The sequence below is a fragment of the Pseudophryne corroboree genome, chromosome 6, assembly GCF_028390025.1.
Source record: "Pseudophryne corroboree isolate aPseCor3 chromosome 6, aPseCor3.hap2, whole genome shotgun sequence".
In the NCBI taxonomy this organism is placed as follows: Eukaryota; Metazoa; Chordata; class Amphibia; order Anura; family Myobatrachidae; genus Pseudophryne; species Pseudophryne corroboree.
The window spans coordinates 357,520,745-358,674,177 of record NC_086449.1 but is presented as its reverse complement, the minus strand read 5'-3'; the positions used below and the strand labels follow the sequence as shown (position 1 = coordinate 358,674,177).

Genomic DNA, 1,153,433 nt, shown 5'->3' with positions numbered 1-1,153,433 from the left:
GCCGTAGAGGCAGGAGCCAGCACACACTCTCAAACTCTTAAAGTGTCAATGGCTCCTGGTGGACCCGTCTATACCCCATGGTACTAATATGGATCCCAGCATCCTCTACGGACTACGAGAAAAGGATTTACCGGTAGGTAACCAAAATCCTATTTTCTCTTACGTCCTAGAGGATGCTGGGGTCCACATCAGTACCATAGGGATGTACCCTATTGCTCTTTATTCACATTAGACGACACAGTAGTGCCCTTTCTATATGTAACGCCACATAGTAGAGAACCTTATACACATAATGCCACGTATTAGCAATGCATTTATACACATAATTCCACACAGTAATACCCCTTACACATATGAGACACCTTATTTATGTGCCTTACACATTATGACTATCTTTATTAATGCCCTTTTACACATAATGACACACATAGTGCCACCTACACATTTGCTGCACATTATTAGTGCCCCTTTACACATAATGACACACATACAGTAGTACCCTGTTACACATATGCCGCACATTAAAGCCCTTATACACATAATGACACACATAGTGCCCCTTACACATATGTTGCACATTATTAATGCATTTTTACATGACACACATAATGCTCCTTACACATATTCCGAACACTACTGCACAACCAACCCACTCACATGCACACAGCACTCACACTGCCACTATCACTGTGACCTCTGCCTCTGCTTGGATACAGATGTGTCCTCATAAATCTTGCCTCAATGCTAACGTCGGGCACCTTTTTATGAAAATGCATCTTATTTGCATTGCAATGTGGCTAGGATGCACAAGCAGATTCTGCTGATTAAAATGATATGCAGCATGCCTATATATTGTGTGAGACTGTGGCTGTATCTGCATAAGAAATGCTACACACAGAATATAGGCATGCCGCATATCATTTTAATCAGCAGAAGCTGCTGATGCCCCTAGGCATGTCAAATGCCCTAGGCAATTGCCTAGTTTGCCTATGCCTATGGCCGGCTCTGCTTGGGGGCAGAGCTGCACACTGACCAGGCGGTGGTGATACTGCGAGCTGGGACGGTGGATCCGGAGCTCACTTAACCAGGCACTATTTGAAGTGTCTATATACGGTTCACATCACCTTCGGTAAAGGTGATCAATTCTGATCCTCTGTGGATAGATGCTGTATAAAGAGACTTTTAAAAATAAGTTTTATGCTATAATGGGAATGCCCAAACCGTTTAACTGTTTGTGATATGTGTTATTAAAAAAACTTAGTTCACTATATACACTCATCTCCTTTCTATTGAGCCGAAGCCTATCGTGCAGGATTATTTCAACTATTAACATAAGCGCCGACAAGGTTCTGTTTCACTTTTCTTATGCACTGTAGTTGGTGAAGGTGTGAGGGAACCTTCGTGTGGAACATAGAGCCAGGGTTGGCAGCTGTATTGCGCACACTTGTAATCTCCTATCTTGTATACATTCAGCTGCGTGTATAAGGTATATATGAAACATAAATGAATTGTGTGAATGTACACACATTTTGTTTAATGTACAAAGCTATTAAAAATATTGGCTAAAATTACCTTCAGGCTGTATGTATAAGGTGTAAATGATACATAAATGCATTCTGTGCTTAGACTTAGGTCCCATCTAGTAGCGGATCTTGCCACGGGCAAGCAGGACTTTTGCCCAGGGCGCCGGCGCCATCCTGAGGGCACCGCACCATGGCAAGATCCGCTACTGTGCCCCCCGCTGTGTCCCGCTGTGTACCCCGCAGTGAAGGGAACTAGACGCTACGCGTCTAGTTTCCCTTCCTGGAGAGGACCTTTGCTGTGCGGTGCGCGATGGCGTCATCGCGCACCGCACAGCATTGTGGGACTGACAGACGCTAGGGGTCATATTTGACCTCTAGTGTCTGTGTATGCTGTACTATGGGAGAGACATCATGACGTCTCTCCCATAGATCCGAGGAGAGGAGCGGCGCCGGCAGAGGTCTGCAGCGGTCAGGAGCGGGGATTGTAAGTATTATTTTTTTTGTGTGTGTGTGTGTGTGTGTGCAAGCGGCGCTACGCTACAGGGGGCACAAATGGGGGCACAACTCTACAAGGGGCGTAACTGACCACGCCCCCTGTATGAAGCCACACCCCTATTCTCCGCCCGGGGCGCCAAAATACCTAGAACCAGCCCTTGTCCCATCGCCATGATCTCATTACAGTATGCAATTATTCCAAAATACGGAAAAATCCGATATCCAAAATATTTCTTTTCCTAAGCATTTTGACTAAGGGATACTCAACGTGTACTGTGAAAAGCTGCTGTCATATTTCATCTTTAACATTGCTGAGTGTCCAGAAATATTAAGTGCGCATTCGAAAAAGTAAAAGTAAAACTCTTACACCTTTCCTTGGTTTTATGTTTACTGTGTCTAAAGGTCGGAAGTCCTTTCCTCTCTGTTGTGGTATGGAGAAGTGGAATAACTAGTGCAGGTTGTTATCATAGCTAGAGGCTGATTCCTCATATTCTGTGTCAAACAGGTAACATTGGCCAGTGTTATCCATAATAACTCTAACAATTATAAATATAGTTGATATCATGATTTGCCACAGTGTGCTGCTGCTGCTGCTGGATTGTCACTGCATGCTGCTACTGATGTTCTGTGCCACTGCATGCTGCCCAGTTCACACATGCTGCTGCATTGACTTGAAAGAGTGCCAGCCCAGCAGCCACATACACCAAAATATATCTGCTCTACATGTGTGTACCATGTCACTGCTGTGAGTGGCTGACAGTCACACACAAATCCCAACCACAGAAACACACTGACAATCTTGCACTCAGGGTTAGTGCTAGGGTGTACTGCTCCCCCCTGCAGACTGTAAATGTGTGCCCTCACCTACTTTACAAAGGGAATGTGCATGCAGGGTCGGACTGGCCCACAGGGGAAACCACTGGTGGGCACCACTGCCTGTGGGCCCACCTCCTCCTCTAGGGATTAGGTCTTACTTGCCGATATTCTGGCTGCTCTCTGCGGGAGAGAGCAGCCAGGTCGGCTCAGCAGGGGGGCAGGGACAGGCTGTGACGTGGGGAGGAGGCGGACCGGAGGCGGGGCGGGGTGGAGCAGGGGCGGACCGGGGGCGGAGTTACCATGTCACACCATTTAAGCCACGCCCCCCGCTCTGTAATGCCGCGATCCCCGGCATTACACTGCAGGGGGCGTGGCTATGATGACGCGATTCAGCAAGAATCGCTTCATCAACTGCCCGGACCGCCCACTTTACACAGTAAGTGGGGCGGACGGGCAGGGTGACTGCTGGTTCCGGGAGACTTGCCTGCTCTTCCGTGGGACCGGGAGGGTCACCCGATTTTCGGGAGCCTCCCGGCCATTCCGGGAGAGTAGGCAAGTATGGATTAGGTTTCAGGCTGTATCCTAGTGCACTTTAATTATACATTATACATATGTTACCCATTGGCGTTTCTATAATGGGTGCAGTGCACACAGGCCCCTGGGTCCAGAGGGGGCCCACACCGCACCCATTGCACCCATTTTAATACTTACCTTTCCGGAGTCCAGCGCCATGAGCTGTGATCGCGCCGGAAATCGCAGCCAAAATGGCCACAGCGCATGCGCGGTAGCCAAAGTAGTCTCCGGATCATGGCGGGCACCATGTTTCCGGAGACCTGCACATGTGCAGTAGACTCCGGCACAGTGCCGGAGTCTACAGCGGTGTGCAGAGGAGGGGGCCCACCCGGAGGTGTACACGGGCCCCCTCCTCTGTAGAAATGCCCCTGAAGTTACCTTATACGGCACAGGACTATGGGACCAGCCCATGCACTCTCTTACGGTTAGGTGGGCCTCTGTGGTGGTTGGCCACACCACCACTACTGCCTGGCCACATCCTTAAGCATGGGCCCCTACCACTGCATTTCCTCGGTGGGCCTTTCTTGCCCAGTCCGACTCTGTGCATGCCCTTGGCGTGCATCAAGAAAAGGGGTGTTGTCTCACAAGGAAGGGGCGTGGACACAAAATATTGCCCCTATTTTAAATTATGCCACACAGTGGCACAATCTTATTCATAGCACACTGCACATAGTAGTGCTGCTTATACACATAATGCCCCCAGTAGTAGTGCCACCTATACACATAATGCTCCACAGTAGTAGTGCTGCTTATACACATCATTCCCCCAGCAGTGGATGTACTTGAAACACGGACCGTTGGAGTCCCTTGAGGACTGCGTTTGAAAACCTCTGCTCTAGGCAACCATACATAAAAAATTTTTATATATATATATTTATTGAGAAATATAAAGGAAAACATAAGTACATTATAATTCAAGGCAGGTACATACAGAACAACAGGTAAAAAGATTCAATCTATAGTTATAGAGTACAATCCGGTAAGCCCAACCTGGCACAATTAAATAAAGACCTTATCAAAATAGAGGAGTCCCATTTTCCAGTACATACATCTTATACCATGTGGTCAATCGAACATGTTACCTGATGTTATCTTTTTCTGTAGTGGTCAAAGTAGTGATGTATGGCAGCTATATATCAAAAAACTTTGATGCTCTTGATTTGACATCTAATGTACATTCCACCCAGTCCATATAATACACATAAACTAGCCTAGGCAACATACACAACATGGAGATGTGGTCGGAATGTATCCATTTGCACTTTTATATTTTTAAAGAAAATCTTGACTATATGAGGTTCACATATACCTATTTCACATACACTTATGTGCCCTACACACTGGGCGATAAAACTGAAAGATATGGACGTTCTCGTTCATTAATGAACGAGATACCGTTCATATCTTTCAGTGTGTAGGCACCAACGATGAACGATGCGCGGCCCCGCGCTCGTTCATCGTTGCTGCCCCGTCGCTTGTGCATGCAGGCCAATATGGACAATCTCGTCCATATTTGCTAGCACTGCTATGGAGCCGGGTGACGGGGGAGTAAAGAAACTTTACTCCCCCCGTCACTGCCCCCCCCCCCCACCCCATTCCCCCGCCGCCGAGTCGCCCGTCGGCCTTATCCGCCGTAGGGCAGCTCGGCGGTGGATCGCAAGTGTGTAGGGCCCATAAGGCTGTCATATATTTATTTATTTAACTTTATCTTATTCAGCTACACTTATGCATTTATTTTATTTAATAAACTTTAAATTAAAAAGTAAAATTTTACTGTATAGGTCAAGGCGTGTAATTATGTTGCACCTTAAAAACAATGTGTACCTTTATACAGTATGTACCATAATCTTCAAACTTACGGACACTCTAAATAAAATGACACAAGCATTTGTAGCACACAGAACATAGGGGGTAATTCAGACCTGATCGCTGCTGTGCATTTTCCACAGTGTGCGATCAGATCTGTACTGCGCATGCGTGTGAGCCGCAATGCACCAGTGTCGCACAACGGCACTAGGCATCGTGTCTAGCGACGGGATGGTGCAAAAAATCAGAATGCACAGGCGTTCGCAAGAAGATTGACAGGAAGAGGCCATTGGTGGATGACAATTGACCGTTTTCCATGAGTGTCTGGAAAAACGCAGGCGGTCTCAGGCGTTTTCAGGGAGGGTGTCTGACGTCAGCTCCGGCCCTGATCAGCAGGATACAATCGCAGCGGCTGAGTAAATCCTGGGCTGTGCAGAGACTGCACAAACTGATTTTTATGCAGCTCTGCTAACGAAGTGATTGCACACTTGCACAGCGTTTTCCCCTCCCCCTGTAGGTGGCGACTATATGATCGCAGGGCAGCAAAAAACGCAACCCAGCGATCAGATCTGAATTACCCCATTGTTTTGGAATATTACTAAATAGCTTTTACAACATATGTACTTTTTTCATTCTGTGAATAGATCACAAACATCACCCTTAACATAAGTGTTCATGCACAAAAGCATAATATTGTTAAAATAACCCCAAGCTAACTAAATTAAATATACCTGAAAAGACCCTTTATTTTGCAGCATAATTTTACATAAGCCTAAACAATATCAATCACAAATAATAAGACATATACAACATTTTGTCAAAATAAAAAATATTTATTACGTGTACAATTTTGGACCTAAATTAAAAAAAAAGAGTCTTTCTCACCCACTCCAAATGCAATAAAACCAGAAACCAGCACTATGGTTAACATAAATGAACAGGAGACTCCAGAGCCAATCCACCTGACAACTCCTGGGCCAAGTCGGGCCATGGGTCCATCAATTCGAAGGACATCAGTTCAAGGAATAGCTAAAATTTTAAACAAAATGACAACATTACACTGACCTTATTAGATATATTAGTTACACTCCCTGCGCCAAATAAATGTGCCCCCCCCCACACTTTTGTGCCCTCTGTACTTGTGTTCAGCAGGGGAGAGTCCGGGGAGCCAGCTTCACTGCAGCGTGCTGTGGAGAAAATGGCGCTGGTTAGTGCTGGAGGATCAAGCTCCGCCCCCTCAACGGCGGGCTTCGGTCCCGCTCAAATCTTTATACTGGCGGGGGTTTGTGTAATATACTGCCTCCGCAGTATATGTATATATATATATATATATATATATATCTATATATCTATGCCAGTGTCCCTAGAGGTTAATTTTGCTTCCCAGGGCACCCCCTCCCTTGCGCCCTGCACCCTTACAGTGCCGTCAGTGTGTGAATGTGTGGGAGCAATGGCGCGGTACCTCTGTGAAGATCAGAAGTCTTCTGCCGCCTTTGAAGTCTTCTTTCTTCTTATACTCACCCGGCTTCTATATTCCGGCTCTGTGAGGAGGACGGTGGCGCGGCTCCGGGACGAACAACGTGGGTGAGACCTGTGTTCCGACCCTCTGGAGCTAATGGTGTCCAGTAGCCTAAGAAGCAGGGCCTATCATTTAAGTAGGTCTGCTTCTCTCTCCAGAGCCGGCCATAGGCATAGGCAAACTAGGCAATTGCCTAGGGCATTTGATATGCCTAGGGGCATCAGCAGCTTCTGCTGAATAAAATGATATGCAGCATGCCTATATTCTGTGTAGCATTTCATATGCAGATACAGCCACAGTCTCACACAGTATATAGGCATGCTGCATATCAGTTTAATCAGCAGGAGCTGCTTGTTCATCCTAGCCACATAGCAATGCAAATAAGATGCATTTTCATTAAAAAAAGGTGCCCGAAGTTAGCATTGAGGCAGGATTTAGGAGGACACATCTGTATCCAAGCAGAGGCAGAGGTCACAGTGTTAGTGGCAGTGTGAGTGCTGTGTGCATGTGAGTGGGTTGGTTGTGCAGTAGTGTTCGGAATATGTGTAAGGAGCATTATGTGTGTCATGTAAAAATGCATTAATAATGTGCAACATATGTGTAAGGGGCACTATGTGTGTCATTATGTGTATAAGGGCTTTAATGTGCGGCATATGTGTAACAGGGTACTACTGTATGTGTGTCATTATGTGTAAAGGGGCACTAATAATGTGCAGCAAATGTGTAGGTGGCACTATGTGTGTCATTATGTGTAAAAGGGCATTAATAAAGATAGTCATAATGTGTAAGGCACATAAATAAGGTGTCTCATATGTGTAAGGGGTATTACTGTGTGGAATTATGTGTATAAATGCATTGCTAATACGTGGCATTATGTGTATAAGGTTCTCTACTATGTGGCGTTACATATAGAAAGGGCACTACTGTGTCGTCTAATGTGAATAAAGAGCAATAGGGTGTGGTGTAATGTGAATAAGGAGCAATTCAGTGTGGTATAATGTGAATAAGGGGCTCTACTGTGAGGAGTAACGTTTAGAAGGTAAAGTTATACTACTGTGGGATGTAATATGAATTATAGACACTATCGCATGATCAAATGTGAATAAAGTTGCAGTACTGTCACTGTGTGGCGTAATTGGAATTGGGGTTACTATTTTGTGGCCATGCCCCTTGCCAGCAAAAACACACCCATTTTTGGGCTGGGCGCCAAATGTGCGAGCTGTTCCTATTTAAAGTATAGGGGGTACAAACACCAAAATAAGGACTGCTATGGGTGAGGGGTGATGGTGCTGGGAAAGAGGTGCAAGGTCAGAGGCGGAACCAGCGGTGGTGCTAGGGAGCACCAGCCAAAATCTTGCCTAGGGCATCATATTGGTTAGGGCCGGCTCTGTCTCTCTCCTCAGTCCCACGATGCAGGGAGCCTGTTGCCAGCAGTGCTCCCTGAAAATAAAAAACCTAACAGAAGTCTTTTCAGAGAAACTCAGTAGAGCTCCCCTGCAGTGCATCCAGTCTCCACTGGGTACAGGATCTAACTGAGGTCTGGAGGAGGGGCATAGAGGGAGGAGCCAGTGCACACCCATCTAAAGTCTTTAGAGTGCCCATGTCTCCTGCAGAGCCCGTCTATACCCCATGGTCCTTACGGAGTCCCCAGCATCCTCTACGGACTAGGAGAAAAAGATTTACCGGTAGGTTTAAAATGTTATTATTTCTCAGATTTCAAATAGGGTTGCACAAAATGAATCTGCAACTCAGGCTTTACAGAACTCTATGGCAGTCTGGCCCAGTTCTGGTACACAAGGGCTCCCCGCTGTATATTCACATAAACGTGCTCTTGCTCAGATCATGCAGGATGATACCGATACCGATTCTGATACTGCAAACGGTGACAGAGATGTGTTGCGGGGGGCTGCATCTTTTGCAAAATGGGTGCAGTTGATGATAGAGGCTATTAGGGTTGTGTTGAATATTGCTAATACAAAAATTGTTAGGGTCTCCTGCCCTGTGCTGCCACGTCGTCATGGCAACCGGGAGACAAGTGCTAGCGGAGTAACCTGAGCGCAGCTGATACTCCGGTTCGGGTCTTTTGCTGTGCAGTGGTTACAGGCAGGGGATCCGGTGCTGGTTTTTGTGCTCACAGTCTGTGAGGTCTGAGGGGGGCGTGGACAGCACCTGCTTTATAAGGCCTCTTCTCAGGTTAAGCAGATGCTGCTGAATCTTTGTTGGTTAGTCAGTTCCTGAAAGTTAGCCAGTACTGTGTAGCTTTGTATTTGTTGTTGCTTACTGCAAATAGGCCTGAGGATTTGGTACTACACTCTGCCAATCCAGACCTAGCAGTAAGACTGGAGTCAGTCGTTTAGCCTGCTGAGGTTCTTTTGATATTCTGTGAACCCAGCAGGTTTGTGGCTGTACTTTCAGACCTGCCTGCTTAATCCTCTCTCACTGTGCAGGGTGTCCATGTGTCAGTTTAGTGGCAGTAAGCTGTACCTGGGCCCTGCAAGTGAGAATTAGGATTGTGGAGACTCTCCTTGTGTCTATTATTCCATCTCTGACCAAGGAGTTTATTGCCACACCCGTTGGTAACCCTTTAGGGTTTTGCTGTTGCCCTTAGCAACAGCATTTCGGGTTCTCTACGTATTAAAACACAACATCTTGCTTTTTCCATCTGAGCATTTCTAATACTAGGGAGACACCCAGTTTCTTAGCCTCTGGGCTTCTCTGTTCACTCTGTGTTGGTTTTGTTACCCTATCACCTTCTGTGTACGTTATGTCATATTTCCCAGTCTGTCTGTGAGTTCATTTGTTTTGCATCCCTCTCTGTTCAGACACCAGTACATTCCTGCAGGCACTGGTGTGCATAACAGTTCAAACACCAGTACATTCCTGCAGGCACTAGTGTGCATAACATATTCAGCAGCCCAATACTCCTGTTGAAATTTTGTGGGAATATGGAGCATACCCCTCAAAATACGTTGCAACAGGTGGTCGATCAGGTGCAGGTCCTGACTCGTCAATTTAATGATTTGTCCATTAAAATGCACACCTCCCAGGCCGCTGGTGGAGCTCCCGCAGCAGCAGCACCTTCAGGGGTTAAGGAGCCGAAAGTAAATCTTCCGGATCGTTTTTCTGGAGATCGCTCGCAGTTCTTTTGTTTCAAGGAGAGCTGCAAGTTATATTTCCAGCTTAGGCCTCAGTCTTCTGGGTCAGAGATTTAGCGGGTGGGCATAGTGATTTCCTTGCTACAAGGAGACCCACAGGTCTGGGCACATGGGTTGCAGCCTGACTGTCCGTCGCTTAAAAGTGTTGATGCTTTTTTTACGGCACTGGGCATGTTGTATGATGACCCTGACAAGACGGCCTCAGCCGAGGCTCAGATTTCGATCCTTAAGCAAGGGCGAAGGCCAGTTGAGGTTTACTGTACGGAGTTTCGGAGGTTGGCCCATGATACCCAGTGGAATGACCCAGCCCTGAGACACCAGTACCGAAGAGGTCTTTCTAACCAGATAAAAGACCAACTGGTACAATATCCCTTGCCTGATAGCTTGGATCAGCTCATGCAGTTATCCATCCGGGTGGATAGACGGCTGAGAGAGCGTAGGCTTGAAAGGGAGACCGAGGTTTCCTTCTTTCCCAAGGGAACCTCAGACTCTGAGGAATTTTCCGAGGAGCCTATGCAGATTGGGGCTACCCGCCTCTCCTCGCGTGAGAAGACGCGGAGGAGACAGCAGGGGTTGTGTTTGTACTGTGGGAATAAGGGTCATGTGGTAGTATCATGCCCAGAAAAGCCGGAAAACTTCAGGGCCTGAGGGTGATGGGAAATATCCTGTCAGGCCAGAAGTCAGAATTTCCCAAGAAGACTTTTATCATTCCGGTGACCTTGAAGATCCTCGGTCAAACTGTCAAGACTGGGGCCTTTGTGGACAGTGGGGCCGACGGGGTTTTATGGACCGCCAATTCGCCCTGAAACACTCTGTTTTCTTAGTACCCTTGGCGTCGGAAATTGAGATTTGTGGGTTAAACGGGGAACCATTATCCCAGGGTAAAATTACCTCTTGCACTAGCCAGATTTCTTTGTTTATTGGAGCCACACACTCTGAAAAATTGTCCTTTTATGTGACTGTCTGTACTTTTGCCCCATTGGTGTTGGGGTTACCCTGGTTAAGGGCCCACAATCCTCAATTTGACTGGGTCTCTGGGGAGATTCTTAGTTGGGGTACTGATTGTTTCAGGAGTTGCTTGAGCCTTCCAGTCAGGCTCTCGCAGCTAAGTTTGCCAGGATTGCCAGGGTGTTATGCAGATTTTGCGGACGTGTTCTCCAAAAAAGTTGCAGAGGTACTACCTCCCCATCGCCCCTATGACTGTGCCATTGATTTGTTGCCGAATGCTAAGCTTCCCAAGAGCAGGTTGTACTCCCTGTCACGTCCTGAGACTCAGGCTATGGCAGAGTACATTCAGGAGAACTTGGCTAAAGGATTTATCAGACCTTCACGGTCTCCAGTTGGGTCGGGGTTCTTCTTCGTGGGTAAAAAGGACGGTTCATTGCGACCCTGCATCGACTTCAGGGAATTGAACCGTATCACGATTAAAAACTCATACCCACTGCCTCTCATTTCGGTCTTGTTTGACCAGCTTCGTACTGCCACCATTTTTTCTAAGATTGACCTACGCGGTGCGTACAATCTAATCCGAATAAGAGAGGGGGATGAATGGAAGACTGCCTTTAATACCCACTCAGGGCATTATGAATATTTGGTGATGCCTTTTGGGCTCTGTTATGCCCCGGCAGTCTTCCAGGATTTCATGAACGATGTGCTCAGGGAATATTTGGATAGATTCTTAGTTGTATACTTAGATGACATCCTAATCTTCTCCCATTCCCTGGAGGAACATCGGAAGCATGTACGCTTAGTCCTCCAGAAACTCAGAGACCACCGGCTTGGAGCGAAGCTGGAGAAGTGCGAATTTGAAGTTCAGCAAATCGCATTTCTAGGATATATTATCTCCCCAGAAGGTTTCCAAATGGAGGGTTCCAAGGTACAGGCAGTCCTGGATTGGGTGCAGCCCACTAGTTTGAAGGCGCTTCAGCGTTTCCTGGGCTTTGCAAATTTTTATAGACGATTTATCGCTGGATTTTCGTCTATAGTGGCGCCTTTGGTGGCACTCACTAAGAAAGGGGCGGATGTTGCTCACTGGTCTCGTGAGGCCAAAGCGGCTTTTGCCCGTCTCAAAAGGGCATTTGTCTCGGCCAAGGTGCTGCGACACCCAGATCCAGAGCGTCCTTTTGTGGTGGAGGTGGATGCCTCTGAGATGGGTATTGGGGCAGTGCTCTCTCAGATGGGAGTGTCTGATAATCGCCTTCATCCCTGTGCTTACTTTTCCCGTAAATTTTCGCCTGCCGAGATGAATTATGACGTGGGTAACTGGGAATTGTTGGCTATTAAGGATGCACTCGAGGAGTGGAGACACTGGCTTGAGGGGGCTAAGTTTGTGGTCTCAATTCTCACCGACCATAAGAATTTGGCATATTTAGAGTCAGCGAAGCGTCTCAATGCCAGGCAGGCACGATGGGCTTTGTTTTTTGCTCGCTTTAATTTTTTGATAACATATCGCCCTGGGTCAAAAAACATCAAGACTGATGCGCTCTCGCGGAGTTTTGCTCCAATCCAGGAGACCACCGAGGAGCCGTTGCCCATTGTGTCCCCATCATGTATTAAAGTGGGCATTACCCAGGACCTCTTGTCATTAGTCCTTAGAGCACAGGAGCAGGTTCCTCCAGACCTTCCGGTAGGTCTTTTGTTTGTGCCTCCTAGGTTAAGACAGCGAGTGTTCCTGGAATTCCATGCCAAGAAGTCGGCAGGTCACCCGGGTATTGCCAGAACTCGGGAGTTGCTATCTAGGGCGGTGTGGTGGCCCTCGGTGGCTAAGGATGTGGATCAGTGGGTTCGGGCATGTGACATCTGTGCCCGAAATAAGACTCCTAGAGGGGTTCCTGTTGGCCCATTACATCCACTCTCTATTCCATCTAAGCCATGGACCCACATTTCAATGGATTTTGTTGTGGACTTGCCCAAATCCTCGGGGATGACAGCCATCTGGGTTGTCGTTGACAGGTTTTCGAAGATGGCGCACTTCGTTCCACTGGTTGGGCTGCCATCGGCCAGACGCCTGTCTGAATTATTTATGCTGCATGTTGTGCGTCTCCACGGGTTGCCACTTGATGTGGTCTCTGACCGCGGATCCCAGTTTGTGGCCAAATTCTGGAGGGCATTTTGTTCCGATCTCCAGATTTCTGTCAGCTTGTCGTCAGGCTACCATCCGCAGTCTAATGGGCAGACTGAAAGGGTGAACCAGTCCTTGGAGCAGTTCCTCAGGTGTTATGTCTCCAAGTGTCAGACTGACTGGGTTGCTCATCTGTCAATGGCGGAGTTTGCCTATAACAACGCGGCTCACTCTGCTACAGGGATCTCTCCCTTCCTTTGTGTGTATGGGCATCATCCTAAGGACAATTCTTTTGACCCCTTGGACTCCACGCCTGGTGGTTCCTCTGTCGTTTCGGTCCTTAGAGGTATTTGGAGGAAAGTGAAGAAAGCCCTTGTGTCTGTGTCATTAGTGACCAAAAGGGTTTTTGATAAGCGGAAAAGACCCTGCAGCTTCAAATTAGGAGACTTCGTCTGGTTGTCTACCAAGAATTTGAAGTTGAGACAGCCATCTCATAAGTTAGGCCCCCGGTTCATCGGCCCTTATAAGATCACCAGGGTTATCAATCCGGTGGCATTTCAGTTAGATCTGCCCCGTTCTTTGGGTATCAATAAAACATTTCATTGTTCCCTTTTAAAACGGGCGATTAGTAATCCTTCTTCCAGAGGAAGACCTTCCCCTCTTCTGATACGTGGCCAGAGGGAGTTTGTTGTTGAAAGGATTCTTGACTCCAAGATGGTTCGGGGTCGGCTGTCATTTTTGGTGCACTGGAAGGGGTATGGCCCGGAGGAGCGGTCGTGGGTGCGCAGTTGTGATCTTCATGCCCCCAGACTGATACGCTCTTTCTTCTCGCAGTTCCCCGATAAACCCGGTGGTAGGGGTTCTTTGACCCCTCGTCAGAGGGGGGGTACTGTTAGGGTCTCCTGCCCTGTGCTGCCACGTCGTCATGGCAACCGGGAGACAAGTGCTAGCGGAGTAACCTGAGCGCAGCTGATACTCCGGTTCGGGTCTTTTGCTGTGCAGTGGTTACAGGCAGGGGATCCGGTGCTGGTTTTTGTGCTCACAGTCTGTGAGGTCTGAGGGGGGCGTGGACAGCACCTGCTTTATAAGGCCTCTTCTCAGGTTAAGCAGATGCTGCTGAATCTTTGTTGGTTAGTCAGTTCCTGAAAGTTAGCCAGTACTGTGTAGCTTTGTATTTGTTGTTGCTTACTGCAAATAGGCCTGGGGATTTGGTACTACACTCTGCCAATCCAGACCTAGCAGTAAGACTGGAGTCAGTCGTTTAGCCTGCTGAGGTTCTTTTGATATTCTGTGAACCCAGCAGGTTTGTGGCTGTACTTTCAGACCTGCCTGCTTAATCCTCTCTCACTGTGCAGGGTGTCCATGTGTCAGTTTAGTGGCAGTAAGCTGTACCTGGGCCCTGCAAGTGAGAATTAGGATTGTGGAGACTCTCCTTGTGTCTATTATTCCATCTCTGACCAAGGAGTTTACTGCCACACCCGTTGGTAACCCTTTAGGGTTTTGCTGTTGCCCTTAGCAACAGCATTTCGGGTTCTCTACGTATTAAAACACAACATCTTGCTTTTTCCATCTGAGCATTTCTAATACTAGGGAGACACCCAGTTTCTTAGCCTCTGGGCTTCTCTGTTCACTCTGTGTTGGTTTTGTTACCCTATCACCTTCTGTGTACGTTATGTCATATTTCCCAGTCTGTCTGTGAGTTCATTTGTTTTGCATCCCTCTCTGTTCAGACACCAGTACATTCCTGCAGGCACTGGTGTGCAGAACAGTTCAAACACCAGTACATTCCTGCAGGCACTGGTGTGCATAACAAAAATCCAAGCAGGTTGAGGAGGATTATTTCACAGAAAATAAGAAAGCCTCACTAACCTTCCCTGCGTCAAAGGAATTAAATGCTATATTTGAAAAGGCTTGGGAAAACCCGGATAAAAAATTCCAGACACCTAAAAGGGTTCTGGTAGCATTTCCTTTCCCGGTAGAGGATAGGAAAAAATGGGAAAACCCGCCTATTGTTGACACGTCAGTATCCAGATTCTCAAAAAAGGTGGTTTTACCTGTTCCAGGATCTACCGCCTTGAAAAAGCCGGCTGATCGTAAAATTGATAATACATTCAAATCCATGTACACGGCTTCTGGGGCAATCCTACGTCCCACTATTGCCAGTGCTTGGATTGCCAAAGCTATAGTAAGTGGTCAGGCACGTTACTTGAGGACTTGGATACTATGGAGAAATGTGATGTTGAATTGCTTTTACGTAACATTCAGGATTCGGCAGGATTTCTGGTAGAATCCATGAAAAACCTGGGTTCCATGGCTGCAGAGAATTCCTCCATGTCAGTATCAGCTCGTCGAGGACTGTGGTTGTGCCAGTGGTCTGCCGACACGGAATCCAGGAGAAGTGTGGAGACCCTAGCCTAAACAGGTCAGGCTCTATTTGGGGAAGCGTTAGATGCGTAGATCTCCACGGCTACGGCTGGTAAGTCACCTTTTCTTCCCTCAGCTACACCTGCTCCGAAGAAACCCTTTTCTTCAGATACATTACAGCCCTTTCGGTCTAACAAGTCCAGAAAGGCCAAGCCATCTAACACCTTCTTTCGGGGAGGTCGGCCAAAGTTCAAGAAACCTGCGGCTGCAGGTTCCCAGGAACAGAAACCTGCTTCAGGTACACCAAAGTCCTCCGCATGACGGTGGACTGCACGCCCCAGAGGTGGGGCCGGTGGGAGCGAGACTCAGACATTTCAGTCATGTCTGGGTGTCCTCTGGCCTGAACCCGTGGGTGCAAGATATTGTGTCCCAGGGGTACAGGCTGGAATTTCAAATTCTCCCTCCTCACCGATTTTTCAGATCAGGCTTTCCAGCTCTGCTGGCAAACAGGACTGTCCTGCAAGAAGCCGTCCAGAAGTTGGTGGAGCCACAAGTTATTGTGCCAGTACCTCCTCATAAACAAAGGTTACTATTCAAACCTTTTTTGTAGTACCGAAACCGGATGGTTTGGTCAGGCCCATTCTGAACTTAAAATCACTAAACCCCTTTCTGAGGGAGTTCAAGTTCAAAATGGAGTCTCTAAGGGCAGTGATATCAGGTCTGGAGGATGGGGAATTCCTAGTATCCCTGGATATCAAGGATGCGTACCTCCACATTCCGATTTAACTGCCGCATCAAGCTTATCTTCAATTCGCATTGTTGGACTGTCACTTTCAGTTCCAGGCCCTCCCATTAGGGCTCTCCACAGCACCGAGGGTATTCACCAGGATGATGACGGAAATGATGATTCTCCTCCACAGGGGGTGAACATAATTCCGTACCTGGACGATCTGCTGATGAAGGCATCGTCCAAGGAGAAGCTATTACGGTCCATAACAATCACGACCCAGCTTCTCAGGGAACATGGTTGGATCCTGAATCTTCCAAAATCACAATTGGAAGCAACCAGGAGGTTGTCCTTTCTCGGAATGATCCTCGACACGGAGGTGTAGAGGGTGTTTCTCCCAGAGGAAAAAGCGTTGGTGATTTAAACGATGATCCAGGATGTCCTGAAGCCAGCCCGGGTGTCAGTTCATCAGTGCATTCGCCTTCTGGGAAGATGGTGGCCTCCTACGAGACTCTGCAGTATGGGAGGTTTTACGCTCTGTCTTTCCAACTAGATCTCCTGGACAAGTGGTCGGGATCCCATCTACACATGCACCAGAGAATAAGTCTGTCACCAAAGGCCAGGATTTCCCTCCTCTGGTGGCTGCAATTACCTCACCTTCTGGAGGGACGCAGGTTTGGGATTCAGGACTGGATCCTTCTAACTGTGGATGCAAGTCTCCGGGGCTGGGGCGCAGTCACTCAAGGGGAAACCTTCCAAGGAAGATGGTCAAGTCTGGAAGCCGGCCTGCCGATAAACATTCTGGAACTAAGAGCCGTCTACAACGGTCTTCTCAAAGCGGCCCATCTTCTGAGAAATCGGGCCATTCAAGTGCAGTCGGACAATGTGACAACGGTGGCTTACATAAATCGACAGGGCGGAACGAAGAGCAGAGCTGCAATGGCAGAGGTAACAAGAATCATCCTCTGGGCAGAAAAGCATGCATTGGCGCTGTCAGCAATCATCATTCCGGGAGTAGACAACTGGGAAGCGGACTTCCCCAGCAAACACGATCTCCATCCAGGGGAGTGGGGTCTCCATCCGGAGGTGTTCAAGGAGGTAACAGATCTTTGGGGTGTACCGCAGATCGATATGATGGCCTCTCGTCTCAACAAGAAGCTTTGGTGGTATTGTTCCAGGTCGAAGGACCCGCAAGCAGTGGCGGTGGACGCCCTAGTGACTCTGTGGGTGTTCCAGTTGGTGTACGTGTTTCCTCCACTTCCACTCATCCCAAGAGCTTTAAGAGTTCTAAAGCTCATAAAGAGAACAAAGGTTCAAGCGATCCTCATTGCTCCAGACTGGCCAAGAAGGGCTTGATACGCGGATCTTCTGGATCTACTGCTAGAAGAGGTGAAGCCTCTTCTTCTTCGGGAGGACCTGCTGCAGCAGGGGCCGTTCGCCTATCAAGACTTATTGCAGCTACGTTTGACGGCATGGAGGTTGAAGGGCATGCCGAACAAGGTTATTCCTACCCTGATACAGGCTAGGAAAGGAGTAATGTCTAAACATTACCATTAAATTTGGAAAAAATATGTCTCTTGGTGTGAGTCCAAGAAATTTCCTGCGGTGGAGTTTCAACTGGGACGGTTTCTCCTCTTCCTACAAGCTGGTGTGGATATGGGCCTGAGGTTCGGATCTGTGAAGGTCCTATGCATTTTCTTCCAAAAACAATTGGCTGCCCTCCCTGAGGTTCAGACCTTTTTGAAGGGATTTCTGCACATCCAACCTCCCTTTGTACCACCTACAGAGCCTTGGGACCTTAATGCGGTGTTACAGTTCCTCCAATCGGACTGGTTCGAGCCTCTACAGGAGGTTGAGGTAAAATTTCTTAGGTGGAAGGCTGTCACGTTGTTGGCTTTAGCTTCTGCTAGATGTGTGTCGGAGTTGGGGGCTTTGTCCTGTAAAAGCCCCTACTTAATCTTCCACGAAGATAGAGCTGAGCTCCGGACACGGCAGCAATTTCTTCCGAAGGTTGGGTCATTATTTCATATATACCAACCTATTGTGGTGCTAGTGGCTACTGACTCCTCAATTTCAGTCTTTGGATGTTGTAAGGGCTATGAAAATATATGTGAAGAGGACTGCTTGTCACAGGAAATCGGACTCTCTGTCCTGTATGATCCCAAGAAAATTGGGTGTCCTGTTTCTAAGCAGACAATATCTTGCTGGATCAGGTTCACTATCCAGCATGCGTATTCTACGGCAGCCTTGCCGTGCCCTACATCTGTCAAGGCCCATTCTACTCGTAAGGTGGGGTCTTCCTGGGCAGCTGCCCAGGGTATCTCGGCATTACAACTTTGCCGAGCTGCAACTTGGTCTGGGTCGAACACATTTGCAAAGTTCTACAAGTCCGATACTTTGACCTCTGATGATCTGAAGTTCAGTCAATCAGTTTTGCAGGGCCTCCGCGCTCTCCCTCCTGTTCTGGGAGCTTTGGTACATCCCCATGGTACTGATGTGGACCCCAGCATCCTCTAGGACGTAAGAGAAAATAGGATTTTGGTTACCTACCGGTAAATCCTTTTCTCGTAGTCCGTGGAGGATGCTGGGCGCCCGCCCAGCGCTTCGTTTAACTGCAATTGTTATCTGATTCAGTACAACTTTGTTTTTAATTAAGTACTACATTGTTACTTGGTAAATAATGTGTTCAGCGGTTGCTAAGTTACAAGCTAAGTTAGCATTATGTGCCTTGTATGTGTGAGCTGGTATGAATCTCGCCACTATCTGTGTTAAATCCTTCTCTCAAAGATGTCTGTCTCCTCCGGTACAGCTTCTAGACTGAGTCTGGTAGGAGGGCCGTAGAGGCAGGAGCCAGCACACACTCTCAAACTCTTAAAGTGCCAATGGCTCCTGGTGGACCCGTCTATACCCCATGGTACTAATATGGATCCCAGCATCCTCTACGGACTACGAGAAAAGGATTTACCGGTAGGTAACAAAAATCCTATTTTTTGCCTTCAGGCATTTGGTATTAACTTACGCCCCTGAATAGAAACGCCGCGGTCATCATAGGAGCCAGTGCCGCACCTTCCTCTGCCAACCACAGCCTCCTCCCCCGTTGCACCGCCGCCGCCCTCAGCCGTGGAGCCCACAGCCTCCTCCGCCCCGCACCAACCACAGCCTCCTCATGCACCGCCGACCACAGCCTCCTCATGCACCGCAGACCACAGCCTCCTCATGCACCGCAGCAGCTAAATAGGTAATCTTTCCTGCTGCCTTTCTCTTTCCCTAGTCCCTGCTGTATGCCCTTGCTGTCCCTATCTCTGTTACTCTCCCTGTCCCCATGTCCCTGCTGTCACTTTCCCTGTCAGACTCCCTGAATTTTGTCTCATTCCATGTGGCATAATGTGAATTTCGGCTCATACCGTGTGCTATAATGTGAATTTAGGCTCATACTGTGTGGTATAATGTGAAAGGGGCACCAGTACTAGATAGTACTAATATTGTGGTGCAAAATGTGTATGAGGGGTGGTAAACTACACCGAAGGGCACGCCCACTTTTGAGTGACCACGCCCTCTTTTCTGGAGGCGCGCACATAATTACAACCTTCACTTTTCCATACCCACACTTTCAAATTTCCACCTCGACCACTGCTTCTGCCACACCATGGTCCTACTACCCTACCACTACCACTTAGCCCAACTCACTCCCTCCTTTCTCTATGACTTCACCTCAACTCCATTTGCATCACACTGCACTCCCTCCCTGCTGTACTCCTGCAGTTTCCCCTCCTAACATAGAAGCCCACACCAACACTATGCCCGCTTTATCCCTGCCATCCAAAGCAATCTCAGCTCGACGCTACAGCAACCCTGATAATCTCATTTCCACCTCTCCCACAAACTCACGCCACCTATCCTGTGCCTTGTGGAATGCCAGATCTGTTTGTAACAAACTGGTCCCCACGCATGACCTTTTTATCTCCAACTCCCTGCATCTCCTTGCCATTACAGAAACCTGGATTACCTCCTCTGACACCCCTTCTCTTGCTGCTCTCTCTACTGGGGGCCTCACATTCTCACCCACACCCCGACTCGGGGGTTGCCATGGCAGTGGGGTCCTACTACCCTCTATTTACTCCTATAACTTCATAGCCACAGAATAATCCCTCTACATTTGCAATCCATGCTATCCGCCTCCTTGCAGCCTGTCCATCTTAGAGTAGCTGTCATTTACCCCCTCCCCCCACCTGGCATTCCCTCCAAATTTCTTGACAACTTTGCTTCCTGGCTTCCTCACTTCCTATCTCCTGACATTCCCTCCATTATCTTAGGTGATTTCAATATCCGAATCTATATCCACACCAAATCACCTGCCTCTAAACTCCTTAACCTTACATCTTCATTCTGTCTCTCCCAGTGGACCTCCTCCCCCTCTTATGTGAATGGGAGCTCACTGGATCTGGTCTTCACTCACTACTGTGATATTTTTTATTTCTCCAACTCCCCATTTCCTCTCTCTGACTACAACTGCTCCCCTTTAACTTATCTCTCTCTTTCTGCTACGTCATCTCTACCTCCTAAGGCTACCATCACTAAACGAAAAATTGAGGCTATCAACACCACTTTCGTATCCTACCTGCTTGGCTCACTTCTCTCTCCTATACTGTCACTCTCATGTCCTGAACAAGACACTTCCCTATACAATTCTTCCCTTACTTCTGCTCTTAACTCTGTCGCTCCACCGACCACTATTCACTCTCGCAGATCAACACCTCAACCCTGGCACACCAAATGCACTAGATATCTGCAGAAATGCTAACATACTGCCGAGCTACAGTGGCAGACTCCTTCCATTTCAAACTTATGCTCTCATCCTTCAGTGTTGCACTTATCCTTGCTAAACAGTCATACTTCAAAAACCTCACCTCCTCCCAGTCATCAAACCCCCGGCGCCTCTTTGCGACTCTCAACTTCCCCTGACCACCCCAATCTCGTCTCCCGTCCACACTCTCTGCTCTTGACTTTGGAACTTACTTCACTTCCAAAATTGACTCCATACGTCAGGACATCACATCTAGCTAAACCATCAGCAACCAGCCACCTCCTGTCTATACCTACAGTGTACTGTAAGTGGTGTAAGGGGTAGTCAGATGTACACTATACGTCTGTATGTATAATCTGTACCCGCAGTATATAATAGAGTGAGGTGTGTGTGTCTGTGCGTGTATATATATATATATATATATATATATATATATATATATATTACAGTGCTTCAAATGGGGAGGTATGCACCAAGTCAGGGCCTAGAACGATTCAGTCGCGACTCACGGACAGGTGGCTGACTTCGACAGCAGTAGTAGCTGCTTGTCCTCTGGCTGCAGCCCAGATAAGAGCCCGGACACAGGGACAGTAGGAGGCAGTGCCACAGGCCCCGGAGTGCAGTCAGTGGAGCTTTTCAGGAGACTTGTCTGTGTCTCTTCCTTATCAGTCCAGTGTTAGAGCACTTCTTGGTAATGCTGTTTCATTTCTCTGTTACTCTGGTCATGTGTGGTCATTCCAAGTTGATCGCAGCCAGCAACTTTTTGCTGATGCTGCGATCAACTAGTACACACCTATGGGGGAGTGTATTTTAGCTTAGCAGGGCTGCGATCGCTTGTGCATGCGCATTCTGGACCCGTTCGCACCGCAGCGATAAACCGCTGCTTGCGAACGGGTCAGAATGACCCCCATAATGCGCAACCGGCACTACTACTGGTGGCATAATGTAATGGGCACTGCTAAACTTTTTGTATAATGTGTAAGGAGCGCTTATCCTGTGTGAACATAATGGGGGGAATTCAAATGTTTGAAAAGTCGGTTGGGTGTCTGTTTTTTCCTGTCTATTAGATAGATGTGAGAAATTGATGTTACAATAGTGCGCTGTTAACAGACAGTGTATTGCAGCGGAAGAACACACAAAGAGTAATCACCCAATACTCCACAAAAGCAAACAAAAGAAAGGAGTGTGCTCAGTCACCGCGCACAACTGTTTGAAACATGTATACCCTTCACCTCGATACAAGGTCACAAATAAATGCAGTATACTAAGCTTTAAATGTCCAACTTCTTTTGTCAGATTGTTCACAATGGTGAATTTTTTGGAAGTTTTCTCAATTTCCAAAGGATAACGGTTCTGCAAAATTGTGTTCCAGACCAGTGCTTGATAACAGCGGAATGGGAAACACAAGAAATACAAACAATGATAGTGCAGTAGTAAAAACAAGGCTAATGTTTTAATTACAAGTTGCACTTACAAAAAGATAGAATTTGAATCGCATGTAGGAACCCAGTAGCACATAAGGGCACAGCAAGACAGCTCACAGACGTCTACAGATGGTCTCCAAGAGGTAGCGACAGCCTCAAAGCACAAGAAATGAAAATTTCTTGTGTTTCCCATTCCGCTGTTATCAAGCACTGGTCTGGAACACAATTTTGCAGAACCGTTATCCTTTGGAAATTGAGAAAACTTCCAAAAAATTCACCATTGTGAACAATCTGACAAAAGAAGTTGGACATTTAAAGCTTAGTATACTGCATTTATTTGTGACCTTGTATCGAGGTGAAGGGTATACATGTTTCAAACAGTTGTGCGCGGTGACTGAGCACACTCCTTTCTTTTGTTTGCTGTCTATTAGATAGGAAAAATCAGACACCCGACTAACTTTTCAAACAATTGAATATCCCCCAATGTGTAAGGGGAACTACTACATGGTGCATAATGTAAGGGGCAATGCTACTGTGTGGGAGTAATGTGTAAGGGTACTACTGTGTGGCGTAATGTAAATAACTGCCTATGTGTGTGTGTTTTATCGGTGCCTATGTATGTGTGTGTTTTATTCTGTCGGTGCCTATGTGTATGGTACAGACCAGTGGTGGCTCCAGAGGTGGGGCTGCAGCGCAGTCCAAAATTCAAATAGAGCTGCAACACCAACTGCTAGTGAGTCCCGGAAGGCGATGTTTGGGGTGACAGTTGGTTTGACTCCCCTATTTGATTTTTGGACTGCGCTGCAGCCTCACATGTGGAGCTGCCACTGGTACAGACCATAACCTACATGCACACGGCATCTGCTCACACTGTGGCCACGTCCCCTTTTCCAATGCTGGTGCGCACATGAGTACAGCATTGAGTGAACACATAGCACCTCTATGGCAAAGTATACAGCACTTTGGGACTAACTGAGACACAGTGGCGATGTTGGATGCAGTAAAGTGAAGTTTTTCTGTGCATGTGTATGAGTTGCACCGCGCATGCATCCGGTGGTGTTAGTACAGAGTGGCGGTATATATTCAGATACACGCACAGAGAAGTGTATTAGAAATGTGTTGGGCATTCCTGGGCGGGTACAGCGGGCTGGCCAATCACACACAGATGTAGCATAGTACTGGAGAGACACAGGCATGTTACTGATAGTGGCTGTGTAGAGATACACTGAGGCTCACACTGGAGGCCATACTTAGGCAGATGATCTGCACCTAGCATAGGGCTGGTGACAGTGTCAGTGGTGCGACCGATAGTGGACAAAGCATGACTGCAGCTCCTGCAGTTACTGACAGTGAGAGTCTCAGTCATTGTACAATCAGGCACATGGATGTACACCATAGAAGGGCTTTGTAGCAGCATTCGCATAAAGTTGCAACTGCAGCAAAAGATACAAGGAGCTATGTCCAACTCAGCATCAGGCCCTATGTGGAGGGATGCTGCCCCCCTCCACAAACTCTGCTACCTCAACAGACCCCGCACCCATTAAGGCTGCTTCTACAAATTTCCCAGTTGGTTTTCCATCCCAATCCGCCCCTGTCTCTGACCTTATCTCCCTTTACACTCCCACTCTTCCTCTTCAGTCCACTAATGCAGACCGCCTCTCCTCCCACTCTTACCTCCAAGATTTTGCATGTGCTGCTCCCTTTTTCTGGAGTTCTCACCTCTCCCCCTCAGACTCTCCACCTCTCTACAAAGCTTCAAACAGGCTCTCAAGACACATTTCTTTACCAAACCCAGCCGCCTCTCTGTCACGATCCTGACTGTAGTTCTCATATTTGGTGACTTAACTCTTCCATCTGTCCTGGATCTTGTATCTTTTCTGCTCAGTGGGATAAACAGCTTGCCAGTACCATGAGTTTCCCGAGTCCTGAGAGGTAACGAGCTCCACCAGTGTTTATTAACCTTCTGTCTGAACATTGAATTCAGCAAGTCTCTCTATGCTGTGCCTACACAGCAGTCATTATTGTCATTATACTATATGCCTCTCTGACTCCAGTGGCCACCAGATACATTCTCCACTGTAGTCAGTTCTCTGATGTTTGGGCCTAAAAGCCAGCATCCTCTGTTTATATTAGGAGTTTAGGCTTCAGTGTTTTTCCGGCCTGCTAGGCCTCACTCCACATCAGAGCCTAACCTGGAGTATTGACATGACAGGGTCTGATCACCTGACCTGGAGCTATCCAATCTGCCAGCCTGAGACACTCTGAATCACCTGACTCTGTTCACTGAGGACCAGGAAGTATAAGTAACGAGACTTGTGTTACAGAAGCGGCCAGCTCCTTGTGTCACACAGCTCTGTGTGAGCTTTGAAGTTGAGCTCCCTAAAAGGTAACACTTTTACTTTGGTTCCTGTAAAACTCTGTTCTTTTGCTACCCAGTCTGTATTACAGTTGTGTTACCAGTTATATCCAGTATCACTCACATCTTAAAGCCACATCCGCAGTATTCATCAGTCTCGTCTTAGAGCCACAGCCGCAGTACTCTTCAGTCTCGTCTTAAAGCCACAACCGCAGTATTCATCAATCTCATCTTCAAGACACAGCCGCAGTATTCTTCAGTCTCATCTTAAAGACACAGCTACAGTCTTCAGTTCTTCTTCAGCCTTGTCTTAAAGTCACAGCCACAGTCATTGTTCTACATACAGTTGCGTTTCCAGTTATATCCAGTACCAGCCTGGATTACAGTCACGTTCCAGTTATACCGGAACCCAGCCCAGTTCACAGTGCGGTTCTCCATTTCACTGGTAACCAGCCCAGTTCTCAGCATCACCAGTAACCAGTCCGGTTCAACGTCTTCAGCTCTCCTTCCAGTTCTGCGCAACTCCAGAGAACCTATTTCATAGTAACCTCGAGTACACAAAACCCACTCCTGTGACAGTATATACAGTTCATTCTCACCAATACATTCACCATCCTGCTATCAACACCAAGTTCCTGGTGATCCAGTGGTCAGGATACGGCCCCCTCTGCCGAGGCCCGGGTTCGATCCCCAGTCAGGGATTGATCCTTACTACTTCATCTAAATGATTCCCACAGACCAGCCAAATATACACATAGTCCTCCAATTACCCGCACGGACTTCACATACACGCCAGGTTCACAAAAACCACAGTCATGACACTCCCATCCTAGCCCTCTGTCCCACACTCACTTTCTACCCCATCTGTGTCACCCCTGTCTGCCCTTCCCCTTTAGAATGTAAGTTTTCAGGCCCCCATCCAATAGTTTTATCTCAGCAATAAGTTGATCCATATTTCCTGCAATCTGGCTGGTAGCTTTCTGGGAGCCCTGTGATTGCAATTTGCTACTTGAGTGTATTTTTATATGTGATTTATCTCATGCAATATAACATTATTAAACCTATTTCTGTGCAATTGAGATAAATATAACGGGCAGCCCGTGTGATCTGCGATTGCGATAGGAGACACACGGGAGCGTGTCTCCCATCACAATCGCATGAAAAGGACATGCAGTGTGACACTTTTCATGCAATCCATCTCAGCAATTCGTCTCAATCGCATAAAAACAGGCCATATAGCACTAGTGGATGGGGGCCTTTACTTAACCTATCTTCTATTCAATACTCCCTTTGACAGCACCTAATCCCTCGGTATTCTGCCACCCTGAAACCTATTTCAGTGTCACCTGCTGACACAGCTATGTTTATATACCCTGTACTTGTCCTGTATTGTCTGTAAGTCACTGTTTTGATGTTTTGCTTATTTGTTTATGTACTCTAAAAATTGGGCGCTGTGGATACCATGTGGTGCCATATAAATAAAGGATAATAATAATAACAATAACAACTTATTTTCCACATTTTGAATGGAGAAAAACAACATCAGGTCATTAAATTTATGTATCACTAAATATAAATATGACATTAAAGCGTTAATGTTTAGTGGTCTGTGTCCATATGAATTTATCAAATATTGGGAAATGTATTACTTAAGACCCCATATGATAAATATTAACCTAAGATAAACAGTTTATGGTAAAAAAAAAAAAAAAAAGTAAAGAATATAGCTGCATTCGGCAATTGCCTTCTCTGCATCCACAGTTATTTCACCATCAAAGCAACGGGCCAAGTCACAATCTGCTGTGAATCTGCTGCTTTCCTCTCATTCTTCAGCAACTGATGTCTCCCCAGAGCTAGACACTGCTAACAACGATTGAAGTGTCAGGAGGCAGCTATCCTCAGATCATGCAATATGGGGTTATTTCGGGCACGTATCCAGTCTGACATACAACATGTTTGTCATTGTGTTACATTTTTCAGTTGGTTCAATACATTTCATATTTGTTTTAACAATTTAAACTATGATGATGATGACAATCAAGAAGAATATTCCTCATTTAATACACCTACTATTAGTTTGTTCATTGTCATTAGACCTGTGACATGTGGGTAGAGTCATGTGATAATAAGGTTATAGCATTTGCTTTGCACTGAAGCTATCAGCATATGAGGTTCAGCATTATACTACTTAAAGCATAGTTGAGGAAGTCCATAGCTCCCAGTATTGGTTGAGAGTAATTTAAGATAAGAAGCTCTGCTTTGGCATGACGGATGGCCATGGTTTTCCCTCCAACAGTTCATACTGCCCCTTAGTATGTATGCTCTCACAGGTAGGACCCTCTCTCCTCATGATTGACCTATAAAACTCCATGCCAATAGTGCTCCTTTTTTCTTGTGTCCTAGTCCCATTCATTGGCTCTGTATGCTTGCCATTGGGTACAGACTCATTCGGTGCCTACCCTCACTACAGAGGCTTGACTAGCCATTAGTGAGTGCATATAGTAAATACTGTAGTGCATACAGGGGCGGATTGGGATGGAAAACCAGCCCGGGGAATTTATAGAAGCAACCCTAATGGGGGCGGGGTCTGTTGAGGGGGTGGGGTCTGTTGGGGGCAGGATCCCTCCTTACAGGGACTGATTCTGAGTTGGACACAGTTGCAGCCCTCCTTGCATCTTTCGCTGCAGTTGCGTCTGTGACTTCAAGCTAATGCCACTGCAATACCCTTTCCTGCTGTACATCCATGCATCAGAATATGCATGGACGCCCACTGTCAGTGTTTACAAATGCTGCAGTCATGCTTTGTGCATCTTTAGAAGCCACCATCTGCCGCACCATTGAAACTTTCATCCGTCTTATCCTAGGTGCAGATCATCCTTCTGAGTACGGACTCCAATGTGAGCAACTCAGCATCTCTATATACATCCACTTTCAGCAACATGCCCATACTACGATATATCTGTGTTTGATAAGCCAACCCTTTATAACCACCTGGGAGCACCCAATATATTTCTAATAAACTTCTTGGTGCATTTTAATCTGTCTTGCAACTCCGTATGAGCACCATGTGCGGTGCAACTCAAGCACACACTTTGGATAGCTAGGATTACTGGAGGAGTACTGTGTGTAGGGGGCCAGAGAGCAGGGTGGGGAAGGTATGTCCCTGGGGCCAGGGGGTGGAGGTGGTAGCGCTGGGAGTGTATGCCCCTGCTGGCTTGGAGGGGTGGTTACTGAATGGGAGAAGTAGAAGTGTGGAGAAGGGGGTAGCATGGGAGTAGAAGTTGTACGGAGCAGTGGTGAAACTGGGGCATGCAGGGAGTAGTAGTGTGGAACGGTGAGGGGGGGAACAGGCTGGGAGTAGTGGTGGGGACCAGGGAGCAGATAAAGTAGTAGTGGTGGAGAGCAGGAGAGCAGACGGCAGGCTGTGAGGAGCAGGTGGCAGGATGGAAGTAGTAGTGGGAAGTGGGGAGGCAGGATGGGAGTAGCAGCAGTGCAGAGTAGTGGTGGCAGAAAGGCAGTAATAGAAGGGGAGGCAGGATGGGAGTAGTGGTGGGAAAAAGTGGGCAGGATGGGAGTGGAAGGGATTCAGTGGGCATAAATTAGAATAAACTGAACAAGGATCTCACCTGCTCTTTGCAGCTCATGGGGTCTGGCCGACGTGGACAGCCTGAGTGTAAGTGAAGCATCCCGCACCTCCAGCAGCTCATACCTGTCTCTTCCCTGCGTGGTCTGTCCAGGGGTGCTTGGACACTGGGGAAGACATGGCCTGCGCATGGGGGGGGGAGGGAGGGAGTACCGCACTTCTGCACCAGCGCACATAGGCCCCTCCGAGCTTGCATGCCTGGCTGCCTGCCCCATCACAGGTGCAGACCAGTGTTTACAATACAGGCTGCACTGGTTCAGCGGCTCAGCCCACAGACATTTAATGTACCTACTGCTGCTGGCGGCCTTTTTGGCAGTAGCTCGGCCACTTATACCCTTTTCAGACAGAAAAGTCTGAATGTCCCGGTAATTACCCATCATTTCAGTGTCGGGTCGTTTTGCCGGGGCCTGCCTGACCCCCCCTTCACACAGACATGCAAATTTCGACCCGGTAATTTGCAGATCAACACGGGTATTTTGTCTGTGTGAAAGGGTCAACCCGTGTCATAATTCCCGTGTCTCCGACCCTACTAAATCCTGGGTCGAAGTCCCGGGAATTACAACACGGTTTGACCCTTTCACACAGAAAAAGGACCCGTGTGTTTCATGAAATACCGGGTGGAACTGCTTCAACCAGTAATTTCATGTTCTGTCTGAAAGAGGTATAAGTAAAGGACTGGGCCCCGCCCACCAGCAATCCATCCCAGGATCCCGCTGGGCAAATCCGCCCCTGAGTGCATGCATGTACAGGATTAATAATAGCAATGCACTGTAGAAAATACGGAACTCCAGCAGTAACTTAGTATATACAGAAAAATCAGGGCTTTATCAGAGATCTGAGTCACTTGTAGGAGCTGGGCTCTTTTTAATCAAAAAGAGGTGTTCTTTGACCCCGCAATGCTTACCGGGGATTAAATTACATTATTATAAGGATTGAATCCTATTTCCTTTAATCTCTGAACTCTTTCACCAAATAAGAGGGGTCAGAGTCTTCACTAAATTAGACCTGCCAGATGCCAACAATTTAATAAGGATTACATCTTAAGCCGAATGGGAAACAGTGTTCAATAACCATCATTATCAGGGGCAAATAAAGGATTTATGAAGAGGGTTTCCAAATGTTTTATTTTATAGCAACTGTTGCCAGCCCATGCAAATTGCATAATTATCATATCAAGCTATAATCTGCACCAAACAAAGGGGGTAATTCCAAATTGATCGCAGCAGGATTTTTGATAGCAATTGGGCAAAACCATGTGCACTGCAGGGGAGGCAGATATAACATGTGCAGAGAGAGTTAGATTTGGGTGGGTTATTTTATTTCTGTGCAGGGTAAATACTGGCTGCTTTATTTTTACACTGCAAATTAGATTGCAGATTGAACACACCCCACCCAAATCTAACTCTTTCTGCACATGTTATATCTGCCTCCCCTGCAGTGCACATTGTTTTGCCCAATTGCTATCAAAAATCCTGCTGCGATCAACTTGGAATTACCCCCAAAGTGCACTTTATGTAACACAATGTAATACAGGGCCTAATTCAGATTTTATCGTGGATGTGCTAAATTTAGCACATCTACAATCAGTTTTCGCAGACATGCAGGGGGACGCCCAGCACAGGGCTAGTCCGCCCCGCATGTCTGGCTCGAAACACCCCCCCCCCCCCCCTCCCCCCGGGACAGGTACAAAAGGGTGTAGTAGGTTATGCCGGCGGCCGGGCTCCCGACGACCAGCATACCGGCGCCGGAATCTCGACCGCCGGCATACCAACAGCTCGGCTAGCGCAAATTAGCCCCTTGCAGGCACGGTGGCACGCTACGCTATCTATTCTCTCTCCAGGGGGGTCGTGGACCCCCAAGAGGGAGAAAAGATGTTGGTATGCCGGCACCAGTATGCTGGTCGTCGGGAGCCCGGCCGCTGGCAAACAGAAAACCACCCGTACAAAAGCATCGCATGGCAGCGATGCTTTTGTACCTGAAGAGTAGCTCCCTACAAGCGCAGCTCCTGCGCGCTGGCAGGAAGCTACTCGTCGCTTCCTGGGTTGCAGCGGCTGCGTGTGACATCATGCATCCACCGTGGCCCGCCCCCTGCATGGTCCGGCCACGCCTGTTTTGCCGGGACTGCGCCCCCAAAATGGCGGCCAAGTGCTGCCGGCCCGCCCCCTCCCGCCCAGCGACCGCCTCTGCCTGTCAATCAGGCAGAGGCAATCGCTGGGCAGAGATGCTGATCGCATCTCTGGCATGCGCCGGTGCACTGTGACGCCGACCCATGCGCAGTTCAGACCTGATCGCCCGCTGGGGGAAATCGCACAGCACCGATCAGGTCTGAATTAGGTCCACAGTACATAAATTGTTTTATTCATGTGGGGGCTGGGGCATGACAGTTTTATATTTTTATTGATCAACTCAATCCCCAATCCTGGGATTGAAAAAATTATGTGGCATTGATTCAGAGATGGACGCTAATGCAATTACAAGTGCTATTATTTTGCAGCTTCGCAGCTTCTGATATCACAAGTGAAACTGATGCCCAGAAATGAAAAGAGATGCCCACTGTAACTATCGCAACTCAGTGACATTTGTGTACACATTTACAGCCTATACGCAAACACAAGGACCATCAGGCTTAAGGGTAGACCTATTGATATAGGCATATTGGACCCAGAGGTAGCCACGCAGGCACCATGTTTCTTTCTGTATGTAAGAGCTTGCATATGATGTCGGATACACGCCTCAAAAATGGCCATGACATGCCTACGTTTTTGCAACCACTCATAGTTACCTCCCCCAAATAGTCCCTTCCTGCAAGGACTTCTATAGGTAACTGTGTACGTTAGGTAGCCCATAACAACCAGTTCAATAACCTTTTCTTTATCGTTTCCTGCTAATTAGTTTTTGTTATGTACCATAATATATTCCTTGCAGTACAATAGACAGGGATTTCTTATCTCATCATTAACTAGGGCACATTAAAATATGTAAATAAATATTTTAGTGTTATTGCTCCCACATGTCACATCAATATTTTTAAATTGACTAATGGTAATTAATACAGCTTGCCAATGACCTAAAACACTGGATCATAACATTGAAGCGTGGGTTTAAAAATACTTAAATTTCCATCATAGGAGACAATTGCCTAAGTTGTAGCACTTTTTCTGGTGACCTAGTTCTACGTCTGTCTGCTTCTGACATAGCTACCCTTGCCTTTGATACAGTTTGACTCTTTCTTACTGTACAGGCTCCACTGGGATCTATGGGAATATCTGTCTTGTTAGTTTGTTACATCAACCAATGAACTTGTGTTTTCTGCATTTACAGATATCATGCTGTGGGTCAGAAGCTGTTGTGAGCAGATTCTCCTGAGAACAGTTATGTTTGATGTATCATAGCCACAGCTCAATAGTAGTTACTGCACTAGCATGTTGAGGTCAGTGAATCTGCATGGTTACTTTATATTGTAGAAAGTAACACAGTGGTCCCTCTTTGTAAAGGCAGTTTAAAAATACAGGATTTAAAGCATGGTCAGTTGCAGGATGTGCAGAGCTGGATTATACAAAACGTGCGTAACAGTCAGGAGCGGGACTTGGTGCAGGCAAGCAGTGCCGCGCCCGGGGGCGTGGCCGCAGTCACCCCGCAGGCCCCACCACATACCTGCACCCCGCTCCCTGGCTGCAGCAGACGCCGTGGGCTGTGTGGGCGTCCGCTGCAGCCGGCTCCAGGGACAGACACTAGAGGTCATTATTGACCTCTAGTGTCTGTGCGGCATTGCTATGGGAGAGACGTAATGACATCTCTCCCATAGAGAGGAGCCGCGGCAGTCAGACGGAGCAGCATCAGCAGCGGTCGGGAAGCAGGAGCAGGGCAGTGGTAAGTATTGTTTTTTATTTTTGTGTGTGTTTGTAAGCGGCTACAAAGGGGCACAGCAACAGGGGGCACAACTACTTGGGGCACAGCGACAGGGTGCACAACTACTGGGGGCAAAGCAACAGGGGGCACAACTACTGGGAGCACAGCGACAGGGGGCAAATCTACTGGGGGTATAGCTAAAGGGGGCAAATCTACTGGGGGCACAGCTACAGGGGGTAAATCTACTGGGGGCACAACTACTTGGGGCAAATCTGGGGGCACAGCTACTGGGGGCATAACTGTGGCCACGCCCCTCCCCTATGAAGCCAAGCCTCTATTTTTTTACGTGCTCATTTGGCGCGCACTAACTGTTTTGCCAGGGGGGGGGGCGCCAGTGGAATCTTTCGCTCTGGGCGCCACAAGGTGTAGAACCGGCCCTGGTAACAGTCTTACTATAAAGGACATACAGCTCCAATTACAGATTGGATCTATAATACTAAATTAGTGGGGAGGGAGATACAACAATATATGTAGTTTAAATAAAGTTTTAATTCAATAAAAGTCATTATTTTCCCAATAAGGCCCAGATTTATCAAGCCTTGGAGAGTGATAAATTGCATGGAGATAAAGTACCAACCAACTAGCTCCTAACTGTCATTTATCAAACACGGGCTGTACCATGTCAGTTTGGAGCTGATTGGATGGTACTTTTACCATGCAATTTATCACTCTCCAAGGCTTGATAAATCTGGGCATACATTTGAATTGTGGCATCTTATGTAAGATGGGATGGCTGAGCCAGTATCTCCAAGTTTAATTTTTATTAGTAGCCAGTGTATGAGTCCCAGCTCGAATCAATCCGACTTCTGAGTAGCTTACAAGAGAAATAGGGAGCTGATTAAGAGTCACCCGTTACATTAACAAATGGCCATGCTCCACTTTATAGCTGTTCAATATTCCCATATTATCTACTGTTCCACTGAGATGACTAATCAATCAAAGCACCAACAAGCATTCTAAATGGATTGTTTTCTCAAACATTTAATAGTGTTTGTTAAAAAGAATAAAACAACAGTGATGAAATGTTGGCATGCCCAGCATTCATCTTAAACTGCTTTCTCCAGGTCTATTACATACAGCATGTGGATCATGTCAAATGCATGACAAATTCCTTGTCCCTTTTTATAAACCTATCATTAAGCTAGGTATTTTTATTTGAATAAATGAACCTGCTTTCAGCCAGGTCCTAATGGGTATTTTGGCATTGCATTTGCGTACAAACATGAATTAGGCTGTATGTCTTGTTTAGCCACACACGCATGTAACATACACATGGTGTAACCTGGTCTGTTCACTGAGGTCAGAAGATGACACACATACGCAGGGGATATTGGTCATTTTCTGGCCTTATTTACCAACTTGACTGATAATGATACAGTATATTTTGATCTATTGAGTATTGTAGCCATGAAGGCGTCAGTTATTTTTAATGCTGTGTACACTGCACAGTTGGCGAGTTTGTTAGTACCTCTGCAGACATTACAAACGTTTAGAATAATCTGTACAGGAAAAATAAATCATATACAAAAATCATCATAGCTCCACATTCACATAATCCACATAGAAAATATCTTATTCTTTATGGGTGGTGCTCCCCAGGCTATCCGTTTGATAGATAGACAGTGTCTAGTTAGACAGTCAATAGATAGACACCATATATTAGACAGACATTAGGTCGACAGGGTCAAAAGGTCGACAGGGTCAAAAGGTCGACAGGTCAAAAGGTCGACATGGTCAAAAGGTCGACATGAAAATTGTCGACATAAAAAAGAAACAATTTTTTTTTTTTTTTTTTTACTGTAACATGTTTTTGGATTATTTCATACTTTCTCTATCCATGTCGGCATAGAGTTGGTTATAAACCTTGTGGCGAGCACAGCGAGCCACCGTGCCCGAAGCGTGGCGAGCAAAGCGAGCCCCACGAGGGTATGCCTTTCTACAATTGGGGGTCCCAGATGACAAAACTATCCACACAAACCACAAAAATGCAAAAAACATGGTGTCTACCTTTTTCATGTCGACCATTTTCATGTCGACCTTTTGACCCTGTCAACCTTTTGCCCTGTCGACCTTTTGACTTGTCGACCTTTTCCATGTCGACCTTTTGACCCTGTCGACCTTTTGACCCTGTCGACCTAATGTCCATCTAACATATGATGTCTATCTATTGACTGTCTAACTAGACACTATCTATCTTTCATATTGGAACCGCTCCCCAGAATAGGTCATATTAACACTAGAAGGATTCTATATTAGGAACCAGCGAGCCAGCTTGCCAGATGTGACCCAGCATATGTTTCACAATGGAAATGCTTTGCCAAAAGAGGTCCTAGGTCTTTATTCTCAGGTTCATTTTGAATGAAGTAGAATTCAGATAGGAAGTTATGGGTTTACTTACTAAAGGTTGATTTTCATCGACTTTTATCTATTACAAATCAATGTTGGGTTTCAGAGGCTCAAACACAAATTTACTAACATGATTTTTTAATATTCATTTTGAAATGTTAGTAAATGTGTTTTACCCTGGATGTAAAACATAGAGTTAGAGCGATTTTTATCGATTTGAAATGTGCATGCTTTTGCTATTCTTCTGATCTGCAGGCTTAGGGGGTATCCAATTAGCCATGATAAATGACCGCAGCTAATAGTTTCCCCGGTGGCTATCCTATTAGCCCTGACAAGCCGGCACTTATTGGGGACTATCATAGGCAAACGCAAGTGGTGGTGGTGGGGGGGGGGGGGGTTGGGGTACCGGTTGCCTGAAAACCCACCTTCTGTTGGTAAGTGGCTCAAATTATGACAACAGTAGTAATGATTTATTCAAATTACTAGAGCTGCCACCACATCATGCAGTTTAAGGGACAGAGCACAGCTGCTGCACATTGCCAGTGGTAGTAGCTTCTTCTACCATGCTTGCCGTGTGTGGATCTGAAACCTCATACAGTGCACTGGACCAGAGAGTAGCTACTAGGAAGAAGAGACAGGAGTCTTACCACGAGGTGGGACAATGTGTGCTTAGAAAGTGCAGGACTGGTTCCATTATGTTTGTGTATTTATTATGGTATGTTTAATCTTTTTCCTCACCACTTATTTATATTATTAAAAGTTTTGATACAGCCTGTACTATAGACCATCTATAGTGTTAAATATTAATATTGTATTCCCTACAGTATACATTAATGTTCAGGGTCATTACTAGGTTCTTCTACCGCTCCCCCAGACTCCAGCACTTGCTCCAATGTTCCGCAGAGTGGGAGTTTGTGTACTGTATTTGGAAACCCCCCTCTAGAAATCCTGCATTTGCCACTGACTATGCATCACATTACTCAGGCACGCAAAGCAAAAGCATTGCTTGCACAGCTCTAGCCCATAATAACTAGAGATGTGCACCGGAAATTTCTCGGGGTTTGTGTTTTGGTTTTGGATTCGGTTCCGCGGCCGTGTTTTGGATTCGGGCGCGTTTTTGCAAAACCTCCCTGAAAATTTTTTGTCGGATTCGGGTGTTTTTTTTTCAAAAACCCCTCAAAAACAGCTTAAATCATAGAATTTGGAGGTAATTTTGATCCCATAGTATTATTACCCTCAATAACCATAATTTCCACTCATTTCCAGTCTATTGTGAACACCTCACACCTCACAATATTATTTTTAGTCCTAAAATTTGCACCGAGGTTGGTGGATGACTAAGCTAAGCGACCCAAGTGGGCGGCACAAACACCTGGCCCATCTAGAAGTGGCACTGCAGTGTGAGACAGGATGGCACTTAAAAAAAATAGTCCTCAAACAGCACATGATGCAAAGAAAAAAAGAGGTGCACCAAGGTCGCTGGATGGCTAAGCTAAGCGACCCAAGTGGCCGGCACAAACACCTGGCCCATCTAGGAGTGGCACTGCAGTGTCAGACAGGATGGCACTTAAAAAAAAATAGTCCCCAAACAGCACATGATGCAAAGAAAAAAAGAGGTGCACCAAGGTCGCTGGATGGCTAAGCTAAGCGACCCAAGTGGCCGCCACAAACACCTGGCCCATCTAGGAGTAGCACTACAGTGACAGATAGGATGGCACTTAAAAAAATAGTCCCCAAACAGCACATTATGCAAAGAAAAAAAGAGGTGCACCAAGATCGCTGGATGGCTAAGCTAAGCGACCCAAGTGGCCGGCACAAACACCTGGCCCATCTAGGAGTGGCACTGCAGTATCAGACAGGATGGTACTTAAAAAAATAGTCCCCAAACAGCACATGATGCAAAGAAAAGAGAAAAAGAGGTGCACTGTGGTTGCTGGACAACTAAGCTAAGCGACACAAACACCTCAATATCACAGGAATTATTTGTTCTAATCAATGGTATTATTGGTCCAAATCACTGGAAGAAAATGACAAAATCACAGGAATTATTCGTTCTAATCAATGGTATTATTGGTCCAAATTACTGGAAGGAAATGACAAAATCACAGGAATTATTCGTTCTAATCAATGGTATTATTGGTCCAAATCACTGGAAGAAAATGACAAAATCACTGGAATTATTTGTAAACATTTGTAGAAAGTCGCTGCTTTCTGATTACAGAAATGCTCAGATATTGCTGCGAATCCACAATCCCTTCCCAGAGGAAAAAGAAATTGAGAAACCGTTGTTTGAGAACGTTTGTTCTCTTTCCCTTACAAAGGAACAAACCACTTTCCAAGAAGACTGACGTTTTTGGGATTATGGAGACAACGAGTTTTATGGTAAGAACTTACCCTTGTTAAAACTCTTTCTGCGAGGTACACTGGGCTCCACAAGTCTGGACAATGGGGTGTAGAGTAGGATCTTGATCCGAGGCACCAACAGGCTCAAAGCTTTGACTGTTCCCAGAATGCACAGCGCCGCCTCCTCTATAACCCCGCCTCCCAGCACAGGAGCTCAGTTTAGTTAACCAGCCCAATGCAGTAGCAGGAAAAGAGACGATAACGGTTAGTAGCCACATACACCACACTCTCACGACAAGAGAAGTGTCAGCGGCTAATGCCATACCAACCCAAAGAAGCTAAGTGCGTCAGTGTGGGCGCCTTGTGGAGCCCAGTGTACCTCACAGAAAGAGTTTTAACAACGGTAAGTTCTTACCATAAAACTCGTTTTCTGCTGCGGGGTACACTGCGCTCCACAAGTATGGACAATGGGGATGTCCTAAAGCAGTTCCTTATGGGAGGGGACGCACTGTAGTGGGCACAAGAACCCGGCGTCCAAAGGAAGCATCCTGGGAAGCGGCAGTATCGAAGGCATAGAACCTTATGAACGTGTTCCCGGAGGACCACGTAGCCGCCTTGCACAATTGGTCAAGGGTTGCACCACGTTGGGCCGCCCAAGAAGGTCCAACAGACCGAGTAGAATGGGCCGTAATGTGAACAGGAGCTGACAGACCAGCCTTTACATAAGCATGCGCAATCACCATTCTAATCCACCTGGCCAGGGTCTGCTTGTGAGCAGGCCAGCCACGTTGTGAAATCCAAACAAAACAAAGAGAGAATTAGACTTTCGAATAGAAGCAGTTCTCTTCACATAGATATGGAGAGCTCGTACCACATCCAAAGACCGCTCTTTGGGAGACAAATCAGGAGAAACAAAAGCTGGAACCACAATCTCCTGATTAAGGTTGAACGAAGAAACCACCTTAGGTAAATATCCGGGACGAGTCCTAAGAACCGCCCGGTCACGGTGAAAAATCAGACATGGGGAACTACAAGACAAGGCACCCAAATCCGACACTCTTCTAGCAGAGGCAATAGCCAGCAAGAACACCACCTTAAGGGAAAGCCACTTAAGGTCAGCTTGAACCAAGAGGTGCAAATGGAGGCTCCTGCAACGCCTCCAAAACCACCGACAAGTCCCAAGGAGCTACAGGCGGGACATAGGGAGGTTGTATACGCAACACACCCTGAGTGAAAGTATGAATATCAGGTAAAGTCGCAATTTTTCTCTGAAACCACACCAACAAGGCAAAAATAGGAACCTCGAGGGAGGCCAGACGCAGGCCTAAATCTAGGCCCTGCTGTAGAAAAGCCAAAGGTTTGGCTGTACTAAACTTGGAAGCGTCATAATGGTTAGATGCACACCAAACAAAGTAGGAATGCCAGACCCGATGGTAAATCCGAGCAGAGGCCGGTTTCCGGGCCCGCAACATAGTTTTAATGACCTCTTCAGAAAAACCCTTAGCTCTTAAGACGGCAGCTTCAAGAGCCACGCCGTCAAAGACAGCCGGGCTAGGTCCTGGTAGACACAGGGGCCCTGAACGAGGAGGTCTGGGCGTTCTGGAAGTAGAAGTGGATGCTCTGACGATAGGCCTTGCAGGTCTGAGAACCAGTGCCATCTGGGCCACGCCAGAGCTATGAGAAGCAGATTTCCTTTTTCTTGCTTGAACTTCCGAATTACCCTGGGCAGGAGTGACACCGGAGGGAACACGTACGGCAGCCGAAACCTCCACAACACTGCCAGCGCATCCACGAATGCTGCTTGAGGATCCCTTGTCCTTGCTCCGAAGACCGGAACCTTGTGATGGTGTCGAGACGCCATCAGATCCACATCTGGAAGACCCCACCTTTCCACGAGGAGTTGAAACACTTCTGGATGGAGGCCCCACTCGCCGGCATGCACGTCCTGACGACTGAGAAAGTCCGCTTCCCAATTCAGGACTCCCGGAATGAATATTGCCAATATTGCCGGTAGATGGCGTTCTGCCCAACGTAGAATCCGTGAGGCTTCCTTCATTGCCAAACGGTTTCGAGTGCCGCCTTGATGATTTATGTAAGCCACTGTGGTGGCGTTGTCCGACTGCACTTGAACAGGACGGTTCTGAATCAAATGCTGGGCTAGGTTCAACGTATTGAAGACCGCCCGCAATTCCAGAATGTTGATCGAGAGGAGAGAGTCCTCCTTGGTCCACCGACCCTGCAAGGAGTGCTGCTCCAGCACCGCGCCCCAACCTCTTAGACTGGCATCTGTTGTCAACAGGACCCAGTTGGATATCCAGAAGGGACGGCCTCTGCACAATTGTCGGTCCAGGAGCCACCAGAGCAGCGACAGACGGACCTCCGGAGTCAAAGAGATCATGTGAGACCTGATCCGGTGAAGCAGGCTGTCCCACTTGGCTAGAATCAGCTTCTGGAGGGGGCGAGAATGGAATTGAGCATACTTCACCATGTTGAATGCTGACACCATGAGGCCCAGCACCTGCATTGCGGACGAGAAAGGAAGCAACGAATCCTGTCCTGAAGTTTCAGGACTTTCTCCTGAGACAAGAACAACCTCTGGTTGTGAGTGTCCAACAGCGCTCCCAGATGCACCATGCTCTGAGCAGGGACCAGGGAGGATTTCTTCCAGTTGATGAGCCACCCGTGGGCTTGTAGAAACCAGACCGTCATATCCAGATGACGCAGGAGAAGATCTGGGGAATTTGCCAGGATTAACAAGTCGTCCAGATACGGCAGTATCCTGACCCCTTGACGGCGGAGTACCACCGTCATCACTGCCATAACTTTGGTGAAGACTCGCGGAGCCGTTGTTAAACCAAAAGGTAACGACTGAAACTGGTAATGGAGGTTGCCAATAGCGAACCTCAGGTATTGTTGATGTGACACTGCTATAGGAATATGCAGATAAGCATCCTGTATGTCCAGGGAGACCATGTAGTCCCCAGGTTCCAAGGCCAGAACTATAGAGCGAAGGGTTTCCATATGGAACTTGGAAACCTTCACAAATTTGTTCAGTGCCTTGAGGTTGAGAATGGGCCGGGAGGACCCATTCGGTTTCGGGACTAGAAACAGCGGAGAATAGTACCCCCGGCCCCTCTGAGCAAGAGGCACCTGTACTACGACTCCTGTATCCAGGAGGGTCTGTACCACCGAATGCAGAGTGTTTGCCTTTGTCTGGTCCGACGGGACATCTGTCTGGCAAAATCAATGAGGGGGTCAGTTTTTGAAGGCTATGGCGTAATCTCGAGTGACGACTTCCCATACCCAGGCATCTGAAGTGGTCTTCAACCATTCCTGGGTATACCCTAGAAGCCAGCCCCCCACCATGGGATCCCCCAGGGGGAGGCCCGCCCCGTCATGCGGCAGGCTTATCTGTCTTAGCTGCTGGCTGACGGGCAGCCCAGGCTCTTTTGGGCTTCGGCTTACCAGGTTTGGAAGTGCGGGACTGCTTATGGTACGCCTGACCTTTTGCTTTACCTGAAGGACGAAAGGGGCGAAAGGACGCGCCTTTAGCCTTCGACACAGAAGCAGCTGTATTAGGCAGACATGCAGTTTTGGCAGTAGCCAAGTCAGCCACTATCTTATGTAAGTCCTCCCCAAACAGAATATCCCCCTTGAAAGGGAGTACCTCCAGGGTTTTTCTAGAGTCCAGATCCACAGACCAGGATCTCAGCCACAATATCCTGCAAGCCAGGACTGACGTAGTAGAGGCCTTGGCTGCTAGGATGCCGGCATCAGAAGCCGCCTCTTTAATATAGCGAGAAGCTGTGACAGTATATGACAAGCATTGTCTAGCATGGTCAGAGGCGATTTCAGCCTCTAACTCCAAGGCCCATGCTTCAATAGCCTCTGCCGCCCATGTAGCTGCAATAGTGGGCCTTTGTGCAGCACCCGTGAGGGTGTAAATCGCTTTTAGACAACCCTCGACACGTTTATCCGTAGGCTCTTTTAGAGACGTGACGGTAGTGACAGGTAGAGCTGAGGAAACCACCATCTTAGCCACATGTTAGTCTACTGGAGGAGGCGTTTTTCAATTCTTAGACAGCTCTGGCGCGAGGGGATAGCGAGCCAGCATCTTCTTTTGATGCACACACTTCGTACCCGGGCTTTCCCAGGGTTCCTGACGTATATCCACTAGGTGGTCAGAGTGAGGTAAAACGTGTTTAATCACCTTCTGACGCTTGACCCTATCTGGTTTCTTAGGAGGAACGGATGGCTCGGGATCATCCGTAATCTGCAGAATTAACTTAATAGCCTCCAAAAGATCAGGAACATCCACATGTGAACTACCCTCCCCATCAGCCGTATCTGAGTCAGAACCTGTGGGGTCAGTGTATGTGCTGTCTTCATCAGACGAGGTGTCAGTGACAGCAGTGGATTGTGAGGAGACGAGCGCTCGCTTAGAAGACCTCTTGGACCTAGGCGAGCGTTGGTCAGACTTTTTAGTAGTTAGGGACTGGTTCAACTTCTTTAATTTAGCAGATAAATCGTCCGCCGACGGCGGGTTAGCTGCAGGGACCACATACGGTTGTACCGGCATTGGGGGTCCCATAGGGGGTGTTAGTGTATGAACTAGCGTATGCAGAAGCGTGGAAAAAGCGGACCACGGAGGGTCAGTATGTGCCTCCGTTGCCACAGTCCCACTGGGGGGCAAGGAGCCTCCAGCTGCTATATTCTCCCCATATATGCCTGTGGCTTCAGCAACACCAGCTGTGTGTTCCGCTCCAGAACCGTTACCCTCAGAAGCAGACATGATATAACTTGCAGTATGAGGTAACACAGTACAATTATTAGCAGCACTATATCCCTAAACCCAAACCCCTGCGCAGTGTAGTCAGCACCAGCAGAGATAAAGGAGAGATATGGTGACTAAATCACAGAGAAAAATACGTAATACAGTATATCTTTGTGAAAATCTTATATTAAATAACACCTGACGCACCAAGCCCCCTCAGGTTATAGAATATAGGGATAGCAAGTTGAGTGAAAGACACGAGATGGACACCACTCAGCTATCAATGCACACACATAAAGTCACAGTTTGTACAATGCAGAGGTTATTACAGACAATAATACTGCACTGGACTAGCTTACACAGCTATATAGTCAATAGATATAACAGTACACAGTAAGAAACTGGATGTATATCACAGGGTAATTGTACTATAAACCCCTGACTAAATGCTCTCTTTCTTACTAACACTGACTAAAAAGGCAGGTAGAATACTTAAGTGTCATGTAAAATCACAGCACTGACAACAGGCGGCTTTACATAGGAGGATTTGCCCAAGCAGTCCCAGGAACAGTGAGCTGAGGAGTAATGGCGCCGCAGACACTGACAGGGAGTGAGGAAAGACAGAGATGCAGCTCCAGGGCAGGAACACTTGCTGGAAATGGTGCCCTGGGGCTGGGGGAGGGGCTTCAGGTCTAAGCCTTATCCCCCTTGCTGGCAAAACCACCGGGTATTGTGGGCGATATTAAAATCGGTTTTAAGAGAAAACCTGACCTGCGCCCATGCCCTGGTGATCTAGTGGAATAGCCTGTATCCACAGTGTCCACCACCAGCGCGCGCGGCCTGCCTCCCACTGACCGCGCCAGATCGCGATAAAGACCGGGTCCCGCGAGCGGGACCCACTTACCACCTCTCGAAGCGCGGCCACGCGATCCTGGAGAGCCCCAGCCGTAAAGTAAACCAGAGCCTCCGCTGTAGGTACCCGGCAACCAGGGCTCGGGAGTGTACAGCGCCGCTGGGGAGAGCTGGAGCTGCAGCAGAGAATGTCAGAAGACATTTACCCCTGCTGCTGCCCTTGAAGTCTTCACTTTTTACCTCATAAAAAGCTTTTCTTAGGGCTGCCTGGAGCAGCCCCTCTGTTAAGTGCCTGCTTACTACAGCACCAACTGACAAACTGAGCTCCTGTGCTGGGAGGTGGGGCTATAGAGGAGGCTGCGCTGTGCATTCTGGGAACAGTCAAAGCTTTGAGCCTGTTGGTGCCTCGGATCAAGATCCTACTCTACACCCCATTGTCCAGACTTGTGGAGCCCAGTGTACCCCGCAGCAGAAATAATGTTTTTGAATATAAATCCTAAAGCAGGTGGTGTATTAGAGCAAAAGAGTGCAAGAGACCAGCCATGCAGTTTCTGAAATATTATGACAAAATGTTACTGTATTTCATAAGCACTCATTCCTAACTCTGCTAAGTACTCATAGGTGTGCGCAGGGGGGGGGGGGGGTGCCTGGTGCGCACAGGCACCCCCTAATGTCTGGCACCCCTATCTTACATGCCTGATGCAGCGATCGCTGAGCAGGCTGATTACTGTCCCCTCTGCGCTGCACCCTGTCAGGACTGCATTACCGATCGGTCACCTGGGTTAATCAAGGGTGCCACTGACATCTGCTTTCAAATTCCCAGCTCCTCCTCCATGTACAACAACAGTGTGATGTGACGTTATTACGTCATGCTGCACGCATGCCCACCCGTCACACACGCCACATGTCCACCTCTCTCCTTCTATGCTATGCCAATGCCAGCCACTGATAAGGAGCAGCATGCAACCAGCGTTCCTCTTAGGAAGACAAATTCAATACAGGCAGGCAGTCGGCAGCAACATTGACACGTCACTTGTTTTTCCAGCAGCGGCAATACTAGTCTGCGACTGTCAGTGTCAGTGAGTGACTGACTTGTAAGTAAGCTGCTGCAGCTTGCAGGGGAAAGAGAGGGGGAGCCAGACCAGGCTGAGGAGGAGCACTGTAATTGCAGTGAGTGCCATCAGGGGTGTTTGTTTGGTGCACACCACAACATCTGACAATGTATCTGCTTTATTAGGATTGGTACAAGGGTGGATATTTTATATGCGTTGACCATCAACAGATGGTGCTAGACACGCCCAAAAGGTGGTGCTAGACACACCCATCCGACGGTGCACCCCCTAATAAAATGTGCTGTGCACGCCAGTGTAAGTACTGATTGGTATACTGTATCTGGCTTCCATGAGGTAGCTGTCCATTATTTCAGCTTCCATTGACCTTTTTGAAAGCGGTAGAAGTTATCGATTCTTTTTTTTTATTTTTATTTTCCCCTATTTTTAATTTTCTCCTATATAGCCCAGTAAAATGTTGCAATGTTAAGTATTGACTTGTGCCTTCTGGGGGTCCACTTCTTCACTAAATCCAGCCAAATCTCATCCTAACCCTCTGTTCCACGTTCTCTATGTACCCCATCTGTGTAACCCATGTCTGTCTACCCCTCCCCTTTAGATTGTAAGATCTCACGAGCAGGGCCCTCTTCACTCATGTGCTTATCCTTTGCCTTACTTTAATAATCTTTAACTGTACCACATCCAGCAGTCTTTTGCCACCTGATACTTATTCCAGTGTCATCTGCTGATGTAACTATGTTTATTTACCATGTACTTGTCCTATACTGTCATCAACTGTAAGTTGCTGTTTTCCTGTTTGATTATTTATGTACTCTGTAATTAGGCGCTGCGGAACCCTTGTGGCGCCATATAAATAAAGAATAATAATAATAATAATATAGGGTGTATAATCCCAAGGTGTATCTCACACATGGCTCAGTACAGATTACAGGATGTATAAAATCACCAGGTGTATAACACACGTCGCACAGTACAGTATACATACTGGTCACAATAATGCAGCACAGAGATAGTTTACTTGACACAGAGCTGCAAGATACACAGCAATGGCCTACTGTACTGTACTATATATGTATACTGCTGGTCACCAAAATGCTGCACTGTCCTACTATATACTGGTCACAATAATGCAGCACAAAGATAGTATACTTGACACAGAGCTGCAAGATACACAGCAATGGCCTACTGTACTGTACTATATATGTATACTGCTGGTCACCAAAATGCTGCACTGTCCTACTATATACTGCTCACAATAGTGCAGCACAGAGATAGTATACTTGACACAGAGCTGCAAAATACACAGCAATGGCCTACTGTACTGTACTACTATAATACTGGTGGTCCACAATCCCCACAATGCAGCACACTGAGCACAGATATGGAGCGTTTTCAGGCAGAGAACATAGATATTTTCAGCACACTGAGCACAGATATTTGCAGCACACTGAGCACAGATATGGAGCGTTTTCAGGCAGAGAACGTAGATATTTTCAGCACACTGAGCACAGATATTTGCAGCACACTGAGCACAGATTATGGAGCTTTTCAGGGAGAGAACGCAGCCACGTCCTCTCCGTTCAATCTCCAATGCACGAGTGGAAAATGGCGGCGACGCGTGGCTCTTTATATAGAATACAAATCTCACGAGAATCCGACAGCAGGATGATGACGTTCGGGCGCGTTCGGGTTAACCGAGCAAAGCAGGAAGATCCGAGGCTGCCTCGGAACCGTGTAAAATAGGTGAAGTTCGGGGGGGGGTTCGTATCTTGACGAATCGAACCCGCTCATCTCTAATAATAACCAACCCATAACCTACTATTAGATACCCGTTTTCCATGATGACAAATGGGTCCGGGAACTTACCGAACAGTGAAATGGCTATAATTGGATAGACTGATAATGACCATAGGTCAAAATGGCACTAAAAGCCAGTTTTCTTTTTCATCCACTAGGGGTCACTGGAGTACTCTTGGGATATGGACGGTTCCACTGGAACTAGGCACTGAACAGTTAAACTTTGACTATATCTCCCCTCCATATCCCAGAGTACCTCAGTGTTTTTTTCGGTGCTCACAGAGCAACTAGGCTTGTGGAAGTGGATCCACAATTATTGATTTTTTCTTTGATTATTTTTTAAAAACATCCCTTTCCCCCTTCCAAGAAGGCGAGGGTTTGGGATAGTGAAAGCTGCTGTTGCAGCTGTGGGTGTCGGACCTCTCTAAAAAGAGCTCCCTCACTTCCACGTGCAGGACACCTGCAGTAAAAGGCTGACAGAGAACCCCCGTCATTGCCCTCACCACAGGGTCCAGGTATGTTGTTTGGGGCGGTCAGCTCATGCTGCCGCCCCGCTGTGTGGGATTACTGTGTGTGTATTTGTGCCGCGGCGCTGCCCGCAGCCGCCCGCCGCCGCTTCCAGCGCCGCTGTGTTAATGTCTCTTCCGCTGCACTGAGCCACGCTGGTCTTTGGAGGCCGCTCCACGCGGCATATCGTCTGCTCCGATGCACTTCCGGAGGGCGCACAAGGCCGGTCTCCGTGTACAGAGTAGCAGTACACGGAGCACGGGGGAGAGGGGGAGGCACACTTCTTTGAAAGTATGTATGACCTAACACAGAGCCAGCAGCGCTGTATAGATAAGTAACAGGAATATATGCATTTAAGTATAATCTGCTACATAGATTAATGTTTGCACTTTGTGATATTCTGTGAGCATGGGGACATATATAAACCATGCTTCCTGTTTTTCCTGTTTCTTTTCAGAATTTCCTGTACACATCTCTCCACCATTGAAGGCGCTGGGGTGTTAGGGGGATTTTGGGATCAGACATATTACTGGCACATTTGGCCAGAGATATAGAGACACCTTAGTGCTATTTACTGAGTCGCACAGGTTCTTTGTCTTTGTATTTGTATTGTTTTTTGGTTTTTTTGGCATAATGAGTAAGACACCAGCAAAGTCCAAGAAGCAGGTTTATTGCAATGTCTGTAAGGGTGTATTACCTGATGGATTTACCACATGTAAAGTATGTGTTGTAAATTCTGAAACAAATACAATTCCTGCTCCGGTTTCAAATCCCATTTCAACCCCGGACCCGCCATGGGCTATATTAGCAGATGTTTTAGCTGGATTGCAATCAGAGTTGGCCGCCTCTCGGCAGGAGCGAGTGGCGGCAAGATCTGAATCTAGGGTGAGACCGCTAGAACTTCCTGAGGGGTCTCAGCCTTACCAAAGGTCCAGATCTTCTTTGACTAAAGGGGATAAGTTTCATTTTTCCTATAAGCTACCGGCTGCTATGTTAATGTCTGATGATTCTTCGCCAGACCTCACTTTACAAGATATGGGTGAGGAGGGTGAAGTAGACCAGCAGTCAGAGGGTGACGATTTTGACAGGCCAGGTATTGATAATCTCATCAGAGCAGTGCGTCAGTCTCTGAATTTTACAGAAACTGAGGAGCCTCTGACAAATGATGAGGTCGTTTTTACTAAACGACAAAGAACTCCAGTTTGTTTTCCTGTGTCAGAATCTCTTAATAAAATGTTACTAGAAACGAGGAAGAATCCGGATAAACGGTTTTCTGTACCTCACAGAGTTAGGTCTAGCTATCCGTTTCCAGAGTCTATGACAGCTACATGGGAGAATCCGCCGTTGGTGGATTCATCTGTGTCTAAACTTACAAAGAAATTAACCATACCAGCAGGGGCGGATCCAGAAAAAAATTACAGGGGGGGCACCATAAGGGACGTGGCTTCGTTGGAATGGGCGTGGCTTCGTTGGAATGGGCGTGGTATTGCAGGAAAAGACTACCTTATACCCCAGTTTTGCAACCTGCACGCCCAGACGTTGGCCACCACAGAAAAGAAAAATAATCCTGATTCATGCCCCTTACATTATTTGTCATTTTTCCTCCTTATAGTAATGCCCAGTATACATTATTCCACATACTGCAATGGCCCTTAGACATTATTCCACACACAATAATGCACATGACACAATATGCACACACTGTAATGCCCCAGACACATTATGCCACACACCGTAATGCCTGTGACACATTATGACAGGAATCGCAATGCCCGTTATACATTATGCTACACACTGCACTGCCCCTGATACATTATAGCACATACAATGTCTGGGACACATTATGCCACACACTGCAATGACCTTGAGACATTATACCACAATGCCCGTGATATAGTATACCATACACCGTAATGCCTGTGACACATACCGCAATGCCCGTTATACCCTATGCCACACACCGCAATGCCCGTTATATATTATGCCACACTGTAATAACCCTGAGACATTATACCACATACCACAATGCCCGTGATATAGTATACCACACACCGTAATGCCTGACACATTATGACACACACCGCAATGTCCGTGATACATTATGCCACACACTGCAATGACCCTGAGACATTATACCACATATCACAATGCCAGCGATAGAGTATACCATACACCGTAATGCCTGCGACACATTATGACACACACCGCAATGTCCGTGATACATTATGCCACACACCGTAATGCCCATTACACATTAAGTCCTACAGTAAGGCTTCTAATTACTTTTCAAATACCTGCTCGTTGTCAGGGGTTTCATGCACTGGGTGTCATGCTCGTTGCCAGGGGTTTCATGCTCTTGGTTCCATGCACGGTGCCAGAGGTTTTCATGCTCAGGGTGTCATGCTCGTTGCCAGGGGTTTCATGCACTGGGTGTCATGCTCGTTGCCAGGGGTTTCATGCTCTTGGTTCCATGCACGGTGCCAGAGGTTTTCATGCTCAGGGTGTCATGCTCGTTGCCAGGGGTTTCATGCACTGGGTGTCATGCTCGTTGCCAGGGGTTTCATGCACTGGGTGTCATGCTCGTTGCCAGGGGTTTCATGCACTGGGTGTCATGCTCGTTGCTAGGAGGTAGTCCTTGTTGCTAGGGCTGTGCTCCCAGTGCCACATATGTCCCCAGTGCCAGATATTCCCCCACGGTGCCAGGTACTCACATGCCCCCAGTGCCAAATATAGCCCCCCCATGTGCCAGGTACACATATACCCCCAGTGCCAGATATTCCCCGACAGTGCCACATATGCCCCCAGTGCTATATATGCCCCCATTGCCACATATGCCCCAGTGCCAGATATTCCCCCCCCCAGTGCCACATATGCCCCCAGTGCCAGACAATGCCCCAGTGCCAGATATCCCTTCCCTGCCAGTTATTCCCCCCAGTGCCAGATATCCCCCCCCAGTGCCACATATGCCCCCAGTGCCAGATATCCCCCCCCCAGTGCCAGATATGCCCCCAGTGCCAGATATTCCCCCCAGTGCCATATATGTCCCCAGTGCCAGATATTCGCCCCCCCCCCCCCTCCCTGCAAATATGCCCCCAGTGCCAGATATTCCCCCCCAGTGCGTCCCCCGTCCCCCCCCTTCCTCCGCCGCCGCCGCCGCTGCTCCCCTGCTGTTAGGAGGGACACGGAGGGCACAGTGCACGCCTCCCTGTGTCCCTCCTGGGTCTCCGGCGGCCGCGGGTCACTGTAATAAAGGAAGTGCTCACGAACGACACTTCCTTTATGAGACCAGCGGCCGCCGGAGACACAGGAGGGACACAGGAGAGGCGTGCACTGTGCCCTCCGTGTCCCTCCTAACAGCAGGGGACGAAACGAGACCGCAGACTGACATGCGGACACTCGTCCGCATGTCAGTCTGCACTAAAAATGACAGGGGGGGCACGTGCCTTGGTGCCCCCCCCCTAAATCCGCCACTGCATACCAGTACCAGCTGCAACTACACTCAAGGACCCTTCGGACCGTAAAATAGAAGTTATGCTGAAGTCCATGTATACAGCGGCAGGAGTGCTGCTTAGACCTGGGTTGAGTGGCATTTGGGTAAAATGGATTTCTGAGGCCACGGGAGGAAAGTTGGTTTTCTTACCCTTTCCTCCAACAGTGCCTAGAAAAAGATATTCTGGACCGGCGTTCAAATCTTTTACACCTCAGTCCTTTCGCGGGCGTGGCAGGGGAACGGCCACACCAGGTAGACGAGGTCGGGGACGTAGTTTCCAACGAGCCAATACCACTCGTCAGGATACTAAAGTCACCGGTAAGCCAGTGGCATGACGGGCTCCCAGCCCATCTCGGATCTCCTATTGTAGGAGCACGTCTTCAGTCATTCCAGTTGGCGTGGCTTCAGACGTCCACAGATGGGTGGATCCGCAATCTAGTTTTAACAGGTTACAAAATAGAGTTCGACTGTCTCCCGCCAATGCGGTTTTTCAGGACAGGACTGCCTCGGTCGGACGACAAGAGGGCGATTCTGCAGACTGCCATTCAGTCTTTGCTGGACGCAGCAGTTTTGGTTCCGGTCCCTGTGCACCAACAGGGTCAGGGTTATTATTCCAGTCTGTTTGTAGTACCGAAGCCGAATGGCTCGGTCAGGCCAATATTGAACTTAAAGGGCCTCAACCAGTACGTCACTTACTACAGATTCAAGATGGAATCTCTACGATCAGTAATTGCAGGTCTAGAGCCACAGGAGTTTATGATTGCGCTGGATCTCAAGGATGCGTACTTACACATTACGATTTGGCCTCCTCATCAAAGGTTTTTGCGGTTTGCAATACGACAGAACCATTATCAGTTTCAGGCTCTACCGTTTGGCCTCTCGTCAGCACCTCGGGTATTCACCAAGGTGATGTCTGTGTTGATAGCTCATCTCAGATCTCTAGGAGTGATAATAGTTCCATACTTGGACGATCTGCTCATCAAAGCTCCGTCTCAACAAATACTCCTTCAACAGGCATTGCTGACATACAATGTTCTGGTTCACCACGGTTGGATGGTCAACTTCAAGAAGTCATATCTAGTTCCGTCCCAACGACTTCAATTCCTAGGTATGATTCTCGATACGGTAGACCAAAGGATTTACCTATCCGAACAGAAAGTACGGGTTATTCGTCATCTGGTACAATTAGTGCTCAAGCCACGCACAGTCTCGGTTCATTTGTGCATTCGCCTCTTAGGCACGATGGTGGCGGCTTTCGAAGCACTTCAGTTCGGGAGATTTCACTCACGTCCTTTTCAACTGGATGTGCTCGCACAGTGGTCGGGCTCACACTTACAGATTCACCACAGGGTAAGGTTGTCTCCAAGGACCAGAGTGTCTCTACTCTGGTGGCTCAGGGTACAGAATCTAACCGCAGGGAAACAGTGCGGCACCTGGAATTGGATAATTCTCACGGCAGACGCAAGTCTCAGAGGTTGGGGAGCTGTAGTTCAGAATCTTCAGCTCCAGGGTCTCTGGGCGGATCACGAAAGATTGCTGTCCATAAATGTCCTGGAACTCCGGGCAATTTACAATGCATTGCGACAGGCAGTGCACATCCTGCAGGCGCAGGCGGTTCAGGTGCAATCAGACAATGCGACGGCGGTCGCAAACATCAACAAACAAGGCGGAACGAGAAGCCGCATGGCAATGCGGGAAGTAGCTCGAATCCTCAATTGGGCAGAATACCACCAGGTCATATTGTCGGCAGTGTTCATTCCGGGAGTGGACAACTGGGAGGCGGATTATCTCAGTCGTCGGGATTTCCATCCAGGAGAATGGGCATTAAATCCAGAAGTATTTCTCATGCTGGTCCAGAGGTGGGGTTACCCGCAGGTGGACTTGATGGCATCTCGCCACAATCATCAAATGCCCCAGTATGTATCCAGAACGAGAGATCCAGAGGCAGTGGCGGTGGATGCTCTCACAGTCCGGTGGCCATACAGTCTAGTGTATCTGTTTCCACCGTTTCCGCTGCTTCCGCTATTGCTAAAACGGATCAAAAGAGAGTTCGTCACAGTCATACTAGTGGCGCCTCATTGGCCACGGAGAGCTTGGTTCTCGGATCTTCGCGGATTACTCGCAGACGATCCTTGGCCGCTCCCACTACGTCTGGACCTGTTACAACGGGGTCCGTTTCTTTACCCCGATTTAGCGCGGCTGCGTTTGACGGGGTGGCTGTTGAGACCGCCCTCTTAAGAAGAGAGGGCATTCCAGAATCAGTCATTCCAACCATGTTACGAGCTAGAAAGCCGGTTACGGCAGCTCATTATTACAGAATTTGGCGTGCCTATATAGGTTGGTGTGAAGCTCGCAAATTTCCGACATCTTCTTTCAAGTTATCCCGTCTTTTGTTATTTCTACAGACGGGGTTAGATGGAGGTCTACGTCTATCCACACTAAAAGTGCAGATATCTGCTTTGTCAATTTACTTTCAAAGACGATTGGCTCTTTTGCCATCAGTACACACCTTTATGCAGGGTGTCCTCAGAGTACAGCCTCCATTCATTCCACCTACAGCGCCATGGGACTTGAATCTGGTTTTAGATTTCTTACAGTCTTTTCATTTTGAACCCTTACAAGTGGATATTAAATTTCTCACTTGGAAAACAACTTTTCTTCTAGCCTTGGCTTCGGCAAGGCGGGTTTCAGATTTGGGTGCCTTGTCATGCAAGCCGCCATATTTGGTATTTTATGATGACAGAGCGGAACTTCGGACGAATTCCGCTTTCTTACCAAAGGTAGTGTCATCTTTTCACATCAACCAACCAATAGTAGTTCCTGTGTTATCAGGACATTCTGAAACTCTGGATGTGGTACGCGCTTTACGCGTTTATGTGTCTCGAACGTCCACGGTTCGTAAGACGGATACGTTGTTTGTTCTCTATGATGCTGCCAAGAGGGGTTGGCCAGCCTCTAAGCAGACCTTATCCAGATGGATAAAACTGACCATACGTCAGGCTTATCTTCAGGCTAGATTACAGCCGCCTACTTCGGTAACAGCTCATTCCACACGTTCTGTGGGAACTTCATGGGCAGCTGGTCGGGGAGTTTCTACGACACAGCTTTGCCGGGCGGCTACATGGTCGTCAGTGCACACGTTTGTGCGCTTTTATAAGTTTGATACTTTTGCGGCATCAGCATCTAGCTTTGGCCGTTTAGTGTTACAGGTGCCAAATAGCTCTCCCGCCCACGGGGGAAACTTTGGTACGTCCCAAGAGTACTCCAGTGACCCCTAGTGGATGAAAAAGAAAATAGGATTTTGGTACTTACCAGATAAATCCTTTTCTTTGAATCCATAGGGGGCACTGGACGCCCACCCAGAGCAGTTGTTACCTGGTTGTGGTAAGTACAGGGAATATTATGGTAACACACTCTTACCGACTGTTTCAAATTAGAAATTCTGTCGGGTTGGTGTCAACTGTTAGTTGTCATTTTTTTGTTTGTGTCAACTTTATTGTTGTCCATTTTTTTTGTTATATGTATGTCTCCATTGTCAACCTCTATAGCTCCAGTTCGGCTCAGTAAAAAAACACTGAGGTACTCTGGGATATGGAGGGGAGATATAGTCAAAGTTTAACTGTTCAGTGCCTAGTTCCAGTGGAACCGTCCATATCCCAAGAGTACTCCAGTGCCCCCTATGGATTCAAAGAAAAGGATTTATCTGGTAAGTACCAAAATCCTATTTTTGCTATGCAGTATATTACAGCTGGTAATAGGATACCCCCCTTAGGGTGCTGCATTGGAAAGTCTTGGGTAACTCAATCACCCTGTTTTTCCTGCATATGTTTGTGGACCAAAAATGGACATTCATTAAACTCTAAATGAGCCTCCTAATTTTCCATTTAGGAAAAAATGCTGGTTCTTTTGTGTAATAAGCCATGTGTAGAAGTGACACTTAAGGGCCATACACACTGAGCGCTTTTCCCTGCTTCCCAGTGATGTCAGCGGGTGTGAGCGGCTTTCCATAGCAGGACGCTACGGAAAGCCGCTCACCCTGCCGTTCATCTACTGGTAATACCTGTAGATGAACGGCGGCTGCCAGTGATGAAGCGGGAGCGCGCATCAGCGCTCACCGCTCATCGTTTGGCCATACTCACTGGGCAGCTTTGAGCTGAAAGCAGCTCACCACACCAAAAGTGACCTGCTTTCATCTCAAAATCGCCCAGTGTGTATGGGCCTTATCTGTACTAAGTTACTAGTAAATATTTCACTAACATGTTAAGCAAACTGTATAAGTAACAAAGATCTACTTATTTTATTTGAAAAAATATTTGATAACATTTTTTAAGCAAGAATCTTACAAATATATATACTCATTTATTTTTAAGGTAACTAAAGGCAGCATAGGCCTGATGTTAGTTACCTGTTAGTGATTGACAGATGTTAGGACATAATTAGTGGCCTCTCACATGCCTGTTTAGGAAAAGGGAAACAGTGAGCACTTCCTCTTTGTCAGAAAAATTCCCCGTCCATCCCTACCCAATTTGTTGTGTTTGTGTTTCTAATTACAGTAATTTTGGTGTTCATCAACTTTTGCTTTTTAGTTTAGACATAGGCCCTCATTCCGAGTTGATCGCTCGCTAGCTACTTTTAGCCGCCGTGCAAACGCACTGTCGCAGCCCACGGGGGAGTGTATTTTCACTTTGCAGAAGTGCGAACGCCTGTGCAGCCGCGCGGTAGCAAACACTTTTTGTGCAGAACAAGACCAGCCCTGTAGTTACTTATTCTGTGCGATGATTGCTGCGACGAGTGACACGGTAATGATGTCAGATGCCCGCCCAGCAAACACCCGGCCACGCCTGCGTTTTTCCAAACACTCCCAGAAAACGGCCAGTTGTCACCCAGAAACTCCCCCTTCCTGTCAATCCCCTTGCGTTCGGCTGTGCAATTGGAATCGTCGCTAGAAACAGTGCGAAACCACAAAGGACTTCGTACCTGTACGACACGCGTGCACATTTCAGTGCAAGCGCAGATTAGCCATTTTTTACACTGATCGCTATGCAGCGAACAACGGCAGGTAACAATCAACTTGGAATGACCCCCATAGTCAAATAGGAAAGCATTGCTTCTCCCGACCTTCCTTTCACAGGGCAAGTTGTCTCTACCCTAAACCGGGACCTGGGCTTCTTCCCAGAGGTTTGGCCCAGTAGATTAAGAGGTCTATTTACTAAGCCGTGGATGGAGATAAAGTCGCAGGAGATAAAGTACCAGCCAATCGGCTCCTATCTGACATGCCACAGGCTGTGTTTGAAAAATGACAGTTAGGAGCCGATTGGCTTAAGGGGGGTACTCACGGAGCGATCGCTGCTTAAAATCTAAGCAATCTGACTAGATTGCTTAGATTGTAAGCAGCGATCATTCTGTGTGTACCCCTCACAGCGATAGCGATGCGCAGGTGCTAGATTGGCCAATCCAGCAGGTCGCTCACTTCGTCTCCCCCCACACGCTCAGCACACATCGCGCTGTGCTGAGCGGGGGGAGAGATGTGTGCTGAGAGGTTCGCTCAGCACACATCTCTCCCCAAATCGGCCCGTGAATATGGCCCTTTAGTAAGTAGTCCCCTTAAGCCAGTAAATGAGGTTATTGCTTCACAACTCAGGTTGTGTTGGAGACCTTCAGGTAGCCTCAATTTAGTAGTCTCATCATGGGCTAGAGCTGTGCAAGCAATGCCTTCTAGTCCACCGACACTTTACAAATAAATAAAAGCTATGACATCTTGGTTCCACTCCTGTTGTAAGTGTCATTATTTCAGTTAAAAAAAAAAATACAGTATTACAGTAAATTGATTTTACACATCTTATTATAGGGGGCTTATTTATTACCAATTGTAAAATGTAGCAACAGGATGAATTCATTTACATGGAGAAGCGAGGGTTTAGAATGTCATTAATGTGCATGTGATTCCAAACTGCCTGAAGTTAAGCAACTGCCTGTCTTGTATCTCCATTAGGGAAGGGTGGCATTGGATTTCCATCAGATTCCCAAGTAATAAAATAAAAATGGATGCACAGGAAAGCCACTTTAAAGGCATTACACAATTGCATGAACACTTTTCAAAATACATAATTAAATTAGTGATTAGAAATTCAAGGAAAGGTAAAATAGCAAGAGAATGCAAGTGGAGGCAGAACAATGAAAAACATGCAGTCATGTCCATAAAGAGATGCCAAATGCAAGTTCCCTGAGAGATGTAGGACTTGCAGTTGATCCCATTAAGACAAACAATTTGAGGCACAATGAATGTAGCAGCTGAGGCTTAATACACGACATCTTCCATCTGACAGTGGCAGCAGCTTGGCTTAGGAGTGCATCTGGGTTGCCGCATGCCCTCAATGTAGGGTCCTTGCCTTTGTTAATTTATCTTTCTGCATAAATCATATGCTTGTTTAACTGTTCACGCTCATTCTGGATTTCAGTTAAAATAGGCTCCAGATCTTCAGGGACTCCTGACTTTAAGTAGTAATTCTCTGCAGGGTCCGTGTGAAGGTCAAACAGCAGAGGTGGATTATGTTCTGTGAGTAGTGCAGTCTCATGGTCGGCTGGATCTGGCATTGTCTCACTGGCAGTTGTTCTTTTGGGAACATAAAAGCAAGTCAGGAGTTATAATTTCAATGTGGGCTCCAGTGTTGGACTGGGGCATGAAGGTCCCACTGGGGGACTGCAGTCGTGGTGTGGGCCTGTACTTAAGGGAAGTTACCAGCCACCACACTGGATTTGCTAACCACTAGAGAAGACCTAGCCTGCAGACAACATGGGTAACTACAGTGCATGGTCTGGGCCCCTTTAGAAATATAGACAGTCAATACTACAATACTGACCCTTAGAATCAGTGCTGTAACTAAACATTTTGGTGCCCTGTGCCAGAAAGATAATTGATGTTCCATCCCCCCACAATAAAAATAGGGACAGTGCGCACCATAAAACTAGGGGAGTGGCTTCATGGAGAAGGGGTGTGGCCACAGAATAGTACCAATTCACATTACACTACACAATAGTGTCCATTAGTCACATTACACTTCACAGTAGAGCCGCTTCACAGTAGAGCCCCTTATAAAAATTACACCACAGTAGTACTCCTTATACACATTACACCACACAGCAGAACCTCTTATACACATTACACCACAGCAGTACCCCTTATACACATTACACTTCACAGTAGAGCCGCTTCACAGTAGAGCCCCTTATAAAAATTACACCACAGTAGTACTCCTTATACACATTACACCACACAGCAGAACCTCTTATACACATTACACCACAGCAGTACCCCTTATACACATTACACCACACAGCAAAGCCTCTTATACCTGTTACACCACAGTCTGTCCCCTTTAACATGTTACGCTACAGAAGAGTCCCTTATACACATTATGCTAGGTAGAACCTCTATAGCTCATTCCTCCTTATTATTCCTCTCCCCCTGTAGTGTCAGTGAAAAGTGTGTGGGGAAGGGGTGTGTGTGTCTGTCTGTGTATATCTGTTTCCGTCCATCCCCACCTGTCAGAGGCGCAATAGTTCACTTACATTACTGCTGCCAGCACCGAAACCCAGAAGTCCACCTTCCCAAGAGCAGGATGGGGGCTGGACGCATGGGAAATACACTCTTCCTCATCAGTGCTGCAGCTGTCTACACATACAAAGGAGGCCAATTGGGGTGGCTGCAGACGGTGTGCACTGCACCATCTAAACCACCCTAGTTACGGCCCTGGCTGTCAGTAATACTGTATATTCACATATTTAAATAATGAATCATGACATCCTTGGGGGTAGTTATTAAGGAAGTTCATGTTATAAAGGTAAGCGAGGCATGGGGAGTGGATTATATCCCCCCCCCCCCCAAACCCCCTCTCTATGCCTCACTCTGTAAATTTATAATAACCTTACCTGACCATTAATAACCCCTCAAGCCTCATTCCTTTGCTTCTTTTATTTATAACCTAACCTTTCTTGATAATTTAACTCTCCTCCCATCCCCTCCAATCAAATCACTGCACTTACAGTATTACAGGGTGGGGGTACAGACCGGAAGTCTGACTGGACAGAGCCACGCTGTGATGCCGGTGCCAGTGCCAGCGCTGAGCTCACACACGCTGCCAGTTGAGACTGGACTGCCCACTTTCCCCCTTCCCACCCAAACACAGTGGCATGGCACTGTGGGAGTGGGCTAGACTGGGAGAGATGTCACACGCCTCTCCCTGGAGATGCTGCAGGCATTTGCGGCCGGAAAAAGGGTAAGCTGGGAGGGGGTGGAGCATACAGGGGCTAGCTGCAGCGCTGCCCTCTGTCTTGTATATAGTGGAGTCGAGTGCACCACTACATACATTACAGCGGATAGCGCTGCAGATAGCGGCAGCGGTGGTGAGCGACCCTGACGGTGCACCCACAGAGCATATTTGCTGGATTTGCGCTGTGTGCAAGGCACCTCAGGCACACACCTAGTTACAGCCCTGCTCATAATATAATAATGTAATACTTACCTACTCTCCCTAAACGTCTGGGAGATTCACAAACCTTGTGTGGCCCAACATCCAGAAATGTAAGCAAGCCGCCTGGAGGGTGCCCATTGTCACATGGACATCATTTGTGCTGAATGATGGCCTTGCCCCTTATTTTTAAAAGCCAGGAATCATGGCATTTTAGCATTGTATAGCAGGGGTCAAGGCCGCAATGATGCCATTGAGGGATGACCTAAACCCCCCACTCCGCACCAACCTGCTGGCGGCTCCATGTGCCCCAGGGGAGGCCATGATACCAGCAAGTATGTTTAAAATCAATTTAAAGAGATGCGTAATAAGGAGTCATAACATCTAAATAATTGTGTGTTGTTATTATTGAGAAATAATGAGATTTATGGTAAGAACTTACTATTGTTAAATCTCTTTCTGCGAGGTACACTGGGCTCCACAAGGAATAACATCGGGTGTATAGTAGGATCTTGATCTGAGGCACCAACAGGCTCAAAGCTTTGACTGTTCCCAAGATGCATAGTGCCGCCTCCTCTATAACCCCGCCTCCGTGCACAGGAGTTCAGTTTTCGTTAACCAGTCCAATGCAGTAGCAGGTAAAAGAGACGACAGTCGTTAGAAGCCACACACACCACACACTCACGACAGGAGAGGGTGTCAGCGGCTAATGCCATACCAACCCAAAGAAACAAAGTGCGTCAGGGTGGGCGCCTTGTGGAGCCCAGTGTACCGCGCAGAAAGAGATTTAACAATGGTAAGTTCTTACCATAAATCTCATTTTCTGCTGCGGGGTACACTGGGCTCCACAAGGAATAACATTGGGGATGTCCTAAAGCAGTTCCTTATGGGAGGGGACACACTGTAGCGGGCACAAAAACCCGGCGTCCAAAGGAAGCATCCTGGAAGGGCGGAAGTATTGAAGGCACAGAACCTTATGAACATGTTCACTGAGGACCACGTAGCCGCCTTGCACAATTGTTCAAGGGTCGCCCCACGGCGGGCCACCCAAGAAGGTCCATCAGACTGAGTAGAATGGGCTTTGATGGTAGCAGGAGCTGGAAGACCAGCCTGTACATAAGCATGTGCAATCACCATTCCAATCCATCTGGCCAAGGTCTGCTTGTTAGCAGGCCAGCCACGTTTGTGAAAACCAAACAGTACAAAGAGAGAATCAGACTTCCTAATGGAGACATTTCTCTTCACATAGATACGGAGAGCCCGTACCACATCGAAAGACCGCTCTTTGGAGGACAACTCAGGAGAACTAAAGGCCGGAACCACAATCTCCTGGTTAAGGTGGAAAGAAGACACCACCTTAGGCAAATAACCAGGGTGCGTTCTAAGAACTGCCCGTTCATGGTGAAAAATCAGATAGGCGGACTTACAGGATAAGGCACCTAAGTCCGAGACCCTTCGAGCAGAGGCAATAGCCAGCAAAAACAAAACCTTGAGGGAAAGCCACTTAAGGTCTGCAGATGCAAGAGGTTCAAACGGACACTCTTGCAAGGCCTCCAGAACCACTGACAAATCCCAAGGGGCCACTGGTGGTACATAAGGAGGTTGAATCCGTAACACCCCTTGAGTGAAAGTATGAACATCAGGCAGGGTAGCAATCTTTCTCTGAAACCATACCGACAAGGCAGAAATGTGAACTTTGAAACTTGAGGGATGCCAGACGAAGGCCTAAGTCCAGGCCTTGTTGTAGGAAGGCCAAAAGTCTGGCCTTACTAAACTTGTAAGCGTCATGATTGTTAGATGCGCACCAAGCAAGTAAGAATTCCAGACCCTATGGTAAACCCGAGCAGAAGCTGGCTTATGGGCCTTCAACATAGTATGAATGACCGCCTCAGAAAAACCAAGACGGAAGCTTCAAGAGCCACGCCGTCAAAGCCAGTCGGGCCAAATCCTGGTATACACAAGGGCCCTGAACGAGGAGGTCTGGTCGTTGTGGAACTAGAAGAGGACGCTTTATCAAGAGACCCTGTATATATGAGAACCAGTGCCGTCTGGGCCACGCCAGAGCGATCAGAAGCAGGGTTCCTCCTTCTTGTTTGAACTTCCTTAGTACTCTGGGCAGGAGTGACACTGGAGGGAACACATATGGTAGCTGAAAGCTCTAAGGGATTGCCAGTGCATCTACGAACGCTGCTTGAGGATCCCTTGTCCTTGCTCCAAAGACCAGAACCTTGTGATTGTGTCGAGACGCCATCAAGTCCACATCTGGAAGGCCCCACCTGTCCATGAGGAGTTGAAATACTTCTGGATGGAGGCTCCACTCTTCAGCGTGTACGTCCTGACGACTGAGAAAGTCCGCTTCCCAGTTGAGGACCCCTGGAATGAACACTGCCGATATGGCTGGCAGATGGGGTTCTGCCCATTGAAGAATCCTTGATACTTCCCTCATCGCCATGCAGCTTCGAGTGCCGCCCTGATGATTTATGTATGCCACCGTGGTGGCATTGTCTGATTGTACATGAACAGGTCTGTTCTGTATCAAATGCTGGGCCAGGTTCAGTGCATTGAACACCGCCCGCAGTTCCAGAATGTTTATCGGAAGGAGAGACTCCTCCTTGGTCCACCGGCCCTGAAGGGAGTGTTGCTACAACACTGCACCCCAACCCCTCAGACTGGCATCCGTCGTCAGAAGGACCCAGTTGGAGGTCCAGAAGGGACAACCTCCGCTCAATCGGTGGTCCTGAAGCCACCAGCTCATGATTTGAGACCTGATCCCGTGAGGCAGGCCGTCACACTTGGCCAGAATCAACTTCTGTTGAGGGCGGGAATGGAATTGAGTGTACTCCACCATGTCGAAGGCAACACCATGAGACCCAGCACTTGCATTGCTGAATCTATCGACACTTGCAGACAACAGAGGAAGCATTGAATCTTGTCCTGAAGTTTCTGGACCTTCTCCTGAGACAAGAACAACTGCTGGTTGTGAGTGTCCAACAATGCCCCCAGGTGTACCATGCTCTGAGCAGGGACTAGGGAAGATTTCTTCCAGTTGATGAGCCTCCCTTTAGTTTGCATAAACTGGATTGTTACATCCAAATGGCGTAGGAGAATTTCTGGGGAGTTTGCCAGGATCAGAAAGTTGTCTAGATACGGGAAGATCCTGATCCCTGACAGCGTAGCACAGCCGTCATTACCGCCATGACTTTGGTGAATACCCGTGGAGCCATGGCCAAACCAAAAGGTAACACCTGAAACTGGTAATGAAGGTTGCCAATCGCAAACCTCAGGTACTGCTGATGTGACATTGCAATAGGAATATGCAGGTAGGCATCCCGTATGTCCAGGGAGACCATATAGTCCCCAGGCTCCAAGGCCAGAACAATAGAGCGTAGAGTTTCCATACGAAACTTAGAGACCCTCACATACTTGTTCAAAGACTTGAGATTGAGAATGGGCCGCGAGGACCCGTTCAGTTTCGGGACTAGAAACAGCGGTGAATAGTACCCCTTGCCTCTCTGAGCCAGGGGCACCTGTACTACCACTCCTGTGTCCATTAGGGACTGTACCACCGAATGAAGAGTTGTTGCCTTCACCGGATCCGAAGGGACATCTGTCAGGCAAAATCGATGAGGGGGACGATTCTTGAAGGATACAGCGTAACCTCAAGTGACGACTTCCCACACCCAGGCATCGGAAGTGGTCTTCAACCATTCCTGGGTAAATCCTAGAAGTCGGCCCCCCACCCTGGGATCTCACAGAGGGAGGCCCGTCCCGTCATGCGACAGGCTTGTCTGTTTTGAAAGCAGGCTGACGGGCAGCCCATGCCCGCTTGGGTCTGGGCTTAGCAGGTTTGGAAGTACGAGCTTGTTTCGGGTACGCCTGACCTTTTGCCTTTCCTGGAGGACGAAAAGAGCGAGAGAAGGTACTTTTAGCCTTTGGCGCCGAAGGTGCCGTACACAGAAGGCAAGCCGTTTTAGCAGAAGTTAAGTCAGCCACGATCTTATTGAAGTTTTCTCCGAAAAGAATATCTCCCTTAAAAGGATGTACCTCTAGGGTTTTCTTAGAATCCAGATCCACAGACCAGGATCTCAACCAAAAGCTACGTCGAGCTAAGACGCCCGTAGTCGCAGCCTTGACCACCAGCACCCCGCCATCGGAAGCCATCTCCTTAAGATAATGAGAAGCCGTGGTAATATATGAGAGACATTGTCTAGCATGATCAGAAGCTTTGGAAGGTAGCTCCGCCTCCAGCTCCTGAGCCCATGCTTCAACAGCTTCAGCAGCCCATGTTGCTGCAATGGTTGGCCTATGCACAGTCCATGTTAGGGTGTACAGATGGGTCCACGGTTATCTTGGCTAGTTTGCTGCGCCTAGGCACAACATGGTTTATTAGCATAAACCTTTCATCTATTGTTTTCAGCTGCAGTACAATACAGAGAACAATACAGCAGGGGATTAAGTCATTACAGCAGGGGATTAAGTCCGACTGGCCAGTCTCAGTTAATCCTATTAAATGTCAAGATAAATGTGGACCCATCTGTAAATCGCCTTTAAACAACCCTCCACACGTCTATCCGTCGGTTCCTTCAGAGAGGTGACGGTAGTCACTGGCAGAGCTGAGGAAACTACCATTCGTGCAACATGGGAATCTACAGGCGGAGGAGTTTCCCTATTTTCCGCAGAGAGAGGATAGTGAACAACATTTTCTTATGCGGCGTGAACTTTGTTCCTGGATTTTCCCAGGAACTCTGACGTATGTCAGCCAGGTGTTGAGAATGAGGCAAAACTTGTTTAACCACTTTCTTACGTTTAAATCTGTCCGGATTTTTAGACACAGGCTCAGGTTCCAGTTCATCAGAAATTTGAAGAATCAGCCTGATAGCCTCAATCAAATCAGGGACATCCACCTGTAACCATCCCTCCCCATCTGAAGCATCAGAGTCAGTGTCTGTGGGGTCAGTGTATGCGCCATCCTCATCAGAGGAAGTGTCTGGAACAGTGGTGGATTGTGAGGAAGTAGCGGCCCGTTTAGAAGACGCCTCAGTCTTAGGCGGGCGAGAGTTAGACTTCTTTTTAGTCAGTGATTGGTTCAAGTGCTGTAACTGTGATGAGATCTGATCCGCCCATGGCGGATTGACTGCAGGTACCATAAACTGCTGTACTGGCATAGGCGGTCCCACAGGGGGCGTAAGTTTAGTTACCAGCGTATTTAATAACGTGGAGAAGGTAGCCCAGGGCGGGTCATTGTGGACCCCAGTTGCTACAAATCCACTGGGGGGCAAAGAACCCCCAGAACCTGAACTCTCTGCTGCCATTTTTTCCTCAAATGTGTCTGCAGCGGCACCACCACTCAATGTGGGATCAGCCCCAGGTCCGTTGCCCCTTGCAGCTGACATAATGAAAAGCTCAATATCATGCAACCTAATACAATATTAGCAGCACTATATCTAGCAAGAACTCCCAGTGAAGTTTTATAAGCACAAGCCAGGCACCCAAGAGACCAGAAATCACAGAGAAAAATACACAGTAAGTATATCTTGTGAAACACCTATATAGTCTAATAAACTTGATGCACTTAGCCCCCTCAGGTTACAGTATATAGGGGTAGCAGGCTGAGCTAACACGAAATGGCAGCCACTCAGCAGCTACATGCACGCACACACACACACACACACACACACACACACACACACACACACACACACACACACACACACACACACACAGACACACACACACACACACACACACACACACACACACACACACGTCACACTGTACTATGCAGAAGTTATATCATACAATAAGACTGCACTGGACTAGCAATACAAAGTAATTCTCAGTATAGATATATATATATATATATATATATATATATATACAGGGGCGGATCCAGAAGAAAATGATAGGGGGGCACCATGGAAGGGGCAAGTACATTTGCGTGCGGCTTCGGTGCATGTGAGGTGGCACTTCTTATACAATGCCCACAGTTGTAGCACTCATTATGCAATGTCCACTGTACTGGTAGTGCCCCTTATATAGACCCCATAGTAGTGGTGCCCCTTATGCAATGCTCGTATTGCCCCCAGTAGTAATGTTGCCTGTAGTAATGCCCCCAGTCATTTGGCGCCCTAGTAGCTATGCCCCCAGTGGTAATGCCCCTGCAGTTATGACCCCAGTAGTTTACCCCCCCCCCCTTTAGTTTAGCCTCCCAGTGGTAGTGCCCCCCAGTAGTTTGCCTGCTTGTAGTTTAGCCACCAATAGTAATGCCCCCTGTAGTTTGCCCCATTGTAGTTTAGCCCCTGTAGCTATGCCCCCCTTGTAGTTTAGCCCCCAGTAGTACTGCCCCCAGTAGTTTGGCCCCTGTAGTTATCCTCCAGTAGTTTGGCCCCTGTAGTTTAGCCCCCAAGTAGTAATGCCCCTGTAGTTAAGCCGCCAGTAGTAATGCCCTCCTGTAGTATGCCCCCAGTAGTTAGCCCCTTTGTAGTTGGCCCCCAGTAATAATGTCCCCCAGTAGTTTGCCCCCAATAGATGCCCCCAGTAATAATGTCCCCCAGTAGTTTGCCCCCAGTAATAATGTCCTCCAGTAGTTTGCTCCCAGTAGTAATGCCCCCTAGGAGGTTGCCCCCAATAGATGACTCCCCAGTAGTAATGCCCCCAGTAGATGCTCCCCCAGTAATAATGCCCCCCCCCCACACAGTAGTAATGTCCCTTGTTGATGCCCCCAGTAGTAATGCCCCTTGTTGATGCCCCCCAGTAGTAATGCCCCCAGTAATAATGCCCCCAGTAGTAATGCCCCCCCACCCAGTAGTAATGTCCCTTGTTGATGCCCCCAGTAGTAATGCCCCTTGTTGATGCCCCCCAGTAGTAATGCCCCCAGTAGATGCTCCCCCAGTAATAATGCCCCCAGTAGTAAAGCCCCCCACCCAGTAGTAATGTCCCTTGTTGATGCCCCCCAGTAGTAATGACCCCAGTAGATGCTCCCCCAGTAATAACGCCCCCCCCAGTAGTAATGCCCCTTGTTGATGCCCCCAGTAGTAATGCCCCCAGTAGATGCTCCCCCAGTAATAATGCCCCCAGTAGTAATGCCCCCCCACCCAGTAGTAATGCCCCTTGTTGATGCCCCCCAGTAGTAATGCCCCCAGTAGATGCTCCCCCAGTAATAATGCCCCCAGTATTAAAGCCCCCCCACCCAGTAGTAATGTCCCTTGTTGATGCCCCCCAGTAGTAATGACCCCAGTAGATGCTCCCCCAGTAATAATGCCCCCCCAGTAGTAATGCCCCTTGTTAATGCCCCCCAGTAGTAATGCTCCCAGTAGATGCTTCCCCAGTAATAATGCCCCCAGTAGTAATGCCCCCCCACCCAGTAGTAATGTCCCTTGTTGATGCCCCCAGTAGTAATGCCCCTTGTTGATGCCCCCCAGTAGTAATGCCCCCAGTAGATGCTCCCCCAGTAATAATGCCCCCAGTAGTAATGCCCCTTGTTGATGCCCCCAGTAGTAATGTCCCTCCCGTAGTTTGCCCCCAGTAGATGCCCCCGCTGCACCGAAGAAGACAAAACACAACATACTCACCAAGCCCCGTTCCCGCTTCCAGATCTCTGCTGCAGTCCTCCTTCTCTCTTGGCGTCCTCTCCTTAGCACTATGAGAGAGACGTCATGACTGACGTCTCTCCCATAGCGCACGCCGCACAGTGACAGCGTCGGAAGCCGGAGCTCAGTACTGAGCTCCGGCCTCCGGCTACCGCTGTGCAGGGAGACGGGCGCCCGCTGGTAACACAATCTCAGCGGGCGCCCGTCATCTCCCTGTGCGGCGCCGGGGGGACGACGACGGAGGGACGGGGAACGACGACGGAGGGACGGGGACGGACGGGGGACGGAGGCCACAAACGACAGGGGGGCACGGGCCCGAGTGCCCCCCCCCCTGGATCCGCCACTGTATATATATATATATATATATATATATATATATATATAATAGTAGATATAGCAAAACACAGCAAATACTGGATGTATATCACAGGGTGTTGGTACTACACAACCCCGACTGTATACACTCTTTCTTAACTAACATTGTCCACTGACAGGTAGAATACTTAAGTGTCCTGTAAAATGCACAGCGCTGATATGCAGGCGGCTTTACAGAGGAGGATTTGCCCAAGCACAGCGCAGCTCCATGTAATGGCGGCTGACAGGTAGTGAGGGAGAGATATGCAGCTCCAGGGCGGGAACATTTGCCTAAATGGCGCCCTGGGGCTGGGGGGAGGGGCTACAGGTCAGGCCTTATCGCCCGTACTGGCATCGCCACCAGGTGCTGCGGGCTGTCAAACAAATGGTTTTATGGAGAAAACCGACCTGTGCCCAGTGCCCTGGTGGCTAGTGGAGCCCCTGCCCCTTACAGTGTCCACGCCAGCTCGCGCGCGGCCCGCCCCCCACCGGCCGCGCCGGTTCGCGATAACAGCGGGCCAAAGAGACCCCCTTACCTCCCCCTGTATGCGGCCACGTGATCCGGGAGGACAGCGGCGAGTGTGTGTGACTAGAAGAACACCGAAGCCTCCGCTGTAATTACCCGGCAACCAGGGCGCGGAAGTATACAGCGCCGCCGGTGGAGTGATGGAGCTGCAGCAGGGGATGTCTGACTGACATCCAGACACTGCCGCAGCCCTTGAAGTCTTCAGATTTTCTTTTCTACTGAAATAGCTATTTCTTTAGGGCTGCATGAGCAGCCCCCTTGTTGACTGCCTGATTACTTCAAGGCACCAAATACAAAGCTGAGCTCCTGTGCACGGAGGCAGGGTTATAGAGGAGGCGGCGCTATGCATCTTGGGAACAGTCAAAGCTTTGAGCCTGTTGGTGCCTCGGATCAAGATCCTACTCTACACCCCGATGTTATTCCTTGTGGAGCCCAGTGTACCCCGCAGCAGAAACATAATTTCTGATGGCATTACTTACTACAATCAATCTATTTCTACATAGTGTAGCAAAAGCTATAGTTAAAGTAACCCACAATATAGAAGTGGATGGATACCCATGTTACACAGAAATCAGTATTCGCCTTCAGTTTAGAAATAGGCCTTGTATTTCCACAGTCCCAGGGGATGTGAATACCTCAGTTGTGATAGATAAATAAATGATGGATAATAGTAAACAATGTTCCTTGGACTCTAAAAGATACAAAGGTTTCAGTAGTAAACGAATGTATGCATGTTACATGAAGCCAACAATAAGGCAACATAGCCTTAGGTATGTGTGTATATCTAAATATATACAGAAAGAAAGAGAAAGGAACTACAGCTAATAACAGGTGCAGTGTTAAAATCATAAAACTGAATGTTCTGAATGTAAAAGTTGAAAAAGTTAAGATTTTATAAAGAAACAAACCCAAAAACTTGTGTCACCTGACTGGCAGTGGAGGGACCAGGCCCGGCAACAGGGTGATACCAGGGGGACATTTGTACCGGGAAAGAGGGGGGTGGGGTACTGAGATTCAACCAAAACAACCAGTGGTAGCCAGTGTGGGTGATGGGGTATTATTAATGTGCCGACGATAGCTGGAACAACATAATGAGGAGAGACTTTGGGGTCTATTTATTTACTAAGCCTTGGATGGAGATAAAGTGGACGGAGATAAAGTACCAGCCAACCAACTCCTTTTCAAACCCAGCTTGTGACTAGAGATGAGCGCCTGAAATTTTTCGGGTTTTGTGTTTTGGTTTTGGGTTCGGTTCCGCGGCCGTGTTTTGGGTTCGAACGCGTTTTGGCAAAACCTCACCGAATTTTTTTTGTCGGATTCGGGTGTGTTTTGGATTCGGGTGTTTTTTTCCAAAAACACTAAAAAACAGCTTAAATCATAGAATTTGGGGGTCATTTTGATCCCAAAGTATTATTAACCTCAAAAACCATAATTTACACTCATTTTCAGTCTATTCTGAATACCTCACACCTCACAATATTATTTTTAGTCCTAAAATTTGCACCGAGGTCGCTGTGTGAGTAAGATAAGCGACCCTAGTGGCCGACACAAACACCGGGCCCATCTAGGAGTGGCACTGCAGTGTCACGCAGGATGTCCCTTCCAAAAAACCCTCCCCAAACAGCACATGACGCAAAGAAAAAAAGAGGCGCAATGAGGTAGCTGTGTGAGTAAGATTAGCGACCCTAGTGGCCGACACAAACACCGGGCCCATCTAGGAGTGGCACTGCAGTGTCACGCAGGATGTCCCTTCCAAAAAACCCTCCCCAAACAGCACATGACGCAAAGAAAAAAAGAGGCGCAATGAGGTAGCTGACTGTGTGAGTAAGATTAGCGACCCTAGTGGCCGACACAAACACCGGGCCCATCTAGGAGTGGCACTGCAGTGTCACGCAGGATGTCCCTTCCAAAAAACCCTCCCCAATCAGCACATGATGCAAAGAAAAAGAAAAGAAAAAAGAGGTGCAAGATGGAATTGTCCTTGGGCCCTCCCACCCACCCTTATGTTGTATAAACAAAACAGGACATGCACACTTTAACCAACCCATCATTTCAGTGACAGGGTCTGCCACACGACTGTGACTGATATGACGGGTTGGTTTGGACCCCCCCCAAAAAAGAAGCAATTAATCTCTCCTTGCACAAACTGGCTCTACAGAGGCAAGATGTCCACCTCATCTTCACCCTCCGATATATCACCGTGTACATCCCCCTCCTCACAGATTATCAATTCGTCCCCACTGGAATCCACCATCTCAGCTCCCTGTGTACTTTGTGGAGGCAATTGCTGCTGGTCAATGTCTCCGCGGAGGAATTGATTATAATTCATTTTAATGAACATCATCTTCTCCACATTTTCTGGATGTAACCTCGTACGCCGATTGCTGACAAGGTGAGCGGCGGCACTAAACACTCTTTCGGAGTACACACTTGTGGGAGGGCAACTTAGGTAGAATAAAGCCAGTTTGTGCAAGGGCCTCCAAATTGCCTCTTTTTCCTGCCAGTATAAGTACGGACTGTGTGACGTGCCTACTTGGATGCGGTCACTCATATAATCCTCCACCATTCTATCAATGTTGAGAGAATCATATGCAGTGACAGTAGACGACATGTCCGTAATCGTTGTCAGGTCCTTCAGTCCGGACCAGATGTCAGCATCAGCAGTCGCTCCAGACTGCCCTGCATCACCGCCAGCGGGTGGGCTCGGAATTCTGAGCCTTTTCCTCGCACCCCCAGTTGCGGGAGAATGTGAAGGAGGAGATGTTGACAGGTCGCGTTCCGCTTGACTTGACAATTTTGTCACCAGCAGGTCTTTCAACCCCAGCAGACCTGTGTCTGCCGGAAAGAGAGATCCAAGGTAGGCTTTAAATCTAGGATCGAGCACGGTGGCCAAAATGTAGTGCTCTGATTTCAACAGATTGACCACCCGTGAATCCTTGTTAAGCGAATTAAGGGCTGCATCCACAAGTCCCACATGCCTAGCGGAATCGCTCCGTGTTAGCTCCTCCTTCAATGCCTCCAGCTTCTTCTGCAAAAGCCTGATGAGGGGAATGACCTGACTCAGGCTGGCAGTGTCTGAACTGACTTCACGTGTGGCAAGTTCAAAGGGCATCAGAACCTTGCACAACGTTGAAATCATTCTCCACTGCACTTGAGACAGGTGCATTCCACCTACTATATCGTGCTCAATTGTATAGGCTTGAATGGCCTTTTGCTGCTCCTCCAACCTCTGAAGCATATAGAGGGTTGAATTCCACCTCGTTACCACTTCTTGCTTCAGATGATGGCAGGGCAGGTTCAGTAGTTTTTGGTGGTGCTCCAGTTTTCTGTACGTGGTGCCTGTACGCCGAAAGTGTCCCGCAATTCTTCTGGCCACCGACAGCATCTCTTGCACGCCCCTGTCGTTTTTTAAAAAATTCTGCACCACCAAATTCAAGGTATGTGCAAAACATGGGACGTGCTGGAATTGGCCCAGATTTAATGCACACACAATATTGCTGGCGTTGTCCGATGCCACAAATCCACAGGAGAGTCCAATTGGGGTAAGCCATTCCGCGATGATCTTCCTCAGTTGCCGTAAGAGGTTTTCAGCTGTGTGCGTATTCTGGAAAGCGGTGATACAAAGCGTAGCCTGCCTAGGAAAGAGTTGGCGTTTGCGAGATGCTGCTACTGGTGCCGCCGCTGCTGTTCTTGCGGCGGGAGTCCATACATCTACCCAGTGGGCTGTCACAGTCATATAGTCCTGACCCTGCCCTGCTCCACTTGTCCACATGTCCGTGGTTAAGTGGACATTGGGTACAGCTGCATTTTTTAGGACACTGGTGACTCTTTTTCTGAGGTCTGTGTACATTTTCGGTATCGCCTGCCTAGAGAAATGGAACCTAGATGGTATTTGGTACCGGGGACACAGTACCTCCAACAAGTCTCTAGTTGGCTCTGCAGTAATGATGGATACCGGAACCACGTTTCTCACCACCCAGGATGCCAAGGCCTCAGTTATCCGCTTTGCAGTAGGATGACTGCTGTGATATTTCATCTTCCTCGCAAAGGACTGTTGAACAGTCAATTGCTTACTGGAAGTAGTACAAGTGGGCTTACGACTTCCCCTCTGGGATGACCATCGACTCCCAGCGGCAACAACAGCAGCGCCAGCAGCAGTAGGCGTTACACGCAAGGATGCATCGGAGGAATCCCAGGCAGGAGAGGACTCGTCAGAATTGCCAGTGACATGGCCTGCAGGACTATTGGCATTCCTGGGGAAGGAGGAAATTGACACTGAGGGAGTTGGTGGGGTGGTTTGCGTGAGCTTGGTTACAAGAGGAAGGTATTTACTGGTCAGTGGACTGCTTCCGCTGTCACCCAAAGTTTTTGAACTTGTCACTGACTTATTATGAATGCGCTGCAGGTGACGTATAAGGGAGGATGTTCCGAGGTGGTTAACGTCCTTACCCCTACTTATTACAGCTTGACAAAGGGAACACACGGCTTGACACCTGTTGTCCGCCCATTCTGGTGAAATACCTCCACACCGAAGAGCTGATTTTTTTGGTATTTTCACCTGGCATGTCAACGGCCATATTCCTCCCACGGACAACAGGTGTCTCCCCGGGTGCCTGACTTAAACAAACCACCTCACCATCAGAATCCTCCTGGTCAATTTCCTCCCCAGCGCCAGCAACACCCATATCCTCCTCATCCTGGTGTACTTCAACACTGACATCTTCAATCTGACTATCAGGAACTGGACTGCGGGTGCTCCTTCCAGCACTTGCAGGGGGCGTGCAAATGGTGGAAGGCGCATGCTCTTCACGTCCAGTGTTGGGAAGGTCAGGCATCGCAACCGACACAATTGGACTCTCCTTGTGGATTTGGGATTTCAAAGAACGCACAGTTCTTTGCGGTGCTTTTGCCAGCTTGAGTCTTTTCAGTTTTCTAGCGAGAGGCTGAGTGCTTCCATCCTCATGTGAAGCTGAACCACTAGCCATGAACATAGGCCAGGGCCTCAGCCGTTCCTTGCCACTCCGTGTGGTAAATGGCATATTGGCAAGTTTACGCTTCTCCTCCGACAATTTTATTTTAGGTTTTGGAGTCCTTTTTTTACTGATATTTGGTGTTTTGGTTTTGACATGCTCTGTACTATGCCATTGGGCATCGGCCTTGGCAGACGACGTTGCTGGCATTTCATCGTCTCGGCCATGACTAGTGGCAGCAGCTTCAGCACGAGGTGGAAGTGGATCTTGATCTTTCCCTAATTTTGGAACCTCAACATTTTTGTTCTCCATATTTTAATAGGCACAACTAAAAGGCACCTCAGGTAAACAATGGAGATGGATGGATTGGATACTAGTATACAATTATGGACGGGCTGCCGAGTGCCGACACAGAGGTAGCCACAGCCGTGAACTACCGCACTGTACTGTGTCTGCTGCTAATATATAGACTGGTTGATAAAGAGATAGTATACTCGTAACTAGTATGTATGTATAAAGAAAGAAAAAAAAACCACGGTTAGGTGGTATATACAATTATGGACGGGCTGCCGAGTGCCGACACAGAGGTAGCCACAGCCGTGAACTACCGCACTGTACTGTGTCTGCTGCTAATATATAGACTGGTTGATAAAGAGATAGTATACTCGTAACTAGTATGTATGTATAAAGAAAGAAAAAAAAACCACGGTTAGGTGGTATATACAATTATGGACGGGCTGCCGAGTGCCGACACAGAGGTAGCCACAGCCGTGAACTACCGCACTGTACTGTGTCTGCTGCTAATATATAGACTGGTTGATAAAGAGATAGTATACTCGTAACTAGTATGTATGTATAAAGAAAGAAAAAAAAACCACGGTTAGGTGGTATATACAATTATGGACGGGCTGCCGAGTGCCGACACAGAGGTAGCCACAGCCGTGAACTACCGCACTGTACTGTGTCTGCTGCTAATATATAGACTGGTTGATAAAGAGATAGTATACTCGTAACTAGTATGTATGTATAAAGAAAGAAGAAAAAACCACGGTTAGGTGGTATATACAATTATGGACGGGCTGCCGAGTGCCGACACAGAGGTAGCCACAGCCGTGAACTACCGCACTGTACTGTGTCTGCTGCTAATATATAGACTGGTTGATAAAGAGATAGTATACTCGTAACTAGTATGTATGTATAAAGAAAGAAAAAAAAACCACGGTTAGGTGGTATATACAATTATGGACGGGCTGCCGAGTGCCGACACAGAGGTAGCCACAGCCGTGAACTACCGCACTGTACTGTGTCTGCTGCTAATATATAGACTGGTTGATAAAGAGATAGTATACTCGTAACTAGTATGTATGTATAAAGAAAGAAAAAAAAAACACGGTTAGGTCACTAGTATATACAATTATGGACGGGCTGCCGAGTGCCGACACAGAGGTAGCCACAGCCGTGAACTACCGCACTGTACTGTGTCTGCTGCTAATATATAGACTGGTTGATAAAGAGATAGTATACTCGTAACTAGTATGTATGTATAAAGAAAGAAAAAAAAACCACGGTTAGGTGGTATATACAATTATGGACGGGCTGCCGAGTGCCGACACAGAGGTAGCCACAGCCGTGAACTACCGCACTGTACTGTGTCTGCTGCTAATATATAGACTGGTTGATAAAGAGATAGTATACTCGTAACTAGTATGTATGTATAAAGAAAGAAAAAAAAACCACGGTTAGGTCACTGGTATATACAATTATGGACGGGCTGCCGAGTGCCGACACAGAGGTAGCCACAGCCGTGAACTACCGCACTGTACTGTGTCTGCTGCTAATATATAGACTGGTTGATAAAGAGATAGTATACTCGTAACTAGTATGTATGTATAAAGAAAGAAAAAAAAAACACGGTTAGGTGGTATATACAATTATGGACGGGCTGCCGAGTGCCGACACAGAGGTAGCCACAGCCGTGAACTACCGCACTGTACTGTGTCTGCTGCTAATATATAGACTGGTTGATAAAGAGATAGTATACTCGTAACTAGTATGTATGTATAAAGAAAGAAAAAAAAACCACGGTTAGGTCACTGGTATATACAATTATGGACGGGCTGCCGAGTGCCGACACAGAGGTAGCCACAGCCGTGAACTACCGCACTGTACTGTGTCTGCTGCTAATATAGACTGGTTGATAAAGAGATAGTATACTACTAATATTATATACTGGTGGTCTGGTCACTAGTCACACTGGCAGTGGCACTCCTGCAGCAAAAGTGTGCACTGTTTAATTTTAATATAATATTATGTACTCCTGGCTCCTGCTATAACCTATAACTGGCACTGCAGTAGTGCTCCCCAGTCTCCCCCACAATTATAAGCTGTGTGAGCTGAGCAGTCAGACAGATATATAATATATATAGATGATGCAGCACACTGGCCTGAGCCTGAGCAGTGCACACAGATATGGTATGTGACTGAGTCACTGTGTGCTGTGTATCGCTTTTTTCAGGCAGAGAACGGATTATAAATAAAAGTGGTGGTCACTGGTCACTATCAGCAAAACTCTGCACTGTACACTACTGAGTACTCCTAATGCTCCCCAAAATTAGTAAATCAAGTGTCTCTCTAATCTATTCTAATTCTAAACGGAGAGGACGCCAGCCACGTCCTCTCCCTATCAATCTCAATGCACGTGTGAAAATGGCGGCGACGCGCGGCTCCTTATATAGAATCCGAGTCTCGCGATAGAATCCGAGCCTCGCGAGAATCCGACAGCGTCATGATGACGTTCGGGCGCGCTCGGGTTAACCGAGCAAGGCGGGAAGATCCGAGTCGCTCGGACCCGTGAAAAAAAACATGAAGTTCTGGCGGGTTCGGATTCAGAGAAACCGAACCCGCTCATCTCTACTTGTGACATGGCACTTAGGAGCTGATTGGCTGATGCGTTATCTCCATCCACTTTATCTCCACCCAAGGCTTAGTAAATAGACCCCTTTGACATGACAGCGGGTCCGTCCGTTACTAAAACCCCCCTGGATACTCCTGCTCACCCCTCCACTGTTCAACCATCCTACTCCATGGCCCTGTAGTGTGTCTGTGCGACTCGTGATGATGACAGTGCAGGATTTCACTTGGGATGCAGGAGCATGATCTTGCCGCAGACTGCATCACACCTGTACACCAGGCACTGTACACAGTAGTACACTGTGAGTATGGTGACCTGGCAAGCGTGAGTCCTGGACAGTGGCCAGCCCATTATGTAAATTGCATAGATTTGGCACATTTTATGATGATGATCTGCCAGTGTGTACAGAGGAACGAGTAATTGGCCAATGTTCTCAACAACAGATATATCTGCAGATGGCGGGGGTGGTTGGTCAGTGTATACCATCTACAGATATATCTGCAGCAGTGACGTGCGGTGGGGTGAGGCTGGTGAGGCAGAGCCTTTCCTGTCATACTAATGTTTGTGCCAGAGTTTTGGCTGTATAAAGTATATGAAAAATACAAAGAATATGTTTGAAATATGTTATTTGCATTATTCTAATAATTTTTATAGCCAAAAAGTATAAGGTCTGTGGCAGGTGAGGCACTGCCTAACTTTTACACTCCTCTCTGATTAAATTAAAACTAACCAAATTTCCAGAAGTTTATACTACTGCACCTGTGTATAATGCCCAGACAGTAGCGGATCTTGCCACGGGCAAGCAGGACTTTTGCCCGGGGCGCCGCCATTCCGGAGGGCGCCGCACCAGGGCAAGATCCGCTGCTGCTGTGCCCCCCGGTGCCCGTTGCCCCCTGCTGCCGCTGTGAAGAGAAACTAGACGCGTATGACGCGTATGACGTCATCGTGCACCGCACAGCAAAGGTCCTCTCCACGAATGGAACTAGACGCTACGTGTCTAGTTTCCCTTCGTGGAGAGGACCTTTGCTGTGCGGTGCGCGGTGACGTTATCGCGCACCGCACATAATTTCAGTCTGTACAGGAGGCGTAAATGACCACGCCTCCTGTATGTAGCCACGCCCCCTATTGTCGCCCGGGGCGCACAGCGCCCAAGAACCGGCCCTGTGCACAGATGTACTCTTTGGGTCATATATTGCTTGTAAATCTGGCTCTGGTGCTAGCCAGTGCCTCCTGAGCCATTTAGCTCACCGCACGTCCCTGATCTGCAAATCGGTTGACTGCAGATATATCTTTAACATAAATGAATTGCACCTTACACATACTTACCTACATCGTAAGTCTCCTCTCCGGGAGAGGAGACTGTGACATCACTAAGCCCCGCCCCCGCATTGGGAAATGCCGTGATTCACGGGTCCGCGGGAAGGGGGCGGGGCTAAAATGACGCGATTTGCGTCATTTTAACCCCTTCTCCACCCGACGGACCCGCGAATGCGGGAGGTTATCTCTCCATCCTGCTTGCATCACTAGGGTGCGAGCAGGATGTGGGAGACCTGCCCACTCTTCCGGGGGTGCGTGGGGCTACCCCAAAAAACGGGAGCCTCCCGCAGCTTCCGGGAGAGTAGGTAAGTATGATTTTACAGTGTTTAATTTGTCCTTACTTTAAAATCAGTTTGCATAATTTGTTAATAATTGTTAGGCTAAGGTCACTATATAAGCTTTGGGCCTTTTCTCGCCATCACGTCTCCCATCGCTTATTGCAGGCGTAGATTACGAAACAAGTGACATCTGATGACACGCAGTGAAAAACAGTGTAAGTTCATCCAAAGCAGCATTCTTCTATGTGCAGCAAGGAGCATCAAGAAATAGCAGTTGCCATGGAAACACAACTTCTTACTAGCCTGCGATGTTAAATTGTCCAGCTACTACATATATGCACACATGGGGGGGGGGGGGGGGAGTCTAATTATCCCCCATGGTTAATTGATTTCACCCCTATGTGTGCATGTATGTAAAAGCTGGAGAATTTAACATTGTAGGCTAGTAAAGAAGTTACATTTCCCCTCACCAGCAGATCCAATTAGTGGGGTTTACCCCACTCGTCAAGACTCAGCTTCAGGAGCAGCGCGGAAAAGACCATGATAAAGGGCACCCTCTGGGGTTTAACGCTTAGGGAAACCCATTGTTTACACGGAATTAATGTGTTAGCAAGCATTAACCTAGGGCTTACTGGGAAAAGGCAGTTTTAAATAATATCTTCGTGTGTTTTTCCCCACATTGCAATACCCATGGCTAATTGAATGCCCCCCATAAGACCTATTTCTGAATCGCACGCAATGACAATATTCACACAAATGGTCAATATTTTTCAACTGTGTATGTGTGTAAGTCACATACGGACGCGCTGCATGCAGAAACCCTCCCAAGCACAGGCTTTTACACGGCGTAGGACACAGTAGAGCTGGCGACTTCCGCAAGTGTACTCTGCATCAGAGCGGCAGAGGCACTTCCAGGGCATCTGTCATGGAGACTTCGATGCAGTCAGCGTGGTGTGGGCTGTGGCATCCCTGCCTAGCATATGTACCTCTCCCTCCAGCTGGGAGCCGAGGGGGTTGCAGTGATGAGGGGAGTGCTGGGACCGGGTAAAAGCCGCCATCTTGCTGTGACTGCCATCATGCATGTTGCCCTGCTGCCATGTGGCCACCATCTTGCCCCTTGCGTCCCCCCCCCCCCCCCCCACTTCCCTGACCAGCTGCTTTCCTGCTTAGGGGCCACTGCTTCTGCCCAGACATTGGCGGACCCTTTCTCCATCTGTGTTCAGACACCCTCCACCCCCATGCCTTTGGGCCTTCACTAATATCTCCCTTTTCAACAACTAAAAGGTGTATAAGAGACCATTTACTGCTCCCTACTTGCCACTGCATATCCTGGCTGCCTCAGTTCATCGCTGACTCTGTGCTCCACAAGCATACCTCAAATTTGTTACCTATTGTAAACACTCTCTCTCTCTCACCCTCTGATGCTCCCCTACGTCAGTATCTACCCATATCCCCGTCTCTCCTGTCACCCACTGCCTCTCCAAGGCATCATCTTCTCCCTGTCACCCACTGCCTCTCTCCATCACATTCTCCCCCATTGCCTTTCTCTGTCACCTGTTCCCTCTCCATCTCCCTCTATCTCTCTCCATCACCTCTCTCTCCTATCACCCACTGCCTCTCCCTATCATCCTTTACATCACCCACATTCTCCCCTTGACATCACCCACTTTCTCACCCATTCCCTGGCGTCACCCACCTCCTCCCCCTGTCAGCCATTCACTGGCATCACCCACTGCCTCTTCATGTCACCCATGATCTCTCCCCATCACCCCTTTCCCCCCTTTCCTGTCATGGTGCCTCTCCTGTCATTTTGTTCTGGATCTGCCCCTGGCTGCCTCCATGGCCCGCTGCTACCCCCTTCACCTCCCCCCTCACAGAGAGACTCCCTGACACACACTCACTCTTTCTCAGAGACTGTCTCTCTCTCTCCCTGATACTGTCCTTCTCTCTCTCCCTGACAGACTCTCTCTCTATGACATTATCCCTCTCTCTCTCTCCCTGATACTGTCCCCCCCCTCTCTCTCCCTGACACTGTCTCTCTCCCTCTGACACTCTCTCTCTAATACTGTCCCCCTCTCTCCCTGACACTGCCTCTCTCTCTCTCTCCCCCTGACACTTTAACTCTCTAGAACACTGTGTCTCTCTCTCTCTCTCTCTCTCTACTGACACTATCACTCTCTCTTCCTCTCTGACTCTGTCTCTTTCTCTCTCCTCTATGACACTTTCTATCTCTCTCCCTGACCCTCTCTCTCGCTCTCCCTCTCTTTCTCTCCCTCTCTCCCTGACACTCTCGCTTGCTTCCCTCCCTCTCTCTCTTCCTCCTCCCCATTCTCTCTCTCTATAACACCCTATCTCTCCCTGATGCCCTCCCCCCCTCATCCCTTTCTCCCTGACATCCTTTCTCATGCTCCTGTCTCTCTTTTCCCCATTCCCTCTCTCTTCCTCTCTTTCTTGCTGCTCTCTCTTTTTCTCTCCCCTGACACCCCTTATGTGTATATCTTTCTCACTCCCCCCACTCTCTCTCTCTCCTGCTCCTATAAGGGGCTTTGTAGTACAATGGCGGATTGCAATTTCAAAATTTTTGCTATGGGTCCCCCAAAGTTCTAGTTACGCCCCTGTCTCTTACTTGACCCATCTTCTTTTTAATACTCTCTTTGACGGCACCAAATCCCTCGGTTGTCTGCCACCCTGATACTTATGGTATCCGGTCAATAGGTCGACCACACTTAGGTTGACAATGTCTAGGTCGACCACTATTTGTCGACAGTAAGTAGGTCGACATGGTCACTAGGTCGACATGGTCTCTAGGTCGACATGGTCTAAGCTGACCTGACAGAAGGTCGACATGAGTTTTTCACATTTTTTTTCTTTCATTTTTTGAACTTTTTCATGCTTTACGATCCACGTGGCCTACAATTGGGAACGGTAAACTGTGCCGAGCACAGCAAGGCACCTTGCCCGAAGCATGGCGAGCGAAGCGAGCCATGCGAGGGGACACGGTGCACTAACTGGGGTTCCCGGTCACTCTACAGAGAAAACGATATCCCAAAAAATAAAAAAACTCATGTCGACCTTGTACATGTCGACCTAGAGACCATGAACAATATAATAGAGGAAAGAAGACTATTGTTCATGTACAGTTTTCTCTGACTCTGGGAGCACCACCAATTTGGACACGACAATAGCGACATATGTCCAGTATATTGTCCATGTTTGGTATCACCAATTCTTTAGAATTATTTCTCTGGTGCCGAGTCGCCCCGTTTGGTTGTACTGACCTTGAGACCATGTCGACCTACTTACTGTTGACCAATAGTGGTCGACCTAAACACTGTCGACCTAAGTGTGGTCTCTACCCTATGATCCACACCCATTACTTGCATAGTAACAGTTAATGAGGTTGAAAAAAGACAACTTGCTTATCGAGTTCAACCTGTATTATAATTCTTACACTAGTCTGTATTTAGCTAACGTTTACTATAGTGTCCCAGCTGAATTAATGTTTTAAGACTAACAACTATAATTTGTGCTCTTCCTAAAATATAATTATTTTAAATGCTATATCCTTGGATATCTTTTTCAGTTAGAAATTTATGTAAACCATTTTTAAATATATTTACCATGTCCACCATTACTACCTTCTCTGGTAGAGAGTTACAAATCCTTACGGCCATTACTATGAAGAACCCTTTCCTTGGTTGAGTTCGAAATTTTCTCTCTTCTAGCTTCAGAGGGTGACTGCGTGTCCTGTGCAGAGTCTTTCAATAAACAAATCACCTAAGGTAGTGAATGATTTGGTCACTGCTAAATCTAAAGGACATTTCTCTCTACTTATTCTCCTTGATCTCTCTGCTGCTTTTGACACTGTTGACCACTCTCTTCTCATACAAACACTACAATCCCTAGGTATTCAGGACACAGCCCTTTCTTGGTTCTCATCCTACCTATCTAATCGCTCCTTCAGTGTTCGTTTCTCTGATTCCACCTCTCCTTCGCTACCTCTCTCAGTTGGAGTACCGCAAGGCTCAGTCCTAGGTCCTCTGCTTTTCTCTATCTATACCACATCTCTTGGCAAACTAATCAACTCTTTCGGATTTCAGTACCATCTGTATGCAGATGATACTCAAATCTACCTATCCTCCCCTGATTTGTCACCATCTGTATTGGGCCGTGTCACTGAATGCCTTTCTGCCATTTCATCTTGGATGACATCTCGCCACCTCAAACTTAATATTTCCAAAACAGAATTAATTATATTTCCACCTGCCAATAGTAGTTTCCAACCTGATATATCTATCACTGTTGAGAACTCAGCAATCACCCCTACCCCACAAGCTCGCTGCCTAGGTGTCATTCTTGACTCTGAACTGTCCTTTGTTACCCACATTCAATCTGTCTCAAGATCATGTTACATACATCTAAGAAACACATCCAAAATACGCCCTTATCTTACACAAGACACAGCAAAAACTCTAATCCATGCTCTCATTATCTCCCGCATTGATTATTGTAATAGTCTCCTGACCGGTCTTCCCAAACATAAGCTCTCACCACTACAATCCATTTTGAATGCAGCTGCGAGGCTAATCTTCCTTGCCAGGCGTTCATCGTCTGCAGATCCGCTCTGTCAGTCCCTCCATTGGTTACCGGTATTCTACCGTATTAAATATAAAATACTTTTACTCACATACAAGGCTATTAACCAAACTGCACCAACATACATCTCTTCACTCATCTCAAAATATCTCCCTACCCGACCTCTCCGCTCTGCACAAGACCTACGCCTCTCATCCACACGCATTACTTGTTCACACTCAAAATTACAGGACTTTATCCGGGCTTCACCCACTCTGTGGAATGCCCTCCCACGCACAGTAAGACTCGCCTCTAGTCTCCAAACCTTTAAATGTTCCCTGAAAACTCACCTCTTCAGACAAGCCTACCAAATTCCAGACCCACCCACATAACCTTCAGTGCTTCCCTATCTAATTACATCCTCTGTAGAGTATACATAACATCACTTATCATGTCTTTCTTTAGTCTCACACCCTCCTGACACTTGGATAACTTTGTGGGGTATCATCATACAACCCATTAAGAACCTAGCAATCTGGTGGACCATTATGCAATAGGTAGCATCAATCCTTGTGTATCTATGCCTATTTCCCTATAGATTGTAAGCTTGCGAGCAGGGCCTTCATACCTCTCTGTCTGTTTTTACCCAGTTTTGTTCTATTACTGTTGTTCCAATTGTAAAGCGCAACGGAATATGCTGCGCTATATAAGAAACTGTTAATAAATAAATAAATAAATAATAGCTCCTTGTAATGTCCCTTTATATAATTGAAGATATTAATAATGTCTCCTCTTGGACCAGGGGTCATGGAACTTTTTTACCTTTTACCTCAAAATATATTTAAATACACTGACGTTACCCCCTTGATTTGAAAGGAAGGAAATCATATATTATTGTGCATACTGGTTATCACTGTTTATATGGCATTTCTGAGATAGTGAGTGTGTGTGTGTGTGTGTGTGTGTGTGTGTGTGTGTGTGTGTGTGTGTGTGTGTGTGTGTGTGTATATAAAATATACACACACACATTTATTTTTATTACTATCGCCAATTATTTTTTTGTCAATGAATGGGTTAAATAACACTTTCTCCCAAAAACACCAGACTGAATGTAAGAAAAATGGATGAGGGGGGAAGGGGGAACACGACTTTTAGGAGACAGATGGTCACATCCTCACCTCAGTAATGTCAGTGTGAGTTTCCCACTGTTATGTGGACCACTGTCTGATCCTGCAGAACTCCATCAGTGGTCAGCCAAAGAATATAGAACACTTCAAGTTCTGTGTGTGGGATGGCGGGCCGTGGGCGGGAGAACAGGACAGCGCAGGATGGGCGGGCGTGAGGGAGCACAGTGTGATGTCAGCACGTCACACCGCGGCCAGGAGCACAGCGCAGGGTGGGCAGGGGGGAGCGCGGTGTGACGTCAGCATGTCACATCGCGAGCCGGTCGGTGCTGGGCGGGGCTGTTTCTCAGCAGCGCGACCGTCCATTACCCCCAGGAATTTTTACCCATTTGGGGTAATTTACCCCTGTTCCGTGACCACTGTCTTAGACGCCTCTTTTCTAATGTATATGTGTGGGATGGCGGGCCGTGGGCGGGAGGACAGGACAGCACGGGACAGGTGGGCGTGAGGGAGCACAGTGTGATGTCAGCACATCACACCGCGGCCAGGAGCACAGCGCAGGGTGGGCAGGAGGGAGCGCAATGTGATGTCAGCATGTCACATCGCGAGCCGGTCGGTGCTGTGCGGGGCTGTTTCTCAGCAGCGCGACCGTCCATTACCCCCAGGAATTTAATTTTTACCCATTTGGGGTAATTTACCCCTGTTCCGTGACCACTGTCTTAGACGCCTCTTTTCTAATGTATACATATTCAACCTAGTAAGCCTTTCCTCGTAATCCAGTGCCTCTAACCCCTTAACCAATTTTGTAGCTCGCCTTTGAACTCTTTCGAGTTGCAAGATATCTTTTTTTATAATGCGGTGCCCAGACCTGTACACAATATTCCAGATGCGGCCGTACCAATGATTTGTACAGTGGCAGTGTTATGTCAATGTTGTCTGCTGACGTAGCTATGTTTATACACCCCGTACTTGTATTGAATTGTTTGTCACTGTCTTCTTGTTCTTGCTCATTTGTTTATGTACTCTGTAATTTGGCGCTGCAGATCCTATGTGGCGCCATATAAAAAAAGGATAATAATAATAATGGTCCGCCTTATTGGCAAGATATAGTAGTATCATGGGCCTGTTGCTGAACTTTTTGCATACTAGACATTTAATTGATCACATTGGAGGCCATATCCTGACGGAGAATCTGTGCTAGTTTCAATGGTGCAACCAATGATTACATATGAAGATACACCAAAGTGGGCATCTCAGTAATTGCAATGACTACGCAGTGTGTGGGAAGAGGAAGAGGATCATCACTGTAATATGCCCTATGTATATTGTGTCATTCATGCAATTTGTGTAAATTCTGATATACACCCATTTTACATAATATGCACAGCTGTGCATATAACACAAACTGCATTCTTCTTTTTAAAATACAATTTATACCTAAGTTTTTGTATTCAACGCTATGTCAGCCCATTTGTGTCTAAGTTCACTTTCCTAAAGCAATGAGCCAGATATAAAAAGATCCCAACATGATGAATTGGTACTATCCAGTGGTGTAAGTAGAATTTTTTTCTTAGTGGTACTGAGAGTAAAAATGGGTGTGGTCACGTGTCATGAGGAGGCCTGGTCACATGAAACTAGGGGAGTGGCTACATGACAATAGGGGCATGGTCATATTATGCCAAACACTGTAATGCCCATTACACATTATGCCACACACCATAATGCTTATTACATATTATGCCACACACCTTTGTCAAAGTCGAAAAATATCATGATGCATATGCCTTGTACTAACCCCTCATGCACATGCCCGCTGCACGTTCGCACACTCTGCCGTGCGTGCACATATCCGCAATTTGCGTAAAGATCGCTCCGGCGATCACGCGCGTGGTATGCGCATTTACGGTAGAGTTTGTAAGCGTCTAGCGTGCGACTCGATCGTAGCATATTTAACCCATATAGTGTGTTTTGTAGTAAATATTCCCCTAGACAATGTCAGCGAGTATGTTTAGTTTAAACTGTTCCTGGACAGAGGGATTCCTCTTTACATGATAGGAAGGGTCAGACAAAGGTTGAAAGGTGGTGTCTAGTATAAAGCTGTAGGGTATTTTAAGGGTAACATTCCGATGCTAGTTAGGAAAGGATCGCTCGCTCCTGCGTATAGTTATGTACAAATGTAGTTTATGAACATTAACAGTATTTGCTGTAAATTACACATGCGGCGGGAATCCTGAGGATACCTCCCACCAGAGCAGTTGGGGAAAGACACAGCCCACCTGTTCAAATCCACCTATGACCTTTGCTATAATGTGGAGACACATTCCTGTGTCCAATGAACAATGAGATTACAAGGTACCATTGTATTGTGAATGTATGTTGTGCTATATAAAGACCACCATTGCCTGGCCAGTCTCACTCTCTCTGAAGGCTTTCTCCCTGAATGCTGAGGACTGGATCCAGGTCGCGCATGCGAATCATCCCCACGTATGTATTATTCTCTGTAGCCATTTTGTTCGCCATTTATGTTCTCATTTTGTTCGCTCTTGTTTGCAATTGTTTGCCATTGTTCACATTATTTTCTGTTTTTCTGTTTAGATTTCTATGTTAGTTTGTAGTGTATAACTTGTATTGTGTTTCCCTTTTTCTCTAAACCATCCACGGCGGTGTTAGAGCTGCTGTGGTTTTTAAATCCAAACCAGGTCTTGTGTTTTCACTGTTTACTGCAAAGGGCTTTTCTTAGCGTCTCAATCGCTCAAACAGCATACACATTGTTAAGGTTTTTAAGCGTTACATCATTGTGGTATCTGACTACTAAGGTTTAGAGTATAAGTATATTCTTACTGTGTTTTATTAATAAGGTTTACTGGATATAATTCTGTGAGCGTCTGCGCCGCTCGTGTCTCACTCTCACGGCGCAGCGTCTGCTACGCTAAGTGCGTACCCCTACGGCACTCAGTGCGCAAATAGCGTACTCAGTCCGTAATAGTGTATAGCTTTATGTTTAAAGATAATAATTGACATTATCAATTGGGGGCAATCGTCCGGGTCTCCTCATATCCGCAGCCTAGCAGGACAAGGAAGACTTTTATCTATCAGCAAAGGTCGGGAAGGTAGTATCCCCTGTTAGCCGTTTTGTGGTCGGGGATACACTGGTGCTGATTAGATAAGCGTCTGCTCCGCTGGTTTGAAGGGATGCTGGTGCGATCCGGAAGGTAAGAATGTAAAGCTATTTTTAAAGTCTGTGAATTTCTGAATACAAGCATACACCTGTACTCTGCATATCTGATTATATTGTTGCAAAAACAAGGTTCAAATGAGTCATATTGTGTTTGATTCAGATTGGATTGCTTATCTGTTTAAGTAGGTTTAAAAGTATATTTAAAAGTTGCTGCAAAAGCCTTGATATAGTATTGTTTTTTTTTAACTCAGGCCTAAAATAACTTCAGGGGCTTGCATGGTGATTTTTTTTGTGACAAAGGAAGCCGCATGGTCTGTCCTCCATTTTGTGTAACCCTCATGGATGTGGAAGGGGGAGGAGCAGCGGCCATTTTGGGAAGGTCATTTTTTTCTAAATGGCTGATTTTCAGTCTGCTCAGGAATAATCAGCCGTCCTTGGTCAAAAAGAAATCACCATTTATGAGTTACCAATGCATTTATTTAACCCATGCCATAGTCAATTACAAATAGATTCAGATGGGGCTTAATAAAAGTTAATAGTAAGATGAATACGTGATGTAAGAACCACATACAGATAAACAAAGTTGTTGTTTTTTCTTTACCTCTAGGATTCAGTTAAACTCTGCTTGTTGTAAGAAAGCCATTGAAATGCAAATTAACCTGTGCAACTGCTTTTTCCTAGCAGTGGAAAAAACCACCTTCACAGACAGTCAAAAGCACATTCATATGCAAATTAGAAGCACTTAATGAGTAAATGAGTCTCAGGAGACCAGTGAATAGTACATAGATATAATATTATAATTATGTGTGTGTGTTTATATCAATGTATGTTCTGCAAGATAGCTATTCAATATGAATCATACTATTGGAAGCATTGATTACTAGATTCATTCAGACCTGTATTTTGTGTATTCTGCATATCTACTCACTTGTTGCCATTAGCATTGATCACGTGCTGAGAAATTTGTTGCTATTTAGTTAAAAGTAAAAAAGTAATATTTAAGGGAGTAATTGTAAAACACACACGCAGCCTGACCCAGTTATAAAGGTTTATACAGGAGATACTGTGTGGTGCTTGGTAAGCGATTATAGTTAAATATCGTTTACATTTATAGAAGCGTGTTATTTGTGTTACTGCGGGAGTATCCGGCCTTTGTACACGTGTCTCGGACAGCGTGCGGGACTGCGTATGCAACGCAAAGGCCTACACACGTGGCGTATATTACGCAACGTGCATACAGATACGCCCACTAAATACAAATCACACGATAGCTGTTAGGCGCCGGGGTCCGCTCGTCTGCGCGGCCCGGCGCCTAGCAACTAGAGACGCCGTGCGCGTACAGCCGCCGGCTCCCTAGCAACGCTAGACGCCGGGCGCGCTGAGCCGCACGGACCCTAGCAACGGGGACGCCACTGGCGGACCGCGTTCCCCGTTGCTAGGCTGAAGGGGTTAAGTTATTCACCTGCTCTCTGGCCATGCAGCAAGGCAGCTGCACGGCATTTACCCCAATCAGCCTTTTTGCAGCTGATTGGAGGACTTCTTGTTAAATACATTCCCAGGGCTTCTCACAGACGCCGGTAATAGCTTCCTGCATGCTGCCTTTGTTTGCTGAGAGTCTGTTTCCAGTCCTGCTGTATCCGGTCATTCCAGTCCTCTGAAGTCCTGTACTCGGGAGTTATCATCTCGTCCCTGGAGTCCTGACTGATCACCGTTTAACATCCAGTGGTGTTCGTGAGTCGCGGCTCTGCCGTGTGTAGCGGCTCGGCCGCTTTACCCTTTATGTTTTGTGTTTTGGAGCATTTGCGGAGGGTTCCGCTTCCACAGGTCCACTCTGGTATTCGGCGGTGCCGGGTAGGAGTATTGGACAAGTGGATTTTGGTTGTCCTTTTCCCTGGCGGTTTCTCCGCACATACTTTAGGTTTTGTAGTTAGCTCATAGCCCCTGGCCTGTTTGTTTAGTTAGAGGGCCTCTTGTCATCATCCTGTCTCGGATTTCCCTTTGTCTCTCACTAAGACCGGGGGGCATCGGAGTTGGGCAGACATAATCCGCCCCTCAAACGCGGCTGCCAAGGGCTCAAGAAACCATAGTTTCGCAGGGGATTTCTGACAGCACGGGTGAGACAACGGAGTTAGGGCGCCGGGGGCTATTGTTCTTTCCTGCTCCCTTCCCCAGCATTCCGTTCCAGCGCTCCGGTCCTTGCTATAGGATCTCCTCTGACCAGGAGTGCTGGAATCATAACATTATTACCGGCCATACCAAAACTTAAAATTAAACGGGGTTTAATTTTTTCTCATTCAGTTTTGTGAAATTTTATCGGCCTCATGAATCCGACAGGTTTAGGGCCAAATCCCGGTCAGTTCTTAGTCAGCCAGATGCAAGAACTTACTCAGATGTTTCAGGATCTTTCTCTTCGGGTGAGATCGCAGGAAGATCTTTTGCGAGCCTCCCCGAAGGTAGTCCCTGAACCAAAGATGCATTTGCCAGACCGTTTTTCTGGCGACAGAAAAGAATTTTTTAATTTCAAGGAATCCTGTAAACTATATTTCCGTTTAAGACCTACTTCCTCTGGTACTGAATCTCAGCGGGTTGGGATAATTATTTCTTTACTCCAGGGGGATCCTCAGACCTGGGCATTCAGTTTAAGGGCAGAGGATCTTGCGTTGTTGTCAGTAGATGTTTTGTTTGAGTCTTTAGGGCTTTTGTATGATGACCCTGATAGAGAGGCGTCCGCTGAAAGTCAGCTGCGCGCTCTCAAACAAGGTAGAAATCCTGCGGAGGTTTATTGTACGGAGTTTCGCCGCTGGTCGAACGACTGTGGCTGGAATGACCCAGCCCTGCGCAGCCAGTTTCGCCTCGGCTTATCAGAGTCTATAAAAGACAGTCTCCTCCAGTACCCCGCTCCTGAGACTCTCGATAGACTCATGGAGCTTTCTATTAAGATTGATCGTTGTCTTAGAGAGCGGAGGACTGAAAGAGGAGCACCTATAAGGTCAAGTCCGTGTGTATATTCCATTCCTGAAGACATAGAGGAGCCCATGCAGATGGGTCTCTCCCGGCTGTCCCCTGAGGAAAGAGCCAGAAGGCAAAAATCCAGTCTTTGTCTGTACTGTGGGGGTAAGGGACATTTTGCTAGAAACTGTCCGAACAAGTCGAGGAACGCTTTTGACCAGGTGAATTGTGAGGGGGTTCACCTAGGTCTGCAGCTTATCTCCTCGAATAACTCCCTTTTAGTCCCAGTTAAGGTTTCCTCTGGCAGCCTCAGTTCTTTGGTGTCGGCTTTTGTCGACAGTGGAGCTGCAGGAAACTTTATGGATTTAACTTGGGCTAAGGCATTCCTCAGTTACCTTTGGGTAGGTGTGTCACCATGCATGGCTTAGATGGGAGTCCGCTGTCCAATGGGGTTATTTCTCTCCGTACACCCCCTGTACTACTTACAGTAGGAGCTCTACATTCCGAAAAGATCGAGTTCTATCTTACACATTGCCCAGCAGTTCCAGTTGTTCTGGGTCACCCTTGGCTGGCCTTTCATAATCCCACCATTGATTGGCGGTCAGGGGAGATTTCACAATGGGGTACTTTTTGTGCTAAGGAATGTATTACGTTTCCCATCAGAGTAGCAGCTATCATTCCAGAACTCATCCCTGTGGAATACCGGGAGTTTGCTGATGTTTTCTCCAAAGGCAATGCGGACATTCTACCTCCCCATCGGCCTTATGATTGTGCTATTGAGCTAATTCCTGGTGCCGCTTTGCCAAAGGGAAGATTATATGCATTATCCGGGCCAGAAACTGCGGCTATGAATGATTATGTTAAGGAGAGCCTAGAGAAAGGATTTATTAGACCATCAAAATCTCCTTTAAGTGCAGGCTTCTTCTTTGTGGAGAAAAAGGATGGCTCGCTTAGACCTTGCATTGACTTTAGAGCCCTGAATAAGATCTCAGTTAAAAACACTTATCCTTTGCCGCTGATTTCTGTACTCTTTGACCAGTTACGTTCGGCTGTGATTTTTTTCTAAAATTGACCTTAGAGGAGCGTACAACCTCATCCGAATTAAATCTGGAGATGAGTGGAAGACGGCCTTCAGTACTCAGTCGGGTCACTACAAGTACCTGGTGATGCCGTTCGGCTTGTCTAATGCTCCAGCAGTTTTTCAAGACCTCATTAACGATGTGCTCCGTGACTTCCTAGGGAAATTCGTGGTCGTTTACTTAGACGACATCCTGATTTATTCTGAATCAATGGAACAACATGTTACCCAGGTGCGTCTGGTTCTTCAAAAGTTACGTGAAAATCATCTATATGCCAAGCTGGAGAAGTGTGAGTTCCATGTCAGGGAAGTATCTTTTTTAGGGTACATTATTTCCCCTCGGGTATTTTCCATGGAACCAAAGAAGCTCCAGGCCATCCTTAGTTGGGCGCAACCCACCAATTTAAAAGCAATTCAGCGCTTTTTAGGGTTTGCGAATTATTATAGGAGGTTCATTCATTCTTTTTCTGACCTGGTTGCTCCCATTGTAGCTCTGACAAAGAAAGGAGCGGATCCTACCAACTGGTCGCGTGAAGCTGAGTTGTCCTTCCGGGCCTTGAAACAAGCCTTTGTCTCGGCTCCAGTCCTCAAACATCCCAATCCGGAATTGCCCTTTGTTGTGGAGGTTGATGCCTCGGAGGTTGGAGTGGGGGCTATCCTTTCTCAAAAGGATCCGGAGTCTCTGGACCTACACCCTTGTGCCTTTATGTCCAGGAAATTCTCCTCCGCTGAATCCAACTATGACGTTGGTAATCGGGAGTTACTGGCGGTAAAGTGGGCTTTCGAGGAGTGGAGGCATTGGCTGGAGGGAGCAAAACATACTATTTCAGTATTGACTGACCATAAGAACCTGCAATACATCGAATCGGCTAAGCGGCTTAATGCCCGGCAGGCACGTTGGGCTTTATTTTTTACTCGTTTCAAATTTATAATCACTTTCAGGCCTGGTTCCAAGAATACTAAGGCTGATGCCCTGTCACACAGCTTTCTTCCGGTTCACAATAACAGTCCTGTTACTCCCATACTTCCATCTTCGGTCATCTGGGCAGGCCTCACACAAGATTTATTTACCCAGTTAAAACAGCTTCAACATCAAGCTCCTGGAAATACTCCTGCTGGTCGTCTTTACGTCCCTGAGTTTTTGAGAGCTACTGTTTTAACGGAATTCCATGATAACAAAGTTTCCGGGCATCCGGGAATCTCTAAGACTTTGGAGTTAGTCTCTCGCTCAGTATGGTGGCCTGGTCTTTCTAAAGACGTTAAGGAGTTTGTTTATTCATGTCAGGCTTGTGCACAGCATAAGGTTCCCCGTTCCTTGCCTATCGGGCAACTTATGCCCTTAAATGTTCCTCTCAGGCCATGGTCTCATATCTCCATGGATTTTGTGGTTGACCTTCCCCTTTCAGCCGGATTCCGAGTCATATGGGTGGTAGTGGACCGTTTTAGCAAGATGGCTAATTTTATTGCTCTTCCCCGATTGCCTTCTGCCCAAGGGTTGGCAGTTTTGTTTCTCCGCCATGTTTTCAGACTTCATGGGTTGCCTACTGACATTGTTTCTGATCGGGGTCCACAATTCATCGCACAATTCTGGAAATGTTTTTGTGCCTCGTTAAAGATGAAGTTGTCGTTAACATCCGGTTACCACCCACAATCCAACGGGCAAACCGAACGAGTTAACCAATCATTGAAACAGTATTTGCGTTTGTATTCAGCCAAACTCCAGAATGATTGGTCCGAGTTTCTTCCGTTGGCGGAGTTTGCTTACAACAATTCTTGTCATTCCTCCACGAAAGAGTCTCCATTCTTTTCAGTTTTTGGTTTCCACCCCAGAGCTAATTCTTTTTTTCATCATTCCTCAGTCTCCGCGCTAACCTTAACCTCCCATCTCAGAGCCATTTGGAAAAAGGTGCACCTTGCTCTCAGAAAAGCGGCCTTTCGTGAGAAGAAATTTTCTGACAGGCTCCGACGTCCTTGCACTTTTAAGGTGGGAGATAGGGTGTGGTTGTCGACTCGCAACATCAGGCTTCGACAATCCTCAGCTAGACTGGGACCCAAATTTATTGGGCCATTTCTTATTATTAAAAGAGTCAACCCAGTTGCCTTTCGGTTACGTTTACCAAGATCTCTCAGGATTGGAAATACGTTTCATTGTTCCCTGTTGAAACAATACGTTTCTTCCAGTAGATTTCCTCGGAAGATCTCTCAGGGTAGATCTCCAGTGGATGTACAGGGACAACAGGAGTTCTTGGTAGAGAAGGTTCTCGATTCCAAATTGTCCCGGGGTCGGCTGTATTTTCTAGTTCACTGGAAAGGCTATGGTCCGGAGGAAAGGTCTTGGGTCCTGGATAAGGATCTTCATGCTCCGAGGCTCAAGAGGGCATTTTTTTGGGAGTTTCCTAAGAAACCTGGCTTTAGGGGTTCCTTGACCCCTCCACAAGGGGGGGGGTACTGTTAGGCGCCGGGGTCCGCTCGTCTGCGCGGCCCGGCGCCTAGCAACTAGAGACGCCGTGCGCGTACAGCCGCCGGCTCCCTAGCAACGCTAGACGCCGGGCGCGCTGAGCCGCACGGACCCTAGCAACGGGGACGCCACTGGCGGACCGCGTTCCCCGTTGCTAGGCTGAAGGGGTTAAGTTATTCACCTGCTCTCTGGCCGTGCAGCAAGGCAGCTGCACGGCATTTACCCCAATCAGCCTGTTAGCAGCTGATTGGAGGACTTCTTGTTAAATACATTCCCAGGGCTTCTCACAGACGCCGGTAATAGCTTCCTGCATGCTGCCTTTGTTTGCTGAGAGTCTGTTTCCAGTCCTGCTGTATCCGGTCATTCCAGTCCTCTGAAGTCCTGTACTCGGGAGTTATCATCTCGTCCCTGGAGTCCTGACTGATCACCGTTTAACATCCAGTGGTGTTCGTGAGTCGCGGCTCTGCCGTGTGTAGCGGCTCGGCCGCTTTACCCTTTATGTTTTGTGTTTTGGAGCATTTGCGGAGGGTTCCGCTTCCACAGGTCCACTCTGGTATTCGGCGGTGCCGGGTAGGAGTATTGGACAAGTGGATTTTGGTTGTCCTTTTCCCTGGCGGTTTCTCCGCACATACTTTAGGTTTTGTAGTTAGCTCATAGCCCCTGGCCTGTTTGTTTAGTTAGAGGGCCTCTTGTCATCATCCTGTCTCGGATTTCCCTTTGTCTCTCACTAAGACCGGGGGGCATCGGAGTTGGGCAGACATAATCCGCCCTTCAAACGCGGCTGCCAAGGGCTCAAGAAACCATAGTCTCGCAGGGGATTTCTGACAGCACGGGTGAGACAACGGAGTTAGGGCGCCAGGGGCTATTGTTCTTTCCTGCTCCCTTCCCCAGCATTCCGTTCCAGCGCTCCGGTCCTTGCCATAGGATCTCCTTTGACCAGGAGTGCTGGAATCATAACAATAGCATTGTTTTAGTTTAGGCGATACGGTAGCCACGCGATAATAGCACAAATTGATCAGTATCCAATATTTAGTTTAAAAACACTTTTTTTCTGTATTACCTCTGGGGGAAGCTATCAGTTAACAGGAAATGATTTTTCTGATCAGAAAACTATAGAATGATAGTGTGGGCTGAAAAAGGTATGAGTGTATTGAACCCCGCTTGGTGGTCTTGGTGGTCTTGGTGATCTTGGTGAGCTTGGTGAAACTTGGTGAAGCTTGGTGAAGCACGGTCTAGGTGAAAACGTGCGAGCACGGTCCAGGTGTACACGTGCGACGGAGTGTGATAAAAGTTTTTGTTGTATTACGCTCCGGCTGTTGTGGAGCACAGTAGGGAGACTCCAATGATCCTACCATTTATAGATAACAAGTGTCTATAAGTGGTACGATTGGACCGCACGGTTGTATGTGTAAACAATTGACGCAACATGATATGAGGTTGCATATTCGTGCGTAAATCTTATCCTCATACGCGTTGTAGTGAGCACATGCAAGCGTGATTTGTGTAAAATAGAGGTAGGGCCTGCAACGGCTACACGAGTCTGCTAGAAGGCGGACCGGGGATACCCGGAGCAGAAGAAGTTCAGTGGAAGAGCTTTAAGGATTTCCACCGTAGACTACTGTGTTTGGTGCATTTTAGGAAGTTTTTCTGTGTTAAAAAGGTCCACAATGGAAGCCAAGTGCACAGCACAGGGACGTTTAGCAGTCAGGGTTCAGACTGCAGAGTTCAGACCCCGGGGGTCTGCCCGGTTAGTAACGTGGGGGAAGTATGGTCCCCACACTGAGACCTTTTGTGATGAATGGACACGAATGACTGTGGGGGATAAAGCACCATTTCCTGGGATAGGTAGTTTTGACTCAGAGGTATTACATAATCTAAGGCTTAGGATCTGTCTCATAAAATCCCCAAAACAGAGGATCAGACACACAAACTGTTTACTTTTATGGCAACAAGAGAGTGATATACAGAGGGAATTAGCTTACACAGCTGGTTCTAACCCTAGCAGGAAACTGATGGCAACTGGAGAGACAATGGCTACAGAGAATGGCATACTGGGATATGATGATAATAGTGCACTTAATAAATGTATTAATGACAATAAGAGTAAACGTAATAAACGTGTTAATGACGATAGGAGTAAAACTGATAAATGTACAAATTCTAACCCGTGCAAGTTGCACCCCATGTTAAACTTCCCTCAGGATTACAAGCAAGAAAGTGAGCCCAGCACGATGTCGGCATTTTTTTCAGCAGCCACCATACAAGACACCCAGGTGGGCATGGCCCAATCGGTAAAGGCAGTAGTAAAGCCCCCTAACGGAGGGTCAGGTGAGGTCGTGTCCACAGGTAAGTACGGTATTGTACATTATGCACAGACAATTGCACCTCACATTGTAGAGTCAACACAAGATGGTGTAATTGAACTAAATCCTGTCAGGGTGATCACAGTCCCCAATGGGAGGACTGACGCTCAGGGAGTCACTCCCGTCAGAGACATTGCTATGCATTGTCCCTGGTCCCGGACAGAATTGAGGACAATTATGTCTGAATTTCCCGATCCCAGGAGAGATTTAGCCGCATGCCAAAGGTTCATTAAAGAACTAGGTAACGCCGCCGAACCCACTAACAAAGATTGGCGGACAGTACTGCGGGCATGTTTGCCCTCTACTATTGACCCTTTGAAATTCATTTCTGATTGTAAGTTAGACGCAGAAGTACCTCTCACTGAGGAATACAATCAGGAGAATGTTAAACAGATCAACCTGCAATTAGGAGTATATTTCCCAACTGTTGTCAAGTGGAACAAAATTTCCTCCATTAGACAAAAAGAAGGTGAAACTGCTTCTGATTATTTCCATCGAGCATTAGAGGAAATGGATAGATACACTGGGATCGCGGACATTGAGGAAAGTGTACATCATAGAGAGGTAGCAGTGTCCGTATTAATGGAAGGTTTAAAAGAAGTGTTGAGAACAAGGGTACAGACCACTCAACCTAACTGGAGAGGTATCTCGGTGGCTGCATTAAGAGAGTCCGCTATCGAGCATGACCGCAATATCCAAAGAACCAGGGAAGCACAGGGAGAGCGGTTGATGGTGATGAGCATCCAAGCACTAGAAGAGGCATCAAATCGACCAAAACCCCCAGCCCCTGGCACATGGAGGAAGCCAAGGGTTTGTTATCTGTGTGAAAGGGAAGGGCATTATGCCAGCAACTGTAAATGCACACATAAAGTCAGACCTCCTAGACAAGAACACGAGCAAAGTTATGACACACTGTATGACACACGTAATTGTAATCAGGGATCATATAGGAAAAATTTTGGGCCGCACCTATAGTCTGCAGCCAGTGAAGTTGATTGTTAGCCTTGATAGTAAGCCTGAGGTTACAGTCAGTGTAATTGGTAGGTCATTCCGTGTAGACACAGGGGCGGCCAGGTAAACTCTGTGATTTATCTTTAAATGTTTCCTCTTCATCTCTGATGTTCACCAGCAGAACTACAGCTCAAACGTCACATGTCTACTTGGTCTTTTCAGAGGTCTGCCCAACCCCATCATCTTACCAGCATCATTGTGCTTGGCCACGCACAGAGGGTGGAGAGTGGAAATACTGGTGGGGGAGACTGTGCAGAGATACCGATAGACATATTGGTGTGACAGCCTGATGGTGAACGGAAATCTGACAATTTTTCTCTTTTTCTATTATTCTCTCTCTTTTTGTTCTTTCATGTTTTACGGATGGTATGCCACACAACAGTTAAACAAATGGTAATGCAAGATTTATGCTCCTTACAGAAAGGTCGCTGATTCGGAAAGAATATAGTATCACTGGAGTGTTCGTTTTGGGAAGACTGAGAGGCAGCACTGTTGAGACGGCATCTGAGCAAGAAGAACAACGAAACTAGAGGACAATTATCGTAACAATTTTCTTTCCCTTCTAAGTATTTTCTCTACCCCCATTACCACTCTTTCTTTCTCCTCCTGCAAGATGGACTTGCCCCAAGAGACTGCATTCCGTGTTTTCCTGTTGACCCTGTTGTTGACCAGAGCAGTCTGTTTCGGTGAGAGTACCAGAGAGGTCGAGAAAGGATCTGGAATGGGTTCTGATGACAAGGATGGATTCGTAGAATTCCAAGAGCAACACAATCACCGAGCAAAGGCGAGTATCAGAAAACGATCTGGTAGTCATGACACTAAGAGACATTGCGAAGGATTGTTAGCTGAAGAGAATTGTATCTGTAGGAATTGTGAAAACATAGTTGAGGACGGGTGCATCCAGAGATGTCAGTCCAGCCTTAATATCAACATGGACAGTCATCCATTGAGTGACTATCACTCATTAGTGGATAAGGTTTTAAACCAAACGGAATGCTGGGTGTGCTCACAAGTACCTCAAGGTCATAGAAAGTCAGGACTATTGCCATACCCTTTAACAATAGATGAGGTACTTGAATTAAGGGGTGGGAGACCGGTGGACAAGAAATTTTATATTTCTAAGCCTCCTAGTTTGAAGCTCCACCAATATCATGTGGATAGGTCCTTAATATTTTTTAACATTTCCAATCCTCGAAAGCCGGGAAATTGGGAAGTGACATGGAACAACCAAACCATGACATTCTCACACAGAGCCGATAGAATGCCCATAGACTCAGAGCTTATACGCCAAATAGCCAACGGTGGGAGATATTTTCAGTATAGGTACACTCTAGGAAGTAGGACCATGCGAGTTGGAGAAGTATCACCAGGATACTGTGCGCATATCATACAGCCTGATACGTGCACTAGACAAATGAGAGAGTTAGGGATAGGATTTTTCACCTGGAAGGTTTGTAATATGGTGATGTCATATTCTGTCCCATATGTACTCCCCGATGATGCATATTTCATATGTGGGAGGAAGGCGTATAAGTGGCTTGCCCCAAACTCAGAGGGATTGTGTTACATTGGAAGAGTGTTGCCAGAAGTAATGACCATTACCCATGATAAAATGAAAGACGTTCACCGCAATGCTCAAGCTCCTTACACTCACACTCACTACGAACACATTGTTAAGAGACACCTTATAGATAAAACAGAGCATGCAGCCTCTGATTTGATCCACAAATCCACCGGGATTCAATTCCTACTCGCGCTAGATATCACCTGTACCGCCAGAGGAGTTATAAATTTTAGGTATATAACTGCGCTAGCGAACCTGATAGACAATATCACCGAGATGTATGATGACACCTTCAGGTATACTGGGAGAGAATTGCAAGCTTACAAAACGGAACTGATCCAGCACAGGATGGTTCTCAATTACCTCACAGCAATGACAGGCGGGTATTGTGTCACCCTAGCAACTCAGTATGGCGTGAAGTGCTGTACATATATCACAAACAGCACCGATGACCCAACCGAGGTCATAGATCAAAAGATGGACGATATCTTGCAATTGAAGTGGGAGTTCCGAAGGAGGCACAACCTTACCCTTACTTCTGTGAGTAATGAACTGACCGGCTGGGTAGCATGGTTGAACCCACGCAACTGGTTCTCAGGTTTAGGAGAATGGCCTCAAAATGTTATCGTTAATGTAGGGAAATTTCTCTTATGTATCCTAGGAGTTGTCATAATGATTGGTTTGATATTTAGATGTGTTCGGATTTTAATGAATTGCAAGCGCAGTACCAAATTGATGAGTTTAAGGAGCGAGGGCATTGTTACAACAACTGGTTTAATTTATGACCCATCAATCGAGACAATGTTGTGATAAGATGTGATTCCACGGTCCGTTTCTTTCACCCGTTTCTCCTTTGTTTTTCTCCAAGGTAAAAAGACATCCACTCGGAAGAAGATTTTGATGCACATTCATACAGACCATTGATGAACTTTTTCACAGACATTTGATGAACTTTTAGAGACTTTAACTTTCTATGGACACTTGAAAAACTTTGCTTGCCACTTACAGCAAAGATACAGCAACCCGGACAAGACATCAACAAGACATCCATGGACAATTACACACATTACCATATGAATGCATTTATAACGCATGTTTCTTATCTTCATTTCTACGATCTTCAAGTAGTGACACACATAGTCGACAGGTAATATAGGTACATATATTAGCACTCACATATTTTTCCCCTTCATGTATCATCAACTAATGTGCACCCCATTTGTTGGAACTAAAAGCCGAAAAGAGCTCGGTAGAGTTTGTTAGCCCACTTACAGACCCTTAATACGGGATAAGAAGGATTCAATGTATACTTTGCAATACCTCAAAGCTTGTACGGCACAATGATACATGACCCCTCAGACATGAATTTCATACATACATTCTTTTACTATCCCACTAGGTCATACATTTCCCACCTTCTCCTCTCCTCCCTACACCCAATCATATATAGGTATTTCACGGTATTATATATTTTTCTGCTTAAATTGTTTAGGTAGTGGCAGTTATTGTTGACTGCCAAAGGGTGGACTGTCAAAGTCGAAAAATATCATGATGCATATGCCTTGTACTAACCCCTCATGCACATGCCCGCTGCGCGTTCGCACACTCTGCCGTGCGTGCACATATCCGCAATTTGCGTAAAGATCGCTCCGGCGGTACAGTTTGTAAGCGTCTAGCGTGCGACTCGATCGTAGCATATTTAACCCATATAGTGTGTTTTGTAGTAAATATTCCCCTAGACAATGTCAGCGAGTATGTTTAGTTTAAACTGTTCCTGGACAGAGGGATTCCTCTTTACATGATAGGAAGGGTCAGACAAAGGTTGAAAGGTGGTGTCTAGTATCCAGCTGTAGGGTATTTCAAGGGTAACATTCCGATGCTAGTTAGGAAAGGATCGCTCGCTCCTGCGTATAGTTATGTACAAATGTAGTTTATGAACATTAACAGTATTTGCTGTAAATTACACATGCGGCGGGAATCCTGAGGATACCTCCCACCTGAGCAGTTGGGGAAAGACACAGCCCACCTGTTCAAATCCACCTATGACCTTTGCTATAATGTGGAGACACATTCCTGTGTCCAATGAACAATGAGATTACAAGGTACCATTGTATTGTGAATGTATGTTGTGCTATATAAAGACCACCATTGCCTGGCCAGTCTCACTCTCTCTGAAGGCTTTCTCCCTGAATGCTGAGGACTGGATCCAGGTCGCGCATGCGAATCATCCCCACGTATGTATTATTCTCTGTAGCCATTTTGTTCGCCATTTATGTTCTCATTTTGTTCGCTCTTGTTTGCAATTGTTCGCCATTGTTCACATTATTTTCTGTTTTTCTGTTTAGATTTCTATGTTAGTTTGTAGTGTATAACTTGTATTGTGTTTCCCTTTTTCTCTAAACCATCCACGGCGGTGTTAGAGCTGCTGTGGTTTATAAATCCAAACTATGTCTTGTGTATTCACTGTTTACTGCAAAGGGCTTTTCTTAGCGTCTCAATCGCTCAAACAGCATACACATTGTTAAGGTTTTTAAGCGTTACATCATTGTGGTATCTGACTACTAAGGTTTAGAGTATAAGAATATTCTTACTGTGTTTTATTAATAAGGTTTACTGTATATCATTCTGTGAGCGTCTGCGCCGCTCGTGTCTCACTCTCACGGCGCAGCGTCTGCTACGCTAAGTGCGTACCCCTACGGCACTCAGTGTGCAAATAGCGTACTCAGTCCGTAATAGTGTATAGCTTTATGTTTAAAGATAATAATTGACATTATCACCTTAATGCCTATTCCATATTATACCACACACCGTAATTCCCATTACATATTATGCCACACACAGTTATGCCACTGACACCACTTTATGTCCCAAACACAAAAATTCAGCTTATAAATTATGCCTCACAGTAAGGCTTCTATTTACTTGCTGCCAGGGGTTTCATGGCAAAAGATGCAGCTTTCTGCATCTTCTCTTGGCGGTGCCAGCGTTCCCGGCACTTCTAGGTAATGCTATACATGCAGTGGCGTATATATACATTTTGCACCACCCCATGGCATTTTAGTGCTGCTTACACGCATAATGCTCCCTGCAGTGCTGCTTACATGCATAATGCCCCCCTGTAGTGCCACTTACACACCACAATGTTCCCAGCTGTGCTGCCTACACGCATAATGCCCTACTAGTGTCGCTTACACACATAACGCCCCCTGCAGTGCCGCTTACACACATAATGCCTCTTGTAGGACTTACCGCCCTACATGCTCGTTGCCAGGGGTTTCTTGCTCGTTGCCAGGTTTTACATGCTCATTGTCAGGGGTTTCTTGCTTGTTGCCAGGGATTGCAAGCTCATTGTGGACAGAGACCCTGCGGCACTGGCGGTGGGCTGGTGGTGAGCTGGTACCATATTTCTTAATGGTACTACATACCACCTTGTACCACCCTACTTTCAGCACTGGTACTATCAAACAATTAGGCAGGAATGGTGAATAAATGGTGTTAATCTGAATCAATATCAACTGGCCCCTTTCAAACTGATTTGCTGCAGGTTCACGTGCAATAACCCGGGTTATTGCTGGCAGTCTGAAAGGGGTATAAGTGAGTGGTTTGATTTCACGTGCCTAATAAAAAGATAAAATAGAATATTTCTACATGTCCCTTTAATGCCATCATACTGCTCATATGTCCAATATAACTTCTGTTTTACATAAGATTTTATGTACTGCAATGGTCATCATATATAATTCTACAGATGTGTCGCATACATATTATAAACTTCATGACTCCTGTTTAAGTTACCCTTTTATACATACATATTAAAATTACTCACTTTGTCACCATTAAGAATACGTGACCATCCATAAAGTCATTGGGAAGACGGTCTCCTGCCACAACCGCTAATGTGGGAATGATGTCCAGCTTACAGGTCACTCCTAGACATCATTACAGAAGAAGAAAGTATACAATAGGAAGTGTACAATAACCATAATCTTTGAAAAATGTAGACAACAGTTAAAAAAAAAAGAAGTTAGAATCAAATGAAAATTCATAGATATAACACAAGCATTATATGATCTCTAGGTAGAAATTCAGTAACTTTTCTGTACTGCCTACACAAATAAAGCCACCAAGGCAGGGGCGTTTTAAGAGGAAAGGGAACCTGCGTGCAGCCTCCGTCGTGGGCCCCCTCCTCTCCAGCTGCAGTAGACTGTGGCATAATGCCAGAGTCTACTGCGCATGCACAGGTCTCCGGGAACATGGCGCACGCGCATTGTTCCCAGGGACATCTCCAGTGCGCATGCACAATCACTCGGAAATGGCTGCGGCGACCATTTTCCAAGTGATTTCTGTCTGCAAAGCAGTGCCGCTGTCCCCGGACTAAGGAGCGGTAAGTATAATATATGGGCGCAGTGTGTGCGGAGCAGGCCCCCCTGGACCCATTATAGAAACACATATGCACCAAGGGAACTGTTAATCCCTATGCCGAGCTATGTAGAGCAGTCATTTATTTTATTAATTATAATGGATAGCAAATATAAAATCAAAAGTTAAATATTATACAGATTGAGTAGCCCTTATTCGAAATTCTTGGGACCAGAAGTGTTTTGGATTTTGGATTTAAAAAAAAAAAAATCATATACATAAAGACATATCTTGTGGATGGGACCCAAGTCTAAACCCAAAATTATTTTTATTACACACATAGCCTGAAGTTAAATTGTATACAATGGGGGTCATTCCGAGTTGTTCGCTCGGTAAAAATCTTCGCATCGCTGCGATTTTCCGCTTAATGCGCATGCGCAATGTCCGCACTGCGACTGCGCCAAGTAAATTTGCTAAGCAGTTAGGTTTTTTACTCACGGCTTTTTCATCGTTCTGGCGATCGTAATGTGATTGACAGGAAATGGGTGTTACTGGGCGAAAACAGGCCGTTTTATGGGCGTGTGGGAAAAAACGCTACCGTTTCCGGAAAAAAACGCGGGAGTGGCCGGAGAAACGGAGGAGTGTCTGGGCGAACGCTGGGAGTGTTTGTGACGTCAAACCAGGAACGACAAGCAGTGAAATGATCGCAGATGCCGAGTAAGTCTGGAGCTACTCAGAAACTGCTAAGAGAGGTGTGTAATCGCAATATTGCGAATACATCGTTCGCAATTTTAAGATGCTAAGATTCACTCCCAGTAGGCGGCGGCTTAGCATGAGCAAATCTGCTAAAATCCGCTTGCGAGCGAACAACTTGGAATGACCCCCTATATGTTTAATAATTTTGAGCATGAAACAATGTTTGTGTACAGTGCAACATAGCAAAGGTGTCACTATCTCAGTCGGTGGATAAAAGGTTTTGGGTTTCCGTGCATAAAGCATATGTCTCCATTTGCAAAGGTATCTAAGGGTAACATACTGTGTATGCTTAGTTCTCTGGTCTATAAATGTATACCATGATTACTAAGATACAATTTGACAAGAACTTTGTGCAAATACATTGTTATTGGGGGTCATTCCGACCTGATCGCACGCTGCCGTTTTTCGCAGCGCAGCGATCAGGTCACTACTGCGCATGCGTATGCACCGCAATGCGTACGCGTGTCGTACGGGAACAAAGCGGATCGTTGCTGAGCGATGGATTTAAAGAAGAATCCAGTCGCACAGCCGATAGCAAGAAGATTGACAGGAAGAAGGCGTTTCTGGGTGTCAACTCACCGTTTTCTGGGAGTGTATGGAAAAACGCAGGCGTGTCCAAGCATTTGCAGGGCGGGTGTCTGAAGTCAATTCCGGGACCAGACAGGCTGAAGTGATCGCAAGGGCTGAGTAAGTTCAGACCTACTCAGAAACTGCACAAAATGTTTTTGCAGAGCTTGGCTGCATAGGTGTTCGCACACTTGCAAAGCTAAAATACACTCCCCTTTAGGCGGCGAATATCTGATCGCAGCACTGCAAAAACGAGATTTATGGTAAGAACTTACCGTTAAATCTCTTTCTGCGAGGTACACTGGGCTCCACAGGGAATAACATCAGGGTGTAGAGTAGGATCTTGATCTGAGGCACCAACAGGCTCAAAGCTTTGACCTTCTTCCCAGAAGGCCTAGCACCGCCTCCTCTATAACCCTGCCTCCGTGCACAGGAACTCAGTTTTTGTTAACCAGTCCAATGCAGTAGCAGGTAAAAGAGATGTCAATCCCTAGTAGCCACATACACCACACACTCACGACAGGAGAGGGTGTCAGCGGCTAATGCCATACCAACCCAAAGAAGCTAAGTGCACCAGGGTGGGCGCCCTGTGGAGCCCAGTGTACCTCGCAGAAAAAGATTTAACAACGGTAAGTTTTTACCATAAATCTCGTTTTCTGCTGCAGGGTACACTGGGCTCCGCAAGGAATAACATCAGGGATGTCCTAAAGCAGTTCCTAATGGGAGGGGACGCACTGTAGCGGCACAAGAACCTGGCGTCCAAAGGAAGCATCCTTGGAGGCGGAAGTATGAACGTGTTCACTGAGGACCACGTAGTCGCCTTGCCACTGCGGGCCGCCCAAGAAGGTCCAACAGGCCGAGTAGAATGGGCCTTAATGGTAGCAGGAGCTGGAAGACCAGCCTGTACATAAGCATGTGCAATCACCATTCTAATCCATCTGGCCAAGGTCTGCTTATTAACAGGACAGCCACGTTTGTGAAAAACAAACAGTACAAAGAGAGAATCAGACTTCCTGATAGGAGCTGTCCTCTTCACATAGATACAGAGAGCCCGTGCCACATCCAAAGACCGCTCTTTGGAAGACAATTCAGGAGAGACAAAGGCCGGAACCACAATCTCCTGATTAAGGTGGAAAGAAGACACGACCTTAGGTAAGTACTCGGGACGTGTTCTAAGAACCGCCCGGTCACGGTGAAAAATCAGAAATGGTGACTTACAGGACAAGGCACCCAAATCCGACACCCGTCTGGCAGAGGCAATAGCCAGCAGAAACAACACCTTAAGAGAAAGCCACTTAAGGTCTGCCATTTCAAGAGGCTTAAACGGAGACCCTTGCAACGCCTCCAGAACCACCGACAAGTCCAAACCGCAACATACCCTGAGTGAAAGTATGAACATCAGGTAAAGTTGCAATTTTTCTCTGGAACCAAACCGACAAGGCAGAAATATGAACCTTGATGGAGGCCAGACGAAGGCCCAAGTCCAGGCCTTGTTGTAGAAAGGCCAAAAGTTTGGCTGTACTAAACTTGTAAGCATCATGATTGTTAGATGAGCACCAAGCAAAGTAAGAATTCCAGACCCTATGATAAATCCAAGCAGAAGTCGGTTTCCGGGCCTTCAACATGGTTTGAATGACCGCCTCAGAAAATCCTTTGGCCCTTAAGACGGAAGCTTCAAGAGCCACTCCGTCAAGGCCAATCAGGTTAAAACCTGATATACACAGGTGCCCTGAACGAGGAGATCTGGGCGCTGCGGAAGTAGAAGGGGACGCTCTATCGAGAGACCCTGAAGGTCTGAGAACCAATGCTGTCTGGGCCGCGCTGGAGGGGTCAGAAGTAGGATTCCTCCATCTTGCTTGAACTTCCTTATTACTCTGGGCAGGAGTGACACTGGAGGGAACACGTATGGCAACCGAAAGTTCCATGGAATTGCCAGTGCGTCCACGAACGCTGCTTGAGGATCCCTTGTCCTTGCTCCAAAGACCGAGGTAAAGAGTGATTGTGAGGTAGGAGTGAGGTAAAACTTGCTTAACCACTTTCTTACGTTTGAACCTGTCCGGTTTCTTAGGAACGACAGAAGGCTCTGCGTCATCAGTGATCTGAAGAATCATCCTGATCGCCTCCAACAAGTCAGGAACATCTACCTGCGAACCAGCCTCCCCATCAGAACTATCAGGATCAGTATCTGAGGGGTCAGTATAAACACCATCCTCAGCAGATGAGGTGTCTGGGACAGTGTTAGACTGTGAGGAACTAATGGCCCGTTTAGAAGACCCCTTAGGCGGGCGAGAGTCAGATTTCATTTTAGTCAGTGACTGGTTTAATTGCTGTAACTGATTTGAGATTTGATCTGCCCAGGGCAGATTAATTGCAGTGACCATAATCTGTTGTACCGGCACAGGAGGTCCCATAGGGGGCGTAAGTTTAGTTACAAGCGTAGTCAATATAGAGGAAAAATGTAGCCCAAGGTGGGTCCTTTTGAACCCCCGTTGCCACTATTCCACTGGGGGGTAGGGAACCCCCAGAACCTGAACTCACTGCTGCTAAGTTTTCCTCAAACATGTCTGCAGCGTCACCTCCACACAATGTGGGATCAGCTCCAGCTCTGTTGCCCCCTGTAGCTGACATATCTGAAAGCACAATCTCAGGCAACACAGTACAATGGTGGTCATTCCGAGTTGATCGCTTGCTAGCAGGTTTTAGCAGCCGTGCAAATGCTATGCCGCCACCCACTGGGAGTGTATTTTAGCTTAGCAGAAGTGCGAACGAAAGGATCGCAGAGCGGCTACAAAGTTTTTTTGTGCAGTTTCTGAGTAGCTCAAAACCTACTCAGTGCTTGCGATCACTTCAGACTATTCAGTTCCTGTTTTGACGTCACAAACACGCCCTGCGTTCGCCCAGCCACACCTGCGTTTTTCCTGGCACGCCTGCGTTTTTCCGAACACTCCCTGAAAATGGTCAGTTGACACCCAGAAACGCCCACTTCATGTCAATCACTCTGCGGCCAGCAGTGCGACTGAAAAGCTTCGCTAGACCATGTGTGAAACTACAACGGCCGTTGCAACAGTTTGTCGCGCGTACGCATTGCGCTGCATACGCATGCGCAGAAGTGCCGTTTTTTTGCCTCATCGCTGCACAGCGAACGAATGCAGCTAGCGATCAACTCGGAATGACCCCCAATATCAGCAGCAATATACCTGACAAGCACCCCCTATGCAGTTTATATACTCCGCAAACAGGGGATTCAAGAGGTATATGGTGACTAGTCAAAGAAAAGTGTATGGTTCTTGTATAGTACAGGAGCCAAAAAAGAAAAAAAGAAAGACTATGGTGTAAATTTACTAAGATTCGTGTTTTCCCGTTTGAGGTCAAAGTTCAATCACGAATGACATCGAAAGTGTAAATATGCAACTTTTTGAATTTAGTATGACTAATTTACTAAGCTGCCGTATTCTGCATTTTCGGGTTTTCCGATGTCGATGTCATTCGTTTTTTTAGGCAGTGTTTTACGTGAGTGACTTGTAAAACACTGCCGACTTTAATACAATGAATCTCGGCCGGATCTGAGAGATCCGTGCTGGGCTTCATTGTGCACTTTGTTAATAAAAAAAATAAAGTTTAAATGTTAAAAAAAAATTGCGTGGGGTCCCCCCTCCTAAGCATAACCAGCCTCGGGCTCTTTGAGCCGATCCTGGTTGCAGAAATATGGGGAAAAAATTGACAGGGGTTCCCCCATATTTAAGCAACCAGCATCGGGCTCTGCGCCTGGTCCTGGTTCCAAAAATACGGGGGACAAAAAGAGTAGGGGTCCCCCGTATTTTTAAAACCAGCACCGGGCTCCACTAGCTGGACAGATAATGCCACAGCCGGGGGTAACTTTTATATAGTGCCCTGCGGCCGTGGCATCAAAAATCCAACTAGTCACCCCTGGCCGGGGTACCCTGGGGGAGTGGGGACCCCTTCAATCAAGGGGTCCCCCCCCCCAGCCACCCAAGGGCCAGGGGTGAAGCCCGAGGCTGTCCCCCCCATCCAATTGGCTGCGGATGGGGGGCTGATAGCCTTTTTTGAAAATGACAATATATTGTTTTTAGTAGCAGTACTACAAGGCCCAGCAAGCCTCCCCCGCATGCTGGTACTTGGAGAACCACAAGTACCAGCATGCGGAGGAAAAACGGGCCCGCTGGTACCTGTAGTACTATTACTAAAAAAATACCCAAAAAAAGACAAGACACACACACCGTGAAAGTAAAGATTTATTACATACATGCACACAAACATACATACATACTTACCTTATGTTCACACGCAGGTCGGTCCTCTTCTCCAGTAGAATCCAAGGGGTACCTGTTGAATAAATTCTACTCACCAGATCCAGGGTCCCAGGGTCCTCGGGGCAACCATTTGTAATCCAGGTACTTGAATAAAATAACAAAACGGATACCCGAGCCACGAACTGAAAGGGGCCCCATGTTTTCACATGGGACTCCTTTCCCCGAATGCCAGAAACCCACTCTGACTTCTGTCTAAGTGGGTTTCTTCAGCCAATCAGGGAGCGCCACGTTGTAGCACTCTCCTGATCGGCTGTGTGCTCCTGTACTGAGTGACAGGCGGCACACGGCAGTGTTACAATGTAGCGCCTATGCGCTCCATTGTAACCAATGGTGGGAACTTTCTGCCCTGCGGTTGACCTAAAGTGACGTCACCTGTATTGATTTACATGGTTCCTTAAAGGTTCAGTTCTGTTTTTTTTTGTTTTTTGGTTATTATAATTCCTACAAGAACATTGATTACATATCTCTCTTGGATAGTGACTTGTGACTTTTTTGACATACTGTAATAACTTAAACCGAATTTCCAACACCACAAAAAAAACGCCTCCCCTCTTTTTTGCTGACTGTATTACCCTGACCTGATTCTGATGAGGTTATATGCTCCTCTAAGATCAATCTTAGAAAAAATAACAGCCGAACGTAGCTGATCAAAGAGGACAGAGATCAGCGGCAGAGGGTAAGTATTCTTTACTGAGATTTTATTCAAAGCTCTAAAGTCAATGCAGGGTCTGAGTGAACCATCCTTCTTCTCTACGAAGAAGAAACCTGCACTTAAAGGGGATTTAGATGGCCTGATAAACCCTTTCCCAAGGCTTTCTTTCACATACTCATTCATGGCCACAGTTTCAGGACCAGACAATGCATATAACCTTCCTTTAGGCAACGTGGCACCAGGAATTAACTCAATGGCACAATCATAAGGCCTATGGGGAGGCAAAATATCCGCATTGCCCTTGGAAAACACATCAACAAAATCCTGGTATTCCCCAGGAATATGTGCGGAACTGGCGGCAGCTACTCGGATAGGAAGCGTAATACATTCTTTATCACAGATGGTACCCCATTGTAGGATCTCCCCAGACTGCCAATCAATGACGGGATTATGAAAGGCCAGCCAAGGATGACCCAGAACCACAGGAACTGCTGGACAATGGGTAAGGAAAAACTCAATTTTTTCAGAATGCAGAGCTCCCACCGAGAGCAAAACAGGAGGTGTACATAGAGAAATAACCCCATTGGATAAAGGACTCCCATCTAAACCATGCATGGTGATACACCTACCTAAGGTTAGCTGAGGAATACCTAAGGCCTTGGCCCATGTTAAATCCATAAAGTTTCCTGCAGCTCCACTGTCCACAAAAGCAGAGACCGAGGAACAGAGGCTGCCATAGGAAACTTTAGCAGGAACCAACAGTGAATTATTTGAGGAGATGAGCTGCAGACCAAAGTGAACCCCCTCACAATTCACTTGGTCAGGAAGTTTCCCAACTTGTTTGGACAACTACGGGCAAAATGTCCCTTACCTCCGCAGTATAAACACAGACCATAATTTTGCCTCCTGGTTCTTTCTTCCGGAGACAATTTGGAGAGACCAATCTGCATAGGCTCCTCTATGTCTACAGGAATGGAAGGAACCCAGGGAGAGGACCCGACAGATGCCCCTTTTTCAGCCCTCCGCTCTCTGAGCCGACGATCTATTTTAATAGATAGCTCCATGAGGTTATCGAGGGTCTCAGGAGCGGGATACTGGAGGAGACTGTCTTTTATAGATTCCGATAAGCCGAGGCGAAACTGACTGCGCAGGGCTGGGTCATTCCAGCCACAGTCGTTCGACCAACGGCGAAACTCCGTACAATAATTCTCTGCGGGATTCCTACCCTGTCTAAGAGCACGCAACTGACTTTCTGCGGACGCCTCTCTATCAGGGTCGTCATACAATAGCCCTAAAGATTTTAAAAAGGCGTCTACAGACGATAAGGCCGGATCGTCTGTCTTTAAACCAAAAGCCCAGGTCTGAGGATCCCCCTGAAGTAGAGAAATAATAATCCCAACCCGCTGAGCCTCTGTACCTGAGGTAACTGGTCTTAAACGAAAATACAGTTTGCAAGATTCTTTAAAATTAAAAAACTGTTTAATTTCTATCCCCAGAAAAACGGTCAGGCAGATGCATTTTTGGTTCAGGGATGACCCTCGGGGAAGTCCGTAACAGATCTTCCTGTGACCTCACCCGGAGGGACAGATCCTGAACCATCTGAGTAAGTTCCTGAATCTGACTAACAAGAAGCTGGCCAGGGTTTGGCCCAACACCGGTGGGATTCATAAGGCCGACAAAAATCTCCCAACTAAAAAGTGAAAAAATTTACTGTAAGTTAAATCTTTTCTTTTGTAGGCCGGTGATAATGTTATGATTCCTGTACTCCAGACCGGAGGAGATCTTATGGCAGGGATCTGAGTACAGGAAAATAAGCTGGTTGTGGGAGCTGGATAGCCTAGTAACCCCTGGCGCCCTAACTCCGTTGTCTCGCCCGTGTTATCAGAAATCCCCTGCGAGACTATGGTAGCTTGAGCCCATGGCAGCCGCGTTCGAAGGGCGGATTATGTCTGCCCAACCCCGATGCCCCCGCAGGTCTTAATGGGAGACAAGGGGAAGTCCGAGACAGGGTGATAACAAGGGGCCCTCTGACTAAGCAACCAGGCCAGGGGTTACAAGCTAACTAACTAAATCAAAAGGTATGTGCGGACTAGCCGCCAGGAAAAAGGACAACCAAGGATCCACTGATCCGACACTCCTATCCGGCACCGCCGGACACCAGAGTGGATCTGTGGAAGCGGAATCCTCCGCAAAGCTCCAGAACACAATTAAACAAAATAATAAACAGAAGCGGACAAGCCGCAACACACGGCTGCGCCGCGACTCACGAACACCACCAGATGTTAAAGGTGCTCGGTCAGACTCCAGGAACAGATGGTAACTTCCGAGTACAGGATCTCTGAGGACAGGAACAACCGAAAAGACCGGGACTGGGAACTCTCTGCAGCAGGCACAGGCAAACAGGAAGCTATCACCGGCGTCTGTAAGAAGTCCTGAGGGTGCCTTTATTCAGGCACCCTCCAATCAGGATCCAGACAGGACAATCAAATAGAAATGCCGTGCAGCTTGCATGCTGCACGGCCAGCACATAATCAGGGTAATGAGAATAGACCCAGCAACGGGGAACGCGGCTGAACGTGGCGTCCCCGTTGCTAAGGTCAGAGCGGCTCCGTGCGCCCGGCATCTTAGCGTTGCCAGGGAGCCGGCGGCTGAACGCGCACGGCGTCCCTGGTTGCTAGGCGCCGGGCCGAGCGGACCCCGGCGCCTAACAGTACCCCCCCTTGAGGAGGGGTCAAGGAACCCCTAAAGCCAGGTTTCCGAGGAAATTCACGAAAAAATGCCCTTTTGAGCTTTGGGGCATGAAGGTCTTCATCCAGGACCCACGACCTTTCCTCTGGCCCATAACCTCTCCAATGCACCAAAAAATAAAGCCGACCCCGGGACAACTTGGAATCGAGAACCTTCTCAACCAAGAACTCTTGCTGACCCTGTACATTAACTGGTGATCTCCCCTGAGATTTTTTACGAGGAAATCTGCTGGACGAAACATATGGTTTAAGCAATGAGCAATGGAAGGTATTTCCGATCCGTAAAGTTTTTGGTAAACGTAACCGGAAAGCAACTGGATTGACTTTTTTGATAATGAGAAATGGTCCAATATATCTAGGACCCAATCTGGCTGAGGTTTGTCGAAGTTTGATGTTGCGAGTCGACAACCACACCCTGTCTCCTACTTTAAAAGTGCACGGCCGCCGGAGCCTGTCAGAAAAATTTTTTTCCCGGAAAGCTGCTTTTCTGAGAGCCAGGTGCACTTTTTTCCAAATAAGTTTAAGATGAGAGGTCAGGGCCAGAGAGGAGACAGAGGAATGTTGAAAAAATGAATTAGCTCTGGGGTGGAAACCAAAAACTGCAAAAAATGGAGACACATTGGTGGAGGAATGACAGGCATTATTATAAGCAAACTCCGCCAATGGAAGAAACTCAGACCAGTCATTTTGGAGTTTGGCCGAGTACAAACGCAAATATTGTTTTAGAGATTGGTTAACTCGCTCAGTCTGTCCATTGGATTGTGGATGATAGCCGGAGGTTAATGATAATTTCATCTTTAATGAAGCACAAAAAGACTTCCAAAATTGCGCAATGAATTGTAGACCCCTGTCAGAAACAATATCAGTGGGTAACCCATGGAGTCTGAAAACATGACGGAGGAACAAGACTGCCAATCCCTGGGCAGATGGCAATCGGGGAAGAGCAATAAAATGGGCCATCTTGCTAAAACGGTCCACTACCACCCATATGACTCGGCATCCGGCTGACAGAGGGAGATCCACCACAAAATCCATGGAGATATGCGACCATGGCCTAAGAGGAACTTTCAAGGGCATAAGTTGACCAATAGGCAAAGAACGGGGAATTTTATGCTGTGCACAGACCTGACACGAAAAAACAAACTCTTTAATGTCTTTGGAAAGACCAGGCCACCATACTGAGCGGGATACTAATTCCAAAGTCTTAGCGATTCCCGGATGCCCTGCAACTTTGCTATCATGAAATTCCGCCAAAACAGTTGCTCTCAAAAACTCAGGAACAAAAAGACGACTAGCAGGAGTATTTCCCGGAGCTTGATGTTGAAGCAGCTTTAATTGGGAAAATACATCCTGTGTGAGACCTGCCTGAATGACTGAAGGCGGAAGTATGGGAGTAACAGGACTGTTGTCTTGAACCGGAAGGAAACTGCGTGACAGGGCATCTGCCTTGGTATTCTTGGAACCTGGTCTGAAGGTGATAATGAATTTGAAACGAGTAAAAAATAAAGCCCAACGAGCCTGTCGGGCATTCAGTCGTTTAGCCGATTCAATGTATTGAAGATTTTTGTGATCAGTCAAAACTGAAATGGTGTGGGTAGCTCCTTCAAGCCAATGTCTCCACTCCTCGAAAGCCCATTTAATAGCCAGCAATTCCCGGTTACCAACATCGTAGTTGGATTCTGCAGATGAGAATTTCCTGGACATAAAGGCACAAGGATGTAACTCAAGGGAATCTGGATCCTTCTGAGAAAGGATAGCCCCTACTCCAACCTCCGAGGCATCCACCTCAATAATGAAAGGTAATTCTGGGTTGGGATGTCTAAGGACAGGGGCTGAGACAAAGGCTTGTTTTAAGGCCTGAAAAGATAACTCCGCTTCACATGACCAATTGGTAGGATCTGCTCCCTTCTTAGTAAGTGCCACAATGGGAGCAACTAGGTCAGAGAAAGAGTGAATAAATCTTCTATAGTAGTTTGCAAACCCTAAAAAGCGCTGAATTGCTTTTAAATTGGTGGGTTGCGCCCAACTAAGGATGGCTTGGAGCTTTTTTGGTTCCATTCGGAATCCCCGAGGTGAAATAATGTACCCTAAAAAGGATACTTCCGTGACATGAAATTCACACTTCTCCAGCTTGGCATATAAGTGATTTTCACGTAATCTCTTTAGCACCTGACGCACCTGGGTAACATGTTGTTCCACGGAGTCAGAATATATCAAAATATTGTCTAAATAGACCACGACGAATCTTCCCAGAAACTCACGGAGCACATCATTAATGAGATCCTGGAAAACTGCCGGAGCGTTAGATAGGCCGAATGGCATGACCAGATACTCATAGTGGCCCGACTGAGTACTAAATGCCGTTTTCCACTCATCCCCTGACCTGATTCTGATGAGGTTATATGCTCCTCTAAGATCAATCTTAGAAAAAATAACAGCCGAACGTAGCTGATCAAAGAGGACAGAGATCAGCGGCAGAGGGTAAGTATTCTTTACTGAGATTTTATTCAAAGCTCTAAAGTCAATGCAGGGTCTGAGTGAACCATCCTTCTTCTCTACGAAGAAGAAACCTGCACTTAAAGGGGATTTAGATGGCCTGATAAACCCTTTCCCAAGGCTTTCTTTCACATACTCATTCATGGCCACAGTTTCAGGACCAGACAATGCATATAACCTTCCTTTAGGCAACGTGGCACCAGGAATTAACTCAATGGCACAATCATAAGGCCTATGGGGAGGCAAAATATCCGCATTGCCCTTGGAAAACACATCAACAAAATCCTGGTATTCCCCAGGAATATGTGCGGAACTGGCGGCAGCTACTCGGATAGGAAGCGTAATACATTCTTTATCACAGATGGTACCCCATTGTAGGATCTCCCCAGACTGCCAATCAATGACGGGATTATGAAAGGCCAGCCAAGGATGACCCAGAACCACAGGAACTGCTGGACAATGGGTAAGGAAAAACTCAATTTTTTCAGAATGCAGAGCTCCCACCGAGAGCAAAACAGGAGGTGTACATAGAGAAATAACCCCATTGGATAAAGGACTCCCATCTAAACCATGCATGGTGATACACCTACCTAAGGTTAGCTGAGGAATACCTAAGGCCTTGGCCCATGTTAAATCCATAAAGTTTCCTGCAGCTCCACTGTCCACAAAAGCAGAGACCGAGGAACAGAGGCTGCCATAGGAAACTTTAGCAGGAACCAACAGTGAATTATTTGAGGAGATGAGCTGCAGACCAAAGTGAACCCCCTCACAATTCACTTGGTCAGGAAGTTTCCCAACTTGTTTGGACAACTACGGGCAAAATGTCCCTTACCTCCGCAGTATAAACACAGACCATAATTTTGCCTCCTGGTTCTTTCTTCCGGAGACAATTTGGAGAGACCAATCTGCATAGGCTCCTCTATGTCTACAGGAATGGAAGGAACCCAGGGAGAGGACCCGACAGATGCCCCTTTTTCAGCCCTCCGCTCTCTGAGCCGACGATCTATTTTAATAGATAGCTCCATGAGGTTATCGAGGGTCTCAGGAGCGGGATACTGGAGGAGACTGTCTTTTATAGATTCCGATAAGCCGAGGCGAAACTGACTGCGCAGGGCTGGGTCATTCCAGCCACAGTCGTTCGACCAACGGCGAAACTCCGTACAATAATTCTCTGCGGGATTCCTACCCTGTCTAAGAGCACACAACTGACTTTCTGCGGACGCCTCTCTATCAGGGTCGTCATACAATAGCCCTAAAGATTTTAAAAAGGCGTCTACAGACGATAAGGCCGGATCGTCTGTCTTTAAACCAAAAGCCCAGGTCTGAGGATCCCCCTGAAGTAGAGAAATAATAATCCCAACCCGCTGAGCCTCTGTACCTGAGGTAACTGGTCTTAAACGAAAATACAGTTTGCAAGATTCTTTAAAATTAAAAAACTGTTTTCTATCCCCAGAAAAACGGTCAGGCAGATGCATTTTTGGTTCAGGGATGACCCTCGGGGAAGTCCGTAACAGATCTTCCTGTGACCTCACCCGGAGGGACAGATCCTGAACCATCTGAGTAAGTTCCTGAATCTGACTAACAAGAAGCTGGCCAGGGTTTGGCCCAACACCGGTGGGATTCATAAGGCCGACAAAAATCTCCCAACTAAAAAGTGAAAAAATTTACTGTAAGTTAAATCTTTTCTTTTGTAGGCCGGTGATAATGTTATGATTCCTGTACTCCAGACCGGAGGAGATCTTATGGCAGGGATCTGAGTACAGGAAAATAAGCTGGTTGTGGGAGCTGGATAGCCTAGTAACCCCTGGCGCCCTAACTCCGTTGTCTCGCCCGTGTTATCAGAAATCCCCTGCGAGACTATGGTTGCTTGAGCCCATGGCAGCCGCGTTCGAAGGGCGGATTATGTCTGCCCAACCCCGATGCCCCCGCAGGTCTTAATGGGAGACAAGGGGAAGTCCGAGACAGGGTGATAACAAGGGGCCCTCTGACTAAGCAACCAGGCCAGGGGTTACAAGCTAACTAACTAAATCAAAAGGTATGTGCGGACTAGCCGCCAGGAAAAAGGACAACCAAGGATCCACTGATCCGACACTCCTATCCGGCACCGCCGGACACCAGAGTGGATCTGTGGAAGCGGAATCCTCCGCAAAGCTCCAGAACACAATTAAACAAAATAATAAACAGAAGCGGACAAGCCGCAACACACGGCTGCGCCGCGACTCACGAACACCACCAGATGTTAAAGGTGCTCGGTCAGACTCCAGGAACAGATGGTAACTTCCGAGTACAGGATCTCTGAGGACAGGAACAACCGAAAAGACCGGGACTGGGAACTCTCTGCAGCAGGCACAGGCAAACAGGAAGCTATCACCGGCGTCTGTAAGAAGTCCTGAGGGTGCCTTTATTCAGGCACCCTCCAATCAGGATCCAGACAGGACAATCAAATAGAAATGCCGTGCAGCTTGCATGCTGCACGGCCAGCACATAATCAGGGTAATGAGAATAGACCCAGCAACGGGGAACGCGGCTGAACGTGGCGTCCCCGTTGCTAAGGTCAGAGCGGCTCCGTGCGCCCGGCGTCTTAGCGTTGCCAGGGAGCCGGCGGCTGAACGCGCACGGCGTCCCTGGTTGCTAGGCGCCGGGCCGCACGGCCGAGCGGACCCCGGCGCCTAACACCGCCAACCCAGTGCCAAACACTAATTATTTGTTCACTATATGGCCATATGTTGGTTTATTTTAGAGCTATAGCTTTAACTTATATCATTTAAAGTACCAAGCATTTAGACCGAGTGATCCTGTGCAGACTCCACCAACCCCCTTCTAGTATATGGTGACTAAACATCACAAAGAAAAATACACAATGAGTATATCTTGTGAAACACCTATATCAGATAATAAACCTGGCGCACTGAGCCCCCTCAGGTCATAGAATATAGGGATAGCAATCTGAGTGAGAGACACGAAATGGAGATCACACAGAAGACAGAAGCTACATGCACACACATATACAGAGCCGGCCCTAGCCAATTTGATGCCCTAGGCAAAATTTTGTCTGGTGCCCCCTAGTACCGCCGCTAGTTCTGCATCGACCCAGCAACATTTAGGCAGTGGGGCCCACCGGGGTCCGGGGGGTTACCCCGTGTGCCAGTTCAACCCTGCATAATGGCACACAGTAATGCCCATAATACACTGAATTCCACACAGTGATGCACCTGACACATATGCCCCACATTAGTAATGCTAGTAGCTTTTTTTATAAAACTTTATTTTGCTTGCTGGTGTGCTTGCTGTCTGCCCATGCAGCTCCCTGGATCCGTGACTGCATTTTGGGAGATGGGGGTGCTTGCGCTCGCACCCGTTAAAGGGGCACCCGTACAAGGAATGTGACCTCACAGGGTATGCGATCCTGGCAGGGGAATTTTACGGCATGGACTGAGTAGGAAATAAAGTGTGAGGAGAACACTGCCCATGTTATATCCCTGCAGACACCTGGGGTTTGCACAGGGATAACGGACACACACAGGATAGCAGCAGGGTCCCCTTCTCCCATGTGCACAAGCAGTATAGGTCATGTCAGATTTATGTGAAGCAGTCTTCCAAATAAACATGTGGTATCATAAGGAGCCATCCAGTAATAACCTTATATAGTCAGTGAAAATGTCAAAGGTCTAGGAATTGCAGTTACTGGGCTTCTGCTGTCTGTCTGAGGTCTCACAAGTCAGGGGCATTCAAGCATGTCGGAGGGAGTTTAAAGAACTTTAAGGGAGAATGTGCATTTTATTTGACAAATGTAAACAGCAGTGTATACCAGTACTGATTGAATACCTTTGGAAAGTCACAGTTAGTTTGCAGACTGTCCCTCCCAGCATGAGATACTGCAGGGACATGCTTGGATGCCCCTTGACATGCTTGGATGCCCTAGGCAAATGCCTAGCCTGCCTATAGCTAAGGCCGGCTCTGCACATATAGTCACAATGGCCCTCATTCCGAGTTGTTCGCTCGCTAGCTACTTTTAGCAGCATTGCAAACGCTAGGCCGCCGCCCTCTGGGAGTGTATCTTAGCTTAGCAGAATAGCGAACGAAAGAGTAGCAGAACTGCTACTAAATATTTTCTTGCAGTTTCTGAGTAGCTCCAGACCTACTCCTAGATTGCGATCACCTCGGTTCGTTTAGTTCCTGGTATGACGTCACAAACATGCCCTGCGTTCGGCCAGCCACTCCCCCATTTCTCCAGACACTCCCGCGTTTTTCCTGACACGCCTGCGTTTTTTAGCACACTCCCGGAAAACGCTCAGTTACCACCCAGAAACGCCCCTTTCCTGTCAATCACTCACCGATCAGCAGTGTGACTGAAAAGCGCCGCACGAACACCAGCAAATCTACTAAGTTTTTAGTTAAATAACTAAGCGCATGCGCTCTGCGTACCATGAGCATTTAGCAACAAATCGCAGCATAGCGAAAATCGCCAACGAGCGAACAACTCGGAATGACCACCAATGCACAATGCAGAAATTATGACATGCAATAAAACTGCACTGGACTAGCAATGCAAAGTAATACTCAGTATAGCTATATAATAAGTAGATATATCAATGCACAGTAAAGACTGGATGTATATCACAGGGTACTTGTACTACATTACTCTGACCAAATGCACTGTTCCTTAACTAACACTGTCAATAGACATGTAAAGTACTTAAGTGTCTTGTAATAGCACAGCGCTGACGTGCAGGCAGCTTTACAAAGGAGGATTTGCCCAAACAGTCCCAGGAACAGTGCTGCTCTGTGTAATGGCGCCCAAACACTGACTGGGAGTGAGGGAGAGAGATATATGCAGCTCCATGGCGTGAACATTACTGTAAATGGTGCACTTGGGGAGGGGCTACATGTCCAAGCCTTATCTCCCTGCTGGACCTCACCACTGGTACTATGGGCTGTAATAAAAACGTTTTTAATGAGGTAAAAACCGACCTGTGCTCTTGCCCTGGTGGTTTAGTGGAGGCCCTGCTCGACCATACTGTCCATGCCAGCGCGCGTGGCCCGCCTCCCACCGGCCGCGCCGGACCGCGATTTCAGCGGGACCTAGGGGACCCACTTACCTCCTCCCTGAGTGTGTCCACACGATCCAGGAGAACTTCGGCAAGTGTGTGACTAATGGGGAGCAATGACTCCGCTGTAAGTACCCGGTAACCAGGGCGCGGGAATATCCAGCGCCGCTGGGGGAGGTGATGGAGCTGCAGCAGGAGATGTCAGACTGACATCTATCACTGCTGTAGCCCTTGAAGTTTTCTATCTTCGCTTAAAAAGCTCTTCTCAGGGCTGCTGTAGCAGCTCACCTGTTGTATGCCTGCTTACTGCATGGCACCAACTACAAAGTTGAGTTCTTGTGCACGGAGGCGGGGTTATAGAGGAGGCGGCGCTAGGCATTCTGGGAAGAAGGTCAAAGCTTTAAGCCTGTTGGTGCCTCGGATCAAGATCCTACTATACACCCTGATGTTATTCCCTGTGGAGCCCAGTTTACCTTGCAGAAAGAGATTTAACAACGGTAAGTTCTTACCATAAATCTCGTTTTTGCAGTGCTGTGATCAGATAGTCGCCGCCTAAGTATGAGCGATCAACTCGGAATGACCCCCATTACCTGGTTGGTATCTTTCCTTCCAAGTACATTATCGCAGGTACATGTAGGCCTCCTTTGTAAGTTGTACTTCTGCCACATTTCAGGAGTCCAGAGCTACCACCTCTCTTCTCTTGTCTCAGGCCTGGTATTGAGAAAATCCAATCATTAAAATCATGTAATTTCATACTGCACTTAAAAAAAAAAAAGAAGTTTAATTAAAACTAAGTCTGGGGGACCATTACTATTACTAATGATTGTGTTCTCTCTCCAGATGCTAAGCACTTGCATCTCCACGGCTCAACAGCCAGTGCTGGATTCCCACTAGGCACATGAGGCACATGCCTAGGGGCTCCAATAGCTGGAGGCGGCACAACAGTCACCCTCCATCAGAGCTTCCAGCTTTGGGCACAGAACAAAGAGTGCACCCCCCTTAATGCATCAGGGGGAGTCTCACGAGCATTTGCATATGCTATCCTGGAGCCCGTAAGATAAAGTTCTTAGCCTACAAAAGGCCAAAAAACAGGTAGCTTGAGTGGGTGAAGTTTTGCCAGAATCCTGGGGGAGAGCTGATGCCCACTACTATTATACCTAAAGGAGGACAACCTGGTTTTCCTCATTTGTTTCTAGAACGGTTATTTAATAAACAGTGCAAACTGTGATGTAACACATAGCAACCAATACATGGCCAGTTGTAATTTTAGTGCAGCTTGTAACATAAAAGTAATGTGAACAACTGGGGTGTTCTACGTTATACTGACGCTTGGGATCCCGCTGTCCAGCATACCGGCACCAGGATTCCGACCGCCGGAATGCTGGCAGCGGGGTGAGCGCAAAAGAGCCCCTTGCGTTTTTGTTGTGGACACCCCAAGAGAGGGAATAGTTGTCGGTATCCCGGCAGACGGAATCCCGGCGCTGGTATGCAGAGTGCCGGGATCCCGACAGCTGGGATATCGAGTGCCTCCCGAACAATTGCTATGGTTTACAACCCAGTCCCGCATATATACTGTACATTTTATTTTATTTTATTTTTAAACCCTATTATTCAATTACTACTTAATTTTTTGGCAATAAAATATAATATTATTATTATTTACAATATTTCATTTCTATGCACCACAAGGTGTCTGCAGATTTACTCAGAGATTATATAATATATTATAGGGTAATATAGGATTATATAACACCTACATAGGGTAACATAGGATAATAATCTACATAATGATATATCCAAAGGCAGGCTGGAGTATGTAGTTATGATAAACCATGTAGAGGGAGTGAATCAGCACTCATTGACTTGTATTCAACATTTGGGCAGACAGACATGATCCAAGTTAAAAGTGACAGACTGGGGAAGGAGAAAGAAGGCGCATTGGTGGCAGGGATAGTGCAAGACGGAGAAAACGAAAGAAGAGGGCTTACAGTAGAAGAAGCAGGGTTGTAGTTGGGCGGTGAGCTGGTACAGTAGGTGGACTGAGTGTCTAAGTAATGAGTTATGAAGAGGTAAGTCTTAATGACTCACTTGAAGGTGCAGAAGCAGGGATACCCTTGTGTCAGAGAGCTGCAGATAGGAGAAACTGGAGCTTGGTTTTTTGTCGAAGCTGGGGCTCAAACTGGTGTACAGGATACATTTTTTGTATGGGGCACAAGCCGGTGTGTACACTTCTGTGAGGGCAAGTGTCTGTGTTATGATTTTTTCTGTGGCCATGAACTAGTGCAGTGTTTTCTTGTTGGGTCACAGTATACAGCATTTTTGAGAGGGTTGGTACTTATGTGGATACAATATAATATTCTCAATCTTAGCTTACAAACAGTGGCAGCCCGTGTGGTCACGAATGGAGCCTTCACCAAACCCCTAGGTGTGACAATATAATAACAAGAAGTGGCCACTCGTGGCGCTACCGAAAAAACCCTTTGTTAAAAAGGCTTACGCAAACATAGATCAATCGGAGAGTATTCACCCTTAGATTTCACATACACAATCCACTTTCACATTGGATGTCTATTCTGAAACTCAGAAAGAACAACACAATAGTGCAAATAAATGATGGCAACCATAAAGAAGAGATGTTTTATTAGTCCAACTCACATAGCAACAGATGAATCAGCGCTTATCACCCTGTAACACTGTAAGGGTACAAGGTGCCGTTTCCTGGGATAAATGGCAGCCTGCAGCAGCTGAGGAACCACACAAGTCCAGTTTCCGGTACAACTGGCCCCAGCCAGTTTTATTATACAGAAAATAAAACAAACAGCAAAAGAAAATACCTTGCCTGTCCGGCACTAACTAAACACAAGATGTTCCTAACTGTCACTAAACAAAAAAACACAGAGTTCTCCAGTACACTGTATAGCTCACTTGTATCAGGAAGCGTGTTTCTCTCACAGAGATCCTGCAGTCTTCCCAGGCAGTCTGCACACCCTAATCAGGCCAGCAGCTCTATAACACTCTTACACAGCTGAAAGCCTGATTAGCCTTGTGTGAGGCCAAAGACCCGAACTGGGCCCAATGTCTGGAACTTTCCCCATCTCTCTTTCAGGGCCCTTACCCAGCTTTTCCAACAAACTGAAAAGGTTCTAACAAAACAAAACATATTCCTAGAAGTTTTCATTTTTCTAATACATGTTAGACAAGAACCTGGGACAAACATACCTGCCCTCAAACACTATCCCAGTGTTCTTGTCACATATCCCCCTCCCCTGTTTCGACCTAGGGGCCGGAACACTTGTAGCCCCCAAACAGAAGATACGGGACAATGCATCTGCGTTGGCCAATTGTGTACCCGGTCTTTGTTCGACAGTAAACTTAAAATCCTGCAACGCTAGAAACCATCTAGTTACACGAGCATTCTTGCCTCTATTTACATACATCCATTTTAAAGGGGCATGATCCGTCACTAGTCTGAATTGTCTACCCAAGAGGTAATATCTCAAGGTATCTAGTGCCCGCTTAATGGCCAAAGCCTCCTTTTCCACAATGTCATACCTTTTTTCATGCTCATTGAGTTTCCTACTCAAATAAATGATAGGGTATTCGTCCCCATCTCTGGTTTGGGACAGCACAGCGCCTATCCCTACCTCTGAGGCATCTGTCTGTACCACAAATTCTTTTGAAAAATCTGGTGTTATCAACACCGGTTGTGAACACAAAGCCACTTTTAACGCTTGGAACGCTTTTTCTGCATCAGGGTTCCACTTCACCATATTTGACTGCTTCCCTTTGGTAAGGTCTGACAACGGCACTACTGTGGTCGCAAAATTGGGAATAAACCGTCTATAGTACCCAGTTATTCCCAAAAAAGCCCTTACCTGTTTTTTATTCACTGGACGAGGCCAGTTTTGAATAGCATCAATTTTATTCAATTGGGGCCTAATCAGACCTCTACCTATGGTGAAGCCCAAGTATTTGACCTCCTCCATTGCGAGGCAGCACTTCTTTGGGTTAGCAGTTAACCCTGCCTCTCTGATTGAGTCCAGTACTGCTTGTACTTTAACCAAATGGGACCCCCAGTCGGTACTGTGAATTACCACATCATCCAAATAGGCAGCTGCATATTTTCTATGGGGCCTCAAAATTTTATCCATCGCCCGTTGAAAGGTTGCTGGAGCCCCATGCAACCCAAAGGGTAACATCTTATACTGGTACAGCCCCTCCGGAACCGAAAAGGCTGTTTTTTCTTTTGCGCTATCAGATAAAGGTATTTGCCAGTAACCTTTGGTCAGGTCCAACGTGGTGAGAAACCTGGCTGTTCCCAGCCTTTTTATAAGCTCATCCACACGGGGCATGGGGTATGCGTCAAACTTGGAAACCTCATTTAACTTACGAAAGTCATTACAGAAGCGTATGCTACCGTCGGGCTTCGGGATGAGCACTATGGGACTGGACCACTCACTGTTAGATTCCTCTATGACTCCAAGTTCTAACAGGGTTTTAACTTCTTTAGAAACAGCTTCTTGCTGAGCTTCAGGAATCCTATATGGCTTTAAATGAACCCTGACCCCTGGTTCTGTGACAATGTCATGTTTTATTATGGTCGTTCGGCCAGGCAGCTCTGAAAATATCTCCCTATTTTGGATGAGAAATTCTTTAACCTGATTGTTCTGATCAGCTGATAATGTCTCTGACACCTTTACTGCGGGAAGCAACCGAGGTGAAGACACCGAAGGGCAAGGCTCCGCTGACAGAGACAACCTATCTTTCCAGGGTTTGATTAAGTTAACATGGTAGATTTGTTCGGGTTTTCTCTTTCCCGGCTGGTATACTTTGTAATTAACCTCATTCACTTTTTCCCTAATCTCAAATGGACCTTGCCATTTAGCTAGGAATTTGCTTTCCACAGTGGGTACCAAAACAAGAACTCTATCTCCAGGAGCAAATTCCCGTATCTTGGCACTCCGGTTATAGACCCTCTGTTGAGCACTTTGGGCCTGTTCCATGTGCTCTCTGACAACAGGTACCACGGCTGCAATCCTATCCTGCATTTGTGTTACATGTTCAATAACGCTTCTATAAGGAGTGGGGTGTCCTTCCCACGTCTCTTTGGCAATGTCCAACAGCCCTCTGGGGTGTCTACCATACAACAAATCAAATGGAGAAAACCCCGTAGAGGACTGAGGAACTTCTCTGATGGCCATTAACAAGTAGGGCAACAAACAATCCCAGTTTTTCCCATCTCTCTCAACAACCTTTTTTAACATACTTTTTAATGTTTTATTAAACCTTTCCACCAACCCGTCAGTTTGGGGATGGTAGATGGACGTCCTGAGGTGAGTGACCTTAAATAATTTGCACAATTCTTTCATGATCCTTGACATAAATGGAGTACCTTGGTCAGTCAAAATTTCTTTTGGTATTCCCACTCTACTAAAAACCTGCACCAGCTCCCTAGCTATCGCCTTGGTTGTGATAGTGCGTAAAGGGACAGCCTCAGGATATCGAGTGGCATAGTCCATAATTACCAGGATATACTGATGGCCCCGAGCAGACTTTAGCAAGGGCCCCACGAGATCCATGGCTATTCTGTCAAACGGGACCTCTATAATAGGTATGGGAACTAGTGGGCTCCTGAAATGGGGTCTAGGGGCATGATACTGGCATTCAGGATAGGAAGAACAATATTCAGACACTTCTTTATAAACCCCTGGCCAAAAGAACCTTTGTAAAACTCTTTCAGTGTTTTTTTCTGCCCCTAAATGTCCTGCGATACGTGACTATGAGCTAAATCTAGTACCGTTCTCCGATAAGGCTGGGGAACTACCAGCTGTTCCACCACATCCTCACCCCTTTTGACAATGTGGTACAAGAGCTCATTACAGATGGCCATGTGGGGATACGTAACCCTGTCACCTGGTACCACAGGTTCCCCATTAACAACCTTAACATTCTCTCTAGCCTTTATTAAGGTAGGATCCTTTAACTGTTCAGATGCAAACAGATCCTTCTTTACCTCCAGGTCAGGCACGCTTTCAGTTCTAACTACTATGTCTCTGTTCCCAGCAAGAGGGTCCTCACTGGACTGCCCATCTGTCACTTCCCCAGCCAAACTAGCAAAAGGCAAAGGGTCAGAAAGTTCCGAAGACACACGTACATCAATAAAATCACCGGTATTATCAACTGGCTCTTTACTTCTCACATCTGTTGATAACCGTGATTCCCACAGTTTCCAAAAATGAGGAAAATCCCTCCCTATTATGACCTCATGCACCAAGGTGGGGACCAGTCCTACTTTAACAATTGCTGACCCACAACAAGTTTCTATATTCACTTCAGCAGTGACATAATGTTGGGTATCCCCATGTATGCAAGTTACCCCAATAGGTATTTGCTGGACCTTTAAGGGGTTCACTAACCCAGCTTTCACGAGGGTAACTAAATTTCCTGAATCTAGCAAGGCCTCTACCCGGTTACCCTCTAAGAACACATCACACATTTGTTTTTCCAGCTCAGGTGAAGGTACCACAGTACAGGCTAACCTAGCAAAGAAAGACATTCTGCGACATTCAAAGGCAGCATCACATTGCATGGGTTCTTGCGTGACTGGGCAATTGGCAATAACATAACCTGGCATACCACACCTAAAACATTTAATCACACGATTATCAACCCATTTGGGCAGCATAGACCGTTCTAGCCCCATTGGCCTGTCTCCAGGGCCAGTATTTACAGTCTCTCCAGCCTTGCGTTCTCTTAACCGCCCAGCAACGTTTTCCCACGGAACAGTCTTACCAGTCTTTACTGAAGGGCGCTGTCGAGGATCTATGGGTTTCTGGGTGGTCATCAGTAGTTCCTCTGCTGCCAAATACCTCTCTACCATGTCCACTAATTGGTCAGCAGTACCCGGGTTCCCATGGCTCACCCACTTGCGTAGGACCATGGGCAAAGATCTCAAGTAGCGGTCCATGACGACTCTTTCAACCATCTGGGGACCAGTTAATGTCTCTGGCTGTAACCATTTTTTTGTTAGCTGAATAAGGTCGTGCATCTGGGAGCGAGGAGGCTTCTCCATGGCGTACACCCAACGTTGCACCCGTTGTGCTCGTACTGACAGCGTGACTCCCAGGCTGGTCGGGATCTCAGTCTTTAGTTTATCATAGTCCCGAGCCTCAGCAGGGCTTAAATCAAAGTACGCTTTTTGGGGCTCACCTGACAGAAAAGGTGCCAGCAGACTGGCCCACTGTGCTTTCGGCCAGTTCTCACGCTCGGCAGTCCTTTCAAACATGGTCAAGTAGGCCTCCACATCATCAGCCTCTGTCATTTTCTGCAGGAAGTGACTGGCCCGTATAGAACTAGAGCTGGTCATAGCACTGACGGCCATATCTCCAATCCGGGCTGCAAGGCTCTGCATCACTTCTGTTAAGGCCTCTCGCTGTAGTCTCCAATTTTCCTCCATTGCCACCTGCTGCTGTCTGTTGGCCTCCTGCTGAGCCGCTGTAGCTTGCAGCAAGGCTTTGAGCAGTTCCTCCATGTCGACAGACTTTTCAGGCGGCTTTGTAGCTGCTTTCACCTCTGTCTAAAAGGTCAACTCTTTCACGGGTTTCTAGGAGGGAATCTTTATCATTACCTTTTTCTAAAAAGCGATTCATCATGTCACTCGTCTCCTTATTATATACCTCTGTCTCAGTACAATTGCATTTAGAGCGCACCACCACAACATGGCAGTAACAAAGAGGGAGGAGGAGGTGGTCCCCTCCATTCCCCTTATTTAATTTATTAGCAGTTTCTTATATAGCGCAGCATATTCTGTTGCACTTTACAATTAGAACAACAATTATAGAACAAAACTGGGCAAAGATAGACAGACAGACAGAGGTAGGAAGGCCCTGCTCGCAAGCTTACAATCTGTAGGGAAATAGGCATTGATACACAAGGATAGATGCTACCTGTTACATAATGGTTCCCCAGGTTGCTAGGTTCTTAATGGGTTGTATATTGTCAGAATCCGTTTGGATTTCCCATTTTGAGAACATATTAGCAGGGACTGATGTTCACAGTATAATAGTAAGTTTAATAAAGCAGTGTACAACTGTAAACAATAAATATCAACCAGGAATAACTAGAGAACACAAAAAGAAAGGGAGAACTGAGGGGACATGGGATGCCAGGAGACTGAGTACTTGAAAACGGTGTAGATTGTGGAAATACTAGAGACACTGTGGACTGTGAAGGCACTTTGCAATAGGATTGTTCAGTAGTGGATATTGCACCATAGCAGGATGCACTGTAGTTGGATCACAGGATAGCACTGGTAGAATATGCACTGTAGCAGGATGACAGGATTGCACTGTGGTAGAGTATGCACGTACCAGGATTGCACTGTAGCTGGATCACAGGATAGCACTGGTAGAATATGCACTGTAACAGGATGACAGGATTGCACTGTGGTAGAGTAGGCATGTACCAGGATTGCACTGTAGCTGGATCACAGAATAGCACTGGTAGAATATGCACTGTAGCAGGATGACAGGATTGCACTGTGGTAGAGTATGCACGTACCAGGATTGCACTGTAGCTGGATTACAGGATAGCACTGGTAGAATATGCACTGTAGCAGGATGACAGGATTGCACTGTGGTAGAGTATGCACGTACCAGGATTGCACTGTAGCTGGATCACAGGATAGCACTGGTAGAATATGCACTGTAGCAGGATGACAGGATTGCACTGTGGTAGAGTATGCACGTACCAGGATTGCACTGTAGCTGGATCATAGAATAGCACTGGTAGAATATGCACTGTAGCAGGATGACAGGATTGCACTGTGGTAGAGTATGCACGTACCAGGATTGCACTGCAGCTGAATCACAGAATAGCATTGGTAGAATATACACTGTAGCAGGATGACAGGATTGCACTGTGGTAGAGTATGCACGTACCAGGATTGCACTGTAGCTGGATCACAGGATAGCACTGGTAGAATATGCACTGTAGCAGGATGACAGGATTGCACTGTGGTAGAGTATGCACGTACCAGGATTGCACTGTAGCAGGATGACAGGATTGCACTGTGGTAGAGTCTGGCAGTTCTATGGACGATTTAGTAGTAGAGACCAGCATAACCAGGACCAGGAGCTGAAACAACTTTGACACGATGAACTGGCAACAGGGAGCCTGTGTGGCTGGCCTAAGTAGTGAGTTCAGGTGCTGCTCACAGCTGTGGTAACAGCTAATTACCAAGCTGCAGATACAGAGCAGAGAGTGCTGAGCACCAGAGCAGAGAGCGCCACCGCAGGCATGGAGGAGAAACTGCATGGATTGTGACATATATGATATGATCACCCAGCAATGTTGGAAGACAAAATGTGAGTTTATGTGGACTGTGCAGAGGGGATGTAACTTGATAGGGAAGCTGTGAAGGTTATGTGTGTGGGTCTGAAATTTGGTAGGCTTGTCTGAAGAGATGAGTTTTCAGAGAACGTTTAAAGGTTTGGAGACTAGAAGAGAGTCTTATTGTGCGTGGGAGTGCATTCCACAGAGTGGTTGAAGCCCGGGTAAAGTCCTGTAATTTTGAGTGGGAACAGGTAATACATGTGGATGAGAGACGCAGATCTTGTGCAGAGCGGAGAGGTCTGGTAGGAAGATATTTTGAGATGAGCGAGGAGATGTATGATGGTGCAGTTTGGTTAATAGCCTTGTATGTAAGTAAAAGTATTTTATATTTGACACGGTAGAATACCGGTAACCAATGGAGGGACTGACAGAGCGGATCAGCAGATGAATAACATCTGGCGAGGAAGATTAGCCTCGCAGCTGCATTTAAAATGGATTGAAGTGGTGATAGCTTATGTTTGGGAAGACCAGTAAGGAGACTATTACAATAATCAATGCGGGAGATGATGAGTGCATGGATTAGAGTTTTTGCAGTGTCTTGTGTAAGATAAGGGCGTATTTTGGATATGTTTTTTAAGGTGCATGTAACATGATTTAGAGACAGATTGAATGTGTGGAACAAAGGACAGTTCAGAGTCAAGGGTGACACCTAGGCAACGAGCTTGTGGGGTGGGGTGGATAGTTGCATTGTCAACAGTTATAGAGATATCAGGTTGGTAACTACTCTTAGCTGGTGGGAAAATAATTAATTCGGTTTTGGAAATGTTGAGTTTGAGGTGGCGAGATGACATCCAAGATGAAATGGCAGACAGGCATCAGCTCCTCCTCTCTGCATTCTCACTGAGGCAGACCTGCTCCTCTTGTTGCCGCCAGGGATCTAATGTTTTGGTGTGAAAATCAGGGTGGAGAGGAGCCATCCTGTCTGCACATGCCAGCCTTACCTCCCCAACTGCCATGGTAAAGAACATGAACACATAAGAGGCAATAATGTGACATAATGTGAATAAGGGGCACCACTGTGACGTAGATAAGGGACACTACTGTATGGCATAATGTGAATAAGGAGCACTACAGTGAGGCTTAATGTGAATAAGTGGCACCACTGTGGCATAATGTGACTAAGAGGCACTACTGTTGCATAATGTGAATAAGGGGCACTACTGTGTGGCATAATGTGAAAAAGGGGAACTACTGTGTTGCTAAAGTGAACAAGGGGTTCGACTGTAGGGCATAATAGGAAAAAGGGAAACTATTGTGTGGCATAATGTGAATAAAAGACACTACTGTGTGGCATAATATGAATAAGTGGCACTACTCTATGGCATAACATGAATAAGAGGCACTACTGTGTGACACAACATGAATAATGGGCACTATTGTGTTGCATAATGTGAATAAGGAGCACCAATATGTGGCATAACAGGAATTGTGCGTGAGAGAAACCTCAGCATCGATTTAGTTAAAAAGGGGCTGGTGTATTTTATATGTTAAAGTGCATATCTACGCAACTTTCAACCACTATAATAGGAACTTAAAACACTCGACAATTACATTACCATTCCCATAATTAAAATACATAACTGAGCTTTAACTAAAAAGAACTTTTTTAAATAAAACTGAAAGCTCGAAATGATTGAAGCTTTTGGGGGTAATTCTGAGTTGATCGCAGCAGGAATTTTATTAGCAGTTGGGCAAAACCATGGAGGTCATTCCGAGTTGTTCGCTCGCAAGGCGATTTTAGCAGAGTTGCTCACGCTAAGCCGCCGCCTACTGGGAGTGAATCTTAGCATCTTAAAATTGCGAACGAAGTAATCGCAATATTGCGATTACACACCTCGCAGCAGTTTCTGAGTAGCTTCAGACTTACTCGGCATCTGCGATCAGTTCAGTGCTTGTCGTTCCTGGTTTGACGTCACAAACACACCCAGCGTTCGCCCAGACACTCCTCCGTTTCTCCGGCCACTCCTGCGTTTTTTCCGGAAACGGTAGCGTTTTTTCCCACACGCCCATAAAACGGCCTGTTTCCGCCCAGTAACACCCATTTCCTGTCAATCACATTACGATCGCCAGAACGATGAAAAAGCCGTGAGTAAAATTACTAAGTGCATAGCAAATTTACTTGGCGCAGTCGCAGTGCGGACATTGCGCATTAAGCGGAAAATCGCAGCGATGCGAAGATTTTTACCGAGCGAACAACTCGGAATGACCCCCATTGTGCACTGCAGGGGAGGAAGATATAACATGTGCAGAGAGAGTTAGATTTGGGTGTGGTGTGTTCAATCTGCAATCTAAATTGCAGTGTAAAAATAAAGCAGCCAGTATTTACCCTGCACAGAAACAAAATAACCCACCCAAATCTAACTCTCTCTGCAAATGTTATATCTGCCTCCCCTGCAGTGCACATGGTTTTGCCCAACTGCTAACAAAATTCCTGCTGCGATCAACTCAGAATTACCCCCTTTGTTTTATCATTACAGCAGCATGGCCACTGGGGATGCGGTTAAGATACTGGTTGTTGGGATCCCGATAGTCGGAATCCCGACACCCATTAAAATGCCGATGTCGGAATCCCGACCGTAAGTATAGCAAACAGTTTAGGGTTTGAGCCGGGGGGAGGGGGGGCTCGCTGCTTTATTTTTACACTGCAATTTAGATTTCAGTTTGAACACACCCCACCCAAATCTAACTCTCTCTGCACATGTTATATCTGCCCCCCCTGTAGTGCACATTGGGGGTCATTCTGACCCGTTCGCTCGCAGCGGTTTATCGCTGCGGTGCGAACGGGTACGGAAAGCACATGCGCGGCAGCACCATTGCGCGTGCGCGACGTTGCTCTGTCGCCGGGTTACGTCGCGGCTAACAAAGGAAGCGGTCGCAGAGCCAACCGCAAAGAAGATTGACAGGAAGAAGGCATTCCAGGGCGGATCCGGACTGTTGGCTGCCGTTTTCGGGGAGCGGTGAGGAAAACGCAGGCGTGTCCAGGAGAACGGAGGGCGGGTGTCTGACGTCAAAGCAGGCTCCAGCATCGCAGGGACCGTCGCACAGGGTAAGTAGGTATAGGTCTAGTCTTCTTTTGCTTGAAATTTTTTTAGCTTAGCAGGGCTGCCCTGCTAAGCTAAAATACACTCCCCCATAGGCGTGTACTAGTTGATCGCAGCAGCAGCAAAAAGTTGCTGGCTGCGATCAACTCGGAATGACCACCATGGTTTTTCCCAACTGCTAACAAATTTGCTGCTGCTATCAACTCTCAATTAGGCCCCAGATATATATGTGACTGATGCTGATGTTTACAGTTGTGTTTGGTTACAGATGGTAATGTGACAGTTGGAAGCAGGTCAAGTGTATGTGGTTACAGTGGGAAGTGTGCAGTCGTAGGGAAATAATGCAGTTTCGATCTTTCTATGGTGTCCACTCATGTTGTGAGTTTTATATCTTCTTCTTTTGTAGTATATTTATATAGCAAGCATCACTATGGCATAGTATACAACATTATAGGCCTGATTCTGAACCTGATCAGTGGCGATGTTGAATGCAGTACAGTGATGTTTTTCATCTGAGTTGCGCCGCGGATAAATCATGTTGATGGTCGTACAGATGTACAGTACAGATTAACACACACACAAAGAAGTGCATTACAAAATGTGTTGGGCGTTTCTGTGTGGTTAGAGGAGGTTGGCTAATGAGACTCAGATGTGGCATAGTATGGGAGTTTTGCGGGTGTGTTGCTGATAGGGGCTGCGTGCAGCAACGCTACATCGCTCACATCGGAGGCCATATTCAGATGGATGACCTGCACCTAGCAGATGGTGCAACTGATAGTGGCATCTGAAGACGCACCAAGCTGTACTGTAGACACTGACGGTGGGTGTCTCAGTCTTTGCACATTTGGATGTTGGCTGTACACCAAGGAAGAGCAATGTAGCGGCATTAGAATGAAGTTGCGCAGAGCCGGCCTTAGGTATAGGCAAACTAGGCAAATGCCTAGGGCATTTGGTATGCTTAGGGGCACCAGCAGCTTCTGCTGATTAAAATGATATGCGGCATGCCTATATTCTGTGCGTGACTGTGGCTGTATCTGCATACGAAATGCTACGTTGCAGTGTATTCCTGGAAATCACTGCAATGTAGCATTTAGTATGCAGATACAGCCGCAGTCGCACACAGAATATAGGCATGCTGCATATCATTTTAATCAGCAGAAGCTGCTTGTGCATCCTAGCCACATAGTAATGCAAATAAGATGCATTTTCATAAACAAAATGCACCCGATGTTAGCAGAGCTGCCAGCTGACTCATGCTAGGCATCTCCTGCAGAACTAGCGGCGGTGCTAGGGGGCACCAGCCAAAATCTTGCCTAGTGCATCATATTGGTTAGGGCCGGCACTGAAGTTGCGTGCACAACTGCAGCGAAAGACGCAAGGAAGGCCGCATCAGGCTCTATGACGAGGGACTATCCTCAACATATGACGAGTACACCTCGACAGACCCCATCACTCAATAGACTCCGCCTCCAAAGGGCTGCTTCCAGAAGCTTCCCGGGACGGTTTTCCATCCCAATCCACCCCTGATAGATGATCACAATTGATGGTGCATTTAGTGATTTACACAGATCGATGAGCATTATAAGATTCAGTTGCAGTTGGTCAGTCAATCAGTCAAGGAAAGGTGGAGGGGGGGGACGCAAGAGTTAATTGATGTATCAGGGGCCAATCACTAAAGTGAGCGGGGCTAAGCTGCACAACAGGGGGCGGAGCTGTGCACCTTTCGTCCTGCACTGTGGGAAAATGTACCTCACCAGCTGCTCTACCATCGATGGTGAAAAACATTCGAATTTGTGTACAGGATCTGTGCCAAAAATTGTAAAACCATCGACCATTTAAAGGCAACCCATCAATGATTGCTCACCATCGATGGTCGATGGCCATCTTTCATTGCAGTGAAAAATAATGCTGCACAGCCAGTATTAACAATGTGGTATCGCACTATAGATCTACTAGGTCTAGGTTGACAGTCAATAGGTCTACACCATATGGTCGACATGCATTAGGTCGACATTAACAAAAGGTCATTAACAAAAGGTTGACATGTGAAAGGTCGACACTGGAAAGGTTGACAGGTACAAAAGTTTGACAGAGTCAAATGGTCAACATGGCAGTGGTTGACACAAATATGGTCAATGCTTTTTTTGTTTTCTACATGTTTTCTTACTTTTTTCTATCCCTGACTACCCATGTCACAAATCATAACCTTAGTAATGCAAGCCCGTGAGGGGACTCATGTCTACAAATGGTGGTCGCAGATGAAAAAGCTGTCAACACTATCCATTTCCATGTTGACCATTTCCATGTTGACCATTTGTACCTGTCAACCTTAAGTGTTTCCTTGTGTGGGGAACGCAGACTTGCTTCCTTTTCTCTTCTCTTCCCAATAGAAAGAAGTCTAAGCGCTCAGAGAGAAGGAACCACACTGCTGTGATAATACAAAGTTAGACATTTTTAGGTAGTGTAAGTGTATCCCAGTAACCAAGGCATAGAGGAGACAACAAACTAATGGGCATATATGAGAGCACAGCAGCAACAGTGTAATAAGGAAGATAATAGAACAGCAGCTGATGGTAACACTACGGCAGACAGAGAGGTGGCAGTATGACAACAGTGATTGCTTCCAGTCACTGTGTATAGATCAATGGTCCAGCATCATTCCTAACAAACAGCGTGCATTGTGTCACAGGAGCCTGTCTATATAACTATCGATATTGTAATTCCCTGTATCATATACATGCCCTCACATTATTATTATTATTGGCCCTCATTCCGAGTTGTTCTCTCGTTCTTTTTCATCGCATCGCAGTGAAAATCCGCTTAGTACGCATGCGCAAAGTTCGCACTGCGACTGCGCCAAGTAACTTTACTATGAAGAAAGTATTTTTACTCACGGCTTTTTCTTCGCTCCGGCGATCGTAATGTGATTGACAGGAAATGGGTGTTACTGGGCGGAAACACGGCGTTTCAGGGGCGTGTGGCTGAAAACGCTACCGTTTCCGGAAAAAACGCAGGAGTGGCCGGAGAAACGGTGGGAGTGCCTGGGCGAACGCTGGGTGTGTTTGTGACGTCAACCAGGAACGACAAGCACTGAACTGATCGCACAGGCAGAGTAAGTCTGGAGCTACTCTGAAACTGCTAAGTAGTTAGTAATCGCAATATTGCGAATACATCGGTCGCAATTTTAAGAAGCTAAGATTCACTCCCAGTAGGCGGCGGCTTAGCGTGTGTAACTCTGCTAAATTCGCCTTGCGACCGATCAACTCGGAATGAGGGCCATTATTATTATTATTATTACTACTACTATTTTACCTCAGTTGTCTTCTCATCCGCACGGCAGATCACAAAGCATACATGGAGTTGTAGTATTCTTTAATAAGGTACCGTCAGGAATCCCAACAATCGTTGATGTCCTCGCCCTCTGCTCCAGGTTCCCAATCACTTTTTCATTTAGCTCATGTGATTTTTGCTTCCTGTCTGTGAGATGTAAGTGACTAATTACCATGCCCTGATCTCCTCCTCTCGCCATAATAATTATGTAGAGATGAGTGTCTGTGGAGTGTGTGTGCAGCCTTAGTGTTTCTCTCCCCTCGGGGAGTAGTTATGGAAGCTCTGAGAGGAGGCTGCTGCTGTGCACACATGATCAATGTGTGCAATTACACCGCTACAGCAACCGCTGTAGCAATGGCACTGACTGGGGGGAGGGTGCAGTGTGCTGCTTGTTTTATTACAAGAGGGGACAATCCAGGACTATATTTTGATGGGTCAGCTAAATCATGACGCTACACATACATTACATCCTGTAAGCCATTTTACATCAATTGTGATGGATATTTGCTGCCTGCCAGCATGTCCAAACATTGGTGTTCTGGGACCTGTGATAGTTTAAGAGCAGCTGCAGTGACACCAATCAGGGCTACCTTCAGCTGTTCTGGGGTCCAATGCAAATAAAACAAGACCCTGTGGGCGCAAAGGTGTAGCGTTCAACCCCAATGTCAGGAGTGTTGGGAATTTAAAGTGGTCCTGGAAAATATTCTGAAAGTGGCCTGGTGTAGTAGATGTAGATAAACTGTCAGTGAGCAGGGTCAAATCAACAGGAGACACGCTGCCAGTGTGGATGCAATTATGCAGCTGAATGTCAGAGCAACCAGCACACAGTAAGTGGTGCTAGTATACCTCCCAGCTACTTGTAAGTTCAAATCAAGACCCTGCCAAGCCACGCCCCCATTTTTGGCACTGTTGGGGTATGCCCAGTGCACTGGTAGCTGCTGCCCATGCCCCCAGTCCCCCTCTCAATGGAATAGATGCCGTTCGCATGTGCACAGCATCTACAGTATTTACCACTGCTCAGCAGATCAGCAAGTGAGAGGGGGACTCTCAAAGCTCCCTCCATCGCGGGGCAATGCGGCCCACGGGTGGTATGGCAGGACAGTGTCCAAAAACACTGTCCTGGCAAATCAGGACAGTTGGGAGGTATGGTGTTAGGCTATTATCCAATTATGGCGTCTACAAGCACACTGGCAACACTGCATGCACCACTGTAGGTGCATGTGGTTCCCCTTCATGCAGAGCAGTGTTTAGAGGGACATACTGTACCACTCAACTTTACCTTTGTTTGAGACAAAGGTCTGAGTGCAAAAAAGTCGCCCAAAACCAAGACAGTTAGCGGAAAGTCTCTCTCCCACCTTTATGTTCTTTACAGCTTTCACTATTTGCTGGCATATTAAGCTTAGTTGCTTGGCTGAATCCAGGAATGTTGGAGTTCAGTTTGGAAAAGGGATACTATTCACCTTCTGGAAAGCAACTAATAAACACTCCACCCACCTCCAACATTAAATCAATAGCATCCGCATTTATTAAATACAGTTGGTCCAATTCTTGTAATGACTATCAAGATAATTAGCACACCCTTTACATCAAAAGACTCTACAAACACACACAGACTACAAGAAATCCCCCCCATATTTCATGAATCAGCAATACCCTCTAATTATAGCAATACTCTGTCCCGCCCATTACAGATATAACCTTCCTCACTCCACATTACTGGTTATATGGCTTCAACATTATAGCAATACCATCTAGCAATACCTGTAAAGTAAACTGGGTGCAAATTATCACTGGACTCTGGGGAGCTGTAAAAGTGTGAATCTACAAGCAAAAGGTCTACAGTCAATAGATCGACCCGACAGGGTCAAAAGGTTGACATGATGATTAAGTCGACATGAGAAAAGTAGACTTTAGAAAAGGTTGACAGGGTCAAACGGCAGACACATGAACAGGTCGACATGACAAAAGGTAGACACAACATTTTTAAGTTTTTTAAGTGTTATCTTCAGCGTAACAGCACAGGGAACCCCAATTAGTGTACTGCGATTGCTTGCCATGCTTCGGGCAAAGTGTCTTGCTCCGCCAATGCTGCTCTCTGCACAGCTTACTATTCCCAGTCAAAGTCCACATGTATGGTAAAGTATGAAGGTGAATAAAATAAAATAAAAAAATAAAGAAAGAAAGCTCATGTCGATCATACAGTATGTATGTCGACTCTATGCATGTCGGCCATTTGAACCTGTCAACCTTTTGTACCTGTCAACCATAAGCATTGTCAAACTAATGACCATGTCAAGCTTTTGACCATGTTGACCTAATGCATGTCAACCATTTGGTGTTGACCTATTGATTGTCTATCTAGACCAGGCATTCCCAACCGCAGTCCTCAAGGCAAACCAACAATGCAGGTTTTAGTGATATCCAGGCTTCAGCACAGATGGTTACATCAAAATAACTGAGGTACTAATTAAGTCACCTGTGTTCAAGCCTGGATATCACTAAAACCTGCACTGTTGGTGTGCCTTGAGGACCGAGGTTGGGAATGCCAGATCTAGACACTGTAGATCTATAGACCAGATACCGAGTGATAGCAAGTAAAAGCAAGTACAGGTATAATCTCTCTCACTCCACATTTCCGTATCCGGTCATACAGCTTCCGTATTATAGCAATACCTGTAAAGTGGTCTGTATGCAAATAGCCACAGGATTCTGGAGAGCTGAAGAAGTGTGCCTTTACTCACTGTAGTCATGCTGAACTCAAGCTACAGAGTCGCCTTCTGTATAACAAACACTTTCTGTCATTAAAAACTTGTGTAAAGAACATTTGGAAAAAAAAAAGAAATGTATATGGTAATACTTTACTGGACCTGTTCACATTCATTTCATGAATGTCAATAGGTATAAGACTTTTGCTTGTAACAAGGGTTAGGGCATCGCATGGCTGATTCTAACATAAGCTCTGTAGAAGAGAAGTTAGTGTTAGAACTGCTAATGGGAACATTATGATGCAATGGTTCCTGGATATGTTTGTGTAATTAGTTTTGCCAGCTTTTATTATGTGTTTTATATGAAAGACTTGCTGAAGGCTTAGGCGTCACACAGAGATGCCCTCCTCTGCTCTTCCCTGTTTTGTGAATTGAGGCAGCGGTGGGAATCCAGGAGTGGGCTGTATATACAATGATATTCTTATTTTATGTCCTTATTGTTCATTGTTCTCAGAGTTGTGAGCAACCCCTCGTGAGATCACATTTTTACATTCATTAATTCTGGTCCATTTATAACCTTTGTGTTTCTGTTTCAATATACAGTATGTCGTAGCTTCAATGTTGTAAAGCAGTGGTACCGATTATATTATCTTACAATATATCTTACATATATTGTGATATAAGCACATTGGGGATAGTTCTGAAAACCTTCAGACAGATCTGTTATGCAAAGCTTGGGCATCAGAGGCTATACAGTGTAGCAGGGCAGTAGGGAGGATTATGCCCTGCTGCTACACTGGGCATAAACGTTATGGCAATGACTGTGTAACAAAGCAGCACACAGATTGATAAATAATGTCCCATGCAGAAGATTGTGGCCCAATCACATGTGATAACAAGTTAAATAAACACAGCAAAGCAAACAGAAATAGCACTATCGCTACAATAGCAATTAATTGCATTGATAGGGTTTAATAAATAGGCCCTATGAAACTTTTAGTTCTCTAATAATTATTTAAAAAATATATAAAACAAACTATGGAAAATGGCTGACTCATAATGCGAGCCTGATGCTGACGACTCACTTATGTCACAAGGACCCTTGTTTCTAATCCTGTTCCATGATATATGCACATAGGGAGTCATTCATTAGTGATATCGCACAGTGTGTATACCCATAGTCGGGCGGAGGGTAAACACTAGGTGACTTCACTCATTGACCACATTGCCTAGTGTGCAATGATCGTATAACTCACGTAAACACACTAGTGGCTAAATTTGAATCAGGTTTTTCAAAGCCCTTCCAACTAACACCAAATGCTGATAATATTGCATGCAAGGATCTTCTGCAATCTTGCATACACACAGTGAGATCCTTGCTATGCCCGATTTTGACTATGTGATTTCCCTTGAACTCCCCCAGATCCCAAATGCACCGATTTTGACTTTCTTTACTTTCGATTTTGACTATGTACAATTTCGACTAAGTGCCAATTTTGACTATACTTTATACTAGATCAGAGGTTCCCAAACGCGGACCTCAACGCACCCCATTGGTCAAGGTTTTAAATGTATCCATGCATTGCCATAGGTGACTTAATTAGCACCTTAGTCAATTTATTTTAACCATCTGTGCTGAGCCATGGATATACCTAAATTCTGGACTGTTGGGGTGCCGTGAGTACCGCATTTGGGAACCTTTGTACTAGATGGTCAAGATTGACTTGCCTGCACAGCCTACCTAGCCATACGATACTGACCCCGTGGGGCCGCTCATCAGGTTCAAATCTGTATCGCAAGCGGCATAACACCTCCCGATTTGCACTGACTTTCCTTCCGATTTTGACTATACTGTATAGTCAAAATCAAAAGGATTTATCTCACCGTGTGTACACACCTTTAGATACACTTCAAGCTTGCATCAATGTCTTTCAAGATGAGAAGTTCATTGTTGCAAAATGAAGGGATTTTCTGGTTAATTAATTAATCTGCTTGCAGAACTAAAAAATGGGAATTGTTTGAATTAGAATCTGGCTTTTGTACTAGAACCAGAAGTTGTTGATGAAAGTCTAGTTCTAGTGAGAGAGTTCTGCAGGGAATCATTAGACAGAGGCCATTGGCGTTTCTATCATGGGTGCAATGTGTGCGGTGCAGACGGGCCCCTGGGTCCAGGGAGGGCCCACACTGCACACATTGCACCCATATTTTCATACTTACCTCTCCGAAGTCCACCACCAGGCGCTGCAGCGGTAACCGTCACGGCAAAAAAACATAGCAAAAATGTCCACAGGGCATGCGCAGTACGATTTTTGTCACCGAAACATGGCGGGCACCATGTTTTGGGAGACCTGTGCATGCGCAGTAGACTTCGGCATATTGCAGGAGTCTACGGCGCCGTGGAGAGGAGGGGGCCCACCTGGAGTGTGCACATGGGCCCCCTCCTCTCTTAAGACGCCCCTGCTCCAAAGAACTGGGCTCTACTTCTTTCTTAATCTAAGAACATGTTGTAAAGATGAAAAATCCATTAAAAATCCTCATGTGAAAATGATTCACAGTCACTTTTATTGGCTATCCAGTAGGAGGGAGTCCAGGGGAATCTATGGGAATCGAACTTAAATCATGTATACCCCTTTTACACTCGCAAAAAATATCCCAGGATATTGCACATGAACGCACATCATCCCGGGATTTTTCTCAGTGTGAAAGGGTACAGGAACAATTTCCCGGGACGAGCATCCCGGGATTTCATCCCAGGTCTCGACCAGGGTTGAATCCGGGACCGTCCCGGGAAGCTGTGTAGTGTGAAAGGGCCCGTCCCAGGATTGGCTGAGGCTCCAAACAGGAACTCCTCACTCCCTGCAGAGTCCCTAGTAGTTGCTAGGCAACATCGACCAGCTGCTGTGGGCGTCAGTCAGGAGGCTTGTGCAGGCGCACCAGTCACGGTCGCCTAAAGGACTACATGTCCCGTCCATCCTTTCGTGGAGTTCTTGAACGTTACAGCGTCGCGACTCGCGCCTGTCTCGCTCACACAGTCACAGAAAGAAAGAAAAAGAATGCCCGGGAAGTTGAGGAGGCTGTTAGCCAGGGCGGCCCGGGGTGTAAGAGCTGCTGCGTGTCGCAAGGCATTGTCTGGGACAGACCTAGCTTATGGGAAATATTGGTTATATATCAGGTAAATCGAAGAGTTTACAGTTGCCATAGGATTACATAAAGCATTATGTAAGGGGGGGGGGGGGGGGAGAGTATATGAGTGACATGCATTTGCAGGGATATCCCGGGATCAGTGTAAATGGGGCTGTCCCGGGTCGATCCCAGATCTTAGTGCAGTGTGAAAGGGGTCAGTCCCGGGAATGCATCCCAGGACGCATCCCAGGAAGCATCCCGGGAGTGACCCGGGTGTGCGAGTGTAAAAGGGGTATTAATGGTGGTCAGTAAAAGTGTGCTGTGTTTTTTTTTTTTTTTGCTGTGGTTTGTTTTTCTAGAGGATGCCATTAAATGTGTAAGGCAAGAACCAATATCTGTGGTGTAAATATGTATTTGCAAAGTAAAGTGGGTATTTGCGCTTTGCATATGACCACTGGCTTTTTTATGTTGAACCATATGCTTAGTCTAATGCCAATTTATTCAGCATTCATAGCAATATCATTTAGATTTTACTTGGGGTTTGTGCTATATTTTCAATAAATGTAAAACAGAAACCATATCTATATATTATTTCATTCAGAAGCCAGTTCGTATATCACCCAGTAATTTTCTTCTGGATAAATTATATTAAACATTTTTAATATCAGTTATTTATTTACATCCTTTTTTATTTACTGAAGGACAGGTGCATAAGTAAGAGCAGACCACTTTATTCATACAGGGATGCAATCGGCCAAATGTAATAGCTTCCAATTTACTAAAAGTGGAGGTGGATTTTGCCTTTACAAAGATCACTGCTTTAAATCCAGCTGCAACATTTCTGACAGCTCACCACTTTTAGGAAATCAGAAGTTATTACATTTTGCTCATTATGTCAGTTCTGCAAACTTGCTGCAAAAAAAGACATTTTACATAGTAACATAGGGAGTCATTCTGACCCGTTCGCTCGCTGCGTTTTAATGCAGCAGAGCGAACGGGTCCCTGCTGCGCATGCACCAGCGCCGTAGTGCGCCAGTGCATGCAAGATGGCCGAAGGCCATAGCAGGGATGCGATCGCTTCTGCCTGATTGACAGGCAGAGGCGATTGCTGGGCAGGAGGGGGCGGAACGGTGGCGTTCTGCCGCCGTTTCATGGGTTTGGTCCGGCCAACGCAGTCGTGGCTGGACCGTACGGGGGCGGGCCGCAGCGGCTGCGTGACGTCACACGCAGCCGCTGCGGGCCGGGGAGCGATGAGTAGCTCCCGGCCAGCACTCTAAAGCTGCACTGGCCGGGAGCTACTCTTGTAGTGCAAAGGCATCGCCGCTGTGCGATGCCTTTGCACTTCTGCAAGGGGGGGCCGGACTGACATGCGGGGCGGGCTAGCCCTGTGCTGGGCGTCCCCCCGCATGCCAGGGAAGAAGATCGTAGCTGTGCTAAATGTAGCACAGCTACGATCAGCTCGGAATAACCCCCATAGTTAATACATAGTAACATTGGCCCTCATTCCGAGTTGTTCGCTCGCTAGCTGCTTTTAGCAGCATTGCACACGCTAAGCCGCCGCCCTCTGGGAGTGTATCTTAGCATAGCAGAATTGCGAACGAAAGATTAGCAGAATTGCGAATAGAAATTTCTTAGCAGTTTCTGAGTAGCTCGAGACTTACTCAGCCATTGTGATCAGTTCAATCAGTTTCGTTCCTGGTTTGACGTCACAAACACACCCAGCGTTCGCCCAGACACTCCCCCGTTTCTTCACACACTCCCGCGTTTTTCCCAGAAATGCCAGCGTTTTTCGCACACGCCCAGAAAACGCCAAGTTTCCGCCCAGAAACACCCACTTCCTGTCAATCACAGTACGATCACCAGAACGATGAAAAAAACTCGTTATGCCGTGAGTAAAATACCTAACTTTTGTGTAAAATAACTAAGCGCATGCGCTCTGCGAATCTTGCGCATGCGCAGTAAGCGACTAATCGCAATATAGCGAAAATCGGCAACGAGCGAACAACTCGGAATGACCCCCATAGTTAAGGAGGTTGAAAAGAGGCAAAATGCCCATCGGGTTCAACCTACGCTCTGTATCTACGATGCACCATCTGAAGCAATGGTTTTGTACCAATTGACAACTATATTTCTTACCACTCCCAGTTACTTAATCTCAGTGTATTAAATGCTATAGCCTTGGATACTTTTATCAGCCTGAAAACTGTCTAAACTGTTTTTAAATGCACTTACAGAGTCCGTCATTATTACCTTTTCCGGCAGGGAGTTCCAAATCCTTATTGCCCTTACGGTGAAGAACCCTTTCCTACATTTGGGGGGTCATTCCGAGTTGTTCGCTCGCTAGCAGATTATAGCAGCATTGCACACGCTAGGCCGCCGCCCTCTGGGAGTGTATCTTAGCTTAGCAGAATTGCGAACGAAAGATTAGCAGAATTGCGAATAGAGAATTCTTAGCAGTGTCTGAGTAGCTCGAGACTTACTCCTACACTGCGATCAGCTCAGCCCTCTTCGTTCCTGGTTTGACGTCACAAACACGCCCTCCGTTCGGCCAGTCACTCCCCCGTTTCTCCAGACACTCCCGCGTTTTATTCTGGCACGCCTGCGTTTTTCCGCACACTCCCAGAAAACGGTCAGTTTCCGCCCAGAAACACCCACTTCCTGTCAATCACACTCCGATCACTTCAACGATGGAAATTCTTCGGTCGGACGTGAGTAAATCTACAAAGTTTTGAGCTAAAATACTTAGCGCATGCGCACTGCATACCATGCGCATGCGCATTTTCGCCTTAATCGCTCCGTTGCGAAAATCGGCAACGAGCGAACAACTTGGAATGACCCCCTTTGTACGGAATTTTCTCTCCTCTAGCCTCAGTGAGTGCCCACGTGTCCTATACAGGTTCTATTAATAAACAAATACCCTGCTAACCCTTTATATTGACCCTTTACATATTTGAAGATAATAATAATGTCTCCTCTTAGACGCTTCTTTTCAAGGAAATAAATATTTAACCTTCTAAGCCTTTCCTCATACTCCAGTGTCTCTAACCCTTTAATTAGTTTAGTAGCTCGCCTTTCAACTGTTTTGAGTAGAGATGTGCACCGGAAATTTTTCGTGTTTTGTGTTTTGGTTTTGGATTCGGTTCCGCGGCCGTGTTTTGAATTCGGACGCGTTTTGGCAAAACCTCCCTGAAAAATTTTTGTCGGATTCGGGTGTGTTTTGGATTCGGGTGTTTTTTTTCAAAAAACCCTCAAAAACAGCTTAAATCATAATTTGGGGGTAATTTTGATCGGTTCCGGTATGAATGGTCGACCATGTTATGGTCAACAGTCATTAGGTCGACCACTATTGGTCAACATTGACATGGTCGACATGAACACATGGTCGACACATGAAAGGTCGACACATGAAAAGGTAGACATGAGTTATGTTACTTTTTTTGGTGTCGTTTTTTGCGTAAAGTGACGGGGTACCCCAATTAGTGCACCACGTCCCCTCGCATGGCTCGCTTCGCTCACCATGCTTTACAGATTACCGTTCCCAATCGTAGTCCACGTGGATCGTAAAATATGGAAAAGTTCCACAAAAGATTTTTTTTTTTTAAACACTCACGTCGACATTTTCATGTGTCGACCTTTCACGTGCCGACCATTTTCATGTGTCGACCATGTGTCCATGTCGACCATGTCAACGTTGACCAATAGTGGTCGACCTAATGACTGTCGACCATAACATGGTCGACCATCTGAACGGATACCATTTTGATCCTATAGTATTATTAACCTCAATAACCATAATTTCCACTCATTTCCAGTCTATTCTGAACACCTCACACCTCACAATATTATTTTTAGTCCTAAAATTTGCACCGAGGTCGCTGGATGACTAAGCTAAGTGACTCAAGTGGGCGGCACAAACACCTGGCCCATCTAGGAGTGGCACTGCAGTGTCAGACAGGATGGCACTTAAAAAAAATTGGCCCCAAACATCACATGATGCAAAGATTTAAAAAAAAGAGGTGAAAGATGGAATTCTCCTTGGGCCCTCCCACCCACCCTTATGTTGTATAAACAGGACATGCACACTTTAACAAACCCATCATTTCAGTGACAGGGTCTGCCACACGACTGTGGCTGAAATGCCTGGTTGGTTTGGGCCCCCCCAAAAAAAGAAGCAATCAATCTCTCCTTGCTCAGACTGGCTCTACAGAGGCAAGATGTCCACCTCATCATCATCCTCCGATTCCTCACCCCTTTCACTGTGTACATCCCCCTCCTCACAGAGTATTGATTCGGCCCCACTGGAATCCACCATCTCAGGTCCCTGTGTACTTTCTGGAGGCAATTGATGGTGAATGTCTCCACGGAGGAATTGATTATAATTAATTTTGATGAACATCATCTTCTCCACATTTTGTGGAAGTAACTTCGTACGCCGATCGCTGACAATGTGACCGGCTGCACTAAACACTCTTTCGGAGTACACACTGGAGGGGGGGCAACTTAGGTAAAATAAAGCCAGTTTGTGCAAGGGCCTCCAAATTGCCTCTTTTTCCTGCCAGTATACGTACTGACTGTCTGACGTGCTTACTTGGATGCGGTCACTCATATAATCCTCCACCATTCTTTCAATGGTGACAGAATCATATGCAGTGACAGTCGACGACATGTCAGTAATCATTGGCAGGTCCTTCAGTCCGGACCAGATGTCAGCACTCGCTCCAGACTGCCCTGCATCACTGCCAGCGGGTGGGCTCGGAATTCTTAGCCTTTTCCTCGCAGCCCCAGTTGCAGGAGAATGCGAAGGAGGAGCTGTTGACGGGTCACGTTCCGCTTGAGTTGACAAGTGTCTCACCAGCAGGTCTTTGAACGTGTGCAGACTTGTGTCTGCCGGAAAGAGAGATACAACGTAGGCTTTAAACCTAGGATCGAGCACGGTGGCCAAAATGTAGTGCTCTGATTTCAACAGATTGACCACCCGTGAATCCTGGTTAACCGAATGAAGGGCTCCATCCACAAGTCCCACATGCCTAGCGGAATAGCTCAGTTTTAGCTCCTCCTTCAATCTCTCCAGCTTCTTCTGCAAAAGCCTGATGAGGGGAATGACCTGACTCAGGCTGGCAGTGTCTGAACTGACTTCACGTGTGGCAAGTTCAAAAGGTTGCAGAACCTTGCACAACATTGAAATCATTCTCCACTGCGCTTGAGTCAGGTGCATTCCCCCTCCTTTGCCTATATTGTAGGCAGATGTATAGGCTTGAATGGCCTTTTGCTGCTCCTCCATCCTCTGAAGCATATAGAGGGTTGAATTCCACCTCGTTACCACCTCTTGCTTCAGATGAAAGCGGGGCAGGTTCAGGAGTGTTTGCTGGTGCTCCAGTCTTCAGCACGCGGTGGCTGAATGCCGAAAGTGGCCCGCAATTCTTCGGGACACCGACAGCATCTCTTGCACGCTCCTGTCGTTTTTTTAAAAATTCTGCACCACCAAATTCAATGTATGTGCAAAACATGGGACGTGCTGGAATTTGCCCACATGTAATGCACGCACAATATTGGTGGCGTTGTCCGATGTCACAAATCCCCAGGAGAGTACAATTGGGGTAAGCCATTCTGCGATGATGTTCCTCAGTTTCCGTAAGAGGTTGTCAGCTGTGTGCCTCTTATGGAAAGCGGTGATACAAAGCGTAGCCTGCCTAGGAACGAGTTGGCATTTGCGAGATGTTGCTACTGGTGCCGCCGCTGCTGTTCTTGCTGCGGGAGGCAATACATCTACCCAGTGGGCTGTCACAGTCATATAGTCCTGAGTCTGCCCTACTCCACTTGTCCACAGGCAATAGAAAGGAGAGAGACCCAGTGGCGCAAGATAGGGTAAAACAAAAGGAAATGATACAATACAATTCCCTTTAAAAGGGATAATAAGTTTGTTCCAGGTCTTTCGTATTCCTTCTAAGGATTCCACACCAAAGAAATACCTCGAGCAGGGAAGAAAAAATATCCTTAGTGCAACACTGTTATAACTGAATATGTCACGCTTTTAACATATGATGTTGCACTTCCATTTTAGAAATATTATATGTGCTCATCATCCTCCACATATGTATTTTCTTCCTTCACCACAGTATATGAAACTCAAGAAGGAAAATTTATTTAGTGCAACACTGTTTCTTAAAAGCAGAAAAGGTTTATTACAGAATTACACTCACAATAGTTAAAAAGAAACAAAGCATGTAGAACCCCCTCAGGGGATAATATTGACTCTCACGACAGAGGGATTCGGAACCAGCCGGTCCAACCGCCAAAAGCGTCAACGTCCCCACGATATTCCAGGAGGAAGTCCAAAAGTCCATAACAAGGTCAACTTGCTATAAGAAATAAGAACAGAAACATCCTTAGTATTCCGTAGCATCACTTCCGGCATTTCCGGAAGTGGAACATGCGTTTCACAGCGTTCCACTTGATAGTCTTCAGAACGGAATACTAAGGATGTTTCTGTTCTTATTTCTTATACTATTGGCTGTTGTGATTTGGGCCCATTCTCAGGTGGGGTGGGGGTGGTCTTATTTGATTGTTTTGGGCATAAAAATCCCTATGGACTTCACTCCACCATGCTTCTGACGAAGGACCTTAGAGTCCGAAAAGCGTTAAGCAGGTGGACCTTTTATCCACTTGTCCACATGCCCATGGTTAAGTGGACATTGGGTACAACTGCATTTTTTAGGACACTGGTGAGTCTTTTTCTGACATCTGTGTACATTCTTGGTATCGCCTGCCTAAAGAAGTGATGGTATTTGGTACCGGGGACACAATACCTCAAGCAATTCCCTAAGTCCCTGTGAACTAACGGAGGATACCGGACACACCAACACAGCTGCCAAGGCCTGAATTATCCGCTTTGCAGCAGGATGACTGCTGTGATATTTCATCTTCCTCGCAAAGGACTGTTGGACAGTCAGTTGCTTACTGGAAGTAGTACAAGTGGTCTTCCAACTTCCCCTCTGGGATGACGATCGACTCCCAGCAGCAACAACAGCAGCGCCAGCAGCAGTAGGCATTACACTCAATGTTGCATCAGAGGAATCCCAGTCAGGAGAGGACTATTGGCGTTCCTGTCTAAGGAGGAAATTGACACTGAGGGAGTTGGTGGTGTGGTTTGCAGGAGCTTGGGTACAAGAGGAAGGGATTTAGTTGTCAGTGGACTGCTTCCGCTGTCACCCAAAGTTTTTGAACTTGTCAATGACTTCTGATGAATGCGCTCCAGGTGACGTATAAGGGCGGATGTTCCTAGGTGGTTAACGTCCTTACCCCTACTAATTACAGCTTGACAAAGGCAACACACGGCTTGACACCTGTGGTCTGCATTTCTGTTAAAATAATTCCACACCGAAGAGGTGATTTTTTTTTGTAATTTGGCCAAGCATGTCAATGGCCATATTCATCCCACGGACAACAGGTGTCTCCCCGGGTGCCTGACTTAAACAAACCACCTCACCATCAGAATCCTCCTTGTCAATTTCCACCTCAGCGCCAGCAACACCCATATCCTCATCCTGGTGTACTTCAACAGTGACATCTTCAATTTGACTATCAGGAACTGGACTGTGGGTGCTCCTTCCAGCACTTGTAGGGGGCGTGCAAATGGTGGAAGGCGCCACCTCTTCCCGTCCAGTGTTGGGAGGGTCAGGCATCGCAACCGACACAATTGGACTCTCCTTGGGGATTTGTGATTTAGAAGAATGCACAGTTCTTTGCTGTGCTTTTGCCAGCTTAAGTATTTTCATTTTTCTAGCGGGAGGATGAGTGCTTCCATCCTTATGTGAAGTTGAACCACTAGCCATGAACATAGGCCAGGGTCTCAGCCGTTCCTTGCCACTCTGTGTCATAAATGGCATATTGGCAAGTTTACGCTTCTCCTCAGACGCTTTTAATGGGTCATTTTACTGAACTTTAGTTTTTTGGATTTTACATGCTCTCTACTATGACATTGGGCATCGGCCTTGGCAGACGACGTTGATGGCATTTCATCGTCTCGGCCATGACGAGTGGCAGCAGCTTCAGCACGAGGTGGAAGTGGATCTTGATCTTTCCCTTTTTTACCCTCCACATTTTTGTTCTCCATTTTTTTAATGTGTGGAATTATATGCCAGTAATATATCAATAGCAATCGCCTACTGTACTGTACTATATGTATACTGCTGGTCACCAAAATGCTGCACTGTACTACTATATACTGCTCACAATAATGCAGCACAGATATGGATAGTATACTTGACACAGAGCTGCAAGATACAGCAATGGCCTACTGTACTGTACTATATTTATACTGCTGGTCACCAAAATGCTGCACTGTCCTACTATATACTGCTCACAATAATGCAGCACAAATATGGATAGTATACTTGACACAGTGCTGCAAGATACAGCAATGGCCTACTGTACTGTACTATATGTATTCTGCTGGTCACCAAAATGCTGCACTGTCCTACTATATACTGCTCACAATAATGCAGCACAGATATGGATAGTATACTTGACACAGAGCTGCAAGATACAGCAATGGCCTACTGTACTGTACTATATGTATTCTGCTGGTCACCAAAATGCTGCACTTTCCTACTATATACTGCTCACAATAATGCAGCACAGATATGGATAGTATACTTGACACAGAGCTGCAAGATACAGCAATGGCCTACTGTACTGTACTATATGTATACTGCTGGTCACCAAAATGCTGCACTGTCCTACTATATACTGCTCACAATAATGCAGCACAGATATGGATAGTATACTTGACACAGAACTGCAAGATACAGCAATGGCCTACTGTACTGTACTACTATAATTATAAACTGGTGGTCCCCACAATGCAGCACACTGAGCACAGATATTTGCAGCACACTGAGCACAGATATGGAGCGTTTTTAGGCAGAGAACGTAGATATTTTCAGCACACTGAGCACAGATATTTGCAACACACTGAGCACAGATATTTGTAGCACACTGAGCACAGATACAGAGCTTTTCAGGGAGAGAATGCAGCCACGTCCTCTACGTTCAATCTCCAATGCACGAGTGAAAATGGCGGCGATGCACGGCTCTTTATATAGAATACAAATCTCGCGAGAATCCGACAGTGGGATGATGACGTTCGGGCACGTTCGGGTTAACCAAGCAAGGCAGGAAGATCCGAGGCTGCCTCAGAACCGTTTAAAATAGGTGAAGTTTGGGGGGGTTCGGATCTCGGTGAACCGAACCCGCTCATCTCTAGTTTTGAGCTCCCCTATATCTTTTTTTAGAATATGGTGCCCACAACTGAACACAATATTCCAGGTGCAGTCGCACCAATGACTTGTACAGAGGCAAGAGTACATCCTCGTCCCTTGTCTCAAAACCCCGTTTTATGCACACAAGGACTTTACTTGCCTTCTTTGCTGCATTTTGACATTGTATACTGTTATTAAACCTATTATCTATGCGCACCCCCAAATCTTTTTCCAGTACTGTTACCCCTAAATTTTCCTCATTAAGTGTGTAGGATGCAAGTTTATTTTTAATCCCAAAGTGCATAACTTTGCATTTTTCAATATTGAGCCTCATTCCCCATTTAGACGCCCACGTTTCAAGTTTAAGTAAGTAATTCTGTAGAGACTCCACATCGATTTCCAAATTAATTACCTTACACAGTTTAGTATCATCTGCAAAGATTGACACTGTGCTTCCCAGGCCTATTCCTAGATCATTAATAAATACAGGTTGAGTATCCCTTATCCAAAATGCTTGGGACCAGAAGCATTTTGGATATCGGATTTTTCCGTATTTTGGAATAATTGCATAACATAATGAGATATCATGGCGATGGGACCTAAGTCTAAGCACAGAATACGTTTATGTTTCATATACACCTTATACACACAGCCTGAAGGTCATTTAATATAATATTTTTAATAACTTTGTGTATTAAACAAAGTTTGTGTACATTGAGCCATCAGAAAACAAAGGTTTCATTATCTCACTCTCACTCAGACAATGCCGTATTTTGGAATATTCCGTATTTCAGAATATTTGGATATGGGATACTCAACCTGTATATTGAACAGTAGTGGGCCAAGTACGGACCCTTGCGGTATTCTGCTGACTACTGGTGCTAAGCTGGAGAACATCCCATTGACCACTACTCATTGTACCCTGTTATCCAGCCAATTACCTATCCATGTACAAATAGTATTTCCTAGGCCCAGTTCCCTTAATTTGATGATCAGTCTCCTGTGAGGCACTGTATCAAAGGCTATTGCAAAATCTAAATAGACAACATCCACTGCTTTGCCCTGGTCAAGATTATCGCTCACTTCCTCGTAGAAGCTAATTAAGTTAGTTTGACATGATCTGTCCCTCACAAACCCATGCTGACTTTTGCTAATAATATTAGTATTCCACAGATAATCATCTATGTTATCCCTCAAAATTCCTTCCAATATTTTACCCACTATAGAGGTTATACTAACTGGTCTATAGATCCCATGAAGATTTTTAGAACCCTTCTTAAATAATGGCACTACCTCAGCTATACGCCAATCCCTCAGTACCATACCTGTTCTAATTGAACTATAGAAAATCAAGTATAAGGGCCTTGCTAGCTGTGCCCTAAGTTCCATAATAACCCTCGGGTGAAAACCATCTGGGCCCGGAGATTTATTAATCTTTAAATTGCTTAGATCTCTCCAGGACAAATTCCTCTCTTAAACAAGCATCTAGCCAACAATCATTACCTTCACTGTCATTTTGCATTACTATCACCTTCTGATCCTCCCTGGTGAATACTGATGAAAAAAAATTGTTCAGTATATCCGCTTTTATTTTGTCATCGTTTATCAAGGCTCCCAGTTCATCTTTTAAAGGGTATACGTTCTCCTTTTAAAACCTTTTTACTGTTCATGTATTTATAAAACTTTTTTGGATTAGCTTTACTCTCTATACCAATTTGCTTTTCGTTCACAATTTTAGCTGCTGTTATTACTTTTTTGCATCTTTTATTGCATTCCTTGTAATACTGGAATAACTCCTCCCCTCCAATTGATTTAAATGCTTTGAAAGCACGCCTCTTTTTAGCCATTTCTTTTTTGACCTCTTTATTAAACCACATTGGATTGTGTTTTGTACTCCTGCATTTACTGCCCATGGGAATGAATTTGTGAATATTGCTATCCAGCAACCCTTTTAAAGCATCCCACATTTCTGATGTGTCCTTACCATGAAACAAAACTTCCCAGTCAATATCATTTAGTGGTACTCTGAACTTCCACTTCACCTATCTAAAACCTTCAGTCCCTGTTTTAAAAAAAAAAAAAAGAAACTGGACTCTAGCAAATATTACATTCCATGGATGAAAATAAATTAGAATTAGCAGCAAATAATTATAATTTTTTGCAATTATCAATATTGATAAGAGCTCTAAAAGCAGCCTCCCTCTCACACTGTAGCAGATGTTCCCAAACGCGATCCTCAAGGCACCCCAACGGTCCAGGTTTTAGGTATATCCATGGCTCAGCACAGATGGTTGAATCAAATTGACTGAGGTGCTAATTAAGCCACCTGTGTCCAAGCATGGATACATTTAAAACCACGACCATTGGGGTGCCTTTAGGACCGCGTCTGGGAACCTCTGCACTATAGACAGCTTTGAATCAGTCCCGTCTGCTAACTTGATCTGAAACAGAGAAAACAGTCTGTTGTAAATGTGGCAACTTCTAGACTCAGACACCTATATTCAATTAAGTGCTGCACTAATTCAATGTTGGATATTCAATAGCTGGCGATTCTTCACTTTTTTTTTCGAATCAGCATGGGCGAAAACGGACCCATAAACAGGCAAAAAAACTCAACAAAATGGGTTTTCGCCCGTGCCGGATTTTTAGACAAGTCGAAAAATAGGGCACAAGCATTGAATAGGGCGAAATTGTATTGTTTTTCAACTAGTCCTAAAATCAGCAATAATTGAATACCACCCACAGTCAACTATATCTATTGAAAAATCATAGTTTGATTTTCTACTACTTAAAAGCAAATATTTCTGTTATACGACACTCTCTGCATTTGGCAGAACAGCTTTTACAAAAGAAGAATGTCTTGATATAGAGGCAGAGAAGTACACCCCAAATACAGTGGTCCTTGACAACAGACCTATGCTATTCTGCCAAATGGGTATAGGCAGGCTTACTATACTATCCAGGACACTCATGTATTACACAGGTTCTCTAGCTGATTAAAACCAAGTGAAATGCAGACTTGAAGTCAGCCAGTAACAAAACCTGTATACTTCAAGAGTGTCCTGGTTTAAAGGGATAGTATGGTAAGCCTAGTATAGGGGACTATAGGGGGCTAATTCAGACCTGATCGCTGCTGTGCGTGTTCGCTGTCATAGCCCTGCGATTGCCTCTGCCTGATTGACAGGCAGAGATGGTCACTGGCTGCCGTTTAGGGGGCGTGTCCGGGCAATGCAGGCATGTCCGGACCGTTGGGGGGACAGGCGCGGCAGCTGCGTGACGTCACACGCAGCCGCTGCTACCCGGACAGCGACGAGTAGCTCCCTGCCAGCGCGCAGGAGCTGCGCTGGCTGGGAGCTACTGTACTCCTACAGTACAAAAGTACTGTGCGATGCTTTTGTACTTGTATGACGGGGTAGGGCCTGACATGCGGGGCGGACTAGCCCTGTGCTGGGCGTCCCTCCGCATGTCAGGGAAGCTGATCGTAGATGTGCTAAATTTAGCACATCTACGATCAGGTCTGAATCCCCCCCTAGGTGTACATCACTATTCACTTTGAAAACATGTCTATTCAAAGATTAACTTATTGTGAATTAATACTTTGGGCCAAATGTAATAGAGTGAGAGCTTCAAAAAGTGAGAGATTTGGTAAGGTTTTGCCATTTTTTTTTAAATGGCAATCATTTGCACTGCAAGATCAACCTGGTTTTGCAGTGTAAATGATTGCCACTTTAAAAAATACTGAAAAATCGTACCAAATGTTTCACTTTCTGAAACTCTCACTCTATTACATTTGTGTGAGTGAACAAACTACTATATTTGGTTCAATGTGGGTCATTCCGAGTTGATCGTAGCTGTGCTAAATTAAGCACAGCTATGATCATTCACACTGACATGTGGGGGGACGCCCAGCACAGGGTTAGTCCGCCCCGCATGTCAGTGCCGCCCCTCACTGCAGAAGTGCAAAGGCATTGCACAGCGGCGATACCTTTGCACTTCAAGAGTAGCTCCCGACCAGCACAGCTTTAGCGTGCTGGCCGGGAGATACTCATCGCTCCCCGTCCCACAGCGGCTGCGTGTGTCGTCACGCAGCCGCCGCGGCCTGCCCCCCCCCAACGGTCCGGCCACGTCAGTGTTGGCCGGACCGTGCCCCCTAAATGGTGGCTTAACGCCGCCGTCCACCCCCTCCCACCCAGCGACCGCCTCTGCCTCACAGGCGATCGCTAGGCAACGACAGCTGGCATGCGCCGACGCCGCAGTGCCAGAAATTGCAGCGAGCGATCAGGTCGGAATGACCCCCAATGTCACTATAATTCTGTAGTGCTATCACTGCACTCATTTTCTATTGCAGAAGAGCCCAATCCAAAATTTCAGATTTAGGCCCAAACACTGCCTTTAGCATGACAGTTATGAGCTGATTGGCTGGTACTTTCTCCAAGGCTTGATAAATCTAGGCCTTAGCTTTGGGTTGAGCGAAAAATGATAAACTTTCACAAGGCCGTTGGGTCCCCATGTACCATTAACTCTGACTCATATACAGGATCGGCTACTGTCAGAATCACGTAAGCCAGTATGTAGCATCAATTTATAATGTATAACTGTCACCTAACTGGAGTGTTTTTAGTTATAGTTTTTAGTTTCATTTGAATCTTTTCACAGAGAAAAAAACAGACTCACTAAATCAGACTTTTTGTTTTGTTATTTTTGTTGTATTTTCCCTGCCTATCTGAGAGATGTCACCAAACAACTCACAGATCATTTCTGACTCTTATCTCCTTTGATCTGTGATTTTACACTTGGTTTTGGATTATAATCATTTTATTATCCTAATATCAGACAGCATAAGAAGAAAACACTGAAGTTACCAAATAAATCAGAAAATACATGACTTCATGCTGGGTTTCCACAGGATTAAAAATTATGCCTCAGAGTACAATAACTGGAGAGAAATATGAAATAAAAGTATGTTGATTGCTGTTCAAGGAATGTTGTGTTCCAGGCAACCTATGTGTGCCAGACACTGTACACCGGTAGAGCTGCTGTGCGAGAACATTTAGAACCCTAAGGCCAGTCTAAATTGTACTCCTAAAATTTGAAAGGACTTTTATGGCAAACCAGTAAGGACTTATCTAAACACAAAGGTAATATCTCCTAATATATTTCAGTAGTAACCCCATCACCCTGTCGTGGAGAGGAGGAGCTACAAATAATTCTGTCAGTCAACTACTGTATATTAATTACACAATTGCTTTTTGTGATGATAGCTGAGTCCACAAGCAGAAGCATGGTCATTGGGGAACCTTCTGTATGACCTGAAAACAGTACCCAGGTCAGTGACCTTTCAATTTTCAGTTCTGGGTAATTATCCTTAAATTTAAAGAAGATGATAAATTCTACAAATGTATTTATAATAGGGAAAAAAAGAATAAAATAATTTTGTCATCATCTATGGATATTTACTCTTTAAAGGCTTTTCCATCTTGACTTTTTTGTTTTACTCACCTGACACTATTATTATCTACACAGGGGTGGCGCAATTCATTAGGGTTGCTCTACTTACTGGTGACCTTTGCTCCACAACCTCCATTGATTGTAAGCTTGCAAGCAGAGCCTTCCTACTTCTATAGCAAGAAGACCTGGCTCCCAGGTAAGTGCGCAAAACAATAAGGAGCAGCCTATATCCAAAACACAACAGGGGTGTTCCCTCCGCCCCCAAAAATAGTACAAGAAGAGAAAAGTGAGTGAATTGGACAATGGCGCCCTTCTATCTCCACATATACGTAGATGTAATCTCAGTAAATATAAGAGAATAGATCAGCAATATACGTTCCTGTATGTAGCTTGTATCATCAGCATGTGATAGATCAATCTCCCCGTTTTCCACACAGTATTCTTCCTTTTGTTCCGTTTCCTCTCCAAATACCCATAAAATAGAGGGAAATGGGCAGACAATAGTATAACACCGTTTTATTTTTTGATAAACATAAAAACTTCAATCCAAATGTTTAAAAAATGACACACAAGTGACAAGGAAAATCCCAGAGAATAGAGGTAATGTAATTACCGGATGGTAAGAGAACCTGAATAAGTTCTCAAACTCGCATGGATGTAACAGCAATCTCAGGCAGCCACCCGGGTTAACAGCTCCCTGGAACCGGTAATCACTTTCGCCCACAGTCGTCTGGACACCTATATTCAATTAAGTGCTGCACTAATTCAATGTTGGATATTCAATAGCTGGCGATTCTTCACTTTTTTTTTCGAATCAGCATGGGCGAAAACGGACCCATAAACAGGCAAAAAAACTCAACAAAATGGGTTTTCGCCCGTGCCGGATTTTTAGACAAGTCGAAAAATAGGGCACAAGCATTGAATAGGGCGAAATTGTATTGTTTTTCAACTAGTCCTAAAATCAGCAATAATTGAATACCACCCACAGTCAACTATATCTATTGAAAAATCATAGTTTGATTTTCTACTACTTAAAAGCAAATATTTCTGTTATACGACACTCTCTGCATTTGGCAGAACAGCTTTTACAAAAGAAGAATGTCTTGATATAGAGGCAGAGAAGTACACCCCAAATACAGTGGTCCTTGACAACAGACCTATGCTATTCTGCCAAATGGGTATAGGCAGGCTTACTATACTATCCAGGACACTCATGTATTACACAGGTTCTCTAGCTGATTAAAACCAAGTGAAATGCAGACTTGAAGTCAGCCAGTAACAAAACCTGTATACTTCAAGAGTGTCCTGGTTTAAAGGGATAGTATGGTAAGCCTAGTATAGGGGACTATAGGGGGCTAATTCAGACCTGATCGCTGCTGTGCGTGTTCGCTGTCATAGCCCTGCGATTGCCTCTGCCTGATTGACAGGCAGAGATGGTCACTGGCTGCCGTTTAGGGGGCGTGTCCGGGCAATGCAGGCATGTCCGGACCGTTGGGGGGACAGGCGCGGCAGCTGCGTGACGTCACACGCAGCCGCTGCTACCCGGACAGCGACGAGTAGCTCCCTGCCAGCGCGCAGGAGCTGCGCTGGCTGGGAGCTACTGTACTCCTACAGTACAAAAGTACTGTGCGATGCTTTTGTACTTGTATGACGGGGTAGGGCCTGACATGCGGGGCGGACTAGCCCTGTGCTGGGCGTCCCTCCGCATGTCAGGGAAGCTGATCGTAGATGTGCTAAATTTAGCACATCTACGATCAGGTCTGAATCCCCCCCTAGGTGTACATCACTATTCACTTTGAAAACATGTCTATTCAAAGATTAACTTATTGTGAATTAATACTTTGGGCCAAATGTAATAGAGTGAGAGCTTCAAAAAGTGAGAGATTTGGTAAGGTTTTGCCATTTTTTTTTAAATGGCAATCATTTGCACTGCAAGATCAACCTGGTTTTGCAGTGTAAATGATTGCCACTTTAAAAAATACTGAAAAATCGTACCAAATGTTTCACTTTCTGAAACTCTCACTCTATTACATTTGTGTGAGTGAACAAACTACTATATTTGGTTCAATGTGGGTCATTCCGAGTTGATCGTAGCTGTGCTAAATTAAGCACAGCTATGATCATTCACACTGACATGTGGGGGGACGCCCAGCACAGGGTTAGTCCGCCCCGCATGTCAGTGCCGCCCCTCACTGCAGAAGTGCAAAGGCATTGCACAGCGGCGATACCTTTGCACTTCAAGAGTAGCTCCCGACCAGCACAGCTTTAGCGTGCTGGCCGGGAGATACTCATCGCTCCCCGTCCCACAGCGGCTGCGTGTGTCGTCACGCAGCCGCCGCGGCCTGCCCCCCCCCAACGGTCCGGCCACGTCAGTGTTGGCCGGACCGTGCCCCCTAAATGGTGGCTTAACGCCGCCGTCCACCCCCTCCCACCCAGCGACCGCCTCTGCCTCACAGGCGATCGCTAGGCAACGACAGCTGGCATGCGCCGACGCCGCAGTGCCAGAAATTGCAGCGAGCGATCAGGTCGGAATGACCCCCAATGTCACTATAATTCTGTAGTGCTATCACTGCACTCATTTTCTATTGCAGAAGAGCCCAATCCAAAATTTCAGATTTAGGCCCAAACACTGCCTTTAGCATGACAGTTATGAGCTGATTGGCTGGTACTTTCTCCAAGGCTTGATAAATCTAGGCCTTAGCTTTGGGTTGAGCGAAAAATGATAAACTTTCACAAGGCCGTTGGGTCCCCATGTACCATTAACTCTGACTCATATACAGGATCGGCTACTGTCAGAATCACGTAAGCCAGTATGTAGCATCAATTTATAATGTATAACTGTCACCTAACTGGAGTGTTTTTAGTTATAGTTTTTAGTTTCATTTGAATCTTTTCACAGAGAAAAAAACAGACTCACTAAATCAGACTTTTTGTTTTGTTATTTTTGTTGTATTTTCCCTGCCTATCTGAGAGATGTCACCAAACAACTCACAGATCATTTCTGACTCTTATCTCCTTTGATCTGTGATTTTACACTTGGTTTTGGATTATAATCATTTTATTATCCTAATATCAGACAGCATAAGAAGAAAACACTGAAGTTACCAAATAAATCAGAAAATACATGACTTCATGCTGGGTTTCCACAGGATTAAAAATTATGCCTCAGAGTACAATAACTGGAGAGAAATATGAAATAAAAGTATGTTGATTGCTGTTCAAGGAATGTTGTGTTCCAGGCAACCTATGTGTGCCAGACACTGTACACCGGTAGAGCTGCTGTGCGAGAACATTTAGAACCCTAAGGCCAGTCTAAATTGTACTCCTAAAATTTGAAAGGACTTTTATGGCAAACCAGTAAGGACTTATCTAAACACAAAGGTAATATCTCCTAATATATTTCAGTAGTAACCCCATCACCCTGTCGTGGAGAGGAGGAGCTACAAATAATTCTGTCAGTCAACTACTGTATATTAATTACACAATTGCTTTTTGTGATGATAGCTGAGTCCACAAGCAGAAGCATGGTCATTGGGGAACCTTCTGTATGACCTGAAAACAGTACCCAGGTCAGTGACCTTTCAATTTTCAGTTCTGGGTAATTATCCTTAAATTTAAAGAAGATGATAAATTCTACAAATGTATTTATAATAGGGAAAAAAAGAATAAAATAATTTTGTCATCATCTATGGATATTTACTCTTTAAAGGCTTTTCCATCTTGACTTTTTTGTTTTACTCACCTGACACTATTATTATCTACACAGGGGTGGCGCAATTCATTAGGGTTGCTCTACTTACTGGTGACCTTTGCTCCACAACCTCCATTGATTGTAAGCTTGCAAGCAGAGCCTTCCTACTTCTATAGCAAGAAGACCTGGCTCCCAGGTAAGTGCGCAAAACAATAAGGAGCAGCCTATATCCAAAACACAACAGGGGTGTTCCCTCCGCCCCCAAAAATAGTACAAGAAGAGAAAAGTGAGTGAATTGGACAATGGCGCCCTTCTATCTCCACATATACGTAGATGTAATCTCAGTAAATATAAGAGAATAGATCAGCAATATACGTTCCTGTATGTAGCTTGTATCATCAGCATGTGATAGATCAATCTCCCCGTTTTCCACACAGTATTCTTCCTTTTGTTCCGTTTCCTCTCCAAATACCCATAAAATAGAGGGAAATGGGCAGACAATAGTATAACACCGTTTTATTTTTTGATAAACATAAAAACTTCAATCCAAATGTTTAAAAAATGACACACAAGTGACAAGGAAAATCCCAGAGAATAGAGGTAATGTAATTACCGGATGGTAAGAGAACCTGAATAAGTTCTCAAACTCGCATGGATGTAACAGCAATCTCAGGCAGCCACCCGGGTTAACAGCTCCCTGGAACCGGTAATCACTTTCGCCCACAGTCGTCTGGATGATCCCTCTCACAGCACCGACGCGTTTCAGGTCTATTCCAGACCCTTTTTCAAGGTAAGTGTGTCAGTATCTGTTCAACCTGCCTATTTATATGAACATCCTCCAATCAGAAAAAATATACAAATTCCTAAAAGATAACACCTGTTGTAAAATGGCAGCTTCCATACAGTTTATTTCTGTAACCCTGGTAACCTTCTCTATCCACCTATCATATGGTGCCACATATTTAGTCACATGACATTAAATCATGTGACTACCATAGTTGTAATCCCAACACCAGTACTGTAGAGTGGGCACTTCCGCCCTTAATTGACGTCACATCCACCCTCAAAACATCAAAATAAACCCACAGTCTTAGCTGCTGCTTAGGAGACCTCTCCATGTATCAACAGTCCCCCATCTGTGGCGGCCAGTCACCTGCGATTTCAATATAACACTGTCCCAATCACGGCAGTTCACTGGCACTTCCGCCCTTACTCGACGGCAGTCCGTACATCATATCCGGTCCCAGTTATCAACCTGTGTAGTCCATTTACGGCGGAGGACTGGCACTTCCGCCCTTACTTCTTTTAGGCGAGTGTGTCATATCCGCCCACATTCTTCTCTTGATCATGTAGTGACGGCGGGTTCGTACTTCCGCCCTCACTGAATCCTACTGTGTGTGTCATATCCGCCCTGAGTTGATTGTTAAAACATCCTGATATCTTGACAGGGTAAAATCATAGCAGCTTTCATATCTATTTGGGTAGTCCTTTCTATCCCACATGATGTTTCATAGGTTCATCAAAAGTCCCCATTCTGATGTTGATATATCATATTTCTTCATGGTTAATACAGCTAAAATTGAAGAATAAAATACCTTAAAAATGTGATAACAATTTCCGCACAGTCCCAATTTAATGGGGATCAAAACATATGTACGGAACACTGCATCATGTATAAAACACAGATCATAAAATAAAAATTAAATTAAAAAGATGGGACACAGAAGTAAATATAGAAGGGAGGTGGTAGGTATATCTAATATCGATGGTACAGTGTAAAAAATCCCTACAAAAACCACTTCAACTCAAAATCCGAGTTTAATCCATGGGGTATCAATGTATTGTATTTATATATTAATTCCATCTCAGTTTTAGCCAGGCACCTAGCAAGATCTTTATGTCGACGGCCGCTCTCCACCCTCTTAATACCCACAAATCTAATGATTTGTTTAGGGTCACAATTGTGACACTTTTTGAAGTGACTAGATAATGCATGAGTGTCTAGCCCCCTTCTGATATTCCTAAGGTGCTCTCCTACCCGTATCTTAACCTGTCTCGAGGTTCGTCCAATATAGAACAGGTGGCATGAACACTCAATGGCGTAAACCACATTTTTCACATTACACGTAATAAAGTCTCGTATTTCATGAATGACCCCATTGATGTCGAGATTTTCTAATTTTTTCCCACTATCTGTGGTAATTTCTCTGCATCCCACACAGGATCCACATCTGTGAAATCCTTTAGTGCTTCTCATACCTTCCTTTTTAATTGGGGGCAAATCACTTCTCACCAGGGCATTCCTCAAATGTGGGGCTTTTTTATAGATAAACAACGGTTGTTCTGGTAATATGCCCTTCAAAATGGGGTCTTTCTTAAGTACCCCCCAGTGTTTTTTAAAAGATTTTTCTAACATTTTATGTTGGACATTATACTGTGTAATAAAAGCATATTCAAACTTATTTGATGTTTCTGTCTTATTTTTATCCTCAAGAAGAGTTTTACGTTCCAGATGGGTGACATTGTCCTTAACCTCTTTTAGTGAGGCTGCTTCATATCCACTACTTTTAAATCTATCTTTCAACTGTTTTAATTGTTCACTACAGACGGCTTCATCCGAACAGTTCCGTTTAACTCGTTTGAATTGGCTGTTGGGGATGGAATTGAGCCAATTTCTGTGATGGCAACTATTTCTGTCAATATAAGTCTGTGAATCAGTGGGTTTTGTAAATGTCTTAGTGCATAGAGTGCCATCCTTTATATATAGGCTAATGTCTAAGAAATTAACCTCAATGTTACTCACATTAAAAGTGAATTCAATATGACAGGGATTATCATTAAGATAAATACAGAATTTCTCAAGATCTTCCCTCTCTCCCTTCCACAGAAAGAGGACATCGTCTATATAGCGCTTCCAGGACACCAGGTTCGCCCCAAATGGGTGGGAGCCCCATATAAAGTCGGTTTCCCATTTACCCATAAAAATATGGGAAGATCTTGAGAAATTCTGTATTTATCTTAATGATAATCCCTGTCATATTGAATTCACTTTTAATGTGAGTAACATTGAGGTTAATTTCTTAGACATTAGCCTATATATAAAGGATGGCACTCTATGCACTAAGACATTTACAAAACCCACTGATTCACAGACTTATATTGACAGAAATAGTTGCCATCACAGAAATTGGCTCAATTCCATCCCCAACAGCCAATTCAAACGAGTTAAACGGAACTGTTCGGATGAAGCCGTCTGTAGTGAACAATTAAAACAGTTGGAAGATAGATTTAAAAGTAGTGGATATGAAGCAGCCTCACTAAAAGAGGTTAAGGACAATGTCACCCATCTGGAACGTAAAACTCTTCTTGAGGATAAAAATAAGACAGAAACATCAAATAAGTTTGAATATGCTTTTATTGCACAGTATAATGTCCAACATAAAATGTTAGAAAAATCTTTTAAAAAACACTGGGGGGTACTTAAGAAAGACCCCATTTTGAAGGGCATATTACCAGAACAACCGTTGTTTATCTATAAAAAAGCCCCAAATTTGAGGAATGCCCTGGTGAGAAGTGATTTGCCCCCAATTAAAAAGGAAGGTATGAGAAGCACTAAAGGATTTCACAGATGTGGATCCTGTGTGGGATGCAGAGAAATTACCACAGATAGTGGGAAAAAATTAGAAAATCTCGACATCAATGGGGTCATTCATGAAATACGAGACTTTATTACGTGTAATGTGAAAAATGTGGTTTACGCCATTGAGTGTTCATGCCACCTGTTCTATATTGGACGAACCTCGAGACAGGTTAAGATACGGGTAGGAGAGCACCTTAGGAATATCAGAAGGGGGCTAGACACTCATGCATTATCTAGTCACTTCAAAAAGTGTCACAATTGTGACCCTAAACAAATCATTAGATTTGTGGGTATTAAGAGGGTGGAGAGCGGCCGTCGACATAAAGATCTTGCTAGGTGCCTGGCTAAAACTGAGATGGAATTAATATATAAATACAATACATTGATACCCCATGGATTAAACTCGGATTTTGAGTTGAAGTGGTTTTTGTAGGGATTTTTTACACTGTACCATCGATATTAGATATACCTACCACCTCCCTTCTATATTTACTTCTGTGTCCCATCTTTTTAATTTAATTTTTATTTTATGATCTGTGTTTTATACATGATGCAGTGTTCCGTACATATGTTTTGATCCCCATTAAATTGGGACTGTGCGGAAATTGTTATCACATTTTTAAGGTATTTTATTCTTCAATTTTAGCTGTATTAACCATGAAGAAATATGATATATCAACATCAGAATGGGGACTTTTGATGAACCTATGAAACATCATGTGGGATAGAAAGGACTACCCAAATAGATATGAAAGCTGCTATGATTTTACCCTGTCAAGATATCAGGATGTTTTAACAATCAACTCAGGGCGGATATGACACACACAGTAGGATTCAGTGAGGGCGGAAGTACGAACCCGCCGTCACTACATGATCAAGAGAAGAATGTGGGCGGATATGACACACTCGCCTAAAAGAAGTAAGGGCGGAAGTGCCAGTCCTCCGCCGTAAATGGACTACACAGGTTGATAACTGGGACCGGATATGATGTACGGACCGCCGTCGAGTAAGGGCGGAAGTGCCAGTGAACTGCCGTGATTGGGACAGTGTTATATTGAAATCGCAGGTGACTGGCCGCCACAGAGGGGGGACTGTTGATACATGGAGAGGTCTCCTAAGCAGCAGCTAAGACTGTGGGTTTATTTTGATGTTTTGAGGGTGGATGTGACGTCAATTAAGGGCAGAAGTGCCCACTCTACAGTACTGGTGTTGGGATTACAACTATGGTAGTCACATGATTTAATGTCATGTGACTAAATATGTGGCACCATATGATAGGTGGATAGAGAAGGTTACCAGGGTTACAGAAATAAACTGTATGGAAGCTGCCATTTTACAACAGGTGTTATCTTTTAGGAATTTGTATATTTTTTCTGATTGGAGGATGTTCATATAAATAGGCAGGTTGAACAGATACTGACACACTTACCTTGAAAAAGGGTCTGGAATAGACCTGAAACGCGTCGGTGCTGTGAGAGGGATCATCCAGACGACTGTGGGCGAAAGTGATTACCGGTTCCAGGGAGCTGTTAACCCGTGTGGCTGCCTGAGATTGCTGTTACATCCATGCGAGTTTGAGAACTTATTCAGGTTCTCTTACCATCCGGTAATTACATTACCTCTATTCTCTGGGATTTTCCTTGTCACTTGTGTGTCATTTTTTAAACATTTGGATTGAAGTTTTTATGTTTGTCAAAAAATAAAACGGTGTTATACTATTGTCTGCCCATTTCCCTCTATTTTATGGGTATTTGGAGAGGAAACGGAACAAAAGAAAGAATACTGTGTGGAAAACGGGGAGATTGATCTATCACATGCTGATGATACAAGCTACATACAGGAACGTATATTGCTGATCTATTCTCTTATATTTACTGAGATTACATCTACGTATATGTGGAGATAGAAGGACGCCATTGTCCAATTCACTCACTTTTCTCTTCCTTCCTACTTCTATGACTGTTTCTTAGTACCCAGTTTTGTCTTATCATTGTGTCCAGTTGTAAAGCGCAATAGAATTTGCTGTGCTATATAAGAAACTGGGGAAATTATTCTAAATCGCACAGCCTCTAGTAATGAAAGGTGCTATGCTGCTGAGAATAAAGTAGTATACACAGACAAAGGGGGTGCCGATGCACTAAACGATCATTACAATATAATAAAATATAATATATCATAAGAGGTTGTTGGTATATCGTTGGCCAATGATATCGGCCTGCCCACCAATAGTCCAGGTCACCTCTTGTCGAGCAGGTCCCTAACATTATGGGGCCAACATCTGGAATGCAGGGAACCCCGAAACATGATCCAGCAAAGGACCCCCCAGGGCTGAAAATTTGGGGTTGGCATTTGGACATGGGGTCACCCGGGCTGTTCTGGCTGGGCTGTCTCAGGGCATCACCATTTAAATACACAGTCACTTTTCATATCATGTTTGTTTATTATTTATGTATGCACATTTTTTTCACATACTCTCTACCTTTCAACACATAGTAGGGACCTTCACATACCTACACCTTATATTACTTTACTATCACTATTCGTTAGTGTGATGCCCTGGGGGGGTATTTTTCTGGATCATGTTTCGGGGTTCCTTGCGTTCCAGATGTTAGCCCCATAGTGTTAGGGACCTGCTTGACAAGAGGTGACCTGGACGATTGGTGGCCAGGCCGATATCATTTGCCAACGATATACCAACAACCTCTTATGATATATTATATTTTATTATATTGTAATGATCGTTTAGTACATCTGCACCCCCTTTGTCTGTGTATACTACAGTATATAAGAAACTGTTAATAAATACATATGTGTACCAGAATAAGAGGTAATCCCAGTCATTGGTAAAATTTGGATCTGGCTCTTATGTTGCAAAGTGCCAATCTAGTCATGAGATTTAAAAACATAGTTAACAGAATCCCCAGGCTTAAAAAAAACAACACTTTATTGGGCTGCTAAAAATGGTTATGCAAGTCTTGGTGGTAGCCCCATACAGCCTATACCAAGCTGTGACATCTCCCTTGGGATGTGAAACTGATAGTAGCCTGACTAGCAGGACCCGATTAAAATTTGTGGGAGCCTCAGAACCACTAGATTGTGCCCCCCCCCCCCCACCCCCTACAGTCATTGCAGCGTATCAGTTCCTCAGTGCTAAGATTGGATACTAGGTAGAAACTTACTTAATGAGTGATCCAGCTTTGGTTATAAGGTAAGTGCCCCCAGAGGGTTGTGATAAATGTATGGTTGAGGCAGGTTGCCATGTTACTCTTGAAACTCAATTGGGCAGTTTGACAAGCACTTTGAGCGGGTGCGCTCTTTATATACTGTGTACAGTTCTGGCAATGTAAAATATACCCTAAGAAATCCTGTTATCTTCTGTAGGCCTTACTATGCCCCACTAACCTTAATGACAATCCAGAAACCTTTTTCTTAAATGTTTATCCCTACCTCTGACAGTTGGACCCTGTTGTCCCTTTTGAGTAAAATATGGTATGACGTGTGGATGCTATAGGCAAATATGTGTATTTATTTGATCACTTGATTTGGAAAGTTTCTCTCTCATGATCTGTTCAGAAGCAAAGGTCTGCTAGAGATGTAAGTGCTGCTTAACTCAGGCAACAGTTCACAGTTTATGACTAGTGTCATCTCTCCATGCCTCCAAACTTCTCTAACCTCCTCTCTTGGCCTCTCCTAATGGACTGACTCCACTACTCATCAGGAGGGCCACTGTCTTGATCTTGTATTCACCAGACTATGCTCTGTTTCTGAACTCACTAACACTCCTTTCCCTCTCAGATCACAACCTTATCACCTGCATGCTCTCCTCCATTACTTCAAACTCAATGTTCCTGAAGCCTACTAAGCCTCTTCTAACCTGCAGAAATATTAACGCTATTAATTTTCAACAACTATCTACCTCTCTGCAACCACTGCTCTCACAAATTTCTACATTCACCTCTCCTGAGACTGCTGTATCACACCTTAACCAAACTCTAGAAACAGCACTCGATGAAGTGGCTCCAGCTACCCATCGCACTCCACGTGGACTTATATGTCAACCGTGGCACTCTAAATACACTAGACACCTACAAAAACTCTCACGTAAAGTAGAACGTCAGTGGCGTAGATATCGTAGTTCAAGTGACTCTCACACATATAAGACCATTTACCACTCTTATTGTAATGATCTGGGCACTGCCAAACAAATATATTTCCAATCTCTCATCTCTGCTCAAGCCTCTAACCCCAAGTGACTTTTTAATACATTTAAATTACTTCTTATCCCTCTCTCACCAATCCCACCAGCCACTCTAAGTGCACAAGATCTTGCTTCCTATTTTAGGCCAAGATTGATAAGATCCAAAATGAAATGGTATGCTCTTCCACAGCCAGTAGCCTGCTCAATTCCCTTCCTGAACCCTCTAACATCTTCTCTTCACTTGATCCCACAAATGAAGATAAAGTAGCTGCACTCTTCTCATCTGCCTATTCTACTACCTCTCCTCTTGATTCTATACCCTCACAAATTAGTAAAGCTCTGTATCCTGTTCTCATCCCAGCCTTAACCAGGGGTGTAGTAAGGGTGGCTCCGGTGGAGCGCAAGCTCCAGGCGCTGAAAAAGTTAGAGGGCGCACTAGCAGAAGACACTGACAGCTGACACATGCCTCAGCTCTCTTTCACCTAGCTGCTACAATTTTGGGGCATTGTTTTTGAGTTTGGGGGTTTCAAGTCAGGGGGGGTGTCACATTTGATGCACTATTTTCATTGAGGAGGTGGGGGGTTGTGAGGTCAGGTCAGTCGGGGCATAGGTAGTGTTTTCAATTTATTTGAATTAAACAAGTAAATAGTTAAATAGAACTACTTCCGTAGCAGCTCTAGTATGGTGTAATGTTTATAAGGGGCTCAACTATAGTGTAACATGTATTATAAGGGGCTCTACTGTGTGGTGTAATTTGAATAATGGACATTACTGTGCGGTGTAATGGGAATTGGTACTATTCTGTGGCCACGCACCTTTCCAATGAAGCCATAATTTATTTATTATTACCAGTTATTTATATAGTGCACACATATTGTTTCTTTTCAAATGTAACATGCCACCACATGGCAGTACAGGGAAGGGGAGGGGGGCGCCAAAACATTCCCTTGCTCCGGGCAACATGGCGCCTAGCTACACCTCTGGCCTTAACTAAAACCTTCTCTGTACAAGCATACAGTGATTACTCCAATTCTGAAAAAAACAAAATTCTGACCCTAACTCTCTCTCAAATTACTGTCCCTTTTCTCAGCTGCCCCTCCAAGCTACTTGAGAATTTTGCCTACACTCACACTTTAACTCACACATCTTACTGGACCCACTTCAGTCAGGATTTCGTGCTCAACACTCCACAGGGACAGCACTGACTAAGGTAGTGAATGATCTGGTCACTGATAAATCTAAAGGCTATTACTCACTTCTTATTCCCTTTGATCTCTCTGCTGATTTTGACACCGTTGACCACTCTCTTCTCATACAAACACTACAATCCCTAGGTCTTCAAGACACAGCCCTTTCTTGGTTCTATCCTACTTTTCTAATCGCTCCTTCAGTGTTTGTTTCTCTAATTCCACCTCCTCTTCACTACCTCTCTCAGTTGGAGTACTGCAAGGCACAGTCCTAGGTCCTCTGCTTTTCTCAATCTATACCAGATCTCTTGGCAAACTATCAGCTCTTTCGGATTTCAGTATCATCCGTATGTGGACGATACTCAAATCTACCTATCCTCTCCAGATTTATCACCGTGAGTATTGGGCCATGTCACTGAATGACTTTCTGCCATTTTATCTTGGATGACATATCGCCACCTAAAACTTTATATTTGCAAAACAGAATTCATTATATTTCCACCGGCCAATAGTAGTTACCAACCTGATATCTCTATCACTGTTGATAACTCGGCAATCATCCCTACCCCACAAGCTCACTGCCTAGGTGTCACTTTTGACTCTAAACTGTCCTTTGTTCTCCACATTTAATCTGTCTCAAAATCATGTTACATACATCTAAGAAACATATCCAAAATACGACCATATCTTACACAAGACACAGCAAAAACTCTAATCCATGCTCTCATTATCTCCCGCATTTATTATTGTAATAGTCTCCTGATTGGTCTTCCCAAACATAGGCTCTCACCACTACAATCTATTTTGAATACAGCTGTGAGGCTAATCTTCCTCGCTAGAGATTCTGCAGATTCACTCTGTCAGTCCCTGCATTGGTTATCGGTATTCTACCGTAGTAAATATAAAATACTTTTACTTACAGTACATAAAAGGCTATTAACCAAACTGCACCAACATACAATCTCTTCACTCATCTCAAAATATCTCCCTACCCGACCTCTCTGCAAAATTACAGGGCTTTATCCGGGCTTCACCCACTCTGTGGAATGCACCCCCATGCACAATAAGACTCACCTCTAGTCTGCAAACCTTTAAACCAGCGGTCGCCAACCCGTTGCTCGCGAGCGACGGGTAGCTCGGCACCGCTTCCTAGGTAGCTCTCAGCGGCGATGAGAAGAGTCCACTGGCAGGCAGCCACAGCGAGTCTCCTCGCTCTGAAGTACCCACGGCGGTGCTACTGACATCTCCGACCGCGCATCGCGTGGCCATTTGAAATACGGTGTGGACAATCAGCCACGGCTCCCAATTGGCTGGCGGTCCGCACTATATTGCAAATGGCCATGCAGCGCGCGGTTGGAGATGTCAGCAGCACCGCCGCGGGTACTTACTTCAGAGCGAGGAGACGCTCCTCATCTCCTCCCCTGAAACACAGCGGCGGATGTGGGGGGCAACAATTGTGAGCACTGCTGGGGGGGAGGCATTATTTGTGTATCTTGCACTGCTGGGGGGGGGGGGGGAGGCATTATTTGTATATCTGGCAATGCTGGGAGGCACTAATTGCATATGTGACACTGCTGGGGGGCATTATTTGTGTATCTGGCACTGCTGGGGGGCACTAATTGTGTATCTGGCACTGCTGGGGACATTATTTGTGTATCTGGCACTGCTAGGGGCACTAATTGTGTATCTGGCACTGCTGGGGGGGCATTATTTGTGTACCTGGCACTGCTGGGGGGCATGATTTGTGTATCTGGCACTGCTGGGAGACACTAATTGTATATGTGGCACTGCTGGGGGACACTAATTGTGTATCTGGCACTGCTGAGGGGCATGATTTGTGTATCTGGTACTGCTGATGGGCATGATTTGTGTATCTGGCACTGTGGAGGAGCATTATTTGTGTATCTGGCACTGCTTGGGGGGCATTATTTGTGTATCTGGCACTGCTGAGGAGCATTATTTGTGTATCTAGCACTGCTGAGGGGCATTATTTGTGTATCTGGCACTGCTGAGGAGCATTATTTGTGTATCTAGCACTGCTGAGGGGCATTATTTGTGTATCTGGCACTGCTGCAAGGCATTATTTGTGTATCTGGCACTGCTGGGGGGCATGATTTGTGTATCTGGCATTGCTGGGGGGCATGATTTGTGTATCTGGCACTGCTGGGAGGCATTATTTGTGTATCTGGCACTTCTGAGGGGCATTATTTGTGACGCTCCTCATCTCCTCCCCTGAAACACAGCGGCGGATGTGGGGGGCAACAATTGTGAGCACTGCTGTGGGGGAGGCATTATTTGTGTATCTTGCACTGCTGGGGGGGGAGGCATTATTTGTATATCTGGCAATGCTGGGAGGCACTAATTGTATATGTGACACTGCTGGGGGGCATTATTTGTGTATCTGGCACTGCTGGGGGGCACTAATTGTGTATCTGGCACTGCTGGGGACATTATTTGTGTATCTGGCACTGCTAGGGGCACTAATTGTGTATCTGGCACTGCTGGGTGGGCATTATTTGTGTACCTGGCACTGCTGGGGGGCATGATTTGTGTATCGGGCACTGCTGGGAGACACTAATTGTATATGTGGCACTGCTGGGGGGCACTAATTGTGTATCTGGCACTGCTGAGGGGCATGATTTGTGTATCTGGCACTGCTGATGGGCATGATTTGTGTATCTGGCACTGTGGAGGAGCATTATTTGTGTATCTGGCACTGCTTGGGGGGCATTATTTGTGTATCTGGCACTGCTGAGGAGCATTATTTGTGTATCTAGCACTGCTGAGGGGCATTATTTGTGTATCTGGCACTGCTGAGGAGCATTATTTGTGTATCTAGCACTGCTGAGGGGCATTATTTGTGTATCTGGCACTGCTGAGGAGCATTATTTGTGTATCTAGCACTGCTGAGGGGCATTATTTGTGTATCTGGCACTGCTGCAAGGCATTATTTGTGTATCTGGCACTGCTGGGGGGCATGATTTGTGTATCTGGCACTGCTGATGGGCATGATTTGTGTATCTGGCACTGTGGAGGAGCATTATTTGTGTATCTGGCACTGCTTGGGGGGCATTATTTGTGTATCTGGCACTGCTGAGGAGCATTATTTGTGTATCTAGCACTGCTGAGGGGCATTATTTGTGTATCTGGCACTGCTGAGGAGCATTATTTGTGTATCTAGCACTGCTGAGGGGCATTATTTGTGTATCTGGCACTGCTGCAAGGCATTATTTGTGTATCTGGCACTGCTGGGGGGCATGATTTGTGTATCTGGCATTGCTGGGGGGCATGATTTGTGTATCTGGCACTGCTGGGAGGCATTATTTGTGTATCTGGCACTTCTGAGGGGCATTATTTGTGTATCTGGCACTGCTGTGAGGCATGATTTGTGTATCTGGCACTGCTGAGGGGCATTACTTGTGTATCTGGCACTGTGGGGGGCATTACTTGTGTATCTGGCACTATGCAGGGGGGCATTACTGTTGCAAGGCCACACTCACTTTTGTGAGACCGCGCCCACTTTTGTGGGCCCACACCCACTTTCACAGGAATGCGCGCACATTGGGGGGAGGGGGTAGCTCTTCCAGAGGTTTTTTTTTCCGAAAGTAGCTCACACCCCAATTAAGGTTGGAGACCACTGCTTTAAACGTTCCCTGAAAACTCACCTCTTCAGACAGACTGTCAAATTCCAGACCCACCCACATAACCTTCAGTGCTTCCCTATCTAATCACATACTCTCTGTACAGTACACATAACATCACATATTTTGTCTTTCTTTACTCTCATACCCTCCTGACCCTTGGCCAACATTGCTGGGTGACCATATCATACAACCCATTAAGAACCTAGCAATCTGGTGGACCATTATGCAATAGATAGCATATATCTATCTAACTTGCGAGCAGGTCCTTACTTACAACCTCTATGTATGTCTGTTTTTGCCCAGTTTTGTTCAATTACTGTTGTTCTAATTGTAAAGCGCTATATAATAAACTGTTAATAAATAAATAAAATAATAGTGTAGTAAATACTTGGCTTATAACTCTGACTACTAATATGACAATTTAGAAATGACATGTTAATCCACTGTTACAACTGAAGGATCCTCTTCTTAAAAAGTTTATGTCGTCCGGGGGGTCTTCTGGGCAGTGTCTCCCGGGTTGAGACTCATAGATCTTGTGAGCATGTCTTCTAGCCTATAATAGGCACTTTTCACTTAAGGCGTGATATGCCTACCGGTACTGGGATGCCACCAGGACTTACGCCACTGACGGTAGTACGAGCTCAACTTGGAGTGAGCTGAATCAATGCTGGTGAGGAGGAGAACATAACAGCAGAGGGGAGTAACCTGAAGGAAAAGTTAAGAGAGCAACACAACAAGGTCAGGGAAAATAAGAAGGATAAAGAAGTTTAGACAGAAGGGTCTCAGAAAGGAGCAAATTGGATGAATACAATAACTAAAGAGTTTAGAATGACAGGGAACGCATACAACGCTGGTGACTCAGAACCTATTGGTGGAGTTATAGGATACAGAGGTGAGAAAGAAATGCAGGAGGGTATAAACGTGGGAGAAATACATATAAACGTAACAAGCTCACAAGAAATAAACTGACAAAAATAACAAAGACACACGTGACAGATTATGCAGCTGATACGGAGCTGGACACAGGAAACCTGCAGCTAACTATATCAGATAGTCAAACTAGTAATTCACAGACCAAGATAGTACTAAGAGACAAGGGCTCCCACTGCAGCCTGGAACTATGACCAGCAAAGAGTGAGGGAAAGACCAGGAATATAAAGGGAGAAAGCACCAATCAGGAAGTTTAGTGAAAGTAACCTCCCCTGATTACAATCTAGTTCAGCTGCCCTGCTGCACGTCTGCCAGTCTGTGAACGCTTGGTGTCCCTGTCTCCTAGCAACCGCTTCCGCCGCATCAGCTCGGCGTCCAGGCTGCCATGGAGCCGGCAGCCCGGGGAGCAAAAGGATGCAAGCATCCTGGTCTCCTAGCAATGACCAGGCGCTTGCTGAGGACGAGTGCTGCGGCCTGCGACATCCACATATCAAATTCCGTGAAGATCTCTGAAATTTCACAATCCCTTGTCATATGCAGAAGACCATTGCAGCTAGGATAAATTCCCTTTTGGAGAGATGAATAAATAAGGTAGTATTTAACTATTGAAGACGTTATAATGTATTCATGCCTATTTATTTGTTCACAATGAGATGCTCTATTACAGTAGTTGAACCTAAAATGATTCTTCTCTGGTGTACATTGTATGTTTGAAGTGTTCCTGAATCAAGACGTTATTTTAAACAAAGAGTCATAAACCCTTATTTGCATGTACACAAGAACTACTGTACAATCCAGCTATGAATGATACACTAGAAGAGGCTCCTATTTCTGATGTATCTATTCTACCTACATTGGTTAGGTATGATATTAATGATTATAGCAGCATCAGCTGGAGTATTATGAATGGGCGGCAGTGGCACAGCTTTCTGCTTTCAGATGCATGGACCCTGACATTGGCTGAACGGAGTCTTGCATTAGCACAAGGTAGTAAATTAAGTTTCTGTGGCTTCCCGCAGCTACAGCTACTTTATATGTGACTCACAATCCGCACAAAATGCTATTGCCTTTAATATCTTTGTATGTAATTTTATTGTTGTTGTACTTCCCTTAACCATTGTGACTATTTTCTCATATTAAACTTTATTTAATATGCTTGGTCTCTGTCATTTGTCTGAGAATTTAACTAATCAATACTACATATCTCTACTACAGGATATTATTTGGGTAATGAACTGTGATTTACTTAGGATGCGTACACACTGGCCGATATATTGGCCGTTCTATTGAATGGGCGATATATCGCAGGTCCGTCGACCAGTGTGTACGAGAGAGCGATATGTCTATGAACGCCGTCGTTCACAGACATATCGCGTTGGCCCTGCAGCACAGCCAACGACCAATATATCTAATGATATATTGGCGCATCGTGCTGTGTGTACAGGCAGTTAGCACAACACACTGCCCGGTCCGTCTGTAGATATATCTGCAGATCAATTGATCTGCAGATATATCTACAAGTGTGTACCCAGCGTTAGTTTTGTAGGGAGCACTGAAGACTGAGTAGCTTCTGAAACAACCTTTGCAGGGACTGGAATTGTGAATTAATAGTCAATGGGGCAGATGTATTAAGCCTGGAGAAGGGATAAAGAAGTGATAAAGCAGTGTTCTGACATGACTTTGGTGTCTGCACTCTTTAACAATAATTTACTTCTCAAGGAAGCCTCAAGGTGCCAGGCCAGGGTTCTCCATGGGTTGCATGGCTCTGAAGCTCAGCCAATAAGCAATCAGAATGAGTCCAGCTCTCAATTATGCAGAAAGTACATAAAGGGCATGTATCCAGCATGTACAGCTATACAGGGGTGAAAGGCAATTGCAGAGTCGGATATGTCCCAAGCACAATGACATTCCAATGTTTGGCTCCTGATTATCTCTGCTCTCTCTCATTCTGGCTAAGAGCAATCAGGGGGCAACATTTATTTATTTATTTATTAGTAAGAATTAATAATTGCAGGCTCCATACGTCCCAGCTGCAGTTCTTTCAAATATTGCTGTATAGACTTGTGTACATTTCTTTGCAGACTTTTAAGTTACAGTATGTCAATGAAATTTTCACAGAGACTCTAAATCGTTGGGTGAACCCTTTCCATAATAATGATTTCACTTATTTGTAGGGTAGAACAATAAACATCTATTTATCCCATCTTGTCTTACTGGTGTTTGCACCCGTTGCAAGTTAATGAATGGAACGTTAGTTTTCACCAACTAGTATATCAACCAAACAGTAAAAATACATGTTTACCTAAATTTCTTGTTCCAAAGACTGTGGTTCATTGTGAAACACTCTGCAAAAATAGTTCTGTGATCTGTTCCTTCCTTCTATGGACTGCATCTACATCTTTGGATGATGCATGCTTATAATCCTGACACTAGGGGATGCACCCATAGATTTATACACAGGAGACAGGTACAGAGAGCACCATGGGGGGTCATTCCGAGTTGATCGTAGCTGTGCTAAATTTAGCACCGCTACGATCATGTTCCCAGACATGCAGGGGGATGCCCAGCACAGGGCTAGCCCACCCCGCATGTCTGTCCGACCCCCCCCCCCCCTGCACAAGTACAAGCGCATCGCCACAGTGGCGATGCTTTTGTACTTGTTGAGCATCTCCTGGCCAGCGCAGCTCCTGCGGCTGACCGGGAGTTGCTCGTTGCTGCCCCTGGTCACAGTGGCTGTGTGTGATGTCACGCAGGCGCTGCGTCCGCCCCCACACCACCCCCCCAAAACAGCGGCAAAACGCCGCGTGCTGCCCCCTCCCGCCCAGCGACCACCTCTGCCTGTCAATCAGGCAGAGGCGATCACTAGGGAATGACGGCCTTCAGCCATCCGGCATGTGCAGAAGCACTGCGGCGCCGGTGCATGCGCAGTTCCGACACAGTCGTTGCGAATAACTGCAGCGAGCGATCGGGTCAGAATGACCCCCCCATATCCTAATATTAATCACATTATTGACAGGAAACTGCAAAGTACTGTACTTAAGAAAAAAAACATATTTCCTCAGGTACAGCATTATCTGGAATTGCAATTGCTTGAGTGTCAAGAGTTTTCTGACTCTGAGGAGAAACTCTCCAGACAGATATCCAGGAGAAAGTAAATAAGCAATATTCACTGAATAGTCTTGGTATTATATAGACAGAAATTGTATTTTTATGTGAAGCCTCAGTGGATACTGTGGCTTCTTCAGCGTTATGGCATCATCAATACTAGCCAGAAGAGCTCTCAGGTTGCGTCCATGGATGGTGACTATAGCCTGATTATCCTTTGTTGCTTCTGAGCAGTTATATGGTCCCCATTTTACCTTCAGTGATTACTAATTAAGGCTTCACATTGGCACAGTGCCTACTTCACTTTTTCTAGGTATTTTGATCATTAGAGCATTCAGCTCACCTTCTGTAGACAGTTCTGCGCCACCCTTAGGAAACACTATAAAGGTGCGTTGATGATTATTGGGGATTTTAATATGGTTCCTTATCCTATGATGGATATGTCTAGATTCGTATCCTCTCAGTCACAGCAATCTCAGGAATATGTCAAGGGCTTCTGTAACTTATTGACTAAATGTGAGCTGTCTTGTTTCTGGAGAACCAAACATTCTAGTGAACATGACTAGACATTTTTCTCACATGTCTACAGCTCATATACCAGAATAGATCTGGTTGTGTCCGATAAACGAACTTTGTCAGAATTAGTAAAATTTATATCTTGCCAATTTCTTAGTTGGACCACTCGCCACTCTTTTTATCATGGGATGTAGGCACTAGGAGGGAAGATCCGGGTTCCTGGAGGTTGGGTAGTCTTATCTTAAAGCAGCCCAAAGTCAAGCTATCCAGCAATCTTCAGCCATGTTTTTAGCTACCAATAAGAGGACACATCAATATTTCTGGTGCTCCTTGAAGGGAGTTGTTAGCTATCCAAGTTGCGAGCATGCTTATCAACAGGCTGAGACTGAAGCAGCTACATTAGATAACTCATAAAGCTGAGCTACATGTGTTGTCACATGCGGCTGCTGCGAACAGGAAAATGGGCAGGCTGTGGAGACAGGAGGGCTTCCTTTAATCCGCGATACGATCTCAATTGATTTGCAATTGCATTGCTGGCTGCCATTAGCATGCTGGACGGCCTTGCCTTGTACTGGGCGGCCCCCTGCATGCGATTGTAGCCAGTTGCAGTTTTGGTAATTTAGCCATGGAGACATGTGGACGTTCTTATGCTCCAAGCAGGGATACTGACCTAACTGTTTTGCAGCCTCCTACCCGTGAGTCTGATATGGATGCCTGCTGTGTCATTCTCTGACTTGTACTTACCAGTATGTGCCTTAAGTAAGTTTTGTCTGACGTGCAATGTAATGCTGGACCTTTATTTCTCCCTTATGTAACCCGTTTTTCATTTCCTTTTCTCCTTTTTCGGTACACCCATTTACTTTGTATCGAAAACAATAAAATGATTGTGGAAAGTGAGAGTAAGGAGCTGATTGTTTGGTAGTTTATCTCTCTCTCTCTACTATATCACTTTCCGAGGCTTAGTACATCAGCCCCCAAGTCTGTTATAATTGCAACAATTTGCCATTTCCTCCCTTTACTAACTGAACACTATTTTATTCTAATTTCATTTCTTTTTAATGCAAACCAGTATTACAAGATGATCCATACTTATCTATTCTGCAAGATGATTTAGTTGCTGTTTTCCTCTATTGTGACAGTATACTTATTTTAATTACAAGGAGACTAATATTTTTTTATATATTGAAGAGAATGTGTTTCACCTTTTCACATTCATTTTCTTGTGGCTGGAAAGATTATTTGCTGAAACGCTGTGTCTTTATGATTAGAACATTATTAAACCTCCTGAGTGGTATGATTGACTTCAGTGCAGTGAATGCCAGCTTAAGCCATCTGGCAGGTTATTGTCTATGGACAATAGATTAGGTTTGTACATTTTTTGTTTGTTATTACTGTGACTGAAGTGTGTTCTGCACTTTGAATACCATCTTGTATGGCGTCCTGAAACAACTATGCTTGAAGGAGATTTTCCTTGAATGTTTTAAGTACTGTATATAGTATACTAGTAAATGGAATTTTTTTTTTTTTACTAAATTTCATACCTATACTAGATAATACCTTCCTCTGGAGATCCTCTTACTTGCCACCCAGCTTTATCTCAGTACTCTTTTTCTCAGAATACAGTGGGTGATCACACAGAGAGGTGGACCTGTACAAAAATGTTTAGTGTGGAGCTGCAGACATAGGGGGTCATTCCGAATTCATCAGACATGATGAAGAAAACAGTGGTTTCTTATTCAATATGGTCGAGAATTCAACTATAGTTTGTAAGGAGAGGTCTGGGAATGAATTTCTCCACTTGGCCATACCTATAGATAGAATAGCAAGATCAATTTTCTTCCTAACCTGTTCATATAAATACGAGGTAGGAAAGGGAGTACCTATACCAATTTTTATCAAAGAGTCAAACATCATGGGATGATTTTAGATTTTCAAATCTAGTAATAACTTCGCTGCAAAGCTACGGGCCTGGAAATATGCAAAAAGGGGTACTTGGATATCTGGGAACAATTCCCTGAGCTGTGTTAAGGTGTGGGTGGAGGAGAGATCCTCCTCCAACAGATGATATACTAGACGTAATCTATGGAGATGCCAAGTTCGGAATATTGTGTGAGGCCTACCGCTCTGAAAAGCATTATTATGTAATAGCGGCAAAACAATTGTGTGAGTATATGACAATCCTAGTCGTTTACGGGTGACATGCCAGGCCACACATGGGTTATATTGTAGTGGCTTTGACTTGACTAATAAGGACATAGAAATTGGAGGAGTGTGAAGAATGGAAATTAAAGAGCAGTCAGTAAGGAAGCTTCGTTCAATATCTAAATTAACAAAAGTGGAGGCCTCTCCAATCCAGTCTAGAGCATATCGTAGGTTAGATGCAATCGCATAGTCCCGTATGTTGGGAAGGTTTATACCCCCTAGCAAGACTGGTTGTTGTAATTTGAAAAGTGAGATTCGAGGGCGCTTACCTGCCCAAATTAATTTGGATAAGGCCTTGTTAATAGAGGCTGTATCTTTGTCATTCAATATAAAAGGTAGCATCTGGACTGGATATAGCAACCTTGGGAAAGAGATCATTTTAAATAAATGGCCCCTCTCAATATATGATAGTGGAAGGTGTCTCCACCTCTCAAAATCTTTCAACATTGCTTCCAAGAAATAAGAATAATTAATAGTGTATAATGTGGTTAAATCGCTAAGGAACAGCAGACCCAAATATAATAAATGATTCTGGGCCCAGCGAAAGGGAAAGGAAGAGCGCCAGTCAAGTTTGGCAGTGGGATGTAGATCTAAAGCTTCTGTTTTTTTTAAAGTTAACTATAAAACCAGATATCTGCCGAAAATCATTCAATATATTTTGAATGAAAGGGAGAGCCTGTTCTGGATTACTAAAATATAACAGGAGATCATCTGCGAAAGCCGACACTTAGATTTCCGTAACACCAAATTTAACTCCCTGCCACAACGTATCTTTACCAAATACTCGAATTAAGGGGTCGAGCGCTAAATTAAATAACAATGGCCAAAGGGGGCAGCCTTGGCGGGTGCCCCGGGACAATGTGAAAGATTTTGTGTTTAGTCCATTAACAGTTAAATAAGCAGCTGGGTGTGAATATAACATGTCAAAAATCCCCATAAATTTTGAACCAAATTGTTGGGCCTGAAGTATGCGTGAAATATGAGACCAGGAAACTCTGTCAAATGCCTTATCAGCATCGCAGCTAACTATAATGGCATTACTGTTGTCATTTTGGTGATAGCGGTGCAATGCCGCTACAAGCATGCGTACATTATGAACCGAGGTTCGGCCTTTTACAAAACCATTCTGAGCTGGATGTAATATCCTGGGGATATTAGTAAAGAGTTTCAAATCCTGATTTAATAAGGATATGGGCCTATATGACTGGACCAATGTAGGGTCTTTGCCGGGTTTCGGAAAAACTACAATCCTCGCCTCCGTGAATTGCGAAGGGTGTTGACCACCCACAAGCAAAGAATTAAATAAGGTAGTTAGGAGTGGTAATAAACGGTGTAAGAGGAGTTGATAGTATTCTGCTCCAAAGCCATCTGGGCCTGGAGATTTGCCCTTGGCTAATGATTTAATCAAAGAGGTCAACTCTGCATCAGTTACAGGCGCAGTCAGTAGATCTCTTTCCTCTTCCGTCAAAACAGGTAAATCAGCCCTATCGAGGAAACGTGTACCATCGGACGGATTATCCGGTGGAGACATATAAAGCGATTGCTAATACTCCCTAAAACAGTCAGATATGGTTGTTGAATCGACAAGTGGAGGGCCCGTTGTCGGGTTAATTTGTAATATATGAGAAGGGGCATTGTGAGAGCGTACTAGGTTAGCAAGCAATCTTCCCGATTGATTACATCCATAAAAATATTTACTACGTTGCATGTCATGGGCAAATTGAGCACGCTCCGTACATAGAGTATCATAAGCGTGTTTAGAGTCCAGGTATTGCTGATGAGACGTTACAGAGTCAGAAAGTAACATAGCATTATAGGCTAAATACAGCAATTTGCTGTGTTCTTCAATTATTTTTGAAAGCTTCTTTCTTTTCCTGGCCACATATTCCATCACCTGACCTCTAACTACCGGTTTTGTTGCCGCCCAGAATAGCTGAATATCATCAAGATGGCCTGCATTATCTTGTTCGTAATTACAAAATGCTGTTTCCAAATGTTTACAAAAATCAGTAGATTGAGCTAGATAGGCCGGGAATCGCCAATTATATGAAGTAAGTAGGGAATCTTTAATAGAAAGTGTTACCCAGACCGGTGAATGGTCTGAAAGAGCGATAAGGCCGATGCCTGAGTCAACTACTCTATTATATAATGTATCTGAGAGTAACCAGAAATCAATCCTAGAAGAGGTGTAATGGGGATGGGAGTAGAATGTATATTCCCGTGAGACTGGGTGTTGGCCGGTCCATGGATCGCAGAGCTTCAATGAGTCAATCAATAAGGCCAATGAGGACACATCACTCTCCACCCCCTGACCTGAGGAGCGATCAAGTCCCTTGGATACAACACAATTAAAATCACCGCCCAGTAAAATTTCCCCATCTGCCCAATCTTGCAGTTTAGCATAAAGAGCCGTGAATAATGGTCTGGTCGAACCTGTTGGTGCATATATCGCTGCTTAAGTGTATAGGAAGCCAAATATGGAAAGCTTTATAAATAAAAAGTGTCCATCCGAATCGGCCCATGTATCAGTGATTGTGTAAGGTAAATGCTTCCTGAATAGTATCAGAACCCCCCTACGTTTAGTGGTAAATGAGGCCGTTCTAATTTCTCCCACCCATGGTCCATTAAGTGTATTCGGGTCCTTTATGTCTCAATGGGTCTCTTGTAAAAAGGCAATGTCCGGTTTAAGACGTTTCAGATGTGTTAATATTTTGCGTCTCTTAATAGGGGAGTTAAGCCCCTCCACATTCCAAAAGAAGAATTTGAGAGAGGATTGAGTCTTGGTGGAGCTAGCAGCCGGGATAGTCATTTTATCCTATACCTACTCTAGGCCAAAAAATAAGCAAAAGAATAGAATAAGATCTTGTCCAACCCGTCCCAGCGACCAGGTGGGGCCTGTAAATAAGAACCCAGAGTATTGTGTTAGACCTGCATACATATGCCACAAATTCAAAACCATAAACCAAATGTTCAAACTTCGTAATAACTTATAACTTTTCTGAACCCAAGCATGCAATATATAAGATTGCCAGAATCTACAACAGTTGCCGTAGGGCCAAGGGGGATGGGCAGGGAAAACATGGGGATATCATGGAATAACATAACATTGTCAGTAAAACGATATTGAAATAGAAAAATAGCAAAAACAGCATATAACCGTATATATAGTCGATGCAATAAAAGTGCAATTTGTACAAAACATAGCTCAAGTACATCATAATTAGCGTAAAATTTCTCAAACAGCCACAATAGTGCGGTCTAAAAAATACAGGATATAACAGAGGCCTTAATGGCCAATAGCGATTTTAGGGACCTGAATGTGAAAAAAAAAGAAAGACTATAATGCAAATAATGTTACTCATCCTCAGTCCTCGTCTGATTCGGGTGCCATGGAATCTGAAGATAATGAGTCCACAAAGTTCTTGGCCGCCTGAGGTGATTCAAGAAAGTGGGGTTTGCCATTATAAAAGACCGAAATTTAGCCGGATATAATAACGAGAATCGGCATCCCATTTCAAACAATTTCTTGCACATTGGGGCAAATTCACGCCGTTTCATGGCCACCAGGTATGAGAAATCTTGGAATAGCAAAGGCTTTGCACCTTGATATCGTAGGTCGGTACTTTTGCGGTAAGCTTCTAGCAGATGTACTTTGTCGGTATAGTTCAGGATCCGTAATATCACTGGGCGAGGGCGATCTCTTGTTGTTTGTCTGTCCAGGCCTACACGATGCACCCTCTCCGCTAATAATGAGCTACCAGTTGTAATGCATCCTAATTCCTGCGGCAGCCATTGAGAGACCAGTGGCATCAGATCTGCATATTTGACTGATTCGGGGAGGCCAATGATGCGGACATTGTTTCTACGATTTCTATTCTCTAAATCTTCTAATTTGTCTGCCATGATCGCCACCGATTTCTCCTGGTCAGATAAAGTGGCCCTGGCCGTAGTGAGTTCGTCTTCCAAATCTGATATGCGCTGTTCCACCTCAGAGAGACGTTGATCGTGTTTTGTAAGCTGGGTCAGTGCAGAATCAATGGAATCCTTTAGTGGCGCCAATTTCTGATCGAGTAGTGAGGTTAGAGAGCCAGTGACAGTAGGAGGATTTGTGCCGTAGTCCAATTCTCTATCCACCTCTCCCCTCCTAACATTCTGAGACTACAGTGAAGCTGTCGACGGAGTGTCGCTGCCACATCCCCTGCCAGACTTGCCGCCTTTTGCGCCTCTGTTGGACCGTGCCACATATTTATCCATAATTACTGTAATACTGGAGAGTCGTTGAGATCAAACAAAAGAAAACGTGGTAATTCCAAGCAGTGAGATGTCAGACAACCTGGCCTGCCAACAGTTATCAGCATCTAATGCAATGATGCGGTGAGGAGACGTTTCCAATCCCCTATTCCCAGGCCCCACAAACCACAAATGTGAGTGTAAAATAGATCATAAGTATGGGGTAAGGGTGTCCTGTGTCCAGGGGCAGTATGATCACAGTGATGTGGGGGATATGAAACAGCTTACCCCAGAAGGCACCACAGGTGGGAGAGCAGGGTGGTGTTATGCAGCACCAGGAGCACAGCAGCCCTTTTACTGGAAGCAGGTGATGGTGTTCAGCGTAATGTAGGGCCCTCAGCCGAGGACCCCGCTGCCCAAGGTTAGTTTGAGCCCCCGGAGTCCCCTGTGAGTTTTGGGGATGCCTTGGGGCTGTGGAGGACGTCAGCCGGCGTGGAGATGCGGAGGCCTGGACCGGAGCTCTGTACCCAAGGCCGCGGCTTCGCATCAGGAAGTAGCCCGCGGAGCTCTCCGGCTCCATGCTTGCTCGTCCTAGGTCCCCCTGTGTTGTTGGCCTGTGGAGGTAAGCGGGTGATGTGCCTAGAACGCTGAAGCTCCGCTCCCAAGATGGTTTAAGGGAGTCAGGCACCGGAGCTCAGCAGCGGCACGTCCTCTCACTATGCCTGCTAGGTCACGCACCCATGATGCAAATTTTAAGAAAAGTTTGCTATGCTACACCGCTCGGCAGTGATCACTTGTGGCGGGCGTCTAGCAGCACATGGCATATTGAGGCTTGGTGAATGAGGACACATCTGTAAATATCTCCAGCCTCCCTCCGAAAAGGCATTATATTGCAGACATCTTGCTAGCATCCTGGAGAAGAGCTGCTGCTGTTGAGGTTCCTACAGTCAATAATCATTATAGAAGTAATATAGAAGAAATGTTTTATACCACAAGTGTAGCCAGTTTCAATATAGATTTTATTACTGTGTACATTTGACTTAGGCAATCCCCCAGTGACATAAAAAAAAACTATAGGGGAAGATGTATGAAGCAGTGATAAGTGTGGAGAAGTGTGCCATGGCTACGTCTAATGTTATAGAATGCACTAGATAAATGTTACTTCAAAGCTAATTGGTTACCATGGCACACTTCTCCACTGGCACACTTCACTCTTCTCACTGCTTCATACATCTACCCCCCTATATGTGTTACTCCTTATTTTAGTCTATTTAAAGTAGTTTGTTCCCAGCATGTTGGTTTATTGTACAGTATATGGACACTAGACACTTTTTATTATTTTGATAGTGTACCCAAACCTGGTTGGGTGAAAACAGCTGCACGCAGAACATTGAGATTGTAGTCACTTAGGCAGCAGCAATGGGATAGACATTGGGCCTGATCAGGACGCTGCAGCCAGATTTGGATCCATATGTTAATATGATTATATGAATTGATTCTTGCATATAATCACACCCCTACTGTTTTTCCATCTATAGCTGCAATCATTAGTATAGACACTTGCACCTACAAGATACTGGGTACAAAAGATCCATCTGAAACAGGTGTCCCATAGAAACACCCCTACATATTCCGCAGCGCTTTACAGAGAATATTTGACCATTCACATTACTGCCTGCCCTAGTGGAGCTTACAATTTATTTTCCCTACCACATGTACACACACATTCATGCTAGAGTTAATTTTGTTGGGATCCAGATAACCTACCAGCATATTTTTGGATTGTTGGAGAAAACCGGAGCACCCAGAGGTAACCCACGCAAGCACAGGGAGAATATACAAACTAGCATGGAACTCTGCCTACGTGACCTGACACTCCCCCCAAATGGTTCTCTGGCATGTGTACTTACAGCCCATGATTGTGGCTTTTGTTGCTAGAAAATTCCCAACATTGATTACTATTTTCATTCATCACAGCTTACCCAATAAAATCCCTTCCCATCTTGGCTCTGTAACATCCTGGAGATAAAGTAGATCTATGTGCTGAATGCAGATTTCCAGTAAAAAAAAAAACATTTCTATAACCCAAAGAAACTTGAGTATGGGCTACACAAACACATACAGGTCAGATTACCAAATCATACTGTTCTGTCTATCATTTGCTTCCTTTTGTTTACAGTAAGAGTACATAGAATACATTTTACCCTGAAAGAAGTAGTATGAGAAGGCTGTAGTTGACTAACAGGAGATTACAATATATACAGCAAAATAATGATCATAAAATAATAAGTAAAAATAGGATTTTAATTACCTACCGGTAAATCTTTTTCTTGTAGTCCGTAGAAGATGCTGGGGTCCACATTAGTACCATGGGGAATAGACAGGTCCACTAGGAGCCATGGGCACTTTAAGAGTTTATTAGTGTGGGCTGGCTCCTCCCTCTATGCCCCTCCTACCAGACTCAGTCTAGAAACTGTGCCCGAGGAGACGGACATACTTTGAGAGAAGGAAATACACAGATAGTGGCGAGATTCACACCAGCTCACACATACAAGGCAAACCAAGCAAACCAAGCTAAGATCTGGCATTCAACCTCCATGCCGTGGTTCAACCTCCGTGCTGTGGTTCAACCTCCATGCCGTAGCCCTGGTAAGTCTTGATAAGCGAACGGCCCCTGTTGTAGAAGGCCCTCTCGAAGAGGAAGAGGCCTCGGATCTTCCTGCAGTAACTCTAGAAGATCCGCGTACCAAGCCCTTCTTGGCCAGTCCGGAGCAATGGGGATATCCTGAACTCTTGTTCTTTTGATAATTTTGAGAGTCCATGGGATGAGTGGAAGTGGAGGAAACACATACACTGACTTGAACACCCACGGAGTTACCAGGGCGTCCACCGCCACTGCCTGCGGGTCCCTCGACCTGGAACAATACCTCCAAAGCTTCTAGTTGAAGCGTGAGGCCATCATGTCTATTTGAGGTACGCCCCAAAGACTTATCACCTCTGCGAACACCTCTGGGTGGAGGCCCCACTCTCCTGGATGTAGATCGTATCTGCTGACGAAGTCCGCTTCCCAGTTGTCCACTCCCGGAATAAAGATTGCTGACAGCGCCACCGCGTGTTTTTCTGCCCAGGGGATGATTCTTGTTACCTCTGACATTGCAGCTCTGCTCTTCGTTCCGCCTTGTCGGTTTTATGTAGGCCACTGTCGTTACATTGTCCGACTGAACTTGAATGGCTTGATCTTTTAGAAGATGTGCCACCTGTAGAAGACCGTTGTACACGGCTCTTTGTTCCAGAATGATTATTGGAAGGATGGATTCCAGACTTGACCACCTTCCTTGGAAGTTTTCCCCTTGAGTGACTGCTCCCCAACCTCTGAGACTTGCATCCGTGGTTAGAAGGAACCAATTCTGAATCCTGAACCTGCGGCCCTCCAGTAGGTGAGAAGTCTGCAGCCACCAGAGGAGCGAGATTCTGGCTTTCGGCGACAGACGTATCCTCTGGTGCATATGAAGATGAGATCCTGACCATTTGTCCAGGAGATCCAGCTGGAAAGACTGTGCATGAAACCTTCCGCACTGTAGAGCCTCGTAGGAGGCAACCATCTTCCCCACAAAGGAGAATGCACTGATGAACCGATACTTGGGCTGGCGTCAGGACATCCCAGACCATTGATTGGATCACCAATGATTTTTCCACTGGTAGAAACACCCTCTGCACGTCCGTGTCGACAATCATTCCCAGGAAGGACAGTCTTCTCGTCGGCTCCAAATGAGACTTTGGAAGATTCAGGATCCATCCATGAGCCCGGAGCAGTCGAGTCGTGAGAGCAATGGACTGCAACAACTTCTCCCTGGACGATGCTTTTATCAGCAGATCGTCCAGATATGGAATTATGTGCATACCCTGCTTGCGGAGCAGATGCATCATCTCTGCCATTACCTTGGTGAACACCCTTGGTGCAGTGGATAGGCCGAATGGCAGCGCCTGGAACTGATAGTGACAGTCCAACAGCACAAACCTGAGATAAGCCTGGTCTGGCAGCCAAATAGGAATGTGAAGGTATGTATCCTTGATATCCAAGGATACCAGGAATTCCTCCTCCTCCAGACCTGAGATCACCGCTCTCAGAGATTCCATCTTGAATTTGAATTCCCTCAAATATGGATTTAACGATTTGAGGTTCAATACTGGTCTGACCGAACCGTCTGGCTTCGGCACCACAAAAAGGTTTGAGTAGTAATCCTTGTTTTCCAGGTGAGATGGAACTGGAATAATGACATTTGCCTTTTCCAATTTTTGAATGGCGTCTTGTAAAGGGCCGTATTCACGGGCCGATTTGGGGAGAGATGTGTGCTGAGCTCTTCGCTCAGCACACATCTCTCCCCCCGCTCAGCACAGCGTGATGTGTGCTGAGCATGCGGGGGGAGACAGGGGGGCCGCTCATTTCACTCAGCGGGTGAAGTGAGCGACCTGCTAGATTGGCCTGCATGCAAGCCAATCTAGCACCAGCGATAGCGATGCGTGGGGCTGCGCATTGCTATCGCTGTGAGGGGTACACACGGAGTGATCGCTGCTTAAAATCTAAGCAATCTGGTCAGATTGCTTAGATTTTAAGCAGCGGTCGCTCCGTGAGTACCCCCCTTAAGATAGCCCTTTCTGTCAGCAATGATGGTAAGCCCGATTTGAAAAATCTGTGAGGTGGGAGCTCTTGAAACTCTAGTCTGTACCCCTGAGTTACGATTTCTTGTACCCAAGGGTCAAGGCCTGAGGAAGCCCAGACCTGACTGAAATTTCTTAGACGTGCTCCCACCTGCCCGACCCCTAGGCTGGGTGGTCCACTGTCATACTGAGGATTTTGAGGAAACAGAACCCGCTTTCTGTTCCTGAGAACCTGCCGGTGCAGGTTTTCTGGATTTTCGCCGACCACCTCTAAAGAAGGTGGAAGGGGACTTTGACTTCCTAACCTTTGCGGTCCGAAAGGACTGCATTGTAGACGCAGAGAAGGATTTATTTGGCGTCGGAGGGGCTGAGGGAAGAAAGGTGGACTTACCCGCAGTTGCTGTGGAGATCCACGAATCCAAAGCTTCCCCAAAGATAGCCTGACCTGTGAAGGGGAGGTTCTCCACACTCTTCTTGAATTCTGCATACGCAGACCACGGGCACAGCTAGAGACCCCTGCGTGCAGAAACAGCAATGGAAGACGTCCGTGCAGTCAGATTACTAAGGTCCTTCATGGCCTCCACCATGAAACCCGCAGAATCCTATATGTGACGTAAAAACATTTCAATGTCACTTCTATCCATAGTATCTAATTCCTCTATTAAAGTGCCTGACCACTTTATTATGGCTTTAGAAATCCATGCACAAGCAAAAGTGGGCCTAAGCACCACGCCTGAAGCAGTGTATATGGATTTGAGCGTAGTCTCAATCTTGCGGTCTGCCGGTTCTTTCAAAGCTGTAGACCCAGGGACAAGTAAAACCACCTTTTTAGACAATCTACAAACAGATGCGTCTACTATAGGAGGGTTTTCCCACTCTTTCCTATCCTCTTCAGGGAAAGGAAAAGCAACCAGAACTCTCTTTGGGATCTGGAATTTTTTCTTTGGGTTTTCCCAGGATTTTTCAAATATTGCGTTTAATTCCCTAGATGCAGGAAAGGTAAGGGGGACTTTCTTATTGTCTGTAAAGAAAGCCTCCTTGACCTGTTCAGGTACCTTGTCAGTAATGTGTAAAACATCCCTAATGGCCTCAATCATTAGCTGCACCCCTTTAGCAAGGGATGCCTCCCCTCGCAGAATGTCCCCATCACATCACCCGTATCAGAGTTGTATCCGTGTCGACTTGCATTACCTGGTCAAGAGCACGCTTTTGGGGGCATATACCAGGAGAATTAGATGAAGTAGTGGGGGATGAATACCTCCACATATTGTTTTAAAACCTGTGTTTCAGTCTCATAATGAGCTATCCTAGATGAAATCTGGGATATCATCCCCTTAATAGAAGCCACCCACTTGGGTTCGGGTTCAGAGGGCTGAGACAGTGTATTGCATTCCTGAGTACATGGAATGGACTCTTCTGGAGAAGATACATACTTTGCAGCACAAGATACAGAGTCCCTAGACATGGTAATGTGAGATATATAGCACACACACACACACACACACACACACACACACACACACACAGAAAAATGTCAGACACAGTTTCCCCCATGTATCTTCAGAGAGACACAGCGTTATGGTACCAGCCCACACAGCGCCCCAGTAGACAGTTATAAAATAATTGTCTGGCACTGACTGTGCAACCTTAATAGACTACACAGTAATGTACATTCTCTCCCCCCTTCTATAATCCCCTGGTACCGCACAGGATAGCTGGAGTTGTGGGGAGGGTCAGCGCTCCCTGTCAGAGTCTTTGTATGTGATCTGCAGGGAGCAAATGGCACTGGTGAGCTGCTGGATCTGCTGAGGAGAAGCTCCGCCCCTAAAATGGCACGTCTTCCCACACTTTTAAAGATTATACTGGCCTGAGGTAATCAATGCTAGCAGCAGTACAGTGTCCCTGATAGCTTTTGTGACCAGTGTAAGGGTATCTGCGCTGGCCCAGAGCGCCCCTCACAGCGCCGCCTCTCTGTGCCTCTGAGCCCTTCGGAGCACAGCCGCAGCTCTGCGCTCCCACTCTGATGCCACAATTCTCACCGGATCCCCGCTTGTCGGGTCACCGATGTCCAACTCACCACCGACGTCTTCTGGCTCTGCTAGGGGGCGGCGGCAGTGCTGCGGGAGCGAGCGATCGCATCGGGGGCTTGCGATCGACACCCTCAGGAGCTGTGTCCTGTCAGCGGAGATAGTGGCCATTAACCTCAGAGGGTTGGACACTACTCCCCCCCCTAAGTCCCACAAAGCAGGGAGGCTGTTGCCAGAAGTCTCCCTGTACCTAACACATCTAGGAGTGGCACTGCAGTGTCAGACACTTAAAAAAAAAAAACTAGGCCCGAAACAGCACATCATGCAAAGAAGTAAAAGAGGTGCAATGAGGTAGCTGTATGACTAAGCTAAGTGATACAAGTGTGTGGCACAAACACCTGGCCCATCTAGGGTTGGCACTGCAGTCCCACTGCACTAATGGCGGATACCGGACGCACGTCTAACACCAACATAGCTGTCAAGGCCTCAGTTATCCGCTTTGCAACAGGATGACTGCTGTCATATTTCATCTTCCTCGCAAAGGACTGTAGGACAGTCATTTGCTTAGTTGAAGTAGTACAAGTGGTTTTCCGACTTCCCCTCTGGGATGACGATCGACTCCCAGCAGCAACAACAGCAGTGGCAGCAGCAGCAGTAAGAGGAAGTGGTCCTTGATCTTTCCCTATTTTATCCTCCAAATTTTTGTTCTCCATTATTTTTCTAGAGTTATACAACAAAATGCAGCAAAAGAGAACGTACCTCTACACCACACAGGAAAAACCTTGTAAAAATTATTTGGATTAAATATTAATAACCCCTTTATTTGGAGCAAATAATATACGGCACAGGACAGCACCACTGAATTTATATGGCAGCACCACTGGACTGGACTTATACGGTAGTACCACTGGACTGGATTTATATGTCAGTACCACTGGATTTATATGGCAGTACCACTGGACATATACGGCAGTATCACTGGACTGGATTTATACGGTAGTACCACTGGACATATATGGCAGTACCACTGGAATTATACGGCAGTACCACTGGAATTATACGGCAGTATCACTGGAATTATACGGCAGTATCACTGGAATTATACCCCAGTACCACTGGAATTATACGGCAGTATCACTGGATTTATATGGCAGTATCACTGGAATTATAGGGCAGCACCACAGGACTTATACGGCAGTACCACTGGACTGGATTTATATGCCAGTACCACTGGATTTATATGGCAGTACCACTGGACATATACAGCAGTATCACTGGACTGGATTTATACGCCAGTACCACTGGACATATATGGCAGTATCACTGGAATTATAGGGCCGCACCACAGGATTTATACGGCAGTACCGCTGGACTGGATTTATATGCCAGTACCACTGGATTTATATGGCAGTACCACTGGACATATACGGCAGTATCACTGGACTGGATTTATACGGTAGTACCACTGGACATATATGGCAGTACCACTGGAATTATACGGTAGTATCACTGGAATTATACCCCAGTACCACTGGAATTATACGGCAGTATCACTGGACTTATATAGCAGTATCACTGGAATTATATGGCAGTATCACTGGAATTATATGGCAGTACCACTGAACATATACGGCAGTATCACTGGACTGGATTTATACGGTAGTACCACTGGACATATATGGCAGTACCACTGGAATTATACGGTAGTATCACTGGAATTGTACGGCAGTATCACTGGAATTATACCCCAGTACCACTGGAATTATACGGCAGTATCACTGGACTTATATAGCAGTATCACTGGAATTATACGGCAGTATCACTGGAATTATATGGCAGTACCACTGAACATATACGGCAGTATCACTGGACTGGATTTATACGCCAGTACCACTGGACATATATGGCAGTATCACTGGAATTATAGGGCAGCACCACAGGACTTATACGGCAGTACCACTGGACTGGATTTATATGGCAGTATCACTGGATTTATATGGCAGTACCACTGGACATATACGGCAGTACCACTGGACATATATGGCAGTATCACTGGAATTATATGACAGTACCACTGAACATATATGGCAGTATAACTGGATTTATACGACAGTACCGCTGGACATATACGGCAGCATCACTGGACATATATACGGCAGTATCACTAGACATATACGACAGTACCACTGGACTTATACAGCAGCAAAGGGACACCACCACTGGACTGATGCAGGACAACAAAGCACCACTGCAATGGACTGGACTTATACTGCAGCACTGGACATATGGTAGCAGAGGACACCACCACTGTGACTGGACTGATGCAGCACAAGACACCACCACTGGACTGACGCAGCACAACACAGCACCACTGGACTGGACTTATACAGCAGCACTGGACATATGGCAGCAGAGGACACCACCACTGTGACTGGACTGATGCGGCACTAGACACTAACACTGTACTGATGCAGGACAACACAGCACCACTGCACTGGACTTATACAGCTACACTGGACATATGGCAGGAGAGGACACCACCACTGTGACTGGACTGATGCAGCATAAGATACTACACTGGACTGAGCAGCACCCCTCGAGAATCCGACAGCGGGATGATGACATTTTGCCTCGTTCTGGTTTCCAAAGTCAGGCGGGAAAACCCGAGCCGGACTAGGATCCGGGCTCGGGTAGTAAAGTTCGGGGGGGTTCAGTTCTCAGGGAACCGAACCCGCTCATCTATAATTATATGTATGTCTGCTCAGACTCTTTAATTTTTCATATATGCTTGTTGAGAGAACATATTTATATGGTATCTTCACATTAGTCAGATAGACACCACACTCAATGATTTTCATTATCATTATCAATACAGAGAAGTCAACCAAATTTTTTTCAACTTTGAGTTTATCTCTTAAGTAGAGATGAGCGGGTTCGGTTTCTCTGAATCCGAACCCGCCCGAACTTCATGTTTTTTTACACGGGTCCGAGCGACTCGGATCTTCCCGCCTTGCTCGATTAACCCGAGCGCGCCCGAACGTCATCATCACGCTGTCGGATTCTCGCGAGGCTCGGATTCTATCGCGAGACTCGGATTCTATATAAGGAGCCGCGCGTCGCGGCCATTTTCACACGTGCATTGAGATTGATAGGGAGAGGACGTGGCTGGCGTCCTCTCCGTTTAGAAATTAAAATAGATAGGAGAGTGAGAGTGAGACACTTCATTTACTTACTGGAGCTTAGGAGGAGTTATACTAGTGACTGATGACCAGTGACCTGACCACCAGTGCAGTTTTATAATTTATTATTATTTAATAATCCGTTCTGTTCTTGTTCTCTGCCTGAAAAAAACGATACACAGTGACTCAGTCACACTCACATACCATGTATTATACATAGATGTGCTGCATCATCTATGTATAATATCTGACTGTGCTCACACAGCTTAATTGTGGGGGAGACTGGGGAGCAGTTATAGGTTATAGCAGGAGCCAGGAGTACATATTAAACACTGCACACTTTTGCTGCCAGAGTGCCACTGCCAGTGTGACTGACCACTGACCACTGTGACCAGTGACCTGACCACACTGACCACCAGTATAGTATATTGTGATTGAATGTCTGCCTGAAAAAGTACACTCGTCGTGTGACTTGTGTGGTGTTTTTTTATTCTATAAAAATTAAAAAACTCATTCTGCTGACAGACAGTGTCCACTCCAGCAGGTCCGTCATTATATAATATATACCTGTCCGGCTGCAGTAGTGATATATATATATTTTTTATATCATTATTTATCATCCAGTCTACTAGCAGCAGACACAGTACGGTAGTTCACGGCTGTAGCTACCTCTGTGTCGGCACTCGGCAGTCCATCCATAATTGTATACCACCTACCCGTGGTTTTTTTTTTCTTTCTTCTTTATACATACTACATCTCATTATCATCCAGTCTATATTAGCAGCAGACACAGTACAGTACGGTAGTCCACGGCTGTAGCTACCTCTGTGTCGGCACTCGGCAGTCCATCCATAATTGTATACCACCTACCCGTGGGTTTTTTTTTCTTTCTTCTTTATACATACTACATCTCATTATCATCCAGTCTATATTAGCAGCAGACACAGTACAGTACGGTAGTCCACGGCTGTAGCTACCTCTGTGTCGGCACTCGGCAGTCCATCCATAATTGTATACCACCTACCCGTGGTTTTTTTTTCTTTCTTCTTTATACATACTACATCTCATTATCAACCAGTCTATATTAGCAGCAGACACAGTACGGTAGTTCACGGCTGTAGCTACCTCTGTGTCGGCACTCGGCAGTCCATCCATAATTGTATACCACCTACCCGTGGGTTTTTTTTTCTTTCTTCTTTATACATACATACTACATCTCATTATCATCCAGTCTATATTAGCAGCAGACACAGTACAGTACGGTAGTCCACGGCTGTAGCTACCTCTGTGTCGGCACTCGGCAGTCCATCCATAATTGTATACCACCTACCCGTGGTTTTTTTTTTTCTTTCTTCTTTATACATACTACATCTCATTATCATCCAGTCTATATTAGCAGCAGACACAGTACAGTACGGTAGTCCACGGCTGTAGCTACCTCTGTGTCGGCACTCAGCAGTCCATCCATAATTGTATACCACCTACCCGTGTTTTTTTTTTTCTTTCTTCTTTATACATACTACATCTCATTATCATCCAGTCTATATTAGCAGCAGACACAGTACAGTACGGTAGTCCACGGCTGTAGCTACCTCTGTGTCGGCACTCGGCAGTCCATCCATAAGTATACTAGTATCCATCCATCTCCATTGTTTACCTGAGGTGCCTTTTAGTTGTGCCTATTAAAATATGGAGAACAAAAATGTTGAGGTTCCAAAATTAGGGAAAGATCAAGATCCACTTCCACCTCGTGCTGAAGCTGCTGCCACTAGTCATGGCCGAGACGATGAAATGCCAGCAACGTCGTCTGCCAAGGCCGATGCCCAATGTCATAGTACAGAGCATGTCAAATCCAAAACACCAAATATCAGTAAAAAAAGGACTCCAAAACCTAAAATAAAATTGTCGGAGGAGAAGCGTAAACTTGCCAATATGCCATTTACCACACGGAGTGGCAAGGAACGGCTGAGGCCCTGGCCTATGTTCATGGCTAGTGGTTCAGCTTCACATGAGGATGGAAGCACTCAGCCTCTCGCTAGAAAACTGAAAAGACTCAAGCTGGCAAAAGCACCGCAAAGAACTGTGCGTTCTTCGAAATCCCAAATCCACAAGGAGAGTCCAATTGTGTCGGTTGCGATGCCTGACCTTCCCAACACTGGACGTGAAGAGCATGCGCCTTCCACCATTTGCACGCCCCCTGCAAGTGCTGGAAGGAGCACCCGCAGTCCAGTTCCTGATAGTCAGATTGAAGATGTCAGTGTTGAAGTACACCAGGATGAGGAGGATATGGGTGTTGCTGGCGCTGGGGAGGAAATTGACCAGGAGGATTCTGATGGTGAGGTGGTTTGTTTAAGTCAGGCACCCGGGGAGACACCTGTTGTCCGTGGGAGGAATATGGCCGTTGACATGCCTGGTGAAAATACCAAAAAAATCAGCTCTTCAGTGTGGAGGTATTTCAACAGAAAAGCGGACAACAGGTGTCAAGCCGTGTGTTGCCTTTGTCAAGCTGTAATAAGTAGGGGTAAGGACGTTAACCACCTCGGAACATCCTCCCTTATACGTCACCTGCAGCGCATTCATAATAAGTCAGTGACAAGTTCAAAAACTTTGGGCGACAGCGGAAGCAGTCCACTGACCAGTAAATCCCTTCCTCTTGTAACCAAGCTCACGCAAACCACCCCACCAACTCCCTCAGTGTCAATTTCCTCCTTCCCCAGGAATGCCAATAGTCCTGCAGGCCATGTCACTGGCAATTCTGACGAGTCCTCTCCTGCCTGGGATTCCTCCGATGCATCCTTGCGTGTAACGCCTACTGCTGCTGGCGCTGCTGTTGTTGCTGCTGGGAGTCGATGGTCATCCCAGAGGGGAAGTCGTAAGCCCACTTGTACTACTTCCAGTAAGCAATTGACTGTCCAACAGTCCTTTGCGAGGAAGATGAAATATCACAGCAGTCATCCTGCTGCAAAGCGGATAACTGAGGCCTTGACAACTATGTTGGTGTTAGACGTGCGTCCGGTATCCGCCGTTAGTTCACAGGGAACTAGACAATTTATTGAGGCAGTGTGCCCCCGTTACCAAATACCATCTAGGTTCCACTTCTCTAGGCAGGCGATACCGAGAATGTACACGGACGTCAGAAAAAGACTCACCAGTGTCCTAAAAAATGCAGTTGTACCCAATGTCCACTTAACCACGGACATGTGGACAAGTGGAGCAGGGCAGGGTCAGGACTATATGACTGTGACAGCCCACTGGGTAGATGTATGGACTCCCGCCGCAAGAACAGCAGCGGCGGCACCAGTAGCAGCATCTCGCAAACGCCAACTCTTTCCTAGGCAGGCTACGCTTTGTATCACCGGTTTCCAGAATACGCACACAGCTGAAAACCTCTTACGGCAACTGAGGAAGATCATCGCGGAATGGCTTACCCCAATTGGACTCTCCTGTGGATTTGTGGCATCGGACAACGCCAGCAATATTGTGTGTGCATTAAATATGGGCAAATTCCAGCACGTCCCATGTTTTGCACATACCTTGAATTTGGTGGTGCAGAATTTTTTAAAAAACGACAGGGGCGTGCAAGAGATGCTGTCGGTGGCCAGAAGAATTGCGGGACACTTTCGGCATACAGGCACCACGTACAGAAGACTGGAGCACCACCAAAAACTACTGAACCTGCCCTGCCATCATCTGAAGCAAGAAGTGGTAACGAGGTGGAATTCAACCCTCTATATGCTTCAGAGGTTGGAGGAGCAGCAAAAGGCCATTCAAGCCTATACAATTGAGCACGATATAGGAGGTGGAATGCACCTGTCTCAAGTGCAGTGGAGAATGATTTCAACGTTGTGCAAGGTTCTGATGCCCTTTGAACTTGCCACACGTGAAGTCAGTTCAGACACTGCCAGCCTGAGTCAGGTCATTCCCCTCATCAGGCTTTTGCAGAAGAAGCTGGAGACATTGAAGGAGGAGCTAACACGGAGCGATTCCGCTAGGCATGTGGGACTTGTGGATGGAGCCCTTAATTCGCTTAACAAGGATTCACGGGTGGTCAATCTGTTGAAATCAGAGCACTACATTTTGGCCACCGTGCTCGATCCTAGATTTAAAGCCTACCTTGGATCTCTCTTTCCGGCAGACACAAGTCTGCTGGGGTTGAAAGACCTGCTGGTGAGAAAATTGTCAAGTCAAGCGGAACGCGACCTGTCAACATCTCCTCCTTCACATTCTCCCGCAACTGGGGGTGCGAGGAAAAGGCTCAGAATTCCGAGCCCACCCGCTGGCGGTGATGCAGGGCAGTCTGGAGCGACTGCTGATGCTGACATCTGGTCCGGACTGAAGGACCTGACAACGATTACGGACATGTCGTCTACTGTCACTGCATATGATTCTCTCACCATTGAAAGAATGGTGGAGGATTATATGAGTGACCGCATCCAAGTAGGCACGTCACACAGTCCGTACTTATACTGGCAGGAAAAAGAGGCAATTTGGAGGCCCTTGCACAAACTGGCTTTATTCTACCTAAGTTGCCCTCCCACAAGTGTGTACTCCGAAAGAGTGTTTAGTGCCGCCGCTCACCTTGTCAGCAATCGGCGTACGAGGTTACATCCAGAAAATGTGGAGAAGATGATGTTCATTAAAATGAATTATAATCAATTCCTCCGTGGAGACATTGACCAGCAGCAATTGCCTCCACAAAGTACACAGGGAGCTGAGATGGTGGATTCCAGTGGGGACGAATTGATAATCTGTGAGGAGGGGGATGTACACGGTGATATATCGGAGGATGATGATGAGGTGGACATCTTGCCTCTGTAGAGCCAGTTTGTGCAAGGAGAGATTAATTGCTTCTTTTTTGGTGGGGGTCCAAACCAACCCGTCATTTCAGTCACAGTCGTGTGGCAGACCCTGTCACTGAAATGATGGGTTGGTTAAAGTGTGCATGTCCTGTTTATACAACATAAGGGTGGGTGGGAGGGCCCAAGGACAATTCCATCTTGCACCTCTTTTTTCTTTAATTTTTCTTTGCGTCATGTGCTATTTGGGGAGGGTTTTTTGGAAGGGACATCCTGCGTGACACTGCAGTGCCACTCCTAGATGGGCCCGGTGTTTGTGTCGGCCACTAGGGTCGCTTATCTTACTCACACAGCTACCTCATTGCGCCTCTTTTTTTCTTTGCGTCATGTGCTGTTTGGGGAGGGTTTTTTGGAAGGGACATCCTGCGTGACACTGCAGTGCCACTCCTAGATGGGCCCGGTGTTTGTGTCGGCCACTAGGGTCGCTTATCTTACTCACACAGCTACCTCATTGCGCCTCTTTTTTCTTTGCGTCATGTGCTGTTTGGGGAGGGTTTTTTGGAAGGGACATCCTGCGTGACACTGCAGTGCCACTCCTAGATGGGCCCGGTGTTTGTGTCGGCCACTAGGGTCGCTTATCTTACTCACACAGCTACCTCATTGCGCCTCTTTTTTTCTTTGCGTCATGTGCTGTTTGGGGGGGGTTTTTTTGGAAGGGACATCCTGCGTGACACTGCAGTGCCACTCCTAGATGGGCCCGGTGTTTGTGTCGGCCACTAGGGTCGCTTAGCTTAGTCATCCAGCGACCTAGGTGCAAATTTTAGGACTAAAAATAATATTGTGAGGTGTGAGGTATTCAGAATAGACTGAAAATGAGTGTAAATTATGGTTTTTGAGGATAATAATACTTTGGGATCAAAATGACCCCCAAATTCTATGATTTAAGCTGTTTTTTAGTGTTTTTAAAAAAAAAACACCCGAATCCAAAACACACCCGAATCCGACAAAAAAAATTCGGTGAGGTTTTGCCAAAACGCGGTCGAACCCAAAACACGGCCGCGGAACCGAACCCAAAACCAAAACACAACCCGAAAAATTTCCGGCGCTCATCTCTACTCTTAAGGTGTGTACACACGGTGTGATATGCACTTAACAGTTCTTACGATTTTGACTATATAGTCAAAATTGTAAGGAAAGTTAGTGCATATTGCACCGTGTGTACGTGCGGGATCGGCATCGCAAGCAAAAATAGACTGTGCAGGCAAGTTCATTTTGACTCTCGTGTAAAAGATAGTCAAAATCGTCACTGAGTCAAAATCAGTATCACAAGCACAGTCATCTTCGCTTGTGATACCGACCACAGTCCATGTCGCATAGAGAGAATTTCACCGTGTGTATGGACCTTTACTCAGTGACCAACAGAAATTCCCACTACCACTTCTCTTTATATAACAATAACCAGGTTATGAATCATTTGTATTATGAAGTCTCCTTATATTTAAGTTGTTATAAGACTTTCTAACATTTTCTATTGCCATTAGTATATGTAATACAACATTTGCTTTCTATTTATGGATATAATATGATTACACATCACGATATATATGTGATTGTGATATAAAATGTGGGCTGATGACATCTTGTGTTTTATTATGGTAACCTGTGCAGCAACAACAATGATTCATAACAACCTGTATCTGTATTACTGCCAGCCTGCTTGTAACTACATATTAATAGCTCCATGCAATATACTTTTCTTATTTTAGACTATACTTTATGCCTGCATAGCATTTTCATGTAATATGCACATCTGTGATGCTGTACAAATATAACTATATACATGTAATGAATTAGATTGACAGCACTTATATACATGTAATGAATTAGATTGACAGCACTTAAGAATAAATAGAAGTTTAGCTAGTAGGACTGGCACTCTAACTTTACAATCTGATGGCACACTGGGCACTTTCAGGAGAGCGAAATGACTGCATAGGAATAGAGAGAGTTAAACCTCCTGTGAGGGGTGGACCTAACTGTGAGGAAAAGTACAGCCCATGCTAGAGAGGGGAGGGTTCAGTATATATAGGGACTGCTAGGCCAGCTTGGTCTCTCTTGCTGCTGAATTGCCTCTGGTGAGTGCTGCATTGCAGAGTCACTAGAATTGTTGCTAGTTTATTGCTTTAGCATTGGTCACTGTGTTCTCTTTTGCCCCACTTCCATTCCACACTCTGCTTGAGATGGCCGCCTCTCACCCACGCCGTGCCGCCGGGACCCCAGCTCGCTACCGCTCATCAGGCGGTGGGGCTGGGCCCGAGGATGGGCTGGCTGGCCCTGCTGCTGGCTACCCGTCTTCCGGGGCCGGTGCAGCGGTGGCTCGGCGGACTCGGTCCTCCTTGCCGCTGGTTTCCGGTCCGGTGTTACCGGCCGGGCGCGGGCGGCGGGGAGGGCTGGGGGCACAGGCAAGACGCACGGAGGTGGCCGGGCATCGGCCCTCACCTCCGGGGTGCAGAGTTTGCGGCTCCGGTGCTGGGTTCAGGCGCCCGCGGGCGCACGCATGCGCGCCAAGTTGGGCGGCCGACGGAGGCTGCTAGTTCGTCTCCCCTCTCTTCCCCCTTGTCGCGGGCGCGAGGTGGTGCCGGGCGAGGGGGGCGGAGCGTGCGGACGGCGGCGAGTCGGACAAGGCCTGTCACGGGGTCTCGTCCGGCGGTCCTCTCAGCTGGGCCCAGTGGTGGAGGGATAGTGGCGGGAAGCGGCGGGCCGTGCGGCGCCACTGGTGTCCTCATCTCCCCTGCTGCCTCCCTTGCAGCCGGAGTCCGGCGGGGAGCGGCGGCGGGGGGGATGTACCGGGGGCGAGCAAGGCAGCATGGAGTCCCACCAAGGCGCCCTCCCTGCGGGCGGAGGGAGCTCCGGCCTGCGGGAGGAGGGCGCGCGCGGGGGCCGATAGCGGCAGGAGCAGCGCTGGCGAGGGACAGCAGGCACAAGTTGGGGGCGGTGACTGGTGGGGGACCGCGACGCTTGTGGTCAGGGGCGCCAGCAGTTCCCCGGCGGGCCAGTCGCAGCTTCGGCCATCGGGCCCCCTGTTGACTACTGCCGGGCGCCGGGCAGGGAGGCGCGCGCCGGCATCTGCGGGGGCCCCCGCGGGTGCTGGCAGTGACTTTTGGGGAGGGCAGGACCCCTCCGGAGAGTTGGCGTCGGCCCTGTCGATGGTGGTGGTGACATTGGGCCCGCTGGCCGCTGCCACATCCCCGGGGGCGGCAAGGCGTACTGGCACGCGCGCGCTAGCGAGCGTGTCCGGCGCGCGGCTGGGGTCGGCGGCTCAGCGTATTGCTCACGCTTGCCGTAATCTGGGGGCGGACGCGGCGCAGCTGGGACACCGTCCCGTGCGGGATGAGCGGGGGCGCAAGGTGGGTACACCTTCGCCCCGGAGTGCTAGGCATGCGCCACGAGTGGTTTCTGGGTCCTTTGCTCCGTCTTCTTCTTCAGGTGATCGCGGTGAAGTTGAGGTGGTTGGGAGCGACGAGGAGGATTTCACAGCTTCCACACCGGAGGATTCCCAGTCCAAGCAGTCAACAGCATCAGGTGAGGTTGAGCAGTCGGCGTCTGGCTCCAGCACGCGCTCCAGTTCTCTCAGTTCTTCCTCTTCTTCTTCCCTGTCGTCGCCGGCGTCCGAAGTCAGTAGCACAACTAGGGCGAAAAAGCGCGCGACTAAATACACTAAGAGGGCGGCGGGGCAGCAGGAGAGGCGGAAGAGACGTAAGCGGCTTAGCGAGGACGCTCGCAGGGCCAAAAAGCGCTGCGATTTGCCCGGGGTAGTCCACTGCGATTACACGGCCGTGCTGCGGGGGTTGCGGGATAGCTGCCGTAGGAAGATCTGCAGGGGCAATTACGTTGATATATTCGTCCTGACGAAGGACGCAAAGAAGGACTATAAGTCAGCGGCAGCTAAGAAGGGCATCAGAGCTGAGGCTTTCCGTACTTTCGACAACTGGCTGGCCGGTTTTTGCGTCTTTGCGGCTTGTTACCTAGAAGATAGGCCTGGCGAACATATGAACGTCATACGATACCTGCACTTAATACACGATATGCAGCGCACATCGTCAGGCATCGAATGGCGGATGTATGACGAGAAATTCCGGGAGAAACAGGACTGCTTGCAGGTGATTGACTTTGGTTGCAAGGACGTGGAAGTCTGGCTCCAGGTCACCCGGACTTCTCAACCCACTAGGGAGCCCCGGAATCCGGGGGCGGACGGGCACCACGCAGGGTCGTCCGCCCAAGGGACCGGCGCGGATGGAGGATCGGGTAAGACAGGTCGATTGGCCGTCCGAGGGGGGGCAGGCCGCCGCGAAAGGGAAGTGCTTCGCATTTAACAATGCGTCCTGTTCCTTCGGCAAGCAGTGTCGGTTTCGACATTTGTGCTTGCAATGTGGCGGCTCCCACCCAGCCTCTACCTGTTTTAAAGGCAGTCGCCAGGGTGCGCGGGGTAAGCAAAGTTACGCAAGACCCGGCACGTGCGGTAGCGCTCCGCAGGGAACCAACGCCAATTAATTTGGATACAATGGCCAAATGATTGGACTGGTATCCAAATAGTGCAGACGCTCAGTTTTTGTTTCAGGGTTTTCAGTTTGGTTTTCGCTTGCCTGTTGCGAGCGAGGTATTGGTCCGTGCTCACCGGAACCTCCAGTCTGCTCGCGCCTTGCCGTCGGTTCTGCGAGAGAAAGTTGATAAGGAGTTACGGCTGGGTAGGATGGAGGGACCGTTTAGCTCACCCCCGGTGGATGACTTGGTCATCTCCCCAGTGGGGGTAGTTCCCAAGAAGACTCCAGGTGCTTTTCGGCTCATTCAGCATCTTTCTTACCCGTCGGGGTCATCGGTCAACGACGCGATACCACCAGCTCATTGCTTGGTGGTGTACCAGTCGTTTGATGAGGCGCTTGAGTTGGTCCGTAGTTACGGCCCTGGGGCCCTGATGGCTAAGATCGATGTGGAATCCGCGTTTCGGTTGCTACCGTTGCATCCGGACTCATTCCGTTTAATGGGTTTTCGGATCGGAGTGGAGTATTTCATCGACAAATGTTTGCCGATGGGATGTTCCGTTTCCTGCTCGTTTTTTGAACGTTTTAGCACATTTTTACATTGGTGCGTGGAGTCTTCGTCAGGGGGTCATGGAGTTGCACATTACCTCGATGACTTCCTGTGTGTGGGTCCGGCGAATTCGCCACGCTGCGGCGACTTGCTGTTCAGCATCCGAGCTCTGTTTTCTCACTTTGGCGTTCCTGTGGCCGAGGATAAAACAGAGGGGCCGGTTTCCTGTTTGTCATTCTTGGGGATTGAAATCGACACGGTAGCGGGATCGTGTCGCCTGCCTCAGGCCAAGGTTGCGAAGCTCCGCGAAGCTATCTGCCAGTTCGTTAGGTCGCGCAAAGTCACGCTGCGGCAGGCGCAGTCCTTGCTGGGCCTTTTGAACTTTGCTTGTCGGGTAATCCCGATGGGCAGGGTTTTCTGCCGGAAACTGGAGAGGGCGACTGCGGGGTGTGCCAGGCCGCATCATTTCATCCGCTTGTCCTCCGAGATTAAGAGGGATTTGGCCGTATGGGCCTCGTTCCTGGGGGACTTCAACGGGGTGCGTATCTGGCAGGCCCCAACGGTTGACAGCGCTCGGCTGCAGCTGTTTACTGACGCGGCGGGTTCCTCTGGGTTCGGTTGCTACCTTGAGGGATCTTGGTGCGTGGCCTCGTGGCCGGAGGAATGGCATCGCGAGGGTTTAACTTAGGACCTTTTGCTGCTGGAGCTTTTCCCCATTATGGTGGCGCCGGAGGTTTGGGGCGATCATCTGGCTCACCGCAGCATCTTGTTTAGATGTGACAATCTGGGCGTGGTGCATGCGATCAATAACCAGAGGGCGAAGTCGCTGGTGGTCCTGCGGTTGCTGGGGCGGTTGCTGCTGACATGCTTGCGTGAGAATGTATGGTTCCGCGCGCAGCATGTGCCTGGGCTGGAGAACGGAATTGCCGACGCGTTGTCCCGAGGTCAGTGGGGGAGATTTCGTTTGTTGGCACCCGAGGCCGATGAGCAGGGGTTTCAATGTCTCGGTTATGTCTGGCAGGTGATCGGGCCGGACTGGAGGGTCTAGCGATGCGGTCAGTGGCTCCGAACACGCTCAAGGCTTACAGACAAGCTTGGAGCGAGTGGGAGGAGTTTGTCCGAGGACGAAGTCAAGAAGGTAAGAGCGGGCATCGGATGATGCTTTCTTTTATTTGGCAGCTGTTTGTTACGGGTAGGTCCAGAGCGATGGTGTCCCGGTACTTAGCTGGAATTTCGTTCTTTAATAAAATCAAGGGGGTCCCTGACGTGACAAAGAGCGCGCTTCTGCTTAAGGCGATGAAGTGGTGGGCACGCGTGGTGCCAACGCCGCCTGATAGGTGGCGGCCCATCGATGCGGCCTTGCTACCGGCTGTCATCAGGGCGGTTGGCGGTATTGCGTCGTCTATTTTTGGGTCGCTTCTGTTCCGGTTGGCGTTCCCATGGCTTACCACGGAGCCTTTCGGGTTTTGGAGCTGGTAGCGCCATCTAAGCGGGCAGATTCGCGCATGCTTCTCGAGGACGTGGTGGTGGGTGAGAGGTCCTTGCTGTGCAGATTGCGTCGCTCTAAGACGGACCAAGTAGGTAGAGGTCGATGGGTCACCTTGGTTTCGTCGCTGGAGTAGAGCATTTGCCCGGTGAGGTTGGCATCGAAATATGCGGCAGTTCGGCCCGGTGGGCGGGGGTCGTGGTTGCTGCATTATGACAGTTTACCCTTGACGAAATATCAGTTTCGTTGGATGCTGGGTCGCTGTCTGGCGAGCTTGGGCCTTCCACCCGCTGCTTTCGGGACGCATTCCTTCCGCATCGGGGCTGCGACGTCGGCTGCGTTGGCAGGGTTTTCCGTGGCGGAAATCCAGGCAGTGGGGCGATGGAAGTCGTCGAGTTACAGACGATATATTCGCCCCGTTGCATGATTTGTTTTTTTGACTAACGGTTCTGTTTATTCGTAGTTGTATAAGTTCATGTTATGAAGTTCAGTACGTCCTTGTGTAGTGTGTCTGTTTGTCTCCCCTGTTTATCCTACTCAGGGATTAGCTACTCGCCGCTGCTGGCAGCGGGGGTCTGGAGTTCTTTTGCGATTTTTTGCCTGACTTGACGGACTGAATTCTAATCTACAATTCGGCTGATCAGTTCTAATCAAAGTCCCTCAGCAGGTTTTTACGCTTTCACCTCCAGCTGAGTTCTTACATGTTTTTTCCCTTTTTATACCCCCCCCCCCCCCCCCGTTTATTTTCCTTATATTATTTTGATTTTTCCCGTTGTGTGTTTATGTTCTGCTTCAATTGGCTGGAAGCTTGTGCAGTTCGGCTAGGCCGTGGCAGATCCTTCAGGTTAATGCGTTTAATAAACTCTGCTTTAGATTCTTATTAACCAAATTTTTACCCCTTTCCTTCTCTTCAGGTTGGGTAGAAGATGATTTGGGAATCTGGGTGGTTGGCCACTCTTATGTGTACTGGGCAGCCAGGTTTTTGGCCTCGGAGGGGGCACAGATGTTTCCTAGGGCTCATGGCGTTCGTTGGCTTGGTTGGCGGGGGATGATGTGGAAAGATCTGAGGAGTAGATTGGTCAGTCAGGTCAGCGAGCATGGAGTCCCTAGGGTGCTGGTTGTCCATTTAGGTGGCAACGACCTGGGGAAGAGGACATCTTTGGAGCTGCGGTGGGCCATGATGAAGGATCTGGCCAGTGTGGCCGCAGCATGGACCAATTGTGTCTTGGTGTTCTCTATGATGGTGCCAAGGTTGAGTTGGCGAGGTGTGGCGGACGGTCGCCTGATTGATGAGGCCAGGCAAAAGGTGAATGGGGCGGTGGCGAAGTGGGTGTTGGCCCACGGAGGCAAAGTGGTTCGCCACCCTAGGATTCGGTTTCGTGACAGTCACCTTTTTCGGCCTGATGGTGTGCATCTGTCCAAGGAGGGGATGGTGCTTTTCCTGGAGGATCTGTTTCTGGTGCTGCAGGAGTTAGGTTGAGGGTATGGTGGCGGTGCGAAGACTCTGGGGAGGAGTCTTTCGCTGTTGGCGGAAAAGAACGGCAGGTTGTAGTTTGTCTTGTTAGTTGCAGTGATTTACAGTTTTGGTGTGGTTTAGGTGCACTCACCTCCATTGACTTTTAAGGCCGCTTGACCACCCGTCCGGGGGCAGCGTCATCACCCATCAGGGTGGGTAGTCACCGTGGGGTCTGAGTCGGGCACCTATTACCAATTTTATAGTTTGTGTTAAATTAGGATCGTTTGGAAAATTAATGTTTTGAGGTTATCGTCAGTTGATATATAGCCGTTCTTTTTTCTGCCACCATATGCGGGCTGAATCGACATGTTAACTAAAATTTTCATTTTACAGGTTTTCTAATGGTTAGGGTACAATAAATAGCTAACAATTTTCTGCCAAATTCAAGTCTCCGTGTCATTATTTCTTGGTATTAAAGGTACTGAATGCTTTACTTTTGAATAAGGGGTCCACACATTATCATTAGGAGGTTTAGGAGAGCGAAATGACTGCATAGGAATAGAGAGAGTTAAACCTCCTGTGAGGGGTGGACCTAACTGTGAGGAAAAGTACAGCCCATGTTAGAGAGGGGAGGGTTCAGTATATATAGGGACTGCTAGGCCAGCTTGGTCTCTCTTGCTGCTGAATTGCCTTCCCGCCCCAGTGGCGCACCCAGGGGGGGTTTCCGAGCACCCAGAAACCCCCCTCCACTAAAAAAAAAAAATTATTATTTTTTTTAGCTGCATGAGTATTATTAATGGCTGTCTAGCGTCCTCTGCAGCCTGCTGTCTTCCTAGTGGCACTTGTAAGTGCAATAAAAGTTTACTTTATTTTAATTATAGTACATATATATATCCATGTGCATACATATATACACATGTATATACATACATACATATAAACACACACACACACTTGATATATATATATATACATGTGTATATATATATACAGTATGTACTGTATGTGTGTATACACACATATATATATATATATATATATATGCATGTTTAATATGCTATGTGTGTGTGTGTGTGTGTGTGTGTGTGTGTGTGTGTGTGTGTGTGTGTGTGTGTGTGTGTATGTATATATATATATAGATATATGTATATATATATATATATATATATATATACACACAGACACACTAGTTTTACGGACCCAGCATATACTGGGTCACCTCAGTCCCCACCCCCGTGATTGGCTCCGCCCAGTTCTGGAAACCCCCCCATGCAAATCCTGCGTTTGCCACTGCGCCCTCCCACCCTGTTTGGTAGAGGTTCTGGCACGGAGTGCCTTGGCTTTGAATTGTTAGTGTGGTTTTATCGTTGGCTATTTGTTGGCGGAAAAGAACGGCAGGTTGTAGTTTGTCTTGTTAGTTGCAGTGATTTACAGTTTTGGTGTGGTTTAGGTGCACTCACCTCCATTGACTTTTAAGGCCGCTTGACCACCCGTCCGGGGGCAGCGTCATCACCCATCAGGGTGGGTAGTCACCGTGTGGGTCTGAGTCGGGCACCTATTACCAATTTTATAGTTTGTGTTAAATTAGGATCGTTTGGAAATTTAATGTTTTGAGGTTATCGTCAGTTGATATATAGCCGTTCTTTTTTCTGCCACCATATGCCGGCTGAATCAGCATGTTAACTAAAATTTTCATTTTACAGGTTTTCTAATCGTTAGGGTACAATAAATAGCTAACAATTTTCTGCCAAATTCAAGTCTCCGTGTCATTATTTCTTGGTATTAAAGGTACTGAATGCTTTACTTTTGAATAAGGGGTCCACACATTATCATTAGGAGGTTTTGAATGTCAGAGATACAAATTCATTGTAGTATGTATACATTTTTTACTTATGTTATCTCTTTATTAGTATTACATTAACACCTACACCTAATAATATAACACTGAATAATTTCATCTCGTTTGACACATCTGCATTCAAGCACTGAATCGGGCACTGTATTTCATGTAACTGAAAGCTTGGATGTTTACTATATAATGAATGATGCAAAAAGAGAACATTACATATTATGCATCTGCTATCTCCATACATTGTTACTGAAAGTCTCATTAATCACCAACCTGTTCCTCCACACGTTCTCATAAACATCGGCTACGCCAGTCCTCAGAGTTCTCTGTAAAGTAGTTGCTGCTTCAAGGTGGTGTTAAATCAATAAGCACAATGCAGATTTAGTATATACTGTACTGTATGAAATAGAATCATAGCGTATACAATGAAGTTAACCCTGTGCAAAACGACATCGTTCGTTGTGCCTGTACGTCGTGCATGCACATACGCATGCACAGAACTGCCGTTTTTTAGCCTGACCGCTGCGCTGCGAACAAATTCAGCTAGCGATCAACTCAGAATGACCCCCAATGTCTCTGAAAACGACATCCTTATTTTACATGGCATCGGCGGCTGCAGATATATCAGCCTGCTATACCCAAACCCACTGTGAGCCATCACCCCAAACTGGTCTGTCTATGACACCAGGGCTCACTGACTTCCACTGTGATACCAGTACGGACGCCCTCCCCCAGCTCACCTCTCCTTCTCTCTCTTCCAATTTTCATTTGGGAAAGCATGACTTAGATGCAGGGCTGAGAAACCAAGAATAAAAGGTTTGTTTATTTTTGTAAATGTACTGTATTATCTATGTTTTACACTATAATATATATATATATATATATATATATATATATATATATACACACACACACAGAGGTTAGACAAAAATATGGAAGCTGCATGCCGACAGCATGCGTGAACTAGACGTGCATTTTTACATCAAACCGTACGTGGCGCCACAGTAGTTTGTGTTTCTTGAATGAGGGAAAACCTGTCAAGCCAGTTGAAGTCTCAGTTGCTCTGTTGACCTTGTTCTGTGCAGGTGTTAGTGAATCACGTCTGAGCTTACAGACTTTCAGAGAAGGCAAATTGTTGATGCCCACCTAGTGACCGCAGTAGCCAGTTTATTTGGGATATCGCAAGGCACTGTATCAAAGACAATGATGGCATATACCGGATCCAGAAAAAAATAGGATTTTAATTAACTACCAGTAAATCCTTTTCTCTTAGTCCTTAGAGGATGCTGGGGTCCACATTAGACCCATGGGGTATAGACGGGTCCACCTGGAGCCATAGGCACTATAAGAGTTTGAGAGTGTGGACTGGCTCCTCCCTCTATGCCCCTCCTACCAGACTCAGTCTAGAAACTGTGCCCAAGGAGACGGACATACTTTGAGAGAAGGATTTAACAAAGATAGTGGCGAGATTCATACCAGCTCACACATACAAGGCAAACCAAGCTAACTAGCTTGAACTCAGCAACGGCTGAAAAACATTACTTAACCAAGTAACAAGGCAGTACTTAACTAAGAACAAAGTCGTACTGAACCAGATAACCACTGCAGGGTAACAAAGCGTTGGGCGCACGCCCAGCATCCTCTACGGACTACGAGAAAAGGATTTACCGGTAGGTAATTAAAATCCTATTTTCTCTTACGTCCTAGAGGATGCTGGGGTCCACATTAGTAACATGGGGATGTACCAAAGCATCCAGAACGGGAGGGAGAGCTCGGAGGCTCCAGCAGAACTGATTGACCAAACTTTAGGTCCTCAGAGGCCAAAGTATCGAACTTGTAGAACTTAGCAAACATGTTCGACCCTGACCAAGTAGCTGCTCGGCAAAGCTGTAAAGCCGAGACACCCCGGGCAGCTGCCCAGGAAGAACCCACCTTACGAGTAGAGTAGGCCTTAACAGATTTTGGACACGGCAATCCTGCCGTAGAATATGCATGCTGGATAGTGAACCTGATCCAGCGAGAGATCGTCTGCTTAGAAGCAGGACACCCAATTTTCTTGGGATCATACAGGACAAACAGAGAGTCCGATTTTCTGTGACGAGCAGTCCTCTTCACATAGATTTTCAGAGCCCTTACAACATCTAAGAACTTTGAGAGTCAGTAGCAACTGGCACCACAATAGGTTGGTTGATATGAAAAGCCGACACAACCTTTGGAACTGCTGACGTGTCCGGAGCTCAGCTCTATCTTCATGGAAGATCAAGTAGGGACTTTTGCAAGACAAAGCCCCCAACTCCGACACACGTCTAGCAGAAGCTAAGGCCAACAAAGTGACAGCCTTCCACGTGAGAAACTTGAGCTCAACCTCCTGTAGAGGCTCAAACCAATCCGACTGGAGGAACTGTAACACCACGTTAAGATCCGAGGGTGCCGTAGGCGGCACAAAGGGAGGCTGTATGTGCAGAACCCCTTTCAAGAAAGTCTGAACCTCAGGGAGAGCAGCCAATTGTTTCTGGAAGAAAATGGATAATGCCGAAATCTGGACCTTTACGGATCCCACCCTCAGGCCCATATCCACACCTGCTTGCAGGAAGAGGAGAAACTGTCCCAGTTGAAACTCAACCGTAGGAAACTTCTTGGATTCACACCAAGAAACATACTTTTTCCAAATGCGATGGTAATGTTTAGACGTTACTCCTTTCCTAGCCTGTATCAGGGTAGGAATGACTTTGTTCGGAATGCCCTTCCGAGCTAATATTTGGTGTTCAACCTCCATGCCGTCAAATGTAGCTGCGGTAAGTCTTGATAAGCGAATGGCCCCTGTTGCAGAAGTTCCTCGCGAAGAGGCCTCGGATCTTCCAGCAGTAAGTCCAGAAGATCCGTGTACCAAGCTCGCCTTGGCCAGTCCGGAGCAATGAGAATGGCCTGAACCCTTGTTCTCTTTATGAGCTTTAGAATTCTTGGAATGAGTGGAATTGGAGGGAACACATACACTGACTTGAACACCCACGGGCGTTACCAGGGCATCCACCGCCACTGCTTGTGGGTCTCTCGACCTGGAACAGTACCTCCAAAGTTTCTTGTTGCGACGTGAGGCCATCGTGTCTATTTGAGGCACGCCCGAACGACTCATCACGTCCGTGAACACCTCCGGATGGAGGCCCCATTCTCCTGGATGGAGATCATGTCTGCTGAGGAAGTTCGCTTCCCAGTTGTCCACTCCTGGAGGGAAGATCGCTGACAGCGCCAACTCGTGCCTTTCTGCCCAGAGGAGGATTCTTGTCACCTCTGACATTGTAGCTCTGCTCTTTGTTCCTCCCTGTCGGTTTATGTAGGCAACCATCGTTACATTGTCCGACTGAACTTGAATGGCCCGATCTTGTAGAAGATGTGTTGCCTGGAGAAGACCGTTGTACACAGCTCTTAAGGGGGGTACTCACGGGAGAGATGTGTGCTGAGCGATCTTAACACAGACCACTCAGCACACATCTCTCTCCCCGCTCAGCACAGCGCGATGTGCTGAGCGAGGGGGAAAGGCTGACGGGCGGCCGCTCACTTCACACAACGGTGAAGTGAGCGACCCGCTAGATTGAACCTGCATGCCGGCTCAATCTAGCACCGGCGATAGCGATGCGCGGGGCCGCGCATCGCTATCGCTGGGGGGCATACACACGGCAGATCCGTGCTTAAAATCTAAGCAATCTAGCAAAATTGCTTAGATTTTAAGCACGGATCTCTCAGTGTGTACCCCCCTTTAGTTCCAGAATGTTTATTGGAAGAACGGCTTCCAGAGCTGACCATCTTCCTTGGAAGGTTTCCCCTTGGGTGACCGCTCCCCAACCTCTGAGAATTGCATCCGTGTTTAGAAGGATCCAATCCTGAACTCCAAACCTGCAGCCTTCTAGAAGGTGAGGTATTTGCAGCCACCAGAGGAGCGAAATCCTTGCTTTTGGTGAGAGATGTATCCTCAGGTACATGTGCAGATGAGATCCTGACCATTTGTCTAGAAGATCCAGCTGGAAGGATCGCGCATTGAATCTTCCATGCGGTAGAGCCTCATAGGAGGCAACCATCTTCCCCAGAAGGCGAATGCACTGATGAACCGATACCCGGGCATGTTTCAAGACTTCCCCGACTATTGATTGTATCACCAATGCTTTCTCCACTGGGAGGAATACCCTCTGCAATTCCATGTATAGGATCATCCCCAGGAATGACAATCTCCTTGTTGGTTCCAAATGTGACTTTGGAAGGTTCAGAATCCAACCGTGATCCCTGAGCAGTCCAGTCATGAGAGCAATGGACTGCAACAACTCCCTGGACACTGCCTTTATCAGCAGATCATTCAGGCATGGAATTATGTTCACTCCCTGCTTGCGGAGAAGAACCATCATCTCTGCCATCACCTTGGTGAACACCCTCGGTGCCGTGGAGAGGTCGAATGGCAGTGCCTGCAACTGATAGTGACAGTCTAACAGTGCGTATTGAAGATAAGCCTGACGTGGTGGCCAAATCGGAATGTGGAGGTACGCATCCTTGATATCCAGGGATACCAGAAACTCCCCCTCCTCCAGACCTGAAATCACTGCTCTCAGGGATTCCATTTTGAATTTGAACTCCCTCAGATAGGGGTTTAATGATTTCAAATTCAAAATTGGCCTGACCGAACCATCCGGTTTCGGTACCACGAAAAGGTTCGAATAGTAACCCTTGTTGTGCATATGAGGTAGAACTGGGACAATGACCTGTGACCCCTCTAATTTTTGGATGGCTTCCTGTAGGATAGCCCTGTCTGCCAGCAAAGCAGGCAAGCCTGATTTGAAGAATCGGTGAGGCGGGAGCTTCTGAAATTCCAGCCTGTACCCCTGGGACACAATATTTTGCACCCAGGGCTCAAGGCCCAACGCCACCCAAACGTGACTACACATTCTGAGTCTCGCCCCCACCAGTCCTTCTTCCAGGCCGTGCGGTCACTGTCATGCTGAGGATATTGATGTACCAGAAGCAGGCTTCTGGTTCTGGAAGCCTGCAGTAGCAGGTTTTTTGGATTTTACCCGCTCTCCTCTAAAGAAGGTGTTATGCGGTTTGCTCTTTCTTGATTTAGGAGTCCGAAAGGGCTGTGACATTAGCTGAATAAAAGGGTTTCTTCGTAGCAGGCGCAGCAGAAGGAAGAAAAGGTGACTTACCCGCAGTTGCTGTGGAAATCCATGCATCTAGCGTTTCCCCAAATAGAGCCTGACCTGTGTAGGGTAGGTTCTCCACGCCTCTCCTGGATTCCGTGTTGGCAGACCATTGGCGCAGCCAGAGTCGTCTATGAGCCGAGACCGACATGGAAGATATCCCTGCAGCCATCGAACCCAGGTCTTTCATGGATTCCACCGTAAATTCCGCAGAATCCTGTATGTTACGTAAGAACAATTCAACGTCACTTTTGTATCTTCCAATGTATCCAATTCCTCAAGTAACGTGCCAGACCACTTTACTATAGATTTAGAAATCCATGCACAGGCAATAGTAGGCCGTAATATCGCCCCCGAAGAAGTGTATATGGATTTGAGCGTAGTGTCAATTTTGCGATCAGCCGGTTCTTTCAACGCGGCAGATCCCTGGACAGGTAAAACCACCTTTTTTGACAGTCTGGACACAGATGCGACAACTATGGGTGGGTTTTCCCATTTCTTTCTATCCTCCTCAGGGAAGGGGAATGCAACCAGAACCTTTCTTGGGATCTGGAATTTTTTTTCTGGGTTTTCCCAGGATTTTTCAAATATAGCATTTAACTCTTTTGATGCAGGAAAGGTTAGCGAGGCTTTCTTATTTTCTGTGAAGTAAGCCTCCTCAACCTGTTTAGGTATTGTGTCAGCAATACTTAACACATCTCTAATGGCTTCAATCATCAACTGCACCCCTTTTGCAAGAGATGCCGCCCCCCGCAGCACGTCCCCGTCACCGTCTACCGTGTGAGAGTCGGTATCCGTGTCGTCTTGCATTATCTGGGCAAGAGCACGTTTTTGAGAGTGAGTGCCAGGGAGCCCTGAAGGTGCCGACCAAGACCAAACAGCCATAGAGTTCTGCAAAACCTGAGTTGCAGTTTCATTTTGTGCTACCCTAGTAGAAATCTGCAAAATCATACTTTTAATAGAGGATAACCACTCCGGTTCTCTTATAGGAATCTGTGCTAAAACAGTGCAATCCTTATGACATGGAATGTAATCCTCCTGAGAGGACATATCCTCTGCAGCATATGACGCAGAGTCCCTAGACATGGTTCATTTTGTGAGCTAACAAGCACACACACACACACACACACACAAGGAAATGCAGACAGAGTTTCCCCCCTAAGCATGCCAAGAGACAGAGGTGTAGCTAGGCGCCATGGTGCCTGAAGCAAGTGTATGTTGTGGCGCCCCCCATCCCCTGTACTGAATTGGGGGCATAGCCAACATGTGGTGGCATGATACATTTAGAAAGAAACAATATTTAAAAATCCTAAATTGGCCAGTTCTAGACCTTGTGGAGCTCAGGGTGAAAGTTTCCTTTGGGTGCCCCCCATGTTTAAAATAGGGTCAGCGCTTGTTGAAGGCTTGAAACATCAATATAGGGGTTTGGCTTCATTAGGAAGGTGTGTGGCCACAGTACAGTACCAATTCACATTACACTGCAGAGTATTGTCCGTTATTCATGTTACGCCACACAGTAGAGCCCCTTATACATATTATGCCACACAGTAGAGTCCATTATACACGTTACACTATGGTTGAGCCCCTTATACACATTACACTATGGTAGAGCCCCTTGTACACATTACATCATGGTAGAGCCACTATGGAAGTAGCTGTATTTAACTATTTACTTGTTTAATTCAAATAAATTAAAAACACTATATACTGTATATTTCCCGACAGACCTGACCTCACAACCCCCCAATTCCTCAATGAAAATAAAGCCCTAAATGTGATCCCCCACAGACCTGAAACTCCCCAAACCGCCAATGAAAATAATGCACCAAAATTTCCCCCCTCCCCGACTTGATAATCCCCCAAAGCCCCAATGAAAATAATACTCTAGAACTGCCGTCTCAGACCTGATAATCCTGCTATGCTTCAATAAAAATGTCACAGAATTGCCTGACGGGCAGAGAGAGGTGCTGCAGCATCAATGTAGAGAGAAGTGCTGAAGCATCCGGGGCAGAGAGAGGCAGAAAGCCTCTTCCTGAAGCAGCCGGGGCAGAAAGAGTTGCTGCAGCAGCTGCTGCAGAGAGAGGTGCTGCAGCAGCCGAGGCAGATAGTGGTGTTGCAGGACAGAAGTAACCCTGTTGCACAGTCTCCGAGTCTGAGTCAGTGTGTGCCACATCTACTTCTCCTCCTCCTGCTCTGCAGCTGCCAGTACAGTGGCGCGCAGGAAGGGAGGAAGGTAGTGACTGGCAGATCGCCCTTTAACTTTTTTGGCGCCCGGAGCTCGCGCTCCACTGGAGCCACCCTCGCTACACCCCTGCCAAGAGCGACACAGAGTTTGGAGCCAACCCACACACAGTGCTTCCAAAGATAAAGGACACCCTTTGCCAGCGCCAACTGTGTACCTAAATAGGTTACACAGTCTATTACACCCCCCCCCCCCCCCTCCGTTTACAACCCCCTGGTACCGTACAGATAGCTGGAGTTGAAGTGAGGGACAGCTCTCCCCTGTCAGCGGCTCTTCTGTCAGAGACAGAAGGGCATTGAGGAAGATTGTGGCCAAGAATAAGAAGACAACCACTGCAAATGTGACAGCTGAGCTGAATTCCCATGTTTCACACCAAGGGTCAAATGTAATAGAGTGAGAGTTTCAAAAAGTGAGAGATTTGGTAAGGTTTTGCAAGTTTTTTTTTTTTTAAGTGGCAATCATTTACACAGCAAGATCAACCTGGTTTTGCAGTATAAATGATTGCCACTTTAAAAAAAAAAAAAAAAAAAACCTTACCAAATATCTCACTTTCTGAAACTCTCACTCTGGGGGAGATGTATCAACCTGTATAAGGCATAAGGAAGTGATAAACCAGTGATAAAGCAGTGTTAACTGCAAGGTGATAATGCACCAGCCAATCAGCTCCTAACTGTTAATTTACATATGGGAGCTGATTGGCTGGTGCCTTTATCACCTTGCACATATCACTGGTTTATCACTTCCTTATGCCTTTTCCAGGTTAATACATCTGCCCCTCTGTTACATTTGGCCCCCTTGTGTCTACAAGAACAGTGAGGAGGGAACTCCACAAGTACAGTATGTTAGTCATGCAGGGTCGGACTGGCCTACAGGGGAACAGGGTAAACCACCGGTGGGCCCCACTGTCTGTGGGCCCACCTCCTCCTCTAGGGATTAGGTTCCAAACTGTATCCTAGTGCACTTATACTATACATTATACATATGTTCCCTTATACTGCATAGGACTACGGGCCCAGCCAATGCACTCTCTTACAGTTAGCCGGGCCTCTGTGGTGGTTGGCCACACCTCTACTATTGCCTTGCCACACCCTTATGCATGGGCCCCTACCACTGCATTACCCCGGTGGGCCCTTCTTGCCCCAGTCTGACACTGTAGTCATGGATGAGCTGCAGTTGCCAAGGAGGGGAAGGGCTGTGACCAGAGCAGTGTGGGTGTGGCCAGTGCCATGTGGGTGTGACCAGTGCTATATGGGTATAACCAGAGCCATGTCGGTATGCACACCCCCTATATAGGCCCAATGTCTCCCTCAATACATAAAAATAGAAAACTAGAAAAACAAGTTCAATACTTATGATTTATGGGCGACTGTATGACCAGCTGGGCTGCTAGTCATTATGGGCCTATTTTTATGTGGAGGCCTGAAGCTGTAGCTTCATCAGCCCCATTGTTAATCTAGCCCTGGGTGCAGAAGTCTATGATTTGGGCAGCCATATTATGGTATTCTGCTGGCCCCATTATCACCATGCATGGTTCAGTCACTGCCAAGGACTATGTAGAGATTCTGGTCGACCAGGTCTATCCCATGGTGCAGACATTGTTTCCGACAGGTGACGCCTGGTACCAAGATCATCAGGCACCGATTCATACAGCTTGTGCCATCCAATCGTGGTTTTCTGAGCATGCAGATTAGGTGACTCATCTTCCCTGATCCCCCCACTCCGAATCGCTGGACCTCAATATCAAAAAGCCACTGTGGACAGTTTTGAAGAACAGGGTTCGGTCACATTATCCGCCTTCAACATCACTCCGGGTATTTGAACAAGTTTTGCATGAAGAATGTTCTAAGATTCCATTGTTGACCATTTGGACTTATGTTTGACCATTGCAAGGAGAATTCAGGCTGTCTTGCATGCCAAAGGCGGAAGGCTTAATAATGCCCTGGGTATGACCTACAATGTCACAATACTTGTATGAAACTTGGGTATGACCTTCAGCGTCACTATATGTGTATCAATATTAATCTTTTAGATTGTAAACTCGCAAGAGCAGGGCCTTTTCCGCTCATGTGCCTTTCCTTCTCTTACTTACACTAACTTATACTCAATACTCCTTTTGATGGCACCTAACCCCTGGTTTTCTGTATATACCTTGTACTTGTCCTGTATTGTCTCAAAGCTGTTTTTTTTTTTTCTTGTTTTGCTAATTTGTACTCTGTAATGGGCACTGCAGACCCCTTGTGGCATCATATAAATAAAAGATAATAGTAATAAGCTGCAGTTCAACATGCAGCGTCATAATACTTGTACGAATATTACACTGCAGTACGACTTGCAGCATCACAATATTTTTATAAAATTGGGGTACAATCTACAGCGTCACAATACGTGTATGAAGTCTTTCTTCTCTTTTCATGTTGAATTAACCCTCTTGGATGACATCTTCCTACATGGTCAGCATTTTGTGGTACCTTATGCCTTTCAAGGTTTTAATGCTCAGCAGGCCCACCAGGGGCTCCATGGATACAAAGCCCCCATACGGCTAGCTAAGGATGCCCTGTTTTGGCCCTTCATGGCTGCTGGCATTGAGCAGGTTGTCTCTTCCTGTGTCCCCTGCAATGCTTTATGGGCCCATCATTTCAAGAAACCGCTCACTCTCCCTTAGGTTCCTGATATCCCTTGGTCCATTGTTGCTGCAGTTTCTTTGAATGGAGCTGGAAAGAGCACCTTGTGTTAGTGGATTCATATTGCAGTAGGTTCGCGATAGATTATCTCCCAAACTGACAAGTGCCACAGTCATCAACATCATTCCCACCACCAAGTTCAAATTTAGGGCCTAATTCAGACCTGATCGCAGCAGCAAAAATTTTCTCTAATGGGCAAAACCATGTGCACTGCAGGGGGGTCAGATATAACATGTGCAGAGAGAGTTAGATTTGGGTGGGGTATGTTCAAACTGAAATCTAAATTGCAGTGTAAAAATAAAGCAGCCAGTATTTACCTTACACAGAAACAATATAACCCACCCAAATATAACTCACACTGCACATGTTATATCTGTGTCCCCCCCACAGTGCCAATGTTATATCTGCCCCCCCTCCCCCCGCAGTGCACATGGTTTTGCCCATTAGAGAGCAATTTTGCTGCTGCGATCAGGTCTAAATTAGGCCCTTTGACCACAAGTCGAGAATGGCGTGCAAGATGTTCTGCAGAACTCTAGGTTGTGACTCAAAGATACTCAAAGCTAAAGATTCTCATTGTTTAAAGGGCCCCATACACTTCAACCAACATGTCGCAGGCGATCACCCCGGCAGCCTCCCGGGTGGCAGGATCGCCCAAGATACTTTGTATGCTGTCCTTTTGCATACAATATATCTTGGGCGATCCCAGCCATGCCTGCAGGGTCGGACATGATCGCTAGTGCAGCATGTTCAATCTGGAGGATCCGATCTGATAGCCACGGGAACGCGCATCGGATCGGAAACACCTCCAAAATGCCCGATTTCACCCGATATATCGGGCCGAACGCCCGAAATTAGATGAAATCGGGCATTATTGTTCTAGTGTATGGGGCCCTTAAGACAGTTGGTCCCATGGGCAGTCCGTCTAAATCCGGACTCCTATTGTGTTTGACAAAGTCAGGACAGTGCAGGTATGTGGTGCAATATGATGCTTTTGGTATGATTGCAAAAGGCACCACCTGAGTCCTCCACCTCACCTGACACCAGCTGAGGGTGTCTGAGCACCTATCATGATGGACAATGAATCCCCTAAAGAAGCACCTATTGGGGTGCAGGACAGTCCCATGCCTTTGTTTTTGTTATTACAGGAAGTGCTGCTACTATCAATGTTCAATATAACTTGTACTTAGTTAAGTCACACTTCTGCAAGTGTCCTGAGGGGATTTTGACCATTTTACAGGTGATGCATTCAAAATATTTCAAACCCTATCCTGATGCAGTCTGTAAATTTGCAGATGGCACACATTGTGATATAAGTTGGAAATGACGTGTGTGCTGTTGTTGATATTGCAGAGTTATATAGGCACAGGCCAGCGGATGACACAATGAACAGTCCTGTTACTTAACCAGTGGTGATTGTTTACTGAAACATAGCAGTTACAGCTGTACTCATAGTTACACACTGGTTTTCAAGTGCAGCTTGAGATGAGTGGTGTTTCATACAGCTTACCAGCCAGTGACTGTATGTAGGAACCTGGTAGTGGTGTAGGAAAGCTGGAATTGTTGTGGAGTACAGGTAATCGCTGGTCTCTCTGGAGCTAAATGGAAGACATGTGTCTTGTCTTCCACTGTGATGCTTTAGCACAGTTTCAAGATGTCAATCTCAAGATGGTCCCTGCACTTGCTCAGTAGTGATTTTGGCGGCCAGCTTGGAATAGGGCTTGAAGCATCCCCGGAGAATAGGAAGACTGGACTTTGTGCAATAGTGCACTTCTTTTTCAATATTGCCTTCCCTCCCCCACTCCTACACACACACACACACACATACAATACAAGCTTCTACTTGTTACACAGACATTACATTTCAGCTTTTCTGTAGCCTGTACATTTTCTTGGAAGATATATTAGTGATAGTTCCTTATTGACAGCATAGGCCATGACAACAGTCTCTGGACTCATAAACTTGAGACAGCTGATTCCCATGATTATCATGACTCTTGATGCTTTTAACACTTGTGGTTTTTAAATCTTGTAAAATCCTTTTCCCTATCTTTGACTTCCATTCAAACCAATCGGATCTTTATTTTGCCTTCTAATATACTGAGGCTCACTGAATGCGATGTTTATAAATTCCTCATTGTCACGATCCGGGTATCTGGACGCCATTACTTACCCTTCAGATGCCTCCTAAGGCTGGCTCAGCGTTCCAGGACCGGATCCCATCTGTTATACTGATATCCACATTCCTGCCTCCTCTCCTGTCACTCTGAGACGCGGTCACCGCGGCGCCATGTTACATCCGGAATGGCGTCTCCCGCGGCCTCCGCCGCTGTCCCTGAGTTTCTGCATGCAGAGTGTCAGAGTGGCGATTACGTCAGCCGCGGCCTCCGCTGTGCCCGCGTGGTTTAGATGTGCACTTATCAGTCTGGCGTCTCCTGTCTCCTGTGGCCGGCGCCGCCATTGCTGTTTTAATTCCCACATGGATTACAAACCAAACTTCCCTCCAAGTGTCTGCATGGGCGCAGCCATCTTGGATTCTGTCATCTGTTCATTTCCACCAATCTGCTGTCTGCATTGTTAATCTGCATAATTGCCTAGCCAATCCCTTCCTTGCTGCAGGTATAAATATTCTGTGCCTGAGCAAGGAAGGCGTCAGTGCTTTGGTTGTCAAACCTAGTTCCAGTTTGTCTCTCTCCTGTGGTTGTTTTCCAGGTTCCAGTTCCTATCTCCAAACCTCCACTAAAGAGACCCGCACCAGCATTCCACCTGCGGTGTAGCCTGACTCTCCTATCCATTTGGATTCATCTGCTTCCAGCTACAGATCCACCTGCTTTCAGCATCCAGCTTCCAGCAGAGGTCAGCTCTTCTTAAAGTGCCGGTATCCTTTTCTGCAGATTATCATTTATCACCGGCATTATTATTTCACCGCTCTCAAGCTCCAAACATCACTTCATATTTCATCGCTCTCAAGCTACATTTATTATTTAACTGGTTCCAGCCAGTATTCACTCCGTGTCAACATCAGTCTGGTTTCAGCCAGTATCCACAGCAGCCGTTTTACCCACAGCAGCCCAGCCTTTCCTGGAACACCAGCTGGTACGATCCTGGGCTATTTCCATTGCTACAGTCGGGCCTGGTAAGGACTTTCCACCTAGAAGATTATTAAGAACTATCTCATACTACCAGAGCCCTGTGGTCCTTGCCACCCTGTAGTACCCAGGAACTGTAATATTTCCCTGCTGAGTTTTATGTTTTCTTATTTGCTGCTGTGTTACGGAGTATGTCATAATAAACATCATTGACTTTTATCCTGGTTGTCGTGGTCACGCCTTCGGGCAGTTATTCTACATGTTACTTACATGTCTAGGGGTCTGATACAACCTCCCAGGTTCCGTTACATCTCAGCCCCTACAACTGAGGCTGCCTCCCGTCAGCTCAGGCCCTCAGTTGTGACACTCATCATACATACCTCCCAACATGACCCTCTCCAGGAGGGACACAACGCTCTGCTTCTGGACTTTTCTCTTCTTTTATGATTGCGGGCACCTGTTTTGAACAGGTTCATGGATGAGAAAGGTGTTTCAGCACAGGTGATTGTAATTATAAAGTAAGAGGGAAGTCCAGGAGCAGAGCATTCTGTCCCTCCTGGAGAGGGTCATGGTGGGAGGTATGATCATACCTCTTAGGTGGCTTGCTGAAATTTGATCTTACAGAATACCTTATTTGTGGCTGACGTTCCACGTTGATAGTCTCTGACTCAGATACAGCTATATCTTCAGCTGCTGGAATGTCCTGTGACACAAACTAGTCCTCAGGGGCTGGCTGGCCACTTTCAGCCTGGGGGGTACACTCAAACTAGTGACCCAGATTTTCTGTCAGCACATCCAATAAATTTGTAAGCGGAACATGAAATAAACACACAGGAAAAACATATTAATCCTGACAAAAAAATGTTTCAATACACTGAAATATTGCTCTTTTTGCTGTTTTCCATATGATGGGCCTGATTCTGAGTCAGACGCAGTCACCTCTGCGACTTTAAACTAAATACATTACAAAGCCCTTCCCTGGTATACAACCATGCGTAAGGACTGGGACGCCCACTGTTAGTGGGGGTTATTCAGAGTTGTTAGCAAACCAAAAAAGTTAGCAATTGGGTAAAACCATATTGACTACAGATGGGGCAGAGGTAACATGTGCAGAGAGATTTAGATTTGGGTCGGTAATATTGTTTCTGTGCATGTTAAATACTGGCTGCTTTATTTTTACACTGCAATTTAGATTTCAGATTGAACACACCCCACCCAAATCTAACTCTCTCTGCACATGTTATATCTTCCCCACCTGCAGTGCAACATGGTTTTTGCCCAACTGCTAATTTTATTTGTGACCCTGATGGCTTCGCCCCCCCCCCCTCAAACTCCACCATCTGTGGCCAAACTGTGGCTGTGCGTGTGTATTATCATGAGGGTATCCCTGAAGCACTCTCTGGAAGTCTCCCAGATGCACATGTGGACCTTGCCTGTGGCCCTAAACAGCAATATTCTGCTAGCCGAGGGGTAGATGGCAACCTGCTCCCCAACCCAGCCCGCCACTGCTAGTTCTGCATATCAACTTCCAGCTTTTCTTCAACTTGTGCTGTTTCTTTGAAGGCAACATCTCAACTTAAATAGCTTTTTGGTATTTGTATTCCATAATCTGTAGCCTTTGTTTCATGACAATAGCCAAGCACTATGCACTTTACTGATTTTGAATCCGCCTTGTGTCTTCTTTCTTTCGGTATATGCACATAAGCTGAGTTCCCAAGAGTTGTAAGATGTCGTACACTGGATTTTCTCTTTGACCACACTTCAATAGTTGTTATGTCCTTTTTGGCAATTGTAAGAGAATGTTTCTTGAGATAAACTGCTGTGGACATAGCTTCTGACCAAAACTGTTTGTCTAGGCCTACGTCATTTACCATGCGCATCTTGCTCTTTCCACTAATGTACTGTTTTCTCATTCACTGACAACATTTTGCTCAGTATAGGTAATGGTCAATTTATGCTCTATTCCATATTTGTTCAAGAATTGTTCCACCTCTGTGTTGAGATATTCTCCTCCATAATCAGATCTCAGAGTCCTGAATCTGTGACCAATTTGATTCTTTACAAGCCTTTTGTAGTCTGCAATTTTCTTTGCTACTCCAGATTTCTCTCTGATGAAGTACAGTATACATGTGTCATTCTTATGAAGTCATCTATGAATGTCATGAGGCATCTGTCTCCCCTTACTGACTCCTGTTGGGCCACACCCATCTCAATGTACTATCTCTAGTATGGGTTTTTCTAATATGCAGCTCTCACGTACAGGTTTCTTATGTGTTATTCACTGATATTCCTGTCTATCACGTTACTTAACCAGGGGGGTTGTTTTATTGATAGATAAAGCAGGTACTGGTTTAATCACTGTTATGCATACCAGAGCTTGAGGGAAGAGGGATGTCACATGCTCAGTAGGGATCTCCATGGCCATCTTGGAATAGGGTATAAAGCCTCCCTGAAGGACAGAAAGACTGGAATTTGCACAGTAGTGCACTCCTCCTTCAAAAATAGAGATGTGCTAACAGGGCTAATGCAGATACAGTCTGTATACTTCGGTTCGAAATGCTGGCGGTCAGAAGACTGAGTGCGGCGTCCCGACAGTGAGAATCCCGACAGGGGGAAGGTAAGTATACTTACCTTTTCCCAATGGCCCCTTAATCCTAACTCCCCCTTCCCGCAGCCTAAACCTAACCCTCCCCGGGGATTCCTAAACCTAACCCCCTTCCCCGCAGCCTAAACCTAACCTTCCCCACTCCGCCAAAACCTACTTCCCCACCCCCGTGGCTTTCCTCTCTGGTGGCCCGGCAGTGTCTCATTTGTGATACTGGGTGTTGGGATGCTGGGATTGTGATCCCAGTCTGGATGCCGGCGCCAGCATTCCGAACTGTGTCGGCATTCCAGCGTCGGTATACCTTCTTGCTCACATTTTGGTATCCTGATGCTTTGGCCAGTGAAACGGTTTAGGTTACAAGTAGAACAGAGAAAGCACATATTGTTTTGCCAGTCATTCAACACTGCTACTTCCATTACCACATAAAATTATTTTAGTATAATTAGCTGCTCCATATCATTCTCAAACAAGTGTTTAGTTCATTTGAATTTCCAATACAGCATGCACTGAGGCTTGTAACAGGTGTAATGCCAGAACTGACAAAGGTACTGCTGACAGCCTGGCCTCCTTCTCCTCACAGAATTTGCATCTGTCCGCCCACAAGGAAGATGATGTCACGAAAAATCATAGTAAATATGGTCACATATATTTTGCAGTTTTTTCTGGCAAGTCTGGGTGATCAGATATTTAACAAAAGGAGCATTTCTGTCTGTTTTAGACTTTATCAGCGTTTTACCAAAACGCCCATGCCTACACACTACACAGTAAAACAGGACGATCACCCGATAATTGGCAAATCAGACCAATTGTTGTATAGTGTGTACCTAGCTTTACCTAAAAATAAATAAATATCCAGTATTACATTAAAAAAAAATTAAAAAAATGCAGTATCACGTTTGGCCACCAGGTGCTGACACAGAGTCGTTCAGTGTTATACTAAATCAGTGGTTTCCAAATTTTTTAGAATCACGGCACCCTAGAATATCAGAATTTTTTTCACGGCACCCCTAGGCCAAAAATTTCTTATTGAGAAATTTAGAAAGAAATATTACATTAAGTAGATCGCGTTTATATGTCATCCTTAGGGTCAGTTGTGTGGTGAGGGACAAGATTTGCTTCTGTTTAGCCACATATTTTATGACTGGCAGCCACCATCACTGGTTTTGCCTATTATACTGACCATGAATAATTGGAATTGGTCCTGGACCACCAACCCAGGGCACCCCTGCAAGTGTCCCGAGGCACCCCAGGGAGCCACGGCACACAGTTTGGGAACCTCTGTACTAAATAGTACTGTATATTTATTGTACAATATTGTGTGTAGATCATACTATTTTACTATTGTAGCTTTATATAAGGAAAAAGTGACTTAACAAAAAATGAGGGTGTTGTATTGGACTCTGTGGGTCAGTGATGAGGAAATAAGCAGGTTTCATGTTTCTGCATCTTTTTGCAGACATGTAGAATCACACCGCATCTGCAGTTGCACAGCAATCAGGGTGACATCAAACAGGTGCAAAACAAACACATCTCCAAGTACATTTTATGGTAATAGATGTTTTTTAATTCCGGCCTAGTTAGCAGTATGGTGGTTTATGTTTATCAAGCTAATTCTGCTGTAAAAACATGCAGAAACTGTGGCAAGACAGAATTAAGCATCAGGTTCACTCACAGCCGGGTGCACAAATAAAGCAACTTAATCCTTCCACGTCTTTAACAGTTTAACGTGGTATACAGTATTTATTTTCTGTTTCTAATTACAGCGTAATCTTGTAATTTACTTTTCTTACTATACATATGACTTTTAAGGGGCTCAGCCATTTGGACAACAATTTGATTAAATCCCTTGACTAGGCCATAAGTCAGTGTAGAGGTACATTTAATAGTAAATGACATGTAATATTGTTTGTAATGTGTAATTGCTTATACTATATATGTTATATTAATGCATTAGTGAGGGACCCTGCTAAAGAGGCAGAGTAATGTGGACTGTGATTAACATTGCGAGAGCCAGGAGCTGGGACTCGCACGCGGGGATCCCGTGCGGGAGAGACCCGTGAACGGGACATTAGAGAGGTGCCCGGATTGGGAGGTTGAACGAGAAGTCGGGAGGCCAGTATAAAGGGGTCTATTCATGAAGCAGTGAAAAGTGTGGAGAAGTGAGCCAGTGGAGAAGCTGCCCATGGCAACCAATCAGCATTGAAATAACATTTATAATTTGCATACTATACAATTGTACGGAGCAGATGATTGGTTGCCATGGGCAACTTCTCCACAGGCTCACTTCCCCACGCTTTTCACTGCTTCATGAATAGACCCCAAAGAGAGGAGCAAGTGCGCCAGTGGCGGCGGTTGAACGGGAAGACGGAGGACAGTGGAGGTGAGCAGCTACATTGAGAGCGCGGATACGGCGTACCTGAGAGCCGGGGGAGAAGAGTATGTGAGCCGCAAGCAGCCTCACTGGAAGCGGTGTGGCTGTGAATGAGTCACCGCCCCGTCCCCATCAAAGGCAGTCAGATTGGACAGACGATCACTCGGGAGCCTCCTACTGTGGGAGGGTTGACTGCAAAGGGACCGCCTTAGGAGGTACAGACCGAGCCTCCATAACAAAGCTGCTGCTGTGGGCAGGATCGCCTAGCTGGAGGAGGCGTGCACTTCAGGGGACAACTCTCCAGAGCACATCTTCACAGCTGTGCCGACAGCACGCACAGTAAGTGACACGCCGCCACACCTTTGCACAGGTTCAGTGAGACAGATACAAAACACCGCAGAGATAGTATCCACCACTACATGTAGTAGTGTACCATATTGTATGTAGCTCAATATTATAACAGCATCACACAGACTCTGAGTACAGTAAGCCGGGGAGGATTTCTGGACGCAAACGCACACTTACCTGTTAATCCACTGCAGATATCTTAAGACTTAGGGGTCTATTCATGTAGAAAACTAAAACATAATTGCTACTTATCACTATACATCGCATCTCTTCGATGCGATGTATAGCTGTGATAAATAGCAATTCATGTATACTCACCCTTCCGACGATGCGCTGCGGTGTCTGGGGCTCCTGCGGTGAGGTCTTCTCCAGCGGTGCCGCCCTGCGATGCGCGGAGTCCAGCGGCGGGTCCCTTTGCGCATGCGCAGCTTGATGACCTCCCGGCAGGCCGCAGTGGTTGCTGGGAGGTCGGGGGGCGGAGCCAGCGCGAGGTGCAGAGCAGCGATCAGGGAAGCATTGGGCTTCCCTGACGTCTCTGCACTACAGTTCAGGTTACGCCGTCCTGAGATGGCGAACCTGAACTCCATGGAGAAGCGGAAAGCAGAGCTTTCCGCACCTTCATGAATTGCACTCACCATACAAAGGTATGGTGATGCGATTCAGGCACAGAGCGGGGGTACCGCTGGAGAAGTCAGAGACTTCTCCACGGTAACCGGCTCTGTGAATTGCGGTAAGCAGTGAAAAGCCCTGTTTAACGCAAAACAGGGCTTTTCACTGCTGCATGAATAGACCCCTTAGAGAGGAAATCCAGCTACCCTAAAATAAAGAAGGACAATGTGTCACTACGCCAATAAGGCATCCTGTTTTCAGGAGTTATAAAATACTGATAATAAGAGGACTACTAGACAATATATATATATTGGTGAATGACACTCCTATCTGAATTTAATTGGCCATACGCCCTGATGGAACACTTCTCACTGTCACCACGCAACCCAGAATAGTGCATACTATAAAGGATACTGGGTTATACACCCACTACCGAGATACCAGCGTCAGTTGAAGGGAGTTAGGGAACAGAAACTTATACTGGCTAGCACTCCCATAAAGGCTTCTTATTTACCGACTGGAGTCACCACAGGTCGTAACTATTTGATATTTGCTACTTTTGAGTATCCGGAGTACTACCCTGTTTATACTATGGCTAGTGGATTATCGTAGAGACAGAGGATTAACTCACTGGTTGAGCAACATAATCTAGTAAAGATACTGCTAAATACACTGTACTTGCGGGAAATCCTACTCTAGGGTCCAGACTCAGTGCACTGAACTATTTATATATATATATATATATATATATATATATATATATATATATATACAAACAGAGAACCCAGCACTCACCAAAGTAAACTCACTTATCCTCAACAATTCAATAAATAAATGATGGGGGTTTAGTTGGTGGATTGGCCAATGCACGGAAGCCTGTATACCGATTCAAGGTACCCCACCTTCATACAGGTCCTACACTATCACAGAGTCTTAAAACCTGACTACCACACTGCTGCATCATCTGCCTGCTAGATGTAATGTGTACCTGCCACAGACTATATGGCTTTTAAAGGCACACTAGTCACCTATTGCACTGGCTCAAAGATGATTGCTAAAAAACAGCTGAGACAGGTTCAGGATAATGAAGTCCACACAGGGGTGCATGAGAAAGCTAGTGGCCACGGTTAATAAGAGCTAACCATAGATTAACCCCTTCATATACACACAGAGTAAAAACCACAGCACTCACCGCACCAGAAGCGGGGCACAGCTATGCACTTACCACTCACAGGGTGGGGTGCATGTAACACTGCACTCTCCACCACAGAAGCGGGGTACACAGCTGTACTTACCACTCACAGGGCGGGGTGCATGTAGCCCATGACCACATCGCTCTAATAAATACAAACAGAGAACCCAGCACTCACCAAAGTAAACTCACTTATCCTCAACAATTCAATAAATAAATGATGGGGGTTTAGTTGGTGGATTGGCCAATGCACGGAAGCCTGTATACCGATTCAAGGTACCCCACCTTCATACAGGTCCTACACTATCACAGAGTCTTAAAACCTGACTACCACACTGCTGCATCATCTGCCTGCTAGATGTAATGTGTACCTGCCACAGACTATATGGCTTTTAAAGGCACACTAGTCACCTATTGCACTGGCTCAAAGATGATTGCTAAAAAACAGCTGAGACAGGTTCAGGATAATGAAGTCCACACAGGGGTGCATGAGAAAGCTAGTGGCCACGGTTAATAAGAGCTAACCATAGATTAACCCCTTCATATACACACAGAGTAAAAACCACAGCACTCACCGCACCAGAAGCGGGGCACAGCTATGCACTTACCACTCACAGGGTGGGGTGCATGTAACACTGCACTCTCCACCACAGAAGCGGGGTACACAGCTGTACTTACCACTCACAGGGCGGGGTGCATGTAGCCCATGACCACATCGCTCTAATAAATACAAACAGAGAACCCAGCACTCACCAAAGTAAACTCACTTATCCTCAACAATTCAATAAATAAATAAATGATGGGGGTTTAGTTGGTGGATTGGCCAATGCACGGAAGCCTGTATACCGATTCAAGGTACCCCACCTTCATACAGGTCCTACACTATCACAGAGTCTTAAAACCTGACTACCACACTGCTGCATCATCTGCCTGCTAGATGTAATGTGTACCTGCCACAGACTATATGGCTTTTAAAGGCACACTAGTCACCTATTGCACTGGCTCAAAGATGATTGCTAAAAAACAGCTGAGACAGGTTCAGGATAATGAAGTCCACACAGGGGTGCATGAGAAAGCTAGTGGCCACGGTTAATAAGAGCTAACCATAGATTAACCCCTTCATATACACACAGAGTAAAAACCACAGCACTCACCGCACCAGAAGCGGGGCACAGCTATGCACTTACCACTCACAGGGTGGGGTGCATGTAACACTGCACTCTCCACCACAGAAGCGGGGTACACAGCTGTACTTACCACTCACAGGGCGGGGTGCATGTAGCCCATGACCACATCGCTCTAATAAATACAAACAGAGAACCCAGCACTCACCAAAGTAAACTCACTTATCCTCAACAATTCAATAAATAAATGATGGGGGTTTAGTTGGTGGATTGGCCAATGCACGGAAGCCTGTATACCGATTCAAGGTACCCCACCTTCATACAGGTCCTACACTATCACAGAGTCTTAAAACCTGACTACCACACTGCTGCATCATCTGCCTGCTAGATGTAATGTGTACCTGCCACAGACTATATGGCTTTTAAAGGCACACTAGTCACCTATTGCACTGGCTCAAAGATGATTGCTAAAAAACAGCTGAGACAGGTTCAGGATAATGAAGTCCACACAGGGGTGCATGAGAAAGCTAGTGGCCACGGTTAATAAGAGCTAACCATAGATTAACCCCTTCATATACACACAGAGTAAAAACCACAGCACTCACCGCACCAGAAGCGGGGCACAGCTATGCACTTACCACTCACAGGGTGGGGTGCATGTAACACTGCACTCTCCACCACAGAAGCGGGGTACACAGCTGTACTTACCACTCACAGGGCGGGGTGCATGTAGCCCATGACCACATCGCTCTAATAAATACAAACAGAGAACCCAGCACTCACCAAAGTAAACTCACTTATCCTCAACAATTCAATAAATAAATGATGGGGGTTTAGTTGGTGGATTGGCCAATGCACGGAAGCCTGTATACCGATTCAAGGTACCCCACCTTCATACAGGTCCTACACTATCACAGAGTCTTAAAACCTGACTACCACACTGCTGCATCATCTGCCTGCTAGATGTAATGTGTACCTGCCACAGACTATATGGCTTTTAAAGGCACACTAGCTGTCTCAGCTGTTTTTTAGCAATCATCTTTGAGCCAGTGCAATAGGTGACTAGTGTGCCTTTAAAAGCCATATAGTCTGTGGCAGGTACACATTACATCTAGCAGGCAGATGATGCAGCAGTGTGGTAGTCAGGTTTTAAGACTCTGTGATAGTGTAGGACCTGTATGAAGGTGGGGTACCTTGAATCGGTATACAGGCTTCCGTGCATTGGCCAATCCACCAACTAAACCCCCATCATTTATTTATTGAATTGTTGAGGATAAGTGAGTTTACTTTGGTGAGTGCTGGGTTCTCTGTTTGTATTTATTAGAGCGATGTGGTCATGGGCTACATGCACCCCGCCCTGTGAGTGGTAAGTACAGCTGTGTACCCCGCTTCTGTGGTGGAGAGTGCAGTGTTACATGCACCCCACCCTGTGAGTGGTAAGTGCATAGCTGTGCCCCGCTTCTGGTGCGGTGAGTGCTGTGGTTTTTACTCTGTGTGTATGTATATATATATATATATATATATATTTGCAAATATATAACGAGAAGGGGAAAGGGGTTATACCGGGAGAATAGGGCTATAGAAGTAGTAAGATTGTATCATATACGGTGTAATGTTTCATAAATACACGTTAACTGTTTAATGTTTGCTGCCTTCATATAACAGTAACAATAGTAAAAGTAAAGTTGTGAATCGTATTCGATATTGTCATGTCATTGCTTACTCCTCGATTCGACGGAAGCACTGAAGGCTCTTTGGAACCACACTATAAATCCAGTAAGTGTTAGAGTGTTAAGGTGTAAAATTTGGGAGAATACAATTCCCATAGTGGGTTTTAATTTATGGCGCACTAAAGGGGTTTCTCAGACTTCCCCAGTCTGCCAATAGTCATTAGCAGATCAAAGGTCTGAGTGGAGGCACTGATACTATAGGGAGAGTCATCTGGTGGTAAACTAAGGCCTACATCAGTAAGTGAATGATAAACAGACGTCCTAAGCAAACTTTCCAGAGCAAGCAATAAGAAATAAACACTATACAGTTATTGGGTTAATCAGACGATAATTATGATGTATGATCGGCCTGATAATTGTACAGTGCATAAGCAGGACCGCTGGCTGATAAATGGCTGCAAACTCTCCTGCTTGATCTATCTTATCTCATTCCTGGCCTCCCAACCCGGGTACTCAGACCAGGCGTGGTATGTTAGATAGAATAGACTTAGGTCGACAGTGTCTAGGTCAACCACTATTGGTCGACATGGTTTCTATGTCTGATGAAGCTAGGTGACCGAGCCTAGGGAAACGCGTTAAGTGTAAAAGCTGCTACTACTACTACTACAAGTGTTTCACGTTCTAAAGGATCCAGATATGGACTTATAAAAACCTGCCTTGGAAAACCTGCCTTGGAACTTTCTCTGTGGGACTTTGATTTTACAGCACCGATTGGAGAGACCCAGTTTCTGCACAAATGGCACAGCTTGCTTGCTGTTAATTTTCAAGCCTCTGGAAGTCTCCGTCGTCACGGGTAACACCAGCTGTACTAATTTTCTTTCCCCAGGGAACTTTGCCCATTGTTATAGTCCGGGATCCCCTGTGGACACTCATTAGCAGCCATTCTCAATTTATTCATAGCTCCATTTATGCCCTAAATTTTATGTGTATATGTGAATTTTTATTCATGGTTTTAGTACGTGATGTTTAGTTAATAAACTAAACTGTGATTTTACATTCATCCACAGTTATTCAATTATTTATTATTGGAGAAACACCTAGCGCCAGCTTTATTGTTTTTCTTTGTTAAAAATTTCCTTGGGACTGACAATCCCTTGCTGGCAGCTGTGACAGCGCGTCTGGACCTGCTTTCTTTCTATGGTTTCTATGTCGACTGGGCTCTAGGTCGACATGAAAAACCGTTTACATGAGTTTTTTACATATTTTTGGTGTTGTTTTCTTCGTAGAGTGACTGGGAACCCCAATTAGTGCACCGTATACCCTCGCATCCGCTACCACTGCGCTCGGCACAGGTTACCATTCCCAATTGTAGTCCACGTGGATCGTAAAGTATGAAAAAGTTTAAAAATTAAAAAAGTGTATACTCATGTCGACCTTTTGTCATGTCGACCTAGTACATGTCGACCTAGAGTCCCTGTCGACCTAGAAACCATGTTGACCTACTTACTATCGACCAACAGTGGTCGACCTAGAGACTGTCGACCTAAGTTTTGTCGACCTAGAGACTGGATCCCACTCAGACCTTCTTACCACACTCTGTGCTGGCTAGTCATCTCAGGATGCACCTGTTGCTGCAATCCGGCATGCCATGGGTGCTGCCATTTGACTGAGGTCAGCTGATGCTAATACAGCCAATCACAGTGGGGTATATTTATTAACATTCGTAATTCTCCCGATTTGGTGGGAGAATAATCACGAATGATATCGAAAGTGTAAAACTGCAACTTTTTGAATTTATTACGACTAATTTACTAAGCTGTCGTATTCTGCATTTTCTTTTGTTCCGATGTCGATGTCATTCGTGTTTTTTTTTTAGTTTTTTACGGCAGTGATTAGCAAAACACTGACGACTTTTTCTAAATGAATCTCGGCCGGATCTGTGTGATCCGTGCTGGGGTTCCTTTTTTTTTTTTTTTTTAAATAAGCACTGTAAAACTGTAAAAAAAATGGCGTGGGGTCCCCCCTCCTAAGCATAACCAGCCTCGGGCTCTTTGAGCCGATCCTGGTTGCAGAAATATGGGGGAAAAAATGACAGGGGTTCCCCCATATTTAAGCAACCAGCATCGGGCTCTGCGCCTGGTCCTGGTTCCAAAAATACGGGGGACAAAAAGCGTAGGGGTCCCCCGTATTTTTAAAACCAGCACCGGGCTCCACTAGCTGGACAGATAATGCCACAGCCGGGGGTCACTTTTATATAGTGCCCTGCGGCCGTGGCATCAAATATCCAACTAGTCACCCCTGGATGGGGTACCCTGGGGGAGTGGGGACCCCTTCAATCAAGGGGTCCCCCCCAGCCACCCAAGGGCCAGGGGTGAAGCCCGAGGCTGTCCCCCCCATCCAATGGGCTGCGGATGGGGGGCTGATAGCCTTTTTGTAAAAGTGTAAGATATTGTTTTTAGTAGCAGTACTACAAGGCCCAGCAAGCCTCCCCCGCATGCTGGTACTTGGAGAACCACAAGTACCAGCATGCGGCGGAAAAACGGGCCCGCTGGTACCTATAGTACTACTACTAAAAAAATACCCAAAAAAAGACAATACACACACACCTTGAAAGTAAAGTTTTATTACATCCATCCACACAAACATACATACATACTTACCTTATGTTCACACGCAGGTCGGTCCTCTTGTCCAGTAGAATCCATGGGGTACCTGTTGAATAAATTATACTCACCAGATCCAGGGTACCAGGCTCCTCGGATAATCCTTTTGTAATCCACGTACTTGATTAAAAAAATAAAACGGAGACCCGAGCCACGCACTGAAAGGGGCCCCATGTTTTCACATGGGTCCCCTTTCCCCGAATGCCAGAAACCCACTCTGACTTCTGTCTAAGTGGGTTTCTTCAGCCAATCAGGGAGCGCCACGTTGTGGCACCCTCCTGATCGGCTGTGTGCTCCTGTACTGACTGACAGGCGGCACACGGCAGTGTTACAATGTAGCGCCTGTGCGCTCCATTGTAACCAATGGTGGGAACTTTCAGGTCAGCGGTGAGGTCACTTTCGGTCAACCGCTGACCTGAAAGTTCCCACCATTGGTTACAATGGAGCGCATAGGCGCTACATTGTAACACTGCCGTGTGCCGCCTATCAGACAGTACAGGAGCACACAGCCGATCAGGAGGGTGCTACAACGTGGCGCTCCCTGATTGGCTGAAGAAACCCACTTAGACATCAGTCAGAGTGGGTTTCTGGCATTCGGGGAAAGGGGTCCCATGTGAAAACATGGGTCCCCTTTCAGTTCGTGGTCGGGTATCCGTTTTTTTATTTTTTCAAGTACGTGGATTACAAAAGGAGTTACCGAGGAGCCGAAAACACTGGATTATGTGAGTATAATTTTTTCTACAGGTACACCATGGATTCTACTGGAGAAGAGGAGCGACCTGCGTGGGAACATAAGGTAAGTATGTGTATATGGAGGTGTGGATGGATGTATTAAAGTTATACTTTCAAGGTGTGTGTGTGTTGTCTTTATTGGGGTATTTTTTTAGTAGTAGTACTACAGGTACCAGCGGGCCCGTTTTTCCGCCGCATGCTGGTACTTGTGGTTTTCCAAGTACCAGCTTGGGGGGGAGGCTTGCTGGGCCTTGTAGTACTGCTACTAAAAACAATATCAATCACTTTTCACAAAGGCTATCAGCCCCCCATCCGCAGCCTATTGGATGGGGGGGGACAGCCTCGGGCTTCACCCCTGGCCCTTGGGTGGCTGGGGGGGGGGACCCCTTGATTGAAGGGGTCCCCACTCCCCCAGGGTACCCCGGCCAGGGGTGACTAGTTGGATATTTGATGCCACGGCCGCAGGGCACTATATAAAAGTGACCCCCGGCTGTGGCATTATCTGTCCAGCTAGTGGAGCCCGGTGCTGGTTTTAAAAATACGGGGGAACCCTACGCTTTTTGTCCCCCGTATTTTTGGAACCAGGACCAGGCGCAGAGCCCGATGCTGGTTGCTTAAATATGGGGGAACCCCTGTCATTTTCTTTCCCATATTTCTGCAACCAGGATCGGCTCAAAGAGCCCGAGGCTGGTTATGCTTAGGAGGGGGAACCCCACGCAATTTTTTTCCAAAAAATTAACACTTTCCCACCTTTTCCCACTGATATACATGCACGGATCTCATGGATCCGTGCATGCCTATCCAATCACGGCTCAAAAAAGCAGGTCTGTTTTTTTTTAGCACTTTTTTACGAGTTGTATTTTTTCACGGCAGTGTTTTTTTTTTTTTGGCTTTGCACTTCTTAGTAAATGACCGAGATTCATACTTAAACAGCCGCGTTTTGACCGATGGTGTATTCATTCGTATTTTTTTTGTTGGACTTCAAAAAAAATACGAATGCCCTCATCACTGCCGAGATTTGAGTTTAGTAAATGACCGAGATGACACTTTGAAGAAAAAACGGCATCTCGGTCAAAATCGGGACCTTAGTAAATATACCCCCAGTGTCTCTACTCCTCACATGACTCCAGTGTCCAATCCTGGTAGAGAGCACCCTGTTAAACAGTTCTCTGACACCTACTCATGACCAACTTTTCTTCAAGCTACTCCTGGACCCTGAAGTCAGAAGCGGGTGTCTATCTCCTGAGCTGCCTGCATCTCTTCCAGTCGGGTGTTATTCAGAGTGCTCCTATTACAGCTACTTCTATTCAGTCCTGTCTTAAGTGTTTTTCATTTTGCAGCAAGAATTCAACTCCAGTTCTCCATGTTGTAATCAGTGCTCATCCTACAAAAGTTTGCGGTCTGGTACCTGCATTACTACCTGTGCTTCCAGTAACAGTCTACTGTTCTACTGCACATGTGCACCACTGTTTAGTGCATCTGCAGCATTTTTTGGGACATGTACTAAGCAGTGATAAAAGTGGAGAAGTGAGCCAGTGGAGAAGTTGCCCATGCAAACCAATCAGCTGCTCTGTATACTTTTAGAGTATGCAAATTATAAATGTTACGTCAATGCTGATTGGTTGCCATGGACAACTTTTATCACTGCTTAGTACATCTCCTCCTTAGTCCTAGATGCAGACTTGTACGGACAAGCCTCATATGTAAACTTTACATGTACTTCTTATATGTTCATGGTGCACGTGTACAGCGTTCTCTATGTGTACTGAATGCTGTATATCCTTTGTGTCCAATTGTTATGGATGAGTACCTGGAACTCAGGGGAGTATGCGACAACTGGGAAGTTCTAGTACTCACAGGTAAAGCTGCAGCTAGAGTTGATGTCTGCAGCAACTCGTGCTCTACCCCTGACTCCGTTACCCCTCTTAGTGGTTGGATGGTGCCTGTGGTGCTAGTGTTCTTCTGCCCACGGCAGCCGCGTTTGAATGGGCGAATTAGGTCCGCCCAAACTCCGATGCCCCCGGTCTTATTAAGTGACAAGGCACCACCCGAGACTGCGAGTGAGTAAGGGGGAACCTAACTAACCCTGCAACACCAATGCACAAGTGATAATGAGAACAACAATGGTCTTAGATGTTATAAGCAAATGAATAGTGAGAGCAACAATGCTCAGGAATGTTAAAGATATAAATATAAACAAAGAACTGTTAGCGTGGATACTCCACAAAAACCAGAACACCGGCTGGCAAGATCTGGTCAAGAATCGATCAGTCAAAGTCTCCAGGTCACAGCACAACACAGGCAGGATCTCCAACGAGTTGACAGGTTCACACAGAAGTAAGAACTATCACCAGCGTCTTTGGAGTGACCAGGAAGAGAATATAAATGGTGCTACACCTGTCACAGAAGGAGAGAGTATTGACTGTATAGGAGAGGAAAGAGTTAAACATCTGGGGAGGGGTGGACCTAGCTGTGAGGAAAGTACAGCCTTCTTTAGGGGGAGGGTTTGATATATATAGGGAAGGTGAGGCCATCTTAGTTCTCTTGGTGGATTTGCTTTCCCGCCCTCCCGCCCTGGTAGTAAGAAATTCTGGCACGTGGTGCTTTGGCGTTAAGTTGTTGGCTGTTATCGTTGGCTATTTATGGGCGGAAAAGAACGGCAGTTTTGTATGGTAGAGAAAACTGTAGTGTTTTACAGTTTGTTGTGGTTTAGGTGCACTCACCTCCATCGACTTATGGCCGCTTGACCACCCGTCCGGGAAGGCAGCGGCAGGGCACCCAGGAGTGGTGGGTAGTCACTGTGGGGGTTGAGTTGTCACCTATTACCGGTTTATGATAAGTTTTAGTAAATTTATAGGGTTAGTTATTTAAGGTTAATTTAGGTTAATTGAGCCGTTCTTTTGGGCCGCCACCATATGCCGGCTGGAGCGGCATATTTAATTAATTTCTTTATTACAGGTTTCCTAATGGATAGGGACAAATAAATAGCTAGCAATTTTCTGCCAAAATTCAAGTTTCCGTGTCGTTATTTCTGGTTTTAGGTTATGAATGCTTTACTTTCAAAGAAAGGGGTCCACCAAATATCACTAAGATGTTTAGAAACTCCTTAATTGCAAATATCATGCAGCTGTCGTGCTGCACGTCCTTGTACACAGCTGGGTACTTATTTACCCAGCAACAGGGAACACCGTCTGCCTCTGGCGTCCCCGTTGCTAGGGATATGGCAGCTCACAGCGCCCGGCGTCTGCCTGTTGCTAGGCGCCAGGCGGGGACCAAGAGACTTTGCGTCTGGCGTCTGCCTGTTGCTAGGCGCTGGGCTGGGACCAGAAAACCTTGCGCCCGGCGTCCGCCTGTTGCTAGGCGCTGGGCGGGGGTCAGCGGGAGGTGCGGCGTCCCGGCTCCACGGCAACGGCCGGGACACGCGTCTCCCGGCGCTAACAGCAATAAAAACTTTCCTGGTTCACTATTCCCATGTGGACTAACATCCATGTCGCATACCTCTCAACATTTAATTCAATGAAAGAGGGACACTTTAGTCACGCGCGCCTGCGCCGAAAAGGGTGTGGCTTCGCGGTCGCTGGTCATGCTCCCATTTTTCGTCACTAAGGGGGCATGTCAGAGCAGTGATTGACAGGTGCCTCCCAACTGCCCTACCCCCCCACCCCACCATGGGACACTGCGGCCCACGGGTGGGACAGCGGGACAGTCCCCAAAAAAACGTGACTGTCCCGCGAAAATCGGGACAGTTGGGAGGTATGATATCGCCACCTGCATAACTCTACCTCAATAGGTTATTCTGCATTATGTTCCTCCTAGCACACTTTAAGATGCACGCTGACTCTCCACTCTTGAGAGACACTTCCCAAATTGGAAGTTTACCTACAATAAGTGTACAGACTGCAGATGGCTGAGAAACTGCCCAACTCTACCATTTCATTATCACATATTCAGTATCATTTCAAATATTTATCTTTCTTCTGGTAACCTAATCTGTGGCTTAATTTAATCAAAGTGAGGGTACATCGGGACTGTTTTTATTACATTTTGACAATTATTATTACATTGGTACAAGTGCATATAGAAATGCATTTCTCTGTACAAGTGCAACATGGAGGAACAAAAACCTCAAGCTATGACCCCTTACAAAATTCAGGTTATAGAGTGCACATATGGTAGCTCTGTGCCCTTCTGCAAAGCAAGTGGCATCCCTAAAAATGCCTTCTCACCGCACACTACCTCATTTTCATAATCTTACATTGCAAGTGAAATTCTCATGTTTGCAGTGCTCCGCAACAGTAACTGCCATTCTGGCCAACTACTCCCTTTAGCCTGTCCCGCTCCTCTGCCAAACTCCCATTTTGTTCTGCAAATCCATGTACCTTAGTAGAAAGTCAAAGCAAATTGGGGGGCTCAATAGCAGGGGTGTCCCTATGCCCTGTGACACCCGATGCGGCACTGCCAGCAAATGGGGTGTGGCCTCACATGGAGAGGCATGGCCTCATGGCCCACCCCCCTTTTTTATCACTCCGGGGGTTCAGGAGGTGCAGACTCAGCCACTGAGAGGGGAGGGAGGGGCGGGTACTAATTACCTGGGACCGTGCCTGATGGAGGGACCCGTGTCTGCAGCCTCCCTTCCCCACCTGTCAGCAGCAGAAGATTAGTTCTTCGCCAGCCCATGCTGCTGTGCGCTGGGCTGTGGTGGTGCAGGAAGGCTTCTGTCACTTAGCAGCAACAGCAGCAGCCTCTTCTGCCTGTGCGGGGCATTCATTTGTATAAGGGGGCATTGCCATGCCTCCCACAATTAGACTAAACCCCTGAAAATGTACCTGGGCCTGCCACAGCTCTCAACACCCCTGGACGCTGGCCTGCCCACAGACACTGCTGTGGCTACTCTGCCTGCTCCTACACTGTTACACTGTTAAGTTCTCCACATAATGTTACAGTGCAACACAAGCTCCTGTCACTGAGAAGAAGCTTGCATTTAGGTGTCACCCCTCAGAGGGTGACACCCGGGAGCGGCCAGCAGTCCCCTAGTGACGCCACTGCTCAATTGTACTAAAGATAATTCACAGCAGATACAGTACGTTACCCTTTATTATTTTATTTTAGGCAATTTATAATACACAACTCTAGAGTTCATTTATTTACTCAGGGCCGGTGCTAGGGTGTTCGGCGCCCCCCTGCAAACTATAAATTTGCGCCCTCCCATACTTCACAAAGGGTCAGCGCGCACCTTCGGCGTGTCAGAAAAAGGGGTGTAGTCTCACAAGGAAGGGGCGTGGTCACACAATAGTACCCCCATTTGAATTTTCGCACACCGTATCTTATTCACATTACACCGCACGTAGTAGTGCTGCTCATTCACATAATGCCCCCCAGTAGCAGCGTCATTATACATAATACCCGCCAGTAGTAGCGTCCTTATCCGTAATGTCCGCCAGTAGTAGCGTCCTTATTCGTACTGCCCGCCAGTAGTAGCGTCCTTATTCGTAATGCCCGCCAGTAGTAGCGTCCTTATTCGTAATGCCCACCAGTAGTAGCGTCCTTATCCGTAATGCCCGTCAGTAGTAGTGTCCTTATTCATAATGCCCGTCAGTAGTAGCGTCCTTATACGTAATGCCCGTCAGTAGTAGCATCTTTATCTGTAATGCCCGCCAGTAGTAGTGTCCTTATCCGTAATGCCCGTCAGTAGTAGCGTCCTTATTCGTAATGCCCGCCAGTAGTAGCGTCCTTATCCGTAATGCCCATCAGTAGTAGCATCCTTATCTGTAATGCCCGCTAGTAGTAGCGTCCTTATCCATAATGCCAGTCAGTAGTAGCGTCCTTATCTGTAATGCCCGCCAGTAGTAGCGTCCTTATCCGTAATGCTCGTCAGTAGCAGCATCCTTATCTGTAATGCCCACCAGTAGTAGCGTCCTTATCCATAATGCCCGTCAGTAGTAGCGTCCTTATCTGTAATGCCCGCCACTAGTAGCGTCCTTATAAGTAATGCCCGCCAGTAGTAGCGTCCTTCTCCGTACTGCCCGTCAGTAGTAGCGTCCTTCTCCGTAATGCCCACCAGTAGTAGCGTCCTTATCCGTACTGTCCGTCAGTAGTAGCGTCCTTATCCGTAATGCCCGCCAGTAGTAGCGTCCTTATCCGTACTGCCCACCAGTAGTAGCGTCCTTATCCGTACTGCGTGTCAGTAGTAGCGTCCTTATCCGTACTGCCCATCAGTAGTAGCGTCCTTATCTGTAATGCCCGCCACTAGTAGTGTCCTTATAAGTAATGCCCGCCAGTAGTAGTGTCCTTATCCGTACTGCCCGTCAGTAGTAGTGTCCTTATCTGTACTGCCCATCAGTAGTAGCGTCCTTATCCGTACTGCCCGTCAGTAGTAGCGTCCTCACTTATCCGTACTGCCCATCAGTAGTAGTGTCCTTATCCGTACTCCCCGTCAGTAGCAGCGTTCTTATCTGTAATGCCCGCCAGTAGTAGTGTGCTTATCTGTAATGCCTGCCACTAGTAGCGTCCTTATAAGTAATGCCCCCCAGTAGTAGCGTCCTTATAAGTAATGCCCCCCACTAGTAGCATCCTTATAAGTAATGCCCCTCACTAGTAGCTTCCTTATAAGTAATGCCCCCCAGTAGTAGCATCTATAATGCGCGCACACATACACACACACACACACCATACACACACACCCACCATACACTCCCCACACACAGATATACGCACACCCACCATACACTCCACACACATACAAACCCCCACCATACACTCCACACACATTTCTCTTTCACCCTCTACTTACCAAGTGTGCCAGGCCACCACCGTCGACGCTCCCCCTGTACAGCAGCCTGGTCCCGTGTAGCTCTGCCCACTCCATGACGTGTAGCCCCGCCCCTTGCGACGGGTAGCCCCGCCCGCTTTCCGGGACCCACTGCACATAGCCCCAGCCGCTTCACAGGGAGGAGGAGGCTACAAGCTGCCGGTACCTCTGCCAGTCATGCAGTGACAGGCACAGCAGCCGGCAGCAGGGGACATGCGGCAGGCGCAGCAGCGGGGATGCAGGGCATGTAGAGCGCCTCTCCTGCCTGGCGCTTACCTGCTTTGCATCCCTTCGCTGAGCGGGTAGCGCTAGGCCTGTATTTGCTCTTTGGAATTATTTTCTAAATACAATGACATTTAAAATTATTGTCATCATTGGACTGATCAAGCTGGGGCCTACTTTTAGCAAGTGTCATCTTTGTCAAGGTCAGCTCCAAATAAATTAAAACAAAAACAATGGGATGTTCCTCAACAATAATCTTTAATATAATTGCAATCCACTGTGAGGAAATGTAGAAAATAGCGCAGACTGAGAATAGAATAAATCAGAGGAGGCTGCAGGAAAGCCAGTTGGCCAGGAAGTTGTATGAGCAGAAGGAAGACAAAGCTGGTGATTGCTTCAGGAAATGTACAGACATATACTATAATGTGAGTACAATGTAAATACCACACTCTGCTTATTAAATCTACAGGCACAGCTCTCTGTAAATAATCACTGAAATGTGCTACTTGTTCTGTATGATCATTGCACATTTTCTATTACAATTGTACATTATTATATTATTTAGCTGGCTACATGTATATTATTATGTCTGTCTGTACGTATGTATCCAGATTAGTGATGTGCACAGGAAATTTTTCGGGTTTTGTGTTTTGGTTTTGGATTCGGTTCCGCCGTGTTTTGGAATCGGACGCGTTTTGGCAAAACCTCCCTGAAAAATTTTTGTCGGATTCGGGTGTGTTTTGGATTTGGGTGTTTTTTTACAAAAAACCCTCAAAAACAGCTTAAATCATAGAATTTGGGGGTCATTTTGATCCCATAGTATTATTAACCTCAATAACCATAATTTACACTCATTTTCAGTCTATTCTAATCTAAACACCTCAAACCTCACAATTTTATTTTTAGTCCTAAAATTTGCACCGAGGTCGCTGGATGGCTAAGCTAAGCGACACAAGTGGCCGACACAAACACCTGGCCCATCTAGGAGTGGCACTGCAGTGTCAGACAGGATGGCACTTCAAAAAAATAGTCCCCAAACAGCACATGATGCAAAGAAAAAAAGAGGTGCACCAAGGTCGCTGGATGGCTAAGCTAAGCGACCCAAGTGGCCGACACAAACACCTGGCCCATCTAGGAGTGGCACTGCAGTGTCAGACAGGATGGCACTTCAAAAAAATAGTCCCCAAACAGCACATGATGCAAAGAAAAAAAGAGGTGCACCAAGGTCGCTGGAAGGCTAAGCTAAGCGACCCAAGTGGCCGACACAAACACCTGGCCCATCTAGGAGTGGCACTGCAGAGTCAGACAGGATGGCACTTCAAAAATATTGTCCCCAAACAGCAAATGATGCAAAGAAAAATTAAAAGAAAAAAGAGGTGCAAGATGGAATTGTCCTTGGGCCCTCCCACCCACCCTTATGTTGTATAAACAGGACATGCACACTTTAACGAACCCATCATTTCAGCGACAGGGTCTGCCACACGACTGTGACTGAAATGACTGCTTCTTTTTTGGTGGGGGCCCAAACCAACCAATCAATCTCTCCTTGCACAAACTGGCTCTACAGAGGCAAGATGTCCACCTCATCATCATCCTCCGATTCCTCGCCCCTTTCACTGTGTACATCCCCCTCCTCACAGATTATTAATTCGTCCCCACTGGAATCCACCATCTCAGGTCCATATTACTTTCTGGAGGCAATTGCTGGTGAATGTCTCCACGGAGGAATTGTTTATAATTAATTTTGATGAACATCATCTTCTCCACATTTTCTGGAAGTAACCTCATACGCCGATTGCTGACAAGGTGAGCGGCTGCACTAAACACTCTTTCGGAGTACACACTGGAGAGAGGGCAACTTAGGTAGAATAAAGCCAGTTTGTGCAAGGGCCTCCAAATTGCCTCTTTTTCCTGCCAGTATACGTACGGACTGTCTGACGTGCCTACTTGGATGCGGTCACTCATATAATCCTCCACCATTCTTTCAATGGTGACAGAATCATATGCAGTGACAGTAGACGACATGTCAGTAACCGTTGCCAGGTCCTTCAGTCCGGACCAGATGTCAGCACTCGCTCCAGACTGCCCTGCATCACCGCCAGCGGGTGGGCTCGGAATTCTTAGCCTTTTCCTCGCGCCCCCAGTTGCGGGAGAATGTGAAGGAGGAGCTGTTGACGGGTCACGTTCCGCTTGACTTGACAATTTTCTCACCAGCAGGTCTTTGAACCTCTGCAGACTTGTGTCTGCCGGAAAGAGAGATACAACGTAGGTTTTAAATCTAGGATCGAGCACGGTGGCCAAAATGTAGTGCTCTGATTTCAACAGATTGACCACCCGTGAATCCTGGTTAAGCGAATTAAGGGCTCCATCCACAAGTCCCACATGCCTAGCGGAATCGCTCTGTTTTAGCTCCTCCTTCAATGTCTCCAGCTTCTTCTGCAAAAGCCTGATGAGGGGAATGACCTGACTCAGGCTGGCAGTGTCTGAACTGACTTCACGTGTGGCAAGTTCAAAGGGTTGCAGAACCTTGCACAACGTTAAAATCATTCTCCACTGCGCTTGAGTCAGGTGCATTCCCCCTCCTTTGCCTATATCGTGGGCAGATGTATAGGCTTGAATGGCCTTTTGCTGCTCCTCCATCCTCTGAAGCATATAGAGGGTTGAATTCCACCTCGTTACCACCTCTTGCTTCAGATGATGGCAGGGCAGGTTCAGGAATGTTTGGTGGTGCTCCAGTCTTCGGCACGCGGTGGCTGAATGCCGAAAGTGACCTGCAATTCTTCGGGCCACCGACAGCATCTCTTGCATGCCCCTGTCGTTTTTTAAATAATTCTGCACCACCAAATTCAATGTATGTGCAAAACATGGGACGTGCTGGAATTTGCCCAGATGTAATGCATGCACAATATTGGTGGCGTTGTCCGATGTCACAAATCCCCAGGAGAGTCCAATTGGGGTAAGCCATTCTGCGATGATGTTCCTCAGTTTCCGTAAGAGGTTGTCAGCTGTGTGCCTCTTATGGAAAGCGGTGATACAAAGCGTAGCCTGCCTAGGAACGAGTTGGCGTTTGCGAGATGCTGCTACTGGTGCCGCCGCTGCTGTTCTTGCTGCGGGAGGCAATACATCTACCCAGTGGGCTGTCACAGTCATATAGTCCTGAGTCTGCCCTGCTCCACTTGTCCACATGTCCGTGGTTAAGTGGACATTGGGTACAACTGCATTTTTTAGGACACTGGTGACTCTTTTTCTGACGTCTGTGTACATTTTCGGTATCGCCTGCCTAGAGAAATGGAACCTAGATGGTATTTGGTACCGGGGACACAGTACCTCAATCAAGTCTCTAGTTGCCTCTGAATTAACGATGGATACCGGAACCACGTTTCTCACCACCCAGGCTGACAAGACCTGAGTTATCCGCTTTGCAGCAGAATGACTGCTGTGATATTTCATCTTCCTCGCAAAGGACTGTTGGACAGTCAATTGCTTACTGGAAGTAGTACAAGTGGTCTTCCGACTTCCCCTCTGGGATGACGATCGACTCCCAGCAGCAACAACAGCAGCGCCAGCAGCAGTAGGCGTTACACTCAAGGATGCATCGGAGGAATCCCAGGCAGGAGAGGACTCGTCAGACTTGCCAGTGACATGGCCTGCAGGACTATTGGCTTTCCTGTGTAAGGTGGAAATTGACACTGAGGGAGTTGGTGGTGTGGTTTGCAGGAGCTTGGTTACAAGAGGAAGGGATTTAGTGGTCAGTGGACTGCTTCCGCTGTCATCCAAAGTTTTTGAACTTGTCACTGACTTATGATGAATGCGCTGCAGGTGACGTATAAGGGAGGATGTTCTGAGGTGGTTAATGTCCTTACCCCTACTTATTACAGCTTGACAAAGGCAACACACGGCTTGACACCTGTTGTCTGCATTTGTGTTGAAATAATTCCACACCGAAGAGCTGATTTTTTTTTGTATTTTGACCAGGCATGTCAATGGCCATATTCGTCCCACGGACAACAGGTGTCTCCCCAGGTGCCTGACTTAAACAAACCACCTCACCATCAGAATCCTCCTTGTCAATTTCCTCCCCAGCGCCAGCAACACCCATATCCTCATCCTGGTGTACTTTAACAGTGACATCTTCAATTTGACTATCTGGAACTGGACTGCGGGTGCTCCTTCCAGCACTTGCAGGGGGTGTGCAAATGGTGGAAGGCGCAAGCTCTTCCCGTCCAGTGTTGGGAAGGTCAGGCATCGCAACCAACACAATTGGACTCTCCTTGGGGATTTGTGATTTAGAAGAACGCACAGTTCTTTGCTGTGCTTTTGCCAGCTTAAGTCTTTTCATTTTTCTAGCGAGAGGATGAGTGCTTCCATCCTCATGTGAATCTGAACCACTAGCCATGAACATAGGCCAGGGCCTCAGCCGTTCCTTGCCACTCCATGTCGTAAATGGCATATTGGCAAGTTTACGCTTCTCATCAGACGCTTTCAATTTTGATTTTTGGGTCATTTTACTGAACTTTTGTTTTTTGGATTTTACATGCTCTCTACTATGACATTGGGCATCGGCCTTGGCAGACGACGTTGATGGCATTTCATCGTCTCGGCCATGACTAGTGGCAGCAGCTTCAGCACGAGGTGGAAGTGGATCTTGATCTTTCCCTATTTTAACCTCCACATTTTTGTTCTCCATTTTTTAATGTGTGGAATTATATGCCAGTATCAATAGCAATGGCCTACTACTATATATACTGCGCACAACTGAAATGCACCACAGGTATGGATGGATAGTATACTTGACGACACAGAGGTAGGTAGAGCAGTGGCCTACTGTACCGTACTGCTATATATATATATATATATATATATATATATATCTCAAACACTGAGCAACATCCCCAAACAGGTAATTTCAACTTTAAACTTGTCATTTATTTTGTACAGTCTGGACATGGCTACCAATAACAAATGCACAGACAAAATTCTTAAAGTCTCTGTGGTACCACATTCGATGTATGTCCAGAGCGGGGGAGAGCGCTTTGTGAGAAGATGAACACAGCGGTATGCTACGACCCCTTTTAAAGGCTCCTTCCCAGCCGTAGTATGAATTGCTGGATACTCACGGCCACCGCGGCTCCTATTACACGGGGAGCGGGCCTCCTTTGCAGGGCCTCCCCTCAGGGCACTTCTGACTGATCCCGTTGCCTTCAGTTTCTACATTTCATCTTGTGACCTGTGGCAGGCCGGCGAGCCGTTTGACCGGGGATACAGCTGAAGCGGGACCTGGCAAAGGAGGCCCGCTCCCCGTGTAATAGGAGCCGCGGTGGCCGTGAGTATCCAGCAATTCATACTACGGCTGGGAAGGAGCCTTTAAAAGGGGTCGTAGCATACCGCTGTGTTCATCTTCTCACACAGCGCTCTCCCCCGCTCTGGACATACATCTAATGTGGTACCACAGAGACTGTGAAAATTTGCACTAAAGGGACCAGTGTGTCCATATAATATACAGCTGATACAAATTGGTCACAAGCAGACCTATGGATTGTTACTAAGGGAAACCTTAATGGACGGCTATTTGAAATAAAGGCATGGGATTGAAGCAATTGCACATTTTATAACTTTATAATTTTATCTTTGTGCTTTATGTGGAGTGTATTTAAATAAATTGATTAAAATTCCATTTGATTGTATATCTTTGTTTTAGTGCTCCTTTATAAGTTATTTTATATCTCTGGTAATTAGTGGGTGGAACAGTACCACCAGTAGGAGCTGCAGAAACTTGATATCAATTAAAACAGTTAATGCTAATAGATTTTTTGGTGGTTATATAAGTGCTGTGTGTTTATGTATTAATATTGTAAAATTCTTAAAGCTATGTGTGCAAATGCTAGGAGCTTAGGAGACAAGATTCCAGAGCTTATTGCGATAATGACAAGGATAACCTGGATTTTTTGGCAATTACAGAGTCATGGTGCAATGAAAATCATGACTGGGACATAGCTATACCAGGATACAATTTATTTAGGAACGATAGAATAGGAAGAATAGGAGGAGGGGTAGCAATGTATGTGAAAAAAAAGCATAAATGCTACTTTAATACAAAATATTGAAGACAAAACTGAGGCCCTTTGGGTCACCATAGAAACCGGGGAGAAGGATGTTATTCGCATTGGGGTGATCTATAGACCACCAGGCCAGGGGCAGGATTTGGACAGAAACCTATTGTTGGACATCACTAAAATGGCTTTAAAGGGAGAAGTCATAATCATGGGAGACTTTAATTTACCTGATGTAAATTGGGAGGGGTCTTTTGCAAATTCAGCTACAAGTGGCAAATTTCTACATTCCTTACAGGGAGCATCTCTCAAGCAATTGGTGACGGAGCCCACTCGCAAAGATTCAATATTAGATTTAATTCTTACAAATGGTGATAGGATATCCGACATATATGTGGGTGAGCACCTGGGATCCAGTGATCATCAAGCAGTATGGTTTAGTATAAAGACAGGATCCAACTCCTGTCACACAAAAACAAAGGTGTTGGATTTTAGAAATGCTGATTTTGCAAAAATGGGGAGATGTTTAAGTGATTCATTGGAGGACTGGTGGAACTTGGAAGGAGTGCAGGAGAGGTGGGAAAAACTGAAAAGTGCAATACTAAGTGCAACTGATCTTTGCATCAAAAGGGTTAGGAAAAGCACCAGGAAAAGGAAGCCAGTGTGGTCCACAAAAGAAGTATCAACTAGTGTGAAAGCAAAAAAGATGGCTTTTAGGAAATACAAACAGACTCAAAATAATGACAAAGAGGTGTATCTTGACAGACGGAAGGATGCTAAGAAAGCGATCAGACGTGCATAGGCAGAAGCTGAGGAAAAAATGGCCCAGTCAGTAGATAAAGGGGGCAAAACTTTTTTTAAGTATATAAGTGAAAGGAGAAAATCAAATGGAGGAATAATAAGACTTAAGACAGAGAGTGAGAATTTGGTGGAGGGAGACAAGGCAATAGCAGATCACCTAAATAATTATTTTTGCTCAGTATTTACTACAGAAGAAGGGATGGGGCCACAGTTAAGTTGCAAGGACATTCATAAAAATAAGGTAGATGAAAATACATTTACAGAGGAGAAGGTCCTAACAGAACTTTCACAACTAAAAGTGGATAAATCAATGGGACCAGATGGGATGCACCCAAGGATACTCAAAGAGCTAAAAGATGTGCTGGTTACACCGTTAACAGAATTATTTAACCAGTCACTAAATACAGGTGCCATTCCAGAGGACTGGAAAAGAGCAAATGTAGTTCCACTGCACAAAAGTGGAAGCAAGGAAGAAGCAAGTAACTACAGACCAGTACGCCTTACATCAGTAGTGGGGAAAGTAATGGAAAAACTATTAAAAGAAAGAGTTGTGGAATATCTTAAATCAAACCACTTACAGGATCCAAAACAGCATGGATTTACTGGTGGGAGATCATGCCAAACAAATCTTATTGACTTTTTTGACTCTGTGACGAAAATAATAGATCAAGGGGGAGCTGTAGATGTAGCATATCTAGACTTTAGTAAGGCATTTGACACTGTCCCACATCGCAGACTGCTAAATAAACTTGAAAGCGTGGGGGTGGATTATAAAACAGTTAAATGGATAAGAACCTTGTTGCAGGATAGTAAACAGACAGTTGTAGTTAATGGAGTGCAATCTATGGAGGGAAATGTTACCAGTGGAGTACCCCAGGGATCTGTACTTGGTCCAGTTCTCTTTAATATCTTTGTTGGTGACACTGCAGGTGGTATTGAAGGGAAGGTATGCCTTTTTGCAGATGATACAAAGATATGCAACAGGGTAGACACACCGGGAGGGGTAAAACAAATGATTGATGACCTAGCTAGGCTTGAGAAATGGTCAAGAACGTGGCAACTACAGTTTAATGCTAAAAAATGCAAAATCATGCACTTGGGTCTCAAAAACCCAAAGGCTAAATATAGTATCAAGGGTACTATAATGGAAACTACTGAGGAGGAAAGGGATTAAGGAGTCACTATTTCAAGTGACTTGAAGGCAGGAAAGCAATGCATCAAAGCAATGAGAAAGGCAAGTCAGATGCTTGGTTGCATAGGGAGAGGAATCAGTAGCAGGAAAAAAGAAGTGATAATGCCACTGTATAGGTCAATGGTGCGGCCCCATCTGGAATACTGTGTCCAGTTCTGGAGACCATATCTCCAGAAGGATATAAATACATTAGAGAGTATACAAAGAAGGGCAACTAAAATGGTGCATGGCCTACATCACAAAACGTACCCGGAAAGGCTAAAAGATCTTAACATGTATAGTTTGGAGGAGAGAAGGGAAAGGGGAGACATGATAGAAACTTTCAAATATATCAAGGGTCTTAACAAAGTTCAGGAGGGAAACATTCTTCAAAGGAAGAGAAGTATTAGAACTCGAGGACATACACTGAGACTGGAGGGGGGTAGGTTCAGGGGAAATTTAAGGAAAAATTACTTCACAGAAAGGGTAGTGGATAAGTGGAATAGTCTCCCATCAGAGGTGGTAGAGGCTAAGACTGTAGAGCAATTTAAACATGCTTGGGATAGGCATATGAATATCCTTACAAAGAATTAAGGTTCAAAAAGGGTTGAGATTACCTAAAGGATAAAAAAAAAGGGGCAGACTAGATGGGCCAAGTGGTTCTTATCTGCCGTCAAATTCTATGTTTCTATATTATATACTGGTGGTCAGCAAACTGTGCAAAACTGAAATGCACCACAGGTATGGATGGATAGTATACTTGACGACACAGAGGTAGGTACAGCAGTGGCCTACTGTACCGTAATGCTATATATTATATACTGGTGGTCAGCAAACTGTGCAAAACTGAAATGCACCACAGGTATGGATGGATAGTATACTTGACGACACAGAGGTAGGTACAGCAGTGGCCTACTGTACCGTACTCCTATATATTATATACTGGTGGTCAGCAAAATTATGCACTGTACTCCTACTATATACTGTCTACAATGCAGCACAGATATGGAGTGTTTTTCAGGCAGACAACGTATACTGGTGGTCACTGGTCAGCAAAACTCTGCACTGTACTCCTCCTATATAATATTATACTGGTGGTCCCCAGTCCCCACAATAAAGCAGCACACTGAGCACAGATATGGAGTGTTTTTCAGGCAGACAACGTATACTGGTGGTCACTGTCAGCAAAACTCTGCACTGTACTCCTGCTATATAATACAGCTGCTCCCCAGTCCCCACAATTAAGCAGTGTGAGCACAGATATATGCAGCACACTGAGCAAAGATATGGAGCGTTTTTCAGGCAGAGAACGGATAAAACTGGTGGTCACTGATCAGCAAAACTTTGCACTGTACTCCTCCTATATTAATATACAGCTGCTCCCCAGTCCCCACAATTAAGATATAAGCAAGCACAAATATTTGCATCAACAATGAATAAACGGAGAGGACGCCAGCCACGTCCTCTCCCTAACATTTCCAATGCACGAGTGAAAATGGCGGCGACGCGCGGCTGCTTATATAGAATCCGAATCTCGCGAGAATCCGACAGCGGGATGGTGACGTTCGGGCGCGCTCGGGTTAACCGAGCCATACGGGAGAATCCGAGTATGCCTCGGACCCGTGTAAAATGGGTGAAGTTTGGGGGGGTTCGGTTTCCAAGGAACCGAACCCGCTCATCACTAATCCAGATGGCTATAGATTCTATTTTTCAATATAGTTTGGAACAAATAATTAAAAAGGAGCGTATAGTGGGCCTAATTCAGATCTGATCGCACTTTTTGCTGCTGCTGCGATCAATAGTCCACGCCTATGAGGAGTTGTATTGTAGCTTAGCAGGGCTGCGATCGCTTGTGCAGCCCTGCTAAGCTAAAAAAATGTCAAGCAAATGTAGACTAGCCCTGGACATACTTACCCTGTGCGATGGATCCAGCGATAATGGGCCCGGCTTTGACGTCACACCTCCGCCCTCCGTTCTGCTGGACACGCCTGCGTTACACTCACCACTCCCCGAAAATGGCTACAAACGGTCCGGATCCACTCTGTCGCGCCTCTTTCCTGTCAATCTTCTTTGCGGTCCGCTCTGCGACCGCTTCCATCTCAAGACGCGACGTAACCCGGTGACCCCTGTCGCCGGACAACATCGCGCGCACCCACTGCAGCTGCCGCACATGCGCATTCCGCACCCGTTCGCACCGCAACGAAAGGCCATTGCGTGCGAACGGGTCGGAATGACCCCCCCCATGTGCACTGCAGGGGGGAGGAAGATATAACGTGCATAAACGAGATTTGGGTGGGTTATTTTGTTTCTGTGCAGGGTAAATATTGGCTGCTTTATTTTTACACTGCAATTTAGATTTCAGTTTGAACACACCCCACCCAAATCTAACTCTCTCTGCACATGTTATATCTGCCCCCCTGCAGTGCACATGGGGGGTAATTCTGAGTTGATCGCAGCAGGAATTTTGTTAGCAGTTGGGCAAAACCATGTGCACTGCAGGGGAGGCAGATGTAACATGTGCAGAGAGAGTTAGATTTGGGTGTGGTGTGTTCAATCTGCAATCTAAATTGCAGTGTAGAAATAAAGCAGCCAGTATTTACCCTGCACAGAAACAAAATAACCCACCCAAATCTAACTCTCTCTGCACATGTTATATCTGCCACACCTTCAGTGCACATGGTTTTGCCCAACTGCTAACAAAATTCCTGCTGCGATCAACTCAGAATTACCCCCATGGTTTTGCCCAACTGCTAACAAATGTTACACACACAACCCACACATATACGCTTTACAAGGAACTTGCAGTAAGGGCACACCCATATGGACACACAAGTTGTCGGATACACAACAATAGTGTGTGGAATCATCTCCGGGAAACAGGAAGAGCGGCCACTTCCTACAAAGGAAATGTGGGGAGGCTGGACGCATTTCTCTCATACACAACTCTGTAACACCACACTTTTGTTATAGCATATACCACTAATGTAATAACACATTCTTAGTTAGCTGTCCAAGGACAAGGACACATTAAGCACTGCCTGAAGTATACAAGGATCTTCAGAATTCCTAACCAGGGATGTGAGGTGAGGTTATGTGTTGGGATGAAAATAATTTTTTTGTATATGTGCAAGGACATCATGTTTAGTCACAAAATCGGTATGTAGTTACTGATTGTGTATTATATAATACATTTCACTTTTTGTCCTAGGATAAATATTTTGGGCTTTGTACATTGTCAGTGGGCTATCAGTGCTGTGTTATGGAGTGGTAATACAGTTTTGGATATGAAGGCGTTTGATGCATGATCTCAGGAATATATAGTCTGTATAACGGGGTCATCGTGTATAAAGTGCTGTATAGTTCTTGTGGGACATTATGTTCTGTGCACTGTGTATTATATAAGCTGATTTTCATCACGTACCTAGATTAGGATATGATTGCAAAAAAAGCTATGTTTTTTTTTCTGATAGGACTAGGTACAATAGTATGTTATTTTGTGATATGCCTACAGCACAGTTAGGTCCTGTTACCAGGGTCCACGGCATGTGATGGAACCTACTGTATATGTTATGTAATCTGTGAGTCACAGTGAATTTGGTACATAGATAGGACCATGGGGGTAATTCCAAGTTGATCGCAGCAGGAAATTTTTTAGCAGTTGGGCAAAACCATGTGCACTGCAGGGGAGGCAGATATAACATGTGCAGAAAGAGTTAGATTTGGGTGGGTTATTTTATTTCTGTGCAGGGTAAATACTGGCTGCTTTATTTGTACACTGCAAATTAGATTGCAGATTGAACACACCCCACCAAAATCTAACTCTCTCTGCACATGTTATATCTGCCTCCCCTGCAGTGCACATGGTTTTGCCCAATTGCTATCTAAAATTCTGCTGCAATCAACTTGGAATTACCCCCCATATTCTGAATTGGGAGTAAAGGAGACAAGAGCAAGTTACTGTACACCTTGGCAAAACCATGTTGCTCTGCAGGTGGGGCAGATGAAAAATGTGCTGAGATATTTACATCATTAGGCACCACCCCCACCATGGAAAAATGCAGCAATTCACAGATCTGTGGACTAGGGCCAGGGATAAATTGTGCAAATCAAGTCATTTAGCCCCTCCTCCTCTACATGGTGCTGTATATCAGTGTTTTTCTCTCCATCCTATCCACTTCACTAGGAAGCTAGTGGGATGCGGGAGATCTGCCTTCTCTTCTGGGGGTTTAGGGGACTCGCCGAAAAATCGGGAGCAGTGTAAAAATATACCTGCATAATATTTGTGGGCTTCATGCAAAAGAAGACAGTATATACCCCACATGCAAAACAAACACATGTATTTGCACCCATTACATTGCAGCATGGTTTGTCCATGGTTTGTTCAGATGCACAGTTCAAAAAATTTTTACTCCAAATTCAAAATCAGGACCACTTGAAAATGCAACAACATAACTAATGTACTCTTACAATAGCAATGACAATATAGGAAAATAGACTAATGTACTGTACAGAATGAACTGTGCACGGGTTATGAAAGGAAAGAATATTAACAAGTGAGAATAATGAAGAAACAGTCTGTCAATAAATAGTAATTAAGGTAATAAATGGCTATACCAACTCATTATACTTACATCATCCCTATTCATTGTGGTAGCACTGTGCCCCCATTGATGATAAAAGTATTGCTACGGGGGATATTTAATAAACATGATTATCTCCCAAAATCAAGAAAAGAGATAAATATCTATTTTCCAGTGGCAGTTGCAGCACAGTCCAAAATTCAATAGGGAAGCCACACCAACTGCCAGTGAGTCCCAGCCAGCAATGTTTGGCAGTGTGTGGGGTGGCAGTTCTTGTGGCTCCCTTATTTAAATTTTGGACTGTGCTGCTACTGCCACTGGAAAATAGATATTTATCTCTTCTTTTTTTACATAATTATGTTTATTAAATATTCCCCTGTGTCTTCAATGTTTATAACAGCACAGGGCCCAACTGATTGTATCATACCTCCCTACATCTCAAGTGGCCAGGTTAGGATGGGGGACATGTGGCCACAGCAAAGGGGGCGTGGCTTCATGCGAATGCAATGAACACGAGCCATGCCTCCCTTTTTCCTCTTTATGTGGGTATGCCCAGCGCTCTGTGAGCTGCTGGCCATGCCCCCAGTCCCTCTGTCTCCCATGAATAGATGCTATTCACTGCTGCTCTGCAGCAGAACAGCGAGTGACAGGGAGCCTCCCCACCACAGCGGGACAGTGCCAAAAAACTCATTTGTATTTCATTATCACATCTATGCTAATTATATGCAAATGAACTTATCCTCTCCTTACTGACCTGCATTACTATCTGCCATTTTAGCTTGGATGTCCTCTTATCATCTCACACTCAATATTTGAAAAACAGATGTACAGTATATTCCCACCAGTCAATAGACATTACACACCTGACATCTCAATATCTGCTGACAAAGCAACAATCAGTCTGTCCCCAAGCTTGTAATCTAGGTACTGTATCATCCTTGACTTGGAACTGCCCAGTCCACCCCACCATCAATCAGTTTCCGTAACCTGTTACATTTATTTAAGAAATAATTCCAGGATACGCACATATCTCACACAAGACACTGCAAACACTTTCATTCATGCGCATGTTGGGCCTGATTCAGCTGCCTGAAGTTCGGTACTTTGCTCACGTGCAGCAGTGACGCGCGGTGGAGTGAGGCAGGTGAGGCAGAGCATTTCCTGTCACACTAACATTTGTGCCAGAGTTTTGACTGTTTAAAGTATATAAATAATACAATTAATTTGTTTGAAATATCTTCTTTGTATTATTCTTATAATTTTTATAACCAAATCTCTGGAGTAAAGAGTCTATGGCAGTGCCTCCCCAGCCTATCTTCTCCGCACATCTCTCATCAAAACTCACCAGATTTCCAGGAGTTTATACTGCTGCACCTGTGTATAATACCCAGATGTACCCTTTGACTTATATACTGCATGTAAATCTGGCTCTGGTGCTAGCCAGTGCCTCCTGAGCAATTTACTTTACCACACGTCCCTGATGTGCAGTACCCATTCTGCACATTCATAAACTGGTCCTGTGACACAGGACCCAGAGATAGCATTAGACTGCCAGTGATTGACAGTCTGATGCCATTTGGGGGAAGGGAGTGAGTAGCAACGGCCTACGTTTGTGAAAAACGGAGGCGTGTTGCCACTGTTTAGGGGGAGGGAAGAGGCCAGGGATCTCCGTTGCACGGCTTTCATGTCCCTATGGGAAGATTCGATACCGCATCCTGGGATGCAGTTTGGATCAGTAATGCAGCAGGATGCGTGATGCCTTCTGCTGCATTACCATATCACTGCTATTGCTGCTGCTTCTATATAAGCAGCAGCCAAAGCAACTCCAACCATATCTGAATCAGGCTCATTATCTACTGCATTGATTTGCTGGTCTTACCCTACATAGACTTCATCCCTACAACTTATTTCGAGTGCACTGATTAGTCTGATTTTTTTATAACATTCTTCTGTTTCTCTGCTCTGTCAGTTTTTTTTTTAAACACATTTTATTGGGTGGATCACAGAGTTGTTACAGAAAAAAAAAAAACATACCAGGCAAAGCAGGTAGGCAAAGTACAGATGTAACTGCAATGAATTGTAACATCAACAGGTTGGATCCAATTTTGAAATTTAAGGTAATTTAAAGGGTTACTCTCGGCAACGGAGTGGCAGTCCGTCAAAGAGAGCTGGTAGTAGAGATTAGAAGAAAGAGTAGTAATCGAAGAGAAAATAGAAGGAGGCAGGGAAACGGGAGAAAGAACAAGTCAAGTCAGAATAATAGAAAAGGAGGAGAGAGAAGTGGAGGGGTGGCCTCCAAAGACAAGAGGTTGGGGGAGCAGCAATGTAGGGTATCAAGTTACAAATGGGGAGGAAGCCTGTTGAGAGGCTAGCCAGGGAGACCATATTTTATCAAATTGTTTAGAGGAGTTACGAATAACAGCAGTCATGTATTCCATTTTATGTACATACCAAATTCAGGAGATTATCACCGGCATGGGGGAGGGAGTCGGGCTCTTCCAGTCCATGGCTATTTGGCATGTCATAGCCGAAACTACATGTCAAAATAGCTTGTTTTGGTGTCAATTAAGAGTAGGGAGAGTCATAGGGAGCAGAAAGTATTGGGGGTCAGGAGAAATGGAGGTTTCAAATAGGCGCGAGAGCTGGACAATAAGCTAACCCCAGATTTTAACAATTTTTGGGCAGGTCCACCAGATGTGTATAAACGAGCCTACATCTGCACAACCCCTCCAGCATCTATCCGAGGTGTCGGGGAACATAGTATGTAAGCGGGAAGGGACATAATACCAGCGGTAGAGCAATTTGTAAATATTTTCTTTAATTTTAACACGGAACTGGAAGTTGCATTATCCCAGATATCTACCCAGTCTTCATTGTCTATTGTAAATCCCAGCTCCTTTTCCCACGCCAATTCGTGAGGAGCCCGGGGTGAAGTAGATTTGTCGCTAAACAAAGCATAAATATCAGAAATGAGGCCCTTAGTGTTGGTGCGTTTCCAGCTAATGTATTCGAAGGGGGATAGTTTTCTATTGAGAAGGGTGGTGGTAATGGTGGAGTGGAAGTGTCTAATTTGCAGATAGCGAAAGAAGTCTGAAACAGGAATTACTGTTCCGTCTCGGATATCTGCAAATTGAGGGAAGGAAGCGTCAAGAGTAATGTCATTAATATACAATATGTCGCACGGGCGCCAGGTTGCGTACGAGGATCTACACGTACCTGGGGGGAAGGCTGGGTTATGGAACAATGGAATCAGAGAAGACGGGTGTGGGGCCAAAGTAGAGGTCTTGATAAAGGTTATTCACCGAAACGCGTTGACACAGGAGTGTGAGTAGCTTCATACTATCCAACAGATGCTTTTTATTCTTTTTTACTTTTTCTAGATGTGTTTTTGTTTGGATGTTGGTCCAACTTTTTATCTTTATCTTTGTATGTAAATCTGGTATTATAACTCTTTTTATGGAGTTTTTTATGGATTTTCTAATCCAATAAATATTGTCTTTTGTTCACTGCTATTACGGCTTTTGAGTGCTTTGGCCCTTTTATGAAAAGAAATTCTTCCAGCCATATAAAGATACCTTTATGGGAACAACCACATATCACAAACTGTGAGTTAGGGTACGCTATATATTGGACAGAACACATGTTTAAAAGATACCTTGATGTGCTTTCCCTCCTCTTGCTGTGAGTGTTGGGTACGCTTTTCTGATAATGTAAGCTACACATTCATTGATAACACCACTCAGAGCCGCAACTAGGGGGGGGCTAGGGGGTCGCATGCCCCGGGCGCTGGATTTGAGGGGCGCTGAAACGCACAACCTCCAACATGGTCACCATCAGGGTGTCCGCTTCGGCTGGAACTAGACGCCATCCATCCGGTGTATTGCACCAGTACCCGCCGCAGAGCAGAGACCCGCAGCATTCGGCACTATGAGTCAGTCTGACTCATTAAATGCTGTAGATGTTGTGCAGGCCGCGGGTCCTACCAGCCACAGCTCTTCCCCTGGTTTCGGAAATGGGCTGGTCACATCAGCATCATCACTGACGAATCTGACATCACTGTGCAGCAAGGCTGGCTCCGGGTCGCGTCCCCTGCTGTCTCAGTGTCTCCTTCCTTTCAATCTCCAAGCCAGACTCAGGGAAGCAAGCTCCGTCTCCCAGATGAGACGAGGAGCTGGCCTGGGCTGAGAGCTGCATGCTGTGAGGGAGAGTCAGGCATCTTGGCTGGGCTCGTGTGACTGGTGGTAAGTGCTGCTGTGACTTGTGTCAGAGGTTAGCTGACAGTTTGTGTCCCTGATCGCTCCTTCCTTCAGTCATTCCACTGGAGGCTGAAATAGATGACTGAGGGCTGCATGGTCTCAAACAGACATATTTATACGGTTTCTGTGCCCCTCCTGTGTCTTCTTGCAGCTACTGTATAAAAAGTGTTATATGCTTAATTGCATGTTTCTGTGTTACCATTCTGATGCATTTATTGGTACAGTATATACAGTATATAGAAGGTTAGTGGGACAGCAGAACAGTGTGTAAACAACATTGTGTTGTACAGTGTTGTTCTGGTTTAAATCTATAAATGATTCTGACGTTTACCAGTATGTGTTTATGGGAGTGTGTTTTCCAGTGTTAACGCAATAGGATTCAGTATGTTTTACTGGTGGACGGGATGCCGGCTGTCAATATCCTGACAGCAGGATCCCGCCCGCCAGAATGCCGGCAAAAGGGTGAGCGCAAGAGTCCTCTTTCGGGCTCGCGGCACCTGCCACAGGATCTATTCCTACTGTATGGGTGTTTGGACATCCAAGAATGGGAATAGCCCTGGTGAGCTGGAATTCTGGCTGTCAGCATTGTCGGCTGTCAGGATTCCGGTGTAAGTATCCTGACCACTGGGATCCCACAGCCGGCAAATTAAACGCATCCCACACAATTCATTTTGGGCACAGGGGACCTTAATTCCCCACTACGCCAGTGTCACTCACTGCTTACAAGTTGGTTTCCCACTCATTGCCCAGGAATTGAGTTGCTAATGTCCTGCTGTTTTCTACATTCATAGGTGGGTACTGGAGATTATTAGAAGTGGAGACAAACAGAGGCATATTTGCTTATGCAGTTGCAAGGTCATAATTAAGCCCCAGCTTGCAATATAGTAATGTAAATGACTGCTTGCATGTATCATTGCAGTAGACAATGCCGTCTGGGTGATACATGTTCCATGGCTGCTCCTTTTACCCCACGTTCCAGGAAAGTTTGTGTGTGTGGTAATAATCTGCATAGTGTGACCAACTTGTGACTACATCTATTTTGCTTCTTAGCCTAGCGTCACCATTTGCATGTCACTGGTTAGGCAAGTCGTTTCCATATGTATGTATCAAAGCACTTTTGTCAGGCCTTGCAAGCAAAAAAGCTCAATAGAGTGACATACTGTAGCTAGCACGGGTTATAAGTCTGGCCATAGACATACAAAATGCGGTGTGGTATAGTCGTAGAGGTGCGGTGTTATTAGGTATTTGTGTGGTGTAGTCATTGGGGTCAATTCAATTCGGCAACTTATGAATAGCGCCGGGAATTAGCTCCCGACGCTATTCAATTCAGCTGCTAGTTACCCGCAATTGTCAGGAATTCTTCTCTCATCCCCGGGGATGAGAGAAGAAACCCGACAAAAGTGCTTCCTCGCAGCCGGCGCGAGGCTGATTCTGTCGGGAATCAGCCTCGCGCCGGGGAGTTAAGTCGGAGAATGCCCGTTCTCCCGACAATTCAACCTGTTTAGTCGGCGAGAACGGGACATCGCCGACTTAACTGGAGCTGAATTGAATAGCGTCGGGAGCTAATTCCCGGCGCTATTCATAAGTTGCCGAATTGAATTGACCCCATTGAGTATAAGTGTGATACTCTTAGAGGTGCAATGTTATAAAGGTATGCTTTGTGCGATAGTCCTAGAGGTGCAATGATATTATAGAGGTATGCTTTGTGCGATAGTCTTAGAAGTGTAGTGATATTATAGAGGTATGCTTTGTGCGATAGTCCTAGAGGTACTGTGTTAATAGGTATATGTGTTGCAGAGACACGGGGGTGGGGGCGCCAAATTACTCCCTTGCCCCGGGTGACAAAAATCCTATTTTCGGCCCTGACACCACTAGACGGGTTTGCACTTCAGAGAATGAAAGACACTAGATCGGACTCTAAAGGGAGCAGGGCACTATTTGGTCAAAAGATACCTTGATGAGTGTACTCCCCCTATCCTCTGTGTGAGTGGGGTACGCCTTTGAACAACCCTTTTTAAATATCTACAGCATATACCCTCGATTATTAAGGATATACTACACATTGCACTGTTTATTATTGTTTTTTCATATTGGGGTATACGTCCCGGATGCATACCATGAGTGGAAGGACTGAGAACAACGCCTCATAAAAAAGAAACCTTGATGTGCTTGTTTTCATTCCTCTTGCTGTGAGTGTTGCGGTACGCTCTCCTAAATATTGCAAGCTGTTTATCTTGTGGGAATATCACCAGATTAGTTTGCACCCAGAGAGTGAAAGACACCGGTTCAGACTCTAAAAAGGATTAAGGGCACCATCGGTTAAAGATACCTTGATGTGTATATCTCTTCTATCCCTTGTGTGAGTGGGGTACGCCCGTGAACAGCTTCTAGAAGTTTGCACGGTTATTCATCATTGTCATAAGAACATACTACACATTGTATTATTTATTGTAATTTTTTTTCTATATTGGGACACATGCTCTGGACATACTGTAGAACGTCAAAAGATGGATCCACAGTATGAAAAATCTCCTACCACTTCTCCTAATAAGGGATGTATTAGTTTCTTTTTCTTTAAGTGCACTGTGTGTTATACAGGTTCAATAACTGTTTTTTGTCTATGTGGGGCCAAAGTAAACCGTCTATTTGCCAAGTCCCATGTCGATAATGAAAGACATACTACGGGATGTGAAAGGACCGCACAGGGGCGCTGGTTCCGGCGAAGCCATAGTAGGGAGGATTGTGTAGCTAGACCCATCTCTTCTGCCTCAGTCCTCACCCAAACCTTCCCCGCCCCGCCCTCATTTCACCATTGTGCACACTGAGAGAGCTGCGCAGCATAAAAGTATTTTCTAAAGTCTGGGATACCCAGCCCTCCCTCTCTGGAAGGGCGCTGAAGTAGTTTAATCATCTTTGATTTTCTGCAATAAGCGGGGATAATTTGCCTGGAAAAGTTGGTGGTGATGGTGGGTCAAGTACGTACCGAGGTATTTGATTTTCTTTTTATGCCAGTTACAGGGCAGCATAGTTTTCAAATCATGTTTGAGTGCTGCCGGGATATGAAAGTCAAGGACCTCCGTTTTGTCAACGTTAATTTTATAACCGGAGAATTGAGAATACGAACGGATCTCGGATAAAAGAGAGGGAAGGGATCGGGCTGGATCCGTAAGAGAAATCAGGACATCATCAGCGTATAACGCAATCTTGTGCTCGGTTAAGCCCGTAGACACCCCGTGGATAGTAATGTTATTACGAATCTTTGCTGCCAGAGGCTCCATGACTAGTGCAAAAATTAGAGGAGAAAGTGGGCACCCCTGCCTGGTGCCATTGGCAATCCCAAAACTAGCGGATGAAACACCGTTAACCAAAACCTGGGCCGATGGGTAGCGGTAAAGTGCTTTGATCCCCTCTAAAAATTTACCAGAGAATCCCATTTTGCCAAGGACTGCAAAGGCAAATGACCACGAAATGCGGTCGAAGGCCTTCTCCGCATCGAGAGCTAGAATAAGGGAAGGAGACTTCCGCTTTTGGATGGAGTAGATTAGGTCTATGGCCCTTCTAGTGTTGTCTGACGCCTGGCGTCCAAGGATGAACCCGACCTGATCCAGGTGAATCAGACCAGGCAGCAGATGAGCCAGACGGTTGGCTAATATTTTCGCATATATCTTCAGGTCAACGTTCAGTAGCGAAATTGGTCTATAATTTGAGCATCTAGTTGGGTCTTTATCAGGTTTTGGGATTACCACGATATCGGCCCCGTTCGTCTCAGGCAGAAAGGAGGCTCCCTCAAGAATATAATTGAATAAAGAGGAGAGGTGCGGGGCTAGCTCTTTCGCAAACAATTTATAATATTGGGCCGTGAAACCGGCTGACGTACGCATAGAATGTATAGCAGCTATTGTCTCCTCATCCGAAATCCGACTATTAAGGCTATCTAACTGGGTGTCAGATAGGGCTGGAAGGGGGGTATCAGACAAGTATGAGTGCACTCCCCCAACTCCGTCAGGAGACAGAGGGGGCGAATCAGACAGGTTATAGAGGGAACTATAAAACATTCAGAAATCTTCGGTCATCACCTCAGGGTCATATGTATAGGTTCCCCTCTGTGGTGAGTACAACTTATCTATTGCGCATAGCGCCTGTTTACGGCGTAGTTTATTGGCCAGTAGGGAGTCTATTTTATCAATTTTATCGTAAAAACGTTGCCGGAGTTTCCGGAGAATTAGGTGGGTATTAAGTTGGCCCCAGAGAGAGTCGATTTGAGAGAGCAGAGAAGCATCGGGAGATGTTTTATGTTGAGTTAGTAAAGTGGCTATTTCTGATTCGAGTGAGCGGATCTCCAGCGCAGCTATTGTGCCTAACTGCATTCCCCTCTGCACAGTGCAAATCCATGCTCAAAAAACACACAGGCTAACATTGCTGCCAACATCGCTATATAACCATACAGCCCACTAAGCACTTTCTATATGTAGCACTTTAATATCCACTTTCAAATTCCTACTTCCCTACACAGTATAAGCTTGTGCACAGGTCCCGCTTACCTGTTTGTTTGTTTGTTTGTCTGTCTATTATTTATTACCCATTCTTGTTTTATTACTGTTTCATTCCTAATTATAAAGGACAGCAGATTATTCTGACCGCTACGTAAATAAAGGTAATAAATAAATAAGTAATTTTAATTACAATATTTAGCAGTTCCCAAACCTATGAAGAGCTAGCTGCGTAAGAATGGGAATATTTATGGGTTTGCTTAATAATCCAAAAGTTGAATCTGCACAACAAATCAATGGGATGTAGTTGTGTGACCAGCAGTCAGGAGACTGCCAGTCACAATACCGACACCGGGATCCCGCTCCCTAACAGTCCCGATAGTCAGCATGCGACTAACAGGGACTATTCCCACTTGAGTGGGAATAGAACCTTTGGCGAGCACAGCTCACCACCGAGTCCACAAGGGTCTACGTTGCGCTCGCCCCCCCTGACCCCCATCTTGAAGCCAGGATCCCGGCGTCGGTATGGTGACCATCGGTCTCCTGACCACCGGTCACACATTGTCAACCCCAAATCAACAGGCGACATGTATTTCTTATATTTGTATTTAAATGTGCGGCTATTTGTAAGTAGGTGTTGGAAACAGGGTCCCTGTGGACCTTAAACACAATATACAGGATGTTCACCAGTGTGACTGCAAAGAACTGGAATGTCACAGAGAAACAAATCTGTTGTAATATTTTCCCCTGCTTGTTAGATCACTTTGAAAATATCACATGGCTTTTGTATTGTTATTTTTGGCTCAGATTTATCAACACTATTACTTATAAATAAATGCCTTCTGGTATGTTTCAATGCACACCACTTATATAATTCAATTCGCAAGAAAGAACTCTTCTAACCGTTCATAAAAATTGAATTCGTTCCCCTGTTTACAGTAGAATGCTTGCTTGTAATATCACTTGCTTGGTCCAAATATGCTGTAATCTTCCCTTTTAATAATAAAGGATACAACAAAACAATACTGCTGTATACAATGTATAGAACACATGTGCATAACTAACATTTTGTGGGCCCCAGAGCAACATTTTGGCTCCTGCCCCTATACTCCTAGAAACACTTGTCTCTGCAGCATTGTATGACTCAAAGAAAGTTAATTTTCTGCCCCAGAGCAGTGTCCTATTTTATTTTATACACCGCCATAGTTCCTTAGTTTGTTTTATGCCCGAATAGTAGTGGCCTAGGGCATGTTATGTCCTATGGTAGATCCATAATTCACATTATTCCTCAGAGTCTCCAGTTCCCATTATGCCACGTTGTAGTGCCCCCAGTTCACATTATGCCACATTGTAGTTCCCCCAGTTCACATTAAGCCACATTGTAATTCCCCCAGTTCAATTATGCCACATTGTAGTGCCCCCAGTTCACATATATTCTGACAGCCAGCGAGAGCGCTGTGTGTACCAGTGTCAGCCTGAGCTGGTCAAATCAAAAGTTGCACAATTTGGAACACTCAGTGCCACTAACCGCACATACATTTTGAAACCAGATTGGCACCATATCAAGGTGGGATGGCTCAGCACTGCATGAGGGAAGTGGGAAATGCATGAAGTGTGGTGTGGTGGCTAAGCTTACTGACCTGGACTGTTCTCTGTGTCTCTTCCCCCTAATAAGGTAATGTGCCAATGTGAGCTGGGTGCCCTGAAGGTGCCCTCTCTCATGGGGTCTCCTACGCTAATATCCTCCACCCCCCTCCATGCAGCCACCATAGGTGCACCACTAACAGAGAGTATAACTTTGTAGCATTCTGGACAAGTTTCTTTCTGTTTGTACCTATCATGCAATTTAAAAAATCTATCAATAATCAAACAGCCTAATTGCTTAAGTGCAATCAGTGGCGCACAGTGGGGGCGAAGAGGGTACTAATTAGTAATTACCTGGGCCCAAGTCTGATGGAGGGGCCCTGTGGGGCCCCTGGGCCCTTCCCCCTTACCTGGCAGCAGCAGTTGCAGCTCTTCTCAGTCCAGAGAACACTGCTGTGTACTGGGCTGCAGTGTGACCATGGAGGTGCTTAAAATACTATTTTGTAACATTTTTTTCATAAGGGTGCATGGCCACGCTTCCTGCAAAGTACCCGGGCCCAGCCAGGCTCTCTACTGCCCTGTGCAATGTACAGTGAGTCATTTTACAGGGAAAGACATATATTTGCTTCTCCCTACCACTTGTAATTCCTCTTAATATATCTAAACATTATTTCAATTAACTGTGGGCTATCTTGTGAGCTGCAGATCCTGGGGCACTAATCTTATTATATAAAGCCAATATGCTGAAGCCAGGCAAACTTCCTACAGCTAGATTCTGGGGGAGATGTACTAAGCCTGAAAAGTGATAAATATCACTGTGATAAAGCACCAGCCAATCGGCTCCTAACTGCCATGTTACAGGCTGTGTTTGAAAAATGACAGTTAGGAACCGATTGGCTGGTACTTTATCACTGTGATATTTATCACTTTTCAGGCTTAGTACATCTGGCCCAATATAACAGGCATTTCTCAGGAGTGAGCAGGCTATTGCCAGTACACAGGATACTCTCCCTCTGATTAAAAATATGTATATCTACCCAGAAGATGGTTAACTTCATATGTGTGCATAAAAAATGGACTATAGAAGACAATTTATTAAATGTGACACACAGTTAATGTAACATGTTTAGTTAAGAAAAGTCAGTTCTGTATAATAATATACAGGTGTCTGCAGGCATCGGGTTCTCTTTAACTTCTATATAATACTTTCATGCAAAATACTGCGATTAATATTTTCCAGCACATCCAGAGACATCTGCCTGTAGTGACAGATGCTGTCATTTCAGGCGGTGATCCTACTGACTGGTCCTGACTATGCTAAAGACTATGGGGGTCATTCAGGCCCTGCCGACATTGCTGGCCGCAGTTCAGTTTGCCGAATTGCGGCTGTGTGGGCAGAGACATTGTGGTCTCATCCCTGATGGATGCGACCGCAATGGGATTGCCGGCAGCGACGCAGCATTGGCGGGGTGGAGCAGGGCGAACGGGGGCGGGGCAGGAAGTTTTCGGGGCAGCTGCGTGACATCACATGTGCAGAGATGAACAGAGATCCAGCTGCGTATGCAGCGATCTGCGTTCATCTCCGAATAACCCCCTGTGTTCATAACATATATGAAACAATGATGACGCAAGTATGCAGCAAGGAAACTATCAATTTTCTGTCACAAATTAACCTGTTTGGAAAAAGGTGGGTTATAGCAAACTGGTGTAACTCAGTGTTATCAAATGTGTGTGACATGTTCCAATAGCTGCAGCTGCTTGAGTCTCTGTCACCACAATATTACATTAATTACTATAAAAAAGTTAATTATAGCTCCACTTTAAAATGTCACCATTCTGTCATTTTATTTTACATGTGCATCTTTACAAAATGTGGATTTTTCACCTTGTCAAACATAGCCAACCCATATTAATGCTCTACCTGTCTTATCTATAAAGGCACCCTCTAACCATTACTTTATAATTTTCCTCAATCCAGCTGTGAATCTCATGAACACACATCTGCACTTTGGGAATCAGCAACACTGAACGCTAAACACGTCATCTGTTAGGCTGGCTCTCATGGAAATCTGCTGTAATGTCCAGCTTTTTATTATAGAGAAGCCATAGCATATAGCAATGACATGCAGGTTCTAATCTAAATAGAGAGATGTCACCAGTGCCGTAACTAGGGGGGGGGGGGGGGGGGGGCTAAGGGGGCATGTGCCCCGGGTGCAGGATTTGAGGGGGCACCAAGGAGTTACAGAGGAGCAGGGGTTTTTTTCTACCGGCAGTGCTTTGCTGCTCAAGTGAGACAGCAGACAGCTCCCAGGGCAATGTATCTGACCCACCTGTCTGCTCGCAGCTGGCTCCGATGCTGTGCGAGTGAGCTCCAGTACCTGGGATCGCGCAAAATTACTGCCTTGCCCCGGGTGACGAAAATCCTAGTTTCGGCCCTGATGTCACTGATACATGCATGAGCAATAGTCCTGTATTATCAGTACCATCCTTAAACCTGTTCTGTCTATTACAACTTCCCTGCATAGTTTCCTAAAACAGAACAGCACACTCTGATCCCTCCAACCCCGTCTATCAATTCAGAGAAATCCTGAGAAAAACATCCATGCATTGCCTTCCTACCAGCACACGTAGAAATACACCCACTGATCACACGCCCCTTTCTAATCATTTCCTCCACCACTATTTCTTCTCCAGCTCACTCTTTTTCTCTTGTGGGTGTCTCTTTTACCATCTTTCCCTTTTCTGTGCTCCGCTACCCCCATCCTTTCCGTCACTTCTGCTCACACTTTTCACATTCTCTCTCGCTCCTTCTCTAACAATCCTCACAACCTTATTACCATGGTGATGTCGCTCTGAGCTCTCTTTCTGAAACTGAAGAGAAGGTAAAAAGAGAGAAGAGAATGAGAGAGAGGTAAGAAGAAAGTGCCAGAGCCCAGGCTTAGAAAGTGTACAGGAGACGATGGAATAAGCAAGACAGGTGAAATGAGTGATAGAAGACAGCAGGTGGGAGTGAGGGTAAGGGGCTGGGAGAGACAGGGGTAGTGTGGTCAGGGTGTGATAATGCAAGACAGGTGAGCACATAGCTAGGGACAGAGTGATGTAGGCAGAAAGGCTGATGATTGTAAGATACTGATCAGTAAAGATACATTTATATTAGTAGCACAATACAATGCTGGAGAAATTGAGATTAAAAACCTATGGCATCATGAGGGACGAGCCATCTGAAGGGTCTTTATAACGTCCGCTCTGCCACGTTCTGCAGCCTCTGTTCCCCTTGCCAATCACACTGTGGGAAGTCTCACATACATACTTGTATCGCTTTGTGTCTCCTGTGGTCATTTTCTGATTTGTATAACTGATAATGTGTCTTATAGCATCACTGTGCATCATTGTAACTGTGGATGTTAATGCAGTAGAATGAGTGGGAAGGTAAGTGCGTGGGGCATGCATGTGTGTGAATGTGTAGGTGTGCAGTATACAGTATGTACGCATATAAACGTACGTCATTGTTAATGCTAATTGTGTGATTGCGAGTGTAGGTATGTGATGTCATTTTTTTTGTTTGCTGATAGAGTGCTTATTAGATTGAGCTAAAATAGCATATTAACAAAGGTGAGAAAGGTGGCTGTCTCGTGGAAGGCTTGTGAGCAGAGATAATCATCATTTTAGGTTCATTTCAAGCTGTGATAACAATTCCGTCTACACTAAAGCAGTTAGATTGCACTGAGAAAGTTAAAGTGCACAAATACCATTTATTGCTCTACAAGAACTGGATGCCTTAAATGTAAGATAGGTGGCTAGGTTTAAAGGATTTGAGATAAGATATCATTAAGGGCCAAAGCCCTCACAGTGCTGCTCCTTCTATGAGGAAGGATTATGTAATACACATGTGGCCCTGAGAGTCTGTACGTGCTCTTTAGTTTGACACTGACATTCTGGCTTTCAAGCAGCGAGGGAATACAAAGTATATAATTCATGGCAGTGTATCCACAGTGGCCGTGCAAACTTTTACACACCTGAAAAAAAGTAATTCTATACAAAGAACACAATGTGGAAACAATACACACAATATAACCATACCATACATGACAGTTCCAGACTGCAATGTATAACTGTACCCAAAACCACATGATCACCTCCGAGTGGATCTCCTTAAGTTATAAATTAGCACATAATATTGCTTGCTAGGGATCTCAAGTTCTACACCATCCGGCAGTTTCTTTGGCCATGCTGTTCCTTGACCGTACTCTCCCCATCCCTTTCTCAACGTGTTGTCCATCAATAACGTGCTGTGTGTATGACAAAAAGCCAACAAAGTCAGGAGTATGCAGAGCAATGCTGAAATGCAGTAGACATGGGGAAGGGTGTAATAGGATAGGTGCAATGCACTGCAGAACCCCAAATAATATTGTGTTGTGATTATATAACTTGTGAAGCTCTATACAAAATTAAACTGTTGAAATTATTTTTAATTAGTTTTAATTCCTAACCATATTGTCCATCTAAGTCTCAGCTTTAAAGAATGGTCAGTATAACACAGCTTCCCACATGTGGGGTTTCCCCATTTGTAGTACTCTATGGCTTTGTGAAGTTGTTTGTGTTCTGACCCTAATTTTGCCCCATTGGAATGACAGCCATATCTTGTGCAGCTTCATAGGAACTCCATGATATTCTTCCCTCCAAATCTGTCACAGGAATTACCATAGCGGGGAAGGCTCTACATTGTCATGAGCCTGAATATCACCTTCTTTGATACACTGTCACAGGTGGTGCAGATATAACACTACCCAGGTGCACAGCCTGATTTTCCTGAGGCCTATCTCCAGTGTCGGACGGGGACATGAAGGGCCCACTGGGGCATGCAATCGTTGGAGGCCCATGATTAGTGGTGTGACCAGTCTCTAGAGGAGATGAGGCCAGCTGACACAGAGGCTTGGCTAGCCATTAGAGAGTGTTTGGTTTGGAACCTGACCCCCTGAGAAGGGGTACATGCAGTGTACCCCTGTACCCCTATGGGCCAGTCCAACCCTGCCTATCTCCTCTTACAGGACTTTACTCCTGACACTCTCTCTCTCTCTCTCTCTCTCTCTCTCTCTCTTTCGATTGCTGACACATAGTAAACTCCTCTCCTGGTATTCACACATGCCAGCTATTATACATGTGCTGATCTAACTAGGAAGAGGTCCCAGCATTGAGCGGTGACTGTATGTGACATGCTTGTGACACACAGAAGCCACCTTTGGTTATTATGAAGCTAGTGATAGTGAAGTCTAGGTATACATATAAAAGTAAAATGTATGATAAAGTACAGTTTACCTCCAGGACAGATATTTTGAGTCAGAATTATTATTTCTTGTGCTAAAAAGGTTAACAAATTGGTATAGGTGTGAACTTGTGACCTAGATATTTCAATGGCATTAACTTGCCAAGAGGAGGAAAGGATTAACATGAAAGTACTGTAATTAACAGTATTCGGCATCTGCCTGTCAGGATTACTCCTGCCCCCAAACTGGCTGCTGTTTTACTTTTATGTCACTCATTGCCACTGATCAGCAAGTATAATACTCAATTTTCAAGATGAATTGTGTCTGCAAATAGGTGTGGCCTGTATACATACCCTCCAATGGTACCTTTTTGGCAGGTACAGTACCTTTTTTTATGGTCTATACCTGCCAAAAGGGCTTTGTACCGATTTTTGACACACCAAATTTACCTGTGTCCATGCCCCCTTTCCAAATTTGTACCGGTTTTTATGTGTAAAATGTTGGAGGCTATGCTGTATATTCATAGTTGCCTGCCCTCCCTCATTCTGCAGGAGACTCCCTGAAATAGTAGCAATCTCCCCGACTCCCTGAATAGTCCAGCAATCTCCCTGATTGTACTTTACCCCCGTTATATAGATGTTACATTTTTTGGGGGGGGAATAAATCAGAGATACAGCCATTCAAAAGGGATCATCAGTACCATTTCCCTGTATTGGTTATAAGGAACAATGATCCGTATGGCTACATGCATTTTAAATAAGGTTTCTTATGGTCACTTGCAGTATATGTGTGTACAGTATACAAATTTTGGGGCTCATTTACGTTTGGATGTAAAGTCGTTTTCATAACACGCCTCTCAGATGTAGCAGTACATGTGCACGCTGATAGGTGTTACTTTCACAATCTCCCAGAAATGCTTTTTCAAAAGTAGGCAAGTATGTGTATATTTAATAGGTGCAGACAGACGGATGTTACTGGCAGTGGACAGAAAACAAACAAATTATGAAAGTCCTAGCAATCTGTGATGATGCACTTGAGCAATATTGTATTATAGTTGAAGAACTTATACTGTTTCTGTGGATATGACTTACGTGAATAACATCTATGCTCTCACATTTAAATAGAAAAACTCCCAGGTGGCATGATGTTTTCTGATTTGCAGCGTCGTGTTGATTTGATTTGGCACTCCCAGTGTGAGGTGTGATTTATTTTCTCATATTTAATGGAGCTGAGGAACAGGCTATAGAAAATCTGGTGGTGATGTTATTCATTTATATTTCATACCGTATGTAACACAACTGCAGTCACTCAGTTTTAGAACAATTGCAGCCACCTAGTATGATTCTTTGCACTGGAGATTTGCTGCTATAAGTTTCTTAATAAGGTTATTCATTTCACTTGATAAAGCTGGATTCCTTTATCGTATAAACAACCCTTTATGAGGTCTAAGAACACTGTACGCTGTTTACTTAAGAAGTACCGTAAGGGTACGCTAGTTGCGTAACGATCGCTTAGCCGTAGGCGAGACGCTCAAGCGTCACGTTCGCTCACGGCCCAGAGATCACAGGCAGGCACGCTATTGGCTGTTGACTAACGTAATGATTCGCTATGGCGTAGCAGACGCTCGAGACCACGAGGAGATCACCAGCGGCGCAGACGCTCACAACGCTATACCTTTATATCTATATTTTTAACAATGAAATACACAGTATACCTTAGTGTTGAGACAGGGTGTAAGTGCAACCTGGTGTAACCTGATTAACTACAAAGCTGCTTGAGAGTCACCGACGCTCAAGTGAACACTTAACACTATAAGAAATACACAGATACTTGTTTAGGGTCCAAAGCCTATTATATGTATTATAACTAATATACTTGCAAAAAGGAATCACAGTACAAATGATACACTACAATATAACAGAGACTTCCTAACCAAAATAGCTACACTAGAAATACAATACAATACCAATCTAATACAATACAATACAATACTAGTCAAGGGGAGATATGGGAGAAAAGAGAAGGGAGAGAGAGAGAGAGACGGAGAGAGAGAGAGAGAGAGATAGGGAGAGAGATGAGAGAAATGGCTCACAGAAAGACAATGATTACGGAGAGAAACTTACGCACAAGGGTAACGATCGCAAGCGCTTCTGGACAGCCAGCTTCCCGATTATCAGCAATGAGAACCGTTTGATGAGAAGTGCCAGCTGGATGCCACAGGCCCGTCTTTTATGCTACTCACACAATGCAATCCAATGGTCCCTACAATCTCATTGTCCATTGGACGCAGGAATTCGGCTTCGCATTATAACAAAGGTCATAGGTTGAGTCATACAGGTGGGCTGTCTTGTATCAGTGGCCTTGGTTATGCAACACAATGGGTGATGACCAACACATTCCTGTCTTCTGGAGAGCTATTGTTTGGCGAATACAAAACAGAATCCTGTCTGGGTTTTGTTCTATATTCATGATGTCCACTTTCAGTCGAGACAATGACATCTCAGCCCTCATTCTCCTGGATACAAACCCTAATCCATTCGAAAACACAGGTGTTGGCCCTCCTCATTGAGTCTCAAAGCTCAGTGTAATTAAAGACTATTGTACTCCGTCTGCGGGAAAGATACTGATTTGGAGTACAATTGATCTTCAATTACTATTCCGGTGCTTACCTTATGCATGTAAAGATATGAGGCCCTCCCAACATGCAAACTATTGTTTGGGGGATCTCTGAGGTCAAAGAGCCATTTGAGACCCACTGATACCTGTCTACAACTGTTCAGGTGCATGACTAAGTAAGAACAAATAATAATAAATGGACATAACTTCTTATGTCCATAACTATTCGCACGAGCGATTAATCCGCTCCAAACCAACACCGGAATATTGCTATTTAAATACTCTTCCGATGGGTACCAAACACCACTGTATGACTCCTGTTAGACCCTTCGCACAATACAAAGAGGGATTCCTCCGTTCAGGGACATTCTATATTAACCAAACTTTCAGAATCTATCAAAGGGACCATGATCTATAAAATACATTATTAATGAAAATATGTAACGATTGAGTCGCACGCTATGATTACATAAACTCTACCGTAAATACGCATACCGTGCGCCTGCGGGTGCCCGCGGCTGTGAGTATGTGCACGTACGGGAGAGCGTACGCATGCGCAGCGTGGACATGAATGAGGTGCAAATATGGCAGTGTGCATAGAGATATTTTTCTGACTTTGACAGTCTACCCTTTGGCAGTCAATAATAACTGCCACCTTCTAAAACATTTCAAAAGGAGAAAAATATAGGTCAGGGGTTAATTCATTTCCATGGTTGGGTAGGGGAGGAGAGAGGAGTAGGTGTGAAGAGGGTATGACCTAGTGAGATAGCAGAAGCGTGTGTGTATGAGTCCATGTTTGGGGGGTCATGTATCATCGTGCCGTACGTGTTGTAAATCAAGCTTCGAGGTATTGCGAAGTATACATTTGAATTCCTTCTTATCCCGTGGTACAGGTCTGTGGATGGGCTGTCAAACTTTACCGAGCTCTTTTTTCGGATTTTGAACAAAATGGGGAGCACATTTTAGTTGATGATACATGAATGGGGGAATATGTGATTGCTGATATCTGTGCCTGTATTCCCTATACTATGTGTGTCATTACCTGAGGGTTGTAGAAATGAAGAAAAGACATAATTACGGTAAATGCGGTGGTATTCTATGTCAGGGAAATGTACATCTGTTGTTGAAGTTTTGTTCGGTATCTGTTGAGAGTCGTCTTCTTTGCGCTGTATTGCTCCTTAGGCATGAGCAATAAGCTTTGTCAGTGCCATTAGATTTACAAAAAATGTTGGGCTAGCGTGAGTTTAAAAATACTAGGGAAACTGGGGATCCATGGCAAAGTTCATCAAATGTCCATTTCTCAAGTGGTCAAAACTCCGTCTTTGGTCCATCCGTTGTCTGTATACATATCGTCTCGTCAGCTTCCTCGTCCAAGGGGGTCTTTGTATCTTGGAGAAAGGCAGAAAAACAGGTGAAAGAAGCGGACCGTATAATCGCATTTTCATCACATCCTGGTTTCTATCATTGGGTCATAAATCAAATCCAGGTTAATTACAGTTTCCTCGCTCCTCAAGCTCATCACTCTTGTACTTTGTTGGCACCTCATTAAAGCCTGCCCGCATCTAAATATCAATCCAATAAATATAACAACACCTAAGATACATAGTAGAAACTTTCCAACATCCATTATGACTCCTTGAGCCCAGTCTCCCAAACCGGAGAACCAATTTCGCGGGTTCAACCATGACACTCAACCAGTCAGCTCATTACCTACAGCAGCAAGGGTGAGATTGTGTTTTCGGCGAAATTCCCACTTTAATTGGAGAATATCGTCCATCTTTTGGTCTATGACCTCTACCGGATCCTCGGTGCTATTTGTGATATACGTGCAACACTTTATACCGTACTGTGTTGCCAATGTAACACAATATCCGCCTGTCACTGCTGTGAGGTAATTAAGAACCATTCTATGCTGAACTAGTTCTGTTTTATAAGCTTGAAGTTCTCTTCCAGTGTATCTAAACGTGTCATCATACATTTCAGTGATATTATCTAACAAATTGGCGAGTGCGGAAATGTATCTATAATTCATCACTCCTCGAGCGGTGCGAGTGAAATCTAACGCTACCAGAACCTGAATCCCGGTGGATTCATGGATAAGATCAGAGGCCGGATGCTCTAACCTTTCTGACAGTTGTCTTTTAACTCGGTGCTCGTAATGAGTGTGAGTATAAGGAGCTTGGGCACCACGGTGTATGTCTTTCATTTTGTCATGTGTTACAGTCATCACTTCAGGCAATACTTTTCCAATATAACACAATCCTTCAGAGTTTGGGGCAAGCCACTTGTACGCCTTTCTCCCGCATATGAAATATGCATCATCGGGGAGAACATGAGGGACGGAGAAGGACATGACCATGTTACAAACCTTCCAGGTGAAATCTCCTGACCCTAATTCTTCCATCTGCTTAATGCACGTATCAGACTGTACGATATGTGCACAGTATCCTGGTGATACTTCTCCAACTCTAGTAATTCTATTTCCTAGGGTGTATCTATACCGGAAAGATTTTCCTCTACTGGCTATGTGGCGTACAAGCTCTGTATCTGTAGGCATTCTATCTGCTCTATGCGAGAAGGTCATGGTTAAGTTGCTCCATGACACTTCCCAATTTCCCGGCTTTCGGGGATTGGAGATGTTGAAACATAAGAGGGACCTATCCACATGGTATTGGTGGAGCTTCAAACTAGGAGGGCTGGAGATATTAAACCTCCTGTCCACCGGTCTCCCACCATTTAGCTCAAGTACCTCCCCTACCGTTAAAGGAAATGGTACTAGCCCTGATTTACTATGACCCTGAGGTACTTGAGAGCATACCCAACAATCTGTTTTATTTAACACACTACCCACTAAGGAGTGATAGTCACTCAATGGATGCCGGTCCATATGGATATTAAAACTGGATTGGCATTTTTGTTACAGAGCCTACAGATACAGTTTTCTTTTTAACTAACAATCCTTCAAAGAAAATGTTTACAGATAACATGGTTGTTAGATCGTGCCCGGTACTCGCCTTTGCTTGGTGATTGGGTTGCTATTGGAAATTTACACCTCCGTCTCAGTCATCAGGACCTTTCTGGATCCTTTCTCGACCTCACTGGTACTCTCACCGAAACAGACTGCTCTGGTCAACATCATGGTTAACGGGAAAATCCATATCACAGTCTCTTGGGGCAAGTCCATCTTACAGGAGGAGAAAAGAAGAAATTTGTAAAGGGGGTATAAGAAAACAGTTTGAGGGGGAGAGAACTTGTTACGATAATAAGTTCTCTCGTCTTGTTGTTCTTCTTGTTCTGCTGTCCTCTCAAAGGTGCTGTCTCTCAGTCTTCCAAACGAACATTCTGGTGATGCAATATTCCTTCCTAGCCGGCGATCTTTCTGTAAGGAGCAAAAATCTGGCATTACCATTGGTCCAACTGAGGGGTGACATACCATCTTTAAACCATGAAAACATGAGTGAGAAGAGAGAGAAAAAAAACAAAAAACAAAAGAGATAGAGAACAATTCATATACATATATACATTACATAACTCGACAATAACCATCAATAAGAAAAGAGAAACAAAACATTTTTAAACATTGTCAACATTAAGAAAACATTGTTAGCATTAGAAAAACATTGTCAGACTTATTAGGCTGTCATATCTATGTGTCTAATGGTCTCCTTGAGCAGTCCCTCCCCACCAGCACCTGCATTACTCCACTGTCTGTATCTGGCCAGAAATACATTGTGGCGGAGGTCATGCTGGGGTTTGGTAGACTTCTGCAAGGACCAAGTGGATATGCAATGTGTGAATTCTTACCACTACTCGTCAGAGATGGGGATAGAGAGAGAGAGAAAAAAAAAAACATTTTTCACAAATACATTTACAACTTTTCACCTGGTCATTCCTGTGTCTTCAGTGAATGACCTCCCACTTTGTTAACCGTTACCTCAGGCTTACCATCCGTCGTATGCTCATCTTTCTTGACTACCTATCATGGGTGTGGCTCAAAATTTCCTCCTATCTGATCTCTGATTATAATGGTGTGTGTTGTAATTTTGCTCATTTCTTGGTCTAGGGGGTCTAACTTTATGTGGGTTATTACAGTTGTTGGCATAATGCCCTTCTCTTCTACAATGGTAACAGATCCTTGGCTTTCTCCAAGTGTCAGTGAACTGGGGTCTTGGCTGATTTGATGCCTCCTCAAACGCTTGGATGCTCATCACCATCAACCGCTTTCCCTGTACCTACCTGATTCCTTGGATACCATGATTATGTCGTTGTCTAGGGGGTTCATATACCTTCTGTGAATCTTTGATCATACAGTTAGATCTTTCCTAGGATCTGGGTAATCAGACATGATTGATCTCAATTCTGTCCGGGACCAGGGATGGCGCATTGCACTGTCCTTGACGGGAATGGTTCCCTGATCGTCAGTCTTCCCATTGGGGACTGTGATCACCCTGACAGGACTAAACTCAATTACATCACCTTGTTTTGGTCTTACAATATGGGGTACATTTGTTTGTGCGTGATATAAAACATTGTACGTACCTGTGGACACGACCTCACCTGACCCTCCGTTAGGGGGTTTGATTATTGCCTTTACCGATTTGATCGTGTCCACCTGGATGTCTTGTAGGATGGCTTCTGGAAGAGGTGCCGACATTGTTCTGGGCTCACTTTCTTGTTTGTATTCCTGGGGAAAGTTTGACATGGGGTGCAACTTGCATAGGTTAATAGTTGTACATTCAACAACATTACAATAATCATTGTTACATTTATTACACTTATTCTTATGATCTATACTACAGTTGCTAAGAGCGTTTTTATTGTTCAACCTTGTGCTTTTCTCCGCAACCACAATCCTCCCTGATGCCATGTCTCTCCTCTCAAGATAAGAGTCAGAAAAGTCAATTGACTCTCTTTGTAATTCACCTTCCTGTTGCCATAACTGCAAATAATCATAATGTTTACTTCGTCTCTTTGTTGGTTCAATGAGACATATCCTCCTCCTTAAATTTTGTAACACTTTTGGGCTAAAGCTGTCTATATTTGGGAACTTCTCCCCATCATGTACAGTCATTCTTTCCCATTCATCACATAAAACTTCTGTGTGACTTCCATGTTTCTCACACATTATGTACCTGGCCGATCCTACTGGACGGTCTTCTGAATCAACCCGAACCGAGGTTGATCGCCCCCTACCTGAACAACTGGCCCCCATAATCTGCAGGTGTTGCTTACTACTCCTTTGATCTTTATATCACGGTCTTCAGCGAACCCTTACAGCAAACCAAATTATTCAAAATAGGCCGGCGGTGGCGGTTTACCGAGTACCCCACTCACTCGCCCACCTCGACCAATACGACCTGATCACACCGATATGGTGCTGGCGTACTCGATACAGGGCCCTACCAAAAACCTTCTGTTTACTGGAACATACGAGGGTTACCCGAAGGACACTTACTCTTTCCAGTAAAGGTGGGGTTGTTAGATAGTTCCTGAGTGACCAGCGAACTTCCCTTCCAAAAATAAAAAATTACACAAATCACGTCAGAATGTACAAATAGCGTTTGTGACCACTTTACTCTAATGGTATTAGGTCAGATTACTAACTACTGCACACAATTACGTGCGGTACAATCGTTCAGTACATAAGCACTACTTGTTATGTACTGAGAGATCAATGGAATCGAAAATTGCGGCTGCGAATTCCTTCAGCCAGAGCTTCCAATGGCCTATATGGGTTTTAGCACCAACCCCCGGGGTTGTGCTTCTTGTACCTTTATAGCGGACCTTCTTGTACCTTATGACCTCCTGGTCTTGTTACCTTGTGACCTCCTGGCCTTGTTACCTTGTGATCCGCTATACTCTAATGCTCAAATATTATTTAACCAGGGATGCCTCCCTAGCCACCGTATATGTCACTTACACGTATGTCCTTTACGAGTACCCGATTTCTTTTTGGTTCAACCTCTAAGTTATATAAACTTATGTATACAAAAACACACTCACTCAACACATGTACACTTTTGCTTCCACTTCTATTTCTGCGCAGAAATTTTTTTCCTTTAGCCCAGCTGTGTTACCAATTAGGAGCAGGATCTGTTAAACTAAATTTCAAATTTTCCAAAAATAGATTTGCGTTATTTACCGCTGTGCGTTACTTACCGCTTTGCGCTAATTATCGCTTATCGTGACTTGAGCTACGTGGGCGTAACCGGACGCTACGTTGCGTAATGAACGCTGCGTGCGTCGGCCTTTGGATTGCGTACGCTAGTCTTTGTTAGAGACACGTGTACGCAAAACAAAGATCCACCGTAACACAATATACTTTTATCAATGTAAATGATCCCTGATCATCTACCGCGTACCCCACTGGCTTTGCCTTATCTCCCAGGCAAACCTGTGTGTTTGTCTACACTTTTAACTATTACCTCTATTCTTAAACTATGAAATAACAGCAAGTCTCTTTTAGCACTTTTCTTTCAACTATAAAACTGGCAAACAGGATAGTGATATACGAAAAATGAAATACACAGATGGAAAAGAAATGCAGATATATATATGTATGCGTGCGTATATACGCAAGACAGAAGAAAAATAAACAGTTTTAAAAAAAACACAAGCGTTTTGTTCTTACCTCCGGTTCCCGGGTTCCTTCAGCACTCTTTATCTAAGCGAAGCAGACGCTTATCCCATCAGCACTGCGAGACAACCTCCCGCCCTTTGCTGAGGGATAATGTCTGCTGATCTACCTAGTGCAGATATGTGAAGGACTGGACGGCCCCCAATTGATAAAGCTGGATTCCTTTATCGTATAAACAACCCTTTATGAGGTCTAAGAACACTGTACGCTGTTTACTTAAGAAGTACCGTAAGGGTACGCTAGTTGCGTAACGATCGCTTAGCCGTAGGCGAGACGCTCAAGCGTCACGTTCGCTCACGGCCCAGAGATCACAGGCAGGCACGCTATTGGCTGTTGACTAACGTAATGATTCGCTATGGCGTAGCAGACGCTCGAGACCACGAGGAGATCACCAGCGGCGCAGACGCTCACAACGCTATACCTTTATATCTATATTTTTAACAATGAAATACACAGTATACCTTAGTGTTGAGACAGGGTGTAAGTGCAACCTGGTGTAACCTGATTAACTACAAAGCTGCTTGAGAGTCACCGACGCTCAAGTGAACACTTAACACTATAAGAAATACACAGATACTTGTTTAGGGTCCAAAGCCTATTATATGTATTATAACTAATATACTTGCAAAAAGGAATCACAGTACAAATGATACACTACAATATAACAGAGACTTCCTAACCAAAATAGCTACACTAGAAATACAATACAATACCAATCTAATACAATACAATACAATACTAGTCAAGGGGAGATATGGGAGAAAAGAGAAGGGAGAGAGAGAGAGAGACGGAGAGAGAGAGAGAGAGATAGGGAGAGAGAGATGAGAGAAATGGCTCACAGAAAGACAATGATTACGGAGAGAAACTTACGCACAAGGGTAACGATCGCAAGCGCTTCTGGACAGCCAGCTTCCCGATTATCAGCAATGAGAACCGTTTGATGAGAAGTGCCAGCTGGATGCCACAGGCCCGTCTTTTATGCTACTCACACAATGCAATCCAATGGTCCCTACAATCTCATTGTCCATTGGACGCAGGAATTCGGCTTCGCATTATAACAAAGGTCATAGGTTGAGTCATACAGGTGGGCTGTCTTGTATCAGTGGCCTTGGTTATGCAACACAATGGGTGATGACCAACACATTCCTGTCTTCTGGAGAGCTATTGTTTGGCGAATACAAAACAGAATCCTGTCTGGGTTTTGTTCTATATTCATGATGTCCACTTTCAGTCGAGACAATGACATCTCAGCCCTCATTCTCCTGGATACAAACCCTAATCCATTCGAAAACACAGGTGTTGGCCCTCCTCATTGAGTCTCAAAGCTCAGTGTAATTGAAGACTATTGTACTCCGTCTGCGGGAAAGATACTGATTTGGAGTACAATTGATCTTCAATTACTATTCCGGTGCTTACCTTATGCATGTAAAGATATGAGGCCCTCCCAACATGCAAACTATTGTTTGGGGGATCTCTGAGGTCAAAGAGCCATTTGAGACCCACTGATACCTGTCTACAACTGTTCAGGTGCATGACTAAGTAAGAACAAATAATAATAAATGGACATAACTTCTTATGTCCATAACTATTCGCACGAGCGATTAATCCGCTCCAAACCAACACCGGAATATTGCTATTTAAATACTCTTCCGATGGGTACCAAACACCACTGTATGACTCCTGTTAGACCCTTCGCACAATACAAAGAGGGATTCCTCCGTTCAGGGACATTCTATATTAACCAAACTTTCAGAATCTATCAAAGGGACCATGATCTATAAAATACATTATTAATGAAAATATGTAACGATTGAGTCGCACGCTATGATTACATAAACTCTACCGTAAATACGCATACCGTGCGCCTGCGGGTGCCCGCGGCTGTGAGTATGTGCACGTACGGGAGAGCGTACGCATGCGCAGCGTGGACATGAATGAGGTGCAAATATGGCAGTGTGCATAGAGATATTTTTCTGACTTTGACACACTAGAAGATCGTGACGAGGATTCGGTATGATATCCCGGCTGACGTGATGCCGGCTGTCAGGATCCTGACAACGGCATCCCGCCATCCAGAATACCAGCATCGAGCGCAGCGAGTCCCACTTCGCTCGCCACACTATTCTATTCCCCTCTAGGGTGGTGGCAGACCCACCACCCGAGTTGGAATACAATGGAGCGGTCGGTATTCCAACCCCCAGGCATTTTACTGGCTGTTGGGATTCTGAACGCTGGGATCCTAACTTCATCCCCTTGCTGATAAGTCTTCTCAGCTTGCATCTGTAGCTTATTGTATTGTTTGTTTCTTTCCAGTTTCTGATTAGAGTCACTGATCAAAATGATTATAGTATGGGAATAATAAAATCATTTTCATGGTCTTCCTAAGTGACTATTCTAGCATGTCATCAATTTTATTTTTACTATCCACAACTTCCTAAACTCCTATCTCTTGTAACTAAACTCCTCAGAGCCGGCCGTAAGCATAGGCAGTATAGGTCTAGAAAAACTTAGTGGCATCTGTAAAGCTATGGCCATCTGGGCAGGCTGGACATCTAAGCTCTGCCACCCCGACTCTAGATTTCAGAATTCCCGGCTGAAAGGGGCTTTTCTCCGATGGGATGTATAGGCTTTCCGACACTGCTGCAACATTGCCTGTCGTATTAAATGAAAGGCAGCAAAGCAGCAGCAGCAGCAGAAAAGTCTGTACAGCCCAACGCGTATCATACAGCTCAAGCAGCTTTCATAATTGTGACACTGGTTTGACCTAAGGTCATGCCAGCATCATTCACAGCAGAGAGTGCGCCATGGGGGACAGAAGCAGAGGGGAGACAGTAAATGTAAGTCAATTATGAGAGCTTGTTAAAGAGATAGGTTGGGAATTGGATTGCTGAAGACAAACAAAGGGGAGCGATTTGATTGCTGGAGACACACAAGGGGGAGAGATTTGATTGCTGGAAACACAGAAGAGGACACTAAAATGTAGGCTCCTCCTCAGTGGCAGGAGACAGGTACTACACCGTAACATTGCAGTGTAGAAGATGGCACTGCAGACACACTCCGGGGGCTGCCCAGCATCTCCGTGACCCACAGAGTCATGAAAACATGGGTTGGCACATGAGGCCATGCCCCCTTCCCATGAGGCCATGCCCCTTGTTTAGCGGATTGGGTATTTCACCGATACTGGGTGTCACCAAGCATAGTGACATCCCTGATCGTAGCATTGTTACACCCAGTAGCCAGGGCTAGTGGAAGTTTTCTATGCACCCTAGGCAAAGTTTCACCCTACCACTGCACCTCCCCAATACCCTCTTGCTAGCTCCTCACACACAAACAAATACACACACTCACAAACACTCAGAACCGGTGTAACAGGCAAGTATGGTGTAGTGTTGTTTGCGAGTGCAGGTGTCGGTTGACGTACCTAGATTCTTCGTCCGGTATCACCTCCTGGACCAGATCTTCTGCTGGAACCCTAAGCAGATAGGCGAGGAACCCCAACCCCAGAGGACCCAACACAAAGTCACTACACGTTAGGACGGTAACATAAAGATTTATTAGTCCGGAGGAACTGGTCACCGCTATGGAATTAATAGGGTACAAAGCAAATACAATTCCACACCTAGGACAATAGTGCAAATAAGAATGTACAATAAAATGACAAACAAAAAAACGAGAATGAAAAATCACAATGTATTTGTATGGTACCTCTCTCTATTTTAACGGTACTGACCGCCCTAGGCACATAGTAATGGTAGAATCTCTGCTGTCACTTTAATCTCCTTTTAATGTAAAGCAAGTACTCGGTTCACCGCTATTCTAAGTGGTTAAGAAGTCCCTTTAGTCTCTTTGAGGTGTGCACACTTTACAGATTGCAATTTAAGAGATAGCAGTTAAAGCTGGTAATTGAAAGTCAGTAGCAAAGCATATAGCACAGTTCCATAGCATGTAACAGCAGAAGGTAGCACAGTTCTATAGAGCTGAATAACATACAGATTCCTCTCACAGTTCGGTCAATGAAGACATGCAAAGCGGTCAAGCTTAACAGTAGTTCAAACATGCAGGAAAAAGAGTGCTATTACAATGTAATGGAGAACAGTCTCGGACAGACAGAGAATGGAGGCAAAGCAATTTATAGCGGAAGCCCTCTACAAGCAGGAGCAGTAACTATTAGAAGGATCATACAGCAGCAGTGGCGGCAGAGTAGTCTCTATGATGAATGAGCAGATTTTGTAATTTAAAAAAAACAGAATTGTTACTGAACTATAAAGGAGTCTCTCCTTAATACGGAGGATAGGAAGGACTTCTGCAGTGCCCTCTGTCTGCAGCAACTCAGTCTCTAGCCTGCTACTAGTGGGTACTGGCTCCTTTTGTCAAGAGGCTGAGGTTACACTGATAAATAATCACAAACTCTTTTACCAAGTCTGTGATGCTAATGGTACAATTTCAGTCTGACAGGTTATCTTTCCTCTGCTGACTGGGTAAACTATACTTAGTGCTTTACACCCGTGGGGTTAGTGTGGCGGACTATTCCTCCCTCCCTCTCTGTATCTGGAACAAGGCTGCTTACTCTAAGTAGCTCCAATACCGTCTCTGACTGGGCTGGTGGCATATGAAGCGGTGGGGTATGGCTACCTGCCAGTCGCTGCCTGCCCCTGGCTCACCCATTCTTGTCCCTGTACCTCTGGCTGGTCACACTCTGTCTCTAAGATCCCTTCAGCGGCGGATCGGCTGGCGATCTCACAGCTCCCTTCAGCTACTCGGCTCTCAGCAGTGTGGCTCTGTCCCCAGTGGCGCTTCTGCCCCCAGCGGCTCCTTTTCAAACCCCGGCTCCCATCAGTAAGGTGTGTGTTGGCAGTGATGCTCGGCCTCCGGTCACCTCAGCGTGGCTTTCCTCAGTGTGTCACCTCAGGGGGAGCATACCGCCTCACAGTCTCTGGCAGTTCTTCTCAGCGGTCTCCTCAGTGGCAGCCCCGCCCTCCACATCGCCTCTCCTCACACAGCCTCCCAGCACGCGAACCCCGCCTCCTCTCTATTCCCGCTCTGCCAAGTCCAATCAATGTTCTCTCAACCTTCCCGCTCTGGTCAGCACTGCAGGGGCACTCAGGGTCCTAGTGTCCATAGGATTCCTGCCGTGGTGCTGCTGACGTCTCCCAGGCAGCCACAGGATGGATTGTTAACCCCTTCAGTGTGACTGGGCCAGCTAGTGAAAAGGGCTCATTTAGGGGTCTCAGTCAATGAGTGAGGGTGCCTGCAGTTAAATACATTCTCCATACGTCCAGATCACAAGGGGTCCTTTTCAGATTGTCACACCGACACTACTCACCTAGCAGAGTATGAAAAGCAGGGAGGTGGCGGGCTTGAGAGGTGCTTGCCCCGCCCTGCTAACCTGTCGCTTTCCGCTGATGCTGCTGCCTGCCGCTGCACCTGTCAAACTGTATGACAGGCACAGCTTCACAGCAGCAGCCCCAGCAGTGTCCCAGGGCAGGCCGACAAATGGAAAACCTGCGATGGGGGAAATGCAGTCACACAAGCTAGCCGAGGTGGGAGAGACAGCAGCTACATTCATGCCTGCAGCCTGGGCCGGCTCTACCTTGCAGCTTTAGGCAGCTGCCTAGGGGAGCCGGCCCATGGAGGCTGCCACTGAATTCATCTTCCAAAAAACTGAAGGATGTCTCTGTACAGTATGCAGCCTCCTCCATTTACACTGTGCTGGCTGCTGCTGCAGGTTTAATCAGGTGCAGCCGCTTCTATCAGGCTGGTCCATATAATGCATACCCTCCAACTGTACCTTTTTGGCAGGTACAGTACCATTTTTTATGGTCTGTACCGATTTTTGGCTCTAAACACTTCCATTGAAAGTATAGGAAAAGGGGTGTGACCACGCCCCCTTTCCTAATTTGTACCGATTTTTATGTGTAAAATGTTGGAGGGTATGTATAATGTCTCAGCGATTCCTCCGTGCTGACATGTGTACCATCAAGTCATGTGGAGGCACATAGGAGGCGGATGTAACTATGGCTCCTGAGGGACCCACCATACGGCCACTCCTCATAGCTCTGATGCATCTCCTCCAGGCCCCTGGATCCTGGCTCTCCAGCAGCAAGCAGCACCTGAATACATGTCTGCACCCAGCAGCATCTCTGTACTGCTGCTGCCGCCTGTAAGAGGAACCATGCCAATTATTATGGAAAACAAGGAAACAACTTTTAGGTAAGTAACCCATGGGGGCAGGGGTATAGACGGAACTTTGTGGGCCCCATAGCAACATTGTGAAGGGGCCCCTGTCTCAATGCTCCTCGAGTGATACCTCTCCGCATCAGGTGTTAATTTTAAGTCACATAATAGTTAGAGATGAGCGGGTTCGGTTTCTCTGAATCCGAACCCGCCAGAACTTCATGTTTTTTTTCACGGGTCCGAGCGACTCGGATCTTCCCGCCTTGCTCGGTTAACCCGAGCGCGCCCGAACGTCATCATGACGCTGTCGGATTCTCGCGAGGCTCGGATTCTATCGCGAGACTCGGATTCTATATAAGGAGCCGCGCGTCGCCGCCATTTTCACACGTGCATTGAGATTGATAGGGAGAGGACGTGGCTGGCGTCCTCTCCGTTTAGAATTAGAATAGATTAGAGAGACACTTGATTTACTAATTTTGGGGAGCATTAGGAGTACTCAGTAGTGTACAGTGCAGAGTTTTGCTGATAGTGACCAGTGACCACCACTTTTATTTATAATCCGTTCTCTGCCTGAAAAAAGCGATACACAGCACACAGTGACTCAGTCACATACCATATCTGTGTGCACTGCTCAGGCTCAGGCCAGTGTGCTGCATCATCTATTATCTATATATAATATTATATATATCTGTCTGACTGCTCAGCTCACACAGCTTATAATTGTGGGGGAGACTGGGGAGCACTACTGCAGTGCCAGTTATAGGTTATAGCAGGAGCCAGGAGTACATAATATAATCCGTTCTCTGCCTGAAAAAAGCGATACACAGCACACAGTGACTCAGTCACATACCATATCTGTGTGCACTGCTCAGGCTCAGGCCAGTGTGCTGCATCATCTATTATCTATATATAATATTATATATATCTGTCTGACTGCTCAGCTCACACAGCTTATAATTGTGGGGGAGACTGGGGAGCACTACTGCAGTGCCAGTTATAGGTTATAGCAGGAGCCAGGAGTACATAATATATTATATAGTGAGTGACCACCAGACACACAGTGCAGTTTATTTAATATATCCGTTCTCTGCCTGAAAAAAGCGATACACACAGTGACTCAGTCAGTCACATACCATATCTGTGTGCACTGCTCAGGCTCAGGCCAGTGTGCTGCATCATCTATATATATTATATATCTGTCTGACTGCTCAGCTCACACAGCTTATAATTGTGGGGGAGACTGGGGAGCACTACTGCAGTGCCAGTTATAGGTTATAGCAGGAGCCAGGAGTACATAATATTATATTAAAATTAAACAGTGCACACTTTTGCTGCAGGAGTGCCACTGCCAGTGTGACTAGTGACCAGTGACCTGACCACCAGTATATAATATTAGTAGTATACTATCTCTTTATCAACCAGTCTATATTAGCAGCAGACACAGTACAGTGCGGTAGTTCACGGCTGTGGCTACCTCTGTGTCGGCACTCGGCAGCCCGTCCATAATTGTATATACCACCTAACCGTGGTTTTTTTTTCTTTCTTTATACATACATACTAGTTACGAGTATACTATCTCTTTATCAACCAGTCTATATTAGCAGCAGACACAGTACAGTGCGGTAGTTCACGGCTGTGGCTACCTCTGTGTCGGCACTCGGCAGCCCGTCCATAATTGTATATACCACCTAACCGTGGTTTTTTTTTCATTCTTTATACATACATACTAGTTACGAGTATACTATCTCTTTATCAACCAGTCTATATTAGCAGCAGACACAGTACAGTGCGGTAGTTCACGGCTGTGGCTACCTCTGTGTCGGCACTCGGCAGCCCGTCCATAATTGTATATACCACCTAACCGTGGTTTTTTTTTCTTTCTTTATACATACATACTAGTTACGAGTATACTATCTCTTTATCAACCAGTCTATATATTAGCAGCAGACACAGTACAGTGCGGTAGTTCACGGCTGTGGCTACCTCTGTGTCGGCACTCGGCAGCCCGTCCATAATTGTATATACCACCTAACCGTGGTTTTTTTTTCTTTCTTTATACATACATACTAGTTACGAGTATACTATCTCTTTATCAACCAGTCTATATATTAGCAGCAGACACAGTACAGTGCGGTAGTTCACGGCTGTGGCTACCTCTGTGTCGGCACTCGGCAGCCCGTCCATAATTGTATATACCACCTAACCGTGGTTTTTTTTTCTTTCTTTATACATACATACTAGTTACGAGTATACTATCTCTTTATCAACCAGTCTATATATTAGCAGCAGACACAGTACAGTGCGGTAGTTCACGGCTGTGGCTACCTCTGTGTCGGCACTCGGCAGCCCGTCCATAATTGTATATACCACCTAACCGTGGTTTTTTTTTCTTTCTTTATACATACATACTAGTTACGAGTATACTATCTCTTTATCAACCAGTCTATATATTAGCAGCAGACACAGTACAGTGCGGTAGTTCACGGCTGTGGCTACCTCTGTGTCGGCACTCGGCAGCCCGTCCATAATTGTATATACCACCTAACCGTGGGTTTTTTTTCTTTCTTTATACATACATACTAGTTACGAGTATACTATCTCTTTATCAACCAGTCTATATTAGCAGCAGACACAGTACAGTGCGGTAGTTCACGGCTGTGGCTACCTCTGTGTCGGCACTCGGCAGCCCGTCCATAATTGTATATACCACCTAACCGTGGTTTTTTTTTCTTTCTTTATACATACATACTAGTTACGAGTATACTATCTCTTTATCAACCAGTCTATATATTAGCAGCAGACACAGTACAGTGCGGTAGTTCACGGCTGTGGCTACCTCTGTGTCGGCACTCGGCAGCCCGTCCATAATTGTATATACCACCTAACCGTGGTTTTTTTTTCTTTCTTTATACATACATACTAGTTACGAGTATACTATCTCTTTATCAACCAGTCTATATTAGCAGCAGACACAGTACAGTGCGGTAGTTCACGGCTGTGGCTACCTCTGTGTCGGCACTCGGCAGCCCGTCCATAATTGTATACTAGTATCCAATCCATCCATCTCCATTGTTTACCTGAGGTGCCTTTTAGTTGTGCCTATTAAAATATGGAGAACAAAAATGTTGAGGTTCCAAAATTAGGGAAAGATCAAGATCCACTTCCACCTCGTGCTGAAGCTGCTGCCACTAGTCATGGCCGAGACGATGAAATGCCAGCAACGTCGTCTGCCAAGGCCGATGCCCAATGGCATAGTACAGAGCATGTCAAAACCAAAACACCAAATATCAGTAAAAAAAGGACTCCAAAACCTAAAATAAAATTGTCGGAGGAGAAGCGTAAACTTGCCAATATGCCATTTACCACACGGAGTGGCAAGGAACGGCTGAGGCCCTGGCCTATGTTCATGGCTAGTGGTTCAGCTTCACATGAGGATGGAAGCACTCAGCCTCTCGCTAGAAAACTGAAAAGACTCAAGCTGGCAAAAGGCAAAGCACCGCAAAGAACTGTGCGTTCTTTGAAATCCCAAATCCACAAGGAGAGTCCAATTGTGTCGGTTGCGATGCCTGACCTTCCCAACACTGGACGTGAAGAGCATGCGCCTTCCACCATTTGCACGCCCCCTGCAAGTGCTGGAAGGAGCACCCGCAGTCCAGTTCCTGATAGTCAGATTGAAGATGTCAGTGTTGAAGTACACCAGGATGAGGAGGATATGGGTGTTGCTGGCGCTGGGGAGGAAATTGACCAGGAGGATTCTGATGGTGAGGTGGTTTGTTTAAGTCAGGCACCCGGGGAGACACCTGTTGTCCGTGGGAGGAATATGGCCGTTGACATGCCAGGTGAAAATACCAAAAAAATCAGCTCTTCGGTGTGGAGGTATTTCACCAGAAATGCGGACAACAGGTGTCAAGCCGTGTGTTCCCTTTGTCAAGCTGTAATAAGTAGGGGTAAGGACGTTAACCACCTCGGAACATCCTCCCTTATACGTCACCTGCAGCGCATTCATAATAAGTCAGTGACAAGTTCAAAAACTTTGGGTGACAGCGGAAGCAGTCCACTGACCAGTAAATCCCTTCCTCTTGTAACCAAGCTCACGCAAACCACCCCACCAACTCCCTCAGTGTCAATTTCCTCCTTCCCCAGGAATGCCAATAGTCCTGCAGGCCATGTCACTGGCAATTCTGACGAGTCCTCTCCTGCCTGGGATTCCTCCGATGCATCCTTGCGTGTAACGCCTACTGCTGCTGGCGCTGCTGTTGTTGCCGCTGGGAGTCGATGGTCATCCCAGAGGGGAAGTCGTAAGCCCACTTGTACTACTTCCAGTAAGCAATTGACTGTTCAACAGTCCTTTGCGAGGAAGATGAAATATCACAGCAGTCATCCTACTGCAAAGCGGATAACTGAGGCCTTGGCATCCTGGGTGGTGAGAAACGTGGTTCCGGTATCCATCATTACTGCAGAGCCAACTAGAGACTTGTTGGAGGTACTGTGTCCCCGGTACCAAATACCATCTAGGTTCCATTTCTCTAGGCAGGCGATACCGAAAATGTACACAGACCTCAGAAAAAGAGTCACCAGTGTCCTAAAAAATGCAGCTGTACCCAATGTCCACTTAACCACGGACATGTGGACAAGTGGAGCAGGGCAGGGTCAGGACTATATGACTGTGACAGCCCACTGGGTAGATGTATGGACTCCCGCCGCAAGAACAGCAGCGGCGGCACCAGTAGCAGCATCTCGCAAACGCCAACTCTTTCCTAGGCAGGCTACGCTTTGTATCACCGCTTTCCAGAATACGCACACAGCTGAAAACCTCTTACGGCAACTGAGGAAGATCATCGCGGAATGGCTTACCCCAATTGGACTCTCCTGTGGATTTGTGGCATCGGACAACGCCAGCAATATTGTGTGTGCATTAAATCTGGGCCAATTCCAGCACGTCCCATGTTTTGCACATACCTTGAATTTGGTGGTGCAGAATTTTTTAAAAAACGACAGGGGCGTGCAAGAGATGCTGTCGGTGGCCAGAAGAATTGCGGGACACTTTCGGCGTACAGGCACCACGTACAGAAAACTGGAGCACCACCAAAAACTACTGAACCTGCCCTGCCATCATCTGAAGCAAGAAGTGGTAACGAGGTGGAATTCAACCCTCTATATGCTTCAGAGGTTGGAGGAGCAGCAAAAGGCCATTCAAGCCTATACAATTGAGCACGATATAGTAGGTGGAATGCACCTGTCTCAAGTGCAGTGGAGAATGATTTCAACGTTGTGCAAGGTTCTGATGCCCTTTGAACTTGCCACACGTGAAGTCAGTTCAGACACTGCCAGCCTGAGTCAGGTCATTCCCCTCATCAGGCTTTTGCAGAAGAAGCTGGAGGCATTGAAGAAGGAGCTAAAAGGGAGCGATTCCGCTAGGCATGTGGGACTTGTGGATGCAGCCCTTAATTCGCTTAACAAGGATTCACGGGTGGTCAATCTGTTGAAATCAGAGCACTACATTTTGGCCACCGTGCTCGATCCTAGATTTAAAGCCTACCTTGGATCTCTCTTTCCGGCAGACACAGGTCTGCTGGGGTTGAAAGACCTGCTGGTGACAAAATTGTCAAGTCAAGCGGAACGCGACCTGTCAACATCTCCTCCTTCACATTCTCCCGCAACTGGGGGTGCGAGGAAAAGGCTCAGAATTCCGAGCCCACCCGCTGGCGGTGATGCAGGGCAGTCTGGAGCGACTGCTGATGCTGACATCTGGTCCGGACTGAAGGACCTGACAACGATTACGGACATGTCGTCTACTGTCACTGCATATGATTCTCTCAACATTGATAGAATGGTGGAGGATTATATGAGTGACCGCATCCAAGTAGGCACGTCACACAGTCCGTACTTATACTGGCAGGAAAAAGAGGCAATTTGGAGGCCCTTGCACAAACTGGCTTTATTCTACCTAAGCTGCCCTCCCACAAGTGTGTACTCCGAAAGAGTGTTTAGTGCCGCCGCTCACCTTGTCAGCAATCGGCGTACGAGGTTACATCCAGAAAATGTGGAGAAGATGATGTTCATTAAAATGAATTATAATCAATTCCTCCGCGGAGACATTGACCAGCAGCAATTGCCTCCACAAAGTACACAGGGAGCTGAGATGGTGGATTCCAGTGGGGACGAATTGATAATCTGTGAGGAGGGGGATGTACACGGTGATATATCGGAGGGTGAAGATGAGGTGGACATCTTGCCTCTGTAGAGCCAGTTTGTGCAAGGAGAGATTAATTGCTTCTTTTTTGGGGGGGGTCCAAACCAACCCGTCATATCAGTCACAGTCGTGTGGCAGACCCTGTCACTGAAATGATGGGTTGGTTAAAGTGTGCATGTCCTGTTTTGTTTATACAACATAAGGGTGGGTGGGAGGGCCCAAGGACAATTCCATCTTGCACCTCTTTTTTCTTTTCTTTTTCTTTGCATCATGTGCTGATTGGGGAGGGTTTTTTGGAAGGGACATCCTGCGTGACACTGCAGTGCCACTCCTAGATGGGCCCGGTGTTTGTGTCGGCCACTAGGGTCGCTAATCTTACTCACACAGTCAGCTACCTCATTGCGCCTCTTTTTTTCTTTGCGTCATGTGCTGTTTGGGGAGGGTTTTTTGGAAGGGACATCCTGCGTGACACTGCAGTGCCACTCCTAGATGGGCCCGGTGTTTGTGTCGGCCACTAGGGTCGCTAATCTTACTCACACAGCTACCTCATTGCGCCTCTTTTTTTCTTTGCGTCATGTGCTGTTTGGGGAGGGTTTTTTGGAAGGGACATCCTGCGTGACACTGCAGTGCCACTCCTAGATGGGCCCGGTGTTTGTGTCGGCCACTAGGGTCGCTAATCTTACTCACACAGCTACCTCATTGCGCCTCTTTTTTTCTTTGCGTCATGTGCTGTTTGGGGAGGGTTTTTTGGAAGGGACATCCTGCGTGACACTGCAGTGCCACTCCTAGATGGGCCCGGTGTTTGTGTCGGCCACTAGGGTCGCTAATCTTACTCACACAGCTACCTCATTGCGCCTCTTTTTTTCTTTGCGTCATGTGCTGTTTGGGGAGGGTTTTTTGGAAGGGACATCCTGCGTGACACTGCAGTGCCACTCCTAGATGGGCCCGGTGTTTGTGTCGGCCACTAGGGTCGCTTATCTTACTCACACAGCGACCTCGGTGCAAATTTTAGGACTAAAAATAATATTGTGAGGTGTGAGGTATTCAGAATAGACTGAAAATGAGTGTAAATTATGGTTTTTGAGGTTAATAATACTTTGGGATCAAAATGACCCCCAAATTCTATGATTTAAGCTGTTTTTTAGTGTTTTTGGAAAAAAACACCCGAATCCAAAACACACCCGAATCCGACAAAAAAAATTCGGTGAGGTTTTGCCAAAACGCGTTCGAACCCAAAACACGGCCGCGGAACCGAACCCAAAACCAAAACACAAAACCCGAAAAATTTCAGGCGCTCATCACTAATAATAGTTCCCTAGTTCATTTTATGATCCATAGTAGTGTCTTAGTTAGTGTTATTCCCCATAGTAGTGGCCTAGTTTATTTTATGATCCCTATTAGTGCCCTAGTTCACATTATGTCACAGTGCAGGGTTGCCAGTACACAGCATTCAACACAGTGCCCCCAATTCATATTATAACATACAGTGTCCCCAGTTCATATTATGTCACAGTATAGTGCCTCCATTTCATATTGTGTCACATTACAGTGCCTCCAGTTCATAGTATGCCACATTATAGTGCCCCAGTTCATATTATAACATACAGTGTCCCCAGCTCATATTATGCCACACTATAGAGCCTCCACTTCATATTGTGCCACATTACAGTGCCCCAGTTCACATTATGCCACACTATAGAGCCTCCATTTCATATTGTGCCACATTACTAGTGTCCCAGTTTATACTATGTAACTCCAGTTCATTTTCTACCACATTACAATGAGTAGGTCCGGAGACATAACTAGTGTTGAATACTAATTTTAACTGTGTGTTTCCTTGTTGCATCTAAGTAAAAGATTGAATTGAATTCAGATTAATAAAACAATTAATTATTTATTTGAAAGACCGTGCCCATATACAGGCTGAGAGGCAGCATACTGTCAGCCCGGGTTAGATGACAATAACACTTAAACATGGCGGTGCACTTATTTTATAATACTTGGTTACACCCAATTCTCTTATGCTCCAAGGCAAAAGATTGTAAGGACCCCTATGTACCACCCAATGGTGAAAAATGTATATAACACATGTAACTGTGACAGCAAAGGTGGCTCCTCTCAGCTGTGGGGCCCATAGCAGCTGCACTGCCTGCACCTATGGCAGCTACGCCCTTGTATATAACACATGTAACTGTGAAAGGGAAGGTGGCCCCTCCCAGCTCTCGGCCCCATAGCATCTGATATCCCTGTATCTATGGTAGCTACGACCTTGCGTGGGGCTTTCTGCGGGACCACAGATAGTACGGATCTTACAGTCCGATGGGTGGTTTGCACTTGTAAACAGCATAATAGGGAAAACACAGGCACTGGGGCACAATACAGTACACATGGAGGAGGGGGATCCAGTAATGAAATGGGTTGATGGAACACAATAGTAGCATACACTGTGTACTCTGTAGACAAAATAATGTGAATAAAGTTGCAGAAAACGTGAATAAAATTTAATGTGCCAAATAATGCATATCAGTGTCAGCAACAAACACATGTAGTTATATAAATATACACAGTGGAATATGCAGTGTCTCCCCTATGTAAAGCTGACTAATTGGGAGACTTTCAACAAGGACATGCAGTCAGGGGAGGCACAGCCTCCTCTGTCATATTCCAATCTGATGATTACAATAATACAAAGAATATTTCTCTATCGTCCTAGTGGATGCTGGGGTTCCTGAAAGGACCATGGGGAATAGCGGCTCCGCAGGAGACAGGGCACAAAAAGTAAAGCTTTTCCGATCAGGTGGTGTGCACTGGCTCCTCCCCCTATGACCCTCCTCCAGACTCCAGTTAGATTTTTGTGCCCGGCCGAGAAGGGTGCAATCTAGGTGGCTCTCCTAAAGAGCTGCTTAGAGAAAGTTTAGCTAGGTTTTTTATGTTACAGTGATTCCTGCTGGCAACAGGATCACTGCAGCGAGGGACTGAGGGGAGAAGGAGTCAACTCACCTGCGTGCAGGATGGATTGGCTTCTTGGCTACTGGACATCAAGCTCCAGAGGGACGATCACAGGTACAGCCTGGATGGTCACCGGAGCCGCGCCGCCGGCCCCCTTGCAGATGCTGAAGACAGAAGAGGTCCAGAATCGGCGGCTGAAGACTCCTGCAGTCTTCTAAAGGTAGCGCACAGCACTGCAGCTGTGCGCCATTTTCCTCTCAGCACACTTCACACGGCAGTCACTGAGGGTGCAGGGCGCTGGGAGGGGGGCGCCCTGGGAGGCAAATGAGTACCTATAAAGGCTAAAAATACCTCACATATAGCCCTAGAGGCTATATGGAGATATTTAACCCCTGCCTGATTTCTCAAAATAGCGGGAGACGAGCCCGCCGGAAAAGGGGCGGGGCCTATCTCCTCAGCACACGGCGCCATTTCCTCTCACAGCTCCGCTGGTCAGGACGGCTCCCAGGTCTCTCCCCTGCACTGCACTACAGAAACAGGGTAAAACAGAGAGGGGGGGCAAATTTATGGCGATATTTTTATATAACAAAGCAGCTATAGGGGAGCACTTATTATAAGGCTATCCCTGATATATATATAGCGCTTTTGGTGTGTGCTGGCAAACTCTCCCTCTGTCTCCCCAAAGGGCTAGTGGGTCCTGTCTTCATTAGGAGCATTCCCTGTGTGTCTGCTGTGTGTCGGTACGTGTGTGTCGACATGTATGAGGACGATATTGGTGTGGAGGCGGAGCAATTGCCAAATATGGGGATGTCACCTCCTAGGGGGTCGACACCAGAATGGATGCCTTTATTTATGGAACTACGGGATAGTGTCAACACGCTAAAGCAGTCGTTTGACGACATGAGACGGCCGGACAATCAATTAGTGCCTGTCCAGGCGACTCAAACACCGTCAGGGGCTGTGAAACGCCCTTTGCCTCAGTCGGTCGACACAGACCCAGACACAGGCGATGACTCCAGTGGTGACGGTGACGAATCAACCGTATTTTCCAGTAGGGCCACACGTTATATGATTTTGGCAATGAAGGAGGCGTTACATTTAGCTGATACTACAGGTACCACTAAACAGGGTATTATGTGGGGTATGAAAAAACTACCTATAGTTTTTCCTGAATCAGAAGAACTAAATGACGTGTGTAATGAAGCGTGGGTTGCCCCTGATAAAAAGCTGATAATTTCAAAGAAATTATTGGCATTATACCCTTTCCCGCCAGAGGTTAGGGAGCGCTGGGAAACACCTCCTAGGGTGGACAAGGCGCTAACACGCTTATCTAAACAAGTGGCGTTACCCTCTCCTGAGACGGCCGCACTTAAAGATCCATCAGATAGGAGGATGGAAAATATCCAAAAAAGTATATACACACATGCAGGTGTTATACTACGACCAGCTGTAGCAACTGCCTGGATGGGCAGTGCGGGGGTAGTTTGGTCAGAATCCCTGATTGAAAATATTGATACCCTGGACAGGGACAATATTTTACTGTCGTTAGAACAAATAAAGGATGCATTTCTTTATATGCGTGATGCACAGAGGGATATATGCACACTGGCATCACGGGTAAGTGCTATGTCCATTTCGGCCAGAAGAGCTTTATGGACGCGACAGTGGACAGGCGATGCGGATTCAAAACGGCATATGGAAGTTTTGCCGTATAAGGGGGAGGAGTTATTTGGAGTCGGTCTATCAGATTTGGTGGCCACGGCTACAGCCGGGAAATCCACCTTTCTACCTCAAGTCACTCCCCAACAGAAAAAGGCACCGACTTTTCAACCGCAGCCCTTTCGTTCCTTTAAAAATAAGAGAGCAAAGGGCTATTCATATTTGCCACGAGGCAAAGGTCGAGGGAAGAGACAGCAACACGCAGCTCCTTCCCAGGATCAGAAGCCCTCCCCGGCTTCTACAAAAGCCTCAGCATGACGCTGGGGCTTCTCAAGCGGACTCGGGGACGGTGGGCGGTCGTCTCAAAAATTACAGCGCGCAGTGGGCTCACTCGCAAGTAGATCCCTGGATCCTGCAGATAATATCTCAGGGATACAGGTTGGAATTAGAGACAGATCCACCTCGCCGTTTCCTGAGGTCTGCTTTACCAACGTCCCCCTCCGAAAGGGAGACGGTGTTGGAAGCCATTCACAAGCTGTACTCTCAGCAGGTGATAGTCAAGGTACCTCTTCTGCAACAAGGGAAGGGGTATTATTCCACTCTTTTTGTGGTACCGAAGCCGGATGGCTCGGTAAGGCCTATTCTAAATCTGAAGTCCTTGAACCTGTACATAAAGAAGTTCAAGTTCAAAATGGAGTCACTCAGAGCAGTGATAGCGAACCTGGAAGAGGGGGACTTTATGGTATCCTTGGACATCAAGGATGCGTATCTCCACGTTCCAATTTACCCCTCACACCAGGGGTACCTCAGGTTCGTTGTACAAAACTGTCACTATCAGTTTCAGACGCTGCCGTTCGGATTGTCCACGGCACCTCGGATCTTTACAAAGGTAATGGCCGAGATGATGATTCTTCTTCGAAGAAAAGGCGTATTAATTATCCCATACTTGGACGATCTCCTAATAAGGGCGAGGTCCAGAGAACAGCTAGAGATGGGATTAGCACTGTCTCAAGAAGTGCTAAAACAGCACGGGTGGATTCTGAATATTCCAAAATCCCAGTTAATGCCGACAACTCGTCTGCTGTTCCTAGGGATGATTCTGGACACGGTTCAGAAAAAGGTTTTTCTCCCGGAGGAAAAAGCCAAGGAGTTATCCGAGCTTGTCAGGAACCTCCTAAAACCAGGAAAGGTGTCTGTACATCAATGCACAAGAGTCCTGGGAAAAATGGTGGCTTCTTACGAAGCGATTCCATTCGGCAGATTCCACGCAAGAATTTTCCAAAGGGATCTGTTGGACAAATGGTCAGGGTCGCATCTTCAGATGCACCTACGGATAACCCTGTCTCCAAGGACAAGGGTGTCTCTTCTGTGGTGGTTGCAGAGTGCTCATCTATTGGAGGGCCGCAGATTCGGCATACAGGATTGGATCCTGGTGACCACGGACGCCAGCCTGAGAGGCTGGGGAGCAGTCACACAAGGAAGAAACTTCCAGGGAGTATGGACGAGCCTGGAAACGTCTCTTCACATAAACATTCTGGAACTAAGAGCAATATACAATGCTCTAAACCAGGCAGAACCTCTGCTTCAGGGAAAACCGGTATTGATCCAGTCGGACAACATCACGGCAGTCGCCCATGTGAACAGACAGGGCGGCACAAGAAGCAGGAGGGCAATGGCAGAAGCTGCAAGGATTCTTCGCTGGGCAGAGAATCATGTGATAGCACTGTCAGCAGTGTTCATCCCGGGAGTGGACAACTGGGAAGCAGACTTCCTCAGCAGACACGATCTTCACCCGGGAGAGTGGGGACTTCATCCAGAAGTCTTCCACATGCTGGTAACCCGTTGGGAAAGACCAATGGTGGACATGATGGCGTCTCGCCTCAACAAAAAACTGGACAGGTATTGCGCCAGGTCAAGAGATCCGCAGGCAATAGCTGTGGACGCGCTGGTAACGCCTTGGGTGTACCAGTCGGTGTATGTGTTTCCTCCTCTGCCTCTCATACCAAAAGTATTGAGAATTATACGGCAAAGAGGCGTAAGAACGATACTAGTGGTTCCGGATTGGCCAAGGAGGACTTGGTACCCGGAACTTCAAGAGATGATCACGGAAGATCCGTGGCCTCTACCTCTAAGGAGGGACTTGCTTCAGCAGGGTCCCTGTCTGTTTCAAGACTTACCGCGGCTGCGTTTGACGGCATGGCGGTTGAACGCCGGATCCTAAAGGAAAGAGGCATGCCGGAAGAAGTCATTCCTACTTTGATTAAAGCAAGGAAGGAAGTAACCGTGCAACATTATCACCGAATTTGGCGAAAATATGTTGCGTGGTGCGAAGATCGGAGTGCTCCGACGGAGGAATTTCAACTGGGTCGATTCCTACATTTCCTGCAATCAGGATTGTCAATGGGTCTCAAATTGGGATCTATTAAGGTTCAAATTTCGGCCCTGTCGATTTTCTTTCAAAAAGAATTGGCTTCAGTCCCTGAAGTCCAGACCTTTGTTAAGGGAGTGCTGCATATACAGCCTCCTGTGGTGCCTCCAGTGGCACCGTGGGTTCTAAATGTGGTTTTGGACTTCCTAAAATCTCATTGGTTTGAACCACTAAAAAAGGTGGATTTGAAATATCTCACATGGAAAGTGACCATGCTTCTAGCCCTGGCTTCTGCCAGGAGAGTGTCAGAATTGGCAGCTTTATCTTACAAAAGCCCATATCTGATTTTCCATTCGGACAGGGCAGAACTGCGGACTCGTCCGCATTTTCTCCCTAAGGTGGTGTCAGCATTTCATCTGAACCAGCCTATTGTAGTGCCTGCGGCTACAAGTGACTTGGAGGACTCCAAGTTACTGGACGTTGTCAGAGCATTAAAAATATATATTGCAAGGACAGCTGGAGTCAGAAAATCTGACTCGTTGTTTATATTGTATGCGCCCAACAAGATGGGTGCTCCTGCGTCTAAGCAGACGATTGCTCGTTGGATCTGTAGCACAATCCAACTTGCACATTCTGTGGCAGGCTTGCCACAGCCTAAATCTGTAAAGGCCCACTCCACAAGGAAGGTGGGCTCATCTTGGGCGGCTGCCCGAGGGGTCTCGGCATTACAACTTTGCCGAGCAGCTACGTGGTCAGGGGAGAACACGTTTGTAAAATTTTACAAATTTGATACTCTGGCCAAGGAGGACCTGGAGTTCTCTCATTCGGTGCTGCAGAGTCATCCGCACTCTCCCGCCCGTTTGGGAGCTTTGGTATAATCCCCATGGTCCTTTCAGGAACCCCAGCATCCACTAGGACGATAGAGAAAATAAGATTTTACTTACCGATAAATCTATTTCTCGGAGTCCGTAGTGGATGCTGGGCGCCCATCCCAAGTGCGGATTATCTGCATAAATTGTACATAGTTATTGTTAACTAATTCGGGTTATTGTTGAAGGAAGCCATCTTTCAGAGGCTCCGCTGTTATCATACTGTTAACTGGGTTTAGATCACAAGTTGTACGGTGTGATTGGTGTGGCTGGTATGAGTCTTACCCGGGATTCAAAATCCTCCCTTATTGTGTACGCTCGTCCGGGCACAGTACCTAACTGGAGTCTGGAGGAGGGTCATAGGGGGAGGAGCCAGTGCACACCACCTGATCGGAAAAGCTTTACTTTTTGTGCCCTGTCTCCTGCGGAGCCGCTATTCCCCATGGTCCTTTCAGGAACCCCAGCATCCACTACGGACTCCGAGAAATAGATTTATCGGTAAGTAAAATCTTATTATTTATAACACAGATTCTTCTTTGTATTATTCTACTTATTTTTTCAGTAAAAATCCTAGCCATACCTGGATGGGAGGCAGTCCCACTGACAATTATAATGTGTACAAAGGGGGGCGGAGCCAAAGCAGCAGGCAGGAAAAGCCCATTGAAAAATACGAAGGGATAAGGCACCGCTAACTCTGCCTCAATGACAGGGCAGTCTCTAACAGTCTCTCACACTAGTACATTAGTGCATTTACTAAGGTCCCGAATTCATTTGTTTTTGTTTTTTTGTCTAAAAGTGTCATCACAGGAATTTACTAAACACAAATCTCGGCAGTGTTGGGGCTATTCGTATTGTTTTTCCAGGCAGAGTTCACAAATGCGAATGAATAGACCATCGGTCAAAGACGGTTGTTATTTTATACAACTTGGTAATTTACTAAGAATTCGTATTCTCAATCACTGCCGACAATAGCCAAACACTGTCGGGAAAGCATAGAATTCGTTAAAAAAAGGAGCTTTCAAATAGAAATACTTTTTGCTGGCGTGTTCATCTGTGTAAATGGGTCAGAAATAGTTAAAAATGGCACACAAAAAAATTGTGTGGGGGTCCTCCCTCCTATGTATAACCAGCCTCGGGCTCTTTGAGCCAGTCCTGGTTCCAAAAATACGGGGCGACAAAAGACGTAGGGGTCACCCGTATTTTTAAAACCAGCACCGGGCTCCACTAGCTGGTCCCTGCGGTTGTGGCAGTACCCCACCCCCAACCAGTCACCCTTGGCCGGGGTACCCTGGAGGAGTGGGGACCCCTTAAATCAAGTAGTCCCACCCTCCAGGCACCCAAGGGCCAGGGGTGAAGCCCGAGGCTGTCCCCAGCACCCTTGGGTGGTGGGTGCTGACTGATGGCCTTTTTGTGTGTAAAAAAAGAATATTGTCTTTTGTTTTAGGACTACAAGTCCCAGCAAGCCTCCCCCGCTTGCTGGTACTTGGAGAACCACACGTACCAGCATGCAGGGAAATAACGGGCCCGCTGGTACCTGTAGTTCTACAACAAAAGAAATAAAAACAAGACACACACACCGTGACAGTACAAATTTATTAAAACACACTTACACACTCAAACATACTTACCTACATCCCACACCGACCAATCACGTGCACTTGTCCTGTAGAATCCATTCGTGTACCTGTAAAAATTAAAAATATACTTACAAACAATCCAGTGTTGATCTGTCCTCTTCTGTCCTGAAGTAATCCACGGCCTTGTAAAAAATAAAAAAACAAAATCCCGGTCCACGCCACTAAAGGGGTTCCATGTTTACACATGGAACACCTTTCCCCAAACTCCCCGTGACTCCTGTCACTGGAGATCCCAGCAGCCAATCAGGGAGCGCCACATAATGGCGCTCTCCTGATTGACAGGCCAGTAGCGCACAGCCAATCAGGAGTAGCACAGTGGCTAGAATGGAGGATTGCGCTCCTCCATTCTAACCTATGATGGGAACTTTGCGGTCTGCGGTTAACCGCAAAGTTAATTGGGGTCACCCACAAGAGTGGCCCCAATCAATCTCGCAGTTAACCACAGACAGCAAAGTTTCCATCATAGGGCAGAATGGAGCTGCGCTAAGCTACATTCTAGCCACTGCGCTCTGCCTGATTGACAGGGCAGGAGCGCTCAGCCAATCAGGAGATGTTACAGCCAAGAATTATAAAACCACTTGGTGTCACTGGGCCTTTCAAACAGCAGTGAAAATCTTAAACAAACTGTAATACCAAAAGCTATATTATACATATTCCCCCCCCCCCCCCCAGTGAGGACTAATTTGTTTTATTGTTTTCTGTGGGGCCAATGTGTGTGTTTCCTCCTGTGGGGGCCAATGTGTTTTATTTTTTGCTTGTGCAATGTTTTTCATCTGCGCTTGCGTTTGAGTTGCACCGCACAGGCTTGCAGTCAGAAACACACACCAAGATGTGTATTAGACATGTGTTGGGCATTCCTGTGTGTTTACAGAGAGCTGGCTAGTCAGACACAGATCTAACATAGTGTGGGCATGTTGCTGATAGTGGTTGCATATGGAGACGTTGAATTGCTTTAGCATAGGGCTGGTTAACGTTACAATGGAGCGAACGATGGTGGTGTCTAAAGACACACAAAGCATGATTGCAGCATCTGTAGACACTAAAAGTGGGCGTCTTAGTCCTTGCATACTTGAATGCACGGATGCACACTAGGGAACTGCATCGTAGCATTGTTAGCATAAAGTCACAGAAGCAACTGTTGCAAAAGACACAAGGCAACAACTGCGTCCAACTCAGAATGAGACCCTATGAGGATGAATCCCGCCCCCTCAGACTCCACCCCCACACCAGACCCCACCCCCATTAGGGCTGCTTCCATAAATTTCCCAGTCTGGTTTTCCATCCCAATTCACCCCTGGTACCATACCTACCAACAATCGCATTTAAGATTAAACATTCTTGATTTGAGGGCTTTGTACTGCTTATTGGAAATATTTGCACATACTGTATGGAGTCAGGATCTGTGAATTTTCTGGACTCTGAGCAGGACCCGAGATTTATATATGGTTGGAGGCCATCTTAGAGGTTTTATGAGGTTTCCCTTCATAGGTAAAATGGAACTTATTTTTTGCTACTGGTGGACTCAGGTAGAATGGGTTTATTCTGTTCTCAGAATCTGGAAACTGTGACTGGTGCTGGGACTATCATAGGAACACAATAAAAACTGCCTAAAGTGCCCAGTAGTAGTGACTGGTGCTGGGAGTATCACAGGAACAAATTGGAAACAGTGAAGAGTGCCCAGTAGTAGTGACGGGTGCTGGGAGTACCACAGGAATACACTGGAATCTCTGGAGAGCACACAGTAGTAGTGCTTGGCACTGGGAGTATCGCAGGAACAAAAAGGAAATGGTGAAGAGTGCCTAGTGGTAAAGACTGGCACTGGGAGTATCACAGGAACACACTGGAAATGGTGAAGTGTGCCCAGTAGTAGTGACTGGCACTGGGCGTATCACAGGAACAAACTGTAAATGGTGAAGAGTGCCCAGTAGTAGTGACTGGCACAGGGAGTATCACAGGAATACACTAGAGACTGTGGAAGCACCCAGTAGTAGTGACTGGTGCTGGAGGTGTCACAGGAAAACACTAGAATCTTCGGAGAGCACACAGTAGTAGTGACTGGCACAGGGAGTATCATAGGAATAAACTGGAAATGGTGAAGAGTGCCCAGTAGTAAGGCCTGGTACTGGGAGTATCACAGGAACACACTGGATACGGTGAAGAGTGCCCAGTAGTAAAGACTGGCACTGGGAGTATCACAGGAACACACTGGAAATGGTGAAGAGTGCCCAGTAGTAGTGACTGGCACAGGGAGTATTACAGGAATACACTAGAGACTGTGGAAGCACCCAGTAGTAGTGACTGGTGCTGGAGGTGTCACAGGAAAACACTAGAATCTTCGGAGAGCACACAGTAGTAGTGACTGGCACAGGGAGTATCATAGGAATAAACTGGAAATGGTGAAGAGTGCCCAGTAGTAAGGCCTGGTACTGGGAGTATCACAGGAACACACTGGATACGGTGAAGAGTGCCCAGTAGTAAAGACTGGCACTGGGAGTATCACAGGAACACACTGGAAATGGTGAAGAGTGCCCAGTAGTAAAGACTGGCACTGGGAGTATCACAGGAACACACTGGAAATGGTGAAGAGTGCCCAGTAGTAGTGATTGGCACAGGGAGTATTATAGGAATACACTGGAGACTGTGGAGGCACCCAGTAGTAGTGACTGGTGCTGGAGGTGTCACAGGAAAACACTAGAATCTTCGGACAGCACACAGTAGTAGTGACTGGCACAGGGAGTATCATAGGAATAAACTGGAAATGGTGAAGAGTGCCTAGTAGTAAGGCCTGGCACTGGGAGTATCACAGGAACACACTGGATACGGTGAAGAGTGCCCAGTAGTAGTGACTGGCACTGGGAGTATCATAGGAATACACTGGAGACTGTGGAAGCACCCCGTAGTAGTGACTGTTGCTTGGGCTGTCACATGAATACACTGGAATCTGCGGAGAGCACACAGTAGTAGTGACTGGCAATGGGAGCATCACAGGAACACATTGGAAATAGTGAAGAGTTCCCCGTAGTAGTGACTGGTGCTAGGAGTATCACAGGAACACACTGGAAACGGTGAAGAGTGCCCAGTAGTAGTGGGTATGAAAAGAGTTGGTGCAATAGGGTGCGCTTCAGATAAATGTAGTGCGTGGCCACCAAATTGCTTAGGTGTAAAAATAAAAGGTCATACTTCCCTTAATACTTCACATATGCAAATGAGGTCCTTAGAGAGGTTCCATATGGAAAAGAGCAGATAAAAAAGCATATAGTGTAGTATATTTGTGTAGGGAAGATTTATTACACTAACATTCAAAGTACAGATAACACAAGTAAGATACACGTAAAAAACTAATAATCCTTCTTTAAAATTAATAATTCCCCAAATGGAGGGTAATACAGGTGGAGGATTACCAGAAGAGAGTGTATAGTGGGCGTTTCAGATGTAACCTTAGGGTAACTGGCTCCGGAACCTGGTTCCCTCGTCCACGTCACAAACGTCTGGTCAGCCTTTCCCCTGTCTGCAGTTCATCCAAATCTCCAATCTCCTGCTGCTACGCGTTTCGGGATCAACCCTTCATCAGGCAGTGAGAGTGGAGTGTACAGAAATCTTATTTATACCCTTAGTGAGATTCATTTCCGGGTCAAGGGTCATGTCTCAGCCCGGATAGGGAATACAAAGTTCTTTTGGTTTTAGTTTAAATATACCAATCAGTCAAGTATAAAATATACATACATCTTATAAAACATTTTTGAAACTATAAATTATCATGGAATTATGTGTTTTTTAAAATCGCGTCCCGGTCACCGGAAGTGACGTTGCCGCAACTTCCGGTTGCGGCCGCGAAATAGATATGCTTTGAATTCTTCTATTAGGACGTGCGGCGGTGTTGAGGAGCAGTACTGAATGCTCCTTTCTTTGTTTGTCTGTTCAAAGTTAAGATATCTTGTGGTCACAGTTCCGCATTCACTTCCGTGTGATGGAACGCACCTTGCACCGCACCGGTACTTCCGGTGACGCACTTCCTTCGCATACTGATAATGGAACACAGCGTCCCTGCTGGTGGTGTGGATAAAGTTTATGGCGATTATGTATCTCAATGGGCAGTATATATTTTTGGTTCAGCGTTCATACCTGTGCCCAAATGAATAATACAAATCACGTTATCAGCACAACATCATAATAATAAAATTAATAGTAAAACAAGTTTAGCAGCTAAAAAAGTCTTTTTGCAGGTCTCATAGGAGGTCACGTATCCATTTCTCAAAAGTGGTACTTCATAAATTGGAAATCTCTTGAGTATATACTGGATGATAGTTCATTAATAATTAGTCCAGAGCAATTTTCAGTGATATGGTACGCATTCTGAGACGTACCATTGTTTCCAATGGCTTATTTATTTGACAACAGTTTCATTTGGATGATGGAACACAGTGTCCTTACTGTTAATCTAAATGAAAAAAATAGATATATATCTAAATGGATATCATGAATGATATATGTGGGACATTTAGATTAATTTAATTATTAGGTGACAGTAAAGATGTGGTATGCATGCATTGTATAGACATAGGTAAATGGTGCCTATACATGGATAAGGGTGAGGGTGATGGTGGTAAAAGGGGTGTGGAATGTTACTGAAGGAACCATTTTATTTCAAAATCTGCATTAAGTCCATGGGGAATCAAGCTTTTGGTTTTATGTATCCATTTCATTTCGCTTTTAGCCAGTCGGGTCGCTTCGTCTCTATATCTCCAGTTGTTCTTTACATTCTCGATTGCTAGGAAACGGATGATGTTTTGAGTCGAACAGTTGTGTTTTTCTTTGAAGTGATTTGATAGTGAATGTGTGGTCAGCCCTTTTTTGATGTTCCGGAGATGCTCACCAAGTCTGGTTTTTAAGGCTCTACTGGTCCGGCCGATATAGATAAGATTGCAACTGCATTCAATCATATATACTACATTGGTAGTATGACACGTCATGAATTGTTGTAACTTGTATTTGGTATTCTTAACTGTGAAATCTTCAAATTTGGATTGTTCTGATTTAATTTCTCGACATGCTTGACATGCTCCGCATCTGAAGAAACCTTTGTTCCTTATGGGGTGATTGTCGTGGTATGGTAAGGCACTTCTGGTAAGCTTATCTTTGAGATTTGGTGCTTTCCTATAAATGAAGAAGGGTTTCCTGGACAAAGGATATGAAGAAAATAACTTAGAAAGATTCAAGAATGAAGTTCTCCAACAAGAACGCAAAGATCTTCTAGTAAATTTCAAGAAGAAAAAAGTGGAGGACAAAACAACTCAGTTTGCATTCATCACTCAGTACAACCACCAACATAAAAAAATGGAATCCATTGTACGAAGGCACTGGCATCTTCTATTAAAAGATCCGGTTCTCAAAGAAGCTTTACCCCAAGCACCCAAATTCATTTATAGGAAAGCACCAAATCTCAAAGATAAGCTTACCAGAAGTGCCTTACCATACCACGACAATCACCCCATAAGGAACAAAGGTTTCTTCAGATGCGGAGCATGTCAAGCATGTCGAGAAATTAAATCAGAACAATCCAAATTTGAAGATTTCACAGTTAAGAATACCAAATACAAGTTACAACAATTCATGACGTGTCATACTACCAATGTAGTATATATGATTGAATGCAGTTGCAATCTTATCTATATCGGCCGGACCAGTAGAGCCTTAAAAACCAGACTTGGTGAGCATCTCCGGAACATCAAAAAAGGGCTGACCACACATTCACTATCAAATCACTTCAAAGAAAAACACAACTGTTCGACTCAAAACATCATCCGTTTCCTAGCAATCGAGAATGTAAAGAACAACTGGAGATATAGAGACGAAGCGACCCGACTGGCTAAAAGCGAAATGAAATGGATACATAAAACCAAAAGCTTGATTCCCCATGGACTTAATGCAGATTTTGAAATAAAATGGTTCCTTCAGTAACATTCCACACCCCTTTTACCACCATCACCCTCACCCTTATCCATGTATAGGCACCATTTACCTATGTCTATACAATGCATGCATACCACATCTTTACTGTCACCTAATAATTAAATTAATCTAAATGTCCCACATATATCATTCATGATATCCATTTAGATATATATCTATTTTTTTCATTTAGATTAACAGTAAGGACACTGTGTTCCATCATCCAAATGAAACTGTTGTCAAATAAATAAGCCATTGGAAACAATGGTACGTCTCAGAATGCGTACCATATCACTGAAAATTGCTCTGGACTAATTATTAATGAACTATCATCCAGTATATACTCAAGAGATTTCCAATTTATGAAGTACCACTTTTGAGAAATGGATACGTGACCTCCTATGAGACCTGCAAAAAGACTTTTTTAGCTGCTAAACTTGTTTTACTATTAATTTTATTATTATGATGTTGTGCTGATAACGTGATTTGTATTATTCATTTGGGCACAGGTATGAACGCTGAACCAAAAATATATACTGCCCATTGAGATACATAATCGCCATAAACTTTATCCACACCACCAGCAGGGACGCTGTGTTCCATTATCAGTATGCGAAGGAAGTGCGTCACCGGAAGTACCGGTGCGGTGCAAGGTGCGTTCCATCACACGGAAGTGAATGCGGAACTGTGACCACAAGATATCTTAACTTTGAACAGACAAACAAAGAAAGGAGCATTCAGTACTGCTCCTCAACACCGCCGCACGTCCTAATAGAAGAATTCAAAGCATATCTATTTCGCGGCCGCAACCGGAAGTTGCGGCAACGTCACTTCCGGTGACCGGGACGCGATTTTAAAAAACACATAATTCCATGATAATTTATAGTTTCAAAAATGTTTTATAAGATGTATGTATATTTTATACTTGACTGATTGGTATATTTAAACTAAAACCAAAAGAACTTTGTATTCCCTATCCGGGCTGAGACATGACCCTTGACCCGGAAATGAATCTCACTAAGGGTATAAATAAGATTTCTGTACACTCCACTCTCACTGCCTGATGAAGGGTTGATCCCGAAACGCGTAGCAGCAGGAGATTGGAGATTTGGATGAACTGCAGACAGGGGAAAGGCTGACCAGACGTTTGTGACGTGGACGAGGGAACTAGGTTCCGGAGCCAGTTACCCTAAGGTTACATCTGAAACGCCCACTATACACTCTCTTCTGGTAATCCTCCACCTGTATTACCCTGCGGCCTGCCCCCCGCACGATCGAGCAACGCCTGCGTTGGCCGGACCGCGCCCACAAAACGGTGGCCAAATGCCGTCGTACCGCCCCCTTCCGCCCAGCGACCGCCTCTGCCTGTCAATCAGGCAGAGGCGATCGCTAGGCAATGACAGCTGTCGGCTGTCCGCCATGCTCCGGCGCACGCGCACTTCTGACCTGATCGCTGCGATGAATGGCAGCGTGCGATCAGGTCAGAATGACCCCGTCGTGCGCTACTTTGCAGTCTGTAACAAAATGGTTTCTCAAGGGATGCATCATTCCTTTACTAAGATCGCCACCGATAGTGTATCTGGACATGCACTGCACCATCTTGCCACTGTGTATGAGCAATATGGTGAAGTTCTGATGTCCTCCGCTCCAGTGATCCACTACGTTACCTAATAGATCTGCTGTTCCAGAACCCTCGCCCTTACCCATACAGGTAGGAAAGTCATCGGCTGGTGATCTCTCAGCAACTTTGTTTCCACTACAGGCTCCGCTCCATCCAGAACCAGATACCTGTAACAGTAGGTATGGCTGTATGGGTGTGGTATGCAAGGTCGACCACACTTGGGTTGACAGTGTCTAGGTCGACCACTATTGGTCGACAGTAACTAGGTTGACAGGGTTCTAGGTCGACAGGGTCACTATGTCGACATGGTCTAGGTCGAAAGGTCAACATGGGGTTTTAAAATATTTTTGTTGGTGTCGTTTTCACCGTATAGTGACCTGGAGCCCCGATTAGTGCACCGTGTCCCCTCGCATGGCGAACTTCGCGCGCCATGATTCAGGCAAGGTGCCTCGCTCCACTACCGCTGCGCTCAGCACAGGTTGCCGTTCCCAATTGTAGTCCACGTGGATCGTAAAGTATGAAAAAGTTCCCAAAAAAGATTTTATTTTTTTTAAAAAAACCTCATGTCGACCTTTTGACTTGTCGACCTATAACATTGTTGATCTAGAGACCCTGTCGACCTAGAAATCCTGTCGACCAATAGTGGTCACCTAGACACTGTCGACCTCGAGACCGAATACCGGCTGTACAACGACTACTTCAAAATAAACTACAGATTCTGGTTAAATGTACCTGAGTGATTATTGCCTACAATTTAACTGCTGATATGTACAGTACTCTGCTCACCATCAAGCCTGTTCACTGATTTCCAACAGTTATGGCAAAGGACCATGGCCAGGAGAGACCTATATAGGGTGCCTGTGCTGCTAATAGGTCATAGGAGTCATGTGCAGGAGAACAGGTCAGAGATTGGTTGAGCAGCAGTCAGCTGACTGCAAGCAAGATGGCAGTACGCATGCCCCATCGACGGCTCCATGTGAGGAAACAGACCGTCTTTGGCTGCAATACCACATGGGAAACGTACTTACAGTCTGAGAAGAGATGTAATGTCATATAGTGACAGTGCCAGCTATAGTAGCTAGGACCACCAGTCCAGCTGACATAAGTGACTTTAGGAGCTGAATGTTGGAAGAAGAATGTTCTGTTCTCCAGGAAGGCTTTATGCCCTATCCCAAGATGGCTGTTGAATCTCTACTGAGCATATGCAGGCTATCTTGTCTTTACTGTGAATAGTAACATGGTAGGAGACAGAAGTCTCCTCCTGAGCTCATATGAGAGACCTGGTTAATACCTGCTAAAAGGCTGTTTCAGCTTCCCAGCACTACTACTATATGCAGCATACACTTACTGGCTGGTGAGCTGTATGAAACCCGACTACGCTCAAGCTCCACTCCATCACTAGTATACATGAAACAGTGAGTACGTCTTTACCTAATATCTATCAATAACCCAACTCCACTTGTTAAATAATTGGGCTGTTCATACTCTGTCATCCACTGCTGTGTGCCTATATCACTCTGCAATATCAACACCTTCACACACATTATTCAAAACACTGAAACCACAAAAATGTTGTACATTCGGGCAGCCTATTATCTGTAGACCACAGTTATTTGATTAAGTACAATATATTGGAAGTTTTGCAGGTCTAACCGCCGTTGAGCTAATTAAATTGAAAACCAGTTAGATTGTTAAATGCTTTGTTGGTGTTGGTGCTCATAATCATGAACATCCACAAAGATGTGGTTTGTATGGTATTTAGATGGGTATCGCCCTAAAGTGTAGAGAGATGCAGAACAACCTGCTCAACAGGTATGATTCGTGGAACTACACATCCCAGCAAGTTGTACTGCATTTGCTGATTATGTCAAATGAATATCATGATTGAATAGTCTAGGTATGATTCGTGGAACTACACATCCCAGCAAGTTGTACTGCATTTGCTGATTATGTCAAATGAAGATCATGATTGAATAGTCTAGGTATGATTCGTGGAACTACACATCCCAGCAAGTTGTACTGCATTTGCTGATTATGTCAAATGAATATCATGATTGAATAGTCTAGGTATATTGAAAATGCGAGTTTTTTTTTTGTTTTGTTTGTTTTTCTCTTTGTAAAGATATAGTTGGCTGCCTTATTGGTATGTAATGTCTGTTTTTCCAAGCTAATTTATGGCCTTAGCTTAAAGGGGGGGTTGTATTGGGTGGAGTTTGCAATCATTGCATTCACATGGATATTGTTCCTATTTGAAGTCTAGTATACGGCTGGATAGCCATCGGCTGGTCGTGCTTCCATAGAAGTACTGACATAAAAGTGTTATTATAAAAATAGCTTTATACCTGCGTTAAACCAAAGGAAAACAGAAAGGAAACATCAACACACCAACACTACCACAAAAGGACTGCTTTAATGCCTCAAAAGTATGTAATTCATCTTATGCATATTATCTGTTTTTAAAAACCTATGAAAAGGCATCCCCAATCTGCTCACTACAGTTCTCTCTTAGGCAAACTTATGTATGTTTCTTGATGTAATGATTTCTTGTAAATGTCATTGCATGTGTGGGGAAGTTGCTCGGTGAAACATTTTATTATTGCATACTGACTGGTGTTTACCTCCTTTGAACATTTACCATTGTGGTCAGGTGTACTATATCTTTGTCCTTTACACCATGACTACACCTTACTAAATATAGAGTATGATTACCGATTAGTAAAAGAAAACAAATACTGAGCAACATCCCCAAACAGGTAATTTCAACTTTAAACTTGTCATTTATTTTGTACGCTCTGGACATGGCTACTAATAACAAATGCACAGACAAAATTCTTAAAGCTATGTCTGCAAATGCTAGGAGCTTAGGAGACAAAATTCCAGAGCTAATTGCAATAATGACAAGGGATAACCTGGATTTTGTGGCAATTACAGAGTCTTGGTGCAATGAGAATCATGACTGGGACTTAGTTATACCAAGATACAATTTATTTAGGAAAGATAGAATAGGAAGAATAGGAGGAGGGGTAGCAATGTATGTGAAAAAAAGCATAAATGCTACTTTAATACAAAATATTGAAGCCAAAACTGAGGCCCTTTGGGTCACCATAGAAACTGGGAAGAAGGACATTATTCGCATTGGGGTGATCTATAGACCACCAGGCTAGGGGCAGGATTTGGACAGGAACCTATTGTTGGACATCTCTAAAATGGCTTTTAAGGGAGAAGTCATAATCATGGGAGACTTTAATTTACCTGATGTAAATTGGGACGGGTCTTTTGCAAGTTCAGCTACAAGTGGCAAATTTTTACATTCCTTACAGGGAGCATCTCTCAAGCAATTGGTGAGGGAGCCCACTCGCAAAGACTCAATATTAGATTTAATTCTTACAAATGGTGATAGGATATCTGATATATATGTGGGTGAGCACCTGGGATCCAGTGATCATCAAGCAGTATGGTTTAGTATAAAGACAGGATACAACTCCTGTCACACAAAAACAAAGGTGTTGGATTTTAGAAATGCTGACTTTGCAAAAATGGGGAGATGTTTAAGTGATTCATTGGCAGACTGGAGGAACTTGGAAGGAGTGCAGGAGAGGTGGAAAAAACTGAAAAGTGCAATGCTAAGTGCAACAGACCTTTGTATCAAAATGGTTAGGAAAAGCACCAGGAAAAGGAAGCCAGTGTGGTTCACAAAAGAAGTATCAACTAGTGTGAAAGCAAAAAAGATGGCTTTTAGGAAATACAAACAGACTCAAAATAATAACGACAAAGAGGTGTATCTGGACAGACGGAAGGATGCTAAGAAAGTGATCAGACGTGCAAAGGCAGAAGCTGAGGAGAAAATGGCCCAGTCAGTAGATAAAGGGGGCAAAACTTTTTTTAAGTATATAAGTGAAAGGAGAAAATCAAATGGAGGAATAATAAGACTTAAGACAGAGAGTGGGCATTTGGTGGAGGGAGACAAGGCAATAGCAGATCACCTAAATAATTATTTTTGCTCAGTATTTACTACAGAAGAAGGGATGGGGCCACAGTTAAGTTGCAAGGACATTCATAAAAATAAGGTAGATGAAAATACATTTACAGAGGAGAAGGTCCTAACAGAACTTTCAAAACTAAAAGTGGAAAAATCAATGGGACCAGATGGGATACACCCAAGGATACTCAAAGAGCTAAAAGATGTACTGGTTACACCTTTAACAGAATTATTTAACCGGTCACTAAATACAGGTGCTATTCCAGAGGACTGGAAAAGAGCAAATGTAGTTCCACTGCACAAAAGTGGAAGCAAGGAAGAAGCAAGTAACTACAGACCAGTAAGCCTTACATCAGTAGTAGGGAAAGTAATGGAAAAACTATTAAAAGAAAGAGTAGTGGAATATCTTAAATCAAACAACTTACAGGATCCAAAACAGCATGGATTTACTGGTGGGAGATCATGCCAAACAAATCTTATTGACTTTTTTGACTCTGTGATGGAAATAATAGATCAAGGGGGAGCTGTAGATGTAGCATATCTAGACTTTAGTAAGGCATTTGACGTTGTCCCACATCGCAGACTGCTAAATAAACTTGAAAGCCTGGGGGTGGATTATAAAACAGTTAAATGGATAAGAACCTGGTTGCAGGATAGGAAACAGACAGTCGTAGTTAATGGAGTGCAATCTATGGAGGGAAATGTTACCAGTGGAGTACCCCAGGGATCTGTACTTGGTCCAGTTCTCTTTAATATCTTTGTTGGTGACATTGCAGATGGTATTGAAGGGAAGATATGCCTTTTTGCAGATGATACAAAGATATGCAACAGGGTAGACACACCGGGAGGGGTCAAACAAATGATTAATGACCTAGGTAGGCTTGAGAAATGGTCAAGAACGTGGCAACTACAGTTTAATGCTAATAAATGCAAAATCATGCACTTGGGTCTCAAAAACCCAAAGGCTAAGTATAGTATCAAGGGTACTATAATGGAAACTACTGAGGAGGAAAGAGATTTAGGAGTCACTATTTCAAGTGACTTGAAGGCAGGAAAGCAATGCAACAAAGCAATGAGAAAGGCAAGTCAGATGCTTGGTTGCATAGGGAGAGGAATCAGTAGCAGGAAAAAAGAAGTGATAATGCCACTGTATAGGTCATTGGTACGGCCCCATCTGGAATACTGTGTCCAGTTCTGGAGACCCTATCTCCAGAAGGATATAAATACATTAGAGAGTGTACAAAGAAGGGCAACTAAAATGGTGCATGGCCTACATCACAAAACTTACCCGGAAAGGCTAAAAGATCTTAACATGTATAGTTTGGAGGAGAGAAGGGAAAGGGGGGACATGATAGAAACTTTCAAATATATCAAGGGTCTTAACAAAGTTCAGGAGGGAAACATTCTTCAAAGGAAAAGAAGTATTAGAACTCGAGGGCATACATTGAGACTGGAGGGGGGGAGGTTCAGGGGAAATTTAAGGGAAAATTACTTCACAGAAAGGTTAGTGGATAAGTGGAATAGCCTCCCATCAGAGGTGGTAGAGGCTAAGACTGTAGGGCAATTTAAACATGCTTGGGACAGGCATATGAATATCCTTACAAAGAATTAAGGTTAAAAAAGGGTTGAGATTGCCTAAAGGATAAAATAAAAAAGGGGCAGACTAGATGGGCCAAGTGGTTCTTATCTGCCGTCAAATTCTATGTTTCTATGTTTCTATAAGCCTGGCAGCCTGAAGAGTTGATTTGTAAGAGAATGTGTATGTATGATCTGTACATGTTAAAGGAGTATGCAGTAGTAGATGCTGCTAAGTGGAGAGTTTGAGATCCTTCCTATTCAGCAAATAAAATACTTTTTTTGTTGTTCATAAGCTAATGCCCTGGGTTACAGTGATAAGTTTAGCCCATACTTGCCGACTTTAAATTTCTCCTCTCCGGGAGAAGCCCGGAGAGGAGACGCTGCAGGAGACTTCGGGGGGCAGGGCCGGGTTGTGACATCATCAAATCGGAAAAGCCGTGATTCGCGGGTCCGCGGGAAGGGGGCAGGGCTAAAATGACGCAATTTGCATAATTTTAACCCCTTCCCCACCCCGCGAATATGGGAGATTATCTCTCCATTTTGCCCACATCACTAGGGTGCGAGCAGGATGCGGGAGACCTACCTACTCTTCCAGGGGTGCGGGGGGCTACCCCAAAAAACGGGAGCCTCGTGCAGCTTCCGGGAGGGTAGGCAAGTATGGTTTAGCCAAACTTACATCAGGATCACTTGTTTTTTAGTTAACTGAATACTGAAATATGGCCTTCAGTAGCTTGGACCGTAATGGTAGTGAGTCACACTGTAAGTCACGGACAGGACACAACAATAAAAAGCAAAAAAAAAAGAATTAACAAGCATGATAAAAATCCTGTAACTTGGTGTTCAGAATAACAGGATGTCATTGGGGTGGATATTATTCAGAATCACCGGAATCATTTTGGGTACTTTCTTATTCACAAATTCCTTGTTTTGAATAATTCTGAGTGGCTGCCGCTAACTGATGACAATCTTCCCATTAGTATTTTGTAAATAATAGTTCAGAAACTGTTGAGTGACAGGGCTATATTGCTGATCCATTGCATTAGCATATGCTTTGCAAGCCATTAAAAGACTCAGTCCACCAGTGACGTGCGGTGAGTTGAGGCAGAGCCTTTCCTGTCATCATACTAATTATACGCCAGAGTTTTAACTATAAAGTATATGAAAAATACAAAGACTATATTAGAAATATCTTTGTATTATTCTAATCCTTTTTATACTCAAAACTCTGGATTAAAAAGTCTATGGCAGGAGATGCAGTGCCTCCCCTGCCTTTCTTTTCCACACATCTCTGATAAAAACTTACCAAATTTCCAGCAGTATATACTGCTGCACCTGTGTATAATACCCACATGCACCCTTGGGCTCATATATTGTGTGTAAATTTGGTCCTGGTACTAGCCAGTGCCTCCTGAGCCATTTACCTCACCACATTTCCATGCAGTCCACCTAGGATAGGTTTAGAAGAGATCACTAACAAGAGAATTCCACTGCATACAATAAATCCCATATGGTAAGCTGTATGACTGCTGAAGATATAAACTATATATTAAATACCCCAATTAGACTTACTATAACATTTTATTTCTCCAGCGGAATTTGGCTTTTTCTGTGTGCCAACCACACTATAAAAGAAAATAAGTTTACCATTGTCATCCCCAGCTCTATTTACAAAGACAAAATCAGTGCCCTGACCCATGGTTTGCGTAGATCTGAGATGGTAGGTGCAGAATGGGTCTTGGGTGATTGCATGCAGTGCCCTCTAAGCCGCAACCTGATTGACAGGTTGCAGGCCTTTGGAGGCGGGTGGAACTGACAATCGTTTCCAAAAACGGGGATGTGTCGCACCCATTTCCTGGGGGTGCCTAGCACAGGCTTGCCTACCCTCCCGCATTTAGCGGGAGGCTCCCGATTTTTAACTGAGCCTCCCGCTGCCCCGCAAACATTGCCAGCACTCCCGGTATTTGACAGTTCCTCAAGGCAAATCCGGACTGCGCATGTGCGAGTCCGGAAATGCGGGGAGCGGGACTCACACAGGAACGGTCACTGGCGGGCAGCCACTGCTGGGCTGTGGGTAGCGGTGGCCGTCAGACTGTCTGAGAGCAGGGAGGTGTCTGAGCGGCAGCAGTGTAGAAATAATGTGCAAAGAGAGCAGCCGCCCATACTGTGTAGCCCATAACCCGGCAGGCAGTGCTCTGTTTCAATCTGGCTGGCCCCGCCCACCACACTCACAATGGCCTGTGTTTATCAGCCCAGCTTTCCTGCTCCTGGATGTGGCTGACTTCACTTGGGCTGCTGTACCCCCACCACACTGTCCCGCGGCCGGCTCCCTGCTCGTTACAGGGGGAGCAACAAGACCAGGTGGGTTCTGTATGTACTTGAGGCTATATGGGGGATGGGGAGGTGTAATATGGGGAGGGGGTCTGTGTAATATGTAGTGTGCCACTGAGTGTAATATGGGGGGGCTGAGTGTAAGATATAGTGCACTACTGGGTGTGATATGGGGGCTCTGTAATATGTTGGGGGGGAGGTGTAATATATAGTGTGGTGCTGGGTGTGATATAGGTGGGGGCTGTGTAATATGTAGTGTGCTGCTGGGTGTAATATGTTGGGGGGTGTAATATATAGTGTGCTGCTGGGTGTAATATAGGTGGGGTGGCTGTGTAATATGTAGTGTGCTGCTGGGTGTAATATGTTGCGGTGGGGTGTAATATATCGTGTGCTGCTGGGTGTAATATGTTGGGGGGTGTAATATATAGTGTGCTGCTGGGTGTACTATGTTGGGGGGGTGTAATATATAGTGTGCTGCTGGGTGTAATATAGGTGTGGTGGCTGTGTAATATGTAGTGTGCTGCTGGGTGTAATATGGGTGGCTGTGTAATATGTAGTGTGCTGCTGGGTGTAATATGTTGGGGGGGTGATATATAATGTGCAGCTGGGTGTAATATAGGTGGGGGACTGTGTAATATGTAGTATGCTACTGGGTGTAATATGGGGGGGGGGCTGTGTAAAATGTAGTGTAATGTGCACTGGGTGTAATATGGGTGGGGCTGTGTAATTCTGTTTGATGTAATATTGGGGGTCTGTGTCATATGCTACTGGGTGTAATATGGAGGAGGCTGTGTAATATACTATTAGGTGTAATATGGGGGGGGGGCTGTGTAATATGTAGTATGCTACTGGGTGTAATATGGGGGGTGTAATATGTAGTGTGCTGCTGGGTGTAATATTGGGGGGGGGGAGGCTGTGTAAAATGTAGCGTAATGTGCACTGGGTGTAGTATGGGTGGGGCTGTGTAATATTCTATTGGTTGTAATATGGGGGTCCGTGTAATATGCTATTGGATGTAAAATGGGGGGGGCTGTGTAAAATGTAATGTGCTATTGGGTGTAATATGGGGGGTTGTGTATGCTGTGCATAATGCAATATAATATGGTACTGGGTGTAATATGGGGCCGGGGGCTGTGTATAATGTAGTGTAATGTGCAACTGGTTGTAATATGGGTGGGCTGTGTAAAATGTAATGTGCTATTGGGTGTAATATGGGTGGTGTATGCTGTGCATAATGCAATGTAATAGGTACTGTGTGGAATACGAGGGAAGGGGGCCTGTGTAGAATGTAATGTAGTACTGGGTGTAATGTGGGTGAGGCTGTGTATAATGTAATATAATATGGTACTGGGTGCAATATGGGGGAGGTGGGCTGTGCATAATGTAATATATTATGGTGCTGTGTACAGGGCCGTAACTAGGGTGGGGCAAACGGTGACTTGCACACTTCTCATGCGGACACATCGTCTGCACTTACCCCTCTCTGTCTGCATAGCTGTTGATGGCTGCAGCACTGCCTGCTGTGTATATTACAGCAGGTAGCGCTGGGCACCCCGAGTGTCAACCCCTGTGTGGTGCTGCTGGAGACGTGGAGCGGTGGGTCCCAGAGCAGCTCGCAGAGGAGGGTGAGATGTGGAGCTGCGGGTCATGCTGAAGTGCTACTGTCTACCATGGTGTAAGTGCTGCTATTTGTACTATAGTTTACACCTGCCATTGCAGGACACACCCCTGAGTTGCAATAAATACGCCCATAGGTGGACCTAAACATGCCCTTTGGGTGGAGCATGACACACCCCCTCAACAGAAAGTGCGGCGTATTCTGCTGGGTGTGGTATGATAGATAGATAGATAGATAGATAGATAGATAGATAGACAGTGTCTAGTTAGACAATCAATAGACACCATATGTTAGACAGACATTAGGTCGACAGGGTCAAAAGGTCGACATGGAAAAGGTAGATAGTACAAAAGGTTGAGAGGGTCAAAAGGTCGACAGGGTCAAAAGGTTGACATGAAAATGGTCAACCTAAAAAAGGTAGACACTATGTTTTTTACATTTTTGTGGTTTGTGTGGATAGTTTTGTCATCTGGGACCCCCAATTGTAGAAAGACGTACCCTTGCGGGGCTCGCTTCGCTCGCCACGCTTTGGGAACGGTGGCTCGCTGCGCTCGCCACAAGGTTTATAACCAACTCTATGCCGACATGGATAGAGAAGGTATGAAAAGTCCAAAAACATGTTACAGTTTTAAAAAAAGTCTATCTTTTTCATATCGACCATTTTCATGTTGATCTTTTGACCCTGTCGACCTTTTGTACTGTCTAACTTTTTCATGTCGACCTTTTGATCCTGTCGACCTAATGTCTGTCTAACCTATGGTGTCTATCTATTGACTGTCTAACTAGACACTGTCTATCTATCAACCGGATACCATTCTGCTGCCTCTTGGAATCTCCCTGAAACTAGTTTTCAAAAGTAGGCAAGTATGGCCTAGCAGGGTCTGTCAATTCCGACGCAGATTTCCTGGCCCTGGCTGAGCAATTCCGGCCATCATTCTGAGTAACCATCGGCATACTTAGATGACTGATGCCGCAAACATCACAATGGTCACGATGGTGATCTGATCCTGCGTCTTCGGACACAACACTCGGATCGCAGATAATGGCAGGAGGCGTCTTTTTCCTACACATGCCTCCTGCTGGATTACCAGTGTTTTACAAATGCTGCATAATGGCAAAGGAATGTGCAGATTGTATGGTTGGGACTTTGCAGCTCTGTAAAACAGATTCCTCAGTTGCATACACAATTTGCACAACATTTTACTGAGGCTTTGCTCTTCTCTACTTAATACCTAAACTTGTTTGCCACTAAAAAGATCACAACTAAATTTTAATTTGGTATATAGGTAATGTAAAAGTACATAGAAATTACAGCATAGCTGAAAATAATATATATAAAAAATTTACAAAACTTGGGAGTGTTGACAAGTATAATAGTACAGAGATAGGCATGAAAGTATTTTCAAACAATTAATCCAATAGGAAGTGCGGCAATAGCTACATAAAAGTTATTAATAACTAGCAAGCAAAAATGTACCTAAATCAAGCAGAAATTAACATGTCTTCATGATTTAAGAATCCCATCTATGTAAGAAAGACTTAGCATTGAAGATAATGATATTATCTTCTCCATTAAAGCCCGAATACTACAACATTGCATTTCTCTCTCTAATGCTTAACATTTTCTGCTATACAGATAGCAGAAAAACATTTAAAAAATCCGTAAAAGGATAGCCTTATATAATGCCGTCTCAGAATGGCGTTATATGAGGAAAATCCTTATTTCAGCCAAAAACTGCAGGTTTTCTTATTATTACATTTTATTTATAAGGCACCACAAGTGGTTCATAGCACCATAAATATGGCACACATTAAAACAATACGGGGTAAACACAACATCACGTTACAGTAACTAAAACTGAGGGGGCGATTCAGACCTAATCGCTGGTGTGTTTTCGCACAGCAGGCGATCAGGGATAAACTGCGCATGCACCGCAATGCACACACGCGTCAGCAAACAACAACAGGCATCGCCAGTCAGCGACAGGCTGGTGTAAAAATTCTAACCACACAGCCATTCGCATGCTGATTGACTGGATGAGGCCATTTGTGGGTGGTAACTGACCATTTTCTGGGAGTGTCAGGTAAAACACTGGCGTTCCCAAGCATTTTCAGGGATGGTGTCTGACGTCAGCTCCGGACCCGATCAGCCTGTACTCATCGCACTGTAGGAGTAAATCCTGGACTGCGCAGACTGCACACACAGGACAAATCATTCAATGATGAGTGAGCTGCGAACGGATCTGCAGCTGTCCGCTGACTGAGGGTTTTTTTTTTAGCAGCTCGGCGAACACATGCAATTGCACACTTGCACGGCGAATATACACTCCCCTTGGGTGGCGACTATCTGATTGCAGGCAACAATTTTAGCAGCCTAGCAATCAGGTTTGAATTAGGCCCTAAAACGGAGCACAAGTAACAATTAGCACCAAAGATCTCAATACACAATACAGCTGGGATATAAGGTAAGCAAAGGAGTAATCTGCGTACTATTAGGGGAGTGCAGTTGTGGGGAGAGATGAACGGCTATGAGCGAGAGAAGATACGGGTTAGATGGCCACAGAGTAGGTGAGGGCTGTAGTTTAAGTGCGAGAGAAGAGGGCTGTGAGAACAGAAGAGGGCCCTGCTCCAAGGAGCTTACAATCTAGGAGAAGAGGGAGACACAGAGGTGACATAAAGTGCAAGTCATACCCCTTTTCCACTAGCTCCTTAAAACACGGGTAAATGTGCGGGGGCGCGCATTTACCTGTGTTTTTCCCTAGTGGAAACGGGTCCCCCGGCAAATTCCCGGATACCTGGGTAGCTAGCCGGGTTGAACACGTGTTCAACCCGGCTAGCTGTCTAGTGTGAACGGGAGCCCGTTCACAGTGTATAGGGAGGGCGGCGCTGGGAGATCATGTGATCTCCCAGCGCCCCCCCTGCCGCGTTACTAGCCGCGTCACCAACCCGGCAATATGCCAGGTTGGTGAGCGCTGCTGAATGGGGGCTGCAGCACGGGTCGCAGCCGTGTCAGGCGACACGGCTGCGACCCATGCTTAAGTCGAAAAGGGGTATAAGAGAAGGGGACTAAGGGCAGGAAGTGAACATGGTAGGGCGGCAGAGTGACCTTGAGGCTAGGTTATGTGGTGGAAGGGTATGCATTGATGAACAGGCACTGAGGGAATTAGTCCAATCAGTCATTGCGGGCATCTGAAACTCCTACCACTCTCTGCTCACTCTCCTATTTGCACAGCATACGCAGCAAAATACTACTGAATAAGTACCAGAGATGTCGGATTGTGACTGTAGCCAAGCCATACAGGAAATTTTTTTAAATATTGTGATGGCTTGGAGTACATAGCTTGGTAAAGGGGTGTGTTGGTGAAGTGTCTAGATCAGTGGTTCCCAAACTGTGTGCCTAGGCACCCTGGGGTGCCTCAGGACACTAGCAGGGGTGCCCTGGATTGGTGGTCCAGGACCAATTCAAACTATTTTTGGTCAAAGTAATAGACAAAACCAGTGCTTGTGGCTGCCAATTATAAAATAGGAGGACAAACAGAAGATAATACTGTCCTGCACCACACTAAAGAAACTAAGGGTGACATATAAACATAATTTACTTATTGTTTTCTAAAAATCTCAATAAGAAACTTTTGGCCTAGGGGTGCCGTGAAAAAATTCTGATACTCTAGGGCACCATGATTAAAAAAAGTTTGGGAACCACTGGTCTAGATGCTTAATCAGGATCCAAACACAGCTTTTCAGGTAATAAATTGAATGGTGCTTTACTGGCAGCATAACATAAACAACAAACACCTAGCCCCCATTCAGGGCACTAAATCACTTCATCGCCCCTGACTATCCTTGTGCAGCTAGTCTGCAAATAATGTCTCTTATAGTCTCTGCCTGCTTATTTGCAGGTCTATCACAGGCTTCAGCCTGGCTTGGCTGCCACAGCTACTCACAATCTTAGTCCTATCTCTCACAGGTACATTAAAGCACCTCCTGGCCCACTTACACTCAACAGGCTCACCGGCCTGGTTTCTTCTCATCCACATGTAGCTCAATCCCAGGGTTTGGTGGCCTTCCTTGTCTCCTAAAGGTATTGGCTCAGGACTCCTGGCCCTCAGTAGCTTCCTTGCATACTTTCCCAACCACAGTTAGGCAGGTTATACTGGCCACAGCTTGTCCTGACTGCACAGTTTTCCAGACAGACTCTCCTCTACAGCAATTAATTGTACTCACACCTGCCTTCTCTTCCCTGTTTGGGTGGATCCCTCCTGCTGCACAAAAAATGAATGTCTCATCAACGCAATTTATTATTATTATTATTATTATCATCATCATCATTATTATTATTATCATCCTTTATTTATATGGCTCCACAAGGGATTCACAGCACCCATTACAGAGTACATTATAAAATAAGCAAACAAGAAAACAGCACTTACAGTTGAAGACAATATAGGACAAGTATGGAAAACCAGGGGTTAGGTGCCATCTGTCACATGTGCTGTCTGCAGCTCTGTTCTGTCAGTTTAATTGCAGCTCTATTCTGTCTGCTTAATTGCTGTAAAAGCACACCTGTTGGGGAATGCTTTGTTACTTGACTCCAGCCTGTTTCTTGTGAAAGTCAGGAGCCTAGTGGATGTGCAGTGCATGGCTGCATAGGATCACTAATTAAAGGGGGCTTGGCTGCATTGAACCTTGTCATTGGTTGGTGCTCCCTTTATATTCCCAGTCTGCCCATTACTCCCTGCTGCTGAAAGATCCTGGTTGCTGCGGAAGCCTTTGGCTCTCTGTTTCATAATCCAGTGCTGTGAGATCCCGTGCTAAATTATTCTTGCCAGACCCAGTCCTTTCTGGTTCCTGTCTGTCCTAGCACTATACTATACTGTAGTACTATACTATACTGTACTTGTTTCTTTGTCTTGTCTGTATCTTTGGTCTTTCTGTTTATTATCCATTATCATTTTATTTGCATACAGCTGCTTTACACATAACCACAGCATTTGACTCTTTTACCACAGTTCCATTTTACTACAGTCTCTTTCAGGCATTACCCATGTACATAGTCACAGCTCTTTTAATCTGTCCTCAGACCAATTCCTGGTTTCTGTCTGTCCTGGTCAGTTATACAGTATCATCTCCTAACAATAGTATTGCTCCTTGGTGTCTGTCTCTGCAGTTGCCAGCAGTAACATCCACTGGCTTGGAGCATTCTGTATCATTATGTATTAGTTAATATTTGTTCCCTGTCTGTCTCTTTAATCTGTGTATCCTGCCTGTCAGTCGGTTATTGCCAGTCCTAGTCTTGTCTAGATCCTGTCTACTTAGCTCCAGGTGTAGTGTGGACTCTTCCACACAGCATTTATTCTTTGTCTTGTCTTTCTCTTTGGTGTATCTGCTATAGTCCATTATTATTTTATTTTCATTCAGCTGCTTCATACATTATCACCACATTTACCCTTCATCACCACAGCTCTTTGCATAACAGTGTTTCTTGCATACCTCTTAGTTCCTGTACTTAGTCTCCTCCTTGTTAGCCTGTCCTCTGACCCAAGCTTGGTCTCAGTCTCTCTCTTTATGCCCCTGTCTTTTCTGACAACTGATAACTCTGGTCATCTTCGGGGGGAGCTCCTACTGTCGCCAGTGGTGTAAGTCCTGGGGGGTATCCCAGTACCGGTAGACATATAAAGTCTTATGGGAAAAGCAGCTCTTATAGGCATGAAGGTGTGCTGAGTGTTACTCTACGAGTCTTACACCCAGGCGTCTGGGGTTATCGTCAGAAGATCAACTACGTGTCAAGCTCACCACCATTCTTCGTGTCAAGTTATCTATTCATCACCTCCTAGTACTCAGTTCTCTGCAACACTCCGTCCAGATATATTCCCAAGATCATAACACCATCAAAGGGAGTATGGAGTATAAGATAGTGTAAGTAAGAAAAGGAAAGGCAGACAAGGAAAGAAGGCCCATGCTCTTGCGAGCTTACAATCTATAACAGCCCTTCTCAACAGGTGTGCCACGGCACAAGCAGTTGCCAGGTGTGCCACCACCGCTGCCCGCCGCCACCACACAGACACGCCGCAGCCGCCAGCTAGATATGCCTGGTCACCGGGCAACGCAGCACTTCGCAACAGCCGGTCCGTGACCTATGGTGACTCATAGGTCACGCACCACACGTCGCGTTCCCCCGTCTGCAGTGCACCCTCACTCGCTACTGCTCCTCCATGCTGCCTCATCCCAGCGCTTCTCACTTCTCCCGACTGAGAGGGAAAGATTTAAGGTTACAAAAAAAAAAAATTATATATATATATATATATATATGAAGAAAGAATGTATAGACCAGTGCGCTTCTCTAGGAATCGACAATGATAAAGTACTTATCTGCGCAATTTAAATTTATACTAATAAGGTAGCCGCAAATGGCTGGTGTCAGTTTCCCAGGCTTGAATAAGTCTTTGTCAGCACCTTCCACTCTTCAGGGTGGCTGCTCAGTTCCTCAATGTACCATAGGTATATGGCATAAATTCTGTAGCAAAAAAGATGGAGAAGAACAAGCGCCTATGGTGCAGTAAGTTCTTAAAGGTGTATTTTGACGTTAATAATAAATGAATGCGTACCAGATGAAATCTTTATAACACGTCTAATAAGATGCCAATCGTGATGTTTCTCACCATCATCATCATCCTCAGTTTTTCAAAGTATCAGTGAAGTCCAACAGAAGGGATCAACTTGTAAACTTAGGATAAAAATATCCCTTTAATTTTCCAGCAGTTGTCCTATAGGTCTGCCTGCATAGGTATCCAATATTGGAATCAAGGAAAGAAGGCCCATGCTCTTGCGAGCTTACAATCTATAACAGCCCTTCTCAACAGGTGTGCCACGGCACAAGCAGTTGCCAGGTGTGCCACCACCGCTGCCCGCCGCCACCACACAGACACGCCGCAGCCGCCAGCTAGATATGCCTGGTCACCGGGCAACGCAGCACTTCGCAACAGCCGGTCCGTGACCTATGGTGACTCATAGGTCACGCACCACACGTCGCGTTCCCCCGTCTGCAGTGCACCCTCACTCGCTACTGCTCCTCCATGCTGCCTCGTCCCAGCGCTTCTCACTTCTCCCGACTGAGAGGGAAAGATTTAAGGTTACAAAAAAAAAAAATTATATATATATATACACATTAATGTGTGAGGAATTACTATGGTGGGGGGGCAGGTGTGTGGAATTACTGTAGGGGGGGCAGGTGTGTGGAATTACTGCAGGGGGGGCAGGTGTGTGGAATTACTATAGGGGGGCAGGTGTGTGGAATTACTATAGGGTGGCAGGTGTGTATAATTACAATGGAGGCATTAAATGTATAATCACTATGGGGGGGTAAGTGTGTGGCATTACTATAGGGGAGCAGGTGTGTGGAGTTACAATGGGGGCATGTGTGTGGAATTACTATGGGGGGGCAAGTGTGTGGCATTACTATGGAGGGGCAGGTGGGTGGAATTACAATGGGGGCATGTGTAAATAATTACTATGGGGGGCAGGTGTGTGGCATTACTGGGGAGGTAATGAGTGGAATTACTATGGGGGCAGTTGTGTCTTGTGTGTCATTAATCTAAATCTGTTTTATTGAGGGGGGAGCCAATGTGTTTTATTACTGCAGGGGTCAAAGCATTTGTTTTATTACTGCGGGGCCAATGTGTTTTATTACTGTGGGGCCCAAAAAAAATGATGGTGTGCCTTGGCAATTTTAAAATCTGGTTTACTGTGCCACGAATTTAAAATGGTTGAAAATCACTGATATAAAAGGTGAGGGGCTAACAGACCGGGGTGACACAAGAGGGGTAGACAGTGAGCATAGACAAGAGGGTGAGGAGGAGCGTTGGCTGGGTTTGGTGAAGAAGTGGGTTTTGAGAGCCCATATGAGGTTTTGTAGAGAGGTGGAGAGTTGGATGGGGAGAGGTAGAGAATTCCAGAGATAGGGAGCAGCATGTGCAAAATCTTGTAGCTAGGAGTGGAAGGAGGTAATCAGTTGGTGTAAGAGTGAGAAGAGTGGGTGAGGGCTTTGTAGGTTAGTGCGAGAAGCTTGAATTGGATTCTGAATGGCAAGGGTAGCCAGTGAAGTTCCTGCAAGAGAGGGGAGATGGATGTAGTACATTTGGTGAGGAAGATGAGACTGGCAGCAGCATTGATGATAGACTAAAGTGGAGAGAGGGATTTTTCTGGAAGTCCAGATAGGAGGAGATTACAGTAGTACAATTTTGAGATAACCAGTGAGTGGATGAGGGTCTTAGTGGCGTCCTGGATGAGAAAGGGTCTGATGTTTTTGAGATGGAAACGGCAGGACTGTGAGAGGTACTGAATGTGTGGTTTGAAGGAGAGGGAGGAGTTGAGGATTACTCCAAGACAGTACACTTGGGGGCTAGAGGAGATAGTAGTGCCATCAGTGGATAATTAAATTGAGGGAGGTGAGGTTATGCGGGAGGGAGGGAAGATGATCAGCTCAGTCTTAGACCTGTTAAGTTTAAGGATGTGCTGGGACATCCAGGAAGAGATAGCCGAAAGCCCAGCCTGTGAAGAACAAAAGCCGCTCAGTGCTGATGCGTCACTCGAGCCGAGTGAAGGGAAACAGCTGGACACTGCAGGAAAAGGCCACCAGCCCAGTCCCCAGGCTCCTCTCTTTGTGCCAGCTGGGGCCACCAGGAGAGGAAGCGTGATGGGATCTCATGACGTTACCGCCGCGCTCCTTGTAGCCCTGACAAAGTGTGAGGCGCTGTCATGCTGCTGATCACCATGGTCATGTTGCTCGACAGCGCATTATAATGCTGTAATGGCAGTCACAGGTGCAAAGGTTGCAGTGGGTGGTACTGCGTACCTGCTGCCAATTTCTTAAGGATACTCCGTATCCCGAGCGTACCTGCATACTTGCACCACTACACTGGAGTCAAAATGATGCTTGGTTGGTGTGTTTGAGGACATGTCTGAATGAAAAAAATATAGACTTGGCGATGTGTATAGTTTATAGTCATAAATCTTACTTGACTACTTTCTTTAGATGCCCAGGGCACTCACATATTTTGAGGAGTCCCCACAGACTCCCAGAGGAGTAGAAAATTCTCCCACAACCAGCCCACTTCATAGTGAAATGGGTGGGACAGGAGGGATGCAATGTCATCTTGGCCCCTCCCCCTCAGGCTCGTGATTCGCTGGGTGCTAATGATGGGACTGATATGGGGCCCAGAGTTGAGAGGGACCACCTTCCCTGTCACAGTTACATGTGTTATATCCACGGAATACTTACCTAAACGTTCTTTCCTTGTTTTCCATCATAATTGGCATCTCTTACAGGCGGCAGTAGCATTACAGCGATGCTGCTGGGTGCAGACATGTATTCAGGTGCTGTTTGCTGTTGGAGAGCCAGGATCCAGGGACCTAGAGGAGGTGCATCAGGGCTATGAGGAGCGGCCGTACAGGGGCCCCTTGGGAGCCATAATTACATCTTCCTCCTATGTACCTTCACATGACTTGATGTTACACGTGTCAGCACAGAGGAAGCGCTCAGATATTATATAGTACAGCCTGATAGCGGCGGTGGCTGCACCTGATTTAACCCGCTGCAGCAGCCAGTACAGTGTAAATGGAGGAGGCCGCATACTGTTCAGAGACATCCTTCAGTTGTTTGCTAGATGAATTCAGTAGCACCCTCCAGGGGCCAGAACCCCTAGGCAGCCGTCTAAAACTGCCTAATGGCAGAGCCAGCCCTGTGTATAAGAGAGTTAACAAATTTGTTTTAAAACCCAAAGCAAATGTACCTTGAAAATAAAGTGCCATTTTGCAGACAACCAGTTAACCATGAATCAATAAATGATCCCTTAACTTTGCCCCCTCCAATTTGTCTCATTTAAGTATCTTCCCTTCAAAACAAAATTATGTATATATAAGTGTATATGTATTTGTACAAAAAATTATGCTTGTGAAAAGGCATGTGCAATGCACGAAAAATATTATTTATCAGTTATACAATGTAATGAATGAAAGGGTAAACATTTTCTTACTTTATTTGACCACTATTTATGTATATGTTGAGAAGGTACTGTTAGAGTACAGCGCTGGTTTATTGTTACTGTTATCTATTATACCCCTTTCATACCTAAAACTGCGGGTCTTACCCGGGAATACGGTCCTAGGATCATACAGGGACATTCCCGGGTAAGACCCCTTGCATGCTGCAGTCAGCAGCCCGGCATGACCCCTTGCATGCTGCAGTCAGCAGCCCGGCATATTGCCGGGTTGCTGACATCAGCGGTGACGCGGCGGGGGTGGCGCAAGAGATCACATGATCTCTAAGCGCCGCCTGCTACATAGAGAGTGAACGGGAGCCGGGGCACATTGACCCGGCTCCCGTTCACACTGACCAGGTTCCCGGGAAGATCCCGGGACAAACCCTGGAAGATAGCAGGGTTGAAATGCCGGGGCAGGAGTCCCGGGATTTTGACCCTGTACCCTTTCACACTGAGAAATTCCCCGGGTTGATGCGCGTTTATGTGCATTAACCCGGGAAATTTTGGCTGGTGTGAAATGGGTATTAGTTGTGTGCTATTAGATATTAATTTAGAATGTTGAATCTAGCCCAGTTCCCATACCCATCTCTATTTGACAAAAATAAACAAACACAGACAAACAAACAAACAAACAAACAGAGAAATGGGTTAGTTAGCTGAGCCCCTTGGTACCAGTTGGCCATATGTCAAGAGTCTAGGGGGTATATTTACTAAAATTCGTAATTGTTGGGATTTGGAGGGAGATTAAACACGAATGACATCGGTAGTGTGAATTTGCAACTTTTTTTTTTTTGTACGACTCATTTACTAAGCTGTCGTATTCTGCATTTTCGTTTTTGCCGATGTCGATATCATTCGTAATTTCTGGCAGTGTTTTACGGGAGTGATTAGTAAAACACTCACGGACTTAACACAATGAATCCCGTCCGGATCTGTGAGATCCGTGCAGGGCTTCATTGTGTATATTAGGAGGTGTAGAAAGAGTTCAAAATCAGGAAAAAAAAATGCGTGGGGTCCCCCCTCCTAAGCATAACCAGCCACGGGCTCTTTGAGCCGGTCCTGGTTGTAAAAATACGGGGGGGAAATTTACTGGGGTCCCCCCATATTTAAACCACCAGCACTGGGCTCTGCGCCTGGTCCTGGTGCAAAACATACGGGGGACAAAAAGCGTAGGGGTCCCACGTATTTTTAACACCAGCACCGGGCTCCACTAGTCAGAGAGATAATGCCACAGCTGGGGGACACTTTTATATTGGTCCCTGCGGCCCTGGCATTAAATACCCAACTAGTCTCCCCTGGCCGGGGTACCCTGGAGGAGTGGGGACCCCTTAAATCAAGGGATCCCCCCCTCCAGCCACCCAAGGACCAGGGGTGAAGCCCGAGGCTGTCCCCCCCCCCCCCCCCCCATCCAAGGGCGGAGGATGGGAGGCTGATAGCCTTTTGTGTATAAAAATAAGATTTTAAACCTACCGGTAAATCTTTTTCTCCTAGTCCGTAGAGGATGCTGGGGACTCCGTAAGGACCATGGGTTATAGACGGGCTCCGCAGGAGACATGGGCACTCTAAAGACTTTAGATGGGTGTGCACTGGCTCCTCCCTCTATGCCCCTCCTCCAGACCTCAGTTAGAGAACTGTGCCCAGAGGAGACGGACAGTACAAGGAAGGGATTTTTGTTAATCTAAGCGCAAGATACATACCAGCCCACACCATCCACACCGTGCAACTCGGAACATACGAACCAGTTAACAGTATGAAACAAAACAGCATTAGCCCGAGACTGATCAAAACTGTAACATAACCCTTATGTAAGCAATAACTATATACAAGTCTTGCAGAATTTTGTCCGCACTGGGACGGGCGCCCAGCATCCTCTACGGACTAGGAGAAAAAGATTTACCGGTAGGTTTAAAATCTTAGTTTCTCTTACGTCCTAGAGGATGCTGGGGACTCCGTAAGGACCATGGGGATTATACCAAAGCTCCAGACCGGGCGGGAGAGTGCGGATGACTCTGCAGCACCGATTGAGCTACATAAGGTCCTCCGCAGCCAAGGTATCAAACTTGTAGAATTTAGCAAAAGTGTTTGAACCCGACCAAGTCGCCGCTCTGCAAAGCTGTAATGCTGAGGCGCCCCGGGCAGCCGCCCAAGAAGAGCCCACCTTCCTAGTGGAATGGGCCTTTACCGAATTTGGCAACGGCAATCCAGCCGTAGAATGAGCCTGCTGAATCGTGTTACAGATCCAGCGAGCAATCGTCTGTTTAGAAGCAGGAGCGCCAAGCTTGTTGGCTGCATACAGGACAAACAGTGCCTCTGTTTTCCTAACCCGAGCCGTCCTGGCTACATAAATCTTTAAGGCCCTGACTACATCAAGGGACTTGGAATCCTCCAAGTCACCCGTAGCCACAGGCACCACGATAGGTTGGTTCATATGAAAAGATGAAACCACCTTAGGCAAAAATTGAGGACGAGTCCTTAATTCTGCTCTATCCACATGGAAAATCAGATAGGGGCTCTTGTGAGACAAAGCCGCCAATTCGGACACCCGCCGTGCAGATGCCAAGGCCAACAACATGACCACCTTCCAAGTGAGAAATTTTAAATCCACCGTTTGAAGAGGCTCAAACCAGTGAGATTTTAGGAACTTTCTAGAAAGAGAAAAGAAGACTCTATCTTGGGGGCACTCTTTGAAATATAAATAGGGCCAGATATACCCTTAGGTATCATTAAAATATAACCTTTAATTGTATCTTTAAAATTAATAGGAATTTGAAAAGGAAAAATATATAAACACACACACAGGTTTATTCATATACACCTTGGGATCACTTGTCTATCACAAGGAGTTCAAAGAACACTGATTGCTCACTATGGAGCTTATTGGTTCAGAGAACACTAATTGCTCACCGAGGAGCTTGTTTTAATTATTTTTATTCAGATTTTTTTATAACCAATTATGATCTCTCACTGTTTAAACAACCATATCATGAATAGGTATTGATTTACCGAACGTCAGCTCCTATATTCTCAAACACATGTATAATTATAAAAATTCAAAATTTGCCCAAATGGTATATACACAGTGTTGAGAGATGCAGAATGCCCATCATATTTATATGGTATCTTATGCGCTCATTAGTAGCCCGACATAAATAGTTGGTATAGAGAGAAAAAAGGAAAGAGTAAAAAAGATGATCAGTATGCCATGGTACATTGCTTCTACTGTCTCACCGTCATGAGCTCAAGGTTTTTGTTAGCTCAGCGGCCGGTGGATGAGAGGGCAGCGACCTTGAAATTTCTGACCAGAAAGAGGATAAGTGGCCGAACTGCTTTCCCTGTTAGAGCGGATGGAATGTCTCGATATCCTAGGACATTGCAGGACACTGCACCGCAATCCAGGGATGAGTGTTAACCGAAATTGAGTACAATTCCTGCCTGTTTAATTTTCAGGTAATTGCAGGGAGATGATAGGGAGTGGTTCAATGTTAAACCAGTGCCGTGCACATTCTCACATAGAAATGCATTTTTCAAAAAAGCCGTTCTCCACACAGGCTATTAGCAAAGTACTTTCCCAAATTTATTTTCAGGTATACTTTATCGGTATACTAATATTGTTAGGCTCACTTAACATAATTCATTATTTTCTCTAACATTTGACCATAGGTCACTGAACAATGGCCCTCATTCCGAGTTGATCGGTCGCAAGGCGAATTTAGCAGAGTTACACACGCTAAGCCGCCGCCTACTGGGAGTGTATCTTAGCTTCTTAAAATTGCGACCGATGTATTCGCAATATTGCGATTACTAACTACTTAGCAGTTTCAGAGTAGCTTCAGACTTACTCTGCCTGTGCGATCAGTTCAGTGCTTGTCGTTCCTGGTTGACGTCACAAACACACCCAGCGTTCGCCCAGGCACTCCCACCGTTTCCCCGGCCACTCCTGCGTTTTTTCCGGAAACGGTAGCGTTTTCAGCCACACGCCCCTGAAACGCCGTGTTTCCGCCCAGTAACACCCATTTCCTGTCAATCACATTACGATCGCCGGAGCGAAGAAAAAGCCGTGAGTAAAATTACTTTCTTCATAGTAAAGTTACTTGGCGCAGTCGCAGTGCGAACATTGCGCATGCGTACTAAGCGGATTTTCACTGCGATGCGATGAAAAATACAGAGCGAACAACTCGGAATGAGGGCCAATATGTGTTGGGCTAAAAAGTAGCAGCAAACCCAGCTAGAATGAAAAGTTTTTATGACCGCAAACCCAGTCCAGCCGCTGAGATCTCTTTTCGTCATGTACTCTGGTCACTAGGACCGGTGCAGCGGACGGCAAATATGAAAACAGCAGCGCTTCGGGTATTACTGGCCGGAAAAAAGATTAGTAGCTGTGCTGCTTTCCACGTTAGAGCGGTTGCAGCGCCTTGATATCATAGGACAGAGCAAGGACGCTGCACCACAATCCGTGGATGAGAGCTAGCTGAAAATAGGAAGATTACCGTTCTAAAGGCAGCAGGACTTCTGGACGGAGCAGCGTATGTTGGTTGTAGGACCAGTGATTCTAACTTTCACAAGGCGACATTGCCATGCTGATTCCAGCCGTGCCAAAACGCGTTTTCACCCGTAGGCTTGCTCACTTCACTGTACTATCTGGCAGATTTTAGGAACTGTAACACCACGTTAAGGTCCCATGGTGCCACTGGTGGCACAAAAGGAGGCTGGATGTGCAGCACTCCCTTTACAAAAGTCTGGACTTCTGGGAGAGAAGCCAATTCCTTCTGAAAGAAAATTGATAGGGCCGAAATCTGTACCTTAATGGAGCCTAATTTTAGGCCCATATCCACTCCTGTCTGTAGAAAGTGGAGAAAACGGCCCAGATGGAAATCTTCCGTAGGAGCATTCTTGGCTTCACACCAAGAAACATATTTCCTCCAGATACGGTGATTATGTTTCACCGTCACCTCCTTCCTAGCCTTAATCAGAGTAGGGATGACTTCCTCCGGAATACCTTTCCCCGCTACGATTTTGTGTTCAACCGCCATGCCGTCAAACGTAACCGCGGTAAGTCTTGGAACACGCAGGGCCCCTGCTGCAATAGGTCTTCCCTGAGAGGAAGAGGCCACGGATCTTCTGTGAGCATTTCCTGAAGATCTGAATACCAGGCCCTTCGAGGCCAATCCGGAACAATGAGTACTGTCTGCACTCTTTTTCATCTTATGATTCTCAGTATTTTTGAGATGAGCGGAAGAGGAGGGAACACATAGACCGACTGAAACACCCATGGTGTCACCAGGGCGTCCACCGCTACTGCCTGACCTGGCACAATACCTCCAAAGCTTCTTGTTGAGGCGTGACACCATCATGTCTATTTGTGGAAGTCCCCACTGACTTGCTATCTCTGCAAAAATTTCTTGATGAAGTCCCCACTCTCCTGGATGGAGATCGTGTCTGCTGAGGAAGTCTGCTTCCCAGTTGTCCACTCCCGGAATGAAGACTGCTGACAGAGCGCTTGCGTGATTTTCCGCCCAGCGAAGAATCCTGGTGGCTTCCGCCATTGCCACTCTGCTCCTTGTCCCGCCTTGGCGGTTTACATGAGCCACAGCTGTGACGTTGTCTGATTGAATCAGAACCGGTAGGTCGCGAAGAAGAGTCTCCGCTTGTCGTAGACCGTTGTATATGGCCCTCAATTCCAGTACGTTGATGTGTAGACAAGCCTCCTGGCTTGACCATAGTCCCTGAAAATTTCTTCCTTGTATGACTGCTCCCCATCCTCGGAGGCTCGCGTCCGTGGTCACCAGAACCCAGTCTTGAATGCCGAACCTGCGACCTTCGAGAAGGTGAGCACTCTGCAGCCACCACAGGAGAGACACCCCGGCCCTGGGGGACAGGCTTATTTTCTGATGTATCTGTAGATGGGACCCCGACCACTTGTCCAGAAGGTCCCACTGAAACGTCCTCACATGAAACCTGCCGAAGGGGATGGCCTCGTAGGTCGCCACCATTTTTCCCAGTACTCGAGTGCATTGATGGACTGACACTTTTTTCGGTTTTAACAGGTCTCTGACCATGTTCTGGAGTTCCCGGGCTTTTTCCATCCGGAGAAAAACCCTCTTTTGTTCCGTGTCCAGAATCATGCCTAAGAAAGATAGCCGAGTCGTTGGAATCAACTGTGACTTTTGTAGATTTAGAATCCAGCCATGTTGCTGCAGCACTCTCAGGGAGAGTGACACGCTTTTCTGCAATTGATCTCTCGATCTCGCTTTTATCAGGAGATCGTCCAAGTACGGGATAATTGTGACTCCCTGCCTGCGCAGGAGCACCATCATTTCCGCCATTACCTTGGTGAAAATCCTCGGGGCCGTGGAAAGCCCAAACGGCAACGTCTGAAACTGGTAATGACAGTCCTGTACAGCGAATCTCAGGTATGCCTGATGAGGGGGATATATGGGGACATGAAGGTATGCATCCTTTATGTCGAGTGACACCATAAAATCCCCCCCTCCAGGCTGGAGATAACTGCCCGGAGCGATTCCATCTTGAATTTGAACTTTTTCAAGTACAGGTTTAGGGATTGTAGATTTAGAATGGGTCTGACCGAGGCATCCGGTTTCGGGACCACAAACAGGGTTGAATAGTACCCCTTCCCTTGTTGAACTAGGGGCACCTTGACAATCACTTGTTGTTGACAAAGTTTCTGAATTGCAGTTAAAACTATCTCCCTTTCTGGGGGAGAAGCTGGTAAAGCCGATTTGAAAAATTGGCGAGGAGGCACGTCTACGAATTCCAGCTTGTAGCCTTGGGATACAATCTCCATCACCCAAGGACCCACGTCTGACTGAACCCAGACCTGGCTGAAGAGTTGAAGACGTGCCCCCACCGGCGCGGACTCCCTCAGTGGAGCCCCAGCGTCATGCGGTGGATTTAGTAGAAGCCGGGGAGGACTTCTGCTCCTGGGAACTAGCCGTAGCAGGCATTCTTTTCCCACTACCCTTACCTCTGGCGAGGAAGGAAGAGCCCCGACCTCTTCTGGACTTGTGCGACCGAAAGGACTGCATCTGATATTGCGGTGTTTTCTTTTGTTGTGGGGGAACATAAGGTAAAAAGGTAGATATACCCGCGGTAGCTGTGGAAACTAGGTCCGTGAGACCTTCCCCAAATAAAACCTCACCCTTGTAAGGCAAAACTTCCATATGTCTTTTTGAGTCGGCATCACCCGTCCATTGACGGGTCCACAGGGCTCGCCTAGCAGAAATCGCCATGGCGTTGGCTCTCGAACCTAACAGCCCAACGTCTCTGGAAGCGTCTCTCATATATAAGACTGCGTCTTTAATATGACCTAAGGTCAATAAAATGCTATCCCTATCTAGGGTATCAATGTCAGATGACAAGGTATCTGCCCAAGCTGCTACAGCGCTACAAACCCAAGCCGACGCTATTGCCGGTCTGAGCAAGGCACCCGTATGTGCATAAATTGATTTTAAGGTAGTTTCCTGTGTGCGATCAGCAGGATCCTTGAGGGCTGCCGTATCTGAAGACGGTAGCGCCACCTTTTTGGACAAGCGCGTTAAAGCCTTGTCCACCTTGGGCGAGGATTCCCACCGTAACCTGTCCTGTGCAGGGAAAGGATACGCCATAAGAATTCTCTTGGGAATCTGCAGTTTCTTGTCTGGAGTTTCCCAAGCCTTTTCAAATAACACGTTGAGCTCATGAGATGGGGGAAAGGTTACCTCAGGATTCTTTTCCTTAAACATGCATACCCTCGTGTCAGGGACAGAGGGGTCATCTGTGATATGTAAAACATCTTTTATTGCAATAATCATATAATGAATACTTTTGGCCACCCTTGGGTGTAACCTCGCATCATCGTAGTCGACATTGGAGTCAGAATCCGTGTCAGTATCAGTGTCTGCTACTTGGGACAGGGGACGTTTGATTCCCTGACTTTTCTCTGGACTCTGCTTTGTCCATTCTCTTATGTAATAAAGACACATTTGCATTTAAAACATTCCACATATCCAGCCAATCAGGTGTCTGCGTCGCCGACGGAGACACCACAATCATCTGCTCCACCTCCTCCTTAGATGAGCCTTCCGCTTCAGACATGCCGACACACACGTACCGACACCCCCACACACTCAGGGATAGATATATATATATATATATATATATATATATATATATAAATGAAAAATATACGCGCTGATCCACTCAGTCCAAGTCTTTATCAGGGTTAATTGGATGCTCCTGAAGAATCCTCACTGGACACAACAATCCTCTGCAGCCTCCTCAAGATGTGAGCCGTACCACGGGCTCAATGGAATTACATGCAGAAAGAACAAATGAGGGGCGCGGAGGTGGTTCTCCAAGTACCAAGTACCAGCTTGCGGGGGTGGCTTGCTGGGACTTGTAGTTCTGCTACAAAAAATACTGTTTTTTTACACAAAAGGCTATCATCCCCCCATCCACCGCCCTTGGATGGGGCGATAGCCTCGGGCTTCACCCCTGGTCCTTGGATGGCTGGAGGGGGGGGCCATGATTTAAGGGGTCCCCACTCCTCCAGGGTACCCCAGCCATGGGTGACTAGTTGGGGATTTAATGCCAGGGCCGCAGGGACCAATACAAAAGTGTCCCCCGGCTGTGGCATTATCTCTCTGACTAGTGGAGCCCGGTGCTGGTGTTAAAAATATGGGGGATCCCTACGTTTTTTGTCCCCCGTATGTTTTGCACCAGGACCAGGCGCAGAGACCGGTGCTGGTTGTTTAAATATGGGGGGACCCCAGTCATTTTCCCCCCCCCCCCGTATTTTTACAACCAGGACCGGCTCAAAGAGCCCGAGGCTGGTTATGCTTAGGAGGGCGGACCCCACACATTTTTTTTTTATGATTTTTAACCATTTCACACCCCTTCCCATTGATAAACATGCACGGATCGCACTGATCCGTACATGCCTATCAGAATATGGTTAAAAAAAAACAGGTCTATTTGAAAACTGTTTGTTTTTTTTACGATTTGTATTTTTTCACGGCAGTGTTTGGGTATTGCCGGCAGTGATTGTGAATACGAATTTTTAGTAAATTACCGAGTTGTATAAAATAACAGGCGTGTTTGACCGATGGTGTATTCATTCGTATTTTTTTTCTTTGCCTTCAAAAAAAATCCGAATGCCCTCATCACTGCCGAGATTTGACTTTAGTCAATTCCCGAGATGACACTGAAACCCCCCCCCCCCCCACAAAATCGGTCAAAATCGGGAGCTTAGTAAATATATCCCCAGGTTGTCTAATGGATGAGCTAGCTATTATCTAGCTGCCACTTTTACCTTACTAAGGGGTCTATTTACTAAGCCTTGGGTGGAGCTAAAGTGCACGGAGATAAAGGGGCAGATTTATTAAGCCTAGTGAAGTAATAAAGTGGAAAGTGATAACGCACCATCCAATCAGCTCCTAACTTCCATGTTACAGGGTGGGTATTAAAAATAACAGTTAGGAGCCGACTGGCTGGAGGGTTATCACCTTCCACTTTATCACTTCACCAGGCTTAATAAATCTGCCCCAAAGTACCAGCCAATCACCTCCTAACTGTCATTTTTCAAACCCAGCCTGTGACATGGCAGTTAGGAGGTGATTGGCTGGTACTTTATCTCCATCTAAGGATAAATAAATAGATAAGTAAATAGACCCCTCTATTACTGTTAAAGAACTGAAGAATGTGGAAAACATTTGAAAATAACTGATGTTGTAATGGTAGATTAAGCGTATCATTCCCTCACTGACATCCACATAAGACATACTTACCTACTTTACATTTCTCCTCTCCGGGAGAAGCCCAGAGAGGAGACGCTGCAGAAGACTTCGGGGAGCGGGTGGGCTGTGACATCATCAAGCCCCGTCCCCAAATGGGGAAACACCGTGATAAGGGGGCGGGGCTAAAATGACGCAATTTGCTTCATTTTAACCCCTTCCCCACCCCACGGACCCACGAATACGGGAGATGATCTCCATCCTGCCCGCATCACTAGGGTGCGAGCAGGATGCGGGAGACCTGCCTATGCTTCCGGTGGTGTGGGGGGCTACCCCAAAAAATGAGAGCCTCCCGCAGCTTCCGGGAGAGTAGGCAAGTATGACATAAGACATTTTTTGACATCTTTTAATGGGATGGACAACATACACAGAGGACGTATCCACACTGCGCTCTGCAGTTCAAACATCATAACTTTACCCGTAGCCTTTCCAGCACTCTCTTCTGATGCATGCTACAAATAGAAAACCTTGACAGTCTGGGCCTGATTGAGATGCGGACACAACAGATAATATTTACACAAGTGAAGTGATTGTTCTCTATTGCACATGCGCTAAAGCCACACAAGGTGATTGATTTTCAATACTGCTCGCACAGAGGAAACGCTTGCAAAGTGAGTGAAAGGTAGCCATCATTTGGGGAGGTAACGGGGGAGTGTCAGACAAATGCAGGCATCTTGGGACTTTTGAAACACTGTTTCATTTCATGGGTGTACGTAAATTATCCTTTGCAATGTTCCTTGCAGCGTGAGAGCTCTCTGCGTGAGATGAGCCACAGAGGTTGAGTCAGACTCACTCAGAGGCTGTGCGGCTGCCCGTTCTGCATGACTGTTACCGATGCTTACGCTATGAGAAGGCACTAGTAGGCGGCCTATGTGTGGGTAAGCTTTGTAGGCATTAGCATATTTTAGCAGTTGCGATCCGTGAGAAATTGCAGCTGCAATGGCAGTAGCATCCACATCTAAATCAGGCCCATTGATTTTTACATTTTGTAGCATATTTTGCAAAAAATATCATATTAATGGCAAGAGAGAAACAATTTCAGTAGTGTGGTGACAGGTTAGAATGAAGGAGGAATTTCCTTCCCCCTGCCACATGGTAGTGATAGAGCTGTAAAAACTCTGCATTCAACCTTTTCTCAGATGAATCACGCTTGTTTGACAAGAGTTCTTATCAATTCTTCAATATGTGTAGCACAATAGATGTGCTTTTCTCATGAGGAGAAATAATGAAACAGCAGGGGTGGATTAAAACCGCCCATAACGACATGTAACCTGAATTGTCCTAAATGTCTAGATTTTTCTGAACATAATAACTCTTAAGGTGTTCTGTAGTGTATAGAGGTATTGTTTATTATTCACACAAGATTATCAGATAATAACTACTAAGGGGCCACATCATATGAAAAAGGGAACTCCCCTCTTTCAAATGAGGGCACTTCTTAGTTTATTGAAGCCACAAAGGGGCAGATCCTGACCCATCCCTTGACTTACTAATGTTTCTATCATGTATTGGCATATATTATGGTTATATCACACTGATCAACAGATATTATCTACTAAGGGGGCACAGAGTTTGAAAGGAGCATGAACCAGGATCTGGTGTCATGATGTGGATGATTGGGCACTTGTAGTGCCATCATCCACCCACTGGCACGTCAGAATATTTTCTGTGTGAAGAGTGCCAGCTTGGAGATATTGGAATTGCCCTTATGTCCATTGGCAGTAACTACTGGTAGGGGACAGATAGGTATGATTATTCCCCATTATAATTCATTCACTGCTTGTTGGAAATTATTTGTGTGCAGGTGTTGATTTTGCAAAGTTATATAGGCACACACCAGCGGATGACTATGAGCAACCCAGTTACTTAACCAGTGGTGCTGGTTTATTGATAAATAGCAGGTACCGCCGTGTACACATGTAAAATGGTAATGGAAGGTGCTTGAGTGAAGTGAGGTTTCATACAGCTTACCAGCAGATGAGTGTATGCTGTAGATTGATAGTGTCGCAAATATGCTGTCCAACATGTTGTGGGTCTCAGGTCTCTCTGGAGCTAAGTGGAAGACTATTGTCACGCTACACAGTGAAAAGATAAGATGGCCCCTGCACATGCTCAGTAGTGATCTCAGTGACCATGTTGGGATAGCGCATGAAACCTCCCTGGAGAACAAGAAGATTGGCACTTAGTAGTGCTCTCCTCTTTCAACCACCCTTGCTGCAAACTTCTCCATGATCCACAAATATTTGATTTCAGCTTTTTTTGTAGCGACTTGTAAAGCAAATTGGTTTAAATAAATGAAAAGGCATCAACATATCACGTGAATTTAGCTTGGCCTTTTTGGGAGATACATTAGTAAAAAAATCCTTTATGGAAAGCATGGGCTATAACAACAGTCTCTTGACTCACGAACTTAGACTGCTGTCACTATCACTATTCTTGTTGCTTTTCACAATTGTGGGTTTTAAGTCTTGCAAAGTCTTGTTGCCTAGCTTGGATATCTATTCACACCAGTCAGCCTTTAGTTTTGATTTCTGGATATCTTGAAGCTCACTGACTGCAGTGTTTGCAGATTCCTTATCATACCTCTGAGGTAGTTTGCAGGCACTTGACCTTACAGAATAATTTTTCTGTGGTAGAACTTCCACGCTGATAGTCTCAGATATATCTTAAGCAGAACAGGCATGTTTTACTGGACATGTCTGCAGCTGATCAATTTCAGCCTTTTCTATGACTTGCGCTGTTTCTTTCTATATGATATCTCAATCACAATCTGTAACCTTTGCTTTCATGGTGGTAGCCAAGCAAACACGTTTCAATGACTTTGAATTCAGCTTGTGTCATCTTTTTTTCTGGTATATACACAAAGGCCATACTTCCAAAATGTATGAGATGTCTTAAACTTGGTTTTCTCTTCATGCATGCATAAATAGGTTATGCACTTTAGGATAACTGTAGGAGAACAGTTTTTGAGATAACCTGATGACTTTATTTGTTCTTCTAAGCTCTCACATATGGGCTTCACCATGTTAGTCACTGACATTCCTGAAACAGGGGTGTAACTACCAGAGGCAATAGAGATGCCTGTCTCCGGGCTCCAAGCCCTAAAGGTGCACCTGTGTGGTTCACAGTGGGATCAAAGTGTAACTGCTGCTCTTCCAACAGAGCTCTGCAGTGCACCCACTGCTGCAGAGTTATCGGTTCTGTTCCAGGAGCCCATCTACCATTGCAGTACAGGACAGGACAGCTCCCATCTGGTACCGCTCAGCCTGCACTACAGCAGGTGATGGTGCACCCACCACTGCTGCTGGACTGTTAGATGGGACCCACTAGTGAAATCTGCATGCTTCAGATGACTAAATCTCATGAGTCTGACACTGACCAACTGGCCACTGTCACACACAGCAGGCACAATTCACTGCGGGCACTGGTCCCTGTAGACCGGCTGAGAGTGCTATCTAAATAATTCTGTAAGTCGTGTGTATAATACACACAAACACACAGGTTTCCCTTTTTTTAGAGGGAGGTCACCAAACTCCAACATGCCTCCGGGAAACCGGGATGAACCTATCCTGAAACCATCCCATTCTGTAGCTTTTTAAATACTGTCATGTCCAAGGTGACCATATCGTATATGCCAGAGTTCCAGTGACAATGATTCACTTGTCATCATTGCGTAACAATGCTGTGTAGCAAGGACATACAATGGCTGACACCTTGTGCCTGTAGCTACAATCAGTCTTTTTTCTATTTTGTACAATACACTTTCCTGTAGCGACATTACCTATGTGACCTCTCTGTTCCAGAGCACTAATGGCTATAACCATCATGTTAACCAAAGGTGACCCTATCACAATCAAAGGATTGGCAATCAAGTACTCACAGCTACAAAAGTTGGAACAATTAAAGCCTGCTTGTTGTCATTTATAGTACATAAAGCGTATCTTGGATCACTGTGACTTTTGTCCTTGTTCCATTTTTCAAGCGGGCTTTAATTTTCTGAATTTTTCACGATTTTGCATGAAGTGCAGTAGTCTCAGCACGAGAATCACAGGACACATGTTCTTGTAACTTTGCCCTGTGTCTGTGGTTAACTTTTCTGTGTTTGCTTCCAATGCCCCAACTAAGAGGTCAAACTCAGGCATCAAGGGGGTCATTCCGAGTTGATCGCTTGCTGCCGTTTTTCGCAGCGCAGTGAACAGGTTACTATTGCGCATGTGTATGCACCGCAAGGCGCAGGAGTGTTGTGTGGTACAAAGAGGATCGTTGCTGGGCGATGGATTTAACGAAGAATCTATTCGCACATCCGATCGCAAGGAGATTGACAGGAAGAGGGCATTTGGGGGTGGCAACTGACTGTTTTCAGGGAGTGTTTGGAAAAACGCAGGCTTGTCCAAGCGTTGGCAGGGCGGGTGTCTCACGTCAATTCCAGGACCAAAAAGATCGAAGTGATCGCAAGAGCTGAGTAAGTCCAGAGCTACTCGGAAACTGCAAAAAAACTTTTTCGTCCCGCGCGGCTGCACACGCGTTCGCACACTTGCAAAGTGAAAATACACTCCCACGTGGGCAGCAACCATGTGTTTGCACAGCTGCTAAAAGTAGCTCGTGAGCGATCAACTCGGAATGACCCCCCAAGTCATTGTAGCAATCTCTTCATCATTTATTTGGCCTTCAACAGACATTAGTTGCCGAGACACCAACATAATTTTGTTTATGTAATCACTCATACTTCTTCATTTACTCAATTCTGTGTTATATAAAACACACCTTAAATGTATTCTCCTCATGAGACCTCCATCTTGGTACAGTATGTTGCCTGTAGTGCTATCCACATGTCTGTTGCTGACATCTAACTATGTATGACAGAACACACGTCACTCCACACTCAAAGCAGTAGTGCCAATTACCCTCTCTACATCGTTTTGGCTATATTTTTTCACCACATTTGTGCATACAGCACATGCACAATGATGGCTTATGCCATACCTGATGCCAATTCTGATGCTGTGCCTAATGATGTTTCATGGATAAATCACTCATCATAATGTGTGACTGTCCCAATCATCCTGCTGGAAAAAGTCTGGCATATCTGTAGATCACATGGATGTAGGAGGCACATAATGAAATGTGGAAGGAGGATATCATGATGCTTGGTAGAATCTTGCTTGGAGAAGCATTAGCATGAATCTTGAGTCTTTGTTAATGGAGATGGTTGCTACAAGATGGGTTTAGGATCCTCTAATACATGTATGAGCAGTACAAGCATAAACTGTTCATTGCCACGAAAATTAACAGCCACTTGACCATTCCAGACACTAATTCTTGGGTAAACTCATATGCCTGATGACATTCCTGATGGTGCACATGATGTTGTTCCTGATGGCGTATACAGTATGATGCTGTTCCTCATTGCTCAAATGATACTGTATATTATGGTGTTATTTGGAGGCATTGTCCATGAAGGCGTGTGTATATCCTGCTGGAAATGGAATCAAGAGGCAAAGAAAAAAAAATTGTGAAGGAACTGACTTTACCCTATTTGATTATTGCTTCAGAAGCAGAATAATTGCCCTCAATGAGTGAGCAATAAGTCACAGAGAATTAGCGCTGCACTGTATAGCAACACTGAACACAAAGCACTGTGAAGCACCAAAAGACAGATCCTTACAGCAGGGATGTAAGTCCATGCCGGGCACCCAGAGGCAAAATAACAATGCCCCCACCCTTATTTTCACCACCAACACCCCTGCACCCAGGACCAAATTAAGGGTCACATGGCTAGGACACAGGATAGCTATTTATAATGATTATATAAACTAGTAAAGGGACCGGCATTTACCAGGTCAACTAACCACCACTTCCACCTTTCTGCCCCCTCCTTGTTCCATCCTGCCCCATAACAACTGTATATTTACCCTGTTTTTTGCTCAGGGTGAACCTCTATCCTCTCCGGCTGGTCCGTCCTGTCACTATAGTAGGGGCTGTTGGTGGCCATGCGCCTGCCTTGCTTCCCTTGCTCCCACTGCGCATGTTAGAGACCTTACCCCATTATAAGTTAGAAGATAGATAGATAGATAGATAGATAGATAGATAGATAGATAGATAGATAGATAGATAGATTGATTGCAGGTTACACACCTAAAAGATATCTGTCCAATGTGTCTGGTGGGAACAGAAATCTGAGAATTTATGAGAGCAAAAGACAATCAACCATTTCCTCCCAAACACTGGAAAACTGTTATGGTTACACTCAGTACCGTAAGTTTTTAGGTGATGCCTTGTGACGCTCACACAATTACCCACAGCCCAGCAGTCTTTTAGTCTCCTGCAGCCAAAGACTTCTCCTATAGCAGGCGCCTTTCCAGGGTGAATTAGGTCCACCCTGTACTCAGATGCACCCAGGTTTTATGTAAATACAAGGCGACTATCGGAGGCTGGGCAGGGGTAAATGCAGTACAGTGAGACATCACCCGATGCAACCTTACTACTGTACATAGGCAGACTAAGGAATGTACGTAAGTGCAACAATGCACAGGTTGGAATATAATCAAAACATAATAATATACATGCAACAAATGCACAGGGTGTTTTGAACAGTGAGACTGTAAATACAAATGATTTGTAAATGCAACAATGCACAAGGTGGATACGATAAAGAAATATTTGTCAAGACAGTGCCTGTTTGAAAACTCCACACCAAAACCTGAGTTCACGACTAGCTGGATCAGATCAGGAAATCAATCAGGCAAGGTCCCAGAAACACGGGTGTGTTACACAGGCTGACAGGTTCTCACAAATGCAGGAACTATCACCAGCGATATGACAGAGACCAGAAAGGGAATATAAATGGTGCTTGCAATAATCAGAATGCTGAGTACTAATTGCAGAATTCAATGCAGCTGCCCTGCTGCAAGTATACTACCTCGTAAGCAACGGGGAACGCCGTCTGCCTCCGGCGTCCCAGTTGCTAGGAGTCCGGTGGCTCCCAGCAACGGGCGGGGACCAGGAGGCATTGCGACCGGCATCAGCCTGTTGCTTGGCGCTGTGCGGGGATCAGCAGGAGATACGGCATCCCGGCTCACAGGCAACGGCCGGGACGTGCATCTCCCGCTGCTGCTGACAGTACCCCCCCTTCCTTAAAGAGGGGTTAGGAAACCCCTAGAACCCGGTTTCTGGGGAAATCTCTTTTTTCAGTTCAGGAGCATGGAGGAACTTTCCAGGCACCCATGCTCTCTCCTCAGGACCGTAACCTTTCCAATAAGCTACGTAATGTACTTGACCTCGCACAAACTTGGAATCCAAGATTCTTTCAATAACAAACTCTTGATCACCCCGAATCATAACTGGAGAAGGTTTCCTGAAACCTTTTACTTTAAATTTCTTAGAAACAAATGCTGGCTTAAATAAAGAACAATGGAAGGTATTATTGATTCTCAAAGATCTTTGTAATTGCAGACGGAAAGCAACAGGATTGATTTTCTGAATGATTTGAAATGGTCCAATGTAACGGGGACCCAGTTTCTGAGATGTCTGGTGGAGCTTGATGTTTCGGGCAGATAACCACACCATGGTAGTCATTCCGAGTTGTTCGCTCGCAAGCTGCTTTTAGCAGCTTTGCACACGTTAAGCCACCGCCTACTGGGAGTGAATCTTAGGATAGTAAAATTGCGAACGAAAGATTAGCAGAATTGCGAATAGACACTTCTTAGCAGTTTCTGAGTAGCTCCAGACTTACTCGGCAACTGCGATCAGTTCAGTCAGTTTCGTTCCTGGTTTGACGTCACAAACACTCCCAGCGTTCGCCCAGACACTCCCCCGTTTTTTCAGACACTCCCACGTTTTTCCCAGAAACGGCAGCGTTTTTTCACACACACCCATAAAACGTCCAGTTTCCGCCCAGAAACACCCACTTCCTGTCAATCACATTACGATCACCAGAACGAAGAAAAAACCTCGTAATGCCGTGAGTAAAATACCTAACTGCATAGCAAATTTACTTGGCGCAGTCGCAGTGCGAACATTGCGCATGCGCAATTAGCGGAAAATCGCTGCGATGCGAACAAAAATACAGAGCGAACAACTCGGAATGACCACCCTCATTCCGAGTTGATCGCTTGCTAGCTGCTTTTAGCAGCAGTGCAAACGCTAAGCCGCCGCCCTCTGGGAGTGTATCTTAGCATAGCAGAAGTGTGAACGAAAGGTTAGCAGAACAGTGATGATTTTTTTCCAAGCAGTTTCAGAGTGGCTTCAGACCTACTCCTTCCTTGCGATCACTGCAGTCTGTTTAATTCCTCCCCAGTTTCCCCAGGCACGCCTGCGTTTTCACCTGACACACCTGTGTTTTTTAGCACACTCCCGGAAAACGGTCAGTTACCACCCAGAAACACCCACTTCCTGTCAATCACTCACCGATCAACAGAGCGACGAAAAAGAGTCGCTAGACTTTGTTTAAAACTGCATAGTTTTGTGTGAAAGTACTTCGCGTGTGCGTACTGCGGGCCGTACGCATGCGCAGTTTTGCGGTTTTGTTACCTGATCGCTGCGCTGCAAAAATCGGCAGCGAGCGATCAACTCGGAATGAGGGCCCATGGGGGTAATTCAGAGCTGTTCGTAGCAGCAAATTTGTTAGCAGTTGGGCAAAACCATCTGCACTACAGGTGTGGCAGATATAACATTTGCAGAGAGAGTTAGATTTGGGTGGGTTATTTTGTTTCTGTGCAGGGGAAATACTGGCTGCTTTATATCTACACTGCAATTTAGATTTCAGTTTGAACATACCCCACCCAAATCTAACTCTCTCTGCACATGTTACATCTGCCCTCCCCCCCCCCTGCAGTGCACATGGTTTTGCCTAACTGCTAACAAATTTCCTGCTGTGATCAACTCTGAATTAGGCCCCATGTCTCCTACTTTGAAAGCACAAGGTTTCCGAAATCTGTCAGCAAATCTCTTAGACCAGGATGTTGCATCCTCCAAGGCTAAATAACTAGATTGTTGTGATGAAGTGAAAGTATTAAACTTAGGATGAATACCGAATACACAAAAGAAAGGAGACATGGAAGTTGAAGAATGTTCAGAATTGTTATATGCAAATTCTGCAAAGGCTAGATGGTCAACCCAATCATCCTGGTATTTAGAGATATAACATCGTAGATATTGCTCCAACGATTCATTAACTCGTTCTGTCTGACCATTGGACTGTGGATGATATCCTGACAAGAGACTGATATTGATCCCCAGTTCCGCACAAAGGGGGTCATTCCGAGATGTTCGCTCGTTGCTGATTTTCGCAACGGAGCGATTAAGGCGAAAATGCGCATGCGCATTGTACGCAGTGCGCATGCAGTAAGTATTTTAGCACAAAACTTAGTAGATTTACTCACGTCCGAACGAAGAATTTTCATTGTTAAGATGATCGGAGTGTGATTGACAGGAAGTGGGTGTTTCTGGGCGGAAACTGTCCGTTTTCTGGGAGTGTGCGGAAAAACGCAGGCGTGCCAGGATAAAACGTGGGAGTGTCTGGAGAAACGGGGGAGTGGCTGGCCGAATGCAGGGCGTGTTTGTGACGTCAAACCAGGAACAAAACGGGCTGAGCTGATCGCAGTGTAGGAGTAAGTCTCGAGCTACTCAGAAACTGCTAAGAATTTTCTATTCGCAATTCTGCTAATCTTTCGTTCGCAATTCTGCTAAGCTAAGATACACTCCCAGAGGGCGGCGGCCTGGCGTGTGCAATGCTGCTAAAATCTGCTAGCGAGCGAACAACTCAGAATGACCACCAAAAAGACCTCCAGAAACGGGCTACGAATTGGGAGCCTCTATCTGAGACAATTTCTTGTAGGCCATGAATACGGAATATGTGTAGAATGAACAATGAAGCAAGATCCATTAGGCAGTTTAGATAAGGGAATGAAATGAGCCATTTTATACTGAAACGGTCAACTACTACCCAGTTGACCGAGCATTTGGAAGATCTTGGCAAGTCCACAATAAAATCCATTGACAAATGGGTCCATGGCTTGGAGGGTGCAGACAGAGGAAGTAATTGTCCAAAAGGAAGAACACGAGGAGACTTGTTTTTGGCACAGACATGACAGGCCCTAACAAACTCCTGAACATCTGTTTTGATGGTTGGCCACCATACTGAGTGAGAGAGAAGGTGTAAAGTCTTATTAACTCCTGGATGTCCTGAGGTCTTGTTCAAATGGAACTCAGATAACACGGCTGATCTAAGTTTCTCTGGATGAACAGAAGTCCTGAAGGAGTCTCAGATGGGGCCTGCATCTGTGCTGACTGGACTTGAAGGGCAAGATTCATGGTAAGAACAGCAAGAATGCATCCTGGCGTAAGAATCTGCTTTGGAAGCTTAGAAACTTCATGGTTAGACAGAAAACTCTTCTGCCTGTTGCTAGGCGCCAGGCGGGGACCAGGAGGCATTGCGCCCGGTGTCATCCTGTTGCTAGGTGCCGGGCGGGGATCAGCAGGAGACGTGGCGTCGTGGCTCCCAGGAAATGGCCGGGACGCACGTCTCCCGCTGCTGCTGACAAAACAGACAATGGTCATTCAGACAAATTGATTAAATCTTAGATATAACAAATTTATCTGAACAGTTGTTTTTGTCCGTTTTCCAGATTTTTATTCCCAGATGATCTGCCAGATAGTTGTATAGTGTATGCCCATCATAAGATCTCTTAGGCAGGGTACACACCTAAAAGACATCTATCCAATCTGTCTGGTGGGAACAAAAATCTGGGAATGTATGAGGGCAAACTACAATCAACCACTTGCTCCCACACACTGGAAAACGGACAAAAACAATTGTTCAGATTAATTTGTTATATTTGCTCTCTCTGTCTGCTGCATCTGAAAAAGGGGTGCTCTCTCTGTCTGCTGTATCTGAAAGGGGTGCTCTCCCTGTCTGCTTTATCTGAAAGGGGTGCTCTCTCTGCCTTTTGTATCTGAAAAAGGGGTGCTCTGGTGTCTTCTGTATCTGAAAGGGGTGCTCTCTCTGCTTGCTGTATCTGAAAAAGGGCTGCTCTCTCTGCCGTATCTAAAAGGGGTGCTCTCTCTGTCTGCTGTATCTGAAAAAGGGGTGTTCTCTCTGTCTGCTGGGTCTAATTATAACAAAAATATATATTTTTTTTTTGTTTGTGCTGTACCCCTGTGTACTATACAATTTTTATTTTATTTTCATAAGTAGTGTGACACTGTCGGTCAGACCGCAGTATATTATTTCCTACTCATACACGTATTGTGCGACGCTGTCAGTGAAGGTCAATCGCAGTGTGTAATTATATATATTTCTGACTCATTTTTGCGACACTGTAACCACCAGTGTGTGATATAAAAAAATACTTTTACATATTTCTGACTAATTTGTGCAATGCTGTTGGTGAAGGTCAACTGCAGTGTGTAATTATATATATGTATGACTCATTTGTGCGACACTTGTAACCACCTGTGTGTGAATATAAAAAATAATACATATTTATCTTACGTCTTAGAGGATGCTGGGGTCCACATTAGTACCATGAGTTATAGACGGGTCCACTAGGAGCCACTGGCACTTTAAGAGTTTGAGAGTGTGGGCTGGCTCCTCCCTCTATGACCCTCCTACCAGACTCAGTTTAGAAAATGTGCCCGGAGGAGCCGGTCACAGCTAGGGGAGCTCTCCAGAGTTTCTCTAGTAAAAGTTTTTTTTACAGTTTATTATTTTACAGGGAGGCTGCTGGCAATAGCTTCCCTGCTTCGTGGGACTTAGGGGGGAGTAGTGTCCTAACCTATGGGGTTAGAGCCACTATCTCCGCTGACAGGACACTGAGCTCATGAGGGGATAGATCCTTAGCCGCCCCAGGTGACCCCAGCAGCATGCCGCCACCCCCTAACAGAGCCAGAATATGTTTGTGGTGAGTGAGTCACCGGCCCCCCTAGCAAGCGGTGAGCCAGTGTGAAGATGGCAACAACAGGGTAGGGAGCGCTGTACTAACCATGCTCTGGGGCTCAGCGGTACATAGTGCGGCGCTGTGAGGGGCGCCCTGAGCCAGTGCCTATACCCTACATTGGTCAGCAAGCCTGTCGGGGTCCCCGGATCGCTGCCAGCAGAAATCCTCCTGCCAGTATAATACAATGAAGAGCGGGAAGCAGCACCATATTGAGGGGGCAGAGCTTCTCAGAGCGGACCCAGCAGCGTTCAGTGCCATTTTCCTGCCTGCAGTTCCTGTGTAACAGATGCTGACAGGGAGAGCTGTCCCTCCAAGCAACTCCAGCTATCCTGTGCGGTACCAGGGGGTTATAGAAGGGGGGGGGGGGGGGGGGGGGGAGGCTGTGTAAAGTCTGTGTAGTCTATTAAGGTACACAGACAGCTCTGGTAGTTTTATTAGTTCTACCTTTAAAAAGCGCTGTGTGTGGGTAAACTGTGTCTGACATTTCCGTGTGTGTGTGTGTGTGTGTGTGTGTGTGTGTGTGTGTGTGTTGGGGGGGGGGGGGGGTTACTATCTCACATAGCCATGTCTAAGGACTCTGTGTCATATGCTGCAGAAGAGGTTTCCTCTCAGGAGGGGTCCATTCCATGTACACAGGATTGTAATGCTTTGTCTCAGATCCCTATTGTTGAACCTGAGTGGTTAACTTATATCAAAGGAATGATCTCTCAGATCTCTACTAGGATAGCTAACACTGAGACTGAAACTCAGGCGTTAAAGCAGTCTATGGCAGTTTGGTCAGGCTCTGGCCCTATCCCTGCATAATCCCCTAGCATGTTCCCACAGAAACGTGCACTTGCCCAAATTATGCAAGATGACACGGATTCCGATTCTAATACTACAGACGGTGATGGGGATGTGCTGAGGGGAGCTGCATCCCTTGCAAAGGGGGTGCAGCTCATGATTGAGGCCATTAGAGATCTGTTAAACATTAATGACACAACACCTGAGCAGGTTGAGGAGGCTTACTTTACGGATAATAAGAAGGCCCCGCTAACCTTTCCTGCGTCTAAATAATGAAACGCTATATTTAAAAAAATCCTTCGAAAACCCGGAGAAAAAATTCTAGATCCCAAAAAGAGTTCTGGTTGCTTTTCCCTTCCCTGAGGAAGATAGGAAAAAATGGGAAAACCCGCCAATTGTTGACGCATCTATCTCCAGACTGTCTAAAAAGGTGGTTTTACCTGTCCCTGGTTCTTCCGCGTTGAAGGAACCAGCTGATTGTAAAATTGACACTACGCCCAAATCCATATACACTGCTTCAGGAGCGGCGTTAATGCCCACTATTGCCTGTTCATGGATTTCTAAAGCCATAGTAAAGTGGTCAGGCACATTACTAGAGGATTTGGATACAATGGATAGAAGTGACATTGAATTGTTTTTACGTAACATACAGGTTTCTGCGGGATTCATAGTGGAATCCATGAAGGACCTGGGTACGCTGACTGCACGGATATCTTCCATGTCGGTTTCAGCATGCAGGTGACTCTGGCTAAGCCAATGGTCTGCAGCTGCGGAATCCAGTAGAAGTGTGGAGAACCTACCCTACACAGGTTAGGCTCTATTTGGGGAAGTGTTGGATGCGTGGATTTCCACGACAACCGTGGGTAAGTCACCTTTCCTTCCCTCTGCGACACCTTCTATGAAGAAACCTATTTCTCTTCACAGCACCGAGGGTGTTCACCAAGGTGATGGCAGAGATGATGGTTCTCATCCGCAGAAAGGGGGTGAACATAATCCCATATCTGGACGATCTGCTGATAAAGGTATCGTCCAGGGAGAAGTTGTTGCAGTCCATTGTTCTCACGATTCATCTGCTCAGGGAACATGGTTGGATCCTAAACCTTCCAAAATCACATTTGGAGCCAACAAGGAGGTTGTCTTTTCTGGGAATGATCCTCGACACGGAAGTGCAGAGGGTGTTTCTCCCGGAGGAGAAAGCATTGGTGATACAAACAATGGTCCGGGATGTCCTGAAGCCAGCCCGGGTTTCGGTTCATCAGTGCATTCGCCTTCTGGGGAAGATGGTGGCCTCTTACGAGGCTCTACAGTACAGAAGGTTTCATGCTCGGCCCTTCCAACTGGATCTCCTGGACAAGTGGTCGGAATCTCATCTACACATGCACCAGAGAATACATCTGTCGCCGAAAGCCAGGATTTCACTCCTTTGGTGGCTCCAACTACCTCACCTTCTGGAGGGCTGCAGGTTCGGGATTCAGGACTGGATCCTTCTAACCACAGATGCGAGTCTCCGGGGCTGGGGTGCAGTCACTCAAGGGGAAACCTTCCAAGGATGGTGGTCAAGCCTGGAATCCAGCCTTCCTACAAACATTCTGGAACTAAGAGCCGTCTACAACGGTCTTCTCCAAGCGGCCGATCTTCTGCGAGATCGAGCCTATCAGGTGCAGTCGGACAATGTAACGATCGTGGCATACATAAACAGACAGGGCAGAACGAAGAGCAGAGCTGCAATGTCAGAGGTAACGAAAATCATCCTCTGGGCAGAAAAACACCCGTTGGCGTTGTCAGCAATCTTCATTCTGGGAGTAGACAACTGGCAAGCGGACTTCCTCAGCAGACACGATCTCCATCCAGGAGAGTGTTGTTGGCCTCTCATCTCAACAAGAAGCTTCGGTGGTATTGATCCAGTTCGAGGGACCCGCAAGCCGTGGTGGTGGACGCCCTAGTGACTCCGTGGGTGTTCCAGTCGGTGTACGTGTTTCTTCCACTTCCACTCATTCCATGAGTTCTAAAACTCATAAGAAGAACAAGAGTTCAAGCAATCCTCATTGCTCCGGACTGGCCAAGAAGGTCTTGGTACGCGGATCTTCTGGATCTACTGCTAGAAGAGCCGAGGCCTCTTCCTCTTCGGGAGAACCTGCTGCAGCAGGGGCCGTTCGCTTATCAAGACTTACCGCAGCTACGTTTGACGGCATGGAGGTTGAATGCCAGATATTAGCTCGTAAGGACATTCCACAGAAGGTTATTCTTACCCTGATACAGGCTAGGAAAGGAGTAACGTCTAGACATTACCATCGTATTTGGAAAAAATTTGTATCTTGGTGTGAGTCCAAGAAGTTTCCTACGGTGGAGTTTCAACTGGGACAGTTTCTCCTCTTCCTGCAAGCAGGTGTGGATATGGGCCTGAGGTTGGGATCCGTAAAGGTCCAGATTTCGGCCCTATACATTTTTTTTCCAGAAACAGTTGGCTTCCCTCCCTGAGGTTCAGACTTTTCTGAAAGGGGTTCTGCACATCCAGCCTCCCTTTGTGCCGCCTTCGGCGCCCTGGGATCTTAACATGGTGTTACAGCTCCTCCAATCGGATTGGTTCGAACCTCTACAGGAGGTTGAGGTCAAGTTTCTCACGTGGAAGGCTGTCACTTTGTTGGCCTTAGCTTCTGCTAGACGTGTGTCGGAGTTGGGGGCTTTGTCTTGTAAAAGCCCCTAATTGATCTTCCATGAAGATAGAGCTGAGCTCCGGACACATCAGCAGTTCCTTCCGAAGGTTGTGTCGGCATTTCATATCAACCAACCTATTGTGGTGCCAGTGGCTACTGACTCCTCAATTTGATCAAAGTCCTTGGATGTTGTTAGGGCTCTGAAAATCTACGTGAAGAGGACTGCTCGTCACAGAAAATCGGACTCTCTGTTTGTCCTCTATGATCCCAAGAAACTTGGGTGTCCTGCTTTTAAGCAGAAGATATCTTGCTGGATTAGGTTCACTATCCAGCATGCGTATTTTACGGCAGGACTGCCGTGTCCTACATCTATTAAGGCCCACTCTATTCGTAAAGGGGTCTCGGCTTTACACCTTTGCCGAGCGGCTACTTGGTCTGGGTCGAACACGTTTGTAAAGTTCTACAAGTTCGATACTTTGGCCGCTGAGGACCTGAAGTTGGTCAATCAGTTCTGCAGGAGCCTCTGCGCTCTCCCTCCCATTCTGGGAGCTTTGGTACATCCCCATGGTACTAATGTGGACCCCTGCATCCTCTAGGACGTAAGAGAAAATAGGATTTTAATTACCTACCGGTAAATCCTTTTCTCGTAGTCCGTCGAGGATGTTGGGCACCTGCCCAGCGCTTCGTGATCCTGCAGTGGTTACTTAGTTCAGTACTGCTTAGTTCTTGGTTAAGTACTGTTTTGTTACTTGGTTAAGTAATCTTGTTCAGCCGTTGCTGAGTTTTCAAGTTAGTTAGCGTGGTTTGCCTTGTATGTGTGAGCTGGTGTGAATCTCGCCACTATCTGTGTAAAATCCTTTTCTCGAAGTTGTCCGTCTCCTCGGGCACAGTTTCTAGACTGAGTCTGGTAGGAGGAGCATAGAGGGAGGAGCCAGCCCACACTCTCAAACTCTTAAAGTGCCAGTGGCTCCTAGTGGACCCGTCTATACCCCATGGTACTAATGTGGACCCCAGCATCCTCTACGGACTATGAGAAAAGGATTAACCGGTAGGTAATTAAAATCCAATTTTTTGACTCATTTGTGCAACACTGTAACCGCAGTGTGTGATATAAAAAATAATATATTTTGATTTAAATTAATATTTTGTGCTGTGTCAATCTAGTATACATCCAGGGACTACAGCTGCTCCATTCATCTAGGGGTGTTCTGTCAGTCCACCCAAAATAAAAGACATCTTTTTTTATATTTTGTGCTGTATCCTCCCAGTATACATTCAGGCGTGCTCAGTCCATTTCAGGGTGCTTGTGATTGTAGCTCATATTCTTATGTTATAACTAATTCTTATCTTCACATTGTGATTAATTAAAATTAATATTATTAATAATAATTATAAATGAACTAAAATTAAATTAATATAACTAAACTCTCCACACTTGTATAGCGAACCTTCTGCATATCAAATGTATCTTTGAGGAACAGAAAAACTTGATAAAAAATAAATTAAAGAAATTAAATTAAAATATATTAAATTAAAAAAAATGTATTCTATTCCCTAATCATCTTTTTTTCTCACCTTCTGCAAATCAAATATATCTTTGAGGAACCAAAGAACTTGATCAAAAATAAATAAATAAAATTTAAATTAAAATGTAAAATAGTGTCTTTTCTTTATTCTTCTTTGCCTTAATCATCATTTTGTGAACAGATATCTTAAACCTTGCCTACTGCATCTTTTTTTTAATACATTCTTTTTTTTATATATATTTTGTGCTGTGTCCATCCTCCCAGTATATACATCCAAGGGCTGCTACTGCTCCGTCCAGCTTCCTCAGTGCAACCTTTTGGCCTAAACTGGATGAAAACAATATTGTGAGCTGTGAGGTATTCCTAATAGACTGGAAATGAGTGGACATGAATGTTATTGAGGTTAATAATACTGTAGGAACAAAAACACCCCTAAATTCTGTTATTTTAGCTGTTTTTATGATATTTGTTTTTTTATATTCAGATCCAAAACCAAAACCTGCAAGGGCGGTTTTGGCAAAACCAATACAGATCTAAAACACGAAGGAGATACAGATCCAAAACCAAAACACGAAAAATGGCCTGGCGCACACCCCCACTAAGTATAGGCTTATGATACTATCCCTTCAAACCAGGACACTCAGGAATTACACAGGTTCTTTGGCTGTCTCAATTCAAGCCAGCATTTCCCCTGGTTTTAATCAGTCACAGAACCTGTGTAATTCACGAGTGTCCCAGTTTAAATGGATAGTTTGGTAAGCCTACCTAAAACGCATGAGCAGTGGCGGCCGGGGAGTTGGGTTGTTCATGCGGGAGATGGACAGTGTGTCTGTCAGGAGGCGGGATCACTGCTTGACGCTGCCAGCAAACCCCACCTCCTCCCCTTGATTTATTAGCATTTTAAAGAATTACACTATAAATTGTTTTATAAGATTGAACAGACTATAATAAACTTTACACATTGTGTGTGTGAGAAAATGTTTGGTCACAGGATTTTCACAAGGGATAATATCCGGTCTGGAGCTACCATAAGGCAGCTGCCTAGGGCACCACTCAGAATGCCTAACACCAGTGGCGGCTGCAGCTCACACTACATTGTGCAAGTGGGAGCAGAATAGCACATATGTATATACATGCAGGGATGTAACATATGTGACTGTAACATATGTGCTGGCTGCAGGTTCCCAGGGTGTCTTACAGCTGCCGCTGAACCTGGGATGCTGCATTCGTCTCCACTCTCCTTAAAAGCCCACCCCCAGACTCTTGTGAAAACTAGCCAATGGGACCCTGCTGGCAGGCTTAGCAGGAGAGTGGAAGAGTTATGCTCAATGCAGAGTCCCAGGTTCAGCAGCGGCTGTAAGACATCACGCAGTGCTGCAGATTCCCGGAGACCCGCAGCCAGCACATATGTTACATACATCCCTGCATGTATGTTCATATGTGCTATCCCACTCCCCCCAAGCACTATGTTGTGCGAGCTGCTCACTGACTAATACTAACATATATGATGTCTCTAAAAATGAATAGAGGTGAATGTAGACTACAGACAAATCACTATTATTATTATAAGCATTCATTTATTTAGACTAAATTAATAAATTAAACAAAATTATATTTATTTTTTATTTAAATTTGTAAGTTTTTATTGTATCTGCAACTGGAAACTCAATACCAGAATGTGCATGCGCCTAAAGCTGGGGCCACATGTTTTAGCGGGTCCCATTCAGCGGGACCTACTTGGCCGGAAGGAGTCTGCACAAGGACTCCTATGCGACGGTGCCACAGCCATGCTGCGGTTGAGCTGGATGACAGGACGACAGGATTTCAAGTTGAACACATACATTTGACTGTATGTGTTCACACAGTGCAGCTATTTGAAATCCAGTTGTGGCACTGGCAAGATCCTGTTCTGCGGCATCCAGCAGAACAAGATCCGTGTAAACACAAAACCCTCCTTCTGGCCAAGTGGGTCCCACTGAACGGGACCCACTAAAATGCTAAGTTTGGCCCCAGCCTCAGGAACCATGACTGTCCAGCAATGCAGAAAGTCGCTGCTTACTGCTGTCAGCCAGTACGTTTAGTTTGTTTTTGGGAGTTCTTTGTGGCACTTCACTTGGGGGGGGGGTTTTGCTGCTTTCTGTCTACACAATTGGATCTATCCCAGAAGTGGTCCAGAAATGTGGGAGAACAAAATTGGAAAAAGATGTGAAGAAGATGGCACTAACCGTGTGGGGAGATAGGGAAGATATATCCAGGCATATACTTATCTAGGGAGAACAGTGACCGGTCCTTTCAAGGAGGTGGTACACTTCAGATTCTTAATTACTCGCCAGTAATATGAAAGATATAATGTAAGAGAACAATGTGTAGTGGTTTCTTGACAACACTAAAAAAGTCAATAGGAATCCAGATGCTGTTATTCCTTCTATCCTTTAATGTGATATCCCATATTATGTATATGCTTACATTCAACACACCTCACTTACACAAATAGGAGTATGCTAACTCAAATAAAGGTATCTTTACGTAGAGGACATTTACTCACAATTGCAATGGCGTTGTTCCATATATAAAGGTATCTTTAGATGCCAGAGAGATTCGAAGGACGGTGTTTGTACAGTTGATAGCGGTTTTAATATGCACAATAAGACAAACACATGTAATAGGTAAAAACATATAAAAAGATATAGAAAAAGTATTGTCTGGGTGAGGTTACTGCCTCTGGGGGGAAAGGGGGGGGGCTATGGAGCAATTTTTGTAAGAGCAGGTGTCCAGTCAACCAGCCCCAAAAAAGTCAAATGATCCACACAACCGTGAATAAATTAAGCTCTACCTTCCTCCAGATAAAGGCACCATCTCCCACCTTTCCATACCTCCTTTGTCCAACGTGTTTGCCATCAAGGAGAAGGAAATCACAAACCTTTTACCAAAGACCAAATTGCCCCTGATCCATCAGAAGGAGCATCTAAAACCATAAGGAAAAAGAAGTTGAATTTTTACCCAACTCACATGAAGGGTAACTTCATAGAGACATTCACAAAAATAGTGTTAAAGGACATAAAAATAAAAAGGAGAGGAGATTATCCAAGAGCTGAGAAATGATGACAGTATTGTGATTAAACCATGCAATAAAGGGGGCAGCATAGCCACCCTAGACAGGGAGAATTATGTTAAAGAGATAGACAGACAACTTTCCGATAAAGACACCTATACCAGATTAAAGAATGATCCCTCTAACACAATAAAGAATAATTTTCAAGAACTAATAGACAAGCACTTTCACGAGGGAGGTCTCAGCAAAAAAGAATATGACTTCATTAACGTAGAAGAATTTGTAACCCCAACGATATATATACTACCAAAGGTTCATAAAAGCACTGTAAACCCCTCCAGAAAGGCTGATCATAGCAGGGACCGGGAGTTTAACATCTATCCTTTCTTCCCTGGTAGATTCAATACTACAACATTTAGTCACGTCAAATCATTCTTATCTGAAAGACACTGGTGATGCCATCCAAAAACTCAACATTAACTGGAAAGAGGGAATGTTAATGGCATCGGCAGATGTCACATCATTCTACACTTGTATACGACACGAACAAGGACTCAAAGCAGTAACCTGTTTTTTTTTTTTTTAAAAGCAGACATTACACAAGAGAGAAGAAATTTTACTATAGAAGGTATCAGATTCATATTACAGAACAATTATTTTTTCTTTAAATGCAACTTTTTCCTGCAAAAATAATGGGACAGCCATGGGTACAAAATTTGCCCATTGTTACGCAAACCTATTTATGAGCTTCTGGGAGGAACAGACCATCTATGGTAGCGTAACTTGGGGCAACAACCTTCTCCACTGCTACAGGTACATCGACGATGTACTTCTATTCTGGAACACGACTAAAGAAGAAGAATTGGACAGTTATTTTGAGCAGTTGAACAATAATTATTTTAACATCAAATTCATTCTTACGAGCAGTAATGAGGAAATCAGTTTCCGAGACTTAACCATTTACTCAGAAAACAATAAGCTAAATATGAAGATCTATTAGAAACCAACGGATGTGAATACGTATATACATGTGGACAGCCAGCATCATGCCCTGTGGTTAAAAGGTGTCCCGAAAAGCCAATTCTTAAGAGTCAGGAGAAATTGCAGTTAACAGCCTAATCTTCAAACAACAATTGGATGACTGTATAGAAAAAGGATATAAAGCAGAAGAACTTAATGAAGCCATTACTCATGTGGAAAAATAGGATTTTAATACCTACCGGTAAATCCTTTTCTCTTAGTCCGTAGAGGATGCTGGGGTAACCATAAGAACCATGGGGTATAGATGGGATCCGCAGGAGACATGGGCACTTTAAGACTTTGAATGGGTGTGAACTGGCTCCTCCCTCTATGCCCCTCCTCCAGACTCGTTATAGGAACTGTGCCCAGGGAGACGGACATTTCGAGGAAAGGAATTATTGTTAAATTAAAGTGAGATACATACCAGCTCACACCTCAACCACGCCGCACAACCTGGCATTCAACAGAACTCCAGCCAACGGCATGAACAATGTCAGCAACAGGCTGACTATAACGTAACATAACCTGTGTATAACCAGAACTAATAACTGCAGATACAGTACACACTGGGATGGGCGCCCAGCATCCTCTACGGACTAAGAGAAAAGGATTTACCGGTAGGTATTAAAATCCTATTTTCTCATACGTCCTAGAGGATGCTGGGGTAACCATAAGAACCATGGGGTTTATACCAAAGCTCCAGAACGGGCGGGAGAGTGCGGATGACTCTGCAGCACCGATTGACCAAACATGAGGTCCTCCTCGGCCAGGGTATCGAACTTGTAAAACTTTGCAAAAGTATTTGAACCTGACCAAGTAGCTGCTCAGCATAGCTGTAACGCCGAGACCTGCCCAGGACGCGCCCACCTTCCTGGTAGAATGGGCCTTCACCGATTTCGGTAACGGCAATCCAGCCATAGAATGAGCCTGCTGAATCGTAGAACAGATCCAGCGTGCAATAGTCTGCTTGGAAGCAGGAGCCCCAATCTTGTTGGGATCATACAGGACAAACAGAGCCTCCATTTTTCTAATCCGTGCTGTCCTGGCGACATAAATTTTCAAAGCTCTGACCACATCGAGAGACTTCGACTCCACTAAGGCACTGGCACCACAATAGGTTGGTTCATGTGGAACAACGAAACCACCTTCAGCAATTTCTGTCGAAGAGTCCTCAACTCTATCTTCATGGAAGATCAAATAAGGGCTCTTGTGAGAGAAAGCCGCTAACTCCGATACCCGCCTTGCGGATGCCAAGGCCAACAGCATGACCACTTTCCAAGTGACGAATTTCAATTCCACCTTTTGTAAAGGTTCAAACCAATGTGATTGAAGGAACTGTAACACCACATTAAGATCCCATGGTGCCACTGGGGGCACAAATGGAGGTTGGATGTGTAACACGCCTTTCATGAAAGTCTGAACCTCTGGAAGGGAGGCCAATTGTTTTTGAAAGAAAACCGATAAGGCTGAAATTTGTACTTTAATTGAGCCCAACTTCAAGCCCGCATCCACACCTGCCTGTAGAACAGGCATGTCCAAACTGCGGCCCTCCAGCTGTTGTGAAACTACATATCCCAGCACGTCCTGACACAGTTTTGATGTCAGAGAATGCTAAAGCTGTGTCAGGGCATGCTGGGATGTGTAGTTTCTCAATAGCTGGAGGGCCGCAGTTTGGACATGCCTGCTGTAGAAAATGGAGAAAACGACCTAACTGAAATTCTTCCGTAGGAGCCCTCTTGGATTCACACCAAGACACATATTTTCTCCAAATACGGTGGTAATGTTTGGACGGTACTCCCTTTCTAGTCTGAAGAAGTGTAGGAATTACTTCACTGGGAATACCCTTTCTGGTTAGGATCTGGCGTTCAACCGCCAGGCCGTCAAACACAGCCGCGGTAAGTCTTGATACACGCACGGCCCCTGTTGTAACAGTTCCTCTCGTAGAGGAAGAGGCCAGGGATCTTCTATGAGTAATGCCTGAAGATCCGGATACCAAGCCCTCCTTGGCCAGTCTGGAATAATGAGGATCACCCGAACCTTTGTTCTTCTTAGGGTCTTTAGCACTTTTGGAATGAGCGGAAGTGGAGGGAATACATACACTGACTGAAACACCCATGGTGTCACTAGGGCATCCACTGCTATTGCTTGAGGATCCCTCGATCTGGAACAATATCTCTGAAGCTTCTTGTTGAGACGAGACGCCATCATGTCTACTTGAGGAATTCCCCAAAGACATGTCACTTCTGTGAAAACCTCTTGATGAAGACCCCACTCTCCTGGATGGAGATCGTGTCTGCTGAGGAAGTCTGCCTCCAGTTGTCCACTCCCGGAATGAAGACCGCTGACAGAGTGCTTGTATGTCTTTCTGCCCGGCGGAGAACCCTCGTGGCCTCTGCCATTGCAGCTCTGCTTTTTGTTCCGCCTTGGCGGTTTATGTACGCTACTGCTGTTATATTTGTCCGACTGGATTGGTACGGGCAGATTGCGAAGCAGATGTTCCGCTTGAAGAAGACCGTTGTAAATGGCTCAAAACTCCAGAACGTTTATGTGTAGACAAGTTTCCAGGCTTGACCATCTTCCCTGGAAGTTTTCAATCTGTGTGACTGCCCCCCAGCCTCGGAGACTCGCATCCGTGGTTACTAGGATCCAGTCCTGGATCCCGAACCTGTGCCCCTCTAGGAGGTGAGAGCTGTGCAGCCACCACAGGAGTGAGATTATGGTCTTGGAACATTGAACATTCCGGTGCATGTGCAGGTGGGATCCGGACCACTTGTCCAACAGGTCCCACTGAAACACCCTGGCATGGAACCTGCTAAACTGAATGGCCTCGTAGGCTGCCACCATCTTCCCCAGTAAACGAGTGCATTGATGTACTGACACTCTTGCTGGTTTCAGAATTTGTCTGACCAGGTTCTGAATTTCCAGAGCCTTTTCCACTGGAAGAAAAACTTTCTGTAATTCTGTGTCCACAATCATTCCCAAAAATGACAGCCGCGTCGTCGGAATCAACTGTGATTTTGGCAAATTTAGGAGCCAACCGTGTTGTTGCAGAACTGCCAGGGCGAGTGTAATGTTCTGCACCAGTTGGTCCCCGGATCTCGCCTTTATCAGGAGATCGTCCAAGTACGGGATAATCGTGACTCCTTGTTTGCGAAGGAGAGCCATCATCTCCGCCATCACTTTGGTGAAAATACACGGAGCCGTGGACAGACCAAACGGCAACGTCTGGAATTGGTAATGACAATCCTGAATTGCAAACCTCAGGTAAGCCTGATGCGGAGGATAAATGGGAACATGTAAGTAGGCATCCTTTATGTCTACCGACACCATAAAATCCCCTTCCTCCAGGCTGGAGATCACTGCTCGGAGAGACTCCATCTTGAATTTGAATTTTCTTAGGTAGAAATTGAGGGATTTTAGGTTCAGGATCGGCTTTGGGACCACGAACAGGCTCGAATAAAAGCCTTCTCCCTGTTGTGACGGGGGAACCTTGATAATGACCTGATTTTGACACAACTTTTGTATTGCGTCGCATACTACCTCCCTGTCCGGAAGAGAAGCTGGTAAGGGCGATTTGAAAAATCGGCGAGGGGGAACGTCCTGAAACTCTAGTTTGTACCCCTGGGACACTATTTCTAAAACCCAATGGGTTCAGGTCCGAACGAACCCAGAACTGACTGAAGAGTTTGAAACGTGCCCCCACCAGTGCGGACTCCCGCAGAGGAGCCCCAGCGTCATGCAGTGTATTTGGCAGAAGCCGGGGAGGACTTCTGCTCCTGGGAACCTGCCGAGGTCAGTGATCTTTTACCCCTTCCCCTACCTCTAGTAGCAAGGAAGGAGAAACCTCGGCCCTTCCTGTATTTATTGGGCCGAAAGGACTGCATCTGATAGTGGTGTGTTTTCTTTTGTTGTGAAGGAACGTAAGGCAAAAATGATGACTTACCCGCGGTAGCTGTAGATACCAAATCAGCGAGACCCTCACCAAACAAATCATCACCTTTATATGGCAGAGATTCCATATTTTTCCTGGAGTCAGCATCAGCATTCCATTGATGGATCCACAATGCTTGCCTAGCTGAGACTGCCATGGCATTGGCTTTTGATCCCAAAAGGCCAATATCTCTAGCCGTTTCCTTTAGGTAGGCCACTGCGTCCCTGATATGACCCAGTGTCAAAAGGACGCTATCCCTATCTAGGGTATCTATCTCAGATGACAAGTTATCTGCCCACTTTTCGATAGCACTACTCACCCACGCAGACGCTATGGCTGGTCTGAGCAGCGTACCCGTGGTGGCATAAATGGATTTTAATGTATTTTCCTGCTTGCGATCCGCAGGGTCCTTAAGGGCTGCCGTATCAGGAGACGGGAGAGCCACCTTTTTAGACAAGCGGGATAGGGCCTTGTCCACAATGGGGGGTGACTCCCACTTTTCCCTATCCCCAGAGGGATACGGATATGCCACCTGAATCCTTTTGGGAATCTGAAACTTTTTGTTAGGGCTTTCCCAAACCTTTTCAAAAATAGTGTTCAGTTCATGAGAGGGAGGAAACGTTACCACAGGTTTCTTTTCTTTATACATACAAACCCTTGTATCACGAACAGCAGGGTCCTCGGAAATATGTAATACATCTTTTACCACCACAATCATGTACTGAATACTCTTTGCTAATTTAGGATCCAATCTGGAATCACTATAGTCGACACTGGAGTCAGTGTCTGTGTCGGTATCTGTGTCTGCCAACTGGGCAAACGAACGTTTCTGTGACCCCGAACGGGTCTGTACCTGTAATAACACATCCTCCACAGATTTCTTCCAAGCCTGGTTCTGAGATTCAGATTTATCTAATCTCTTACTAATACGAGCCACATTAGCATTCAAGGCATTCAACACATTTACCCAATCAGGAGTCGGCGGTGCCGACAGGGTCACTCCCACAGCCGTTTGTGTCCCTAATACAGCCTCCTCCTGGGAAGAGCACTCAGCCTCAGACATGCCGACACATGTGTTCTAAACACCCACAGACACACGGGCATATAGGGGACAGACCCACAGCAAAGCCTGTCAGAGAGACACAGAGGGAGTTATGCCAGCTCACCACCCAGCGCCTAATCACCAGTTCTGGAACACTAAAGAATGCCCCAGACCTGCAGCGCTTTTATAATAAATATAACTTGCACCAATATTCCTGTGCCCCCCCCCCCCCCCCTCCCCGTTTTGCACCCTGATACTTAGTCAGAAGTGTGAGGAAGGACCAGCGTCTCTGCAGCCTTGTGGAGAGGAAAATGGCGCTGAGCTCTGTGAACTGTGAGGATGAAGCTCCGCCCCCTTAATGGCGCGCTTCAGTCCCACTTATTTTAAATATATATTTATACTGGCGGGGGTTAGGACAGTGCCTAGGCACTTATGTCCCCTCTTGCCAGTCCATTTTGAGGTTTATATGCTGTCCAGGGCCCCCCTGCATTGCCGCTGTGTGTGGGAGCATGGCGCGCAGCGCGATCGCTGTGCGGTACCTCAGAAAGCCGTCACTGAAGTCTTCTGATCTTCTTCTACTCACCTGTCTTCTGACTTCTGGCTCTGTAAGGGGGGTGACGGCCGGGTCTGGGAACGAGCATCTCTCTCTATACGTCCTCTTTAGGTGAACTCATTAGTTCTTTTAACTTCCAATACCACCTCTATGCTGATGACACTCAAATCTACCTCTCCTCCCCTGATCTCTCCACGGCTCTCCTCACTCGGACCTCAAACTGTCTTTCTGCTATCTCTTCCTGGATGTCTCAGTGCTTTCTTAAACTCAACATGTCTAAGACTGAGCTGATCATCTTCCCACCCTCCCGCACAGCCTCACCTCCCACAATTTAATTATCCATTGATGGCACGACTATCTCCCCTAGCCCCCAAGTACGCTGTCTTGGCGTAATCCTTGACTCCTCCCTCTCCTTCAAACCACACATTCAGCACCTCTCACAAACCTGTCATTTTCATCTCAAAAACATTTCTAGAATCAGACCTTTTCTCACCCAGGATGCCACTAAGATCATTATTCACTCACTGATTATTTCCAGACTGGACTACTGTAATCTCCTCCTAACTGGCCTCCCTGACAATTACCTCTCTCCACTCCAATCTATCCTCAATGCTGCTGCCCGGCTCATCTTCCTCACCAAACGCACTACGTCTACCTCCCTCTCCTACAGGCCCTCCACTGGCTTCCCTTCCCTTTCAGAATCCAATTCAAACTTCTCACACTCACTTACAAAGCTCTCACCCACTCCTCTCCCATCTACATCTCTGACCTTATCTCCCTTTACTCTCCCACCCGTCCTCTTCGCTCTGCTAATGCACGCCGACTCTCCTGTCTTCTGATTACTTCCTCCCACTCCTATCTCCAAGATTTTTCACGTGCTGCTCCCTTTCTCTGGAATTCTTTACCTCTCCCCCTCAGACTCTCCACCTCTCTACAAAACTTCAAACGGGCTCTTAAGACCCATTTCTTTACCAAACCTAGCCAAATCTCAACCTAACCCTCTGTTCCATGCTCTCTATGTACCCCATCTGTGTCACCCCTGTCTGTCTACCCCTCCCCTTAGAATGTAAGCTCTCACGAGTAGGGCCCTCTTCCCTCATGTGCTTATACTTTTCTTACTTTAATAATCCTCAACTGCCCAGATCCCGCAGTTTTTTGGCCACCTGGAACTTATCTCTATGTTTACTGGTGTAGTTATGCTTAGTTGCCCTGTACTTGTCCTATATTGTCTTCAACTGTACGTCACCGTTTTCCTGTTTTGATTATATGCATATGTACTCTGTAATTGGGCGCTGCGGAACCCTTGTGGCGCCATATAAATAAAGGATAATAATAATAATAATAGGTGTACCTAGCGATCAGACCCTCAGGAGCTAATGGCGTCCTGTAGCCAAGAAGCAGAGCCTTTGAACTCACTGGAAGTAGGTCATACTTCTCTCCCCTTAGTCCCACGAAGCAGGGAGACTGTTGCCAGCAGTCACCCTGAAAATAAAAAACCTAACAAAAAAGTATTTTCCCGAGAAACTCTGTAGAGCTCCTCAGTGTGCATCCAGTCTGCCTGGGCACAATTCTAAAACTGGAGTCTGGAGGAGGGGCATAGAGGGAGAAGCCAGTTCACACCCATTCAAAGTCTTAAAGTGCCCATGTCTCCTGCAGATCCCGTCTATACCCCATGGTTCTTATTGTTACCCCAGCATCCTCTAGGACGTATGAGAAAAATCCATCGACCAACTCATTTACAACAAAAACAAAAGAAAACCATATAAATGACAAAAATTAATGGTCAGTCATTAAATCAATATGATGCTCAACTTAAACAAATTGAAAAGATAATAAACACATATTGGCAACTTATCATCAGAGACCCTGTTCTAGGTGACATTATACCTAAGAAACCAACCTTCATATACAAGAAATCAAGGAATCTAAAAAATCAATTAGTAAAAAGCATACTCCCGATGCCAACACAGAAACTTATCAGGACAAAGGGTTTCCACCATTGTGGATTGTGCATGGGCTGCAAAAATATCAAAGAATCCACCAGTAAATATAATGAAATCACGATCAATGGAACGAAGTTCAAAATTCGTGATTTAATTACGTGTAATACCTCAAATGTTGTTTATATATGGAACTTCGCCATTGCAATTGTGAGTAAATGGTACGCACAAGTCCTCTATGTAAAGATACCTTTATATGAGTCAGCATACCCCTATTTGTGTGAGGTGTGTTGAATGTAAGCATATACATAATATGGGATATCACATTAAAGGATAGAAGGAATACCTTGTGTGCAGAAGTTAAAAGATACCTTTATGGGTTCTTACCAACCACTTACATAGTGAGGTACGCTGTCTTTATTCTTGTACAACAGATTTATCAATAACAGCATCTGGATTCCTATTGACTTTTTTATAGTGTTGTCAAGGAACATTGTTTTCTTACATTATATCTTTCATATTACCGACGAGTGATTAAGAATCTGAAGTATACCACCTCCGTGAAAGGACCGGTCACTGTTGTCCCTAGATAAGTATATGCCCGGATATAACTTCCCTATCTCCCCACATGGTTAGCGTCAACTTCTTCACATCTTTTTTCAATTTTGCTGTTAGCCAGTGTAACTTGGAAATCAAGCTTTCATAAGGTAGTAAATCTGACTTCCATTGCTGTCCGCAACAACAGCTAGAATTAGCCCCAGAGTGTTCACCCTTTTACCGTATTAAAACATGAACATATAACTCTTGAAGATGTTTCAACAGAGAAGGCACAATGATTTTTTTAATTAGCAGCCATGCTTCCTAAATATTGGCATCACAAAATCATATTACCGGTAACCAGGGCCCTCATTCCGAGTTGATCGGTCGGTATTTTTCATCGCATCGCAATGAAAATCCGCTTAGTACGCATGCGCAATATTCGCACTGCAACTGCGCCAAGTAATTTAACAATGAAGATAGTATTTTTACTCACGGCTTTTTCATCGCTCCGGCGATCGTAATGTGATTGACAGGAAATGGGTGTTACTGGGCGGAAACACGGCGTTTTAGGGGCGTGTGGATGAAAACGCTACCGTTTCCGGAAAAAACGCAGGAGTGGCTGGAGAAACGGGGGAGTGTCTGGGCGAACGCTGGGTGTGTTTGTGACGTCAAACCAGGAACGACAAGCACTGAACTGATCGCACAGGCAGAGTAAGTCTGAAGCTACTCTGAAACTGCTAAGTAGTTTGTAATCGCAATATTGCGAATACATCGGTCGCAATTTTAAGAAGCTAAGATACACTCCCAGTAGGCGGCGGCTTAGCGTGTGTAACTCTGCTAAATTCGCCTTGCGACCGATCAACTCGGAATGAGGGCCCATGTTTTAAACAGCAGTGTAATGCTTTGATAGTCAAATAACAAACCTGCAATAATGTTCTTTATTAACAAAACATATATAAATGTAATTGATTCATTTATTACTTGGCAGTCATAAAACTAGATTATGAGCCCTTAGTGAAAACATAGTAATAAAATTCAACTATCTCCAGTGTCCGGTTTTACTCTTCTGACCCTCCTTTAGTACTGCCTGCTGTGTATCAGCTTTCCCAGTCAGCCAGGATACAATTGATTTCAGTTACAGCCGTGGTACTCAGAAAAAGGAGAAAACAGATATACTGTAAGATTATTTATTAAAGTTCCTCCACTGAATACAACAAATGGGTAGCTTTACTGAACCACAGTATGAGGATAATGATCTCCAGCCACTTGTTCAGTGTGTAGCTGAAAAAAAGCAAGAAAAGGTTGTGTTTGTAAGCTGCACAGAGAGAATATAAGCACAGCTTAAGTCACATTTACTGTATAGCATATTCTACAGTATACATGTACTGGTCTGGGCATTAAAACCTGTGACATAAAAGACTAGCTGTGCTATTTTGCAACTGGTATACACGCAATGTAAAAAAAAAAAAAAAGGAAAATAAAAAAAGGAGGAGGGGGCCATACATTTAAAAAATGCTTACATAAGATGCATGAAATACTGCACTTTTTAGGGCATCATTTACCAGAGGCAGTGCAGATGCATCTGTTCTCATATCACGAGACTGACAGACTGAATTTGTACCTTTTTATGCACATGTGATCTGTTTACAAAAAAAACACAAAAACATCTGTTGCAAAATGGAAGCTTTACAAATGAAATCATCTCTGTACTGGAGCATCTAGTGAGGTCAGGTGTCTGCCGTTCAGGACTCCGGCCCAAAAAATCCAGTAAAGTGCACTAAAATAGGATTAAGTGGTGAAATCTAGAGATGTTCCCTTTTTTCGTGGATAACTTCTGCACTTACAGGGCAAGTTTGCCTGTGTGGGCTAGATGTAAATTCACCTGCAGTGCAGAAAAATGCACTTTGCAGCACTGTAAATGCACAGAAAAATGTAAGTGCATATATGGCTTGGTAACTTACGTTTGAGGCTCATCATGCCTGGACAGGCAAGAAATGCTGAACAGATTACTTGCCGGCATCTCCTGATACTCCTCTTAGGAGGCGTATTGTGTGTCTCCAAATGCTGGTGTAAAGATATGTCCTGATGATGATGATGATGATGATGATTACGATGGCAGTGATGACAAACTCAGCAAGTATATTTACTGTTCTATTTGAGAAAAAAAAATCAAATTAATAAATTTAAAAAAAATCATACCCCATCCCCACTAAGTGCAAAACTAGCATCAGTGCTATACCAAACGGGAGGTCTTTCAACACTATGATTTTACACTTTCTATTGCTAAGATTTCATGAAACAAGAAGACTCCCCAAACACAATCACAAGAATATGGAGGTCAAGTGAACACCACACTACTACTTGGGCTCAGACCTGGTACCTAATTAAAATTCGATATCTTATGCCACAATATGACGCTAAAGGTCCATACACACTGGGCGTTTTTGCCCAGCATGTATGAACAGCGATGATAGCTGACATCGCTGGGCTAAAAAGCGCTCAGTGCTTACACACTGAGTGCATTTCCCCACTGCCCAGCGATGTCAGAGGGGGTAAGCGCCTTTCCATAGCAGGACGTAATACCAGTAGATGAACAGCGACTGCCAGCGATGAAGCGGGAGCGCGCATCAGCGCTCACCGTTCATCGTTTGGCCATACACACTGTGCGGTTTCAGCTCAAAACACCAAAAGTGAGCTGCTTTCAGCTCAAAATCGCCCAGTGTGTATGGCCCTTTTATCATTCTGTGAGCAAGCTGCTTTAGAAATGTTGCCACCTTAATACAGTTTCTGCATTCCCCCGCTAGACTAGAGCATGCAGTAACATTTAAATGGTGTCAACTTTAGACCTTTCTGATGTAGACAAGGCCATAACTACCAGAGGTGCAGGGAGTGCAGCTGCTATGGGCACCAGAGCTTAAAGGATACCACCTTCCCTGTCACTGCTGCTATGGAGCCCAGAGCTGAGAGCGGCCCACATTCCCTGTCACAGCTGCTATGGGGCCAAGAGCTTAGGGGGGACCACCTTCCCTGTCACTGCTGCTATGGAGCCCAGAGCTGAGAGCGGCCCACCTTCCCTGTCACAGCTGTTATGGAGCCCAGAGCTGGGAGGGGCCCACCTTCCCTGTCACAGCTGTTATGGGGCCCAGAGCTGGGAGGGGCCCACCTTCCCTGTCACAGCTGTTATGGGGCCCAGAGCTGAGATGGGCCCACCTTCCCTGTCACAGCTGTTATGGGGCCCAGAGCTGCCGAGATGGGCACACCTTCCCTGTCACAGCTGCTATGGGTCCCAGAGCTGAGATGGGCCCACCTTCCCTGTCACAGCTGCTATGGGTCCCAGAGCTGAGATGGGCCCACATTCCCTGTCACAGCTGCTATGGGGCCAAGAGCTTAGAGGGGACCACCTTCCCTGTCACTGCTGCTATGGAGCCCAGAGCTGAGAGCGGCCCACATTCCCTGTCATAGCTGCTATGGGGCCAAGAGCTTAGAGGGGACCACCTTCCCTGTCACAGCTGTTATGGAGCCCAGAGCTGGGAGGGGCCCACCTTCCCTGTCACAGCTGCTATGGGTCCCAGAGCTGAGATGGGCCCACCTTCCCTGTCACAGCTGCTATGGGTCCCAGAGCTGAGATGGGCCCACCTTCCCTGTCACAGCTGATATGGGGCCCAGAGCTTAGAGGGGTCCATCTTCCCTGTCAAAATTACAGACAGTACAGACTTTTTCCTTGATGTCAACAATAGATCTAGCTACACCCCTGGACCTTCTCATTGTAATGTGGTTTACAATGAACTGAAAGGCATTATAATGTTACATAATATGAACTGGGGCACTGTAAATGTGGCACAATATGAAGTGGAGGCACTATTGTGTGGCATAATATGAACAGGGGGCACATAATGTGGCACAGTATGAAGTGGGGCCCTGTATGTTATAATGGAATTGATTGTTCTGTGTTGCATATTGTGTATTGGCAGCACTACAGTGTGACATAATGTGAACTTTGGCACTACTATGGTTCATAAAGTAAATTAGGGCACTACTATGGGGTATAACATTAACCAAGGCACTACTATGGTTCCGTAAATGAACTAGGGCACTATTATTGGGCGTACAAATAACAGCTGCTACAGAGAGGTGTCTCTCTATAAGCAATGGGACAGGGGCCCCTTCAAAATGTTGCTATGAGGACCACAAATTTCTGGCTATGCCCCTGGATGTAGAATTGCTTGCATGTTATAGTTCATTGATTTGCCACCCAGATGTGCTTAACTTTCAGACAGAAGACTGACTTTTTAATTTTTGATTCTGATACAGAGCAAAATACTTTAATTCCTTAATTTAAAGTTGACCAGGTTGTGATGCAGCAAAGTATCTCCAAACTATAGTGTTAGCATCACCATGCTTGTCTATTTGTTTTAGGTATTTCCTGTGAAATGCAGTGTTAGTTTTTCCCCAAACATTCTGGTATCCATGTCAGCCAAAAGGTAGCACTTCCATAGAATATTCTTTCAGATCTCCGAGTCAGTGCTGTCCAGGCATTTCCTTACAGGGTTCTGCATCCGTGTAAAAAAATTGTATTGGCATACTGAATAGTATTAAAAACATGATGTCACCCAACAGAGTCCATGGAACTTTTAAAAAACCTGAATGCTACAAAAAAGCTCTATAGTTCTACATGCAGCCATGGATGACTAGATGGGCTGACCTGACCTAGGTGCGGTGTATCAAACATAAGAGCAGCACTTTATTATGCCTGTATTAATAAGCAGTGGTTTCCAACTTGCTATACTGCAATAGATCCTACTTTTGTCCATTGCTTTTCAGTAGGATAGTCCATAAACAACACACGAGTATCCTGCAAATTTCTAGTTGTTGCTCTAATGTGTACTGGGACTTTATGGATAATTTAACACCTTGCATTTGAAAAGATTTTAGCAGAATGTTATCCAATTGATTCGGTTGAGTTTAGTAACCACATATGACTTTTTGCACATCATTACGTGTTTGATTAGCTTGCCCACCAAATGAAAGTTTACAGACTTGACTAAATTCAATATAAATAATACATAGTCAGTCTGTTTCATTGTACCGCATAGAAGAAATGTCCATGGCTAGACATGACAAGGTTTATAGTGTGTTTTTACGGTAGGGACTGATAGTCTCCTGAGTGTGTTTAGATTTTAGTAAACAGATCCGAAATACACCTCTGTCTGATCCTAGGCATTCCTAAGGGGCCCTATACACTAGCCGACCCGCCGCCGAGCTGCCCGGCGGCGGATACGGCCGACGAGCGACCCGGCGGCGGGGGGGCAGTGACGGGGGGAGTGAAGTTTCTTCAGTCCCCCCGTCACGCGGCTGCATTGAACTGCAGGCAAATATGGACGAGATCGTCCATATTGGCCTGCATGCACAGCCGACGGGAGACCAGCGATGAACGAGCGCGGGGCCGCGCATCGTTCATCGCTGGAGTCTCCACACTGAAAGATATGAACGAGTTCTCGTTCATTTATGAACGAGATCGTTCATATCTTTCTAAAAATCGGTCAGTGTGTAGGGCCTATAAGATCTATGATGCAACAAGATCAATGCAGTTAGTGCAATTTCTACTTAGATAGAGTAGAAAAAAAATGATTATAACTTAACTAACAGGATCTCTTGGGGACTCACAACTTTCAGGCAGCACTTCCACACTGTTGGGAGAGTAAATCGACCACTTGGATCCTGCCCCCTTCCCCAGCCAAGTGGGAACTATGGGAGGATGATGACATGATATGCAGGGGAATTACATCATTGTGGCCCTGTCCCCACAGCACAATGTCTTGAACTGTGCAAAGATGCGATTCATGTAAGCATGCCCCCAACTACCACACACACACACACACACACCCCGCCAATCTCTTCATGTGGCAAGCGTGATTTAAATGCAAATCGGGATCTAGTCATTGAAGTTAATGCTTTGTCTAGACTGCCAGGTCTAACTTCTAAAGATGAAAAGACTGGTAGGAAGCTGCCTTGAGTTATCAGTAATCTATATACTGTATTAATAGCAGAAGGATAACTTTTAGGAGTGACATATTTATGTCTGAGCAGGGCACATCACATACCAAATTAAAGGTCTTGATCAGTAGATTTGCAGAAACTGGTTGCTTTGTTTCAGAGATATGTGGCAAAACTTTTGCCTGCCATTTACAATGCATCACCATTGTGCTCTGGAAAATGTGACACTTGGTGAACTCTCCCTGTGCACATGCTGGGTGTCCTGGAACATGTGACCTGATGGGTGGTCTTGAAACTGTGACAGTTATTTGCAGCCACCCACTAAGCAGGAATTTTTCAAAATGTAACTTCTAAGGGGATAAAGAGGGATAAAATGTTCCACCCAGTAAACCTTTGACCGATTGAAACCGGGTACATCAGCTAGCAGCTATAAGAAACAATATGCCTACAAAAAAATATATACAATATACATATGCACTGCAGTAAGTAAACTAACAGGCATACAGTTATACAGATGGGAGAGGAAGAAGTTGGCAAGATACTGGGGGCTGTATCAAGCCTTGCAAAGCGATAAAGTGGAGTTGTTGCTCAAAGCAACCAATCAGCTTCTGTCATTTATCTAGCACAGTATTTGAAATGACAGAAGCTGGCAGGTTTCTTTGAGTAACTACTCTACTTAATCTCTTTCCAAGGCTTGATACATCTCCCCTGTAAGAGTAAATCAGTGATCCACCCTCTAAAATGAGACCTGAAACACTGTTGAGTATTATAGTATTATATTGGGATAATGAGTGACCTGTTTAAATAACTTAAATAATTTCCTGATTGCCCTCCCTCATGTGACTACTAAAAACAGTAAGTCTGTAGGCTGCTTGGAGTGCCTATACATGTCCCTCACCTATCCTAACTCATGAGGGCTAGATTAGTTTTAGTCATTATGAAACTCTATATATATATATATATATATATATATATACATACACATACAAAAAGAGTACAGGCACTCACCACTTCCTTGATGATGAAAAATTTATTATAACTCACAGGTGTATCTCACATAGAGACAGTCAACAGCATGTCAGCAAAAGATGTTGACGTTTCGGCTCCATCTGAGCCTTTTTCAAGACGGATAAAATCACATCAGGTTCACACCCAGCAGCCCATAACACACACCAAACCCTGAAGCACCTTTATAGCAGAGGTATATCACAAACCCCGCCCATCAATCAACTAGTGATGAGCGGGTTCGGTTTCTCGGAAACTGAACCCCCCCAAACTTCACCCTTTTTACACGGGTCCGAGCCATACTCGGATTCTCCCGTATGGCTCGGTTAACCCGAGCACGCCCAAACGTCATCATCCCGCTGTCGGATTCTCGCGAGATTCGGATTCTATATAAGCAGCCGCGCGTCACCGCCATTTTCACTCGTGCATTGGAAATGTTAGGGAGAGGACGTGGCTGGCGTCCTCTCCGTTATTGTTGAACTTGATTGTGCACTATTGCTTAATTGTGGGGAGGGCTGGGGAGCAGCTGTATACTATAGGAGGAGTACAGTGCAGAGTTTTGCTGATCAGTGACCACCAGTTATCCGTTCTCTGCCTGAAAAAACGCTCCATATCTGTGCTTAGTGTGCTGCATATATCTGTGCTCACACTGCTTAATTGTGGGGACTGGGGAGCAGCTGTATTATATAGCAGGAGTACAGTGCAGAGTTTTGCTGACAGTGACCACCAGTATACGTTGTCTGCCTGAAAAACACTCCATATCTGTGCTCAGTGTGCTGCTTTATTGTGGGGACTGGGGACCACCAGTATAATATTATATAGGAGGAGTACAGTGCAGAGTTTTGCTGACCAGTGACCACCAGTATATAATATATAGCATTACGGTACAGTAGGCCACTGCTGTACCTACCTCTGTGTCGTCATTAAGTATACTATCTAGATTCTATACCTGTGGTGCATTTCAGTTGTGCCGTTTGCTGACACAGTGACCACCAGTATATATAGCAGTACGGTACGGAAGGCCACTGCTGTACCTACCTCTGTGTCGTCATTAAGTATACTATCCATCTACATTCTATACCTGTGGTGCATTTTAGTTTTGCAGTTTGCTGACACAGTGACCACCAGTATACTATATATAGCAGTACGGTACGGAAGGCCACTGCTGTACCTACCTCTGTGTCGTCATTAAGTATACTATCCATCTACATTCTATACCTGTGGTGCATTTTAGCTTTGCAGTTTGCTGACACAGTGACCACCAGTATACTATATATAGCAGTACGGTACGGAAGGCCACTGCTGTACCTACCTCTGTGTCGTCATTAAGTATACTATCCATCTACATTCTATACCTGTGGTGCATTTTAGTTTTGCAGTTTGCTGACAGTGACCACCAGTATATATAGCAGTACGGTACGGAAGGCCACTGCTCTACCTACCTCTGTGTCGTCAAGTATACTCACCAGTGTCCTAAAAAATGCAGTTGTACCCAATGTCCACTTAACCACGGACATGTGGACAAGTGGAGCAGGGCAGACTCAGGACTATATGACTGTGACAGCCCACTGGGTAGATGTATTGCCTCCTGCAGCAAGAACAGCAGCGGCGGCACCAGTAGCAGCATCTCGCAAACGCCAACTCGTTCCTAGGCAGGCTACGCTTTGTATCACCGCTTTCCAGAAGAGGCACACAGCTGACAACCTCTTACGGAAACTGAGGAAGATCATCGCAGAATGGCTTACCCCAATTGGACTCTCCTGGGGATTTGTGACATTGGACAACGCCAGCAATATTGTGCGTGCATTACATCTGGGCAAATTCCAGCACGTCCCATGTTTTGCACATACATTGAATTTGGTGGTGCAGAATTATTTAAAAAACGACAGGGGCGTGCAAGAGATGCTGTCGGTGGCCCGAAGAATTGCGGGCCACTTTCGGCATTCAGCCACCGCGTACAGAAGACTGGAGCACCACCAAACATTCCTGAACCTGCCCTGCCATCTGAAGCAAGAGGTGGTAACGAGATGGAATTCAACCCTCTATATGCTTCAGAGGATGGAGGAGCAGCAAAAGGCTATTCAAGCCTATACATCTGCCCACGATATAGGCAAAGGAGGGGGAATGCACCTGACTCAAGCGCAGTGGAGAATGATTTCAACGTTGTGCAAGGTTCTGCAACCCTTTGAACTTGCCACACGTGAAGTCAGTTCAGACACTGCCAGCCTGAGTCAGGTCATTCCCCTCATCAGGCTTTTGCAGAAGAAGCTGGAGACATTGAAGGAGGAGCTAAAACAGAGCGATTCCGCTAGGCATGTGGGACTTGTGGATGGAGCCCTTAATTCTCTTAACCAGGATTCACGGGTGGTCAATCTGTTGAAATCAGAGCACTACATTTTGGCCACCGTGCTCGATCCTAGATTTAAAACCTACGTTGTATCTCTCTTTCCGGCAGACACAAGTCTGCAGAGGTTCAAAAACCTGCTGGTGAGAAAATTGTCAAGTCAAGCGGAACGTGACCCGTCAACATCTCCTCCTTCACATTCTCCCGCAACTGGGGGTGCGAGGAAAAGGCTAAGAATTCCGAGCCCACCAGCTGGCGGTGATGCAGGGCAGTCTGGAGCGAGTGCTGACATCTGGTCCGGACTGAAGGACCTGCCAACGATTACTGACATGTCGTCTACTGTCACTTCATATGATTCTCTCATCATTGAAAGAATGGTGGAGGATTATATGAGTGACCGCATCCAAGTAGGCACGTCAGACAGTCCGTACGTATACTGGCAGGAAAAAGAGGCAATTTGGAGGCCCTTGCACAAACTGGCTTTATTCTACCTAAGTTGCCCTCCCTCCAGTGTGTACTCCGAAAGAGTGTTTAGTGCAGCCGCTCACCTTGTCAGCAATCGGCGTACGAGGTTACTTCCATAAAATGTGGAGAAGATGATGTTCATCAAAATGAATTATAATCAATTCCTCCGTGGAGACATTCACCAGGAGCAATTGCCTCCACAAAGTACACAGGGACCTGAGATGTTGGATTCCAGTGGGGACGAATTAATAATCTTTGAGAAGGGAGATGTACACAGTGAAAGGGGTGAGGAATCGGAGGATGATGATGAGGTGGACATCTTGCCTCTGTAGAGCCAGTTTGTGCAAGGAGAGATTGATTGCTTCTTTTTTTGGTGGGGGCCCAAACCAACCAGTCATTTCAGTCACAGTCGTGTGACAGACCCTGTCGCTGAAATGATGGGTTCGTTAAAGTGTGCATGTCCTGTTTATACAACATAAGGGTGGGTGGGAGGGCCCAAGGACAATTCCATCTTGCACCTCTTTTTTCTTTAATTTTTCTTTGCATGTGCTGTTTGGGGACAATTTTTTTGAAGTGCCATCCTGCCTGACACTGCAGTGCCACTCCTAGATGGGCCAGGTGTTTGTGTCGGCCACTTGTGTCGCTTAGCTTAGCCATCCAGCGACCTCGGTGCAAATTTTAGGACTAAAAATAATATTGTGAGGTGTTCAGAATAGACTGGAAATGAGTGGAAATTATGGTTATTGAGGTTAATAATACTATGGGATCAAAATGACCCCCAAATTCTATGATTTAAGCTGTTTTTTATGGTTTTTTGTAAAAAACACCCGAATCCAAAACACACCCGAATCCGACAAAAAAATTTCGGTGAGGTTTTGCCAAAACGCGTCCGAATCCAAAACACGGCCGCGGAACCGAACCCAAAACCAAAACACAAAACCCGAAAAATGTCCGGTGCACATCACTACAATCAACCAACAGGAAGTAGCTAAAACACTAGTATTGCAGTGTCTAATCTGGAATACAGATATAGCCCATCCACTGTCATAGCGCCAAACACAAACATGGCATGTAGACACATAAAAATATGTTGTTCATCCATCAAAGCAGCTAATTGCGGCTAATAGCCGCGATGCCGGAAGTGATGTGCGTTCCATTACCCGTGGGACGCACTCATCAAAATTATTGATTGCGGATGTTAGCCATGATACCGGAAGTGGTGTGCGTTCCACTGCCCATGGAACGCACCCATGGGACCGGAAACACAGGCTGCGTAGGACGGCTGCCGGCCGTCACTAAGCAACCACACTAGCAATACTGGTCACTGTGATACACGTAATAGACCTGCATAACGCGATCACATCACCTAACTGAGCTGCCATGACAACAAGAAGAAACATACCGATAGAAACCATAGTTATATCGTATAAAATGTGTGAATCAAATGAAACACACCAAACAAATATTGGATGTATTGAGCATGAGTATGTACTCCATAACAGTCCTGGGTAAAGAATAAACATTTATATCACGATACACACATACGGTACTTGTTACATTTCGATAAGGAATAGATATTTATACCACATATTCGTTCAATTTCAATATTAACACAACCCAAGGTAACCATATTCCTATAGTAAATACTGGTAGCCACCAAATAGTATCCAGGTAGCCATATCCCAGGACGTAATGGAATCCATCTAGGGTGTGTGATATAGGGGTATATGCAATTGCGGTCGAATTCCCGAAATTGTCGAATTTCGGGACATTTTCGCCAAAAAAAAATATTTGTCAATGCAATTCAGTACTTTCCGTCAAAAAAACGGACTTTCAAAATTCGACTTTTTGAAATTCGACTTTTTATAAATTCGACTTTTCTGCAATGATACAAGTGCTGCAATTCGACCAAAGTGTATTCAATTCAAGTTTGGAAATTCGACAGCAGTGCTTTTAGACAGCAAATTCGTCATTTTCAATCCGCCACACTTTGGAGGGTGAAACCAATAAAAAAAAATTTAAACATGTTTTTTTTGTGTTTTTTTTTTCTTGGTAATATCAGATCTATTTATATTAGAAGGGATTAGGTACTTGGTTTGTCTTTTTTGGAGGCACAAGTATTATTTATATATTTTTTAAAATAATATTTTTTATTTTTTTTTATAGATGGAATGGTAAAATCCCGGGAAAAAATGGCGTGGGGTCCCCCCTCCAAAGCATAACCAGCCTCGGGCTCTTCGAGCTGGTCCTGGTTCTAAAAATGCGGGGGGAAATTTGACAGGGGATCCCTCGTATTTTTAAAACCAGCACCGGGCTCTGCGCCTGGTGCAAAAAATACGGGGGACAAATCGAGTAGGGGTCCCCCGTATTTTTCACACCAGCATCGGGCTCCACTAGCTGGACAGATAATGCCACAGCCGGGGGTCACTTTTATGCAGTGCCCTGCGGCCGTGGCATTAAATATCCAACTAGTCACCCCTGGCCGGGGTACCCTGGGGGAGTGGGGACCCCTTCAATCAAGGGGTCCCCCCCCCCAGCCACCCAAGGGCCAGGGGTGAAGCCCGAGGCTGTCCCCCCCATCCAATGGCTGCGGATCGGAGGCTGATAGCCTTGAGAAAAATGTCAAGAATATTGTTTTTTTCCAGTAGTACTACAAGTCCCAGCAAGCCTCCCCCGCAAGCTGGTACTTGGAGAACCATAAGTACCAGCATGCGGGAGAAAAACGGGCCCGCTGGTACCTGTAGTACTACTGGAAAAAAAATACCCAAATAAAAACAGGACACACACACCGTGACTTGTACAACTTTATTACATACCGCCGACACACACATACTTACCTATGTTGACACGAAGCAGTCGGTCCTCTTCTCCAAGTAGAATCCACGGATACCTGAAAATAAAAGATAATTATACTCACCTTCCAGCGTCCAGAGATACATCCACGTCCAGAAAATAATCCAGGTACTTGGCAAAAAAACAAACCGCAAATACCCGTGCCAGCGGACTGAAAGGGGTCCCATATTCACACATGAGACCGCTTTCCCCGAATGCAGAGACCTCTATGTGACAGCTGTCACAGAAAGGTCTCTTCAGCCAATCAGCGAGTGCAACGTCCTTGCACTCTGCTGATTGGCTCGGTGCGCGTCTGAGCTGACAGCGCATCGCAAAGCCTCTCCATTATATTCAATGGTGGGAACTTTGCGGCTAGCGGTGGGGTCACCCGCCGGTCAGCGGCTGACCGCGGGTAACCCCCCCGCTGACGGCAAAGTTCTCACCATTGAATATAATGGAGGGAGCTGTGTGATGCGCTGTCACAGCACAGACAGCGCACAGCCAATCAGGTGAGCGCCACGTAGTAGCGCTTCCTGATTGACTGAAGGGACCTCAGTGACAGAAGTCACGTGGGGTCCCGGCACATTCGGGGAAAGCGGTCTCATGTGTGAATATGGGACCCCTTTCAGTCCGCTGGCACGGGTATTTGCGGTTTGTTTTTTTGCCAAGTACCTGGATTATTTTCTGGACGTGGATGTATCTCTGGACGCTGGAAGGTGAGTATAATTATCTTTTATTTTCAGGTATCCGTGGATTCTACTTGGAGAAGAGGACCGACTGCTTCGTGTCAACATAGGTAAGTATGTGTGTGTCGGCGGTATGTAATAAAGTTGTACAAGTCACGGTGTGTGTGTCCTGTTTTTATTTGGGTATTTTTTTTCCAGTAGTACTACAGGTACCAGCGGGCCCGTTTTTCTCCCGCATGCTGGTACTTATGGTTCTCCAAGTACCAGCTTGCGGGGGAGGCTTGCTGGGACTTGTAGTACTACTGGAAAAAAACAATATTCTTGACATTTTTCTCAAGGCTATCAGCCTCCCATCCGCAGCCATTGGATGGGGGGGGACAGCCTCGGGGGGTGACTAGTTGGATATTTAATGCCACGGCCGCAGGGCACTGTATAAAAGTGACCCCCGGCTGTGGCATTATCTGTCCAGCTAGTGGAGCCCGATGCTGGTGTGAAAAATACGGGGGACCCCTCTTTTTGTCCCCCGTATTTTTTGCACCAGCACCAGGCGCAGAGCCCGGTGCTGGTTTTAAAAATACGGGGGATCCCCTGCCCAATTTTCCCCCGCATTTTTAGAACCAGGACCAGCTCGAAGAGCCCGAGGCTGGTTATGCTTTGGAGGGGGGACCCCACGCCATTTTTCCCCCCGGGTTTTTCCCGTTTTTTAAAATCGCGGCAAAATCCGGCAAATCGGCCGATTTTCGCCCGCGGGCTGTCGAATCCGTTTTTCATTGAATATGGTGAATTCCGGCAGCCACCTGCCGGAATTCACCTGTCGAATTGTGTCGAATTAAAAAACGGCGATAATTTGCCGCGATTCGCCGTGAATTGCATATACCCCATAGTCTCTGCTGTTAGGTACTCCAGGGTAATCACCAACATAAAGGACAATATAGAAAAGACAACAAACAAAACACATATATATGCAATCATACATGTGAGAAACATGTATAATTAAAAAACATGTATGATTAAAAATCATGTGTAAAAATGTCTAGTCATAGCCCTATCCGAGAAAAATGTTAAATGGGTTTGCCTCATCTAGTCCTCGTGGTGCTAAAGTGTCCAACTCATAGATCCATTTAGCCTCTCGTTGCCTTAACAGCCTTTCCCAGTCACCCCCACGCACAGGTCTTGGTACATGATCGATCAACATACACTTCAGGCTGGATATTGAATGCCCTCTAATTGCAAAATGTTGCGCTACTGGTTTATCAGACACCTTGGAAACCAATGCAGCTCGAATTGATGTACGATGGTTGGCCATCCTGTCACGGAAGTTTCTTGTTGTCATGCCAACATAATAGTACCCACAGGGACAGACAATGATGTAAATTACATGGCCCATAGTACAGTGCAACCGGTGACGGATTTTAATTTGTTGACCATTCTGTGGGTGTGCAAAACTTGCACCAGTCATCAATGATCGACACGTGGTACAATTGGGGCACCGATAGCAACCTTTCTTGGTGTCTGGTAACCAGGTATTACTGGTGACTGATGGTTGTAGAGTCGGACGCATTAGCATTTGTCGTAGTTTTTTTCCACGTCTGTAGGCACAGAGCGGTGGCTGCTGACTTAACCCTTTAAAGACTGGGTCAGTGGCTACAATCGGCCAATGTTTGCGTAGCACTTTTTCAGAATGTGGTGAAGCAACGTCATATGTAGACGTGAAGATCATTCTGTTAGTGGCCCCCTTGGTACGACAACTGTTATTGGAGTGGGAGTGCCTGTACCTTGCTTTATTTAAACATCTTTCGACGGTTTTCCTCGTATAGCCACGTTCATAGAATCTTTCAGCCATCGCCTTAATCTGTGTCTCAGTGTCCTCATCCGTGATATTGTTTCGTAGCACACGCATGAACTGTGAAATAGGTAAACTCTTTTTAAGATGAACGGGGTGATGACTGGAGGCATGAAGGAGCGTATTCCTGTCTGTCTCTTTTCTATAGAGGGTCGAGGCAAGTCTTCCATTGTGTCGAAAAAGAGACACGTCTAAAAAAATTCACTTTATCACGGTCAATGTGATATGTGAAACGGATAGGGCTATCTAGACTATGAAGATAATCAATCATCTCATAGAACTCCGTGTCGGTCCCTAGCCAAATAATGAAAACGTCGTCAATATAACGAACAAAGAATAAACACTTAGACCCAAACCTTGGTATGATATTACAGGTTGAGTATCCCTTATCCAAAATGCTTGGGACCAGAGGTATTTTGGATATGAGATTTTTCCGTATTTTGGAATAATTACATACCATAATGAGATATCATGGCGATGGGACCTAAATCTAAGCACAGAAGGCATTTATGTTTCATATACACCTTATACACACAGCCTGAAGGTAATTTTAGCCAATATTTTTTATAACTTTGTGCATTAAACAAAATGTGTGTACATTCACACAATTCATTTATGTTTCATATACACATTATACACACAGCCTGAAGGTCATTTAATACAATATTTTTAATAACTTTGTGTATTAAACAAAATTTGTGTACATTGAGCCATCAAAAAACAAAGGTTTCACTATCTCACTCTCACTCAAAAAAGTCCGTATTTCGGAATATTCCGTATTTCGGAATATTTGGATATGGGATACTCAACCTGTATTGGATTCATATTTGTGCATGTATAAGTTGGCATACGATGGGGCCAAATTTGACCCCATCGCAGTGCCACTACACTGGATGTAGAAGTCCTTGCCAATACTAGTGTTTTAGCTACTTCCTGTTGGTTGATTGATGGGCGGGGTTTGTGATATACCTCTGCTATAAAGGTGCTTCAGGGTTTGGTGTGTGTTATGGGCTGCTGGGTGTGAACCTGATGTGATTTTATCCGTCTTGAAAAAGGCTCAGATGGAGCCGAAACGTCGACATCTTTTGCTGACATGCTGTTGACTGTCTCTATGTGAGATACACCTGTGAGTTATAATACATTTTTCATCATCAAGGAAGTGGTGAGTGCCTGTACTCTTTTTCGATATGTTTTGGACTTCTTGAGAGCCCTTTACGGAGCACCGCCCATGTTGTGAACTGCAGCAGTGAGTGTGGACTTACCGGATAGATATATATATATATATATATATATATATATATACACACACACACACACACACACACACCACTGTCTAATCACAAAATCTCCTGAATCATGAGAACTAGAAACTTGAAATTTGGACAGTAGCTTGCTTTTGTGACATAAGCGTCCACTAAGAAGAGATTTTTCAAAATTACACACAAAGGGGTTCAAACGAGTGAGATAATTCCCTTCTCACAGAGGAGAGTTAAGACAGTCCACCCAGCCGGGGCTATAAAGAATGCATGGTGCCTGCGATACCAAGTCACGGAAGGGGGAGGACACAATGCTGTTCCTGGACTTCCTTACCAGTGGCAGTTGCAGAGCACTCTATTATTCAAATAGGGGTGCCACATCTACTACCACTCCTAAACAATGTCAAACTCCTGTCCCAGTAGAGGATAGTGTTTCAGTTAACCTGTCACTTGAACTAAACATTGCCAAACCTCTCAAAGAGAATTAGGAGGAAAGGAGCGATAGCTATTTTGACTCTTAAATGCATTAAAGGAAAGCTTGACAGTTAGCAACTTAGTGACCTTAAGTGTTGTGTGATAATCTTTACCTTTTTACCTCAAAGGAGGAGCTCTAAGGAGAGTGCGAAGCTAAGCAAGGAGACCTAAGACCCTTTGAAATAGAGTCATCCTATCCCCGCAAACCTTACATATTTAACATACAGCGGGTGGAGCTTGAACTGTCGTCCCAGCATTTACAGCACTGAGCAGGGCAGCATCATAGGCGGGACGGGGCAAAGAAGGCGGCGGATTATTTTCCTCAGCACCAGCATTTTGACAGCATCAATCCGGGGAAGGCCCGCCCGGAGGTGCAGCCTGACAAAGATTTGCCGTGGTGGGCAGAACATGTCCTTTTGTAAGTCTAATTAGTTTACCAGGAAGTCATTCAAAAATAAAGTTATACGCACGGAAATACTTGGTATTCCGTAGCAATGCCCGGGTATTCAGCTAGTACTGTATAAAAGCCAACTACCACTGACTGACTCGCTGACTCATCATGAAATCTCCAGAACCATGAGGACTAGGAACCTGATATTTGGACAGTAGCTTTGACTTGTGACGTAGGCACCCAATAAGAAGGGATTTTTATTTTTAAAGTTCACCCCCAAAGGGGTGAAAACTATTTTTTTTTTTTTATAATTCTTCTTCATTATCTCTTAATCCAGACACGATTTAGATTTTTTTTTTGCTTACCATATTTACCAAATTAAGTGCCTAAGTAGGTGTATACAGTATATTTTTAGCAGCATGTTAATCTAGGTTTAAAAACAATTTTTAGTAATTATTTTACCGACAATCTGTCTATTTTTGTTTTCTTTAAAATTGTTAGGGGCTTCTTTAGCATCCACCTGAAACTGTCTTCATTCCGAGAATTCCTCTGTTCCCAGCAGACTACTATTTCCAGTTCAAACGGTTGCAGTTCCTGGTGAAGTTCTGCTAGACCATGACCACTAACAAAGCTCAGGGGCAGAGTGTCAAAGTGGCTGGTGTGGATCTGAGGAATGACGGCTTCTCCCATGGCCAGCTGTATGTTGCCTGTTCCAGAGTCGGCTCCTCTGGCAGCCTGAAGGAAAGACTAAAAATTTAGTTAACCAGGAAGTCCTTCAAAAACTAAAGTTATAAGCACAGAAATACTTGAAATTCCGTAGTGAAGCATAGGTATTCAGCTAGTTAGTACATATGATACTCTCAAACCTTTCCAACCAAAGGTCATACAGCATCTCCTATAGCCATGGAGTAACAGAGAACATTTTTTTCTCTATCATATTCTTGCTCATGGTCTTCATTCTATTCAAGTGAGACAGTACACACACAAATACTCATGATACGGATGGTGCACACTATATATATTGAGCGCACGTCCTCCTGAACTATGGGCCTAATTCAGCATCGTTAGCAGAAGTGCAGAAATCGCTATTCAGCAATTCCGCATGTCTGCACATGCACACACACCACTGCAATCATGCGCGAGGACTTAGATTGCGATTGCATACGATCGCAATCTAAATCCCGGCGGGGGCTGGTGATGTGGCAGCGGTGCAGCGTTTTACAGGTGGCGGCGTGGCGTTTGGGGGGCATTGCCCAGAGAATGGAGGCGTATCTAGACCGTTTGTGGGGCAGGCCGCGATGGACATCACACGCAGCCGCTGCAACCCAAAATATGGCGGTATGGCAACTGCCGCATAGGGCTACACTTAAGATGCATCGCTGTTTAATGATGTGCTCGCATTTCAGCAGGGGGGAGTACCCGGCATGCAGGGTGATCTTGCCCAGTGCTGGGCGGCCCCTGCATACTAGTTGTAGTTTTGCGATTTTTCGCAAAACTACAACTCATGCTGAATTGGGCCCTATGTAAGATCCTTGTCAAGAATCGCTACTATCATTACAGTACTACATGTACAACCTGCTATCCACTGATGGGTCTAAGTACTGTGCCCACTTTCAGCATGTTTTTTTAACAACAGAAATGTAGCATCATTAAAAGTTGGCTAAAGTGAATAGTGCTAAATGGAATTAAATATAATTATAGAAATGTCTGCTACAAACCAATTCAAGCCAAGAGACAAGGAGTGAGAATCACTGTAAATTGTTGAACTGATTGCAAAAATGGAACTACCAACCAACAAGGTTGGAATCGGGCGCAGATTGGTTTCTGATCAAAAAATAGCTGCTGCCTAAGATAGGTTAGTCAAATCTAAACAACATGTACATACAAACAGGAGAAAGAGGCAGCGCTAAGCTAAATAACAGATGGATTGTCAATGAATATAGCAATTTATTCTAAAACATTAAAATACATAAATCATAAAAACATAAGACTTCTTATAGTCACCATGGATGGCATTAAAGTTCAGACTGTCCCTAAGATTATCCTGGACCTGTGTCACTTTGCACATAGACACTGGTACTTGATAGGACTGACAGCACAGTCCCTGGAATTGTTTGTTGGTACACTTGCACCGTTGGAGGAAACAATGTCCCAAATGCAAAAGGGTGTTAGATTGAAGGGTCGTCACCAGAGTTACAGTGTCCTTAAGATGTAATCCAGTCCTTTAGAACAAGTCCAATGAAGTTAGAAAGGTCCCAGGTGGTTCAGGCAAAAGTTAGATCCATCCAATATGATATGGCTGACCAGGAAGCACAACTAACGCATTTCGCAGCCTTAGCCTGCTTTATCAAAGGTCCAGGGACAGTCTGAACTTGAATGCCATCCATTGTGACTATAAGCAGTCTTATGTTTTTATGATTTATGTATTTTAATGTTTTAGAATAAATTGCTATATTTGTTGACAATCCATCTGTTATTTAGCTTAGTGCTGCCTCTTTCTCCTGTTTATTTGTTGAACTTAATTTGAACTGTTTGGTGTAGTATCTACAGTACAGTAAACTCCCCGCTGTAGACTGGATTTTTTTTTTTACACCAACAGAGAAAATAGGATTTTAATTACCTACCGGTAAATCCTTTTCCCGTAGTCCATATTGGATACTGGGAATCCATTTAGTACCATGGGGTATAGACGGGTCCACTAGGAGCCATGGGCATTATAGATGTTTGATTGTGTGTGCTGGCTCCTCACCCTATGCCCCTCCTACCAGACTCAGTCTAGGAAACTGTGCACGAGGAGACGGACATACTTAGAGAGAAGGATATAGAAAAGTGGTGAGAATTTGAACCAGCACAACCAGAACAAGAGGAAAGCCATGCTAACTAAACTTGCAAACAGGGAGAGCAACGGCTGAACCAAACAACATTACAGGAAAAACGAAGCACCGAGCGGGCGCCCAGTATCCCCTACGGACTACGAGAAAAGGATTTACCGGTAATTAAAATCATATTTTCTCTTACGTCTAGGGGATACTGGGAATCCATTTAGTACCATGGGAAAGTACCAAAGCTCCCAAACCGGGAGGTAGAGTGCCGACGGTCCTGCAGAACTGATTGACCAAACTAAAGGTCCCCAGAGGCCAAAGTATCGAACTTACAAAACTTGGCAAACGTATTCGAACCCGACCAAGTAGCAGAGCTCTAAAGCCGAGACACCCCGGGCAGCCGCCCAAGAGGAACCCACCGATCTAGTAGAGTGGGCTTGAACAGATTTTGGAATCAGCAAATGTGCCGTGGAATAAGCATGCTGGATAGTGAGCCTGATCCAGCGTGCAATAGACTGCTTCGAAGCAGGGCACCCAATTCTATTGGGATCATAAAGAACGAACAGCGAATCCAATTTTCTGTGACGAGCTGTTCTCTTCACATAGACCTTCAAAGCCCTTACGACATCCAAAGGCTTTGAAGTAGCAGAGGCGTCCGTAACAGTAGGAACCATAGTAGGTTGGTTGATGTGAAACGCGGACACCACCTTAGGAAGAAATTGCTGACAAGTCCTGAGTTCATCTCTGTCCTCATGGAAAATCAAGTAGGGGCTCCTGTAAGACAATGCCCCCAGTGCCGACACACGTCCTGCTGAAGCCAATGCCAACATTGTGACGGTCTTCCACGTATTGTACTTTACGTCCACTTCCTGTAATGGTTCAAACCAGTCCGATTCGAGGAACTACAGCACCAAATTGAGATCCCAAGTGCCGTAGGAGGCACAGAGGGAGGTTGGATGTGAAGAACACCTGTCAAGAACGTCAGGACCTCAGGGAGAGAAGCCAATTGTTTCTGAAAGAAAATAGACAAGGACGCAATCTGAACTTTAATGGAGCCTAGGCGTAGGCCCACATCAACTCCCGACTGCAGAAAAAGCAGGAAACGTCCCAGATGAAATTCCACCGCAGAATATTGTCTGCTCTCACACCAAGAGACATATTTCTTCCACATACAATTGTAATTTATAGACGTTACCCCCTTTCTGGCTTGGATCATAGTCGGGATGACCTTGTCAGGAATCTCTCTCCTGGTTAGAATCAGCCGTTCAACTTCCATGCCGTTAAACGTAGCCATGGTAAGTCTTGATAGATGAACGGGCCCTGTTGCAGAAGATCCTCTTGAAGAGGCAGAGGCCACGGATCTTCGATTAGCATCTCTAGACGCATACCAGGCCCTTGGCAGCCAGCCCGGAGCAATGAGGATTGCTTGAACCTTTTCCCTTTTATTCTTTTTAGAATTCTTGGGATTAGAGGAATGAGAGGAAACAAGTATCCAGCTGGTAGACCCATGGAGTTGTCAGGGCATCTACCGCTACTGCCTGAGGGTCCCTCGACCTGGAACAATACAGCTTGAGCTTCTTGTTGAGTCGCGAGGCCATCATGTCGATTTGTGGATACCCTCACCGACGTGTTAACCACCAGAACACCTCCGGGTGGAGGCCCCATTCCCCCGGGTGCAGATTGTGTCTGCTGAGGAAGTCTGCTTCCCAGTTGTCTATCCCCGGAATGAAGATCACCATCAATGCCACGGCATGTCTTTCCGCCCATGGGAGAATTCTTGACACCTCTGACATTGCGGCTCTGCTTTTCGTTCCACCCTGTCGGTTTATGTACGTTACCGCCGTAACATTGTCCGAATGGACCTGAATGGCCTGGTTCTGAAGAAGAGATGAGGCCTGCAGAAGGGCGTTGTAGATGGCCCTTAGTTCCAGGATGTTTATTGGAAGGACGACTTCCTGACTTGACCATCTTCCCTGAAACTGTACCCCCTGGGTGACTGCTCCCCAACCTCTGAGGCTTGCGTCTGTGGTTAGCAGAATCCAATTCTGAGTCCCGAACCTCTGACCCTCGACTAGGTGAGAATTCTGCAGCCACCACAGGAGGGAGATCCTGGCTTTTGGTGACAGACAAATCCTCTGGTGCATGTGAAGATGAGATCCGGACCATTTGTCCAACAGATCAAGCTGGAAGGGTCTCGCATGAAACTTTCCATAATGAATTGCTTTGTAAGAAGCCACCATTTTCCCCAGAAAGCGTATGCAGAGATGTACTGAGAACCTGGTCGGCTTCAAGACGTCCCGAACCATCGACTGGATTACTTTCTGAGACTCTGTATCCAGTATTATTTATTATTAGTTTCTTATATAGCGCAGCATGTTCTGTTGCACTTTACAATTAGAACAACAGTAATAGAACAAAACTGGGTAAAAACAAACAGACATAGAGGTAGGAAGGCCCTGCTCGCAAGCTTACAATCATTCCCTGGAACTGAAGCCTCTGCGTTGGTTCTAGGTGAGATTTTGGCAGGTTCAGAATCCACCCATGATCTAGGAGTAGTCAGGTTGAGAGTGCCATGTTCTCCAACAGCTGTTCCCTGGACGTTGCCTTTATCAGAAGGTCATCCAAGTACGGAACTATGTTCACTCCCTGTCTGCGGAGCAACATCATCATCTCCGCCATCACTTTGGTGAACACCCTTGGTGCCGTGGAGAGATCAAATGGCAGGGCCTGAAACTGGTAGTGGCAGTCCTGCAGTGCAAACCGTAGATAAGCCTGATAACGTGGCCAGATCGGAATGTGAAGGTATGCATCCTTGATATCCAGAGACACAAGGAATTCCCCTTCCTCCAGACCTGAGATTAGGGCTCTCAATGACTCCATCTTGAATTTGAACACACGTAAGTACGGGTTCAATGACTTGAGGTTCAGAATCAGTCTTACCGAACCGTCCGGTTTCGATACTACAAACAAGCTGAATAGTAACCCTTGTTGTGTAGACTAGGTGGAGCTGGAATAATGACCTGGGTCTGTAACAATTTTTGAATGGCATCTTGTAAGTTTACACTTGCTTCTTGTGAAACTGGTAAGCCTGATTTGAAGAATCTGTGAGCTGGGAGATCCATGAACTCCAGTCTGTAGCTGAGGCTTTTTTCGTAATATTAAAGTAAGATTCTTCACTCTCCTCTGTCACCTTATCAGGGATATTTAGAACTTCTCTGATAGCATCTATGAGAGCCGCTACCCCCTGTAACAGAGTACCCTCCCCTACCTCTGTGTCCACCTCGCCTTTCTCCATTTCTGACCCTGCATCATCAGAGTCATAATGCAGTATATTGTCCAAGGTACGTTTTTGCGGACAAATGGTAGAGGACTGAGACGCTGGTCTGGGTACTGAGTACTTTTTGATAAACTCACCCATAGGCTGCCTTAAGTATTGCGTCTCTTTCTCATTACGAGATAATTTTGTAGAAATAGTGGAACTCATTCCCCTAATGGAGTCCAGCCATGCTGGTTCTGCCCCGCTAGCCTGGGAAGGGATACTACACTGAGTACACACTAGTGAACTCCCTGAAGAAGAGGAACACTGTGCCTTACATGAAAACACACTATTTGCCTGACATACTGTAGTAGTGACAGCACACACATACAGGAAAGGTTAAAAGCACAATTAACCCACAAAGAGCCCTTCCAGAGAGACACAGAGAGAGTATGGAACCAGTACACTGCGCCCTTATCGCTAATGCCAAGCTTAGCTGGGTCACAGACTAAGTACCTAGATTAGGGATTTAGGGGGTAATTCAGAGTTGATCGCAGCAGCAAATTTGTTAGCAGCTGGTAAAAACCATGGGGGTCATTTCGACCTGATTGTAGCTGTGCTAAATTTAGCACAGCTACGATCATCTTCCCTGACATGCGGGGGCACGCCCAGCACAGGGCTAGTCCGCCCCGCATGTCAGGCCGCCCCCTCCCACCCAGCGACCACCTCTGCCTGTCAATCAGGCAGAGGCAATTGCTAGGCAACGACAGCAGTTGGCTGTCAGCCATGCGTCGGCTCACTGCGACGCCGGCACAGTTCTGACCTGAACGCTGCAAAGAACTGCAGCGAGCGTTCAGGTCAGAATGACCTATGTGCACTGCAGGGGGGGCAAATATAACATGTGCAGAGAGTTAGATTTGGGTGGGTTATTTTGTTTCTGTGCAGGGTAAATACTGGTTGCTTTATTTTTACACTGCACTTTAGATTTCAGTTTGAACACACCCCACCCAAATCACACTCTCTCTGCATGTTTTATCTGCCCTCCCCCCCTGCAGTGCACATGGTTTTGCCCAACTCCCAACAAATTTGCTGCTGTGATCAACTCTGAATTAGGCTCCAAGTACACTAGAAATCGCTCCCCCCTCCCGCCCCGCTATAACCCCCTGGAACCGTTGAGGTAAACTGGAGGCTTTCCGGAGGAGCTGCGTGTCCCTGTCAGTCAACGTCTGTGTCTGCTGCAGTACGGAAAATGGCGCACGGTCTTCCCACTCTTCTTTATACTGGCTTTATGTGTTTTGTATGCATAAAATGGAATAAGCCCCCTTATATGGCTGTAGTGCCAGTCTGGGTACTGTGTACACTATAGTGTTCTTAGTCAGGAGACTCAGTGCGCCCCGTTTAGAAGCCGTGCATCTCCGTACCCTCATGCTGCCATAATGGCCGGCGACCCGCTAACAGGAACGCGGGCTCAGTACTCACCACTCTTCATTCTTCTGGCTCTGTTAGGGGTGGTGGCGTGCTGCGGAAATGAACGCACGCCATGGAGGGGCTTGCAAATAGCTACCTCAGGAGCTAGCGTCCCGTCAGCGGAGAACGGGACCATTAACACCCCCCCAAGTCCCACGAAGCAGGCAGGCAGGGTGGTGCCATCCAGTCCTGCCTGAAAATAACAAACTTTCTCATACGTCATAGAGGATGCTGGGGACGACATTAAGACCATGGGGTATAGACGGTATCCGCAGGAGACATGGGCACTCTAAAGACTTTTCATTGGGTGTGAACTGGCTCCTCCCTCTATGCCCCTCCTCCAGACCTCAGTTTTAGAAATGTGCCCAGGTCGACTGGATGCACTCTGAGGAGCTCTACTGAGTTTCTCTGAAAAGACTTATGTTAGGTTTTTTATTTTCAGGGAGATCTGCTGGCATCAGACTCCCTGCTTCGTGGGACTGAGGGGGCAGAAGCAGAACCAACTTCCTCAGAGTTTCATGGCTCTGCTTCTGGCTGACAGGACACCATTAGCTCCTGAAGGGAACTGAACGCTAGCCGTGTCTATATGCTCACTCCCACAGCACGCCGTCACCCCCCTCACAGAGCCAGAAGCCAGGTGAGTATAAGAAGAATGATCTTCTATCAAGTAAGTGACGGCTGAGGTGTGGCGCGGCTGGCGGGAGCGCAGCGCGCCACTGCTGCCCACACACACAGGCACTGCAGGGTGTGGGGGGGGGGGCCCTGGGCAGCAAGAAAAATACCTCAAATTGGCTAAAAGGGGCATAAGTTGCTGCTGGCACAGCCCTACCCCCGCCAGTGTAAATATTACAGTGTTTTAATGAGTGTAAGGATGCGCCATTGCGGGGGCGGAGCTTCTTCCTCAGGTAGCAAGCACACTACTCAGCACCATTTTCTCTCTCCTCAGGCTGCAGAGAACACGCTGGTCCTCTCCTCCACTTCTGACAAGTACAGGGTGCTATAAAGGGGGGGCACAAAGCGATTGTGGTGCATTTGATAGTGTATATTACTATTTAAAAGCGCTTTTGGGCTGTGGACATACTGTGTTCACAGGCAATATTGGCGCTGGGTTTGTGAACTGGCTGCTCCTATCCTGTGTCCCTCTGACAGATTTTACTGTGGGTCTGTCCCCAAAATAAGTCCCAGTGTGTCTGAGTGTGGTGTACACGTGTGAGGCATGTCTGAGGCAGGGAGTTCCTCCCCGGAGGAAGCCATTTTAGGGACAAAGAGTTGTAATGTGGTGGCGCTACCGGCACACCAAGAGCCTTCATGGGTGAAAGAGATACGTGACAGTATACATCTGATAAACCGTAGATTAGATAAGTCTGAATCTAAGGCTGCATGCTGGAGAAAATCTGTGGAAGATGTGATTTTTCAGGATGCTGTTATTCGTTATGCGGGCGGCCCCTCTGGGTCACATAAGAGACCATTTGCAAATGTTGTAAACACTGATACCGACACGGATTCTTACTCTTGTGTCGACGATAGTGAATTCAGAGAGATAGATCATAAATTGGCAAAAAATATACAATATATGATTGTGGCTATAAGGGACGTGTTGGAGGTTACAGGAGAAGGCGTATTTATGTAAGGAAAAGAAGTCCAAACTCACGTTCCCTCCTTCACACAAACTAAATGCTCTGTATGAAGGGATGTGGGTGAATCCTGATAAAAGATTTCGTATTCCCAAAAGGATTCACATAGCTTACCCTTTCCCGGCTGAGGACAGGAAAAAGTGGGAGTCACCACCTGTGTACGACAGTGCACTATCCAGGCTGACAAAGAAGGCAATTCTCCCTGCTCCTGGCACAGCTTCTCTTAAAGAGCCGGCAGACCGCAAAATGGAAACGACATTGAAATCCATTTATGTTACCAATGGTACGCTGATCAGGCCCACTATTGCCTGCGCATGGGTGAGTCACGCTATTGAAAAATGGTCAGAAAACGTGTCATCAGAAATTGACACAATTGATAAAGATGAGATACTCCTTAAGTTAGGGAATATCAAGGACGCTGCTGCCTACATGCTGGAAGCAATGAAGGATATTGGACTCAGCCGCTACCATGGCAGTATCGGCTAGGTGGGCGTTGTGGATTCGCCAGTGGAACACGGATGCAGATTCCAAAAGAAACATGGAGGCTCTCCCATATAAAGGCGAGGCCTTATTTGGCGATGGCCTGGATGCGTTAGCCTCGGCGGCTACCGCAGGTAAGTCGACATTTTTGCCCTCTGCGTCTGCACCGGCAAAAAAGATCTATCACCCGCAAATGCAATCCTTTCGGCCCAATAAATACAAAAAGATGAGAGGTTCCCCTTTCTTTGCAGGTAGGGGAAGGGGAAAGAAGCCCACAGCGGCTCCAGGTTCATAAGAGCAGAAGTCTACCCCTACTTCTGCCAAATCCCCAGCATGACGCTGGAGCTCCCTTGCGGGAGGCAGCTCGGGTGGGGGCACGTCTGACTCTTCAGCCAGGATTGGATTCTGTCTGGCCTGGATCCCTGGGTATTGCAAATAGTATCCCAGGGGTACAAGCTGGAGTTTCAAGACATTCCCCCATGCCGATTTTTCAAATCGACCTTGCCAGTTTCTCCGTCAGAAAGAGAAGCTGTAACAGTGGCAATCCAAAACTTATGTCAAGGCCAGGTCATAGTCTTGGTACCGTTGTCACAACAAGGGAGGGGTGTTTATTCAAGCCTCTTTATGGTTCCAAAGCCGGACAGCTCGGTCAGACCGATCCTAAATCTAAAGATCTGAATTGTTACCTAAAAAGGTTCAAGTTCAAGATGGAATCACTTCGGGCAGTGATTGCCAGTCTGGAGGAGGGGGACTACTTGGTGTCGGTGGACTTAAAGAATGCTTACCTGCATGTTCCCATTTATCCTCCTCACCAGGCTTATCTGAGATTTGCTGTTCAGGATTGCCATTACCAATTCCAGACGTTACCTTTCGGTCTCTCCACGGCGCCGAGGGTATTCACCAAGGTGATGGAGGAGATGATGGTTCTCCTTCGTCAGAAAGGAGTCAATATAATTCCTTATCTGGACAACCCCCTGATAAAGGCGAGATCCAGGGAGCAGTTGTTACAAAACATATCACACTCTCTGTCAATACTCCAACAACACGGGTGGATCATAAATTACCCAAAGTCACAGTTGGAACTGACGACAAGGTTGTCGTACCTCGGGATGATTCTGGACACAGAAGTTCAGAGAGTATTTCTTCCGCTGGAAAAGGCTCTGGAAATCCAAAAAAATGGTAAAACAGATATTGAAACCATCAAGTGTGTCGATCCATCAGTGCATTTGGCTGTTGGGGAAGATGGTGGCGGCCTGCAAGGCCATACAGTTTGGCAGGTTCCATGCCAGAGTATTCCAGTGGGACCTGTTGGACAAGTGGTCGGGGTCACACCTACACATGCACAGAAAGATAATCCTGTCGTCAAAAACCAGGATTTCGCTCCAGTGGTGGTTGCACAGCTCTCACCTTCTAGAGGGACACAGGTTCGGGATTCAGGACTGGGTCCTGGTAACCACGGATGCAAGTCTCCGAGGCTTGGGAGCAGTATCTCAGGGAGAAAACATCCAGGGACGTTGGTCACAACAGGAAGCCTGCCTTCACATAAACGTTCTGGAGCTAAGAGCCATTTACAATGGCCTTCAACAAGCGGTACATCTTCTTCAAGACCGTCCCGTGCATTTACAGGTGGACAATGTAACAACAGTCGCATACATAAACAGGCAGGGCGGAACGAAAAGCAGAGCGGCAATGGCAGAGGCGACAAAAATCCTCCGCTGGGCAGAAAAACATCTACAAGCTCTGTCTGCAATATTCTTTCCGGGAGTAGACAACTGGGAAGCAGACTTCCTCAGCAGACACGATCTCCATCCAGGACAGTGGGGCCTCCACCAAGAAGTCTTCGCAGAGGTGACAAGTCTTTGGGGAGTTCCTCAAATAGACATGATGGCGTCTTGTCGCAACAAGAAGCTTCAGAGATACTGTTCCAGGTCGAGAGACCCTCAAGCAGTAGCAGTGGATGCACTGGTGACCCAGTGGGTGTTTCCGTCAGTGTATGTCTTCCCTCCACTTCTGCTGATCCCAAAAGTACTCAGGATCATAAGAAAAACAAGGGTTCGAGCAATCTTCATTGCCCCAGACTGGCCAAGGAGGGCTTGGTACCCAGATCTTCAGCAGTTGCTCATAGAAGATCCTCGGCCTCTTCCTTCTCGAGAGGACATGCTGCAGCAAGGGCCGTGCGTGTACCAAGACTTACCGCGGCTACGTTTGACGGCATGGCTGTTGAGCGCCGTCTCCTAGCCAGGAAGGGTATTCCCGAGGAAGTCATCCCCACCCTTATTCAGGCCAGAAAGGGAGTAACGTCGAAACATTACCACCATATTTGGAGAAAATATGTGTCTTGGTGTGAATCCAAGAAGGCTCCTACGGAAGAGTTTGAGTTGGGACGTTTTCTCCATTTTTTGCAGGATGGTGTGGAGGCGGGCCTCCGATTGGGATCAATCAAGGTCCAGATTTCGGCCTTGTTAGTGTTCTTCCAGAAACAATTGGCCTCTCTACCAGAGGTTCAGACCTTTGTGAAAGGGGTTCTGCACATCCAGCCTCCATTCGTGCCTCCAGTGGCACCATGGGACCTTAACGTGGTATTGCAATTCCTTCAATCGGATTGGTTTGAGCCTCTACAAAAGATAGAGTTGAAGTTTCTCACTTGGAAAGTGGTGATGCTTTTGGCTTTGGCATCCGCAAGGCGGGTGTCTGAATTGGGGGCCTTGTCTCACAAGAGCCCTTACCTGATCTTCCATGAAGATAGGGCAGAGTTGAGGACTCGGCAACATTTTCTCCGAAGGTTGTGTCTTCTTTCCACATAAACCAACCTATTGTTGTGCCAGTAGTTACTGACACATTCACTGATTCAAAATCTCTAGATGTGGTTAGAGCTTTGAAAATCTATGTCTCTAGAACGGCTCGTATATGGAAAACAGAGGCTCTGTTTGTCCTGTATGCTCACAAGAAGATTGGCTGTCCTGCTTCCAAGCAAACAATTGCACGTTGGATTAGAAATACGATTCGGCAAGCTCATACTACGGCTGGTTTGCCGTTACCGACGTCGGTAAAGGCCCACTCCACTAGGAAGGTGGGCTCATCCTGGGCGGCTGCCCGGGGGGTCTCGGCATGACAACTTTGCCGAGCAGCTACTTGGTCAGGGTCAAACACATTTGCTAAGTTCTACAAGTTTGACACCTTGGCCGATGAGGACCTCAAGTTTGGTCAATCAGTGCTGCAGGGTCATCCGCACTCTCCCGCCCGTACTGGAGCTTTGGTATAGACCCCATGGTTTTGATGTCGTCCCCAGCATCCTCTAGGATGTATGAGAAAATAGGATTTTGATAACCTACCGGTAAAACCTTTTCTCCTAGTCTGTAGAGGATGCTGGGCGCCCGTCCCAGTGCATACTTTACCTGCAGTTTGGTTATTTAGAGTTACACAAGTTGTGTTTCTTGGTTTCAGCATGTTGCGGCAATTGGTTCATGCCTGTTGGTGTGTGTTATGTTGAATGCCATGTGTGCGGCATGGTTGAGGGTGTGAGTTGGTAGATATCTCACCACTAATTAAGTAATTCCTTTCCTCGAAATGTCAGTCTCCCTGGGCACAGTTCCTACAACTGAGGTCTGGAGGAGGGGCATAGAGGGAGGAGCCAGTTCACACCCAATGAAAAGTCTTTATGGTGCCCATGTCTCCTGCGGATCCCATCTATACCCCATGGTCTTGATGTCATCCCCAGCATCCTCTACGGACTAGGACAAAAGGATTTACCGGTAGGTTATCAAAATCCTATTTTTAAAATTAATGTAGAAAACTCTTCAGGAGCTTCCAGAGACGTGACCGGCTCCTCCGGGCACATTTTCTAAACTGAGTCTGGTAGGAGGGGCATAGAGGGAGGAGCCAGCACAATCAAACTTTTATAGTGCCCATGGCTCTTAGTGGACCCGTCTACAACCCATGGTACTAAATGGATTCTCAGTATCCCCTAGGAAGCAAGAGAAACATATTCTACGTATCCATCTTATTAAACTGAACAATTAAGATTGAAGTATCTGAGAATAGTTGATTAAACGTAATTGGACATCTGCCTAAAGGGACTGGTTCTAATCATTTGAAAGTCAAGCCAACTATTGCTAGGAAATGAAGGCAGCCTTTCCTTTGATTCCAATAGCTAGTCTGCCTTCACTTACTGAAGATCACATAAAGCACTAGGAGGTTGGTTACATGGGTTTCTCCCTTCCCTGGTCAGCATAGGTGTGGCTGTCTGGACTCGGGCGTCAGCATTCCAAGTGATGTCGGGATTCTGGCACCGGCATTCTGGCCAAGTGTCAGGACGTGCTGAGATTTCAATTGCCGGCATCCCATCATCCTAACTCCCCTGCTTCTGTTTCAAACTCACACGTTACTTAAAAGCCAAGCTTCACTTTAGAATGCAAGATTCTCACAATGTGCAAAACTGATGTCAAGAATGTGGCAATTACAGTTTAATTCCAAAAAAATGCAAAATCATGCACTTGGGTCTCAAAAATCCCAAGGCTAAATATAGAATTAATGGCACTATACTGAAGAGGAAAGGGATCTAGGAGTCACTATTTCAGGTGACTTAAAGGCAGGTAAGCAATGTAACAAAGCAATGAGGAAGGCTAGTCAGATGCTTGGCTGCATTGGGAGAGGAATTAGCAGCAGAAAGACGTAACAATGCCTCTGTATAGGTCATTGGTACGGCCTCATCTAGAATACTGTGTTCAATTCTGGAGGCCATATCTTCAGAAGGACATTAATACATTAGAGCAGGGGAGGCCAACCCGCGGCTCTCAAGACGCATGCGTCTCTTTCATCGTCCGCATGCGGCTCGATCTGGTCCCTGGCCACCGCTGCGCTACTTCAAAGGACTCTCAGCAGCGTGTGAGGAGAAGGGAGGAGAGCGCTGCGCGTGCCTCTCCTGCCCTGACTCCTGCGGCGATGTCTAGCATCAATTCGGTGCCGGACCATGAGCTCGCGGTCCGGCAGCTAAGGCTCCTCATTGGCTGCCGGATCGCGATCTCTGATTGGTTCACGGGCCGGAGCTGAATGGAAGATATACACTGCCACCGGAGTCAGAGGAACAGGAGAGGCGCGCGCTCTCCTCCCCTCCCAGCAGCAGCAGCACGGTGAGCAGCACTTTGAAGGAAGGGGGGGGGGGGTGAGTCACTGTGGGGACGTGTATTTGCACTGTGGCCATAGCTGGCAATGTGGGGGCATGCGTCTCTGCGCTGGGGGCATAGCTGGCACTGTGGGGGCATGTGTATCTGCGCTGGGGGCATAGCTGGCACTGTGGGGGCATGAGTCTCTGCGCTGGGGGCATATCTGGCACTGTGGGGACATGTGTATCTGTACTGGGGGCTAAGCTGGCACTGTGGGGACATGTGTATCTGCACGAGGGTATATCTGGCACTGTAAGGACGTGTGTAGCTGGCACTGGGGGCATATCTGGCACTGTAAGGACATATATAGCTGGCACTGGGGGGGGCATATCTGGCACTGTTAGGACATGTGTATCTGCACTGGAGGCATATCTGGCACTGTGGGGGCATGTGTATCTGGCACTGAGGGCATAGCTGGCAATGTGGGGACATGTGTATCTGCACTGGGGGCTTAGCTGGCACTGTGGGGACATGTGTATCTGCACAGGGGGCATATCTGGCACTGTAAGGACATGTGTAGCTGGCACTGGGGGGGGCATATCTGGCACTGTTAGGACATGTGTATCTGCACTGGAGGCATATCTGGCACTGTGGGGGCATGTGTATCTGGCACTGAGGGCATAGCTGGCAATGTGGGGACATGTGTATCTGCACTGGGGGCTTAGCTGGCACTGTGGGGACATGTGTATCTGCACGGGGGTATATCTGGCACTGTAAGGACATGTGTAGCTGGCACTGGGGGGGCATATCTGGCACTGTTATGACATGTGTATCTGGCACTGGGGGCATAGCTGGCACTGTGTGGACATGTGTATCTGCACTGGAGGCATATCTGGCACTGTGGGGACATGTGTATCTGGCACTGGGGGCATAGCTGGCACTGTGGGGGTATGTGTATCTGGCACTGGGGGCATATATTTATCTGGCACTGTGTGGACATATGTGTATCTGGCACTGTGGAGGGGGGTATATGTATCTGGCACTGTGGAGGCACCATTTATTGGCATTTTTATATGTATGTGGCACTGTACTGGAGCATTATATGTATGTGGCACTGTACAACATGACTAAAAACGGGGTTATGACACAAGGTCATACTCCTACAAATGTCATACCGAAAGGTGCGCGCACAAAAATGGGGTGTGGCTTTGTGAAAACTAGACTACGCCCCATTTCTGGGCACGCGCATGATAGTGGCTCTTGCCCTTTACTACGGATCTTTTCTGGCTCTTTAACTCTGACTGGTTGGCCACCCCTGCATTAGAGACTGTACAAAGAAGGGCAACTAAAATGGTGCATGGCCTACATCACAAAACATACGCAGAAAGACTAAAAAATCTCAATATGTATAGTTTGGAGCACAGAAGGGAAAGGGGGACATGATAGAAACTTTAAAATATATCAAAGGTTTTAACAAAGTCCAGGAGGGGAGACATTCTTCAAATGAAGAGAAGTATTAGAACATGAGGACATGAACTGAAACTGGAGGGGGGAGGTTCAGGGAAAATTTGAGGAAAAATTACTTCACAGATAGGGTAGTGGACAAATGGAAAAGTCTCCCATCAAAGGCGGCTAAGACGGTAGAGCAATTTAAACATGCAAGGGATAGACATAAGGATATCCTTGCAAAGAAATAAGAATCAAATAAGGTTTGAGGTAAAAAAGGGTTATACGTCGTCAAATTCTATGTTTCTATGTAATAACACCACCCTCTCTGTCACAGTAATTAGCATTTCTTGGCCAGTAGGTAGTATCCATCTGATTCGTATTTAGTGCGACCTAAAGAAGTAGACAATACAAATTTGACTAGTAGTTAGTACATAACTAACTAGTAAACAGATATCCTGACCAGTAATCAGCACACTTTTATCAGTAAGCAGAGATTCCGAACAGAATGACCTATACAGAATGATGTTGCGTTGAGTACTGGTCTGATGTTATACACATATTAGTGGATATTCAATTGTTTGAAAAGTCAGCTGGGTGTCTGTTTTTTCCTATCTAATAGACAGGAAAAAAACAGACACCCAACTGACTTTTCAAACATTTGAATTCCCCCCACTGTGTCTAAAAAAATCTATATCTAGAAAGTTTAGAAAAAATGGAAATACTTTTTTTTCTGAAAAATGTAAAATAGTTGGACATTACTTCTATAAATCACAATGAGGAACACTACTACACAACTGAATAGAGAAGTGAATGGCAGGGATTGTGTGAAGAAGAGAATGTTTATATGTACCGTAGCATATTTTTGGGATGGTGCTACAAATTATGGAAAAAAAGCCCTTATGCAAAATTCCATGCATTACAGAAAGTAGATTCCTGTATGTTAATATGGTGAGTGTAACAAAAAGAGGGATGGTATAAGAAGAGAAGGTGGAGCACATGTGTTGTTGTCATGCAAATGTGTGCCGTTATCCTAACATTTGTTATGTGGCCATAACAGTTCAGCTGTGGCTGTGCTAATAATCTCAAGATTTTATTCGTAAAAAAAAAAGATTTATAGATGCTGTTATATTATCAACCATGTTGTAATTTTACCTCCAGATATCCTGCAGCAATATCATCCTTCAGCTGAACTTTTTAAAATGGGGGTAGTATTGTGTGGGCACGGCCCTCTTTTGTGAGACCACACGTATTATTGCGACGCATATATGCGAGGGTGCAAATTTATAATTTGCAGGGGGGGCGCTAGACAGCCTAGCACCGGCCCTGCGTGCAGCACTCTGCTCCTATCACAGTAGGAGCTGGCAGTGCAGGCAGATGGGTATCTAGGGGCAGCCCAGCATCTTCAGGCAGTGCGGTGCACACGGGCCCCTGAGTCCAGAGGGGACCCACACTGCATATACTGCACCCATTTCTTGTATACTTACCTTTCTGGTGTCCGTGTGTAGGCTCCCTCTCTCCCGTAGCCGCTGTTAGCACTCGAGACTCTGGCACTGTGCCAGAGTCTACAGCGCATGGGCAGGTCTCCGAAAAAATGGCCGCTGTTCAGAATCACTGGCATTTTAGAATGTGGGATATTATCATAGGCATATACTGGCTGATGGTACCGTTTAAATTCAACATTTTTTGTTTTTCTCTTTTTCTAGGAACCAAAGTCCAGATATCTGTGAGCAGAACATTCGAGAGGTACAAACATGAAAAGTATTGTGTCAATTTTTAGACGGTCACTTTTTGTTATTGTTTATTTGTTTATATTTATATTGTAATCATAATACAGTGAAAATGAGACTACACTTGTTGTACCACCATTTGTGTAGCATGCAACCACAGGGTACTATCACTACCTATAGCCTCATGTCCTCTCTCTGCAACTGCCGGTTTCCTATGGGATCAGGTAATCTTGTTGTTCTGTCCTGAAGCTATTGGACAAAAATACAGCTGTAAGCTTCTTTGTCCTACAGTTATACCACATAATTTATTAGCTAGAGTAGCTGTTCCCAAAGGGAACCAGCAAATGCAGAAAGAGAAGACAGGGAGAATTTTCTGTACAATATTTCTAGTGTAGGGGTAGCCTGAATAAAATGTGACAAAATTCCTTGATACCATAGATTAGTATCATGTACAAGGCAGCTAAATGCAGTAAATGATTCTAGGTATTAATCCGCACAGCAAGGAACACACACAAATATGGATCTCTTTTGTGTCTGTAATAGTCTAGCGCAGAGGTTCTCAAACTACCGCCCCAAATTTAACAAAAAATACGATTTTACTCACCGGTAAATCTATTTCTCGTAGTCCGTAGTGGATGCTGGGGACTCCGTAAGGACCATGGGGAATAGACGGGCTCCGCAGGAGACTGGGCACTCTAAGAAAGATTTAGTACTACTGGTGTGCACTGGCTCCTCCCTCTATGCCCCTCCTCCAGACCTCAGTTAAGGAAACTGTGCTTGGAAGAGCTGACATTACAAGGAAAGGATTTTGGAATCCAGGTTAAGACTCATACCAGCCACACCAATCACACCGTATAACTTGCGATAACATACCCAGTTAACAGTATGAACAACAATCGAGCATCACCCAACGGATGCCACATAACATAACCCTTTATTAAGCAATTACTATATACACGTATTGCAGAAAGTCCGCACTTGGGACGGGCGCCCAGCATCCACTACGGACTACGAGAAATAGATTTACCGGTGAGTAAAATCTTATTTTCTCTAACGTCCTAGTGGATGCTGGGGACTCCGTAAGGACCATGGGGATTATACCAAAGCTCCCAAACGGGCGGGAGAGTGCGGATGACTCTGCAGCACCGAATGGGCAAACACACGGTCCTCTTCAGCCAGGGTATCAAACTTGTAGAATTTTGCAAAGGTGTTTGAACCTGACCAAGTAGCTGCTCGGCAAAGCTGTAATGCCGAGACCCCTCGGGCAGCCGCCCAAGAAGAGCCCACTTTCCTTGTGGAATGGGCTTTTACTGATTTTGGATGCGGCAATCCCGCCGCAGAATGAGCCTGCTGAATCGTGTTACAGATCCAGCGAGCAATGGTTTGATTTGAAGCAGGAGCACCCAGCTTGTTGGATGCATACAGGATAAACAGCGAGTCAGTTTTCCTGACTCCAGCCGTTCTGGTCACATAAATCTTCAAAGCCCTGACTACATCAAGCAACTTGGAATCCTCCAAGTCACGAGTAGCCGCAGGCACCACAATAGGTTGGTTCAAATGAAAAGATGACACCACCTTCGGCAGAAATTGTGGACGAGTCCGTAATTCTGCCCTGTCCATATGAAAAACCAGATAGGGGCTTTTACATGACAAAGCCGCCAATTCTGACACACGCCTAGCCGAAGCCAAGGCCAAAGCATTACCACTTTCCACGTGAGATACTTTAGCTCCACGGTTTTAAGTGGCTCAAACCAGTGGGATTTCAGGAAATCCAACACCACGTTGAGATCCCAAGATGCCACTGGTGGCACAAAAGGGGGCTGAATATGCAGCACTCCCTTAACAAATGTCTGAACCTCAGGAAGAGAAGCCAGTTCTTTCTGAAAGAAAATGGATAGGGCTGAAATCTGGACCTTTATGGACCCCAATTTCAAGCCCATAGTCACTCCTGACTGTAGGAAGTGCAGGAACCGGCCCAGCTGGAATTCCTCTGTTGGGGCCTTCCTGGCCTCACACCAAGCAACATATTTTCGCCATATACGGTGATAATGTTTTGTTGTCACGTCCTTCCTAGCCTTTATCAGCGTAGGAATAACTTCATCCGGAATGCCTTTTTCCGCTAGGATCCGGCGTTCAACCGCCATGCCGTCAAACGCAGCCGCGGTAAGTCTTGGAACAGACAGGGCCCCTGTTGCAACAGGTCCTGTCTGAGAGGCAGAGGCCATGGGTCCTGTGTGAGCTTTTCTTGCAGTTCCGGTTACCTTCTTGGCCAATCCGGAACAATGAGTATTGTTCTCACTCCTCTTTTTCTTACGATTCTCAGTACCTTGGGTATGAGAGGAAGAGGAGGAAATACATAGACCGACTGGAACACCCACGGTGTCACTAGTGCGTCCACAGCTATCGCCTGAGGGTCCCTTGACCTGGCGCAATACCTTTTTAGCTTTTTGTTGAGGCGGGATGCCATCATGTCCACCTGTGGCAGTTCCCATCGATCTGTAATCTGCGTGAAGACTTCTTGATGAAGTCCCCACTCTCCCGGGTGGAGGTCGTGTCTGCTGAGGAAGTCTGCTTCCCAGTTGTCCACTCCCGGAATGAACACTGCTGACAGTGCTTGCACGTGATTCTCCGCCCAATGAAGAATCCTGGTGGCTTCCGCCATCGCCACCCTGCTTCTTGTGCCGCCCTGGCGGTTTACATGAGCCACTGCGGTGATGATGTCTGACTGAATCAGCACCGGTTGGTTGCGAAGCAGAGGCTCCGCTTGACTCAGGGCGTTGTATATGGCCCTTAGTTCCAGGATATTGATGTGCAGACAAGCCTCCTGACTTGACCACAACCCTTGGAAGTTTCTTCCCTGAGTGACTGCCCCCCATCCTCGGAGGCTTGCATCCGTGGTCACCAGGACCCAGTCCTGTATGCCGAACCTGCGGCCCTCGAGAAGGTGAGCACTCTCAGGGCTGGCAACAGAAATCGTGGGGCCCGGTACACCGATATCTCTGTGGGCCCCCCCAACACACACACACACGCCCATATTTTGCACTCCCATGTGCCAAGGGGATCAGGACAGGGGTTGGTAGGAGCGTGTAGAGGCAGCAATTGTACAGTAAATGCGAAATACTTCCAAGATGGCCACATAACAGGCCAAATGTGATCTCATGAAGATGATTGCTCATGGGCCATGTCTGATTTTCTGAAAATGTCTAAGACACAGATAAATATGCATTCTACAGTAATACCAGGTTTACAGTGTTCTGAATACTGATTAAAAAAAGGGCAGATGCAATGCATGCAGAGCCGGTGCTAGGGTGTACAGCACCTCCCCTGCAAATTTGCGCCTTACCATATTTCACAATGGGAGGGGGGGTTTGTAACAGTGGCAGAACACAGAGAGGGCTGACAGAGGCTGGGGCAGAACACAGAGGTGGTTGTGAAATAGTGACAGAACACAGAGAGGGAGTGGTGACACAATGGCTGGACAGCACACAGAGGGGGGGTGAAATAGTGACAGAACACAAGGGGGTGACACAATAGCTAGGGCTGAATATGGACGGGGGGGAGGGATGGAGTAGGGACAGAACATGGGGGGGGGGGTGGAATTGTGACAGAACATGGGGGGTGACACATTGGCTGGGACTGAACATGGGGGGTGGAATAGGGACATAACACAGAGAGTGGGATGAAATAGTGACAGAGCATGGGGGGGTGACAACGGCTGGGACAGTACACAGTGGGGGGGTTAATTAGTGACACAACACAGCGGGGTGACAATAGGTGGGACTGAAAATGGGGGGGGGGGGTGGAGTAAGGACAGAACACGGGGGGGGGGGGGGTGGAATTGTAACAGAACATGTGAGGGTTACAAATTGGCTGGGACTGAACATGGGGGGGGGGGGGGGGAATAGGTACCGAACACAGGGGGGACAGTACACAGAGGGGGGGGGACACATTGGCTGGGACTGAACATGGGGGGGAGGGGGGGGAATAGGTACAGAACACAGGGGGAACAGTACACAGAGGAGGGGTGACACAATGGCTGGGACTGAACACAGGGGTGGGGGGGTGGATGGAATAGGGACAGAACATGGGGGGATGGAATAGTGACAGAGCATGGGGGGGTTGACAAAGGCTGGGACAGAACATGGGGGGGATGGAATAGTGACAGAGCATGGGGGGGTTGACAAAGGCTGGGACAGAACATGGGGGGGGATTGAAACAGTGACCACTGATCACACAGTCTCAGTGGTTATGCTAACCATTGTGCTCCTGTGCCCTCCCCCAGCCCAGTGACCTGAAGTGCTGCGCAGATCAAACCTGCATCCACCCCATAGGAAGACTGAGTTACTGGCTCCGGCGCTGGCTGTCTGACTCACTGGTGCCCAGGAGAGCGCACTTCTTTGCACCGCTGAATGCTGATGAGGGCCGCAGCAGCAATATGAGGCGCTGCGGAGAGTAAGGGGGCGGAGCTTACCGCACTCTCCGGGGGGAGAGGGTGCTTGCTGAAGCCCAGGCTGCTGCACTGTAAGTGCCGGAGAGGAGCCGCACTTTATAGCCACACAGCTGCCAGTGCCGCCAGACAGGCGCAGCAGTCACAGCAGAGACAGCGGGTGGGCGGGGAAGACTCGGAGAGGAGGGGAGATCGGGGCGGGGACTGGCTAACCTGGGGCTGCACTTGGGGCACTGTGGTGACCACAGGGCCGGGAGGAACGCTGTAAAAAAAAAGAGTAGTTACTGATTACGTCTAACTACACAGCGGGCGGCCCACGGCTAGCGCGATGCCGCGATTTATATAATTATTTTAATCTATGACAAGCTGCCTATGCCATCGCTGGACCTTGGGGCCCCTCACAACGTCGGTGCCCGGGACGGGTGTCCCCTTTGACCCCCCCCTGTCGCCGGGCCTGAGCACTCTGCAGCCACCACAGAAGAGACACCCTGGTCCTGGGGGATAGGGTGATCAGTTGATGCATCTGAAGATGCGATCCGGACCACTTGTCCAACAGATCCCACTGAAAGATCCTCGAATGGAACCTGCCGAAGGGAATGGCCTCGTATGACGCCACCATCTTTCCCAGGACTCGCGTGCAGTTATGCACCGACACCTGTTTTGGTTTGGTTTTAAGAGGTTTCTGACGAGAGTCACAAGCTCCTGAGCCTTCTCCGCCGGGAGAAACACCCTTTTCTGATCTGTGTCTAGAATCATGCCCAGAAAGGGCAGACGCGTCGTAGGAATCAGCTGCGACTTTGGGATATTCAGAATCCAGCCGTGTTGTTGCAACACTACCTAGAGTGTGCTACGCTGATCAGCAACTGCTCTCTGGACCTCGCCTTTATGAGGAGATCGTCCAAGTATGGGATAATTGTGACTCCTTGCTTTCGAAGGAGCACCATCATTTCCGCCATTACCTTGGTAAATATTCTCGGTGCCGTGGATAGGCCAAACGGCAACGTCTGGAATTGGTAATGACAGTCCTGTACCACAAACCTGAGGTACTCCTGATGAGGTGGATAAATGGGGACATGCAGAGCCGGCCCTAACCAATATGATGCCCTAGGCAAGATTTTGGCTGGTGCCCCCTAGCACCGCCGCTAGTTCTGAAGGAGATGCCTGGCATGAGTCAGCTGGCAGCTCTGCTAACGTCAGGCGCCTTTTGTTTATGAAAATGCATCTTATTTGCATTACTATGTGGCTAGGATGCACAAGCAGCTTCTGCTGATTAAAATGATATGCAGCATGCCTATATACTGTGTACGACTGTGGATGTATCTGCATACGAAATGCTACATTACAGTGATTTCCAGCAATACACTGCAACGTAGCATTTTTTATGCACATACAGCCGCAGTCACACACAGAATATAGGCATGCCGCATATCATTTTAATCAGCAGAAGCTGCTGGTGCCCCTAAGCATACCAAATGCCCTAGGCATTTGCCTAGTTTGCCTATACCTAAGGCCGGCTCTGGGGACATGCAAGTAAGCGTCCTTGATGTCCAGAGACACCATAAAATCCCCCTCTTCCAGGCTTGCAATGACCGCTCTGAGCGATTCCATTTTGAACTTGAATGTCTTCAGATAAATGTTCAGGGATTTTAAATTCAAAATGGGTCTGACCGAACAGTCCGGTTTCGGTACCACAAACATTGTGGAATAGTAACCCCTTCCCTGTTGAAGGAGGGGAACCTTTACCACCACCTGCTGGAGATATAACTTGTGAATTACCTTTCCATGGGGGAAGCTGGCAGGGCCGATTTTAGGTAACGGTGCGGGGGCATCACTTCGAATTCCAGCTTGTATCCCTGAGACACAATCTGTAATGCCCAGGGATCCACCTGTGAGCGAACCCACTGGTGGCTGAAATTTCGGAGACGCGCCCCCCACCGCTCCCGGCTCCACCTGTGGAGCCCCAGCGTCATGCGGTGGATTTAGTGGAAGCCGGGGAGGACTTCTGTTCCTGGGAACTAGCTGTATGGTGCAGCTTCTTTCCTCTACCCCTGCCTCTGGCAAGAAAGGATGCACCTCTGACTTTCTTGCTTTTTTGTGATCGAAAGTACTGCATTTGGTAATACGGTGCTTTCTTTGGTTGTGAGGGTATATATGGCAAAAAATTTGACTTCCCAGCCGTAGCTGTGGAATCTAGGTCAGAGAGACCGTCCCCAAACAATTCCTCACCCTTATAAGGTAAAACCTCCATGTGCTTTTTTGAATCGGCATCACCTGTCCACTGCCGAGTCCACAGGACCCTTCTGGCAGAAATCGACATTGCATTTATTCTTGAACCCAGTAGGCAAATGTCCCTCTGGGCATCCCTCATATATAGGACAGAGTCTTTTATATGCCCCAGGGTCAGTAAAATAGTATCCTTGTCCAAGGTATCCAGTTCCTCAGACAGAGTATCTGTCCATGCTGCTACAGGGGAGGATTCCCAGCGCAACCTGTCCGTTGGCGGGAAAGGGTACGCCATAAGTAACCTTTTGGAAATCAGCACTTTCTTATCAGGAGAATCCCACGCTTTTTCACATAACTCATGTGAAGGGGGAAAAGTCACCTCTTGCTTTTTCTCCCCAAACATATAAACCCTCGTGTCAGGGACAGGGTTTACCTCTGATATGTGCAATACATCCTTCATTGCTATAATCATGTAGCGGATGGCTTTAGCCATTTTAGGCTGCAATTTTGCATCATCACCATCGACACTGGAGTCAGAATCCGTGTCGATATCTGTGTCAACAATTTGGGATAGTGGGCGCTTCTGAGACCCTGACGGCCTCTGCGCTGTAGGATCAGGCATGGGCTGAGACCCCGACTGTCCCAAGGCTTCAGCTTTATCCAACCTTTTATGCAAGGAGTTTACCTTATCATTTAACACCTTCCACATATCCATCCAATCAGGTGTCGGCGCCGTCGGCGGAGACACCTCATCCATCTGCACCTGCTCTGCCTCCACATAGCCCTCCTCGTCAACCATGTCGACACACGCGTACCGACACACCACACACACAGGGGATGCTCTATATGAAGACAGGACCCCCACCAGGCCTTTTGGAGAGACAGAGAGAGTATGCCAGCACACACCCCAGCGCTTTATAACCCAGGAATTACACAGTAACTTAGTGTTTACCCAGTAGCTGCTGTATATATGATTAATGCGCCTAAATTTATGTGCCCCCCCTCTCTTTTTACCCTCTTTCTACCTTGAGACTACAGTGGAGAGCCTGGGGAGCTTCCTCTCAGCGGAGCTGTGGAGAGAAAATGGCGCTGGTGAGTGCTGAGGAAGAAGCCCCGCCCCCTCAGCGGCGGGCTTCTGTCCCGCTTTCTGTGTAAAAATAATGGCGGGGGCTCATACATATATACAGTGCCCAGCTGTATATATGTTACTTTTGCCAAGAGGTATCATAATTGCTGCCCAGGGCGCCCCCCCCCCCCCCCCTGCACCCTACATTGACCGGAGTGTGTGGGTAGTGTGGGAGCAATGGCGCACAGCTGCCGTGCTGTGCGCTACCTCATATGAAGACAGGAGTCTTCTGCCGACGATTTTGATGTCTTCTTGCTTCACCCGCCGGCTTCTGTCTTCTGGCTCTGCGAGGGGGACGGCGGCGCGGCTCCGGGAACGGACGACCAAGGTTAAGATCCTGTGTTCGAACCCTCTGGAGCCAATGGTGTCCAGTAGCCTAAGAAGCGCAACCTAGCCGCAGTTAGTAGATTTGCTTCTCTCCCCTCAGTCCCACGTAGCAGAGAGTCTGTTGCCAGCAGAAGCTCTCTGAAAATAAAAAAAACTAACTAAAATACTTTCTTATTAGCAAGCTCAGTAGAGCTCACTAAAATGCACCCAGCTCTGTCCGGGCACAGATTCTAACTGAGGTCTGGAGGAGGGGCATAGAGGGAGGAGCCAGTGCACACCAGTAGTACTAAATCTTTCTTAGAGTGCCCAGTCTCCTGCGGAGCCCGTCTATTCCCCATGGTCCTTACGGAGTCCCCAGCATCCACTAGGACGTTAGAGAAAATAAAATACAGGAAAAAAAAAAAAATGACTCAGCGCCCCCCCATGGAAATCTACCTTTAGATAAACAGAAAGGCAGTGACAAATTTGTGTTTTTTTATATATCTATACGGGATACGGTCCGGTCCATCGGTCACAATACCGACTCCGGAATCCCGAACGCTGAATAGTCCGCTGGTTGGCATGTCCACGACCTATGTCCACGACATCCGAACCCACAAGGGGCTTCGTTGCGCTCACCCCCCCACTGGTCATCTAAAAGCTGGGATCCCGGCGTCAGCATGTTGACCGGTCACATGAACCCAACCCATCTACTTATACCTATGTCCTACAACATAGAAAAGAAAGATGTTATAAATAAGACACCTTGAAGCTTTAAAATTATTTTTTTTTTAAATGTAATCAACCATAGTAATATTCGAGTTACTCACAGAAAATTCCGAAAACGAAGGATAATATTAAAATAAAAAAACACAAATAACAATTCCGAAAACGAAGGATAATGTTAAAATAAAAAAACACATAACATTAAAAAATAATCCTAATAAGATGAACCTTGTGTATTAATGTTCAGCTCTATTTTTGTCAGCAGCATTCCTAAATCAGAGCGATTATCTATTTTCAATCGGTTTCTTTATATAACAGATTTGTGACCGCACTGAACCCATGTTCCACTAAATATGATGAAGGAAATGCAATTAAAAACCTTTGTGCAATATACAAATAATCACCAGCGAATGCTTGCAGCAGTTACACACGAGTCAGCATTTCTCAGGACAAAACTTATCTTGTTATTGCTCTCATGGGGTATCTTCAGCACACATCTTAGAATAGCCCTCCATCTTTGCTGGCTCCTGTTCCTGGTTCCAATCCATTTACCGCATTGACAGCAAGAGCGCTTCAGAGAACAGGAGAGCTGGCCGGACTGTGCGGAGTAGAACCCTTTAGATGCGGTATTGGCTTTGTCGTACTATGCACCTGTAGGCCGGCAATCATTGGCGGCCCAATATGCCACCAGCCCAAGTGGCAGATACATAAATACCCCTGCAATAGAGGGAGGAGCAGCAGAGTGGAACAGTGCGTCACCATACTCAGTATGCAGCAGTGGGTGCAGAAATTATGGTGTACACACTCACCCCCCCCCCCCCCCCCCCGCCCCACACACACACACACACACATACACCATGCAGTGTGAGAGCAGGCGAGAAAGTGCCTCACAGGCAGCACATCTGATCTCACTGCATGACAACAGGTAGCCTTCCACCGCCCCCTAATTATTAGTCAATGCCCCCCAATTACAACCGAGGCTACTACTGCCCACTTTGGGAAACACTGCTTTAGAACATCCTCTGACGGGATACGGTCATTAGGTCGACACCACTTAGGTTGACCACTATTGGTCGACAGGGTCACTAGGTCGACGTGATTTTTTTCACTTTTTAAAATTTTTTTTTTTACTTTTTCATACTTTACGATCTACAATTGGGAATGGAAACCTTTGCCGAGCGCAGCGGCACGGGGCTTCTTTCCCGAAGCATGGCAAGCGGACACTGTGCACTAATTGAGGTTCCCAGTCACTTTACGAAGAAAACAACAGAAAAATATGTAAAAAAAAAAATCCTCTATAGAGGTCGACCTAATGACTGTCAACCTAAGTTGTGTCAACCCAACGACCCATACCCCCTCTGTCAGACCTCACTGAGTAATGCCAAGTCTCACTGTGGCCGCAGGAGTGGGGAGAGGTAAGGCCAGTACTCACGGCCCGATGCTTGAGAGATGTGTGCTGAGCGAAACACTCAGCACACATCTCTCCCGGCGCGATCTGTGCTGAGCATGTGGGGGGGGGGGTCGCTCAATTCACCCAACGGGTGAACACCAGCGATAGCGATGCGCGGGGCTGCGCATCGCTATCGCTGTTAGGGCTACACATGGAGCGATCCTGCTGAAAATCTAAGCAATCTAGTCAGATTGCTTGGATTATCGCTCCGTGTGTACCCCCCTGTAGTGTCCGCCTCCATACAATGGGGGACATGCTGTAGTATCCTTGTCCTGTCGCCCTTTAACAACAGCATGTTTTTGACCCAAATTTGCATACAAAAATAGGGCACTTCTTTCATACAGTGTTTTGTCAGCTCCTAACATGCCGAATATTTGAATTTGGAAGCTTCTCCCGGTGGTCAATGTCTTGGTAACCATATAGCGTTGGCAATACTTTGCTTTCGTAAGCTGTCCAGACCATGGCATCCCTAAATTTCTCTAGGTGGGTAATGTCAAAAAAGGACATTGTAGCTATAGCTACCCATTAATCACACACAGGAGTGTACTTATTCAGAACCAGGAACAAGAGATTATTTATGAGAAAACATGGCACTAACTAACACAGAGAGCTGTACACTCATCACACAGGCACTGATTAACCTTCACCCTCAAGTACAACTATTATTAAAACTATTTGTCAGCATCACCCATCTAATTCTACTGTTATGGCAGTAAGGTTGAGAACCCAGTATTACCAATAATAGAACAAACACCCAAGAGACAATATAAAACTCCCACTGACAGAGACACTAAATTTATTTGGTTTTCTAACCTTAGGAAAGCAATTGAAAACATGGGAAAATCATATTATTGTATGCATGCATTGTAAGAGGTAAAATAACAAATATTTAGATACATATAATTATAGATGTGATTTAAGATTTAGCCTATACTTGTACTTACAGTACAGGAGCTTCACATCACAGATATGTGACATTTAAAAATGTCCCTATAAATATTATACTAACTGAAACCAGAGATTAAGAAAAAAAATTTGTTTTTTTTGTTTTTGTCCCTTCCATAGTTAAGGGCACAGAGAGTGAGGTGCTAATTACCTAGGTCCGGGGGATGTCTGTGTGGCCTGGCCCAGCTGTAGAGAAATGTGGCAGTGTGCACAGTGGCACCGAGAGGGGGGAGGAAAGGGTACTAATTACTCGGGCCCAGGACTGATGGAGGGGCCCAGTAAGGGCCCAAGTCTTTCCCTCTCTTACCTATCAGCTGCAGCTCTTCTCCTCAGCCCAGCACACACTGCTATGTGCTGGACAACAATGTGGCCATGGTGGCACTTAAAGTACTATTTTTTCCATAATTTTTTCTAAGGGTGCATGGCCATGCCTCCTGTGAATAGGCCATGGCTCCTGAAAAGTACCTGGACCCAGCCAGGCTCTTTAATGCCTTGAGTGTGCATAGTATTTTTATTGTTTTCTTTTTACAGAGCTGGTGTGGCTATGTCCATCGGATTTGCCCATGCCCCTTTGTGCAGCCCAGGCCACGCCTATATCTCTGCGTCCCTGCTCATAGGGACTATAGAGGCAAGTGGTGTCTCTCACATTTAGAAGTATATAATATGAAGACATTTAGGGTCCTGTTTATCATTGTTGACTAAGGCTGGGTACACACTATGCCGACGGATCCGCCGACTGGTGAATCCACTGACATAGCGGCCAATTTGGTAAGCATACACATACTTACCAATTAGCCGCTTCATATGTCTGTGCAGATATCAAAAGCTGGGTGGACGTTTGAATTTGCCTGCACAGCTGTGATGTCAGTCCCTGCAGCCAGTGTACGGCGATTGGCGGGTCACCTGTACACACAACCAGACATACCCATATATCTGCAAGTCTACTCGCTTGTGTCACTGGCAAGAGAGAACAGAGCCCTCTCCTCACTTAATATGCCCCTGCAATGAAGTTTCAATTATCTATAATAATAGTGACTGATATTACAGAGCAGTCAGTATGCACAGATACTCCTGCGTGGAAGAGCTTCCTATGAATACGTGTGATGCCATTTACTTACCAAATTGTCAACAGATTTGTTCCCAAGCTGCTTGTAAGCTGGGGTTGGGTAGGACATTCCGACGGTCAGAATCCCGAAGGTCAGAGAGCAGCAGGATCCAAACTGTGAAAATGGCAGCAGTTGATTTATGCTAGGGATGGCCATCGACCATCAATGATTAGGAATCATCGATGGTTGCTGGTCGATGTAAAAATAAGAATTTACTTACCGATAATTCTATTTCTCGTAGTCCGTAGTGGATGCTGGGAACTCCGTAAGGACCATGGGGAATAGCGGCTCCGCAGGAGACTGGGCACAAAAGTAAAGCTTTAGGACTACCTGGTGTGCACTGGCCCCTCCCCCTATGACCCTCCTCCAAGCCTCTGGATAGATGGCTCACAACAACAATAACCCGATTTAGTTAACAATAACTATGTACAAGTATTGCAGACAATCCGCACTTGGGATGGGCGCCCAGCATCCACTACGGACTACGAGAAATAGAATTATCGGTAAGTAAATTCTTATTTTCTCTGACGTCCTAGTGGATGCTGGGAACTCCAAACGGGCGGGAGAGTGCGGATGACTCTGCAGCACCGAATGAGAGAACTCCAGGTCCTCCTCAGCCAGGGTATCAAATTTGTAGAATTTAGCAAACGTGTTTGCCCCTGACCAAATAGCTGCTCGGCAAAGTTGTAAAGCCGAGACCCCTCGGGCAGCCGCCCAAGATGAGCCCACCTTCCTTGTGGAATGGGCTTTTACAGATTTTGGCTGTGGCAGGCCTGTCACAGAATGTGCAAGCTGAATTGTATTACAAATCCAATGAGCAATAGTCTGCTTAGAAGCAGGAGCACCCAGCTTGTTGGGTGCATACAGGATAAACAACGAGTCAGATTTTCTGACTCCAGCCGTCCTGGAAGCATATATTTTCAGGGCCCTGACTATGTCCAACAACTTGGAGTCCTCCAAGTCACTAGTAGCCGCAGGTACCACAATAGGTTGGTCCAGATGAAACGCTGAAACCACCTTAGGGAGAAAATGAGGACGAGTCCTCAATTCCGCCCTGTCTGAATGGAAGATCAGATAAGGGCTTTTACAGGATAAAGCCGCCAATTCTGACACGCCCCTGGCCTAGGCCAGGGCCAACAGCATGACCACTTTCCATGTGAGATATTTTAACTCCACAGATTCAAGTGGTTCAAACCATTGTGACTTTAGGAACCCCAAAACTACATTGAGATCCCAAGGTGCCACTGGAGGCACAAAAGGAGACTGTATATGCAGTACCCCTTTTACAAACGTCTGAACTTCAGGAACTGAAGCTAGTTCTTTCTGGAAGAAAATTGACAGGGCCGAAATTTGAACCTTAATGGACCCCAATTTTAGGCCCATAGACACTCCTGTTTGCAGGAAATGCAGGAATCGACCTAGTTGAAATTCCTCCATCGGGGCCTTACTGGCCTCGCACCACGCAACATATTTTCGCCTAATGCGGTGATAATGCTTTGCGGTTACATCCTTCCTGGCTTTGATCAGGGTAGGGATGACTTCATCCGGAATGCCTTTTTCCTTCAGGATCCGGCGTTCAACCGCCTTGCCGTCAAACGCAGCCACGGTAAGTCTTGGAATAGATAGGGTCCTTGATGGAGCAGGTCCCTTCTTAGAGGTAGAGGCCACGGGTCCTCCGTGAGCATCTCTTGAAGTTCCGGGTACCAAGTCCTTCTTGGCCAATCCGGAGCCACGAGTATAGTTCTTACTCCCCTCCGTCTTATAATTCTCAATACTTTTGGTAAGAGAGGAAGAGGAGGGAACCCATACACTGACTGGTACACCCACGGTGTTACCAGAGCGTCCACAGCTATTGCCTGAGGGTCCCTTGACCTGGCGTAATACCTGTCCAATTTTTTGTTTAGGCGGGACGCCATCATGTCCACCTTTGGTTTTTCCCAACGGTTTACAATCATGTGGAAGACTTCTGCTGAGGAAGTCTGTTTCCCAGTTGTCTACTCCCGGAATGAACACTGCTGACAATGCTATCACATGATTTTCCGCCCAGCGAAAAATCCTTGCAGCTTATCTACGTGGGCGACTGCCGTGATGTTGTCCGACTGGATCAGCACCGGCTGACCTTGAAGCAGAGGTCTTGCTTGGCTTAGGGCATTGTAAATGGCCCTTAGCTCCAAGATATTTATGTGAAGTGATGTCTCCAGGCTTGACCACAAGCCCTGGAAATTTCTTCCCTGTGTGACTGCTCCCCAGCCTCGCAGGCTGGCATCCGTGGTCACCAGGACCCAGTCCTGAATGCCGTATCTGCGCCCTCTAGAAGATGAGCACTCTGCAACCACCACAGGAGAGACACCCTTGTCTTTGGTGACAGGGTTATCCGCTGATGCATCTGAAGATGCGATTCGGACCACTTTTCCAGCAGGTCCCACTGGAAAGTTCTTGCGTGGAATCTGCCGAATGGAATTGCTTCGTAGGAAGCCACCATTTTTCCCAGGACCCTTGTGCACTGCTGCACTGACACTTGGCCTGGTTTTTGACTAGTTCGGATAACTCCCTGGCTTTCTCCTCCTGGAGAAACACCTTTTTCTGGACTGTGTCCAGGATCATCCTTAGGAATAGAAGACGTGTCGTCGGGATCAGCTGCGATTTTGGAATATTAAGAATCCAACCGTGCTGCCGCAACACTACTTGAGATAGTGCTACCCCGACTACCAACCGTTCCCTGGATCTTGCCCTTATCCGGAGATCGTCCAAGTAAGGGATAATTAAAACTCCCTTCCTTCGAAGGAGTATCATCATTTCGGCCATTACTTTGGTAAAGACCCGGGGTGCCGTGGACAAACCAAACGGCAGCGTCTGAAACTGATAGTGACAGTTCTGTACCACAAACCTGAGGTACCCTTGGTGAGAAGGGTAAATTGGGACATGGAGATAAGCATCCTTGATGTCCAGAGACACCATATAATCCCCTTCTTCCAGGTTTGCAATCACCGCTCTGAGTGACTCCATCTTGAATTTGAACCTTTGTATGTAAGTGTTCAAGGATTTCAGATTTAAATTAGGTCTCACCGAGCCGTCCGGCTTCGGTACCACAAACAGCGTGGAATAATACCCCTTTCCCTGTTGTAGGAGGGGTACCTTGATTATCACCTGCTGGGAATACAGCTTGTGAATGGCTTCCCATACCGCCTCCCTGTCGGAGGGAGACGTCGGTAAAGCAGACTTTAGGAAAACGGCGAAGGGGAGACGTCTCGAATTCCAATTTGTACCCCTGAGATACCACCTGAAGGATCCAGGGGTCCCCTGTGAGTGAGCCCACTGCACGCTGAAATTTTTGAGACGGGCCCCCACCGTGCCCGAGTCCGCTTGTAAAGCCCCAGCGTCATGCTGAGGACTTGGCAGAAAATGGGAGAGGGCTTCTGTTCCTGGGAACTGGCTGTTTGCTGCAGCCTTTTTCCTCTCCCTCTGCTACGGGGCAGAAATGAGGAGCCTTTTGCCCGCTTGCCCTTATGGGGCCCAAAGGACTGCGCCTGATAATACGGCGTCTTCTTATGTTGAGAGGCTACCTGGGGTAAAAATGTGGATTTTCCAGCCGTTGCCATGGCCACCAGGTCTGTTAGACCTACCCCAAATAACTTCTCCCTTTTATAAGGCGATACTTCCATATGCCTTTTGGAATCAGCATCAGCTGACCACTGTCTTGTCCATAACCCTCTTCTGGCAGAAATGGACAGCGCACTTACTCTTGATGCCAGTCGGCAAAAATCCCTCTGTGCATCACGCATATATAGAAATGCATCTTTTAAATGCTCTATAGTCAGTAATACACTGTTCCTATCTAGGGTATCAATATTGTCAGTCAGGGAATCCGACCAAGCCACCCCAGCACTGCACATCCAGGCTGAGGCGATTGCTGGTCGCAGTATCACACCCGTGTGAGTGTATATACATTTTAGGATATTTTACTGCTTTCTGTCAGCAGGTTCCTTAAGGGCGGCCGTATCCGGGGACGGTAGTGCCACCTGTTTAGACAAGCGTGTGAGCGCTTTATTCACCCTAGGGGGTGTTTCCCAACGTGCCCTATCCTCTGGCGGGAAGGGGTATGATGCTAATAACTTTTTAGGAATTAACAGTTTTTATCGGGGGAAACCCACGCATCATCACACACTTCATTTAATTCCTCAGATGCAGGAAAAACTACAGGCAGTTTTTTCTCACCCAACATAATACCCTTTTTAGTGGTACTGGTATTATCAGAAATGTGTAAAAACATTTTCCATAGCCTCAATCATGTAACGTGTGGCCCTACTGGAAGTCACATTCGTCTCTTAATCGTCGACACTGGAGTCAGTATCCGTGTCGGCGTCTGTATCTGCCATCTGCGGTAACGGGCGTTTTAGAGCCCCTGATGGCTTTTGAGACACTCGACAGGCACAGGCTGAGTCGCCGGCTGTCTCATGTCATCTTTTGTAAAGAGCTGACTCACATAATTCCTTCCATAAGCTCATCCACTCAGATGTCGACTCCCTAGGGGGTGACATCTCTGTTACAGGCAATTGCTCCGCCTCCACCTCATTTTCCTCCTCATACATGTCGACACAACGTACCGACACACAGCACACACACAGGGAATGCTCTGATAGAGGACAGGACCCCACTAGCCCTTTGGGGAGACAGAGGGAGAGTATGCCAGCACACACCAGAGCGCTATATATATATATATATATATATATATATATACACAGGGATAACCTTATATAAGTGTTTTTCCCCTTATAGCTGCTGTATTGTTATACTGCACCTAATTAGTGCCCCCCTCTCTTTTTTAACCCCTTTCTGTAGTGTAGTAACTGCAGGGGAGAGCCAGGGAGCTTCCCTCCAACGGAGCTGTGAGAGAAAATGGCGCCAGTGTGCTGAGGAGATAGGCTCCGCCCCCTTCTCGACGGCCTTTTCTCCCGTTTTTCTGTGGAATCTGGCAGGGGTTAAAATTCATCCATATAGCCCTGGGGGCTATATGTGATGTATTTTCGCCAGCCAAGGTGTTTTTATTGCTGCTCAGGGTGCCCCCCCCAAGCGCCCTGCACCATCAGTGACCGAAGTGTGAAGTGTGCTGAGGAGCAATGGCGCACAGCTGCAGTGCTGTGCGCTACCTTGGTGAAGACAGGATGTCTTCTGCCGCCGATTTTCCGGACCTCTTCTTGCTTCTGGCTCTGTAAGGGGGCCGGCGGCGCGGCTCTGGGACCGGACTCCGAGGCTGGGCCTGTGTTCGGTCCCTCTGGAGCTAATGGTGTCCAGTAGCCTAAGAAGCCCAATCCACTCTGCACGCAGGTGAGTTCGCTTCTTCTCCCCTTAGTCCCTCGATGCAGTGAGCCTGTTGCCAGCAGGTCTCTCTGAAAATAAAAAAACTAAAACTAAACTTTCACTAAGAAGCTCAGGAGAGCCCCTAGTGTGCACCCTTCTCGGCCGGGCACAAAAATCTAACTGAGGCTTGGAGGAGGGTCATAGGGGGAGGAGCCAGTGCACACCAGGTAGTCCTAAAGCTTTACTTTTGTGCCCAGTCTCCTGCGGAGCCGCTATTCCCCATGGTCCTTACGGAGTTCCCAGCATCCACTAGGACGTCAGAGAAATAGTTTTACCATTGATGGCAGGGAACCAGATAGTTTCCTGCCATCGATGTTAGCCATGGGCCCGATGCATTCTTGTATTCTCCCTTCCTTACACAGTGCTGCTCTGTGTGTAGTGCTGGAGCAGGGATGCTGACTGACAGCGGAGCGCGAAGCAGGCCATCGGCATCCTGGCACACTGTATGTGTCACACACAGTGTGTCAGGGATTCGGGATGCCGATAGCCCGCCTCGCGCTCCGCTGTCAGTCAGCAGCCCTGCACCACCCACAGCTTCAGCACTAAACACATTGATTCAGGATGCCAAGCAAGACTCCTCCCCTGGCCCCACCTCCATATTATAAATTAAACTAAGAAGCACGGCCGAAGCGCATGCGCAAAGGAAACTGCCCGGCTCCATGGGCAGTCTCTTCTGCCCATGCGCAAGTCTTCAATGGGCTAAACCATCGATGATATACAACCACATAGTTTGTTTCCATCGATTGGCAATAATGCCATTATTGCCATCGCTGCCAACCCTAGCGATGGCCATCCCTAAACTAGGCCCAATGTAGCTGCAGTGTTTCAGAGAGTCCTCATGACAATCAGGGAGAGTTGAGTTTTGGGCCTATTATAGCAGCGCATAATACATCATTTGTGTTCTGTTTTATGTAAATTATTACCTATTATTTTTCATCCCATTTATCTAGTGCGGCACTCAATGCTGTCTCTTGATACAATGTTAATCTGACATTCTAATTGCATTTTCTAGTATAAAGCCCACAGCTCTTTGCTGTCCCATTTGAGACTACAATGTGTAATATTCAAAGTAGATTATACTAAGCCCTCTACTTCTGAGTTAGCAACAGTGGTGATGACATCATCATGGAGAACTGCGGTGCACAAAAGACCTGCTAAGCACTTAATCTCCCACCAACATGATTTATAATAAAATAGGCAAAAGGTAAGGCAAGTGCAATAAACATTTTTATGTACTACATCGGCTGTGCTTTAGTAGACATAGCACTTTAAATGGTACATGTAGTGTTAACATTTGTAATCATATATTCAAATACATTCTATTTTATCTGAGATTCATCTTCTAACTTTACTCCTATAAAATGTGTGATGTTACGGGGTATTTTGCAGAGTAGAGTGGTCAGTGGTGCAGTATTTGGTTGCTCAAATAAGGGTCTCCATATAGCTTTAAAATAACAAAATGGAGCTTTAGTATCATCGGTATGCAGTAACAGAAAACAAAAACAACCTAGTGCCCTGAATGGGGGCTATCTCACTTCTTCAGCCTTGTCTATTACCAGTAGCTTGACTGCACATGACTTCTCAAAATATTCACAGTACTGCTTGCTTCTCACAGGTATGGCCACATACCTCCTGGCCTCCACTGGCCTCAAGGCTCACTGGTCTGGCTTGGCTGGGCTGTATCTTCTGGGCAGTAGACAGATGTGGTCAGAGCAGTAACGGCTTTTTTTCACTTTTTGACAGCCATGACCCCCCCCCCCCCCCCCCAGCGCATGATGTCATGTAGAGGGGTCCGGGCCGTGGGTGCCAAGACTTACAGCACTGACAGGTGGAGGGGAAAGGGGGCAGCTGCCAGCCAGATGCAGGGGCCATGGGTGAGTTCTGTGTGGCTGCACCACTCGCACAACCATTGTTACAGCACTGGATGTGGTCAGACTCCTTTTTAAATAGTTTGGACAAATCCCACATCACTGCATAGATTCAGTGGCTCGCCAACACCACCTACCTTTATTCTACCACAAATTATTGTGTGAACCCCTACTGCTAGAGGTTTAAGCCAGGCGGGCCCTAAGTACTGGTGTGCATGTCGTGCACTAAGGGAACAGCGGAGGACTGATTTTGGCAGAAGACCCTCTCACTGGCTCTAGGGGATTCACCCACAAAGCGCTGGAGTTCCTTAACAGTGGAGGTAATCTACAAAGGACAAAAGTGGAATACAAACTTTAGACCCACCGTGCACAGGTGGAAAGGAGGGTTTGATTGAGTGATAGTGTTCTTGTTTTGAGGGGATGCGATTAAGATGCCGTCTGTCGGGATCCCACCAGTCGACATCCCGATGCTGATATCCCAACACTCATCAGAATGAGGACTCCAAAATCCAGACAGTAAGTATAGCAGGCAGGTTAGGGCCCGGGGAGAGGTTAGAGACAGGCTGCCAAGGGGTGGGGGGGAAGTTAGGGTTAGCCTCCATCAGGGGGAGGTTAGGGTTAGCACCACCGGGGGGAGGTTAGGGTTCGGCTACGGGAGGGGAGGGTTAGCGGGTAGGGGTAACATACTTACCACGCCCATGTCGGGATTTCAAACACTGTGATGACGGTGTCAGTATTGTGACTTCCAGCATCCTGTCCGGTGGTCAAACATACGGAACCTGTTTTGAGAATATGTGCAGACATTTTGATTATAATGTCTTGCAGAACTATTGTGTGGTGGCGAGGTGGCATTTAAGGATTTTTCCTGCAGTTTGCCGCAACAGGCAGTCAATTCCACTACAAAAAGGATTTAAAATTTGTGCCAACTGGAGGAGATTGGGTCTTATTCCAAGCACTCTCTCAGCTATGCGATTAAAAATATCTATTTACACTCTCGATTACTCATGATAATACATAAATGAGGATACATTCAGCAGTATTTTAGGAGAGAAATTGAAAATGTATTCGATTTAAAGGGGTGGTCCTAAGAGGTTCATCAGAAGCATTTTAAGATAAGGGTGGTCCTATAAGCAGTGTGCCTCCCCCTTCAAATAACCCCCATATCTTCTGCTGGCAGAGCCATCTTTCCAGCAATGTAATCAGAAAGATGGTTCTTGCACAAAAGCTAGCAAAGACTCTGGAACAGTGCCAGGAGCTTACTAACTCGCTATCTCTCATGCCATCACCATCCTTATAAAGAAATTGTCATGAAGATGGAGCCTCTGGCAGTTGGTACTAGAGGGCCACTGCACATCACAATGTCTGTACTGGGTAGAATGTACGCACTGCACCCTGTACCCTGTACCCATTATAGACCACTGACTTGAGGTTTACATTCTTGCATAGATCACGTCTTATGAACTCATTGTCCTCTCAGCAGAAAGTAGGCATGCACCTTCAAGTGGCCTGAGCAAGCAATTTAGGTACAAAACCAAGACATTTGTGGTGTGAATTCTGTGCACTTTGTATCTGACCTCCAGTATGAGCTATGCTGGGCCAAGTTTCTTCCAAACTTCCATAAGATGTAAGAGTAATCAGGAGAAACAAGAATCAGATAAATTGGCTTCCAATGAAACCATATGGTAGACTTGACATAACACAAAGATATAGGGACCTATTTATCAATTAATATTTGTGGGATATCTCCCAGATATCTGCTGCGGTCTCCATTTTTCACACGCAAACGCGACCACCCTAGAATTTCCCAAGCTCCAGAATGTAATGCATTCCACAGCTTGGCTAACGCCATCTGGACCATGCATGTGCAGCAGACTCCTGTAGGATAAGTGGACAGATCGCATATAGCGGCAATAAGAAATTATAATGGTCAGGTTTAGGACCTAATAATAAATATGCACCATAGAGCGTTGATTACGTAGTTTAATAGGAAGAGTTAAGATCCATAATGTCAGATTCAAGAAAACTACAATCACCAATTTCTGAGCATCATAGTAATGTCCACAGAGCAATGTGCAGGCTTTTTTCTGTTCCAGAATGCTCAGATTCCTTAGCGACTCTCTGGATTATTACACATTCATCTTAAAGTACATGAAAACTAGATTTGTGTTAAATCATGTATTATTTACTGCATTTAGCTGCCTGTTAACCTTTTGGTGTACCGTTGAGTTGCCTTACTGAAATGAACTAGCTCATATTTGTATCCAGAATAGTGTGTTGTATAGTTTATTGCTTTGTTCTTGTAGATTTGGGACTCCCCAATGTCTCTATAAATCATATGAACATTATTGCAGGAGGATAATACAGTGTAGGGAGATTCCCATTATGTTGACGCAGCATAGATTACATAAGGGTATGTAATAAAATCACAAGTGTCACAAGTGTCCACAGGAATTTACAAGTGTCCACAAGGTAATCTATTATAAGAACACTGTTACTTGCCAAGTGATAACAGGAGCCTTATAAAATTACATTGCATGTTTTTGATCACATTACTATCTATGAAAGACAAGCACTTTTATAAAAATGCCTCTGTATTCTGGGCCTTGCAATAATGAAGTGTCTTGCAGCTGGTATAGTTAATTCATGATCATGTGAGTATGCATAATAGAAGGAGAGGCAAAGAGGGAGCTTTAATAATTTAAAAAAGCTCATGTTACAGGCATACATGCCGCCTCTCCGTGCTTGTTTTTATACTCTGTAAGCTTCTTATGTTTTCTGCATTATATAGCATCTTTACTGTTTATGAACTGTTCCCTGTACTGTCTTTGTCCTGTAAAACTAGACCCAAATCCTAACTTTCCAGCTTCTCTTTGTTACAGTGCTACAATTCTGCCTCTCTAAACTTGATAATTGTTGCTTCACTGCACTGTTTCTTACATACGTAGATATCTTTTTCTATATTAGAAGTAACAGAATTGACTATGTATATGTACTATCAATTACTTGCTTCCTTTTCCCATTACAATAGCGATGCAGTTTCCTCCTATGCTACGCCCATTGTAATTCAAAAGATTCTGTCCTTTCATAATCCTTTTCTTAGCTATAAAATATTTATCCCTCGTGTATACTGCATATAGCACCCGTTTCTAAGACAATCTCCCTGTTGTCACATGTTCTGCAGTCTCTCCTAACACACCTATTTATTTTAGCAATCACTTATTCTGTCCAATTTTCTTCTCAAATCTGTATTTGATGCAATAACTAAAATTGGATTGTTTTCCTTTTCCTCTTGAGGCAGCTCTCCCACTGAATGCATCCTATCACTACATTTAGTTCTATTAATACTACTCTCATGCTGTTTCCATTGTACAGAGCCTCCTTAAACTCTCCCTTATTAGTACATATAGGGCGACAAGTACAAAAACTGCTGCCAACAAAAATGTGCAAGCAGCATTCGGATAAAAAAAAAAACTATATACGAATTTAACAGCTATTCAATTTGAACATGTTATATCTATCTACCCACCCTTTCATTCTCCAAATCCCTGTATACCTGATACAAAGGAAGTCAGCAAAGTATACTGTAATTGCCCTAATAAGAGGCATAAAGTAGGTCTTATTAAAAAGTCATAAAATTGGAGCTCTTATTGGATTTACGCTTGATGCATCCTGGGCTTTCAGTGGATTGGATTTTAATGTGCAGTGACTGTGCCCTAGCAATCAATGCTCTCTGTAACTATTATTTTTGTCCACTTAAAAGGACTGAGAATTACTAATCTGAAGATATTTTAGAAAAAAAAGATTGCTGAAGAATATTTTTTTTCTTTTGGGCTGCAGACATCCCGTGTTTATGGCTTTGGAGGAAACTGCAAAAGGCTGGTTACAATAGCTTGCACACAGTTGTATAGCAGATGTTACATAAATGTCAGGAATTTCAAGTTTTGGCCGTGTAGCGGACATTTTACACATATAGTGGTGAATATTTTATATGTCATTTTTTGGTTTAGGCCTAACTTCGGTTAAATGTGCTTTGCATTGAGTAAATGCACTATGTACAAATCAGAGCCATTATTACATGCTATAATTGCACACTGATACAATCTTTTTCCCTAAAAAAAAAACCATACTTCATATTTCATGTATTCTTCATTTCATTAGTTTTCTTTAATATTTTAGTTAATCCATGCAGTCTAATATTCCCACTTTATGTTTACATGTAGTTTCCTACTATAGTTTATATGGTATCTTATGACTCATTTTGATGACATACTGTCTCTTCTAATAACTATTGAATGTAACCTAATCTAGTTATGTATTGCTTTGGGCCTACTCAACACATCTTAAGTATTGCATGCAGTGTAGTGTTATATGTACAAGTAGCCATCTACAGCATATCTTCCTCCTGTAGTAGATGTACTCAGGACCATCTTAACAGCATTGTAGGCCCTGGGGTCACTGCACACCTATTCATGGAAACCAATCCAAAACAAAAGAGAGAACACGCCTCTCCTGCAGTCCTGCTCCGTCTCTCCACATGCTTCCATACAGTGAATGGCTGTCAGAACTCTGCTTGGTGTATAGCTCCAGCTATCCACCAATCAGCATGATGAAAGTTATTTACTGTCTGGCTGCAGGCTGGGAGGCAGGTAGAAAATGCTGCCTCACCATTCAGATTGCGTGACCATCACCTGCCCCTGCTCAGAGGCCCCTAGAATTCTGGGGCTCTGGGCAGCTGCCCAGTGTGCCTATACGTTAAGATGGCCCTGGATGTAATCTCCTCCATTATATATGCATATGTTCTCATACATCCATTTGTAGTATTTGCAGTCTCGTCCAATTCTGTTGAATGCACTCGTCTTTATTTTGTGTACAAGTATATACACACACACACACACACACACACACACACCTTCTTGTCAACATCATTTCTATATTGCATGCAATATACAACATGTCTTTTTTCACATTCTTCTGAATTAAATTTGATCTCCCTACTAACCCCTCAAATACATGCTGTCTCTTCTAATGTTTATCATATTTGGGGTCCTTTTATGTTAAGTACCTGCTTTGCAACCCTTTCTGTTTTACATGTATTTTCTGTAATGCAGGGTTTTCCAACTGTGACCATCAAGCCCACCTAGTCCAGCTTTTGCAAGCTATCTGCACTTGAGTGTAGGGGATTTAATTAGTGCTTGATTCCATACTCAAACATGAATCTAGCTAAAACTTGGACCGTCTGATCTAACTCTTTATGTATAGTAGGGTCTATTTATTAAACAGGAAAATGTGGTACGGCCTCCAAAAACAGCCTTTATGCTTGCAAAAGAAATACCCATGGCTTTCTATGGGGATTGCGACAATGCCCCATTTAACGAGCTACAAAAAGCTTAGCTACTGCAGCCCATGGTTGTCGACTACTGGGTTTCTCCCTCCATGGGAGCAGGCAGGTATCACAAGGGTTCCAGAGCACCATAGATGGGGAGGAAAGCATAAACAAAAACTACAGAGGTAATCCAAAAGAACACTTAAAAGACAAGTTTACAGATTTACATATGCACATAATTATATGAAGTCCAAACAAGGAGGATCCTACTCACAAGAGCTTATATACTAGAGGGAATATGGGTGGACACAGAGAGAAAAGGGAGGAGAGTATTGTGGTGGTGCAGCATTAGGAGAGTTAGGAGGAGGGTAGTAGGCTTATGGGAATGTTTTTAGCTGCGAGGCTATGTGAATTACTTATTAAAAACAAGAGGCCATTCCAAAGGTTGATGACTGGGAGAGAGCAGAATCCCTATGCAACTGAGAAGGCAAACCAGATAGGAGATAGCATGTATACCATAGGGGAGAGAAAGGAGACTTCATGTAATATAGAGGGGAGGGTAAAGTAGACAGCAGACAAGATAGAAGACACTGCACATAAAACACAAAGGAAGTATAGAGGGTAGTATATACAGTTAGTAAACCATATGGGAAAGTCAAGCGTGGAGAGAGAGTAGGGGAGGGGGAAGGAATGGAAAAAGTTGATGGTGGCTAAAAAGACTTACCGGTAGGAGGATTGAGAAGAAATGAGAAAAGTATGGCTGAATAGCAGATGAGAGAGCAAAGCTCTAGTAGGAATCTAAAATGCATGAAGTCAGCCAATGGTCGCAAATTCCTCCAAAGACACTCAGCAGAATGAGAACGTTTTTGGAAAAAGCATGTCAGACTACAGTGTCAAAGTTGAAGAGGCGGCCATCATAAAGTGCCATCTCCACTGCATGTAATCTGTGCCTCTAATGATCAGTGCATGTGGTCTTCTTTACCTCTGTAAATGAAATGTGGTCTCCTGTACCTTCCTCCTCTAGCACATGTATACTCCTCTATGAGGTTTCCTGTGCCATCCTTCTGTATTACATCATGTTATCTTTTCTAAAACTTAATACAATGGTCTCCTCTGCCTTTGCTTTATTACATTTGGTCTCATATACCTTCCTTCTCTATTACATAACATGAACCTTTATTTAACATGTGATGCATGTGTCCAAATCAGTATCCACTGTATTAAATATGGTCTCCTGTACCTTCCTTATTACATGAAATGAAACTGAGTCTAATGTATAACATGTCAACTCAATCTCTGCTGCATTATATATGGACTCCTGTACCCCACTTCTCTATTACATTACATGAAGCCTTATTTAATGTGTAACACATGTAGTCTCCCTGTTATATTATGTATGGTCTCTTGTACAGTACCTTCCTTCTCTATAACACTATATGATATATTCTCTAATGTGTAACACATGTGGTCTCCTCAGTCTCTCTGCTCTATTACTTATAGTCCCCTGTACCATCCTTCTCTACTACACTATATGATATTGTCTCTAATGTGTAACACGTGGTCTCCTCAGTCTCCCTGTTATATTATATATGGTCTCTTGTATAGTATCTTCCTTCTCTATTACATTATATGATGTCTTCTCTAATGTATAAACCCATATGGTCTCCTCACTCTTTGCTAAATTACATATGGTCTCATATCTTCCTTCTCCATTATATTACATGATGTCTTCTCTAATGTGCAACACATGTGGTCTCCTCAGTCTCTCTGCTCTATTACTTATAGTCCCCTGTACCTTCCTTCTCCTTTACATTAGGATGTCTTCTCTAATGTGTAACATGTGGTCTCCTCAGTGTCTGCTGTATTACATATGGTCTCCTGTACCTTCCTGCTCTATTACATTACATGTCTTCTCTAATGGGGCAGGATGTAATGACACCCAGGTTCGGCAGCCATGCGGGACGTACTCTGACTTTTTTTTTAAAGGGGCAAATCACTTCCAAGGTATGGTTTTGCCTTTTAAGTGAATGCCCACTTTAAAAAACGTTGACGTTCGGCCGGCATCCCGCATGGCTGCCAAACTCAGGCGTGATTACATCTGGCCCATGGTCTCATCAGTCTCTGCAGTATTACATATGGTCTCCTAGATCTTCCTTCTCTATTACATTGCATCATACGTGCCTACCTGACCCTCTCCATGAGGGAGAAAATGCTCTGTTCCTGGTAATGTATGATTGCCATCACCTGTGGTGAAACGCCTTTCTGATCAATTAACTAGCTCACCACAGGTGATGGCAATCATACATTACCAGGAAAGTCCAGGAACAGAGCATTTTCTCCCTCATGGAGAGGGTCAGGTAGGCAAGTATGCATTGCATGAAGTCCTCTTTGAGGCATAGCACGTGGTCTCCTTAGTCTGTGCCATACTACATTACATGAAGTCTGCTATAATATGTAAGCATGTGGATTCCTCAGTCCCTGCTGTATTACATATGGTAGCGTGTGTGGCCTCATGGCTATTATCACGGGAACCCTCCCCCCCCCCCCCCCCCCCATCTCCTCCTCCTCACTATCCCCACTTATCTCACTGTGGGGGCATGCCCAGTGCTCCGTCACTTTTAGTCATTGTGGGGGCATTTCCTCAGTCCTCTACCGTAAATAGATGCCATCCGCACACGCATAGCATCTACTCACTGCGCCCTCCCCACTGCAGTTCATGGACGGGATGGCAGAACAGTGCCCAAAATCAGGACATTTGGGAGGTATGAGATAGTAAATAAATAACGAGCATTTTCCATTGCTTTTTCTCCCACTGTCACCATCCTGAGGTAGATAGGGGTATATGCAATTGCGGTCGAATTTCGGGTCATTTTCGACCAAAAAAAAAAATCGCCTATGCAATTCAGTGCTTTCCGACCAAAAAACGGACTTTCAAAATTCGACTTTTTGAAATTCGACTTTTTGCAAATTCGACTTTTCTGCAATGATACAAGTGCTGCAATTCGACCAAAGCATATTCAATTCAAGTTTGGAAATTCGACAGCAGTGCTTTTAGACAGCAAATTCGTCATTTTCAATCCGCCACACTTTGGAGGGTGAAAACAAATAAAAAAATTTTAAACATGGTTTTTTTTTGTGTTTTTTTGGGGGGGAATAGCAGATCTATTTATATTAGAAGGGATTAGGTACTTTTTTTTTTTTTTTGGAGGCACAAATATTATTTATATATTTTTTAAAATATTATTATTATTTTTTTTATTTTTTTATGCTGGAACGGTGAAATCATAGAAAAAAATGGCGTGGGGTCCCCCCTCCAAAGCATAACCAGCCTCGGGCTCTTCGAGCTGGTCCTGGTTCTAAAAATGCGGGGAAAAAATTGACAGGGGATCCCCCGTATTTTTAAAACCAGCACCGGGCTCTGCGCCTGGTGCTGGTGCCAAAAATACGGGGGACAAAAAGAGTAGGGGTCCCCCGTATTTTTAACACCAGCATCGGGCTCCACTAGCTGGACAGATAATGCCACAGCCGGGGGTCACTTTTATGCCGTGCCCTGCGGCCGTGGCATTAAATATCCAACTAGTCACCCCTGGCCGGGGTACCCTGGGGGAGTGGGGACCCCTTCAATCAAGGGGTCCCCCCCCCCCCAGCCACCCAAGGGCCAGGGGTGAAGCCCGAGGCTGCCCCCCCCCCCATCCAATGGGCTGCGGATGGGGGGGCTGATAGCCTTTTGTGATAATAAAAAGATATTGTTTTTTCCAGTAGTACTACAAGTCCCAGCAAGCCTCCCCCGCAAGCTGGTACTTGGAGAACCACAAGTACCAGCATGCGGGAGAAAAACGGGCCCGCTGGTACCTGTAGTACTACTGGGGAAAAAATACCCAAATAAAAACAGGACACACACACCGTCGACAGTAAAACTTTATTTCATACGTCGACACACACATACTTACCTATGTTCACACGCCGACATCGGTCCTCTTCTCCATGTAGAATCCACGGATACCTGAAAAGAAAAGATCAATATACTCACCTCAGCCATGGTCCAGAGATAAATCCACGTACTTGGCAAAAAAACAAACCGAACACCCGCTCCATGCCGGACTGAAAGGGGTCCCATGCTGACACATGGGACACCTTTCCACGAATGAGACCTGTCAGTGACAGCTGTCACAGAAAGGTCTCTAAGCCAATCAGGAAGCGCAACTTCGTTGCGCTCACCTGATGTGCTGTCACAGTACAGACAGCGAACAGCCAATCGCAAAGCCGCTCCATTACTTTCAATGGTGGGAACTTAGCGGCTAGCGGTAAGGTCACCCGCCGGTTAGCGGCTGACCGGCGGGTGACCCCACCGCTACCCGCAAAGTTCCCACCATTGAAAGTAATGGAGCGGCTTTGCGATGTGCTGTCACAGTACAGACAGCGCACAGCCAATCAGGTGAGCGCCACGGAAGTAGCGCTTCCTGATTGGCTGAAGGGACGTCAGTGACAGGAGTCACGTGATGTCCCGGCATTCGGGAGAAAAGGGTCTGATGTGAAAACATTGGACCCCTTTCTAGTCCGGTATGGAGCGGGTTTTTGCGGGTTTTTTTTTTTAAACAAGTACGTGGATTTTACTCTCTGGACGTGGATTTATCTCTGGACGCTGGAAGGTGAGTATAATTTTTTCACAGGTACCCTCGGATCGTCGGAGACCGTGGCAGTCGGCGTGTCAACATAGGTAAGTATGTGTGTGTCGGTAGTGTGTAATAAAGTTTTACTATCAAGGTGTGTGTGTCCTGTTTTTATTTGGGTATTTTTTTCCCAGTAGTACTACAGGTACCAGCGGACCCGTTTTTCTCCCGCATGCTGGTACTTGTGGTTCTCCAAGTACCAGCTTGCGGGGGAGGCTTGCTGGGACTTGTAGTACTACTGGAAAAAACAATATCTTTTTATTATCACAAAAGGCTATCAGCCCCCCCATCCGCAGCCCATTGGATGGGGGGGGGACAGCCTCGGGCTTCACCCCTGGCCCTTGGGTGGCTGGGGGGGGAGGACCCCTTGATTGAAGGGGTCCCCACTCCCCCAGGGTACCCCGGCCAGGGGTGACTAGTTGGATATTTAATGCCACGGCCGCAGGGCACGGCATAAAAGTGACCCCCGGCTGTGGCATTATCTGTCCAGCTAGTGGAGCCCGATGCTGGTGTTAAAAATACGGGGGACCCCTACTCTTTTTGTCCCCCGTATTTTTGGCACCAGCACCAGGCGCAGAGCCCGGTGCTGGTTTTAAAAATACGGGGGATCCCTGGCCAATTTTTCCCCTGCATTTTTAGAACCAGGACCAGCTCGATGAGCCCGAGGCTGGTTATGCTTTGGAGGGGGGACCCCACGCCATTTTTTTTTCGGGTTTTTCACGTTTTTTTACCGTTTTTTAAAATCGCGGCAAAATCCGCCAAATCGGCCGATTTTCGCCCGCGACTCTGGCGAATCCGTTTTTCATTGAATATGGTGAATTCCGGAAGCCACCTTCCGGGATTCACCTGTCGAATTGAGTCGAATTAAAAAACGGCGAAAATTGCCGCGAATTCGACCGCAATTGCATATACCCCATAGTGAGAGCATATGAAGGATTGCGGTGGTGTATGGACTGCAACAATCTTGTTAAATAAACCTCCTCATGCTCTGCAGGGGAAGCCGACCCTCAAGACCCTTTTATATCAAATGTAGTCTCCTGTACCTGCCATTTTTCCATTACATGTAGTCTTCTATAATGATCAATTCATGCAGTCTTATTTACCTCAAGTCCGAAAAGTAGATAAAGAAAACCAAATCAAAGAAATGAGGCAAGAAAAGATAGACGTGCTTAATCTTTTAATTGAGGAAAATTATCCAATATCACATATCTGCGAGTGGCAAAAGTATGTGAACCTTTAGGCTTAGCTTCCCTCCCTTGAAATTAAACGTGGTCTCTGTACTGCAACCATTATATTTTATATTTATTTAATTTGGTCTCCCCTACTGTCTGTCCATATTTACTGCTTAAATGTGGACATCTGTACCTCGCTTCCTTATTGCATGATGGGGATGATTTATAGCTGATTCTATATGTCCTGGCTCCTCCCTCTCCCTCTATGTTTTATAACATGTCTCCTCTCTCCCCCTATGTTATACATGCTGCTTACTTATACATGTGGTTTCCCCTCTCTCATTCTAGGTTATACATGTGGTCTCCCCTCTCTCATGTTATACATATGGTCTCCTCGTTATAAATGATGTGTCCTCAGTCTCTCCAGATGTTATACATGCTGTCTGCTCTCTCCCCGTATATTATACATGCTGCTTTACCAACACCGGGATCACGGGATTTAGAATGCTGGGGGGGTTTGGGCGAGCGCAACGAACCTCCTTGTTAGCTCGCTACAGGTTCTATTCCCACTCTATGAGTTATCTCTCCCCCTATGTCCTGCATGCTGTCTCCTCTCTCCCCCTATGTCCTACATGCTGACTCTGGCTTCTCTTTCCCCTATGTTATATATGCTGTCTCCTTTCACTTTCTCTGTTATACTGTACATGCCGTCTCCTCTCTCTCTTCCCTATGTCATGCATGCCGCCTCCTCTCTCTCTCTCTTCCCTATGTCATGCATGCCGTCTCCTCTCTCTTCCCCATGTCATGCATGCCGCCTCCTCTCTCTCTTCCCTATGTCATGCATGCCGCCTCCTCTCTCTCCCTTTCCTATGTCATGCATGCCGTCTCCTCTCTCTTCCCCATGTCATGCATGCCGCCTCCTCTCTCTCTTCCCTATGTCATGCATGCCGCCTCCTCTCTCTCTCTTCCCTATGTCATGCATGCCGCCTCCTCTCTCTCTCTTCCCTATGTCATACATGCCGCCTCCTCTCTCTCTTCCCTATGTCATACATGCCGCCTCCTCTCTCTTCCCTATGTCATACATGCCGTCTCCTCTCTCTTCCCCATGTCATACATGCCGTCTCCTCTCTCTCTTCCCCATGTCATACATGCCGTCTCCTCTCTCTCTTCCCCATGTCATACATGCCGTCTCCTCTCTCTCTTCCCCATGTCATACATGCCGTCTCCTCTCTCTCTTCCCCATGTCATGCATGCCGTCTCCTCTCTCTCTTCCCCATGTCATGCATGCCGTCTCCGCTCTCTCTTCCCCATGTCATGCATGCCGTCTCCGCTCTCTTCCCCATGTCATGCATGCCGTCTCCTCTCTCTCTTCCCCATGTCATACATGCCGTCTCCTCTCTCTCTTCCCCATGTCATACATGCCGTCTCCTCTCTCTCTTCCCCATGTCATACATGCCGTCTCCTCTCTCTTCCCCATGTCATGCATGCCGTCTCCTCTCTCTCTTCCCCATGTCATGCATGCCGTCTCCTCTCTCTCTTCCCCATGTCATGCATGCCGTCTCCTCTCTCTCTTCCCCATGTCATGCATGCCGTCTCCTCTCTCTCTTCCCCATGTCATGCATGCCGTCTCCTCTCTCTCTCTTCCCTATGTCATACATGCCGTCTCCTCTCTCTCTTCCCTATGTCATGCATGCCGTCTCCTCTCTCTCTTCCCTATGTCATGCATGCCGTCTCCTCTCTCTCTTCCCTATGTCATGCATGCCGTCTCCTCTCTCTCTTCCCTATGTCATACATGCCGTCTCCTCTCGCTTTTCCCCCATGTCATACATGCAGTCTCCTCTCTCTCTTCCCCATGTCATGCATGCCGTCTCCTCTCTCTCTTCCCCATGTCATGCATGCCGTCTCCTCTCTCTCTTCCCCATGTCATGCATGCCGTCTCCTCTCTCTCTTCCCCATGTCATGCATGCCGTCTCCTCTCTCTCTTCCCCATGTCATGCATGCCGTCTCCTCTCTCTCTTCCCCATGTCATGCATGCCGTCTCCTCTCTCTCTTCCCCATGTCATGCATGCCGTCTCCTCTCTCTCTTCCCCATGTCATGCATGCCGTCTCCTCTCTCTCTTCCCCATGTCATGCATGCCGTCTCCTCTCTCTCTTCCCCATGTCATGCATGCCGTCTCCTCTCTCTCTTCCCCATGTCATGCATGCCGTCTCCTCTCTCTCTTCCCCATGTCATGCATGCCGTCTCCTCTCTCTCTTCCCCATGTCATGCATGCCGTCTCCTCTCTCTCTTCCCCATGTCATGCATGCCGTCTCCTCTCTCTCTTCCCCATGTCATACATGCCGTCTCCTCTCTCTCTTCCCCATGTCATGCATGCCGTCTCCTCTCTCTCTTCCCCATGTCATACATGCCGTCTCCTCTCTCTCTTCCCCATGTCATACATGCCGTCTCCTCTCTCTTCCCCATGTCATACATGCCGTCTCCTCTCTCTCTTCCCTATGTCATACATGCCGTCTCCTCTCTCTCTTCCCTATGTCATGCATGCCGTCTCCTCTCTCTCTTCCCTATGTCATGCATGCCGTCTCCTCTCTCTCTTCCCCATGTCATGCATGCCGTCTCCTCTCTCTCTTCCCCATGTCATGCATGCCGTCTCCTCTCTCTCTTCCCCATGTCATGCATGCCGTCTCCTCTCTCTCTTCCCCATGTCATGCATGCCGTCTCCTCTCTCTCTTCCCCATGTCATGCATGCCGTCTCCTCTCTCTCTTCCCCATGTCATGCATGCCGTCTCCTCTCTCTCTTCCCCATGTCATGCATGCCATCTCCTCTCTCTCTTCCCCATGTCATGCATGCCGTCTCCTCTCTCTCTTCCCTATGTCATGCATGCCGTCTCCTCTCTCTCTTCCCTATGTCATACATGCCGTCTCCTCTCGCTTTTCCCCCATGTCATACATGCAGTCTCCTCTCTCTCTTCCCCATGTCATGCATGCCGTCTCTTCTCTCTCTTCCCCATGTCATGCATGCCGTCTCCTCTCTCTCTTCCCTATGTCATGCATGCCGTCTCCTCTCTCTCTCTTCCCTATGTCATGCATGCCGTCTCCTCTCTCTCTTCCCTATGTCATACATGCCGTCTCCTCTCTCTCTTCCCTATGTCATACATGCTGTCTCTGTGATAAGCCGCTACTCGCTTTGAGTGCTTCCAAGTGTATGTGGTGCGTCGTACCTTTTTCTTCCCACGGTTGTCAGCTTCAGCCTCCTGAATACCACCGGGCTGCGTCTCCTGGGTGTTTTTGCAGAGGGATGAAGACAATCCCTGGGGACCCCCCCCCACAGACAGTCCCTACTCGTTAAAGCAGGAACTATTGTTTTATTTAAAGTGAGAAGGGAATCACAATGCTAGTAGTTAGGATACTTGCATAGTTCAATATAATCTCAGTTAGTACAGTACATTTGCACATTCAATATAAACACAACTGATACATTTCCCTTAGTAATTAAAACGAGGGTTTGTTCAATTGTCCTTTAACATCAGTCCACATACTTTTTTATAAACTGTCCACAAGGAGGCAGTGCATCATTAATCTCTGCAAGGGTCAGCACTGAACAGCCTCCAGGGCTATAAAGTTTTCTGTGGGCAAGAAACAATTCTGTCCGCAGAATGGGGGTTCAATCGCACAATGCCCTTTGGGGGGGGGGGGGAGAGAGTAAGGCAATAAGCAGAGTTCCAGGAGGCGTTGGATTAGCAGTAAGCAGTGTAATGCAATGTGGAGGAGGGGGTGGATGAAGCAATAAGCAGAAGACACAAAGTTTGTGAGAGTGAGAAAATCCGTAACTCCCGGGCAGTGCAATGTGAGGAGGGAGACGAGGCATAAGGCAGCACTAGTGTAACAGTCTGGCTTTAGCAGTTGGTGGGGAGCGCACAGCATTAGCTGGAAGCAGGCAGCAGTGGTCTCAATCACCTGACTTGGTGGCTTACCCCAGCACCTAGTCGGCAGCACCTCCAGTTGGGTCCTTCACGGTGGCTTCTCTTCGGTGTGCCAGGGTCCGCCCTCAACGGCGCTCTGCTGCAACACACTGCGCCTGGCTCCTAGAATCCTCTGTCTGCGCCGCTCACGTCCCCGCTGTCTGCGGCCACTTCTGTGTGCCCGCACCGGCTTACTGCTCTGACACCGCTCACCTGTCTGCGGCCGCTTCCCCTATGCTTGCGCTACTTCACGTAGCCGTCAGTCCTCAGCCCTGCGGGCCCATTCCTCTCCCTGAAGCAGGGAACTTCTTTCTCCGTCCCAGCCCGGCTCTCCACTTCCCACACGCACACACATGTTGTTTCTTTTGTCCTCATCAGACCCCCCGCCCACCGGATCAAGGGTCATCCAATCACGGGGCAGACAGGGGCTAGTGATGTCACAGAGGGGATTTTGTTAACCCTTGCAATCTGATGCTTGGCTGACACCTGCCAGGGGAGTTTGGGATGCCACATCTCCTCTCTCCATGTTACACATGCTGTCTCCTTTCACTTTCCCTGTCATTCTGTACATGCTGTCTCCTGTCTCACCCCACATACTGTATGCCATGCATGCTGTCTCCTCTCTCCATGGTATACATGCAGTCTCCTCTCCTCTATATAATAAATGCTGTCTCCTGTCACTCCTTCTGTCATACTGTACATGCAGTCTCCTCTCTCCCGATACATGCAGTCTCCCCTATGGTATACATGCTGTCTGGCTTGCTATCTCAGTGACATAGTTTGCAGTATGTCCCCTTCACCATTACATACATGCACCTGCTGCTGTGCACCGCGGCCCTGATATTGCAGTCTTCTGTGCCGGGTGCCAGTGACTCTCTCTCCTCCGTGTCTCCCACTCAGTGCTACATGCTGCAGCCCTCCCTCTCTCTCTCTCTCTCCCGCTATGAGGTGTATCCTCCCTCCCTGTGCTGCCTATTGGATATACTCTCACCTCTCGCTGTCTTCCTGTGAATAGCAGAATTTGGTCCATTTCCCTGTTGGAATTAGACGCAGTGTTTCCTCAGTCTCACCCCCTCTCTCTGTATAATATGCAGTCTCTCTCCCCCGGTCACTGTGTGGCTGTGGCACCTGTCTCTTACACATTGCCTAATTATAAGAGGTCTCCCCCAGGCAGCCCATCCCCGGGCTATTATGTCATATTGTACATGCAGGCTCCCCGATTATCCCTTATTCTCTCCCTGTTAGATGCAGTCTCTGCTCTCTCTCACCCCCCTCTCTCCCCCTCTCTCTATTAGATGCAGTCTCTCCGCTCCTCCCCCTCTCCTGCTCATGTTGTGTCTCCGGTTCCTGAGCTCCCGGAGCGGACCGGACCCCCCTCACCCAGCCACCCCCAGGGGCCCCCGAGGGATCTCGGGGCTCCCCGCACCCCCTGTTCTCCCGGGGGAGACCCAGAGACCCCGGACACAGTGGGACAGTCCCCCCGGAGAAGGAGAAGCCCCATCACCAGAGACAGACTCCCCAACATCAGCGATTCTCCAGACTCAGACAGCGATCTCCCCGGCAGAGGGAAGGAGCCCCGCACCAGAGACGCCGCCAGCGGAGAGAACGGACCGGCAGCCACACAGAGAGCCCCCTCCAGCCCGCACACTGACTCCCCGGCTGCCGGCAGAGACACCCCGGTTCCAGACAGAGACACCTCTTCAGGAGACAGAGACACCCCGGTCAGAGATTCCCCCATCACTATTGGAGATCATCCCAGCAGCAGCTACAGCAGAGACCCGGCTCCTGGAGATACAGACCACCCTGTCCGAGACCCCCAGCTCAGAGATAGAGACCCCATCACAAGAGCCAGAGACAGAGACCCACCCGGCCGGTGGATGGAAGAGACGTCGGGGAACGCGGTGATCATCAGGATCGGCATCCCGGATCTGCAGCAAACGGTAACTGCACTGTATTATATAGCGCTATCCGTGCCTGTCTGTATGTATGTAGCTGGGCGTCTCACACTGTCAGGCATCGGCAGATGTGTGTGTGTATAGATACATGATATAGATATATATATAGATATATATAGATATATGTGTGTGTGTGTGTGTGTGTGTGTGTGTGTGTGTGTGTGTGTGTGTGTGTGTGTGTGTCTCAAGATAGATAGATACATACATAGATAGATACATACATACATACATACATACATACATACATACATATAGATATATATGTAATTTCTTCAGACATATTGCCACAAGAGCCTGTGTATAGGCGGCATGGGTTACTAGTTACTACATGTATGTTACACCCTGCATTAGTGTCTCTGGATGCCGTTATATTATACAGGTGGCTGGGTGAGTGCAGGGGATAGGAGCAGTGCTTGCCTACACTGGCAGATTTATGCTGGGGATTTGCAGCGCCTGCCTTTAGTAAATGGCAAGTGCAGTAGTTGGCAGCAGCTGCCCAAGTTCTGTAGTAGATATGAGCTGATAAGGTAAAAACCAGAATGGTCTGGACCCCGGAACGCCAGACTGGACCGGCTCCCTGCAGCAAACTCTGCTATCCTGGAGCTTGTAGTGCTCATCCCCGTACAGAGGGTGTCCTGTCTGGGGTGTCTGTGACAGCTGTCACCAGGGAGGCGATAAGGCAGTGATTACAGCCTCCCCGTATGGTCCGGACCATTCCAGCTATTACCCCATCCCCGGACGCAGAGGTTGTAATCTCTCCCACCCTGCCTCTCTGGTGACAGCTGTCACAGACACCTTTCCCCCAGACGGGACACCGGGCAGACAGAGACGAGCAGTACAAGCTCCAGAATGGCTAAATTTGTTGCAGGGAGCCGGTTCAGTCCAGCACTCGGCGGTCCTGTTTTTACCCAATCCCGGATTGGAGTGCTTTGCCATAGAGTGAAATAGTGCAGTAGATGCAAGAACCATAATGTGTGTAGTGCAATAGCTAGTGCCACTGGCTGAACACTGTGCATGGCACGTACTGTATAATGACATGTGATGGAGTGGCAATGCTTTGTACCATGATACAGTACATGGCAGCACTTGTCTGAACTGTGTAAGTGAATTGAAAGTGTAGTAATGGTAGCTCCAGATTACTGTATAACATGTGTTAGTTATGGCAGAGCTTCCTTAGTAGTGTTTAGCCACGGTTATTGCAGTACATTGCAGTATCTAGACTCTGCATAGCGTGTGTGGAGGATGGCATGATATTTTTAATGGAAATACTTCCCCATGGAAATATAGAGGGTAGAGGTTTTCTGTGATTCTATAAGTGACTGTACTTCATCCTGACAGTGTAAATGATAGTGTTTCACTATGATAGTATAAATGGCATTGCTACAAGATGGCAGTGTTTTGCTAGATAGCAATGGCTTACCATAATGCTGTAAATGGCAGTGGCCCACCATGGTAGTGTAAATGGTGCTATACTCCACCAAGTTACTGTAAAGGGCGGATGTGTTCCAGCATGGTAGTGTAAATGGCGCTGTGCTCCACCATGCTAGTGTAAATGGTGGCTGTGCTCCAGCATGCTGGTGTAAATGGTGGCTGTGCTCCAGTATGGTATTGTAAATGACGGTTGTGCTCCAGCATGGTAGTGTAAATGGCGGCTGTGCTCCAGCTTAGTAGTGAAAATGGCGGCTATGCTCCAGCATGGTAGTGTAAATGGTGGCTGTGCTCCAACATGGTAGCGTAATTGTCGGCTGTGTTCCAGCATGGTAGTGTAAATGGCGTCTGTGTTTTCCGGCATAATAGTGTAAATGGCGGCTGGGCTTAACCATGCTAGTGTAAATGGTGGCTGTGCTCCAGCATGGTAGTGTAAATGGTGGCTGTGCTCCAGCATTGTAGTGTAAATGGCAGCTGTGCGCCAGCATGGTGTTATACATGGCGTCTGTGCTCCAGCATGGTATTGTAAATGGCGGCTGTTCTCCAGAATGATAGTGTCAATGGCGGCTGTGCTCCAGCATGGTAGAGTAAATGCCGGCTGTGCTCCAACATGGTAGTGTAAATGGCGGCTGTGCTCCACCATGGTAGTGTAAATGGCGCTATACTCCACCATGATAGTGTAAATGGCGCTGTGCTCCACCATGCTAGTGTAAATGGCTGCGCTCCAGCATGGTAGTGTAAATGGTGGCTGCGGTCTAGCATGGTAGTGTAAATGGCGGTTGCGCTCCAGCATGCTGGTGTAAATGGTGGCTGTACTCCAGCATGGTTTTGTAAATGGCGGTTGTGCTCCAGCATGGTAGTGTAAATGGCGGCTGTGCTCCAGCATGGTAGTAAAAATGGCGGCTGTGCTCCAGCATGGTAGTGTAAATGGTGGCTGTGCTCCAGCATGGTAGCATAATTGTCGGCTGTGTTCCAGCATGTTAGTTTAAATGGCGTCTGTGTTCCGGCATAATAGTGTAAATGGCGGCTGTGCTTAACCATGCTAGTGTAAATGGTGGCTGTGCTCCAGCATGGTAGTGTAAATGATGGCTGTGCTCCAGCATTGTAGTGTAAATGGCAGCTGTGCGCCAGCATGGTGTTATAAATGGCGGCTGTGCTCCAGCATGGTATTGTAAATGGCGGCTGTTGTCCAGAATGGTAGTGTAAATGGCGGCTGTGCTCCAGCATGGTAGTGTAAATGCCGGCTGTGCTCCAACATGGTAGTGTAAATGGCGGCTGTGCTCCAACATGGTAGTGTAAATGGCGCTATACTCCACCATGATAGTGTAAATGGCGCTGTGCTCCACCATGCTAGTGTAAATGGCAGCTGTGCTCCAGCATGGTAGTGTAAATGGCGGCTGTGCTCCAGCATGGTAGTGTAAATGGCGGCTGCGCTCCAGCATGGTAGTGTATATGGCGGCTGCGCTCCAGCATGGTAGTGTAAATGGCGGCTGTGCTCCAGCATGTTAGTGTATATGTTGGCTGCGCTCCAGCATGGTAGTGTAAATGGCGGTTGCGCTCCAGCATGGTACTGTAAATGGCACTATACTCTACCATGATAGTGTAAATGGTAGCTGTGCTCCAGCATGACACTGTAAATGGCGGCTGTGCTCCACCATTCTAGTGTAAGTGGTGGCTTTGCTCCACCATGCTAGTGTAAATGGTGGCTGTGCTCCAGCATGCTGGTGTAAATGGTGGCTGTACTCCAGCATGGTATTGTAAATGGCGGCTGTGCTCCAGCATGGTAGTGTAAATGGCGGCTGTGATCTAGCATGGTAGTGTAAATGGTGGCTGTGCTCCAGCATGGTAGCGTAAATGTCGGCTGTGTTCCAGCATGGTAGTGTAAATGGCAGCTGTGCGCCAGCATGGTGTTGTAAATGTCGGCTGTGCTCCAGCATGGTAGTGTAAATTGCGTCTGTGTTCCGGCATAATAGTGTAAATGGCGGCTGTGCTTAACCATGCTAGTGTAAATGGTGGCTGTGCTCCAGCATGGTAGTGTAAATGGTGGCTGTGCTCCAGCATGGTAGTGTAAATGGCAGCTGTGCGCCAGCATGGTGTTGTAAATGGCGGCTGTGCTCCAGCATGGTATTGTAAATGGCGGCTGTTCTCCAGAATGGTAGTGTAAATGGTGGCTGTGCTCCAGCATGGTAGTGTAAATGGAGGCTATGCTCCACCATAGTAGTGTAAATGGTGTCTGTGCTCCACCATTGTAATGTAAATGACGGCTGTGCTCCAGCGTAGTGGTGTAAATGGCAGCTGTGTTCCACCATAGTAGTGTAAATGGCGACAGTGCTCCACGATTGTAGTGTAAATGGTGGCTGTGCTTAACCATGGTCGTGTAAATGGCGGCAGTGGTTCACTGTGGTAATGTAAATGACGTTTGTGCTCCACCATGCTAGTGTAAATGGCGGCTGTGCTCCAGCATGGTAGTATAAATGGAGGCTGTGCTCCAGCATGGTAGTGTAAATGGTAGCTGAGCTCCAGCATGATAGTGTAAATGGCGGATGTCATCCACCATGATAGTGTAAATGGTGCTGTGCTTCACCATGCTAGTGTACATGGTGGCTGTGCTCCAGCATGGTAGTGTAAATGGCGGCTGTGCTTCACCATGCTAGTGTAAATGTTGGATTTTCTCTACCAGGCTAGTGTAAATGTTGGCTGTGCTCCAGCATGGTAGTGTTAATGGCGGCTGTACTCCACCATGATAGTGTAAATGGTGGCTGTGCTCCAGCATGGTGGTGTAAATGGCGGCTGTGCTCCGGCATGTTGGTGTAAATGACGGCTGTGCTTCAGCATGGTAGTGTAAATGGCAGCTGTGCTCCAGCATGGTAGTGTAAATGGCGGCTGTTCTCCAGCTTGGTAGTGTAAATGGCGGCTGTGCTCCAACATGGTGGTGTAAATGGCGGCTGTGCTCCACCATGCTAGTGTAAATGGCGGCTGTGCTCCACCTTGGTAGTGGTTGCTGTGCTCCGGCATGGTAGTGTAAATGGCGCCTGTGCTCCAGCATGGTGGTGTAAATGGTAGCTGTGCTCCAGCATGGTGGTGTAAATGGCGCTATACTCTACCATTATAGTGTAAATGGCGGATGTGCTCCTCCATTGTAGTGTAAATGGCTGCTGTGCTCCACCATGGTAGTGTAAATGGCGGCTGTGCTCAAGCGTGGTAGTGTAAATGGCTGCTGTGCTCGAGCATGGTAGTGTAAATGGCGGCTGTGTTCCACCATGGTAGTGTAAATGGCGGCTGTGTTCCACCATGGTAGTGTAAATGGCGGCTGTACTCCAGCATGGTAGTGTAAATGGCGGCTGTACTCCAGCATGGTAGTGTAAATGGCAGCTGTGCTCCAGCATGGTAGTGTAAATGGCGGCTGTGCTCCAGCATGGTGGTGTAAACGGTGGCTGTGCTTCAGCATGGTGGTGTAAATGGTGGCTGTGCTTCATCATGGTAGTGTAAATGGTGCTGTACTCTATAATTATAGTGTAAATGGCGGATGTGTTCCTCCATGGTAGTGTAAATGGCTGCTGTGTTCCACCAAGGTAGTGTAAATGGCGGCTGTGCTCCACCTTGGTAGTGGTTGCTGTGCTCCAGCATGGTAGTGTAACTGATGCTTTTACAAATGGCAGTGCTTTACTGTGATACTGTAAATGAAAGTGCTTCACACCATAATTGTGTTTAAATGGCAACTGTGCTCCAGCATGGTGGTGTAAATGGTAGCTGTGCTCCAGCATGGTGGTGTAAATGGCGCTATACTCTACCATTATAGTGTAAATGGCGGATGTGCTCCTCCATGGTAGTGTAAATGGCTGCTGTACTCCACCATGGTAGTGTAAATGGCGGCTGTGCTCAAGCGTGGTAGTGTAAATGGCTGCTGTGCTCGAGCATGGTAGTGTAAATGGCGGCTGTGCTCCAGCATGGTAGTGTAAATGGCGGCTGTGTTCCACCATGGTAGTGTAAATGGCGGCTGTACTCCAGCATGATAGTGTAAATGGCGGCTGTGTTCCAGCATGGTAGTGTAAATGGCGGCTGTGCTCCAGCATGGTAGTGTAAATGGCGGCTGTGCGTTCCACCATGATAGTGTAAATGGCGGCTGTACTCCAGCATGGTAGTGTAAATGGTGGCTGTGCTCCAGCATGGTAGTGTAAATGGCGGCTGTGCTCCAGCATGGTGGTGTAAATGGCGGCTGTGCTTCAGCATGGTGGTGTAAATGGTGGCTGTGCTTCATCATGGTAGTGTAAATGGTGCTGTACTCTATAATTATAGTGTAAATGGCGGATGTGTTCCTCCATGGTAGTGTAAATGGCTGCTGTGCTCCACCAAGGTAGTGTAAATGGCGGCTGTGCTCCACCTTGGTAGTGGTTGCTGTGCTCCAGCATGGTAGTGTAAATGATGCTTTTACAAATGGCAGTGCTTTACTGTGATACTGTAAATGAAAGTGCTTCACACCATAATTGTATTTAAATGGCGACTGTGCTCCAGCATGGTGGTGTAAATGGTGGCTATGCTCCAGCATGGTAGTGTACATTCCGCTATACTCTACCATTAATATACTCTACCATTATAATGTAAATGGCGGATTGCTCCATCATGCTAGTGTAAATGGCGGCTGTGCTCCAGCATGGTAGTGTAAATGTTAGCTTTGCTCCAGCTTGGTAGTGTAAATGGCGCTATACTCCAGCATGGTATTGTAAATGGCAGGTGTGGTCCAGCGTGATTGTGTAAATTGTGGCTATGCTCCAGCATTGTAGTGTAAATGGCGGCGGTGCTCCAACATAGTAGTGTAAATGTCGGCTGTACTCCAGCATGGTAGTGTAAATGTCGGCTGTGCTCAAACATGGTAGTGTAAATGGCAGCTGTGCTCCAGCATGATGGTGGAAATGGCGGCTGTGTTCCAGCGTGGTAGTGTAAGTGGTGGCTGTGCTCCAGCGTGGTAGTGTAAATGGTGGCTGTGCTCCAGCGTGGTAGTGTAAATGGCGGCTGTGCTCCAGCGTGGTAGTGTAAGTGGCGATATTGCTCCAGTATTAATGTATAAATGCCATTTGTGCTACAGCATGTTAATGTAAATGACTATGCTACCCTATCAAATTTAGTTGGCAGTGCTTCACAGTGGTGCTGTAGATAGCAGCGATTTGCCATGATGCTTTTACAAATGGCAGTGCTTTACTGTGATACTGTAAATAAAAGTGCTTCACACCATAATTGTGTATATAGCAGTATTTCACTATAATACTGTAGATGGCAGTGGTTTACCATGATATTATAGATGGCAGTATTTCCCCATGATACTTTAGATGGAAGTACATTGCTTCAATGACATACTGTACACAGCAGTGCTTACCTTATATTATACTATAGATAGATAGATAGATAGATAGATAGATAGATAGATAGATAGATAGATAGATAGATAGATAGAGTAGTGCTGTAGTATGATACTGTATGTAGATGTGCTTCAGTAGGTGTCTGTTCTTCACCAGATGGCAGTGGTTCATTATAATATTACAGATAGCAGAATTGCACCATGATGCTTCACATTGTATATATTCACCTTGATAATGTAGGTGGCAATGACTCACAATGTTACTCTAGATACTAATGCTTCATTGTGATCCTATATGTGGAAGTGCTGCACCAGATAACAATGCTTTACCTTCATGCTACGGAAGATGGTTCGTGCTACTAGATAGCAGAGATTCACCATGATAGATATCAGTGCTTTACCATAATACCATGGAAGGCATTGCTTTATCACAATACTCTAGACACCAGTGGCAAACAGCTCATACTTAAATAAAAGGGCCCACTGATATAGTTTCCAAAAATGTGCAAACTTAGGATTCATCCACATGGGTGTTATCGCTATGCTCGCCACAGGATCTATTCTCCCTCTATGGGTGTCATGGACACCCATAGAGGGTGAAAAGCCTGTGGCGGCAGTATTTTAACGCTAGTCGGGATTCTGTCGATGGCGTTATGATGTATGGGATCCCAACTAGTGGTATTGTAACCGCCACCGATATATATATATATAAACAGTATATAGTGTGTGTGTGTGTGTGTGTGTATATATATATATATATATATATATTTCTCTTACGTCCTAGAGGATGCTGGGGACTCCGTAAGGACCATGGGGTATAGACGGGCTCCGCAGGAGATGTGGGCACTATAAAGAACTTTAGAATGGGTGTGCACTGGCTCCTCCCTCTATGCTCCTCCTCCAGACCTCAGTTAGATCCTGTGCTCAGAGGAGAGTGGGTGCATTACAGAGGAGCTCTCCTGAGTTTCTCTGAAAAAGAATTTTGTTAGGTTTTTTATTTTCAGGGAGCACTGCTCGCAACAGGCTCCCTGCATCGTGGGACTGAGGAGAGAGAAGCAGAGCTACTTAAGTGATAGGCTCTGCTTCTTAGGCTACTGTACACCATTAGCTCCAGAGGGAGTCGGAACGCAGGTCTCCCCTCGCTCGTTCGTCCCAGAGCCACGCCACCGTCCTCCTCGCAGAGCCGGAAGATAAAAGCCAGGTGAGTATAAGAAGAAAAGAAGACTTCAAGGCGGCAGAAGACTTCAGATCTTCACTGAGGTAAGCGCGCAGCAGTAACGCTGCGCGCCATTGCTCCCACATACTACACACACACTAGCGGGCACTGATGGGTGCAGGGCGCAGGGGGGGGGGGGCGCCCTGGGCAGCAATAAAAACCTCTAAAGCTGGCATTATAAGGTTAAACACTGCGGAGGCAGTATTTCTATAAATCCCCCGGCAGTTTTGTGATACTTTGAGCGGGAGGGGGCGGAGCTTGGTCCCTCAGCACTAACCAGCGCCATTTTCTCCACAGAGATATGCAGAGAAGCTGGCTCCCCGGACTCTCCCCTGCTGAACACGGTGACACAGGGCTGAAAAGAGGAGGGGGGGCACTTGTGAGGCGCAGTGAGTGTATTAACACAGTGATTAAGATAAAAGCGCTATTATCTGGGAGATTATTTTCCAGTGTCAGTTGGCGCTGGGTGTGTGCTGGCATACTCTCTCTCTGTTTCTCCAAAGGGCCTTATTGGGGAACTGTCTCCTTATAACTATATCCCTGTGTGTGTGGGGGTGTCGGTACGAGTGTGTCCGCATGTCTGATGCGGAAGGCTCAGCTAAGGAGGAGGTGGAGCAGATGATTGTGGTGTCTCCGTCGGCAACGCCGACTCATGATTGGATGGACATGTGGAATGTTTTAAATGCAAATGTGACCTTATTACATAAGAGATTGGACAAAGCAGAGTCCATAGAAAAAGCTGGGAGTCAATCCACCGCTTCGACTGGGTCACCGGGCCCTTCTGGGTCTCAAAAACGTCCTCTATCCCAAATAGCAGACACTGATACCGACACGGTTTCTGACTCCAGTGTCGACTACGATGATGCGAGGTTACACCCAAGGGTGGCCAAAAGTATTCATTATATGATTATTGCAATAAAAGATGTTTTGCATATCACAACTACTTTAAAGTCTACTTATACGCATACAGGTGCTTTGCTCAGACCGGAAATAGCATCGGCATAGGTGTGTAGTGCAGTTGCAGCTTGGACAGCTTGTACAGATACCTTGTCAGCTGACCTTGATACCCTAGACAAGGATACCATTTTATTGACCTTAGGTCACATTAAAGACGCAGTCTTATATATGAGGGACGCTCAAAGAGACGTTGGGCTGCTAGGTTCGAGTGCCAACGCCATGGCGATTTCTGCTAAGCGAGCCCTGTGGACCCGCCAATGGATGGGTGATGCCGACTCAAAGAAGCATATGGAGGTTTTGCCATACAAAGGTGAAGTTTTATTTGGGGAAGGTCTCGCGGACCTGCTTGCCACAGCTACCGCGGGTAAATCCACCTTTTTGCCTTTTGTTCCCCCACAGCAAGAGAAAACTCCACAATATCAGATGCAGTCCTTTCGGTCGCATAAGTCCAGAAGAGGTCGGGGCTCATCTTTCCTCGCCAGAGGTAAGGGTAGAGGAAAGAGAGCACCTGCTCCACCTAGTTCCCAGGAGCAGATGTCCTCCCCGGCTTCTACTAAATCCACTGCATGACGCTGGGGCTCCACTGAGGGAGTCCGCACCAGTGGGGGCACATCTTTGACTCTTCAGCCAGGTCTGGCTTCTGTCAGACGTGGATCCTTGGGCGATGGATATTGTATCCCAAGGCTACAAACTGGAATTCGAAGAGGTGCCCCCTCGCCGATTTTTCAAGTCGGCCTTGCCAGCTTCTTCCCCAGAGTAGTGTTAGCTGCAATTCAAAAGCTGTGTCAACAGCAAGTGATTGTCAAGGTTCCCCTAGTCCAACAGGGGAAAGGGTACTATTCGACCCTGTTCGTGGTCCCGAAGCCGGATGGTTCGGTCAGACCCATTTTAAATCTAAAATCCCTAAACCTGTACTTGAAAAAGTTCAAATTCAAGATGGTATCGGTCTGGAAGGGGGGGGATTTTATGGTGTCACTCGACATAAAGGATGCATACCTTCATGTCCCCATACACCCTCCTCATCAGGAGTACCTGAGATTCGCTATACAGGACTGTCATTACCAGTTTCAGACGTTGCCGTTTGGGCTTTCCACGGCCCCGAGGATTTTCACCAAGGTGTTGGCAGAGATGATGGTGCTCCTGCGCAGGCAGGGAGTCACAATTATCCCATACTTGGACGATCTCCTGATAAAAGCGAGATCGAGAGATCAATTGCAGAGGAGCATGTCGCTCTCCCTGAGAGTGCTACAACAACACGTTTGGATTCTAAATCTGCCAAAGTCACAATTGATTCCAACGCCTCGACTATCATTCCTAGGCATGATTCTGGACACTGAACAAAAGAGGGTTTTTCTCCCGATGGAAAAAGCCCAGGACCTCCAGAACATGGTCAGAGTTTTGCTAAAACCAAAAAGAGTGTCTGTTCATCAATGCACTCGAGTTCTGGGGAAAATGGTGGCAGCCTACGAGGCCATCCCCTTCGGCAGGTTTCATGCATGGACGTTTCAGTGGGACCTCCTGGACAAGTGGTCCGGGTCCCATGTACTAATACATCAGAAGATAAGCCTGTCCCCCCGGGCCAGGGTGTCTCTCCTGTGGTGGCTGCAGAGTGCTCACCTTCTAGAGGGTCGCAGGTTCGGCATTCAAGACTGGATTCTGGTGACCACGGACGCGAGCCTCCGAGGATGGGGAGCAGTCACACAAGGAAGAAATTTTCAGGGGCTATGGTCAAGCCAGGAGGCTTGTGTACACATCAACGTACTGGAATTGAGGGCCATATACAACGGCCTACGACAAGCGGAGAATCTTCTTTGCGACCTACCGGTTCTGATTCAATCAGACAACGTCACAGCCGTGGCTCATGTGAACCGCCAAGGCGGGACAAGGAGCAGAGTGGCAATGGCGGAAGCCACCAGGATTCTTCGCTGGGCGGAAAATCACGTAAGCGCTCTGTGAGCGGTCTTCATTCCGGGAGTGGACAACTGGGAAGCAGACTTCCTCAGCAGACACGATCTCCATCCAGGAGAGTGGGGACTTCATCAAGACGTTTTTACAGAGATAACAAGTCTTTGGGGAATTCCTCACATAGACATGATGGCGTCACGCCTCAACAAGAAGCTTCGGAGGTATTGTGCCAGGTCAAGGGACCCTCAGGCAGTAGCGGTGGACGCCCTGGTGACACCTTGGGTGTTTCAGTCGGTCTATGTGTTCCCCCCTCTTCCTCTCATCTCAAAAATATTGAGAATCATAAGACAAAAAAGAGTGAAAACAATCCTCATTGTTCCAGATTGGCCTCGAAGGGCCTGGTATTCAGATCTTCAGGAGATGCTCACAGAAGATCCATGGCCTCTTCCTCTCAGGGAGGACCTGTTACAACAGGGGCCCTGCGTGTTCAAAGACTTACCGCGGTTACGTTTGACGGCATGGCGGTTGAACACCGAATCCTAGCTGAGAAAGGTATTCCGGAGGAAGTTATCCCTACTCTGATAAAGGCTAGGAAGGAGGTGGCAGCAAAACATTATCACCGTATCTGGAGGAAATATGTTTCTTGGTGTGAAGCCAAGAATGCTCCTACGGAAGATTTCCATCTGGGCCGTTTTCTCCACTTTCTACAGACAGGAGTGGATATGGGCCTAAAATTAGGCTCCGTTAAGGTACAGATTTCGGCCCTTGTCTATTTTCTTTCAGAAGGAATTGGCTTCTCTCCCAGGAGCCAAGACTTTTGTAAAGGGAGTGCTGCACATCCAGCCTCCTTTTGTGCCCCCAGTGGCACCTTGGGACCTTAACGTGGTGTTACGGTTCCTGAAGTCTCACTGGTTTGAACCTCTTCAAACGGTTGAATTGAAATTTCTCACTTGGAAGGTGGTCATGTTGTTGGCCTTGGCATCTGCAAGGCGGGTGTCCGAATTGGCGACCTTGTCTCACAAGAGCCCCTATTTGACCTTCCATGTGGATAGAGCAGAGTTGAGGACTCGTCCTCAATTTTTGCCTAAGGTGGTTTCTTCATTTCATATGAACCAACCTATTGTGGTGCCTGTGGCTACGGGTGACTTGGAGGATTCCAAGTCCCTGGATGTAGTCAGGGCCTTAAAAATCTATGTAGCCAGGACGGCTCGGGTTAGTAAAACAGAAGCACTGTTTGTCCTGTATGCAGCCAACAAAGTTGGCGCTCCTGCTTCGAAGCAGACTATTGCTCGCTGGATCTGTAACACGATTCAGCAGGCTCATTCTACGGCTGGATTGCCGTTAACAAATTCGGTAAAGACCTATTCCACTAGGAAGGTGGGCTCTTCTTGGGCGGCTGCCCGAGGCGTCTCGGCTTTACAGCTTTGCCAAGCAGCTACCTGGTCAGGTTCAAACACTTTTGCAAAGTTCTATAAGTTTGATACCCTGGCTGATGAGGACCTTGCGTTTGCTCAGTCGGTGCTGCAGAGTCGTCCGCACTCTCCCGCCCGGACTGGAGCTTTGTTATAAACCCCATGGTCCTTACGGAGTCTCCAGCATCCTCTAGGACGTAAGAGAAAATAAGATTTTAAACCTACCGGTAAATCTTTTTCTCCTAGTCCGTAGAGGATGCTGGGCGCCCATCCCAGTGCAGACAAAATCAGCAAGGCTTGTATATAGTTGTTGCTTCCATAAGGGTTATGTTACAGTTGAGATCAGTCTTTAGCTGATACTGTTTTTTGTTCATACAGTTAACTGGTTGCGTATATTCCAGGTTATACGGTGTGGATGGTGTGGGCTGGTATGAATCTTAAAAACCACAAAAGATAAAATGAAGCGCTATCCTGATCAGTATAAATTAAAACATATAACATTTATTAGACATTTATACAAACAACATTCATAACACGGCTTATAATTTCACCCTGTGGCCACTTATTAGTTGATCAACTTATTTACTGCAGTATAAATCAGCATAAATCCACATATTTATATTTGCAAAGATATAGATAGAGCAAAGCTTGGAGATGTTAGAAGCTGTTCGTTTAGAACAATTAGTTACTAGCAGTTCATAATTTTTAGCCAGACGGAACCAAGCTCAGTGATGTTAGACAGGCTCACTTAATATCATGCAAGAATCTTCAACTGTTAGTTCGTAACTTTCCGAAATGATTCAAAGCATGCAAACAATTGCTTAATGGAATAGCTGTTTGAATGTTAATACTCAGGATTTTTGTCCATAGAATAATTTAACTGCAAAGTCCAGCGTGGCCACGCTATTGAATAGAACCCGACACAACGTGTCTTCAGACCAGGTAACTAATTAAAGAAGTGACGTCTCACTCTTGATAGTTACCACTCTTGTCCTCACGTATAGGTGCGGGATGCAACAGATCAACGCCGTGGATGGCACTCCTAGAGGAGTGCCATCCACGGCGTTGATCTGTTGCATCCCGCACCTATACGTGAGGACAAGAGTGGTAACTATCAAGAGTGAGACGTCACTTCTTTAATTAGTTACCTGGTCTGAAGACACGTTGTGTCGGGTTCTATTCAATAGCGTGGCCACGCTGGACTTTGCAGTTAAATTATTCTATGGACAAAAATCCTGAGTATTAACATTCAAACAGCTATTCCATTAAGCAATTGTTTGCATGCTTTGAATCATTTCGGAAAGTTACGAACTAACAGTTGAAGATTCTTGCATGATATTAAGTGAGCCTGTCTAACATCACTGAGCTTGGTTCCGTCTGGCTAAAAATTATGAACTGCTAGTAACTAATTGTTCTAAACGAACAGCTTCTAACATCTCCAAGCTTTGCTCTATCTATATCTTTGCAAATATAAATATGTGGATTTATGCTGATTTATACTGCAGTAAATAAGTTGATCAACTAATAAGTGGCCACAGGGTGAAATTATAAGCCGTGTTATGAATGTTGTTTGTATAAATGTCTAATAAATGTTATATGTTTTAATTTATACTGATCAGGATAGCGCTTCATTTTATCTTTTGTGGTTTTTACATTTTTTGAGAGGTAACAGTGACCTCTTAGGTGAAGCAGCAATCCCAGATCAGGTGTATTGATAATTACATCCCAGATCTTTTAACTATTTGCGCCCAGGTGTTATCTTTCTTTTTCTTTATTGGTATGAATCTTGCCCTTAGATTAACAAAATCCTTTCCTCGTATTGTCCATCTCCTCAGGGCACAGTTTCTCTAACTGAGGTCTGGAGGAGGGACATAGAGGGAGGAGCCAGTGCACACCCATTCTAAAGTTCTTTATAGTGCCCATATCTCCTGCTGAGCCCGTCTATACCCCATGGTCCTTACGGAGTCCCCAGCATCCTCTACGGACTAGGAGAAAAAGATTTACCGGTAGGTTTAAAATCTTATTTTATTTTTATATATATATATATATATATATATATAGGTAGTTGTGATCCTGTGAGGTTGTACCAGTCCCTATGAAAAAGAGTAGTGCGGTTCAGGATTTGAAATTCCTTAAGACCCATTTTTGGTGATACTGTTTGAAGCAGATTGTAGGGTTCTACTATCCTTGAAGAGATTAGGGAATATTACACCATCTAACTTCAACCTAATTGTTATTTTTTGTTACGATGAAGCCTCTTTAGATACCATATCAATTGAACCGAATGTGTGATTGGATGTAACATTGAGAATTTTAACCAGTGGTAATCCATTCTGTTATATAAAAACTGGGAATATTACACCATCTAACTTCAACCTAATTGTTATTTTTTGTTACGATGAAGCCTCTTTAGATACCATATCAATTGAACCGAATGTGTGATTGGATGTAACATTGAGAATTTTAACCAGTGGTAGTCCATTCTGTTATAAAAAAAATGACTATAAATCCCTGATGAAGTCCTAACGGACGAAACGCATTGGGTTTCGCGATTTGGGTTAATAAAGCCTTTGCCACAAGCATCTGGTTGGAGACACATCTCTTTCAAGTTCTGACTGTGATCACCTGACTGTAAATTCCTCACATCAACTGAAAAATGTTTATGTATGAGATTGTGATATTGTTTTAATGAACTTTTATATACTTGTGTCAATGACGAATGTTTAGGTTACAAATATCGTTCATTTTTGTATGAATAAAAAATCTTTTAAATATTGTCATACTAAAGGCGATTTGGCTCCCACGAGAATCTTTTACTATTCCATATATATATATATATATATTTGTCAAGAACACTGGGATAGTGTTTGAGGGCAGGTATGTTTGTCCCAGGTTCTTGTCTTACATGTATTAGAAAAATGAAAACGTCTAGGAATATGTTTTGTTTTGTTAGAACCATTTCAGTTTGTTGGAAAAGCTGGGTAAGGGCCCTGAAAGAGAGATGGGGCAAGTTCCAGACATTAGGCCCAGTTCGGGTCTTTGGCCTCACAGAAGGCTAATCAGGCTTTCAGCTGTGTAAGAGTGTTATAGAGCTGCTGGCCTGATTAGGGTGGGCAGACTGCCTGGGAAGACTGCAGGATCTCTGTGAGAGAAACACGCTTCCTGATACAAGTGAGCTATACAGTGTACTGGAGAACTCTGTGTTTTTTTGTTTAGTGACAGTAAGGAACATCTTGTGTTTAGTTAGTGCCGGACAGGCAAGGTATTTTCTTTTGCTGTTTGTTTTATTTTCTGTATAATAAAACTGGCTGGGGCCAGTTGTACCGGAAACTGGACTTGTGTGGTTCCTCAGCTGCTGCAGGCTGCCATTTATCCCAGGAAACGGCACCTTGTACCCTTACAGTGTTACAACTTGGTGGAGAATGCGAGCAACTCCGTTCTGCGCATAAGTGAAAGCAGCAGCTTTGTGAGGCCTGCAGAAAATGGTGGTTTATGCAGATCCAGCCCAGTGTGAAGTTACTGAGACTCACCCTGAGGATTTGATATATGTCCTGGGTGAAAGCAGCTACAAAGCTGCCTGAAAAGTCTGTCGACATGGAGGAACTGCTCAAAGCCTTGCTGCAAGCTACAGCGGCTCAGCAGGAGGCCAACAGACAGCAGCAGGCGGCAATGGAGGAAAATTGGAGGCCTACTTGACCACGTTTGAAAGGACTGCCGAGCGTGAGAACTGGCCGAAAGCACAGTGGACCAGTCTGCTGGCACTTTTTCTGTCAGGTGAGCCCCAAAAAGCGTACTTTGATTTAAGCCCTGCTGAGGCTCGGGACTATGATAAACTAAAGACTGAGATTCTGACCCGCCTGGGAGTCACGCTTTCAGTACGAGCACCACGGGTGCACCGTTGGGTGTACGCCATGGAGAAGCCTCCTCGCTCCCAGATGCACGAGCTTATTCAGCTAATAAAAAAATGGTTACAGCCAGAGACATTAACTGGTCCCCAGATGGTTGAAAGAGTCGTCATGGACCGCTACTTGAGATCTTTGCCCATGGTCCTGCGCAAGTGGGTGAGCCATGGGAACCCGGGTACTGCTGACCAATTAGTGGACATGGTAGAGAGGTATTTGGCAGCAGAGGAACTACTGATGACCACCCAGCAACCCATAGATCCTCGACAGCGCCCTTCAGTAAAGACTGGTAAGACTGTTCCGTGGGAAAACGTTGCTGGGCAGTTAAGAGAACGCAAGGCTAGAGAGACTGTAAATACTGGCCCTGGAGACAGGCCAATGGGGCTAGAATGGTCTATGCTGCCCAAACGGGTTGATAATCGTGTGATTAAATGTTTTAGGTGTGGTATGCCAGGTCATGTTATTGCCAATTGCCCAGTCACGCAAGAACCCATGCAATGTGATGCTGCCTTTGAATGTCCCAGAATGTCTTTCTTTGCTAGGTTAGCCTGTACTGTGGTACCTTCACCTGAGCTGGAAAAACAAATGTGTGATGTGTTCTTAGAGGGTAACCGGGTAGAGGCCTTGCTAGATTCAGGAAGTTTAGTTACCCTCGTGAAAGCTGGGTTAGTGAACCCCTTAAAGGTCCAGCAAATACCTATTGGGGTAACTTGCATACATGGGGATACCCAACATTATGTCACTGCTGAAGTGAATATAGAAACTTGTTTTGGGTCAGCAATTGTTAAAGTAGGACTGGTCCCCACCTTGGTGCATGAGGCCATAATAGGGAGGGATTTTCCTCATTTTTGGAAACTGTGGGAATCACGGTTATCAACAGATGTGAGAAGTAAAGAGCCAGTTGATAATACCGGTGATTTTATGGATGTACGTGTGTCTTCGGAACTTTCTGACCCTTTGCCTTTTGCTAGTTTGGCTGGGGAAGTGACAGCTGGGGAGTCCAGTGAGGACCCTCTTGCTGGGAACAGAGACATAGTAGTTAGAACTGAAAGCGTGCCTGACCTGGAGGTAAAGAAGGATCTGTTTGCGTCTGAACAGTTAAAGGATCCTACCTTAATAAAGGCTAGAGAGAATGTTAAGGTTGTTAATGGGGAGCCTGTGGTACCAGGTGACAGGGTTACGTATCCCCACATGGCCATCTGTAATGAGCTCTTGTACCACATTGTCAAAAGGGGTGAGGATGTGGTGGAACAGCTGGTAGTTCCCCAGCCTTATCGGAGAACGGTACTAGATTTAGCTCATAGTCACGTTACCGCAGGACATTTAGGGGCAGAAAAAACCACTGAAAGAGTTTTACAAAGGTTCTTTTGGCCAGGGGTTTATAAAGAAGTGTCTGAATATTGTTCTTCCTGTCCTGAATGCCAGTATCATGCCCCTAGACCCCATTTCATGAGCCCACTAGTTCCCATGCCTATTATAGAGGTCCCGTTTGACAGAATAGCCATGGATCTTGTGGGGCCCTTGTTAAAGTCTGCTCGGGGCCATCAGTATATCCTGGTAATTATGGACTATGCCACTCGATATCCTGAGGCTGTCCCTTTACGCACTATCACAACCAAGGCGATAGCTAGGGAGCTGGTGCAGGTTTTTAGTAGAGTGGGAATACCAAAAGAAATTTTGACTGACCAAGGTACTCCATTTATGTCAAGGATCATGAAAGAATTGTGCAAATTATTTAAGGTCACTCACCTCAGGACGTCCATCTACCATCCCCAAACTGACGGGTTGGTGGAAAGGTTTAATAAAACATTAAAATGTATGTTAAAAAAGGTTGTTGAGAGAGACGGGAAAAACTGGGATTGTTTGTTGCCCTACTTGTTAATGGCCATCAGAGAAGTTCCTCAGTCCTCTACGGGGTTTTCTCCATTTGATTTGTTGTATGGTAGACACCCCAGAGGGCTGTTGGACATTGCCAAAGAGACGTGGGAAGGACAGCCCACTCCTTATAGAAGCGTTATTGAACATGTAACACAAATGCAGGATAGGATTACAGCCGTGGTACCTGTTGTCAGAGAGCACATGGAACAGGCCCAAAGTGCTCAACAGAGGGTCTATAACCGGAGTGCCAAGATACAGGAATTTGCTCCTGGAGATAGAGTTCTTGTTTTGGTACCCACTGTGGAAAGCAAATTCCTAGCTAAATGGCAGGGTCCATTTGAGATTAGGGAAAAAGTGAATGAGGTTAATTACAAAGTATACCAGCCGGGAAAGAGAAAACCCGAACAAATCTACCATGTTAACTTACTCAAACCCTGGAAAGATAGGTTGTCTCTGTCAGCGGAGCCTTGCCCTTCGGTGTCTTCACCTCGGTTGCTTCCCGCAGTGAAGGTGTCAGAGACATTATCAGCTGATCAGAACAATCAGGTTAAAGAATTTCTCATCCAAAATAGGGAGATATTTTCAGAGCTGCCTGGCCGAACGACCATAATAAAACATGACATTGTCACAGAACCAGGGGTCAGGGTTCATTTAAAGCCATATAGGATTCCTGAAGCTCAGCGAGAAGCTGTTTCTAAAGAAGTTAAAACCATGTTAGAACTTGGAGTCATAGAGGAATCTAACAGTGAGTGGTCCAGTCCCATAGTGCTCATCCCGAAGCCCGACGGTAGCATACGCTTCTGTAATGACTTTCGTAAGTTAAATGAGGTGTCCAAGTTTGACGTATACCCCATGCCCGTGTGGATGAGCTTATAGAAAGGCTGGGAACAGCCAGGTTTCTCACCACGTTGGACCTGACCAAAGGTTACTGGCAAATACCTTTATCGGATACCTTGAGATATTACCTCTTGGGTAGACAATTCAGACTAGTGACGGATCATGCCCCTTTAAAATGGATGTATGTAAATAGAGGCAAGAATGCTCGTGTAACTAGATGGTTTCTAGCGTTGCAGGATTTTAAGTTTACTGTCGAACATAGACCGGGTACACAATTGGCCAACGCAGATGCATTGTCCCGCATCTTCTGTTTGGGGGCTACAAGTGTTCCGGCCCCTAGGTCGAAACAGGGGAGGGGGATATGTGACAAGAACACTGGGATAGTGTTTGAGGGCCGGTATGTTTGTCCCAGGTTCTTGTCTTACATGTATTAGAAAAATTAAAACTTCTAGGAATATGTTTTGTTTTGTTAGAACCTTTTCAGTTTGTTGGAAAAGCTGGGTAAGGGCCCTGAAAGAGAGATGGGGCAAGTTCCAGACATTGGGCCCAGTTCGGGTCTTTGGCCTCACAGAAGGCTAATCAGGCTTTCAGCTGTGTAAGAGTGTTATAGAGCTGCTGGCCTGATTAGGGTGGGCAGACTGCCTGGGAAGACTGCAGGATCTCTGTGAGAGAAACACGCTTCCTGATACAAGCTATACAGTGTACTGGAGAACTCTGTGTTTTTTTGTTTAGTGACAGTTAGGAACATCTTGTGTTTAGTTAGTGCCGGACAGGCAAGGTATTTTCTTTTGCTGTTTGTTTTATTTTCTGTATAATAAAACTGGCTGGGGCCAGTTGTACCGGAAACTGGACTTGTGTGGTTCCTCAGCTGCTGCAGGCTGCCATTTATCCCAGGAAACGGCACCTTGTACCCTTACAGTGTTACAATATATATATATATATATATATATATATATATATATAAAATTATTATTACCAGTTATTTATATAGCGAACACATATTCCGCAGCGCTGTACAGTGAATATTTCCCCATTCACTTCAGTCTCTGCCCCAAAGGAGCTTACAATCTATTTTCCCTATCACATGTACATACTATCCTGTCTTTAGGTCGACAACACTTAGGCCGACATTCATTAGGTCGAACACTATTGGTCAACATGCATTAGGTTGACATACTCAACTAGGTCGACATGGTAAAGGTCGACGCATGAAAAGGTCGACATGAGTTTTTCAAAAATTTACCCATTTTTTTGAACTTTTTCATAGTTTACGATCCATGTGGACTACGATTGGGAATAGTAACCTGTGCCGAGTGCAGTGGTAACGGAACGAGGCATCTTGCTCCGAAGCATGGCAAGCGAGCCATGCGAGGTGCACAAATTGGTGCCCGGGTGACACGGTGCACTAATTGAGGTTCCCGGTCACTTTATGAAGAAAACGATACAAAAAAAGAAGAAAAAACTCGTCGACCTTTTTCCATGTTGACCTTTTCCTTGTTGACCTAATCAGCTGTTCTATCTGTTCTTCACACAGCAGTTTCTGATTTTCACAGTTGTACATATAAATGAGTTTTAAAAAGTTGGTAAATCTATAGAGAGATAAATTTGAGACGTCTTAATGTAAGTAAATATTAATCCATTGTTCTTGGTGTTACACAAGGAGCACCCGTAGCAGATACAGTAAAAATTGCCAGGACTATTTTTGTAGTTTATGAAATTCTACAGACTGGAGGTGCAATCCAAATTTTGATTTGATTGTCCATTTGGGCGTTATCGTTCACTCAAAGCAAGCCATGCATCGGTGATGAAGTCATTCTGTCAACCCCTTTTTCATCCCCTGAGGGGAGGTTAATTAAAATTCTAATTATGTAGTTTTCCTATTTCCCACCTGAAGAATACGTATGTTAAATGTCTGCTTCCTAACATATCGGGAAGTAAGGAAATTAGTGATGAGTCAGTCAGTGAGTGAGTGAGGGCTTTTTATATATATATATATATATATATATATATATACAAACACAATAGTACCCTTATCTTGTGCCCAAAATAAGAGCAGCACTCTGGGAGAGATCTCTGTTCAAAAGAAGACTGCGTCAGTCCAAGTCGTTTTGCAAGATACATATATTCAAATATTCAGTGTCATGATATCGTTTCAGTGCCACACCAGCTCTTTTATCAAGATGGACCTGGTCCAACTTGACAACTTGATAAAAGGTCCGGAGTGGCACCGAAACGTGTATATACACATATATATATATATATATATATATATTGTAACACTGTAGGGGTGCAAGGCGCCTTTTCCTGGGGAATATGGTAGCACGCAGCAGCTGAGGAACAACACAAGTCCAGTTTCTGGTACAACTGACCCCGGCCAGTTTTATTGAAACAGAAAATAAAACAAACCCCAAAATAAAAATACCTTGCCTGTCCGGCACTAACTAAACATAAGATATTCCTAACTGTCACTAAACAAAACACAGAGTTCTTCAGTACATACTGTATAGCTCACTTGCATCAGAAAGCGTGTCTCTCACACACAGATCCCTCAGCCTTCCCAGGCAGTCTGCCCATACTAATCAGGTTAGCAGCACTATAACACACTTACACAGCTGAAACCCTGATTAGCCCTCTGTGAGGCCAAAGACCCGAACTGGGCCCAATGTCTAGAACTCGCCTTATCTCTCTCTCAGAGCCTTTACCCAGCTTTTACAGCAAACTGAAAAGGTTCAGACAAAACAAAAAGCATTTTTCCTAGAAGTTAACATTTTCTAAAACATGTAAGACAAGAACCTGGGACAAATATACCTGCCCTCAAACACTATCCCAGTGTTCTTGTCACATATCCCCCTCCCCTGTTTCGACCTAGGGGCCGGAACACTTGTAGCCCCCAAACAGAAGATGCGAGACAATGCATCTGCGTTGGCCAATTGTGTTCCCGGTCTATGTTCGACAGTAAACTTAAAGTCCTGCAACGCTAGAAACCATCTAGTTACACGAGCATTCTTGCCTCTATTTACATACATCCATTTTAAAGGGGCATGGTCTGTCACTAGTCTGAATTGTCTACCCAAGAGGTAATATCTCAAGGTATCTAGTGCCCACTTAATGGCCAAAGCCTCCTTTTCCACAATGGCATACCTTTTTTCATGCTCATTGAGTTTCCTACTCAAATAAATGATAGGGTGTTCGTCCCCATCTCTGGTTTGGGACAGCACAGCACCTATCCCTACCTCTGAGGCATCTGTCTGTACCACAAATTCTTTTGAAAAATCTGGTGTTATCAACACCGGTTGTGAACACAAAGCCACTTTTAACGCTTGGAACGCCTTTTCTGCATCAGGGTTCCATTTCACCACATTTGACTGCTTCCCTTTGGTAAGGTCTGACAACGGCACCGCTGTGGTCGCAAAATTAGGAATAAACCGTCTATAGTACCCAGTAATTCCCAAAAAAGCCCTTACCTGTTTTTTATTCACTGGACGAGGCCAGTTTTGAATAGCATCAACTTTATTCAATTGGGGCCTAATCAGACCTCTGCCTATGGTGAAGCCCAAGTATTTGACCTCCTCCATTGCGAGGCAGCACTTCTTTGGGTTAGCAGTTAACCCTGCCTCTCTGATTGAGTCCAGTACTGCTTGTACTTTAACCAAATGGGACCCCCAGTCTGTACTGTGAATTACCACATCATCCAAATAGGCAGCTGCATATTTTCTATGGGGCCTCAAAATTTTATCCATCGCCCGTTGAAAGGTTGCTGGAGCCCCATGCAACCCAAAGGGTAACATCTTATACTGGTACAGCCCCTCCGGAACCGAAAAGGCTGTTTTTTCTTTGGCGCTATCAGATAAAGGTATTTGCCAGTAACCTTTGGTCAGGTCCAATGTGGTGAGAAACCTGGCTGTTCCCAGCCTTTCTACAAGCTCATCCACACGGGGCATGGGGTATGCGTCAAACTTGGACACCTCATTTAACTTACGAAAGTCATTACAGAAGCGTATGCTACCGTCGGGCTTCGGGATGAGCACTATGGGACTGGACCACTCACTGTTAGACTCCTCTATGACTCCAAGTTCTAACATGGTTTTAACTTCCTTAGAAATAGCTTCTCGCTGAGCTTCAGGAATCCTATATGGCTTTAAATGAACCCTGACCCCTGGTTCTGTGACAATGTCATGTTTTATTATGGTCGTTCGGCCAGGCAGCTCTGAAAATACCTCCCTATTTTGGATGAGAAATTCTTTAACCTGATTGTTCTGATCAGCTGATAATGTCTCTGACACCTTCACTGCGGGAAGCAACCGGGGTGAAGACACCGAAGGGCAAGGCTCCGCTGACAGAGACAACCTATCTTTCCAGGGTTTGATTAAGTTAACATGGTAAATCTGTTCGGGTTTTCTCTTTCCCGGCTGGTATACTTTGTAATTAACCTCATTCACTTTTTCCCTAATCTCAAATGGACCCTGCCATTTAGCTAGGAATTTGCTTTCCACAGTGGGTACCAAAACAAGAACTCTATCTCCAGGAGCAAATTCCCGTATCTTGGCACTCCGGTTATAGACCCTCTGTTGAGCACTTTGGGCCTGTTCCATGTGCTCTCTGACAACAGGTACCACGGCTGCAATCCTATCCTGCATTTGTGTTACATGCTCAATAACGCTTCTATAAGGAGTGGGCTGTCCTTCCCACGTCTCTTTGGCAATATCCAACAGCCCTCTGGGGTGTCTACCATACAACAAATCAAATGGAGAAAACCCCGTAGAGGACTGAGGAACTTCTCTGATGGCCATTAACAAGTAGGGCAACAAACAATCCCAGTTTTTCCCATCTCTCTCAACAACCTTTTTTAACATACTTTTTAATGTTTTATTAAACCTTTCCACCAACCCGTCAGTTTGGGGATGGTAGATGGACGTCCTGAGGTGAGTGACCTTAAATAACTTGCACAATTCTTTCATGATCCTTGACATAAATGGAGTACCTTGGTCAGTCAAAATTTCTTTTGGTATTCCCACTCTACTAAATACCTGCACCAGCTCCTTAGCTATCGCCTTGGTTGTGATAGTGCGTAAAGGGACAGCCTCAGGATATCGAGTGGCATAGTCCATAATTACCAGGATATACTGATGGCCCCGAGCAGACTTTAACAAGGGCCCCACGAGATCCATGGCTATTCTGTCAAACGGGACCTCTATAATAGGCATGGGAACTAGTGGGCTCCTGAAATGGGGTCTAGGGGCATGATACTGGCATTCAGGACAGGAAGAACAATATTCAGACACTTCTTTATAAACCCCTGGCCAAAAGAACCTTTGTAAAACTCTTTCAGTGGTTTTTTCTGCCCCTAAATGTCCTGCGGTAACGTGACTATGAGCTAAATCTAGTACCGTTCTCCGATAAGGCTGGGGAACTACCAGCTTTTCTACCACATCCTCACCCCTTTTGACAATGTGGTACAAGAGCTCATTACAGATGGCCATGTGGGGATACGTAACCCTGTCACCTGGTACCACAGGTTCCCCATTAACAATCTTAACATTCTCTCTAGCCTTTATTAAGGTAGGATCCTTTAACTGTTCAGACGCAAACAGATCCTTCTTTACCTCCAGGTCAGGCACGCTTTCAGTTCTAACTACTATGTCTCTGTTCCCGGCAAGAGGGTCCTCACTGGACTCCCCATCTGTCACTTCCCCAGCCAAACTAGCAAAATGCAAAGGGCCAGAAAGTTCCGAAGACCCACGTACATCCATAAAATCACCGGTATTATCAACTGGCTTTTTACTTCTCACATCTGTTGATAACCGTGATTCCCACAGTTTCCAAAAATGAGGAAAATCCCTCCCTATTATGGCCTCATGCACCAAGGTAGGGACCAGTCCCACTTTAACCATTGCTGACCCACAACAAGTTTCTATATTCACCTCAGCAGTGGCATAATGTTGGGTATCCCCATGTATGCAAGTTACCCCAATAGGTATTTGCTGGACCTTTAAGGGGTTCACTAACCCAGCTTTCACGAGGGTAACTAAACTTCCTGAATCTAGCAAGGCCTCTACCCGGTTACCCTCTAAGAACACATCACACATTTGTTTTTCCAGCTCAGGTGAAGGTACCACAGTACAGGCTAACCTAGCAAAGAAAGACATTCTGCGACATTCAAAGGCAGCATCACATTGCATGGGTTCTTGCATGACTGGGCAATTGGCAACAACATGACCTGGCATACCACATCTAAAACATTTAACCACACGATTATCAACCCGTTTGGGCAACATAGACCGTTCTAGCCCCATTGGCCTGTCTCCAGGGCCAGTGTTTACAGTCTCTCCAGCCTTGCGTTCTCTTAACCGCCCAGCAACGTTTTCCCACGGAACAGTCTTACCAGTCTTTACTGAAGGGCGCTGTCGAGGATCTATGGGTTGCTGGGTGGTCATCAGTAGTTCCTCTGCTGCCAAATACCGCTCTACCATGTCTACTAATTGGTCAGCAGTACCCGGGTTTCCATGGCTCACCCACTTGCGCAGGACCATGGGCAAAGATCTCAAGTAGCGGTCCATGACGACTCTTTCAACCATCTGGGGACCAGTTAATGTCTCTGGCTGTAGCCATTTTTTTGTTAGCTGAATAAGGTCGTGCATCTGAGAGCGCGGAGGCTTCTCCATGGCGTACACCCAACGGTGCACCCGTTGTGCTCGTACTGACAGCGTGACTCCCAGGCGGGTCAGGATCTCAGTCTTTAGTTTTTCATAGTCCCGAGCCTCAGCAGGGCTTAAATCAAAGTACGTTTTTTGGGGCTCACCTGACAGAAAAGGTGCCAGCAGACTGGCCCACTGTGCTTTTGGCCAGTTCTCACGCTCTGCAGTCCTTTCAAACGTGGTCAAGTAGGCCTCCACATCGTCAGCCTCTGTCATTTTCTGCAAGAAGTGACTGGCCCGTATAGAACTAGAGCTGGTCGGAGCACTGACGGCCACATCTCCAATCCGGGCTGCAAGGCTCTGCACCACTTCTGTTAAGGCCTCTCTATCCTGACGCTGTTGCCGGTAAAGTTCGTCAATAGCCACCTGCTGCTGTCTCCTATTTTCCTCCATTGCCACCTGCTGCTGTCGGTTGGCCTCCTGCTGAGCCGCTGTAGCTTGCAGCAAGGCTTTAAGCAGATCCTCCATGTCGACAGATTTTTCAGGCGGCTTTGTAGCTGCTTTCACCCAAGACATATATCAAACCCTCAGGGGTGAGTCTCAGTAACTTCACACTGGGCTGTATCTGCATAAACCACCGTTTTCTGCAGGCCTCACAAAGCTGCTGCTTTCACTTATGCGCAGAACGGGGTTGCTCGCATTCTCCACCAAGTTGTAACACTGTAGGGGTGCAAGGCGCCTTTTCCTGGGGAATATGGTAGCACGCAGCAGCTGAGGAACAACACAAGTCCAGTTTCTGGTACAACTGACCCCGGCCAGTTTTATTGAAACAGAAAATAAAACAAACCCCAAAATAAAAATACCTTGCCTGTCCGGCACTAACTAAACATAAGATATTCCTAACTGTCACTAAACAAAACACAGAGTTCTTCAGTACATACTGTATAGCTCACTTGCATCAGAAAGCGTGTCTCTCACACACAGATCCCTCAGCCTTCCCAGGCAGTCTGCCCATACTAATCAGGTTAGCAGCACTATAACACACTTACACAGCTGAAACCCTGATTAGCCCTCTGTGAGGCCAAAGACCCGAACTGGGCCCAATGTCTAGAACTCGCCTTATCTCTCTCTCAGAGCCTTTACCCAGCTTTTACAGCAAACTGAAAAGGTTCAGACAAAACAAAAAGCATTTTTCCTAGAAGTTAACATTTTCTAAAACATGTAAGACAAGAACCTGGGACAAATATACCTGCCCTCAAACACTATCCCAGTGTTCTTGTCACAATATATATAGAGAGAGAGAGAGAGAGAGAGAGAGAGAGAGTATATGTATGGGCAAGCGGTGGGCCGCACACAGTGCAAATGCGCTGAGGGCGCAGCCGCTGCCACCTCTGTTTGCTGGCACCCGCTGAGATGGATGTTACCAGCAATGTGCCGGCTTCAGTAAGTTGCCTGCAAGCATCAGGTGGCCAGGGATAGTGGTTTGTGTTCCCGGGGATAGTTATGGTTGTCCTTGTGCTGGCCTGAAGGTCCCGGTGCCCGGGGTAAGATGATTTTTGTCCCTCTGCTGACTCATTGTCGGGCTGATGTGCTCGGGGCTCTGGGGAAAGAGGCAGGGAGGAGAGAGTGGCCATGTGTGTATGGTGCCTGCGGCTCTATGGAGCTATGTATAGTATGGTATGTATGTATGTACAGAGTATTGTATATGCGTGTAAGTAAGTACATTGTGTATATGTGTATTGTGACAAGAACACTGGAATAGTGTTTGAGGGCAGGTATGTTTGTCCCAGGTTCTTGTCTTACATGTATTAGAAAAATGAAAACTTCTAGGAAAATGTTTTGTTTTGTCAGAACCTTTTCAGTTTGTTGGAAAAGCTGGATAAGGGCCCTGAAAGAGAGATGGGGCAAGTTCCAGACATTGGGCCCAGTTCGGGTCTTTGGCCTCACAGAAGGCTAATCAGGCTTTCAACAGGTAATTGTACTGCGCTCAGTCCTATGTTCATCTGTAGATGATGATGGTCTATATATGGACAGTATTCTGTGTAATTGATCAGGATAGTGCACTCATATTTGAGCAATGGGTTATGTTCTGAGAGTAATAAACGATAAACTGAAAAGGGATTTTATGTCTGGGCAGAGCCGGCCCTAACCAATATGATGCCCTAGGCAAGATTTTGGGTGGTGCCCCTTAGCACCGCCGCTAGTTCTGCAGGAGATGCCTGGCATGAGTCAGCTGGCAGCTCTGCTAACGTCGGGTGCCTGTTGTTTATGAAAATGCATCTTATTTGCATTACTATGTGGCTAGGATGCACAAGCAGCTTCTGCTGATTAAAATGATATGCAGCATGCCTATATTCTGTGTGCGACTGTGGCTGTATCGGCATATGAAATGCTATGTTACAGTGATTTCCAGGAATACACTGTAATGTAGCATTTCGTATGCAGATACAGCCGCAGTCACACACAGACTATAGGCATGCCGCATATCATTTTAATCAGCAGAAGCTGCTGGTGCCCCTAAGCATACCAAATGCCCTAGGCATTTGCCTAGTTTGCCTATGCCTAAGGCCGGCTCTGTGTCTGGGTGTACCGTTTGTCTTGTGGGTTTAATAAATAACAGACCTGGAAGAAGAAATAATAATGGGATTTTATTCTATTTATAATATTTATAAATTGTCCTCCGTTATGGTGCAGTTAAATCAGATAGAAAAAAATAGAAAAATAGAAAAAATAAATAATAATGTGAAAATAAAAATAAAAATAAAATAAAAAATGGGTCAAAACAGAACAAATGGAGCTCAAAGCAAATGCTCACAGTCCAGAATGATGGGGTAGTGAGGATTTTCAAAATAAAGTCTTTTAGATGGTGGTATCCAAAGTTCAGATGCAGTTCATACAGTTTGCGGCGTCCCGCATATATTGTCTCAGAGCGCTCGAGGGAGTGGATGATGTCTGGGTACGTGATGGTTAATGAGGTTAGTGCAGTGCTGGATATTGTAAACTGGCAAGGAGTGGATGAGTTAAAGCTCCGGACTAGTTCGTCCACCTCTCCCCTGGTCCCAAGAGTCGCGCCCGTGTTCAGGCGTTCCCCTGGTACCTATTCGGTTCGAGGGACGAACAATGTCTAGGGTCTGGGAGATCACGACCAGCGCTCTCCGGAGCGTCAGTTCGTGAAATCCCCTACCGCGCATGGAGACTCACCTGCTGCCGCTTCCTGCCGTCCACTGTGTCTCTGCACTGGCTCCCGTCCTCCCTTCCAGCGTCCTCCTGGTTGCTAGGTGACGTCCTGTTACTTCCGTTCTTCTGGGTCACGTGACCGGGATGTCCCGTCTTTTCTTCCGCTCGTGGCTCTCTGTTAGATGTAAGTTCTGTTTAGCAGGATGTGTTTTTTATGGCTCCAACGCGTTTCAACCCCATAGGGGTCTTTCTCTGGGAGAAGTGAAGATAAGGGTTCAATTCCCTTGATCTTTTGAGTCCGTGCATGGTCACGCCCCTCATCATGTGATATCTGTATGTTCCTCTCATTGGTCCTCTTTTCTGTCCATCAAAACAATTGTGGAATCAGTTTGATTTGAATTTTTTCAAGCTGTGTAAGAGTGTTATAGAGCTGCTGGCCTGATTAGTGTGTGCAGACTGCCTGGGGAGACTGGAGACTCTCTGAAGAGAGAAACACGCTTCTTTATACAAGTGAGCTATACAGTGTTTACTGGAGAACTCTGTGTTTTTATTTAGTGATAGTTAGGAACGTCTTGTGTTTAGTTAGTGCCGGACAGGCAAGGTATTTTCTTTTGGTGTTTGTTTTATTTTCTGTTTAATAAAACTGGCTGTGGCCAGTTGCACCACAAACTGGACTTGTGTGATTCCCCAGCTGCTGCAGGCTGCCACTTACCCCAGGAAACGGCACCTTGTACCCTGACAGTGTTACAGTATGTATGTACAGTGTACTGTATATCAGAATCAGCTTTATTTGCCAGGTATACTTGCGTATACTAGGAATTTGTCTTCGGTTTGCTATACAACAGCCAAGTAGGTAACAGATAAGCAAGTGGGGGTGGGGGAGTGAAGGCAAGTAAAGTCATACAGTTAGGAGTACCGTATGTGTGTACAGTGTATATGTGTATGTATGTACAGTGTATATGTACATGTGTACAGTGTATATGTGTATGCACAGTGTGTATGTATGTATTGATAATGTCGATTATCTTACAGGAAAGAAAGCTGTACCTTAAACACACCTTAAAATAAGAATTTACTTACCGATAATTCTATTTCTCGGAGTCCGTAGTGGATGCTGGGGTTCCTGAAAGGACCATGGGGAATAGCGGCTCCGCAGGAGACAGGGCACAAAAAAGTAAAGCTTTACTAGGTCAGGTGGTGTGCACTGGCTCCTCCCCCTATGACCCTCCTCCAGACTCCAGTTAGGTACTGTGCCCGGACGAGCATACACAATAAGGGAGGCATTTTGAATCCCGGGTAAGACTCATACCAGCCACACCAATCACACCGTACAACTTGTGATCTAAACCCAGTTAACAGTATGACAACAGAAAGGGCCTCTTAAAGATGGCTCCTTAACAATAACCCGAATTAGTTAACAATAACTATGTACAAGTATTGCAGATAATCCGCACTTGGGATGGGCGCCCAGCATCCACTACGGACTCCGAGAAATAGAATTATCGGTAAGTAAATTCTTATTTTCTCTATCGTCCTAAGTGGATGCTGGGGTTCCTGAAAGGACCATGGGGATTATACCAAAGCTCCCAAACGGGCGGGAGAGTGCGGATGACTCTGCAGCACCGAATGAGAGAACTCCAGGTCCTCCTTTGCCAGGGTATCAAATTTGTAAAATTTTACAAACGTGTTCTCCCCCGACCACGTAGCTGCTCGGCAGAGTTGTAATGCCGAGACCCCTCGGGCAGCCGCCCAAGATGAGCCCACCTTCCTTGTGGAGTGGGCTTTTACAGTTTTAGGCTGTGGCAGGCCTGCCACAGAATGTGCAAGTTGAATTGTGTTACAAATCCAACGAGCAATCGACTGCTTAGAAGCAGGTGCGCCCAACTTGTTGGGTGCATACAATATAAACAGCGAGTCAGATTTTCTGACTCCAGCCGTCCTTGCAATGTATATTTTTAAGGCTCTGACAACGTCCAACAACTTGGAGTCCTCCAAGTCGCTAGTGGCCGCAGGCACCACAATAGGTTGGTTCAGATGAAATGCTGATACCACTTTAGGGAGAAAATGCGGACGAGTCCGCAGTTCTGCCCTATCCGAATGGAAGATTTTTATAAGATAAAGCCGCCAATTCAGATACTCTCCTGGCAGAGGCCAGGGCTAGTAACATAGTCACTTTCAATGTGAGATATTTCAAATCCACCTTTTTCAATGGTTCAAACCAATGGGATTTGAGGAAATCTAAAACTACATTTAGATCCCACGGTGCCACCGGAGGCACCACAGGAGGCTGTATATGCAGTACTCCCTTGACAAAAGTCTGGACCTCAGGGACAGAGGCCAATTCTTTTTGGAAGAATATTGACAGGGCCGAAATTTGAACCTTAATGGATCCCAATTTGAGACCCATAGATAATCCTGATTGCAGGAAATGTAGGAAACGACCCAGTTGGAATTCCTCCGTCGGAACCCTCCGATCCTCGCACCACGCTACATATTTTCGCCAAATGCGGTGATAATGTTTCACGGTGACTTCCTTCCGTGCCTTAATCAAGGTAGGAATGACTTCTTCTGGAATGCCTTTCCCTTTTAGGATCTGGCGTTCAACCGCCATGCCGTCAAACGCAGCCGCGGTAAGTCTTGAAAAAGACAGGGACCCTGCTGTAGCAGGTCCCTTCTCAGAGGTAGAGGCCACGGTTCGTCCGTGAGCATCTCTTGAAGTTCCGGATACCAAGTCCTTCTCGGCCAATCCGGAACCACTAGTATTGTTCTTACTCTTCTTTGCCGTATGATCTTCAATACCTTTGGTATGAGCGGCAGAGGAGGAAACACATACACTGACTGGTACACCCAAGGAGTTACCAGTGCGTCCACAGCTATTGCCTGTGGATCTCTTGACCTGGCGCAATATTTGTCCAGTTTCTTGTTGAGGCGAGACGCCATCATGTCTACCATTAGTCTTTCCCAACGGTCTATTAACATGTTGAAGACTTCTGGATGTAGACCCCACTCTCCCGGATGAAGATCGTGTCTGCTGAGGAAGTCTGCTTCCCAGTTGTCCACGCCCGGGATGAACACTGCTGACAGTGCTATCACGTGATTCTCCGCCCAGCGAAGAATCTTGGCAGCTTCTGCCATTGCACTCCTGCTTCTTGTGCCGCCCTGCCTGTTTACATGGGCGACCGCCGTGATGTTGTCCGACTGAATCAACACCGGCTTTCCTTGCAGGAGAAGTTCCGCCTGGCTTAGAGCATTGTAGATTGCTCTTAGTTCCAGAATGTTTATGTGAAGAGACTTTTCCAGACTCGTCCATACTCCCTGGAAGTTTCTTCCTTGTGTGACTGCTCCCCAGCCTCTCAGGCTGGCGTCCGTGGTCACCAGGATCCAATCCTGAATGCCGAATCTGCGGCCTTCTAATAGGTGAGCCTTCTGCAACCACCACAGAAGTGACACCCTTGTCTTTGGTGACATGGTTATTCGCAGGTGCATCTGCAGATGCGACCCTGACCATTTGTCCAACAGATCCCTTTGGAATATTCTTGCATGGAATCTGCCGAATGGAATTGCTTCGTAAGAAGCCACCATTTTTCCCAGGACTCTTGTGCATTGATGTACTGACACTTTTCCTGGTTTTAGGAGGTTCCTGACCAGATCGGATAACTCCTTGGCTTTTTCCTCTGGAAGGAAAACCTTTTTCTGAACCGTGTCCAGAATCATTCCTAGGAACAGCAGACGAGTTGTCGGGATTAAATGGGATTTTGGAATATTCAGAATCCACCCGTGTTGTCTTAGCACCTCTTGAGATAGTGCTAAAGCTGTCTCCAGCTGTTCTCTGGACCTTGCCCTTATTAGGAGATCGTCCAAGTATGGGATAACTAATACGCCTTTTCTTCGAAGAAGAATCATCATCTCGGCCATTACCTTGGTAAAGACCCGAGGCGCCGTGGACAATCCGAAATGCAGCGTCTGAAACTGATAGTGACAGTTTTGAACAATGAACCTGAGGTACCCCTGGTGTGCGGGGTAAATCGGAACGTGTAGATACGCATCCTTGATGTCCAAGGATACCATAAAGTCCCCTTCTTCCAGGTTCGCTATCACTGCTCTGAGTGACTCCATCTTGAACTTGAACTTTTTTATGTAGAGGTTCAAGGACTTCAGATTTAGAATAGGCCTTACCGAGCCATCCGGCTTCGGTACCACAAATAGAGTGGAATAATACCCCTTTCCTTGTTGTAATAGGGGTACTTTGACTATCACCTGCTGAGCGTACAGCTTGTGAATGGCTTCCAACACCCTCTCCCTTTCGGAAGAGACGGTTGGTAAGGCAGACTTCAGGAAACGATGAGGAGGATCCATCTCTAATTCCAACCTGTACCCCTGAGATATTATCTGCAGGATCCAGGGGTCTACCTGCGAGTGAGCCCACTGCGCGCTGTAATTTTTGAGACGGCCCCCCACTGTCCCCGAGTCCGCTTGAGAGGCCCCAGCGTCATGCTGAGGTTTTTGCAGGAGCCGGGGAGGGCTTCTGTTCCTGGGAAGGAGCTGCCTGTTGGTGTCTCTTCCCTCTTCCTCTGCCTCGTGGCAGGTACGACAAGCCCTTTGCTCTCTTATTTTTGTAGGAGCGAAAAGGCTGCGGTTGAAAGGTCGGTGCCTTTCTCTGTTGGGGAGTGACTTGAGGTAAAAAAGTGGATTTCCCGGCAGTAGCCGTGGCCACCAAGTCTGATAGACCAACTCCAAATAACTCCTCCCCTTTATACGGCAAAACCTCCATGTGACGTTTTGAATCCGCATCGCCTGTCCACTGTCGTGTCCATAAGGCTCTTCTGGCTGAAATGGACATAGCACTCACCCGAGATGCCAGTGTGCAAATATCCCTCTGTGCATCACGCATATAGATAAATGCATCCTTTATTTGTTCTAACGACAGTAAAACATTGTCCCTATCTAGGGTATCAATATTTTCAATCAGGGATTCTGACCAAACTACTCCAGCACTGCACATCCAGGCAGTTGCTATAGCTGGTCGTAGTATAACACCTGCATGTGTGTATATATTCTTTTGAATAACTTCCATCTTTCTATCTGATGGATCCTTAAGTGCGGCCGTCTCAGGAGAGGGTAACGCCACTTGTTTGGATAAGCGTGTGAGCGCCTTGTCCACCTTAGGGGGTGTTTCCCAGCGCGCCCTAACCTCTGGCGGGAAAGGGTATAATGCCAATAACTTTTTTGAAATTATCAACTTTTTATCAGGAGCAACCCACGCTTCATCACACACGTCATTTAATTCTTCTGATTCAGGAAAAACTGTTTGTAGTTTTTTCACACCATACATAATACCCTGTTTTACGGTATCTGTAGTATCAGCTAAATGTAACGTCTCCTTCATTGCCAAAATCATATAACGTGTGGCCCTACTGGAAAATACGTTTGAATTTCTACCGTCGTCACTGGAATCAGTGCCCGTGTCTGGGTCTGTGTCGACCGACTGAGGCAAAGGGCGTTTTACAGCCCCTGACGGTGTTTGAGGCGCCTGGACAGGCATTAATTGATTGTCCGGCCGCCTCATGTCCTCAACTGACTGTTTAAGGGAAGATAAACCATCACGTAATTCCACAAATAAAGGCATCCATTCTGGTGTCGACCCCCTGGGGGGTGACATCTGCATATTTGGCAATTGCTCCGCCTCCACACCAATATCGTCCTCATACATGTCGACACCACGTACCGACACACACCGCAAACTCACAGGGAATGCTCTAATGAAGACAGGACCCACTAGCCCTTTTTGGGGAGACAGAGGGAGAGTCTGCCAGCACACACCACAAAGCGCTATATATACAAGGGATATCCTTATATTAAGTGCTCCCTTATAGCTGCTTTAATATATATATATATAGCCATTAATGTGCCCCCCCTCTCTGTTTTACCCTGTTTCTGTAGTGCAGTGCAGGGGAGAGACCTGGGAGCCGTTCTGACCAGCGGAGCTGTGACAGAAAACGGCGCCGTGTGCTGAGGAGATAGGCCCCGCCCCTTTTTCGGCGGGTTCTTCTCCCGCTATTTTTCCAGTCAGGCAGGGGTTAAATATCTCCATATAGCCCCTATGGGCTATATGTGAGGTATTTTTAGCCTTGTATAAGGTTTATATTTGCCTCTCAGAGCGCCCCCCCCCAGCGCTCTGCACCCTCAGTGACTGCCCAGTGAAGTGTGCTGAGAGGAAAATGGCGCACAGCTGCAGTGCTGTGCGCTACCTTATGAAGACTGAGGAGTCTTCAGCCGCCGGTTTCCGGACCTCTTCACGCTTCAGCATCTGCAAGGGGGTCGGCGGCGCGGCTCCGGGACCGGACTCCACGGCTGGGCCTGTGTTCGATCCCTCTGGAGCTAATGGTGTCCAGTAGCCAAGCAGCAAATCCACTCTGCATGCAGGTGAGTTTACTACTTTCCCCCTAAGTCCCACGTTGCAGTGATCCTGTTGCCAGCAGGACTCACTGTAAAGAAAAAAACCTAAACTAAACTTTCTCTAAGCAGCTCTTTAGGAGAGCCACCTAGATTGCACCCTTCTCGTTCGGGCACAAAATCTAACTGGAGTCTGGAGGAGGGTCATAGGGGGAGGAGCCAGTGCACACCACCTGACCTAGTAAAGCTTTACTTTTTTGTGCCCTGTCTCCTGCGGAGCCGCTATTCCCCATGGTCCTTTCAGGAACCCCAGCATCCACTTAGGACGATAGAGAAATACACTTTAAACCTTTAGCCGCTGCGGCCGCTATACATAATATACACGCTACGTACTTTATACACTGTTTGCGTACGGAGTCCCGTATCACTGTACGGACTTAGCGTACAAACGCCGCGCTGGGGGGTACAAAGTACACACAGCGCGCACACACTCAGAGATACACTTTAAACCTTATACAGCAATGCGATGCGTTACTAATACACTCTTAAACCTTAGCAGGAAAAGGAAGACACAACACCGATTTGTAGTTAAACCACTGGGTTTCGACACCACAGCGTAATATTTGCTGAAAGGGGGTTTACAATACAAATCATACACTACAATACAAGACAATATAACAGAATAATGGCTACAGTCAATGTACATACGTGATTGGAATCGCTTGCACAACTCGGCCGGTCCCCGGTCATCTTATAGATAACTTTGTGAGTCTTGTGCCAGGCCAGGCTGCAGCAGGCTTTATTTATACAATTCTTCCAAAAGCAATACAATGTATACTGTAATCCCTTTGTCCATTGGACACAGGAATGCACTTTTACAGTACAGGAGAGGTCATAGGTCGATTTGAAAAGGTAGGCGATGTCTTTCCCAACTGCTCTTGTGGGTGGTCTCCTCTGGATTCCCGCCGCATACATAATATACAGTAAATACAGTTTATATCTATATTCTGCTTCTGCACATAACTATCCGCAGGAACATGCGATCTTCCGCAGACCAACACCGGAATGTTACCCTTAAAATACCCTACAGCTGGATATCAAACACCACCTTATAACCTTAGTCTGTCCCCTCTTATCCTGTAAAGGTGAATCCCTTTGTTCTGGAATCATTTAAACTGTTGTTACTTTCTGATGTGGTGCAGGGGGACTATGTGTACAATGTGCACTATTTGGATGAAATATGAAAAGTGTTTTGATAGCTCTCCATGCGTTCACAAACTCTACCGTAAATACCCATACCACGCGCTGATGCGCACGACCGCGGGAGCGACCATACGCAAATTGTGAATATGTGCACGCACAGCAGAACAAGTACACACGCGCGGAGGCCATTTGTGTGTTGTTTGTACGTGATGTGTGTACTGCAATATTTTTCGACTTTGACAGTCCACCCTTTGGCAGTCACCAATAACTGCCACTATCTATCACTAAACAGAAAAATATCTACACAATATCTACAGAAGTTTTGGATGGTCGGGGGAGAGTGGTAGGTACGAAATGTATGACCTAGTGGGATAGTAAAAAGCATGTATGTATGAATCCATGTCTGAGGGGCATGTATCATCGTGCCGTATATGTTCTAAATAAGCTTTGAGGTATTGCGAAGTATACATTAAATCCTTCTGATCCCGTATTAAGGGTCTGTAAGTGGGCCAACAAACACTACCGAGCTCTTTTCGGCTTCTTGTTCCAACAAATGGGGTGCACATTTAGTTGATGATACATGGAGGGGGAACATATGTGAGTGCTAGTATATGTGGATATCACCTGTCGACTACGTGTGTCATTAACTGAAGGTTGTAGAGATGAAGATAAGACACATATCTAAAATACATTCACATAACATTTTCATAAACATTCTTGGGTAGGGCTGATGTCTTTTCCGGATGGGTGTATCTGGGCAGAGGGGGAGACAAAAGAAAAACGGGTGAAAGAAACAGGCCATGGAATTCATTTGCAATCCTTATTATAACACTGTCTCTATGGATGGGTCGTAAATTAAATCTGCTGCTATAACAATGCCCTTGCTCCTTAGACTCATCAAATTTGTGCCGTGCTTGCGCCACGTCAGAATTCGAACACACCTAAATATCAAGCCAATAATTATGACGACTCCCAGGATACAAAGGAGAAACTTCCCTACACTCATAATAACATTTTGAGCCCACTCTCCTAATCCTGAGAACCAATTTCGTGGGTTCAACCATGAGACTCAGCCGGTCAGCTCATTACCCACAGCCGTCAGGGTAAGGTTGTCTCCTCCGGATCTCTCACTTCAACTGCAAGATATCGTCCATCTTTTGATCGATGATCTCCGTGGAGTCGTCAGTGCTGTTCGTGATATATGTACAGCACTTCACACCATATTGAGTTGCCAAAGTAACACAGTACCCACCCGTCACGGATGTGATATAATTTAGGACCATCCTGTGCTGAATCAGTTCCTTCTTGTAAGCTTGTAACTCCCTTCCCGTATACCTGAAGGTGTCGTCATACATCTCAGTGATATTATCTATCAAGTTCGCTAGCGCATGGATATACCTATAATTTATAATTCCTCTGGCAGTACGGGTGATGTCTACTGCGAGAAGGAATTGAATCCCGGTGGATTCGTGGATCAAATCAGAGGCTACGTGCTCTGTCCTCTCTATGAGGTGTCTCTTGACGATGTGTTCATAGTGAGTATGAGTGTAAGGAGCCTGAGCTCTGCGGTGAACATCTTTCATCTTATCATGGGTTATGGTCATGACCTCTGGCAACACTCTTCCAATATAACACAATCCCTCTGAGCTCGGGGCAAGCCACTTGTACGCCTTCCTCCCACATATGAAATAGGCATCATCGGGGAGAACATAGGGGACAGAATATGACATTACCATATTACAAACTTTCCAAGTGAAAAACCCAATCCCTAGTTCTCCCATCTGCTCAGTACAAGTATCGGGCTGGATGATATGAGCACAGTACCCTGGTGATACTTTTCCAACCCACATGGTCTTGCTTCCTCGAGTATACCTATACCGGAAATACCTCCCACTGTTGGCTATTTGGCGTACAAGTTCAGAGTCTATGGGTATCCTATCAGCTCTGTGCGAAAAAGTCATTGTCTGGTTATTCCACGTCACTTCACAATTTCCCGGTTTTCGGTAATTGGAAATATTGAAACATAATAAGGATCTATCTACATGATACTGGTGGAGCTTCAAGCTAGTGGGCCTAGAAATATTGAATTTCTTGTCCACCGGTCTCCCATCCCGTAATAAGAGTACCTCATCTATTGCTAAAGGGTACGGTACTAATCCTGACTTGCTCTGACCTTGAGGTACTTGTGAGCACACCCAGCATTCTGTCTGGTTTAAGACCTTACCCACTAGTGAGTGGTAATCACTCAATGGATGACGGTCCATGTCGATATTAAGGCTGGACTGACATCTCTGGATGCACCCATCCTCGAGTATATTCTCACAATTCCTACAAATGCAATTTTCCTCAGACAATAACCCTTCACAGTGCCTCCGAGCTCCCTGACTACCAGAGCGCTTTCTGATATTCGCCTTTGCTCGAGTGATGTGTTGCTCTTGAGATTCTACAAATCCATCCTCGCCATCGGAACCCATTCCAGATCCTTTCTCGACCTCTCTGGGACCCTCACCGAAACAGACTGTCCTGGTCAACAACAGGATTAACAGGAAAACCCGGAACGCAGTCTCTTGGGGTAAGTCCATCTTGTTAAGGGAAGAGAAGGGAAACAAGAAGGGGGAGAAAGAGAAGGACAGAAGAAGGGTAGTGGGAGAGGGAGAAAAATTAAAAAAACTGGTGCGACAACCGCCTCTGGTCTTGTTGTTCTCCGCGCTCAGGTGCTGTCTCAACAGTCCTGCCTCTCAACCTTCCCGGAACAGACACTCCAGTGATACGATGTTCTCTACACTCTTCTCTTTGTCACGGGTTCTCTCCGGGTCAGCGACCTTCTTACAGTGGGACGAGTGGACCCAAGTCTCTCTTTCGGCAACCTTTAATGCTGTCGTGCTGGTTAGCAAGACTTGGTACGGTCCTTCCCACCTGTCAATGAGGCAACCTGAGCGTAGATTATGGGGATTATGTAATTTTGAATCATTACATAATCCCCAGGTTCAATGCCATGACAATTACTGTTCGGTAGGTCAGGAATCACCAGCTTTAGATTTCTATTTTGATTCCTCAGTCGCTGGCTCATCCTAACCAAATATTTTACAGTCACTTCGTTATTGCATTTCAAATCATCCTGGGGGTCTATCATTACATGAGGTTGTCGGCCAAAAAGAATCTCAAAAGGTGATAGGTTAAGGGGGGACCTGGGAGTGGTTCTGATGCTGTACAATACTAGTGGCAAAGCTTCTGGCCACAGCAATCCAGTCTCAGCCATCACTTTGCTCAGCTTGTTCTTAATAGTGCTGTTCATTCTCTCCACCTTCGCACTCGCCTGTGGTCGGTACGGAGTATGCAGCTTGCTATTAATTCCCATCAGTTTGCACATTACCTGAAAGACTTCACCTGTAAAATGGGTACCCCTATCGCTTTCAATTATTCTAGGTATACCATATCTACACACAAATTCCTGCACAATTTTCTTTGCAGTGAACGTAGCAGTATTTGTGGCGGCAGGGAACGCTTATACCCAATTGGAAAATACATCAATACAGACTAACACATATTTTAAATTCCTACAGGGTGGTAACTGTATGAAATCAATTTGTATTACCTGAAAAGGGCCGTCTGTTGGAGGGATATGGGATGGCTCTGTTGGTATTGACTTTCCAGTATTCTTCCTCAAACAAGTAAAACATGTCATTGCTCTCTTACCTGCATGAGAAGAGAATCCTGGCGCACACCAGTAGGCTCTCACCAGCTTACACATACCCTCTTTACCCAGATGAGTCAGACCGTGTGCCGCCTCAGCTAAGCTTGGAAGATATGCTCTTGGGGCCACGGCTTACCGTGTCCACCTGTCCAGAGTCCTGAGGACTCCTGGTCATACCCCTTTGACCTCCAGACCGCCTTTTCCTGTGTAGAACACACATTTTGCATTTCAATTAATTTTTGTGTGTTGATTGTGATGCGCTACAGGTGTGCCAGCTGCCGTCATGAAATTTCTGAGGCGCCATAGGGCCCCGAAATCATGCACCACTCCAAAGGCATACCTAGAATCTGTGTATATATTAGCTGACTTACCCTTGGCCAATTGACACGCTCTGGTTAGGGCGACCAGCTCAGCAACTTGTGCTGAGTGCGGTGGGCCCAGGGGTTCAGCTTCTATGATACCTCTGTCATCTACAACTGCGTATCCAGTACACAAGTCTCCTGAGTCCGTCTGTCTCTGGCAACTACTGTCAGTGTAAAAGGTAAAGTCTACGCCTTCCAGTGGGTTGTCACTGATGTCAGGTCTCGCAGTGAAAGTCTGATTCAGGTATTCCATACAATCAAGCGTATCAGTATCTGCACTAAATCCTCCTTCACCATCATTCTCATCCTCCACCCTTTGTGCCTGTCCAGGCACACTTGGCAAGTAAGTTGCAGGATTTAGTGCGCTGCATCTCTTAATGGTGATGTTTACAGTGGCCATCAGTGATAATTCCCATCTTGTAAACCGTGCCGATGAGACATGTCTGGTTTGGGCGGAGTTCAGTAAGGCTGATACTGCATGAGGTGTATGGATGGTCAGGTTGTGTCCTAACACTACGTCTTAACTTTTACTTACTAGCAAAGCTATCGCTGCAACACTTCGCAAGCATGTGGGGAGAGACCGCGCTACGGTGTCCAACTGTGCACTGTAGTAAGCTACCGGCCTGCTGGCATCACCATGTCTCTGGGTTAAAACTCCTGCTGCGCACCCTGCACTTTCTGTACCGTATAATTCAAAGGGCTTCCCATAATCTGGCATACCTAATGCAGGTGCCTGTGATAGGCACTGTTTGAGTCTCTCAAAGGCCAGTTCGGACTCATCTGTGTGCGAGATCCGATCTGGTTTGTTCGAGGAGACCATTTCTTGCAAAGGTAAAGCCAGTATGGAGAATCCTGGGATCCAGTTTCGGCAGTACCCACACATTCCAAGGAAAGTGCGGATCTGTTGCTGGGTTTGTGGCAGAGTCATGTCGCGAATCGCCTGTATTCTATCAGCGGTGAGATGTCTAAGTCCTTGAGTCAAGCAATGTCCCAAATATTTTACTCTGGTCTGGCACAGCTGTAACTTATCCCTTGAAACCTTGTGTCCCGTATGGGAAAGATGAAACAGAAGCTGTTTCGTGTCTTTCAAGGATGATTCGAGTGAATCAGAACACAGCAATAAGTCATCGACATACTGTATTAATACTGATCCGCTCTCAGGTTGAAAGGATTGTAAACCGTCATGCAAAGCCTGGGAAAAAAAATACTTGGGCTGTCAATAAAACCTTGGGGGAGACGAGTCCAGGTGTACTGTACTCCCCTGTATGTAACTGCAAAGAGGTATTGGCTGTCAGGGTGCAGAGGGACAGAAAAGAAGGCAGAACAGAGGTCAATGACAGTGAAAAATTTTGCAGTAGGGGGAATTTGCATGAGGATGCGTTACCTAACTCTTTAATGAACCTCTGGCATGCGACTAGATCTTTCCTGGGATCAGGAAATTCTGACATAATTGACCTTAATTCTGTCCGGGACCAGGGACAATGCATGGCAATGTTCCTGATGGGAGTGACTCCCTGAGCGTCAGTCTTCCCATTGGGGACTGCAATCACCCTGACAGGATTTAATTCAATTGAATCATTCTGGTTTGATTCTACAATGTGGGGTGCTATGGTTTCTGCATAATGTACGGTACCGTAGTTACCTGTGGACACGACCTCACTTATCCCTCCACTAGGGGGCCTGACTACTGCTCTTGTTGGTTGGGCCGTGCCCACCTGAGTGTCTTGTATGGTGGCTGCTAGAGAGAGTGCCGATATCGTACTGGGCTCATCTTCCTGCTCGCAGTCCTGGGGAAAATTTTAAATGGGATACAACTGGCAAGGGGTGAGCATTAGTACATTTATCAATTACACTCTTATCTTGTACCAATGTGCCATTGTCTGTAGCCACTTTCTCCCCCACAATATATGGGGGTGGTGGTGGTGCTGTCGCCATTATTTTCCCGCTAGGTTTGGAACCTGCTGCACGAGCTAATTCTCTTTGTATATCCCCCTCTTGTTGCTATTTATTTAAACAATCTGTATGTCTAATCCTTTGTTTTCTGGATTTTATTAAACATATCCTTATCCTTAAATTCTGCAATACCTCTGGTTCAAAACTGCCCACTTTAGGGAATGGTACCCTATCTTTGTCTGTCATACGTATTCATTCAGACAAAAAGTCTTCAGTGTGTGATCCATATTTACCACACATAACAAACCTTGCTGACCCCTTGGGCCGCGGCACCTCAACCTGAACCCTGGCTTAACGTCCACCGCTTGTGCAATTGGATCCCATCGCGGACTTTTTCCTTATTACGCAATCCCCAATGCACACCGAATAGACGGTGAAAGTTCTTAGAGCGCTTTCACCCACTCCTTCTCTGCCGGGTACCACGACTCACTCCAAGAATGACCACCGCGTACCCAGTGAGATCCCTATCTGATTTCTATTCACTGGAAGTGTTTAGGAGTGACTTACCTATTCCAGTGAATATACACCGCTGGAGATTTTTCTGAGAGAGACCAGCGAAAACTCCCTATAACCTTATACACAAATCACAATTGCTTATGCTCTATACAGTGCTAATGGTGCCGTGATTTTACGCAATGCACGTAAAGGGGTATCCAGTTGCGCTATATATATCGCATCCACAAATACGCGGTCAAATCGCACAGCGTATAGGTACTTGTTACCTATCTGCCGTACGATCACGGGTCGTTGTACAAACTGGGACCCTCAGTCCGGAGCGTATTACCAAAAAAAACCTTTTTATTTCAAATACTTCGCAATACAATGCACTATCACGCTCCGCTACAAATCACCTCACGATTTGCGTTTTAAACCTTATACTAACGTGAGTCAGCCGCCTCACGCCACCAAGTCTCCACTCACTTGATGTACCACACGACGAGATTCCGAATTCCGGGGTTCAAATTTCCACTCGCTCCTACGTTCGCTCACTCAAATACACTTTGGTTTTTCTGTACAGAAAATTATCATTCATTCAGACAAGCAGTTTTACTCCCAGAGGCAATACAGTAAATAAGAGTTTTATACTAAACTTTGGAAACTGGGCAATCTTGTGCTATTGTAGTGTGGCTACTGTCCCACCTTTAAACTAAAGAAACTATTGTGTGGTTTTATTCTGCGCACACAACGCTACGCAAGCTTGCGTAATTACGCAACCGTGCGTACCTCTATGCCACGTGTGCGGCCTTGCCCCACGTGCACGTTTTGTGTACGCTGTCCTCGCGTTCCGTACCACGTGTACTTATGTGCGGACGCAATAAAACAACTCACACAATTTCTATAAATGTGAGCAATATTAACTATAATCACTCACTTAACACGCCACACAGTTTCTTTTCTGTATAAACCCTTATAACTAGGCCAGACTGTGTTTGTGTTTTACACTTACTTCCTTAATATTTATATTATGAATCTAGCAATCAGTCCTATGGCAACAATGTGAGCGGGTGTACAAAGAGTATGGGTGTACGCTTTTGTTTTGTACACATTTTGTGCCAAAAAATAAATTCACAGATTTTAAATAGCTTTTTTTCTGTTTATCTTACAAGTTCTACCAGCATCTCTACAAACCATATAGAGCAGACACCATCTAATTGTTATGAACCACAGGTAGTGGTTCATTCCTATTCTATGTTTATAATTGTCTAGCAGGCCGGGATTTCCCGTTGCTCTGGTTTGAGAAGACTCTTGTTTGCTGCCGGTGGTGAGTCTGTGTTATTGCAGCTTGTTCCCATGTGTTCAGCCTCACCTGTCTGTTGATTGCACCTCTCAGTTGTGCAGCAGGGTAGCTGCACGACATTATTAATTAAGACTCTCTGTTATATTCTGGCTCAGTGCAATTCACAGACGCTGGTGATATTTCCAGGGTTCCAGAGTTCTTGAGTTCTGAGCTAGTCCCTGCCAGTTCCTGAGCTCCTGTCTAGCAGTGTCTGTCTAGCTGCTTCCAGTGTCGGTTCCAGTGTCTGATCCCGTGTCCTGCCGTGAAGCGTTCCTGTCCAGAAGTCCTGTGGCTTTGTCTGTGCCTGGTCGAGTATCTGGCTTCCTGGTGTCCACCGGTCTGTCGTTTGGGATTCTGCCTGTCCTCCGGTTCTGAGAGTCTGTGTCGGCTACATTGGGGGTTCCTGTCCGTTTGCCAGTATTTGTACCGGTTCCGTGAGTAGCGGCTTTGCCGCGTCCGTCGGCCTAGGCCGCAGTATTCTTTGATTATATTTTGTTACTGGTGTTTTGCAGAGGGTTCTGCTTATGCTGTCACCACCGGTACACAACAGCATTGTGTCGATGAGTGGACAGCATTTCCTTTGTTGTTCTTTTCCTTTGGCGGCGTGCCGCACATATATTTAGTTTTAGGGTTGTTAGTAGCCCCTAGCCTTCTGTTTGCTTTAGTTAGAGGTCCCCTTGTTATTATCCTGTCTCGGTTCACGCCTTGTCTCACTCTAAGACCTGGGGGCATCGGAGTTGGGCAGACCTAATCTGCCCTTCAAACGCGGCTGCCGTGGGCCCAAGAAACCATAGTCACTCAGGCGTGAACTGACCACACGGGTGAAACAATGGAGGTAGGGTGCTAGGGGCTATTTCCACACCACACCTTATTTCAGCGTCATGTTCTGGTGCTCAGGACTCACTACGCAACATCTCCCTTGTTCTGAGCACCAGGAACCTAACATTATCACCAGCCCTACAACAAAAAAGAAATAAAGCTTTTTCTTTTTTGGCCCAGTCCAGTGTCTTGTCTAGAATCCAGTCCTGTCTAGAATTCAGTGTGCAGAATCCAGTCCTGTCAATAATTCAGTCCTGTCTAGAACTCAGTGTGCAAAATCCAGTCCGGTGTTTACAATCCAGTCCTGTCTAGAATTCAGTGTGCAGAATCCAGTCCTGTCAAGAATCCTGTCCTGTCTAGAACTCAGTGTGCAGAATCCAGTCCGGTGTTTAGAATCCAGTCCTGTCTAGAATTTAGTGTGCAGAATCCAGTCCGCTGTTTAAAAATCCAGTCCAGTCTTGTCTTGTCTAGTTTAAAAATCCAGTCCAGTCTTGTCTTGTCTAGAATCTTGTCTAAGAATCTTGTCTAGAATCTTGTCTTAGAATCGTGTCTAGAATCTTGTCTAAGAATCTTGTCTAGAATCTTGTCTTAGAATCGTGTCTAGAATCTTGTCTAGTCTTGTCTTGTCTAGTTTGAAATCCTCCTATGCCTACTATGCAAGCCCTGCAGGCGTCTCTCTCAGCCCTGAACTCTGCTTTCAGTGCTTTGAAACCTGAGCGGCTGGAAGTTTTTCAGCAATCCTTAAAGCAACTGCAAAACCTTCTGACCAAAATTTTGCTTATTTTGCCAGAAGTTCTTGAGAGTTCATTCTCTAAAGAGACTCTTGTTCACAGTATGGTGACAAGTGAATCCTCAGGTTTAATTAGAGAGAAAAAGTTTGAAAGTTTTATGCGGCCCAGGCTCTCAGAAGAGGAGCGTCTGCGTCGCAGAAACTTAGATTTATGCCTATATTGTGGGGGTTTAGGCCACTATCTGCAGACCTGTGAGTTGTGCAAGCCAAAGTGTGGCGACAAGTCCTGCCCTCTGGCTAAGTTTAGTCAGGATACAAGACCTACTCCTATCTCTACTGTGGCAGAGGTACTTGTCACACAACCCACACTAAAAAGCACTCTGTCCTATAATTGGGGTCCTTGGGCTAGGGAGCCCCATTATAGATTCAGGAACCAAAGGAGAATGTTTCTCTCCTCTCTTGATTTTCCTGTTGAAGCAGAGTTGCAGGGTCCTGGAGTGGTGCCCGATGCCCAGGGTCCTGGAGTGGTGCCCGATGCCCAGGGTCCTGGAGTGGTGCCCGATGCCCAGGGTCCTGGAGTGGTGTCCGATGCCCAGAGTCCTGGAGCGGTACTCGATGCTCTAGGTTATAGAGGGCCATCGAATATTATAGCTCAGGTGTCAATACCAGAAGGGGTCTCAGAAGCTTTTACCCCATGTAGAGACTTGAAAAGCGCAACCCCAGAAAGGGTATCTAAAACCATAGTTCTAGAAGGGAACTCGAGAAGCAAAACCCCAGAAGGGATCTTTGAAGTTATATCCCTAAGTGGGGTCTCGAGAGACGCAGCCCCAAAGAAGGGTCTAGAGGTCGCTTCCCCAGGAAAGAACTTAAGAGGCATAGCGTTAGTGGAGGTTCTGAAGGTTATAGCTTCAGCAGAAGTCCCGGAAGTCATAGTCCCGGGAGAAGTTTCGATAATTATTGACTCAGAGAGGGAGGCCGACGGCCCGGTCCCAGTGAGGGAGGCCAACGGCCCGCTCCCAGTAAAAGAATCCGAGGTGCTGACCCCAGCGGGGTTCCCGAAGGCCACTGCCCCAGCGGGGTTCCCGAAGACCACTGCCCCAGTGGGGTTCCCGAAGGCCACTGCCCCAGCGGGGTTCCCGAAGGCCACTGCCCCAGCGGGGTTCCTGAAGGCCACTGCCCCAGCGGGGTTCCCGAAGGCCACTGCCCCAGCGGGGTTCCCGAAGGTCACTGCCCCGGGTGGGGATCAGAAAGTCACTGCCCCGGGTGGGGTTCAGAAAGTCACTGCCCCGGGTGGGGTTCCGAGGGCCACTGCCCCGGGTGGGGTTCCGAGGGCCACTGCCCCGGGTGGAGTTCCGAGGGCCACTGCCCCGGGTGGGGTTCAGAAAGTCACTGCCCCAGGTGGGGTTCAGAAAGTCTCAGCCTCGAGTAAGGTCAATAGTGACCAGGTCCTAGCAAAGCACTCTAGTCAGTCAGATGGGAAGGGAGCAGATCCTGACTCTGTTGATATCTCAACATCTATAATCTATGATGGGGACTTAGGGGGTCATTCCGAGTTGTTCGCTCGGTAAAAATCTTCGCATCGCAGCGATTTTCCGCTTAATGCGCATGCGCAATGTCCGCACTGCGACTGCGACAAGTAAATTTGCTATGCACTTAGGAATTTTACTCACGGCATTTTCATCGTTCTGGCGATCGTAATGTGATTGACAGGAAATGGGTGTTACTGGGCGGAAACAGGCCGTTTTATGGGCGTGTGGGAAAAAACGCAACCGTTTCCGGAAAAAACGCAGGAGTGGCTGGAGAAACGGGGGAGTGTCTGGGCGAACGCTGGGTGTGTTTGTGACGTCAAACCAGGAACGACAAGCACTGAAATGATCGCAGATGCCGAATAAGTCTGAAGCTACTCAGAAACTGCTACGAGGTGTGTAATCGCAATATTGCGAATACATCGTTCGCAATTTTAAGATGCTAAGATTCACTCCCAGTAGGCGGCGGCTTAGCATGAGCAAATCTGCTAAAATTCACTTGCGAGCGAACAACTCGGAATGACCCCCTTAGTCCAATTTCTGGCGCTATACAAAAACTATTACACCATTTTGTTGTCTAGACCATTTCTGGGCATCACTTCAGAGAACTTTGTGCTCTATCTGATATATTCCTTTAGAGGAGAGCCTTTTGAGTGGGCGACCAGCCTAATGAAAGCTGAAGATCCCATTCTTCAGGATCCCCCAGCATTTAGTGATGCAGTTATTAAAAGATATGGTTCCAAAGAAATTAGTTCAGGTTCCTCTAGGTCACCCGTCTTATCTGCTGAGAGTTCACCGTATACTGTAAACTCGGCACAAGAGTCTCAGCCCGTTGTTTTGACTGCAGGATGTGCTTTTCTGTCTTCTAATAGTAGTACTTTGCCTGAAAGTTCAGCTCTCAAGGTTAAGAAACCAATCTCTGATTTGAACCCAGCCTTGCTGGGAGGTACCATCAGTTCAGACAATGTTTGGGGAATTACCTTGGTCAGACCTCAAGAACTTTGTAAAAATAAGAAGAAAAAGAAATAATTATTGACTCTTGCCTTGTTAAAAAAAAAAAAAAGTTTTTTCCCCCCCTTGTCTTGTGTCCAGTGGCCACCGTCAAGGGGGGGGGGGGAACCGTTACAAGCTGTTGCCACAGCTTGTTTCTGTCAGACCAGTGTGTCAGGTTTTTTATGTATCCCTTGTTTTGGAAAGTCTGAATTTTGGGGTCCTTTGACCCCTCCTCAAGGGGGGGGGGTACTGTTATGAGCCACGGCTGTGGCTCATTCCTGTTTTGCTTTTTGGTTATGTATTTTATGTTATACTTCTGTTTATGTTCCCTGTGGGTGTCATGGGGTGTTCGGAGCTCACCCTTAAGGAGAGGGTACTGTTATGAACCACAGGTAGTGGTTCATTCCTATTCTATGTTTATAATTGTCTTGCAGGCCAGGATTTCCCGTTGCTCTGGTTTGAGAAGACTCTTGTTTGCTGCCGGTGGTGAGTCTGTGTTATTGCAGCTTGTTCCCATGTGTTCAGCCTCACCTGTCTGTTGATTGCACCTCTCAGTTGTGCAGCAGGGTAGCTGCACGACATTATTAATTAAGACTCTCTGTTATATTCTGGCTCAGTGCAATTCACAGACGCTGGTGATATTTCCAGGGTTCCAGAGTTCTTGAGTTCTGAGCTAGTCCCTGCCAGTTCCTGAGCTCCTGTCTAGCAGTGTCTGTCTAGCTGCTTCCAGTGTCGGTTCCAGTGTCGGTTCCAGTGTCTGATCCCGTGTCCTGCCGTGAAGCGTTCCTGTCCAGAAGTCCTGTGGCTTTGTCTGTGCCTGGTCGAGTATCTGGCTTCCTGGTGTCCACCGGTCTGTCGTTTGGGATTCTGCCTGTCCTCCGGTTCTGAGAGTCTGTGTCGGCTACATTGGGGGTTCCTGTCCGTTTGCCAGTATTTGTACCGGTTCCGTGAGTAGCGGCTTTGCCGCGTCCGTCGGCCTAGGCCGCAGTATTCTTTGGTTATATTTTGTTACTGGTGTTTTGCAGAGGGTTCTGCTTATGCTGTCACCGCCGGTACACAACAGTATTGTGTCGATGAGTGGACAGCATTTCCTTTGTTGTTCTTTTCCTTTGGCGGCGTGCCGCACATATATTTAGTTTTAGGGTTGTTAGTAGCCCCTAGCCTTCTGTTTGCTTTAGTTAGAGGTCCCCTTGTTATTATCCTGTCTCGGTTCACGCCTTGTCTCACTCTAAGACCTGGGGGCATCGGAGTTGGGCAGACCTAATCCGCCCTTCAAACGCGGCTGCCGTGGGCCCAAGAAACCATAGTCACTCAGGCGTGAACTCACCACACGGGTGAAACAATGGAGGTAGGGTGCTAGGGGCTATTTCCACACCACACCTTATTTCAGCGTCACGTTCTGGTGCTCAGGACTCACTACGCAACATCTCCCTTGTTCTGAGCACCAGGAACCTAAAACTAATCAGCAATTATGTAGGGTTTTCAGTGCCTCCACCGACCAAGAAAAGGATACGTAGGATACCTGTCCACCCTTATGCTGATAGATGAAGTCTGCTGTGACCTGTTAGGCAGTAAAAATGTGGAAAACCGGAGAGCCCCCAATTGATAATGTCGATTATCTTACAGGAAAGAAAGCTATACCTTAAATACACTTTAAACCTTTAGCCGCTGCGGCTGCTATACGTAATACACACGCTACGTACTTTATACACTGTTTGCGTACGGAGTCCCGTATCACTGTACGGACTTAGCGTACAAACACCGCGCTGGGGATACAAAGTACACACAGCGCGCACACACCCAGAGATACACTTTAAACCTTATACAGCAATGCGATGCGTTACTAATACACTCTTAAACCTTAGCAGGAAAAGGAAGACACAACACCGATTTGTAGTTAAACCACTGGGTTCCGACACCACAGCGTAATATTTGCTGAAAGGGGGTTTACAATACAAATCATACAATACAATACAAGACAATATAACAGAATAATGGCTACAGTCAATGTACATACGTGATTGGAATCGCTTGCGCAACCCGGCCGGTCCCCGGTCATCTGATAGATAACTTTGTGAGTCTTGTGCCAGGCCAGGCTGCAGCAGGCTTTATTTATACAATTCTTCCAAAAGCAATACAATGGCTACTGTAATCCCTTAGTCCATTGGACACAGGAATGCACTTTTACAGTACAGGAGAGGTCATAGGTCGATTTGAAAAGGTGGGCGATGTCTTTTCCAACTGCTCTTGTGGGTGGTCTCCTCTGGATTCCCGCCGCATACATAATGTACAGTAAATACAGTTTATATCTATATTCTGCTTCTGCACATAACTATCCGCAGGAACATGCGATCTTCCGCAGACCAACACCGGAATGTTACCCTTAAAATACCCTACAGCTGGATACCAAACACCACCTTATAACCTTAGTCTGTCCCCTCTTATCCTGTAAAGGTGAATCCCTTTGTTCTGGAATCATTTAAACTGTTGTTACTTTCTGATGTGGTGCAGGGGGACTATGTGTACAATGTGCACTATTTGGATGAAATATGAAAAGTGTTTTGATAGCTCTCCATGCGTTCACAAACTCTACCGTAAATACCCATACCACGCGCTGATGCGCACGACCATGGGAGCGACCATACGCAAATTGCGAATATGTGCACGCACAGCAGAACAAGTACACACGCGGAGGCCATCTGTGTGTTTGTACGTGATGTGTGTACTGCAATATTTTTCGACTTTGACAGTATGTACAGTGTATATGTATGTGTGTATGTACAGTGTATATGTATGTATATACAGCGTATATGTGTATGTACAGTGTGTATGTGTATACAGTATGTATGTATGTATGTACAGTGTGTATATGTGTGTACAGCTGGGCCATAGTTGCCTACCCTCCCACCTCCTGCGGGAGACTCCCAGTACACAGTGGAGTCTCCCACTGCCCCAGATTTTAAATCAAATCCCCCAAATTAAATTGCACCATCCTGAATCCGGATTGCACGCGTGTGAGTCTGTATACAACAAGGTGGGTCCTGAACAAGAGGGCTGGACCATAAGCTTTGACACGAGAAGCAAACCCTATCCATGAGCCTGCTGGTTACCCCACCCACCTCCTAACCAGAAAGCATCTGACAAGAGCCGGCAAGAAAGGACCCACCTACCCCTTCTAGATCATTGCTGCACTGGTAAGTACTGCTGATCACCTGCACTTCCCTGGCTCTGTGGGTACCTGCCTGTTTTACCGACCCTCCAGACTTGGACTACCTGCCACCCAGTGACTGCATGTGTTACAAGGGGATCCCTCCCGACTTGGGGTCTAATTCAGATCTGATCGCAGCAGCAAATTTGTTAGCTAATGGGCAAAACCATGTGCACTGCAGGGGGGGGGCAGATATAACGTGCAGGGAGGGTTAGATTTGGGTGGGGTGTGTTCAAACTGAAATTTAAATTGCAGTGTAAAAAATAAATAAAAGCAGCCAGTATTTACCCTGCACAGAAAGAATATAACCCACCCAAATCTAACTCTCTCTGCAAATGTTATATCTGCCCCACCTGCAGTGCACATGGTTTTGCCCTTTAGCTAACAAATTTGCTGCTGCGATTAGATCCGAATTACCCCCTTGGTGAGTGAAGCCCGGGAACCTTCATCCTACAACTGCAGGGCTCTGTGTCAGCTGCTCACCGGCTCCTTAAATGGGGTGGCTTTGCTGATTGGTGTAATTTGAATAACATGCACAACTGTGGTCAGATGTTCCATGTATAAGGGGTACTTCTGTGTGGGGTAATGTGAATTGGTACTATTCTGTGGCCATGCCCCTTATTTGCGCACCATTCCTGTTTGGAATATGGGGGGGAATGGGCGATTCTCTTTCTGGCACAGTGCACCAAAATATCTAGTTATGGCAGTTATCTGATTTTTAACCCCAGTTGGTCATATTACGATACAATATATAGGGGCCCATTTATCAAGCAATGTTTGCCGAAAACACCCATTTTTAGAGGGTTAGGCATAATATTACGTATCACTTGGATGTATGAAGAGGGACCACAGCAGTTATCTATTCCCACCTGCAGCCACATCCCTCTTAGATTTCTATGGGGGATTACACTGTTGCCAGATTTTCCCACATCCGGAATGCGAAGCTTTCCTGATATTGGCACCCACAGCTGCCGCCATCTCCAGATAACAGTAACCAGTTGTAGCCTAAGGGCTATACATCGCTGAAGTAGCTCCAGCGGGGACACGCACATCACAGGAACGGGTTCCTTTTCGGAACCCTTGTCCCTGGCTGTGCCTGGTGATACATTCACCTGAGTGATCGCATTCTGAAATGTGATCCTGGGTGCTAATGCTGTGCCCAGATCGCGTTGCAAATACGATCATTGATAAATGGGCCCTTTAGAGTGCAGTGCTTCACCATTGATAGCAATGCTTGATTATCATGCTATGGAGGGAATCCAATTGCGTGCAAAGTTAGCGCCGTAACAGCTGCAATTTACAGCAGCTTGAATTTGCACAGAACTGTCTGCAAGCAAAAATGTGCAAATATTGGGCTGCGAGGGGTGGGAGATGCAGTGCAGTTGCTGGGGTTTCAACGCCACTGCAATAGCAACTTGCACCCTTCACCAGCAATTGTATTCCGCTTTATTAATGGCATATTATTTTAATCAGCAGAAGCTGCTTCATATTAAATGATAAGCAGCATGCCTATATTCTGTGTGTGACTGCAGCTGTATCTGCATTCACAATGCTATGCTACAGTGTTTTCCTAGAAATCACTGTAACGTGACATTTCGGATGCAGATACAGCCGCAAGTACACACAGAATATGGGCATGCTGCACATAATTTTAATCAGCAGGATCTGCTTGTACGCTCTATTGCATTACTTTGTGACTAAGACGCATTTTCATGGTAAAAAAATGCCAAAAAATATGCTCCGCACTACCGAGTCACACGGCACTCACGCGTTATGTGTAATGCGACATGTAGCGCATGGAGCAAAGATGAAAGAAGACACATATGTACAGTAGTGCAACTTAAGCAGGAAAAACAAAAAACAAACACATTTTGTTTCCCCCAGCACCCTGAATAATAGCAGTAACCAGATTTAAATCCCATACAATATCTCAGAATGGGATACGGTCGTTAGGTCGACACAGCTAGGTCGAACGTGATTAGGTCGACATGCATTAGGTCAACATCGTCAATATGTCGACGTCGTCATTAGGTCGACATGTACTCAGTGGTGCAAGTAAAATGGGCGTATTCAAATGCCACATGGGGCGTGGTCAATGAAAATGGGGGCGCGATACACATATGGGGGGCCAGATACACATATGACCCCAATAGTGCCAGATACACGTTGCCCCAGTGCCAGATATAAATTGCCCCCACAGTGCCAGATATACAATGCCCCACTGTGCCAGATATACAATGGCCCCACAGTGCCAGATATACAATGCCCCCACAGTGCCAGTTATACATTACCCTCTCAGTGCCAGATATACATTGCCCCCCTGTGCCAGATATACATTGCCCCCACTGTGCCAGATATACAGTGCCCCCACAGTGCCAGATATACATTGCCCCACTGTACGCTCATTGCCTCCACAGTGCCAGATATACATTGCCTCCACAGTGCCAGATACACATTGCCCCCCTGTGCCAGATATACATTGCCCCCCTGTGCCAGATATACAGTGCCCCCCTGTGCCAGATATACATTGCCCCCACAGTGCCAGATATACATTGCCCCCCAGTGCCAGATATACATTGCCCCCACAGTGCCAGATATACATTGCCCCCCTGTGCCAGATATACATTGCCCCCCTGTGCCAGATATACATTGCCCCCCTGTGCCAGATATACATTACCCCCCTGTGCCGGATATACATTGCCCCCATAGTGCAGGATATACATTGCCCCCACAGTGCCAGATATACAGTGCCCCTACAGTGCCAGATATACAATGCCCCCACAGTGCCAGATATTCATTGCTCCCACAGTGCCAGATATACAATGCCCCCACAGTGCCAGAAATACAGTACCCCCTGCTCACCGCTGCCTGTTTGTGCTGTGTGGGGGGAGGAGAGCGCCGCCCGTACCCGCCCACTTGCACCGCTGCATGTACTAGGTCGACAGGTCAAAAGGTTGACATGAGTTTTTCACATTTTTTTTTCATTTTTGGGATTTTTCCATACTTGACAATCCACGTGGACTATGATTGGAACAGTAACCTTGACCGAAGCATGCGAGGGGACACGGTGCACTTATTGGGGTTCCCCGTCACTTTACAAAGAAAACTACCCAAAAATAGTCCAAAAACTCATGTCGACCTTTTCACCTGTCGACCTAGTACATGTCAACTTAATTCCCATGTCGACCTAGTACATGTCGACCTAATGCCCATGTCGACCTTCAGTTGTCGACCTAATGACTGTCGACCTAACTTGGGTCGACCCAACGACCCATACCCCTTAGAATTCCGAGAGCTTGGTTACATATATCTGCGCAAATGTATGTATAAGCCCCCAAGCCACGTCAAGGCCTCTCTGTATATATTGGGGGTCCCTAGCGCTATATCTAGGTGCAGGGCATGGCACCCCAAAATCAGCATAAGCCTGAAAGCCCAGGGCAACATACCAGTGAAAAAACTATAATGATAATAGATTAGTGTTAAGAAGCCAAAGCTATAAAGAAAGTGATACAAAAATGAGATGTAATTAAAATAAGAAATAGTGTTAAAGAAATTAGTATGTGATAAGTGTTAATAAAGTGTAAGGGTATGCCACACTAAAGCCATCCAGCTCAGCCAATCCAGAGGCACCACACCTCACGCCTCCATAACCCCAATCTGCGTCTATGATTAACCAGCAAGGAGCCACATGATAATGGCTCCTTACTACAATATGTCTAAGCTAAGAGCTACCTACCTTGGAGCAACCCCATAAAGCTCCATATGGCATATCAGGACCTGCATCTCCTACCGAGCCACATGGCACTCATGCGTTATGTGTAATGCGACTTGTAGCGCATGGAGCAAAGATGAAAGAAGACACATCTGTACAGTAGTGAGTTATGGTATAATTATTTTCTTCAAGATGTTTGACAATAAAGACTGACAAACAGATGTAACAATAGGTGGCTATAACAGTTTTGCTACAAATAAAAATAAAATAAAATCCTAAAATATTTTGGATTCACTTTAATGGCAAGAATATTTCCTAAAAGAGTGAGCTATATTAAGGTATTAGCTCATGATAATCACTCAGCTTGGCAAGACCAGGTCTGTATAAATCTGTGCTCCATCTCTGAAAGAAAAAAGATGCATAAGGAGGGCAGATGAGGTGAGCGCTGCTTTTTGGCCAAGATAACAATTATTAAATTAGCCTGCTGTCTGCATGGTTTGTAATAGGAACCTGAGGGAACATTTGGTTACCAAATATTTACCAAGCAGTCCATTCCAAAGTGAAGATATAATTATAATTTAGATAGATATTTCAGTTGCCCATACACAATGCAATTTAAGTGAGGCTATCTCAGACCTTACTGCATTGTGTATGGACACAACATTGGATCAGGATCTACTGTATGCGATGTCATTCGGAATGGCCAGTAAATCCAGTGAGATAGTGACTGCAGATGATCCTCTAAATCAGTGGTTCCCAAACTTGGTCCTCAAGGAGCACTAACAGTTCATGTTTTTCAGGTCTCCTGTAGATTTTTAAAACGTGACAGTTGCTGATACACCTGTGCACCTGCCGGGTGACCTGGAAAACGTGAACCGTTACGGGTCCTTGAGGACCGAATTTAGGAACCACTGTTCTACATGGTCACCCACTGACTGTGCTAATAAAACCCTACTGGTCAGGTAATTTGGGCTTAGGCTACACACCTATCGACCTGCTTATGTTTAATGCACAGTTTAGGTGTAATTTAAGAAAAGCCAGTTAAACTCTATGGGGTGATTCAGTTAGCACCGCAGAGATGTAGCTCGTGGGTTAAGTGCCCGTAGCTATTGAATTGCCTGCATCGTGCTTGGCACTTAACCTCGGGAGATGCACCTTACCACGTCTAATGTCTGTGGCTTAGTCGCAGTAACTACATCTCCTGGGTTAAGTGCCGGGGGCAATACAGTTACTGAACACAGTAAGCTTGTCACTAGCCCCCGAGTCAGTATTAGTTAAAGCAATTTCTGCTTGCACCCACAGGAGGGTGAGAGTAGAAATATGCTTTAAGGTCTAGTCACAGACCTGATCCTGATCTAGTACCTCATCAACTATTAGTCTGCAGCCTATGGATCTAGGACTTTGGGAGGGCGACACATGGCAGCTGAGGGGGGGGAAAAATCTAACTCTCTCTGCACATGTTACATCTGCCCCACTTGCTGTGCAACATGGTTTTGCCCTATTGCTAACTTTTTTTGTTTGCAAACCAGCTTGAATAACCCCCCAAATTAATTACATGTTGGAGGCGACTGCACAGCTTAGTTATCTCAAAGTGGTGTTGAGGGGAAAGTTCTTAAAGTGACTGCCAGATGCCTGTGCCTATGTGACCCAGGGGTAGATGTAAGGCGGGTCATTATGGGGGAGAAGCGGTATCAGGGCCATTATGTGTGCTGATACCGCTTCTCCGCCATGAATGGATGTGGGGATGTACACTGTATGAAAGGGGTTCTAGGCTATTTACTCCTGTCTATATTGGCGCTGTTATCTACAAGACAGCACGCCAATGTGCAGGGGCAATATATGAACGTTCAGTGCCACTGACCCTTTCAACAACTGCAGCTATTGATTTCGATAGCTATAGTTGTTTTTGCCCATACACCACAGCAGACACAGCTCTGTCCCTGGCTGTGATGGATGCTGGCTCTGGGCTGCACAGGAGATCTTGTGAGAATAGCAAGATGTCGTGCATGCCCAGTGAGCCGGCCAGGAGGAGAGATGCAGGGCATCAGTACTAAGCTGATGCACTGTGGGGGGTATGGCAGCAATCCCCCAGGGGGGGTTTCACTCCCCCAATTGGGCATCTGAGATGGTAATGCATCTCAGAGCTGCTGCTTCCTGCTTTGTCTTGGTAAAGAGGCAACGCAGGTAGCATTATACCTGCACAATATGCGCAGCTATAATACATTTACCTCCATGTAACTTACTGCTAAAATCATTGTGCAATAGCACCTTTTGGGTAACCTAAAGAACTGCATGTGATTATCTTTAGAGGATTCCTCGCATAACCTAGAAGCCAAAGTCTCCTTTACACCCCACAAATATCATTAGGTGCCAAGATCAAACCTAATAAAAAATGTCAGTTGAACAGTATAACGTTTGTTACCTGCACATGTGCAGTATGAATGGCGACCAGGATCGAACTGGCCCACAGGGGTACAGGCGAATCCCCCTTTGGGCCCCCACTGCCTTAGGGCCCCATCCCTTCCTCTAATGTCAGATTCCAGACAGTTCACTCAAATGATACATGGGGGGGGGGGGGGTATTCAATTAGTTCCGGTAATCTCAGAGCTATTGAATTCGCCCTCCTGCCTATTCAATTGCAGGCCGTTTTCGCCTGTTTTTAAGGCATTTTCGCCAATGCCTTTTTACCTTTTTTTAAGTGAAAAGGCACTGGTGTAAAATGCCTCAAAATTGTCAAAAACAGCCTGCGTTTTCGCTGGCGCAGGTCAGAAAACGTGGTTTCGCTGATCCACATGTTTTTTGCTCCTGTGAAAAAACGGGCAGCTATTGAACAGGGCAATTCTCCATTCGCCCTAAAAAATAGCAAAAAGTGCAGTTTTTCGCCTTGGTGAAAAAATGGACCTAATTGAATACACCCACCCCATGGTCTCTAATGGCTGTCAAAGCCACTGCTGGCTGACTATCTACAGTTTACACTCACAATGGACATAATCATGGTACAGATGCCTGGTGCGAGTGAACTGACAGGTCCCGTGCAACTTTGCTAGCGTCAGTTGTCTTTTTTGCAGATAGTGCATCTTAGTCACAACTCAATGCAGCTAGGACGCACAAGGAGACTGTGCTGATTAATTGCACGTGCAACACTTTTATATCTGTGTGCGACTGAGTCTGTATCTGAAACACAACAGAACTTGTATTGGAAAAAAGCTGTGCCCGCTGCATCCTAGCGCTTTGTATGCAGACTCAGACTCAGGGCGGTAACCTATTAGTCCGAAGATTCACAGATTATTTGTTTTACAGGCTATCCTTAAGATCGCCCGTAAAAAAAAAAAAAAAAAATTCTACCGAAATCACACAGGTTTTGTGTGTGTTATCGTGAGAAACAGCCCCGTTTCTGCTTGAAAACTGAGCTGTTTCTGGGGATTTGGTTTCGCCTGCCCGAGGCAAGTGAAACAAAATCCCTGATAAGCTATGGCTTACACCAGCTTATCAGGGCTAATAGGATCGCCCTGGGCGAGACCTTTAGCCGCTGTAATTTACCGCGGCTTATAGGATACGGCGCTCAGTCGCTCACAGATATACAAGTGGTGCATATCAAATGAACACAGTCTCCTGGTGCATCGTAAATTCAGCGAATTGCGATTGAGATGCATTTTTGCCAAAAGCTTGCAAAGCCTTGTGGGACCTACCGTGACAAGAGTGGTTGTTTGGTGCGACTACAACAAAGTTGTATAAAGATATCTCTGTACTTTTGCACATCCATGATTATGGTTTGGAAAGGTGAGACTCCTCATTACATGTCTTGCACAACTGTAAATATATCATTAGGCCCTATGTACCATCATATTTAGGCTGGGGCGCAGAGGGGAGGGGGAGTGTTACTTACCCAGGCTGGGCTTGTTGATGGGGCCCAGGGAGGGCAGGTGAGTACCCCCAGCTGAGACTCCTTATTACATGTCTTGCACAAGTAGAAACATCCCATTAGGTACTATGTCCTATCACATTTGGGCAGGGGTGCAAAGAGGATGGGCGGATATTAATTACCCGGGCTTGTTGGAGGGACCCAGTGGGCTCAGGGAGGCTGCTGCCACTCTCCCTGCATGATTTGCGGGGGACAAACGATCATACTGATCATCTCCCCATGGCCACACCTCCGCAGTTTGACTACACCCTCAGTACCCTGGCCGTCACTACTCTCAATGGCCTTGTATTTGGTTCATATCATTGTTAATTTAAACTTTGGGGTTTTCCTCATCTTTTCAGGTAGCTTCTGATACCCCTTTCACACCACCTCTTCGATCTGGGTTATTGCCGGGCCAACCAGGGTCGTGGCTTCGTTTAAAGGGTTCTTAAAAAATAACCTGTGTCGAGTGCCGTGGCATTTCAACAAGGGTAGCTACCCGGGTTGGTCCGGGAAGGACCCAGGTTACGGGGTAGTGTGTATCTTCATGGTCCAGGATTCCTCCGGGCACTCTTGGAAATGAGTGTCCGGGAATCCAAAGGAGCTGTGCCTTTCTGCCACTCCCAACCCGACTCCTCCTCCTCTGCATTACAGGCTTGTTCACCACAAGTGTGAGAACTCGGAGGCCAGTGCAACTGCAGTAGGAGGTATCTGAGGCTGTAGGGGCAGTGTGTATATGTGTATGTGGCTATGGGGGCAGTCTGTGTGTGAGACTTTAGCTTTATGCACAGTCAATCACGGATAACCAGCATTTAGCATTAAATAGTAGGCAGAATAGCAGACAGGTGAATTCAGGAGCAGCTGCACAGTTACTCTTACATCAAGTATTTATGAGCACACCACTTCGACACCCTAGTGGGGACTTAGGTCCCCTGTGACAATACTTTAGCATAATGCAATTTGGCACAACTTTCTGCAAGGACCCATAAACATAAAGAGATTCCTTTTAACAGAAACTCAATAGCATTGAAGCAACTATATGTACATCATAACCCCTTAGCAAAACTATATGAGCATTTATCAAAATACAATTGCATCATCATATTCAGCCTCTCCAACACTATAAGGGGATGTAGGGTTACGTCACTGGGACAGAGAGCACAAGGGATCCTATCCCTGTCAGTTTCAATGTTTAACTGGCCCTGGATAAAAGGGTGCCCAACCCTTGACTTATTCCTCTCAAGGGCACAATTTAATGAAGGGAGCCTACCCCTTGCTGTGACAGATATGCGGGGCAACTGAGGTGGAAAGTCTACTCCCTTTACTGTACTGTGGGGCACAGGGGATGAGGGGAGCCTGCCCCCTTTATTGTTTTTGTCCCCCCCCATAAAGCAGAGTTATGCAGCTAAAGGGTTTTAAGCAGGGCAGAGTGATGCAGCGGAAGGGTTGCAGCATACTTGCCTACCTGACCCTCTCCATGAGGGAGAAAATGCTCTGTTCCTGGACTTTCCTGGTAATGTATGATTGCCATCACCTGTGGTGAGCTGGTTATTTGATAAGAAAGGTGTTTCACCACAGGTGATGGCAATCATACATTACCATGAAGTCCAGGAACAGAGCATTTTCTCCCTCATGGAGAGGGTCAGGTAGGCAAGTATGGGTTGCAGTGATATCTCACCCCCAAGCTGCTGCGCTTCTGCCACCTCCGACTGGGTCCCGAGCTTCGGCACCACCCGGGATGCTGAGCACCGCACCGGGATGCGCTTCTTGTCCTGGCAACTGCTGTCCGGATCCCTCCTTCTTAACAGCGGTGTCCTCTTATCTACGGTGGGGATCTTCAGTCTGTATCCCAGCATCTACTCCGCGCTGTCCTCCTCAGACTGGGGGTCCCTCCAAGGGTCTTGTCTGTCGAGGTGGTCCTCGGCTCCGCCCATCTCCGTCCTGTCACAGCCATTCCACCTGATTCAGGTAGGGGGGTTCGCCACGGTCTCAGGACATTCCTCCGGCTTCTGTAATGACGTCTTCTCCACAGTGGCGGTGACTCTTCCAGCGCTTCATACCGGCTGGCAGTGACGCAGACAGCACCTTTCCTCAGTGGTGGTAACTCTGAAGCTCTGTCTCCTCTCTGCGGGAAACCCCTGAACAAGGTCAATAGGGGACGGCCACTCTCCGGTCGGCGATCTGGTTCCTCCAGGTTAGCGGTACAGTTCCTTCTCCCCGGACATAGAATTTGACGGCAGATAAGAACCACTTGACCCATCCATCTAGTTTGCCTCCTTTTTTTTTAAACCATATTTCTCATACGTCCTAGAGGATGCTGGGGACGCTTCAAGAACCATGGGGTATAGACGGTATCCGCAGGAGACATGGGCATTTTAAGACTTTGAATTGGTGTGCTCCTCCTTCTATGCCCCTCCTCCAGACTCCAGTTAGATTCTGTGCCCAGTGAGACTGGGTGCACTCTGAGGAACTCTCCTGAGTTTCTCTGAAAAATACTTTTGTTAGGTTTATTATTTTCAGGGAGACCTGCTGGCAACAGGCTCCTTGCATCGTGGGACTGAGGGGAGAGAAGCAGGCCTACTTCTGTGAGTTTCAAGGCTCTGCTTCTTAGGCTACAGGACACCATTAGCTCCTGAGGGTCTGATCGCTAGGTACGCCTAGATGCACGTTCCCGGAGCCAGCCGTCACCCCCCTTGCAGAGCCAGAAGTCAGAAGACGGGTGAGTAGAAGAAGATCAGAAGACCTCAGTGACGGCTTTGAGGTACCGCACAGCGGGCGCGCTGCGCGCCAACTCCCACACACACAGCGGACCCCCGCCGGTATAAATATTTAAAAAATAGCGGTGCTGAAGCACGCCATTAAGGGGGCGTGGCTTAACTATCACAGCTCTCATCAGCGCCATTTTCTCTTCACAGAGCTGCAGAGACGCTGGTCCTGTCCTCCTACACTGCTGTACAAGTAACAGGGTGAAAAGGGGGGGGGGAACAGTTAATTTGGTGCTGGTTTATTGATTATAAAATCGCTAACAGGTCTGAGGCATTGTTTATAACGTTTCAGAACCGGGATAGGTGCTAGGTTGTGAGCTGGCAAACTCCCTCTGTGTTTCTCTGACAGACTTTACTGTGGGTCTGTCCCCTATAGCCCCAGTGTGGTTGTGGGTGTCGGTACACGTGTGTTGGCATGTCTGAGGCTGAGTGCTCTTCCCAGGAGGAGGCTAGAGTGGGGACAGAAAAGGATGTGGGAGTGACCCTGTCTGCACCGCCGACTGCCGACTGGGTAAATGTGTTGAGCGTTTTGAATGCAAATATGGCTCTATTGAATAAAAGATTGGATAAATCTGAGTCTCAGAATCAGGCATGGAAAAAATCCATGGAGGATGTGTTATCACAAGTCCAGACCCCCTTGGGGTAACAAAAGCGTTCATTTACCCAGATAGCGGATACAGATACCGACACGGACTCTGACTCTGTGTCGACTATACTGATGCCAGATTAAATCCTAAACTGGCTAAGAGCATTCAGTACATGATTGTGGCGATAAAAGACGTGTTACATATCTCTGAAGACCCTGCTGTTCCTGATACCAGGGTCTGTATGTATAAAGGAAAGAAACCTGAGGTAGCATTTCCTCCCTCTCATGAACTTAACACGCTTTTTGAAAAGGTTTGGGAAAATCCTGACAAGAAATTTCAGATTCCCAAGAGAATTCCAGTGGCATATCCGTTCCCCTCTGGGGATAGGGATAAGTGGGAGTCACCCCCCACGGTAGATAAAGCTTTATCACGGCTGTCCAAAAAGGTGGCGCTTCCGTCCCCTGACACGGCAGCCCTAAAGGATCCTGCGGATCGTAAGCAGGAAAATACATTGAAATCCATTTATGTCACTACTTCACCAAAGTTATGGCGGAAATGATGGTTCTCCTGCGCAAGCAAGGAGTCACAATTATCCCGTACTTGGACGATCTCCTGATAAAGGTGAGATCCAGGGATCGATTACTGCAGAACATTACGATTTTCCTGACGGTTCTGCAGCAGCATGGTTGGCTCCTGAACTTGCCAAAGTCGCAGTTGACTCCGACAAAACGACTGGCTCTGGAAATTCAGAGTCTGGTCAAACAAATTCTGAAGCCGGCGAGAGTGTCAATACATCAATGCACTGGAGTGCTGGGGAAGATGGTGGCGGCCTACGAGGCCATCCCTTTTGGCAGGTTCCATGCTAGGGTGTTTCAGTGGGATCTGTTGGACAAGTGGTCAGGATCCCATTTGCACATGCACCAGAAAATAATCCTGTCCTCAAGGACCAGAATTTCACTCCTGTGGTGGCTCCAAAGCTCTCAACTCCTAGAGGGACGCAGGTTCGGGATCCAGGATTGGATACTAGTGACCACGGATGCGAGTCTCCGGGGCTGGGGAGCAGTCACACAGGGGAAAACTTTCCAGGGAAGATGGTCAAGCCAGGAAGTTGCTCTACACATAAACGTGTTAGAGTTAAGGGCCATTTACAATGGCCTTCTTCAAGCTGATCGTCTTCTTCACAACCTGCCCGTCCTGATCCAGTCGGACAATATAACAGCAGTGGCGCACATAAACCGCCAGGGCGGTACAAAGAGCAGAGCGGCAATTGCAGAGACCACAAAGATTCTCCGCTGGGCGGAAAGACATACAAGCGCTCTGTCGGCAATATTCATTCCAGGAGTGGACAACTAGGAAGCAGACTTCCTCAGCAGACACGATCTCCATCCGGGAGAGTGGGGTCTTCATCAGGAGATCTTCACAGAAGTGACAAGTCTTTGGGGAACTCCTCAAATAGACATGATGGCGTCTCGCATCAACAAGAAACTTCGGAGGTATTGTTCGAGGTCAAGAAACCCTCAAGCAATAGCAGTGGACGCCCTGGTGACACCATGGGTGTTTCAGTCGGTGTACGTGTTTCCTCCGCTTCCACTCATTCCAAAGGTGCTAAAGATCATAAGAAGAACAAAGGTTCAGGCGATCCTCATTGTTCCGGACTGGCCAAGAAGGGCTTGGTATCCAGATCTTCAGGAATTACTCATGGGAGATCCCTGCCCTCTTCCTCTATGAGAGGATCTGTTACAGCAGGGGCCATGCGTGTTCTAAGACTTACCGCGTCTTCATTTGACGGCTTGGAGGTTGAACGTCAGATCTTAGCCCGAAAGGGTATTCCCAGTGAAGTCATTTCCACGCTTCTTCAGGCTAGAAAAGAAGTAACGTCTAAACATTATCACCGTATTTGGAGAAAATATGTGTCTTGGTGTGAATCCAAGAAGACTCCTACGGAAGAATTTCAGCTAGGCTGGTTTCTCCATTTTCTGCAAGCAGGTGTGGATGCGGGTCTAAAGTTAGGCTCCATTAAAGTGCAAATTTCGGCCTAATCAATTTTCTTTCAAAAAGAATTGGCCTCCCTTCCGGAAGTTCAGACTTTCGTGAAAGGCGTGCTACACATCCAACCTCCATTTGTGCCCCCAGTGGCGCCATGGGATCTTAACGTGGTGTTGCGGTTCCTTCAATCACATTGGTTTGAACCTTTGCAGACGGTAGAGTTGAAATTTCTCACTTGGAAAGTGGTCATGCTGTTGGCCTTGGCATCCGCAAGGCGGGTGTCTGAGTTGGCGGCCTTGTCTCACAAGAGCCCTTATTTATTTAATCTTCCATGAAGATAGAGCAGAGTCAACAGTTTCTACCGAAGGTGGTTTCATCGTTCCACATAAACCAACCTATTGTGGCGCCTGTGGCTACTGCCGCCTTCGCTGAGTCAAAATCCCTCGATGTGGTTAGGGCTTTGAAGATTTACGTCGCTAGGACGGCTCAACTGAGGAAAACAGACGCTCTGTTTGTCCTGTATGCGCCCAACAAGATTGGGGCTCCTGCTTCCAAGCAGACTATTGTGCGCTGGATCTGCACTATGATTCGGAATGCTCATTCTACAGCTGGATTGCCGTTACCGAAATCGGTGAAGGCCCAGTCTACCAGGAAGGTGGGCTCGTCTTGGGCGGCTGCCCGGGGGGGTCTCGGCATTACAACTCTGCCGAGTAGCTACTTGGTCAGGTTCAAACACCTTTGCAAAATTTTACAAGTTTGATACCTTGGCTGATGAGGACCTCATGTTTGGTCAATCGGTGCTGCAGAGTCATCCGCACTCTCCCGCCCGTTCTGGAGCTTTGGTATAAACCCCATGGTTCTTGAAGCGTCCCCAGCATCCTCTAGGACGTATGAGAAAATAGGATTTTAATACCTACCAGTAAATCCTTTTTTCTTAGTCCGTAGAGGATGCTGGGCGCCCGCCCCAGTGCGGACTCTATCTGCAGAAAATGCTTATTAGTTATTGGTGGTGTTACACACAGGTTGTGTTTCTGTTATGTTCAGCCTGTTGCTGACATTGTTCATGCCGTTGACTGGATTTCTGTTAAATGCCATGTTGTACAGCGTGTTTGTGGTGTGAGCTGGTATGTATCTCACCCTTAGTTTCTCTAACGTCCTAGTGGATGCTGGGGACTCCGTAAGGACCATGGGGAATAGACGGGATCTGCAGGAGACAGGGCACTTTAAGAAAGAATTTGGATACTGGTGTGCTCTGGCTCCTCCCTCTATGTCCCTCCTCCAGACCTCAGTTTGAATCTGTGCCCGGACGAGCTGGGTGCTACTTAGTGAGCTCTCCTGAGCTTGCTATAAGAAAGTATTTTGTTAGGTTTTTTTATTTTCAGAGAGATCTGCTGGCAACAGACTCTCTGCAGCGTGGGACTGAGGGGAGAGAAGCAGCCCTACTCACTGAAGATAAGTCCTGCTTCTTAGGCTACTGGACACCATTAGCTCCAGAGGGATCGTACACAGGATCTCACCCTTTGTCGTCCGATCCCAGAGCCGCGCCGCCGTCCCCCTCGCAGAGCCGGAAGACAGAAGCCGGTGAAAGAAGCAAGAAGACTTCGAAATCGGCGGCAGAAGACTCCAGTCTTCACTGAGGTAGCGCACAGCACTGCAGCTGTGCGCAATTGCTCCCACATTAAACCCACATACTCCGGTCACTGTAGGGTGCAGGGCGCAGGAAGGGGGCGCCCTGGGCAGCAATTAGAGACCTCTTGGCAAAAGTTGGGCATATATACAGTTGGGCACTGTATATATGCATGAGCCCCCGCCATAATTTTACACAGAAACGCGGGACAGAAGCCCGCCGTCGAGGGGGCGGGGCTTCTTCCTCAGCACTCACCAGCGCCATTTTCTCTCCACAGCTCCGCTGAGAGGAAGCTCCCCAGGCTCTCCCCTGCAGAAACACGGTAGAAGAGGGTAAAAAGAGAGGGGGGCACATAAATTAGGCGCAAAAACATTATATACAGCCGCTACTGGGTTAACACTAAGTTACTGTGTGATTCCTGGGACATATAGCGCTGAGGTGTGTGCTGGCATACTCTCTCTCTGTCTCTTCAAAAGGCCTTGTGGGGGAACTGTCTTCAAAAAGAGCATCCCCTGTGTGTGTGTGGTGTGTCGGTGCGCTTGTGTCGACATGTTTGACGAGGAAGGCTATGTGGAAGCAGAACAGGAGCAAATGAATGTGGGGTCGCCGCCGACGGCGCCGACCCCTGATTGGATGGATATGTGGAAGGTTTTAAATGATAATGTTAATTCCTTGCATAAAAGGTTGGATAAAGCTGAAACCTTAGGACAGTCGGGGTCTCAGCCCATGCCTGATCCTATGTCGCAGAGGCCGTCAGGGTCTCAGAAGCGCCCACTATCCCAAATTGTTGACACAGATATCGACACGGATTCTGACTCCAGTGTCAATGGCGATTATAGCAATAAAGGATGTGTTGCACATCACAGAGGAAACCCCAGTCCCTGACCTTTCCCCCTTCACGTGAGCTAAATGAGTTATGTGAAAAGGCTTGGGAATCTCCAGATAAAAAACTGCAGATTTCCAAACGGATGCTTATGGCGTATCCTTTCCCGCCAACGGACAGGTTACGCTGGGAATCCTCCCCTAGGGTGGACAAAGCTCTCACACGCTTATCCAAAAGGGTAGCCCTGCCGTCACAGGATACGGCCACCCTAAAAGATGCTGCGGATAGAAAGCAAGCGGGTACCCTGAAGTCCATTTATATACATTCAGGTACCTTACTAAGGCCGGCAATTGCGTCGGCATGGGTGTGTAGTGCTGTAGCATGGACGGATACCTTATCTGAGGAACTTGATACCTTGGACAAGGATACTATATTAATGACCCTGGGGCATATAAAAGACGCTGTCCTATATATGAGAGATGCTCAAAGAGACATTAGCCTTCTGGGCTCTAGAATAAATGCAATGTCGATTTCTGCCAGAAGGGTCCTGTGGACTCGGCAATGGACAGGCGATGCCGACTCAAAAAGGCACATGGAGGTTTTACCTTACAAGGGTGAGGAGTTGTTTGGGGAAGGTCTCTCGGACCTGGTCTCCACAGCTACTGCTGGAAAGTCAAATTTTTTTGCCATATGTTCCCTCACAACCTAAGAAAGCACCGTATTACCAAATGCAGTCCTTTCGATCACAAAAAGGCAAGAAAGTCCGAGGTGCGTCCTTTCTTGCCAGAGGCAGGGGCAGAGGAAAGAAGCTGCACAACACAGCTAGTTCCCAGGAACAGAAGTCCTCCCCGGCTTCCACTAAATCCACCGCATGACGCTGGGGCTCCACAGGCGGAGCTAGGCCCGGTGGGGGCGCGTCTCCGAAATTTCAGCCACAAGTGGGTTCGCTCCCAGGTGGATCCCTAGGCGATAGAGATTGTGTCTCAGGGATACAAGCTGGAATTCGAAGAGATGCCCCCTCACCGATACCTGTTAGGGTCTCCTGCCCTGTGCTGCCACGTCGTCATGGCAACCGGGAGACAAGTGCTAGCGGAGTAACCTGAGCGCAGCTGATACTCCGGTTCGGGTCTTTTGCTGTGCAGTGGTTATAGGCTCTGTGCATGGCAGGGGATCCGGTGCTGGTTTTTGTGCTCACAGTCTGTGAGGTCTGAGTGGGGCGTGGACAGCACCTGCTTTATAAGGCCTCTTTTCAGGGTAAGCAGATGCTGCTGAATCGTTGTTGGTTAGTCAGTTTCTGAAAGTTAGCCAGTACTGTGTAGCTTTGTATTTGTTTGTTGCTTACTGCAAATAGGCCTGGGGATTTGGTATTACACTCTGCCAATCCAGACCTAGCAGTAAGACTGGAGTCAGTCATTTAGCTTGCTGGGGTTCTGTTACTACTCTGTGAACTTAGCAAGTTTGCGGCTGTATTCTAAGACTTGCCTGTCTAATCCTGTCTCACTGTGCTAGGTGTCAGGGGTCAGTTTAGTGGCAGTAAACCGAACCTGTGCACTGCAAGTGAGAATTAGGATTGTGGAGAATCTCCTTGTGTCTATCATTCCATCTCTGACCAAGGAGTTTACTGCCACACCCGTTGGTAACCCTTTAGGGTTTTGCTGTTGCCCTTAGCAACAGCATTTCGGGTTTTCTATGTATTAAAACACAACATCTTGCTTTTCACATCTGAGCAGTTCTAATACAAGGGAGATACCCAGTTCCTTAGCCTCTGGGCTTCTCTGTTCACGTTGTGTGTATTTTGTTACCCTACCACCTTCTGTGTACGTTATGTCATATTCCCTAGTCTGTCTGTGAGTCCATTTGTTTTGCATAACAGTTCAAACACCAGTACATTCCTGCAGGCACTGGAGTGCATAACAGTCCTGACACCAGTACTTTCCTGCAGGCACTGGTGTGCATAACATATTCAAAAGCCCAATACTCCTGTTGAAATTTTGTGGGAATATGGAGCATACCCCTCAAAATACGTTGCAACAGGTGGTTGATCAGGTGCAGGTCCTGACTCAAAAATGTAATGATTTGTCCATTAAAATGCACACCTCCCAGGCTGCTGGCGGAGCTCCCGCAGCAGCAGCACCTGCAGGGGTTAAGGAGCCGAAAGTAAATCTCCCGGATCGTTTTTCTGGAGATCGCTCGCAGTTCTTTTGTTTCAAGGAGAGCTGCAAGCTATACTTCCGGCTTAGGCCTCAGTCTTCTGGGTCGGAGATTCAGCGGTTGGGCATAGTGATTTCCTTGCTACAAGGAGACCCACAGGTCTGGGCATATGGGTTGCAGCCTGACTGTCCGTCGCTTAAAAGTGTTGATGCTTTTTTTACGGCACTGGGCATGTTGTATGATGACCCTGACAAGACGGCCTCAGCCGAGGCTCAGATTTCGATCCTTAAGCAAGGGCGAAGGCCAGTTGAGGTTTACTGTACGGAGTTTCGGAGGTTGGCCCATGATACCCAGTGGAATGACCCAGCCCTGAGACACCAGTACCGAAGAGGTCTTTCTAACCAGATAAAGGACCAACTGGTACAACATCCCTTGCCTGATAGCTTGGATCAGCTCATGCAGTTATCCATCCGGGTGGATAGACGGCTGAGAGAGCGTAGGCTTGAAAGGGAGACTGAGATTTCCTTCCTTCCCAAGGGAACCTCAGACTCTGAGGAATTTTCCGAGGAGCCTATGCAGATTGGGGCTACCCGCCTCTCCTCGCGTGAGAAGATGCGGAGGAGACAGCAGGGGTTGTGTTTGTACTGTGGGAATAAAGGTCATGTGGTAGTATCATGCCCAGAAAAGCCGGAAAACTTCAGGGCCTGAGGGTGATGGGAAATATCCTGTCAGGCCAGAAGTCAGAATTTCCCAAGAAGACTTTTATCATTCCGGTGACCTTGAAGATCCTCGGTCAAACTGTCAAGACTGAGGCCTTTGTGGACAGTGGGGCCGACGGGGTTTTTATGGACCGCCAATTCGCCCTGAAACACTCTGTTCCCTTAGTACCCTTGGCATCGGAAATTGAGATTTGTGGGTTAAACGGGGAACCATTGTCCCAAGGTAAAATTACCTCTTGCACTAGCCAGATTTCTTTGTTTATTGGAGCCACACACTCTGAAAAATTGTCCTTTTATGTGACTGTCTGTACTTTTGCCCCATTGGTGTTGGGGTTACCCTGGTTAAGGGCCCACAATCCTCAATTTGACTGGGTCTCTGGGGAGATTCTTAGTTGGAGTACTGATTGTTTCAGGAGTTGCTTGAGCCTTCCAGTCAGGTTCTCGCAGCTAAGTTTGCCAGGATTGCCAGGGTGTTATGCAGATTTTGCGGACGTGTTCTCCAAAAAAGTTGCAGAGGTACTACCTCCCCATCGCTCCTATGACTGTGCCATTGATTTGTTGCCAAATGCTAAGCTTCCCAAGAGCAGGTTGTACTCCCTGTCACGTCCTGAGACTCAGGCTATGGCAGAGTACATTCAGGAGAACTTGGCTAAGGGATTTATCAGACCTTCACAGTCTCCAGTTGGGTCGGGGTTCTTCTTCGTGGGTAAAAAGGACGGTTCGTTGCGACCCTGCATCGACTTCAGGGAATTGAACCGTATCACGATTAAAAACTCATACCCACTGCCTCTCATTTCGGTCTTGTTTGACCAGCTTCGTACTGCCACCATTTTTTCTAAGATTGACCTACGCGGTGCGTACAATCTAATCCGAATAAGAGAGGGGGATGAATGGAAGACTGCCTTTAATACCCACTCGGGGCATTATGAATATTTGGTGATGCCTTTTGGGCTCTGTAATGCCCCGGCAGTCTTCCAGGATTTCATGAATGATGTGCTCAGGGAATATTTGGATAGATTCTTAGTTGTATACTTAGATGACATCCTAATCTTCTCCCATTCCCTGGAGGAACATTGGAAGCATGTACGCTTAGTCCTCCAGAAACTCAGAGACCACCGGCTTGGGGCGAAGCTGGAGAAGTGCGAATTTGAAGTTCAGCAAATCGCATTTCTAGGATATATTATCTCCCCAGAAGGTTTCCAAATGGAGGGTTCCAAGGTACAGGCAGTCCTGGATTGGGTGCAGCCCACTAGTTTGAAGGCGCTTCAGCGTTTCCTGGGCTTTGCGAATTTTTATAGACGATTTATCGCTGGATTTTCGTCTATAGTGGCGCCCTTGGTGGCACTCACTAAGAAAGGGGCGGATGTTGCTCACTGGTCTTGTGAGGCTAAAGCGGCTTTTGCCCGTCTCAAAAGGGCATTTGTTTCGGCCAAGGTGCTGCGACACCCAGATCCAGAGCGTCCTTTTGTGGTGGAGGTGGATGCCTCTGAGATGGGTATTGGGGCAGTGCTTTCTCAGATGGGAGTGTCAGATAATCGCCTTCATCCCTGTGCTTACTTTTCCCGTAAATTTTCGCCTGCCGAGATGAATTATGACGTGGGTAACCGGGAATTGTTGGCTATTAAGGATGCACTCGAGGAGTGGAGACACTGGCTTGAGGGGGCTAAGTTTGTGGTCTCAATTCTCACTGACCATAAGAATCTGGCATATTTAGAGTCAGCGAAGCGTCTCAATACCAGGCAGGCACGATGGGCTTTGTTTTTTGCTCGCTTTAATTTTTTGATAACATATCGCCCTGGGTCAAAAAACATCAAGGCTGATGCGCTCTCGCGGAGTTTTGCTCCAATCCAGGAGACCACCGAGGAGCCGTTGCCCATTGTTTCCCCATCATGTATTAAAGTGGGCATTACCCAGGACCTCTTATCATTAGTCCTTAGAGCACAGGAGCAGGCTCCTCCAGACCTTCCGGTAGGTCTTTTGTTTGTGCCTCCTAGGTTAAGACAGCGAGTGTTCCTGGAATTCCATGCCAAGAAGTCTGCAGGTCACCCGGGTATTGCCAGAACTCGGGAGTTGCTATCTAGGGCGGTGTGGTGGCCCTCGGTGGCTAAGGATGTGGATCAGTGGGTTCGGGCATGTGACATCTGTGCCCGAAATAAGACTCCTAGAGGGGTTCCTGTTGGCCCACTACATCCACTCTCTATCCCATCTAAGCCATGGACCCACATTTCAATGGATTTTGTGGTGGACTTGCCCAAATCCTCGGGGATGACAGCCATCTGGGTTGTCGTTGACAGGTTTTCGAAGATGGCGCACTTCGTTCCACTGGTTGGGCTGCCATCGGCCAGACGCCTGTCTGAATTATTTATGCTGCATGTTGTGCGTCTCCACGGGTTGCCACTTGATGTGGTCTCTGACCGCGGATCCCAGTTTGTGGCCAAATTCTGGAGGGCATTTTGTTCCGATCTCCAGATTTCTGTCAGCTTGTCGTCGGGCTACCATCCGCAGTCTAATGGGCAGACTGAAAGGGTGAACCAGTCCTTGGAGCAGTTCCTCAGGTGTTATGTCTCCAAGTGTCAGACTGACTGGGTTGCTCATCTGTCCATGGCGGAGTTTGCCTATAACAACGCGGCTCACTCTGCTACAGGGATCTCTCCCTTCCTTTGTGTGTATGGGCATCATCCTAAGGCCAATTCTTTTGACCCCCTGGACTCCACGCCTGGTGGTTCCTCTGTGGTTTCGGTCCTTAGAGGTATTTGGCGGAAAGTGAAGAAAGCCCTTGTGTCTGTGTCATTAGTGACCAAAAGGGTTTTTGATAAGCGGAAAAGACCCTGCAGCTTCAAATTAGGAGACTTCGTCTGGTTGTCTACCAAGAATTTGAAGTTGAGACAGCCATCTCATAAGTTAGGCCCCCGGTTCATCGGCCCTTATAAGATCACCAGGGTTATCAATCCGGTGGCATTTCAGTTAGATCTGCCCCGTTCTTTGGGTATCAATAAAACATTTCATTGTTCCCTTTTAAAACGGGCGATTAGTAATCCTTCTTCCAGTGGAAGACCTTCCCCTCTTCTGATACGTGGCCAGAGGGAGTTTGTTGTTGAAAGGATTCTTGACTCCAAGGTGGTTCGGGGTCGGCTGTCATTTTTGGTGCACTGGAAGGGGTATGGCCCGGAGGAGCGGTCGTGGGTGCGCAGTTGTGATCTTCATGCCCCCAGACTGATACGCTCTTTCTTCTCGCAGTTCCCCGATAAACCCGGTGGTAGGGGTTCTTTGACCCCTCGTCAGAGGGGGGGTACTGTTAGGGTCTCCTGCCCTGTGCTGCCACGTCGTCATGGCAACCGGGAGACAAGTGCTAGCGGAGTAACCTGAGCGCAGCTGATACTCCGGTTCGGGTCTTTTGCTGTGCAGTGGTTATAGGCTCTGTGCATGGCAGGGGATCCGGTGCTGGTTTTTGTGCTCACAGTCTGTGAGGTCTGAGTGGGGCGTGGACAGCACCTGCTTTATAAGGCCTCTTTTCAGGGTAAGCAGATGCTGCTGAATCTTTGTTGGTTAGTCAGTTTCTGAAAGTTAGCCAGTACTGTGTAGCTTTGTATTTGTTTGTTGCTTACTGCAAATAGGCCTGGGGATTTGGTATTACACTCTGCCAATCCAGACCTAGCAGTAAGACTGGAGTCAGTCGTTTAGCTTGCTGGGGTTCTGTTACTACTCTGTGAACTTAGCAAGTTTGCGGCTGTATTCTAAGACTTGCCTGTCTAATCCTGTCTCACTGTGCTAGGTGTCAGGGGTCAGTTTAGTGGCAGTAAACCGAACCTGTGCACTGCAAGTGAGAATTAGGATTGTGGAGAATCTCCTTGTATCTATCATTCCATCTCTGACCAAGGAGTTTACTGCCACACCCGTTGGTAACCCTTTAGGGTTTTGCTGTTGCCCTTAGCAACAGCATTTCGGGTTTTCTATGTATTAAAACACAACATCTTGCTTTTCACATCTGAGCAGTTCTAATACAAGGGAGATACCCAGTTCCTTAGCCTCTGGGCTTCTCTGTTCACGTTGTGTGTATTTTGTTACCCTACCACCTTCTGTGTACGTTATGTCATATTCCCTAGTCTGTCTGTGAGTCCATTTGTTTTGCATAACAGTTCAAACACCAGTACATTCCTGCAGGCACTGGAGTGCATAACAGTCCTGACACCAGTACTTTCCTGCAGGCACTGGTGTGCATAACAATACCTCAAATCGGCCCTGCCAGCTTCACCCTTAGAGAGGGAAATAGTGTTAGCTGCAATTCACAAATTGTATCTTCAGTAGGTGGTGGTCAAGGTTCCCCTCCTTCAACAAGGAAAGGGTTATTATTCGACCATGTTTGTGGTACCGAAACCGGACGGTTCGGTCAGACCCATATTAAATTTAAAATCCCTGAACATATACCTGAAAAGGTTCAAGTTCAAGATGGAATCGCTCAGAGCGGTCATCGCAAGCCTGGAAGGGGGGGATTTTATGGTGTCTCTGGACATAAAGGATGCATACCTGCATGTCCCCATTTATCTACCTCATCAGGCGTACCTCAGATTTGTGGTATAGGATTGTCATTACCAATTCCAGACGTTGCCGTTTGGTCTCTCCACGGCACTGAGAATATTTACCAAGGTAATGGCGGAAATGATGGTGCTCCTGCGAAAGCAAGGGGTCACAATTATCCCATACTTTGACGATCTCCTCATAAAGGCGAGGTCCAGAGAGCAGTTGCTGATCAGCGTAGCACGCTCTCGGGAAGGGTTACAACAGCACGGCTGGATTCTAAATATTTCAAAGTCGCAGTTGATTCCTACGACTCGTCTGCCCTTCCTGGGCATGATTCTGGACACAGACCAGAAGAGGGTCTATCTCCCGATGGAGAAGGCTCAGGAGCTCATGACACTGGTCAGAGACCTATTAAAACCAAAACAGGTGTCGGTGCATCACTGCACGCGAGTCCTGGGAAAGATGGTGGCATCATACGAGGCCATTCCCTTCGGCAGGTTCCATGCGAGGACCTTTCAATGGGATCTGTTGGACAAGTGGTGCGGATCACATCTACAGATGCATCGGCTGATCACCCTATCCCCCAGGGCCAGGGTGTCTCTCCTGTGGTGGCTGCAGAGTGCTCACCTTCTAGAGGGCCGCAGATTCGGCATTCAGGACTGGGTCCTGGTGACCACGGATGCTAGCCTCCGAGGGTGGGGGGAAGTCACACAGGGAAGAAATTTCCAAGGTCTGTGGTCAAGTCAGGAGACTTGCCTTCACATCAATATCCTGGAACTAAGGGCCATATACAACGCCCTAAGTCAAGCGGAGACCCTGCTTCGCGACCAATCGGTGCTGATTCAGTCAGACAACATCACCGCAGTGGCTCATGGAAACCGCCAAGGCGGCACAAGGAGCAGGGTGGCGATGGCGGAAGCAACCAGAATTCTTCGCTGGGCGGAGAATCACGTAAGAGCACTGTCAGCAGTGTTCATTCCGGGAGTGGACAACTGGGATGCAGACTTCCTCAGCAGGCACGACCTCCACCCGGGAGAGTGGGGACTTCATCAAGAAGTCTTCATGCAGATTGCAAGGCGGTGGGAACTGCCACAGGTGGACATGATGGCATCCCGCCTCAACAAAAAGCTACAGAGATATTGCGCCAGGTCAAGAGACCCTCAGGCGATAGCTGTAGACGCACTAGTGACACCGTGGGTGTTCCAGTCGGTTTATGTATTTCCTCCTCTTCCTCTCATACCAAAGGTGCTGAGAGTCATAAGAAAAAGAGGAGTGAGAACAATACTCATTGTTCCGGATTGGCCAAGAAGGACTTGGTATCCGGATCAGCAAGAAATGCACACAGAGGACCCATTGGCTCTGCCTCTAAGACAGGACTTGTTGCAACAGGGGCCCTGTCTGTTCCAAGACTTACCGCGGCTGCGTTTGACGGCATGGCGGTTGAACGCCGGATCCTAGCAGAAAAAGGCATTCCGGATGAGGTTATTCCTACGCTGATAAAGGCTAGGAAGGACGTGACGGCTAAACATTATCACCGTATATGGCGAAAATATGTTGCTTGGTGTGAGGCCAGGAATGCCCCTACGGAGGAATTCCAGCTGGGCCGTTTCCTTCACTTCCTACAGTCGGGAGTGACTTTGGGCCTGAAATTGGGTTCCATTAAGGTCCAGATTTCGGCTCTATCCATTTTCTTTCAAAAAGAACTGGCTTCTCTTCCTGAAGTCCAGACGTTTGTAAAGGGAGTGCTGCATATTCAGCCCCCTTTTGTGCCTCCAGTGGTACCTTGGGATCTTAACGTGGTGTTGAGTTTCCTGAAGTCACACTGGTTTGAGCCACTCAAAACCGTGGAGTTAAAATTTCTCACGTGGAAGGTGGTCATGCTATTAGCCTTGGCTTCAGCTAGGCGTGTGTCAGAATTAGCGGCTTTGTCACATAAAAGCCCCTATCTGGTTTTCTATATGGACAGGGCAGAATTGCGGACCCGTCCACAATTTCTGCCAAAAGTGGTGTCATCCTTTCATATGAACCAACCTATTGTGGTGCCTGTGGCTACTCGTGACTTTGAGGATTCCGAGTTACTAGATGTGGTCAGGGCTTTGAAGGTTTATGTAGCCAGAACGGCTAGAGTCAGGAAAACTGAGTTGCTGTTTATCCTGTATGTATCCAACAAGCTGGGTGCTCCTGCTTCAAAGCAAACTATTGCTCGCTGGATCTGTAACACGATTCAGCAGGCTCATTCTGCGGCTGGATTGCCGCTTCCAAAATCAGTAAAAGCCCACTCCACAAGGAAGGTGGGCTCTTCTTGGGCGGCTGCCCGAGGGGTCTCGGTATTACAGCTTTGCCGAGCAGCTACTTGGTCAGGTTCGAACACTTTTGCAAAGTTTTACAAGTTTGATACCCTGGCCGAGGAGGACCTTGTGTTTGCTCATTCGGTGCTGCAGAGTCATCCGCACTCTCCCGCCTGTTTGGGAGCTTTGGTATAATCCCCATGGTCCTTACGGAGTCCCCAGCATCCACTAGGACGTTAGAGAAAATAAGATTTTACTTACCGGTAAATCTATTTCTCGTTGTCCGTAGTGGATGCTGGGCGCTCGTCCCAAGTGCGGACTTCTTCTGCAATACTTGTATATACTTATTGCTTAAATAAGGGTTATGTTTGGTTGCATCAGGGTTGATCTGATGCTCTGTTGTTGTTCATACTGTTAACTGGGTAAGTTTATCACGAGTTATACGGTGTGATTGGTGTGACTGGTATGAGTCTTGCCCTGGATTCCAAAATCCTTTCCTTGTACTGTCAGCTCTTCCGGGCACAGTTTCTCTAACTGAGGTCTGGAGGAGGGTCATAGAGGGAGGAGCCAGAGCACACCAGTATCCAAATTCTTTCTTAAAGTGCCCTGTCTCCTGCGGAGCCCGTCTATTCCCCATGGTCCTTACGGAGTCCCCAGCATCCACTACGGACTACGAGAAATAGATTTACCGGTAAGTAAAATCTTATTTTAACAATAAATCCTTTTCCTCTAAATGTCCGTCTCCCTGGGCACAGTTCCTATAACTGGAGTATGGAAGAGGGGCATAGAGGGAGGAGCCAGTTCACACCCATTCAAAGTCTTAAAGTGCCCATGTCTCCTGCGGATCCCGTCTATACCCCATGGTTCTTGAAGCGTCCCCAGCATCCTCTACGGACTAAGAGAAAAGGATTTACTGGTAGGTATTAAAATCCTATTTTTTATCTCAAACCTTATTTGATCCTTATTTCTTTGTAAGACTATCCTTGTGTCTATCCCATGCATGTTTAAATTGCTCTACTGTTTTAGCCTCTACAACCTCTGATGGGAGGCTATTCCACTTGTCCACTACCCTTTTTGTGAAGTAATTTTTCCTCAAATTTCCCCTGAAACCCCCCCCCCCCCCCCTCCAGTCTCAGTGCATGTTCTCATGTCCTATTGCTTCTCTTCATTTGAAGAATATCTCCCTCCTGGAATTTGTTAAAACCTTTGATATATTTGAAAGTTTCTATCATGTCCCCCCTTTCCCTTCTCTGCTCCAAACTATACCTATTGAGATTTCTTAGTCTTTCTGGGTATGTTTTGTGATGTAGGCCATGCACCATTTTAGTTGTCCTTCTTTGTGCAGTCTCTATTGTAGCAATATCCTTTTTGAAGATATGGCCTCCAGAATTGAACACAGTATTCTAGATGAGGCTGTACCAATGACCTATACAATGGCATTATTACTTCTTTCTTTCTGCTGCTGATTCCTCTCCTAATGCAACCAAGCATCTGACTAGCCTTCCTCATTGCTTTGGGCAATCCTCCTTTTAGCCGGCGCTGTCCTCCCATGCGTCTAGACACCCAAGCTCTCCTCTACATGGCTGCACTATCCCAGGTATGCTTCTCATCCTCCGGGCTCCTCACTCACGCTGCAGCGCTTCCTTAAATAAGTCCAGCTCCTTCTGGACCACCCCCGTCCACGGTGGTCACTGGCTCCTCGGCCCCAGCATCAGCCCTCCCCCTGGTCTCTCTGCCCTGCGACCCAGGGGACCCAATCAGTTAGGGGGTCAGTTTCCCGGGCTTGGGCTGTTGCTGACCAAAGGGGGAACACTCCTAGGCAGTGGCGCCAAAAGCTCCTTGTCAGAGCTGCCAGGGTCAAACAAAGTTCAACCAGAGTCCTACCGCAGGGCTGTTTAGGTACAGTACTGCAGTTCTCTGTTAAAAAGAAAAACAAGGGTCCCCAATTTTGTAATAACTCCGGGATATTACATATGTATTAGGTATAGCAACAGAAATCCTTGCTTGACGTGAATGTACATATTGCTCGCCCTTGGTCCTTGCACAGGTAGTGCCTGATTCTGAGTTTGATGCACGGAAGCAATGTTTCTCATCTGCACATGTGCCAGAGTTGCACCACACATGAGTGCCAATTTTGTTTGTACAGATACGCATTACACATGTATGCCCTCATTTATCAAGCCTATTTGGCCCTAAATTGCACTGAAAGCAGGGCCGGATTAAGGGCCACATGGGCCTGGAGCTTAAAATTCCCAAGGGCCTATTCTGAGAAGGGGAGGAGCTGTGACTAGTGCTGTGTGGGTGTGGCCAGAGACATATGGGTGTGTACACCCTATGCACTATGAACCCTAATTACTTCCTAAATACATAAACACAGAAAATATGCATAATTTTGTGAGAAAACTAAAAAACAAACTATTTTAATACTTATGATATATGATTGTTTGGCCAGCTGTGTGCCTGGTCACCATCCTGCTGCTAGCAAGATGGGCCTATTTTTATGTGGAGGCCTGGAGCTGTAGCTCCATCCACCCCATTGTTAATCTGGCCCTGACTGAGGGCGGGATGTACTAAGCGGAAAATGCGGTAAACTCCCTGTTTACCGCATTTTCCTGATGTACTAACCCCCGGCCGGCAGGACAGCTGGCGTACGTCCATAGAAGCCTATGGGCTGCTCTCCGCGGCGCTGTGTGAGGGATCCGATCGGATCCCTCCCAGCATGCCCTGCGGCCGCCCCCGTCACCCCGCGCATGCGCAGACTGACTCCTGGGGCCGAATCCCTGAAGTCAGGCTGCCGCTGCGCATCGCGGAGGACAGCTCTTATCGGAAGAGCTGTCCTCCGCAATACTGATCGCATATGTTAGTACATATGCGATCAGCATCGTGGCACAGGGCGGCGATGGGCGGCGATGTACATTAGTACATCCCGCCCTGAAAGTGATAATTAGGGTTGATGTTTATTTATGAACCCCGGGCAGCCCTGTTTTTAGTCTATGCTTTATTTTTTTCGCCCTCTCACTCTCCCAACCTTTGTGGAACCAGGAACCTTTATTTATCATCACTTTTCTAGCCAGGTTTAGTGCTCATAGCGCTGTTCTTACCTCGCCGGCTTTTGTCATCTGTTAAATAGCGCTGATGGCGCTGGGCTCTTTGTCTCCATGGAGGCTTCCGTTTTTGCTCCCACAATCCCCGCTCCTTCCCAATCTCCATGGCTACGTTCTACAACCTCAGAGAGAGAGATGGCCGCAGCATCCGGAAGCTATTACTGCGCATGTTCCGCGAAAAGGCCGAGAATGGCGTATGCGCAATAGCTAGACACAGCAGCGCTATTCTTCATTCATCAGCGCTGCTGGAAAGAAATCAATAGCGCTGACAAGGCAGAATTCATTAACGATCACCATGGTATCAGTTCATGTTGAAGAGATTCAAAGTACCACGGTGAGTGCTAAACTTAATTAACACTTCACAGGAGACCAGATGATAAATGAGGGCATTAGTGTCTGATTCATAGATGTATGTAAACCAAATGGTTTCCGTACATCTATGATGGTGGGGTGCATGCGCAGAATGGGGGTCCTGCGTCAACACTTACAGTGCCCACAAGTCACAGTGGGGTTGGGGGGTGTGAGCAGGGCTGCTTTCCAGGATATGGGGGAGCGTTGCCTCCATTTTCTGGGAGTTTCTAGGCCGGTGTGTGCATCCTTTGAGTTTCACTGGTCCCAGGAGCATGAGCAGTCCGGCCATCCTGAGTAACCATAGTAGTCCATATTCAGATGAGTAATCTGCACCTGCCATTGGGCTGGTGCCATTTTTGATGGTGCAACCGTTAGTGCATCTAAAGACGCACCTAGTGGTATTTCAGCGTCCACAGAGAGATGTATACCAGGGAAGGGTTTGTATTAGTCGCAGATGCAACTGTGGCAAAAGGCGCAGACACAGACGGGATCTGGCCCATAGTTTGTTCTGACTGCCTGCAGAGCAAGTGCAGCAAAAGAAGAAACTCACAAACGTGCAGCTGACAGCCTCCAGGTAAGTAGTGTGATTAGCACTTTCACCTGTGTTTGAGAGGGTTGAGTACTGTAATGTTTGTGTGACTGTGTTGAGCACTGTAATATTTATGTGAATGTAATGAGTACTATAATGTTTGTATGACTGATGAGCACTGTAATGTGTGAGTGCGATGAGCAGTACAATATTTAAGTGAGTGTGTTGAGCACTGTAATGTTTATTTGGGTGTGTTCATGCGTTGATCATTAATGTTTATGTGAGTGTGTTGAGTACTGTAATGTTTATGTGAGTGTGTTGGGTACTGTAATGTTTATGTGAGTGTGTTGGGTACTGTAATGTTTATGTGACTGTTGGGTATTGTAATGTTTATGTGAGCGTGTTGAGTACTGTAATGTTTATGTGAGTGTTGGGTACTGTAATGTTTATGTGACTGTTGGGTATTGTAGTGTTTATGTGAGCGTGTTGAGTACTGTAATGTTTATGTGAGTGTGTTGGGTACTGTAATGTTTATGTGAGTGTGTTGGGTACTGTAATGTTTATGTGACTGTTGGGTATTGTAATGTTTATGTGAGCGTGTTGAGTACTGTAATGTTTACATGAGTGTGTTGGGTACTGTAATGTTTATGTGACTGTTGGGTATTGTAATGTTTATGTGAGCGTGTTGAGTACTGTAATGTTTATGTGACTGTTGGGTATTGTAATGTTTATGTGAGTGTGTTGAGAACTGTAATGTTTATGTGACTGTTGGGTATTGTAATGTTTGGTTGTGGTATGTAAGGTTGACCACACTTAGGTTGACATTGTCTAGGTCAACCACTTTTGGTCGACAGTAAGTAGTTCGACATGGTTTCTAGGTTGACAGGAACTCTAGGTCGACATGTACTAGGTCGACGTGGCAGAAGGTCGACATGAGTTTTTTCACTTTTTTTGGTGTAGTTTTCTCCGTGCAGTGACCGGGAACCCCAATTAGTGCACTGTTTCCTATTGCATGGCTCGCTTCGCTCGCCATGCTTCGGGTAAGGTGCCTCGCTCAGCTACCGCTGTGTTCAGCACAGGTTACCGTTCCCAATTGTAGTCCACGTGGATCGTAAAGTATGAAAAAGTTAAAAAAAAAATTAAAAAAGTGAAAAACTCATGTTGACTTTTTGTCATATCGACCTAGAACATGTCGACCTAGAGTCCCTGTTGACCTAGAAACCATGTTGACCTACTTACTGTCGACCTATAGTGGTCAACCTAGAAATTGTCGACCTAAGGTGTAGTCGACCTAGAGACCGGATACCGTAATGTTTATGTGAGTGTGTTGAGTACTGTAATGTTTGTAATGATTGTGCTGGGTACTGTGATGTTTTTGTGACTGTGTTGAGCACTCACACTTACCTTCTTTCCTAGAACGTCTGGAAGATTTCAGATTTTTTGGGAAAACCAGCTGGACTCCCAGCTCAGAGTCCTCTTTCATATATAATGGACACGCCCTTAATTATGTGGCTTGTACAATCAGGCCCTGCCTCATATCTTCTAATAATACAGTTTTTGGCATCACACTGTCCACAATAGCCTGTAAGCACCATAATGTTGCGTGTGTGTGTTTTGAGTGTCTTGAGCTCTGTAATATTTGTGTAAATATGTTGAGCACTATAGTGTGTGTATGCATGTGTTAAGCACAGAATGTGTGTTTTGAGCACAGCCCTGTATGTATGTTGAGCCCTGTACTGTGTATGTGATTGTCTTGAGCACTGTACTGTACTGTGTGTGTGTGTGTGTGTGTGTGTGTGTGTGTGTGTGTGTGTGTGTGTGTGTTGAGCAATGTACTGAGTGTGTGTGTGTGTGTGTGTGTGTGTGTGTGTGTGTGTGTGTGTGTGTGTGTGTGTGTGTGTGTTGAGCAATGTACTGAGTGTGTGAATGTTTTGAGTGTTGTACTGTGTGTGTGACTGTCTTGAGCACTGGACTGTGGGACAGGGACGCAGTCACAATTCGGTTGCAGTTGACAATGTTTTCGGGACTGCGCATGTGCCAGATCCTCAATGCGCACGTCTTGCAATGCAGGAGGACGTATCTGTCCCTTTTTCTGGACTAGATGAAGCTAGTGGCTGCGTCCTCAGAGTTTCACTGGCCCCCGGCAGCATTGTTTTGCTGGACATCCTGAGTAACCTGAGGGAGTAATCTAAGGGTTACTCAGAGGTCTGATGCTGTGACTGATGGTCACGACGTTGATCCGTTGTTGCATCTTCAGACGCAGGTAGCGGATGAGAGAGGCTGGCAGTGAGCATCTTTTTACACAAGACGCCTCCTGCGGCATTTGCATATTATCACACAGCCACTACGTATTTGTACGATAACATTTGAATCCACTTCTGAATCATGCCAAGGGTGTGTGTTGAGCAATGAGCTGGGTGTGTGAATGTCTTAAGCACTGAAATGTGTGTATTATTGTCTTGAGCACTGTAATGCGTGTGTGAGTATCTTGAGGACTGTAGTTTGTGTGTGTGTGTGTGTTGAGCACTGTAGTGTGTGTGTGTGTGTGTGTGTGTGTGTGTGTGTGTGTGTGTGTATCTTGAGCACGGTAGTGTGTATGTGTGAGTATCTTGAGCACAGTAGTGTGTGAGTGTCTTGAACACTATAATGTGTGTGTGTGTGTGTGTGTGTGTGTGTGTGTGTGTGTGTGTGTGTGTGTGTGTGTCTTGAGCACTGTGGTGTGTGTGTTTTTAGTTTCTTGAGCACTGTAGTGTGTGTGTGTGTGTGTGTGTGTGTGTGTGTGTGTGTGTCTTGAGCACTGTAGTGTGTTTGTGTGTGTGTTTTAGTATCTTGAGCACTGTAGTTTGTGAGTATCTTGAGCACTGTAGTGAGTGCGGGTGTGTGTGTCTTGAGTACTGTAGCGTGTGTGTGTGTGTGCCTTGGGCACTGTAGTGTGTGTGTTAGTGTCTTGAGCACTGTAGTATGTGTGTGAGTATCTTGAGCACTGTAGTGTGTGTGTGTGTTGTAGTGTGTGTGTGTGTGTGTGTGTTTGTGTGTCTTGAGCACGGAAGTGTGTGTGTGTTTTAGTGTCTTGAGCACTGTAGTGTGTGTGTGTCTTGAGCACTATAGTGTGTGTGTGTGTGTGTGTCTTGAGCACTGTAGTGTGTGTGTGTGTGTGTGTGTGTGTGTGTGTGTGTGTGTGTGTTTTAGTGTCTTGAGCACTATAGTTTGTGTGTCTTGAGCACTGTAGTGTGTGTGTTTAGTGTCTTGAGCACTGTAGTATATGTGTGTGTGTGTGTGTGTGTGTGAGTGTGTGTGTGTGAGAGAGAGAAAGAGAGAGATCACTGTAATGTGTGTGTGTGTGTGTGTGTGTGTGTGTGTGTGTGTGTGTGTGTGTGTGTGTGTGTGTGTGTGTGTTAGAGCTTTACACTTGGGGACAAACTGTAATAAAACAAGACTGTAGTAACACACAAACAAAGTGAACTATGAAGAGGGGTGGTAATTTGGTAGGCTTATAAAGTGGCTCAGGGATTTGGTGACCTTGCCTATAGAAATGAGTTTACAGGGAGTGCTTGAAATATCAGAGAGAAGGGGAAAAACTTGTGCAAGGGAGGGTAATACACAGAGAAAAAGTCCTGTAATTGGCAATGGGAGCAGGTAGTGAGTGGGGTTGAGAGCAGGGGCGTCAGTTCATCTCAGTCGCCCGGAGGCAAGTTGGAGTTTGGTATCCCCCCCACTTATAAGAAAAGCGAAAACAAATCTTGTGTCTGTGTATATCAGCCGGTCTAGAGGGACAAGAGACCATAGTGAATTGGCATGGCCTCCGCTACACTGTGTGACAATGGTAGGTGGGTAAGGGTCAGACTCAGGAGATTCAGCCATCTGCAGCATGCAGAATAAGTGTTCAAAGGTGGGTCCCATCTCACAGTCCAGCTGCACTGTCACTTGCTGCAGCGCAAGCTGAGCAATACCAATACTGTATGGTGCCCCCTCTTCCCTATTGCAAGTGTTAGCAGGGCTCCTGGGATAGAGCCAATTGACTATGCAGCAACAGCAGGTGTACCACAGAGCTCCATTGGAAGAACAGTGGTCCCGTTTGGATCCTGCTGTGAACCACACAGGTTCTACTGTACATGCAGGTTCCCCTTCAGAGCTTGAAGCCCGGAGGCAGGTATCTTCACTGCCTCTGGGAGTTACACCCCTGGCTGAGAGGAGCAAATCTTTTAGTGCGGTCAAGTTTTAAGACAAGGGACTGTTGGTGCAGTTTTGTTAAAGTCTTGTATGTTGAATTATAGTTTATTCAGTAAAGTGCAGATAACCAATGTAGGGATTGGGAGAGAAGAGCAGCAATAGGAGGACCTTTTGCAAGAAAAATTGCAGGGTGAAAGTCTGTTTAGAAGACCAATAAGGAGTGAACTGCAGTAGCCATTGTAGAAGATTGTGGGGGTAATTCAACTGATCGTGTTAATGTATCCTGCTAAAAAAAACAGGGCCTTACTTATTACCCGATGGTGGTATCACGCAATTCAGTTGTGGCCCGTTTTTTGCACTAGGTCATCGACCTATTTTTGCATGAAAAAACACATGGATCTAGTATACATTCCCGAATCCCTGCGTTTTGGCGGAAGCGAAAATGAGTCCATTATCACAGATTTTTTTCTTGTGTTTCGGGCAGGTGAAAAAAAATCTACAATACTACCAGCAGTGGGGGCTAATTGAATTAGCCCCGGGGATTAATTAATTGGCTAATTGAATTCCCGCTCATACCTAGATATATAGATACAGGCTGGGGAAGGGAAGTACTAAAGACTAAAATGCAGTAAAAACAATGAAAATTCAGATTTTGGGGTTTCTACCACATTTCTATATGTACCAAGCTCCAGAATGCAATGTATTCCGGAGCTTAGATCTGATTCATAATGCCATCTTTGGGTGGCATTACCTAGTAGAATGCTATGGGCTCCTTTATGTGATTTCCCCTGAGAGGGATTCAATCAGATCCCCCTATAGGAGGTTTGATAAGTGGAATGAGAACCAGAATAGGACAGTGTCCTGAAGACCTAGAAAACATAGGGGCAGATGCATTAAGCCTGGAGAAGCGATAAAGCAGTGATAAGCGGAAGGTGATAATGCATTAGCCAATCAGACTAACTGTCATTTTTCAAACGCACATTGATTGGCTGGTGTGTTATCACCTTCCACTTATCACTGCTTTATACCTTCTCAAGGCTTAATACATCTGCCCCATAGTGCTTGTTTGAGTAGAAAGCTGTCAACGGTTTCTGATGCAGTAAAGTAATCCAGAACATTTAGGGGCCCATTTATCAAACAATGGGACAGATGTATTAAGCCTGGAAAAGTGAAAAAGTGGAAGGTGATAACGTACCAGCCAATCAACTCCTAACTGTCAATTTTCAAACCCAGCCTGTAACTTGACAGTTAAGAGATGATTGGCTGGTGTGTTATCACATTCCACTTTATCACTTCTCCAGGCTTAATACATATGCCCGAATGGGCCTAATTCAGACCTGATTGCACCTCTGCGGATTTGCAGAGGTTCGCGATCAGATAGTCGCCGCCCAGACAGAGTGAACATCCGCCCTGTGCAAGTCTGCATACGCCGTGCAAACAGCTTTGCAAACACCGGTCAGCTGCAAATCCATTCGCAACTCATTCACCATCTAATGTTTTTTCCAGTCTGTGCAGTTTGTGCGTAGCCCAGGACCTACTCCTACAGTGCAAAAGAAACAGCCGGAGATGACGTCACACACCCTCCCCGAAAATGCTTGGGAACGCCTGACACTCCCAGAAAACGGACAGTCACCACCCCCAAACGGCCGCTTCCTGCCAATCAACCTGTGTACGCCTAGCGATCAAAAAGGACGCTGAATTCTTTCTCAGTTTGTCCTCGCATGTGCACATTACGATCCGTATGCATGTACAATCAATCGATAATCGGACGCCTTGAGAATTCGCAGAACAGCAATCAGGTCTGAATTAGGCCCAAAATTTCCAACTGTGTCCCCAAAAATGCCAGTTTTCAGGAACTTGACGCAATTATTTTGCATTCCCTGCATGTAAGAAGGAGGGATTGCGGGAGGTACGATACCTGCTGTGATCCCTCCATTGCTGCCCGCAGCTGCATTCCCTATAGGGTTCTATAGGGGATGCAATACTGCCAGATGTCCCGATATTGGCCCCCGCTTCTTCATTGTAGCCTATGGGCTACACTTCATGGGATGTAGTTCCGGCAGGGTTCCTCAGGAAACCTTCGCCGGAAATGGCCCCTGTACATGTAGCTCACGATGACCGTGCATGTGCAGAGGCCCGAACACCACACAGTGGCGCACCCAGGGGGGGTTTCCGAGCACCCAGAAACCCCCCTCCACTAAAAAAATAAATAAATACATTTTTTTTTAGCTGCATGAGAATTATTAATGGCTGTCTAGCGTCCTCTGCAGCCTGCTGTCTTCCTGGTGGCACTTGTAAGTGCAATAAAAGTTTACTTTATTTTAACTATAGTACATATATATATGTATGCATGTTTAATATGCTATGTATATGTGTATATGTGTGTGTGTATGTATGTATATATATATATATATATGTGTGTAGATATATGTATATATATATATATATATATATATATATGTGTGTGTAGATATATATATATATATATATATATATATAAATGCAAAGATTAAAATTGCGCCACATGTATGATAAACAGATATGTTGTTTGGAGTACTAGTTACTATGACACTCCCCTATGTTACTGGCGGGGCGTCCGCTAGTACCCTCAAATTATAGGGGTGGTAAACCCCTAAAGACAATGTAGGAATAGGAGGGGATGAGGGTTTGCAGCGACCTTGGTGTCAGTAAGGTAAAAACTAGCAGTAAGTTTTAAAATATTAAAACTATTTATTCGTATAAAAATTAAAAGATAAAAGAGATACATAAAAAATGGGACAATTTAAAACACAACTGAACTAAAAGCACTAAATAAAAGAGTATAAAAGATCCTTATCTTAGAGAGAGGTATGTACAGGTCACCCAACGTGTTTCGTCTGATAAGACTTCTTCACAGGGTCTATATATATATATGTGTGTATGAAGGTGGGGTACCTTGAATCGGTATACAGGCTTCCGTGCATTGGCCAATCCACCAACTAAACCCCCATCATTTATTTATTGAATTGTTGAGGATAAGTGAGTTTACTTTGGTGAGTGCTGGGTTCTCTGTTTGTATTTATTAGAGCGATGTGGTCATGGGCTACATGCACCCCGCCCTGTGAGTGGTAAGTACAGCTGTGTACCCCGCTTCTGTGGTGGAGAGTGCAGTGTTACATGCACCCCACCCTGTGAGTGGTAAGTGCATAGCTGAGCCCCGCTTCTGGTGCGGTGAGTGCTGTGGTTTTTACTCTGTGTGTATATGAAGGGGTTAATCTATGGTTAGCTCTTATTAACCGTGGCCACTAGCTTTCTCATGCACCCCTGTGTGGACTTTATTATCCTGAACCTGTCTCAGCTGTTTTTTAGCAATCATCTTTGAGCCAGTGCAATAGGTGACTAGTGTGCCTTTAAAAGCCATATAGTCTGTGGCAGGTACACATTACATCTAGCAGGCAGATGATGCAGCAGTGTGGTAGTCAGGTTTTAAGACTCTGTGATAGTGTAGGACCTGTATGAAGGTGGGGTACCTTGAATCGGTATACAGGCTTCCGTGCATTGGCCAATCCACCAACTAAACCCCCATCATTTATTTATTGAATTGTTGAGGATAAGTGAGTTTACTTTGGTGAGTGCTGGGTTCTCTGTTTGTATATATGTGTGTAGATATATATATATATATATATATATATATGTGTGTAGATATATGTATATATATACACATATATATATATATATACACACACACACACACACACACACACACACACACACACACACACAGACACACTAGTTTTACGGACCCAGCATATACTGGGTCACCTCAGTCCCCACCCCCGTGATTGGCTCCGCCCAGTTCTGGAAACCCCCCCATGCAAATCCTGCGTTTGCCACTGCCACACTTGGCACATCGCAGGGACGGTTTCCTTTCAGAGCCCCTGTTCCTGTCTGTGCCGGGTGATAAATGCATCTGATATTAGCGCCCAAGATTGCATTACAAATGCGATGATTGGTAAATGGACACCTTAAAGTGAGTAGTGGTGTTTAGATTTGGCTTTGATCAAATAATTGACCACCTTGGTCAGTACAGCATGTAAATCAAGCACATATGAGCCTCTCATGAAGACTGGATTATGGGGGTAATTCCAAGTTGATCGCAGCAGGATTTTTGATAGCAATTGCGCAAAACCATGTGCACTGCAGGGGAGGCAGATATAACATGTGCAGAAAGAGTTAGGGTGTACACACGGTGAGATCCCTGTTATGTTCGATTTTGACTATGTGATTTCCCTTGAACTCCCTCAGAGCCCAGATAGCACAGATTGTACAGATTTTGACTATCTGTGTTTGAGATTTTGTCTATGTACGATTTTGACTAAGTGCCAATTTTGACTATACTTTGTACTTGATTGTACACTAGATAGTCAAGATTGACTTGCCTGCACAAGGGATAGGGATCGAATCTGTATCGCAAGCTGCCTAGCACCATGAGATATGCACTAATTTTTCATAAGATTTTGACTATATAGTCAAATTCTCACAGATTTATCTCACCGTGTGTACACACCCTTAGATTTGGGTGGGTTATTTTATTTCTGTGCAGGATAAATACTGGCTGCTTTATTTTTACACTGCAAATTAGATTGCAGATTGAACACACCACACACAAATCTAACTCTCTCTGCACATGTTATATCTGCCTCCCCTGCAGTGCACATGGGGGGTCATTCCGAGTTGTTCGTTCGTTATATTTTTCTCGCAACGGAGCGATTAGTCGCTAATGCGCATGCGCAATGTCCGCACTGCGACAGCGCCAAGTAAATTTGCTATGTAGTTAGGTATTTTACTCACGGCATTACAAGGTTTTTTCTTCGTTCTGTTGATCGTAATGTGATTGACAGGAAGTGGGTGTTTCTGGGCGGAAACTGGCCGTTTTATGGGTGTGTGCGAAAAAACGCTACAGTTTCTGGGAAAAACGCGGGAGTGGCTGGAGAAACGGAGGAGTGTCTGGCCGAACGCTGGGAGTGTTTGTGACGTCAAACCAGGAACGAAACTGACTGAACTGATCGCAGATGCCGAGTAAGTCTGGAGCTACTCAGAAACTGCTAAGAAGTGTCTATTCGCAATTTTGCTAATCTTTCGTTCGCAATTTTGCTATGCTAAGATTCACTCCCAGTAGGCGGCGGCTTAGCGTGTGCAAAGCTGCTAAAAGCAGCTTGCGAGCGAACAACTCGGAATGAGGGCCATGGTTTTGCCCAATTGCTATCAAAAATCCTGCTGCGATCAACTTGGAATTAACCCCCATGTGCACTGCAGGGGAGGCAGATTTAACATGTGCAGAGAGAGTTAGATTTGGGTGTGGTGTGTTCAATCTGCAATCTAATTTGCAGTGTAAAAATAAAGCAGCCAGTATTTACCCTGCACAGAAACGAAATAACCTACCCAAATCTAACTTTCTCTGCAAATGTTATATCTGCCCACCCTGCAGTGCACTTGGTTTTGCCCAATTGCTAACAAACTTGCTGCTGCGATCAACTCACAATTACCCCCTATGGCCCTCATTCCGAGTTGTTCGCTTGTTATTTTCCTTCGCATCGGTGCGATTTTCCGCTAACTGCGCATGCGCAATGTTCGCACTGCGGCTGCGTCAAGTAAATTTGCTAAGAAGTTTGGTATTTTACTCACGGCATTACAAGTTTTTTTCTTCGTTCTGGTGATCGGAGTGTGATTGACAGGAAGTGGGTGTTTCTGGGCGGAAACTGGCCGTTTTATGGGAGTGTGTGAAAAAACGCTGCAGTTTCTTGGAAAAACGCGGGAATGGCTGGAGAAACGGGGGAGTGTCTGGGCGAACGCTGGGTGTGTTTGTGACGTCAAACCAGGAACGAAACTGACTGAACTGATCGCAATGTAGGAGTTAGTCTCGAGCTACTCAGAAACTGCTAAGAAATGTCTATTCGCAATTTTGCGAATCTTTCGTTCGAAATTCTGCTAAGCTAAGATTCACTCCCAGAGGGCGGCGGCTTAGCGTGTGCACTGCTGCGAAAAGCGGCTAGCGAGCGAACAACTTGGAATGAGGGCCTATGTTGGGATTGGGAGAGGGGACAGTAATCAGAGAGAGTTTGGTTAGGTTTATTTTTGTTGTTTTTGTCAGAATGGCAGTATCTACTGCATCCTTGAATAATGATGGAAAGATACTTGTGGGAAGAGAAATTACAGATGTTAGTTAAGGCTGTGATTAGCGCATTAGACAACTACTAATTTGTGAGGAGACGGATTATAGAGTGGGAGGAGAAGATGCTTTTCACTTGTGGGTCAAATGAAAACTAGGTACAATATGCTGAAGAAGAGGAACTGTACAATTGTTACTCGTAGATAATATTTCACGTTAAATCATGTCCAGAAAGTAGGAACAAGATCTTGAGCACTGAGAGTTTCAGGTAGGAGGTTTGAGGAGTGATCACATGTATTAAAGAGATGTTTGGGTTTAGAGGTTTTGGAGGTTTATAAAACAGAAGGATTAGGTGGTGTTGGAGTGATAGAAACTGAGATGGGGGCAATCACTGCTGGCTCCTAACATATATTGCTACTATTTTTTCAGATTCTTTTCCTCTCCTGCATTGTTGTCAGTTATGCTACATTTATGGTGCAATTTCTTGAGGAACACACAAGCTGTTGCATAGAAGAAAATATTGCCTATGATTCAAAAAGCTAAATAAAACGAGACACCTGTTGCTTTTTGACGTTTATTGGTAAATGTGTGTGATTTGCTGTGGCTTATAGGGGGTTATTCAGAGATGAATGCAGATGGCTGCAAACGCAGCCAGATCTGCGTTCATCTCTGCACATGCTAGGGGCCGCCCAGCACAAGGCAAGTCCGTCCCCCTGATGCTTCCACTATTAGATTGCGGACGAATCGGATCTAAGGCTGACCCCTGGCAGCGGCTGCCCCGAGCACTGTCCCGGCCCACCCCTATTTTTCCAGTGCGGCTCTCGCAATGCCATAACCCCGCCCCTACAATGCCACTGCCTGTCAGATGGATGCGACCACAATGTGTATGGTCACCACTGGCAAACTGCGCTGCGGGCTGCTATTGCGGCTGGGTCTGAATAGCCCCCAAAGTGCAACAGCAAATTTTTGCTTAAGTAGAATGTCATTTATTTTTATTGTTCAGCTGGCCAAAATGATAACAAAGGGCTCCCTTTATAAGTAGACTATTCTTCAAGCAGTATATTCTAAAAATAATATAGCCACAGCTCCCTTTCAAAGTAATTTCCAGGAGCTTCAATCTACGGACACACAAGAGGCCTCTTTTTTTTGTGCTTTAAAATGTAATCACACTTATGTAAAATCATTTTATTTGACTAACTTCACATTTGGAAAAAGTATGCTTATTTTGTCTTTTTTTTAATTAAGGGAAATCCTTTAACCATGACTTAAAATGCATTTCATATATTATATTATATATTATTTCATATACAGGTTGAGTATCCCATATCCAAATATTCTGAAATACGGAATATTCCGAAATACGGACTTTTTTGAGTGAGAGTGAGATAGTGAAACCTTTGTTTTTTGATGGCTCAATGTACACAAACTTTGTTTAATCCACAAAGTTATTAAAAATATTGTATTAAATGACCTTCGGGCTGTGTGTATAAAGTGTATGTGAAACATAAATGAATTGTGTGAATGTACACACACTTTGTTTAATGCACAAAGTTATTAAAAATATTGGCTAAAATGACCTTCAGGCTGTGTGTATAAGGTGTATATGTAACATAAATGCATTCTGTGCTTAGATTTAGGTCCCATCACCATGATATCTCATTATGGTATCTAATTATTCCAAAATACTGATATCCAAAATAACTCTGGTCCCAAGCATTTTGGATAAGGGATACTCAACCTGTATTATGTTTCATCAACAAACACACAAAAAACAACACATTGATATAGCGTATGTATATATTTATGACCCATCCATTCTGGGATTATGTTCCTTCACTTTGGTTGGGAGTGAAACTCAACATGAACCCCTCCTGTGACATTGTGACAGGTTATTAATTAGTGGGATCTTTCAGGATTCTTCTTGTGAAATTGGCAATAATTTGTGCAGCACCTGAGCTACAGACAGTTATGGAAAGTGTGCACCATTCCAGGTCTGTGTGGAGATTATTATAGATGGATTAGCTCTAGATGGATAGCGCAATATGCTCAGTCGGTCTTATGTGAGATACTGACATGACGGCTGAGGATGGGATGTAGGACCTCATTCATGTCTGGTCAGTCCTGTGTTCCATGCCTCAAATTGCTGATGTTTGTTACTTTGTGCATGCGCAGGAGCCATTGTGTGTGCGCGAAAAGGTCCTGCAAAACAAGAGCAGGCACGGCATCAGGCTGTCAGTGATTGACAGTCTGATGTTTTTTGGGGGTGGGAAAGAGGAGACAATGCCCTCGGTTTGTGAAAACGGATGCAAATCGCCGCTGTTTAGGGGGAGGGAAGAGACCAGGAATCTCCGTTGTTGCACAGAGGTTTCTTGGCCTCTGTGACAGGTGTCTTCGACGTCCCCATGGGGGCCTCAAGCCGCCCGATGGAGTGTGAGTGATCCAAGTTATCCGATGCTGAGTCCTAGGATGCAGGCCGGGTCACTACTGCAGCAGGAGATGTCTACTTGCAGTAGACGCATCCTGCTGCATTACCACACAGCGCTATCACTGCTGCTTCTAAGGAATCCATAGCAACTCCATCCACATCTGAATGACCCTTGTAGTCTTTAGATTGACATTCATAATGTGGACACATGATGTTTAAATGTCAACATGTCAACATCCTGAGGGAGGATTAGGGTAGGGCAGATGTTCTCATTGGGGCGCTGCTCCATCAGACAGCCGGAAGTCACATTCACATAACCGCCTGGACCTGGAAGACGCTGTTGCAGGCGTCGGGGGGAAGGTAACTCACCACTGGCCCACCAGGGACGATATATCTGCATTCTAATATGTCAACATATCAGCAGTGTCTACATAATGGGGGTAATTCCAAGTTGATCGCAGCAGGAATTTTTTTTGCAGTTGGGCAAAACCATGTGCACTGCAGGGGAGGCAGATATAACATTTGCAGAGAGAGTTAGATTTGGGTGGGTTATTTTATTTCTGTGCAGAGTAAATACTGGCTGCTTTATTTTTACACTGCAAATTATATTGCAGATTGAACACACCACACCCAAATCTAACTCTCTCTGCACATGTTATATCTGCCTCCCCTGCAGTGCACATGGTTTTGCCCAATTGCTAACAGAATTCCTGCTGCGATCAACTTGGAATTACCCCCAAGGAACGTCGACTTGGTTAATGGTGAAATTATGATCATGTTGACTTTATTACAGTGGACATACCATTCCACACGGGATCAGCATGAGATCCCGGCTGTCAGGAGACCAATGCTGGGATGCCGACAGCCGGGATCCCGGCAGCGAGTACAGCGTGTCTCCTTGCTGGCTCGCTGTGCTCGTCACGCCTTGGTACTGGTGGCGACGTTCGGTCGCTACAGGGTTCTATTCCCCTTCGGGTGGTGGCGTTGACCACCTCCCAAATGGGGAAATTACTTGGGGGTAAATTCAATTGAAGTCGAAAACTGCCGTCTGTCGAAAAGACGGCAGTTTTCGACTTTTTAAGGACGAATCCTGATTCGACCTATTCAATATTTTGCTAAATTTTTCGACAAGTCGATAAATTCGACTTGTCGAAAAGCACGCGGATCGGCGGAATAGCTGCCGATCCACGTGTTGATGTCGAAAACGGGGCCAAATCCGAGGTTTTGGCCCCCTTTTTGACCATCTCAGTCCGACATAAAAATGATGTCGGACTGAGATGCGGACCCAGAGGAGGCGAGGGGGGGGGGAGCCGCAGGGGGACAACCGGCGTACATACAGGGAGATCAGCGCTATAGTAGCGCTGCAGCTGGATGTCACTCACCCGCCCGACCTCACGGCAGCTTCCACCCGGCTCCAGCACGCTGCTGGAGCCGGGTGGAAGCTGCCGTGAGGTCGGGCGGCTGAGTGAGATCCTGCTGCGCGCTGATCTCAATGTATGCCCGCCGGCTGTCCCCCCGTGGCTCACCCCCCCTCTCCTCCTCTGGGTCCCATCTAAATTCGACTTGAAAAAGTCGAATTTTAGATGGGATTGAATAGGGGTTGTCGGATCCATTCTGACAAATACATGTCGGAATGGATCCGGCTTTATTTGAATATACCCCTTAGTCTTTTAAAAACAGGAATGTTTTAAGTGACTAATTTCTATAATAGTATATAGAGGGAGCGCACATATGCATAAAAAATACACAATTTATTTTAAATATCAAAACAATTATCCTGGAATCTTATCCAAACCACACTGTTGAAAAACAATATAATGATCACATTAGAAACATGCAGTAGTTCCATATCAAAGTTCATTAATAGTCCATGTTTTCTCTGACGTCCTAGTGGATGCTGGGAACTCCGTAAGGACCATGGGGAATAGCGGCTCCGCAGGAGACTGGGCACAAAAAAGAAAGCTTTAGGACTACCTGGTGTGCACTGGCTCCTCCCCCTATAACCCTCCTCCAAGCCTCAGTTAGATTTTTGTGCCCGACCGAGCTGGGTGCAATCTAGGGGGCTCTCCTGAGCTTCTTAGAAAAAGTTAGTTTTAGGTTTTTTATTTTCAGTGAGACCTGCTGGCAACAGGCTCACTGCATCGAGGGACTAAGGGGAGAAGAAGCGAACCTGCCTGCTTGCAGCCAGCTTGGGCTTCTTAGGCTACTGGACACCATTAGCTCCAGAGGGACCGAACACAGGCCCAGCCTCGGAGTCCGGTCCCAGAGCCGCGCCGCCGGCCCCCTTACAGAGCCAGAAGCAGGAAGAGGTCCGGAAAATCGGCGGCAGAAGACATCAGTCTTCACCAAGGTAGCGCACAGCACTGCAGCTGTGCGCCATTGCTCCTCATGCACACCACACACTCCGGTCACTGATGGGTGCAGGGCGCTGGGGGGGGGGGGGGGGCGCCCTTAGCAGCAATATAAACACCTTGGCTGGCAAAAATACATCACATATAACCCCCAGGGCTATATGGATGTATATTAACCCCTGCCAGATTCCAGAAAAAAGCGGGAGAAAAGTCCGCCGAGAAGGGGGCAGAGCCTATCTCCTCAGCACACTGGCGCCATTTTCCCTCACAGCTCCGTTGGAGGGAAGCTCCCTGGCTCTCCCCTGCAGTTAATACACTACAGAAAGGGTTAAAAAGAGAGGGGGGGCACAATTTAGGCGCAGTATACAAATATATGCAGCTATAAGGGAAAACACTTTTTTATAGGTGCTATCCCTGTGATATATAGCGCCCTGGTGTGTGCTGGCATACTCTCCCTCTGTCTCCCCAAAGGGCTTTGTGGGGTCCTGTCCTCTATCAGAGCATTCCCTGTGTGTGTGCTGTGTGTCGGTACGGCTGTGTCGACAGGTATGTGGAGGATAATGAGGTGGAGGGGAGCGAATGCCTGTAAATATGTTGTCACCCCCTGCGGGGTCGACACCGGGGTGGTTGAACTTATGGACGTGAAAGTGTCAACTCCTTACATAAAAGGTCGACGACACGGAACAGCCGGCTACTCAGCTTGTGCCTGTTCCAGCGTCTCAAATGTCATGGGGGGCTTTAAAATCGCCCGCTACCTCAAATAACAGACACAGATGTCGACACGGATACTGACTCCAGTGTCGACATCGATGAGACTGGTGTACCCTCCAAATAGGTCCATCCGTTACAGGATTGAGGCAATGAAAAATGTATTACACATTTATGATTATACCCCAGGTACCACATAAAAGGGTCTTGTGTTTGGTGAGAGAAAACTATTAGTAGTTTTTCCTGCATCTGAGAAATTAAATGAGGTGTGTGAGGAAGAGTGGTCTTCCCCCGGTAAGAAATTGATAATTTCTACAACGGTTATTGGCAGCGTACCCTTTCCAGCCAGAGGATAGGTCACGCGAGGAAACACCCCATAGGGTAGATACAGCGCTTACACGCTTATCAGAAAAGGTGGCACTACCGTCTCCGGATACGGCCGCCCTGAAGGAACCTGCTGATAGAAAGCAGGAGTTTACCCTATAAGATATGGTCACACACTAGGGCATTATATTGCGACCAGCCGTTGCTTCGGCATGGATGTGCAGTGCTCCCGCTGCGTGGTCAGATTCCCTGTCGGAAAATAACTATGGATAGGGACAATATTTTGCTGAAAATAGAGTATATAAAAGACGTGGTCTTATACATGCGTGATGCTCAGAGGGATATTTGCCGGCTGGCATCAAAAAATAAGCGCTAGGTCCATTGCCGCCAGACGGGGGTTATGGACTTGACAATGGTCAGGCGATGCCGACTCGAATCGGCACATGGAAGTTGCCCTATAAGGGGGTAAAACTGTTTGGGGATAGTTTTTCAGACCTCGTTTCCACAGCTACTGCTGGGAAATCGATTTTTTTGCCACAGGCTACCCCACAACAAAGGAAAGCACCGTATCATCAAGTACAGTCCTTTCGGCCCCAGAAAAGCAAGAAGGCTAGAGGCTCATCCTTTCTGCCGAGAGGCAAAGGTAGAGGAAAAAAGCTGCAACACACAGCTAGTTCCCAAGAGCAGAAGTCCTCCCTGCGTCCGGTAGGTCCACAGCATGGTGCTGGGGCTGCTCAGGCGGACCCGGGTACGGTGGGGGCCCGTCTCAGATATTTCAGCGGACAGTGGGCTCTCTCACATGGATCCCTGGGTCCTTCAAGCAGGATCTCAGGGGTACAGGCTGGAGTTCGAGACGTTCTTCCCCCCGCCGTTTCCTAAAATCTGCCTTACCGGCACTTCCCTCTGCCAGGGAGACGGTGTTGGTGGATATTCAACACTATAATCACAACAAGTGATTGTCAAGGTACCCCTCCTTCAGCAAGGAAGGGGTTACTATTCCACAGTGGTTGTGGTACCGAAACGGTTCGGCGAGACCCATCTTGAAATTAAAATACTTAAACTTTTATATCAGAAGATTCAAGTTCAAGATGGAATCGCTCAGGGCGGTTATTACGAGCCTGGACGAGGGGAATTACAGGGTCTCCCTGGACATCAAGGATGCGTACCTGCATGTCCCCATTTACCCCCCTCACCAGGAGTACCTCAGATATGTGGTACAGGACTGTCACTATCAGTTCCAGACGCGGCCGTTGGAGTTGTCCACGGCACCGAAGGTCTTTACCTAGGTAATGGCCGAAGTGACGATACTCCTTCGCAAGAAGAAAGTTTTTATTTTCCCGTACTTGGACGATCTCCTGATAAAGGCGAGGTCCAAAGAACAGTTGGTAGTGGGGGTAGCAGAAGTGCTACAACAGCACGACTGGATTCTCAATATTCCAAAGTCACAGCTGGTCCCGACGACATGTCTTCTGTTCCTGGGAATGTTTCTGAACGCAGACCAGAAAAGAGTGTTTCTTCCAGTGGAAAAAGCCGAGGAGTTGTCATCTCTAGTCAGAGACATCCTAAAACCAGGACAGGTGTCGGTACATCAATGCACACGAGTCCTGGGAAAAATGGTAGCTTCGTACGAAGCATAATTCCATTCGGAAGACTCCACGCAAGGACGTTCCAGTGGGACCTGTGGGACTAATGGTCCGGGTCCCATCTACAGATACAACAGCGGATAACCCTGTCAGCAAGAAACAGGGTGTAGCTGCTGTGGTGGCTGCAGAGGGCTCATCTACTAGAGGGCCGCAGATTCGGAATACAGGACTGGGTCCTGGTGACCACGGATGCCAGCCTTCGGGGCTGGGGTGCAGTCACACAGGGAAGAAATTTCCAAGGAGATTTCGCTTCACATAAATATTCTGCAGCTCAGGGCCATTTACAATACCCTAAGCCAAGCAAGGCCCCTGCTTCAGAACCAGCCGGTACTGATCCAATCAGACGACATCACGGCGGTCGCCCATGTAAACAGACAGGGCGGCACATGAAGCAGGATGGCGATGGCAGAAGCCACAAGGATTCTCCGATGGGCGACCTACACCCAGGAGAATGGGGACTTCATCCAGAAGTTTTTCAAAATGCGGGTAAACCGTTGGGAATGACCACGGGTGGACATGATGGCGTCCCGCCTCAACAAGAAGTTGAAAAGATATGGCGCCAGGTCAAGGGACCCTCAGGCGATCGCTGGGGACGCTCTAGTGACACCATGGGTGTACCAGTCGGTTTATGTGTCTCCTCCTCTACCTCTCATACCCAAGGTACTGAGAATAATAAGAAGGCGAGGAGTGAAAACCATACTCGGGGTTCCGGATTGGCCATGAAGAGCTTGGTACCCGGAACTTCAAGAGATACTGGCAGAGGACCCTTGGCCTCTGCCGCTCAGACAAGACCTGCTGCAGCAGGGACCCTGTCTGTTCCAAGACTTACCGCGGCTGCGTTTGACGGCATGGCGGTAGAACACCGGATCCTAAAGGAAAAGGGTATTCCGAAGGAAGTCATCCCTACCCTGATCATAGCCAGGAAGGATGTCACCGCAAGACATTATCGCCGCGTTTGGCGAAGATTTGTTGCTTGGTGGGAGGCCATGAAGGCCCCGACGGAGGAATTTCAACTATGTCGATTCCTGCACTTCCTGCAAGCAGGGGTGACGTTTGGGCCTCAAATTGGGGTCCATCAAGGTCCAGATTTCGGCTCTGTCGAATTTCTTCCAGAAAGAACTGGCTTCACTGCCTGAAGTTCAGACTTTGGTTAAAGGAGTACTACATATTCAGCCTCCTTTTTGTGCCTCCTGTGGCACTTTTTGGATCTCAACGTGGTGTTGGATTTCCTAAAGTCGCATGGGTAGAGCCACTTAAAACCATGGAGCTAAAGTATCTCCCGTGGAAAGTGGTCATGCTGTTGGCCTTGGCCAGGCGTGTGTCAGAATTGGCGGCTTTGTCATGTAAAAGGCCTTATCTGATTTTCTATATGGATAGGGCAGAGTTGAGGACTCGTCCTCAGTTTCTCCCGAAGGTGGTCTCAGGTTTTCACTTGAACCAACCTATTGTGGTGCCTGCGGCTACTGGGGACTTGGAGGATTCCAAGTTGCTGGACGTAGTCAGGGCCCTGAAAATTTTATTTTTCCAGGACGGCTGGAGTCAGGAAAACTGACTCGCTGTTTATCCTGATGGCACCCAACAAGCTGGGTGCTCCTGCTTCTAAGCAGTCTATTGCGCGCTGGATTTGTAGCACTATTCAGCTGGCGCATTCTGCGGTAGGATTACCGCAGCCTAAATCAATAAAAGCCCATTCCACAAGGACGGTGGGCTCATCTTGGGCGGCTGCCCGAGGGGTCTCGGCTTTACAACTTTGCCGAGCAGCTACTTGGTCATGGGCAAACACGTTTGCAAAATTCTATGATTTTGATACCCTGGCTGAGGAGGACCTGGAGTTCTCTCATTCGGTGCTGCAGAGTCATCCGCACTCTCCCGCCCATATGGGAGCTTTGGTATAATCCCCATGGTCCTTACGGAGTTCCCAGCATCCACTAGGACGTCAGAGAAAATAAGAATTTACTTACCGATAATTCTATTTCTCGTAGTCCGTAGTGGATGCTGGGCGCCCATCCCAAGTGCGGATTGTCTGCAATACTTGTACATAGTTATTGTTAACTAATCGGGTTCTTGTTGTGAGCCATCTATTCAGAGGCTCCTCTGTTATCATGCTGTTAACTGGGTTTCATATCACAAGTTGTACGGTGTGATTGGTGTGGCTGGTATGAGTCTTACCCGGGATTCAAAATCCTTCCTTATTGTGTACGCTCGTCCGGGCACAGTATCCTAACTGAGGCTTGGAGGAGGGTCATAGGGGGAGGAGCCAGTGCACACCAGGTAGTCCTAAAGATTTCTTTTTTGTGCCCAGTCTCCTGCGGAGCCGCTATTCCCCATGGTCCTTACGGAGTTCCCAGCATCCACTACGGACTACGAGAAATAGAATTATCGGTAAGTAAATTCTTATTTTAAGTGACCCCTCTGTGAAATTGGGAGTGTACGGAAAATGACGGGCATCTGGCAGCTATAGAGCAATTCTAAGTGAAGTGAAAGTGATACAGGATAACAGGGTAGAAAGCAGGCCTTAGGTTTACTGTAGGGTTATAAGAACCACAGGATACATGGAGCATATAACAATTCAGTACACATTATGTTGCAATGTAACTGCTATTCATATATAGGAAACCAACATCAGCAGCCATTCATCTCACAGGTCACAGCCTGGGAAAGCTGTCTCATAAGTATCAGAGGACTTGTAATCTAGAACAATAAAGCGGGTCTTGACAAAAGCATCATATTTTTCACAATAGGGGAGAGTAATTTCCTCTATTGCTCTCGTCTTTTTTACTCCCATAAAGCTACAAGTGTATGAATACGGATTTTCTTTTCTTCCAAAACCCTGGAAGCTTATCTTGTAAAATCATGTTAGAACTGTTACGCAGGTGAGCTGCGAGGCACTTTTTCTGTCTGTTTCCTTGTATGGTACTGTAATGAGGAAGAACCCACCATGTATCCATAGCAATATCATCCCCTATTGTAGCTGTGTCACCTGCTTGTTTTAGTGTCACTGAATGGGCTGTCGGGATCCCAGTGTTCATGAGACCGATTCTGGAATTCTGCCAGCTGGTGAAATACAGATAAAGAAATCCCACCCGCCACACGGTATAGCCATTCGGTTGGTGGGTCCATGCCACCAACCGAGTGGGAATAGAACCTATGGCAAGCGAAGTGAGCCACTAAGACCGAAGTGCGGCTGTCCGTATACTGACATCCGGCATCCTGTCTGCTGGTAAATCATACCGGACCTGACAGGAGGTATCAGTGCTGGGGGAGTAGAAAGAAAGTAGACTGTGTCAGTAGATCTGACAGCGAGTGAGAGTTGAGGGATTGGAGGGAGCAGCTAGATATCATGTAGCAGATTATGGGGTACATGCAGTGACGTGCAGTGAGGTAAATGGCTGGGGAGGCACTGTCTAGTATCAGAGCCAGATTTACACACATATACAGTATATGAATCCGAGGGTCCATGTGGGCAATATACAAAGGTGCGGCAGTTTATACAGCTGGAAATTTGGTAAGTTTTTATTAGATATGTGCAGACAAGGTAAACCATAGACCAGTATAATCCAGAGTTTTGTCTGTAAAAATGATTATAATAATACAAAGAATATATTTATGATATCTTCTTGTATTTTTCATATTTTTATAATCAAAACTCTGGAGTATGACAGGAGAGGCTCTTCCTCACCTCACCACACGTCACTGGGTACATGTACTAATGAAAGATAAGGGGAAAAACACAAAAAAAGCAGAGATAATTCCTGTATAAATTGCTTCTCGATATGTACACGTGTCCTCATACATCTTGCCTCAATATGTCACTCAGCAGGAGATGCCTGGCGCAAGTGAGATGACAGGTCCCTTGCAACTCCATTAGCGTCGGGCATTTTTTGTTGCCGAAAATGCAATGTGAATAAGAGGCACAAACAGATTCTGCTGATTAAAATATTTGGCATGCCTATATCTTGTGTGCGACCGTGGCTGTATCTGCCTACCAAATGCTACATTACAGAGTTTTCTAGGAAAACAAGTAGAATAGCATTTTGTATGCAGATACAGACGAGGTGGCACACAGAATATAGATATGCCGCATATATTTTAATCAGCATAAACTGCGTGTGCATCTTATTAGCATCATTTTGCGAATAAGACACATTGTAATTGAAAAATCCGCACAAAAAGACGCTCAGCGCTAGCAAGTCACACCACAGCATGGCGTCATTAGAATGACTGTTTAACGTGCAGGGAGGCTAGATGTATGTGGACACATCTGTACCAAAGGGATATCTCTGTGATCTGCCCATAAGCACTAAACCAGGCTTGATTATCAGTGCCACTAGTAGACCCAGATATAGTATTGCTAAGAACAAAAGTCACTTACCGACCTGCAGCTGCCAATAACCGATTCCTGCTTCACTACGATAATAGGCAAAGAATGAGCTGCATTTTCTCCACAACAAGTGGAGTCTTAGTACATGTACCCCTATATAATAGTCATCTGAATGCATGTGGTAAAACTGCCCTGCTTACGTACTGCTGTCTGTCATATTGCTATGTAAGCTGAAAAATAGAAACTTGTTGTGACAGGATGACCGGCCACCATCACTCTCCTACACTGTCATCTAAAGCCATTCATTCCACATGCTCCTACCACCGACACCTGGAACCATTTACTTTTGGATATGTATGGACATCTGGCTGCAAGACCTCCTGGTCGGTTTTGGATAATTGCCACCAGAACCACAGTTTGTACTGAGTAGTTGTCAGAGGGTTTAGACTTAGAGACCCTTGGCTCAATCCAGACAGCCGGGGAATAGAGTAGCATTTGGCGCTACTCTGGTAGTCACAGGCTTGCAGGCCCTCTTTTTATCCAGTTCTAGCACACGATACCAGAGGAAGTTACACACAATACCAGAGGGAGTAAGCCTTGGTCCCTTAACCCAGTGGTTGCCAAACTGGGTGCCATGACTCTTGCAGGGATGCCACAGGTTGGTGGTCCGATATCAACTAAAGTGACTTGTGGTCAATGTGACAGGCAAAACCAGTGCTTGTGGTTGCCAATCCTAAAATATGTGGACAAGGAGAAACTCAGCCCTGTCCACCACCACATAACAGAACCCAAGGGGGACGGGTAAGCACAATTTGCTTCATTTAATATTTTTTGCTTATTTTCTCAACAAGAAAATATTGGCCTAGAGGTGCCATGGAAATAAATCTGATACTCTAGGGCGCCGTGATTCCAAAAAGTCTGGTAACCACTGCCTTAACCAATTCAGCATAATGCATGTGCTGTGCATGCACACATTTCACAATGTCCCTAATGGAGGAGCATCTTCAAGGCATTTCCAGTGGGAAATAATTCAGGCATCTGGCGGCATTAAGGATATGAAATGCCAATTATCTGAGGGCCTATCCAAGGAGTCTGAAGGAAGTCTCAATAGAAAAGACCATGGGTTTCTGTTAATAGGAGACTTTGTTACTGTATGTTGTACACATCTGTAGGTCTGATACTGTATCTGCTTCAGAAAAGTCACAATCTTTGGGCTGACCAGACAAATGTAGAGAAAGGTGCCAAACACACGGTTCTTTACTTTATTGTCACTAATCTGCATAAAATGGGACATTTTCATATATGTAGAAATGTCAAGAAACTTCTATTTGAAATTAGATTTAACACAAGAAAGTAACACCTAAACAGACAAAGCTGTCTCTAGTTATGGTGCCTGGAATGATGTTATGAGGGAAACGGTTAGGGTGTAATTAAGCCTCATGACCAACAACTGAATTTGTATTATCCATCATGTGTGTGTACATGTCTTTACGAATACAGTATAATTGATGGCTTACTTGCAGTTGTTAACATTGTATTTTTTTTCTATCTTTAAACATTTATACCAAACAAAAAAGTATCATCATCATTATCATTTGTGAGTAGTATTTGTTGCAATACAATATGGGGCGTTTAAAAAAGTGAAGTTTTACTTCAGTGGAGTAACTGCTTTTTATAACATTGGAAAATCATTCATGTGCCTCTGTTACTGACATTTATGCAAATTTGTTCCAAGAACTGTAATGAATGGGAACCACTGGTGAACTCACAATGTATACAATAAAGAATAACAGATTCATGGGGAAAAAAAACAGGTTACGTTATCAGGGTCATGGAGCAGGGAAGGCACAGTTTCACATTGACTTATGAAAAGTAAACTTTTATCAAGAAACAAAGATGTCCTTCGTTGCAAATGGGGGTAATTCAGAGACCTGATCGCTGCTGCAAATTTGTTAGCAGTTGGGCAAAAACATGTGCACTGCAGGGGGGTCAGATATAACATGTGCAGAGAGAGAGTTAGATTTGGGTGGGGTGTGTTCAATCTACAATCTAAATTGCAATGTAAAAATAAAGCAGCCAGTATTTACCCTGCACAGAAACAAAATAACCCACTCAATCTAACTCTCTCTGCAAATGTTATATCTACCACACCTGCAGTGCACATGGTTTTGCCCAACTGCTAGCAAATTTGCTGCTGCGATCAGGTCTCTGAATTAGGCCCCATGTCGCTCAGTCTGAGTGCCTCTGATGATGCGCAGGCTGATCTGCTCTTTCGGGTCGCTGAGGGCTCTCTTGTAGCAAGTAAGATTGCAACTGCTAATTTATTCACGCCCAGAAAATGCCATCTGAATGTCCATGGCACATCTGCGTTTGGCCGATCACTCCCCATTACCACCCCCATACGCGGGCTTCCTGTCACTCACTCTGTGACTAATTCCTCGGTGCAACCGAAATCCCAATTCACTCACTGCGCATGCGAACTGCGGCTCATACGCATGCACAATAAGAAAACTGACCAATGTGTAACCGCACCTGAATGAGCCTCACTGCCTCCTAAAGACAGAGTTTTTACTGTGACTGTCATGGTAACATACAGTAAGTGCTTAAGACCCCTGGAGTAGGATAGTGCCGGGTGACATGTAAAAACATGCCGGGTAGAGTTCCCATGAAATTGATCCTGGGGAGGACTATGGAAAGGTAGATAAATCTTTTCTAACATGTAATTTCTCTAGATTGGAACGATTTGTCTCAGAAATAACAGAATATACAGGGGGACTACTAGATCACATTGGTTTTCTTAGCTTCCAACTAATTTATAGAATAGAGGAATAGAGCGGTGAAAGTGTTTTATCAGAACTTCCTTGCTGTATAGTGTTCCCAATGAGTGATGGAACAGATTTTGGGCACTTATCCATTTGCTTGTGTTATTTCTGGCAATATTAGCATTAAAGTGCATTTGCCAGGTTTTAACAGAATACTCTGAACAAGTAATATTGAATGCAAGAGTCATCTTAAATTTGCTAAATTGTTCCCCCCAAAGTTTTGCATAACATGATATTAAGGTTACTTGGGAATACCTGCACTTTAAATGCTATGCATTCATTTTATAAGTAATTCACAGTATACTGTACCAAACTTTTCTTTTGACTCTATGAGCAAACCAGTGAGGTGCTAGACATACAGTAGGAGGAACACCAACAATCACTTTTAGTGTAGGAGTGAAAAGAGATCGGATACAATGTGAATGTATCCATGAAAGTGACAGATGCAAATGTATATTAATAAAAAGGGAATCTTCAGGGTTTCCGGTTCCTGGCACTCTCACATTCCTCCTAGTGGATTGCGGCCAGTGGAATAAATATGGGGGAGTGTAATTCCTCAGCAGAAGCTGCTGAGTGTTCAATCAAGTACAGTGCACATTTTCTTCTTCCCTTGTCTTTGCAGTTTCTGCCAGCTCATTTTGTCTTTATGCAAATGAACATTCCCTTTTTGCAGAGAACTGCAATACAGTATTTTATAGTTATTATAAATTGTAAAATTGTTGCCATTGCTATATTGTATGTCAGCATCAATTAAAATACTTAAAATTAGATGGGCAGATTTTATTGAAAATGCAGCAACCTTCCACTCAAGACGGCAGTTGCATAATATAAGGCAGGAATAGATGATAATGTGCATAGCCAGATACTGTGATGATGTCCGGCAGCAATCTGCTATGTAATGGTTCCTCACACTTTTAATACATATACTTTGTAGTTCATTTGTAGGACTGACTGGAGTGATCAGAAGAGATGCCTTCTACATCCTGTCTTTGACCATTTTTTCTTTTATCTCTATTATAAATGCTTCCCAATAGCTGCAGAGTATATTTACTTTTGCTGTTTCAGTGTTCAGTCTGTATGTTGTATTGATCTATAATCCCTTTGTGTATAGATATACAAAGAATCACAGCCAGTCATTGGCATATTATTTTATGTTCCTCTGCATTTCCATTGTATGAGACGAAAGTAGTTTATAAAGAGATGTATTAGTTAGGGTGGTGATGTAAATTATGATGCCCACTGAATCGTCATTGAAATTTGCCACATTTTTAAAAACAACTTACATTTAGGCCAGTTTTCTATTTTTCACCCTGAAGGGCTTAGTAAATGGGCCACGAGGTCCCTGTAGAATCATCACATATTATGGGGTAAATTTACTAAGATGGGAGTTCTATTTAAGATGGGATGTTGCCCATAGCAAACCATTCAGATTCCAGGTATTATCTTCTAGAAGGTGCTAGATAAATGAGAAGTAGAAGCTGATTGGTTGCTATGGGCAACATCCCATCTTAAATAGAACTCCCATCTTAGTAAATTTACCCCTATGTTTCTGTGTGTGTTTTAGGTAATGACATTTGCTAGTTTTTGAGATACAGAAGTCAGAAGTGAGTGATGTTTTCATTAATTAGCGGTACTTTGTGCAGAAACATAATGTACTAGCCTACTCCGGAATTGAATCGGCCTCTTAAAGTGCACATGCTGCCTACACATAATGGGGGAAGCCATATTTCATAAAATGCAGTCTGTCATTTGACTAGAAACTAGTGGCAATAAATGTCTCAGTGACGTCACAGGTTTCAAGAGAATTAAGAAGCTGCTTTCTCTGAGCAGCTGTCGTCTTTGTGTGTAGGCAATTGATGCACTTTAATTGCCAGTGAGTTGTTACTGGAGCTCACGGGGAGTCATAGTGTAGTACATCAAAGATATTACAAAAGATTAAGGACTCATTAATGCCAGCAAATTATAATCCTTTGGATAAGAGCAGAATACAAGTTACACATAACATTCGACCTATATGAAACAGTCCTAAGAGATCTTTTTGATTCCAGTATCTTTATTTTATTTATTAACACTCAAAAAAATGTTTTAAAAATAGTCAAACCATTGCCTTGCAGTAATGCCACACATCAAAGACTGGAGGGAAAGAATCTTATATCATCTGCTCTATTAAAGTTGACAGTGTCATGTGTAACAGAAAGGATGAAGAACATTTTGTGTGGGGTATCATCACCCCATCCCCAGCTGCAGAACAGAACTACTGATGATGTACAATACAACATTGCATTAGTCAATTGATAGGATTTATTAGCATCTGGGCTGTTTCTAAACAATTTGGCACCCAGTGCCAACAGTTAAAATACCCCCCCCCCCCCCCCATCCCACAGATGGTTGTGTAAAAAAAGGTGCACATATTTTGTTAGGGACTATTATAGCAGTATTCCATGCAGATGACCAGACCACATGGAATTCTACAGAAACACTGGCCGCAGGCACCCTGTGCGACTCCACGGCTCCCCTGACCCTAGAAACGTCCCTGATGAGTATCCCTTTCTGTATATTTACTATGGGGCTCATGTTGAGTTGTGCGTACGCCTGTGGCTTAACAAAAAATATGCAAATTTGTAATATGCATGTCAACGAAAAAGCGCTTAACCTTGTCCGTATGAACATTTGATACTTCTGCAAGTAGGCTATTTTTCCATGCAGAATTGTAGAGCTCTTTGTATGCACATGTGTGACGTGCATGAGCCCCTACATGCATTCATAAGCAGGACTGTGCAGGAGAAGCCTAAATAACTAATCTGAATTCTTCTCTTTTTGGGGTAGATGGCACTTAATTACTGTTACATCTGCCATGGTTTGCTGTATTAGTAGTATAGGCACATTACAAGTGCCCATTATTTTTCTTATCTGTTTATGTTGGAGGATCGTGCTCTCACTGACTCTTCGGTCCATTCCCATAGTAACAGGCTCACTGCACATGCGCAACCTCCAACCCAATGTGCTTTTTGCAGCTTACTGCGCATTCTTCTTCCTCCATACTGCTAGGAAGTGCTCACAAGTGTCCCAGAGCCACTGAACCATATATAGATGCAGTTGTGCCACTCCTTACCACTGTATCACCACCACGTATGGAAATACAAGTTCCACTGCCACCACTGCATCTATTATCCCTGTGCATATCCTAGATACCGCATGCTACCCCTGTTAACCCACTCCTGGCTGGATCTGCATCATGGGTATGGTTCATTAGGCCAACAGTGAAAAAGTTGAAAGTGTCTAGGTCAACACCAAAATGTCAACTTGCACAAGGTCGACATAAGAAAAAGGTTGACACAAGCATAAGGTTGACATGAAAATGGTCGATGCATGAAAAGGTTGTAGGCTTGTACACTGAGCTAATTTAGAGTTGTACACTAATGTAATTGCGATTTTGTAGGCTACAGAACTGCTAGTGTTAGCAAGTGAAGCTGACGCCCAGAAATGAAAAGAGACGCCCATCGGAGTGATCGCAAACTCATTCACAACTGTGTACACATTCGCAGCCTACACGCAACAATGGGGAAAATCAACTGGCAGTGCGAAAGGCAGTGCAATTGCAGCTCATGTGCAGTCTGCCGATAAATCGCCCAATTGTGAAAACATTGGCATAGCGTACAACTCTGAATTAGGCCATGAGTTGCATTCTATTTTGAGCTGTGCTCATGCAGTGATCCATCCATTTTCACTTTGATACCCTGCATTATAGGTGGGGCTGGTGCAAATGCTGATGATAGAAATTACAGCTGCTCTTGGAAGTGGAGAGCTGGGGGAGGTGAGGTTGCATAAATGGATCCGACTCAGAATACCGTGGCATATTTTCATGTGACCTCTGATCTCTGAAAACAGAATTGCGACCGCATTATGTGTGAATCAGGCCCATTATTTAGTGACTGTGTCATTTACTGTGATAGAAACACTGGTAAAGTGATAAACTAGAGATATGTTTTTACCAGGTTTCTGGCCTATATATTTTACACCCCCAGGAAATATCTGTTTTGCTAAACAGACTTGACTAGCGTTTGTGCTTTCAGTAAAAGCTGGAAATGGGTCCTGAGGGTGTGGATGTGAGAGAGAATGGAGGGTTCCATTCACAAAGTCCATTTTGAGTATTTAGGCCTTCAGTCTGAGAAACGAATAATTAAGTGCCTGCACCTTGTAAGAGGCTGTTAAAAGCTGTGTCAGGCCTGTTACGAGACACTGTGATTTACCGACTGTAAGTACTGTCCATATGACTGTGGTAGGGGCATTAGATCCTACCACCCTGAGAGAGGGAATCTATTGTGTTTAGTTAGTGCCCAGATGGGCTAGGATTTTTTTTCTATGTTTTGTTTTATGTACTGCACAATAAAGCTAGTCATGGCTAGATTGCATGAAAACCCTGGACTGGTGTGCTGTTTTACTGGCTGCTGTGTGTTTGGAGGTGCCCATCTACCCTAGGTGAGGGCACCCCTACCCTGATCTCCTCACAATACCTATGATCTTATGTGCATTCTATGGTTACCACTAACAAAATTGAACAAACAAGAAAGAGGAATCCTTCAGGAGCGCTGTGGAATTAAGAGCAGCTGTGATAACCAAGCAAATGCTGATCAGCTCATCAGCGTGTTGCAAATTGAAACCAGGAAAGATCTTGGTAATATTTACAGCGCTATTTCTCGATTGATTTTAAATATGCATAGTTCTTCTTCCTCAAAAAAAGGGATAATATCAATCCAAAAAATACTTATGTCCATCCAAGTATAAAACCCCAAAAAAATTTATTGTAAAACCACAATCTAAAAACCGTCTCAACTTATAGACATCAACTGATTTTATCAGGTCAGCGTTTAATCACCAAACTATGCATATTTAAAATCAATCGAGAAATAGCGCTGTAAATACTAACAAAATTTACTTTTGTCAGTTTGCAAATTGCAACAAGCACTCTTAAGTTACACAGTATTCAAAGTCCAGCAATTATAACCATGGTCAGACAGAGACTGGAAACCTGAGAGCTGCTTGATACCTCATTTTCTAACCTTTGTTCTGTTTAATACTGTAGTTAATTTAATTCGCCCTTACCCCTGCTCCGTTGGCAATCACACTAGTTTATATTGCACTCTGAATGATTCTCCTAAGCAGATTTTGATCTCCCCAGCAACCTGCCTCCAAGCTGTGGTAATTCATATATTCAAATACTAATCATTACAGATCCCTCTATCTACCAGGTCCTGGTAGTGTGTGACATAAGAGACATATGATCATGTGCCTTTAATTAAATCGGGACTGGCTGATAAATAGGTATTTGTTAAAGGAATGTCATAAAGGAATCAGGCATTGACCAAGACTTGTATGGACACAGTAAACATTATGGGGTATATGCAATTGCGGTCGAATTCCCGAAATTGTCAAAAAACTGGACTTTTTCGCCCAAAAAAAAAATTCGACAATGCAATTCAGTACTTTCCAGCAAAAAAACGGACTTTCAAATTCGACTTTTTGAAATTCGACATTTGTCAAATTCGACTTTTCTGCAATGGTACAAATGCAGCAATTCGACAAAAGTATATTCAATTGAAGTTTTGAAATTCGACAACAGTGCTTTTAGACAGTAAATTCGTCATTTTCAATCCGCCACACTTTGGTGGGTGAATCTAATAAAAAAAAATTAAAACATGTTTGTTTTGGTGTTTTTTTTATTGGTAATAGCATATCTATTTATATTAGAAGGGATTAGGTACTTGGTTTGTCTTTTTGGGAGGCACAAGTATTATTTATATATTTTTAAAAATATTATTTTTTTTATTTTATTTTTTTATAAACGGAATGGTAAAATCCCGAAAAAAAATGGCGTGGGGTCCCCCCTCCAAAGCATAACCAGCCTCTGGCTCTTTGAGCCGGTCCTGGTTCTAAAAATCCGGGGGGAAAATGGACAGGGGATCCCCCGTATTTTTAAAACCAGCACCGGGCTCTGCGCCTGGTGCTGGTGCAAAAAATACGGGGGGAAAAAAGAGTAGGGGTCCCCCGTATTTTTTACACCAGCATCGGGCTCCACTAGCTGGACAGATAATGCCACAGCCGGGGGTCACTTTTATACAGCGCCCTGCGGCCGTGGCATTAAATATCCAACTAGTCACCCCTGGCCGGGGTACCCTGGGGGAGTGGGGATTCCTTCAATCAAGGGGTCCCCCCCCCAGCCACCCAAGGGCCAGGGGTGAAGCCCGAGGCTGTCCCCCCCATCCAAGGGCTGCGGATGGGGGGCTGATAGCCTTGAGAAAATGACAAGAATATTTTTTTTCCTGTAGTACTACAAATCCCAGCAAGCCTCCCCCGCAAGCTGGTACTTGAAGAACCACAAGTACCAGCATGCGGGAGAAAAACGGGCCCGCTGGTACCTGTAGTACTACTGGAAAAAAATACCCAAATAAAAACAGGAGACACACACCTTGAGAGTAAAACTTTATTGCACACCTGCCGACACACACATACTTACCTATGTTGACCCGCCGACTGCCACGTCTCCTGATCCGACGATCCGGGGTACCTGTGAATAAAATTATCCTCACCTCAATCCAGTGTCCAGATATAAATCCTCGTACTTGGCAAAACAAATAAACGAACACCCGTACCAGCGGACTGAAAGGGGTCCCATGTTTTCACATGGGACCCCTTTCCCCGAATGCAGAGACCCCCCCCTGTGACTGCTGTCACAGAAAGGTCTCTTAAGCCAATCAGCGAGCGCAACATCCTGGCACTCTGCTGATTGGCTGCACGTCTGAGCTGTCAGACAGCGCATCGCAAAGCCTCTCCATTATACTCAATGGTGGGAACTTTGCGTCAGCGGTGAGGTCACCCGCGGTCAGCGGCTGACCGCGGGTAACCCCACCACTGACGGCAAAGTTCCCACCATTGAAAGTAATGGAGAGGCTTTGCGATGCGCTGTCTGAGGTCACACGCGCATACAGCCAATCAGGTGAGTGCAACGAAGTAGCGCTTCCTGATTGGCTGAAGGGACCTGTGTGACAGGAGTAACGTGGGGTCCCGGCATTCGGGGAAAGGGGTCCCATGTGAAAACATGGGACCCCTTTCAGTCCGCTGGTACGGGTGTTCGTTTATTTGTTTTGCCAAGTACGAGGATTTATATCTGGACACTGGATTGAGGTGAGGATAATTTTATTCACAGGTACCCCGGATCGTCGGATCAGGAGACGTGGCAGTCGGCGGGTCAACATAGGTAAGTATGTGTGTGTCGGCAGGTGTGCAATAAAGTTTTACTCTCAAGGTGTGTGTCTCCTGTTTTTATTTGGGTATTTTTTTTCCAGTAGTACTACAGGTACCAGCGGGCCCGTTTTTCTCCCGCATGCTGGTACTTGTGGTTCTCCAAGTACCAGCTTGCGGGGGAGGCTTGCTGGAACTTGTAGTACTACAGGAAAAAACAATATTCTTGTCATTTTCTCAAGACTATCAGCCCCCCATCCGCAGCCCTTGGATGGGTGGGGGCAGCCTCGGGCTTCACCCCTGGCCCTTGGGTGGCTGGGGGGGGACCCCTTGATTGAAGGGGTTCCCACTCCCCCAGGGTACCCCGGTCAGGGGTGACTAGTTGGATATTTAATGCCACGGCCGCAGGGCGCTGTATAAAAGTGACCCCCGGCTGTGGCATTATCTGTCCAGCTAGTGGAGCCCGATGCTGGTGTAAAAAATACGGGGGACCCCTACTCTTTTTGTCCCCCGTATTTTTTGCACCAGCACCAGGCGCAGAGCCCGGTGCTGGTTTTAAAAATACGGGGGATCCCCTGTCCATTTTCCCCCCCGATTTTTAGAACCAGGACCAGCTCGAAGAGCCCGAGGCTGGTTATGCTTTGGAGGGGGGACCCCACGCCATTTTTTTCCGTGTTTTTTCCCATTTTTACCCGTTTTTAAAAAATCGGAACAAAATCCGTCAAATCGGCCGTTTTTCGTCAGCGGGACTGTCGAATCCGTTTTTTATTGCATATGGTCAATTTCGGCACCCACTTGCCGAAATTAGACTGTCGAATTGTGTCGAATTGAAAAACGGCCGAAAAATTGCCGCGATTCGCCGCTAATTGCATATACCCCTATGACTCTTTGCTAGCTTTCTCTGTAATGTATTTTGAGGTTTAGCAAGTTAATGTGTATTAGGGAGATAGGAGAAAGCTGTTTGTAACAGATTCATCATTCTTTGTTTTTGTTATTATTATTATTATTATTATTATTAATTTGTAAGGTGCAACAGTGATCGACAGGGCCAGACAAGACATGCATAAAATAGGGACATTTAATGTAGACAAAATACAGAATAAAATTTGTTTGGGATCCTTAATTCCCTGGCGCAATGGAAGCTGCCTAGATAAAAACCCTTTCCTTAAGTGTCACCACAATTTAGAACAGATCAAACAACAAAAATTTGGAAAGGATAAAACCTGGGCGCTAGATGGTAAACCATACATGGAACATCACAGTGATCACATATGTTAATATACAATACGTCCAATTCAATGGGGCCAAGTTGTGTTCGTGCTTTCCAACTATTCTGATGTAACTTGATGTTTCAAATTCAGACTTGATCAAACGGTGAACATGTAAAATAATAAGAATACAAACAAATGTGTAGAAAAGTTTTTAAATCTCAAGACTATGTTCATTTGATCTATGTGTTTCTATCCAATACACATAAGTGCCAAAACATATAATAGTGATCATAAGTGTATATAAAGTGCCAATCTTCTTTTTATTAAATAGATATTTCTCTATCGTCCTAGTGGATGCTGGGGTTCCTGAAAGGACCATGGGGAACAGCGGCTCCGCAGGACAAAAAGTAAAGCTTTCCGATCAGGTGGTGTGCACTGGCTCCTCCCCCTATGACCCTCCTCCAAGCCTCAGTTAGATTTTTGTGCCCGGCCGAGAAGGGTGCAATCTAGGTGGCTCTCCTAAAGAGCTGCTTAGAAAAGTTTAGCTTAGGTTTTTTATTTTACAGTGAGTCCTGCTGGCAACAGGATCACTGCAACGAGGGACTTAGGGGAGAAGAAGTGAACTCACCTGCGTGCAGGATGGATTGGCTTCTTGGCTACTGGACATCAGCTCCAGAGGGACGATCACAGGTACAGCCTGGATGGTCACCGGAGCCTCGCCGCCGGCCCCCTTGCAGATGCTGAAACAAGAAGAGGTCCAGAATCGGCGGCAGAAGACTCCTCAGTCTTCTAAAGGTAGCGCACAGCACTGCAGCTGTGCGCCATTTTCCTCTCAGCACACTTCACACGGCAGTCACTGAGGGTGCAGGGCGCTGGGAGGGGAGCGCCCTGGGAGGCAAATGAAAACCTATTTGGCTAAAAAATACCTCACATATAGCCTCCGGGGGCTATATGGAGATATTTAACCCCTGCCAGAATCCACTAAAGAGCGGGAGACGAGCCCGCCGAAAAAGGGGCGGGGCCTATCTCCTCAGCACACAGCGCCATTTTCCTTACACAGCTCCGCTGGTCAGGACGGCTCCCAGGTCTCTCCCCTGCACTGCACTACAGAAACAGGGTAAAACAAGAGAGGGGGGGCAAAATAGTGGCAAAAATTATATTATAAAAGCAGCTATACAGGGAGCACTTATTATAAGGCTATCCCTGTCATATATAGCGCTTTGGTGTGTGCTGGCAGACTCTCCCTCTGTCTCCCCAAAGGGCTAGTGGGGTCCTGTCTTCGTTAAGAGCATTCCCTGTGTGTCTGCTGTGTGTCGGTACGTGTGTGTCGACATGTATGAGGACGATATTGGTGTGGAGGCGGAGCAATTGCCAAATATGGGGATGTCACCTCCTAGGGGGTCGACACCAGAATGGATGCCTTTATTTTTGGAATTACGGGATAGTGTCAACACGCTAAAGCAGTCGTTTGACGACATGAGACGGCCGGACAATCAATTAGTGCCTGTCCAGGCGCCTCAAACACCGTCAGGGGCTGTAAAACGCCCTTTGCCTCAGTCGGTCGACACAGACCCAGACACAGGCACTGATTCCAGTGGCGACGGTGACGAATCAACCGTATTTTCCAGTAGGGCCACACGTTATATGATTTTGGCAATGAAGGAGGCGTTACATTTAGCTGATACTACAGGTACCACTAAACAGGGTATTATGTGGGGTGTGAAAAAACTACCTATAGTTTTTCCTGAATCAGAAGAACTAAATGAGGTGTGTGATGAAGCGTGGGTTGCCCCCGATAAAAAGATGCTAATTTCAAAGAAGTTATTGGCTTTATACCCTTTCCCGCCAGAGGTTAGGGCGCGCTGGGAAACACCTCCTAGGGTGGACAAGGCGCTCACACGCTTATCTAAACAAGTGGCGTTACCCTCTCCTGAGACGGCCGCACTTAAAGATCCAGCAGATAGGAGGATGGAAAATATCCAAAAAAGTATATACACACATACAGGTGTTATACTACGACCAGCTATAGCGACAGCCTGGATGTGCAGTGCTGGAGTAGCTTGGTCAGAGTCCCTGATTGAAAATATTGATACCCTGGATAGGGACAAGGGCCCTCATTCCGAGTTGATCGGTCGCAAGGCGAATTTAGCAGAGTTACACACGCTAAGCCGCCGCCTACTGGGAGTGAATCTTAGCTTCTTAAAATTGCGACCGATGTATTCGCAATATTGCGATTACTAACTACTTAGCAGTTTCAGAGTAGCTCCAGACTTACTCTGCCTGTGCGATCAGTTCAGTGCTTGTCGTTCCTGGTTGACGTCACAAACACACCCAGCGTTCGCCCAGGCACTCCCACCGTTTCTCCGGCCACTCCTGCGTTTTTTCCGGAAACGGTAGCGTTTTCAGCCACACGCCCCTGAAACGCCGTGTTTTCGCCCAGTAACACCCATTTCCTGTCAATCACATTACGATCGCCGGAGCGAAGAAAAAGCCGTGAGTAAAAATACTTTCTTCATAGTAAAGTTACTTGGCGCAGTCGCAGTGCGAACTTTGCGCATGCGCACTAAGCGGATTTTCACTGCGATGCGATGAAAAAGAACGAGCGAACAACTCGGAATGAGGGCCAATGTTTTACTGTCTTTAGAGCAAATAAAGGATGCATTTCTTTATATGCGTGATGCACAGAGGGATATCTGCACACTGGCATCACGGGTAAGTGCTATGTCCATTTCGGCCAGAAGAAGTTTATGGACGCGACAGTGGTCAGGCGATGCGGACTCAAAACGGCATATGGAAGTTTTGCCGTATAAAGGGGAGGAGTTATTTGGAGTCGGTCTATCAGATTTGGTGGCCACGGCTACAGCCGGGAAATCCACCTTTTTACCTCAAGTTACTCCCCAACAGAAAAAGACACCGACTTTTCAACCGCAGCCCTTTCGTTCCTTTAAAAACAAGAGAGCAAAGGGATATTCATATCTGCCACGAGGCAGAGGAAGGGGGAAGAGACAGCAACAGGCAGCTCCTTCCCAGGAACAGAAGCCCTCCCCCGCTTCTACAAAAGCCTCAGCATGACGCTGGGGCTTCTCAAGCGGACTCGGGGGCGGTGGGCGGTCGTCTCAAGAATTTCAGCGCGCAGTGGGCTCACTCGCAGGTAGATCCCTGGATCCTGCAGATAATATCTCAGGGATACAGGTTGGAACTAGAGACAGATCCACCTCGCCGTTTCCTGAAGTCTGCTTTACCAACGTCCCCCTCCGAAAGGGAGACGGTCTTGGAAGCCATTCACAAGCTGTACTCTCAGCAGGTGATAGTCAAGGTACCTCTTCTACAACAAGGAAAGGGGTATTATTCCACTCTATTTGTGGTACCGAAGCCGGATGGCTCGGTAAGACCTATTCTAAATCTGAAGTCCTTGAACCTGTACATAAAGAAGTTCAAGTTCAAGATGGAGTCACTCAGAGCAGTGATAGCGAACCTGGAAGAAGGGGACTTTATGGTATCCTTGGACATCAAGGATGCGTACCTCCACGTTCCAATTTACCCCTCACACCAGGGGTACCTCAGGTTCGTCGTACAAAACTGTCACTATCAGTTTCAGACGCTGCCGTTCGGATTGTCCACGGCACCTCGGGTCTTTACAAAGGTAATGGCCGAGATGATGATTCTTCTTCGAAGAAAAGGCGTATTAATTATCCCATACTTGGACGATCTCCTGATAAGGGCAAGGTCCAGAGAACAGCTAGAGATGGGATTAGCACTGTCTCAAGAAGTGCTAAAACAGCACGGGTGGATTCTGAATATTCCAAAATCCCAGTTAATGCCAACAACTCGTCTGCTGTTCCTAGGGATGATTCTGGACACGGTTCAGAAAAAGGTTTTTCTCCCGGAGGAAAAAGCCAAGGAGTTATCCGAGCTTGTCAGGAACCTCCTAAAACCAGGAAAGGTGTCTGTACATCAATGCACAAGAGTCCTGGGAAAAATGGTGGCTTCTTACGAAGCAATTCCATTCGGCAGATTCCACGCAAGAATTTTCCAGAGGGATCTGTTGGACAAATGGTCAGGGTCGCATCTTCAGATGCACCAGCGGATAACCCTGTCTCCAAGGACAAGGGTATCTCTTCTGTGGTGGTTGCAGAGTGCTCATCTATTGGAGGGCCGCAGATTCGGCATACAGGATTGGATCCTGGTGACCACGGACGCCAGCCTGAGAGGCTGGGGAGCAGTCACACAAGGAAGAAACTTCCAGGGAGTGTGGACAAGCCTGGAAACGTCTCTTCACATAAACATTCTGGAACTAAGAGCAATCTACAATGCTCTAAGCCAGGCAGAACCTCTGCTTCAGGGAAAACCGGTGTTGATCCAGTCGGACAACATCACGGCAGTCGCCCATGTGAACAGACAGGGCGGCACAAGAAGCAGGAGTGCAATGGCAGAAGCTGCAAGGATTCTTCGCTGGGCAGAGAATCATGTGATAGCACTGTCAGCAGTGTTCATCCCGGGAGTGGACAACTGGGAAGCAGACTTCCTCAGCAGACACGACCTTCACCCGGGAGAGTGGGGACTTCATCCAGAAGTCTTCCACATGCTGGTAACCCGTTGGGAAAGACCAATGGTGGACATGATGGCGTCTCGCCTCAACAAAAAACTGGACAGGTATTGCGCCAGGTCAAGAGATCCGCAGGCAATAGCTGTGGACGCGCTGGTAACGCCTTGGGTGTACCAGTCGGTGTATGTGTTTCCTCCTCTGCCTCTCATACCAAAAGTATTGAGAATTATACGGCAAAGAGGCGTAAGAACGATACTAGTGGTTCCGGATTGGCCAAGAAGGACTTGGTACCCGGAACTTCAAGAGATGATCACGGAAGATCCGTGGCCTCTACCTCTAAGGAGGGACTTGCTTCAGCAGGGTCCCTGTCTGTTTCAAGACTTACCGCGGCTGCGTTTGACGGCATGGCGGTTGAACGCCGGATCCTAAAGGAAAAAGGCATGCCGGAAGAAGTCATTCCTACTTTGATTAAAGCAAGGAAGGAAGTAACCGTGCAACATTATCACCGCATTTGGCGAAAATATGTTGCGTGGTGCGAGGATCGGAGTGCTCCGACGGAGGAATTTCAACTGGGTCGATTCCTACATTTCCTGCAATCAGGATTGTCTGTGGGTCTCAAATTGGGATCTATTAAGGTTCAAATTTCGGCCCTGTCGATTTTCTTCCAGAAAGAATTGGCTTCAGTCCCTGAAGTCCAGACTTTTGTTAAGGGAGTGCTGCATATACAGCCTCCTGTGGTGCCTCCAGTGGCACCGTGGGATCTCAATGTGGTTTTGGACTTTCTAAAATCTCATTGGTTTGAACCACTAAAAAATGTGGATTTGAAATATCTCACATGGAAAGTGACCATGCTACTAGCCCTGGCTTCGGCCAGGAGAGTGTCAGAACTGGCAGCTTTATCTTACAAAAGCCCATATCTGATTTTCCATTCGGACAGGGCGGAACTGCGGACTCGTCCGCATTTTCTCCCTAAGGTGGTGTCAGCATTTCATCTGAACCAGCCTATTGTAGTGCCTGCGGCTACAAGTGACTTGGAGGACTCCAAGTTACTGGACGTTGTCAGAGCATTGAATATATATATTGCAAGAACAGCTGGAGTCAGAAAATCTGACTCGTTGTTTATATTGTATGCACCCAACAAGATGGGTGCTCCTGCGTCTAAGCAGACGATTGCTCGTTGGATCTGTAGCACAATCCAACTTGCACATTCTGTGGCAGGCCTGCCACAGCCTAAATCTGTAAAGGCCCACTCCACAAGGAAGGTGGGCTCATCTTGGGCGGCTGCCCGAGGGGTCTCGGCATTACAACTTTGCCGAGCAGCTACGTGGTCAGGGGAGAACACGTTTGTAAAATTTTACAAATTTGATACTCTGGCTAAGGAGGACCTGGAGTTCTCTCATTCGGTGCTGCAGAGTCATCCGCACTCTCCCGCCCGTTTGGGAGCTTTGGTATAATCCCCATGGTCCTTTCAGGAACCCCAGCATCCACTAGGACGATAGAGAAAATAAGAATTTACTTACCGATAATTCTATTTCTCGGAGTCCGTAGTGGATGCTGGGCGCCCATCCCAAGTGCGGATTATCTGCAATAATTGTACATAGTTATTGTTAACTAATTCGGGTTATTGTTGTAGGGAGCCATCTTTCAGAGGCTCCTCTGTTATCATACTGTTAACTGGGTTTAGATCACAAGTTGTACGGTGTGATTGGTGTGGCTGGTATGAGTCTTACCCGGGATTCAAAATTCCTCCCTTATTGTGTACGCTCGTCCGGGCACAGTACCTAACTGAGGCTTGGAGGAGGGTCATAGGGGGAGGAGCCAGTGCACACCACCTGATCGGAAAGCTTTACTTTTTGTGCCCTGTCTCCTGCGGAGCCGCTGTTCCCCATGGTCCTTTCAGGAACCCCAGCATCCACTACGGACTCCGAGAAATAGAATTATCGGTAAGTAAATTCTTATTTTCTCTAACGTCCTAAGTGGATGCTGGGGACTCCGTAAGGACCATGGGGAATAGCGGCTCCGCAGGAGACTGGGCACAAAAGTAAAGCTTTAGAACTACCTGGTGTGCACTGGCTCCTCCCCCTATGACCCTCCTCCAAGCCTCAGTTAGATTTTTGTGCCCGAACGAGAAGGGTGCACACTAGGTGGCTCTCCTGAGCTGCTTAGTGAAAAGTTTAGTTTTAGGTTTTTTATTTTCAGTGAGACCTGCTGGCAACAGGCTCACTGCATCGAGGGACTAAGGGGAGAAGAAGCGAACTCACCTGCGTGCAGAGTGGATTGGGCTTCTTAGGCTACTGGACATTAGCTCCAGAGGGACGATCACAGGCCCAGCCATGGATGGGTCCCAGAGCCGCGCCGCCGGCCCCCTTACAGAGCCAGAAGACAGAAGAGGTCCGGAAAATCGGCGGCAGAAGACGTCCTGTCTTCAACAAGGTAGCGCACAGCACTGCAGCTGTGCGCCATTGCTCTCAGCACACTTCACACTCCGGTCACTGAGGGTGCAGGGCGCTGGGGGGGTGGCGCCCTGAGACGCAATAAAAAACACCTTGGATGGCAAAAAAAATGCATCACATATAGCTCCTGGGCTATATGGATGCATTTAACCCCTGCCAGAATACATAGAAAAAAGGGGGCGGAGCCTATCTCCTCAGCACACTGGCGCCATTTTCCCTCACAGCTCCGTTGGAGGGAAGCTCCCTGGCTCTTCCCTGCAGTCACTACACTACAGAAAGGGTTAAAAAAGAGAGGGGGGGCACTAATTACGCGCAGTATTAAAGATACAGCAGCTATAAGGGGAAAAACACTTATATAAAGTTATCCCTGTATATATATAGCGCTCTGGTGTGTGCTGGCAAACTCTCCCTCTGTCTCCCCAAAGGGCTAGTGGGGTCCTGTCCTCTATCAGAGCATTCCCTGTGTGTGTGTGCTGTATGTCGGTACGTTTGTGTCGACATGTATGAGGAGAAAAATGATGTGGAGGCGGAGCAGATTGCCTGTAATAGTGATGTCACCCCCTAGGGGGTCGACACCTGAGTGGATGAACTGTTGGAAGGAATTATGTGACAGTGTCAGCTCTGTATAAAAGACAGTGGTTGACATGAGACAGCCGGCTACTCAGCTTGTGCCTGTCCAGACGTCTCATAGGCCGTCAGGGGCTCTAAAGCGCCCGTTACCTCAGATGGCAGATATAGACGCCGACACGGATACTGACTCCAGTGTCGACGGTGAAGAGACAAATGTGACTTCCAGTAGGGCCACACGTTACATGATTGAGGCAATGAAAAATGTTTTACACATTTCTGATAATACGAGTACCACCAAAAAGGGGTATTATGTTCGGTGAGGAAAAACTACCTGTAGTTTTCCTGAATCTGAGAAATTAAATGAGGTGTGTGATGATGCGTGGTTTTTCCCCGATAACAACTGATAATTTCTAAAATGTTATTGGCATTATATCCTTTCCCGCCAGAGGTTAGGGTGCGTTGGGAAACACCCCCTAGGGTGGATAAAGCGCTCACACGCTTGTAAGAACAAGGGCTCTACCCTCTCCTGAGATGGCCGCCCTTAAGGATCCTGCTGATAGAAAGCAGGAGGGCATCCTAAAAGGTATTTACACACATACTGGTGTTATACTGCGACCAGCAATCGCCTCAGCCTGGATGTGCAGTGCTGGGTTGGCGTGGTCGGATTCCCTGACTGAAAATATTGATACCCTAATAGGGACAGTATATTTTCGCCTATAGAGCATTTAAAAGATGCATTTCTATATATGCGTGATGCACAGCGGAATATTTGCCGACTGGCATCAAGTCTAAGTGCGTTGTCCATTTCTACCAGTAGAGGGTTATGGACACGACAGTGGTCAGGTGATGCGGATTCCAAACGGCATTTGGAATTATTGCCTTATTAAGGGGAGGAGTTATTTGGGGTCGGTCTTTCAGACCTGGTGGCCACGGCAACAGCTGGGAAATCCACGTTTGTACCCCAGGTCGCCTCTCAACATGAGAAGACGCCGTATTATCAGGCGCAGTCTTTTCGTGGACAAGCGGGCAAAAGGTTCCTCATTTCTGCCCCGTGACAGAGGGAGAGGAAAAAGGCTGCAGAAATCAGCCAGTTCCCAGGAACAGAAACCCTCTCCCGCCTCTGCCAAACCCTCAGTATGACGCTGGGGCTTTACAAGCAGAATCAGGCACGGTGGGGGGCCCGTCTCAATGAATTTCAGCGCGCAGTGGGCTCACTCGCAAGTAGACCCCTGGATCCTTCAGGTGATATCTCAGGGCTACAAATTGGAATTCGAGACGTCTCCCCCTCGCCGTTTCCTAAAGTCGGCTTTACCGATGTCTCCTTCTGACAGGGAGACAGTTTTGGAAGCCATTCACAAGCTGTATTCCCAGCAGGTGATAATCAAGGTACCCCTCCTGCAACAGGGAATGGGGTATTATTCCACACTGTTGTGGTACCGAAGCCGGACGGCTCGGTGAGACCGATTCTAAATCTAAAATCTTTGAACACTTACATACAGAGGTTCAAATTCAAGATTGAGTCACTCAGAGCAGTGATTGCGAACCTGGAAGAAGGGGACTACATGATGTCTCGGGACATCAAGGATGCTTACCTTCATGTCCCAATTTACCCTTCTCACCAAGGGTACCTCAGGTTTATGGTACAGAACTGTCACTATCAGTTCAGACGCTGCCGTATGGATGGTCCACGGCACCCCGGGTCTTTACCAAGGTAATGGCCGAAATGATGATATTCCTTCGAAGGAAGGGAATTTTAGTTATCCCTTACTTGGACGATTCCCTGATAAGGGTAAGATCCAGGGAACAGTTGGAGGTCGGTGTAGCACTATCTCAGGTAGTGTTGCGGCAGCACGATTGGATTCTCAATATTCCAAAATCGCAGCTGGTTCCGACGACTCGTCTTCTGTTCCTAGGGATGATCCTGGACACAGTCCAGAAAAAGGTGTTTCTCCCGGAGGAGAAAGCCAGGGAGTTATCCGAGCTAGTCAGGAACCTCCTAAAACCGAGCCAACTCTCAGTGCATCAATGCACAAGGGTTCTGGGTAAAATGGTGGCTTCCTACGAAGCAATCCCATTCGGCAGATTCCACGCAAGAACTTTCCAGTGGGACCTGCTGGACAAATGGTCCGGGTCCCATCTTCAGATGCATCAGCGGATAACCCTGTCACCAAGGACAAGGGTGTCCCTCCTGTGGTGGTTGCAGAGTGCTCATCTTCTAGAGGGCCGCAGATTAGGCATTCAGGACTGGGTCCTGGTGACCACGGATGCCAGCCTGCGAGGCTGGGGAGCAGTCACACAGGGAAGGAATTTCCAGGGCTTATGGTCAAGCCTGGAGACATCACTTCACATAAATATCCTGAAGCTAAGGGCCATTTACAATGCTCTAAGCTTAGCAAGACCTCTGCTTCAAGGTCAGCCGGTGTTGATCCAGTCGGACAACATCACGGCAGTCACCCACGTAAACAGACAGGGTGGCACAAGAAGCAGGAGGGCATTGGCAGAAGCTGCAAGGATTCTTCGCTGGGCGGAAAATCATGTGATAGCACTGTCAGCAGTATTCATTCCGGGAGTGGACAACTGGGAAGCAGACTTCCTCAGCAGACACGACCTCCACCCGGGAGAGTGGGGACTTCACCCAGAAGTCTTCCACATGATTATAAACCGTTGGGAAAAACTCGACAGGTATTGCGCCAGGTCAAGGGACCCTCAGGCAATAGCTGTAGACGCTCTGGTAACACCGTGGGTGTACCAGTCAGTGTATGTGTTCCCTCCTCTGCCTCTCATACCCATGGTACTGAGATTGATAAGATGGAGAGGAGTAAACACTATATTCGTGGCTCCGGATTGGCCAAGAAGGACTTGGTAACCGGAACTTCAAGAGATGCTCACGGAGGATCCGTGGCCTCTACCTCTAAGAAGGGACCTGCTCCAGCAAGGACCCTGTCTGTTCCAAGACTTACCGCGGCTGCGTTTGACAGCATGGCGGTTGAACGCCGGATCCTGAAGGAAAAAAGGCATTCCGGATGAAGTCATCCCTATCCTGATCAAAGCCAGGAAGGATGTAACCGCAAAACATTATCACCGCATTTGGCGAAAATATGTTGCGTGGTGCGAGGCCAATAAGGCCCGACTGAGGAAATTCAACTGGGTCGATTCCTACATTTCCTGCAAACAGGAGTGTCTATGGGCCTGAAATTGGGGTCCATTAAGGTTCAAATTTCGGCCCTGTCAATTTTCTTCCAAAAAGAACTAGCTTCAGTCCCTGAAGTTCAGACGTTTGTAAAAGGGGTACTGCATATACAGCCTCCTTTTGTGCCTCCAGTGGCACCTTGGGATCTCAATGTAGTTTTTGGGTTCCAAAAGTCACATTGGTTTGAACCACTTAAATCTGTGGAGTTAAAATATCTCACATGGAAAGTGGTCATGCTGTTGGCCCTGGCCTGGGCCAGGCGCGTGTCAGAATTGGCGGCTTTATCCTGTAAAAGCCCTTATCTGATTTTCCATTCGGACAGGGCGGAATTGAGGACTCGTCCTCAGTTTCTCCCTAAGGTGGTTTCAGCGTTTCACCTGAACCAACCTATTGTGGTGCCTGCGGCTACTAGGGACTTGGAGGACTCCAAGTTGCTAGACGTTGTCAGGGCCCTGAAAATATATGTTTCCAGGACGACTGGAGTCAGAAAATCTGACTCGCTGTTTATCCTGTATGCACCCAACAAGCTGGGTGCTCCTGCTTCTAAGCAGACTATTGCTCGTTGGATTTGTAGTACAATTCAGCTTGCACATTCTGTGGCAGGCCTGCCACAGCCAAAAATCTGTAAATGCCCTCTCCACAAGGAAGGTGGGCTCATCTTGGGCGGCTGCCCGAGGGGTCTCGGCTTTACAACTTTGCCGAGCAGCTACTTGGTCAGGAGCAAATACGTTTGTAAAATTCTACAAAATTGATACCCTGGCTGAGGAGGACCTGGGAGTTCTCTCATTTGGTGCTGCAGAGTCATCCGCACTCTCCCGCCCGTTTGGGAGCTTTGGTATAATCCCCATGGTCCTTACGGAGTCCCCAGCATCCACTTAGGACGTTAGAGAAAATAAGAATTTACTTACCGATAATTCTATTTCTCGTAGTCCGTAGTGGATGCTGGGCGCCCATCCCAAGTGCGGATTGTCTGCAATACTGGTACATAGTTATTGTTACCAAAAAATCGGGTTATTGCTGTAGTGAGCCATCTTTTCTAGAGGCTCCTCTGTTATCATGCTGTTAACTGGGTTTAGATCACGAGTTATACGGTGTGATTGGTGTGGCTGGTATGAGTCTTACCCGGGATTCAAAATCCTTCCTTATTGTGTACGCTCGTCCGGGCACAGTATCCTAACTGAGGCTTGGAGGAGGGTCATAGGGGGAGGAGCCAGTGCACACCAGGTAGTTCTAAAGCTTTACTTTTGTGCCCAGTCTCCTGCGGAGCCGCTATTCCCCATGGTCCTTACGGAGTCCCCAGCATCCACTACGGACTACGAGAAATAGAATTATCGGTAAGTAAATTCTTATTTTTTGTGGAAGAATGTCTTTGTGATCTTTGAAAGAATATGCGTACCCCACTCACTCTATAGTGGGGAAAGTGAAACTTATAAGTTTATAGAGATTACATTCTACGAGGACGCTACTTTAACAAAATGAGTGAGTGTGGTTTATAATGGAGATTGGGATCATTTGTGTGGTTAGTTTAGGTGGAAGTAGGGTAACGCTAATAAGTAGATGGGTTTTCAGTGTTCATTTATAGGTTTTAAAGGCTTTGGGAGAATCTGATCGCCCACTGCAAGGAATACCAAAAGTGGGTAATGGTACTGGAGCAGTCTTGTAGGTGGAAGTGAAAGATAGCTCTAGGATAGCAAGAGGGAGAGTTGAGAAACGAGTTTTGAGTTGTGTTTAGTGATGTTGAGGTTGATAGCTTTGTAGCTATCAACCTCAACATCCCTAATCCCAAATCAAGAGTGAATGATTTGAATTTGATTCTGGAGGAGCCAGGGACCCAGTATAGGTATATGTAATGTGGTTCAACAGATGTGTATTGTCAACTGCGGAAGATGAGTCTTGCTTTAAAATGGATTGAAGTATGGATTTGAAATATGCTTTGGTTGCATTATAGATAAGGGAATGCCAGATAGGAGATAGCTGTAGTTACGGCAGGAGATGATCAGAGAATGGATATGCATTTTGGTAGCATCTTTTGTAACAAAATTTTGGAATTACTAATTTGGAGGCATTATAACTGAGTGAGAGAGAGAGAGAGAGAGAGAGAGAGACAAGAAATGAAGAATAAAGCAGAAGGCAAAGTGAAGTGTGACATGAAAGCAGCGAGCTTGGAGACTGCAGATATTGGGCATTACTGAGAGTGAGGGCGGTTTGAGGTGCTTGTGTAACTCTGGGAGGATGGAAAGGGACAAGCTATTTTTTGGACATGGTAAATTCTAAGTAGTGTTGGGATGTCCATATGTAAATAGTAGAGACAATTACATGAGCTTGTACTATATGGAAGAGGTCGGTGGTAGAACATGTAGATAGACGTCATCAGCTTTGAGGAGGTACTGGAGGCCAAAAAAAGAGATCTGAGAACAGAGCCTTGTGGGACCTCAACAGATAGTGGGAGGGGCTAATATGTGTTGGAGAAGAGGGTGATCAACATTGTCATCCTCAGCAGAGCGTTCCAGACGGCTGAATAATGGAAAGTCGTCCTTTAAACTCAGCTGTAAATAGATAATCACTTTTGTGGGTAGAAGCCAGATTACAGAGAGTTGGGCAGTTGTACACAAGTACTATTGCTCAAGTAGTTTGGAGGTGAAGGGGAGGAGAGAAAGAGGTGACAGTAGGAGAGAGAAACTTATAGAGATGATCGCTTTAGGTCTGCTGAGATGAATGCATGTTTGCAAGATGATGGAAATGTGCAGGTAAATTAGAGGTGAATAGATTAGTGCAGATTTGTTTGGGGGTTGCTGTTAATGTAAAAAAAATATGCTTTACTGTTCCTGCCATAACAAAATTATAAATATGCCAGATATGGCTTCATGTTATCTCAATGTGCTGCCTTCCTTCTATCATGCCCGTCCCCCCAATGGTTTGGGCACGCCTGCATTGCCTGGACCACACCCCCTAAACGGCGGGCAAACGCAGCTGGCCCACCCCTTCCGCCCAGCGAACGCCTCTGCCTGTCAATCAGGTAGAGGCAATCGCAGGGCTGAGACGGCCGTTGGCTGTCTGGCAGGCGCCGACGCACGCGCAGTTCAGACCTGATCGGCGGCTGTGCGTTTTTGTACATCATCTAATCAGTTGTGAATTAGGCCCGTTGTACACTATAACAGCTGCCGCCCATGACCAATTACCCAGTGCAGCCATTTTTATATTCCTCACACCGCTGCCATGAGCGCGTATTGATGTCATAGTGAGCATTTACGCCAGAACTTTGCTTGGAGAAATAGATCAGTCTGATATCAGACATTTCTGCATAGCAATAACTCAGCGTAGCCTGAATTTCCATCATAAAGCTGTCACTACAATTAGCCTACTTTTGAGTGTGCTACCCAGCTATGCCCATCTTGTTTGGAACTGGGGAAGTGAGTGAGCTATGTACATCCCTGTATCTACCATAGGTGTGTATGCATAGTGCTAAAAATCGCAACATCATTTGCATAACTGACTTTTGCGCAACGCTGCATCAGGACGCTTGTTACATTGACATTGCAAAACCCAACAGAGACATGACCATGACAAAAGAGAGTGCACCACATTTATACCTTTCCTTTACAAATCTTATTAGACTGACACTAAGCAATGACAGCTTATTAAGTCTTTATATACAAAAGATGTTGGATGGGATATATGTGGTATCATTAAAATAACTTTTGTACCCTACAGATGCCGCCTTCAGGTTCATTTGTGCAAAAGAAGGTGGGGGATTTCACCAAAGAGCATTTGCACTGTTGGTTTGCACTTTTGTACTTTCATAAGCGAGTGTTAATGTTTGGAAATGCTGTAAGAAATCCTTTTTACCTTCATTTCCAAAAACATTTCTTACAAAGCATTTGGACCTTGCGTTAATGATTCAGCTATTAACTGCCAGCAATATTGCAATTTACTCTCACGAATGTAGTTTGCTAGCTGGATATTAGTATGTTAGCGGCAGAGATAGTTTTTTCTGTTGTTTGTTCTTACTAAAATACACCCCAGGTATCTGGATTCTGGCAGCAATGACAAATAGACAGTAGATATCTGTAACTGGTCCCTCAAGAAATTATAAAGTGTTATGTACTGTCGTACCTAAATCCAAATAGGGATTTTTCCTTATTAGAAAACATATTTAATATTATACTTTTGGCTCTTATCCTGAAAATTGCTGTATATTTTTGAGTGCTTTTTTTTCAGAAATGAAAAAATAAACCTGTCACAGACATTCTGGGTAAGCATAGTAAAAATAATCCCAGACCAAGGGCGGGACGTAATGAAGTCTGAGTTCAGCGGCCGTGCGGGATGCTGGCCGAACACAGACTTTTTTTAAAGGAGCAATGATTTAAATGGCTAAACCATGCTTTTTACATGATTTCCTCTTTAAAAAAATGCCCACATTCGGAGGGCATCCCGCACGACTGCTGGATTTTATTACATCCCAGCCCAAGTGTACCCAGCAAGGTTTTCTCATATATACGGAAGAATTTAGATGGAAGAATTAAACATTTCCCCTATTTGCACACTGTTCATTTTATATCTCTGTGTTCATTCCCTAATTTATTGTTTGTGCATATGTGGCTAGTATTATTATTATTATTATTATTATTACTATTATTATTATTATTATTATTAATAATAGTAATAATAATAAAATTGAAATAAGATACAAACAGATCAGACATTTAATACATATCTTTTGTACTAAACACTAGATCAGACCTTTAATAATCTCTCTTGTACTGAACGCTTAACACAAACAAGATCCAGGAAAATAAACGGTCCAGTCACATTATTATGACCACCAGCTAATAGCCAGAGTAACCGCTGTGTGCAGCACGACAGCAGCTAGACTGCCTGAACTGTCCTCTTAGACACACCCAGGTTTATTGTGACACTGAGCTGCTAGACTGTAGCGTGTCGGTCGGCCCTCACGCACCTTTGTAGCCGACTTTCACCTCTCACTTCAGTGGCATGTGGTGCTCCGCAGTTTCCACGTTGGTTATTCACAATGGTGCCACATGTCCATTCACTAAACACCTTCACCACAGCAGCATATGAACAGTTCACATACTGCGCTGTTTCAGAAATACTGCCAGCCTTGACCCGAAAGCCGATAATCATCACTTTTTGCAACTCGGATAAATCACCCCTTTTACCCATGACATCAATGAGTGATATGTGTGCAGATGGCCTATCTCACACCTCATATACCCACCAAGCCAGTGCATGACACATGACGTACTTCATGGGTTAGGCGCTGCTGACGTCAAATGTAGTAAGTGGCCATAATAATGTGACTCGTCCGTGTAATGGGGGTCACTCCGAGTTGTTCGCTCGTTGCCGATTTTCGCAACGGAGCGATTAAGGCAAAAATGCGCATGCGCATGGTTTGCAGTGCGCATGCGGTAAGTATTTTAGCACAAAACTTAGTAGATTTACTTACGTCTGAACGAAGATTTTTCATCGTTGAAGTGATCGGAGTGTGATTGACAGGAAGTGGGTGTTTCTGGGCGGAAACTGGCAGTTTTCTGGGAGTGTGCGGAAAAACACAGGCGTGTCAGGGAAAAACGCGGGAGTGTCTGGAGAAACGGGGGAGTGGCTGGCCGAACGCAGGGCGTGTTTGTGACGTCAAACCAGGAACGAAACGGGCTGAGCTGATCGCAATCTGTGAGTAGGTCTGGAGCTACTCAGAAACTGCTAAGAATTTTCTATTTGCAGTTCTGCTAATCTTTCCTTCACTATTCTGCTAAGCTAAGATACACTCCCAGAGGGCTAGCGAGCGAACAACTCGGAATGACCCCCAATAAACAGGGGTAAAGTTTTGTGGCTGGAGAGTTTTGGTGAGTGAGCTGTCTCAGGTGCTGAAATTAAGTGCAAGTTATAGTGTAGCTAAGATAAATGCATGTTTATGATTAGGCCTGTTTTTTTCAAGCAAGCAAGTGTTTTATGGTTTGATTATTTTTAGAATAAAATATTCTTACTTTATTTTACATACTGTACTTTCAGGATTTAAAAATTGAAAAGTAGATTTTTAGAGAACACGGATGGCTGGTTGTCTTCCATTTATTATAATAGATGAATACTGCTATACACAGCATTCACTTTTCACAGCATTCTATCTGCCATGTCGCTGACTGTCTTTCAATGATAGGTATAGGTTCTTTATGTGTGTTGATGCTTAAAATAGTTTCTCCACCTTTCAGTAGGTTTTACACAATGTTCCCATATCTTACATTATATTGGTGGGCGTACACCGTCTTGACCAGTGGCATAACAATCTGTGTGATCTGTAGAAGGATGTATTCAGTGTAGGGAATGAAATGGCAACCAGCTCATTGAAAAGAAGCTCAGTAAAAATATGTAATGGCCATCCAGTCCGGAGTTGGCATATCTACCATGAGTCGAGCCCTTTGGCTTGCCTACAGCATTACTGCAGCAGCCCAGGAGAGGTCCCCTGCCTTCATAAGTATTGAACCTGTTGCACTGAGCCCAAGTGATTTTCTAATGTGAGGTACAGATAAGTCATCATACATCATTTCTGCAATCGAGCCAAACAGCCCCTCGGGGGTCACCAGGCAGCGACAAAGCTAACGAAGATTGCAAGAAGATTGATAGGCAGAAGGCATTCCAGGGCGGCAACTCACCGTTTTCTGGGCGTGTCTGGAGAAACGCAGGCGTGCCCAGCCATTCCGGAGGAGGGTTCCTGACGTCACAGCCGGCCCAGATCAGCGCAGCATCTGAGTAGGTCCTGGGCTGTGCAGAAACTGCACAGCCCATCGCACCCCTGCAAACCCCTTACCCCCCTCCCCATGTAGGCGGCGATTACCTGGTCACAGCAGTACAAAAATAGCCTGCGTGCGACCAGGTCTGAATTAGGCCCTTAGTACGCTGGGGTATAGACGGGGTCCAAAGGAGCCGGTGCACTTTAAATTTCTTCAACTGGGTGTGCTGGCTCCTCCCCTCTATGCCCCCACCCACAGGCTGTTTAGAAAACAGTGCCCTCAGGAGAGGATGCACTCTCTAGGAGCTCCAGAGAGTTTTCTTCAGTTTCTTTTAAAACTTTCTATCTTATTCCCAAAGGTGTTTTTAACTGATTTACACCCCATGCAGCATCCACATCTAAAAAAAACCTTTAGAGAGGATATTAACTGCTTTAGCAGGTGCAGGATGGAAACTTCTCACCAATTCTGACTTGAGGTTTGATGCCTTACGGAAAGTACACACACCAGTGGAACGGAAGATAAAGAAGAAGAGAGGGAGAAGGAAGATTAAATGAGCGGACCCAGAACTTCCGGTCATGCTAGGTCATTTCCTGTGATGTCATTGAAATGGATGTGTATGGGCCTTATCTCCCAGCCGCGTCATCGGCTGGAGATGCACGGACTCGAACTTCCGGTCACGTGTACCGGTACTTCTGGTCGCATATTTATCCGGAGGCAATATCAGCTTATGGGGGGCTTTCTGTTTTGGAATGGGGAATTACAAAAACAAGTGAATGGATCATATGGAAGGGACTTAATATTGTGAAAGATAGGAGGTTTTTAGACTAGAAGTGCCATGTCTGGAATTAGGTATGTTTTGGAAAATAGGAAGTGGTGTGTAAATTCCCCTTAGTTGTAATGCTTTCCATTAGCCTTGACAAAGATACATGAGATATCGAAATGCGTTGGACAGAAAAGCTTGCAGAGTGTGGATGAATACCCTCAGAAGCAGGAAGGACGGTTCCAGGGACGCCTGAGGTTCTCCATAGCTTATGTGCATATTGTCTACATTTCTGGTAGACAAATCCATCTGGTATGAGTCCACACTTATGCATCCATTTTACATTGTCTATTTGTGATTAGACCCATTTGTGGGGAGGAATTATTTTATGTTGTACACAATACATTTTTAACTGGATGTTTTTACACTATGGAATCTTTCTTTTGACTTTATGTGTAAACTGGAGGAAAATATTTGGAAGAGGGGAAAGACCTGACGTTCGTTTGTAGACATCGGATATATTCCGCCCCTTACGCTGATATTGTCTGCTATTGTGGTAGACAATACTTTGTGGTACGAGTTCCTACCTTTAGATACTTCAGTAATATTGTATTAACAGAGTTACACTATTATGTTTTATCTGTTCCCTTTTTGAGGTACTGAAAAGGGAACTAGAGGGAATTGGAATCAGTGAACAATCAATCACTTAGATCATAAGTATTGTGTGCGCTTGTGGTGTGGTGGTTTTTCCTTGTGTACCAAAAATACCAAGTGTCAAAATTGTTTTTACACACTTTCCCATTTGCTCCTGAAGACAGAAAATTTTGTGAAGAACCCTTGACTTTGGATGTATTAGTCTTGCGCCTATCCAAAAAGGCGGTGCTGCCGGCCCCGGGCTCCTTCACTATGAAGGACCCTGGGGATAGGAAGATAGAGACTAAACTAAAGTCTATCTACACAGCAGCGGGTCTGTCTCAAAGGCCGGTCATCGCAGGTTGCTGGATGACTCATGCCATTCATTGCTGGGCTACTCGGATTCAGGAGGACCTCTCGGGGATATGTCCACGGTCACTACTGTGACTCTCCTGAAACACATTCAGGACACTGCACGCGTCCTCTGTGTGACTCTCTCAAGGAGATAGGCAATGTTAATGCTAGGACCACTGCTATGGCAGTGTCGGCGCGCAGGGCTTTGTGGTTGCGTCAGTGGATATCGGACGCAGAATCCAAGTGCAGTGTCGAGTCTCGCCTTTTCGGGGTGGAATTGGATACATGGATCACTACTGTTACTGCAGGGAAATACACATTTCTTCCCTCTGGGGCCCCGTCGTATAGGCATTCTTACCCGGGGCCATCTACCCAGTCCTTTTGGTCTTAACAGGTTTAGATCTAGGGCCAGATGTGCCTTCAACGCGGCTAGAGGCCCCAGAGGTAAGACGAGAAAACCAGTGATCGCCAGTTCTCAGGAGAGCACAGATGCAGCTTCCACTAAGGCCTCAGCATGACGGTGCCCACCCACCTCGAGGGGATCTCGAGGTGGGAGCTCGGCTGCATCACTGTCAGCAAATCTCTTAGACCGGACAGCCGTGTCCTCCCAAGCTCTTTGTACTTTCCTCCAAATCTCCTGAATCAAGACACAGGAGAAGAAGAAGAAGAACTAGACAGTTGTGATGGTGTGAACGTATTGAATTTGGGATGAATACCGGAAGCACAGAAGAAAGGAGATATGGAAGTTGAAGAATGTTCAGAATTATTATTCGCAAACTCAGCAAAGGGTAGATAGTCAACCCAATAATCCTGGCATTTAGAGATATAACATCGTAAATATTGCTCCAAAGATTGGTTAACCCGTTCTGTCTGGCCATTAGACAGAGGGTGATATCCTGATGAGAGACTGACATTGATTCCCAATTCCGCACAGAAAGATCTCCAGAAACGGGCTACAAATTGAGAGCTTCTATCCGAGACAGTGTCTTCTGGTAGGCCATGAATACGGAATATGTGTTGAATGAAAAAAAGAAGCAAGATCCTTAGCATTAGGCAATTTCGATGGAGGAATGAAATGAGCCATTTTACTGAAACGGTCAACCACCACCCAGATGACCAAACATTTGGATGATCTTGGTAAATCTACAATAAAATCCATTGACAAATGGGTCCATGGCTTGGAGGATACAGACAGAGGAAGTAATTGTCCAGAGGGAAGAACACGAGGAGACTTGTTTTTGGCACAGACATGACAGGCCCTAACGAACTCTTGAACGTCTGCCTTAATAGTTTGCCACCATACTGAGCGTGAGAGAAGATGTAAAGTCTCATTAACCCCTGGATGTCCAGAAGTCTTGTTGTCATGGAACTCAGATAACACAGCTGATCTCAGTTTCTCTGGAACAAACAGGAGTCCTGAAGGAGTCTCAGATGGGGGCCTGCATGTGTTATGACTGGACTTGGGAGGCAAGATTCATGATTAGGCCAGCATGGATACACCCTGGGGAAAGAATCGGCTCTGTACACTTAGAGATTTCATGACAAGACAAAAAACTTTGTGATAAAGCATCAGCTTTGATGTTTTTAGAGCTGAAAATTGAATCTAGCAAAAAATAGTGCCCATCTGGCTTGTCGAGAATTTAGTCTTTTAGCAGATTCAAGGTAGACTAAATTTTTGTGGTCTGTGAGAACGGCTACTGTATGCCTTGTTCCCTCCAGCCAGTGTCTCCATTCTTCCAAGGCATATTTGACTGCAAGAAGCTCCCAATTCCCTATGACATAGTTGACTTCCGCGGGAGAAAATTTTCAAGAGAAAAAGGCGCAGGGATGGAGCTTATGACTGATTGGATCCTCTTGAGAAAGGATAGCCCCAACGCCTACCTCAGAGGCATCCGCTTCTGCAATGAAGGGCAAATTTGAGTCGGGATGCCGAAGAACAGGAGCAGAGATAAACACTTTCTTGAGGCCCTCAAAAGCCTTGATCGCCTGTGGTGGCCAATGCACAGGATCTGCACCTTTCTTGGTCAGGCTCACAATTGGAGCAACAATTGAGGAAAATGAAGCAATGAATCTTCTGTAGTAATTTGCAAAACCAAGAAAATGTTGAATGGCTTTTAAATTGGAAGAACGGACCCAGTCCACAGTTGCCTGAAGTTTCTTAGGATCCATAAAAAACTCCCTGGAGGTAATGATGTATCCAAGGAAGGCCACCTTCTCAACCTCAAATTCACACTTTTCCAATTTTGCATACAGATGGTTCTCTCTTAATTTGGTGAGGACTGCTTTAACATGAACTCGATGTTCTTTAAGTGAGGCAGAATAGATTTGAATATCATCAAGATAGATGACCACGAACCTTCCAAGGAAATCCCGAAGAACATAATTTATGAGATCCTGGAAAACAGCAGGCGCGTTGGAGAGTCCAAAAGGCATGACCAAATATTCGTAGTGACCCGAATGAGTATTGAATGCGGTCTTCCAGTCATCTCCCTGCCAGATCCGAATGAGATTCTATGCCCCTCGTAAATCGATCTTAGAAAATATTGTAGCACTTCTGTGCTGATCAAATAAGACAGTGATCAGGGGTAAAGGGTATGAATTTTTGATTGTGATCTTACTCAGTCCCCTGTAGTCAATATATGGCTGTAAAGAACCGTCCTTTTTACCTACGAAGAAAAAAACGGATCCTACCGGTGACTTAAAAGGTCTGATGAAGCCTTTTTCTAAACTCTCCCGGATATATTCCTCCATAGCTTTCGTCTAGGGCAAAGACAGAGCGTAAAGGCGGCCCTTGGGGAGTCTAGCTCCAGGTATGAGATTGATTGCACAATCATATGGATGGTGAGGAGGCAGTGATTCAGCTTGTTATTTGGAGAAAACGTCCATAAAAGGTATGTACTGGGTTGGCAATCCTGCAAGAACAGGAAGTGCAGAACAAACCGGCATGATCAAGCATTTGATTGCACATTCTGAGCCCCAAGAAACCAAATCTCCAGTACCCCAGTTGAATACTGGATTATGAATCTTAAACCAAGGCAGGCCCAGAACAATTGGGGTTAGGGGACAATGTATCAGGAAAAAAGATAACACTTCACAATGGAACATTCCGACAAAAAACTGGAGGGCTAGTGTCCGGGTACTGACCCGACCGTTTTGGAGAGGACTACCATCCAATCCACACACGGAAATAGGCATGCAAAGAGTTTCAGTAGGAATTCCTCTGGCAAGAGCGAATTCCAGGTCCATAAAATTTCCGACAGCCCCAGAATCAACAAAAGCAATAACCTCACTAGGACCAGAAGGGGTTGTTATCCTAACGGGTAATAACAACAAATTATTTGGGGAGATTGAACAGAGACCCGAAAAGACCCTCCCAAAATGTCCCGGGTCTACTTGACACAGCCCAAGCGTGCAATGTCTCGCTTTCTCTTTGTCACAACTGAGGGCTTGAGCTGACGGGAGGCAGCCTCAGTTGTAGGGGCTGAGATGTAACGGAACCTGGGAGGTTGTATCAGACCCCTAGACATGTAAGTAACATGTAGAATAACTGCCCGAAGGCGTGACCACGACAACCAGGATAAAAGTCAATGATGTTTATTATGACAAACTCCGTAACACAGCAGCAGTAAAGGAAACATAAAAGTCAACAGAGGATAAATACAATTCCTGGGTACTACAGGGTGGCAAGGGCCACAGGCACTGGTAGAGTGAGACAGTTCTTATAATCTTCTAGTTGGAAAGTTCTTACCAGACCTGACTGTAGCAATGGAGAGAACCCAGGATCGTACCAGCTGGTGTTCCAGGAAAGGCTGGGTTGCTGAAGATAAAACGGCTGCTGTGGATACTGGCTGGAACCAGACTGTTGTTGGTACGGAGTGGAAACTGGCTGGAACCAGTTAAATAATAAACGAACTTGAGAGCGATGAAATAATAATGAAGTTTGGAGTTTAAGAGCGGTGAAATAATAATACCGGTGGAGAGTGGTAAACTGCAGAAAGGACACCGGCCCTTTAAGAGAAGCTGTACACTGCTGGAAGCTGGGCTGGAAGCAGGTGATTGTTGTAACTGGAAACAGGTGAGTCCAGAATGGATCGGAGAGTCAGGCTACACCGCAGATGGAATGCTGGTGCGGGTCTCTATAGCAGAAGTCTGGAGACAGGAGCTGGAACCTGGAAGATAACCACAGGAGAGAGACAAACTGGAACTAGGTTAGACAACCAAAGCACTGACGCCTTCCTTGCTCAGGCACAGCTTACTTATACCTGCAGCAAGGAAGGGGTTGGCTAGGCAATTATGCAAATCAACAATACAGACAGCAGATTGGTGGAAATGATCAGATGACAAAATCCAAGATGGCTGCGCCCATGCAGACACTTGGAGGGAAGTTTGGTTTGTAATCCATGTGAGAATTGAAACAGTAATGGCGACGCCGGCCACAGGAGACAGGAGACGCCAGACTGACAAGCGCACATTTAACCACGCGGGCACAGCGGAGGCCGCTGCTGATGAAATCACCACTCTGACATTCTGCATGTGGAAACTCAGGAACAGCGGGATCCGGTCCTGGAACGCTGAGCCAGCCTTAGGAGGCATCTGAAGGGTAAGTAATGGCGTCCAGATACCCGGATCGTGACACTCTTGTAGCGTTAAACGCCCCGATTTGCATGGATTCCTCCATATCCCCTGCAACCTCTGGCAATGACCAACGGGACGTAGGTGAGGGGACCTCCTTTTCCATTCTTCGTTCCCGAATTCGCCTATCAACTTTGGTGGCTAACTCCATGAGTGCATCCAATGTGGCCGGAGAAGGATATTGGACAAGAAAATCCTTGATTTGTACAGTTAACCCTAACCGGAACTGACTCCGAAGTGCTGGGTCATTCCAGCCACAATCATTGGCCCATCAGCAAAATTCTGCAAAAATACACCTCGGCAGAGTTTCTTCCTTGTTTAAGAGAACGAAGATGGGCCTCTGCAGTTGCTTCCCGATCTGTATCATCATAGAGAACACCTAAGGCTTTAAAGAAGGAATCCACGGAAAGCAGACTAGGGTGATCTGCTGAAAGGCCAAAGGCCCAAGTCTGTGGGTCACCTTGTAACAGGGAAATAATGATCCCTACGCGTTGGGTCTCAGAGCTCGAAGAAAAAGGCCTGAGCTTGAAATACAGCTTGCAACTTTCCCGAAAGTTCACAAACTGTTTACGATCTCCTGAGAACCTATCAGGGAGATTTAGCTTAGGCTCCCTGGGCGCGGGTAAAGAGATAGACTGAGTCCTACGAGTTTCTTCTTGCGTGTCCACTCGAAGAGTAAGATCCCATAGCTGTTGGGTCAAACCCTGGATCTGGCTTGCCCAAATCTGAGCCGGGTTTTGTGTTGGCTCCATCTGGAGACAAACGACCCACGGAGCTACAGTGTTTTTGGCTGGTGATACTGTTACGAATTGAGTACTTGGAACTCAGGGGAGTATGTTATAATGGAAGAGTTCCAGTACTCACCGAAGACTGCAGCAGGAATAGACGTCTGTAATCACTCATGCTCTACCCCTGACTCCGTTACCCCTCTTAGTGGTCGGGTGGTGCCTACGGTGCTAAAGTTCTTGTGCCCACGGCAGCCACGTTTGAATGGGCGAATTAGGTCCGCCCAAACTCCGATGCTCCCCGGTCTTATAAGGTGACAAGGCACCACCCGAGACTGAGAGTGAGCAAGGGGAAACCTGACTGACCCTGCAACCACAAATGCACGAATGATGTGACCAACAATGGTCTAAGATGTTATTATGAAAAAACAGAGAAAGCAACAATGCTCAGAGATGTTAAGATATGAATACAATAATAAACTGTTTGGCGTGGATTCCCACGAAAATCTGAACTCCGGTTGACAAGATCTGGTAGAGAATCGATCAGGCACAGACTCCAGGTCACAGCACAACACGACAGGATTACCAACGAGACGGGTTCACACTGAAGTAGAACTATCACCAGCGTCGTTGGAGTGACCTGGAAGAGAATATAACTGATGTTGCACCAATCGTGGCGGACAGAGCCGGCCATAGGCATAGGCAAACTAGGCAATTGCCTAGGGCATTTTATATGCCTAGGGGCATCAGCAGCTTCTGCTGATTAAAATGATATGCGGCATGCCTATATTCTGTGTGTAGCATTTCATATGCAGATACAGCCACAGTCTCACACAGTATATAGGCATGCTGCATATCATTTTAATCAGCAGAAGCTGCTTGTGCATCCTAGCCACATATGAATGCAAATAAGATGCATTTTCATAAAAAAAGGTACCCGACATTAGCACTGAGGCAAGATTTATGAGGACACATCTGTATCCAAGCAGAGGCAGAGGTCACAGTGTAAGTGGCAATGTGAGTGCTGTGTGCATGTGAGTGGGTTGGTTGTGCAGTAGTGTTAGGAATATGTGTAAGGAGCATTATGTGTGTCATGTAAAAATTCATTAATAATGTGCAACATATGTGTAAAGGGCCACTATGTGTGTCATTATGTGTATAAGGGCATTAATAATGTGCGGCATATGTGTAACAGGGTACTACTGTATGTGTGTCATTATGTGTATAGGGGCACTAATAATGTGCAGCAAATGTGTAGGGGGCACTATGTGTGTCATTATGTGTATAAGGGCATTAATAATGTGCAGAATATGTGTAAGGGACATTATGTGTGTCATTATGTGTATAAGGGCATTAATAATGTGCGGCATATGTGTAAGGGACATTATGTGTAAAAGGGCATTAATAAAGGTTGTCATAATGTGTAAGGCACATTATGTTTATAAGGACATTAATAATGTGTCTCATATGTGTAAGGGGCATTACTGTGTGGAATTATGTGTATAAATGCATTACTAATGTGTGGCATTATGTGTATAAGGTGCTCTACTATGTGGCATTGCGTATAGAAAGGGCACTACTGTGTCGTCTAATGTGAATAAAGAGCAATAGGGGGGGTAATTCCAAGTTGATCGCAGCAGGAAATTTTTTAGCAGTTGGACAAAACCATGTGCACTGCAGGGGAGGCAGATATAACATGTGTAGAGAGAGTTAGATTTGGGTGGGTTATTTTATTTCTGTGCAGGGTAATACTGGCTGCTTTATTTTGACACTGCAAATTAGATTGCAGATTGAACACACCACACCCAAATCTAACTCTCTCTGCACATGTTATATCTGCCTCCCCTGCAGTGCACATGGTTTTGCCCAACTGCTAAAAAAATTCCTGCTGCGATCAACTTGGAATTACCCCCAGGGTGTGGTGTAATATGAATAAGGAGCAATTCAGTGTGATGTAATGTGAATAAGGGGCTGTACTGTGAGGAGTAACGTTTATAAGGTAAAGTGATACTACTGTGGGATGTAATATGAATTATGGACACTATCGCATGATAAAATGTGAATAAAGTTGAAGTACTATGTGGTGTAATTACTATTGTGTGGCCATGCCCCTTGCCAGCAAAAACACACCCCTTTTTGGGCTGTGCGCCAAATGTGCAAACTGTTCCTATTTAAAATATAGGAAGTACAAACACCAAAATAAGGACTGCTATGGGTGAGAGGTGAGGGTGCTGGGAAAGAGGTGCAAGGTCAGAGGCGGAACTAGCGGTGGTGCTAGGGGGCACCAGCCAAAATCTTGCCTAGGGCATCATATTGGCTAGGGCCGGCTCTGGTGGCGGACCCTGCTTAATTACAAAATGACGTGCAGCTGTCCTGCTGCACGTCTAATAGCTGGCTACTCAATTACCCAGCAACGGGGAACGCCGTCTGCCTCTGGCATCCCCGTTGCTAGGAACCCGGCGGCTCCCAGCGCCCGGCGGGGACCAAGGGGCTTTGCGCCTGGTGTCCACCTATTGCTAGGAGCCGGGCGGAAGTCAGCGGGAGGCACGGCATCCCGGCTCCACGACGACGGCCGTGACACGCGTTTACTGGCGCTTACAATTATTTCCTGGCGGGGTAGAATTGCGGCAATTAAAATTAATATTTTACCTCGACTGCTTTACCTTTTCCAAACTCCTCCTGTTCAGGTCCCCAGATTTTCCCTAGCACAACTACATAAATGGTTTGTGCAGCTTGTCTGGATGCTCAAACCACACCGTATAAGCTTCACAACCCTTAGACGTTCCACCTCCAATGGAAAAAATGGGTTCCGTGATGTCAATCTTTATTATTATGCAACTCATTTAAGTCAGGCAGTAGTTTGGTTTGCGTCCTCTCAAACTCCTAGATGGGTCTCAGTAGAGGCTAACTCATGTAACATTTCTTCAATGTCCTCTATTATAGGGATAGCTCCCCCGGATAGGCCTACAATCACAGGTACACATCCCGTTATTGCCTTTACCTGCGCAATTTGGGATTACTGTAAAATCCACTTTGATATGGGCCCTCATTCCGAGTTGTTCGCTCGCTAGCTGCTTTTAGCAGCATTGCACACGCTAGGCCGCCGCCCTCTGGGAGTGTATCTTAGCATAGCAGATTATCGAACGAAAAATTAGCAAAACTGCTACTAAATATTTCTTAGCAGTTTCTGAGTAGCTCCAGACCTACTCACAGATTGCAATCAGCTCAGTCCGTTTAGTTCCTGGTTTGACGTCACAAACACGCCCTGCGTTCGGCCAGCCACTCCCCCGTTTCTCCAGACACTCCCGCGTTTTCCCCTGACACGCCTGCGTTTTTTAGCAAACGCTGGGAAAATGCTGAGTTGCCGCCCAGAAACGCCCCTTTCCTGTCAATCATTTACCGAACAGCAGTGCGACTGAAAAGCGCCGCAGAAGCCACAGCAAAACTGCTAAGTTTTGTGTTAAATAACTAAGCGAATGTGCCCTGCGTGCCTTGCGCATGCGCAATTTGCAACAAATCGCAGCATAGCAAAAATCGGCAACGAGCGAACAACTCGGAATGACCCCTCATTACCTCCTACCCCTCTCCCATCACTCCCCTTTTCCTGGATCCAACCGCAGACGTTTCTCCCCATGGTCCGAGTAAAGCATCAGAGTCGTATATGATTTAATTGACTAAAACGTTGCTCCTCTCTGGATTCACTACAGAGCAGATATAATCTACATACTATTAACTATTTTGTGTACATACAAATTCGTCATTTTTTGGACTCTCTCCCCCTTAGTTCAGTTACCAGACTACTGACCCTGGTCGAGTCACTTAACTTGCATCATCCCCTTCGTAAGGGGGTCATTTCACTATTGTACAATTACCTTCTTCACATTACGCTCCAGACACCCCGAGCCATGAGCTCCAGTGAATAAGAGATTTGGGTAATCCACCAGAAGATGAATCATGGTCCGTCATTTGTGAGAGGGTCTCAAAAGCTCCTATATCTTCCTCCATTAAAGAAAACACTTACAAGATCTTCTATGGATGGTACCTAGTACCTACCCGTTTACGTAAAATGTATAGCTCTGCCTCAGCCCGATGCTGAATGGGATGTGGTATAGACGGCATCTTTTTGCATATCTGGTAGTCATGTCCCAAAATTGTACGGTATTGGGACGATGTTTTTCATGTACTTTCTGAGGTTCTTAATAAACAAATAACCAAATCACCCTGGTGTTTTCTCCTTGGCTGCCCAATAGAGGACCTTAATAAATGTGCAGACAAGCTCTCTGTGCATATTTTGAATGCGGCTCGTTGTTTAATTGCTAAACAATGGAAATGTATTGATCCTTCTTCCCGTCAACAACTCATGAATAAAATATGGTACGTGGCAGACATGGAGAAAATATCAGTTTATCTTCACAATACCTCCCATAAGTTCCTTACGATCTGGTGTGATTGGTTTTTGTATAGTAGCACTACACCCCACGGAACCCTTCCAAACCTGTTACTATGATATGGATATAGCTTTTTCCTAATTCCTACCGGGTGTAGCCATATACTGTACACTCTATACTATTTTTTCCTATGTTTACAATATAGGCCCTGACTAGGCCTCTACTATTCTCTATTTTTCCATTGTCTTCTTACCTTTGCTATCTGTCCATCTCTTTCCCTTTTTCCTCTCTTTTTCTGCTCTTTATTCTTATTGCTTCCCTTATTCTCTTTTTTTTCTGCCCCTTCTACATTTCAATTTTGGTATCTGCTGCTGGAGCCGGGTGGAAACTGCCGTGAGGTCGGGCGGCTGAGTGCCATCCAGCTGCAGCGCTACACCGTAGCGCTGATCTCCTCTGGATGCCGCCGGCTGTCCCCCCGCGCCCCCCCCCCCCTCGCCTCCTCTGGGTCCCATCTAAAAAAAAGTCAAATTTTAGATGGGATTGAATAGGGGTTGTCGGATCTATTCCGACAAATACATGTTGGAATGGATCCGACTTTAATTGAATATACCCCTATTTCCTCTATATATAACTGTACATAGCTCAACATTATGCTGGTTACATTGTTTCCTGTATTGTATTGGTCCAGGAGAGGGTGGTACCAGTTGCATCAAAATACATTTAGTGACTATGCTATGTACAGAGATAAATAATACTTCATATTGTAAAGTCTTGAGGAAGTCCCAAGGCATTGTGGGACGAAACGCGTTAACGCTATACTGGACAATCAGTAGTGCACTGATCCACTTCGATTGGATACACTTGGCTTTGGAAATCATCCACAGAGATCCCGCTGCCGTACCATCACTAACAGCACCTTCCCTGCATTGCCGCTGGCTAGCTGTTCACCCGCCTGTCAGCTCGTCAGCTGAACATCATTACGCTACGTCACACTGACAGCAGGAGTTTTGCGGGCAACATTCACGGACCCTCGAACTACACCACCCGGGGCAGTGACGGCCTCACCACCGGGAGAGGTGAGACGGCAACACTATCTCAGCGGGAGAGACCGGTGAGTCCCTCGACTCTCATCCGTTTCACGGACATACGCTATACCACGCCCAGGGCGGTGATAGCCTCACCACCGTGAAAGGAGGGACGATTTCTCTTATATATGTGAAAGCTCCAGGCGGTAAATATAAATATAAAATCTTCAGTCCACTTTGAACTATTTATCGTGGCCGGGACGCCGGCATTTAAAGCCAATAGTTATACTTCTGTGGATCGTGCAAAGGATATTGCAACTATTGATGCACACTGTCTCTAAAAAGGACACTTAAGTAACTATTCAATAACTCTGTAGCATATCTATTAGAGCTGTTACAACAGTTATTTATTTACTCTGGAATGTTATATATACATTAATTACTTGATGCTTTCTTATATAGATACATGCTTTATTTTTACATTCCACTTTGTGGATTATTTGGTATAAAATAAAAGGTATTTTATTATATTATATATAAACAGTCTCCCGACCTCATTTCTGATAACTCCACAGCCATTTTTTCAAATTTAAATTTTTACTTTTCTATATACACATTTATATTTACATATCTTATTCTATAGAGCGATGTTTTTTTAGATTTTTTTCATTTTGTTTAGAGATCCTAACCAAGTCTCAAAACATACGCTGCTGTTTACTTACATTTATAGTTCTATCTATATAATTTTTAATATATATATATATATATATATATAATTTTAACAATAGCGCCAGGAGAGTGGGATTGGCATACCACTGGGGATTTTATCTCCTTTTCATACCCTAGAAAAGCTATAGGGAAAATTTTCACCAATATCTTTCATAGTTCATGTCTTCTAGTGTGTATGGGCCTTTATTTAGGGTCAGCACCTGCATTTATTAGCTGCATGTTGGTGGATGGGGCCACAGGCATGAACTGGAGCTAATGAATTGTGAATGAGTAGCAGCTATAATGAAAAGGAAGATGATTAGTCAAAGCGGCTGCTTGTCTTGTAATTGAAAGCGCCAACAAGAATAAAGGCAGACTGTATATTTTGAGAGGAAGTTCATGTTCTATAAATTGGTGTATGTAGGATGTACTGTAGCTCAGTACAGGCCTTTTGCCAGTTATATGAGATGTGTGGTATCTAGAGCTCTGAATTTGTTTATTTTAGGATTGATTGATAGATGGGGGTGTGAGAGGAGCAGTGAATTATTCCTCCTGTTCTCTCTGTGCTACAGAGGCGTTTGAATATGAAGTGTGTCATTAAGTCATGATAAGAAGTGGATACTATGACACACTCTGCACCCTGCAGGAGCATTGTACTGGCAATTCTGCTGTTGGCTCAGGTGTGGGCGTCTGGACGTCTTACTAATCTAGGGATCGCTGGGATTCTCAGCTCTGATCCGGCTTTGACCTGTCTGGCTGACTGCAAAAGAATAATACATAAATCTATAGAAAGAGGTTATAGGAAACTATACAAAGCAATGGGAGGAGTTACAAGGAAAAATTATATAGATTATTATAAAATGAACATGCTTTCTAACACAAGAGGATCTGATTCAGAGTCAGACTGAAGTCCAATTCCCAGGTAACGAATGCACTGTTTTAGTCCGTCCAGGTGCCATGTCCTGGGAACTTAACTTCTGGGACATGCTGGCACATTTTAGAACTAATAGCACAAACATTCTCTGGCAGCTATGCCCTGTGGGAACATAAACATATTTTTTTTGAGAGGCTCATTATCCTACTAATGTACTTTTGGATTGTGGGAGGAAACTGGAGGACATACAGACACAACACAGATAGGGCCCTGGTTGGGATCAAACTCAAAATGCCAACACTATTAGGTTGTGCCACTGTGATGTACCCTAATCTAATTGTAAATATAGAAATATTGTTTATATTTTTAGAAATACTCAAACCCTTGTTTCCCACTTTATTATATGCCTAAATTCAGCACACTCTAGGCTAGGGGGTAAATTTACTAAGATGCGAGTTCTATTTAAAATGGGATGTTGCCCATAGCAACCAATCAGATTCCAGGTATTATCTTCTAGAAGGTGCTAGATAAGTGAGAAGTAGAATCTGATTGGTTGCTATGGCAACATCCCATCTTAACTAGAACTCCCATCTTAGTAAATTTACCCCTAGATGAGGATCAGAATATTTAAAGGAGTGTTCTGTATGTAATTTAGACATGTAACATAGATGTGTACATACTTGATTCTAGAACCTCATTTACAATGAGTACTGATAGCACAGCTGAAATTCCTTTGTTTTGCACCAGAGTGTCTAGGGCCCAGGGCATGCCAGCTGACACACAGGCTACTTTACACATTTGCCCAGTTGTGCAGAGAGGTAAATATTGTTGGGTGCAAGTGTAAATGTCACATTTAAGTAATGATAAATCACAGTGATAAAAATTAACTTATCAGTGCAATTTATAAATATAATAGGTCTCGAAGATACTGTTGTGGTGATACTTCTGGTAAGGGCTAACTTGCCAGGTGTTGTATGAAATGTCAGCATGGTCGTCATTTGACACCTTGACATTCACGATGTCGGCACGGACATAATGTGAACCTGTTCAATATGTAAATATATTGAGTGTTGACAGAATGTCAAAACTCCTATTTTAAGTGCCTAACCGTAAACCTCATTGAATCTTACCCCAAACTGTAGCCTGACCCTAATTTCATGTGTTGACATTCTGACTGTTGACATCTTGAACATCTCATTCTCAACATTATGTCAGAGTGGACATTGTGAATGGTGACATGTTACCTGTCAGCATTCTGAACATGCAGACTTCCTGAATGTCGACATTGAGAAGATGTCAACATTTTGAATATCAACATGCTGACTGCATCCCTACCTACCATCTCAGAGAACTTACGCATGTATCTCCCTTTCAATTAATTTACATACAATAGGTAAGATCTGCCTGCCTGACAGTACATTTTTGCTCTAGGAACACAATTGCACGTAAACTAGTTACTCCTATGACATGCTCTGGCCCCCCCATTACCCAGCATCCTCCTGTATGCTTTTACATTACTTTGATCATTTTCCATACATTTGTATGCAAGACTTATAAAGGCAGGAGCAGATGTCGAAGACTGACACATGGTGCCTACACACGTCGGGTAAATTATGTTTAATGTGTTATAAATCAGTATGGTTAATATGTTAAGGTTTTATTTTTGGAAAATACCTTAAAAATAATGTCTTGGCTACTTAGCACTTTGCACAATTAATACAGTTAATGAAGAATTGTGATGGTAATACCTGGTAGATCTATAAGGTATGTCCAGGATGAATACATGGTTCTCTGTGTGATATCATGACCCAGACGTTACAAATTAGATGATGACATGCATGTGTTACGTTCACTGTACTCGGTACTCAGGGTGGACAAGCCCCGAGCTCAGGAACATAATGCTGCAATGGAAACGGAGCCCAGCAGCAACCCCTACACAGCCCTGACTCCGTTGTCTCGCCTACGTGGTCAGTCTACGCCTGCGAGACTATGTTTGCTTGGGCCCACGGCAGACGCTTTTGAAGGGCGGATTAGGTCTGGCCAACTCCGATGCCCCCCGGTCTTAGTTGGAGACAAGGCGTAAACTGAGACGGGGCGATAACAAGGGGAACCTCTAACTAAAGATGGAAATAACCAGTTAGGGGGGCTATAGAACTCAAAGGAAGTATGTGCGGCACAGCCGCCAGAACAAACTACAACTACGCGGACATGACGCGCCGGCCCCGTTGCCAAGCAACGGCCGGGCGCCGGCGAGACCCGCTGCGGTTAATTCCTGAAAGAACATTCTTTTAAGTCTAGGGGCATGTAAATCCTTGTCCTGGACCCAAGACCTCTCCTCTGGGCCATACCCTTTCCAATGGACCAGAAAATAAAGCAGACCCCGAGAAAATTTAGAATCCAACACCTTCTCCACTAGGAATTCTTGTTGGCCCTGAACATCCACCGGAGGTCTACCCTGGAAAACCTTCCGAGGAAATTTCCTGGAAAGCACATATGGCTTCAACAGAGAACAATGGAAGGTGTTGGAGATTTTAAGTGACTTTGGCAACTGTAGTCGAAAAGCCACCGGATTAATCTTTTTGATAATAAGAAATGGACCAATGAATCTAGGCCCCAGTCTAGCCGAAGGTTGTCAAAGTTTGATGTTGCGAGTTGACAACCACACCTTATCTCCTACCTTAAAGGTGCATGGGCGTCGGAACCTATCCGAAAAATTTTTCCCCTGAATGGCAGCTCTTTTAAGAGGAAGGTGTACCTTCCTCCAAATATTTCTGAGACGGGAGACCAAAGCCAAAGAAGAGGTTGGATAATGAGGAGTAAAAGAATTGGCTCTAGGGTGAAAACCCAGAACCGAAAATAATGGAGACACCTTGGTAGATGAATGGTAAGAGTTATTGTAAGCAAACTCGGCAGAGGAAGATAATCTGACCAATCTTTCTGAAGTTTGGCAGTGTAAAGACGTAAATATTGCTTTAGTGACTGATTCACACATTCCGTCTGCCCGTTAGACTGTGGATGGTATCCAGAGGTTAAACAGAGTTTTATGCTTAGTGAAGCACACAAACGTTTCCAAAATCGGGCAATAAACTGTGGTCCTCGGTCTAAGACTATATCCACGGGTAATCCATGAAGCCTAAAAACATGACGGAGAAACAAAACTGCCAACACTTGAGCGGACGGTAATCGGGGTAAAGCAATGAAGTGGGCCATCTTGCTAAAACGGTCCACGACTACCCAAATGACCTGAAACCCAGAAGAAAGAGGAAGGTCTACCACAAAATCCATGGAAATGTGTGACCATGGCCTGAGTGGAATTGCAAGAGGCATGAGCTGCCCGACAGGTAAGGATCGGGACACTTTGTGCTTAGCACAATCTTGTCAAGAAAGAACAAACTCCTTAACATCCTTAGAAAGATTAGGCCACCACACCGAGCGAGAGATCAACTCCAGGGTTTTAGAAACACCAGGATGGCCAGCAACCTTATTATCATGAAGCTCCGCGAGGACATTGTTTCTCAAGAACTCGGGAACAAAGAGATGACCAAAAGGCGTATTACTGGGGGCCTGTTGCTGAAGCTGGTTAAGCTGTGTGAATAAATCTTGTGCGAGGCCAGCCTGGATGACAGATGTTGGGATAATGGGAGTTGCAGAAGAATGGTTATGATGTGCCGGAAGAAAACAGCGTGACAGGGCGTCAGCCTTGGTGTTTTTAGAACCGGGCCTGTAGGTGATGATAAACTTAAACCGTGTAAAAAAACAGCACCCAACGCGCCTGCCAGGAATTAAGCCGCTTGCAGATTCAATATATTGTAAATTCTTATGATCAGTGAATACCGTAATGGTATGCTTTGCTCCTTCAAGCCAGTGCCTCCACTCCTCAAAGGCCCATTTGACTGCCAGCAATTCCCGATTACCAACATCATAGTTGGATTCAGCATACGAGAATTTCCTGGACATGAAGGCACAAGGGTGTAGCTCCCGAGACCTGGGGTCTTCTTGAGAAAGGATGGCTCCCACTCCAACCTCTGAGGCGTCCACCTCAACGATAAAAGGAAGATCTGGGTTGGGGTGTCTGAGGACAGGAGCCGAGACAAAGGCCTGTTTCAGAGCCTGGAAGGCAGATTCGGCTTGAGGTGACCAGTTAGAAGGATCAGCTCCCTTTCTAGTTAACGCCACAATAGGAGCGACCAAATTGGAAAAGGCATGAATAAAACGTCTATAATAATTCGCTAAACCAAAAAATCTCTGGATAGCCTTTAAGTTGGTGGGTTGTGCCCAATTCAAGATAGCCTGGAGTTTCTTTGGTTCCATGAAAAACCCCTTTGGAGAAATAATATATCCTAAAAAGGACACCTCTCCAATTTAGCGTACAAATGGTTCTCCCGTAACCTTTGAAGCACTTGCCGCACATGGACAACATGCTGTTCAGGAGACTCAGTAAATTAAAATGTCATCCAAATAAACTACTACAAAATTCCCAAAAAGTCACGGAGGAATCGTTAATTAGATCCTGAAACACCGCGGGAGCGTTAGACAGTCAGAACGACATCACAAGATATTCATAATGTCCAGACTGAGTACTAAAGGCTGTCTTCCACTCATCCCCAGACCTTATTCGGATGAGGTTATATGCTCCTCTGAGATCGATCTTAGAGAAAATCACCGCGGTGCGGAGCTGATCAAACAGCATCGAAATTAAAGGTAAGGGGTATGGGTTCTTAACAGAGATTTTATTCAGGGCCCGGTAGTCTTTGCACGGCCTTAAGGATCCATCTTTCTTTTCAACTAAGAAAAACCCTACACTTAAATGAGATTTCGAGGGCCTAATAAACCCTTTTTTCAGGCTTTCCTGCACATAATCATCCATGGCCTTTGTCTCGGGACCGGATAAAGCATAAAGTCTCCCTTTAGGCAGAGTGGCACCGGGAACAAGGTCAATAGAGCAGTCATAAGACCGGTGGGGTGGCAGCATATCAGCATTACCCTTGGAGAAAACATCAGCAAAGTCCTGATATGCCGAAGGTAAGAGTTCCGGAGTGGCGGCCGCAACCCGGACCGGACGAGAAATACATCCCTTAGTACAATAGGAACCCCACCGAGAAATCTCCCCAGACTGCCAATCTATGGTTGGATTATGAAGGACGAGCCAGGGGTGACCTAAAACCACAGGCACAACCGGACAATGGGTAAGCAGGAACTCAATCCTTTCAGAATGTAATACCCCCACTGTTAATTGTACTGGTGGGGTCCGATGGGCAATTACCCCATTAGAGAGTGGACCACCGTCTAGCCCGTGCATAGTGATTGGTCTATCAAGTTGAAGCTGTGGAACTCTTAGAGCCTGAGCCCAAGCAAGATCCATAAAGTTCCCGGCAGCTCCACTATCAATGAAGGCTGAAACGGAAGAACTGAGGTTTCCAGAAGAAATTTTAACAGGCACTATCAAGGAATCATGTGAGGAGACTAACTGCAGACCCAAGTGAACCCCCTCACTATTCACTTGGTCAGAGCGTTTCCCTGTTTATTAGGGCAGCTACGTGCAACATGTCCCCTGCCACTACAATATAAACAGAGTCCTAAATTTAGCCTTCTGGGTCTTTCTTCTGAAGACAACCGAGAAAGACCCACTTGCATGGGTTCCTCGACGTCCTCAGGGAGAGCATATACACAAGGACCAGACCTGAAACTAGCCCGTCTTTCAGCTCTCCGCTCTCGGAGACGGCGATCAATCTTAGTAGCAAGCTCCATGAGCTTATCCAATGTCTCCAGAGCTGGATACTGAATGAGACCATCCTTGATTACTTCTGACAGACCGAGGCGAAACTGACTGCGCAGGGCAGGATCATTCCAGCCACAGTCGTTCGACCAACGGCGAAATTCAGTACAGTATGCCTCAGCGGGATTTTTACCCTATTTTAGCGCACGTAAGTGACTCTCAGCCGATGCTTCCCTGTCGGGATCATCATACAAAAGGCCTAATGATTTGAAAAAAGCATCTACCGTGAGTAAGGCTGCGTCATCGGGTTTTAGTCCAAAGGCCCACGTTTGCGGATCCCCTTGAAGTAAGGACATCACTATACCCACCCGCTGGGACTCAGTACCTGAAGACCGGGGCCTTAAACGAAAATAAAGTTTACAGCCTTCTCTAAAATTAAAGAAATCTTTCCGGTTACCCGAAAAGCGATCAGGAAGGTTTCATTTTAGGTTCTGGGGACATACTCGGGGAGGCTCGCAAAAGATCTTCCTGCGACCTCACCCGAAGAGTAAGATCCTGCACCATCTGAGTGAGCTCGTGGATCTGATTGGCCAAGACCTGGCTGGGATTCTGTCCTAATACTGATGGGTTCATGAGGACAAAATTTCAAGGCCACCCTAATTATAAATATCAGTTTAACACTTTTTTTATGTTTGGTGGGCGGTTACGTTCACTGTACTCGGAACTCAGGGTGGACAAGCCCCGAGCTCAGGAATGTAATGCTGCAATGGAAATGGAGCCCAGCAGCAACCCCATACACAGCCCTGACTCCGTTGTCTCGCCTACGTGGTCAGTCTACGCCTGCGAGAATATGTTTGCTTGGGCCCACGGCAGCCGCTTTTGAAGGGCGGATTAGGTCTGCCCAACTCCGATGCCCCCCGGTCTTAGTTGGAGACAAGGCGTAAACAGAGAGGGGGCGATAACAAGGGGAACCTCTAACTAAAGATGGAAATAACCAGTTAGGGGGGCTACAGAACTCAAAGGAAGTATGTACGGCACAGCCGCCAGAACAAACTACAACAAAGGCAATGCTGTCCACACGCCGACACAATACTGTTGTGTACTGGCGATGACAGCACATGCAGAACCCTCTGCCAAGGCCGTAAGATGCGGCAAAGCCGTTACTCACGAAACCGGTGTGAATACAGGTGGACGGACGAGAACCCGCAAAGCCGCAGACACAGGTTCACAGAACTGGAGGGCAGGTAGAATTCCGACAACAGATCAGAGGACGCCAAGACACAGGATAACTGGATCAGGAACAGGCAATACCACAGGACTTATGGACAGGAACACGCCAAGGCAGGAAGCAGCTCAGCAGAAGCTATCACCGGCGTCTGTGTCAGGCACTGAGGGAGAATATAACAGGGAGCCCTCCAATAGCTGCAGAGAACCTAAATTAGTGATGTAGCTGCACGACCCAGAGCTGACAGGTGGATGCAAATTACATGGCAACGGGGAACGCCATCCGCCTCTGGCGTTCCCGTTGCCTAGGAACCGGCGGCTCACTGCGCACAGCGTCCTCCGTTGCCAGGCGCTGTGCGGGGAGCAGGAGGAGGCGCGGCAAACATGACGCGCCGGCCCCGTTGCCAAGCAACGGCCGGGCGCCGTCGAGACCCGCCGCGGCTAACAGCATGTCCTGCTTGTGTTGAGAGTAAGGAGACTTCATTATGAACACTAATAGGTGGGCAGAATATGCCTTACAATGGGTATCCATGTGATAGATCTACACTGCCTGGATAGTCAATAGGTCAACACCGTATTGTCGATACACATTAGATCGACATGGTCAAAAGGTCGACGGGATGAAAAGGTCAACATGTAAAAGGTAGATAGTGCTTAAGTTTGACAGTTACAAAAGGTTGATAGGTTCAAAAGGTCGACATGACAATGGTCAACACAAGTTTTTGTTTTTTTCCCACATATTTAACATATACACCATCCATGTGGACAACGATTAGGAATAGTAACCCAAAGCGTGGCGAGTGAAGCGGGTCTAAATTTGCTGTAATTGTGATCACATATCATGAAATACAGAAAATGACACACAAAAAACGTATACAAAACTTGCGTCAACCTTTTCTGTGATGACCATTTCCATGTCGAACTTTTTACCTGTCGCCTTTTTCTACTGTCTATATTTTCCATGTCGACCTTTTTTTTATCCTGCCGACTTTTGACCCTGACAACCTAATGCATACTGACAATATAGGGTTGACCTAATGACTGTCTATCTAATTACTGTAGATCGTTTGTACCACAACCCTAACAAAGTAATCACCACTAAGTTTAAATGTAGTAAATTACAGAGTAAACTCTTCTGTTTATGGAAACTGGAAGTGTTCTGAATAATGTTATATATTTATGTGTTTTTACATTCAGAAGCATGGCAAATGAGACAGTGCTCATTTGCAATGTATGTAACTTGTATTATCTAAAGAAAAATGTTGTTAGTAAATGGAGAGGCATTTTAAGAGAGTACCAGAAGCTTATCTAAATCATCAAAGTGCCTCAAATACATTACAAACCCTGTTAGTGTAGCAATAGGCTTGTGGTCTATAGCAGTTTGGTACTGTATTTACTGCCTAGTATTAATATTTCCCTATAATTCATTGTATATATTGTGTTTCTTTGCAGGACGGATCACTTGTATCAAGCAGAAGAGTGTTAAATAATGTACAATATTACTGAATATTTAATGAATAACTTTCACGCAATAAAATTATGCAAAAAACACATTAAAAAGTGTTACATGTGTGCCTTGTTAAAAACTTGTCTCCAGCCTTTAGATGAAAATGTCTGTAATTATATGATGAAAAGTATATATTAGAGACCACAGTTCCAAGACTTGATGGCCGCTAATTGGATATATTTAATGGGATATCCTAAATTAATCACAGGTGTACCATCCGTGAAATTCAATTTGATTGCCACGACTGTAATTTCTAAGAGATATCAAATCTTTTTACTGGCCCCCAAGACCTGGATTATATTTATACATTTATGAGAAATAAAGCTTTGACCTGTCATGACAATATAAGTGCAATACTAAAATGTAAATCTGCTGTGTTTTCTGTGTCACCATGTTCTTTTTTCCCTGTAAAATATACACTCATTTGTGTAATGCATGTGTCTAACTCATCCTGCTGTGTATTTCTGTCTTCAGAAGTGCCTCCGACTGAATCCTGATGCTCCAGTTTGGGTGTCTAAACAGCGCATCTTGTGCACTCTCAATCACAGCCTAAAGGATGTCCTGAATTATGGACTCTTCCAGCCAGCTTTTAATGGCAGAGCTGGGAAATTCCTTGATGAGGAGCGGCTGCTACGGGAATACCCGCCATCTCTTGCCACGCCTGTACCCTATCTGGAGGTAATGTTAAAGACAAATTTCTGCATGCCACACCTTACAAATACGAGCATGGCATATAGGAATCACACTATGGATTCATCAGAGATACAGGGAAAGTAAAAGCTTATTTACCATAGACCAACATTGGACAGAGAACAAAATAGATTTGTATTTATTTATTTCATTTTATTTATTATTTGTCCTTCTTTTAATTTTTTTTGCAGTACTTTAATCCTTCCTAGTTAATTATCAAATTTTCTAAGGGGTGTTTCTTTGGGACATAACCATGTATTGGGCACACATAATGATTTCAAAGTGTATTCATTTCATAGTTTTAAAAACCTGATATCCACACAAAACCTAAATATAGACTTATACAGTAGCTATATATATGTAACTGAAGTGGTCTCACACATATGGGATACCACACACTTATGTAAAGGATATTTTATATCACACCTGAGGCATACAGTACAAATGACGAAATGGCGTTCTGCAGTTTAGACAAATGGTATATAGTTTAATTGAGGATGTTTTGAAGCAGTTTTGATTAATTGAAGCAGTACAGCCTAAGGGGCCAATCCAATCCAATTAGGTGCGAGTTGTGTCATGAAACTCCCAGACGTTTGCATGAACGCGCTCTCCTGAGAATTCTCCAATCCAATGAGAAATGCCTATTCGCGGTACTCGCAGTGGGGTTTGCGAATTGTCAGCAATATGTGATGTGAGAGGAGTGCATGAAAAAGTGGGGTGACCTTATTGGATCCGCCCAAAAAGGACAATTTTGTTTGCGGAATCATACAGAGGCTGTTAGTGGTCATAAGGAAAGTACTGGAGATTTTTAAACGGTGTTAAATGGCTGATTTGTGCATTTTGTAAAAAGAGTTAAAAATAATAAAAACGCAGACTTTCAAAAATTGTTAAACAATTATAAAAAGTAATTATAAAAAAAATCAAAAATGCTCTAATGAATTTGGGGTGCACAATGCAACAAAAAAGTTGATTTTGTGGTAATTCTTTGAAACCCTAAAAACTGACTTGTAATTATTGGACAATTTAAGTTAATTGGAAACTTCCAATTGCCTAGGGGTCCAAGGGGTTCTGCAGACATTGTAACCTTAAAATAAGGATTTTCCCTAATATCTCTCACACTCAGTGAGGTGTAACAGAAAAATGTGAGTTTACTTTGTATGGTTCAGTGCGAGTTGCTAATTGGATTGCAAAATGCGAATTTGCAGAGAAAGCGACAACACGCATTCTGCAACTCACACCTAATAGGATTGACACCTAATAAAATGGGTATTCTGCTTTATACATTCATTAATCACATGGGCTTGTTTGTTTCTATCACATTTCCTCAGTTTCGCTATAAGAGAAGAGTTTACACACAGACACTACTGGACGACAAGCAGTTTGCCAAACTTCACACCAAAGTAAGTAAGAAAGAATATTCAGAGCAAGAGCTTGTGGGGTAATTATGGCAGATACAGTCATCTTCTGTGCTTACCCAATAATCCATTACAGCCTCATCAATTATCAAGGAATGTGTGACAGCATTGAGACACATACTGTATTATGAATACAGGTTCAGCTGACTAAATGGTTGCCTCAATATGTACTGGTTACAGGTTGACTTTAGCTACATATGGGTATATTCAATTACAGTCGGAAACTGCCGTCTTGTCGGAAAGACGGCAGTTTCCGACTGGAGTAGGTCGGAAGGGGTTCCGAACTATTCAATCCGGCCTCATTTTTTCTGACAAGTCGGGAAATCCGACTTGTCGTAAAGCACGTGGACCGTCAGAATAGCCGCCGACCCACGTGCTTCTGTCGGAAAGGGGACCAAATTCCGACAGGTTTTGTTTGCGTTTCCGACAATGTCAATCCGACTTTGTAAAAAGTCAGATTGACATTGCTGCCGTCTCCTCCATCCACCCTGTGGGGAGCGGTGCCTGGGTGAGGGGAGCGGTGCCGGGGTGAAGCGAGCGGCGCCAGGGTGAGGGGAGCAGCGTGGGTGAAGTGAGCGGCACGGGTGAGGGGAGCAGCACCGGGGTTGAGTGGAGTGGCGCCGGAGCGAGGAGAGAGGGGAGGTGAGCAGCAGCGGCCAAATCCAACAGTCGGATTTGGACACTCTTTGAATAGGGGTTGTCGGATCCATTCTGACAAATGCATGTCGGAATGGATCCGACTCTTATTGAATATACCCCATAGCATCTGTAAGTAAACATTTTTTTTACATAGATGGATTTTAGGCCCAAATGTATTAAGCCTTAAAAAGTGATAATGTGGAGAGTGATAAAGTACCAGCCAATCAGCTTCCTGACTGCCATGCAGCAGAATGTATTTGAAAAATGACAGGACTATTTGTTGGTACTTTATCACTCTCCACTTTTGAAGACTTAATACATTGGGCCTATATTCTGTATAAAACCTATACCACCTAAGAGCCTCTCTACTGGTGGTGGTTTGTGATTTGGTAAGGTGCTCAGTAGGGCGACATGTAAAACAGTTTGTATGTTAGTGTAATCAGAGTTCAGAAAGAATCAGCAAATTTACAAGATGTTTTCATTGATATCAATTTTGTTTTATGTTATGGCACTTTATTCTCTTGCCTTTAACGAACACTACAATATTTTTAAGAAATGTCTAGGTCACTATATCTAAAGGGTCAATAGATATACTGGTTTGGGAACAGCTATATATGCAATAGTACACCTTTTTTAACCTCCTTTAAATCTATTTACTTTTTTTTTCATTGAACAAGAAGTCATACAATCATGCTGTGAACAAATGAACCAAAAGACTACAAGAAAATAAGGCACATAATTACAAGTATAAGGTTTACAATAGCGTTAACCCGCCACATGCAGCCATGTCTCTAACAAGAAAGGGCAATTAATCCACATCGAACTGTGGAGGATTCAAAGGATTACGCCCACACAGCAATTTAGTCATATAGAAACTGGTATGTTGAAAGGACTGAAGCAGCATACATCTAACCTGTAAACATTTGGACCTTGAGTGAATGGGAACTACAAATGTAAAGGTGGACACATTTTATACATAAGAGTGTGTCACCAGTAAATCTGGAGCAAATAAGAGAATTCACAGGAGGTTCTGAACTAAGCCACTGTAACAATATTGTTTTCTTTTCCTGCAAAGGATCATGTAGCAGAGCATGTAGGCAGAATGTGATGTGAGCAGGCGGTTCCGAGTATCCTATCGGCATCAGAATCATTGGTTCCCGTGCCTGCATGTCTCTATCATTCAGACGAGCAGCAGTGACTGAATTCTGGTCAAATAGTCATCTGAGCGATTCCCAGGGCAAGTGTATATAGCTTTACAGTATACAGTAAATGAGCATTCTCTGTTGCCAAGTAAGACCCGTTCAGGTGTGACAACTACAACAGATGGAAAGCTTGATCTAGAACACAAACATAAAATCACTGACTCTTCAGCAGTACTTCATCACTCAGGAGGGTGGCGCAATGAATCGGCTACCATGCAAGCAAAGTAAATAAATGAAAATCCTTTATTGGTACAAAACATTTAAATTCAGATGTTGGACTAAAAAGACCAGTGGGGGTATATTTACTTAAGTGCGGGTTCACAAAAGTGGAGATGTTGCCCATAGACCCACTTCTTCACCAAACCCAGCCAACTGTCATGTTGACCAGGGGTTAAAGTGGGGTGGGGTGAGGTGGAACTGAGTTCCACCACCTGTAATCGAAGTGGAAAAAGTTCCACCTCCTCCACGGCCTTGCACAGTAATACCATAATGTATAGCATAACGTGAATAAACTGCACTACTGAGTGGCGTAATGTGAATAAGGGGCACTGCTGTGTGTTGTAACGTGAATAAGGGGCACTGCTATGTGGTGTAATATGAATCGGCACTATATGCAGTGTAATGGGAATAAGATTGTGCTAGTGTGTGGTGTAATTTGAATTGGGGGTACTATTGTGTAACCACGTCCCTTCCTTGTGAGACCACTGTGCCTTTATAATGAATGGGAGGTAATACACAAATTTATAGTTTGCAGGGGGATGGCAAACACCCTAGCACTGGTATGTATATATATATATATATATACGCTGAGCTGCAGGTGCTCTCCTCATACTTGTTAGATCTACTTCCAGACCCTTGCATAAGTTACTTGTTCCTGAGAGGTGGTGATGATGATGATGATGATGAGGTGCCTGCCTCACTTTCGCAGGGAGTCCGTGGTCATAGGAAGATGGTGATTTGGGCAGCAGCAGTCACTATACGCTGGTCATGAAGCCCTGGCTCATGCACTTTGATCTAATACCTCCCCCTGCAGAAATCAGAGCTGATCTATTACCTCCTGGGTCAGATCCGGTGATCTCTCCAGCGTCCCACCCTCCCTGATCAGCAGCTCTTCAATCCTGGAGGAGGAGTGCAGGAGGAGGAGGAAAGAGGGGGGGATGTGGATTCTCATTCATCCACAACAGTCATTGGTGTGGTGGCAGGGAGGGACAGGTCACACTCACTACACCATACAGGAGCAGTAATAAAAGTACAAACTTGCCGGGTGTTTGGATCCTGCCCCTCCTCCTGTGACTGGTGTACTTTTCTCTATTGGCTGCGCTGCCGTGTATTCCTATTAGACAGGCTGCATATTTCCCTATTGGCTGAGCTGCCGGGCATCCTTATTGGTCAGGTTGCTGGTCATCCCTATTGGCTTGACTTCCATGCAATCCTATTGGTCGTGTTGCCGGGCATCTCTAAGCGGGTGCCTAGGTATACAAAATGGGGCACTATATCGCATAAGTGGGATCACTGATTATGGCGGCAGCAGGCAAGGGACTTCAGCCGCATCACAGTGTCGGGTGGCAGGGGATTTTTTCCGGGCAAACCACCCAGCACTAGGAAGGCTCCTCACTACAGCTGTTCAGCCTCCCAGTCCTCACACCAACACACGGCAGGGGGACACAAGCCTTGTCCTTCCTCCCAGTGCGCAGAGCAACCAACACTGAACAGAGACTGGGGAAGCTGCAGGGCAGTCACTGGCTCTGACTTAAACTGTGTGCTGTTAACGTCGGGCACTCCTATCTCTCGTAGCTGTGCGAGTCCCATCCTCATACAGACTTCCCGCTGGTCGGCGCAGTGGCTAATAATGAATCTGTCTGTCTCATTATAAAGCTAGCGACTGTGGGCCCCTTCATAGCGGTGGGCCTCGGTGCAATGCACCGCTGATAGTTCCGCCACTGTTTCCAAGTGAAAATAGTGCCTTGACTATTAGCAAATGGTAAAGTCACGTCTCTACATAGTATAAAATAAACTTCCCCGTAGGAGTCTGTCTGTTTGTTCAAGCTAATCTTGAGACACACAGGATGGATTTTGATGTGGTTTTCACAATTCCATAGAGCATTTGTCAAGGAAGGTTTAAGTGTATAAAACATTAATCTATGACAAAAGGGAGCTGAGCAGTGACTATTTTAGTGAAGCAAGTAAAATATTCAGTGCCCAGACTCCAGTTTATTACTCATACCCCTTTTCCACTAGCACAAAAAACACGGGTAAATGCATGGGGGCGTGCATTTACCCGTGTTTTTTGCTAGTGGAAAAGGATCCCCCCGCAAAAACTCGGATCAAGTGACCCGTGAATCCTACCTGGGTAGCTACCTGGGTAGGACACGGGAATGATCCGGGTAGGGTTGTAGTGTAAATGGAAGCCGCGTCGATGCGATATGGCTCCCGTTTACACTGTATGGAAGGGCGGTGTTGGGAGATCATGAGATCTCCCAGCGCCACCCCTGCCACGTCACTAGCTGCGTCACCAACCCGGCAATATGCCGGGTTGGTGAGCGCAGTGTAGAAGGGGGCTCTAGCACGGGTCGCAGCCGTGTCAGGCTCCCGGCTGCAAACCGTGCTAGCTAGTGAAAAAGGGGTATCAGTAGACACAGTAGTGGATAGTGAGGAAGCCGTTTATTAACCAACAGAATTTCTAAATTCTTTACATCCTTCTGGCATGCCACCACACAAACTGATTTTGAAAGTGGGGACTCCTATTATATTATTATGTCATCAAAACTCGCTGAAGTTATGCAGTGGGACATGATTGTAAATCAAAACTTTGAAATGCTTTTATATTGAAGCTACTAGTTTAACTGGCTGTGGCACTGGAGAAACGTTTTTAATATTCAGAATCACAATAATTCCATCAAATTTGCTGTTTAAGTCCAATTAATTATTGTCTCCTTTGGCATGACAATAAATAAAGCACAGGGTCAGGCAATTGGCTGGAGTTGATCTAAGCAGAGAATGTTTTTCTCATTGACAAGACAACATTACGTGGCTCTTTTGTGTGGCACTTCAAAACCAAATCTTTTTTGGGTTGAGGAGGAAAATGCAAAAACCACCACATCTGTTTTTTGGTTCTGCTAAAATGAAATGGGAATCTTTTGTCCTGCAGTAGTCTAAATGGAAATGGCACATCACTAATAAAACGTTTAAGGATTATCCTAACTGTGAAGCGCTGTGGAATCAGTGTGAGCTATATAATTAACTGGTAATAATGATAACCTGACTTTTTAGTCACTATATATCATACTTGCCTACTTTTTGGAATGGCCTCCAAGTTCCTGGAGGTGAGCCCCAAGAGTCAAGTGAGTGAGACATGGCAACGTAATTCTTTTAATCATGACCCACTCCCCCTCCCCGATTCTGCGTTGCTGAGAGTCTTGTAGCAGTGCCTGTACTGTGAATCGTGTCATCACACACCCTATCCAACCCATTTCAGTAGCGAAATGTGTGGGATACGGGTATTTACCTTGCTCTTCTTGTAGTCCAGATGGGCATCACGAAAATTTGTGTATCTTTTGGATGTTCTGCAAGAGTAGCCAATTATGCTGTATATGCCAGAGCATTGAGACTATCTTTATATAAAGCTAGGTGTATTTTATAATGAGAGTCTTTTGTTCATACCCAATTATAGTTTTGCCATGTGCATCGTATGAATCACTGTTCAAAGTATTTCATAACCGACTACATAACTAAAAGGCAAACACTCATAACTAAAAGGCAAACACTCAGATATTAGGATCACCGCGTACATATCATTTACATTCATTTATGCAATACAGTATAGAACACTGTACCATTTTGTATTGTTCTGTTTAGCATTGCTGTTTAGACTTGCCAGTTATGATAGTAACTTGCAGAATGTGATACATGGGGATGTAGTAAGTATTGCAGCTGTTTATGTAGCATGTGAAAGGTGTACTGTTTTCCAGTGCATTTTTGTGGTTTAAAATTCTGATGTCTTTGTTTATGTATTGCATTCTTAAACCTGAAATAACACAGTGTTCGTTTGCATACAGTATTGGTATTTATTGTGCTTCATTAGGGTTATTTTTTTTAGACAGTGGTATAAACTACACATTTCTCTATCGTCCTAGTGGATGCTGGGGTTCCTGAAAAGACCATGGGGAATAGCGGCTCCGCAGGAGACAGGGCACAAAAGTAAAGCTTTCCGATCAGGTGGTGTGCACTGGCTCCTCCCCCTATGACCCTCCTCCAAGCCAGTTAGATTTTTGTGCCCGGCCGAGAAGGGTGCAATCTAGGTGGCTCTCCTAAAGAGCTGCTTAGAAAACAGGGACAGTATTTTATTGACTATAGAGCATTTAAAGGATGCATTTCTATATATGAGAGATGCACAGAGGGATATTTGCACTCTGGCATCAAGAGTAAATGCGATGTCCATAACTGCCAGAAGATGTTATGGACACGACAGTGGTCAGGTGATGCAGATTCCAAACGGCACAAAGGTGTATTGCCGTATAAAGGAAGAGGAGTTATTTGGGGTCGGTCCATCGGACCTGGTGGCCACGGCAACTGCTGGAAAATCCACCGTTTTTACCCTAAGTCACATCTCTGCAGAAAAAGACACCGTCTTTTCAGCCTCAGTCCTTTCGTCCCTATAAGATCATATCTGCCCAGGGATAGCGGAAAGGGAAGAAGACTGCAGCAGGCAGCCCATTCCCAGGAACAGAAGCGTTCCACCGCTTCTGACAAGTTCTCAGCATGGCGCTGAGACCGTACAGGACCCCTGGATCCTACAAGTAGTATCCCAGGGGTACAGATTGGAATGTCGAGACGTTTCCCCTTCGCAGGCTCCTGAAGTCTGCTTTACCAAGGTCTCCCTCCGACAAGGAGGCAGTATGGGAAAAAATTCACAAGCTGTATTCCCAGCAGGTGATAATTAAATTACCCCTCCTACTACAAGAAAAGGGGTATTATTCCACACTATATTGTGGTACTGAAGCCAGAAGGCTAGGTGAGACTTATTCTAAATCTAAAAAATTTTTGAACACTTACAAAGGTTCAAATCAAGATGGAGTCACTCAGAGCAGTGATAACGAACAGGAAGAAGGGGACTATATAGTGTCCCGGGACATCAGGGATGCTTACCTCTATGTCCCAAATTTTCCCTTCTCACTAAGGGTACCTCAGGTTCGTGGTGCAGAACTGTCACTATCAGTTTCAGACGCTGCCGTTTGGATTGTCCACGGCACCCCGGGTCTTTACTAAGGTAATGGCCGAAATGATGATTCTTCTTCGAAGAAAAGGCGTCTTAATTATCCCTTACTTGGACGATCTCCTGATAAGGGCATAGTCCAGGGAACAGTTGGAGGTAGGAGTAGCACTATCTCGGATACTGCTACAACAGCACGGGTGGATTCTAAATATTCCAAAATCGCAGCTGATCCCGACGACACGTCTGCTGTGCCTAGGGATGATTCTGGACACAGTCCAGAAAAAGGTATTTCTCCCGAAAGAGAAAGCCAGGGAGTTATCCGAGCTAGTCAGGAACCTCCTAAAAACAGTGCATCATTGCACAAGGGTCCTGGTAGAAAATGGTGGCTTCCTACGAAGCAATTCCATTCGGCAGATTTCACGCAAGAACTTTTCAGTGGGATCTGCTGGACAAATGGTCCGGATCGCATCTTCAGATGCATCAGCGGATAACCCTATATCCAAGGACAAGGGTGTCTCTCCTGTGGTGGTTATAGAGTGCTCATCTTCTAGAGGGCCGCAGATTCGGCATTCAGGATTGGATGCTGGTGACCACGGAGCCCAGCCCGAGAGGCTGGGGAGCAGTCACACAAGGAAAAAATTTCCAGGGAGTGTGATCAAGTCTGGAGACTTTTCTCCACATAAATATACTGGAGCTAAGGGTAAATTTATAATGCTCTAAGCTTAGCAAGACCTCTGCTTCAAGGTCAGCCGGTATTGATCCAGTGGGAAAAACATCACGGCAGTCGCCCACGTAAACAGACAGGGCGACACAAGAAGCAGGAGGGCAATGGCAAAAACTGCAAGGACTTTTCGCTGGGCGGAAAATCATGTGATAGCACTGTCAGCAGTGTTTCATCCCGGGAATGGAAACTGGGAAGCAGACTTCCTCAGCAGGCACGACCTCCACCCGGGAGAGTGGAAACTTCATCGGGAAGTTTTTTCCACATGATTGTAAACCGTTGGGAAATACCAAAGGTGGACATGATGGCGTCCCATCTGAACAAAAAACGGGACAGGTATTGCGCCAGGTCAAGAGACCCTCAGGCAATAGCTGTGGACGTTCTGGTAACACCGTGGGTGTACCAGTCGGTGTATGTGTTCCCTCCTCTGCTTCTCATACCTAAGGTGCTGAGAATTATAAGACGTAGAGGAGTAAGAACTATACTCATGGCTCCGGATTGGCCAAGAAGGACTTGGTACCCGGAACTTCAAGAGATGTTTACAGAGGTCTTATGGCCTCTGCCGCTAAGAAGGGACTTGCTTCAGCAAGTACCATGTCTGTTCCAAGACTTACCGCAGCTGCGTTTGTTGGCATGGCGGTGGAACGCCGGATCCTAAGGGAAAAAGGCATTCCGGAAGAGGTCATTCCTACCCTGGTCAAAGCCAGAAAGGAGGTGACCGCACAACATTATCACCACATGTGGCGAAAATATGTTGCGTGGTGTGAGGCCATGAAGGCCCCACAAAGAAATTTCAACTCGGTCGATTCCTGCATTTCCTGCAAACAGGAGTGTCTATGGGCCTCAAATTGGGGTCCATTAAGGTTCAAATTTCGGCCCTGTCAATTTTCTTCCAGAAAGAATTGGCTTCAGTTCCTGAAGTCCAGAACTTTGTCAAGGGAGTATTGCATATACAACCCTCTTTTGTGCCTCCAGTGGCACTGTGGGATCTCAACGTAGTTCTGGGATTCTTCAAATCACATTGGTTTAAAACCAGTCAAATCTGTGGATTTGAAGCATCTCACATGAAAAGTGACCATGTTCTTGGCCCTGGCCTGGACCAGGCGAGTGTCAAATTGGTGGTTTTTTTCTCAAAAAAGCCCATATTTGTTTGTCCATTCGGACAGGGCAGAGCTGCGGACTCGTCCCCAGTTCTCTCCCTAAGGTGGTGTCAGTGTTTCACCTGAACCAGCTTATTGTGGTGCCTTGCACCTACTAGGGACTTGGAGGACTCCAAGTTGCTAGATGTTGTCAGGGCCCTGAAAATATAGGTTCCAGGACGGCTGGAGTCAGGAAAACTGACTTGCTGTTATCCTGTATGCACCCAACAAACTGGGTGCTCTTGCTTTTAAGCAGACTATTGCTAGTTGGATGTGTAATACAATTCAGCTTGCACATTCTGTGGCAGGCCTGCCACAGCCAAAATATGTAAATGCCCATTCCACAAGGAAGGTGGGCTCATCTTGGGCGGCTGCCCGAGGGGTCTCGGCTTTACAACTTTGCCGAGCGGTTATTTAGTCAGGGGCAAACACGTTTGTAAAATCCTACAAATTTGATACCCTGGCTAAGGAGGACCTGGAGTTCTCTCATTCGGTGCTGCAGAGTCATCCGCACTCTCCCGCCCGTTTGGGAGCTTTGGTATAATCCCCATGGTCTTTTCAGGAACCCCAGCATCCACTAGGACGATAGAGAAAATAAGAATTTACTTACCGATAATTCTATTTCTCGGAGTCCGTAGTGGATGCTGGGCGCCCATCCCAAGTGCGGATTATCTGCAATACTTGTACATAGTTACAAAAATCGGGTTATTATTGTTGTGAGCCATCTTTTCAGAGGCTCCGCTGTTATCATACTGTTAACTGGGTTTAGATCACAAGTTGTACGGTGTGATTGGTGTGGCTGGTATGAGTCTTACCCGGGATTCAAAATTCCTCCCTTATTGTGTACGCTCGTCCGGGCACAGTACCTAACTGGCTTGGAGGAGGGTCATAGGGGGAGGAGCCAGTGCACACCACCTGATCGGAAAGCTTTACTTTTGTGCCCTGTCTCCTGCGGAGCCGCTATTCCCCATGGTCTTTTCAGGAACCCCAGCATCCACTACGGACTCCGAGAAATAGAATTATCGGTAAGTAAATTCTTATTTTTTTAGGCATATAGACCCCCCTGCTTTGCTATACTGTACATATTTTATGTATAGTACACTAGGTACAGTATAGCAAAGCATGGAATGGGTCTGCTGCAGAAAAAAAAGAAACCACCAAGGAACACAACATGGGCCCTCATTCCGAGTCGTTCGCTCGGTAATTTTCTTCGCATCGCAGCGTTTTTCTGCTTAGTACGCATGCGCAATGTTCGCACTGCGACTGCGCCAAGTAATTTTGCTATGAAGATAGTTTTTTTACTCACGGCTTTTTCTTCGCTCCGGCGATCGTAATGTGATTGACAGGAAATGGGTGTTACTGGGCGGAAACACGGCGTTTTATGGGCGTGTGGATAAAAACGCTACCGTTTCCGGAAAAAACGCGGGAATGGCTGGAGAAACGGGGGAGTGTCTGGGCGAATGCTGGGTGTGTTTGTGACGTCAAACCAGGAACGACAAGCACTGAACTGATCGCAGATGCCGAGTAAGTCAGAAGCTACTCTGAAACTGCTAAGTAGTTTGTAATCGCAATATTGCGAATACATCGTTCGCAATTTTAAGAAGCTAAGATTCACTCCCAGTAGGCGGCGGCTTAGCGTGTGTAACTCTGCTAAAATCGCCTTGCGAGCGAACAACTCGGAATGAGGGCCATGGTAAATATCAATGTTATCAATGTGATAAGCAAAACTGTAATAGCAAAACGTATTGGTGTGCACTTATAATGTTTTTTCTTCTCTATAAATTCATTAGTACAGTTAAGCCGGGTACATACTAGATACATGAAAATGGGAGGGTGAGGTATGTTCCTGCGCACTCTCTTTGCCGCCCAGTGTAAGGTCCTATCCTGATGTGTCACCACACACCTGTAGAAGACTAAATACACAAAAGAAAAGTAGGATAGAACCTGCTGTTGGCGCAAAGTTAGGATGATGATGGTGTTTCGCCGTGGGATCAATGTCCAAAAGTATTGGTGAGGGAGTCCGTTGCTGCTCCTAAGAACGTGTTCCTCGTATGAAATATTTTCAATTGATGTTACATGTGGAGAAAACACAAATGTATACAAGGGTTCAACAGGGATTTCTCCCAAAACAGTTAGTTCAAATGAAGGTGACTTCTCCCCGGACTCTCTGGACTATGGTGAAACAGGGAAGTGTGAAGGTATCCGTAAGGGTTCACCCTGGTGCTTCAAGATAGACGTGGCTCCTCACATGTGTGCTTACTTTCATATATATGGAAAAAACCCATAAAGGTTTCTTTTATGGCCTCTTAAGCGATACCCCTGGTGTAACAAAAGGGTGTACCCCAAACATTCACAAGTTGATACTTCTAAAAGATGCTCACATCTATGCTTACTTCAACCGGCGACGTACTTTCATATAACGGTATCTTTATCTCAGCAAGCTGGATAATCGTCCTCGTTCACTCCCTTGCTTCGTATTTAAGCTCGGTATGAAGCACAAAAGTTTGTGAGTTATCATTCATATTCTCTGACAAATGGCCAGAAAATCACAAATTCTGCTAGGGTATGTAAACTTATGAGCACAACTGTATACGGGGATTCATTCTGAGGTCGGAACGAATCCCCACCAGCCCAGATCGTGTGTACACACTGGAGAGATGCTTATGAAGGACGTAACAAACATGTTCCGTCCTTCATTAGTATACTACAGGACGCTAGCGACAACGCTTGGTTAGACGTACAGCTCATCCAACGAAGTGTCCATCGCTAGCGACCGCAGGAGCACGCAATCCCCCATACACACTGAGCGATGTAGGCAACATGTCTTTACGAAAATGGCATATCATGCCGACATCGCTCTGGTGTGTACCCGGCTTTATACAGTTGTGTCCAGCTTCACCTTACCCACATGCGATTTGCGGAAGCAAATCTCTCTCTCCAAGGCTTAGTACATTTGCTTCTAAAAGTTATAGTACTGTGCAGCTTATCAGTGTTGACATTTCTGAGCATAATAACTTCCAGTGACAAACCACTAAGGACTGGCTCTGTCCTTGGAATTTATGCACATGGTACTCCTTCCCATCTGGCCCCACCTTGCTCATTACTGCTCCGTGTCCATTCTGTAACGCATCAGTTTGCGCAACAAAGTTTCTCTGACGTCCTAGTGGATGCTGGGAACTCCGTAAGGACCATGGGGAATAGACGGCTCCGCAGGAGACTGGGCACATCTAAGAAAGGTTTAGGACTATCTGGTGTGCACTGGCTCCTCCCCCTATGACCCTCCTCCAAGCCTCAGTTAGATTTCTGTGCCCGGCTGAGCTGGATGCACACTAGGGGCTCTCCTGAGCTCCTAGAAGAAAGTATAGTTTAGGTTTTTTATTTTACAGTGAGACCTGCTGGCAACAGGCTCACTGCAGCGAGGGACTAAGGGGAGAAGAAGCGAACCTACCTAACTGGTGGTAGCTTGGGCTTCTTAGGCTACTGGACACCATTAGCTCCAGAGGGATCGAACACAGGACCCGACCTCGTCGTCCGTTCCCGGTGCCACGCCGCCGTCCTCCTTACAGAGCCAGAAGCAAGAAGGTGGTCCAGAAAATCGGCGGCTGAAGACTTCTGTCTTCTCCAAGGTAGCGCACAGCACTGCAGCTGTGCGCCATTGCTCCTCATGCACACCACAGACTCCGGTCACTGATGGGTGCAGGGGGCTGGGGGGGGGGGGCGCACTGAGCAGCAATATTAACACCTTGGCTGGCAAAACTAACACCATATATAGCCTCAGGGGCTATATAGGTGTATATTAACCCCTGCCAGAAACGATAAAATAGTGGGAGAAAGCCCGCCGAAAAAGGGGCGGAGCCATCTCCCTCAGCACACTGGCGCCATTTTTCCCTCACAGCTCCGCTGGAAGGAAGCTCCCTGGCTCTCCCCTGCAGTCCTGCACTACAGAAAGGGTAAAAAAGAGAGGGGGGGCACAATTTAGGCGCAGTATATATATTATATAGGCAGCTATAAGGGAAAACACTCTGTATAGGTGATATCCCTGTGTTATATAGCGCCCTGGTGTGTGCTGGCATACTCTCCCTCTGTCTCCCCAAAGGGCTTTGTGGGGTCCTGTCCTCTGTAAGAGCATTCCCTGGGTGTCTGCTGGGTGTCGGTACTGCTGTGTCGACATGTATGATGAGGATAATGATGTGGAGGCGGAGCAAATGCCTGTGAATGTGATGTCACCCCCTGCGGGGTCGACACCAGTGTGGATGGACTTATGGAAGGAATTACGTGACAGTGTCAGCTCCTTACATAAAAGGTTTGACGACATAGGACAGCCGGCTACTCAGCTTGTGCCTGTCCAAGCGTCTCAAATGTCATCAGGGGCTATAAAACGCCCGCTACCTCAGATGACAGATACAGATGTCGACACGGATACCGACTCCAGTGTCGACGATGATGAGACGAGTGTACCCTCCAATAGATCCACCCGTTACATGATTGAGGCAGTGAAAAATGTTTTACACATTTCTGATGATACCCCTGGTACCACAAAAAAGGGTATTATGTTTGGTGAGAAAAAACTACCAGTAGTTTTTCCTGCATCTGACGAATTAAATGAGGTGTGTGAGGAAGCGTGGACTTCCCCAGATAAGAAATTGATCATTTCTAAACGGTTAATGGCTGCGTACCCTTTCCCGCCAGAGGATAGGTCACGCTGGGAAACACCCCCTAGGGTAGATAAAGCGCTGACACGCTTATCAAAGAAGGTAGCACTACCATCTCCGGATACGGCCGCCCTAAAAGAACCTGCTGATAGAAAGCAGGAAAGTACCCTAAAAGCTATATACACACACACTGGCATTATATTGAGACCCGCTATTGCATCAGCTTGGATGTGCAGTGCTGCAGCTGCGTGGTCAGACTCCCTGTCGGAAAACATTGATACCATGGATAGGGACAATATTTTGTTAACGATTGACCATATAAAAGACGCGGTCTTATACATGCGTGATGCACAGAGGGATATCTGCCGGCTGGCATCAAAAATAAGCGCTATGTCCATTGCCGCCAGACGGGGGTTATGGACTAGGCAATGGTCAGGTGATGCCGACTCCAAGCGGCACATGGAAGTTTTACCCTATAAAGGGGTGGAACTTTTTGGGGAAGGTCTTTCAGACCTCGTTTCCACAGCTACTGCTGGGAAATCGACTTTTTTGCCACAGGCTACCCCACAGCAAAAGAAAGCACCGTATTATCAGGTACAGTCCTTTCGGCCCCAGAAAAATAAGAGGGCTAGAGGCTCATCCTTTCTGCCGAGGGGCAGAGGAAGGGGGAAAAAGCTGCAGCACACAGCTAGTTCCCAGGAGCAGAAGTCCTCCCCTGCGTCCGGTAAGTCCACAGCATGACGCTGGGGCTGCTCAGGCGGAACCGGGAACGGTGGGGGCACGTCTCAGGTTTTTCAGCACACAGTGGGCTCTCTCACAGGTGGATCCCTGGGTCCTTCAAGTAGTATCTCAGGGGTACAGGCTGGAATTCGAAACGTCTCCCCCCCGCCGTTTCCTAAAATCTGCCTTGCCGGCAACTCCCTCTGCCAGGGAGGCAGTGTTGATGGCTATTCAAAAACTGTATTCACAGAAAGTGATTGTCAAGGTACCCCTCCTTCAGCAAGGAAAGGGTTACTACTCCACAATGTTTGTGGTACCGAAACCGGACGGTTCGGTGAGACCCATCTTAAATTTAAAAAACTTGAACACTTATATCAAAAGGTTCAAGTTCAAGATGGAATCGCTCAGGGCGGTTATTGCGAGCCTGGAGGAGGGGGATTACATGGTCTCCCTGGACATCAAGGATGCGTACCTGCATGTCCCCATTTACCCTCCGCACCAGGAGTACCTCAGATTTGTGGTACAAGACTGTCATTATCAGTTCCAGACGCTGCCGTTTGGGTTATCCACGGCACCGAGGGTCTTTACCAAGGTAATGGCCGAAATGATGATACTCCTTCGCAAGAAGGGAGTTTTAATTATCCCGTACTTGGACGATCTCCTGATAAAGGCGAGGTCCAAAGAACAGTTGATAGTGGGGTGGCACTTTCTCGGGAAGTGCTACAACAGCACGGCTGGATTCTCAATATTCCAAAGTCACAGCTGGTCCCGACGACACGTCTTCTGTTCCTGGGAATGATTCTGGACACAGACCAGAAAAGAGTGTTTCTTCCACTGGAAAAAGCCGGGGAATTGTCATCTCTGGTCAGAGACATCCTAAAACCAGGAAAAGTGTCGGTACATCAATGCACACGAGTCCTGGGAAAAATGGTAGCTTCGTACGAAGAAATTCCATTCGGAAGGTTCCACACAAGGACGTTCCAGTGGGACCTGTTGGACAAATGGTCCGGGTCCCATCTCCAGATGCAACAGCGGATAACCCTATCGTCCAGAACCAGGGTGTCGCTGCTGTGGTGGCTGCAGAGGGCTCATCTACTAGAGGGCCGCAGATTCGGAATACAGGACTGGGTCCTGGTGACCACGGATGCCAGCCTTCGGGGCTGGGGGGCAGTCACAAAGGGAAGAAATTTCCAAGGACTGTGGTCAAATCAGGAGATTTCCCTTCACATAAATATCCTGGAGCTAAGGGCCATTTACAATGCCCTAAGCCAGGCAAGACCCCTGCTTCAAAACCAGCCGGTACTGATCCAGTCAGACAACATCACGGCGGTCGCCCATGTAAACAGATAGGGCGGCACGAGAAGCAGGATGGCTATGGCAGAAGCCACAAGGATTCTCAGATGGGCAGAGAATCATGTGTTAGCACTGACAGTAGTGTTCATTCCGGGAGTGGACAACTGGGAAGCAGACTTCCTCAGCAGGCACGACCTCCACCCGGGAGAATGGGGACTTCATCCAGAAGTTTTCCAAATGCTGGTCAACCGGTGGGAAAAACCACAGGTAGACATGATGGCGTCCCGCCTCAACAAGAAGTTGAAAAGATATTGCGCCCAGTCAAGAGACCCTCAGGCGATAGCGGTGGACGCTCTAGTGACACCATGGGTGTACCAGTCGGTTTATGTGTTTCCTCCTCTACCTCTCATACCAAAGGTACTGAGAATAATAAGAAGGCAAGGAGTGAAAACCATACTCGTGGTTCCGGATTGGCCAAGAAGAGCTTGGTACCCGGAACTTCAAGAGATGCTTGCAGAGGACCCTTGGCCTCTGCCGCTCAGACAAGACCTGCTGCAGCAGGGACCCTGTCTGTTCCAAGACTTACCGTGGCTGCGTTTGACGGCATGGCGGTTGAACATCGGATCCTGAAGGAAAAGGGTATTCCGGAGGAAGTCATCCCTACCCTGATCAAAGCCAGGAAAGATGTCACCGCAAAACATTATCACCGCATTTGGCGGAAATATGTTGCTTGGTGTGAGGCCATGAAGGCCCCGACGGAGGAATTTCAACTGGGTCGATTCCTGCACTTCCTGCAAGCAGGGGTGTCGTTGGGCCTCAAATTGGGGTCCATAAAGGTCCAGATTTCGGCTCTGTCGATTTTCTTCCAGAAAGAACTGGCTTCACTGCCTGAAGTTCAGACTTTTGTCAAAGGAGTTCTGCATATTCAGCCTCCTTTTGTGCCCCCAGTGGCACCTTGGGATCTCAATGTGGTTTTGGCATTCCTAAAATCACATTGGTTCGAACCACTTAAGACTGTGGATTTAAAATATCTCACGTGGAAAGTGGTCATGCTGTTGGCCCTGGCGTCGGCCAGGCGGGTTTCAGAATTGGCGGCTTTGTCTTGTAAAAGCCCTTATCTGATTTTCCATATGGATAGGGCAGAATTGAGGACTCGTCCTCAGTTTCTCCCAAAGGTGGTCTCAGCTTTTCACTTGAACCAACCTATTGTGGTGCCTGCGGCTACTAGGGACTTGGAGGATTCCAAGTTGCTGGACGTAGTCAGGGCCCTGAAAATTTATGTTTCCAGGACGGCTGGAGTCAGAAAAACTGACTCGCTGTTTATCCTGTATGCACCCACCAAGCTGGGTGCTCCTGCTTCTAAGCAGTCTATTGCGCGCTGGATTTGTAGCACTATTCAGCTGGCGCATTCTGCGGTGGGACTACCGCAGCCTAAATCTGTAAAAGCCCATTCACAAGGAAGGTGGGCTCATCTTGGGCGGCTGCCCGAGGGGTCTCGGCTTTACAACTTTGCCGAGCTGCTACTTGGTCAGGGGCAAACACGTTTGCAAAATTCTACAAATTTGATACCCTGGCTGAGGAGGACCTGGAGTTCTCTCATTCGGTGTTGCAGAGTCGTCCGCACTCTCCCGCCCGTTTGGGAGCTTTGGTATAATCCCCATGGTCCTTACGGAGTTCCCAGCATCCACTAGGACGTCAGAGAAAATAAGAATTTACTCACCGGTAATTCTATTCCTCGTAGTCCGTAGTGGATGCTGGGCGCCCATCCCAAGTGCGGATTGTCTGCAATACTTGTAAATAGTTATTGTTACACAAATCGGGTTATTATTGCGAGCCATCTGTTCAGAGGCTCCTTTTGTTATCATACTGTTAACCGGGGTTCCTATCACGAGTTATACGTGTGATTGGTGTGGCTGGTATGAGTCTTACCCGGGATTCAAAATCCTTCCTTATTGTATCAGCTCTTCCGGGCACAGTGTCCTAACTGAGGCTTGGAGGAGGGTCATAGGGGGAGGAGCCAGTGCACACCAGATAGTCCTAAATCTTTCTTAGATGTGCCCAGTCTCCTGCGGAGCCGTCTATTCCCCATGGTCCTTACGGAGTTCCCAGCATCCACTACGGACTACGAGAAATAGAATTACCGGTGAGTAAATTCTTATTTTTTACTTTTGCAAATCACCATCAGTACTGGAGCTTGTGCTAGAGCCATTTTCAATGACTGGAATGCCAGCTTACAAGTGGGTGTCCAGTCAACTAACTTTGGTAGTTTCTTCTTAGTCATCTCTATTACGGGTTTGGCCACAGAACTAAAGTCATGGACAAAGCATCTGTGGTAACCCGTGATCCCTAAGAAAGCCAGGACCTGTCTCTGGGTTGTGGGCCTGGGATATTTTCGAATTGCCTCTTCCTTTGTAGATTCAGACTTAACCTTACCTCTCCCCGCAGGGTGCTCCAGGTACTGTACCTCTGAGATCCTCATTTGTCACTTGTCTGCCCTGAGGGTCACGACTGCCCACCAAATCTTTTCTAACACCAGCCCCACATGCCTCAGGTGATCTTCCAAGGTTCAGCTGAAGATGACAATGTCATTCAAGTAGGCATGAGCAGAACTTCTGAACACCTTCAGCACACTCTAGAAGGTAGCTGGTGCATTCTTTATCCCAAATGGCATGTTCTTTAACTCAAACAAGTCAATTGGGGAGATGAAGGCTGACTGTTCTTGAGCTTCGGGGGTCATTGGTATATGCCAATTCCCGTTGCTCAACTCAAAAGTTGAAATGTACTTTGCTCCTGCCAACTTTGTTACCAATGCATCAGTGCGTGGAAAGGGATAGATTTTACTGATCTGTTCAACTGATGGTAATCTACAAAAAACAGCATTGTTTGGTACTTCTTGGGAACCAATTCAATGGAAACACAGGACTCTTGGAGAATGTCATTACACCTAGCTCCAACATCTTATGCACCTTATTGTAGGTAGTCGCCTGTGCCTCTTGTGAGACTCATTATATCAGTTGCAAAATTGGCCTTTGCTCACCAGTGTCTACGTGGTGCACACCAGTGGCTACATGATGCAGTAAGGACGTCACATCAGGCTTCTTACTGAACTGGCCCTCAGAGATCCGCAACACTGACTCAAGCTATTCCCTCTGGAGGCTACTGAGTTCATTGCTACAGCTTACTTGCTCTATACCACCCTCACCTGAATTGGATTGGATCATTAAATTGGATCATTTCTTAGTCCCCCTATCGGAAATCAGGACAATCCAGGATGCAGGCGCTCTGTTCTGTCCCCTTATCTGTATTGGGGTACCGTGAGCTTGCTCTCTCGGTCACCCAGTGTTTGGCCACTTAGCCCTCCGCCCTGTAGTGCTGGGGTGCCTGTAGGTAGACTTCTGTCAACAGTGTTTGACCTGCAGCGGTCCCATCTGCAGTGGCTTTTTATTTACAGCCCTGGGGGTTACCCCATTGCCTCACCGCAGCTGAAGGTGATCCATAGATGAGGCGCATAACACAAAACAATAGAAATACATTTTAAACATATGGCTGGTACTTACACGGCCGGTACTCATTTGAAATTGATGCATAGTGACAATTAGTCCATTTTAAAATATTGCAACTGCATTAGGGTTGACCCTTTCAGTACCACGGCTGCCATCTTAACCATGTGGGTGGAGCTGGGAGCCAGGAACGGAACTGGATCCTGGCTACAGTAACTATATTAATAGCTATAATTCATGTTAAAAATCCAGATGACCACTCCCATAATAATGTTCACCATGGGAGTGAGAACAGGAGGGCCACACTATTCCCTCCAGATATATGAGCCCACCGCCTTACGTATACATGCAAAAAAGTTGTGTCATAATGTGAAGAAAATAAATAGTGCCCAGCCAGAACGCTAATTTTACATCCAACATTTTGTTAATATAGACCTTTATACTATAAAATAATAATACAAACAAGTTATTATTTCATTTATACTCTTCACACCATAACCTCTTGTACAAAAGGTAAGATGGGAACATGTTAGATTTAGAACAATACAATTAAAATTAGCTCATGAGACTAAACATGTACAATCAGTGGAAAACACTCAAGGAAGGAAATAGAGGCTTCTAGGGTCAAGGAAGAGGGTGTACAATATGGTTTAATTATGGCTAGCCTGAAATGGGAGCATAGAATAAAATACTAGATGCAGTTATCAATGTGGTAATTGAACACATAATGAAATTTGCATATAATCTGCAAATAATTAACAAATTAATTTTGTACAACAGACATCACTTTTAATTAAGTTGGTTCAGCATGCTCTGTGCTTACTTTTTGATGCAATTTAATAAAATGTATCACCATGGCCTCTCATTATAACTATCCAGAGGAACATAGCTGTTTAAGGGGCTGATTCCGAGATGGGTGCAGATTGCTGCATACTCAGCCAGATCTGCGTCCATCTCCTCGCATGCAACTAAGGTTGACCCCTAGCAGCGGAGCCTGGCTGCGCTGTTAGGCGGTCAGCTGCCATTTTTGTTAATCGGAGCTCTCCCGTTCGCGACCCCCCCCCCCAACGCCGCGTCAATCACTTCCAGGATGTGACCACAATGTGTGAGGCAGCACAGCCGCTATGCGGCTGCTGCACAAGCACGGTTTGCCAATATAGGCAAACTGCACTGTGGGCCGCTAATGCGGACAGGTCTGAATCAGGCCCTAAGTTCACAGTTCCACTGCTAATAGTCCAATAAAATAACAGTCACATCACAAGGCACTTCCATGAGCATTAAGTATTTGAATGTACAATACTGTCAAACTCATGAACAATTAAATTGTTGTTTGTTAAGTCACACATTCATACAGCAGTAGGTACAGTTTGAGTTAATTGTTTCCTATTCCTCCTGCTGCAGTGGTTTCCAGATTATTTCTTCCCACTTGTGCTTTGAATTTATATTATCAGAGGTTGTTACTTGTAGGTGAGAAAAGGAAAGAGCGGTGTTCTGATTTATTGCTTTATCAAACATTGTGCTATTCTCCCTGGTGGATTGTGTGATGTGTGTGGTTATATGCACAGTTATGTGTTTGTAGAAACTGTCATCTAATATTTCAGTATAATGTCACAGCAAATAATGCAGGTAGTGCCGTAAGGATGGTTTCACGTAGGTGCTATAAACACTACCGCTTTTTCCCAAAAGCAAAAAGAGATGCGCTGTAATGTTCATAGCGCTCAGGTTGTTCCCAGCTGACACATTTTAAGTAATTGGGCAAAGCTCATCTTCTATCACACAGGACCGCTGGAGCCCAGAAATTGCTGCAACAGAGCAGAACATAGTATACAGGAGAGCCCACACATCCAGCGGGTTAGGTTCCAGACCACTGATGAAAAGCGAGAAACTGACGAAAAGCATAAAATTGCAGTTTTTCAAATGTAAATGTAGATAACTACAGATAATGTGCTTACACTAATAAAATGAATACAGAACACACATTTCTTACCTTACACAAGTGTATATTTAGTTTAAGAAGGGTGATATTGTAAGAAGGACATACTCTGACGTCCTTCTGTTGGGCCGAAAAATTGCTGAATGAACGGAACATACATAAAAATGAATGACCATGGCGCACATTGAAAAACGATGAAAAGCAGAACACCAAAGAGTGGGGCCCTTCTGTAACCTGAAATGAACCATACGTAGTCATTTATACAAATAAAAGGCACCACTACTGTAGTTAGAGTCAGAATTTTGACATTGAGAACCATAGTTGTGATAATTGGTAGCGGCAGTAGAAAATCATGAGAAGATAAGAAAAGGGTAAATGAACACAGCCAGCTAAACACACACACTGTGTGCTTTCTCCATTATACCACTCTGTTTTCCCATATATACTTGTCAGCATACAACAAATATGATCATTTGATTTACTTGTCCTTTTATACACCTGAGGTCAGGTAAAGATTGGACCTTAGACTTCTGTGGCAATATAAGGTGTGATGGGTGTAAGGAACCAAGGTAGATAGGACAGCACAGGAGATCCCTGCGTGAACCCACAGTTTATAACCATATTGTTATAGAATCATATGTTCAGTTTGACTTAACAGAGATTGCAGTGTAACAGTATACCTACAGTATACAGCTATCGTATCCATGTGAAAGGCAATTCCTCCCAGTCTGCAATTGTGCCTAGTGGTTTACACAACCTAGCACATGAAGACTAAGGGGACATGTCACTTGCCTCGCTCTGTAGTTTCACCAGCTGCTAATAACCTCATCTGGCATTTATAATCTGGTCCTGCCCACACATATCTTCATTTTGGCAAGATGTATTTGGGTTCTTTTATAATTGAACAACTTTTATCAAAATAACAAATCATGCTTTCAGGAACATGAGGCACAGCATATCTAATGGAAGGGTCCTTGTAAATTCCTTTATTATAATATTATAAAATAGTATATTAAAATTGATAAAATTGCTATAATTATTTTTTTTAAAGTATTTATGCTAGTGTCAGAATAAACAACCTCATATGACTTACATGAAAAGTATTGCACAGGAAAACAGGGGTTCCCCATTGCAACCAATCAGATTCCAGCTTTAATTTCTGTTGTGCAATTAAAAATGTAGGGAAAACATCTGATTGGTTGATGTAAGAAAAACCACAGGCTTTACTCTGTGTGTCTCCTGGTAGTATTGTTTCCCAATAGCGTGTATTGCATATCTATTTCTAATGCCAAGAGCAGATTCTACGGTATGGTACCGTCCCACAGGCTGCACATCTCAGATCTAGATAATGGGGTATATTCAATTACAGTCGGATCCTTTCTGACGAAGAGGATCCGACACGTCAGTATTCAATAGCGGGCCATTTCTGTCCATTTCCCCTCCCATTCCGACCATTCATTTCTGTCCTCTCTTATGAGCGAAAATGAATGATCGAAAACAGTCCGTTTTCGAGCGCGGCACAGTCAAAAACACATGTATTCCGCTCATACATATGTTTTTCAACTTGCGGGAATTTACGACCATGCTGGTTTTCGAATGTATTTATTTTGTTAGAAATCTAAATGGATACTGTAATCTTTATATATACATTTATAAAAGACACATATAGAAGTGAGCAGAAGATTTAGATGGCCGCCTTCTGCTTTCCATTTCCCATCCTTTCCATTTTCCCATCCTTTGCTTCTGTCTATCTGTGCAGGGGAATCTAAAGAAATTCATGGAATACGTTCAGCTTCAGAATATTGAAAAGGTGACCAGGCTGCTTGAGAGGGGTCTGGATCCCAACTACCAGGATCCAGATACAGGGGGTAAGCTGCTTTTTAATGAAAGTGATTAAATAAGACATTTGAAAAATGTCTTAATTATTTTGTAAAAGATAAAAGAAATAAAATAATTAGCAACTTATAATAAAGAAAATGCTTGTTGAAGTTGTGCATTGTAACAATAATCATAAATATTCTGAGCAGGTTTGTGTGTACAGTATGTAAAGTAACTATGTTTCTTTCTACGATGTGATGTAGTGCTGCAGGTGTATTTATGAGAGGCAGTTCAGGGTTATTCTAGTGTAAGTACAGTACAATAATATTGTGCAGACATGGGCATAGAGAGCCATACAGGCGGTGGGGTGGGGTGTGGCTTTAAAAAGGGTTCGTGATGATGCCCGTTAGTATAAAAATAATGAAATAATAAAATAATTGCGGGGTGGGGGCCGCAATTTTAACACAGGGAGGGCCAGCGGGGAGCACGGGGGATGGCACCCCCTTCCTACCGTACTTGAACAGGAATCAGGTCCCTCCTCCTCGGCCGGTGCCATCTTCCCAGTGATATTTGGGAAAATGATGCTGGCCACTAGAGAGCAAAGACTCTGGCACTGTGCCCCCGCCCCCTCACCACCACTTTAGGAGCATCCCATGAATTAATTAATTCAGCTTGAGAATTTTTCTAAAATACTGTCCTGTTCTGTGTCATTTATGTACTAAACTAATTATGACAGTGATGGATTATTGGGACTCTCTTTGTTAAAGGTTTAACTTTTATAAGAATAAATATTATTTTCAGTTGGGTAGGGTGGGGTGTAGTACTATATAATAATAATTCTATTGTTTCATTTTTATAATTGAAAGTTTATTTACGGTTTTTTTAATAGATTTTATTTATTTATTTATATATATTTTTTAAACAGTGGAACTGGAGCTCAAACCAGGCTCACAGTTCCGGGCCTCTTGGACATTTCCTACCTATAAGTAATCTTTATTGCACTGGATATCCTTGCTGGGACAGCAGAGCATCCCTCACCTGCCACGGCAATAAGATACTGTTAAATTGTGGTGGTTGAAAACTGTAATTATCATAAACATTATCCTTTTGTGGAGCTAATAATGCTCCCTTCCCCCTTCTTAAATATACACATTATGGCAGTTGAATTGCATTTAAATAATCCTGCAATAGTCCTGCCAAATGCAATGTTATCTATTTGTGTAACATAAATGGGGAACATCTGTGCTAGTACTGACACTAAATGCTTTGCAAGCGCAAGACTCCTTTTTGCACTTTTTTTTAATGACCTTTAGGGCTCAAGTGCATGTAGCAGCGTCTATTGGCAGTCGCTTGTCTGCAACTTTTACAGAAATATAAATACAAACGCGTCCCCTTTAATACATCCATGCAGCTGCATGTGCAGAGTCTGAGACACCACCATTTAGTGTCTTTGCACACTGTAATACATGCTGGTGCATCGTTATATGCCAACATTGGCTGCACAAGCCTTATAGCTTCTGCAGTTTCTCCATCTGACGATAGCCTCCTTTAGTGTTCACGTTAGACTGGTTTAGCAGCCCCTTTAGGGCACCCTGCTGAAACAGCCAGCCACTGCTGCTGCAGGGTGAATAGATGCATCTATTCACGTTGGAGCTTGGGGGAAGCCCAGTACCTCTGTAGGTGCAGGGCATGCCCCCAGTGATGCCGCAGGGTTGTGGCACACCCCACTAGTGACATATCAAGATGGGGCACGCCCCATCAGTGACATCGCAGCTGGCACACCCACATCAGTGAAGTTGAGAGGACCAGCTCCACCCCTATTAGTGATGCCTTCCCCCTCTATGGCCGTCCACTGCCCCTTTTCGTGCATCTGCCCCTGGCTTACCGCCGCCCTGCTCATTTACATTACTAGTGGGAACACTACTCCTATGCCTGATCTGTGAATGCAACCGTTTGCACTGACACCCCAGCGACACTCCCATAACACACCCTTTGAATGATCCATTTTTGCATGTGTTTCTAGCCACTTCCCAGTTGCTTTGTTCCAACATTTCTGATACTGTCTGTCTCGATCGCAACAGCGCCTTTGTGTGTACACGCTGTACAAGTATTTCGAAATTTAGTAGTTGCAAAATATTGCTTGGCTACATGAACACCAGCATTGCCTGTGGTTCACGCCCTTAAAGTCTTCTTGCACTAAAATAGTTTATTTATTCATTAACAGTTTCTTATATAGCGCAGCATATTCCGTTGCGCTATATAAAATAGTTTCATGTTCAATCCTGTGTACACATCTGTGAGAAATGTCCATTACAATACATTACTATTTTGCCAATAAGAGATTGTATTGGTTTTATCTTGTTATTTTCATTTGGTCTAATCCCCACAGAGTGCCCTCTCACCCTTGCTGCCCAGCTGGACGGGGGAGCAGAGCTGGTGAAAGTTCTGCGAAGTGGTGGTGCACACCTGGACTTTAGAACACGTGAGGGGCTAACTGCTCTGCACAAAGCAGTGCGATACCGCAATCATGGCGTACTGATGGTGAGCGCTATTTGTGTACTGCGTGTGTACTGCGTGCGTATGAATACACTATTTCTATTTACTTGTTTACTTCTGCCTTTCCATCTCCTTTCACATCCTACTGCATCCACATGCAAAATCTCCTTTCATCGGGCACTCAGACTCTCTTGGATCTAGGCGCATCTGCAGACTATAAGGACAGCCGTGGCCTAACCCCACTTTATCACAGTGCAATGGTAGGGGGAGATCCATACTGTTGTGAACTACTGCTCCGAGACTATGCCAGCCTTGGCTGTGAGGATGAGAATGGTTGGCAGGAGATTCATCAGGTGAGACATCTTACTCAGGTAGGAATATTGCTGCTTTTTGCAAATTGCACACTGGGCAGGAGTTGCAAAAAACTCTGGAGAAGAAATCTTATCATTGTGTCTGTAGCCAGACTGGTTGCAGATCTGATTGTTTGGCAGCAATTCCAAATAAATGTGTCCGAGATGGGTAGTCAGATAAAGGAAAAAGACTCCAGTTTTCTTCCTGGAGGCTCCAGGCGTGAGGACCAGTTTATCTCATACAGTCTTCTACACTGGTGGTATCTGTAGGGTTATTGTAGGGGAGGGATGATCTGTGGCAAGAGTTCATAAATCTTATTAAGTGGGTAATAATATTTAATCTGTTTGTTATTTTCTATTTGTTTGCTTTTTTGTCTTGACACTTATCTGTAGTATTTCTCCTGCTTTCACTGCTTCACTCCTTTTCTGTCCTTAATCTCTCTTTCTCTGGCTCCTGCTATATCTTCTTCTATCATCCTGTATCAATCCCCTTTTCACTGAATTTCTGTAATACCAGTGACTGTTGTTTCACTAGACATATTTTTCATATTGCATATGTGGGTTTTGCTAATTTAGTGGTGTCTCTTGTCAGATCTTTCCTCACCATACTGGATTTGGCATACATTTAATTTTACAATTTGGGCCTCTTGGCTGTCCTTCTTTGGATCACTGTAAAGTTTTGGCTTCTCTTTATTACTTGCACTCTGGGTAGCTCACGCAGAGTTAGGTTTACACCTTATTAGTATTGCGTACACCCACAGGAAAAGGCTTACGGCTATGTACATATGCAGATTTAGTACTTGCACCTCCTTGTGCTTGGGGAGGTGAATAGGGTGGGACGGGGCATGCAAAGGCAGAACAAGTATAGGAAGGCATATTTGCATAATTACAGACTGAGACAGACCTGCATAGAGAAACATATACAACTGTTGTTAGCTGTTCTGATGCAGCTGCTGCTGCTGATCACATCTGATTGGCTAATAGGTTCTTCCTTCATTGATTGTACATGTACAGTGCATCCGGAAAGTATTCACAGTGCTTCACTTTTTCCACATTTTGTTATGTTACAGCCTTATTCCAAAATGGAATAAATAATTTTTTTCCCTCAAAATTCTACACACAATGGTGGTCATTCCAAGTTGTTCGCTCGCTGCCGATTTTCGCAGTGCAGCGATCAAGTGAAAAACGGCAAAAATGCGCATGCGCATGGTAGGCAGCGCGCATGCGCTAAGTACTTTCACACAAAACTTTGTAGATTTACACAAGCTCTAGCGGTTTTTTCATCGCTCGAGTGATCGTAGTGTGATTGACAGGAAGTGGGTGTTTCTGGACGGAAACTGGCTGTTTTCAGGGAGCGTGCTAAAAAACGCAGGCCTGCCAGGTAAAAACGCAGGAGTGGCTGGAGAAACGGGGGAGTGGCTGGCCGAACGCAGGGCGTGTTTGTGACGTCAAACTAGGAACTAAATGGACTGAGGTGATCGCAGTCTAGGAGTAGGTCTGGAGCTACTCAGAAACTGCAGGGAATTATTTAGTAGCAGTTCTGCTAATCTTTTGTTAGCAATTCTGCTAAGCTAAGATACACTCCCAGAGGGCGGCGGCCTAGCGTTTGCAATGCTGCTAAAAGCAGCTAGCGAGCAAACAACTCGGAATGACCACCAATACCCCATAATGGCACTGTTTTTGTCTGTCACCTCTTAATGATATGTCCCAAACTCTGAGCCATCTCTAATCCTTGTGTGTTTCTCAGGCATGCCGGTATGGACATGTTCAGCATCTGGAACATCTTCTATTTTATGGAGCTGACATGAGGGCACAGAATGCATCGGGGAACAGCGCTCTGCACCTTTGTGCACTCTACAACCAGGTGACATAAATTAGCAGACATCTATTCTGTGGTGTTTGATGTACAGTATACTGCTTTATGTGGCATGCCTACTGTTGCTTAGTGCAGTGGTTCTCAACTCCAGTCCTGGAGTGCCACCAACATGTCATGTTTTGTGGATTTCTTTAATCATGCTCAGGAGAGTTAATCTTATTTTAACATACAGACATAGAATTTGACAGCAAACAAGAACGACTTGGCACATCTATTATGCCCATGTACACGCACACATTTACACACTAGGGTTATTTTTTTGTTGGGAGCCAATTAACCTACCAGTGTATTTTTTGCAGGTGGGACAGATATAACATGTGCAGAGAGAGTCAGATGTGGGTTGGGTTAGTATAAACTGAATTCTAAATACAGGTTGAGTCTCCCTTATCCAAAATGCTTGGGACCAGAGGTATTTTGGATATGGGATTTTTCCGTATTTTGGAATAATTGCATACCATAAAGAGATATCATGGTGATGGGACCTAAATCTAAGCACAGAATGCATTTATGTTTCATATACACCTTATACACACAGCCTGAAGGTAATTTTAGCCAATATTTTTTATAACTTTGTGCATTAAACAAAGTGTGTGTACATTCACACAATTCATTTATGTTTCATATACACCTTATACACACAGCCTGAAGGTCATTTAATACAATAGTTTTAATAACTTTGTGTATTAAACAAAGTTTGTGTACATTGAGCCATCAGAAAACAAAGGTTTCACTATCTCACTCAGAAAAGTCCGTATTTCGGAATATTCCGTATTTCGGAATATTTGGATATGGGATACTCAACCTGTAGCAGTATAAAAATTAAGCAGCCAGTATTTACCCTGCACAGAAACAATATAACCCATCATGAATGCGGTTCAGTGAACTAGACCAATACCGCTGAGTATACACTTCTTGTTACTACTGTCTTTCACATAGGAGCAGGCTATTTCTTCCCAACAGCCGGAACACTCTGCACTGCAATACAGCATCAGGGTTTCCTGTACAGCATTCCGGAAAGCAGAAGCATACTCCTCTCTAATGATGCCCACACACGATGCGATTCTCGCATGCTATGTGATCTTTTTAGTCCAGATAGCATCTCGTCTAGTTCACATCGTACGGTGTTTAGTTTCCCTTGCGATGCGATGCACGCTCCCGTGTAGTCAATATTGCAAGACAGTATAGTATGTGCAGGCAGGTATTTCTAAACTACATTGCATACATTACACATTGTAGTGTGGAAAAATTCGGGTTTAGTTCAAATCGCATGTAGTTCAAATAGCTTACCATTAAAGTACAAACCTTATAGCACACATAGTATAGCTCAAATTGCACCTAGCACAGATAGCACCGTGTTTCGGCACCATCACATTTCAAATCAGGGTTGGAATAGGTTGTCTCTCTCGTCCTGTATTCCATTTACAAATCCGTTTTCTCGGATTTGAAAGGCATAATCTTCATCGACTATTTGGAAAAGGGAAGAACAATCACAGGGTAGTGTTATGCTCAATTATTGGGCAGATTCGACGACGCATTGTAGAGAAAATGGCCTCACTTGGCGAAGAAAATAGGAATTTAATTACCTACCGGTAAATCCTTTTCTCATAGTCTGTAGGGGTTTCTGGGAATCCATTTAGTACCATGGGGTATAGACAGGTCCACTATGCACTGGCTCCTCCCTCTATGCCCCTCCTACCAGACTCAGTGTAGGAAACTGTGTCCGAGGAGACTGACATACTGAGAGAAGGATAGATAAGGAAAGTGGTAAGATTACGAACCAGCACACGCAGAACAAGAGGAAAGCAATGCTAAACAACTTGAAACATTAACAGCAGCAGCTGAACCAACCAGAATACTTAACTAAGTAACAGTGCAGGTAGAACGAAGCATCGGGCGGGCGCCCAGTATCCCCTACGGACTACGAGAAAAGGATTTACCGGTAGGTAGTTAAAATCCTATTTTCTCTTACATCCTTGGGGATACTGGGAATCCATTTAATACCATGGGGAAGTACCAAAGCTCCCAAACCGGATGGGATAGTGCTGAAGTTCCTGCAGAACTGATTGACTAAACTGAAGGTCCTCAGAGGCCAAAGTATCGAACTTGTAAAACTTTGCAAACGTGTTTGAACCAAACCAAGTAGCTGCTCGGCAGAGCTGTAAAGCTGAGACACCCTGGGCAGCCGCCCAAGAAGAACCCACGACCTAGTAGAGTGGGCCTGTACAGATTTTGGAACCAGCAATCCTGCTGTGGAATAAGCATGCTGGATAGTTAGCCTGATCCAGCATGCAATAGATTGCTTTGAATCAGGACACCCAATTTATTGGGATCATAGGGAACGAACAGCGAGTTGGATTTCCTGTGATGTGCTGTTCTCTTTGCATACATCTTCAAATCCCTCACAACATCCTAAGACTTTGAAGTAGCAGAGGCATCCGTAACAGCCGGAACCACAATAGGTTGGTTGGTGTGAAACGCGGACACCACCTTAGGAAGAAATTGCTGACGAGTTCTGAGTTCAGCTCTGTCCTCATGGAAAATTAAGTAGGGACTCTTGTGAGACAACGCCCCTAGCTCTGGCACACGTCTTGCTGAAGCCAAGGCCAACAGTGTAACGGTCTTCCACGTAAGGTACTTTACGTTAACCTCCTGTAGCGGTTCAAACCAGTCCGATTGGAGGAACTGCAACACCAAATTGAGATCCCAAGGTGCCCTGGGGGGCACAAAGGGATGCTGGATGAATAGAACACCTTTCAAGAACATCTGGACCTCAGGGAGAAGAGCCAATTGTTTCTGAAAGTAAATGGACAAGGCCGAAATCTGGACTTTTATGTAGCCTAGACGTACACCCACATCCACTCCCGACTGCAGAAAAAGCAGGAGATGTACCAGATGAAATTCCACCGCAGAATATTGTCTGCTCTCACACCAAGAGACATACTTCTTCCATATACTGTGGTAATGTCTAGATGTTACCCACTTCCTGGCTTGGATCATAGTGGGGATGACCTTTTCAGGAATCCCTCTCCTGGCTAGAATCAGCCGTTCAACCTCCATGCCATTAAACGTAGCCGTGGTAAGTCTTGATAGATGAATGGGCCCTGTTGCAGAAGATCCTCACGAAGAGGTAGAGGCCACGGATCTTCAATCAGCATCTCGAGAAGATCCGCCTACCAGGCCCTTCGAGGCCAGTCCAGAGCAATGAGGATTGCTTGAACCTTTTCCCTTTTTATTGTCTTTAGAATTCATGGGATCAGAGGAAGTGGAGGAAACACGAACACTAGCTGGTAGGGCCGCGGAGTTGTCAGAGCATCTACCGCCACTGCTTGTGGGTCTTTCGACCTGGAACAATACCGCTTGAGCTTCTTGTTGAGTTGAGAGGCCATCATGTCGATCTGTGCATATCCACACTGATGTGTCAACCACCATAACACCTCCGGGTGGAGGCCCCACTCCCCAGGGTGCAGGTCGTGTCTGCTGAGGAAGTCTGCTTCCCAGTTGTCTACTCCCGGGAATGAAGACCGCCAAAAACGCCATGGCGTGTTTTTCCACCCAGGAGTATTCTTGACACCTCTGACATTGCAGATCTGCATTTCGTTCCGCACTGTCGGTTTATGTACGTTACTGCCGTTACATTGTCCGACTGGACTTGAAATGCCTGATTCTGTAGTAGAGATGAGGCCTTTAGAAGGACGTTGTAGATTGCCCTGAGTTCCAAGATGTTTATTGGAAGGACGACTTCCCGACTTGACCATCTTCCTTGAAACTGCACCCCCTGGGTGACTGCTCCCCAACCTCCGAGACTTGCGTATGTGGTTATCAGAATCCAATTCGATGTGAGAAGTCTGTAGCCTCCACAGAAGGGAGATCCTGGCTCTTGGCGACAGACGGATCCTCTGGTGCATGTAAAGATGTGATCCGGACCATTTGTCCAATAGATCCGGCTGGAAGGGCCTCGCATGAAACCTTCCAAACTGAAGCGCCTCGTTAGAGGCCACCATTTTCCCCAGAATGCGAATGCACAGATGCACCAACATCTGGGTTGGCTTCAGGACAACCCGAACCATCGACTGGATTACCATAGCCTTCTCCAAGGGAAGGAACACTCTCTGAGACTCTGGGGTAAATTTACTAAGGTGGGAGTTTTTTAGAACTGGTGATGTTGCCCATAGCAACCAATCAGATTCTACTTAACATTTATCAAGCTGCTTCTAGAAGATAATAGATAGAATCTGATTGGTTGCTATAGGCAACATCACCAGTTCTAAAAAAACTCCCACCTTAGTAAATTTACCCCTCTGTGTCCAGTATCATTCCCAGGAAAGGAAGCCTCTGTGTCGGTACCAGGTGAGATTTTGGTAAGTTCAGATTCCACTCGTGATCCAGGAGTAGTTTGGTTGAGAGGCCAATGCTGTCCAACAACCGCTCCCTGGATGTTGCCTTTATCAGAAGATCATCCACGTAAGGAATAATGTTCACTCCCTGTTTGCGGAGTAGAAACATCATCTCTGCCATCACTTTGGTGAACACTCTCGGTGCCGTGGAGAGACCAAATGTCACGATCCGGGTATCTGGACGCCATTACTTACCCTTCAGATGCCTCCTAAGGCTGGCTCAGCGTTCCAGGACCGGATCCCGCTGTTCCTGAGTTTCCACATGCAGAATGTCAGAGTGGTGATTTCATCAGCCGCGGCCTCCGCTGTGCCCGCGTGGTTAAATGTGCGCTTGTCAGTCTGGCGTCTCCTGTCTCCTGTGGCCGGCGTCGCCATTACTGTTTCAATTCTCACATGGATTACAAACCAAACTTCCCTCCAAGTGTCTGCATGGGCGCAGCCATCTTGGATTTTGTCATCTGATCATTTCCACCAATCTGCTGTCTGTATTGTTGATTTGCATAATTGCCTAGCCAACCCCTTCCTTGCTGCAGGTATAAGTAAGCTGTGCCTGAGCAAGGAAGGCGTCAGTGCTTTGGTTGTCTAACCTAGTTCCAGTTTGTCTCTCTCCTGTGGTTGTCTTCCAGGTTCCAGCTCCTGTCTCCAGACTTCTGCTATAGAGACCCGCACCAGCATTCCATCTGCGGTGTAGCCTGACTCTCCGATCCATTCTGGACTCACCTGTTTCCAGTTACAACAATCACCTGCTTCCAGCCCAGCTTCCAGCAGTGTACAGCTTCTCTTAAAGGGCCGGTGTCCTTTCTGCAGTTTACCACTCTCCACCGGTATTATTATTTCACCGCTCTCAAACTCCAAACTTCATTATCAATCACCTGCTTCCAGCCCAGCTTCCAGCAGTGTACAGCTTCTCTTAAAGGGCCGGTGTCCTTTCTGCAGTTTACCACTCTCCACCGGTATTATTATTTCACCGCTCTCAAACTTCAAACTTCATTATTATTTCATCGCTCTCAAGTTCTTTTATTATTTAACTGGTTCCAGCCAGTATCCACTCCGTACCAACAACAGTCTGGTTCCAGCCAGTATCCACAGCAGCCGTTTTACCTTCAGCAGCCCAGCCTTTCCTGGAACATCAGCTGGTACGATCCTGGGTTCTCTCCATTGCTGCAGTCAGGCCTGGTAAGGACTTTCCAACTAGAAGATTATAAGAACTGTCTCACACTACCAGTGCCTGTGGCCCTTGCCACCCTGTAGTACCCAGGAATTGTATTTATCCTCTGTTGACTTTTATGTTTCCTTTTACTGCTGCTGTGTTACGGAGTTTGTCATAATAAACATCATTGACTTTTATCCTGGTTGTCGTGGTCACGCCTTCGGGCAGTTATTCTACATGTTACTTACATGTCTGGGGGTCTGATACAACCTCCCAGGTTCCGTTACATCTCAGCCCCTACAACTGAGGCTGCCTCCCGTCAGCTCAGGCCCTCAGTTGTGACAGTAAGCACTGACCTAATGAATCCAGCCGGAGACCAGGATCAAGCGGCCAGGCCGATGCAAGAACTGGCAGCCCGACTTGAACATCAGGAGGCTGCACAGGGCCACATCATCTGCTGTCTCCAGGATCTCTCTACACGGCTGGATGGGATTCAAACAACCCTCCGTGGACCTGGCACGTCCGGTGCGTCCACTACAGTAACACCAGCTGTAACCCCACCCACCTTACCCATTTCCAGTCCACATCTTCATCTTCCAACGCCAGCAAAATTTGATGGATCTCCAAGGTTCTGCAGGGGATTTCTCAATCAATGTGAAATCCACTTTGAGCTTCTACCTGGCAATTTCTTCAGTGACCGTACCAAAATTGCCTATATCATCTCCCTTCTCAGTGGCTCAGCCCTCGACTGGGCATCACCTTTATGGGAGAAGTCTGATCCCCTGCTATCCTCCTATACTGACTTTGTAGCTACATTCAGGCGCATCTTCGACGAGCCAGGCCGGATAACATCTGCTTCATCTGAGATTCTCCGTTTACGCCAGGGAACACGTACTGTGGGACAGTATCTTATACAGTTTAAAATCCTGGCATCCGAACTGGCATGGAACGACGAGGCCCTGTATGCTGCATTCTGGCATGGCTTATCAGAACGCATCAAGGATGAGTTAGCTACCAGAGACTTGCCCTCTAAGTTGGATGAGCTAATTTCTCTTTGCATGAAGGTTGATCTACGTTTCAGAGAGAGAGCAACCGAGCGAGGAAGATCATCTACTTCTAAATCTTCTGCTCCTCCTCCTCGTCAACCATCTCCATCCAAGGATGAGCCTATGCAAATTAGTCGTTCCCGTCTATCTCCCGCTGAGCGCCGAAGACGTCTCTCTGAGTCTCTCTGTCTCTACTGTGCAGCTCCGTCGCACACTATCAATGCCTGTCCCAAACGTCCGGGAAACTCCAGATCCTAGCTCGCCAAGGAGAGGGCCGGCTAGGAGTAATGATCTCCTCTCCATCTCCTCATGACTGTAACCTCCCAGTGTCGCTCCAAATTGCTCAACGTTACAGGAACGTCATTGCCCTCCTTGATTCCGGAGCAGCTGGGAATTTCATAACCGAAGCTTATGTTAAACGGTGGTCCCTACCCACCGAGAGACTGTCCTCGTCCATCTCTTTGACTGCCGTGGATGGCAGCAAGATTTTTGACGCAGTCATTTCCTTAAGGACTCTTCCAGTTCGTCTGAGAGTGGGAGTTCTTCATTCTGAGTATATTTCTTTTTTAGTGATTCCAAGAGCCACACATCCAGTGGTTTTAGGCCTTCCATGGCTCCGTCTCCACAACCCATCAATTGACTGGACGACTACGCAAATACTGGCATGGGGTCCCTCCTGTGCTGAGACTTGTTTAGCCAAAGTTCTTCCTGTTTGTTCTTCCTTCCCCAGGTCATCTGATGTTCCGCCTCCTCCATATCAAGACTTCACGGACGTGTTCAGTAAAGCCTCTGCTGATATCCTTCCTCCTCATAGAGAATGGGACTGCCCAATCGACCTCATTCCAGGGAAGGTTCCACCGCGAGGCCGAACTTATCCGTTGTCTCTGCCTGAGACACACTCCATGGAAGAGTACATCAAAGAGAACCTGGCGAAGGGTTTCATCCGACCATCTTCTTCTCCAGCCGGCGCAGGCTTCTTCTTCGTTAAGAAGAAAGACGGTGGTCTGCGTCCGTGCATCGACTACAGAGGTCTGAACGACATTACCGTCAAGAACCGATACCCTTTACCCCTGATTACCGAGCTCTTTGATAGAGTTAGTGGTGCAACTATTTTCACAAAGCTGGACTTGAGGGGTGCCTACAATCTCATCCGAATCCGTGAGGGTGACGAGTGGAAGACCGCCTTTAACACCCGTGACGGACATTATGAGTACCTCGTCATGCCCTTCGGATTGAGCAACGCTCCAGCAGTCTTCCAGCACTTCGTGAATGAGATTTTCAGGGACATTTTGTACCGCCATGTCGTGGTTTATCTAGACGACATCCTCATCTTTGCTAATAATCTCGAAGATCATCGTTTCTGGGTAAAAGAGGTTCTTTCCCGTCTCCGTGTCAATCACCTCTATTGTAAATTGGAGAAGTGTGTGTTTGAAGTTAAAACCATTCCGTTTCTAGGTTACATTGTGTCCGGTTCCGGACTAGAGATGGATCCTGAGAAACTCCAAGCAATCCAGAATTGGCCTATACCCTTAAGCCTCAAAGGGGTCCAGAGGTTCTTAGGGTTCGCCAATTATTATAGAAAATTTATACGAGACTTTTCCACCATCGTGGCGCCTATCACTGCATTAACCAAGAAAGGTGCTAATCCGTCCAAGTGGTCCGAGGAAGCTACACAGGCCTTTCACCTTCTGAAGCAACGGTTCATCTCTGCACCAGTTCTGAAACAGCCCGACACCGACTCTCCTTTTATCTTAGAGGTAGATGCCTCCTCCGTTGGAGTAGGAGCAGTGTTATCCCAGAGGGCCAAAGATGGACATCTACATCCTTGCAGTTTCTTCTCCCGGAAGTTCTCCCCAGCTGAGCGCAACTATGCCATTGGCGATCAGGAGTTGCTAGCCATCAAGCTCGCTCTGGAGGAGTGGAGATACCTGTTGGAGGGAGCTTCCCACTCAATCACCATACTTACCGACCACAAAAATCTTTTATATCTCAAAGGCGCACAATGTCTGAATCCTCGTAAGGCCAGATGGGCACTTTTCTTCTCTAGGTTTGACTTTAAACTCCAGTTCTGTCCGGGTTCTCAGAATCGTAAGGCCGATGCCCTTTCCCGCTCATGGGAGCAAGAAAATGAGTCCGAGTCTGCAGACAAGCATCCTATTATTAATCCGTTGGCATTCTCCACGGTAGGGATGGACTCTACGCCTCCACCAGGGAAAAGTTTTGTTAAGCCAGTTCTAAGGAAGAAGCTCATGCATTGGGCCCATGCTTCCCGTTTTGCTGGACATACAGGCATTCAGAAAACCCTTGAATTTATTTCTAGGTCCTACTGGTGGCCAACTCTGAAGAAGGACGTTATGGAATTTATTGCCTCCTGCCCAAAGTGTGCCCAACACAAAGTCTCCCGCCAGTCGCCTGCGGGGCAACTGGTTCCATTATCTGTTCCCCGTCGACCTTGGACCCATTTGTCGATGGACTTTGTTTCCGATCTACCTATCTGCAACAAGTTTAATACCATCTGGGTGGTAGTTGACCGGTTCACCAAGATGGCACATTTCATCCCTCTCACCGGTCTTCCGTCAGCTTCCAAGTTGGCTCAAGTGTTTATACAAGAGATCTTCCGACTTCACGGTCTTCCTGAAGAGATCATCTCGGATCGTGGAGTACAATTTGTAGCCAAATTTTGGCGAAGTTTGTGTCAAGCCCTCCAAGTCAAGTTAAAGTTTTCCACGGCTTACCATCCTCAGACCAATGGTCAAACCGAGAGGGTGAATCAGGACTTGGAGGCCTTCCTCCGTATATATGTGTCTTCCTCTCAAGATGACTGGGTTCAACTCCTTCCTTGGGCCGAGTTCAGCCACAACAATCAATACCATTCCTCATCTTCTTCTACACCATTCTTCATTAATTATGGATTCCACCCTAAAGTCCCAGAATTCCAACCGCTTCCCGCAACTTCTGTTCCAGCAGTGGATGTCACCTTGCGTCAGTTTTCAAATAACTGGAGGAACGTCCGCGCAGCCCTGCTTAAAGCCTCATTCAGGTATAAGAAGTTTGCCGATAGGAAGCGTAGAGCGGTTCCTGCTCTCAAGGTGGGTGATCGTGTGTGGCTGTCCACGAAGAATTTGAGGTTGAGAGTTCACAGCATGAAATTTGCACCTCGCTACATCGGACCCTTCAAGATTGAACAAGTCATCAATCCTGTTGCCTACAGGTTACAGTTACCATCCTTCTTGAAAATACCCAGGACATTTCATGTTTCTTTGTTGAAACCGCTGATCCTGAATCGGTTTCATTCCGCACTTCCTCCAGCTCCCAAAGTTCAGACTCAACGGGGAGTCGAGTACGAGGTGGCCAAGATTTTGGACTCACGTTTCCGTTACGGTCAGTTACAATACCTCATTGACTGGAAGGGCTATGGTCCTGAAGAACGCTCTTGGACCAATGCCTCAGACGTCCATGCTCCTGCCTTGGTCCGAAATTTCCACGCAAAGTTTCCTTTAAAGCCTAAGAAGTGTCCTGGGGCCACTCCTAAAGGGGGGAGTGCTGTCACGATCCGGGTATCTGGACGCCATTACTTACCCTTCAGATGCCTCCTAAGGCTGGCTCAGCGTTCCAGGACCGGATCCCGCTGTTCCTGAGTTTCCACATGCAGAATGTCAGAGTGGTGATTTCATCAGCCGCGGCCTCCGCTGTGCCCGCGTGGTTAAATGTGCGCTTGTCAGTCTGGTGTCTCCTGTCTCCTGTGGCCGGCGTCGCCATTACTGTTTCAATTCTCACATGGATTACAAACCAAACTTCCCTCCAAGTGTCTGCATGGGCGCAGCCATCTTGGATTTTGTCATCTGATCATTTCCACCAATCTGCTGTCTGTATTGTTGATTTGCATAATTGCCTAGCCAACCCCTTCCTTGCTGCAGGTATAAGTAAGCTGTGCCTGAGCAAGGAAGGCGTCAGTGCTTTGGTTGTCTAACCTAGTTCCAGTTTGTCTCTCTCCTGTGGTTGTCTTCCAGGTTCCAGCTCCTGTCTCCAGACTTCTGCTATAGAGACCCGCACCAGCATTCCATCTGCGGTGTAGCCTGACTCTCCGATCCATTCTGGACTCACCTGTTTCCAGTTACAACAATCACCTGCTTCCAGCCCAGCTTCCAGCAGTGTACAGCTTCTCTTAAAGGGCCGGTGTCCTTTCTGCAGTTTACCACTCTCCACCGGTATTATTATTTCACCGCTCTCAAACTCCAAACTTCATTATCAATCACCTGCTTCCAGCCCAGCTTCCAGCAGTGTACAGCTTCTCTTAAAGGGCCGGTGTCCTTTCTGCAGTTTACCACTCTCCACCGGTATTATTATTTCACCGCTCTCAAACTCCAAACTTCATTATTATTTCATCGCTCTCAAGTTCGTTTATTATTTAACTGGTTCCAGCCAGTATCCACTCCGTACCAACAACAGTCTGGTTCCAGCCAGTATCCACAGCAGCCGTTTTACCTTCAGCAGCCCAGCCTTTCCTGGAACATCAGCTGGTACGATCCTGGGTTCTCTCCATTGCTACAGTCAGGCCTGGTAAGGACTTTCCAACTAGAAGATTATAAGAACTGTCTCACACTACCAGTGCCTGTGGCCCTTGCCACCCTGTAGTACCCAGGAATTGTATTTATCCTCTGTTGACTTTTATGTTTCCTTTTACTGCTGCTGTGTTACGGAGTTTGTCATAATAAACATCATTGACTTTTATCCTGGTTGTCGTGGTCACGCCTTCGGGCAGTTATTCTACATGTTACTTACATGTCTAGGGGTCTGATACAACCTCCCAGGTTCCGTTACATCTCAGCCCCTACAACTGAGGCTGCCTCCCGTCAGCTCAGGCCCTCAGTTGTGACACCAAATGGCAGGGCCTGGAACTGGTAATGACAGTCCTGCAGTGCAAACCGTAGATAAGCCTGATGAGGCGGCCAGATCGGAATGTGAAGGTACGCATCCTTGATATCCAGAGACACTAGGAATTCCCCCTCCTCCAGACCTGAGATCACTGCTCTCAGAAACTCCATCTTGAATTTGAACACTGGTAAGTACGGGTTCAATTACTTGAGGTTTCAAAACGGTCTTATCGAACCGTTCGGTTTCGGTACTACAGACAAGTTGGAATAGTACCCCTTGTTTTGCAGATGAGGTGGAACTGGGACAATGATCTGGGTCCGTACCAGTTTTTGAATGGCGTCCTGTAAAGCTATACTTGCCTCTTGCGAAACTGATAAGCCTGATTTGAAGAATCTGTGAGGTGGGAGCTCCTGAAACTCCAGTATGTAGCCCTGGGAAATAAGATCAATGACCCAGGGATCCTGGCACGAATCTGTCCAGATGTGACTGAAAATTTTTAGTCAGGCTCCCACCCGCCAGTCTTCCATGCATCGCGGTCCACCGTCATGCTGAAGGCTTTGAGGAAGCAGAGCTTGAGCTCTGTTCCTGAGAACCGGCAGTTGCTGGCTTGCGTGGTTTACCTCTAGTTCCTCTGGTGGCTGTAGAAGAACCTCTGGATTTGCCCTTAAGCTTGGCAGTCCGAAAGGACTGTAGATTAGGTCCGGAGTAGGCCTTCCTGGCTGGGGGAGCTGCAGAAGGAAGATATGTGGACTTACCCGCAGTAGCTTTGGAGATCCATTTGTCCATCTCCAAATAAGGTCTCTCCTGTGAAGGGTAGGCCTTCCACGCCTTTCCTGGAGTCTGCTTCAGCAGTCCACTGGTTTAGCCATAATCCTCTGCGTGCTGACACTGCCATAGCAGTGGTGTGTGCATTAAGCAAGGATATTTCTTTTATGGCTTCCACAATAAATTTCGCAGAGTCCTGTAATATGTTGCAGGAGTAAAATAATCTCCCCCTGAGGCAAGGTATCTAACCCCTCAATTAGGTTACTCGACCATTTTGCGATGGCCTTAGTAATCCACCCACATGCTATAGTGGGTCTCTGGGCCACCCCAGCAGCTTTATACAAAGATTTGAGCATAGTCTCAATTCTGCGTTCTTTTAGGGAGGCTGCACCCGGGGCAGGCAATACAATTTTCCGTGACTGGATACTGATGCATCCACTATCGGTGGATTTTCCCATTTTTTCCTATCCTCAGGAGGAAAAGGAAAAGATGATATCAACCTTTTAGGGATCTGAAATTTCCTATCAGGATTAACCCACGGTTCTTCAAACAGGGTATTTAGTTCCTTTGACACAGGAAAAGTGGCTGAGGATTTCTTTTTTATATTAAAATAAGATTACTCAGTCTCCTCTGTCACCTTATCAGGGATATTCAGAACTTCTCTGATAGCTTCTATGAGAGCCTCTGTTCCCTGGGACAGAGTAGCCTCCCCCACCTCTGAGACCACCTCCCCCTCCTCCATGTCTGACCCCTCATCATCAGAGTCAGACTGCAGGATATGGGCCAAAGGATGTTTTTGCGGACAAATGGCAGGGGACTGAGACGTTGGTTTGGGTACTGACTCTTTTTTCATAAACTCAGTCATTGATTGTCTTAAGTATTGTGTCTCTTTCTCATTGCGGGACAATTTAGTAGAAATATTGTAAATCATTCCCCTAATGGAGTCCAGCCAAGCTGGCTCTGTCCCGCTAGCCTGGGAAGGTACACTGCACTGAGTACACTGTAGTGAACCCCCTGGAGAAGAGGACCACTGTACCTTATATGAAACACACTGATTGGGGTCGATTCAATTCGGCAACAGTTGAATAGCGCCGGGAGTTTGATCCCGGCGCTATTCAATACAGCGACGACTGACCCTCAATTGTCGGGAATTCTTCTCTCATCCCCGGGGATGAGAGAAGAAACCCGACAAAAGAGCTGCTGCGCGGCCGGCGCGAGACTGATTCTGTCGGGAATCAGCATCGCCGCGGGTAGTTAAGTCAGAGAATGCCCGTTCTCCCGACAAAACTACCTGTTAAGTCGGCGAGAACGGGCCATCGCCGACTTAACTGGAGCTGAATTGAATAGCGTCGGGAGCTAATTCCCGGCGTTATTCAACTGTTGCCGAATTGAATCTACCCCTTCGTCTGACAGACAGTGACAGCACACACACACAGGGACAGGTTAAATGCACAATTAACCCACAAAGAGCCCTTTCAGGGAGACACAGAGTTAATATGGAGCCAGCACACAGCGCCCTTACTGCTAATGCCAAGCTTAGCCGAGTCACAGACTGAGTACCCAGATTGGGGACTTAGTACACCAGTAAGCGCTCACCCCCTGCTATGACCCCCTGGTACCACTGAGGTAATCTGGAGGCTGTGCGTCCCTGTCAGTCAGCGTCTATGTCCACTGCATAGGGAAAATGGCACTGGTGAGCTGCTGGATCGCTCATAGTGGAGCCCCGCCCCTTCAATGGCGCGTGGTCTTCCTGCACTTTTTTGTACTGGCTGAGGTAATTTTGTGCCTAAAATGGAGTCGGCCCCCTTTTATGTCTGTAATACCAGTCTGGGTACTGTGTGCACATGCAGTGTACTGAGACTCAGAAGCCGTGCATCTTCACTGTGTACTGAGTCTGGAGACCCAGCCGCCCCCTGTAGAAGCCGTGCGTCTCCGTACCCTCGTGCCGCCATAATGGCCGGCGACCCGCTAACCGGGACGCTGGATTAGTACTCACCACTCTTCTATCTTCTGGCTCTGTTAGGGGTGGCGGCATGCTGCAGGTTGCAGGGTTCGACTAAGGTAGCATGCAGGGCCAGAATTCCTGGTAACACAACCCGGGTAGACCCTTTCATACCAAGCGGCTCAGAGCTGGGTCTATTTCTTTTTTACTACCTGTCTTTCTTAAAGGACACAGGGGTCTATTTACTAAGCCTTGGATGGAGATAAAGTGGACGTAGACAAAGTACCAGCCAATCAGCTTCTAACTGTCATTTTTCAAACCCAACCTGTGACACGGCAGTTAGGAGCTGATTGGCTGGTGCTTAATCTCCGTCTACTTTATCTCCATCCAAGGCTTAGTAAATAGACCCCTCAATTTCCTTAGCCGATTTCTTACTGAAAGTGCCAATTTCTGGCTGTCCTCTTACTGCTACCAAAGATTGTAAAAATCTCTCTGACTACATTCTACATTTCTGATACTGTATGGTCACACATAATAACTATGCTATAGTTTATTACCGCTGCATTCAATAAATCAGTGTAACTTTATTACATGCATGTAAGACCTGCATAAAGATGGCTCTTGTCCCTATTGTTTTAAAGTACATAGCTATAGGCAGCACATGATAATAGTGTAAATGGCTCTGAAGATAAATTGCTGTGCTAATAGATATCAGTGAATAAATATAATTTATAGGGGCAGGGTATTTCCAATCCCATAGGGTGGTTTTCCACCTCTGAGGTACTCTGGGGGGCAGATGTATTAACCTGGAGAAGGCATAAGGAAGTGATAAACCAGTGATATGTGCAAGGTGATAATGAACTAGCCAATCAGATCCTAACTGTTAATTTACATATGGGAGCTGATTGGCTGGTGTGTTTATCACCTTGCACATATCACTGGTTTATCACTTCCTTATGCCTTCTCCAGGTTAATACATCTGCCCCTGGGTCTGTTACATAACTTCCAGCTATCTCATCAGTGATGTCCTGCCTGGGGCTCTTCTGCTCTCCTGTGGATGCCGCTGATATGTATCTAGTGAAGAGTATATGTGGGAATAGAGCTTCCACTATAGGCCATGCAGAATGGCTGAGTGAGCTTTCTGATGTTCTTTAAACTCTTACATAGGGAACTCACTACATAGAAACCCCAACAAGGGATTCTTCACATCTCTTTTGTGAACAGCTTTTTCATAGACTAGTGCAGCTTCTCTTCTTTCATTCACAAAACAATCCATATATTTATATTTTTATAAAGGTTCACTCGTGAGGAGAGAATTGTAAATGATTCAGTACTTCATGCTAGTTTGACTATCTTACGCACAATATGACATGGGGACTGTATTTAAGGGTATACTGTTTGTGGATTTGATAACTTTTAATATATATATATATATATATATATATTTGTCAGTAGGTTTATTATACATGCAGCACGTTTTGGAATTTTTATTACATCTTTTGCATGAGGTGGAATTCATGGGAGCATTAATACAGTATATGTGTCATGAGTGAGATGCTATACCTGCCGTAAGTGTAGATTAGTTTGGGATTCAGGAATCATAAAATGACTTTTGGTCAGTGTACAGGTTGAGTTTCCCATATACAAAATGCTTGGGATCAGAAGTATTTTAGATTTCTGATTTTTCCGGATTTTTGGATATTTGCATACCATAATGAGATATCTTGGGGATGGGACCCAAGTGTAAACACAAAATGTATTTTTGTTTCTTATACACCTTATAAACACAGGTCATGGTATACAATATTCGTAAAAATGTTGTACATGAGCCATCAGAAAGCAATGGTTTCACTGTTTCAGTCTCTTGATTGTGGAATATTTGGATATCTGAATTTCGGATACAGGAGACTCTACCTGTAGTATATGTTTGGTCTGTGTTTTTGCACTCAGTTTTGTCTTCCTCCCCCCTAACAGGAGAGCTGTGCTCGGGTTCTTCTATTCCGTGGAGCAAGTAAAGAGATTCGGAACTTCAACAACCAAACGGCGTTCCAAGTAAGGACTCATTCATATTCAGTTCAGACGCAACCAGTGTTTTATACAATGCACGTGGTCTGTTTACTCTCTGCAGATACACTGCAGTGCAATCCGTTAATGATAGCTGCTATTATACTTTAATGTGCGGTATCAGTGCTGTATTATATTATTGTTTGCAATGGAAAAATAGTCATTAGAAAATATTATCATTTAATTATAAAGAAGGTATAAAGATATAATGAGTAACTACACGCAGAAAAGTCTTTGTAGGTAATTACATGATGGTTTTATTGCCTTAAAAATTGGAATATTTTGCAATTATACTAGCAACCTCTCAGAGCATTGGCAGTATCTCACTGTTACAATGTTACAAATAAGCAACATCTATCTATCTATCTATATCTATCTATCTATCTATCTATCTATCTATCTATCTATCTATCTATCTATCTTAATGGCTGATAGGGTTTGTGTAATAAATAGTTGTTGTGGTGTAAATGGAGTGTGGGGGTAACCCTGCAGGTTGTTACAAGGACAACAGTGCTGTCCCTGTGATGAGGAGATAATCTGTGTCTATCTAGATGATCCGGTATAAATCTGGATTACTGTCAGGCTGGTGTCAGAGCCCCACCCACACTGTAACCATCTGTTGGAGCACAACCACATATTTGACATATACTGTTTACATATGTGTCACAGCATAATTTGAGCAATATTTAATTATCAAGCAAATGCCATAGGGGCAGTTTTGCTTGATAATAAAGAGGATTGATAAGAGTAGATGTCATCTGTTTTTATTCTGAGGTCCCTACAAATATGCTTAAAAAAACACAACATATTTTCTATATCTACAATACTAACAACTGCTAGTTATACACTTAAACATGCATATTTATCCACACATCACAGTGTTACATTCATACTAGCAAACATTTTACTCTATCCAAGCAGGAAATGTGTAACAATGTAACAATGTTTTTACTTAAACTCGTGCCCTTTATTCACATCCATTTTATTCCAGCCCTGATTCCCTCACCCTGCACTGCCTAGCTCACTACCCTCCTCCATGTACTTATCTACTCAACTGCCTATATCTCCCTCAATGCATTCTCCTGCCTACCATACATCTGTATGCTCTCTTCCCAGCCTTTGCACACATTTACAAACGAGTCATATTCTTGTGTTTGAAAAATGACAGGAGCTGATTGACTGGAGCACCGTTTAACATATGTAGTGAGCAATAACAAGAATATCACTTGTTGTTAAATCTGCTGCTAAATGTACAAACCTTTACAAAAATTGTTCTGCAAAATACTTTCCATGTGAACAATTGGCTGCAAAACTAAGCACATTTTGCCAACGTAATTTGTCCTTGGGTGTTTCCAGTCTGACTCCTACCACACTGGGAAACAGAATGAACACAGAACACAGATAGTCACACAGATACATTCTGTGAAATGCAAATTTCTACAGGACATAGGGGGTCATTCCGAGTTGATCGCTCGCTAGCTAGTTTTAGCAGCCGTGCAAACGCTATGCCGCCGCCCACTGGTGAGTGTATTTTAGCTTAGCAAAAGTGTGAACGCATGTGCAACCGAGCTCTGCAAAAACATTTTGTGCAGTTTCAGAGTATCTCTGAACCTACTCAGCGCTTGCGATCACTTCAGCCTATTCGTGCCCGGATTTGACGTCATACACCTGCCCAGCGAACGTCCAGCCATGCCTGCGTTTTTTTCAGACACGCCTGCGTTTTTGCAAACACTCCCTGAAAACGGTCAGTTGACACCCAGTAACGCCCCCTTCCTGTCAATCTTCTTTCGGCCACCAGTGCGAAGGAAAACTTCGCTAGAACCTGAGCACAACCACAAAGAGCTTTGTACCCGTACGACGCACTTGCGCATTGCGGGGCATACGCATGTGCAGAAATGCAGTTTTTTCACCTGATCGCTGCGCTGTGAAAATTGGCAGCGAGCGATCAACTCGGAATGACCCCCATAGTGCCTAATTCAGAGTCGTTCGCAGCAGCAAATTTGTTAGCAGTTGGGCAAAACCATGAGCACTGCAGGGGAGGCAGATATCACATGTGCAGAGAGAGTTAGATTTGGGTGGGTTATGTTGTTTCTGTGCAGGGTAAATACTGGCTGCTTTATTTTTACACTGCAATTTAGATTTCAGATTGAAGACACCCCACCCAAATCTAACGCTCTCTGCACATGTTATATCTGCCCCCCCCCCCCCCTGCAGTGCACATGGTTTTGCCCAACTGCTAACAAATTTGAGGGAGGGGGTGATTCAGATCTGATCACTGCATCTCAATGGCACGCGCGTCGGACATCAACAAAGGGCATCGCCGGTCATCGACGGGATGGTGTGAAATATCCGATCGCATGGGACATTCGCAAGGTGATTGATAGGAGGAGGCCATTTGTGGGTGGTAACTGACCGTTTATTGGGAGTGTCTGGAAAAACGCAGGCGTGTCCAAGCGTTTTCAGGGAGGATGTCTGATGTCAGCTCCGGCCTCGATCAGCCTTTTCTCATCACGTTGTAGGAGTAAGTCCTGGGCAGCGCAGAGACTGCACAAAGTGGATTTTTGCTGCTCTGCGTACACATGGGATTGCACACTTGCACGGCAAATTTACATTCCCCCTGGAGGCGGCGACTATCCGAACGGCAAAGCTAGCAGCCCAGCAATCAGATCTGAATTACCCCCATAGTAACCTGGATTTACTGTGTAGTAAGAGACCTGCAAACTGGTTAGCAGGATGTTCAGCATTGTATTTGCAGTAGCTTCAGACTGCTACTAACCATAAGCATATGGATCTACCATAGAGACGTTTTTCTTAATCTCTCTGCTAAAAAGCTGCAGAATTTTAATAGAAATTTAATATTTTTGTAATTTAATGTGGATAAGCTCTCAAATTTTTTTTGGTAGAACCACATAGCTCCTTTGGAAAGTGCTACAGTATGGTTTTAATAAAGTGATTAGATGACCTCTGTAGGCAGAACATGCACATTACAATGATATAGGAGATGAGCTGTACAATTCAGTTAGGCAGGGTTATACAATGAGCTACCTAGAAAGCAGCAACAGCCACTATTCTTCTAAACCAATATCAATATACATGTTATTAATAAGCAGTGTCTGAATTAGACATAGATCCTGATGTTTGATTATTTTGCTAAAAACTTAAGTCTTAACATGTGTGACCAGCTGCTTAGTATAATGATTCATTTTGGCAGATTTCAATTTTTTGCAGCTATTTTCGGTGCTTGCTGAACCTCAGACATAAGCTGATTTCAGGACAGCTTGATACAAGTTGGCCAAAACAATCTTTACATGTGACCGTCTTAAGACTAGTGTCCAAAACGTGTTTTCAGACAATTACAAGGTGGATAGCATGTGTCCACTTATCTTTTGGTCTGGAAGTGAGATGATACAAATAGTTTAGAATAGATATTAGTCTTACAGTACATTGCCACTAGCTAGAGTATCAGTTGTCTCCCAGATTTGCAGACAATCCTATACTTTGTTTATATATTTAGGTGTTTCTTATAGACTTTTGCCTTAGTACACAATTCCGTACTTAGGCCCTCATTCCGAGTTGTTCGCTCGGTATTTTTCATCGCATCGCAGTGAAAATCCGCTTAGTACGCATGCGCAAAGTTCGCACTGCGACTGCGCCAAGTAACTTTACTATGAAGAAAGTATTTTTACTCACGGCTTTTTCTTCGCTCCGGCGAACGTAATGTGATTGACAGGAAATGGGTGTTACTGGGCGGAAACACGGCGTTTCAGGGGCGTGTGGCTGAAAACGCTACCGTTTCCGGAAAAAACGCAGGAGTGGCCGGAGAAACTGTGGGAGTGCCTGGGCGAACGCTGGGTGTGTTTGTGACGTCAACCAGGAACGACAAGCACTGAAATGATCGCACAGGCAGAGTAAGTCTGGAGCTACTCTGAAACTGCTAAGTAGTTAGTAATCGCAATATTGCGAATACATCGGTCGCAATTTTAAGAAGCTAAGATTCACTCCCAGTAGGCGGCGGCTTAGCGTGTGTAACTCTGCTAAATTCGCCTTGCGACCGATCAACTCGGAATGAGGGCCTTATTACTGTTTGTTTAGTTTTACTCTTTTCTGTTTTAGCAAAACTAAATTAGTTTCTTCCCCTCCTTTGCTTTCATTGTAGGTTGCTATTATTGCAGGAAATTTCGAACTTGCAGAAATTATCAAAACTCACAAAGAATCCGACATTGGTAAGTGACAAAAACATACCAAACAATGCAGAATACTTTGTTCCCTCTCCCATCCATTGCACACTTGGCTGAATGGCTACTCTTGGCTAGTATCTTCCTCTCTCTGTCTCTTACAAGTGCCTTTTCGGGAGACTCCAAGTTACACAAAGCGTCGACGTGTTGTGAGCTGTGTTGGTCTTTCATCCCCGCGCTTTCTGCAACGCTCCGCCAGTGATAACAACCTGAATTCAGATGGGGCTCATTACTCACCAGTGCCATCACTTCGTGGTCTACCCTCACAGCTGCTTTCCCAGGGGCCGGATACTTCTGGAGGGATAATGATAGGGGATAGCAGCCTAGCGAGCACTGCAAGTTCCCGGAGTACACACAGCCGCTCTCCCTCATTACATCGTGCAAGAGAAGAAAGGAATGGTGAAAGCCACACTTTGCGAAGGGGACGAGGAAAGAGCAGGTAAACACACAATGTATATTTAGAATACACTTTTTATAGAGTGTGGACTTGGGGTCAGCTACATCTGGAATAGTGCACACATTTTTACACTGTTGATGTTTAGGGTCACATGATTAGGATAACTCTCCTAAGCCAGGTAGCCTTTTTATCTCTTATAAAGTTTAACATGATCATTGTTTTACATAATTCTTACTCAAGTTGCATATCGAAGTAAAAAATCAGGTCAAAGCACAGACCCCTTTAATGTTAGGGCTTCACCTTTCCTTCATTAAATTTAGGGTTTTTTATTTATTTATTTATTTATTTATTTTACCACATACTGGCTTTATGATCTTCATTTAACTCCTCTAGCTACATTATATTACCAGGCAATGTAATATTAAGGCTGCATGTATTAAAACCATCACATTTTTGGATTTTCTCATTGTAAATGGTGTACTTGCACCAGATTTTTCATATTTAAATTGTTACTTGCAGCAATAGTTTATGTATTGTAATTCTAGAATATGAAAACTGTTTCCCATTGAAAGTATTGGATTACACTCTCTCAAGTACTGAGGTCTTTTTATCCTGGTCTGATCTCAGATGCAGCCTTTAAACTTTAACAAAGTTGCAGTTTCAGTATAAACTGTACTTATTATCATTGATTTGTAAGGAGCTACGGCGCTTGTCTATGTCAGACAGAGTGGAAAACAGATTATACAGAAAATGGGATGTGGTCTGTTGGGATCCTGGCAGTCAGAATGCCGATGACAGAATCCCGACAGCTGTCAGAATATCGACACAGGAGCCCGATGCCGGAATTCCGACAGTCAGCAAACCGACTCTCAGTATAGCGGGCGGGTTAGGGTTAGGGCCGGTGGGGAGTTTGTTAGGTTTAGGCACCACCCGGAGGAGGGGGTAGGGATAGGCTTTGTGTGTGTGTGCGGAGGGTAGGGGGATGTTATGGTTAGGCTGCAGGAAGGGGGGTTATGCACCACTTGGGCTGGGGTGGGGGTGGGAGTTAGGTTTAGGCACTAAGGGGGGAACGTGTACCAGTAGGATCAGCATAAGCATCAGTAGAACAAGCTTTCTGCTGCGGGGTACACTGGGCTCCACAAGGATAGACATTGGGGTGTAGAGTAGGATCTTGATCCGAGGCACCAACAGGCTCAAAGCTTTGACTGTTCCCAGAATGCACAGCGCCGCCTCCTCTATAACCCCGCCTCCCTGCACAGGAGCTCAGTTTTGTAGTTGGTGCTGCAGTAAGCAGGCACATAACAGAGGGGCTGCTCCAGGTAGCCCTAAGAAGAGCTTTTTTTGAAGAAAAAAGTGAAGACTTCAAGGGCAGCAGCGGTGGTAAATGTCAGAAGACATTCACTGTTGCAGCTCCAGCTCTCCCCAGCAGCGCTGTACACTCCCGAGCCCTGGTTGCCGGGTAACTACAGCAGGAGGCTCCGGTTTTCTTCACGTCAGGCACACACGACGGGGGCTCTCCGAGATCGCGTGACCGCGCTTCGGGAGGTGGTAAGTGGGTCCCGCTTGCGGGACCTGGTCTTTATCGTGATCCGGCGCGGTCAGTGGGAGGCGGGCCGCGCGCGCTGGCGGTGGACACTGTGGCAGTACAGGCGATCCCACTAGAACACCAGGGCATGGGTGCAGGTCAGGTTTTCTCTCTAAACCATTTTTCACTAGCCCACAGTACCCAGTGGTTTTGCCAGCAGGGGGATAAGGCTTAGACCTGAAGCCCCTCCCCCAGCCCCAGGGCGCTATTCCCCGCAAAAGTTCCCGCCCTGGAGCTGCATATCTGTCTCCCTCACTCCCTGTCAGTGTCTGGGCACCATTATCGCTCAGCTTCACTGTTACTGGGACTGCTTGGGCAAATCCTCCTATGTAAAGCCGCCTGGTTGTCAGTGCTGTGACTTTACATGACACTTAAGTATTCTACCTGCCTTTTTAGAGATTGCTAGTTAAGAAAGAGTGCATTTAGTCAGGGTTTTCTAGTACAATTACCCTGTGATATACATCCAGTTCTTACTGTGCAGTGTTATATCTATTGACTACATAGCTATATATATAAGCTAGTCCAGTGCAGTATTATTGTTAGTAATAACCTCTGCATTGTACAAACTGTGACTATCTGTGTGTGCATTAGATAGCTGAGTGGTGTCCATTTTGTGTCTTTCACTCAACTTGCTATCCCTATATTCTATAACCTGAGGGGGCTTGGTGCGTCAGGTTTTATATTGATATAGGATTTTCACAAAGATATACTTTAATACGTATTTTTCTCTATGATTTTAGTCACCATATCTCTCCTTTATCTCTGCTGGTGCTGACTACACTGCGCAGGGGTTTGGGTTTGGGATATTGTGCTTCTGCCAATTGTACTGTGTTACCTGATACTGCAAGTTATATCATGTCTGCTTCTGAGGGTAACGGTTCTGGGGCTGAACACACTGCCGGTGTTGCTGAAGCCACAGATCCCTATGAGGAGAATATAGCAGCTGTGGGCTCTGGTTCTGGGGGCTCCTTGCCCCCCAGTGGGACTGTGGCAACAGAGGTACATAATGATCCACCGTGGACCACTTTTTCCACGCTTCTACATACGCTAGTTAATAAACTAACACCCCCTATGGGACCCCCTATGCCGGTACAACCGTAAGTGGTCCCTGCAGCTAACCCGCCGTGGGCGGACGATTTATCTGCCCAATTGAAGAAGTTGAACCAGTCCCTGACTACTAAAAAGTCTAACCATCTTTCGCCTAAGTCCAAGGGGTCCTCTAAGCGAGCGCTTGTCTCCTCACAATCCACTGCTGTCACTGAGACCTCGTCTGATGAAGACGGCACTTACACTGACCCCACAGGTTCTGACTCGGATACGGCTGATGGGGAGTGTAGTTCACATGTGAATGTTCCTGATCTTTTGGAGGCTATTAAGTTAATTCTACAGATTACGGATGATCCCGGGCCATCCGTCCCTCCTAAGAAACCGGATAGGTTCAAGCGTCAGAAGGTGGTTAAACAAGTTTTACCTCACTCTGACCACCTAGTGTATATATACGTCAGGAACCCTGGGAAAACCCGGGTACGAAGTTTGTGCCTCAAAAGAAGATGGTGGTTTGCTATCCCCTCGCACCAGAGCTGTCTAAGAATTGGGAAACGCCTCCTCCAGTAGACTCGCATGTGGCTAGGATGGTGGTTTCCTCAGCTCTACCTGTCACTACCGTCACATCTCTAAAGGAGCCTACGGATAAACGTGTGAAGGGTTGTCTGAAAGCGATTTACACCCTCACGGGTGCTGCACAAAGGCCCACTATTGCAGCAACATGGGCTGCAGAGGCTATTGAAGCATGGACCTTGGAGTTAGAAGCTGAAATCTCTTCTGACCATGCTAGACAATGCTTTTCATATATTGTCAAAGCTTCTCGCTATATTAAAGAGGCGGCTTCTGATGCCGGTATCCTAGCAGCCAAGGCCTCTTCTACGTCAGTCCTGGCTCGTCGGATATTGTGGCTGAGATCCTGGTCTGTGGATCTGGACTCTAGAAAAACCCTGGAGGTACTCCCTTTCAAGGGAGATATTCTGTATGGGGAGGACTTAAATAAGATAGTGGCTGACTTGGCTACTGCCAAAACTGCCTGTCTGCCAAGTACCGCTCCTTCGGTGTCGAAGGCTAAAGGTACTTCCTTTCGCCCCTTTCGTCCTTCAAGTAAAGCAAAAGGTCAGGTGTACAACAAGCAGGCCCGTACTTCCAAGCCTGGTAAGCCGAAGCCCAAAAGAGCCTGGGCGGCCCGTCAGCCAGTTTCCAAGGCCGATAAGCCTGCCGTATGACGGGGCGGGCCTCCCCTGGGGGATCCCAGGGTGGGGGGCCGGCTTCTAGGGTATACCCAGGAATGGTTGAAGACCACTTCAGATGCCTGGGTACGGGAAGTTGTCACTCGAGGTTACGCCATAGCCTTCAAAAACCGACCCCCTCATCGATTTTGCCAGACAGATGTCCCGTTGGGTCAGACAAAGGCAAACACTCTGCATTCGGTGGTACAGACCCTCCTGGATACAGGAGTCGTAGTACAGGTGCCTCTTGCGCAGAGGGGCCGGGGGTACTATTCTCAGCTGTTTCTAGTCCCGAAACCGAATGGGTCCTCCCAGCCCATTCTCAACCTCAAGGCATTGAACAGGTTTGTGAAGGTTTCCAAGTTCCGTATGGAAACCCTATTGGACACTCACAACCAGAGGTTGTTCTTGTGTCAGGAGAAAGTCCTGAAGCTTCAGGACAGGATTCGTTGCTTCCTTTCTCGTCCGCAAGTGTCGATACATTCGGCGATGCAGGTGCTGAGCCTCATGGTATCAGCATTTGACATGGTGGAGTATGCTCAATTCCATTCTCGCCCCCTCCAGAGGCTGATTCTAGCCAAGTGGGACGGCCTGCCTCACCGGGTCAGGTCTCAAATGATCTCATTGACTCCGCAGGTCCGTCTGTCGCTGCTCTGGTGGCTCCAGGACCAACAATTGTGCAGGGGCCGTCCCTTCTGGATATCCAACTGGGTCTTGTTGACGACAGATGCCAGTCTAAGAGATTGGGGCGCGGTGCTGGAGCAACACTCCCTTCAGGGTCGGTGGACCAAGGAGGAGTCCCTCCTCTCAATCAACATTCTGGAATTGCGGGCAGTCTTCAGTGCATTGAACCTAGACCAGCATTTAATTCAGAACCGTCCTATTCAAGAGCAGTCGGACAACGCCACCACATTGGCTTACATAAATCCTCAAGGCCTCGAAGCCGTCTGGCAATGAAGGAAGTCTCACGGATTCTACATTGGGCGGAACGCCATCTACCGGTCATATTAGCAATCTTCATTTCGGGAGTCCTGAATTGGGAAGCGGACTTTCTCAGTCGTCAGGACGTACATGCCGGTGAGTGGGGCCTCCATCCAGAAGTGTTTCAACTCCTAGTGGAAAAGTGGGGTCTTCCAGACGTAGATCTGATGGTGTCTCGACACAATCACAAGGTTCCGGTCTTCGGAGCAAGGACAAGGGATCCTCAAGCAGCATTCGTGGATGCGCTGGCGGTGCCGTGGAGGTTTCGGCTGCCGTACGTGTTCCCTCCGGTGTCACTCCTGCCCAGGGTAATTCGGAAGTTCAAGCAAGAAAAAGGAATTCTGCTTCTCATAGCTCCAGCGTGGCCCAGACGGCACTGGTTCTCAGACCTGCAAGGCCTATCGTCAGAGCGTCCAATTCTACTTCCACAACGCCCAGACCTCCTCGTTCAGGGCCCCTGTGTCTACCAGGACCTAGCCCGGCTGTCTTTGACGGCGTGGCTCTTGAAGCTTCCGTCTTAAGGGCTAAACTATGTTGCAGGCCTGGAAACCGGCTTCTGCTCGTATTTACTAGGTCTGGCATTCTTACTTTGTTTGGTGCGCATCTAACGATTATGACGCTTCTAAGTTTAGTATAGCCAAGTTGTTGGCTTTTCTTCAGCAGGGCCTGGACTTAGGCCTGCGTCTGGCCTCCCTCAAGGTTCATATTTCTGCCTTGTCGGTGTGGTTTCAGAGAAAAATTGCGACCTTACCTGATGTTCATACCTTTACTCAGGGTGTGTTGCGTATCCAACCTCTGTATGTCCCGCCTGTGGCTCCTTGGGACGTTTTGAAGGCGTTACAGGAGTCTCCGTTTGAACCTCTTGGTTCAGCTGATATTAAGTGGCTTTCCCTTAAGGTGGTGTTTCTGCTGGCTAGAAGAGTGTCGGATTTGGGTGCCTTGTCTTGTAGTTCCCCATATCTGATATTTCACAGTGACCGGGCGGTTCTGAGGACTCGTCCCGGATATTTACCTAAGGTGGTCTCCTCGTTCCATCTTAACCAGGAGATTGTAGTTCCGGCACTTGTTTCTCCTGATCTGTCTCCCAAAGAGCGGTCTTTGGATGTGGTACGGGCTCTCCGTATCTATGTGAAGAGAACTGCTTCCATTAGGAAATCTGATTCTCTCTTTGTACTGTTTGGATTTCACAAACGGGGCTGGCCTGCTCACAAGCAGACTTTGGCCAGATGGATTAGAATGGTGATTGCACATGCTTATGTGAGGGCTGGTCAGTCGGCTCCTGCTCATATTACGGCCCATTCTACTCGGTCTGTTGGACCTTCTTGGGCGGCCCACCGTGGTGCGACCCTTGAACAATTGTGCAAGGCGGCTACGTGGTCCTCAGTGAACACGTTCATAAGGTTATATGCCTTCGATACTGCCGCTTCCCAGGATGCTTCCTTTGGACGCCGGGTTCTTGTGCCCGCTACAGTGCGTCCCCTCCCATAGGGAACTGTTTTATGACATCCCCATTGTCCATTCCTTGTGGAGCCCAGTGTACCCCGCAGCAGAAAACGAGATTTATGGTAAGAATTTACCGTTGTTAAATCTCTTTCTGCGAGGTACACTGGGCTCCACAAGGCGCCCACCCTGACGCACTTAGCTTCTTTTGGTTGGTATGGCATTAGCCGCTGACACTTCTCCTGTCGTGAGAGTGTGGTGTATGTGGCTACTAACCGTTGTCGTCTCTTTTCCTGCTACTGCATTGGGCTGGTTAATTAAAAACTGAGCTCCTGTACAGGGAGGCGGGGTTATAGAGGAGGCGGCGCTGTGCATTCTGGGAACAGTCAAAGCTTTGAGCCTGTTGGTTCCTCGGATCAAGATCCTACTCTACACCCCAATGTCTATCCTTGTGGAGCCCAGTGTACCTCGCAGAAAGAGATTTAACAACGGTAAGTTCTTACCATAAATCTTGTTTTAATAAACAGGTTGGCTTTCAGCCGTCTTGTAAAGATTTTAAAGCTAGAGGAGGGTCTGACCGGGCATGTCAGGGTATTCCTGAGTGGGTGGCAGCATATTAGATGTCTTTTAGGCGAGAGCGCAAAAGTGGTTATCGGAGACAAGGTGAAGCATAGGACTCATAGGTAGATCTAACAGTTTGTGAGAAAGAATATTTCGTGATGAGGTTTTAGTTGTATTAAGGGGTATAGTTGTTGTAGACTTTGTAGGTAAATGCAAGTAATTTCATCTGGATTCTGGACTCTATGTGGAGCCAGAGAAAGGGTTTTCACAGTGGTGCAGCAGATGTGGACGGGTGAGAGAGGAAGATCATCGTGTATCTGCATTCAGGATGCTTGAAGTGGGAATAGAGGGATAATGTCATATAGGAGGATTATGCAGTAGTCGAGCAGCAGAGAGCATGCGATTATGCAGAGTCAAGAGTGACCCCAAGACAGTGGGCTTAGGAGACTCAGTAAATTGTGGTGATGGGGATGATATTGAGGAAAAATTCAGAGAAGGTGTTGAGTCTGGGATTAAACGTGATTAGCTTTGTTTTGGACATGCTGAGATTGGTAATGTAGGCTGAATGAGCGAATTAAAAGATGAGAAGAAGTGCACAGTGAAAATAGTAGGCGGTGAGGAAACAAAGCCTTGGGGGTCCCATCAGATACTGGTAGTGGAGGGGAGGATGTGCCAGAGGTAGACATGTTAACCACTTGCTTTATCTGACACAGTTGGTTCCCTTGCGACTGTGTCCTCCTGCTTTGTCCCCAAGCTTTTAAAGAGAAAATCCATTCTACACATGTGCAAAATGGATTTCCTCCTGCTTGTCCATCCCCCTGCAATGATGAACATCATTTCCGGAATCACACTTCAGAATGCCGAGCAGTGTGCTGGGGACACAAGTGCAAGAAGAGGAACTTACTGTTGCTCACCCCCGAGCACTATTTGGCTGATCTTTGCATGTGCAGGGCTCAGCTGTAGCAGGGTGGGACTGATGATTATCCCCCACTGACCTAATTATCACCCTCCCCACCATCCTTCCCCCTCAATGCCCCATTGGGTTTCGGGGGGGGGGGGGGGGGGGATACGAACTGGTAGTTTGGAGGTAAAGTAGAGCAGAGAAGTGGAGTAGTAGTTTCCCGGATAGGCTGATTAAGCAGTTTGTTTCTTCAGAATTGGAGAGATGAAAGCAGTTTTAAAGAAGGATGACTGTTTTCCAGTGAAAAGAGACAGGCTCAGGAGGGGAGCTAGAGACATTCATGCAGTGGCGGACTGGGGAATGTAGGTGAAGAATTGTGTGGTGTATGGAGTTTAGAATCAGAAAATACCTTGTCACAGGGTGTCAGTTTTTGTACTTGCAGTAGATGGCAGAGTCACAGGCTGGAGAAGAAGGTGGAGTCTGTGCAATGGGCAGAGATACCAATTGAAGATGGTAAAGAGGCATTGTGGATTAGAAGACTGTTTCTCTCCTGCTATGGAGCATAGGTGGTCAGGGACTCTGCAAAATACAGTGAATACTGTAAAACAGACAAGGAGTGGAATACTAGAGCTGTATTTTAGAGGAAAAGCCATGTACTGTAGTTAAGCACCTGATGAACACACTACAGTATAACAGGGCAACGTAGAATAGTTCCATCGCTGTTATCTTATTTAGGACCTATTTAGGCTAAGGGTGAATTATTGAACAGAACAATCTTTAGGTCTTATGTATATTCTGGTTTTTCCTTTTTAAATATGGGCATATGGTGCTGCTCTCTCCATCATACCAATTGCTGCAGAAGGGTCAACCTCATGTTTCAGATGACGAATTGGCATGTACAGTAGCAGGGCACAGGTGTTGGTCTGGATGTGTTACATAGATACATGGGGCCAGATTCAAATGATATCACAACCACTATCTCCCGTCTAAAGTGATGGGAGATAGAGGGGCGATATGCAAATGTGCCCCGTTATCGCGCTCATTACAGTCTGGTTTAGGCGCGTTAAGCGCCTAAACCCAACTAAAGTAATGGGCACGATCGTGAAGAGACCTGTTTGGGCGCCCAAACGGGTCTCTTCACACGCATTTCAGCTCGCTACCTCCGGGGATAGTGAGCTGAGATCAAGTTGTTGTGCCCGTTGGCAGTAACATTAGAATACCGCCGGCGGGAGTGATAGGAGGCGGGAGGGAGAAACATTTGAATCCGGACCATGGAATAGTTTTCCTACGCATTATTCTGCAGTTTGTGGTCACTGTGCACTTTGGGGTACATGTATATGAAAATTGGTTTAACACAAAAGTTAGAGTTGCCCATAACGCCCAGGGAAATGATAACGATATTTTACAGTACATTTTTAGAAAATGGAAGTAGTCTTCTTGCTGGTTGCTTTGGGCAACATGAGCTTTTTCCTTTACACCACTGTTTATATATCCTCCCAGTATCCACAACTGTGCACAACAGATAATATAGTATGTTTCTGATAAGTTGTATAATATTAGACCTTGATGAGACGAGCAATATAACTCTCATATTTAGGTTATAATCATTAGAAGTGGGCCGCTAATTTTGCTGTCCTGCCTTCAGATAGTCACCGCCCCCAGGGGGAGTGTATATTCGCCGCGGAAGTGTGCGATCCCATGTGTATGCCGAGCTGCTAAAATCCCTTGTGTGCAGTCTGTGCGCAGCCCAAGACTTACTCCTACAGTGCGATCACAACAGGCTGATCGGAGTCGGAGCTGACATCAGACACCCTCCCTGATAACGCTTGGGCACGCCTGCGTTTTTCCAGACACTCCCAATAAACGGTAATTTACCACCCACAAACGGTTTCCTGCTGTCAATCACCTTGCGAACGCCCGTGCAATCTGATTTTTTGCTTCATCCCATCGCAGACCGGCAAAGCCCTTTGTTGCTGTCTGATGCGCGTGCGCATTGCGGTGCATGCGCAGTTAGTACCTGATCACCCGCTGTGCGAAAACGCATAGCAGCAATCAGGTATTAATCACCCCCTGTGATAGTTCATATATCAGACTCTTTTGCGTTATATGGAGGGGAGGGTCATCCGCATTCTTAGTGGAAGCACCCATCTGCTGTTCCCTATAAGTTGCACGGGTACCATTTCACAAAGGGAGAAGAGGGGTTATGGAATATGTGACCTCCTGAATCTCCGTCTCATAATGCATGTGAGGTTTTGCAGTAACTTTAGTGAATGGAGAAGGAGAGAAGGATTTCCAATGCCAAGCCTGGTATGTCTGGTTGATATTAGACTATGCCCAAGGACGTAGTAGTCAGACTTAGGAACTATAAGGGAGTACCAAAAAAGCTGGCCTGGCATAGGGTCTGGGGTAAGAAGAAGGCCCAATTAATTTTTAATGAGGTTGAACGCCTTTGTCCACAAGGGAAGCAAAACAGGACAGTATATGTGGTATAAAGCAGAGTTTAGTGCATGTGGGCCATACCCTATGGAGTTTAGTAGGGGTCAGATAAAGTCTAGTTGAATATGCATTTTAGTGCTTGGTTCTTCTTGCTAAAACTTACAGAGGTTAAATCTGGCCTATACGTGGGGCAGGGGTGTTAGAAGAACAGATATGGTAGCACCTATTGTATGTACCCAATGTCTAAATTAAAGGTGATAAAACGAGGCCAAGTGCCCTAATCAAATTTAGCGCATAGATCAGCAAAAGGAAGGTTGAAGAAAACATGTCTGCCAAAGTTGTCATGCCCATATAAAGCCAATTTTATCTCCAAGCCACTTTATCTCCAAAGCTATGTAAATAGACCCCTAAAAGAGTAACACTGCACTGTTACGTGAAGACTAAAGCTGCTCAGTTAGAGTGAATTCATAATAGTCATAAAAAAGAGCGCTAGTTCGGTGGCACCAGGGAAATAAAAAGGCTAAGCATATTTATTAAACATATATATAAAAAAGAAATGTTTATAACTCCTTTAGGAGATTAATAAGTGGAGATCCTGATGTTTTTTTTTTTTTTGCTGCGGCATAAGCTGGATGGAAATGAAGATAGTCAGAATAAGTCCCCATCTGTCCCTACCATGCGGTATCCCAGGTGATGGTGTGCGCTCCTGTGAATCCGACTCGTCGCTTGGAGAGATGAGTGCAGTAGTGACAGGCACCATCTTTATATAGCGGCCGTGGCCGCTATGCTGTTATGGTGTTGCCCATATGGGCGGCAGTGTGACAGTCCGGTGAGTGCAGCGCTGACAAGGTCCCATCAGGTGCCCGCTCCATGTGTGTACAGCTGCGGTCTGGGGCAGCAGTGGTCAGGTTGGGCACTAGGTGATGGGGATAGCCGGGCAAAGCAGTGGGCAGCCAGGTGTATCCCAGAGCAGCTTGCGGCCATTTCAGATATGGCGCCGGCTCTCGAGACAATTGGCGCTCGCGGTCAGGCAGCCAATTAGGCGCCACCGCTGCATGATTGGCTGTTTGTGCACTTTACTTCGATTGTGACATGCACACCCATAGTAATGGGTGTAGTACGGGTGACCGGCGGTCTCCTGACCGCCGGTCACCTTACCGACGCTGGGATCCCGGCAGCATACCGACGCCGGGATCCCGGCGGGGAGGGGCGAGTGCAGCAAGCCCCTTGCGGGCTCGCTGCGCTCTCCACACTGCGGGCTCGGTGGCGACGGGTTCTATTCCCACTCTATGGGTGTCGTGGACACCCACGAGTGGAAATAGTCCCTGTTGGTCGGCATGCCGACCATCGGGATAGTGAGCCGTCGGGCTCACGGAGGAGGTCATGTGACTGTCGGTCAGCCGACTGGCGGTCACATGACTACCACCCATAGTAATACATGGAGGCTGCAAATAGATGCAGCCCGACTTATTAAGATGCACTCATGGCACATGTGCCCTTGCTGCCATGTCACAGGATAGATGAGAGCGGCTACATCTGTATGCCCCTTAGTCTTTCAAGAATTGGGCTGTTAATCTTTCACTAGCCAACACAAGTTTATTACCTGATATATTTATTCTTGTTGACAATGTACTACTAAACCGTTCCCCTAAAGTAGTTTTCCTCACAATGGGGCCTGTTCATCGGGGGTCGAACGGCCTCCAATGATTACGTTTCCAACTCTTTACTAGATGTGGCAGTGGATACTTAATTATCAGAGCAATTTAGCATTGCTCCGGTGTGGGGCCAGCCGGTACTAGCGACCAGTAACACTGCTACAATAGTAGCAGTGATACTTACCTGTTCGGGTCTGTCCACACAGCCACAGTTCACACACTGCGGAGGCAATGACAGACCTCCTTCCCATGGGAAGGACTGGGTCTCCGGGAGCCAATGCCATCTTCAGATGGTCTTGGTTCCACAGGCAAACTCAGAATACTTTCAGTTTTTGGAGTTTGCTGAATATTAAGCAGCCCTGTTGGTCCTTTAGGGGTATAAAGATGGCACTTTCTGACGATAATCTGCACTTTTCGACACTTCAAAATTCAGTTGAAGTGCCATTTTTCCGCCCTGTTTAAAATTCCGACAAATCGAAAAACACATGGATGCGCGGAATCTCTGCTCATCCATGTGTTTTTGACCCCGCTGCGGTCGAAAACTGGTCCGTTTTCTCCATTCATTTTTGCACCTAAGAGAGGGTGGAAATGAATGGTCAGAATCAGAGGGGGAAACGGTCTGCATTGAATACTGAAGTGTTGGATCCTCACTGTCGGAGAGGATCCGACACTAATTGAATATTGCCCTTAGTAATAAATGGGCCTGCTAGTAGTTAGAACATGCTAAAACTATAATTTTTTGTTTTCTAAACGGTCCATTAATTATAATGAATAAGCCCCTATGCATTATATTGGTGCCCCATTCTGTCATTCCCTACAGGCTCTTCATCAACTGTAATACTGCCTCTCTTCAAAGTTCATGCAGAGCTTACATATATTCTCTTTTTACACTTAACTTACTTGCTTGCTGTGTGACTGGAGCATATAGTATAGCACCACTAGAGCACCACTATGCACTGTTTCTCATTGTATTCCGGCTGATCCAATATGCAGACTGTGGCTCTCACTTCATGTAACAATGCCTTAATTGGCTTTTTACAGTGTTTGTTCCTATTTGTGAAGCACTGAAGAGTGTGCTGCTGCTACGCAAACTAGTGCTAATTATTGACTCCTTTGCTATGTAAGGCACATAAACATTTCCATGTTGTCTTGCTTAATATCTGCTTTTTCTAAAGGTGCCCTATTCTTGTCAAAATGCTACTCAGTTATGTGTTCGCCTATGCCTGATTAACATGCAGAGGCTGTTGCGGGGCAGCGACGCAGCGTGGGAAATGGAGGTGGGTTCAGGGCAGCCATATGACATCACACGCGGCCACTGCGACCCAGAAAATGGCCTCTCTGCGCCTGCCTTTGCAGCTTGGCATCCACAAATTACGATGCAATTGCATTGCGATCGCATCGCTGCAAGGTATTTGCATGTTGGACGGCCTTTCCCCCAGCATGCGATTTTATCATTGTAAGTTTTGCAATCTAAGCAAACTGCTAATGAAGCTGAATGAGAACCTTCTTTACAAAATATTAAGAACTAACTGAAACCACAGAGATTTTTTCAAACTACTCTTTTCTTAAATTGAATTGTAAGAATCAGCAAACAAATAGTAATCGTGCATTTCACAGCTTTATTTTCTCAAAGCTCATAATCACTTCTATTCTCTGAAAAAATACAATCTGACTATGGCTGTCTAACCTTATGAACATCACGTCAAGTTGTCTAGGACAATTGTCCCATTAATCTTCCCCTTGCTACCACTGTAACTAAACACTTAGGTGGTCATTCCGAGTTGTTCACTCGCTGCTATTTTTAGCAGAATTGCTAATAGGTTAAAATCCGTCAGTTCTGCGCATGCGTATGCACAGCAGGGCGCACGCTCTAAGCAATTTTACACAAAACTATGCTATTTTACTCACGGGCGAACAAAGCTTTTCAGTCGCTCTGTTGATCGGAGAATGATTGGCAGCAAGTGGGTGTTTCTGGGTGGTAACTGAGCGTCTTCCGAGAGTGTGCTAAAAAACGCAGGCGTGCCAGCAGAAAACGCAGGAGTGGCTGGAGAAACGGGGGAGTGGCTGGCCGGACGCTGGGTGTGTTTGTGACGTCAAACCAGGAACTAAATGGACTGAGGTGATCGCAATCTAGGAGTAGGTCTGGAGCTACTCAGAAACTGCAAGGAAATACTTAATAGCAGAATTGCTAATCTTTCGTTAGCAATTCTGCTATGCTAAGATACACTCCCAGAGGGCGGTGGCCTAGCGTGTGCAGTGCTGCTAAAAGTAGCTAGCGAGCGAACAACTCGGAATGACCACCTTAGGGCGGTATCCAGTTAGCTGCAGTAAAACATCAGATGCGAAAAACGTCGGTTTTCCCATTTTTTCCCCGATGATTCACTAAAAGAAAGTCCCTGATAAGTCACGTCTCGTGCCAGCTTATCGGGGCTAATTGGATAGCCCCCAGGGAGACAATTAGCCGCAGTAATTTACCGCGCTTATTGGATACCACCCTTAGCATTGCTGCAAATGTGTTCCTGCAATATGGAATTTGTCTACAATATAATTACATTTTTCTGCTGCACTTTCAGAGAATCATACCACGCAAGTACGCATGTCAGATGAAGGAAAAGTACACATTGCATGCTTACTGTGCTTTGTTAATCAAATCACTATGGGGCAAATGTACTGTATTAAGCCCGGAGAAGTGATAAAGCAGTGATAAGTGGAAGGTGATATGTCATTTTACATATTGGAGATGATTGGCTGGTGCGTTATCACCCTGCACTTATCACTGCTTTATCACTTCTCCAAGCTTAAAACATCTGCCCCTATGTTTGTAAATTAAAGAATCAACAGCATACTTTGTCTGAACAGAGGGAAAATATTCAGCTGAATGTTGGAGAACTGCCAGTGATTGACAGTTACCTCTTCTCAGGCCACAGATACTGCACCATGTAATAAAGAATGATGTACAAGTCCCAGATTAGTTGATGCTGTGTTAGCACTGCTAAGGAAGGAAAGCACAATAAAAACAATTTGCATGGTCCGCTGCCAGTATCAAACCTGCACTGAAAAGTTCCCAAGCTCTTCCTGACCACCCTGGGATTTAGAGGCTGGGGTAATTAACAAACAGTTGTCTCACTATTGTAGTAGAAATCTGCCCAGCTTGTATTCATTGCTGCCTTTTTAATAAAAGAGGAGGGGCACGTACCTCCCAATATTTCTTCACCCCTGATTCGAGACCCTGCGTATGCCTGAAAAGGGGGACGGGCCTGAAAAAGGGGCAGAGTCTTATAGAACCATAGCACTCTCTGAGATGCTGGGCTGCCCCCAGGCTCTTGCTGCACTGTGAATAGGTGCTGTTCACATGCGCACAGCACCTATTCACCCACTGCAATGCAGGTCAGCAGTGTGTGCTTCCCCCAGCTCCCATCCCAGGTGGGATAACGGAGGACAGTTCCAGAAAAATGCGAGGTATGGGGGAATGAGTGGAGGTAACAGTCATTTACTAGCAGTATTCCACTGCTAAGCTGAGTGCTTTTTACCTGCAAGACTAGAAAATGACCCATAGCTAATAATTGAGGAACAGCAGGTAAAACAGCACAACTGTGCAGCCACAAGGAATTGGGAAGATTTCCAGTGTCCCGCCACAAAGATCTGAAATGGTAATTGAGTGTCCCCTGACATAGAATGGGCCAAATAAAAAAGAATAAAATAGTGCGTATTTTATTTTTACCAAATGATTTTAAACTCACAAATGTGCCACTTTCTCAACTGTTAAAACAATATATAGACAATATTAATCGTTCATTATATAATTCTACAAATCATCTAAGATTATTTGTCATGTGAAAATAAAGAAAAATATAACGTGCAAGGTGTGCTGGTAATATACCTCAAACCACACAGAAATACATATACAGGTTGAGTATCCCATATCCAAATATTCCGAAATACGGAATATTCCGAAATACGGAGTTTTTTTGAGTGAGAGTGAGATAGTGAAACCTTTGTTTTCTGTGGCTCAATGTACACAAACTTTGTTTAATACACAAACTTATTAAAAATATTGTATTAAATGACCTTCAGGCTGTGTGTATAAGGTGTATATGAAATATAAATGAATTGTGTGAATATACACACACTTTGTTTAATGCACAAAGTTATAAAAAATATTGGCTAAAATGACATTCAGGCTGTGTGTATAAGGTGTATATGAAACATAAATGCATTCTGTGCTTAGACTTGGGTCCTATCACCATGATATCTCATTATGGTATGCAGTTATTCCAAATTACGGAAAAATCCGATATACAAAATACCTCTGGTCCCAAGCATTTTGGATAAGGGAGACTCAACCTGTATTGGGGCTGAAGCCAGAGCCGGCCCTAGCCAATTTGATGCCCTAGGCAAAATTTTGTCTGGTGCCCCCTAGCTCTGCCGCTAGTTCTACATCTGTACCTGCAACGCTCAGGCAGTGGGGCCCACCGGGGGGTTACCCTGTGGGCCAGTTCAACTCTGCACAATGCCACACAGTAATGACCATAATACATATAATTCCACTCAGTAAAGGAACCTTACACATATGCCCCACATTAGTAATGCCCATAATACACATAATGCCACACAGTAATGCACCTTACACATATGCCCCACATTAGTAATGCCCATAATACACATAATGCCACACAGTAATGCACCTTACACATATGCCCCACATTAGTAATGCCCATAATACACATATACTGCCACAGATACTGCCACACTTGCTGGTTATACAAAAAGATCAGTATCAAACATGTAGAATCTGTCCATTCTCTTCACTATTCAGTGTGTTTGCTGGTGTCTGTTACTCCCGTTAACTGCATGCACTTTACTTTATACTGTGGGAGCTAAATGCTCTGCCCTCCAGTCTGATGTGTCCAAAAGTCACGCTGCACTGATGTTTCATATAGAAACAGCACAACGCAACTTACTGACCACGTTACAGTGCTAGTGGCAGGGGAATTTTACGGTATGGACTGACTAGGAAATAAAGTGTGGGGAGAACACTGCCCATGTTATGTCCCTGCAGACACCTGGGGTTTGCACAGGGATAAGGGACACACACAGGATGGCAGGGTCCCCCTCCCCCATGTGCACAAGCAGTATAGCTGATGTCAGGTTTCTGTGAAGCAGTCTTCCAAAATACACATGTGTTATCATAAGAAGCCATCCAGTAATAAACTTATATAGTCAGTAAAAATGTCACAGGTCCAGGAATTGCATTTACTGGGCTTCTGCTGTCTGTCTGAGGTCTCACAAGTCAGGGGCATTCAAGCATGTCAGAGGAAGTTTAAGGCACAGTGTGCATTTTTTTTGACAAATGTAAACAGCAGTGTATACAAGTACTGATTGAATACATTTGGAAAGTAACAGTTAGTTTGCGGACTGTCCCTCTCAGCATGAGATGCTGCAGGGACATGCTTGGATGCCCCTAGACATGCTTGAATGCCCTAGGCAAATGCCTAGCCTGCCTATAGCTAAGGCCGGCTCTGGCTGAAGCTGAGTTGTATATATACGTAGTTTGCACATCTCGTGTGTATTTGCATTGTTCAGAAAAGGAGCAAATGCAAATGTGGCTATGCAGAAAGACGTAGAGCTGGGGTGGAAAGAGGTGTTCCTACAGTACACAGGCAAAGTCAGTAAGGGGGGAGTCAGTAAGGGGGGTGTATCCAAATATGGGCACTGCAAACCAGCACATTAACGAACATCCTACAGTTTGCAGGCATATCTTTTACACCTCGTCTAGTGCAGGTGCAATTGCACACTTATGAGTAGTAAGACAGGTGCATACAGTATGCTACCCACACAGACAGGACCCATCTCAAGGTGCATACAGCTGTGCATATAAGCCAGAATTCTCTGTTTTCCTTGCCTGTACTCTGCATCCATTTTCAATGGTTACCGCAGAAATTCCTGCATGCACTATGGAAATCACCGGGAAAATGGCACCTACTATATGCAGGAGTCTACTGGTGGAATGCGTTGGAAGAGAGGAGGAGGCCCCCTTCCTCTCTTAAACCTCTCTGGTATCAAAATTGGGATATTCTTTTTAGTGATCATACTGTATAATCCTCAAAATAGATGAATACACATAGGGGTCAAGCCAAGTAGCCGTGATTTACTTGTGGGTGTGAGTTTGTGCTGCTATGTGCCAAACAATTGTAACGTGCAAGGAATTTACTGCACTATATAAGAAACTGTTAATAAATAAATAATACTTCTGGTATCGCTACCCATAGGGCGATGTACAAAAATGTACAAATCTGGGGCAAGATAGGGCCGTGATGCAGTAAAGTTCCATTGCCGTGTGCCAGCATTTACACACCGTCGTAATGATAACTCTCCACCCCCGAGTTCAATGGTGAGTTGTTTGGATTAAACTCATACAGTGATATTGTTTAATAATAAATGTGGTTCAATCAGTCATAGATGTGCTCACCTTTTGTAGCATTTGATATTATAGAATAAAGATTTCACAGATCTTTAATTCTAAAAGTTTTCTTTCTAAAATAAAACAATTGCCACCAGGATCAAACTGCTTATGTCCAGAGCCACAGATGCATGGGAGGTAGGAGGTGTGCTGTCCAGTTTTTGCCATGCAACAGAGTTCTATACAGCAGACTACTTTCTTATATGTTTCATGAGTTTGCCTGCTTAGCTCCTTTGAGAAAAGTCAGAGGAAATTAATGGAAGTGCTTAAGAAACATATAAGAAAGTGGTCTGCTGTATAGATGTACGCTTGGCAAGATGGACAGCACTTTGCATTCTCTAACAAACATCCTTCTGCAAACTGGCTCTAGACTATATGTTAAATATAAACAGTTTGATTCTGGGGCCTAATTCACCAAGGATTGCAATTACAAACCTTAGCAATGCAGGAGAAGATGCATACCACCTCCTCCTTGCATTTGTGATGCTAGATAACCGTACGAGATAACCATCGCGATCATCGGAAGCTTTCTCAGCCTTGTTGTCGCAGGGCGGATTACGAGATCAAGGAAACTGCGTCCGCCGTCTTGTGATGCAGTCCTTTGCCTTGCCACTCCCGGAACTCCCGTAAAAACGGGTGTGACATGCCCCCGTTTTTCTGACTGTCCGCCTTCCCCGCCCCTCTTTTTGGATGCCTCTGCCTGTCAATCAGGCAGAGACGTTTGCATTCCTGTGCTGAGATCGCAGGACCCCTTCTGCAATTGCACAGAGCACGCATCCGTTGGGGTAAATGCAGTAAGGATCGCATCACCCGTTGGAATTAAGGACATGTGAGACCTTACACTATCATACACTATCATACAGTAAAAGGGCTACTAAGGTGAGCACATCTATGCCTGAATAATCCACATTCTTTATTAAACAATATCATTGTATGTGTATTTATCTTTTCTCTGACGTCCTAGTGGATGCTGGGAACTCCGTAAGGACCATAGGGAATAGCGGGCTCCGAAGGAGGCTGGGCACTCTAGAAAGATCTTAGACTACCTGGTGTGCACTGGCTCCTCCCACTATGACCCTCCTCCAAGCCTCAGTTAGATTTCGTGCCCGGCCGAGGTTGGATGCACACTAGGGGCTCTCCTGAGCTCTTAGAAAGTAATAGTCTTAGATTTTTTTATTTTCAGTGAGACCTGCTGGCAACAGGCTCACTGCAGCGAGGGACTAAGGGGAGAAGAAGCGAACTCGCCTGCTTGCAGCCGGATTGGGCTTCTTAGGCTACTGGACACCATTAGCTCCAGAGGGATCGACCGCAGGCCCAGCCTTGATGTTCGGTCCCGGAGCCGCGCCGCCGTCCCCCTTACAGAGCCAGAAGCAAGAAGATGGTCCGGAAAATCGGCGGCATGAAGACTCAGTCTTCACCAAGGTAGCGCACAGCACTGCAGCTGTGCGCCATTGCTCCTCTCACACACTTCATACTTCGGTCACTGAGGGTGCAGGGCGCTGGGGGGGGCGCCCTGAGGCAGCAATAAAAACACCTTGGCTGGCTAAAATACCTCAATATATAGCCCCAGGGGCTATATATGAGGTAAATACCCCTGCCAGAAGTCCATAAAAAGCGGGAGAATAGGCCGCGAAAAAGGGGCGGAGCCTATCTCCTCAGCACACTGGCGCCATTTTCCCTCACAGCTCCGTTGGAGGGAAGCTCCCTGGCTCTCCCCTGCAGTCTACACTACAGAAAAGGGTTAAAAAAAGAGAGGGGGGGTACTAAATTTAGGCGCAGTATACATTATATATAAAAACAGCAGCTATAGGGGACATAACTCAGTTAGTCCCTGCAGTATATAGCGCTCTGGTGTGTGCTGGCATACTCTCACTCTGTCCCCCCAAAGGGCTTTTGTGGGTCCTGTCCTCGTTTAGAGCATTCCCTGTGTGTCTGCGGTGTGTCAATACGGCTGTGTCGACATGTTGAATGAGGAGGCTTATATGGTGACGGAACAGAGGCCGATATATGTGTGATATATGTGATGTCGCCCCCTGTGGGGCCGACACCAGAGTGGATGGTTAGGTGAAAGGTATTAACCGACAGTGTCAACTCCTTACATAAAAGGGTGGATGACGTAACAGCTGTGGGACAGCCGGCTTCTCAGCCCACGCCTGCCCAGGCGTCTCAAAGGCCATCAGGGGCTCAAACACGCCCGCTCTCTCAGATGGCAGACACAGATGTCGACATGGAGTTTGACTCCAGTGTCGACAAGGTTGAGACATATACAAAATCCACTAGGAACAGCCGTGACTTGGTCCCGGCAATAAAAAAAATGTGTTATACATTTCTGACATTAACCCAAGCACCTCTGAAAATGGGTTTTTAGGTTTGGGGAGAAAAAACAGGCAGTGTTTTGTTCCCCCATCAGATGAATAAATGAAGTGTGTGAAAAGCGTGGGTTTCCCCGTTAAGAAACTGGTAATTTATAAAAAGTTACTGATGGCGTACCCTTTCCCACCAGGAGGATAAGTTACGCTGGGAGGTATCCCCTAGGGTGGATAAGGCGCTCACACGGTTTTAGGAACGGCCACTTTGAAGGTACCTGTTGATAAAAAGCAGGAGGCTATCCTGAAGTCTGTATTTACACACTCAGGTACTAGACTGAAACCTGCAGATCGTGCTGCTGCAGCGTGGTCGGTGACCCTGTTAAGCATACTAGTTTGCTAATATGAGAACATATTAAAGACGTCGTCTTATATATGAAGGATGCACAGAGGGATATTTTGCCGGCTGGCATCCAAAATGAATGTAATGTCCATTCTGTCAGGAGGGTATTAGAGACCTGTCACTGGACAGGTGATGCTGACTTAAAAAGCGCATAGAGATTCTGCCTTATAAGGGTGAGGAATTATTCGGGGGTGGTCTCTGGGACCTCGTATCCACAGCAATGTGCTGGGAAGAAATATTTTTACCTCAGGTTTCCTTACAGAAAAAGGTACAGTCCTGTCGGCTTCAGAAAAGCAAGCGGGTCAAATGGCGCTTCCTTTCTGTACAGAGACAAGGGAACAGGGAAAAAGCTGCACCAGCAGCCTGTTCCCAGAATCAAAATTCTTCCCCCGCTTCCTGTGAGTCCACAGCATGACGCGGGTGCTCCACAGGTGTAGCCAGGTATGGTGGGGGGCCGTCTCAAAAAATCTCAGCAATTAGTGGGCTCGCTCACAGGTGGATCCCTGTTTCTTTCAAGTAGTAATTCAGGGGTACAAGCTGGAATTAGAGATGTCTCCCCCCAGCAGTTTCCTTAAATATGCCTTGCTGACAACTCCCTCAGGCAGGGAGGCTGTGCTAGAGGCAATTAATAGGCGGTATTCCCAGCAGGTAATACTCAAGGTACCCCTACTTCAACAAGGACGGGGTTACTATTCCACACGGTTTGGGGTACCGAAACCGCATAGTTCGGTGTGACCCTTTTTATATTTAAAATCCTTGAACACATACATAAAAAAATTCAAGTTCAAGATGGAATCGCTCAGGGCGGTTATTGCAAGCCTGGACGAGGGGGATTACATGGTATCCCGGGGCATCAAGGATGCTTACCTGCATGTCCCCATTTACTATCCTCGCCAGGAGTACCTCAGATTTGTGGTACAGGATTACCATTACCAAGTCCAGACACTGCCGTTTGGACTGTACATGGCACCGAGGGTGTTTTATCAAGGTAATGGCCGAAATTATGATACTCCTTCAAAAAAAGGGAGTTTTAATTATCCCGCACTTGGACAATCTCTTTATAAGGGCGAGGTCCAAGGAGCAGTTGGTAGTCGGGGTAGCACTATTTTGGAAAGTGCTACAACAGCACGGTTGGATTCTAAACAGTCCAAAGTCACAGCTGGTTCCTATGACACGTCTACTGTTCCTGGGGATGGTTCTGGACATAAACCAGAAATAGTTTTCTCCGGGAGGAGAAAGCCAAGGAGTTGTCATCTCTAGTCAGAGACCTCCTGAAGCCAAAACAGGTAGCGGTGCATCATTGCACGCGAGTCCTGGGAAAAATGGTAGCTTCCTACGAAGCAATCTCATTAGGCAGGTTCCATACAAGAACTTTTCAGAGGGACCTGTTGGACAAGTGGTCCGGATCGCATCTTCCGATGCATAGGCTGATAACCCTGTCTCCAAGGACCAGGGTATCTCTACTGTGGTGGCTGCAGAGTGCCCATCTTCAAGAGGGCCGCAGGTTCGGCATACAGGACTAGGTCCTAGTGACCATGAATGCCAGCCTTTGAGGCTGGGGGGGCAGTCACACAGGGAAGAAACTTCCAGGGACTTTGGTCAAGTCAGGTGATTTCCCTACACATAAACATTCTGGACCTGAGGGCCATTTACAATGCCCTGAGGCCAGCAAGGCCTCTGCTTAAAAACCAGCCGGTACTGATCCAATCAGACAACATCACGGCAGTCGCCCATGTATACCAACAGGGCGGCACAAGAAGCAGGATGGCGATGGCAGAAGCCACAAGGATTCTCCGATAGGCGGAAAATCATGTGTTAGCACTGTCAGCAGTGTTCATTCCCGGAGTGGACAACTGGGAAGCAGATCTTCTCAACAGACACGACCTCCACCCGGGAGAGTGGGGACTTCCTCCAGAAGTCTTCCAAAGGATTGTACACCAATGGAAAAGGCCACAGGTGGACATGATGGCGTCCCGCCTCAACAAAAGCTATAAAAGATATTGCGCCAGGTCAAGGGACCCTCAGGCGATAGCTGTGGACGCTCTGGTAACATCGTGGGTGTACCAGTCGGTTTATGTGTTCTCCCCTCTGCCTCTCATACCAAAGGTACTGAGAATAATAAGAAGGCGAGGAGTAAGAACGATACTCGTGGTTCCGGGCTGGCCAAGAAGAGATTGGTACCCAGAACTTCAAGAATTTATATCAGAGGACCCATGGCCTCTGCCACTCAGACAGGACCTGCGGCAGCAGGGGCCCTGTCTGTTCCAAGACTTACCGCGGCTGCGTTTGACGGCATAGCGGTTGAACGCCGGATCCTGAAGGAAAAGGGCATTCCGGAGGAAGTCATTCCTACGCTTACTAAAGCCAGGAAAGAGGTTACAGCAAATCATTATCACCGCATATGGCGGAAATATGTTGCATGGTGTGAGGCCGAAAGGGCCCCAACAGAGGAATTTCAACTAGGTCGATTTCTGCATTTCCTGCAAGCAGGAGTGACTATGGGCCTTAAATTAGGTTACATTAAGGTACAGATCTCGGCTCTGTCGATTTTCTTTCAAAAAGAACTAGCTTCAGTACATGAAGTTCAGACATTTATAAAAGGAGTGCTGCATATTCAGCCCCCGTTTGTGCCTCCTGTGGCACCTTGGGACCACTAAAGACCGTGGATCTGTAATATCTCACTTGGAAAGTGGTCATGTTATTGGCCTTGGTTTCGGCCAGGCGAGTATCAGAATTGGCGGCTTTATCATGTAAAAGCCCTTATCTGATTTTCCATATGGATAGGGCAGAATTGAGGACTCGTCCCCAGTTTCTCCCAAAGGTGGTGTCAGCGTTTCACCTGAACCAGCCTATTGTGGTGCCTGCGGCTACTAGGGACTTGGAGGACTCCAAGTTGTTAGACGTGGTCAGGGCCCTGAAAATATATGTTTCCAGAACGGCTGGAGTCAGAAAATCTGACTCGCTGTTTATCATATATGCACCCAACAAGCTGGGTGCTCCTGCTTCTACGCAGACTATTGCTCGTTGGATTTGTAGTACAATTCAGCTTGCACATTCTGTGGCAGGCCTGCCACAGCCAAAATCTGTCAATGCCCATTCCACAAGGAAGGTGGGCTCATCTTGGGCGGCTGCCCGAGGGGTCTCGGCTTTACAACTTGCCGAGCTGCTACTTGGTCAGGGGCAAACACGTTTGCAAAATTCTATAAATTTGATACCCTGGCTAAGGAGGACCTGGAGTTCTCTCATTCGGTGTTGCAGAGTCATCCGCACTCTCCCGCCCGTTTGGGAGCTTTGGTATAATCCCCATGGTCCTTACGGAGTTCCCAGCATCCACTAGGACGTCAGAGAAAATAAGAATTTACTCACCGGTAATTCTATTTCTCGTAGTCCGTAGTGGATGCTGGGCGCCCATCCCAAGTGCGGTTTATCTGCAATACTTGTACATAGTTATTGTTAACTAAATCGGGTTATTGTTGAGCCATCTGTTGAGAGGCTCAGTTGTTTCATACTGTTAACTGGGTTTCATATCACGAGTTATACGGTGTGATTGGTGTGGCTGGTAAGAGTCTTACCCGGGATTCAAAATCCTTCCTTATTGTGTATGCTCGTCCGGGCACAGTATCCTAACTGAGGCTTGGAGGAGGGTCATAGTGGGAGGAGCCAGTGCACACCAGGTAGTCTAAGATCTTTCTAGAGTGCCCAGCCTCCTTCGGAGCCCGCTATTCCCCATGGTCCTTACGGAGTTCCCAGCATCCACTACGGACTACGAGAAATAGAATTACCGGTGAGTAAATTCTTATTTTTTCGAGGATTGTTTGAGTGCTGAAGAGAATATCACAACTTTGTACTGCGTTTAAAGCTGTCTGGGAGCATAATATATTTGAAGTATAATACCAGTACTGCCTGCACTCCATGTTTCCTTTGTTATAACATGGAGAATAACCAGAGATGATTTGAAGACTCACACATAGAAGGAATACTTTTGTCTTAATGTTTTTTGTACTTGAAATAGGTGAATGGCTCTTTTAGGAAGTGATGAGACAACTTGTTTTAAAACCAGACTTGTATTTCAAGTTGTTTGTTCAAAGTGTTCCAAAGACACGTTGTTTAATAAAAAGAAAAATGTAATATTTAAAACCAACTCCAAATCCTACTGTAGCTCCTAATTGTAAATCTAATAAAGATCGCTTATGCATGTGCAGAACAGGTCCTGCAATCTCAGCACAGGAATGCAAACGCCTCCACCTGATTGACTGGTAGAGGCATCAGGAAGGAGGGGTGGGGGCAGCCGGCATTCAGGAGAGCCGAGGCAAAGGCACAACGCAGTTTCCTTGGCCTTGCAAGGCCACCTGCAACGGCAAGCCTGAGTAAGCTTACTCAGCCTGCCGTCGCAGATGAACATCGCGACCGATGGTCATGATGTTCATCTCAGCTGTAATGACTTTAGGACGTGCTAAGGATTGCTGAGGATTGCAATCACAAAGCTGCTACAAACAGTTTTGCAATTGCAATCCTTAGTGAATCACCACCTTAGTTGGCATTTATAATTTACAAAGATTATGATGGTACACTAATTTGATCTTGTGTCTCTGTTATTAGAGACTATCCGCTTCAACTTGGATGTTCAAATATTGCATCAATTTAGATAGTTGTGTGCACACATATCTACAAGAAGGGGACAAAGACATAGAAACATGAGGATAACTGAGGGACATCTAGCATACTAGAAACAAGGGCTGTCACACTGAATTGATTCATGCTTTAACTAATCACATAAAATCCCAGCATGGTTAGGGTGTTGTATAAAAATGCTGGACCACTAATCACATAAAATCCCAGCATGGTCAGGGTGTTGTATAAAAATGCTGGACCATGTAATGTGTTTATTATTATTATTATGGCTAGCTTGGGAGCAAGAGAAGACCTAAGTGGGGTGATTGAGTGAATTTGGAGGTTCAATCACCAGGATAACTCAATTTGCTAATACTGTATTAACAGTGTAAGATGATGTCAGCATGAATTTACCAAATGAAAACATCATCAACTAAGTTAAGCAAATGGTCATACATTAATTTGCAGATCACTTGTGGTGTGAATAGGCCGTTAGGGCAAAAGTTGAGAGTCGAACAGAGGGTTACGATGAGAGTTGGCTGGGTTCGGTGAAGGTGTGGGTGTTGAGAGCCCTTTCAGAGTTTTGTAGAGAGATGGAGCGTCTAAAGATGAGAGGTAAAGAATTCCAGAGATAGGGAGCAGCACATGAAAATTTTTGGAGGTAGGAGATGGAGGAAGTAATCAGTAGGCAGGAGAGGCAGCGTGCATTAAGAGAGCGAAACGGGACGGGTGGGAGTGCAAAGCGGCGAGATAAGGTCAGAGATTTAAATTGGAGAGGAGTGGGTGAGGGCTTTGTAAGTGAGTATAAGAAGCCTGAATTGGATTCTGAAAGGGAAGGGAAGCCAGTGAAGGGCTTGTAAGAGAGGGGAGGTAGACGTAGTACGTTTGGTGAGGAAGATGAGCATGACTGCAGCATTGAGAATAGAGTGAAGAGAGGCATTTTTCAGGGATGCCAGATAGGAGATTACAGTAGTCCAGTGTGGTTATGACCAGTGAGTGGATAAAGGTCTTAGTTATATCCTGGGTGAGAAAGGGTCTGATCCTGGAAATATTTTTGAGATGAAAATGGCAGGTTTGAATGCAGTCATTCCCTTATTAGGCAATTTCCCCATTCACTGCACATATATCGAGGTCCAGTGGTTTGATGAGTATGTCACTGATATTATCGTCGTCACCAGATCTAAACTATTAAGTATTTATGGGATATTCTGAAACAGTGCCTAAGATAAGCCACTTTCACCACCTTTATTCACCACCATCACCCGTCAGTTGACTGACTTTCTCATGTATTGGTATATTCAGTGCCATGAGGCATACAGGACACTGTTCATACAGAGTCTTTATATTGGAATTAAATGTTTTTTAATAATTTCTCATACGTCCTAGAGGATGCTGGGGACTCCAAAAGGACCATGGGGTATAGTCGGGATCCGCAGGAGACATGGGCACACTATAAGACTTTGAATGGGTATGAACTGGCTCCTCCCTCTATGCCCCTCCTCCAGACTTCAGTTAGACTCTGTGTCCAGAGAGACTGGACACACACTAGGGGAGTTCTCCTGAGTTTCTCTGAAAAGGCTTTATGTTAGGTTTATTATTTTCAGGGAGACCTGCTGGCTACAGGCTCCCTGCATTGTGGGAGTGAGGGGAGAGAAGCAGACCTACTTCTTCTGAGTTCAAGGGCTCTGCTTCTTAGGCTACTGGACACCATTAGCTCCAGAGGGTCTGATCACTTGGTTCGCCTAGCTGCTTGTTCCCGAAGCCGCGCCGTCACCCCCCTCACAAAGCCAGAAGAAAGAAGCCGGGTGAGTATTAGAAAAACAGAAGACTTCATGTGACGGCAGAAGACTTCAGGATCTCGGAGGTACCGCGCAGCTGTCGCGCTGCGCGCCATTGCTCCCACACACAAGCGGCACTACAAGGGTGCAGGGCTCAGGGGGGGCACCCTGGGCAGCAATATACCTCTTAGATATGACCTGGCAAAGTAATATACAGTGCATAGGCACTGTATACTGTCGTCCCCCCCCCGGGACAAAAATATGCAAAAATAATGGGACTGAAGCGTGCCGAGAAGGGGGCGTGGCTTAGCCCTCACAACTCTATACAGCGCCATTTTCTCCTCACAGAAATGCTGGGCCCGCCAAAACACTGTTAAACAGCTAACAGTGTAAAATGAGGGGGGGCACAGTTATTTAGTGCAGTATGGGTTCATGCATGAAGCACTATATATATGTATATATATAATGAGCGTGTGTAAAATGAGTTGGTTAAAGTTCTATGTTTTCCCTGTCAGAAATCTGGCCATTTTAGCAATGTTGGTTGGCGTTTAGTACACGTGTGTCGACATGTGTGAGTGCTCTACCACAAACAGATATGGGAATCCCTCTGTCGGCATTGCCGACTTCAGATGGTACTTGATTCATGAGATTAAGTGTCAGCATGTCAGTAGTTGTAAGCTTTTCCAAAGTAAACACTGTTTGGGAGACACAGACGTAAGTGGGTGACCCTGTCGGCACCAACTATTATGACTGGGTGTAAAATAATGTAAAAAACCTATACCTGTATGTATATATATATGTATGGTACGTTTGCATTGAGCTGTAGCTCGAGCACAGACGTGATAGTATTTGTGGGGGCATCCTAGTGAAATTAGGTATATGTTTCCCTCAGACCCCTCGGGGTCACAAAAATGTTATTTTGCCCAGTTACTACTCCCTGTTGTCGACACGAATACTATGTTCTATGTCGGCCATAATGTTTCCTGATTAGATCCACAACATTGGCATTCAGTACATGTTCATACACATTCAGAACACATTAATGTCACTAGGGACCCTGATGTTCCTGACAGATTATATATGAGATGTATATATAGATATATGTGTATATATGTGTATTTAAATGTGTACATTTATATTACAATTTATTATGAATGCTGAAGTAAAGTTATTCCTTCTCATGTGCTGGTCGCTCTGTTGATGAAGCTCTAGGTCAGCTGTGACAAGATGGTCTTGAATCCTCACGAGGAGTCCGAGTGTTTATTCTTCTCCCGCCGTGGATAGAATAAAGTGAATGTCAACCCCTGGTCTGCACGGGGCCCTGTCACAAAGGATCGTATACAGGAAGCTAAGTGGTATTTTAATTATATGCTTTGATGATATTTGCATTACATACGCATGGGGGAGTGCTTGTGTTCAGAAATGGTCGGTTACCTTGTTATCCGATATAATTACCCTGGGGAGAAATGGGATATTCTTATCTAGAACATTGCAGCTTGCTGCCGTGCGACTACAAGAGGTATGCACTGACTCCGAGAAGTACTGGAGTATCTTCCCTATGAAGGGATAATCTGGTTTGGGGATGACTTGGTTAAGTTGATTTTGGCAGATACCACTGGTAAGTCTACCTTCTTGTGCTATGTTCCATCACAACGGTTGGTGACGCATTTTTTGTGGGATGCAGTAATTTTGACCGGTTGGATACCGTTTTTATTCCCCTTCTTTGTAGGTAGAGGGAGGTGAAAAGGTAAGAGGTCTGCAGCCTTTTCAACTTTGCAGAACCTGATATCGTCCTCTGTTTCTACCACATCCACCGCAGGTCGCTGGGTCTATCTTGCTGGAGCCCACACCGGTGGGAACTCGTCTAATACTCTTCAGTCAGTCCTGGAATGGACTTGACACAGTGAGTTAAGAATAGAGTCCAAAGGGGGACAAACTCGAGTTTTCCAAATGATTCCCCTCACTGAATTTTTAAATAGATCTTACTGATTTTCCTCTGGAGAGGTAGTATGCAACGCCATACAAGAGTTGGGTCAGGATCAGAACATTGTCCTGCTGTCCCTGTCACAAAAAAAAAAAAAAAAGCTGTTATTCAAGCTTTTTCGTGCTTCAGAGCCCGGACACCTAGGTCAGAACAATCCCAAAAAAGATTTCTACTCAAGAAATTGAACTATAAGATGGAATCTCTCAGGACAGGGATCTCCAACCTGTAAAAGAAGAAGGAGGGTTTAAATGCGGTGTCATCCGCATTAAGCTTACCTGGTTTTGCTACTCAGGATTGTCATTGCCATTTCACCAGAGTGATGGCAGTATGATGGTTTTCCTTCTATAGTAAGAGCCATTATTATTCTGTACTGGGACGCTCTCCTGACTACGGCGAGGTCAAGAAACAAGTGGTACAATTCGTTGTTTCTCTCTGACAGTTCTTCAACACAAAGAATCGCTGTTGATCCCAACGACGCAGAAGTCGTAATTGAGAATAAGATTAGATACTGATCTGTTAAGAGTTTGTTTTTTCCTGTGGAAAGAGAACTGATGATCCAGAGTCGGATCAGATTTGCAAAAGTGTAAACCCGTCGATACGTTCCGTTGATGCAGAAGATGGTTGCGGCCTACAAGGCCATTCGGTGAGCAGGTCAAATGCCAGAGTTGTTTTTGCGGGACCAGTTGGACATGTGGTCCGGGTCTTACCTGCACATGCACCGGAAAATAATCCTGTTTTCCAGGACCAGGATATATCTCCTGTGGTGGATTCACAGTTCTCACCTCCTAGAGGGACGAAGGTTCGGGATCCAGGATTAGATCCTGGTGTCCATGGATACAAGTCTCCGAGGCTGGGGAGCAGTCTTTCCAGGGGGAAAGGTCAAGCCGGGAAGCTTGTCTGCAATAAGCTTTCTTGAATTAAGAGCTATTTACAACGGAACATCTTCTTCGTGTTCTGCTCGTCTTAATTCTGTCGGACGACTGAACTAGCAGTGGCGTAAGTAAGCCGCTAGGGCGGAATGAGGAGCAAAGTGGAAATGGTAGAAGCCGCAAAAGTTTCCGATGAGCGGAAGGCATGTAAACGCTCTATTAGAGGTCGTCATTCCGGGTGAAGACAGCAGAGAAATAGACTTCCTCAGCAGACACGGCCTCCATCCAGGAGAGTGGGGTCTTCATCAAGAAGTTTTCACAGAAGTGACAAGTCTTTGGGGAATTCCTCGATTAGACATGATGGCGTCTCGCCTCCACAAGAAACTTCAGGGATATTGTTCCAGGTCAACGGACACTCAAGCTATAGCAGTGGACGCCCTCGTGACACCTTGGGTGTTTCAGTCGGTCTATGTGTTCCCTCCACTTTCACTCTTTCCGAAGGTGATAAACATAAGAAAAACAAAGGTTCAGGCAATCCTCATTATTCCGGTCTTGCCAAGGAGGGCTTGGTATCCAGATCTTCAAGACTTACTCATAGAAGATCCCTGGCCTCTTCCTCTATGAGAGGACCTGTTACAGCAAGGACCAGGCATGTATCCAGATTTACCGGGGCTGCGTTTGACGGCTTGGCGGTTGAACGCCATATCCTAGCCCGAAAGGGTATTGCCGGTGAAGTCATTCCCACATTGCTTTAGGCTAGGAAAGAAGTAACGGAAAAGCTTTACCACCGTATTTGGAGGAAGTATGTGTCTTGGTGTGAATCCAAGAAGGTTCCTACGGAAGAATTTCAGCTGGGTCGTTTTCTCCATTTTTTGCAAGCAGGTGTGGATGCAGGCCTAAAGTTAGATTTCGGCCTTATCAATTTTCTTTCAAAAAGAATTGCCCACCTATCCAGAAGTTCAGACTTTCGTGAAAGGAGTGCTGCACATCCAACCTCCATTTGTGCCCCCAGTGGCACCATGGGACCTTAACGTGGTGTTGCTTTTCTTTATGTCACACTGGTTGGAACCTTACGAAAGGTTGGGTAAAAATTTCTCACTTGGAAAGTGGTCATGCTATTGGCCTTGGCGTCTGCAAGGCGGGTGTCGTAATTGGCGGCTTTGCCTCACAAGAGCCCCTATCTGATCTTCCATGTGGATAGAGCGGAATTGAGAACTTGGCAACAATGTCTGCAAAAAGTGGTTTCTGCGTTTCACAGGAACAAGCCAATTGTAATGCCTGGGGCTACTTAAGCCTTGGCTGATTCGAAGTCTCTTAATGTAGTCAGAGCTTTGAATATTTGTCGCCAGAACGGCTCAGATTGGGGAAACAGATGCTCTGTTTATCCTGTATGCTCCCAACAATAGTGGGGCCCTGCTTCTAAGCAGACTGTTGCACGCTGGATCTGTGATACGATTCGGCATGCTCATTCTACGGCTGGATTGCCGGTACCGAAGTCGGTGAAGGCCCATTCTACCAGGAAGGTGGGCTCTTCTTGGGGCAGATGCCCTAGGAGTCTCGGCGGTTCAACTTTGCCGAGCAGCTACTTGGTTGGGTTCAAACACTTTTGCTAAGTTCTACAAGTTTGATACCCTGGCTGATGAGGACCTCATGTTTGCACAATCGGTGCTGCAGAGTCGTCTGCACTCTCCCGCCCGGTCTGGAGCTTTGGTATAAACCCCATGGTCCTTTTGGAGTCCCCAGCATCCTCTAGGACGTATGAGAAAATAGGATTTTAATACCTACCGGTAAATCCTTTTCTCTTAGTCCGTAGAGGATGCTGGGCGCCCGTCCCAGTGCGTACTGTATCTGCAGCTCTTGGTTGTCGTTACACTCATGTGGTGTTTCTTTTCAGTCAAGTCTGTTGCTGCTGTTATTCATGCCATGGCATGCGGTATGTGATTATTGGTCGTGTTTACACACAGGTTGTGTTACATTTTCGGTCAGCATATTGCTGTTTGTTTTTTCCATGCCGTCAGCTGGTGTTCTATTGAATGCCACGTTCTGCGGCATATTCGAGGTGTGAGCTGGTATGACACTCACCGTGTTTAAACAATAAATTCTTTCCTGGAAATGTCCATCTCCCTGGGCACAGTTTTCTAACTGAAGTCTGGAGGAGGGGCATAGAGGGAGGAGCCAGTTCACACCCATTCAAAGTCTTATAGTGTGCCCATGTCTCCTGCTGATCCCGTCTATACCCCATGGGCCTTTTGGAGTCCCCAGCATCCTCTACGGACTAAGAGAAAAGGATTTACCGGTAGGTATTAAAATCCTATTTTTCTTTAGATACCTATACAGTATAAATGGATAACTATTTTGACACATAGGGGTATATTCAATTAGGGTCGAAAACTGCCGTCTGTCGAAAAGACGTCAGTTTTCTACTTTTTAAGGTCGAATAGTGATTCGACCTATTCAATCCCTGCAGTTTTTATTCGACAAGTCATGGAATTCGGCAGTATAGCTGGCGATTCACGTACTTTTGAGTGAAACGGGGCCAAATTCGTTAGGATTTGGCCCCGTTTCCGGCCATCTCAGTCCGACATAAAAAAATGTCTTACTGAGATGTGGGACCCAGAGGAGGAGATGGTGGGGGAGCCGCGGGCAGACAGGGGAGAGCAGCGCTACAGCACAGCGCTGCAGCAGGATGTCTCACAGCCGCGCCGCTCACGGCAGCGTCCACCTGGCTCCAGCAAGTGAGGTCACACTTGCTGGAGCCGGATGGACACTGCCGTGAGGTCAGGCGGCTGAGAGACATCCTTCTGCAGTGCTGCTGTAGCGCTGATCTCCTCCGTCTGCCCGCGGCTGTCCCCACTGGTCTCTCCCCTCTCCTCCCTCTCCGGTCCCTCATCTCAATTCGATTATTTAAAAGTCGAATTGAGATGAAATTGAAAAGTGGTTGTCGGATCCATTTGTCGGAATGGATCAGACCCTAATTGAAAATACCCCATAAACTTAATCTTAAATATATATCCTTTAATATTTATATTTTAATGTGTCTTCATATAATGGTAAACTGGTTAAAAGCAGTAATCTAACATCTGTGTTACAGTACCTCCTAGCCTCTAACCTCTGCTGTTTTTAGGAATTCCCCTGCTGTCAGGATGCTTCTGACTTTGGTTGATAGGTCTCTGGAGATAGTTAATTTATTGGGAGGCTCTTCAGCAAAAATGGCACAAGTCATGACCTTTATAACACATGAGAAATCTGCAAGTTGTGGAGAATTCTGAAGCAATCAATAGCTTACAGAAGGGAAGGACAATGTACAAAATATAATTGATTTCTTTTAACTCCTTGACAATTTCTAATTAAAACACGAGCATTATTTATTAGGAATTGCTGACAACACATTTAAGTTCCAATGTAATTTCCATTTGAAGGAAAAGAGATACAGGGTAATATGGTTCCAACATGTATGGTAATTCGCATCATAAAATTGTAGATATACGAGGCGTGTGCAATAAGTTTCCGGATGTGCAGTGAATACGGAGAGTACACACAATCTGTCTGGTTGTGACCTGTAATCTCTGACTAAAGTTCCTGTGAAATGTCAAAGCACAGAACCTTATATAAGCAGCACTGCACACTGAAGAAGTCAGCATGTTCACTTCCTTCACAAACTCATTATGGAGCTCAACAGAGGTCACTGGAGAACCATTATCTTCTACGACTATAAGAGTGTTCTGCGACAGCAGGAGAGTTTTGACCAAATGCAAGCTGATTTGGGAAAGCAATCACTGTCCCAAATCACTGTGTTTGAGTTGTTTGCTAAATTTTGGTGTGGTAGACGGTACCTGGAAAATGAGGAACACTGCAACTGACATATGTCTGCCATCACAGAGGACAACGTTGCTGCTGTGTGGCCATAATTGAGTTAGACACCAGGATGACCATGGCCCAGTAAGAGAAGGATCTATCTGCTTGATATTCTATGAAAAGCTTAGCCTGCACAAGGTTTCTGCAAGCAGTGTGCCCCATCAGCTGACTCAAAAGCACGAATGACTTTGTGCCTCAACATGTTGGCCAGATACCATAGCAGTCGCACAAACTGTGTCTGGGAGATCATCCCTGCAGATGAATCCTGGATCTATGCTTTCGACCCGGAGACCAAACGACAGCCGGCATCCTGCGGTTTGGGGGTCTCCAGTTGGGGATCCTGTTTCATCACCGGACCCACAATCACTGGAAACGCTGTACTGTCCAAATCCTCCAGCACTGAGGCTTCCACTGCAATCGGGTAGTGCAGACTGCAGCCTGAAAGGACTCACATCCCACATACAGTCCCTCCAGACCTCCAGTCCCTGGACCTATCTGCTAACTCCGTCCAGTTCTTACAACCGCTCCCTGAGAGATTTTCAGGTTTACTCCACCTCAACCTATCAGAGGCTGGTTATTGAGCTGTTGGAATTCTGTGGAGCTGGATATTTCTAAAGATACCAAGATGTGCCTTTAACCATTTGGAGTCTTGTGAGTGAGATGTATTGAAAATAGAACTCAGTGCCATCTGACAAAAGCATTCTACACTATTGTGTCTTTTTTGTTTTTTTCCTTGTATGTACCTGAACGGCAGTTGCCAATAAGGACATACATTATATAGGTGTGATCCATCCTCATGTTAAATCCAGGGAGCGCCTAAGTGGAGTATATTATCTATATAACGTTGGAGGTGCGCTACCACAGAAGTTCTGAAATGAGTGCAGCATGTCCAAGTAGATGGCTGCTTTTGTGTTCAAGACTGGACATGTAGCTACCGTACCACTTTCACCGTCATTGGAGTCTGTCGTAAGTGCTGGAAGCCATTTCCAGGTGCCGTCCAAGATCTTTTCCTTGTGGTGCCCTTTTCCATTACGACAATACACCTGCCCACAAGTCCAAGAAAGTGATGGATTTTCTGTCCCATGAACACATCTAGGAGCTGTGTCATCTGCCGTACGGTCTAGACCTGGCCCCCTGTGACTTCATATTCCCACAAACCAAACGCAAGATGCATGAGATTCGATTTTGAGTAAATGGAAGCTGCATTGGACACTTTCATCCAGTATATAGAAGGCATACCTGCTTCAGACTGGTCCAGCTGCTTCACCAAGTGGTTTGAGCACATGCAACTTTGCATAGACTCCTCTGGCGAATACTTTGAATAAATGTAATGTTCACTTTGTTTGTAAATGTTATACTTTTTGTGCATCCAGAAACTTATTGCACACACCTTGTATTCTGTGTCTTTGTGGAATGTTTTGTCAACATTCATAATGTTGATCTGTCCAGAATGTTATGTCAAATGTCGACATACACTATGTGGCATATACTTTGCACATTTTAAGGCTCCAGCAGGAAGGCAGACACTGATCTTTCACGTTGTAGAAATGCACAGGGAGAACTAATCCTAACCAGTGAAAAGCCATCTAGATTAGGATTCTACTAACTTAAGGGCCCCATACACTAGAACGATATGTCTGAGGCTGAAGTCGGAGGCGGTTTCCCTTGAACTCTCTTGGGAGCTTCCATACGATTTGGTACATTTTGCATGCGATATATCGTATGCGATCACAGCCATGCCTGCGGGAACCGACATATCACGAGTGCAGCACTAATGATCTAGGGGAGCCGATCCGACCCTCATGGGAACGCGCATTTGATCGGACCGGAAACACATCCAAAATGCCCGATTTCACCCGATATATCGGCCCGAATGCCCTAAATTGGCTGAAATCGGGCATTATCGTTCTAGTTTATGGGGCCCTTAACCCTTTCTATACTTTGGTATTGCTGGACAATAAGTCAAATGTTATACACTAATGTTATTCATGGCCCAAAGATGTGAAGTGTGGACCATGTGTACTGCGTCCAACTATGTTGATATTGGGGGTCATTCCGATTTGATCGTAGCTGTGCTAAATTTAGCACAGCTACGATCATCTTCCCTGACATGCGGGGGCACGCCCAGCACTAGTCTGCCCCGCATGTCAGTCCCTGCCCCCCCTCTCCCCCCCCCCCCCGCACAAATACAGCGGCGATGCTTTTGTATTTGTGGAGTAACTCCCGACCAGCGCAGCTCCTGCGGCTGGCCGGTAGTTAATTGTCGCTGCCGCGGCCCGCCCCCCCAACGGTCCGGCCACGCCTGCGTTGGCAGGTCCGCTCCCCCTAAATGGCGACTTAACGCCGCCGTCCAGCCCCCTCCCCCGCCCAGCGACCGCCTCTGTCTCAGAGGCGATCGCTAGGCAACAACGGCTTAATCTTGATTCTTCAAGGATCTTGGTCTTTGACAGTTGCCATGTTCTTCAGCCTCGTTATCCAAGCCACAGCTCACCGTTCACAGTCCTTCATCTTCAGTGTTCTTCAACCTCGTCTTTCAAACCACAGTTGATTATCTTCAAGTGTTCTTCAGCCTCGTTATCCAAGCCACAGCTCACCGTTCACAGTCCTTCATCTTCAGTGTTCTTCAACCTCGTCTTTCAAACCACAGTTCATTATCTCCAAGTGTTCTTCAGCCTCGTTATCCAAGCCACAGCTCACCGTTCACAGTCCTTCATCTTCAATGCTCTTCAGCCTCGTTATTAAAGCCACAGCTCACAGTCTTCAGTTTTCCAAGTTACAGATTACCACCCGCAGTTCATTATTTACAGTGATTATCCCATCTCGGTAGCCTCCACTTCCATTGCTCCTGACCCATGAGTAGGAATTACATCCAGCCACCTCGTCTTCTTCCCTCGCAAGTGTCCGCTTCCTCAGGCAAACCTCAGTCGTCATATCCTCATTTCCAGACGAACGTGACACTCTTTCACTTTTTGTAGGGGCAGTTGTGTTTACTATGATCAGGTGCTCTTTCCCATTTTGTAGGGGTAGTCGTGTTTACTATGATTGGGTGCACTTTCACTATTTGTAGGGGTAGTTGTGTTTACTATGCTTGGGTGTCCTTTCACTATTTGTAGGGGTAGTTGTGTTTACTATGATCAGGTGCTCTTTCACCTTTTTGTAGGGGTGGTTGTGTTTACTAGGATCAGGTGCTCTTTCACTTTTTGTAGGGGTGGTTGTGTTTACTATGATCATGTGCTCTTTCACTTTTGTGGGGGTAGTTGTGTTTACTATGATCAGATGCTCTTTCTCTTTTTTTAGGGGTAGTTGTGATTTTTTGTAGGTGTGGTTGTGTTTTCTATGATCAGGTGCTCTTTCACTTTTTGTAGCTGTGGTTGTATTTACTATGATCGGGTGCTCTTTCACTTTTTGTAGGGGTGGTTATGTTTACTATGATTGGGTGTTCTTTCACTTTTTGTAGGTGTGGTTGTGTTTTCTATGATCAGGTGACCTTTCACTTTTTGTAGCTGTGGTAGTATTTACTATGATTGGGTGATCTTTCACTTTTTGTAGGGGTGGTTGTGTTTACTATGATCAGGTTCTCTTTCTCCTTTTTTAGGGGTAGTTGTGTTTTTTTGTAGGGGTGGTTGTGTTTACTAGGATCAAGTGCTCTTTCACTTTTTGTAGGGGTGGTTGTGTTTACTATAATCATGTGCTCTTTCACTTTTGTAGGGGTAGTTGTGTTTACTATGATCAGATGCTCTTTCTCCTTTTTTAGGGGTAGTTATGTTTTTTTGTATGTGGTTGTGTTTACTATGATCAGGTGCTCTATCACTTTTTGTAGCTGTGGTTGTGTTTACTATGATTGGGTGCTCTTTCACTTTTTGAAGGGGTGGTTGTGTTTACTAAGATCGGGTGTTCTTTCACTTTTTGTAGGGGTGGTTGTGTTTACCAGGGGTGCATCAAGAGAGGAGAATGTCCGTGTGCAGCCTTTGTCTGGGCCCCCTCCTCTCTAGCCAGCAGCGCTATAGACTCTGGACGCTAGGGTCACTAGGAGAACCTAGCGCTGTCCCAGAGTCTAGTGTGCATGTTCAGGTCTCTGGGACAATAGCTCGGCAGCCAGTTTCCTAGTTATTTTCTCACTGCACATGTGTGAAACGCCGGGAAAAAGGCCACCACGCCATTTTCCTGGAGATTTCTGCAGCGCAGCTGACGCGGAACTCAGGAGGGTAGGTATTGAAAAATATGTGTGCAGTGTGGGCCCCCTGGACCACGGGGGCCCGTGTGCACCACACACTGCACAAATTATAAATATGCCAGTGGTGTTTACTATGACCAGGTTCTTTTTCACCTTTTGTAGGGGACGTTATGTTTGATTTACTTGTCATATTATCAAGACCTTAGATTTCACTTTTAAAATGTTGTTATCATGTATTCATACTGTAGTTATGAAACTTCAGAGCTATACAAAAGGCAGGATTTGATGTAACAGTTACTTACATACTGTAAATAAAAGGCACAAGTGGTTAAGTGGGCCCTGCTTTTGAGATCTTAAAGTATGTACAGTATGTCCAATTTATTTATTGAGATCCTACTCCCTTCCTTATTGTTCATTTGTTCTCATGGCTATATATATCTCCTTCGCAGCTGAGCTTATTTTGGCATTATTTGGGCTGGGCACATTCCAACATCAATATTAGTAATTACTTTTATCCTTTTTTTATTTTTTATTAAAGAACATTGAGTGGCTGGCACAGCATATACTGTAGTATCATAGCCTCACTTTGTAGTGGATTTGGCAAAGGTACCCGATCTGTACTCACAATTAAAAAAATTATACCTTTCTTAAAGAAAACTTTGAATTTCCTAAAAATACCATTAGATGCTTATTTATACTCATAGAACAAAACCAGACTACCCAAAATGGGCAAGAAAGATTTTTTTTGTTTATTATGTTTCTAAATTTAAGTTGCAAGAGAGTGAACTAAAAGCAATGGTGTGTATGTACGTATATATTTCTAACTGCCACAAATAAATACTCTATGCTTCTTGGTTCAAAATTAAACAAATTTTCAGAAACGGCGAAAAGCTGGATTCTACACATAAGTTTTCGTAACAAAATCTGAAAATAATAATGTTTGGGTTTTTTACGTATTAAAAGTAGTGATGAGCGGGTTCGGTTCCTCGGAATCCGAACCCCCCCGAACTTCACCCATTTTACACGGTTCCGAGGCAGACTCGGATCCTCCCGCCTTGCTCGGTTAACCCGAGCGTGCCCGAACATCCGCTGTCGGATTCTCGCGAGATTCGTATTCTATCTAAGGAGCCGCGCGTCGCCGCCATTTTCACTCGTGCATTGGAGATGATAGGGAGAGGACGTTCAGCGTTCTCTCAGTTGTGTTCAGTGTGCTGCAAATATCTGTGCTCAGTGTGCTGCAAATATCTGTGCTCAGTGTGCTTGCAAATATCTGTGCTCAGTGTGCTGAAAATGTCTACGTTCTCTGCCTGAAAAACGCTCCATATCTGTGCTGCATTGTAGTATATAGTAGGAGGACAGTGCAGAATTTTGCTGACCAGTGACCACCAGTATTATATCAGTACGGTACAGTAGTCCACTGCTCTACCTACCTCTGTGTCGTCAAGTATACTATCCATCCATACCTGTGGTGCATTTTAGTTGTGCGCAGTATATATAGTAGGAGGACAGTGCATAATTTTGCTGACCACCAGTATATAATATATAGCAGTACGGTACAGTAGTCCACTGCTCTACCTACCTCTGTGTCGTCAAGTATACTATCCATCCATACCTGTGGTGCATTTAAGTTGTGCGCAGTATATATAGTAGGAGGACAGTGCATAATTTTGCTGACCACCAGTATATAATATATAGCAGTACGGTACAGTAGGCCATTGCTATTGATATATTACTGGCATATAATTCCACACATTAAAAAATGGAGAACAAAAATGTGGAGGGAAAAATAGGGAAAGATCAAGATTCACTTCCACCTCGTCAAATCAAGCAGAACGTGACCCGTCAACAGCTCCTCCTTCACATTCTCCCGCAACTGGGGCTGCGAGGAAAAGGCTAAGAATTCCGAGCCCACCCGCTGGCGGTGATGCAGGGCAGTCTGGAGCAAGTGCTGACATCTGGTCCGGACTGAAGGACCTGCAAACGATTACTGACATGTCATCTATTGTCACTGCATATGATTCTGTCACCATTGAAAGAATGGTGGAGGATTATATGAGTGACTGCATCCAAGTAGGCACGTCAGACAGTCCGTACGTATACTGGCAGGAAAAAGAGGCAATTTGGAGGCCCTTGCACAAACTGGCTTTATTTTACCTAAGTTGCCCCCCCTCCAGTGTGTACTCCGAAAGAGTGTTTAGTGCAGCCGCTCACCTTGTCAGCAATCGGCGTACGAGGTTACTTCCAGAAAAGGTGGAGAAGATGATGTTCATCAAAATGAATTATAATCAATTCCTCCGTGGAGACATTCACCAGCAATTGCCTCCAGAAAGTACACAGGGACCTGAGATGGTGGATTCCAGTGGGGACGAATTAATCATCTGTGAGGAAGGGGATATACACAGTGAAAGGGGTGAGGAATCGGAGGATGAGGAGGAGGTGGACATCTTGCCTCTGTAGAGCCAGTTTGTGCAAGGAGAGATTGATTGCTTCTTTTTTGGTGGGGGCCCAAACCAACCAGTCATTTCAGTCACAGTCGTGTGGCAGACCCTGTCGCTGAAATGATGGGTTTGTTAAAGTGTGCATGTCCTGTTTATACAACATAAGGGTGGGTGGGAGGGCCCAAGGACAATTCCATCTTGCACCTCTTTTTTCTTTCATTTTTCTTTGCATCATGTGCTGTTTGGGGAATATTTTTTGAAGTGCCATCCTGTCTGACACTGCAGTACCACTCCTAGATGGGCCAGGTGTTTGTGTCGGCCACTTGGGTCGCTTAGCTTAGTCACACAGCTACCTCATTGCACCTCTTTTTTTCTTTGCATCATGTGCTGTTTGGGGACTATTTTTTCAAGTGCCATCCTGTCTGACACTGCAGTGCCACTCCTAGATGGGCCAGGTGTTTGTGTCGGCCACTTGGGTCGCTTAGCTTAGCCATCCAGCGACCTTGGTGCACCTCTTTTTTTCTTTGCATCATGTGCTGTTTGGGGACTTTTTTTTGAAGTGCCATCCTGTCTGACACTGCAGTGCCACTCCTAGATGGGCCAGGTGTTTGTGTCGGCCACTTGGGTCGCTTAGCTTAGCCATCCAGCGACCTTGGTGCACCTCTGTTTTTCTTTGCATCATGTGCTGTTTGGGGACTATTTTTTGAAGTGCCATCCTGTCTGACACTGCAGTGCCACTCCTAGATGGGCCAGGTGTTTGTGTCGGCCACTTGGGTCGCTTAGCTTAGTCACACAGCTACCTCATTTCACCTCTTTTTTTCATTGCATCATGTGCTGTTTGGGGACTTTTTTTTAAATCTGCTATCCTGTCTGACACTGCATTGCCACTCCTAGATGGACCAGGTGTTTGTGTCGGCCACTTGGGTCGCTTAGCTTAGTCATCCAGCGACCTCGGTGCAAATTTTAGGACTAAAAGTAATATTGTGAGGTGTGAGGTGTTCAGAATAGACTGGAAATGAGTGGAAATTATGGTTATTAAGGTTAATAATACTATGGGATCAAAATGACCCCCAAATTCTATGATTTAAGCTGTTTTTGAGGGTTTTTTGTAAAAAAAAACACCCGAATCCAAAACACACCCGAATCCGACAAAAAAATTTCAGGGAGGTTTTGGCAAAACGCGTCCGAATCCAAAACACGGCCGCGGAACCGAATCCAAAACCAAAACACAAAATCCGTAAAATGTCCGGTGCACATCACTAATTAAAAGAGACCCATAAATTGATTAGGAATAATATGGTAGCCTAACAAGGCATACATTTTGAAAAATAAAAAGCAATCTACAGTACGTGAAATGAAAGGACCACTGTGAAGCCAGGATGGAAGAGGTCTGAGCATTACACCCCCTAACCCCCATCATTTTGTAGTATACAGTTTTATTGACTAATGATTTCCAGGCAATAGCTGGTATCCTATTAGCGGTATGCGGTTAACATACCTCCCGTCGGGATCCCGGCTGTCTCAATAATGATGGCGGGATCTCGACGGGGGTACTATACCGCCACATGAATACCAGCGAGGTAGGTGATTCCCCCTCCATGGGTGTCCACAACACTATGGGTGTCCCCCTCTATGGGTGTTCTGCTCGCCCCCTTGCCGACATTCTAGCATCCGGGATGCCGATGTCGGTATACTGACATTTGGCATCTCATGCGGCGGGATCACATACCGATCCCCTATTAGCTGTGGTTAATTATTGCAGCTAATAAGCAGCCGGGGGTTATCCTATTAGCCCATACCTCTGGCACTTAAAGAGAGAATTGTTTAAAAGAAGAGACTTCACTCTTTTAAACAAGGGTGCACCCAATTGTGTAAAGGACAGTTGTGTTGAGATCTTGTCTCCCTCATCTGCCGATCTGCTAGTATTTTTGCAGTGCAGGTTTATTTTTTCTGGTGTTCATAGTTGAACACCTGAAAATAACCAATCATTGACCACATAATTTTAAAATGGGGACTGTCCACTTTAAAACAAGTTTATTGAAGCTAGAGTAGGGAAAATATTTCCCCATCCCTGGACTTAATAATGATTTCTGCAATGCTAGGGTTATTCTGTGGAGATCACACATGACAGAGGCGACTCTTCTAAATGACCTGAGTCTTTGGGTGCCAAACTTACAGAGATAGAGGACTTCTAATGCTTTCTCCATATTTCCTGGGTTGTCAAAATGCATGTAGTGTGTAGTCTGGAAGGTGTGTTCTTTAATTATGTCATTGCCATTCTACAAAGCACATGTGCTCTCAGGCAGGTTCCATGAACATGATACAGGTTGAGTATCCCTTATCCAAAATGCTTGGGACCAGAGGTATTTTGGATATCGGATTTTTCTGTATTTTGGAATAATTACATACCATAATGAGAAATCATGGTGATGGGACCCAAGTCTAAGTAAAGAATACACTTATGTTTCATATACAAGTGTGTGTACATTCACACAATTCATTTATTTTCATATACACCTTATACACACAGCCTGAAGGTCATTTAATACAATATTTTGAATAACTTTGTGTATTAAACAAAGTTTGTGTACATTGAGCCATCAGAAAACAAAGGTTTCACTATCTCACTCTCACTCAAAAAAGTCCGTATTTCAGAATATTTGGATATGGGATACTCAACCTGTATTGACTTCAGTGTATTTCAATGGCTTACACAGCCACCACATCTCATTGTGATAGAGCATCCTTGGGCTGTGATGGAACAGAAGTTATGCAGGATGAATGTGCAGCTGACAGATGTACAGCAACTGCGTAATGCTATCATGTCAATGTGGACCAGGATCTCTAAGCATCTCCATCACTTTGTTGATGCCACAAAAAATACAAGCTATTTTGGAGGCAAATACGTGTCATAACCAGAATAGGACGGTGCAGAAAAATAACCTTTGGGAGATTCAGTAGACATTTAGTGATGTTGTGCGTATTTAGGTCTACAAAGAGGAAGTGTTTAACAGTAATAAAAATATTATTTGTCTTACGTCCTAGAGGATGCTGGGGACTCCAAAAGGACCATGGGGTATAGACGGATCCGCAGGAGCTTGGGCACACTATAAAGACTTAAACTGGGTGTGAACTGGCTCCTCCCTCTATGCCGCTCCAGACAGACCTCAGTTAGACTCTGTGCCCAGGAGTGATGGGTCACACACTAGGGGAGCTCTACTGAGTTTCTCTAAAAGACTTTATGTTAGGTTTTTTATTTCCAGGTAGACCTGCTGGCTACAGGCTCCCTGCAGCGTGGGAGTGAGGGGAGAGAAGCAGGACCTACTTCTTCTTAGTTTAAGGGCTCTGCTTCTCAGGCTACTGGACACCATTAGCTCCAGAGGGTTCGATCACTTGGTGTGCCTAGCTGCTTGTTCCCAGAGCCGCGCCGTCACCCCCCTCACAGAAGCCAGAAGAAAGAAGCCGGGTGAGTATGTGAAGAACAGAAGACTTCAGACGGCAGAAGACTTCAGTAACGGAGGTAACTCGCAGCGGTCGCGCTGCGCTCCATGCTTCCACACACCAACGGCACTCTCAGGGTGCAGGGCGCTGGGGGGGGGAGCGCCCTGGGCAGCAAGTTACTAGAAGTTTTTAAAATTACAGCTGACATGCAGACTCCATACGGGGACACCGGTCCAATTCCTCCGCCGGAGATCGCAGCGACCAGGCTGCGCGCCATTGCTCCCACTCGCCAGCGGCTGTTACGAGGGTGCAGGGCGCTAGGGAGGGAGCGCCCTGAGCAGCAATGGTATATATCACTTATTTGGGGGGACTGGACACCTATACAGTGTCTAGACACTGTATAGGGACCCTCGTTGGTATACAGGAGGTTATATTTGTTGCAGGCTAGATCGCGCCGGGAGGGGCGGGGCTTAGCCTTCTCTCCAACATACAGCGTCATTTTTCTGATTGTCCCCGCCAAAAGCTGAGGGGACACAATGTGGAATGCTGTTTGAAGAGAAAATAGCCCTATTTTGAACAAATAGGCTGGTATTCTGTGTTATAAATATATATATTTATATCTATCTGTTCCCTGTCGGATACCCACTATAGTTCAGTCGACATAGGTCGACAGGTGTGCGTGCTCTGTCATTTATGCGGATCACGGTCGACATTACCGGCTACTGTTGGTACTTGATTATGTAAATGCAGTGTCAGCAAGTCGGTAGTTGTATACTTGTCAAACGTAAACTCTGTGTCGGCATCAACTATCATTACTGGGTGTTATTTAACATGCGATACCTGCCTATACCTCTATATATGTTTTATGTATATGGGGGGTACGGTTCTGAGGGCCTGTAGCTCGTACACAGACATGATAGTACATATAGGGGAGTGTTATTGAACCTATTGTGTACCTTCCTTCAGTCCCCTCGGAGTTACAAGTATGTTATTTTTGCATGATTACTACTCCCTGCTGTCGACGAATGCTAAGTTTTCTATCGACCATAATGTTTCCTGGCAGATCCTCAACTGGGGCTTCAGTACATGCTCATACACAGTCAGAACACACCTAGGGACCCGTTGGTTCCGGGTAATCCGCTTATATGTATATATATATATATATATATATATATATATATAGATATAGATATATAGATATATTTAGGATATGTGTGGAGTTGTGTTTTACTTATGTATATTCATATTACATTGTGGATGGATGCTGTAATAATAGTATTCCTTTCATGTGCTGGTCGCTCTGTTGGTGAAGCTCTAGGTCGGCCGTGACGAGTTGGTGTCAGAAAGAAGCCGAATTGTTATTCTTTTCTGCTGCGGATAGAATACTATGAAAATCAACTCCTGGTCGGCATAGGGCCCTGTCGCAAAGGATCGTACACAATAAGCTAAGTGATATTTTATTATTTACTCTAGAGTTATGTACATTGCCTGCATATGGGGGGAATGTGGTATTCGGAAAGGCATCCGATAGATTTACCCTATAGAAAGAGGGGATGTGTCTTATGTTGATCCTTTTCTATAACATAGAGACAGGTTGCAGTGCGCCGGCAGTAGAAATGCTGAGGCTGAATCCGAGAGGTACTGGAGTATTTCCCAGGGACGGTGTACCGCTGTGGGGGTGGCCTCGGTTTGGTCAATCTTGGCAGATACCGCGGGTAAGTCAGCTACGTGAGTTGGACTACCTCACAACGGTTGGTGACGCGTTCGGTTGTGGGATGCTGTCACTTTAACCGGGTTGATACCTTTCTTTTTTCCTCTTCGGGGCAAATTGTGGAGGGTGACAAGGTAAGAGTTCTGCAGCCCTGTTTGGTTCGCAGAAGCGGATGTTGTTGTCTGGTGGCTAACACATCCATCGTATGTCGGTGGTCTATCTGACTGGAGACCACTCCGGTGGGAACTCGTCTACTACTCTTCAGTCTGTCCAAGACTGGTCTTGGACATGGGAGTTACTCATAGAAGATATGCTAAGGGTTTACAGATGATTTCCCTCACTGACTTTTTTTTAATAGGTCTTGGCGATTCCCTTTTGGAAAGGGAGGTAATATGCAACGCCATACCAGAGTTGCGTCAGGTTCTGGACATTGTCCTGCAATCAAAAAAAAAAATAGAATTTAAAGTTTCTACTTATGAAGGTGCTTCAGCACGTAAAGGTAGAAAAGGGGGTAAATGAGTTTTCCTCACATTTAGCCTACCTAGGTTGATATCCAGGTTATCTTTGCCATTTCACTGGAGTGAGGGCAGTATGCGGGGGTTCTTTCAATAGTAAGACCCATTGTTATTATGTACTGAGATACTCTCCTGTTTACGGCATGGTCAGGTCACAAGTCGTGAAAGTCGTCGTTTGCTCTATGACTGGGCTTCAACACAGGGGAAGCCTGTTATTCCCAACGACGCAGACGTCGGAGGTGGGTATCAGAGTAGATACGGAACGGTTGAAGTTCTGTGTGTTCCTGTGGAAGGAGGTCTGAGGATCCAGAGTCGGATTAGATTTGCAGTGACAATCCATCTGTATGTTCCATTGATGAAGAAGTTGGGTGCGGCCTAAGAGGCCTTTTCGGTGAGCAGGTAAAATGCCAGAGTGGTTTTCACGGGACCTGTTGGGAATGTGGTCCGGGTCTCACCGGCACATGCACTAGAATATAATTCTAATGGCCAGGATATCGCTCCTGTGAACTCTTCTCAGTTCTCACCTCCTAGAGGGATGAAGGTTTGGGATTCACGATTAGATCCTGGTGTACGTGTGTGCAGATCTCTGAGGCTGGGGAGCAGTCCTTGCATGGGAAGTATTTCCAGACGAAAAGGTAAAGCTGCGAAGCATGTCTGCAATAAGTTTTCTTGAAGTAAGAGCTATTTTCAACAAACATATTCTTCGTGATCTGCCCGTGTTAATTCTGTCGGACGAGTTGGCAGAAGTGGCGTGAGTATGCCGCTAGGGCGGAACAAGGAGCAAAGCGACAATGGCAGAAGCTGAAATAGTTTTCCGCTGGGTGGTAAGACTGGTACGTTGTTCATGCCATGGCAGGTGGTTTCTTATTATTGGTTGGGTTAACACACAGGTTGTGTTACATGTTCTCTCAGCATAGGGCTGTATGTTTTTTCATACCGTGGGCTGGTATTCTGTTGAAGGCCATGTCTTGCGGTATGTTCGTGGTGTGAGCTGGTATAACACTCACTGTGTTTAAATTATAAATTATTTTCTCGAAATGTCCGTCTCTCCTGGGCACAGTTTTCTAACTGAGGTCTGGGAGAGGGGCATAGAGGGAGGAGCCAGTTCACACCCAGTTTAAGTCTTTATAGTGTGCCCAAGCTCCTGCGGATCCGTCTATACCCCATGGTCCTTTTGGAGTCCCCAGCATCCTCTAGGACTAGAAGAAAAGGATTTACCGGTAGGTACTAATATCCTATTATTTGGAAAGTGACTATTTTATGTAGTTACATAGTAACATAGTCAGTGAGGTTGAAAAGAGGCAAACTGCCAATCGGGTTCAACCTGTATTCTGTGTTAATCTATTCATATTATAACGTGCTTGCTGAAGTAATGGCTTAGTACCAAATGACAACAATGATTCTTACCACTCCCAGGTAATGTAATGTCAATATGTTAAATGCTATAGCCCTGGATACATCTACCAGTAAGGAATATGTCCAATCCACTTTTAAATACATTTACAGAGTCTGCCATTATTACCCTCTCCGGCAGGGCGTTCCAAATCTTTATTGCCCTTACGTGAAGAACCCTTTCCTACGTTGTGTACTGAATTTCCTCTCCTCTAACCTAAGCGAGTGCCCACGCTTCCTATACAGAGTTCTTTTAATAAACAAATCCGCTGCTAGCTCCTTGTAATTACCCTTCACATATTTGAAGATATTAATAATGTCTCCTCTTAGACGCCTCTTTTCTAGTGTATACATATTTAACCTAGCAAGCCTTTCCTCGTACTCCAGAGACTCTAACCCTTTAATCAGTTTAGTAGCTCTTCTTTGCACTCTTTCTAGTTTCCCGATATTTTTTTCATAATACGGTGCCCAGAACTTGACACAATATTCCAGGTTCGGACGAACCAATGATTTGTACAGTGGCAGGATTACATCCTCGTCCCTTGTCTCTATGCCCCGTTGAATGCACGCAAGCACTTTACTTGTCTTCTTTGCTGCACTTTGATTTTGTGTACTGTTATTAAGCCTATTATCTATGAGCACCCCCAAATCTTTTTCCACCATAGTTTCCCCTATACTTTCCCCATCTAGAGTGTAGGATGCATGTGTGTGTTTTTTTTCCAAAATGCATAACTTTGCATTTTTCTATATTAAACCGAATTCCCCATTTAGACGCCCAGGTTTCCAGTTTAACTAAGTCATTCTGTAAAGACTCCACATCGCCTTCTGAATTAATTACGGTACACAGTTTAGTATCATCTGCAAAGATTGACACTGTGCTTTCCAGGCCTATTCTTAGATCATTGATAAATATAGTGAAGAGCAGTGGGCCAAGAACTGACCCCTGTGGTATTCCGCTGACTACTCGTTGCACTCTGTTATCCAGCCAATTACTTATCCATGTACAAATAATATAACATAGACCAAGTTCCCGTAATTTGTTGATCGGTCTCCTATGAGGCACTGTATCGAAAGCTTTTGCAAAATCTAAATACACCACATCCACTGCTTTTCCATAGTCAAGATTCTTGCCCACTTCCTCGTAGAAGCTAATTAAGTTGGTTTGGCATGATCTGTCCCTTACAAACCCATGCTGACTTTTACTAATAAACTTTGTAGCCTGTAGGTGATCCCCTATGCTATCCCTAAAATGCCTTCCAATATTTTACCCACTATAGAGGTTAAACTAACTGGTCTATAGTTTCCAGGATCATTTTTATTTCCCATTTTAAATAAAGGCACTACCTCCGCTATGCGCCAATCCCTTGGTACCATGCCTGATCTAATTGAACTATGGAAAATCAAGTATAGGGGTTTTGCTAGCTGTAACCTAAGCTCCATAATAATCCTTGGATGAATACTGCCTGGGCCTGGTGATTTATTAATCTTCACGTTACCTAGTTTCTTCAGGACTACTTTCTCACTTAAACAAGCATCAAGCCAAGAGTCATTACCTTCACTGTCGTTATGCACTAATGTCACCGGCTCATCCTCCCTGGTAAATACTGATGAAAAAAAATTGTTCAATATTTCCGCTTTTAATTTGTCATCATTTATCAAAGCTCCCAATTCATCTTTCAAAGGGCCTACATTCTCCTTCTTTAACCTTTTACTGTTTATCTATTTTTCTCTGACGTCCTAAGTGGATGCTGGGGACTCCGTCAGGACCATGGGGATTAGCGGCTCCGCAGGAGACAGGGCACAAAAATAAAAGCTTTAGGACTAGGTGGTGTGCACTGGCTCCTCCCCCTATGACCCTCCTCCAAGCCTCAGTTAGGTTTTTGTGCCCGGCCGAGAAGGGTGCAATCTAGGTAGCTCTCCTGAGCTGCTTGGAATAAAAGTATAGACTTAGGTTTTTTTTATTTTTAGTGAGTCCTGCTGGCAACAGGCTCACTGCATCGAGGGACTAAGGGGAGAAGAAGCGAACTCACCTGCGTGCAGAGTGGATTGGGCTTCTTGGCTACTGGACATTAGCTCCAGAGGGACGATCACAGGCCCAGCCATGGATGGGTCCCGGAGCCGCGCCGCCGGCCCCCTTACAGATGCTGAAGACAGAAAAGGTCCAGAAATCGGCGGCAGAAGACGTCCATGTCTTCATAAAGGTAGCGCACAGCACTGCAGCTGTGCGCCATTGCTCTCAGCACACTTCACACCGCGGTCACTGAGGGTGCAGGGCGCTGGGGGGGGGGGCGCCCTGAGACGCAATGAAAACACTATATATGACTAAAAATACATCACATATAGCTCCTGGGCTATATGGATGTATTTAACTCCTGTCATTTTACCTCAGAAAAAGCGGGAGAGAGGCCGCCGAGAAGGGGGCGGAGCCTATCTCCTCAGCACACAAACGCCATTTTTCCACACAGCTCCGCTGGTAGGAAGGCTCCCAGACTCTCCCCTGCACTCCTGCACTACAGAAACAGGGTAAAAAAGAGAGGGGGGGCACTTATTTGGCTAGATATAGATATATTGCAGCTATAAGGGATAGACACTTATTTATAAGGTTGTCCCTATACATATATAGCGCTTTGGTGTGTGCTGGCAAACTCTCCCTCTGTCTCCCCAAAGGGCTAGTGGGGTCCTGTCCTCTATCAGAGCATTCCCTGTGTGTGTGCTGTGTGTCGGTACGCGTGTGTCGACATGTATGAGGAGGAAAATGGTGTGGAGGCGGAGCAATTGCCTGTATTAGTGATGTCACCCCCTAGGGAGTCGACACCTGACTGGATGGTCTTATTTAAGGAATTACGTGATAGTGTCAGCACTTTACAGAAAACTGTTGACGACATGAGACAGCCGGCAAATCAGTTAGTGCCTGTCCAGGCGTCTCAGACACCGTTGGGGGCTCTAAAGCGCCCATTACTTCAGTCGGTCGACACAGACACGGACACGGACACTGACTCCAGTGTCGACGGTGAAGAAACAAACGTATTTTCCAGTAGGGCCACACGTTACATGATCACGGCAATGAAGGAGGCTTTGCATATTTCTGATACTACAAGTACCACAAAAAAGGGTATTATGTGGGGTGTGAAAAAACTACCCGTAGTTTTTCCTGAATCAGAAGAATTAAATGAAGTGTGTGATGATGCGTGGGTTTCCCCCGATAAAAAACTGCTAATATCTAAGAAATTATTGGCATTATATCCTTTCCCGCCAGAAGTTAGGGCGCGTTGGGAAACACCCCCTAGGGTGGATAAGGCACTCACACGCTTATCAAAACAAGTGGCGTTACCGTCTCCTGATACGGCCGCCCTCAAGGAACCAGCTGATAGGAAGCTGGAAAATGTCCTAAAAAGTATATACACTCATACTGGTGTTATACTGCGACCAGCGATTGCCTCAGCCTGGATGTGCAGCGCTGGGGTGGCTTGGTCGGATTCCCTGACTGAAAATATTGATACCCTTGACAGGGACAGTATTTTATTGACTATAGAGCGTTTAAAAGATGCGTTTCTATATATGCGTGATGCACAGAGGGATATTTGCACCCTGGCATCAAGAGTAAGTGCGATGTCCATTTCTGCCAGAAGATGTTTATGGACACGACAGTGGTCAGGTGATGCGGATTCCAAACGGCACATGGAAGTATTGCCGTATAAAGGGGAGGAGTTATTTGGGGTCGGTCTTTCGGACCTGGTGGCCACAGCAACAGCTGGAAAATCCACCTTTTTACCCCAACTCACCTCTCGGCAGAAAAAGACACCGTCTTTTCAGCCTCAGTCCTTTCGTCCCCATAAGGGCAAGCGGGCAAAAGGCCAGTCATATCTGCCCCGGGGTAGAGGAAAGGGAAAAAGACTGCAGCAGACAGCCTCTTCCCAGGAACAGAAGCCCTCCACCGCTTCTGCCAAGTCCTCAGCATGACGCTGGGGCCTTACAAGCGGACTCAGGTGCGGTGGGGGGTCGTCTCAAGAGTTTCTGCGCGCAGTGGGCTCACTCGCAAGTAGACCCCTGGATCCTACAGGTAGTATCCCAGGGGTACAGATTGGAATTCGAGACGTCTCCCCCTCGCAGGTTCCTGTAGTCTGCTTTACCAACGTCTCCCTCCGACAGGGAGGCAGTATTGGAAGCAATTCACAAGCTGTATTCCCAGCAGGTGATAATAAAAGTACCCCTCCTACAACAGGGAAAGGGGTATTATTCCACACTATTTGTGGTACCGAAGCCAGACGGCTCGGTGAGACCTATTCTAAATCTGAAATCTTTGAACACTTACATACAAAGGTTCAAATTCAAGATGGAGTCACTCAGAGCAGTGATAGCGAACCTGGAAGAAGGGGACTATATGGTGTCCCTGGACATCAAGGATGCTTACCTTCATGTCCCAGTTTGCCCTTCTCACCAAGGGTACCTCAGGTTCGTAGTACAGGACTGTCATTATCAGTTTCAGACGCTGCCGTTTGGATTGTCCACGGCACCCCGGGTCTTTACCAAGGTAATGGCCGAAATGATGATTCTTCTTCGAAGAAAAGGCGTCTTAATTATCCCTTACTTGGACGATCTCCTGATAAGGGCAAAGTCCAGGGAACAGTTGGAGGTCGGAGTAGCACTATCTCGGGTACTGCTACAACAGCACGGCTGGATTCTAAATATTCCAAAATCGCAGCTGATCCCAACGACACGTCTGCTGTTCCTAGGGATGATTCTGGAAAGCCAGGGAGTTATCCGAGCTAGTCAGGAACCTCCTAAAACCAGGAAAAGTGTCAGTGCATCATTGCACAAGGGTCCTGGGAAAAATGGTGGCTTCTTACGAAGCGATTCCATTCGGCAGATTTCACGCAAGAACTTTTCAGTGGGATCTGCTGGACAAATGGTCCGGATCGCATCTTCAGATGCATCAGCGGATAACCCTGTCTCCGAGGACAAGGGTGTCTCTTCTGTGGTGGCTGCAGAGTGCTCATCTACTAGAGGGCCGCAGATTCGGCATTCAGGATTGGATCCTGGTGACCACGGATGCCAGCCTGAGAGGCTGGGGAGCAGTCACACAGGGAAGAAATTTCCAGGGAAAGTGGTCAAGTCTAGAGACTTCTCTCCACATAAATATACTGGAGCTAAGGGCAATTTACAATGCTCTATGCCTAGCAAGACCTCTGCTTCAATGTCAGCCGGTGCTGATCCAGTCGGACAACATCACGGCAGTCGCCCACGTAAACAGACAGGGCGGCACAAGAAGCAGGAGGGCAATGGCAGAAGCTGCAAAGATTCTCCGCTGGGCGGAGAATCATGTGATAGCACTGTCAGCAGTGTTCATTCCGGGAGTGGACAACTGGGAAGCAGACTTCCTCAGCAGGCACGATCTTCACCCGGGAGAGTGGGGACTTCACCCAGAAGTCTTCCACATGATTGTGAACCGTTGGGAAAGACCAAAGGTGGACATGATGGCGTCCCGCCTCAACAAAAAACTGGACAGGTATTGCGCCAGGTCAAGGGACCCTCAGGCAATAGCTGTGGATGCTCTGGTAACACCGTGGGTGTACCAGTCAGTGTATGTGTTCCCTCCTCTTCCTCTCATACCCAAGGTACTGAGAATTATAAGACGGAGAGGAGTAAGAACTATACTCGTGGCTCCGGATTGGCCAAGAAGGACTTGGTACCCGGAACTTCAAGAGATGCTCACAGAGGACCCATGGCCTCTGCCGCTAAGAAGGGACTTGCTTCAGCAAGGACCCTGTCTGTTCCAAGACTTACCGCGGCTGCGTTTGACGGCATGGCGGTTGAACGCCGGATCCTAAGGGAAAAAGGCATTCCGGAAGAGGTCATACCTACCCTGGTCAATGCCAGGAAGGAGGTGACCGCACAACATTATCACCGCATTTGGCGAAAATATGTGGCGTGGTGTGAGGCCAGGAAGGCCCCCACGGAGGAATTTCAACTGGGTCGATTCCTGCATTTCCTGCAAACAGGAGTGTCTATGGGCCTCAAATTGGGGTCCATTAAGGTTCAAATTTCGGCCCTGTCAATTTTCTTCCAGAAAGAATTGGCTTCAGTTCCTGAAGTCCAGACGTTTGTCAAGGGAGTACTGCATATACAACCCCCTTTTGTGCCTCCAGTGGCACCGTGGGATCTCAACGTAGTTCTGGGATTCCTCAAATCACATTGGTTTGAACCGCTCAAATCTGTGGATTTGAAATATCTCACATGGAAAGTGACCATGCTGTTGGCCCTGGCCTCGGCCAGGCGAGTGTCAGAATTGGCGGCTTTGTCTCACAAAAGCCATATTTGATTTTCCATTCGGACAGGGCAGAACTGCGGACGCGTCCCCAGTTTCTCCCTAAGGTGGTGTCAGCGTTTCACCTGAACCAACCTATTGTGGTGCCTGCGGCTACTAGGGACTTGGAGGACTCCAAGTTGCTGGACGTTGTCAGGGCCCTGAAAATATATGTTTCCAGGACGGCTGGAGTCAGGAAAACTGACTCGCTGTTTATCCTGTATGCACCCAACAAGCTGGGTGCTCCTGCTTCTAAGCAGACGATTGCGCGTTGGATTTGTAGTACAATTCAGCTTGCACATTCTGTGGCAGACCTGCCACAGCCAAAATCTTGAAAGGCCCATTCCACAAGGAAGGTGGGCTCATCTTGGGCGGCTGCCCGAGGGGTCTCGGCTTTACAACTTTGCCGAGCTGCTACTTGGTCAGGGGCAAACACGTTTGCAAAATTCTACAAATTTGATACCCTGGCTGAGGAGGACCTGGAGTTCTCTCATTCGGTGCTGCAGAGTCATCTGCACTCTCCCGCCCGTTTGGGAGCTTTGGTATAATCCCCATGGTCCTGACGGAGTCCCCAGCATCCACTTAGGACGTCAGAGAAAATAAGAATTTACTTACCGATAATTCTATTTCTCGTAGTCCGTAGTGGATGCTGGGCGCCCATCCCAAGTGCGGATTGTCTGCAATACTTGTACATAGTTATTGTTACAAAAATCGGGTTGTTATTGTTGTGAGCCATCTTTTCAGAGGCTCCTCTGTTATCATGCTGTTAACTGGGTTCAGATCACAAGTTGTACAGTGTGATTGGTGTGGCTGGTATGAGTCTTACCCGGGATTCAAAATCCTTCCTTATTGTGTACGCTCGTCCGGGCACAGTATCCTAACTGAGGCTTGGAGGAGGGTCATAGGGGGAGGAGCCAGTGCACACCACCTAGTCCTAAAGCTTTTATTTTTGTGCCCTGTCTCCTGCGGAGCCGCTAATCCCCATGGTCCTGACGGAGTCCCCAGCATCCACTACGGACTACGAGAAATAGAATTATCGGTAAGTAAATTCTTATTATATAACTTTTTAGGATTGGTTTTACTCTATATCGATTTTTTTTTTCCGTTTATAATTTTAGCTGCCCTTATCGCTTATTAACATTTTTTATTGCATTCCTTGTAATACTGGAATGACTCCTCCCCTCCATTAGATTTAAATGTTTTGAAAGCATGCCTCTTATTAGCCATTGCTTCCTTGACCACCTTATTGAGCCACATTGGTTTTTGCTTAGTACTCCTGCATTTACTGCTCATGGGAATGAATTTGTGAATATTGTTTTCAAGCAACCCTTTTAAAGCTTCCCACATTTCCGATGTGTCCTTGCCTTGAAACAAAACTTCCCAGTCAATGTCGTTTAGTGCCCGTCTCAGGATGTTGAAGTTAGCTCTTCTAAAGTTAAATGTTTTGGTCGCTGCCTTATAGCTATGTTTCTTAAAACTGATGTCGAATGTGATCATATAGTGGTCACTGTTTCCCAGGGTCTCCCCAACTTTAGTGTTTGAAATAATGTCCACATTATTGGTAATAACTAGGTCCAGAATAGTTTTACCTCTAGTTGGGTCCTTAACTAATTGAGTCGAATTGATCCTTCAATATATTTAAAAACCTGCTGCTCCTGGTTTTTACACATGAATCGTTACTCCAATTTATATCAGGATAGTTAAAGTCCCCTGACACTAGGGTGTCCCCCATTCCTGCTACTTTTTCAATTTAGTGTAAGAGTTGTTCCTCATCGTGTATGCTAATATCCGGTTGCTTGTAGCACGTGCCAATGACTTGTTTCTTTGCCTCAGTGCCCCCTCTTAACCCATAGCGACTCCACGTTATCTCCTGCCCCCTCGAAAATACCCTCTATTAAGTTTGGTTTTAGAGATGGTTTAACAAAGAGACATACCCCTCCTCCCCTTTTGGTAGCCCTGTCCCTCCTAAAGAGAGAATATCCCTCCAAATTCGCAACCCAGTTGTGAGAGTCGTCCCACCATGTTTCCGTATTACCTATAATATCATACATAGACTGATGTAAGCCATTCCAATTCCCCATTTTACCCGATAGGCTTCTTGCGTTCGCAAGCATACATCTTAGCTTAGCCTCTCCCATGCCCATTAGATTCAATGGTATCTTATCTATATTTACAAGTGCTGTTCTAGAATTACTCTTACCGACTGTTAATCTCCTCCCTCCCTTTCCACCCCCTTCATACTTAATACAGCCTTCCTTGCTGCTATCTAAACCCCTCCTCCTGATGTTAGTATCTTCCCTTATGCTATGGACATCACTTTCTATATACCGTATTGTTGTACAATAATCATCAGTAGGTAATAAATTTGGAATATCTTGGGCAATACCTGTGTCAGTAATTCCGGTGTCAATACCCATGCAGATACCCTTGGCCTTGCCGGCTGATCTTTCACTCCCCCCTTCTCCTTCCCCAATTTGTTCACTACCCCCATCTTTCCTGTTCTCACTGTTTGATCCGTAGCATCTAGCTAAACCCTCCCCCTAGGCTCCTAGTTTAAAAGCTCCTCCAACCTTCTAATTATCCTACCGCCCCCCCACCCCACCCCCGCACCGCAGCCCCCTCCTAATTAATCTGGGGGAATATTACTTTCAAAACATACATACCATGGGTTATATTTAATATTTGGCAGTATATTGACTTTAAAATAAATTGTCCCGGGCCACTGTGCGTTGTGAACGGGGTTGCCGGGTCGATGCGACCCATTTCCCATTGCCACTGTATCAGATGATCTCCAAGCGCCGCCCCCGCACGTGTCACCAACCCGACAATATGGCGGGCTGGGGATAGCGGTGTGATAGGGGCTCAGGCGGGTTGCACCTGGGAAGCACCCATGTACGGCTCCCAGGTGCGACCCGCCAATAGTGGTCTAAAAGGGATATAAGTATCCACTCACAGCTCCCCTGCCTATGGCGACACAACCAAAATTAAGTTTAATTTACCCTCAATACTGCAAATAAGATCAGTTTCAATTACAACGTAAAATGTCACAGCAAACCCAGATTTGCCTGGTTTCCACAATATTTCACATGTTTTTGTGTTCTGCATACATGTGCAAGGTTGGGCCATTGGAAAACCCTGACAGATTGTGTACCTAACTGACTAGGGGAAAAGGCCTTGGGCTATTCAATTGGAGTACAGATGTGTCAACTTACATATTTGCTCCGTGCGCTACAAGTCGCGTTACATACAATGAGTGAGTGCCGTGTGACTTGGTAGCGCAGAGTGTCTTTTTTGCATTTTTCCTGTGAAGATGCGTCTTAGACGCAAAGTAATGTAATAGGACGCACAAGGAGCTTCTGCTTTTTAAAATGATATGCAGCATGCCTGTATTCTGTGACTGCGACTGTATTTGCATACAAAATGCTATGCTATAGTGTTTTCATAGAAAACACTGGAATGTGTAGCATTTTGGATGCAGATAAAACGGCAATTACACACAGAATATAGGCATGCCGCATATCATTTTAGTAAGCAGAAGCGGCTTGTGTGTCCTATTACATTACTTTGCGTTTAAGATGTATTTTGGAGGAAAAACACAAAAGAAGATGCTCGGCTACAGAGTCCCGCAACGACATGGCATGGCTCCAGCAAGGATGTAAGATGACACATCTGTATATTTACTAAACAGCGGGTTCTAGCCATGGAATCTAAAATGAATAATATTAAATTGCAAAACACACCTGTTTTGGCATTTAATATTATTGTTGTTTTACATACTGTCTGAATACATACCGTCTTTACATCCCTTAGCATGTGTGAAAACCAACAGAGGGTCTGATTCAGAGATGGACGAAAACTCAAAGACGCTTTTAAGCGGCTTTAAATTACCATCCGATTTGAAGGAGGGAACATGCAGGAGACGTCTCAGTAGAAGAGAACCCACTAGTCACAATTATGCTTTCCTTCTAAGCTTCCCTTCCTTCGCCTTTTAAATGTGGTTAACAAAATTGATTTTGTTTTAAGCCAAAAACAAAAGAGAACTTTATGAAAATGCCTGCATATAGCAGTCCCTGGGGCTCCTCTTAGGAAAACTGATCAGATGTGACCATGCCATCTTAGGCTTTCCCTGACACGGTCGCATTTGAACTATCGACCTGGAACTATCGATCTGTACACCGTAAAAAAATATATATGTATATATATGTACAAAATTGTTGATTTTCTTTAATAGACAAATCTGCATATTTGTTAATAGAGGTTGAGTATCCCTTATCCAAAATGCTTGGGACCAGAGGTATTTTGGATATCAGATTTTTTCCGTATTTTGGAATAATTGCATACCATAATGAGATATCATGGTGATGGGACCTAAATCTAAGCACAGAATGCATTTATGTTTCATATACACCTTATACACACAGCCTGAGGGTAATTTTAGCCAATATTTTTTATAACTTTGTGCATTAAACAAAGTGTGTGTACATTCACACAATTCATTTATGTTTCATATACACCTTGTGCACACAGCCTGAAGGTCATTTAATACAATATTTTTAATAACTTTGTGTATTAAACAAAGTTTGTGTACATTGAGCCATCAAAAAACAAAGGTTTCACTATCTCACTCTCACTCAAAAAAGTATGTATTTCGGAATATTCCGTATTTCGGAATATTTGGATATGGGATACTCAACCTGTATAATTATACTGAATCGGGTCTAAATATTTTTCATTTCATAATTTGATAATTTAAAAAAAATCTACAATTTTGAGGACATTTTTGGAAAAAATATTAGACTGTTAAGTGGTTAAGTTGGAGGGGTGTAGTACGGTATGCCGGCGGTCAGGCTCCCGGCGACCAGCATACCGGCGCCGGGAGCCCGACCGCCGGCATACCGACAGCGTGGCGAGCGCAAAGGAACCCCTTGCGGGCTCGCTGCGCTCACCACGCTGCGGGCACGGTGGCGCGCCACACTATTTTATTCTCCCTCCAGGGGGGTCGTGGACCCCCACGAGGGAGAATAGTTGTCGGGATTCCGGCGCCGGTATAATGTGCGCCGGGATCCCGACATTCAGCATACAGAAGACCACCCAAGTTGGAGCTGTCATCTAAAGAAACAAGATCATTATATTTTTAAATAATGTAAATTTGTAAGGTAAGTTAGTTCAGTTTAATTAGCGTTATTAATCTTTTCTATTTTTGAGCTACAGCTGCTAAAAGGATAACAGTAATCTTTTACATGCTTCAGGAGTAACCATTCTACTAAAAGAAATAAAAAAATAGTCAGTAGTGCAGCCCAATACTGCCTTGATAAAGAGCCCAGTTCGAAATGCGCTGGCAGGAGCTACCTGCTACACCACCAATCCTATTCTAGTGGCTTAGGTCAGTGGCATCTGGACCATCTTGCATAAAAGATCTATCTATCTAGTACAATGTAGATACAATTTGCGGCATACAGCCATATTATTTAATTTATTTACTAAATTATTAAAATTAAGCATTGCAAAGGACAGGGGCCCTCATTCCGAGTTGTTCGCTCGGTATTTTTCATCGCATCGCAATGAAAATCCGCTTAGTACGCATGCGCAATGTTCGCACTGCGACTGCGCCAAGTAACTTTGCTATGTAGAAAGTAATTTTACTCACGGCTTTTTCATCGCTCCGGCGAACGTAATGTGATTGACAGGAAATGGGTGTTACTGGGCGGAAACACGGCGTTTCAGGGGCGTGTGGCTGAAAACGCTACCGTTTCCGGAAAAAACGCAGGAGTGGCCGGAGAAACGGTGGGAGTGCCTGGGCGAACGCTGGGTGTGTTTGTGACGTCAACCAGGAACGACAAGCACTGAACTGATCGCACAGGCAGAGTAAGTCTGGAGCTACTCTGAAACTGCTAAGTAGTTAGTAATCGCAATATTGCGAATACATCGGTCGCAATTTTAAGAAGCTAAAATTCACTCCCAGTAGGCGGCGGCTTAGCGTGTGTAACTCTGCTAAATTCGCCTTGCGACCGATCAACTCGGAATGAGGGCCAGGATTCTTGCTGTTCTTGAGAAACCAGGTGAAGTAGCTCATAACATGCCGGTATTCAATTATCCGCAATCATTGATTCAGTATTCAGGTAGCCACGATATGCCAGTGTGAGCTGCGGTTTATTGGTGATCTGTTTCACTTGCCTCAGGCAGGCGAAGCAAAATCCCGTAAACAGGTACGAAAAACGGGTCTTTTTCTACCGAAAACACTCCGGTTTCACTGAATCTGTGTGTTTTCGGGAGAGAATGTACTATTATTCGGGTGACCTAATTGGATAGTCCGAAAAACGAATTGAAGAAACATTAGAGTTTTTCACTCCTGATGTTTCGTCATGGGTAATTGAATATCAGCCAAAGTATTTTTTGAAAGGTCATATTTTTTATGAGAGATGATCATGTACAGAATACCCATTCTGATCTGAGTAAGTTAAGTTATATACATTATTTTGCTTTTGGCTTAACATGTAGAACTTATTTTTGCAGTCATGCAGATGTGGGTGCACACTACCACCTAATATTAGTTATTTTAATTATTATAGCATGCAATGTAAGCCTTGTAGTATAGTGATGCACCTACTCTTTTAAAGCAAGACCTGAATTGAACATCATTTTGCTCATCCTCAGCACACCTACATGAAGGCTAAGCTACAGTACTGTTCCCTTACTCCACAGTCAGTTGTGATGCTTTCCATCAGCTGCTCATCATATTTTGGTCCTTAGGGTATTGCTCATGTACCTACTTGTTGCAGATATGGGCCACAATTCATGCAAAACCTGTAAAGTTTCCTAGACAATGTGAGTACTATGCTGCATGCTATAATCATGGTGACCATGTCTGGTGACAGTGGCCCATGAAAATGGCAATGCATGGTGGATAAGACTTGCCACAGTAATTCAGTATCTTTTCAAAGTCAATGAACCCAAACAGAAGCAAGATCTCTCATAGTCCAGCTTACCTGCATGGTCATATTCTTTTTACAAAGAGTCATCAGTGACTACAGTCCTATTCCCTAAACAGAAGCACAATGTCACAGTACAGCTTACCCTCACAGGCCTATTCTATTAGGAAAAGGTACAGTAATATAGTCTAGCAGCCTCTTGTGGGAAGGTCTATCATAATGTATGTATAATGTGGACAAGTCACTTTCTGCAAAGCTACTGTAGGTATATGCTTTCTATACTGTATATTGTAGTGATGTCTGCACACAGAGCACTTGCTCAGTCTAATGTGGAGTGGTCTCGCTGTTTATAGTCAACAGTCTCTTTCCATGTCACATTTTGCATTAATATTCAGCTCCCATCACACACTCTCTGCAGTAATTCAAAATCTGTCAGGCAGCAGAGAGGAGGGAGAGAGTGAAAGTGAGAGGGAACGAAGGAGGAAAACGGGATGGGAAGAGAGAAGGGACAAAATATTTGTTGAGACAGAATAAAAATGACGTGCGAAATATAGAATTGATGGATAAGATATATCTAAATACCTGCTGAGTGATTGCATTTAGAAATAAACGTGGATGACTATGATAAGAAGCACTGACACTGAAGGAGAATGTAAACAGATGATATAGGATAATTGACATAATGAAAGGTAATAAGATAGATATGAAACAAAAGAACGGGCATTGGAATATTACAGATTTCTGGAAGATAGAGCAAGTTGAAGGTAAAGAGCATGGGAATTGGAAAAGGGCGAGAGACTATACAGGAGCAGGGAAACAAATGCCTGAAGGAAAGTGGATGGAGAACAGCAGATGCAGAAAAAAGATAAACCAGGTGAAATGGAAAGTGAGTATTAGGTAGGAAATAGAAGTGAGAAAGCAGAGACTGAAAGAGATTAATCAGGAAGGAATAGAAGTGAGAGAGAGGCCAAAGAGATAAGACCAGTGATAGACGATGAAGGGCTGCCTATTGATCAAGGTGAAGATTGGTGAGTGCGGGGTGGGGGTTAGCAGGTCTGGGTATTGTAGAATGCCAGGGGGAGAGAGAAGCATGAATGGACAACCCCCCCTTCTCCTCCCCTTGTCCTCCCTCCTCACTCTCCCCCTCCTCTGCTGCTGACAGTTTAACTGGAACGGCAAAAGAACAGGGAGAACTGCAGACAGCCGTGCTTTCCCTGAGCCTCTCCATCCATCCCTTTGACGATCCCTCCATCCCTCAAATGCCCTCCCCCCTTCTGTCCATCTCCTTGTATTCCTCTCCTGTTGTCTCGCTATATATTCATTTATCTCCCCATCCACCCCTTATTAGCCCTCCTCTTCTTCCATTTCCTCTCCCTACTAGATTCTTACTCTCCATCGTTCTGATTCACTCTATCCTTGTTCATCTGTCCTTCTCTATCCCTTTTCTGTTTTCCTTTCAATTTCACCTTCATCCCATCTTATCTCACACAGCTCAGGCTTCCATGTGGCTTTCTTTCTCTGATTTAATTTTTGATCTTTGCTTTGGATTTTGTGGGCTGGTGGGAGGGGTAGAGGTGATTTAAGGACAAGTAGAGTACAAAGTTGTCCTCAGTAAGGTGTGGGGACTTATGGTGCAGGAGAGCAAGGTTTTCCAGGAGGTTGTAATAACAAGATGAATTGGGGGGAATGTTTGAGTCCCAGTATGGAGATTTGGGGTCCTACAGCAAGCCTCAAGGGCCACCACCCCCCTCAAAGTTGAGATGTCAGTGACACTGTGGGGGAGTTGTGAGCTACTGGCCTCTCACATGGCACGCCCACATCCACTCAGCACCATCACCTATGTGTTTGTTTACAGCCCCGGGCCCCTGGATATGAGGAGCACCGGCCCTCGGGGGCCCAAAAGAAAACTGTACAGCGCAGTCCCTGGGAGAACGTTCATAGCAGTGAAGTCGTACGAACCACAAGGACCTGGCGAGATCCAACTCAACAGAGGGGAGAGAGTGAAGGGTGAGTGTGAGACTCCAACATCCATCATTTTGCAGTTTAGGGAAACCAAATAACACAGTAAACCAAATATACATACAAAAGCGTTCACTGAATGGGATACAGCCCGCTATATAAGCAAGAGCTGGAGAAAGGTTACTCAGATACAATGCGCAGAGTCAGCGCATACCTACTCTAGCCAAGCACAAGAGGATTCTCCAGTTTTACAGTTTTTCATTGTAAATTTACATGTACATCATATAGACCCAGATATACTCAAATCAACTGAGAAATAGGAAGAAAGGTAAGAATGCTGTAATCACCAAGGTTATGGGACAAACTACATACCTTACAGTATATGTTAGAGAGATATTGTGACAGAGACACAGAGATATTCAGTATGTGTATTACATAAGCCATATCCCTACTCTTTTAAGGTACAGATATGTCCTCATATATCTTTACTGCAGTCACGCTAAACAGCCCCTCTTGGCACGCAAGATCGCATGAGAGTCTTCTAGCGCTGGGTGCCTTTTTTGCTTATTTTTTTGCCGAAAATGCGTCTTAGTTGCAATGGATTGTGACTAGGATGAAAAGGAGACTGTGCTGATTACTTTGATATATGACACTTTGTGACTGAGGGGTCTATTTACTAAGCCTTGGATGGAGATAAAGTGGACAGAGATAACATACTAGCCAATCGGCTCCTAGATGTCATTTTTCAAACACAGTCTGTGATACGGCAGTTAGGAGCTGATTGGCTGTTACTCTATCTTCGTCCACTTTATCTCCATCCAAGGCTTACTAAATAGACCCTTAGTCCCTGGGGTATATGTACTAAGGGGTATATTCAATAGGAGTCGGATCCATTCCGACATGCAGTTGTCGGAATGGATTCGACAACCCCTATTCAATGGACGGCCAAATCTGACTGTCGGATTTGGCCGTCCTGTCAGGCTGCTGCTGTCAGCAGCTGCGGATGCGCTGACAGCAGCGGCCAGGGGAGCATAGAGTGGCGGCCGTGAGCGGGAGGGGCTGGCTGCAGGGGACATATGTGGAGCCGCAGGCGGAGCTGGCAGCAGGAAGAGAGGTGCTCCTGCGGCGGGGGGAGCATTGATCGGCGGCCGCCGGGAGGTGCTGGCAGCAGGGAAACATATCTGCAGTGGTGGGGGGAGGCGCTGCAGGGAGAGAGGTGACTGGCCGGGAGACGGCCAGGCACCTCTCTCCCTGCAACGCCTCCCCCCGCCGCCGCAGACATGTCCCCCCGCAGCCTGCTCCTCCCGCCGGCCGCCGATCTCTGCTCCCCCCGCCGCCGCAGCACCACTAGTCTCCTCATCTCAATACGACTTTTTTAAGTCCGATTGAGATTGTCGGAAACGGGGCTAAAACGTTTCGGGTTTGGCCTCGCTTCCGACAATGCACGATCAGCGTGCATTCCGACAAGTCGGGTTTCCCGACTTGTCGGAATAAACGGGGCACTAATGAATAGGTCGGAACCCCTTCCGACCTAAAACTGTCGGAAGAGCTTCCGACAGTTATTGAATATACCCCTAAGGTGCGGGTTTATAGACGTGTAGATGTTGCCCATATCCACCACTCAGTGTCTACTTATCATTTATCTAGCACCTTCTAGAAGATAATGGCTAGAATTGATTGGTTGCTATGGGCAACATCTCCATTTCTATAAATCCGCACCTTAGTAAATATACCCCTTTGATTCTGTGTACGAATTGCTCCAATGTAGCAGATTTTTTCCAATGCAAATTCTGTTCTGTTACGTATACAGGTCCCGATTCAGTAAGGATTGCAAATTCTGCTTTTTAGCAGAATTTGCAATCCTGTTGCTCGCATGCTGGGGGCCGCCCATCGCAGGGCAAGGCCACCCAGCATGCTACCTGCCACCTCACCCCTGCGACCACACTGAAATTGCGGTCGCATTGTAATTTCAACATGAACGCAGAAAGTAAGGAAGCCTCCTGACGGCGCAGCCTGGCTGCGATGGCAGGAGGGCCGCCACCATCTTTTAGATCGGAGTGGCTGCGTGTGACGACCCCCACGCCACGCCCCCCTGTTTGACTGCTGCCACCCCTGTTTCCTTTACACTGCTCCGTTTCCGCCTAGGAAAACAAGCATTGCCGCCCCCTCCCCGCCCCGCGAACGCCTCTGCCTGATTGACAGACAGAGGCGTTTCCATTTACTGCAATATGTAATGTAATATATGAAATTAATTAGCACACTCTCCTTGTGCGTCATAGTCTTTGTGTTGTGACTAAGACGCATTTTCGGAAAAAAAGATGCTTGACGTTAACAGAGTTACACGGAAGCTGGTAGCTCACTCATGCCAGGCATCTCAAACTGCATGGCGTATAGATGCTGGGTCTATAAGGATGCATCTGTAAGTGTATCACAGGGTTCGCTCACTATTGAGTTGTGTGTATTAAATAAGCCTATCTGTATCACCTCAGATAGAATGAGGGAGCTTTTGTAATACATACACCTCAGATACATATTGGCTTCTGTAAGACATACTCCTCAGATACAGATGGATTTCTGTAATACACACACCTGATATATAGATGGGCTTCTGTAATACGCACACCTCAATAGCGAAGGGACCCTGTGAAACACATACCTCAAAAAATGTGCGTGTATTACAGAAGCCCCACCCTGTATCTGAGAGGTATGTTTACATAATCCTCCCCGTATCTGAGGTGAGTGTATTACAGAAGCTCCCCTGTATCTGAGGTGTGTGTGTTACAAAAGCTCCCCTGTATCTGAGGGGTGTGTATTACAGAATCATCCCCATATCTAAGGTGTGTGTAATACAGAAGCCACCCTTCCCTGTATCTGAGGAATATGTATTTCAGAAGCTCCCCTGTATCTGAGGTGTGTGTGTGTATTACAGAAACCCCTTGTATCTAAGGTATCTGTATTACAGAAGCCCCCCCCCCCCACACACACACACACACTCCGTATCTGCGGTGTTTGTATTACAGAAGCCTCAAGCCTCTGGTGTGTGTATTACAGGAGCTCCCTTGTATCTGAGGTGCATTTATTACAGAAGCCCCTCTGAATCTGAGTGGTGTGTATTACAGAGTTTCCCTGTATCTGAGTTGTATTATAGAAGTCTCTCTGTATCTGATGTGTGTGCATTACACAAGCCCCCCTGTATTTGAGATGTGTGTATTACAGAACTTGCCTGTATCTGAGGGGTGTGCATTACAGAAGCTCCCTGTATCTGATGTGTGTGTATTACAGAAGCCCCCTGTATCTGAGGTGTGTGTATTACAGAAGCCCCCTGTATCTGAGGTGTGTGTATTACAGAAGCCCCCCTGTACCTGAGGTGAGTGTATTACAGAAGCTTCCTGTATCTGATGTGTGTGTATTATAGAAGCCCCCCTGTATCTGAGGTGTGTGTATTACAGAAGCCCCCTGTATCTGATGTGTGTGTATTACAGAAGCCCCCCTGTACCTGAGGTGAGTGTATTACAGAAGCTCCCTGTATCTGATGTGTGTGTATTACAGAAGCCCCCTGTATCTGTGGTGTGTGTATTACAGAAGCCCCCTGTATCTGATGTGTGTGTATTACAGAAGCCCCCCTGTACCTGAGGTATGTGTATTACAGAAGCCCCCCTGTATCTGAGGTGTGTGTATTACAGAAGCTTCCTGTATCTGATGTGTGTGTATTATAGAAGCCCCCCTGTATCTGAGGTGCGTTTATTACAGAAGCCTCCTGCATTTGAGGTGTGTGTATTACAGAAGCTCCCTGTATCTGAGGTGTGTGTATTACAGAAGCCCCCTGTATCTGAGGTGTGTGTATTACAGAAGCCCCCCTGTATCTGAGGTGTGTGTATTACAGAAGCCTCCTGCATTTGAGGTGTGTGTATTACAGAAGCTCCCTGTATCTGAGGTGTGTGTATTACAGAAGCCCCCTGTATCTGAGGTGTGTGTATTACAGAAGCCCCCCTGTATCTGAGGTGTGTGTATTACATAAGGCCCCTGCCTCTGAGGTGTGTGTATTACAGAAGCTCCCTGTATCTGAGGTGTGTGTATTACAGAATCCCCCTGTATCTGAGGTGTGTCTATTACAGAAGCCTCCTGTATCTGGTGTGTGTGTATTACAGAAGCTCCCTGTATCTGATGTGTGTGTGTATTACAGAAGCCCCCTGTACCTGAGGTGAGTGTATTACAGAAGCTCCCTGTATCTGATGTGTGTGTATTACAGAAACCCCCCTGTACCTGAGGTGTGTGTATTACAGAAGCTCCCTGTATCTGATGTGTGTGTATTATAGAAGCCCCCCTGTATCTGAGGTGAGCGTATTACAGAAGCCGCCTGTATCTGTGTGTGTATTATAGTAGCTCCCTTGTATCTGAGGTGCGTTTATTACAGAAGCCTCCTGTTTCTGATGTGTGTGTATTACAGAAGCCCCCCTGTATCTGAGGTGTGTGTATTACAGAAGCCTCCTGCATTTGAGGTGTGTGTATTACAGAAGCTCCCATGTATCTGAGGTGAGTGTATTACAGAAGCCGCCTGTATCTGAGGTGTGTGTATTACAGAAGCCTCCTGTATCTGAGGTGTGTGTATTACAGAAGCCCCCTGTATCTGATGTGTGTGTATTACAGAAGCCCCCCTGTACCTGAGGTGTGTGTATTACAGAAGCCCCCCTGTATCTGAGGTGTGTGTATTACAGAAGCTTCCTGTATCTGATGTGTGTGTATTATAGAAGCCCCCCTTTATCTGAGGTGCGTTTATTACAGAAGCCTCCTGCATTTGAGGTGTGTGTATTACAGAAGCTCCCTGTATCTGAGGTGTGTGTATTACAGAAGCCCCCTGTATCTGAGGTGTGTGTATTACAGAAGCCCCCCTGTATCTGAGGTGTGTGTATTACAGAAGCCTCCTGCATTTGAGGTGTGTGTATTACAGAAGCTCCCTGTATCTGAGGTGTGTGTATTACAGAAGCCCCCTGTATCTGAGGTGTGTGTATTACAGAAGCCCCCCTGTATCTGAGGTGTGTGTATTACATAAGGCCCCTGCCTCTGAGGTGTGTGTATTACAGAAGCTCCCTGTATCTGAGGTGTGTGTATTACAGAATCCCCCTGTATCTGAGGTGTGTCTATTACAGAAGCCTCCTGTATCTGATGTGTGTGTATTACAGAAGCTCCCTGTATCTGATGTGTGTGTATTACAGAAGCCCCCTGTACCTGAGGTGAGTGTATTACAGAAGCTCCCTGTATCTGAGGTGTGTGTATTACAGAAGCTCCCTGTATCTGATGTGCCTGTATCTGATGTGTGTGTATTACAGAAGCCTCCTGTATCTGAGGTGTGTGTATTACAGAAGCTCCCTGTATCTGAGGTGTGTGTATTACAGAAGCTCCCTGTATCTGATGTGTGTGTATTACAGAAGCCTCCTGTATCTGATGTGTGTGTATTATAGAAGCCCCCCTGCATCTGAGGTGAGCGTATTACAGAAGCCGCCTGTATCTGTGTGTGTATTATAGTAGCTCCCTTGTATCTGAGGTGCGTTTATTACAGAAGCCTCCTGTTTCTGATGTGTGTGTATTACAGAAGCCCCCCTGTATCTGAGGTGTGTGTATTACAGAAGCCTCCTGCATTTGAGGTGTGTGTATTACAGAAGCTCCCATGTATCTGAGGTGAGTGTATTACAGAAGCCGCCTGTATCTGAGGTGTGTGTATTACAGAAGCCTCCTGTATCTGAGGTGTGTGTATTACAGAAGCTCCCTGTATCTGAGGTGTGTGTATTACAGAAGCCCCCTGTATCTGAGGTGTGTGTATTACAGAAGCCCCCCTGTATCTGAGGTGTGTGTATTACATAAGGCCCCTGCCTCTGAGGTGTGTGTATTACAGAAGCCCCCTGTATCTGAGGTGTGTGTATTACAGAATCCCCCTGTATCTGAGGTGTGTCTATTACAGAAGCCCCCTGTATCTGAGGTGTGTGTATTACAGAAGCCTCCTGTATCTGAGGTGTGTGTATTACAGAAGCTCCCTGTATCTGAGGTGTGTGTATTACAGAAGCCCCCTGTATCTGAGGTGTGTGTATTACAGAAGCCTCCTGTATCTGAGGTGTGTGTATTACAGAAGCCTCCTGTATCTGAGGTGTGTGTATTACAGAAGCCTCCTGCATTTGAGGTGTGTGTATTACAGAAGCTCCCATGTATCTGAGGTGAGTGTATTACAGAAGCCGCCTGTATCTGAGGTGTGTGTATTACAGAAGCCTCCTGTATCTGAGGTGTGTGTATTACAGAAGCTCCCTGTGGGCGGGATGTATTAACATACATCGCCGCCCCTCGCCGGTTACCGCAGCGATGTTGATCGCATATGTACTAACATATGCGATCAACATCGCGATGCGGTGACGGAGGCCCCCCGCGATACCTGTTAGGTGGTCTGCGGGGGGTCTCCGTCACCTCCCGGGGTCCCCACACTGGCTAGATGCCGGGAAGCAGCAGCAGGCTGCCCCCGGCACCTCCTCCTCCCCCCTGCAGCCGGAAGGACGTCCGGCTGCGTTGCTAGGGGGAGGAGGACACTACCTTCCGGGTCCAGGGCAGCCTGGAGGAAGGTAAGCCAGGGGGAAGGGGGGTCGGCGTCTGCGGCGGGGGTCGACGGTGTCGGCGGGTTGCGGCGGTCGGCGAAAAGAAGCCCATAGGCTTCTATAGGGTTTCGCCATCCAGAGATGGCGAAACCCTGGACGCCGAAAGCGCTGCGGTAGGGTCTTAGTAAATATGAAAATGCGGTAAAACCCCCGTTTTCGGGGGTTTTACCGCATTTTTGCTTTAGTACATCCCGCCCTGTATCTGAGGTGTGTGTATTACAGATGCCTCCTGTATCTGAGGTGTGTGTATTACAGAAGCCTCCTGTATCTGAGGTGTGTGTATTACAGAAGCTCCCTGTATCTGAGGTGTGTGTATTACAGAAGCCCCCTGTATCTGAGGTGTGTGTATTACAGAAGCCTCCTGTATCTGAGGTGTGTGTATTACAGAAGCCTCCTGTATCTGAGGTGTGTGTATTACAGAAGCTCCCTGTATCTGAGGTGTGTGTATTACAGAAGCCTCCTGTATCTGAGGTGTGTGTATTACAGAAGCTCCCTGTATCTGAGGTGTGTGTATTACAGAAGCACCCTGTATCTGAAGTGTGTGTATTACAGAAGGCCCCTGCCTCTGAGGTGTGTGTTACAGAAGCCCTCTGTATCTGAGGGGTGGTCTTCAGTATGCCGGCGGTCGGGCTCCCGGCGACCAGTATACCGGCGCCAGGAGCCTGATAGCCGGCATACCGACACTTATTCTCCCTCGTGGGGGTCCACGACCCCCCTGGAGGGAGAATAAAATAGTGTAGCGCGCCACCGTGCCCATAGCGTGGCGAGCGCAGCGAGCCCGCAAGGGGCTCATTTGCGATCGCCACACTGTCGGTAAGCCGGCGGCTGGCCTCCCGGCGCCGGTATGCTGGTCGCCGGGAGGCCGGCCGCCGGCAGATCGTAGTGAACCCGTATCTGAGGTGTGTGTATTACAGAAGCCTCTTGCCTCTGTGGTGTGTATATTACCGAAGCCCCCTGTATATGAGGTATGTGTATTACAGAAGCCTCTTGCCCATACTTGCCTACCTGACCCTCTCCATGAGGGAGAAAATGCTCTGTTCCTGGACTTACCTGGTAATGTATGATTGCCATCACCTGTGGTGAGCTAGTTAATTGATAAGAAAGGTGTTTCACCACAGGTGATGGCAATCATACATTACCAGGAAAGTCCAGGAACAGAGCATTTTCTCCCTCATGGAGAGGGTCAGGTAGGCAAGTATGCGTCTTGCCTCTGAGGTGTGTGTATTACAGAAGCCCCCTGTATTTGAGGTGTGTGTATTACAGAAGTCCCCTATATCTGAGGTGTGTGTATTACAGAAGCCCCCTGTATCTGAGGTATGTGTATTACAGAAGCTCCCTGTATCTGAGGTGTGTGTATTACATAAGGCCCCTGCCTCTGAGGTGTGTGTATTACAGAAGTCCCCTGTATCTGAGGTGTGTGTATTACAGAAGTCCCCTGTATCTGAGGTGTGTGTATTACAGAAGCCCCCTGTATCTGAGGTGTGTGTATTACAGAAGCCCCCTGTATCTGAGGTATGTGTATTACAGAGCCCCCCTGTATCTGATGTGTGTGTATTACAGAAGTCCCCTGTATCTGAGGTGTGTGTATTACAGAAGCCCCCTGTATCTGAGGTATGTGTATTACAGAAGCCCCCTGTATCTGAAGTGTGTGTATTACAAAAGGCCCCTGCCTCTGAGGTGTGTGTATTACAGAGCCCCCCTGTATCTGATGTGTGTGTATTACAGAAGCCCCTTATATCTGAGGTATGTGTATTACAGAAGCTCCCTGTATCTGAGGTGTGTGTATTACAGAAGCTCCCTGTATCTGAAGTGTGTGTATTACAGAAGCCTCCTGTATCTGATGTGTGTGTATTACAGAAGCCCCCTGTATCTGAGGTGTGTGTATTACAGAGCCCCCCTGTATCTGATGTGTGTGTATTACAGAAGCCTCCTGTATCTGAGGTGTGTGTATTACAGAGCCCCCCTGTATCTGTGTGTGTATTACAGAAGCCCCCTGTATCTGATGTGTGTGTATTACAGAAGCTCCCTGTATCTGATGTGTGTGTATTACAGAAGCCTCCTGTATCTGAGGTGTGTGTATTACAGAAGCTCCCTGTATCTGAGGTGTGTGTATTACAGAAGCCCCCTGTATCTGAGGTGTGTGTATTACAGAAGTCCCCTGTATCTGAGGTGTGTGTATTACAGAAGTCCCCTGTATCTGATGTGTGTGTATTACAGAAGCCTCCTGTATCTGAGGTGTGTGTATTACAGAGCCCCCCTGTATCTGTGTGTGTATTACAGAAGCCCCCTGTATCTGATGTGTGTGTATTACAGAAGCTCCCTGTATCTGATGTGTGTGTATTACAGAAGCCTCCTGTATCTGAGGTGTGTGTATTACAGAAGCTCCCTGTATCTGAGGTGTGTGTATTACAGAAGCCCCCTGTATCTGAGGTGTGTGTATTACAGAAGCCCCCTGTATCTGAGGTGTGTGTATTACAGAAGTCCCCTGTATCTGAGGTGTGTGTATTACAGAAACCTCCTGTATCTGAGGTGTGTGTATTACAGAAGCTCCCTGTATCTGAGGTGTGTGTATTACAGAAGTCCCCTGTATCTGAGGTGTGTGTATTACAGAAGTCCCCTGTATCTGAGGTGTGTGTATTACAGAAGCCCCCTGTATCTGAGGTGTGTATTACAGAAGCCCCCTGTATCTGAGGTATGTGTATTACAGAGCCCCCCTGTATCTGATGTGTGTGTATTACAGAAGTCCCCTGTATCTGAGGTGTGTGTATTACAGAAGCCCCCTGTATCTGAGGTATGTGTATTACAGAAGCCCCCTGTATCTGAAGTGTGTGTATTACAAAAGGCCCCTGCCTCTGAGGTGTGTGTATTACAGAGCCCCCCTGTATCTGATGTGTGTGTATTACAGAAGCCCCTTATATCTGAGGTGTGTGTATTACAGAAGCTCCATGTATCTGATGTGTGTGTAATACAGAAGCCCCTTATATCTGAGGTGTGTGCATTACAAAAGCCTCTTGCCTCTGATGTGCATGTATTACAGAAACCCCTCGCCCTCCTCCTTTGAGGTGTGTGAGGCAGAAGTCTGACCAGGTCCTGTCTCTGAGGTGTGTAATAGAGGATGTCCTGCTTTGAATTGTGTTCACCATAAGGCAACCTGCCTGCCACCTCTGAAACATGGGTGTGTAGATGATAACAATGTCTCTTCTTTAGGACTTGACAGGTCTTTGACAAGCATAGTCCACAGACATTCTTGGTCATGAGTTGTTTAAAAATATGCCTCACATGTATGAGATTGCATATTTAAATATATGTCATATGTATTTATCATCATAATAGCCTTTTATGTCTTTGTGCTTCACATGGCTTTATTTCAGCACGCCAAATCCTATCAAAGTTTCTTCTCAGAGGTGCATGCATTACGCATTACTGACCTGTTTGGTCACAAGTCCTCAGTCTCTGAATTTTATGTTTTGGGTCTCTTTTGTCTAGAAGTTGTGCAGAATATGAAATGCGTTCTTGATTATAGAGGTTCCCTGTAGTTTCTCTAAATTCTCATATTTGCTCCACAGCGCACACTGGCCCTCATTCCGAGTTGTTCGCTCGCTAGCCGCTTTTCGCAGCAGTGCACACGCTAAGCTGCCGCCCTCTGGGAGTGAATTTTAGCTTAGCAGAATTGCGAACGAAGTATTCGCAATATTGCGAAAAGATTTTTCTTTGCAGTTTCTGAGTAGCTCGAGACTTACTCTTCCAGTGCGATCAGTTCAGTGCTTGTCGTTCCTGGTTTGACGTCACAAACACACCCAGCGTTCGCCCAGACACTCCCCCGTTTCTCCAGCCACTCCCGCGTTTTTCCCAGAAACGGCAGTGTTTTTTCACACACTCCCATAAAACGGACAGTTTCTGCCCAGAAACACCCACTTCCTGTCAATCACACTACGATCAGCAGAACGAAGAAAAAACCTTGTAATGCCGTGAGTAAAATACCAAACTTCTTAGCAAATTTACTTGGCGCAGCCGCAGTGCGAACATTGCGCATGCGCAATTAGCGGAAAATCGCACCGATGCGAAGGAAAATAACGAGCGAACAACTCGGAATGAGGGCCACTATTTGTACCAGATTATAGAATATTCCAAATCACATTATCTTGGTTTAAATGATGTACTGTATGTGTTTGTTTTCCATGTTATTTTTACATTGTGTGTATTTTGTAACTCTTCGGTTTAACTTCCACTTTTTTAAATAATACATTTTTGTTTCTATCTATACATTGTGTTGTATATGGAATTTTTATGTACTTTATATGAGCTACTTTTATTTGAATATGTGGTATATTGTGAGTATTTTGTTGCACGTTGTTGTCCTGCCATCTGTCATGCTTTGTCTCATTGGCTGTTTTATTCTCCATGCTCCATTGCAGATGCTCTCGTTCATAACGTAGGTAACTATCATTCTCCCAAATAGAAAGTGTCTTCCATCTTATGAGATTGCTTACCACCCTTACACCTTCTCCTTACCCCATCTCTGTGTTTTATGCCATCATTTAATATCATTTGAAAGGGTAATTAGGGTGAATTATAAAATGTGATTTTAGTAAATCGCTTGAGGCAAAAAACAATCAGGGATCTGCTGGGTCATATATAGATGATCTATACTGTGGCATAGTTACACTTACTGCTTTTATTGCAGCCAAGATTTGACCCTAAAGGGCAGTTCCAATTAGCTGTGAGGTTTCGTCGTAACCTTGCGCTCTAACACACGGGATATTAAGGTAGGAAAACTTTGCTTATTTTGCTTACATCCCATATAGGTGTATTAACCACCAAAGTGTCACACCCTCACATCACGAAAATTCTCAGCTAATTAAATCTGCCCCAAGATATCGCATGGGATTGCCTTCTACTGTGTGAGTGCACACAGTGCTATGTGTTACCAGGAGGCATCACGTGATACAGTATTACAGACTGGAACATACCTATTTACCAAATTATACTGTTACTTCTATGGGCAAGCCAAAAGAAAAAGTACAAGTGTGGAGTCTTCCAGTTACAACCTTCCCTTACTAAAGGTGGCGCACTTACAAGGCAGGTCTCTTGAAACCCAAGTACCATGTGTAAAACCAAATAAATTATTATGTTAAAATATATTAATTACAGCTATTTTATTGAAGCAGAACAGACCTACTGTACAGGCTTACTTTTTTTTTTTGCACTTGTATAAAATGTCACCCTATTTTTCTGTTGTACTGCAAATAATATGACTCAAATGAGTATATTTTGATGTAATAATTTATTGCTGTGTAGCCTTACTTTTGACTGAATATGTATACACTACTATCAGTGACGTGCAGTAATGTGAGGCAGAGTTTTGCCTGTCATACTAACATATGCGCCAGAGTTTTATCTATATAAAGTATATGAAAAATGCAAAGAATAATTTAGAAATGGCTTGTTCAAGGCCACACTCGATAAGCATGTGAAGAATTAATTACAACCATCACAACTTTGCTGTAATAGTAATGTTTATTTTATACCGATGAACAAATGTTTCTAAAACACTGTTGTACAATGGATTTATGATGTCTCAATAAAAAAAATATTTAAAACAAATACAAAGAATATATTAGAAATATTGTCTTTGTATTATTCTAATTATTTTTATAGTTAAAACTAAATTAAAGTCTATGGCAGGTAAGGCAGTGCCTCCCCTGCCTACCTTTTTCACACATCTCTGCTCAGTATTCACCAAATTTCCAGCAGTGTATATACTGCTGCCCCTGTGTATAATGCCCACATGAACCCCCTAGGCTCATATATTGTGTGTAAATCTGGCTCTGGTACTAGCTAGTACCTCCTGAGCCATTTACCTCACTGCACAACCCTGACTACTATGGGCAAGACCTTGGGCGCATTAAAGAAATTATTCACTTTTCAGGAAATAAAACTCTATAACATGAATTTATAGAAATGCATATTTATTTATTTTTAGAAAAAGCAGAGATGTCCATTGGAGCAGATTTACTTTTGTTTTTCTTTTTCCCTTTGTCATCACTTGAACATTCTTCCTTTTTGAATTCTTCTAGCATTGTAGAACTTTTGAGGGCAATTTAGTTCAGCACATGGGACAGTGGGGTACACTGGTATTCCACAGGGAATAACATCTGGGTGTAGAGTTGGATCTTGATCAGAGGTACCAACAGGCTAAAGCTTTGACTGTTCCCAGGATGCATTGCACCGCCTCCTCTATAACCCCGCCTCCAGGCACTGGAGCTCAGTTTGTAAGTTGGTGCAGAGCAGGCAGCTAACAGGTGGGGCCGCAGAGCTTTTTTAGAAGACGTCAAGGGCCGCAGCACTGTTTATGTCAGTCTGACATCCTGTGCTGCGGCTCCATCACCTCCCCCAGCAGCGCTGCATACTCCCGCGGCCTAGTTCCCGGGAACTTGCAGCAGAGGCGCACCGGACTTCAGGCACACACCGCTGACGCTTTCCTGGATCGCGTGGCTGCACATCAGGGAGGAGGTACCGCGCCGCTGACGTGGACACTGTACTGCACAGGGACCCCACTATATCCACCAGGGAAGGGAGCACAGGTCGGATTTACTAAAATCCGTTTATAATAGGCTCCATAGTACCCTGTGGTGAAGTCCAGAAGAGGGGATAAGGCGCTGACCTGTAGCCCCTTCCCCAGCTCCGGGCACCATCTACTGCTGGTGTTCCCACCCTGGAGCTGCATCTCTCTCTCTCTCTCACTCCCAGACAGAGATTTTGGCGCCATCTTCACTACTAGCTGGGCGGATCTCCGGAACTGCTGGGCTAAGTCTCCTCTGTCTCATCAGCGCTGTGCATTTACAGGTATTTAAGTATTCTACATGTCATTTTAGACAGTGTTAGTTAAGAACAAGTTTACTGCTAGCTGAATATTTGGTACAAGTATTCTGTGATATACATCCAGTATCTACTGTGCATTGTTATATCTCTACTCATACATAGTTGTGTGGAATTTACTAGTCCAGTGCAGTTTTATTGTTTACATGTAATAACTTCTGCATTCTGTAGCTGTTGTGTGGGATTTCATTCTCCTAAATCACATACTGCTATCACTATATTCTGACCCTGGGGGGCTAGGTGTGTCAGGGTCTCATATATTATTTATATATATATATATATATATATATATAAGCAGAGAAATTAGGTGGCACTCACAGGCTTGTAGTTAAACGTGAAAAACTCCGTGAAGAGATTTATTGTGCAAAACAAGTAACGTTTCGGGGACGTGTCCCCTTCCTCAGACAATTCAATAATGACAAATACATTGAATAAATAGCATACAGTGACCCCACTTACCCCCATCATCATGACTCCCAGCTGCGTGGACCACGGCTTGTCTCGGCGTCTCCCGGCCCGCACTTCCGGTTTCGGCGTCACCGCCCGGCCGGAAGTGACGCATGCGGGCTTCGCCGGTCACCATGGAGACGCACTGGGAGCCCTGTGAATGTAAACAGACATGAAACAAAACCAGAACACGAATTACTCACTGTGAAAAAATGACACATTATAAAACAGCGCTGTTTTATAATGTGTCATTTTTTCACAGTGAGTAATTCGTGTTCTGGTTTTGTTTCATGTCTGTTTACATTCACAGGGCTCCCAGTGCGTCTCCATGGTGACCGGCGAAGCCCGCATGCGTCACTTCCGGCCGGGCGGTGACGCCGAAACCGGAAGTGCGGGCCGGGAGACGCCGAGACAAGCCGTGGTCCACGCAGCTGGGAGTCATGATGATGGGGGTAAGTGGGGTCACTGTATGCTATTTATTCAATGTATTTGTCATTATTGAATTGTCTGAGGAAGGGGACACGTCCCCGAAACGTTACTTGTTTTGCACAATAAATCTCTTCACGGAGTTTTTCACGTTTAACTACAAGCCTGTGAGTGCCACCTAATTTCTCTGCTTGCATACTGGTGGGCCTGCTGGTCCACAAGGAAGGGCACCACAGCCAGGTATTTTGGAGGAGTGACGGGGCAAGTGTTGGAATATATATATATATGTATATATATATTGTAACACTGTAGGGGAACCGGACCCCGTTTCTTGGGGTGGATGGCAGCAGCTGAGAAGTCATACAAGTCCAGTTTTTATGGTGCAACTGGCCACGACCAGTTTTATTAAACAGAACACAAAACAAACATCAAAAGGAAATACCTTGCCTGTCCGGCACTAACTAAACACAAGATGTTCCTAACTGTCTCTAAACAAAAAACACAGAGTTTTCCAATCAACACTGTATGGCTCACTTGTATAAGGCAGCGTATTTGTCTCACAGAGATCCTGCAGTTTTCCCAGGCAGTCTGCCCACACTAATCAGTCTAGCAGCCCTATAACCCACTTACACAGCAGAAACCCTGATTAGCCCTCTGTGAGGCCAAAGACCCGAACTGGGCCCAATGTCTGGAACTTGCCCCATCTCTCTTTCAGGGCCCTTATCCAGCTTTTCCAACAAACTGAAAAGGTTCTGACAAAACAAAACATTTTCCTAGAAGTTTTCATTTTTCTAATACAGGTAAGACAAGAACCTGGGACAAACATACCTGCCCTCAAACACTATCCCAGTGTTCTTGTCACAATATATATATATACACTGCTCAAAAAAATAAAGGGAACACTAAAATAACACATCCTAGATCTGAATGAATGAAATACTCTTATTAAATACTTTGTTCTTTACATAGTTGAATGTGCTGACAACAAAATCACACAAAAATTATCATTGGAAATCAAATTTATTAATCCATGGAGTTCTGGATTTGGAGTCACACTCAAAATTAAAGTGGAAAAACACACTACAGGCTGATCCAACTTTGATGTAATGTGCTTAAAACAAGTCAAAATGAGGCTCAGTAGTGTGTGTGGCCTCCATGTGCCTGTATGACCTCCCTACAATGCCTGGGCATGCTCCTGATGAGGTGGCGGATGGTCTCCTGAGGGATCTCCTCCCAGACCTGGACTAAAGCATCCGCCAACTCCTGGACAGTCTGTGGTGCAACTTGGTGTTGGTGGATGGAGCGAGACATGATGTCTCAGATGTGCTCAATTGGATTCAGGTCTGGGGAACAGGCGGGCCAGTCCATAGCATCAATGCCTTCGTCTTGCAGGAACTGCTGACACACTCCAGCCACATGAGGTCTAGCATTGTCTTGCATTAGGAGGAACCCAGGGCCAACCGCACCAGCATATGGTCTCACAAGGGGTCTGATGATCTCAACTCGGTACCTAATGGCAGTCAGGCTACCTCTGGCGAGCACATGGAGGGCTGTGCGGCCCCCCAAAGAAATGCCACCCCACACCATTACTGACCCACTGCCAAACCGATCATGCTGGAGGATGTTGCAGGCAGCAGAACGTTCTCCTTGGCGTCTCCAGACTCTGTCACGTCTGTCACATGTGCTCAGTGAGAACCTGCTTTCATCTGTGAAGAGCACAGGGCGCCAGTGGCGAATTTGCCAATCTTGGTGTTCTCTGGCAAATGCCAAATATCCTGCACGGTGTTGGGCTGTAAGCACAACCCCCACCTGTGGACGTCGGGCCCTCATACCACCCTCATGGAGTCTGTTTCTGATCGTTTGAGTAGACACATGCACATTTGTGGCTTGCTGGAGATCATATTGCAGGGCTCTGGCAGTGCTCCTCCTGTTCCTCCTTGCACAAAGGCGGAGGTAGCGGTCCTGCTGCTGGGTTGTTGCCCTCCTACGGCCTCCTCCACGTCACCTGATGTACTGGCCTGTCTCCTGGTAGCGCCTCCATGCTCTGGACACTACGCTGACAGACACAGCAAACCTTCTTGCCACAGCTCGCATTGATGTGCCATCCTGGATGAGCTGCACTACCTGAGCCACTTGTGTGGGTTGTAGACTCCGTCTCATGCTACCACTAGAGTGAAAGCACCGCCAGCTTTCAAAAGTGACCAAAACATCAGCCAGAAAGCATAGGAGTTGAGAAGTGGTCTGTGGTCACCACCTGCAGAACAACTCCTTTACTGGGGGTGTCTTGCTAATTGCCTATAATTTCCACCTGTTGTCTATTCCATTTGCACAACAGCATGTGAAATTGATTGTCAATCAGTGTTGCTTCCTAAGTGTACATTTTGATTTCACAGAAGTGTGATTGACTTGGAGTTACATTGTGTTGTTTAAGTGTTCCCTTTATTTTTTTGAGCAGTGTACATGTATACATACATGTGAGAAAAAGCTGCACAACACTGATATCTTTCCAATCCACGGGTGCGTGACTGGTCAGTCAGTCAATATATAACAATCACCATGAGGCTCCAGCAGGGGTTATGGTAAAGTAGAACCAGCCCTCCTTTAAGTCCCATATCAAAGGGTATTTATGAGCACCATACCCAGGGTATGAGACAAACCTCCCCAGGCTGGACGATATCCATGAATTGAATTGATAAGTATTGGATACTCTACTTACATGCTGTTTGCCTCCGTTATGGTGCTAATAAATACTTTTTGATATGGGACTTAAAGGAGTGATGGTTCTACATTACCATAGCCCCTGCTGGAGCCTCATGGTGATTGTTTTTTATATATATATATATATATATATATATATATAGTGTTACACAGAATATGCAATTTGGTATTTTCACTTTGTGTTTCAGTCACCTCATATCGCTTAAATCCTCTGTTTTGTGTCCTGTGTTTACTGTCACATAACATAGGGTTTTTTTTGCAGATATTGTGTTTGTCTGGCTATATTGTACCGCTACGCCCTACGGCTACATTCCCTATAATGTCTCCTACACAGGGTGGGATATCCGCGGACGCTTCTGCACCCTGCAGTACTGGCGCCACGGATTTACCTAAGGGCCAAATTTTAGCTGCTGGTTCAGGCGCTGAGTGCCATGCACCTAGTCTACCTGCGGTACCTGTGGCCAATCAAGACCCACCTTGGGCAGCATTCTCAAGTATGCTGAGTACACTTGTGACATGTCTTGCGTGCCCTGTGGGACCTCCTGTGCCATTGCAGCCACATATTGTCCCTGTAGTTAATCCGCCCTGTGCGGATACTCTATCTACCCAGTTACAAAAATTAAATCAAACCTTGGTTAGACAAAAGTCTACCACACTTCCCTCTGGGGCCAAGGGGTCATCTAAAAGGGCCATTTCTTCCTCACAATCCACTAATATTTCGGATAATTCTTCTGATGAGGATGGGGAATATACTGATCCGTCAGACACTGATACAGTTGCTTCTGATGAGGAATCTACAACCCAGGTCGATGTTCCTGACCTAGTGGAGTCTATTACGTTAATTCTTCAAATAGATGATGACGTTGAGCTTGCTACTGTGTCTAAGAAACCTGACAAGTTCAAACGTCAGAAGGTTGCTAAGGTAGTCTTACCACATTCTGACCACTTAATTGACATATATCAGGACTCCTGGTCGTCGCCAGGAAAGAAATTTTCTCTGTCTAAAAAGATGCTAGCTCGTTAATCTATCCCTGCGGAGTTGAATAACAAGTGGGAAACTCCACTGCCGGTGGACTCTCATGTCGCCCGTCTTGTGTAGTCATCTACTCTGCCTTTCACCACTGTCACCTCACTGTGGGAACCGACAGATAAGTGTGTGAAGTGATGCCTGAAGTCTATTTACACCCTCACTGGGACTGTGCATAGACCCACTATGGCACGTCCTGGACTGCGAAAGGTATTGAAGCATGGGTCCAGGCAATTGAGGATGAGCTACCTCAGGATTTTTCTGACACTGCCAGACAATATCTGTCTTATATTACCACAGCCTCCCACTATATTCAGGAGGCAGCCTCTGATGCAGGTGTAATGGCGGCCAAGGCATCTACTACGTCCATCCTGGCTCATCGAATTATGTGGTTGAGGTCCTGGAGGGTGGACCTGGACTCCAAAAAGACCTTGGAGGTGCTCCCTTTTAAGGGAGGCATCCTATTTGGGGAGGATCTGAACAAGATCATAACTGACTTGGCTACAACCAAAACTGCGTGTCTCCCGAATACTAATCCTGCTGCTCCGAAGGCTAAGAATACCACCTTTCGTTCCTTTCGACCTCGAGGAAAAGCAAAGGGTCAGACGTATCCGCGACAGGTTCGTGCTTCCAAAACCACTAAACCTAAATCTAAACAATCCTGGGCCGCCCGTCAACCTGCTTACAAACAAGACAAGCCTGCTGCATGACGGGTCAGGCCTCGTCCTGGGGAACCCCAGGGTGGGAGGCTGACTTCTGCAGTTCGCCCAGGCATGGTTAGAGACCATTTCGGACGCCTGGGTGCGGGAAGTTGTCTCTCACGGGTACGCGATCTCTTTTAAGAGACGTCCCCCTCACCAGTTTTGCACAACGGTTATATGTGCAGATCCGTTAAGAGGGCGAGCTGTACACTTGGTTGTACAATCCCTCCTGGAAACAGGAGTGGTAGTGCCGGTACCTCTGTCTCAGAGAGGCAGGGGATACTATTCAATCCTGTTTCTAGTTCCGAAGCCGAATGGATCCTTCCCGCCTATACTCAACCTCAAATCATTGAACAACTTTGGGAGAGTGTCCAAATTCCGGTGGACCAGGGAGGAATCTCTCCTCCCGATAAACATTCTGGAATTGCGGGCAGTGTTCACTGCATTGACACTGGTATAGAACAGGCCTGTTCAAGTACAGTCAGACAACGCCACCACGGTGGCGTACATAAATCATCAAGGTGGCACTCGAACCCGCATGCCAGTGTTGGAAGTATCAAAGATCCTACGTTGGGCGGAACGCCATCTGCCAGCAATATCAGCAGTGTTCATTCTCGGAGTCCTCAACTGGGAAGCGGATTTCCTCAGTCGTCAGGACGTTCACGCCGGAGAGTGGAGTCTTCATCCAGAAGTCTTTCAACTCCTAGTGGACAAGTGGGACTTACTAGATGTAGACCTGATGGCGTCTTGATACAATCACAAGGTTCCGGTCTTCGGATCAAGGATAAGGGATCCTCAAGTAGCGTTCGTGGATGCACTGGCAATTCCATGGTACTTTCGGCTGCCATACGTGTTCCCTCCAGTGTCACTCCTGCCCAGGGTACTGCGGAAGTTCAAGCAAGAAAGAGGAATCTACTTCTAGTTGCTCCAGCGTGGCCCAGACGGCATTGGTTCTCAGACTTGCAGGGTCTCTCGATAGAGCGTCCTCTTCTACTTCCTCAACACCCAGACCTCCTTGTTCAGGGCCCTTGTGTCTACGTGGACCTGGCCAGACTGGCTTTGACGGTGTGGCTCTTGAAGTTTCACTCCTGAGGGCCAAGGGATTCTCTGAGGCGGTTATTCAAACTATGTTGAAAGCCCGTAAACCGGCTTCTGCACAGACTTATCATAGGGTCTAGAATTCTTATTTCACCTGGTGTGCTGGTAAGAATTATGATGCATATACTTTCAAAACTTCCAGACTTTTGGCTTTTCTGCAACAGGGCCTGGACTTAGGCCTTCGTCTGGCCTCCCTGAAGGTTCATATTTCTGCCTTGTCTGTGTTGTTTCAGTGAAAAATTGCGTCTCTCACTGACGTTCATACTTTCACTCAGGGTGTTTTACGAATTCAACCTCCCTATGTCCCTCCTGTGGCTCCATGGGAACTGTGTGTTGTTTTGAATGCCCTACTAGAGTCTCCATTTGAACCTTTTGAGTCTGTGGACCTTAAACATCTTACGCTTAAGGTAGTGTTTCTGCTGGCTATTGCCTCTGCTAGGAGGTGTCGGACTTAGGCGCTTTGTCCTGTCGTCCACCCTTTCTGATTTTTCACCGTGACCGGGAAGTTCTGCGAACTAGCTCTGGTAATCTACCTAAGGTGGTATCATCTTTTCATCTTAACCAAGAGATTGTGGTTCCGGCCTTTATCTCTTCTGGTTTGTCCTCCAAAGAGCGGTCTTTGGATGTAGTACAGGCTCTAATTTACGTAGAGAGGACTGCGTCCCTTAGGAGGTCAGATACCCTTTTTGTTCCTTTTTGATTTTCACAAACGTGGCTGGCCTGCGAATAAGCAAACCTTGGCCAGATCGATTAGAATGGTGATTGCACAAGCCTATGCACGGGCTGGACTCCCAGCTCCTGCTGCTATCAAAGCCCAGTCTACCCGGTCTGTTGAACCTTCTTGGGCGGCCCGCCGAGGTGTGTCCACTGAACAATTGTGCAAGGCGGCTACGTGGTCCTCTGTGAACACGTTGATCATGAGGAACTGCTTTAGGACATTCCCGATGTTATTCTCTGTGGAATACCGGTGTACCCCATTGCAGAAAATGAGATTTATGGTAGACTAACCATAGTTAAATCTCTTTTTGCGAGGTACACTGGATTCCACAGGGCGCCCAACCTGACACACTTAGCTTCATTGGGTTTGTATGGCATTAGCCGCTATTCCCTTCTCCTGTTGTGAGAATGTGGTTCTATGTGACTAACATCTGCCTTCTCTTTTGGCTGCTACTGCATTGAAAACTAAAACAAAAGAAATACAGATAGCGCTTGCAGATTTATTATTATAATAAATTTATTGATTAACTATTATCTCAATGATAATTCTCCACTAGTACTATTATAGTACCAAGGATATAGATTAATAAAAAATCTTTCCCTAGCCTTGACAACAAATTTACATATGTAAAAAAAACTAAAACCACATTGACATCAATTAATAATATATAAGAAAATGCTCTGCTCCACAGATTAGTTTAGCTAGCCCTTTTTGTAGAGAAAAAGATACAATAGTTTCAGTGAGTCCCAGTGTTTCACTTAATTGCTATAAAGCTGCAACAGCTGAGTCCATTGACTGGTTACTTAATTTCATTTAGTTTGCTGCTGTTTCCTTTCTTTGATAATTGTAATCTTGAGATAGATGTTATAGCATTAGATAATGTATGATATATAGAATAGAGCTTGCTTTCAATCACACATAATACGTATAGTATTTAGCAGCTTTTTTGTCCACTTTAAATGACGCTGATCAGGTTAGCAGCAATTTCATCATGAAGCAGTAGGATTAATGGATATAATCACAGTTTTTATAAGACATGGCCATGTTAAGTTTTAATTACCACTCCGCCTCAGGTTTCCGTCTTTGCAGTCCTCCCGGCTCTGGTGCTAATTAACCGTTCAAAACGAGCCCTATCCGGAGATTTGTCCAAAGTCCTCCTGATGCTCGGCGTGAGTGGTAGAGTAGGTTGTCACTGGCAGGTGCAAATACAGAGACGCGTTTCACTACCTCCTGGCATCGGCAGCTTCCTCAGTCTGATACTTTGCATCTGCCGCCCTGCTCCTTTTTATCCTCGCGATTTCTCCGGTGTACCGACGCCTCCTACATGCGTTCCACACCTCATTCTCTTATTACTCACATCAGTGTTTCTGAGCTTGATGTTACCCAGCTGTGTGTAACTTAATCCGATCTCGGCCCGTCAATGACAGCTATTCATACTCCTTCAGTGTCACACAGCTAATTTCTCAGTTATTTTGATACGTAATAATTATATAGAGCCGCAGCAGGTTCAGCGGACTCAAAGCTCATTGATAACATATGTACATTCTAATATACAGCATCCCTTTATCTAGGAGCAGAGCAACATTTAGCTAAAATTGGTAACATATGTACATTATAATATATAGCAACCCTTTATCTAGGAGCAGAGCAACATTTAGCTAAAATTATATTTAAAAAAACACAATCCTTTACTATGAGACATATACACGCCATGTTCTATATGGCTCATATTGCATCCTATTTTTATAACGTAAATTCCAAATTCATACATCATATTACCTGTCTAGATATATAGATAAATATGCAGATCAAATCAAAACCTGCATATATCCACATATTTAGACTATCTAAAAAGGGCAGTGGTTAATTTTAATCTGTTGACTACATTAACCTGTTAAATCCAAAATCCTATATAGAGAAGTGTATATTTTTTATAGTTATTATTATTTAAATTTTTTCTATCTAACCTATCCCTTATTTTACTTTTAACCCATTGAATGGTCACATCCAGATTTTTGCTATGAAAATAAATATCAACCAGTAAAATTAATTAATTAATTGAACAACCAGTCTTCCGTCACAATGCTAGTCCCTTATCCTACCAACTTTCCAAGAGTTCCCACAGACCACCATATTCCAATTACCCACGGTTTAACTGATATGGTTCAATTCGACCGTGTCGTTCAGACCATCAGGACACATGGTCCCCAATCTGAAAATCCAGTAAGCCTCCCTTCGACAAAGAGTACGTATGCTCCATACGAGATTTATGGAGCACTGGAGGAATATAAACAAGAATGTTAGAACACATCCCCTCTCCAACCACATTGCACAATGTAGTGTATGTGTATCTAGCAATGTCAAAATAATAGGTATTGAACAAGTGAAGAGTACTGCACGTGGGGGGGATAGGTTCAATACTCTTTGTCGAAGGGAGGCTTACTGGATTTTCAGATTGGGGACCATGTGTCCTGATGGTCTGAACGACACGGTCGAATTGAACCATATCAGTTAAACCGTGGGTAATTGGAATATGGTGGTCTGTGGGAACTCTTGGAAAGTTGGTAGGATAAGGGACTAGCATTGTGACGGAAGACTGGTTGTTCAATTAATTAATTAATTTTACTGGTTGATATTTATTTTCATAGCAAAAATCTGGATGTGACCATTCAATGGGTTAAAAGTAAAATAAGGGATAGGTTAGATAGAAAAAATTTAAATAATAATAACTATAAAAAATATACACTTCTCTATATAGGATTTTGGATTTAACAGGTTAATGTAGTCAACAGATTAAAATTAACCACTGCCCTTTTTAGATAGTCTAAATATGTGGATATATGCAGGTTTTGATTTGATCTGCATATTTATCTATATATCTAGACAGGTAATATGATGTATGAATTTGGAATTTACGTTATAAAAATAGGATGCAATATGAGCCATATAGAACATGGCGTGTATATGTCTCATAGTAAAGGATTGTGTTTTTTTAAATATAATTTTAGCTAAATGTTGCTCTGCTCCTAGATAAAGGGTTGCTATATATTATAATGTACATATGTTACCAATTTTAGCTAAATGTTGCTCTGCTCCTAGATAAAGGGATGCTGTATATTAGAATGTACATATGTTATCAATGAGCTTTGAGTCCGCTGAACCTGCTGCGGCTCTATATAATTATTACGTATCAAAATAACTGAGAAATTAGCTGTGTGACACTGAAGGAGTATGAATAGCTGTCATTGACGGGCCGAGATCGGATTAAGTTACACACAGCTGGGTAACATCAAGCTCAGAAACACTGATGTGAGTAATAAGAGAACGAGGTGTGGAACGCATGTAGGAGGCGTCGGTACACCGGAGAAATCGCGAGGATAAAAAGGAGCAGGGCGGCAGATGCAAAGTATCAGACTGAGGAAGCTGCCGATGCCAGGAGGTAGTGAAACGCGTCTCTGTATTTGCACCTGCCAGTGACAACCTACTCTACCACTCACGCCGAGCATCAGGAGGACTTTGGACAAATCTCCGGATAGGGCTCGTTTTGAACGGTTAATTAGCACCAGAGCCGGGAGGACTGCAAAGACGGAAACCTGAGGCGGAGTGGTAATTAAAACTTAACATGGCCATGTCTTATAAAAACTGTGATTATATCCATTAATCCTACTGCTTCATGATGAAATTGCTGCTAACCTGATCAGCGTCATTTAAAGTGGACAAAAAAGCTGCTAAATACTATACGTATTATGTGTGATTGAAAGCAAGCTCTATTCTATATATCATACATTATCTAATGCTATAACATCTATCTCAAGATTACAATTATCAAAGAAAGGAAACAGCAGCAAACTAAATGAAATTAAGTAACCAGTCAATGGACTCAGCTGTTGCAGCTTTATAGCAATTAAGTGAAACACTGGGACTCACTGAAACTATTGTATCTTTTTCTCTACAAAAAGGGCTAGCTAAACTAATCTGTGGAGCAGAGCATTTTCTTATATATTATTAATTGATGTCAATGTGGTTTTAGTTTTTTTTACATATATAAATTTGTTGTCAAGGCTAGGGAAAGATTTTTTATTAATCTATATCCTTGGTACTATAATAGTACTAGTGGAGAATTATCATTGAGATAATAGTTAATCAATAAATTTATTATAATAATAAATCTGCAAGCGCTATCTGTATTTCTTTTGTTTTAGTTTTTTTGTCCATTTGAAGGGGGTTGGGAAGTCCCTCTGTGTATGGTGAGCTGCATGCGGATTTGGGACATATACATGTTGGTAATCGAATAAAACGAATTATATTGGCGCCAGGGGGACTACTTGAGTGTAGGTGTTTTTTTTTTCTTGCTACTGCATTGGACTGGTTAACGAAACTGAGCTCCAGTTCCTGGAGGCGGAGTTATAGATGAGGCGGTGCAATGCATCCTGGGAACAGTCAAAGCTTTAGCTTGTTGGCGCCTCAGATCAAGATCTAACTCTACACCCCAATGTTATTCCCTGTAGAATCCAGTGTACCTCGCAGAAAGAGATTTAACTATGGTAAGTCTACCATAAATCTCCTTTTTCCTGTTCACCTCTGTGGGATGCGAGGTAAATGTACAAAAATAGGTGCTTTTGTCTGACCATACCGGAGGCACTCAGTGCACATCACACTGGATTAAATACCTCATCTATATGTTAAATTTACTAACAGACAAAGAAAAGTAATCAAACCTGCACAGTCCGTTACAAAAATAATGTATCATTTGTGCCAATATCCTGCAGGTTTTCCCGCGCTTCTCTGTGGCTTGTGGTCTTGTGGTACTCAACATACATTTCTCAGAAATGAATCACCCCCATTAATGCCTCTTTTATACCGCCTGAAGCAGGTCGCACCCGGGAGCCTGACACGGGTGCTTCCTGGCTGCGGCCTGCCACAGGCCCCTTGCCGCCGCAGTTTCCAACCTGGCATATTGGCATGTTGGTGACATCAGCGGTGATGCGACGGGGGCGGCACTTAGGGATCACATGATCTCCAAGCGCCGACCGTCCACACAGTTAATGGAAAACGGGTCGCATCTTAACAGTTTCCCATTTACACAGCAAAGCGAGCCGGGTTGAACACGTGTTCTACCCTTCAAGCTACCCGAGTTGGAATACCCGAGTCGCTCAACCCAGATTATTCCAACTGGGCCCGTTTTACACCACACAGCAACACAGGTTATGCACGCTCATGTGCAATAACCCATATTCAAAGCTGGCGGTATAAAAGGGGTATTAATTGCAAGTAATTTAAGTCGCAGTGACAATCGTATTAGAGCTGTGTCATATAATCTTCACTTGCCAAACACCAGTTAGAGAACTACTGTATAACATATAACTGTTCTGCTACCAGTAAAAATAGTGTGTAAGAGAAGTGTTTAGCTTCACTGCTGCTCTAGCATGACAAGTGCTCAAGTTAGTAGCTGTAGAACATAGCCCCTGGTGTAGCAAGACTGTAGTGGTTATGACAGGGAGATAGTCTATTTAGGGACTGGGAACACAAACTTATGCAGAATGCTGAACCCAGGCTCTGGCATAGCATTAGATGGCATGGGGCATCTTGTATTTCCTGTGCTGAGACATAGGATAATGTGACAGAAATGTGGCCTGTGCAGTCTGCTCTCACAATGGGGGATATGCATAAAATATATTGAGCATTATCTGCTCACGCTGTTTGTAAAGAGTACAGAACTGTATGTAGAAAACAAGAATAACCATACATTATTTTCAAATGATTTACCACTATTTCTATCATGTTTATCTTTTCTCCATGTTCTCAAAAGCATTGTCTTTGAAAACATTCATTGTTACACCCTAATGATTGGAATGATTTTCTCACTTCTTTAATTTCCAGTTTTTTCATTGAAAATATTTGAACAGAATTTTTTTTTTTTTAACCTATTCAATCTTAATTTTAGTAAATGTTCCAAAAATGGCACAAAGTCACAATTTGTTTTCATTTTGAAATACACTGACTTTTTCTTGAACGTTAAGAATTTAGGAAAAATGCAGGTCACCCAGAACCCAATTTTCTCAGGAGAGTATGTTCTATTACAAATCGTTGTTTATGTCTCATGACTGCCTCCTGGCATGGGACTGTAGAGCTGTGTGCATAGGCAAATGAGGGGGAAGGGGGTTCCGGTTGCCAGGAAACCCTCCTCCTACTGGCAAATGGCTCAAATTATGACAACAATAGCAATGGTGTAAAATATGATTACTAGAGCTGCCACTACATCATGCAGTGTAAGGGACAGAGCAAAGCTGCTGCACATGCCCAGTGGTAGCAGCTTCTTCTACCAAGTTAGTTGTGTATGTGGATCGGAGTCCTCAATCAGTGCACTGGACCAGCGAGTAGCTGCCAGAAAGAAGAGACAGAGTGCAGTTCTGATTCTATTATGTTTGTGTTTTTATTTATTATGGTATGTTTAGCCTTTTCCTGACCAATTATTTATAGTATTTAAATATTTGATACATCCTATACTATTGACCATCTATAGTGTTAGATATTAATAATGTATTCCATATAGTATCCCATGTATAAAAAGACCCCAATGTTTACATTAATGTCCAGGGTCTGTACTAGGTTCTTCTACTGCCCCAGCAAACTCCCTCACTTGCTGCAATGTTCCACAGAGTGGGAGATTGTGTATAGCATTTGGAAACCCCCCTCTAGAAATCCTGCGTTTGCCACTGGTGTGGTATAGAGGAAGTTGCCCCAGAATCCATCTCTCCAACAGCCCAGCACTCCTTCTGATTTGAGACTTATTAATGTACTGTTAATCATCTGTTATGAGGCACTTAAATCTCACTAGCTGCCAAGAAGAGAAACTCACCTGAGGTGCCATGGTAATAATAACACAAAAGATCATGCTCTAAAATATCCACACAGTTTTGTGAATGCCCACTTTGTATAATGTTGTTCACTCTTGGTCACACCTGCCTAAGCTAAAATCAGATACCATGATAACTGTGTCTATTTTAGAGGGGACCATTCAGACTTTTTGCCCTGCCTCCAACAAGTTAATTAGCACATTTTAAGACATTTCATAGAGATGTGTTCCCATTCTGTTGTTTCTAAAGCCTCAACTAATCATGTTTTTTGCATTTTTGTGGTTTGTGTGGATAGTTTTGTCATCTGGGACCCCCAATTGTAGAAAGGCATACCCTCGCGGGCTGGCTTCACTCGCCACGTTCGGGCACAGTGGCTCGCTGCGCTCGCCACAAGGTTTATAACCAACTCTATGCCGACATGGATAGAGAAAGTATGAAATAGTCCAAAAACATGTTAACAAATAAATAAATTGGCTATCTTTTTTATGTCGACCATTTTCATGTCGACCTTTTGACCATGTTGACCTTTTGACCTGTCGACCATTTGTACTGGCTACCTTTTTCCATGTCGACCTTTTGACTCTGTCGACCTAATGTCTGTCTAACATATGGTGTCTATCTATTGACTGTCTAACTAGACACTGTTTATCGATCAAATGGATACCCTAGCAGGCTGAGCTGTTTACTTTATTTTCGTTTAGAACGAGTGGACTCATCTTGCACATATACCTAAAAACTGTATAAGAAAGATCTTTCCAATGTAAACTGCACAATAAACCACACATATGTGAATTTCCCCTTTGGTGTCATCTGTTTTGAAGATTTTCGACCTTTATATTCTGTGACAATCTTTTATTTATGCATGAGTACCTGTGCAAATACAGGTTGAGTCACCCATATCTGAAATGCTTGGAACCAAAAGTATTTTGTATGTCAGATTTTTCCATATTTTGGAATATTTGCATACCATAATGAGATATTTTGGGGATGGGACCCAAGTCTGTATACAAAGTGCACTTGTGTTTTATTTACACCTTTATACACAGCCTGAAGGTAATTCTATACAATATTTTAAATAATTTTGTGTTTGAAACAATGTTTGTGTCTTATGCTCAAAATGTTTTGGGATTTCTGAATAATTCGGATATCAGATTTTCGGATATGGGAGACTCAACCTGTTGTGTAATTGATACGGTATGTTGAAAGGATAACTCAGTCTTACTGTCACACTGACTTCAACAGGTCTATTCAGGGCCGGACTGGCTCACAGGGACATAGGGGAATCCCCTGGTGGTCCCTACTGCCTGGTGGCCCACCCTTTCCTTTAGGAATCAGGTACCAGATTGTGCACTAGAATTATATATTATACATATGTTACATTATACTGCACAGGACTATGGTGTATTCACTACAGTGTATTATTATTATTATTATTATTATTAATCTAGTACATTATCATGAATGCATTAGCAGTATTTACTCGTATTTATCAAGGAGCCCAGACCACGCACTCACTAAAGGTTAGCCAACCCACTAAGCATGGACCCCTACCACTGCATTCCCCAGGTGGGTCCTTCATGCCCCAGTCCGACACTGAGTCTATTGCTGTGTGGGTCCCCAAGAACAGAACCAATGTCACCGGGTCAAGTGCTGGAACTACTGTAGAAGCATTCCAACCTCAGGGGGGCGCAGGCCTGCCGGCATGTTTCATAACATAAGTTTCTTATTGTCATTTTTGCTTCAAAGATGACATTAGCTAAACCTTACTCTCAAAAAGCAGAATTATGGATTTGAGAATTTAGTAGTAAAAATGGGTTGGGTATGGGATCCCAACGGTCAGAATACCGACGCTGGGATCCCTGCCGCTAGAATGCCAGCAGCGGAGCGAGTTCTAGAAAGACTCTTGCGGGATTGCTGCACTCGCCACGCTGTAGACTCGGTGGCTCGCTGCGCTCGCCACAGGTTCAATTCCCACTCTATGGGTGTCATGGACACCCATGAGTGGGAATAGCTGTGGCACAGCTGTCAGCATTCACGGCGGTCGGGATCCCGGTGTCGGTATTCTGACTGCCGGGATCCCAGCCACCGGGATATTAACTACATCCCGTTAAAACACCACATGCCCAAATCATGCTTCTTAAACTGTTTTTCTTTGCTCTACCCTTTGGTAATATAATCCATTAAGCCTAAGCAAACTTTACGTGAATCTGCAATTTTTTTTGTCTATTCAGGTCCTTTCTTCACCGTTTAATCTATTGACACTAGATAATGTGTATGTGAGATATACCAAGAGGCATGTGCAATTTTCATGATTCCAAAACAAATATTTGTGAACACACCATAGTTTGGGCCTAATTCAGACCTGATCGCTAGCAAGCGATTTTTGCATTGCTGTGATCAGATAGTCACCGCATACAGGGGGAGTGTATTTTCGCTTTGCAAGTGTGCGAACGCATGTGTAGCAGAGCTGTACAAACTGATTTTGTGCAGTCTCTGCGCAGCCCAGGACTCACTCAGCCGCTGCGAACACTTCAGCCTGTCCGGGCCGGGATTGACGTCAGGATCCCTCCCTGCAAACGCATGGACACGCCTGCGTTTTTCCAACCCCTCCCTGAAAACGGTCAGTTGCCACCCACAAACGCCTTCTTCCTGTCAATCTCCTTGCGATCGCCCGTTCGAACAGATCCGTCCCACAAACCCATTGCTGAGCGGCGATCCGCTTTGTACCCGTGCGACACGCCTGCACATTGCGATGCATACGCATGAGCAGTTTAGACCTGATCACAGGCTGTGAGAAAGCGCAGCCTAGCAATCAGGCCTGAATTACCCCCTTTATGTCCTCCAGTATACCCAGAAGGCTCCATTAGTTTAATCTGTTGTATTTCTATTGAAATTAATTTTATGTGATGGGTGATAAATCTGTGCATCAGTTGTCTGTATAAAGATCATGTTGCTCTGGACAAGGTTTTGATATAAATGATATGGACTTGTATGAAATTGTGTATTTGCAATGCAGGAAGAATCGTTAAATTCAGTTTGGCATTGACAGTGGATGGATATATTTAGAATTAACTGCAAACTGCATGCAATTATTATCTATATTATTTTGTGACAGTTGATGCTTGGGATAGACAATGACACATAAGAAATATGTAAAGAGAATTATGAACAGCTGATAAGACACTAGTCTCTAAGCATATTATATCCATGGCATGAACGTGTTGTTGGGGAGGTACAAATTGTGTGGTTAGGAAGCAAAATATTTGTTGGTTATATCTCTTTTATCATTTTGTCCTGCGTTTTGCTTAAAGTCAGATGTCACCTACAGTTGCATAAAAGGATGCTACAGATTGAGTCTCATATCTGAATATCCGATCCAAAATCCCAATATTTTTGAGCGTGAGATAGTAATACCTTTGCTTTCTGAAGGTTCATTGTACACAAACTTAGTTTTATTAGTAGTGGCGGCTGCTGCCCATGAGCAGCAGTAGACCACATATAGCGGGGTAGGTGTGTATAATCATAAGCCAAAGTAGGAGGGTAGCAAAGAAGGCAAATAAGATATTAGCATGCATAAAACGGGGAATTGATGCAAGGGACGAGAGTATAATACTCCCATTATATAAATCACTAGTGAGGCCACATCTTGAATACTGTGTGCAATTTTGGGCACCATATTACAAAAAAGATATCCTGTAGCTAGAAAAGGTTCAGAGGCAGGCGACCAAACTAATCAAGGGCATGGAGACGCTGGAATACGAGGAAAGGCTTGCAAGGCTAGGCATGTTTACATTGGAAAAGAGGAGAATAAGAGGGGACATGATTAACTTCTACAAATATATAAGGGGTCAATACACAGAGCTTGGGAGGGACCTGTTTTCTATAAGATCAGCACAGAGGACACGTGGCTACTCGCTTAGGTTAGAGGAGAGGAGTTTCCGCACATTGAGGCAAAAAGTTTTTTTCACAGTAAGGACAATACGTGTTTGGAATTCCCTGCCTGAGAGAGTAGTAACAGCGGACTCAGTCAACACCTTTAAGAATGGGTTAGATAAATTCCTATTGGATACAGATATTCAGGGTTATGGTGCGTAGTCACGCATTATAGTTAATATAACTAGTCCTAACATAAAAATAACTAGTCCTATAATAGGACTGCATAGGAGACCACAAATAGATTGAACTCGATGGACAATTGTCTTTTTTCAACCTTAGTTACTATATTACTATGTTACTATAGTTACCTTTAATGTTGCAAGTAATATATGTGATGGCTGCTTATCCCCAGGGATCAGCAGCACTGTGTTTCGCAGGCTCCACTGCACCTGGGACACAACACTCAGCTTCAGTTCTCCGTCCTGTGTAAGCCTGCCCCCATACTTATTCCCTTCAGGCTATGTGTAGAAGGTGCATATGACGCAAGAAATGCTTTTTTTTTGTTTAGATTTGGGTCCCATCCCCAAGATATCTCATTTGGTATGCAAATATTCCAAAATATACAAAATCCAAAATACTGCTGGTTAGTAGCATATGGGAGACTCGACCTGTACTTCATTAGCATGCACACGTAAAGCTGCACAATTAAACAAGTTATTAATAGTGCATTATTTCACACATTGATCTATTTTAAAAACTCCTGTAATCAGTACTCATTCACATTTATATTGGTTCCAAAATAAAATATTATTAATCTATCTTGGAAAAAAAGTCAACATTTGTAAATAAGGTTTGCTGGGGTATCTTATTAGCAGCGGAAATTTACTGCAACTAATAGGTTAGCCGTGGGCTATCCAGTTAGCCCCATAAATAAGCACTTATTGGGAATTATGCGATAAGCATCTGTCGGAGCTGCTATAACACATGACCTTATCCTGGATCCCATGTGTTATCGCACGATTACACATTCTTTTCCGGATAATTAAAAAAGCCCTAAAATTGGATAGAGCGATAATGACAATTGGTCAAAAACTGGGCTATCAGGCCGTTTTTATTGGCCGAAAATCGCACCTAATAGGATACCCCACTTAATGGGACAGAAAATAAGATTTTAATTACCTACCGGTAAATCCTTTTCTCGTAGTCCGTAGAGGATGCTGGGGTCCACATTAGTACCATGGGGTATAGACAGGTCCACTAGGAGCCATTGGCACTTTAAGAGTTTGAGAGTGTGGGCTGGCTCCTCCTTCTATGCCCCTCCTACCAGACTCAGTCTAGAAACTGTGCCCGAGGATACGGACGTCTTCGAAAGAAGGATTTTACACAGATAGTGGCGAGATTTACACCAGCTCACACACAAGGCAAACCAAGCTAACTAGCTTGAAACATCAGCAACGGCTGAACAAGATTACTTACCAAGTAACAAAACAGTACTTAACCTAGAACTAAACAGTACTGAACTAAATAACCACTGCAGGATCACGAAGCGCTGGGTGGGCGCCCAGCATCCTCTACAGACTACGAGAAAAGGATTTACCGGTAGGTAATTAAAATCCTATTTTCTGTTACGTCCTAGAGGATGCTGGGGTCCACATTAGTACCATGGGGATGTACCAAAGCTCCCAGAACGGGAGAGAGAGCGCGGAGGCTCCTGCAGAACCAATTAACCAAACTTAAGGTCCTCAGAGGCTAAGTATCGAACTTGTAGAACGACCCCGACCAAGTAGCTGCTCAGCAGAGTTGTAACGCAGAGACACCCTGGGCAGCCGCCCAGGAAGAACCCACCTTACGAGTAGAGTGGGCCTTAACAGACGTAGGACACGGCAAGCCTGTCGTAGAATACGCATGCTGGATAGTGAACCTGATCCAGCGAGAGATCGTCTGCTTAGAAGCAGGACACCCAATTTTCTTGGGATCATACAGGACAAACATAGAGTCTGCTTTTTAGTGACGAGCAGTTCTCACATAGATTTTTAGAGCCCTTACAACATCTATGGACTTTGATGAAATTGAAGAGTTAGTCACAACTGGCACCACAATAGGGGTTGGTTCATATGAAATGCCAACACAACCTTTGGAAGAAACTGCTGACGTGTCCGAAGCTCAGCTCTGTCTTCATGGAAGATCAAGTATGGGCTTTTACATGACAATGCCCCCAACTCCGACACGCGTCTAGCAGAAGCTAAGGGCAACAAAGTGACAGCCTTCCACGTGGGAAACTTGACCTCAACCTCCTGTAGAGGCTCAAACCAGTCCGACTGGAGGAGCTGCAACAACACATTAAGATCCCAAGGCGCCGTAGGCGGTACAAAGGGAGGTTGGATGTGCAGAACTCCCTTCAAAAAAGTCTGAACCTCAGCGAGGGCAGCCAGTTGTTTCTGGAAGAAAATGGATAGGGCCGAAATTTGGAACTTTATGGACCCATATCCACACCTGTTTGCAGGAAGAGGAGAAAACGTCCCAGTTGAAACTCCACCGCAGGAAACTTCTTGGACTCACATCAAGATACATATTTTTTCCAAATGCGATGGTAATGTTTTGACATTACTCCTTTCTTAGCCTGTATCAGGGTAGGAATAACCTTGTTCAGAATGCCCTTCCGAGCTAGTATCTGGCGTTCAACCTCCATGCCGTCAAATGTAGCCGTGGTAAGTCTTGATAGGTGAATGGCCCCTGCTGCAGCAGGTCCTCCTGAAGAGGAAGAGGCTTCGGCTCTTCTATAGTAGATCCAGAAGATCCGCGTGCCAAGCCCCTCTTGGCCATTCTGGAGCAATGAGGATTGCCTGAACTCTTGTTCTCTTTATGAGTTTGAGAACTCTTGGAATGAGTGGAAGTGGAGGAAACATACACCCGACTGGAACACCCACGGAGTCACTAGGTCGTCCACCGCCACTGCTTGCGGGTTCCTCGAATCCTGGAACAATAGCGCAGAAGCTTCTTGTTGAGACGAGAGGCCATTATGTCGATTTGGACGACGCCCCAAAGATTTGTTACCTCCTTGAACACCTCCGGATGAAGACCCCACTCCCCTGGATGGAGATCGTGTCTGCTGAGGAAGTCCGCTTCCCAGTTGTCTACTCCCGGAATGAAGATTGCTGACAGCGCCAACACGTGTTTTTCTGCCCAGAAGATGATTCTTGTTACTTCTGACATTGAAGCTCTGCTCTTCGTTCCGCCTTGTCGGTTTATGTAAGCCAATGTCGTTACGTTGTCCAACTGTACCTGAATGACCCGATTTCTCAAAAGATGGGCCGCTTGGAGAAGACCGTTGTAGGCGGCTCTTAGTACCAGAATGTTTATCGGCAGGCCGGCTTCCAGACTTGACCAGCTTCCTTGGAAGGTTTCCCCATGAGTGACTGCGCCCCAGCCCCGGAGACTTGCATCCGTGGTTAGAAGGATCTAGTCCTGAATCCCGAACCTGCGACCCTCCAGAAGGTGAGGTAATTGCAGCCACCAGAGGAGTGAAATCCTGGCCTTTGGAGACAGACGTATTCTCTGGTGTATGTGTAGATCCCAACCACTTGTCGAGGAGATCCAGTTGGAAGGACCGAGCGTGAAACCTTCCATACTGCAGAGCCTCGCAAGAGGCCAACATCTTCGCCAGAAGGAGAATGCAATGATGAACCGACACCTGGGTTGGCTTCAGGACATCCCGGACCATTGTTTGTATCACCAACGCTTTTTCCTCTGGAAGAAACACCCTCTGCGCTTCCATGTCGAGGATCGAAAGGACAACCTTCTGGTTGGCTCCAAATGTGATATTGGAAGATTCAGGAACCAACTGTGTTCCCTGAGAAGCTGGGTCGTGAGAGCTATTGACCGTAACAGCTTCTCCTTGAACGATGCCTTTATCAGCAGATCGTCCAGATATGGAATTATGTTCACTCCCTGTCTGAAATCCATGCACAGGCAATAGTGGGACGTAGTATCGCCCCCAAAGCCGTGTATATGAATTTGAGCGTAGTATCAATTTTGCGATCAGCCGGCTCCTTCAAGGTGGTAGATCCTGGGACATGTAAAACCACCTTTTTCGAGAGTCTGGATACAGATGCGTCCACTATGGGTAGGTTTTCCCATTTCTTTCAATCCTCAAGGAAGGGGAAAGCAACCAGAACCTTCCTAGGGATCTGGAATTTTTTCTCTGGATTTTTGCATGCTTTTTCAAAAATAGCATTTAATTCTTTGGACGCAGGGAAGGTTAGCGAGGCTTTCTTATTGTCAGTGAAGTAAGCCTCCTCAACCTTTTCAGGTGTGTCAGTAATATTCAACACATCTCTAATACCCTCTATCATCAACTGCACCCCTTTTGCAAGAGATGCAGGCCCCCCTGAGCACGTCCCCATCACCGTCTGCCGTGTCAGAGTCAGTATCCGTGTCGTCTTGCATGATCTGGGCAAGAGCACGTTTGTCTGCGCTACAACAGTGCAATCCTGATTACATGGAATGAGCTCATCCTGAGAGGACATATCCTCAGCTGCATATGACACAGAGTCCCTGGACATAGCTAACTGGAGACCCCAAACACTTATCAGTGCCCACTGTGTACTTTAATAGTTACACAGATCTAATTCACCGCCTCCCCCCCCCTTCTACAACCCCCTGGTACCACACAGGATAGCTGGAGTTGCTTGGAGGGACAGCTCTGTTGGCGTCTGTGTACAGGAACTGCAGGCAGGAATGGAGCTGAACGCTGCTGGGTCCGCTCTGAGGAGAAGCTCCGCCCCTTGAAGGTGGCGCGTCTTCCAGCACAAATTCTTTATACTGGCGTGAGGACTCTGTCGCAAGGCGGGGGATTCCGTCCCCTGTGAGCGTCTGTGTATGGAGGATTCTGACGCTAGCCTGGGGATTCAGTCTCCGGTTAGCATCTGTGACTAGTGCAGGGTATTAACACGCTGGCTCAGGATGCCCCTCAAAGCGCCAACACTGTGTGCCGCTGAGCCTACCCGGAGCGCAGCTGCTCAGAGCTGCGCTCCTACCCTTGTGCTGCCATATCTTGCCTCTTCTGATCTTCTGGCTCTGTAAGGGGGTGGCGGCATGCTGACGGGGTGAGCGATCCCCTGTGGCGGGCAACGTTCGATCCCCTCAGGAGCTCAGTGTCCTGTCAGCGGAGATAGTGGCTCAGACCGCGTAGGGCGAACACTACTGCCCCCCTTAGTCCCTTGAAGCAGGGAGGCTGTTGCCAGCAGCCTACCTGTAAAACAATAAACTCTAAAATAAACTTTTTCTAAAGAAGCTCTGTAGAGCTCCCCTAGCTGTGACCGGCTCCTCCGTGCACATTTTCTAAACTAAGCTTGGTTTGCCTTGTGTGTGAGCTGGTGTGAATCTCGCCACTATCTGTGTAAAATCCTTCTTTCGAAGACGTCCGTCTCCTCGGGCATAGTTTCTAGACTGAGTCTGGTAGGAGGGGCATAGAAGGAGGAGCCAGCCCACACTCTCAAACTTAAAGTGCCAATTGCTCCTAGTGGACCCGTCTACACCCCATGGTACTAATGTGGACCCCAGCATCCTCTAGGACGTAAGAGAAATTAATTTGCCATATTTTTTAATGTTCATTTTTACTATTCACGTTTCACTTAAACTTAAAATAAACAAGTTCAATCACAATGATTATTACAGCAGAATCCAATTATTAACTGATAATGACATTATACACTTTCACAAAATAAAAAAATTTAAGCATTTGGATAGTTTTTCGTTATTAGTCATATGGTCTGACACCTCCCAACCCTCAAGTCTGTACAATTGAAAGAAATCCCTTTGAAACAACTACTTAGAACTTACTGCTTGCAAATTTGACAAGATAACTATTTCAACATCTCCAAAGATCTTGTATTGCCACTGCACACTTGTGCTTTGCTGCGTGTGAATGTCCTACCTGTGCCTTGTTTGTACTATTCCCACTACTTCACTCGAATGTCCAATTTGTGCTTTGTTTTTACCATTCCCACTGCTGCACCCGAATGTTCTACCTGTGCGTTGCTGTTACCATTCCCACTACTGAACCTGAATGTTCTACCTGTGCTTTGCTGGTACCATTCCCAGTACTGAATCTAAAAGTACTACCTGTGATTTATTGGTACCATTCCCACTACTGTACCTGAATGTCCTACTTGTGCTGTGCTGGTACCAGTCCCAATACTGCATCTGAAAGTCCTACCTGTGAATTGTTGGTACCAGTCCTACTACTGCACCCGAATGTTCTACATGTGCGTTGCTGTTATTATTCCCACTACTGCACCAATATGTTCTACCTGTGCTTTGCTGTTACCAGTCCCACTACTGCATCTGAAAGTCTTACTTGTGCTTTGCTGGTACCATTCCCACTGCTGCATCTGAAAGTCCTACCTGTGTTTTGCTGTTACCAGTCCCACTACTGCATCTGAAAGTCTTACTTGTGCTTTGCTGGTACCATTCCCACTGCTGCATCTGAAAGTCCTACCTGTGTTTTGCTGGTTCCAGTCCCACTACTGCACCTGAATGTACTAACTGTGCTTTGCTGCTACAATTCAAACTACTGCATCTAAAAGTCCTACTTGTGCTTTGCTGGTACCATTCCCACTGCTGCATCTGAAAGTCCTACCTATGCTTTGCTGGTACCAGTCCCACTACTGTTCCTGAATATCGTCATTGAGCTTTGATCTATAGAATGTGCTGTAAATAGTGGTGGCTGCAGTCCTGGGCTACAGCTCACACCACATCATGCATGTGGGAGTGGGATAGCACATATGAACATACATGCATTGTATGTAACATATGTGCTTGCTGCAGGTCTCTGGGATCGCCAGGGCTGCGTGTCTTATAGCCGCCGCTGAACCTGGGATGCTGCATTCGGCTCTACTCTCCTTCAAAGCCCACCCCCAGAATCTTATGAAAACTAACCACTGGGAGCCTGGGGGTGGGCTTAGCAGGAGAGTGGAGGGGTGTTATGCTGAGCCCTGGTTTCAGCGGCGGCTGTAAGTGGGGATGGCCATCGGTGGGTTATCCATCGATGGTCACATCCATTGCACCATTGATGGATAACCTTGATGATGTAAAACCATCTGTAAGGGAATCATCGATAGTTTTACCCATCAATGGTCACCCCTGCATTACTGTAAAATAAACTGCGGGCCAGTTAGAGCCCAGGGGCGAAGCTTTGTGGGTGTCAGGAGGCGGGGCTAAGATCAGTGCCCTGACACTGAGGGAAAAAATAAATAAATGTGATAGCTCTGAACCATTGATGGTGGAAACCATCTGGTTCTCCCCCATTGATGGTAAAAGCATTCGACATTGGCCATAGACCATCAATGATTTCAAATCATTGATGGTCGATGGCCATCCCTAGCTGTAAGACACGCAGCGCTGCCGATTCCTGGAGACCTGCAGCCAGCCCATATGTTACATACATCCCTGCATGTATGTTCATATGCACTTTCACGCTCTCCCCTGCATGATGTGGTGTGAGCTGCAGCCGCCACTGGCTGTAAATCATACTGTTGTTGTGGCTTTGAGTCTTTTGATTCACATTGTCCCTCTATCATTGATGGCTAACATCAATCATACTTTACAAGACTACCATATTACCATAACCTCCTTCATTCATTTCAACTTTTCTTTTTTTGTACTATAATAATACTTGTTTTATCCTCATTTCCATCTTAAATTAATCATGAGTGTGAACGAATCTTGACACTTTTCACATGTGTCACTTATAGCAAGTGTGTCTGAATATTTTTATTTTACTGTTCGAAGTGCAAATGTTCTTACTCATGTAGAAGGCCTAATGCAGAGTTGCATGCAAGTCAGTCAGAATTTCTTCTGCATTGCATGCACATAAATAAATGTGTATATTGCATCTTTGCTGTGCAGCAGCACACTATTCCTATGCTTAGTTTCATCATAATCATCAGCAGCAGCATCATGGTGCACTTGCACTAGCCTACATTATACTTGGAGCAAATGATACATTTGAAAATATGTGTATTTAGGCTTCCGGTCAAACCTGCATAGCCCACAGACCAGTTACACCCTTCAGTTGTAAGTGGAATTGTGACTTAAATACACATCTGCATAGCCTGTACTTGTGAAAGGAGCTAGAGTAATGCAATAGCATGCAATCTATGCTCTGCACACTGGCGCGAGTTCAGCTTTACTTACACCATCTCTAAAGTGTGTATGGAAGAGACGAAAGGCATCCATGGTTTAGTTCCCCACTCACCCCAAATGGGGAACATTTCACTGCATGTGCCTTCTTCACCCCTTTGATGTTTGATTTAAATAATTTTAGTTTGCAAAACAAACTTAATCTTTGCCCCCAGACTGCTCAGCTCTTGCCATCTGGAAACTCAAGAATTTACACAGCACCAGTGCCATCTTGTCCCACACATTCATGCGTTGCCTTGCAATAAACAGTTACTTATACTGACACATATTTCCTATGCATTACTGGAGATGCATATTTTGCCTTTTTTACTAAATTGGCTTTTCATGATATAATCTATATCTCATTCATGCCATCTTATTTACTGCAACCAGGGAATATACAACTTACAATTCACCCAGGAGTAGTCCTAACAAGGATGAGTAGCAGCAATACACTCATGCACACAGCATCACAAAGTAAAAGATTTATAAAAGCACAAATGCATCTACCTGTCTTCTTAGGTTACAGGTGCTCCCCAGTTCTTAAGGTGTGTACACACAGTGCGATATTACCTTGCGATTTTGAGTATATACTCAAAATCGCAAGGAAAGGTAGTGCAAATTACAAGGTCTTGATGCGATCCCGATGCGTGGTCTTGCGGGCTCAGTATCACGAGGTTAGATAGACTGTGCAGGCAAGTAAATTTTGACTATCTAGTACGAAAGTATAGTCAAAATTGTCACTTAGTCTAAATCGCACATAGCCAATATCGCAAGCACACACAGTCACATTTGCATAGTCAAAATTGAAGATAGACAAAATCTCGCCGTGTGTGTGCACCTTTGCAGCTTCTCCTGGGAAATTATTCTATGCCTAGATTCACCTGAACGTTTGCATGAAGGAAAGAGTGAAGCAAGTCCATCCCACTATGACTTTAAGATCACACCCTCTTGCAGTTAGACATTTTTATATAATACAGCTTAGTTTAGGTACGAGAGAGAGGGAAAGTCTGTCTTTCTTACAAGTCACTTGTGTGAATTTAAATGTCTTTATTACATTTGTTGAAGTGTGCCTGCAAATGCACTTTTCCTATTAATGTGCCAAAGGAAATAATAAATACATTCTATTAAAAGGATGTAACACAATAAATCCTTGGAAATCAACAGTCCCACCCACCCTCTCCTCAGTTATACCACTTTCAGCAGCGGGGTAAACTGGTATTCCACAGGGAATAACATAGGGGGTGTAGAGTTGTATCTTAATCCGAGGCACTAACAGGCTAAAGCTTTGACTGTTCCCAGGTTTTTCAGGCACACCACCGCTGTCATTTTCCAGGATCACGTGGCTGCACTAGAAGGGGGGAGGTAAGGTAAATCGCGATCCGGTCGCGGTCCCAGGAGATGGACCGCGCCGCTGGCGTGGACACTATGTCGCACAGGGACCCCACTATATCCACCAGTGCAAGGAGTACAGGTCGGATTTGTTAAAAATCTGTTTTACATAGGCTCCACAGTACCTGATGGTGAAGTCCAGCAGAGGGGATAAGGTGCTAACCTGAAGCCCCTCCCCCATCTCCGGGCGCCATCTACTGCTGGTTTTCCCGCCCTGGAGCTGCATTTCATTCTCCCTCACTCCCTGACAGAAATTTTGGCGCCATCTTCACTACTAGCTGGGCTGATCTCCGGGAATGCTGGACACTGTCTCCCCTGTAAAGCCGCCTGCTTCATCAGCGCTGTGCTTTTACAGACACTTAAGTATTCTACATGTCATTTTAGAGAGTGTTAGTTAAGAACAAGTGTACTGCTATCTGAATATTTAGTACAAGTATTCTGTGATATACATCCAGTATCTACTGTGCATTGTTATATCTATGCTCATACATAGTAATATGTAAATTACTAGTCCAGTGCAGTTTTATTGTTTCTACGTAATAACTTCTGCATTGTACATGTGACTCTGTGTGCCTGGAGCTGTTTTGTGGATTCCATTCTTGTGTATCACACTACTCGCTATCACTATATTCTTTTCCCCCGGGAGGCTAGGTGCGTCAGGGTCTCATATATATATGGTACTACACAGGATATACTACTTTGTATTTTTCTCTGTGTGTTTCAGTCACCTCATACCGCTAAAATCCTCTGTTTGTGCTCTGCATTTACTGTCACAAAACACAAGGGGTTATTTGCATGTATTATATTTGTCTCTCTATATTGTACTGTCACGCTCTAAGGCTACATTCCTTATAATGTCTGCTACATAGGGCTGGAAATCCGCGGATGCTCCTGCATCATGCAGTGCTTGCACCACGGATTTACCTGAGGGGGAAGTATTGGCTACTGGTTCAGCCACTATGTGTCATACATCTCCCAGCCAGCCCACAGCACCTGTGGCTACTCAGGAACCACCCTGGGAAGCATTTTCAAATATGCTATCTACACTGGTATCGCATCTCATACCCCCTGTGGGCCCTCCTGTGCCATTACAGCCACATATTGTTCCTGTGGCGAACCCGCCATGGGCGGATTCACTATTTACTCAGGTGCAAAAATTATATCAATCTTTGATTGCTGAACCTACCCGCCGCCCCTCAAAAAGGGCCAAGGGGTCCTCCGAGCGGGCCATTTCTTCCTCCCAATCCACTAATATTTCGGATAATTCTTTTGATGAAGATGGGGAATATACTGATCCGTCAGACACTGATACAGTTGCTTCTGATGAGGATTCTATAACACAGGTTGATGTTCCTGACCTAGTGGAGGCTATTAAGCTGATTCTCCAAATGGAGGATGACGCTGAACCCACTTCTACATTTAAGAAACCTGATAAATTCAAACGTCAGAAGGTTGCTAAGGTAGTCTTACCACACTCTAACCATTTAATTGACATACGTCAGAAATCCTGGGCGTCTCCAGGAAAGAGGTTTTCCCTGTCCAAGAAGATGCTAGCTTGTTACCCTATCCCTGCGGAGTTGAGTAACAGATGGGAGACTCCACCGCCAGTGGACTCTCATGTCGCCCGCCTTGTGGTGTCCTCGACTCTGCCTGTCACCACCGTCATCTCGCTGAAGGAACCGACGGATAAGCGTGTGAAGGGTTGCCTGAAGTCTATTCACACTCTTACCAGAGCGGTGCATAGACCCACTATGGCAGCCACTTGGGCTGCGAAAGGAATTAAAGCTTGGGTTCAGGCAATTGAAGATGAGCAGCCCCATGATTTTTCTGTCACTGCCAGACAATATCTGTCTTATATATTACCACAGTCTCCCATTATATTCAGGATGCGGCCTCTGACGCAGGAGTAATAGCGGCCAAGGCATCTACTACATCTATCCTGGCTCGTCAAATTATGTGGTTGAGGTCCTGGAAGGTGGACCTGGACTCCAAAAAGACCTTGGAGGTGCTCCCTTTTAAGGGAGACATCCTATTTGGGGAGGATCTGAACAAAATTGTAACTGACTTGGCTACGGCCAAGACTGCGTGTCTCCCAAATACTAATCCTTCTGCTCTGAAGGCTAAAATCACCACCTTTCGTTCCTTTTGACCTCCAGGAAAAGCAAAGGATCAAGTGTATCCGCGACAGGCTTGTGCTTCCAAAACCACTAAGCCTAAATCTAAACAATCCATCCTGGGTGAGAGGCCAACTTCTGCGGTTCGCCCAGGCCTGGTTAAAGACCACTTCAGACGCCTGTGTGTGGGAAGTTGTTTCTCACGGGTACGCAATCTCTTTCAAGAGACGTCCCCCTTGCCAGTTCTTTTCAACGGTAATCCCCTCGGATCCGGTGAAAGCGCAAGCTCTACACATGGTTGTACAATCCCTCCTGGAAACAGAAGTCCTATCCTCAACCTCAAATCATTGAACAAGTTTGTGACAGTGTCCAAATTCCGTATGGAAACCCTGCGCTGTATTGTGCTGGCCATGGAACCAGAGGACTATATGGTATCCCTGGACATACAGGATGCTTACCTGCACATACCTATTGCCATTTAGCATCAGCAATGTCTGTGGTTTGCTATTGGCAACCTTCATTTTCAATTCCAGGCTCTGCCTTTTGGGCTGGCCACGGCACCTTGGATTTTCACCAAGGCCATGGCAGTGATGACGGCTTTCCTCCGTCGTCAGGGAATCAGGATCCTGCCGTATCTAGATGACTTGCTGATCCTGGCAAACTCCCAAGATGTCCTTCTTACTCAACTGGAGTTGTCGGTCCAATTCCTACAAGCTCACGGGTGGCTCATCAATTGAAAGAAGTCCTCGCTGGTCCCTGCTTGGAGCATGGTGCACCTGGGGGCGCTGCTGGACACACACAGCCAAAGACTGTTTCTGTCTCCAGAGAAGGTCCTGAAACTTCAGGACACGATCAGATGCTTCCTCTCTCGCCCAAGAGTGTCGGTATACTCGGTGATGCAAGTACTAGGCCTCATTGTGTCGGCTTTCGACATGTTAGAGTACATTTAATTTCATTCCCGCCCTCTGCAGAGGTTAATCCTTTCTAAGTGGGGCAGCCTGCCTCATCGGATCAGGTCTCAAATAATCTCCTTGACTCCGGAAGTCCGTCTGTCCCTGAGCTGCTGGCTACAGGACCAACAGTTGAGCAGGGGCCGTCCCTTCTGGATCTCCAACTGGGTCCTCCTGACGCCAGTCTACAAGGTTGGGGCGGGGTGTTGGAGCAACACTCTCTCCAGGGTTGGTGGACCAGGGAGGAATCTCTCCTTCCGATAAACATTCTGGAATTGCGGGCAGTGTTCAGTGCGTTGACACTGGCCCTGCCTCTGGTACACAACAGGCTTGTTCAAGTACAATCAGACAACGCCACCACGGTGGCATACATAAATCACCAGGGTGGCACTTGAAGCCGCATGGCAATGATGGAAGTGTCAAAAATTCTCCAATGGGCGGAATGCCATCTGCCGGCCATATCGGCAGTGTTCATTCTGGGAGTCCTCAACTGGGAAGCGGACTTCCTCAGTCGTCAGGACATGCACGCCAGAGAGTGGAGTCTTCATCCAGAAGTCTTTCAACTCCTAGTGGACAAGTGGGGCCTACCAGATGTAGACCTGATGGCGTCTCAACACAATCACAAGGTTCCGGTCTTCGGATCAAGGACAAGAGAACCTCAAGCAGCGTTATTCCATGGAACTTTTGGCTGCCAAACGTGTTCCCTCCAGTGTCACTCTTGCCCAGGGTGATAAGGAAGTTCAAACAAATAGGAGGAATACTACTTCTAGTCGCTCCAGCGTGGCCCAGACGGCTTGGGTTCTCAGACCTGCAGGGTCTATCGATAGAGCGTCCTCTTCTACTTCCTCAACGCCCAGACCTCCTCGTTCAGGGCTCTTGTGTCTACCCGGACCTGGCCAGACTGGCTTAGATGGCATGGCTCTTTAAGCTTCACTCCTGAGAGCAAAAGGATTCTCTGAGGCGGTCATTCAAACTATGTTAAAAGCCCGTAAACCAGCTTTGGCTCAGATTTATTACAGGGTCTGCAATTCTTATTTCACCTGGTGTGCTGCTAAGAATTATGATGCATATTCTTTCAGAACTTCCAGGCTTCTGGCTTTTCTACAACAAGGCCTAGACTTGGGCCTTCGTCTGGCCTCCCTCAAGGTCCATATATCTGCCTTGTCGGTGTGGTTTCAGAGAAAAATTGCGTCTCTTCCTGACGTTCAAACTTTCACTCAGGGTGTTTTACGGATTCAACCTCCCTATGTCCCTCCTGTGGCTCCATGGGATCTATCTGTTGTTCTGAATGCCCTACAAGAGTCTCCATTTGAACCTCTTTAGTCTGTGGACCTTAAATGCCTTACACTTAAGGGCGTGTTTCTGCTGGCTATTGCCTCTGCTAGGAGGTGTCGGACTTAGGCGCTTTGTCCTGTCGTCCACCCTTTCTGATTTTTCACTGTGACCAGGCAGTTTTTCGAACTCGCCCTGGTTATCTACCTAAGGTGGTGTCATCTTTTCATCTTAACCAATAGATTGTGGTTCCGGCCTTTATCTCTTCTGGTTTCTCCTACAAAGAGCGGTCTTTGGATGTGGTACGGGCTCTCCGTATTTACGTGGAGAGGACTGCCTCTCTCAGGAGATCTGATACCCTTTCTGTACTTTTTGGTTTTCACAAATGTGGCTGGCCTGCGAATAAGCAGACCTTGGCCAGATGGACTAGTATGGTGATTGCATAAGCCTATGCACAGGCTGGTCTTCCAGCTCCTGCTGCTATTATAGCCCATTCTACTTGGTCTGTTGGACCTTCTTGGGCGGCCCGCCGTGGCGTGTCCGCAGAACAATTGTGCAAGGCGGCTACGTGGCCCTCAGTGAACACGTTCACCAGGTTCTATGCCTTTGATACTTCCGCCTCCCAGGATGCTTCCTTTGGAAGCCGGGTTCTTGTGCCCGCTACAGTGCGTCCCCTCCCATGAAGAACTGCTTTAGGACATCCCTGATGTTATTCCCTGTGGAATACCAGTGTACCCCGCTGCAGAAAAGGAGATTTATGGTAGATTTACCATTGTTAAATCTGTTTCTGCGAGGTACACTGGATTCCACAGGGCGCCCACCCTGACGCACTTAGCTTCCTTGGGTTTGTATGGCATTAGCCGCTAGTCCCTTCTCCTGTCGTGAGAATGTGGTTCTATGTGACTAACATCTGCCTTCTCTTTTACCTGCTACTGTATTGGACTGGTTAACAAAACTGAGCTCCAGTGCCTGGAGGCGGGGTTATAGAGGAGGCGGTGCAGTGCATCCTGGGAACAGTCAAAGCTTTAGCCTGTTGCTGCCTCGGATCAATATCCAACTCTACACCCCGATGTTATTCCCTGTGGAATCCAGTGTACCTCGCAGAAAGAGATTTAACAATAGTAAGTCTACCATAAATCTCCTTTTCACAATGCACAAATAACCAGTTTTCGCTATCGTCCTAGTGGATGCTGGGGTTCCTGAAAGGACCATGGGAATAGCGGCTCCGCAGGAGACAGGGCACAAAAGTAAAGCTTTCCGATCAGGTGGTGTGCACTGGCTCCTCCCCCTATGACCCTCCTCCAAGCCAGTTAGATTTTTGTGCCCGGCCGAGAAGGGTGCAATCTAGGTGGCTCTCCTAAAGAGCTGCTTAGAGAAAGTTTAGCTTAGGTTTTTTATTTTACAGTGAGTCCTGCTGGCAACAGGATCACTGCAACGAGGGACTTAGGGGAGAAGAAGTGAACTCACCTGCGTGCAGGATGGATTGGCTTCTTGGCTACTGGACATCAGCTCCAGAGGGACGATCACAGGTACAGCCTGGATGGTCACCGGAGCCTCGCCGCCGGCCCCCTTGCAGATGCTGAAACATGAAGAGGTCCAGAATCGGCGGCAGAAGACTCCTCAGTCTTCTAAAGGTAGCGCACAGCACTGCAGCTGTGCGCCATTTTCCTCTCAGCACACTTCACACGGCAGTCACTGAGGGTGCAGGGCGCTGGGAGGGGAGCGCCCTGGGAGGCAAATGAAAACCTATTTGGCTAAAAAATACCTCACATATAGCCTCCGGGGCTATATGGAGATATTTAACCCCTGCCAGAATACACTAAAGAGCGGGAGACGAGCCTGCCGGAAAAGGGGCGGGGCCTATCTCCTCAGCACACAGCGCCATTTTCCTTACACAGCTCCGCTGCTCAGGACGGCTCCCAGGTCTCTCCCCTGCACTGCACTACAGAAACAGGGTAAAACAAGAGAGGGGGGGCAAAATAGTGGCAAAAATTATATTATAAAAGCAGCTATACAGGGAGCACTTATTATAAGGCTATCCCTGTCATATATAGCGCTTTTGGTGTGTGCTGGCAAACTCTCCCTCTGTCTCCCCAAAGGGCTAGTGGGGTCCTGTCTTCGTTAAGAGCATTCCCTGTGTGTCTGCTGTGTGTCGGTACGTGTGCGTCGACATGTATGAGGACGATATTGGTGTGGAGGCGGAGCAATTGCCAAATATGGGGATGTCACCTCCTAGGGGGTCGACACCAGAATGGATGCCTTTATTTATGGAATTACGGGATAGTGTCAACACGCTAAAGCAGTCGTTTGACGACATGAGACGGCCGGACAATCAGTTAGTGCCTGTCCAGGCGCCTCAAACACCGTCAGGGGCTGTAAAACGCCCTTTGCCTCAGTCGGTCGACACAGACCCAGACACAGGCACTGATTCCAGTGGCGACGGTGACGAATCAACCGTATTTTCCAGTAGGGCCACACGTTATATGATTTTGGCAATGAAGGAGGCGTTACATTTAGCTGATACTACAGGTACCACTAAACAGGGTATTATGTGGGGTGTGAAAAAACTACCTATAGTTTTTCCTGAATCAGAAGAACTAAATGATGTATGTGATGAAGCGTGGGTTGCCCCCGATAAAAAGATGCTAATTTCAAAGAAGTTATTAGCTTTATACCCTTTCCCGTCAGAGGTTAGGGCGCGCTGGGAAACACCTCCTAGGGTGGATAAGGCGCTCACACGCTTATCTAAACAAGTGGCGTTACCCTCTCCTGAGACGGCCGCACTTAAAGATCCAACAGATAGGAGGATGGAAAATATCCAAAAAAGTATATACACACATACAGGTGTTATACTACGACCAGCTATAGCGACAGCCTGGATGTGCAGTGCTGGAGTAGTTTGGTCAGAGTCCCTGATTGAAAATATTGATACCCTGGATAGGGACAATGTTTTACTGTCTTTAGAGCAAATAAAGGATGCATTTCTTTATATGCGTGATGCACAGAGGGATATCTGCACACTGGCATCACGGGTAAGTGCTATGTCCATTTCGGCCAGAAGAAGTTTATGGACGCGACAGTGGTCAGGCGATGCGGACTCAAAACGGCATATGGAAGTTTTGCCGTATAAAGGGGAGGAGTTATTTGGAGTCGGTCTATCAGATTTGGTGGCCACGGCTACAGCCGGGAAATCCACCTTTTTACCTCAAGCTACTCCCCAACAGAAAAAGACACCGACTTTTCAACTGCAGCCCTTTCGTTCCTTTAAAAACAAGAGAGCAAAGGGATATTCATATCTGCCACGAGGCAGAGGAAGGGGGAAGAGACACCAACAGGCAGCTCCTTCCCAGGAACAGAAGCCCTCCCCCGCTTCTACAAAAGCCTCAGCATGACGCTGGGGCTTCTCAAGCGGACTCGGGGGCGGTGGGCGGTCGTCTCAAGAATTTCAGCGCGCAGTGGGCTCACTCGCAGGTAGATCCCTGGATCCTGCAGATAATATCTCAGGGGTACAGGTTGGAACTAGAGACAGATCCGCCTCGCCGTTTCCTGAAGTCTGCTTTACCAACGTCCCCCTCCGAAAGGGAGACGGTTTTGGAAGCCATTCACAAGCTGTACTCTCAGCAGGTGATAGTCAAGGTACCTCTTCTACAACAGGGAAAGGGGTATTATTCCACTCTATTTGTGGTACCGAAGCCGGACGGCTCGGTAAGACCTATTCTAAATCTGAAGTCCTTGAACCTGTACATAAAGAAGTTCAAGTTCAAAATGGAGTCACTCAGAGCAGTGATAGCGAACCTGGAAGAAGGGGACTTTATGGTGTCCTTGGACATCAAGGATGCGTACCTCCACGTTCCAATTTACCCCTCACACCAGGGGTACCTCAGGTTCGTTGTACAAAACTGTCACTATCAGTTTCAGACGCTGCCGTTCGGATTGTCCACGGCACCTCGGGTCTTTACAAAGGTAATGGCCGAGATGATGATTCTTCTTCGAAGAAAAGGCGTATTAATTATCCCATACTTGGACGATCTCCTAATAAGGGCAAGGTCCAGAGAACAGCTAGAGAGGGGATTAGCACTGTCTCAAGAAGTGCTAAAACAGCACGGTTGGATTCTGAATATTCCAAAATCCCAGTTAATGCCGACAACTCGTCTGCTGTTCCTAGGGATGATTCTGGACACGGTTCAGAAAAAGGTTTTTCTCCCGGAGGAAAAAGCCAAGGAGTTGTCCGAGCTTGTCAGGAACCTCCTAAAACCAGGAAAGGTGTCTGTACATCAATGCACAAGAGTCCTGGGAAAAATGGTGGCTTCTTACGAAGCAATTCCATTCGGCAGATTCCATGCACGAATTTTCCAGAGGGATCTGTTAGACAAATGGTCAGGGTCGCATCTTCAGATGCACCAGCGGATAACCCTGTCTCCAAGGACAAGGGTATCTCTTCTGTGGTGGTTGCAGAGTGCTCATCTATTGGAGGGCCGCAGATTCGGCATACAGGATTGGATCCTGGTGACCACGGACGCCAGCCTGAGAGGCTGGGGAGCAGTCACACAAGGAAGAAACTTCCAGGGAGTGTGGACGAGCCTGGAAACGTCTCTTCACATAAACATTCTGGAACTAAGAGCGATCTACAATGCTCTAAGCCAGGCAGAACCTCTGCTTCAAGGAAAACCGGTGTTGATCCAGTCGGACAACATCACGGCAGTCGCCCATGTAAACAGACAGGGCGGCACAAGAAGCAGGAGTGCAATGGCAGAAGCTGCAAGGATTCTTCGCTGGGCAGAGAATCATGTGATAGCACTGTCAGCAGTGTTCATCCCGGGAGTGGACAACTGGGAAGCAGACTTCCTCAGCAGACACGACCTTCACCCGGGAGAGTGGGGACTTCATCCGGAAGTCTTCCACATGCTGGTAACCCGTTGGGAAAGACCAATGGTGGACATGATGGCGTCTCGCCTCAACAAAAAACTGGACAGGTATTGCGCCAGGTCAAGAGATCCGCAGGCAATAGCTGTGGACGCGCTGGTAACGCCTTGGGTGTACCAGTCGGTGTATGTGTTTCCTCCTCTGCCTCTCATACCAAAAGTATTGAGAATTATACGGCAAAGAGGCGTAAGAACGATACTAGTGGTTCCGGATTGGCCAAGAAGGACTTGGTACCCGGAACTTCAAGAGATGATCACGGAAGATCCGTGGCCTCTACCTCTAAGGAGGGACTTGCTTCAGCAGGGTCCCTGTCTGTTTCAAGACTTACCGCGGCTGCGTTTGACGGCATGGCGGTTGAACGCCGGATCCTAAAGGAAAAAGGCATGCCGGAAGAAGTCATTCCTACTTTGATTAAAGCAAGGAAGGAAGTAACCGTGCAACACTATCACCGCATTTGGCGAAGATATGTTGCGTGGTGCGAGGATCGGAGTGCTCCGACGGAGGAATTTCAACTGGGTCGATTCCTACATTTCCTGCAATCAGGATTGTCTATGGGTCTCAAATTGGGATCTATTAAGGTTCAAATTTCGGCCCTGTCGATTTTCTTTCAAAAAGAATTGGCTTCAGTTCCTGAAGTCCAGACTTTTGTTAAGGGAGTGCTGCATATACAGCCTCCTGTGGTGCCTCCAGTGGCACCGTGGGATCTCAATGTGGTTTTGGAATTTCTAAAATCTCATTGGTTTGAACCACTAAAAAAGGTGGATTTAAAATATCTCACATGGAAAGTGACCATGTTACTAGCCCTGGCTTCGGCCAGGAGAGTGTCAGAACTGGCAGCTTTATCTTACAAAAGCCCATATCTGATTTTCCATTCGGACAGGGCAGAACTGCGGACTCGTCCGCATTTTCTCCCTAAGGTGGTGTCAGCATTTCATCTGAACCAGCCTATTGTAGTGCCTGCGGCTACAAGTGACTTGGAGGACTCCAAGTTACTGGACGTTGTCAGAGCATTAAAAATATATATTGCAAGGACAGCTGGAGTCAGAAAATCTGACTCGTTGTTTATATTGTATGCACCCAACAAGATGGGTGCTCCTGCGTCTAAGCAGACGATTGCTCGTTGGATCTGTAGCACAATCCAACTTGCACATTCTGTGGCAGGCCTGCCACAGCCTAAATCTGTAAAGGCCCACTCCACAAGGAAGGTGGGCTCATCTTGGGCGGCTGCCCGAGGGGTCTCGGCATTACAACTTTGCCGAGCAGCTACGTGGTCAGGGGAGAACACGTTTGTAAAATTTTACGAATTTGATACTCTGGCTAAGGAGGACCTGGAGTTCTCTCATTCGGTGCTGCAGAGTCATCCGCACTCTCCCGCCCGTTTGGGAGCTTTGGTATAATCCCCATGGTCCTTTCAGGAACCCCAGCATCCACTAGGACGATAGAGAAAATAAGAATTTACTTACCGATAATTCTATTTCTCGGAGTCCGTAGTGGATGCTGGGCGCCCATCCCAAGTGCGGATTATCTGCAATAATTGTACATAGTTATTGTTAACTAATTCGGGTTATTGTTTAGGAAGCCATCTTTCAGAGGCTCCTCTGTTATCATACTGTTAACTGGGTTTGATCACAAGTTGTACGGTGTGATTGGTGTGGCTGGTATGAGTCTTACCCGGGATTCAAAATTCCTCCCTTATTGTGTACGCTCGTCCGGGCACAGTACCTAACTGGCTTGGAGGAGGGTCATAGGGGGAGGAGCCAGTGCACACCACCTGATCGGAAAGCTTTACTTTTGTGCCCTGTCTCCTGCGGAGCCGCTATTCCCATGGTCCTTTCAGGAACCCCAGCATCCACTACGGACTCCGAGAAATAGAATTATCGGTAAGTACATTCTTATTATCGACCCGGTATATTGCCGGATCGATGCGGGTCGATGTGCGGTGTGAAAGGGTCAGTCCCAAATTCCCGGGACCCCTGGCCCGGTAATTCAACCCAGGAATAAAGAAGGGTTATTCCCAGGCTATTACCGGTACAGGTTCAGTATGAATAGGTTTCCCGGCTCGATGCGACCAGGTACCTGTTCACAGCATAAGGAAAGGCGTCGCAGAGATGGTCTCATCTCCTAGCGCCGCCCCCGATGATGCCATGGTCCCCGACCCCAATGGCATCCCGACCCCGAAATATGCCAGGACGGGAAGCTAGTTCTCAGGGTCCAATGCCGGGTTGCACCCGGGAAGGACCCTTTTCCAATTCCCGGGTGTGACCCAGCATTAGCGATCTGAAAGGGGTATAAAAGAGGCAGTGTGATATACGTACACAGTAGAGCATGTTACCAGCATTGTTGATCGGGATTTTCATCCATAAGGTCACCCTGGTTAGCATACTATTGCCACTTATAGATCGCTAATGCCGGGTCGCATATTGCCGGGTCAGGTTGCCATCGGAGGCGGGGACCACAGTGTCATCGGGGGCTGTGGTGGCGCAAGGAGATGAGAATATCTCCATGCCACTTCTGCCTATGCTGTGAACGGGTACCGGGTCGCATCGACCCAGGAAACCAGTTCACACTGCACCTGACTCGGGAATAACCCTTCTTTATTCCCGCTTTGAATTATCGGGTCAGGCGGCCTGGGATTTTTGGAGTGATCCTTTCACACCGCACAGTGACCTGTGTCGATCCGGCAAATTACTGGGTTGTTACCGGGTTATTTGTGCGGTGTGAAAGGGGTATAAGATGCTCTCCCTGGATCTGTGATTTGAAGTCCCTCTCACTCTATTCTTAGTGATATGTGTTCTGTTGTGTGGGATTAATGTTCTCTCTGAATTATTTGTGCTGCAGTGGTGATTGAATGATGCATATGCCTTTTGTAATTGTACTTTTATTTGCACGATTGCGTGTTCCCTTCGCTCCCATACCCCAAACTGCCCCTCTCCTTCTTATATTGAACATTTCTTGAAAAAAATTTTTATTAAAAAACAAACTAAAAAATACTCCACACACAAGGGTGTTCATTCCGAGTTGTTCGCTCGTTGCCGATTTTCGCTATGCTGTGATTTGTTGCTAAATGCGCATGGTACGCAGAGCACATGAGCTAAGTTATTTTACACAAAACTTAGTAGATTTGCTGTTGATCGTGCGGCGCTTTTCAGTCGCACTGCTGATCGGTGAGTGATTGACAGGATCGGGGCGTTTCTGGGTGGTAACTGATCGTTTTCAGGTAGTGTGCTAAAAAACATAGGCATGTCAGGGAGAAACGGGGGAGTGGCTGGGGAAACGGGGGAGTGGCTGGCGTGTTTGTGACGTCAAACCAGGAACTAAAAGGACCGAGCTGATCGCAATCTAGTAGTAGGTCTGGAGCTACTCAGAAACTGCAAAGAATTATTCAGTAGCAGTTCTGCTAATCTTTCGTTCGCAATTCTGCTAAGCTAAGATGCACTCCCAGAGGGCGGTGGCCTAGCGTTTGCAATGCTGCTAAAAGCAGCTAGCGAGCGAACAACTCGGAATGAGGGCCAATGAGTAAGATCTTTTTGTGGTGAGAAAATGGCTGCATGGTTCTTAAGATGCAGGGATCCCCAAAATGTACCACATAAACCAATTCATCTCATTTAAATAATCTGCTCATGCAAACTTACATTTCATTTTTGCACGTGACCCACAAATGTGTGCCCTTTACTGACAAAGTGGGTGAATATACTGTACCCAGAAGCAAGAGTGTGACATCACAAAATCACATTGGCAAATTGGGGTCTTACGTTGGCACCTTTAAAAAGCAGCCTTACAGAAAGGCAGAAATCTCCCACACAGCACACATACATCTGTGACAACTTTTCTTCTCACATTAAAAATAAAAATAAAAAAGAGAAACCCCCCCCCACATAATTAATCAAAGTTAATAAAAAATAAATATATGCATTCTATATGATAGTGCAATCCCACTTGCAATAGAAGCCTCCAATTTCAAAACTGAGCAGAAAGGAAGCTCATTATATGCTTTGGGTGTTTTACAGTATTTATGTATTTTTTTAATTTGCACTTTATTCTACTTCTACTTTCATAGGTTACTGACATACTGTAGCTTTACTAGTAAGACTACAATTGTACAATTCTCTAAGACACAGGAACACATTTGTGCGATGATCCACCATTACACCATCCATACTGCCCATGGATTGCTTCAGACTTCATTAACTTAGCCTATAGTATATGTCGGATGGGTTTCTACACCGTTGCATTTGTCTTCATATGTATAGTGGGCCTAATGATAGTCGCCGCCTATAGGGGAGTGTATTTTTGCTTTGCAAGTGTGCGATCACATGTGCAGCTGAGCGATACAAAAAATATTTGTGCAGTTTCAGAACTTACTCAGCCCTTGCGATCGCTTCAGCCTGTCCGGTCCCGGAATTGACGTCAGACACCCGCCCTGCAAATGCTTAGACACGCCTGCATTTTTCTAACCCCTCACAGAAAACGGTCAGTTGACACCCACAAATGCCTTCTTCCTGTCAATCTATTTGCGATCGGCTGTACGAATGGACTCTTCGTTAAACCCATTGCACAGCAATGATCCGCTTTGTACCCGTGCGCAGTTCTAAACTGATCGCAGTGCAGCGAAAAAACCTAGCGTGCGATCAGGTCTGAATGACCTTCAGTATACAATCAATTCCCAGGATGCAGTAAATAATTGCTTTATCATTTTAGTTATATTGTGTTTTATATTGTTCTGTTGTCTTTCTTTTATTTACTATAATTTGAATAGAATCCTCTTATTAGCAGATAGGTGCTAAATTAAATTTGAAATCATGTTATGTACTTATTCTGTACAATGTGGTGTATTCACTATTACTAGCCATATATTAAGATATTACATATTATATATTGCGTCTGTTTTTTTCTATTAAATTTAGCACCTCATGAAATTTGCGGTATCCGGATGATAGGTTGACAGTGAAAATGTCGACAAGCAATATATCGACATCAAATGGTCAACATGCATATGGTTGACATGGTCAGAAGGTTCACAGGTTGAAATGGTCGACATGACAATGGTCAACATATCATGTGGTCGACATGAGATTTTCCTTTTTTTTTTTTTTTCTTCTTCATTTTTTGGACTTTATCATACTTTTACCATCCACGTGGACTACAAGAAGAATGAGCCATGCGAGGGGACGCTGTGCACTAACTGGGGGTTTACATGCCGAAAGGAAAATTTTGACAACAAAATAGCATCAAAAACTCATGCTGACTTGTCAACCATCTCTGCTTCAACCCTTTTGAGCTTATGAACATGTCGACCTTGTGCATGTCAACCATTTAGTGTCGACATAGACGTTGTTGACCTTCTGTTATACAAATGAGTGGTCCACAAGCCCTTGTTAGATGTAGATGGAAAAACACTTTGTCTTTCTAGGTGTTTCCACACGTAGGTCCTATAATACTTAAGGAGATACTTTATAAATTATGTCCACTTTATCCCTTTTATAATGCGTGGGAACATTAGACTCAGCCAAAATAAGTGAGATGTGTGCATATAAAGGTATCTTTCAATCCTCCCTTAACAGACACAACTATGGGGGTAATTCCAAGTTGATCGCAGCAGGAAATTTTTTAGCAGTTGGGCAAAACCATGTGCACTGCAGGGGAGGCAGATATAACATGTGCAGAAAGAGTTAGATTTGGGTGGGTTATTTTGTTTCTGTGCAGGGTAAATACTGGCTGCTTTATTTTTACACTGCAAATTAGATTGCAGATTGAACACACCACACCCAAATCTAACTCTCTCTGCACATGTTAAATCTGCCTTCCCTGCAGTGCACATGGTTTTGCCCAACTGCTAAAAAAATCCCTGCTGCGATCAACTTGGAATTACCCCCTATAGTCATAGGACAACCACACTCACCTAGTGTTAAGCAGCTACGTTCATCTAAAGGTCTCTTTGTCCTGAAGCCACCAGATTACTGGATTCCCATGATAATTCGGACATACCAGATTTGGTTCCATGCACTTTATTATTATTACACTTTATTTATAATGTGCCACAAGTGTTTTGCAGCACCGTACAGAGGACAGTACAAGGAGACAAAACTTAACATTACAGTAAATAAATAACAAAAATAGAGTACAGGTAACAAGGAGCACCACAATTCTCAAAACATAATACAGCTTAGATGTAAGTAACGAGTGAATGATCACCGTACTACTAGAAGCTGGTGGCCATAGATAGAGATGAGCATTTACCAGCAGGAGAAAAAGCGGGTAAAGATGGTCACTGAGTAGGAGAGGGCTGTGAGTGAAATATGTCGAGAAAAGGGCTTTGACAACAAGAGGGAAGAGGGCCCTGCTCTGAGGAGCTAACAATCTAGTAGGAAGGGGCAACAGACAGATGACATGAGGTGCAAGCAAGAGGGAGGTAGCCTGATGGCAGTATGTAAGCAAAGCAGAGTTGGTCAAGGCATGAGGCAGGGGGATGGTGGAGCAGCTTCAGGACTAGCTTATGCATCAGAAGGGTACGCTTTGATCAATAGGTGGGTTTTCAGTGTCCGTTTGAAGCTTTGCAAGGTTGGGGAGAGTCTAGTGGAGCGATGGAGCGTGTTCCACTGAAGGGGTGCAGCACGGGCAAAATCTTTAATTCGCGCATAGGAAGCAGTGACCAGGGTAGAGGAGAGGCGACGGTCGTTGGTCAACCGTAGGGAGCGGGAGGGAGTATAAAGGGAGAGGATGTTGGAGATGTAGGGAGCTTATCTATTTACATACCAAGACAACATTAGGTCATTTTTTGGGTATAGTGTGGTGCACCACACATGCATCCAGACCTTATGGTATAGAGTGGAGCAAACCATATCCTTTTGGAAGGTCGTTTTTTCCTATTGTTTTTAATTTTTTCTTGTTGTTTTTTTATGCTTGTTATAAATACATTTTTATACTTTCATGGTTAACTTTGGATGGTACTTCTGGATTTTGTCTATATACCAATAAATCCTCCTTTGGGACCTTCTTGCAAAGCCTGCTCTCACACAAAGTGTTTTTCCATCTACATCTAACAAGGGCTTGTGGACCACTCTTTTGTATAACATATGTGATTGTCAAGATTTGGTGCTTTTGCAAGTTGGGACTGAGTCGCGGTTAGAGGGCGCTAGTTACTTCCTTGTTGTATTTTTATACATTGTCGAACTTCTAACTCGACCATTTAAACAGTAGCCAAATTTGCTACTTTGTACCGCTAAGAAAGCTGCTGCTTTTGATATTTATAACATTGGTGTGTGACCGCTGACTTCTGTATCATGTGACCTCATGATCACTGCAGTGAGCTCTTATAGAACATCCAGTTGAAGGAGAAGGAGGCAGTGCAGTTTATTCATACGCTCTCTCTCTCTTTCCTCTGTGGGCTCCGGAATAAAGTGGTAACTATTTTTACTAAGGATTGCTAAATATGGTAGTGAGCAGTAACGTGGGGAGGTTGAGTGGCATTTTGGGGTGATGTAGATGCCATGTGGGGAGTTGTAGGTGCATATGGGGAGGTTTGAGGGGGTGGTGCAGGGGGGATGCATGTGCAGAGTCCTGAGTGGCATGTGGAGGAGGTCTGAGTGGTGAGTTTTTGGGGTACTGAGGTAATATTTAAGGCAAGTCACTAATATATTATATACTTTTTGAAATTAGGGATGCAGCCCTTTTGAGTATGTCTGGCTTGCCATCACTAGTTTATACAGTAATTGGCAATTCATAGTTTTATAGACAGTGCCTTTTTTTGAAGACTTACACTTTTCACTTCTCAAATTGACTTGGTACGTATATTCTCCTTTTTCTTTAGGTATAACTTGCCTATGTTTCCTTGTGTCACTGAATTGAGCCGCTACAGTATGTAGTGTTGTCACAAGAATTTGTATAGTGACAGTCACATGGTTGACTGTTACATAACATGGCTAGCAAAACTCTGAAAGTGACTTCTCCACATAACAGCTGTCAGCATAGACAAATAAAAGCTGTCAGCAGGATTTGGCTGCTGTTCATCATTTACTTAGCTTATTTTTATATTATATCTCCCGTTCATTTTCCATGCTTGTTTTTCTGTCAGCACCCTAGCTTAACAACGTATCATATTGGCCACACACTTGTTAGTCTCAAAAAAAACAACACAACTAATAAAATACAGTGGAACAATTAACTTTTACTTGCATAAATTGTTTTTATGTAATAATCATCTAATGTTAGATATAGTAACTGCCAATCTACAACTTGACTGATTACTGCAGTATGTTTTTCCCTCTTATTAAGGCACTGTGTAACATTACTAAATATTGTATCCAATCTTGTACAATGGAGTGTATACATAGTGAAAGTTGTAGCATAGTATTGACAGTGACTACTGAACTCTATTTAATTGCAAGTATCACCTTACTCACCAAGACAATATAGGAACCAATTGACCTTTTGGGGTGGGTGGGGGGATTCTATTCAGTGCAGTGTACCACTGTGATGTTCAGCTGCGCACATTTCCTCTTACGGTCTATTCAATGCTTGTCGGATACTCTCTGACGGAAAGGATCCGACAGTGCAGTATTCAATTAACGGGCAATTCCGACAGGTTTTGCCTGTTTTTGACAATACTGATCCATCTTTTTTTGAAGTCGGATCAGTATTGTCTAAAACGGGCCAAAAACCTGTCTGAATTGGCCGCTAATTCGACAAAACACTTAGATCCGCCGATCCACGTATTTTCCAACAAATTGGAGAAACGGCAGCTCCATTGAATAGGTTGAATCTTAATTCAACCAAAAGAAATCGGAAACTGCCGTCTATCCGACTTGACGGCAATTCCGACTTCAATTTAATACGAGTAGATCCCTTAATACCACTAATGGTGGATGAGAGAAAATTAGCGATTTTACTGTTTGTCAATCTTTCTCCCGGCTATGCCTGAGGTACTTCTAGGCCATTTCACTGAATTGAATTTCCCCCCTACTGTATGTATTTTTTGTTACAGTTGAACCCTATATTGAAAATATAGAAACTATTTACTACTGGTAAGGGGGCACGTATGTCAGCACTCTGTGCTGTTGGAGACTCTGCTGTTTATTATATAACTCTGTTTGGCTTTGTTCGCTTTTCCATCCTCATATATTAATTCTATCTGCGTTAGAGCTACCCTTGCCCTAGCTAAAGCTGGGTACACACCTATACAATTGTCGGCCCATTCTCCTAATATCTGGTGAATGGCCGACAATTGTATAGGTGTGTATGTAGTACCGATGCAGAAGTATTAGCCAATAAATGGTTTATAATGCTCCTGCAATGGTCAGGGCCAGGAGGTCACATCTTATGTGTTGCACAACCGACTTTCCGATCCCGCTTACCTCAGTGGTGTTGCTGCTGCCTCGCAGGGGGTCACAGCTGGATACCTACCGTTCAGCTGATCAGGATCATTTAATCCGATCAGCCGGGGATTGAATAGATGTGTACCGATCTTAACACAGACACACAGTAGACAGGTCCCTGCCTCCCACAGATCAGCCCACTTATCTCCTAAAATACTATTGCCCTTATTTATCAATGAGTGATAGATTTAACTGTGAGTGATAAATTTCACCAGCCAATCCGCTCCTAACTGTCATTTTTCAAACACAGTCTGACAGTTAGGAGCTGATTGGCTGGTGCAATTTATCTCTGACCGTGAAATTTATCACTCATTGATAAATAAGGGCATTGTGTGGCTGTATATATTCAAATGATATGGCTGTAAGTTATTGGGTTGAAGTCGAGGAGTGATAAGGTTGTCCCAGAACGTAGCAGGTCAGGGCGAGGAAATGGGGGTGGTGGGGGATGATGAGTGTGAAGTCGCTGAATACAGATTTTGATAAAAGGATTTCATTACCTTGGAGATCTCCAGATTACTGGTAGTTAAAGTGCCAGAGGAGGTTCGCAATGGGTGGTTAACCATGGGAGGGTGTGTACCATTAAGAAAGTTAGTTAGTAATTTCCCAGTCTTATTGCCAAATCAATAATATCTATAGTTCACTGAGAAAGAATATCTATTTCCATTGGAGGACATAAACTCATCAAAGTGTGTTTTGGCGTCAGTATATAAAAGACCATTATGAGAGGTGGGGTGAGATTTGTATTGCTGATAGGCTGCCGACAGGGGTCTTTGAAATTCCAGATACTGAGAGGCATATTTCTTATTATCAGCCGATACATATGATATAATACCACCTCGGAGAACCGATTTCGCGGTCATCCAGAATAATATTGGATCTTCCTCTAGATGAGATTCATTATGGACTTTAAAAGTCTCCCAGGAGGCTTCTAGTCTCTGTTGAACTTTTGAGGATTTTGCAAGATATGAGGAGAGCCTCCATAATTTCGGGGGGAAGGGGGTGTCCGGAGAGAGAAGGGTCGCTGTCACCAATGCATGGCCTGAGAGGGCTATCGCCTCAATTTGGGAATCTGATACCTGTGGTTATAGGGAATGTGATAGTAAGATATAGTCTATTCTGGAGAGCATATGGTGAGCCGCAGAGAGACATGTATTCTTTATCTGTGGGGTGTAAGGCTCTCCAAATGTCTACTGCCTACAGCCTCTCTGCAAGGAGGGGGATTCCTAATTTGGGAAGTTGAAGAGGTCTCCCTGGCTTGTGAGATCTGTCTAAGTAGGAGGATGAAATAAGATTTAAATCATCACAGAAGATCAACGGGTCAGTGAGTAACGGGCTCAGTTTAGCCAGTAAGGTCTGAAAGAAAACTTTAGAATAAACGTTAGGAGCATGTGCATTGCATAAGGAGTAAGTGCAACCATTAATTTTTGCTGACATAATCACATAGCGACCATTAGGGTCAGATACTGTAGACAAGACTTCTGCAGGTATATGACGCTTGATTAATATGACAACACCCCTGGCTTTCGAGTTATAAGAGCTAAAACCCAAGACCCGCCAATTTAAGGTATTCAGTTTTACAATCTCCTCTGGAGTCAGATGTGATTCCTGTAAAAACGCCAAATCAACACGTTTTTTGTTGAGGTAGAGGAGTACCTTTCGCCTCTTGCCGGGGAATTGAAGCCCCAGACATTCCACAAGCCTATTATCAGATCAGGCATGCTTCAGAGGAGAATGTAAATAGAAGGTACCAACTGCAAGTTGTTCTTAGAGTACAGTACACAGATACAGCCATTGACATCCTGGTGGAGGGAGGGCAGGCAGGGGGGGGGGGGGGGGGAGAGACAGAACAAGGGCAAAGGGGGAATAGCAAGTAATGAAAGTACTAGTAATGAGATGGTCATACAATAGTAATAAAAGACATTATATTGATTTTGAAGTATAAATGGCCGTTGACCTCCAGTTAGTGGTCATGTGTGATCACCGGAACCAGTGGCACCGCACACGAGCGCTAAAAGCGGGGATAAAGCTTGAGGAGGAGCCCCTCCCAGCCAGTCCCATATGGATAGTCTGGCATCCGAGAGACCCTCTAGAAACATACAGATTAACATGAATATGAATAAAGATATAAATCATGTGGAGGATGTAGTATAGCAATAACAGCATGGAGAAAAAGGGATCCAGTCTGAAGATCGACAGTGTCTAGGTCGACAATGTTTAGGTCGACCACTATAGGTCTAAAGTTCGACATGAGTTTTTCACATTATTTTTTGGGAGGATTATTTCATACTTAACCATCCACGTGGACTACGATTGGAACGGTAAAGTAGCGGTAGCGGAGCGAAGGCACCATGCCCGAAGTATGGCGAGCGAAGCGAGCCATGCGAGGGGACGCGGTGCACTAATTTGGGATCCCGGTCACTTTACGAAGAAAACGACACCAAAGAAAAGAAAAAAAACTCATGTCGACCTTTAGACCTGTCGACCTAGCACATGTCGACCTAGAAACCCTGTCGACCTTCCATCCATGTCGACCTAGTGACTGTCGACCTATAGTGGTCGACCTAAACATTGTCGACCTAGATACTGTCGATAAAACGAACCACACCCAGAGAAAAATGTAACCCCAATAAAATAAGGGTAAAACAGTTGGGGAAAGAAAATATATAGAGGAGGGAATCCCCCGGTTGTCTACAAATCACAGTGAGCCTCAGCAATGACGGCATACATGGAAGGCTATATCTTTTGAGAAATAGGAGTTGAGAGTTATATATACGGGCTATCAGCTATAGCCGCAACCTGTGGGGGTGAGGTATATAATGAAACTTTAATATTCCAGGTAAGGTGTGAAGAGTTGTAGTGGAAGGAGCATATAACCAAATTTAGCAGGTTAGGTGGCTGCTGTAGGGGGATCAGCAATATCTAAAAATTCCTCTCTGGAGAGATTCCGTAGCTACGCAGCAGTGTCGGTGGGTGACAAAAAGTCTTTGTGGGAAGTACCCTCATACAGGCGTAAACGTGCAGGATATAACAGACCAAACTTGCGACCCTCCGACACAAATTGAGTGCAAACTGGGGGAAACGCTTTGCGGGCCAGAGTCAGTTACACAGAGTAGTCCTGGAAAATGAAAAGCCTGTTACCGTCCCATTGGATATCTTTCACTTTGTGGGATGCTGACCAAAACGCCATTTTATGGAGGTAATTCAGACAACGGAACAATGTCACACGTGGACGTGGCCTGTTAGTGGTAGGGACATGTTCCACACGATGAACTCTTTCAATCACAAGGTCGTTACATTCCTGATCGATTCCCAATAGCGAAGGAAGAGTAATACGTACAAAATGAGCTAAAGATGTGCCCTTTACAGATTCTGGTAGTCCAACCAATCTAATATTATTAGATTCCTCAATCTATTTTCAATATCATCCAATTTATTCAATATTTGGTAATTTTCAGTAGTGAGAGTTTTCACTGAGTGATGCAGCCCCTCTATGTCATGTGTGGCAGCCTGCAGCTGGGATTCTGTATGTGTGACCCTCTGTGTGAGTTGCTGCAGCTGTTTTGTAATGTCACAGACAGCCTGTGACAGGAGGTGGGTCATGGTGGCTTTTATCGCTGCCACTACATCTCCGTATTGATAAAGCTAAATATTTATCTTATATAAAACCCTTTATGAGGTCTAAGAACACTGTACGCTATCTACGTATGAAGTACCGTAAGGGTACGCACGTTGCGTAACAATCGCTTAGCCGTAGTCGAGACGCTCAAGCGTCACGTTCGCTCACGGCCAAGAGATCACAGGCAGGCACGCTATTGGCTGCTGACTAACTTAATGATTCGCTATAGCGTAGCGGACGCTCGGGACCACGAGGAGATCACCAGCGGCGCTGACGCTCACAATGTTAAACCTTTGTATCTAAACCATAAACAGTGTATTGTGCAGTAAAACCTTAGTGTAATGATAGAGTGTAAATGCAACACAGTATAACCTTATTACCTTTAAAGCTGCTCTAGCGTCACCGACGCTCTGAGAATACTTAACACTATAAGAAATACACAGATACCGTGCTCAGGGTCCAACGCCTAATATATATATTTTGAATGATATACTTGCAAAAGAATTAATACAAATACAAATCATACACTACAATATAACATAGACTACCTAACCAGATAACTACACAGGAAATACAATACAATTACTATTTAAGGGAAAATAAGAGAGAAAGAGGAGAAGAGAGAGAGAGAGAGAGATTGGCCCACAATAACAAGAAGATCAATATAGTTGCGGAGAAAAACTTACGCACAAAGGAAACGATCGCATGCGCCTCTGGACATCCAGCTCCCGATTTTCAGCAATGATAACCGTTGAAGAGTGAGAGCTGGATGTGATCGGCCTGTCTATTTATGCCCCACACACAATGCAATTCAATGGTCCCTACAATCTCATTGTTCATTGGACACAGGAATTCCTCCTCGCATTATAACAAAAGGTCATAGGTTGATTCATACAGGTGGGCCGTGACTATTTCCAACAGCTCAGGTGGGAGGGAAACTGGGTTTCCCGCCGCATGGATAAGTAAGTGCAAATACAGTAAATGTTCATAAACTTCTTATGTCCATAACTATTCGCACGAGCGATTAATCCGCTTCAAACCAACACCGGAATATTGCTAATTAAATACTCTTCCGATGGGTACTAAACACCACTGTATTACTCCTGTCTGACCCTTCGTATCAAACAAAGAGGGATTTATCTGTTCACGAACATTCTATATTAACCAAACTTTCAGAATCTATCAAAGGGACCATGATCTACAAAATACATTATATAGTGAAAATATGTAACGATTGAGTCGCACGCTACGATCACATAAACTCTACCGTAAATACGCATACCGTGCGCCTGCGGGTGCCCGCGACTGTGAGTATGCGCACGTATGGGAGAGCGTACGCATGCGCAGCACGGACCTGTGTGAGGTGCAAATATGGTAGTGTGCATAGAGATATTTTTCTGACTTTGACAGTCCACCCTTTGGCAGTCAACAATAACTGCCACCTTCTAAAACATTTCAAAAAGAGAAAAATATATGTCAGGGGTTAATACATTTACATGGTTGGGTAGGGGAGGAGAGGAGAAGGTAGGAAAAGGGTATGACCTAGTGAGATAGCAGAAGCATGTGTGTATGAATCCGTGCTTGGGGGTCATGTATCATCGTGCCGTACGTGTTTTAAATCAAGCTTCGAGGTATTGCGAAGTATACATTTGAATTCCTTCTTATCCCGTGGTACGGGTCTGTGGATGGGCTGTTAAACTTTACCGAGCTCTTTTCGGCTTTGGTTGTAACAAAATGGGGGAGCACATTTTAGTTGATGATACATGAATGGGGGAGATATGTGATTGCTGATATCTGTGCCTGTATTCCCTATCGACTATGTGTGTCATTACCTGAGGGTTGTAGAAATGAAGAAAAGACATAATTACGGTAAATGCGGTGGTATTCTATGTCAGGTAAATGTACATTCGTCGATTGAGGTCTTGTTTGGTGTCTGTTGGATGCAGTCTTCTTTGTGCTTTTGCCCATAAGGTGCGAGCAAAAGCTGTCAATGTCCATAGATTTACAAAAGTGTTGGGCTAGCGTAATTTTAAAATTTCTAGGGAAACTGGGGATCCATGGCATAGTTCATCAAAAATCTGTGTATCAGGTTGTCAAAACTTCTTCTTTAATCCCTCTGTTGTCTGTATATCGGCTCATCAAATTCCTCGTCCAAGTGGGTCTTTTTACCTTGGAGGAAACGGAAAAAAACAGGTGAAAGAAACGGACCGTAGAAATCGCATTTTCATCACATTATTGTTTCTACCGTTGGGTCATAAATCAAGTCCATTTGAATTACAGTTTCCTCACTCCTTAAACTCATTACCTTAGTACGACGATTGCACCTCATTAGAGCCTGCCCGCATCTAAATATCAAGCCAATCGTTATGATAACACCTAAGATACATAGGAGAAACTTCCCAACATCCATTATGACTCCTTGAGCCCAGTCTCCTAAACCAGAGAACCAATTTCGCGGGTTCAACCATGACACCCAACCAGTCAGCTCATTACCTACAGCAGCAAGAGTGAGATTGTGTCTCCTGCGAAATTCCCACTTCAGTTGGAGAATATCGTCCATCTTTTGGTCTATGACCTCGACCGGATCCTCGGTGCTATTCGTAATATATGTGCAACATTTCACCCGTATTGTGTTGCCAGTGTGACACAATATCCGCCTGTCACTGCTGTGAGGTAATTAAGAACCATTCTATGCTGTACCAGTTCTGTTTTATAAGCCTGAAGTTCTCTTCCAGTATACCTAAACGTGTCATCATACATTTCAGTGATATTATCTAACAAATTGGCGAGCGCAGATATGTATTTATAATTCAACACTCCTCTGGCGGTGCGAGTGATGTCTAACGCGATTAGAAACTGAATCCCGGTGGATTCATGGATCATGTCAGAGGCCGGATGCTCTGTTCTTTCTATCAGGTGCCGTTTAACTACGTGCTCGTAATGGGTGTGAGTGTAAGGAGTTTGGGCAACACGGTGTATGTCTTTCATTTTGTCATGTGATACAGTCATTACTTCAGGCAGTACTTTTCCAATATAACACAATCCTTCAGAGTTTGGGGCAAGCCACTTATACGCCTTTCTCCCGCATATGAAATATGCATCATCGGGGAGAACATATGGGACGGAGGAGGACATAACCATATTACACACCTTCCATGTGAAATCTCCTAACCCTAATTCTTCCATCTGCTTAGTACACGTATCAGGTTGTACGATATGTGCACAGTATCCTGGTGATACCTCTCCAACTCTCGTAATCCTACTTCCTAGGGTATACCTATATCGGAAATATTTTCCACTATCGGCTATGTGGCGTATGAGCTCTGTATCTGTAGGCATTCTATCGGTTCTATATGAAAAGGTCATGGTTTGGTTACTCCATGACACTTCCCAATTTCCCGGCTTTCGGGGATTGGAGATGTTAAAACATAATAGGGACCTATCCACATGATATTGGTGGAGCTTCAAACTAGGAGGGCTGGAGATATTAAACCTCCTGTCCACCGGTCTCCCACCACTTAACTCAAGTACCTCCCCTAACGTTAAAGGAAATGGTACTAGCCCTGATTTGCTATGACCTTGAGGTACTTGAGAGCATACCCAACAATCTGTCTTATTTAACACACTACCCACTAAGGAGTGATAGTCACTCAATGGATGCCGGTCCATGTGGATATTAAAACTGGATTGGCATTTCTTAATGCACCCATCCTCAATGACATTGTTACAGAGCCGACAGATACAGTTTTCTTCAGCTAACAATCCTTCACAATTCCTTCTATGGTCAATGCTATCGGATCGTTTTCTGATACTCGCCTTTGCTTGTTGATTATGTTGTTCTTGGAAAACTACGCCTCCATCTCTGTCATCAGAACCCATTCCAGAACCTCTCTCGACCTCCATGGTACTCTCGCCGGAACAGACTGCTCTGGTCAACATCATGGTCAACAGGAAAATCCAGATCACAGTCTCTTGGGGCAAGTCCATCTTACAGGAGGAGAAAAGAAGAAATTTGTAATGGGGTACAGAAAATCAGTTTGAGGGGGAGAGAAACTTGTTACGATAATTAAGTTCTCTAGTCTTGTTGTTCTTCTTGTTCTGCTGTCATCTCAAAAAGGTGCTGTCTCTCAGTCTTCCAAACGAACATTCCGGTGATGCAATATTCCCTCCAAACCAGCGATCTTTCTGTAAGGAGCAAAAAATCTTGCATTACCATTTGCCTAACTGAGGTGTGACATACCATCTTTAAAACATGAAAGCATGAGTGAGAAGAGAGAGAAAACAACAACAGCAAAAAAACAAAAGAGAGAGAGAACAATTCATATATATATATATATATATATATAACATAACACATCAATAAACAACAACAGGAAAAAAAACATTTTTTCAAACAAACAGTTTTCACACATTTTAAAACATTTCAAAACATTGTCAGATCATCAGGCTGTCATATCTACATGTCTAATGGTTTCCTTGCGCAGTCCCTCCCCCCAGCACTTCCATATTCCACTGTCTGTATCTGGCCAGAATACATTGATGCGGATAGGTCATGCTGGGGTTTGGTAGACTTCTGCAAAGACCAAGTATATATGCAATGTTTGAATCCTATTCGTCAGAGATGGGGAGAGAGAAAAAGAAACATTTCACAGATACATTTACAACGTTTCACCCGGTCATTCCTGTGTCTTCAGGGAATGACCTCCCAATTTATTAACTATAACCTCAGGCTTACCATCAGTCCTAATGATCACCTTTCCTGACTGCACATTATGGGTGTGGTTCAAAATTCTTCCTATATGGTCCCTGTTTATAATTGTGTGTGTTTTAATTTTGCTCATTTCTTGGTCTAGGGGGTCTGACTTTATGTGGGTTATTACAGTTGCTGGCATAATGCCCTTCTCTTTTACAAAGAAAACAAACCCTGGGTTTCCTCCAAGTGTCAGTGACCTGAGGTTTTGGTTGATTTGATGCCTCCTCAAACGCTCGGATGCTCATCACCATCAACCGCTTTCCCTGTGCTTCCCTGCTTCCTTGGATATCATGGTTATGTTGTTGTCTAGGGGATTGATATGACTTTTGTATTCCTCTTGATCTACAATCTCTCGCAAAGTGTCCTTTTTTTATGACAATTGTAACAGACTTCCACATTTAAATTTCTCGCAGGGGTTTGGGGCTTATGCTGGAGTGGTCTTGTGGTTAGGGCCTGTATACTTGCGGCCATTAATTTATCACTTTGTGACTCTGTATCTGGTGATATTTCGATCAATATCAATAGCGGCCTCTCTTAATGCGGCCACCGAGATATTTCTCCAGTTTGGGTTGGTGGTCTGTACCCTTGTACTCAATACCTCCTTTAAACCATTCATCAATACCTTAACCGCTATTTCTCTATGCTGTGCGCATGTTTTGATGTCTGTGATCCCAGTGTTCCTAGCCATTACTTGCAGTGCTCGATTGAAATAACTGGAGATACTTTCCCTTTCGTTTTGTCTTATGGAGAAGATTTCATTCCACTTGACAACGGCAGGGAAATATACTTCCAACTGTTGGTTTATCTGCTTAATACATTCCTGATTGTGTTCCTCCGTTTGAGGTACTTCTGTGTCTAATTGACAATCAGTAATAAATGTCGCAGAGTCAACACCGGAGGGCAAACATGCCCTCAGCACCGTCCGCCAATCTTTGTTGGTGGGTTCTGTTGAGTTTCCTAGTTCTTTAATGAACCTTTGACATGCGACTAGATTTTTCCGTGGATCAGGAAATTCGGACATAATTGATCTCAATTCGGTCCGGGACCAGGGACAGCGCATTGCACTGTCCTGGACGGGAATGGTTCCCTGATCGTCAGTCTTCCCATTGGGGACTGTGATCACCCTGACAGGACTAAACTCAATTACATCACCTTGTTTTGGTCTTACAATATGGGGTACATTTGTTTGTGCGTGATATAAAACATTGTACGTACCTGTGGACACGACCTCACCTGACCCTCCGTTAGGGGGTTTGATTATTGCCTTTACCGATTTGGTCGCGTCCACCTGGATGTCTTGTGTGATGGCTGCTGGAAGAGGTGCCGACATCGTGTTGAGTTCACTTTCTTGCTCGTATTCCTGAGGGAAGTTTGACATGGGGTGCAACTTGCACGGGTTAATAGTTGTACATTTAACAGTATTACAATTATCATTGTTATGTTTATTACACTTATTCTTATCATCTATACTACAGTTGCTAAGTGCGTTTTTATTGTTCAACATTGTGCCTTTCTCCGTAACCATAATCCTCTCCGTTGCCACATCTCTCCTCCCAAGATGAGAGTCAGATATGTCAGTTAGCTCTTTTTGCATTTCACTTTCCTGTTGCCATAACTTTAAACAATCATAATGTTTGATCCGTCTCTTTGCTGGTTCAATAAGACCTATCCTTCTCCTTAGATTTAGTAACACTTCTGTGCTGAAGCTACCTACTCTTGGGAATTTCTCCCCGTCATGTACTGTCATTCTCTCCCATTCATCACATAAAGCTTCTGTGTGACTTCCGTATTTTTCACACATTACATACCTGGCCGACCCGATTGGTCGGTTTACTAAATCAACCCGAACCGAGGTTGATCGCCCCCTACCTGAACAACTGGCCCCCATAACTTGCAGCGAACCCTTACAAAAACCAAGATGCCCGGGGCAGGCTGGCGGTGAAGTTTACCGAGTACTCCACTCACTTCTCGCCCACGTTGGCCAGTAACACAATCACTGTATCCAGAGCTGTTGTACCCAACCTAGGGCCCCTGTGAACCTTTATTTACTGGGGCGCGTTCCCCAGCAAGTATCGGTTGTTGGATAGTTCCTGAGTGACCAGCGAACTTCCCTTTGTAAAAATAAAAAATTACACAAATCACGTCAGAATGTACAAATAGCGTTTATGACCTTCGTACACAAATAGTACCGGTCAGGTTTACTAATGCACACAATTACGTGCGGTACAATCGTTCAGCACATAAGCAACTAATCTTATGTACGGAGCGACCAGTGGAATCGAAAATTACGGCTGCGAATTCCTTCAGCCAGAGCTTGTATGGCCTATATGGGTGTTGCACCAACCCTTTTAGGTGTTGTGCCTGTGGACTGTATAGCGGACTTCCTTGTCCACTGTACCTGAACCTGCTGGTCTGCTATGACCTCCTGGTCTGTTACAGTATGACCTCCTGGTCTGCTATACTCTAATGCTCAAATTGTATGTTTTAACCAGGGATGCCTCCCTAGCCACCATGTACGTCACTTACACGTATGTACCTCACGAGAACTCGACTTTTCTTGTGGTTCAACCTCAAAAATTGTAAAAACAAACACTCACTCACCACATATACACTTTTGTTTCTATTTCTATTTCTGCGCAGAAATTTTCTTTAGACCAGATGTGTTACCAATTAGAAGAAGGATCTGTTAATTTAAATTTCGAATGTTAAAATAGATTTGCGCGATTTATCGCCTTGCGTTATTTACCGCGTTGCGCTATTTAGCGCGTGGAAAAAAAATTAACACTTGTGATTTGAGTTACGTGGGCGTACCCGTACGCTCCGTTGCGTAATATACGCTGCGTGCGTCGGCCCTTGGGTTGCGTACGCAAGTCTCAGTCCTTTGTTAGAGACACGTGTACGCAAAGCAAAGATCCACCGTAACACAATTTATACGTTTATCAATGTAGATGATCCTTTATCATCTACCGCGCACCACACTGACTTCGCCTTGTCTCTCAGGCACAGCTGTGTTTGTCTATACTTTAACTATATTACCTTTTTACTCTTAAACTATAAAATAGCAGCAAATCTCTCTTAGCACGTTTATCAACTATAAAACTGGCAAACAGGAGAGTGATATACGAAAATACACAAATGAAAAAAAAGAAATGCAGATATATATGTGTGCGTGCGTGTGTATGCAAGACAGAAAAATAAACAGTTTTAAAAGGACACTATCGTTTTGTTCTTACCTCCGGTCCCGGATTCCTTCAGCACCCTTTACTAAGCGAAGCAGACGCTTATCCAAACAGCACTACGAGGAATATGATCTCCCGCCCTTTGCTGCTGGATAATGTCTGCTGAAATTACCTAGTGCAGATATGTGAAGGACGGGCGAGCCGCCAATTGATAAAGCTAAATATTTATCTTATATAAAACCCTTTATGAGGTCTAAGAACACTGTACGCTATCTACGTATGAAGTACCGTAAGGGTACGCACGTTGCGTAACAATCGCTTAGCCGTAGTCGAGACGCTCAAGCGTCACGTTCGCTCACGGCCAAGAGATCACAGGCAGGCACGCTATTGGCTGCTGACTAACTTAATGATTCGCTATAGCGTAGCGGATGCTCGGGACCACGAGGAGATCACCAGCGGCGCTGACGCTCACAATGTTAAACCTTTGTATCTAAACCATAAACAGTGTATTGTGCAGTAAAACCTTAGTGTAATGATAGAGTGTAAATGCAACACAGTATAACCTTATTACCTTTAAAGCTGCTCTAGCGTCACCGACGCTCTGAGAATACTTAACACTATAAGAAATACACAGATACCGTGCTCAGGGTCCAACGCCTAATATATATATTTTGAATGATATACTTGCAAAAGAATTAATACAAATACAAATCATACACTACAATATAACATAGACTACCTAACCAGATAACTACACAGGAAATACAATACAATTACTATTTAAGGGAAAATAAGAGAGAAAGAGGAGAAGAGAGAGAGAGAGAGAGAGATTGGCCCACAATAACAAGAAGATCAATATAGTTGCGGAGAAAAACTTACGCACAAAGGAAACGATCGCATGCGCCTCTGGACATCCAGCTCCCGATTTTCAGCAATGATAACCGTTGAAGAGTGAGAGCTGGATGTGATCGGCCTGTCTATTTATGCCCCACACACAATGCAATTCAATGGTCCCTACAATCTCATTGTTCATTGGACACAGGAATTCCTCCTCGCATTATAACAAAAGGTCATAGGTTGATTCATACAGGTGGGCCGTGACTATTTCCAACAGCTCAGGTGGGAGGGAAACTGGGTTTCCCGCCGCATGGATAAGTAAGTGCAAATACAGTAAATGTTCATAAACTTCTTATGTCCATAACTATTCGCACGAGCGATTAATCCGCTTCAAACCAACACCGGAATATTGCTAATTAAATACTCTTCCGATGGGTACTAAACACCACTGTATTACTCCTGTCTGACCCTTCGTATCAAACAAAGAGGGATTTATCTGTTCACGAACATTCTATATTAACCAAACTTTCAGAATCTATCAAAGGGACCATGATCTACAAAATACATTATATATTGAAAATATGTAACGATTGAGTCGCACGCTACGATCACATAAACTCTACCGTAAATACGCATACCGTGCGCCTGCGGGTGCCCGCGACTGTGAGTATGCGCACGTACGGGAGAGCGTACGCATGCGCAGCACGGACCTGTGTGAGGTGCAAATATGGTAGTGTGCATAGAGATATTTTTCTGACTTTGACAGTATGTCACTGGGGCGTCCGGTGCACGGCATACCTGTGGTGCCGCGCTGTCAGCCCCCTCCGCAGCGGCTTTCTTGGAAGCAGGAGAGACTGGGTCCGGTCCGGCGTCAGGCGCCATGTTACCAGCCGCACTGCGCTTCTCCTGTCTCTGTAAGGCACCGGTGGCAGGCTGCGTTCACGGGCGTCACAAAGCGGTCCATGGTGACCGCGGGTGATACCAAGGGTGTCCGGGCGGTATGGAGGCTGCAACAGCCATTAAAAGGTTAGTCTGTGGGTGGCAGGGACGGAGCTCCGGCAGTGAGCTGCTTACAGCATGGGTCCCGGAACCGGAAGTCTAAATCAGTATCTTTATAAAAGAAGGAGACACCTATGTGTAACAATATGACAGGTGGAATTTTAAATAATCAGCATAAGCTATAACAAACAAGTCATTGGTGTAAAGCCTAGTACACACTATTGGCGGCTGCGGGGACGCGGTGGGGTGCCGGCATCAGCAAGTGCATACACACTTGCCGATGCCAGCGGGGAAGGCTGCGACAGCAGGGGGTGGCGGGGGGAATGTCAGCCGCTGTTGTTAACGAGGACCTCCTTTGTCTGTACATGTTCAGACGGGTGTAGTATGGTATGCCGGCGGTCGGGCTCCCGGCGACCAGCATACCGGCGCCGGGAGTCAGACCGCCGGCTTACCGGCAGTGTGGTGAGCGCAAATGAGCCCCTTGCGGGCTCGCTGCGCTCGCCACGCTGCGAGCACGGTGGTGCGCTAAGCGCGCCACGCTATTTTATTCTCCCTAAAAGGGGGTCATGGACCCCGACGAGGGAGAATAAGTGTCGGTATGCTGGCTGTCGGGATTCCGGCGCCGGTATACTGTGCGCCGGGATCCCGACAGCCAGCATACTGAAGACCACCAATTCAGACAAGGGAGGGGGTCATTAACGATGCGCGGAAGCGCGCATCGTTAACGACATTGAGTGTGCACACTGGACGAGATTGTGAAAGATCTCGCTCAGATTGGCTCTTCTGAGCGAGCTCTTTCATTTTCTCGTCTAGTGTGTATGGGGCTTTAGTCCCATAATGTCCTGATAGCAAAATGCTAGGACTTTCAGCTCCACAACTGGTGAAATGTTTCAGTGCTTTCCTTGACGGAGGCTTGAAATTGGCCTTGGGCGTCTGTTGGGTGCTATATAAAGGCATGCATATGACGAAGGGACGCTGGTGTTTAGTGGATCTTTTGCCCACAGAGAGTGCTGATGAATATGATAATGCCTTCCAAAACAAAAATACTGGACAGTGCAACTACTGTACATGCAACAGAAGTTGTATGAATACCTGCATTCCCAAAAGTAGTAATTCTTGCTTTCCTGACTGTCCTCTCAACATGTACATGGAACATTTTTGTCTGGAAACAGCTGACCTCTTGCTGGTTACCCATCCCTGGTTTACCTTTGTGTAGAGAGTAACAATTCTTCAGTACCTTGTCCAGTAAGTTGTTATAATATATTCTGTTACTGTGAACTAAAGAAACGAGCTAATGTTTAGCACTAAGATTTTCTGCAATGGTAACAGATTATTATGTGTACTGTGGCCAGTCTATAAAGAGGGTGTAATTAACATTTCACAAGCCATAGTCTGCCTCATACAAAGAGCACTGAACCTAATACTTCAGGCGTATACATGAGCAGCAATCACAGTAAGCCCCTGGATGTGGCAGTAGAGCCAGCCTTCCTGAGCTGAATGTTTTTATTCTCGGATGTGTGCACCAATCCACAATCTAAGTCCTCTGTTATGTTGTGTATTGGAGCAAGTCTGGGCGTATTTGGAAGAGGTAGAAGAACCTAACACAGGCACTGGACAGATGTGTACACATTGATTTTATACACTGGATAGTGTATGTAATAATGAACACTACAGATGGTCTATAATATAGGCTGTAGGAGGAGAATCTAAAAAAAATATAACTCTCTGTATCAAACATATTTAATAATACAAGATTAAACACACCGTAATAAATATACATATATAATATAACCAGTAGAAAACTGAGCTGAGACTTGTAAGCACACATTTGCCCTCCTCAAGTTAAGACACCTGTCTTTGCTTGCTGGCAGCTGCTCTCTAGTTTTTGATCTGGTACACTGATTGAGCACTCCAATCCAAGCACCCAGCACCCAGCACCCACAGTTGACTTTGCAGGAAAGGCTGCTGCCACTGGTTGTTTTGTGGCCACAGCTGTAGTAAAAATAATTTTATACAGTGTATATCTTCTACTATAGTCATGATTTGAGCTGCTGCTGTATACTAGGGCGGGACCATTTTACTAATAATCCAATTTTCATTTATGCTTGTTACAGATATACCCGAGTTATCCACACATTTAAAAGACTGACTGGAGTAATAGGGATGTGCAGTATAACTTTACAAAGGCTTCTTTTTTACATTATTTCTGTACTTCAACCGTAATTGTGAAAAAGATGTAAAGAAGATGTATCGGCAAAATTCTTCTTCTTCTACTGTATATTAATAAACTCATGCTTTTGAGAAAGATGTCCGCTAAGCATATGACTTGTATATCTGGAATGGTATCCGGTCTCTAGGACGACCACACTTAGGTCGACAATGTCCAGGTCGACCACTATTGGTCGACAGTAAGTAGGTTGACAGGGTCTCTAGGTCAACAGGTCAAAAGGTCGACATGAGTTTTTCACAATTATTTCTTTTTTTAAACTTTTTCATACTTAATGATCCACGTGGACTACGATTGGGAATAGTTATCTGTGCCGAGCACCTTGCCCGGACGCAAGGGGACATGGTGCACTAATTGTGGTTCCCGGTCACTGTACAGAGAAAACGCCACCAATTTTTTTTTTTTAAACTCATGTTGACCTTTTGACCTGTCGACCTAGAAACCCTGTCGACCTAGTTACTGTCGACCAATAGTGGTAGACCTAGACACTGTCGACCTAAGTGTGGTTGACCTTCCATACCACACCCATCTGGAATATTGCTATTACATCTGAGATTAAAATGTGCACTTCTGTTCATTTAATTTATTGATCACATTATATCTGTGAGAATGGTGTTATCAGCCAACTTTAGAGTCATGTTTGCAATTGAAGACACTGGTCAGTATTGACTAACTAATTGATTTCAGTCTATTCCTTGTTTCTATTCATAATTTTACTTTTCAAAATGCACTCAACGTTACTTGAGTGTATATGAATAGTTAATCAGGCGCACAAGAACAAATAAAACTACCTGTATACACATGAAAATTTGTTCAATACATGTAATATATAGCTTCCAATCGCAGCTCCTATAGGACACTCTGGATGTCAAATAAAATGAATATATATATATCTTTGGTGAGCTAAAAGCAAAGATAAGGAGCGCTGGTTTAAAATTCAATTAATAGATTTAATATCAGTTTGTAAACACATATAACATAATAAAAACTCAATTGAGTATCTAAATAAGCTAACACTTCAATACGCTCATAGTTGTGCACATAACTCAATTTAAAAGTTCAAAGACATTATGTCCATTCAATGGTAACAAGTTCCAATTGTAAACCACTGAAACAGGTATCAGATGGTTTTGCCAGCCAAAGCTTAATTAACAATCCAGGTTTCCTCTTAACTGCCCTTGAGCTGTAATTGTGTCCTCCAGGTGCGCAAGTACTTAATGAACATAGAATGGTTTCATGATAATTTAGAATAGAGCTCTGTACCGGTTCAAGTATCCGTAAAGTGTGACCACACAGACAATGCAAAAGATGGACTTACCAGACCAGGCTGTCACGGAAATTTCACCACCAAATTGCTAGTATTTTTCAAGCTGGCACTGCATGGATACTTAGCGGTATTAGACCCGACGGTCAAGGATGTCCCGGGAGGACTCGCCGGGTCTGGCGGTCAGCCCTCACAGCTGGTGGGCACGGTGAGAACTTGCACACAGAGGAAGCGGCTGGAGTGGAACCGGACTGGCTGCAGCATACACGGTGCACAATAGAGCGTCCTCTACGCGTTTCTCCGCTCTAATAGTAAGCGGTTTCCTCAGGAGATTAGTACAGGTGTCCAGAGCAGGTATGTTTTTAAAGTCCATTCAGCCAATAGGAAAGTCCCATTCATTTGGAATACACCTGTATCTAATTGATGCACCAGCTTATTCATCCAGAAAAAAATAAACCTCTCTATCTTTATGAAAAACACCTATCAATCTTTGAAGCATAATTAAAGGAGAATACATGTATCTAAACTCTTTGTTGACACATTAATGATTACATACAGGTATAGAGATTATAATATTCTATATAACCACATTTCTTTATTTTATTTAATTTAATTTATGGCATCACAGAGAACATTGGTGTCATCTAAACAAACATCGCATATAACACTCCTAATATTACAATAGACTCTATTCTGGACATGAGTCTCTATGGGTCATCTGGTAAGCCCTCGGACCACGGCTCACAAGGTCACAGGATCGAATCACAGCAGGACCCAGCATGAATTCAGAATATGGTTTTCATTTATGTTCTTATTAAATTAAGCCTTTTTAAGTACACAATATTCCTATGTTTCCAGACCGAGACTGGTAGAATTAGATTCCATTTTTATAACCTAGGTAAGACCACACTCACTAAAGGAGTTATAAACCCCCAACAGCATCCCCCAATCAATACCTCTATGTTGATAATAAATGTAGATTTCAGCAATATATATAGATAACCTACAATAGCAAACCATCCAAAATTTAATCTACAGTAACATTCTATTTTTATTTTTATTATTATTACACACAATAGGGTATAGCCCGTGTAAACCCTCCAGTTGTATCCCATATTACACAATAATAGAGAGATCTAAAAGAAACAGTCCTGATATAAATAAAGTTTGTTAAATTCATTGGTTTTAGAGTAAACCAGAGACCAGCGGAAAATGATATTCTGTAGGTAAACTGAAGATCATGCCACATTAAGCCATAAACTAGTTTATCAGATATTGTTCATTTCAATGTTTTCGTTCAAACCCATTGGAACAAGGGTATTGAGCGAGCAGATCCAATAAGCCTCTCGCTTACAGAGGCGATTAAACCTATCGCCACCTCTTGGGGTCTCTTCTATGTGCTCAATGCCCTTGATGGAAATAGCCTTGATATCCCCCCCATGTGACTGGACCACATGTCTGGGAACACTATGCGTAAGTATCTTCTTATTAATAAGTCTTCTGTGTTCCAAGAACCGTGTATTCAGGGACCGAGTAGTGCGTCCTACATACTGCAGCCCACATGTGCAAGTTATTACATATATAACATATGTGGTCTGACAAGTAATGGATCCGATGATACTAAATTTGTGATTCCCAGTGTCTTTAGGGGCTGAAAAATCATGGCTCTCTAATTCAACAAATCTACACGTAATACATCTCGGTTTCAAACATTTCTTACATTGTCCTCTCTGTGCCTGAGATGTATGCAACTTCTTAGTACAATGAGTAGCAATGGGTTTAAAGTGACTAGGTGAAAAGTGGTTCTTTAAATTATTGGCTCTTTTGAAAACCACTTTAGGTTTATCATTCAAACAGCCTGATAACACTCTATCCATTTTTAACACATATTTTTTTTTAATCAAAATATCTCTAATTTTATTTGATGAACTGTTAAATCTTGAGATAAAGAGTGGTTCATTACTTTCTGATATGAAGCTGGTCTTCTTTTTTTCAGGTCTCTCTAATAGAATCTCCTGTCTACATTGTTTTGATACCTCCTCATAGGCCAGATCTAATAGATGTTTCGGATAGCCTTGATCCAAAAAAGATTGAGTCAATTCTCTAATTTGGATAATGAAGTCTTCTCATTAGAACAGTTTCTTTGAATCCTGAGATATTGGCTTTTAGGGATATTATTGACCCAGGGTTTATAGTGACAGCTAGTGTACCCCAAAAAAGTGTTCCAATCGACCTTTTTTCGAAAAGTTTTAGTTTGAATAGGCTGATTGATAGCCCCAGCGTGTAGTGCAATATCCAGGAACGTCATATCGGTCTTATGGACCGTGCTTGTGAAAAAAAGACCAAAAGTGTTTAAGTTAAGAAAATCAATAAATAAAATAAAATAAAGAAATGTGGTTATATAGAATATTATAATCTCTATACCTGTATGTAATCATTAATGTGTCAACAAAGAGTTTAGATACATGTATTCTCCTTTAATTATGCTTCAAAGATTGATAGGTGTTTTTCATAAAGATAGAGAGGTTTATTTTTTCTGGATGAATAAGCTGGTGCATCAATTAGATACAGGTGTATTCCAAATGAATGGGACTTTCCTATTGGCTGAATGGACTTTAAAAACATACCTGCTGTGGACACCTGTACTAATCTCCTGAGGAAACCGCTTACTATTAGAGCGGAGAAACGCGTAGAGGACGCTCTATTGTGCACCGTGTATGCTGCAGCCAGTCCGGTTCCACTCCAGGCGCTTCCTCTGTGTGCAAGTTCTCACCGTGCCCACCAGCTGTGAGGACCGTGCGCCGTGACCGCCAGATCCGGTGAGTCCTCCCGGGACATCCTTGACCGTCGGGTCTAATACCGCTAAGTATCCATGCAGTGCCAGCTTGAAAAATACTAGCAATTTGGTGGTGAAATTTCCGTGACAGCCTGGTCTGTTAATTCCATCTTTTGCATTGTCTGTGTGGTCACACTTTACGGATACTGGAACCGGTGCAGAGCTCTATTCTAAATTATCATGAAACCATTCTATGTTCATTAAGTACTTGCGCACCTGGAGGACACAATTACAGCTCAAGGGCAGTTAAGAGGAAACCTGGATTGTTAATTAAGCTTTGGCTGGCAAAACCATCTGATACCTGTTTCAGTGGTTTACAATTGGAACTTGTTACCATTGACTGGACATAATGTCTTTGAACTTTTAAATTGAGTTATGTGCACAACTATGAGCGTATTGAAGTGTTAGCTTATTTAGATACTCAATTGAGTTTTTATTATGTTATATGTGTTTACAAACTGATATTAAATCTATTAATTGAATTTTAAACCAGTGCTCCTTATCTTTGCTTTTAGCTCACCAAAGATATATATATTCTTGTTTCTATTCAGCAATCCACTGATTTCCTCCTTTCTTCCTTGCACTGTAATACTGTTATTATGTCCACCTCAGCACTCATGCACACTCTCCAATTTTAACCTACACTTTGTGTTCAATTGTTCCTTCATTACTATTATTATTATTTATTTACAAGGGGCCATAAGGGTTCTGTAGCGCCAAATAGTGGGAATACAACTGACTGAATATGTTACACGTGTATAGACTTGTAGAAACATGTCACCAGTTTCACAGAAATACATATTTACAGTGTGCAGTTACAGTAGCATAATTATAAATACATGGTACCACTATACGTTTTGTCCCATGTATTTTTTGAACCAGGGCCCGGGGCTGGTTATATTGAAGGAGGCGGGAAGGGGGGGCATTATTTTGTTCCCGTTTTAACTCTCTCAATACTTTTACACACTGATCACACACTGACCTGTACAGGCTTCTCAAAACACGCTGGTCACAGGCAGGACTATACACTTAAGGCACAAACACGACTGAACACACTCACATTTTTGAACACGATTAAACATGATTGCATACACCATCGGAAAACATCTTTCTGTCGAAACACTATTCTTAGTAAATTTCCGTGTTTGACTCAATTGATCACCAGCGTGTTTAAAGTCAGAAATCCAGAATTGAGTAGTGGTCTTGTTATTTACTATGTAAAGAGCCAATAAACAACCGTCAATGCTAAAGGTTAAATTGTGGGACCATACAAATGAAAGTGTACTGTAAACCACAGCTGTTGTCTTCTTAAAATCATCTGTTTCTGTTGTTCTTTATTTCAGTACCCAAGTACCACTAACAGGCCTAGTTTTGTGGATTTCTTTAATCATGCACAGGGGAGTTAATCTATTTTGTTTGGTCAATAATTATCCCACCTGCTTCAACAGATAGAAATCCTCCAAACATGACCTGTTCGGAAAGCTTGAGGGTTGATGTTAAGAAGCACTGGTCTATTAATTTTTTGCAAAATAGAGACCTCTACTATATGTAAATAAATGTTTCCATCCAGAGTTCCTGAAGCCAGTCAGTATACACTAGTACTGTACATGTACTGTAGATCACTTTTTCCATTTATATGGCTTCCTAATTAATTCTTGTCTTAAGATCGCATTCATTGTATTATATTTTGTGTGCAAAGCTATGTTTATTTTTATTTCGAACATAGTTTGTACTATTTCATTGTCTCCAGATGTGTTTAATGTAATTAACATTTATTTGTTATGCTTTGGATATATTGGATGTATTTATGTATCTTTACATGTATCTGTATGCGTATAATATTGCATCACACTAGTAATAGACACAAAAATGTAAAAGTATATGTGAAGTATTATCTACTGTTGCTCACCTGTTTTCTTATGAGCTCTATCACACTATGCTGAGAATTTCTTAAAGTGTCTATGCCGGAGACACCATTGCCCCTGAAACATCTGCAATTTAAATTAGAAAAACTTCACTTTCCTGACAAAAGGACTCTTGCCTGAAGTTGCCTGTATAAATCTCACAGGCACACCGTTGCTTGTTTGGTTGTTAAACTGACTAACCTTAACAACCTCTGCAACAACAGAAAAACAATGGTGAAATCCACAGTTTATTTCCATGGTAACATGTTATAAAGGACTGCCAGTTCTTCGCACCCAGTTGGACCAAATCATAAGCTTTGTGGCTCTGTAGAAGTCTTGTGTATTATGTGTCTATGTCCATAACAGGAAATTATGGTAATGAAAATCTGTCATATTTGCTTGTTCCTCAAAAACGAGTGAAGATCATTCTCTAAACACAAGGTGGAAACATAACGTGTGATGCTAGTACCGGGACCTTGTGGCTAATTGCATTTGCCCCAATCTGCCTCGTTGTAACAACAGTGATGTCTAAGCAATTGACAGTCATTATCAAGGAGAAGTACTATTTTAACAGTCAGGCGTTTATTACAATAGGGCACATTACCCAGCATAGTTATGGTAGGTTACCTTCATGTTTTGGTAGGTTTACCATTTGAGATTTGTTATTAATGATGGGTCTGAAAACATTTGCCAACCACTAACCTTCTCTCTTTGTCCTTGGTGTTCCCTATAGCATTATCTTTCTCATATTTATATATGCCCAGTCTTATCCTCCAGTCTTGTATATGACCTTAAGTCTTCTGGGCACCTGTCACCTAAACAACGCGGAGGCAGGCATTTTACATACTCAACCATTACACACGAAAATGACATTTATCAGTTAACTAGGAATCAAACTCATTGTCACTTCATAACCAGTGAAGGGGCATTAGTGACATTCATGAGGCACTGATTCTTAGTGAATTGATAATGTGTATACTGTTGGAAATTCGACCAGCCCCAAAAATGTGCTGCCCCCGTGTGGGTGACATGTACTGTTTAATGACTGTCTTACATTACATAATATTGGTGTCCATCGATTACCCTTGAGTTCCTATTAATGATCCTATTACTGTCCCTTAACACTGTGTGTAAGTGTATATATTTATGTGTGTGTGAGTATATATGTATATTGCCTCATGCTTAGCTTTTAATTGAATTTCTTTCCACAGTGCTGAGTATTGGTGAAGGTGGATTTTGGGAGGGGTCAGTGAAGGGTCGGAGTGGATGGTTTCCAGCAGACTGTGTGGAAGAAGTGCAGATGAGACAGCCAGATCCACGACAAGGTAAAGTAGAAACAATGTTTGTTGGAAATTATGTGTGTGCAAGTGTTGATATTGCACAGTTGTGTAGGCACACACCATACTATGAACAGCCCAGTTACTTAACCAGTGGTGTTAGTTTATTGATAGATAGCAGGTACAGCCATTCTCACTGTTACATGTACACTGGTGATGGAGCGTTGTTTTAGCGGTACAGAGTTTCATTCAGCTCACCAGTTGCTGACTCTATGCAAGTAGCATGTAGCAGTGCAGGAACTCTAGAAAACATTGTGGCTTGCAGGCAGTCATAGGTCACTCTGGAGTTAAGTAGGAGACTTCTGCCTCCCACATGTCACTCTTCACAGTAAAGACAGGATGGCCCCAGTAGTGATCTTGGCGGCCCTCTTGTTATAGGCTATGAAGCCTCCCTGGAGGACAGGAAACTGGAATCTGCGCCGTAGCACACTACTCTTTCAACACACTCTTTGTGACATATAAGGAGAAAATAAGTAAAGCTAAAACCCAATTTCTCTGACGTCCTAGTGGATGCTGGGAACTCCGTAAGGACCATGGGGAATAGCGGGCTCCGAAGGAGGCTGGGCACTCTAGAAAGATCTTAGACTACTTGGTGTACACTGGCTCCTCCCACTATGACCCTCCTCCAAGCCTCAGTTAGATTTCGTGCCCGGCCGAGGTTGGATGCACACTAGGGGCTCTCCTGAGCTCTTAGAAAGTAATAGTCTTAGATTTTTTTATTTTCAGTGAGACCTGCTGGCAACAGGCTCACTGCAGCGAGGGACTAAGGGGAGAAGAAGCGAACTCGCCTGCTTGCAGCCGGATTGGGCTTCTTAGGCTACTGGACACCATTAGCTCCAGAGGGATCGACCGCAGGCCCAGCCTTGATGTTCGGTCCCGGAGCCGCGCCGCCGTCCCCCTTACAGAGCCAGAAGCAAGAAGATGGTCCGGAAAATCGGCGGCATGAAGACTCTGTCTTCACCAAGGTAGCGCACAGCACTGCAACTGTGCGCCATTGCTCCTCTCACACACTTCACACTCCGGTCACTGAGGGTGCAGGGCGCTGGGGGGGGCGCCCTGAGGCAGCAATAAAAACACCTTGGCTGGCTAAAATACCTCAATATATAGCCCCAGGGGCTATATATGAGGTAAATACCCCTGCCAGAATTCCATAAAAAACGGGAGAATAGGCCGCGAAAAAGGGGCGGAGCCTATCTCCTCAGCACACTGGCGCCATTTTCCCTCACAGCTCCGCTGGAAGGAAGCTCCCTAGCTCTCCCCTGCAGTCTACAAAGGGTTAATAAAGAGAGGGGGGGCACTAAATTTAGGCGCAGTATACAATATATATAAAAACAGCAGCTATAGGGGACATAACTCAGTTAGTCCCTGCATTATATAGCGCTCTGGTGTGTGCTGGCATACTCTCACTCTGTCCCTCCAAAGGGCTTTTGTGGGTCCTGTCCTCGTTTAGAGCATTCCCTGTGTGTCTGCGGTGTGTCGGTACGGCTGTGTCGACATGTTGAATGAGGAGGCTTATATGGTGACGGAACAGAGGCCGATATATGTGATGTCGCCCCATGTGGGGCCGACACCAGAGTGGATGGATAGGTGAAAGGTATTAACCGACAGTGTCAACTCCTTACATAAAAGGGTGGATGACGTAACAGCTGTGGGACAGCCGGCTTCGCAGCCCGCGCCTGCCCAGGCGTCTCAAAGGCCATCAGGGGCTCAAAAACGCCCGCTCTCTCAGATGGCAGACACAGATGTCGACACGGAGTCTGACTCCAGTGTCGACAAGGTGGAGACATATACACAATCCACTAGGAACATCCGTGACTTGATCCCGGCAATAAAAAATGTGTTATACATTTCTGACTTTAACCCAAGCACCTCTAAAAATGGGTTTTAGGTTTGGGGAGAAAAAACAGGCAGTGTTTTGTTCCCCCATCAGATGAATAAATGAAATGTGTGAAAAGCGTGGGTTCCCCCGTTAAGAAACTGGTAATTTATAAAAAGTTACTGATGGCGTACCCTTTCCCGCCAGGTGGATAAGTTACGCTGGGAGATATCCCCTAGGGTGGATAAGGCGCTCACACGTTTGTCAAAAAAGGTGGCACTGCCGTCTTAGGATACGGCCACTTTAATAGGTACCTGTTGATAAAAAACACGAGGCTATCCTGAAGTCTGTATTTACACACTCAGGTACTAGACTGAGACCTGCAGATAGTGCTGCTGCAGCGTGGTCGGTGACCCTGTCAAACAGGGATACTAGTTGGCAAACATAAAAACATATTAAAGACGTCGTCTTATATATGGGGGATGCACAGAGGGATATTTTGCCGGCTGGCATCCAAAATAAATGTAATGTCCATTCTGTCAGGAGGGTATTAGAGACCTGTCACTGGACAGGTGATGCTGACTTAAAAAGCGCATAGAGAGCCTTATAAGGGTGAGGAATTATTTGGGGATGGTCTCTGGGACCTCGTATCCACAGCAACTGCTGGGAAGAAATAATTTTACCTCAGGTTTCCTCAGACAAAGGTACAGTCCTTTCGGCTTCAGAAAAGCAAGCGGGTCAAATGGCGCTTCCTTTCTGTACAAGAGACAAGGGTAGAGGGAAAAAGCTGCACCAGTCAGCCTGTTCCCAGAATCAAGATTCTTCCCCCGCCTCCTGTGAGTCCACACCATGACGCGGGTGCTCCACAGGTGTAGCCAGGTACGGTGGGGGGCCGTCTCAAAAATTTCAGCAATTAGTGGGCTCGCTCACAGGTGGATCCCTGTTTCTTTCAAGTAGTATTTCAGGGGTACAAGCTGGAATTCGAGATGTCTCCCCCCAGCCGTTTCCTAAAATATGCCTTGCTGACAACTCCCTCAGGCAGGGAGGCTGTGCTAGAGGCAATTAATAAGCGGTATTCCCAGCAGGTAATACTCAAGGTGCCCCTACTTCAACAAGGACGGGGTTACTATTCCACACGGGTTGGGGTACCGAAACCGCATGGTTCGGTGTGACCCATTTTATATTTAAAATCCTTGAACACATACATAAAAAAATTCAAGTTCAAGATGGAATCGCTCAGGGCGGTTATTGCAAGCCTGGACGAGGGGGATTACATGGTATCCCGGGACATCAAGGATGCTTACCTGCATGTCCCCATTTACCATCCTCGCCAGGAGTACCTCAGATTTGTGGTACAGGATTACCATTACCAAGTCCAGACACTGCCGTTTGGACTGTACATGGCACCGAGGGTGTTTTATCAAGGTAATGGCCGAAATGATGATACTCCTTCGAAAAAAGGGAGTTGTAATTATCCCGTACTTGGACAATCTCGTTATAAGGGCGAGGTCCAAGGAGCAGTTGGTAGTCGGGGTAGCACTATTTTGGAAAGTGCTACAACAGCATGGTTGGATTCTAAACAGTCCAAAGTCACAGCTGGTTCCTATGACACGTCTACTGTTCCTGGGGATGGTTCTGGACATAAACCAGAAATAGTGTTTCTCCCGGAGGAGAAAGCCAAGGAGTTGTCATCTCTAGTCAGAGACCTCCTGAAGCCAAAATAGGTAGCGGTGCATCATTGCACGCGAGTCCTGGGAAAAATGGTAGCTTCCTACGAAGCAATCCCATTAGGCAGGTTCCATACAAGAACTTTTCAGAGGGACCTGTTGGACAAGTGGTCCGGATCGCATCTTCCGATGCATAGGCTGATAACCCTGTCTCCAAGGACCAGGGTATCTCTACTGTGGTGGCTGCAGAGTGCCCATCTTCAAGAGGGCCGCAGGTTCGGCATACAGGACTAGGTCCTAGTGACCATGGATTCCAGCCTTTGAGGCTGGTAGGCAGTCACACAGGGAAGAAATTTCCAGGGACTTTGGTCAAGTCAGGTTATTTCCCTACACATAAATATTCTGGACCTGAGGGCCATTTACAATGCCCTGAGGCCGGCAAGGCCTCTGCTTCAAAACCAGCCGGTACTGATCCAATCAGACAACATCACGGCAGTCGCCCATGTAAACCAACAGGGCGGCACAAGAAGCAGGATGGCGATGGCAGAAGCCACAAGGATTCTCCGATAGGCGGAAAATCATGTGTTAGCACTGTCAGCAGTGTTCATTCCCGGAGTGGACAACTGGGAAGCAGATCTTCTCAACAGACACGACCTCCACCCGGGAGAATGGGGACTTCCTCCAGAAGTCTTCCAATAGGATTGTACACCATTGGGAAAGGCCACAGGTGGACATGATGGCGTCCCGCCTCAACAAAAAGCTATAAAAGATATTGCACCGGGTCAAGGGACCCTCAGGCGATAGCTATGGACGCTCTGGTAACACCGTGGGTGTACCAGTCGGTTTATGTGTTCTCCCCTCTGCCTCTCATACCAAAGGTACTGAGAATAATAAGAAGGCGAGGAGTAAGAACGATACTCGTGGATGGCCAAGAAGAGCTTGGTACCCAGAACTTCAAGAATTTATATCAGAGGACCCATGGCCTCTGCCACTCAGACAGGACCTGCGGCAGCAGGGGCCCTGTCTGTTCCAAGACTTACCGCGGCTGCGTTTGACGACATGGCGGTTGAACGCCGGATCCTGAAGGAAAAGGGCATTCCGGAGGAAGTCATTCCTACGTTTACTAAAGCCAGGAAAGAGGTTACAGCAACTCATTATCACCGCATATGGCGAAAATATGTTGCATGGTGTGAGGCCGAAAGGGCCCCAACAGAGGAATTTCAACTAGGTCGATTTCTGCATTTCCTGCAAGCAGGAGTGACTATGGGCCTTAAATTGGGTTCCATTAAGGTACAGATCTCGGCTCTGTCGATTTTCTTTCAAAAAGAACTAGCTTCAGTACCTGAAGTTCAGACATTTATAAAAGGAGTGCTGCATAGTCAGCCCCCGTTTGTGCCTCCTGTGGCACCTTGGGATCTCAACGTGGTGTTGAGTTTCTTAAAATCACATTGGTTTGAACCACTAAAAACCGTGGATCTGAAATATCTCACGTGGAAGGTGGTTATGTTATTGGCCTTGGCTTCTGCCAGGCGAGTATCAAAATTGGCGGCTTTGTCTTGTAAAAGCCCTTATTTGATTTTCCATATGGATAGGGCAGAATTGAGGACTCGTCCCCAGTTTCTCCCAAAGGTGGTGTCAGCGTTTCACCTGAACCAGCCTATTGTGGTGCCTGCGGCTACTAGGGACTTGGAGGACTCCAAGTTGCTAGACGTTGTCAGGGCACTGAAAATATGTTTCCAGAACGGCTAGAGTCAGAAAATCTGACTCGCTGTTTATCCTATATGCAACTAACAAGCTGGGTGCTCCTGCTTCTAAGCAGACTATTGCTCGTTGGATTTGTAGTACAATTCAGCTTGCACATACTGTGGCAGGCCTGCCACAGCCAAAATCTGTCAATGCCCATTCCACAAGGAAGGTGGGCTCATCTTGGGCGGCTGCCCGAGGGGTCTCGGCTTTACAACTTTGCCGAGCAGCTACTTGGTCAGGGGCAAACACGTTTGCAAAATTCTACAAATTTGATACCCTGGCTGAGGAGGACCTGGAGTTCTCTCATTCGGTGCTGCAGAGTCATCCGCACTCTCCCGCCCGTTTGGGAGCTTTGGTATAATCCCCATGGTCCTTACGGAGTTCCCAGCATCCACTAGGACGTCAGAGAAAATAAGAATTTACTCACCGGTAATTCTATTTCTCGTAGTCCGTAGTGGATGCTGGGCGCCCATCCCAAGTGCGGTTTATCTGCAATACTTGTACATAGTTATTGTTAACTAAATCGGGTTATTGTTGAGCCATCTGTTGAGAGGCTCTATTGTTTCATACTGTTAACTGTGTTTCATATCACGAGTTGTACGGTGTGATTGGTGTGGCTGGTATGAGTCTTACCCGGGATTCAAAATCCTTCCTTATTGTGTACGCTCGTCCGGGCACAGTACCTAACTGAGGCTTGGAGGAGGGTCATAGTGGAAGGAGCCAGTGCACACCAGGTAGTCTAAGATCTTTCTAGAGTGCCCAGCCTCCTTCGGAGCCCGCTATTCCCCATGGTCCTTACGGAGTTCCCAGCATCCACTACGGACTACGAGAAATAGAATTACCGGTGAGTAAATTCTTATTTATTGCAGCATGATTTGGGTATTTTTCTTCCTTCAAGGGTTTTAGTCTACAGTGTTAAGGGTTAGTTTTTAAGCTAAAGATTTTATTAAAATTAGCATCTTTTCTGTGCATGTTCTATTCATTCAGGCCAATATGGGATTAGAAAGGTATTGTAGACATGGCTGTTCTTGTATATTGAATATTTTCCCTAGTCAAATAGTTGAAGCTACTCCACTTAGCCCTGCAGGAGGAACTTTGAACAGGTATACAACGTATGTATTTCCAGTGAGGCACAGTGTGATCTCCATCACCTCATTTGAGGTAGAAGGGAGAAAAATATAGACATTGAAATATCTGTACATTTGTTAATAAAATGACATTTTTGGATAAGGGGGATGCTGGGTAAGGTGCTGCCTGATGCAGCAAATGCTAGGATGCATGCCTTTCATAAAGCAATTGTTAGTCTCTATAGCCACAGAAAGCGTTTAATCTGAATACTGGGAATAGGAAATAGTTACGAGGCAAGTGCAGCGAGCTCGCGAGGGGACACGCTGCCCTCACCGTTGGGATCCCACATGTCAGGATTCCGGCATCGGTATTATGACCGCCGGGAGCCTGACCGTCGGGATCCCATACTGATTCCGTGGGAATAAAGCAAATAAATGTTTTTACTTTGATAAAGCATACCTCCCAACTTTTTGTGAAGTGTAAATCCTGAAAATGGGGCATGGCTTTGCGACAAGGGTGTGACCTTTACAGGAAATGGCTTACCAGCTGTTGGGCATGTCCTTAGTCCCTGTCTCTAGTATATAGATGATGTGTGCATGTGCAAGGCATCTATTTACCGCTTGCTCTGTTAGATTGTTCCAGGCAGTGTTTTTATTGCGGGCCAGTAGGCTCTTATAGTAACTTATTCATTATTTGATGATTTAAAAAACAAAACAAAAAAAAAACTGAATTGCATAATTATTTCACCCATGTGCTGTAGTAGCTCCAAATTTGTACAGATGAAAGATATTGCTCTATTATTTGGCTTTCATTTAGCATCTACCTGTGAGGGGAGCCACAGAGAGGCCAACTATCACAATAACGGAGTTACAGAGTTCAGTGGTTGAGACTGGACTGAAGGTGAACTAGTTATCCATAACAAGAGCTCTGCATATAAGTGGCTTGTGTGGGAGGGTGGCTAAAAAGAAGCCATTACTGAAGATAAGCCACATCAAAGCATAGAAACATAGAATTTGACAGCAGATAAGAACCACTTGGCCCATCTAGTCTGCCCATGTACACACACACACTTACACACTAGGGCTAATTTTTGTCAGGAGCCAGTTAACCTACCAGTATTTTTTGGGATTGTGAGAGGAAACCGGAGTACCCGAAGGAAACCCACCAAGTTGGGGGACTATATACAAACTCCGCACAGTAAGGATTATGGTGGGAATCGTGCTCATGACCTCAGTGCTATGAGGCAGTAATGCTATACATTATCCATAAAGCATATCAGGAGACTGCCAGAGACATCAGAGTGACCCAGCTAAAATGTGAGATACATTTTTGCAGTTCGATGAGACAGAAATGGAGTGTTTTCAAAACACTTAAATGTAAAAGTTGCGAGTTGCAGGAGGTCCTGGACTTTGGTCGAGAAGGCCCGTATTTTTAAAGCGGCAATCACTTACAAGGCAAAATCAGCTTGGTTTTATCTTGTAAATGATTTCCGCTTTAAATAGTGCCGCACCTCCTGCAATTCACACCCTATTACATTTTCCCCATATATGTGGCGCAAACCTAGCAGTGCCCATGTCCCAGCAAACACCATCCCAACAGTGAAGTATGGGATGGCAGCATAATGTTATGGGAATGCTTTTCCTCTGTAGTAACGCCTCAGCGATAACTGGGATCCATTGATGGACTGATGGATGGTACAAAATATAATGAAATGCCTCAAGACAACCTGCTATAGGGTATATTCAATTAGGGTCGGATCCATTCCGACATACATTTGTCGGAATGGATCCAACAACCCCTATTCAATCCCATCTCAAATTGAGATGAGACCTGTGATTGGAGTAGAGGGGGGAGACCAGCGGGGACAGCCGCGGGCAGACGGAGGAGAGCAGCGCTACAGCAGCACTGCAGAAGGATGTCTCACAGGCGCTAGACCTCACGGCAGTGTCCACCCGGCTCCAGCAAGCGTGACCTCACTTGCTGGAGCCAGGTGGACGCTGCCGTGAGCGGCACGGCTGTAACACATCCTCCTGCAGCACTGTGTTGTAGCACTGCTCTCCCCTGTCTGCCCGCGTCTCTTCCCCGTCTCCTTGCGGCTCTCCCACCTCTCCTTCTCTAAGGTCCCTCATCTCAGTCCGACATATTTTTATGTCGGACTGAGATGGTCGGAAACGGGGCCAAATCCTGTCGAATTTGGTCCGTTTCCCTCAAAAGTACATGAATCGGCAGCTATACCGCCGATTCACGTACTATTCGACAAGTCGAATTCCCAGACTTGTCGAATAAAAATGGCGGGGACTGAATAGGTCGAATCACGATTCGATCTTAAAAAGTCGAATACTGCCGTCTTTTCGACAGACGGCAGCTTTCGACCCTAATTGAATATACCCCATAGTCTGCTACAGATTTCTAAAACTTGTGAGAAAGTTCACCTTTCAGTAGAACAATGATCCCTTCCCAAGCACGAGGCCGAAGCAACACTGCCATGAGCAACAAAAAAGTCAATGTTTTACAATAACCAAGTCAATGTCCAGATCTCTGTCAAATTGAAAATCTTGGCACTATTTGAAAATTGCAGTTCACAAGCATTAAACCAACCTGGACAACTTGGAACACATCTGCAAGAAAGAATGGGCAAAAATCACTCTCAAACCGTGTGCAAACCTGGTAGAAACTTACCGCAGGGCACTTAAAACTGTTAATACAGCAGTCATTTACAAGTCATAATTTTGCCTTGTAAATGACCGCCCCTTTAAAAACGTCTGAGATAGGCCGGCATTCAACACCTCTGGCAAATTCGGACCCTATACATATGCCCCAAAGTTTGTGTACATTGCAACATCAGAAAGCACAGGTGTTACTATCTCATTCAGCGCTCTTTTGGATCATTTTGATTTTTGGAATTTCAGATATGGTAGAATCAGCCTGTACTAGTGTGTAAGGGTTAAATACTTACGCCAGCTGCATTAGGCAAAAAACTTACTTTAATAGCTTACTTATTTGTAATAAAAATACTGTCTGGAACAATCTTTGTCACTTGTAATACAGACACATCTGCTGGCTCTTTAATTGTGAATACACTTGCAAGCAACTGTAGCTGGTCTTAAGGTGCATACACACGGAGAGATTTTGGCTATGAGAGATTTTGACTAACTTTTCCCTTGAACTGGCAGTAGGAGATTTTGACTAACTTTACCAGAGATTTTGTCTAACTATGCAAGAGATTTTGGCTATGGGAGATTTTGGCTATGGGAGATTTTGACTATCTCATTTAAATAAGGGGATGAGTGTCATATATAGGACGATTTTACAGGGTGGCTGGTATTTAAATAGCTAAAAGTAAAAAAAAAAATTTTTGCGTGGGGTCCCCCCTCCTATGTAAAACCAGCCTCGGGCTCTTTGAGCCAGTCCTGGTTGTTAAAATACAGAGGAAAAAATGAGTAGGGTTCCCCCATATTTAGACAACCAGCACCGGGCTCTGCGTCCGGTCCTGGTTTAAAAAATACGGGGGACAAAAGACATAGGGGTCCCCCGTATTTGTAAAACCAGCACCGGGCTCCACTAGCCAGGGAGATAATGCCACAGCCGGGGGACACATTTATATTGGTCCCTGCGGCCGTGCCATTACCCCCCCCAACTAGTCACCCCTGGCCGGGGTACACTGGAGGAGTGAGGACCCCTTAAATCAAGGGGTCCCCCCCTCCAGCCACCCAAGGGCCAGGGGTGAAGCCCGAGGCTGTCCCCCCCATCCGTGGGCGGTGGATGGGAGGCTGATAGCCTTTCAATAGTAATATTGTTCTTTACAGGTGGCCTACAGGTCCCAGCAAGCCTGCCCCAGCATGCTGGCACTTGGAGAACCACAAGTGCCAGCATGCCCGGACATAAAGGGCCCGCTGGCACCTGTAGTCCACCTGTAAAGAAAATATTGGGAAAAAAACCAGACACATTCTTTAAAAAATCCTTTATTAAACTGGGTCTTCACCTGGGGGCGGCGGCCTTTAAGCTCTTTTGCATGGCCGCCGCCTTCCCAGGGCTTTCGGCGTCTTCACCTGGGGGGGCGCCACCTCCCCAGGGCTTCTGGGGTCTTGCTCCGGCGTCTTCACCTGGTGGGCGGCGGCTGCTAAGCTCTTTTGCATAGCCGCCGCCCATCCAGGACTTTCACGGCGTCTTCAGGAGCTCTTCTCCGCTCCTCCTCCGCCGGCGGACTGAAAGCCGCTGCCTCGCGCTGACTTATATAAGTCAGCGGGAGGGGGCGGGGCGATGACGCGGCGAGCCGTGATTGGCTCGCGGCGGCCATCTTGAATTTCAAAAATGACGCTGAGGCGCCATTTTTGAAACTGGTACCGCTCCACTGCCAAACTCTGCAAGATAAAGGTAAATTTCCCCCGCCCGCACCGCCGCCGCCCGCACCACCGCCTCAACCCGCCGCCGCCCACACCGCAACCCGCCGCCGCCACCGCCGCCGCCCACACTGCCACCCGCCGCCGCCCGCACCGCCGCCACCACCCGCCGCCGCCCGCACCACCGCCAACATCGCTATCGCTGGGAAAAATCGCTGGCCTCTAGCGATTTTAACTAACTTTCCCAGCGACATAGCCAAAATTGACTTGCCTGCACTGACTATTTTTCCCAGCGATAGCGACCTGGCGGGGATGCGCATCGCTATCGCTGCCTGTGTACACACGGAGCGATCTGCACTAACTTTCTGAGCGATTTTGACTATATAGTCAAAATCGCTCAGTTATATCGCTCCGTGTGTATGCACCTTTACAGTCCAGATTAATGCAGTGCAATACTGAAAGGATTAAAATATTTTAATTTGTACTAAATTAAAATGCCATCAATCTGTTTGAGGTGCAGATTTGATGTGTACATTTATGTATTTTTGGGTTTTAAACCGAAATAGTTCTGGTCATTACTATTATTATTATTATCCTTTATTTATATGGCGCTAAAAAGGGATTCACATCGCCTATTACACAGTACATAATCAAATAAGCAAACAAGAAAACAGCACCTACAGTTCAAGACAACATAGGACAGGTAAGGAAAATCAGTGGTTAGGTGCCATCAAAGGGAATGTGGAGTATAAGACAGTGTAAGTACAGTAAGAAAAGGAAAGGCACATGAGGAAAGAAGGCCCTGTTCTTGCAAGCTTACAATCATATACACTATGTTTTTACGTGCCTCTCAATTCATCTTCTACCATCATACGGTTTATTAAGAGACAGACCATATTATTTCTATTCAAACATGTCTGTCTTCCACGTATAAAGGACCTTGCTCTGTCTTTCAGAAACCCGTGAAGATAGGACAAAGCGTCTTTTCAGACATTACACGGTGGGATCATATGACTCCTTCACTTCCCACAGGTGAGATCAATTTCAGATTCATACATTAAGTATCAGCAGACAAAACCCATTCATATATGACTCACTAAACTTATAGGATCAATTCAGTAAAACAAACAGGCAGTGGTGAATTTCTAGTAAGACATAAATACATAAATACGAGTCAATTTAGTTTTAGATAAGATTCTACTATATACGTACTAGTTTTCTGTATAATATAAGTGAAATCTGTTGAGCTAAATATATATATATATATATATATATATATATATATATACATATATATATATATATAGTATACTGTATATGTGTGTGTATGTATATATATATATATAGAGAGAGAGAGAGAGAGAGATTTTTTGTGTGTGTGTATATATATATATATCTATCTGGAATCACTGCTTATGAGAATCTGTAAGTGCCTGAATTTGTCATTCTCAGTCATTATTTAATTAGCAGCAGTTTGTAATGTCTATGTTAGAGCACATTCTGATGGTACTGTATGTCTAGTTACAGCGTTGGTGACTGTAAGGAAAAGGGCTATTATAGAAACATGGAAAATAATTGGTACAGTACAAGCAGTAAAATGATGTGTCAGAGCTTGTATGGTGAGCTTTCATTTGATTTTTTTTTTTTTTTTGGCAGTGATTATGTCATCCAGGAGAAAGTTGCTCGGCTGCAGAAAAGAGAATTGGAGGGATTCGGTTTTGTGTTGCGAGGAGCAAAAGGTAGAATTCCATTTTATCCAGCTTAAAGCCTGAAATACGGCCATGTAGATGAAAAGCTGTGTCATTTCAGTGAACACAGGTATGGGATTTATCACCAAAACACTTTGGATTTAGTGTATTTCAGATAACATTTGTTTCCATTATTTGGAGAACCATGGCAAAAATGTTCTAACTTATATTTGGAAAACACTCCTGTCTTTCCCCACTCCGACCTGGCATTCGCCTACTAATTCATTTATTAAGCAGTGCTTATCGTAGTGTCTACAGTAGAAGACACTTCACTGATAATTGTTCTATGATATTATACAAAATGCAATTATATATTTAAAGTAACTGGAAAATTGGTTTCTGGATAAAAAATCCTATACCTGTATTGTAAAGTTGAAAGAATCACTCACATGTGCCTGCTACATAGTAACATTCTGATATTTTACAGAATTCCTAAAAGCTGGGAAAATACCATTAGCTACAGATGTGTCCTCCTACATTGTTGCTGCAGTCATGCTAAATAGCCCTTCAAGTCTCGGCTAGTCGTGAGTGCGTTTACTAATACCGGGGGTGTCTTTTTGTGCATTTTCCCCCGAAATGTGTCTTTTACGCATTGCTATGCCAATAAGACATACAAGCAGACTCTGTTAATGTAAATGATATGCAGCATGCCTATATTCTGTTTGCAACTGCGGCTGTACCTGCATACGAATGGTACATTACAGAGTTTTCCTGGAAAACACTGTAACATATAATTTTGTATGCATATGCAGTCGCACACAGAATATAGGCATGTCGCATATCATTTGTAATCAGAAAAGTCTGCTTGTGCGTCTTATTCACATACCGGAATAAAAAGATGCCTGACTTTAGCAGACTTGCCTGGGAACTGCTTGCTCACTCACTCCAGGCATCTTGTGGTGCTTGGTGTATTAAGACTAGATGCATGAGGACACAGCTGTACATGTATTTACCATGTAGCATTTTCTTCAATTATTAATGAAGCCAACAAACCACTGTAGTCTTAGGAGTACCTTTATCTTGATCACCAGTAGAAATTGCAAATATTTTTATATAACGTTATAAGTCATGTAATTATCTGAAAATATAATGTATGCTCATCTCTACTTCAAAATTAGCGCCGCCACAGGATCACATGTGATCTCTTCATTCTGTCCACAGATACTTGTGCGACGCAGCTAGCTACAGTAACTTAGGGGAACATGTACTAAGCAGTGATAAAAGTGGAGAAGTGAGCCAGTGGAGAAGTTGCCCATGGCAACCAATCAGCTGCTCTGAATACATTTATAGTATGCAAATTATAAATGTTACGTCAATGCTGATTGGTTTCCATGGGCAACTTCTGCATTGGCTCACTTCTCCACTTTTATCACTGCTTGGTACACGTCCCCCTTAGTTACAGTAACTAACTTGAAATGAGAATTCACAACTTTTTGTAAGGCATTAAAGCATTGTGGGGTAGATGGATGAAGTAGTGAAAAGAGTGACGTAGCTTGTGCGACGTAGCTAGCTACAGTAGCTTAGTTACAGTAACTAACTTGAAATGAGAATTCACTACTTTTTGTAAAGCGTTAAATCATTCTGAGGTAGATGGATGAAGTAGTGAAAAGAATGAAGAAGTGAGTCAGTTGAGAAATTGCTTATGGCAACCAATCATCTACTACGTATAATTTTATAGAATGCACTAGACAAATGTTACTTCAAAGCTGATTGGTTGCCATGGGCAAGTTCTCCACTGGCACACTTCTCCAATCTTTTCACTTCTTTATACATCTGCCCCTGTGTAACACTGATATGCGCAAAGGCTGCTAGTGTAGACCAGTCAAGTTCAAAAACATCTGATGGTTGAGACACAATTTATATTGAAATGTGGAAGAACAAAAAGGACAATTAAGACTATTTATTTTATAACTTCACATGCATTAATGTACGTGACAGTACACAAAAGCCACAATGCTTTTTTGTCCAGAATAATTCTTGCCAACAGAAGTATGAAACCAACAAAACTTAAAGTGTGTCTCATATCTGTCCATCCTGAAAATACTCTAAATCAAGGTTTTCTGTGAATTGAGAAATCAGTTTGTAAAATCTAGGACATTTTCGAAACTTGGATTTGCCATTTGACAAAAACATTTTCTTGAAGCATCCTATAATGTTGCTTAGCGGATTGCCAAACAAAAGTGCCCCACACTGTTGGAGAAACTTTAGTAAAGCCATGACCCCAGGAAATGGTCGATCTGGTTCGTGCACTAGGTCAGAGGAAAAATATGGAAACAGTTCCCGTCAAACAATGTGATACTTTCTTCAATAGATGATATTTTTTTAAATATTTTGAATCGTATTTTTAGAAGATTTTGGGGGTCACTCCGAGTTGATAGCTCGCTAGCAGTTTTTAGCAGCCGTGCAAACGCATTGCCGTCGCCCACTGGGGAGTGTATTTTCGCTTTGCAGAAGTGCGAACGCTTGTGCAGCAAAACAAGACCAGCCCTGTAGTTACTCTTCGTGTGCGTTGATTCTAATGACGGAGGGACGGCTTTTGACGTCACACACCCGCCCAGCGAACGCCCAGCCACGCCTGCGTTTTTTTGCCACGCCTGCATTTTTCTAAGTACTCACTGAAAACGGTCAGTTGACACCCAGAACCGCCCACTTCATGTCAATCTTCTTGTGTTCGGCCATGCGACTTGAATGTTCGTTCCACTCTGTGCAAACCCACGATGCTCATTGTACCCGTACGACGCGTGTGTGCATTGCGGTGCATACGCATGCGCAGAAATGCAGATTTTTAGCCTGATAGCTGCGCTGCGAACAACAGCAGCTAGCAATCAACTCTGAATGACCCCCTTTGTTGTGAAATGGAAGCAGAACATGAAGTGCTTTCAAGAGGACAAGTCTTGAAGTGCTTTTTCAAATAAGGATAGACGTTTTACTTACTCTGAAAGAAGCAAAAAACCATTTGCGGAACAGTTTGAAAGAAAGAATTTTATCAATGAGTTGGCTTATTCGGCATATATTTTTAAACATATGAATGAGATTAATCCAGTTCAAGGTCCTGAAGGCATTATAATGGATGCTACTGAAAATGACAAGCTTTCTTGGCTAGGCTGCTGATAGGGCAGAAGAGGATAGAGGCCATGTCCTTGCAAACTTTCAAATTGCAGAGGAAGTGATTTCACAAGATGGAATAAAGAAATCTGCCAACACCTGGAAACACTTCACAACTCTTTTAATAGTTATTTACATTTTGCTGGCATTAAATTTAAACAATGACTCTGCATCCATGTTCTTAGTAATATACTGTATACTTATTGACCTTCAAACCAAACAAATACTTCATTTGGAGCTTAATTTAAGTCTCTTTGAGATAATTATATAATTACCTTAATAAGTCAACTATAGACGCTTTAACCACTTGCCTGGCATGGTCGCATCAGATGCGACCATGCCTGCAAGTGCTTTATCTGACCTTGTCGCACAGGATGTGACCAGTCAGATAGAGAGTGTTAGCAGCGGCGGGGAAGGGAAACTTCCCTCCACTGCTGCTGTCAGAGGTACTGGAAGGTCCCTCTTCCTCCCTGCACTCTCCCTTATGGGCCCTACACACTAATAGATTTTAATAAACGATATGAACGTTCTCGTTCATTAATGAACGAGAACGTTCATATCGTTTAGTGTGTAGGAACCAACGATGAACAATGCACGGCTCCGCGCTCGTTCATCGTTGGTGCCCATTCGCTTATGCATGCAGGCCAATATGGATAAGATTGTCAATATTATCATGTACTGCTATGGAGCTGGGTGACGGGGGGAGTGAAGAAACTTCACTCCCCCCATCACTGCTGCCGGGTCGCCCGTCGGCCGTATCCGCCGTCGGGCAGCTCGGCGGCAGATCGACAAATGTGCAGGGGCCTTTACTGATTGCCGTGCTGCCGATCACTGCGGATCGGTCAGTACGGCATGTTCCCCCCTCTCCAGCGGCTGCAGACAATGGCAGCCGCTGGGGAGTGTAAATTAACCCTCCCAAGCCACCCCCAGACCGCCCTGTATACCTGGAGGCTGTCCCGGCTTTCAAAATGAAAGCCGCAATGTTTCCGATGTTCCGATGGTCGTAGTGTTCCCGATCGATATTTCGATGTTTGGGGGGGATATATTTTTTTAAACAATTAAAAATAAATGTTTTTCTTTTTTTTAACTAAAATTATTTGGGATAGGGTTAAATTCATGTTCTTCGCCTAATTCAGTCATTAAAAAAAACGTCAATTTCAGAGCGGTTTTTGGCAAAATAAATCTTCAGTTTGCAATCAAAATGTTCAACTTTTGTAAGGATCAAAGCAAAAAATGTATATCCATTGGATGTCCAACATGTAATGTGTGCTTCTTTTGTCAAAGACCACCCCACAGTTTAATATTCTTATTCAAGCTATGCGACAACAAGCACCTATTTTTCAAGTGATTTTTTTTGTTAATTATTGTGTTTAAAAAAAAGCAAATATAACTAAATCACAAATATATTTTCTTTGTGATCCTACATACCCAATTTTATGCATTTAAAACAGTGTTCTGAGAAGGGATCCATAGGCTTCACCAGACTGCCACAGTGGTCCATTGCACATATACCTTGGGATGATACTGAGTTGAATGTTCGTCTTTTTGCAGAGCGTCTCTTGTGTGGTTTTGCACTGTGCATGCTCCAGAACCAAGCATTAGCAACTTCGGGTGGTGCAGAGGTGTACATATTGTATGTCACATCTCCACTTCCAACTGAGTTACCTAGGCAATGCATCAGCCCCTATATCTTCAAGCAGTTTGTACCTGCATTATCATATTGATGTATAAGACCTATAAAAAAAACATATGACATTAAAATATATATTTTTTAAATTATAATAACAAATTATGTAAAACTGTAAGCTATAAGTATCATTAAGTCATTTGGGAGATGGTGTCTCAACATTGTCTTATTAAAATAATAACAAGATAAATAAATTGCAAGATACTATAGAGTAGAACACATTAGACTGTAGAACCATTGGTGTATCTGTAATGGGTGCAGTGTGTGCTGTGCACACGGGCCCCTGGGTCCAGGGGGGCCAAACGCACACACTGCACCCTTTGTTTAAAAACGTACCTTTCCGGAATCCCGAGTCCAGCATGCGATGGAGAGTACTAGCGCTGAGGTGCCGACTTTCTAAGACTGTGGATAGTGCAGCTACGACAGTGGTTCTGAACATTCCACCATTTGCGCACCATTGCGACTACCAAGGACACTTGTGACAGGGTATGGGCTGCTGAGTGATTCCATTTCAGATAAGTCTGATCATGGCCTCTGAGGCTGTGTATATGCGTTTGGGAATGCTACTGCATTCACTGCCATCCCCACAACGCTCCCATAACACGCCCATGAGACACCCTTTTTTGCAAACTCTTCAGGCCATCTCCACGTCGCTGCCCTGGAATGGTTATCTGCCGCAAGTCTATTACCGGCAACTCCGTGCACAATAGCCGGGTCTACATACAGTCAGGGGAATGTTTGCACAGTAGGGGTTTTCATGGCTTTCTGTGCATGTGCAGTAACTGTTAATAAATAATAGTCAAATATGGCTCAACTGTGCACACATCAGCAGAAATTTCCCAGTTGTATTTGTTTGATGCTCACAGAATTCCTGCTGTAGGAATCTGGCCGTTAATTTCTTGGTTTCTACAGTGAAGTATGGTATGATAGAATGCCGCCATTCACCAAGTTGATATGGCCATAATGTCGATATTGACTATGTTGACAATCATTATGTAGTCATAATGGCTCAACGGTGACTTATCTACTTCTGACGTCTGCAGCTGCTCCAGTGTGGCTTCTGGGTCCTGGCGGTCATGTGGCTGTCACTTTTGGGTCAGGTCTCTGGTGTAGTATTATTATCCTACTTCCTAACCCTCCATTTAGTTCCTAACCCTAACTTTCACACTTCCCCCTGCAGATTAGCCCTAACCTCCCTCTGTAGCCTAACCATAGCTTCCCCCCGCAGCCTAACCCTAGCCTCCCCCTGCAGCCTAACCCTAACCTCCCCCTGCAGCCTAACCCTAACCTCCCCCTGCAACCTGAACCTAACCTCCCCATGCAGCCTAACCCTAACCTTCCCATGCAGCCTAACCATAATCTCACGCAGCCTAACCCTAACCTTCCCCTGCAGCCTAACCCTAACCTCCCCCTGCAACCTGACCCTAACCTTCCCATGCAGCCTAACCCTAACCTTCCCATGCAGCCTAACCATAACCTTCTCACGCAGCCTAACCCTAACCTCCCCCTGCAGCCTAACCCTAACCTTCCCCAGCAGCCTAACTCTAACCCTCCCGTCCAAAGCCTAATCCTAGCCTTCCCCCTCAACCTTACCCTAGCCTTCCCCAGCAGCCTAACCCTAACCTCCCCCCGCAGCTTAACCCTAGCCTACCCCTGCAACCTGACCCTAACCTCCCCATGCAGCCTAACCCTAACCTTCCCGTGCAACCTAACCATAACCTTCTCACGCAGCCTAACCCTATCCTCCCCCTGCAGCCTAACCCTAACCTCCCCCAGCAGCCTAACTCTAACCCTCCCGTCCAAAGCCTAATCCTAGCCTTCCCCCTCAACCTTACCCTAACCTTCCCCAGCAGCCTAACCCTAACCTCCCCCCGCAGCTTAACCCTAGCCTACCCCTGCAGACGAAACCCTAACCTTCAACCGCAGCCTGATCCTAACCTCCCCCCGCAGCCTAATCCTAACCTCCCCTCTGCAGTTTAACCTTAACCTCCATCTACAGCCTAACCCTAACCTCCATCCGCAGCCTAACCCTAACCCTCCCACCAAAGACTAATTCTAATGTCGACAATCTGACATTGTTGACATTTCACATGTTGAAATCCTAAGTGTTGACATGTCTGTCGACATTTTAACAATGTAGAAATCATAACTGTCGACATTGTGCAGCCACATTCTGACTGTCAACATGACAGTTTATTTACATACAACCTAATTATGCCTGCTTCTACAGGGGTGTAGTATGGTATGCCAGCGGCCAGGCTCCCGGCGACCAGCATACCGGCGCCGGGAGCCCGACCGCCGGCATACCGACAGCGTGGCGAGCGCAAATGAGCCCCTTGTGGGCTATCTGCGCTCGCCACGCTGCGGGTATTTATTCTCCCTCCAGGGGTGTCGGGATTCCGGCGCCGATATAATGTGCGCCGGGATCCCGACATTCGGCAACCAGAAGACCACCCCTTCTACAGTGCAGTTAGTTTGATTAGAACTACATAAAGGTGCGATAACTGTTTATTTGGTGATGACAGCCCTTCATGTCAGTGATTGCCCTCTTTGTGCCATTTACACTGGCTGAGCTAAGCATACAGCAGCACCACAGGGCTGGCTCAAAGGCAAAACAAGTGAGACAATTGCCTTAGGCCCTATAGCATTCATAGCCACAGTTAGCATACCAATTAGTTCAAAATATTAATGCCCTTACATTTTCCAACCATACAAAAGATTCTGTGGTAATTACACTATTTAATAACAGGTGCAAACATGACAAAACAAAAGCTGATCTGCTCTACGCCATGATTTTTGCATTTACTGTATGTTAAACTGAGAGTACAGTAACTTTTCATTTGCAAGCTTATAAACGTTCATGTTTTATATATATATATATATATATATTTATTTTTTTTCCCCCCTGTATATAATGGAGCAAGATAGTTGAAATTGCAGAAAGAGAATTATATAGTTCCCGCAAGTTCTTTTTACCTTGGGCAACACATTTCTGATACTGTACATACTGAATAGCCAGTGATCGAAGTGGGAATTTACAAGTGGGGGTATGGAAAATGTAACAGAATGGCCAGTAATCTGGGGTAGGATTTTGATAACGTAAAATACATTTTACGTCATTTTTGTATCAATATATAAAGTAAAAGAAACCATATTATATTATATAAAGTTATCAAACCTGTGTACCCTACCATCCCTTTGTCCATCCACGAGGTCCGTGTTAACCCACTTACTGACACAAACTTACTGACATACCTTACTGACACACACACTCATTGACACAGACACCCCTTACTAGCACAGATACCCCTTACTGACAGACAGACAGACACACACACTACACAGAGACCCCTTACTGACACACACACACACAAACTAAACAGAGACCCCTTACTAACTCATACACACTTATTAGCACGGAGACCCCTTACTGTCAGATACCACTTACTGACACAGACATTCCTTACTGACACAGATTCCACTTACTGCCACAAACACATTGATACAGACACACTTAGTGACACACTTTACTGATATAGACACTTACTGACACACAGTTATTGACACAGAAACTCTTACCTACAGAAACCTCTTACTGACAGACACCCCTTACTGACATATATACAACTTACTGTCACACACTGGCACAGACACCATTTTCTGACAGATACCACTTACTGACATATACATCCCTTACTGACACATGTTTCAGTAACGTACACAAACATACAGACACATACACCACTTACTGCTAGAAAACCCTTACTGACACAAATACCAGTTATTGGCACATACATACTTACTGGCAGACACCCCTCACTGACACAGATACAACAAACTGACACACACATTTACTGACATATACCTCTTACTAACATGAACATCACTTACTGACACAGACACCCTTTACTGACACTGATTCCACTTGCGGACATTCCTATCAGACACACTTACTGACACAGACACCTCTTACTGACACACACACACACACACACACACACACACACACACTACACAGGCACCACTTACTGACCGATACCCACTGACACACATAAACACACTGACACACACACTTACTGACACAGACAACACTGACATAAACACACACAGACACCACTTAATTAAATACCCCGGGCATGGTGTGTGCTGCGTCTCACTGGGTTTTGCACAACTGCTCCGCCATCTACGGACCTGGCTTGCATCTCCTCGCAGACAGCAGCCTCCTATCCCAGGCCATTTCCCGCATTTGCTGGCCCTACTATGGTAGCGTCAGGCGGTTGTGGAGCCTCCTGGGACCTTCCGCCTATGGGGTATATGCAATTGCGGTCGAATTCCCGAAATTGTCGAATTTCGGGAATTTTTCGCCATAAAAAAATATTCGACAATGCAATTCAGTACTTTCCGACAAAAAAACAGACTTTCAAAATTCGACTTTTTGAAATTCGACTTTTTTGCAATGATACACATGCTGCAATTCGACCAAAGTCTATTCAATGGAAGTTTGGAAATTCGACAACAGTGCTTTTAGACAGTAAATTCGTCATTTTCAATCCGCCACACTTTGGATGGTGAAACTAATAAAAAAAAATTAAAACATGTTTTTTTTGTGGGTTTTTTTCTTGGTAATATCATATCTATTTATATTAGAAGGGATTAGGTACTTGGTTTGTCTTTTTTGGAGGCACAAGTATTATTTATATAGTTTTAAAAATAATATATATTTATTTTTTTTTGGATGGAATGGTAAAATCCCTGAAAAAAATGGCGTGGGGTCCCCCCTCCAAAGCATAACCAGCCTCGGGCTCTTCGAGCTGGTCCTGGTTCTAAAAATGCGGGGGAAAAATTGACAGGGGTTCCCCATATTTTTAAAACCAGCACCGGGCTCTGCGCCTGATGCTGGTGCAAAAAATACGGGGGACAAAAAGAGTAGGGGTCCCCCGTATTTTATACACCAGCATCGGGCTCCACTAGCTGGACAGATAATGCCACAGCCGGGGGTCACTTTTATACAGCGCCCTGCGGCCGTGGCATTAAATATCCAACTAGTCACCCCTGGCCGGGGAACCCTGGGGGAGTGGGGACCCCTTCAATCAAGGGGTCCCCCCCCTTCCCCAGCCACCCAAGGGCCTAGGGGTGAAGCCCGAGGCTGTCCCCCCCATCCAATGGCTGCGGATGGGAGGCTGATAGCCTTGAGTAAAATGACAAGAATATTGTTTTTTCCAGTAGTACTACAAGTCCCAGCAAGCCTCCCCCGCAAGCTGGTACTTGGAGAACCACAAGTACCAGCATGCGGGAGAAAAACGGGCCCGCTGGTACCTGTAGTACTACTGGGGGAAAAATACCCAAATAAAAACAGGAGACAGACACCGTGAAAGTAAAACTTTATTTCATACGTCGACACACACATACTTACCTATGTTCACACGCCGACATCGGTCCTCTTCTCCAAGTAGAATCCAGGGGCACCTGAAAATAAAAATAAGAATTTACTTACCGATAATTCTATTTCTCGGAGTCCGTAGTGGATGCTGGGGTTCCTGAAAGGACCATGGGGAATAGCGGCTCCGCAGGAGACAGGGCACAAAAGTAAAGCTTTTCCGATCAGGTGGTGTGCACTGGCTCCTCCCCCTATGACCCTCCTCCAGACTCCAGTTAGGTACTGTGCCCGGACGAGCGTACACAATAAGGGAGGAATTTTGAATCCCGGGTAAGACTCATACCAGCCACACCAATCACACCGTACAACTTGTGATCTAAACCCAGTTAACAGTATGATAACAAAAGGAGCCTCTGAAAGACGGCTTCCTACAACAATAACCCGATTTTTGTAACAATAACTATGTACAAGTATTGCAGAATAATCCGCACTTGGGATGGGCGCCCAGCATCCACTACGGACTCCGAGAAATAGAATTATCGGTAAGTAAATTCTTATTTTCTCTATCGTCCTAGTGGATGCTGGGGTTCCTGAAAGGACCATGGGGATTATACCAAAGCTCCCAAACGGGCGGGAGAGTGCGGATGACTCTGCAGCACCGAATGAGAGAACTCCAGGTCCTCTTTTTGCCAGGGTATCAAATTTGTAGAATTTTACAAACGTGTTCTCCCCCGACCACGTAGCTGCTCGGCAGAGTTGTAATGCCGAGACCCCTCGGGCAGCCGCCCAAGATGAGCCCACCTTCCTTGTGGAATGGGCATTTACATATTTTTTGCTGTGGCAAGCCTGCCACAGAATGTGCAAGCTGAATTGTACTACAAATCCAACGAGCAATAGTCTGCTTAGAAGCAGGAGCACCCAGCTTGTTGGGTGCATACAGGATAAACAGCAAGTCAGATTTCCTGACTCCAGCCGACCTGGAAACTATATTTTCAGGGCCCTGACAACATCCAGCAACTTGGAGTCCTCCAAGTCCCTAGTAGCCGCAGGTACCACAATAAGCTGGTTCAGGTGAAACGCTGACACCACCTTAGGGAGAAACTGGGGACGAGTCCACAGCTTTGCTCTGTCCGAATGGACAATCAGATATGGCTTTGTGAGATAAAGCCGCCAATTCTGACACTCGCCTGGCCGAGGCCAGGACCAACAGCATGGTCGCTTTCCATGTGAGATATATCAAATCCACAGATTTGAGTTGTTTAAACCAATGTGATTTTAGGAATCCCAAACTACGTTGAGATCGCCCAGTGCCACTGGAGACATCAAAAGGGGGTTGTATATGCAGTACTCCCTTAACAACTTCTGGACTTCAGGAACTGAAGCCAATTTCTTTCTGGAAGAAAATCGACCGGTCGAAATTTGAACCTTAATGGACCCCAATTTGAGACCCATATACACTCCTGTTTGCAGGAAATGTAGGAATTAACCTAGTTGAAATTCTTCCGTGGAGCCTTCCTGGCCTCACACCATGGAACACATTTTCACCTAAGCAGTGATAATGTTGTGCGGTCACCTCCTTCCTGGCTCTGACCAGGGTAGGGATGACCTCTTCCGGAATGCCTTTTTTCCTTAGGATCCGGCGTTCACCCGTCAACGCGGCTGCGGTAAGTCATGGAACAGACATGATTCTTGCTGAATCAAGATCCTTTCTAGTATCTCTTGAAGTTCCGGGTACCAAGTTCTTCTTGGCCAAACCGGAGCCACGAGTATAGTTCTTACTCCTCTCCTTCCTATCATTCTCCATACACTAGGTATGAAAGGCAGAGGAGGGAACACATACACCGACTGGTACACCCACGGTGTTACCAGAGCGTCCCAGCTATTGCCTGAGGGTCTCTAGACCTGGCGCTTCATGTGGGACGCCATCATAACCACCTTTGGTCTTTCCCAACGGTTTACAAACATGTGGAAACTTCCAGATGAAGTTCCCACTTTTCCGGGTGGAATTCATTCATGCTGAGGAAATCTTCCTAGTTGTCCACTCCCGGAATGAACACTGCTGACAGTGTTATCACATGATTTTTCGCCCAGCGAAGAATCCTTGCTGTCATTGCCCTCCTGCTTCTTGTGCCGCCCCGTCTGTTTACGTGGGCGACTGCCATGATGATGTCCTACTGGATCAGCACCGGTTGACTTTGAAGCAGAGGTCTTCCTAGGCTCAGAGCATCGTAAATTGCCCTTAGCTCCAGTATATTCATGTGGAGAGAAATCTCCAGACTTGACCACACTTCCTTGGAAATTTCTTCCCTGTGTGACTGTTCCCCAGCCTCTCAGACTGGCATCCGTGGTCACCAGAACACAGTCCTGAATGCTGAATGTGCTGCCCTCTAGAAGATGAGCACTCTGCAGCCCCCACAGAAGAGACACCCTTGTCCTTGGAGACAGGGTTATCCGCTGATGCATCTGAAGATGCGATCCGAACCATTCGTCCCGCAAATCCCCCTGAAAAGTTTTTGCGTGAGATCTGCCGAATGGAATCGCTTCGTAAGAAGCCACCATTTTTCCCAGGACTCCTGTGCATTGATGCACTGATACTTGGCCTGGTTTTAGGAGGTTTCTGACTAGGTCGGATAACTCCCTGGCTTTCCCCTCCAGGAGAAATACCTCTTTCTGGACTATGCCCAGAATCATTCCTAGGAACAGCAGACGTATCATCGGAAAACAGCTGCGATTTTTGGAATATTTAGAATCCACTCGTGCTGTCGTAGAACTACTTTAGATAGTTCTTTTCCGACCTCCAACTGTTCTCTGGAAACTTGCCCCTTTCAGGATATCGTCCAAGTAAGGGATAATTAAGATGCCTTTCTTCTTTTAAGAATCATCTTTTCGGCCATTACCTTGGTAAAGGCCCGGGGTGCCGTGGATAATTCAACGGCAGCGTCTGAAACTGATATTGACAGTTCTGTATCACGAACCAGAGGTACCCTTGTTGAGAAGGGCAAATTTGGACATGGAGGTAATCCTTGATGTCCAGGGACACCATATAGTCCCCTTTTTTCCGGTTCTCTATCACTGCTCTGAGTGACTCCATCTTGATTTGAACCTTTTTATGTAAGTGTTCAAAGATTTCAGATTTAGACTATGTCTCACCAAGCCGTCTGGCTTCAGTACCACAATATAGTGTGGAAGACTAATACCCTTTTCCTTGTTGTAGGAGGGGTACTTTGATTATCACCTGCTGGAAATACAGCTTGTGAATTTTTTTCCAATACTGCCTCCCTGTCGGAGGGAGCCGTTGGTAAAGCAGGCTTCAGGAACCTGCGAGGAAAAAATGTCTCGACTCTCCAATCTGTACCCCTGGGATAATACTTGTACGATCTATGGGTCAACTTGCGAGTGATCCCACTGCGCGCTGAGACTCTTGAGACTAACCCCCCACCTCACCTGAGTCCGCTTGCACGGCCCCAGCGTCACGCTGAGGACTTGGCAGACGCGGTGGAGGGCTTCTTTTCCTGGGAAGGGGCTGCCTGCTGCAGTCTACTTCCCTTTCCTCTATGTCTGGGCAGATATGACTGGCCTTTTGCCCGCTTGCCCACAAGGGAAACGGAAGGATTGAGGCTGAAAAGACAGTGTCTTTTTCTGCTGAGATGTAACTTGGGGTAAAAAGGTTGGATTTCCCAGCTGTAGCCGTGGCCCCCAGGTCCGATGGACCGACCCCAAATAACTCCTTCCCTTTATACGGCAATACTTCCATGTGCCGTATGGGATCTGTATCACCTGACCACTGTCGTGTCCATGACATCTTCTGGGAGATATGGACAACGCACTTATCTTGATGCCAGAGTGCAAATATCCCTCTGTGCATCTCGCATACATATATATAGAATGCATCCTATTAAATGCTCTATATCAATAAAATATTTTTAGTCAGGGAATTCGACCAAGCCAACCCAGCACTGCATCTCCAGGCTGATGGCGATCGCTGGTCGCAGTATAACCACCGTATGTGTGTATATACTTTTTAGGATATTTTTCCAGCTGCCTATCAGCTGGCTCCTTGAGGGCGGCCGTATCTGGAGACGGTAACGCCACTTGATAAGCGTGTGAGCGCCTTATCCACCCTAAGGGGTGTTTCCCAACGCGCCCTAACTTCTGGCGGGAAAGGGTATAACGCCAATATTTGCTATCGGGGTAAACCCACGCATCATCACACACTTCATTTTATTTTATCTGATTCAGGAAAAACTACAGGTAGTTTTTTCACTCCCACATAATACCCTTTTTTGTGGTACTTGTAGTATCAGAAATATGTAACACCTCCTTCATTGCCCTTAACGTGTGGCCCTAATGAGGAATACGTTTGTTTATTCACCGTCGACACTGGATTCAGTGTCCGTGTCTGTGTCTGTGTCGACCGACTGAGGTAAATGGGCGTTTTTTTTTTTTTAAAACCCCTGACGGTGTTTCTGAGACGCCTGGACCGGTACTAATTGTTTGTCGGCCGTCTCATGTCGTCAACCGACCTTGCAGCGTGTTGACATTTTCACGTAATTCCCTAAATAAGCCATCCATTCCGGTGTCGACTCCCTAGAGAGTGACATCACCATTACAGGCAATTTCTCCGCCTCCTCCAACATCGTCCTCATACATGTCGACACACACGTACCGACACACAGCACACACACCTGGAATGCTCTGACAGAGGACAGGACCCCACTAGCCCTTTGGAGAGACAGAGGGAGAGTTTGCCAGCACACACCAAAAAACGCTATAATTACATAGGGACAACCTTATATAAGTGTTTCTCCCTAATAGCATCTTTATATATATATTTATATCGCCAATTAGTGCCCCCCTCTCTGTTTAAACCCTGTTTCTGTAGTGCAGTGCAGGGGAGAGCCTGGGAGCCTTCTCTCCAGCCTTTCTGTGAGAGAAAAAATGGCGCTGTGTGCTGAGGAGATAGGCCCCGCCCCTTTTCCGGCGGGCTCGTCTCCCGCTCTTTAGTGAAGTTTGGCAGGGGTTAAATATCTCCATATAGCCTCTGGGGGCTATATGTGAGGTATTTTTAGCCAGTATATAGGTTTACATTTGCCTCCCAGGGCGCCCCCCCCCAGCGCCCTGCACCCTCAGTGACAGCGTGTGAAGTGTGCTGAGAGGAAAATGGCGCACAGCTGCAGTGCTGTGCGCTACCTTTAGAAGACTGTCAGAGTCTTCAGCCGCCGATTCTGGACCTCTTCTAACTTCAGCATCTGCAAGGGGGCCGGCGGCGCGGCTCCGGTGACCATCCAGGCTGTACCTGTGATCGTCCCTCTGGAGCTGATGTCCAGTAGCCAAGAAGCCAATCCATCCTGCACGCAGGTGAGTTCACTTCTTCTCCCCTCAGTCCCTCGTTGCAGTGATCCTGTTGCCAGCAGGACTCACTGTAAAATAAAAAACCTAAGCTAAACTTTCTCTAAGCAGCTCTTTAGGAGAGCCACCTAGAATTGCACCCTTCTCGGCCGGGCACAAAAATCTAACTGGAGTCTGGAGGAGGGTCATAGGGGGAGGAGCCAGTGCACACCACCTGATCGGAAAAGCTTTACTTTTGTGCCCTGTCTCCTGCGGAGCCGCTATTCCCCATGGTCCTTTCAGGAACCCCAGCATCCACTAGGACGATAGAGAAAGATAAATATACTCACCTCAGCCATGGTCCAGAGATAAATCCACGTACTTGGCAAAATAAAAAACCGGACACCCGACCAACGGACTGAAAGGGGTCCCATGTTGACACATGGGACCCCTATCCCCGAATGCAGACAGACCTCTCAGTGACAGCTGTCACAGAAAGGTCTCTAAAGCCAATTTCACCTGATTGGCTGTGCGCTGTCTGAACTCAAACAGCGCATCGCACAGCGCCCTCCATTATATTCAATGGTGGGAACTTTGCGGCTAGCGGTGAGGTCACCCGCCGGTCAGCGGCTGACCGCGGGTAACCCCCCGCAGACGGCAAAGTTCCCACCATTGCAAGTAATGGAGAGGCTTTGCGATGCGCTGTCTGACAGCTCAGACAGCGCACAGCCAATCAGGTGAGCGCCACGGAACTAGCGCTTCCTGATTGGCTGAAGGGACCTCAGTGACAGGAGTCACGTGATGTCCCGGCATTCGGGGAAAGGGGTCTGATGTGTAAGCATGGGACCCCTTTCAGTCCGGCATGGTACGGGTGTTCGTTTTTTTTTGTTAACAAGTACGTGGATTATCTCCCGGACACTGGATTGAGGTGAGTATAATTTTTTTCACAGGTACCCCGGATCGTCGGAGACTGTGGCCAGAGCCGGCCCTAACCAATATGATGCCCTAGGCAAGATTTTGGCTGGTGCCCCCTAGCACCACCGTTGGTTCTGCCTCTGACCTTGCACCTCTTTCCCAGCACCATCACCCCTCACCCATAGCAGTCCTTGTACCCCCTATATTTTAAATAGGAACAGTTCGCACATTTGACGCACAGGCCAAAAAGGGGCATCTTCTTGCTGGGAAGGGGCATGGCCACACAATAGTAACCCCAATTCCAATTACGCCACACAGTACTGCAACTTTATTCACATTTTATCTTGCGATAGTGTCCATAATTCATATTACATCCCACAGTAGTATCACTTTACCTTATAAACGTTACTCCTCACAGTAGAGCCCCTTATTCACATTACATCACACTGAATTGCTCCTTAATCACATTACAGCACACCTTATTGCTCTTTATTCACATTAGACGACACAGTAGTGCCCTTTCTATTTGCAACAACACATAGTAGAGCACCTTATACACATAATGCCACACATTAGTAATGAATTTATACACAATTCCACACAGTAATGCCCCTTACACAAATGAGACACATTAATGTCCTTATAAACATAATGCACCTTACACATTATGACAACCTTTATTAATGCCCTTTTACACATAATGTCCCTTACACATATGCCGCATATTATTAATGCCCTTATACACATAATGACTCACATAGTGCCCCCTACACATTTGCTGCACATTATTAGTGCCCCTATACACATAATGACACACATACAGTAGTACCCTGTTACACATATGCCGCACAGTATTAATGCCCTTATACACATAATGACACACATAGAGGCCCTTTACACATATGTTGCACATTATTAATGCATTTTTACATGACACACATAATGCTCCTTACACATATTCTGAACACTACTGCACAACCAACCCACTCACATGCACACAGCACTCACACTGCCACTAACACTGTGACATCTGCCTCTGCTTGGATACAGATGTGTCCTCATAAATCTTGCCTCAATGCCAACGTCGGGCACTTTTTTAATGAAAATGCATCTTATTTGCATTGCTATGTGGCTAGGATGCACAAGCACCTTCTGCTGATTAAACTGATATGCAGCATGCCAATATACTGTGTGAGACTGTGGCTGTATCTGCATATGAAATGCTACATACAGAATATAGGCATGCCGCATATCATTTTAATCAGCAGAAGCTGATGATGCCCCTAGGCATATCAAATGCCATAGGCAATTGCCTAGTTTGCCTATGCCTATGGCCGGCTCTGACTGTGGCAGTCGGCGTGTCAACATAGGTAAGTATGTGTGTGTCGGCAGGTGTGTAATAAAGTTTTACTCTCAAGGTGTGTGTGTCCTGTTTTTATTTGGGTATTTTTTTTCCAGTAGTACTACAGGTACCAGCGGGCCCGTTTTTCTCCCGCATGCTGGTACTTGTGGTTCTCCAAGTACCAGCTTGCGGGGGAGGCTTGCTGGGACTTGTAGTACTACTGGAAAAAACAATATTCTTGTCATTTTACTCAAGGCTATCAGCCTCCCATCCGCAGCCATTGGATGGGGGGGACAGCCTCGGGCTTCACCCCTGGCCCTTGGGTGGCTGGGAAGGGGGGGGACCCCTTGATTGAAGGTGTCCCCACTCCCCCAGGGTACCCCGGCCAGGGGTGACTAGTTGGATATTTAATGCCACGGCCGCAGGGCGCTGTATAAAAGTGACCCCCGGCTGTGGCATTATCTGTCCAGCTAGTGGAGCCCGATGCTGGTGTATAAAATACGGGGGACCCCTAGTCTTTTTGTCCCCCGTATTTTTTGCACCAGCATCAGGTGCAGAGCCCGGTGCTGGTTTTAAAAATACGGGGGATCCCCTGTCAATTTTTTCCCCGCATTTTTAGAACCAGGACCAGCTCGAAGAGCCCGAGGCTGGTTATGCTTTGGAGGGGGGACCCCACGCCATTTTTTTCCGGGTTTTTTCCCGTTTTTTTAATTTGCGGCAAAATCCGGCAAATCGGACGTTTTTCGCCCGCGGGACTGTCTAATCCGTTTTTCATTGAATATGGTGAATTCCGGCAGCCACCTGCCGGAATTCACCTGTCGAATTGTGTCGAATTAAAAAAACGGCGATAATTTGCCGCGATTCGCCGTGAATTGCATATACCCCTATATCTCCTTGTCTGACTTTGAAATAGGCCACAGCAGGGAAGTGAAGGTGCCTTCCTTCCGCATCGCGCCGACCCTGCGTGCAAGTAAAACACTATTACAGAATGCCCAGTGCTCAAGGTGGTGGTATACCATACCACTGTATACTGACCCACTTCAAGCACTGCAATAGCACATAAGGAACCACATGAGTAATAATTATTTTATTAAGATTTTTACTTAGAATAACAATTTCTTGCCGGCACTCTTACCAATACCTGTAATACTGTGCGTATCAGACAAATAAAAGTATAGGGATTTTGTTCATATTTTAGATCCCCAATTTCTGCATGTCCCTATGATTGTTTTTTACTCAGGATAATTAGTGCTGGTGTGGGTTTACATGCATCTAGCTTTCTCTATTTCAACCAGACTTACTCTGCTAAATGTGAAGAAAATGTGATGGATTACCAGTTATAGAAGTGCACAATCACTAAACTCTGACTGCTATTCTGTAGGGCAGAATGATGTGTTGTCATTAGTGCATAATGAATTACGAAACAGAATTTTCATGTATGTTGGCTCCATGTAGAAATGCCTGTGTCCTTGAAAAGAACACTTTAATGACTCCACCTATATTAATAATGAGCAGTATATATCTCCAGAGTATGCAAATAGAGTGCACACAGGATTGTGAATAGCTATCTAATCAGTGTCGGACTGGGGCCTACCAGGGAATGGAGTGGTAGGGGCTCTAGGTTAAGGGGTGTGGCCTACCACCAGAGGGTGTGCAGCCAGATACCAAAGAGGAATTTGGCCAACCATTAGAGAGGACGTGCAAAGAACAAGGCCGTCTTATAAAGGTGAGGGCAAGGGTATGGTGGCCAATACTGGGATCGGGACTGGCGGGACCCCGGGATTGGAGCTTCCAATCCTGGGGATTTTGGGATTAGCCAGTCCCCTTTTATTTTCAATGCCGTGCAGCGTTGAGCTGGGATTGAAAAAACGGCCCGGGATTGGCCTCCCTAGCAGGTGGAGTAATCTTGGTGTAGTTTCCATTAATGCAAAACAAGCACCCAAGTTCAGCCATGATTCTGCTGCAAGTAGTTACTGACCCTTATTTGGGGCCTCAAGCTTTGAGGCCCACCGGGGATTTCCCCTGTACACCTGTAGGACAGTCCGGACTTTGCCGCTACAAATATTTTGGAAGCATGTAAAAAATCCCATGGCCTCAGAGAAAAATAACATTGAATTCAAGCAACTGATATTCCATTTAAGATCTATGTAAGGTATAAACACAATTTATTATTAACCCACATTATAAATTGCTTATTGGGGTGAGAAATTGGATTGTTGCCTAGTGACAAATTCCTCAGAATGCTGACAAATGCAATGACATACATGAGTTCAGACAATATAAATAGCAGCTTTTATGAAATTGTCTGGCTTATAAAAATTGTCAGCATTGCAAATGAAACTTATTTTGAAATTCTATTGATCCTATAGCAGAGACCCCGATTGAGGAGTTCACACCTACACCAGCTTTCCCTGCTTTGCAGTATCTGGAGTCGGTGGATGTGGATGGCGTAGCATGGCGAGCAGGTCTTCGTACGGGAGACTTCTTGATAGAGGTATGAAATCAGCATGCAGAAACAGTTTATTGGTGACTCCTGTTTTCACATGGGATCTGGTCTTTAGGTCGATAGCACTTAGGTCGACACTTATTAGGTCGATTACTACATGCATTAGGTAGACATGGATTTCGGTCGACATGGGCACTAGGTCGACATGGAAAAAGGTCTACAGTACATGAGTTTTTCATATTTCTGTTCGTAATTTTTTTTTACTTTTTCAGACTTTACAATCCACGTGGGCTACGATTGGGAATAGTAACCTTGCTCAAAGCATGGTGATCGAAGCGAGCCATGCGAGGGGATACGGTGCACTAATTGGTGTTCCCGGTCAGTTTACAAAGAAAACCACACCAATTTTTTTTTTTAAACTTTGTCGACCTTTTTCCATGTGTCTATTTCAGGTGTCAACCTAGTCACTGTCGACCAATAGTGGTCGACCGAATGATTATCGACCTAGTTACTGTTGACACTATGATACACACCCCTTTCACATCACACCTGCAACCTCTTGGGTCTATTCTTTTTGACCCATCTAATTCTTCTCAGTAACATTATCCCTCATTTTTACTTCCATTTACTGTACTGTACGTGTATGTGTGTAACCATCTAGTTGTTTCTTTTCTTTAGTCTTCCACACTTTGGCAGAACATAAGGTTTCCCAATTATAACTTATATGAAGCAATGCGTTTTTTGACTATCTGGACCAGACACAAGCTGTTCTCTTTCTGCTGTTTCAGCCTCAGGTTTCTACCCCCTCTTTATTCTTTACTTCAGGTGAACGGGGTAAATGTTGTAAAGGTTGGGCATAAGCAAGTAGTATCTCTGATTCGTCAAGGTGGTGGCCATCTAAGTATGAAGGTCGTATCTGTGAGCCGCAAGCCTGAGAGCGAGGAGGCCATGCGCAGGAGGGGTAAGTGTGTACCCTGATTTTGACCTATTAATTAATAGAGAATGTTTTTTGACAATAACAAGCTACAGATATGTCCTCATACATCTTGCCTCTATACGCCATAAATAAACCAGGGATTGTGTATATGCACACTTACTGTATATGGGTTTTATGGCGAGAAATGTACCCCTGTATTTTGATTAAATTTAATATATGTCATTTTTAATAGGGTGTGCCACCAACTACAGTAAAAGTACAAAATATTGAATCGAGCAAGGAAAAAAGTACTGTATAATGGGCGCATAATATGCCATGCAACAGGAGATGCCTGGCATAAGTCATTCGCCAGCTCCCTGGCAGCTCTGTTAATGTTGGGCATCTTTTTATGCGGAAAATGTCTTATTATATTACCAGTTATTTATATAGTGCACACATATTCCATAGCGCTTTACAGAGAATATTTAGCCAGTCACATCAGTCCCTGCCCCAGTGGAGCTTACAATCTACATTCCCTACAACACGTACACACAGACGCATTCACTAGGGTTCATTTTTGTTGGGAGCCAATTAACCTACCAGTATATTTTTTGGATAGTGGGAGGAGGAAACCCACGCAAGCACGATGAGAAGATACAAACACCACACATTTAGGGCCATGGTGAAAATCGAACCCACAACCTCATTGCTGTGAGGCAGTAATGCTAACCATTACACCATCCGTGCTGCCCCACTGCATCACTATGTGACTAGGACACACAAGCAGCTTATGCTGATTAAAATGATATGCAGCATGCCTATATTATGTGTGCAACTGTGGCTGTATCTGCATATGAAATGCTACGTTATACTGATTTCCAGGAAAACACTGTAACGTAGCATTTCGCATGCAAATACAGTCACAGTCGCACACAGAATATAGGCATGCTGCATATCATTTTAATCAGTATACGCTGCTTGTGCGTCCTATTTGCATAGCAATGTGACTTAGATGCATTTAAATGGAAAATGGCGCACATAAAGATGCCTGGTGCTATACCGAGTCATGCCACAACATAGCATGACTAGAAGGGCTTTTTAATGTGACTGCAGCAAGGATGTAAGAGGACACATCTGCGTTAGCTGTAGCTTACTTCTGTTATTGGTACCAAAGAACAAAGTGTAAAATGTGACAATAAGCACAAAGCACAAGTTTGGGTTAGTGAAAACCTACTGCTGTACTTGACAATAAAAACGACTGAGAAGTAAATGGTTTCTAAGTCTTTAGTTATGAGATATCCACTGTTAAAATGACCAGAATATATACAATGTTACAGGGCTGAGATTACCCTAGCCAGTAGCACCGTTTAATGCCATCAGTGGAAAGACACTAATGCAATGGGCATCCATGGCTGAAACTATGCCAGTGTCTGATGTTCTCCTCACATTCATTTATATGATGCCATGTGTGGCCAAGAATGCCTTCTGCATTAGCTCATTCTTAGCTGATGGTGTATCATTGATGCCAGACATATTCCTAAACCAAAGAACAAATGTCCGACATAGAAAATAGGATAAGGGTGACTTTGCTGTTTACGTGATGATGTATGCCCTGCTGTAGATTAGAATTGTTTTAGGAAACTCAGAAGAGTTATATGACCATATAAAAGAGGATATATGCTTCTGTAGCTGTGACACAACGTGGCTCCGCGTTAGTAATAATACTACATATCAGATAATACGCTTGTGAGTGCTGATATCAGTTACAAAACTGTTTGTTCATGTTAGTCACTCCAGTGTATACAGTAGCTGCCTAAATTCAAGATGTGTTTTGTTTTGATATATTTGATAGCATTGATAGCATGCTGGCTGGTTTTCTGCTTACATGCATAGAGGTCCATATCTACTGTATGTGTGTGGTGCTATCAGTCATACCGTAACAAAGTGCACCTGATGCACACCACAAAGCACCGTGTCTCCCAGCGCACCTCATGGTGCATGCATACTCTCCGCACTGAGGGGAGCTGAAGAAATAATCTCATTTCAGTGTATTCATTTTTTTTTTACATTTTTCTTTTACAACAGTTCTCTGTATAGCCTTATCCAAAGGGCCATACACACTAGACGATTTTTTGGACCAATATGGCCAATACAGACGATTATCAACGATATATCGTTCACATCGTCTAGTGTACATGGTCCTGCAATCAACGATGCGCGCACCTATGCTCATTGATTGCAGGTTGGCGGTTGGAGGTGCTGCATGCTCAATGTGAACAATGTCACTTGTGACATCGCTCATCACGGCACGTGTGTACGGAGCCGCAATGAGCGATGTCCACAATGTGACATGGCTCACATCCCCTCCAGCGGCTCCGTCCCCGGCAGCGGCTCCCTCCTCTCCAGCGCCTCCCCTCCCCACCAGCGGCTTCATATCTGAGGCCGCTGACGGGAGCCGCTGCCTCCAGCGGCTCCCTACCCGCCAGCGGCTTCATTGTAGCTGAGCCGCTGACGGAAGCCGCTGGAGGGGAGACGCTGACCGCTCAGTGTCTCCATCCACTGCCCCACCAATGTACCCACTGCCCCACCAATTATATTTCCACTGTGCCACCAACATAATTAAAAATTATTTATAATGGGTTCTAAATATTATATATATATATATATATATATATACATACATCTCTCTCTATATATATATATATATATATATATATATATATCTCTTACGTCCTAGAGGGTGCTGGGGACTCCGTAAGGACCATGGGGTATAGACGGGCTCCGCAGGAGACATGGGCACTATAAAGAACTTTAGAATGGGTGTGCACTGGCTCCTCCCTCTATGCCCCTCCTCCAGACCTCAGTTAGATTCTGTGCCCAGAGGAGACTGGGTGCGTTACAGGGGAGCTCTCCTGAGTTTCTCTGAAAAAATAATTTTGTTAGGTTTTTTTATTTTCAGGGAGCACTGCTGGCAACAGGCTCCCTGCATCGTGGGAATGAGGAGAGAGAAGCAGACCTACTTAAGTGATAGGCTCTGCTTCTTAGGCTACTGGACACCATTAGCTCCAGAGGGTTGGAACGCAGGTCTCACCCTAGCCGTTCGTCCCGGAGCCGCGCCGCCGTCCTCCTCGCAGAGCCGGAAGATAGAAGCCGGGTGAGTATTAGAAGAAAGAAGACTTCAAAGGCGGCAGAAGACTTCAGTTCTTCTCTGAGGTAACGCGCAGCGGTAATGCTTCGCGCCATTGCTCCCACACACAACACACACTGCAGGCATGGATGGGTGCAGGGCGCAAGGGGGGGCGCCCTGGGCAGCGATAATAAACCTCTAGGACTGGCTAATAGGCTAATATATTATATAGGCTGCGGAGGCAGTAGATATACAATCCCCCGCCAGTGTTTGTAAATTTGAGCGGGACCGAAGCCCGCCGCTGAGGGGGCGGAGCTTGGTACCACAGCACTAACCAGCGCCATTTTCTCCACAGTACACTGCAGAGACGCTGGCTCCCCGGACTCTCCCCTGCTGAACACAGTGACAGAGGGCAAAAAGAGGGGGGGGGGGGGCACTTATAATTGGCGCAGTGAGTGTATATTGTCATATATATATATAAAAGCGCTGTTTATCTGGGAATTGTTTCCAGTGTCAGTTGGCGCTGGGTGTGTGCTGGCATACTCTCTCTCTGTCTCTCCAAAGGGCGTTATTGGGGAACTGTCTCCAGATAGAAATTTCCCTGAGTGTGTGGGGGTGTCGGTACGTGTGTGTCGGCATGTCTGAAGCGGAAGGCTCTTCTAGGGAGGAGGTGGAGCAGATGATTGTGGTGTCTCCGTCGGCGACGCCGACACCTGACTGGTTGGATATGTGGAATGTTTTAAATGCAAATGTGGCTTTATTACATAAGAGGTTGGACAAAGCAGAGTCCAGAGATAAAGCAGGGAGTTAATCCATGGCTTTAACTGTGTCACAGAGCCCTTCTGGGTCTCAGAAACGCCCACTGTCCCAAGTAGCAGACACTGCTACCGACACGGATTCTGACTACAGTGTCGACTACGATGATGCGAGGTTACACCCAAGGGTGGCCAAAAGTATTCATTATATAATTATTGCAATTAAAGATGTTTTGCATATCACAGATGACCCCTCTGTCCCTGACACGAGGGTACACATGTTTAAAGAAAAGAAACCTGAGGTAACTTCCCCCCCATGTCATGAGCTGAATGAGTTATTTGAAAAAACTTGGGAGACTCCAGACAAGAAACTGCAGATTCCCAAGAGAATTCTTATGGCGTATCCTTTCCCGGCTAAGGACAGGGTACGGTGGGAATCCTCGCCCAGAGTAGACAAGGCGTTAACGCGCTTGTCCAAAAAGGTGGTGCTTCCGTCTCCAGATACAGCAGCCCTCAGGGATCCTGCTGATCGCAGGCAGGAAACTACTTTGAAGTCAATTTATACACATACGGGTGCCTTGCTCAGACCGGCAATAGCATCGGCTTGGGTTTGTAGCGCTGTAGCAGCTTGGACAGATACCTTGTCAGCTGACATTGATACCCTGGATAGGGATACCATTTTATTGACCTTGGGTCACATTAAAGACGCAGTCCTATATATGAGAGATGCTCAGAGAGACGTTGGCCTGCTGGGTTCGAGAGCCAACGCCATGGCGATTTCTGCCAGACGAGCCCTGTGGACCCGCCAATGGACGGGTGATGCCGACTCAAAGAGGCATATGGAGGTTTTGCCTTACAAGGGTGAGGACTTATTTGGGGAAGGTCTCACGGACCTGGTTTCCACGGCTACTGCAGGTAAATCTACTTTTTTACCTTATGTTTCCTCACAGCAAAAGAAAACGCGACAATATCAGATGCAGTCCTTTCGGTCACATAAGTCCAGAAGAGATCGGGATCTTTCTTTCTCGCCAGAGGTAAGGGTAGAGGAAAAAAACTGCCGGCTACGGCTAGTTCCCAGGAGCAGAAGTCCTCCCCGGCTTCTACTAAATCCACCGCATGACGCTGGGGCTCCACTGAGGGAGTCCGCCCCGGTGGGGGCACGTCTTCGACTCTTCAGCCACGTCTGGGTTCAATCAGAGGTGGATCCCTGGGCAATGGAAATTGTATCCCAGGGTTACAAGCTGGAATTCGAAGACGTGCCTCCTCGCCGGTTTTTCAAATCGGCCTTACCAGCTTCTTCCCCAGAAAGGGAGGTAGTTTTAGCTGCAATTCAAAAACTGTGTCATCAACAAGTGGTTGTCAAGGTTCCCCTACTTCAACAGGGGAAGGGGTACTATTCAACCCTGTTTGTGGTCCCGAAACCGGATGGCTCAGTCAGACCCATTCTGAATTTAAAATTCCTAAACCTGTACTTGAAAAGGTTCAAATTCAAGATGGAATCGCTCAGGGCGGTTATCGCCAGCCTGGAAGGGGGGGATTTTATGGTATGACTAGACATAAAGGATGCATACCTTCATGTCCCCATATATCCGCCTCATCAGGCGTACCTGAGATTCGCTGTACAGGACTGTCATTACCCGTTTCAGACGTTGCCGTTTGGGCTTTCCACAGCCCCGAGGATTTTCACCAAGGTAATGGCGGAAATGATGGTGCTCCTGCGCAGGCAGGGAGTAAAAATTATCCCGTACTTGGACGATCTCCTGATAAAAGCGAGATCGAGAGAACAATTGCTGAAAAGCATGTCGCTCTCCCTAAGCGTGCTGCAGCAACACGGCTGGATTCTCAATCTACCAAAGTCACAGTTGGTTCCTATGACTCGGTTGACTTTCTTGGGCATGATTCTAGACACGGAACAAAAGCGGGTTTTTCTCCCGGTGGAAAAAGCCCAGGAACTCCAGTATTGGGCAGGGACCTGTTGAAACCGAAAAGTGTGTCGGTCCATCACTGCACGCGAGTTCTGGGGAAAATGGTGGCGTCTTACGAGGCCATTCCCTTCGGCAGGTTCCATGCGAGGACTTTTTAGTGGGAACTTCTGGACAAGTGGTCCAGGTCCCATCTACACATTCGTCAAAAGATCAGCCTGTCCCTCAGGGCCAGGGTGTCTCTCCTGTGGTGGCTGCAGAGTGCTCACCTTCTAGAGGGTCGCAGGTTCGGCATTCAGGACTGGGTTCTGGTGACCACGGACGCGAGCCTCCGAGGATGGGGAGCAGTCACACAAGGAAGAAACTTCCAGGGACTATGGTCAAGCCAGGAGGCTTGTCTACACATCAACGTACTGGAATTGAGGGGCTGCGTCAGGCGGAGAATCTTCTTTGCGATCTACCGGTTCTGATTCAGTCAGACAACGTCACAGCCGTGGCTCATGTAAACCGCCAAGGCGGAACAAGAAGCAGAGTGGCAATGGCGGAAGCCACCAGGATTCTTCGCTGGGCGGAAAATCATGTAAGCGCTTTGACAGCAGTCTTCATTCCGGGAGTGGACAACTGGGAAGCAGATTTCCTCAGCAGACACGATCTTCATCCAGGGGAGTGGGGACTTCATCAAGAAGTCTTTGCAGAGATAACAGGTCTGTGGGGGCTTCCGCAAATAGACATGATGGCGTCACGTCTCAACAAGAATCTGCGGAGGTATTGTGCCAGGTCAAGGGACCCTCAGGCAGTAGAAGTGGACGCCCTGGTGACACCGTGGGTGTTTCAGTCGGTCTATGTGTTCCCTTCTCTTGCACTCATCTCAAAGACATTGAGAATCATAAGAAGAAAAAGAGTGCAGACAGTACTCATTGTTCCAGATTGGCCTCGAAGGGCCTGGTATTCGGATCTTCAGGAAATGCTCACAGAAGATCCGTGGCCTCTTCCTCTCAGAGAGGACCTGTTGGAACAGGGGCCCTGTCTGTTCCAAGACTTACCGCGGCTGCGTTTGACGGCATGGCGGTTGAATGCCGAATCCTAGCTGGGAAGGGCATTCCGGAAGAAGTCATCACTACTCTGATAAGGGCTAGGAAGGAGGTGATGGCGAAGCATTATCACTGTATCTGGAGGAAGTACGTATCTTGGTGGAAACCAAGAATGCTCCTGCGGAAGTTTTCCATCTGGGCCGTTTTCTCCACTTTCTGCAGACAGGAGTGGATATGGGCCTAAAATTAGGCTCCATTAAGGTACAGATTTCGGCCCTATCAATTTTCTTTCAGAAGGAATTGGCTTCTCTCCCGGAAGTCCAGACTTTTGTAAAGGGAGTGCTGCACATACAGCCTCCTTTTGTGCCTCCAGTGGCACCATGGGACCTTAACCTTGTGTTACAGTTCCTGAAATCTCACTGGTTTGAGCCACTTCAAACGGTGGAATTAAAATTTCTCACTTGGAAGGTGGTCATGTTGTTGGTCTTGGCATCTGCATGGCGGATGTCTGAGTTGGCGGCTTTGTCTCACAAAAGCCCTTATCTGATTTTTCATGTGGATAGAGCAAAATTGCGGACTCGTCCTCAATTTTTGCCTAAGGTGGTTTCATCGTTTCATATGAACCAACCTATTGTGGTGCCTGTGGCTACGGGTGACTTGGAGGATTCCAAGTCCCTGGATGTAGTCAGGGCCTTGAAAATTTATGTAGCCAGGACGGCTCGGGTTAGGAAAACAGAGGCTCTGTTTGTCCTGTATACAGCCAACAAGGTTGGCGCTCCTGCTTCTAAGCAGACTGTCACAACTGAGGGCTGGTGCTGACAGGGGGAAGCCTCAGTTGTAGGGGCTGAGGTATATGTATACCTGGGAGGCAGTACAGGGTTCTTGGACATGCAGGGAACCTTTAGAACAAATGCCCGAAGGCGTGACCACGACAACAAGGGAAAGTTCAAAGGTTTTATTAAAAACAGTTCAGAGGAATACTGATGACTTGGTACTGGTAATAGGAAACACAGTTCAGAGAAATACTTGGGATCGATGACGGAACACCGATGGTGACTTGGAATCGATGACGGAACACCGATGGTTACTTTGGGATCATTGGTAAGCTTTGAGTGAAGCTGGAGTTCGCAGATATAAATGCACTATTGTACTTAGAAGCACAGGTGAAGCATGAAGTGATGCTGGGGATCGCTGGAGAAAAGCTGGAGAATGGCTGCTAGGATGCCGGAGTTCAGACACAGGTGAATCAGGGTAGACTGTAGAGGGTTAATCACTAGAGTGTCGGGTTACACTGCAGAGTATAATCACCAGGGAGTCAGGCTGTACTGCAGAGAAAGTCCATGGGAGAACTGCACACTGGAATCACTGAAGACAATTGAAGCACTGACATCTTTCCACCCCAGGAACAGGATATTTATACCTGCTGGGAAGCAGGGATTGGCTGGCTGATTAACCAGAGACCAGAGTGCAGCTGCTGTGTAATCAGGCTGAGAGCAGAGTGCAGCTGATAGGCTGAAAGGTAACATGTGCTTTAGGAAAACATGGCTGCGCCCATGGTAGCTTTTGGAGGGAAAGGTTGTTTGTAACTTGAATGTGAGCTTTAACCATGAAGCTGCCAGAATCACAGTAAAGAGATTTGAGACAATGAGATGCAGCGTGCTGCACACAGACAGTGCAGATGGAATCCAGGCTTGGAACACTGGGACAGTCTCAGGAGGCATTTGGAAGGTAAATACTGATAAGGAATTACCTAGATCGTGACACAGACTATTGCTCGCTGGATCTGTAACACGATTCAGCAGGCTCATTCTACGGCTGGATTGCCGTTACCAAATTCAGTTAAGGCCCATTCCACTAGGAAGGTGGGCTCTTCTTGGGCGGCTGCCCGAGGCGTCTCGGCATTACAGCTTTGCCGAGCGGCGACTTGGTCGGGGTCAAACACTTTTGCTAAATTCTACAAGTTTGATACCTTGGCTGATGAGGACCTACTGTTTGCTCAATCGGTGCTGCAGAGTCATCCGCACTCTCCCGCCCGGTCTGGAGCTTTGGTATAATCCCAATGGTCCTTACGGAGTCCCCAGCATCCTCTAGGACGTAAGAGAAAATAAGATTTTAAACCTACCGGTAAATCTTTTTCTCCTAGTCCGTAGAGGATGCTGGGCGCCCGTCCCAGTGCGGACTAAATTCTGCAAGACTTGTATATAGTTATTGCTTACATAAGGGTTATGTTACAGTTTTGATCAGTCTCTGACTGATGCTGTTTGTTTCATACTGTTGACTGGTTCGTATATTCCAGGTTATACGGTGTGGATGGTGTGGGCTGGTATGAATCTTGCCCTTGGACTAACAGAATCCTTTCCTCGTACTGTCCGTCTCCTATGGGCACAGTTTCTCTAACTGAGGTCTGGAGGAGGGGCATAGAGGGAGGAGCTAGTGCATACCCATTCTAAAGTTCTTTATAGTGCCCATGTCTCCTGCGGAACCCGTCTATACCCCATGGTCCTTACGGATTCCCCAGCATCCTCTACGGACTAGGAGAAAAAGATTTACCGGTATTATTATATTTATATATATATCCTGACGACAATATTCTCTAATATTGAAACGTTGATTGAATTACAGTCTCCGCCTGTCATTTGTTTGCTGTTTACCGTGGCCTGAGTGCCGCACCTGTGTTTGCTATATATAAATATATATATATATATAAAATGCAGGTCCGGCTCTCCCTGTATTAAATATGTTCCCACACATAAATGGATGTATGTAGATAGGCAGGTGTGGCACTATTGGCGTCTGAGAAACTAACATAGGGATGAAGTCCTCATGTTAGGACGAAACGCGTTGGAACAGGGACTTGATGCTTACCCCTTGGACTTCCCACTTGCGGACAGATAAGCTGTTTTTTAATTCCAATCCTGTACGTTTGATACCTGCTATTACAGATAGAGAATCTGCTTGAATACTCTTTTAATCTATGGTTTTTCCGTATGCGGAGAGATAAGCTGTTTATAACCTTTAATTTTGTACGTGCGCTACCTACATTTATGACCAGACGAGCTGGTTTTTAGATTTTCGACTGTTTATACCTGCCACTTGTGTCTGTAGCAGGATTGTTGTTTAATAAATTGTTACTGTTTTTATTTTTCTGCTCCTTCATCAAATTATTGGAACCGGCAAAGTTCCTAATGCTTGTATCTTTGAAAAACGCTTGAAAACAGTACACACTATGTTGCTTTTATCTCTCTTTTACATGTTCTACTTCTGAGAATCATCAGGCTGAAAGTTTTATGAGCTAAGTTATCTTTTAATATGTAGATCTCCACACTGACACTATTAGGCGCTCTTATTTACTTCATTTTTTAATCTTTATTTTTATATTGTTTGAGAGCTGCCACTCACTCACATATGAGGTGTGTCGTGTCCTTCTAAATAGGACAGCTAGTAACTTAGATAATTTTACCTATTCAAGTGTCTCACTGGGTGTACTTAGGCGCTATTCTCTATTGTTCTACATATATATATATATATATATATATATATATATATACACATAAACAGGAAGAAATTCAGCGTCTTGTTCAAACGTAAAAAAGTGTACTAAAACACCAACATGAACCAATGTTTCGGGACGCGCAGGTCCCTTTGTCAAGGTGTACACCTTGACAAAGGGACCTGCGCGTCCCGAAACGTTGGTTCATGTTGATGTTTTAATACACTTTCTTACGTTTGAACAAGACGCTGAGTGCCGCTCAATTTCTTCCTGTTTGTTTGACCATTACCTTAGAGAGGGCACCAGCGCACCTATTTCATTGAGAACGGAGTGCCGATCCATTCCCATATAAAGTATATATACACATATATATATATATATATTTATATATTATATTGAACCCTTTATAATTAATTTTGAATTACGTTGGTGGCACAGTGGAAATATAATCGGTGGGGCAGTGGGTGATAAAAAAAATTTAATTGGTACCCCCTTCTCCAGCCTTGCCCATACACCCAGAAATGCCTCCCCAATGTTAAAATATGTAAATAAGGTGCCAATTCCAAAGATATCTTTCATCTTTCAAATTGTTTGAAAAATTGCTTAGTGTGTACACTCAATTTCGTTTGTCAGGACTCCTGGAAGTTCAAGGGAAATTGGTCATCTTTCACATTGGTCATCTTTCACATTGGTCATGTCTTCTAGTGTGTAGGGCCCTTAAGGCTTAAATAAGAGTCAGGGGACATCCGGACTGTTTTTATTTTGTGTTACTTTTGCTTTGTTTAAAACTGCACTTAAACCTGCTGTAATAAAATGCTCCTCGTGTGCATTACACTGTTTCAAGTAAATTCAAAACATCTTTGGGTATAGTGGAAAGGAGGAACCCCTGTACTAATTTTGTTTATATGCTGGGTATACACTGTCCAATTATCTGCCCAGTCAGCCAATAATAATCTGATAATTGAACAGTGTTTTGCATCAGCTGACCAGTAAGTTTCAGTTTGTCAGACATACAAAATCATCCAGCATGTCCAATAGATCTAGTAAGTGGTGGTCAGACACATCTGCCAGCGTATGCACTGCTACAACTGCCCGACATTCCCCTTGTTCCTTCACAATGGAGGAACGGGAAATGTCTCCTCCCCAGGCGTGTGAAAAATCTCAGTGTATTACCATGATATGGATTTCAGATTATTATATAACATGTCTGTTAGTTTGACATATAGGGGGGATTCAAATGTTCGAAAAGTCAGTTGGGAGTCTATTTTTTCCTATCTAATAGACAGGAAAAAACAGACACCCAACCAACTTTTCAAACATTTGAATCTCCCCCATAGGGGGTAATCAATTAGGGACGGTTTTCACCTAGCACTTTTTCGCTATTTTTTGTATGGCGAATGGGGATTCGCCCTATGCAATAGCAGGGCTGTTTTTTTGCCTAGGCTAAACATTCGGCAGGAGTGAAAAATATGTGGATCGGCGAATCCACATGTTTTCGTACCTTTTGAAGCAATTTTCGCCTATGCTTTTTCACTAACAAAAAGAAGTGAAAAGACACCGCGAAAATGCCTTAAAAGCGGGCAAAAAGGCCTGAAACTGAATACTCCGCAGGGTAAATTCGATAGCTCCGAAATTGACGGAGCTAATTGAATACCCCCCTTTGTCCGAGTGTTTGCCCAGCATTATCCTTTTGTACCAATCTTGCTTCTTACCTCTCTATACCAATCTTGTTTCATACACTAGAGCCCAAGGACCTACTGTTTTTTTTTTGCCCACTACTAATTGCAGCCCAGCTCTATACTGACCCACCTTGGGATGAACTGTTTGACCCTAGACTCAGGGTATTCCAGTTGTAGTGGAATCCCTGTAGGCTGCCTAGAACTGGGACTAATTAAGAAATTGGGGAGGGGTGCACAATGTTTGTTTTTAATTTCTTTCACAGTGCTCTGACAAGGAATGTCCCTGAAAATATGCTTCTCCACCCTTTATCTGATCACCATATTCTAGATATTGCATAGATAAAATTTAGGTTGTGCACAAAATGACGTCCACCAATGCATCTGTTCCAAATTTAGCTAGGAACACCTTCACGCCACACAACTCACCACAGCCTGGGCAAGCTACAGTTTTTCTGTAAGTTCAGCCATCTTGTTCAGCAAATCTATGTACCCCAGCGGAAATCTCGTTATATTTGCACAAATGAATGTAGACAGTGGACCACCAGCTGGATTTTCACTGTACTGTAGCATGGATTTTGCAAATATTCTCCACTGACAAATGACAGAAACACTGTATGGTGGTTGTAAAGTTTTCTACCAACAAACATATAATATAGCAAGCTAAAAAAGGGCCTTTTTGGAAATTGCTTCTTAAACAGTGGTTAGGCCATGTCATGGCTCTAGTATAGACAGCTGCACCTTAAACATGGACAAATCACTCATAACTAACGTGTTAACTTTTACGGTGTACCTTTTTATTTCCCTGCATATAGGGCCTGATGCAGGTCCCAATGTTCTTGGTGCGCATGCTGTAAAGTACCGACGTTCGGTAGTTTGCGCATGCGCTGGACCCATACTGCGTCACCGCTGTTGTTGGGGAGGGACGAGGCCATGGTCTTAGTCAGCTTGGATGAGTAATGCATGCAGGAGGCGTGACACCTACTGCTGCATTACCATATTAGTACTATCGCTGCTGCTTCATGTAAGCAGCAATGATGGCTCCTCAAACAACATCTCATTCAGGCCCATAGTTAGTTGTCTGCTGGGCAGCTACAGTATGTATTCATGATGATAATAAGGTTTTGAACAACCAATGGACTAGCAGATGCATGCTTCTTAAACACAGCTCATGACACCATCAAATTGCCACCCTGCAGCACATTGTCTCTGAATGATCACATGGTCAGTGTCTTGGGATTTTAGTAATGTGTTGTGTTTTAATACCTTTACAGTGCAATTAGAATCTAAAGCGTAAAATGGGATAACCATGCTAGGAGGGAAGTCTAAAAAGAGGGCAAGATATACATAAATATCATCAGATAAATAGCATCATCAGAGTGCTAACGAAACAGATCTCAATGTATAAAATATTCCCTAGCAACCTAAAACATATACAGCAAAAATGCTAATAGGGATATTTACATTGGGGTAAATAAGAAAAAATGTCATAAACAAATCAAGGAGTTCCTGAAATCAAAGCTACTGGGAGATTTTCAGATTAGGCCACAATATAAAATCACCCCATTCTGTATTGATTAATAACAGTAGCAAGAGCTTCTTATGAAGCACACTGACTGGCACCAGATTGTTTTGAAGCACCTCACTCTGCTTTCTTCTGAATGGAACAACTGCTTTCACACCATATTTCAGCACTGTAGTGTGCTCGTTTCAATCCACACTTCATAAGGTATTACCTAAATGTACTTCGGCACCACAGTGTGAATGCTACAAGATATGAGGTGTTTAAAGATCTCAAGCACCGCAGCATGCTCACTACTTGATGCAAGGTAATTTCTAGCAACGGGAGCCCAGAGACCATGGGAAGATAGCATGGACTACTGAGTTCTTGTGTTTATAGCCCTGCTATAACGGTAATGCTATATTGATTAGGGTACCATACAGGTTGAGTATCCCTTACCCAAAATGCTTGGGACCAGAGGTATTTTGGATATGGGAATTTTCCGTATTTTGGAATAATTGCATCCCATAATGAGATATCATAGTGATGGGACCTAAGTCTAAGCACAGAATGCATTTATGTTTCATATACACCTTATACACACAGCCTGAAGGTCATTGTAGCCAATATTTTTAATAACTTTGTGCATTACACAAAGTGTGTGTACATTCACACAATTCATTTATGTTTCATATACACCTTATACACACAGCCTGAAGGTCATTTAATACAATATTTTTAATAACTTTGTGTATTAAACAAAGTTTGTGTACATTGAGCCATCAGAAAACAAAGGTTTCACTATCTCACTCTAACTCAAAAAATTCTGTATTTCGAAATATTCCGTATTTCGGAAAATTTGGATATGGGATACTCAACCTGTACATGTATTTATGGGGTTTAGTATGAAATACCTACAATCAAAATCCGAACGGTCAAAATGCCGACAACAATTGACCGACTGTCAAAATAGCGACAAGGTCAAAATGTCGACAGGTTGAAACATCGACACAAGTTATTAAAATTTTTGTGTGTATGTATGTCAACATAGGTCAACATGGACAACCGTATAAGTGTACCGCGTCCCCTCGCATAGCTCACTGCGCTCGCCATGCTTTTGGCACGGTGCCTCGCTGCGCTTGGCACACTATTATATTCCCCCTCCAGGTAAAGTATGAACAAGTCGGTTTCAATGAAAAAAATCATGAAATATTCATGTCGACTTTTTGACCTGTAGACATTTTAAATGTCGCTATTTTGACCATCTGTCAATGGTGTCAGTATTTTGACCGTCGGGATTTTTTTTATTTATTACCAGTTATTTATATAGCACACACATATTCCGCAGCGCTTTACAAAGAATATTTGCCCATTCACATCAGTACCTGCCCGAGTGGAGCTTACAATCTATATTCCCTATCACATGTACACACAGACACATTAACACTAGGGTTAATTTTTGTTGGGAGCCAAGTAACCTACCAGTATATTTTTGGATTGTGGGAGGAAACCGGAGAACCTGGAGGAAACCCACGCAAGTACGGGGAGAATGTACAAACTCCACACAGTTACAGCCATGGTAGGAATCGAACCCATGACCTCAGTGCTGTGAGGCAGTAATGCTAACCATTACACCATCCGTACTGTACAGATTTTGATTGTAGGTAAATTGACCGCATCCCGTATTTATGGCTAGCCACAGCATTACATACTAATGTACAGGTGTTCATAGAATCTGCCTGTTTACCTATTTTTACCTGTTTACCTGGTGATCATATTCAAACTTGAAACATTTTTCAAGTCAACAGCTTCATGTTATACTATACTGCACCTTTTCCTCATATGTTTGGTGTGTGTACACTGTCCAAATTGAGAATACTTCCTTTTACATATCTTCTGTCCTAAAATCTGTATACTATATAGATTTTTTTGCAGGGAGTGCGGCCATGCCTCCAGAATAAATCACACCCCTCTCAGTAACAAGTGCTATAAAAATAGAATTCTCCTACTATAATGTATGCTCAATTGTTTAGAATATAGAAATATTAGACAACATCATATTGTCCATCTTAATAAATGCTGACATAATAAAGAATGATTACATGTAATGATATCACCATCATGCTTTTGCAAATTTGACACTACCTGCTAAAAATGTACATGATATAGCATTTGTGATATTTAATGTAATGTTTAGGTGAAAGGCAACATCGCAGGAAATCACATACTGCTGAAATTCCCTAAAGAGAAACAACAAATCTGCATGAAACAGAAAAACAGAATTACAGACAATTCTTACTGTGACATTACAATAGTTATCTTGGCTTTTGCAATCTGTCATCTTACTGTCATTTAATAAAAAAAAAAAAAGGCTAATACAGTGATAATTCTACATTTATAGAACAATGCTTTTGAATGTCATCCACTGTTTTAATGAATTGTTAAAGTTAGCTGCAATTATCACAAGTGTGTTAATTGTTTCTTTTCATTTGTAAAGATCAGATGAAGCTGCTAATCTCGTACAACTAACAAAACCACTGGTTTTATACTTTCTGATGATGAACCATTTTATGGAACTCTGGGCAGATGTAATAAGCATTACAGAGTGATAAAGCAGAGAGAGATAAAGTACCAGCCAATCAGCTCATAACTGCCATTTTTTTTCAAAACATCCTGTGACATGGCAGTTAGGAGCTGATTGGCTGGTGCTTTATCTCTCTCCAATTTCTTACTTTCCAAGGCTGAATACATCTGCCACACAGTAATACTGGCTAAGTTACGTGTTGCTTATGACTCCCAGCTCTTTCATGTGCTTAGCATCTACATTACAGAAAGCATGTACTGTCTCAAATATAAACCAGCAATGCTGTCCATTCTATTCTTTACCATCATCATACTGTATCCGGTCTCTAGGTTGACCACACTTAAGTCGACAGTCATTAGGCCGACCACCATTGGTCGACATGCATTAGGTCGACATGGTCACTAGGTCGACATGACAAAAGGTCGAGATGAGTTTTTGACAATTTCTCTGACGTCCTAAGTGGATGCTGGGGACTCCGTCAGGACCAAGGGGGATAGCGGCTCCGCAGGAGACAGGGCACAAAAGTAAAAGCTTTAGGATCAGGGGGTGTGCACTGGCTCCTCCCCCTATGACCCTCCTCCAAGCCTCAGTTAGGTTTTTGTGCCCGGCCGAGAAGGGTGCAATCTAGGTGGCTCTCCTAAAGAGCTGCTTAGAGTAAAAGTTTTGTTAGGTTTTTTATTTTCAGTGAGTCCTGCTGGCAACAGGCTCACTGCAACGAGGGACTTAGGGGAGAAGAAGTGAACTCACCTGCGTGCAGGATGGATTTGCTTCTTAGGCTACTGGACACTAGCTCCAGAGGGACGATCACAGGTACAGCCTGGATGGGTCACCGGAGCCGCGCCGCCGACCCCCTTGCAGATGCTGAAGAGAGAAGAGGTCCAGAAATCGGCGGCTGAAGACTTCTCAGTCTTCATGAGGTAGCGCACAGCACTGCAGCTGTGCGCCATTGCTCTCAGCACACTTCACACCAACGGTCACTGAGGGTGCAGGGCGCTTGGGGGGGCGCCCTGGGCAGCAATGAAAGTACCTATGCTGGCTAAAAATACATCACATATAGCCCCTGGGGCTATATGGATGTATTTAACCCCTGCCAGGTTGTCAGAAAAACGGGAGAAGAAGCCCGCCGAAAAGGGGGCGGGGCCTATTCTCCTCAGCACACAGCGCCATTTTCCTACACAGCTCCGCTACTAGGAAGGCTCCCAGGCTCTCCCCTGCACTGCACTACAGAAACAGGGTTAAAACAGAGAGGGGGGGCACTTATTTGGCGATATTATTATATATTAAGATGCTATAAGGGAAAACACTTATATAAGGTTGTCCCTGTATAATATAGCGTTTTGGTGTGTGCTGGCAAACTCTCCCTCTGTCTCCCCAAAGGGCTAGTGGGGTCCTGTCCTCTATCAGAGCATTCCCTGTGTGTGTGCTGTGTGTCGGTACGTGTGTGTCGACATGTATGAGGACGATGTTGGTGAGGAGGCGGAGCAATTGCCTGTAATGGTGATGTCACTCTCTAGGGAGTCGACACCGGAATGGATGGCTTATTTAAGGAATTACGTGATAATGTCAACACGCTGCAAGGTCGGTTGACGACATGAGACGGCCGGCAAACCAATTAGTACCTGTCCAGGCGTCTCAAACACCGTCAGGGGCTTTAAAACGCCCATTTACCTCAGTCGGTCGACACAGACACGGACACTGACTCCAGTGTCGACGGTGAAGAAACAAACGTATTTTCCATTTGGGCCACACGTTACATGTTAAGGGCAATGAAGGAGGTGTTATGTGGGGTGTGAAAAAACTACCTGTAGTTTTTCCTGAATCAGATAAATTAAATGAAGTGTGTGATGATGCGTGGGTTTCCCCCGATAGAAAATTATTGGCGTTATACCCTTTCCCGCCAGAAGTTAGGGCGCGTTGGGAAACACCCCTTAGGGTGGATAAGGCGCTCACACGCTTATCAAAACAAGTGGCGTTACCGTCTCCAGATACGGCCGCCCTCAAGGAGCCAGCTGATAGGAGGCTGGAAAATATCCTAAAAAGTATATACACACATACTGGTGTTATAATGCGACCAGCGTTCGCCTCAGCCTGGATGTGCAGCGCTGGGGTGGCTTGGTCGGATTCCCTGACTGAAAATATTGATACCCTTGACAGGGACAGTATTTTATTGACTATAGAGCATTTAAAGGATGCATTTCTATATATGCGAGATGCACAGAGGGATATTTGCACTCTGGCATCAAGAGTAAGTGCGATGTCCATATCTGCCAGAAGATGTTTATGGACACGACAGTGGTCAGGTGATGCAGATTCCAAACGGCACATGGAAGTATTGCCGTATAAAGGGGAGGAGTTATTTGGGGTCGGTCCATCGGACCTGGTGGCCACGGCAACAGCTGGAAAATCCACCTTTTTTACCCCAAGTCACATCTCAGCAGAAAAAGACACCGTCTTTTCAGCCTCAGTCCTTTCGTTCCCATAAGGGCAAGCAGGCAAAAGGCCAGTCATATCTGCCCAGGGATAGAGGAAAGGGAAGAAGACTGCAGCAGGCAGCCCATTCCCAGGAACAGAAGCCCTCCACCGCTTTTGCCAAGTCCTCAGCATGACGCTGGGGCCGTACAAGCGGACTCAGGTGCGGTGGGGGGTCGTCTCAAGAGTTTCAGCGCGCAGTGGGCTCACTCGCAAGTGGACCCCTGGATCCTACACGTAGTATCCCAGGGGTACAGATTGGAAATTCGAGACGTCTCCCCCTCGCAGGTTCCTGAAGTCTGCTTTACCAACGTCTCCCTCCGACAGGGAGGCAGTATTGGAAACAATTCACAAGCTGTATTCCCAGCAGGTGATAATCAAAGTACCCCTCCTACAACAAGGAAAGGGGTATTATTCCACACTATATTGTGGTACTGAAGCCAGACGGCTCGGTGAGACCTATTCTAAATCTGAAATATTTGAACACTTACATACAAAGGTTCAAATCAAGATGGAGTCACTCAGAGCAGTGATAGCGAACCAGGAAGAAGGGGACTATATGGTGTCCCTGGACATCAAGGATGCTTACCTCCATGTCCCAATTTGCCCTTCTCACCAAGGGTACCTCAGGTTCGTGGTACAAAACTGTCACTATCAGTTTCAGACGCTGCCGTTTGGATTGTCCACGGCACCCCGGGTCTTTACCAAGGTAATGGCCGAAATGATGATTCTTCTTCGAAGAAAAGGCGTCTTAATTATCCCTTACTTGGACGATCTCCTGATAAGGGCAAGGTCCAGAGAACAGTTGGAGGTCGGAGTAGCACTATCTCAAGTAGTTCTACGACAGCACGGGTGGATTCTAAATATTCCAAAATCGCAGCTGTCTCCGACGACACGTCTGCTGTTCCTAGGGATGATTCTGGACACAGTCCAGAAAAAGGTGTTTCTCCCGGAGGAGAAAGCCAGGGAGTTATCCGAGCTAGTCAGGAACCTCCTAAAACCAGGAAAAGTGTCAGTGCATCATTGCACAAGGGTCCTGGGAAAAATGGTGGCTTCTTACGAAGCGATTCCATTCGGCAGATTTCACGCAAGAACTTTTCAGTGGGATCTGCTGGAAAAATGGTCCGGATCGCATCTTCAGATGCATCAGCGGATAACCCTGTATCCAAGGACAAGGGTGTCTCTTCTGTGGTGGCTGCAGAGTGCTCATCTACTAAAGGGCCACAGATTCGGCATTCAGGACTGGGTCCTGGTGACCACGGATGCCAGCCTGAAAGGCTGGGGAGCAGTCACACAAGGGAAAAAAAATTTTTTTTCCAGGGCTTGTGATCAAGTCTGGAGACTTCTCTCCACATAAATATACTGGAGCTAAGAGCAATTTACAATGCTCTAAGCTTAGCAAGACCTCTGCTTCAAGGTCAGCCGGTATTGATCCAGTGGGACAACATCACGGCAGTCGCCCACGTAAACAGACAGGGCGGCAGAAGAAGCAGGAGGGCAATGGCAGAAACTGCAAGGATTCTTCGCTGGGCGGAAAATCATGTGATAGCACTGTCAGCAGTGTTCATTCCGGGAGTGGACAACTGGGAAGCAGACTTCCTCAGCACGACCTCCACCCGGGAGAGTGGGGACTTCATCGGGAAGTCTTCCACATGATTGTGAACCGTTGGGTAAGACCAAAGGTGGACATGATGGCGTCCCGCCTGAACAAAAAACTGGACAGGTATTGCGCCAGGTCAAGAGACCCTCAGGCAATAGCTGTGGACGTTCTGGTAACACCGTGGGTGTACCAGTCGGTGTATGTGTTCCCTCCTCTGCTTCTCATACCTAAGGTACTGAGAATTATAAGACGTAGAGGAGTAAGAACTATACTCGTGGCTCCGGATTGGCCAAGAAGGACTTGGTACCCGGAACTTCAAGAGATGCTCACAGAGGACTCATGGCCTCTGCCGCTAAGAAGGGACTTGCTTCAGCAAGTACCATGTCTGTTCCAAGACTTACCGCGGCTGCGTTTGACGGCATGGCGGTTGAACGCCGGATCCTAAGGGAAAAAGGCATTCCGGAAGAGGTCATTCCTACCCTGGTCAAAGCCAGGAAGGAGGTGACCGCACAACATTATCACCACATGTGGCGAAAATATGTTGCGTGGTGTGAGGCCAGGAAGGCCCCACGAAGAAATTTCAATTCGGTCGATTCCTGCATTTCCTGCAAACAGGAGTGTCTATGGGCCTCAAATTGGGGTCCATTAAGGTTCAAATTTCGGCCCTGTCGATTTTCTTCCAGAAAGAATTGGCTTCAGTTCCTGAAGTCCAGAAGTTTGTCAAGGGAGTACTGCATATACAACCCCCTTTTGTGCCTCCAGTGGCACTGTGGGATCTCAACGTAGTTCTGGGATTCCTCAAATCACATTGGTTTAAACCGCTCAAATCTGTGGATTTGAAATATCTCACATGGAAAGTGACCATGATGTTGGCCCTGGCCTCGGCCAGGCGAGTGTCAGAATTGGCGGCTTTGTCTCACAAAAGCCCATATCTGATTGTCCATTCGGACAGGGCAGAGCTGCGGACTCGTCCCCAGTTTCTCCCTAAGGTGGTGTCAGCGTTTCACCTGAACCAGCTTATTGTGGTACCTGCGGCTACTAGGGACTTGGAGGACTCCAAGTTGCTAGATGTTGTCAGGGCCCTGAAAATATAGGTTTCCAGGACGGCTGGAGTCAGGAAAACTGACTTGCTGTTATCCTGTATGCACCCAACAAACTGGGTGCTCTTGCTTCTAAGCAGACGATTGCTAGTTGGATGTGTAGTACAATTCAGCTTGCACATTCTGTGGCAGGCCTGCCACAGCCAAAATATGTAAATGCCCATTCCACAAGGAAGGTGGGCTCATCTTGGGCGGCTGCCCGAGGGGTCTCGGCTTTACAACTTTGCCGAGCTGCTAATTGGTCAGGGGCACACCCTGGCTGAGGAGGACCTGGAGTTCTCTCACTCGGTGCTGCAGAGTCATCCGCACTCTCCCGCCCGTTTGGGAGCTTTGGTATAATCCCCATGGTCCTGACGGAGTCCCCAGCATCCACTTAGGACGTCAGAGAAAATAAGAATTTACTTACCGATAATTCTATTTCTCGTAGTCCGTAGTGGATGCTGGGCGCCCATCCCAAGTGCGGATTGTCTGCAATACTTGTACATAGTTATTGTTACAAAAATCGGGTTATTATTGTTGTGAGCCATCTTTTCAGAGGCTCCGCTGTTATCATGCTGTTAACTGGGTTCAGATCACAGGTTGTACAGTGTGATTGGTGTGGCTGGTATGAGTCTTACCCGGGATTCAAAATCCTTCCTTATTGTGTACGCTCGTCCGGGCACAGTATCCTAACTGAGGCTTGGAGGATGGTCATAGGGGGAGGAGCCAGTGCACACCACCTGATCCTAAAGCTTTTACTTTTGTGCCCTGTCTCCTGCGGAGCCGCTATCCCCCTTGGTCCTGACGGAGTCCCCAGCATCCACTACGGACTACGAGAAATAGAATTATCGGTAAGTAAATTCTTATTTTTTTTTTTTTTTTTTACTTTTTCATACTTTATGATCCACGTGGACTACAATTGGGAACTGTAATCTGTGCCGAGCGCCGCAGTAGCGGAGCGAGGCACCTTGCCCAAAGCATGGCGAGCGAAGCGAGCCATACTAGATACACGGTGCACTAATTGGGGTTCCCCTTCACTCTACGAAGAAAACGACACCAACAAAATTTAATAAAAAACTCATGTTGACCGTTTGTCATGTCGGCCTTGCTCATGTCGACCTAATGCTTGTGTTGACCTATTTAGGGTGTCAACTTAGTTACTGTCGACCAATAGTGGTCGACCTAGACATTGTCGACCTAAGTGTGGTCAACCCTATGAACCACGCCCCATCATACATACTACTAACTGATTCAACAAAGTCAAAGCATCAATATTAAAAACATTGAAAATGTGTCCTACAGTTTGATGATCATACTGGATTTTACAAAAAATAATAATATATATATATATATACACACACACACACACACACACACACACACGCACACACACACACACACACACACACACACAAAGAATAATTTCGGTGGTAGGCCGGTAAATGACAACAGTATTGTGAGCAATCAATCAATTATATAAAGAAAACATTCAAGAGCTCCTTGTCTGTTAAGTACACCAGCTCCTCCAATCTGAAAAAAATTTAGACGAGCGCCTCCTAGTGCAATAAGTCTTAATACCATAACAATTTAGTTGCATAAAGGGGCTATGAGTGAACCCGTACCATGTGTATAAAGTAAGACAGTTTATCTCATATTCCGCAATAAAGGTCCTTAGTAAGACAACTTCACTTCAAGACTGCATTTATGGGCCTATTTATCCCCATCCGCATGCAAGGATGATAAAATCACCCGAATCCGCACTTTGATAATTGATTACATCGCACGGATGTATCAATTATCGCATGCAGGGACAGAGCTTGTCAAGCTCTATCCCTGCGATGCCTGTCCGCAGCATCTTCGGGGTATTTGCTGACCTGCCGGGTCGACTCCCACCCACCCCAGTCGCGACTACTTGGTCAGCATGAGGATGGGTGCCATAGCAGATTTGGGCCTATGAAAAACATGCCCCCTTCCTTCAGGGCACTGGATGCATTGGCCATAGTTAAATATTCATTAAGTAATATTATGGAACTAGAAATACCAGCAAAGTCTGACAGCTGTTAGCAGCTACAGCATCTAAGTGCTGTCAGCATTTCCCACACTCATCTGGATGCTCGTGAACAAGTCTGCAAATTTTGCTCTGGGGCTTGATGGGTATCCGTTCACATGGTCGGCTATGTTATGGTCGACAGTCATTAGGTCGACCACTATTGGTCGACATTGACATGGTCGACATGGATAAAAAACATCATGTCGACCTTTCATGTGTCGACCATGTCGACCATGTCAATGTCGACCAATAGTGGTCGACCTAATGACTGTCGACCATAACATGGTCGACCATTCATACCGGAACCGGTATCCGTTCACATGGTCGACCATGTTATGGACGACAGTCATTAGGTCGACCACTATTGGTCGACATGGACATGGTCGACATGGACACATGGTCGACGCATGAAAATGGTCGACACATGAAAAGGTCGACATGAGTTTTTTAACTTTTTTTTCTTTTGGGGAACTTTTCCATACTTTACGATCCACATGGACTACGATTGGAACGGTAAAGTGTGCCGAGCGAAGCGAAGGCACCATGCCCGAAGCATGGCGAGCGAAGCGAGCCATGCGAGGGGACGCGGTGCACTAAATGGGGTTCCCAGTCACTTTACGCAAAAAACGACACCAAAAAAGTTAAAAAACTCATGTCGACCTTTTCACATGTCGACCTTTCATGTGTCGACCATTTTCATGTGTCGACCATGTGTCCATGTCGACCATGTCAATGTCAACCAATAGTGGTCGACCTAATGACTGTCGACCATAACATGGTCGACCATTCATACCGGGTCCGGCTTGATGGTGCATTCCACTCTTGACCTTGTGTTTCTATTCTGCAGTGCTGAATTAGTACCATTATGCACAATAAATTAATCATTTGAATACAATTTGGTTAAACTCAAATGGCTATTTGCAAAGAAGGTAGATGACAGTAGGAGGTCAGTAACAGCAATAGACACTATTAGTACTTGGTTATACAGTACCTCGCAACCTTCAAGGTGGTTCTGCTGTCTCCATGTCAATACTGGATTTATAACTGTCATATCAGAGGGAAACTGAGTCACATTTTCCGTGTTTGCCTTATGGCCCTCATTCCGAGTTGATCGGTCGCAAGGCGAATTTAGCAGAGTTACACACGCTAAGCCGCCGCCTACTGGGAGTGAATCTTAGCTTCTTAAAATTGCGACCGATGTATTCGCAATATTGCGATTACTAACTACTTAGCAGTTTCAGAGTAGCTCCAGACTTACTCTGCCTGTGCGATCAGTTCAGTGCTTGTCGTTCCTGGTTGACGTCACAAACACACCCAGCGTTCGCCCAGGCACTCCCACCGTTTCTCCGGCCACTCCTGCGTTTTTTCCGGAAACGGTAGCGTTTTCAGCCACACGCCCCTGAAACGCCGTGTTTCCGCCCAGTAACACCCATTTCCTGTCAATCACATTACGATCGCCGGAGCGAAGAAAAAGCCGTGAGTAAAAATACTTTCATCATAGTAAAGTTACTTGGCGCAGTCGCAGTGCGAACATTGCGCATGCGTACTAAGCGGATTTTCACTGCGATGCGATGAAAAAGAACGAGCGAACAACTCGGAATGAGGGCCTATATTAACTATGCTGCTAAGGCCCACTTTGTGACCATCACTTTTCTGGGTTAACAGAGTTGGTTAACAAGGTTTTGTGAGCTCTGCTTGGCTGCATCATGGAATGCTCACAATCACAGTCTGCTAGGTTATGCATTGCTCTGAAGCAGAGGTGTGTCTTGAAGTACATACAATGCTACACAGAGGGAGGAAATAGTGGCAAACGCAGGATTTCTAGAGGGGGGTTTCCAAGTGCTATCTGCAATCTCCCACTCTGTGGAACATTGCAGCAAGTGAGGGAGTTTGCGGGGGCAGTAGAAGAACCTAGTACAGACCCTGGACATTAATGTAAACATTGGGGTCTTTTTATACAGGGGATACTATATGGAATACATTATTAATATCTAACACTATAGATGGTCAATAGTATAGGCTGTATAAAATATTTAAATAATATAAATAATTGGTCAGGAAAAGGCTAAACATACCATAATAAATAAAAACACAAACTTGATAGAATCAGTACTGCACTTTCTAAGTACACATTATCCCACCTCATAGTAAGTCTCCTGTCTCTTCTTCCTGGCAGCTACTCGCTGGTCCAGTGCACTGATTGAGGACTCCGATCCACATACACAGCTAACTTGGTAGAATAACCTGCTACCACTGGGCATGTGCAGCAGCTTTGCTCTGTCCCTTACACTGCATGATGTGGTGGTAGCTCTAGTAATCGTATTATACCCCATTGCTATTGTTGTCATAATTTGAGCCATTTGCCAAGATGAGGGGGGTTTTGGGCAACCGGAAACCCTCCCTGCGTTTGCCTATGGAAGGAAAATATCACAGCAGTCACAGATCTGTTGGTTGTAAATGCTCTATTACATATCAATTATTCACAGGAAAGGGGCTTGGTGATTTGGTTATCTAATCTCCATCTCTCTGGTACTGAGACTATATTTATTTGAAGTAGCCTCCATACAGTTTTCTCTGACGTCCTAGTGGATGCTGGGAACTCCGAAAGGACCATGGGGAATAGCGGCTCCGCAGGAGACTGGGCACAACTAAAGAAAGCTTTTAGGTCACCTGGTGTGCACTGGCTCCTCCCACTATGACCCTCCTCCAAGCCTCAGTTAGATTTTGTGCCCGGCCGAGGTTGGATGCACACTAGGGGCTCTCCTGAGCTTCTAAAAAGAAAGTATATAATTAGGTTTTTTATTTTACAGTGAGACCTGCTGGCAACAGGCTCACTGCAGCGAGGGACTAAGGGGAGAAGAAGCGAACCTACCTGCTTGCAGCTAGCTTGGGCTTCTTAGGCTACTGGACACCATTAGCTCCAGAGGGATCGACCGCATGGAACTGGCCTTGGTGTTCGGTCCCGGAGCCGCGCCGCCGTCCCCCTTACAGAGCCAGAAGCAAGAAGAGGTCCGGAAAATCGGCGGCAGAAGACATCAGTCTTCACCAAGGTAGCGCACAGCACTGCAGCTGTGCGCCATTGCTCCTCATACACACTTCACACTTCGGTCACTGAGGGTGCAGGGCGCTAGGGGGGGGCGCCCTGAGCAGCAATAAAAACACCTTGGCTGGCAAAAATACCACAATATATAGCCCCAGAGGCTATATATGTGATAATTACCCCTGCCAGAATCCATAAAAAAGCGGGAGAAAAGTCTGCGAAAAAGGGGCGGAGCTATCTCCTTCAGCACACTGGCGCCATTTCTCCCTCACAGCTTCGCTGGAAGGAAGCTCCCTGGCTCTCCCCTGCAGTCTACACTACAGAAAAGGGTAAAAAAGAGAGAGGGGGCACTAAATTTAGGCGCAGTATATATAACAGCAGCTATAGGGGACATAATTCAGTTAGTCCCTGCATTATATAGCGCTCTGGTGTGTGCTGGCATACTCTCACTCTGTCTCCCCAAAGGGCTTTTGTGGGTCCTGTCCTCTGTTAGAGCATTCCCTGTGTGTGTGCGGTGTGTCGGTACGGCTGTGTCGACATGTTTGATGAGGATAATGATGTGGAGGCGGAGCAGATGCCTATAGAAGGGATGTCACCCCCTGCGGGGCAGACACCTGAGTGGATGGACTTAAGGAAGGAATTGCGTGCACGTGTCGACTCCTTACACAAAAAATGTGACGACATGCCAAATGCGGGACAGCCGGCTTCTCAGCTCGTGCCTGTCCAGGCGTCTCAAAGGCCATCGGGGGCTCTAAAACGCCCGCTACCTCAGATGGCAGACGCGGATGTCGACACGGATACTGACACCAGTTGGACACTGTTGGAGGCAGGATGGAGTAGATCGGAGTGGTGGGAGGAGGTCAAAGAGAGGACCCGAAGGTTTTTCAAGTGGCTGGTAGTAAGGAAAAACTTGGTAAAAAAATGCCTACTATGCTCTGAGGAGGAAATTAGATTTCCTGATCTCTGAAAGAGGAGATGATGGGGAAATCTCCCGGGTGAAATCTCAGATGCAGCAGTTGCAGTATAGTCGACTTTCGTCTTTGATTCAGGAGAGGGATTATGGCAAGTACCACTCCCCGGATCCCTACCAGAATTGTAGGCGAAAGATCGAGTTAAAGGAAATCAGAGGTCTGATTGATGGAAAGGGTGTCGTGCAGGAGGGAAGACAGGGCATCCTGGAAGTCATTAGAACCTATTACACTGATCTGCTGTCTGAGAAGGCACTTAGCAGAGAGAGGATGGAGGAATTTCTGGGGAGGATACCAGGGCTTGTGGAACCGGATGCCTCAATTGATTGCTTAGAGAGTGAGATATCTGTGGAGGAGGTCAGAGAAGCAATTGGCGGTTTAACATCAAAAAAGACACCTGGGCCAGATGGTTTGACAGCTGAATTCTATAAAGAATTCTCAGACGTCCTGGCACCACGTCTCGTGGAGGTTTTTAACAGTGGCCTGGCAGAGGGAGAACTCCCTCCCTCCATGAGGCTTTCTGCGCTTATTTTACTCTCTAAGGGAAAGGACCCGGCTCGCATTGAGAATTGGCGCCCCATAGCACTTCTCGATACGGATAGGAAGGTGTTGGCAAAAATCATATTTAATAGGCTGATGGAATTTTCCGGGCAGTTGCTCTCGACTTCTCAGCATTGTACTGTGAAAGGTCGAAGCACATTTAGTGCTGTCCTTGGTGTCCGGGAGGCCATAGAGCGGTGCAGGGTTGAGAAGTGGGGGAAATACTTACTGGCATTGGATCAGTCCAAAGCTTTTGACCGAGTCAACCATGAGTACCTCTGGACTTTGCTGGAAAGGTATGGCATTCCAGTTAAACTAGTCAATTGGCTACGTATATTGTACAACAAGGCCGAGAGCTTCCCGCTTGTTAATGGTTGGGTAGGGCCTGCCTTTGTGGTGAACTCTGGTGTCCATCAGGGTTGCCCCCTGAGCCCTCTTCTTTACGTGTTTGCGATCGATCCTTTTATTCGGAGGATTGAGGACAGCATGGTGGGAGGGGTGCAGCTGGGCCAGGGAGAACCACTAAGGGTAATTGCCTATGCTGATGATGTCACAGTGGTTCTGTCTTCAAATACAGAGGCCTGTGATGTGGACCAACTGATAGGCGAATACTCTGGAGCCTCGGGCTCCATGATAAATCAGGACAAGTGTGAAGCTTTCTGGATGGGGGAGGAAGGTAGAGAATTTGACCTTCCGGACAGCCTCCCCGTGGCCAGCCATCCAATTAAGATTCTAGGAATAAGATTCGACCAGGGCGATTATGCCACAGCAAATTGGGAAAGGATACTGGAAGAGGCGACCCGGAAAGTAAAAAGTTGGAGAGGATGGAAATTCTCCCTGAGGGAAAGGGTTGATTTGTGTAAAACCTATCTGATTCCATTGTTTTTATATGTTAGTTATGTATGTTTTTTGCCAGAACCACTGTGGTCTAAAATTGGCTCTTTGTTTTTCTTGCTGTTGTGGGGAAACAAAATGAATATGGTCAAAAGAGGCATTGCATGCAAACCGAGGACCAAGGGGGGACTGGATATGGTCAACCCGGTGGTGTTTTTTATAACAGCTTTTTTAAAAATGAATTTTGGGGGTCTGTTTTCAGAGAACCCCCCTCGGTGGGCAGACGGTTTTAGAGAATGGATATCTCCCTTCCTCACAGTATGGATAGAAGGAGGTCACTTGAGAAACTCTCGGCGTAGAAGAGGCCACCTCCCGATCTATGTGATCCAGTGCTTGAAAGTGATTGGGCGATGGGGCTTGGGAGTGGGGGAGTTAAGAGATCTCAGTAGGAAGGAGTTGGGGAAGAGGGTCTTGCAAACTCACTTCCATGTCCCATTGGCCCTGAAGGATTGCCCAGAAACTGTATGTTCAGAAGGGATTTCTCTGATAAATTCTCAGAGGATCCCGTTGAAATTTAGGGACATCGCCTGGTTCTCATTCCAAGGGAAGCTTTATGTTAAGGGGAACCTGAAGTTTAGAAGATCCAATGATCGTGATTGTCCACGGGAGGAGTGTCAGGGTCAGGAGGAGAGTATGGACCATTTCTTGCTTCAGTGTCCTTTTAATATAAACATTTACAAAAGAGTGTCAAGAGCTCTAGGAATACCTTGTCTTTCTGGTTTGGATTACCAGGGATGGGCATATGGGGCATTCAAAGGGTATGAGGATTTTGATTTATGCACAATTTTTATGATAAGTCTAGCTGTCAGGTATCACTTATGGAATGCACGGTGTCAGGTTTCATTGAGAAATAAAATCCTTCCCTGCGAAATGGTGGAGGGCTTAATACTACATGAGGTGAAGCGGATGATGGAAATGGAGGAAGAGAGATTGGATGTCATCAGTTGGTCCCACTTGTGGCGCCAGCTGAAGCCCCCTTAGTGGGTGACGGAAAATTTCTAGCCTCCAGGTACTGGGAAAAACTTTTCTATAACTATCTCAATTTTAAGTTGAAATAGAATTTTGAGACTGGTTTTCTTTTATAAATGGTTGCATACACTGGAAGTGCTGCCCAGATTATTATTGATTTCTCGTTTAAATGTTGGTTTGTTTGGGATGAAAGTAGAGTAAATGGTATAAAAGGTGAGAGGATGGGTGGAATGAAAGTGGAGTGAATGGTGGTGGTGGGGAATGAAAGGAGGAGCGAGAGAGGAATGTATGGGCTCAAGAACAGGTGAAGGGGAAGCATGGAAGAAGAAGAGGAGGCAAATTGTGGTAAAAGAAAGTTTCTAAAGGAAATTGTTAGAGTTAAGGGAAAGTGTGTAGGGAATATGTAAAATGGGGGAAAATGTTAAAAATAAATGGAAATTTTCTGTTATTGTTCAATTTTTTTACTTTATTTATATGTTGTAAATTTGTATATATGTAAATAAGATGTATGAAGGTTGCAATATTCACATAAAAAACATTACCAGTGTCGACGACGATGAGTCTAGTCTAATGTCCACTAAGGCCATTCGTTGCATGATTGAAGCAATGAAAGAGGTGTTACAAATTTCTGATATAAACCCAGGTACCACTAAAAAGGGTATTATGTTTGGGGAGAAAAAACTACCCGTAGTTTTTCCCCCATCAGAAGAATTAAATGAAGTGTGTGAAGAAGCGTGGGCTTTCCCTGATAAAAGATTGGTAATCTCTAAGAAGTTACTAATGGCGTTCCCTTTCCCGCCAGAGGATAGGTCACGTTGGGAGACACCCCCTAGGGTGGATAAAGCGCTCACACGTTTGTCTAAAAAGGTGGCACTACCGTCTCCGGATACGGCCGCCCTCGAGGAACCTTCTGATAGAAAGCAGGAGGCGATCCTGAAGTCTGTATATACACACTCAGGCATTATACTTAGACCAGCTATTGCGTCAGCATGGATGTGCAGTGCTGCCGCTGCGTGGTCAGATTCCCTGTCAGAAAATATTGACACCCTAGACAGGGACACTATTCTGCTAACCATAGAGCATATAAAAGACTCAGTCTTATACATGAGAGATGCACAGAGGGAGATCTGCCGGCTGGCATCTAAAATAAGTGCATTGTCCATTTCTGCTAGGAGAGGCTTATGGACTCGCCAGTGGACAGGGGATGCAGATTCAAAAAGGCACATGGAAGTTTTGCCTTATAAGGGTGAGGAGTTATTTGGGGATGGTCTCTCGGACCTAGTTTCCACAGCAACTGCTGGGAAGTCTGCATTTTTACCCCATGTTCCCTCACAGCCTAAAAAGGCGCCGTTTTATCAGGTACAGTCCTTTCGGACTCAGAAAAACAGGCGTGGAAAAGGCAGGTCCTTTCTGTCCAGAGGCAGAGGTAGGGGAAAAAGGCTGCAACAAACAGCAGGTTCCCAGGAGCAAAGGTCCTCCCCCGCTTCTTCCAAGTCCGCCGCATGACGGTGGGGCTCCACAGGCGGAGCCAGGTATGGTGGGGGGCCGCCTCAAAAATTTCAGTGATCAGTGGGCTCGCTCACAGGTGGATCCCTGGATCCTGCAAATACTATCTCAAGGGTACAAACTGGAATTCGAGGCGTCTCCACCCCACCGGTTCCTAAAATTTGCCTTGCCGATTACTCCTTCAGACAGGGAGGCTGTGCTAGCGGCAATTCACAAGCTGTATTCCCAGCAGGTGATAATCAAGGTGCCCCTACTTCAACAAGGACGGGGTTACTATTCCACACTGTTTGTGGTGCCGAAACCGGACGGTTCGGTGAGACCCATTTTAAATTTGAAATCCTTGAGTACATACATAAAAAAATTCAAGTTCAAGATGGAATCGCTCAGGGCGGTTATTGCAAGCCTGGACGAGGGGGATTACATGGTATCCCTGGACATCAAGGATGCTTACCTGCATGTCCCCATTTACTATCCTCACCAGGAGTACCTCAGATTTGTGGTACAGGATTGCCATTACCAATTCCAGACGCTGCCGTTTGGACTCTCCACGGCACCGAGGGTGTTTACCAAGGTAATGGCGGAAATGATGATACTCCTTCGAAGAAAGGGAGTTTTAATTATCCCGTACTTGGACGATCTCCTAATAAAGGCGAGGTCCAAGGAGCAGTTGGTGGGAGTAGCACTATCTCAGGAGGTGCTACACCAGCACGGTTGGATTCTGAATATTCCAAAATCACAGCTGGTTCCGACGACACGTCTACTGTTCCTGGGTATGATTCTGGATACAGTCCAGAAAAAAGTGTTTCTCCCGGAGGAGAAAGCCAAGGAGCTGTCATGTCTAGTCAGAGACCTCCTGAAACCAAAACAGGTATCGGTGCATCACTGCACGCGGGTCCTGGGAAAGATGGTGGCTTCTTACGAAGCAATTCCTTTCGGCAGGTTCCATGCCAGAATCTTTCAGTGGGACCTGTTGGACCAATGGTCCGGATCGCATCTTCAGATGCATCGCCTAATAACCCTGTCTCCAAGAACCAGGGTGTCTCTGCTGTGGTGGCTGCAGAGTGCTCATCTTCTAGAGGGCCGCAGATTCGGCATACAGGACTGGGTCCTGGTGAACACGGATGCCAGCCTTTGAGGCTGGGGGCAGTCACACAGGGAAGAAACTTCCAAGGACTATGGTCGAGTCAGGAGACTTCCCTACACATAAATATTCTGGAACTAAGGGCCATTTACAATGCCCTAAGTCAGGCAAAATCCCTGCTTCTACACCAGCCGGTACTGATCCAGTCAGACAACATCACGGCAGTCGCCCATGTAAATCGACAGGGCGGCACAAGAAGCAGGATGGCAATGGCAGAAGCCACAAGGATTCTCCGATGGGCGGAAAATCACGTACTAGCACTGTCAGCAGTGTTCATTCCGGGAGTGGACAACTGGGAAGCAGACTTTCTCAGCAGGCACGACCTCCACCCGGGAGAGTGGGGACTTCATCCAGAAGTCTTCACGCTGATTGTAAATCGATGGGAACGGCCACAGGTGGACATGATGGCACCCGCCTAAACAAAAGACTAGAGAGATATTGCGCCAGGTCAAGGGACCCTCAGGCGATAGCTGTGGACGCTCTAGTGACACCGTGGGTGTACCAGTCAGTTTATGTGTTCCCTCCTCTGCCTCTCATACCAAGGGTACTGAGAATAATAAGAAAACGAGGAGTAGGAACAATACTCGTGGTTCCGGATTGGCCAAGACGAGCGTGGTACCCGGAACTTCAAGAGATGATCTCAGAGGACCCATGGCCTCTGCCGCTCAGACAGGACCTGCTGCAGCAGGGGCCCTGTCTGTTCCAAGACTTACCGCGGCTGCGTTTGACGGCATGGCGGTTGAACGCCGGATCCTGAAGGAAAAGGGCATTCCGGAGGAAGTCATTCCTACGCTGATTAAAGCCAGGAAAGAGGTAACTGCAAAGCATTATCACCGCATATGGCGGAAATATGTTGCTTGGTGTGAGGCCAAAAAGGCCCCAACAGAGGAATTTCAACTAGGTCGATTTCTGCATTTCCTACAAGCAGGAGTGACTATGGGCCTGAAATTAGGCTCCATTAAGGTACAGATCTCGGCTCTGTCAATTTTCTTCCAGAAAGAACTAGCTTCACTACCTGAAGTTCAGACGTTTGTGAAAGGAGTGCTGCATATTCAGCCCCCGTTTGTGCCTCCAGTGGCACCTTGGGATCTCAACGTTATGTTGAGTTTCTTAAAGTCACATTGGTTTGAGCCACTTAAAACCGTGGATCTAAAATATCTCACGTGGAAAGTGGTCATGTTATTGGCCTTGGCTTCAGCCAGGCGTGTGTCAGAATTGGCAGCTTTGTCATGTAAAAGCCCTTATCTGATTTTCCATATGGATAGGGCGGAATTGAGGACTCGTCCCCAGTTTCTCCCTAAGGTGGTATCAGCTTTTCACTTGAACCAACCTATTGTGGTGCCTGCGGCTACTAGGGACTTGGAGGATTCCAAGTTACTGGACGTAGTCAGGGCCTTGAAAATTTATGTTTCCAGGACGGCTAGAGTCAGGAAAACTGACTCGCTATTTATCCTGTATGCACCCAACAAACTGGGTGCTCCTGCTTCTAAGCAGACTAATGCTCGCTGGATTTGTAGCACAATTCAGCTGGCGCATTCTGCGGCTGGACTGCCGCATCCTAAATCAGTAAAAGCCCATTCCAGAAGGAAGGTGGGCTCATCTTGGGCGGCTGCCCGAGGGGTCTCGGCTTTACAACTTTGCCGAGCTGCTACTTGGTCAGGGGCAAACACGTTTGCAAAATTCTACAAATTTGATACCCTGGCTGAGGAGGACCTTGAGTTCTCTCATTCGGTGCTGCAGAGTCATCCGCACTCTCCCGCCCGTTTGGGAGCTTTGGTATAATCCCCATGGTCCTTACGGAGTTCCCAGCATCCACTAGGACGTCAGAGAAAATAAGATTTTACTCACCGGTAAATCTATTTCTCGTAGTCCGTAGTGGATGCTGGGCGCCCCCATCGCAAGTGCGGATTGTCTGCAATACTTGTACATAGTTATTGTTAACTAAAGGGTTATTGTTGAGCCATCTGTTGAGAGGCTCAGTTGTTTTCATACTGTTAAACTGGGTATAGTATCACGAGTTATACGGTGTGATTGGTGTGGCTGGTAGGAGTCTTACCCGGGATTCAAAATCCTTCCTTATTATGTCAGCTCGTCCGGGCACAGTGTCCTAACTGAGGCTTGGAGGAGGGTCATAGTGGGAGGAGCCAGTGCACACCAGGTGACATAAAAGCTTTCTTTAGTTGTGCCCAGTCTCCTGCGGAGCCGCTATTCCCCATGGTCCTTTCGGAGTTCCCAGCATCCACTACGGACTACGAGAAATAGATTTACCGGTGAGTAAAATCTTATTATTTGAGAAGTATTTAATGATTGCTTTGCTGTGATTATTATTGACATTTCATTAATACTCTTTACCCAAAATCAAATTATCTAAATAATTAGAACAACACTGTACAGTGGTTAGCATTGTAGCCTCAAAACACTGGGGTCACGAGTGAGTGTGATTCCTGATCAGCGAATCTCTGTGTGTGTGTGTGTGTGTGTGTGTGTGTGGTGTGTGTGTGTGTGTGTGTGTGTGTGTGTGTGTGTGTGTAAGGGGGGGGGGGGGGGGGGTACTCCAGTTTTTCCCATCCTTCAAAAATACATTGTCAGGTTAATCTGCTGTTGAATAAAATGATGTACCCTAGCACTGTATGTGTGTTTGTTCATATATTGGGTAATTTAGAATGCAAGCTCCTATGGTGCAGAAACTGATTGTGGCACTGCATAATGCAATAATTAGAATTTGAGCTTTTCTCTACCTCTTTTTCAGCTCCTTTACTGCATCCTGTAAGCTTCCTGGTAGAAGTCAGTGCATCTTTATCCAACGGGTTCAGTATGATTTACCGGCGGACGGGATGTCAGCTGTCAATATACTGACAGTGGCATCCCACCCGCCAGAATGCTGGCAACGAGTCCACTTGCGGACTTGGTTGCTTGCTGCGCTCGTCACAGGATCTATTCCCACTTTATGGGTGTCGTGGACACCCACAAGTGGGAATAGCCCTGTTGCGCCAGGATTCCAGCTGCCGGCATTGTCGGCTGTCAGGATTCCGGCGTCTGTTTCCTGACTGCTGGGTTCCCGACAACTGGCAAATTAGACGCATCCTTGATAAAGAACTATGCTTCCATATATCCTATTGAATAGAACAACATTGATGCATGGACTAATGCTATGTGAAAAAGTGATAAATATGGCAGTTTATTTAAATATTTAGATTACATTAAATATGCCTGACAAGTTCAACACTACTGACAGTGCTGCTTAAGGTTCGTACACAATGGCCGATATATCAGCCCTTCTATTGAATGGCGATATGTTGCGGGTATGTCGGCCAGTGTGTATGAGCGATATGTCTGTGAACGCCTTCGTTCACAGACATATCGCTTCGGCCCTGAAGTACAGCCAACGGCCAATATATCTAGTGATATATTGGCGCATACTGCTGTGTGTACGGGCGGTCAGCCGTCCACCCGTACACTTGCTGCAGATGCCGGCTATCACTGACAGCTAAATTGGGCAGGCACATGTAAATGCCCGCCCAGTTCGTGACATCAGTCCCGATGGATCGGGCAGTGTGTATGCTCAACACACTGCACGGTCCATCTGTAGCTATATCTTCAGGTCAATTGAGCTGATATTCTGCTTTATTCTTGATAATGCCTAATGAATCTCTGGCTTAAATATACTGTATACAGTATCTCTAATGAGCACAATGACTGTGTGGGGAAGGAAGGAGAGTATTCTATCACAACACCAATGCTGGAAAGTTCATCATGCTCCTTTTGGATGTTAAGGGGTATATCTACTAAAGTGCGGGTTTTTAGACTTGGAGATGTTGCTCATTGCAACCAGTCAGATTCTAACTATTATCTTCTAGATAGAAGATACTAGATAAATGCTAAGCAGAATCTGATTGGTTGTTACATCTCCACTTTTAAAGACTCACACTTTAGTAAATATACCCCTAAGACAGGGAGTATCCGTATCATCTGTCTGTTGAGAAGAGGGAAGGAACTTGCTTGAGATAGAAAAATCCCCAGTCCCAATACTGGACGACATAGTTCTACAGCACTGAATGTCTGTGGGGGGGGATAAATGTTTACTAAGCCCACTGGGTCACGTTGCCTTGCTTAGATTAACTTTGTCATAATTTACAATTCTGTTTTGAAGTAGAAAAGGCTGATGCACTTTCAAGTTGTTTTCTTAATTCTAAATTTGAAATTAACAATAGGGGTCCAATTATTCCTCCTACTCACATAATTGCCGCTCTTCAACATATTTGTCTGCCCGGTTGCGACAGGCACAGAGGTCTGCTCTACCTACAACTGTGTCAGCTCATTGGAACCCTCTTCACTCATAAAACACTAGGAAAATGAAGGACTGTGCAAAGTTGACCTTTCATAAACTCTGTTCTGCTACAGACTCCTATCGTGTTTTATTTAATTTATGTAGTACAATTAAGAGAGTGTGGAATAAACTAGCCTGACTGAGAGTTATGCTTATGCCACCGCAGCTGGAAATGTGTACTCAGATTGCGAGCGAGAATATGCTGATTTTGCAACCACCTGGATCTATACGGCGGCACATGTGAGAAGACGCAGCGTTGGTAACAGATCAGCCGATTATCAAACTTTAGAGTAGCCCACAGGGAGCAAGATGGCGAAGCCGTTGCAGCTGTGTATGGGATTGCAGGCACAGACTGACGCTCCTAAAGCGGTCACGTCACTCCTGCAATTTTGCTGCCACTCACCATAACTGGGCCCAAATAGTCCCTTATGTTTATCACTTTGCAAATAAATCCCCTCTGCAACCGTCGTCGCAAGAACAACTGTTTAAAAATTAGGTTTGCGTATATATCTGAATCAGGCCCAATATCCTTTGCTAATGGGTGTTTGGTTTTGAATCATCCGGAAGACATAAAATGTAATTGTAGATTGTAAGCTTTTGGGATGTCACAGCTCTTGGCCTGTCTACTTATGCCAAAACTTACTCAGACTGGCAGTCTGAAATGGTTGGAACTGGTCAGCTAGGTCCAGGAAGCCTACGTCCAATAGCACAGACCCTGGTCTTGGCACACCTACAAATCTCTGCTTCGCCCCTCAAACGCTGCGGCGTGTCAGTCATACTGCAGCTAAGGGATTACTGTGAGTGATCACGCAGGACCCAATCTTGGAGGCCATATCTTCAAGAGGACATTAATACATTAGAGACTGTACAAAGAAAGGCAACTAATATGGTGGATGGCCTACATAACAAAACATACCCAGAAAGACTAAAAAATCTCAATATGTATAGTTTGGAGTAGAGAAGGGAAAGGGGGACATGATAAACTTTCAAATATACAGTATCAAGGGTTTTAACAAAGTCCAGGAGGGAAACATTCTTCAAATGAAGAGAAGCAATAGGACACGAGGACATGCACTGAGACTGGAGGTGGGAGTTTCAGAGGAAATTTTAGGAAAAATTACTTCACAGGAAGAGTAGTGGACAAGTGGAATAGCCTCCCATCAGAGGTGGTAGAGGCTAAGACAGTAGAGCAATTTAAACATGCATGGGATAGACATAAGGATATCCTTAGAAATAAGGATCAAATAAGGTTTGAGATAAAAATATGGTAAAAAAAAAAAGGGGGGCAGACTAGATGGGCTAAGTGGTTCTTATCTGCCGTCAAATTCTATGTTTCTATGCGCATGCACAGTTCCCCAACCATCGGATACATAATTACAATTACGTTTAATACACAGCCACGGTATGAGGGTGCTGTCTCGGCCCAGCTTCCGCCATGACATTGCCTGCTGCACTGAGTGAATCCTAACTTGCTGCCAGCCCACTGGCACCGATGGAGCTGTCATTAGAGGAAGTCACTAACCCTTGTATACCTGTGGCAGGATCTGTGATGTGAAGGGAGAGGGGTGGCTTTGAGGGGTGCTGAACTTTGAGGGGTGCTGTACTGATAGATGTGAGGGGTGCTGTACCGATAGATGTGAGGGGTGCTGTACTGATAGATGTGAGGGGTGCTGTACTGTGAGGGGTGCTGTACTGATAGATGTGAGGGGTGCTGTACCGATAGATGTGAGGGGTGCTGTACTGATAGATGTGAGGGGTGCTGTACTGTGAGGGGTGCTGTACTGATAGATGTGAGGGGTGCTGTACTGATAGATGTGAGGGGTGCTGTACTGTGAGGGGTGCTGTACTGATAGATGTGAGGGGTGCTGTACTGATAGATGTGAGGGGTGCTGTACTGTGAGGGGTGCTGTACTGATAGATGTGAGGGGTGCTGTACCGATAGATGTGAGGGGTGCTGTACTGATAGATGTGAGGGGTGCTGTACTGTGAGGGGTGCTGTACTGATAGATGTGAGGGGTGCTGTACTAAGTGGGGTGTTGTGAGAGGCTGTGAAGACTGCTGTGCTGTAAGGACCTGTGAGGAGAGAGGGCTGCTGTGCTGTTTGGGGTGCTGTGCGGACAGGAGTGCTGGGCTGTGAGGTGTGCTTCCTAACTAGTATGTCTACAGTTGTAATACCATTATAATGCCAGCACCTTCATTCTGGGATCAGCATAGAGTCGATGTACCAATCTCATTCAGTTCTCTCTCTTTTTCAAATGCTTTTGCACCTGCCGAGTAGCTCCCTGCCTGCGCAGCCTAGCACGCCTGCGCTGTCCGGATCGCGCCCCATCCACCGTAGTCACGCCCCGTGACCACCTCTGCCTGTCATCAGGCAGAGATGATCGCAACCCTGAGATGCTTTTAGGATCTCACAGGGCTCCCCGAGGTACTCACGTGCAAAGGACATCAGGCTGCAATTAGGCTCATAGGGGGTCATTCCGAGTTGTTCGTTCGTTATATTTTTATCGCAACGGAGCGATTAGTCGCTAATGCGCATGCGCAATGTCCGCAGCGCGACTGCGCCAAGTAAATTTGCTATGCAGTTAGGTATTTTACTCACGGCATTACGAGGTTTTTTCTTCGTTCTGGTGATCGTAATGTGATTGACAGGAAGTGGGTGTTTCTGGGCGGAAACTGGCCGTTTTATGGGTGTGTGCGAAAAAACGCTACAGTTTCTGGGAAAAACGCGGGAGTGGCTGGAGAAACGGAGGAGTGTCTGGGCGAACGCTGGGTGTGTTTGTGACGTCAAACCAGGAACGAAACTGACTGAACTGATCGCAGTGGCAGAGTAAGTGTGGAGCTACTCAGAAACTGCTAAGAAGTGTCTATTCGCAATTTTGCTAATCTTTCGTTCGCAATTTTGATAAGCTAAGATTCACTCCCAGTAGGCGGCGGCTTAGCGTGTGCAAAGCTGCTAAAAGCAGCTTGCGAGCGAACAACTCGGAATGAGGACCATAGTTTGGTTGTATGCAGGCCATACTATTGATACGCCGGTCCGTTAATGCTACTCTGCATTTTCATGTTGTTTTTGGAAAGAAAATAAACTCTTTAATAAAAAAATAAAATAAAAGGTACTGACAGCAATTTAATGTTCAGTACGTGTCAGGCGATTGCCCCATTCTGGATGATAGTTACTTGTATAGTTTAATCCGTTATTGGCCTCCCTACTAATCTCAACCCTGTCCATACAAATGTGTTCTCATACATCTAGCCTCAATATGCCATGCAGCACGAGACACTTGTGCGAGTGAGCTGCACTGAGCGTTGTGGCATCGTTTACAGCAAATGTGTTTCTTAATCACAATGCGATGTGATAAATGAGACTGCAATGATTAATTTGATATGTGACACTTGTCTGCAACCGATTCTGAATCTGTATATTACACACAATGGATCTTTGCATGAAAAAAAGCTGTGTCCTCTGCATCTTTGCACAGTGGCACAGAGATATACTGTATAAGTGTCTCATGTCAAATTAATCAGGTCAGGCTCATGAAGAAGTTTTTTTGCATTGTATTGCGATTAAGGCACTTAGCTGTGCATAAAAGACACCTTTAATGTTACGCGGCTCTGCAAGGTAGTTGTAGATATGCAATTCAGAGGCCTATTTAATAGTTTGTGAGCTCCGTAGCTATATTTCATGGGGCTACTCTAATTTACTAGAGTGGGTCATTGTGCATCATTTTGCCTTGTGCCTCAATATTCTCATCATGTTGTCACCCCCTCATGTCACCATGATGAGTGGGGTGTGGTTCATTAGGTCGACATGGTCATTAGGTCGACATGTATTAGGTCGACATGGAAAAAGATCGACATGAGTTTTTGTTTTTTTTTGTTTTTTCGTTTTCTTCGAAAAGTGACGGGGAACCCCAGTTAGTGCACTGTAACCCCTCGCATGGCTCGCTTCGCTTGCCATTCTTAGGGCACAGTGCCTCGCTCCGCTACCGCTGCTCTCGGCACAGGTTACCGTTCCCATTTGTAGTCCACGTGGATCGTTTAGCATGAAAAAGGTCAAAAAATGAAAACAATTGTAAAAAACTCATGTTGACCTAGTACATGTCTACCTAATGACCATGTCGACATAGTTATCATGTCGACCTAATGCATGTCGACCAAACGTGGTCGACGCAATGTATGTCAAACTTACTCATGTCGACCTAATGACCGCCATCCGTTTAGTGATCTTCCAGTGTGATACCCACCAAAAAGACATATTGGGACAAATGTAATAAAGTGAGAGTTTCAGAAAGTGAGAGATTTGGTAAGGTTTTTCAGGTTTTTTTAAAGTGGCAATCATTTACACTGCAAAACCAGGTTGATCTTGCTGTGCAAGTGATAGCCACTGTTAAAAAAAACCTGCGAAACCTTACCAAATCTCTCACTTTTTGAAACTCTCACTCTATTACATTTGGCCCATTGTGTCTTTATGTCCTACCAACCTCACATTTTATGAACTTCCAAGCCTATGCCAAGTGGGTAAGTATGACATACAGTAGGTTTGGGGAGTAAAAGTACTGCATGACAGAAGAGCAGAAATGTGCGCAGGCAGGTGGGAGGAGGTGAGTGGTGTAAACGTAGCCCCACTGAGCAGGGATGGTTTTACACAAAGTTGAGCCAAGGGTGAGAAGTGTTACACAGAATATTTGCAGGTGTCGCAATACAGCATTCTAGTAATGTGGTTTAACTAGGAGACCTTATTATAGTAGCACTGTAAGCCCAGACTATCAGTGTCTGTAAGATGCATCATTATTTGATCAGATGCAGTGACTGCCTGCTGTTTGTACTATGTAAGGTCATAGAAGTGGTGGGGACACCAGGATATTCTGCTTTGAAATCACCTCTGTTCCCCTTTGGGAATAAAGGGGTGACTTATTATGATATACATTTGGCGCAGTGTGCGTATGGAAAACATCAAGTGCCAACATATCAGCCCCAACCCATCCATATAGTCAGACTCAACAGTTGAGTATGAAATTCTGACACCAGTAACCCCAGCATTCTGCACCCTGGGCTGTGGAGAGGCTGACGAAGTGATTACGAAACGCGTTGAGGCGGGGCTTACCTGACGCTTCCTTTGCTACCTGAGCTGCTTCTCCCTGGTCTACCCGGTGCAGGTGTCCCGACGGATCGGTCTTGCAAAACGGCGCGAGGGGTGGTCCCAGATCCAGGTGCAGTGGGTCACAGTCTCTGCCTTGTGATTTATATTTCATGTGATACACAGCCCACAGAGTGGGCAATCAGGGTACGAGTCCATTGCTATCTATGTGACCTGTCCTGTGCTGAATTGTTTTTATGAATTAAATTGATTTGCACCATGAGCGCACTCTCCTCCTTTTGCCATTTCCATATATATATATATATATATATATATATAGAGAGAGAGAGAGAGAGAGAGAGAGATATAGATAGATAGATAGATAGATAGATAGATAGATAGATAGATAGATAGATAGATAGATAGATATACAGGTGTGAAACGCCGAAAATTAGAATATCGTAGAAAAGTTCATTTATTTCAGTAATTCAACTTAAAAGGTGAAACTAATATATTATATAGACTCATTACATGCAGAGTGAGATATTTCAAGCCTTTGTTATAATTTTGATGATTGTGGTTTACACCTTAAAATAACCCCTAATCCAAAATCTAAGAAAATTAGAATATTACATAAAATCAATGAAAAAAAGGATTTTAAATACAGAAATATCGTCCCTCTGAAAAGTATAATCATGCGTATATACTCAGTAATTGTTTTGGGCCCTTTTTGCATGAATTACTGCTTCTGCAGCGTGGCATGGATTCTATCAGCCTGTGGCACTGCTGAGGTGTTATGGAAGACCAGGATGCTTCAATAGTGGCCTTCAGCTCTTCTGCATTGTTCGGTCTCATGTCTTTCATCTTTCTCTTGGAAATGACCCATAGATTCTCTATGGGGTTCAGGTCAGGCGAGTTTGCTGGCCAATCCAGCACAGTAATCCCACGGTCATTGAACCAGGTTTTGGTACTTTTGGCAGTATGGGCAAGTGCCAAGTCCTGTTGAAAAATGAAGTCAGCATCTCCATAAAGCTTGCCTGCTGAAGGAAGCATGAAAATGTCCTGGTAGATGGCTGCGTTGACTCTGGACTTAATAAAGCACAGTGGACCAACGCCAGCAGATGACATGGCTCCCCAAATCAACACAGACTGTGGAAACTTCACACTGGACTTCACGCATCTTCGATTGTGTGCCTCTCCGTTCTTCCTTCATACTCTGGGACCTTGGTTTCCAAATGAGAGGCAAAATTTGCTCTAATCAGAAAAAAGGACTTTGGACCACTGAGCAACAGACCAGTTATTTTTTTCTTGTCAGGAATAGGCCATTCAAAAGTGTGGGGGAGCTTCACAAGGAGTGGACTGAGGCTTGAGTTAGTGCATCAAGAGCCACCACACACAGGCGGATCCTGGACATGGGCTTCAAATGTCATATTCCTCTTGTCAAGCTGCTCCTGAACAACAAACAACGTCAGAAGCGTCTTACCTGGGCTAAAGAAAAAAGAGAATCTATGGGGCATTGCCAAGAGAAAGATGAGAGAGATAAGACCGAACAATGCAGAAGAGCTGAAGGCCGCTATTGAAGCATCCTGGTCTTCCATAACACCCAAACCAAGTACTAAGTACTTATTCATGATTATACTTTTCAGAGGGCCGACATTTCTGTATTTAAATTCCTTTTTCTATTGATTTTATGTAATATTCTAATTTTCTGAGATTTTGGATGTATATATAGGTCCATAAAGATGGCATTTCAGACGACTTCAAATACAGACTCATATTGAGTGCCACCTTTATGGACTACTATGTGAACCCATCTCCAGCAGGAGTAGGGTGCTAGGAAGGCACCGACGCAAATTATATCACAGGCAAGAAGGAGTGCCGGCTTAACGCAACTATATGTATATATATATATATATATATACACACACATATATATATATATATATATAATTTCCAAATGGTCGGCACTCACTTCTGTCCCAAGATGTACCTTGCCAAGGTGCTGCGTCGGCAGAAAGCATGCAGATATACCAAAAGACGGCACTCACTGGTCTCATACTGAATCAATAGACAGCGTCCTCTTGTCAACGTTTCGAGTTTATTTCAACCCGTCATCAGGATACACATAACAAACAACAAATAACACAGACATACCTTATATACCCCTCCATGCTGCCAAACGAGTGCGCGCCAAACTAAGCTCCCAGCTGCATAATCAGTGTGATTAACACAGTCAGTGTATTCACACTCCTCACGGAAGTCCACATGCGGAAAACAAGTCGCGTCCGGTTGCCTTGGCAACCTATAACAACACACGGGCCATCAAGTATGACTCACACCAATAGCGGTGCAGGTCATGATGCATTTCAACGGGGAACCAATCAGTGGAAACATCACCTCCCACACACTGAACTCACTGGCCTCCGCAACTGTTCCCATAGTAACTAAACAGAAGCTGGTTATAGGCGCTAAACAGCGCGTACGGTATCCGTAATCACCCGTTTGGCAACATAGATTAACAATACCACCAACATATCTATAAAAATCAACAAACACAATAGTATATAATCATAATTGCCAACACAGAATAAAGTGCACAGTGCATAAAGAACAGTCATAAAAGACCCTCAAGTACAATTTATAAAAGCATCCCATAGCGTCACTGCAATCAAATATATCTACAATTATCAAAATAATACCAGATCTCGCATAAAACAAAGTATCAAATTCATATAATAGCATAGGGTTACTGATATCACCAATACATATTGTAGGTAAGATGATCATTAAGGCCCCTAGGTTTCACAGTATCTAGTACCTGTATCCATTTAGTCTCAATCTGTAACAGCCTCTTATGCCGATCACCACCCCTCGGGCTCTCTGGTACATGATCAATAATAATATACTTAAGGCTTGCAAGCGAATGGTTGTTCTCAACAAAGTGCCTTGCCACCGGTTGTTCAGATGGCTTACCATTTAATGCCGCTCTAATTGACGACCTGTGCAGGGTCATCCGCTCTCTAAAGGTACGTATAGTTTTACCTATATAGCAAGAGCCACAAGGACACTTAATCATGTATACCACAAAACTCGATGTACACGTGACCGCTGATCTGATCATATATTTTCTACCACTATGTGGATGGTAGAAATGCTTACTAGCGATCATAAAACGACATGTTGTACACCCAGAGCACTTATAACAACCCCCACTCTTAATCTGTACTCGAGGGTCATAATGCATCTGCTCAGTAATGTCTGGGTGTACCACCCAGTCACGAATATTCTTACCCCTCTTAAGGCATGACATCACCTGCAAAGGTCTAAACACTTTAGCATCTCTGTCACCCTGTACTATAGGCCACAGGGTCCTAACCGATCTCTCTACAATAGAATGTGAGGTATTAAACCTCCTCACCCAATGTAATTTGTTCAAATTCTGTTTTTTATCTGTTTGATTCAAAAGAGACTCTCTAGTAAGCAGATCTACTTTGTTCCTAGTCTCAGAGAGCACATTACTGGGGTAGCCACGTTCAATAAATTTATCTGTCATCCTCTCAAGATCACGTGATAACATCTGCTCATCACTAGTAATCCTCTTAACTCGCAGTAATTGTGAGAAGGGCAAGCTCTTTTTCATGGCAACTGGGTGGTGGCTATTGTAGGACAACAACGTATTTCTATCTGTAGGTTTGGAAAAGATTGAGGTGGTCAGCATCCCTTCCTCAACTGTAATATTTACATCCAAATACGAGATATTATCCAAGCTACAGGTATAGGTATACTTAATGGGACAATCACGCTTGTTAAGAGTGTCAACCAATTCTACACAACTACCATGATCACCCCTCCAGAATAGTATAATATCGTCAATATACCTATAATAAAACAGAATTCTGTCCCTAACATCTCTATTGAAGAAACATTCTTTTTCTATTTTAAACATATACGCATTCGCATAGGCTGGTGCGACATGAGAACCCATCGCACAGCCTTTGCGTTGTAAATAGTATCCACCATTATGGTAAAAATAATTATTGTGTAACACAAAATCAAGAAGAGAAATCAAGAACTCCAAATCAGGACCATTATATTCAGCATCACCACTTAATAGTTCCCTGACTGATTGGATACCATCATCATGCGGAATGTTAGTATATAAGCTGGTAATATCAAGCGTGCACATCCATGTGTTATCAGGTATATTTCCAAGTTCCTTAAGCTTAACCAGCAACGATGTAGTGTCCTTAAGGTAAGTGCACTGAGATTGTACAGCTGGCTGGATATAATAATCCAAATACTCAGAGATCCTACTGCACAGAGATTCCCTTGCAGAAATTATAGGGCGGCCAGGTGGCCTATCCAGATTCTTATGGATCTTGGGCAAACTATACAAAAGTGGTACTCTGGGACAATCCACTTTAAGAAAAAGGGAGGTATCCTCGTCAATGACTGCATTCTTCACTGCCTCATCTAATAAAGTGTCCAGTGCCAATTTATAATCACTAGTGGGGTCACACATCAATTTCTGGTAAGTACTTATATCCGATAACTGCCTATCAATCTCATCGCAGTAATCGGTTACATTTTGAACTACTATTCCTCCACCTTTATCGGCAGCACGGAATACCACGTCCTTGTAGTTCCCCAGATCTTTCAATGCCTTATATTCTGTAGCTGTTAAATTAGACCTACATAGTGATTGTTTTCTCGACTGTTCAACAACTTGGCAGTCCAATGCTTTCATAAAAGCCATGATAGACATATTCCTTGAGGCTGGATCAAAAGTGGACTTTCTCCTAAAACTCTTCACTGTCTGAGCATCACCCCTATTATCATTCCTGTCTCCAAAAAATTCTCTAAGTTTGAGCTGCCGATGCAGATGGGACTGGTCAATTTTCCAATGTAAATCATTAAAGGGGACTGTGGGTACAAATCCCAAGCCTTTATTCAGTACCTTGATTTCCATATCAGTCAACACTCTAGAGGACAAGTTAAATACCAGGTTCATTTCTTCTTCTGTCCCCTTTTGGAGGTTCCGACGGCATTGCCCGCCCCTCCTTGTGGGTCTTTTCCTCGCCCGCGTCCAACGCGGGAGCGTGTCACTAAAGGGGGCTTATTGGCACTTGCCCCTTGTGTTGCGGTCACATCCTCACCTGATGAGGAATACGCTTCGCTGGATGACACATTGGACTTCTGGCCTCTCCCTCTCCAACGTCTCTGCGGACGTGATCTTTGATTATTACCAGGGACACCAGTTAGCCACGTATACACTCGCTGTTCGGAGTAATCTTTATTAACCTAAATTGTACTTGAGGGTCTTTTATGACTGTTCTTTATGCACTGTGCACTTTATTCTGTGTTGGCAATTATGATTATATACTATTGTGTTTGTTGATTTTTATAGATATGTTGGTGGTATTGTTAATCTATGTTGCCAAACGGGTGATTACGGATACCGTACGCGCTGTTTAGCGCCTATAACCAGCTTCTGTTTAGTTACTATGGGAACAGTTGCGGAGGCCAGTGAGTTCAGTGTGTGGGAGGTGATGTTTCCACTGATTGGTTCCCCGTTGAAATGCATCATGACCTGCACCGCTATTGGTGTGAGTCATACTTGATGGCCCGTGTGTTGTTATAGGTTGCCAAGGCAACCGGACGCGACTTGTTTTCCGCATGTGGACTTCCGTGAGGAGTGTGAATACACTGACTGTGTTAATCACACTGATTATGCAGCTGGGAGCTTAGTTTGGCGCGCACTCGTTTGGCAGCATGGAGGGGTATATAAGGTATGTCTGTGTTATTTGTTGTTTGTTATGTGTATCCTGATGACGGGTTGAAATAAACTCGAAACGTTGACAAGAGGACGCTGTCTATTGATTCTGTATGAGACCAGTGAGTGCCGTCTTTTGGTATATCTATATATATATATATATATAAATAGAACAGGCGGTGCGGCACTCCAATGATTAAAACACCAGATGAGACGTAGGGCACCCAGTGTACTATCGTTATTAAGTGGCTGTGCCGGACCCCTGCCTTTCTCTCTATATATATATATATATATATATATATATATAGGGTGAAAGAGTGAGGCGGCACTCTGGAGACTTTGGTGAAGTGGTGTACTCTGTCAGGTGAGACTTAATCAACGTTTCGGGGTGCAAGCCCCCGTCATCAGGACACACAGTGTATATATGCAGACTATCAGGTCTGTTCGGGAGGGCACCGGAGCGTGAGCCTTGCTCCATTAGCCCACGGGAGAGTGCCAGACATATTTCTTCCATATATATATATATATATATATATATGCTTTTGTTATGTGCAGTTCACGTAACACCTAATTCGAGTGGTACTCCCCAGGATCAAGATCACAAGATCATTTCCATCTCCTCCTTATTTCTCTAACGTCCTAGAGGATGCTGGGGACTCCGTAAGGACCATGGGGAGAGACTGGCTCCGCAGGAGACATGGGCACTCCAAGAAAGAATTTAGTTCCTGGTGTGCACTGGCTCCTCCCTCTCCGCCCCTCCCCCAGACCCTAGTTTGATTCTGTGCCCAGAGGAGCTGGGTGCTTTTCAGTGAGCTCTCCTGAGTTTGCTGATAGAAAGTTTTTTTGTTAGGTTTTTTATTTTTAGGGAGCTCTGCTGGCAACAGACTCCCTGCATCGTGGGACTGAGGGGAGAGAAGCAGCCCTACTCTGTGAAGCTAGGTCCTGCTTCTTAGGCTACTGGACACCATTAGCTCCAGAGGGATCGGTACGCAGGATCTCACCCTCGCCGTCCGTCCCAGAGCCGCGCCGTCGTCCCCCTCGCAGAGACGGAAGACTGAAGCCGGGTGAGTATGAGAAGCAAGAAGACTTCACAGGCGGCAGAAGACTTCGTGATCTTCACTGGAGGTAACGCACAGCACTGCAGCTGTGCGCCATTGCTCCACACACCTACACATACTCCGGTCACTGTTAGGGTGCAGGGGGCGCCCTGGGCAGCATTTGGGACCTCATTCTGGCAAATGAACACATATATACAGCTGGGCACTGTATATATGTAGGGGCCTCCGCCAAAGAAATAAAATTTAAGCGGGACAGAAGCCCGCCGCCGAGGGGGCGGGGCTTCTCCCTCAGCACTCACCAGCGCCATTTTTTCTCCACAGCATGCTGAGAGGAAGCTTCCCAGGCTCTCCCCTGCTGATACACGGTAGAAGAGGGTTGAAAAGAGAGGGGGGCACATAATTAGGCGCAAAAAAGTATATAAACAGCAGCTACTGGGTTAACATTAAGGTACTGTGTTATTCCTGGGTTATATAGCGCTGGGGTGTGTGCTTGCATACTCTCTCTCTGTCTCTCCAAAGGGCCTCGTGGGGGAACTGTCTTCAGAAAGGACATTCCCTGTGTGTGTGGTGTGTCGGTACGCTTGTGTCGACATGTCTGATGTGGAAGGCTATGTGGGAGAGGAGCGGGAGCAAATGAATGTGGTGTCTCCGCCGACGGCGCCGACACCTGATTGGATGGATATGTGGAAGGTTTTAAATGATAATGTAAATTCCTTGCATAAAAGATTAGACAAGGCTGATGCATTGGGACAGGCAGGGTCTCAACCCTTGCCTGATCCTATGTCGCAGGGACCGTCGGGGTCTCATAAGCGCCCACTATCCCAAATTGTTGACACAGATACCGACATGGATTCTGACTCCAGTGTCGATTACGATGATGCAAAGTTACAGCCAAAGTTGGCTAAATCACTCCGATATATGATTATAGCAATTAAGGAAGTTTTGCACATCACAGAGGAAACCCCTGTCCCTGACACAAGGGTTTATATGTATAAGGGAAAGAAACCTGAGGTAACTTTTCCCCCCTCACATGAACTGAATGAGTTATGTGAAAAAGCTTGGGAATCTCCAGATAAAAAACTGCAGATTTCCAAACGGATTCTTATGGCGTATCCTTTCCCGCCAACGAACAGGTTACGATGGGAATCCTCCCCTAGGGTGGACAAAGCTTTAACATGCTTATCCAAAAAGGTAGCCCTGCCGTCCCAGGATACGGCTACCCTCAAGGATGCTGCTGATCGCAAACAGGAGGGTACCCTGAAGTCCATGTATACACATTCGGGTACCTTGCTCAGACCGGCAATCGCGTCGGCCTGGGTCTGTAGTGCAGTAGCGGCATGGACTGATACCTTATCAGAGGAGTTTGATACCCTAGATAGGGATACTGTTTTATTGACCCTGGGGCATGTTAAAGACGCTGTCCTTTATATGAGAGATGCTCAAAGAGACATTAGTCTGCTGGGTTCTAGAATAAACGCTATGTCGATTTCTCTGACGTCCTAGTGGATGCTGGGGACTCCGTAAGGACCATGGGGAATAGCGGCTCCGCAGGAAACTGGGCACAAAAGTAAAGCTTTAGAACTACCTGGTGTGCACTGGCTCCTCCCCCTATGACCCTCCTCCAAGCCTCAGTTAGATTTTTGTGCCCGAACGAGAAGGGTGCACACTAGGTGGCTCTCCTGAGCTGCTTAGTGAAAAGTTTAGTTTTAGGTTTTTTAGGTTCAGTGAGACCTGCTGGCAACAGGCTCACTGCATCGAGGGACTAAGGGGAGAAGAAGCGAACTCACCTGCGTGCAGAGTGGATTGGGCTTCTTAGGCTACTGGACATTAGCTCCAGAGGGACCGATCACAGGCCCAGACATGGATAGGTCCCAGAGCCGCGCCGCCGCCCCCCTTACAGAGCCAGAAGACAGAAGAGGTCCGGAAAATCGGCGGCAGAAGACGTCCTGTCTTCAACAAGGTAGCGCACAGCACTGCAGCTGTGCGCCATTGCTCTCAGCACACTTCACACTCCGGTCACTGAGGGTGCAGGGCGCTGGGGGGGGGCACCCTGAGACGCAATAAAAACACCTTGGATGGCAAAAAAATGCATCACATATAGCTCCTGGGCTATATGGATGAATTTAACCCCTGCCAGAATACACAGAAAAACGGGAGATAATGCCGCCGAGAAGGGGGCGGAGCCTATCTCCTCAGCACACTGGCGCCATTTTCCCTCACAGCTCCGTTGGAGGGAAGCTCCCTGGCTCTCCCCTGCAGTCACTACACTACAGAAAGGGTTAAAAAAGAGAGGGGGGCACTAATTACGCGCAGTATTAAAAATACAGCAGCTATAAGGGGAAAAACACTTATATAAGGTTATCCCTGTATATATATAGCGCTCTGGTGTGTGCTGGCAAACTCTCCCTCTGTCTCCCTAAAGGGCTAGTGGGGTCCTGTCCTCTAGCAGAGCATTCCCTGTGTGTGTGCTGTGTGTCGGTACGTTTGTGTCGACATGTATGAGGAGAAAAATGATGTGGAGACGGAGCAGATTGCCTGTAATAGTGATGTCACCCCCTAGGGGGTCGACACCTGAGTGGATGAACTGTTGGAAGGAATTACGTGACAGTGTCAGCTCTGTATAAAAGACAGTGGTTGACATGAGACAGCCGGCTACTCAGCTTGTGCCTGTCCAGACGTCTCATAGGCCGTCAGGGGCTCTAAAGCGCCCGTTACCTCAGATGGCAGATATAGACGCCGACACGGATACTGACTCCAGTGTCGACGGTGAAGAGACAAATGTGACTTCCAGTAGGGCCACACGTTACATGATTGAGGCAATGAAAAATGTTTTACACATTTCTGATAATACGAGTACCACCAAAAAGGGGTATTATGTTCGGTGAGGAAAAACTACCTGTAGTTTTCCTGAATCTGAGAAATTAAATGAGGTGTGTGATGATGCGTGGGTTTCCCCCAATAACAACTGATAATTGCTAAAATGTTATTGGCATTATATCCTTTCCCGCCAGAGGTTAGGGTGCGTTGGGAAACACCCCCTAGGGTGGATAAAGCGCTCACACGCTTGTAAGAACAAGGGCTCTACCCTCTCCTGAGATGGCCGCCCTTAAGGATCCTGCTGATAGAAAGCAGGAGGGTATCCTAAAATGTATTTACACACATACTGGTGTTATACTGCGACCAGCAATCGCCTCAGCCTGGATGTGCAGTGCTGGGTTGGCGTGGTCGGATTCCCTGACTGAAAATATTGATACCCTAGATAGGGACAGTATATTATTGCCTATAGAGCATTTAAAAGATGCATTTCTATATATGCGTGATGCACAGCGGAATATTTGCCGTCTGGCATCAAGTCTAAGTGCGTTGTCCATTTCTGCCAGTAGAGGGTTATGGACACGACAGTGGTCAGGTGATGCGGATTCCAAACGGCATTTGGAAGTATTGCCTTATTAAGGGAGTTATTTGGGGTCGGTCTTTCAGACCTGGTGGCCACGGCAACAGCTGGGAAATCCACGTTTGTACCCCAGGTCGCCTCTCAACATAAGAAGACGCCGTATTATCAGGCGCAGTCTTTTCGTGGGCAAGCGGGCAAAAGGTTCCTCATTTCTGCCCCGTGACAGAGGGAGAGGAAAAAGGCTGCAGAAATCAGCCAGTTCCCAGGAACAGAAGCCCTCTCCCGCCGCTGCCAAGCCCTCAGTATGATGCTGGGGCTTTACAAGCAGAATCAGGCACGGTGGGGACCCGTCTCAATGAATTTCAGCGCGCAGTGGGCTCACTCGCAAGTAGACCCCTGAATCCTTCAGGTGATATCTCAGGGGTACAAATTGGAATTCGAGACGTCTCCCCCTCGCCGTTTCCTAAAGTCGGCTTTACCGATGTCTCCTTCTGACAGGGAGGCAGTTTTGGAAGCCATTCACAAGCTGTATTCCCAGCAGGTGATAATCAAGGTACCCCTCCTGCAACAGGGAACGGGGTATTATTCCACACTGTTGTGGTACCGAAGCCGGACGGCTCGGTGAGACCGATTCTAAATCTAAAATCTTGAACACTTACATACGGAGGTTCAAATTCAAGATTGAGTCACTCAGAGCAGTGATTGCGAACCTGGAAGAAGGGGACTACATAATGTCTCGGGACATCAAGGATGCTTACCTTCATGTCCCAATTTACCCTTCTCACCAAGGGTACCTCAGGTTTATGGTACAGAACTGTCACTATCAGTTTCAGACGCTGCCGTATGGATGGTCCACGGCACCCCGTGTCTTTACCAAGGTAATGGCCGAAATGATGATACTCCTTCGAAGGAAGGGAATTTTAGTTATCCCTTACTTGGACGTTTCCCCGATAAGGGTAAGATCCAGGGAACAGTTGGAGGTCGGTGTAGCACTATCTCAGGTAGTGTTGCGGCAGCGCGATGGGATTCTCAATATTCCAAAATCGCAGCTGATTCCGACGACTCGTCTTCTGTTCCTAGGGATGATCCTGGACACAGTCCAGAAAAAGGTGTTTCTCCCGGAGGAGAAAGTCAGGGAGTTATCCGAGCTAGTCGGGAACCTTCTATAACCGAGCCAAGTCTCAGTACATCAATGAAATGGTTCTGGGAAAAATGGTGGCTTCCTACGAAGCAATCTCATTCAGCAGATTCCACGCAAGAACTTTCCAGTGGGACCTGCTGGACAAATGGTCCGGGTCGCATCTTCAGATGCATCAGCGGATAACCCTGTCACCAAGCACAAGGGTGTCTCTCCTGTGGTGGTTGCAGAGTGCTCATCTTCTAGAGGGCCGCACATTCAGGACTGGGTCCTGGTGACCACGGACATAAATATCCTGAAGCTAAGGGCCATTTACAATGCTCTAAGCTCAGCAAGACCTCTGCTTCAAGGTCACCCGGAGTTGATCCATTGGGACAACATCACGGCAGTCACCCACGTAAACAGACAGGGTGACACAAGAAGCAGGAGGGCAATGGCAGAAGCTGCAAGGATTCTTCGCTAGGCGGAAAATCATGTGATAGCACTGTCAGCAGTATTCATTCCGGGAGTGGACAACTGGGAAGCAGACTTCCTCAGCAGACACGACCTCCACCCGGGAGAGTGGGGACTTCACCCAGAAGTCTTCCACATGTTTATAAAACTCGACAAGTATTGCGCCAGGTCAAGGGACCCTCAGGCAATAGCTGTAGACGCTCTGGTAACACAGTGGGTGTACCAGTCAGTGTATGTGTTCCCTCCTCTGCCTCTCATACCCAAGGTACTGAGAATTATAAGATGGAGAGGAGTAAGCACTATATTCGTGGCTCCGGATTGGCCAAGAAGGACTTGGTAACCGGAACTTCAAGAGATGCTCACGGAGGATCCGTGGCCTCTACCTCTAAGAAGGGACCTGCTCCAGCAAGGACCCTGTCTGTTCCAAGACTTACCGCGGCTGCGTTTGATGGCATGGCGGTTGAACGCCGGATCCTGAAGGAGAAAGGCATTCCGGATGAAGTCATTCCTATCCTGATCAAAGCCAGGAAAGATATAACCGCAAAACATTATCACCGCATTTGGCGAAAATATGTTGCGTGGTGCGAGGCCAGTAAGGCCCCGACGGAGGAATTTTCAACTAGGTCGATTCCTACATTTCCTGCAAACAGGAGTGTCTATGGGCCTGAAATGGGGGTCCATTAAGGTTCAAATTTCGGCCCTGTCAATTTTCTTCCAAAAAGAACTAGCTTCAGTCCCTGAAGTTCAGACGTTTGTAAAAGGGGTACTGTATATACAGCCTCCTTTTGTGCCTCCAGTGGCACCTTGGGATCTAAATGTAGTTTTTGGGTTCCAAAAGTCACATTGGTTTGAACCACTTAAATATGTGGAGTTAAAATATCTCACATGGAAAGTGGTCATGCTGTTGGCCCTGGCCTGGGCCAGGTGCGTGTCAGAATTGGCGGCTTTATCCTGTAAAAGCCCTCATCTGATTTTCCATTCGGACAGGGCGGAATTGAGGACTCGTCCTCAGTTTCTCCCTAAGGTGGTTTTCAGCGTTTCACCTGAATCAACCTATTGTGGTGCCTGCGGCTACTAGGGACTTGGAGGACTCCAAGTTGCTAGACGTTGTCAGAGCCCTGGAAATATAGGTTTCCAGGACGGCTGGAGTCAGAAAATCTGACTCGTTGTTTATTCTGTATGCACCCAACAAGCTGGGTGCTCCTGCTTCTAAGCAGACTATTGCTCGTTGGATTTGTAGTACAATTCAGCTTGCACATTCTGTGGCAGGCCTGCCACAGCCAAAATCTGTAAAAGCCCATTCCACAAGGAAGGTGGGCTCATCTTGGGCGGCTGCCCGAGGGGTCTCGGCTTTACAACTTTGCCGAGCAACTACTTGGTCAGGAGCAAATACGTTTGTAAAATTCTACAAATTTGATACCCTGGCTGAGGAGGACCTGGAGTTCTCTCATTTGGTGCTGCAGAGTCATCCGCACTCTCCCGCCCGTTTGGGAGCTTTGGTATAATCCCCATGGTCCTTGCGGAGTCCCCAGCATCCACTAGGACGTCAGAGAAAATAAGAATTTACTTACCGATAATTCTATTTCTCGTAGTCCGTAGTGGATGCTGGGCGCCCATCCCAAGTGCGGATTGTCTGCAATACTGGTACATAGTTATTGTTACCATAAAATCGGGTTATTGCTGTAGTGAGCCATCTTTTCTAGAGGCTCCTCTGTTATCATGCTGTTAACTGGGTTTAGATCACAAGTTATATGGTGTGATTGGTGTGGCTGGTATGAGTCTTACCCGGGATTCAAAATCCTTCCTTATTGTGTACGCTCGTCCGGGCACAGTATCCTAACTGAGGCTTGGAGGAGGGTCATAGGGGGAGGAGCCAGTGCACACCAGGTAGTTCTAAAGCTTTACTTTTGTGCCCAGTCTCCTGCGGAGCCGCTATTCCCCATGGTCCTTACGGAGTCCCCAGCATCCACTACGGACTACGAGAAATAGAATTATCGGTAAGTAAATTCTTATTTTCTGCCAGAAGGGTCCTGTGGACTCGGCAATGGACAGGTGATGCCGACTCTAAACGATATATGGAGGTTTTACCTTACAGGGGTGAGGAATTGTTCGGTGAAGGTCTCTCGGACCTGGTCTCCACAGCTACGGCTGGAAAGTCAAATTTTTTGCCTTATGTTCCCTCACAGCCCAAGAGAGCACCGCATTATCAAATGCAGTCCTTTCGTTCACAAAGAAACAAGAAAGTCCGAGGTGCGTCCTTTCTTGCCAGAGGGAGGGGCAGAGGAAAGAAGCTGCATAATACAGCTAGTTCCCAGGAACAGAAGTCCTCCCCGGCCTCTGCAAAATCCACCGCATGACGCTGGGGCTCCACTGGCGGAGTCGGGGCCAGTGGGGGCGCGTCTTCGGAATTTCAGCCACATGTGGGTTCACTCCCAGGTGGATCCCTGGGCAATAGAAATTGTGTCTCAGGGTTACAATCTGGAATTCGAAGAGGTGCCTCCTCGCCGTTTTTTCAAATCGGCCCTACCGTCTTCCCCCCTAGAGAGGGAGATAGTGTTAAATGCAATACAAAAATTGTATCTTCAGCAGGTGGTGGTCGAGGTTCCCCTCCTTCAACAGGGAAGGTGTTATTATTCGACCATGTTTGTGGTTCCGAAACCAGACGGTTCGGTCAGACCCATATTGAATTTAAAATATCTGAACCTATACTTGAAGAGGTTCAAGTTCAAGATGGAATCGCTAAGAGCGGTCATCACCAGCCTGGAAGGGGGGGATTTTATGGTGTCACTGGACATAAAGGATGCGTACCTTCATGTCCCCATTTATCCACCTCATCAGGCGTACCTAAGATTTGCGGTACAGGACTGTCATTACCAATTTCAGACGTTGCCGTTTGGTCTCTCAACGGCTCCGAGGATTTTCACCAAGGTAATGGCGGAAATGAAGGTGCGCAAGCAGGGTGTCACAATTATCCCGTACTTGGACGATCTCCTCATAAAAGCGAGATCAAGCGAGCAGTTGCTGAACAGCGTATCTCTTTCACTGAAAGTGTTACAACAACACGGCTGGATTCTCAATATCCCAAAGTCGCAGTTGGTTCCTACGACTCGTCTGCCTTTCTTGGGCATGATTCTGGACACGACCCAGAAAAGGGTTTATCTTCCGATAGAAAAAGCCCAGAAACTTATGACTCTGGTCAGGAACCTTTTGAAATCAAGACAGGTGTCCGTGCATCATTGCACTCGAGTTCTGGGAAAGATGGTGGCCTCATACGAGGCCATTCCCTTTGGCAGGTTCTAGGACTTTCCAATGGGATCTGTTGGACAAGTGGTCCGGATCACATCTACAGATGCATCGGTTGATCACCCTGTCCCCCAGGGCCAGGGTGTCGGCTCCTGTGGTGGCTGCAGAGGGCTCACCTTCTCGAGGGCCGCAGATTCGGCATTCAGGATTGGATCCTGGTCACCACGAACGCAAGCCTCCGAGGTTGGGGAGCAGTCACACAGGGAAGAAATTTCCAGGGTCTTTGGTCAAGTCAAGAGACTTGTCTGCACATCAACATCCTGGAACTAAGGGCCATATACAACGCCCTACGTCAAGCGGAGGCCTTACTTCGCGACCAACCAGTTCTGATCCAGTCAGACAACGTCACCGCAGTGGCTGATGTAAACTGCCAAGGTGGCACAAGGAGCAGAGCGGCAATGGCGGAAGCCACCAGGATTCTTCGCTGGGTGGAGAATCATGTAAGCGCACTGTCAGCAGTGTTCATTCCGGGAGTGGACAACTGGGAAGCAGACTTCCTCAGCAGACACGACCTACACCCGGGAGAGTGGGGACTTCATCCAGAAGTCTTCGCACAGATTGTGAGTCGGTGGGAACTGCCACAGATAGACATGATGGCGTCCCGCCTCAACAAAAAGCTACAGAGGTATTGCGCCAAGTCCAGAGACCCTCAGGCAGTAGCGGTAGACGCCCTCGTGACACCATGGGTGTTCCGGTCCGTCTATGTATTTCCTCCTCTTCCTCTCATACCCAAGGTGTTGAGAATAGTAAGAAGAAAAGGAGTGAGAACAATCCTCGTTGTTCCAGATTGGCCATGATGGACCTGGTATCCAGATCTGCAGGAAATGCTCACGGAAGATCCGTGGCCTCTTCCTCTAAGGCAGGACCTGTTGCAACAGGGACCCTGTCTGTTCCAAGACTTACCGCGGCTGCGTTTGACGGCATGGCGGTTGAACGCCGGATCCTAGCGGAAAAAGGAATTCCGGTTGAGGTTATCCCTACGCTGATAAAGGCTAGGAAGGAAGTAACAGCAAAACATTATCACCGTATATGGCGAAGATATATTTCTTGGTGTGAGGCCAGGGATGCTCCTACGGAAAAATTCCATCTGGGCCGTTTCCTTCACTTCCTACAAACTGGAGTGGATTTGGGCCTTAAATTAGGCTCCATTAAGGACCAGATTTCGGCCCTATCCATTTTCTTTCAAAAAGAATTGGCTTCTCTCCCAGAAGTTCAGACTTTTGTTAAGGGAGTACTGCATATTCAGCCTCTGTTTGTGGCTCCGGTGGCGCCTTGGGACCTTAATGTGGTCTTGGACTTCCTAAAGTCACACTGGTTTGAACCACTGAAAACGGTGGAGTTGAAATATCTCACTTGGAAGGTGGTCATGTTATTAGCCCTAGCTTCGGCTAGGCGAGTGTCGGAATTAGCGGCTTTATCACATAAAAGCCCCTATCTGGTTTTCCATATGGACAGAGCGGAATTGCGGACACGTCCTCAGTTCCTGCCAAAAGTGGTTTCATCCTTTCATATGAACCAACCTATTGTGGTGCCTGTGGCTACACGGGACTTAGAGGATTCCGAGTCTCTTGATGTGGTCAGGGCTTTGAAGATTTATGTAGCCAGGACGGCTAGAGTCCGAAAAACAGAAGCACTGTTTGTTCTGTATGCAGCCAACAAGCTTGGCGGCCCTGCTTCAAAGCAGACTCTTGCTCGCTGGATCTGTAACACGATTCAGCAAGCGCATTCTACGGCTGGTTTGCCGTTACCAAAATTGGTCAAGGCCCATTCCACTAGGAAAGTGGGCTCTTCTTGGGCGGCTGCCCGAGGGGTCTCGGCACTACAGCTGTGTCGAGCTGCTACTTGGTCGGGTACAAACACCTTTGCAAAATTCTATAAGTTTGATACCCTGGCTGAGGAGGACCTCATGTTTGCTCAATCGGTGCTGCAGAGTCATCCGCACTCTCCCGCCCGTTTGGGAGCTTTGGTATAATCCCCATGGTCCTTACGGAGTCCCCAGCATCCTCTAGGACGTTAGAGAAAATAAGATTTTACTTACCGGTAAATCTATTTCTCGTAGTCCGTAGAGGATGCTGGGCGCCCGTCCCAAGTGCGGACTTCTTCTGCAATACTTGTATATAGTTATTACTTCAATAAGGGTTACGTTATTGTTGCATCAGGCGTGAACTGATGCTATGTTATTGTCATACTGTTTACTGGATTGTTATCACAAGTTATACGGTGTGATTGATGTGGCTGGTATGAATCTTGCCCTTGGATTAACAAAAATCCTTTCCTCGTACTGTCCATCTCCTCTGGGCACAGTTCTCTAACTGGGGTCTGGGGGAGGGGCGGAGAGGGAGGAGCCAGTGCACACCAGGAACTAAATTCTTTCTTGGAGTGCCCATGTCTCCTGCGGAGCCCGTCTCTCCCCATGGTCCTTACGGAATCCCCAGCATCCTCTACGGACTACGAGAAATAGATTTACCGGTAAGTAAAATCTTATTTTTCTCTCTTTCTATGTTATTTGCCTAATCGTGTCAGTCAGTATATCTCTTCAGCTCTGATTCTGGACTGTGACCCACCTGTTGACCCATTCTCCGTTATCACAGATTATACAATTTTTCAAACACACTCTTCACAAAACTCAGACTTTAAATATTGCTCTTAAATTAATGATGTGATCCTAGTTGGTGAATGGATTTGGCTTGGTTCGGTTTGGTTCTAGAGCACGTTTTCTGCTTCTCTATGCATAGTGCAGTTTTCTCCTAGATTATGTTGTCCTCGTGTGTAGCATCATTGATGTAGCTTGCATCTATTTGGCCATATTTTATTAGAGATCTTTTTTATCTGTCTCATGGTTTTTGTGTGTGGTCTCTGGATACTGCATTTGCAGTGTCTCTAGACAATGGAGACATTATCACTGCATCTAGGTAGCACTGTCTGTATGTCGCTACATAGTATAAGCTCTTTTACTCTCACAGTCTCTTTTGTGGCGTAGCCTGACTCTCTCTCCCTCCCTCTGAAGCATGAAGCATGAGTTACCATGGAAACGCAGCAAGACCCGAGAACTGCATCCCAGAGCATCAAGGATAGAGGGAGGGAGAGAGAGACACAGGGAGAGGATGACCAAAAAGAAATAGAGATGGAGAAGATAGAGTGAGGATGATGAAACGGAGAGAGAAGTTAGCGAGAGAATGATGAAAAAGAGAATAAGAAGGAGACACAAAGAGAAAAGATGTGAAGTGTGCGGAAATTAGAAAGCGGCAGGCAGTACTCAGTTTTGGGAAGATCAGCAGAGCTACTGCAAGGGACGCAGTGATTCTGCATTACATGAATCTTTTGCTGTAGACTGACATAAGCTGTTGCAGAAGTCTTAAGTGGCTGCAGTGCATCCTTCACCCCGTATGGCTGTGCTTCACCCCGTACCAGTGATAGGCCTCCAGTATGAAGTCACGGCGAAGGGTTGGAAAGCTGCTGGCAAAGTGCGACCCCTCATCCCGGGAGTATGAGGAGATGGTTGTGGAAAAACGGCGGCTGCTTCCAGACCCTCGCCGCCTGCTGGATAAGACATGTAAGGTCACTTCTTTTTTTCTTCCAGCTCCCCCACCTCCAAAGAGAGCACCAAGCACCACACTTACCCTACGATCCAAGTCCATGACAGCTGAGCTGGAGGAACTGGGTAAGTCTGTGGCAAATGAGAAAGAATGTTACACATGTCATCTGAGCCAGTTCAAATGCAGTAGCGGCTTGTACTAGAATTGATAATACATTGTTAATTGGTTCCTGCATTTATTATGTATATAGTTGTAGCATTATTTTATGTATGTATGAATATAATCAGAAATGTTCATTTGTCATGAAGATAGGCATGCGTAAGGCACTTTGGGGACACACAGTAACCCCCTTAGCTAATTTAACAGACATTGAACAGACCAGATAGCATTTGGGATTTATGACAGAGCATAAGGGGCAAGACCTGTAAAGCTGCCGTAAGTATCAGAGCACTTCACTGGCAATAGTCCAGAACTTGTTCATAGATGTACTGTATATGGGGGTAGCAGTTGATTTACCGACGGACACAATACAGACGGTCATAATCCCGGCAGCCATTGACCGACAGTTAAAATACCAACACGGTCAAAATACCAACATTCATTATACTGACATGTTCAAAATGCCGACATAGTCAGAATACCGACATGTCAAAATGCCAACATGCGGTCTTAATTATTTTTTGCCCAAAAACAGACTTGTTCATATTTTACCATCCCAGTGGACCTGGAGGGGGATTATAATAGTGTGCCAGAAGTGCGCTTGCCATGCGAGGGGACGCGGCACATTTACACCTATGTCGACATTGACACAAAAAAAAACAGAAAACCGCATGTCGGTATTTTGAAATGTCGGCATTTCAAATGTCGATATTCTGACTGTGTCGGCATTTTGAACATGGCAGCATAATGAATGTCAATATTTTGACCATGTCTGTATTTTGACTGTCAGTCAGCGGCTGTTGGGATTATGACCATAGGTATTGTGTCTGTCGGTAAATCATACTGAACCAGTATATGGATTTCAGGGCAATTTTCAGTCAGGATCTGGTGGCGCTGTATGTTAATGTAATTGGGGGATGGTGAGATGTGACCGGGCACATGTGACCTGTAACATTGTGCAGTAAATATAAATCTTTGCAGGGTGACCAACAATTGGTATATACTTCATTGTACACAGACATACACACATATTCTTTGTTACTATGGAGAAGATGTATCAAGCCTTGGAGTGAGATAAAGTGGAGAAGTTGCCCCAAGCTAACAACCAGCTTCTATCATTTATCTGGCATAGTCTTTGAAATGACTAGAGCTCATTGATTTATTGTGGGAACTACCCCAAGGATTGGTATATCTCCCGGTATGACAGAGGCTGCATCACTGCAAGATAAATCCAAAAACTCAGTGCAGTACAGTCAGTGGCGTTACTAGAATTTTTTCTCCCCCAAGCCAAAATATTCTCTGGCGCCCCCAACCCCCCCCCCCCCCCCCCCCCCCGCCTAGTAATTGGCACTAGCAAAGTGATGAATTTGCGCACACCAAAAAAGGGGTGTGACTTTATTAAAATGGGTGTGGCTTCACTGAAAGGGGTGTGGTATTGCAGGAAAAGACTACCTTATACCTCAGTTTTGCAACCTGCACGCCGAGACATTGGCGACCACAGGAAAAAATTATAATCCTGATTCATGCTCCTTACATTATTTGTCATTATTCGTCCTTATAGTAATGCCCCTTACACATTATGCAACACACTGCAATGGCCCTTAGACATTATGCCACACACCGTAATGCCTGTGACACATTATGCCACACCGCAATGCCCGTTATAAATTATGCCACACACTGCAGTGTCCCTGAGACATTATACCACACAGCATAATGCCTGTGACACACAAGTAAAACCGAGTAAAACCGAATCCGCTCATCACTAATTATGACACACACTAATGCCTGAGATACATTACGCCACGCATCACAATGCCCGTTATACATTATGCTATACACTATAATGCCCCTGAGACATTATGTCACATACAATGCCCGTGATACAGTATACCACACACCGTCATGTCTGTGACACATTATGACACACACCGCAATGCCCGGTATACATTATACCACATACCACAATGTCCGTGATACATTATGCCACATATCGCAATGCCCGTTATATATTATGCCACACATCGCAATGCCCATTACACATTAAGCCCTACAGTAAGGCTTCTAATTACTTTTAAATTGCCTGCTCATTGTCAGGGGTTTCATGATCTTTGTTCCATGCACGGTGCCAGGGGTTTCATGCGTTGGGTATTATGTTCGTTGCCAGAGGTTTCATGCGCTGGGTGTCAAGCTCGTTGCCAGGGGGTAATACTTGTTGCCAGGGATTTCATGCTCTGGGTGTCATGCTCGTTGCAGTGGTTTCATGCGTTGGGTGTTATGCTCGTTGCCAGAGGTTTCATGCGTTGGGTGTTATGCTCGTTGCCAGAGGTTTCATGCGATGGGTGTCAAGCTCGTTGCCAGGGGATAATGCTTGTTGCCAGGGATTTCGTGCTCTGGGTGTCATGCTCGTTGCCAGAGGTTTCATGCGCTGGGTGTTATGCTCGTTGGCAGAGGTTTCATGTGCTGGGTGTCAAGCTCGTTACCAGGGGATAATGCTTGTTGCCAGGGATTTCATGCATTGGGTGTCATGCTTGTTAGTTGTTGCTAGGGAGTAATGCTGCCCAAACCGCCCCCCCCCCCCATCACGCTGTTTAGTGAGCCGCAGGCACCGCTGCCCAATCCCCTCGTTGCTGCTACCGCCGCCGCGCCAGGGTAACAAGGTGGCAGGGCTGCAGGGTGCCGCGGGCAGCGCTATGCGCTTCCGTGGATCCCGGCACTTCCTAGATGCTAGAGGTCAAGTATGATCTCTAGCATGTCTCGTCCATGGCAGCAGCCATTTTGGAAGGGACATTTAGCAGATTGACATGCGGACAGCTAGTCCGCATGTCAATCTGCTCTGAATCCCTGCGCCTCCAAGCCTCCGCAGTGACTGCGGGGGTGGGAGTTATGCCACTGAGTACAGTAATGTTTTAGTATAACCAATATCACAATAGTCAGAATGTATAGATCATTCAAATAAATGAGGGTGTGTCCCTAATATTATTAGCAGTATGGGGGGGAAGCATTTACAAAAATGTCATACAGTAAGATGGGATTATTTTTTATTAAAATCATGCAAACCATATGGTATAACATTCTACCTTAGTATAGTCTTCTTAATGTTTCAGAATTACTTATATGTATGTCTGCTATATGGAAACCGTATTTGATATTACTATTATTTGAGTATTCTTTAGTCAATATTTTCAGTATTAATTTTAAATATTTTTTAAGCTGAAACGCTTTCATGATGTTCAGAAAAATGTTCTGATTTGAATTTGCTTGCCTCACAATCCAATAGTGCAAGGGGTTCACTACGGTATGCCGGCGGTCGGGCTCCCGGCGACCAGCATACCGGCGCCGGGAGCCCGACCGCCGGCTTACCGACAGTGTGGCGAGCGCAAATGAGCCCCTTGCGGGCTCGCTGCGATCGCCACGCGCGCCACGCTATTTTATTCTCCCTCCAGGGGGGTCGTGGACCCCCACGAGGGAGAATAAGTGTCGGTATGCCGGCTGTCGGGATCCCGGCGCCGGTATACTGTGCGCCGGGATCCCGACAGCCGGCATACTGAAGACCACCCAGTGCAAGGCATTATTAAAATGGTGCTTTGCTAAAGCTGTATTTTGCCACTACAGTGCTAGTAAATGTATAATTATGATATGGAGAATGCAGAGTGTTAGGAGTCATGCCTGGGAATGACAAGTATCTTGATGGGGGATGCCTTTTGTGCTGTTATCTGGGAGATGTTTGAAAACAAATTAGACATTTAATGATACCTCCCCTATTGAATTCTCACTGATATCTCAGTATGCACCTTTTATTTCGAATAATGTGCATTGTGTTATAAATTCAGAGGGATTCATGAGTTCCAGCCTAACTTGACATAAATATATCTCATATGTTTGATAGAATACTTTAATGTCACAAATATTGTACAATGATAAACTGCAGCAGTATCAGTTTATTATACAGTAGTTCCATTAGCATTAATTATATAAAAAGCCCTAAATTTCCATGTCAAATATATAATGAAGAACAAAAAATGTTTATTATGCAAGGTCCAAGTATTACACTACTAGCAGATTTATAGTAGTAGAAGTACTCATTAGATTGAGGTTTAAATAGTCTCTTACTTGCAGAACGACTGGATGAGATTTTGGTTGCGTCTGATCCCTCCTTGAGACCAGAAATTGCTGAGGCTGACTCCAGAGCTGCTACAGTAAAACAGCGACCAACAAGTAGACGCATCACGCCAGCTGAGATCAGTGTAAGAGTGAGCAGCTACCTCCATTAATACTTTAGATAGCATGTTACTGTATTCTTGTTCTATCTTACATCTTTACTGGGTTTTGTGAGAGTGAAGTACAAAGTTATTTATATTCATTTCATATGGCTAAACCTGTGTACCCATCCTGTGGATGAAATATTCAAATTCCCACTACTCAACTTCTGTTTGCTGTTTCGTGTTTTCTTGCAGTCGCTGCTAGAGAGACAGGGTATTTCTCCACGTGCAATATCTCATATTTCCGGTGCGAAGCCTCATTATCCCCTTCACCATGGGATGTCTCGGACAAAATCTGTTGGTAGGTTATGCGGTATATTCAATATAAAAGATAATACATCCATCGCAATAATTTCGCTTACAGGTAACGTCCATGAAAAATATTAGATCTAAATACACATACTTACTAATACAACATAATGCACCCATGAGCATTAAATAATAAGATCATACCATTGTCTTGCCTACTGTGGAGTCATTTTGTTTAGCTGCTCTAACAGACATTGGGCCTAATGCAGACCTGATCGCTAGGCTGCGTTTTCGTACAGTGGGCGATCAGGTCTAAACTGTGCATGCGTATGCACCGCAGTGCACAGACGCGTCACACGGGTACAAAGCGGATCGCCGCTCAGTGATGGGTTTGTGTGAAGAATCCATTCGCATGGGCGTTGACAAGGAGATTGACAGGAAGAAGCCGTTTGTGGGTGGTAACTGACCGTTTTCTGGGAGTGGTTGGAAAAACGCAGGCGGTCCAAGCGTTTGCATGACGTCAATTCCGGTCCTGGACAGGCTGAAGTGTACGCAGTGGCTGAGTAAATCCTGGGCTGTGCAGAGATTGCACAAAATCTGTTTGTACAGCTCTGCTACACATGTGTCCGCACACTTGCAAAGCGAAAATACACTCCCCTATGGGCGGCGACTATGCGAACGCAGGACTGCAAAAAAAACTAGCGAGCGAACAGGTCTGAATTAGCCCCACTGTTATGCAGCCATGGGACTGTCTTGCGATACAGAGGTTGATATAGAGTTGATCGAACTATATTGCACTACATTTTTTTGAGTGTACTACAAATACCCTTGCATGCTGCACACACATATCATAAATCATTATTTTAGACGTTTCCACTTGGAAGTCAATTCCAAACTCGCAATCCATTTTCCCAGCAAATTTGTGGGGTTTTTGTGTACATCCCCCAGAGCAGGTGAAAATGTGAAAAGGTAAATATTTGTATTAAGGCAAAAATGCCAGGACAAAGTACATATCCTCTGGAAAGCCCTAACCCTATGCAATTTGAGGGATTTCGATAGTATAATATGGCCAATAATTAGGTAATTTTCCATGTGAATTTCTCTAAAAAGCTGACAAATTGGTTACATAATTTGGGACAGTTATGTAGAGGTGTTGTATTGATGTAAAAGGTTTTTTTTTTTTACTTGAAGATAGGCGTTACAAGTGTATTTTATAAACTTGTATAAAACCATTAAATAATCATTTTACAGACATTTTTCTGTACCCCATAAATATTGTACAATCTTTAATTTGCTGAAAAACACTTGCTGGCTATCATTGTGCCACTAACCGCATTCTGTACTGTCCTGCTATCTTAGTTTTACCTTTTTGGAGTCCAGGGTAATTTCCCCACTTTTCCGTGCACTTCTGTCTAGTTGCCGTAAATAGCCATATCTAATTGAATTGTGCATTTCTCAGGAAAGCACATTACATCAATGTATACAACTTTTATGCTACAAGTTCACTTTTGCAAAGCACATGTAAGTGATATGACCCCAAGATATATTTTCCATGTGTCGATTTTGCACTAAGTGGCTAAATTGCCCCATAGTATTTGCAGCTATACATATTTGTAGTGAACTGTGAAAATTGATCTGTACTGACAAATTCCTGCACACACTGCTGTGATGTCACTGTAAGCGGTCCTACATTATAGAAAGATACGCAGCTAGAGAGGTTCACAGAAACAAACCATTTCTGGGGGTTATAGCTACAGTCACTCTGCTTGGGCAAATACTAGTTTGACTGCAGATATTACTTAAGGTGTGTACACACGGTGAGATTTTTTCTTGAGATTTTGACTATATAGTCAAAATCGCAAGAAAAGTTAGTGCAAATCGCAAGGTGAAAGTCACCTTGCGATCCCGATGCGCGGCCCCGCCAGGTCGGCATCGCAAGAAAAGATAGACTGTGCAGGCAAGTCAATCCTTGCTAGATCGGTGTACTATCTAGTTCATCTCACATGTCAATGACATCTCACATAAGCCAAAATCTCACATAAGCCAAAATCGTAAGCACACATAGTCCATATCTCAAGAAAAGTTAGTCAAAATCTGTGCTATCTGGGTTCCGGGGAGTTCAAGGGAAATCGCAAGTAAAAATCGAACATAGCAAGGATCTCACCGTGTGTACACACCCTTATAAACTAGGACTTTTTCTGTAGTAGCATCATGCTACAGTATGTTTTCAAATCTGGACAGTACCTTATGTAACAAGAGTTCTGCCCATTACATTTAATTTACTTTTAGTTACTGTAGGTACAGATGTATCCTCATACATCTAGCCTCAATACATCATGCAGCATGAGATACCTGACAGGGGTGAGCTGACAGGTCCCATGTAACACTTTTTTTGGCAAACATATGTCTAATTCACAAAGCGATGTAACTAGGACACACCAGGACACTGTGCTGATTAATTTGATATGCAACACTTGTATATCTGTATGTAACTGAGTCTGTATATGAAGAAAAACAGAACTTGACATGGAAAAAAGACATGGCTGCTACATTGTATCACTTCGTATGCAGAGTCAGAGACTCATTTGCACACATATAGTGTCACATATGAAATCAATCAGCAGAGTCTGCTGGTACGTCTTAGCTGCATCTTGTTATGACTAAGTCCCCCAGAAAAAAGACACCCGCCGCTAGCAGAGTCTCACAGGACCTGGCGTGCCAAATAGGGCTGTTTGGCGCATCTGTAGCACTATAGAATATGTACTGTAGTTGCTTACAGTAATTATAATAATTATCAATACAGCATAACATAATCATTATTCCTATGTACTTCTATTAAAATGAAATAGCAGATTATCAAATTTCAGCATTTGCCACCATTTTATTAAATAAAATAAAATACATTACTATAGCACAGAGCATACCAAACTGCAATATTTTACCTGTCATTACTCACAAAATCAGTTAGGTGCACATTGAACCTCTCATAAATTAGGGGAGCAACCAAAACTAGAAAACTACTAAACTGTGCAGACAGTTACAATGGATTTAGGATAGTCCGTTATGTCCCTTCCTAAAGGTCTTATTAATACAGTACATCAAACGGGATGTAGTTATGTGCCCGACGGTTACAATAACTGACCGACAGTTGGCATGCCCACTAGCAGGGACTATTCCCACTAATGGGGCTTTGCTGCGCTTGCCCACCCCCCAGCATTCTGCAGCCGGGATCCTGGCGTTGGGAAGCTGACAGCTGGGATCCCAGCCGCCGGTACAGCATACCCAGCCCCATCAGTCTACAGCAGGTTAATGTATGAGTTACATTTTAAAACCATCACAGTTATTAAAAATAACAATTGTATAGTGGGTATTAACTTGTTATCTAAGGTTTTAATTGTTTGTTTGTCCTTAGGTGAAGATGAGAAACTATCAGATTCATTCCTTGATGGGCGTTTCCCACGCAGCACATCCATGCAAGATTCTTTAAGGGAAGGTCCTGGAATTCCACCACCGCCACAGAAATCTGCTCCCCCGCCACCATCTCCCTATTACTTTGACACTGGACCACCCCCAGCTTTCTCCCCACCACCTCCTCCAGGCAGAGGTTATGATACTGTGCATTCAAGCTTTAAACCAGGCTTTGAAGCCAGACTTCATGGGCTTCCACATGGAATGGGATCTGCAGAGCTCTTAAGCATGGATCGTGCCCTCCCTCCGCCTGATCGCCAGAAGCGTGCTCGTTCCATGATCATCCTTCAAGATACATCTCACCTTCCGGTAGAGCCTACAAGTATTACTCGACCTGGTCCATCACCCACCCCTCCAGAAAAATTGAAACGAAGAAGTCGGGCTGTGGATAACCCTTATGCCAATATGGGCCTGTTTGCACCAATGAAGCCGCAGCGCAAGAAAAGTCCCCTTGTGAAACAACTTCAAGTGGAAGATGCTCAGGAGCGAGCGGCATTAGCCATGGCTGGGGGCTTCTCACGAGATCCATCACCATCTCGACGCAGTCCACGTCAGAGTATGATGGAGTTAGGAACTGCACATCATGACCCACTTGGTAGTCCTTTTGCAACAGCACTGGCTGGAGTAATGAAGGAACGTGAGCGACGGCTGGATGAGAAGCGCAAATCCACAGTCTTCCTCTCGGTCGGAGCATTGGAAGGAACTCCACCTTCCCCAGATCTCCCATCTTTACAACCTTCACGCTCTGTTGATGAGCGATTGTTGGGGAGTCGTGATGTCCTCCTACCTTCTCCAGGTTCTTCACTTAAATCTCTTATGTATAGCAGTCCTCATTCCACATTCATCCACCCCCTAACTGGTAAGCCCCTTGATCCCAACTCACCTCTCGCACTTGCGCTGGCCGCAAGGGAACGTGCACTTTCTGCCCAAGCACCATCTCCCCCTCCTCAAAGGACACCTACCCCAGTAAGGAGCCCAGATTCAGACAGAGCTCCTCCAATGTTTCTGGAAATTCAAACCAAAGAGGGGGAAATGGGAATGGAGATAGAAGGGTCTGCATCACCAATATATAGCCCTTCGGGGGCCTCAGTGAAGGGCCAGTGGGGGGCTCCACTAAGGAGGGATGGAGTGGGTCGTGCAGAGAGAAGCCCTGAGCGACCTGAGAGCAAAGTAGAGGAGAGGAAGCCAATGATTCTAAGCATTGTTGACACCTCTCAGCAGAAGACAGCAGGGCTAATAATGGTGCATGCTACCAGCAATGGGACAGAAGATAAAGAGCAGGAGCCACCAGCTATCATTGACCAGCAAGAGGCAACGCAGCCCCATGATACAGAAGAGAAGGCCTTGTCAAGCTCTTCTTCTGATAAGACACTTGGGCAAGGAAGTTCAGAGGAGGAAGTAGAGCCTTTTGGGGCTAATCTGCCACCAGCCATGTTATCCTCAAGTGATGAAGAGACTAGAGAAGAACTAGCAAAAATTGGACTATTGCCTCCTCCTGATGCTTTTGCCAACGGAGTCCTGATCACAAAACCTGGCACCCCCATCAGCCAGCTGACTCGGCCTGGTACTTTGGCTGTGCCATCTGCCAAGCAATCTAGTGGTCTACCACCCTCAGGGAAGCCTTCTGATGCCCCAGTTCCCCATCCAGAGTCAGCTACTGACTCAGGTGTGGAAGAAGTGGATACCAGGAGCTCGAGTGACCACCACCTGGAAACCACGAGCACCATCTCTACTGTGTCCAGCATGTCCACTCTATCCTCAGAGAGTGGGGAGCCCACTGACACCTACACCTCGTATGCCGACGGTCAAACTTTTATACTCGAGAAGCCACCAGTGCCTCCAAAGCCCAAACTCAAGTCTCAACTGATGAAGGGCACCGTGACCTTCAGGGACCCCCTGCTCAAGCAGTCCTCAGACAGTGAGCTCATTGCCCAGCAGCAACTTGCAGCGGGCCGTCCGCGCTACCTCTTTCAGAGAAGATCTAAGCTATGGGGAGATCCAGTGGAGAGTCGGCCCCTTTCACATGGGGGCCCTGTGGAAATAGAAAAGCCGTCCGTAATTGGGGAAATCAGTTCCAGACTCCAGCTGCTAAACAAGGACACACGGTCACTGGGGGAGGAGCCATCAATTCCGGGAATGGACCCCGGCAAGAAATCTCCAGTGGTTGCAGCTCGGTAAGAAGAGGGCAGTTAGAACCAGATTTACTTAGTAAGGGTGGAATAAAGCTATGAGTGGGAATTGAGTTCTAGCAGAACTGAGTAACTTCAATAGCATAAGTCAGTTTCAGGTGAACAGACATAGTTGAATAAGAGTGAACACATTATAGCCATTACTGTAGGAAGCTAGAATGATCATATTTTTATGATTACAATGTGTATGAATTCCATACTAGAAACATTTCCAGTATTATCTGTCTGTCTATCCATTCTACTGTATCATTGTGCCTGAGAGTAGTATATTGCATCCTACACATCCTCTGTCTCTGATATACTATTGCATATCTTACACAGTCCAAAAGCATATTTATTCCCCCATCCCACTTTCTTGTAACATGCTTATATATTGTACAATATTTCTCATTATTGTCAGACGCTGTTCTTTTACAAACCTCTTCCAATATACTTTGTAAGTATTTTTGTTGTAGCTTCCTCAAAAATAATCCACCATTTCATTGCCTCCATGTCTAACATCTCCAACTCTCTCACTACTTTGCTGTCTTCTATGCAAGGCATTGCCCTCCCTACATGTTTACACTGGTGCCCGGCTTACTTATTACTTCTGTCACTGAGACGCTTATCCCATTCACTACTTTCACTGATTTGCTTACCTCACATAGGGGTCTATTCATTATCCCATCACTTCTACAATACTAGATGAAATTGAAACATTATAAAGGTCATTCAGGAGATATCATGGCTATCTCCTGCTTTACCTTTCAGTCCCAATCTTTCCCAGCGTCCTCTTGCAGTACAATATTATTGGAACTGAAATTCACCAAACTCTTAAAATTCAAAAAATTTCAGAGCGTGACAACAGGAGTCCTGGTCCTATAGGAAGGAGTGGTGAAAAGGTGTCCTTTTCAGATCCCTCCGCCACTGTTCGGCTCCCTCCGCTGGCCGTCGGAAGGTTTGTGCACATGCATGAACCATAGGTCACTCATGCGCATTAGCACTGCCGCGTCAGACTCAGCAGTGTTAAGTCTCAGTGCTACAGAACAGCGCTGAAAAGGATCGCAGGGACAGCTGTGCAATGTTGAATTGCTCTGGTGTTTTAGCCTCCATGACTGCTACTCGCGGGGAGCTGGATACTAAATTAGCGCAGCTTATTTATGAAAAGGCCCCTTATTCTGTTACAAAGTTGCACAGCTTGCCTGTTACTTATTTTAGTTAGATGCACAGCTTGTTCATTACTTTTTTAGTGCAATACACAGCTTGCTGTACACTTAATTCAATGTGATCCATATTTAACTCATTGTTTTCAGTACCAAGATATTCCTGTCATTGAGATCCATCAATGTTTCATCACTGCATTGTAATAATATTAAAATACAGAATGTGTGTGTAAGAACACTTGCTGGAGACAAGATTTTCTAAATATATTGATGATTTATTGTTGATTCACCTCTGACATATACTGTACATCTCTGCATACCATACTCTGCCTGCGGAGAACACTTTTCTCTCTTAACCTGGCAATGGGTCTGCCAACCTATCTAACGATTGGTGAGTGCATACACACTTACCAATTGCCTGTCCGATGTGTTGTGCCTGACAGCCCAGTTGATATGTCAGTCACCTGCGGTCCCTGACGCACGTGTACACACAGCCAGTTGCGCCGATATATCTCTAGATATATCGGCCTTCAGCTGTGTTGCAGGGGCGACGCAATATGTCTGTGAATGATGTCGTTTGCATGACATGTCGGGGGTACACACCTGCCAACGGGCTCATGATATATCAGCTGTGTGATTGAATGACCGATATATCACTCAGTGAGTACCCAGCTTAACTCCCTACTACCCCCATATGAAGACAGTATACATTCAAATATCAACAGCGGCAGCTCCTGGTCAGCTGACTCCCATCATTCCTTGCTACATTGATGTCAGCTGCACACACAGTACTGATCACAGTACAGATATGTCCTCATTCAACTAGCCTCAATACATCACATACTGTATCAAATGAATCAGCACAGTCTTCTGGTGCATCCCAGTCACAACGCATTACGACTAAGATGCATTTTCGGGTAAACAGACACCCGGCGCTAGCTGTCGCACAGGATCTGGCATGCCAAGAAGGGTTATTTGGCAATTTGAAGCAATAATGTATGAGGACATAGCTGTATATACATATTTAAAGCTCCTGCCTGGCTTACATTGGAACAACACAGCCATGCTGAGGCACACTTCTTACTGTATATGCAGTATGGAGCAATATACTTATCACAACCTTTTGAGGTATGTGTATGTACCTCAATTAGATTAATCTGCCTCCCAGCCTAACACAACTTTATTAACTCAACTGCGGTAACAGGGAGGCCTTTGATATGCCTGCTGTCGGGATCCTGGCGCCCAGCATACCATACACCGCTGCTGGCATGCCGGCGGTCGGGATCCCGGCGTCAGTATACTGGGCGCCGGGATCCTGAGCGCCGGCATAACGTAGTAGACCCGCGGTAACCTGCTTACTTCACACTTTAAATTTACGGTGTATACATTGACATGTATGTTGTGACTGGGCTCTAGCATTGGTTGACTTAGTGACTGTAGTGGAACACTATCTACGAACGTGTCACACATTCCGAAATGCATCCTTAATTGCTAGTCAGGGAAGAGATACCTTTGGGTATCTTTTACTAATTTACCTTTTACTAAGTTGCTGTTTGTCAAAGCTGATGGATCATCTGTGGGTTTGACTGATGGATTTAAAACCGCAATAGGAATTAACGCTAAACAAGTTCCAGTTTAACATTAATTCCTACTGCCGTTTTAAATGTCTCAGTCAAAGTCAATGATGATTTGACAAGGTGTGACTTGGTAAATCTATCCCATTGTATTCATTGCCTTACATCACTCATTCATAATGAAAGCCAGACTGCTTGCCACAATATCACTACCAAATTATTGTGCAATTATCCTTCTGAGCTGCCTCACCCAAATGTCAGTAAAAGAATCCTGTTTATTTACATTTTTTGTCATTATCTTTATTTTACCAAACTATTTTCTCTTATGAACTCAATTAAAATTTACTGACACAGCAACTCATGTACTAATTACATTCTTTTATATATATATAGATATGGAATTGAAAAAGATTCTCGTGGGAGCCAATACGCCTTTAGTATGACAATATTTAAAAGTTTTTATTCATACAAAAACGAACGATATTTATAACCTAAACATTCGTCATTGGTACAAATTTCAAAAAATTCAATAAAACAATATAACAATCTTATACATAAACATGTAGCCTTTGCCACAAAAGCCTTTGCCACAAGCATCTGGTTGGAGATACATCTCTTTCAAGTTCTGACTGTGATCACCTGACTGTAAATTCCTCACATCAACTGAAAAATGTTTATGTATAAGATTGTTATATTGTTTTATTGAATTTTTAGAAATTTGTACCAATGACGAATGTTTAGGTTATAAATATCGTTCGTTTTTGTATGAATAAAAACTTTTAAATATTGTCATACTAAAGGCGTATTGGCTCCCACGAGAATCTTTTTCAATTACATATCTACTCTTAATACCTCATCTGACAGAGGGTATTTCTTAGTGGTTTGAGACTAGTGGTATAGCGCAAACAAAGGGTTACCTTTTGTTTTGTATATATATATATATATTAGGTGATTCATCGCTCCCTACGGGCGCTTTTCACACCGTCGTAAGGGGCTACGCCCCCTTAACCCTTGCACGCCCTTGTGGCGTGCAATATTTGAATTGTATGGAGTATTACCTCCAATCATAATTGTGTGAGTGGTTAAATATTGCACAGACAAAGAGCGTGCGATGGTTAAGGGGTCGTAGCCCCTTGCAACGGCGTGAACTGCGCATGCAGGGCCTGATGAATCACATAGTAGGTGCTGTGGTTGGGGAAGTGGCAGTTGCAGGGGAGAAGCGGATGGGGGAGGGGGTCCGGGGGTGCCGCGGGTAGGGGAGAGGTGGTTGCGGGGTGCCGCTGGTGGGGGAGGGGCTGTTGCGGTGGTGTCGCAGGTGGAGGAGGGGTGGGTGCCGCCGGTGGGGGTCCGGAGCGACTGCGGGTGTGGGGGTGCCGCGGATAGGCGTGTGGGGGAAGGGCGGGTGCGGGTGTGCCGTGGGTGGGGGAGGGGGTCTGGAGCCACCACGGGTGGTGGAGGGGGTGTGGGGGTGCTGCGCATGGGGCCCAGAGGTACTGCGACTGGGGGAGGGGTGGGTAATGGTTCTCCTGCTTCTCCTCCTGGAAGCAGCTAAGCTGCTGTCCTCCCTTTGACAGTGGCTCTCCCAGAGACTTGCACAGCAGCCAAGCAGCCAGTCACTATTGTTAGCGCCGGTGTCCCAATGCGTGTCGCATTACAGGGAAGAAGATGCACTAAATAAACTACAGCTCCCAGCTCCTTAGTGGCAGAAAGCTTCGGCGGTAAGGGCTGCTGGGAGCTGTAGTTTCTTTAGTGCATCTACTTCCCTGTAATGTGGTGCATTGGGACACCGGCGCTAACAATAGTGACTGACTGGCAGAACTGACTGACTTGCTGAATCAATGTAAAAGTGTCACTGCACAGCACTGTCACCTTTTACATTGATTCAGCGTCAAGACATTACCCTCCACGATATCACCCACTCTATCTGTTATATTAGCCATCTCGGGCCTTCCAGGCCGGCAGGCCAGGTGCTGTGTTGCAGTTGCAGACTCATGGCCTCTGGGGATCTGGGCGCGGCTGTGGCGGGAAGGCACTTCTGTGACATCACGCGCAGAGGAGGCTTCGGGGCTCAGAGAGTATGCGGCGCAGGGAGGGCTATGAAAGCCTTCCACTGCGGTGCTTTTATACACATCTATGCCGGTGGGCGCAGCAACTTTTGTTCCACCTGCACCGCAGCTAGGGAGTGGGGATTGTTGATGCCGGAGTGGGCAGGCAAACTGGCAGCAGGACATAGGACCCTGCAGTAAAAGGATTTTTTTTTCTCCCTATCTACAGCGCAGAGACTTGCTGCAGATGCAGTGGCATACTCTCCAGCTGCACCTTTTGGCAGGTGCAGTACCTTTTTTTATGGTCTGTACCGATTTTTGGCTCTCCAGATTTCCATTGAAAGTATAGGAAAAGGGGCCTGGCCACATCACTGTACCCGTGGCCACGCCCCCTTTTAGAATTTGTACTGATTTTTATGTGTAAATTGTTGGAGGGTATGTTGCTGCAGATGCAGTGGGCCTATTTTGGGGTGTGGACCTGGAGTTGCAGCTCCATCAGCCCCATTGTTAATCCTGCTCTGGGAACACACAGCAGCCAAAGGGCAGAGCCTCTCATTGGATGCAACCTGTGTGGGAGGGCGTTTCTCGCCCAATCAGCTGTGGACTGGGTGTGATAGACCTGCTGCTAACCCAATGAGAGCTCCTAGCCATGCCCAGCGTTATCCACACAATCGCAGAGTGACAGATCTGGGCTATTATATAGGAGACATATATAGGTCGGCCTGACGAAATTGCAAGAATAAAGCAATGAAACGCTGTTACCATATGCTGCTATAAGAGTTGAAGTGTTCAGTCGCCAGGAGTGCCGCTTCTGTTGCCACTTGTATTCCCTGTATTATGGAGGCACCCGACGCATGATTATAGGATTAATTGGGAGAGCCGGACACAAGCCGAGTTATATATATATATATACATACATAATACAAATTTCAGCAATCCTAATTTTTATATATAGTATATACAAAAAATATATATATATATATATATATATCTATCTCATCACCCAGTGTTGTACTACAATGGGCCTTGTAGTTATGAGTATTTTGCATCTGTGCATAACCATGTTGCATGGAAAGGGGAGTTATCAGAGCCGTCTTAACAGCAGTGTAGGCCCCTGGGCACAGAAATGCACTGGGGCCCCTACCCACCCATCAGCGGTAGGGGTGGGGGGAGCTATCAACGGCAGCTTTGATGTTCCGCAGGGGGTAGGGGGGTTCTATCTTTCGCTCACCATGTAGGACCTGGAGAAATTATTTCTGCTAATTACTACTTTACTGCACAAATGGGGTGGGAAGGAGAACACTAAACTGTAGAAGGGGACATTGTGCTGAATGAAGGGGCCCTGGTACATGACTTCCAGGGTGGTAGGGGTGTTTAATACACAGGGGAGGGGTGAATAGTGGAGTGGGCTTAATATTCATCATTTTCCGGGGGTCAGGGCAGCGTGCTTTACTGCAGATATCTCCAGTTCTTGGAAATAGATTTCTTAGCTTTAATGGGATAAAAAAAAACTAGAGAGTCCCACCTTTCAGGAGTTACTGGGGACTTGGGGATCAGACTTCAGGAACCAGAGCAATCCACCAACAAAAATATAAAACTGCATATTATGCGTGTGGAGATGGAGCAGGGACCAGCTGCTGGAATGCTGATATCTCTGGTTCTGGGCATAGTAGAGACAAGCTGTCAGTGTCAACTGAAAGGAGAGAGTCCCAGCTTTTGGAGTATACCCTCAGAAAAACTCTAAGTTAGACAGAACCCGATATATCTGGCTGGGAAAATAAGATTTTAAACCTACCGGTAAATCTTTTTCTCCTAGTCCGTAGAGGATGCTGGGGACTCCGTAAGGACCATGGGGTATAGACGGGCTCTGCAGGAGACATGGGCACTATAAAGAACTTTAGAATGGGTGTGCACTGGCTTCTCCCTCTATGCCCCTCCTCCAGACCTCAGTTAGAGAAACTGTGCCCAGAGGAGATGGACAATACGAGGAAAGGATTTTGTAAATCTAAGGGCAAGATTCATACCAGCCCACACCATCCACACCGTATAACCTGGAATATACGCAACCAGTTAACAGTATGAACAAAAAACAGTATCAGCTAAAGACTGATCTCAACTGTAACATAACCCTTATGGAAGCAACAACTATATACAAGCCTTGCAGATTTTGTCCGCACTGGGACGGGCGCCCAGCATCCTCTACGGACTAGGAGAAAAAGATTTACCGGTAGGTTTAAAATCTTATTTTCTCTTACGTCCTAGAGGATGCTGGGGACTCCGTAAGGACCATGGGGTTTATACCAAAGCTCCAAACTGGGTGGGAGAGTGCGGACGACTCTGCAGCACCGACTGAGCAAACGCAAGGTCCTCATCAGCCAGGGTATCAAACTTATAGAACCTTGCAAAAGTGTTTGAACCCGACCAGGTAGCTGCTCGGCAAAGCTGTAAAGCCGAGACGCCTCAGGCAGCCGCCCAAGAAGAGCCCACCTTCCTAGTGGAATGGGCCTTTACCGAACTTGGTAACGGCAATCCTGCCGTAGAATGAGCCTGCTGAATCGTGTTACAGATCCAGCGAGCAATAGTCTGCTTCGAAGCAGTAGCGCCAACTTTGTTGGCTGCATACAGGACAAACAGTGCTTCTGTTTTCCTAACCCGAGCCGTCCTGGCTACATAGATTTTTAAGGCCCTGACTACATCCAGGGACTTGGAATCCTCCAAGTCATCCGTAGCCATAGGCACCACAATAGGTTGGTTCATATGAAATGAAGAAACCACCTTAGGCAAAAATTGAGGACGAGTCCTCAACTCTGCTCTATCCGCATGGAAAATCAAGTAGGGCTCTTGTGAGACAAGGCCGCCAATTCGGACACCCGCCTTGCAGATGCCAAGGCCAACAACATGACCACCTTCCAAGTGAGAAATTTTAATTCAACCGTTTGAAGAGGTTCAAACCAGTGAGACTTCAGGAACCGTAACACCACGTTAAGGTCCCATGGTGCCACTGGGGGCACAAAAGGAGGCTGGATGTGCAGCACTCCCTTTACAAAAGTCTGGACTTCTGGGAGAGAAGCCAATTCCTTCTGAAAGAAAATAGACAGGGCCGAAATCTGTACCTTAATGGAGCCCAATTTTAGGCCCATATCCACTCCTGTCTGTAGAAAGTGGAGAAAACGGCCCAGATGGAAATCTTCCGTAGGAGCATTCATGGCTTCACACGAAAATACATACTTCCTCCAGATACGGTGATAATGTTTCGCCGTCACCTCCTTCCTAGCCTTTATCAGAGTAGGGATGACTTCCTCCGGAATACCTTTCCCAGCTAGGATTCGGCGTTCAACCACCATGCCGTCAAACGTAACCGCGGTAAGTCTTGGAACACGCAGGGCCCCTGTTGCAACAGGTCCTCCCTGAGAGGAAGAGGCCACGGATCTTCTGTGAGCATCTCATGAAGATCTGAATACCAGGCCCTTCGAGGCCAATCTGGAACAATGAGTATTGTTTTCACTCTTTTTTGTCTTATGATTCTCAATATTTTTGAGATGAGAGGAAGAGGGGGGAATACATAGACCGACTGAAACACCCATGGTGTCACCAGGGCGTCCACCGCTACTGCCTGAGGGTTCCTTGACCTGGCACAATACCTCCGAAGCTTCTTGTTGAGGCGGGACGCCATCATGTCTATGTGAGGAATTCCCCAAAGACTTGTTATCTCTGTAAAAACTTCTTGATGAAGTCCCCACTCTCCTGGATGGAGATCGTGTCTGCTGAGGAAGTCTGCTTCCCAGTTGTCCACTCCCGGAATGAAGACCGCTGACAGAGCGCTTACGTGATTTTCTGCCCAGCGAAGAATCCTGGTGGCTTCCGCCATTGCCACTCTGCTCCTTGTCCTGCCTTGGCGGTTTACATGAGCCACGGCTGTGACGTTGTCCGATTGAATCAGAACCGGTAGGTCGCGAAGAAGATTCTCCGCTTGACGTAGGCCGTTGTATATGGCCCTCAACTCCAGGATGTTGATGTGTAGACAAGCCTCCTGGCTTGACCATAGCCCCTGAAAATTTCTTCCTTGTGTGACTGCTCCCCATCCTCGGAGGCTCGCGTCCGTGGTTACCAGAACCCAGTCTGAATGCCGAACCTGCGACCCTCTAGAAGGTGAGCACTTTGCAGCCACCACAGGAGAGACACCCTGGCCTTGGGGGACAGGCTTATCTTCTGATGTATTTGTAGATGGGACCCGGACCACTTGTCCAGGAGGTCCCACTGAAACGTCCTTGCATGAAACCTGCCGAAGGGGATGGCCTCGTAGGCTGCCACCATTTTCCCCAGAACACGAGTACATTGATGAACAGACACTCTTTTTGGTTTTAGCAGGTCTCTGACCATGTTCTGGAGGTCCCGGGCTTTTTCCATCGGGAGAAAACCCCTTTTCTGATCCGTGTACAGAATCATGCCTAGGAATGATAGTCGAGTCGTTGGAATCAATTGTGACTTTGGCAGATTGAGAATCCAACCGTGGTGTTGTAGCACTCTCAGGGAGAGCGACACGCTCCTCTGCAGTTGATCACTCAATCTCGCTTTTATCAGGAGATCGTCCAAGTATGGGATAATTGTGACTCCCTGCCTGATCAGGAGCACCATCATCTCCGCCATCACCTTGGTGAAAATCCTCAGGGCCGTTGAAAGCCCAAACGTCAACGTCTGAAACTGGTAATGACAGTCCTGTACAGCGAATCTCAGGTACGCCTGATGAGGAGGATATATGGGGACATGAAGGTATGCATCCTTTATGTCGAGTGACACCATAAAATCCCCCCCCCTTCCAGACTGGAGATCACCGCCCGGAGCGATTCCATCTTGAATTTGAACTTTTTCAAGTACAGGTTTAGGTATTTTAGATTTAAAATGGGCCTGACCGAACCATCCGGCTTCGGGACCACGAACAGGGTTGAATAGTACCCTTTCCCCTGTTGGACTAGGGTAACCCTGACAACCACTTGCTGTTGACACAGCTTTTGAATTGCAGCTAACACTACTTCCCTCTCTGGGGGAGAAGCTGGCAAGGCCGACTTGAAAAATCGGCGAGGGGGCACCTCTTCGAATTCCAGTTTGTAGCCTTGGGATACAATATCCATCGCCCAAGGATCCACGTCTGACAGAACCCAGACCTAGCTGAAGAGTCTAAGACGTGCCCCCACCGGTGCGGACTCCCTCAGTGGAGCCCCAGCGTCATGCGGTGGATTTAGTAGAAGCCGGGGAGGACTTCTGCTCCTGGGAACTAGCCGGAGCAGGTGTTCTCTTCCGTCTACCCTTACCTCTGGCGAGGAAAGATGAGCCCCGACCTCTTCTGGGCTTATGCGACCGAAAGGACTGCATCTGATATTGTGGAGTTTTCTTTTGCTGTGGGGGAACAAAAGGCAAAAAGGTAGATTTACCCGCGGTAGCTGTGGCAACCAGGTCCGCGAGACCTTCCCCAAATAAAACTTCACCTCTGTATGGTAAAACCTCCATATGCTTCTTTGAGTCTGCATCACCCGTCCATTGGCGGGTCCACAGGGCTCGCCTAGCAGAAATCGCCATGGCGTTGGCTCTCGTACCTAGCAGCCCAACATCTCTTTGAGCGTCCCTCATATATAAGACTGCATCTTTAATGTGACAATAAAATAAAATGGTATCCCTGTCTAGGGTATCAAGGTCAGCTGACAAGGTATCTGTCCAAGCTGCAACTGCGCTACATACCCATGCCGATGCTATTGCCGGTCTGAGTAAAGCAAATAGATTTTAAAGTAGTTTCCTGTCTGTGATCAGCAGGATCCCTGAGGGCTGCCGTGTCTGGAGACGGTAGCGCCACCTTCTTGGACAGGCGCGTTAAAGCCTTGTCCACCCTGGGTGAGGATTCCCACCGTACCCTGTCCTGTGCAGGGAAAGGATACGCCATAAGAATCCACTTGGGAATCTGCAGCTTTTTGTCTGGAGTTTCCCAAGCTTTTTCAAATAACTTGTTCAGCTCATGAGATGGGGGAAAGGTTACCTCAGGTTTCTTTTCCTTATACATGCGCACCCTTGTGTCAGGGACAGAGGGGTCATCTGTGATATGCAAAACATCTTTTATTGCAATAATCATATAATGAATACTTTTGGCCACCCTTGGGTGTAACCTCGCATCATCGTAGTCGACACTGGAGTCAGAATCCGTGTCGGTAACAGTGTCTGCTATTTGGGATAGTGGACGTTTTTGAGACCCTGAAGGGCCCTGTGACCCAGTCGGAGCCGTGGATTGACTCCCTGCTTTTACCCTGGAATCTGCTTTGTCCATTCTCTTATGTAATAAAGTCACATTTGCATTTAAAACATTACACATGTCCAACCATCATGAGTCGGTGTTGCCGACGGAGACCCTACAATCATCTGCTTCACCTCCTCCTTAGATGAGCCTTCCGCATCAGACATGCCGACACACTCGTACCGACACCCCCACACACACACAGGGATATAGTTATAAGGAGACAGTTCCTTAATAAGGCCCTTTGGAGAGGCAGAGAGAGAGTATGCCAGCACACACCCAGCACCAACTGACACTGGAAACAATTTCCCAGATAATATAGCGCTTTTATATATATAATTAACTGTGTAATACACTCACTGCACCTTACAAGTGCCCCCCCCCCCCTCTTTTCAGCCTTGTTTCACCGTGTTCAGCAGGTGTAGAGACCGGGGAGCCAGCTTCTCTGCAGTTCTCTGTGGAGAAAATGGCGCTGGTTAGTGCTGAGGGACCAAGCTCCGCCCCCTCCAGCGGCGGGCTTCGGTCCTGCTCAAATGTATAAAACTGGCGGGGGATTTTTATAATTACTGCCTCCGCAGCCCATATACATATAAATGCCAAACTTAGAGGTTTTTATTGCTGCCCAGGGCCCCCCTTCCTGCGCCCTGCACCCATCAGTGCCTGCTAGTGTGTGCTGTGTGTGGGAGCAATGGCGCGCAGCGTTATCGCTGCGCGCTTACCTCAGAGAAGATCTGAAGTCTTCTGCCGCCTAAGAAGTCTTCTTTTCTTCTTATACTCACCCGGCTTCTATCTTCCGGCTCTGTGAGGGGGACGGCGGCGCGGCTCTGGGACGAACGGCATTCCGACTCCCTCTGGAGCTAACTGAGGTCTGGAGGTGGGGCATAGAGGGAGGAACCAGTGCACACCCATTCTAAAGTTCTTTATAGTGCCCATGTCTCCTGTGGAGCCCGTCTATACCCCATGGTCCTTACGGAGTCCCCAGCATCCTCTAGGACGTAAGAGAAAAACAATTAACAGGCTTGGATGGGGACCACTGCTTTGAAGTCAGATATCTCCAGTTCCCCAGGGACGATTTTCAAAAATCTGGTACCCCTGGAAAGAGGGGACCCTCAGCTATCAGCATAGGGCCCTTTTACTCTTGGGAGCCTTGGGCAAGAGCCCATTGAGCCCATACGAAAAGACGGCCCTGGGAGTTATGATGGATTTTTGCTAACATATTACTGTTTAAAATTATGACTATGCGCCTTAGTAGTAATGTAATGTGACTAAGAAGCACAAGGAGACTGTGCTGATTAATGTGAAATATGACACCTATATCTGTGTGCAACTGACTCTGAACACAAAGTGCTACAATGTAGTCGCTGCAGCATTTTTCTAATACAAGTTCTGTTCTGCTCCTTATACAGACTCAGTCACACACAACATGCAGGTGTCATATATCACATTAATCAGCACAGTATCCCCATGTTTCCTAGCCACATTGTGTCTCTAATAAGATGCATCTTCGGCAAAAAAAGACGCCCGATGTTAGCAAAGTTGCACAGGATCTGGCGGCTCACTCACACCAGGCATCTCGTGCAGTTTGGCGTATTGAGGCTAGATATATGAAGACACATCTGTATCTACCTAAAAATGTCTGTAGTTGTTTTCAACGCCAGTATTACATTATTCCTACATTCCTACAATTTGTTTTTTATATACTAGGAATACATTTGCAGATTGAATTGTTTCTGCAAGTAGTTGTACACTCACATAACTATGCACACTTTAATAAGAGCTTTCCTGCATATACATTGATTCAACAAATTTGTATAATTATTTAATGTTTCAATAATTTAAGAAATTTTAATGTCAAGGATCTAAGCCAGTACACACTTATTACACACTTATGTGTTTGCTAGGTGGCATAACTAAAGGTTCTCTGGCAAAATCTGGCCCTAGTACTGTATGTCACAGCTCCATGCCATTATACTAGTCTGCCCCAAATATTCAGTTTTACAGACCCCTACTTCCTACTTATGATGAAACAGTCTGGGGCTGCCACATGCAATAATAATTTGACTGGCTTTCAGGCAGCTTACCTTGTAATAATAGACTCTCCAGTCCAGTCAGTAGTCCTAGTACCGTGGATGAACAGCAGGTGGAGTGCTTGTAAATGATTTAGTGGATGGGGGTCATGGTGCAGAACCATATGCAAGCTTTATGACACTTATAGCTATTCCTCTATATTGTTCATAAATAATGTCACAATTAAATTATCAACTAAAAGCAAATATGCAGTATAGCGGCTGATGCAGAGTTCAATGTAGACTTGTTTGAAACGTATTGCCAGTGAATTTGCACTGCATGCTCACAATGTGAGATGCGTAAAGCTTTGTATATGTGAACCGGTCCACCCTTTCTTTTCTATTATGTACGCGTTATGTACTCCTGGTGTGCATCTGGCCCATAATGTTCTGTATTCCTGCATCACTTCACTTCTCCTTTGGGACCCCAGCACTATTCTGTGTGTGTGCGGCCTGCTGACCATGTATATAAGAGTGAAAAATACTAGGATGGTGGGGTTCCTCAGATCCCTCTTGTATTAAACTCTGTGGAATGTAGTACATCTGAAGATGGCGTTAGGTACCTGGGGCCAAGCTCTGGAATGCTTTGTATTCCGGAGCTTGGTGAATTCCCCAATTAAGCAGCTCCCGTAGAAACCTATGGCAGTTGCTTTTGCGATCGAAAACAAGGGTCTGTATCTGCTGTGGTTGCCCATAGATACATCCAGGAGATACCTAATATTTGTGGGTACTCCTGACAATTGGTATTTTTAGGGGATATCCTACAAATATTCCTTGATAAATAGCTCCCTTAGTGTGGTAGTGGCTATATCTGAATTAGGGGCTGCTTTCCAGTATTAGGGCCCAGATAGATCATTGTCATTCCAGGAATAATGAATTCTGGATGAGACAACAAATTCAACAGGAGAATTCCAGGGTTTCCATCCATAAGCTGAGGAATAGGCGGTCAGATAGAATCGCACTTGTCTTATATAAAAACATTTACAACAGAATTTAACCCATCTTGGACACTGTGTCATGACCTGATGTGGGCAGCTCATGTAAGATATCCCAAATGCGAATTAAAAGCATTTCTGTTAATTTTCAAACATTTGGTTGAAATTATTGTTGCTTAATAGGTGCTATGAGTTACTTATGATTAACATATTTTTAGGCTTCAATAAAGAAAAACTACAATTTAAGTATTATTAGTTTAATCTTATTCTCGTAGCACATATAACATTTTAGATGCAGGAAGACAAACAATTCTAAAGGCTTCAAAAACGTTCTCACCATTAGAATAGCAAGCAATAGTATTAAGTACATTAAATATTTATATATGGTCTCCAGCTGGTAAACATGTGATGCAGAATAGCGTATTTAAAGATTAAACTGAACCAAAACAGAGAATGCACTCCCAAAATAAAAACACACCAAACTCTCAGGTTTTAATATGACATTCAATAATAAGAACTCCTTTCTCACCCATTAGTAAACTTCAGGGATATGAAAACATTTTCAACCTCTTGGGGCATAGTAACCTAGGATACTACACCCCTTTAAGCGTTCTGGAGTCTCCTGAAATGCAACTTAAAACAGGATGCTGTAATTGCGTTGACATTGACAGTGCTGACACCAAACTGTTTATAGTTAAGATGACATGGTTAAAATGTCAACATGATAACAGTCGACACCTGTAGAATGCTGACATACTATGTTGGCGGGATCAGTATGAGATCCCGTCAGTGAGCGCAGCATGTCCCCTCGTGGACTCGCTGCGCTCGCCATACTTCGGACCCACAGGTTTCTACTCCCCCTCGGGTTGTAGTGTGGACCACCACCCAGATGGGGGAACCAGCCAGCAGTTGGGATACCGACCATCGGTATTTAAGCTGGTGTCGGGATTCCAGCTTCTGTATCCTGACTGCCGGGATCCCAACCGGCAGTCAATTGACTGCCTTCCATGTTGGCATATGAAATGTCTACATTGTCAGAATGTCAACATTTGCATTAGGGTTAGTGTTAAGGTTACAGTTTGTGTTAGGGTTACCGTGAGGGTTTGGGATAAAGTCGCATTAAAAACACAGTGTCAGTGTCTGACCTTATATTACATCATTGTCAACATGGTTAATGTCATCATAATTGCCATGTTGATATTCTCATATCTACATGATAACTGTCGACATAATATTCCAAAGTTGTCAGATGTTTGCTTAGTAACTGATTGCATGCCAGGGAGCACACACACCTTTCCCTGTCAGCATGCCTTATTCTTATAGGCCATATGGTAACATGTTTACCATTGAAAAGTATTGTATAAGTATGTGAAGCCTGACAGTGGTGTTCTAATTAGAGAAATGTAGCATTTCCCAGCCGCTGATCAGATTTTGTTTGCCCTTCTGTAGAATTACCAATTACTCAGCAAAGCTCCATTTCGAACACAAAAACATACAGGGCCCAAGTTATCTAATTATCTACCGCACATATTTCAAGGTACACGCATACACCCCCTTAAAATCAGTCTGTGATTACTTTGCAGGTTTGCACATATAATTTATTTCAACTAATCCTAGTTTCTTCTAAAGTACTGTTTGTTAATTTATATGTTTTAGTGTGAGGGGATAATGCAGCTTTCACTATATTACATGTCCCTTTTGTATATGTGATCTTTCCAATAGAAGTATGCATCCCATTAAAAGTAGAGTACACAGGTGAAGTTGGTGAAATCACTTTTGCATGGAGGAAGAGGCTATGCACCTCCCAATAAAAGGAGAACACCTCTTAAATGCCTCTCCGCCTTCCTTGCCAGCTCATTTAATTATTCCTGACCCACTCCATGAAAGTACAAAACTCATTTGCATAATCTGCCCTAGTCAATGAACACCCCCAATCTGCCCAATTCATTCTATTAGACGGAACAGTTTTGTGCAGATACTGTCATCTTGGCCCACAAGGTCATGTGTTTATTTGTAAAATTGGGCGCAGAAAAGTAGTGGCGTGACACAGTATTTGCATTATGCTTTTCCAAACTGATACTTAATGATACAGAGGGTGGAAATGTGTTTTGTGAAGATGATTAGGAGACTGTGCCAGAGTGCAGCAATCACTTCACCTGAGCACATATTGGTGTGTGCTACATCTACTCTTGTGGGTCAATCCTTTGCATTTACTTATTCTGGGATGCACTGTATTGCACCTCTTACTGCATGTTAAATATTTTCTGTCTATGTTTAATATACCCATGTTTGAATATTAGTGTCTTCAGGATCTGGAGTTGAGAAATTCTGGAATAGATAAGTTTTTGTTAAAAACACAAAGGAGTGCCTTCTTCTAGCCCTACTAGAATTAGGAAGCTACATTTGTCTTTTAATTAATATCCAGAAGCATGCTTATTTGAACTATACATTAGAGACTAGCAGGCTTGTCAGACAGCAGTGAGCAGACGCATTGGTAATTTCCCTTGTGTGGGAGTTGGAAGACACTTCCGACACTGTTACAATGAGCAGTGCACAGACAGGCTGCTGTATAGATTTCTAGCAGAGAGCAATTTTTTGTTTTTTTATGTTGCCAGGGAAATTATTTATTCTTTGCCTACCATATTATTTTATAATGCTGCAAATGTTGGTCCAGAAAACAGCAGTATTCTAGAGAGAATGTACTATCACAGAGCAAAACATGGAACTGAATGGGGCTCCTTGTCATGCCATGTCATCTGCCGCTCTGTACATATGTAAAATAATTCCTGCAGTTAAAGTTGCAGCCCCGGTGTCCCTGGTACAGACTGAGTGGTGTTTTGCTGCTTCTGCACTGCAAATAAGATACAAAATGTAAAGAAAAGGTTGTGCCGCATGGCATATTAAGACTAGGTGCATGAGGAGACATCTATAGCTTCATTTGTCAGATACTGTAAACCCTATTCAATACCATGTTACACTGAGTGAGCCTATCTCTATGAATGGCCTCCATTTTCCTTGTCACAAAATTGCAGTGTGCTAAAATGTCCATTTGACCCAACATTAAAGGAGGGATTCCCAGCGAGTATGTATAGTATGTGACCTGTCTGACAGGACTTACATAGTGATAAATTAGGGTGATAGGTCAACTGTTTTAAATAAGTAAAAAATGTAATAAGAATATGTGAGCTGTATTGTACATCAAAAATAGCTAACTCTCAGTTTTATTTTGCACAATATGTTAACACAGGTGTGTAAAAATATAATACATGGGGTGTCCGCAGGTGTGTAACAGCGTGCAAAGTGGTTGGGAAACACTACCTATTTATCATGTCTTGAATATTCCCTAGCATTGTACTATCCCTCACCAGCCTTCCAGCTGCATAGGATTGCCCCTAGTTCAGAGTAGCTGAGATTTGCCGATGGGGAGCAGCCAGGGCTTGGCTAAATGAAAGGACCTTGCTCAAAATACAGAATAGTGTAGACAGTACCCATCAAAAGTTCTATTCTAGAGAGTGGGGGGGATTTAAATCTAAATAAAAAATAGAAGTAAGTAATTTTGTGGAAAATCAGTTTAAATGCCCTTCAGAAATAATTTGGAAACATTTTATATATTAAACGCCATGTCTGGAGATAAAAATTTCATCGAGTTGAAGTCCTCTTATTATCACTTTCATGTTTTAAAACCCATATTCATTTGAAAGTTAAAGCAAAACCAATGAGAATGCTTCAAATGACACATTTTACCCACTTTTTTCATTATCCTAGATCTGCAAAAAGCAAAATAGTCTCTTTCATGCTAAGGGTCCTATTTATCAAATATTTGTGGGATATTGCCTGCGTATTAGGACTTCCGGAGGACAGAATGTACTGTAGCTAGAGCCTTGGAATTAATCTCCTGCCAATAGCAATTGTCAACAGTCTGTTCAATACAACAGGACACCCAATACGCTACCAACATAAGTGCCCTGACCACCTGCAGTGGAAAACCTGCTAACTACCCTAATACAAGTTCCATTCCATTCTCCATGCATAATTTCAGCCACAAAGCCTGGAGTGCCCATAAAATGTTTAGGAAAAAAGCACAATTAGAAAAAGGGTTTCCACCTTCTCCAGGGTATGGTTTGTGGGGTCGACTCAACTTAGGTCGACAGTCATTAGGTCGACCATGGAAGGTTGACATGCATTAGGTCGACAGATGCAGTAGGTCGACATGGTCATTATGTCGACATGTACTAGGTCGACAGGTCAAAAGGTCGACATGGGTTTTTGGACTTTTTTTGGTGTTGTTTTCTTCGTAAAGTGACGGGGAACCCCAATCCATGTCCCCTCGCATGGCTCGCATCGCTCGTCCTGCTTCGGGCAAGATGCCTCGCTCCGCTACTGCTGCGCTCGGCACAGGTTACTATTCCCAATTATAGTCTGCGTGGATCGTCAAGTATGTAGAAGTCCAAAAAATGAAGAAGAAAAAGTGAAAAACCCATGTCGACATTTTGACCTGTCGACCTAGTACATGTCGACCTAATGACCATGTCTCAGTGGTCGACCTAATGACTGTCGACCTAAGCTGTGTCGACCTAACGACCGTATCCCCTTCAGAAAGCTTTTCTTGATTTGTTTATGCATAGACAGAAACTATTACTAAAGATATCGCTTTAGATTTTTTTATTCCTACTGTTTTCTTTACCAAAGCATTTGTTTAGTCTAGGTTGACTTGTTTATTTCTTTGGCTCTGGTTATGATAACAAAAAAACTGATCTAAGGATACATTTGTATCTAATATACAGAGCACTACTGGCTTGTGTCATATACAAGGGTAATAAACATGGTCTTGGTGAAAAACACAGAAAGAAGATAAAAATACATGTATGTATTTATATACTTATTATAAAAGCCACAGCAGGCACTCTACAATTCAATACATGAAAACTGTTCAAAAGTAGGATACACCTGTAAGACACAGCATAAGCCCAGCACCAGATCACATGAGTAACTTTGCGAGTTCCTGATCATGAATTGCATAGGGAACTCATGATGAGTTCCCTATGCAATTCATGATCAGGAACTTGCAACTATGGGCCTAATTCAGACCTGATCGCAACAGCAACATTGTTCTCTAATAGGCAAAACCATGTGCACTGCAGGGGGGCAGATGTAACATGTGCAGAGACAGTTAGATTTGGGTGGGGTGTGTTCAAACTGAAATCTAAATTGCAGTGTCAAAATAAAGCAGCCAGTATTTACACTGCACAGAAACAAAATAACCCACCCAAATCTAACTCTCTCTCTCTGCACATGTTACATCTGCCGCAATCCCCCCCCCCCCCCCCCCTTCTGCAGTACATATTAGAGAGAGATTTTGCTTTTGCAAACAGGTCTGAATGTTTTTTTTTTTTGTTTTTTTTTCTTGGCAGAGCTGTACAAGCCAGTTTCCTCTGGTAGATATTACACACTGGGGGTAATTCCAAGTTGATCACAGAAGGATTTTTGTTAGCAATTGGGCAAAACCATGTGCACTGCAGGGGAGGCAGATATAACATGTGCAGAGAGAGTTAGATTTGGGTGGGGTGTGTTCAATCTGCAATCTAATTTGCAGTGTAAAAATAAAGCAGCCAGTATTTACCCTGCACAAAAATAAAATAACCCACCCAAATCTAACTCTTTCTGCACATGTTATATCTGCCTCCCCTGCAGTGCACATGGTTTTGCCCAATTGCTATCAAAAATCCTGCTGCGATCAACTTGGAATTACCCCCACTGTATGAGGGTTTATTGCAGTTTTAGTATTTGGAAAGGCAAGGCTGGTTGCAGCTCTTTTGTGGATAGTTCCAGAGTTGGACAAATGACAAAACTGTTCTTATGTAGCTGAACAATTTTCAAGATTATTTGTGTGCGTATGTTTTTTATTTAGCACTAATATCATCCAGAAATGGAAATGCCACATATTCGCATACAATGCAGATCAAACAGCTAACATAACACACGTGTTTAGATATCGATCAGTAGATTTGTCATACAGTATGTCTGACACATGGGCAGGATATTCAAGTTCTTTTAATATAGAAGTGTGAGATTTGGACTAGTTGACGAATTAAAGTTTTTTTAAGATGTTAAAGATGTCTGGCTTTGCCAAAATCCCAGAAAGGAGCAGATCTCTGCAGAGATAAAGCTATACTTAATTAAATTCATAATTACACATTCTCTCCATGTTTCAGTGAGGCGTATTGAATTTTATGCTTCAATGTATCACTCCTTCTTTCCACTCATTCTTTGAAACCTATTAATACAGTGACCCTTAGGTCTTTTCTGCTGTGATCACTAATACAGAAATGTCAAAAGAAACATCTGTTTTATGATAATTAACATTAAACCTGTGTAAGCTCTTCTGCTGGAACAAGGCTTGTCCTTTTTCCCAGCATTAAATTCTGCAGTTAGCGGTGTTATAGACCTAATTATGTACACCGCATTGAAAGATTAGATGGCAGTAGCCTGAATTCTATGTTACTGCTGAGCCTGTGGTGTTTGGATCAGTGGAATAAATGTATGTACAGGTTTTCCAATCTTTAGTAAAGCTGTGAAATCTGCCTCTCTGCTGGGTCACGCAAGTTGTATCAGGTTGAACAGTTGTCTGCAGGATAACAGAGTAAGTTCTATGAATGTATATCACAGCCTCACTTCTTATTCCGGCATAAGATGGAGTAAGGACATCATCTCCTATAATTTAGAGCAGATATATTTGTATAGTATGGCTTAGTTGTAAATAGTGTTTTGTTTTATGTATGTGTGGTGTGGAAGCTAACTTGTTTGGTCAACCTTTGACAATCTTTGAATACATAAGTAGGATATCTCCTTGTAAACTTTATCTTTCTATTTAGGAAAATCAATCTAGGTGAATGTCTTTGTTTAAGCTTTGTTGTGAGATAATAAGTACAGTATTTGAAACTTTTAACATAATATCAGGTTCTTTCTGAGATTCCTTGCATTTGGAGCCTAGAGTAATGATCATATGTAGACAGTGTATCAGAAGTAGACTATTAGTATAGTAACACAGATTGACACACCTTCGAAATAGCAAAAAAAAATAATTGAGTGCATAATTTGGGGCTGAAGCAGAGCTGAACACAAGTTGGTTTTGTGGATTTATGAGAGTAATCCAGAAAGTAAAGACTGTTTTAGCTGTTTGTTTTTTTTAAGAGAAAAAAAATCTTTTTTGTTCACTTTCATTTTTATAAACACTAAGTACCTTTGACAATTTCTCCACATAATCACCTCCTTCATCTAAGTATTTACAGTATCATATATGTCCGTGAGCTGTAAAATCCCGCTGTTGTACTCGGCTGCCGTCAGTCCATTGGACCAGTTGTTGACTGCAAGCTTCAACTCATCATCATCTCCAAAATGTCTTCTACCCAGGAGCTCTTTGTACTTAGTGAAAAGGCAATAATCACTTTGAGCATGGTCCGGATTAAGGTTGGATGATCGAAAACCTCCCACCCTAAACTGTGACAAGTGATGGTCGTCCGGGAGATCTTCTTTATTTCATAATACTTTCTCACATCACCATACACCTGCTTTAGTTGATGATACATTTCAGCAGGTCTCACTTTCTGCGCTTTCAAGAATCAAATAGCTTAAATGGTCAAGAACACGATAGCTTTATTTGCTGCTGACTTTCTAGTTTGGTCACAGATCTGGTAGAATCACTTCTCAATCTAGAATCAGAGTTCCAGAGATCCGGTACCCTATCGAATTTTAAAATAAACTACTCCAGGGCTGTTGCCATGAACCTAACTGTGCATCTTCCTGTAGTTGATGGCTTAAAACTGTCTTTTTCCTTCACCTGGCATCCTACTCGGCATAAGTACCTAGGAGTACAAATAACTAGCAACTTTTCTCAACTGTTTTCATTAATTTCACCCCCTTATTACAGACTATTCACCCTCAGTGCAATAGCTGGAGCACCAAATACTTGTCCTGGATTGGTAGGGTGAATGTAGTAAAAATGAACTCCTTGCCAAAAATGTTGTAACTATTGCAAACCCTTCCAACCCATATTCCACCAGCATGGTTTCAGGCGATGCAACACCTCATCTGCCAATTTGTTTGGTGGCGTTCCTCTCAATGTTTTAGACATGATATTCTATTCCACTGCAAATGCATGGTGGGTTTCCAACTTTCTCACATAACCAGTTACTTTCATGCAATATTTTGGTTAACTGCATTCTTGAGTGGACTTAGACAAAAGACAGCAAATAATGGTTCCCACTGGAGGAGTGCTGTTTTGCACATTTACATAGAAATAATCCCAAGGTTACCGACACTTCCTAGTGTTGACCAAACCACGGTTACTCCCACTTTGCCCTGTTAGGAGAAGCCTAGAAGAATTTAACACATTTCTTCTCCAATCTCCCCTCTCACATCCTTTTTATATAATCCTGATTTTACCCCTAGCCTTCATAGAGCCTTGATTAAACTCTAAACAGCAGCAGGAGTATTCCGGTTAGACCAGCTGATGTGTTCATCTGGTGTGCGCTCTTTCACAGAGGGGGAGCCTCCTTCATATATGGTGGAATTGTCCATCCCTCTCCCCTTTTTGGTCTGTTGTCCTTAAACGCACTGCAATTAAGGGGATGGGGGGCATCCCTAAAGATCCAGGGTTTGGGCTCCTAAATATCACCTCCACTAATACTAGCAAAAATCCCACTTAAGGCATTTTAATAACGCAGTGAAAGCCCCTATGCTATTTGCAGTATACATGCTACGTCTTGATTAAATAAGCAGATGCCATGGCCTGGTCTGCCAATGCTATGCCGATGATACACAACTGTACCTGTCCTTTGCTCTGGGTACTGAGAACCCAATAACAACCTTAAATAGCCGTCTAGCTGAGCTGCAGGAGTGGATGAGTGCCAGTTGGCTGCAGCTGAATCCGGATAAAATAGAGGTCCTTATGATAGGACAGCAACATCAAAGAACAAGTCTGCAGCATAGCCAACCAACTGGACTTATGCTTGGGGATTCAGAATTACAAACCACTGATCAAGTACGGAATCTTGGCATTGGCATTGTCGTGGATGTTGGCTTGACACTTAAACATCAGATATCAGCCACAATCAAATCCTCATTCTTTCATCTGAGGAACATAGCCAGAATCAAGCACGTAATTCCCTCTGAAGAACTGCCAAAAGTCATACATGCATTTGTATCACCTCGATTAGACTACTGCAATGTCCTCTACCTTGGTTTCCCAGTAAAAGAATTGCACCACTTATAGCTGGTACAAAATGCAGCTGCCAGGCTGTTAACCAACCATCCATGTTCAAGCCACATAACACTCATTCTCTACTCTCTTCACTGGCTGCCAGTAAAAGGGTGAATCATTTTCAAGATTTGCTTACTGACTTTCAAAGCACTACATGACCAGGGCCCTAGGTACCTGAAGCAGCTTCTGATCCCATACTCGATTACTGTGATCTGTAGATGAAGGACTATTAGCAGTACCTAGAATATCCTGTAATTCATCTGGGGGTCAAGCTTTTAGCCATGTGGCTCCAACGCTATGGAACTCACTCCCCCGCAAAGTTCGAGAGACCCCCACTCTAGAATCCTTCAAAAATTAACTCGAGACTTTCATTTCCATAATTATCCCTTTAAATATCATGCTCTCTGTATTTTATGAAAAGCTTTTATTATGAATAATGGTAATTGGTGCCTTGAATCCTATTTGAGAAAAAGCACTAGATAAATAAAATTATCATTATTATCTAACGTCCTAGAGGATGCTGGGGACTCCGTAAGGACCATGGGGAATAGACAGGCTCCGCAGGAGATAGGGCACTTTAAGAAAGCTTTGGATTCTGGGTGTGCACTGGCTCCTCCCTCTATGTCCCTCCTCCAGACCTCAGTTTTACACTGTGCCCAGAGCGAGATGGGTGCACTGCAGGGAGCTCCCCGGAGTTCTCTGCCTAGGAAGCATTTTTGTTTGGATTTTTTCTACATTTTTACAGGGAGCACTGCTGGCAACAGACTCCCTGCATCGAGGGACTGAGGAGAGAGGGGCAGACCTTCTTAATTGATAGGCTCTGCTTCCTCGGCTACTGGACACCATTAGCTCGAGAGGGGGTGAACGCAGGTTCTTACTGGGCGTCCACCCCCAGATCCGCGCCGCCGTTCTCCTCACAGAGCCAGAAGAAACGAAGTCAGAAGACGTCTCAGGCGGCAGAAGCCTTCAGAGCTTCACTGAGGTAACGCACAGCACTGCAGCTGTGCGTCATTGCTCCACACACCTCACACACTCCGGTCACTGTAAGGGTGCAGGGCGCAGGGGGGGCGCCCTGGGCAGCAATATAACACCTCTCTTATGGCAAAAGACAATATACATGTACAGGTGGGCACTGTACAGGTATATAAAAGAGCCCCAGCCATTTTTTAATAACTTTGGGCGGGACTGAAGCCCGCCGCCGAGGGGGCGGGGCTTCTCCCTCAGCACTCACCAGCGCCATTTTCTCTCCACAGCACCGCTGAGAGGAAGTTCCCCGGACTCTCCCCTGCTTACACACGGTGAAGGGGTGTTTAAAAGAGAAGGGGGGGCACATAATTGGCGGATAACATATTATACAGTGCGGCTGGGGAAAAACATTTTGTGTTGGTCTCCAGGGTCATTGCGCTGGGGTGTGTGCTGGCATACTCTCTCTCTGTCTCTCCAAAGGGCCTTGACAGGGATACTGTCTTCAGAAAAGAGTTTCCCTGTGTGTGTGTGAAGTGTGTCGGTACGCGTGTGTCGACATGTTTGACGAGGAAGGGTCGCTTAATGTGGAGGGGGAGTGCTTGAATGTCATATCGCCGTCGGCAGCGCCGACACAGGAATGGATGGATATGCTGAATGTCTTAAATGCAAATGTCAATCTATTGCATAAAAGGTTAGACAAGGCTGAAGCTAGGGATCAGTCAGGTAGCCAGACCATGCCTGTCCCTGTGGCGTCAGGACCTTTGGGGCCTCAGAAGCGCACCATATCCCAGATCGATGACACAGATACCGACACGGATACTGACTCTAGTGTCGACTATGAAGATGCAAAATTACAGCCGAAGGTGGCAAAAGTTATTCGGTACATGATTATTGCCATTAAAGAGGTTTTGCATATTACTGAGGAACCCGCTGTCCCTGACACGAGGGTACACATGTATAAAGGGAAAAAGCCTGAGGTCACCTTTCCGTCCTCATTTGAGCTGAGCGAATTGTGCGAAAAGGCTTGGGAATCTCCAGATAGGAGACCACAAGTTCCCAAAAGGATTCTTATGGCGTATCCTTTTCCACAAACGGATAGGATACGATGGGAATCTTCGCCTAAAGTCGACAAGGCGCTGACACGGTTATCCAAAAAGGTGGCACTGCCTTCGCAGGATACGGCTTCCCTCAAGGATCCTGCTGATCACAGACAGGAAATTACCATGAAGCACATTTACACTCATTCCGGTACTATTGTTAGACCGGCTATGGCGTCGGCCTGGGTTTGTAGTGCTCTCGTGGCATGGGCAGATTCCTTATCTACGGAGCTTGACACCTTAGATAGGGATGCCATTTTAATGACCATAGAGCATATCAGGGAGGCTGCCTTGTATATGAGAGATGCTCAAATAGACATTTGTTTACTAAGCTCCAGAATAAACGCTATGTCTATTTCTGCTAGGCAGCTCTTGTGGACCCGACAGTGGACGGGAGACGCTGATTCAAAGCGGCATATGGAGTCCTTGCCTTACAAGGGGGAGGAGTTGTTTGGAGACGGCCTCTCAGACCTTGTCTCTACTGCTACGGCTGGTAAGTCAAATTTCTTACCTTATGTCCCCCCGCAGCATACAAAAAAGGCACCTCATTATCAAATGCAGTCCTTTCGTTCCCATAAGAGCAAGAAGGTACGGGGATCGTCCTTTGTTGCCAGAGGAAAAGGTAAGGGAAAAAGGCTGCACACAGCTAGTTCCCAGGAGCAGAAGTCCTCCCCTGCATCTGCAAAGTCCACCGCATGACGCTGGGGCTTCCCGGGGGGAGGCAGATCTAGTGGGGGCTGGTCTTCGGTTTTTCAGCCACGTCTGGGTTCGCTCGCATGTGGATCCCTGGGCATTAGAGATTGTTTCTCAGGGATACAGGCTGGAATTCGAAGACTTGCCTCCTCGCCGGTTTTTCAAATCGGCTCTGCCGGCTTCCCCATCAGAGAGGGAGCTAGTGTTGGCAGCAATCCAAAAATTGTATATTCAACAGGTGATTATCACAGTTCCTCATCTCCAGCAAGGAGGAATATTACTCAACCCTGTTTGTGGTCCCGAAACCAGACGGTTCGGTCAGACCCATTTTAAATCTAAAATCCCTTAACCTGTACTTGAAGAGGTTCAAGTTCAAAATGGAATCACTCAGGGCGGTCATCGCCTGCCTGAAGGTGGGGGATTGGATGGTGTCCCTGGACATAAAGGATGCTTACCTTCATGTTCCGATATTCCCCCCTCACCAGGCGTTCCTGAGATTTGCAGTGCAGGACTGTCACTACCAATTTCAGACGTTGCCGTTTGGGCTTTCCACGGCCCCGAGAATTTTCACCAAGGTAATGGCAGAAATGATGGTGCTCCTGCGCAGGCAGGGTGTCATAATTATCCCATACTTGGACGATCTCCTCATAAAGGCGAGATCTCGGGAGAAGTTGCTGGACAGCGTGTCTCTGTCCATGAAGACGTTGCAGTTACACGGCTGGATTCTCAATATACCGAAGTCCCAGCTAGTCCCTACAACACGTCTGACCTTTTTGGGCCTGATTCTGGACACAGACCAGAAAAAGGTTTTTCTTCCGATCGAAAAGGTTCAGGAGTTCATAGCCCTGGTCAGGAACCTATTAAAGCCAAAAAAGGTTTCAGTGCATCATTGCACACGGGTTCTGGGGAAGATGGTAGCTTCATACGAGGCCATCCCCTTCGGCAGGTTCCATGCGAGGACTTTTCAATGGGACCTCTTGGACAAGTGGTCAGGGTCCCATTTACAAATGCATCAAAGGATCACCCTGTCACCCAGGACCAGGGTATCTCTCCTGTGGTGGCTGCACAGTGCTCACCTACTAGAGGGTCGCAGATTCGGCATTCAGGACTGGGTCCTGGTGACCACGGACGCAAGCCTCCGAGGCTGGGGAGCAGTCACACTGGGAAGAAATTTCCAAGGTCTCTGGTCAAATCTAGAGACTTGTCTCCACATCAACGTCCTGGAGTTGAGGGCCATATACAACGCCCTGCGTCAAGCGGAGGAATTGCTTCGGGAAAAACCGGTTCTGATTCAGTCAGACAATGTCACGGCAGTGGCTCATGTAAACCGCCAAGGCGGAACGCGAAGCAGAGTGGCCATGGCAGAAGCGACCAGGATTCTACGCTGGGCGGAAGGCCATGTAAGCGCACTATCAGCAGTGTTCATCCCGGGGGTGGACAACTGGGAGGCGGATTTCCTCAGCAGGCACGACCTGCATCCGGGAGAGTGGGGACTTCATCAAGAAGTCCTCGCACAGATCACGGGTCGGTGGGGGCTGCCTCAAATAGACATGATGGCGTCCCGTCTCAACAAAAGGCTAAAGCGATATTGCGCCAGGTCAAGGGACCCTCAGGCGGTAGCGGTAGACGCTCTGGTGACACCTTGGGTGTTCAGATCGGTCTATGTGTTTCCTCCTCTCCCTCTCATACCCAAGGTGTTGAGAATAATAAGAATAAGCAGGGTCAGAACAATCCTCATTGTTCCAGATTGGCCACGGAGGACTTGGTATCCGGATCTGCAAGAGTTGCTCACAGAAGATCCGTGGCCTCTTCCTCTAAGGCAGGACCTGCTGCAGCAGGGGCCCTGTCTGTTCCAAGACTTACCGAGGCTGCGTTTGACGGCATGGCGGTTGAACGCCGGATCCTAGCGGAAAAAGGTATTCCGGAGGAGGTCATTCCTACCCTGATCAAGGCTAGGAAAGACGTGAAGTCGAAACATTATCACCGTATATGGCGAAAATATGTTTCTTGGTGTGAGGCCAGAGCTGCTCCAACGGAGGAGTTCCAGTTGGGCCGTCTGCTTCACTTCCTTCAAACGGGAGTGAATTTGGGCCTAAAATTAGGGTCCATAAAGGTTCAAATTTCGGCCTTATCCATTTTCTTTCAAAGAGAATTGGCTTCTCTTCCTGAAGTACAGACTTTTGTGAAGGGCGTGCTGCATATTCAGCCTCCCTTTGTATCTCCGGTGGCGCCTTGGGACCTAAACGTGGTATTAAGTTTCCTCAAGTCACCTTGGTTTGAACCACTCAAAACAGTGGAGTTGAAATACCTCACTTGGAAAGTGGTCATGTTGTTGGCCTTAGCTTCTGCAAGGCGGGTTTCGGAATTGGCGGCTTTATCATATAAAAGCCCATACCTGATTTTTCAGGTTGATAGGGCAGAGTTGAGGACTCGTCCTTAATTTCTGCCCAAGGTGGTTTCATCTTTTAATATGAACCAACCTATTGTCGTGCCTGTGGCTACACGGGACTTGGAGGATTCCGAGTCCCTGGATGTGGTCCGGGCTTTGAAGATTTATGTGACCAGAACAGCTAGGATCAGGAAGACTGAAGCTTTGTTTGTTCTGTATGCGGCCAACAAGGTTGGCGCTCCTGCTTCAAAGCAGACTGTTGCTCGCTGGATCTGTAACACGATTCAGCAGGCGCATTCTTCGGCAGGATTGCCATTGCCTAAATCGGTTAAGGCCCATTCCACTAGGAAGGTGGGCTCTTCTTGGGCGGCTGCCCGGGGGGTCTCGGCACTACAACTGTGCCGAGCTGCTACTTGGTCGGGGTCAAACACCTTTGCAAAGTTCTATAAGTTTGATACCCTGGCTGAGGAGGACCTCCTGTTTGCTCAATCGGTGCTGCAGAGTCATCCGCACTCTCCCGCCTGTTTGGGAGCTTTGGTATAATTCCCATGGTCCTTACGGAGTCCCCAGCATCCTCTAGGACGTTAGAGAAAATAAGATTTTACTTACCTGTTAATCTATTTCTCGTAGTCCGTAGAGGATGCTGGGCGCCCGTCCCAAGTGCGAACTTCTTCTGCAAGACTTGTATATAGTTATTGCTTACATAAGGGTTATGTTATAGTTGATCGGGTTTGAACCGAGGCTATGTTATTGTTCATACTGTTAACTGGGTAGTTTATCACAAGTTATACGGTGTGATTGGTGTGGCTGGTATGAATCTTGCCCTTAGATTTACAAAAATCCTTTCCTCGTACTGTCTGTCTCCTCTGGGCACAGTTTCTCTAACTGAGGTCTGGAGGAGGGACATAGAGGGAGGAGCCAGTGCACACCCAGAATCCAAAGCTTTCTTAAAGTGCCCTATCTCCTGCGGAGCCCGTCTATTCCCCATGGTCCTTACGGAGTCCCCAGCATCCTCTACGGACTACGAGAAATAGATTTACCGGTAAGTAAAATCTTATTATTATCCTGGTCCTAAGGAGACCGCCTTCTGCTCCCTCCATTAGAGATTGGTTTAAGAGGATTGATTATTACATGGATATGAGAGCATTATCTCCTCACTGGGCAAACCTATGAAGATTTTAGTAACCTGGATAGTTGCAATGAGAAACTATTCTCTAACAGTACAGGATTGCTGTGTCCAGCTCCCAAGACTGACACCATTGCAAACATGTTGCATTGCTAGGACTGCTCCCTTGGGTAAATATAAACATTATTTCCAAGACCACTAGCAAATTGTTTGCCACCAATCTCAACTTTTATACAGATGTAGGCAATTAATTGTCTTGGTAGAATAAAAAACGGGAATTGCTGACAAAGTTGCTGCATGTCTGCCACTCACTTCAGGACCAAATATTGAGCCTGATTCAGATGTGGTTGTTCTGGCGATTGCTGTTGCTATCTTGTGCCGTTCGCAATTGTGATTATATGCTAATATGGGCAGAAGCTAATCTGAGCATAGGGACGCCCACTGCTGTCACATAATTTCAACAGCGTATAAATGCTGCTACATTGCTACCATCGTCACAGACCGGGCCTCTGAAGACGCGCAGACTGCGCTTGTCTCCTGGGAAGCTAACTGAGATGCCTTGTTGCGACTACCCTTTTGCGACTACCATCGCATTTCAATCGCTGTGCATGCACACTGCAGCTCAGACGCATGCGCAGTAAGAAACCGGCTGATTTGCTTGCAACAGCCGCTTTGCAAACATATCTGAAATATGCCGATTATTCTAATAAAAACGCTTCTTTAGTGCATCCACCAAACATGCCTGGAGCTCTAAAACAGGGAAGAATCTCAGACAAATACAACCTCTTTAAAGGTATTCATCTCACAGTAGCAGGGCCGTAACTAGGATGGGGCTAAGGGGGCATGCGCCCCGGGTGCAGGATTTGAGGGGGCGCCAAGGAGTTACAGAGGAGCAGGGTTTGTTTGTGTATTTTTTTACCGTCAGTTCTGTGCTGCTACATTGAGACAGCAGACAGCTCCAAGGGCAATGTATCTGACCCACCTGTCTGCCCGCAGCTGGCTCCGACGCTGTGCTAGTGAGCTTCAGTACCTGGGATCTCTCCTATGTCGGCTACTGTCTTAAACTGTCTTCTTTGCCATGCAATGCTGCGACTAGCGTGCGGTGCACTATGCAAGCTATAGAAGCACACTGTGCTTCCAGTCAGAGCCGGACTTAGGCATAGGCAAACTAGGCAAATGCCTAGGGCATTTGGTATGTTTAGGGGCACCAGCAGCTTCTGCTGATTAAAATGATATGCAGCATGCCTATATTCTGTATGTGACTGCGGCTGTATCTGCATACGAAATGCTACGTTGCAGTGTATTCCTGGAAATCACTGTAATGTAGCATTTCGTATGCAGATACAGCCGTAGTCGCACACAATAGAGGCATGCCGCATATCATTTTAATCAGCAGAAGCTGCTGGTGCCCCTAAACATACCAAATGCCCTAGGCATACCAAATGCCCTAGGCATTTGCCTAGTTTGCCTATGCCTAAGTCCGGCTGCTTGTGCATCCTAGCTACATAGTAATGCAAATAATATTATGCATTTTCATAAACAAAAGGCACCCGACATTAGCAGAGCTGCCAGCTGACTCATGCCAGGCATCTCCTGCAGAACTAGCTGTGGTGCTAGGGGGCACCAGCCAAAATCTTGCCTAGGGCACCATATTGGTTAGGGCCGGCTCTGCTCCCAGTTAGCAGTATCAACCTCCGCTTTGCCTCCCAGATAGGGGGATTTGGTGTAGCTTAAAAGGGGGTGTAATGCAGTGATGTAGTGTACCATATAGGGTATGTAGTGTAGTAATGTATTGCAGTATATAGGGGCATGTAGTGCATTAATGTGGTGTAACATATAAGGGGATGTAGTGTAGTGATGTAGTGTAGCATATAGGGTATGTAGTGCAGTGCATAGGGGCATGTAGTGTAGTAATGTAGTTCAGCGTATAGGGGATGTAGTATAGTGATGTAGTGCAGTGGATAGGGGCATGTAGTGCAGTGATAAAGTGTTATGATATAGGGGGTCTTTCAGACCTGATCGCTCGCCAGCGTTTTTTGCAGCGCTACAATCAGGTCAGAACTGCGCATGCGTATGCACCACAATGCACAGGCGTGTCACAGGGGTACAAAGCGGTTCGTTGCTCTGCGATGGGTTTTTGTGAAGAATCCATTTGCATGGCCGATCGCAAGGTGATTGACAGGAAGAAGGCGTTTGTGGGTGGCAACTGCCCATTTTCTGGGAGTGTTTGGAGAAACGCAGGAGTGTCCATACGTTGCTAGGTCGAGTGTCTGACGTTAGTTCCAGCCCCAGACAGGTTGAAGTGATCGCAGCTACTCAACTGCTCAAATTTTTTTAGTACAGCTCGGCTGCACATGCGAGCGCACACTTGCAAAGTTAAAATACACTCCCCAGTGGGCGGCGACTATGCGATCGCAGGACTTCAAAAAACAGCTAGCGAGTGATCAACTCTGAATGACCCCCATAGTGCAATGTATGGGGACACACAGAGGAGCATGTAGTTGAACACGCTGGAGGTGCATGTGACACATAGGGCATTTGAGGCACATAGCGGAATATTGTCCAGTAGTATCCCCGTTTTTCAAAATGTTTGATAATCTGATTATTTTAGTCTGATAGTTTTTTTTTTTTTTGTGGGGGGCGCCAAATTACTGCCTTGCCCCGGGTGACGAAAATCCTAGTTTCGGCCCTGACAGTAGTAAGATGGTTAATGAGGACTATTGCACCAAATTGGTCTTGTTTTATTGTTAAATCCCTGTTTTCTTTTAAAGATCTGTGGATTCCTGTTTTGTATTTGTTTCCACCTCTTGTCCCAGATTCCAAATATTAACTATATATTTATCCAGTGTGGGTTTAGTTCTACCTCTTGAGGATATGTGGACATTTTTGTGGGGTGTTGTTGCAATTTTGAGTAATTCCAATAGTGTACTGAGAATCTGAATTTACTTTGAAATGATCTTCTTGATATTCTCATATTATATGGGTTGCTCTGCAAATCAGCTAACAATGATGCTGTAGGTTGAATTTCTGCAGTAAATGAATGCTCAGTAGGTGATCTGTTCCTTTATACAAGTTGCCAGGAAGCATTTGTCAATGACATTTGATATCCTATGTTATAGTAGTAGTGGCATATTGATGTACCCTGCCAGTCTATGAGAGTTCGCAAGGGATGCAGTTAAAATGGCGCTGGATGGGATCCCGGCGGTCGAAATACTGACACTGGAATCCAAACCAACAGCATGTACCCGGCGTTGAAATACCGATCAGGGTCGGGATACCAGCGTCAAAATGCCGACAGCGGGAGTCCTGAAGGTAGTTCCAGCAGGACGCACTTGCATCATGCCGCGGGGTTAGGGAGGTTAGGTTTAGGCATTAGAAGGGGGGTTAGAGTTAGGGTGCAGGGACAGGAAGGTTAGGGTTAGGTTCCGGGGAGGGAGGGTTAAGTTTAGGTACTTAAAGAGGAGGTTATGGCTAAGCTCCAAGCGGGGAATGTTAGGTTTTGGCAGCAGGGAAGGTTAGGGTTAGGCACCACCGAGGAGGGTTAGGGTTTGGCACCCACAACGGAGGGTTAGAGTAGGGGGCAGGTGAGGGTTAGGGTACTTTTACAGGGACTGATGGGATTCTGATGGTTGGGATGCCATTGACCACCGGCATCCCGTCCATCGGGATATCATACTGTACCTGTTAGCAATACTCCTTTGTTACACATGTAACAGATTTAAGGTTGCAAGCTTTTAGGAGTACTTAGATTTCTTACACAAGCAAGTGTCACATATTTATAAACACATGATTATAATGCAGACCAAATACTGCACAGTGCACATATGAAAACAACTTCCTATTATGATAGCTATCCAAGTGATGTACAACATCCCTGTTGTGACCTAGAAGAATGTGACACTACTCCCTCTGCAGTGTAGAACCTACTGTATGCACAAATTTATTCCATTACTCTCTGAAGCATTCTACATATACGTCTACATATACGTACCTACAACAAGGCCAGAAATCTGGGCATCTTTGTGCCCTGTATTTCTTTAAACCACATAGAGTGCACAGTGAAGATTGATGCCAGTTCCTGCAGATAAACATTGGCAGATCATCAGCCTGGACATCCTACATACTAATCCCTTTTGTTGGCTTAGAAAAAGAGCAAATAGATGACAGAAAACATCCATCAGGGACTGGAGCTGGAAACAACGTTTTAAAATGTCACTAATTTGTATTTACATTATTTATTTGTTGTAGTGTTTGACTGCTTGTGGTTGTTTTTGAGTTTGTAGAAAATTGATGGATCTCATGCAAAAATACCAATGCTCCGGAAGCTTAATCTGAATTAAAAGATTGTTTGGCATCTGATACTCCCTGTGCCATCCCAATCCAATTAGCGGGAATTCAGCCGCACGTGAATCCCCAAGAGTGTACTTTTCCTCGCAGCTATGTGTACAGGTTTTTTAAAATACCATTATTGCAGAAGCCAAAATTAGTCCAATATGAAAAGATAAAACATTAATCTAAAAATGTTCTGCTCCCATAAAGTTTTAATATAAAGCAACTTATGTATTAGATGTTGAGATACTTTCAGAAAATATTTACAGATGTGTCCTATACTCCAAGCCTCAATGCGCCATGTGGCACGAGACGCCTGGCATGAATGAGCTGCATCAAGTGGTCTAGCATTGGGGGTCATTCCGAGTTGTTCGCTCGTTGCCGATTTTCGCTATGCTGCGATTTGTTGCAAAATGCGCATGCGCAAGGCACGCAGGGCGCATGCGCTTAGTTATTTAACTAAAAACTTAGCAGTTTTGCTGTGGATCCTGCGGCGCTTTTCAATCGCACTGCTGATCGTGAATGATTGACAGGAAAGGGGCGTTTCTGGGTGGTAACTGAGCGTTTTCCGGGAGTGTGCTAAAAAATGCAGGCGTGTCAGGGAAAAACGCGTGAGTGTCTGGAGAAACGAGGGAGTGGCTGGCCGAACGCAGGGCATGTTTGTGACGTCAAACCAGGAACTAAACGGACTGAGGTGCTCGCAATCTGTGAGTAGGTCTGGAGCTACTCAGAAACTGCAAAGAATTATTTAGTAGCAGTTCTGCTAATCTTCCGTTCGCAATTCTGCTAAGCTAAGATACACTCCCAGAGGGCGGCGGCCTAGCGTGTGCAATGCTGCTAATAGCAGCTAGCGAGCGAGCGAGCGAACAACTCGGAATGAGGGCAATAGTGACTTTTTATTTTTTTGTGTCTTAATTGCATTGCAGACGCAGTGAAACAATAATCAGTCCTAGAGGCACTGGACTGCAGCTTTAACTGCACAGGAATTAGTCTTAAACACGTACAGAGTCACAGATGATGCACAATGGAACTTGGCGAGAGTCGAGAGAGAAGCCACAGCCGCTATATCGTAGGACTTCATATACAGATTCAGAATCATTGGCATACACATCTACAAATGTCACACATAGCAATGATCAGTGCTGTCTAGCTAAGTCATTTTGTTAATTCAAGTTGTTGTATTAGTGTGAATAAGACACACAATTTAAACGTGTGACCTGGCGCACCAATGAATTGAAATTATTTACATTTGTGTGAGAACTACCAAAGGCCTAGGGTACAGCAATGCCACATAATAAATAAATAAATATATATATATATATATATATATATATATAATTATAATATATTAACTTCTCAGTTGCTGTTTTGTTAACAGTGATATAGCATGGGTGCCCAACTGTTGTCTAGTAAGCTGTTTGCTGAACTACATCTCCCATGAGTTCTCTTAGTTACACTGAGTATACTGTATGTATAGTACAACTGACAGGAGTGGTGGGTTTAGTCATATGATTAGAGTCATAGCTAGTTATTGCTTAGTAAATATCAATAATTGATTTAAATAAAAAAAATGGGTCTCTAGAGGGGTCAGAAGGATCTTTGGAGGAAATGTATAAAGACCCATGCTTTGCTGCCACTGTGCTCCATTCAGTTAATAGAAGGGACCAGAAATCTCTTCAGATGACAGCTCATTAAAGCTGTATGTGTTATAACAAGCTCCATTCTCTCAATTCTCCCCTAGCTCACTTTTCTATCCACAGGTCTTTCATATTTTTCTATCCATTACTTTATTTTTAAAAACGTAAAGTAATATTTTTATTACTAAAATTTTTCTACAACACATACTTTGTCCCATGTGCCAAAATTGTCCTGTCACTATCCCTCCGAGCTATTGCTTTTTTCTGCCTCTATGCCATTGGCCCATTCCTGGCTCCAACACCCTCTGCTGCAGTAATGCATCCCCTGCTGACGCACGCCATGTCATCCTGTCTCTTCATCAACCATGTTGGTTGTGATTGGAGTTAATCATGAAGTTAATCACCAACAAAGGATGGGCATTGAATTGCTCCTGTGTACATACCCTTAGGCAAATGCTTTATTTATTTCAACCCACACTTTGCAGAACCAGATTAACAATGGGACGGATGGAGCTCCAGCTCCAGGCCTCCACATTAAAATAGGCCCATCATAATGGCAGCATGATTATGACCAGCCACCCAGCTGGCCACACAGTCAGCCATAAATCATTAAAATTAAAATAGTTTTTCTAGTTTTCTCAGAAATTATGCAATTTTTGTGTATTTTATGTACTTGGGAAACAGGCTGATAGTGTAGGGGGTGTATACACCCACATGGCTCTGACCACACCCACACAGCACTTGTCACAGCTCCACCCCTTCTAACAGTAGACCCTTGAACATTTTCAGCTCCAGGCCCAAGTGGTTTTAATTCAGCCCTGACACTATGGTATAGTATCTTAATACATTGGCATGGTACTAATCAAAGATTCAACTTTGATTAATGTTTTTTGTTTGTTTTTTTACATCACCTAGTGTTTTGCAATTTAAGAAATAATAGATATAGTATTTTTTGAAAATACTATATGCAACATATATACAATCTATGCCAGAGGTTTTGATCACCAATCCTCAACTACCCCCAATAGGTCATGTTTTCAGGATTTCTTTTATTATACACAAGTGAGTTCATCTGTTTTGCTTCATTGCACACCCTGCACCCATTATTTTTAATACTTACCCTCTGGAGTACTACGGCACAGCAGCAGTGCTGCAGAAATCCCTGGGGAAATGGCACTGAGCCATTTTCCCCGTGTTTCGCGCATGCGCAGTAGGAAAATCATTGAGAAAATGGCCGCTGCACCATTTTCCTGGAGATCTGCACATGCACTCCAGACTCTGGGACAGCGCTAGGGTCCCCTAGTTACCCTAGTGCCTAGAGCTACAGCGCTGCCGCCGGCTAGAGAGGAGGGGGCCCAAATGGAGCCTGCACATGGGTCTCCTCCTCTCTAGATACGCAGCTGCAAATACTGTATAATACATAGTCTCCAACAAGCTGTATTTTATAAGAAATAATAAGAATTTACTTACCGATAATTCTATTTCTCGTAGTCCGTAGTGGATGCTGGGAACTCCGTAAGGACCATGGGGAATAGCGGCTCCGCAGGAGACTGGGCACAAAAGAAAAGCTTTAGGACTACCTGGTGTGCACTGGCTCCTCCCCCTATGACCCTCCTCCAAGCCTCAGTTAGGATACTGTGCCCGGACGAGCGTACACAATAAGGAAGGATTTTGAATCCCGGGTAAGACTCATACCAGCCACACCAATCACACCGTACAACTTGTGATATGAACCCAGTTAACAGCATGATAGCAGAGGAGCCTCTGGATAGATGGCTCACAACAACAATAACCCGATTTGTTAACAATAACTATGTACAAGTATTGCAGATAATCCGCACTTGGGATGGGCGCCCAGCATCCACTACGGACTACGAGAAATAGAATTATCGGTAAGTAAATTTTTATTTTCTCTGACGTCCTAGTGGATGCTGGGAACTCCGTAAGGACCATGGGGATTATACCAAAGCTCCCAAACGGGCGGGAGAGTGCGGATGACTCTGCAGCACAGAGTGAGAAAACTCCAGGTCCTCCTCAGCCAGAGTGTCAAATTTGTAAAATTTCACAAAAGTATTTGACCCTGACCAAGTAGCAGCTCGGCAAAGTTGTAAAGCCGAGACCCCTCGGGCAGCCGCCCAAGATGAGCCCACCTTCCTTGTGGAGTGGGCTTTTACAGATTTTGGCTGTGGCAGGCCTGCCACAGAATGCGCAAGCTGAATTGTACTACTAATCCAGCGAGCAATAGTCTGCTTAGAAGCAGGAGCACCCAGTTTGTCGGGTGCGTACAGGATAAATAGCGAGTCAGATTTTCTGACTCCAGCCGTCCTGGAAACATATATTTTCAGGGCCCTGACAACGTCCAGCAACTTGGAGTCCTCCAAGTCCTTAGTAGCCGCAGGTACCACAATAGGCTGGTTCAGATGAAACGCTGAAACCACCTTTGGGAGAAATTGAGGACGAGTCCTCAATTCTGCCCTGTCCGTATGAAAAATCAGGTAAGGGCTTTTACAGGATAAAGCCGCCAATTCTGACACACGCCTGGCTGAAGCCAGGGCCAACAGCATGACCACTTTCCATGGGAGATATTTTAAGTCCACAGTGTTGAGTGGTTCAAACCAATGTGATTTTAGGAAACCCAAAACAACATTCAGATCCCAGGGTGCCACTGGAGGCACAAAAGGAGGCTGTATATGTAGCACTCCCTTAACAAACGTCTGGACTTCAGGCACTGAAGCCAGTTCTCTCTGAAAGAAAATCGACAGGGCCGAAATCTGGACCTTAATGGATCCTAATTTTAGGCCCATAGACACTCCTGCTTGCAGGAAATGCAGGAATCGACCCAGTTGAAATTCCTCCGTCTGGGCCTTTTTGGCCTCGCACCACGCAACATATTTCCGCCAGATGCGGTGATAATGCTTTGCGGTTACATCCTTTCTGGCTTTTATCAAAGTAGGGATGACTTCGTCTGGAATGCCTTTTTCCTTTAGGATCCGGCGTTCAACCGCCATGCCGTCAAACGCAGCCGCGGTAAGTCTTGGAACAGACAAGGTCCCTGCTGGAGCAGGTCCCTTCTCAGAGGTAGAGGCCACGGGTCCTCTGTGAGCATTTCTTGAAGTTCTGGGTACCAAGTCCTTCTTGGCCAATCCGGAGCCACGAGAATAGTTCTTACTCCTCCCCGCCGTATAATCCTCAGCACCTTGGGTATGAGAGGCAGAGGAGGGAACACATACACTGACTGGTACACCCACGGTGTTACCAGAGCGTCCACAGCTATTGCTTGAGGGTCCCTTGACCTGGCGCAATACCTGTCCAGTTTTTTGTTGAGGCGGGACGCCATCATGTCCACCTTTGGTTTTTCCCAACGGTTTACAATCATGTGGAAGACTTCTGGGTGAAGTCCCCACTCTCTCGGGTGGAGGTCGTGCCTGCTGAGGAAGTCTGCTTCCCAGTTGTCCACTCCCGGAATGAACACTGCTGACAGTGCTATCACATGATTTTCCGCCCAGCGAAGAATCCTTGCAGCTTCCGCCATTGCCCTCCTGCTTCTTGTGCCGCCCTGTCTGTTTACGTGGGCGACTGCCGTGATGTTGTCCGACTGGATCAGCACCGGCTGACCTTGAAGCAGAGGTCTTGCTTGGCTCAGAGCATTGTAAATGGCTCTTAACTCCAGGATATTTATGTGAAGTGATGTCTCCAGGCTTGACCACAAGCCCTGGAAGTTTCTTCCCTGTGTGACTGCTCCCCAGCCTCGCAGGCTGGCATCTGTGGTCACCAGGACCCAGTCCTGAATGCCGAATCTGCGGCCCTCTAGAAGATGAGCACTCTGCAACCACCACAGGAGAGACACCCTTGTCCTTGGGGACAGGGTTATCCGCCGATGCATCTGAAGATGCGATCCGGACCATTTGTCCAGCAGGTCCCACTGGAATGTTCTTGCGTGGAATCTGCCGAATGGGATTGCTTCGTAGGAAGCCACCATTTTTCCCAGGACCCTTGTGCATTGATGCACTGATACTTGGCCTGGTTTTAGGAGGTTTCTGACTAGCTCGGATAACTCTCTGGCTTTCTCTTCCGGGAGAAACACCTTTTTCTGGACTGTGTTTCCAGAATCATCCCTAGGAATAGAAGACGTGTCGTCGGGATCAGCTGCGATTTTGGGATATTGAGAATCCAACCGTGCTGCCGCAGTACTACTTGAGATAGTGCTACTCCGACTACCAACTGTTCCTCGGATCTTGCCCTTATCAGGAGATCGTCCAAGTAAGGGATAATTAAAACTCCTTTCCTTCGAAGGAGTATCATCATTTCGGCCATTACTTTGGTAAAGACCCGGGGCGCCGTGGACAATCCAAACGGCAGCGTCTGAAACTGATAGTGGCAGTTCTGTACCACAAACCTGAGGTACCCTTGGTGAGAAGGGTAAATTGGGACATGGAGGTAAGCATCCTTGATGTCCAGAGACACCATATAATCCCCTTCTTCCAGGTTCGCGATCACCGCTCTGAGTGACTCCATCTTGAATTTGAACCTCTGTATGTAAGTGTTCAAAGATTTTAGATTTAAAATAGGTCTCACCGAGCCATCCGGCTTCGGTACCACAAACAACGTGGAATAATACCCCTTTCCCTGTTGCAGGAGGGGTACCTTGATTATCACCTGCTGAGAATACAGCTTGTGAATGGCTTCCAATACTGCCTCCCTGTCGGAGGGAGACGTCGGTAAGGCAGACTTTAGGAAACGGCGGGGGGGAGACGTCTCGAATTCCAATTTGTACCCCTGAGATACCACCTGAAGGATCCAGGGGTCCACTTGTGAGTGAGCCCACTGCGCGCTGAAATTCTTGAGACGGGCCCCCACCGTGCCTGAGTCCGCTTGTAGAGCCCCAGCGTCATGCTGAGGACTTGGCAGAAGCGGGAGAGGGCTTCTGTTCCTGGGAACTGGCTGTTTGCTGCAGCCTTTTTCCTCTCCCTCTGCCACGGGGCAGAAATGAGGAGCCTTTTGCCCGTTTGCCCTTATGGGGCCGAAAGGACTGCGCCTGATAATACGGCGTCTTCTTATGTTGAGAGGCTACCTGGGGTAAAAATGTGGATTTCCCAGCAGTTGCCGTGGACACTAGGTCCGATAGACCTACCCCAAATAACTCCTCCCCTTTATAAGGCAATACTTCCATATGCCTTTTGGAATCAGCATCACCTGACCACTGCCGCGTCCATAACCCTCTTCTGGCAGATATTGACAGCGCACTTACTCTTGATGCCAGTCGGCAAATATCCCTCTGTGCATCACGCATATATAAAAATGCATCTTTTAAATGCTCTATAGTCAGTAATATACTGTCCCTATCCAGGGTATCAATATTTTCAGTCAGGGAATCCGACCAAGCCACCCCAGCACTGCACATCCAGGCTGAGGCGATTGCTGGTCGCAGTATAACACCCGTGTGAGTGTATATACATTTTAGGATATTCTCCTGCTTTCTGTCAGCAGGTTCCTTAAGGGCGGCCGTATCAGGAGACGGTAGTGCCACCTGTTTAGACAAGCGTGTGAGCGCTTTATCCACCCTAGGTAGCGGGCGTTTTAGAGCCCCTGATGGTCTTTGAGACGCCTGGACAGGCACAAGCTGAGTAGCCGGCTGTCTCATGTCATCAACCGTCTTTTGTAAAGAGCTGACACTTTCACGTAATTCCTTCCATAAGCCCATCCACTCAGGTGTCGACTCCCTAGGGGGTGACATCTCCATTATAGGCAATTGCTCCGCCTCCACATCATTTTCCTCCTCATACATGTCGACACAGTCGTACCGACACACAGCACACACACAGGGAATGCTCTGATAGAGGACAGAACCCCACTAGCCCTTTGGGGAGACAGAGGGAGAGTATGCCAGCACACACCAGAGCGCTATATATATGTTGGGATAACACTATACAGAGTGTTTTTCCCCTTATAACTGCTGTTTATATTATACTGCGCCTAATTAGTGCCCCCCCCTCTTGTTTTACCCTTTTCTGTAGTGCAGGACTGCAGGGGAGAGTCAGGGAGACGTCCTTCCAGCGGAGCTGTGAAGGAAAATGGCGCCAGTGTGCTGAGGAGATAGGCTCCGCCCCCTTCTCGGCTGACTTTTCTCCCGCTTTTTTCAGGAATCTGGCAGGGGTTAATATACATCCATATAGCCCTGGGGGTTATATGTGATGTATTTTAGCCAGCCAAGGTGTTCATATTGCTGCTCAGGGCGCCCCCCCCCCCCAGCGCCCTGCACCCATCAGTGACCGGAGCGTGTGGTGTGCATGAGGAGCAATGGCGCACAGCTGCAGTGCTGTGCGCTACCTTGGTGAAGACTGATGTCTTCTGCCGCCGATTTTCCGGACTTCTTCTTGCTTCTGGCTCTGTAAGGGGGGCGGCGGCGCGGCTCTGGGACCGGACTCCGAGGCTGGGCCTGTGTTCGGTCCCTCTGGAGCTAATGGTGTCCAGTAGCCTAAGAAGCCCAAGCTGGCTGCAAGCAGGCAGGTTCGCTTCTTCTCCCCTTAGTCCCTCGATGCAGTGAGCCTGTTGCCAGCAGGTCTCACTGAAAATAAAAAACCTAAAACTAACTTTTCCTAAGAAGCTCAGGAGAGCCCCCTAGATTGCACCCAGCTCGGTCGGGCACAAAAATCTAACTGAGGCTTGGAGGAGGGTCATAGGGGGAGGAGCCAGTGCACACCAGGTAGTCCTAAAGCTTTTCTTTTGTGCCCAGTCTGCTGCGGAGCCGCTATTCCCCATGGTCCTTACGGAGTTCCCAGCATCCACTAGGACGTCAGAGAAATGTACGATAAGAAATAATGAAGAAGGTCTTCCTGTAGAGTTAGCAGCAGGACATGGAATTGCTCATCTTACTGTTTCTACCACACTGCACATGCTGCACCCATTTCTTTAATACTTACCTCTCTGGAGTCTTTCAGCAGTAGTGCTCCAAAATCACTGGAGAAATGTCCGTTGCGACATTTTCCCGGAGAATTACGCATGGCCAGTAGTCTCAACACCACTAGCACTCAGTAATATGCTACCGGCTAGAGGGGAGGGGGCCCAGATGGAGACTGCACACCGACCCCCTTCCACTCTCTTAATACATCCCTTCCTATGTATGCGCTAGATGCACAAGTAGGATCTGTTGCATATAATTCGGTGTGTTGGAGATATGCATATTCTGTTGTCAGGGAAACGCTGATCCTTTATTATTATTTACTTTTATTTCTAAGACACCTCGAAGTGTCTGCAGCGACTCACAGGGTAAACATAGAAACATTTCACAGCAACAGAGCATCAGAAAATATGCAACAGCTGATGATAGCAGTTCTAGAGATGAGCGGATTCGGTTTTACTCGGTTTTACTCGGTTCTCAAAACCGAATCTTATTGGCTATCCAAAACATGTGACATCCGTGAGCCAATTAGATGCCGTTTTGAGAACCGAGTAAAACCGAGTAAAACCGAACCCGCTCATCTCTAGCATAGCACAAGTACCAAACAATCATACAACACCACAGACTGGGTAGGACAGATAATAGGGGTAAAGGTAGGGAAAGTCACTGAAGCTTGAATGAGCATGCAGTGACGCAGGTGGGAGTTCATGCAGCACTCAGTAATACTTTACCCAACATATGGATGAGCAAGCAGTGTCAGAGTTGCAGAAGGGGAGAAGGAGACAAGGGAGCGGAGCACTGGTAACATGGAGTATGCTAAGGAAGTACAAGTCTGATAAGATTCCCACCCACATACTAAGGGGAAGCAGTGAACAGCTGAAGGGGGAACTGGATGGTGGAGGGGTAGCGTAGAAGAGTATTAAATTATTAGGAGGACTGGCAAGCTTTAATAAAAAGGTGTGTTTTAGGAATGGTAACACTGGCAGAGAGTCTGATGGGGTGAAGGAATTAGTTCCAGAAAAGTTTACTTAAAACAAATCCTGCAGGCAAGCATGAGAAGAAATAATCAGGGTGCAGCTGAGGAGGTGGTCAGAGGAGGAGCAAAGAGGGTGGGAGGGAGTGAGGACATAGATGAGCATAAAGATGTGGGGGGACATTTGGCTTTGAATGTAAGGGTGAGGAATTTTATCTAAAATGGATGCACTATGATTGTTGGTGATCACAAGGCGCCGTGGCATTTATTCACGCGACAGCAGATCAGCACCAGACAGGCTGTTTTAGCAGGGCGCCGATAAAAGGACAGGGCGCATTCTAGCGTTTAAAAATAGGACAAGGTGCGGCGCCCTGCTAAAATAGCCTAACATGAAGACTACAACTGTGCAAAAGCAAGGGTATCGCAGAACCCATAGCATTCTATCAAAAGAAGCACAAGAAAAACAAAATCTAAAGGTGCATACACACTAGACGATATTTACAACAATATAACTCATTTTTATTGTTGACAATATCGTCTAGTGCAGTGATCTCCAACCCGTAGCTCGCGAGCTCACCGTAGTATTTTCGGTAGCTCACAGAGCGCACGGGCTTGGGCAGTCACTGGCACTCCTCCTTCCTTCATTTTTAATATGGTGCAGACCATCAGCCAATCAGAGCTCGTGGACCGGCAGTGGCGGCACCTGATTGGCTGCCGGACCGCGTGTTTTGATTGGCTCACTGACCGTCACCATATTTTAAATGCCTGCCGCCGCCGGAGACTCTGTCACCCTCACCGCAGCCGCTCTCCGGACTTCACAGGAGAGGCGCGCGCTGCGCTCTCCTCCCCTTCTGTCCCTCATACAGGAGGAGCAGCACCGGCGGTAGTAGAAGAAGCCAGCAAGGGTTAGCAATGTGTGGGGCACTGTATCGGACACTGCGGGGGGCCATTTTATCTGGCGCTGCGGGGGGCATTTTAAATGGCACTGCGGGGGGAATTGTATCTAGCACTGGTGGGGGCATTGTATCTGGCACTGCTGGGGGGCATTATTTGTGTATCTGGCACTGCCGGGAGGCTTTATTTGAATATCTGGCACTGCTGAGGAGCATTATTTGTGTATCTGGCACTGTTGAGGGGCATTATTTGTGTATCTGGCACTATGCGGGAGGGGGCATTACTTGTTGTGAGGCCACACCCTTTTTTGTGAGGCCACACCCACTTTCACAGGAACACACGCGCATTGGGGGGAGGGGGGAGCTTCTTCAGAGGTTTTATATTCCGAAAGTAGCTCACACCCCAATTAAGGTTGGAGGCCACTGGTCTAGTGTATCGATTGTGCATGCAGATCAATTTGGGCTTAATCATCCAAAGCTGTATCTACAGGCTGGCCACGGTGTGACATCACTGAACGATATCGCTTGCAATATCATTCAGTGTGTACGCACTATGGTGGTCATACCGAGTTGTTCGCTCGCTGCTATTTTTAGCAGAATTGCTAATAGGCTAAAATCTAAGCAATTTTACACAAAACTATGCTATTTTACTCACGGGCGAACAAAGCTTTTCAATCGCTCTGCTGATCGTAGTGTGATTGACAGGAAGTGGGTGTTTCTGGGCGGAAACTGTCCGTTTTCAGGGAGTGTGCTAAAAAAACGCAGGCGTGCCAGGTAAAAACGCAGGAGTGGCTGGAGAAACGGAGGAGTGGCTAGCCGGACGCAGGGCGTGTTTGTGACGTCAAACCAGGAACTAAACGGACTGAGGTGATCGCAATCTAGGAGTAGGTCTGGAGCTACTCAGAAACTGCAAGGAAATACTTCATAGCAGAATTGCTAATCTTTCGTTAGCAATTCTGCTATGCTAAGATACACTCCCAGAGGGCGGCAGCTTTGTGTTTGCATTTCTGCTAAAAGTAGCTAGTGAGCGAACAACTTGGAATGAGGGCCTATATCGGCCACCCAGCAGGATAGGGACAACACTAGGCGATATCGCTCATGGAGCATACCACCTAGTGTGTATAGTATGCACATTCACTGTGCAGGTCAACACTCAGCAGACTTGTTGAATAACAATACAAAATACAGTTGATCTCGTATTTATAGTACTTGTAGCATAGAGACCCTGAGCAATCAAGCACAATATAAACAGCAAACACACTGTTGGTACAACACATAAACACAAATCAATTTACATATTATATCAAAAGAAAACAAAACCTAACAAAACAACAGAGAATAAAATAAAATAAAATGGAGTACAACACACCTATTGAGATATGAAAACAAATTAGGTAAAGGAGGGCCATACTCAATGTCTTCTAACCGCAAGTGTAAATAAAAAACAAGCAAGAAAAATACAAATATACATAGCATGATACATAGAGAAGCTTGATTCCATCTATCTGGTCCATATGCAGTCAAATGTTGATATTGTCTAGCGAATAAGATGTATATAACACTCATACTCCATAGTAACATTTACCAATGCAACCCACGCTGAAAAGTCTGGGCCAGAGGAAGCCATCAGATATCCCTACATATAGCTATTTCCAGCAAAATTATTCTGCCTGATAACAGAAGATTCAGTTAGGCTGATAGAACACAGGCTATTTCCCAGATTCAGTAGGCATTTAGGGGGGTATTCAGTTATGGCCCTTTTTTTGCCTATGCGGCAAAAGTTAACTTTTTACTATTTTCTAGGGCAATGGGGAGTCGCCCTATTCAATAGCAGGGGCAAAAACCATGTGGATTGGCGAATCCACGAGTTTTCACACCAGCGCAGGTCGTTTTCGCCGATTTTGAGGAATTTTTCGCCAATGCCTTTTTGCTAAATAAAAGAAGTGTAAAGGCATTGGCGAAAATGCCGTAAAAAACAGCTAAAACGGACCGCAATTGAATATGCAGGGGGGTGAATTCAATAGCTCAGAAATTATCGGAGCTAATTGAGTACCCCCTATGTGTGTGGAGAGTTAGTACCCTCCATTGGGATTTGACTAAGTATACCTGTATTACAGACAACAACATAATGTGTACTCACTATTAAAAAAAAAGTTAAGGAAAATCAGTTTAAAAGTCATGAGATCTGTGAAATGCAGGTATTGTATTCATTATATGTACATAGATTTTAGTATAAATAATTGTAGATAATTGTTAGCACAGACCGATTATAGATAGTGTGTTAATCTAAGGGCAAGGTTTGTGGACAAATGTACACTTGTTCGTCAGTCTTGTCTGCAAGGTAAACACAAAAGTAGTTATCTGTATGATTGTCTTGTCATGTGTGGCTGACTGATCATAGCCATCTTGCCTGAGTGTAGTTTGGTTAATACCTCCTCTGACCAGTCTAAGAGGACACTGTCATTATTTATCTGTTCTAGGTGCTGCAATGTTAACATCTCTCTCTCCCATCCCATCTCTCACTCTATCTCTTTTCTATCTCCCCTTTCTCTATCTTACTATACTTTATTTTTCACTCTTCTACTTTGATCCTGATTTCTCACCCCGTCCTCCCTCCATTCTTCTTTCTTATTTCTCTCTTGCTCCCTTCTGCTCATATTGCATGTTGATTCGTCTCAGACACTCAGATGTTCGGAGTATTGGCACATTGTGTAAGTCTTTGCATGCAGTCACGAATCAGCGGCAGGCTCTGTCTGTATGTCTGTCTTCCTCCTTGACCTGTCTTGTGATCTCCAACACGAGGGGGGGCAATTTTCCTTCTCGGAGGTCAGTGGAGTCATATCTGGGAGTCTGTTTTAGCGTGTCTTTAAAGTTCCCCTCAAGTCTTTGGCACTTTTCAGAGAACCATTTCTCTATTATTGACCTTTATTTTGATACCACCTCCTGTTTATTATTTATGAATATGTTGTCATAGTTTCTGAGCCACCTGCTTAAATGCCCCCAATAAGTCATCTAAGTATCTCCTTGTGTGTATTTCCAAGATAGATAAATAGAATGCCCTTATTTCTAGCTAAGGAAATCCTCAATGCATGGCTTGTTGGAAATACGTGAGTAGAGGACTGAAAAGTTCCGCTTTATATGAAACTTATAATTAGGAAACCCCCTTCTCCAGATATTTACCACATTTTCTATGATGTACTAAACTAGAGGGTCCTTTGTTTTTTCTTTTAAGTATAAACCCAGTTATATCTGCTACCATCTGATTTCTCCCTTTCCGTTCTCTTTTCCTCACAGTTACTAAACGGTGGTGAGTGTAAATCTCAACAGTGCAGTGCACTTCCATTTAAAAATTACTAATATAGAAATGTACTTAGATATCATTATATTTCCATAAACTTATATCAAGCCGGATCTGAGAATTACACGCACACAAGTACACCAGGCGATGCATTTTGGACACACTATTATCAAGAACAAAAGATTATTCTGTACATTGGATTTGGTCTCTATTTACATCCTTTGTATGCACATTACACTTGTTTGTTGTATACAGAATCTAGTGACATTGTCAGTGGAGTGTTCAAGGGCAAATATGGCAACTGTCTTCTGTACTCCCAGCAGGCAGTGTTTGGGAATGCAGGTACAGTACATTCAGGTTGATATACCTGTGAAAATAACATACCTAAATTTGGCCTGTTGGGTTTTCTATAAATAGAGTGTTGTGGAAGAAAAGTTTGTAATTAATTTTATTTTTGTTTCTTTTAGTTGCCTAAGACCATGCTTTAGTTGTTATTTAAATTTGATGTAACAGTGGTTTATATATAAAGTCTTATCGGGGAATTTACTTAGCCCCGATAATTTACCAGGTAGTAACCCAGGGCTGTTCAATTAGAGACCTTTTTCTCGCCTGGCAAATTAACTGTTAACGAGCGTTAACCCATAGAATCCAAGATAAGTTCCTGAACCTATGTGTTTACATGTTCGTAGCTCCCAAAAACAGGCTATTTATCTGGGATTTCTTTCCGAGCCTGCCGGTTACCTGCAGCCTGCAAGCTGCCTTCGGGGCTAACTTTATAGCCCTGGGAGATCAATTAGCCTGCGGTAAATTACCGAAGCTTATTGAATTCTCACCTTAGTTTTATGTTGCCATATTCATTTACACAAGCTGTACAATTAAGCGAGTAACAATTGCATTTTTAAATTTACAGGGCACACGAAAATGGATTTTACTTTAATGACTCTAGTGTGTCTGTTGTGTGCTTATTAGTATTCATATGTTGCATGCTCTGTAACCTCCACCACAATGACATGGCCCGTGCTGAGACACAGCTGCCATCACTTCAATACATATCAACATACACTTCCCCACACTGGTAGTACTGCCGTTTAGTAACTGCCACAAGAGTTGTGCAGTTCCTATCAGCTTCACTAACGCCTCTTTGTATATGTCGCCCTTTCAGTTCCTTCCTTGTTTCATGCACAGGTATCTTCATTCATTTTTTTATTTGAAAACAGGGTCTTAGAGATACTTTAAGGGATATGATGTTAAGCGGTTTAGATTTTATCTAACTCATAATACTCTCTCTCTTTTTCTTGCTCACTATTTTCTGTTTCATTGCTAATATTGCTCTTTTTCTGTCATTTTTACTCCTGATGTATATCTCTCTATACTTCCTTTTCCTCTTCTTGGAATGGGCTCTAATTATATCTGTATTCACTTTTGCGTTTCTAAATATCCATCTCCTTTTAATCTACCCATTTACTTTTTGATTTTCTAATTGTTGTAAATTTTTCGTATTCCTTTCCTTTTCTACTTAATGTGCCTCTTGTTTTTTTTCCCTACATTTGTCTTTTATCTCTTTGCATCTGGCCACTTTCCTCCCTCTCCCTTTATTTCTTTCCCTGTGACTGTTTTTCTTTATGCCATTTTTCTTTCTCCCACTTCTTGCTTTGCTCTCTCTACCCCTCTCCTTATATGTTCTCTTTCCCTATCACAGCTTGTTCAGCAGTCTTGGAGAGCTGCACACTATTTCCCAGCGCAGCTATGGAACATCCTACACCGTACGTCCCGGGAGCCGACACCCCTTGACTCGCAGGGCACCTAGCCCTGTACCACCTTCTTCTGAGAGGGTGGATCCCTTGGGAGGGGCACGTTCCTACACACTTACACCTCCCACCATCCTGAAGTCCTCCAGTCTCTCAATTCCTCACGAACCCAAGGAAGTGCGCTTTGTGGTAAGGAGTGTCAGTGCCCGGAGTCGATCTCCTTCTCCATCTTCTGGGCATCCCATGCACACTTCTCGACCATTCCTGCAGAAGCCCCTTTCCCTTTGGAATAAGTATGATGTAGGTGACTGGCTAGAGAGTTTGAACCTATCAGAACACCGGCTCAAGTTCCAGGACAACGAAATAGAGGGCTCCCATCTACCTGCGCTTACCAAGGATGACTTTGTAGAGCTGGGGGTAACCCGTGTGGGTCATCGGATGAACATCGAGCGTGCCCTCCGCCAACTCAGCACCAGCTGACCCGGTCAGGAGCTGCGGTCCCATCTTCCGGGAGGGCAACTTCGCACCGCTGCAGGGGGAGGAATTATTTCACATACACATGACTCAGAATACCTAAGACATACATCTGTGGACACGCACAAATCTGGGCACTTAGACAAAACACAATGCATTGTACATACAAAAAATGGTTCAGGTTGTCCTGAACCTTTACAAAGTGAAACAAGTTGCTGCCCACATACACATACAGTGACTATAACATGTGCTAGCTTAATTACACTTAGTCTATCACATGCAGATACACTCACTTTGACACACACTGATACACAAGTGCTGACTCATACACTAGCGGAGAGAAAGCACTTTACAGTGAGTGATAAACCAGATACATAATAATACTCTCAAATACACACTACAAAACTTGTTCAACTTCAAACATACAATCCTCTCCTTGTGCGGTGCAATGGAGCCCAGTAATTGATCCCCCCTCCCTCTTTCTCTGTGCCATGGAGGGGGGGTGGGATCAATTACAGGGTCCCAAGGCCAGGCCACTGTGTGTTAATTCCACCTTTTTTAAACGTGAACCAACAAAGGGATCGCAGTCAGACAGAGAGATCAGTCTGCAGGGGAACGGGGTTGAGCTGCACACCTCCCATACCAAGATCTGACTCAAGTCCTGGAGAGTAATCCATGGATTGGGCTGGAAGAGGCCGCAGGTTCCAGCCACCGCCACTGTGGGACGCTTTTTATGCATCTTTTTAATTAGCTATATATTTGAAGAAAAAAGGACTTTACCTATATATATCTCATATATATATCTATATATATATCTATATACACGACACCCAGTCACTGGACTTTTTATATACAGCAGATCTGGGGGTATATAGAGGTATCTGCGGATCCCGCAGTGCCTCATTTTGGGGGTTTGAATTTGTTTTGAGTATTTTTTATTTGATTTTTATTGGAGGTTCTGATTGTTTTTACAATAAACCCCTTTACCACGCCACCAGCATTATTTAGAATGATACATGCATCTTCTTATTTAAGTTGCATCTTAAAGGGTTGATCATTATTTGGGGTTATTTTCAGGGGCTTCTCATTTTGTTCTAATGTCATATTTATTTGCACATCAGTATTCATTAAAATTGGGCCATCCATTTAACAGGGTGGAAGATTTGTCCTTAAGTTGTGACTTTTATGTCTGACTGTTCTGGGATATTTCTTACTGTGTTTCTCTTGCGGAGTTCCATATTTTCTTTCCTGTGATATTCCATATGGGTTACTGTTTATTCTGGCATTTAAGGTGAGTTTTTCTGGTTATGTTATGTTAGGTCAACTATTTTATTGGTTGGACATTTTATTTAAATAATTGGGTACATAGTTTTCATTTAATTTGAATTTGCAATTATATTGACTTATTCCAGGGTTTTGTCTATTCAGGTGTTCAGAATTAGCAATTATTTCCTCACATTGCTTTTTATGGTTTAGCCGGAGAAAGAACAGACCCCATCTAAACCCTCTGAAATGTTGTACGTATTCCCTAACAAAACACTACTAAGAGTCTCCCTCTCAGTTCATTGGTGTCCCAAAAACAAGTGGGCCTGCAGTGTTTTTTTTAATAGATGTCACTGCATGTGTGGTCAACTGTCTTTTGCAGCGCCTTTCATATTGTCATTAATGGACCCATTGGCTGGAGAGGAGGGAGGATCATGGAGTCGGCTGGGTCCTCTGTTGCACTGTGTCCCTGTGCACCTGAGGATAGATTACCCAAGGGTGACCGACCTGGATCCAGTGTGCCTTATTGCCATGATAATCGCTTCAGGTCCCTAGTGGGGAGAAGCAATCTAATGTTATCCCATTTCCTGCAGTGCCTTATCGCCATTGTGGAGCTTAGACAAGACCCTCTGACTGTGCTACACTAGCAGCTGCCCACAGAGCAGAAACATTTACAGTCCCCAAGATGGAGCGATGGCTGCTGCTTCTCTGACTGGATCTCTACAGCCCGGTTCCTACACACCAGTGGAGCCTCACGAACAGGGTTGTGAATCCAGTTACCTGTTTGGCAGAGGGATGTCACGGAGCCAGGTTATTAAGGCCACATGCTTCTGGAAGGAGAGACAAGTCACTAAATAGTACCAACATAAATGGAATTGCCACCCCATTTATTATTCTTCCCTTACTGTCACTAATATATATATATATATATATATATATATATATATATATATATATATATAAATATGTTCACACAGACACAAATATTTTGTGTATAGGAATATGTGAAATGTCAGTTTTGTATTCAGGTTCACTTAGCAATATTTCACAGAAAATTACTCAATTGTGTGAGGTTCCAGTGGAAACCAAATAGAAAAAAATAAGCCCCACAAATTACAGATATTTTTTGGCACTGGAAACTTCACCTTTCTGCCTCTATGAGAATATGTCCTGTTCTCCTCTGTGCCACATACCTCTTGATATTGAGGCCGGAATCATCTAACAGTATGCAGGAAGCCATAGAAATACTTCATGATTTGTTTATGGACTGCAGCCAATGCCCAGAAATGGAGAGATCATCTAAAGAATATGTTTTACTTTTTCTATGATGACCATACTGTACAAAACAGTAAGATTGTGTCTTTAAAATTTTTTCCTGTAAATGAATACAAAGATATCTGAATATAATATTTTAATAATATGAATCTGGAGAAAACTGGAAACAAAATGCTCTGAGAAAATCAATATATAAAAGTAATAAAATCAATATAATTAAAAAAATTACAAAAAATATGGAATTTGAAAGTGCCCATAAAGTACAATCCATAGTTCTTCACATTTTGAGATAAATATTTATCAATACACATTAATAAAATATATTGAAAGCATGAAAGAAATGATGTGCCAAAATAAAGCTAATACAATTTTTACATATTATAACTTTATATAAAAAACTTTTTTTGTCTTGACTCCTCAATTACACTGTGTACAATGTATATAGCCCCATTATTTCTGGGTAAACGCCATTGAAAGCCCTTTCTTATTAGTTTATTAATACCTTCCCATACTTATGCCTTTTATAGAATTTTAGGCACCCTATCCCACCTAGACACATCCATGTGTAACTTGCTTTTTACTTAAATGTTCCAAAAATTTTCACCAGAAAGTTAATCTCTTCTTTTTCCGGCTTTGCCTAACCTTGAAGTGGTGGGACCGGTGTTAATTGGGGGGAGGAGGGGGGGGGGGGAGGGAGGGGATTCTGCCATGGGGTAAATATCATCTGGTGCTAATAAGAGGGGGTTGTGGTTTAATCTACCCCTCTCATATCTTAATGTTTTTAAGGCTTTCATACAGAGTGTGTGTTAACCACAGAGCATTGCACAGCTTCTGGGGCAGTTGTTGGATATCTTACCATTGGGCCTAGGACTAGGGAGAGATTGTTTTTACTAAATGATGTGATTAGCAGATTATTGATTCAGACAGAGAATGAAGGGTAGAACTGTATTCAGGTTTTAGCGACTATATATATATATATGTATATATAATAAATATATATATATATGTGTGTGTGTGTGTGTGTGTGTGTGTGTGTGTGTGTGTGTGTGTGTGTGTGTGTGTGTGTAAAATTGCATGGGATGGATAGCATGAGCATTACATTGTGTTGTGGGACTTTATGACCAAAGAAAATATATTAGGATATTGCTGCTAGCATAATGGAAAGTGGTTAAAAGTTTTCTATTCAGTAAGCATTCTGGTTTTTTTATTTGTATTTTTTTTATATACATAAGTCCATCACAATGAATGAGGCCCAGTGAGACATTTATATGCCGCAAGTCAAGTAAAGGAACCACTCAATAGGCTGAAACTGAATGACTCCATCCATGGCATACTAAAATACTCACATTGCAGTGTCGGTCATATGAATATAAAGAGCACAACTCGATTATCACTAGTTTTGCTATAATTAATACTTCTGGTAAAAATCAGCCCATTGTAGTCTAATGAGTTCACCCACAGCTGTATCATTTCCGTACAATTATCTCAAAATTATAATTGATACTTTCTAACCATTTTTCTTAGGAGAATTGTCTGCCGAATTGTACAAAGTTGCGATACCGCTTTGCTATAATAAAGACATCAAAGGATGATGTAATAGTTAAGCACATGTAACAGCTTTGATGTTAGACTTCTTAGGAGGTCATTTACGCAGCGCATTCCATTTACAGTGAGTAAAGCTTTGGTTATGCTCCCATGCACAGAAGATTTAGCCCAGCGCACACCAAGGTATACACATTTACGCATACGGAAGAAGTGTGTTTAGGTGTGCAGGGAGGCGCACTCAGCAAAATATCACATGCCAACCTCCAACCACTTTACAATTGCCCCTTGCATTTGATGTTTTGTTTTTCTAAAAAAATCTACTCAATGAGTGATATATTTGGGCTTTCTTTATTGCATAGTGCACTTTTGTGGAAGTAAACCATTGTTTTACGATGGGCAAAGGGCACCTACAGTAAAAATGCAATCCTCCCTCAAACTGCAACATACCTCCCAACATGACCCTCTCCAGGAGGGACTCAATGCTCTGCTTCTGGACTTTTCTCTTAATCTATGATTGCCGGCACCTGTGTTGAACAGGTTAATGGATAAGAAAGGTGTTTTACTACAGGTGATGACAATTATAAATTAAGAGGAAAGTCCAGGAGCAGAGAATTATGTCCCTCCTGGAGAGGGTCATGTTGGGAGGTATGCTGCAAGTGGAAGGTACAAAAAGAATAGGATGAGACACAAACCCCAGATCAGAGTTACTGCAGGGATCAAGTTATTTTATGAAAAGGAAATGGCTTTAGTCCACCCACAGAACAAGGGATGAGCCCTCCCCACCCCTTTATCTTATTTCAATTAATCTGACTCCCTAAATGCAAAATGAACACATTTTTCCTACTCCCTACTTAAGGAGTGTCCTTACTCTGCCCAGCTCCTCCCATCAATTAGTGCAGACATCTGTGGCTTCTGAAACTTCATCTTGCTCCATAAACCAATAGTCACTGGCAGAACTGTAGGCACACTTCGGCAAGTGCCTGGGTCTCAGACGGTTTTGCAAATTTCCATCTTAATTTGAACACTGCAAATAGTATAAAAACGTTGAATGTTCTAGTGAAGCCCAATTCAAAAATATGCCTCGTTATCTTGCTATGGCTCAGAGAATTAACATTGACACTTTTTTTTCTTTTTATAGGAAGTTAACTTAGGCAGCACTACAATTATGCGTTCTACAGTATTTAAGCAATCATGTGTATGATGATGTAATCTATTGAATACATACAGTACTCTGGGGCAGATTTATTAAGCCTGGTGAAGTGATAAAGTGTAAGGAGATAATGCACCAGCCAGTCAGCTCCTGTCATTTTTCAAACCCAGCCTGTAACATGGAAGTTAGGAGCTGTTAGGCTGGTGCTTTATCACCTTCCACTTTATCACTTCACCAGGCTTAATAAATCTGCCCCTCTGTCCGTAGCGGTGAATTCATGTGTGCTCAGGACAATTGCAGAGAATAGATGCACAAAATAAGCCAAATTTACAGAATATGTGTATGTTCAACCAAGCTCAAAGGCATTGGCGTCAGATGTAGAAGTCCGTATACTTACGCCCCACAGCAGATTACTGGAAGAGTATTGGCTCGACAGTATTGTATATGCGCCTCGTGAAAGCTGCATGTGCACAGTAATTGGTCACATCTATGTGACCACGTCATCACTGTATTGTCCTTTCCACGTTTGCATTTTTTAAGTGAGTACAGAAATACATATAGGGTGGTATCCAATTACCTGCGGTCATTGGCCGCAGGTAGTTGCTTTGCCCTGGGCTATTTTATTAACCCCCGATAAGCCAGCACTAGCAGCGGCTTATCAGGGATTTTGTTTCACCTGCCTCAGGCTTTTCTGGGCTGCGGCAGCTAAAACACACAGGTTTCACTGAACCTGTTTGTTTTCTCATGAAAAGTATTTTTTTTTTTTATAGGAGATCTAATTGTATACACTGTAAAAAAATACTGGTAAAACATCGGGAAAAATTGCGAAAAACTCCAGTTTTTCGCTCCTGATAAGTTTAATTGATTGTAACTTTAGTGCGTCCTGAGCACATAGATGTCATTTTCTCCTTGTTACTTACTTTGAGATCAGAATGCTAACATTCCCACAACCTTGAGGAAGGCCCTCACTAATCATTTGGGTTGGGTTTGTATGACCAGCAGTCAGGAGACCGGCAGTCACCATACTGGCGTCGGAATCTCAGCTTTGAGATAGATGGCGGGGGAGTGAGCGAAACGAAGCCCCTTGCAGGTTCTATTCCCACTTTATGGATGTCGTGGTATGCTGATCGGCGGGCTATTGAGTGTGTGGGATCCCGGCGTTGGTATTGTGGCCGGCAGTCTCCCAACCGCTGTCCGCCGGTACATAACCGCATCCCAATCATTTATGTGTGAACATTTGTCACATTGGACCTCTGATTACTAGTACACATGACTGGCTCACTACCATTCTTCTGCAAATTATACATATATTTAAAGGATCTAACATGTTTTCCACTATTTCCTCATCCACGTGATACATTTTGTTCCACCTCTGACTGTATCATGTCCTCTTCAAATAGTGTAAACTTTCTTAGGTGTCTAATAATCAAATGGCTCTGAAAAGTTCTATTTTCAGGACAATTTATAAAAAGGAATGCTCAGCTCCCTGTTGATACTGTCGGCAGTACGTGATGACTTACCGCCGTGCCTGATAGTCAAATTCCTTCTAAGCATGCATGACCTGGCATTGCCAGATCACAATGCACACTTCACCTGAAGCCCAGGGGCAGAGTTTCTAAAAATGTTAAAGAAAAACATTATTGTACTATACATGAAACAAGCAAAAAATGTTTTATTAGAATAACAGAGTTTTTTCATCTTCATATTATTCTGAGAGCCCCTGAGAAAGGCCACACATTCTGTTGGGAGCTGGATAAATAGGCAGAATATCTACAATTTAGGGATCTTGTCCCTTTGATAAACAGATGCTATAGAACAATAATAGTGTTTTAAACAATGTGTTTCAAAAGAACAACTTTAATTCTCTCTCTCTTTAAATGCCCTTTCTGATCAGTGTCAGTGGGGTATATCAAATTGCAAGATTTTTGTTTAGGGAAATGAACGTACCTATCGTACCCAATGTCCGATTAATGCAGCAATGCCCATTCCCGATTCCCGCACCATCCAATTGAACAGAAATCTTGTGCAGTCGTTTTTACTGTTTATAGCCACATTAATTATGAAGAAAATGCGTAAATCAGCCAATACACTAAAAAACTGCAAATAAAAATTGGATAACAGTATAAATAAGTATTACTGTACAAAAGTAAGTTATTTGTGACTCCTAAAAAGTTTCACACAGCAATTTTTTTCTTTTTGTTTTTAACAACAGTAAAACAATTTTTAGAAACGCGTGTTTTTCAGCAAATAAATGCTCTAGCTAAATTTAGGGGTCCATAAAATGCATGTAAGCTGATTTGTGAGTAATTTTAAGCCGCTTTAACAACTGGTTAAAAACACCTTTCTGCAATGTTACAACGGGTGTAGTATGGCTGACCGGCGGTCTCCTGACCGCCGGTCAGCTTACCGACGCCGGGATCCCGGCAGCATACCGACGCCGGGATCCCGGCGTTGGAGGGGCGAGTGCAGCAAGCCCCTTGTGGGCTCGCTGCGCTCGCCACGCTGCAGGCTCGGTGGCGACCTGTGGTCGCCACGGGTTCTATTCCCACTCTATTTGTGTCGTGGACACCCACGAGTGGAAATAGTCCCTGTTGGTCGGCATGCCGACCATCGGGATACTGAGTCGGCGGGATGGTGGAGGAGGTCATGTGACTGCCGGTCAGCAGACCGGCGGTCACATGAATACCACCCGTTACAACCACCTGTCCCATCCATACAGCACCTCCATATACCTGTCCCACATTTTTTAACCTATTGTTTTGTACTTTGTAGTATATAACCCCAAAAATAATAATTAGCCAAATTAAGCTAATTACAAATGCCTAATTGCCTAATTAATCATTAGGAAGGTGTGTTCCAGGGGTTCTGAACAAAGTCTTGGCATTTTTACCTTAAAATAGGTATTTTCTCTGACTGAGAGAAAAAAAGCTGCGTTAATTCCTGTTGAAAATTAACACTGCAAAATTTTCGCTGCTAATTGAACACCAAAAACCTTGCTCCTGGCTGTGTTAAATCGCAAATCATGCTAACATGGCTAATTTGATATAACCCATTTTTCATATACTGTATATATATACATATATATATATATATATATATATATATATATATAAGAAATCACATATAAGATCCGGTACTCAGCTCTCCGACTCACGGGTAACTTGCTCGGTTGCCATCCACTGTGGGGAGCAACCCCTTACTTTTATTGAAGCAGTGATTTTTATATTTCTGCGGCGGGGTACACTGGGATTCCACAGGGAATACATCAGGGGTGTGGAGTTGGATATTGATCCGAGGCATCAACAGGCTAAAGCTTTGACTGTTCCCAGGATGCACTGCACCGCCTCCTCTATAACCCCACCTCCAGGCACTGGAGCTCAGTGTGTAAGTTGGTGCCTGCAGAGCAGGTCACTAACAGGTGGGGCTGCGCTAGGCAGCCCTGAAAAGACTTCTGTGCTGCGGCTCCATCACCTCCCCAGCAGCGCTGCATACTCCAGCAGCCGGATTGCTGGGTACTTGCAGCGGAGGTGCACCGGTCATCAGGCACACCACCGCTGACGCTCTCCAGGATCGCGTGGCTGCACATGAGGGAGGAGGTAAGAAGGACACCAGGTGGGACCAGCCGGTAAATCGCGGTCCCAGGAGATGGAACGCGCCGCTGGCGTGGACACTGTACTGCACAGGGACCCCACTATATCTACCAGGGCAGGGAGCACAGGTCGTATTTACTCAAATCTGTTTTACATAGGCTCCACAGTACCCAGTGGTGAGGACAAGCATAGGGGATAAAGCGCTGACCTGTAGCCCCTCCCCCAGCTCTGGGCGCCATCTACTGGAGCTGCATTTTACTCTCCCTCACTCCCTGACAGAGATTTTGGCGCCATCTTCGCATATAGCTGAGCTGATCTCCGGGACTGCTGGACACTGTCTCCTCTATAAAGCTGCCTGTCTCATCAGCGCTGTGCATTTACAGACACTTAAGTATTCTACATGTAATTTTAGTCTGTTAGTTAAGAATAAGTGTACTGCTATCTGAATATTTAGTACAAGTATTCTGTGATATACATCCAGTATCCGTTCTCAAGTATGCTGAGTACGCTTGTGACACATCTTACACCCCCTGTGGGACCTTCTGTGCCATTACAGCCACATATTGTCCCTGTAGTTAATCCGCCCTGGGCGGACACTCTGTCTACCCAGTTACAACAATTAAATCAATCTTTGGTTAGACAAAAGTCTACCTCATGCCCCTCCTCACAATCCACTAATATTTTGGATAATTCTTCTGATGAGGATGGGGAATATACTGATCCGTCAGACACTGATACAGTCGCTTCTGATGAGGAATCTACAACCTAGGTTGATGTTCCTGACCTAGAGGAGGCTATTAAGCTGATTCTCCAAATAGATGATGAGATCGAGCCCACTACTGCATCTAAGAAACCTGATAAGTTCAAACGTCAGAAGGTTACTAAAGTAGTCTTACCACATTCTGACCATTTAATTGACATACGTCAGGACTCCTGGTCGTCTCCAGGAAATACATTTTCCCTGTCTAAAAAGATGCTAGCTCGATATCCTATCCCTGCGGAGGTGAGTAGCAAGTGGGAAACTCCACCGCCAGTGGACTCTCATGTCGCCCGTCTTGTGGTGTCATATACTCTGCCTGTCACCACTGTTACCTCAATGAAGGAACCGACGGATAAGCATGTGGAGGGTTGCTTGAAGTCTATTTACTCTCTTACCGGTGCTGTACATAGACCCACTATAGCAGCCTCCTGTGCTGCGAAAGGAATTGAAGCATGGGTTCAGGCAATTAAGGATGAGCTGCCTCAGGATTTTTCTGATACTGCCAGACAATATCTGTCTTATATTACAACAGTCTCCCACTATATTCAGGAGGCAGCTTCTGAGGCAGGTGTTATGGCGGCCAAGGCATCTACTATGTCTATCCTGGCTCGCCGAATTCTGTGGTTGAGATCCTGGAAGGTGGACCTGGACTCCAAAAAGACCTTGGAGGTGCTCCCTTTTAAGAGAGAAATCCTATTTGGGGAGAATCTGAACAAGATTGTGACTGAATTGGCGACTGCTAAGAATGCATTTCTCCCAAGTACTAATCCTTCTGCTCCGAAAGCTAAGAGTACCACTTTTCGTTCTTTTCGACCTCCAGGAAAAGCAAAGGTCAGGCGTACCTGTGACAGGCTAGTGCTTCTAAAACCATTAAGCCCAAACTTTAACAATCCTGGGCCGCCCGTCAACCTGCTTCCAAACAAGACAAGCCTGTAGCATGATGGGGCGGGCCTCCCCATGGGGGACCCCAGGGTGGGAGGCCGACTTCTGCAGTTCGCCCAGGCCTGGTTAAAGACCAGTTCGGGTGCCTGGGTGCGGGAAGTTGGCTCTCATGGGTACGCAATCTCTTTCAAGAGACATCCCCCTCGCCAGTTCTGCTCAACGGTTATCCCTTTGGATTAGTTGAAAGCGCAAGCTCTACACTTGGTTGTACAATTCCTCCTGGACACAGGAGTGGTAGTCCCAGTACCTCTGTCCCAGAGAGGCAGGGGATACTATTCGACCCTGTTTCTAGTTCCGAAGCCAAATGGGTCCTTCCAGCCTATCCTCAACCTCAAATCATTGAACAAATTTCTGAGAGTGTCCACATTCCATATGGAAACTCTGCGCTCTATTGTATTGGCCATGGAACCCGAAGACTATATGGTATCCCTGGACATACAGGATGCTTACCTGCACATACCTATTGCCATATCGCATCAGCAATATCTGCGGTTTGCTATTGGCAACCTACATTATCAATTCCAGGCCCTGCCATTTGGACTGGTCACGGCCCCTCGGATCTTCCCCAAGGTCATGGCTGTGATGACTGCCCTTCTCTGCCGTCAGGGAATCAGGATCCTGCCGTATCTGGATGACCTGCTGATCCTGGCGAACTCCCAAGATGTTCTCCTCGGTCATCTGGAACTGACGGTCCAATTCCTACAAGCCCACGGGTGGCTCATCAATTGGAAAAAGTCCTCGCTGGACCCTGCTTGGAGCATGGTGCACCTGGGAGCACTGCTGGACACACACAGCCCGCGATTGTTTCTGTCTCCAGAGAAAGTCCTGAAACTTCAGGACAGGATCAGATACTTCCTCTCTCGCCCAAGAGTGTCGATACATTCAGCGATACAAGTACTAGTCCTCATGGTGTCGGCGTTCGACATGGTAGAGTACGCTCAATTTCATTCCCGCTCTCTGCAGAGGTTAATCCTTTCCAAGTGGGATGGCCTGCCTCATCGGATCAGATGATCTCCTTGACTCCGGAGGTTCGTCTGTCACTGAGCTGGTGGCTATAGGACCAACAGTTGAGCAGGGGCTGTCCCTTTTGGATCTCCAACTGGGTCCTCCTGACAACGGACGCGAGTTTGCAAGCTTGGAGCGCGGTGTTGGAGCAACACTCTCTCCAGGGTTGGTGGAACAGGGAGGTATTCACCTCCCGATAAACATTCTGGAATTGCAGGCAGTGTTCAATGCCTTGACACTGGCCCTGCATCTGGTTCCGAACAGGCCTGTTCGAGCACAATCAGACAACGCCACCACGGTGGCGTACATAAATCATCAAGGCGGCACTCGAAGCTGCATGGCAATGCTGGAAGTATAAAAAATCCTCCTTTGGGTGGAACGCCATCTGCCGGCATATCGGCAGTGTTCATTCCCGGAGTCCTTAACTGGGAAGCGGATTTTCTCAGTTGTCAGGACGTTCACGCTGGACAGTGGAGTCTTCATCCGGAAGTCTTTCAACTCCTAGTGGAGAAGTGAGGCCTACCAGATGTAGACCTGATGGCGTCTCGACACAATCCCAAGGTTCCTGTCTTCGGATCAAGGGATCCTCAAGCAGCGCTTGTGGACGCACTGGTAATTCCATGGAACTTTTGGCTGCCATACGTGTTCACTCCAGTGTCACTCCTGCCTAGGATACTACGGAAGTTCAAGCAAGAAAGAGGAATGCTACTTCTAGTCGCTCCAGCGTGGCCCAGACGGCATTGGTTCTTAGACCTGCAGGGTCTATCGATAGAGCATCCTCTTCTACTTCATCAACGCCCAGACCTTCTCGTTCAGGGCCCTTGTGTCTATCCGGACCTGGCCAGACTGGCTTTGACGGCGTGGCTCTTGAAGCTTCACTCCTGAGGGCCAAGGGATTCTCTGAGGTGGTTATTCAAACTATGTTGAAAGCCCGCAAACCGGCTTCTGCACGGATGTATTACAGGGTCTGGAACTCTTACTTCACATGGTGTGCTACTAAGAATTATGATGCCTTTTCGTTCAGAACTTTCAGGCTTTTGGCTTTTCTGCAACAAGGCCTAGATTTAGGCCAGTGACTGGCCTCCCTCAAGGTTCATATATCTGCCATGTTGGTGTGGTTTCAGAGAAAAATTGCGTCTATTCCTGTTGTTCATACTTTCACTCAGGGTGTTTTACCGATTCAGCCTCCTTATGTCCCTCCTGTGACTTCATGGGATCTGTCTGTTGTTTTAAATGCTCTACAAGAGTCTCCATTTGAACCTTTTGAGCCTGTGGACCTTAAATGCCTTACGCTTAAGGTCGTGTTTCTGCTGGCTATTGCCGCTGCTAGAAGGGTGTCGGACTTAGGCGCTTTGCTTCTGTCATCCATCCTTTTTGATTTTTCACCGTGATCGGGCAGTTCTTCGAACTCACCCTGGTTATCTAACTAAAGTGGTATCTTCTTTCCATCTTAACCAAGAGATTGTGGTTCCGGCTTTTATCTCTTCTGGTTTGTCTTACAAAGAACGGTCTTTGGATGTGGTACGGGCTCTCCATATCTATGTGGAGAGGACTGCCTCTATCAGGAGGTCAGATACCCTGTTTGTACTTTTTGGTTTTCACACACGTTGCTGGCCTGTGAATAAGCAAACCTTGGCCAGATGGCTTAGAATGGTGATTGCACAAGCCTATGTGCAGGCTGGACTCCCAGCTCCTGCTGCTATCAAAGTCCATTCTACTCGGTCTGTTGGATCTTCTTGGGCGGCCCGCCGTGGCGCGTCCGCTGAATAATTGTGCAAGGCAGCTATGTGGTCCTCAGTGAACACGTTTATTAGGTTCTATGCCTTTGATACTTCCGCCTCCCAGGATGCTACCTTTGGACACCGGGTTCTTGTGCCTGCTACGGTGCGTCCTCCCATGATGAACTGCTTTAGGACATCCCCGATGTATTCCCTGTGGAATCCCAATGTACACTACTGCAGAAAAGGAGATTTATGGTAGACTTACCATAGTTAAATCTCTTTTTGCGAGGTACACTGGATTCCACAGGACACCCACCCTGACGCACTTAGCTTCTTTGGGTTTGTATGGCATTACCCGCTGGTCCCTTCTCCTGTCGTGAGAATGTGGTTCTATGTGACTAACATCTGCAATCTCTTTTACCTGCTACTGCATTGGACTGGTTAACGAAACTGAGCTCCAGTGCCCGGAGGCAGGGTTATAGAGGAGGCGGTGCAGTGCATCCTGGGAACAGTCAAAGCTTTAGCCTATTGGTGCCTCGGATCAAAATCCAACACTACACCCCCGATGTATTCCCTGTGGAATCCAGTGTACTGCGCAGAAAGAGATTTAATTATGGTAAGTCTACCATAAATCTCCTTATTATATAGATACAATAGATACAGTATATACACTGTGTGTATGTATGTACAGTGGCGATCGAAAGTTTGGGCACCCCAGGCAAAAATTCATTTTAATGTGCAAAAAGAAGCCAAGGAAAGATGGAAAAATCTCCAAAAGGCATCAAATTACAGATTAGACATTCTTTTAACATGTCAAAAAAAAGTTTGATTTTATTTCCATTATTTACACTTTCAAAAGAACAGAAAACAAAAAATGGTGTCTGCAAAAGTTTGGGCACCCTGCAGAGTTAATACCTTGTACTGCCCCCATTGGCAAGTATCTCAGCTTGTAAACGCTTTTTGTAGCCAGCCAAGAGTCTTTCCATTCTTGTTTGAGGTATCTTCGCCCATTCTTCCTTACAAAAGTCTTCCAGTTCTTTGAGATTCCTGGGCTGTCTGTGACGCACTGCTCTTTTAAGGTCTATCCATAGATTTTCAATTATGTTGAGGTCAGGAGATTATGAAGGCCATGGCAAACCCTTCAGTTTACGCCTCTTGATGTAATCCACCATGGATTTTGAGGTGTGTTTAGGATCATTATCCATTGTAGAAGCCAGCCTCTCTTTAACTTCAGCTTTTTCACAGATGGCATCAAGTTAGCGTCCAAAATTTGCTGGAATCTTATTGAATCCATTTTTCCTTCTACTCGTAAAATGTTCCCTGTGCCACTGGCTGCAATACAACCCCAAAGCATGATTGATCCACCCCCATGCTTAACAGTTGGACAGAGGTTCTTTTCATTAAATTCTGTGCCCTTTCTTCTCCAAACGTACCTTTGCTCATTCCGGCCAAAAAGTTCTATTTTGACCTCATCGGTCCACAGAACTTTATTCCAAAATGCATCAGGCTTGTCTATATGTTCATTTGCAAACTTCAAACGCTGATTTTTGTGGTGAGGACGTAGAAGAGGTTTTCTTCTGATGACTCTTCCATGAAGACCATATTTGTACAAGTATCTCTTTATAGTGGAATAGTGTACCACAACTCCAGTGTCTGCCAGATCTTCCTGAAGGGATCGTGCAGTCAAACGTGGATTTTGACTTGCTTTTCTCACAATCCTGCGAGCTGTTCTGTCTGATATTTTTCTTGGTCTTCCAGATCTTGCTTTAACTTCCACTGTTCCTGATGACTGACATTTCTTAATTACATTCCGAACAGAGGATATGGGCATCTGATAACGCTTTGCTATCTTCTTATAGCCTTCTCCTGCTTTGTGAGCATCAACTATTCTCAGTTTCAGTATTCTACACAACTGCTTAGAGGAACCCATGGTGCTGATTGTTGGAGCAAGGTCAGATGAGTCTGGGCTTTTAAAACCTTTGAGATTGACATCACCTGGTCTTTCCAGACGATGATTGAGAACAATCCATGACACTGCCAGGTCTCAGCTGTCCAAAGGGGGCAGTACAAGGTATTAACTCTGCAGGGTGCCCAAACTTTTGCAGATGCCATTTTTTGTTTTCTGTCCTTTTGATAGTGTAAATGATGGAAATAAAATCAAACTTTTTTTGACATGTTATAAGAATGTCTAATCTGTAATTTGATGCCTTTTGGAGATTTTTCCATCTTTCCTTGGCTTCTTTTTGCACATTAAAATGAATTTTTGCCTGGGGTGCCCAAACTTTCGATCCCCACTGTATATATATCAAATGAATCAAAACATATATGAATCAAAACATGATACATTCTGCACCAAATATATCACACTGTAAATCTTCTTAGTCTATTAGTCTGTGTAAATGATTTCCTTATTTTACTTTAAGGAAAATCTTAAACCCATTGGCATTAGCTGCTTCTCAAATAGACATTTATTTTAATTCAGTTTCATGCTATAACTTTAATTGTCCCATGGGGAGCAACAAAGCCACATTTTGCATTAGCAAAGAAAGATAATTTATGAAGAATGTAAAAAAGAATGTAAAAATGTGTCATATTTAACATGTTAAATAAATCTTACAGATTAACTATAATGTTTAACAGATTACAATGAACCATCCTTTGCTACCAAACATTGCTATTTTACATTTTTTAACTCAATCAAAACAAGGTAAGAATCCAAACTGTAGTATGCACTTATAGTATATTAATAATCTCCCGACCTTGTTGCACTAATATGCTCACTGACTGGCTTGCACTAAGACATTTATTTTGTTGTCCTACCCCCATTTACCTTTGAGCAGCGCCATGCAAAGTAAAGCACTCTGCAATGTCTGTGCATTCATATGATCAACATGCTGGACCACCCACAATAATGGCCCTATTACACATTCATGATGAAAACTTCCATCCTGTGCAGTGTGTATGAATAGAAATGATGCGATAATGCCAGTGCATCTAGCACCTGGCCTGTTTGCCCAAATGTGTTTAGCTAAGGTTTCAGGGTAGCATATGAGGATGCATTGGTCCTGCATCAATTATTTGTTTAAATAAATAAAATAAGTGGGACACATTATTGGAGGAACTTAACTAGAAAAGTCAATGTTTGTTGGACTAATTGTTGTCAGGTCAACATCATTATGAAGAACTGCATGTAGGGTTAGCTGAGATGAGTATTGGTACTCTGTGTTGAAGTTCTTCAGATGGCTATAATAGCATGGATACTGTACGTAAGATGCTTATGGTGTCAGGCAGTTATATACAGCATGTGGAGGTGCTGCTTTAGAAAGCAACAGTATTTTAAGCTATGAATAAGAAGATTGAATTGCTATGTATGCTAGGAAAGATGTATCTGTATGGATGTAGCATCAGAAGCTTAAGACGTGGCAGATATATAAGTGTAGAACAAAGTATAGTGGATTTTCTGCCACGTGTGTCACTCTTCCTTGGTATGTCTGTGAGAGTGATAGTGGGAGTATGTTTGTTTGTGAAGGAGTTCATTTGGAATGCTTTCAGAGCATAGTGTTTGATGGATCCCATTAGTGATGGCAGCATGTTGATAACATGATATGTATGATCTAGCCAATATTGAGAGCAAGGCCTAGGATACGCTGATGCCCCACACATTCCCAATATTGCTCATTATGAATGTTGATACAAGCTGCTATGGAATATGAAAGCTGCTATGAAAAGCTGTGAAAAGATATAAACCTGATGCTCCATCTGGATATCGCAGGGGGGTTATTGTGTGGATGCATTTCATCAAAATGTAAATACATGCAGAAAATAAATGCTTTGGGATGTCCCATCTAGGTGCTCATTTTTGATGTTGATGATTGCAGGGTTTGAAAGCACTGAAGGGGCACTCTATAGGTTTAAATGGGGGTTTGGGAATTCTTCCTTGATGTTTGTGTTGGCATCAGGTGGTCTTTATTTTGGTGGTAATGTTAAGGGCGGGGTGTCTGGGTTTCTTCTCTTACCCCTGCATAGGTTGTTATTTGGTGTGCTGGATGACATAATAAATTTATAACAAAGTCTACCTGTGTCATTGTGTTTTTTTTAAACGTTATAGCATATGTAAGAATAGCCCTGTAAAAGTTACAGACAAAGAGTTTATCAAAGCCGAATGCGCCAGTCGGACTTATTATAGTGTTCTCTTTTCCGACTCTCACTCTTAGGAAAACAAAGATAGGAAAAGACCAAGTACATCACTTCCAAAACCACTGCCGCTATAAAACAAGTGATTTTGGAAGTGATATAATTGGTCTTTTCCCATCTTTGTTTTCCTGAGAGTAAGAATAAGAGGTCAACCAGAAAATAGTCTGAAAAGAGAACATCATAATAAACTACTTACAGGACTCTGCGCTCTTGGACCACTTGGCCCTGTAAAAGTGGTTCTTTTCACAGTGACTGGCGATGCAGGTCCTTCCATCCGCCAACTGCTGTAGGACTCATACCCTAAACAAGCATTGAGGATGCTACAGTGCAGGTACAATGTCCAACAACTAAACACCCAACTGCCTAGGGCCAAGAACTAGTACATATTGACTGAAAAATTAACACAATGCCTGTATCCATGAACATCTATTACCATGAACAGCTACAGTTGCTATTCTGCTACCTTATGCATCAACTGTACCCCACACCTCTTCGGACTTGCCAATTTTTACTTTCCGTTTACAGTATATCATTGTATGTAATTTGTTTGTATAAAGATTCCTTTAATTTACAGTATTACAATTAAATAAAATATAATAACAGAATACAACCTTAAATTACATTACAGTATTATAGTATGATTATATAATTCCCTGTAGTGTCCCTGTTAGGACATATATCATCTGTGTCACAGGAACTAATCTAATAGATTCCACACTTCCTGTAATACACCAGTTATCACCACTGCACCATGCCCAGCACCATGCAACAGCCTGTCATAGAAGCCTCGCACAAAATATTCCTAATTGACATAATGGGATTGAAAATGTAACATTTGTTTAATGTCCTTGTGAAAACTCTGCTGCTTGTGTATTTTATGTACAGTAAATAATTATGCACCACCTACCTTTACTGCAATGTAAGAACATTAGAAGTCACCAAGAGGATCCATGACTTACTGAAGAACACTCGGATCTGTACCCTTACCTATATAATAAGACTGTCTGCTGATAAAAATATGTTTGAATGTAATGATAGTTGAAATGATCTCTGCCACCAGTGTGAGTATGTTGGGGGAGGGGGCGTAATTGGAGGTGGGTCTTTTGGCACTGGGGGTGAGATTTCTGCCCCAACAAAATGTTTTTTTATTGACTCTGTTGAGGGTAGATACAGTATATGTAAAATAAATTACATATATAGTAACAAATGGGGAGGGGGGCGCTAAACAGCGGGGGCCTGTTGACACTGGTGGTGAGAGTGGGGGCTATGCCACTGGGATCTATTACCACTAGGGGTGTGGGGCTTGATAATATTGGGGATTTTTTTCGACTGGGGGAGCTATTTTTGATGGGGGGTGGAGTATATTTACAATGGTTGCCTATCAACATGGGGAGGGTGCAAAACACACCCCAAAGTAGGTATATATTTTAATTTACAATATTAAATATATTTAAAAAAAATACTTTCTCTTACGTCCTAGAGGATGCTGGGGTCCACATTAGTACCATGGGGTATAGACGGGTCCACCAGGAGCCATTGGCACTTTAAGAGATTGAGAGTGTGGGCTGGCTCCTCCCTCTATGCCCCTCCTACCAGACTCAGTTTAGAAAATGTGCCCGGAGGAGCCAGTCACAGCTAGGGGAGCTCTCCTGAGTTTTCCTGGTAAAAAAGTTTTTTTAGAGTTTATTATTTTACAGGGAGGGGAAGAGCATTGCCCGCCCTGCGGGGTCTGAGCCACTGTCTCCGCTGACTGGACACTGAGCTCCAGAGGGGTCTGATCGTTCTCCGCCACAGGGGACCGCTCACCCCAGCAGCATGCCGCCACCCCCTTGCAGAGCTGAAGAATCGGTGGCGAGTGAGACACCGGCCCCCCTAGCAAGCAGGGGGTCGGTGTGAAGATGGCGGCATCAGGGTAGGAGCGCAGTATTAACTGCGCTCCGGAGATGGCTCAGCGGTACATGGTGCGGCGCTATGAGGGGCGCCCTGTGCCAGCACGACACTCTACACTGGTCCAGAAGCTTGTCGGGGTCCCCGGATCTCAGCCAGCACTAAATCCTCATGCCAGTATAATCTGATGAAGAGCGGGAAGACAGCGCCATTTTGGGGGAGGAGCTTCTCAGAGCGGACCCAGCAGCATTGAGCGCCATTTTCCTGCCTGCACAGCGCTGACAAGGAGAATCAGGTCCCTCCACAGCAACTCCAGCTATCTGTAAACAGTACCAGGGTGTTGTAGAAGGGGGGGGGAGGCTGCAATACGACACTGTATCCTATTAAGGTGCACAGTCAGCGCTGACAAGGGGTCTCCCTTTGGTAAAAGCGCTGTGTGTTTGGGTTGGCTTCAATCTCTGTGTCTCTCTTGCCATTCTTGGGGGGGGGGGGGGGGAACTATGTCTGCCCGCCCCTGTGTGTGTGGAGTGTTTGGTGATCTCCTTTAGCTATGTCCAGGAACACTGTGTCATATGCTGCGGAGGATTTGTCCTCCCAGGATGATCCCAATCCATGTAATCAGGATAGCACTGGTTTAGCACAGATACCAGCAAGGGAACCTGAGTGGTTATCCTCTATCAAATCTTGGATTTCTCAGATTTCTGACAAGGTTGCAAGTAATGAATCTGCAACCCAGGTATTACAGAACTCTATGGCAGTATGGCGGGTTTCTGGTACCTCGGGGTGCTCCGCTATATACCCTCACAAACATGCGCTTGTGCATGTCACACAGGATGGCACGGATATCGATTCTGACACCACAGACGGTGATGGGGATGTGTTGCGGGGGTCTGCATCTCTTGCAAAGGGGGCGCAATTGATGATAGAGGCTATCAGGGATGTGTTGAATATTAATAATACCACACCTGAGCAGGTTGAGGAGGCTATTTTCACTGAAAATAAAAATGCCTCGCTAACCTTCCTTGCGTCAAAGGAATTGAATGCTATGTTTGAGAAAGCATGGAAAAACTCTGAGGAAAAATTCCAGATCCCTAAAAGGGTACAGGTGGCGTTTCCTTTCCCTGAGGAGGATAGGAAAAAATGGGAAAACCCGCCGATTGTTGACGCATCTGTGTCCAGACTCTCAAAGAAGGTGGTTTTACCTGTTCCAGGATCTACCGCCTTAAAGGATCCGGCTGATCAAAAGATTGATAACACACTTAAATCAATGTACACTGCTTCAGGGGCCATATTACGTCCCACTATTGCTAGTGCATGGATTGCAAAGACTATAGTAAAGTGGTCGGCTATCTTACTAGAGAATTTGGATACGATGGATAAGGGTGATGTTGAATTATTTTTACGCAACATTCACGATTCAGCAGGTTTTATGGTAGAATCCATGAAAGACCTGGGTACCATGGCTGCGGGAATCTCTTCCATGTCTGTTTCAGCTCGTCGGGGGCTGTGGCTGCGCCAGTGGTCGGCCAACGCGGATTCCAGAAAGAGTGTGGAGTCCCTACCCTATACAGGTCAGGCTCACTTTGGGGAAGCTTTAGACGCGTAGATATCCACGGCTACAGCTGGTAAGTCTCCGTTTCTTCCCTCAGCTGCACCTACTCCGAAGAAATCCTTCTCTTCATCTGCAACACAGTCCTTTCGGCCTAACAAGCCTAGAAAGGCCAGACCGTCCAATACTTTCTTTAGGGGAGGTCGAGTTAAGTCCAAGAAACCTGCCGCTGCAGGTTCCAGGAACAAAAGCCTGCTTCGGGTACGCCAAAGTCCTCCGCATGACGGTGGACCGCGCGGCCTGGAGGTGGGGCCAGTAGGAGTGAGACTCAGACAATTCAGTCACGTCTGGGTATCGTCCGGCCTGGATCCCTGGGTGATAGATATTGTATCCCAGGGATACAGGCTGGAATTTCAAAGTCTCCCTCCTCATCGTTTTTTCAAATCAGGCTTGCCAGCTCTGCTGGCAGACAGCACTGTCCTACAAGAAGCTGTCCAGAAGTTGGTGGAGGCACAGGTCATTGTGCCAGTTCCTCCTCATTCGCAAACCACAGGTTACTATTCAAACCTTTTCATGGTACCGAAACCGGATGGTTTGGTTAGGCCCATTCTTAACCTAAAATCATTGAACCCCTTTCTAAAGGAGTTCAAGTTCAAGATGGAGTCTCTCAGGGCGGTGATATCAGGTCTGGAAGAGGGGGAATTCCTGCTATCCCTGGATATCAAGGATGCGTACCTCCACATTCTGATCTGGCTGCCATTCGGGCGCTCCACAGTACTGAGGGTATTTACCAAGGTGATGGCAGAAATGATGGTTCTCCACAAACAAGGGGTGAACATCATTCAATATCTGGAAGATCTTCTGATAAAGGCATCGTTCAAGGAGAAGCTGCTGCAGTCCATTGTTCTCACAACCCGCTTCCTCAAAATCCACGGTTGGATTCTGAACTTTCCAAAGTCACATTTGGAACCAACCCAGAGGTTGTACTTTCTGGGAATGATCCTAGACACAGAAGTGCAGAGGGTGTTTCCACTGCAGGAAAAGGCGTTGGTGATACAAGCTATGGTCCAGGATGTCCTGAAGCCAGCCCGGGTGTCGGTTCATCAATGCATTCGCCTGTTGGGAAAGATGGTGGCCTCTTACGAGGCTCTCCAGTATGGGAGGTTCCACGCTCGGGCCTTCCAACTGGATCTCCTGGACAAGTGGTCAGGATCTCATCTCCACATGCACCAGAGAATACGTCTGTCACCGAAGGCCAGGATTTCGCTCCTCTGGTGGCTGCAATTGCCTCACCTTCTGGAGGGCCGCAGGTTCGGGATTCAGGAATTGGTCCTTCTAACCACGGATGTGAGCCTTCGGGGCTGGGGAGCAGTCACTCGAGGAGTAACATTCCAAGGAAGGTGGTCAAGTCTGGAAGCCAGCCTGCCCATCAACATCCTGGAACTAAGAGCCGTCTACAACGGTCTTCTTCAGGCGGCCCATCTTCTAAGAAATCGGGCCATTCAAGTACAGTCGGACAATGTAACGACAGTAGCCTACATAAACCAACAAGGCGGAACGAAGAGCAGAGCTGCAATGTCGGAGGTGACAAGAATCATCCTCTGGGCAGAGAGACACTTGTTGGCGCTCTCAGCAATCTTCATTCCGGGAGTGGACAACTGGGAAGCAAACTTCCTCAGCAGACACGATCTCCATCCAGGGGAGTGGGGTCTCCATCCAGAGGTGTTGAAGGAAGTAACAGACTTTTGGGGGTTACCCCAAATAGACATAATGGCCTCTCATCTCAACAAGAAGCTGCTTCGCTATTGTTCCAGGTCGAGGGACCCACAAGCAATTGGCAGTGGACGCCCTGGTGTCTCCGTGGGTGTTCCAGTCGGTGTACATGTTTCCACCACTTCCACTCATTCCAAGAGTTCTAAAGCTCGTAAGGAGGACAAGAGTTCATGCGATCCTCATTGCTTCAGACTGGCCAAGGCGGGCTTGGTACACGGACCCTCTGAATCTTTTGCAGGAAGAGCCGAGGCCTCTTCCTCTTCGGGAGGAACTGCTGCAGCAGGGGAGGTGGTGTCTTCTTTCTGCCTTAACCAGGAGATTGTGGTTCCGCCCTTTGTCTCACCTGAATTGTCTTCCAAAGAGAGGTCTTTGGATGTGGTACGGGCTCTCCGTATCTATGTGAAGAGGACAGCCTTCGTTAGGAAGTCATATTCTCTTTGTACTGTTTGGTTTTCATAAACGTGGCTGGCCTGCTTCCAAGCAGACCTTGGCCAGATGGATTAGAATGGTGATTGCACATGCTTATGTACAGGCTGGCCTTCCAGCTCCTGCTACCATCAAAGCCCATTCAAAGCCTGTTGGACCTTCTTGGGCGGCCAGCCGTGGTACGACCCTTGAACAATTGTGCAAGGCGGCTACGTGGTCCTCAGTAAACACGTTCATAAGGTTCTATGCCTTTGATACTTACGCCTCCCAGGATGCTTCCTTTGGACGCTGGGTTCTTGTGCCCGTACAGTGCGTCCCCTCCCATGAGGAACTGCTTTAGGACATCCCCGATGTTATTCCCTGTGGAACCCCAGTGTACCCCGCTGCAGAAAAGGAGATTGACCGTGACGGTGGAATCCCAACACCAGCTGAAATACTGGTGGTCGGAGTCCTGACTGCCGGCTGGTTACTCCTCTTGGGTAGTGGTCCACGCCACCACCCGGAGGGGAATAGAAACCTTCGGTCGCCACCGGACCCGAAACGTGTCGAGAAAAGCGAGCCCGCAAGGTGACACGCTGCGCTCGCCGCCGGGATCCCGACTATCGGGCTCCCGGCGTCTGTCTCCTGACCGCCCGAATCTCGTACTGATCCCATTATATGACATAACAACTGTTACGTTACTTACTGTGGCTGAAAATTATGTAATGGAGGGAAAGCATTGTATTTAAATTTTAGTTTGTTAACGTGTATTTGAAATTTTATATTGCAGATGTACAGTAACACATTTATTGAGTTCATTTGACACTTTGTTACAGTTTTATATGTGAATAGAGTAGAGTAGCGCATTCACCGTTAATGCTGTCCAACTACATCTCTACACTGTACTTGTTACTGCAGGCATGAACCTGGCATACATGCTAGCCAGGGCCAAATGACAGCCCCAGTGTCCCCCTACAGGGGCAAACGCAGGATTTATTCAGGGGAGTTTTTGTGGGTGTGTGTGTATTATATATATATATATATATATATATATATACACACACATACATATATATATATGAGATGCAGATAAAATGCCGACTGGTGGGATCCCACCGTTCAGGAAACCGACACCGGTGAAATATCGAACAAAATCCCGACATCCACAGGGTATTCCACTTGGTTGGTGGGTCCAAGCCACCAACCGAGTGGGAATATAACATGTGCTGAGCGATGTGAGCCACCGGGCCCCAAAGCATGTTGAACGCGGCGAGCCCACGACGGCCCAGTATACTGACAGACGGCATCCCGTGTACTGGTACAACATACAGATTCCACACATATATATATATATATATATATATATATATATACATACGCGCACACACATACAGTATGTCAGAGAGGTAACCGGCACTCACGGCTGGTAGAAAATAAGACAACTGGACTACAGGTCTGCAGCAACGTTCAATTCTATTGAATTGTCATCAGGAAAGGTTGTATCTTGATGACAATTCAATAGGATTGTAACGTTGCTACAGACAGTCTGTGGTCCAGCTGTCTTCTTCTCTGCCAGCCGTGAGTGCTGGTTACCTCCCTGACATATACTGCTACACGCTCATTTGAGGGCACCGGGTGCAGCTGATACATTTTGTGTGTGAGTACCGAATATCTATTCAAACTTATATATATATACAGATAGAGAGATGATTGTGCAATCAATGTCTTATCCTTAAAATGTATCAAGTCCGTAGTGTCCAAGATGTGAGTGCAAGCACTTCCAATAAACAGTGTTACCAACACTGTTAATCCATTTATAGAAGCTGGAAAAAAATGAAGGCGCACTCAGTGAGTAAAGGTATCAAACAATTTTACTACAATGTAACAGGCTCACGTACATCAAGGTAAAAAATCACCCGCGTGCAGACGAATCCCTGCTGCCTCCGGAGCAGCTTACAGCGGCCCAACCCACACAGCACTGGCAGATCTAGGATGATTTTAGCGTTTCAGCTCACGGACTGGTGTTCATGGAATGCAGCGAACACGTCGTTCTTAGGCCACGGCCAACGCGTTTCGTCACTGTATGACTTCATCAGGGGGTGTGGTCCATGTCTTATATGCTTGTCTTTTTATGTCCGCAACTTAATTAGTCTTAATTACATACACAATATAATCACACTATACTTGCAAGTTTGCTATAACACATTTCCACATAATCGATAGCATCAAAACATCCTCAGACACCTAAAGACGGCTTCTCCATATAAAACATTTTTATCATTAAGTAAATTTATTAATTACAAATAAAAACAATATAGATTAAAAGAGAATATGTTAATTATATATAAATAGTAATTAGGAGAAGCAGCGGTGAGGTATCTTCACAAAAGGATTAAAGCATTACCTAATACAACAGTTCATATATATTCATTTATAAAGCTACCCACGATGACATTTTTATATTATGCCGATACCCATAAATAACTATACGGGTGCGCTCATGCCGGAAGCCGCTCTCACAGTATGGAGGTCAGTCCGGGACATCACGGCACCCGCCGGAAAACTGTCACAACGTCACCGGACCACCTACGACCCTGCCAGAGCCGTCCCCTCAGTTGACTCAAAAAGTCACAAGCACAACTCATATTATTAAAATATTTCAAAAGTGATCTGGCATAAAACTGACAAAACAATTGATAAATACAAGATTAAAATAATAATAAGAGAAAGAGAGATCCGCATAAGACATTTATCCATTATTAAAATAAATTAGAACTAGACAAACCCACATAGCAAATCATCCTTGCAGGAACGGAGTGATATCATAAGTTTCATTTAAACCTAACGGTGATAAAGTATTTAATCTATGTATCCAAAATGTTTCCCTTTTGCTTAATTGTCTAAGCACATCTCCACCTCTCTCATCTAGAGTAACATGTTCCAAAGCTTTAAAAGAGAATTTTTCCAAGGAGGAGTTACAGCAGCTATCAAAATGTCTGGGGACACTGTGTGGTTACTTTATTTACAATATTTCTAGTGTGTTCTAAAACTCAACATGTGTGCAACCATAACTAATAAATGCAGATACAGTACGCACTGGGACGGGTGCCCAACATCCTCTACGGACTAAGAGAAAAGGATTTACCGGTAGGTATTAAAATCCTATTTTCTCATACGTCCTAGAGGATGCTGGGGACACTTCAAGAACCATGGGGTTTATACCAAAGCTCTAGAACGGGCGGGAGAGTGCGGATGACTCTGCAGCACCGATTAACCAAACATGAGGTCCTCATCAGCCAGGGTATCAAACTTGTAGAACTTCGCAAAGGTGTTTGAACCTGACCAAGTAGCCGCTCGTCAAAGTTGTAAAGCCGAGACCCCTCGGGCAGCCGCCCAGGATGAGCCCACCTTTCTGGTAGAATGGGCCTTCGCCGATTTCGGTAATGGCAATCCAGCCGTAGAATGAGCCTGCTGAATTGTATGACAGATCCAGCGCGCAATAGTCTGCTTGGAAGCAGGAGCCCCAATTTTATTGTGAGCATACAGGACAAACAGAGCCTCTGTTTTCTGAGCCGTTCTGGCGACATAAATTTTCAAAGCTCTTAGTACATCGAGAAGCTTCGATTCCAGCAAGGCGGCAGTAGCCACTGGTACCACAATAGGCTGGTTCAAGTGGAACGATGAAACCACTTTCGGCAGAAACTGCTGACGAGTCCTCAATTCTGCTCTATCTTCATGGAAGATCAAATAAGGGCTCTTGTGAGACAAGGCCGCCAATTCAGACACCCGCCTTGCGGATGCCAAGGCCAACAGCATGACCACTTTCCAAGTAAGGAAATTCAACTCTACCTCCTGTAAAGGCTCAAACCAATGAGATTGAAGGAACTGCAACACCATGTTAAGATCCCATGGTGCCACAGGGGGCACAAAGGGAGGTTGGATGTGCAATACGCCTTTCACGAAGGTCTGAACTTCTGGAAAGGAGGCCAATTGTTTTTGGAAGAAAACTGATAAAGCCGAAATTTGCACTTTAATTGAGCCCAACTTTAGGCCCACATCCACACTGGCTTGTAGAAAATGGAGAAAACGTCCTAACTGAAACTCTTCCGTAGGAGCTTTCTGGGATTCACACCAAGACACGTATTTTCTCCAAATACGGTGGTAATGTTTAGACGTTACTCCTTTTCTGGCCTGAATAAGAGTGGGGATGACTTCCATGGGAATACCCTTTCGGGCTAGGATCCGGCGTTCAACCTCCAAGCCGTCAAACGAAGTCGCGGTGAGTCTTGGAACACGCACGGCCCCTGCGGTAATAGATCTTCCCTCAGAGGAAGAGGCCAGGGATCTCCTATGAGTAATTCCTGAAGATCTGGATACCAAGCCCTCCTTGGTCAATCCGGAACAATGAGGATCGCTTGAACCTTTGTTCTTCTTATGATCTTTATCACTTTTGGAATGAGTGGAAGCGGAGGAAACACGTACACCGACCGAAACACCCACGGTGTCACTAGGGCATCCACTGCTATTGCTTGAAGGTCTCTCGACCTGGAACAATATCTCTGAAGTTTCTTGTTGAGGCGAGACGCCATCATGTCTATTTGAGGAATTCCCCAACGACTTGTCACTTCTGCAAAGACCTCTTGATGAAGAACCCACTCTCCTGGATGGAGATCGTGTCTCCTGAGGAAGTCTGCTTCCCAGTTGTCGACTCCTGGAATGAAGATCGCTGATAGAGCGCTTGCATGCCTTTCCGCCCAACGGAGCACCTTTGTGGCCTCTGCCATTGCCATTCTGCTCTTTGTTCCACCCTGGCGGTTTATGTACGCTACTGCTGTTATGTTGTCCGACTGAATCAAGACGGGCCAATTACGAAGAAGATGTTCCGCTTGCAGAAGGCCGTTGTGAATGGCCCTTAACTCCAGAACGTTTATGTGTAGACACATTTCCTGGCTTGACCATTTTCCCTGGAAGCTTTCCCCCTGCGTGACTGCTCCCCAGCCTTGGAGACTCGCATCTGTGGTCACTACGATCCAGTCCTGGACCCCGAACCTGCATCCCTCTAGGAGGTGAGGGCTGCGCAGCCACCACAGGAATGAGATTCTGGTCTTGGAGGACAGGGTTATCCTTCGATGCATGTGCAGATGGGACCTGGACTACTTGTCCAATAGGTCCCACTGAAACACTCTGGCATGGAATCTGCCAAACTGAATGGCATCGCAGGCCGCCACCATCTTCCCCAGCAACCGAGTGCATTGATGGATCGATACTCTTGCTGGTTTCAGAATTAGTTTGACCAGGTTCTGAATTTCCAGAGCCTTTTCCACTGGAAGAAAAACTCTCTGTAATTCTGTGTCCAGAATCATTCCCAAAAACGACAGCCGTGTCATCGGAACCAACTGCGATTTTGGCAAGTTTAGGAGCCAACCATGTTGCTGTAGAATTGTCAGGGAGAGCGTAATGTTCTGCAGTAATTGGTCCCTGGATCTCGCCTTTATCAGGAGATCGTCCAAGTACGGGATAATTGTGACTCCTTGTTTGCGCAGGAGAACCATCATTTCGGCCATTACTTTGGTGAACACCCTCGGAGCCGTGGACAGACCAAACGGCAACGTCTGAAATTGGTAATGACAATCCTGAACTGCAAATCTCTGGTAAGCCTGATGTGGAGGATAAATGGGAACATGTAAGTAGGCATCCTTTATGTCTACGGACACCATGAAATCCCCCTCCTCCAGACTGGAGATCACAGCCCGGAGAGATTCCATCTTGAATTTTAATTTTCTCAGGTAAAAATTGAGGGATTTGAGGTTCAGGATTGGTCTGACTGAGCCATCTGGCTTCGGGACCACGAACAGGCTCGAATAAAAGCCTTCTCCCTGTTGCGACGGGGGAGCCCTGACAATGACTTGATTGTGACACAATTTTTGTATTGCGGCGCATACCACCTCCCTGTCCGGAAGAGAAGCTGGTAAGGCAGAGGAGCCCCAGCGTCATGCGGTGGACTTGGCAGAAGCCGGGGAGGACTTCTGCTCTTGGGAACCGGCCATGGCCTGTGATCGCTTACCCTTTCCCTTTCCTCTAGTAGCAAGGAAGGAAGACCCCTGGCCTTTTCTGATATTGGTGTGCTTTCTTTTGTGGTGCAGGCACATAAGGTAAAAAATATGACTTACCCGCGGTAGCCGTAGATACCAACTTAGCGAGGCCGTCACCAAACAATACACCACCTTTATACGGTAGAGACTCCATAGCTTTCTTGGAGTCAGCATCAGCATTCCATTGATGAATCCACAATGCTCTCCTAGCTGAGATCGCCATGGCATTGGCCCGTGAACCCAAGAGGCCAATATCTCTCATAGTTTCCTTAAGGTAGACAGCAGCGTCCCTGATATGACCTAGTGTCAGAAGAATGCTATCCCTATCCAGGGTATCCAATTCAGATGACAGGTTATCTGCCCATTTTTCGATAGCACTACTCACCCATGCAGATGCAATGGCTGGTCTGAGTAGCGTACTCGTGGAGATATAAATGGATTTCAATGTATTTTCCTGCCTACAATCTGCAGGGTCCTTTAGGGCTGCCGTGTCAGGGGACGGAAGAGCCACCTTTTTGGACAGCCGTGATAAAGCTTTGTCCACAATGGGGGGTGACTCCCATTTGTCCCTATCCCCAGATGGAAACGGATACGCCACTACAATCCTTTTGGGAATCTGAAACTTTTTGTCAGGATTTTCCCAAACCTTTTCACAAAGCGCGTTCAGTTCATGAGAGGGAGGAAATGTTACCTCAGGTTTCTTCCCTTTATACATACAGACCCTAGTATCAGGAACATTAGGGTCCTCAGTGATATGTAATACATCTTTATAGCCACAATCATGTACTGAATGCTCTTTGCCAGCTTTGGATCTAATCTGGCATCACTATAGTCGACACTTGAGTCAGTGTCCGTGTCGGTATCCGTGTCTGCCAGCTGGGCAAATTAACGTTTTTGTGACCTCGAAGGGGTCTGGACTTGAAACAACACATCCTCTACGGATTTCCTCCAAGCCTGGTTCTGAGACTCAGATTTATCCAATCTTTTATAATCAGAGCCACATTTGCATTCAAAGCACTCAAAACATTCACCCAATCTGGTGTCGGCGGTGCCGACAGGGTCACTCCCACAGCCTTTTGTGTCCCTAACACAGTCTCCTCCTGGGAAGAGCACTCCGCCTCAGACATGCCGACACACGTGCACCCACACACGTAGATGCACTGGGCCTACAGGGGACAGACCTACAGTAAAGCCTGTCAGAGAGACACAGAGGGAGATATAGCCAGCTCACACCCCAGCGCCCAAACCCGGTCTGAACACTACAGACAATGTCCCAGACCTGCAGCGCTTTTATAAACTAATATAATGCACCAAAATCGCTGTGCCCCCCCCCCACCCCCACCCCCCCGTTTTGCACGGGTGTAGTATGGTATGCCGGCGGCCGGGCTCCCGGCGACCAGCATACCGGCGCCGGGAGCCCGGCCGCCGGCATACCGACTGCATGGCGAGCGCAAATGAGCCCCTTGTGGGCTCGCGCTCGCCACGCTGCGGGCACGGTGGCGCGCTACGCGTGCCACGCTATTTTATTCTCCCTCCAGGGGGGTCGTGGACCCCCACGAGGGAGAAAAAGTGTCGGTATGCCAGCTGTTGGGATTCCGGCGCCGGTATATTGTGCGCCGGGATCCCGACAGTCGGCATACTGAAGACCACCCGTTTTGCACCCTGTTACTTGTACAGCAGTGTGAGGAAGGACCAGCGTCTCTGCAGCTTGTGAAGAGAAAATGGCACTGGGCTGTGTGCTGTGAGGGCTAAGCCCCGCCCCCATACTGGCGCGCTTCAGACCCGCTCATTTTTAAACTTTTTTACACTGGCGGGGGTCCAGACAGTGCCCAGGCACTAAGTCCGCTGTTGCCAGATAGATATATGAGGTGTATATGCTGCTCGGGGCGCCCCCCCCCCCCCCCCGCTGTTGTGTGTGGGAGCATGGCGCACAGCGCGGCCGCTGTGCGGTACCTCAAAGCCGTCACTGAAGTCTTCTGATCTTCTTCTACTCACCAGTCTTCTGATTTCTGGCTCTGCAAGGGGGGTGACGGCGGGCTCTGGGAATGAACCCCTAGGCGTACCTAGTGTTCCAAACCCTCAGGAGCTAATGGTGTCCTGTAGCCAAAGAAGCAGAGCCTTTTAACTCACAGAAGTAGGTCTGACTTCTCTCCCTTAAGTCCCACGAAGCAGGGAGACTGTTGCCAGCAGTGCTCCCTGAAAATAAAACATAAAGTCTTTTCAGAGAAACTCAGTAGAGCTCCTCAGTGTGCATCCAGTCTGCCTGGGCACAGATTCTAAACTGGAGTCTGGAGGAGGGGCATAGAGGAAGGAGCCAGTTCACATCCCTTTGAAAGTGTTAAAGTGCCCATGTCTCCTGTGGATCCCGTCTATACCCCATGGTTCTTGAAGTGTCTCCAGCATCCTCTAGGACGTATGAGAAATATAATTAACATATTCTCTTTTAATCTATATTGTTTTTATTTGTAGTTAATAAAAAATTTTACTTAATGATAAAATAGGATTTTGATAACCTATCGGTAAATCCTTTTCTCCTAGTCTGTAGAGGATGCTGGGGACGACATCAAGACCATGAGGTATAGACGGGATCCACAGGAGACATGGGCACTCCAAAGAGTTTTCATTTGGTGTGAACTGGCTCCTCCCTCTATGCCCCTCCTCCAGACCTCAGTTGTAGGAACTGTGCCCAGGGAGACTGACATTTCGAGGAAAGGAATTACTTAACTCACACCGTCAACCATGCCGCACATATGGCATTCAACAAAACACACGCCAACAGGCATGAACTAATTGCAGCAACATGCTGAAACCAAGATAACACAACTTGTGTAACTGTAATAACTAAACTGCAGGTAAAGTACGCACTGGGACGGGCGCCCAGCATCCTCTACGGACTAGGAGAAAAGGATTTACTGGTAGGTTATCAAAATCCTATTTTCTCTGACGTCCTAGTGGATGCTGGGAACTCCGTAAGGACCATGGTGAATAGCGGCTCCGCAGGAGACTGGGCACAAAAGTAAAGCTTTAGGACTACCTGGTGTGCACTGGCTCCTCCCCCTATGACCCTCCTCCAAGCCTCAGTTAGATTTTTGTGCCCGACCGAGAAGGGTGCACACTAGGGGCTCTCCTGAGCTCTTAGTGAAAGTTTAGTTTTAGGTTTTTTATTTTCAGTGAGACCTGCTGGCAACAGGCTCACTGCATCGAGGGACTAAGGGGAGAAGAAGCGAACTCACCTGCGTGCAGAGTGGATTGGGCTTTTTAGGCTACTGGACACCATTAGCTCCAGAGGGACCGAACACAGGCCCAGCCTCGGAGTCCGGTCCCAGAGCCGCGCCGCCGGCCCCCTTACAGAGCCAGAAGCAAGAAGAGGTCCGGAAAATCGGCGGCAGAAGACATCCTGTCTTCACCAAGGTAGCGCACAGCACTGCAGCTGTGCGCCATTGCTCCTCAGCACACTTCACACTCCGGTCACTGAGGGTGCAGGGCGCTAGGGGGGGGCGCCCTGAGCAGCAATAGAAACACCTTGGCTGGCGAAAATACATCACATATAGCCCCCAGGGCTATATGGATGAATTTTAACCCCTGCCAGATTCCACATAAAAGCGGGAGAAAAGGCCGCCGAGAAGGGGGCGGAGCCTATCTCCTCAGCACACAGGCGCCATTTTCCCTCACAGCTCCGCTGAAAGGACGTCTCCCTGACTCTCCCCTGCAGTCCTGCACTACAGAAACAGGGTAAAAAAGAGAGGGGGGCACTAATTGGCGTAATAATTACAAATAGCTATAAGGGGGAAAAACACTTATTTAAGGTTATCCCTGTATATATATATAGCGCTCTGGTGTGTGCTGGCATACTCTCCCTCTGTCTCCCCAAAGGGCTAGTGGGGTCCTGTCCTCTGTCAGAGCATTCCCTGTGTGTGTGCTGTGTGTCGGTACGTTGTGTCGACATGTATGAGGAGGAAAATGATGTGGAGGCGGGGCAATTGCCTATAATAGAGATGTCACCCCCTAGGGAGTCGACACCTGAGTGGATGATCTTATGGAAGGAATTACGTGACAGTGTCAGCTCTTTGCAAAAAACAGTTGACGACATAAGACAGCCGGCTACTCAGCTTGTGCCTGTCCAGGCGTCTCAAAAGCCATCAGGGGCTCTAAAACGCCCGTTACCTCAGATGGTAGATACAGACGTCGACACGGATACTGACTCCAGTGTCGACGGGGAAGAGACAAACGTGACTTCCAGTAGGGCCACACGTTACATGATTGAGGCAATGAAAAATGTTTTACATATTTCTGATAATACTAATACCACTAAAAAGGGTATTATGTTCGGTGAGAAAAAACTACCTGTAGTTTTTCCTGAATCTGAGGAATTAAATGAGGTGTGTGATGAAGCGTGGGTTTCCCCCGATAAAAAAATGATAATTCCTAAAAAATTATTGGCATTATATCCTTTCCCGCCAGAGATTAGGGCGCGTTGGGAAACACCCCCTAGGGTGGATAAAGCACTCACACGCTTATCAAAACAGGTGGCTCTACCCTCTCCTGAGACGGCCGCCCTTAAGGATCCTGCTGATAGAAAGCAGGAAGGTAACCTAAAATGTATTTACACACATACTGGTGTTATACTGCGACCGGCAATCGCCTCAGCCTGGATGTGCAGTGCTGGTTTGGCTTGGTCGGATTCCCTGACTGAAAATATTGATACCCTAGACAGGGACAGTATATTACTGACTATAGAGCATTTAAAAGATGCATTTCTATATATGCGTGATGCACAGCGGGATATTTGCCGACTGGCATCAAGAGTAAGTGCGCTGTCCATTTCTGCCAGAAGAGGGTTATGGACGCGACAGTGGTCAGGTGATGCGGATTCCAAACGGCATATGGAAGTATTGCCTTATAAAGGGGAGGAGTTATTTGGGGTAGGTCTGTCAGATCTGGTGGCCACGGCAACAGCTGGGAAATCCACATTTTTACCCCAGGTCGCCTCTCAACATAAGAAGACGCCGTATTATCAGGCGCAGTCCTTTCGTCCCCATAAGGGCAAGCGAGTGAAAGGCTCCTCATTTCTGCCCCGGGGCAGAGGAAGGGGAAAAAGGCTGCAACAGACAGCCAATCCCCAAGAACAGAAGCCCTCTCCCGCTTCTGCCAAGTCCTCAGCATGACGCTGGGGCTTTACAAGCGGACTTAGGCACAGTGGGGGCACGTCTCAAGAATTTCAGCGCGCAGTGGGCTCACTCGCAGGTAGACCCCTGGATCCTTCAGGTGGTATCTCAGGGGTACGAATTGGAATTCGAGACACCTCCCCCTCGCCGGTTCCTAAAGTCTGCTTTACCGACGTCTCCCTCCGACAGGGAGGCGGTATTGGAGGCCATTCACAAGCTGTATTCTCAGCAGGTGATAATCAAGGTACCCCTCCTGCAACAGGGCAAGGGGTATTATTCAACGCTGTTTGTGGTACCGAAGCCGGACGGCTCGGTGAGACCTATTTTAAATCTGAAATCTTTGAACACTTACATACAAAGGTTCAAGTTCAAGATGGAGTCACTCAGAGCAGTGATCGCGAACCTGGAAGAAGGGGACTATATGGTGTCTCTGGACATCAAGGATGCTTACCTCCATGTCCCAATTAACCCTTCTCACCAAGGGTACCTCAGGTTTGTGGTACAGAACTGTCACTATCAGTTTCAGACACTGCCGTTTGGATTGTCCACGGCACCCCGGGTCTTTACCAAGGTAATGGCCGAAATGATGATACTTCTTCGAAGAGAAGGCGTCTTAATTATCCCTTACTTGGACGATCTCCTGATAAGGGCAAGATCCAAGGAACGGTTAGTAGTCGGAGTAGCACTATCTCAAGTAGTGTTACGACAGCACGGGTGGATTCTAAATATCCCAAAATCACAGCTGATTCCGACGACACGTCTGCTGTTCCTAGGGATGATTCTGGACACAGTCCAGAAAAAGGTGTTTCTTCCGGAAGAAAAAGCCAGGGAGTTATCCGAGTTAGTCAGAAACCTCCTGAAACCAGACCGGGTCTCAGTGCATCAATGCACAAGGGTCCTGGGAAAAATGGTGGCTTCCTACGAAGCGATTCCATTTGGCAGATTCCACACAAGAACATTTCAGTGGGATCTGCTGGACAAATGGTCCGGATCGCATCTTCACATGCATCAGCGGATAACCCTGTCCCCAAGGACAAGAGTGTCTCTCCTGTGGTGGTTGCAGAGTGCTCATCTTCTAGAGGGCCGCAGATTCGGCATTCAGGACTGGATCCTGGTGACCACGGATGCCAGCCTGAGAGGCTGGGGAGCAGTCACACAGGGAAGAAATTTCCAGGGCTTGTGGTCAAGCCTGGAAACGTCACTTCACATAAATATCCTGGAACTAAGGGCCATTTACAATGCTCTAAGCCAAGCAAGACCTCTGCTTCAGGGTCAGCCGGTGTTGATCCAGTCGGACAACATCACGGCAGTCGCCCACGTAAACAGACAGGGCGGCACGAGAAGCAGGAGGGCAATGGCAGAAGCTGCAAGGATTCTTCGCTGGGCGGAAAATCATGTGATAGCACTGTCAGCAGTGTTCATTCCGGGAGTGGACAACTGGGAAGCAGACTTCCTCAGCAGACACGACCTCCACCCGGGAGAGTGGGGACTTCATCCAGAAGTCTTCCACATGATTGTAAACCGTTGGGAAAAACCAAAGGTGGACATGATGGCGTCCCGTCTCAACAAAAAACTAGACAGGTATTGCGCCAGGTCAAGAGACCCTCAGGCAATAGCGGTGGATGCTCTGGTAACACCGTGGGTGTACCTGTCAGTGTATGTGTTCCCTCCTCTGCCTCTCATACCCAAGGTACTGAGAATTATAAGACGGAGAGGAGTAAGAACTATACTCGTGGCTCCGGATTGGCCAAGAAGGACTTGGTACCCGGAACTTCAAGAGATGCTCACAGAGGACCCGTGGCCTCTACCTCTAAGAAGGGACCTGCTCCAGCAGGGACCCTGTCTGTTCCAAGACTTACCGCGGCTGCGTTTGACGGCATGGCGGTTGAACGCCGGATCCTGAAGGAAAAAGGCATTCCGGATGAAGTTATCCCTACCCTGATCAAGGCCAGGAAGGAAGTAACCGCACAACATTATCATCGTATTTGGCGTAAATATGTTGCGTGGTGCGAGGCCAGTAAGGCCCCTACAGAGAAATTTCAACTGGGTCGTTTCCTGCATTTCCTGCAAACAGGACTGTCTATGGGCCTAAAATTAGGGTCCATTAAGGTTCTAATTTTGGCCCTGTCGATTTTCTTCCAAAAAGAGCTGGCTTCAGTTCCTGAAGTTCAGACGTTTGTCAAAGGGGTACTGCATATACAGCCTCCTTTTGTGCCTCCGGTGGCACCTTGGGATCTCAATGTGGTTTTGGGGTTCCTAAAGTCACATTGGTTCGAACCCCTTATCACTGTGGACTTAAAATATCTCACATGGAAAGTGGTAATGCTGTTGGCCCTGGCTTCAGCCAGGCGCGTGTCAGAATTGGCGGCTTTGTCCTATAAAAGCCCTTACCTAATATTTCATACGGATAGGGCAGAATTGAGGACTCGTCCTCAATTTCTCCCTAAGGTGGTTTCAGCGTTTCACCTGAACCAGCCTATTGTGGTACCTGCGGCTACTGGGGACTTGGAGGACTCCAAGTTGCTGGACGTAGTCAGGGCCCTGAAAATATATTTTTCCAGGACGGCTGGAGTCAGAAAATCTGACTCGCTGTTTATCCTGTATGCACCCAACAAGCTGGGTGCTCCTGCTTCTAAGCAGACTATTGCTCGTTGGATTTGTAGTACAATTCAGCTTGCACATTCTGTGGCAGGCCTGCCACAGCCAAAATCTGTAAAAGCCCATTCCACAAGGAAGGTGGGCTCATCTTGGGCGGCTGCCCGAGGGGTCTCGGCTTTACAACTTTGCCGAGCAGCTACTTGGTCAGGGGCAAACACGTTTGCTAAATTCTACAAATTTGATACTGACAATGCTAAATTCCTTTGTCGTATAAACAACCCTTTATGAAGCTAAGAACACTGTACGCTGTTTACTTAAGAAGTACCGTAATGGTACGCTAGTTGCGTAACGATCGCTCAGCCGTAGGCGAGACGCTCAGGCGTCACGTTCGCTCACGGCCCAGGGATCACAGGACACGTTATTGGTTATGTCTAGGGGAAAGATTCGCTGTAACGTAGCGTACGCTAGAGACCACGAGGAGGTCACCAGCGATGCAGACGCTCACAACACTATACCTTTATGTTAAACCTTATACCGATGAAACACACAGAATACCTTAATGTGAGTACAGGGTGTAAATGCAACCTTGTGTAACCTGACTATCTACAAAGCTGCATGAGCGTCACCGACGCTCAAATGAACACTTATCACTATAGAAAATACACAGATACTGGTTTAGGTTTCCAAGGCCTATTAACTGTATTATGTCTAATATACTTGTAAAAGGGGATAACAGTACATATGATACACTACAATATAACAGAGACTTCCTAACCACAGAACTAAACAATAAATACAAAAAGACAATACTACACTGACCTAAATGCAATACGATACAATACTATAATACTATAAGGCATTTAAGAGAAAAAGAGGAGAGAGAGAGATAGAGAGAGAGAGAGAGAGAGATTGGCTCGCAGAAAGACAATGATTATGGAGAGAACTTACGCACAAAGGGTATGATCGCCAGCGCCTCGATATCCAGCTCCCGATTATCAGCAGATAACCGTTGATGAGAGAGTGAGAGCTGGATATGGTCGGCCTGCCTATTTATGCTCCACACACAATGCAATCTCCTGGTCCTACAATCCCATTGTCCATTGGCCGAAGGAATTCGGCCCTGCATCATAACAAAAGGTCATAGGGTGGTTCATACAGGTGGGCTGTGACGATTTCCAACAGCTCAGGTGGGTGGGAAACTGGGTTTCCCGCCGCATACCTGAGTATGTGTAAATCATAGAAATGGACATAAACTTCTTATGTCCATAACTATTCGCACGAGCGATTAATACGCTCCAAACCAACACCGGAATATTGCTAATTAAATACTCTTCCGATGGGTACCAAACACTGCAGTATGATTCCTGTTAGACCCTTCGTACGATGCAAAGAGGGATTCCTCAGCTCTGGGACATTGTACTTTAACCAAACTTACAGAAACTATCAAAGGGATCATGATCTATAAACTACATTAATTGTGAACATTTGTAACCAATGAGTCGCACGCTACGATCACATAAACTCTACCGTAAATGCGCATACTGCGCGTGCGAGTGCACGCGATTGCGGGTATGCGCTTCCACGGGAGAGCGTACGCATGCGCAGCACGGACCAGTGTGCGGTGCAAATATGGCAACGTGCATTGAGACATTTTTCTGACTTTGACAGTCCACCCTTTGGCAGTCAATAATAACTGCCACAAAACATTTAAGGAGAAAAATGTAAGTCAGGGGTTAATTGATTTCCATGGTTGGGTAGGGGAGGAGAGAGGAGAAGGTGTGAAGAGGGTATGACCTAGTGAGAAAGCAGAAACATGTGTGTATGAGTCCATGTTTGGTGGGTCATGCATCATCGTGCCGTACGTGTGGTAAATCAAGCTTCGAGGTATTGCGAAGTATACATTTGAATTCCTTCTTATCCTGTGGTACAGGTCTGTGGATGGGCTGTCAAACTTTACCGAGCTCATTTCGGCTGTAGTTGTAACAAAATGGGGATGCACATTTTAGTTGATGATACATGAATGGGGGAGGTATGTGGTTGCTGATATCTGTGCCTGAATTCCCTATCGTCTATGTGTGTCATTACCTGAGGGTTGTAGAGATGAAGATAGAGAACACTTATGGAAAATGCAATGGTATTCTATGTCAGGGAAAGGTACATTCGTCGATTGAGGTCTTGATTGGTGTCGGTTGATTGGAGTCTTCTTCTTTGTGCTTTTGCTCATAAATCGTGAGTAAAGCAAACAACGTCCATGGATTTACAAAAAATGTTGGGCTAGCGTGATTTTAAAGTTCCTAGGGAAACTGGGGTACCCATGGCATTGTCCATCAAAATCTTGTATATCAGGTCGTCTGCTCTTCTTCTTTCCATCTTTCCGTTGTCGGCCCCTTGGCTCATCAAATCCTTCGTCTACGTGGGTCTTTGTACCTCGGAGGAAAACATAGAAATGGGTGAAAGACGGACCGTATACTCATTACATCATTACGTCATGGTTTCTAGCATTGGGTCATAAATCAAATCCAGGTTAATTACAGTTTCCTCACTCCTCAAGCTCATCACTTTTGTACTTTGTTTACACCTCATCAAAGCCTGCCCGCATCTAAATATCAATCCAAACGATATAACGACACCCAAAATACACAGTAGAAACTTTCCAACATCCATTATGACTCCTTGAGCCCACTCTCCCAAACCGGAGAACCAATTTCGCGGGTTCAACCATGACACCCAACCAGTCAGCTCATTACCTACAGCAGCAAGGGTGAGATTGTGTTTTCGACGAAATTCCCACTTTAATTGCAGAATATCATCCATCTTTTGGTCTATGACCTCTACCGGATCCTCGGTGCTATTGGTGATATACGTGCAACACTTTATGCCGTACTGTGTTGCCAATGTAACACAATATCCGCCTGTTACTGCTGTAAGATAATTAAGAACCATCCTATGCTGAACTAGTTCTGTTTTGTAAGCTTGAAGTTCTCTTCCAGTGTATCTAAACGTGTCATCATACATTTCAGTGATATTATCTACCAAATTGGCGAGTGCGGAAATGTATCTATAATTCATCACTCCTCGAGCGGTACGAGTGAAATCTAACGCTACCAGAACCTGAATCCCGGTGGATTCATGGATAAGATCAGAGGCCGGATGCTCTAACCTTTCTGACAGTTGTCTTTTAACTCGGTGTTCGTAATGAGTGTGAGTATAAGGAGCTTGGGCACCACGGTGTATGTCCTTCATTTTGTCATGTGTAACAGTCATCACTTCAGGCAATACTTTTCCAATATAACACAATCCTTCAGAGTTTGGGGCAAGCCACTTGTACGCCTTTCTCCCGCATATGAAATATGCATCATCGGGGAGAACATATGGGACGGAGAAGGACATGACCATGTTACAAACCTTCCAGGTGAAATCTCCTGACCCTAATTCTTCCATCTGCCTAATGCACGTATCGGTTTGTACGATATGTGCACAGTATCCTGGTGATACCTCTCCAACTTTAGTAATCCTATTTCCTAAGGTATATCGATACCGGAAAGATTTTCCTCTACTGGCTATGTGGCGTACGAGCTCTGTATCTGTAGGCATTCTATCTGCTCTGTGTGAAAAGGTCATGGTAAGGTTGCTCCATGACACTTCCCAATTTCCCGGTTTTCTGGGATTGGAGATGTTAAAACATATGAGGGACCTATCCACATGGTATTGGTGGAGCTTCAAACTAGGAGGGCTGGAGATGTTAAACCTCCGGTCCACCGGTCTCCCACCACTTAGCTCAAGTACCTCCCCTAACGTTAAAGGAAATGGTACTAGCCCTGATTTACTGTGACCCTGAGATACTTGAGAGCATACCCAACAATCTGTTTGGTTTAATACGTTACCCACTAGAGAGTGATAGTCACTCAATGGATGCCGGTCTATATGGATATTAAAACTAGATTGGCATTTCTTTATGCATCCATCTTCAACCAGATTATCACAGAGCCTACAGATACAATTTTCCTCAGCTAACAATCCATCACAATTTCTTCTATCGGATCGTTTTCTGATACTCGCCTTTGCTTGTTGGATTGGTTGATCTTGGAAAACTACGCCTCCATCATCATAACTGGAACCCATTCCAGAACCTCTCTCGACCTCTATGGTACTCTCGCCGGAATAGACTGCTCTGGTCAACATCATGGTTAACATAAAAATCCGGATCACAGTCTCTTGGGGCAAGTCCATCTTTGAGGAGGAAATAGAGAAGAATGAGGAGGGGGAAAAAGAAATTTTAAGGGAGAGGGGCTGGGAAGTGGAGAAAACAATAAAAAGGAGAGGGGAGTCGACAACTGCTTCCGGTCTTCAAGGCTCAGGTGCCGCCTCAGTCCTCCTGGAACAGACACTCCAGTGATACAACCTCTACCGTCTGTTCCTTATCACGGGACTTCTCTGGATCAGCAACCTTCTTGCAGTGGGATGAATGGACCCAAGTCTCTCTCTCAGCAACCTTCAATGCTGTGGTGCTAGTCAATAAGACCTGGTATGGTCCTTCCCATCTATCAATAAGACAACCCGTTGACACGACCTCACCTATCCCTCCGCTAGGGGCTTTCACTAATCTCGTGGGTGTCGCTGTGCCTACTGTGGTCTCTGCTATGGTGGCTGCAAGAGAGAGAGCTGAAATTGTTGCTGAATCGTCTTCTTGATCACACTCCTGAGGAAGGTTCAAAACAGGGTACATCTTGCACGGGTTAATACTTGCATGAGTTATTTGGTTAACATCATTAACATTTACAGTGTTACTAAGAGTTTGTGTTTTACAACCCAGTGCGTTTCTCTCCGCAATCAACTTCTCTCCTGCAATGTATGGTGGGGGAGGAGCTGTGGCAATCAACTTCCTGACTGCCCCAGATCCTGCCGCCAGAGCCAAACCTCTCTGTATCTCACCTTCCTGGTGCCATAACTGTAAATAATCATGATGCTGAATTCGTCTCTTTGCTGATTTTACGAGACATATCCTCCTCCTTAAATTTTGTAACACTTCTGGACTGAAGCTACCTATTCTTGGGAATTTGTCCCTGTCTTGTACAGTCATTCTCTCCCATTCATCACATAAAGATTCGGTGTGAATTCCATATTTTTCACACATTACATATCGTGCCGACCCAACTGGTCGGTTCACAGAATCAACCTGAACCAGGGTTGATCGCCCCCTACCTGAGCAACTGGCCCCCATAGTCTGCAGGTGTTGCTTAGTCCTCCTTGGATCTCTGTATCAAGGTTTTCAGCAAGCCTTTTCAGACAACCAAATTACTCCACAGTAGGCCGGCGGTGGCGGTTTACCGAGTACCCCACTCACTCGCCCACCTCGACCAATACGACCTGATCACACCGACGTGGTGCTGGCGTACTCGATACAGGGCCCCTATGGAACCTTCAGTTTACTGGAACATATGAGGGTTACCCGCAGGACACTTACTCTTTCCAGTAAAGGTGGGGTTGTTAGATAGTTCCTGAGTGACCAGCGAACTTCCCTTCCAAAAATAAAAAATTACACAAATCACGTCAGAATGTACAAATAGCGTTTGTGACCACTTTACTCTAATGGTATTAGGTCAGATCACTAACTACTGTACACAATTACGTGCGGTCCAATCGTTCAGTACACGAGCACTACTTGTCATGTACTGAAAGACCAATGGAATCGATGTTTCCGGCCGCGATTCCTTCAGCAAGAGCTTATGGCCTATATGGGTTCTGCACCAACACCCCAGGCGTTGTGCCACTGGACTTTTATAGCGGACCTTTTTACCTTATGACCTCCTGGTCTTGTTACCTTATGACCTCCTGGTCTTGTTACCTTTACCTTACGGTCCGCTATACTCTAATGCTCAAATATTATTTAACCAGGGATGCCTCCCTGGCCACCGTATATGTCACTTACACGTATGTCCCTTGACGAGTACCCGGCTTTCCTTTTGGTTCCACCTTAAAGTTATATAAACTTTTGTATACAAAACACACTCACTCAACACATGTACACTTTGTTTCTATATCTATTTCTGCGCAGAAATTGTCTTCAGGCCAAGAGTGTTACCAATTAGGAGCAGGATCTGTTAAACTAAATTTCAGATTTTCTAAAAATAGATTTGCGTTATTTATCGCTTCGCGTTATCTACCGCTGTGCGTTACTTATCGCCTTGCGCTAATTATCGCTTTGCGCTAATTCAACTTTTTCGTGACTTGAGCTACGTGAGCGTAACCGGACGCTACGTTGCGTAATGTACGCTGCGTGCGTCTGCCTTTTGGATTGCGTACGCTAGTCTTTGTTAGCGACACGTGTACGCAATGCAAAGGATCCACCGTAACACAATATATTTATTTATCAATGTAGGTGATCCCTGATCATCTACCGCAATCCACACTGACTGCCTTGTATCTCAGACAAACCGTGTGTTTGTTCTATACTTTAACTATTACCTTTACTATGAAATAACAGCAAATCTCTTTTTAGCACTTTCTATCAACTATAAAATTTGGCAAACAGGAATAGTGATATACGAAAAAATGAAATACACAAGTGAAAAGAAATGCAGGTATGTATGCGTACGCAAGACAAAAGAAAAATAAACAGTTTTAAAAAGACACAAGCGTTTTGTTCTTACTTCCGGTTACCAGGTTCCTTCAGCACTCTTTGTCTAAGCGAAGCAGACGCTTATCCCGTCAGCAACTGCGAGACAACCTCCCACCCTTTTGCTGGGGGATAATGTCTGCTGATCTACCTAGTGCAGATGTGAAAAGGACCGGACGAGTCCGCAATTGACAATGCTAAATTCCTTTGTCGTATAAACAACCCTTTATGAAGCTAAGAACACTGTACGCTGTTTACTTAAGAAGTACCGTAATGGTACGCTAGTTGCGTAACGATCGCTCAGCCGTAGGCGAGACGCTCAGGCGTCACGTTCGCTCACGGCCCAGGGATCACAGGACACGTTATTGGTTATGTCTAGGGGAAAGATTCGCTGTAACGTAGCGTACGCTAGAGACCACGAGGAGGTCACCAGCGATGCAGACGCTCACAACACTATACCTTTATGTTAAACCTTATACCGATGAAACACACAGAATACCTTAATGTGAGTACAGGGTGTAAATGCAACCTTGTGTAACCTGACTATCTACAAAGCTGCATGAGCGTCACCGACGCTCAAATGAACACTTATCACTATAGAAAATACACAGATACTGGTTTAGGTTTCCAAGGCCTATTAACTGTATTATGTCTAATATACTTGTAAAAGGGGATAACAGTACATATGATACACTACAATATAACAGAGACTTCCTAACCACAGAACTAAACAATAAATACAAAAAGACAATACTACACTGACCTAAATGCAATACGATACAATACTATAATACTATAAGGCATTTAAGAGAAAAAGAGGAGAGAGAGAGATAGAGAGAGAGAGAGAGAGAGATTGGCTCGCAGAAAGACAATGATTATGGAGAGAACTTACGCACAAAGGGTATGATCGCCAGCGCCTCGATATCCAGCTCCCGATTATCAGCAGATAACCGTTGATGAGAGAGTGAGAGCTGGATATGGTCGGCCTGCCTATTTATGCTCCACACACAATGCAATCTCCTGGTCCTACAATCCCATTGTCCATTGGCCGAAGGAATTCGGCCCTGCATCATAACAAAAGGTCATAGGGTGGTTCATACAGGTGGGCTGTGACGATTTCCAACAGCTCAGGTGGGTGGGAAACTGGGTTTCCCGCCGCATACCTGAGTATGTGTAAATCATAGAAATGGACATAAACTTCTTATGTCCATAACTATTCGCACGAGCGATTAATACGCTCCAAACCAACACCGGAATATTGCTAATTAAATACTCTTCCGATGGGTACCAAACACTGCAGTATGATTCCTGTTAGACCCTTCGTACGATGCAAAGAGGGATTCCTCAGCTCTGGGACATTGTACTTTAACCAAACTTACAGAAACTATCAAAGGGATCATGATCTATAAACTACATTAATTGTGAACATTTGTAACCAATGAGTCGCACGCTACGATCACATAAACTCTACCGTAAATGCGCATACTGCGCGTGCGAGTGCACGCGATTGCGGGTATGCGCTTCCACGGGAGAGCGTACGCATGCGCAGCACGGACCAGTGTGCGGTGCAAATATGGCAACGTGCATTGAGACATTTTTCTGACTTTGACAATACCCTGGCTGAGGAGGACCTGGAGTTCTCTCATTCGGTGCTGCAGAGTCATCCGCACTCTCCCGCCCGTTTGGGAGCTTTGGTATAATCCCCATGGTCCTTACGGAGTTCCCAGCATCCACTAGGACGTCAGAGAAAATAAGAATTTACTTACCGATAATTCTATTTCTCGTAGTCCGTAGTGGATGCTGGGCGCCCATCCCAAGTGCGGATTGTCTGCAATACTTGTACATATTGTTACAAAAATCGGGTTATTGTTGTTGTGAGCCATCTTTTCAGAGGCTCCTCTGTTATCATGCTGTTAACTGGGTTCAGATCACAGGTTGTACGGTGTGATTGGTGTGGCTGGTATGAGTCTTACCCGGGATTCAAGATCCTTCCTTATTGTGTACGCTCGTCCGGGCACAGTATCCTAACTGAGGCTTGGAGGAGGGTCATAGGGGGAGGAGCCAGTGCACACCAGGTAGTCCTAAAGCTTTACTTTTGTGCCTAATCTCCTGCGGAGCCTCTATTCCCCATGGTCCTTACGGAGTTCCCAGCATCCACTACGGACTACGAGAAATAGAATTATCGGTAAGTAAATTCTTATTTTCTCATACGTCCTAGAGGATGCTGGGGACGACATCAAGACCATGGGGTCTATACCAAAGCTCCAGTACGGGCGGGAGAGTGCGGATGACCCTGCAGCACTGATTGACCAAACTTTAGGTCCTCATCGGCCAAGGTGTCAAACTTGTAGAACTTAGCAAATGTGTTTGACCCTGACCAAGTAGCTGCTCGGCAAAGTTGTAATGCCGAGACCCCCCGGGCAGCCGCCCAGGATGAACCCACCTTCCTAGTGGAGTGGGCCTTTACCAACGTCGGTAACGGCAATCCAGCCGTAGTATGAGCTTGCTGAATCGTATTTCTAATCCAACGTGCAATAGTCTGCTTGGAAGCAGGAAAGCCAATCTTGTTGTGATCATACAGGACAAACAGAGCCTCTGTTTTCCGTATACGAGCTGTTCTAGCAACATAGATTTTCAAAGCTCTAACCACATCTAGAGACTTTGAATCAGTGGATGTTTCAGTAACTACTGGCACCACAATAGGTTGGTTTATGCGAAAAGCAGAAACCACCTTTGGAAGAAAATGTTGGCGAGTACGCAACTCTGCCCTATTTTCATGGAAAATCAGGTAAGGGCTCTTGTGAGACAAGGCCCCCAATTCCGACACCCGCCTTGCGGATGCCAATGCCAAAAGCAATATCTTTTGTAGAGGCTCAAACCAAACCGATTGAAGGAACTGCAATACCACGTTAAGGTCCCATGGTGCCACTGGAGGCACGAATGGAGGCTGGATGTGCAGAACCCCTTTCACGAAGGTCTGAACCTCTGGAAGAGAGGCCAATTGTTTTTGGAAGAACACTGACAAGGCCGAAATCTGGACCTTGATTGATCCCAATCGTAGGCCTGTCTCCACACCATCCTGCAAAAAATGGAGAAAACGTCCTAAGTGAAACTCTTCCGTAGGAGCTTTCTTAGATTCACACCAAGACACATATTTTCTCCAAATACGGTGGAAATGTTTTGACGTTACTCCCTTTCTGGCCTGAATAAGGGTGGGGATGACCTCCTTAGGAATACCCTTCCTGGCTAGGATACGGCGCTCAACAGCCATGCCGTCAAACGTAGCCGCGGTAAGTCTTGGTACACACACGGCCCCTGCTGCAGCAGGTCCTCCCGAGGAGGAAGAGGCCGAGGATCTCCTATGAGTAACTGCTGAAGATCTGGGTACCAAGCCCTTCTTGGCCAGTCTGGGGCAATGAAGATTGCTCAAACCCTTGTCTTTCTTATGATCCTGAGTACTTTTGGGATCAGCGGAAGTGGAGGGAAAACATACACTGACGGAAACACCCACTGGGTCACCAGTGCATCCACTGCTACTGCTTGAGGGTCTCTTGACTTGGAACAGTATCTCTGAAGCTTCTTGTTGAGACAAGACGCCATCGTGTCTATTTGAGGAACTCCCCAAAGACTTGTCACCTCTGCGAAGACTTCTTGGTGGAGGCCCTACTCTCCTGGATGGAGATCGTGTCTGCTGAGGAAGTCTGCTTCCCAGTTGTCTACTCCCGGAATGAATATTGCCGACAGAGCTTGTAGATGTTTTTCTGCCCAGTGGAGGATTTTTGTCGCCTCTGCCATTGCCGCTCTGCTTTTCGTTCCACCCTGCCTGTTTATATATGCGACTGCTGTTACATTGTCCGCCAGGATCTGCACGGGACGGTCTTGATTCTCTTGAAGAATATGTACCGCTTGTTGAAGGCCGTTGTAAATGGCTCTTAGCTCCAGAACGTTTATGTGAAGGCAGGCTTCCTTTTGTGACCAACGTCCCTGGAAGTTTTCTCCCTGAGAGACTGCTCCCCAGCCTCGGAGACTTGCATCCGTGGTTACTAGGACCCAGTCCCGAACATGCGTCCCTCTAGCAGGTGAGAGCCCTGCAACCACCACGGGAGCAAAATCTTGGTTTTTGACGCCAGAATTATCTTTCTGTGCATGTGTAGGTGTGACCGCGACCACTTGTCCAACAGGTCCCACTGGAATACTCTGGCATGAAACCTGCCAAACTGTATGGCCTCGTAGGCCGCCACCATCTTCCCCAACAACCGAATGCACTGATGGATCGACACACTTGATGGTTTCAATATCTGTTTTACCATTTTCTGGATTTCCAGAGCCTTTTCCAGCGGAAGAAATACTCTCTGAACTTCTGTGTCCAGAATCATCCCGAGGAAAGACAACCTTGTCGTCGGTTCCAAATGTGACTTTGGATAATTTATGATCCACCCATGTTGTTGGAGTATTGACAGGGAGGGGAGAGGGATATGTTTTGTAATAACTGCTCCCTGGATCTCGCCTTTATCAGGAGGTCGTCCAGATAAGGGATTATATTGACTCCTTTCTGAAGAAGGAGGACCACATCTCCGCCATCACCTTGGTGAATACCCTCGGCGCCGTGGAGAGACCGAAAGGTAACGTCTGGAATTGGTAATGGCAATCCTGAATCGCGAATCTCAGATAAGCCTGGTGAGGAGGATAAATGGGAACATGCAGGTAAGCATCCTTTATGTCCACCGATACTAAGTAGTCCCCCTCCTCCAGACTGGCAATCACCGCACGAAGTGATTCCATCTTGAACTTTAACCTTTTCAGGAAGAAATTCAGATCTTTTAGATTTAGGATCGGTCTGACCGAGCCGTCCGGCTTCGGAACAACAAAGAGGCTTGAATAAAAACCCCACCCTTGTTGTGACAACGGTACCAGGACTATAACCTGGTCTTGACATAATTTTTGGAATGCCGCTGTTGCTGCTTCTCTCTCTGGCGGTGAAGCTGGCAAGGTCGATTTTAAAAATCGGCATGGGGGAACGTCTTGAAACTCTAGTTTGTATCCCTGGGATACTATTTGCAACACCCAGGGATCCAGGACAGACAGAATCCAATCCTGGCTGAAGAGTTTGAGACGTGCCTCCACCCGAGCGGCCTCCCGCAAGGGAGTTCCAACGTCATGCTGGGGATTTGGCAGAATTAGGGGTAACTTCTGCTCTTGGGAACCTGGAGCCGGTGTGGGCTTTTTTCCCCTTCCCCTACCTGCAAAGAAGGGGGAACCTCTCGCCTTTTTGTATTTATTCGGCCGAAAGGACTGCATTTGCTGGTGATAGGTCTAGGCGCAGAGGGCAAAAATGTTGACTTACCTGCGGTAGCCGCCGTGACTAACGCATCCAGGCCATGGCCAAATAAGGCCTCACCTTTATATGGGAGAGCCTCCATGTTTCTTTTGGAATCTTCATCCGCGTTCCACTGGCGAATCCATAACGCCCGCCTAGCCGATACTGCAATGGTAGCGGCTTGTGAACTCAAGAGTCCAATATCCTTCATTGCTTCCAGCATGTAGGCGGCAGCGTCCTTGATATTCCCTAACTTAAGGAGTATCTCATCTTTATCAATCGTGTCAATTTCTGATGACACGCTTTCTGACCATTTTTCAATAGCGCGACTCACCCATGCGCAGGCAATAGTGGGCCTGAGCAGTGTACCATTGGTAACATAAATGGATTTCAATGTCGTTTCCATTTTGCGGTCTGCCGGCTCTTTAAGAGAAGCCGTGCCAGGAGCAGGGAGAATTACCTTCTTTGTCAACCTGGAAAGTGCACTGTCTAACACAGGGGGTGACTCACATTTTTTTCCTGTCTTCAACCGGCAAAGGATAAGCTATGTGAATCCTTTTGGGAATACGAAATTTTTTATCAGGATTCACCCACATCCCTTAAAACAGAGCATTTAGTTTGTGTGAAGGAGGGAACGTGACTTTGGATTTCTTTTCCTTACATAAATAAGCTTTCTCCTGAGGTACAGGAGTGCTTTCTGTAACCTCCAACATGTCCCTTATAGCCACAACCATATATTGTATACTTTTTGCCAATTTATGATCTGTCTCTCTGGATTCACTATTGTCGACACAAGAATCAGAATCCGTGTCGGTATCAGTGTTTACAACATTTGCAAATGGTCTCTTATGTGACCCAGAGGGGCCGCCCGCATAAGGAATAACAGCATCCTGAAAAATCACATCTTCCACAGATTTTCTCCAGCATGCAGCCTTAGATTCAGATTTATCTAATCTACGGTTAATCAGATGCATACTGTCATGTAGCTCTTTCACCCATGGCAGGCTCTTGGTGTGCCGGTAGCACCACCACATTACAACTATGTGTCCCTAAAATGGCTTCCTCCGGGGAGGAACTCCCTGCCTCAGACATGCCTCACACGTGTACACCACACTCACAGACACACTAGGACTTATTTTGGGGACAGACCCACAGTAAAATCTGTCAGAGGGACACAGGATAGGAGCAGCCAATACTGGCGCTACAAACCCAGCGCCAGTATTGCCTGTGAACACAGTATGTCCACAGCCCAAAAGTGCTTTTAAATAGTAATATACACTATCAAATGCACCACAACTGCTTTGTGCCCCCCCTTAATAGCACCCTGTACTTGTCAGAAGTGGAGGAGAGGACCAGCGTGTCCCCTGCAGCCTGAGGAGAGAGAGAAAATGGTGCTGAGTAGTGTGCTTGCTGCCTGAGGAAGAAGCTCCGCCCCTCAGTATCCATGACAATATTTATACTGGCGGGGGTAGGGCTGTGCCAGCGGCATCTTTTGCCCCCTTTTAGCCAGTTTGAGGTATTTTTCTTGCTGCCCAGGGCGCCCCCCCCCCCCCCCCCCCTCTGCGCCCTGCAGTGCCTGCGTGTGTGGGCAGCAATGGCGCGCTGCGCTCCACCTCAGCCGTCACTTACTTGATTGAAGACCATTCTTCTCATACTCACCTGTCTTCTGACTTCTGGCTCTGTGAGGGGGGTGACGGCGTGCTGTGGGAGTGAGCATCTAGACACGGCTAGCGTTCAGTTCCCTTCAGGAGCTAATGGTGTCCTGTCAGCCAGAAACAGAGTTATGAAACTCTTTAGGAAGTTGGTTCTGCTTCTGCCCCCTCAGTCCCACGAAGTATGGAGTCTGTTGCCAGCAGATCTCCCTGAAAATAAAAAACCTAACATAAGTCTTTTCAGAGAAACGACCTGAGCACATTTCTAAAACTGAGGTCTGGAGGAGGGGCATAGAGGGAGGAGCCAGTTCACACCCAATTAAAAGTCTTTGGAGTGCCCATGTCTCCTGCGGATCCCGTCTATACCCCATGGTCTTGATGTCGTCCCCAGCATCCTCTAGGACGTATGAGAAAACTGTTTTATATGGAGAAGCCGTCTTTAGGTGTCTGAAGATGTTTTGATGCTATCGATTATGTGGAAATGTGTTACAGCAAACTTGCAAGTGTAGCGTGATTATACTGTGTATGTAATTAAGACTAATTAAGTTGCGGACATAAAAAGACGAGCATGTGAGACATGGACCACACCCCCTGACGAAGTCATACAGTGACGAAACGCGTTGGGTGTGGCCTAAAAACGACGTGTTCGCTGCATTCCATGAACACCAGTCCGTGAGCTGAAACGCTAAAATCATCCTAGATCTGCCAGTGCTGTGTGGGTTGGGCCGCTGCAAGCTGTTCCGGAGGCAGCAGGGATTCGTCTGCACGCTGGTGATTTTTTACCTTGATGTACGTGAGCCTGTTACATTGTAGTAAAATTGTTTGATACCTTTACTCACTGAGTGTGCCTTCATTTTTTTCCAGCATATATATATATATATATATATATATAGCTAGATAGATAGATACATATATATATATATATACACACACACAACTTCCAAAGAAACAGCGGCACACAGAGACTTAAAACAGCAAAAAGTATATTACAGCATCACATCAAGGTGTTCATTTCGGGGCTGCAACGCCCCTTTGTCAAGGTGAGTAACATTTTATATATATATATATATATATATATATATATATCATAGACATACATACACACTTCATATACTTCATAAATATGTGTTGGTATGCATACCACCAGGAGCTGGGAGTGGGAGTTCTGTGAGGAGGGCGTGAGCTGCTGTGGCTGAGCTTCCACAGCCAGCAGCTCCCCCCAGACCTTCACTATGCAGAGAGCTAGGTACTGTAGCTCTCTGCTGCTGCAGCAGCTCCGTGGTCGCGATTGCGGCTTTGCTGAGTTGGAGACAATGCTGTCTCCGTCTCAATAATAAACATTTGGCTCATCAGGAGGGGGGTGTCCAGGTACTCAGAAAGCCCCCTGCGTGCGCTACTGCCCTACACATGTTAAAGCAAACAAATTGCATCATTAGTAAATAGAAATGCAATTTTAATATGATTTATGGCCGCCCGTGGCCAGCTGTGCCGGCTGGTAGTTGTCTTGCCATCATGATCATGGGTCTATTTTTGAGGACTGAAGCTGTAGTTCCATCAAGCCCAGGATGTAGTTAAAAGGTCAACTACAGCAATGTTGACAGTTATGATATCGACATTGTTAAAATATCGACAGGCAGCATTCTCAGGTTAAATGTTGACATTAGCAGAATATCGACATTATGGTTAGGCTGTGGGAGGGTTAGGATTAGGCACTAGATTGGGTGGGAGGGTAACGATTAGGCATAGGGTAGAAATACTTATCGAACTGCAGGATGAGCATGCGACTACAGTTTTGGGCCCGAAGTCTTCACCTGTGCCTGACTGGCTGCACTGAATCGATACTTTCCTTTGTCATGTATAGGCTATGTAAGCCTTTCCCAAATCTGGCCCTTAACTGCTCATGTTTTCAGGATTTCTTTACACATGCACTTTGTCTACTTGGCTGGCTCAGTAATTATCGTACCTGTTTCCACAGACTGAAATCCTGAAAGCATGAGCTATCGGTAGTATACGAGGACCAGATTTGTGAAACCCTTGCTTATGTAATAAATCCTTGCTTGCTCCCTTTTACTTCCAAAACTTATGCGCCCTACACATTAGGCGATGTGCCGCCGAGGTGCCCGACGGCCGATTACGGCCGACGGGCGACCCGGTGGTGGGGGGGGGGGGCAGTGACGGGGGGAGTGAAGTTTCTTCACTCCCCCCGTCACCCGGCTCCATAGACGTGCAGGCAAATATGGACGATCTCGTCCATATTGGCCTGCATGCACAGCTGACATGTCACCAGCGATGAACGAGCGCGGGGCCGCGCATCGTTCATCGCTGGTGACTCCACACTGCACGATATGAACGTTATCTCGTTCATTAATGAACGAGATCGTTCATATCGTGCAGTAATATCGGCATGTGTGTAGGGCCCATTAGTTTTCTCTTACGTCCTAGAGGATGCTGGGGACTCCAAAAGTGTCATTGTCCCGGTTCACCCGTCCCAACGGGGACAAGGGTTCTATTCGAGCCTCTTTGTCGTGCCAAAGCCGGACGGCTCGGTCAGACCGATCCTGAACCTAAAATCTCTCAATCTGTATTTGAAAACTTTCAAGTTCAAGATGGAATCTTTCCGAGCTGTGATTTCCAGTCTAGAAGGGGGGGATTTTATGGCGTCAGTCGACATAAAAGATGCCTACTTACACGTCCCGATTTATCCTCCACATCAAGCTTTCCTGAGATTTGTGGTGCAAGATTCTCATTACCAATTTCAGACGTTGTCATTTGGGCTTTCCACGGCACCAAGGGTCTTCACCAAAGTCATGGCGGAAATGATGGTACTCCTACGCAAGCAGGGTGTCACAATTATCCCGTACTTGGACGATCTCCTGATAAAGGCGAGATCGAAGGAGCAGTTGCTAAGAAATGTGGAGCTCTCCCTGACGGTTCTGCAACATCATGGTTGGACATCATGGTTAGACATCATGGTTGGATTCTAAATTTGCCAAAGTCCCAGTTGATTCCGACAACTCGGCTGCCTTTCTTGGGCATGATCTTGGACACGGAACTGCAGAGAGTGTTTCTTCCGGCGGAAAAAGCTCTGGAAATCCAGGGCATGGTCAAAGAGATTCTGAAACCGGCAAGAGTGTCGATTCATCAATGCACTCGAGTGCTAGGGAAGATGGTTGCGGTGTACGAAGCCATTCCGTTTGGCAGGTTTCATGCCCGGGTGTTTCAGTGAGACCTGCTGGACAAATGGTCCGGGTCTCACCTACACATGCACCGGAAAATTAGTCTATCTTCCAGGTCCAGAATTTCTTTCCTGTGGTGGCTGCAGAGTTCTAACCTTCTAGAGGGACGCAGGTTCAGGATCCAGGATTGGGTCCTGCTGACCACGGATGCAAGTCTCCGAGGCTGGGGAGCAGTCACACAAGGAAGAAGTTTCCAGGGAAAATGGTCAAGCCAGGAATCTTGTCTCCACATAAATATTCTGGAGTTAAGAGCCATTTACAACGGCCTTCTGCAAGCGGAAAACCTTCTTCGAGGTCTACCTGTCCTGATTCAGTCGGACAACATAACAGCGGTGGCGTATGTAAACCGCCAGGGTGGAACAAAGAGCAGAGTGGCAATGGTGGAGGCCACAAGAGTTCTCCGCTGGGCGGAAAAGCACGTAAGCGCTCTGTCAGCAGTCTTCCTTCCGGGTGTGGACAACTGGGAAGCAGACTTCCTCAGCAGGCACGATCTCCACCCAGGAGAGTGGGCTCTTCATCAAGAGGTATTTGCAGACGTGACAGGGCGTTGGGGGATTCCTTAAATAGACATGATGGCGTCTCGCCTCAACAAAAAGCTTCCGAGGTATTGTTCCAGGTCAAGGGACCCCCCGGCCAGTGCAGTGGACGCCCTGGTAACTCCGTGGGTGTTTCAGTCGGTGTATGTATTCCCTCCACTTCCTCTCATTCCAAAAGTGTTGAGGATCATAAAACGAACGAGGGTTCCGGCAGTACTCGTCGTTCCAGATTGGCCACGGAGGGCCTGGTATCCGGATCTTCAGGAATTGCTCATAGAAGATCCTTGGCCGCTTTCTCTCAGAGAGGACCTGTTACTGCAGGGGCCGTGCGTATTTCAAGACTTACTGCGGCTGCGTTTGACGGCGTGGAGGTTGAATGCCAAATACTAGCTCGAAAGGGTATTCCCGGGGAAGTCATCCCCACTCTCTTTAAGGCTAGAAAGGAGGTCACGGTGAAGCATTATCACCGTATTTGGAGAAAATATGTGTCGTGGTGTGAAGCCAAGAAAGCTCCTACGGAGGAGTTTCAGCTGGGTCGTTTCCTCCATTTTTTGCAGGCAGGTGTGGATGCAGGCCTGAAATTGGGTTCCATCAAAGTGCAGATTTCGGCTTTATCTATTTTCTTTCAAAAAGAATTGCCCGCCCTTCCTGAAGTTCAGACTTTCGTGAAGGGAGTGCTGCATATCCATCCTCCGTTTGTGCCACCCGTGGCACCGTGGGATCTTGACGTAGTGTTACAATTTCTTATGTCTCACTGATTTGAACCTTTGCGGAAGGTGGAGTTGAAATTTCTCACTTGGAAAGTGGTCATGCTTTTGGCCTTGGCGTCCGCTAGACGGGTGTTGGAATTGGCGGCTCTGTCTCACAAGAGCCCATATTTGATTTTCCATGTGGATAGAGCGGAATTGAGGACTCGGCAACAATTTATGCCGAAGGTGGTTTCTTCGTTTCACATAAATCAACCTATTGTGGTGCATGTGGCTACGGATGCCGTGACGGTGCCAAAGTCTCTCGACGTTGTAAGAGCTTTGAAAATTTATGTCGCCAGAATGGCTCTTGTTAGGAAAACGGAGGCTCTGTTTGTCCTGTATGCTTCCAACAAGATTGGAAATCCTGCTTCCAAGCAGACTATTGCACGCTGGATTTGTAATACGATTCAGCACGCTCATTCTACGGCTGGACTGCCGTTGCCGAAGTCAGTGAAGGCCCATTCTACCAGGAAGGTGGGCTCATCTTGGGCGGATGCCCATGGGGTCTCGGCTCTTCAACTTTGCCGAGCAGCTACATGGTTGGGTTCAAACACTTTTGCTAAGTTCTACAAGTTTGATACCCTGGCTGATGAGGACCTCATGTTTGCTCAATTGGTGCTGCAGAGTCGTCCGCACTCTCCCGCCCAGTCTGGAGCTTTGGTATAGACCCCATGGTCCTTTTGGTGTCCCCAGCATCCTCTAGGACGTAAGAGAAAATAGGATTTTGATACCTACCGGTAAATCCTTTTCTCCTAGTCCGTAGAGGATGCTGGGCGCCCATCCCAGTGCAGACTGTTACTTATAGTTGTATTGTTAGTGGTTGTTTTCGGTTACAGGAAGGTTGTGTATCGGTTATGTTCAGCTTGTTGCTGTTTTTCGTTCATACTGTTATCTGGTATGCCTGCTAATCCAGTTGTACGGTGTGTTTGTGGTGTGAGCTGGTATGTGTCTCACCCTTAGTGTAACAAAAATCCTTTTCCTCGAAATGTCCGTCTCCCTGGGCACAGTTCCTATAACTGAGTCTGGAGGAGGGGCATAGAGGGAGGAGCCAGTTCACACCCAGTCAAAGTCTTCTAGTGTGCCCATGTCTCCTGCGGATCCCGTCTATACCCCATGGTCCTTTTGGAGTCCCCAGCATCCTCTACGGACTAGGAGAAAAGGATTTACCAGTAGGTATCAAAATCCTATTATAACTGTTTACAATGCAGTTCTCAGATATTAATCAGCTGCAAATCACAGAAGTTGTAGAAACTCAAAATATGCAGAATTGTTTTGCTCAACTGCGCAAAAAAAATGTGTTGTAAAAATTGAACGGACTATACGCTTAGGACCCTATTCAGCATCAGTTGTAGTAATGCAAAAGGACTTTTCTACGCCGGAATGCAAATAGCCATCAGTAATGCGATTGCATTGCTGTCCCCGCAAATTAAGGGATGACCCCCTGCCTGCACAGTTGCATAGGCAGGCCCAGGTTGGCCATCTTACCTGTCACAGCGGTCACCCTGAAAGTGGCCCAGACCCGCCCGCATTCCAGACATTCCGCAATACCACATCGCCACCCTGCGAGCGCCTCTGCCTGTCAATCATGCAGAGGTGTTTGCATCACTGAGATGTGAACGCATCTCCCGGGCTGTGCACGCTCAGAATAAGTGCTGCGTGTGTGCACAGGCCCAAAAATCGTCAGTATGCGATCGCCTACTGAATTTACCCTTAATACTCAATTCATTCTCTGCGTAAGGGTAGTATTCAAACATACAAAAAAAGCTTCCCTGAAGTGCATTCATTATAGTGTGAGGTCATGCAGCTATTTATATAGAAATGAGTGCAAAATGTAGCATCTTATGAGAGAAGATGAGTAGAATGATGAGTAGAATGGTGCACATGAATGAGCACTCATTTGCACCCACAGAATAGGGAGCAAATTTATTAAGAATCATATTTGGTTGAGTTACAGTAGCATTCTCGTGTTAGTTTAGCCTGTTTTTGGAACTTAGAGATTTACTAAAAAAACAAACATGGGTGTAAGTCAATAGACCATCAAACCAACTCGCAAGTACTTTTCATAGACAAGAATACAGCACGTGGATTTACGAAGAATCATGTTTCAAGATAAGGCGCAAACTAGAAGAATCAAATAGACCTGGGGGCGTGGCTTGGCTGAGCATGGAGTAGGAAGCTAGGAGTTAGAGCTCCGTCTATCCTGCCTAATATATCCTGATTCCCCCGCTCGTGGCTGCTACTGACCCGGCTCACGCGTTGTGGCTTTTAACCCTGCTCATGTTGAGGGGTCTGCGGGACTGTGTTTCTGCCCTGGGAAGCCGCTGGACGAGTCGCGGCCTACACCGCTCGGCCTCACTCCTTCCGCCCGGCGCCATCTTGGGAACTAACAGCGGAGACCGGAGCCGCGCTGGGACGGAGCTCCCTTCACTCGCACCCTTTGCTGTTCTCTGCTGGACCGGAGGTCGTTGTGTGTCCCTGTCTCCTTCCACCTTGCGCCTGGTGAACTGCATGTCCCTCTGTGGCGGTGATAATTGCTGATGGCGCGGGGGTGCATCTGCCTGCAAGGACCGTACCTCCTCACATCCCCTGCCTCTCTGCACTGCTGGTCGGAGCCTCCCTGTCTGCACTACTCTGCCTGCGGGGCTGCCTGGATACCTGCAACTACCCTGCTCTACCCACACTGCTGGGTGACGCTTCCATATCTACACTACTCTCTAAGAGGGTCCACTCAAAAGCCTGCTGTTGATTATACTGCCTGACTGCTGACATTACAGATTTCCTTTCCCCTGCCTGGGTTTATTCAACTGCGTGAGACTCTGGAGTCCTGGGGATTTTACAACCTGTGGTGAGCACGTACTGTTTATTCTATATCATTGAATCTGCCCGTCTCCCATCATGGTGCGTGGGGGCAGTGCTGCTGCTGCTACCGCTGCTGCTAAACTTGAGAAATACGCTAGAGGCTCTCAATCCTCCTCCCAAACCACCCGGGGTGCTGCTCCCCCATCCCCCTCGGGATCACCACCTCGTGAAGACGACACGTCTCAGTCGACACAGCAAATTCTCTTAGCCATATCCACGTCCGAGCACAGAGACATGGATAAAATTGGTCAAGTACAGGTGGATATCACTTTAATCAGGCATGACATGCAAAAGATTCGTGAACGGGTGGGGGAGGTGGAGCACCGTATCTCCGACCTAGAAGATGTCACCAATCCTCTTAAAGACACAGTTTCCAACCTCACAACCCAGATGTCAGCAGTTAAGGCGAAGCTCTCCGATATTGAAGGAAGACTATGTCGTAATAACGTTCGCTTTGTGGGCCACCCGGAGAGACCGGAGGGCTCCTCCCCAGAATCGTTCCTCGAAACATGGCTTCTCCGCTTATTTCAACGCGATGACTTTGGTCCTCAGTTCTCTGTGGAGAGGGCCCATCGATTGCCTGCCAGGGCTCCTCCCCCGGGCGCACCTGCACGCACTTTCATAGCCCGTTTTCTACATTACAGGGACCGGGATGCGGTCCTACGGCTGGCCCGCACATAGGGTCCTTTGAAATTTGACAACCATGATATTTCTGTTTACCCAGACTTTGCCGTAGATGTCCAGAAGTCACGTACGCAGTTCCTACAGGTCAAAAGAAAGCTCCGTGACCATCAAATTCAATATGCCATGTTGTTTCCGGCACGTTTAAGGGTGGTGTATGATGGCTCCACACACTTCTTCAATACCCCTCAAGAGGTGGAGGCCTGGCTGGAGCGCAGACCCAGACCCCCTATTTAGGGACTGTTTCTCCCTCAGAGGTCGCATTGACTGCTGGGTTTTGTACTCCTCCTAACCATGTAGCGGGAATGATCTTTATTTATAGGAGCTGAATGCTAGGATATAGCCTTTTTGTAGAGTCATAAGTTGTCTCTACTCCCTAGGGTTGTTATAGGTTCTCAGCCTTAGTTTATTTAGGGTTTTTTTGGGATCCAGGCGTGTCTAGTTTGGGATGGATATGCAGGGAGGGGGGGGGGGGGGGGTTTGGGATGTTCTGGGTTTGTTCTTCTTTTTGTACATGTATTGCTTTATGTGTCACTGTGCTATTATTTTTCTCGAACTGTAATGTGTCCATGATTTTTTCTATGTATGCCTTCTGCTCTCCGTATGCTCTGCCTGTGTGCTGGCGGGGGGCTGTAGTGATTCCTTTGCTCCTTCCCCCTCTACGTTATGGGTTCCTCTCTTTTGCGCGCCTTGCTTGCCTTGGATTTCCCTCTTCTCCTGCCTCTCCGTATTTGCCCCTTGCCTTTTTTCTCCTTCTGTCCTTTCTCTTTTGTATCCATGGCTGCAGGGGTTGATGGACTCCGCATACTCGGCTGGAATGTGAGGGGCCTGAATGACCGCATTAAGCGGGCTCTGGTTTTATCTCAGGTGAGAAAGTATAGGGCAGATATCATATGCCTTTCCGAAACGCACCTAGTTGGTACTAGAACCTTGGCTCTCAGGAAGCCCTGGGTGGGTCTCTCCTATCATTCCACCTTCTCTGCTAACTTCAGGGGGGTTTCAGTTTTGGTGCGGAAGTCGGTTAATTTCCACTTAGTTCATAGCCAAATTGACCAATATGGCAGGTATGTATTTCTTAGGGCCTATGTTAACCGTACACTTTTACACATACTTGCTGTCTATGTCCCTCCCCCCTACAATAATGAGGTACTCAGGCAGGCAATGTCGTTTCTTGCTACTTCTCCCTCAGCTCCGGTCCTTTGCATCGGTGACTTCAATAATGTTTTGGATAAAGTTTTAGATAGATGGGCTGAACTTCCCCCTTCTCTACCCTCTGCCTCCCCGTCCCCCACTCCGTTCGCGAGGTTGGTTTCCGAGCTTGGACTCCTGGATATTTGGAGGTTGAGACACCCTAAACAACTCCAATACTCCTGCCACTCGGCCAGCTTTCACTCGTTCTCGAGAATAGACTTGGCCCTCGTCTCCCCTGATCTCACTGCTAGAATACTGGATGTCCAGTATCTTCAGAGGGGAATCTCGGATCACTCACCTGTGCTGGTGGTCCTAGATTCTGCACCTGCCTGTGGGGCTAAACTCTGGAAATTGAATCCCTTCTGGTTGACTTTGCTGACTGACCACGAGGCCTTGCTTAGTGAATGGAGTGATTTTGAGGTTCATAATGCGTCCTGTTCTGATCCACTGGTTAAGCATGACGCATTTAAATCTTCACTACGGGGCTCCTTCATACGACAAATAGCTAATGTCAAGAAATCTAGTAGGGAGGAAGAGATGCGCCTGGAGCTTGCCTGTTCCCAATCCGAGTCTGCTTACCTCACTACTAGGACCCTTGATGATCGGACAAGATGGGATTTGGCCAGGAAAGCCTGGTCTGACCACTTGCTTGATAAATCAAGGCGCAAATTACTTTTCTCCCAGCACACCCTCTATTCACAATCGGACACGGGGGGTAGTTACTTGGCCTTTCTGGCTCGGGGAGAGAGAACGGGGGGTTCCATTCAGCAGGTCTGTGATACTCAGGGTGAAATGGTATATGCCACTCCTGAAATAGCCCAGGTTTTCCAGTCCTTTTATTCTTCGCTGTATGCCTCTAGGGTCACCTATACCCCCACTCAACTACAGCAATATCTTTCAGACATTGCCCTGCCACAGCTGTCCCAGCAATCTGTAGATATTTTGGATGCTAATATCACACCAGAGGAGGTTGAGGCTGCTATTGCCTCCTTCCCTAATAAAAAGGCCCCGGGTAGCGACGGTATACCGGTTGAAGTTTATAAACAATATCGTGCATACTTTGTCCCCTATCTTTTGACTCTCTTTACTACATTGATGGAGGGCGCTCGTCTACCTCCCTCTATGTCCGAAGCTATTATTGTGGTGATCCTTAAACCGGGTAAAGACCCTACGGCCCCGGAGTCCTACCGGCCGATCTCATTGCTACCTACTGATGTCAAGATTTTGGCCAAAATTCTGGCACTTAGACTCAATAGTGTTATCACCTCGATCATTCATGATGATCAGACAGGATTTATGCCAGGCAAGTCCACCCTCCAAAATTTGAGGCGACTGTTTTGTCACCTCCAGATGGGGGACCGGCCCGAGTCGGGGGCTGTGGTGGTTTCCTTGGATGCTGCCAAGGCCTTCGACTCTGTAGAATGGGAGTATTTGTGGGAGGTCCTTAGACGGTTTGCTTTTGGCCCCAAATTCATACGCTGGGTACAATTACTCTATTCCTCCCCTGTGGCTCGAATATCTGTCAATGGCTATGTGACGTCCCCATTTGCTTTGTCCCGTGGTACTAGACAGGGCTGCCCACTCTCCCCTGCCCTTTTTGCCCTGGCTGTAGAGCCATTGGCATGTTTCATCAGAGCGTCCCCTGATGTTAGGGGCATCACTATTGACGGATATGAGGATGTTATTGCATTATATGCCGATGACATGCTCTTGTTCCTCAGAGACCCTGATGCTTCCCTGACCTCCCTCCTGGGTATTGTTGATACATTTGGCCTTTACTCCGGCCTGACTATCAACTGGAATAAATCTAGTGTCTTTCCCATATCTGGTATTCTTCCTGACCCATTGCCAGATGTGTCCTCCTTGGCCTGGACCCTTCGCTTTCAGTATCTTGGTGTCTGGATCACTCCTAATGTTAAGTCTTTTGTACATCACAACATTGACCAGGTCACGGTGGATCTGAAGCGACGGGTTCATGTATGGACGAAGCTTCCCCTTACTGTCACGGGTCGCATTAACCTGATCAAGATGGTGATGCAACCAAAGTATCTTTATCTATTGCAGCACTCTCCTACTTATATCCCCAAGAAAATTTTCACTAACATTGATAGTGTGCTTTCCTCCTTTGTTTGGGGCGACAAAACGCCTAGGGTTGCCCTGAGTGCTCTGGTTAGGGCTAAATCGGATGGAGGTTTGGGCTTTCCCAATCTCCGGGCCTATTATATAGCTGCTCAGCTTGCACACCTGTCTAATTGGATTCTCAGTAGGGATAGTCTCACGTTTGCGAGATTCTTTGCCGAGTGTGTGGGGTCTCATTTCTCCCCTCTCCAGTTTCTTCTTTCTGCCTCTTCTACTGCTGGTCTTCCTCCTTTACTCCGTCAATCGCTACTTGTGTGGCGTCAGGCTCACTCCTATTACTCATGGCAGGGCACAGACTCTGACACGCCACTTTGGTTCAATCCAGGATATAGGGAGTTGTTGCAGCTCTCACAGGACAACATATGGATTGGGGCGGGCCTTACCACAGTCTCGCAACTGTATGATAATGGTGTTTTCAAGTCTTTCGCACAACTGAAGGAGGAGCTTGAAATATCCAATAGATCCTTTTATCGCTATCTACAGCTCCGCCATGCGGTGCAGGCACAGTTTGGGGCCTCACCCCCGCCCATTTCTGACTCCTCGATTAAAGATATGGTTAGGAATTTGGGTGCAAGACACCAAGTTTCCATTCTATATAGTAGTCTGAATGCCCACATCTGTCCGAATATATTTGACCAACTTAAACTCAAATGGGAACAAGACATTGGCCCAATTGCAGACGACCAGTGGCTACAGGTGTTGAGCTCACTTAAATACTCTACTCAATGTATCAAATATCAGCAGGTTTATTTATTTGTTCTGCATAGGACATACAGAACTCCAGTTTCTTTGTATAAAGCAGGCCTACGGCCTGATAGTACCTGCCCCAGATGTGGTGCCCTTGACTCTACTTTTTGGCACCTATTATGGCTGTGCCCCACAGTACATGCCTTTTGGGAAGCAGTTTGGGCGGACATTCTGCTCACTGAACCTACGCTGCCCCCCCTCTCTCCTACTGTATGTATGTTTGCGCTAGACTTAGAGGAATGCTACTGCCCGGCACTATACAAATATGTTCTTTGCCTGACTACCTTAGCTAAGGTGATTATAGCGCGTAACTGGTTTGCTCCCTCTTCCCCCAATGTATACAACTGGCGAGCCCTAGTAAATGAGGTGTCAGGACATGAGAGGTTTACACATAGGTCTAGAGGGACCCTACCCCATTACTTCAGCAAGTGGGATAGGTGGAATACCTCCCATCTGGCTGCAGCTGGGGCACTATTCTCTGACTAATTGAGGCTTCATATTTGAATTTGCGATGTTGCCGTGACACTTATTATCTTTTTCCATGTGACACTGTGACACAGATGGTATTAATTACTGTATTTTTCCTGTAATTTTTTTTTTTTTTTTTTTGTTTGTTGTTCTGGTTTTGTTCTGTATTTAATGTTGTTGTTTTTTTTTTTTATCTTGTCCCTGTGAAAAACTCTAATAAAAAACTACACAAGTAAAAAAAAAAAAGAATCAAATAGACCTGCATGTGAGCTGTGTGTTGTGCAGAAGCCTGCAGGGGTCAGTGGGTTACTGTGTAAATAAATGGTTGAAAGATAGAAAAAAAAATGAGTGGGTGCTACCTCCCAAGTATACCCCAGGCCTGCCCTGAAGCTTGGGGCTATCCCCCGCACCCTTGGATGGTGGGTGTGATGTTGATTGTGTAAAAATCAAATTTAATATTGTCCATTACAGTGGGACTGTAGATCCCAGCAAGCCTGCCCTGTATGCCAACATTTGGATAACCAAAAGTGCCAGCATGTCTGGAGAGTATAGGGCCCGCTGGCACCCGTACCACCATTGTAAAGAAATATTTAGAAAACGACAAGACACACACTATGTTTTAACCCTTTAATACACACTAAAGCTCCATACACACTGGGCGTTTTTGCATGCAGGCCAATCTAGCAGCAGCGATAGCGATGCACGGGGCTGCGCATCGCTATCGCTGTAAGGGGTACTCACGGAGTGATCAGGCTGATATTCTAAGCAATCTAGTCAGATTGCTTAGAATATCGCTCCGTGAGTACCCCCCTTAATAGAGTAACAATGCATACCTCCCAATTGTCCTGCAATAGCGGGACGGTCCCATGTTTCTAGATGGTTCCACTGCCCCACCCACAAGACACTGTGGGGAGCACATACTGCCGGAAATCCTAGTGATAGCCCAGCATCTTAGAGAGTGCTGGGGTTGTCCCCACAGTGACAGGAACAGGGCTTTTTGCAAAGCTTTAACCCCTTTCCCCAAGGCTCTGCCCCCTTTGCAGCCAAGCGCATGCAGGGTCCTGATCCAAGAACTACAAATGTTGGGAGGCATGACAATGTATAATTTGAGCTCACAGACTAGTATCTGACAGAAGAAAGGGTGGGGCACTCGATAGTGGGGTCCACCAGAGAATTCTCCTGTGGGGTAGTCCAACCCCGCTGTTGGGGTCCTTGAGGAGAAGAGTTGCCGTAAGTTACAATATATGAATTATTGTATATTATTTTAGTTTCTACTTTTGTCTTTCTATCCTCCCCTTTGTATCTTAAAATTGTACAATTATATAGAAAATGTAAAAGATAAAGATGATAATAAATTATTTATGTATTAAATAGGAGTAATATGCAGCACATACTGTGATATAGATATATATAGATATATATATATATATATATATATATATCACAATATGTGCTGCATCACTATTTAATGCATTTATTATCTGTATAATAAATGTATTAAATAGTAGCAGTGACATAATATTTTATATAAATGCTGCAGAGTAAGAATGTTTTCAAAAATACAAGTGTTCATACCAGGTGATAATGATCAATATTTTCACATTTGGTTGAAACACAGTAATTAACTGAAACAGAAACAGCTGTGTAGGAGACTTAAAACTGAGTGAGGAGCAGCCAAACTCTGCAACAAAGGTGAGGTTGTGGAAGTTTCATGTCACCATGGCAAAACTGAGCATAGCAACAAGACACAAGGTAGTTATACTACATCATCTCTCCCGGGCAAAGATTTCAAAGCAAACTGGAGTTTCAAGATTTGCTGTTCAAGGTCTTTTGAAGAAGCACAAAGAAACGGGCAACGTTGAGGACTGTAGACACAGTGGTTGGCCAAGGAAACTTAATGCATCCGGTGAAGGACACATCATGCTTACTTCCCTTCGAAATTGGAAGATATCCAGCAGTGCCATCAGCTCAGAACTGGCAGAAACCAGTGGGATCCAGGTACACCCATCTACTGTTCAGAAAATTCTGATCAAAAGTATTCTTCATGGAAGAATTGCGGTCAAAAAACCATACCTTCGACATGGAATTTATTCTGCAGCAGGACAACAACCCCAAACATACAGTCATTGTCATTAAGAACTATCCTCAGCATAAAGAACAAGGGGTCCTGGAAGTGATGATATGGCCCCCACAGAGCCCTGATCTCAACCTCATTGTGTCTGTCTGAGATTACATGAAGAGACAGAATGATTTGAGCAAGCCTACATCCACAGAAGATCTGTGGTTAGTTCTCCAAGATGTTTAGAACAACCTCCCTGCCGAGTTCCTTCAAAAACTGTGTACAAGTGTAATTAGAAGAACTGATGCTGTTTTGAAGGCAAAGAGTAGTCACACCAAATATTGATTTTATTTAGATTAATCCTCTGTTCATTAACTTTGCATTTTCTTAATTGATAAAAAAGAAACTATCAACACTTCTATTTTTGAAAGAATACTTACTGTGCAGAATTTTAGCCTAAAACATTTGCACAGTACTGTGTGTGTGTATATATATATATATATATATATATATATATATATATACAGTACATATGTGTGTGTGTGTGTGTGTGTGTGATACTGTGACACATTATTTGGATAATGTTGGGGCACTGAGTTTAATTCCAACCCTAGGCTGTATGTATATGGAGATTGTATGTTCTCCACAGGGTCACATTGGTTTCCTCTCAGAGTCCAGAGCTATTGCTCTCTGACTACAGTGGTTTGAGGTAGGGAAATTAGACAATAATCTCCTCATTGTTCCTCTATGCTTGCACAATGCTGAGACAAATGTTAGCGTCTTATGGGGGTGATTTCGAGTTGATCGTGACCATAGACATGCGGGAAGACGCCCGGCACAGGGCTATCCCGCCCCGCATGTCAGTGCCGCCCCCCGCAGAAGTGCAAAAGCATCGCACAGCGGCGATGCTTTTGCACTTTAGGAGTAGCTCCCGGCCAGCGCAGCTTTAGCGTGCTGGCCGAGGAGCTACTCGTCGCTCCCCGGCCCGCAGCGGCTGCATGTGATGTCACACAGCCGCTGCGGGAAGCCCCCCCGTACGGTCCGACCATGCCTGCGTTGGCCGGACCGCGCCCACGAAACGGCGGCTAAACGCCGCCATTTCCCCCCCCCTGTCAATCAGGCAGAGGCAATCGTAGCGCAGCCTTCGGCCGTCTGGCATGCGCTGGGGCAGTTCTGACCCGAACGCACCGCTGCGATAAACAGCATGCGATTCGGTCAGAATGACCCCCTATGTCTGCACTCAAGTTCTATACCACATATTTCACATCAAGTGCAAATATACAAATAAACCACACACTGCTGATACAGCTCAATTTTTTTTTTTATTTAATGCTGAAAGGAAAAAATGAGCCATGACATGAAAAAGATATGATATATGCCATTATCCAGTATCATTGAATATCTAATATCGGCTCCCTAATGTTTACTGAGCTGACATATAAAGCCATTCTTGGAGCAAAGATCAGTGCAGATTATTAGTCTTCCGATCACTGCAAAGGTTACAACTGCAAATGTCACTTGGTCACTTGTGGATATGTGTGTTCTCATATGGGGGAATCTGACAAATCTGTACTGTACTTGGGCATACGGATTGTCTTTGCCTACTTATATGCAAGAATTTTACTTTCTGTCATTCATTTGTCCCCTTTGCTTACACAGAATAACCTCACTATCTGCATGTGAATGCCCCCGAGTAACAATATACAATATCTCCACAAAGACAACAGCATTTCTCTTCTTCACAATAATGTTATTATGACTTTCTATATAATCCTGTCATATGGGCCTTGATATAAAGCACTGGTCGGCAACGTGTGAGACTCCAGCTGCTACGGAACTACACATCCCAGAATGCCCTGCCAGTGTTTTGTTGTGAGGGCAATGTGGGATGTGTAGTTTCCCAGCAGTAGGAATGTTATACATTACCTCCCCTTGATATAAAGCATGGATGAGGTGTCTATACACCTACTGTACAGTATTCTCATTCTCCTTCTGTTGTATGGTCTGGATCTTCATGCCATTGGCCAGCCCACTTCCTGGCTGACAAAGGAAGGTCGTGCTAGAACAACAGGAGGGAATGATCTGCAGGTTCTAGTATGATGAAGCATTGAGCTGCTGATATCTAACAAGGGATGCGGCGATTGTGAATTGAGCTGCAGATCTCTAGTCACAGGTCAGGGTGCTGGCTGAGGCAGCAACTAAAATATCGCTCCTCTCACCATTTACACAAAATATCATACATCAGTGTATACTGTAATAGCAAACATTGCCACTATTCATTATGATATCTACCAGCAACGTAGAAACAACTAATTTAGACAAATGTCAGCAAGAAAATTAGCATTCTTAAATTAATGCCCTATATTTTGCTGCCCCCCACTCCCATTTCTTGCTGCCGGAGAGAGCTGTCTCAGTCTGTCACATTGCAAAGCCACCCCTAAGCACTGTGTATGACGCTCAGGATGGGATTCAGTTTACGTTTATGAGAAACCATAACCGAATGATGAACCACAGAACACTGGAAGCAAGGGGACTGCTAAAGCAGCGGGCTTGTGGAAATGCAAGAGGCAATGGAGCCAGAAGCAACAACCTGTACATCACTGAAATAAAGGAATATTAATAGATACATAAGCTGCAGATCGGTCTGATCATATTTGGTTAAAAAAGACACACCTGTCCATAACCAGAGCGACTGTCTGCAGAACTGCTTAAGAAGAGATACTCTGCAGAGAATGGTAAAGTCATGCTCTGCTGGTTTGTACTAGGGATGAAACTAACGACAGACTCTCTGCTGGACTGCAGGTGCTGTAGGCATTGGATAAAGTATTATGTGCAACAGGCTCATTTTATTCTGCTTGTGCGGTGCATGAAAGGGGTCAACATGGTGCTCTGCAATCCATAGCATAACAGACTTTAATATGAGATATTCTGCAGCATAGGGCAGGGAAAAGTTTAAACCTACATGCTCTCTTGTCAGAAGCAAGGAAGGAGTTATTTTGAGATGCTCTGTGAACGGAAGCAGGGATATAATTAAGGGTGCTCTGAAGTCTAGCTGTGAGAAGAAAGAGAGAAGACTTACAGTAGAGTCTCTGCAGTCTACATGTAGGAAAGGGGTTAATGCGAGATGCACCATAGAAATTTTATGATCCTTACTAAAGATTTTGTGATTAGGGATTATCAGGATTCATGCAGGCTCACTGCCTCTGGTGTCCTGGCTGAGTGACAATGACATTGAGATTTGTATATATATATTAATACCCCTAGCTCCCCCAATAATATCTACAGCCCCCTGGTTACTCCAAGTAAATGTCTTCCGTGGGGCAACTGAACTCCACATGTTCCTGATAGAATTCCTGGAAAGCGCGTCTGGAAAGAGAGGGAAGAAAGAGAATGAAGTCACTTCTTGCACTATACCAGTTGTCATTATAACATGTCATGTTGAGGACATCTATTTAAAACTATTTTTTTTATTTAACATTTTGTAAAATATCAATATTTTTAAACATCAGTGACCACCGATCATCGGGACATTGTGACATCACAGCTTTTCCCTGGCAATTGGAAATGTCACAGAGTACGCATCACGTCCATCTACTTTCAGCGGGAAATGTCCCAGAGTGCGCATTAGGTCCTTCTACTTCTAGCGGGAAATGTCCCAGAGTGCGCAACAGGTCCTTCTACTTCTAGCAGGAAATGTCCCAGTGCACACATCACGCCCTTATACTTCTAGTGGGAAATGTCCCAGAGCGAGCATTATGCCCTTATACTTCTAGCAGGAAATGTCCCAGAGCGCACATCAGGTCCTTCTACTTCTAGCGGGAAATGTCCCAGTGCACACATCACGCCCTTATACTTCTAGCAGGAAATGTCCCAGAGCGCACATCAGGTCCTTCTACTTCTAGCAGGAAATGTCCCAGAGCGCACATCACGCCCTCATACTTCTAGTGGGAAATGTCCCAGAGCGAGCATTATGCCCTTATACTTCTAGCAGGAAATGTCCAAGAGCGCACATCAGGTCCTTCTACTTCTAGCGGGAAATGTCCCAGTGCACGCATCACGCCCTTATACTTCTAGCAGGAAATGTCCCAGAGCGAGCATTATGCCCTTATACTTCTAGCAGGAAATGTCCCAGAGCGAGCATTAGGTCCTTCTACTTCTAGCGGGAAATGTCCCAGTGCACGCATCACGCCCTTATACTTCTAGTGGGAAATGTCCCAGAGCGAGCATTATGCCCTTATACTTCTAGCAGGAAATGTCCCAGAGCGAGCATTAGGTCCTTCTACTTCTAGCGGGAAATGTCCCAGTGCACGCATCACGCCCTTATACTTCTAGCAGGAAATGTCCCAGAGCGAGCATCACATCCTTATACATCTAGCGGGAAATGTCCCAGAGCGCAGCAGGAAATGTCCCAGAGTGTGCAACAGGTTCTTCTACTTCTAGCAGGAAATGTCCCAGAGCGAGCATTATACCCTTATACTTCTAGCAATGTCGCAGAGCGAGCATTAGGTTCTTCTACTTCTAGCGGGAAAAATCCCAGTGCACGCATCACGCCCTTATACTTCTAGCAGGAAATGTCCCAGAGCGCGCATCACATCCTTATACTTCTAGCGGAAAATGTCCCAGAGCGCTCATCAGGTCCTTCTATAGCAGGAAATGTCCCAGAGTGCGCAACAGGTTCTTCTACTTCTAGCAGGAAATGTCCCAGTGCACGCATCACGCCCTTATACTTCTAGCAAGAAATGTCCCAGAGCGAGCATTAGGTCCTTCTACTTCTAGCGGGAAATGTCCCAGTGCACGCATCACGCCCTTATACTTCTAGCAGGAAATGTCCCAGAGCGAGCATTATACCCTTATACTTCTAACAGGAAATGTCCTAGAGCGAGCATTAGGTCCTTCTACTTCTAGCGGGAAATGTCCCAGTGCACGCATCACGCCCTTATACTTCTAGCAGGAAATGTCCCAGAGCGAGCATTATACCCTTATACTTCTAACAGGAAATGTCCCAGTGCACGCAACACGCCCTTATACTTCTAGCAGGAAATGTCCCAGAGCGTGCATTAGGTCCTTCTACTTCTAGCAGGAAATGTCCCAGAGCGCGCATCACATCCTTATACTTCTAGCGGGAAATGTCCCAGAGCGCTCATCATGTCCTTCTATAGCAGGAAATGTCCCAGAGTGCGCAACAGGTTCTTCTACTTCTAGCAGGAAATGTCCCAGTGCACGCATCACGCCCTTATACTTCTAGCAGGAAATGTCCCAGAGCGAGCATTATACCCTTATACTTCTAACAGGAAATGTCCCAGTGCACGCATCACGCCCTTATACTTCTAGCAGGAAATGTCCCAGAGCGAGCATTATACCCTTATACTTCTAGCAGGAAATGTCCCAGTGCACGCATCACGCCCTTATACTTCTAGCAGGAAATGTCCCAGAGCGAGCATTATACCCTTATACTTCTAACAGGAAATGTCCCAGAGCGAGCATTAGGTCCTTCTACTTCTAGTGGGAAATGTCCCAGTGCACGCATCATGCCCTTATACTTCTAGCAGGAAATGTCCCAGAGCAAGCATTATACCCTTATACTTCTAACAGGAAATGTCCCAGAGCGAGCATTAGGTCCTTCTACTTCTAGCGGTAAATGTCCCAGTGCACGCATCACGCCCTTATACTTCTAGCAGGAAATGTCCCAGAGCGAGCATTATACCCTTATACTTCTAGCAGGAAATGTCCCAGTGCACGTATCACGCCCTTATACTTCTAGCAGGAAATGTCCCAGAGCGAGCATTATACCCTTATACTTCTAACAGGAAATGTCCCAGAGCGAGCATTAGGTCCTTCTACTTCTAGTGGGAAATGTCCCAGTGCACGCATCACGCCCTTATACTTCTAGCAGGAAATGGCCCAGAGCGAGCATTATACCCTTATACTTCTAACAGGAAATGTCCCAGAGCGAGCATTAGGTCCTTCTACTTCTAGCGGGAAATGTCCCAGTGCACGCATCACGCCCTTATACTTCTAGCAGGAAATGTCCCAGAGCGAGCATTATACCCTTATACTTCTTACAGGAAATGTCCCAGAGCGAGCATTAGGTCCTTCTACTTCTAGCGGGAAATGTCCCAGTGCACGCATCACGCCCTTATACTTCTAGTGGGAAATGTCCCAGAGCGAGCATTATACCCTTATACTTCTAACAGGAAATGTCCCAGAGCGAGCATTAGGTCCTTCTACTTCTAGCGGGAAATGTCCCAGTGCACGCATCACGCCCTTATACTTCTAGCAGGAAATGTCCCAGAGCGAGCATTATACCCTTATACTTCTTACAGGAAATGTCCCAGAGCGAGCATTAGGTCCTTCTACTTCTAGCGGGAAATGTCCCAGTGCACGCAACACGCCCTTATACTTCTAGCAGGAAATGTCCCAGAGCGAGCATTATACCCTTATACTTCTAGCAGGAAATGTCCCAGAGCGAGCATTAGGTCCTTCTACTTCTAGCGGGAAATGTCCCAGTGCACGCAACACGCCCTTATACTTCTAGCAGGAAATGTCCCAGAGCGAGCATTATACCCTTATACTTCTAGCAGGAAATGTCCCAGAGCGAGCATTATACCCTTATACTTCTAACAGGAAATGTCCCAGAGCGAGCATTAGGTCCTTCTACTTCTAGCGGGAAATGTCCCAGTGCACGCAACACGCCCTTATACTTCTAGCAGGAAATGTCCCAGAGCGAGCATTATACCCTTATACTTCTTACAGGAAATGTCCCAGAGCGAGCATTAGGTCCTTCTACTTCTAGCGGGAAATGTCCCAGTGCACACAACACGCCCTTATACTTCTAGCAGGAAATGTCCCAGTGCGTGCATTAGGTCCTTCTACTTCTAGCGGGAAATGTCCCAGAGTGCGCATCACGTCCTTATAGGAGGGATGCCCTCTGTGCCTTCCAGTTGCAGTTTTGTTGGAGAGTGAGTTTCTAGGCACATTCTGACCTTCCCAAATAATAACCCATAAAACACATAAATATGACATGTAATAAAAGGTGGTGCAGATTTCCCCTTACCCTGCTTATTGATTTGCTGTAACGCAATACCATAAACTGGGACTGCAGTGTGTGGGGCAAGTGCAATTTCCAAGCTAAGAAACTTTGCACCATATTGCTCTGGTCTTTGGGGGTTATTCAGAGTTGGTCACTGATTTTGCTATTTTAGCAAAATCTGCGACCACTAAAATGTGTGGCGCCACCCCGCGATGCGATCGCAATTCAATTGCATTGCAAAAACTTCAAAGAGAGGTTAAGCTCTGCATACGTAGCACCGCCGCCATGTTTCTGGTCACAGGAAATGCGGGCGACGTCATCGGCCGGCCCCAAAAACGGGCATGCACACCTGTGTTTCCTGATGCCCTCCCCCTCAATGCCGCATCACTGCCTGTCAATCATAATGCATTAACATCCTTCCGGGATGCAATTGCATAATGATTGGCGCATTTGCAATTTTCGGGACTCTGAGATCAACTCTGCATAGCCCCCCTTATCCTTAATGATGGTAACAAGGACTAAGGGCAGGATGTCCAAGGTCAGCAAGGCCCTTCTCATGTGTGCACTGACCATTTTGTCTGTGAAGCAGTTTATTGATTGTAACAATAACAGTTTACCAAAACTGGAATAATAACTAAAATGAAAGCATTCTTAATAATAGTGATAGACAAACCAAAACTTTTCCTATTTGCCATTTTTATTGCAGGGAAAATTAGTAGTCAGACATTCTGCAGGTCTATGAAGTGGAAGATGTTGGACATTACTCACAAGAATTTATCTTCTTATATAATATGTTATTTATCAGTACAGTGCATCTACCTCCTCTTATGTAGTACATAACGGAACTGCACTAGTATTTGTACGTGCCAACAACTGATATGTATACATAATGGAACTCTAGCTGTGCTCTGTGTGTGCATCATACTCACCCCACACACTCAGCCACGCGTCGCATTGAGTCCTGGGAGACAAAGACATGGCACGCAAATCGATTCAGGACAGGGTGTTTTGTGATGAAGCCAAAATAACTACAGGAGAAAGGTGAAACACTTTGAGGTTAGAAATCATACAGGACAGATAGGCAGACAATGATTTCTTAAAGACCATGGGCAAGCGGTACCAAAATATGAAGAGGGAATAATTTAGATAAGGGGTTCTCAACCTTGGATATGACTATCCCCATACATACTTGCTGTGATATTCAGGGGTATGGTGCAAACAAGTTCTGTAATGGTGTGGCGGGGGACATTCAGATAATAAATAGACACAGGGCAAGCAGTGCCTAGAGATCTCTACTCCTAGGCATTACAGTAAGGCAGGAAAATACAGTGACATGATCACCGGTGTTTCTACATAAAAGAGATTATCTGGAGTTAGTGGAATTCAGATTATTTCTGACGTCAGCCAATGATATTGTATGTTAACACACACTTGCCACAATATCCCCCCCCCCCCCCATTCAAATCCACAGTTTGCTGCATTTTACAGTTGGGAGCTAGACCACCATGAAGCCCACTTTTTTTGGATTCAAGATAGACATGTTACAATTAAAGTACCCCTACTTATAGCACGCTGGAGCGAGTTCTAATGCTTGTTATGAAAAGAAATGTTAACAACAGGTACCTCAAAGGCTCCTGTAGCCTTTTACTGAAACAAATAAAAGAGACACATTTTGTCCCCAGGTGGCAAAGTGATGATACAAATTGGGAATTAGTTTTCCCAAAGTACAGGTCATTAGCAACTATTCAGACATCTTGGCCACTCCAATCACTGGACCTCACCCTTTACAACTTTTGGTTGTAGGTTTTTTTTGAAGAACCAGGTGTATTAGGAACCAGGTGTAACATAGAACCAGGTGTATCATACAGTACCATAGACATGCTGTGCTGGCTACTTTACCCAGAGGCAGAACTCTGGGAGGCAACGGAGTCATCTGCCGCCGGGCTCCTGCTCTGAAGGGGGGCACCTCTCCTCCTATTCTGTGACACCATTGAATTAAGTTAATTGATAGCTGCCGCTGTCTTTTCAGTGGCCGACTTCCTCACTGGTCCCTGACCCTTACAAATCACACCCTCTTTATTATACACATTTTACAAGTGTCACACCCAGGATTAGAAACCACAACCTATTACACACACACACACACACACACACACACACACACACACACACACACACACACACACACACACACACACATTTATCTTGATATAGGAAATAGGGGGGCACCAATATTTATCTTGCCTCTGGGCAACTGGGATGAACTTACGCCACTGACTTTACCTGACATGCTTTGCTATAGAGAATGCTTTTCTTCAACTGGAAACTGTTGTTTACCACAATGGAGGACACAATGAACTGTTGTAGTGCTCTTAAAGTGACTTCTGTCGCCACATCACCATCTTTTGTTGAAATTTATAACTGTAACTTTTTTATCAATAAATGACAAGGGAAATGTTAATCAATGGATCACGATCCCATTACTGGGTCTGGTGATGTCTTTTCCTACCTCTCAAGTCACCTCAGAACTTACCTGTATGTTTGGCGTCCCCTCTAGTGGTTCCCGTGGCTCTGTCTTATGAGCGCTACCATGTTAGAATGACATCATATAGGCATTTGGCCAATCAGCTTTAGGCAGTCACATGGACAGATGGTCCAATCATATGAACAGATGCCCTATATAACAAGACTACTTCCAGCACAACTTCTTTCCATTGTGGATGAAATGTTTGGCTCCAGTCTAGTGCTGTGACTTCCTATAGTCCCAGCCTGCTGATTACTCTCTGCAGATTCCAGCCTGCTGATTATCTCCTGCAGTCTGCTATTTACTTCTGTAAGTTAAAGTCTGCAGTATTACTCCTGCAGTTTTCTACTGCTCTATCCTGCTTTTCAGCCAGAACCTTCTGGCCTTCATGCAGGCTAATTCCATATTAGTATTCTTCCCCAACACTGCTTACACCAGTTCTCCATAGCCACAATAAGAGCAATATAATAAGGCCTGCCAGCTTCCACAACCCTTACCACTACTAACCCTAGAGACCCCTCCTAGGGTCATTATAGGAATCATCTGAAGGGAATACATATGAATTACCGGCGGCCAAGATGCCGGCTGTCAAAATACAGACAGCAGAATCCCGGCCGCCAGTATGCCAGCAGCAGGGCGAGCGTTAGAAATCCCCTTGTGGGTTCGCTGCGCTCGCTTCACTGTGGGCACGGTTTTATTCTCCCTCTATGGTAGTCGTGGTGAGAGAACGAACCAGCACACAACAAGAGGATAGCAACGCTAATCACACCTTGAAAATAGGGACAGCAACAGCAGACCCAACTACCAAGACACAAGAACAACTCTTGCTGGAAAATAACCAAGCACAGAGGCGGGTGCCCAGTATCCCCTATGGACTACGAGAAAAGGATTTACCGGTAGGTATTAAAATCCTATATTCTCTAACGTCCTTGGGGATACTGGGATGGTCTTAGTACCATGGGGAAGGTCCAAAGCTCCCAGACCGGGTGGGAGAGTGCTGAGACCCCCGCAAAACCGATTGATCAAACTGAAGGTCCTCAGTAGCCAAGGGTTCGAACCTGTAAGACTTAACAAACATGTTCAAACCCGACCAAGAAGCTGCCTGGCATAACTGCAAAGTCGAGACACCCAGGGCAGGAAGAACCCAACGACCGTTTGGAGTGGGCCTGAACAGACCCTGGCAGCGGCAAAGCCGCCGAAGAGCCTGTTGGATCGTAAGCCTGACCCAACATGCAGTAGACTGCTTCAAAGCAGGACAACCTATCTTTGAAGCATCATAGAGAACAAAAAACGAGTCTGATTTACTGAGACGAGATGTCCTCTTGACATAAATCTCCAAAGCCTGTACCACGTCCAAGGACTTTGGTGTAACAGACGTGCTAGTGACAACTGGAACCACTATCGGCGAATTGATATGAAATGCAGACACCACATCAGGCAAGAATGGTTCTGAGCTCCGCTCTATCCTCATGAAACACCAAAGAAGGATTCTTACGGAATAAGGCCCCTAATTCCGAAACACGCCTCACAGAGGCCAAGGCCAACAACATCATAGCCTTCCACGTCAAATACTCCATGTCCACTTTGTGGAAAGGTTCAAATCAATCCGATTGGAGAAAGGTCAGAACCAAATTAAGATCCCACGGCGCCTTGGGAGGCACAAAAGGTGGTTGAATATGGAGGACACCCTTCAAGAACGTATGGACTACTGGGATGGAGAACAGCCAATTTTTCCCTGGAAGAAAAGGACAAGGCTGAGATCTGAACTGTTATGGATCCTAAACGTAGGCCCAACACAACAGCCTGCAGGAAGTGCAAGAAACGTCCCAGACGAAAATCCACAGCAGAATACTGTCGACCCTTACACCAAGAGACACATGACTCCCATATGCGATGGTAATGTTTCAACGCGACCATCTGCTCGGCTTGGATCATAGTTAAGATAACCTTGCCCGGAATCTATTTCCTGGCAAAAACCTCCCAATCAACTTACATTCCATTAAACGTAGCCGTGGTAAGTCTGGATAGACCAACGGCCCTTGTTTTAAGAAGATCATCCTGAACTGGCAGAGACCAGGGGCCTTGTAGTGACAATGCCAGGAGGTCTGCATACCAGGACCTGCGGGGCCAGTCTGGGGCAATCAGAATTGGCTGAACTGTTTTCCATGAAGTCCTTCGAGAACTCTGGGAATTAGAGGAATTGGAGGGAACAAATACACTAACTGGTAAATCCACGGCGTCATCAGAGTGTCCACTGCTGTGGCCTGTGGATCCCTTGTCCTGGCACAGGAACACAGAAGCTTCTTGGTGAGCCGAGAAGCCAACATGTTGAGTTGCAGGTAGCTCCACCGATGAAATATCTACTGAAACACTTGCGGGTGGAGGCCCCATTCTCCCGGATGCAGACCGTGTCTGCTGAGGAAGTCTGCTTCCGAATTGTCTAACTTCGGAGGCTCCCAACCGTTGTCAACAGAATCCAATCCTGAATTCCAAAGTGTCGACCCCCCCAACAGGTGGGAGATCTGCAACCACCATAAGAGGGAAATCCTGGCTTTTGGTGAAAGGCATATCATCTGGCGCATGTGCATATGACCTGACAATTTGTCCAGCAGATCCAGCTGGAATGGTCGTGCATGGAATCTTCCGTACCGAATAGCCTCGTAAGAGGCCATCATCTTTCTCAATAGGCGTATTCAAAGATGTACTGAGATTTTGTTCGGCTTCAGAATGGAACGAACCACCATCTGAATTGCCTTTGCCTTGTCCAGAGGAAGGAACACTTTCTGAGACACTGTGTCCAGAATCATTACCAGGAACCGAAGCCTCTGCGTAGGTTCTAGGCGGGATTTCTGCAGATTGAGAATCCACCCATGATCCGTGAGAAGTCGTATTGTATGGCTGATGCTTTTCATCAACTGTGCTCTGGACATAGCTGTTATGAGGAGATCGTTCAAGTATGGAACGATGTTCACTCCCTGCTTGTGGACTTGTAGCGACATCTCTGCCATCACCCCTGTGAACTCCTTTGGTGCCGTTGAGAGACTGAAAGGCAAGGCCTGGACCTGGTAGTTACTGTCCTGCAGTGCCAACTGTCACAATCCTGACTGTAGGTTTATATTTGGTGACTTACCCCTGCCATCTGCCCTGGATCCTGTGTCTTTTCACTCACGGAGTTAAACAGCTTGTCAGCACTATGAGTTTTCCTGAGTTCTCTGCCTGAGAGGTAATCAGCTCCACCTGTGGTGATCTCCTGTGTGAGGCTGAATTCAGTAATCTAAAAGCAAGCATCCTGTGTTTTGCAGAAGTCCAGGCTTCAGTGTTCTCTTGGCCTGCTAGGCCTCATTCTACATCACAGCCTTGGCTAGAGTAGTCACATGACAGTGACATCACCTAATCCTGCCCACCAATCATCAAGGACCAGGAAGTATAAATCAGGAGGCTGAGTTGGAATCTGGGCCAGTTCCTTGTGTCACATACAGCCTTGTGTGGGTCTTAAGCTGAGCTCCCTAAAGGTAACCTTTGTACCTAAGTTCCTGTGGAAACTCTGTTCCCTTGTTACCGTTTGGTTTATTTGTGTGTTGCCATTTGATTTCACCATTTCCCTGAGTCTCAATGTAAAGGTACAGCTGCAATGTTTCGTCTTAAAGGCACAGTACTGAATTCCGTGTTCTCCACTGAAAACCACAGCTGTCGTGTTTCAGTTTTACTACTGTTGTAGTTGGGATCTCCAGGGCTCAGTACCTCGTACCTCAGCATCTCCGTGCTTCCAGCATCTCCGTGCCTCAGCATCTCCGTGCCTCAGCACCTCCGTGCTTCCAGCACCTCAGTATCTCCGTGACTCAGCATCTCCGTGCCTCAGCACCTCAGTGCCTCAGAATCTCCGTGCCTCAGTACCTCCGTGCTTCCAGCACCTCCGTGCCTCAGCACCTCCGTGCCTCAGCACCTCCGTGCCTCAGTACCTCCGTGCCTCAGTACCTCCGTGCTTCCAGCACCTCAGTATCTCCGTGACTCAGCATCTCCGTGACTCAGCATCTCCGTGCCTCAGCACCTCAGTGCCTCAGCATCTCCGTGCCTCAGTACCTCCGTGCTTCCAGCACCTCCGTGCCACAGCACCTCCGTGCCTCAGTACCTCCGTGCCACAGCATCTCCGTGCTTCCAGCACCTCCGTGCCTCAGCACCCCTACGCACCCCAGTGTCTCTACGCACCCCAGTGCCTCCACGCACCTCAGTGCCTCCACGCACCTCAGTGCCTCCACGTACCTCAGTGTCTCCAAGCACCTCAGTGTCTCCAAGCACCTCAGTGTCTCCAAGCACCTCAGTGTCCGCAAGCACCTCAGTGTCCGCAAGCACCTCAGTGTCCGCAAGCACCTCAGTGTCTCCAAGCACCCCGTGCCCTTTAGCACAATTATACCTGGTATTCTTCACTGATTCATCAGTGCCTTTCCAGTTCTGTCTTTCAGGAGACCTTCAGCATGCCTCCTGTCTGCCGACCTAATCCTGCATGAGGAGAACCTAGATTCGGCCATCTCTGCTGCGGTTCCTCTTCCCAGTCACCGGAGGAAACCCAGAGTCCACAGCATTTCCAAACCAGGTCAGTGGTAGTATTCACATAATCCTCCAGTCGCCCGCACAGACTTCACTACACCGGGTTCACAAAAACCTCAGTCATGACAGTAGGAACTGGCCACATGGACCCGGCCGAAAGTGTTAGTCTGACGCATGACCTCCTAAGCAATATTGCAGGACGCTTGGAAGGTCTGGAGTCGACTCAGCATCGATTGGCACAGTGTCTGCAGCGGAATTCGTCCTCCAGAGATTCTATGACCTTCTGCCCTAAGACTCCTGACCAACTGCAGATTTTCTACCAGATGTTACTACAGTTACAAGAACTTTTGCCTAGTATTCTCTCTGTGATGCCTGATCTCCTCAGGAATACTACCAACGTTGTTGATCCTGTTTTGTCCCATCCAGTTAATAGAGTCTCTTCCTCTGCGCAAGGGAAAGTTTTTCATCAGAGCTATCCACGGCCCAAGCTCTCTGAAGCTGAACGTCAGCGGCGTAAGGAGCTACATCTCTGTCTTTACTGTGGAAATTCTGGTCATTTTGTTAAAGACTGCATTCTTCGCAAGCCAGGTAATAGTGACAAATCTCAGTATCATAGTGCTCATGTCTACAAGTCATCCACAGTATCCGATCCTTCTGCTGCTGACGGGGGTATCAAGAAGGCTACTCTTCTGAGAGAGACTCAAATTTATGACTGGGGTCCGGTGGTTAAAAGACCTTATCCCAAGTTGGGTGTCCAGAGAAGAATGTTCAAGCCATTTACAGTCACAGAGGAGTCCGTGTCCACAGACCCAGGAGGGGCGTTTTCAGAGCGTCCAGCCCCAGGAGGGGCGTTTTCAGAGCGTCCAGCCCCAGGAGGGGCGTCTTCAGAGCGTCCAGCCCCAGGAGGGGCGTCTTCAGAGCGTCCAGCTCCAGGAGGGGCGTCTTCAGAGCGTCCAGCCCCAGGAGGGGCGTCTTCAGAGCGTCCAGCCCCAGAGAGTCTTCAGAGTGCTGCCCAGCCAGTGAGTCTTCAGAGTGCTGCCCAGCCAGTGAGTCTTCAGAGTGCTGCCCAGCCAGAGATTCTACAGAGTGCTGCCCAGCCAGAGATTCTACAGAGTGCTGCCCAGCCAGAGATTCTACAGAGTGCTGCCCAGCCCCGTGAAGAGGGGGCTCTTGCCTCAGCCCAGCCCCGTGAAGAGGGGGCTCTTGCCTCAGCCCAGCCCCGTGAAGAGGGGGCTCTTGCCTCAGCCCAGCCCCGTGAAGAGGGGGCTCTTGCCTCAGCCCAGCCCCGTGAAGTGGGGGCTCTTGCCTCAGCCCAGCCCTGTGAAGAAAGGGCTGAGCCCGTCCCGGTTCCAGCCGGTCCAGCAATACTCCAGGCCCTGCCTGGTCAATCCGTCCCGGTTCCAGACGGTCCAGCAATATTCCAGGCCCTGCCTGGTCAGTCCGTCCCGGTTTCAGCCGGTCCAGCAATACTCCAGGCCCAGCCTGGTCAGTCCGTCCCGGTTCCAGCCGGTCCAGCAATACTCCAGGTTCTGCCTGGTCAGTCCGTCCCGGTTACAGCCGGTCCAGCAATACTCCAGGACCAGCCTGGTCCGTCTCCTTTGGCTCCAGCCAATTCAAGTATCCTCGGATCCAATCCAGTCCTACTCGTCCAGCCAAAGCTTTCTTCAGTTTCATCCTCTAAGCCTGCCAAAGATAGTCCAAGTATCTCCTTCCGTAGGAATCCGACCATTCAGGTTGGTCATGTAGGAGTCTCTCCTAGCTCAATACTAAGTTCTCCGCCAAAGAATTTAAAGTTACAGTGCACTTCTAGGTCATTTTCAAACTGTGTATCTAAAGGAGATTCGTATTTTCCGTTAGACTTGGACTCAGACTCTGAATTTGATCCAGTTTATGATGCTACTCCTTTCCTGGGAGGTGCTGTTCCTTCCTGTTATGCTTCCATGCATGAAGAGGTTCCAGAATCACCAAAAAGCTCTACAGGTCTCTGTATGAAAAGTCCTCGTTATAGAACAAGATTTAATTTAAGCCTCAGTGGAGTGCTAGCTTCGAAAGCACAATCTTCTCGCACTACAAAACGAGGAGAGGAACCTTCTACAGTTTATTCCTCAGTCCTTTCGGATGAAGGAAATTCCAGTCTTGTCTATGATGGATGGTCTACCTGTTCTGAAGATGAAGATCAGGAAGACTTCTAAAGAATCCAGCTTAAGTTTTGTTCTGGACCCTCTGGTTTCCACTTTTTAGAAGCTTTGTGTACAAGTTATTCATCAAGTTCCTCTAAGATTCAAGATGGGTGTCCGGAGTCCACCCTTGAAGAGGGGGATATTGTCACAATCCTGACTGTAGGTTTATATTTGGTGACTTACCCCTGCCATCTGTCCTGGATCCTGTGTCTTTTCACTCACGGAGTTAAACAGCTTGTCAGCACTATGAGTTTTCCTGAGTTCTCTGCCTGAGAGGTAATCAGCTCCACCTGTGGTGATCTCCTGTGTGAGGCTGAATTCAGTAATCTAAAAGCAAGCATCCTGTGTTTTGCAGAAGTCCAGGCTTCAGTGTTCTCTTGGCCTGCTAGGCCTCATTCTACATCACAGCCTTGGCTAGAGTAGTCACATGACAGTGACATCACCTAATCCTGCCCACCAATCATCAAGGACCAGGAAGTATAAATCAGGAGGCTGAGTTGGAATCTGGGCCAGTTCCTTGTGTCACATACAGCCTTGTGTGGGTCTTAAGCTGAGCTCCCTAAAGGTAACCTTTGTACCTAAGTTCCTGTGGAAACTCTGTTCCCTTGTTACCGTTTGGTTTATTTGTGTGTTGCCATTTGATTTCACCATTTCCCTGAGTCTCAATGTAAAGGTACAGCTGCAATGTTTCGTCTTAAAGGCACAGTACTGAATTCCGTGTTCTCCACTGAAAACCACAGCTGTCGTGTTTCAGTTTTACTACTGTTGTAGTTGGGATCTCCAGGGCTCAGTACCTCGTTCCTCAGCATCTCCGTGCTTCCAGCATCTCCGTGCCTCAGCATCTCCGTGCCTCAGCACCTCCGTGCTTCCAGCACCTCAGTATCTCCGTGACTCAGCACCTCCGTGCCTCAGCACCTCAGTGCCTCAGCATCTCCGTGCCTCAGTACCTCAGTGCTTCCAGCACCTCCGTGCCACAGCACCTCCGTGCCTCAGCACCTCCGTGCCTCAGTACCTCCGTGCCTCAGTACCTCCGTGCTTCCAGCACCTCAGTATCTCCGTGCCTCAGCATCTCCGTGCCTCAGCACCTCAGTGCCTCAGCATCTCCGTGCCTCAGTGCCTCAGTACCTCCGTGCTTCCAGCACCTCCGTGCCACAGCACCTCCGTGCCACAGCACCTCCGTGCCTCAGTACCTCCGTGCCACAGCATCTCCGTGCTTCCAGCACCTCCGTGCCTCAGCACCCCTACGCACCCCAGTGTCTCTACGCACCCCAGTGCCTCCACGCACCTCAGTGTCTCCAAGCACCTCAGTGTCTCCAAGCACCTCAGTGTCTCCAAGCACCTCAGTGTCTCCAAGCACCTCAGTGTCCGCAAGCACCTCAGTGTCCGCAAGCACCTCAGTGTCCGCAAGCACCTCAGTGTCCGCAAGCACCTCAGTGTCTCCAAGCACCCCGTGCCCTTTAGCACAATTATACCTGGTATTCTTCACTGATTCATCAGTGCCTTTCCAGTTCTGTCTTTCAGGAGACCTTCAACATGCCTCCTGTCTGCCGACCTAATCCTGCATGAGGAGAACCTAGATTCGGCCATCTCTGCTGCGGTTCCTCTTCCCAGTCACCGGAGGAAACCCAGAGTCCACAGCATTTCCAAACCAGGTCAGTGGTAGTATTCACATAATCCTCCAGTCGCCCGCACAGACTTCACTACACCGGGTTCACAAAAACCTCAGTCATGACACCAACCTGAGGTAAACCTGATGAGGCGGCCATTTCGGTATGTAAAGATACGCATCCTTGATATCCAGAAATACCAGGAATTCCCCTTCCTCCAGACCTGAGACCAGACTTCATCTTGAAGTGGAACACTCAGGAGAATGGGGTCAGAGATTTGAGGTTCAAGATCGGCTGTACCGAACCGTACCGACCACAAACAGGCTGGAATAATAACCCCTGTTTTGGAGTTGAGGCGGAACTGAAACAATGACCTGCGTCCGTAATAGTTTTTGTATATCAACAGTCCAGTCATAGGCCCTCATTCCGAGTTGTTCGCTCGCTAGCTACTTTTAGCAGAAATGCAAACAAAGCTGCCGCCCTCTGGGAGTGTATTTTAGCATAGCAGAATTGCTAACGAAAGATTAGCAATTCTGCTAATATTAGCAGAATTGCTAACGAAAGCAATTTCCTTGCAGTTTCTGAGTAGCTCCAGACCTACTCCTAGATTGCGATCACCTCAGTCCGTTTAGCTCCTGGTTTGACGTCACAAACACGCCCAGCGTCCGAACAGCCACTCCTCCGTTTCTCCAGACACTCCTGCGTTTTTACCTGGCACGCCTGCGTTTTTTAGCACACTCCCTGAAAACGGCCAGTTTCCGCCCAGAAACTCCCCCTTTCTGTCAATCAGCAGAGCGATTGAAAAGCTTTGTTCGCCTGTGAGTAAAATAGCATAGTTTTGTGTAAATTTGCTTAGCGCGTGCGCCCTGCTGTGCATAAGCATGCGCAGAACTGCCGGATTTTAGCCTATTAGCAATTCTGCTAAAATTAGCAGCGAGCGAACAACTCTGAATGAGGGCCATAGGGGATAATTCAGAGTTGATCGCAGCAGCAAATTTGTTAGCAGTTGGCCAAAACCATGGTAATCATTCCGAGTTGATCGCTCGCTAACAGATTTAGCAGCCGTGCAAACGCTATGACGCAGCCCACTGGGAGTGTATTTTAGCTTAGCAGAAGTGTGAACGGTTTTGAGCTGCTACAAAAATTTTTTGTGTAGTTTCAGAGTAGCTCAAAACCTACTCAGCGCTTGCGATCACTTCAGACTATTCAGTTCCAGATTTGACGTCACAAACCTGCCCAGCGTTCGCCCAGCCACGCCTGCATTTCTCCTGCCACGCCTGCGTTATTCTTTGGCACACATGTGTTTTTCCACACACTCCCTGAAAACGGTCAGTTGCCACCCAGAAACGCCCACTTCATGTCAATCGACTGAAATGCATCGCCAGACCCTGTGCAAAACTACATCGTTCGTTGTGTCCGTACGTCGCGCGTGCGCATTGCGCCGCATACGCATAACTGCTGTTTTTTAGCCTGATCGCTGCTCTACGAACAAATTCAGCTAGCGATCAACTCGGAATGGCCACCCATGTGCACTGCAGGAGAGCAGATATAACATGTGCAGAGAGAGTTAGATTTGGGTGGGGTGTGTTCAAACTGAAATCTAAATTGCAGTGTAAAAATAAAGCAGCCAGTATTTACCCTGCACAGAAACAATATAACCCACCCAAATCTAACTCTCTGCACAAGTTATATCTGACCCACCTGCAGTGTACATGGTTTTGCCCAACTGCTAACAAATTTGCTGCTGCGATCCACTCTGAATTACCCCCTAAATGCATATGTGCCTGTGTGATCTAACATGGAGGCTCAAAACAGGTGTAGTGGAACTGAAAGCCCCCGACGTTCAGTTACATTTATAAAAAAAAAAAGAATAAAGAAATGAAAAAAGGAAAAAAACGATATAAAAACGTATTATTTTGATAACGTTCCAATAAGATTTTTTTTAAATATTGATAGCTAATAAGGCATGTTTCATTACATAGTTCCTGTGATCCAGAGAATGAACACACACGCCAGAGAAAAATGGAAAATGTCGGATTTTTCCTGAGTAATAAATAGAGCCCAGAGTCACATAACCCTAATGTGCTAAACATGAGACCCTGATGCACAGTCCTGTATTTTATTTTGCTCTAACATAATAAATATTTCTTACCAGCTGTTGCGTGGATGACAGCCGCAGAAGGAAATATTCTTCATTTGGAAAATATGGCTGCAGCGCTCATCCTGTAAAACAGTGCAAAGCAGCAGACTCAGCTATCAGTCATGCAGTTGCCATGGAGACATGAAACTACAATGATTAAGCTCTACAGAATATCTTGTCATCTGGTTTCAGTTAGTTTATTATATGTCGTTTTTTCCATAGATTTTATTCATAAGTTATGCTCTATGAGGTGCAGAAAACAAAATGAGTGAAGATAGTGGCCATGTAGAGCCTTCACCTGAGCATTCCGGAAACACTTTGCAGCCATGGCAAGGAATCTAACTGCCCCTCCCTCACCAGGTGGTACAGTATATGGAATAGGGCCTCAGTTTGCCAGAGGTACGGAATGTCGGCCCAAAATGGACATATTTTTAAAGTGGCAATTATTTACAAGGCATAACCAGGTTGGGTTTGTCTTGTAAATTATTGCTGCTTTTAAATACGCCCATTCTCGGCCAACATCCTGCACCTCCAGCAAACTCCGACCCTATTACATATACCCCCAATGGTCTGTAATGATTTACATGTAGATCAGTTCTGACATTCAAAAATCTGAAAATAGAAATGGGTCAAAGTGTAAGTCCCAAATATCTCTGGGAATCCTTCCTTAATACCATGAACTACTGATCCTGTCTTGTGATACTGTATGCTGTCTGTAAAATACTGTTCAGTTCTCTGATAACCTCTACAGGAGTCTGAATCTACTTCCAGTGTAGCAAATCATATATACCAGGGCTGGCCAAACTGGTCCTCGAGATCTACCAACAGTTCATGTTTTCCAGGCCTCCTGGAGATCTGTAGAAATGTCAGTTAGGAATGAATGCAGCACATCTTAATTAGTAATGACTACACCTGTGCACCAGCTAGGAGGCTGGAAAATGTGAACTGTTGGTAGATCTCGAGGACTGGTTTGGCCAGCCCTGATATATACTAATATTAACTGATATGAATGATCGGGATCGGTATGTGCTACCGCCGCATGGTATGCCGAATGTCAGGATACAGACATCGGCATCCCGTGCGCCAGTATGCCGGCAGGGGGCGAGTGCTCGCCATGCTGCGGGATTCACCCCTCTATGGGTGTCATGGACACCCATAGAGAGGGAATCACCTAACCGGTATTCTGCCAGCAGTATAGTACCCCAGTCGGGATCCAGGTGTCAGTATTGTGACAGCCGGGATCCCGATGGGCGGTATGTTAACCGCATAGCGAATGATTAATATGCAATGGTGTCCTGGTTTTAAATTGCACTTTAACTGGTTCCTCTCCATAAACATATGTGCTTCTCACTGACTGTTATTTACTACTGTTTATATCTTATAGATTTTTTTTAAGTGCGGTACTATACAGTGTATGAAGTGCAATGTTATGTATAACATCATTTCTATGTACGCAGGTCCGAGCTTGGTGTCTGCAGCAATGTGCTGGTGAGTGGATCAGTCTTGTCACATGCACTAGACATCAGTGCTTATCCCTGGTTGGTCCAGTTATTGGGGGTAGGTGTTTGGTGGTGGTGAGATGGAAGCAGGAGACAGCAATTCAATTGTGGATTGTATAGCAGAAGAAAGGAAGAAGAGGTACATGGGATATACAGAAATCTTAAGTATTGCAGAGACGTAGAGGCTGATGGAAAGTTGAACATACAGATGTAGCCATGCTCATCTTTACTGCAATACAGCAAGCTGCAATATGCCTTGCTACATGGCATGCTTGGCTGCGACTATTCGCAGCCGGCGTTGGCTCCATTAATTCCAAATGGAATTAATGGAGCAATCGCCGGCTGCGGTTCTATGGTTATATTCCAAAGGATGCAAAACCCTTATAAGAAATGCAATACAAGCGAATGGTGTAAAGCACTAAGCAACAATTTAGTGGATATGGAACTATAGAAACAAGATTACTGCTTTGTGGGTTACAAAATAAGGGAAGAGATAAGGGGATCAATATGTATCTCCATAACTTATAGCCACAGCAAAAATCACTAGTGGTTAGTATGGTGGCCAATCCCGGGATCGGCGGTATCCTGGGATTTTGGGCAAAAATTGCCCGTGATTCAATCCCAGGGATTTCGGTATTGGAAGTTCCCTTTGTTTTTGTCAGGGTTCATGCTGCGCAGCTTGACGCCAGCTGCACAGACCTCACAACGCCGCAGGCCGCAGCAAGTGGACCCTCCTACCCACCCATCCAGAGGATTGTGATTTGGCTAGGCTGAGCTGGACCGGGCTGTGGGGTGGGGCATTGAAAATAGTTAATTTCCACAAAACACGCCAATCCCGGGTATCCCAGGATTGATAATTTTTAAATCCCAATTCCTGGGATTAAAAAAATGGCCCGGGATTGGCCACCCTAGTGGTTACCACTAGAGATCATATGAATACACATAAATTGTCTTCTACTAGCAGAAATATTCTTAAAAAATGTATTTGATGAAACATCTATAACATTTCATTATATATATAAATGGAAATGATGATATAACACTGAAGGATATGGCATGAAAATGTGTTATGCACTAAATACCTCTCTTACTATATAAACAATTGCATGAACTTTTTTAATGTAATTCAAAATTAGCATACAGTTTTCATGTTTAAAAAACACCTAAATTATTTTAATAACTAAGTAATTTTCACTTTTATTATCAAATAATCCACATAATGATTTACCTCTGGCCGGTCATTTCCCCTTAGAATGAGTTTGATACCACGCAGAGAAATCTCCAGTTCACAGCTAGCTGGTGGTCGCAGGTGCACCGTCAGCTTCCTAGCAGTTGCAATCTGGTTGTGAAATGAGACATAACAGTAATATAATGCTCTATCAAATAAGAGCCAAGCATACTACTTTCTACATTTTGCCATTATATTGGAAAGTTTGGTGATGGTACCCTGTATAAGGATTGTGGGCTTCTTATAGTTGAATGCATGTCTGATGGGTTATTTATTACAATACAGCACACATAAAACTGGAATCTTCTCCTGTCTCCAAAGGCAGCCCCACCTCCCCTACAATCCTCTCCCTCCAGCCATCCCACCTTGTGCTCCTTACCCTCCACCACACACAAGGAAGTCCACTCCCTCGTCTTATCCTATCTCCCCTCCACCTGCCCCCTGGACACCCTCCAACCTCCTACGCTCCCTCTCCCCCACTACCTGCTCCCACTTTGCTTAACTCTTCAACCTATCACTCTCTACCAGCATCTTTCCCTCACCATTCAACTTGCCTCACCTATTCTTAAAAAACGCAACCTTGACCCTTCCTCACCTGCTAGCTGCAGCCACATCTCTCTTCTCCCGTTCACCTCCTACAACTTGAGCAGCTGGTATACAACTGTCTCACCAGCTACCTGACAACGCCATACTTGATTCTCTTCAATGGTGGATCTTCAGTGGATCATCCTCTCTTTTTTCGCATCCTCCAAAACATAGGCCTCTCTAGCGCTGTTCTTGCCTGGTTCACCTCCTATCTCACTAACCGCCCCTTCTCGGTATCTGCCTCTGGCTCCACCTCACCCCCCTTCCTTCCTCCCCATCAGTGTCCCCAGGGTTCTATCCTTGGACCCTTCTCTTCTCCCTGTACACCTCTTCCATGGGTGTGCGCATAAGCTCCTCTGGCGTTCAATATCACATCTATGCCGATGATACGCGGCTTTACCTCTCCTCTCCTGAACTCTCCCCCTCTATCCTCTCTCGGGTATTCAGCTGCCTCTCAGTTATCTCCCACTGGATGTCTGAGCACTCTCTGAAGCTCAACATGGACAAATATGAACTCATCTTTTGCCCATCCAAAGCCTCCATCCTCCCAATATCTCTATCAATGTTGACAACACCATAATCTCCCCCATACCGCAACTCCACTGCTTGGGCATAACTCTGGACTTCTCCCTTTTCTTCTCCCCCTACGTCTAATTTCTGGCTCAATTCTCTTAGTTCCAGCTAGGCAACATGGCGTGCATCAGGCTGTTCCTCTCCCAGAGTTTGACTAAACTTTTTATCCACTCACTGGTCATCTCACAGCTTGTCTATTGCAACATTCTCTTCACTAGCCTCCCACGCTTCCATCTCTCTCCCTTCTGATTTGTTCTCAACTCCACAGCTCGACTCTTCCGCCACTCCATATCTGACACTTCCCTTCGAAAAAATCTGCACTGACTCCCATTTTCCTACAGAATCCTCTTCAAACTCCTCACCCCCACATACAAGGCCCTCTCTAACTCCACTGCTCCATACATCTCCAACCTTATCTCCCTACGTACTCCCTCCCACCATCTCCAGTCAGCCAATGACCATCCACTCTCTTCTACCCTAGTCACTGCATCCCATGCGTGGATCCAAGATTTTGCCGGTACTACTTGAACGAGCACCCTTACTCTATTAGACTCTCATCGACCATGCAAAGCTTCAAAGGAAACTGTAAACCCACCTGTCTATCAAAGGTACCTTTCCGCTGCATAAACTAGTCCCGCAGCCACTCTCCTAACCTCCTGCCTTGGTAATCTCTGCTTCGCTTACTTCCTGTCATCAGATACCCTTGAAAATGTGTCTTAGCCGCTAAGTAATGCAATAGGGCGCATGAGCAGATCCTGATCCTGCTGATTAAAATGATATGCAGCATGCCTATATTCTGTGTGTAACTGCGGCTGTATCTGCATCCGAAATGCTATGTTACAGTGTTTTCCAGGAAAACACTGTAGCATAACATTTTGCATGCAAATACAGTCACAGACAGAATATAGGAATGCCGCATATCATTTTAATCAACAGGATCAGGATCTGCTCATGCGTCCTACTGCATTAATTTGTACCTAAAACCGCGCTATTGAGTTACACAGCACTCATGTGTTATGTGTAATGCAACTTGTAGAGCACAGAGTAAAGATGTAAGTGGGCACATCTGTACGCCCACTACTCCTTTGCTTCCTTAAGGTGTTTACACATGGTGAGATAAATCTGTAAGATTTTGACTATATAGTTAAAATCTTATGAAAAGTTAGTGCATATCTCAAGGTGTTAGGCAGCTTGCGATACAGATTCGATCCTGATGCGCGCTCCCGTGGGATTGGTATCGTGATAGACTGTGCAGGCAAGTGTATAGTGTACTATCTAGTACAAAGTATAGTCAAAATTGGCACTTAGTAAAAATCGTACATAGACAAAATCTCAAGCACAGATAGTAAAAATCTGTACAATCTGTGCTATCTGGGCTCTGGGGGAGTTCAAGGGAAATCGCATAGTCAAAGTCGGACATAGCAAGGATCTCACGTGTGTATACACCTTTAGATCTCAGCTGTAGTGTGTACTGAGAATTGTGGTGCTAATTGTTACCTGTGCTCTGTTTTAATTTTTAATTTACTGTAAGTTCTGTGTACCCTGTATTGTTCTAATGTGTGCCATATGTACGGCGCTGCAAACCTCGTGTGGAGCCTTATAAATAAAATGTAATAATAATAATAATAATAATAATAATAACTACTGAACTGCTTCAATACTTCAGCAGTTCCAGGGCAAATATCCTTTGTAAAACACAACTTTATTCTTAAAGAAAACTATATCAAGACAAAAAATAACATTTTGTTTATTCTTCCACTGGAACACAATGCAGTATGACCGTTTCTTACAGAGTTCTTTTACAAATCAAACACCTTACTGCCAGTTCTCGGCGTTTTAGAGATGGCTTAAAGCCATACTTGCCTTCTCTCCCGGAATGGCCGGGAGGCTCCCGAATATCGGGTGACCCTCCCGGCCCCCCCGGAAGAGCAGGCAAGTCTCCCGATTTTTTGGGTCCCCCCTGCTTGGGCAGTTGATGACGCGATTCTTGCTGAATTGCGCCATCATAGCCACGCCCCCTGCAGTATAATGTCGGTAATAGCAGCATTACACAGCGAGGGGCGTGGCTTACATGGCACGATCCATTGGCCACGCCCTGTTCTGCCTCCACCACGCCTCCGTTCCGCCTCTAGCCCGCCCCCTCTGTACGTCACGTCACAGCCCCGCCCCTGCTGAGCCGACCTCGCTGCTCTCTCCTGGAGAGAGCAGCCAAGTCGGCAACTATGCTTAAAGCAGGGGTATTTGTCCCTCCAGCTGCTGTGGAACTACACATACCAGCATACCATGCCACATTTTTAGCATGCCCTAATAGCAAAACTGTGGCAGTGCATGCTGGGATGTGTAGTTCCAAAGCTGCTGCAGGGCCACATGTTGAATATCTCTGGCTTAAATCATAACAGAACATTTTTCTTTATAATTGACCAAGGTTATCTTTGGATCATTTTGAGCTACCAAAAACGCTCTCTTGTCTTCTGATAACACTACTGCAATAGAACTACAGTACACCATATTGTTGTTTTACCTTCTGCATGGCTGCACACAGGATACCATTACCCTGATGATGTGGAACTTCTACAGAACCAAGAAACTGCACATCAAACATCTGGACCCAAGGGTTGCTTCCCTTAAGGACTGCACAGAAAGGAAGAACATTTATGGTGAACAATCACACTCTACATTAGAGAAAGAGCATTCAGTAATCACTTATACTGTTAACCCAATAGCCGAACAATCATTAGCAATGTGCTGAAACCACTATTATTTATTAAAAATAACCTAAGAACCAGTTACTAAATGCAAGGCAGTCTACCAAAGTGCTTCTAAAAACTGCATCAAGATACACCTACTGTATAGTAAAAGTATTTCTGCCAAGCCATAAAAGCCACTTTGGTTCTTATGTCTTGTTTGCTGAAACCATTATTCAGAGCCTGATTCTGAATTAGGAACTATTTAAAAAACGAGCAAGCTGAGAAATTTACTTCTGGAACAAACCACATTGCACTGCAAGGGGTACAAATGCCTTTGTATTTTTGCACGCAGGTAAAATATTGGCTGCTTCTGCATATAGTGAGCAAATATTGGGAAGCTTTTTATTTACATTGAAATTTGGAATTAAGCATGGACATTATTTCCAAATATAAATCTTTCTGAACATTTTACAACATCCCTATTTGCAATGCAACATGGTTTACCAAGGTACAAACTGTTCCTTTTTTGATTTGCAACTAAACCTGAATCCCCGAAATGAGTGTTGCCGCTTAAGACCCCCAAACATCAGCAATCACAAAAAAAAAAACAATTTCCAGATTCTGAGATTTTCCCCCAGATTTAAAGATTCCCCAATCCCAGTCCGCGCCCATATATTACAGATAAGTTTCAGCGACTTTCAGATCATTTTCAGCAAATACAGATCTGCCAATCTTGAAAGATTTGTCAGTTTACTAGAAACGGTCTGCAAATCTGTTTGTTACCATACACTAGCAATCTACAGCCACAATTGTTCTGTGAATTACTTTACCATTCCCAATCACCTTTTGGTTGGAATCTGCAATCTATGAACTACATATATATTGCAGATTTATGTACACAATCATCTGCAAAACTCCAAATTGCCACAATTGATTGGCGATGTATAGGGGCCTTAAGTAATATGCCCATTGCTAGTGTCACTCTTAAGCTAGGTACACATTAGACAACAGGCAAATAATGCAATGTCTTCAACGATTTCCCTTGACTTTCCAGACAAACAATATAGTACATAAACACTTTGCAATCTTGTGAGCGATGAATGATATTCTATTATGTGCTCCTACCCCTAACTGAAGTCCTTTGGACTGCTTCAGGCAAATAAATGCTCTTGCCAGGAGCGGGGTGTATGAGCAGGTGGTAGTGCAGCCTTAACTCTATGGCTGATATTCAATTAGCCATGGTAATTTACTGCGGTTAATTCAGCAGGGTATGTTTTGTATAAAGAAAGCAAGGTATAATTGAATAGCCTAAAGCGAAACATCACGAAAAAAACTGCTATAATGCATTCACTGGACATCTATAAAAACAAATGTGAAAATAAACTCTTTCCAACGTTTTCCAAGTATCATAAAACATTCATTTGACATAACATATTACAAATACCAGAATATGACAACAAACGCAAAGACGATGGTCCCAACGAATGTCATCTACTAAACTAACTTCATCTTAACAATTGTGTCTGCCTTCCTATACTCCAAGCAGAGAAATAAGGAGCACAGCGTACCGGCATTCTCCTTGACCGGACACACCACCTCATGTGCATAAAATGAAGGGAAGATCCCTCGCTCGCCTGTTCTCATATTATAACCGCGGCACCATGAACCATCCTCACATTCTACCAATAATGGGTCATCAACATCCAGTTCAAGCTCATCTTCATGACGAGGAATAAACCTGAATAAAAACAGGAAAAAAGACAACATAATAAGAAAAATATAATGTTAGTTTTTCACTACTATAGAGAACATCTGTTCTGTCAGTATCTGTATTTATCTGAATGAGCCAACCAGGCGAGTTTCTAGAGAGGAGGAGGCCCATGTGCAGGCTCTGTCTGGGACCCCTCCTCTCTAGCCGGCGGCAGCACTTAGCTCTGGGCACTAGGGGACCCTAGTGCTATCACAGAGTCTACAGCGCATGCGCAGATCTCTGGAAAAATGGTGCGGCAGCCATTTTTCCAGTGATTTTTCTACTGCGTATGCACAAAACATGCTGCTCTACCATTGATAGATTGGTAACCATGTGATTGGTTGGTTACTAAGCATCCAATATAAATAATGTAGACAGTGCAGCCCGCTATAGATAGCGTGATTAATGTTTAAATCATCCATTTCAGGATGCCTATACCACTGCCTCCATAAATCAAACTATTGTTTGCATTTAGACATTGAGTTTTGTTCATACGTGTCTCGTAGTAGATAGGTGGAAGAAGAGACATGTTATCTATATACATGTAAATACTGAACACGCGTTGATAGGGAGAAGGGAAAGGGATGCTACTGCACTAGCAAATTGTGAAAAAATTCCAAATAAGAACAAAGAAAACCCCTAGTTATATTCTATATCAGATATTTGAATTATATAGGGGGAGCTGCCACTGAATATATTGTTGCCAATATATAGTTATGCACAAAAAGAAACAGAAAAGGATTGGACTTGAAGTGGCGCACTCAAACAATAAATTGATACATAAAATATAACTTTGATTAGATTATGTTTAAAAAGACCTGTAGCTGTGAAATATTAAAACCCAAAACATATAAATTGACAAGACAAAGTGTGATATGTGTGATTAAAAACACACACTGTGCTAACTGTGTAGTGCTACACATATATAGTAAATTGTAGGTACTATGACCCTTAGTTCAGACTGTATATATTGTTAGGCTGAGTGCTAAATAAAAGTATTCTCTATCCTCCCATGTATTCCCACGTGGATATTATTGCCAGTGGGTTGTGGGATGTAATCCCATGTAATACTTGATATAATAGCGCTATGAAGTCACTGTATAATCATATATGTAATGAATCAGTTGTGAGTTCTAAATGGGCTCACTGAAAACACTATAAAATGCAATACTCCAATAGAAAGCTCCCCATCAGTTTGGGCACTATGGAATAATCCTCGCTTGTGTGCACTCATATACTTGTACAGCTGTAAGTTGGTGTTTCTCCTCACTGGTGATCTCAATATAATTAGCTGTTCTCAGTCAGTTGCTGTCAACATAATTGAACCAACGTCCTATTATTATTCGTATATAGCCAAGTTCATATACACATTGACTGGTACCGTGGTAAGTCTGTTGATACAGCAGGTAATTACTAAAGTATCAGCTTCACTCTGACATTGAGGTTATACATAAGCTGGGTTCCCTCAATACAGCCTGGGTTTGGTTTACTAAATTGTGACCTCATATACATGGGACACTGTATAATACTTATCACTTCTCTCTGACTGTATAATTCTCAGAATGTATAATTGTCGGAATACTAGTCAGTGTCACTTTAAGTAATTGGTCACAATAATCATTAGTGATGTTATTAATGAGAAACACTATGCTGTCCAATAATACATGTATAATGACAGCTTTCCACAATGCTCACCACTGCTGTAGTGTAATATAAGTCACAGCTGTGAGGCACAGAATTTAATGAGCTGTTTGAATATTGCACTAATGCAGTATATTGTGGCGCTCCATCAGCTATTAATAATCATATGGCAGTATGTCCTAGCTGGCTATTTTATAATTGTCAGCTGTATATCACTGATAATATATACCTATATATCTGGTAGACAGCGTTTGACCTAAATAGCACACAGTAATTATTCTATGCTTGTAATATAACAGACAGTGCTATAGAAATGTCACAACTGCTACATTAGGCAGTGTATCTGAATCTTGCTACAATGTTGCTAGCACATGCAGCTTGCTGAGTCATATGTAGTTAAATGATCATCTCAGCACAGGAAAGATTGTGAGCTCCGTCAGTGTCATGGAGCCTCACAATAGCCAGCTCTGCTTAAATATAAATTGCACTCTATTCCTAACAACACAATTAGATTAGCACATTATTATTGTACACAGTAGCACAGTGTGAATGGCCGACACGCGTTTCACAGTTACGTTTTTTCAGGGCTAACCAGAATGCCTCCAATAGCCCTGATTTAACAATACAGATGCACCAATTGCGGGGCAGATTCCCGGTCACGTGACTGAGCCGTCCAATCACGTCACGTCTCCTGTTAATCGGATTTTGACTGTGCTCAGTCCGATCACGTGACTCATATTGACCTACCAGAGAGCCCAAAATACGTGCACCAGGGATAGAGATGGCATTAAATATATGTATCTGGCTCTGGGCTACGGTTCAAGTCATCTGTCTAGTTAAGTCTAATGGGATCATAATAATAAGTTCCTGGGAATAACATTGAAGGGATGCTCAATATACCCAATATGAGAAGTGGAACTGAGTGTACGTGGTGAGTAAAGTGAATGTGTATTCAGATAGTGACATATAACAGTTGTCATGGACAACCACATCTTGTGAAAAAATAAATAAACACTTCATGCTGTGCAATGTGAAAATAAAAATTAAAAATAAACGTGAAAACCAACTGTTTTTCACGTTTATTTTTAATGTTTATTTTATTTTCACATTGCACAGCATGAAGTGTTTATTTATTTTTTCACAAGATGTGGTTGTCCATGAAAGCATGTGGTTGTTCCTGAAGCATGGCGAGACAGTGGGACACAGTGCACTATTGGGGTTCCCCGTCACTTTACGAAGAAAACGACACCAAAAAAAGTTTAAAAAAACTCATGTCGACCTTTTTCCATGTCGACCTTGTTCATGTCGACCTAATGACCATGTTGACCTAGTGACCATGTTGACCCAATGCATGTCGACCAACAGTGGTCGACCTAATGACTGTAGACCTAATGACCTATACCTGTTTCCTTCACTTTGTATTCACTAATCACCAATCACGGGTGTAGTATGTTATGCCGGCGGTCGGAACTGAAGACCACCCACCAATCACACCTAGCTTCTGAATGCTGTGATTGTCAATAGTCATGATTCCAAGAAAGTGACCCCTAAATGGTACAGTTCTGTAGATGACTTAGGTGCTGAATCTAAGTTGGCTGAGGGTCAGATCCAGAGATGAGTGCAAACTGATGGTTGGCGTACATCTCCGATATTCTCAGATCTGCACATGTGGACAGTCTGTAGTGCACATATGTAGATCTCAATATACGATGACAGTCGCAGTGCAACCTAACTGCAGCATGATTGAAAGGCTGAGGTCGTGTGGAGACAGGGAAGGGGTGGGCATGGTCAGCATTCCAGAAAATGGGTGGTGTGGCGTCCCCACTTCTGGGCATGTCAAGGCCAGTGACTGCACCCTTGGAGTGTTATTCAGATGACCAATGTTCACAGCAGCAGTGGCAGGAGGCGTCTATTTACACAATATGCCTCCTGCAGCATTAGCATATTTTAGCACAGCCGCTGCGTACAAAGACACAGCGGCTTCTGTATCCATCTCTGAATCAGGCCCTACATTTTAAATTAGGTGTATGAAAAAAAATGTTACACTGTTGAAGTTAAGGGCAGCATATGTCTGTGATTTCGGGAAAAGCAGAGGTGAGCTAACAAGAACAGAACTGGGCTTTTGCTTCATGGTGAATTCAGACTACTGATCATGGTAATATTCTCTTACCTGAAAACAGCTCTGTGTGTTTGCTCTCGTTCTTCCCCATTTAGTACACAAGAAAACAGCCCAAATGACTCCGTGCCTGAGAAAAATCCCAATGATAACATTACTGCCTAACAAAAATATGCATACTGCTTTGTTTGTCTACATTATGAATATTAAAAATGACAGCTCATCTTTGACATACATATATAGTAGACTAGCATATAATACTGATAAAAAACTGGTAACTCACTTGATGAACGTGAAGTGCTGTTTACAAAAACATTGAGAAACTTCTTAGAGAAAGGCATGTTGGGCTCGGCTGATGAGTCATCTGGTGAAGATTCATGCTCATGGACTTCAATGTCATCTCCAAAATCATCTTCCAAGTCACAAGGATCACAAGCCCTCAAAAGGTCACTGCCATCACTCAGTATTGATGTACACCTCTGAAGACTAACCAGCTCCAGTTGAGTGTGCTCATCCACCACAAGAGTGTATTTAATTGAGTCATAGGCCAATGAATCATCCAAAAGACGTGGTTCAGCTGCATGGCGCTCCATAAAAGACTCTTCCCCAACACAACTCTGGTACGGAGAGCTCTTTAAGCTTCTGTAATAAGAAAGGTCTTCATCTTCCTCACCAGTATATTCTAAGTTAAATCCATGATTAGTTTTGGCTGTTGAAATGTCAATTGTGGGTTGACTTTGGTCTAGCTCTTGACAAAGATCATCACAAAGGTCATTATCCTCGAGAATGCCAGAGTCTAGGTCACGGTCAATATCCCAGCCATCTCTTGGTTCCTGAAGAATTTCCTCTGTTCCAGGCCATGGTTTCTGTTCAATTTTATACCCTGGGGATTGGGGACGACATTTAGTTGTGTGAGATAATCCCTCCAGGTGAAGGGGAAGTCCTTCAAAGATTGGAGTTACTGTGTCACACGAATCATGCAGAAGATACAAACAAGGACCAGTTTCCTCTCTAGCATGATGACTGAGAGAGTGCTGTAGTGTTTCCATATCCACCAGCTCTATATTCTGCTGTGGTTCATCCAACTCATCATTTGGATCCTTGGGACTGGAAAGTTCAGCCTCTATCTCTGGATCAATTGTCTCAGGATCCAGCTCAGAGGCAGGAGAGAGGGTATCACAGGATGGACTTGTTTGCCTTTGAAAGCAGTCATCTGGACATGTAATGGGATATGAGCCTTCAGAAATCATCTTATTTACCAGGTTGCTAAGCAGCCAAGGGGAGTCCGAGTCCTCACTTAAATCAGCTTCTGATTCTGAGTCAGAGTCATATTCACTGTTTGCATCTATCTCTGGTATGATCTTTGGCCCAACAGGTAAGTAGAAGGAGCGTCGGATACTTTCCAGACTGCGTCCTTTATTTTGGTCTGCTTCCTCTTGGTACATGTTTACTTCGTCAACATTCCATGTATTATATGTCTCCTCTGGCGCCATCATTAAGGGGCCACTTTCTTCCTCCTTATCAAGTAAAATGGAATCTTTGATACCTTGTCGACCTTCCTCACTAATGTGATCTGGTTCTTGATCAGAAGTTGGAGAGCTTGCCTCTTCAATAGAGTTGGTGAGGTGAGAGGACCTGCCACTGCTTGACTCGCTGGTTAGGTCCAGCTCTGTCTCTGATATTGATGAGATCATATTACCCACAAGCCTTCCACCGTCACAAGCAAAGGCTGCTTCTATTTCACCTTCTATGTCTGAATCAGAGCCAGGAGAGCTTAGATCCTGGCTGCAATGTCCAGTTGGCAGGAAGCGACTTCGACTGGTCAGATCAGCCTCAATACCAGGATCTGAAGATGGAGATGTTGTTTCATTAGAAGAATTGGACAGATGGCCCCTTGTGCTTTCTCTCTGATCTGGGCTCAAATTCTCCAAGTTCTGTTGAGGTGGTGTAGATACTCTAAGCTCTGCATCTGATGGCCAGGGAACCCCACGGCTAGACTGCTGGTTGCAGTCAGGAACAATGTTAGGCACATCACTGACTTCTGCAGTCTCTAGCTCTGTTCTTGTATTATCACTTTGAGTTTCTTTGCGAGTCTCCATGTCATACTGTGTAACCTGGGTATGGGACACCATCTCTGTAGATTTAAGAAAACAGTTTAATCTTTGAGAAAAGACATACTTTACAGTGAAAATAAAATAAGGATTTCATGCCTTGAAAAGGGACATGGATACAAATGTATTGCACACCAAGACGGAGATAATAACATAACTGGAACGATAACCAAGCAGGAGTAAAGAAGAAATGAATACATTTATTCTATGTCAAATGATTTCACTATGAAAGGAGAGAGATTCCTCTACCATGAAAAAGATATAATGCAATAATATTATGGAAATCCATGTAAATAGTAATAGATACCCATGCAAAGATTCAGTCTAACTCTCTCACCGGTCTCATTTCTCTCTGGATCTGCCCAACTGTCACTCTGAGAAATTAATCCACCGTTGTTGTTAAGTGTGTCCTGAGATTCAGAGAATAGAATAACTCAAAATAATCCAATATAATTGCTTGCCCCAAGACATGGCACATTACTCATACAAACCATACATTTTCATGCAGCCTTTAACCTTTGCACCCAGTATAACTGAAAATGTAATTAAAGTAATCAAATGGTAACTATGATTAAATAAAACTAAAAATTAAAAAATAAGAATTTACTTACCGATAATTCTATTTCTCGTAGTCCGTAGTGGATGCTGGGAACTCCGTAAGGACCATGGGGAATAGCGGCTCCGCAGGAGACTGGGCACAAAAGTAAAAGCTTTAGGACTACCTGGTGTGCACTGGCTCCTCCCCCTATGACCCTCCTCCAAGCCTCAGTTAGGATACTGTGCCCGGACGAGCGTACACAATAAGGAAGGATTTTGAATCCCGGGTAAGACTCATACCAGCCACACCAATCACACCGTACAACCTGTGATCTGAACCCAGTTAACAGCATGATAACAGAGGAGCCTCTGAAAAGATGGCTCACAACAATAATAACCCGATTTTTGTAACAATAACTATGTACAAGTATTGCAGACAATCCGCACTTGGGATGGGCGCCCAGCATCCACTACGGACTACGAGAAATAGAATTATCGGTAAGTAAATTCTTATTTTCTCTGACGTCCTAGTGGATGCTGGGAACTCCGTAAGGACCATGGGGATTATACCAAAGCTCCCAAACGGGCGGGAGAGTGCGGATGACTCTGCAGCACCGAATGAGAGAACTCCAGGTCCTCCTCAGCCAGGGTATCAAATTTGTAGAATTTAGCAAACGTGTTTGCCCCTGACCAAGTAGCTGCTCGGCAAAGTTGTAAAGCCGAGACCCCTCGGGCAGCCGCCCAAGATGAGCCCACTTTCCTTGTGGAATGGGCTTTTACAGATTTTGGCTGTGGCAGGCCTGCCACAGAATGTGCAAGCTGAATTGTACTACAAATCCAACGAGCAATAGTCTGCTTAGAAGCAGGAGCACCCAGCTTGTTGGGTGCATACAGGATAAACAGCGAGTCAGATTTTCTGACTCCAGCCGTCCTGGAAACATATATTTTCAGGGCCCTGACTACGTCCAGCAACTTGGAGTCCTCCAAGTCCCTAGTAGCCGCAGGTACCACAATAGGCTGGTTCAAGTGAAACGCTGAAACCACCTTAGGGAGAAATTGAGGACGAGTCCTCAATTCTGCCCTGTCCGTATGAAAAATTAGGTAAGGGCTTTTATAGGATAAAGCCGCCAATTCTGAGACACGCCTGGCTGAAGCCAGGGCTAACAGCATTACCAATTTCCATGTGAGATATTTTAAGTCCACAGTGGTGAGTGGTTCAAACCAATGTGATTTTAGGAACCCCAAAACTACATTGAGATCCCAAGGTGCCACTGGAGGCACAAAAAGAGGCTGTATATGCAGTACCCCCTTGACAAACGTCTGAACTTCAGGAACTGAAGCCAGTTCTTTCTGGAAGAAAATCGACAGGGCTGAAATTTGAACCTTAATGGACCCTAATTTTAGGCCCATAGACAGTCCTGTTTGCAGGAAATGCAGGAAACGACCCAGTTGAAATTCCTCTGTAGGGGCCTTCCTGGCCTCACACCACGCAACATATTTACGCCAAATACGGTGATAATGTTGCACGGTTACATCCTTCCTGGCTTTGATCAGGGTAGGGATGACTTCATCCGGAATGCCTTTTTCCTTCAGGATCCGGCGTTCAACCGCCATGCCGTCAAACGCAGCCGCGGTAAGTCTTGGAACAGACAGGGTCCCTGCTGGAGCAGGTCCTTTCTTAGAGGTAGAGGCCATGGGTCCTCCGTGAGCATCTCTTGAAGTTCCGGGTACCAAGTCCTTCTTGGCCAATCCGGAGCCACGAGTATAGTCCTTACTCCTCTCCTTCTTATGATTCTCAGTACCTTGGGTATGAGAGGCAGAGGAGGGAACACATACACTGACTGGTACACCCACGGTGTTACCAGAGCGTCCACAGCTATTGCCTGAGGGTCCCTTGACCTGGCGCAATATCTGTCTAGTTTTTTGTTGAGGCGGGACGCCATCATGTCCACCTTTGGTTTTTCCCAACGGTTCACAATCATGTGGAAGACTTCTGGGTGAAGTACCCACTCCCCCGGGTGGAGGTCGTGTCTGCTGAGGAAGTCTGCTTCCCAGTTGTCCACTCCCGGAATGAACACTGCTGACAGTGCTATCACATGATTTTCCGCCCAGCGAAGAATCCTTGCAACTTCTGCCATTGCCCTCCTGCTTCTTGTGCCGCCCTGTCTGTTTACGTGGGCGACTGCCGTGATGTTGTCCGACTGGATCAACACCGGCTGACCCTGAAGCAGAGGCCTTGCTTGACTTAGGGCATTGTAAATGGCCCTTAGTTCCAGGATATTTATGTGAAATGACGTTTCCATGCTTGACCACAAGCCCTGGAAATTTTTTCCCTGTGTGACTGCTCCCCAGCCTCTCAGGCTGGCATCCGTGGTCACCAGGACCCAGTCCTGAATGCCGAATCTGCGGCCCTCTAGAAGATGAGCACTCTGCAACCACCACAGGAGAGACACCCTTGTCCTTGGAGACAGGGTTATCCGCTGATGCATCTGAAGATGCGATCCGGACCATTTGTCCAGCAAATCCCACTGAAAAGTTCTTGCGTGGAATCTGCCGAATGGAATCGCTTCGTAAGAAGCCACCATTTTTCCCAGGACCCTTGTGCATTGATGCACTGACACTTGGCCTGGTTTTAGGAGGTTCCTGACTAGCTCGGATAACTCCCTGGCTTTCTCCTCCGGGAGAAACACCTTTTTCTGGACTGTGTCCAGAATCATCCCTAGGAACAGCAGACGTGTCGTCGGAATCAGCTGCGATTTTGGAATATTTAGAATCCACCCGTGCTGTCGTAGTACTACTTGAGATAGTGCTACTCCGACCTCTAACTGTTCCCTGGACCTTGCCCTTATCAGGAGATCGTCCAAGTAAGGGATAATTAAGACGCCTTTTCTTCGAAGAAGAATCATCATTTCGGCCATTACCTTGGTAAAGACCCGGGGTGCCGTGGACAATCCAAACGGCAGCGTCTGAAACTGATAGTGACAGTTCTGTACCACAAACCTGAGGTACCCTTGGTGAGAAGGGCAAATTGGGACATGGAGGTAAGCATCCTTGATGTCCAGAGACACCATATAGTCCCCTTCTTCCAGGTTCGCTATCACTGCTCTGAGTGACTCCATCTTGAATTTGAACCTTTGTATGTAAGTGTTCAATGATTTCAGATTTAAAATAGGTCTCACCGAGCCGTCCGGCTTCGGTACCACAAACAGCGTGGAATAATACCCCTTTCCCTGTTGTAGGAAGGGTACCTTGATTATCACCTGCTGGGAATACAGCTTGTGAATGGCTTCCAATACCGCCTCCCTGTAGGAGGGAGACGTTGGTAAAGCAGACTTCAGGAACCGGCGAGGGGGAGACGTCTCGAATTCCAATTTGTAACCCTGAGATACTACCTGCAGGATCCAGGGGTCCACTTGCGAGTGAGCCCACTGCGCGCTGAAATTCTTGAGACGACCCCCCACCGTACCTGAGTCCGCTTGTAAGGCCCCAGCGTCATGCTGAGGACTTGGCAGAAGCGGGGGAGGGCTTCTGTTCCTGGGAAGAGGCTGCCTGCTGCAGTCTTTTTCCCCTTCCTCTGCCCCGGGGCAGATATGAGTGGCCTTTTGCCCGCTTGCCCTTATGGGGACGAAAGGACTGAGCCTGAAAAGACGGTGTCTTTTTCTGCTGAGAGGTGACCTGGGGTAAAAAGGTGGATTTCCCAGCCGTTGCCGTGGCCACCAGGTCCGATAGACCGACCCCAAATAACTCCTCCCCTTTATACGGCAATACTTCCATATGCCGTTTGGAATCCGCATCACCTGACCACTGTCGCGTCCATAACCCTCTTCTGGCAGAAATGGACAGCGCACTTACTCTTGATGCCAGAGTGCAAATATCCCTCTGTGCATCTCGCATATATAGAAATGCATCCTTTAAATGCTCTATAGTCAATAATATACTGTCCCTGTCCAGGGTATCAATATTTTCAGTCAGGGAATCCGACCAAGCCACCCCAGCACTGCACATCCAGGCAGAGGCGATTGCTGGTCTCAGTATAACACCAGTATGTGTGTATATACTTTTTAGGATATTTTCCAGCTTCCTATCAGCTGGCTCCTTGAGGGCGGCCGTATCCGGAGACGGTAACGCCACTTGTTTTGATAAGCGTGTGAGCGCCTTATCTACCCTAGGGGGTGTTTCCCAACGCGCCCTAACCTCTGGCGGGAAAGGGTATAATGCCAATAATTTTTTAGAAATTAGCAGTTTTTTATCGGGGGAAACCCACGCTTCATCACACACCTCATTTAATTCATCTGATTCAGGAAAAACTACGGGTAGTTTTTTCACACCCCACATAATACCCTTTTTTGTGGTACTTGTAGTATCAGAAATGTTCAAAACCTCCTTCATTGCCGTGATCATGTAACGTGTGGCCCTACTGGAAAACACGGTTGTTTCCTCACCGTCGACACTGGAGTCAGTGTCCGTGTCTGGGTCTGTGTCGACCATCTGAGGTAACGGGCGCTTTAGAGCCCCTGACGGTGTTTGAGACGCCTGGACAGGTATTAACTGTTTTTCCGGCTGTCTCATGTCGTCAACAGTCTTTTGTAAAGTGCTGACGCTATCACGTAATTCCTTCCATAAGACCATCCAGTCAGGTGTCGACTCCCTAGGGGGTGACATCACTATTACAGGCAATTGCTCCGCCTCCATACCATTTTCCTCCTCATACATGTCGACACAACGTACCGACACACAGCACACACACAGGGAATGCTCTGATAGAGGACAGGACCCCACTAGCCCTTTGGGGAGACAGAGGGAGAGTTTGCCAGCACACACCAGAGCGCTATATATATACAGGGATAACCTTATATAAGTGTTTTTCCCTTATATAGCTGCTGTATTTATTAATCTGCCAAATTAGTGCCCCCCCTCTCTTGTTTTACCCTGTTTCTGTAGTGCAAGACTGCAGGGGAGAGTCAGGGAGACGTCCTTCCAGCGGAGCTGTGAGGGAAAATGGCGCTTGTGTGCTGAGGAGATAGGCTCCGCCCCCTTCTCGGCGGCCTTTCTCCCGCTTTTTTAAGGAAAAACTGGCAGGGGTTAAATGCATCCATATAGCCCAGGAGCTATATGTGATGTATTTTTAGCCATCTAAGGTGTTTTTATTGCGTCTCAGGGCGCCCCCCCCCAGCGCCCTGCACCCTCAGTGACCGGAGTGTGAAGTGTGCTGAGAGCAATGGCGCACAGCTGCGGTGCTGTGCGCTACCTTATTGAAGACAGGACGTCTTCTGCCGCCGATTTCCCGGACCTCTTCTGTCTTCTGGCTCTGTAAGGGGGCCGGCGGCGCGGCTCTGGGACCCATCCATGGCTGGGCCTGTGATCGTCCCTCTGGAGCTAATGTCCAGTAGCCTAAGAAGCCCAATCCACTCTGCACGCAGGTGAGTTCGCTTCTTCTCCCCTTAGTCCCTCGGTGCAGTGAGCCTGTTGCCAGCAGGACTCACTGAAAATAAAAAACCTAATTTAAACTTTTACTCTAAGCAGCTCAGGTGAGCCACCTAGTATGCACCCTTCTCGTTCGGGCACAAAAATCTAACTGAGGCTTGGAGGAGGGTCATAGGGGGAGGAGCCAGTGCACACCAGGTAGTCCTAAAGCTTTTACTTTTGTGCCCAGTCTCCTGCAGAGCCGCTATTCCCCATGGTCCTTACGGAGTTCCCAGCATCCACTAGGACGTCAGAGAAAGTTTAATTATTTAACTAAGTAAACATAATCTGTCACTTGATACATTATTTGAAGTATGCCTTTCTCTAAATCCTGGGAACCAGATATTGTTATGTATTCTTTGCTTTACACATATAAAATGGATAACCCTCCACCCACGCAGCCTATAATCACTGCATCTCGGGGGTCATTCTGAGTTGATCGCTAGCTAAAAATGTTCGCTACGATTAAGGAAAAATCCGGCACTTCTGCGCATGTGGCGCAGTGCGCACGCGCAACGTACTTTCACAACGGCCGATGTATTTTTACACAAGGTCTAGCGAAGCATTTCAGTCGCACTGCTGGCCGCAGAGTGATTGACATGAAGTGGGCGTTTCTGGGTGTCAACTGACCGTTTTCAGGGAGTGTTCGAAAAAACGCAGGCGTGCCAGGAAAAACATAGGCGTGGCTGGGAGAACGCAGGGCGTGTTTGTGACGTCAAAACAGGAACTGAACAGTCTGAAGTGATCGCAAGCGCTGAGTAGGTCTGAAGATACTCTGAAACTGCACAATTTTTTTCTGTAGCCAATCTGCGATTCTTTCGTTCGCACTTCTGCTAAGCTAAGATACACTCCCAGAGGTTGGCGGCATAGCGTTTGCACTGCTGCTAAAAACTGCTAGCGAGCGAACAACTCGGAATGACCCTCTACTGATACTAACTGTAAATACACAAGAATCAGTAAACCTAAAATGTAAGTTTCATGTGAAAACGCTATTAGTAAACCATATTCAGTGCACATTAGACTTCCCAGCTGGAAGATCTTTAAAAGACATTGGTGGTCATTCCGAGTTGTTCGCTCGCTAGCTACTTTTAGCAGCAATGCAAACGCAAAACCACCGCCCTCTGGGAGTGTGTCTTAGCATAGCAGAATTGCTAACGAAAGATTAGCAATTCTGCTATTAAGTATTTCCTTGCAGTTTCTGAGTAGCTCCAGACCTACTCCTAGATTGCGATCACCTCAGTCCGTTTAGTTCCTGGTTTGACGTCACAAACACGCCCAGCGTCCGGCCAGCCACTACCCCGTTTCTCCAGCCACTCCTGCGTTTTCTGCTGGCACGCCTGCGTTTTTTTAGCACACTCCCGGAAAATGCTCAGTTACCACCCAGAAACACCCACTTCCTGTCAATCATTCTCCAATCAACAGAGTGACTGAAAAGCTCCAGCCGACTACTAGCCGCAGATCACATCCCGAGAGGCAGCAGTCTGGTGCTCAAAGCCGGCGGTATTCTGCAGTATACATCGTCAAAGTTTTACCATTGTCATCAAAGCCGGCGAGTACCAGCTAATTACCGCTCACGGCTGCCCGCAGCGGCTCCAATCATACCTGCCATTCCACCTGTTCATACCGGGTGCCTGCTAATGTCCTCCGCAGTGGGGTCTATTGCCCGTGGTGTGGAATCAATCATAGAAGCCTTCTGACAAAGTCATTAATCAGGGTGAGCTTTTGGCGATTGGAACGGTAACTCTATTCTATACTAATTACCTACACATGTGCAATTTATTATAAAACGGACCCTGCATCTAAACATTTCAGGAACCAGCACATTGGTAACTATTCATTGCAATTCTTATAAATTATCCATTAAGAGACTGCATTATCATATTTGCGGGACTTTTTTTATTTATTTTGATACTGGGACGCCAGTGCCTAATAATCCAATCTTTACCAAACAGAGCCAATAAGTTATTGTTAAATACATAGTACAGGTTGAGTCTCCCTTATCCAAAATGCTTGGGACCAGAGGTATTTTGGATATGGGATTTTTCCGTATTTTGGAATAATTGCATACCATAATGAGATATCATGGTGATGGGACCTAAATCTAAGCACAGAATGCATTTATGTTACATATACACCTTATACACACAGCCTGAAGGTCATTGTAGCCAATATTTTTTATAACTTTGTGCATTAAACAAAGTGTGTCTACATTCACACAATTCAATTATGTTTCATATACACCTTATACACACAGCCTGAAGGTCATTTAATACAATATTTTTAATAACTTTGTGTAGTAAACAAAGTTTGTGTACATTGAGCCATCAAAAAACAAAGGTTTCGCTATCTCACTCTCACTCAAAAAAGTCCGTATTTCGGAATATTCCGTATTTCGGAATATTTGGATATGGGATACTCAACCTGTATATTGTTTACACTGTTTGCATAGAGAGCAATTCATTGTTACAAAGTTTATGTATGTATGTGTCTTATGTTGCTAATCTTAACAGACCAAATATAAAAGTGGTTATTTATAATTGAAGTTGTACTGAGTCAATCATTATACATGACAGACTGCACACTGGTTCCACAAAGTGTTTTTTGGCGCAGAGTACATCTTTTCTTCTTTTATTTGTTTTAACCATAAGCGACCCAGCAAGTTGCTTTTACTCAGCTGCCTATTCACATTTTTGTATTTATTCATTTTTTCATTTATTACTATATTTTTTTGATCCTTTATAATTAGCGCCGGATTAACAGACCTGTGACAATTGTCCAGATCTGCTGTCCACCAATTAGTTTGTACTCCCATAAAACGGCCAGTTTCCGCCCAGAAACACCCACTTCCTGTCAATCACACTCCGATCACCAGAACGAAGAAAAAACCTTGTAATGCCGTGAGTAAAATACCAAACTTCTTAGCAAATTTACTTGGCGCAGTTGCAGTGCGAACATTGCGCATGCGCAGTTTGCGGAAAATCGCTGCGATGCGATGAAAAAGAACAAGGGAACAACTCGGAATGAGGGCCATGATGTCACAAAATAGGGTTTTGTGCTATAATTTGAACATTTGTCTTCTCGTAAATTACACATACTGTAGTTTCTTCTCAGGTCAGTGCCAAAATATTTTATGGTATTATAGCTATATTTTGTCAGGGGTTGACCTAACAATATAAGTGATAATAATCACCTAGTGCTGCACACTATAATGTCAAGAACTAGTCAAGAACTTCTGGACTGAGTAGGGCATTGCTGTTTGGCCTCCAGCTAGGTAGGCTCCAGCAAAGCCTCAGTAGTGGATCTGTCTATTTGGTAAGAAGATGCTCTATCCAGAAGAAATACATAATATCCTACAAATGGTCCTCATACATCTAGCCTCAATATACCATGCAGTGCAACATGCCTGGCGGGCCAGATCCCGTGCAACTCTGCTAGTGTCTGGTAACTTTTTTTTGGCAGAAATTGCATATTAGTCACAATGTGATGTGACTACGAGTCACCAGGAGACTGTGCTGTTTAATTTTGCAACACTTGTTTATTTGTGTGTGACTGAGTCTGTATATTAAGCACAACGGAACTTGGCATGGAAAAAAGCTGCGACCGCTGCATTATAGCACTTTGTATACTGATTCAGAGTCTCAGTCACAAACAGTTATACAAGTGTCATATCAAATTAATGAGTGCAGTCTCCTTATGCGCACTCTTCACATCCCATTACAACTAAGACACATTATCAGCAGTGGCGGATTTTGCCTATTGGCAGCAGCTCCCCAGTAAAATCGGGTATGGGACTCCAGGTCGACACCAAAAAAGGTCGACACACCTTAGGTCGCCACCAATTGGTCGACACGCCTTAGGTAAACACCTGAAATAGATCGACATGGACAAAAGGTTGACATGAACAAGGTCGACACGGAAAAAGGTCAACATAAGTTTTTAATGCGTTTTTTTTGTGTGTCATTTTCTTTGTAGAGTGACCGGGAAGCCCAATTAGTGCACCGTATCTCCTCGCATGGCTCGGGCAAGGTGCCTCGCTACGCTCGGCACAGGTTACCATTCCCAATTGTAGTCCACGTGGATCGTAAAGTATGAAAAAGTTCAAAAAACAAAACAAAGTGAAAAACTCATGTTGACCTTTTCCATGTCGATCTAACGTGTGTCGTGACCAATTGGTGTCGACCTAAGGTGTGTCGACCTTTTGGGTGTCGACCTAGAGTCCGGATACCGTAAAATTTGCCACCTGAGTGAGCCAGTTGCAGTCCGTGACTACACTGGTTACACTGTGACTGGCAGGGAATTCCCATTGGAAGTACTACCTGTCAAACACAAACATGACAGGAAGCCCCAGGGGGAGGGTTTTTTTTCCTCTGGGACTGCCAGACTGCACTGCAATTAGCAGAGAGCGTGCTTCCAGTAGGAAGCCACGCCCTGCCTTTCGGGCAGCCCTATGCGGCTTCTCTGGGCTGCAGCCGATTCAGTCCATAGAAGCAGGTGTATTGCGCATGCTCTGTCCCGGTGCCTGCCAGATCCAATGCGCAGGTGCTGGGACCCAGCTGGCCAGGGCTGTGTCCCATCCTCTCCACCATGGATCGTGGCAGCCCCCATCCTATAAGCAGCAGTGATGTGCAGTGGGGTGAGGCAGAGCCTTTCCTGTCATACTAACGTTTGTGCCAGAGTTTTTACTGTATAAAGTATATGAAAAATACAAATAATGGCACTCATTCCGAGTTGTTCGCTCGTTGCCGAGTTTCGCTATATTGCGATTAGTCGCTTACTGCGCATGCGCAAGGTTCGCAGAGCGCATGCGCTTAGTTATTTTACACAAAAGTTAGGTATTTTACTCACGGCTTAACGAAGAAATTTGTGATTGACAGGAAGTGGGTGTTTCTGGGCGGAAACTGTCCGTTTTATGGGTGTGTGCGGAAAAACGCTGCCGTTTCTGGGAAAAACGCGGGAGTGGCTGGAGAAACGGGGGAGTGTCTGGGCGAACGCTGGGTGTGTTTGTGACGTCAAACCAGGAACAAAACTGACTGAACTGATCGCAGTGGCAAAGTAAGTCCCGAGCTACTCAGAAACTGCAAAGAAATTTCTATTCGCAATTATGCGAATCTTTCGTTCGCAATTCTGCAAAGCTAAGATACACTCCCAGAGGGCGGCGGCTTAGCGTGTGCAATGCTGCTAAAATCTGCTAGCGAGCGAACAACTCGGAATGAGGGCCAATATATTAGAAATATCTTCTTTGTATTATTCTAATCATTTATATAGTCAAAACGCTGGAGAAAAAGTCTATGGCAGGAGAGGCAGTGCCTCACTTACTTTTCTGCACATCTCTGATCAAAACTCACCAAATTTCCAGGAGTTTAAACTGCTGCACCTGTGTATAATGCCCAGATGTACCCTTTAACTTGTATATTGGGGGTAATTCCAAGTTGATCGCAGCAGGATTTTTGTTAGCAGTTGGGCAAAACCATGTGCACTGCAGGGGGGGCGCAGATATAACATGTGCAGAAAGAGTTAGATTTCGGTGGGTTATATTGTTTCTGTGCAGGGTAAATACTGGCTGCTTTATTTTTACACTGCAAATTAGATTGCAGATTGAACACACCCCACCGAATCTAACTCTCTCTGCACATGTTACATCTGCCTCCCCTGCAGTGCACATGGTTTTGCCCAACTGCTAAAAAAATTCCTGCTGTAATCAACTTGAAATTACCCCCATTGTGTGTAAATCTGGCTCTGATAATAGCCAATGCCTCCTGAGCCATTTACCTCACCGCACGTCCCTGATAAGCAGGTAGGAGCAGCTGCTGATTATCAGCAAAAAAAGATGCCAGACCTGGTTTTGCCTTGTAAATGATTGCCGCTTTAAAAATACGGGTATTGTCGCATAAAGTCCCACACTTCCAGCAACTCGACCCTATTACGTTTACCCCAACATATAATCTATATTTATTCATTACTATCATAACCTACTGTATGCCTATTATTATACTCTTCGGTTTCTCTGATTCCAGTCTTGTCAGCCAGTCTCTTACTTGTGTTCGGGGGGCGCTCAGTCTCAGGGTGCATGGTCTATTTTTCATGGTATCTTCAGGTGGGAGAGGGGAAGGACTTGGTGAAGGAGGAGCCTCCAACTGTTTCCTGTTCTCTTGAGGTGGGAGTTCATCCTCGTCGTCTTCCTCTTCCTCATCTTCCTCCTCATCAATCATTTCAAATTCCTGAAAATCCTCCTGGAAAGTGCAAAGAGCTCGGGAAGGATCACATCTTCCAAATCCGAGACCATCCTGAAAGAGAAGCGTTACACTATAGTCACAGGTGCAAAAATTGGATTTAGCAGGAGAGTAGGTATACTGTATACAGGCATGGGGACCTCCAACACATAAGGCTAGAAATGATACTTAGCTGTTCCTAGCCATGGAGTGCTGCCTGCAGGTGGCTGGGCTAGTACAGTTCTCCATACCCTAGCAGCTAACATCATTACCTTAATCTGTCTTACTTCTACTATGCTCCGTCATCCACCAACCCTGGTCCTGTATAACACTACCTTGACCAACAAGGTTCAGCACCTGGAAGCAATGCTACTCTGGACATCTATGTGAATGTCGACATTCACTGTGGTCATGTCAATATTTGTAATTTTAACATGTTAACCATATAAAAATATTGACATGGTCATAATGTCAACATGAATAATATAAGCATGTCTAGATTTTGGATGTAGAAATTTTGACCATGTCAATAAAATGTTGACATTAAAAATAAAGGTCACTGCGCATAGCTTAACCTGCAGTGAAAATATAGGCAGGTGTATGTGAGGGTACCGCACTTAGGACATAAAGCCCACCTTTATTCACGAGTTCCTTTAAACACAGAGCTCACCCAGATAAGTGCCTTATAATCACACATTTACTGAAAGATAGTGTAAAAACTATACAAGCCTTCTAGGTAACATAGCACAATCTCCAAAGGGATGTTAACAACTTCTCATAATTGACAGGTTAAACACCAGTCTCCCCAAAAGTCCCCAAAACTCATCAGAGGCAGTTACCCCAGTTTAACACAGTTCCTACCAGGATTTCAGGTAAACAGTTCCAGCAGACTCAAGTAAACAGCTACAACAAACTCCCAGCCACATGGCCACTGCGCTTCACCAACATGGGGGTATATTTACAAAGATTCGTGTTTTGGCCGTTTTGAAGGGTGTTTGAACTCGAATGGTATCGTGTGCATTTTACTGCAACTTTTTTAATCCTGATACGATCATTCACTAAGCTGCCGAGTTTTACACAATCGTTTTTTCCGATGTCGATGTGATTCGTAATATCAGGCAGTGTTTTACGGGAGTGATGAGTAAAACACTGCCTGACAAAACACAAGGAATCCCGGCCGGATCTGTGAGATCCATGCAGGGCTTCATTGTGTACCTTAAAAAGTTGATTAAAGTCTTAAAAATTCTGGAAAAAATTGCGTGGGGTCCCCCCTCCTAAGCATAACCAGCCTCGGGCTCTTTGAGCCGGGCCTGGTTGGAAAAATATGGGGGGGAAAATGACAGTGGTTCCCCCATATTTAATCAACCAGCACCGGGCTCTGCGCCTGGTCCTGGTTCCAAAAATACGGGGGTCAAAAAGCGTAGGGGTCCCCCGTATTTTTGAAACCAGAACCGGGCTCCACTAGCCAGGTACATAATGCCACAGCCGGGGGACACTTTAATACTGGTCCCTGCGGCCCTGGCATTACATACCCAACTAGTCACCCCTGGCCGGGGTACCCTGGAGGAGTGGGAACCCCTTAAATCAAGGGGTCCCCCCCTCCAGCCACCCAAGGGCCAGGGGTGAAGCCCGAGGCTGTCCCCCCATCCAAGGGCGGCGGATGGGGGGCTGATAGCCTTGTGAAAAAATGTGAATATTGTTTTTAGTAGCAGTACTACAAGTCCCAGCAAGCCTCCCCCGCAAGCTGGTACTTGGAGAACCACAAGTAACAGCAGTCGGGGAAAGGGGTCCCATGTGTAAACATGGGACCCCTTTCAGTGCGTGGTTGGGTTTTCGTTTTATTATTTTTCCAAGTACGTGGATTATTCAAAGGTCTGATTCTACACTGGATTATGTGAGTATAATTTTTTTCACAGGTACACCAAGGATTCTACATGGAGAAGAGGAACGAGCCTCGTGGGAACATAGGTAAGTATGTGTGTATGGAGGTGTGCATGTATGTAATAAACTTATACTTTCACGGTGTGTGTGTCCTGTTTTTTTTGGGGTATTTTTTTAGTAGTAGTACTACAGGTACCAGCAGGCCCGGTTTTCCACCGCATGCTGGTACTTGTGGTTCTCCAAGTACCAGCTTGCGGGGGAGGCTTGCTGGGACTTGTAGTACTGCTACTAAAAACAATATTCACATTTTTTCACAAGGCTATCAGCCCCCCATCCGCCGCCCTTGGATGGGGGGGGACAGCCTCGGGCTTCACCCCTGGCCCTTGGGTGGCTGGAGTGGGGGGACCCCTTGATTTAAGGGGTTCCACTCCTCCAGGGTACCCCGGCCAGGGGTGACTAGTTGGGTATGTAATGCCAGGGCCGCAGGGACCAGTATTAAAGTGTCCCCCGGCTGTGGCATTATGTACCTGGCTAGTGGAGCCCGGTGCTGGTTTCAAAAATACGGGGGACCCCTACGCTTTTTGACCCCCGTATTTTTGGAACCAGGACCAGGCGCAGAGCCCGGTGCTGGTTGATTAAATATGGGGGAACCCCTGTCATTTTTTCCCCCATACTTTTTCAACCAGGACCGGCTCAAAGAGCCCGAGGCTGGTTATGCTTAGGAGGGGGGACCCCACGCAATTTTTTTTTCAGATTTTACACTAAACAGACCCTTCCCATAGATAACCATGCACAGATCTCACTGATCCGTGCATGGTTATCCAAACTCGACTGGAAAAAGCAGGTCTATTTTTTTGCTGCTTTTTTTAACGAATCGAAAAAAACAGACCCGCATTTGAGCACTCAGAAACTAACACCCAAATACGAATGAATAGTGAATTCCCGTATTCTATGAAATAACAGCCGCGTTTGACCGATGGTCTATTCATTCGTATTTCTGAACGTTGTCATTCAAACCATTACGAATAGTCCAAACACTGCCGAGATTGGTGCTTAGTGAATTCCCGGATTGGGACTTAGAAAAAAAAAAACACAAATCGGACAAACTCGATTTTTTAGTAAATATTGGCCATGGTTGGGTCCCAGCACTATACTCTGTCATCTACAGCTTACAGGGATGTGACAGCGGCTCCCCCCAGTGCCGTTCAGGATACCTGCTGCCTAGGCTCTTAGCAAGAAGAGCTCTCCTATAGAGGTCTATTCATGAAGCAGTGAAAAGAGTGGAGAAGTGAGCCTGTGGAGAAGTTGCCCATGGCAACCAATCAGCTGGTCCGTACAATTGTATAGTATGCAAATTATAAATGTTACTTCAATGTTGATTGCTTGCCAGCTATTCCGTGTAGTGAGTCCAGCTATTCAGAGTAGAGAGTACAGGTATTCCATGTAGTGAGTACAGGTATTCCGTGTAGTGAGTACAGGTATTCCGTAAATAATACAGAGATTACATGTAAAGAATACAGCTATTCTATGTAGAGAATACAGCTATTCTATGTATAGAATTCCGTGTAGAGAATACAGCTATTTCGCACAGAGAATACAACTATTCCATGTAGAGAATACAGCTGTTCCATCTAGAGAACAGTGGTGCTTCAGGCTGACAGAATCCATGCCACACCGCAGAAGCAGTAATTCATGCAAAAGGGGCCCAAACCAAGTACTGAGTATATACGCATGATTATACTTTTTAGAGGGACGACATTTCTGTATTTAAAATCCTTATTTTTAGTGATTTTATGTAATATTCTAATTTTCTGAGATTTTGGATTTGGGGTTTTCTTAAACTGTACGCCACAATCATCAAAATTATAACAAATAAAGGCTTGAAATATCTCACTTTGCATGTAATGAGTCTATATAATACACTGCTCAAAAAAATAAAGGGAACACTAAAATAACACATCCTAGATCTGAATGAATGAAATATTCTTATTAAATACTTTGTTCTTTACATAGTTGAATGTGCTGACAATAAAATCACACAAAAATTATCAATGGAAATCAAATTTATTAACCCATGGAGGTCTGGATTTGGAGTCACACTCAAAATTAAAGTGGAAAAACACACTACAGGCTGATCCAACTTTGATGTAATGTCCTTAGAACAAGTCAAAATGAGGCTGAGTAGGGTGTGTGGCCTCCACGTGCCTGTATGACCTCCCTACAATGCCTGGGCATGCTCCTGATGAGGTGGCGGATGGTCTCCTGAGGGATCTCCTCCCAGACCTGGACTAAAGCATCCGCCAACTCCTGGACAGTCTGTGGTGCAACTTGGCGTTGGTGGATGGAGCGAGACATGATGTCCCAGATGTGCTCAATTGGATTCAGGTCTGGGGAACAGGCGGGCCAGTCCATAGCATCAATGCCTTTGTCTTGCAGGAACTGCTGACACACTCCAGCCACATGAGGTCTAGCATTGTCTTGCATTAGGAGGAACCCAGGGCCAACCGCACCAGCATATGGTCTCACAAGGGGTCTGAGGATCTCATCTCGGTACCTAATGGCAGTCAGGCTACCTCTGGCGAGCACATGGAGGGCTGTGCGGCCCCCCAAAGAAATGCCACCCCACACCATTACTGACCCACTGCCAAACCGGTCATGCTGGAGGATGTTGCAGGCAGCAGAACGTTCTCCTTGGCGTCTCCAGACTCTGTCACGTCTGTCACATGTGCTCAGTGAGAACCTGCTTTCATCTGTGAAGAATTTGCCAATCTTGGTGTTCTCTGGCAAATGCCAAACGTCCTGCACAGTGTTGGGCTGTAAGCACAACCCCCACTTGTGGACGTCGGGCCCTCATACCACCCTCATGGAGTCTGTTTCTGATCGTTTGAGTAGACACATGCACATTTGTGGCTTGCTGGAGGTCATTTTGCAGGGCTCTGGCAGTGCTCCTCCTGTTCCTCCTTGCACAAAGGCGGAGGTAGCGGTCCTGCTGCTGGGTTGTTGCCCTCCTACGGCCTCCTCCACGTCTCCTGGTGTACTGGCCTGTCTCCTGGTAGCGCCTCCATGCTCTGGACACTACGCTGACAGACACAGCAAACCTTGCCACAGCTCGCATTGATGTGCCATCCTGGATGAGCTGCACTACCTGAGCCACTTGTGTGGATTGTAGACTCCGTCTCATGCTACCACTAGAGTGAAAGCAGCGCTGCTTTCAAAAGTGACCAAAACATCAGCCAGAAAGCATAGCAGCTGAGAAGTGGTCTGTGGTCACCACCTGCAGAACAACTCCTTTATTGTGGGTGTCTTGCTGATAAAGCTGAATATTTATCTTACTTAAAAACCCTTTAAGAGGCCTAAGAACACTGTACGCTGTTTACGTCTGGAGTACCGTAAGGGTACGCACGTTGCGTAACAATCGCTTAGCCGTAGTCGAGACGCTCGAGCGTCACGTTCGCTTACGGCCAAGGGATCACAGGTAGGCACGCTATAGGCTGCCGACTAACGTAATGATTCGCTATAGCGTTGCGGATGCTCGGGACCACGAGGAAATCACCAGCGGCGCAGACGCTCACAATGTTAAACCTTTATAACTATACCATAAAACAGTGTATTATGCAGTAAACCTTGGTGTAGAGATAGGGTGTGGATGCAACACAGTGTAACCTTATTAACTTTAAAGCGCTCTGAGAATACTTAACACTATAAGAAATACACAGATACCGTACTTAGGGTCTAACGCCTTATATGATTGTTATACTTGGAAAAAAGAATAATACAATACAAGTCATACACTACCAATATAACATAGACTACCTAACCAGATAACTACACATGAAATACAATATCAGTACAATAACTATATAAGAGTAACGAGAGAGAAAGAGAAGAGAGAGAGAGAGATATGGCTCAGAATAACAAGAAAGACAATATGATTGCGGAGAAAACTTACGCACAAAGGGAACGATCGCATGCGCCTCTGGACATCCAGCTCCCGATTATCAGCAATGAGAACCGTTGAAGAGTGAGAGCTGGATGTGATCGGCTTGTCTATTTATGCCCCACACACAATACAATTCAATGGTCCCTACAATCTCATTGTTTATTGGACACAGGAATTCGTCTTCGCATTATAACAAAAGGTCATAGGTTGATTGATACAGGTGGGCTGTGACAATTTCCAACTGCTCAGGTGGGTGGGAAACTAGGTTTCCCGCCGCATGGATAAGTAAGTGCAAATAATAGTAAATGGACATAAACTTCTTATGTCCATAACTATTCGCACGAGCGATTAATCTGTTTCAAACCAACACCGGAATATTGCTAATTAAATATTCTTCCGATGGGTACTAAACACCACTGTATTACTCCTGTCTGACCCTTCGTATCAAACAAAGAGGGATTTCTCTGTCCATGAACATGCTACATTAACCAAACTTTCAGATTCTATCAAAGGGACCATAATCTACAAAATACATTATATGGTGAAAATATGTAACGAAAGATTCGCCCGCTAGACGCATACAATCTCTACCGTAAATGCGCATACCGTGCGCCTGCGGGTGCCCGCAACAGCGAGTATGCGCACGCACGGGAGAGCGCACGCATGCGCAGCAGGGACACATATGAGGTGCAAATATGGCAGTGTGCATCGTGATATTTTTCTGACTTTGACATTGCTAATTGCCTATAATTCCCACCTGTTGTCTATTCCATTTGCACAACAGCATGTGAAATTGATTGTCAATCAGTGTTGCTTCCTAAGTGGACAGTTTGATTTCACAGAAGTGTGATTGACTTGGAGTTTCATTGCGTTGTTTAAGTGTTCCCTTTATTTTTTTGAGCAGTGTATATTAGTTTCACCTTTTACGTTGAATTACTGAAATAAATTTACTTTTGCACGATATTCTAATTTTCTGAGTTTCACCTGTATAACTGTTATACATAACTGGTGTGAATACAAAAAAAATACTTTAAACCTTTACCATATAAGTTCACAATATTAAGTCATATAGGGGAGGAGTATGAAACCTAGAAGAGAGATAAAGCATTTATAGACTGTGCTAAATAAATGACAGAAACTATTTCCTGTGGGCAACGTCTCCACTTTATCACTCACCACCAAGGTTTGATACATCTCCCCTATAGTTCCTTCACTAGTATAACTTTTGGCCCAACACTAAAGCACTATCTCATCTCAGACTGAAACATAATGGAAAACCAAGACACTCTAACAATATTTGAATCTGTTTACTACAATATATTGCAGGTGTCCCCCTTTACTTATAGCACGAAAACAGACATGTTTCAATAACAAGATTTATGGTAAGAACTTACCGTTGTTAAATCTCTTTCTGCGAGGTACACTGGGCTCCACAGGGAATGACATTGGGGTGTATAGTAGGATCTTGATCCGAGGCACCAACAGGCTAATATCTTTGTTCCCAGAATGCATAGTGCCTCCTCTATAACCCCGCCTCCGTGCACAGGAGCTCAGTTTTTGTTAACCAATCCAATGCAGTAGCAGGTAAAAGAGACGACAACCGTTAGTAGCCACATACACCACATTCTCACGACAGAAGAAAGTGTCAGCGGCTAATGACATACCAACCCAAAGAAGCTAAGTGCGTCAGGGTGGGCGCCCTGTGGAGCCCAGTGTACCTCGCAGAAAGAGATTTAATAACGGTAAGTTCTTACCATAAATCTAATTTTCTGCTGCGGGGTACACTGGGCTCCACAGTGAATGACATTGGGGATGTCCTAAAGCAGTTCATCATGGGAGGGGACGCACTGTAGTGGGCACAAGAACCCGGCGTCCAAAAGAAGCATCCTGGGAAGCGGAAGTATCGAAGGCATAGAACCCTATGAACGTGAACTGAGGACCACGTAGCCGCATGGCACAATTGTTCAAGGGTCGCACCACGGCGGGCCGCCCAAGAAGGTCTAACAGACCGAGTAGAATGGGCCTTGATGGTAGCAGGAGCTGGAAGGCCAGCCTGTACATAAGCATGTGCAATCACCATTCTAATCCATCTGGCCAGGGTCTGCTTGTGAGCAGGCCAGCCACGTTTGTGAAAACAAAACAGTACAAAGAGAGAATAAGACTTCCGAAGGGATGAAGTTCTCTTCACATAGATACGGAGAGCCCGTACCACATCCAAAGACCGCTCTTCGGAAGACAAGCCAGGAGAGGCAAAGGCTGGAACCACGATCTCCTGATTAATGTGGAAAGAAGACACCACCGTAGGTAAATACCCGGGACGTGTTCTACGAACCACCCGGTCACGGTGAAAAATCAGATATGGGGACCTACAAGACAAGGCACCCAGATCCGACACCCGTCTAGCAGAGGCAATAGCCAGCAGAAACAATACCTTAAGAGAAAGCCACTTAAGGTCTGCAGATTCAAGAGGCTCAAACGGAGACCCTTGCAATGCCTCCAGAACCACCGACAAGTCCCAAGGAGCCACAGGTGGGACATAAGGAGGTTGAATCTGCAACACACCCTGAGTGAACGTATGCACATCAGGTAAAGTGGCAATTTTTCTCTGAAACCAAACCGACAAGGCAGAAATATGAACCTTGATGGAGGCCAGACGAAGGCCCAAGTCCAGGCCTTGTTGTAGAAAGGCCAAACGTTTGGCTGTACTAAACTTGTAAGCGTTATGATTATTAGTGGCGCACCAAGCAAAGTAAGAATTCCAGACCCTATGATAAATCCGAGCAGTAGCCGGTTTCTGGGCCTTCAACATGGTTTGAATTACCGCCTCAGAAAATCCTTTGGCCCTCAGGACGGAAGCTTCAAGAGCCACACCGTCAAAGTCAACCTGATACACACAGGGGCCCTGAACGAGGAGATCCGGGTGCTGTGGAAGTAGAAGGGGACGCTCTATCAAGAGACCCTGAAGGTCTGAGAACCAATGCCATCTGGACCACGCGGGAGCGATCAGAAGTAGGATTCCTCCTTCTTGCTTGAACTTCCTTATTACTCTGGGCAGGAGTGACACTGGACGGAACACGTATGGCAGCTGAAAGTTCCATGGAATTGCCAGTGTGTCCACGAACGCTGCTTGAGGATACCTTGTCCTTGCTCCGAAGATCGGAATCTTGTGATTGTGTCAAGTCGCCATTAGGTCCACATCTGGAAGGCCCCACTTGTCCACGAGTAGTTGAAACACTTCTGGATGGAGGCTCCACTCTCCGGCGTGTACGTCCTGATGACTGAGGAAGTCCGCTTCCCAGTTTAGGACCCCTGGAATGAACACTGTCCATATGGCTGGCAGATGGCGTTCTGCCCACTGAAGAATTCTTGAAACTTCCCTCATTGCCATGTGGCTGTGAGTCCCGCCTTGATGATTTATGTACGCCACCGTGGTGGTGTTGTTCGATTGTACTTGAACAGGTCTGTTCTGTATGAAATGTTGGGCCAAGTTCAGAGCATTGAACACCGCCCGCAGTTCCAGAATGTTTATCGGGAGGAGAGACTCTTCCTTGGTCCATTGACCCAGAAGGGAGTGTTGCTCCAACACTGCGCCCCAACCTCTCAGCATGGCAGCCGTCATCAGAAGGAACCAGTTGGAGATCCAGAAGGGACAACCCCTTCTCAATCGTTGGTCCTGAAGCCACCAGCTCAGTGACAGACAGACCTCCGGGGATAAGGAGATCATGTGAGACCTGATCCGGTGAGGCAGGCCATCCCACTTGGCAAGAATCAATTTCTGTAGAGGGCGGGAATGGAATTGAGCGTACTCCACCATGTCAAATGCCGACACCATGAGACCTAGCACTTGCATCGCCAAATGTATCGACACTTGCGGACGAGATAGGAAGCATAGAATCCTGTCCTGAAGTTTCAGGACCTTCTCCTGAGACAAGAACAACCACTAGTTGTGAGTGTCCAACAACGCCCCCAGGCGCACCATGCTCTGAACAGGGACCAAGGAAGATTTCTTCCAGTTGATGAGCCACCCGTGGGCTTGAAGAATCTGGAGTGTCAGATCCAAATGGCGTAGGAGAATTTCTGGGGAATTCGCCAGGATCAACAAGTCGTCCGGATACGGCAGGATCCTGACCCCTTGACGACGGAGTACAGCCGTCATTACCGCCATGACCTTGGTGAAGACTCGCGGAGCTGTGGTCAAACCAAAAGGTAACGCCCGAAATTGGTAATGGAGGTTGCCAATCGCAAACCTCAGGTACTGCTGATGCGACGTTGTAATGGGAATATGCAGGTAAGCATCCTGTATGTCCAGGGAGACCATATAATCCCCAGGTTCCAAGGCCAGAACAATAGAGTGAAGAGTTTCCATATGAAACTTGGAGACCCTCACAAATTTGTTCAAGGACTTGAGGTTGAGGATGGGCCGAGAGGACCCATTCGGTTTCGGGACTAGGAACAGCGGTGAATAGTACCCCTTGCCTCTTTGAGCCAGAGGCACCTATACTACCACTCCTGTGTCCAGGAGGGACTGTACCACCGAATGAAGAGTTTTTGCTTTCAACTGATCCGAGCTGACGTCTGTCAGGCAAAACCGTCTTTTTATGCCTGCACTGCATGGCACCAACTACAAAACTGAGCTCCTGTGCACGGAGGCGGGGTTATAGAGGAGGCGGCGCTATGCATTCTGGGAACAGTCAAAGCTTTAAGCCTGTTGGTGCCTCGGATCAAGATCCTACTCTACACTTCAATGTCATTCCCTGTGGAGCCCAGGGTATCCCGCAGCAGAAATATAACATATTATACCTTCCACTATTATATATCAATACAGTGAAAATTGCACTATTATATTACTGCTTGCAGAGACTTACTAGAGATACTTGTTATGGACCTTAATGCCAACCCTGAAATATGCTATATGCAAAAATATTGATGCCTTAATATAGCATTTTATATGGGCACTTAGGAGGGTATTCGGTTGTCTGGAAGCACCCCAGATAAATCTGATCTACAGTACTCATACCCTCCGTGCCCAGCTGTGTGTCTGCCCTCACTCGCCACAGGGGAACTCTATGCCCCCTGGAGATGGAAAGATATTTCTACAAGAAATTGCAGACACTGTTGCTGGCCTGGTTCTGGAACATCAAAGATGGCTCATCCTCTGTGATTTCAATGCATGGGTGGATGATGAGCTCTCTCGCCTTGGCCAAGACCTCCTGTGCACAATGAATGGTCTGGGCTTCACACAGGTCATTCCTTCTGCCACACATAAAAGTGGTCACACTCTTGATCTTGTCTTTCAGATTGGATTAGAAGTCACTGACCTAAAAATAAACCCAGTCATCTGGTCAGACCACCACGCCCTTTGGTTCTCAGTTGCAACCCCTCAAATAAAATCTCTGCCAGTGGAGTTGACCAGGTATCGTCCAAGGAGGGGTATGACTCCCCAGGCTCTAACAGCAAATCTGGATCTCTCTGCTATACTGGGTGCCTGTGAAGATCCCTGTTCCCTAGTCTGTTATTATAATAGGGATGTTATGGCTGCAATTGATATTATCGCCCCTGTGCGTATAAGACCTCGTAAACCACAACGTCAAGCTCCCTGGTTCGACAACAGTGTTAGTGAGCTCAAGAAAAGGGGGCGTAGACTGGAAAGACGATGGAGGAAGACTAACCTAGTGGATGACAAAATAAAACTAATAAAGCATAATGAAGAATATCAATCGACAATCACCCGTAAGAAATCACAGTTTCTGTCAAATGAGATCACGGCAGCAAACAATAGGCCAGCTCAACTTTTCCGCACAGTGGAGATGCTTTGCAAGCCAGCATGCCTGCAGACTGATGAAACTCTCTCCCAGGCAAGATGCAACGAGTTTGCAAACTTCTTTGCAGATAAAATATCCACCATTTGGGCTGGAATCTCCACAGTGCCATCAAAGGAGTGTCAAACTACAAAACCTGCCAATATAAGCCACCTGCCTTCATGGACCAGCTTTCACCCAGTGGATGTAAAGGACATTGCTGAAATTGCTCGGATTTTGCGTCCCACCACCTGTGATCTGGACCCTGCCTCAACCAAGCTTCTAATAGGTTGTATGGATATAATTGGTCCTGTCTTTGCAAAAATTGTTCAATGCTCTTTGCAGACAGGCATATTTCCTGGACCCCTAAAGGAAGCAATTGTTAGACCTCTTCTTAAAAAACCTAATTTAGATCCCGACTGCATGACCAACTATAGACCGGTATCAAACCTTCCTTTTCTAGGAAAGGTTATTGAGAAAGTGGTTGCAAATCAACTGGAAACCCGCCTGACAACCCATGATATCTACGATCCATTCCAATCAGGATTCAGGAGAAGACATAGCACTGAAACAGCCCTGGTGTGTGTGTTAAATGATCTTCTGATGGCAAGAGACAGAGGCGACTGTTCAATATTAATCCTTCTGGATCTCTCTGCAGCATTTGATACCGTGGACCATGGGCTTCTGATTGAGCGACTGATACATTTTTGTGGACTGGATGTCACAGTCCTAAATTGGTTCAAATCATTTCTCACAGGCAGGTCACAGAGAGTATCGTCTGGATTATACTCATCACCACCAGTGCCATTGCCATGTGGTGTCCCACAAGGTTCTATACTATCCCCCATGCTTTTTGCAGTGTACATGCTCCCGCTGGGTGAAATAGTCAGGCGCCATGGGCTAGTCTACCACTGCTATGCAAATGATACACAACTGTACTTGTCCTTTGCTCCGGGCACTCATAACCCAATAGCAACCCTAAATGGCTGTCTAGCTGAACTCCAGGAGTGGATGAGTGCTAGTTGGCTGTGACTGAACCCGGATAAAAATAAGAATTTACTCACCGGTAATTATATTTCTCGTAGTCCGTAGTGGATGCTGGGGACTCCGTCAGGACCATGGGGAATAGCGGCTCCGCAGGAGACAGGGCACAAAATTTAAAAGTTTGACCACTAGGTGGTGTGTACTGGCTCCTCCCCCTATGACCCTCCTCCAAGCCTCAGTTAGGATACTGTGCCCGGACGAGCGTACACAATAAGGAAGGATTTTGAATCCCGGGTAAGACTTATACCAGCCACACCAATCACACCGTACAACTTGTGATCTGAACCCAGTTAACAGTATGATAACGTAGGAGCCTCTGAAAAGATGGCTCACAACAATAAACAACCCGATTTTTTTGTAACAATAACTATGTACAAGTATTGCAGACAATCCGCACTTGGGATGGGCGCCCAGCATCCACTACGGACTACGAGAAATAGAATTACCGGTGAGTAAATTCTTATTTTCTCTGACGTCCTAGTGGATGCTGGGGACTCCGTCAGGACCATGGGGATTATACCAAAGCTCCCAAACGGGCGGGAGAGTGCGGATGACTCTGCAGCACCGAATGAGAGAACTCCAGGTCCTCCTTAGCCAGGGTATCAAATTTGTAGAATTTTACAAACGTGTTCTCCCCTGATCACGTAGCTGCTCGGCAGAGTTGTAATGCCGAGACCCCTCGGGCAGCCGCCCAAGATGAGCCCACCTTCCTTGTGGAGTGGGCATTGACAGATTTAGATTTGACAGCGGCAGGCCTGCCACAGAATGTGCCAGTTGAATTGTGCTACAAATCCAACGAGCAATCGTCTGCTTAGAAGCAGGAGCACCCAGCTTGTTGGGTGCATACAGTATAAACAGCGAGTCAGATTTTCTGACTCCAGCCGTCCTTGAAATATATATTTTCAATGCTCTGACAACGTCCAGCAACTTGGAATCCTCCAAATCGCTAGTAGCCGCAGGCACCACAATAGGCTGGTTCAGGTGAAACGCTGATACCACCTTAGGCAGAAAATGAGGACGCGTCCTCAATTCTGCCCTGTCCGAATGGAAAATCAGATATGGGCTTTTATACGATAAAGCCGCCAATTCCGACACTCTCCTGGCTGAAGCCAGGGCCAGTAGCATGGTTACTTTCCATGTAAGATATTTCAAATCTACCGATTTGAGTGGCTCAAACCAATGGGATTTGAGAAAATCCAAAACTACATTGAGATCCCACGGTGCCACTGGGGGCACAACCGGGGGCTGTATATGTAGTACTCCTTTTACAAAAGTCTGGACTTCAGGAACTGAAGCCAATTCTTTCTGGAAGAAAATCGACAGGGCCGAAATTTGAACCTTAATGGACCCTAATTTGAGGCCCATAGATAATCCTGTTTGCAGGAAATGTAGGAATCGACCCAGTTGAAATTCCTCTGTCGGGGCCTTCCTGGCCTCACACCATGCAACATATTTTCTCCAAATGCGGTGATAATGTTGTGCAGTCACCTCCTTCCTGGCTTTGACCAGGGTAGGGATGACCTCTTCCGGAATGCCTTTTTCCCTTAGGATCCGGCGTTCAACCGCCATGCCGTCAAACGCAGCCGCGGTAAGTCTTGGAATAGACACGGTCCCTGCTGAAGCAGATCCCTTCTTAGAGGTAGAGGCCACGGATCTTCTGTGAGCATCTCCTGAAGTTCCAGGTACCAAGTCCTTCTTGGCCAGTCCGGAGCCACTAGTATCGTTCTTACTCCCCTTTGCCGTATAATTCTCAGTACCTTGGGTATGAGAGGCAGAGGAGGGAACACATACACTGACTGGTACACCCATGGTGTTACCAGAGCGTCCACAGCTATTGCCTGAGGGTCTCTTGACCTGGCGCAATACCTGTCCAGTTTTTTGTTGAGGCGGGACGCCATCATGTCCACCATTGGTCTTTCCCAATGGACTACAATCATGTGGAAGACTTCTGGATGAAGTCACCACTCTCCCGGGTGAAGATCGTGTCTGCTGAGGAAGTCTGCTTCCCAGTTGTCCACTCCCGGGATGAACACTGCTGACAGTGCTATCACATGATTTTCCGCCCAGCGAAGAATCCTTGCAGCTTCTGCCATTGCCCTCCTGCTTCTTGTGCCGCCCTGTCTGTTTACGTGGGCGACTGCCGTGATGTTGTCCGACTGGATCAACACCGGCTGACCCTGAAGCAGAGGTTTTGCCAGGCTTAGAGCATTGTAGATTGCTCTTAGTTCCAGTATATTTATGTGAGAGACGTTTCCAGGCTTGACCACACGCCCTGGAAGTTTCTTCCTTGTGTGACCGCTCCCCAGCCTCTCAGGCTGGCATCCGTGGTCACTAGGACCCAGTTCTGTATGCCGAATCTGCGGCCCTCTAACAGATGAGCACTCTGCAACCACCATAGCAGAGAGACCCTTGTCCTTGTCGACAATTTTATCCGCTGATGCATCTGCAGATGCGATCCGGACCATTTGTCTAGCAGATCCCACTGAAAAATTCGTGCATGGAATCTGCCGAATGGAATCGCTTCGTAAGAAGCCACCATTTTTCCCAGGACTCTTGTGCATTGATGCACAGACACTGTCCCTGGTTTTAGGAGGTTCCTGACGAGTTCGGATAACTCCCTGGCTTTCTCCTCCGGAAGAAATACCTTTTTCTGAACAGTGTCCAGAATCATCCCTAGGAACAGCAGACGTGTCGTCGGGATCAGTTGGGATTTTGGAAAATTCAGAATCCACCCGTGCTGTTGGAGCACTACTTGAGTTAGTGCTACTCCGACCTCCAGCTGTTCTCTGGATCTTGCCCTTATCAGGAGATCGTCCAAGTAAGGGATAATTAATACGCCTTCTCTTCGAAGAAGGATCATCATTTCGGCCATTACCTTGGTAAAGACCCTGGGTGCCGTGGACAATCCAAACGGCAGCGTCTGAAACTGATAATGACAGTTTTGTACCACGAACCTGAGGTACCCTTGGTGTGAAGGGCAAATTGGGACATGAAGGTAAGCATCCTTGATGTCCAAGGACACCATAAAATCCCCTTCTTCCAGATTCGCTATCACTGCTCTGAGTGACTCCATCTTGAACTTGAATTTTTGTATGTACAGGTTCAGAGATTTCAGATTTAGAATAGGTCTTACCGAGCCGTCCGGCTTCGGTACCACAATATAGCGTGGAGTAATACCCCTTTCCCTATTGTAGAAGGGGTACCTTGATTATCACCTGCTGAGAATACAGCTTGTGAATGGCTTCCAATACCGTCGCCCTGTCTGAGGGAGACGTTGGCAAAGCAGATTTTAGGAACCGGCGAGGGGGAGACTTCTCGAATTCCAACCTGTAACCCTGAGATACTACCTGCAGGATCCAGGGGTCCACCTGCGAGTGAGCCCACTGTGCGCTGAAATTCTTGAGGCGACCCCCCACCGCCCCTGAGTCCGCTTGTAAGGTCCCAGCGTCATGCTGAGGCCTTTGCAGAAGCCGGGGAGGACTTCTGCTCCTGGGAAGGGGCTGCTTGCTGCAGTCTCTTACTCTGGCAGATATGGACATCGCACTTACTCTTGATGCCAGAGTGCAGATATCCCTCTGTGCATCTCGCATATAAAGGAATGCATCCTTTAATTGCTCTATAGTCAATAAAATACTGTCCCTATCCAGGGTATCAATATTTTCAGTCAGGGAATCCGACCAAGCCACCCCAGCACTGCACATCCAGGCTGAGGCGATTGCTGGTCGCAGTATAACACCAGTATGTGTGTATATACTTTTTAGAGTATTTTCCAGCCTCCTATCAGCTGGATCCTTGAGGGCGGCCGTATCAGGAGACGGTAACGCCACTTGTTTGGATAAACGTGTGAGCGCCTTGTCCACCCTAGGGGGTGTTTCCCAGCGCGCCCTAACCTCTGGCGGGAAAGGGTATAACGCCAATAACTTCTTTGAAATTAGCAGTTTTTTATCAGGGGTAACCCGCGCTTCATCACACACGTCATTCAATTTCTCTGATTCAGGAAAAACTACAGGTAGTTTTTTCAGACCCCACATAATACCCCTTTTTGTGGTACTTGCAGTATCAGAGATATGCAAAGCCTCCTTCATTGCCGTGATCATATAACGTGTGGCCCTACTGGAAAATACGTTCGTTTCTTCACCGTCGACACTAGATTCGGTGTCTGTGTCTGGGTCTGTGTCGACCGACTGAGGCAAAGGGCGTTTTGCAGCGTGCTGACATTATCACGTAATTCCATAAACAAAGCCATCCATTCCGGTGTCGACTCCCTAGGGGGTGACATCACCATTACCGGCAATTGCTCCGCCTCCACACCAACATCGTCCTCATACATGTCGACACACACGTACCGACACACAGTAGACACACAGGGAATGCTCTGATAGAAGACAGGACCCCACTAGCCCTTTGGGGAGACAGAGGGAGAGTTTGCCAGCACACACCAAAGCGCTATAATTATATAGGAACAACCTTATATAAGTGTTGTTTCCTTATAGCTGCTTAAATATATATAATATCGCCAAAAAATGCCCCCCCTCTCTGTTTTTTACCCTGTTTCTGTAGTGCAGTGCAGGGGAGAGCCTGGGAGCCTTCCTAGCAGCGGAGCTGTGTAGGAAAATGGCGCTGTGTGCTGAGGAGATAGGCCCCGCCCCCTATTCCGGCGGGCTCTTCTCCCGGTTTTTCTGAGACCTGGCAGGGGTGAAATACATCCATATAGCCTCATGGACTATATGTGATGTATTCTTTTTAGCCAGAAAGGTATTAACATTGCTGCCCAGGGCGCCCCCCCCAGCGCCCTGCACCCTCAGTGACCGCCAGTGTGAAGTGTGCCTGAGCGCAATGGCGCACAGCTGCAGTGCTGTGCGCTACCTCATGAAGACTGAAAAGCCTTCAGCCGCCGGTTTCTGGACCTCTTCTTACTTCGGCATCTGCAAGGGGGTCGGCGGCGCGGCTCCGGTGACCCATCCAGGCTGTACCTGTGATCGTCCCCCTGGAGCTAGTGTCCAGTAGCCTAAGAAGCAAATCCATCCTGCACGCAGGTGAGTTCACTTCTTCTCCCCTAGGTCCCTCGTTGCAGTGAGCCTGTTGCCAGCAGGACTCACTGAAAATAATAAAACTATCAAAACTTTTACTCTAAGCAGCTCTTTATGAGAGCCACCTAGATTGCACCCTGCTCGGACGGGCACAAAAACCTAACTGAGGCTTGGAGGAGGGTCATAGGGGGAGGAGCCAGTACACACCACCTAGTGGTCAAACTTTTAAATTTTGTGCCCTGTCTCCTGCGGAGCCGCTATTCCCCATGGTCCTGACGGAGTCCCCAGCATCCACTAGGACGTCAGAGAAACAGAGGTCCTTATGATAGGACCGCAACATCAAAGGACAAGACTGCAGCATAGCCAACCAACTGGACTTACACTCGGGGATTCGGAATTACAAACCACTGATCGTGTGCGGAATCTTGGCGTTGTCCTGGATGGTGGCTTGACACTTAAACATCAGATATCAGCCACAATCAAATCCTCATTCTTTCACCTGAGGAACATAGCCAGAATCAAGCACTTAATTCCCTCAGATGATCTGCAAAAAGTCATCCACGCATTTGTATCATCTCGATTAGACTACTGTAATGCCCTCTACCTTGGTCTCCCAGCAAAAGAATTGCACCGCTTACAGCTGGTGCAAAACACAGCTGCCAAGGCTGTTAACCAACCAGCCCCGTTCTAGCCACATAACACCCATACTCTACTCCCTTCACTGGCTGCCTATAAGATGGCGAATCATCTTGAAGATTGGCTTACTGAGTTTTAAAGCACTACATGACCAGGCCCCAAGGTACCTGAAGCGGCTACTGACCCCATACTGCCCCACTCGATTACTGCGATCTGTAGATGAAGGACTTTTAGCAGTACCTAGAATCTCCCGTAATTCATCTGGGGGTCGAGCTTTTAGTCATGCGGCTCCGACTCTATGGAACTCACTTCCCCGCACAGTGCGAGAGGCCCCAACTATAGAATCCTTCAAAAGTAGACTCAAGACTTTCCTTTTTACCAAGCATTCCCATAATTGTCCCTTTACTATCTCCATGCTTCTGTATTTTATGAAAATCTGTTCTGTACTTCATTATTTTCTGTACTATATTATGCTATGTATCTGTTAAGCGCCTTGAGTCCTATTGGAGAAAGAGCGCTATATAAATAAAATTATTATTATTATTATTATTATTATTATTATGCCATACATGGTGGTCTGGCCCCAGGAGATCCCTATTTTGCAACAACTTCCAAAGTTATTAAGCTTAATGTTCAAGTAGAATACCGAAAGATCCATGTATTTTCCTTCTTTCTTACTGCCCTCAGAACTTCTGAATATACATAAATCTGTTATTATTAACCCGTTCCTGTGCAGATTCCAAACCCACGACAAATACTGCCCTCAGAACTTATCTAAATACTGAATAAAATGTATCTTCATATACTATACTTGCAGTGACAAAGTTAGTTATCACAGCTTACTGGAACAGGCGGACCATTCTTCTACGTCATTTTTTCAAAACCATGTATGGCATGTGGCATGCATATAAGAAAATCACATACTATGTGCATGACAGGCGGGACCTCTTCACTCAGGTCTGGACTCATTAGTTCATCCTGGTAGATTATTTAAACAGGAAATATTGTATCCTACATTGCAGCTCCCTCTAAACTAGACCAATCCTCTCTTGCATTCAACAAATCGGTAGCACTGCAGAAACTGCATCTCCGGCTAACCTAGTCCCTATTTGTGTTTTTATATTGCGTTACATATTAATGTTCCTATGTACAAATATACTACATTAGATAAAGTAATTATCTAAAGTAATTATCCTCATCAAACTTTGGCTTGTCCCTAATCTCCAAGATATACATAAATGGCGAGCCCTTGTCAATGGCACAATTGAGAATGAATGTTATGTGTATACAGGCAGCAATGCTGTGCAGAAGTTCCTTAAATTGTTGGAGAGATGGTCTCTGCCCTGTCTTGGTCTTCTTAGGATGCCTCTATCTCTTATTAAGTTTCTCTCACTGATTCTTTCTACGCTCTGTCCCCCTTCCTCTTTCTTTCTCCCTTGCATTTTATCGCCCCATGCGCCATTCTTCTTCTCCTTCTTCCTCTTCCCCTTTTCTTATTTCCATTCTTTTCTGCATGTATGTTTTATTGTTATATGCCTAAAATCTTATAGATAGCTATGGGCAAGTTTTTAATTTCTCCACTCTTTAGAAGCTTTGATACATTTACCCCATAGAAAATGAAAGGCTGAAGAAAGTGATGTCACAGCAGCTCAAATAACTGCATTCTCATTTTTTGGTCCTGCGTCAGATGCTACTATTACTAAACAGGTCTATAAAACTGTAGTGCAATGAAAGGTTAAAACTGTTCAATGTATTTTAAATCCAGTTTGGGGGTTTTGTGAGCCATTAAATTGATTACATTATTTATAACTCCATGCTTTCTGTATCCTATACAATAAATTATATATTACCTGCTATGCAAAGTGGTGTGGAGTCATGTAAATTAGTTACGGAGCATACACTTTACACCAAAATAAAAGACAAACAGACTTTGCATTATGCCTTATTTGTTTGAATCATGAATGACCCCAATGTGGATCCCTTTAGACTACTCCCGGATAAGGCAGTTCTTGCAGGCAGAGACAGGTACTGCTGCATATGTATTCATCATTGCCACGATGTGTTTGCACATGTGCATGCATTGCGGCAGCAACTATATGCGACCAGTCAGGATCCCTTCCAGCACCCCCGGCGGCCATTGCGTCATACGGCGCATGTGCAGATGGACTCCCGGGTCCTAAACCCTGAATTCCTTCTATCACAAAGGATAGTTCTTATTGGGAGAGACATCCTTTGTGCATTTCAAGGTACATTACACATTACACATGTGCAGCCCAATGGCTACATATTAACATTAAGCAAGCCGCGTCTGAACTTGGAAATAAAGTGACAGCATTAGCTATAACTTTACCTTCTAGCCTTATGGGAGTTCATGTCTGTGTAAAAATCCCTGAAAAAAACTTAGAAATCACCTGGCCCCAGGGAGTTCAGCATGGTGCAGCATGGCAAGATGAGAACCTTGTTTCTTATGGTGGAACCAGAGACTAGACTCTCAACACACAATATGGCAGGTATAGACCTGCTATTCTTTGTGAGCTGTTATGTACAGTACTGTACATACTGTATTTAGCAATCTGCTGTAACTGTTAGGATCTCCTGCTCTGTGCTGCCACGTCGCCATGGCAACCGGGAGGCAAGTGTTAGCGAAGTAACCTGAGCGCAGCTGATACTCCGGTCCGGGTTTTTACTGTGTAGTGGTTACAGGCTCTGTGCACGGCAGGGAATCCGGCGCTGGTTTTGTGCTCACAGTCTGTGAGGTCTGAGTGGGGCGTGGACAGCACCTGCTATATAAACCATCCTCTCAGGCTAGGCAAATGCTGCTGAATCTTTGTTTGTTAGTCAGTTCCAGAGAGTTAGCTAGTACTGTGTGACTTTGTATTTACTTGTTGCTTACTGCGAATAGGCCTTGGGATTCGGTACTTCATTCTGCCAATCCGGACCTAGCAGTAAGACTGGAGTCAGTTGTTTGACCTGCTGGGGTTCTTTTGCTATTCTGTGAACCCAGCAGGTTTGCGGCTGTACTCTCAGACCTGCTTGCTTAATCCTCCCTCACTGTGCAGGGCGTCCAGGTGTCAGTTTAGTGGCAGTAAGCTGAACCTGTGCCCTGCAAGTGGGGGTTAGGATTGTGGATACTCTCCTTGTGTCTATATTTCAATCTCTGACCAAGGAGTTTATTCCCACACCCGTTGGTAACCCTTTGGGGTTTTTTCTGTTTCTCTTAGCAACATCATTTCAGGTGCTCCACATGTTAAATCACTACACATCGCTTCATTGTCCGCTCTATTCCATCTGAGCATTCCTGACACTAGGGAGACACCCAATTCCTGAGCCTTTGGGCTTCTCCGTTCACTTTGTGTTTATTAGTTATTCCATCACCTCCTGTGTATGTTATGTTATACTGTCTGTGAGTTCGTTTGCTTCGCTTCCCTCTCTGTTCATACACCGGTATACTCCTGTTAGCACTGGTGTGCGTAACATATTCAGCAGCCCTACTCCTGTTGAAATTTTGTAGGAATATGGAGCATACCCCTCAAAATACTTTGCAACAGGTGGTCGATCAGGTGCAGGTCCTGACTCGACAATTTAATGAGATGTCCATTAAAATGAACACCCCGCAGGCCGCTAGCGGAGCTCCCGCAGCAGCAGCGTCAAGTTCAGGGGTTAAGGAGCCGAAAGTAAATCTCCCGGATCGTTTTTCTGGAGATCGCTCGCAGTTCTTTTGTTTCAAGGAGAGCTGTAAGCTATATTTCAGGCTTAGGCCCCAGTCTTCTGGGTCGGAGATTCAGCGGGTGGGCATGGTGATTTCCTTGCTACAAGGAGACCCACAGGTCTGGGCATATGGGTTACAGCCTGACTGTCCGTCGCTTAAAAGTGTTGATGCTTTTTTTACGGCACTGGGCATTTTGTATGATGACCCTGACAAGATGGCTTCAGCCGAGGCTCAGATTACGGTTCTTAAGCAAGGGCGACGGCCAGCTGAGGTTTATAGTACGGAGTTTCGGAGGTTGGCTCATGATACCCAGTGGAATGACCCAGCCCTGAGAAACCAGTACCGAAGGGGCCTTTCTGACCAGATAAAGGACCAACTGGTACAATATCCCTCGCCTGATAGCTTAGATCAGCTCATGCAGTTATCCATCTGGGTGGATAGACGGCTGAGAGAGCGTAGGCTTGAAAGGGAGACCGCAGTTTCCTTTTTTCCCAAGGGAACCTCAGACTCTGAGGAATATTCCGAGGAGCCTATGCAGATTGGGGCTACCCGCCTCTCCTCGCGTGAGAAGACGCGGAGGAGACAGCAGGGTTAGTGTTTGTACTGTGGGAATAAAGGTCATGTTGTAGTATCATGCCCAGAAAAACCGGAAAACTTCAGGGCCTGAGGGTGATGGGAAATATCCTGTCAGGCCAGAAGTCAGAATTTCCTAAAAAGACTTTTCTCATTCCGGTGACTTTGGAGATCCTCGGTCAAACTGTCAAGACTGAGGCCTTTGTTGACAGTGGGGCCGATGGGGTTTTCATGGACCGTCAATTCACCCTGGAACACTCTGTTCCCTCAGTACCTTTGGCATCAGAGATTGAGATCTGTGGGTTAAACGGGGAACCATTGTCCCAGGGTAAAATTACCTCCTGCACCAGCCAAATTCCTTTGTTCATTGGAGCCACACACTCTGAAAAATTGTCTTTTTATGTGACTGTCTGTTCTTTTGCCCCATTGGTTTTGGTGTTACCCTGGTTAAGGGCCCATAACCCTCAATTTGACTGGGTCTCTGGGGAGATTCTTAGTTGGGGTAGTGATTGTTTCAGGAGTTGCTTGAGCCTTCCAGTCAGGCTCTCGCAGCTAAGTTTGCCAGGATTGCCAGGATGTTATGCAGATTTTGCGGATGTGTTCTCCAAAAAAGTTGCGGAGGTACTACCTCCCCATCGCCCCTATGACTGTGCCATTGATTTGTTGCCGGATGCTAAGCTTCCCAAGAGCAGGTTGTACTCCCTGTCACGTCCTGAGACTCAGGCTATGGCAGAGTACATTCAGGAGAACTTGGCTAAGGGATTTATCAGACCCTCACAGTCCCCAGTTGGGTCGGGGTTCTTTTTCGTGGGTAAAAAGGACGGTTCGTTGCGACCCTGCATCGACTTCAGGGAATTGAACCGTATCACGATTAAAAACTCGTACCCACTGCCTCTCATTTCAGTTCTGTTTGACCAGCTTCGTACTGCCACCATTTTTTCTAAGATTGACCTACGCGGTGCTTACAATCTAATCCGAATAAGAGAGGGGGATGAATGGAAGACTGCCTTTAAAACCCACTCAGGGCATTATGAATATTTGGTGATGCCTTTTGGGCTCTCTAATGCCCCGGCAGTCTTCCAGGAATTCATGAAGGATGTGCTCAGGGAATATTTGGATAGATTCTTAGTTGTTTATCTAGATGACATTCTAATCTTCTCTCATTCCCTGGAGGAACATCGGAAGCATGTACGCTTAGTCCTCCAGAAACCCAGAGACCACCAGCTTGGGGCGAAGCTGGAGAAGTGCGAGTCTGAAGTCCAGCAAATCGCATTTCTAGGGTATATTATCTCCTCAGAAGGTTTCCAAATGGAGGGTTCTAAGGTACAGGCAGTCCTGGATTGGGTGCAGCCCACTAGTTTGAAGGCGCTTCAGCGTTTTCTGGGCTTTGCGAATTTTTATAGACGGTTTATCGCTGGATTTTCGTCTATAGTGGCCCCATTGGTGGCACTTACTAAGAAAGGGGCGGATGTTGCTCACTGGTCTTGTGAGGCCAAAGCGGCCTTTGCCCGTCTCAAAAGGGCATTTGTCTCGGCCAAGGTGCTGCGACACCCAGATCCAGAGCGTCCTTTTGTGGTAGAAGTGGATGCCTCTGAGATAGGTATTGGGGCAGTGCTCTCTCAGATGGGGGTGTCTGATAATCGCCTTCATCCCTGTGCTTACTTTTCCCGTAAATTTTCGTCTGCCGAGATGAATTATGATGTGAGTAACCGGGAATTGTTGGCTATAAAGGATGCACTCGGGGAGTGGAGACACTGGCTTGAGGGGGCTAAGTTTGTGGTCTCAATTCTCACCGACCATAAGAATCTGGCATATTTAGAGTCAGCGAAGCGGCTCAATGCCAGGCAGGCACGATGGGCTTTGTTTTTTGCTCGCTTTAATTTTTTGATAACATATCGCCCTGGGTCAAAAAACATCAAGGCTGATGCGCTCTCGCGGAGTTTTGCTCCAGTTCAAGAGACCACCGAGGAGCCATTGCCCATTGTGTCCCCATCATGTATTAAAGTGGGCATTACCCAGGACCTCTTATCATTAGTCCTTAGAGCACAGGAGCAGGCTCCTCCAGACCTTCCGGTAGGTCTCTTGTTGGTGCCTCCTAGGTTAAGACAGCGAGTGTTCCTGGAATTCCATGCCAAGAGGTCGGCAGGGCATCCGGGTATTGCCAGAACTCGGGAGTTGCTGTCTAGGGCGGTGTGGTGGCCCTCAGTGGCTAGGGATGTGGATCAGTGGGTTCGGGCATGTGACGTTTGTGCCCGAAATAAACCTTCTAGAGGGGTTCCTGTCGGCCCATTACATCCACTCTCTATTCCGTCTAAGCCATGGACCCACATTTCCATGGATTTTGTGGTGGACTTGCCCAAATCCTCGGGGATGACAGCCATTTGGGTTGTCGTTGACAGGTTTTCGAAGATGGCGCATTTCGTTCCACTGGTTGGGTTGCCATCGGCCAGACGCCTGTCTGAGTTATTTATGCAGCATGTTGTGCGCCTCCACGGGTTGCCACTTGATGTGGTCTCTGACCGTGGATCCCAGTTTGTGGCCAAATTCTGGAAGGCATTTTGTTCTGATCTCCAGATTTCTGTGAGCTTGTCGTCAGGCTACCATCCACAGTCTAATGGGCAGACTGAGAGGGTGAACCAGTCCTTGGAGCAGTTCCTCAGGTGTTATGTCTCCAAGTGTCATACTGACTGGGTTGCTCATCTGTCCATGGCGGAGTTTGCCTATAACAACGCGGCTCACTCTGCTACAGGGATCTCTCCCTTCCTTTGTGTGTATGGGCATCATCCTAAGGCCAATTCTTTTGACCCCCTGGATTCCACGTCTGGTGGTTCCTCTGTTGTTTCGGTCCTTAGGGGTATTTGGAGGAAAGTGAAGAAAGCCCTTGTGTCTGTGTCATTAGTGACCAAAAGGGTTTTTGATAAGCGGAGAAGACCCTGCAGCTTCAAATTAGGAGACTTCGTCTGGTTGTCCACCAAGAATTTGAAGTTGAGACAGCCATCTCATAAGTTTGGCCCCCGGTTCATCGGCCCTTATAAGATCACCAGGGTTATCAATCCGGTGGCATTTCAGTTAGATCTGCCCCGTTCATTGGGTATCAATAAAACATTTCATTGTTCCCTTTTAAAACTGGCGGTTAGTAATCCTTCTTCCAGTGGAAGACCTTCTCCTCTTCTGATACGGGGTCAGAGGGAGTTTGTGGTTGAAAGGGTTCTTGACTCCAAGATGGTTCGGGGTCGGCTGTCATTTTTGGTGCACTGGAAGGGGTATGGCCCGGAGGAGCGGTCGTGGGTGCGCAGTTGTGATCTTCATGCCCCCAGACTGATACGCTCTTTCTTCTCGCAGTTCCCCGATAAACCCGGTGGTAGGGGTTCTTTGACCCCTCGTCAGGGGGGGGGGTACTGTTAGGATTTTCTGCTCTGTGCTGCCACGTCGCCATGGCAACTGGGAGGCAAGTGTTAGCGAAGTAACCTGAGCGCAGCTGATACTCCGGTCTGGCTTTTTACTGTGTTGTGGTTACAGGCTCTGTGCACGGCAGGGAATCCGGCGCTGGTTTTGTGCTCACAGTCTGTGAGGTCTGAGTGGGGCGTGGACAGCACCTGCTATATAAACCATCCTCTCAGGCTAGGCAAATGCTGCTGAATCTTTGTTTGTTAGTCAGTTCCAGAGAGTTAGCTAGTACTGTGTGACTTTGTATTTACTTGTTGCTTACTCTGAATAGGCCTTGGGATTCGGTACTTCATTCTGCCAATCCGGACCTAGCAGTAAGACTGGAGTCAGTTGTTTGACCTGCTGGGGTTCTTTTGCTATTCTGTGAACCCAGCAGGTTTGTGGCTGTACTCTCAGACCTGCTTGCTTAATCCTCCCTCACTGTGCAGGGCGTCCAGGTGTCAGTTTAGTGGCAGTAAGCTGAACCTGTGCCCTGCAAGTGGGGGTTAGGATTGTGGATACTCTCCTTGTGTCTATATTTCAATCTCTGACCAAGGAGTTTATTCCCACACCCGTTGGTAACCCTTTGGGGATTTTTCTGTTGCTCTTAGCAACATCATTTCAGGTGCTCCACATGTTAAATCACTACACATCGCTTCATTGTCCGCTCTATTCCATCTGAGCATTCCTGACACTAGGGAGACACCCAATTCCTGAGCCTTTGGGCTTCTCCGTTCACTTTGTGTTTATTAGTTATTCCATCACCTCCTGTGTATGTTATGTTATACTGTCTGTGAGTTCGTTTGCTTCGCTTCCCTCTCTGTTCATACACCGGTATACTCCTGTTAGCACTGGTGTGCGTAACAGTAACTGAAGGAAACATCTAAAATCATTCTGTACATAAGCCATCTCCTCCTCTATATAGATTATCTTTTTCTGCCAATGACTGACTAAGGATATATACAGCCAGAGTCACCTTTAGTGCCACCCTCAGAAAGATACATCAGTCCCTCAGGGAGGTAGCAGATAATATCTATTGTTACTTTCAAGGAATACAGATTTTATATATATATATATATATATATATATATATACACATATATACACACTGCTCAAAAAAATAAAGGGTACACTAAAATAACACATCCTAGATCTGAATGAATGAAATATTCTTATTAAATACTTTGTTCTTTACATAGTTGAATGTGCGGACAACAAAATCACACAAAAATTATCAATGGAATAAAATTTATTAACCCATGGAGGTCTGGATTTGGAGTCACACTCAAAATTAAAGTGGAAAAACACACTACAGGCTGATCAAACTTTGATGTAATGTCCTTAAAACAAGTCAAAATGAGGCTCAGTAGTGTGTGTGGCCTCCACGTGCCTGTATGACCTCCCTACAACGCCTGGGCATGCTCCTGATGAGGTGGCAGATGGTCTCCTGAGGGATCTCCTCCCAGACCTGGACTAAAGCATACGCCAACTCCTGGACAGTCTGTGGTGCAACTTGGCGTTGGTGGATGGAGCGAGACATGATGTCCCAGATGTGCTCAATTAGATTCCGGTCTGGGGAACGGGCGGCCCAGTCCATAGCATCAATGCCTTCATCTTGCAGGAACTGCTGACACACTCCAGCCACATGAGGTCTAGCATTGTCTTGCATTAGGAGGAACCCAGGGCCAACCGCACCAGCATATGGTCTCACAAGGGGTCTGAGGATCTCATCTCGGTACCTAATGGCAGTCAGGCTACCTCTGGCGAGCACATGGAGGGCTGTGCGGCCCCCCAAAGAAATGCCACCCCACACCATTACTGACCCACTGCCAAACCGGTCATGCTGGAGGATATTGCAGGCAGCAGAACGTTCTCCTTGGCGTCTCCAGACTCTGTCACATCTGTCACATGTGCTCAGTGAGAACCTGCTTTCATCTGTGAAGAACACAGGGCGCCAGTGGCGAATTTGCCAATCTTGGTGTTCTCTGGCAAATGCCAAACGTCCTGCACGGTGTTGGGCTGTAAGCACAACCCCCACCTGTGGACGTCGGGCCCTCATACCACCCTCATGGAGTCTGTTTCTGATCGTTTGAGTTGACACATGCACATTTGTGGCTTGCTGGAGGTCATTTTGCAGGGCTCTGGCAGTGCTCCTCTTGTTCCTCCTTGCACAAAGGCGGAGGTAGCAGTCCTGCTGCTGGGTTGTTGCCCTCCTACGGCCTCCTCCACATCTCCTGATGTACTGGCCTGTCTCCTGGTAGCGCCTTCATGCTCCGGACACTACGCTGATAGACACAGCAAATCTTCTTGCCACAGCTCGCATTGATGTGCCATCCTGGATGAGCTGCACTACCTGAGCCACTTGTGTGGGTTGTAGACTCCGTCTCATGCTACCAGCGCCAGCTTTCAAAAGTGACCAAAACATCAGCCAGAAAGCATAGGAGCTGAGAAGTGGTCTGTGGTCACCACCTGCAGAACAACTGCTTTATTGGGGGTGTCTTGCTAATTGCCTACAATTCCCACCTGTTGTCTATTCCATTTGCACAACAGCATGTGAAATTGATTGTCAATCAGTGTTGCTTCCTAAGTGGACAGTTTGATTTCACAGAAGTGTGATTGACTTGGGGTTACATTGTGTTGTTTAAGTGTTCCCTTTATTTTTTTGAGCAGTGTGTGTGTATATATATATATATATATATATAAGAAGAGGAGAACACAAGCGCCAAAATGTGTTTTTTAAAATATATAAAAGGTGAACACGGATAGGTGAGGTGGTAGGTTTGACTTGATCACTTATCTGATTTAGATATGCAATGATCTGTCATCCTTCATTTGGATTCAGTACATGGAAATAAAAACAAAGCAAAACATAGTGTGTACCATTCATAAAACATGTCGCATATACACTGTCTGGATCAGAGCGGCATCATTAGGGATTTAGCAAATTCCCATTAGTAAATATTTCTTAGCCACATCAGTGTAAAATTTAAAAACATAAATTTAATACAATAATATAAGAATGGCTGAATGACACACGTACAAGAAATAAAAACATATAAAGCTTATCTGTCCATAAATTGGATATCTGCAAAGCGTCCCGACGCGTTTCGTCCGTCAATAGTTGGACTTCATCATGGGGATAACAACAGTGAGTCTGGAGGTCCTATTTATACCAGAGAGGGGTGATTCCTAATGTCCATTAGTTATGACCTCACTTCCTGTACTCCTCCTCACCAAGCGCTAAGGACAGATTGTTATCCCCATGATGAAGTCCAACTATTGATGGACGAAACGCGTCGGGACGCTTTGCAGATATCCAATTTATGGACAGATAAGCTTTATATGTTTTTATTTCTTGTACGTGTGTCATTCAGCCATTCTTATATTATTGTATTAAATTTATGTTTTTAAATTTTACACTGATGTGGCTAAGAAATATTTACTAATGGGAATTTGCTAAATCCCTAATGATGCCGCTCTGATCCAGACAGTGTATATGCGACATGTTTTATGAATGGTACACACTATGTTTTGCTTTGTTTTTATTTCCATGTACTGAATCCAAATGAAGGATGACAGATCATTGCATATCTAAATCAGATAAGTGATCAAGTCAAACCTACCACCTCACCTATCCGTGTTCAACTTTTACATATTTTAAAAAACACATTTTGGCGCTTGTGTTCTCCTCTTCTTATATTCACCTTTATGTGTCTAACAAACACAAATTTCTGTTTCATAAGCTGCCACTCAAAGAAATATTGAGACGTGTTATATGCTAGAATTAGGTGTTTCTATGTAATTTTGTAAAACTAGTACCACAAACATTACCTAAGCGCCGGCTTCTCCACTTCTCTACATATATATATATATATATATATATATGACCTAACAGAGATTATGTTATTAGGTTACATGACATGATAGACCTTTAATAAATAAACTAATAAATAAATAAATGAATATAGCACCATAAAACTTGTGTGGAGTAGTATTTTCCCCAAATATTCATCTTAGCATAAAAAAGCAAAGATACTCTGTTACAGATTATCAAACAGTTATGTAAAAGTATGAGGTTACAAACTGAGCAGTTTATAGACATGGTAGGAGCAGGATCAAATAATCATCCGTCTGCTTCTCCCCATATACCCTTCTATCTCCTGTGGGCTACATTAAGGACAGAGGCTGCCTTTCATTTATCTATTCTGCGTGTGACCATGAGTTGCGCTGTTCCATATTGTGTAATTACTGATGCTTGGACATCTCGGAGGGCACCAGAGCAAGTACGGTAATTGAAAGAGTGGAGTGCTGGACTTGTTCTCATTCTCCCCACAGAAGGAAAGTGGTTTGACCCTATGGGGTTACTCGAAGTCCAATGGTGCAACTGTTTACACAGCGCAGTGGGTTACAGCCGCAGCTGGTGGGCGTCTCAGTAGACAACCCATCGCTTGCCTCTTTAAGGCCCATACACATTAGACGATGTCGCTCTGTGAGCGACATCGTCTAACGTCTCCCCCTCCCGGGCCGGCCGGTCGGCGGCCGCCTGTACGCACTGAGCGATATGACCGCTCATATCGCTCAGTGACGTCACGCCCCCGCCAGCCCTGCATGAAGGTCCTGGACGACAGTCCACATCCTTCATGCATGCCCTACCGACAGCGACGATCGTTGCCGACCCGCGGGGCCGCGCATCGATCGTCGCTGGCGGCATACACACTTAACGATATAATGAGCGACGTCGCTCAAGGAGGGGGAAAATGAGCGACGTCACTCATTATATCGTTAAGTGTGTATGGACCTTTAGTGCCCCACTCAGAATCAGGCCTTATGTACTTATCCGAATTAGGACAACATAATAAATATATCATAATGTATGATTGCTACAATACAAATAATACTTTAAAACCCATAAAGGTCTTTGGATGGGATGTACTAAAGTAATTCCCATATGTACCAAGCTCTGGAAAGAGATACTTTCCAGAGCTTGGACCCTGTAAGCAATGTCATCTGTATGTAGCCTTGCCTAAGAGAAGCCTATTGGCTTCTTATTGATTCCTGAGAGGCATCTAAATGGATCCCTCCCAGTGTCCCCTGCGGTGCGAGCATCATTCTGTGCATGAGCAGGACGACTCCTGGGTCCTAAACTCGGAAGTCCAATCATTGTACTTACTGAATGTAGCAAATGATCTTGTGTAGAATCACCCTATTTCTTTACTGGATCCATTATATTTGCAGGTACCCCAAAAACACACATTAATAAATATACCGCTTACAACCCTCTGACTCAGGCTGCTGGAAGGTTTCACCCCTCCCCCCCCCCCCCCATCTCTGTGAGAATAGATTAAGGAGCAGTGTACAAACCCCTATAATCCCATTTATAGCTGTAGCCTTGCTGATGCTACCAATTATAAGTATCTGTGCCAGCATATCTGGTGGCGATTTATAAAACAGCAGCGCTAAAGGTGATTTCTTATTTTTGAAGTCTTTTGTCAACGCAGTTCACCCTAAACAGTCACCCTTACAACAGCCGCACTTTCCGCCAGCCCAAACTCGCTCAAAAGTGCCCGCAAACCTATCTGGCCATGAAGAGTGTGAGTTTGGGAATCGTTGCCAATGATGAAACATTGCCGCAATGGCAACTCGTACCTAATTGGATTGACCCCTAAATGTTTGCAATTTATAGCTTTTATTATTTACTGGTTAAATTTCTTTTCTGAAGGTACCCACTTATTACTATAAGACAGAACTTATCCCCCCAATGTGTGTACTATATAAAAACAATTTACCCTTTGGGTTAATTGTCCTTATTTTAGGCATTTTTCATGTATTCAATAGTTAGAGTAACATATTTACATAGAGAGATTTTTCTCTGTACACAACCACACCGCTGTTTGCAGTGTGTCTCTCTACTTGTTCATCCACTAACAATGTATATTCCTCTTTTCCTCTTAGTCTACACAGCAGTTGACCTTTGGCAAGTATAGGTAAGTATTGTACCCCTCCCATTACCCACAGCTCCTGGGGGTTACATTTAGGCTGCGGGTGGGGAGAGGTTAGGGTTAGGCTACGGGTAGGGTGGGTTAGGCACCCCCGGGTGTGGTTAGGCTGCGGGGGAGGGAGGGTTAGGTTTAGGCAGTGGGGACAGAGGTTAGGATTAGGCACCTCCGCAGGAGGGTAAGAGTTAGGCAGAAAGGGGTAGGTCAGTGTTAGGTTGCGGACATAGAGGGTTAAGGGGGTGGGGAGAGGGGAAAACACCCCTTACTCACCCCTATCTGCCGGTTTTGCACCGGGATCCCGGCGTAGGTATTACGTCCAATAGGATCCCGTGTGACGGGATATCATACTGATCCACCTATTAGTACACCTCTTAATGCCCAGAGTGAGGGCAATCCTGAGGCCATGGTTCCCCAGAGGTTTCCCCCCAAGGGGGTTTTCCTCTCCTGCGTGCTGAAGGATGACTCTTTGTGAGTCCAGAGGTGTAGCTTTTATGCCATAATGAGTACCAATCTCATAGCCGTCCCTGCAATGTATAAGAAGTAAAATAAACACTAATGCGATCACTTTACTTCTGGGTTTAGACCCAGGCTGCACTACTTCACATGTGCATTCGTCAGACTGCGTATGTGAGAGCAGACAGTAATGCAGAGGGACCCCAAGGATCCTTCTTCTGGGAAGAATTGCAAAATGTAGCCCACTGGCTACAAACGCCATTTAGAAATGGTATTAGCTGCCGGGCCAAGGTCAGAAATGCTTTGCATTCTGGAGCTTGGTGAGTTTCTCAGTTTAGCAACTGCCGTAGAAACTTTTGGTGGCTGCTTTGCAATCACAATAGGAGGAATGCAGCAGATATCTTCAATATCCATTGCAGTCCCCAATACAAACATTCAGGGGCTGTTTAATATTTGTGGGCAGTCTCCAAAACAGACTGTTTTCTGAGATGTCTCGCAAATATTATTTGTTAAATAGTCTTCAAAATATTTTTTTTATATTTTAGCATAAACTAAAAATGTTTTATTTATTCATTGACTGAGTCTCCGTTCTTTACTGCATGCTAATTTCACAGGGTTTGCAAATTATTACTGGTATGACTTTTAATCTACTGTCCTGCTGGTGCTTCTTACCTACTGTATCTTGGGGAGATGTATCAAGCTTCGGAGAGAGAGAAAGTGGAAATGTCCAAAGCACCCAATAATCTTCTGTTACTTATCCAGCACAGTACATGAAATTATATCTGTAGTTAGAAGCATCATTTGCTTTGGGCAATTACCCAACTTTATCTCTCTCCGCGGCTTGATACATCTCCTTGAAAATATCATGTCTCCCTTTCACTTTATTAACAAGTTAACTCAATAATGGACAATGTCTATGTCTTGGAAACAGGGTAAGAAATTCACAGTATACGATAATGTTAAAAAGGTTTTCCATCTTCCAATAACTTTCTAAGGCTTCTCAATACCCTCCTGGTACATTTGCTTTGATTTATCATTCACGTTTCTTCTATGCCAGACAGGGGCGATTGGGAACTTAAAGTGGCCCTGGAAAACATGAAAAGTGGCCTCATGTAGTGGCCTCAGCAGAAAGATTGTGTCACAGTGGGTGATCACACCAGTAGGTGAGGCATTGTACTGGTATGCAGAGTCAGCACACCAGGGTGACAAGTACATACATTAAATGATTATTACTACTTAATCCAACAACAGGGAATTCCAAAGATTATCACCGACTTGGTAAAAGATCACTATAAAATAGATAGTTCCTATGTGCATGCAGGTGATCCCGTGTTGCCCCTTCAGATGCAGCAGCGCATCACAGAAGCCTGGGCTACTTTTTACTTAATACACCTCATGTAGCTTTTTCATAATTCTGCAGAGGTGCCATTAGTGTCCACCTCTGAATCAGCCCCATATTTATATAGAGGCAGAGGTGTAATTAGAACTTTGTTGGTCCCATAGTAACATTTTTAAGGGGCCCCCAACTCAGATCTCTAGAGAGAGAATGGCAGCAGGGACATACTGCAGAGACAGAGTGAGTGGCGGCAGGGACACAGAGAGTGTGTGCCGGCAAAGACATAGGGACAGAGATAGGCAGCAGGGACTTAGGGACAGAAAGAGGAAGCAGGGGCATAGAAGAAACAGAGAGAGAGGCAGAAGGGACGTAGGGACAGAAAGAGGCAGCAGGGGCATAGAAACAGAGAGGCAGCAGGAACGTAAGGACAGCTAGAGAGGCAGCAGGGACATAGAGACAGACAGAGGTCAGCAGGGACTTAGGCAGATGCAGTTGGGACAAAGAGGCAGCAGGGATGTAGGAACAAATAGATGCAGCAGGAACATAGAGACAGAGAGAGTGGCAGCAGGAACACAGAGACAGAGAGAGTGGCAGCAGGAACAGAAAGACAGAGAGAGTGTCAGCAGAGACCCAGAGAGAGAGAGTGCCGGCAAAGACATAGGGACAGAGATAAGCAGCAGGAACTTAGGTACAGAAAGAGGAAGCAGGGGCACAGAAACAGAGAGAGAGATGCAGCAAGGGCATAGGGACAGATAGAGAGGCAGCAAGGACGTAGGGACAGATAGAGAGGCAGCAAGGACGTAGGGACAGATAGAGAGGCAGCAGGGACGTAGGAACAGATAGAGACTCCATTGTTCATTGTTCTCATTCATTGTTATCCATAACAGTGTGTTATACATTATTATATATTAGTGTTCCAATTCTGAATTCATAACAAGACTTGACAATGTTTGTACAGGCATAATGTACATGAATCTATAGATCTTTAAATATGCATTCATCAAATATGCATGACATAGGACAGAGACACCTGTATTATTTGTACTATAAAGCTCAATTTCTCATATGATTCCTATCAGGATGAGATGCTAAACTGGTCCACCTATGTCTGTTATATTCCCCACAATCCTGTTTGCATCAGGAGTCTGAATTATGGAAAAAGCAGCATTATGAATTATAGGTCCAAAGTTAAATGTAGGAAAAATGGATTGTTCTGGAAAACCCAGTAAACATGAGAGGCTAAATTCCTATGAATTAAAGCTTGACAGCAATGGAAATGGCATTTCATTAAACATGTACTGTATCTAATGTCAGAAGTGAGTAATAGTGGAAATCAGATTAAAATTGTGGCTGGGAATTTTCTATTATAATATTCTGAGTCCTTTAGTCACGGCTACTAGTAAGCTGATTATGATAATCTACTCATGCAAAAAATTGATTCTAGTTTCTTAAAGAAAGAGATTTGAAGCTAATTAATTTAAAGCATACTTTCTGAGCTGCTATCCACTGTCACTAAAGCACTGTTACTGTAATGGCATCTTCAAAACTCTGATACAACTAGGTGACCTTGAGAAACTGTAACTTTATATACCCAACAAGTACAATGATATGTAGGCAAACACTACAGAACAAGTAGGAACATACTATGAGGATACCATGGGCACTATCCTCTCCTCCCTTTGTTACATGGTTATACATCTAATCACCATCTAAACACCTAGGGCCCTATTTTGACGTGTATTCTGAGTCAGACACATCTATGTCCCATCTCTTGACACGGGGGATCCTGATGAATTTGTACACTTGCAGCTCAGTACACTCTGTGTACACGCTTCTTCTATCAATGCCCCATTAGCGCCCAGTAACATACATTCAGTCCAATGTGAGAAGGGCCAAGCTGTAGTAATCTGGTAATTGCTGGAAGTTGCGTATGTAGGCCATGACATCTGTGCAGTCAGTGCGCCAAAAACTGCAAGATCCTTCCACAATCAGAACTGTCTGCAACTCAGAATCAGGCCTCTTATATATGCCTATACATAATAATAACCCACAGCCCTGTGGGTTTAAATGGCTACAACCAATGTAAGTGAATTACACTTTACAACAAATTTGTGTGCAGCAATTCAGCTCATCGCACAAATGCACATGTTTGGTTACCTCAATTATGAGCTAATATCTTAACAGGTAAGGATATACTGTAAGTAACTTAAAAGTAGTTTAAAACACATAGGAACATTTAAATGGCTAGTGGTCATTGGGATATTTAACAAATGAGGTACATTTATGTGCTGTTGGATTGCAGAATACAGTTGTGCACTAAATGTATGATGTAGTGATGTAAATATGTATGATTATTAAGAGATGATATATGCAAGGTAGCTTGCTCGCATGGCATTTAAACACCTGTTCATGTTGTGGTGCAGGATTGTCTCACACATGTGTTTAATTCTCCACACCTGTCTAAGGGCAGGTAGGGGGCGTTCACCTAGGGGAGAGGGGTTTTTAAGCATTGTTGATGTAATTTGATTATTTTGTATCCTGACGAAAGGGTCGGAATAAATGATCCTGAAACGTTGAAATAATCCACTCGTCGCTGAGTGCCGCTACTGCGAACCATATATATATGATCTCCGACTAAGTATTATATATGCTGTGCAGCAACATCATACTAGATTGTGGTCTGCTGCATTTTACCATCAGTGATTGTATTGATGCATGTCCAGTGTTAGTACAGTGGTATGCTGTTACCTTATCACAGTGGTCTGAGTCATAGTTCAGTCCAATCCCACAGTCATCTGTAATTTCTGACAAATCTTCATCATCAAATTCTTCCAAACTGATGTCTTGCGATGGCCTAATGTACAAGAAGAGCATTAACATTATGAGGGGTCAGAATGCTGTGAGTGAGCAGGAGATAGCTGGCAATGTGGTCAGATGAGCATGCACAATTTGTACTGGTAAATTCCAGACCTTGTTCAAGAAAGAGGATACTATTATTACACAGATCATATTTTCTCTAAAGCAGTGATTTCCAAACTCAGTCCTTAGGACCCCACACAGCTCACGTTTTCCAGGTCATCTAGCAGGAGCACAGGTTTCGTCATTACTCACTGACACTCATCTGAAAAGATCCACAGGTGGAGCCAATTATTTCACATTAGATTCTGTGAGGAGACCTTGAAAACGTGAACAGTTCGGGGTCCTGAGGACTGAGTTTGAGAACCTATGCTCAAAAGAGTTTCTTTAACCAATGGCACAATTCATTCAAGACTCCAGTAGAAGAGATAGGTACAGCCATGATTTTCTTTGGAACCCAGCTTCCAGGCCATTATGAAGTGCTATATCTGCTTCCGACTCGCATGTGCTTACTCCTAGGCCAATCATTGCCAGCTTTCTTATGCAGTGTGAAAAGCATAGAAAACAAATAGGTGGATTAAAATAGAGCAAACAAATATTGCTGACTGCAGTAAATATACCAATGGGCAAGTTAAGGAACAGCGAAACAGGTAAGTCCTTGCATTTGCGTGATTTTCAGTTGTGTGTTTCAATAATGTACATATTGCAGCAACACACATAAGAAAGTTTACGTACACAAATTGACTCTAGACTTACAGATGTGTCCCCTTACATCTACTCTCAATACACCATGCACCGCGAGATGCCTGGTGTGAGGGAGCCGACAGTTCCTGGGCAGCCCTACTAACGCCGGGCATACGAAATGCAACGTTCCAGAATTTTCCAGGTAAACGCTGTAACATAGCATTTTGTATGCTGATACAGCCGCAGTCACACACAGAATATAGGCATGCCGCATATCATTTTAATCAGCAGAGTCTACCTGTACGTCTTATTCACATTGTGATGCAAATAAAATGCGTTTTGGGGGTAAAAATGCACAAAAAGACGCCCATCGTTAGTAAACACGGTCATGACTAGGCGCAACTAGAAGGGCTATTTAACATGACTGCAGCAAAGACGTAACTGGACACCTCTGTAGCTGGGAAATAGCATTTGTCTTTCCTATTTATTAAGAATAAAACCATGTGGAAACGTCAGTATCCACATGATTAAAGTACCAGTCTGACCACAGTCCCTATTATATTCATTGGGGACTGCAGAATGGCCCATTTACAGGTAATGTGCAACTACTGCCCCTAACAGATGCTGATGCCTTTATCTCAATAGCACAGCTTTGAATAACATAAATGTTTACTTTAGGTAATGTGCAGCTCAATCTTTTTTTTTTTTTATAAGCAGCCTTAAGCCTGATTTAACGCAGTATTTTATTGTGAATCTGTGTTGGTATTTTTCTCTGCTATCATTTGTCTGTTTTAGTTTTGTATTACTTGGGCATTGGGATGGGGTCTCAATCAGTGGACACATAGACACATGTATGTTACTGTACTAATTAGGTTATAGGAAGCTGCATAGCTGTAGGCTGGCACAGTCAGTGCTCGATTATAAGTGTAATTAGAACATACTTACCTAATTTTACTTTCTCCTCTCTGGTAGAAGCCCAGAAAGGAGACGCTGCAGGGAACTATGGGGGCCGGGGATGGGCTTGGACATCAACAAGCCCCGCCCCTACTTCCAAAAAAAAAATGCCGCAATTCGTGGGTGGGCCTAAAATGCAGCAATTTGCATAATTTATTCCCTCCACATGGACATGCGAATACCGGGGATTATCTCTCCATCCTGCCCGCTTCACTAGGGCGACATTTGCCTCACTGGTAGCCTGTGTTAGCCATAGTATTACTTTAGATGCAGTCTAGGGTCAGATGTGCAATAAAATATACAAAGTAATCATATCACTAAGTTTGAAAATTAACAGTGAAAAATAGTTGAACAAACACTGAACACCATCTGACAACAGATTTTTGACCTATAACAAATGTAACTTCATTATCCTATACCCCTGAATAACTTTAGCTGTATTTCAAAGAAACCATGTACCAAAAATAGCTTTTTTTCATATGACTGCATGGTATTTTCTGCAAGGCTATTACATCATTCACTCTCATTATACATTGCTGCCTCAGTTATCCAATTCCACTTCTCTTTTTAACACTCATGAGCTTTTTTTACTAATCTTTATATATTGATTGTAACATCCACAACCTATCACCAAAAACAAATCTCCTACAACTATGTTTATCTCTCTCTCCTGCTTTTATTAGCATATATGACGCATCTCCAAATCCAGGCCCCAACCACTTACCCCACTCAGCTGATTCGCAACAATATATAAATCCAGCTAACTTCATAAACATCACATGTCTCCCATCACCTTCAGATTCACTCAAATGTGCCCTAATGGAATGGACACTCTGTTTGTAACAAATTAACATCCATCCATGCCCTTTTCATCTCTAGCAAATCTGCTGGCTAGAACAAAAACATGTCTCACACAATCAAACATGGCCTTCCCTGCAGCTTTCATATGGTGGTCTCCATTTCACACACACCTCCAGACCTGGTAACGGTAAAGGAAGTGGGGTTGGAATATTACTATCACAATCTTTCAAATACAGTTCTACCACAGATTCTATCACTCACATTTACATCAATTGAAGTACATTCTATCAGGATTTTCACTCCTTCCTGTCTGCATGTTGCAGCTATCGTCCACCTGGAACATTTTTCTGCCTGGCTCCCTCACATCTTATCCTCATCATGGGTGATTTCAATATGCTTGTTGATGGTTTACTACTACTCTAACCTCCTCTCCCAGAGGACCAACTCCTCTGTTTATTAGGAGGGACACTGCCTTGATCTTGTATTCACCAGACTATGCTGTTTCTGTATTCACTAACACTCCTTTCCCTCTCTCAGATCTGAATCTTATCACCTGCATTATCACCTGCAAGCATGTCTCCATTACTTCAAACTCAATGTCACTTAAGTCTACTAAGCCTCCTCAAACCTGCAGAAATATTAACGCTATTAATTTTTAACAACTATCCACCTCTCTGCAACAACTGCTCTCACCAATTTCTGCATTCACGTCTCCTGAGATTATTGTATCACACTTGACTAGACTCAAGAAATAGCCCTTGATGAAGTGTCTCCGGATATCCATCACACATGGATTAGAATTCTACATGGAGTAGAATTAGATGTCAACCATGGCATTCTAAGTTAACAAGACACCTACAAAAAAAAAAAATCTCACATAAAGTAGAACATCAGTGGCATAAAATTTGTACTCAAAGTGACTTTCTCACATATAAGACTATCTACCACTTTTATCGAAATGCCCTGGACACTGTCAAACGAACATATTTCAAATCTGTCATCTCTACTCATGCCTCTAACCCCAAGCAACTTTTCATTAAATAATTTCTTAACTCTCCCCCAACCAACTCATCAGCCACTGTCAATGCACAAGATCCTGCATCCTACTTTAAGTACAAGATTGATAAGATCCAAAATGAAATGGTATGCTCTTCCTCAGCCAGTGACCTGCTCAAATCCCTACCTGAACCCTCTGGCACCTTCTCTTCATTTTATCCCACGAACGAAGACAAAGTATCAACACTCGTCCTCCTACTCTACTACCCTCTCCTTTTGATTGCATGTCCTCACAAATCAGTACATTTTATCATACTATGCACCTCAATGTTTGACCATGTTTCCACCAGTTACCCCATCTTATAACTGATGTTGAATAGTATGACTGATATGCGACAGTCTAATGGGCGTGAGGGGAAGAAGTGGTCTACCTGCTCTGGCCTGGTGGGAAATTAGAATGCATTAGAGAACAATACACACGTGAGAGGTCATGTTACCTTACTTACTGAACCACCCTTGTGTCTTGATTACAAGAATGAAATCACGTTTTTGCACTGATCTGCAAGGCTAGGAGCATTGGTGGATTGGTACTTTGCATGGGACACTATGATTTTGCACAACTCGTCCATTTGGCCAGTTAAAACTTCTGCTCTTAAGCAAATGATCCAATATTGCTCTACGAATCTATGTATCTTAGCGGAATCTAGGCACTCATGTGCAAATCAAGGCACAAAGCACCAACAAAGAGTACTTTGCATTACAACATGACATTATGCATTTTGGAAATGAGGACCAGAGCGGACATTTATAAAATGAGTGAACCCTAACTGGGTCACAGTGCGAGGGAAGCAGCCTCAGCACAAAGCAGTGCAGTCACCCTTATGTCTGTAAATCTAATAAACTGAGATTACACAGATCAGACAAAACACTTAGATCACATAATGTCAGACACAGAACATTTCTGTAAGAGTACTAGAATACAATGTCTGCCAGCAAAGACACAGGCAGACAATATAATATTGCAATATTAAGCTCAATGGTATCTGTTGTGCATGAAGCGACACCAAGAGAGTTCAGCAATTATTTTGTAGGAGTATAATTATTTTTCTCAATCAGCAGTAAGGTTCTATGTGGAGGGTTTATATTTAACTTCCAAGAGATTCAGCACTTCACTATAAACACAACCTACCATACACAAGTATCTCAGCGCTAGGGCACTTTACTAAATTCTATTTCTGAGATATGCATAGGGTAACATACTCCAAAACACCCTCACACACCTTGTAAAGAGTGTACCTTACTGCCTTGAGTACATTTTACAATTCATTTATTTTGAGATAAAGGACAGAAAGAAAATAAGTAATTTTGCACAGAAAATATTGCAGCATGGGAAGGGCACATAGAGACTTGGGAGTATATTTACTAAAGGTCGATCTTGATAGATTTGAATCTATTTCAGTTCAATAGAAAACGATCTTAACCGATGTTGCGCTCCCAGGGCTAAAACACCCATTTACTAAGAGATCATTTTTTTAGATTAATTTTTAAATGTTAGTAAATGTGTGTTTTAGCCCTGGAAGCCCAACATTGATTAAGATTAATATTAATCGATCGGAAATCAATTAAAATAGTTCAAAATCAAACTTTGGTAAAAAAAAAAAAAACTTGGTTTCCTAGTTGCATTCCAATTTCAATGCAATTCTAGAAAAATGTCATGTGTGGTAGGACAGGAGAGATACTTGATCCCAGTATCTATATCATGCTGCATAAAATATGCTGCAGGCGGCAATAAATCAGTATAACATTTCGCGTTTACTCTTTGTTGTGTATTTACAGTATATGCTGCTTTTGTGCAGGATACTTTGCTGTCTCTGTGTAAGGAGAAAGGACCGCATGTTACTAATGAGCTTTTTGCACTATGTGCCTGATTGGGTCTGGGACTGAGGGTCGACACACCTTAGGTCGACGCCAATTGGTCGACACACCTTAGGACGGCATGAACAAAAGGTCGACATGGACAAAAGGTCGACAGGGACAAGGTCGACATGGGAAAAGGTCGACGTGAGTTTTTTATGGTGTCGTTTTCTTCGTACAGTGACCGGGAACCCCAATTAGTGCACCGCGTCCCCTCGTATGGCTCGCTTCGCTCGCCATGCTTCGGGCATGGTGCCTTCGCTCCGCTACCGCTTCGCTCGGCACACTTTACCGTTCCAATCGTAGTCCACGTGGATCGTTAAGTATGAAAAGGTTCAAAAAAAGAAAAAAAAATCGTGAAAAACTCATGTCGACCTTTTTCCATGTCGACCTAAGGTGTGTCGACCAATTGGCGTCGACATAAGGTGTGTCGACCTTTGTGCTGTCGACCTGGAGTCTGGATACCGCCTGATTCAGGTGTGTTAGCACAGCAAAAAAGCATGTGCACTGCAGTTGGGGAAAAAGTAACATGTGCAGAGAGAGTTAGATTTGGGTGGGGTGTGTTCAAACTGAAATCTAAATTGAGGTGTAAAAATAAAGCTAAAATTTATGGGCTACATGCAAAAGCAGCCAGTATGTAGCCTGCACAGAAACAATATAACTCACCTAAATCTAACTCTCTTTGCACGTTACATCTGCAACATGGTTTTGCCCAGATATGTGATTTTTGTTTTGCTAACAAACCTGAATCAGGCCCTATGTTCCATTTGAAGAAACCACTTGTGGTATGTTGCAATTCACATGTAAATCATATCAGTTGTCCCAAATCTCTTTTCTGTTAGTTAGTTTATTTATTTAGTTGTTGTTGTTATTATTATTAGTTTATATTAGTTCATTATTTAGTTTATTATTTAGTTAGTAAATTAATTTACTGAGCCAGACAATTGGTGGAGCTTAACTCCGTGCTGAATGTACAAGTACCAGAACAGCCACTGGGAGATATAGTGCACAGTTAAGTCCATTTCAGAAGAAACTATATATTAATTACTGTGAAAAGTCAAATGATACCTACAGGCCCCAGTTAGAGTGAAAATTTAATTTTGTCTATGGTGAAACCGTCTTTTTTGCATATGCAATTGATGGCCTATTGTTCCCTCTATAGTTCATAGTACCACAGTTTGTTAAATAACAATCTGCATTGACAATGAATATCTTTCTATATTAAATACTGACGGTAGACCTAGCCTTGACCTAGGTGGTGGCACTCCACTTGTTGGAATCCATGCCACTGTATCACAGTATGCCCTCATTCTCAATGCTTACTTCAGCAAGTGTGAGGTAAGGGCATTAAATCCAAGCACCACACCTCAGTATAAAACAGAGATGGAAGATCATCAGCCAGCAGCATCATATGTAGGAAGCTACCATCTGCTTCCATGCCAGAAGCTGGCTCTCCAAGTGGTGGCATCGCTCTGGCATTAAAAACATTGGATGAATTACATTATGTCACTCATTTAATGTTTTAGCAGCCGCCTAACCATTGGTGACTAGGCAGTCACCCAGGTTTGCATGGTGGTAGCACTGGCCATTTATAGATATTAATTTGGTCACCTGAAAGGCAACTATATCCAAAGTTATCCTTGTTTTCTAACATCTCTTCATGGTTTTGTGTTTCCATTAGCTTTCTTATTTACGTTGCCCAACACCAAACCCTTCCATGTGCTTCTCTGTCCTTCCTAAAGTAAAGTGGCCAAAACTTTACCTCATAATCTTACACAATCATACTTCCCAACTGTCCCAATTTTGGCGGAACAGTCTGGTTTTTCATGGTCTGTCCCACCCGCGGGTCACAGTGTCCCGCGGTGGGGGAGGAGGCGCAGTTAGGAAATCCCCCTGTCACTCTGTGCTCTAAGCAGATTGGCGGTGAGAGGGATGGCCAGCAGCTCACTGAGTGCTGTTCATGCCCCCATAGTGACGAAAATGGGAGCATGACTTGCGATCGCGGCTCTTGCCGCGAGGACACATCCTACCCATATGTCCACACACCCTTATTTCACCCCCTTCTTGGCAGACAGAGAAGTTGAGAGGTATACACAATGGTGAAACTGTGTATGTAATTGATTCTTTATGCATCACAGCATTTTATTTACCATTATAGTCACTGTCTGTGCTGTTCCTCAGCTTTCTGTCAACTAGTATTTTTTAAGTCTGTTTGTTTCTCAGTTTTCCTCATATGTATAAACCTACATTTATCTACATTACATTTCGTCTGCCATTTCACTGTCCAGTTTTCAATTTTAGCTAAATCTTTCTGTAGAAAGTCATTATCCTGCTCTGTGCTAATAACCCTAGATAGTTTAATTTCATCAGCAAATGTGGGCACTCTGTTTTCTATGTCATTAATTAAAATATTAAAAAGACAGAGTCCAAAATTGACCTATGTTATACGCCACTAAAGACAGTATGTTACATTCATAACTAGAAAGGAATAGAAAAACATATTTGTGAGCTTAAGCCTCTATTGTGGTTATGTAATAGATTCCAAGTTTACAAAATCAACATGTTTTTGGCAAGTTCGTTGCTAAACTTAAAGTGAGTGGTGTGCAATAAGTTCTTGATGCACAAAAAATATTATATTTACAAACAAAGTGAACATTACATTTTTTTTAAAGTATTCGTCATAAGAGTCTCTGCAAAGTTGCATGCACTCAAACTACTTGGTGAAGTAGCTGGACCAGTAATATCTTCTACATACTGGATGAAGGTCTTCATTGCAGCTTACGGCGACTTATTACGAATCCGATGCATATTGCGATTGATTTGTAGGAACGCGAAGAAGTCGCAGAGAACCAGGTCTGGCCTGTAAGTCAGATGACCAAGCTACTGGATGACTTCATGGGCCAGAAAATCCACCACTTTCCTGTACTTGTGAGCAGGTGCATTGCCGTGATGGAGAAGGCCACCATGAGTGTGAGTTCTTTGACGGCACCTGGAAATGACTTCCAGTACTTGCGGCAGGCACTGGTCGGCATAGTAGTCCCCAGTGATGGTGTGCTGCTATACAAGTGTTACGGTAACTACAAGACCAGTCTTGGACACAAAAACAGCCACCATCTCCTTGCCCACAATGCTCTCACGTCAGAAAATTCTATGGCGGCACACCTCCAACTGGGGTCCACTGGGCCAACTGTAGTTTAGTCTGGGGGTCGAAACTGTAGATCCAGAATTCATCGCCACTGATGATCTCCCAGAGTTTGAGTGACCGCCATCAAACCTGGCCAGCATGCGGCACCGTGTCACCCAAGCCTCCTTCCGCTCACGAGTCAGCTGATGGGTCACCCAAGCTTTTCATGGAGTATCACGTGGATGGATCCTTACAGTATCCTGTTCTCTAACTGGGCCACATTCACCCGGGTGTCCATCTCAACTATGGCCCAGTATGGCTACAATGTTAGTGGCGGACTCAGGTCAGCTGCAGCAGTTCTCATTTTCCAGGGGCCATCTCCCGTGACAAAATTCTGCAAACCACTCAAACAAAGTAGTTCAGCGTGGTGCTTCATTACCACACCACTCTTGTAGTCATAGAAGATCATGGCTCTCCAGTGGCCTCTGTTGAGCTCCTTAACAAGCGAAAGGAGTGAACATGCTGACTCCTCCAGTGTGCAGTGCTGTTCATACATGGTTCTGTGCCTTGACATTTCACAAGAACTTTAGTCAGAGATTACAGTTCACAACTAGTCAGATTGTGTGTACTCTACATATATGTACAATTAGCAATAATTGCAAAATAAAGAGGGAACAGAATGTCCACACAAGTACAATAAATATAATAGTAGTGTATAGCATACACATAGACAGCGTGAGGGACAAATGGGGTTACTCAGAGTTGTTAGCAAACCAAAAACGTTAGCAATTGGACAAAATCATGCTGCACTGCAGGTGGGACAGATGTAACATGTGCAGAGAGATTTAGATATGCATGGGTTATATTGTTTCTGTGCAGGGTAAATACTGGCTGCTTTATTTTTACACTGCAATTTAGATTTCAGTTTGAACACACCACCCAAATCTAACTCTCTCTGCACATGTTATATCTGCCCCACCTGCAGTGCACATGGTTTTGCCCAATTGCTAATTTTTTTGGTTTGCTAACAACTCCTAATAATCCCCAAAGTGCAAAATATACTCTTAAACAGCATAGACTTACAAAAAGTATGTTAATAACAAGAAAAATAAGAATGTTTCCTTCATACATATGAAAGGTAACCAAAAATAATAATCCAAACATAGTGGTAAAGAAAACCATTATACAGTAACTAATGTTGCTTCATTTATCCTTATTTATTTTATTTGTAATCCCCGGTTGTTGTTTTTTCCCCAATATGAGTAGATTTGTTTTTATTTAAATTTTAATTTATATATATATATATATATATATATATATATATATATATATCCTCCATGAAAGCGGCACTGGGAGACTTGGTTAAAGTGAAGAAAAACGGTGCTTTTATTGTAGCATGATCGATTATGCTACAATAAAAGCACCGTTTTTCTTCACTTTAACCAAGTCTCCCAGTGCCGCTTTCATGGAGGATTTATGTACGGGAGGATGTACTCTCGTCTAAGAGGGCACGGGAGCAGCTATATCTGACGGAGGGAACACATAGGAGTGCCGGGTAAAGTGGTTTTGTATATATATATATTTCATTTTCTTGTTTATATATGTCTTCTATATATTTTTAGCATTTCATTTTCAGTAGCTGCATACAGTACATCTTCATCAGTATTGCCGGCAGGGCCGGACTGCCCATCTGGCAAGTGCCAGAAGAGCCAATCCTGCCATTCAGAGCCGGAAGGCCGCGAGCAGCGCAGCCTCCGGCTCTCTGCTGTAGAAGCTCCCCTGCCCCCCTCCATGGGAATAGATGCATGCTGCGAGTCCACGCCCCCTGACTCGCGGAACGCCCCCGCCAGTTTCCATGGAGATGGGGGCATGCTACAAGTCCACGCCCCCTTGATTCGCGGCACGCCCCCATCGCTAGTGCGCACGTGCCCACTTTCCGGGCGCGCGCACGCACTTGCCAGTCCATTGCTGATTGCCAGCCATTTGATCTATTATACACATATTTTCACTTTATATTTTACACAATATTTTTTAGTCTTAATGCTTTACTGGTTATAAAATATAGATTATCCATTGATTTTCTCATCACTATTACTGATTTTCCTATTTACTACTTTTGCTTGTCTTTAATTATTCTGACCTCCAGTAACAGTGACGTTGTCGACTGTTTCTCTAATGTAGTTTTTCTATGCATGATATTTATATTAATCAACTTGAAAATGACTAATTGATCAAATAAAACAAAAAAAAAATCCTTTAGGTTATGCAATCACTTAATAGATGAAAGGTGGTTGCAGATGTATCAATTATGCAATAAAGAAGAACAAAACAATAAATTATTCAATGTACAAGTAGGAAAACAATCAACCTACTATTCATGTATTTAAACAATGACTTGTCTGCGTATAATTATCACTGCTTGAAGAAGGGGCATAGCCCTGAAATGTGTCGCAGACACTGTGTATTTTCAAGGTTTTGGAGCCAATCTCAGATTAAGTCACAGCCTGTGACCACGTCAGCTGCATGAGGATTGCAACGAACTGGCTTTTTTTCCATATCAGTGGAACAGATTAACATCTTAATGATGGCCATACACGAGGTCCATCTTGTACACAAGTACACAATATCGACCCGTCATTTAACCTATCGCATGCACATCGTGCATGTTTTGGGTGCGAATAGGATGCGATGTGTGGCCCCGCGGGTCGTACATCACATCAACTGATCATACGTGCTGCACATATGATCAGTCGATTGCGGAGGTACAATAGATCATACGGTGTTAAAGCACCGTACAATCTATCACATGCCGGGAGCTGGCGGAGGATGTCCTAATGCAAGTCGTCCTAATGTATGGGCGGCATTACAGTCAACTAGTAGTGTATATTTATCAAAGCACTGCACTGAACACAAGGCTCCGCATCATGTCCTTCAAGTAATAAAATATAATACAACATAGTGTAGACCATTTTTTTTTATATCTTAAAGCTTTGTTAACCTCATTTTCTTTTTACATATTGTTCTTGGTATTTTTAAAGCTGATTTTTAGTCCCATCTAGTTTTAACAATTGCAATCCTGCAGCATATTTTATTTCCCTCAATACTTTTCTCAGTCAACCACAAGTTTGCCTTTTAATTTCTAAGCCATATGTTATGTATGTACAACAGTATCTATTTAAAAAAACCCATATTATTTTAATCCCCAATTTGTTCTGTGCTTTGATTTAAGAGTGTGCTGTTATGAGCCACGGCAGTGGCTCATTCCTGTTTTGCATTTTGGTTATGTATTTTATGTTATACTTCTTCTGTTTCTGTTCCCCTTGGCTTTTATAGGGTGTCCGGAGTTTCACCCTTAAGGAGAGGGTACTGTTATGAACCACAAGCAGTGGTTAATTTCTGTTACTTTCTGTTCATGTATTTTGTATTATAGTTCTGTTTACATGCCAGGATTTCCCCTGTACCTGTTTAGAAGACTCTTGTTGGCCGCTGGTGGTGTGTATGTGTAATTGCAGCCTGTTTTCTATGGGTTAATTGTCACCTGCAGGTGTTTGTGCAATTGCCTTGTGCCTGGCTTCCAGCCACCCTGATTGGGGCGTGTTCCCTTATTACCTAGCTGCCTCTGCAGTTCTGAGCTGGTGATAGACGTTTGTAAAAGATACCTGTATGTTCCTGGCTTATTTCATGTCCTAGATTGTATCGGTGTCCAGACCCTGTTTTGTAGTGAAACCCTGTATATTCAGTCCTGGCAGAATCTGGAGTTTACTACAGTCCACCTGCATTCCTACCCTCAGTGAGAACCTGTCAGCTTCTGGTGAACTGTTTCCTGCCCTGGAGTGTTCCTGTCCTGGAATCCTGTAGTTTGCCTATCCTTGATCCAGTAATCCTGTGTCTTGGTGTCCAGTGGTCTGTTGTCGGAATCCTGCCAGCCTTCCGGTCCTGTGAGCCTGTGTCTGCGGCTTTAGGGTTCCCGTCCTTCTGCCTGTATTCACACCGGTGTTGTGAGTAGCGGCTTGGCCGCACCTTACGGCCTTGGCCGTATCTTTCCGTTATATTTGTTTTGGAGTTTCTGCAGAGGATTCTGGCTGTCCTCGCTGGTATACGACAGTGTCGTGTAGGCGTATGGACAGCAATGCCTTTGTTGTTGTTAGTGATGTGCACCGGAAATTTTTCGGATTTGTGTTTTGGTTTTGGATTCGGTTCTGCGGCCGTGTTTTGGATTCGGACGCGTTTTGGCAAAACCTCCCTGAAAATTTTTTGTCGGATTCGGGTGTGTTTTGGATTCAGGGTTTTTTTTACAAAAAAACCCTCAAAAACAGCTTAAATCATAGAATTTGGGGGTCATTTTGATCCCATAGTATTATTAACCTCAATAACCATAATTTCCACTCATTTCCATCTATTCTGAACACCTCACAATATTATTTTTAGTCCTAAAATTTGCACCGAGGTCGCTGGATGACTAAGCTATGCGACCCAAGTGGCCGACACAAACACCTGGCCCATCTAGGAGTGGCACTGCAGACAGGATGGCGGATTTAAAAAATAGTCCCCAAACAGCACATGATGCAAAGAAAAAAAGAGGTGCAATGAGGTAGCTGTGTGACTAAGCTAAGCGACCCAAGTGGCCGACACAAACACCTGGCCCATCTAGGAGTGGCACTGCAGTGTCAGACAGGATGGCACTTCAAAAAATAGTCCCCAAACAGCACATGATGCAAAGAAAAATGAAAGAAGAAAGTGGTGCAAGATGGAATTGTCCTTGGGCCCTCCCACCCAACCTTATGTTGTATAAACAGGACGTGCACACTTTAACAAACCCATCATTTCAGCGACAGGGTCTGCTACACAACTGTGACTGAAATGACTGGTTGGTTTGGGCCCCCACCAAAAAAGAAGCAATCAATCTCTCCTTGCACAAACTGGCTCTACAGAGGCAAGATGTCCACCTCCTCCTCATCGTCCGTTTCCTCACCCCTTTCACTGTGTACATCCCCCTCCTCACAGATTATTAATTCGCCGCCACTGGAATCCACCATCTCAGGTCCCTGTGTACTTTCTGGAGGCAATTGCTGGTGAATGTCTCCACGGAGGAATTGATTATAATTCATTTTGATGAACATCATCTTCTCCACATTTTCTGGAAGTAACCTCGTACGCCGATTGCTGACAAGGTGAGCGGCTGCACTAAACACTCTTTCGGAGTACACACTGGAGGGCGGGAAACTTAGGTAAAATAAAGCCAGTTTCTGCAAAGGCCTCCAAATTGCCTCTTTTTCCTGCCAGTATACGTACGGACTGTCTGACGTGCCTACATGGATCCGGTCACTCATATAATCCTCCACCATTCTTTCAATGGTGACAGAATCCTATGCAGTGACAGTAGACGACATGTCAGTAATCGTTGGCAGGTCCTTCAGTCCGGACCAGATGTCAGCACTGGCTCCAGACTGCCCTGCATCACCGCCAGCGGGTGGGCTCGGAATTCTTATCCTTTTCCTTGCAGCCCCAGTTGCGGGAGAATGTGAAGGAGGAGCTGTTGAAGGGTCACGTTCCGCTTGACTTGACAATTTTCTCACCATCAGACTTGTGTCTGCCGGAAAGAGAGATACAACGTAGGATCGAGCACGATGGACAAAATGTAGTGCTCTGATTTCAACAGATTGACCACCCATGAATCCTGGTTAAGCGAATTAAGGGCTCCATCCACAAGTCCCACATGCCTAGCGGAATCGCTCTGTTTTAGCTCCTCCTTCAATCTCTCCAGCTTCTTCTCCAAAAGCCTGATGAGGGGAATGACCTGACTCAGGCTGGCAGTGTCTGAATTGACTTCACGTGTGGCAAGTTAAAAGGGTTGCAGAACCTTGCACAACGTTGAAATCATTCTCCACTGCGCTTGAGTCAGGTGCATTCCCCCTCCTTTGCCTATATCGTAGGTAGCTGTATAGGCTTGAATGGCCTTTTGCTGCTCCTCCATCCTCTGAAGCATATAGAGGGTTGAATTCCACCTCGTTACCACCTCTTGCTTCAGATGATGGCGGGGCAGGTTCAGGAGTGTTTGCTGGTGCTCCAGTCTTCGGCACGCGGTGGCTGAATGCCGAAAGTGGCCCGCAATACTTCGGGCCACCGACAGCATCTCTTGCACGTCCCTGACTTTTTTTAATAATTCTGCACCACCAAATTCAATGTATGTGCAAAACATGGGACGTGCTGGAATTTGCCAACATGTAATGCACGCACAATATTGGTGGCGTTGTCCGATGTCACAAATCCCCAGGAGAGTCCAATTGGGGTAAGCCATTCTGCGATGATGTTCCTCAGTTTCCGTAAAGAGGTTGTCAGCTGTGTGCCTCTTACAAAGCGTAGCCTGCTTAGGAACGAGTTGGCGTTTGCGAGATGCTGCTACTGGTGCCACTGCTGCTGTTGTTGCTGCGGGAGGCAATACTTCTACCCAGTGGGCTGTCACAGTCATAATCCTGAGTCTGCCCTGCTCCACATGTCCACATGTCCGTGGTTAAGTGGACATTGGGTACAACTGCATTTTTTAGGACACCGGTGACTCTTTTTCTGAGGTCTGTGTACATTCTCGGTATCGCCTGCCTAGAGAAGTGGAACCTAGATGGTATTTGGTACCAGGGACACACTAACTCAATAAATTCTCTAATTCCTTGTGAATTAACGGTGGATACCGGAAACACATTTAACACCACCCAGGCTGCCAAGGCCTGAGTTATCTGCTTTGCAGCAGGATGACAGCTGTGATATTTCATCTTCCTCGCAAAGGACTGTTGGACAGTCAATTGCTTACTGGAAGTAGTACTAGTGGTCTTCCGGCTTCCCCTCTGGGATGACGATCGACTCCCAGCAGCAACAACAGCAGCGCCAGCAGCAGTAGGCGTTACACTCAAGGATACATCGGAGGAATCCCAGGCAGGAGAGGACTCGTCAGACTTGCCAGTGACATGGCCTGCAGGACTATTGGCTTTCATGTCTAAGGAGGAAATTGACACTGAGGGAGTTGGTGGTGTGGTTTGCAGGAGCTTGGTTACAAGAGGAAGGGATTTAGTTGTCAGTGGACTGCTTCCGCAGTCACCCAAAGTTTTTGAACTTGTCAATGACTTCTGCTGAATGCGCTCCAGGTGACGTATAAGGGAGGATGTTCCTAGGTGGTTAACGTCCTTACCCCTACTTATTACAGCTTGACAAAGGCAACACACGGCTTGACATATGTTGTCCGCATTTCTGTTAAAATAATTCCACACCGACGAGGTGATTTTTTTTTTGTAATTTGACCAGGCATGTCAATGGCCATATTCGTCCCACGGACAACAGGTGTCTCCCCGGGTGCCTGACTTAAACAAACCACCTCACCATCAGAATCCTCTTTGTCAATTTTCTCCTCAGCGCCAGCAACACCCATATCCTCATCCTGGTGTACTTCAACAGTGACCTCTTCAATTTGACTATCAGGAACTGGACTGCGGGTGCTCCTTCCAGCACTTGCAGGGGGCGTGCAAATGGTGGAAGGCGCCACCTCTTCCCGTCCAGTGTTGGGAAGGTCAGGCATCGCAACCAACACAATTGGACTCCCCTTGGAGATTTGTGATTTAGAAGAATGCACAGTTCTTTGCTGTGCTTTTGCCAGCTTAAGTCTTTCCATTTTTCTAGCGAGAGGATGAGTGCTTCCATCCTCATGTGAATCTAAACCATTAGCCATGAACATAGGCCAAGGCCTCAGCCGTTCCTTGCCACTCCATGTCGTAAATGGCATATTGGCAAGTTTACGCTTCTCATTAGACGCTTTTAATTTTGATTTTTGGGTCATTTTACTGAACTTTTGTTTTTTGGATTTTACATGCTCTCTACTATGACATTGGGCATCGGCCTTGGCAGACGACGTTGATGGCATTTCATCGTCTCGGCCATGACTAGTGGCAGCAGCTTCAGCACGAGGTGGAAGTGGATCTTGATCTTTCCCTATTTTACCCTCCACATTTTTGTTCTCCATTTTTTTAATGTGTGGAATTATATGCCAGTAATATATCAATAGCAATGGCCTACTGTACCGTACTGCTATATATATACTGGTGGTCAGCAAAATTCTGCACTGTCCTCCTACTATATATACTGCGCACAACTAAAATGCAGCACAGGTATGGATGGATAGTATACTTGACGACACAGAGGTAGGTAGAGCAGTGGACTACTGTATCGTACTGCTATATATATATACTGGTGGTCAGCAAAATTCTGCACTGTCCTCCTGCTATATATACTGCGCACAACTAAAATGCAGCACAGGTATGGATGGATAGTATACTTGACGACACAGAGGTAGGTAGAGCAGTGGACTACTGTACCGTATTGCTATATAATACTGTTGGTCAGCAAAATTCTGCACTGTCCTCCTACTATATACTACAATGCAGCACAGATATGGAGCATTTTTCAGGCAGAGAACGTAGATATTTTCAGCACACCGAGCACAGATATTTGCAAGCACACTGAGCACAGATATTTGCAAGCACACTGAGCACAGATATTTGCAGCACACTGAGCACAGATATTTGCAGCACACTGAACACAGAAACTGAGAGAACGCTGCACGTCCTCTCGCTATCATCTCCAATGCACGAGTGAAAATGGCGGCGACGCGCGGCTCCTTATATAGAATACGAATCTCGCGAGAATCCGACAGCGGGATGATGACGTTCGGGCGCGCTCGGGTTAACCAAGCAAGGCGGGAAGATCCGGGTCTGCCTCGGAACCGTGTAAAATGGGTGAAGTTCAGGGGGGGTTCCGGTCTCGAGGAACCGAACCCGCTCATCACTAGTTGTTGTTTATCTTGGCGGCAGAGCCGCACATACTTTCATTTAGTTCTGTAGCACCCCGAACTTTGTATTTCTGTCTTTAGTTAGAGGTTCCCCTTGTCATTGCCCCGTCTCATTTTACGCCTTGTCTACAGCAGTAGTTTACTAAACATAAACTTCTCAAATAAAACATTTCTACATTAAATAAATATATTTTCCACAACAGGTTTACTTAAAATGCCTTTATATCATAGTTGCCGACATCCTGACTGCCTTCTCTGGGAAGGAGAGCAGCCAGGTCGGCTCAGCAGGTGGTCAGGGCAGTGGTATGATGCGTCGAGGGGGCGGGGTGGAGGTGAAATGGGGGAGTGGTTACCACGGGTGCGTCACTATAGCCACGCCCCCACTACAGGAATTATACTACAAGGGGTGTGGCTACGATGACACGATTCAGCAACTGCCCAGACAGCCCACTTTACTCACTAAGTGGGCGGCCGGGCAGGGAGGTACTTGCAAAATCATGAGACTTGCCTGTTCTCCTGGGGGGCAGGGTGAGTCACCCGATTTTTGGGAGCCTCCCGGCCATCCCAAGTATGGTTTATATTTACCCTACTAGTATGTAGAGTTACACTACTATAGACCAGGCTGGAAGGAGCATTAATGCTCTTATAAGATCTTTAAACTTTGTAGTTTAATGTGATAGTTCTACAAGGAGTTATTGTTTCAAATACTACTGTGACCATTATGTTCTCATCAGTACAACTGTATCATTTTGGTAAGAGAAGCTTGAATAGAAAAGATGTTGCAGACTACCGGTATTCAATTAGCTGCAGCAGTTTACCGCAGCTAATAGATTTAGCCCTGATATGTGGCACTTATCAGGGATTATGCTGTGGGTGCCTCAGACAATACACATTATGTATATGTTACAATATACTGCACAGGACTATGGTGTATTTTCTAAAGTGCATTGCTGTTATTAATCTGGTACATTATCATGTATGCACTAGCAGTATTTACTACAGGTTGAGTATCCCTTATCCAAAACGCTTGGGACCAGAGGTATTTTGGATATGGGATTTTTCCGTATTTTGGAATAATTGCATACCATAATGAGATATCATGGTGATGGGACCTAAATCTAAGCACAGAATGCATTTATGTTACATATACACCCTACACACACAGCCTGAAGATAATTTTAGCCAATATATTTTATAACTTTGTGCATTAAACAAAGTGTGCATACATTCACACAATTCATTTATGTTTCATATACACCTTATACACACAGCCTGAAGGTCATTTAATACAATATTTTTAATAGCTTTGTGTATTAAACAAAGTTTGTGTACATTGAGCCTTCAAAGAACAAAGGTTTCACTATCTCACTCTCACTCAAAAAAGTCCGTATTTCGGAATATTCCGTATTTCGGAATATTTGGATATGGGATACTCAACCTGTATATGTATTTATCAAGGTGCCCAGACCATGCACTAACGGTCACTTGACTTTCGTCACTTATATCACATCCCTTTTGTAATATGTATCCCTTTTGGGCTGGCTGTGTCGACAATATGACTACATCCCTTTGAGCTGTGTAGTTCACTACAGGCAAAACTAAGATGTAAGGCTCACCATACAGTATACAGGCCAAGGTACTGGACATTAAATAGATGAAATACTTACATCTAACGGGTTGGGGCTGTGTTACCGGTGCCGGGATCCCAGCTGTCAGCATCCCAGCCGCAGAGTGCCGCTAGTAGGGGCGAGCGCAACGAAGCCCCATGTGGTTCTATTCCCACTCTATTGGTGTGTACACACTGTGAGATATTTTCTTACGATTGTGACTATATAGTCAAAATCATAAGAAAAGTTAGTGCGATCCCGATTCGATGCCGATGCGCAGTCGGCATCGCCAGCCTAGATAGACTGTGCAGGCAAGTCAATTTTGACTCTCTCTATAGAAGATATAGTCAAAATTGACACTTAGCCAAAATCGCACATAGTCAGTATCGCAAGCACACTCATTATGTGCTTGCGATGCCGACCTAGCCCCTGTTGCATAGCCCGAATCTCACCGTGTGTATGCACCTTAAGGGCGTCGTGGACACCCAGAAGTGGGAATAGCCCGTTATTCAGCATGCCGACTGTGGGGATTTTCAGAGGTCGGGATGCAGTGGTCGGTATTGTGACCGGTGGTCTCCTGCCCGCCGGCCACATAACTACATCCCCATCTAATATGTGTCAACACTTCTCTTATGTTAAATGAAAACTAACCAGTTCCTACAGGAACACTAAATCTAAAATATACATTTCCACACAGAAAAGAGCCACTGGTAGCATTCGCAAGAATAAGTAGTCCCACCTTGACAGAACTTGAGAGTGTCTCTACATTCTATTTTCGTTTATTGGTCCTGCAGGTGGAATAAAACGTATTGTTCTCTCATCTCAGCCATTTCCTGCAAAATGTTGTAAATTAGGCCCCAATTTAGTGCATGGCTGGCCGGCGGCAAGTTAGCCACGTGACAGTGGACATTGGCCTAGGTGGTATAGTGGGTTTATCTACGTGGTGATGATTGAGGCCCTGGTGGCAGCTGCTTCAAAGTGGACAGTCTGTCACAATAGAGATAAATTGCGTATATATATATATATAATGTATATACAGTATATAAAATAAGATTACATTATTGCTGTACTATGGGTACTGACATTCCCACTGAGCATGTCACATATAACTAACATCTGTTACAGCTATGTAATACTAGCAACTGCGTGCAGATGTTACTTGCCATGGTAACAGAATGACACACTCATACTGTCTATATTTTAGGCCTATTATATAGAATGCTTGGTATTTAGAATTTTTTTTTTAATAAGGTTTTTAACACATTCAAAAATCATAGCAGCCTCCCTACCACATACTCATGTTCCTTGACATTATAATTTTCCTAAACTTGTCTAGCACTGCTACGTATATTGGGAACACTTTGTGGTTATATCTCTGTATACGACATTACCACTATACTGCAACAATTATTATGTTTATCTCATTTATAGTTTTGGTATCCTCATGAAGGACAAGTTTCCAGATAAGAGATATCAGACCTAATTACATAATACTGCAGCTACAACACCATGAGACTCATTAAATTAACCACTGACCTCCTTTCATTCTCTTTAATATTATAAATGTCTCTTTAATATTATAAATGATACACAATATACAAATTAGTTATGAATTTCCCATGTTTGTTATTTATAGATTATGGATGTTTTCCTAAGTGCAATATATCAGCAATATAAAATCAATCTGACACTGAGTAATTTGTCTCAGGGAAGAGAGATGGAAATGGATCCTCTTACTCTGTGAGCTTGTCTCTGAACTGAGGTTATTCACCAGAGAGCCTCTTAGAGATTATCAATAAAATATGGGACCAGCGATTAGCATTCCAGTTGGTACTCGTATAACTGGGAGTATAACCATCTGAATATATATATATACAGTGGGGCAAAAAAAGTATTTGGACAGCCACTGATTGTACAAGTAGACCCACTTAAAAAGATGAGAGAGGTCTGTCATTTCCATCATAGGTACATTTCAACTGTGAGAGACAGAATCTGAAGAAAAAAAAAATAGGAAATCACATTGTATGATTTTTAAACAATTTATTTGTATATTCTTGCAGAAAATAAATATTTGGACAATCAAAAAGTTTAACTTAATACTTTTTAATATAACCTCGGTTGGCAATTACAGAGGTCAAAAAGTTCTTGACCAGGTTTGCACACACTGTAGCAGGTATTTTGGCCCACTCTTCCATGCAGATCTTCTCTAGATCTGTCATGTTTTGGGGCTGTCGCTGGGCAACAAGGACTTTCAACTCCCTCCACAGATTTTATATTGGGTTGAGGTCTGGAGACACGCTAGGCCACTCCAGGACCTTGAAATGCTTCTTACGGAGCCACTCCTTAGTTGCCCAGGCGGTGTGTTTGGGGTCATTGTCATGCTGGAAGACCCAGCCACGTTCCATCTTCAATGCTCTTACTGTGAGAAGGAGGTTTTTGCCCAAAATTGAACGATACATGGCCCCATTCATCCTCTCCTTAATACGGATCAGTCGTCCTGTCCCCTTTGCAGAAAAGCAGCCCCAAAGGATGTTTCCACCCCCATGCTTCACTGTGGGTATGGTGTTCTTGGGATGCCATTCATCATTCTTCTCCCTCCAAACACGGCGAGTGGAGTTTATACCAAAAAGTTTGATTTTGCTCTCATCTGACCACATTACATTCTCCCAATCCTCCTCTGGATCATCCAGATGGTCACTGGCAAACTTTAGATAGGCTTGGACATGTACTGGCTTAAGCAGGGGGACCTTTCGGGCGCTGCAGGATTTCAATCCATGACGACGTAGTGTGTTACTAATGGTAACCTTTGTGACTGTGGTCCCAGCTCTCTTGAGGTCATTGACCAGGTCACCCCGTGTAGTTCTGGGCTGATTCCTCACCGATCTCAAGATCATTGATACCCTACGAGGTGAGATCTTGCATGGATTCCATGCCCCAGGTTGAGGGAGATTGTCAGTGATCTTGTATTTCTTCAATCTTTTAATAATTGTGCCAACAGTTGATCTCTTCTCACCAAGCTGCTTGCCTATTGTCGAATAGCTCAATCCAGCCTTGTGTAGCTCTACAATTTTGTCCCTGGTGTCCTTAGACAGCTCTCTGGTCTTGGCCATGGTGGAGAGGTAGCAGTCTGACTGTTTGAGGGTGTGGACAGGTGTCTTTTATACAGATAACCAGTTCAAACAGGTGCCACAAATACAGGTAATGAGTGGAGGATAGAAGAGATTCTTAAAGAAGAAGTAACAAGTCTGTGAGAGCCAGAAATCTTGCTGCTTGGTAGGTGTCCAAATATTTATTTTCCACAAGAATATACAAGTAAATTGTTTAAAAATCATACAATGTGATTTCCTGTGGGGTTTTTCTTTCAGATTCTGTCTCTCACAGTTGAAGTGTTCCTATGATGGAAATTACAGACCTCTCTCATCTTTTTAAGTGGGTCAACTTGCACAATCGGTGGCTGTCCAAATACTTGTTTGCCCCAGTGTGTGTGTGTGTGTGTGTGTATGTATGTATGTATGTATGTGTGTGTATATATATATATATATATATATATATATATATATATATGGGTGTGATACAAATGACTGACGGTTGGGATGCTGGCGGTCCTGTGACGGACATCGGCATCCCAACAGTAATTATTTTCCCCTCCCCTAACCCACCTGGGGTGACAGCTAGGGCTAAGACTCAGGGGTAGCGACTAGAGTTGACTCCCCCTCTACTACTACATAACAAACCCCCCCCTCCCGGCCCTAGCCCTAACCCAAACAGTCACCCAATACTTATCTTCGGGATGTCGGCAGTCGGTGTTCCAGCGCCGGGATTCCGGCATCAGTCACACATGGTTGCCGGCACCATGTCTGCTGGAATGTCAACTATATATATATCACACACACACTTTGGGCCTATACAATCATAAAACTAACACATCATTTGTCTTAGAGAATGGTTATACCAATAAACAGTACATCCAGGCATATGTTTAAAAATCTTCTGTGTACCAAATACTGTCTGAGCCAAAAATAAATCAGGTGTAGAATACCTTCAAATGCATCCTATGATAAAAGCAATATTCTGATCGTACATTTAAACTATTCCTGTTGTAATGCAAACAAGAATTATTTGAGTACATTTTGGACACCCACTGAATTGTCTCCACTGAGAAGTAATCATTCATAAAAGCAAATCAGTAATTAGGCTAGTAAATAAGGTCTCCAGCTGCACCTCCTAGTTATACACTGCCCCACCAGTGGGATCAGAGTAAGAAGAAACCATTCGGGGAAAGGAAAATGGCATATAGACCCCGCCTTTTAAAAAAAAATTTTTTTCCAGCAGATAGCGAGATGTTGCTTCCGGGTATTACTAGCAGTAACTTGCACTCCATATTGCCTTGGCAGTAAAAATACTGCAACTTATTTTGTTAATTTTTAATAAAAGTAAACTTTGGTCTAAGTTTTTGTTGCATTTTCTGGTCTCTAGGGCTCTCAGTCTACAATTAGGACACCTGACACGAGGACAATTCGGTAACTTCATTTTTTTTTAATGTTAAAGACCAGAAACTCTAATAAAAGAATATTTTGCTTGTTTAGGTTTGTAATGTGCAATAATTAGTATATTAATTTTCAATCAGTAGTGGACCTCTTTAGCTAAATTTATGTTTAGGCCACACAAATTAGTCTGACCCTGTGTAGAGGAATATTGTGTAATTGTGTGTACAGATTAATGTCACTGTCTATAGAAGGTTTCTTTATGGAAAGGGGAAATTTGTATTATTTATTGGTATCAATACACCCAGGACACTAGATTCTATAGAGTGCCTTACTAGTGTCTTCTTGCTTTTCTCAGAGTACATGAAAGGAGTCATCCCTGCAGTTTAACATTTCTTGTTGTTCCCCCGCAGATAGTGTAGTGTAGTTGCTATACTGTAATGCTGCATGTTATATAGTACACAGTACTGCAATGCTATATACATCATATTAGCGGCCCTAGTCCTGCATAGTTCATACAGTACAACTTTACTGCATTTTTCACTACAGTATTTTGATCTTTATTATGCATGCGTATGGCTATTGGCTCTATGGCACATGCTTAATTCAGGAATGTGTTGCAGTAGCTACTGGCTCTAGGTGGTATGTATAAAATATGATTCTGTAAAATGGCAGTACTGATGATTACACAGAACTAGCAGATGCTGCTGGACAAGTGAACTGCACAGTACTGCTGCATTGTGTGTAGCATGGCTTACATACATTAGGATTAGAATATCAGCATTTATGTGAGGCCTTATTGTATTGAAGCTTATACTGTATATATGGATATGTGTGCCTGACATATAATGGACCACTGCAGATACAACGTAATGTTGAGGCATGACTGCTGCCTATTACAGGTTGATGCAATATGGTTGTTGTTGTTACTGGTGACTGAAGATGCCTAGCACTGGTCCCTGTGCATTATATAATATGGAAGCCTGTAGTGTAATCATAGGATACCAGTTCACCCCATAAAACCTCTTTCAGGTCCACAGCACGTGTTACAAGGCTGTGATATGTAGATGCTATCGCGACAGACTATCCCTCACCTCTGACTTGATTTGCTGTTACTAATTACTACCCATGCATCAGTAAATGAAGCCTAATAACTGGACACCTACTACAGACCCAACCCAAGGCAAGATCGCGACATAGGACCTGGCTCTCACCTGCAGCCCGGGGGGGAGAGGGAGTGGAAGGTGGAGAGGGAAAACATCTCAGCTCGATCCGCCATCTTCAGCCAGAGAGGAGATGGACTGGAAGCGGATCATGCACAGACACACCCTGGGGACAGGGAGAAGAGGAGAGCTCCAGCCACAGAGTGAGACAGCCTCTGATACAAAGGAAGAGACTGCACGATAGGCAGGGTGACCGTCCTGGGGACAGCGCCCAGTGACAGCTCAGCAGCGACAGACAGACATCTCTTACTACATGGAGAATCTTCTCCTCTCAGTCTTCTCTCTCTCGTGACTCCGGGGCCCGTTTCTCACCCGCCCGGGTATGTCTACTCGCATACAGGGGTTTCAGATGGGTTGCTGCAGCCTGATGCGGTCACATCCAGAAGAGACTGCACAAGCTCGTAACCAATACACAGACTGGGGGAGGGGGAGGGAGGAGAGAGAGGGAGGGTGGGTGGCTGCCTGTATGTGGCAATGGATATAGGAAGTCCCATAAGGAAGGATGGAGAAAGGACAGTGGCTGGGCAGGCGGGGGCTGTGTAGCACAGGCAGGCGTAGTATTAGTAGCAGCGGAGGTGCGCTGTCCGCTCCGTGGTGCTGAATGTGGAATCCCGGCCGCAGGTCTATTAGCAATTCAGTCTGGCCCAGGTTTACTCATAGCAGCACTGTACAGTAGCCGTACTATTTATTGTCAGTTTTCCATGTCAAGTACAGCTGCAAATCTGCGCCGACAAACACCCAATACACATAGAACACGAGCGGCTTTCAAACACACTGGCATCACATTCATTACGAAATTCTAATAAGAGTTAATCCCCCATTCCGGGATTTTTGTAGCACATGGATTAAAAAAAAAACTAAAAAAAACAAAACTACTGTATAATACAGGCCAGGAACATCTGTTGAGGGTAACTAGGCTGATTCCTCTCTCAATGTTATGAAACAGGTTTGCTATTACTGATGTGCATCAGCTAAAACCACGTTTTTTAAAGTCTCCAGTCCAGCTGGTATTTTTTAAAAGATAAAGCAATATACAAAATGATTATTTTCATTTAGGGTCATGACCTTATTGTTTTTTTATATACTTTGAGCAGGATAGCTTTTTTATTATCATATCAGTATTATTTCCAACATTGACAGAACCTGCACATTCAAAGGCAAAACTATGGTCTCGCTGTAAGGATTTGTGCAGGCCTGGGGGGGGTGGTCTGGGAGTTCCCTACAAACTCCAAACGGTAAAAATGCACTAAAAATTGTAAAGTGACTCCTCCCACTTTGGCGCTAATCCAATGCTACACTTTTTGCAGGAACTTCTATTTTCTCAATAAAATGTAATGTACCGTCTTGATGTGAATAAAATATAAATTTAATACTACACAATGATTAAAAGTGAGACAAAAACAGAACCCAACATGGGAAACAGAGTCCTACCAAGATGATAATCGGAGCCGCAGGTGTTATGAATGCAAGGTATTTCCCGGGAACAATACCCTGCATGTGGCTCCGTCAGGCGTGTTCCCCAGTGGTCCCTTTCACAGTCAAGGATGTCCAGAAGCACAGGAAAGTACTGGAAAGCAGGTGCTGACGCGTTTCGGGACATCAAAGTCCCTTTTTCAAGGCTGTATACGCGTTTTGGGACATCAAAGTCCCTTTTTCAAGGCTGTATACAGCCTTGAAAAATGGACTTTGATGTCCCGAAACGCATCAGCACCTGCTTTCCAGTACTTTCCTGTGCTTCTGGACATCCTTGACTGTGAAAGGGACCACTGGGGAACACGCCTGACGGAGCCACATGCAGGGTATTGTTCCCGGGAAATACCTTGCATTCATAACACCTGCGGCTCCGATTATCATCTTGGTAGGACTCTGTTTCCCATGTTGGGTTCTGTTTTTGTATCACTTTTAATCATTGTGTAGTATTAAATTTATATTTTATTCACATCAAGACGGTACATTACATTTTATTGAGAAAATAGAAGTTCCTGCAAAAAGTGTAGCATTGGATTAGCGCCAAAGTGGGAGGAGTCACTTTACCATTTTTAGTGCAAAACTATGGTCTCATCTTACATTCTGCAACATCACAAATACCGCATCGTATGTGACTATCAGAGATATATATATATATATATATATATATATATATACACACACTAGGTGATTCATCGCGCCCTACGGGCGCTCTTCACACCATCGTAAGGGGCTACGCCCCCTTGACCCTTGCACACCCTTGTGGCGTGCAATATTTTTATTATATGGAGTATTACCTCCAATCATAATTGTGTGAGTGGTTAAATATTGCACGGACAAAGAGCGTGCAATGGTTAGGGGTCGAAGCCCCTTGCAATGGCGTGAACAGCGCACACAGAGCCTGATGAATCACATAGTAGATGCTTTGGTTGGGAGTGGCGGGTGCGGGGAAGATGCAGATGGGATCCGGGGATGCCGCGGGAGGGGCGGTTGCGGTGGTGCTGCAGGTGGGGGAGGAGCTGGTGCGGTGGTGCCACAGGTGGGGGAGGGTCCATGGGTGCCGCGAGTGGAGGTCCAGAGCCACCACAGGTGGGGGAGGAGCAGTTGCGGTGGTGACCCCGGGTAGGGGCGGATGCTGTGGTGCGGTGGGTGGGGTCTGGAGCTACTGCGGGTGCTGGAGGGGGTTTGTGGGGGTGCCGCGGATGAGGCCCGGAGGTACTGTGAGTGGGGGAGGGGCTGGAAAGGCTTATCCTGCTTCTCTTCCTGTCAGCCGCTAAGTTGCTGTCCTCCCTTTGGCAGTGGCTCACCCGGAGACTCGCACAGCAGCCAGTCACTATTGTTAGTGCCGGTGTCCCAACGCACCGCATTACAGGGAAGATGCACTCAATAAACTACAGCTCCCAGGAGTCCTAATGGCCGGAATGCTTTGGCGCTAAGGGCTGCTGGGAGCTGTAGTTTATTTAGTGCGTCTTCTTCCCTGTAATGCGGCGCGTTGGGACACTGGTGCTAACAATAGTGACTGGCTGAATCAATGTAAAAGGTGAGAGTGCTATGCAGTGTCAGTGACACTGCACACAGGCCCGGCGCTAGCCGCTCAGCAAAGGGATGCAGTGCAGGGAGGCACCAGAAAGGAGAGGCATTCTCCCTGCTCTGCATCCCTGTGCTGAGCTGCTGCTATCCCTACTGCTGCTGCCAGAAGCTGTCACACATGCAGCGGCGCCAGCAGCACAAAACCTCCTCTCCCCCTCGGTGTCGGCAGCACAAAGCTTCCCCTCCCCTCCGTGACCGGTCGGGAGACAAAGGGGCGGAGCTAGATGGGAGTAAGGGGTGGAGCTAGACTGGACCATGCTGCAGCAGGAGGATGAGCTGCTACAGCTTCGGCCAGCCAGACTTCATTAGGTAAGTGTCTGGAAAGAGAATGTGTGTGTGTGTGTGTATATATATATACAGTGTCTGTGTATACTGTATATATGTGTGATAGTGTATGTGTGTAATGTATGTACAGTATGTATGTATGTATGTATGTGTGTGTGTATGTATGTGTGTGTATATATATATATATATATATATATATATAATGCGTCTGTTGTGTGTGTGTGTATATGTGTGACTCCGGCATAATATATGTAAGCGTCACTGGTACAGGGGGCGTTAAGTGTATAAGCATCACTGGTACAGGGGGGGTGTTACGTGGGTAAACATCACTGGTACAGGGAGGCGTTACGTGTGTAAACGTCACTGGTACAGGGGGCATTACGTGTCTAAGCGGCACTGGTACGGAGGGCGTTATGGGTCTAAGCATCACTGGTACAGAGGGCGTTACGTGCGTAAGCGTCACTGGTACAGGGGGGCGTTACGTGTGTAAGCGAACTGGTACAGGAGGCGTTACGTGTGTAAGCGAACTGGAACAGGGGGCGTTATGTGTGTAAGCGTCACTGGTACAGGGGGCGTTACGTGTGTAAGCGTCACTGGTACAGGGGGCATTACATGTGTAAGTGTCTCTACTACAGGGGGTATTATGTCCGCTGTGCCTTTGTAAAGTATGCGAGGGTGCAAATGTATAGTTTGCAGGGGGGCGCTGAACACCCTAGCACCGGCCCTGACTGCACACCCACTGCACTGCACATCACTGTCGCCTTTTACATCGATTCAGCGTCCAGACATTACCCTCCGCGATGTCACCCACTCTATCCGTTACATTAGCCATCTCGGGGCTTCCAGGTCGGCAGGCCAGGTGCTGTGTTGCGGAGTCGGGGCATCTGGGGATCTGGGCGCGGCTGTGAGGCACTTCTGAGACATCACACGCAGAGGAGGCTCCGGGGCTCAGAGAGTATGCGGCGCAGGGGGGGCTATGAAAGCCTTCCGCTGCGCCACTTTCATACACATCTGTGCCGGTGGCCGCAACAGCTTTTGTTCCACCTGCGCTGCGGCTAGGGAGTGGGGATTGTTGATGCCGGAGGGGGCAGGCGGACTGGCAGCAGGACATAGGACACTGCAGTAAAAGGATTCCCCCCCCCAATGTACAGCGCAGAGACTTGCTGCAGATGCAGTGGCATACCCTCCAGCTGGACCTTTTTGGCAGGTACAGTCCCTTTTTTTTATGGTCTGTACCGATTTTTGACTCTCCGTGCTTCCATTGAAAGTACAGGAAAAGGGGCGTGGCCATGCCACTGTACCCGTGGCCACGCCCCTTTTTTAACTTTGTATCAATTTTTGTGTGTAAATTGTTGGAGGTTATGTTGCTGCAGATGCAGTGGGCCTATTTTGGGGTGTGGGGCTGGAGCTGCAGCTCCATCAGTCCCATTGCTAATCCTGCTCTGTAGCCAAAAGGCAGAGCCTCCCATTAGATGTAACCTGTGGGGTAGGGCGTTTCTCACCCAATTAGCTGTGGACTGGGTGTGATAGACCTGCCACTAACCCAATGAGAGCTCCTAGCCACGCCCAGCATTAGAGGCCCAGGCACAGAGTCACAGATCTGGGCTATTATATATATCTATCTCATTTGTGGTTTATTTACACCTATGATGAACACAAGCAACTCCATTCCACAGCCTCATTCACAAACATGATTTATGTTTCTTTGTAGTATTGAGCCGACACAAAAAAAATTTTCACGTTGTCATTATCGGGTATTGTGTGTAGAATTTTGAGGGAAAAAAATTAATTTATTCCATTTTGGAATAAGGCTGTAACATAACAAAATGTGGAAAAAGTGAAGTGCTGTGAATAATTTCCGGATACACTGTACATGTGTAGATTCAACTGGTTTTAGGACTTTTACTTTTGTTAAGCAACAACTGCTACACCTGAACACAAATTTATATAGAATACTGCTCCCATTTAGAATATGGCTAGTTGACTCTTAAACAGGCTTTGCCATAATATACTGTATGGTTGAAAAAAACCCCCTAATGACTGATTGAATAAATGCACAGCATATACACCTGTATACAAGACAACTACTATTGGATCATCTTTAAACCAATTTAGAAGCTTTTCTGTTTTCTTTTTTTTACCCAGTGGAATGTTTCACAATTTACTACTTCATGAATCTGTTTAATATGTACCATATTCTTCATATTTTATTACCCACCTATTTATCATGAATTTGTCAGTTTTAGAAGATTACAGGCTATTTATCCTAATTGTCTTTGTTACATCACTGATATTGCAGGAGAATTCATTAAACATATATTGCCAACTACCAACTCATCTTATGATCTGGGATAATCTAGGACATAGGTCCTGTTTTGCAGGTCTCCTCACAGAATCACAAGTGAAATAATAGGATTTTAATACCTACCAGTAAATCCTTTTCTCTTAGTCCGTAGAGGATACTGGGGTCTCCAAAAGGACCATGGGGTATAGACGGGATCCGCAGGAGACATGGGCACACTATAAGACTTTGAATGGGTGTGAACTGGCTCCTCCCTCTATGCCCCTCCTCCAGACTCCAGTTAGAGAACTGTTCCCAGGGAGATGGACATTTCGAGGAAAGAAAATATTGTTTAAACACTGTGAGTGTCATACCAGCTCACACCTCTAACATGCCACAGAACGTGGCATTCAATAGAACACCAGCCGACGGCATGAAAAATAGACAGCAATATGCTGACCGAAAATGTAACACAACCTGTGGTTAAACACGACCAACTATAACATACCGCATGCCATGGCATGAATAACGTCAGTCACCAATTGACTGAAAGAAACACCACATGAGTGTAACCACAACCAATAGCTGCAGATCCAGTACGCACTGGGACGGGCGCCCAGCATCCTCTACGGACTAAGAGAAAAGGATTTACCGGTAGGTATTAAAATCCTATTTTCTCATACGTCCTAAAGGATGCTGGGGTCTCCAAAAGGACCATGGGGTCTATACCAAAGCTCCAGACCGGGCGGGAGAGAGCGGACGACTCTGCAGCACAGATTGAGCAAACAATGAGGTCCTCATCAGCCAGGGTATCAAGCCTGTAGAACTTGGCAAACGTGTTTGACCCTGACCAAGTAGCTGCTTGGCAAGGTGAACCGCCGAGACTCCTTGGGCCTCCGCCCAAGAAGAGCCCACCTTCCTGGTAGAATGGGCCTTCACCGACTTCGGTAACGGCAATCCAGCCGTAGAATGAGCATACCGAATCGTATCCCAGAACCAGTGTGCAACCGTCTGCTTAGAAGCAGGGGCCCCAATTTTGTTGGGAGCATACAGGACAAACAGAGCCTCTGTTTCCCCAATCTGAGTCGTTCTGGCGACATAAATATTCAAAGCTCTGATTAGATCGAGAGACTTCGAATCAGCCAAGGCCTCGGTAGGCACAGGCACCACAATAGGCTGGTTCCTGTGAAACGCAGAAACCACTTTTGGCAGAAATTGTTGCCGAATTCTCAATTCCGCTCTATCCACCTGGAAGATCAAATAGGGGCTCTTGCGAGAAAAAGACGCTATTTCCGGCCCCCGCCTTGCGGACGTCAGGGTCAATAGAATGACCACTTTCCAAGTGAGAAATTTTAACTCAACCTTTCGTAAAGGTTCCAACGAGTGTGACATAAGAAACTGCAACACCACGCTAAGGACCCATGGTGCCACTGGGAGCACACATGGAGGTTGGATGTGCAGCACTCCTTTCACGAAAGTCTGAACTTCTTGAAGGGTGGCCAATTCCTTTTGAAAGAAAATTGATAAGGCCGAAATCTGCACTTTAATGGAGCCTAACTTTAGGCCTGCATCCACACCTGCTTGCAAAAAATGGAGAAAACGACCCAGCTGAAATTCTTCCGTAGGAGCCTTCTTGGATTCACACCAAGACACATACTTCCTTAAAGCTTAGCCGTTACTCCTTTCCTAGCCTGAAGCAATGTGGGAAAGACCTCACTGGAAATACCCTTTCGGGCTAGGAAATGGCGTTCCACCGCCATGACGCAGCCGCGGCAAGTCTGGATACACGCCTGGTCCTTGCTGTAACTGGTCCTCTCGTAGAGGAAGAGGCCAGGGATCTTCTATGAGTAAGTCTAGAAGATCTGGATACCAAGCCCTCCTTGGCTAGACCGGAACAATGAGCATCGCCTGAACCTTTGTTCTTCTTATGTTGATCACCTTCGGAAACAGTGAAAGTGGAGGGAACACAGAGACCGACCGAAAACACCCACGGTGTCATGAGGGCGTCCCCTGCTATTGCTTGAGTGTCCCTTGTCCTGGAACAATATCCTTGAAGTTTCTTGTTGAGGCGAGATGCCATCATGTCTAATTGAGGAATTTCCCAAACTTGTCACTTCTGTGAAAACTTCTTGATGAAGACCCCACTCTCCTGGATGGAGATCGTGTCTGCTGAGGAAGTCTATTTCTCCATTGTCTACACCCGGAACGAAGACCGCTAATAGAGCGTTTACATGCCTTTCCGCCCAGCGGAAAACTTTTTCGGCTCCTGCCATTGCCGCTTTGCTCCTCGTTTCGCCCTAGCGGCTTACTTACGCCACCTCTGTTAAGTCGTCCGACAGAATTAAGACGGGCAGATCGCGAAGAAGATGTTCCGTTGTAAATAGCTCTTAATTCCAGAATGCTTATTGCAGACAAGCTTCCCGGCTTGACCTTTTCCCCTGGAAAGACTACTCCCCAGCCTCGGAGACTTGTATCCATGGACACCAGGATCTAATCCTGGATCCCGAACCTTCGTCCCTCTGGGAAGTGAGAACTGTGAAGCCACCACAGGAGAGATATCCTGGTCCTGGAAAATAGGATTATTATCCGGTGCATGTGTCCGGCATTTGACCCGCTCACCGAATGGCCTCGTAGGCCTCAACCATCTTCATCATCAATGGAACATATTGATGGGTTTACACTGTTGCAAATCCGATCCGACTCTGGATCCTCAAATCTCAGCAGGTCAGTATCTAATCTTATTCCCAACTCCTACATCTGCGTCGTTGGGATCAACAGCGATTCCCTGTGTTGAACTGTCAGAGAGAAACAACGATTTGTACCACTTGTTTCTTGACCTCGCCATAGTCAGGAGAGCGTCCCAGTACAGAATAATAATGGCTCTTACTATTGAAGGAAAACCACCATACTGCCATCACTCCGGTGAAATGACAATCCTGAATAGCAACCCCAGGTAAGCTGAATGCGTATGAAAAAGCATTTAAACCCTCTTTCTTCTTTTACAGGCTGGAGATCCCTGCCCTGAGAGATTCCAACTTGTAGTTCAACTTCTTAAGTAGAAATCTTTTTGGGATTGTTCTGACCGAGCTGTCCGGGCTCAGAAGCATGAAAAAGCTTGAATAACAGCTTTTTCCTTTTTTTTGTTTGTGACAGGGACAGCAGGACAATGTCCTGATCCTGAACCAACCCTTGTATGGCGTTGCATACTACCTCCCCGTCCAGAGGAGAATCGGTAAGATCTATTTTAAAAATCAGTTAGGGGAATCATCTGGAAAACTCGAGTATGTCCCCCTTTGGACTTTATTCTTAACTCACTGTGTCAAGTCCATTCCAGGACTGACTGAGGAGTATTAGACGAGTTCCCACCGGTGTGGGCTCCAGCAAGACAGACCCAGCGACCTGCGATGGATGTGGTAGAAACAGAGGACGATATCTGCTTCTGCGAACTTGAAAAGGCTGCAGACCTCTTACCTTTTCACCTTCCTCAACCTGCAAAGAAGGGGAAAACAAAACGGTATCCAACCGGTCAAAATGACTGCATCCCACAAAAAATGCGTCACCAACCGTTGTGAGGGAACATAGCTCAAGACGGTAGACTTACCAGTGGTATCTTCCGAAATCAACTTAACAAAGCCATTCCCAAACCAGGTTACACCTTCATAGGGAAGATACTCCAGTATTTCTCGGAGTCAGTGCATACCTCTTGTAGTCACACGGCAGCATGCTGCAATGTTCTAGATAATACCCAACTTAAGGAATATTCCATCTCTCCCCAGGGTAATTATATCGGATAACAAGGTACCCGACTATTTCTGAATACATACACTCCCCCCATGGGTATGTAATGCAAATATCATCAAAACATAAAATTAAAATATCACTTAGCTTCCTGTATACGATACTTTGTGACAGGGCCCCGTGCAGACCAGGGGTTGACGTTCACTTTATTCTATCCACGGCGGGAAAAGAATAAACCCTCGTACTCCTCGAGAAGATTTAAGACCATCTCATCACGGCTGACCTAGAGCTTTATCAACAGAGCGACCAGCACATGAAAAGGAATAACTTTACTTCAGCATTCATTAGAAATCGTAATATGAATATACATATTTAAATACACATATACACACACACATTCTATATATACATCATACATATATGTATTTTGTCAGGAACAGCAGGGTCCCTAGTGACATTAATGTGTTCTGAATGTGTATGAACATGTACTGAATGCCATTGTTGTGGATCTAACCAGGAAACATTATGGTCGACATAAAACATAGTATTCGTCGACAACAGAGTGTAGTAACTGGGCAAAATAACATTCTTGCGAACCCGAGGGGTCTGCAGGAAATATATATACATAATGTTAATATCAATCCCCCACAAATACTACCACGTCTGCACTAAAGCTACAGCTCAATGTATCCGTAAAATATATATATATATATATATATATATATACATACACACACACACACACACACACACACACACACACACACACACACACACGTATAGGTTTTTTACATTATCATGTTAATTTACACCCAGTAATACAGTTGGTGCCGACAGGGTCACCCACATAAGACTGTGTCTTCCCATATAGTGTTTACTTTGGAAAAGCTTACAACTACCGACATGCTGACACTTCATGTACTGAATTAAGTACCCTCAGGAGTCGGCAACGCCGACAGAGGGATCCCATAGCTGTTTGTGGCAGAGCACTCACACATGTCGACACACGTTTACTAAATCACTATAATGGGTAGATTTCTGACAGGGAAAACACAAACATTTTAAACAACTCATTACACGCATATATAGTGCTTCTTATATGAGCCCATAGCGCCCTAAGCAACTGTGCCCCCCTCCGTTTTACACTGTTAGTTTTATCACAGTGTTTTTGGCGGGCCAGCATCTCTATGAGGAGAGAATGGCGCTGTATAGAGTTGTGAGGGCTAAGCCACACCCCCTGCTCGGCGCGCATCAGCCCCACTATTTTTCAGTTTTTTTTACTGGTGGAGGTCTGTATACAGTGCCTATGCACTGTATACTGCTTTCCCAGGATATTGTAGGAGGTAAAATTGCTGCCCAGGGCGCCCCCCCTGCGCCCTGCACCCGTGTAGTGCCGCTTGTGTGTGGGAGCAATGGAGCGCAGCGCGACCGCTTCGCGGTACCTCAGAGACTCTGAAGTCTTCTGCCGTCACTGAAGTCTTCTGTTCTTCTAATACTCACCCGGCTTCTTTCCTCTGGCTCTGTGAGGGGGGTGATGGCGCGGCTCCGGGAACAAGCAACTAGGCGCACCAAGTGATCGAACCCTCTGGAGCTAATGGTGTCCAGTAGCCTAAGAAGCAGAGCCTTTAACTCAGAAGAAGTAGGTCTGACTTCTCTCCCCTCAGTCCCACGAAGCAGGGAGCCTGTAGCCAGCAGGTCTCCCTGAAAATAATAAACCTAACAAAGTCTTTTCAGAGAAACTCAGGAGAGCTCCCCTAGTGTGTGTCCAATTTCTCTGGGCACAGAGTCTAACTGGAGTCTGGAGGAGGGGCATAGAGGGAGGAGCCAGTTCACACCCATTCAAAGTCTTATAGTGTGCCCATGTCTCCTGCGGATCCCGTCTATACCCCATGGTCCTTTTGGAGACCCCAGCATCCTCTAGGACGTATGGGAAAATTAACTCCACCTGTGGACCTTTTAAAATGTGTCTGTAATTAATACACCTGTGCATCTGCTGGGTTACCTGCAAAAACGAGTTTTATGGTAAGAACTTAACTTTGTTAAAACTCTTTCTGCGAGGTACACTGGGCTCCACAAGGAATGGACAATGGGGTGTAGAGTAGGATCTTGATCCGAGGCACCAACAGTCTCAAAGCTTTGACTGTTCCCAGAATGCATAGCGCTGCCTCCCTGCACAGGATCTCAGTTTTTAGTTAACCAGTTCAATGCAGTAGCAGGAAAAGAGACAACAACGGTTAGTAGCCACAACACCACATTCTCACGACAGGAGACGTGTCAGCGGCTAATGCCATACCAACCCAAAGAAGCTAAGTGCATCAGGGTGGGCGCCTTGTGGAGCCCAGTGTACCTCGCAGAAAGGTAAGTTCTTACCATAAAACTCGTTTTCTGCTGCGGAGTACACTGGGCTTCACATGGAATGGACAATGGGGATGTCTTCAAGCAGTTCCTAATGGGAGGGGACGCACTGTAGTGGGCACAAGAACCCGGCGTCCAAAGGAAGCATCTTGGGAAGTGGCAGTATCGAAGGCATAGAACCTTATGAACGTGTTCACAGAGGACCACGTAGCTGCCTTGCACAATTGTTCAAGGGTCGCACCAAGTTGGGCCGCCCAAGAAAGTCCAACAGAGCGAGTAGAATAGGGCTTAATGTGATCAGGAGCAGAGAGACCAGCCTTCACATAAGCATGTGCAATCACCATTCTAATCCATCTGGCCAGAGTTTGCTTGTGAGCAGGCTAGCCACGTTTGTGAAACCCAAACACAACAAAGAGAGAATCAGATTTCCTAATAGGAGCAGTTCTCTTCACATAGATACGGAGAGCCCGTACCACATCCAAAGACCGCTCTTTGGGAGACAGATCAGGAGAAACAAGTGCCGGAACTACAATCTCCTGATTAAGGTGGAACGAAGAAACCACCTTAGGAAGATAGCCGGGACGAGTCCTAAGAACCGCCCGGTCACGGTGAAATATCAGATATGGGGAACTACAGGACAAGGCACCCAAATCCGACACTCTTCTAGCTGAAGCAATAGCCAGCAGAAACACAACCGTAAGGGAAAGCCACTTAAGGTCAGCTGAACCATGAGGTTCAAACGGAGACTCTTGTTAAGCCTCCAAAACCACCGACAAGTCCCAAGGAGCCACAGGCGCTATAGTAAATCCGTGCCGAAGCCGGTTTCCGGGCCCGCAACATAGTTTGAACGACCGCCTCAGAAAACCCTTTAGCCTTTAAGACGGAAGCTTCAAGAGCCACGCCGTTAAAGACAGCCGGGCTAGGTCCTGGTAGACACAGGGCCCTGAAAGAGCATGCTCTGACGATAGGCCTTGCAGGTCTGAGAACCAGTGCCGTCTGGGCCACGCTGGAGCTATGAGAAGCAGAATTCCTTTTTTTTGCTTGAACTTCCGAATTACCCTGGGCAAGAGTGACACCGGAGGGAACACGGACGGCAGCCGAAACCTCCACGGTAACGCCAGTGTCATCCACGAATGCTGCTTGAGGATCCCTTGTCCATGCTCCAAAGACCGGAACCTTGTGATTGTGTCGAGACGCCATCAGATCTACGTCTGGAAGGCCCCACCTTTCCACTAGGAGTTGAAACACTTCTGGATGGAGGCCCCACTCGCCGGCATGCACGTCCTGACGACTGAGAAAGTCTGCTTCCCAATTCAGGACTCCCGGAATTAATATTGCCGATATGGCCGGTAGATGGCGTTCTGCCCACTGTAGAATCCGTGAGACTTCCTTCATTGCTAAGCGGCTTCGAGTGTCGCCTTGACGATTTATGTAAGCCACTGTGGTGGTGTTGTTCCGACTGTACTTGAACAGGACGGTTCTGAATTAAATGCTGGGCTAGGTTCAAGGCATTGAAGACCACCCGCAACTCCAGAATATTGATCGAGAGGAGGGACTCCTCCTTGGTCCACCGCCCCTGAAGGGAGCATTGCTCCAGCACCGCGCCCCAACCTCTTAGACTGGCATCTGTCGTCAACAGGACCCAGTCGGATATACAGAACGGACGGCCCCTGCACAGTTGTTGGTCCCGGAGCCACCAGAGCAGTGACAGATGGACCTCCGGAGTCAATGAGATCATTTGAGACCTGGTCCGGTGAGGCAGGCCGTCCCATTTGGCTAGAATCAGCCTCTGGAGAGGGCGAGAGTGAAATTGAGCGTACTCCACCATGTCGAGTGCTGACACCATGAGGCCCAGCATCTGCATCGCCGAATGTATCGACACTTGCGGACGAGATAGGAAGCAACGAATCCTGTCCTGAAGTTTCAGGACTTTCTCCTGAGACAGGAACAACCGCTGGTTGTGAGTGTCCAATAGTGCTCCCAGATGCACCATGCTCTGAGCAGGGATCAGGGATGACTTCTTCCAGTTGATGAGCCACCCGTGGGCTTGCAGAAACTGGACCGTCACATCTAGATGACGCAGGAGAAGTTCTGGGGAATTTGCCAGGATAAACAAGTCGTCCAAATACGGCAGTATCCTGACCCCTTGACGGCGGAGTACCACAGTCATGACTTTTTATAAAAACTCGCGGAGCCGTTGTTAAACCAAAAGGTAACGCCCGAAACTGGTAATGGCAGTTGCCAATCGCAAATCTCAGGTATTGCTGATGAGACACTGCTATAGGAATATGCAGGTAAGCATCCTGTATATCCAGGGAGACCATGAAGTCCCCAGGTTCCAAGGCCAGAACTATAGGGGGTAATTCTGAGTTGATCGCAGCAACAAGTTTGTTAGCAATCGGGCAAAACCATGAGCACTGCAGGGGGGGGGGGGGGGGAGGGGGCAGATATAACATGTGCAGAAAGAGTTAGATTTGGGTGGGTTATTTTGTTTCTGTGCAGGGTAAATACTGGCTGCTTCATTTTTACACTGCAATTTAGATTTCAGTTTGAACACACCACACCCAAATCTAACTCTCTCTGCACATGTTATATCTGCCCCCCCCCCCCCTGCAGTGCAAATGGTTTTGTCCAACTGCTAACCAATTTGAAGCTGCGATCAACTCAGAATTAGGCCCATAGAGCGAAGGGTTTCCATCTGGAACTTGGAAACCTTCACAAACCTGTTCAATGCCTTGAGGTTGAGAATGGGCCGGGAAGAACCCATTCGGTTTCGGGACTAGAAACAGCGGAGAATAGAACCCCCGGCCCCTCTGCGCAAGAGGCACCTGTACTACGACTCCTGTATCCAGGAGGGTCTGTTCCACCGAATGTAGAGTGTTTGTCTTGTCCAACGGGACATCTGTCTGGCAAAATCGATGAGGGGGTCGGTTTTTGAAGGCTATGGCGTATCCTCGAGTGACGACTCGCTGTACCCAGGCATCTGAAGTGGTCTTCAACCATTCCTGGGTATACCCTAGAAGCCGGCCCCCCACCCTGGGATCCCCCAGAGGGAGGCCCGCCCCGTCATGCGGCAGGCTTATCTGTCTTGGAAGCTGGCTGACGGGCAGCCCAGGCTCTTTTGGGCTTAGGCTTACCAGGTTTGGAAGTGCGGGGCTGCTTGTTGTACGCCTGACCTTTTGCTTTACCTGAAGGACGAAAGGGGCGAAAGGAAGTACCTTTAGCCTTCGACACAGAAGGAGCAGTACTTGGCAGACAGGCAGTTTTGGCAGTAGCCAAGTCAGCCACAATCTTATTTAAATCCTCCCCAAACAGAATATCTCCCTTAAAAGGGAGTACCTCCAGGGTTTTTCTAGAGTCCGGATCCACAGACCAGGATCTCAGCCACAATATCCGGCGAGCCAGGACTGACGTAGTAGAGGCCTTGGCTGCCAGGATACCGGCATCAGAAGCCGCCTCTTTAATATGAGAAGCTGTGACAATATAAGACAAGCATTGTCTAGCATGGTCAGAGGAGATTTCAGCATCTAACTCCAAGGCCCATGCTTCAATGGCCTCTTCAGCCCAAGTAGCTGCAATAGTGGGCCTTTGTGCAGCACCCGTGAGGGTGTAAATCGCTTTCAGACAACCCTCCACACGTTTATCCATAGGCTCTTTTAGAGACGTAACGGTGGTGACCGGCAGAGCTGAGGAAACCACCATCCTAGCCACATGTGAGTCCACTGGAGGAGGCGTTTCACAATTCTTAGACAGCTCCGGCGCGAGGGGATAGCGAGCCAGCATCTCCTTTTGAGGCACAAACTTCGTACCCGGGTTTTCCCAGGGTTCCTGACTTATATCAATTAGGTGGTCAGAGTGAGGTAAAACTTGTTTAATCACCTTCTGACGCTTGAACTTATCTGGTTTCTTAGGGGGAACGGATGGCTCGGGATCATCCGTAATCTGTAAAATTAACTTAATAGCCTCCAAAAGATGAGGAACATCCACATGTGAACCACCCTCTCCATCAGCCGTATCTGAGTAAGAACCTGTGGGGTCAGTGTAAGTGCCGTCTTCATCCGACGAGGTGTCAGTGACAGCAGTGGATTGTGAGGAGACAAGCGCTCGCTTAGAGGACCCCTTGGACGTAGGCAAGCGACGGTCAGACTTTTTAGTAGTCAGGGACTGGTTCAACTTCTTTATTTGAGCAGATAAATCGTCCGCCTACGGCGGGTTAGCTGCAGGGACCACAAACGGTTGTACCGGCATTGGGGGTGTTAGTTTATGAACTAGCGTATGCAGAAGCCTGGAAAAAGCAGCCCACGGCGGGTCATTATTTGCCCCCGTTGTTACCGTCCCACTGGGGGGCAAGGAGCCCCCAGAACCAGAGCCCAAAGCTGCTATATTCTCCTCATAGGTATCTGCGGCTTCAGCAACATCGGCAGTGTGTTCAGCCCCAGAACCATTACCCTCAGAAGCAGACATGATATAACTTGCAGTATCAGGTAACACAGTACAATTTGTCAGCAGCCCAATACCTCTAGCCCAAACCCCTGCGCAGTGTAGTCAGCACCAGCAGAGATAAAGGAGAGATATGGTGACTAAATCACAGAGAAAAATACGTAATACAGTATCTTTTTGTGAAAATCCTGTATTAGATAAAACCTGACGCACCAAGCCCCCTCAGGTTATAGAATATAGGGATAGCAGGTTGAGTGAAAGACACGAAATGGACACCACTCGGCTATCAAATGCACACACAAATAGTCACAGTTTGTACAATGCAGAGGTTATTACTAACAATAATACTGCACTGGACTAGCTTACACAGCTATATAACAATAGATATAACAGTACACAGTAAGAACTGGATGTATATCACAGGGTAATTGTACTAGGAACCCTGACTAAATGCACTCTTTCTTAACTAACACTGACTAAAAAAGGTGTACTTAAGTGTCTTGTAAAGTCACAGCACTGACAACAAGGCGGCTTTACATAGGAGGATTTGCCCAAGCATTCCCAGGAACAGTGAGCTGAGGGATAATGGCGCCGCAGACACTGCCACGGAGTGAGGGAGAGACAGATATGCAGCTCCAGGGCGGGAACATTTGCAGAAAATGGCGCCCTGGGGCTGGGGCTTCAGGTCCAAGCTCTATCCCCCTGCTGGCAAAACCACCGGGTACTGCGGGCTCTAATAAAACGGTTTAGAGAGAAAACCTGAGCTGTCCCATGCCCTGGTGATCTAGTGGGATCACCTGTACTGCCACAGTGTCCACCGCCAGCGCGCACGGCCCGCCTCCCACTGACCACGCCGGATCGCGATAAAGACCGGGTCCCGCAAGCGGGACCCACTTACCACCTCCCGAAGCGCGGCCACGCGATCCTGGAGAGCCCCTGTCGTGTGTGCCTGACAAGAAGAAAACCAGAGCCTCCTGCTGTAGTTACCCGGCAACCAGGGCTCGGGAGTGTACAGCGCCGCTGGGGAGAGCCGGAGCTGCAGCCGTGAATGTCCACTGACATGTAACACTGCTGCTGCCCTTGAAGTCTTCACTTTTTTCCTCAGAAAAAAAGCTCTTCTTAGGGCTGCCTGGAGCAGCCCCTCTGTTAAGTGCCTGCTACTGTAGCACCAACTACAAAACTGAGATCCTGTGCAGGGAGGCGGGGTGATATAGGAGGCGGCGCTATCCATTCTGGGAACAGTCAAAGCTTTGAGCCTGTTGGTGCCTCGGATCAAGATCCTACTCTACACCCCATTGTCCATTCCTTGTGGAGCCCAGTGTACCCCGCAGCAGAAACTTGCACTGTGTGGGGTAATGAGGACCGAGTTTGCAGACCTATGATCTAGGACAGTGGTTCTCAAACTCGGTCCTCAGGACCCCACACAGTGCATCTTTTGCAGGTCACCCAGCAAGTGCACAGGTGTATTAATTACTCACTAACACATTTTAAAAGGTCCACAGGTGGAGCTAATTATTTCACTTGTGATTTTGTAAGGAGACCTGCAAATGATGCACTGTGTGGGGTCCTGAGGACAGAGTTGAGAACCTGTGATCTAGGACTATTTATTTTAATGATTTAGAATACAAAATTTGAAATGTATTATGACAGTTACTGCTTTTAGGAACTAGGGGGTATATTTACTAACATTCGTAATTCTCCCGATTTGGTGGGAGAATAATCACGAATGACATCGAAAGTGTAAAACTGCAACTTTTTGAATTTATTACGACTAATTTACTAAGCTGCCGTATTCTGCATTTTCGGGTTTTCCGATGTCGATGTCATTCGTTTTTTTAGGCAGTGTTTTACGTGAGTGACTTGTAAAACACTGACGACTTTAATACAATGAATTTTGGACGGATCTGAGAGATCCGTGCTGGGCTTCATTGTGCACTTTGTTTAAAAAAAAAAAAAAAAGTTTAAATGTAAAAAAAAAATTGCGTGGGGTCCCCCCTCCTAAGCATAACCAGCCTCGGGCTCTTTGAGCCGATCCTGGTTGCAGAAATATGGGAAAAAAATGGACAGGGGTTCCCCCATATTTAAGCAACCAGCATCGGGCTCTGCGCCTGGTCCTGGTTCCAAAAATACGGGGGACAAAAAGCGTAGCGGTCCCCCGTATTTTTAAAACCAGCACCGGGCTCCACTAGCTGGACAGATAATGCCACAGCCGGGGGTCACTTTTATACCGTGCCCTGCGGCCGTGGCATCAAATATCCAACTAGTCACCCCTGGCCGGGGTACCCTGGGGGAGTGGGGACCCCTTCAATCAAGGGGTCCCGTCCCCCCAGCCACCCAAGGGCCAGGGGTGAAGCCCGAGGCTGTCCCCCCATCCAATGGGCTGCGGATGGGGGGCTGATAGCCTTTGTTGATAGTTATGAATATTGTTTTTAGTAGCAGTACTACAAGTCCCAGCAAGCCTCCCCCGCAAGCTGGTACTTGGAGAACCACAAGTACCAGCATGCGGCGGAAAAACGGGCCCGCTGGTACCTGTAGTACTACTACTAAAAAAATACCCAAAAAAAGACAATACACACACACCTTGAAAGTAAAGTTTTATTACATCCATCCACACAAACATACATACATACTTACCTTATGTTCACACGCAGGTCGGTCCTCTTCTCCAGTAGAATCCATGGGGTACCTGTTGAATAAATTATACTCACCAGATCCAGGGTACCAGGCTCCTCGGATAATCCTTTTGTAATCCACGTACTTGATTAAAAAAATAAAACGGAGACCCGAGCCACGCACTGAAAGGGGACCCATGTTTTCACATGGGTCCCCTTTCCCCGAATGCCAGAAACCCACTCTGACTGATGTCTAAGTGGGTTTCTTCAGCCAATCAGGGAGCGCCACGTTGTAGCACCCTCCTGATCGGCTGTGTGCTCCTGTACTGTCTGACAGGCGGCACACGGCAGTGTTACAATGTAGCGCCTATGCGCTCCATTGTAACCAATGGTGGGAACTTTCGTTTTTCCGCCGCGTGCTGGTACTTGTGGTTCTCCAAGTACCAGCATGTGGGGGAGGCTTGCTGGGCCTTGTAGTACTGCTACTAAAAACAATATCTTACACTTTTACAAAAAGGCTATCAGCCCCCCATCCGCAGCCCATTGGATGGGGTGGACAGCCTCGGGCTTCACCCCTGGCCCTTGGGTGGCTGGGGGGGGGGACCCCTTGATTGAAGGGGTCCCCACTCCCCCAGGGTACCCCGGCCAGGGGTGACTAGTTGGATATTTGATGCCACGGCCGCAGGGCACTGTATAAAAGTGACCCCCGGCTGTGGCATTATCTGTCCAGCTAGTGGAGCCCGGTGCTGGTTTTAAAAATACGGGGGACCCCTACGCTTTTTGTCCCCGGTATTTTTGGAACCAGGACCTGGCGCAGAGCCAGATGCTGGTTGCTTAAATATGGGGGAACCCCTGTCATTTTTCCCCCCATATTTCTGCAACCAGGATCGGCTCAAAGAGCCCGAGGCTGGTTATGCTTAGGAGGGGGGACCCCACGCAATTTTTTTTCAACAAATTAACACTTTCCCACCCCTTCCCACTGATATACATGCACGGATCTCATGGATCCGTGCATGCCTATCCAATCACGGCTCAAAAAAGCAGGTCTGTTTTTTTTAGCACTTTTTTACGAGTTGCATTTTTTCACGGCAGTGTTTTTTTTTTTTTTTTGCTTTGCACTTCTTAGTAAATGACCGAGATTCATACTTAAACAGCTGCGTTTTGACCGATGGTGTATTCATTCGTATTTTTTTTGTTGGACTTGCAAAAAAATACGAATGGCCTCATCACTGCCGTGATTTCTGCTTAGTAAATTACCGAGATGACACTTTGATGAAAAAACGGCATCTCGGTCAAAATCGGGACCTTAGTAAATATACCCCTAGGTTTACTTAACAATATATTTTTTTTGCTTATATGACTTAGTCCTAACTTTAAATAACATTTAAAATTAAGTACAGAATTTATTCTAATCCGAAAATAGTGTACTACCACCTTAGGGGGCCATTCAGACCTGATCGCTCGCTAGCTAGCTATTTTTTTCAGCGCTGCGATCAAATAGTCGCCGCCTATAGGGGAGTGTATTTAGCTTTGTAAGTATGCGATCACATGTGTAGCCGAGCACTACAAAAAAGTTTTGTGCAGTTTCTGAGTTTCCCAGAATCACTTTAGCCTGTCCGGGACCGGAATTGATGTCAGACACTCGCCCTGCAAACGCTTGGACAGGCCTGCGTTTTTCCTACCACTCCCAGAAAACGGTCAGTTAACACCCAGAAACGCCTTCTTCCTGTCAATCACCTTGCGATCGGCTGTGCGAATGGATTTTCGTACAATCCATCGGTCAGCAACGATCCGCTTTGTAGCCGTACGACGCGCCTGCGCATTGCGGTGCATGCGCAGTTCAGACCTGATCGCAGAGCAGCAAAAAATCCTAACGTGCGCTCAGGTCTGAATGACCTCCTTAGTGCTCAATTTTTGCAGTCATTTTTACCTAGGGTGCAGCCTCATTATACTGTGTTTTGTGATTGCACAGCAAACTACAGTTTTGTTAAAGTGTTGCTAAGCAAAAGATTACACTGATTTCCTTTTGCAATCAGCTATTTAGAAAAAATAAGTATAGGTAAGAGAATAAAGTATGAAAAATAAAGACTGGCGTGGGAAATATTTTTACGAGTGGAGAAACTTTAGAACCACTAGTTATACCCCTCAATAAAAAAAAAAGAAAAAGAAAAAAAGAACCAATTCACAATTGATGTGCAGTACGGGTAGCAGTTCATTTACAGACGGACACAATACAGACGGTCATAATCCCAACAGTTATTGACCGACAGTCAAAATACTGACACGGTCAAAATACCGACATTCATTATACCGACATGTTTAAATGCCGACATAGTCAGAATACTGACATTTGACATGCCGACATGCATTTTTAAAGATTTTTTGCCCCAAAACAGACTTGTTCATACTTTTCTGTCCCAGTGGACCTGGAGGGGGAATATAATAGTGTGCCAAGCGCAGCTAGGCGCTATGCCCGAAGCATGGCGAGCGCAGTGAGCTATGCGAGGGGACGTGTAACACTTAGATGGTGTTTATGTCGACATAGACACACAAAAAAAGAGAAACTCATGTTGGCATTTCAAGTGTCGGCATTGAACATGTCGGCATTTTGACTGTCGGGATTATGACTGTTGGTATTGTGTCCATCGGTAAATCACACTAAACCCGTGCAGTACAAACCTCCACAAAATGCTATATTTATAAATTGCACAACTCTCAAGTGTGTATATTTCTATCATCTATAATGGATGGTTAAAAAGGTATCCAAGCTAGGGTGCATACACATGGTGAGATTTATTCTTGCGATTTTGACTATATAGTCAAAATCGCAAGGAAAGTTATGACCAAATAACCCATGCTTGACAAATCAAGAGGTTTGCATATAGGGAGAGTATTGCAGACATGACATGTAGAAGTAACAAGCAAGTTTCAGGACTACATTTATTTGATAAGCATTTGATAACAAAGAAGTATTTTTTGTTCTGTGCACATTAGACATTCCATCAATAAGGATATGATGGACACTGCAGTACGCATTAAGGAACCTAAAAATGATATCATTATTGAGTTTTACATCAGCACAAAAAGTGTACAGAATTTGCCCCACTTGTGCTTCAATCAGATCCTGGCCACCATTCTGTGCGAGTCATACACCTCTCTGTGGCAGTCATATCTTTTTCTAAGTTAGACATCGGTGTGACATGATAGGTTTCTACATATTTGTCTTGAGGTTCCTCTTACCATCATTAATCTGTCATCAGTAACCAGTCCTACTGGTGCTACTCTGCTGATGGGTGGTGTGTTTTCTAGGGACACTGGGCCTGATTCAGAGAAGTTCATTACCGCATGCAAGCAGCACTGAATTTCCATCCTCCGTAGACGTGATGCCTCCTGCATGTTGCTGCGATCCCAGCATTTCCACCGAGGTAGCAAGCTAGACTCCAACATTGCGATGTTCCACGCAGATTGCCAATGAAAGCGGGGCTGCAAGCCCAAGAAGTCTGTGTGGTGACACACAAACCCTTGGCTCTCCCCTCCCAGAAAACAGGGGTGACACATCCCCATTTCTATGAACGCAGTCCACCCTCTGCCCACCCCCTCAACGCAGCTGCCTGTCAATCAGGCAGCACTAGAGGGTGTCAAAGTCGAAAAATATCGTGATTCACAATGCCTTGTACTAACCCCAATGCACATGCCCGCTGCTCGTGCATCCACTCCCCCGTGTGTACGCATCCCCTCATGTTGCGTAGGGGACGCTCCGACGTCTCCTGCGCATGGAGATGTGTATTTACGGCGGAGTTTGTGAGCGTCTAGCGAGCGACTCGATCGCAACATATTTAACCTAAATAGTGTGTTTTATAGATAGTATTTCCCTTAACAATGTCAGCAAGTATGTTTAGTGTAAACGGTTCTTGGACAGAGAAATTCCTCTTTGCATGATAGGAAGGGTCAGATAAAGGTAGAACGGTGGTGTCTAGTATCCAGCTGTAGAGTATTTTAATAGTAACATTTCAGTGTTGGTTAGGAAGAGATTGTTCGCTCCTGCGTATAGTTATGTTTAAAAGTAGTTTATAGACATTTACTATATTTGCGGTTCATTATCCATGCGGCGGGAATCCTGAGGATACCTCCCACCTGAGCAGTTGGAAATAGACACAGCCCACCTGTTCGAATCCACCTATGACCTTTTGTTATAATGCAGAGACACATTCCTGTGTCCAATGAACAATGAGATTGTAGGGACCATTGTATCGTACTGTATGCTGTGTATATAAAGGCCACCATTGCTGGACCAGCACTCACTCTCTCTACAAAGATTTTCACACTGAAGGCTGAGGGCTGGTCCAGGACGCGCTTGCGAATCATTCCCACGTGTGTAAGTTTCTCTGTAGCCATTTTGTTATTCTTTATGTACGCCATTCATTCTCATTTTGTTATCCTTTAAGTGTTTGCCATTTTATTCTCATTGTGTTTGCTTTGTGTTTGCGATCGCTTCGCTATATTGTTCACATTTATTTCTTGTTATTCTGTTTAGATATTGATGTTAGGTCTGTAGTGTATAAGCTGTAACTGTTTTTCCCCTTTTTATACTAAAGAATCTTCTACGAAGGTGTTGGAACCTTACCAGGTCTTGTGTGTTTCACCAGTTATTGTAAAGGGGTTCTGAGCGTCTCAATCGCTCATACAGCTTTCATATTATCAAGGTCAATAAGCGTTACATTGTGGTAATATTACAGTACTAAGGTTTACAGTATAAGCATACCCTTACAGTGTGTTGTTAACAAGGTTTACTGTGTGTCATTCAGTGAGCGTCAGCGCCGCTCGTGTCTCACTCTCACGGCACAGCGTCCGCTACGCCAACTGCGTAGCAGTACGGTACTCGGGCCGCCTATAGCGTGCTCGATACTAAGCGTAAGCCCGTGAGCGTACGTGCCGCTAGAGCGTCGCGCCCACGGCCTAGCGTCTGCTACGCTAAGTGCGTACCCTTACGGTACTCCGTGCGCCAATTGCGTACTTAGTCCATAATAAGTATATAGCTTATGTTCAAAGGTAAGATTTGACTTTATCAATTGGGGGCATCGTCCGGGCCTCCTCATATCCGCAGCCAAGCGCAATCAGGCAGACTTTATCCCTCAGCAAAGGGCGGGAAGGTAGTATCCCCTGTATCCGTGTTTGTGGTTGTGGATACGGTAGTGCTGATCGGATAAGCGTCTGCTTCGCTTGGTTTGTAGGGATGCTGGTGGGATCCGGAACCGAAAGGTAAGAACGTTAAGCTATTGTTTTTTTTTTTTTTAAACTGTTTTAATTTCTGTTTGGTGCAAATTGCATACGCAACTCACACACACACACCTGTATTTTCATTTGTGTATTTTCACATATCTACTTTCCTGTTTGCCATTTGCATTGATAACGTGCTGAGAAAATTTGTTGCTATTTTAGTTAAAAGTAAAGAGTAATACTTAAGGGAGTAATTGTAAAGCACGCACACAGCCTGGTCTAGTTGTAAAGGTTGATACAGAGGAAACTGTGTGTAGTGTTTGGTAAGCGATTATAGTTAAACATCGTTTACATTTATAGAAGCGTGTTATTTGTATTACTGTGGAGTATCCGGCCTGTGTACACATGTCTCTGACCGAGTGCGAGACAGCGTACGCAACGCAAAGGCCTACACACGTGGCATACTTTACGCAACGTGCGTACAGATACGCCCACTAAATACAAATCACACGATAGCATTGTTTTAGTAGTAGATACAGAAGCCACAAGATAATAGCACAATTTCTTTCAGTTTCCTAAAACTAGTTTAAAAAAAAATCCTTCTCTTGCTGCATCTCCTCTGGGATTAACCTGTGTTACCTGAATGAAAGAAATTTTCTGTATAGAAAAATCAAAGTATATATGAAGTGAAAGAGCGTGCGTATGCAAGCAAAGTTTTCTTTTGGGTGAACTTTGAGAAAATTCGAGATCTCGTAGAAAGACACCCATGAAGTGAACACGTGGTGGCGTGGGAGAAGGCCATCTCACGTTAACAGTGATTTAAGGTAAAAGGAGCAATTAGTGTTACAGCAGACCAGAAGGTCCGCTAAAAAGTCAGAAAGCCGTTAAAAGTACCTATACGAAGTTTCTGAAGACCCTGACTTAAGAAAGGTCAGAGGTAGTGAGCGCAACCCAGGGGAGTTGGCGCAGTACCCATATTGGGCCGTTTTGAGAATACGCTCCGGCTGAAGGTTTCGCAGCCTAAACAACCGATTCCGCTGGTCGTTCTGCGGATAAGTAATAGTTACTTATACGCATTGCGACTGTACCGCATGTAATTGTGTGTGTTACCTTGATACCCATTACGCAATTTGCGTACGCTTTGCGGGATCATAAAAGCTATTTGTACATTCTAACGTGATTTGTGTAGTTTTTTTTTTTATTTTAAGGGAGGTTCGCTGATCACTCAGGAATTCTCCAGCAACTGATACTTACTGGGGAGGGTAGCATACTCCCACACGCCCCAGTAAATAGAGGTTCAGGTTGCAGGGGCCCTGGGTTGAGTACGCCAGCGCTAAGGCAGTGTGTGGGCGTATTGGTCGATGTGGGCAAGAGTGAGTGAAGGCACTCGTTGAACTTTCACCGTCGCCTTACCTCTGGGAACTTGGTTTTTGTAGGAAATTCGCTGAGAAAGCAATACCTGCAAATAATGGGGGCCAGTTGCTCAAGTAAGGGACGATCAACCAAGGTTCAGGTTGATTTAGTACCGCGACCAGTTGGGTCGGCCAGGTATATAATATGTGAGAGATATGGATCACACGCCGAGGTTTTATGCAATGAGTGGGAACGTATGACTGTGAACGATGGGGAGAAGTTTCCCAGGGTGGGCAGTTTTAATCCTGAGGTTTTGCAAAATTTAAGGAGAAGGATATGTCTAATAAAGTCTGGGAAGCAACGAATTAGACATTATGATTATTTACAGTTATGGCAACAGGAAGGTGAGATACAAAGAGGATTAGCTCAAGCAGCTGGTTCCAATCCTATCAGGAAACTGATAGCTACCGCACCACCACCACCATACATAACAGGAGAGAAAATGGCTGCAGAGAATGGCACACTGGTATATGATAAAAATGCACTTAATAAATGTATTAGTGATAAGAGTAAAGTAGATAAGTGTATTGATGCTAATACTAACCCGTGCAAGTTGTATCCCGTCTTAAACTTCCCCCAGGATTGCGAGCAGGAAGATGAGCCTACCACAATATCGGCACTCTCTCTAGCAGCCACCATAGCAGAGACTACAGTGGGCACGGCCCAACCAGTAAGAGGAGTAGCAAAGGCCCCTAGTGGAGGGACAGGTGAGGTCGTGTCGGCAGGTAAGTACGGCACTGTACACTACGCAGAAACAATTACACCACATATTGTAGAATCAACCCAGAGTGATGTTATTGAACTTAACCCTGTCAGGGTAATTGCGGTCCCAAATGGGAAAACTGACACTTCGGGAGTCACTCCCGTCAGGAACATTGCAATGCATTGTCCCTTTTCCCGGACAGAATTAAGAGCAATTATGTCTGAATTCCCTGATCCTAGGAAAGATCTAGTTGCAAGCCAAAGGTTCGTTAGAGAACTAGGTAACTCCGCAGAACCCAATAACAAAGATTGGCGGACAGCGCTGAGGGCATGTTTGCCCCCCAATATCAACTCTGCGAGATTTATCACTGATTGTAGGTTAGATGAAGAGATGCCTCTCGCAGATGAGTACAATCAGGACAATGTAAAACGTATAAACCTGAAGTTAGGAGTATATTTCCCAGCTGTTGTCAAGTGGAACAAAATCTTCTCCATAAGACAAAAAGAGGGTGAAATAGCTTCTGATTATTTCCATCGGGCACTGCAGGAAATGGCTAAGTATACTGGAATAGAAGACATTAAGACAAATGTGCATCATAGGGAAGTAGCAGTTTCTGTGTTAATGGATGGTTTAAAGGAAGTGTTGAAAGCAAGGGTACAGACCACTCAACCAAGTTGGCGAGGTCTGTCGGTGGCTGCTTTGAGAGAGACCGCTATTGAACATGATCGGAACATCATGAGACACAGGGAGTCACAGGGCGATAAGCTGATGGCAGTAAGTATATAAGCCCTTACAACAAAGCCACCTCAGCCAAGGCCCCAGACCCCTGTGGGTAAGTCAAATGTAATAACATGTTACAACTGTCAGAAAGAGGGACATATTGCACGGAATTGTATGTTTAAAGACACACACAAGGTATATCAACCCCCTAGACAACGACAAGACACACGTAATTGGGATCAGGGACCGCAGAGACGGAGTTATGAGCCACATGCAGGGGAAACGAGAAGGTACCCACCAAAAAGAGACTGGCAAGTCTCTGATAATTCCCAGTTACCCCCTTCACATGTAGTAGCTGCCAGCGCGCTGCGGGGAGGTCACCACACACAATAGGGGTGGGGCCACACCTGTAGTCTGCAGCCAGTGAAATTAATTGCGAGCCTTGGAAGTGAACCCGAGGTCACAATTGATGTAGCTGGTAGATCTCTACCTTTCCTTGTAGAGACGGGGGCGGCCAAGTCAGTGATAAATTCAACAGTGGGTATGAAGACCACTGGTAGAACAATTCCAGCCATGGGAGTAACGGGAGTAGTACAACACTACCCTTTAAGCAAACCAGCAGAGATTACGATAGGGCCTTTGCAGACCAAGCATTCCTTTTTGCTAGCTGCATCGGCTCCGACTAATCTACTTGGGAGAGATTTACTGTGCAAAATGGTGTGTGTCATATATTGTACTCCTGGAGGTGTGTTCTTAGATATACCCGAGAATCACGCTCAGGAAGTACAGGATATGCTAGATTCCCCACAAATGTTAATGACGCATACTGCTGTTACAGATAGGTGTCCGTCCAAGGTAGAGAAAATGATTTCCCAGATACCGGAGTCACTTTGGACCAAGGATGGACAAGACACTGGATTAATGGCAAATGTAGCTCCTGTAGTAGTTCAAGTAAAAGATGGTAGGATAGCTCCAAAAATCCCACAGTATCCTCTGAAGCCAGAGGTGGAGTTAGGAGTTTACCCAGTAATAGAGCGCTTGCTACAACAGGGCATTCTGGTAAGGACGTCCAGCACTGCCAATAGTCCCATCTTCCCTGTAAAGAAAAGCGGGGGGAGGGGTTACAGGCTAGTGCAGGATCTAAGGGGGATCAACAAAATAGTTGAGAGCCAATTCCCCGTAGTGCCAAATCCAGCTGTCATCCTTATGCAAATCCCTCCCACTGCGAAATTTTTCACTGTAATTGACCTCTGCTCCGCTTTCTTCTTGGTACCTCTGCACCCTGACAGACAATATTTGTTTGCATTCACATACAGAGGAGTACAGTACACCTGGACTCGCTTACCACAAGGTTTCATTGACAGCCCAAGTATTTTCTCGCAGGCTTTGCATGATTGTTTACAATCCTCTCAACCTGAGAGCGGATCAATATTAATACAGTATGTAGACGACTTACTGCTGTATTCTGATTCACTCGAATCGTCCTTGAGAGACACGAAACAGCTTCTGTTTCATCTTTCTGATACGGGACACAAGGTTTCAAAGGATAAGTTGCAATTATGCCAGACCAAGGTAAAATATTTGGGGCATTGTTTGACACAAGGACTGAGACACCTCACCACTGATAGAGTACAGGCAATTCGCAACATGACTCTGCCACAGACTCAGCAACAGATTCGCACGTTCCTAGGAATGTGTGGGTACTGTCGTAACTGGATCCCAGGATTTTCCATACTGGCCTTACCTTCGCAAGAGATGGTCTCATCAAACAAACCAGATCGGATTTCGCACACAGATGAGTCCGAACTTGCATTTGAGAGACTAAAACAGTGCCTAACGCAGGCACCAGCATTAGGTATGCCAGATTATGGGAAACCCTTTGAACTGTACGGTACGGAAAGTGCTGGATGTGCGGCAGGTGTCTTAACCCAGAAGCATGGTGATGCCAGCAGGCCGGTAGCCTACTACAGTGCTCAGCTAGACACGGTAGTGCGATCCCTCCCCACATGCTTGCGAAGTGTTGCAGCAATAGCATTGCTAGTGAGTAAAAGCGAAGATGTAGTGCTAGGACACAACCTGACCATACACACACCTCATGCAGTGTCAGCGTTACTGAATTCTGCCCAAACCAGACACGTCTCATCCGCACGGTTTACAAGATGGGAATTAGCACTAATGGCCCCTGTAAACATCACCATAAGGAGATGCAGTGCACTAAATCCGGCAACGTATCTCCCAGGTGTGCCTGGACAGGCACAAAGGGTGGGGGATGAGAATGATGACGAAGGAGGATTTAGTACAGACACTGACACACATGATTGTATGGAATATTTGACCCAAAATTTCACTGCAAGGCCTGACATCAGTGACAACCCACTGGAAGGTGTAGATTTTACTTTCTACACTGACGGTAGTTGTCATAGACAGACGGACTCGGGAGACTTGTGTACTGGATACGCAGTCGTAGATGACAAAGGCACCATAGAAGCGGAACCCCTGGGCCCACCTCACTCAGCACAAGTTGCTGAGCTGGTTGCCCTAACCAGAGCGTGTGAATTGGCTAAAGGTAAGTCGTGTGAATTGGCTAAAGGTAAGTCAGCCAATATCTACACGGATTCTAGGTATGCCTTTGGAGTAGTGCATGATTTCGGGGCCCTATGGCGCCTCAGAAATTTCATGACGGCAGCTGGCACACCCGTGGCACATGCAACCCACATCAAAAGCAGCGATACAGGAACCTGACAGAGTGGCTGTTATCAAGTGTAAAGCCCACACGTACAGTCAAGACCCAGTGTCACTTGGTAACAGCCGAGCAGGCGAAGCTGCTAAATCAGTAGCCAATACCCCCAGACAGACAGACATCACACAACTGATGGTATTCAATACCGTCAACACACAGAAATTGAGTGAAATGCAAAATTTGTGTTCGCCACAGGAAAAAGGGCAGTCTGGAGGTCAAAAGGATATGGCCAGGAGTCCTCAGGACTCTGGACAGATGGACAGGGTAAGCCAGTGGCACCCAGAGCATACCTTCCGAGTTTAGCGGAGGCGGCACATGGGCTGACTCATCTAGGTAAAGAAGGTATGTGCAAGTTGGTAAGAGCCTACTGGTGCGCACCAGGATTTTCTTCTCATGCAAGTAAGAGGGCAATGACATGCCTCACCTGCTTGAGGAAGAACATTGGAAAGGCAATACCAACAGAACCATCCCATATTCCGCCAACGGACGGCCCTTTTCAGGTAATACAGATTGATTTCATACAATTGCCACCTTGTAGAAATTTAAAGTATGTATTGATGTGTTTTCAAATTGGGTTGAAGCGTTCCCCGCTGCCACAAATACCGCTACATTTACTACAAAGAAAATTGTGCAGGAATTTGTGTGCAGGTATGGTATCCCTAGGATAATTGAAAGTGATAGGGGTACCCATTTTACAGGTGAAGTCTTTCAGGTAATGTGCAAATTAATGGGAATTAATAGTAAGCTGCATACTCCGTACCGGACACAGGCGAGTGCGAAAGTGGAAAGAGTAAACAGCACTATTAAGAACAAGTTGAGCAAAGTAATGGCTGAACTGGACTGTTGTGGCCAGAAGCTTTGCCACTTGTATTGTACAGCATCAGAACCACTCCCAGGTCCCCTCTTAATCTGTCCCCCTTTGAAATTCTTTTTGGTCGACAACCCCATGTAATGATTGACCCCCAGGATGATTTGAAATGTAACAATGAAGTAACCGTAAAGTATTTGGTTAAGATGAGCAAGCAATTGAGGAATCAGAATAACAATCTAAAGCTGGTAATTCCTGATCTGCCAGACAGAAATTGTCATGACATTGAACCTGGGGATTATGTAATGATTCGGAATTTTCTACGCTCAAGTTGCCTGATTGACCGTTGGGAAGGACCGTACCAAGTCTTACTGACCAGCACAACAGCATTGAAGGTTGCCGAGAGAGAGACTTGGGTCCTCTCGTCCCACTGTAAGAAGGTCGCTGACCCAGAGAAAGCCCGTGACATAGAACAGAGTGTGGAGGAAACCATATCATTGGAGTGTCTGTTCCGGGTAGGCTGAGAGGCAGGACTGTTGTCACGGCACTTGAGCACAGAGAATTACAAGATCGGAGGCGGTTGTCGCGCCAAGTTTTCTTTCCCTCATAGTTGTTTTCTTTCCCCCATTACAACTTTCTCTTTCTCCTCCTGTAAGATGGACTCGCCCCAAGAGACTGCAGTTCGTGTTTTCCTGTTGACCCTGTTGTTGACCAGAGCAGTCTGTTTCGGTGAGAGTACCAGTGAGGTCGAGAAAGGATCTGGAATGGGTTCTGATGATCAGGATGGATTCGTAGAATTCCAAGAGCAACACAATCACCGAGTAAAGGCGAGTATCAGAAAACGATCTGGTAGCCATGACATTAATAGACATTGTGAAGGATTGTTAGCTGAAGAGAACTGTATATGTAGAAATTGTGATAACATAGTTGAGGACGGGTGCATCCAGAGATGTCAGTCCAGCATTAATATCGATATGGACCGTCATCCATTGAGTGACTATCACTCATTAGTGGGTAAGGTTTTAAACCAAACGGAATGCTGGGTGTGCTCACAAGTACCTCAAGGTCATAGAAAGTCAGGACTAGTGCCATACTCGTTAACGATAGATGAGGTACTTGAATTAAGGGATGAGAGACCGGTGGACAAGAAATTTAATATTTCTTTCCCTCCTAGTTTGAAGCTCCACCAATATCATGTAGATAGGTCCCTAATATGTTTTAACATTTCCAATCCCCGAAAGCCGGGAAATTGGGAAGTGACATGGAACAACCGAACCATGACATTCTCACACAGAGCTGATAGAATGCCCATCGACTCAGAGCTTATACGCCAAATAGCCAACAGTGGAAGATATTTCCAACATAGGTACACTCTAGGAAGTAGGCCCATGCGAGTTGGAAAAGTATCACCAGGATACTGTGCGCATATCATACAACCTGATACGTGTACTAGTCAGATGAGAGAGTTAGGGATAGGATTTTTCACCTGGAAGGTTTGTAATATAGTGATGTCATTTTCTGTCCCATATGTCCTCCCCGATGATGCATATTTCATATGTGGGAGGAAGGCGTATAAGTGGCTTGCCCCAAACTCAGAGGGATTGTGTTACATTGGAAGAGTGTTACCGGAAGTAATGACCATTACCCATGATAGAATGAAAGACGTTCACCGCAATGCTCAAGCTCCTTACACTCACACCCATTTACGAACACATTGTAAAAAGCAGTTGTGTTTGGATTTTAATGAATTGCAAGCGTAGAACCAAATTGATGAGTTTGAGGAGCGAGGGCATTGTAACAACAACTAGTTTAATTTATGACCCATCAATCGAGACAATGTTGTGATAAAATGTGATTCCACGGTCCGTTTCTTTCACCCGTTTCTCCTTTGGTTTCCTCCAAGGTACAAAGACATCCACCTGGAAGAAGAATTTGATGACCCTTTATACAGACCACTGATGAACTGTGTCAGACACCTAATGAGCTTTTAGAGACTGTAATTTTTTTATGGACACTTGAAGAGCTTTGCTTGCCACTTACAGCAAAGATACAAGTAAAGAGACACAACATCAGACAAGACGTCAACAAGACAACCACATACATAATCATACAACTGCATTTATAACGCATGTTTCTTATCTTCATCTCTACTATCTTCAGGTAGTGACACACATAGTCGACAGGTAATATAGGCACATATATTAGCACTCACATATTCTCCCCCTTCATGTATCATCAACTAATGTGCACCCCCATTTGTTGGAACTAAAAGCCGAAAAGAGCTCGGTAGAGTTTGTTAGCCCATTTACAGACCCTTAATACGGGATGAGAAGGATTCAATGTATACTTCGCAATACCTCGAAGCTTGGTTTAGAACACGTACGGCACGATGATACATGACCCCTCAGACATGGATTTCATACACACATGCTTTTACTATCCCACTAGGTCATACATTTCCCACCTCCTCCTCTCCTCCCTACTCCCAATCATAATGAGGTATTTCATGGTAATATATATATTTTTCTGCTTGAATTGTTTAGAAAGTGGCAGTTATTGGTGACTGCCAAAGGGTGGACTGTCAAAGTCGAAAAATATCGTGATTCACAATGCCTTGTACTAACCCCAATGCACATGCCCGCTGCTCGTGCACCCACTCCCCCGTGCGTACGCATTCCCTCATGTTGCGTAGGGGACGCTCCGACGTCTCCTGCGCATGGAGATGTGTATTTACGGCGGAGTTTGTGAGCGTCTAGCGAGCGACTCGATCGCAACATATTTAACCTAAATAGTGTTTTATAGATAGTATTTCCCTTAACAATGTCAGCAAGTATGTTTAGTGTAAACGGTTCTTGGACAGAGAAATTCCTCTTTGCATGATAGGAAGGATCAGATAAAGGTAGAACGGTGGTGTCTAGTATCCAGCTGTAGAGTATTTTAATAGTAACATTTCAGTGTTGGTTAGGAAGAGATTGTTCGCTCCTGCGTATAGTTATGTTTAAAAGTAGTTTATAGACATTTACTATATTTGCGGTTCATTATCCATGCGGCGGGAATCCTGAAGATACCTCCCACCTGAGCAGTTGGAAATAGACACAGCCCACCTGTTCGAATCCACCTATGACCTTTTGTTATAATGCAGAGACACATTCCTGTGTCCAATGAACAATGAGATTGTAGGGACCATTGTATCGTACTGTATGCTGTGTATATAAAGGCCACCATTGCTGGACCAGCACTCACTCTCTCTACAAAGGTTTTCACACTGAAGGCTGAGGGCTGGTCCAGGACGCGCTTGCGAATCATTCCCACGTGTGTAAGTTTCTCTGTAGCCATTTTGTTATTCTTTATGTACGCCATTCGTTCTCATTTTGTTATCCTTTAAGTGCTTGCCATTTTATTCTCATTGTGTTTGCGATCGCTTCGCTATATTGTTCACATTTATTTCTTGTTATTCTGTTTAGATATTGATGTTAGGTCTGTAGTGTATAAGCTGTAACTGTTTTTCCCCCTTTTATACTAAAGAATCTTCTATGAAGGTGTTGGAACCTTACCAGGTCTTGTGTGTTTCACCAGTTATTGTAAAGGGGTTCTGAGCGTCTCAATCGCTCATACAGCTTTCATATTATCAAGGTCAATAAGCGTTACATTGTGGTAATATTACAGTACTAAGGTTTACAGTATAAGCATACCCTTACAGTGTGTTGTTAACAAGGTTTACTGTGTGTCATTCAGTGAGCGTCAGCGCCGCTCGTGTCTCACTCTCACGGCACAGCGTCCGCTACGCCAACTGCGTAGCAGTACGGTACTCGGGCCGCCTATAGCGTGCTTGATACTAAGCGTAAGCCAGTGAGCGTATGTGCCGCTAGTGCGTCGCGCCCACGGCCTAGCGTCTGCTACGCTAAGTGCGTAACCTTACGGTACTCCGTGCGCCAATTGCGTACTTGGTCCATAATAAGTATATAGCTTATGTTCAAAGGTAAGATTTGACTTTATCAAGGGGAACTACTAGCTACATCGCAGGGCCCATTCTGCGCATTGCACAGCCACAGTTTCCCGATAACTAGGAATCTGCATGCAGCTCCTCTCAGGCCCAGTGTCTGTAGCCTCCTTACTGCTTACTTAGGAACAGGACTGCTGGAAAGCATCACAACATTCATTGTACTAAAACATACTTGCATGTGGTAATAAAGTAAAAGACAATCATAATTAGGACCAAAACTCCAGCTGGAGTGTGGCAGCGTCTCTAAACAGAAGGAAATGATGGTTCAGTATGAAATAAGAGCAGAACGCACTACATCCTGTTATATCCTTAAAAAATGTTGTCATTGAAGTAAACAGACTTAAATAGGGGAGGTTCTCCACACGATTTACTCACTATTCCATGAAAGTATTGCACTGGCTACCAAATACACTAGCATAGAAAGGGGACAACTTTCTATGTGCTTTTTTGTTTTTTTACTAGTGGTATAGTCACCTGTGTATAAATGATTTAGTTTTTTTTTCTAGTAGGTGGTCTAAATCCATATATTTTTGTGCTACACTATAATTTACTTGCCTTGTTGAAACTTACATCATGGAGGTTTGCTGACTGTATGTAGAAGACTAGACACCAAGTGGTAGATTTTCAGTGGCTTTGTCTTATAGTTTAAAAATAGCAATAGAAATATATGACAAACCCTTAGTAAATCTACCCCTAAACCTCAGTCAGAATTTTTTGTGATTGGCCTAATGGGACTGATTACAAGGATATCAACATAATTTGAGTCACGTACACAACACCATAACGTTGGGATTTAAATCCAAATACTATATTGAGATTACTAGAGAGTGTTCTACATCCTGATTAGACTTTCAAATTTAAAGGTGTATAAACACAGCTTACATACATGTAAACGGTTGGTAAGGCGTGCGCTCACACAGGCTGTGTCGTTGTGCTAGCTACGGAAATCAAGATAATATGTTTATTGAACAATTCTTGCTTTAACACTTAAATTATTCAGCATGTTGTAGCAGAGCGCAGAAATTTGGTTTTCTACAGCTTACATAAAATTCATTATTACATTGTAGCTCAAAGTACTTACAACGTGATTCAGGTGGACCATGGGTAGGTATGCAACCTCTGGCTGCATCATACGCCTCCTTTCCTTCAATGATCTTAAACCACTTGCCTGGCATGGTCGCATCAGACAGTGTGTGCGGCTACAGGGAAGAGAAACTTCCCTCTGCTGCCGCTCTCTGAGGGACCGCTGATCAGTCAGCACGGCAGGACCCCCCACCTAGCGGCTGCAGACAATGGTATCCGCTGGGGAAGTGTAAATTAAACCCCCACCCCCAAGTGTAATTGGCGGCTATCAAGATGAAAGTTGCGATGTTTCCAATGTTCCGATGGAGCTGGTCGATGATCCGAAGTTTGGAAGAAAAACTTTTCTTTTTGGACAAATATTTAAAAAAATAAAAAATGATTATATATATATATTTTACATACATACACACATATACAGTTGTGCTCATAAGTTTACATACGATAGCAGAATTTGTGATTTTCTGGCCATTTGTCAGAGAATATGAATGATAACTCACAAACTTTTCTTTCACTCATGGTTAGTGGTTGGGTGAAGCCATTTATTGTCAAACTGTGTTTACTTTTTTTAAATTACTCTTTTTAAATCATAATGACAACAGAAACTACCCAAAATGACCCTCATCAAAAGTTTACATACCATGGAGATTTTGGCCTGATAACATGCACACAAGTTGACACAAACGGGTTTGAATGGCTACTAAAAGGTAACCATCCTCACCTGTGATCTGTTTGCTTGTAATCAGTGTGTGTGTGTATAAAAGGTCAGTGAGTTTCTGGACTCCTGAAAGACCCTTGCATCTTTCATCCAGTGCTGCACTGACGTGTCTGGATTCTGAGTCATGGGGAAAGCAAAAGAATTGTCAAAGGATCTGCGGGAAAAGGTAATTGAACTGTATAAAACAGGAAAGGGATATAAAGATATTTAAGCAATTGAGAATGCCAATCAGCAGTGTTCAAACCCTAATTAAGAAGTGGAAAATGAGGGATTCTGTGGAAAGTAATCACGGTCAGGTAGACCAACAAAAATTTCAGTCACAAATGCCAGAAAATTGTTCGGGATGCAAAGAAAAATCCACAAATAACTTCAGCTGAAATACAGGACTCTGAAATAAAGTGGTGTGGTTGTTTCAAGATGCACAATAAGGAGGCATTTGAAGAAAAATGGGCTGCACCAGAAGAAAGCCATTACTACGCAAATGCCACAAAGCATCCCGCTTACAATACTCCAAACAGCACAGAGACAAGCCTCAAAACTTCTGGAACAAAGTCATTTAGAGTGATGAGACCAAAATTGAACTTTTTGGCCACAACCATAAACGTTACATTTGGAAAGGAGTCAACAAGGCCTATGATGAAAGGTACACTATTCTTACTGTGAAACACGGAGGTGGATCACTGATGTTTTGGGGATGTGTGAGCTACAAAGGCACTGGAAACTTGGTCAAAATTGATGGCAAGATGAATGCAGCATGTTATCAGAATATACTGGAGGAAAATTTGCACTCATCAGCCCGGAAACTGCGCATGGGACGTAATTGGACGTTCCAACATGACAATGATCCAAACCAAAGGCCAAGTCGACCTGTCATTGGCCACAGCAGAATAAAGTGAAGGTTCTGGAGTGGCCATCTCAGTCTCCTGACCTCAATATCATTGAGCCACTCTGGGGAGATCTCAAACGTGCAGTTCATGCAAGACAGCCCAAGAATTTACAGGAACTGGAGGCTTTTTGCCAAGAATAATGGGCAGCTTCACCATCTGAGAAAATAACAACTACCACAAAAGACTTCAAGCTGTCATTGATGTTAAAGGGGGCAATACACGGTATTAAGAACTGGGGTATGTAAACTTTTGATCAGGGGCATTTGGGTAGTTTCTGTTGTCATTATGATTTAAAAAGAGTAAACACAGTTGTTTGACAATAAATGGCTTCACCCAAGCACTAACCATGAGCGAAAGAAAAGTTTGTGAGTTATCATTCATATTCTCTTACAAATGGCCAGAAAATCACAAATTCTGCTAGGGTATGTAAACTTATGAGCACAACTGTATATACATACACACACTAAAATCGTTTTGGATAAGGTTAAATACAAGTGATATACCTAATTCACTCATAAAAAAAATAAAAAGGCAATTTCTGGGTTTTTTGGGGGAACAAAAATTGTCAGTTAAGTGGTTAATAAAAACTTTCTTTCAGCTACTGCCCTGGCCGCATGAGAATAAAATGTTGTAATGCAGCCAAGGATTTCATCTTAAATCTGGAATTAGTTGGTTCTATATACACATGCTGGTGGCATGTTCTCTATGATGGTATGTACCACCATTTGTTTCAAATAACCTCTACATAATGAAGAAATAACACCCCACCACCATCCCTCCCAAAAAAGAAAAAGAAACTCATGACATGGACACTTTATTTTTGTAAAAACAAAGCACATACTGCAACAAAATCAATTAGACTAAAATAGAAATGTACTGTGATCGAGGATAAGTGCTAGTAAAGAATCACAGGTTTAATGATCATTTAAAAATATGGTAAATATTAACAAAGAAAAAAAAGTGAAGACAAATCTAGACAACTAACGCTTTTGGAGACATAGCACAACTTCTAGAATGCATTTTGCTACACCAATGAGAAAACGGATTTTAAACCATGTTAGTAACTATAACTATATAGCATTATTTTCAATGAAGCCACTAAGAGCTGCTGGGAAAGATGGTTTCAACAACAGCACTAACAGAACGTGTGTTGTTTTAGGCTCTTTCCCACCCATTTATGGCAGAAAAGCCATATAGTGGTCCCGGGGGATGGGTACAGGATCCCGGTGGTTAGAATCCCGGCGGTCAAAATACCGATACCGGAATCCCGACCGTCGGAATGCCAGCAGGGGAATGAAAAGAACGAAGACCCTTGCGGGCTCGCTTTCCTCGCCACAGGTTCTATTCTCACTCCATGGGTGTCATGGACACCCAGGGGTGGGAATAGCTGTGGCGGCGCTGACGGCATTCTGGCGGTCGGGGATTCCAGTGTCGGTATTTGACCTTCGGGATTCTGACCACCAGGATTCCAACTACATCCCGGTCTCATACCACATACATAACCTGGCATAGGATGCTAACCACAGTCAGTAAAGCTATTTGAGACATTACATCCCCTTACTGTCTAAAGCATATTCAAAACCAGTGCTGGATATATTACTAGGTATGTACATCACACTCTGGCATGAACAATATAAATTGAACACTATATAGCGCCACTTGATAACAAGAGAGTGAGAAAGATAACGCATACAAGTATTGCACACTACTGATGTATTATGTAGATCAATACATACCACCATTTTCCCAACTGTATCTGTAATGTGTACACACATATATGGCAGCTACAATGCCGACTACATTTTCTGCTGCTGCTATTCCTAATGTGGGTGGTCAGGGCTTCTTGCTTCCCAGCATGTCTACATAGGCTCCTGTCAGCAGATCATCCTGTGAAATACTCAGGGATTCCATTATTTGTTGCGCTATAAGATCCCCATCGTGAGGAGTCTGCGAGTCTGTCAGAACGACCTATATAAAACATGAAGGGGGATTAGAAGTGCAGCAAATACAGAAAGAATGTTTTAGTTTACTACATAACCATGCATGCAGTTATATTAAAAGTAATAGTTTAGAATCTTCACATAGGGTCATTAAAAGTAGGATATCATCCTGCAAAGCTACAGGAGACCCTTTTACATCTTCAATAAAAAGAAAAAGGCTTTGAGGCAAATGTATACGATAGAAAAGTGCAGGGCACTCACCAATCTTGCAGTAACAAAAAAAGTGGAGTAGTTTATTCCATAAATACCATCTTACAAAGTGTAACAGACATTCGATGTTTCGGTCTTTTCAGGGACCTTAATCATACATATCTAGGCTGGGATATGGCAGATGACAAAATGTGACCCAAGAGCAGCTGTAACTACTGTATCCCTGAGAACAACTTAACTATGTGCAAAATGGCGTCCCACAATCATGTATAATAGACACACTAATCATTCATATATAACATATGTGCCAAGTACAGAGGTGCAAGTGTCTACATTAGTGTCTGGTAGGGATGGCCATCGACGGTTGCCATGATTGTTTTTTTTTGTTTTAAATTACTTTCCTATGATCGATGGTGTGCGCCAAACCATTGATGGTAGGAAACTTTTAAAATAAAAAAACAACAACCAACCCATCAGAACCATGGCTACCCATCTGGCTTTCTGCCATCGATGGTAACTTTTTTTTCATTGACCATAGATGGTTTAAAATAATTGATGGTCGATGGCCATCCCTACCAAAAACTCTGGAGAGATGCATTTTGTGTTATTTTATGTTGTTGCTGATCTACTGTAATTATAAAGGTAATGTTTAATAATGTAGAGACTTGTAGCTCTATATTTGGCACATATGTTATATATGGTTGATTAGTGTGTTTATTGTACATGATTGTGTGATACCATTTGAAGGGGTTCTGACCTATTCAGTCCTGGCTCAGTTTTTCCGACAAGTTGGGAAATCCAACTTTTCGGAATGCTATCGGAATACACGCAGATCGGCGGCATCAGCCGCCGAGCCACGTTTATTGTCGGTAGCAGGGCCAAACCTGACAAGTTTTAGCCAAGTTTCCGACAATGTCAAGCCGACCTTAAAAAAAGTCGGATTGACACTGCCGGGAACATGCCAAACCTGTCGGGTTTGGCCTGGCATTGAATAGAGAGCAGTCAGGTCCTTTCCGTCGGAAAGGACTCGACAGCAATTGAATATACCCCTATGCTGGGATATGGGTTACCATGATTAAGGTCCTGGAAATGACAGAAACGTTGGCTGTCTTACACTTTTGAGACGGTATTTATGGAATAAACTACTACTTTTTTTGCAATATCGGTGAGTGCCCTGTCTTTCTCATCTATGTTCATATGCTGAAGACATCTTCTGCTGCTACAGCATGCATCATGGTATTTGAACTGTGAATGCTGGATGTAATCTGACATTGTCAGTATGTGCAGGTATTTTACACACACACACACACACACACACACACACACACACACACACATTATGTATCTATCAGGGACGTGGTCAGGGTAGGCAGGGGAGGCCGAGCCTCCAGTCATACTCCCTGTCAAATTCTTGAGATTGTATATAACTACGATTAGAATAATACAAAGAAGATATTAATAACACAAGCATCTTCTTTGTATATTGTAATCTTTTTCATAGCCAACACTCCCCAGTTCTGTAGAGATCCGTGGAGCTTCAGGGAAATGAGAGATGAGACAGCAACAGCTCTGCCTCGGCGCTACAGTCAGACACTGGGAGGTGGGGCCACACCATGGGCAGTAAAGCTGGACAGAAAGGGAGCTAATAGAGGCATGCCTATCAGTGTGGGGG

At 45.8% G+C, this 1,153,433-nt stretch overlaps 2 protein-coding genes and 1 long non-coding RNA gene across 9 annotated transcripts; 1 reads left to right on the top strand and 2 right to left on the bottom strand.

Moving 5' to 3' along the window:
* Window positions 1–249,735: 249,735 nt before the first annotated feature.
* SHANK3 (SH3 and multiple ankyrin repeat domains 3) lies at window positions 249,736–940,843 on the top strand. 4 transcript variants are annotated; one of them, XM_063926630.1, is made up of 24 exons: window positions 249,736–249,844; window positions 399,116–399,155; window positions 435,115–435,759; window positions 590,078–590,281; window positions 591,622–591,693; window positions 614,479–614,587; window positions 616,927–617,078; window positions 617,219–617,386; window positions 619,131–619,247; window positions 635,406–635,483; window positions 639,652–639,718; window positions 639,836–640,169; window positions 702,985–703,136; window positions 785,500–785,613; window positions 797,219–797,294; window positions 797,919–798,001; window positions 818,134–818,258; window positions 819,036–819,171; window positions 879,569–879,649; window positions 883,803–883,930; window positions 884,141–884,246; window positions 887,607–889,836; window positions 890,252–890,287; window positions 939,148–940,843. In XM_063926630.1, exons 3-24 carry the CDS (start codon window positions 435,115–435,117, stop codon window positions 939,674–939,676), a joined length of 5,742 nt encoding a protein of 1,913 aa, XP_063782700.1. In that variant the 5' UTR covers window positions 249,736–249,844; window positions 399,116–399,155; the 3' UTR covers window positions 939,677–940,843. The 4 variants fall into 4 exon arrangements, with proteins under 4 accessions (XP_063782700.1, XP_063782702.1, XP_063782701.1 ...); XM_063926632.1 differs by lacking the exon at window positions 890,252–890,287 and adding an exon at window positions 936,830–936,861 and having other exon boundaries at window positions 939,148–939,332; XM_063926631.1 differs by lacking the exon at window positions 890,252–890,287.
* Window positions 364,873–435,057, bottom strand: LOC134932316 (uncharacterized). Of its 2 annotated transcripts, none has more exons than XR_010179303.1 (4): window positions 433,079–435,057; window positions 381,723–381,937; window positions 365,874–366,063; window positions 364,873–365,193 (listed from the first exon to the last, which is right to left on the bottom strand). It is a non-coding gene; the product is annotated as an uncharacterized LOC134932316 (long non-coding RNA). The 2 variants fall into 2 exon arrangements; XR_010179302.1 differs by having other exon boundaries at window positions 433,832–435,051.
* A 65,294-nt stretch (window positions 940,844–1,006,137) lies between the features above and the next one.
* On the bottom strand, window positions 1,006,138–1,112,994 carry MAPK8IP2 (mitogen-activated protein kinase 8 interacting protein 2). Of its 3 annotated transcripts, none has more exons than XM_063926627.1 (12): window positions 1,112,546–1,112,994; window positions 1,087,830–1,087,935; window positions 1,051,086–1,051,334; window positions 1,039,358–1,039,460; window positions 1,037,223–1,039,073; window positions 1,036,994–1,037,069; window positions 1,033,001–1,033,170; window positions 1,031,267–1,031,376; window positions 1,027,588–1,027,698; window positions 1,024,873–1,024,943; window positions 1,012,794–1,012,892; window positions 1,006,138–1,008,200 (listed from the first exon to the last, which is right to left on the bottom strand). In XM_063926627.1, exons 1-12 carry the CDS (start codon window positions 1,112,608–1,112,610, stop codon window positions 1,008,128–1,008,130), a joined length of 3,084 nt encoding a protein of 1,027 aa, XP_063782697.1. In that variant the 5' UTR covers window positions 1,112,611–1,112,994; the 3' UTR covers window positions 1,006,138–1,008,127. The 3 variants fall into 3 exon arrangements, with proteins under 3 accessions (XP_063782697.1, XP_063782699.1, XP_063782698.1); XM_063926629.1 differs by having other exon boundaries at window positions 1,112,805–1,112,993; XM_063926628.1 differs by having other exon boundaries at window positions 1,039,388–1,039,460; window positions 1,112,546–1,112,992.
* Between the last annotated feature and the right edge of the window lie 40,439 nt (window positions 1,112,995–1,153,433).

Coding starts and splice junctions, on each gene's coding strand:
- SHANK3 (XM_063926630.1), top strand. CDS start 435,115: ATGCAGTCTCTCCGCTCCTCCCCCTCTCCTGCTCATGTTGTGTCTCCG. Junction 614,588..616,926: donor CCAGGATCCAGATACAGGGG/GTAAGCTGCTTT, acceptor TAATCCCCACAG/AGTGCCCTCTCACCCTTGCT. Junction 785,614..797,218: donor ACAGCCAGATCCACGACAAG/GTAAAGTAGAAA, acceptor TCTGTCTTTCAG/AAACCCGTGAAGATAGGACA.
- MAPK8IP2 (XM_063926627.1), bottom strand. CDS start 1,112,610: ATGGCGGATCGAGCTGAGATGTTTTCCCTCTCCACCTTCCACTCCCTC. Junction 1,039,461..1,051,085: donor TGAGCGCCCCCCGAACACAA/GTAAGAGACTGG, acceptor TCTGAATCTCAG/GACACACTTAACAACAACGG. Junction 1,033,171..1,036,993: donor ACACACAGAGCTGTTTTCAG/GTAAGAGAATAT, acceptor GTTTTTATTCAG/GTTTATTCCTCGTCATGAAG.